The sequence below is a fragment of the Zootermopsis nevadensis genome, unplaced genomic scaffold (genome assembly GCF_977971745.1).
Source record: "Zootermopsis nevadensis isolate Lab colony 2312 unplaced genomic scaffold, Znev_1.0 Znev_ptg000003l, whole genome shotgun sequence".
Classification (NCBI taxonomy): Eukaryota; Metazoa; Arthropoda; class Insecta; order Blattodea; family Termopsidae; genus Zootermopsis; species Zootermopsis nevadensis.
The window spans coordinates 1,555,141-2,465,116 of record NW_028259135.1 but is presented as its reverse complement, the minus strand read 5'-3'; the positions used below and the strand labels follow the sequence as shown (position 1 = coordinate 2,465,116).

Genomic DNA, 909,976 nt, shown 5'->3' with positions numbered 1-909,976 from the left:
GGGAGAACAATATTAACCTTTATCATGCAAGAAGAGAGGACTTAAACCTTGTATTATAAGGTTTTGTGCTGAGACTTTAACACTGAGGTTAACAGTTTAGCAGTGAGCTAATGTGACACATGGCAGCTGAACTACATGTAAGACACATATGAAAGTAAAGTACAGCTGTCCCACTATATTTCACGTAGGTACTTGGGGGTGAGGGTAGAGCTCCTACTCATTCTTGACCTCGGCACTAGATAGAAGTGAATGGTCAGTGTCACGCCCCAGAAGACACATATGACACATAATCAATAAATCTTAAATTTGATCTTAAAGAGAAATGATATGAAGGTGTAGAGTGGACTCATCTGGAACAGGATGAGACAGTTACAGGTTCCTGTGAATATATTAAAGGGCATGAAATTTATTTTAACATGTTGAACAATTAATAGCTTCTCAAGGACTTTGTTCCAATTGAGATAGTTATTCAAACAGTTTCATACAAATAATTTAATGTAATTTATTTTATATTACAATAAATAAACCACATCCTTCATACAACATACAAAGAAAGATCACCAAAAGGCACTTTTATAGCTGGACTTTGAACAAATTATCATTAGTATATAAAAAACATTCCTTGCAAGTGAATGGCAGTATATCAGCTCCATACACAATTTTTAAATAGCTGTTCAAATATCTACAGCAGTGTTTCCCATACATTTTTGTCCATAGAAGGAACCCAACTATAACCAAAAGTTGTACATATGAAATTAGATGGAAGATTTTATGTGGTAGGCATATACAAAATTCAAAGGATATTAAAACCAAAGACTTTTCTATATTAACCTCAGATCTGTGACAGGGAAAATTCTCTAAATATTGGAGTAAGGCAAAGAGAGATGAGTTCTCTAGGCATGTGTAATGTCCAATATTATAGTATTCTACTTTTGTGATTTATCAAAACCTCATGAGTATTCCTCATGGGTTCTTTCTGAAGGAGACAATCTACCATAATATTTCAATGATTGGAATTCCAATCATTCTTAACCTCAACACTAGAGGGAAGTGATTGGCCAGTTTAAACTCCAGCCATTTTACCCCAAGGAAAAGAACACCTAGTAACCATCGGACAGAAGGCTGGGTGAGCCCACAGCTGGTATGGACATGGCAAAGAGAAATATCTCTGTCCACCAGGAACTGAACTCTTGTTACCCAGGTCATATTCTAGTCACTTCAATGACTAAGCTATTTTGGCTCCTAGATGTGCTCTTGGAATCAAAAATTGTATTAAATGACTGTCTCAGTACAGAACCAACAAAAAATCAAACTTCAGTTTTACTATCTTGAAATCTCTAACATTGGAAAAGGAATTTTGCACATAGGAAATGTAACATTTTTACTGAGGAACATAACACAAAATTCTGGAAGCCAGTCGCAATACAGATAATGCTAATACACTAATGAAAACCTCTGTCAGTAAGTTCACACTGTTTATGTTTGGAAAAGACAGCATTAGAAATTATTGTTCTACGGGCTCTTAGAACTGAAACAATTAAAAAATTTGTAACTGGGGATAAAATCAGCTTTAGGATTTGTAACTGTAACAACATTTGCCATAAGACAAACCTAAATGTGGAACCTATTGAAACCTATGACAGCAGGTTCCTCAGAATGCAGATCGAGAATCACCGATCTATACAGCACAAAAATCTGTATTACTAGGATACACAGCTGCAAGGATGACCATGTTCTTAATTGGATGAATAACTTTCCATGTCACAAACTTATTTCCCTGTCAAATGGCAGGCATTGATCTCTTCTCATCTTCTGTCAGTTCTGGGTGCCACACATCGACTATAAGCACAAGTCTCGTAGTTGTCCCATTGTGCCACACCTCATGCTCAAAACTGTCATCAAATACAAACAACTTTCCCTCTTTCCAGGTCCTAAAAGTATTTAAGAAAATTCAATTAATGTACAAGGAATGACAACATATAAAACATAGTGTTCCCAAACCTTTATGTTTACAGAACCTTTGTGGCTTCATTAGTTCATAAAGAAACCTGAAAACAAAACAAAAAGCCTTCGGTATTCCAATTTGAACAGCAAGGCAACAGTGAGTTACAGACAGGTCAAATGTTCAGGCTCCCTTCTCCTTCTCATTTGTGACATTTGTTTCAAAACCTGAAAGAACAAGTTTGTGTAATGATAACGCTCTACAATTTCATTCAATTCCACATAATCTAAGCAGCTGAGACAGTGACAATTTGTTATCATGCCGTTTAATGACGTAGAAGTTATTCAGCATCAAATAACATAGCAGGATAATTATGTAATGTAAACTAGAAAAAATTGTTTACAATCTACCACCTTAGCATTCACCTAGTGGGATTCAGGCAAACCATGAGTCAATGTAGCTGATTCCCCAGTCAATATTCAAAGCATGCATCTACCATAATTCACGTGCATTACTACTTCAGCCACCGTGTTCAGTGTGCTGGGAAATTAATGACCCATTCCCAGCCAGCGAGCTGTCTGAGCCAGTAAGGCAGTTTCTTTTAAGTTTCTACACAGCTGATTCTTAGAAGTCAGTATTAAATACATGTAATTCACATGTGTTCAAGGGATGGTACAACCATGGCCTATATGAATGTAACCATATCTTATATACAGAAGTCTCTCATGAATAATTAACTTTTAACAAAACACCTTGGCAACTATCGCACAGCCTGTAGCACTAGCTTCGCCAATAAGAGGGCTGTAATACTTCGGCACCCACTCTGCAGCTCTAAGTTTGCCTACATTAGTTCCAAGACTTACCTCGTCTCTTCAGCCACTCGAATATATGTGCCCTCAGGAACTATGAGACCAAGATGTGACCGTAAACGACAGTTTGTGGGGCCACAGTGCGGCCAAACATGAGTCCCAGCATGCATCACACTGAACTTGGCCTGCCCACGGCGACAATCACGGGCCGCAGGAAACTCACTTATGAGCTGACAAGTGAAGGGAGCTTTCAAACAGTTTGAAGTAATCCTGCGGCCTAAAATAACCAAAATGTACTAAAATAAGGCCACAAAGTACGTCAACACAGTTTACAGCATGTTCTATAGATTTACAGAAAAGTGTCTTGAATTCAAGCTAATACAAAGTATAACAAGGTGTTATCTGACAGCTCACCTCGAGCAAACAGCTCAAACTGCTGCCAGTTCCCAATATCTTTGAGGTTCTCTGCTTCATCTTTAAATATCTTGTTAGCCAGAACCATCAAGCCTTCTTCCCTGATCTGTTGCCAGTTGTCTTGCAGCTTCCTTAAAACAGTGCATGAAAAGTTGTTCTAAAATACGGAAAACGGTCCAACTATTTATTATGGACGTAACGCAGGTGGCAATGTGCTGGATGAACGTGGAAAGAAGGTAGTAACATTGTGATGCAGCTTATGATTTCAGGTATAGTTTTTGACAATCCTGGCCACTTGCTGCCAAAGGTAAGGTAGGTACCCATATTTTTTTGGGAGTACCAATTAGGTGGGATTACTGTTCTACCTCTGATGATAGGGTGAAGGAGGTCAAGCTGAAGGGGATGGCAATGATGATTGATAACAGAGAGGTCCTACAACTTAATCTGGGATCAAAATCAATAGTACATACACAAAACTGTGATTATACTACATATAAAAGTAAAAGTAAAGTTTGTCCCACTATACGCCATGTAGGCGTTTGGGGTGAGTGGAGGTATAGCTCCTCTCTTCCTTGACCTCGGCACTAGATGGGGGTGAGTGGTCAGCATCACGCCCCGGCCGGCTTTACCCCCGGGAAAGGACTCCGGTACCCATTGTAGAGGAGGCTGGGTGGGCCCCAGAGCCGGTCTGGACGCAGAGGCTAGAGGATAAATCCTCTGCCCCCGTCGGGAATCGAACGATTATACTACATATAAGGACAGAAAAATGCATGTAAAAAAATCTGCATGAACCTGAATAGTCTCCAACTTAAGATTTTTTGCATGGAAGGCCAGCACCTTTAAATCAAGACACTAGGTTCCTTAGAAAGATGTACAGTAGAGGTAATAGAAATCTCACTTGAAATATTTCGAGTAAGTTGTCTCCTCTGGTGTCCACCACGGTTGTGCTCGGAGTCTATTGACATTATACAAGGAACGTTGATACTTTGACAGGAACAGCCCCTCCCTCACTCCCAGGTCATAAATCTGCAGAAAAATATCAAAGAAACAATTCATGTTACAACCAACAAATTAACCAAGTAACAAGGTAATAAACTTTCAAACTATAAATCAACCTCTTCTTGGAATTATTCATATTCAGCTGGTCAAAACATTTCTTGACTTGAAACCACAGGGATCATGATAAATGTCAACAAATTAGAAAATGTACATATGCTACAATAATTTTCATGTTTTGCCAGAATTTGAACTTTGACCTCTGTGAATGAACCAGTCACTTCTAAGCATGAAAATGCACGCAGGGCTTCAAGTAAAATGCCCATTATTGTTGTCCAATCCCAACTAAAACTGGAATGTGCCAATATATTTTGGTAAATTATATCTATGACTGTCCCCCCACAAATGTTCACCCAACTTTCAGACGTCAGAGCATGCAGAAACAATTAGCAAAAAGGAGCATGTGTGGCCAGCAAAAACCTGATTATGATGATTATAATGAACTGCATGCCACATTTTCTTGAACAAAGGTTACCTAATACACAAGCATCATAGTTACCAACACTGATAATGAATGCAATATGAGTGAAAAGGGCTTAAAAATTGTTGTTAGTTCAAAGTCAGTTCACCTTGCCAGCCTCTTCATGACGGCCAAGTCTCGTGAGGGCATCACCTAAATGGAAGAAGAAACGTCCATCAAGGGTGCCTGGTTCCCTTGTAGCAATGCCCTGCGTCAAGTAATCTACTGCAGCCTCATTATTGTTGTCGCTAGTCTTGAGGATAAAGCCATAGTGAACCTGAGCAAACCCATTTTCTGGCCAGCGCCTCAGAGTGTCCTCCAAAATGTGTTTTGCATCTGCTAGCCTGCATACCCATAATAAAACACTTCAGAGTCATTTACTTCAAGATTTATAACCAACAAATCTTGAATGATGTTAGTCAGCAGTTCTATATTTTAGGTCCTCAAGACGTCAAGTTTTATTCTAATATTAAGAAAGTCATGAGAAAGTTCACGTAAAGTGAACAGATAGCTGACCGTTATCTACACTTAACGAAAACACATGACTGCGACTTTTATGCATTCCTTACTTAACACGGAAATAGTTAAAGCATAATGTTGAGGTCATGTCCGTTCCTTCAAATGTTATCTGGGATACTATTTTGCAGATGTTAAAAGAATCTGATACTTGTGGTAGGGATTACATGTTGTTATGTTAATTTCATTTTGACTAATATGAGTTCAGTACTACCCCTACTTTACACAAAAATCACACATCACTTTATCAGATTTCTCAATATTCATTCATCACACAAAAAAACTGGGCTACAACATAAAATACACATGTTAAGTTTGAAGAACATATGTAATGGATCTCTGGGACAGCGACAGGCTCACCAAGCCAACAGTGGATACTATAATGCATCCAAAACAATTATAAGTCTTGGAAATTAAGGGACTACTTGTACATAATACAATACAAAATTATTTATGCCTGTTTATACTTTTCTACTTTAATACTTGTACTGTTGAGATGCTTTGTTAAGACACTATTTGAGAACTATGTGTATACCAAGTTGGAATATACCTTTCCATTCTTGTCTTACAAAAGTATATACGAGGCTCGTCCTTAAAGTAAGTTTCCCTGGGGCCGTTTACAGAAACAAAACACAATTTCATGGAAATATTTATTGCAACAGATACAGCAAGTGTCCAGCTATTTTTCAACATATTCGCCACCGGAATTGAGACATTTGTCATTCCGTGGGACCAACTTTTGAATACCTGTGTCGTAGAAGTCTGCCGCCTGGGATTGGAACCACTGTGTGACAACCATCTCCGCCTCTCTGTCATTCTCAAAACGCTGACGCTGACCGGACAGGAATTTCTTGAGGTGTAGGAAAAGATGGAAATCACTGGGAGCGAGGTCCGGGCTGTAGGGTGGATGATTAAACACCTCCCAGCTGAACTCCTGCAGGAGACTTGCTGTCCGTCGAGCCGTGTGTGGCCTAGCGTTATCACTGACCGCACTTCACAGTCGGCGGGAGCTGGAATAAGAACCTCCATCTTCAACAGCTGCAACGATGCTACTGTGAGAACGCGGGAAGTGCCGTTAGTGCATGCGCCATGCTACGTCATTGCTCTATCACGTACGCACAGTCGCTTCGCGCAATATAAGGTTTGCTAGCTGTGGGACGAGTGGGAAAGTTACTTTTGGGACGCGCCTCGTAAAACAAGAAAGGTGAAAAGATCAGGTAAAACTGTCACAACAGTATTGCCAATCTGTTATTAACATGTGCATCACTACTAGAGCAGGCTTACGCACCTGTTGATCATCAAGTACGTGACAGCTAACTGATTTGGATAAGCTGGGTCATCACTGAATCGCTGGATTAGCTTCTTGTGGATATGAACAGCTGTATGATACTGACCTGCAACATACATACCTCTATCATCTACTGATGTTTCAATCAGGGCAAAGCCTTCTCTATTCTTTTGTATCCCTTATAATCACTCCTACTACATCCGTATCCATTACTCTGTAAGTCTTCCTTCACTTAGAATCCCCACCTAGTCCTCAGTCCAACAGTAATTCATCATCTGTTTGGTATTTTCTGTTTTAAAGCTTTAAACACATTCTCATAACCTACTTCCGTGAGATCCATTTCAATATTACTTTCCTGTCAATATTTTATTCATCCATTACAAAAGCTTACCCACCAAAATCCTAAGTATTTCCTGCTACCATAATCAAGCTACATGTCCAGTACATGGACCAGTTGCATGCTCTTGTGAACATGATAATTAACCTCTATTTACCATAAAATTCTGAGCAACTATCACCTGCACAAGGACTACTCCATGGAGTCAACTTAGTAAAATTCATAAACGAATAAGTCAAGAAATTAAATGTTAATAATGAAAGGTCCTTTTCTGGATGTTCTTGCTTATGAAAATGGTGGAGTGTGTCTAATTCGAGGGCATGCGCTATTAAAAAAATCAGTGATTCTAAAAGATTTAATTCAAAGAAAACGGAATGCAGATGGGGAAAATGCAAAAGATGACAAAATCAATTCTAAATACAAGCCCCGGAGTCACAACATATAACAAGATTAATTCAAGATGATGATGATGATGATGACCAGGCAATTAATGTGTTTATTAGGTTAACAGAATTTAAAAATCCTCACCCTTAAACCTCATCCTGTTGATGCACCTCTCAGCAGCTTGAACAAACAGTTTGTCAGGCACTGACAACCCCAGCGCAAGAACTCTCTCGTATGCATCAATTGCTTCCTGCAGCAGGGCATTGCTATGCTTCTTTTCTGCCAGCTTGTCCAATGCTCGTGCCTTTCCATGATGGGCTCGAGGAGATGCAGGGTTTTTCATCAGGATGGTTGTGAACGTACGCAGAGCTGCCTCCGGCCTCTGACCATTCAGGTTTGTTTAGGCGTTAGAAGCATGGATATGACTGATGAAGATAATGTGCTAAATGGATAGAGCAGGAGATGGGAAGAATGGAATATGGTGCAAGGGAAACACAACTGTTAGTGTACACACATGCACAAACTCAAATATTATAAACACAACATGATCACAAAACAACACCAGACCACATTCAGTGGATTTAGATTACCACGGTACACAAATCTCAAATTATACAACACATTCAGACCCGTAGCCAGAATTTCCGATGAAGTACGATAATTAGCACTCATAATTCAATTTACAGCACACTGTGTACATGACTCCCACATTCTCAAATATAGATACATAATAGTTTGGATAACATATAAGAACATTATCTCATGAAATGCTGTTATTTCAAGATGTACTCTTTACAATGAGAAATGATACACGACAATGGCCTGATGGTGACCAGCTGGAACAATGAACACAATGCACACAACTGATAGACTTGCAAACTCATTCAGATTATTTTAATACTTTCCATGCTGAGATTAACTGTGAAAATAAATAAATAAATAATTTATTTCAAGTTTAAATGGTACCTGAAACCACACAATTGGCTTGAAGTGACCAGAAATGGTATGGAAAATTTATTTTCACTAACATTATCAAATACCAAAGATGTTCAAAGCAGAAGCAGCTACCGTTTTCGGGCAAGGCATCTTGTCCGCAGCACAGAAGTTAATGAATAGGATTATAAGAATGAGTGACATAATGAAAGAGAGTGAGTGAAACAGATCTTAAATTTGTTCCTTTGCCACAGAAATTAAAGCCTCTTGGCCAAAAATGTTTGACGTTAAGGAGCAGTGTTATAAATTTCAGAGTCTGAATGTGCTAAAAGCCATGTGAATATGGACTAACTACCTTACTATGAAAACACCCTGTAAATGTAAATCATTTATACAATCTGAAACTTATCTTTAAATAAATATTATACAAATTAAATATAAACCCCAAGGGACCAGATGCATCATTTCTTTGTGATAAACAATCCAACATAACCAACATGTAAAATATTATATATGACAAGTTCATAATTAAATGTAAGTCCCAATAACTCAAGTTCCCAGTTATCATAGCCTTATTTTTAATAAATGTACCAGTGTAGGAATATTTCCCCAGACCTCAATGTAAAAGACTTTCCTGCATTGATAAATATTGCACTGTTTCCAGCTACTGAAAAATTCTCTGTCCAGTTTTCAGATGGTAAATGTGGGTGCAATGGGACAGAGAATCCTCAATAGGAAGAACCATGCCTGAAAGTTAATGAAATTAACAGGTGTACTTTTAATTTACACAAAAGTTAATTCTGAAAACAAAATGGGATTCAAGTAACCCATTAAACACATACAGTTACACACCAATTTCATTAGTTTGCTAAAAAAAATAAACCAGTCTATAAACAAAAGTAATATTATGGAGAGAGCAACAAGCTACAATATAACAGAATACACACAACACACTTCATAATTTCTTTGTGTCTCCTTCAAGCTATGGATGTGAGAAATTATAACTCTGAAAAACCACAATGTTATGATCAGAATTAACTATCATATATGCACTCTGCACACAAAAACACTGTTCAAACTACTATGAAGCAAGTACAGCTGAAACAGCTCATTCGCCATGATCCATGCCTCATCACTGAGGAACAAAACACAGAACTAGTCACACTTGCTGGTTGTGATTACAGATCACGGTATAGCAGCATAAAACCTGCTATTACAAGGCACTTTAAAATACTTTAACTATAAGAAAACTTTGTCAGCAAACAAATTACATTATAATTCAATATTAAAAGCATCTCAATGTTACAGCACTTGAAGTTGTGCCAGGGTACAAGCAAAAGGAATGGGAGACACAAATAAAAGGAAAGTGGTTAGTTACCAAAGTCCTGGTAAAGAGACAAGAGAAAATGGTTGTAACTAAATAAACACTGAAACAATTACATCAATGTATTTTTTGGTGTATCACATTGTTCTTTGTCCATCATCCAGACGTTATTAAAACACAGATTTTCAAAAGTTGACTCTATTTCTGTCATAAACTGAAGTGAAAGGATATAAACCTAAACTTTTGGGCCCTCTGGTCAAGCTTGTTTCAAACCTCCTGGTTTGAGACTCTAAACTGTTTGGGTCCCCTGGTTAGAGTAGTCTACTCCAACTGAAATTCAAACTGGGTTACTTCCAAAAAGAAGTCTGGAACAATACTGCTACACCAGCCAACAAAGACCTTGTTTCTTAATTAAGCATTTCACTTCATTCCCTTCTGGATTATAATTTCTTTACCGGTTCTAGTAAATCTTAAACAATCGGGACTTACCTCTTCCATCTCTGCATCAGCCAAGTCCAAATCTTCACGGATTTTGAGATCATCTTCACTAGTGACGTCAGTTTTTTCATAACCCTACAAACAAATACTATCTTCAAGATATATTTTAAGTCAAGGCAAGAGAAGAGAAGAGAAGGCATCGTGTAAACACAATACAAACACACTCACAGTTGGTGTGTTGACAGATTAGCTCTTACAGGTTCAAACATTTTTGAAGTCTATGCACATTTATTCAGTAACAGAATATTGTCTGCCCCAAAGAGCATGGATATAATGAAAATACTGCCTCAACATACAGTATTTATAGGATACATAACTTAAAAACAAAATTACCAACACCAACAAAAGAAACAATGTAATATTCTCATACATATGGATATTGATATTGTTTTAGTAACAAACATATTTTTATCTCTAAATACAACATTACATTGATAAACAATTGTTAAGATATTGTAAGTGCGTCATATTGTGAGTTATTAAATATTAAAAATATATTAAAATTGGCCGTCAATCACAATATAAGAAAAATGAAAACTAAAAATCATTAAAAATCAGTAATTCAGTTAAAAAGTTTATAATATAACACCTGATGACGGCTATATATAGCCGAAACATGTCGTAAATGTTCCACATGTAAATCGAGTACTCGATAAGGAACGTAAAATGATATTTTAATCTTTTAATTATCTTATATTGTGATTGACGGCCAATTTTAATATATTTTTAATAATAAAGAATTGTTAATAATGTGACTGTACACAATTTGATCCATTAGTGCATTTTGTTCTTGGGAAATGTTTTGTAAATGTGTTGCATTCATAATTGTATTTCCTGAATGAGATGTATTTCTCTTATTTAATTTATACCCTGCTTCATCAGGTTTATAGGATGTGCCTGTACCTGTCTTTCTAAAAACTCTTGCTGAGTTGTGTACATTTTTCAAAGAGCTATCATCACACAAATTTGAAGGCCCCACATTATATGACAATAGTGCTGTCAGCACTTCAAGTCTCCATGGTTGCCTTACCAGAATTGCTAATGACAATGTTAAAAAGTAATACTAATAAAAAAGTTTCTAACTAATTTAGAGTTTCTGCTAATCTCTCTACAAGTATTTACAAAAATGTAGGTGTCAAAAAAGTTCTTCACAGAATTTCTCAGAATGGCCTTGCTTACCTGTCCTCCAGAGCTCTTTGTGACTCTTCTAACTGGCACAAATTCTGCTTCCTCCGACTCGTCTTCTTCAGTTCCCGACTCTTCCGGAGTGATGTCAGCAGCACGTGTGACTGTGACAAGCAATTACTGCATCACTAGTGAACAATCACAATATGACAATAATCTCATATATAAACTGTACCTGCAGTACCCATAAGATCTACATAGTGTTCCAAGATGTTCTACAGGTAAACAGTTGGAACAGTAAAATAATTATGAAGGAACATGAAAAGTAAAAGCTGATTCTCTTTGCAAGTGTTTACACAAGCCTTGCAAGTCCAATGTTTGTTTTTAATTTCAACTCATAGATGTAATGCTATGCTATGCTTTTAAAGTAATATAACAAAAATGATTTAGACTATGTGAAAGTCGAACCCAGCAAAATGAAATGTGGTACTGAGCACACATCAATACTGAACTCAAAATGCTTAAGCATGAATTTTGAACAAAGAGAGTAACAGTTTCAACTGTGGATAATTCTTTGTCAGTGGGGAAAAAGCATCTGTACTGATAACCCAGCTCTTTAGTACTCCTTCGAATGTCCTCAGAATACAGTAATGCCGTAAAACACGGTCTTTGAGAAGTTAAAAGTCACTCAGATAGCCATGAAGGTGTCTCAGAACTTAGAAGAATAAACACTAGGAACATCACTAAGTGATTCAGAGAATAACTAATAATATCCACAATTTTTCATGTCCTTTCAACATCTATTTTATTTATATTGAATGTTCCAATTTGGTATACTACTAGTACTCTTGATGATAAAAGAAATTCAGTTTCTAAGGAAAGCATGGGGCAAAAACATAGTTTACTTCAGATTATTATACTGACCATCACCTAAATAAAGTATTTACATACTTTAGTAAAGCACCCCAACCCAAATCTCAGGAAAATCCATTCAGCTATTCTTGAGTTCTTACACGCAGACAGGTAGACATGGCAAACCCAATGGGCACATTCTTTCAACTTTTAGTTGCAAAATCACCTTAAATATGCAATCAATACAGCCAAGCCTCAAAACAGGAAGCTCCAAAATATAAGTCAGAAGTATTATAGCTTCAGAATCAATATCACAAAACAGAAATTAAAAATAAAATCTTATTTTCCATTTCCCTACAAGAATACATACTACAAACTATGTACTATGCAAAAATACATCTCCATATAAAACCTCTGAGCTCTACACTGAATTTGGTAAGTTTGTGTAGCAAGAATATTGCTTCTGACAGATAGTAAAGTACAAGAAACTGGGTGGTTTCCAACTGCATAATGTTCATACTCAATTTACCATAACCGATCAATTAGTTTCTATAATATTCATGCCTGTATCTGGATCAGGGGATGAAGAAACAAGCACATGTAGCATCACAATACACTTCCAAAGAATGAATATTGAATATGGAAAAAATTATATGAATAAAATTGTGATTTGAGACCATTATACTACTTCTAGACTAACAAAATTACACTGAAACAGAAACAGCAGGCCACAAGTGGAGAAAACGGAAATAATAAAATTAGCATGTAACAAACTGGTCATGGGATATTTTATAATACTCTGCAGTGTTTTCTTTGGAGGTACCACAAATATCTCTGGTCAGTACCACAAAAGAGAACCGAACCAGGTACCTCCTAAACACAATTAGCCCTTTAAAGTCCAGTGATGACTACATGTACCACCTGCTTTAACAGCCTTTATTCTGTATTTTGCCCATAGACTACATTAATGGGTTCTATATGATTATTATTATTATTTAGTGTTCTGTCTGACGACAGGTCCATATGAACAGGATCCTTCCATTCTTTTCTCGGCCTGGGACCTGTTCATATACGTTCTTGGCAGATGATCCAGAAGTGGTTTGCCATTGCCTTCTTCTGTGTGTGAATGGAGTAATTGTTGGGATGCCACGGAGAAACCGGGGAAGCCCCCGGAGGAAAACTCCGTGTTGCTTATACCACGGCCTTGCCCAACACAAGTTATAAATTCGGGCACCGCCGGGAATCGAACCCGAGATCCCAGGATTACAAGGCCAGCGTTCTAACCGCTAGACCACCATGGCACGGTTCTATATGATTATAAGAATCAAATGTGATCTTTTCACTAATCAGCATTAACCAAATAGGCCTTGTAGTAGAGAAATGTTGTTTTTTTCACTGCTGTAGGAACTAAATCTTTAAATGTTTATTAGGTAAATTTCAGTTTCAGATGGCGAACCTGTGTTATTGCTTAACCATTTGAAGCCAAAGTTCATACTGCAAAGAAAACAGAAAACTTCACCATCACAAAGATTAACTGGTTAGTGGTTAATGAAATAATTGTTGTTTTTGAGAATAATATAAAACCCATAAATACACACTGTGGGCAAAATGAAGCCAACGTTAAAGTAGATGGTACGCATAATTACCAATCGGCCTTAAAAGTTTAAGCTATCTTTTTTAATCAAACAATTTGGGAACAGTCTGGAAAAAGATGCCTATCTGCTACATTTGTGGTCATATACAGTTTTACAAAGATACTGACATTTTTGTAGTAATTTACCAAAAGCTCTTGGCTGTTCTTCCTCCTCTTCACTTTCTTCCTCTTCTGCCTCCTCACTATCCTCTTTAGTATCTTTCTCACCCTCCTCTTCCTCTCCTGCATCTTCTTCACTCTCTGCAGGTGAAACTCTTTTCTCTTCCTTTGTATATTCTTTCTTTGTTGGTGCTTGTTGTCTGTACTTTGTCATGTAGTCTTCAAGCATTTCTACTTTCTGCAATTTCTCTTCTTCATCTTCTGCATCTTCATCTTCAGAATATTCAGATCCTAAATATCGAATGTAAAAATTTCCTTCACAAAAATAAATCTACCATTTAATAATGAAGTTATTTCACCATTTTAACATTAACCAAAACAAAATGTCCATGGTGGAAAATAAGTTATGTTTAGTTCATTCTCATCTGCATATATTATATAGCATCAAATAACAGACAGACTGAAAATTAAAACTAGAAAGTCTATGGAAGGAAGTGGTAGTGGTGTCTTAAGCTGACTGATTCTAGTTATTGTCTCTGAGTTTTCAGGCCTCTTAACTGCCTGGTAAGCACAAAGAAATTCACCCAAAGAACATAATTCCATGTAAGACTTGAGGTTCTCACAGCGGTGAGTATGAAGATATCCGTCTTCTGGGTCATCGCCCTGATGACGGAGGCAGTATGACCTCTGAAACGTTGGTTAACATCGACCAGACTACACAGCGCAATAACCCAGAAGACAGAAATCTTCATACTCATCGCCCTGATGACGGAGGCAGTATGACCTCTGAAACGTTGGTTAACATCGACCAGACTACACAGCGCAACAACCCAGAAGACAGAAATCTTCATACTCATCGCCCTGATGACGGAGGCAGTATGACCTCTGAAACGTTGGTTAACATCGACCAGACTACACAGCGCAATAACCCAGAAGACAGAAATCTTCATACTCATCGCCCTGATGACGGAGGCAGTATGACCTCTGAAACGTTGGTTAACATCGACCAGACTACACAGCGCAACAACCCAGAAGACAGAAATCTTCATACTCATCGCCCTGATGACGGAGGCAGTATGACCTCTGAAACGTTGGTTAACATCGACCAGACTACACAGCGCAATAACCCAGAAGACAGATATCTTCAACATAATTCCATTCACTCTCAGTGATAGGGTTGTTATGAAGTCAGCTGGCGGAAGGGACTTTTGCTTAACATGAACTCCGAACCACACTACAGGCCTATGTCACAAAGTTTTGATTTTTTCAATGATAAGGGATTGACGGAAAGGACACGCAGATGATTTGATCTCTACAAAATCTAAGACATTTGACATGTGAGTCTGGCATCTTATACAAATCATAAGTACTACCGCTGCATAAACAAATTTTCAATTGGTAGTAACAAGCAATGATGGTGAGATAATAGAATAAAAAATTAGAAAATCACAAATTACAGTTCCTGAACCTAGATCCTAGAGAGGTATGGCAGCGACACTTAGAACCTGCATTCGGTTTCAGTAATGTTACTTAATGATGATTTATCAATTGCAGATGTTACATTCATCCTCAAATGTGATTATGTATAATGAAGTGGGAAGGAAAAGGTTATGGCAAATTTTAAGATACTATTCCAGCATCTATCTGTAAGGAATTTGAAAAACCATAAAAAATCTCAGTCATAAGCACTGGGCCCTGGTTGGGATTCAAACAGGGTATTTTCCATATGCAAGTCAAATTGCTGCTCTGCTATGACACTCAAGAGATTGAGCCACCTTGACCAAGTGCCACGCAGTGCCCAATGCCAGAAGTTCAACAATACCCTGACTTCACCTTCAAGGTCATCTTGTGCATTATCCTGCGGTATCAGTGTCTGTCGCCTCTCTATCAAATCTGGCGTGATCTCTTCCACACCATGATCGGTGCCAATTGCTTGTCCTGGTACAGTTGGCTGCACTGTCACACCATCATCTGTAAATCAGCCAACATTACCACGCCAGCACAGCAGCCGGCCTTGTACACATTCTTAATACCTTTAACTTATCACTGTTAAACTTGCCTATAACATTTTACATTGCCCATATCATCACAAATCATTTGGTTCTTGGAAAAACTGTCAACACATTCACAGCAAGGAGTTACAAACTGAGGGATACGGCCAACATTTGCTACTGATAACTACTCAGTTGGTCACAAAATTTCCTTGCCTTTATGAAACCTGAAGGTTCATCAGTACCTACATAAAAGCCCATTATCAGACCATACCATGAGTCAGATGAATCCAATTCATACCCTCACAATCTCATTCCTTAATACTCATTTTAATACTGTCGTCTTATCTGTGCCTAAGACTCCTGAGCGGCCCTTTTCTTGTGGTTTTCCAAACAAAATTCTGTATGCATTTCTCAATTCTCCAATATATACTGCATGTACCAGACACCCATCCTCCTTCATTTAACCATCATAACCCTTCTAAACCTAAGGTCCTCATTATACAATTTCTTCCCTTATGTTGCGTCCTCTCCCCTAGACCCAAATATTCTTCCCAACATTTGTTCTCAACACCCTAAAATCTATGTCCTTCCCTGTCAGAGATCAAGCCTCATACCCACATAAAGCAACAGATAAAATTATAATCTTTACATACACAATCCTTAGATTTCTACATGAGTTGAGAAGATAAGAAGATTTTGAACTGAATAATAGCAAAAATTTCTCAAAGTTAATGCTTTCAATTCACCCATGAATATCAGTTGTAATGAAACACACTATTGTATATCTAGTATGCACTATTACTGTCAAGAAGCATTGCTTTTTGCAATGCTGCCTTTCCATGTTTTCAATTTAGTTGTTAAGAAACTGTACTGAACAATGTAATTTGATAAATGGCCAGTTTATTTCTATAATGACACTGTACAGACAGCTGTCATGTCAGATAAAGCTAGTAAAAGAGTTAACAGAACACCCTTTTATGACATAATTACCCTCAATATTGTTATGGGCAAGTTTAACACTAACTTCTTGTTTTCTTTTAAAGAATGTACAGAAAAACTCTGTAACATTTCCAGCATTAAATTACATAAATACTGAGCAATCTAAAAAATGCTATGATTCTCAAGCAAATCTTAGACATGGCTACAATAATTAACAAACTGGTATTGCTATAATTTGAATATAAGATTTTCCATAACAGCATTTTTTGAACAAAACGTTTGGCATAGCCACATTCATAAACTAAAAGACTGACATAACCACATTTATGTAAAAAAAAAATTGCTGTAGCTTAAGATATACATCAACTAAGCAACATTATTTTTACATGAAATGCAAATTAATCTTCAAATTTCAAACCACATATACATGCTGTTTATACTGTACTCTTGTACAGCTATTAACACAACATATTACAGAGAATTAAAAGTGGCTTTCACCATTTAACCTTAAATGCTCAGATTAAATTTGGAACCTGCATCCAATTCTCTGACCCCTGCCCCCAGAGAAATTTCACTTGAATCTAGTCAGTATGTATCTAGCTACCTATCAGAATAACAAAGTAATTAATTAACTTTCTGGTACTAGAGCTATGAAGTTCAACAATGTTAATCACAAAGTCCACTACTAGACATGATACTGAGCCACTTCAGAGCATGCAAGACGGTAAAATTTCTTACCTCCTCATTCATTCACACTCGATATACAAGCTACATGGTCATGAGCCTCGGTCAGATTAAATCTAGTTCTTATCCTCACAAGATATTTCCCTACAATTTAATTTTAATATATATATATTTTATTTTTCTCTACTTCATTTCCAGTAATCCAAATGCCTAGGCAACTTGCAAACAAAAACTGATTCCAGGAACAAGGCACTTTTAACCTAGTTGTGGTAGTAAAATAATTACAACTGGTGTAGAAAAAGAGGACAAAATCGTGGCAGCATAATCACACATCTGGCATCACAGAAATGACAACTTCAAAAATCCTGGAGTGTAAATGTTGCTCTACAGAGGAAATATTAGAGTACAATTCCAAAAGGAGTTGTGACATAATTTCATATGGTATGGAGGACAAACCACTAATAAGCAGTAGATAAAGTAACATTTTAAGCTAATTTTAAGTTTTAATCTAATTAAATCTATCCTTTAAAAGTTGTCAATCACTGTAAGACTTGAGGTTCTCACAGCGGTGAGTATGAAGATATCCGTCTTCTGGGTTATTGCGCTGTGTAGTCTGGTCGATGTTAACCAACGTTTCAGAGGTCATACTGCCTCCGTCATCGCCCTGATGACGGAGGCAGTATGACCTCTGAAACGTTGGTAAACATCGACCAGACTACACAGCGCAATAACCCAGAAGACGGATATCTTCTTGTCAATCACTGTAGATGAGCTAAGTACAAACTCAACAATTGATAATTCATATACGGTACAAAACTTCCATTTCTTAAGGCAATTCGATTTCACTTCAACAGCTAACATGTTCACTCAGTACAATACTGCTGACATTCTCTTCCAAATTCATGCTAGGGCAATCAGCTGATAGGTCACTACATAAACTGTTCACAAGGCACAGTACATCACACTACAGCAACACAGCATCTGATGGACCACTGCATGCTCCAAAGTATTTATAAAAATGCCTTTAATCACACTTACTACCAAACAGACCAATCACAGCTACTGTAATTAAGCAGTCAAAATTTCTATCATTCAAACATTAAACAGGCAAGCTAACCCAATGGCAAGAAAGAATCATATAAGTCCAAATGGTAATTAACTTTTTTAAAAACTTCATGAAACACAATAACCATACAGCTATATACATGGAATGGTACCCAACCTGACTGCATTAACAGAATTTTTACAATATTAATGTCATTCCTTACAATTCAAAACTGGGTTTATTTCAGCAAGCACTACAGCTGCGTCTATTCTGTCTGTAAGGCAACCACACAAACACACACACATACAAATCACGACACTTAGAGAATGCAATATCTCTAACATGGGAAATGCATTGTTAGTAACTGTTACAAAGAGCGAGTCATGCTGACAGTGCGAGCGAGCGAGGCACAGAAACAAAGAATACCGACCCGCATTCCACTTCCTAACCAGTACCACGTGCGCTACTAGAACTAGCGCCACACCAACACCAAACTTTAGCGCCACTGCAAAAACACATAAAATATATGTAATTGTAAACTGATACACTGTCAGCAAGGAAATGTAACATTGCATTTCACATTTACAAACATCAAACTAATTTAGCTGTAGTAACAGCATTGATGGAAGGACAGTGTGATATATATAGCATTAACTAAAACAAGAGATACATATATTTATTTTTCCAGTCTATACACAAAACTTGTTTTAAAATAATGTTGTTAAAATTATTTATAACATTTACAATATAAATTGCATTATGTTATATTTTATTGCGCTTTTCTGGTCGTATAATATTACATTTATCACAGCGCTTTTGATTTTGACGACATGTTTCGATGTTTACCACATCATCATCAGGCTTATCAATTCATATATTTTTAAAAACTATTGTACATTTGTGCATTGCGTTTATAGATTTTTAATTTTCAGTCTTCATCTTTGTTTTGGAGTATGTATTTGATGTTCATTATCTGTGAAATTAATTTTTCAAGTCGTGATTATGGATTTTGACATAGGAAATATAATAACAATTCAAAGAGTGTAAGGATCTATTATATTTGTATTACGTTTAAAACTTACATCCTTACACTCTTTGAATTGTTATTATATTTCCTATGTCAAAATCCATAATCACGACTTGAAAAATTAATTTCACAGATAATGAACATCAAAATACATACTCCAAATCAAGATGAAGACTGAAAATTAAAAATCTATAAACGCAATGTACAAATGTACAATAGTTTTTAAAAATATATCAATTGATAAGCCTGATGATGATGTGGTAAACATCGAAACATGTCGTCAAAATCAAAAGCGCTGTGATAAATGTAATATTATACGACCAGAAAAGCGCAATAACATAATGCAATTTATATTGTAAATGTTATAAATAATTTTAACAAAATTATTTTAAAACAAGTTTTGTGTATAGACTGGAAAAATAAATATATGTATTGATATAACACAAACATGACGCAATTAAGATATAAATTAAAACAAGAGAATTAGACTAAATAAACTGGTGGTAATACAAACTAACTGATTTAAAAACACTCAGACTAGCAGTTTGAAACTTCTGATGAAACGTCTTCAAAATAATTAGGCCAACAGACTGTCTACACAACAATTTTTTATTATAGTCTCAATGTTTATTATGATCCACTGCATGTTTCGACCTTAACTGGTCATCTTCAGGTTATTCTCCTTAAGTGTTCAAAACTAACAAATATGACTGCTAAATTGTATACATATTTTCTGTTGCTGACTTCATCACATAATGGACTGTCTTACACAATTTACCTTATTTAAGTAGAAAGCCGTAGTTCAGATTAACTGCAGCTTTCCACCAGTACCTACTTAAACCTCTCTACTTAAATAGGTGAGCTGCATAAGACAGTCCTTTACATGGTGAAGTCAGCAACAGAAAATATGTATACAATTTAGCAGTCACATCAATTAGTTTCAAACAGTTAAAGAGAACTACCTGAAGATGACAAATTAAGGTTGAAACATGTAGTGGATCATAATAAACATTTAAATAGTAATAATTATTTTTGTGCAGATGGACTGTCAATCTAACGATCAACACACAACAGGATGCATCCCTTAAAACATGTCCTCAAAATGCTTACGGTAAGAAGTTTCCAATGAGAAGCAGGGTGTAGTAGTTTATGTCAGTCAATAGAAGATTTTCATAGTACTCGTGTATCAACAGAGAAGAATTTAAGCGACACATACAAAGCAAATTCACTCTGAAGTGTTATCTTAATATCGTTGCAAAAACATGACTTTCAAACTAAAATGGTCAGGCTTTAAGAGAATGTGACAAATTCCCAGCAAAGTCTGTTCATTAAGTTATAATTTTATGATCTTAAATGACATTCTTGTATAATTATATTGCTAGTAAATTGCAAGTAATTCAATAAATTATTCTTTGGTCGTACGCTTTGGGAACTCTTTAGTGTTTATGGAAGAAGCTGGAGCTTCCAATACGAAATTTTATTTGGCTGTAACACAGCGTATGGGCCATGAAAGCTTCTAGTATTATACAGAAAGTACCCTCATATGACATTACAAATATCAAATGTTGCCATAGCTCCTTTACACTGCCTCATGATCATTATCGAGTCTTGCCAACATTCACCAAAATCATACTGACAATATTAATTTCTAAAAAGTTGATATTCTAGAACTCTGTACATTTGTTGGAACAATTATGTTTATAATCAAAGTGACCTCCTCTGCACAGAATTAACTGTTCCATTCAAACAGTGAAAAGGTTACTCATTTAATTAATAAGTAAATTAAGTCAATCCTTTTAAAACTGACAGCAACATACTAACAAACTAACTAACTAGATGGCTTACCGAACCCGAAGGTTCATCACCGAATTAACCAAAGCCCTCCACCGGACCCTGTCCTGGGCCAACAAAATCCAGTTTCCTTCAACTCTTATCTCCCATAGATCCCGCCTGAGATTATCCTCCCATCTACGTCTAGGTCTCCCCAGCGGTCTCTTCCCTTCAGGCTTCCCAACCAGTACCCAGTGCACACCTCTTGTGCCATCCATGCGCGCTACATGCCCGGCCCATCTCAATCTTCTCGACTTAATCACCCTGACAATACTGGGGGAGCAGTACAGATTTTTAAGCTCGTCATTGTGCAGTTTTCTCCACGCCCCATCGTCTTCCCTCTTAGGCCCAAATATCCTCCTCAACACCCTACTCTCAAACACCTGCAACCTATGTTCCTCCTTCAGAGTGAGAGACCATGTTTCACACCCATACAAAACAACAGGCAAGATTATTGTTTTGTATACTTTAATTTTCAGGTTCTTAGAAATCAGACGGGAAGACAAAATATTTTGAACTGAGAAGTAGCAAGCATTTCCGGAATACTGAGTACTTAAAGATTCTCTAAAGATTTATATGATATTTCAGGTGGTCACTAATAACAATAATGCTGGACAGAGGTCATTATATGCTTTAGGTATGCACTATCATGAAATTAGTTTGGAGGGACAGAAACCTGGAGTGAAATTAGTGAAGCCACTCCCTGGCTGTCCTAAACTGGGTACCATCCAACGCAAGTCAGACACATTACTATTATGCCAGTTCACTCGGTCCAATTCTTCTCAATATGAAATTTTACATATATATATATATATATATTAATAAATGCACCCTCCTTATTAATGAACTATTGCAACACCTGTTTTCATGTGACTGCTCAAATTATCTTAAAATATAAACATTTATGCAACATTTAAACTTACCACCAGAAGGCTCATCTTCATCGTCATCATCACCACCATCCTCTTCATGGGCACTTTCATGATCTCCTTCTGCTTCTCCCCCTTCAACCTCTTCTTCTTTTGTTTCTTCAACAGCTTCTTCATCATCATTATCGCCATCACCTTCATCACCATCTTCACCTCCCACCTTAGAAATAAAGGCAATACAATTTTAGGCAAGCATTCTGCTGTAATCAATTAATATATAATCACATATTAATCATCCCTTATTTTGGTCGCACCAGTTTCCATTTGTAATGCAAGATGTGTGATAAAATATGGATATTATTAGTAGAACAAAATGGTACTTTTCAAGGTAAATAAAAATTCATGTCTTGCAGAAGAAAATTTGGAGTGTACTCTTATACGAGGCGCGTCCACAAAGTAAGTTTCCCACTCGTCCCACAGCTAGCAAACCTTATATTGCGCGAAGCGACTGTGCGTACGTGATAGAGCAATGACGTAGCATGGCGCATGCACTAACGGTACTTCCCGCGTTCTCACAGTAGCATCGTTGCAGCCGTTGAAGATGGAGGTTCTTATTCCAGCTCCCGCCGACTGTGAAGTGCGGTCAGTGATAACGCTAGGCCGCACACGGCTCGACGGACAGCAAGTCTCCTGCAGGAGTTCAGCTGGGAGGTGTTTAATCATTCACCCTACAGCCCGGACCTCGCTCCCAGTGATTTCCATCTTTTCCTACACCTCAAGAAATTCCTGTCCGGTCAGCGTCAGCGTGAGAATGACAGAGAGGTGGAGATGTTTGTCACACAGTGGTTCCAATCCCAGGCGGCAGACTTCTACGACACAGGTATTCAAAAGTTGGTCCCACGGTATGACCAATGTCTCAATTCCGGTGGCGAATATGTTGAAAAATAGCTGGACACTTGCTGTATCTGTTGCAATAAATATTTCCATGAAATTGTGTTTTGTTTCTGTAAACGACCCCAGGGAAACTTACTTTGAGGACGCGCCTCGTAGTTTCACTTCCACACTTGCGACCTACACTTTATAATACTTCCAGCAACATAAATTCAACTTTTTCTCTATTAATTTTCAGACAAAATATTAGGTAAAGATACCCAGTAAAGACACGGAAAGAGAAAATATAACAGTTTATAAACAGAAGGGAAGGAAAAAAAGCAATCAACAATGGATGAAGAAAGAAAAAAGAGGGAAAGAAGCAGAAAAGAAAGAAAAATAAAGTGAATTCATTGTTATAATTAAGAAAAACAGAAAACAGTTTGTACTCAAATCACCACAAAAATTTTTTATGGTAAGTTGCGTAAAGAGAGATAAAGAGGTAGAAAGATCAATGTCATGCTTTAATCTGCAATATTAGTCAGAGATCACTCTGTATGAATGTTAGTTACCTTTTTATGCTTGAATGCAGATGTTCTTGAAGCATTCTTCGCAGTCTCTGGTATTTTTGATTCACTTTTATCAGCTAGTACTGATGCCTCTTTTGGAACATTACCTGAAGAGTGAGTAACTGAATCTGATTCTTGTGAAGGTGTTTGTGCCCTTTGAAAACCCTCTACATCCGTACGCTGTTGAGTAATATAGATGTCCTGTTTTGTTCCATCCTTTGCTACCTTGCTGGACACCTGACTCAACACTGGTTTCACACCTGCACTTTTAGAATATTCTGAATATGAATGCACTTCAGTCACTTTTTCTGCAATGGAGAGTTCCAATTTATCTCCTCTTAAATCATGGGCATGGGCAGCCTGTGAGGCTGCTTTAAGTTGCGTTACTGTAGGAGGAGGCACCTGATAATTGGAAGAACTTGGTTTTCCCGTTGAGATGTGTTGAACAGCTGATTTTTCCGTTGAGGTGTACAGTGTACTTGGTTTATCTGTTGCGGTGTGTAGAGCATTTGGTTTTTCTGCTGGAATGTGTGGTGCACCCAGTTTCTCTGTTGGGGTTTGTGAAATGGTTTGTTCTTTTGTTGGGATTGGTTTCTCTGTTGCAGTATGTGCAAGAATTTGTTCTGAAGTATGGGATGTAACTGGCTTCTGTGAATTAGAGAACGTTGTGTCTGAGGTGCCCTGTTGAACACTCACTCCATCCCTGATATGTGAGGGTGAGATTTCCTGTACAACACTGGCACCTAGAGCACTATCAGGCATTTTATTTGCTCTGTCAGGCTTAGGAGGAGGCAAAAATTGTGGATTTGAAGTTGTTTGTTTTGCCGCTGACTGATTTACAAGCTCTTGTTTAACCTCCTCACTTTTTAATTGCATATTTTGTTGTTCTTTGTCACCCTTCGATGACACCGCCATATGTATGCCTTTACTTTGTTGTCTTTCATGAAACTCTTCACTCAAACTGTCTCTTGCCTGACTATGACTCTGTATAGGCAAGTTAGATGATGTTTCTGTCATGGGCTTGACTTCTGGTGCTACTGTTGACATCCTTCTGGCCTAGTAATTAGGAACACAACATGCACATGTTACAGAGGATTAGTAACACACAATTAATCATGCCATTAATCCAACAAATGCTGGCCTAGCAACTAAATACACATAATGATTCATGCTTTGCACCATTTATATGGTAGCCATGTTCATCCACCTCTTTTCAAGGATGAATATACTATTTTTGCAACAAAGTTATTTTCACAAAAAAACAAAAATGAGGCATAAGATATTTTACAATAATTGTATGAGTAATATGACATATGTTTACATAATTTAGAGGGTATTCAATGTCACATTTCAATATAAAAATTGCACAAAAGATTAAATTGTTCCCATACCATCTTCAATAACAGAAATTACATTTATGGACCTAAGAGAATTCTGTTATCTATGCCCGCCCATATTAAGTCAAACCACATAAAAATCACAAAAATAAGTAAACTGTATTTTCCTTTAACCTAATATGCTATATAAGTGTTAATCTTGCCTTCCCCACTTCATGTAACTCTATTATATCATAAATGGCTTTTATTTATTTAGTGTTCTGTCTGACGACAGGTCCATATGAACAGGATCCTTCCATCCTTTTCTCTTCTCGGACTGGGACCTGTTCATATACGTTCTTGGCAGATGATCCAGAAGTGGTTTGCCATTGCCTTCTTCTGTGTGTGAATGGAGTAATTGTTGGGATGCCACGGAGGAAAACTCCGTGTTGCCTAGACCACGGCCTTGCCCAACACAAGTTATAAATTCAGGCACCGCCGGGAATCGAACCCGAGACCCCAGGATTACAAGGCCAGCGTTCTAACCGCTAGACCACCGTGGCACGGTCATAAATGGCTATAACACATAAAAATGAATTATTGATTCCTGATGTATCCGACATTTTGTCAACTACAAAATTTATGCGACAATGAAAGGCATATGAAGATGACAATAAACTGTGAAGGACACATGCCCTTGTGAGATGGTGTGTATGTGGTTACAACTTTAATGATGGACTCTACGTTCACATGCCAAACTACATGATAAATGTTGTACATTTTTCCGTTATGAACTTCCAAACAGATATTTTTTATTAAAATGTTCTAGGTCAAGGGAAAGTTAATTACTGCTGGTACAGAACATTACGTCCACATTACTAGTAACATGTATACTGTTACAGTCACAATTTACCTCATCTTCCTCCGCTGCTGCTGCCGCCTCTTCTTCCTCCTCCTCCTCCTCATCATCATCCTCAGCATTCTCACCATCCCCTGAAATCAAAACAAAAAATTAGTTTTCTTCAAGTCTTTCATAACAAATGCTTGAAACAAATGCATAATGGAAACGATAATTCTTCAGTTATTTAACAAAACTCCTTCAAGTGCACAGACTGAAGAGTATCAAATGAGATGATCAAGAATGGTGAGGACCCGGGAAGGATGCTGTCATAGTCTGTCTGAAGGTGCTATTGTAGCATTTACCTAAGGAAAACAGTAAGCAAAGATACAAACCAATTACCACACGAAGCATTAGGTAATGTATAATTAAATAAACCTCAACATACACCTCCAAAATCAATTAACAAGCTTAGATAAGATCTCAAAAAGGAGGGAGATATTTCATTTTGAGCAACACACATACACATAAACATACAGACTGATGACATCATACATCTATTTTGTCTTAGGAAATAAGGATGGTATGCTAATATACATCTCGTTAACATAAACAACTTTTATATCAAGCATTTTAATACAATGTGTATTTAACAATATACAAGTTAAAAATATTGCACAAATATAAACTCTTCAGTTCTCACAGCTATTAAATGCAATGAAGTCTTACTGAATGATAAGCTGCATCAATACAGACAAAAAAAACTCCATGTTTCACTGAAAGAGAGCCTGTAAAACATGCGAGTTTTAATAACATGAGAAGTTTCCATTGTAACATTCCTACAATTTTATATCTGAAATAAATAAACATCCTGACTCCATGTACAGATATAACATCAAACAGTGCACCTGGAAACTCCGCATGTAAAATTAAATATATCTTTTCATTCGTCTCTGTGTCTAAGTGACGCTGTATCGTACATCAGACATATGTAACAATAGATGAGAAACAGTAATAAATTAATGCTAACTTGTGAACTTATGGCTTGTTTCAATGTAATATACTGACATTTCCTAGCAAATCAAAGAAAAAAAACCCATATGAAAACAAAAATGGGAAAATTATTACTACACCACATTATCAGGTTTCAGTACTTTGGATTGACAATTAAAGGGTTAATGGTCTTACAAATTAAGATTACCTTCATCCTCTTCTTCATCACTCTCTGTCACTCCAGGGATGCCTTCCAGTTCCTCTTCACTGACTTCTTGTTCATCTTCCTCTTCTTCTTCTTCTTCTTCCTCCTCCCCATCCTCTTCCTCCTCCAGTCCTTCTTCACTTTCCTCTGGTACTTGTTCTTCCTCCTCTTCTGGAAACTGTGCCTCCTCACTCTCTACCTCTTCTTCCTCATGTTCGTCATCCCCATGTTCTTCAGTTTCTTCAGAATGCTCTGGAAGAATACCAAGATAATACATCAAATTAATTTATCATTAATGCAAGCAATATAAATAAGGGCAGACAAGAGTTAATATCTGAAAATAAACGAAGAAAAATATGAAATTACAGGTAAAAAATGGAAAAAAAACATCACTTACATATCTGGAGGTAATAATAAAAAAAGCTAGAACTGAAATTATGAGACAAATGTAAAATGTGGTTCTTAAATATTTTTTTTTTATTTGTAGTGTTCTGTCTGACGACAGGTCCATATATCATGAACAGGATCCTTCCAACCTCTTCAGGTTGTCAGGGACCTGCTCATACATATATACATTCTTGGCAGAGATGATCAGAAGTGGTTTGCCATTGCCTTCTTCTGTGTGTGAGGGGAGTAATCGTTGGGATGCCACGGAGAAACCAGGGAAGCCCCCGGAGGAAAACTCCGTGATGCCTAGACCACGGCCTTGCCCAACACAAGTTATAAATTTGAGCACCACCGGGAATTGAACCCGGGACCCCAGGCTTACAAGGCTAGTGTTCTGACCGCTAGACCACCGTGGCGGTTCTTAAATACATATATGAAATTTAATTTGTACATACTGACCATCATTGTGTTCCCCACTCTGTTCTAATTGTTTGTCATGTTCATCATGTTTCAACGGACTCTCATCAACCCAACCATCAAACACCTGTGCCCACCTCGATTCTGCCACTGGTGTGTCCACTATAAACAATTCATTCAGGGTTAAAAATCATGAAGCCGTTGTTAGCATAAAATAAAGTCAAGCTAAATATAAAGTTGGCCCCCTACGGTTAAGCACCATGTCATAAAGGACATAGAGGGTATATGAAGCTAAAGTTTCACACAATCTAAACACTAAATGGCAGTGATGCTACATGTGAATCAAAAATAAAATAAATCTGAATTACAAGTACATATTTCTGATCAATCACCATAGCTCATTCAATATAACAGAGTTTATAGTTTAGATGCGTCATGTTTGTGTTTACAATTCATATATATATTTATTCTTCAAGTCTATACACAGACCATTTTAAATATTGATGTTAAAAATTAAAATTGATATAAATATTCTGCGCTATTCATCGTTTCCTCGATGTTACAGTTTTGCGCTATATATTACAACATGTTTCGATGTCTCAGCATCATCTTCAGGTTTTTATTTTTAAAACTATTCTATTTTTTTTTATATATTAATTAAATTAAAAAATATAGAATAGTTTTAAAAATAAAAACCTGAAGATGATGCTGAGACATCGAAACATGTTGTAATATATAGCGCAAAACTGTAACATCGAGGAAACGATGAATAGCGCAGAATATTTATATCAATTTTAATTTTTAACATCAATATTTAAAATGGTTTGTGTATAGACTTGAAGAATAAATATATATATGAAATATAACAGAGTTCATAATGACATTTTGTTATCACCTGTGACCTGAATTAACCAAGCTCCATCTCCCTTACAACATCCCACATAACTGAATATATAACAGAAATCATTAACAGTGGAGACGCAGACAACGTATTTTTTAAATTAACTGTTTAATTTAAATTACCCTTTCATTAGCCAAGACAACTGAGGCAGGGATTCTTTCCTCTGGAGAAAAATGTCTGGGAACATGAAGCCAACTACTCACTTCCATCTAATGCCAAAGATAAGAATGCACAGAGCTATATATTCACTCCCCCATAAATCTGCATGGTGTGGTGTTTAGTTAAGTACAAGGGAAATATTTATTTCTATATACTCAAGCAATACTTACCATCACTAGAGCCCCGATATTCTGTCAGAATGAGGCCAACCATTACAGCCAGTGCACCAAGTAGCAGAAAGAACACTACCTTAGCACAGATGTTCCCACCCGTTCCCGTATCTTTATGGACGTGTATAGTTTCATCTGATGAGAAGGTGCTACTTCCAACATCTTCACTTCCACTTAAATCCTCTGTAACAATGAAATTAGCTTTAAACCATGTAGCTCTAAGTATGTATTTATTATTCCAGTCTATACACAAACTTAATTTAAAATGTTGTTGTTAAAATTATAGCGCTTTCATCGTATTACGATTGATTGTCATCACCCGATAGCAGATGTAAGACACACCACACATCACAAATTTGAAAATGAACATCTGACCATAGACATGCAGAACATTACGAAGACTGAAAAACCTACAAAAGAAAATCTACAAAACAAATCAATAAATGGTTGCATTAAAATAAAATATATAATAGTTTTAAAGATATAAAAAACGATAATAAACCTGAAGATGATGCAATAACAGCATCGAAACATGTCGTTAATAATAAGCGCCGAATAAATGTAACATCGTAATACGATGAAAAGCGCTATAATTTTAACAACAACATTTTAAATTAAGTTTGTGTATAGACTGGAATAATAAATACATACTTAGTTCAACACAAACATGACGCATCTAAGCTACAAACATGTAGCTCTGTCAACAACAATCATCAAGTGTTATCCATCTGCCTGAAAAATATTTCAGGCACTTCCAGAAGAAACTAAGTTCTGAAAATCAAATTGCATATAAAATACTAAGATATTATTGATAAAAATCAACTGATACTAAACATGTTGTATGAATTAAAAACCCAGAGAAATCGGTTGGATTTTTTTTAAACGTCATATTACATTAGTGGTAAACAGAAAATAAAATTAGAGGATGTAAAAATTTAACTAGGAAAAAATTATATTGAAAAATTCAACTTAATTATGGAATTGGGTACAGTACAGCTCCTGGGTCAATAGCTTAGAAGACATGAACCAGTAATCTGGCCCTCTTGTTAAATCAGGCCTGATATTAATGGATTTATTTTTTGTGGGTATCTGTTAAAAGAAGATGTGTTCCATACCAAGAAAACATTATATATATCTTAGACATGGTTCCTGACATCATATAGAAAAATGTGAAGTCTATCCCACTTCAATCCCAGTCAGCAATACACCAAAATGTTCTTCTAGCTTCTGCATCCAGACTGGCTATGGGGCCCATCAACCTCCTATCTGATGGTTACCAGAGATCCCTCCCCCAGGGGCATAGCACAGCCAAGGCATGACATGACCACTTGCCCCCATCTAGTGCTGAGATCAAGAATGAGCAGGAGCTATGCCTCCCCTACTCACCACAAGTGCCTTCATGGCATGTATCAGGAACAGCTTAACTTTACCGTACTTTACATGTATTATACTAAGGGAAATTACCTAACATACTCATTGGAGACATTATTTCATTGGTGCAAATGCTAGAGGTACAATGAAAAGAAAAAAAAGATAGGTTTCATAAGTCAAAATATAGTTTAAAGAAATAGTGTGGAAGATCTGAACAGAATTCATATGTAAGATTTGAGGTTTTCACAGCGGTGAATATGAAGATTTCTGTCTTCTGGGTTGTTGCGCTGTGTAGTCTGGTCGATGTTAGCCATCGTTTCAGAGGTTATACTGCCTGACGCCTGAGGCTGTATGACCTCTGAAATGTTGGTTAACATCGACCAGACTACACAGCGCAACAACCCAGAAGACAGAAATCTTCATCGCTCTGATGACTGAGGCAGTATGACCTCTGAAACGTCGGTAAATATCGACCAGACTACACAGCGCAACAACCAAGAAGACGGAAATCTTCATACTCTGATGATGGAGGCAGTATGACCTCCGAAACGTTGGTAAACATCGACCAGACTACACAGCGCAACAACCCAGAAGACAGAAATCTTCATACTCATCGCCCTGATGATGGAGGCAGTATGACCTCTGAAACGTTGGTTAACACCGACCAGACTACACGACGCAACAACCCAAAAGACAGAAATCTTCATACTCTGATGATGGAGGCAGTATGACCTCTGAAACGTTGGTTAACACCGACCAGACTACACAGTGCAACAACCCAGAAGACAGAAATCTTCAGAATTCATATGGCTAAGGATAGTGTCTATTGGTTGGCTTTTGTGAATATGGTAATGAACCTTCTAGTTCAGGTGACTACTACCTTTTCAGGAAGGACTCTTTTCAACAGAGTTAATTAAATATAATTTCTAATAAGTGATTTTTAAATTCCTCCACTAACTGTATCAATAAAATAACACCTCTGTTCACACATGAAGTAATTACAAATAATTGTTTCACAAACTAATACATTCCAAACTAAGTGGAAATACAACCTGAAAGTTAAACACAACTAAAAATAAAGCCTGCCATTGGAGCTAGTTCAGTCTAGTTCACACTTCCTCAAAATCAGTACCTCTGTCCATTTTAATTTTATATCAATGCAATTCAAATCTTTCAAATTAAATTTTTCATTCCCTAGTTATTATATCTCTCTTATATCCAAGTATGTTACTTAGAATTCTATTTTCAGATACATGCAATTTATGTTCTTCTTTCAAGTAAAATACATTTCACAACCATACAAAACAACTAGTGGTGTAAATAATTAGTTTCTCACAATATTCACTTTCAGTCACTCATTCTACAATACAGTACAAGAGCAGGAACATTAGAAAAAGAATACACACAGAAATATATCAGTACATACAAATATTATTAACCTAGTATATAATTATGTTAACACAGATCTGGTAAAGGGGTCTTATATGAAAAGAATTTCTATAAAAAAAAATTTACATAAAGGGAGCAGAAATATTGCCAGCATAAACACATAAACGTGGCGACTTTTCACTCATGATATTTCAGTATATATAAATTAGAATTCTAACAGCAAAGACGTTTGCAAATAAAACAGAACATCTTCTATTGAAACATAAGAGAATTCTCGTAATGAAGTACATAAACATCACATTTTTCACTTAGAAGCCTTTAGCATCTATTAATATGAAACCACAGGGCAAAGAAATGCAAAAAACAATATAAACAGCATTTATTGGATCATAAGCAAGTTTCTATACAGCATATTCTTCACTAGAAATGGTAAACTTTGCAAAAAAAAATGTGCAAACAAAACATAAATAGCATCTGTTGATAGGTGAGAAATTTGTAACATTCAGATTCACTATACCCAGGCAAATAACAAGGCAGAGTTGCTGATAAACATTCCTTATATGTTCACTTGTCAACTAGCACTTAACTAAATAAACACATGAAAAACTTCCATTTGATTAGAATTATATTAGTGACACATGAGAAAACAAATCCACAGTCTTGAATTTCAGTGCTACACATTTAAGTCATGTTATTTTTAAGGTTGGTTGTACTGTACCTAGAACGACCCTCATCTTTTGGGCTCTGTACTCCGCTGGTAAATTGCTTACATCTGCAAAAGCAAGCAATGTAAAAAGAACAAATGCTGGTTTCTCATAAAATGGTGAGAAATAATAAACAATACAGTTTTAGCATTGCCTACATGCCTATGAAAATCTATAGTAACAGAACTCAAATATTTAACACCACAAATAAAAAAATCCTACCACTGAGCATGATCCTATGTCAGTTCATACATCACGATTATACGTGTTAATATTATCCTCCCACCTCTGGTTTCCGAATTAAGATCTGGAACCGGGGCGGTGCAAGATGTCAACTATTCGAAGCCCACTGATAACTATATTTATCACCTGCTTCAACAATCAATAACTCTGCATTTTGTAAGATAGTGTAATTGCGTCATATTGTGAATATTATAACAATTATTTATTTTAATCCGTCTTATCACAATATTTAAAATTTCTTATAATTAAGATAATATGGACATATCGGAACAATCACTCCTACATCTTTGACCGATATGCACATCCAATAAAATTTAAGAAAAAACAACATCTACGCCCAAAAATGAAAAAAAAAAAAAAGCAATGAAAACATCACCAAATGGAATCATATTTGAGTTTTAAGTTCGTAGATATTTTACACCTGATGATGGTTTTATAAAAACTGAAACATGTTGTGTAAAATGTTCCAAAATGTAAATCGATCAATCGATATGGAACATCAATGATATTTTATTATCTTAATTATAAGAAATTTTAAATATTGTGATAAGACAGATTAAAATAAATAATCTGCATTTTGTATTTATGTTTTGTATGATTCTCAATGTAAACAGGGATAATTTCTGCAGAGTGTATTAATCAGTTGATCTGTGTAATTGAGAGGTACTGCATTTTCTTTGAGGTTCAGACTGAATGCTTAAGGATTATTTTGACAAGCTCCAATGTCAAAGGATTAGTGGAAATAATGTATCCACTGAAAATATATTAATGAAAAGCTATAAACTGAAACAACAATAACAATGTTATGTAAATGTGTATACCATGTAAAATCAGAACAGGTAAGGTTGCTCCTAACATGATACCAGGAATTCTGATGTCCCACCAATCAGCCATATGACATCCAAAGAATACCAATCTCTATTAAATCTTTTACTCAGATGATTTTATTCAGTGTCTTAATATCACAAAATGGTTGTTCAAGTCAGTCATTCACAAGAGACTTTAAAATTTTACGTATAACACATTACAATAGTACCTGAATTTGTAAACTCTGCCTAATACTGCAAAGGTTCTTAAAACAAAAATGTGAAATTGGCAGTACATGTAGAAAGCATGTAGGTAACAACAAATTGATATAAAATTTTTGTAGCAAAACTACATGGAAAGAGACCACATGGGAGACCTAATTATAAGGTAAGCATTTAGTATTAAACTGGAACTTTGGTACATAATACATGCCAAATTTTACCAATTTTCTCAAAAACAGCTTATCATATAATAACTGGTACATAATATAAAGTACAGAGCTCATTCAATAAGCTATACAACTTTTATTCTAAACATTTTAAATGATGAATATCCAACAAAATACAAAGAAAAATAATTTCTGACTCTGCAACAATATATTTTATCAGCAATAAATTACCATAAAAACCAAATAGGTATGCATAATAACAAAGATGACACTTGAAATTGTATACTCCATTGGAGCATATTTTTTCCCACTTTTGTGCTTTCTTTACAGATGTTTTGCAAATTCTAAATATAAGGCTATGCAAGTCACAGAGTGTAACATTTTAAGGAAAGGAATAATACAGTTACATATTTGCTTGTCCACAGTTTTGATAACCCTGAGAATTTACTTCCCCTTTCCAGTTCCCTGCTTTAAATAGCCCCCTATCTGGCAACAGTAAAGAGCAGCTAATGACAAGTAGTAGTGCGTAGATTTAACTTAGCTCAGTGGTTCAGCTAAGCAGTATTAATAGCATTCAGTCCATCCCACCTCCCACTATACCTACAATTTTTACTCCACAAAGATAGCTCACATATTAAGGGCTAGGCTGCCTGGTTTACTATAACATGATTTTGTCAGCTACGACATGTCAATGCCTCAATATATATACTTCCTCTATCTATCTATCACTTCATCTAACTTTCACTAAAATTTGTCTGACCCAGATATCTGGACCAGTTCTATTAATAAACATGTTCAGGGCTTGAAAATTATGCCAAGTCCCACTCACCTAACTAAAAATTAATCACCACCTCATAAAGCCTCTAGGAAAGAAATAATTGAATTGTGATTGTAAATAAGAGTTTAACCTTTCCACTGCCATATTAATTTAAACTGTGTTTACCATATTCCCAGATCTCAAATTCAGTGTTCTATCCATTGCAGTTTTCACACTAAAATTTTTAATGCATTTCTAGGTCTGCAATGAGAATTACATGTTATGTCCACCTCATTCTTCTTGCTGTAATCAGCCTAACAAAAGTTGAAAGGCACTAACTCTGAAGCTACTGCTTATAACAATTGGTGCTAAGTAAACTGGTTTATTCTCACATAATTTTATAAATATCTCCAAGTAAAATAGTTAGAACTAGTATTCTGGAGACAAAACATTTAACATAAACCACATTTTATCCGTTAATTTAAAATGAAGGTCAGGTATACAGTATAGAAATGTGACTAATTGATTTATCTATCAGTACATTTAAAAATACTCTGTCAACTATGTCAGTCTCAACCTCAAAAAACAAAACAATAGAACCATACTAGAACAATTAGTAACAATTTGGTAAGAAGCACTACTGATCTAATTTAAAGTATCATCATGGAAGGAGTGAGTCAGAAAGGTTGGTGATCTCTTGGCAGCAATTAAAACCTGAAGCAGGATTGCTAATCAGTATGTGGCAATGCTTGATGCTAACTGGTTAGTTATATTGTCAATAAACATGCATTACCTGTCACAAGACAGAACAAAGCTAATTAGACCACAACATTGATACAAAACTTTAAAGTTGCTGACAATCAATGTTGGATAAATACCCTAATTTACATTTCTCTGATAAATTAATGAGTGCAAACTGTTATACACTCTACATGCTTAATACACAACAAAGCTATCCCTACAGTTTATTAAGTACCATATCATGAAACTGTACAAGAAGTTGAGGTATAATTCCACTCATTCTTGACTTTGGCACTGGATGGAGGTGAATGGTCATCTTCATACCGCATCTGCACTTGGTACTCACTGAGTAGGAAGGTGGGTGGATGCATTAGCCAAACAACAAACCTCTTATCCCCTGCCAGGAATTGAAACCCAGTCATCCAACCTGAAGCCTAGTCACTATATTAAATGAACTATCCAGCTCCTCATACACGCTATGTTGCATAGCATGCAAGAACCCTATTTGATTGATGAATAAAATTCAAAACTTTTCAACTGTCTGATAACAATTAAAAAAATTCAATATACCTAACACTGAATCTCACCGCTAAACATAATCCTGAGCCACTTCACATCCCTACATAAGCTTTACTGTACCTATAGTAGTATTTGTCACTTAGGAAACAGGGTCACTTAAATATTCCAGAACAATATAATATGTTTATTATTATAAATCTGAAATATCCTCATACATCAAGGAATGTAATACAGAAATTGGAAGACTACTTCTGGCTAATATAAGGACAATACCCTCTAACTCCTCTACTAGCAAACAGCATGCCAAGTAATCTCCAAATGGAATACAGTGCAGTCCCACTACATGCCATGTAGGATGCTTGGGGTGGAGGGGGGTTGTTTATAGCTGCTACTCATTCTTGACCTCAGCATTAGATGGGGATGAGTGGTCAGCATCACACCCCCGCCGCACTTTACCCCCAGGAAGGACCCCAGTACCCACTGGGCCCCAGAGCCAGTCTAGATGCAGAGGCTAGAGGAAAAATCCTCTGCCCCATTTGGGATCGAACCCCAGTCGTCCAGCCCGTAGCTAGTCACTATACTGACTGAGCTATTCCTGCTCGCGCTTTAAAGGGCCAAATTAAACATTAGTTTGAACAGTGGATAAGAAAGGATATGATATTGTGGACTAGGCACCAATAACATAATCTTCATATCAATTTCATAAAAATCCATCAATGTCCCTGAGTTATCATATGACTGAAACTGTAGTTCGTAAAGCCACTAACTGAGAGCAGCATGACCTCTTGAAATGAAAGACATGACAGACTGACATGAATAGGAACATGAGGTGTTCTTTGCTTATGCCAAAATGTACAGAATGACTAAAAATTAGGCCAACTTCACCATTCACAATAATCTCGCAACATGTCACTTGTAGCTACAAGAATAGTTGGTACTATGCCATTAAATAACTGAATTACCATGTTAATGACATAACATTCCAAAATATATGAGTAAACCAGATTAATGATAAGTCTATCTATAGCTCAATTGCTGATATGTTTGTAACACTAAATTTCCTATAACCCAAAGTGTGTAAGCTTCATGGTTCACAAAATTCTTTGCGCTTTTTTATATATTTTTATCTTTTAATGGTTTTAACTAATTGGCATTACAACTTAGAGCATCTTACGAATATTTATTCTTTGACCTGATGATGAAGATGCTGTTTACAGTCTCTTCATATGATATTATAAGTTTCTTTTGATAAGCTTAACTTGCAACTGTACATAATACGCCCAACTTCGAATAAATACACACAATGTGAATGTTAATTGTAATGCATTACCTGAAAACGTTCTATGCAGTATAACGTACAAATTCGGACAACTAAACTAACACAACCGGCATACCTAAAGCGTGTCAACGTGACATTCGAAAGACCCTCCTAACCATATTTTCTGAATAACACTAGTCGTACTAGTTGCACTATTCATATTCCTCTCACCTTTTTTCCGCCTTTTGTCCTTCCGTTTTCTCGGCTGAACATCACCTGACATTCTTTAGCGGATTAAGGTCCGCAAAGCGAGGTTTTTCCTCCAAAAATATGGAATAATTCCCTTCCACTACTCTTACTTCGTCATTTGGCTAGAAATGCTCGATTTTATTAAGCATGCGGCCAGTACCTACCAGGCAAAATTGCACAATAAACAATTTCATCTACCGAAGACAACGCTTCGAATTATCCTTAACTTAATTGCTGAAAGAGAATTTTCTTAGCTATACCGTGAGATGGTTATCGTTATAATAGACAACATCATCACATTGCTATGAAAATCCAACTCTAATAACAGAAAACAATCATTTACTTATGTCTTTAATCGGAAGCAATAACATGATGCATGCCAAAGAGAATAACAAAACGAAACCTTACCACGTCCACACGACCATAATGTACTTTTTCCCTGGCGCAAGAACCTTGAATCTCAAATTGAAAATAAAAAGTAAATAGACATGGCCACAAGTTTATGTTCGGAATTTGATACTTTATAATTCTGTACGTGGTATTCTGGACTTGTCTATCGTTTGTATTTCAATAAAATTAAATCTTCCACTTTTCAGGTTAAAAATGGACAGGTGCCCTTGCTGTAGGGGCCATCTGGTTGAGCTGACCCCAGACCTTTCAAGTCCAAAATACCACTTTCACAGATTATAACACGCCATCGACAGAAACCTGCAAACTTCAGGTTTTAAGCTATTTTTTAACGTTATAAACCATTAAAATCTTTTCTTACATTCCTGTCATCCACTGTGGGCAATATTGAAAATTTTAAATCAATTCAGACATTGACTGAGGTCCTTAAATGGTGTGAAATTTGACTGGCTGAGCAACTATCAGTTTCTGAACAACTTTACTGTGTTGAGATAATTTGTTAATTAATTACCTACAACGATTCAACATAATCTGTAAACAAGCCAGAATATTTCATGCTTCTGCAGATTATTTTCCATTCTCTATTGGTTGAAAATTTAGTTATGGGGTACAAAAATGATAATGTAGTGGATTGAACAGTTAACTGCAATAAAATAGCAAGACATCAGTAGATTATTCAATGTATTATACTATTCATATCTCCTTACATATGATAATTATTCTATACACAGATAGTCCCTTCCTTGCTGTTCCATCACAATGTTAATTTCAACTGAAATAATAACTTTGGTATGCTTGCAGTACTAAATTGTTACATGATAAAAATGTACACCATGACTCCAGTTTGGTAAAGGATGAAGAGATTGAACTGTGAGTACTACTGTATTTTCCATTAAAAGAACTTAAACACCAGACACATTCTGGCACTCCAGAATTCAGTAAAATCTTAACGAATTCCTATCAACCACCTGACATGCCTAATGCATTATAATACAGTAAAATCAAATGTCCCTTGTGTTTACTGTAGTGAACAAAGGGTATATATGTTACTTGTCATCCCAGTGAATTAGAATAGTAACACAGTACTAACATAAATTAATATGAAAAAATAATAGGCAATATTTAAGAATAACAGTCAATGTATAATACAAACATTAGCACAAATACAGACAGTGCAGAATTATCATTAAATTTCACTAGCTAGTCCTCCTGTCCATCTTAATGGCAACACGGAGCAGAAATTGTTGAAAATTTTTGTGATTTTAATGATGATTATGTCTTCCTTGTACCAAAAATATACTAAGAAACAAATGCTAACTGGGGTCCTGGTGTAACAAAACAGTTTGGAATCAAAAGAATCATGACAGTTTTCATCTAATGAGATTATATGCTGACAGAAACTTCTCCTCATATATATATATATATAAAGAATAGTCCTGATCATATTATTTTTGTTGAAGAACAATGATGCAGATCATGTCCTGTCAGCATTAAAATATGTATGCCATGATTCAAAATGAGACACATATGTACTTGTAACTGATGATGCCACTAGAAAATTACATGGTCTTCTGCAAAAGGACTTAAATATTATAAAATTTAAACACTACATTAGCCAGCATGTTAACCCTTTCACTGCTAGAAATGATAAATGTCAATGACCTATGTTAGCCAATACAGTAATAGTACAGCCATGCCTGTGTTGCGAGTGCCACGCTATTATAAAGGCTGAACACATTCTAGGTGAAGTTCACTAATTTAGCTTCTTGCTATGGCTGCTCTAATATGTTTGAAACAGCCTCTGGTAACCACTAGGTCGAAGGCTATGTGGGTCCCCAGAGCCAGTATAAAAATAATGAAGAAAAAATCACTACCCCTTCTGGAAAACAGATTCTTATCATAAACTATAGCCACATGATTATACTCCTGGTTCATATTTAGAAGGCCCAAGGTTCAAATCTTGGCCCAGAAATCAGCACTCCAGGCTGAAGTTTTTCATGCTTTCCCTCAGTCCCTCCAGACAAATGCCAGGATAGTTGTTCCCCTCCATATCCCTTCTACTTCATTATTGTTTAATCAATCATTTAGTGTTAGATATATAGTCTGACCCACTGACAGCATTGTTAAATAAACCATAAATAAATAAATAAACAAACCATAAATAAATAAATAAATTCCAATTGTCCAATCCATAGGTAGTCACTTATCTAACTGATGTATCCTAGCTGTGTTAGCTAATATTCAGCCAAGAGTCAGAACTTGGACATCAGTATAATAGCAAATGTAAATGATAAGATTCTTTTTTTTATAAAAAATATCTATAATACATTAAATTTACATGTGACAAATAGGAAAACTGGTCTAAATAAAAATTCAAGATTAAGCTCCATCTGTAACTAAGACATTAACATAAAATTTTTTGTTGCAGAAATTCTAGAGACAAAATGTTGATTTTATAGCACTCTGTATGTTTGTTGAACAGTCTCATCTATAACAGTGAAACGATTAATCCCTTGCAGTGCCTAATGTAATTGAAATTAAAATTTCTCAGGTGTGCTTAACACTGAAACATAGTGTATAAAATATTTTCAAATTACGTGGCCTGACGGTGTTGAAGTACACTGAACATCAATGGTGGACCAAAGAGTTAAGATTAATATTCTGAACTAACTTGTATGTTACTAAGTACTTGATACATTAGCAATGGTTGATAAATATGCACAAAACACATGTGCTAGTTCATGGAAGAACTCTTGAAATTAAACATATCCCTAAAAAAATCCATTCACATGTTCACACACACTCTTCAGTACAATTACAATGAAAGACAAGTGCAATTCCATTCATACAATACAACATACTCATCTTAAAAAGATCTATGTCACAATTTACACAAATTACTATTATTATTAATTACTATTTGTATGTATAATACCACATACAATGCATCACAATTATCTTAAGAAACATAATTGTACATTTCTTACTGGAACACAACAAAATGACTTTGGCAGTGCTCAAAATGGAAGACAAATTTATACTGCATACACAATTTAGAACTAATGCATGTGATATGCACAGACTGATGTTACCCATGTTCTTTGTATGCAGAGCTCTCTTGGATTAAATAAAATATTGACAACTGCAAACCAAGTAACTGCCATAGACACAGGTAGAAAAAAAAGGACAGAATTTTTGTGACACAAAATAAACTAAAATTAGGTCTCCTTTCAAAAGGAACCTGGATTCTGTGATAGGAAATTTATTCCATTTGTACCTGAAATTTTTCATATATATAAAATAATACTCCTGAAGAGGATTCTGATTGTACCTTACACATATGCTTGGTATTTTAGTTCTGTAATAATACAATTATATACATGTAAGATGTAAGGAAGTTTATCATTGATCTTATGAGAATAGGGTATTTAAAACCCCTTATTTCACCTAGCAAATTTCTATTTCATTTCATGGTTCACAAATGCCAAAAAGAAATGTAACCAAATTTTGAAATAAGAAGAAAAAGTACACATGAATGTGAGACTCAAACATTGGTATTTTACATTCAAAAGAAACTCATTAGAATAATGGCAGGCACCAAAAGTAGAGCCTCATTTCGGGAATTGTTGAAGAAATTTAATATTCTTCCACTAGCCAGTGAATTCTTACTCTCATTATTTTCATCTGTAGTGAATAACATAGAAAAATTTCAAACAAACTCAGATATCCATAATATAAGATACAGATATAACCCTCATGTGGCTACACTAGCATCAGTAAATATCAAAAAGGAGTCTACTGTTCTGAAATTAAGCTTTTCAATAATCTCGCCCACTATAAAAAGTCTGAATCATGATATAAAGAAGTTTAAGCCAGCACTAAAAGAGTATCTCCTAACTCACACCTACTACATAAAATTTACCTCAACCAAAAATCCTCAGCTATTATAAAAACACATAAGTATAGTGGTTATGCTTTCTTGTGTAAGTATTTTTGCCATAATACTGTTAACTATAAATTACAGTCATAAATATGTAATTTATATTTGTATTAAAAATAAGTAATGTATTTGTGCTATGACATGTTCTACATCCTTGGATTAGGCCTATGAAGGATCTATAGAATTTAAATAAATTCAGTTCTACTGAAAAGTAACAAAATGTTTCTCTCTGTATTATTTTTTACTGTAAAATTATACCAATGGAAATTAATGCATTGAGAGTTCCTAAACCTCCTTCATAAAAAGATACAATTGGTTATTATGATCACTTTTCTTTCTTCATTTTCAATTGTAGGAACTGACAAATTCCAGCAGTTTAGCAGCACAAGTACAGTACTACCATGAAAATAAACAATTATAAAAGCGTCCATAATGAGCACAACCTACAAAAACCATTAAGCAGGAGCATAACTTATTGTCTTGTACTAGATTCCACTTACATTGGCAGTTTCATGAAACAGCATTCTTAAAACCACAACAGTTTAGTAGACTAAATGACAGGATTAAACAATACAAAGCACACAAATACACATTCTGATGGTGTTGGGATATTTTACATAGTTTGTATTGTTACTGCTTAAGTTCTGATCCCTACTTGAATCCTAGGTCTAAATTTGTCTGCATGTTCACTATCTACTGAAATTTCACAAACCAATACAAGTTCATAAGTGCTAAGTTTTAATATTTTGATTAAATTTTTTACAGCTGTTATAAAAGGAACTTTTATCAGAATATACAAATCAAGTATGACACAAAACCTAACAGTTTTCCTTTAAGTCCACTGTTGCATATTGTATTGTTACATAGTGTACATATTGTTCATGTTGGTAGCAACCATCAAGCCTATGAACCAAGAGTACTAGCGATGCTTACATGATATTTCACAAACCAGAAAATAATCTGAGAAATGCTGGTCTGTATTATACTGATAGCATTATTTCTTTCAGTTCTCATGAAATTATTTGTAAGCAGATATACTATTAAAATACTGAAAAATAACAAAAATTGTTTGCTTTACTAATTCGTGTTTTCTTCATTTTGACTATTTCTTGGTGTAGATTATTTAACCTGGACAACTTTTATGACCTATTTCATTGAACTTAATATGTGTCATTTTACAATTGGATACAGAATGCAACAGTACTTTACATTCAGTTGAGAAACTAAGATTAAGATGCATTTAGAAAAGGTACACCCAGGTAAATAAGTTTCTGTATTAATTCTTCCACGTCTTGGAAAACAGGTGTCAAAACAGAAATGATAAGTATCTCCATGGACAAATCAGAGATAATAATAATATAAGACAGAAAAAGTTTGATGGGATGTACTTTGAAAGGGAATATGGACATTCAAATAACCCAATAATTATTAGCAAATATGGTCAAAGGCTGTGTAAACAACGTGAACAGCTACCATTTTGTGCATGTTTTAGTATATAATGGAACACACTGTGGTAGATTATAATTACAATAACTGTAGTGATGTTACAGCCAAACCTCATTAATCTGAAAAATTTGTTAATTAATGACATTTTTCATGGTGTTAATATGAAGGGTAGTGTAGGGCTGAGTCCAATAAATTTGAAGTTCAAACAAAACAAAATGAAACTGGACCTGCTGGTACATCATTTGCTTATGTACACTAATCAAAAAGGAATCTTCTGTAGAATTCGGGCCCATATTTGGAAAATCACAGATTCAACTGCATGCAAGTTCTCATTCCTAGTTGGTTCACTTCTGTTTGCTTTGTTATATTGGGTTAGGTTAACTTAGATCATGAGCTGGGATAGCTCAGTCAGTATAGTGACTAGCTACGGGCTGGACGACCGGGGTTCGATCCCCGACGGGGACAGAGGATTTTTCCTCTAGCCTCTGCGTCCAGACCGGCTCTGGGGCCCACCCAGCCTCCTCTACAATGGGTACCGGGGTCCTTTCCCGGGGGTAAAGCCGGCCGGGGCGTGATGCTGACCACTCACCCCCATCTAGTGCCGAGGTCAAGGAAGAGAGGAGCTATACCTCCACTCCCCCCCCAAACGCCTACATGGCGTATAGTGGGACAAACTTTACTTTAACTTAGATCATTAAGATCTATGCTGTAATAGGCATTATTAACAAATCATATTCCAGCACAGTATTGAAGTAGATGGACATTTAGAGTTTGAATAAACTGCATAAAACCTGATGGGATAACATATTAAACTGAAATATCCTAGAATGTTTCATAAGTAATTAGTCATCTTTCTCTCTCAAAGGTAAATTTGACACTGTTTAAACTGTACCTGTTTTAATTTGACCCATTCAGTGTTTCTCAGGAAGACAATTCATGATCCCTCTCTCACTGTCCTCCATTCTTATACATTCACATGTGGATAGGAGAATAAAACTTTGAACTCTTCAATTCAGCACCATGCAGTAATGAGCAAATTCACAATTTTTTAAGAAACAATGGAAGATGCCTTGGAACTTATAAAAAGTCTGAACTTTCTACCAAGACAGTGATAATTACTGGATAGTCTGGGCTTGTCTCTCTGTAATATGGTACAATGATTGGGGGGGAAAGGAGGAGAAATCTCAAATTATCAGACAAAAACCTGCTTCAATATCACATTGCCCAACACAAACTCACCTTGGATCTCCATATAAAGAAGTCAGCATCTAACTATGTTATGCCATGCAGGAAATAATTCAGGTAATCCAAATATTTTGGTCCCTTCACTTCCAAATTAATGAGGTTTTACTAAATCATAAGTGAAGTTGCTATTTAGTAAATATATACATTTCTGTTTTGTCATTCAGACTGTTGTGATATGTCAGACTTCCAAATTATACAATACAGGGTGCTGTATATTGTCAATGGTAATTGTACTCTGTGATAACACATTCAAAACAATTAACAATTAAAATGTAACACGCACATACACATAACTGTGCAAGCGTACTGCTTTATGCAGTGTTTATAGCTGCCATTTACGTAACTATTTCTAACAAGTACAACAGTAGGAAGTAGGATATAACAGATGCTTGGTTAATAGGCCTTTTACGTGAAGCACAATGCCTCGCCAAATTACCACAGAGAATAATTGTACACTTACTTTGTGACATTAAATCACTGGTCTACAAAATTTAAAAAAATGATAATTCTGGGTACAGAAGGTCCATGACAAAACAGTCTATAACTGTTTCAATCCTTCAAATTAAGCAATTATTGATTATCAGTGGTTACTAAATGAGATTCTCGCTCCCAAATATGCTTAGGCTTATCATCAGCATCATCCACATCATCACATTAATCTGTCTCTTTCCGATTAGATGGTTTCTGAATACAGTAACATTTTAAAATAGAATAAAAGAACTGAGCTGTTGATCTTCTCATAAAAAAACACAATATTTTACCCAAAACAAAGGCACATATGCACCACATGAAATGGTTACTTCTATGAACTGCAGTATTTTTGTTGCAATAAAGTGAGATTCTATGTAAAACATATGATGTATTTAAGTGATTTACATTCCTTCATAACATTAAAAATAACTAACTAGCTAAATCACTCTATTTTAATGATTAACACCATCTCATAATAAAACTGTCTGACAAAGAGGGAAAGATGCCTAATACATCAGGTAACAGAGGATGTGTTAATTTTCTTTGGATCTTGAGAATTCTTATACAAATGTTTGTATTACTATTCACCTCAGTAACAATTATCATCTGTTTTCAGTTACACTAAATATTAAGATATGTACACTATAATTTTATCAGTTACTTTGTATAGTTGTGAAAAGTCTCTTACTTTAAAGAAAGAACATCAAGTTTCAAGATTTTTGATAACAAAAAACTCTGGAACATAAATGAATCAACGTAGGACAAAGTAAACACAAATGAAGTATAAAACATGATAAAGAATAATCGTCAAGGATTCAAAGCAACGAGGTTACCATGGGCTGAACTGACAAAATATTAAATGTTTACAAAATTTTTATGGGAAAGCAGCCATTTTGAAGACTGGGAAGTATATGAGAGGTTAAAAAGATGGCTGTTAGGGAAATTTGCTACACATATGTGAAGTGGATGGAACTGGTTCAGGATTCTGTCTGATTATGGGGTTTGATAATTGTGCTACTACCAGAGCACATTATAACAATGAAAGGGTTAACTTAATCTACATTATAGTTTTAATGAAGTCCTGAGGAATAATTACGTTCCATGTGCATATTTCCACCCCTTTCACCTCCAACTTCAAGAATTATAACCAGATGGTCAGCATGTAGTGGTCCCATTATGAAATCAGAATATCACCCTGAATTCAAAGATAATTATATTCATCAGTCATGTACAAAGTTCTCTGGTAAATACTATTCAACCAAATTTATTATTCAGAAGAACTTGATAGTGTTTTGTTCAGATAACAGTTTCTGAATCAACTACACCCTGTACCTGATAAGCTGGAGGACCACTGTTTAGGAACCCAGAAGTAGGCCTTGTTTTCGCAATAGCATGATTACTGCGTCTATGTGTGTTGGTGACGGGAACCTGAGCTGTTGCTTGTCCTGCCATGTAATATGCAGGTGTGCCTCCTGGTCCAACATAGCAACTGATGGGCCTCGTGCCATGATAGTTTGAGTAGCTTGACCTTGCTGATGATGGTCGATTGTTGTAGACATCATCATCATCTAGAGACTGCATAGAGCTTTGCTGATAGAGGGGGTTAGTGTGGCCTGAGGCCTTCTTCCAATGTGGGGTGCTGGCATTAGACAAAAGGTCTGCTTGTGAAGAAGAGGAGGGGTCAAAAAGGTTGAGACGTGTTGAGTCATTTGAAGTGGAGGAGTCAGCAAGAGACTGCTGTTGCTGTTCTATGAGGCGAGTCACTGGATTCTGATGTTGCAGTTTGGACCGACGGCCTGAAGTTCGCAGTGATGATCTCACATTGTTACTGTACCTTAAGACATGATACCAACTATTAGAACAGAAAGAAAGGAAGAGAAGGAGGAAAAACAAGAAAGAATGGAAAAAAGAAGATAACCCTTTGTACTTCTTGTTAAGGGGCATTAGGATGGATTCCATTTATGTGCCTGCAACACCAAAGAGTATGAATCACTGAAGACCTGGATTGCATGAGCAATGCAACAAGAGAGGGAATTTTTGCCTAGATTTGGAAAGAGGTGAACTAATGTTAAGACATGTGCCACATTATGAAAGGAACATATATACAGCACTCCTAGAAAAACTGATTTGTCATTTTTCACACGTATTCAATCCCTGCCTTCAATAACATCAGAGCTGTACATTTTTGTAGATGGACAACTCATAAATTTCATAAACAGACACCACCTTCAGGTAAAATATATATAAAGTGGTTTTGGAGACTAAACATGCGGACAGATATGACTTCTGTATTATGCAAAAGTTCAAAGAAAATATAAAAATTCACTATACCAATGGTAACCTTACCTCACACAGGAGCGCTTGTCATGACAATTGGGCAGAGAACTACGACCAGTAGATCCACGCGATATCACACTACGTCTCTTGACACGACGAGGTGTCATAGGACGAGGTGACAACTGAGGAGCATGGACATGTGTTCCAATATCATCCTCAAACTCTACACTATCATCACCCAGTCCTCGACCAGCATCATGGTGAGGACTAAACTCTATGGAGTACAGAGATGTCCGGGCCCCACCAGCCCCATTTCGTTTGGTCCCAAACTTGTTAGCTCGTGCTACATAGACATAAAAAATGTACACATTCATAATCAAGTAAAATACACGAGTCTGAAGAATACTGTATTTAGAGAGTTTAGAGATTTAACACCCCTTATTGAAATGTTTGAGATGAAATGAAAACAAGAACCCCTAGGATAAATTTATTATTTATTCCCTCTTTGAAGAACCAACATTTCTATAAAATTATAAGGAATTATGAACTTATAATTATATAATTTAGTGATCCATATATATGTATGAATTATTTCAGTTATCACAGATTCCCACTATATTAGAGTTATCACATATAACATTAAATTCTGCTTCTTTACCATGCTTGTAATGAACAAACTGTATAAAAAAGAACCATGTAAAACTTTATCAAACTATAGTTAATGCTGCTTTAACACACAATAACCTAGCTTCTCTTCTGACTAAAGTTTTGATATTCTCTGTAATACTTCCCCAAGGTTTACTATGGACCACATTATCACTACAGATTTTCAAAGCTGTTGAGATTCAACCCTAGTGGAGTACACATATTCCAAATGCATTCTTTGGTTTTTCATAGTATACTGGCCTTTATGATTACTTACTGTGGATACAAATCTACTATTCCTTAGCCAGTGTGTCTCACCTTGTATATCAAGTTGGTTTAGGCATGCTGCAGGATTTTGATATCAGATTTGTTTTTACACTTTAAACAGTAGTCCACAAAGTAATGTAATCACAGGGAGATCTTGTTCAGCCTGGCTTTGTCATCCCATTTGCTTGTGATGATGTTTGTTAACTTTTCCTACTGTGATAATGAAACTCCTTTCAGCAAATATTTCCAACTGTCTTTTCTAAATACACATCAATTTCTCAAACAATACTTCAGTGTTCCCCCATTTTAAATAAGTTTAGAAACACATATTTAGGTTAAGTTCACCAATTTGCAGGCACTGCTCCACATATTTATACACTCAGTCTTTAGCCAAATTATCTCAAAACAACTTGAATTAAAAAACAGTGTAATCCTAAGGATTGCGGTGTTCTGGGTTCTGACAATGTGTGGCCTTGTTGTAAATCTCACTGTCATCCTACATAAATTTTAACATATTCAGAGCAATAATCAAACTTACAGGATTTGATTTATACCAAATGATAAGGTGGCAAAAAAAAGGGGGGCCTGAAGTTTAATGTAAACTGTAAGTCATAGCGGAGGCCAGACGTTTCTTAAAGTTCTCAAATTATGTACAGAGAAATCCTTATGGGGTCCACTTAACCTCAAATCCAAGAGTTCTAGCTCCACTGCACAGGGAATCATATCCACTGCCACTTAACCACTGGACCCCAACTTGAACCAGCTCAATGGAAGTGATATTTTTACTACTTATTTCTCTAATGTAAATACATTTGAGTATTATCCTCCCACATACATAAAATGTTCCATATACTCTCTATCCTGGAGGTCTTAAAATTGCATTTTTTTTCCAAACTTCTTGTTTTACAAATGCAAGTTACATGTCCTATCTATCTCATATTTTATTTAATAAAACCTAACTATATTATATGTGTATATATATATATGTAAAAGTGTATATGTATCATGTATTAAGTTAAGGATGTCAACAATGAAAATAAACAATCAAAACTGAAGTGCATATAACATTTTGTAATTGACTGCTCCATGAATGAATCCAATATACCCTTAAAGAAAAAGACACCATCCACTACAGTGCAAGTGTTCCAATCTCATGCTCTGCTGTGCAGCATAACTACCACAAACCATGGAGGAGGATGGAAAATTAAAGGAGATTAATTAAAAAAGACAGGGAGAAAGCTTCATATACTTTTATTAATGTTACAAAGCATTACATAACAGAAATAGAGAAAAAGTTACTTCTACAAGAAATGTTACTTTGTTACAAGCACATTCAAAACATGTCAAAATAAGGCACATGTTACAATCAGGCACACATATTTTTCAAAATAAGACATGTGTTGCAAACAGCCACACATGTGTGTAACAAAATAAGGCACTTACCAGCAGAAAAACCCAAAGTCAATGCAAGACATAAATCCAATTGTATTCACACATCTTTAAGATATAACTTAATGTTACCTTCTAACCACCTTCTCAATGTTTGAAATGGCTATTTTACAAGATACTTCCCGCCCTAAATTCCGAATGCATTTACTGTTTTCCAATACAAGTCACATACCCAATGATACTATAACCCAGAAGATAGCTATCTTCAGATACATATCTGATTTATGTCTTTTCATTAGATTTCCTCCCTCTTGTAACTTAATCTCTCACATGTCCAAATATTCTCTCCAAGCTGCTTTTAAATATCTGCAGTCTGTATTCTATGAGAATGTGAGATCAAGTTTCATACCCTACACTAGGAAATGAAGAAGAAGAATGACAAAGTTAAATTGAATGGCATAATATTTATATTTATGAGACAACACATATGATTTGTAGAGAGCTTTATTATGCAATGTGCAATAAGGCATGGCACTTAGAACAATCTTAATATAATCTGCAGAAGGTGCTAATATTCTTATTTACTAACCTGTTGCAATAAAATTTCCCGTGAGTGAATTTTTATAATTTAATAATTTAAATAAAAGTATTTCATTTTTTGCACTTTCATGTTTTGGTGATGGCACCATACTGTGATTAGGAAGTGTGTAAAAATTTTGAGAAATTAGCCGTTTCAATCTCTTGGGGCAAACTTTCTGAAAACTAGCAAAATTACTATTACATAACTGACAATTATTTTTAACTGTTTATTTCCTTTCCTGTTTGTGTTGAAAATCGTACTTTTCTCTGTAACTTCTGCAATATTTAATGGTTTGTAAAAAAAATCTTTGTAGTGTGCAATGTGAGATTAACAGAATATTAGTCCAGTCAAGAGCCACTGATATTTTATCAGTCATGGAATTAAAAAGACAGAGAACCCTGTTCTGACACTTCACTCTGCTATAGGGGCCATTAAAAAGATTTTCATATTTGTTTCTAGCCTTTTGGTTCTAACTGTCTGAATCACACCATGTTAACACACTTTCCCCCAAAAGTTCGGTAGTGGCCTTGTAAATGGTCTACTTGCAGAATATTCCTTGAATATAGTTCCTTGTGTCACTTTGTCCCAAAGATGAAGACTGCTAATTTTTATAAAGTATTGAAAATAAGCCCATAACACCGAAGTAACATCACAAACAAAAATAAAAATGTAAATGTGAATAAAAAATAATGAAAGCCATATAAAATTTAGTCATGTTATCATGTTATCAACTCAGGACCAAACTAAAGTATGTTAAGATAATATTTCTAATAAAATGTATATCAAAACTTTCCTGTAGTAAGGTTTTTACACTTCTTTCACAACACAATGACTACCTCACAGATGACCAACAATGTTCCATTTATTCACAACCAGAAAATCCAAAAGATACTTATGTTATTACTCGACTTTAGGTGAAGATGTAAGTACTGATTATGCCACAGAAATGTGCAAATTGAATATCCAAAGAGAAGACATTACCCAATTATTTTTATCAAATAAAGGTTGCAGAATTTTACAGAAAATATGTGTGTACATACCAGTCAAGGCAAGTATGTGAATAATTATTAAACAGTTAATAACAAAAAAGCTGCTGTAAGAACACACCAGGCAATTATACCACCTTTATAACCAGGCAATAAAAACAAAGTTAACTAACTCCACAGTATGCAAAGTAATAAAGCATCTAGCTACAGGATGTTACATTTAAGATTCTTATTATTGTGTCTAGTTAGTTATCTTCTTCAATATAACAGAAAAGTGATATGCAAACACTGCCAATGGATCACATTTCAATTTAAAACATTTAAGATCAGACTGAAATACCCCAAATACAATCATGAATTGAGAGCAAGAAAGCTAAAAAGTATAAAAATATTTACATTCTGAAACTAATAATTAAATGTGACCATATGAACTGACAGTATATGTAATATAATTTTAAAAATATAAAACAAAATAAAATTGACAAAAAATGTCCATACCCTGGTATCACTCAGTCTTATCACAGCATAGAACAAAAATAAATCAAATCAGCCTTAATATTAAATAAACACTGCAGATTAAAAAATGTATATTTAACCATCAACAGATGATGGCATGCATATCCTGTTTAGTTTTTATATGACAGAGTTTAAATACAAACACTGGTATTAACTAACTTATGGTCTTAAAAAGACTATGTAAGAATGTGTATTGGACAGATGGAAGATAATAATGGAATGTATAATAGAAAATTAATGGCACTGGGTTTAAAATTACAAACAAATCCAGTTTCTACAAGGCACAGAAGTGACTACCGCAACATAGAAATAATGGCATCCAAGTTCACTAAAATGACTGGGGTAACCTCTCTCAAGCATTGCATTCCGCAGTTTACTCTGATTTCTACCTTCATCATAATCAATGTTACATAAAGTTTGTTACACAAGTCCAGGGCCATTTGTCAAAATATTGACAAATGTAAAGAAGAAAAAGTTGCTGTAAATTATGTATTTCTAGTCGCAAGTGTTAGAATTTTGTACCTAGGATGAGCCACTACACTGCTACACTAATTTACATTCACTAGTAAAACTTACGGTGATGCTGCCAGTGAAAAAGGAATGTGTTTCCAGAGTTTCCTGTAATACCTGTGTTTCCTTCATAAATTCTGAATCACTACAAACACATAAGAGTTAGAAAATAAACCTCTGTTTATGCTTCTTTTCTATGATTTAACTCCTTTTGACAATGTTCACAGCTCAGTTTTAAAGAACAATAAAAGTGTGACAGTGGCTAGAAAGTGACCTCCATAACATGATACGGAATTTATATATGCATAAAAATTTCAGATACTTAGTAGTTAGAACATCTTTACCACATCTGCTGTTAGCCTTGCATTTCTGTTAACTGTACATAGCCATTCTTTAGAGGGCAGAGGTAACTGTACCATACTTTTAAACGTTAACACCTTTGCATTCTGCCCCGAGTGTCATTGTGAGTTTTGCTTTGGTCCTTGCTATAAACAGGATGTACCTTCCTTAATATTATTAAATTATTGATTTTGTAATGGAGAAATGGACATGTGTTGAATTTTCTTAGAGATGGGGCCAAATTTAAAATTACTTAATGCACATAAGAACAAAGGGACAAATGATAGTGAAAATATATATTTATGGGCCAACTGAATATATGATATTCTCTCAACAATCAGTTCCAAATAAACAACTGGCTAACCCTGTAATGACTAATGAAAAAGGAGACATTTTAACTAATTCCATGGAATGTAAAAATTCATTTAATATCTAGTAAAATAAAAATAATACCAGACTTCAAAGGTTGTCAGTAAAGTCTGTGCTCAAATATATTCAGAATTCTGTCTCGGAGTGTACGACTTGGGACGAGGTTGCCTGGCCAGTAACTGCTTTCTGGGCATGGCAAGATGTTGCTCTGTGTGACTGGAGTCCCATGTATTCATAGAACATTCAGAGTTATACAGACGTATCATATCAGTGCCTCTAAGCTGTAATGGCGCTGTCTTAGTTTTACTGCTAGGTGACTGGGTGGGTTTTGAGGGGGAGGGGGAATGTACTTTGACATGCTGAGAGGGGACAGGCGTGTAGCTGCGTACGTACATGGGCCGCAAGGCCAGGTGCTGGGGGCTTTTCGCTTCAAAACCATCCAGAAAATCAACTGCAAAGAAATAAATGCAAAAATAAAGAAAGAAATGAAGGAAGAAATAGGAGGAAGAACAGGTAAAGAAACTACTGTGCAGAACAACTGAAACCTTGAATCAAATCTTCAAAAATGTTATATCATCACCAGACAGTCACTAGGTACTATTTCAAAGTAAAAATGGCAACACATAACCAAATATTTTGATGAAATTTGGCAGGTCCAACTTAATTTGTAGTAATCTATATTAACAGTTTACAACAGGTGAAATTTTAGGTTCTCACAGAAGCCAGGTATGAAGAACAATGACCTCTGGGATGCTGCACCATGTGGTCTCACAGAAACTGATCAATGTTTCAGATGTGTTTACTGCCTCCAAAGATATTATTCCTACCACTGTACAGTTAAAAAACATTAAAATACTTCTTAAGAAGAGATTATTACCAAAATAGTAACATACAATGAGTGGAAAGATGCATTCCAATTAATTTAAAATGCAATCACTTTTGTTTGCATACCATAATGTTTAAGACAGTATGAATGAACATAATGTAACTTTTTTCCTGGCATGCTGACTCATTGTTTACAAAAGATGCATTTTTATAAATGTAAACCAATGTACAATAATTTTATTTACAAATACATATATACAAGCTACTGACTTTGCGACAAATGCCAGTATTGATTCAGAACAATCTTAGAGAAAGTTTGAAACAGAACAAGGCATCAACTGAAATTACGCTGCTACCCACATTAAACACAGAAGATTTTCTCCCATATTGATATACACCAATGGTATATCAATGTACTCAAAATACGACAGAACATTCTTGAATTGTTGTTTCAAGGTAATAATATTCAAGACACAGAAGAAAAACCTAAGTCCTGCTGATAAAAGAAACTGGATGCACAAGATTTCAAAACACCAACACACAAAACTCAGTATTACCAACAATACCTGTGAAACAGATAATATGATTAAGAATGAGGTAGTAAGAAACATCTCAAAGTATGATTACAAAATCATAAAAATATACATAAGGATAAGAATAGTTTCTACTATTAAAGCATACAGCAACCATTACCTGCAAAATGGCAAACTACTTGTTCATTTACCACTAAGTGTCACAACACAGACATGGCTGCTCACTTGCCTGAGGTAAATTCACATAGAAGCTGACAGGCACAATATACAACAGTCACTTCCAATAAAGATGAGTTGACTTAATGTCATTATCAGCCACCAATAAAGCCAAGATATGAACAGTAATACAAGAGAAACACCACCACAGAATATAAACCAGCAAGCATAAGCAGAATAATAGAAACTACTTAACTTAACACAGATCATATGCTGCACTTTCTGAAATCTTCCACAATATTATGCGAGTCTCATCGTAATACCTTTGTCAATAACCGTCTGCATTCAATAACTAAGCATGTCAGACTATAAATAATATGAGATGCCGTACAACTGATGACAACAACGAAAAAAGCAACACACTGCATAACTTACCACACCATCTGTGGGTCAAATCCACCAATGAAATCAACTGGAATAAATACAGTATACAGTTGTCATCTGCTTTTCAACTCAATTCTTACATACGATGGAACTTCATTACTACATTTATCACAAAATATAGACATTCTTGAAATTTCACCAAAAAAAACACTGTTCATCTGAAATGAGGCATTATATTTGGCAATAAAATGTCTCTGTTCGTGAGGCAGGTTTTGTCAACCCTGCCATGATCCAACATGACAGATGCTTACAGACATATTTTCTACTGCATGTAATTCAAACACATGGTAAGAGATGCCACAATAACAAAAAGCATTTAAATGGCAACCACACATATCCCTTTTTGAGGACAAACCACACTTTATGCAAAAATATCCTTCCTACATGAACATTTTTGGTAATGAGTCAAAATATCTGCATCTGCTAAAATGGTCACTGGTATACTTGAAAAGTTAGAACAAACGATCAGATTAAAACATGTTGAGTCCTCATCTAGCCAGAGACCCTCCATAATAAAAAATGCAATAGGAAGGGCAATGACGATAAAAATATTTAAGTTATAAACTACCATATTTGCACATAATTCAAAGTTTGTTTCATGTTTTCAACAGCAAAAATTAATAAATATCATTAATATAAATAACAATGGTACTTTAAGTTAAAAAAAAAACTTTGTAACTGAAATTTGTATCACTAAGCACAATTCAGGGTTTTAAAGTAACAAAACCTATATTTTTTTTATTTCTTGAAACTTTATACTACATTTTATCAAGGGCTGTAGTAAGGAAGTTCCATTGTACACCACCTTGTCTGCTAGCGGTATGTCACAGAATGTTGGCAGCGCCGGTGGACATACAACAGACACAAGTGCATTTAGTGCCTCATCAATATCTGGTACATGAAACTAAATTTTAGAATCGAGCATTTCACAATACGAATGGAGGACAGAGTTCCCAGTCGCACACCAGGCCACATGACACATCATGTTCCAATCACATTATGAAATTCGTTCACAAAAAATTTAATTTATGTGATGATTTCAGCTCACTGTTCAACTACAATACAACCAACATTTAGAACAAGAGTGGGAATATACTGAGTGCTTAGTCTTGGGTTTAATATTAAGGAATTCTGGTTTGGTCCTTGGCATGAAAGCTAATTAGGCCACAACCAGTTCATTTCCAATTCATCTTTCATAATCAAGCTCCAACTCAACACTTTTAAAGCTAGATAGTTAAGAAAGTGTTGTTAAATAAGCTACAACACATATAAGAATTAAAAATGTATACCATTTCAAGTGACTTCCAATTTTTCTTCCCTATAAGGATAATTTTGATGTTCATTCTATATACAAAAAAGCACTGTATACAAAGCTAATAAGCAGTAAAGATATTTCACTACATAAATACTATACTAAAAATATTTAAAATAAAAGTTACAGATTTTAGTGGGATATATTTTATGGCAGGTATCTATTTTTTTGTGTGAAAAAATTTATAAAATTTGATTCCATCTTCGTGTAAGGTAGTGGACCAGAATAGACCCATATGAAGTCTTTCAACTTTAAGCACGTCATTGCAGAAACGCAATACTTTTTTTTTCATCATTACAAAGCAGCATAAAAAATTGTTTATATTTTACTACATGCATATGTTCAACAAAATGTGTGACTGAAATATACTCACAACTGTCATCTTCTTCTAGGAACACATGACTCACAGAGATGCCACTCATACTACCCAGAACCTAGCAAAGAACAAAACACATTTTAACCCCACCAGTGTCAGTCTCCAAATATCACATACTGCAAGCACGCCAGGAGAAAAGATGTGGAATGATCCATTACTAACATGGCAACTATAAGCGTGCATATGCATAAGCCTTCAATTTCTAAACTAAAACATTTATCTGACACACATCAAAATATTCTACATATAATACTCAAATATGAGATTTGTAACCTGCTAGCAACACACTTAGTTCATCAACTATTTATCCAGATGTAATTGTTAATAGCACAAACTCCATTACAATAGATCTAACTTCCAAGTCTATTACACTACTGTCTTAACTTTATAATGATAAAATATTGTGTACTAATAAAAACTAAATATCTTAGTACCATGTACTTCTTCTAAGACAATCAAATAGCCGTAAGATTTGAGGTTTTCACAGCGGTGAGTATGAAGATTTCTGTCTTCTGGGTTGTTGCGCCGTGTAGTCTGGTCGATGTTTACCAACGGCTCAGAGGTCATACTGCCTCCATCATTCATCGCCCTGATGACGGAGGCAGTATGACCTCTGAAACCTTGGTTAACATCAACCAGACTACACAGCGCAACAACCCAGAAGACAGAAATCTTCATACTCATCGCCCTGATGATGGAGGCAGTATGACCTCTGAAACGTTGGCAAACTTCTGCCAGACTACACGGCACAACAACCCAGAAGACAAAAATCTTCATACTGATCGCCCTGATGATGGAGGCAGTATGACCTCTGAAACGTTGGCAAACATCGACCAGACTACACAGCGCAACAACCCAGAAGACAGAAACCTTCATCGCCCTGATGATGGAGGCAGTATGACCTCTGAAACCTTGGTTAACATCAACCAGACTACACAGCGCAACAACCCAGAAGACAGAAATCTTCATACTCATCGCCCTGATGATGGAGGCAGTATGACCTCTGAAACGTTGGCAAACTTCTGCCAGACTACACGGCACAACAACCCAGAAGACAAAAATCTTCATACTGATCGCCCTGATGATGGAGGCAGTATGACCTCTGAAACGTTGGTTAACATCGACCAGACTACACAGCGCAACAACCCAGAAGACAGAAATCTTCATACTCATCGCCCTGATGACGGAGGCAGTATGACCTCTGAAACGTTGGTTAACATCGACCAGACTACACAGCGCAACAACCCAGAAGACAGAAATCTTCAATCAAATAGCCCCTGACCACTTGCTAGTACAGTATGGGAGGCATAACTCTATAACATTACAGAAGAAAAAACTGAAGCACCGTCACTCAAGAAATTTTCTGCTTTCATAGAAACCATAAATTAATCACCACATTCCCAGAAGCTCACCACCAGGCCCCAACCTGAATAAGTTGAAGCCAGTACACCTCCAAACCATTTCTCCAAGATGAATTTCATAATACCTTCCCCCATTTATGTCTAGATCTCAAATCTGTTAACTTATCCTTAGGTCTTATAATCAAATTTTTTTTATTTACTTAACATTTTCCTCAAAATGAAATCAAAATCAAAACAATGGACCCAGCAGTAGTTAAGAGAGCCTGGGGTCAATGACATTATCCCACTAGTTCAACACAAATACCAATGCAGCAAGAAAATGTAACTTACTGCCAGGAGACACTGCAGGGCAGCATGGAGTACTTCAACGTACTGATAATCTAAAAAGCAGCCTGTAACATGTTCAGGCCTAAGTGGACGAGATGGATCTGGATCTAACTCTGATGTAAGATTTGTAGGGTATGATGGTTTGCAACCTGCTCCATTCACTTCCCACCAGCTCACACTCCCAGTTCCAAGATTAAGAATATCACTATCCTAAAACAAGATCACAAAGATGTACTCTTTGAACTACAATGGCAAGGTTATATTAGGTTAAATCAGGTAAGATTAGGCTAGGGTTTTTTTATTTAATTATTTATTTAATGATGCTTTTCAGTAGCTCAGACTGTATAGCATTGATAGATTAGGTTAGGTTTTTATTTTTATTTGTAGTGTTCTGTCTGACGACAGGTCCATATGAACAGGATCCTTCCATCCTTTTCTCGGACTGGGACCTGTTCATATACGTTCTTGGCAGATGATCCAGAAGTGGTTTGCCATTGCCTTCTTCTGTGTGTGAGTGGAGTAATTGTTGGGATGCCACGAAGAAACCGGGGAAGAAGCCCCCGGAGGAAAACTCCGTGATGCCTAGACCATGGCCTTGCCCAACACAACTTATAAATTTGAGCACCACCAGGAATTGAACCCGGAACCCCAGGCTTACAAGGCTAGTGTTGTGACCGCTAGACCACCGTGGCGGTCCTAGGTTAGGTTAAGGTAGGTAATTGTTGCACTGATATGGTGATGTCATTGTTGCATCCCGATTCTTTCACTATCATTATCCCAGAAAATTGTTGTACTGAAGGTCATTCTTGCAGCAATGGTCCAAGGTCCCACTGTTGTTGGATCAAAATACTGTGTAACAACTGATTCACAAGAACACAAGAGTTTATTTACTATTATCACTGTCTTGTTTATAAGTTCTATACACCTAAAGAATAAAATGATATTTTTTTCTAGGTTTGGTTTGAGTTCACAGGCAGGTTAAATGTAGCCATTTCAGTACGTAATGTAGCTGCCATCTTAAGATAGAGTTTACTAAATATGAGTAGCTAAAACACAAAAACTGAGATAACATAATATGGAGCATGAAGTTGAAAACTTACTGTCTATGGACGCGCTGTCAGTTTAGCCAGAAAGCAAATATTTGCAAATGACAGCATACATTTGTGCCCATAACACAACTAACATTCAGGTAAAGAAATTAACATTTGTCTACTAAACAATATATTCCTTTAAGGTAAATGCTGATAGACTTTAACATCTGCTGACTAAGTTTTGCGATGTTAGGCTGAATAGTACCTCACAGCCCTTCAAAAACATGGCAGTCTCCAAGAATAAGAAGCATGTTTCTTGCATAAAATATGAAAAAATATATTCTGTATCTCGCTGATAGAATATAATTGTGTAGCACAGAATTTTGCATAGTATATGGGTATTATAAATAAGATGGTAACTGATATAAATATGGCAATTACATTGTGTTTCTTCACTCATTTTTTAACAAAATAAGTAATAAATCTTCATTACACTTCTTAAACTGAAGAATATATGAATTTTTAAACCCTGTCTGACAGCAGTAATGCACGGAAGAACAATAGTGTAAGGAAAGGATTAAGAATGAGACTTACTTTGTCCAATATACCAATGCTCAGATAAAAGCATATAACAAAGACATTCCAGCCCGTCCACAAGATTCCCCACACAGTGTACTGGAATCAAAACACAAAGCTATAATCAAAATTATACAATACAGCCATTCTCAACTAAAGATAAAAAAAAATACATCAAATAATTGTATTACATGTATTGTATTGTTTTCAAGAACTGTATCTTCATCTAAGATAAAAACAAGCTGAAAGTATCTAAAAACAAAGTGTTCCAGAAGATATGAGACTTCAAACACTTAATCAATTCATAAACTACCTGTGTAAGTAAATAACTAACTATAAGACATGAAGCCCTACTTGAGAAATTAATATCTATTCATTAGTTCAATAATTCTTCTGTATTTTTTAAACCCGAAGGTTCATCACCCTTATCACAAAAGTCAGGCACTGGACTATACTGTGTACCATTTCAATGTGATTTACATCTTTACAACCGATTTTTCTAACATCCATTTTGTGCCTACTGTAACAAGTAGATCATAAATTTCAAAGATTATATTTGCATTTGATATTTCTTAGCATAGGTAAAATCCTAACTGTGTGTACATTTCTTTTCCTTAACATGTGCTACCATCTCATCTTCCTTCACTTATCTCCCTAATGGCATACGGTAATGAACATAGAATACAAATGGAAGATATTAATATTACATACTGCAATTATATACTTCGGACGATACTGAAATGTGCCAAAGAAACCAAATATGACAAATATTATATGAAAGAAGTTGGCAAGAATGGGGGCCCACATATAGCCAAGGAAATCAAACACCTGACGCTCCACTGTCGAGACCTGCAACAAGGAATACATAACACTGTGAGTCTCAGCATTTGAAAATATATTTCGTTAAATGTTCAAGATCATGCATACGCTCATACACTAGGATACTGTGCATGGCAGGAATAAAGACTGCCTTCTGTTTTCAGTAAACATAATAATAAATACAAACTGTGAAGATACTGCAAACTATTCTGTACTAGCTTAAAACAGGACCAAATGGTAGACTTATCTGATCATAGCTGTAGGATTAGGTTGTTCAGAAGAAAAACAATAAGAATTATAATTTATTTACATTCCATAGATCCCTCATAGTACAAGCTAAGGTTGTGGAACATGTCAAAGTATAAATATGGATACTTAAAACAATAAATATAATTAAAAAATTATAAACGCATACTTATTGCAACTGTTACATAAATACTTACAGTATTTAAAAAATTTCAATTCAGGTAAATTGTTCTACATAGTAGAAGGAGTGAGATAAAAGATAATTATTCAACATAATTTTATAACATGATTTAAACTGTTAATGTTCTATGGAACAGAATTGAATACTTTTATTCCTGTACAGTATGCACCTATCTGATAACTAGTAAGGTTAGAGCTTGGCTGATAGAGGTCATACTTCTACATTCTATTTGTGAAATGTATGTCAGAGTTTGGAACGTCTCCATGTTGTCTGCAACAAAAGACTAATGCCAGTACATTAAATTTTTTAAATACTTCTCTGCAAAGAAGTCTGATAAGGAATAACTGCATTAGTCCTGCAGTACCAATTAAAAGATCAAGTGAGGAGCTACATAACTGAAACTGGCAAGAAACTAATGTGTGCTACAAACGTAGAATTGATACTAATCCTGAGAAGATATACTTAACATACCAGAAAGCTCAAGAATCAGGTATAGTATACAAACATTAAGAGAATTCAATAGCAGTGATGTAAGTGGAACAAAGACAGAACACAACAACTTGTACTACAATTGTACAGCTGTGGGAAATACAAGTTATTAACCTTGAAACACAGCTTGTGAACTCACCCATGACAGGGTTAAACAACAGGTGCTACAACAAGTGCAGAGGTTCAAAGTTTGACTTCTCTTACAATTTAGACAAGTCTGTAACACTCAAAGCCAAAAGCAGGTTCTCTGAAGAACAATTACAACTAAAAACATCAGTAAGAACTGGCTCACTAACTGCATGTTATATGATATTTATTTGTAGTTGATGGTCATTCAGCTGCTTTTGTGTGTTCTTTTTATAATTCACCTAATAGAAGTTCAATAGAAAGGTCATGTATGTATGTATGACCACCCAACCATCGGTTTACAAGCCTTATGTCTGAAACTACTAAACAATTTTATAAATCTTAGAACTGGGAGAGTATCACTAAAATATAACATGTACATTTAACTTTGGTTCATAACGGTTCAAATTAATTCCTACTGTACAAGAACCAAATTGAACTTTATAATTTTTTTTCAAATATAATACAAAATATACATCTCATTGACATCTATAAAAACGTTTTAAAACATTTTTTACATAATTACATATGATTAAATGCAGAAAATAATATGTGTTCGCTAACAAACAAAATATACTGTTTTGAGTGTTATGACAGGAACATTGTGGGAAAAATGGTGTAGTGTGGTCAGAGATAAGTAACCATGCTTACTGTTTTACTGATAGTGCTGTTAAATGCAGAAAATTTAAACATATGATAATCACATAAAACACAGTTTCTGAAAACTCATAATAATGCTGAAAATTAAATGTATAAAATGTAATTTGGCAGCTTATAAGACTCTAAATGAAAACATTTCCTGTGTGTTGAAAAATACTGACACACAAAGACGGTACATAAATATAAATGTTGTATGGTGATAGGTTTCTAGGTTATACAATATTTCATTACACATTCAACTAGCTTCTGTATTCAGATGGTGACATACAGGATGCAGTATGAATCATTACTTCATCACTCATTATTTAAAAAAGTGTCTCATATACAATCATTATAAACCTTCACCCAAATATGATAAAATGTTTTCAAGCACTTTCTACCAAATTCATCAAAATCTGAATTTATTTGGACAGGTATTGACTGCCCCCATTCATTTGATCTGGAATGTCCCCCTCCTGCAAGTTTCAAAATCCAAAAAGAAAGTCTTGTGATTGATGTACAGAATATGATTTAGATCCCCATTAGGCCACATTTCTCGGCTGTTCTTCTTACCTCACGCTGCTCTCTATTTGAGTCTCTTTTGAAGTCTAAATTGTATTTTGTACTTTTATTTCAGTCTTGTCAAAACATGAGGAACCAATCAAGTCGTCAGTTGCTACCTAATCTTTCAGTATACCACTTTCATTTTTATTTGAGGTTTACTTAACAACGCTGTCAGCAGCAAAGAGGATATATAATCGACTGATAGAACCACTACTGAATAATAAATCAGAAAGGGTATGGAAGGAAACGGTTTTGTCCTAATTTACACTACTCTAACATCTGCCTGGAAGGACTGAGAAAAACCACGAAAACCGCAGTCAGGATGGCCTATCTCCGGGCCGAGACTTGAATCCAAGAGTGCTAACAGCATTCATCTCCTAACAAGTGAACTTTATAAACATAACATTTTCACAAATGTTATCACAGCATAGTGAAAAGTAAATATAACAAGTACTCACTACTTGCAATATGCATATTGTCAGCAGAAAATGCCGCCGCGTACAAATTCCCATGTCATTTGGCCCTAACGTCTGATCCTGCGCTTCTTCAAAAAAAATCACTTTTCAGTCAAACATTGTTTTCTTTCATTCAATTACGCCAATCCATTATAACACAAATCACACAACCTTACACGGCGCTACAACACCTGACACCACAACACAATAACACTTGTTCACAGATAATACCACTTGTCCTCTTATAACACCACACATGGTCACCAACATTCAACGAAATATTTAATTTCCCCCCCCCCCCCGTGTACTAAGTATTTAAATGCCCAATAGTAGTCATAATAATGTAGTAAAATAGCTATTCATATTAATATAACATTTTCCACAGTATATTTTCTTTAATATGTTTACTTATTCCTGAAGCTGTGGTAAACTTGGAACACTAATTTCGAAGCAAAACTGCGCAGACGTCTCTGTACAGCACAATCTAGTATTTCATTGATACAGGCTATGTTGGTACACCCTGAACGCAGATCAGCTACGTTTGTGCCAATCGTCAACTGCAAGGAATGGAAAGCAACCTACAGTTTCACAGATGCATTAACCACGAAAAAATGACATGTCGAAAGACGATTGTTGGAACTATCACGGTCTCTTCTGTGCTGTCGATACTTTTCCGCCTGAGCACGGCGGGAAAGATGTCGATTGTGGTCTTTTGAATTGTAATCCGGTATGGTTTTGTAGCAATCTGTTCAAATCCTTCAGGCTATTCTAAAAAAACGAGCTAGCACATGTGTTCAGAAGATAATATAGATATCTCCATCATCAAGGTAAAATTGTACTCATAGATGACGTTATAACATTTCTCAAACCGTATGGCGATTTCAGAATTCAACAATTGAGTAAATTATGACATTCTTCGAATTGTTCTTCTGCCTTAAATGCTCGACGAATTGAATTGCAGTTCGTATCCATCAACTTTACGCTCCATAATTTGTACTCTTCGCTAGATACGCTGTTATTAGAGTGATCAAATTAAATTGGCCGGTGGCCGGCTCTTGTGAACACGGTAATGGACCTTCCAGTTTCATAAAAAGATGAGAATATCTTGAATCTGCTCCAGATAGCAAACCTATAAATGTAACAAACTTCTACAGAACATGTTTATCTCGCAAATTATTATAATATACATATAACTCATGACGTTCAGTATGAAAATCTCAAGTGTTCTTTCTTTTCGAGATGAATCCAAAATAATTGATTAACCCCGCCCGCGATCATGCGCGGAGCTGCTATGGTTGTACCTGTGTCACTTAGCAAGGCGCGTGCGCGAATAGCAGTCAATGAACAGAACCCAACATGGGATATTCGGAAATGGGCCATAAGCGTAGGTGGGTGGAAACTATATAATAAGACTGATGCCCTGTTAAAAGTTGTCAGCACACAAGAACAGTGTTCCACACATCATGTTGACCAGCAATGGTGTTTCGAGACTCGGAATACATGTCAGTGGCTGCAGCCGGCAAATGCCATCTGTTAAGCTGCATATTGGGAGAGCAGTTACATCGGATGGGAAGCCGCCGGCAAACAGGCTTCGAACGGGAAACAATGTGGCTCGTATTCATACAAAACAGGTAGGTCCCTCACTTAAATTGATTCAAACACACAGGCACGTAGAACTCTGTGGCAATGTTTTTTAAACTTACTATATCTGCTCTGCTGGATGGTTGTCCGGAGTTCAATTCTCAGCAGGAATACCTAATGTTTTCATACGTCACAGCGTCCATATCGGCTCTGAGCAAAAGCGGTCGTAGTGTGAAGATGGCCGACTATTGTCGTGGTTAGAAATGTTTGGAGCTTACTTCCGTCTGCATGGTGTCATACTGACAGCTTTACCTTTAACTTATTATGAATTTGTTCTAATCTCGGGCATAAAAAACGACCACGTTATGCATGTCAGGGCACAAGACTGGAATGTGTATCGATTTGGACCAAAATGAAATTCTATTAAAATCTTTTAATACACGCCACATTCAAATCCCTTGGGAATACAGACGAAGTATGGTGGCAGTTGGCAGGCATGATCATAGCATTTTATGTCTTTCAGTCAGTATGTTTCACTTAAAAAACCACTCTATACACTCTGACGATATTTGCTGTGGAGGTTAACACTAAAATCCTTAAGAAATATTAAATAAATTGTATATGTGTCGGTCCGTGGTATACTAACCCCTAAGAAGACAGTCTCATCTTCATACTTGCCGTAGTGAAAACCTAAAATCTCACAGAATTGCCTCGAAATTCACATCAAAATAGAACTGAATTCTGTCACTCACATTTCTCAAAAAAACTGTTTCATCCTAAAAAAAAAAACGGACTGGTCCTAAGCGACCAACACAATGATTATGTGAAATGTTGGTAACAGCTTCGAGTATCGACTATCTTTGCCGATTTTTTTTTTAAAGTTTCCTCGTTTTACCCAAGCGAATGCAAAGCACAGTACCTTACCATGGCAACTTCCTTCCAATTTCTTTTTCTCATTAATAATCACATTCTGTTCTAATTTTCACATGTAATTTATGCAATTTAGAACATATTAAATAGATAATATGAACAACTTTACTGAAGTAGCTATAATATCAATGTTGACCTTAAAATATGCTGTTAATTTTAGAACATAGCCGCTTATTGGTATTGACTGCAAAATGTTGTGAATCTATTTGTAGATATTTTATGACGTGGATACGTTCTAATCTGTCAGCATTAACGCAAATTGATGTTGTTTTGTGCCTGGATACGGTTTATGCCTTTGAGTGTGGTGACTGATCGATAATAAGTCGGTGTTTGGATACCATAGCAACGAAAGAAGTCGACGGTGGAATGCATCATGGCTTAGATGCACGAACTATAGTCCTTTGCTGTGTTCACTATTTACATTTGTCCAAACAATTATCACCAGGAAACTTGGAAGAACATTAGAGAGAATGTGATTTTAATCGCAGTATCTTTTATTTCAACTATGCCATCAGGAAAGTCCAAGATACAGGAGGGTTTGCAATTGAATGGGACACTTCAGCTATTGGCATTTGCTGATGATGTTAATTTATTGGGGGATGATATAAATACAATAAAGAGGAATGCAGAAGTTTTACTAGAGGCTGGTAGAAAGGTGGGACTACAAGTAAATTCAGAAAAAACTAAGTACATGTTAGTATCTCGTCATCAGCAGACAGGCGGGCAGAATTATCTTAGGGTAGCTAATAAGTCCTTTGAAAGGGTTACAAAGTTCAAATATCTGGGAACAACAATAACAAATGCAAATGATATTCAAGAGGAAGTTAGGAGGAGATTAAATTCTGGAAATGCTTGCTACTTCTGAGTTCAAAATATTTAGTCTTCCCGTCTGATTTCTAAGAACCTGAAAATTAAAGTATACAAAACAATAATCTTTCCTGTTGTTTTGTATGGGTGCGAAACATGGTCTCTCACTCAGAGGGAGGAACACAGATTGCAGGTGTTTGAGAATCGGGTGTTTGAGGAGGATATTTGGGCCTAAGAGAGAAGACGATGGGGCGTGGAGAAAACTGCATAATGAGCAGCTTAAAAATCTGTACTGCTCCCCCAATATTGTCAGGGTGATTAAGTCGAGAAGAGTGAGATGGGCTGGGCATGTAGCGCGCATGGATGGCACAAGAGGTGTGCACAGGGTATTGGTTGGGAAGCCTGAGGGGAAGAGACCTCTGGGGAGACCTAGACGTAGATGGGAGGATAATCTCAGGCGGGACCTATGGGAGATAGGAGTTGAAGGAGACTGGATTTTGTTGGCCCAGGACAGAGCTTTGGTTAATTCGGTGATGAACCTTCGGGTTCTAAGTTAGTTAGCATTTCGAAAATCCTATCGAATAAACCCTAATTTACATGATTAAGGGTGTTCATTCATACACAGAACGTCCTATCGCACTTATGAACAAAGCAGCTTCCAGAATAACAGATGAACTCCAGGTGTCTCCTTCTTTCTGCAATACTAGAACTAGAATGTTCTTTATCCTGCTGAGGGCTGTCTTCTTGGATATAGCACCGTATAATCTGGTAAAAATTTACCGACGTTTCAGAGATAAGTTGTATTAATAAAAATATTAGCCTGTGAGTTGGAAACCTTCTCGGGAATGTTGTGCACTCTTCGACTGTTTCAGGGGGAACCAAGGTCACACCATGCTGCCTTTGCCCGGATGTTCAGCCCACCGGACGAATTCAGGAGCAGAAGCGGGCCTGACGGAGAAAGTGAGGGCGGTCGGAGGTGATGACCACTTTACAGTAACGTCATAATGCCATCATGTCACACGAAATGGCTGACTTAGACAGTAAATTCTTGCACCTTCTTGAACAAATATCTCCAATCTTGCAAATACTTTGATATCCCCTTTTGGCGTGACGCCATCGTTGTGATGTGAAAACGCATCCGGCTTAGATAATTTCAGATCTTTATTTCATTCGATATGTCTTTCCTGGCTCTCTTGCCTTGCTATTTTTTTTTTTTTGGGGGGGGGGGTGAGAACTTCCGCGAACTTAACAACTGGTATCTAGTTTTTGTTTCCATAATAACAGGTTTCCCATTCATCGAACTTTTTATTAAAAGACGCAACTGACCTACTTAAGTAATAGACTGTCCAGAGTTGCGAGATAGGGCCTGGAGAAGTATAACTGGGCTCTGTCAAGCCGCTAATTTCTCAAAAATGAGATTGCTTTAAGGATATTAGCACAGGAACTGTTTCTGTGAGCATAATGTAAATATATCTCGTACTACACATAATTCTTTCTTATATGTGTTCACACCTTTTTATAGCACTCGCCATTTAACTTGTGTGTTTGGGTGAGCGAATGAATGCATAAGCAAATTATTTGGCGTTTTCTGCATAAAATTCGTTAAAATATTTCAATATTAAAGCCTTACATTATCGTGAATCCCATATATTGTCCAATAAATACATAAATAAATTACTTTGAATTTCATCCGGTAAAATTTAAGAGCAGTCAAGGTACGAGGTGCGATCGGAAAGTTTCAAGACTGTGTCAATAGAGGCCGAACCGGATGTAGTACGAGCTTCTGCCGCTAGGGGGGGTGCGGCCTACATTCATAGTGAATCAGTGTGCCAGCCGGCATCATCGAATTAGCATTTGTTTCTTAGTTACGGGCGTTTTGGTAGTGCATTACACCGACCCTCCTGCGATTTCGGAATGGCGTGTGCATCAAATTTTGCCAAAGACTCGCCAAAACGGCTACGGAAACCTATGAAATGCTAAAGCAAGCATTTGGGGAGTCCGCAATGGGTCGTGCACAAACTTTTGTGTGGCATTCACGTTTTAAAAATGGCCGAACCTCTGTCGATGATGACGAGCGTTCTGGACGACGATCTTCGAGCACAACGCCCGAAAATGTTACGAAGATTCGGCAGGCCATTCACGAAGATCGACGTCGTACCATCAACGACTTGTGCGACATTGTTGGGATAGGCTATGGGACCTGTCAGCTGATTCTAAAGGAAGAACTCCACATGCGACGCATCATGACAACGCGCCAGCGCACACCGCCCTCAAAGTTCGGCAGTTTTTGGCCTCAAACACCATGGCCGTCATCCCGCACCCTCCTTATTCGCCGGATTTAGCTCCGTGTGACTTCTTCCTCTTCCCAAAGATGAAAATTCAGCTAAAGGGAAGGAGATTTGAGACGACAGAAGAGATTCAGGCAGAATCGCAGATGGTGCTTGACAGGCTGACAAAGAAAGATTTCCAGGGATGCTTCCAGGCTTGGCAGCGGCGCTGGGATCGTTGTGTTCACTCCCAGGGGAACTACTTCGAGGGTTATGGATGAATTTAATACCTGAGATAAGTGTACGGGTTTTTATAGGCGCAGTCTTGAAACTTTCCGATCGCACCTCGTATGCGGACGGGTTAAAGACGGAGTTCCACAGAAATCAAATGGTTGTCAAACCACACAAGTCACTTGTTAAGATCCGAGCAGATCCTGCAGATACAATCTTATTAATAACAATAATCTTTTCCTCCCTAATGCCGCTAAGAGGATTCTCGTTCGTTCATGACGCGAGCTACGCTCACGTGTAAGTCACTTAATCACGGACCGAAACTTAAAGAATGTTACGTCATACCATAAGACACCCTAACGAACTCAAACCTCTAATTGTTCTGTGAAATTAGCTAATGAGCCTACGTGTACGCAGGGTTGGAACCGGGCGTTCATGACCTATACTTAAAATGGCTGTCTTCTAGATCGTTGCACCGTGTAGTCTGGTATAAGTTTACCGACGTTTTATATGTGCTTGCTACCTTCACCATCCATCATCTACCACACCCGAAACGTCGGTAAAATTCCACCATTCTATAAAGCGCAACAACCCAGACGACAGTCATCTTCAAAATCGCTGACGTTACAAACTCATATCTCAAGACGTGTACTTAGTTTCAAAAAATGTTTTCAACGAAGACTAAGCCAAGTGATACGTGTAGTAACGAATTTCCTATCCTTCCTCGTATTAATTCTCTTTTGAAAGTCGTAATACATGTTAGTAATTCTGCCAGAGATTTTCTTATAATCCAAAGAGTCTACCTTTCCTGTATGTAAATATCAATAATTTTCCTTACGAAAAAAGAAAATTAACGTGTTTCAAACTGTTAACACATGTCCTGTTTCTCAAACGTGTCTCTTACTAACACGAACCTTTTGAATTTTCATTAAAACATTTTATCAGTCTGATATCATAAAACATTGACATTATACAATGATAACGAGACATATTTCTTCATTAGTCATGACGTAATATTCTCCACGTTTTGGTCCATGATTATTAGTTTTCATGCTATGTGTTAAATGTATTCAGCAACAAATATATAGCAAACCATCCTCTATCACTTTACGACTAATCGGCCTATTTTAAATATAAACATTTATCTTTTACGTTATTTACGTGTAGAGAATTTTAAACGAAATGTTTCAGGATTATAAACGTTACGAATTTATCGCACACTAGCTGTGACAGGACAATGGATCAGAACCTCTGAATTTGGTTCCTTTGTAGTTTCTGAAAGGTTAATACAAACGTGGCTAAATCTACATACGACATAACATGACTACAAGATATTTACTATTTTATTTTCTATCCACACTTTTGAACGCCACAGTGGTCTCGCGGTTAGAACGCTGGCCTTGTAATCCTGGGGTCTCGGGTTCGAATTTATAACTTGTGTTGGACAAGGCCGTGGTCTAGGCAACACGGAGTTTTCCTCCGTGGCATCCCAACAATTACTCCATTCACACACAGAAGAAGGCAATGGCAAACCACTACTGGATCATCTGCCAAGAACGTATATGAACAGGTCCCAGTCCGAGAAAAGGATGGAAGGATCCTGTTCATATGGACCTGTCGTCAGACAGAACACTAAATAATAATAAGATGAGGTGGTCTAGCGGTTAGAACGCTGGCCTTGTAATCCTGGGGTCTCGGGTTCGATTCCCGGCGGTGCCCGAATTTATAACTTGTGTTGGGCAAGACCGTGGTCTAGGCAACACGGAGTTTTCCTCCGTGACATCCCAACAATTACTCCATTCACACACAGAAGAAGACAATGGCAAACCACTTCTGGATCATCTGCCAAGAACGTATATGAACAGGTCCCAGTCCGAGAAGAGAAAAGGATGGAAGGATCCTGTTCATATGGACCTGTCGTCAGACAGAACACTAAATAATAATAAGATGAGGTGGTCTAGCGGTTAGAACGCTGGCCTTGTAATCCTGGGGTCTCGGGTTCGAATTTATAACTTGTGTTGGGCAAGGCCGTGGTCTAGGCAACACGGAGTTTTCCTCCGTGGCATCCCAACAATTACTCCATTCACACACAGAAGAAGGCAATGGCAAACCACTTCTGGATCATCTGCCAAGAACGTATATGAACAGGTCCCAGTCCGAGAAAAGGATGGAAGGATCCTGTTCATATGGACCTGTCGTCAGACAGAACACTAAATAATAATAAGATGAGGTGGTCTAGCGGTTAGAACGCTGGCCTTGTAATCCTGGGGTCTCGGGTTCGAATTTATAACTTGTGTTGGGCAAGGCCGTGGTCTAGGCAACACGGAGTTTTCCTCCGTGGCATCCCAACAATTACTCCATTCACACACAGAAGAAGGCAATGGCAAACCACTTCTGGATCATCTGCCAAGAACGTATATGAACAGGTCCCAGTCCAAGAAGAGAAAAGGATGGAAGGATCCTGTTCATATGGACCTGTCGTCAGACAGAACACTAAATAATAATAAATAATATCCACACTTTACACGAATAATGCCGAAATTCAGCTTTGTGAGAGGACAGTTTGCGTGGATGGGAAATACATATGTATTTGAAAGTCTAATAATACACCACAAACATATAAATAATGAACATTCTAGTCGCTGTTCTGACCTTTGAATAAAAAATGAAGATCCCTTTCCTAAATGAGAAACAATCATAGCACTGACCATGACACAGTCACGTGTACTAGACGCGTGCAAATTAAGCTAACTGGAAGTATAGAGAGTAATTCTATTTTTATCAGCATACACAGTGTCCATAAAGTCCTTTAAGTGAAATTCGAATTGCAAAGTATAAAGGAGTTTTGAGCACATAACCTCAAATTCCATCACTTCCGTTTCTATGCCAGTGCACAAAGTCTTGATGTTCATTTGTTACAAGTAAGATTAATGAGATGATAAAATTGCGTCATATTGTGATAAATATATATTTGTTTAATTCTTGTCCGTCTAATCACAATTTTAAAATTTAAAATATTTAAAAATACCATATGATGTTCTCTATCGAAACATATATAGAACAACTTCGAATATGTTAAAAAAATTGAATCTGGAAGAGAACATTGATATCTAATAAACATCTGACTAAAATACAATAATATAAAAAAAAATGCATTTAAGAACTGAAACATGTCGTGAGAAAAAATTATGTTCTAGTGTAAATCGAATGTTTCGATAGAGAACATCATATGGTATTTTTAAATATTTTAAATTTTAAATTGTGATTAGACGGACAAGAATTAAACAAGTAAGATTAATTAATTATACTTACACAAAACCCCTCACTAATATTCTTATAAATACAAAAATGACGGAGACCTTAATGACTTACACATCTCAACTAGAATTAAATGGTGGTCCTACATTTTTGAGAAACACGATACTTCGATCTTCGCGGTTGAAGTAAACCACAGACTTCAAATATGGCGAAAAATACATCTGGACTGCATTAACCAGTCGATGTTTGTAATGGTGAAGTGTAGTGTTTTCTTCGCGGTTCGGACTGAGTTCTTACGTAATATTTATACGAGCTTCGGCTTCAGAGGGTTAACCAGTCGATCTTTGTAATGGTGAAGTGTAGTGTTTTCTTCGCGGTCCGGACTGAGTTCTTACGTAATATTTATACGAGCTTCGGCTTCAGAGGGTTAACCAGTCGATCTTTGTAATGGTGAAGTGTAGTGTTTTCTTCGCGGTTCGGACTGAGTTCTTACGTAATATTTATACGAGCTTCGGCTTCAGAGGGTTAACCAGTCGATCTTTGTAATGGTGAAGTGTAGTGTTTTCTTCGCGGTCCGGACTGAGTTCTTACGTAATATTTATACGAGCTTCGGCTTCAGAGGGTTAACCAGTCGATCTTTGTAATGGTGAAGTGTAGTGTTTTCTTCGCGGTCCGGACTGAGTTCTTACGTAATATTTATACGAGCTTCGGCTTCAGAGGGTTAACCAGTCGATCTTTGTAATGGTGAAGTGTAGTGTTTTCTTCGCGGTCCGGACTGAGTTCTTACGTAATATTTATACGAGCTTCGGCTTCAGAGGGTTAACCAGTCGATCTTTGTAATGGTGAAGTGTAGTGTTTTCTTCGCGGTTCGGACTGAGTTCTTACGTAATATTTATACGAGCTTCGGCTTCAGAGGGTTAACCAGTCGATCTTTGTAATGGTGAAGTGTAGTGTTTTCTTCGCGGTCCGGACTGAGTTCTTACGTAATATTTATACGAGCTTCGGCTTCAAAGGGTTAACCAGTCGATCTTTGTAATGGTGAAGTGTAGTGTTTTCTTCGCGGTTCGGACTGAGTTCTTACGTAATGTTTATACGAGCTTCGACTTCAAAGGGTTAACAGTCTTGTTATTCAGACGTCCACATGAACACTCTATATACCACTTAATGCAAGGTCAATACAGAGCATGATGCTTAGGCCAAATGGTTGACAGGCGATATAACAATTCTTACTGACGGTTGCTAGATCCAATAAGACACTTCTAATAATCTACTGTCTTCAGAAATAACATTTGAATATTTATAGGACGCGTAATGCAGTAACCCTTAGTGTTTCGCTTAGTATTCACCGTCTAGTCCTGCTGATGATGGTATTGCATGAATCTTAGAAGTTGCTTATGTCTTAGTCATGGTTGTTGCCTGATTACCTACAGCTTATTCGTATGGAGCCATGTTAGACTGGACAGAATTCGAAACATCTTTATACTTTTGGTAAATTGTAACTGATCTGCCTGTAGTATGTAACCTGATTTTTGTTATAAGTTATAATGTAGTAAGAGACGCGAGGAAAATTCTCTTTTCCAGCACCCGCGACCAGGACGCATCCCAAAATCCGGCCAGCACCGAGGATGTCCTCTTCGACATGTTCAGAAACGAAGAAACGGATATATTACCAATCGGCATGTTCCTGGCAGTGAGTACCTCTCATAAATATCGGACCGGATTAACCCTTTACGTTTTAAAAAGAATATTTCTTCCGGTACAAAATACGCTGTTAAACAATGTTAGTGAAACAGAACATTTCCCACTATCTTTCGAAACGTCACGATAAATAATTATTGATTTTTAATAATGGAATTCGAGAGCTACTATAAAAATATAAATTGATTTTAAATGGTTTTGAAAAGGGATCAAACCACTGTCACTGCTCATAAAAACCTACATTAACACATTTTAGGTGATTTAAATTATTATAATTATTTTAACGATTCGAAAACTCTCCCCTTGTTGTCGGTCTCAGATAAAACTACATGTATAAGGCAAACTAAGACATTAACATATCCCTTCGTTATGGAATTATCTCGAGAATCTCGATACTTAATCGATCCCAAATTTTCTTTCGATCTCCACCATCCTTAATGTTATTTCTTCAAGAAAAATCTGGGCTTAACAGCATTACGAAGCAACCCATAAAATTACCATACTGACTTACCGGCAGAGTTTCACACTTATGGACTCCATTCCCGTGTAATTTTGGCCCTCAAATAATTACACTATACATAATTATAAAAGGCCACTTAGATGAAAACATTGACGTTGAATTCCCTAAAAAGAGAGAAAATGTTTTATCAGCCTGTTCTGTAATAAGTACATGGGTTTGTTAACTTCTAATCCTTACGTTTGGAAACTTCGATGCGGGTGTGGTGGTCGATGTTTACAGGCTCTACGCAGTACGGGACTCAGGAAGACGGACCCTCGTTTGGCTGAGATGATGGACAACCTGCGTGAAGTACACAAGAAAAGCGGCCACGAGGGAGGATCCCCCGAGACACAGAAACTCGATAGGGAGACGTTTAAAAGGTCAGAAGGAAACTGAGGTTGTGGTAGTAATTTTTGAAACTTGGTTAACTTCTTCGAAAGTTACAATTTAATGTAAGACTTGAGGTTCTCACAGCGGTGAGTATGAAGATTTCCGTCTTCTGGGTTGTGAAACTTTCCAGCCTATAAACCTAGCACCTCACACCCTATTGGCATATTCATCGCCCTGATGACGGAGGCACTATGACCTCTGAAACGTTGGTAAACATCGACCAGACTACACAGCGCAAGAACCCAGAAGACAGAAATCTTCATACTCATCGCCCTGATGACGGAGGCAGTATGACCTCTGAAACGTTGGTAAACATCGACCAGACTACACAGCGCAAGAACCCAGAAGACAGAAATCTTCATACTCATCGCCCTGATGATGGAGGCAGTATGACCTCAGAAACGTTGGTAAACATCGACCAGACTACACAGCGCAAGAACCCAGAAGACAGAAATCTTCATACTCATCGCCCTGATGATGGAGGCAGTATGACCTCTGAAACGTTGGTTAACATCGACCAGACTACACAGCGCAAGAACCCAGAAGACAGAAATCTTCATACTCATCGCCCTGATGATGGAGGCAGTATGACCTCTGAAACGTTGGTTAACATCTACCAGACTACACAGCGCAACAACCCAGAAGACAGAAATCTTCATACTCATCGCCCTGATGACGGAGGCAGTATGACCTCTGAAACGTTGGTAAACATCGACCAGACTACACAGCGCAAGAACCCAGAAGACAGAAATCTTCATACTCATCGCCCTGATGATGGAGGCAGTATGACCTCTGAAACGTTGGTTGACATCGACCAGACTACACAGCGCAAAAACCCAGAAGACGGAAATCTTCATACTCACCGCCCTGATGATGGAGGCAGTATGACCTCTGAAACGTTGGTTGACATCGACCAGACTACACAGCGCAAAAACCCAGAAGACAGAAATCTTCATACTCATCGCCCTGATGACGGAGGCAGTATGACCTCTGAAACGTTGGTAAACATCGACCAGACTACACAGCGCAAGAACCCAGAAGACAGAAATCTTCATACTCATCGCCCTGATGATGGAGGCAGTATGACCTCTGAAACGTTGGTAAACATCGACCAGACTACACAGCGCAAGAACCCAGAAGACAGAAATCTTCATACTCATCGCCCTGATGATGGAGGCAGTATGACCTCTGAAACGTTTGTTAACATCGACCAGACTACACAGCGCAACAACCCAGAAGACAGAAATCTTCATACTCATCGCCCTGATGATGGAGGCAGTATGACCTCTGAAACGTTGGTTAACATCGACCAGACTACACAGCGCAAGAACCCAGAAGACAGAAATCTTCATACTCATCGCCCTGATGATGGAGGCAGTATGACCTCTGAAACGTTGGTAAACATCGACCAGACTACACAGCGCAAGAACCCAGAAGACAGAAATCTTCATACTCATCGCCCTGATGATGGAGGCAGTATGACCTCTGAAACGTTTGTTAACATCGACCAGACTACACAGCGCAACAACCCAGAAGACAGAAATCTTCATACTCATCGCCCTGATGATGGAGGCAGTATGACCTCTGAAACGTTGGTTAACATCGACCAGACTACACAGCGCAAGAACCCAGAAGACAGAAATCTTCATACTCATCGCCCTGATGATGGAGGCAGTATGACCTCTGAAACGTTGGTAAACATCGACCAGACTACACAGCGCAAGAACCCAGAAGACAGAAATCTTCATACTCATCGCCCTGATGATGGAGGCAGTATGACCTCTGAAACGTTTGTTAACATCGACCAGACTACACAGCGCAACAACCCAGAAGACAGAAATCTTCATACTCATCGCCCTGATGATGGAGGCAGTATGACCTCTGAAACGTTGGTTAACATCGACCAGACTACACAGCGCAAGAACCCAGAAGACAGAAATCTTCATACTCATCGCCCTGATGATGGAGGCAGTATGACCTCTGAAACGTTGGTTAACATCGACCAGACTACACAGCGCAAGAACCCAGAAGACAGAAATCTTCATACTCATCGCCCTGATGATGGAGGCAGTATGACCTCTGAAACGTTGGTAAACATCGACCAGACTACACAGCGCAAGAACCCAGAAGACAGAAATCTTCATACTCATCGCCCTGATGATGGAGGCAGTATGACCTCTGAAACGTTTGTTAACATCGACCAGACTACACAGCGCAACAACCCAGAAGACGGAAATCTTCATACTCACCGCCCTGATGATGGAGGCAGTATGACCTCTGAAACGTTGGTTGACATCGACCAGACTACACAGCGCAAGAACCCAGAAGACAGAAATCTTCATACTCATCGCCCTGATGATGGAGGCAGTATGACCTCTGAAACGTTTGTTAACATCGACCAGACTACACAGCGCAACAACCCAGAAGACAGAAATCTTCATACTCATCGCCCTGATGATGGAGGCAGTATGACCTCTGAAACGTTGGTTAACATCGACCAGACTACACAGCGCAAGAACCCAGAAGACAGAAATCTTCATACTCATCGCCCTGATGATGGAGGCAGTATGACCTCTGAAACGTTGGTAAACATCGACCAGACTACACAGCGCAAGAACCCAGAAGACAGAAATCTTCATACTCATCGCCCTGATGATGGAGGCAGTATGACCTCTGAAACGTTTGTTAACATCGACCAGACTACACAGCGCAACAACCCAGAAGACAGAAATCTTCATACTCATCGCCCTGATGATGGAGGCAGTATGACCTCTGAAACGTTGGTTAACATCGACCAGACTACACAGCGCAAGAACCCAGAAGACAGAAATCTTCATACTCATCGCCCTGATGATGGAGGCAGTATGACCTCTGAAACGTTGGTAAACATCGACCAGACTACACAGCGCAAGAACCCAGAAGACAGAAATCTTCATACTCATCGCCCTGATGATGGAGGCAGTATGACCTCTGAAACGTTTGTTAACATCGACCAGACTACACAGCGCAAGAACCCAGAAGACAGAAATCTTCATACTCATCGCCCTGATGATGGAGGCAGTATGACCTCTGAAACGTTTGTTAACATCGACCAGACTACACAGCGCAACAACCCAGAAGACAGAAATCTTCATACTCATCGCCCTGATGATGGAGGCAGTATGACTTCTGAAACGTTGGTTAACATTGTCCAGACTACACAGCGCAACAACCCAGAAGACGGAAATCTTCATACTCATCGCCCTGATGATGGAGGCAGTATGACCTCTGAAACGTTGGTAAACATCGACCAGACTACACAGCGCAAGAACCCAGAAGACAGAAATCTTCATACCCATCGCCCTGATGACGGAGGCAGTATGACCTCTGAAACGTTGGTAAACATCGACCAGACTACACAGCGCAAGAACCCAGAAGACAGAAATCTTCATACTCATCGCCCTGATGATGGAGGCAGTATGACCTCTGAAACGTTGGTAAACATCGACCAGACTACACAGCGCAAGAACCCAGAAGACAGAAATCTTCATACCCATCGCCCTGATGACGGAGGCAGTATGACCTCTGAAACGTTGGTAAACATCGACCAGACTACACAGCGCAAGAACCCAGAAGACAGAAATCTTCATACTCATCGCCCTGATGATGGAGGCAGTATGACCTCTGAAACGTTTGTTAACATCGACCAGACTACACAGCGCAACAACCCAGAAGACAGAAATCTTCATACTCATCGCCCTGATGACGGAGGCAGTATGACCTCTGAAACGTTGGTCAACATCGACCAGACTACACAGCGCAAGAACCCAGAAGACAGAAATCTTCATACTCATCGCCCTGATGATGGAAGCAGTATGACCTCTGAAACGTTTGTTAACATCGACCAGACTACACAGCGCAATAACCCAGAAGACAGAAATCTTCATACTCATCGCCCTGATGATGGAGGCAGTATGACCTCTGAAACGTTTGTTAACATCGACCAGACTACACAGCGCAACAACCCAGAAGACAGAAATCTTCATACTCATCGCCCTGATGATGGAGGCAGTATGACCTCTGAAACGTTGGTTAACATCGACCAGACTACACAGCGCAAGAACCCAGAAGACAGAAATCTTCATACTCATCGCCCTGATGACGGAGGCAGTATGACCTCTGAAACGTTGGTCAACATCGACCAGACTACACAGCGCAAGAACCCAGAAGACAGAAATCTTCATACTCATCGCCCTGATGATGGAAGCAGTATGACCTCTGAAACGTTTGTTAACATCGACCAGACTACACAGCGCAATAACCCAGAAGACAGAAATCTTCATACTCATCGCCCTGATGATGGAGGCAGTATGACCTCTGAAACGTTTGTTAACATCGACCAGACTACACAGCGCAACAACCCAGAAGACAGAAATCTTCATACTCATCGCCCTGATGATGGAGGCAGTATGACCTCTGAAACGTTGGTTAACATCGACCAGACTACACAGCGCAAGAACCCAGAAGACAGAAATCTTCATACTCATCGCCCTGATGATGGAGGCAGTATGACCTCTGAAACGTTGGTAAACATCGACCAGACTACACAGCGCAAGAACCCAGAAGACAGAAATCTTCATACCCATCGCCCTGATGACGGAGGCAGTATGACCTCTGAAACGTTGGTAAACATCGACCAGACTACACAGCGCAAGAACCCAGAAGACAGAAATCTTCATACTCATCGCCCTGATGATGGAGGCAGTATGACCTCTGAAACGTTTGTTAACATCGACCAGACTACACAGCGCAACAACCCAGAAGACAGAAATCTTCATACTCATCGCCCTGATGACGGAGGCAGTATGACCTCTGAAACGTTGGTCAACATCGACCAGACTACACAGCGCAAGAACCCAGAAGACAGAAATCTTCATACTCATCGCCCTGATGATGGAAGCAGTATGACCTCTGAAACGTTTGTTAACATCGACCAGACTACACAGCGCAATAACCCAGAAGACAGAAATCTTCATACTCATCGCCCTGATGATGGAAGCAGTATGACCTCTGAAACGTTTGTTAACATCGACCAGACTACACAGCGCAACAACCCAGAAGACAGAAATCTTCATACTCATCGCCCTGATGATGGAAGCAGTATGACCTCTGAAACGTTTGTTAACATCGACCAGACTACACAGCGCAAGAACCCAGAAGACAGAAATCTTCATACTCATCGCCCTGATGATGGAAGCAGTATGACCTCTGAAACGTTTGTTAACATCGACCAGACTACACAGCGCAATAACCCAGAAGACAGAAATCTTCATACTCATCGCCCTGATGATGGAAGCAGTATGACCTCTGAAACGTTTGTTAACATCGACCAGACTACACAGCGCAACAACCCAGAAGACAGAAATCTTCATACTCATCGCCCTGATGATGGAAGCAGTATGACCTCTGAAACGTTTGTTAACATCGACCAGACTACACAGCGCAATAACCCAGAAGACAGAAATCTTCATACTCATCGCCCTGATGATGGAAGCAGTATGACCTCTGAAACGTTTGTTAACATCGACCAGACTACACAGCGCAATAACCCAGAAGACAGAAATCTTCATACTCATCGCCCTGATGATGGAAGCAGTATGACCTCTGAAACGTTTGTTAACATCGACCAGACTACACAGCGCAACAACCCAGAAGACAGAAATCTTCATACTCATCGCCCTGATGATGGAAGCAGTATGACCTCTGAAACGTTTGTTAACATCGACCAGACTACACAGCGCAAGAACCCAGAAGACAGAAATCTTCATACTCATCGCCCTGATGATGGAAGCAGTATGACCTCTGAAACGTTTGTTAACATCGACCAGACTACACAGCGCAACAACCCAGAAGACAGAAATCTTCATACTCATCGCCCTGATGATGGAAGCAGTATGACCTCTGAAACGTTTGTTAACATCGACCAGACTACACAGCGCAAGAACCCAGAAGACAGAAATCTTCATACTCATCGCCCTGATGATGGAAGCAGTATGACCTCTGAAACGTTTGTTAACATCGACCAGACTACACAGCGCAATAACCCAGAAGACAGAAATCTTCATACTCATCGCCCTGATGATGGAAGCAGTATGACCTCTGAAACGTTTGTTAACATCGACCAGACTACACAGCGCAACAACCCAGAAGACAGAAATCTTCATACTCATCGCCCTGATGACGGAGGCAGTATGACCTCTGAAACGTTGGTAAACATCGACCAGACTACACAGCGCAACAACCCAGAAGACAGAAATCTTCATACTCATCGCCCTGATGACGGAGGCAGTATGACCTCTGAAACGTTGGTAAACATCGACCAGACTACACAGCGCAAGAACCCAGAAGACAGAAATCTTCATACTCATCGCCCTGATGATGGAAGCAGTATGACCTCTGAAACGTTTGTTAACATCGACCAGACTACACAGCGCAATAACCCAGAAGACAGAAATCTTCATACTCATCGCCCTGATGATGGAAGCAGTATGACCTCTGAAACGTTTGTTAACATCGACCAGACTACACAGCGCAACAACCCAGAAGACAGAAATCTTCATACTCATCGCCCTGATGACGGAGGCAGTATGACCTCTGAAACGTTGGTAAACATCGACCAGACTACACAGCGCAACAACCCAGAAGACAGAAATCTTCATACTCATCGCCCTGATGATGGAGGCAGTATGACCTCTGAAACGTTGGTTAACATCGACCAGACTACACAGCGCAAGAACCCAGAAGACAAAAAATCTTCATACTCATCGCCCTGATGATGGAAGCAGTATGACCTCTGAAACGTTTGTTAACATCGACCAGACTACACAGCGCAATAACCCAGAAGACAGAAATCTTCATACTCATCGCCCTGATGATGGAAGCAGTATGACCTCTGAAACGTTTGTTAACATCGACCAGACTACACAGCGCAACAACCCAGAAGACAGAAATCTTCATACTCATCGCCCTGATGACGGAGGCAGTATGACCTCTGAAACGTTGGTTAACATCGACCAGACTACACAGCGCAAGAACCCAGAAGACAGAAATCTTCATACTCATCGCCCTGATGATGGAGGCAGTATGACCTCTGAAACGTTTGTTAACATCTACCAGACTACACAGCGCAACAACCCAGAAGACAGAAACCTTCATACTCATCGCCCTGATGATGGAGGCAGTATGACCTCTGAAACGTTGGTTAACGTCGACCAGACTACACAGCGCAACAACCCAGAAGACAGAAATCTTCATACTCATCGCCCTGATGATGGAGGCAGTATGACCTCTGAAACGTTTGTTAACATCGACCAGACTACACAGCGCAACAACCCAGAAGACAGAAATCTTCTTACAATTTAATGTCTAATTCGGCCCTAACCACTAATTACTAATCCCTACAGTCTGCATTCTTAGTGTGAGAGAAAAATAATTTGATGCACTAACTGGTTGTTGTATTTTGTGTTACAATAATTCTTGTCATAAGTTACACTTGTACAAATGCGCAGCTCGACCGTAAAGTTGTCATAGAATGAAACAATTTAACAGCTGCACAAATCAGGGAATATGTGATTCAAGCAATCTCACATGTCGCTAAATGCACTTTAAAGTGTTCTTTTCAGACCAGTAAGATTTATTAATATATTTATACTTTGTCGCTCTTCTCGTTGGTGCTCCCTTCAAAACCTTATATGCAAATGAGCGGCTACAACAAAATAAATCAAACAGTAAATTAATTTACTACTCCAGAAAGCACATAAGCAGTGAAGAAGCTGGATAAATTTGTTTCCAGAGTGGTCTCAGCCAACGTGGTCCTCATATCGCGAGCGTTCCGGCACCAGTTTGTAATTCCAGACTTCCAGGGCTTCACAAAGCACATCGAGGAATTCTACTGGAAGTGTAAATCCAACACAGAGGGCAAGGTAAGAGCCTACGAAAGCAGTTTGAAAACTGCATTTGGAGAGACATGAGACAGGAACTTATTTTTTTTTTAAAAAATGGCCATAACCCTATAATTATTAGTTCTTCTGTATGGTTATCTCTTGAAGTTGTGCAAATTTTTATCTCCACCATTCGTCCTACTTCTCACCATAACCCCCCCCCCCCCCCAACCTAACTCAGGGTTCTCTTGTACATTAGAATTCCCCAAATTCCCGTTCTCATTCTGATGGCTCAAAGGTCATCAATCCCTGGTGCTGTTCCAGGTGGCTGCATACATCCCTCAACTCGCACGCATGAACCCTGACTATTGGGGCATCAGCGTCTGCACCATTGATGGACAGAGGTTCTCTATTGGCGACGTCAACATCCCCTTCACTCTGCAGTCCTGCAGGTAAGGGCACACCATTAAGACAGACGAGCAATCTGAACCTCGACATTACATTGAGGTGAGCGAGTCTCTGCTGTGAAACACGTGGGACGGAAAGTTTTCAAGACCTTCCACATCTCTTGGCTTAAATGATAAGGTCATGGACTCTTTCAAACAATCACTTCTTACAAAAAGTTTCATAAAGGATTTTGATTGCTTTCAATGAAAATAAACTATTAAGTTTTCTTTCCGATTTCACAGAAGTAAAAATATTACTGTTTGAAATGAGAATGAATAGACGCAACATTCTTAGTTCCCATTTGAGGTTCATGTGTTTTTGCAGCAAGCCACTGACATATGGCATCGCTCTGGATCAGCTGGGTAGCGACACGGTGCACCAGTACGTGGGGCAGGAACCCAGTGGCCGCAACTTCAATGAGCTGGTGCTCGACTACAACAGTGAGTCCACAAGCCTCTTATGTGCCTTCTTTGTAAATACCAATATTTCACGGACAAAGCTATCACAATGCATCAAAACTACATCAGAAGGATTATCACATTTATGAAACACTGGGAATATGTAGCATACACTTTTCTCTATGTACTGTGTTAAATATATAATTACTTTGTGCAAAATTCTGATATTAAAAAAAAGTTTCGCATAAAAGTAGATCCTAGTAAACAAGAACTCCATAAAGCAACAGTCGTCCGTGAGAAGCAAACAGCTGTCAGACAGTAAAAAAATTGTTTTTTGTGTATCCTGAAGGTCCATTACCATTTTCACAAGAACGGCCAATAGATTTTATCCTCGGGTTCGTTAATCCGGTCCATCTATATCTTCGTCTTCCGAGTAGCCTCTTCCCTGTTCATTTCTCATCTCTCCTGTGTTTTGCATGCACCATTCAGAATAAAAATTCACGCTACATTTTTTTTACTGCAGTATAAACATGTTATTTTCCATGATATTTTGTTCTCAAACAGTTTTCTGTGATAAGTGGTACATTGGTAGGTGGTGTAATTGTGAAACCACTACATATTCAGTCTAGGACACTCCATTCAGAAGATGGGCAGTTTCACGTCAATTTTGCGGTCAAATGGTTTGTTCATGTCAAAAAAGGAACTTGCTATTCAGAAGGTACATGATTCTCTCCTCTTGCTGTCACTGTTTCCACATAACACAGAATTAATGACGAGCGCTGTTTTTGTCTTGTTTCTCTCATCCTACAGAGAAGCCGCACAACCCGATGATCAACGCGGGTGCCATCTTGGTGTGCACTCTGCTCAAAACACTTGTCAGCCCTGAAATGACTCTTGGGGAGAAGTTTGATTTCACCACTAACTATTTTAAGGTGTGTTTTGAATGCTTAATTAAATTCAATCCTGCTTATACAGAATCATCTTAAAAAGGATTCTCTGGTTTAAAAAGCCTATTTACTGACGTACCACACTGACAGCAATGGTTCTGACATCACTGATGTTGCCAAAACATTTTTTACTTGCAATAAAAACACTTTTAATGTGTAACCCCAGAGAGTCCAATAGCCGAGACATTGAATGAAATTTTCCATGACTACTATTACACACTACAGAAGATGTGATTTATGCCTTCAAGTAAAAATAGGCTGCTACTAATTCCACTAGAAACTTTTAGGAGGATTTAGACATGAAATGTGTGTTCATTTAGTGATGCGAAGTCAAAGAAAAAATATAGGCTTAAACTAGACGATGGGCAGGATTTGAAGCCAGAAACAATCGGTAACATCTGTCATAGTAATTTGGGTCAATTTGTTGAATAAGTACATCATATTGCAGAGACTAGCTGGGGGTGAACAACTTGGGTTCAACAACTCCGTTTTTCTGTCCGAGCGAGAATCGGCCGATAGAAACTATGCGCTGGGCTTCTTCATGCGGGAATACAAGTGCTACCCTGACAAGACTAACCTGAGGGAATGCATGGACTTCTACTTTCAGGTGAGAAGAATGCGCAAATGGGCTTAATCAATTAATTTTATGATTTGTAAATACTTAGATAAATTTATATGAATATGCTGTAAAATTACATGTATAAAATAAAAGTATAAATACATTAAAAAATATATGGACAAAAAAGAAATCCGTAGACCAGAGACCTTCTTCAGGAGATGATAGTCACGTAGTCGATTAAGAAATTCCCCATCGAAATTAAACCCAAAGGTTCATTTCCATGTTCATAGAGTTCTGTACTGAATCCTATCCTGAGCCAGATGATCAGATAAATAAATAATTAACACAGAAACAATTATTTCATGAATTATGTACAATTAAATATATAGAAATAAAAATTTACAAAGTATATAAATAAATAAGGGAAAAGTTAAAAGTTGCTCCTTGCATACAATGGTGTTGAGGGAAATCTCCAAGATTCAACCTCAGCAATGAAACATCAACTTAATGCTTCATTAATTCTACGCTTTAAATATCTACTGATAATAGTGTCAGGGGATCGCTACCTGTTTCAGACTTGGTGGCAAATGGATAAGCGTCCTCCCCCATCCGGCTATCAAATCATGGGCGTCCAGCACGTTACTAAATTAGTACAGACATGTTTCAATAGGTTTCGTATTTACTACTCATTTTGTTCATGCAAAACATCACGCTTTCATCTGGCAGAGACTTATACAATTCTCGTAGCTCATTACTGTGTACCAATTATATGAATCTTGTAGTGCTGCAGCATGGAGGCCACCTGCGACACTATGGCTGTGATCTCGGCCACTTTGGCAAATGGCGGTATCTGTCCCATCACAGAAGAGAAGGTACTGAAGCCAGAGTCTATCCGTGATGTCCTGTCCCTGATGCACAGCTGTGGCATGTATGACTACTCTGGCCAGTTTGCCTTCAAGGTATGGCACTACAGCTTCCCTAATGCAATTTCAAGTAAGCCGCACATCCTTCGTAACTGTCTCCTCTAATATCTTCTTCTCCACCACCTTCGCTTTCACTCTGTTGTTGCATCCCTGTGGCCTCTTCATCCTTTCTGTTCTCTTTATACATCATCTTCGTCCTCCTTCTTATGCTCAAACTTTTTCCAATTTCAAGGTCATACTTTGTTTTTACTACAAAGTGAATTTGGACAGTCTGTTATTGCTCATTCTGTCAAGGTGTGTTGGCCATTTTCTTTTATGTATTGTATTTGTCCACTTACTGTATAATTGTTTACAGTAGCACCATAATTTGAAGGTCTTTGTCACCACCTGTGTGTAATGTCAAAAGCTGAAGCATCTGCGAAGGAACATACGTCACGTCTTCATTTGAGCATCAGACGGCAATGCATGAATTCACGAGCTCAAATGGTCAGAGTACACGGCAAACAGTAACAGTGAGCGCCAATACAGAGTAACAGAACTCACAAGCAAAACAAATGACAAGACGAAATTAAAAATAAAACGTAAAAGTTTACCTGTATTCTTAGTTCTTTCTCTACGCACGTTTAATTGAGATTCCAATTCTTCTGACACCCAACAGAGTGAAATCGTGCTCTCTCTCCTGTAGGTGGGGTTGCCTGCCAAGTCTGGAGTATGCGGAGGGATCCTGCTCGTCATCCCCAACGTGATGGGCATCTTCGCGTGGTCTCCACCCCTTGACCCACTGGGCAACAGCTGCAGGGGCTTGCAGTTTTGTGAGGTGAGTGCATATTACATAGTCTGCTTGTAATCCTCCCACAGATAACATGCCTTAATCAGCAGACCGCCAGTGAGAAATATGAGGACAGGACGTACGATTCATCCAGATGCACAACTGACCCGTAAAGGCATTCGGGTAGCATTTCTTCTTTTATGTTTTGCTCCTCGATAAAATATTATTATTGCGTTTATCCTTTCCTCATCTAATTTCTAATTTGGCTATTTTAAATATCAATCTCTACTGCTGTCCCTTAAAACATTTAAAGAACGGAATGAAGTGATTAACATACAATAACATGACATCCTGATCACAACATAACCATCACTGAACTGTCACAGGAGCTGGTTCATGTGTTCAACTTCCACCGTTATGACAACCTCAAGCATGCGTCCGACAAGAAGGATCCAAGACGCCAGAAGTATGAGACAAAGGGCCTCAGCATCGTGAACCTGCTCTTCTCTGCAGCTAATGGTGATGTCACAGCCATGAGGAGGTAAGTAGACACATAACTGTCGCAGAAGATTTTCTGACATCTAATTGCCTTCTAATGTGCAAAGGGCTACAAGGAACTGAAAATCAGTAGACTCATGCCTAAGTCTACTGCTCACCCTAAAAGTTATCAGCTCGTAGTTTTAGCCGTAATATTTGTAATTTCAAGCATTAAAAAAAATTTCGTGGAGAACTTATAAGCGTGCTTATAACTGCTCACCACACGAGACTTCGTCTTACCACAATAATGAATTAGGTATCGCTTCGAATCTGAAAACTAAATTGCAGTTTTCATGTGTTAAGCTTAGTTTAGCTTGATGTGGTGTAGTTAAAGACACTTTTCAACTGCGTTAGTTGTGTAGCAACAAATAAGACAGGTGCTGATAGTAAATGATGAATATCAGAGGATGTGGAAAGAATTGGCAGGGATTTATTTTAAAGTACTGTCCCAGAATTTCCCTGCAGAGACTGAAGAAAACCTCAAATAATGTCAGGATAGCCAGTTGACATTCAAACCTGAAACTTCCCAAATATAGAAAAACAACCAAGTACTTCAACCAAGATGCTCATTGCCTTGTTCTAATCCCTACAAAAACAGACTTAAAAACGAAACGGGCTTCTGGAAAATATATTACGACACATTTCAGTACACTTCAGCGTTCCTCTTTGGGAATTCATAAGGTCACCATGTTGAAATTTCTGAGGACAAATCCAATGAAAATAAATCAATTAAAAACTTATTAAGGGGTACAAGAACACACACACACTATGACTCTATAAGCTGTATTTCTGGTAACACTTCGTATTCCAAATGAGCTATATTCACCCAAAATCCACCTTCTACACCCTGAAATACCTCCTTCGATCTGTTCATACAAACAAATGTATTTTCTAAAAGTACTCATCACTGAAAGAGCTAAAAATTAAAATGTTAAGTTTTAACAAACCCCTGTGAAGATGTTTCTGTGCAGGCATAAGCTGTCAGGAATGGACATGACTCTTTGTGATTATGACGGCCGCACTGCACTCCATCTGGCAGCTGCCGAAGGACACCTCAATTGTGTGACCTTCCTCCTGGAACACTGCAATGTGCCACACAACACCAAGGACAGGTCAGCACCATTCACAATACTCCCTGATAACACTTTGTTTAGTAGAAGAATGTATTCCTCTGCAAATGTAATCACAATGAAGTAAATCGCTAATAACATTAAACTTGAATTTCTTTTCACGTGTTTGTACATCCAGGTGGGGAAACATGCCTATAACAGAAGCAACAACATTCGGGCACCAAAAGGTTGTCGACTACCTGCGGCTGTGGGAAGCGACTCATACTGAGCATTCCGAACAGGCAGAAGAAATTCCTATAAGAAAACAAGCATCAGAAGAAAGCGTCCCTCTTCCATAATAAGAGATCTCTGCCTGACAGTGGGGCAAATCCCCAGAAATCTCCAGCTTTTGTTCCTAAAGTTGAAGGTGTTTTCTGACATATGACATTTCAAAACAAACATGGAAATAGTGCAGGTTTTCTGAACCTGTTCGTCGCAATCTCATGATATACGCGTGGTCGTCACGTTCATATCTGCCATTTACAGAACTAACCCATCACCCAGAACAAAATTAAAGTTGGCTAAACCGCATAGCATCTTTGTTTCCTTTTAATCTGTTATCTGAGCTACCTCAGAACATGTTTTGAATTATCTACAATTTGTGTGAATAAACAAACTTTGTGTTTCATGGAACAAAATTAAATTCACCAAGCTTTCAGAATACATTAATATATGTACCAACATAAATACCACATTTAATTCAAATCTGCAAACTGGGTTTGGAAATTAATGAAGACACTAAACAGATATAATTTTCTGCTTCATAAACACAGCACAAAAAAATACATTATAATATGGCAATATCTGTTACTGAACTGTTAATGCCTTCCTCTCCAAAGCAGAATCAAATGTTTTCCCATACTAAAAGTAAGTAAACAGCCTGCATTTGTTACATTCTATCGCTAGTACTACCCATGCACAGGGCGGGCAAACGCAATATTCTTCATTAAATCACGGAACTAAAAGTGACAGTGGAACCACGGTTCTGGAGAATTTGACGTAAATATGTCTATACGGAAAGGAAGTTTATATATTGGCTTTATTCTAAATATTTCCTTTATACATGCTTTACAATTGAGATAAGTTTGATTAAGACATTGCTTATTCAACTTGAATTAGTTACGCTTAAGATGGGTCTGTGGTAGCTGAATGTAATGTAATGTAAAGTTTTATAGGTAACAACAATGCCGAGTAAACAGATGACGTTTCCTAAGTAACATAACAATGAAGTTACACTTTTTCGTAACACATTTTTGCCGAATGACACCGACCTTAAAATATAGACGTATTTACATCAAAAACTTCAATAAAATGTTAAACCATCTTTAACTGTGCTGTGATTTAGTTTTATGGTAAATTTTTCTGCATGTTCTGTCTCAATGTTGTTACTGCAATCACTATTGTAGCATAAACTTGTCATTGTCACACGCATGTCTCTTTTAAGATCTGCTTAAAGGCATGTCTAAATTTTAAGTATAGTTGAACCCTCTTACAGCACTACACACTTTCCGCTACCAATAGAAGCATTAAAGACGGGGTTATAATGTATTAAAGTGCCAAATCGTGTGTGAAATACTGTTGTTGGTATAAAAGACATGAAAATTTTTGAGTATGAATCCGAGTATAACAATCTTGTGTAATAGTACAATTTTATTCAGTATTAATCTTCACCATAGATGGGCAATGTAACAGGGTTTGACCTACATTATTTTTGTAAGTTTACTCTATATTCTAGTGTTATCAGTAGTGGCACTAATTACAAGAATAACTGCTAATTTTATAGACAATGGAGACGTCTGATCTCACACCTTTAAAGAAAAGATATTACTTTGGAAGATAACAATCACGTATCTAAATAAATTTAAAAATGTAAATTTACATTAGATATGCATATAATGTAATATAAAAATGTCTTGATGAAATAGAAAGGGCAGACACTGTATATTTTCATTACATTACATTATACATAAATTGTTATATATTCCCTCTTTAAACTCTAATAATCTGTTACTCAAAATATACTAGATATATTAGAATAGCTTGCATTTATGATAGTGATTCTTCCATGATAAATTATAAAGTTCAGCAATAACCTTGTCGATTATTAGAAAAACCACTGACGGACATAAATAATTTCGTAGGCGCATTGTATGTAAGATATCAGCATGTTCATAACACTTTAGACAGACGGTGAGTTACATCGCCGACAGCCACATGCATATAAGGAACAGTCAGAGTTCAATGAGTGGGATATTTTAATTTTATTTTTAAAATATAGGTAACATGATCTTTGCTTATTTCTGACACATATGGTGTTCATTTGTAAGAAAATTGTATCTTTATGCAGCCATATTCCTACATGTACACTGTCCATTCCATAATCCACGTCAAAGGCCCAGCTCATTTATTGCATCATGTGGATTAACAATAATATGTAGAAGTTTGTGACATATAATGTCTAACTTAAAATGTTTCTTAAAAATGTCGTACAACTGTATTACTTCCATTTTAAGTAACCAAAAGATACACAATCATCCAAGCTTAATACTGAAAAATATCTACCCAGGAACCTAATTACCATTTTTACCATCAAATCTATGTAAAAAAAGTTTTTCATTCCCATGTTTCACTTCAGCACTGGGAATACAACTTCCATATAGATTGGAGCGTCACTATGAAGTGATACCAAACATAACCTTGTTGTGAGACAGAAAATGAAAATTCATCCAGTAGAATTATACTCCTACTCCTCCTTTGTACTCAAATGCCTAAAATGGGACACAATAATTTCCAAAATTTCAGAGATTATAAGATAAACATTGGTAATATCTACACAGTGTCATATCCCAGAAGAAAGTCACCTTCATACTTGTTGAACTGAGAGTCTCTCACCCATATACACATTCAGTCGGATATACCGACACAGATTAAAGTTATAGCACTACTCTTTTGTGTGGAGGTATGTTCTTGCTGCTGGAGAAGACTCAAAACAATGGACAATAATTGGATCAGGTTAAATGGTGTCAATGTATTTAAAAATGTGTTGTCATATTGCACCAACTTCAATAACAATGATGATGTCAAATGATACTCATATTACTGTACCTATACCAGCAATATACATAAAGTATGTTATAACTGAGAGTTATTGTTACTATGGTAATTGTAAAGGATCAATAAAAACAGTCACAAGAACCAAATGCTGTGTTGTAAAACCTGAATCCAACGATGCCCCCCCACAAAAAAAAATGCAGAAAGACACGGTAGTTATGTTGATGACACTTATCTGTAAAAATACAGATAAACTTCAATACAATGATTAATCAAGAAAATATATATTTTTTTACATAAGCTTATAAACAGAAAGCTTAAAGTTCTGATCCTCTGATTGTGTATATAATATAAAATACACTTTAAGAATATGTTAGGTTCCTTAACCATTCTTGGTACACAACAAGAATGTCTGGGAGTTAGTTGTAAAATCATACTGTCCTTCAAATACTTAAATTTACATAATGAGGCTATAGGCCTAAAAAAAATATATTAGAAATTAATAATAATTTAATTTAGAGGCCTAGTAGTAAATTTTATCTTTTAACACACATAAATATGATCCAAACAAAGCCTGTACCTTTGATTATGTTCTATTTCTGTACCAAATTTCATACATTTAGCCTGAGAGTCACAGCTAGTCAGTCTCATTTACCACATTAGGCATTTTCAGTCAGAGCCCTTCTTGAATGTTCTTGTTAATCATATATGGGAATTTTTTCTACAATCTGGACTTCAAAATCACATTTCTGTGAGTCATCCATTGAAACAAGTCAGAATAAATAAACACATGCATAAACCACGCAAAAAGAAAACATTGTCTTTGAATTGAAACTGTCAAATAGGTTCAAGTTCGGTTGCCTGAACACCGTTTTCTGCGTCATTGTGGGACAGATTGTACAGGTAACAACAGACGGCGATTCATGGAAAATATAACGTTAACGTCATGGCGTGATCTTACCAGTGAGAGAACAGCTTTACTGTTTAACAATCTAACTAAAGGATAATTACATCATCAATGCTTCCATACTACTCACACACCGTAATCGACGCACCTACTCCTACAACTCTGCCCGCTCGCGTCGATCCACCCAACGTTTGTTATACAATGCCATCTGTCCGCAGTTATTTTAAGTAGTCTAACGTACTACCGTCACTAGGTGACAGAAATTTCAGAATCACAAAATATCCCAACGTTTACTACAATAATTTCACTTTTATTTAAAAATTGTTGTAATAAATATAAGTTTATGTGTAACTAATTTCATACAGTTGGAGAAGTATACATATATGGAGGGATACTACCAGATACTCACATTAGTTTAAACATTTCATCACAATGTCTCACATATGAAACATGTAGTCACTGTTTTAAATTGGAAAACGACACGACAACGCACTGCTATATAACCTAAAGATGGCTCATTAGCCATGCAGTTGATACGAATTTTTGGAGTGGATTTTAATATCCAACATGAATGTTTATTTAAAGGAATGGATAAATATTGGAATGATGGTTTTGTAAAAGGATTCTGTATGTGTGTAATGAGCAGTTGCAGAATTCAATAATGTAACTTCCTTACGTGTATGAACACAAGACAATTAGATTTATCATTGCACCTGTTCACAGGCTGACTTCTGGTATCTATGAATAACCTTTATCAGGCTAAGCGAGAACAATACCACAGCTAATTACATGATTCCATGACTCCCCCTCATTACTCCAAAAACAACATGTGTGTATTATTTATCTTAACACCATCAATAGAAACGAAATTCATTGTCTTTTGAAGAAAGTTATGACAATTCCTTCATATATTTCAGTCTATATGATGGAGTTAGCAAGAAATGTAAATTAATAATTATATTATTTATAAACCCACTTGTATCATTTTTGAATACGTTAAATTTGTCGAAGTTCCGCTCTATCACCGTCTTTATATTTACTGACATGTAACAACATAAATACAGCCACGGTGGTCTAGCGGTTAGAACGCTGACCTTGTAATCCTGGGGGGTCTCGGGTTCGATTCCCGGAGGTGCCCGAATTTATAACTTGTGTTGGGCAAGGCCGTGGTCTAGGCAACACGGAGTTTTCCTCCGTGGCATCCCAACAATTACTCCATTCACACACAGAAGAAGGCAATGGCAAACCACTTCTGGATCATCTGCCAAGAACGTATATGAACAGGTCCCAGTCCGAGAAGAGAAAAGGATGGAAGGATCCTGTTCATATGGACCTGTCGTCAGACAGAACACTAAATAATAATAAGATGAGGTGGTCTAGCGGTTAGAACGCTGGCCTTGTAATCCTGGGGGGTCTCGGGTTCGAATTTATAACTTGTGTTGGGCAAGGCCGTGGTCTAGGCAACACGGAGTTTTCCTCCGTGGCATCCCAACAATTACTCCATTCACACACAGAAGAAGGCAATGGCAAACCACTTCTGGATCATCTGCCAAGAACGTATATGAACAGGTCCCAGTCCGAGAAAAGGATGGAAGGATCCTGTTCATATGGACCTGTCGTCAGACAGAACACTAAATAAATAATAAATAATAACAACATAAATAAGGATCAGAGTATCAATCCATTTACGTTTTTGTAAATACGGACAGACATCCTGACTACAACAAAATAATCTGTAATCATATTCCCCACTGACAATGACACAAATGGCCGAGGTCAGAAGTTTTTGATTGTTTTTGTTTTGTGTGTGTGGGGGGTGGGGGGGGCGAAATCCCCGACTGTTACTTTTAGACAACTCATTCTTTTTATTGTCCCTATTTACAACACCTATCGATGTAAATAAAAAGGTAATGAACGTTGAGGACATTACCTTGGGTGAACAAAAATTGATTCGTGACTATGACAGAGACACACGCTCGAGGTTCATGGTATTTATTGTACAAAGCTGCCATTTACCTGGATTCATAGAGAAGTAAAACTGATTGTCCCGATAAAATATCCGTGTGTATGAGCCACGACAAGTGTGCAACAGCATTGTCACTGATCTGCTTTGTGATTGGATAAAAAATAATAGACTATATACAGGGCAATGAACACGTGTTAAGGGAACACTCAATACACAACGATAAAGTTAATAATTTTATACAGCTCACCTCGTAAAATCAAGTAGGCTTTTAAAATTAAGGGCACGTAGCTCGGATAAAAATAGCAAATATGTACAGAATTTTGTTCAGTAAGACCTTTTGGGAAAAAAAGAAAGTTGGAAAACTTTAAAATATATATGTGAGAATACAGGTTATGGAAATGTGAAATTGTTTAAAATGTTTTAACATCGTTTTACTCTTTTTATATCCTACTTAACGGTACTTATTAGTTCCATAATAAAAAGTAAAATAAAGTAAAGCTGTCTCACTTTTCGCCATTTAGGCGCTTGGGGGGAGAGGCTGTATAGTTTTCCACTCATTCTTGACGTCGGCACTAGATGGGGGTGAGTGGTCAGCATCACGCCCCGGCCGGCTTTACCCCCGGGAAAGGACCCCGGTACCTATTGTAGAGGAGGCTGGGTGGGCCCCAGAATCGGTCTGGAAGCAGAGGCTAGAGGAAAAAATCCTCTGCCCCCGTCGGGGATCGAACCCCGGTCGTCCAGCCCGTAGCCAGTGACTATACTGACAGCTACGTCGATCCATATTAGTTCCATAACGTCGAAGAAAACGGCCGTGACCTACTTTAAGGTTTACGTGGGAAGACAAACCACAAAAACCTTTGCTCGAAACGGCCTAGAGCGGGAGAGGTGATTGAGTGCGAGTCTTCACCTCGACTCTCGTCCACCGCCTACGGGCTTCGACAATTCCGAGTTCTGTTACCAGAAAGTTATTCGGTTGATAGTTAATTACCTTCAGAGTTCATAAGTACGACGCCCAGTCAGTTAATCAGTCCGGGTTGTTTACTTGGCTGAGTTTCTGCCTCGTATCGTAGCAATTTGAAGCCGGAATAGTCATTAGTGCCCAATCCCTGACGATGATGATATTTTTTGACTGTTGGTCTGTATAAACTACTACAGATTTTCAAAAAAAAAATTGTACCTTGATCGTGAATTTAAGACTGTTTTATCTAACATTACTTCCGCAGAAGTTTAATTAATTATTTAAGCCTCTGCGCCTGAATCCAGAGAGTGTTTACGTCGATATATTAAACCATATCAGTATTTATGCTGGTAAACTAAGCTCACGATCTACCTTGTGGCCAATATGTCGGCACGCTCTTTTAATAAGCACGAATTGCCGACAGACACGCGACCTGCAGACAAGAACACTGACAAACGTGGATAATAAGTCAGTTGTATCTCGGGCACGGTAAAAGTGTAACCTCGTAATAATTCCGCGGAGGTTTTTCTATAATCTCGTGACTTGCAAATAACATTAACAGTGAAACCTCGTTGTAACGCTTTTGCACGAAGTTTTGTTGAAATCGACGAGTAACAGTCAAATTTCAAAGAGACAAATTTTAGTTTAACCAATTATTTAAAAAAAAAACTGTGAACCTGATATTTTCAACACTTTTTAATTCAAAATTGCAGTTTAATTTTTTTAATAGATAAAATATGTTTCCTATTGCTCTCCCTTCGAACGTTTACTCCCAGAAGAGAGATTTTAAAACAAGCAAAATTAATTAAAATGGAACGGTAGACTTGCAGTTTTCTATCCATTGGTCAAAATACAAAAATAAAAAATCTTTTTAAAAACCTGAACATATGAAATCACATGGTAGGTCTTACATTTTATCACTATGTTTAACGTGAAATTAAATTAAAATAATTATTTCGATACTTCACCAATCCATTCGCTCCCAGTAAGGTTTCTGCAATGAGTAGCTAGCGATCTCGAAAATTCTCGTGTTCTTCAGTTTAATAAATCAAAATATTGAAATATATCGCTATTTTACAGAATTAATAGAGTTTCGTTTTAGAAGCTTATGAAATTTTGTACACTTAAAAGTAGTCACTCAAAATTCCGTGTTTTAAACTTTAGCGACTGGCGTTAAAAATTTAAACACTTAAGAAAAAATATATGTAATTATACTCAGCCCAAAACTTACAGTTTAAGTAACAGTCTTTGTCTCTGTTGCCACACGCGAAAATGTATTTCGGGAGTATAACAATTATTTATTTTAATCCGTCTGATCACAATATTTAAAATTTCTTATAATTAAGATAATAAAAATATCATTGATGTTCCATATCGATTGATCGATTTACATTTCGGAACATTTACACAACATGTTTCGGTTTTTATAAAACCATCATCAGGTGTAAAATATATCTAAGAACTTAAAACTCAATTATGATTTCTGTAGTTTTTTTGGTGATGTTTCATTACGTTTGTTTTTCCATTTTTGGGCGAAGGTGTTGTTTTTCTTAAATGTTATTAGATGTACATATCGGCCTGTAAGTAAATGAATGAAAGAAACACTAAAAGAATTTGAAAGAATTTATAAAAGAATTTAGAGAATAAAATGCAAAATATATAAATTATAGTTAGAAAGTATCAATAAAATAGAAATAAAAATAAAACATACCAAAGATGTAGGAGTGAGTGTAATTCACCGAGTGACATATGGTAGGTTGTGAATTCTTCCCTCCTATATGATAAAGAAGGAATTTCGAAGCGAATTTAAAACAGTGGCATTGATAGATTTGAACGTTGTCAGTAAACAGCTACACAAATTATCCTAGCTTAACATTTCCACAAAATACATCACAAACGAAACAAATACGAGGTGCGATCGGAAAGTTTCAAGACTGTGTCAATAGAGGGCGAACCGGATGTAGTACGAGCTTCTGCCGCTAGGGGGTGCGGCCTACATTCATAGTGAATCAGTGTGCCAGCCGGCATCATCGAATTAGCATTTGTTTCTTAGTTATGGGCGTTTTGGTAGTGCATTACACCGACCCTCCTGCGATTTCGGAATGGCGTGTGCATCAAATTTTGCCAAAGACTCGCCAAAACGGCTACGGAAACCTATGAAATGCTAAAGCAAGCATTTGGGGAGTCCGCAATGGGTCGTGCACAAACTTTTGTCTGGCATTCACGTTTTAAAAATGGCCGAACCTCTGTCGATGATGACGAGCGTTCTGGACGACCATCTTCGAGCACAACGCCCGAAAATGTTACGAAGATCGACGTCGTACCATCAACGACTTGTGCGACATTCTTGGGATAGGCTGTGGGACCTGTCAGCTGATTCTAAAGGAAGAACTCCACATGCGACGCATCATGACAACGCGCCAGGGCACATCGTCCTCAAAGTTCGGCAGTTTTTGGCCTCAAACACCATGGCCGTCATCCCGCACCCTCCTTATTCGCCGTGTGACTTCTTCCTCTTCCCAAAGATGAAGATTCAGCTAAAGGGAAGGAGATTTGAGACGATAGAAGAGATTCAGGCAGAATCGCAGATGGTGCTTGACAGGCTGACAAAGAAAGATTTCCAGGGATGCTTCCAGGCTTGGCAGCGGCGCTGGGATCGTTGTGTTCACTCCCAGGGGAACTACTTCGAGGGTGATGGATGAATTTAATACCTGAGATAAGTGTACGGGTTTTTATACGCGCAGTCTTGAAACTTTCCGATCGCACCTCGTACGTTCCGATCCGAACTTACAGTGACATGACGAAGACTCTGCAAATTGCACCAGTGACGTATTCCAATCGACACGCCACTCACAAACACGCGCAATTCTGTTTTCTTTGATAATAATAATACATCTTTTTATAAGAAGTCGCGGCTTTCGTCATTTTTTAAACCTGTTTAAACGTCATTATTTTATATTCTACAGCTGGATACAAATTTCTACAGGCGCGCACAGCGGAAGAACGTCTTCATTTTTTCGAATGGAACAAATAGTTGCCAAGGATGTCACAATGCGCTTGTGGGTGATGGGGAACAACAACGGTAGGCGTGGAGACACAAAGTTAACAGAGAGGGATCCATTCGGCTTGAGGAATCTTCCTATGGACGTCGCGAACTCAGAATCAGAGCAGCGTGATATCTTCTACACCAATATGGCGCCTGCCTTGGAGGTCCTGAGGGCTATGGGAGCTTTGCCGATTCAGACTCTTCGTGTCAACAGGAATTCTTATTCTGGTAACTAACAGGAGCCCTTAGCATTCGTACTCACCGCCGTGAGAACCTCAAATCATTGTCTTGTTTTGGTAATATTTATAAACTGGTTCTTTATTGAATGCAGCGTACACGTTAAGATCTGGTTCTACCATAAAAAGTATTTAGAAAATAATAAGTTTAAAAAAACCGATTAAATCTCCAGGCCTCAGACTGACCTCGCCGGTGATGCTGTGGTCTGCGTGCATGTACGCCGGACTGCTCACGGCTCTTTGGTTCGCCTACAGCCAGGGTTTCGTCACCACGCTTAACTCACAGTCCTTTGAGACCACGCTGATTGGCTACCTTGATCTCGCTTACCACCTCATCGACCTGGCGGTGCCTTTCAACAACTGGAGGGAGGCTCGGTTGGTCGCACAGTACATGGCGAGCTGGTCCGCCTTCCAGGTCAGGAACGAGTCAAAACACAAGACGACCTAAGATAGGATTTATGGCGGGCCCTTGTAAGCACGGTGACAAACCTTTGGGTTCCATCAATTGACTCTCTAAGCAATTATTAATTTCTCAATGAAGACTAGACTTATTTAATTTAACAGGTTTTATCTTCTATTTCCTTTAAAATATTATACGATAATTTATAATAACATATTAAATCAGATACCTAGTCTGTTAGAACATCTAATATACGAGGTGCGATCGGAAAGTTTCTAGACTGCGCCTATAAAAACCCGTACACTTATCTCAGGTATTAAATTAATCCATCACAATCGAAGTAGTTCCCCTGGGAGTGAACACAACGATCCCAGCGCCGCTGCCAACCCTGGAAGCATCCCTGGAAATCTTTCTTTGTCAGCCTGTCAAGCACCATCTGCGATTCTGCCTGAATCTCTTCTATCGTCTCAAATCTCCTTCCCTTTAGCTGAATTTTCATCTTTGGGAAGAGGAAGAAGTCACACGGAGCTTAGAAAGGAAGTTGGGGTCGGTTCTTGCAAGATCTTTGAGCTCCTGACAAACGAGAAGTCGATACTGCTTCTGGTCCTCAGACAGGATGCGTCGCATGTGGAGTTCTTCCTTTAGAATCAGCTGACAGGTCCCATAGCCTATCCCAACAATGTCGCACAAGTCGTTGATGGTACGACGTCGATCTTCGTGAATGGCCTGCCGAATCTTCGTAACATTTTCGGGCGTTGTGCTCGAAGATGGTCGTCCAGAACGCTCGTCATCATCGACAGAGGTTCGGCCATTTTTAAAACGTGAATGCCACACAAAAGTTTGCGGACTCCCCAAATGCTTGCTTTAGCATTTCATACGTTTCCGTAGCCGTTTTGGTGAGTCTTTGGCAAAATTTGATGCACACGCCATTCCGAAATCGCAGGAGGGTCGGTGTAATGCACTACCAAAACGCCCGTAACTAAGAAACAAATGCTAATTCGATGATGCCGGCTGGCACACTGATTCACTATGAATGTAGGCCGCACCCCTAAAGGCAGAAGCTCGTACTACATCCGGTTCGCCCGCTATTGACACAGTCTTGAAACTTTCCGATCGCACCTCGTATATATACGGTTTATTTTAAATATTTTTCGATGTGGAGGCGAGGCCTGGTAAAAATATTTCTCTTCAATTTTGTGTCCCGATCCCTGACATCAAAACGTTTGTAAAATTAATCGACCTTTACTCAGATATAAAGCCCCTAACTTAATACCGAGGGTTTGATAATGCGCTGTGTGGTCAGGGCGCGGATAAATGAGTATTAAGCAGAAAAGCCTTCGTATTTACTTTAAACGGAGGTCAAAAGTACGTACTTATGTGTTTCAGTCTCACTATCGCGTCGTGACGGGGCGCTCTCTGGAGGTGAACTTCAGGAGACGGGCCGTTGTGCTTACCGTTGTCTTGGTAATGGTAACATGTGGGCGTGAAACCATGTATCAGGTGCTGGAGAATAATTTGGACAACTACTTGGTACTACTCACGTATTGGTACCAGGCATTACTACGTGACACCATGGGTCTCACTTGGTACTTATTATGCTCTCTGCTGCAAAAGACTGCCCAGAGCCTGACCACTAGCTTCCAGAAGGTATTTTATTTATTTAGTGTTCTGTCTGACGACAGGTCCATATGAACAGGATCCTTCCATCCTTTTCTCTTCTCGGACTGGGACCTGTTCGTATACGTTCTTGGCAGATGATCCAGAAGTGGTTTGCCATTGCCTTCTTCTGTGTGTGAATGGAGTAATTGTTGGGATGCCACGGAGGAAAACTCCGTGTTGCCTAGACCACGGCCTTGCCCAACACAAGTTATAAATTCGAACCCGAGACCCCAGGATTACAAGGCCAGCGTTCTAACCGCTGGACCACCGTGGTTTAGTAGATGAAAATTATCTTCATAAAAAAACACGAAAATAGGTACAAGAGTAAAACTTAGATTTTAACTTGTGCAGGCAAATGAAGAAAACTTCAATCGATCCTTCAGAGACTTTTAGATGTCAGAGTCTGTAACCACGAGGAAAATATAAAGACAAGAAGTTACTTGGTTCGTGTCCTCCTAGCAAATATAAAAACACAAGGCACGAAATCCTCAGTTCGTAACCTCCCGTCAGCAGCGACAGACCCAAGTTTGAATGGTCGAAGCTCCCGCCACGGCAGACCCCCGTTGGCGTTAGCAAAATTCCCGTTACCATTTCCAGCGATGCCTTGCGTTTGCGCAGGACTCCGCCCTTAGTTGGCTTTTTGGTTGGTTGGTCCTCACTGCAGTCAGAGTGGCCTTGTGTGTCTTAAAATTTGGCTGCACGCGACAGAGACAAGCGACCGAGACAGGCGACAGAGTTACGAGACCGAGACTGGTCGCTTCCTGTCTGCTCTCTGTACAATCGTATGAAGTACAATTACGAGCGCGAGACAGAGACAAAGCACAGGAGACCGCTCTCTGACCAGTAGTGTCTCGCGACGGGCTCAGGCAGCACGTGTGTTGTTGAGTAAAATAATGGCAGAAATTACATTTACTGGTGACCAAGATGAGCAATTGGTAGAATTAGTAGCAGAAAATGATAAATGATTCTTTATTAACAGACAGAAAGATCCTTCTTCACGTCTGGATTTGAATATTGAACTCATAGGTTTTCTTTGTTTCTTTCACAACAAATAACACAGCAACACATCATCTTCTTCGAGTAACCTTTTTAGAAGCATTTGTGTACTCATTTTTCACAGAATATGTGCACGTATGTCTCAACAAAACAAAGAAAACAAACACTTTGCCGCATGTCTCGGTCGTCACCTCAAAAGTGTGTGGCGACAAGCTGCGATGTGTCCGTCTCTCGTCTCTGTCGCCTGCCTCGGTCGCTTGTCTCTGTCGCGTGCAGCCAAATTGTACCTTTAGTAGGAACTGCAGGTGGGCTGGGAAAAATCCTCCATAAATCTACCTTTCTTTTTCTTAGTAACAGTTGTGAAAGCATCCTGTTCAGTAATATTTATTGTCATGGATACAGACCTCATAGGGTTATTTCCTCATTTGTGACGTAATCGTGGCATCCTGGCACTGCAACCAGCTGATTACGGCGTCTGTTTGATCATTATGATTTACATTTTCAGAGGGTCCAATATGGCCAGTAATTACAACAAGGAGGTCCTTAATTTGGTATTTAATACCAGCATTGCTATTTTTTTAGATGTGCGAGATCTCCTCAGTAAATTTAGAAATCATTTCAGAAATCTGATTGACCATTAAGATGTACTGTCTTAATCTGTACACTAATATAATCCTTGTTACATACAGGGGGCAAAATTAATCGCCCCTCTGTAAAAAAAAAAAAAAATCTTCGTGGTATCGGATGCAATCTCATCAGTCCTAGATGTCTTCAGAAACCTGGCGCAGGCATCACAAATGCACAATGATCTCCAAGACGCGGTAAATATTGCAAAATCAGTGAGATCAACCTTCGGACAACCACAGTTAAATCGGATATCACAACTTTCATAGAAAGGCTTTCCGCAAACAGAACATAAATTCTTACTGAATACTGTAAGAGGCCAGTAGGATTAACATAACAGTAACTACAAAAAAATGGAATAAAAATCTGAAAAAGAACATCGTTTAATATCTGGTAAAAATCTGATAAAAATTTACGCTGGCGTAATGTATGAAAAATTGTATTTTGAATTATTTATCGTTATGAAGCTTTATATAATTATATACACCTGAGAATGGTTCTTTTAGGAACTGAAACATGTCGTGAAACATGAAAAATGATGGTCTAATGTAAATAGAACATTTCGATAAAGAACATCATTTAATATTTTAAATATTTTAAATGTTGAAATATTTTAATATTTAATAAGAATTTATTGTGATTATACGGACAAGGTTTAATATATACAAAGAACAAGCCCGCTCACCTAAAGCCAGAAATAATTTATTTATTTCAATAGTAACAATTCTGAATAACTTGCAGAACCACACATGCTCCGTCGAATATAGCGGTTAATATATTGGTGATACAGGACGTTGACACTGCGGTTCGCCCCTCGCTGGTGATAGCGCGGTACAACACGCTGTGGCTACAGTTGAGTCGCGTGGCGCGTCAGACCGGCATAGCCATGTGTTATACCTACGGCTTCTACGTGCTGTACCTGTTCCTGATGACCACCGTCTCCATGTACGGCCTCATCTCCTGCCTGGAGCAGGGAATCGAGCAGCGCGTTATCTACCTGGCCGGCGACAGCCTGATCACGGGCACCGAACTCTTCATCGTCTGCGACGGCGCGAATTCCGTTACCCGGGAGGTAAGTGCATTGAGTGAGTTACCCGGGAGATCACTTTAATTACTTAACTCCGACCTACGAGATAATTCCGCTTAAATTAGTAAAATATGCGGGCAAATTCTAAACGCGTAGGCTGTCTAGTTATTTACACGATCATTCAAAATTCAGTTCAATAATTAATTATTAACCCTTTGAAGCCGAAGCTCGTCTAAATATTATTTAATAAATCGGTCCGTACCGCGAAGAAAACACCACACTTCACCATTACTACGATCAACTGGTTAACGCTGTTTAAGGAAGTAATCGCTGTTTACACTGAGAACAATACGAAACCCATATATACAAAACGCAGAGTTATTAACTGTGTGAAGCAGGTGGTACATATAATTACCACTGGGTCTTAAAGGGTTAAAGCTAGTGAGCCAATTCCAGCAGGTAACAAGTAAAACAAAGCGAAGGTAAATAACTTTCTTTGCTTGTTACTCGGAATACATCAGTTATCCTTCTGTTTACAGGTGGGACTCACATTCCAAGGCAAGCTCTTGGACATCAGAAATGCACCAATAAGCGACAAGGTGGAAAAGGAGGTAGTCTCATTCTGTACAAAGAATTTGATTATCAGTTGGCGATAACATTGCTTCAAGACGTATACTTCAAAAAATTCAAACTTTCTTAATAAACTTCATATGTTGGGCGCCATTTATACAGGAATGTTCTCCCGACACGTAAACAAATATTTCCACTTAAATATAGAGCACTGATCATTAAAAAAGATAAAGGTTAAATGTGCACAAGGCCTTGATTCTCTAGACAAGCCAAAGTTATGTTTATCAAACACGAGAAAAACTATTTTTTGTAAACAAGTGAACAAAATCCTACCGTCATCGCTGTGTTGCAGGTTGATGCCTTCTTGAGAGCAATCGAATTGCGTCCTCCGGAAATCAATTTTGGAGGTTACGTCACCGTGAACAGAGGAATGCTGTTATCCGTAAGTTAAATTCCACTAGTTCTCCCGTCATGGTTCATTTTAACTAAAGCACGGAGCACAGCACTGCTTCCGTTCAGCACAGTAGCGTGTTATCAGTCACCATCAGCACAGATATTAAGAGTCGATACAAATTTTCATAAAAAAAACTATCAGTGTTGACGATCGAATAATATTGCACGTAGACACCACAAGGTGGCGTGAATAGTTGCCACATTTATTATCATGGTAGTGAGCACTGTGAATATGATTAATATGACTGTTTTTCAGCTGGGATCTATGATGGTAACGTACCTCGTGGTATTGCTGCAGCTCGACTTGTCCAAACCACAGATTCTTAGAGACGCCGTAAATGTAACCTCACCAACGACCACTGACGATGTTTCAGCTTAACTCCCATCACGCCAGTGTAGTGGGCAGACAGCTGCGATTGTCATTGTTTTCCCAAGATGTCAACAGTTTGGAAGGAAAATCAAAGAACAGTCAAGATATTTATGGATGCTACTCGCAAAACTTGGACGAATCCGCTGTTACATAAACTGCCACTTGGTGTATGTGCGCGTGCGCGCGCGTCACTTTGCAGATAGCCATGAACCGCACAGTGCGACTAGTTTTTCATGCCAATAGCGTTAAATCATCGATTCCTATGTTGCCATCTAAAGTAATTAAAGTATAAAGCTATATTCTTATCAGCATCGAAACTGCGCGATATGATTTCAGTAAATCTGATCGAAATGTTTCTCAGAAGATCTAAAAGTACTCGTATTATCTTTCGATACCTATCGATATAGAAAATCGATACTCTGCTTTCCACTACTCGTATTTCATCTCCCCTCTCGCGCGTCACCCTCAGGTCTTGTTTACTTAGTTTGCTAAGTGCGCTACATAAAACTACCCATAACCTTATCATAATTTCATCAGATCGATCCATTTGTAACATTAATGTTTCATATTGTTCTCACTGACAACATCTGAAAGGCCAAGAAAATACCCGTAAGCAAAATACGATCTCTATTAAAGACGTCAAAGTGCCTACAGACACCCACAGCACAAACACATTTGGCTGAGAGACTGACCTTGGAGTTACAATGCACAAATCTAACATGGAGACCAGCTATGCTCACTGTAGTGTCTGTCTCCAGTGGATTCACACAAATGTAGGTATGCTTTCATGAATTAGTCCACAACCACTTACTTCCATATCACCCAACTTCTGTCCACTTTAATGGTTCCCTGGTCTTGCCTACACAAACACAATGGCTCAGAGGCCGATCACCTCTTATCGAATGGCTACTTGGGATGCTTCAACAGAGGTAGGTATGTCAGGAGTCAATCTTAATCACTCACTTCATCTAGCGCTAACCCAGAGCTAAAGCACCACACACTGAAAATGTAGGCACAATGTTCCACCTAGTATTAATTCTGGCTTTAGATCGAAAGTGAGAGGTTAACCTCACATTCTGAGGAAAGATCCTTTAATATCAATTAGAAAGGAGCTCCAGTCAGGAAATGAACCACAGCTGTCCAGATTGTGGCCAATAATATTTTCTGTCTCCAGAACAAACACACAATGCTGACCACATAAGAGTCCCGATAAAAGATTATTTGAAGCGTTTGGTGTTAGTGACCTTTCAAGTGCAAACAGTTTTGTTTGTATGCATGATTTTATATTCTAATACACTGCACGATATGCAAGGTTTTAAGATGTCATACACACTTAAATACAAGGAAACTGTGCATCCAGACACACTTTTCCAGGATAATGGGGCACGACAAGAAATTAAGGGCTAGACCCACATATATTTACTTGACAACCTAAGAATATATTAAATCCAACATCAGAATAAAAAAGAAACAAATAATTACAACTATTGACATTGGCACAAATACATTATTTATTAACAAATACATGCAGAATTAAAATATAAGAAATTACATTTCATAAGTTATCTCCATCGTGAGCAATTTTTGCTCCTGTTATCACAGAATTCTGCCGCACCTGAGGTCAGCAAAATAAAATAAATTCTTCCAAAGTAGAAACTTTTGTAACACACATTCCCTTTATTCTCATTAGAATAAAGAAGTGTGTATGTTTCTTGTACTGTTATATGATGTCCATACATTAAAAACATTTAATCAGTCTGAAAGTTGAAGTCCATTTGCATGCTTCATCTGAAGAAATAACCAGAGAATTTTGGTCAAATCTGATATTTGAGTCCAGGCAAAATGGGCAACCTTCATGTGTTTACAGAGGGTCCAGCTTTTATAAACTACTGGGCCCAGAGAATGTTTAAATGAAAATCAATGGCCTATATAGAAGCCAAGTTAAAACATCTTAATTGCTTCTCTACCAAGCCACAAAGATGCAAAATTCTATTCTGAAATATTAATAAAAGTCTAATTTCATTATGAAATTTACAACTATATTTCATCCAGGAAACATTTTTGCTCATTCTATAGTTTCTGATTATAAATTCAAAATTCTATTCCGAAATATTAATAAAAGTGTAATTTCATTATGCAATTTACAACTATATTTCATCCAGGAAATTTTTTTGTTCATTCTATAGTTTCTGATTATAAATTCAAAATTCTATTCCGAAATATTAATAAAAGTGTAATTTCATTATGCAATTTACAACTATATTTCATCCAGGAAAATTTTTTTGTTCATTCTATAGTTTCTGATTATAAATTCAAAATTCTATTCCGAAATATTAATAAAAGTCTAATTTCATTATGCAATTTACAACTATATTTCATCCAGGAAAAATTTTTGCTCATTCTATAGTTTCTAATCAAAAAATTCATAAAACTTCACTGGAAAATCTTGCACAGGCCTATGGTGATAAAATAAATGATGCAAGGTACAAAAATTGTTATAAATTACCAATACCACAACATAAATTCCTCGTTACCCTTTACGGCGCAGAGTTGAGTGGATGTAAACTTCTCTGCCAGAGAAGCAAATCTCCGCAGGCTTCTACAAGCCTCTGACTGAAATAAAGTAACCACTGACGAAGGATCATCACCTTGACTAGCGTAATATAAGAAAATACAACTAAGGCTATAAATGAAAGCAGAGGTAATTTAATTTGTACTTTCTGCGTATCATTCAATGTCATATTTGTCTGTAATTTCAGAACAGAAATTTTTATAATAATTATGTGACTACTCCATCATGCAGTATCTTCTTTGGGAAGTTCATATTTGGTTACCTAATCAATACATTTCATGTTGCTATAGAAATCAAAGGCCCATCATTATCTTCACACAACCATATGCTAAACCAAGTTCATATATTCACAATCATTTTCATTAAGATAAATTGTCCATATTGTTCCTTCACACATTCCTCTCTAAATGTGCTTGATGTCAGTGTCGTATTGAAGATTTCTGTCTTCTGGGTTGTTGTGCCGTGTAGTAGAAGACAGAAATATTCATACTCACCGCCGTGAAAACCTCAAATAATACGCAGTGTTGTATTATTTTTTGACGTAAATACGTCTATATTTTCGGGTCAGTGTCATTCAGCAAAAAGTGGAACGAAAAAGTGTAACTTCATTGTTATGTTACCTAGGAAACGTCATCTGTTTACTCGGCATTGTTGTTACCTATAAAACATTTCATTACATTACCTTACCTTACATTACTTTACATTAAATTCATCTACCACAGAGCCATCTTAAGCGTAACTAATTCAAGTTAAATAAGCAAAGTCTTAATCAAACTTTACGCTATTGTAAAGCATGTATAAAGGAAATATTTAGAATAAAGCCAATATATAAACTTCCTCTCCGTATAGACGTATTTACGTCAAATTCTCCGGAACCGTGGTTCCACTGACAACTTTTATTCTTTTTACTTTATCCATTGCCAGTTTATTAAAATCATCAGATCACAACACTTGGAAGGATAGATCTTCTTGTGTCTTCAGTGTCAAAAGGAGCGAGGACAGAACATTTATTCCATCGGACCCTGCAAGACAAGCGACACTCAATCTGTGGTCAGATCTACTGAACCCAATGGAACAGGTGCCCCATTTCTGGCACCTGTAGATGAAGATCCATTCTTTGAAACCTTGTAGTTTGATAATTTTAACCAACTGATGGCAGCTTAAGTTGAAACCAATAAAATCAGTAATTCCTACTCGTTTCAACTACATAAATATCTTTGGTCCATGTTAGTTTCACATTCTGAACATCTTAACCTCTTTGAACTAATTACACTAACATCAGGTGAACTGTAGAGAGTATGAACCTCTTCATTATGCAGTTTCCTCCAACCTCCTCTTACTTATTGTTTTCTAGAGCCTAATATTCGCAGAACGCTGTTCTCAAAAACCACCAATTTAAGATTTGCTCAGAGTGAGACTTCAAGATTCATAAAGGTACAAAACAACATTCCATTTATCTTTAGAATTTTATAATCAGAGAAAATATTACAATAAAATGTTCATCAGGGATTCTAATTTAAATGTATAATCTGTTAAATGTTTATGCATTATTTTCTTTTAAGTGCGTCTGAGCGTTCATCCATCCATGAGCATATTTTATATCTGGAAATTTTAGATGGATTTCAATGTAATTTGGTGCTGGTACTAAACTTTTTGTTGGGTAAATTAAAATATAGTAACTTTTCTGTGTGCATATTATAAATTATATTGCACAAAGAACCTCTCAGTCTCTGCAGATGTAAAAAATAACAAGTGAATTTATTAACATCACACGGAACAAAATGATCCTCAAGATTACATCTAAACTTCTTAACCCTTCAATCTGATCACATGACTTTTGTACTATGTTGATACAAATTCCTTAAAGGTTCTGTAATAATCACACACCTGACTTGCTGGTTTAATGATGATCATCTGTGATGCTTTAGGTCAGAGGAAACAAAGGCTTGAATTTGGACTGCAACTCAAGGAAACTGGCTTTCTAGTGTTTAGCCTCTCACCTTGACAGCAGTTTCATGCATGAAACCTGTATCAGGATACTGCTGCAAAGACACAGAGACCAAGAGATGGCAATATCAAAACCAATTCCCATCTCATTATAACCTCCAAACAAACATTAGTTTTGTTTATTTTTTTTAATGCTGAGTTGAGGAGATGCAATTTATTTGCATTTCCCATCACTCTGAAGCCACTTCTCACCTTCATCACACGCGGGCAGCTGCTTGTAGAAATATTAATCCACAAGTGGTGTCACAGCTCCTCAGAGTCGGCCTCGAGGTCAGCAGTTTCTCCTTCCACGACCATGCTTTTCTTGGTGCTGACTGTGCGAGCTATAAACAGAGCGCTTTTCATGGCCGTGCCTGCCACCACTGGGTTCACGACCAGGGGGATCCGTGAAGATTCCAGTCCAAACCCCGAGAGACCCAGAGATCCCCATGGGCGCAATGTCGCCACGGTCGTGGAAAACCATCGTTTGGATTCGCCCCTGCTCAGGTTAACCTTCCCATCCTTGAGGGTATATATCCCGTTCGTAGGATACAGTATAAGGCATTGCGGCAGTTTGTTCTGCTTGAGGAAGTGTTGCCAACTTCTGAACATGTAACAGTTAGAATCAAAGAAGCGGTGGTTACATACCTCATCTGCATAATCGTACTTCAGCACACGAATTAAGGGTACGGTGAATCTGTCTTTAACGCTTTTTGCACTCACAAAAACACACGATATCTTCACTTGTCCGAAATTAGCATATTTTCTCGTTTTCCTAACAATCATATCGCAGAGTTTCGTTATGGTTTTCACTTGTTTCTTCTTGTAGCCGCTAAACTTGTTTGTATTTTGTTGTTCAGGTGGACCAAATAGAGCCAAACCGACTCTTGCTTCCAGAAGAGTACGTTCGGACTGAAGAAACACGTCCCATTTCCGGTTTCCCCAGGTCTCACAGAATCTCTGCTGAGCCTCTCGGGCCGCGAGCTCCCATGCCAAGGTCTCTTCGTCTTCCCAATTCATCTTAGTTTCCGAAGACAGTGACAAACCTCGTCTGAGTCCAAAGATGTCTGCAAGAAACGAAACGCAGATGAATTAATTAGGATTCCCTATCACGTCTCACATTCTCCAAAGAACGATTCCTTGTTTAATAGCGTACTCTCAGTCCGTACGTAGGGAATGAAAACAAGAAAGAAATTGAAGAAACTAGTTAAAAATATATATTAAATTTTGTCCGTCTAATCACAATAAATTCTTATTAAATATCAAAATATTACAATAATTAACATTTAAAATATTAAATCATGTTCTTTATCGAAATATTCGATTTACATTAGACCATCATTTTTCATGTTTCAGTTCCTAAAAGAACCATCCTCAGGTGTATATAATTATATAAAGCTTCAAAACGATAAATAATTCAAATACAATTTTCATACATTACGCTGGCCAGAAGGCGCATGCGCAAGGAAGCTCTGACTGTGCAGTACAGGGAAGGCGCATGCGCAGAAAGACCGCGCGTGTTTCTGTCACGTAGGACACAACAAGCGATTCCCTTACGTCATATGACACCCCATGCTGCTTATGCAGCTCGCACAGCTCGATTCTTAACGCTTACCTAGGACATTGCCTTAATGCTAGCCTAACCCGTAAGACAGCTCTGGTCGACGGTCGCTGTTGTGTTACGAAGGGTTCAGCTCGGTGTTCCTTTGGATGAATAAGTAACGCGTACAAGGTTTTCTTTTCAAAACGAAAATATTACCAAAACAAGGGCGGAATAGTATATTTTTACATCAGCTATACACAAAGTTTGCGAATTTTACGTTTTCTGTACTGTCTCATATATTCTGCGTTATGGAGTCTTTTAGCTTCAATGTCATCCATCTTGTACATAGTATGACGCAACAAACTAACGCAACAACAGATTATTTAATAATTATTATATAAGATAAGTACCTCTGATATTGTAAAACGTTTTTAACAGCACAAAATTATCTAATCTACGACGCACTTCTACACATCTCAGCTCTTTCCGCAATAACGAAAGCGGATTGTTGACGACAGTAATTAAACACAACAATTCCGAATAAACAGATGATATTTCCTTACACTTTTTCGTTATACTTTTTTGTGGAATGACCCTTCAATATATATACGTATTTACGTCAAAAATGGCTACCTGACAACAGAAAACACGATTGTTAATGTCGTCAGTATTTGACAGTAACTATCTCCTATAAGCAACTCCTCAGCACGTCGAACGTCAAATTGAAAACTAGGGCGTGTCTTACCGATGACAACTTGAACGGATGGTATACGAATCCCAATAGAATTAAAAATTACGAAAAAATACTCTCATAACGAGTGTTAAATATGTTACTAATGGCTGATTTTAGTAAAGAAAATTACTGAGCAATACCTGAACCTTTCTACAATAATAAGTCCAATTTAGTGGCATGTTTAATAAAATTCTACGTCGTTTCAACAAATTAGCCCGACTTGTATGTAACTTTACGACAGCGCGAATGTAAAAAAAGGACTGGAAAAGTTTGGGAATCCCTGTGAAAAAAGACTGGAAGTAATCTTTAAACATTACAGACGTTCATTCAAACAAAACAGTCATGGATGACCAATAAATTCTTATATCGGTCAGTTTACTAACAGCAGTAATTGATTACACAGTCGGTGACTGAGCGGATCAATCTCTCCTTGTTTCTGGGATTGTTCCACACATACTCTCGTTAGTAAAAACGTTATATTTAAAAGTTTGTAATTTAAAAGTGAAACTGTTCAGTATGTGGCATCACTGTGCCTCATCTAGTGACAAAACGGCAACCATGTGGGTTGTTCCATTACCTCACCTGTCCATGAAACTTTCTAGAATCAAAACATCACAGGATGCTGAGTCAGAACTATGAGTCTCTGCATCACTCAAGGGCGTCTGCTGGAAGCCAGCCTCACACTAACTGTATCTAGAATATAGGTTGCCTATATTCTTTAAATTATTGCATCTCTTTAGACAGGAGAAAAAACATTTACTCCTATAAATATTCCATAAAAGGCCTAAGTTACAATCCTGGAATCGAAGCGTGGCCGTTAGCATATAAATCGTAAATAATGGCTGGCTCTTAAATAGTACCTTTGTACGAGAACACAAGTTTCAAATGCAAGCTTCCTAGATACTTATTTGACTTATTCATTTAATGATTCTGTTCATACCAGTATCTGGCAGCACACAATGTCTCACCTCCCTCCACAATTTTGTGAAGGAACCTTTATATTTTTTATTTTCCGCAGTAAATATTTTCAAAATTCATGAACTCAACTTACTTCATGGAGTAAAGTATTTCGACAAGTATTTCCTTTTTTCAACTTCTCGAGGTGTTCAAAAAGTAACCTGTTCACAGAAACACTATGAAAGATTGCATATACAAATAAGAAAATTATATTTCCGTCAATGACATATGAAGGATTAACTAACTTGACATTGGCGCAACCTACATACGTATAGTTTTCACTCACAATGATGTCATCGGATGACTGTTCCCAGAAAACACTCCCGTGTCATCACTCCTTGTTGATACAGCCTTCAAAACCTGGTGCAGTGCAACAGATTTTATTTTATAACAGAAATCATCACGGCTATAAAAAAAGCTCAAATTGGCAGTTCATGGCAATTAATTACACTCATGATGAAATAAGGATTAACTCTGAACACGCACGCTACAGCACACTTTGTAATTTCCTTTCCACATAAAAATGTACAGCATATACTCCTTGACCTAGGTGTGGATTTGAGGATAATTAGGACGGATCGTAGACAAATAGGATTCCGAGAATGTGGAATTTCTTGATAAACTGTTAATACTACCTTCTCAATAAATTTGCTTTATGGAGTCAGTTAAACACAAAGAATGATATTCATGAAACGCGTGAGATATTATGTTCTCACAGCGGTTCAAATGTTGAACGTGTTCTTCTGGGTTGTGACGTCATGTGGTATTGTAAGTGTTACCACCTCATAATGTTTTCCGAACGAATTTCAGTTCTTTGTATCCTGCTCTGTGCACACAACTTTCACACCCATATACAAAGGCTCGCATAGCCATTGTCTTATAAAATGTCAACCTCGTTTCCGTCCTTAGTAAAGGCAACGTCCTAAGGGAGACAACCCCATCATAAAATCAGAGTGCTTAAAGGTGGCATTCCCACCATATGACTTAGCTCTGGTCTGGTATCCCACACGAAATAAATAAATTATACTAAGAATATTCACAATATACATCCGGATATGCACTGTATCACACTATATACTAAAAACCTGCAACTAAAAATCAAAGCACGTACAAATAATTGAATCAGTATCGCAAATAAAACACCATCACAAAGATCAATTGATAAATGCTAATTGAGGAACTAAAAATCAAAGCACGTACAAATACTTTAGACCGCACCGCAAATGAAACACCACCACAAAGATCAATTGATAAATATTATTTGAGGAAATAATCCCTGCCTTACGCTGAAAATAATACAAAATGTAGTCTCTCGCTGTAGTTACAGCTGCTGATACAAACGGCTCCAAGGAGTTAAACAACAACGTTCATTCAATACTGATCGCTTACCTTACACATCACAGACCTTCTCACCATGACAGTTACGAAATGACTATGCACCACGATCATACCACTTGCTACTGCACCTGTCATAAGACAATCCTGTGCGAGTAAGCCCCATCGTACTCGTCAAATGTATGACATCACGGCAGGTTATGAACCAGCGGAAGAGAACACAAGTCGCCTTGATTCATTCAATGTACCGTTCGCACAACCCCGCGTCTTCCGATATGAAAAACTCTTCTTACTGACCACATGGGCTTCGAATAATTCACTGAATATACGATTTTTATTTCCCCACACAGAATTAAACATTTAATCTTGGTAATGGAGTTGCATCGCGTTTTCTTCAAGGTGGAAAACGTGTTTTAAAATATTATTTAAATTAGCTCCTGCTTCAGTAGGTTAAAGTACCTCCGTTGTTGATGGGTTCATTGTAACAGTTATTTTTAAAACATCCAGCCCTATCTGAATATTTAATATTAGTAATATAAGTAACTAAACATAAATAAATTATTAAAGAATGTTACAGTGTGGTAATGTATAAACATTTGCCACAATATATTATTATTAAAGCACTAACTTGAAGCATTAAAAAATGGATTTCATTTATAACCTGTCAACCTACAAGTCAATAAGAAAGGGTTAATGAGTCCCTGGACTTATAAAGGTTGAGGAACTCTTAGCATGTGGTGCTATCAGCACAATTAAATTTTAATTTCACTGTTTTACTACATCAGAAGGATGCTGACCTTATCTTCATATGGTGGATTCTCCTTTCACATGATGCTTTGAGAGTGACACAGAAATATAACAAATGCATAGCAGATAAAATGCCACTAATGCAAGAAGACCCAGCCACTGTATCATAAAAATTAACCTGATGTTGAGGAAATGTGATAAGCAAGTTTTGTAAGGCTAAATCATCACTGATATCAATATTCTCATAAAGGACACTGGGTCATTTAATGCAAACAATTCAAAATAGAAAAAGCAACTCGCATGGGACAATTGTGCAATTCACTTCACCTATAAATGGAAGGTTTAATGAAGGTATGTGACTTTTTGATATTTCATAATTGTAAAATGAAAAACAATACAGATTATATACTTAGTTTTGAGGTATACAGAGTTTACAAATTAGATTAGGTTTAAGATTTGTTAAATGTGTTGAGAATTAGAAGTACAGCTAAACTGGTTATCATCCCATGAATGAATCATTCAATCAATCAATAGCTGGTTAGTCGCAATATGACCCAATTCTCTGCCTTCTCCATCTCGATGGAATATTTGATAAGATAACGTAACCCTGTATCAATTATCCACAATTCACAAAAAATTTAGAATAACAATTTTAACAACAAAATAAGGACACACATCCCTGTGTTAAAACATTGTTTTTTGTCAATAACTTCTCTCAAGGTCAGTAAATAAAAACATGGAGGCCATTTTTTTACCATAGTCGCTGGACTAACAAGAGTTCAACTGTACATGAAACGAAACAGGAATTAACCTTCAAAACAATACTTACCTCAGAGTTTGATGCCAGCATGGGTACTTTTACTTTCTGTGATGTTTTCTGCAGGTCGCAAGACTCTCGTTCTCTCACCACCAAACCAGACTCATGATAAGATAATTTAGTGCACGGCACAAGTTTTTATCTACCTTGAAGTCTGTCAATATTTGTAAAAGTCTTGCTTACAGATAACCTGGAGCTCAAGGTTCAACAGAACAATGAATAACACAGAATGGCTTTACCAAAAGGTTACAAGACCACACGGTATATCGACTGTACTCTTGTAGGTTATTACCAAAGTTCTTTATAATATCAACATCTCATCACTTCACCCTGAAGAGAGAGGTCATATGTTCCTCTAAAATGTGTATAACTATTGTTAGGTTAACAGCCCATCTACAAAACGTTTTATTATAGTCTCAATCCACTGCATGAAGATTTCAGTCTTCATTCTCACCGCTGTGAAAAACCTCAGATCTTACACACAATCGACTACATGTTTCAACCTTAACCGATTATGTTCAGGTGGCTATCGTAAGTGTTCGGAACTAACAGATACGGCCGCTAATCTGTACACATATTTTCAGCAAAAGAAATGGTGCTTAAGAACAGGTTGCTGGGAAGAAATTTTGATTTAAGATAGAACTAACAGGAGAATTGAGACAGTTTCATAAGCGTCATAAATTGTGGTCTTCATAAGATATTATTAGAGTGACCAAATCAAGGACGATGAAGTGGGTGGGCTTAGAGTACACATGTGGGGGTGAGGACTAAGAAATGCATTAATAATTGTACTTGGAAAAACTAAACGAAAGAGATTACTTGGGTGATCGAGCATAGATGATCATATTAAAATATATCTTGAAGAGATGTGGTGTGAGGATATGGACTAGATTCATCTGACTTATGATAAGGCCCAGTTAAAGGCTCTTGTGAACACATTAATTAAAATTCAGGTTCCATGAAAGGGAAATTTCACGGCTAGAAGATTCACCGTCAGCTTCTGGATGGGTAACGATGAATGTCGTGTGGGCAGTTTCTGTAATTCAGAGCCAGGTGGTGAATACATCTGCAGTCGCATCATCCTGAGGAGAGGGCACTACGAGGCAGGTCGAGTAGTTGCAGCTCTGGATACACCCTCAATGCCTATGGAGCACATCAAAATGAAACATAAATCCTACAAGTTTTTACTTCTGTTTGATATGGATGACTGATATGAATTATGGGTTTAGAGTATGCTTAACATTATGAAAAGTCCTTAAAAAGTGGTCTGAACAAAGGAGTAACTCAAATATTTGTGGAGAAAAAACAAATTAAATTATTTAAGGACCTTAGATAGCATGTACAAAACATATCGAAACATGTACTTTCTCATTATGATGACTGTCTGCATCTGATGCTACGATACATCAGATGCCTTATCTAAAGGTACAATTTGGCTGCACACGACAGAGGCAGGCGACAGAGATGGGAGACGGACACATCGCAGCTTGTCGCCACACACTTTTGAGGTGACGACCGAGACATACGTGCACATATTCTGTGAAAAATGAGTACACAAATGCTTCTAAAAAGGTTACTCGAAGAAGAAGATGATGTGTTGCTGTGTTATTTGTTGCGAAAGAAACAAAGAAAACCTACGAGTTCAATATTCAAAACCAGACGTGAAGAAGGATCTTTCTGTCTGTTAATAAAGAATCATTTATCATTTTCTACTACTAATTCTACCAATTGCTCATCTTGGTCACCAGTAAATGTAATTTCTGCCATTATTTTACTCAACAACACACGTGCTGCCTGAGCCCGTCGCGAGACACTACTGGTCCGAGAGCGGTCTCCTGTGCTTTGTCTCTGTCTCGCGCTCGTAATTGTACTTCATACGATTGTACAGAGAGCAGACAGGAAGCGACCAGTCTCGGTCTCGTAACTCTGTCGCCTGCCTCGGTCGCTTGTCTCTGTCGCGTGCAGCCAAATTGTACCTTAATACTGCAAATGAACTTTACTATGTAAACTTACCCATTATCTACGTCCCCAAAGTACCACCCAGACCCTCACCCTGATCTTGTCAACCATTAGCAATTCCCTGGGTTTGCTTCTCAGTGCAACTCACCTGGAACTTGCTGGATCTCTCTTACTAGTGCATCACGAAGAACAGACTTCATAATCTTCCCCATTGATGTCTTTGGGAACTCTGTAACGAACCTGATGTGCCGGGGAATTCGATACTCTGAAATCTGCAGTATCAATACAAGCCAAGTTTATTGAAACATATACAACTTAAGTGGTTTCAATTATAGTTGTTGCATAAAAATTCATCATACAAAAAAAATGGCCTCATGAAATGCAAAGGATTCTATATAATTTTATACTGACCTCATAGATTTCTCATTAATTCAAGAAGTAGCTGACTTACCAAACGGCCAACCACTAGCCAAAAAATATCCCAATAGCCGAACCGATTAACAACAACAATTTAACAACCAGGTCAATTAGCTGACCAGGCAATAAATCTGGAAAGATTAGGAGACAGGTTTAGGATTCCTGCCATTAAGTTAGTATACAATGAATCTGTCACCTTGTCCTTGCAATAGCTGATAATGTCTTCATCAGTAAGGTTGATTCCACTTCTCAGACGAAGATACAAGCAGATATCCTCTCCAACTTTTGTATCTGGTACTCCAAACACCTGCATATGACAACCATATTACCAAAATTAGGTCAGCTGAATTGCAAAGGAGAAAATGAACTCTAAATTCCTGGCAGATGCAGGATATGTGATAATATTTTCATAAGAGTTGTGGTGCTCAGGGATATGATAAATCTTGTGCCACGTAGAAATATAACAACATTATAACCCAGCGTGATAAACCTAAACTATAACTTCGCAAACTGTCCAGGTGGAACTACTGGTGGTTAAACTTCCAAGACTTAAACACTCTATATGACGTATTTAATTTTAGTGACACACAAACTGTTTATCCGCTAAACAAAAAACATCAGCACCACTTTTTAAAACAGTGTACGTAATTAACTGATGACATGTATTTCTAGCAAAAGGCACAGCAACTGTTTTAAATCTTAACTTTGGAAGTGTCTAATGAAGCTAATCTTGTAATTGACAATTAGTGAAATGACCAGAGCAAAAACCATACAGTTTCATAGTTGGACCACCAGTCACAATATATACGGTGTCCTAAAAAAGATGCATACTCATTACAATATGTTGGCTGCTCGTAGCTTCACGATCACCACAGTCACCTGTGCCGCAAAACTAGCAGTGGTCATTTTGAACACCTACGCTGCAACTTGCTAATTCTCCAAGTGCCAATGCTGACATATGCAATGGTTTAGCTCATTAAAATGTCTTTCACTCTTTCATTGAATATGTGTATACATTTTGCTGGGACATCTTGTACATAAAGAGGCTGAGTTAGAGATCCACCTATTATATCACCTTTCTGGAGATGCTAAACCAGTCAAAGAACAGACAAGCATACACTGCCTCAATGTAGGAGGGTTCTGAAGAAACAACACAAAATTTTCTGAGGATTGAAAGTCTCAGTCATTCAACACGAAGTCAGTAACTTCAATGACCAAGCTATCTTTCTCACAGCATCACTGAACAAGTATTTTTATTCCTGTCTTACCACAGCCTCCAGGACATCTGGATGCTTCAAGAAGAATTCCTCCAATTCTATTGGAAAAATGTTATCAGCAACTTTTACAATCATGTCCTTGAATCGGCCCAAGAACCGCCCACATCCATCCTCATCCAGCACAAAGTTGTCCCTGCAGTTCCACCAAATTAAAAGTGTATGAGTAATCATTTAAGCTGATCTATCAAGAAACAGTCTCACAGAATGGCTGCCACACTGGTATTTGTAATGATAAGAAATTACAAAATACGAGCGTAAGAGTCAGATGGCTTTCATCGGCATTGCGTGCATATAAGAAGTCTTTAACACCTGCCAGTTGTTTAAAAAAAATCTTATGGAAACAAATGTGATGGTAACATAACATTATGTAAGATTTGAGGTTTTCACAGCGGTGAGTATGAAGGTTTCTGCCTTCTGAGTTGTTGCACTGTGTAGTCTGGTCGATGTTTACCAACGTTTCTGAGGTCATACTGCCTCCGTCATCAGGGCGATAAATATCAACCCAGAAGACAGAAATCTTCAAAATAACATTCCTTTCCTTTATAAGAGAAGTAAACTGGGCTGAACTGTGTAAGAGTTTTCTTAACCGGCAGGCAGTACAGTACAAATACTTCACTTTAGGGACTTACTTCTAAGGGAGTATGGAGATTGCTTTAGTAATAACTGCAGATTGAATTTGGGGAGTTTATGTGTGGTCATATTAGTAAATATAAAATAATTGATGCTTACTATGCCCTTTGTATAAAATAAATTGCAAGCCAAAATTATATATAGTCAAACAAGAGATAATGGCTTGATTAGTGGTGCACAGTAAAACTCTCACATCATATACACTAATACAGTAAATTCATGGTAATGTTTCCCAGCAGATTTATAATCATGTTGCCACTACGATCTCTTCTGCTATCATTCCCATCTCACAGCCACAAGGAAACAAGAAACTTTACTATTTATGTTATATATGCAACAGCTGATATAATTCTTACCCGGTTTTGGTCCATCCATCTGGTCCAATCAACTCGGATGTCTTTTCTTTGTCACCCCAGTAACCCTGCATGACTGAATAACCTCTAACCCAGAGTTCTCCTCCTGAACCCACTGGAACCACCCGCCCATTCTCATCCACAACTTTTGCCTGTAAATTAATAAATTACTTTATGAAGATGGATGTCTGGTCAGTTGTTCCGTCATTTACTGATGTGCCTGACTGATTAAACAATACATACATATATATTCAAATCTTTCTCTACGTTACTTCTATAAGGTTTGTGCAAAACATTTTCCATTTGACATTCTTTTAAAGCTACAGTGTAAAGGCATGTTTATGTGACAACAGCAATGGCCATTTGGGTTCTAGAAAAACAGAAAATTTAACGTATAGCTGAATAACTGTCAGTGATCAATAATAAACTGTATAAAGGAGTTAGTAATCCAAAAATGAACATAAGTATCAGTAAATTCTGACCTCCATATGATCGCAGATACTTCCTACAGTTGAAGTCATCTTGTCCACGCTGTCACCCGGCTTCCCCATGAAGACGACAGATATTTCCGTCATCCCATACAGTGGCTGTGAACATAATCATGACTAGCACACTAACCGACTGACTACATACTAGCAGAATCCAAAGGTGCAACACTCTTAATATCAAAGCCCAACACCGGAACAGTTCAGCACAGGCCACTTCTTAAAAACCTTGTTTTAATATTTTCCTCCAACACACTCATTCTTCCAAGTGACCAACGCCTAATAGTTTCACTACCAACATTCTGCATAATTTTCATATGTTCCCATCCCAACATATCTGCCTTGCTTAGACTACGCTAACAATACTAGGTAAGTTGTATAAATTCCTAAATTCTTCATTATGGAAAATCCTCCATAATGCTGTCCTTAATTTAGCATATGTGACTTCCTAAAACTAAAACTCCTGAATTTATTTAATTTTGAATCATTTTAAAACACTCTAAACAATAAATCCCCTTCACTCACACAGACTCGCTTGATGTTAAGTGTGTCCAACATGCCCTGGACTATCTCCTTGGTGCACAAGGAACCCCCAACTGAGCCCACCCTGAGTGTCGTCAAGGTGATGTCAAGTTTCTTGGCATTGCCTATCAGGTCTACATACAAGGATGGAGAACCAATAATGTTGGTACACCTGCAAAAATAATAGCAATGCAGCTGTTTTCTATCATTTAAACTAAAGAGCAGCCTTTTCTTATTCACGGATAGCTTATGGCCGTGAAAATTACTGAACGCCACAGCTAATAAAGAACTGAAGCAAAGAAAATAATAATGTTTTCAAAAAGTGCTTGGTTTAAGGGTAAGATATTATTAACAATGAATTATGCACATATTTCTTATAATACATTTGCAACGATACATCAAAAGTTGTAGGCTGGATACTTCAGGGTTTTATCTTGTGCTGGCCTTGATGTTTATTTCTGATACGAGTCTACTACTGAGAGCCTAACCATCTACAGATATAATGAAACTAGAATAACAAAAGAAAACAAATTTCACAGTAGACCATTAAAAAACAATTCAGAAGTTTTGGAGATGAAAAATGCTAACAGACAGACTCACATTATTTTCCTTCAGTAAAGAAAGTTTGGATAATGTCATGAAACAAGCCAAAACTATTTCCTTCCACATCTTCTGCAAATTCATCATTTAAAATAATACAAGCATTTAATACTATGCAGTTGAGATAAGTATAATTCAGCTCAAAAACAATCAATCAATAACTGATAAATTATTGAATAATAATACTGCAGACAGAATTTTATATTACAGAAATATATTAAGATAATCCACGCATTTATGGCTTCACAGATGTCTATAAAACATACTGACTAGTTGTATGTCTGTGAATTAAGTAATAACAACAAATACAATTACCGTTCTTCCTTAATAGCGGCCAGTGTTTTTATGGGATCAAAAGTAGGTGCCGGAAGTACTACAGTGCTGCCATAGCAGAGGCCACAAATAATACCACCAAGACTTCCAGTCACATGACAGAATTGTGGACAAATTACATGCCTAGTTGCCTGCGACAAAGGACAAAAGTAGAAATATGAATTATTTTAGTTGTTATTGTAAATTATATGTCTTAGGGGTTTAGAGATATTTTCTGATAAAGATGGATTTCTGATTAACAAAAGTTTTACTGTATCAGTTGTTTGCAATTCCTTTCCTTTATCTGTCATGCACTGTCAATGAACGTTGCTCGCATACTGTCATTAACATAGATACTATACATATATATCTATACAACCTCTGCATTAAGTTCCAAGTATTTCCCTGAGATGATGGCACTGTTGACCAGATTATGGTGGGTTGCCAAAGTTGCTTTTGGAAAGCCTGTTGTCCCCTGAATTGAAATAAGAGAGGAAAACTGAAGCATTTGCATGATACATAAATACATGATGTATCAACATGAAAGGTGAATATAATAGTCAAGTACTCTTAAGGTGGCGACTGACTTGTAACATTTACTCGTAATGTAACATTCGCGGCGAGCATGTTACATTACACCACAACTGGTGAGGCGCATCGAATGCTCGTTTTGAACGCTCGGCTCGACTGTGCTCGTGTGTGCTCCATTCATTTCATTCAATATGTCGGACGTGGAGGTTGTGTTATCTTTGTTTCATTTAATACGCTACTCTTATCTAAAGAACTCGTGAATGCTCGTTACGACACCGCTCGACTGACTGACTGACTTGTAATGTAACACTCAAAGGGATTCGCGAAAAAACCGACAACACGATGGAGCGAGCGTGAGCGGCTCACATCGAGCGGCTCTGTTCGCTGTCTTCACTTGTGTAATGCTCGATTTGTAACACGTTACATTACAGGCAAATGTTACTAGTCAATCGCCACCTTTATGACTACAGCAGTGCAACGTAGAGTAGCACAGTGGTCCAAAGCACTAGTTACTTATACACTTTCTAAGAAGTCTTTGAATCTAAGGATAATGTACTGCGGTATTAGAGCATTATGGCTGTTTTATATTGCATTATACTATATTATTAACTTATTTGTGAATTAATGATGGCTGATTCACAAAGTTCTTACAGAAGAATACTGGATGGTACAGCCATCATCAGGCTGTATAAGAGTCTGTAGTGCTGCAATTTTCTTCAGAGATTCAGGACTTGCTGATGATATAACATCATCAAATCTGTGAGCTCCTCTGTAACGAACATATCATTGAACACAAATTCAGTACAGACAAGTAAAGATACATATTGTTATTGTATTAAATATGCATATATTTATTTTGGATATGAATGTACCTTCTGAAATGCCATTCTTGATATACCATATGACAAAATGTGTGACACCAAGAAATCTGTGGCCACTGATGTGTATTAGAACTTTAATGAAGGACAGAAAGGGAAATTATTTTGTAAAAAAAAAAATATTTATATATACGGAGTGTCCCAGGAGGAAAGATCAATATTCTGGGAGGTCATAATATCAGTCATTCTAAGCAAAAAAGTATACATGTACACGTGTCCTATTCCGAAAGGTTTCCGAGATAGAGCCACTTCACTGTATATAAAGTACATCAATATTATTATGTTATTTTCACCCACACTGCAACATTAAAACTTAAACTAGGAGGCCCACACTTGCTACTCTACTTACCGGTACTGCTGAGAGCTCATGATGATCACAGACTTCAGTGATGGAACTTTAGCACTTTCCAGGCAGACTCCAGATTCTGGGCAGCTGACCAGTTCAGGTACCACAGTCTGCAGTATCTTGTAGCAGCTGTTGGTCTTATAGAACTCTGAACAGATAAGAATTTTGACGCCCACTTTGTTGAGACTGTGCGGCAGTTCAAGTGTCTGGTAGGCAGGGTCAATCTGAACCTGTGAGGTATTATGCAGACATTTGTCGATAACTGAGTGACTGAATCAGTCACTAACAAACCAATCAGCTTACACACTAATTGAGCCACCAAAGCTACCCCAAATCACAAGATATGCATTATGAACATTTACGAAACAACCGGATAAGCTGACAGCCTTTCTACCTAATTAAAATGGTGGCAGAATAACTACCAGATTACAAACTTACAAACCAAAACCAGCCAACTGACTCTCCGATACTGGTACCCACAGATTCAACACAATTAATACCAAAGCTACCCATTAGGCATAATCCCAAGCTAATTACATCAAGTTTTCATTCACACAACTTATTTACCTAGCACAAACTTTTAATAGTATCCTGAATTTCTTCACCAGATGAATAAAAACATCAAGGGTTACACTGAATAATGAAGTCATTTGCTGGTTTGGACATGCATTAAAGCTGTTGCTGCCCTAATGCTATTCTTACACCTACTCACAGCTATGAATCCACCCCTTGCTGCTGCCAGTCTGGAAATGTACCACTGGCTAGAGTTGGTGCCCCAGATTCCCAGTCGATCACCAGGGTTGAGTCCCAGCTGCAGCAGCCCTGCAGCAAGGCGGTCTGCCTGAGAACATTACAGAACGATTTATCTTCAATGCAAAATTATGTAAGATTTATATCATATCAAGTATTGAGAAATGTCCTGCAGAAGTAAATATTTAACATTAACTGCATTCAACAAAACTGCTTACATGTCTTCAGATATAAAACCATCTGGGTAGCATTTATTACTTTTACAGCCATACAAAATCACCAGATAGAAGTTAAGAGAGTCAAATCATTATTTCCATGAAGTTAATGACTCACTCACTCAATGTGTCACACTGACTCCAATGATGGACACTGAATAAGTCTCCAAAACATTGCTTTTGAATTCAGCACTGACATGGGTGATTGAGAAGATTTTATAGCAGAAATTATTTTTGTTTATGTGCTGTGTGACATCTGCAGTGTGGTCATTTTTACATAATTCTGCATGCAATAAATGAACAACAAAACCAATAAGATACGAAAAGAATGCACAAAACACATTTGAAAAATATTTGTGCTAAGACCCTTCCCTACTTATTTCTGATGAAGCGTACCTTGTTGTGTGCTTCACTGAAGGTAATGCGGTGACCCTGAAAGACAGACACTAGTGCCTCTCTGACACCCCAGCGCTTTGCTGCAATCTCAACCAGCTGTCCGACTGTCAGGTAGGACAAAGGTTCCGTCCCCAATTTGTGCCAGTAGCTAGGTTTATATCCAATGTATGATGTGTCCCTGTATACATGAAATTCTGACATCATGGCAACTTACATGCAATTTTCCTCATGTTGGCACATAATGAGGAGATAATCTAGAAGCTTGTTGGTTCCAAATGCAAATCACTCATTAAATTTTCATGAAATTTTGTATGATATCACAACAGAAGTTGTGGGGTGATATTATTTTGGCTTGTGTTATGCAGAATTTTGGTGATAATGCATGCCACTGGTTTTTCTGAAATTTGTTGAATTCCGATAGAATCACCTGATGATATAAGATGAACCACTCATTTTAACATTCAGTAATTATGAATTTTACTCATAGAATGTAATTACAGGTTTCATATAAATTTCAGAGTAAACAGTGATTATTTCCTTAAACCATATTAACCAAATGCTCTTTGTAATTGAGATGTACTGTACTTTTCCTTGAGACAGAAACTGAATTTTTAAGTTCTTAGATGGATTTCAAATTTCAAAGGACTAACGGTCACGCACATTCATTAGTTATTATTGACTGTTTAAAATACAAAGACAAATATTGTTGGAACACTGAAATTTCAGGGGAACAGGCTGTCTTCATCTTCCTGAAGACTGCATGTCATAACAACTCAGAAGTCTACATAGTTTGAATTCTCACTGCCATAAAAAAAGTTAAAATCCCTTATACTGCCACAATTCGAAAAGCAACATTTTCGGCTACTTGAGAAATAAGTTGCAACTAGCAAGTAAAATGCCATCGGTAACAGCCTTCAAATTCACTTCTTGGGCACTTGAGTTTTTCTAGACTGTAAATCATGCTTTCATTTTTTAACTAGCCTGGATTAACATCCTTTTAAGGAGTAAAGTCTACCCTTCTCTTGACGTGTGATGATTTTTTTGTAAAAGGCAAATATAAATTTATAAAAATAAACAACTATAAATGTCCACAGCAAGTTATAATCTGCCAGAAATATCCAAACACCTTTTTAAAGGACTAACAAAACTATCCATGACCTACAAATGGAAAAATTCTCCTTTACATCATTATCGCCATGTACAAATAGCAAATAAGAAGAATGAAGTATTCCAAAATCTTCATAACAATTAAGAAAATGGTGATTTTTAGACAGTTTATGTAAAATACTGATACAAATCTCAAATATATTTCCTACTTTAATATGATTTCAGCCATCCTAACAGACTTAGACCATTCAAATAATAGAGTGGTAGATTCAAATCTTGCTCCGTCATCCTTCGAATGCAGAAGCTTTGCAATAGGACAAATCTCATGTTCAAAGAATACCCAATAAAGTTAAAAAGAAACACATGTACAAGTAATTAAAACAGCACAAGAGCATAAATAAAATTAAGTTACATGAATCAAATTACATTTTGTCCTCTGAACTACATTTGCGCATATAACACATAAGGTTATCAAACATGATAAAGAACTGACTATCTTTATTGCTTATTTACATGTTCTTCTTACTAATCATCATAATAATATATAGTTTTTAGTGCTGTTTTGTTGTTGCTGTTATTATTATTAGATTTAAAAGTAAAGGCCAATATTGCCCAAATCAAAGACGGAGACAAAATTAACATGAAACTACAAATTTATTGCAGAAATCTTTGCAGATTATTTTTCTTATATTTTAACCCTCCCTCATATGTTAATACATGCATATGATGCATAATGCATGAATATGCAGCATTGATTAAAACAGTTCCAAGTGCATAAGTATTTTGGTAAAAATAAAACCTCTAGCAAAAGATTAAATTGGAGAACAACATGAACAAAATAAATATCATTTAGCTAGGGCTTGCTGCTCGCAAACAATCGTCAAGATGGGCATAAGGGCGGTATCGCACTAGGATGCCATGGCAGCGACACCAACAGCGATGCCATGGCGTCCAGCTGCCAGCTTTCGACGCCAGTCGAGCGAACAGATGAGATCACGAAATGAAGGGCTATTAGCAAGGAGAAATGTCCACTTTTATCACTTTTGAGAAAATTAGATTTACCTTTATCAAAACTACATACCTGGAGTGAATTTCAATTCCGTAACAAAGAAATAAGTAAAAAAAATTCTCCATACACACACTTTGCACGTCCATACCAATATTGAATTTGAAATATTTCAGTTCTTGCAAATCACATGTAATATTACATGAACAAACTTTATTTAATAAAACATTATAAAAGCAGGTTTCTTCTTAATTCACATTATTTGTGATATATAGATAGATACATAGATTGCTAAACAAAAAAACTTATAAATCAAGTTGTCATAGAAACACTTCTTAGCTAATTCTTTCTTTTCTACTGTAAATAAATCTCCTCCTCCAAATATTTCCACAAGTTCTACCCAGTTTCATTTTTTCAAGTCCCGGTTTGCGTATTCAATAGCAGATGAATCCCATAGTGATGGTCGGGACTGAATTTCAATTATCAATCTTTCGGTGTCGAAATTATCCACGTTTGGAAGAAACAGAAATACACACAAGCACATTCACGCACGGACGTCAATGGACTGGCCAGACTGTCATGTGATGTTGATTTGGCCTTGGCAGCGATGCCAGTAGCATTTGAACTTGGCATCTTGGTTGGCAGCGATTGCAAGTTGGAAGCGCTGCCAGACGGATGCCAGGTGCGTTATATGACTACTAAATTAATAAATTAAGTTTGGCCGAGATGCTGGCAGCTGCGCCATGGCATCCTAGTGCGATACCGCCCTAAAAGTGCCCATTCACGAGGCAATCTCCTTGTCAGGAAATGTGCCGACGACTTCAGTACACAACATATCAACCATTTGTATACAATACCAAATATTGTTGGCGGTATATTACAAAAACGCGAGAAAAAACAACACATTACGCCGAAATTTTAGAAAAGGTATCAAGGCGGTTTGTCTGCATTAATATTCTCCTTAGCACTTCCTTTCAGCACCCTACAACTGCGTAATTTCTTTTTCGCGAGAGACCATGTTTCACATCTCCATAAATTAGCACGTAAAATTATTTCCATCGTTATGTTATTTTATACGACACGGAAGATGAAAGATTCTGAACTGAACGACAGCAACGTCAACAAAGAAAAAAATCGGCCACCGCATTTCTTCGATTTTTTAAGACGCACTTAATTTTTCCACATTTTAGCATTTCTGAAACCGGAGTGGGTCTTACAATCGATGGCGTCTTAAAATCGAGGAAATGCTGTAATATTGGCCTTGAGATCAAAGTGTCTGTACTGCGTTGAAATCCAGCTGCTCGCCCAAGATCTTAGTCGCCGTAAAAACTTCAAAACTTGACATCAAATCACTTACTTGTTAGCCATCCTGTTCATCTCACTTTCAGTGTTATCGACAAACTGCTGTGTTCACAACACCCAACATCAAAGCTCGCAATGTTCTTTCATTCCTTTAATTTTATATTATTTTCTTCTGTCCCTCGCTGCCCTTCTTTTCTGATAACAATTTAGAACGTTATATTAACCCAGTGACACTTTTCACATAAACAAACAAATCATGAAGCCTACTAGTGGTGTTAATCGTCACCGAAACTGCTATCTTTTAAAGGTCAAGGCATATAACACGATGGAAAAAAAAACTGACTTAAATTAGGATATCAGGCAATAGCTTTTGAACTTACCAACTTTACTTACTTTATATCGAAATGCATCGCTTTTCTATACAACTCATATTTTTACATAGCATCAAATATACACCTCGTTAAAATCTACTACTTTAATATGAAACAGTTTTTAATACTGACAATATGTATCGAAATAAATGAAGAGATAATTTTTTATTTGGTTCGGCTTCACGTCCGTACTGAGATTAGCTCTCCAACAGCAGATATGGGTAAGCAAATGAACACCAAGGTCGGTTGAGTGGACCAACTAGATTCAAGGACTATGATACAGTTCCACTTTATGCTGCCTAATACACAACGAATGTCTACGTTAAGTCTACATCACACACTTCGTGAGGATATAATGTTCATGACTGAGGAGGGAAATTGGACACTGAAATCAACCTATTCGCATGTAACGTGCCCAGAAATCTCATGAAAAACTTTATCTCTATAAGGCACGTGAAACACGACTCCTCACACCTTTACGTAAAACTGGAGAATTCACTTTGTATGTTTATTTATATCCATATTTCTCCCTTCCTTCTTCCATTCCAAATCCTTTGTTTTCTTTTCCCTATCTCCACAGTCATTCATATGAATTTATCTGCACCGGCAGCATGTTTTGGCTCTACTTCCGGTTCCGGCCATTTCCTTTGTAGCTGCAGAGGCAGATATGCATCTGCATACCAGTTCCTTTCTTCAACATAGTGGGCTGTCTGCGTGACCTGCCTAACAGGTCAGTAAAGTGGGATCGTTGACACAAAACACAGTTATAAATGAGCTTTTTGCTGACATTTCTACGTGGTATTTATTTTTTATTATTGTTGTTGTCATTATTATTGTTGTTGCTGTTGTTATTATTATTATTATTTAAAGCAGATACAAATCAGTTTCTTCATTTAGCCAATTTATACAGAACTCGTTGTGGCTGAAATGGGCAAATATTTCGTTAAAACGGTGCAACATACAAGTTTCACTAACACTTTAAATAAAACACATCAGGAATGGAACAAGTTACATGAATTGGTTCCTAATTAGGAAATAGCATAAAATAAAAAATTCTGCACACTTGTGTAAGAAGTTAGTGATAAAACTTCCCAAGCAGAGGAGCACACTTCAAGAATATACATAATTTCAAACTTATTATTTGTTACTGTTGCGTCCAGATGCATAAAATTTCAAAATGATTTATCACACATAGTATACCTTGCAGATTCTGATTTAACACATTTGGTTAAATGTAATATAAGTTCATCACTTACAGCGAACAACAGAGTGCAACTGACACACAAAGAAGTTCCTCACAATCGTATGCAGACTTCGTTCTGACCACTTCGTTAAAATAACAGCAGGAGGCTTTTGTGTCCTGTTTCAGGAATCCAAACCCAAACTCAGCTTCATAACTGCCGGCATTTTATTATCTTCCTTTTGAAGTGATCTTGGTTACAACTGAGAGTGATATCATGACATGATCATTTTTCCTGCCTCCTTTGTAATCATGGCGACAAGAGCTTCAGATACCGTTAGATTATTGCAGGAGCTCCTTCATTTTATATTTGTCAGTCACTGGGTTTGACTTCGCTATTTTTCATAATAGGCCTATAAGTGGAACTTTAGGTTTAACCTATTTTTGTTACAGCATCCAGTTTAGTCAGGATGATACCAGACGCTCAGAAGCAATTCCTGGTGACTACATCTTTGGTGTTTGCTGCTGTCAGTATTGCATCTTCATGTCCAACAGTTTGCCGGTGTGGCACTGGCATTTATGACATCACCAGTTATCATATTCTGCCTGGTGCGGACTGCTCCAACGCTTCTCTGGACTCAATTCCAGCAGGACTAGAATCTACTACAAACAGCCTCAATCTCACAAAAAACGCCATTACTGTCTTACATAACAATGCTTTCAATATACTTGGAATTACTAACCTGAAACTTCTGCTGTTGGATAATAATAATATGAGTGTCATTGAGAAAGATGCATTCCAAGGGTTGGCAATACTCCATTCAGTTTCAATGAAAAACAATGAATTAAGTTCTATTCATCCTGATGTTTTCACTTACACCCCTTTGCTAGGTACAGTGTATTTGAATCAGAATCTTATTAACAATTTGCATCCAGATACCTTCAAGAAAAACACACTGCTAAGAAACTTATACCTTACCAGGAACAGAATAACATCCATAGACCCCTTTACATTCAGAAATAATCCAAACTTATGGATACTGGAGCTCAGTTTCAACAAAATTAATTACTTCCCGCCTGAACTTATTAACGGCAGCGATGTAAGACACTTCGATATTAGTAAAAACAATATTGCCAGTTTGCATCCAGATACTTTCAGTAAAAACTCTGAATTGCTACACCTTGACATAAGCAGTAACAAAATCTCCAATCTCCACCCTGATATATTCAAGGAAAACAAAGAGCTAATCCACATTGACATAAGTAATAACAACATCAGTGGAACTGATCGTAAAACTTTCAGAAACAACAAAAATGTTCAATATTTGAATCTGAATGGCAATAAAATTGCTACATTTCATTTTGATACTCTTAAGAATGCAACAAAACTCAGATTTCTAGATTTGGGATCAAATGATATTGGTTATTTTCATTCTAGTACATTTGCTTACAATACTGAGTTAAGATTCTTAGATATAAGTCACAACAGGTTAATCTCTCTGACCCATACAATATTCCAAAATAATTCAAACCTTGAATACGTTGCAATTAAAGGTAACTCTATCACATCCATTGATTCCGAATTGTTCAGAAATGCTACGAATCTCAGATACTTAGATGCTAGCATCAACAGACTATCATATCTACTTAGGAATACATTTCTGACAAACTCTGAACTTAGAGAACTGAATATTAGTAACAATGTCATAACATCCTTCCATCCTGATACACTGCGACTGGTTTCAAAACTTCAAACATTTGATCTCAGCTGGAATGGAATTAAGTACATTCAACCTCAAACATTTTTAAACAATGTTCATCTGAAATTTCTGGATGTGAGTCGGAATCAAATAAGTGACATTGATCCGCATTTATTCTTGCAAAATCCAAGTATAACTCAGTTCTGTGTAAAACACAACAAACTAAATTTTGTTAATGATGAACCTATTCTGATTGCACCCAACTTAAAATATTTGGACTTAGGTTACTGTAACATAAGTTACTTACCAATCAAAGCATTCCAGAACTTAACAAATCTTAAGAAACTGTATCTTAGCAACAACTGTCTGGTAAAACTTGATGGCCTAAGATATGAACAATCACTAAACACGCCCGTAACCCAGAAGATATTCTCAGGCCCCATACAACTAGAAGAACTGGACTTGTCAAACAACCAGTTCGGATCTCTTGACACAAATTTGTTCGATAATCTTCAGAACTTGAGACGACTCGACATATCAGGCAACCCACTCGAATGTAACTGTAACTTGCAAAATCTCAGATCATGGTCCCTCAAGCAGCATCTGGAGACAGGCAATGTTTTGTGCAATGATAACGCAAAGTCTTCATGGGATAGAGTGGACTCTTTGGAGTGCACCTCTACCACCACCACAACAACCACCACCTCCTCAACTTCAATCCCACAAGCAAGACAGATGTCAACAAAGGCAGTGAAACAATGGATCCAACGATCGCCTCCAACAATAAAGTATGTGACAGCTGTGATTTGTACAGTATTAGTGGTGGCAGTAATTGTGCCAGTTTCCATATTTCTTTGGAGGTGCTACAAGTTAAAAAGAGTATCAGGTCAGTCAGAACCAGCATCTCAAGACAATGCTTGTTTGATACAGGATGATGACAACTTTATCTGAACTAGTCCCAGATGAGTTTCAGAATCTCTGGTGAATTGTTCTTTGACAGAACTGAATATAATATCTATGCTAGTGTCATAATCAAAGTTTCAATGCAATGTAATTATATATAAACACAGCCTAATATGTACCCAAATTTATATCACATCTTAGGATAACATTTCCAAATACTTTACTCATTTTTGTTGTGTGTGATATTTTACTGTTGTAGACTGTGATTTTTAAGTCTCAGTTGCGAGCGTCATCACTCTGTTGTAATACTTCTCAAAAACTAGCTGCTTTTACAAGATCATTATAATAAGTGGAGATCTGCTGAACCATCTGAGAAGCCCTGTGCATGAAATATAAAAATCTGAAATATATGAAATTGTAATTTTACCTGTAATCTAGAAATGTAAAATGGGTCTCTGTCTTTCAAGGGAAAATATTAATTACAGGTATTTGAGTACAAAGTTCTGAGGATAACAAGTGAACCTAATATGCATGATGTAGCACAAGAAAGGAGAAAGTTATATAAATAAGGTCTTCACATTTTTTCCTAGTATCGTTAGGGCAATTAAATCAAGAATATTTAATTTCAAGAGAAGAACACACGCAGAAGACATGTTGTAATTGCGAAGATGATAATGAAATGGGTGTTAAATAAATGGGATGTGAAATTCTGAAGTGGTGTAGCACTTCTCATATTACTTCTCAGGTCTACATTATGGTGCCCTCGATATCAATAAAACATTAATTCCACGTACTTTTCTCCAGCCTTCCATCATTTCATCCATCTTAGGTCCTAATATTCTCCTAAGCACCCCTAATCTCTCAAAATATATGTTAATAAAATGTTTCAGGTGTTCATGTGTGAATTTACCTTGTCTGTATATTCATTAAAATTAGACGGTTCAATTTACAAACCAAACATTTTTCCTATTACTGAAGTTAAGTTCCTGATGAAGCAGTGGAATATTTGACTAGCAGAATACTGACTGTGGCTTCATACATAAATAAAACCACATCTAAAGGTAAAGTTTCATAGGCTCAACATCTCAATTTTAAATCCTGTAACAACAAATAACAGTATTTTCTAAAACAGGAATGAAAACATATATCCTTGGGGTGGCATTAACAGGAGCTATAGATCTCGACTGGAAAATATGTCACGTCATGTCTGTACAATGTGGTAATTATGAAAACCAAAAAGAGGACCACTCAGCAAAATACAATCATTTTTGCATAGACAGTGAGCTATGATGCATTGCGTCACTGAAGACCAAAAACAATCTTACTGACCACACATTGCACATGGGCTTCGAATAATTCCCAGAATATACGATGTTTATTTCCCCACACAGAATTAAACATTTAATCTTGGTAATGGAGTTGCATCGCGTTTTTTCAAGGTGGAAAACGAGTTTTAAAACATTATTTAAATTAGCTCCTACTTCAGTAGGTTAAAGTACCTCCGTTGTTGATGGGTTCATTGTAACAGTTATTTTTAAAACATCCAGCCCTATCTGAATATTTAATATTAGTAATATAAGTAACTAAAAATAAATAAATTATTAAAGAATGTTACAGTGTGGTAATGTATAAACATTTGCCACAATATATTACTATTAAAGCACTGACTTGAAGTATTAAAAAATGGATTTAATTTATAACCTGTCAACCTACAAGTCAATAAGAAAGGGTTAATGAGACCCCAGACTTAAAAAGGTTGAGGAACTCTTAGCATGTGGTGCTATCAGCACAATTAAATTTTAATTTCACTGTTTTACTACATCAGAAGGATGCTGACCTTATCTTCATATGGTGGATTCTCCTTTCACATGACGCTTCGAGAATAACACAGAAATATAACAAATGCATAGCAGATAAAATGCCACTAATGCAAGAAGACCCAGCCACTGTACCATAAAAATTAACCTGGTGTTGAGGAAATGTGATAAGCAAGTTTTGTAAGGCTAAATCATCACTGATATCAATATTCTCATAAAGGACACTGGGTCATTTAATGCAAACAATTCAAAATAGAAAAAGGAACTTGCATGGGACAATTGTGCAATTCACTTCACCTATAAATGGAAGGTTGTGTGAAGGTATGTGACTTTTTGATATTTCATAATTGTAAAATGAAAAACAATACAGATTATATACTTAGTTTTGAGGTATACAGAGTTTACAAATTAGATTAGGTTTAAGATTTGTTAAATGTGTTGAGAATTAGAAGTACAGCTAAACTGGTTATCATCCAATGAATGAATGAATCATTCAATTAATCAATAGCTGGTTAGTCGCAATATGACCCAATTCTCTGCCTTCTCCATCTCGATGGAATATTTGATAAGATAACGTAACCCTGTATCAATTATCCACAATTCACAAAAAATTTAGAATAACAATTATAACAACAAAATAAGGACACACATCCCTGTGTTAAAACATTGTTTTTTGTTAATAACTTCTCTCAAGGTCAGTAAATAAAAAATGGCCATTTTTTACCATAGTAGCTTCTGGATGGGTAACGATGAATGTCGTGTGGGCAGTTTCTGTAATTCAGAGCCAGGTGGTGAATACATCTGCAGTCGCATCATCCTGAGGACAGGGCACTACGAGGCAGGTCGAGTAGTTGCAGCTCTGGACACTCCCTCAATTCCTATGGAGCACATCAAAATGAAACATAAATCCTACAAGTTTTTACTTCTGTTTGATATGGATGACTGATATGAATTATGGGTTTAGAGTATGCTTAACATTATGAAAAGTCCTTAAAAAGTGGTCTGAACAAAGGAGTAACTTAAATATTTGTGGAGAAAAAACAAATTAAATTATTTAAGGACCTTAGATAGCATGTACAAAACATATCGAAACATGTACTTTCTCATTATGATGACTGTCTGCATCTGATGCTACGATACATCAGATGCCTTATCTAAAGGTACAATTTGGCTGCACGCGACAAGCGACCGAGGCAGGCGACAGAGACGGGAGACGGACACATCGCAGCTTGTCGCCACACACTTTTGAGGTGACGACCGAGACATGCGGCAAAGTGTTTGTTTTCTTTGTTTTGTTGAGACATACGTGCACATATTCTGTGAAAAATGAGTACAAAAATGCTTCTAAAAAGGTTACTCGAAGAAGATGATGTGTTGCTGTGTTATTTGTTGCGAAAGAAACAAAGAAAACCTATGAGTTCAATATTCAAAACCAGACGTGAAGAAGGATCTTTCTGTCTGTTAATAAAGAATCATTTATCATTTTCTGCTACTAATTCTACCAATTGCTCATCTTCGTCACCAGTAAATTTAATTTCTGCCATTATTTTACTCAACAACACACGTGCTGCCTGAGCCCGTCGCGAGACACTATTGGTCCGAGAGCGGTCTCCTGTGCTTTGTCTCTGTCTCGCGCTCATAATTGTACTTCATACGATTGTACAGAGAGCAGACAGGAAGCGACCAGTCTCGGTCTCGTAACTCTGTCGCCTGCCTCGGTCGCTTGTCTCTGTCGCGTGTAGCCAAATTGTACCTTAATACTGCAAATGAACTTTACTATGGAAACTTACCCATTATCTACGTCCCCAAAGTACCACCCAGACCCTCACCCTGATCTTGTCAACCAATAGGAATTCCCTGGGTTTGCTTTTCAGTGCAACTCACCTGGTACTTGCTGGATCTCTCTTACTAGTGCATCACGAAGAACAGACTTCATAATCTTCCCCATTGATGTCTTTGGGAACTCTGTAACGAACCTGATGTGCCGGGGAATTCGATACTCTGAAATCTGCAGTATCAATACAAGCCAAGTTTATTGAAACATATACAGCTTAAGTGGTTTCAATTATAGTTGTTGCATAAAAATTCATCATACAAAAAAATGGCCTCATGAAATGCAAAGGATTCTATATAATTTTATACTGACCTCATAGATTTCTCATTAATTCAAGAAGTAGCTGACTTACCAAACGGCCAACCACTAGCCAAAAAATATCCCAATAGCCGAACCGATTAACAACAAAAATTTAACAACCAGGTCAATTAGCTGACCAGGCAATAAATCTGGAAAGATTAGGAGACAGGTTTAGGATTCCTGCCATTAAGTTAGTATACAATGAATCTGTCACCTTGTCCTTGCAATAGCTGATAATGTCTTCATCAGTAAGGTTGATTCCACTTCTCAGACGAAGATACAAGCAGATATCCTCTCCAACTTTTGTATCTGGTACTCCAAACACCTGCATATGACAACCATATTACCAAAATTAGGTCAGCTGAATTGCAAAGGAGAAAGTGAACTCTAAATTCCTGGCAGATGCAGGATATGTGATAATATTTTTATAACAGCTGTGGTGCTCAGGGATATGATAAATCTTGTGCCACGTAGAAATATAACAACATTATAACCCAGCGTGATAAACCTAAACTATAACTTCGCAAACTGTACAGGTGGAACTAATGGTGGTAAAACCTCTAAGACTTAAACACTCTATATGACGTATTTAATTTTAGTGACACACACAAACTGTTTATCCGCTAAACAAAAAACATCAGCACCACTTTTTAAAACGGTACATAATTAACTGATGACATGTATTTCTAGCAAAAGGCACAGCAACTGTTTTAAATCTTAACTTTGGAAGTGTCTAATGAAGCTAATCTTGTAATTGACAATTAGTGAAATGACTAGAGTACAAACCATACAGTTTCATAGTTGGACCAACAGTCAATATATATACGGTGTCCTAAAAAAGATGCATACACATTACATTATGGTGGCTGCTCGTAGCTTCACGATCACCACAGTCAACTGCGCCACAAAACTAGCAGTGGTCATTTTGAACACCTACGCTGCGACTTGCTAATTCTCCAAGTGCCAATGCTGACATATGCAATGGTTTAGCTCATTAAAATGTCTTTCTCTATTTCATTGAATATGTGTATACATTTTGCTGGGACATCTTGTACACAAAGAGGCTGAGTTAGAGATCCACCTATAATATCACCTTTCTGGAGATGCTAAACCAGTCAAAGAACAGACAAGCATACACTGCCTCAATGTAGGAGGGTTCTGAAGAAACAACACAAAATTTTCTGAGGATTGAAAGTCTCAGTCATTCAACACGAAGTCAGTAACTTCAATGACCAAGCTATCTTTCTCACAGCATCACTGAACAAGTATTTTTATTCCTGTCTTACCACAGCCTCCAGGACATCTGGATGCTTCAAGAAGAATTCTTCCAATTCTATTGGAAAAATTTTATCAGCAACTGTGACAATCATGTCCTTCAATCGGCCCAAGAACCGCCCATATCCATCCTCATCCAGCACAAATTTGTCCCTGCAGTTCCACCAAATTAAAAGTGTATGAGTAATCCTTTAAGCTGAACTATCAAGAAACAGTCTCACAGAATGGCTGTCACACTGGTATTTGTAATGATAAGAAATTACAAAATACGAGCATAAGAGTCAGATGGCTTTCATCGGCATTGCGTGCATATAAGAAGTCTTTAACACCTGCCAGTTGTTTAAAAAATGTCTTATGGAAACAAATGTGATGGTAACATAACATTATGTAAGATTTGAGGTTTTTACAGCGGTGAGTATGAAGATTTCTGTCTTCTGGGTTGTTGCGCTGTGTAGTCTGGTCGATGTTAACCAACGTTTCAGAGGTCATACTGTCTCTGTCATCAGAGTATGAAGATTTCTGTCTTCTGGGTTGTTGCGCTGTGTAGTCTGGTCGATGTTAACCAACGTTTCTGAGGTCATACTGCCTCCGTCATCAAGGCGATAAATATCAACCCAGAAGACAGAAATCTTCAAAATAACATTCCTTTCCTTTATAAGAGAAGTAAACTGGGCTGAACTGTGTAAGAGTTTTCTTAACCGGCAGGCAGTACAGTACAAATACTTCACTTTAGGGACTTACTTCTAAGGGAGTATGGAGATTGCTTTAGTAATAACTGCAGATTGAATTTGGGGAGTTTATGTGTGGTCATATTAGTAAATATAAAATAATTGATGCTTACTATGCCCTTTGTATAAAATAAATTGCAAGCCAAAATTATATATAGTCAAACAAGAGATAATGGCTTGATTAGTGGTGCACAGTAAAACTCTCACATCATATACACTAATACAGTAAATTCATGGTAATGTTTCCCAGCAGATTTATAATCATGTTGCCACTACGATCTCTTCTGCTATCATTCCCATCTCACAGCCACAAGGAAACAAGAAACTTTACTATTTATGTTATATATGCCACAGCTGATATAATTCTTACCCGGTTTTGGTCCATCCATCTGGTCCAATCAACTCGGATGTCTTTTCTTTGTCACCCCAGTAACCCTGCATGACTGAATAACCTCTAACCCAGAGTTCTCCTCCTGAACCCACTGGAACCACCCGCCCATTCTCATCCACAACTTTTGCCTGTAAATTAATAAATTACTTTATGAAGATGGATGTCTGGTCAGTTGTTCCGTCATTTACTGATGTTACAGAGGTGCCTGACTGATTAAACAATACATACATATATAGTCAAATCTTTCTCTACGTTACTTCTATAAGGTTTGTGCAAAACATTTTCCATTTGACATTCTTTTAAAGCTACAGTGTAAAGGCATGTTTATGTGACAACAGCAATGGCCATTTGGGTTCTAGAAAAACAGAAAATTTAACGTATAGCTGAATAACTGTCAGTGCTCAATAATAAACTGTATAAAGGAGTTAGTAATCCAAAAATGAACATAAATATCAGTAACTTCTGACCTCCATATGATCGCAGATACTTCCTACAGTTGAAGTCATCTTGTCCACGCTGTCACCCGGCTTGCCCAAGCAGAAGACAGATATTTCCGTCATCCCATACAGTGGCTGTGAACATAATCATGACTAGCACACTGACCGACTGACTACATACTAGCAGAATCCAAAGGTACAACACTCTTAATATCAAAGCCCAACACCGGAACAGTTCAGCACAGGCCACTTCTTAAAAACCTAGTTTTAATATTTTCCTCCAACATACTCATTCTTCCAAGTGACCAACGCCTAATAGTTTCACTACCAACATTCTGCATAATTTTCATATGTTCCCATCCCAACATATCTGCCTTGCTAAGACTACGCTAACAATACTAGGTAAGTTGTATAAATTGCTAAATTCTTCATTATGGAAAATCCTCCATAATGCTGTCCTTAATTTAGCATATGTGACTTCCTAAAACTAAAACTCCTGAATTTATTTAATTTTGAATCATTTTAAAACACTCTACACAATAAATCCCCTTCACTCACACAGACTCGCTTGATGTTAAGTGTGTCCAACATGCCCTGGACTATCTCCTTGGTGCACAAGGAACCCCCAACTGAGCCCACCCTGAGTGTCGTCAAGGTGATGTCAAGTTTCTTGGCATTGGCTATCAGGTCTACATACAAGGATGGAGAACCAATAATGTTGGTACACCTGCAAAAATAATAGCAATGCAGCTGTTTTCTATCATTTAAACTAAAGAGCAGCCTTTTCTTATTCACGGATAGCTTATGGCCGTGAAAATTACTGAACGCCACAGCTAATAAAGAACTGAAGCAAAGAAAATAATAATGTTTTCAAAAAGTGCTTGGTTTAAGGGTAAGATATTATTAACAATGAATTATGCACATATTTCTTATAATACATTTGCAACGATACATCAAAAGTTGTAGGCTGGATACTTCAGGGTTTTATCTTGTGCTGTCCTTGATGTTTATTTCTGATACGAGTCTACTACTGAGAGCCTAACCATCTACAGATATACTGAAACTAGAATAACAAAAGAAAACAAATTTCACAGTAGACCATTAAAAAACAATTCAGAAGTTTTGGAGATGAAAAATGCTAACAGACAGACTCACATTATTTTCCTTCAGTAAAGAAAGTTTGGATAATGTCATGAAACAAGCCAAAACTATTTCCTTCCACATCTTCTGCAAATTCATCATTTAAAATAATACAAGCATTTAATACTATGCAGTTGAGATAAGTATAATTCAGCTCAAAAACAATCAATCAATAACTGATAAATTATTGAATAATAATACTGCAGACAGAATTTTATATTACAGAAAAATATATGAAGATAATCCGCGCATTTATGGCTTCACAGATGTCTATAAAACATACCGACTAGTTGTATGTCTGTGAATTAAGTAATAACAACAAATACAATTACCGTTCTTCCTTAATAGCGGCCAGTGTTTTTATGGGATCAAAAGTAGGTGCCGGAAGTACTACAGTGCTGCCATAGCAGAGGCCACAAATAATACCACCAAGACTTCCAGTCACATGACAGAATTGTGGACAAATTACATGCCTAGTTGCCTGCGACAAAGGACAAAAGTAGAAATATGAATTATTTTAGTTGTTATTGTAAATTATATGTCTTAGGGGTTTAGAGATATTTTCTGATAAAGATGGATTTCTGATTAACAAAAGTTTTACTGTATCAGTTGTTTGCAATTCCTTTCCTTTATCTGTCATGCACTGTCAATGAACGTTGCTCGCATACTGTCATTAACATAGATATTATACATATATATCTATACAACCTCTGCATTAAGTTCCAAGTATTTCCCTGCGATGATGGCACTGTTGACCAGATTATGGTGGGTTGCCAAAGTTGCTTTTGGAAAGCCTGTTGTCCCCTGGATTGAAATAAGAGAGGAAAACTGAAGCATTTGCATGATACATAAATGACGTATCAACATGAAAGGTGAATATAATAGTCAAGTACTCTTATGACTACAGCAGTGCAACGTAGAGTAGCACAGTGGTCCAAAGCACTAGTTACTTATACACTTTCTAAGAAGTCTTTGAATCTAAGGATAATGTAATGCGGTATTAGAGCATTATGGCTGTTTTATATTGCATTATACTATATTATTAACTTATTTGTGAATTAATGATGGCTGATTCACAAAGTTCTTACAGAAGAATACTGGATGGTACAGCCATCATCAGGCTGTATGAGAGTCTGTAGTGCTGCAATTTCCTTCAGAGATTCAGGACTTGCTGATGATATAACATCATCGAACCTGTGAGCTCCTCTGTAACGAACATATCAATGAACACCAATTCAGTACAGACAAGTAAAGATACATATTGTTATTGTATTAAATATGTATATATTTATTTTGGATATGAATGTACCTACTGAAATGCCATTCTTGATATACCATATGACAAAATGTGTGACATCAAGAAATCTGTGGCCACTGATGTGTATTAGAACTTTAATGAAGGGAAAAAAAAGGGAAATTATTTTGAAAAAAAAATATTTATATATTCGGAGTGTCCCAGGAGGAAAGATCAAAATTCTGGGAGGTCATAATATCAGTCATTCTAAGCAAAAAAGTGTCCTATTCCGAAAGGTTTCCGAGATACTGTACTTACCGGTACTGCTCAGAGCTTATGATGATCACAGACTTCAGTGATGGAACTTTAGCACTTTCCAGGCAGACTCCAGATTCTGGGCAGCTGACCAGTTCAGGTACCACAGTCTGCAGTATCTTGTAGCAGCTGTTGGTCTTATAGAACTCTGAACAGATAAGAATTTTGATGCCCACTTTGTTGAGACTGTGCAGCAGTTCAAGTGTCTGGTAGGCAGGGTCAATCTGAACCTGTGAGGTATTATGCAGACATTTGTCGATAACTGAGTGACTGAATCAGTCACTAACAAACCAATCAGCTTACACACTGATTGAGCCACCAAAGCTACCCCAAATCACAAGATATGCATTATGAACATTTACTAAACAACCAGATAAGCTGACAGCCTTTCTGGCTAGGCAGAATAACTACCAGATTACGAACTTACGAACCAAAACCAGCCAACTGACTCTCCGATACTGGTACCCACAGATTCAACACAATTAATACCAACGCTACCCATTAAGCATAATCCCAAGCTAATTACATCAAGTTTTCATTCACACAACTTATTTACCTAGCACAAACTTTTAATAGTATCCTGAATTTCTTCACCAGATGAATAAAAACATCAAGGGTTACACTGAATAATGAAGTCATTTGCTGGTTTGGACATGCATTAAAGCTGTTACTGCCCTAATGCTATTCTTACACCTACTCACAGGTATGAATCCACCCCTTGCTGCTGCCAGTCTGGAAATGTACCACTGGCTAGAGTTGGTGCCCCAGATTCCCAGTCGGTCACCAGGGTTGAGTCCCAGCTGCAGCAGCCCTGCAGCAAGGCGGTCTGCCTGAGAACATTACAGAACGATTTATCTTCAATGCAAAATTATGTAAGATTTATATCATATCATGTATTGAGAAATGTCCTGCAGAAATAAATATTTAACATTAACTGCATTCAACAAAACTGCTTACATGTCTTCAGATATAAAACCATCTGGATAGCATTTATTACTTTTACAGCCATACAAAATCACCAGATAGAAGTTAAGAGAGTCAAATCATTTATAAGATATTGTAGGTGCGTCATATTGTGATTTATTTAAATAGTATTAAAAATATATTAAAATTGGCCGTCAATCACAATATAAGATAATTAAAAGATTAAAATATCATTTTTCGTTCCGTATCGAGTACTCGATTTACATATGGAACATTTACGACATGTTTCGGCTATCATAGAGCCGTCATCAGGTGTTATGTTATAAACTTTATAACTGAATTACTGATTTTTAATGCTTTTTAGTTTTCATTTTTCTTATCATTTTCTCATCCTTCATATTGTATCTTCATCCGTTGTTGTGTCACATGTCACTAATATAATTGCATGTCGGAAACCAGCCACGATCCGATACAGTATACCTCCAATCTCTCCTAATACTGCTGCGATATTACTTCTCGGTTAAGTTTATATGATTACTTTCATCTATTTATTTTGTTTTCTATATTCAATTTTCATTAATAGTTTTGAAACCTTTACTTCACAGTCCAATATACACAACATTGGCATCACTACGACATGCAATTATATTAGTGACATGTGACACAACAACGGATGAAGATACAATATGAAGGACGAGAAAATGATAAGAAAAATGAAAACTAAAAATCATTAAAAATCAGTAATTCAGTTATAAAGTTTATAACATAACACCTGATGACGGCTCTATGATAGCCGAAACATGTCGTAAATGTTCCATATGTAAATCGAGTACTCGATACGGAACGAAAAATGATATTTTAATCTTTTAATTATCTTATATTGTGATTGACGGCCAATTTTAATATATTTTTAATACTAGTCAAATCATTATTTCCATGAAGTTAATGACTCACTCACTCAATGTGTCACACTGACTCCAATGATGGACACTGAATAAGTCTCCAAAACATTGCTTTTGAATTCAGCACTGACATGGGTGATTGAGAAGATTTTATAGCAGAAATTATTTTTGTTTATGTGCTGTGTGACATCTGCAGTGTGGTCATTTTTACATAATTCTGCATGCAATAAATGAACAACAAAACCAATAAGATACGAAAAGAATGCACAAAACACATTTGAAAAATATTTGTGCTAAGACCCTTCCCTACTTATTTCTGATGAAGCGTACCTTGTTGTGTGCTTCACTGAAGGTAATGCGGTGACCCTGAAAGACAGACACTAGTGCCTCTCTGACACCCCAGCGCTTTGCTGCAATCTCAACCAGCTGTCCGACTGTCAGGTAGGACAAAGGTTCCGTCCCCAATTTGTGCCAGTAGCTAGGTTTATATCCAATGTATGATGTGTCCCTGTATACATGAAATTCTGACATCATGGCAACTTACATGCAATTTTCCTCATGTTGGCACATAATGAGGAGATAATCTAGAAGCTTGTTGGTTCCAATTGCAAATCACTCATTAAATTTTCATTAAATTTTGTATGATATCACAACAGAAGTTGTGGGGTGATATTATTTTGGCTTGTGTTATGCAGAATTTGGTGATAATGCGTGCCACTGGTTTTTCTGAAATTTGTTGAATTCCGGTAGAATGACCTGATGATATAAGAATGAACCACTCACTTTAACATTCAGTAATTATGAATTTTACTCATAGAATGTAATTACAGGTTTCATATAAATTTCAGAGTAAACAGTGATTATTTCCTTAAACTGTATTAACGAAATAATCTTTGTAATGGAGATGTACTGTACTTTTCCTTGAGACAAAAGCTGAATTTTTAAGTTCTTAGATGGATTTCAAATTTCAAAGGACTAACGGTCACGCACATTCATTAGTTATTATTGACTGTTTAAAATACAAAGACAAATATTGTTGGAACACTGAAATTTCAGGGGAACAGGCTGTCTTCATCTTTCTGAAGACTACATATTATAATAACAGGACCAGACGATAACCGGTGTTTTCAACATGGTATGGCCATTGGCTATCCCCCTACGTGCAGTACAGTGGAGGTATAGCTCCTCTCTTTCTTGACCTTTCGGCACTATATGGGGGTGAGTGGTCAGCATTATGCCCAGGCCACACTTTACTCCCTGGGGAAATGATCCCCGTACCCATTGGACAGGAGGCTGGGTGGGCCCAAGAGCCAGTCTGGACGCAGAGGCTTGAGGAAAAATCCTCAGTCCCCGCCTGGGATCGAACCCCAGTCGCCCAGCTCATAGCTAGTCACTATACTGACTGAGCTACGCCAGCTCATGTTATAACAACTCAGAAGTCTACATAGTTTGAATTCTCACTGCCATAAAAAACTTGAAATCCCTTATACTGCCACAATTCGAAAAGCAACATTTTCGGCTACTTGAGAAATAAGTTGCAACTAGCAAGTAAAATGCCATCGGTAACAGCCTTCAAATTCACTTCTTGGGCACTTCAGTTTTTCTAGACTGTAAATCATGCTTTCATTTTTTAACTAGCCTGGATTAACATCCTTTTAAGGAGTAAAGTCTACCCTTCTCTTGACGTGTGATGATTTTTTTGTAAAAGGCAAATATAAATTTATAAAAATAAACAACTATAAATGTCCACAGCAAGTTATAATCTGCCAGAAATATCCAAACACCTTTTTAAAGGACTAACAAAACTATCCATGACCTACAAATGGAAAAATTCTCCTTTACATCATTATCGCCATGTACAAATAGCAAATAAGAAGAATGAAGTATTCCAAAATCTTCATAACAATTAAGAAAATGGTGATTTTTAGACAGTTTATGTAAAATACTGATACAAATCTCAAATATATTTCCTACTTTAATATGATTTCAGCCATCCTAACAGACTTAGACCATTCAAATAATAGAGTGGTAGATTCAAATCTTGCTCCGTCATCCTTCGAATGCAGAAGCTTTGCAATAGGACAAATCTCATGTTCAAAGAATACCCAATAAAGTTAAAAAGAAACACATGTACAAGTAATTAAAACAGCACAAGAGCATAAATAAAATTAAGTTACATGAATCAAATTACATTTTGTCCTCAGAACTACATTTGCGCATATAACACACAAGGTTATCAAACATGATAAAGAACTGACCATCTTTATTGCTTATTTACATGTTGTTCTTACTAATCATCATAATAATATATAGTTTTTACTGCTGTTATTATTATTAGATTTAAAAGTAAAGGCCAATGTTGCCCAAATCAAAGACGGAGACAAAATTAACATGGAACTACAAATTTATTGCAGAAATCTTTGCAGATTATTTTTCTTATATTTTAACCCTCCCTCATATGTTAATACCTTGAATAAATATGATTTCACTTCTTCTGAGTTTTTTTAGTATTCCATATATTTTTTATGCAAATGTTAAATGGGCAACTCAACAAAATGTAACAGACTCAATAATATTCCTAATTTTGCACCTATTCAAAACGATTCTGTTAAATCAAAATCTATCTTAACTAACTCTGTTACTTACCTCAATGTTTTGCCATCTGTCCAAACTCAAAATCCTGAATACTCAGAAAACAACACTACGAATTGAAATGTAGAAAAGTGAACTACCATACGATGAATTATGTGACAATACATAAAATAATTCATGTTAGGAAATATGTTGGTTCTTCAATTACACCTGCTATAAATGAACATATATACTTCCAAACATTTTATAAATCCTTGCTTTTGGTTTTTCATTTTAATTACATTTTGCATTTTAATGACAGTTATTTTACTGTAATGTAATGATAAACCAAATGAATTAAATTAAGGATATTATAAGTTTCAAGATTTATCGACTTATTACATGTTTTAAGGTATTGCTTTACTTAATTAAAATTCGATGCTAAATCTGACAGCACTCATAACCATTATTTTCGTCCATCTATCATGAGTAACCTAAACGGAGTTACAAAGCTGAAGACTGAACCGTGGTTCCAATATTTCATTGTCACCAAGCGATAATGCCATCACTTGATTTAAAGGAATTCCTGAAAATCTTTATATTTGTAGACGTTTTTGAAATTAACCACCACCACTGCACAGATGGCCATCACAACAAATGTTGAGTAATGGCTCAAATTATGTTGGCACAAATTTTATCATGACGTAATTACAACTTAGATTTTTGTATTCTAACAGCAACAAATGAGGATACGATTGACAGAATATGCAGCATTGATTAAAACAGTTCCAAGTGCATAAGTATTTTGGTAAAAATAAAACCTCTAGCAAAAGATTAAATTGGAGAATAACATGAACAAAATAAATATCAGATATCTAGGGCTTAAATTTGTAGCTTGGAATCATCTGCCTTATGATATCGTCCAATGGCAGGCGTGTGAAACAGCGATAAACTTTTGAACTGCATTGAAGTGGATATTATTTTGAGCAGCTGAGAAGTTATCGACCTTTCATGGAATGTGCTGTAAAACTCAACTAGTTTGTCTACATAATGGAAAATTAAATAAGATTTTAGAGGGGAAAAAAACAGGAAATAGTTTTGGTATTTTGATGTTATCGTTGGGCATAAAATGTCATCTGCAGAGACAACATCTTTCAATGTGGCCTGCATGCGTGAACGGTTGATCAACTCTGCATACGAGCGACAGACACAATTACTTTTTATATCGTAATATGAAAGGTAATGAAAGGAATGGTAGCAAAATCAAGAGGAAAAACTAAGTTCTCATTCTAAGAGTTTATTGATCCTATAATCAAATCACTTACCTTCAGGGGCGGTACAAGGATATTTGGCACCCTAGACAATCCTTTGTCCTTTCGCTCCCCACCACTTAACTTCCGAAAATCAGTAATATTATGCATTTTCTTTTTTTGAGATTTAGTTTATATGATAAAGGAGAATGATAGGGAATGCACAATATCACTGCTCTTCAATTTATGCAAAATATGTACTAAAAGACACACAAATTAAAACTTAGAACCTCGGAAGACACAACTAACAACTAAAACAAACCATAAGGACTAAAAGGGCCCATTCACGAGGCAATCTCCTTGTCAGGAAATGTGCCGAATGCTCGGTGTCGACTTCAGTACAAAACATATCAACCATTTGTATACAATGCCATATACTGTTGGCGATATATTACAAAAACGCGAGAAAAAACAACACATTACGCCGAAATTTTAGAAAAGGTATCAAGGCGGTTTGTCTGCATTAATATTCTCCTTAGCACTTCCTTTCAGCACCCTACAACTGCGTAATTTCTTTTTCGCGAGAGACCATGTTTCACATCTCCATAAATTAGCACGTAAAATTATTTCCATCGTTATGTTATTTTATACGACACGGAAGATGAAAGATTCTGAACTGAACGACAGCAACGTCAACAAAGAAAAAAATCGGCCACCGCATTTCTTCGATTTTTTAAGACGCACTTAATTTTTCCACATTTTAGCATTTCTGACACCGGAGTGCGTCTTACAATCGAGGAAATGCTGTAATATTGGCCTTGAGATCAAAGTGTCTGTACTGGGTTCAAATCCAGCTGCTCGCCCAAGATCTTACTCGCCGTAAAAACTTCAAAACTTGACATCAAATCACTTACTTGTTAGCCATCCTGTTCATCTCACTTTCAGTGTTATCGACAAACTGCTGTGTTCACAACACCCAACATCAAATCTCGCAATGTTCTTTCATTCCTTTAATTTTATATTATTTTCTTCTGTAACTCGCTGCCCTTCTTTTCTGATAACAATTTAGAACGTTATATTAACCCAGTGACACATAAACAAACGAATCATGAAGCCTAATTGTGGTCTTAATCGTCACCGAAACTGCTATCTTGTAAAGGTCAAGGTATATAACACGATAAAAAAACTGACTATAATTAGGATATCAGGCAATAGCTTTTGAACTTACCAACTGCACAATTACGTCCATAAAGTTTTGTGTTGTTTGTGTTACACTAATTGCGTACCTTAAGTATAGTTATAATCCAACAAAAGTAAAAGTACAGGTGTCTCTGTTACATAACTAAGCAGAAGGCCATGACATGTAGAGGAGTGTACGCATAGCTCCACACAGTTTATAATATCGACACTGGATGGAGGTGACGTCTTAGCTTCACGCCACGGTCGCTTTGCCCCCCCTCGACAAGTTATGCGTTTAATATCTCATATTGTTAGTGTCTTACAACTCAAAACGATAACAATTAGAAAATCAATAAAAACTTCATGAGGTCCCTTCAATAAAGTTCCTCTCAAATCAGCGCGGTGTAAAGTTAGAAAGTTATAGCGTTTGATACAGGAGAATTACGCATGCAGTGCGCACACCTGCATTCAACGCTGTATCGGACCGAGTTGCTGCCGTTCCCGCAAACAGCGCTGGTGTCAGAAGCTTAAAACAACAGCACGCTGTTCATTTATTCACGGGATATCTCGTTCGACTCGTGGTCAATGACGAGCACTCTCGCTTTTACCTGCACCTGGTCTATTTTACTCTGACACCGTGACAATTCCACCACATGGAAGTTTTCTCATTTCTACCGCAAAGGTACTGATGAGACGCTTTTAAGTATCGTGGTTAGGCATAGAGGTCAATTTACCCGCAAAATTTACGAAGGAATCCATTCTTCAGAGTTCTTAAGTTGCTTCGGTTGTTGTATGATGTAAACCGCGCAGACAGGCTACAGGTAAGAACCCGTTTCCGAGTTGTCCTGCGTAGGCCGACGCCTCGAAGTCGCCTTATTCCTAATCTAAGGAAGCTTAAGGTACAACTTAGCTGCACGCGACAGAGACAAGCGACCGAGGCAGGCGACAGAATTGCGAGACCGAGACTGGTCGCTTCCTGTCTGCTCTCTGTATAATCGTATGAAGTACAATTACGAGCGCGAGACAGAGACAAAGCACAGGAGACCGCTCTCGGACCAGTAGTGTCTCGCGACGGGCTCAGGCAGCACGTGTGTTGTTGAGTAAAATAATGGCAGAAATTAGATTTACTGGTGACCAAGATGAGCAATTGGTAGAATTAGTAGCAGAAAATGATAAATGATTCTTTATTAACAGACAGAAAGATCCTTCTTCACGTCTGGTCTTGAATATTGAACTCATAGGTTTTCTTTGTTTCTTTCGCAACAAATAACACAGCAACACATCATCTTCTTCGAGTAACCTTTTTAGAAGCATTTGTGTACTCATTTTTCACAGAATATGTGCACGTATGTCTCGGTCGTCACCTCAAAAGTGTGTGGCGACAAGCTGCGATGTGTCCGTCTCCCGTCTCTGTCGCCTGCCTCGGTCGCTTGTCTCTGTCGCGTGCAGCCAAATTGTACCTTTAGATTCAAGGACTATGATACAGTTCCACTTTATGCTGCGTAATACACAACGAATGTCTACGTTAAGTCTACATCACACACTTCGTGAGGATATAATGTTCATGACTGAGGAGGGAAATTGTTTGGACACTGAAATCAACCTATTCGCATGTAACGTGCCCAGAAATCTCATGAAAAACTTTATCTCTATAAGGCACGTGAAACACGACTCCTCACACCTTTACGTAAAACTGGAGAATTCACTTTGTATGTTTATTTATATCCCTATTTCTCCCTTCCTTCTTCCATTCCAAATCCTTTGTTTTCTTTTCCCTAACTCCACAGTCATTCATATGAATTTATCTGCACCGGAAGCATGTTCTGAGGACAACAAGTGAACCTAATATGCATGATGTAGCACAAGACAGGAGAAAGTTATATAACTAAGGTCTTCACATTTTTTCCTAGTATCGTTAGGGCAATTAAATCAAGAAGATTTAATTTCAAGAGAACAGTACACGCAGAAGACATGTTGTAGTTGGGAAGATGATAATGAAATGGGATGTGAAATTCTGAAGTGGTGTAGCACTTCTCATATTACTTCTCAGATCTACATTATGGTGCCCTCAATAATATCAATAAAACATTAATTCCATGTAGTTTTCTCCATCATTTCATCCATCTTAGGTCCTAATATTCTCCTAAGCACCCCTAATCTCTCAAAATATGTGTTAATAAAATGTTGAGGTGTTCATGTGTGAATTTACCTTGTCTGTATATTCATTAAAATTAGACGGTTCAATTTACAAACCAAACATTTTTCCTATTACTGAAGTTAAGTTCCTGATGAAGCAGTGGAATATTTGACTAGCAGAATACTGACTGTGGCTTCATACATAAATAAAACCACATCTAAAGGTAAAGTTTCATAGGCTCAACATCTCAATTTTAAATCCTGTAACAACAAATAACAGTATTTTCTAAAACAGGAATGAAAACATATATCCTTGGGGTGGCATTAACAGGAGCTATAGATCTCGACTGGAAAATATGTCACGTCATGTCTGTACAATGTGGTAATTATGAAAACCAAAAAGAGGACCACTCAGCAAAATACAATCATAATTGCATAGACAGTGAGCTATGATGCATTGCGTCACTGAAGACCAAAAACAATCTGCCTTATAATTAAGCACAGTTCATTTTGCGAGATCTTAGTGTTGGCAGAACTTCGTTTCAGGGCTAAAAGGTTACAAATTAACAAAACCATGTCAAGAACATGCTTGTGTCGGTCATTCTGTCAGTACGTTCACCTGTCTCTTCATGGAAATCATTTTGTAAGAACAAAGCGACTCGATCTCATTATCACGTCAGTAGAAGTTATCTCGATAATATACACTCCAATATAATATGATGACTTGCGCATAATCCAGCTGAGTTGTGTTCTAAAGCAAACCCCACATAGATAAGAAGCCATTTATGTTGGTAAATATGATAAAACAATCTAACATGGGCTACTGTGATAAATGTTATGGCAGTACAGTGTAGTGAAGGCCAAACATTTCGTGTTTCATCCAAATCCCTGCCCTACATCTCTGTGTCGCTGGTTGTGGGCAGAATAAAATGTGACAGGTGTAATGACATTAAAGGCTTGTTCACACACAGCCAGTAATTTAGTCGAGTAGCGAGTAGTAACTAACACTAAAATGGTTTAGTCACTTTTAATGTGTCCGGACTAGTACAGTTGAGCGTTTGAAATTTTTCGTCAGTGCAGTTTATACCAAGCATTGGAGAGCGGTATGTTGCCAGAAAGTCATTTCTTAGTCGGGGACAATGCATTTCCATTGAAAGAATACTTGCTGAAGCCTTTTCCCGAAACTCGATTGACTCTTAAACAAAAAGTGTTCAATTACCGGCTGTCTCGTGCGAGAAGAATAGTCGAGAATGCTTTTGGAATAATGGCAAGCAGGTTCAGGATATTTGAAAGACCGATACCTTTTTCCCCAGATAAAGTAGTCTGTTGTGCATTACGTAACTGGCTCAGATTATCAAACACACATGCTGTAGATGCAGAAATTCATGATGCCGGTGAAATAATTGAGAGTAGTTGGAGGAGCTCGCATCAGCCCCTTGGATTACTTCCACTCCCCAGAACTTTAACAAAACCTTCAAGTCGACGATCTCAAGAACTCCGCGAAAGATTAGTTGATTATTTTGTGGGAGAGGGGTCAGTGCCTTGGCAATTAAGAATGATACACTGATATTGTACTGTTTGAAAAACAAAATATTGCCTTGGCAATTACCCAAGAATGATGTATATTGAAACGCTATCATTTAAATTACTGTGCAGTTATCATATTATGAAATGTACAGAAAATTAATTAAGTAGTAAATATCATAATTGCGAGTTATTTAACAATGCCTTCCTAACATTAAAAAATGTCATCATGTTATAAAAATGTGAGTACTTAGCAAATTACTTTGTGTTTCTCTCATTTCTGAATAGATATTTCTTAATGACTCATCCAATAAGTGGAACCATTTTACTGTTGGAACATAACCTGCATTAACCCCCAGCTCCAGATTTCTTGGAATCTTTAATTTTCTTTAATTCCTGGGAATAGGTTGACCTGATGTTCTTGATTTTGAATTTTATCTCCTTTTCTGTAAATCCAGGTATATTCATAGTTTTCTCCAAACTCAGGTACGCAGCTTGTCTGTTTTTATACAGTTCACTTTTCACATTCCACAGCGATTCATGATTTAAATATTCAGTAATAAAGCGAATAGTCATCTCTTCATTCCAGCGCGTCATTTTGGCTACTAATGAACTTGACTAAACAAACGTATTCAGATATGTCCCGAGCTCAGTTGTATAGGGGTGGGGGAAGCCTACTCGACCAAAAAAATATAATGAAATGAATCTACTCGACTAAATCGTTTCACTAAACTACTCGACTAAATTTTAATGTCCGCACATGGTAAGTAACAAAACTACTCGCTACTCGACTAAATTACTGGCTGTGTGTGAACAAGCCTTAATGGTGGTTGTATAAGTTTACTTTTTTGAAACTCGTCTAAAGTTTAAAGCCCAATGCTTTCAATAAATATATTTGTAACACGAGGCCGTTCCTTATATCGATATTTGCCATTCAACCTTTATGTGTTTTGTATATAACTGTATCCCAGACAACGTGGCAAGAAAAAAACAATAATCGATATTTGAAATTGGCCATATTTAACTGGGCGACTGTAGCACGTTCACGTTTGGCAGCAACTTAGCAGTGGTTACAAATGTTCAGCATCGATGATGATTTCAACTGAAGGCAAGGACGCAACGAAGCGAAGAGATGTCCTGAGATTCCAGCACAGTCTTGCCAATTTCGTTTACGTACGCTATTTGAATGAAAAATTTTGTCTGAATAACAAAGAATTAACTATCGCAGTACTTTATTATCTTTTTATTTATTCTGACACAGCCAAATATGGTAGGTAATGTACACTTTCGAAAAGCATCAGACTTTTAGGACATTCCAATTTCGAAACAGAACCACGACCTGTGTTTGACGCTGAACACAAATACTGAAACAAATGGAAGGTACGTTTGAAACGAAGTATGGAGGAGCAGGAATCTAAAAGTATGGAAATGAAGAGAGAGATAGTTAATATTCTCATAGATGAGAAATTGTTTCTACAGGATCTTCTGCGAATCCTGGAAAGACCCTACCCAACACCACACAACGAACAACAGACGAAGGAAGAATATAAAAATGTGGACAGAATTGAAAAAGAATTGGAATGTAGTCGAGAGGAACCATATGAAGATGAAAATAATGGAAACGTGCAAGATGAAGATATGAAAACAGACGATGAAACCAGAGCAGCTGGATGGGAAGAGAGTGACGCTCACAAATCAAACATACAGTTAATGAAAGGTCGTAAAGAAGTACTGCAGGAACAAATTAAAGGAGAAATAAAACTTTGCAAACAAACAGAGCAAGAATTAGAGAATCAAGTCAAACTACATAAAACACTGCGTGAAAAATTAAGAAACGAAAAGATGCAGCAAGAAAATAGAGAACGAAAACTATTGAACGGAATCAAAGAACGAGAATATCTCCAAAAGAAGCTGAAGTGTGAAGAAAAAGCTTGTGAGTATTTTAAGGCAAAAATAAGGAAAGAAACAAACCATCGGCAAAGACTGCAAGAAGATATGAATAAGACGATATCCCGTACAAAAACTGCGCAGCAGAAATTAATTGACGAAATCAAACTTACAGAATATTTGCAAACAATGTTGAATCGCAGAGCAAAACCACTTGAAGAGGAAGCCATACCAGAGAGACAGGAAACGAAGGACAGCCAGAGAAACGCTAAGACAGAGGAATGGATTCTTCAAAGAACGTAAGTAGTTACAAGATTGTTCTTTGTAGCTCACGATGTTTAGGTTTCAATGCGACATCAATACGTACGTCTCCCAAAAGCCCACTTATGCCAAAATTGAAGCGAAAAGTCCTATTTTCGACACGTACGTCAAGGCATGCCGATCACACAACAAGTACATCAGTTCCGTTGACGAAAATGTGATCGGTTAATGTATGTTCCACCATACACAAAAAGGTATCTTTGTAACTGCAAACAGTTACTATGACATAATCACAATTCAGAATCATCATATATCATCCCGCTACAAAGGAAAAGTTGTTCCTGGCACTACGACATGAAGACAGATGGTGAGGTGGAAGTATACATCCACTCTTTCTTGGCATTAGCAGTAGATATAGGTGAGTGGTCTACTTGACGCCCCGACCGCTTTACCCGGGGAAAGGGTTCCCGGTATACATCTGATAGTCTGGACACTGGGGCTATGAAAAAAGTTTTTCTCCCTGCTAGGAATCGAAACCTTATCGTCAGAGCTACCTTGGCTCATCCCAATATACAGTGCATAATGAAATAACATAAGCAGTTGGCACAGTGTTCTACAGTAACTGAATAAACAAACAAATTGGTTATAAATTGGCTGCTTGTTCTTTTGCCAAAAAAGATAACAGTGTCATAATGCACGTTGAGCACTTTAATGAGGGCTCAATTTTAAAACATAGGTGAAATATCTATCACAATAGTGTCTCTGTTGACGGTGTGGATGGAGAGAAGATGTTACCTCTGCACGTTTGCTGAACAATCTAGAAGCCTAGAAATTAGTATTCTTTTTACAAGAGGGGCAAGTGTCAACAGAAGAGATTTCATTGGAGAAACACCACCTCATTGTGCCAAAAATATCCCAGAAATTTGTGAGCTGCTTTTAGATAACGGTGGAAGCACAAAGACCATTCTCCAGCTTATGAGGGCAATGGTGAAGTAGTCCAGCAGCCATTGGATAAAGGAGCCTGTGTTAATGCAGAAGACGGACATGGACAGACATCCACATAATTTTCATCCAAACAAGATGTTGCTGGAATACAGAGGTGCAATTTCAAGGCCATTTGTGCTACCTCAATGCATTAACCAGCAATTCTTGGCCTCAATAAAAAAAACATTCACTACTAAGTGTGGCATTACTTGCTAAAGCTTAGTTGTACATGTCATGTTATGTGGTGGTGCATCTACGTCTACTGATAACATAAAAAACCTGCAACAAATTAACTGGTATTTGATTCTGAAACACTTTTATCGACAGATAATGAAATGTGTTGACTTTCCTATGTTAACCCTTTAAAGCCCAGTGGTAACTATATGTACCACCCACAAAACTAATCAATAACTGCATTTTATATTCATGGGTTTTGTATGATTGTGACTGTAAATAGGGATTATTTCCTTGAACAACATTAACCAATTGATCTTTGTAATGGTGAAGTGTTTTCTTTGCGATAAAAACTGAATCTTAAATGTTATTAGATGTACATATCGGCCAAAGACCCACACCTATTCGAAGACACTAGTACTTCTGGACATATCGGGACACTCACTCCTACATCTTTGGCCGATATGTACATCTAATAACATTTAAGAAAAACAACACCTTCGCCCAAAAATGGAAAAACAAACGTAATGAAACATCACCAAAAAACTACAGAAATCATAATTGAGTTTTAAGTTCTTAGATATATTTTACACCTGATGATGGTTTTATAAAAACTGAAACATGTTGTGTAAATGTTCCGAAATGTAAATCGATCAATCGATACGGAACATGAATGATATTTTATTATCTTAATTATAAGAAATTTTAAATATTGTGATCAGACGGATTAAAATAAATAATTGTTATAATATTCACAATATGACGCAATTACACTATCTTATGAATCTTAAATATTATCATATGAATTTCAGCTTCAAAGGGTTAAAGGTGCATGACCAACAAACACCACGATCAATTCAGTTTTAAGATAGGTATTCAGTTTTATTTGTATTTGCTGGTGGAGTGGGAAGTGGCTGCTTTAGATAATGATGCAAGCATAAGAGCCAGGGACAGGTCTAATTTCAAGATTATAAAAACTCATGTTGGAGTTTCTCTCATCTTAGCAGTTACAACCTGATAAAAAAACAAGGGTAACAGCCCCAGAGGTAACACAGTAGACTGAACCTCCGAGCCTAGCTTAATGTTAAGTACAGAAAGATAATATCTATAGATGAATAAAATCTTCTTGGGCAATCAGCTGTGTTAGCTGGTTACCGTAGCAAACCGACATTTTGGGAACAAACTTTGACCCCATTTTCAGGGTTCTGATGTGACTGGATCCTCGGAAGCCGCCTGTCAGTTTACTATGTTAACCAACTAACGCAGCTGATTGCCCGAGAAGATTTTATTGATTGTACTCGCCGCGAAAGTCTCAAAAATCTATATCTATAGATGACATTATTTGGAGTAGGACAACTGGCACTATTACTGTAAATACGTAAATTTTCCACATTGCTGTACATATCAGCACATTTACACCATACCAAATAACATTATGAGTTACTCTGGAATTATTAAGTGTATCAGATCAATAAACAAAGAGATCAGAAGTGTAATGGTGAGAAACATCTCACACGACACATACCTTTAGCACAAGTACTCCTCATGGAAGGTGTAGGAATGCAGGGAAGAAACAACGGATGCTTCTTCCGTGGTCCAAAACCAGTGACCTTCATGTAGTTGACGTGTTTTGTGTGGGAGCTCTGGAATGTTACTTTCAAAGCCTGAATTTGATGACATCATTCATAACTTTGCAAAGCAATTTCTGCATTGGTATCTTCTGTCAACAAACATGGAAAGTACATGTAAGTCCACTGTTATGAAATTTTTAAAATATGATAACTTAAAAATGACAAATACAGAAAATTTGCATTCAAATAATGACTATTCCTATCAACAATATCTCTAAAATCAGTACTAAATTAAGATCAGGAAGAAGCACTGTGGTGGTCCAAATCTTCGGTGGAATATAGCGTGATGATTTACATAAAGCATATTCAATGATTTCAGTGCCTACAAACACAGGCTGACATAACAGTGTCTTTTCTGCCTTACAGGCAAGACGCTATTACGTATTTTAAAACATTTTACTGCTACTGTCAACAATACAGGAATTCACAATTTCTAATTTAATGACTTAAGAACTCTAAGGTCAATCTCTCTTCATGTACACAATGGTCATCTTTGGCCACAATTTCAACCAATCAAATCACTTCTTTTACATAATACAATTAATGTTTCAGACCATCAGGTTAATTTACAGATTACCTTCATCTGACCTGGTCTGCTAAGCCACGGCTCATTCAATGTGATGTTGCAAAATATCCTTATGTATAAATTACCACCTCTTTGACAACTACAATAAAAACCTACTTGCTGCATTTGAACAATATTTTAAACATGCTAATTCAAAATTTGGGAGCTTTTGGGCTCCAAACCATGAATGAAAGCAAAAACGTGTTACTTGGAGAAGGTGTGGTGGATATTATCTGGGGATGTCCCCAGGGGGTGTAGTCCATGGAAATGAAAGTAGCCCCATGGGTGGCCTAGCCTCTCAGGAGAAATCCCAGTCATCTGAAGGCCTTGATCTAATCTGAGATGGCAGAAGCCCAGGGATTTCCAACACAACTAATTGAATTAGGTTACAAAGTTGGTACTTTTACTAATTTCGATTTTACTACCTCCTTTTCACATGCCTTGTAGTAAACATATAGTATCCATGGGAACCTGCCACACTAGATCAATAACAAAGCATGCTAGCAGGCATTTGTTGAAACAGAGCTTCAGTTACATGAACTGTTCACAACTGCTCTGTATACACCACCTTTTATTCAGCCCTATACTGTTACATGCCTTTAATTTTACCTGTATAATTACTCAGTGTTTTTATGGTCTTGCTGCAAGGAAAATACGCAACATTTTCTCCAGAAATAGTCCTACAAATCGTGCTTTAGTCATGCAATATCGATATTTTAAGAGAGTTTGTGCCAATGATCATTATAAACAAAAACAAAATTAAAATGCTTCAAGAGGTATAATACCAACAACATAATAGTGACATCTAAGACTTTCGTAATGGACCTAACAGAAGAGTCGAGATTCGGTCATGTGATAAATACAAATAGAAGAATTGTAATTCCATAATATGTTTAATCCATCTGTCAATCAATGAGAATTTTTATGGAAATTTAAAGTAAGGTCTCTGCACCTATACCCAGGGTCGATTGGGAAAAGAACTGACATAAAACAATCGACTCATGGAGCATGTGAATCAGAACTCTGTGATGTTAGAAGCTGAAATTCATCAACTGAAAGACCAGTGGATGTTTCTACAGGAACTAACTGGAATATTAGACCTAACCGCCGAAGACATCCAAGACAAGGAAGTAAACGGAAATGAAGACAACTGTAGTTCCGGTAATGTGAGTACTAGTGACGGAAATGTGCGAGTGTGTGAGTGTCATGAACATCAGTTGGTGATCGTAGGAGGCCAAGAGCAGATTCTAGAACAGACATGCCCTAGAAGTGACCATCCAAAGATAGATTTACAGCCCAAAAATGTAATCACAAATGCAATCCAAGGTGAACGAGAGAATCTAGGAAACAAGAGTATGAAACTCCGAACGACAGACAATCATGAATACATAAAAAATAAACTAAAACAACATAAGAAAATTCTAGAGTCTCTACAACAACGTTTGAAGAAACAAACAAAACAATCAGAATTAACAAAAGAAAAGCTAAAGAACGAGATGCAACGAAGCTACACAATTAATAGGAAGTGGCAAGATGAAGAAGAACAGTGTACACTTCTTCGTGAAATGATAAACCAACGTATAGAACAACGAGAATATCTACAAAAGATTTTAAGAAAAGAGACAAAATTTCGCAAATCTATTGAAGACGATTTAAAGAATGAAATACAATACAGCAGAACGACAGAAGAAATGATTAAAAAGGAAATGGAGAAACGTAAACCTATGGAGGAAAGCGTGAGTAAACAATTGCTACTCGCAAAAAGCTGTGTATAAAAATACAACATGATACTCTCTCTCTATGTTATGCCTCTCAGCAATCACACTTCTTACTGACTACTCTGGAACTCCAGAGCTAGCTATTGCTGTCTTTCCAAAATTCTTTACAGGTATCTGAATACTAATTTCAGACTTCAGTTCAATTAAGTGTCTTTAGTTTGTTTATGAGGCTCCAACTTCATTCTTGCCATCATGAGAACCTCAAATCCTACATGAAAGGTCTTCATTTTTGGTAGCATTTTTATGTCGTTAAGCTGCTATAGAAAAATGCCCAAGTAGTGAATAACAAAATAATAAATAATAATAATATACCAAAATAATATACAAATAATTTCACTAGAACCATCACAATTACAAGTTATTGATCAAGAAGTTTAACATGTTAACATGAAAATAATACAGCAACATTAAATATCATTCAGCAATGTCTTTTGTAAAACTACATATTTCAGATATGTGTGTCCTGGCATTAACATGCAGCTCTGAAATATGGCCACTTACAAAAAGTTATAGACAACATGAAGTCCACAAGACTTTTAAATCACATGCAATAAATAAATTGCTAGTTATGGGTCAGACAGAATAAAATATAATCAATACATTTGAATTGAAACTGTTATAAATAATAAAGATATCTCCTAGGTTGCTTTTCTATGTATTAAGACAGCAGAAACACATATCATATTCTGGCAGACCTTCCTCCAAAAATGTGGAAAGACCCTAAAATAAGGGACAGTCTGATACACAGATGTACCTAGCACCCTAGTTATAACAAAAAAAACCAGTATTAATGATATCACAGAAATATATTTTCATTTGCTGCTGAATTTGATTTGATTCTCAACAAGGGTTGTTTTCTTCATGTGGGAAAGTAAAGAACGGTCCAGTAAAAAGGCAGCAGTTCTCAAGAGAGGAGAAAAGACCTGACACTGAAGGGTAGGTATAACAGCACAGGTTTCCAAATGTCATTCAGTATTCAGGAGGTCCCAGATTCAAATCTCCACCCAAAAAACAAACTATCGTGACTGAGGTATTTTGTGGTTTTACTCAGTCCAACCACAACAGTATATTAACCCATAAAAATCCAATAGTAACTTTGTGTACCACATGCGCTAATATTCAGTAATTCTTAATGTTATCTAAAAAATGTATTTATGATTTCCATGCCATTCTCATAATATACGGTGATTATTTCCCTTGGCACTGATAACCATTTGATCTTTGTAATAAAGACATTTTGCATTTTCTTTGCAGTAGGAACTGGCGTTTTAAAGGTCTGATAAGCGTCGGCTTTAATGGGTTAATGCACTAATTATAGCACTTACAAAGAAGGATAACGTATACCACGTTGACTATGAGGCCCTCAGGTACCGGGTACCAGATATGTGAAACTTCTCCTTTTAGAAATGATCCTCCTCAGAAAAAAATCAACAAGGCCAGACGTCGGCATCCTAGGCTTGTACATCTCATTAGTCTCAGCTCAGACTTTTTACTTTTCTCCACTTTCCTTAACCAGTTAATGAATGTGTTCCTGATAGAATGTATTTTAACTTTGAATTCGTTAATATTCAATCGCTCACTGATATTTCATGGAGAACTTGTTCGAGTGCAACACATTTGTTTTGTTTTCAACGTTCTTTGCCGTAGTAGTCCCACAAGCTCGGTTGCTGGACGTGAATGTCCAAAAATCTAATATTTCGTCACTTTCCCACTACATAACAACAACCTTCAACATTTAAAAGAGAACAAAACAATCAAACTCAGTTACAAGTAGCCCCTTAACCTCAAAATAAAATAACGCTATTGGTGGCAGATACTACTAATAATGCTGGTATCATGTCGCGAAAGGTAAACACCAAGAAATGAGTGTTTTCGACACTCAGCATCGCCACCACAGATTCAGTGCAACGTTTCCACAAAATAGTGTGTAACAAAAACAAATATCATTACTTTGTTAAATTAAGTATAGAACGATTTCATGTACCAAAATCTAAAAATTTATCAAGTTTATAGCAGTGCTGTGTTGTAGTACATGTAGATAGTAGCACAGAAAATACCATCATGCCAACGGTTATTATATTATCCCATAATGGTAATAATAAAAACATTCATAATAAATAACAAAATATTAATCACATAAGCCCCAAAGCATCAGCACATGATCACCAACCAAGAAAGCAATAAAAATGAAATAGCTCCCGTCAATACGTTCGTGGCCTTCGCCTATGTATATATGACTGATTAAAATTTGTTGGTTATGGTGTCGAATTTATGTACACAATAGACACACACTTGTAAGAGATTAAGGAAGACACTGTTCTACACTAAATAAGTCTGAATAAATACACAATGTCTTCTACTTTGGATGCAAGTGTGATATCAGCAGCAGGAAGGTATGTTTACATATTCATTTTGATAATGTTATCAGAACCGTAAAAATTAGCTGACCCCCATAAATCTAATGCAAAACCAAGAACTCTCTCCAAATGTAGATAATAATTGGCCAATAATATTTTGCTTTTGCAGTGTTATGACCAAAAATTGCCACTGATAAAGTATATGCCACCAAGTAACTGAGATACATGGTGACTTCTTGTATGGCATGTGTTCATCTTCAGTAATGCACCCTTCGATGTAAACAGTTATGTTTTCATGCCTTGAATCTCAATAAATTTTGATAATTTTTTGTAGTCAATAAGATACTGAAATTGTTTCCAGACGGGTTGGTAGAGGTTGTTCAGGAATACCTTTAAGACCTTCTGAAAGAATGCTCTTGAGGCGGGAGTTGTTATGGAAGAAAATGCAAGAGAAGTATACACAGATGGTAAGAATGCAGTTTGACTGCATTGGTGAGACATTTCTGCTATATAATCTGGCTGATGTTTTTTGGTTGTTTTTGTTATGTGATCGAAAATATTTGAATGTCAGCCCTTTTCACTACTTACCTTAGGCACAGAGGGTTGTCTTGTGGTGTTATTAAGTAAAACGAAGCATTCTGGTAACTCTTGCATAGCACTGGATATTCTGATTGAAGTTTGTGTCTTTAAATGGTAACATTTCTGTAGTGTTTGTAGAATATAAGTGGATACAATTGATTTGTTCACATGAATATTTGTATCATTTGTGTTTTAAACTTACAACATTTAAAACACCAATAACTTTATTATACCTTATGCAACATGTATTGTATTTAATCTCACAACTACTCAATATATTTTGATGATAAGCATCTGCTGTAGAAGTTGCTAAATTTCATGTCATTCTGGTGATTCAGACTTCCTGAATGCAAGTCAGAGGCATTAATGCTACACCAACATGTTACATTGATGATTTGGAGATCAGTAAAATGATTGTAAAGTAACTTGTATGTCTCATAATTTTGCAAACCCCATTGATTCTCTCCGCTTTAAAAATATTTTACCTTCACACTATCACGAGGATATTGCAGTGAGCTAGTATAACTTTATAGCATCATGGTTTACATCCAGTCCAGCTAGCAGTCACATCAGAATACTGCTAAAGTGTTAAATCCCTAGCTAGCCTCACAGTACCAGTATTCAAGTTTCCCGTTCCTGTATGACTTGGTTAAAGTGGCCTGCTATGAAATGGGTGACTGAAATATGATTCCAGGAAGGGACAAGATTTTCCTCTTCACCTTATCCAAAGTGGTTGTAGGGCCAGTTAATCCTCCTATCCAGTATATACAAGGGTTTTTTTTCTCTAGGAGCAAAGCATGAAACTGACCACTCATCACCATTTATTGCTGAGGTCTAGAATATATGGACATTTTTTAATATCATGTCCATTCTTGATTGCTCTTCAGGAAAAAAGCATTCTCAGTCATAAAAGCATACAAATAAACAAGATTGGAGATCATGACATCCAGAGTTTATCAACCTCTTGCAAAGAAATGGTGTCACAAAATACACATATTGAATTGCCAGGTTAGTTTACATTGTTTGGTTCTACCCTTCAAGAAGATTGCCATAATTTGTCTATGAATCATTCATTCCATTTACTGAAAAATTAACCTTATTTTGTACATAAGTATGCAGAAGAAACAGTGATGTCCTGTCAGATGGACTAAATACATTATAACAGAACCCCAGAGGATCTAGACTTCTTCATCACTTCAGATAGGTTTCTGTTTAACACAGGTACTGATGGGCTCACATCTGCTTTCCAATGGATAATGGAGTTACTCTCCAGAAGTAAATTCTCTGGAATGCAGAACTGACCATTCACCTGCATTTGGTGCTGAGAGAGATAGAGAGATAGATAGTTCCTGTAACTCCTAAGTGGAGCATAGGGCCTCCTTTCAGAGCTGTTGTTGCGTCGTCCGTACTTGTGAACTCCAACGAAGCGTGGGTGTTACTGCCACACATTCGAAAACTGGCAGTAACACCCACGCTTCGTTGGAGTTCACAGGTACGGACGACACAACAACAGCTCGCCGCAGACCAGCTATGGCCACCGGACCATCAGATCAATAGCTAAGTGCAGAGTCCAACTCCTGTGAAACCAACATCTAGTGTATGCTTTTGTAAAATAATTCCACTTCATGATTTGTTTTCTAAATCATATTTAGACCAATTTTAAACCATTTTGATTAAATTAATTAATTAATTTCCGTTGCCACTGATGATGACCTCTTGAGGTTGAAACGCGTATGGCACTAGTGTCTTTTTTATAGTGTTAATAGTTTGTTTGTTTGTTTGCTTATTTTATAGTTCTAATAATGTTTAATAATTTTGGTTGCAGATGAATCATGGGAAAATAGACATAAATATAGAAAGACAATGGATTCAGTTCAGCATTGGGTCAATACTTCTGTACATCACCCGTTATCTGACTCTTCTGATAATATATCCCCTACTCACAGTGAACAAGTGGAAACAGATTTACCTGCTTCAGGGAGAGAATCACCGCTGTGTAATTCTTTTCCTGATATAAATAGTCGTGTTCAAGAATATATTACAAGTGGAAAGGCTGTTATAAAAGATGTTAGGAATCTGGACATTATGTCTGGGACTTCTGAAAAGGACCAAACACTTGATGAACTTAATCTGGTGAAATTTATGAAACAAGAAAAGCAACCTAAAAAGCGAAAGAGATTATTAAGGCAGGAGAACTGCAGCAAGAATCCAGATTCAGAATCTAAAACTCTGATTACAAATAAGAAACATTCAAGGACAATAAAGGATTCTAATTTGACTGGCTGTTTTATCAGCTATAACAAAAGCCCAGTTATGAGTAAGAAAAATGCCATATCTGGTGATAAAGACAACCCATTGCCCGAGAAATTAATTCTAAAACACTGTGAAAAGATTCTAATGCTAAGAAATGGAGAAGATCTTCATCATTCTGACAAATATACCTCTGTACTAAGGAAAGAAACAACCCTGGAAAATCATAAGAGTAGTACATCTATTGTAAAAGATATCCCTGTTTGCAAAAAAGAAACACTTATGGATATCAGAACACAAAGTGAGCAAAATCTTTCGTCTGACACAGAAAAGAGTGATGAAAACTGTAATATGTACCCAGTTTCAGTGATGGAAAAGCCAGTGTTAGGCTGTAAGTTACAAAAGACACTTGAAGGCTGTGATACAGACACAACTGTGAGCACAGTTTTGTTTTGTGATAAAAAAGCTTTAACATCTAGAAGAGAAATTAATATGAATGAGAATGATATGAGAAAGAAAAGTCTGCAGCTTAATCATATAGACACCCCAACATCACAAAAACGAATAAATGCAGAAAAGTTTAATAACAGCCAAACTCCAAGGAGTGGAAAGATACTATCAAGTGTCAGTGATGCCAGAGTGGCTATGATAGAAGAGCATGTTGAAAATTGTTATACCAGACCAACCATAAGAATGGATGATGCTCTAACGTCTAGAACAGAAGAGAATCTAGGGGACTACAGTGGTAGCTCAATTTTAAGAAAGAATAAACTTCTGACTATTGGTAAACAAGTCTTGTTGTATATGGCAGAGGGAACTCTGAAAGATCTTGACCATAGTTCATTGTCAACGGAGGAACAACTTTCAGATGAAGATGAAGAAAAAGAAAGTTTAGAGTCTATAGGAGTACAAGTTCTGGGGAATGGCAGAAAGGACCAGACTTCGGGGACTGACGTTCTAACTTATGAAGATGTGAGAGTCCCAGTTGCAAGAGAACAACACTGTGAACAAAGTGAAACTTCAAGAAAGGAAATTCTTCAGACTCCAGAGCCTGTAGAAAGTTGTATACAAATTAAAGGTCAAGAAATTCTTTCTTCGAAATGTGTTGATCTTCCTACCTCAGATGAGGGCTCTGTTGTTTATAGTTTGGAGGATGCTTCTACCATTATGTTCAATCCACTTTTATCCTGCAAATATGAGCATTTTCTGCCAGAAATCAGAAAGAAATTGGAAAATCTACAAGAAAATTATAAGGAGAAAGATAGAGGAGGTCGACAAGTTACACACAGTGAGGGTAAGCATACTGTCCAATCATCAGCTGAATATAAGTTGACTTCTTTAAATCCTCCTGTCAACTCAAATATACACTCTGGCTCTGTACACTGTCTGGATATCTTACTGTTTATGCTATATAATCTAAGCTACTGAAAGCATCATTAAATAAACCATAAATGTATTTATTTGTGGTTTATTTTATAACACTGTCAGTAGCTCAGACTACTCAGCATCAGATGACAAATGATTAATTAATAGTGAATTGCAAAGGATATGGAAGAAAGCTGTAATGGCCTAATTTGAGATAATATTATGGAATTTTCATTAAGGGAATGGGGAAAACCATAAAACCTGCCATTTGCAATAGCTGATCTTGGGCTGAGATTTGTACCTGGGACCTGATCACAAAGCAGGAGTCTGTAAAAGTGGTATTTCGGACTTGTCCATTGTATGTGTGTGTATATATATTATGCAATATTATTATTATATGTTTAATTTTCCCTTGCAGGAAGGACAGGTCACATCTACGTTTGTTCTAAGAGAAATTCAGTGTTTGCAGATCAAAGAAACAAAATAAACTTAGATGTCAGTCAACATCATCCCAGTTATATAAGTGAGACACAAGGCAATAGCAGGGATAATAAGTCCTATGAACTGACAGGTGACCAACAGGAAGAAGAAGAAGAAGAAAGTGATACAGTGAATGGAAATAGATTAAAGGATGTTGAACAGTATACATCATTACAATCTGAAAAAGAGGAGAGAGCAAATAATAGTTATGATAAAATATCCAATTCTATATCACAGAACATGTCTATTACAAATAAGAGTAACAAAGAATCCCCAAAACATTCAAATAAGTTGCTGCGATTTGGAACAGATAAGATAAAATTTAATCATTGTAACTCTTATGATGAAGATCATGGTTTTGAGATGAACAGTAAAAGAGAGACAAATCCTTCACTTCTTTCAGAGTACGATGAAAATGAAGCTGTAATGCCTGATGATGATGATGATGATATATTTTGTTATAGACCCCCACAACACTCGTCATTGCATCATGAAAGAGAGAGCAACATAAATAAAATATTTTCTTTAAATACACAAAACCTTTCTCCTAGAAGTACAAATTATAATAATATATCAGGACTTAGAGGTAAGTCTGAGGAGTGCAAGAGTGTAAGGACAATGGTTGGAGATGGCAGTCATCACAGTGTAACAGAAACACCACATCTTTCAGTTGAATTAGGGCATGACAGAATTGGAAACACCATGACAGATGATGGTAAAAACCCAGAACAGTCGCATGTTTTAACTACAAAGAGAAAACTAACAAGGTCTTCAAACCATTCACTTGGATCAGAATGTGCTGAATATGAAGATAATAAAGCAGATGACGGCGAAATCACAAGAAAGGGATTTGTCTTAACCAAAAGTAAAAGGAAACGAGAAACATCAGATTATTTAACTGGATCAAGTTTTTCTAAAACTGACAGTGATAACCCAACCAGGGTCCAAAGTGGAGCAACATCAAACAAAATTTGTTCAGAGCATGGTAAAAATGAAGACATAGCAGATGGTTATAAACATATATTTAGTGATGATGGGGGTTGTTTACAAAAGGAAAATGTGTCATCCAAATGTAAGGGAGCAAAATTATCAAACCACTTACATGATTCAGATAATACCAAAACTGAATATCACATAATAGATGATGAAAACCCAAACAAGGAAAATGTTTTGCATAAAAAAGAAAAGCATACAAAAATATCAAACAGTTTCTTTAATTCAGGGCGTGACAGAAATGAATGTATGTTTGCTACACGAAGGACGACTGGAAGACGAAACCATGGTGAAAACGAAGATTGTATATCTGATAAAACCCACAAACGTTCATTATTTGATGAAAAAGGAAAGGAAACAACAGGTAGTATTTGTGAAAAAGAAAAATTTACTTTGCCAAAATTGAATAAAACTAACAAAGTCCAAAATTCATCACAAAGAATGTTCACTAGAAATACTACCTCTGTAGAAGCTCAGAAATTCCTGGTTAAACCAGCACTCTTTGAAAAAGAAGACATTTTAGACAGTCATAGTAGTGATGAAGACACATTTACAGACTCTTACAGAAAGCAATTCTCTGGAGATAAGATGAAGAAAGGTGCTAGCAGTGATAAAGCTGATAACATTCACAAATTTAAAATGAAATCTAAATTAAATATAAGTAGAACAGAAAAAGGAAGAATTCTGTCAACTCAGTCAGAGGATCTTACGAATGAAATACACTCATCATCAGATGATGATATTTTTTATAAAAACCCTAGACATTTGTTTTGTGAAAAAGAAAAGGAAGGTATGTTTAAAATTTGTGGTAATCAAAATGTTACTTCTCAGAAATCAAGCAAAACTAACAAGCACAAAAGTTTTAAGAACAATTCATCACAAAGCACACTGACTAGAAACATCTTAAGAGAAGATTTCAGACATCCAGTTAAACCAGTGGTCTTTGAAAATAAAAATACTGTAGATAGTGAAGAAACATCCATAGAAATTGAGGACTCATTAACAGATTCTTATAGACAGCAATTCTCTGAAGATGTAATGGATAAAGTCACTAGTAGTGATAAATTTGATGATATTAGACTGAAAATAGAATTTAAGTTAGAAAGTAGTGGTGCGGAAATGCAAGAGGGCCATTTACCTACATCAAAGTGTCTTGGAAATGAAAAGAAGGTAATGCGACATGATGATCTTGATGATGATGATGATGACAATGACGATATATTTTATTATAAAAACTCTAAGTAATCATCATATTATGAAAAAGAAAAGAATAGTTCATATTTGTGTTGATGAAAATTTTAGTTTTTTGAAGTCAAAGTTAACAAGAATTAATGTTTTAAAACTAACAGTTTACTTGCATAGCATAGGGACTAGTAGTAATATTCTTAAAATACTTATGATGAACTGAACATTCAGAGAGATACATATGAATCACGATAGAAATGAAACCTGCTACTGAAAATTAATTATGCAAAAACAGTGGCGTTATCTCAGTAATGGCTAATTTTGTTTATGGAAATTACCGAGTAATATGTAAATTGGTCTGAAAAGGGAGTCATAATTTAGAAGCACTTATAATAAACTATCATACTGATTCAGGCGGAAAAAAAGTTAATGTGGCCCCAAGTCTGAAATAGGTTGAGAATCCCTGAAGTAAACAATTCTTTTATTTCAGATTTAATTCCAAATTAGAACAGGTCTGAGAATTTAACCTGTAGCAGCTGAAGAAGTTAATATTCTTATAATTCATTTAAGCACTATAATTAGATCACCATATTCTATGCTGTAAAATTGGTAGAGAGCTGTGATAGCTAAAGAATGCACCATAACAGACTGCCATGTTCTATGCCCTAAGGTTTGGGATGGGATTCTACAGTATCTTCTGTGACCAATGTTTGGGAAATACTGTGACAGATTGGACTCGACATGCTGGCCTTTACCATTTATCCAATTTTCTTCATTTGAAAGCCTCTGTCTACCATGAGAAAGAGAACGTGCCCATAAGAATAAAATATATTCTCATGCTAAATTTGGCTTTCAAAAGACAACAGAAAACAGCATTACTGCCTGTGGTTTCCTTCTGCAGAAAACTAAATTGTTTATTCTGAAATTATATTTTTGTTAGTGTAAATCAAGTTATTATTCATAGTTATACCAGATTCATCTCATTTAATGCTTGCCTTTCACATCTGATTATACTTTATACATTGCAAAGTCTTTAACAAATGTGCATACAAAAGACAAATGGCATTTTGCTTCCCTGGTGCAATTTGAGCAATGAAATGTTGAAATAGTTGGGTTATGAACTCATTTGATGAACCTGTGTACTGGGGGAACAAACCATGCAATCCTTTTATTATATATATTAATATGAAAGGTTAACTGTGGGCAGTAATGTGAATAGTTAATAAAACAAAACTGTGATTGGAAGATACTAATAAGAACAAACCAGGCCTAAATATTCTCCACACTGTTTGCAACTCCAGATTATAAAAAAACAGCACAGAGCAGTGCAAGAGTTTGTGCCCACTGATCCTACGAATAATGCAACAGATTCTATATACAGGCTAGTGTCATCTGACTGAGGAGGGTATGTCATGTACTTTCCATACTTCCAAAGGGAATATGAAAACTGAAACTGGCTACGTTCAATTGTCACAGAGGAATTAGTCCTATACAGAAAACATCTAATCCAATATGAAATGGCAACTGAATATAGAAATCTGTTGACATATATTGACTTTGGAGTTCATCTGAAACTTTGGCACAGCGTAAATGTAGGAGTGGAAAGCATTACCCCTTTCAGTATTACTGAAAGTATGTATTCATCCTGTAATATAATTTTCCCAGGTTCTAATACCATTTTTTTTTCATGTTGTGTTGAACAAAAGAATATTAAACAATTTATTTTTGTGAAGATGCAGTGTAGATAATTGTTTTATTATAACAACGAAGGGATTAAGCGAGTGTGCTTTCCTTTCCCACCTAATTTGCATGTTAAAATATTAAAGATATCATATTGCCTATAATGACTCATCATCACTGACTGGTTTGGATCATCAACAGTATGCATGATGAGATATCAAGATACAAGTCTGTCACCTGGAACTGTTCTGGACCAAACTTAAGAAACATTTCAAATAGGCCTGTAGACTAAACTATATTTTGACAAGGCTAGCAGCCAGTTGTCTGTAGGACAGGAAGTTAAATTACATTACTTAGCAACCGGCTCTTCTTCACGAGGTTCGTGTGGTGCTGGCAACTTCTCCCAGCTAGGCTCCACGCCCCATATCTCCCGCGCATATTCTTCGATAGTTCGATCACTGGAGAATTTTCCAGATGAGGCAATATTATAAATTGCCATCTCAACCCATTTGGACTGGTCCTGCGAATATATAGTGTAATTAAGTGCAAATTTGTCTGTTAAGCTTACAGTATCATAGTGGATAATAACTGAAAGCACTGGTTAAAGTTATGACTGAATCTGAACTGGTACAGCTGAAGATACATATGTGACATGAAAAGTAGTTTCAATGATTTGTCTGTTATCAGCATGCCATTTTCCTAAAAATTATCTTATTAAAATTGCATACTGTTCAAAGATGAAAGATCATAAAACTTAAGGGCCCTCTGCTGAATATCACTAATACTGTTTCCATATAAAAATTTGCACATCCATTATGCTGGTATTGATGCTACAAAGTTAAACAGCTTGGAGATGATGTGTGTAATGGCATGCTGATCCCAGAGATTTTGACAAAAATTGATCATTTAGTTGTCCATAGTTGAATGAGAGAGTGAGTAAGGTATCAGACAGGTACATACAGATAAAATAGAATGCCAAAGAAAAGTCTCCCTTGGAAATCATAAAAAAACATGAAAATATGCAAAATTTATAAAGGCTCCTATATTATAATACTTACTTGAGAGACTCAGTTTATACCACTGGGAAAGTGCAGTATAAATTCAGCTTACACCATTTGGTGCAATATTTTTCAAGCAGCAACGAGTCCTAGTTTTTTAAGTGTCACCTGTTTGTCTCTTTCTATGTCTGCCTGCCTCTAGTGTGTGCATGTATATAAAATATTAATATTGCAATTAATATACAAGTACTTTATTTCATTAGAATCTCCTAATTTTAGCAGAAAGAAGTTTACTATTGTTTCTATGTCTTGTTCTTTGAGCCTAGTACTAGAAGTCTAAAAGTTCACATAGCATTTACTCTCTCTACTTTCTCTCCCACTCTCGCCCACGTACTACCATTGGCTCGGGGCAGGCTACACCTTTCACTTCCCGGCCTATAAATCCAGCTCCTCACACCCTATTGGCATATTCATCGCCCTGATGACGGAGGCAGTATGACCTCTGAAACGTTGGTTAACATCGACCAGACTACACAGCGCAATAACCCAGAAGACGGATATCTTCATACTCACCGCTGTGAGAACCTCAAGTCTTACATTTACTAGAAGTTTATGTGGAGAAGGTTTGATGACAAAATTTAATAAAACTGAAATATCTGGCAATGGCAGTGTCACATACCTGATAGACTTCGCTCACTTTATTCTGGCACTTGATGTAAGCATCAAAGTCTGCAAGTAAGAAGAACCTGTCATACTTGAGCAGGACATCAGCCACATCCCTGAACTCATCTGGGTTACTAGGACTGAAGAAGCCATTCTGAATCTGGTCCACACACTGCTTGATCTCTGGATTGCTGTTGTAGTAGTCATAAGCATTGTAACCACGGTGTTTCAGATCCTCCACTTCCTCCACGGTCATTCCAAAGATGAAGATGTTTTCTTGACCCATCTCCTCAGCCATTTCCACATTGGCTCCATCAAGTGTACCAATTGTCAAAGCTCCATTCAACTAGTGACAATATTATAAATAAATGGGGAGGACAGAAAGAAATCACAGCAAGATTTTACTGAAGCCTGTCTTTCTGATAAATTAACCTTCTGTGCCTGAATTTCCTTTTAAAAATGTAACATATTGAACATAATGATGAAGCATACAAAGAACCCGTCAATCTCTTGTATTAAAATAATTAAGTACAGTGATTTGATAATGGGTGAATGAGTCAGTGAGCCAATGTTATCTTTTATTTTTATATCTGATTAAATAAATTAACTAAAAATTGCATACAGGAGATATAATTAATTAGCTTCCATTAGTATGGCTGGAGAGTTTTGAAATGTGGTGTTGGAGAAGAATAGAGAAGATCAGGTGGACGGATCGAGTGACCAACGAAGAAGTATTGAGAGTCAACGAGCAAAGAAGCATTCTGCAGGCGATTACACGAAGGAAAGCTAACTGGCTGGGACATATTATGAGAAGGAATGGATTAATGAGTGATATCACCGAAGGCCAGGTTGAAGGAAAGCGAGGACTGGGAAGAAGACTGATACAGCTAACCGACGACCTTAAACAAGGAAAGAAGATGACGTTCCAGGAATTAAAGTGAGAAGCCGAGAATAGGGAAAACTGGAGAGCTCTTTTTTGGGCAGAGCAATGGACCTGTCGTAAGACAGAACACTTAATAATAATAGTATGGCTAAACAGAAACAAAAGTAACCTCAAAACATACCATGAATTTCATGTTGCCAGTACCAGAAGCCTCTGTGCCAGCAGTAGATATCTGCTCACTGAGGTCTGCTGCTGGTATGATCCTCTCTGCCAGTGTGACACGATAATTCTCCAAGTAGATAACTTTAAGTTTGTCTCCAACAATTGGATCATTATTCACAACATTTCCAACAGAGCAGATCAGCTTAATAATCTTCTTTGCCATGAAGTATCCAGGAGCAGCCTAAAAAAATGATGAGTAACTGTCAAGTTAAGAAACCTATTAACTGTTTTAAGTCTCCAAAGATATTAAATTGAGTATCAGGTTTAATTTATAATAGAGGGCATCTGTGTAGTAGCCGTTTTGCTGAGCAAGTTCCATACCTTCCCTCCAATCATGACAGTACGAGGCGTGAAGCTGGCAGCAGGATTGCGCTTGATGCGGTTATACAGTGTGATGATATGCAAACAGTTGAGCAGCTGACGTTTGTACTCATGTATTCGTTTAACCTGCACTTACAAAAAGCATATTATTCGCATTAAACACTACTTTGTGGCAGCCATGCTGCATATGTAGCAGAACCTGAAGTCACTCATCTGTTATTTTTTATTTGTAGTGTTCTGTCTGATGACAGGTCCATATGAACAGGATCCTTCGATCCTTTTCTTGGATTGGGACCTGTTCATATACGTTCTTGGCAGATGATCCAGAAGTGGTTTGCCATTGCCTTCTTCTGTGTGTGAATGGAGTAATTGTTGGGATGCCACGGAGAAACCGGGGAAGCCCCCGGAGGAAAACTCCGTGTTGCCTAGACCACGGCCTTGCCCAACACAAGTTATAAATTCGGGCACCGCCGGGAATCGAACCCGAGACCCCAGGATTACAAGGCCAGCCTTCTAACCGCTAGACCACCGTGGCACGGTTATCTGTTATACGTGTTGGTAAAAGGGCATGCAAAACCTGCCTTCCCAACTATTTCAGTCCTAACGTATGCTTTCTTTCTATAGATATACATGGTCATCGGAAACAAAACTGTGATATTAAAAGAAAATCTGTACTATAATATGTGAAACAGCAGGATTTTTTATGTGCAGTTCTCCGATGTATGTAGGATGTCATTATTATACTCACCTGTATATCAAACACAGAAGCTGGATTCACCTTAACACCATAATCTTTTTGCAGAAGTTCTGCCAACTTCAGTTTGTTCTCCTGCTTTACTTTCCGGACGGCCCTTTGGAAGTTTGCATCCTTTGCAAATTGTTTCAGCTGCTGCAACTGTTCCAAATGCACTATCCAGTCCTCTCCAATTTTCTGCAAACAGTTATTAGTTCTCGTAATTTAATTAACTCTAATACAAATGGATCTCAATTCCTGATGGACAAACTGAAATGTAAGCTTTTAACCACTGCAGTTGTGGTTTCTGTGACAACACCACTTTAAAACTAGACTAACTGTTGGATCTCCGTGATGAGTCGCTACACAATTCCAGACAAAGAAACAGAGATTATGGGTTAGCCTCCCTCATTTTTACAATGGAGTAACTGGAGGGGGCAGGGGGAAAAACAACTTGTCCAGAATTTTAAATTATTTTGACATGAAATAATCCAACTTATATCTATTATTTATGGTTTACTTGAAGATCTGGTTTATTCATCATTCAGCCACCTGACAAGGCTCATAACCCAAGAGTCTTTCATCAACATCAGTTGCCGCGAAAGCTTCATTTTATACATTGTATGACACAGTTAGCTTATCATTCTGGGTCACAATGGAACTTTCAAATTACCTCTGCGATGAGATCAGCCAAGGAAGGATTGCAGAGCAACAACCACCGTCTGGGAGTAATACCATTTGTTTTGTTTTGAAACTTCTCTGGTGACAGTTGGTAGAAGTCACGGAAACTGTAACAAAAACACAGTATGTAATATTTCTACAGCTTTGTGTCTTGCACGTTTTCTTTTCATACATAACTGTGCTGCAGGGTGTTCTTTGGAGAGTTGATATTCAGTCAACAAATTCACTGCCCACTACAGGATATAATTTTCAGAAAAAATAAACAACTATAATTTCATTAAACAGCATTAACCAGATGATCTTTGTAATGCAGAAGTGTTTTTTTTTTCTCTGAGGTATACACTGAGCCTTATCTGTCCATCTCCTGTCATCTTGAATTATTAGATACAATTTAGATAGCTTTGGCTTCAAAGATCTAACCTTTATCATATGAGAATATGGGATTCAAATCGCCATATTATGGAGCTGCTGGTTAAATTTTAACTTCCAGGTTAACAGTTTACTTTATTTATTTATTTATTATTATTTTATTATTATTTATTTGACTGCAAATGGGTTTTTACCCGGTGGCAGTGGTCCTACAATAAGACACAACAAAACATAAGACAACAAAAACAATAAGAAACAACAGAACAAAACAATAAGACACAAAAAAAAAATAAGACAACAAAAACAATAAGAAACAACAGAACAATGAGACAGAACAAAACAATAACACAAAAAAACATAAGACAACAAAAACAATAAGAAACAACAGAACAATGAGACACAACAAAACAGTAAGAAAAAAAGACATAAGACACAACAACAACAAGTTTATTAGTCTCCCTGTGTGATGCATGGTCAGCTGGATTAAGGGTAAACCACAACAAACAGTTCATAAAGATTAATCTGAAAGCAGAGATATGGCCAGTTTACAAAGCTTTGTATATATTCTTAACCAGACAATGGATAATGCCAAAATAAAATAGACTATTCTAACATGAGACAACTGACTCTTCTTTGCATTGCAGATGTTCTCTGTATCTATTTAAATAGCAATGGTAAACAAAAGAATGCTGGCAAGAGGTCAGTTTATTTCTGACATTCACAGAACAGACAGCTGTTCTCTTAGAGCATTACACTGAAGGGGTTAAAGATAAATCTGGTTAAGCACCAAAGACAGAGCAGCAGTTGCAAAAGCAAGAACAACATTTAAAGTGAAGATTTATATTAAATTTGAGAGGAATGTAGTAGACTTGCCTACAAATTTTGAGGCAAATTAATCCATTTTACAGGAGGGCTGTGCAGTGACATTATATTTGAGCCCATTTTTGATAATCAGTTATGCTTAATTATAAAATGACAGCATCCCAAACCTATGTTATTTCTACTTGGTCCTTTGAATTTTAAGAACTCTGTTTCTGTTCTGTTGGCTACAAACTAATATAAGAGCCAATCAATTTACATATACGCAGTAACAGGAATACTTACCACATCGATGTGATAGAACTACAATGTGAAAAGTAAGGAAAGAGCATGCAGGGGTCTGATATACTAAAAAGTATCATAACTAACTAACTAGATGGCTTACCGAACCCGAAGGTTCATCACCGAATTAACCAAAGCCCTCCACCGGACCCTGTCCTGGGCCAACAAAATCCAGTTTCCTTCAACTCCTATCTCCCATAGATCCCGCCTGAGATTATCCTCCCATCTACGTCTAGGTCTCCCCAGCGGTCTCTTCCCCTCAGGCTTCCCAAATAGTGGACCCAACCAACTAGATGGCTTACCGAACCCGAAGGTTCATCACCGAATTAACCAAAGCCCTCCACCGGACCCTGTCCTGGGCCAACAAAATCCAGTTTCCTTCAACTCCTATCTCCCATAGATCCCGCCTGAGATTACCCTCCCATCTACGTCTAGGTCTCCCCAGCGGTCTCTTCCCCTCAGGCTTCCCAAATAGTGGACCCAACTAACTAGATGGCTTACCGAACCCGAAGGTTCATCACCGAATTAACCAAAGCCCTCCACCGGACCCTGTCCTGGGCCAACAAAATCCAGTTTCCTTCAACTCCTATCTCCCATAGATCCCGCCTGAGATTATCCTCCCATCTACGTCTAGGTCTCCCCAGCGGTCTCTTCCCCTCAGGCTTCCCAAATAGTGGACCCAACCAACTAGATGGCTTACCGAACCCGAAGGTTCATCACCGAATTAACCAAAGCCCTCCACCGGACCCTGTCCTGGGCCAACAAAATCCAGTTTCCTTCAACTCCTATCTCCCATACATCCCGCCTGAGATTATCCTCCCATCTACGTCTAGGTCTCCCCAGCGGTCTCTTCCCTTCAGGTTTCCCAACCAGTACCCGTTGCACACCTCTTGTCCCATCCATGCGCGCTACATGTCCCGCCCATCTCATTCTTCTCGACTTAATCACCCTGACAATATTGGGAGAGGAGTACAGATTTTTAAGCTCGTCATTGTGCAGTTTTCTCCACGCCCCATCGTCTTCCCTCTTAGGCCCAAATATCCTCCTCAACACCCGATTCTCAAACACCTGCAATCTGTGTTCCTCCCTCTGAGTGAGAGACCATGTTTCGCACCCATACAAAACAACATGCAAGATTATTGTTCTGTATACTTTAATTTTCAGGTTCTTAGAAATCAGACGGGAAAAAGTATCATAATATTATTAAAAGATCAAAACTGTCTTCGGAAGAAGTAAGCTATGAAGTAACTTGTAGAGAAAAAAACATAATGGCAACACATCCTACAGTGGGAAATTTGATATTGTATAGGTGGCTTCATTCAAAGTAAAAGCCCATTCTTAATTCTGGATGCACCGCACATACTTACATGTCATTCTTGATGATATCAGAGTGTATTCGGGCAACCCCATTGACTGCATGTGAACCAACAATACACAAATGAGCCATATTGATCCTCTTCTCACCTTCCTCTTCTACAAGTGACACGCGTTTCACAAGGTCCCAGTTCCCTGGAAACTTCTTTTGCACCTCCTATATAAATCACATTACTCTTTGTAGCAACTTGGTCTCTTTATGTGACGGAAGAACATGTGACTGGACTTATAGGCTGGTAATGACATTTTTGGAGAAACTGCCTTCACCTTCAGGGCTGAAAGCTCTCTAAAAATGTTAGAAACCACCTACAAGTCCACATGGCATCACGACCATCAACATCTTCATTGCTGAGAGAGCCTTAAATTCCATCTGTCTGTTTCGTTTCATCTGCTCCTTGGTTTATTAAAAAAAAAAAATATGAAGAAAACTCTCACCTTCTTCGAGTCTTACAGATGGCAACACAAAGAAGAAATTAAAGAATGAGGAGGAAAAATATATAACAGAAAGAAAGACTCACAAAAGCTAACCTCCTCTTTCACTTCCCCCATGCATTATCTTACTTTCTTGCATTCTACTAAGGAAGCTGCTTCACCTGCAGGTGGAGGTGGTTAATTTCATAGATAATTTGCAGATGGCGCGGCAAGATGCTGTCCAACATGGATGTAGGCCATCGCTCCAGTGCTTCAGGTAAAACAGTATGGTTTGTATAAGCACAAGTCCTCACTGTGACGTCCCAAGCCTGCAAGAAAATTTGCACTGCATGATAATGACACTGTTATTATTATTATTTAGTGTTCTGTCTGACGACAGGTCCATATGAACAGGATCCTTCCATCCTTTTCTCGGACTGGGACCTGTTGATATACGTTCTTGGCAGATGATCCAGAAGTGGTTTGCCATTGCCTTCTTCTGTGTGTGAATGGAGTAATTGTTGGGATGCCACGGAGGAAAACTCCGTGTTGCATAGACCACGGCCTTGCCCAACACAAGTTATAAATTCGGGCACCACCGGGAATCGAACCCGAGACCCCAGGATTACAAGGCCAGCGTTCTAACCGCTAGACCACCGACACTGTTATGATTATATATATCTTTACTTTTTAGTTGAACTAAACTTCATTTAATTTAAATCCTTGAGGAATAAAAGAGTTTCATTTCCCACCAGAAGGAGAGGAATTATTAAAGGCTTCAGTACAGGGAGAATGTGAAAAGGGTAAGAAAAAAAACATGTGAGTGCTACGTAAAAAGGGATTGCAAAAGGGTTAAGTAAGACAGGGCCATGAGCAGCTTAGGTACAAAGAGTCCATAAAAAAATGTTTCGTACCTTCTCCCATGGCAAACCCTCCACATCAATAAGAATCCTCATAAGCTCAGGAATAGCAAGAGATGGATGAGTGTCATTCAGTTGGATTGCCACCTTGTCAGGGAAAGAGTCAAACGAAGTCCGTACAGGATCACGACACCCAAACTTTGAAGACTTGAAGCGGCGAATGATATCCTATAATACAACTGTCATGAAGTACCTTCCAGCAATTGAAAATAATCTCAATTGTATGCACTTATCATGCACTGATAACAAGAAACAGACTACTTATTTACTTATGTAAATTTTCTTCCTCGAATAATTTTTCACTTGACTTTTATGAAAAATTATTTGAATTTTTATGTATTCTCTGCATAAAGAAAATGCATAAATACTGTATTTCGCAAATGTAGTTCATCACAGAACCCACACAGGCACAAAGAATTCTGATAGACTCCAGCAAATGCTAAAAACAAACAATGGAATAATAAGCAGGTTTGTGTGATACAAATATAAAAAATATAGGATGGCAAATTATGCAACGTATTTCCTGCGATACATCTGAATTTCATGTTAGGAAATGTGGTTCTTTCCTGTTATATATGACTGAACATAACGAAGATGTTGTCATATTATTCAATGATAAATAACATCCTTACAACAGAAAATATGTGCACATTCGGGTAACTGGAATCAGTAAAATTACTGGCTACAGGATGAATTACTACGGTTCAATTCACAGTGAAATAAAACTGCCGGAGTATAAAACTGGCTACTTACAGCCACGTACTACCAATGTATAGAATGTGTGGGGCCTTACCTTCATGGTATGGTGCTTATGGACATGAATGACTATACATGTGGAACAGTATTTATTATTAAAGTTAAAAATGTGTGGAGCCATACATTCATTTTCTTGTATGTCTTCATTGCATGACAACTAAGGACAAGCATAACCTTATCTTTACCAATATTCCATTATGAAAATTATATTTATATTTCCTCATATTGATTTTTAACCTGCGTTTGGTAGAACCGAAATTCCGTAAAGGGTTCCTCGGAGTTCATCAGATACATTTCTCAAATTATATATTTCATTATGAACACCAGTATAAAAGGTAATTATTTTATTAAAATTACAATCCAGAATTTGATTAAGCTCCCAGGTTACTCTTTAAAACTAAACTCTGCTTACTGCTGTAATCATTAGTGATTTAATCAAAAGACAGTTTACAACAATCCAAGAATCACAATTCATTGCATACAGTATGAAGAAAGCAACAATCTCTCACCTGCAAAGTTGCAGCACACATAAAATATTCCTGTTTCAGACGCAGCTCCTTTCCTTCAAAGAAGTTGTCATTGGGATACAACACCCTAGATATATTCTCTGCAATATTTCTATCAATCACAGCTTGTATATAATCTCCGTCATTAACTACAGCGAGAAACAACATGACATTATTAGAATACTTCATACATTTTGATTCGCTTGCTGAACATAATCAACTCATGCTAGTTCTTATACTCCTTCTTCATTAATTAACCTTCTGAAAGCCAGAAACTCTTTGTGGACCATCTATCCTGAATGAAATTCTTCACGGTTCCCCCAGTCCTTTCAGAAAAACCTAGATTCCACGACCATTTCCTTCCCAGATATCTCCTCATTCTTCATTCACAATCATTCTACTATATCATATTTTATACTGCATAAAGATGGCAGGTACAAAAAGTTTAAATAATAAGGTATATAACATCAGAAGAATCACACAAAAATAACCATAAACATAAAAGTTAGCAGGTTTATAAACTTTTAAGAAAGTCTTACATCAACAACATGACGTGAACACAGTAATATACGCAAACAAATACAAGCAAATAAATAAATAAATAAATGCATGAGTATATAAAAAAATAATTAATGTTAATATTTGTCAACAGTGCATAATTCTGTAAATAAATTCTGAATAGTAATTTAAAACTTCATTGGCTTCCAAAATTTAGAGTCATTCATAAACAAATAAACATATCAATCAATACAGAAATCAATTAATTAATCACTATTAAGTTAAAATCATACAGAATATTTTACTGAGAAAAACAGTAAATTTAGTCATAATTAACTTACAGAATTTAAGGTTGAATTCCACAGGAGACTTAGCTGACCAGAGCCGTAATGTGTTAACCACATTGTTACCATACCCTGGGATCGGACTATCATATGGCATCGCAAATACAACCTACAGATGTAACAAGGACATAACGTGTAAGCATTGTCGTCAGTTGACATAAGAATGTTAAACATAAACTACTAGACAGGAGAACAGCTCCAGTTAACATATGCGCGCTGCTTCCGTTGACGTACAGTCTCTTACTATCACTAAACCCTTTTATCAGAAAATCAAAGCATAACCCAAAAGTAAGTTTTGAAGGTGTAGAACGCATTTCAGTACAACAGGCTTCATGTTCAAATTAAACTAAGTACTCTGCGCTCATGTCATTGCACTCCTTTCCACACTTGGTCTCCATAGTTTTAAAACTAAATTCACGCACCATCACTGGATTCCGGCCACATAACCAACCAGGACACTATCTGAGAACCTAAGACCGTCCTGCATATCAATACAACAGTTTCTCTACCGCTTCTACATGGCAGTATGCTAAAATATAGTTCAATACCGTATGGTACACCAAATTATAAACAGTTTTGTATTCATGTATATGAACACACACATAAGGATATGCTCATATTACATTTAATTATATTTTTTATTTATATAATGTTTTGTAATATACATTGAACAAAGAAACGTGTGCACGAGCTCATGAGACATTAAAACAGGGTTGAACAGACTCTCACTGCTATTGTCATATTTTAATAATAATTATTAAATGTGTATAAATACATCTGAATTTAAAATATCACAGCACACATTGATGAATTACATTATGCTGATACAATAAATTGACAAAATAACCTACCAGAACATAGTAATTTAAGTTTAAGGTTTAAATGCGTCATGTTTGTGTTTTATAATTAAATTATATAATAAAATTCAGGTCAATACACAAACTTTATTTACTGATGTTAAAATTTAAAATGAACAAAACAGACAAATAAATTGAAAGACATGCATTTGTAATATAAAGTAGTTTTAAAGGATAACACCTGAAGATGATGCTTTGCATCGAAACATGTAGTGAATAAAGGCGCTCTATTGTAACATGGTTGTAGCGATGAATGGCGCAAATTTTAAATTTTAACATCAGTAAATAAAGTTTGTGTATTGACCTGAATTTTATTATATAATTTAATAGTAATTTAAGACAAACAGTATGATTCCAGATATTACGACGTATAAAACCTAGTAGACTTAATGAAACGTAATATACCTGTGTGTTCACCCACTTCTTCCCCTGAGGTGTGTTTTCCACATGACCATAGAAGTTGACCGGTAGCATGTATTCTGGGCGAGCCTTTTCCCATGGGTTACCAAACCGCAGCCAGTCATCAGGCTCCTCCGTCTGACAAAAAAATTACAAGACATTAGTCTCATACTTAAATCATCTTTTCTATAAGCAAGCTTAGCGAAGTTCATCATTAAGATATGTGCAAGTCCACTGTCTTTAGACTGCGTAGTTAAAATTATTATTAACGACAATGAGTAAGAACTGAATCTGACAAATTCTAAGCAGTTGTAATATTAATGTGGATCCCATTTTAACGGGTAGGCTATATTGCCATTGCCAAGAAAAAGAATTCACATTAACACTGAAATATTGCAAATGCCTGAAATTTCCTATAACACGCCTCCATAGTTGTGTTATTGTTTTTACCAGTGAACTATAAAGCAAGTTTAAACAATACGAGTAAATAGGGGAAGCTACAAAATTTGAAGCAATCGATTTTGTGATGACAAGGAAATACAACTTCTCCTTCTACTACTATGTGTTTATGTAATCTGTAGTCTATTGGCACGAGTTGTTCAGTACCTTATATACTATATACACAGCTTGTAAATAATATACAGTGATGGCAAATTATTTCTGTTCGTTCTAAACCAAGTTTCATGGAAACAAATTACAAAGTTGCAATTAAAATGTTGCATTATGAATTACATTTAAAACTTGCAGTTCTTAGTTCAATTCCCTTAACTCCTTGACTGAAGAAGAAACTTCGTCTGCTCATGTTTCAGAGCTGATTTTTTAATACAAAGCACAAGAATTCCAACAACTCTACATTATAATCCAATGATAAAGAGACAACAGAGGAAGTAATTTATCAAGGCTCAGTACTGAAGTATTGCTATCAAATTATCTGGTTTCTTCAATCTAATCACAGTCCTGTTTCTCTCAAACAGTAACACCTCCATATGCTCCCACACTATATAAAATTAGTATTTTTGTGCATTAACACCATAGCGGTTTTCTAATTTGTGGTATTCCTGGAGGGAAGGGTACCTGCACCTTGTCGTGGTGGTGGGGCTTGAGTACCTCAGTGATCCCAAGAGCTACTGGTAGGGCCTCCCTAGCCAGATTGGTCGAGGGGGAGAGGTCAGACTAAGACAGATACCCTGGTCCTCCAGGTTGGGGGTTGGTCGCAAGGCTAACAACCTTGCAGCGTAAAAAGGAAAATGTTTCGAAACCTCAATCAAAGCCTCGGACAGACGGACCTAACAGAGGACCGAATGGAAGAGGAGAATTTAGGAGGCCATGGACCGAATACGGACCGGAGAGCCATAGAAGAAGAAGAAGTTTATAATGTGGTTAAAAGATAGCAGAATCTACTCCTTTAATTACATATCCATATGTACCATAGGAAAGTTACAGAAAGGTCTTCAGTCCTAACTCACATTTACCTATGCCTTGACGTGAGTGAGACACAAACACATCATTCAAAGGAAGATTTCAAATTGGCATTTCATTATGATGTCTAAGTAATACATCTGAGCAAAATATGTTTATCCACAGTCTAAATGTAAAGTTAAATACGGTGTTCAAATTATACAAAATCTTTCTCAACGAAATTAGTGAACCTGCTAACATTAAATACAATCAAAATATTTAGTCAAATTATGCCATTAAATAACCAGTTTTTGTGAAACACAATGCCACTAGACACCTCAATATCTTGGCTCATTTTAACCTCTTGTTATCAACAACACTGACACGCGCTATCATGAAAACTTCTGAAATATTGGAATTAACATTAACACAACTGTGCAGAGAGTCTCTAGTTTCAAACAATTATAGATCTTTGAGAAGTACGCAACTGTAAAGCACTTTATTAAAAGAATTGAAAATAACAACCTAATGGTTTATAAACTATAGTGACTCCTCCACAACTTCATTTCTGGTATGTTTCAAAAATCAAATATATTATTTTATTTTCTATTTCTAATTTATTAATATTCATTTAGTATTTATATTATTTACTTTACAGGATACTAAAACAACAACAAACGTCCACCCACACAAATCATGTTAAGCACGACGTACATACTGAACAACTTCGAATACGATATTAAAAATACAATAAATCTAGAAGAAAACATCATTTGAAATCTGAAAAACATCCGACTAAAAGTTACATTTAAGAAATTATATTTAAGTTTATATTATTTTACACACCTGAAGATGGTTCTTATAGAACTGAAACATGTCCTGTAAAAAGTGTTGATCTAATGTAAATCGAACATTTCGATAGAGATCATCATTTAATATATTTTAAATATTTAAATGTTAATTACAGTAATATTTTAATATTTTAATATTTAATAGGAACTTTTGTGATTAGACTGTCAAATTTAAACAAACAAAAAAAACTATAGTGATGTAAAGACAGTAACTGATCACTGTAATTTGTAACGTGGCGTGTCACACAGATAAAATAAATAAATAAAACCATTTATGCTACTACTAGATATCTAGTAGTAGCATAAATGGTTTTAAAACCTACACTGTCTAATTCTTTGAAACCCTAGAATGCGCTATCCCAACAGGAAGCACTTTTAATTTTTGTTGTTATTTCAGATACATACGATATTATCAAACTCAAAAACTTATAAAGTAATAGGGATACGAAGATATCCGTCTTCTGGGTTATTGCGCTGTGTAGTCTGGTCGATGTTAACCAACGTTTCAGAGGTCATACTGCCTCCGTCATCAGGGCCCTGATGACGGAGGCAGTATGACCTCTGAAACGTTGGTAAACATCAACCAGACTACACAGCGCAACAACCCAGAAGACAGAAATCTTCATACTCTGATGACGGAGGCAGTATGACCTCTGAAACGTTGGTTGACATCGACCAGACTACACAGCGCAACAACCCAGAAGACAGAAATCTTCATACTCATCGCCCTGATGACGGAGGCAGTATGACCTCTGAAACGTTGGCTAACATCGACCAGACTACACAGCGCAATAACCCAGAAGACGGATATCTTCATACTCACCGCTGTGAGAACCTCAAGTCTTACATAATAGGGATACGGTATACACAGGACTCGTAATCAACTGATTTTGGCAACTTAACATCTGTCTGTGAGGGAATGCTACTATATTCCATGACCCCAAATAGGAACCAGTTAAATTTGCCAGACAGCCAGATAATATCAACAGGAAAGAGTGATGTAAATTTACTGTCCAATGGCAGTGCGCATTACACCCATCAATGTTACAGAGCACGCAATATAAATTAGTTACAACTTAACACAAGGTGAAAGACAATGTGAGATTCAGGAGTGACCAGAAGGCATCTGAGGAACAACACAATTATACATCATGTCACCACAACCATGGAAAAGTAAAAATAACAACTCACTATGGATGATAACATATGAGGCTCGTCCTTAAAGTAAGTTTCCCTGGGGCCGTTTACAGAAACAAAACACAATTTCATGGAAATATTTATTGCAACAGATACAGCAAGTGTCCAGCTATTTTTCAACATATTCGCCACCGGAATTGAGACATTTGTCATACCGTGGGACCAACTTTTGAATACCTGTGTCGTAGAAGTCTGCCGCCTGGGATTGGAACCACTGTGTGACAACCATCTCCGCCTCTCTGTCATTCTCAAAACGCTGACGCTGACCGGACAGGAATTTCTTGAGGTGTAGGAAAAGATGGAAATCACTGGGAGCGAGGTCCGGGCTGTAGGTTGGATGATTAAACACCTCCCAGCTGAACTCCTGCAGGAGACTTGCTGTCCGTCGAGCCGTGTGCGGCCTAGCGTTATCACTGACCGCACTTCACAGTCGGCGGGAGCTGGAATAAGAACCTCCATCTTCAACGGCTGCAACGATGCTACTGTGAGAACGCGGGAAGTGCCGTTAGTGCATGCGCCATGCTACGTCATTGCTCTATCACGTACGCACAGTCGCTTCGCTCAATATAAGGTTTGCTAGCTGTGGGACGAGTGGGAAACTTACTTTTGGGACGCGCCTCGTAATATCAACATATAATAAAGTAGTTTATCTGAAGAAAAAAAACATGAAATACAAATGGCCCTTTCACATACTTGCTCTCCATTCTTTATCTTCTGAGCAAAGATGCCGTATTCATAGCGGATCCCATATCCATAAGCTGCAAGACCCAATGTTGCCATGGAATCAAGAAAGCAGGCAGCCAATCGTCCAAGACCTCCATTACCCAGACCTGCATCTTCTTCCAACTCCTCTAGTTCCTCAATGTCAAGACCAAGCTGAAGAGGGACAGTTCGGATAGAACTTATACTTATTGTTGCACTCAACTGAAAAACTTAACCTATTTTCCACAAGTCAATGTCAAGTCAGAATGTTCATGTTACCAGAAATAAAATTAATTTTAATATTGTAATGTTTTCCAAAAATGAAATTCAACTGAGTGTTTGAAGTGACTGCCCAAAAGTCAAATTTTATTGAATGATTTAACCTATTATCCAGAAGTTAAATTACTGTAAACAGTGTCAAATCCTCTTCAGATATAACACTCAATTGAACATTTTACCCATTTTTACATAAGTCAAATACATTTTAATACACTACCATATTTTATGAAGTCAAATGTAACTGAACATATCACCGAGTATTCTGGATAGCATATTCAACTTTACCCATTTTCTAAAAAGTCACATTCATGAATTAAACTGAACATTTTAAACCTGTTTTTCCAGAAGTTAAATTCAACTGAAAATATTTAACTTATTTTCCAGAAGTCACACTCAAATGGACATATTTAACAATTTCTGTAAGTCTCATCAAGACCTCCAGTCCATGTTCCCTGCCCTACAATTTGTTATTTGCAAGAACACATACTTGCACATTCAAGCATATAACATTAATTGAAGCACTGGATAGACTCCTACACAACAGGAATCAAGGCTCTTTTGAAATGATAAAATCAGCCATATTGTGAAGCTAATCACTCATCCACAACTAGCAGTAACCTGCAAATGTAGGAATACTTACCGTCAAACTCTTACATATTTAAGAGCTGCAGTTTAGCCACAGGGACAATTTACCTTAGTCTTTAACCAATTATACTACACTAGTACCACAGCTAATAATTATTATAAGAATAAAACAGCAGTAATAATGACAGTGACACACCTGATACATGGCTTCATCACAAGCACCTTGAATCCCTAGGTTAATCATTGTGTTCTGCAAAGATCGTCCCATATAATACTCCAGAGACAGGTAATACACACGCTACAACAAACGCCAAAAACAATATTAAAATTAAATCAGTGATGATGATGATGATGATAATACTAGCAGTAACAATTTGGTATTATTGTACTATAACTGTTATTAGTAATATTATTTATATCATATTCATGAAACATGTCTCACATACTGTATGACAATGAAAAACAGTTAAATCAGTATAAAAATGGAAATGGATAATATGGAAGTCTGCCTTTATTGGATAATTTGTCAGATCTTGTTAATACAGAGTGAAATCTATTGTAACATTACTTTCCTTTCATTAAATATGAAGTATCTACTGTGGAAATAGAAAGGAAAATCAAAATTGTAATGGAGTATTCATTATTTTTGTTAACATGATTATTTTCTGTACCATCCTTTCTGGAATTTTTCAGACATGAAACATTCCTGTCAAATGAAAACAATTAAGAAATAAATACTGTAAAATTAAAAATGTGTACTGATCAGTAACTGTGCAGACTGTAACTGCAACATAAACACTGTGCAATATGTTTCACATAAACTGCCCAAATTAAATTATGAAAATATGTCTTAAAGCTATTTAATTTGTTTTATCCTCAATTTGCCTGTGTTCTCTTGTATGTATGATTGTATATAGGTGCTTGTCTGTTGTAGGCATTCTGCTGTTGGAAAGCACTCGAAGAAAATGGAACCTCGATATATCGCTCATGGTTATACAACCGACTCGGATTACCGCGGCTGTGATCATGTTCCCCAGTACGATTACACGTGTTTTACGTATTTCACACCTAACGTGGGTACTGAAGCTGTGACCCGAAACCCGCTTTATATCGAGGTTCCACTGTATTATCAAGCCTATTGTTATTTTTGTTCTTATCGAAATCTGATTCTGAGAGCGAAAGTTAAAAATCACATCAGAACCCTGATGATGGGGTCAAAGTTGGTTCCCGAAACGTCGGTTAACTACGGTAACCGAGAAGATTTTATTGAGTGTTTACCAACGTTTCGGCGGAATGTACAGGCCTACGATAACCTGTGCTCTACGTCGAATCAAAATCGGTTCACCGTTAAAATAATAAATAAAAAAGTACATGAAATAAAGTAAAGTCTCAGGCGGTTCTGTAACTTTTACTTTAAACAACTTCCGATATGGTGCAAATATAATGAAAATATTGACAACACTTTATGGATCTATTCAGCGTAATATTCCTACTTCTAAACATCATTAACAACGGCGTAATGAATGAATACATGGCTCGATCTACGAAATGTTGCCCAACATCTAATAATGACAGATTCCGTATCTGCCACAAATGAACTGAAGACAAGGTCACACAAGAGTAAAGAATCGAAAAGAATGAGCTTGATCATGGATTGTCAGGACCAAGGACCCAACCGGCATGCAGACCAAAGATCAAAAGGGCTGTGTCCTTGGCCGCATCCTATCACTTCCGGGATCGGTACACTTTGTACACGATGACTAAAGAATTTCACAAATTTCTTTCGTTCATTCAAAATAAATATTATAATCTCTGACATTTCGATTCATTGACATAGGTCACGGATTGCAATCGACGGAAGGGGTAGGTTCAAAATTCAAAGACGGTCTATTATTAACACAATGAAAAGAAAATGTTCTACAAAGAACACTGAACGCACAGTTTCTTTTAAGTATCCATTTAACAGAAGAAACAGCAGAGATTATAAACGACTATGCATTGTAGTACGCAGTTTCTGTATTAAACTTATTGGACACAACCTCAAAGTTATACAATATGACCATGTTCACAGTTTGTACTTAATTTGTAGCTTACATTCCATATCATATAATACAAAACAGATTTATGGTATCATTATGTTCTCCAGATTCTATGAAAATGACGCCGGCATTTCTTGGCCATTTGAGCGACTAACATCTTTCAGTTAGTTATTCAACAGTTGGTACTTCCAGCTCTCTTAATAAACATGATTGGTCCATACCTGCCAATTACTTCACACACCAGTATTAAGAGTTTATTCTAGTGGAGGATATACACAGATTCTCCCAAAAATGTCCACCCACAACGACCCTTCTGGTGTCTCACAAAACTACAAACGTATTTGGGAGTGATCGCTGGCCGAGAACCTTAGACAGATTTATTACAATTAAAAAGTATTAAACACCTAGGTTACCAATTATTCACATTAAACATAGTATTCTTCGTATCCTACTAGGAACAGTAATTTTGCTACAAAATCGATATTTTTATATATTTAGTTCACTTATTTAATTGCAATACTTTGTCTGAACTTTATAAAAAAGCAAAGTAAAGTGAAGCTGTCCCACTATACGCCATGTAATCGTTTTGGGGGGGAGTCAATTTTTTTCAGTTAACAAAAATTATTAGTAATGAATACAAACGAAAAAGATATTTTTCTCTCAAGATTCTCAACATTTTACTTTAAGAATCGAAAAATATCAACGAGAATCTTGGCAATGCTTCTTTGCCTCAATCTTACACGTATCTGAACATCTATAAATAGTGGTATCATTAGTTCCTCTTCCCCTCGTTCTTTACCACAGGATGTCAAACAATGCTATAGCAGAGGCTGAAAAGAATTAAGTATTCCATTCATATCCTGTCATCCACAGTTTTAAAGAAATGAAAGCTACTATCCGTGCTATAAATACAACACAAAAGAACAACAGTATAAAAACACAAATGCCGGTTCTGAAAGCAATGAAAGAGTCGAAACGGTTTTAACTAAACTCGTCTGTTGTGGTGATAATTAGATAACTAGACAATCTAACCCCCTCCCCCCATCCTTTAAGCCGGTCAGTGAATTTGGGGGGGGGGGGGGGGTTCTGGTCAGTAAAGTTAAAATCAAATCAGTCAAATACCAGTCGCCGGAATGTAAAATGTATCGCATCGACATCAAGAACGAATATATTCTCTTTTTTGTAAATTATGTATAAAATTTTTCCGGAAAATAAAGTCGAATTACATAACGATTATGAAAAACGAGACCGACGGGCTGTAGGAGCCTGTCGTAACTCAGTCGGGGAAGAGGGGGGCGTGCCCAAACACCGTCATGTCAATGACCCCAGGCAAGTGTGGGTAACAAACCTGGTCTCCGAAAATATTACAAACATACCTTGGGGTCTTTCTCGTAATAGAACTGTTGGGTTCGAATCCATCGCGAGACAAGATTGTCTTTGACACTGTGAGCTAAAGCAAAGTAGTAGTCCCTCGGTGTGGACACATTCCGGTCCTTCACCAGTGTGTAGTGGAGGTGCCTGTTGAAAGCTTTCTTGATGGTTGTCACATTTTCAACCTGAGCAATGCCTCTCACACTAATTTGTTTACGCTTTTCAAAATCTGACTGCAAAGAAGACATTTCTAATCGGACTGCAAACCTCACCAGTACCACTTACTACAGCTGACTGACGGCCGGTCACCTTCCACAAGGTCGCGCCTGCGCAATATACAATTCCGTGATACGTCTTTCAAATAATAGATGACGCAGACGTACTTGGAGCGTTTTATAACCGGGAACTTTTGAAAATCAAACAGCCAATAGCATATAAAATTGATCTTAATATGTTTAAAGAAATATATAGTAAAAATTGTTGACACAGCTATGCAATATTCATGATAATATGCTGTCATTTGTCTACAGTGACTAAATAAAAACACAATAAGCTGAGTTAGGATAGCAAGTACTGTGGCTCATGCTAAGAAAGTTATAACATTTCTATGTATCTATTTCAGTGGTAAACAACTTTCTTTGGATGAGTGCCAATTTAAAAAAGAAAAAATTACTGTCTGGGTTACAAGTCAAGTGATAATAAAATGTGTATTTTATTGAATACATGTTTATGTTTTCAACCAGCCACAATTTGGAAAAAATAACTAAAAATTCTTCAGACTTATAATTTTAACTTTAGGGATGAAAAAGTGTCATATAAATCATCTGTACATACAGCACCTTAATAAATAAGAAGCCTATTTATACCCCTTCCATTCTTAGCAATTAATTCATTCTCTAATTGACTTCATTGTATATCATCCCTGCAGATGATCAGATCAATGGTATAGGATCTACAATCAGTAGTTTAATTAAATGCAGTCTCATGCATGATATGTTTCATGTCTGTCTCACACTATTTGACTTAATCATTTTAAAAAGTACAAATCTGAAGCTCATTAGAGTACTTACACTATTCTCCTGTTACTTTCTTCTCTTAGGCCCTAATATTCTCTCAGCATTTCATTCTATAACACTTTCCATTTATTTTTCACTCAGACTGAGAGATCAAGTTTCACACACCTATAAAACATCATTAAATAAACAAATAACTCTAACAAGAATTGTTGTAATTACTGAATTATTAAAATAATTTGAAATTAATATAAACCTGTTGTTACAATAACCTCACAATTTAAAATGTAAATATATGAATAGAAGAATACAATGCAAAAGTCTGTGACCTTGATAAGCAGTTACATGTAAGGGTGACCCCTCTTCTTTCCTAGCTCTAACCCTGAATCTCAAATTGGTAGTATGCCAAGAAAGAATAATTGGATTTATGTAGAGCTTTCGTCTAATACCAGCTACTGCCCTGATGTAACAGCAATTAGCAGATATCAGTTCTACTGATTTCAGAATCACTTTAAATTCTTAGGGCATACTCTAAAACAAATACTCAACATCAAAACCCACAACTGGGCATGATCCTCCAAGCTAATTCACTCCACTTTTTATAGTGGCCAATTTCAACAGATCTGTTAATCAAAATTCTGTAGATGATTTGTTACTGTTTAACAAAGTTTCCTAATAGTCTGGTATTAATCATAAAATTTCTTCATGTGTCACCCTCAGAATAAGAGAAAATGTTTTAGTCATACAATCTGGATGGTAAAATTAGTTTTAAATCTAAATGCTATTTTGGAAAGTAACTTAAGTAAGTTTTTGAAATGAATCTACTACTTTTTCTTCTGTAATTTTATTTAGTTTTGAAGATTCTCAATATAGTTACAGTCTCATGAATTTCTTATTCTGTGACAAGCTCATAAATTTACTTTGACTCATTTATTTCAGAATAGTTGCCCTCGGTGGACTACAGGTTAGCATGCTCACCACTGGAACCAAGGTTTGCAGGTTCAAACCCGGCCGAGGTCGACGGACTTCTCAAATGTGATAAAAATCCATAGTACAACTTCCTTTGGAGTGGAAATAAAGCCGGCGGTCTCATGTCGTAGAATTACGGCATGTAAAAGAATCTTGCCCAAGTCTCTCCTGATTCACTACTATATGGCTCTAGCAGTTGAATCAGGATTGAGTAGAAATTGTGCAGAGACTAGGAAACCTCCAAAAACGAGGTGAAGAAAACCCACAATTGGGTTGTAGAGCCAAGAAACCTTTATTCTGAATATAATTTTAAGCAAGTTCTGTGTTACTCTTTATAATATTTATATTCTCCCAGGCAATTTACTTATGTGAACATGGGAGTTCACATCCGTGTCCATTATCAGCACCTATGTGACAAGTAACACGACTGCCCAAACTGCATAACCAGTTCTCAGAGCCTGACGTCTTTGTCCGAGAGGGAATCAACTGTAGATGGTCTGGTATCACATACATCTACTAGCAATGTTTAACCTGGGCAATCAACAAAAGCTATTTAACCGCGGAAGCTTCGACTCTTGTACAGCTCTACTTATTCTAACACCCTAACTATTATTCCGTCTACAAAATGAGTAGCACGTGCATACCAGATGTTTTGGCTTCCCAAGTATTAGTCAAAAAAGGATCAAAGTCTCGACAATTATTATTAGGTACTAAAGGAGAAATCAAAGGTTGTGAATGAGGAGAGAAAAGGAAAAAGAAAAACACAAAGGATCAGAAAGGATCTATGCCTTTGCTTTCTGTTGGATCGAGGTTTTTAAATTCAAGCACATTTCAAATTGTTTTTATTTGTGTACAAAGCACATATCAATACAACTAAATTTATATGACAAGGATAATCACTGAGAGAAAAGAACTGCGTAATTAATAATTACCGTATGTTTTGTAAACACTGACACCTCTTTCTTTCATGTCATTGCACCACGTCTTAGAAACTACATCAGAGGTACAGAACTTTTACCAGCTAAATTTCTATTTAAATATGAATAATCCACAATATTGGTATGAAATGCAGGGGTTTATTAAAATGAGTATGTAGCATCGTTATTAACCCTTTTCCTCCCCAATATTAGGCTAAATTTTATTATAAATCTATCGTGCGCATTTGACCGAAAACATCTTTGTGTGCACTGCCCATTTTCATCATCTCAAGCGTAATAATTTGAGGACAATTAGATGATGTGTGATGAATTGCAAAAAATAATAATAATGGTAATACACATTAGAAAGTCTATTCACACGTTCACACTGGTCATTCTGTCTCTATCACAAAGTTTCAGATGTCACGATAACCTGGCATTTAAAAATTCATAAGGTAGTCAAGGAGTAGACCACAACATTTCATTTGCAACCAACAAGATCATTAACCACGACACTGCAAATTGCAAATAAAATGTCGGAAACAACAGGCATTACTTCTACGCCACCGTATGTAACCACTTTTCACTCAAGTCAAACAGCTGAGGCTTCTGTGACATAAATTTTCCATCAAACAGCTCAACCATCCAAACACTTTCTTTCTCAGTTAAACAACAATTCATAATAAAGAAGTTAACATTTATTATGAGCAACTAGCATTTAAAGCCTTTCAAAGAAAGCATTCAAAATTGTATGCAACATATGTTTGAACTTTTTTTAAAAAAATACACAATGTGATAGAAGGAAACAAGAATTTGAAGAAATTGCTCCACGTGCAAACAATTAGCTATGCAAAATATGTAACAAGAAACTACATATAAACATTTTGGATTTCTCATACTTACAAAGTGATTTTCATTTTAAGGGCACCTTTTCTGGATCTTCTTTACACATAAAAAAGGTCCAACCCCCACACAAACACACTCAAGCTGATATTTGATGCTATGAAAAATTAACGACATTAATATATATCCTCCCTTCCCCTGACAAAAGAAAAAAACCCTTCCCACCCAAAAATAATCAAGTCTACAATGAATAATCATCACTATTTTAAAGAAAGTGACTAACCGGCTTCGGAATTACAGGTCGTAGAGGTCGTCTTTTCCTGGCGATGACAATTACAATCACTGAAATGGCTTCTATAAATACATAAATTCCAAAAGCAGAATTTCCTTCCCATGGCAGAACAGAAATTGAAGTTATTTGTAGAGATTAAACTACAATGGAAGAAAAAAAGGGGGGGGGGGTTCCTGCTGGACTGTAATTACCACCTCCGCCACACCTACGTAACTTGCTGAAACTGAGAACTGTAACACCGAATCCATTCTATTAGATTCCCTGTAAAAAAATGTTCTACCTTGCCACTGAAACATTACAGTATGACAATCATAACCTACAAGTATGGAAACACATAACACACAGGGGGCAGCAGTTAGTCTGAAATTTATTACAAACCAGTGACTCAAAAAAAATATTTGTAATTTATATACATAATTATGAACATGAAGGATGGCAGTACTGAGCCAAACAGAAGAAAGATATGAGAACAAAATAATATTAATAAATGTAACTGTGCAGATGTTGCAATAATAATATCGCAAGGAGGGGTCAAGGGTGAAAGGCTTGAACTATATATATATAACTTCTGTCCACCACTGCTCTTCAGCATTCATTGTTTGATTTTATTCAAACTTGGTTCCATCTTGCCTTGTATCTTACTTCATCTTACTGATCTTTCTTTTCTTCCTCTGCGACTGGCTTCTTGCCAATAGGAATTGCGGCCTTCACCCTGCAAACAAAAACTTTCGTATCACTTCTAAACCTTATTGATTTTAGAAGTATCACAAAACCTCAAAAGTTGAGACACCTGATAAATCTTATGGCATAAGCAAATCACAATACAGAACGTTTTTAAACTGATATGCTTTAAAAATTAAGTAGTAGTCAAGGCTTGAATTGTAGCTTTTATACGCAAGCCCCCCCGGCTCTTAAACATTTTATTTATTTATTTAGTGTTCTGTCTGAGGACAGGTCCATATGAACAGGATCCTTCCATCCTTTTCTCGGACTGGGACCTGTTCATATACGTTCTTGGCAGATGATCCAGAAGTGGTTTGCCATTGCCTTCTTCTGTGTGTGAATGGAGTAATTGTTGGGATGCCACGGAGGAAAACTCTGTGTTGCCTACACCACGGCCTTGCCCAACACAAGTTATAAATTCGAACCCGAGACCCCAGGATTACAAGGCCAGCGTTCTAACCGCTAGACCACCTCATCTTATTATTATTTAGTGTTCTGTCTGACGACAGGTCCATATGAACAGGATCCTTCCATCCTTTTCTCTTCTCGGACTGGGACCTGTTCATATACGTTCTTGGCAGATGATCCAGAAGTGGTTTGCCATTGCCTTCTTCTGTGTGTGAATGGAGTAATTGTTGGGATGCCACGGAGGAAAACTCCGTGTTGCCTAGACCACGGCCTTGCCCAACACAAGTTATAAATTCGGGCACCGCCGGGAATCGAACCCGAGACCCCAGGATTACAAGGCCAGCGTTCTAACCGCTAGACCACCGTGGCTCTCTTAAACATATCAAGCTGTAAATAAAACCACCGCCTACATCTCTCAAATAACACCCTAACCATTTTGTATGTGTTTTTCAAAGTAAAAGTATGCTAAGGATTTGAGGATTTCATGGTGGCGAGTCCAAAGTTAGCCGTCATCTCGGTATACACTGGTAGAAGTTCACCAACTTTTCAGAGGTCCTTGCTGCCTCCATCATCAGGGCAATGAATAAGCCACATGGCTGAAACAATGGTAAACACCTACCAGACTATACGACACAAATTACGCCATATCACAAATTTACATATGTGACTTCCAGGTTTATAAATACATATTTTACCCCACTTAATGGTACCTGCACCTTGTCGTGGTGGTGGGGCTTGAGTACCTCAGTGACCCCAAGAGCTATGCTGGCGGTAGCCAGATTTGTCGAGGGGGAGAGGTCAGACTAAGACAGGTACCCTGGTCCTCCAGGTTGGAGGTTGGTCGCAAGGCTAACAACCTTGCAGCGTAAAAAGGAAGATGTTTCGAAACCTCGATCAAAGCCTCGACCGAACGGAAGAGGAGAATTGAGGAGGCGATAGACCGAATACGGACCGGAGAGCCATAGAAGAAGAAGAAGATACATATTTTCACTGTAGTTATTTTAAAAGAAGATTCTGTTGGCATACGTACTTGGTTGTAATATCTGCAATTTTGCTCCGCACAACATCCAGGTTCTGGTCAATTTGTATCTTGTTGTTCTCATATACCTTGGGCAATGTGAAAAGTGCCACAAACGCTGAAAATAAAGACAGCAATGCATTTCTCTTATATAAATACCAAGATCTTGTAAAATAAATTGCAGCTAAAGAATAATTGATCTGGGATGGTTTCTATAATCACGAATAAGGACACACATGAAGCAAGATATAATTTCTTCACATTCCATTCTTAAAAAATAAAGCTACCATATTACATTAAAGAAGCTGCCTGTGGATACGATTACTTATGGTTACCCGCATTTTGTTGGAAACTTATTACGACTGAACACAACCTGCTATTCTGGACTGCAAAAAAACCACGCGTCAGCATCAATAAGCTAGAATATAATAGTGTCTTGTGATAAAATCAGTAAAAGACAGATATGATGAACTGAATCTACGAGGAAATAAATGGAGGGAACCATGAACACTAGCGTATAATCAACTTTTGCATTTTCTTGGGGGAAAACAGAATATTCCATAAGACGCAAAAGCTTTTGTGAGCGAATCATAACAAATACTAGTGTTATTACTGGAATAAACATTATGTCTTATTAATTGCGGAAGAAATGAGTGGTCCATATGGAAAGAGTTCATCAAACATTTTTCATGATTACAATAGTTTTCATTACCTCTTCAATAAAACTTAAAAGTAATTAAAATTTAAATAATTGGGAGTATTTTCTTCACAAACGAAAATCTGCCTTGAATTTTGTCACAAACATTCAAATTTAAAAACGTATAAAATAACATTCAGTTCTTAATGAGCTCCGCACTTCATCTCATGTTTTGTATGAGAAGCCACCGCCAAGAAAATCGATTTGTGAAGCGTTTATATCTGACCAGCATCAACCAATATTAAATTTTCCTGACAACTTTTACAGTAGAGCTTGAAAACCAAAGTTATTAAAATCTGTCAAGCAATTTCTAGAGATTAAATAGTAATAATAAATAAATGGTCTTTGTTACGTATTAATCTATATGTTCTATGTACAGAAGATGCACAAATTTTAAATGATTTCAGTTGTCTTGAAGGTGTAATATTTGTCATCTCAACATTACCATAACTTTCTCATCCATCTTTCATTCTAATGCTTTATACAAACTTGAAATACCAATGATAATGAGGGTCATGCCATTGAACCAGGAGCCCACATAGGTCAGACACCACAGCAGTACTCCGAACTTGATCGAGTCTACCAAATCCTCGACCAAGAAGAGCCGTCGCAGTTCCGAAGCTGCCGCGTTCACATGGGCCACGGCGATGTCCGTCACTTCTCGCACCTTTTCTTGCGGCAATGTTAGATCCAGCTCCAGGATGTCCCTAGTGTCAAGATGACAAAGCTTGTACTCACATGCAAAAAATTTATGTTCCTCTCAATTTTGAGGTTATGACTGGAGCATACAGCTCAGATGGAGGAAATAAGAAATACACACAAGAAACTGGTAGGGTAACCCCTTGGAAAGACAATGAGATAGGAAAATAATATTAAGATGTATCTTGTAAGTTCAATGAACTTCACAAAAAATAATTTACAATGGCAGTCCCTGGTTTTGGTTCTATTACCAGAGAGACTGCATGGATTTTGATACCACTTTCCTTATACGGGCCTGCATCATTTTCAAAAAATTCAATCCTTTATGTTCAGATACTCCCTCACAATGCTCACACTACAATCAAGGCAAACTAATAACAATTCGTATGATTTGAGGTTTTCACAGCGGTGAGTATGAAGATTTCTGTCTTCTGGGTTGTTGCGCTGTGTAGTCTGGTCGATGTTAACCAACGTTTCAGAGGTCATACTGCCTCCGTCATCAGGGCGATGAGTATGAAGATTTCTGTCTTCTGGGTTGTAGCGCTGTGTAGTATGGTCGATGTTAACCAACGTTTCAGAGGTCATACTGCCTCCATCATCAGGGCGATGAGTATGAAGATTTCTGTCTTCTGGGTTGTTGCGCTGTGTAGTCTGGTCGATGTTTAATAACGTTTCAGAGGTCATACTGCCTCCGTCATCAGAGTATGAAGATTTCTGTCTTCTGGGTTGTTGCGCTGTGTAGTCTGGTCGATGTTTACCAACGTTTCAGAGGTCATACTGCCTCCGTCATCAGAGTATGAAGATTTCTGTCTTCTGGGTTGTTGCGCTGTGTAGTCTGGTCGATGTTAACCAACGTTTCAGAGGTCATACTGCCTCCATCATCAGGGCGATGAGTATGAAGATTTCTGTCTTCTGGGTTGTTGCGCTGTGTAGTCTGGTCGATGTTTAATAACGTTTCAGAGGTCATACTGCCTCCGTCATCAGGGCAATGATGACGGAGGCAGTATGACCTCTGAAACGTTGGTTAACATCGACCAGACTATACAGCGCAACAACCCAGAAGACGGAAATCTTCATACTCACCGCTGTGAGAACCTTAAGTCTTACATATATATATATATATTACATGGCATATCTGAACAGGTTTTAGAGTCTTCCGTGCAGCACGCGACTACGAGTTTTTAATAGCAGGTGGACAGCGCACAGAGACCATGTATTCAGGTTGGAACTGGAGGACTTGCTAAAGCAGGTAAAGAGATGAAGTACTGGTAATAGCCAACATGTGTAGCCTTACCAGTTTGCAGTCCTATTTGCAAGACCGAAGTCTAAAGTACAAGAAATGTAAGGAAGTGTCAAGACCATTAGCACATATTAAAATAAAAGTCTGAATCTCACAAACCATGTTACAACTGAAATGAATAATTCACTACTTACTTAAAAGGATGACCATCTGAAGTTTTCTGGACAGCCTGCAGAATATTTTTATAGATGCGGAAGCTAATTGTACCAGTAAGAAGTGCCAGGGACAGGTATGCCACTACACTGATAAGAGAGAAGTATGACAGAGACAGCAGAACTCCCAGCACACTGCCAAAAACGATCCCCGACTTCTTGGGGTCACGCCAGTACACTAGCTCCACCACTGCAAAACGCAAAGTACATTACATGATATTTTTTCACAGTAGTGGTAGTTGTCGAAAGATTTCAGCCAGTCTTATGCTCCTATATAAAAGTAATGAGTGCGATAATTAAAGCAAATGCACAATAATGAACCGTCAGATACCATAAAAGGCAGAGAATTTGTTGTCCAGCAAAACAAATGTTAAGTTTCTAATGAATGACTTCACGCAAAAGAATAAGCAAGTCATTCCTTCATTCCATTTGGTAGTTGTTGCTCTCATATCCAACTGGCATTTAAAACTCATTACGGTACGATAACACGATTTTTAAATTGGCGGTATTCTCTCTCACATAAAAAATCTGATATCTCAATTTTACTGCATGCATAAATAACATCTTTTTTTCAACTTGGGTTTTGAAAGCACTTAGGTCAACAGAAATTTATACTGAATCACATAACCTCACTTACACACACAAAAGGAATATATCAATACAGAAAGTACATATACCTGCCTCTGAGCTTCATTTTTATTTCCATACCTGACCCTCATCTCTTGTGAATTCATTATTTATTTACAGTTGCTAGCCCTAATATGTAAAATTCTTCCAACTTTAACAAATCTACCTTGTTGCCACATTATAAAAGACATAGCAACAATTTAACAATTTTTATAGAAACTTATTACAAATATATATTACATTGTTAGAAAGATATGGATGGGCTGATAAGATGTTCTTCACTCACAGTACAATGTGAGGACTATCAGTAAATTCAAAAGCTTTTGGATATGTAAACTGTGCACTGGATTGAACTAGGTCGTGATACCACCCAGTGGATGGAATCTTGTTTACATAATAAGTTCAGATTCTATTAAAAGCAGGGGATTTTGATATTAGTTAAAACAATTACTAGATTCTCAGGACGACTCTGCCTCATGGATTTAATTATAAGACTTTTCACTACCACTTAATTTCGTAATTCGTACAGCCTGGGCTTCTAACCTTCACCTATTCACACGCCATTATCTACTATAGGTCAAACACTACGCACTGTTGAGCTTGCCTTCATGCCCGTAATCTCAATAATAAAATCATGTCTCGAAAATATATCATGTGAAAACCACGTTTCTAGTAACAAACAGAATGAGATGATGCTGAAAGAACTTCGCATATGGTGTGCGATTACAGTACACATGCCCACTAATAACTGTTAAGTACCAAACACATACGCACATATAAAAAAAAACATTTCACGGCAAAACCAAGTAAAACACATTAACAAAATCGAAGAATGTCACATATTTTTTAAAACTACGAAACAATCCCTTTAGGAAGCCTTACTTTTCATAAACCTTGGCAACAAATTGCAACCTATACGTGGCGCGTTTTCCACACATATGTTGGAACATCATCCAATCATCCAAACATCCTTGAGGGAGTAGCTAGTCGGATTCATCGTCTGCCGCCAAAAAAGCTCCTTTATCTACCACCATAGTTCCTTCACTCAATCTTACCAGGTCCCCTGTCAACGTATTCCTCAGCAGAAGTATTATGTGGCCTCGCACGGCGAACCATGTTAAGAGTGTGGACTGAAATTACTTCTCTAGCAGGCAGGCACAAAAGAGCGCAAGGAACCTTATTCACAGGAGTTCTTGCTGGACAAGTGGTCGGGCCGGTTACCTGCCATCTCACGTGACAGGCGCCACGTTCAAATCAATATTGTCGTAGGCACGTATTCTATAGTTTCGACTGATCACAAAAGATCGAATGACAGGCGCACTACCCCCAGAAATTGTAGGATTAGATTATTTAAGAAGCAATGTGCGCACTGACATAAAATGAGCACTGAAGCAAACAGCTTTTTACTCATTCTTGTTCATTTTCTTCGAGGGTGGGTTTTCACTACTAAGGCTAGGGACAAAAGAGATTTTCTAATAGGTAGTTTAAGTCTTCCGCACTTCACAAAACCATCCGACTTTGTTTATATAACCGTCTGTGTTTCCTTTCCTTATCACCTGGTCATAGTTCCTATTAGTTTCAGTATTAGAACAGCACAGCATCTGCGTTTATATAAAAAAAATCGATAAAGGATAATCGGGAGTTTATTGTATTAGTTGTGTGAACGGCCTTGTCAAACAACAGTTGCCTATACAAACGTAATTCAACAAATAAACAGCGGATAATAAGATCGATATAATTGTAGATCCAAGTGATGCAACTATTCAGTGGTTGCCTTCCACATATTCGTCACGGACTATCACGCTGTACCTGCTGAACGGAAACTGACAGCAGCAGTGGCGGCGGCGGTGGTGATTGTTGTCAACACTCGGGGAGGGGTGGGGGGTGAGAGCCGTTACATCAAGCTCCGCGCTTCCCCCTTTATGTTAAACGGATTATGTAAAACGTTAGCTCATAAATGTGGAAAATATAAATGAAACTCACATCTATTAAAAATAAACACGAATGTTTTCCTTATGCGTTAGTCACTTTACAAATACCGCTGTCATTGAGCCGGAAAAAGCGTGTGCCAATTTTTATTTTTAGGAGAATATAAATTATGATCTCGTTGCATCCAATCTCCCCTTAATCTGCAAACTACCTTCTTCATGTCTCAAACAGCGGTATGAACTGCACTTACGAATTCGGTTATCACTTTCTGTGGGTTCCGAGTAACTGTCATACACATTTCTTTTTTAACAAGTGTTTGGATTTCAGCCTTTCGCTAGTTATTAACAGTAGTCTACTGTGAAATGTGATAGTTTCTACGTATGTCGTAGTTAAGTAGATAACACTCCTGCTTCGTTCTCTGGAGGTCCTAGGATCCATACATAGCTGAAAGCCTGCAATCCTAAGACATTGTTATTCGAGTGCATTAGTGTTGAGGGACAGGTTATATTTTTGAAAAGTAACAGTTCGTCAACAATGGCAGACACTTGTCTTTCAATTCACATTATTTTTTAATAAATTTCAGTACGCTGAGGTCGACCTCATAGTGTATCTTTGAAAATAATAATGAACCTTGCCCCCATCCTGTACAAACACCAGAGGTCTTAGAATAATATCCTAACCCTACAAAGTCCATTACGATGGCAACTTCTGAAAAACTGCTGCGTGTAGCTGTTACACCTGGGCGAGTCCAAGTCGATACTAAGGGGGGGGGGGGGGTTCTTTGCCGTTCTAAATGAATCATCGGCGTTGTGTAGTAAACCTTCAGTCAACCGAATGAATCAGCCGACACTTGTGGATACACCCGACAGTTTTACTAACAAATGACGACTGCATCAAACAACGTAGTGTCGACTGACGTAATATTTAATTACAATAAATTACGAATATTATGCTGGATACTGTCCACTGTCTTTGAAATGTCTGATATGCAAGATATTTTGAGTACTGGCTTGTAAACTCATCTACGTTATAATGACAACCAAAGACGAAAAGTATAACACAGCCAACTCAAATGTCACGCAGGACTACATAAAATACATTTAAATAAACAAAGTCCAACACAAGCTCAATGCTAGTCATTTTACGAATCAACCATTAATACTTATGGAGAATCAGGATATTTATTATATCTTCCAAAGTACAAAAGAAATACTTGTAGCTTTTTGCAAAGTACTAGAAACAGGGTAATCACTTCCCGAAATGAGGTACAAACTCGGGACTTTCCGAATATGCACGATTGCAAAACCAGCGCACCGCGACGAAGATACACAATACTAGTAACGAGACACAGTCAATTAAAATTAAAAAAAAAATTGTTTCAATGCATCCGTTACGATCTATTAATAAAACCAAGCTACACCGCGAGATACCTGCACTGAAATTCAGTACCAAGCGCCAGGTTGAATAAAATATGGCCAAGTCACCGCGCATTTGGAACTACTAATTTGGGGTGTGTGGAAGAACCCCTAAAGTCACTCGCATACTGTTGCCTTCCAAACGGGGGTTTAAATCCCGGCACCGACAATTTTTGGGGTTTCTTCACAATTTGGATTCTTGAATTTATATGGCGATACAAATACTGACAAACGTGCAACTTTTACGGAAATGGAAAATAAGATGGTGGCTCTACGCAAATATCTTGTTACGTTAACTGATGATTCAATATAACTCGACACGTGAAACTTGATTCATGTAACTAATACATCTAGCCGTAGTTGGTTTCGAGTATCAAAAAGAAGGGCATCGTCATGGTAAATACATTAAACATTCTTCACTCATTACCTAGTTAGACCTCCTACGCCACCACCAACACAACACAACACAAAACACACACACACACGACTTGTATTCCACTGCACTTACAATCCTCCCTTTTGATTCTGAGTCCCATCTTGTTGAGCGCTCGTGGTTGTTCGTGGAATGCTTAAACCCGGAATTTACACGAAGTATGTGGAAAGGACCAACAGTCTTCAAACTAGCGGAACCCGCAAAATCCCGGGCCACATTCACCCCCCGGTTACAGCAGACGGGCCTCTAACAAAATGCCGTCACTGTCCCATTGGCACAGTTCCCTACCCAGCGCTAAATATAAAGCAGAGGTAGTAGCCACTAGTTGCCAAACGTCCGACACTTGTCCGATCAATAGCAGACGGTTGCCAAGCCCTTGGTGCTGAATAAGTCCTCCAGTCGGCAGCACCATGCAGGCGTCGTGACGCACTGCACAGAGGCAGTGAGGTTATGACCGAATCCACACACCATTACGACAAACTGACGGAGAGGACTTGAGGTTCCCACGGCGGCGAATATTAACACGACTGTCTTCTGCCGCCATAATGGTCCTGATGACGAACAAGACCACACAGCCATCTTCAAAAATCTACGCTGTTATAACGCATTATAAAATGGAGATAACTTGTCTTTTTATCCAGAAATTTATGTCTACAGTGGTAATGCTGTTAATACTGAAATTTCCTGGGCGAATACAATTTCGGTCCATACAGGAAGGAATAAAGGGCAAGATAATTGAAGAAACAAAGAAAATGAAAGCAGAACAGGTTAGTTGTGTGTGTTAATGGACCCTACACACGCAAACGATGGGACTAACACGTGAACTTGGGAGGGATGGCGTTCGCGGTTAGAATCCACGCCCTCTGCATGAGTGACTGCATTTTATGTCTTTGGCGGAAATAAAGCAAGTCATTTCATATCAATATCACGCAAATGAAGCGTGAGAGTATGAATGGCCTAGATTAATCTGGATCACGATAAATGCCAGTGGTGGGCTCTTATATACATTATAATGAACTTCCGGGTTTAATGAAAGGCAGTACATTTCTTGGCCATATTAACAACCACCAGCTTTGTTTAAATCTTGTCAGTCTAATCACAATAAAATTCCTATTAAATATTAAAATATTACTATAATTAACATTTAAATATTTAAAATATATTAAATGATGTTCTCTATCGATCATCACTTTTTTACACAACATGTCGTGTAAAAATGATGATCTAATGTAAATCGAACATTTCGATAGAGAACATCATTTAATATATTTTAAATATTTAAATGTTAATTATAGTAATATTTTAATATTTAATAGGAATTTTATTGTCTGACAAGATTTAAACAAATATATATTTATCACAATATGACATTATTCCTCGTCGCTATGATGAATGACTCAAATGCGCGGAATCTGGGAGGCCCGTTCTCATTTATAGACTCACCTTAGCTACAAGCCAACTGGCAGAACACGCGTTGCAAAGCGCCGGAGGAAAGATGGCTACGTGGTTGGAGATCAATCGGAAATAAAAAACAAAATAAATAATTCATCGTAGTTCCCGCTATTTGAGAGAATCACAGCTAGTTTTTAGAAATTTTGGAAAAAGGAACTTCAATTTCTGGCACAGCTAATTATAACAGCGGGGACAAATGGACTAATGCATTTTACGATCGATTTCTTTCGAAAGACTAGTAAAAATTATCTTGAATATCTTTTACGGATGACAAAACAGTTTGTGTGAGACATTATATTTTTCAAAACCTTTACTTTTCATATCAACAGATACCAAACAGCCTCTGCAGTCAACAAGGTGACATTTGACAGCAACAAATTAGCGATAATTACGACACCGTTATCACAATGATGGATGAACACAGTTTGGAACAACAGACTCGTTCGATCCACCACTGACAACACTGCCTTCGCAATCGTACAAACCGCAAAGCGGAACAGCGAAAAGTTGAGTGATAGCTCACTCACTAGTCGACAGAGGGCGCAGCGAACACACACGAGCGCGTCATTCAGTCTAGAAATTGTATTTGCCGACCGAGGTCCACCGATCGGAACCAGATTACTCTGGAATAAAATCAACACGCAACCTGCCACACACCTTTCACCGAAATCACTTTGTGAATAAAAACATTTTGCGCAAAATCAAAACTGGTAGCTAATTTATGTACGAAATTTCATAAGCCACCGAATTTCATAACATAAAAAAAAACAAAGCGACTTAATTTACATTCTTAATGAATACTTATTTGAAAAATTGTACAAAATACAACGTGACTTGTGATTGTCTCGGATAACAGAAGCCAACTTTTTCGCCTTACCTTCATTTAAGGCTTTGACCGGGATGTTCTTTTGTTAAATCTTATGTGGTACCGCCTGATTCAACTTCTAATGGTTAAGTGAAGTGTTTTCTTCGCGGTACGGTCTGGATTCGTAAATAATATTCAGACGAGCTTCGGTTTCAAAGGGTTAACTAGCTGATTTTCGTAATGGTGAGGTGTAGTGTTTTCTTCGCGGTACGGACTGGATTCGTAAATATTATGAAGACGAGCTTCGGCTTCAAAGGGTTAACCAGCTGATTTTCGTAATGGTGAGGTGAAGTGTTTTCTTCGCGGTACGGTCTGGATTCATAAATAATATTCAGACGATCTATATACAGAGTTTCTAAAAATCATTATTATTATTATAAGTAAACAAAACCCAGCACGTAGAAATAAAGTACAAGCATTACTAGTTTTGTTTATTACGCCATAAATAAATGCCATTCTGTAAGACCCCAAGCTCGTAGAAGCCAGGATAATCGAGGTCCCACTCTGCTGATAAAACGTGTGGTAAAACAGATATAGAGAGACATAGGGCAACAGAGAGGGGAACGTGGCCTTCATGTGCGCATAGTATTACACGTTTAGACAAAGAAACAGACTATCAGTTAAAATGACAACTACGCACACCGATGGAAGGGCGAAGAGTTGGTGAAAACTGTCAGAGGGACGTTGTAAAGAGGTTTCTGAGGCACGTCCGGGTATTAATTCGGATGACCAGAAGGAAACTTTTCATATGTATTTTTTGTAGTGAGACACTGTGTCAAGTCTTCAATCCAGAAGCATTACCATTCATAAGAGAAATATTTAATACGGGCAACCATCGACAAGGCAACATCCAAACGCATTTTGCTGATATACGATATTGCAAGAACGGTATTTTAAATTCTAAATGTCTAATTCCCTGATAGCCTATAACACACAAAGCCAGTAGACTGATGTTTCTGACAGCTTCGATCTCGTGTCTGATGAAGTGGAAAATTAATTAATATCGACACAACATCGACATCCGATGGCGGATGACTTTAACAACTTGTTGGATCTCGTGTTATTACTAAATAATTACATACAAAATAATGACATCGAAACAGAACTCTACTTTTAATGAACATGAAACTCGGGCCGATTCCATTTTTTTTTTTCCATTACTAATTCCCTAATTTTACTCTTACAAATATAACGCGGCAGGGGAACCGGTTTACTTCAGTCACTATGAAAACCGAGGTTTGATTCCTTGCAGGGACTGTCATTGCGTCCAGAACGGCTCTGAGGCCCACCCACCTCCCACCGGATGGGTCCAGAAGGTACTCTTAAATATTTAAGACTATAAAATATTATCATTCACTAATAACAACTGTATGGGAAAATTAAAAATTTCGTAACAGGGACTCAGAAATGAGCGACAGTTTCTGTCGAAGTAATTTCAAAACTTCAATAACTCTGCTAAAAATAGACGTAGCGCCGCCATCTTAGTCTCGTTTTAAAGAGGAAGGATGAAAGTTTGTGCCAGTACCGCTCCGACATCCGTGGCGGCCGGACGTCGCGAACTGCGCACGCGCAAAGTTAACCCACGATTTTCGACTTTCCGGATTCGACACGTGTCCATAAACGGGATCATATCTCAGAGACTAATTATCCGATCCGATTGAACCAAGTGTTGTTTTGAAGAGGAGTGTATATGTTACAACCCATCCAGGCCTCCAAGTGTGTATCTCAAAAACTCAAAAAGATACAAACATAATTAAACAACCATGACGACAAAACGCCCTTGACAGCCGCGAACTATTTGCCAGAAGATGGTCGTGGTTCTAAGTCTTCTTGAGAAGACTAATTATTCAGATACACGAAATTCCTTGTTATCAGGATGTCTTCTGGGTTGTAGCGGCGTGTAGTCTGGTAGAAGTCTGCAGGCGTTTCAGAAGTCCCTGCTGCCTCCATCATAATGAAGACCTCTGAAACGTTGGAATCCTTTTACCATACTACACAGCGTTACAACCCAGGAGATGGCTAGCGATGTTCATGTTCGCCACCGTGAGAACCTCAAATCCTACGAAATTACGTGCTTCGTCACAAGTGTGACAGCCCACTCTGAGTTCGATTCTCGAGCAGGCAGACCGGAGATGGACTTAGACTGGACTTTTGGCGATTACTCCAGTTTATACGCAAGGAAAGGGGCCTAAGTTAGTTTTGTTTCGGTAGCGCCTTCCTTAATCGGAATTTATAATCAAATTGTATTGAATTTTCCCGAGTTGACGGTTAGTATCGCTAGTTCGGGCCACATCTTGGGAGACTTGTTTGTTCCACCGGGCGACTGCCTGGCGCCAGCTACGTGACTGTGTGAATAGGTGATTTTATGATCGGTGGCTGGACTTGGTGGGATGAGTAAGCTCTTCCAGATGTGTTTTAGCCGTTAGAAGACTTAGGACAAATCACGTCACTAACCACCAATGGGTTTAAAATAAGCTATCGGCGGTAAATTTGTAAGGTTAAGGTGATGAACCACTCTCTTGAGATTCAAAAGTCTTGGGGGAGTCTTGCGTCCAGCAAGGGGCTTCCAAAAACTCACTTACGCTTTAGTCTCGGCGGCGAGTAGTCCTGCACTCGGCGAGGGAAAGTACGAAATTAATAAACGTGCCTGATGAAAGTGAACGAATACACAATTTATAACTGAACGACATCCCCTCTTATTCCACTGCCTCGCAAGTTGATCCCGAAACCCCCCTTCACCAACCCGTATATTCCTTGAAGGCAAGAGTCCATGCCCTGAGCTACCAAACGAAACCCAACACAAAATCCCTTGTAACCAGCCGGGCGTCCTGATGGAGAGTTTGGAGTGAAAGGACGGTTACACAAGTCATTCGACCCCATCCCTATCGGGCGTTAATTCAATCCACACGCTCACACCCTATCTAACACAAATCTTAATTTGATTCGACTTTCTAGGGTCCGAGAACCTTCAAGTTATTGTCCAACTTCATTCAATACATATTTTCCCTCCGCAGTGATATATAACAGTAAGAAAAACATTTACATTTCAACTATCCAGTTTTCACGAAACACAGCATATACACAAATTGCTCATAAACCAATATTCGGCAATGTTGTGATGACTACGCTAATACGATGCCAGATCTGAAGATTAACTTAGAATCGTGTTATCGGTGAACTCTGTACTCAGTTCATGACATTTCAACGAGACAGAAATAAAAACAGAGCAACAACGCGATTAAATGTCACAGGAACACAGCTTCCCCTTGTAGAATTATCAGGCCAAATAAACTGGTTATAACAGGACGATAATGAAATTATCTAAATAATACAAGAACGTCGAACTGCGAGGGCATTCCCATGGAAATAGAGAGACAGTTGCAATAAAACCGCGAGACGAAAGCAGATTCAGAATAAATCATGCTAAACTGACTCACCAACTCGAAAATCTTTAAAATAAGTGTTACCGATCATGAGATATACTAACGGTTCAAAAAATGACCTCAAATTGTTACCACAGCGTGTTATTAAGTCGTACACACTCTCATGAGGATTGATCGATTTTTTTTTTGGAGATGATAAAGTTGCGTCATATTGTGATAAATATATATTTGTTTAAATCTTGTCAGTCTAATCACAATAAAATACCTATTAAATATTAAAATATTACCATAATTAACATTTAAATATTTAAAAGTTTAAAAATATATTAAATGATGTTCTCTATCGAAATGTTCGATTTACATTAAATCATCACTTTTTTACACGACATGTTTCAGTTCTAAAAGAACCATCTTCAGGTGTATAAAATTTATATAAACTTAAATATAATTTCTTAAATGTAACTTTTAGTCAGATGTTTATCAGATTTCAAATGATGTTTTCTTCTAGACTTTATTGTATTTTTTAATATCGTATTCGAAGTTGTTCCGTATGTACGTCGTGCTTAACATGATTTTGTGTGGGTGAACGTTTTGTTGTTGTTTTTGTATCATCCAGAAATGAAGTTGTGGAGGAGTTATGTCAGTCTGGAAGTATTGCCGTGTTTGTTCAAACATTACAATAAAATCTGGAATAAAACATCATTTGAAATCTGATAAACATCTGACTAAAAGTTGCATTTAAGAAATTATATTTAAGTTTATATAATTTTATACACCTGAAGATGGTTCTTTTAGAACTGAAACATGTCGTGTAAAAAATTGATAATCTAATGTAAATCGAACATTTCGATTTTTTTTTTATAAAACTGGATTTGTAATCCATCTGAAGAAATCAAACAGCTGGGCAGTTTTTGAAATAGCATTCGAACCGACATGACATCACAGTGCGAGTTCATTTTAAGCACTTCTGGCAAAGAACGCGTTATATAATTCTCTCTAAGGGTCTCATATTTGCGTGCGATAAACTTGCACGGTTATGCAAACTTGCGTACTGATCGCAGACCTCTGATTACTTACATCTGTAAGCAGTGCCAGCCTCCAGAGAATGTTCATTTGCGTCTATTTCACGTGAGAAGGAGATTTTAATGCCTACATAACAGCAAGACCGTTTGTGTAGAAATCTCTCTGTTGGCGGTGTAATCAAGTTTCCAAACAGCGGTTCCCTTTCCCAAAAAAAAAACCCTTTTAAGACAAATTTACGTGTTATGGACGAGTATTTCGTCCCTTATGTTTACATTTTAAAAGAAGAGGTTGGCGTAAGGTACTACATCCCTGTGTCCCTCTTACGACCTTTAGAACCAATTACCACTTTTTCATGAACTTGGTCTGAAAACAATGCCAATGACGTGCATGGGAGAAATTTTCTCAAAATATAAGTATAAGGGCTGCATATTTAGATTTTTCAATGCAGTCTCCTAACCTTCGAGACCCACCCAGAGGTCCGTAAGGTTGTCGTAGATGTTCTGATGCAAGGATGCCAACTGACAATCCATTGTTCCTCGACCTCTGTAACTTTTATGATGACAGACGTGCTACGACGGGCAATACAACTGACGAGTGGGTTCAAAACCTGAGATATCATTCTCAACCCCAACACAGGGCCATTACGTACTGTGCCAACGCCGAGTTACAGCCGGAACCACAAATTACTACGACGCCGGGCGTCGACGCGCAGAAGTCTCCAAACAACAGTCCGGCAGTTGGGGGTATGGCTTATTTGATTTGCCTGAAAGCTGACGACATCTTCTCCAGCCTGAAGGGCGGTATCGCACTAGGATGCCAACGGGAGGCCATGGCGCAGCTGCCAGCATCTCGGCCAAACTTAATGCATTAATTTAGTAGTCATATATCGCACCTGGCATCCGTCTGGCAGCGCTTCCAACTTGGCATCGCTGCCAACCAAGATGCCAAGTTCAAATGCTACTGGCATCGCTGCCACGGCCAAAGCCAAATCAACATCACATGACAGTCTGGCCAGTCCATTGACGTCCGTGCGTGAATGTGCTTGTGTGTATTTCTGTTTCTTCCAAACGTGGATAATTTCGACACCGAAAGATTGATAATTGAAATTCAGTTCCGACTATGGGATTCATCTGCTATTGAATACGCAAACCGGGACTTGAAAAAAAGAAACTGGGAAGAAATTGTGGAAATATTTGGAGGAGGAGATACTTCTTAGCTAATTCTTTCTTTTCTACTGTAAATAAATCTCCTCCTCCAAATATTTCCACAATTTCCACATTATGAGATCACGAAATGATAGAAACACTTGTTTCTATCATTTCGTGATCTCATAATGTTGATCCATCTGTTCGCTCGACTGGCGTCGAAAGCTGGCAGCTTGTCTGGCGTCTTTTTCTGGCAGCTGGACGCCATGGCATCGCTGTTGGTGTCGCTGCCATGGCATCCTAGTGCGACACCGCCCGAAGATAGAATGTTGCGCCGCGTATTCTGATAACGAACAACGTTTCAGAGCAGCTTTATACCTCCAGCACCAACGCGCCCTGATGATGGAGGCACTAATGTCCTATGAAACGCTGGTCATCTTCACACTCGCCGCCGTGAGAACCTTAAATACTATCTGCAAAGACTTTTAGCAACATATCGATGTTGTGAACTCGTAGGTCTATATTAAAGTTTCGGGAAAAAAAACATACTGTCTCCATCTTCTGCGCTGAAAAGCAGAGTTGGAGAAATACCCAGCCAACAAACGGTACTACAGATTGTGGGGGAAAAAAAGTCTCCTTGTCAAATGCAGGTTGCCTATAAGAACGTAATTCGAGAATAATAAAAGAAAACTGAGAAACACTAAATTACTGCACAGAAATCAAACTCACTGTTAGTCGTCGTTCTATCGACTTGCACGACGGTACCTGTTGTTATTATCTGTGCCTGAAACCTAATGCTAGCCAAACTGATAGTAGAAGGAAAGAAAACATGGCAGGCTGTTCCAACAAGTGGCTTGCTTCCCGGTGTTCCGGCTATATTTTAAAATATTTCTGAAGACACGTAAGCGGTTTAAAGCAATTTCACATCGTATCTAATACAAACATCAACAACACGTTTCATTCCTTGTTCAGTTTATTCCATAGATAACAGGTTAATCTAAAAAAAAACATCAAGGTGATTTTCGGCTGTATGTCGCCCTATAAGACCCACCACGTCTCTTTAAACTGTTCACTTATCTCTTCAGTTTGGGATGAAGAATAAGCCTATATAAGCGGTTACAAAAACATCACTTTAAAATAACTTATTCTGAACGGAGGATTTCACGACGAAATATGAACTGTGGTCTTTTAGGTTTTTACGCATTTCTACCTTAAATACACGGGCGATACGAGGTGCGATCGGAAGGTTTCCAGAATGCGCGTATAAAAACCCGTACACTTATCTCAGGTATTAAATTCATCCATCACCCTCGAAGTAGTTCCCCTGGGAGTGAACACAACGATCCCAGCGCCGCTGCCAAGCCTGGAAGCATCCCTGGAAATCTTTCTTTGTCAGCCTCTCAAGCACCATCTGCGATTCTGCCTGAATCTCTTGCCAAAGACTCGCCAAAACGGCTACGGAAACCTATGAAATGCTAAAGCAAGCATTTGGGGAGTCCTCAATGGGTCGTGCACAAACTTTTGTGTGGCATTCACGTTTTAAAAATGGCCGAACCTCTGTCGATGATGACGAGCGTTCTGGACGACCATCTTCGAGCACAACGCCCGAAAATGTTACGAAGATCGACGTCGTACCATCAACGACTTGTGCGACATTGTTGGGATAGGCTATGGGACCTGTCAGCTGATTCTAAAGGAAGAACTCCACATGCGACGCATCCTGTCTGAGGACCAGAAGCAGAATCGACTTCTCGTTTGTGAGGAGCTCAAAGATCTTGCAAGAACCGACCCCAACTTCCTTTCTAAGCTCCGTGTGACTTCTTCCTCTTCCCAAAGATGAAAATTCAGCTAAAGGGAAGGAGATTTGAGACGATAGAAGAGATTCAGGCAGAATCGCAGATGGTGCTTGACAGGCTGACAAAGAAATATTTCCAGGGATGCTTCCAGGCTTGGCAGCGGCGCTGGGATCGTTGTGTTCACTCCCAGGGGAACTACTTCGAGGGTGATGGATGAATTTAATACCTGAGATAAGTGTACGGGTTTTTATACGCGCAGTCTAGAAACTTTCCGATCGCACCTCGTACAAGATCACATTGCACAATCAACTTCTAATTTTCAAGAAACACCCGACAATACATCAGTAGTCTATTCAAATATGCAAATGACAACAGAATGCACATGTCAAACGGACAAAAGACACGGAACTATGCCCACGGAAGGTACAGACCACAGATAATACCAAGAAACAGCGATTTTTAGACACTTTCGAATACACTTCAACATACTGGCTAGTAGTACTGAGCCCTCAAATGCAGAAACTACACTTCTGAGCATACGAAAGAACTCTCCTACAGATCCTTAAGAACTGTCCAACAAACGACGAACTCCCGAGACAAGCGACTGGCGGCTACCACGTTGTGGCATGAATATCGCCTCTACACCGGAAGTCCTGTGCAGTGCTTTTATCTTCGGCGATTTTCCAATGGGATTTACAGACATTTCTGTTGCCACAGAAAACACGCGACACAGTCATAACAGTCGAGAATGCGAGCCGACAACTGTAAACTTTAAACAATCCGTAAAACCCACTCCAAAGTGCTCTCACCCTCGATTCAGCGACAGTTACTCAATTATATTATTAATATAATGAGTCACTTCGATCAATTCACATTTGATAATTCATCTACTGGGAGTTAAGTCGTGTAATGTAGTAAAAGATGGCTGTCTTCCGGGTTGTAGCGTACAGCCTTGTTTCGTAGAAGTTTTCCTACGTTTCATCGCCCTGAAGATGGAGACAGTAAGCACTCTGAAACGTTGGTAAACTTCTATCAGACTGCACGGTGCAACATCCCAGAAGACAGTAATCGTCTTCTCAGATTTGCTGGATTCACTTACCTTTGGGGTGGAGCCTATCAGGTGTAAACCAGGCATCTGAAACAGAAAAAATCATCAATATAATCCATGAATACTAATTACCTGTCACATTATGTTGCTGTCGAAACCCGGCTGAATCATTAAGCTCGGGAGTACCGGACAACGGGAATTCATCAATTTGGAAACTTAAGTTGTCCCGTCATGCCCGGTAGAGCTTTGCCCCCCGGGGAAACGACCCGATTAGCTTATCTACACGTCCGGTACCCGCAGGAGGCTGAGCCCCACAGACACACCACAGGAAAAATCCCTTGCCTCTGTCGGAAATCGAACCTTGGTCGTCCAGTACGTAATCAGACATTTCCTGAGCCATCCGGGCTCTTCTTCTCAATGTGTGTACTCTTCGTTTAATTTAGTAGATCGGTGAGGCATGTAGAGCGCATGTAGAAACACAATGTTTGGTTGCAAACCCTCGATGAACGATATCGGTAATGAGAAGGATATATTAAAACGTATCTTAAAACTAGGTTGTAAAATTATAAATTGAATTCAATTGCCTCCGGTCAGGAGGTTCTATGGCTGGCTTTTGTGATGACGGTGAAAACTCTTCAATGCCGTTACAAGGAATCTCTTTTCCGGCTGCGATATCTGGGACCAAAGGACTCTGTATTTTCAACACGACAGATTACAAATTTTGTCACACGGATGGCCGAGACGTACACGGGAGAACAATATCAGACTTCATATTAGGGGAAAAGTTGACAGTGGAACCACGGTTCCGGAGAATTTGACGTAAATACGTCTATACGGAAAGGAATTTTATATATTGGCTTTATTCTAAATATTTCCTTTATACATGCTTTACAATTGAGATAAGTTTGATTAAGACTTTGCTTATTTAACTTGAATTAGTTACGCTTAAGATGGGTCTGTGGTAGCTGAATGTAATGTTTATTTATTTATTTAATGTTCTGTCTGACGACAGGTCCATATGAACAGGATCCTTCCATCCTTTTCTGGGACTGGGACCTGTTCATATACGTTCTTGGCAGATGATCCAGAAGTGGTTTGCCATTGCCTTCTTCTGTGTGTGAATGGGATGCCACGGAGAAACCGGGGAAGCCCCCGGAGGAAAACTCCGTGTTGCCTAGACCACGGCCTTGCCCAACACAAGTTATAAATTCGGGCACCGCCGGGAATCGAACCCGAGACCCCAGGATTACAAGACCAGCGTTCTAACCGAGTAAACACGACGTTCCCTAGGTACACTTGTTACACTTTTTCGCCGAAAGACCCTTCCTTATAGACGTATTTACGTGAAAGGGGTGGAACGGCGTAGACTGCATTCATCTGGCTCATACAACGTAAAGATGACGGACTCGTGTGGAAAAGGTGATGAACCTCTGGGTTTCGTTAACGGCGGGGAATTTCCTGACTACGCGTGTACAATCAGACTGTCAAGACGTGTAGTTATTACCTTCAGTTAATTGGTCACGTAATGACAATGCATAATTCCAAGACTTTAAATGTAGATTGGAGTGACCTTGGCGAAATGTGACTTACTGCAGATACTTTTTTAAAAAAAACGCGCGAAGTGGCGTTTACTTTATAGACTTGACTGTACTATTACGCAAGAGTCCAAGAGTCAGCCCTTGTGTCAACTGCCTGACGTAATACAGATATGTTAATGAATCACGTTGCGACTCGTCTAGGTACCCACAAAAATATTCAACCGCAGGTCCGTTCACAAATTAAACAGCGCAGTGCCAAACCCAGGCTCCCAGTGTCTCACAAGATTAAAATCAGTCTCAGACGCCCAGCAGATTCGAACGGGGTACCTCTCGAATAGAAGTCGCGTTACCCTGCACCAAGCCTCTCCCTAAATGCCATACGAAATCAAGATTCAGTATGAGAGATTCTCACGGAGGCGAATACAAAGTTAACTGCCTCCGACTTCAGGGCGAAGGTCAAAGGACAGACAGACAGACAATGAATACACTTGTCTACTTAACTCGTTCCTTCAACTGCACTGCAAGATGGTAAAGTCTGATTTGGAGAAGACTATCCTTCCTGCTGCAATTTGTAACTCAATGACGACACAATTTCGCAGCAGGAGTCTAAAAAGTAGGTGACCTTCAGTTCCTTTGCTCACGGAACACGTCAAACATCTCAGACACTGCTTATAATTTAGTCAAATAGTTTAACAAAGGAAGCACACGTTTTTGCATCACTTAAAATCACACCTACCAAACAATCTGGGTCTAATCAGGATAGTAATGAACACCCCCGGTCCAAAGATATTAAATCCTACATTCAATCCTTCCTGCACAGAGCATGACTGATTCAGAGATACAAATGGAAATGGTGGACATTTTAATTTCAAGACCCTGCACGTTTTTATATGACAGCTGAAAACATATTTCGTTTGGACACCAAACAAATATTATTCTATTTTGAGTTTCGCACAGTCTATACTGTTCAGTTCTGCTTCAATGTATTGCTGGAGACTGTACCCACTAAATTCAATATGCATCCAAATGTGCAATCAATTTTCGCGCACGCGCACTAAACGTAGATGGACCAACCAGGCTAGCCAACAGAGTATAAATCAGTTTTAATCATGTGCCAAAATACAATAGTGAACCTTTTTGTATCGTAACGATACATAAAAAAATGTTGAACTTAAAAACACACACACCTACGGTTACAAATAAAAATTAAATATTCTTCACTGAATTTTAAATTTCGACGTAATGTTTGATGTTATCCTGTGAACAGCATTATTCAATAAAAAACACACGAAAATATACGCTTAAAAATACAACAAAGACCAGATTAAAAAATCTTATGTCCATTCCTGTAATGATATGACCTTCAAGGAAACTATTCAGGTACATTTTCTCTATTCAACCTTCAGCAAAAGAACAATATAAATTATAGTTACGCTTACATGGATCCAGAATGCTCCAGAACTGGACATGACAGTGATCTGGTAATACTGTAGTAGGTTTCGTTGGTTCGGCCGGCGCCCCATTTGATAAAAGTGAATTAGTCGTTTCTGCTAGCGTTGACAATATTTCCGAATCCATCTTCGGAAATAATCTTCCAACGGAATTTCACTTCAAAATGCTCCCCCACTAAACACTACCGCTGCACTGATGGCAGCGCGCGGCTTTGCCAAAGCACTAGAAGCTTATCGACCCGAGATGCAACTCCGCCCTTCTCTGCAGGCCGCTCGGAAGGTATGACAGCAAAATTAGCCCTACTACCAATTTCTTCGATATCTTGCGCAGATTTCGACCAAGTTCCACAGTAACAATTCAACAATCATACATTAAATGACGAATATTTCATCAACAATTAAACTGCATAACCACACAACACAAACGTCCTTTATCGGCAACTGTTCTGCCATCTATGGTGTTAACCATGAAACAAGCTCCAAGTATACGTACAGTCAGACCAATGACGATTAAAGCCAATGTCACCTTTGAGTTGCATTTGGTGGTGAACGAAGAGGCTTCAACTGGGTAGTCTGAAGAAATTTTAATCGATAATTCTACATTTCTTTTAAAGTCGCCTATAACATTTCCTTTGTGTCAAAGGTTGCCATTTACCTGTGCAATCTAATGTAACATCTCAAATGTGTGAAGGTGCGTTATATTTAACTCAACACGAGTCTATGAAATTGTTTTTCATTCTTTTAATGCTTTCATCCTTAGAGACCTATATGTTAATTCACACGATCTTCTCTAAGAAATTGCAATTTAACCTCTGCCAAACTGTCAGAAGTCTCCAGAAGGTTAAGAAAAACAATAAAACTGGCTTGGTTATGAATATGAAACCCGAGTCACAACAGAAACGACAAAGGCGCTATCAAGTAGTATGTATCAATTGTAGTAACTACATCAAAGTCAAAATCTTTACGCCAGATGCCATCTGTCGAGTAAACTACGTACTACTTCAACAGAGAAATTGAGGCAGTATAATCTTTACAAAAATATTAATTCCAATGAAAAGCAAAGACCATTTGGAAAATTCTAACTAGTCGCACATGAGAGGATATTATTAATATGAATCTTGAAAGCGATAACGCTTCATGACTTGTACGGTCTGAAGTGGTTAATTACTTCATCTCTCTTAGACCCAAATATATTTATGGGCATTTTGAACACGAATAACGTTAAGTCCTGCTCAAAGTAAGACACCAAATTTCACATCGATACAAAAAAGTGGCAAAACTCTCGTTTTGTAGCCCCCCAGCGCTTTGTTTATTTTGGTTTCGTATAATGCCCATATATACATAAACGCATACATTTTCTTCAGATCGTTTTATATACGAGAATTTGAATTCTGCCCCAAAAATTTAACACTTTCAGCATAAACAAGTTTCTGATAAAGGTCGCACACACATACTTTTAGTTGGCAGGGAAAAATATCACTTGCGAGATCTGGACGCAGGGGCGAGAGTAATATTAAAATGGATCTTGAAGAACGTAAAGAATGGGATATTAAAAAGTGAGATGGCTCGAATACCACGCCAAAAGAGTTTCGCAATTGCGCGATGTTTGAGACCGAGATTAGGAAACAAGGAAAAAAAAAAATATATATATATATATTCTGTAACGCAACATCACGGTGTTCTTACATCTGTTGACTATATCATTAGTCACTTTTTACACACCAAAAAACGACAATTTCATCTGCTTTTCCCCCCCTTCAGTGCTCGTTTGTTGACTGTACAATATAAGCCTACATACTGTCACCAGAAAATTCCACCTTCTCTAGTCAGCGGCTGAGATCACAGGATCTGTTATCACGCCTTTCATAATGACGGAACGAGACAAAGTAATAAAAAAAAATTGTAGAATTATCCAGCCCCCCCCCCCCCCAATGCACAAAATTTAAGAGAATTATAAAGTTCACTCCTGCAGCTCCAACGCCCTCCCCAACATTCCAAAAAATAAAATAAATAAATAAATAATGCTCCCCAAACATTTTATTACCATTTTCACAACAGCTCGCACACTAGCCTACAACCTGAACCAAATGAATCCATTCCACCTTTTTCACGATTCATTTTAGTACTACGAAATTCAGGCTCTTACAGCGGTAAACATGTCTGTTATTCTACGATGACCGGTGTCTCAGAGGCACTTACTGCCTCCATCATCAGAGCGTCTTATCACAATAACCCAGAATTTTAATATTATCCTCTCATCTAGCGTCTGTCTATGCCTCCGGAAAGATCAACATGGAACTTAACAAAGATTCTTACTCTGGTGCAGCAGAAATTTGTCAGTGGAACCGGTGACAATCGTTCGGTATCCTTGCCCCAGTAAATATATCGCAAGACGGTGATAACGTGTCGGTTGATAAATGATGACACAACAAATGATAAGCTTATATAAATTGGGAGATTAAATTTGACATTTAAAACGTCATCATACGGCGACAGTGAACTTTTTGTTAACACATTTCCTCAAACGCAAGGACTAGATTAAACAAATACATTAAATCAATTTGCCGTAAAAGTTATAATATATAAGAAAATACGTCAATGTCCAAAACTTCAGTCCGTGGCTGTGACCCGTCCACGTTCTCTCAAAATTACACCAACGGCAGCCATGTTTAGAAACTAGCATCTAGGTCCTTACTTAAGGCAAGCATTAAAAGAAGAGAAGTCTACAGTCCAACAGCGTTAACGGGTGGTGCCCCAGCTACAACGGCCACGCCCTTATGGTATCCTTACGCAAAAAGTAGGGTCATGGGGTCTCGGGTTCGATTTCCGGCGGTGCCCGAATTTATAAATTGTGTTGGGCAAGGCCGTGGTCTAGGCAACACGGAGTTTTTCTCCGTGGCATCCCAACAATTACTCCATTCACACACAGAAGAAGGCAATGGCAAACCACTTCTGGATCATCTGCCAAGAACGTATATGAACAGGTCCCAGTCCGAGAAGAGAAAAGGATGGAAGGATCCTGTTCATATGGACCTGTCGTCAGACAGAACACTAAATAATAATAAGATGAGGTGGTCTAGCGGTTAGAACGCTGGCCTTGTAATCCTGGGGTCTCGGGTTCGAATTTATAACTTGTGTTGGGCAAGACCGTGGTCTAGGCAACACGGAGTTTTCCTCCGTGGCATCCCAACAATTACTCCATTCACACACAGAAGTTGGCAATGGCAAACCACTTCTGGATCATCTGCCAAGAACGTATATGAACAGGTCCCAGTCCGAGAAGAGAAAAGGATGGAAGGATCCTGTTCATATGGACCTGTCGTCACACAGAACACTAAATAATAATTATAGATAAGTTATCCGTTACACAATCTTCAATTCGATAATAATTCTCCAAAGGTATCTGACAACGGTTCATTCTCTGTAAGAACACTGCCGGGCATTGTCCACTCTCTGAGGTAAATGATACACACGACGTTTCGAGACTTTACTTTTCCTCCCGTCTTCACGTGTTTCGTTGTCTTATTCAGACAGATTTTGTACAATTTGATTATATTCTTAGTGACAATAGTTGGGATCGAACCTGAGAACTGTTCTAATAATAACCGGCCAGTAAGCTAACCACCGAGGAGGTCTAGTGGTTCATCTATGCTGTCTCCACTAACGGACCTTATCTCTTTCTACAGTGATCCTCGTTCTGCTATAAAGGCTGTAGCGTGGCCTGCGATCAGAGGCAGTCGGCACCAACACCATCCTGCGGAAAGGCGTACAACAGACGCGGAACCAGGAATTCACCAACACAGAATGTAAGTTACTCTCCATTCTGCGGTGCAGAACAGATTTTCACATAGTTGCTATGACACAAAACAGGAAACGTGTACTCAATTTTGAATACACGTTTTTCGGATCAGTTCTTTGCGATTCTACATGTACACTGGCCATTTATTTTATTTATTTGTAGTGTTCTGTCTGAGGACAGGTTCATATGAACAGGATCCTTCCATCCTTTTCTCGGACTGGGACATGTTCATATACGTTCTTGGCAGATGATCCAGAAGTGGTTTGCCATTGCCTTCTTCTGTGTGTGAATGGAGTAATTGTTGGGATGCCACGGAGGAAAACTCCGTGTTGCCTAGACCACGGCCTTGCCCAACACAAGTTATAAATCTGGGCACCACCGGGAATCGAACCCGAGACCCCAGGATTACAAGGCCAGCGTTCTAACCGCTAGACCACCTCATCTTATTATTATTTAGTGTTCTGTCTGAGGACAGGTCCATATGAACAGGATCCTTCCATCCTTTTCTCGGACTGGGACCTGTTCATATACGTTCTTGGCAGATGATCCAGAAGTGGTTTGCCATTGCCTTCTTCTGTGTGTGAATGGAGTAATTGTTGGGATGTCACGGAGGAAAACTCCGTGTTGCCTAGACCACGGCCTTGCCCAACACAAGTTATAAATTCGGGCACCGCCGGGAATCGAACCCGAGACCCCAGGATTACAAGGCCAGCGTTACGCCGATCATATTTACGTGGCTTAAGTATACATCGATTTTTCTAGAAGCAATCCCCCAACGAATGCCTACATGAGAAACTACCTATTACTAGGTACTGTAACATCTCCTAACTTGTTTTCTGGTTGGTCCAGACAATGTAAACAGTCACCTTTAGAAAATCACAGTTAACCCAAGTATTTCCGTATTCGTGTTAAATTTGCGTGGCCTTCAAATGACTCGGTAAAAATAATTCTCTCGTAAAATAAACATTTCCAGGAAAAAAACCTGCAAGAACGGAGATTTTTACGTAATAATCTTGATTCGATTCAGTTCATGGCTCATTTCTAGAATAATAATAACCTCCAGAACACCGGGGTTTTCACATTGGGGGAAAAAAGTAAAGTTCCTCGTTTCAAAATGTATACGAGAAACGCACACACAATTCTCATCAGAAGACGTCAAGGAAAGAGCCCACTAGGGAGACTTAAGAGTAGCTTGGGGGTATTTATTAACCCTTTGAAGCCGAAGATCGTCTTCATAATATTTACGAATCCAGTCCGTACCGCGAAGAAAACACTTCACCTCACCATTACGAAAATCAGCTGGTTAACCCTTTGAAGCCGAAGCTCGTCTTCATAATATTTACGAATCCAGACCGTACCGCGAAGAAAACACTTCACTTAACCATTAGAAGTCGAATCAGGCGGTACCACATAAGATTTAACAAAAGAACATCCCGGTCAAAGCCTTAAGACGGATCTAACAGATGAAGGGGCGTGGTCTGAATTAAACTGGGTCAGGATAGGGTCAACCGGGGGGGGGGGGGGGGGTTGTGTAAATACGGTGTTCAACCCTCAGATACGTAAAAAGTCAGTTTCAAGAAATGCACTTAAACACTTTAATAACTTTCTAACGACGATGCCAGACGCTAATTCTCCCGACGCCGATATCTTTTAGACAAAACATCATCTGTCTGCTGAACTTCGCAGTTACTAGAAATTTCAAATGTTAAGAACGCTGGCCTTGTAATCCTGGGGTCTCGGGTTCGATTCCCGGCGGTGCCCGAATTTATAACTTGTGTTGGGCAAGGCCGTGGTCTAGGCAACACGGAGTTTTCCTCCGTGGCATCCCAACAATTACTCCATTCACACACAGAAGAAGGCAATGGCAAACCACTTCTGGATCATCTGCCAAGAACGTATATGAACAGGTCCCAGTCCGAGAAAAGGATGGAAGGATCCTGTTTATATGGACCTGTCGTCAGACAGAACACTAAATAAATAAATAATCACCGACTCTGTCATTGCTGAAAACCTTATTTTTAACAGGAATGTCGACTCATCGTACAACTTGACAGTTTCTAGCGACCTCTCTGGATTAGATTATGGGTTTTAATGCAAGCAATTACTAACAGTATCCTTGAAACTCGGCTTAGGCGTGCATTAGGCCTGTCGTAACTTTTCAGGTGATAAGAACACAACTATTGATCGTGCTAACTGCATCATACAGTTTTTTTCCTTGTAATTCTGATAGTGAGTCAAGATATTACCACATTAATGGAACCCAGAGGAGAGCGGTGGTCCAAACTCGTGTTATTAAAATGCCGCCAGCGAAACCTATTACGAGTTCTTTAAAGCCCCGTTTTAAAATTATCATATAATTAATTTAAAGCTCCCACAGAGTACCCTTGTGTTTTCAACACGTCACGAAGAAATACCTATGAGGGAATGGAGGTATAGCTCCACGTATTCTTAGCTTAGTCGGTGGGTGGACTCTCGAAAGCCGGTCTGGACGCGGTGAAAACGAAAAAAGGAAACCGTACCGCAGCTGAGAATCGAACCCCAGTAGTCCAGTCCGTAGCTTAGCTACGTTGCCGACTGTGAGGCTCAATTTCATACAAAGGTCCCTGCTACAATCTTATTCTACGTAAAGATGGGGTAGGAGGCAGCCTGCGAAACACCGTGCATCTTTCTAATCTGACAATGTCCGAATGGCATACTCCCGTGTAGAAGACCGCAGTCTCCGGAACCACATGACAAAGAGAGTTCTTGCAAGACCAACGAGGGATACAAAATTGCAAATAACGCAGTCTGTGACAGCTTGACATTTTAATACTCATATTGCAAGACTGACGAAATCCATTCTGTCCTTCAATTATGACGAGATTGCATGCCAGCCCTTTTGTGAACCTCTTCCTTCCGCTCCATGCGATGTCTATCTCAACACGGCACCGCCGTAACTTCGCCAACACAGAGGCAGCACGCACGCACATACGAGGTGCGATCGGAAAGTTTCAAGACTGTGTCAATAGAGGGCGAACCGGATGTAGTACGAGCTTCTGCCGCTAAGGGGTGCGGCCTACATTCATAGTGAATCAATGTGCCAGCCGGCATCATCGAATTAGCATTTGTTTCTTAGTTACGGGCGTTTTGGTAGTGCATTACACCGACCCTCCTGCGATTTCGGAATGGCGTGTGCATCACATTTTGCCAAAGACTCGCCAAAACGGCTACGGAAACCTATGAAATGCTAAAGCAAGCATTTGGGGAGTCCGCAATGGGTCGTGCACAAACTTTTGTGTGGCATTCACGTTTTAAAAATGGCCGAACCTCAGTCGATGATGACGAGCGTTCTGGACGACCATCTTCGAGCACAACGCCCGAAAATGTTACGAAGATCGACGTCGTACCATCAACGACTTGTGCGACATTGTTGGGATAGGCTATGGGACCTGTCAGCTGATTCTAAAGGAAGAACTCCACATGCGACGCATCCTGTCTGAGGACCAGAAGCAGAATCGACTTCTCGTTTGTCAGGAGCTCAAAGATCTTGCAAGAACCGACCCCAACTTCCTTTCTAAGCTCCGTGTGACTTCTTCCTCTTCCCAAAGATGAAAATTCAGCTAAAGGGAAGGAGATTTGAGACGATAGAAGAGATTCAGGCAGAATCGCAGATGGTGCTTGACAAGCTGACAAAGAAAGATTTCCAGGGATGCTTCCAGGCTTGGCAGCGGCGCTGGGATCGTTGTGTTCACTCCCAGGGGAACTACTTCGAGGGTGATGGATGAATTTAATACCTGAGATAAGTGTACGGGTTTTTATAGGCGCAGTCTTTAAACTTTCCGATCGCACCTCGTACAAACACAACTACTTTAGCCACTGTCATGCGTCGAAAAACACATTTCAGTAATAGATGTCTGTAACCTAATCCACGGATGCTTTGTCACTCCGAACTAATGCTACGTTTACACGGCGAGGGTTTTAGGGTTCATAGTCATCACGTACCTGCGTGTATAAACTGTCCGCGAGAGCAGATATTTTCATTAGTCTAAAGTCTAAATAGAGAAAAAAGAGAGAAGAGATCTGCGATCGGCTCTCGTCGTGTAAATCATACAGCGATAGAGGCCGTGACCACTCTCTAAAACTCTAAATTGAGCTGCTCTACGAAGTTCAACACAGTTGAACTTTTTTTATTCACTCTCGCGAGAGCATAATTGAAGGACGCATGTGGACTGCCGAACAAACGAAACTGATGATTTGAGTTTGTGTCTGACATAAATGCACACTTCAAGGCTATAACAACAAACTGTGATAACAAAATGACATATGAGGAAAGTCAGGAATAAATAATAATATTGCAGGCGATTGAGGTGCTGTCATCTGGTGGCCATTATTGGAACTTTTTCTTTTTTACAATTTACCCACAGATTATATCTCAGGAACAACCGATGATATCGAAATATCTTAATAATGCGTATGAAATATGTATATTGGATTATTTTCAAAGGTTTTCAATTGCACAAAAGTATCTTGTGTACGACGCACCTTTTTCCACAAGCGATTCCCAGACCATTTGTTTCCACGGTAACGAAAGGTGATTGTTACGAAAGGCGATTGTTGACGTCAATAAATAAGAGATCAATCGGTTAATGTCGTTTAATAAAATGATCGCTCTTTACCCTGAGAAACCCACAATTACACAATTAAGGGTTATTAATCGTGAAAGCAGGTGGTACACATACTTACCACCAGACTATTAAGGGTTCTAACTGTTTCATCAAGATTTTTGGCTACTAAACATGCCTTGTTGTTTTAAGCATTCGAATTTCTAATTGTTTACAGGAATATTCAATTGCAATCGATTTTTACCGTAAATAACAAAAGTCAGTATAACATTATTTGAAAATTGTGTTAGAAAGAAAGAAACTAGCTTAATTTTCTTAAAAGTGTTCATAAGTATTAACAAACACATGTAAATATATTTATAAATAATAAAATAAGAAAAAGTCTTTACCTATCTCTTCTTTCATGGGAATGGAAATAGATGTCCACAATCGAATTAATAACAAAATTCAGAGAGTGTAAGGCAATATTCTTCAATAGCACAAAAGTATTTTGTCTAAGACGCACTGTTTCTACAAGCGATTCACAAGCTCAGATCTTTTCAGAGTAATAAAACCGTATTGTTGACGGCTACTAATGAAATACAACAATACCAACGAAAACTATGACAAACAGTTTTAATTGTTATTCCAATACTGTATTCATTTCATTGTAGAGTTACATATTATTTTAAGACTTCTGCTGTATCTGACAGAGTTGTTTTGAAAACTTGCATTTACAATAAGGTTTCAAAAGTCTTTGAGACGCTACATAGTGAAGCAGATTCCTCGATTTACGTACTAGTTGAGTTGGGGAACTCGCGGACAGTTTATGAACCCTAAAACCCCTCGCCGTGTAAACGTAGCATTAGTTCGGAGTGACAAAGCATCCGTGGATTAGGTTACAGACATCTATTACTGGAAACCCCGTTAAATCAACGGCAAGTAGAAATCTTGTTTGTCACAAAACCCTAAAGCCTGAATCTGATCATTCTCACGGCGGTGAAGATGTGACTGTCGGAAGCCTTGTCGTCCTGTCGGTGGTTACGAACGCTTTGGAGGATTAACTTGTTCCTAATACAATCTGCGATTTCCGAAGCAAGCCTACTTTAAATTTTCCACACTCGTCACTTTTCGAATCTTACGATTTTACAAAATTAATTTCCCGATCCACAGTTAAATAAATTACCAGGTCACTAATACAGCGACAACACATTTTAATCACTTTTCATTTGTCCATTACCTTCATCTGTCTGTGTTGGGAGATTTATTAAGTGCTAATGGGTTATTGTTTTAAAACTCAACGGTGATTCTCGCTACCGGAAGTCACGCCATAGCCTTGCCCCATCTCTTCACACATTATCACAATCCTGGGTGAGGAAGATTACACTACGAACAGGCGCCGCCACGCCTGCCTTGCGTAAGGCACAGACGTCAGTTGCACCCCAGCGACACACTTCATGAATCGATGTTTTTGTCCCATAACTGATAACAGGAAAGGAAACTCTTACGGCCTGTTCCTTGCTAGGTAATGTACGAGACATCTGTCAAAGTAGGGAGTTAATTGATATCAACGCGAATGTACGTACAATGACAATCTTATCCAACCCATCACTCGCAGAGTTATATAAGAAGAACGTAAGAAAACTGAGATGAGGTTCTCACGGCAGCGAAGATGTCGATGTTGGTCATCCTGGTTGTTGTGTGTGGACTTGCAGGTGGATATAGTCGGCGCAGTAGTTTTTGGCCGGTCGAGAAGCTAGCGGAGCTGGCGGACGGACCTAGTCTGTGTACCTGAAGTGGCACGGCCAGTGCATTTCTTTTGTTTGGGCGTTCAGTCCGATAAGCTCCTCGGTGCAGTCAGTGACTCGCTCCTAGCCTTCCCCTTGAAAATTCCAAGCTAGCGGAGCTGGCGGACGGGCCTAGTCTGTGTACCTGAGGTGGCACGGCCAGTGCATTTCTTTTGTTTGGGCGTTCAGTCCGATAAGCTCCTCGGTGCAGTCAGTGACTCGCTCCTAGCCTTCCCCTTGAAAATTTCACCGGCCAAAAACTACTGCGCCGACTATACCAACGCTTCGGAGAAACATGGCATTATTCTGTGTTTCAGAATGATCGCACGAAACATTGGTATGCACGTTCATGTCCACATGGCGTTTTAACCAGGATGACCAACATCGACACGATTATTTATTTCCACGGTAACATAAGATTTCTACTGCTGGGAAACCACAAATATTCAGTCTGAAATATCTAAATATGAAAAGAATGGTTCCATTTCACGTAAATATATTCAAATACACAGGTTGGGAAACAATATCGTGAGCACAAAGGTTAACAAGCACTCCCCTCTCCCCCCGTTAATTCTCCTCTCACAGAAGCCGATGATACGGCTACAAAGGAGGATTGATTACTCATGCACACAAATCAATGAATCGACCCACTGCAACGGCTATAAGCCCATCACATAGGTGACATAAATTTCATTAAAGGAAAATCGGTCCTTCGCCTTTCTTTCTGTTCGTTTTGTGCATGAAGTGAAAAATAAAGGAGTAATTTGGAAGTAGTGTATGTTCATTCGTCTGTAGGTTTCACCTTCCGTACTTTGGAACGGATTTAGATAAAGTTTAATATTCAGAATGAACTCGAAGTTGTGGTGAGAAGTTAATTTTGGCACGTAATGATTCACTGTAATCCGCACTTTACATGAAGATCAAATGAAAGTGACACCAATTTTGTCAAGAACGCCTCATCGCGATTTAATGGCAACACGAAATCATCACTACTAACATAAATCAACTGTCAGATGTCACTTAATTTTTTTTAAATAAAAATATCCGGCTTTAATAAAGCAGAATTTTTAGGTAATGTCAAATATTTTGCAAAAATAAACAGTTTTCTGAGAAAATCTGTAAGATTTGAGCTTCACATTCAAAGAACGTACGCATTTTTGGATTAAGTATCAATTTAGATAAATGTTTGGTTAAAGAATTACGTCAGAATATGGAGATCGAGAAAAAAGGGAATATGAGGGACTTCCCCCATTACGCCTTCGTGATATGCACTTTGCACAAATAACGAGTGTTAAATGAACACCAAGATCAAGACAATTCTCCCATCAGCTGAGCACAGCAGCAATACAATTGGGTCCCCGAACTATTGACACCAATGCGCCGTACGAAACACACGCCAGACGAGATGCGATATTGATCCGCGCGCCCCTGCTACGTCCGAGGAGTAGGCTGGCCCGCGCTGTACCGGAGGGCATTGCGTTGAAATCCCAGCCATTCTAGTCAACGCCTGAGGGCGCAATTCTGAAGTGCCTTCAAAACGACACACGCGCGTTCATTCACTAGTCAAACCATTCCGTCATCCACGTGGGTAAATTACTTTGTTCAGTAGCATTCCGGTAAATTTTTTGAACAAAAGCGGAAGGCACAGACACATTATGAAATAAATCCAACAGAATACAAAAGTGAAGAACAGTTTAGCGGAACGAAATTAACTAATACAAAAAATTAAAAGATATGTTTCATTTAAAACAAAGATGGAGAGAATTGTGTCGGGTTTCTTAATTAACCCTTTGAAGCCGAAGATCGTCTTCATAATATTTACGAATCCAGACCGTACCGCGAAGAAAACACTTCACCTCACCATTACGAAAATCAGCTGGTTAACCCTTTGAAGCCGAAGCTCGTCTTCATAATATTTACGAATCCAGACCGTACCGCGAAGAAAACACTTCACTTAACCATTAGAAGTCGAATCAGGCGGTACCACATTAGATTTAACAAAAGAACATCCCGGTCAAAGCCTTAACTAACGTCTACTCATGAATATCCCTCTGCACCTAGGAAATAATACACCCACGCAAGCACAGCGGTACCTTATCTTCTATCTGAATCTACACATCTTTGGCTTCCACTCCCTGCTATGCACATCGTCAGAGATCTTTTCTTTTTTTATTTTTTTTAAATTTATATCTTACTATAAAAATTTGTGATTCTTCGTAATACTAAAATTCCCCGTCGTCGTCACGAAATGACGTCATCAACACAGCGTTAGCAATAGCCGAGTCACCTTTAAATGTTCATTCCTCAGGAATGGTATGAGTAAGGGTAATGTAACCTATATGTAAAATGATCAGTAAATAAAGACCTTTAAGAATCTGTAATGTATTTTGTTGTAATTATAACTGTTTATACATTTATTGTAATTTTAATGAACCAATGTCTACAATTTTCAATGCATCTGGCGCGTTAAGCGCCCGCCTCTCGAAAACCGTAAGAGATGGATCTGGACATATTGCGTACGAAATACGTATTACCTCTTGAGCTTTCCAAATCTGTTTTCAGATTTTACATATAACAAATGGTTTGGGTTCTACAAACATTTATTTAACGCAATCCACTCGCGTCATTTCTTTACTCGGCAGCTTGAGTTCATTTTCTTACCTACAGGTGGCAGAACAGTCGAAATTATCATTAACAAACGCTGTAAAGGTACATGCAATCATCCATGCCACATAAAGCTACACAAGAGGGGCACAGATAAAACTCCACGCATTCCGCGCCTTAATACGAGATGAAGATAAGCCATCTCCGACCCAGATTGCAACCCAGCCCTTTTCTGACTCACCTAGCGATTGGTTAGGTTAGGTTAGGTTAGACCGTGTATATTGAACGGTATCCACTTCTCGCCCACGGCGCCACGATGTGTTTCGCCCCTCTGATCGGCGTCGACTATCCAGCATCGTGCCCTCCGTAATACAATGAGTTTGACGCCATTTTTGGCGTCATGTGATGGCGTCACGACGCTCGGCGTCGGTTTTCTAATTGAGTTCTCGCTGTTATCTAGAGACATCTGATGTGATTTTTTTCGTTATTTGAAGGCAGCAGTAATAATAATTATAATAATAAAGCTAATCCAGAGCGAGTTTTTGCGCGTAAGCATGATTCACAGAGAAACACAAACCAACAGGAGATTCTCGACAGATGTTGCTTGTATGAAATACAAAGCAATTCAATGTCTAACATTCACACTGAAAAGATAACGATACTGCTTTTAAAATAATCGCTGTGGAATGCGATACGTTTGGAAAGCAACTTTTCTGTCACATCACGCTTATCACTATGGAGTGGGTTTGATTGTAGTGGCTTACAGCATCATCCGATGACGAACCATCTTACGTACAGCCCATTGCAGTGAATAATACTTGTGACAACTGACAAATAACGAACTACTGATGCAAATTAACAAACATTTTCACGAACTATCAGCCTGACTGATCTAGTGTTGATCTATAGGTGATAAGATATAGCATATCTGCCTGTCGTTGCTAATTGCATTGCTATGCATGCTGCCTTACGTAATTTCTGCAGGTGATACAACGTCCTTAAATAGAAATATCAATAAGTCAGACGTCCAGCCCTTTAAGGCTTTGACCGGGATGTTCTTTTGTTAAATCTTATGTGGTACCGCCTGATTCGACTTCTAATGGTTAAGTGAAGTGTTTTCTTCGCGGTACGGGCTGAATTCTTAAATAATATTCAGACGATCTTCGGCTTCAAAGGGTTAACCAGCTGATTTTCGTAATGGTGAGGTGTAGTGTTTTCTTCGCGGTACGGACTGAATTGTTAAATAATATTCAGACGATCTTCGGCTTCAAAGGGTTAATCGGCCCCCTTTTTCGTCATGGCCCAGTGAAATTTGTTGAATAAAAAGTTGGTACAAAACGCTACATAAGACTTTATTATTTCCAGAACTCTGACCGCCGTCGAACTCCAAGTATTTTGTAGAAAGCCAGCAAAGAAACAAATCAAGGCTAAACACAACAGTACTACGCCATTTTTGTGGGACTTTATCAACTTGCAGAGGAAAACCAATATTTTGTTGCGACACGTATATTAGAATGGCTGGTGTGGTTCAAGGACTCAGAAATGTAATGGCGCTCCTCCCACGAAACCTGCTATTAATATGATCCCTCTGGTGGCTTCCATACAGAACAGAAGTTGGAAGCAAGATTTGCAATACGCAGGGCGCTTAACGCACATCAGCTGAAAATAAGTCGTGCATGTGGGACCTCCCAATTAATCCGGTAACAAACAAATCAGTTAACTAACCAACTAGCATCCGATGCGGAGTAAAAATCTTTTTAATTTAAAGTTACGTTTTCATACATAATTTGCATACAGTGTATGAAACAGACGATTTTCGTGCCCGTCCTAATGCGCTTCTGAATAAAAAAACAATGTCCGGACTCTTAAGTTCCACTGCTCTTATGTCAAAGAGCCAAAAGGAGAAATTTTTAATGTAGTAAATTTGCCAGTCCAAACGGCCGTGTTCACTCACACACCGTCCTCACGGTGTTCGTCATCTGCTCGTTCAGTCAACGATTGTGAATGACGAGTATTTTGGTATGTCTTTGTAATCGGCAAACAACTTGGAGTGTGGGCGACTTCACAGTTCTAGGAAACTGATTGCGATTCTACCACAGTGCAATTTTGTGCAAAAAAGAAGATGGCATTGTGTAGTGCCATATGGCATTAGTATAACATTGTACGGTGTTGCATAGTAGAAAAGTAACTGCAAACGCATTTAACTATCCACTCAACTTCTGATTTGAACTTCAGTCCAGTACTGAACCAACTAACTAGATGAGTCACCGAATTAACCAAAGCTCTGTCCTGGGCCAACAAAATCCAGTCTCCTTCGACTCCTATCTCCCATAGATCCCGCCTGAGATTATCCTCCAATCTACGTCTAGGTCTCCCCAGAGGTCTCTTCCCCTCAGGCTTCCCAAATAGTGGACCCAACCAACCAGATGGCTTACGGAACCCAAACGTTCATCACCGAATTAACCAAATCCCTCCACCGGACCCTGTCCTGGGCCAACAAAATCCATCTCCTTCAACTCCCATCTCCCATAGATCCCGACTGACATTATCCTCCCATCTACGTCTAGGTCTCCCCAGAGGTCTCTTCCCCTCAGGCTTCCCAAATAGTGGACCCAACCAACCAGATGGCTTACGGAACCCGAAGGTTAATCACCGAATCAACCAAAGCCCTCCACCGGATCCTGTCCTGTGGCAACAAAATCCAATCCCCTTCAACTCCTATCTCCCGTAGATCCCGCCTGAGATTATCCTCCCATCTACGTCTAGGTCTCCCCAGAGGTCTCTTCCCCTCAGGCTTCCCAAATAGTGGACCCAACCAACCAGATGGCTTACCGAACCCGAAGGTTCATCACCAAACTCACCAATGCCCTCCATCAGACCCTGTCCTGGGCCAACAAAATCCAATCCCCTTCAACTCCTATCTCCCGTAGATCCCGCCTGAGATTATCCTCCCATCTACGTCTAGGTCTCCCCAGAGGTCTCTTCCCCTCAGGTTTCCCAACCAATACCCGGTGCACACCTCTTGTCCCATCCATGCGCCCTACATGCTCAGCCCATCTCATTCTTCTCGACTTAATCACCCTGACAATACTGGGGGAGGAGTACAGATTTTTAAGCCTGAAACCTGAGAAATATTTTCCGCAAGGCGTGCTCAAGAGTTGCACCAGGGCCATAAGACCCTCGAAGACTTATCGATGACTACCAGCGATCACTTACATAAAGTAAACACGTTATGAGGAAATCGAAACAGTAACCGCGGGTTTCAGTCTTCGAATAGACATTTGAACCGGGAAACTATTTAATAACGCTGCATTAAGTGCAGGTGTTATTGAGATGATAATTATGGCGACGTGGAAAAGATTTTAAAGCAATTAGAAGTATCCTGTTCAGTCCAACACAGAAATAAAAAGAGGTTTTTTAATTTAAGTGGCAAAACTCCACTGTTTTTAAATTCGCACTGCTACAATGCATTCGACGGAAATGAAAAATCTGAATTGGCTAAGGAAAATCACAGAAATCTTCCATGACGCCCCGAGTGAACACCAATAGGTTGTGTGCTCTGTCGCAACTATCCGCCCACAGTACAGAAAACGTGTCCTCTTTCGACTATCCACAACATCAAATGAACGACTGTTTATTACTGAGCTGCTCTTGGCTCAATTTGATGTGATAATCTTTCGTCCGAAAGCAATTTGGAAGATTTCACAACAAATTTTGACAATATGTTGATCAACATACCGAGGAATTTTGAACTTGTCAGAAATGGCGTGTCCCCCCCCCCCCGACTGACTTTCAATTTTTTTAACACGGCAGCCTTAATAATGGCTGTGATAATGGTAATTTCATTCAGCGCGAAGCGTTAATGTCATAGATTCTGCTAACGTTACGGTCTGACAAATTCTCGCAAAACTTTCAAGAACAATGAAAGGATAATAAGAACAAAATGGGTTAGCTTAGCGGTATATCGTAACTAATTCGATAGATTCGTGAATCGAATCCGAAAATGGACAAGGTATAGAAGGATATTCGTACAGGCAAACTCCTGTATTCAATACTCCATATTATTCCATCTGAACGCTATCCTCAAATATCATCCTTCAAGATTTCCCCATATTCTCCTTGCATTCCTTGTTACTCCCATCCCAGCTACATGCCCAGCCCGTTGCAACCTTATAGATTTTTTTACATCTTCTATTGTACTCTGTAAATGAGATGAGAATTTCAGATAAGAAACAAAATTGCACGGAATTTAAATTCTCAGTACGACAGGGGAACAACGCGGAGATCTGTAAAAATATTTCTGGTAAGTGTACTCGTTTGTCCACTGATGTAGAGAGGTTAAAGATGTTCACAGGTGAAGTGGGTGTTTAAATACTATTTTACCTGCACTTAGTTCATTTAACAAACCGAGTACCTCTCGAATAAAAGCACAGAGCGTTACCGTTACATAGAATCGTTACAGGAACGAGAAACAACGGTCACCAAGCGATCCTTTAGAAGTTCAACTTCTGCGCATATCTGACGCGCATCAGGAAATCATTTATAATTGAATCCTCAAATAGATTGTTTTGAAAGATTCGACTCGTTAATTAGTTTAACTTCCAATGAAATGGTACGAGTGTCTGTAACTAGGGCGCCACATTGATCAAGGAATAAGTTACCAAACACGTGCAATGGAAACACCGAGTCATCTTTGCTCCCGCAAGAAACGCACTGCACGCCACGGACATCCGTAGATGCACACAAAATACGAGAATATTTCGTCCTGTTCATAACTCATCTTGGCAATAACACCACGTGCGTTGCGTTCTCCACACGTCATCACAAGGGAAATGAATCGTCATCTTTTTACAGCCATGACAAACAAACTCTACTTCCTTCTACATAACATAACCCGTCTCTTGCAGCCTTAGAGAGTAATTCCTACTATTCACCTAAGGAAAGGAACCTAATTTGATACTAAAATTGTATATTGTATGAAATGACATGTTCTACATCCTTTGGTTGAGTCCTAAGAAGGATCTATGGAATGTAAATAAACTCTACTCTACTCTACTCTACTCTATACTCTACTCTACTCTCACTGATACTCTTTATTATCCATTCCTAGCTCCCACAAGATGTCAGTACAGCAGTGCATATGAATTCTATTATGTCTTTGTGACTAACAAGTTTGCAAATTCGGTTCATGTTTCTAGAATTTGGAATAACTTTTTTATACTCAGATTTTGTAAGACAAAGAATTGTTATGTACAAAAGATTTAAAAAAAAATTAGTACCTTCAGTACTAGCAACTGTGATACGAAAATATGTCCACTGACACCAGTCACATCACATCCATTAAGTACATACCACATACGTATATGTAAAGCAAGTTTTGTATTTATATTTAAAATTCTGAGGTTTATGTATATTAATTTGTAAAATTATTTTTTCATACTTGTATTGCAGAATCTGAAATTTATGTACATTGATATGTGAAATACGTTCTTGTACTTGTGTTGAAAGTTCTGAAGTGTATGTATATTGTATGAAATGACATGTTGTACATCCTTTGGTTGAGTCCTAAGAAGGATCTATGGAATGTAAATAAACTCTACTCTACTCTACTCTACTGATCACAGTTGCAAACAAGACCAATGGTAATTTTAAAAAGTGTCAGGTTACGAAGACATTACAACAGTTCTTAAAAAGAACCAATGCATATCAAATAATAAAATACTTCATTTATATACGACCTTCATTGTTAATTACAATGAAGATTCTTTCAGAAGATGGCTGTCTTCTGGGTTGTGCCACGTAGTCTGGTAGAAGTTTACCGATGTTTCAGAGGTCCTTGCTGCTCCATCATCATCACCCTGATAATAGGTGCAGCAAGGACGTTTGAAACATCGGTAAACTTCTACCAGACTACGTGGCACAACCCAGAAGACTTCAGACTTCAACTAGAACAATGTTAAAAAAAGTGATGGCTAGAATTTGTATTTTTGGTAAATGAACTTCTCAGCCTCTCTCTTTAACCAACTTGCCTACAATTTTTCTTTCTATACTTCTACACCAGAACGGTCGTACGGTTTCAAAACCCATTAAATTTACATTTTATTGTTATTCTACAGATGTGTAAGCAAGACATGATTTGTGTTGCCTTCAACAATTCGAAGCGCGTTTGTAATTCTACGTAACAGAACAAAGTTCACAGAAAATTCTTAATCTGTTATTCATGTTAGAATTGAGATTCAAAATTGGTGATTCATGCACATACTCTACAAACCATGATCTGTCCCATGTCTCATAATTAACTCCTCAGGCAACTTCAAAAATGGTTTTGTAAATCATGCAAATGTTGCCCAAGATCCAATCCTGCACAGAAAAACTTGTCAAATATTATCAGCTCTGAAATAAATGCATTATGGACTTACCAAGTCCCATGTAGTGAAACAGCTGAATTGGTTTGATTTCCTCCAGATCACTGTCATCCACATCTGGTTTAGTCTTCAGAGTACACACTGGGGGTGTAGACTTGATGCTTTGTTTCTCAGGCAATGGCACATCAACAGCCGTCTCTGGTTTCAGACTTGGTTCAGGAACAACAGCAACTGGTTTGATGGGTTCAGGAGCACTTGATATCAATTTAGGGTAGGGCTCAGTGACTACAGGTGTGGGCTTCACTTCAGGTTCTCGTCCATCTTGAGAATGAAGATGATCATCTTGGGCACCGAGTGAAAACTTTGAAAAACCAGTTTCATCAGAAGGCTTTTCAGAATCTGATTGGTTCCATAATACATCAGGATCTTGAAAATCATGATATTTCTCAACATCATGAGATAAGGAAGAACTGAGGTCATCTGTAGGATAATTCTCAGATGGGATGTTACCAACATTCAATTCGTGAATATCAGTTGGTTTCACTTCAGATTTTAGAAAATCCAGATCAGCTGTTAGCTTGCTAGTAGTATCCTTATGGCTGCTTGGCCCTTCTGTTTTATCTTCACGCTCAAAGTCCACAAAGGCTTGGGATAGAGCTTTTTGATTGCTTAACTTACCAATATCAAATTCTGATTCAAATTTCGATCCAGGTTTTTCACCTTTTGAAATCAGTGAATCAATTTCTGGTTTAACACAAGCTTCTGCTGAGAAATCTAACAGATCCTGTGGCTGTTGTGATAACGTCATCTTGTCAGAATGTTCATTGGATTTAACAAAATCATCGGCTCCCATCAATGGAACTGCTGAATCAATCAACGTGACAGATGGGTTTAACTTTCCATCTTCAAATTGAGTGTCACTTTTGCCATCCATGGCAGAATCAAGCTTGGAAGCTGCAAGAAACGATAAATCGGAGATGGTTTGGCTTGTTGGTGTAACGTGACCAATATCAGTAACAATTCCTGCTTCCTGACTTGGAAGTCTGTCCATCTTGTTCTGAGATCCTTGCCCTTGTAATTCTTTCACGGGTGACGATTCGGGCTCTAAATGCTCAAAATCGTCAATCGACTCGTTATCCCTACGCATTCCTATTGTTTCAGATGGTTGGGAGGCTCCAACATTGCTCACTTGCTCTTTAAAATCTTCACTTTGTAACTTCGTAGGTTCCATGTTGGGAACTTAAATGCACCAACGGTCTATCACAAATAATTTCACAGTGAACACACTTTTATGCCGTATCGGGCTAAAATGGTCGTCAAAAACGTCTGCCGTGTGCTGAATCTGTCAAATACCACTAGCAAACACCGGTAAAATCACGCACTCCCTCTGTCAGGATGAGTCACAAGGAGGGGCAGAAGACAATGTCAAAACAATGACTCCAGTGTGGATATTGTCAGATTACTATAATAACATTAATTGTTGTATTTCATTTAATATATTACAATTATTAAAGAAGAATCTGATTTTCCTGAAGATACATGTGTTTTTATTTGCAGTACGGAACCTGAGTTCGCGCTTGCGCTTTCAGTCTTCCTCCTCGGATATGACTCCCAATCCGCGATTGCGGCGCTCGCGTTACATATTTGCGTCCAACATGGCTGCGAATGGTGCGGTGTGTTCGTCGAAGACGAAGTTACAGGATGGCAGATGCGTTGTGAAAGAAGTGAATGGGGTACGAAACATATTTTCAGAACAAGTAGAATATTCAAAATTGTTGGTATGTATTATGACTTTGAATTGTATTGTAGAAGTCGCATTGAAACAAGTGTAACTTTGCTGCTAGGCTAGTTTACCCCTTCTCCAATGGTTTTATCAGATGACTTACGTGACCCGTTTGTAATGAAGAATCAAATGCCCATTGCCCTCATTATAAAAAAAATTGCCTGTACTGGTCTTTCATGCCACACAGCATAGATACTGTTTCTTCGTGTTGGCATAGCACGAGCCATGTAACTTATATGAAAGGGCGTGGTAAGCTGGCCTGAAAGAGTAATTTTAGTTCCACCTTGGCCTTTTAAGCAACTTTCACTACCACGTGTAGCACGTCCGAATCTAGTACCTATCTTCCTACTTACATCAACGTAAAGAACACGTGATGCAGTTAATGAAGATGATGGTATAGAGTTATGTTTCACTTGTTACAGTTTGCAGTAAATTATTCAAAGGAGGATCATTGTGCTACTTTTTGACGTAAATACGTCTATATTTTAGGGTCAGTGTCATTCAGCAAAAAGTGGAACGAAAAAGTGTAACTGCATTGTTATGTTACCATGGAAACGCATTGTTGTTACCTAGGAAACGTCATCTGTTTACTTAGCATTGTTATTACCTATAAAACATTACCTTACCTTACATTACATTCAGCTACCACAGACCCATTTTAAGCGTAACTAATTGAAGTTGAATAATCAATGTCTTAATTAATATATAATAACCAATATATAAACTTCCTTTCCGTATAGATGTATTTACGTCAAATTCTCCGGAACAGTGGTTCCACCATCACTTTTGTTTTTATATTGTTATGACATTAAGGACTGTTGTCGTCCTGTACTAGTCATGTAATTCATTAGCAAATCATATGACATTTTACTTTTATGGTGCCTTCTGCATATGTAAATATAGAGTGTCAAGTTCATCATGAGTCTGGGTCCTGTACAGTGTTATGGCAAGCTTCCTGCATAGTAGAGCTGGAGAAGCTAATCGTTCACTGCCTACTTTTCCGCCTACAGTATGGCCTGCTTTAGTACAAAGAGTCTGACATCCTGCATCTGTTTGGGCTTCACATCTTGAAAAAATCTTTTTAGACACAATCAAGTTGTGTTGGAATAGTGGATTGATGAGTGACTGATTGCACCCAACACTATGGCTTTCAAACCATTTACAGGCACTTGTAAAACAGCATGAGGATTTTCTGATAAACCAGTATCCATTATTTGGACTGTTTACTTACCTGCTTGTTGTAAACGATACTTTGTCAGATAAATCATATAAGTTCTGGACCATGAATATTATTAAATACAAATGTTGATGATAAAAAAAAGCATGCATATTGGTTAATCCAAGAAGTAATTTAATAAGGAAGTGGAAAATAGAATTGCAGAACACAGAATTTGATAAAGTGTATTACTTTAACGTGATAGAAACAACAGATGCTAGGATTTTAATTAATGTTAACAGTGTAATACTTTGGATTCCTCCTTTGTGTTTGGGGGTCCCAGGTTTGAATCTCACTTTAGAGATATGATAGCTGAATGAGACACTGACAGTAATTGTTTTTATTTTTATTCTGACAGTCAAATGCAGGAATAGGACTATAAGAAAGGCAGTGCTTCCACGTCTTCCCAGGCCATCATTTAACTCCATCATTAATTCGATGTATGGTCTGTGCAGTTGACAGAGCACAGTTACATGATTCAAGGAATCCAGATTTCTACACATTACATGCTGAGCTGCAGCACTTACTGTGGTATTATCTATTATTACAGGAGACAAAAGATTCAAATGGTGTGCCTCCAAAGAAGAAACCTGTAAGATCAAAAGAAAGCTTTGAAGAGGTTCCTCTTTATACAGCAGTAATGACATATCTTGGATTTTATCTCCTGATGTTCCTAGGCTATTTTAATCAGTTGTTCTTTACCCCAAAAGTTGCAATGGAGAAGAACAGAGAAGTGAGTATGTACAACTGTCAGTTATGTAGTCTTGTTATCCTAAATGTAAATAAACACATGGGGAGAGATTAGCTAATAGTGAAATATTGAATTTAGGTAAGGTTTTCCTCAATTTTACATTTTTTTTTGTGATACCAGCCACAGTTTCATATATGTTGTCCCAATTTAGTGTTTCTCAGTTTGAAGTATTGGCCCCCATTTAATGAATGAAATAATGTCCATGCATGGAATCTGGACCCTAGCTCTGTGTTTACATGAACACATTGTACAATTTGTCATCATCACCGAGTTGGAAACTTCAAGAAATAAGTTGAAGTCTTTTCCTCCCTTGCTGATCACTGAAGTAACTTTCTCCCCTGCCACCACCTCATGGTAATGCCAATTGGCCTGATGAGTTACACTTCTATGGACTTGAAAGGTTTAAAAAACAAGACACCTGCTATATATGCATATATATATATATATATATACACATACAATTCATGGTACAAAATTCTTGTTCCCCAGTCAGACCTTAAATAGGGGTTTCATTGTAGGTAGTAATATGAGATATATTCATATTATAAGGTCTCCTAATTTTTTTTGTAAATGTGTAAGATGAAAGAGATGGTGTCGGTTATCAAAGTAAAACTCTGAAATGTCTCTGCCAGTTGTTCTTTAAAGTTATTGGAGAAGATTATCGCCTCTGTGTCAGAACTGCCTGTGGCCATATCTAAAGAGATAATTTAAGTAAACACTGATGAATATTCAGGGTCAGCAAATCCTGGGTGCCAGAATATTAATTGTTACATGTAGTGTTTTATGCAGTATTATTTTTAAAATTCATGTCTTGCAAATTAGTTATGATTTCAGTATCAGATCATAGCTTCAAATAATGCCAAAATTGGAAGCAGTTCTGTATAAACTACATATTGAATGGGCAGAAAATTGATATGTTGGGATAGTGATTTCAGACTGTTAGAAACTCTCTTATGATGGGTAATTCATAAACACATCATTCCAGACATACTGAAAGATGTAAGACTTGAGGTTCTCACAGCGGTGAGTATGAAGATTTCCGTCTTCTGGGTTGTTGCGCTGTGTAGTCTGGTCGATGTTTACCAACGTTTCGGAGGTCATACTGCCTCCGTCATCAGGGCGATGAGTATGAAGATTTCTGTCTTCTGGGTTGTTGCGCCGTGTAGTCTGGTCGATGTTAACCAACGTTTCAGAGGTCATACTGCCTCCGTCATCAGGGCGATGAATGAAAGATGATCTTTACATGTTTTGATAGCCTGTTGAATTTTATCACATATCACAATTTGATAAATATGACTGCACTTGACAAGAAATCATTCAGAGATAAGTTTTGTCATAGTATGTACTAGCGCTTTGTGGATATGAATTAACTGTTGAAAGCTTGGGATGAGATTTGTAGGGAATGTAACTGGATTAAACTGTGTGAACTGTCTTTCAGGGTTATGTGCCATTATTTGACAGATTTGAGAGTTTCTACTTGCGCTATGTGTACCGGCGAGTTAGAGATTGTTGGAACCAGCCAATATGCAGTGTTCCAGGTGCAGAAATTGTTCTTAAAGACAGGATTACTAAAGATTATGGATGGACATTTGAGTAAGTAACAAATAGAAAGAACTAATAATATGCATGGTTATGTACAGGTAATAGTTATAGTACACAGTGATTATAAATGATCACTTTTCAAAAATGTATTTTAGAAAATCATAGGAGAGTTTTATGACATAATAAGATTGGAGAGGTGCACTACATACTGGACTACACAGAGTGTCCACATTATTTCTATGCATCTTGAATGATCCTAACTTTTAAAACAGATTTGATGAAGACATTTGCAACATCAAGTATAAGTATTAGACATTTCAGATGATAACTTCCCCCCCCCCCCTTCTTCTTCTTCTTATACATTTGTTTGCTGGAAACTAATTCCACAGTTTCAAAGCAGAGGGCCTTGACTTTGATTCTGTATCACCAACTATTCAATGCATGCAATGTATTGGTTTATGATGTGTTCATATTTCTCTTAACCTTTTAATTTTAAGTAAAGAGTATCCCTAATATAAGAACAGCTGTTTCCAATTCTATAAATCATGTGTCCTTGAAGTCTACTTTAAGTAATGCAAATCTGTAAGCCTCTAATATAATGCAAGTAGTGTATTTGGCTGATGCACATGTGGTCATGTAGTTGAGTCCTTGTTAAGCCACCATGTTGTATAAAGATTACTAAAAGTTATATATATATTTTTAAATATGTATTACCATACATCATTTCTGGACCCTTTATTAGATCGTGCTAGTGTTGCTCCCACCACACAAGTCTGTGAGTCCATCATGTTGGTATTTCTTCTAGTAGGAAATTGAAAAGTATGAATTTGGGCCAATCTCCAGAGGTATAACTTCCATACCAAATTCTATGAAAATACACATCCAGCAGTTATCGAGTTGAAACAGACGGACAGACATCATCAACATGCACATTATGCAAAGACCGTATAGAAACCAACATCGAAGTGTTTATTGTCGTGTAAAGGTTCTGAATATGAGAATCGCTGACAATTTAAGTATATATCTGCCCCTCTGGAGATGAGAAATAATAATAAGAAAACATGGATGGCTGGGAAGCAGATGGTATGATGGACCTTAAGGTAAATAAGTATATTATGAACGTGATTAGTGGGTGGAACTGTCTGAGAATTGTGTCCAGTGGCAGGTTTTGTTATTACAGTTAGCAGTGTTGAGCCTTTTGGGTGGAATTATTGGGGAACTATTTAATAATTTTAGGTTTCTAGTGAGGAAGTTGAAAGGCAGAATATTCTGAACTGACTAGAACCGTGCGTTTCCTGGATTTGATCTGTTTGCATGTTTATTATTTACGCAGAGCATCTACTTTCTAATTTTATGTTTATTATTCACACAAAGCATCTGAGTCTGGACAATCATTTTCTTGTGAGCATTTGTTATATCCTGCTGGATGTATTTCTTTAGGCACGGCTCTCCGGTAGAATTCTCGATTTCAACGGCAGTGACAAGGAAAGTCGAGCCCACACTGTGGTATGTCTTTGTCTTAGCCATAGTGTCTTGAGTGCTGTTAAGTGATGAAGTGAACACAGATCACTGGCAAAAATACTTCTTTCTCAGCACAGAGCACAAAGTGGCAACATTGTCTTTCATCTAAGGTAGACAATTACTTCTTGGTGTGGAAATGTGTTATGTCTGTTTTACTTCTGCTGTCATGCTTTTAGAAGGGCAAGTCTTGTAGTACTGCAGTTGCAGTTGAAGAGTGTGAATATTATATCTAGTAATTCCTAAAAAAATATCCCGCATACCGTAAATATTATAATTATAGTCCGCACTACATAAAGTTTATGTGCTAGTACCTAGCCACAATTCAAATCAGTCCTAGTATTTAAGCCCTGGAATTTACTGCTGTACATGAAAATTTTGACATTTGTGATTAATCAATTTTCAGAATCCAGTTATTTTGTCAACACGTAACATTGTATCAAAAATAACTTATTGCATGTAGGCCTGAAGACGGTGATCTGAATTTTCCAGAACACGTAGCCTTAACAAGTTTTGTCATTTTATAGTTGTGTGTGATGGACTAATAAAATAATTGGAGGATTAATATGCCCATTTATTGATGACTATTTGCAACATTGATGTGTCCATTGACTACTGCCTGTTCATTTGGAATGTTTGGTGTATTAAGAATTGTTGTGCTTAGATTGTGTGCTCTTATGCAGGTACACAGGAACTTTCACCAAATGTCTGAATCTTGGTTCATACAATTACCTGGGTTTTGCTGAAGCAGATGGGCCTTGTGCAGATGCAGCAGCTGAAGCAATCGAGATGTATGGTTGTGCTATGTGCAGCACTGTTCAAGAACTTGGTGAGTCAGAACTACAAACATTATTTGAGGACTGCTGGGTTAGAATTGATTAGGATGCGTTTAAGAAAGCTATCATGCTGTTATCCAGCTGTAGTCTTCGTAGCATAAGGGAATATGTAATCTTACTTTTGAATAAGTTTGTAAAATGCCTACAAGTTTGATATCATATGATATACTAGTAACTGTAAAGGTACAATTTGGCTGCACGCGACAGAGACAAGCGACCGAGGCAGGTTACAGAGTTACAAGACCGAGACTGGTCGCTTCCTGTCTGCTCTCTGTACAATCGTATGAAGTACAATTACGAGCGCGAGACGAAGACAGGCGACAGAGACAAGGCACAGGAGACCGCTCTCGGACCAGTAGTGTCTCGCGACGGGCTCAGGCACCACGTGCGTTTTTGAGTAAAATAATGGCAGAAATTAAATTTACCGGTGACCAAGATGAGCAATTGGTAGAATTAGTAGCAGAAAATGATAAATGTTTCTTTATTAACAGACAGAAAGATCCTTCTTCACGTCTGGTTTTGAATATTGAACTCATAGGTTTTCTTTGTTTCTTTCGCAACAAATAACACAGCAACACATCATCTTCTTCTTCTTCTTCGATTAACCTCTACAGATTAGAGTTCTTGTGATATAATCACTTTAGTCAACAACTTGCATGCCTTTTATGGAATGTTTATTACCATGTTCATAAGACCCTGGATCATTTGATAAATTTTAATATCATCTTGTCTGCTCCTAGAACTCTCAAGTGGTCACTTCCCTTCCGATTTTCTCTCTAAAATTTTGTACGAATTTTTTATCCCCTCATGCATGCAACATGCCAAACCTATTTTCTTCTTCTTGATTTTGTTGCTGTAATAATGTGAGGTGTATCAGTTATGAAGCTTTTCATGCAGTTGACTCCTTCCCATTACTTCCTCGAGTATTCTTCTCGTATCCTGATCCTGATCTCAGCTATCCATGTGGTGACATGCTAGTTTCGCCCTATATTAGTAATTGAGTTATATAGTTTTGTATGTTTAATGTTTTATGACGCTACGGTGGTCTAGCGGTTAGAACGCTGGCCTTGTAATCCTGGGGTCTCGGGTTCGATTCCCGGCGGTGCCCGAATTTATAACTTGTGTTGGGCAAGGCCGTGGTCTAGGCAACACGGAGTTTTCCTCCGGGGGCTTCCCCGGTTTCTCAGTGGCATCCCAACAATTACTCCATTCACACACAGAAGAAGGCAATGGCAAACCACTTCTGGATCATCTGCCAAGAACGTATATGAACAGGTCCCAGTCCGAGAAAAGGATGGAAGGATCCTGTTCATATGGACCTGTCATCTGACAGAACACTAAATAAATAAATAAATGTTTTATGCTTTGGAGGGGCAACACTTAGATGTATTTAACCTGTCATTCTGTCTCCCAACTTATTTTCTGATAATTGAGGTTATGCTTCAGCTTATAATTTCTGCTCATCTATAGAATGACAATTTGAGGCATGTTTTTATTGCAGGGACACATCCATTGGTGGTGGAGCTGGAGAGAACAACAGCAAAATTTCTTGGCACCGAAGATGCCATTGTATTTGGGATGGGGTTTGCTACAAATTCTTTGAACCTGCCAAGTCTAGTCTCTCCAGGCTGCCTTGTTTTAAGTGATGAGAAGAACCATGCGTCGCTTATACTTGGTTTGCGACTCTCTGGAGCCACCATAAAAGTTTTCAGGCACAACAGTACGTATATGTTAACAATTGATAGAGTTACTTATCAAGTAGATTGATATAGAAGTAACGCTGAAGGTAGTACCTGATTCAAATTATGGCCAGACTGCTTCCTATTCTGAGTAAGGTATATTTTGGTTCTCCTCAGTTTCCTTAGGCAAATACTGAGAAAATCCAAGACGTCTTGCTTTTGAATTCTTTAACTGCTCTCCAGTCATGTTTAACTTCCCATCTCATTCAGTGCTGGTCTCACAAATAATGGGGGAAGATTCTGAAAATAAATGTATACTGATGTGTTGAATGTGGGTGCTTTTTAATTTCATACACACAAAAAAAAATTTTGACATCTTTAACATTCCTAGGAACATTGCTGGAAAACATTTTCGAAAAGTTCTCTCAGTAGCCTATTCTTGTCACATTGCTCTCTTCAGTTGGTCCTTCCAAGGACAGTTTTAATTTTGTGAACATGAAAATGTCAAAAGATGCATATTAGATTAATACAGTGGATATTCCAAGATGGTATATATGCTTTAGCCACAAGTTTGGTGTGGGAAGATGAATTTTTGTGATGCAAAATTGATTTGTCTGTCCAAAGATTGGTCTTTTTTTTAGTGAAAACACTGCTGTAAACATTTCATAACTTCAGAGTGGATTCCTGAGGAAGGATGAGGTAGCAGTTCATAATGGCGAATTCTTTTTTATCAGAATAAAACAATGTTTTGACTTTCAGTTCAACATCATACTTTTACTGATACCAGAGACTAAACGTTTTCACTGAAGATTTCAATGTTACCATAGGGCAGATTTCGTTACTACCAGTGATCATGGAAATGGTGTTTGGTGGAGGAGACTTACAGCTTAACGTGAACTCCTAGCCATGATGGTTTGATTTGTTTAATGTTTTGAATTGTGATGAATATCCATTGCAGTTAACCTATTAGATAATCATTCAAAATATCACCCTGTTTACAATAAAGTAATTATTTTGTACTGCAGACATGCTGTCTCTTGAGAAACTGCTACGAGACGCTGTGATATACGGACAACCACGCACTCGAAGGCCATGGAAAAAGATTCTTATCGTAGTAGAGGGAGTGTTCAGCATGGAGGGATCCATAGTGCATTTACCTGACATCATAAGACTCAAGAAGAAGTACAAGGTACTGGCCCCACATCACTGTATTTGTGTATTTTATATGTATTCATGGTTTGATTTTCTGGAAAATAGAATGTTGGAAAAGGCAACACATTTTATTCGATCTTTTGTTGTTGGTTGTGCCTTGATTTTCATCACATTTCATAAACATTGAAATGTTTCTATTGGGTCTGTGTGTGCGTGCGTGCGCACGGGTTTTTCATACCCATAAGACCTGTTGAATGAAAGCCAGGATAGCCACTAGATTAATTTAAAATAATGTGTAATACCTTATGTTTAAACTTTCTATAAATGTCGTGGATTTGGGTGTATGCGTTTCAGTAATATCGATAGGATTGAATAAGAGTTTCATAAATCATCTGGTTAAAGATCACCAGTGTTTCAAGGACCATCTCTGTCCTCATATATACCGACCCAGAGCCCGTGTTTGAATCTGATCACAAGCCAGTGGGTTAGTGGACTAGCTAGTGGTTACGCATGTTTAGGAGGAACATTGGTATCTGCCTGCAAGACTACATTATGTCACAACCTAGAAGACCAAAACTTATATCTTCTCCATCGTGACTGTCGAATATTGCATTTAAGAATTGAATTCACTAAATAGGTTTGTAATTACAGGCTTACCTCTACTTAGATGAGGCTCACAGCATTGGAGCTCTGGGTGAAAATGGCAGAGGTGTCCTGGATTATTATGGCTGTGATCCAAATGATGTGGACATTCTCATGGGAACCTTCACCAAAAGCTTTGGCTCAGCAGGAGGATATATAGCTGGATCTAAGGTATGTCAGCAGTTTGGATTGTGAGGTGTACCCTACATGGAAGTGTTTCTTTGTGTACGTGGCAGAGGGGCATTACTCAGTCGATTAAAAGGGTAGCCTGGGTTTGAGTCTGATTGGCTGGCTGTCTTTAGGCTAAACAAAGTAGTATCTACGAGGCGCGTCCACAAAGTAAGTTTCCCACTCGTCCCACAGCTAGCAAACCTTATATTGCGCGAAGCGACTGTGCGTACGTGATAGAGCAATGACGTAGCATGGCGCATGCACTAACGGTACTTCTCGCGTTCTCACAGTAGCATCGTTGCAGCTGTTGAAGATGGAGATTCTTATTCCAGCTCCCGCCGACTGTGAAGTGCGGTCAGTGATAACGCTAGGCCGCACACGGCTCGACGGACAGCGAGTCTCCTGCAGGAGTTCAGCTGGGAGGTGTTTAATCATTCACCCTACAGCCCGGACCTCGCTCCCAGTGATTTCCATCTTTTCCTACACCTCAAGAAATTCCTGTCCGGTCAGCGTCAGCGTTTTGAGAATGACAGAGAGGCTGAGATGGTTGTCACACAGTGGTTCCAATCCCAGGCGGCAGACTTCTACGACACAGGTATTCAAAAGTTGGTCCCACGGTATGACCAATGTCTCAATTCCGGTGGCGAATATGTTGAAAAATAGCTGGACACTTGCTGTATCTGTTGCAATAAATATTTCCATGAAATTGTGTTTTGTTTCTGTAAACGGCCCCAGGGAAACTTACTTTAAGGACGAGCCTCGTACTTAATGAAAATGCATTACATTAAGCTATTCCTTGTCATAGGCCTAGTAATGCTGTCCATCTCTGTCTTGAGAGAAAAAGAAAAGAAATGTCACTGAATTGAGATGAAAAAATTAAGAGTGGCCAAGAAGATGGGAGAATACATTAATATTAAAACAAATCTGAGGGAAGTAGGTTGTAGGAATGTGAACTGGATTAAACTGGCTCAGGATAATGTCCCTGATAGATTTTGCTCTTTAATATCTCCATTCATTTACAAAAGAGGTTAGGTAACTGTTTCACTGTGGCACTTGCAATAATATGAAGCATACTAGCAGCCTTTTCCATAGAACTTGCATTATTGCAAGTTTAAAGTTTGCAGTGACATGTATCTTGCATTTCTGCAGTAGTCTTTTTTCCTGGCAGCGTAGGACATTATTGACGATATGTAGAAGCGTTCGCCTATATTGAATATAATTTTCCTGGAAAATGTCACATGATATAGCATTGTTTTTTAAGTTGTGCCAACTTATTGGTAGCAATGGCTTCGTTTAGATGTAAGCTTATTGCAGAAGATAAAATTAGTATACTCTTATTTGAATATTCTGAATCTCAGGGTGTTAAAAAGAAATTTTCAAATTTATTTGTGCAAACAAAGTATTTGGTTATTAGATTGATTTAATTGTAATTCCTATTGGATCAGGAATTCAAATTGTACTTCATTAAATTTATCATATATTGAATATTATTAAAAAAAAAATTATGTAACATGAAATGTATGAGTAAATAAGATTACAGCTTATATTTTTTGGTATGGCCAGTTTTTAACAAAATAAGAGGAAAATTAATTTCTTACTCAATCCATTGTGATTTGTGTAAGATTTTAGGTTTTCACAGCGGTCAGTCTGAATATTGCCGTCTTCTGGGTTGTTGCGCTGTGTAGTCTGGTAGATGTCCACTAACTTTTCAGAGGACATGCTGCTTCGGGCCCCGATGACGGAGGCAGCATGACCTCTGAAATGTTGGTGGACATCTACCAGACTACACAGCGCAACAACCCAGAAGACGGCAATCTTCAACAGTAGATTTGTGTATGCAGTAAATGAGCATCTTAAAGCCAGAGACATTTGCAGAATCCTGTGTGAAGAATGTGTTCCTAACCATTCATGTATCTCCCACTTCAAGTACTATAATGCTGTGTAAGTGATTTATGATGCATTTTTAAACATATGTAGTTAATTCAGTAAGAAAATTATTTTTGAGCACTGGATAATAAGAGTCGTGGTTTGTTGTTTTAGCGCCTCATTGATCATCTTCGTGTTAATAGCCATGCTGCCTGCTATGCATCAGCTATGTCTCCTCCTATTGCACAACAGATTATCACGTCTATGCAAATAATTATGGGTGAAGATGGTACTCTTGAGGGTGTGTATTCAGTATGACAGTACAGCCTTACATGCATGCTTCCATTTCTGTAGCTAGAACATTGAAATTTGGCAGGTTCTAATTTTGCTTCAGGACTTCCGTTCGTACGTAGCATGATAATTCAGAGTGAAAGTTAGACTAGTAAGTATGTTGTAGCTGTTGGTATCACATTCCAATGTACTACTTGTCACATAGTGGTTGGCATGCCTGCCTGCACATTTCATGTTTCTAGTTATCCTGTTTAAGAGCCGGGATAGCTCAGTCAGTATAGTGACTAGCTACGGGCTGGACGACCGGGGTTCCATCCCCAACGGGGACAGAGGATTTTTCCTCTAGCCTCTGCGTCCAGACCGGCTCTGGGGCCCACCCAGCCTCCTGTCCAATGGGTACCGGGGTCCTTTCCAGGGGGTAAAGCCGGCCGGGGCGTGATGCTGACCACTCACCCCCATCTAGTGCCGAGGTCAAGGAAGAGAGGAGCTGTACCTCCACTCACCCCAAACGCCTACATGGCGTATAGTGGGACAAACTTTACTTTACTTAGTTATCCTGTTTGCCTTCACATGTTTGGTAGGTGTGGTAGATTTATTGTTGCAATATTTTCGTGGTCAGTCATCAGGGTTGACACTATTTAGATTGAAGTGGGAAACACTTTTCCTTTCTATCAATACAATTTACCTTTACCAATGTTGTCATGGATTTATATTTAGGTAAGAAGCGAATTATCCAGCTGGCACGAAATGCAAGGTATTTCCGGCGGAGACTGAAACAGATTGGAGTCATAATATACGGGAATGATGATTCACCAGTTGTACCTCTCCTGGTGTACATGTTTTCCAAGATTGGGTATGTATCAAGTGAAACTGTAGATTGAAATGGCATACAGTTTATCTTATTTATGATAGTAAATTTGAAGGGATATTGATGGAAGTGATTGTGGCACATTTAATTTACTGTTCTGAGGAAAACAAGAAACCTCTGTCAGGATAGTAAGTGTCCAGGCTGAAATTTGAATCTGAGATCTCCAAAGTATGAAGCAGGAGTGGTAACCACTCAACCGTGATATTTGGTGGTTTTTTTGTTTTTCTGCACCGACCATTAACATCTTGACCTGACCGGCTAAAAGCATAGATTCTTCAGGAACTAAAGGGCCCTGCTACCACTTTTAACTCTATAAACTGCCCTCAAACACATATTTACATTAGTAGAAAGACACTTGGAAGTTGAGTAGTAAATTACAAATATATCCTCATGGATCTAGTCTGATCCTCAGCTTACTCTTGGTCCTAAGTGCAAATCTGATATCGTGAAAGGGTCATATCACCCTTGTATGTATTTAAATTGCATAACAAGTTTATGGAATAATTTAAATTATGAAATTATTAAAAATAGTCCATAGCCAAACATGCTCTTTCATTCACTTCTGCGTCTTTAACCTTTGTCATGAAGGTGCAGGGGGATTTTAACCCCCCCCCCCCCCAAAACTAGGACTTACCAGTAATTGTGGGATTTAATAGCTGTATGCTAAATAGTATTAAAAATATATTAAAATTGGCCGTCAATCACAATATAAGATAATTAAAAGATTAAAATATCATTTTTCGTTCCGTATCGAGTACTCGATTTACATATGGAACATTTACGACATGTTTCGGCTATCATAGAGCCGTCATCAGGTGTTATGTTATAAACTTTTTAACTGAATTACTGATTTTTAATGATTTTTAGTTGTATGCTAGTGTGATCGACAGCCAGCTGGTTTGTAAGCAAGGATGAGTAGTCAGTAAATTTTAATCAACACTCCTGTTGAATGTGTCACATTCAGTACCATTAGTTACCTCAATACTGTCTTATGTAGAGTTTTGTGTTCTACGGCTGAACAAAGAGTAAGATCAGTGAATTGGCCAGGTATACCTCTACTCTAGATAAATTACAATTCTTTGTAATATGAGGTGAGAATTCTAAGAAACTAACAAGGTCCCTCAAACAGGTCTTTCTGCATAACAATACTCATTCTACAAAAACAGTTATAATAACTAGGCTCTTGTTGGTGAGAATGAATCTTTTTCTCTGGACCAACATACTTTTTCAGCCAGTTTCTGAGTGGAAGTAATCTATTTATATTACATGCTTATTTGTGTGTCTTGTTTTTACAGGGCTGTTGTTCGAACTTTGCGAACAAGGAATATTGCAACTGTAGGAGTAGGTTTCCCAGCAACTCCTCTCATGGAGGGACGTATTCGCTTCTGTATCTCAGCATCTCACACAAAAGAGCAGCTTGATAAGGTAAGGTGTGAGCACGCGCCCACACACATGCCAGTAATACTTAAAACAAAAAACTTTCACAGTTTATACTGCATAAAATAACCTGTAGACTAGCTAACTGTGTCATCGCCACCATCATCGTTTTTCACAGTGCGTGCCTTGGTTGGCCTGATACAAGTACTGAAAATCATGTCTTTCCATCATCTTACAGGTTTACTTTCTCAGAGATGATAAATTTATAATTTTGCACAAGGAATCTAAGAGCTCAATTATATGGCATGTTGTCCAACTCCAGTTATGTATTACATAAAATGTTATTATTTATTCATAAAAACTTTTTATCAGGTTATGATATCCAGGGTTCTGATGCAACTACTTTCACATCCATATATTTTTCGTCTTGAAAAGAGATTAATTCATATAAGATTAGAAGGATTAACTGTTCCATTATTTTGTTGTAAATACAAATTCTACTTCATATTCGTTCTTTCCTGACTTTCCATTTTCCTAGATGAAATAGGATTTTCACAGATACAAATTCATGTTTCAGGCGTTAGAGGTGATTGAAGAAATTTCAGACACATTAGGACTCAGATACTCTCAGTTGCCTCGATTCAAGGGTGAGGTTGTGTATGGGTCAGATGACGAGTCGCAGTGATACGCTACCACGCCAGTGACTGACTGCTTGTAACTTGCTGCCTTAAAAGAAGTATGTCGAACCTTTGTGGCCTTGGATCGATATCAGATATGAACTGTGATAATTTGAATTTGTGTATATCTAAAATGCACACACACACACATGCCAAATACAGGATGTCAGTCGAGAGTTTTTAACATCCTAGTTGGTAGGTGAAACATAAAAATGCATGTGAAAACATGCCATGTCTGCAATTATAGCTAATTACAAATTGTCATATGCAGAGAAAAATGTCTGAAGGACGCGTAGGATAAATGAATTTACAGAAAAATACATTTTGTATACTAAAAATGGCGGCAGTGCTTGTACCCACCTACAGTTTAAACCTAAGACGTTCAAACCCTGGCATTTAATCAGATGTTTACAGTATTATGATACAATAATTTAATTTTCTAAATGTTTCTTAAAGGAAATGGCTTCTAGTAAATAAGAAATTAACATCAGTTTAAGAAAATGTTCTGTCAAGTACTGGTATGATCAGAGTCACATTTCTTTGATAGTAGATGGCTCCATTTCAAGCCCACGCTACAATTTTAGCCTTGCAGCTGAAACCAGCATTCAAGAAATTTGATATACGGAGATGAAATGCACTTGTAAAACAGTTACATTGGCATGAAGATGACAGCCTTCTGGGATACTGTGCCATGTAGTCTCATTGAAGTTAACTAATGTTTCAGAGATTTCTACTGCCTCCATCATCAGGGTGATAACTCATCACTCATATGCTCATACACACCTTTGAAAAATAAGTCAGTTTCTGTGAGATTAAACAGTGTAACATCCCAGGAGGCTATCTGTTATCTTCGTCCTTGCTACTTTGAGAACCTGAAATCTCGATTACATCCAAGTTACTAATCGGCCACTTTCCTTGACATGTTAACATAGTACAATATGTATGTAAAATCTGATTTATCTTTAGTTTGTACCTCATTAATATTAAAAATGTGTTTGTGACATGCTTTGTGCACAGTCTTAATGAGTGGCTTTATATAAAGACAGAAGTCAGTTTTATGAATGCTTGGGAATTAAGTTATAATTACATGCACTCTGTGAAAAATTCACCTGTTCTTGTTATTTTGTTTATACCATATGTTCTCAAACAATAATTTTGTCACAAAGTCTTCATTGTATAAATCATCAAAATGTCTGTAGGAATAAACAAAGATTATTTGTAAGAAGGAATTCTGTACAAATTTAACATTAAATTAAAATATACTCTGAAAACAGTGTGTAATATTTGTTGTTCTCATTATTCTATGATGATTATGATTTCCAATAAGAATTTAATAAAATTAATTGCTGTTTATCAAAAAATATAGCAGTATTATGGTATTACCTTTTTTTCTCGAATACCCCGTGCATCTTCATATTGGTCTTAATGTAATGACCCCACTTTAAACCATCCAAAATTCACAGAAAATGTGGTAAATACATATGAGACAAAATAATATACCCAGAAGACCAAATATGAACTTGATACGTTAGTCCAACCAGCCAATACCCAAACTACGGGCAGAATCTTCTGCAAGCGCGAGACATTGCTTCTTGTTACGTTAGACCATTCCTGTAACGAAACGCATTGCTGGAAATGGTGAACGGTGCCTTACAAACTGTATGTGAGGTCGTGCTTACTCTAACTGGGTTTTATAATTGCGGAAGGGATGTTCAAACTATGGATATTGATGCTGGCGGGATATGATCACACCAGATCCCTAGAGTTTGTTCCTTTTCCTATGAAACTTGGCCTTTTGCTGGGACATACAACATCCTATTACAATAACGGGGTGGGGACAACTTCAGTTGCAGTGGTACGAGCCGATTGTATCGTCGGTAGTAAATTTCTGTTGCGTTTTACCATTTAGGCATCATAAGATTTGCCTGAACCACCTCACTCGGCTATAAGATATGCTTGGTAACACATGTAAGTTTAACTGCTCTGCACAAATAGTCTTAGTAATAAATTGTGCTCCGTTTAGAACAGTTGTTCTCCATGCTACAATTCGTCAGAACTGATACTTCTGAATTCAACAATATATAAATGTCAGCTACAGCAAACACAACAAAATCATTTGATTGGCCTTTCTTTGTTGTCTTCTGTATTCACATGATGGTGCTGCTCTGAATTACCACACAGAATTTAACAAATAACTTTCCTAAGTAACCACTGCACACTTAACAGAGAGGTTGTTTCAGCAGTAAAGAAATTACTTAGCACAGTCAACTTGCGTAAATGAATTTCGATAAGAACTCGGGTTACCTTAAGTTTGTTGTTTTTAGTTTTTCTCAGCTTGGATTGTAAATTAAAACAGGGCACTGCCGCTTTCTTCAGTTCATCATATATAGCAATGCTGAACCATACCGTGTTATTGATTCTAGTTCAATTGATTCCGGTTAAAATCTCGATCCGTCGCCTATTATCCTGAATTAGGTTACCCGTAGTTTTCCTCTATCTGCAGCGAAATTCTGTACCTTGTATTAGCTGCGTTGGATTCTCTCGCATCCATTATCAATTCACAAACCATCACATTATTATGTCTCAAGTGACGGCATATAATTTGAAGTGTTATGTCACCGCCATTAATACATGAATATACATAACTGTCTCATATAATTCGACTTTAAATACTCTACCCTTCAACAAATCACCATCGGAATGAATACGTCTCACCGCTAATCGACATCAAATCATGGCTGATCTATTAAATTATTAAGGAATGTTTGATTATCTCACGATTTACCGCAATAGAAGACAGAACTCCCGTATTCACAAATTAACTTCGTAGTAGTTCGAAGACTTACAACTTCGCATGTAACCTTAAAGAATTCACGGATCGTAACACCACATTTAGGAAAATGGTTTCATTGCATTTCATGCCATAATCGATCAGCAAAACCAAAAATTCATTTTATATCGATAATCTTGTCGCCCTCGACCAGAAACAAGCATACATACGTGTCATCTATCAAATTGAGACCACCACTTCTGCAGTTTTTCAGTGATGGACACTATCGAATAATTGGTACTGTTGGATCTTTTTCTGGTCTTTGATTTGGCTTTACACAGTGCACAATATAGTCAGTTTTGATCAGTAATTTAGACGTAGGGAATGAAGTCACCACCCGATAGTGATTTAAGGTCATTGCGGAAAGTGAGTCGCTAGAATAACTGTCTGTACAAGTCTCTTTTTATTGAGTTTGATTAGTGGAATCGTTCATTTGAACGAATACATTGAATTTCCCAAGGGGCAGGTTGGATATTCAACGACTCAATGATGATTATAGAGTCGAGGACGATGCCATTTATCATTCAAACATAGTGAACATTAATAAAACAATCAATGCGCTGAACCTCTGAAGAGTTTTAAATGACAGCTGTTCTTTTAAAACAAAATTGACTTTTGACGCGAAGGTTTCATACCATTCTGTGGAGGTCAGTAAGTTCAAAGGTCATTATTTGGTCTGACATTCCATTATCATGCTATTAACACGTGATAAGAGACTTGTAGTTGTTGGTCATGTGACTACTGCGTACTCTTCTGCAGTGCCCTGTCACTAGTGCACCGTTTTAGTGTAAGTAGTAGGGTGAACGTAAGTAATTATTGCTGTCTATCGACTTAATGACCTGAGCTGTGCCATTGACTGCCTTTGTGTGATTTAAAGAGTCCTCAACTTTTCTGTACATCTTAGTTTACCTGTGTAGGGCGGCTTTGCAATTATTTAAATTCCCGCTAAAATCTTCCCAGAATGCGTTTCAAAAGTCCTCACTATATTCAAAAGAGGATGGTAAAGTAGTAGTAGGTCTTAGTAAATTATAAGTTTTTCAAAATGAGTTGTGATAAATTTATAGATTTTTATTGGGGAAAGGGTCATAGGACTTTCATTCCAGAAGAAGAAGAAGAAGAAGAAGAGATCACGTTATTCACATCTGCCGGTCTACCTCTCTAGCTCGCAGTTCGACAGTTACGTAAATGTGTTATAGATATGGTTGGAACTTCCAATGAAAACAGGTCTGGCAAATAGTTGAAACAAGGAAACGTCGCTCGTACAGTGTTTTTCAATGAGTATAACTTACTGGGATGAATGTCATAATACTGATGTTGTACTGCACGAAGGTACAGTTTTACTTGGACTTGAGAACTGCGTCAAACCAAATAAGCATAAGAATCTAGTTTATGGTAGAGCAGTCATTTAGTGAATATGCCCTTATATGTCACATTTCTATTAGTAAAGTTAAAGGGATTGCATTTCCTCATGAAGCAACATTCTAACCTTATGGTTACAACTTTTGTTGCTGTTATTGCAAGACATCAGCCCTGAACTCAGTTATTTCTATTAATTTCAGGCAGGAACTGCTGTGTTCTATGAAAATTTACTTTGTCAAGAGCAGGTTTTTTAAAAGAGTACAATGAGTGCTACAGGTCCAACACCAGGAAACTTGATAGTTGTTTCCAATAGACTACCATTCGTACTGAAACGTAATGCAGATACTGAAAAATTGGAAAGGAATGCAAGGTAACTTTATGTGCTGATGTATGTGTGTAACAGTTAAATAATACAACCAACTATCTTTCATTTCAATGAATGTTGTCAGTGTTGGTCCTATGGGTTGAAGAAGGAGGCAGTAACTTCCTGTGAAATGTTGGTATCTGTCTGCAAGTCTGCGTAGTATTACAACCCAGAAGACCAACACTGACATCTTCATTGCCATAACCTCAAATTTCATTCAGTACATGTTTCTGATGGATTGTTTGTTTTATTTCTCGTGTGATATGTGCAGTTTTGATTTTGTGTATAAGGATGTAAGAGGAGTGATATTAAAAACTAATTTTGATGTTTTCTTTATTTGTTTTATTTAAAATTGGTTCCTAGTAGTGCAGGAGGCCTTGTGACAGCTGTTGCTCCTGTTGTGGTTCAATCCAAAGGAATATGGGTTGGATGGCCAGGACATATGGATGATGTGAATGAGGCTATCCCAGAATCTGATCCAAATGACAAAACACCTACTGCAGGACTCTTATCAGAAAATGTAAGATATTTGAATTTCCATACTGAATTACAATTTTGTACCCATTTCTATATATGGTATAATATTTACTGTAGATGCCAACAAACTGTTATGAATTATGTAGTTACATTTCAAATAAGTATGTGGTGGAGCAGAATTGTAACCAGTCCAAAAGTAACTTTAAAATTGTGTTAATATGTTTGTTGTCTTATATATTAAAAAGAAATCACAGGATCAGTTGGCATTTCTGTTCATAGTCAATGTAGTTGGAGGCCAGATCAGTATTGTCTAAATCACCAAGGTCAGAGGTCAGATCAATAACCTCAGAGACCAGTGTGTCACATTTATAGTATAGTCTTGAAACAACTTGATGAAGTGAAGTTCATTCTGTGTGGTATGATAAAATGATGACCACATGTATAAAGGTCATCACTGAGGTCAGTGTCACATTGTCAGCTTTCCATTATTAACCTTTATCAGCCATGTGTCATAGATTGTGCATGGTCCAGTGTAGCGCAGCTTGTGCAATGTCACAGTAACATACCACACTAAGGTTAACTTTATTAATTCTGTCATCTGCATAGTATAATGATTTAAATCTCTTGTACCCATATAGTAAGGACTGAGAAAATTAAATAGGCTTATGAGAATGCTGTCTTGTTTGAATGTCTACCGTTTCAGCTTTTGAACCAGGTGGCTGACTTTCATGAAATCTGTTACGAATGTTATGCCATTATATTTTAATTTCCTACAATTTGTAATAATTATGTGGTTGACACATGGACTTGCTAAGTAGGAGTGGCGCAATGTAATATTGGGTCTTGGAATGATACATGGTTAATAGATCTTCCAAAAATATTCAAATTCTGTTGAGCTTTTTATTTGTTTGTTTGTTGAACATGAAATAAAATACATCTGTGAATGTCCTTTATTTAGCTTTCAGTTTTTCAAACAAAACTAAGTATAGGAATGTGATTTTTTTTGTGAAGATAGGTTATAAATGTACCCACAATTATAATTATGTGTGAAATACTGTTTATAAGTGAACAGTTACAAATATGACAGTGGTATGAATTTTTAAATTATATACAACAAATTTAAACTAATCTATAACATATTTACAGCTGCAAGAAATAACAACATTTGAACTGAAGTGGGATTTGATCTTGTGACTGTACATGAACCCAGCATCTTAACTTATTATAAACTTTAATTAACTGAATATAAAATTAGCTACACAAGATTCTATGTTCTTCTCCCCTAGATATGTTAAGTTACAAAAAAAAAAAATATAATCTCCAAAATTATGTTTTATGGTTAAAGAGTGGTTGAAGCCTGTACTAAATTAGACCATATTAAGAATGAAGATATCAGAAGAGAACAGAAAATCCTGTGATTACAAAATAAGGTATATGAACACGAGGCTTGTTAAGCGATTTGGATAGAAGACATGGTAGGATATTCGAACAGTTGCAGAGTATAAACCAAAAGGATGCCAGTGCCAAGGCAGACTGTGGGAAACATTAAAGTTGGAACAGACTTGAAAGTCTGCACCACGAAGTGAAGAAAAATTGTATTATATCAGTCTGTATATTTGAGTGAATTATTTAGGTCTTTTTGTATCTCAATTGCGTCATGTTTGTGTTGATTCGAATACATATATTTATTTTGGCCGTCTATACACAAACTTATTAAAATGAGTTGTTAAAATATTATAACATTCACAATATAAATATAAAATATATAAAATACGTTATGTTATGTTTTGATGCTCTTTTTATCGTATTACGATATTACATTTTTGGCATCTTCATATTAGAAACGACATGTTTCGATGTACTAAGACATCATCTTCAGGTTATCAATTCTATTAATTTTATAAACTATTATGTACTAAGCTGCGTTGCATTTATTGATTTTATGCGTTTGTGAATCCATAACGTATTTTATATATTTTATATTTATATTGTGAATGTTATAATATTTTAACAACTCATTTTAATAAGTTTGCGTATAGACGGCCAAAATAAATATATGTATTCAGGTCTTGTTTTGCTGTTTTCAGGTTGTATGTGTACATATAAACAAAGTTCTTTTCGATTCTTACTACAATGGCTGCTGTAATGGGACATTATGGCCACTGTGCCATTCCATGCCGGACAGAGCACAGTTTTCTGCAGAAGACTGGAAGGTACAAATATAATAATAGGCTGCTCCTTTCATTTCAGAGGTTCAGGGGATAAAATGTTGAAATTGTATAACAAGAGAGCTTGGTTCAAGTTAAATCTCTTTCATAATGTTGATGACACTGTTAGTGACATTGAACAAGTAAGGTTAAATGAAGAGTTTGGTTGTATCAAGATAATTTGTAATAATATTTAATTACTTGAGATTTATATTCATGACTTGTAACATTCTTAGGACCGCCACGGTGGTCTAGCGGTTAGAACGCTGGCCTTGTAATCCTGGGGTCTCGGGTTTGAATTTATAATTTGTGTTGGGCAAGGCCGTGGTCTAGGCAACACGGAGTTTTCCTCCGTGGCATCCCAACAATTACTCCATTCACACACAGAAGAAGGCAATGGCAAACCACTTCTGGATCATCTGCCAAGAACGTATATGAACAGGTCCCAGTCCGAGAAGAGAAAAGGATGGAAGGATCCTGTTCATATGGACCTGTCGTCAGACAGAACACTAAATAATAATAAGATGAGGTGGTCTAGCGGTTAGAACACTGGCCTTGTAATCCTGGGGTCTCGGGTTCGATTCCCGGTGGTGCCCGAATTTATAACTTGTGTTTGGCAAGGCCGTGGTCTAGGTAACACGGAGTTTTCCTCCTGGGGCTTTCCCGGTTTCTCCGTGGCATCCCAATAATTACTCCATTCACACACAGAAGAAGGCAATGGCAAACCACTTCTGGATCATCTGCCAAGAACGTATATGACCAGGTCCCAGTCCGAGAAAAGGATGGAAGGATCCTGTTCATATGGACCTGTCGTCAGACAGAACACTAAATAAAAAAAAAACATTCTTAGTAGAGATGCCCACTTTCTTTCCAAATTATTATTTCTGTAATTGTTTATGTGTTGGATTATGTAATCCCTACAAAGCAGTGTGGTCTAATGGTAATTTCATAGATTTCTATTCTGGAATGTGAGCCATAGAATTTTATATCTGTACATTGATCTAGACGGACAGATCAGTAAATAAGACACCAGTGTAATATGTCTTTTGTACAGGCTTACACTCAAGTAAACGAGATGTTTGCTGACCGGACGATGCATGCATTGCATTTTCTGCAGAAAGTAAAGCCTGCCAATGTCACACCACTCATCTGGATCCATGATTACCACCTGATGTTGATGGCAAATTGGGTTCGTCAGGTTCGTTGTAATATTATCGCACTTCACAGATCAGCGTAATAGTCAAAGTTGAAATCAGTGTTACCTGCACCTTGCAAGGCACACCATGCAGTCTCATATTGCCCAATAGTTATTTTACATTGTCTTTAAAAGTTAGCAATCAAGTGTTGCCACTGTGTTATGGTTAATATTAATTGGATTATGTGTTTAGGCAGCTGATGAAGCAGGTTTACAATGCAAGTTGGGGTTCTTTCTTCATATTCCATTTCCACCTTGGGACATTTTTCGTCTGTTTCCTTGGGGAGATGAAATCTTACAAGGAATTCTGGGTGAGTGCATACATACATATATTGGATTGCACCTCCGATCATGTGACACAATATGTTTGTCCTTGTCCTTCATTAGTCTATACTACATGACAGATTATGAGCCGGGATAGCTCAGTCAGTATAGTGACTATCTATGGGCTGGACGACCGGGGTTCGATCCCCGACGGGGGCAGAGGATTTTTCTTCTAGCCTCTGCGTCCAGACCGGCTCTGGGTCCCACCCAGCCTCCTCTACAATGGGTACCGGGGTCCTTTCCCGGGGGTAAAGCCGGCCGGGGCGTGATGCTGACCACTCACCCCCATCTAGTGCCGAGGTCAAGGAAGAGAGGAGCTATACCGCCTCTCCCCCAAGTGCCTACATGGCGTATAGTGGGACAAACTTTACTTTACTTTACTTTTACATGACAGATTAGATTTCTATATCAGAATTATTAATGCTATAGTGTAGAGGTTAGCTCGCCTGCTTTTTGTTTTGTCTGGCTTCAATTTGAATCTTCACTCACCCATTGCCTATCTTGAACCTTTTCTTTGTTCTCCTTATTCTGTCTTTCTTCATTTCTGTGGAAAAAATGCAGGTTATTGACCATAAAAGCGGTGGAACAGACGGTAATAAACTTTAAGGGATAAGTAAATGTTATTTCTCAAACAAACCACCTAGTCTCATTTGCTCTTGTTCAGTTTTTCCCCACTCTGTAGAACCCTTTTAACACTCAGAATCACAGCAGAGACTAAAAGATGTAAGTATAAGAAAAGCAATGTTCACATTGGACCAGGTGGAATAGCTATAAACTTTTGCTCACTTTGAATCATTGCAGGATTAGGAAAAGGCTAATACTGAGGTATTTTTATTTTTATATTATTTTATTTTCTCAGTGTCTCTAGGAAAATGCCAAGATCATACCTCTCGTGAGCCACAACCACCTCATTTCAAATTGTTACCTGCTCTTTCATGATCATCATCCCTATCATTTGATGCAGTTGGTACAGCATCATTAAATAATGTAAATATTAATCACTCTTGTTTTTTTCCAAGGTATGAATATTTTAAACTGCATGTGCTTGAAAGTCTTCATTTACATACTGTTTAACTAGAACACAAGCTGTAATAATATGGGGTTAGAGTCACTTTTTACTTTTATAGTTTTAATAGAAAATAACTGCACACATAATGAAATTTTCCATTAGAGAAATTTATAGTTTCCACATACCATGGTTTGGTAATTTCTGCCATAGTTAAATATTATAATTGTTAATAATAACTTTTGTGTGATAAGGGAATGAGGTGATTGGATTTCACATCGAGGACTATTGTGTGAACTTCATTGATTGCTGTCAGCGCTCCCTGGGTTGTCGTGTTGACCGCAAGAATCTCCTGGTGGAACAGGGAGGGAGATCAGTTCGTGTCCGGCCACTACCCATCGGCATTCCATTCGATCGCTTTGTTCATTTAGCAGAAATTGCTCCTAAGGTAATTAGTAAGGCTAGTGTTCAAAATGAAATGTAGTGTGTGATGTTACAGTTAGTTAGGTTTATTAAGCTTAGTTTCCGTGATTGACTGTGATTCTTTCATGTGATTGATGTGTTCAGTCGTCTCTGCTGTAATACGATAGTTACATTCATGTAAGACGCCGACCTATAGAAAATCACGTAGTAAAAATAACCCTGGTACCTCCGCATAGATTAAATTAGTCCTTTGAAAGTTTAAAGCGTCAGGAATGAAATAGCACAAGAGAAAACTTGCATATGCAAAGGTTTGCATTTCACAAACAGCTTGGCACTGTATGTAATGAAGAAGGTGAAATTATTTATGGAATAAGATAAATGTGCTTCCTTGAAATGATTAAATAAAGAGTTTGTCACGTCTGTCGTATATGATCTTAGAGAAGGAACAGCTGCTTAAATTTTACACTGACTGTAATGTACCGAAATTAATGAATTTTTAAAAAGTTTTACATGAAACAAAGACTGCTGAAGTAGACAAAGGGTTGTGTGACTGTCATTGGGCCAAATTAATCACAATGGATTAGGCATACTTACTCTGTGTGAATATTTTTGTGGTCTGGAAGATATAAGCAATGACACGACCTTAATTTTCTTTATGTGCATGCTGAGAAGGCTTCTGCTGACCATGACACTAATGTGTCTGTGCCTCGTATTTTAAGTATTGATGCATGCTAGGCCCAGAACCATAAATCTGGCTCAGCTCAGATCCCAAGCTTCACAGATAAGAGGTCCAGTGCATGTATATAAAGCTTGACGATGGAGGCAGTATGTTCCTTCAGAACACTGGTATACAAACAGAAGACTTCACGGCATAGCACAGTCTAAATCTGTAAAGTAGGATTTCAGGTGTTTATGGTGGTAAGTTTGAAAATGGTTGTCTTCAGGTTGAAGGTGCTTGCTTTTTTTGTCATTGGGACACCCTGATGAAGGTAAAAGTAACTCTGAAGTGTCAGTGACCTTTTATTAGGCTATAGGGCACAACTCAGGAGACTGCCATCTTCTAACTATGTAAAGCTTGCTCCCAGAAATAGTTTCATGGTTACCAAGTTGCTTCTGAGATTACACGGTAAAAATTATATCTTTCCCTCCCTGTTTGGCTGTTGGTCAATCATTTTGTGGGAAATTATTCTTTTACTTTCTTCTCAGATGAATGTTTGCAGCAACGAAATTTTTCGGTGGTTTTCACCCAGATTCCTTGAACCCATGCCCCACTACTGATTAGGATGATTTGCACAGAGCTGGTACAGTTCCTTGATGAAAAAAGTAGATTGGTTGCATTCATTGCATGTATTTTAATAACCTTTTATACTATTTAAGTTCTGTATTCTTTCTTAGTTATATACATTCAGTATATTTATACATTTTAACTGATATTTGGATTATAAAAGTATGAACTGGATTGAAGTGGCTCTTGATTGGGTCCATTGGTGTTCTGTTATGAGCATATTGATGAACTTTGTGCTCCATACAGAATTCCTTGGAACAGCAGAATAAATATCAGTTACCAAAGAAGGACTCCATACAGTTGTGTTTGTTAATTACTCGGTAATTTACAACATTTTTGTATACCATGTTGTGTACAAACTTCAGCTTTGCTCCCAGTATTCCTAGTTCTTTTGAAGATAAGGAAATGCCAATTTTATTATGTTTTGTAGAATGTACATACGTATGTGTTATTCCCATTTTGAGCCTTGTATTTTGTACTCAGATTTTAGCAAGTATTCCCAGTATTAAAAGTGTGAAGCTGAAGCTCATCCAAATATTATGTAAGAATTAAGTCTGTACCTCAAAGAAAACACAGCACTTTTCCATTAAAAAGATCAGCTGGTTATTGCTGTTTAAGGAAATAGTCCCTATTTTATGTAGAGAATAATACTAAAGCCATAAGTACAAAATTCAGACTTGCTGTTAAAGTAGAAGGTACATATACTTACCATTGGGATGTAAAGGGTTATATGTAATCCATATGTTAGATATACACATCTGACCTGTGTGGTGAAGTACCTGGTTTCAGTTGTGACTAGGGTATTGGCTATTTAAACTGACGTGTTTCTTGTTTTTCTCAGTCCTTCCAGGTGAGTGCCTGGACAGTACTCTGAAATAGGCCACAGCTCATTCTTCCCTCCAAAAATATTGTTTGTGCGTGTTATATACATAATTAACTTTGATACAATATTTTATTTTCCGTCTATACACAAACTTAAAATAATGTTGTTTAAAATTACTTAAAATTATAACATTTTCAGTAGATACTGCATCTTGTTACATTTATAAATTATATAATTAACTTTGTGTTGTGGTTTTGCAGGTGATGTTTACAAACCAGAAAGTTGTATTGGGTGTTGATCGCCTTGATTACACCAAGGGACTGGTTCACAGGCTTAAAACGTTCGAAAAGTTGCTGGAGAAACATCCAGAACATATAGAGAAAGTAAGATGGATTCACACACACACAAAATATTCTTGACCATTCGATATCCATTTATTTTAATAATGTTACACCACCAAGTGAAGTTCGTATTGTTTGAATATTATCATTCTTTTACTTGTACTGGTCACAAGTGTTTTTTAATATCTGATTTTGACATTATACTTACATGTAAGAGCCACGGTGGTCTAGCGGTTAGAACGCTGGCCTTGTAATCCTGGGGTCTAGGGTTCGATTCCCGGCGGTGCCCGAATTTATAACTTGTGTTGGGCAAGGCCGTGGTCTAGGCAACACGGAGTTTTCCTCCGTGGCATCCCAACAATTACTCCATTCACACACAGAAGAAGGCAATGGCAAACCACTTCTGGATCATCTGCCAGGAACGTATATGAACAGGTCCCAGTCCGAGAAGAGAAAAGGATGGAAGGATCCTGTTCATATGGACCTGTCGTCAGACAGAACACTAAATAATAATAATAATAATAATACATAAGAAGCCCCTGACTCCAATATTTTTATGGTAAATATTATAAATGAGACTGCGGTGACCACATCATGGCATTATAACTATTACATCTAGTGTGACAGAAGGCCCTCTGCCAAAATTTAGATTAATTGATATTTAATAATTTGATTAGTTGAACATATTGTCTGTCACATATAACAAGTGAAGTTGAATTGATTTTAAACCAATAAGTCTAGTTCCTCTGCACATACAAATGTTGATAATGAAGTGCTTATTTTATGAGTAAGGAGAAATATTCACTTTGGTCGGTGGTTCACAATATTTGTTGAGAGGTGAATATTGGTGTTTCATAAATGTAATTCTTAGTAACGAATACAACCTCACAGCGTGCAGATGTTCTGTGTTGGCAATGCAGTGCACATCTTTTCTTGGAAATGACCCAGTTGTTATCAGTTAGCAAGTGTTTGTGAACTGTTGTTTAAAGGCTAAGTGTTGTGTAATTAATGGCATTGAGATGTAGAGAACCTGTTGATAAGGACATAGTTGTTATAGTTATACTTCATTTGTCCTTGTGGATTGTCACAAGATCTTTATTATCTTATGCCTGATTTTAAGCTGAAGCAATAATGCATTTAATAACAACTCTAATTTTAACATTTAAGTGTGTAACTACTGTATGTCTGTTTTGTGCATACAAAGTACTTCCGTGTCACATGCATATGACAGCCGAGGCTTGCGTTTTTTTTATTTTTTGTTTATTTATATACCTTTCTCTCTCTTTAAATTTAGCAGGAATTTCATCAGGAGTTACATCTGATTACATTAATGAAACAAGGACCTACAGACAAGTTTATTATTGGAAAATTGTTATTAAACAGTCACATAATGATGTTGGGACACACTGTTGCCCTGCAGTGACCTCAAATTACATTCATACAACATTGACCTTTGTGAGGTGACATGAAGAATGGCTTTGGAATGTCGGTGTACTCTAGACAGTACAGCCTTCCAATCCTGTTTATCTTTATGCTGGCAGGTAACTTTGCTGCAGATCTCAGTTCCGTCCCGTACTGACGTAAAGGAGTACCAGGATCTTAAGGAAGAAATAGACCAGCTTGTAGGGTGTATCAATGGTCGTTTCACCACTTACAACTGGTCTCCAATTCGTTACATCTATGGCTGTGTGAGTCAGGACGAGTTGGCATGTTTCTACCGTGAAGCTGCTGTGGCCCTTGTGACGCCATTGCGTGATGGTATGACAGCATTATTCTTGTAGCATAGCCCAGGTTATTACGCTACAAAAGTGTGCAGGGATCTGGATACCATTTGTTGTTACCTGTATTTTATACCAGGCTACATATCTTGTCTCTTGTAGGTTGAACACTATTATGCACACTCTGGAGGTTGCTTCAGGCTACTTGATTGGGATAGCTTCCTCTTGCCATATTTCTTGCACTAACCATCTGTAGTCTGATTCTAAGAACTGGTGTCCATACTGATAGGGGAGGCTTCTGCGTATCCAGGCTCAGAGTTCTATTGCTACATAAAGTCCTGTACCTATACCAAGGGTCCTTACATGGGTTAATTGAAAAGTTGCATGATAAAAAAAACCTGTATACCAGAATTATTTGAAGTGCATTCTTCAGTATTTTGTTGTAATTTATTTATGTCAGTGAAGATTGTTAGCTTACATGTTCTGTTTTAAATAAGACAAGAGTACAAGACGTGATGCGGTAAGTTAGGAAGTCTTGGAGGCCACAAGAAAAATCCTTATTGCTGTCGTTCTGTACCCGTAGCAGTCTGTGAAATGAAGTGTTTGATAATTTCCTTATAAAGTTCTGCGTTGAAATTATCTCACATTTCATTCTACAGGACAGCTAGACAACTGGATTGGTTCTCTTTTTTTGTTCCTCCATGTGCAGACTGTAGTCTGTGGGGTACTATATTATCAGTTGACTCGAAACCAGATACTCTGAAGATTCTTGCCCGAATTCTGGCAGTCTGTATAAGATGACACTTTAGTATTTGACAATGAACTTGCATTGCTCTTGCAAACAAGTTATCAGAGTTACACAAAATTGACTCGGGTAGTAGACATTTGAGATAATGTTTGAACATTCTCTATATTATACTGTACTAGCACTGCCATGTGTAGATTTGACTGTTGTGAGGGCATGTGATAACGCTGTGCATTTGTGAATGTGGTTATGCTGGGAGTACAGTGGTATAATTATTAAAGTAATAAAAAATATCAGAAACCAGTTTTAACACATTCAATATTAAAATAAAAATATACAGGTTGATAAATAAAATTATGCAGCAAATATTGTGAACCTATATTTGTTACAGATAAATACAAATTATTTGAACACTACAACACACTCTTTATACAGGACGACTCAGAATTTATCAGTGAAGTTTTGATGTAATTAGGAAGGACCAGATTCAGATCTTATCTTGGAACTACTCGTGTTTACAGATTTCTTGTGTAGGAGAGTTTCCTTAATTAATTTCTCCATTTAAATGCTGCGAGAGAACCTTCAGATAGGACAATCTTTTCCTCTCGGAAGCTTTTTAATTGTGTCATTTAAAATCATCCTTATTTATTGCTTTAGAACCTCAGCAGGTAATACAGAATCATAATAACTGAGTGAACAACAATAACCTGGATTTTTAGCACTCATTAAAGTGACTGGTTATAAGCTTGATGGCCAAGGTTTGATTCGTGGCTGATTTGGAATTTTTCTATTAATTGCAATTTCGAGACTGGATCTGAGGCCTATCCTGCTTTCTATCTAATTGGTACTGGAGTCTCTTTTCTGAGGGTTAAAGCAGCCTGAGCATGACACTGATTTCTTTCCACTTCTTGGTTCAGAATGTATGGAGCCTTATCTCCACAACTTCATGGTATTAAGACTCAATTACACGTGCAATTTACTATTACTGTGCGCAGACCATCCTGTAACCATTTCTTCTTCAAACTTTTACATAATATTCTTGTTAGTCTTATGATAATATTAGGTGTTTTCCTGATCTAGTAACTGCATGTCAATAGGAATGAACCTCGTAGCCAAGGAGTTTGTTGCATGTCAGATCAACCAGCCACCTGGCGTTTTGATTGTGTCTCCGTTCGCTGGAGCTGGTGAAACAATGCATGAAGCTCTGATCTGCAACCCGTATGAGATCAATGAAGCAGCTGAGGTCCTACACAGGTTTGTTACAAGTCATTATCACATTTTGTAAATGTGTGTTAAATTAGAACCATGAATTGTTATACCATTGAAAAACACTACAAGTGGAAAATACAATGTACTTTTAAGTATTCACAGAGTATTAATTTATGAATTATCTGTGCTTTTTATTTTAAGTTTTTGTTCTTTGATGAACGTACTGGAGAATTATAAAACCACGCATCTTCACTTGTGTCCCACCCATTTCTTTATGTGTTTCTTCCAGTCTGTTTTGTGACATTCTTATTCTGAGGTCTATTGATTTTCAGACAGTCATGCGTCCTCTTCCTCCCACATGACTATATGCTGTTCTTACAAACAGTAGAGTTATATGGTATATGAGTAGTTTATGTTGAATGTAAAATAATTTTCAATTATGTGTGATTTTTTATTATTTGTGCTTCCATTCCACTCCACTCAGATATTTGACAGTGTATGATGTCTGATAAAGTTGTTGTTGTTATGCATATCATTGCAGCCATGCACCAAATAGCTTTCTGTATGTCAAAGTTTTGAAACCTGTTATATTGGTTATTGTTGCCTCCAGTAGTGAGAGGTGGCACACTGTTACGAACCGTGATAAAATTTGTCAGTCGCAGGACATGTTCTACTTGTCTCTTATGTATTTTAATTTTTTATTCACTGGAATGAAAGTCTAATCTGTGAAACAATAATTGAATTTGTACAGAATGTATATTGTATTATAGGTTAAGAATTTAATTATCCATAAATTCCAACTACATTGGCATTCTTAAAAAATAAATATCTTTCCTGACTGTGTGATGGATGGAAATGTAGCTTCTCCTGCTTTAGTTAAGATGGGTAATTCCACACTGCAGTGTAAAGTTTATGAAAATTAATTAATGCCCATTTTATTAGAAATCTTCTGTTTTGTAATGATTTGCTCTTGCACTTAGTTTCATGTGTGTGTGTTTTGCAGGTAATTTATTTGTTGTCTTTAAAAACAAATAAGCAAGTACCAAGCTGAATATGAAGGGATGAATGAGTCATACTAATTTAAAAGCTGTAGAAGTTGATTAGTCAATTTAGAACATTTTAGTCTTCATTAAAAATACATGGCTGTACCCGATGAGTTATGATGGCTATTTATCTTATTTCTAATTACAATAATATTCTTTTCATTGGATTAAACATTTTTATTTGCTATGTAAATCTGCCATCTGCTTGGACAGTATCCTCTACAAGACAGTTATTAATGTTGCCATGAAGTGTTATAGGTTGTTAACATTGTTTCAGGAGAACATATCACCTCCATCTTCCACTGCTATGATTAAGAAATTATAATAAGGAATATTTGTTTTTAGGACACCCAAGTACAGTGTGGTTTACAAAACATGGACAGTGGGTTTAGTGTGATGTGTAGTCAGGCTGATATTGAAAGGCTTAAGCTTAAATGTAATAATCCTGTGTTTATAGAGCTCTCACAATGCCTGAAGATGAACGGACATTGCGAATGAATTATCTGCGTCGCCGTGAGAAGGCTAATGACATTAATTTCTGGATGAGGTCATTTATGAAACAGATGGGGTCACAAATTGAGGCGGAGGATCCTGTTGAGGTTAAATCTATTGCCATGCATCCATTGACCATGGATGACTTTGAAGATTATCTTGCTAAGTAAGTGGTTTCAGCAGTTTATAAAATAAATTAACATTTTATCTTGATTCTGTTAGTAATGTTGCATAAATTTGTCTCATTTCACTTCTGCATTTTTCGGAGTAAATCGCTAGGTGTTACAGCAGAGTATTAAATATGTGGACCTACGAAAAATGAAGTCAGGAAAGAAGGTTAATACACAACAAAGAATGTAATGATTTATACAGCGTACTTAGTATGTTTAAGGTAGTGAAAGGAAACAGACAACTTTGTGTTCTTTCATACTCAGGTTTTATGTTTTCTTCTTGGCCAGGAACTCACACTGGCAAATTTGGTTTTCCTCAATCTCTCCCAATGTTGGGATAATACCTTAAAATAAGCCAAAACCATTACCTTTTTAGTACATCATTCACAGAAAATCTTCTTGATACTGTATAATCTGTGAAGTTGTGAAGGAATTGTTAAAAACTAAGACACATTCTAATGCAGTTTTTAAATTATTGACCTTGTGAGAATGTTGTGTAAAATACGTCACTTCTCTTTCAAGATATATTGGGTACACAAACAAGGTGGCACTCTTGCTGGATTATGATGGAACTCTTGCACCAATTGCTCCACACCCAGATCTTGCAATTCTTCCAGTGGAAACAAAGAATGTTCTTCAGCGGCTATCCAACATGTCAGATGTGTATATTGCTATCATCTCTGGACGCAATGTGAACAACGTCATGGACATGGTAACATTTGTTTTACCTTGTGTTTGGAAATGGCGTTTGAACTGGATTTGTCTTAAAGTTTTTGCTGTTAATTAACTGATTGTGAAAGTAAGGTGGTTCTAGGCATTCCGTAATATGATCTGTTGCCAGTGTTCAAGAATGAATTGTTGTTTCATTTAGTTCACAGAGATCACACATGTCATTAAGTTTTTATGAAACTGCTTTTAAAGACTGAATGCATAGCCATAGTGTATTTTCTGATAGATAGTGTAAGGCATAAGACAGATTCAGCTGCAGGGCGGCTAGGAGCTGAGACCAGAGGGGGAGAGAGGGTAAGAATTTGATGGCAGTGGGCATTTTAGGGGAATATATATTGGTTATCTCGATAAGAAAAATCAAGAGCTACAAACAAATCATTGAAGAAGTTTAAATTTTCAGGTTAGTTTTAATAGGAATTTTATTCTCCACTAAATGATATATGCCATAATGAAGGACCTCAAAAGAATGATTACTTGTAGGTTGGTATAGAGGGCATCACATATGCTGGCAGTCATGGTTTGGAAATTATACATCCTGATGGTACAAAGTTTATGCATCCTGTTCCTGCTGAACTAGAAGATAATGTACGAGATCTTTTGAAAAACTTACAAGATCAGGTATGTTGCAAAGGAAAGTTGTCAAGCTAAGTTAACTCTAGAAATAACAATATAAATTACATTAAATTTTGTTTCTTTCTTAGAAATTGAAACACTTAATACTAAATTCATTAAAAATGAGCACCTCTGTTTTGGAAGTTAAAAAATTAGTCACTATACTGACTGAGCTACCCTGGCTCCTTGATCACGAGAATAATAATAATAATTTTAAAAGGGGCTCTGTAAAAATTTGAACTTGCAGGTTTGCGAAGAAGGAGCATGGGTAGAGAACAAAGGAGCTGTCCTCACATTCCACTACCGGGAGACTCCTATGTCTGTGCGTGCCAAACTTATTTCACAGGCGTGCAAACTTATTGAAAGTCATGGATTTAAAGTCGGTGCATCACACTGTGCTGTGGAAGCTCGGCCTCCTGTACAATGGAACAAGGGTCGGGCATCAATTTACATTCTTCGCACTGCATTTGGTTTTGATTGGAGTGAACGTATACGCATCATTTATGCTGGTGATGACGCCACCGATGAAGATGCCATGCAGGTAAGAATAACAATTTGCCCAATGTAATACGGCCATATTTTATGGGATCAAACCTGAACCTCCCTGGTGAGAAGCCAACAACTAATCGCTTGTGCTGTGGCACAGCCCATCCTGGCAGACCTAGTAGAATCTGCTCATTGGTAGGGATAATGTTAAATTGTAAATGAGGATAAAGTAGATTTCTGTCTTCTGGGTTATTGCGCTGTGTAGTCTGGTCGATGTTAACCAACGTTTCAGAGGTCATACTGCCTCCGTCATCAGGGCGATGAATATTCATCGACCAGACTACACAGCGCAATAACCCAGAAGACAGAAATCTTCATACTCACCGCTGTGAGAACCTCAAGTCTTATGAGGATAAAGTAGTTTGTAATTCTACTAGGATTCATTTTACAGGCATTGAAAGGTATGGCAGCTACATTTCGTGTTACATCATCTAGCATCATTCGCACTGCAGCAGAAAAACGTCTGCCAAGTACAGACTCTGTTCTCATGATGCTAAAGTGGTTGGAACGTCACCTGAGCCTGCGGGAACCAGGGGGCGAAGATACTACCAGGTAGAGTAGCCTTGAACATGTCAGTGAGTCAGTTGGGTGATACAAATTTATTTTTTCTGTATTTACATGTCCCTCACTTTGCTACTCAACACAAAAAAGTGGTTTTCATGTTCTAGTAGTAATGAATCATGTACTGGTGAATTGTGAAGGAGGTTGTACCCAGCTTGAAGATACTGGCACCAAGCAGGTTATAATAGTGGTAATAAAGGTTGTTCTGTTTTTAAAGTTTGACAGGAAACTAGCTATCTTAACTTAATAATTTTTGTGGTTTTCTCCAGTCATTCCTTGTGAGCGTCAACATGGTACCTGTATCTTGAAATGGGCTGTGGGCAAGTGAATTAGTTGAATTCATAAGGTTTTCATTGTGATTTTATATATATGTTTGTTTCCACTTGTTTGGTGTTAACACTTTCTTGTGGTGGGCTGGCTTGCCAAGGTTTTATAGTGTTAGTATCTGTGTAAAGGGGCTTGTGTTTCAGTGTGCCACTTTACACTGATTCCTGGTTCTATTTTCATCAATTGAAACAATTTCCACACCCCAGTGGTATTGAACTATAAGTATCAAGAATGAGGTTAGTTGGAAGCCAGGCAGATGTCTTTGAAACATTAGCTAATTTGCCCATCACAGCATGGTGTTATTGCAGAAATGTTATGGTACTTGTTTCTTGATATTGAGATTATTGTAATTTTTATTTCAGAACATTTGTGACGTATTTATAAAATTATTATTCTGGGTGATATCTTGCCTTTACTGTATTTCTGCTTTATCTGTCGTCTTTAGTCGTGGTTGTACATGTAAAATAAAATTTTGTGTTATTAAAGTCCACTCTTACTGCCATATACAAGTTTAATTCTGTTTTGTGGTTTACAGTTTTTTTTTTTTTGTATAGGACTAGGACTATTTGTTAGATTAATTACTTCAATGGTAGGTTTTTCTTGCTTGCATACGTCCTTGTGCTGAGTGTCCCCTCCCAGATGATGTGTGAAGGAAATCAGTTTGATGGAACAAAATATTAGAAAGGGTTATATGATTGTGTGGACAGTCAATTGTGACTGACCAGCAAAACATCTGTAAATCACAGGATGCTGAAGAGCAAGAATATAGCTCCAAGTACCAGCAGAATGAGGGTGGAAATGTCGTTTTTACCAATTGCAGTGGATGAGGCTGAGGGCAAAGCCAAAGAAGGCACTTCCCTAGAAGAAAGACTACAAGCAGCCAGTGATCTCGGTACAGAATTTATGAAAGACTGAATGTAAATTGCTGCAGGTAATTATTGCTATCTCAATGTTTTTTGTGTGCCGTAAGATAGTGATTTATTACGCAGCTCCTCCTGAGAAATCTTTCTTCCAGAAATACAAACTTCCAGTGAATTATATTTTCTAACATAAAAGTTGTTGTGTTGTATTTTCTTGTATAACATCTTTCAGACCTATGTTTCTGTATTGTTTGTGTATTTTGAGCTCATGTCAGTTTGTACCTGTATATTCTGTATCAGGCAAGTTTTATAACTGTGCATATACATACAAGTTATTGTTTAGTAGGAACAGGGAAATTTGCTTAGTTACTATGATAACAATTAATGTTGAATTAGGTGTTACATCTGGAAGTTACTTATGTTAAGTTTAAAGATAGAACAAAGACTGGTTTGTAGCTGCTAGCTGGTAGTGGACATTTCAGAGACAAGTGTGAATATCAGAATCCATCACGGTCACCTCTGGAACAGAAGACAACTGGAGGAGAAGGAGACCACTTGATGTAACAATTACCCTGTGATGTAGAAGATAAACTTAAATTTCTTACTTAACTGTAAAATGTAAGTCAGAAGAATGAGAGTAGCAAAGGATTTTTGTAAACAGTGTACTTCCTCTTTAATCAGCTAAGAAAATTCTGTCATTATCCTTTTCTTATTCTTAATCTGAAAAAATATATATTTCTGCAGTTTTCATATTTGTAAAAGATGTCTTCCTCAGAATTATGCACTTCTGATAGGTATATGTTTTGTGAGTTAAAATATAAGATTTACTGATTGATATTTGATAGCAGTAGTGCAAATACATTTACATCATTAATTTGTGTTTCCCATATGTCAAGTCCATTCTCTAGTTTGCATGCTTTGTTCTTGCTTCACATCATTATCTAACGTAGAATTCTAATGTGTTGGTTGTTCTTACATTTACATACTGTATACCAGATGTGTTCTCCAAAGACAGATATCTGATTTAAAAATTATACACTGACTTCTCTTAAAAACAATGCTTTGTAAGTTATACGAAAGGGCAAACCTTTGTTGAGAGAAGGCATAAAATTTGTAAAATAATGTTTCGTATGAAGATGTATCTCCAGATCAGACTCCAGGTTTTAAACTCTTGAGAAATTATTTGAATTTAACTGTAGGCATATACTGGGTGGTTTTGTGTAAATTTCAACTTTTGTATAGAATCTTATTTGATGTCATTTTCAGTCATGTTTTCTAATAAATTGAATATGCTGTTCCTAAAATACCTTTTTAGCATGGTAATGTGCATATATAAAAAAGAACAGCATAGCAACAAGATTGGGAAATTGTTTATTTGCACAGTATTAATGATCATAGCTCTGCTTCCATCTTGAAGTTCTGTTAAAAATTCAATTCTGTGACCATTGGTATAGAAATGTCAAGTTTTGTCACATTTTAAGTCTGTGTTGTGATTATATTCCACTGAAAATGTTGTTTTGTGTGATGAATCAAATTTAATATCAAAGTAACAAAAATAATTGCTTTATTTAAAATATTTATTACATAAATTTCTACTGTGTAATGATTTATATTTAGAAGCACCATTTGTTAAACAAAAACCAGTCCGAAATGGGGAAGTGTCAGGGCCCTCAGGGTTCCATTGTAAGCAGGTTATTTAAGTGTATTTTCTTATGAATAATTAATTGGTTTGATTGATGTGCCAGTGGTTTTAATAAAAAACTCTATAAAGAAAGTAAATACTCTTTTTAATTTCTTAAAACTGTCAGGTATGTTAGACCATTTCAAATAAGATTTTAGATTTAAATTGTAGGTACCTATTTGGGGGGAAGTGTTCTGTTTATAAAATTCCATTTTATGTTTTATAATACTTTTATGTTGTACAAATGTGAGATTATTTTAAAGTTCCTTCATATTTTGTTAATTCTTTTAAGCTGGTCATTTTACATAATTTTATTTCAAGAGTATACTAAATCTGAATTACAGTATCGTCTTTTGCATCTTAATCTTATGGCGATGGTTGTGAGAGTGGAGAAGAGTGTGTTAAATATATTTTAATATGGCTGTTACATCATTTTGTTCTGTGTTTACATTTAGTACATTGTAATGATTGGTTCAAGATTCTGAAAATTGACAGGCTCATGGACTATTAACAAATAAAACAGATCAAAATGAAATTTGTAATTTAATTTAAAAAATTTAATCCAAATTTTATTGAATTGTTTTCACACAGGATATGATATTTATATACTCTTGTGTAACTTGATAAAATCATTTGCGTACCATTATCCAATCAAATCAGTACCAAGGGTAAAGTGGCCATATCATGAAGCTGATCCTTCACTTTGATGCAGTGCCAAAGACAAGAATGTGTGTGATATTCCATGCATCCTAGATATCTCTACATAGCATTGAATTTGTAAACTTGCAATTTTTCCTGAATTAATGCCTGTGTGGATTTTGTTATGTATATAATACTGGTAAGTTGTTATGTAGGTTTTATTTTTCAAAAGATGTAGCTGATAATTGCATTGTTTTGTGATAAATATATCTGTACATTACTGCACATGGGTTCATTGACTGAAAGTCAAGTGCCATAAGAACTGTTAATCACAAACTACCTGAAATTTGCAGCTTTATAAACCTGTTTCATTGTATGAGAAGATATGTGGAGAACAATATGTGTAGCTGTGAAGCTTCATTGTCTTTCCTGTAATATAATAGAAGCTCTCGTGAGTGAGATTGTCAGGCATCTGTTAGCACAGTCACAGCATGCATTGAGCCATACATGTCATTGTGTCATCGAGTGATGGATACAGATGACAAGACTTCTTGGATGTTGCACTGTACAAACCTTGTATAAACTCACCAATGTTTCAGAGGTACTTACTGTATCGATCATCACAGCTTATTGATAAATTTCTAACCAGATTACATGGTGCAACATACTAGAAGACAGTTGGCATGAGAACCTGAAATCTCACCAAGTGATAGATGCAGTTTTTTTTGGAATTCCATGTTGTGCCTATGAAACCAGATACACACAACCTGCTGCACTTCAGTACCTGGTTGAAATTCTCATCCCTTGACTGCGTTCTTCAGCGGCCCAAATATGTGAAAATCCCTGGTGACTGCTGAAGATGGTAACCATTACTTTGAAAACAGATGTTTTGGCATATAACTTTTCATCTTGGAGGACTGGATGCTGAATTTTTCTGACTGACTCATATTGGTGATGCCAAGTGTTGTCATCAATAGCCCAGCAGGCAAGTTCCAATTGAACCTTGATCTCTGGTAATTGCACTTGGTAATGTTTCTGTTAAATATTTCTTGTGGAATAAGACTTACTCATTCACTAAACTGATTCTTTTTATCAAGTATATGAACAGAAAGAAGTTATAGGTTTGGTGGAGAAAGGATATATCTTCCTCCCTCTTTTTGTTATTATTTGATTTATCAAACTGAAGGAAATTTTGATAAAAAAAATTATGCAAATTCACCTGAGATTGCAATAGGAGAAGTTGGCATCTCAAATGGTGAATTAGATTTTCATTAGGTCAGATTAGTAGTATTTTATTAGCATTTTAACATTTTCAGAGATTGTTCAATGAAAGGTATGTTAATGTAAATTGATGCTAGGGACAAACTGAATTGGGTTGACTAGAGCATTGCTGTCCCAAATTTTAAGAATGGTAAATGAGTTTGCAAATAAGGTGTGCCAAGAATTCTAATTCAAGAATAAAATATTGACCTCATCTGGATTATGCTGACCACATCATTGCAGATGATGATCTAGACTTTCTCCAAAAGATCATCATAGGTGACTAAACCTGCCGCAAAGTTCTGTTGCGATTGCCGAAAATGCAAGGTCATCATGGAAGCCATATTTGATTAGCTGAGCATTACCCATGAGTTTATTTGTGACAGTGCTACAGTTAAGAAGGTAAGGTACGAGAAGTGCTTGCCTCTGGGATGCCGTTCTGAAGGTATGGGAAGCCAAAGAATGAGTGTTCCTCAGCAATTCCCTGGTAAGCTAGTTAGTTGCTATGCAGCATCCACTCACCAAGTGTGTTCCCTCCCACTGTATTGTCCCGATCTTACACTGATCAATTTTTACCTCTTTCTGCAGATGAAGGATTGGCCGAAGAGCTGTCACTTAAGGATTCTCCAGATATTCAAGGGCTTTAAAAATGTGATGTAAGAGTTCATGCATGGCAACTTCCAGAAATATTTTGAACAGTACAAATGCTGCCACAAGTCAACTGCTGAAGGACAGTATTTTGAAGGCAGCTGCATCCAAAGGCTTCTTAGTCCTGCTGGATTGAAAATCCGGTTCCTGTCCTGGAACTTCTTTAAGCTACCACATGATATGGTTCTTCACAGTTACTACTCTCCATCTTATTATGGTTATTAAATGAAGAAGGGTGAGATATGATAAACAAATATGCCTATCCCTACATCTACGGACATAATTTGTTGTTGAAAATGAAATTCCCATTAATTTCAGTGTAGCTGGTTCCAGACTCCAAGAAACGTTCCACATATCAGAGTACTATACAATCATAAAAATATTTGCATTGTACGGAAGTTATTGCCGTTACAGTTCGTAAACACAGAATAAAACGCTTTGTCCTTGGATGATGAAGGTTGGTTCTTCACTAAAGTTAAAATTCATAAATTGAGGAATACAGGTCATGAATATAAAATTTTGGTTAGGAAACCTCAAGGAAGTCACTTGGAAGATCTAGGTGCAGACTGAAAATAGTATTAAATCATTAGGTGATGTGATTTCATAACTAGTTCAATAAAGGTGGCACCTGTATTGTAGGGAGAGACTGAAGGAATGTAATGATGTAACTTGCATGCCAGAAGTCCATTATGCTATGGAATACACTGCACAGAAATGGTTTACTAAATGAAACATCTTTATTTTATTGGCAATTGTTCAGTCTGATTTTATTACAAAAATGTATAGATCAATTTCAGCCAAAACATGATATTAAAAAAAACTTGCATCCAGAAATAAACACTGCTCAGGGAAATTAATGGTATTCCAGCAGTATGTCACATGACATGTAAAACGTAATGCATCAGTGGTAAAAACAATGTTTGACAGAATATGTACATAAGTCATCATGCGTCACAATAGCAGACTGCTACCATTAAATTCCACGAACTGGCCGCCCCATAGTATGGGAATTTTAATCTCATATTTCTGTATGATGATGGTTGAACACCACAAACTTCTGCAGTAGTAAATACTTGGACTTGTAATTCTGCAAATTACAGATCTTCAGTAAAATAAAAAAAAATCAGTTCATTTATTTCTTGTAGGCCACATTAAATGTTATGAGCAACATAAAATTTTAGGCAGACTGTACACAAGTTTTATAACATTACACACATACAAAGAAACCTTTCTAAGTATCAACATTCTGGTTAGAGTATATTCAAGTTGAGAATGATTGGATACACTTCTTAGTTACAGATACACTCGTGGCAAGCCAGTCAAGATATTGCTAGGGAGGATAAGTGATGGCATAAAAGGCATCTTCCCTTCCCTTGTGATGTAGCTCAGGATTGCAAGTATTTTGTGTCCAGTGTAGTGACACTCTTTCAGTCTTGATTATTCAATATTCAAAGAATGTCTAGTGCATTTTCAGTTGGGAACAAACAGGTGCAGTATATTCTCCATTAACTGGGCCAGTGGAGGAGATTGCATTAATTATCCAGAATTATCTTATTATGAGCTCTCCCAAAATTTATCTTTAACTAATTATGACAGTAATGTAATCATAGAGGCAGTATGTTCCTTAAAAATGCTGGTATCTACCAACAAGTTAATACATTGTTAACAATTCAGAAGACCAATAATTTACATCTTCACTGCAGTGAAAACTCTCAAATCTCAATTATAAGTACAGTCCATGTCATTGGGGCAGAGGTTCAGTCTTTACCTTACTTCTGACTCATCAACTTTCCAAACACGTCACAGAATGTAAAGGATGCCATATGACAGTGGTATGTATGTGACAGGACGTGTGGGACAGAACCCTCATTTGCAAGTATCTATATATGACAGTGCCTTATTTTTTAAACTTTTAAGGTGCAACATAAACTAAAAGAAGTCAAATCTGTAGACAAATAATTGGGAATATGCTGTGAAGAAGTGTAAGTTGCTGCATGAGTCAGGTGAAATTCTAAAGAAAATTTCCCAGGGTTGAGTATATTTCCTGTAACACAGGTTAGTAAACTTTATCTAGAATACTGCAGCTGACCAATTATAAAAGGCAGCAACCATTGCAATCTTCATATATAGTGCAAAGGCCATTCCATGGTGTAGCTGTCCAAAATCCTCCCAGTATTATGAGTAAGGTGCAGGTAATTGATAACATAAGGTTAGATGGTTTGGTATTACTATGATCACCTTCATATGCATAGAGGTGGGAAATGTTGCTAAATATATAATTTAGTATTATATTTGTATTTATTCAATTGTCACATTAAAATTACTGGCACAGTCACAGTCATGTATAAAGAGATGTATCAGTCCTGCAATTTGGTAGTAAAATGCATTAATGGACCAGAAATGCTCATTTAATCCCAAAACTTATGAAAATGTGTGAGACACTGCTAAATCATGTTAGTATGGTCCAATCTGGGTAAATTTCATAATACACTCACCACCCAACTTTTAATTTGATACCCCTTTCGTTCTGTTCGTATTTTAATATCCTGCTTTTGGCATGTTCACTAATAAACTGAACATAGTTCAGTGGTTATAACTCCTACTTTATATTCAAGGGGTCCAGGGTTTGATCCTTCCCCAGAGGCCAGCCAGCCTGCTAGGATAAAACAGACTATTATAATATCCTTCCCGTCATTAAACTACTGCTGTTTGAGAAAGTATCATAACAGCACATGTTCTCCCAAAATTGCTTGAAATGTTTCCCCCAACATGCATCACTGGACTGCCACAAATCCTTTGCAGATAACAGTACAAACTTTGAGGACAAAATACATACTTTCTGTTACACATATTCAACAAGAGCACTTGTTTCTCTAACTAAAAATACTTGTCTTGGATGTTTGGCCCATAAGATTAAACTAGCATTTAAATATGTGACAGTAAATATATTAATAACGTTTTGGACATTGTCTAACCAAATTACATATGAAAGGCCACAGCATGACTGCCCATTATCTTTGAAGAAAGATGGTCTTAAAAGTGAGGAATGTCAAACTCATTTTGGGTACATAATACTTATAAAAAACAATCTATAACATATTTTTACAAACTGTACACCCAAATCATACACCAGCAGATATCTAAAATATAAAATATAAATTATCTTCATTTATTCATTTACCAGATGTTAAACTTAACCAGGGTAATAGTTTTCCATTTTGTTACACAGGGTATTAAAAACAGAATGGTTTCAATTAAAATTTGTCATATAAAAATAACCATACATAAAGCCATTTTTGAGCCTACAGTTGTACATTTTTAATTACATGAACTACATTTGCTCTTCAAGAATTTGCCATTTATATCACATATTATTTCATTTTGTCCAAAGTATACATAAGACAATATATTTATCATGTCCCAAGAATTGAATCTCAATGGCACATCGTGGCATAGTGAAGAGGAGTCCTGTCAAATCTACTGACATGTAATATGAATTTCTCCGAAGTCCTCTTAACCTTTCTACAGTACAAACTTTTTTATTTTAAATATACAATGTTAAACATAAATAGGAGGGACATTGTTACTACAAAAATAACAATTCATTAATATTTATATTTACAAAATTATTAAACATTTGTTATCAACAATTGACTTGAAATTACAAAACTATACAACTAAAATAAAAATCAATACAGCATTTTGTTCTGTTTTGTGAACAGACTTATTCAACATTACTTGCGATATATGGTTGTTACATGAATTTTTTTAAGCGCCGAACAAATATGTTGGACCCAATGGAGAGGAAGTGACTAATGTTATATAAAATAAAGACAGATTGAGTGTATATTGATGGATTAGCTACATAGTATGTATTTTTCTCCTGCTTTCTTACTGTTATGCTTACCATACACTTGGGACCTTGACTAAAGCTCATAAGTGCACAAATACAATTTTTTGAAATATGATCCTAACCCTCATAAACACTTTAAGGCATTACAAAGGAAAGCACCATAAAACAAATGAAAGTGTATCTAACTGTGTGGAGAAGCTGATCAGATGTTTAACCAGTTAAGAAATTCCCCACTTGTTATGGAACTGAAAGGTTCATTAGCAACAGTGTACAATATGGCCAATAGAATGGTAATGTTTAAAATTGCTGCACACTCTAGTATTAAACACTATAAAGATATGAATTTAAAGGAAATATACATATACAAATCTTACAAATATTTGAACAAGGGAAGACCTGGTTTAGGAAGCATAAAATGAAGGTAATGTAATTCAAAAAAAAACCTATTTTAAGAACATAAAAGTTGCATTTGACAGGATAATTGAAGTTGATGATCATACATTTGATGAGTAAATACTTTTTTTTTAAGACAGACATTGTCAAAAATTAATCTAAACTTATCATTCCACTTGTTGACTTCATGTTTTTTCTTGGTATCATTTGTAGTCATACACCTTTTCTGCCATTTAAATCAAACAACAGATTTTAAATCTGTCCATCACACGGTAAGAATTACTGAAATACGCTGTCAAGATTGCACATTGTCTTTAGAAGGTACTCTTCATACAAAATGAAAAATGCTATTACACTTGGTTTTCTCAGCATATACAAAAACTAATCATCTACAAGATATGAAATTATGTGTTAAAAGAACAACTGTTAATTGATTAAAGTAGTCCCAATAAATGGGAGAATCACTAATTCCTGTCTGCAGTGCATTAGTATTATGAAATTCCCAACAACAAAACTTATCACCACACTGGATCATATATCAGATGTTAGTACTACTAATGCTATGCAGTAGCATATCTTCATTCCACTACTTCTGTCTATGTAGTGCTCTTTAACAAAGACTGAAGTTGTTTCAGAATAAAACTTCTGAGGAGATATTTTCATCTGACAGCTGGAGAAAATAATCCAGAACTTATGCACTTCATCTAATATTGTCATGGTGATTGAACAAGAAAGGATTAAATGGGCAGGACATGTTTTATTAATATGTACTCAATTTTGTGTGGGATATCTCACAAAAATATATTCCCAGATGTTAAATGGATTGAACTGGCTCAAGATATGGTCTAACATGTACAAATGAACTTCTGGGTTCCATAACAGTGAATTTCTTGTGCACCTAAATAACCATCAACTATTCAATAAAGCCCCAGCCATCTTAGATAAATCTTGATATTTTTATGACATCTCAAGGTACAGAGATTATAGAAGCAGTAACAGATTGTTAATCTGTAATCATATTCAATAGCAGCATTGGGTTCAAAACAAGAAATCTTACCCAGCTCATTTTCCTTTTATTGAAAGTGTTCCTTTTTAAACCTTTCTTGTGATTTGCTACTTATTCATTTGAGTAGATAAGATTTCAGGTTCTTATGGTATAAGTATGAAGATGAATGTCTTCTGGAATGTTCTATTATGTAGTCTCCCAGAAACTGACTGATGTGTCAGAGGCGCTTACTGCCTCCATAATCAAGGCAACTCATCACTCAGTAAGTGTCTACAACACTACAGTGAAACGTCTAGAAAACAAGTCATTTTCATATTCATGGTATGTTTGGATCGCAACCCTTTAGCGACTGCTTGCCACTCTAGGTGTACAAGCTCCAAGTTTTACTTATTGGACTGCAATTCTAATTTCAATAAAAGGGTTTTGGATCTATAAAATTCTGTGATGGAGGAAAGAAAATTGCACTTCAGCCACTGGGTGGAAGAAATAAAGGAAGTTTAATAAATAAAAAGGATGTCACAATCTTTCACTGCTAGTTATGTGGATATTAATTCTAACAGATTTCTTCTGACTTAACTGGCAACAATTCTGAAATCTAATATACTTAAAAAAAATATCCATTTCCATGAAGTATTTACCAGCTCTGTTTGTACTTCATTATGTGGTTTGTCAGTAAAGGAATGCAACAAGATAACAGATTGATTGTGTTACATATTAACTGCGGAGGTTATATATTATCAAAAGTACTGGGGAGATAATCGTGTACTGCGAGCAGGTAAAGAAGTGGAAGGAAGCGGTCATGATCAAATTCAAAGTACTATCATGACTTGTATGGACACAACGAAGAACTTCTATCAAGATTTGAACTGAACATTTCCCAAATACATTCTTAAATATTACTGCTACTCCCAACATTCTCAATAAAATAAAAAGGTATTCTTCTAACTTAAGAACTGCTTAGCCAATGTGTGCAATTGTTATACAAACGCTGTGAGGGGCAAATTAAAAAGTACATCTATTTTAAAACTTAGGCCCGACAGTTTTATAAATATCTGTAACTAAGAACCACATAGTCAATAATGACTGAAAAATTTAAAAGAGTAGACAAGTTCATGGCTGAATAATTATTGTGAGACAATCCTCCTTACTTAAAGTCATTTGGTCAAGACAACTACTAGCCACAACCACACTTTGGTACCTTAATCATGGGACCAAACACAAAATAAAACCAAACTTCTATACCACATTCATCACATAACCAAACATTCTAGCCGCTTGAGTCACCTCCTGTGTATATGCATGAGCAAATACTGGGAAAACTAGTGTTGTATTCAAGGAATCATTATGTTCTTCCAGAGAATTCTGTGCATAATGAAGCACCAGTAACTTGAGCGATTCATATATGTTGTAAGGTTCAGCAAACCCATAGCCACGTTCTGTTTTATAAATTATGCAATGATTTGTGGTGCCATTGCAAGTTATGGACAGGGCATATTGTCCAGTGCGACTGGGGCGAACCAAAAATGTGCCATCAGGTTGACCAAACAGCAAACGTTCTGCTTCTGTGCGTGAACAATCTGGTAGCAGCCATGTTCTCTCATCCTGATGTGGCAGGTTGTCAAGATCTTCATCATCTTGGTCCAGGTCATCAAAAGCCCATGGAGTAGATCCATCTGTGGCCAGGAACTGAGAAATGCGATGATGCTTCACCCCCCGTGATTTGAGCCATGCCTGGTGACGTTCTCGCTGCTTGAATAACTGAATAATGTCAGGCTTTAGAGAGTGCATCTCACGTTCTAGTGAGCGGTTATAAGCTCTCTCTTGTTTTAAATTCTCTTCCAACTGTCTGCGGCTCTCCTCCAAGCACTGCAAACGTTGCTTGAGCACATCTGAATTTTCTTCCAAACTCTTAATTTCATGGGGCTGTGCTTCACGTTGATACCTTTCTTGAATCCGTATCTGTTCCTCAAACATGGCCACAGCTCCTCTGAAGGCATCTAAGGCTTGATGTTTCAGCTGAATATCTTGTGATGAATTCATGAAATCTTCTGAGTAATCATCATACGTCTTGGTTTTGGACAGGTACTCCTTATTGATTTCCACCAGTTTCTGTGCTACATTGCTCACATCAGTCATGCTTGGAATCTCATCATCTTGTTGCAGGTGTGACACTGGATACATAAGTTTTATATCTAAAGTTGAATTGTACTGTGCCAGTGATGTGGTTCGATAATGGTTTACGAGCTCCACAACAGAAGTGAATTTGAATGGTTCAGAGAAACCATATTTGCCATTACGGTGACTGATCTTGATCAGCTTATTTGTGCCTCCTTTACGGAGTGTTAATGTATACTCTCCACCTTTGTTAGAAGCATTGCGTACCAGAAACGTGCCATCTGGCGTATCCATCAACTTTTCATTCACCTCTTCCCGTGTAATGTTACCCCAATACCATTCTGCATCCTGAAGTGACTGGGGGAGCTCACTAGTGGTCTTATCTTTCTCTGGCTCCAATTCAACTGGTTGTGTAGGAGGATGAGGGCAGGAGACCTTACGTGGAGGCAATGCAGGGGCTGGCATACTGTCAGGTAGTCTCTCCTTCCTTTCTGCTTCCAACTCAACCTCATCTGAATTAGGTTGTGACCGGGAGACTTTACGGGGCGGGAGGGCAGGGGCTGATGTTATATCTGGTAATGTATATTCCCCTCCCTTATTTGACACATTGTGCATTACAAATGTCCCTTCTGTGGTATCCATCAATTCAGGTGTTATTTCCCTTCTATAAAACTGATGTCCACAGTACAAGAAACATGGTAGTTCTGCAGCATTCTTCTCAGTTTCCAACACCAATGAGACAGTAAACAAGCACAATACCAGAAATGAAATGAACTCTGAAAGTTTCTTGCACCATTCACCACGCACAAGTAACAGCCCCATAACACACATACAAGTCCTTCTCTTGAAAATAGTCTCGTACACTTTCGGTAATGGACAACACAGAAATCAAACAAAGATTTAGGATATTCCCATGATCCATGGAGCATCCTGAATTTAGCATAAATGAAGAATGTCCACTAGGAGAGAAAACCATTATGTAAAATTAGAATCAACAATATTTGGTTGAATTTAATGGCATTTCAAATGCTTCAACAGTTTATACAGTTACATATCTCCAGTATCAGGCATTGTACCAATAAGATCTTGCACTCTTCCCAATATAATTTCATTTCCACTCAAGCACTGGTCCTTGCCATATGGAGGATGAATCTGTAAAGCGTCTTTAAGTCGCAGAAGTTCACCATCTTCTTCAACTGGAATTCTATTCTGACATAGCCAACTTTTTAATTTTTGTTTCCTCAGCTCTACTTCTTCTTTACTGATATTAATGGAAACTGATGGGAATATTTCTTGAGGGTCAGTACAAACATTAGACGAACTTATGACAAGAGATTTGACTGCATGTCCCATTACAATATCCATACAGGTGTTTCCATTCTTCTGTGTTATAAGCACAACACTGAAACAAAAATGGGTATGAAAACTAGAACCTATGCAACTGTAATAAATCACAATTCTTAACATTCGTGAGATCATAGAATTGCTCCACATGTAATGAATACACCTGTGGTGTCTTAATAGCGACGCAGGGGGTAGGTTTACCATAGATATAAAATGCACAAAACGAAAGTGGTTTACCTTTCAGAAACAGGATCAATAGTATATACTGTACCCGAAAGTTTCTCGCCGTCAATTGTAATTATTTCAACGAACTTCTGTACATACTTTCTCAGCTCCAGTGGTTTAATTTTGTACACAAACTCAGTAGGCGCAAGCCTAACCTCCTTGTTCATCTCTGCACATTTTCCATATAATATCAGATTGTTGTGGAAGCCATGTTGTGGAAGTGAAACAGCTGTTGAAACAGATTCGGATTGGTGTAACCACAGATAACATCACAAAAAGAAGTAGGCGGCAATTTCAAATTTGAAGTTAAAATAAGCCGGCATTGTTACTGGCTGAAACGCATAAAGTATTTGGGTCCGTAGCAGAGGTCCTTTTTCCCTCCATCAGCAGGGCTAAGTTATCGCCCTGATGATGGAGGCAGCAATGACCTCTGAAACGTTGGTAGACATCCACCTGACTAAACAGCCATACAACCCAGAATACAGCCATTCTCGCATGACCAACTGTTGGGAACAAAAAAGTAATAATTTATATTAGCCTAAAATAACGTAATGTACATAAATTTCATGAAAATTGGTCCAGCCGTGACGTCATACCCTCATGCCACGCAATCACACATGCCCAGAGAGTTTCGAGTACAGGTTCACAGTGGTTATTTCTTGGATCTTGATAGTAATTGCGTACAGGTGTTTGAAATTTTATTTTTGTTTTCGCCAAAGAAGCAGTTCTTAATGCCGGAAAATTAATTTAATAAAGCGGATCAAATTTTTAGTTCATTCTGGTTATTTTAGTAGCATAGATACGTTTAAAAAGTAAGTTTTTACAATATGTGTAGGCAGTGTATAGTTAATGCTGTTTTAATTACAGGTTCTTTCATACGATTGATCGAAGCCATATTCCTTTTATATTTTACATACAGTGAGACTGTAATCTGTCATTGAATATGAGTTTTCTTGTATTTACAGTTACTAGACCAGACGATAATTCTAAACTACCTAACCCTGTTAACATATCATTGAAACTACTTTTTTTACCGGCACTAGCCCAAATACAAATCATCTTAACGATATTGGCTACCAAATTGTAAATATAAAGCGAATGAACATGCAGAATGCAGTTTACCCGCTCGTAAGCTAAACTAATTTTACTTCACCAAATGAAATAAGATGATACAATTTCGAGACATCTCTTGCTTAATTTTAAACAGAATTAAGTCCTAAAGATTATATTAAAAACCACTAGAATTTGATAATTCTGTTTTGTAAGTAATTTATTAAAGTATTTTGGTGTCTGATTTATTGTTTCAATATATTTTAACATTTATGTATCATTAATTCTGTATAATGTACATCCAATTTGTGTATAATTCACTGCCTTTCTTGTAATAAATATATGTTTAATTTTGCTTTCATGTGATCATCTGACATAAAGTGCTTAAAATATAATGGAGAATGTTATATTGTTCTTTTTAATCATCAGTATAGTGACTGTCTATGACGGGTTCAATTCCTGGCAGGGGCAGAGGATTTTTCTCTAGCCTCTGCATCCTGTCCAGTTGGTACTGGGGGTTCCTTTCCTCAGGGGTAAAGAGCTGCCAGGGCATGCAGCTGATCACTCACCCCTATCTAGTGCCAAAGTTAAGAATGAGCAGGAGTACCTTCTCTTCCCCCAAGAGCTTACAGGGCATATAGAGAGACAGCTTTACTTTTACTTTTTTGCTTAAATTTAATCTCTGAAACTCAACAGATGTTGGTTAATTTTAGAATGAGTGGGTGGTAGGGGTGTTTAGTAAGATATGTTAAGAAAACATAAGCAGTTACAATAACTACTCCATATGAAATGCAACTCAGACTTTGGCATTTTCCTCATCTTCAGCCCTGAAAATGGAGACAGTCCACATGGCATTACAACTTAGAAAAACATCATTATCTTCACCACTGTAAAAGCCTGAAATGTCATATACTCCAATTCTGTATCCTCCTGTCCACTTTTGTCCAATTTATCCATTCTTCTGTAGCTTTTTAATAACATTGAAACTTTTATTTCAGCTATGTTTTTTTGTCTTTGCATTTCTTTTATGTCAGTAGTTTGTCAGTCATTCTTTGTTATCCACAATTCAGTGCTGTATCATCAGAAAGGAGCATATATTTAGTCTGTTATTTATCATGTGACATGAATGTTTACTTGTTTACAGATTGTTACAGAAAGGTGAGAAGCAAAATGTCTTCCAGAATAGTGGCAAAGGACCATAAAATTGATTGCTTCAAAACAGGTAATACAGAATGTTCTATTTAAAATGGAACTGTAACTACTACACATTAACCCCTTTACACATAAAAAAATAAACCACTGGGAATGTTGAATTCTTGCAGGTGTATCCTACTTTATTATTATTAGTGTTCTGTCTGACGACAGGTCCATATGAACAGGATCCTTCCATCCTTTTCTCGGACTGGGACCTGTTCATATACGTTCTTGGCAGATGATCCAGAAGTGGTTTGCCATTGCCTTCTTCTGTGTGTGAATGGAGTAATTGTTGGGATGCCACGGAGGAAAACTCCGTGTTGCCTAGACCACGGCCTTGCCCAACACAAGTTATAAATTCGGGCACCGCCGGGAATCGAACCCGAGACCCCAGGATTACAAGGCCAGCGTTCTAACCGCTGCCTGAAATTTATATGGCCAGAATTTCAGCTGTTTGTCACTCAGTGAGCATTTATCACTGACAAACACTTAATGTGCCCTGAAATATTGTTGCCAGTTAGTGTACTGTTGCCTTATTTGGTATTCTCTTCATGAACAACAGCAAACAATTTTGATGCAATGTAATGTTTGAGAATGAACACATGTTTGCACCTGGAACAGCTTTTGTGCAACTGGCTTGAGTAGTGACCTATCAACCAGAATTATCTTCACTCCATTGTCATGGTGGTAGTTGGGGGGAGGGGGGTGTCTGATTGTAAAGGACTATGCTTCACTAGAACAAGAATGTTAAAAGTGGGTTTCAGGTTTATTTTAATAACTAACTGTAGCTTACTTAGAAGTGATGAACAGGGAAACCAAAATTGCCTGACTGTTATGTGCCAATAGAAGATTCTATGTTTCAGTAATTACATAAGAATGTACAGTATTATGTAAATTTTACATTTCAGCTGACACCAAATGGAAGAGACCATTCTACTTTGTCCAAGGTGCTGATTTACAGATGGGAATGATTCAAAGTTACCTGGAAAAGAACCCAGTACCTGGGTGGAAGAAGGAGATAGAATTAGGAGAGAGAGCAGTTGCCATAGTGAATCAGATGAGGCCAAGGCCGAAGTTTTTTGTGATTTGTGGAGACTTGTGTGATGCTTTTCCTGGTAAGAACATGAGTTACAGCAGGTAACATGGGCATTGTAGGTTATGCACGCATGTAAGAGGTCAATATGACCATTAAACTGTGAATGTGAGTCACTGAGCTGAGTTTTTCTGAATTACACTTTCTGTAAGAACCATTATTAAAATTTCCTTTGATAAATATCCAACTAAATAACATTTTCAAATTTAGTTCCTTTTAAAAATATACATCACTAATTTGCTGTTCACAACATCCATTTGGATTACTCCCTGTTGGTAAGGTGAAAAACTGTCAGTGATGGGAGAATATGTATCAGTCCCCAATATTTAAAATTATAGGAATTTAATTTACATAAAAATTAAAAAGAGAATTCAGTGAAAATAATGTGGCATTGTTTATGTAATACACAGTTTTCAGAGGCTTGCCCTGAGAGAATTCAGCTTATGGGTTCAACTATTCCTTGAAATATAAAGGACAATGGGGAAAACATGTTATTGTTCTGAATAAATCTGTTTCAAAGGATTTATAACTTTTTGTGAACTTCTGTCATAAGTATAATTTTTATGTATTTATTTTTTAGTAAACTGGCTGAAATGAAATCCTAGATATGCTACTGCCTAAGTTAATTGTACCTTTAAATATTGTTAAAAGCGAGAGGCCCCCGAATGAAGAGTAAGTGTTGACATGTTGATACATATTTGGTTTTCAGATGGACAGCAAGAAATTCGTCAAAAGCAGGAAGCAGACTTCAAAAAAATATTTGAAAAACTGGATCCAGAAATACCATTTATTTGCTTGAGTGGTAACCATGATGTAGGCAACCGCCCAACTGCAAAAACAATCAATTTGTTAGTTATTTTTATGTTTTTTACTTTCTCAGTAAATACGAGGCGCGTCCACAAAGTAAGTTTCCCACTCGTCCCACAGCTAGCAAACCTTATATTGCGCGAAGCGACTGTGCGTACGTGATAGAGCAATGACGTAGCAAGGCGCATGCACTAACGGCACTTCCCGCGTTCTCACAGTAGCATCGTTGCAGCTGTTGAAGATGGAGGTTCTTATTCCAGCTCCCGCCGACTGTGAAGTGCGGTCAGTGATAACGCTAGGCCGCACACGGCTCGACAGACAGCAAGTCTCCTGCAGGAGTTCAGCTGGGAGGTGTTTAATCATTCACCCTACAGCCCGGACCTCGCTCCTAGTGATTTCCATCTTTTCCTACACCTCAAGAAATTACTGTCCGGTCAGCGTCAGCGTTTTGAGAATGACAGAGAGGCGGAGATGGTTGTCACACAGTGGCTCCAATCCCAGGCGGCAGACTTCTACGACACAGGTATTCAAAAGTTGGTCCCACGGTATGACAAATGTCTCAATTCCGGTGGCGAATATGTTGAAAAATAGCTGGACACTTGCTGTATCTGTTGCAATAAATATTTCCATGAAATTGTGTTTTGTTTCTGTAAACGGCCCCAGGGAAACTTACTTTGTGGACGAGCCTCGTACAATAATTCATACCCTTTAAATTTTTATTATTTATATGTTAGTGGCACTGTGTGGGGTTCCTACTACTCTCATTTCTGCAGTCAGTATTTATCTTAAACCATACTTTTTAAGAACATTGTTCCAAGATTGTAACATATCCTCCACTTCTTTGTTGTTTCGACCTCTTTTAGCCTTGACTGTTTTATTTGCCCACAGTATGTACAGTAGCTGGAGCATTTTGTGCATTTGACATCTATTATTAAATAGAAAGCAAGGGGATCAGAGGGGTAGCATCTAAGGAAGCATAAGTATAAACTTCCCAGTGGCAGTACTTTGTAGCTTGCCATCTCAGTTCCTGTCAGTAATGTCTTTGGATTTTCATTCTGCCCGCAAGCTAGTGACAGATGAAATACGCAGTTTGGTTCCAGCTACTGTACAGAGTTGGTTATAGTATAGCTATATACAAAGTATATTAGCTAATACATGATTTATTTAGAAGGAAATTAATTTGTAGCTAAGGTCACTTGTCCCCATGTCTATGGATCCTTTCTTTAATAAGTATATTCAGCCATCATTAAATTTGGTTGTTGTCAGGTACAAGTCCTCCTTTGGTGATGACTACTTTTCATTTTTGTGTGATGGTGTGCAGTTCCTAGCACTCAACTCCCAGTACTTTGAGGATGCCTCAGAGGTCCCAGATCTGGCTCAGGAGCATGAAAAATGGCTGAATGAAGAATTGGAATGTGCTAAGCAGGCAGGATCCCGTGTAATTGTGTTCCAGCATATCCCGTGGTTCTTGAATGACCCTGATGAGGAGTCAAACTATTTTACCATAAAACCAAATATTCGAAAAGTCTGGTTGGAGAAATTCAGGAATTCAGGTAGACACCTCGTTGACTACTCCACTAATTAAATATTTGGTTATTTAATCCTAACAGACCAAAGACTTTTTATATTGACAGCAGTACAGGGGCTAAATCCCCTATTAATATCTGATAAAGTTTAAGATAGAAGTGGCTGTCTTCAGGGCGATGATGGAGGCAGCAAGAACCTCTGAAACACTGGCAACCTTCTACAACACTACATGGCGCAACAACCTAGAAGACAGCCATCTTCGGACACACTGCTGTAAAAACCTCAAATTCTACTAAAGTTTAAGATATACTGATATTCTTAACAACACTTTAACACATGTAGTTCTTTTACAGATGTGTTTCGACACAGCAGGCCATCATGAATGTTGCATCATGCCACATCAAGATGAGTTTCATCATCGTGTTAAAGTACTGATGGAAAATAAACATATCTTAAGTTTATAAAATTTGCTGTACCACTGAAAATCATTATATCTTAATGCTGCCAGCCCATTTAATTTAAATATCCTTCACATACATTTTACTATGTCGAGTGTGGCATGTTTATGTTTATGGGCAGAAAAGGGTTAATTTATTTAGAAGGGTATTGAGAGATTATGAATTTTATAAATATACAGGGCATCAGTGCTGGCTACAGTTACAATGACAATTGCTTTTAATACTGTTTATGTGTTGTTAGGGGTGGTACATGTGTTTGCTGGTCATTTACACCGCAATGCAGGTGGTTCATACAAGGGGATGCCTGTTACTGTTACAACTGCCATGGGAGCACAGTTGGGTGATGATATGCCTGGCCTTCGTATTGTCAGAGTCTTGGAGAACAAAGTTGAACAGAACTTCTATTCTCTAAACAATCTTCCCACAACCATCGACCTGTAGAGAACCTCTTGTACGTAGTGTATATGTCATTTGTTTAGAGTTATTTGGGAACTCACTACTTCGAAAGCTGAGGTTATCCAAAGTATGAGTACATTCTAAAAACTGTTATCACTGATTTTTTCTTTTGTGATTTTATCATATATACAATTGATTTTTATCATAATAACGTCATTATTACTACTACTACTGTTGATGTTTGTCATTAGCTGTGTTGAACCTTCTGGTTCTGCTGTCACTCTGTTAATTAATTGTTGAACTAGGAACTAACTCCATGAAGGAGAGTCCTTAAGAAGTTTTTAGTTAAATAATTAACATTTTTTATGGGTCTCAAAACCAAGGTCCACAGGGCTTTCCACTGGCCCATAACCTGAGCCAGGTGAATAGAAGTTACACCCATTTTTCTTTAAGATCCATTTTAATATTATCTTCTTAACTCTTTAAAGTGAAAAACTAGTTCACACAATGTTACATTCTCCATAAAAGAAAACATATGATGGTTGCAGATAGTGGTCAGTTTTGCTGTTTATTCAGAGAGACAAATCAACCCCAGGATGATGCCCTATTATTATTTATTTAGTGTTCTGTCTGACGACAGGTCCATATGAACAGGATCCTTCCATCCTTTTCTCGGACTGGGACCTGTTCATATACGTTCTTGGCAGATGATCCAGAAGTGGTTTGCCATTGCCTTCTTCTGTGTGTGAATGGAGTAATTGTTGGGATGCCACGGAGGAAAACTCCGTGTTGCCTAGACCACGGCCTTGCCCAACACAAGTTATAAATTCGGGCATCGAACCCGAGACCCCAGGATTACAAGGCCAGCGTTCTAACCGCTAGACCATATTGTTAAGAGTTTTCAGTCCTTATTTTAATTTAACTCTTATTATAATCTTCATCAGAGTAGTTGTTCTTAGGTCATTTAATTACAGTTTCAATTGTATACATATGCTGTATATAAAAAAATGAAATGTGATGCTCATGAATGGCAAAATAGGAGGAGAATGAAGCTACTGTCTAACATTCACCTGAGAGAAATCACAGCAAACCGTTAATCAGGATAGCCAGCAGCCTGATCAAGATGTGAAGTGCATGTCTCCAAAATACAAGTATAAAGAGTTTTTACTACACTAACTTGCTCAGTACTGTAATGAAGTCTTTCTAGGCAGTCAGCCATGTGAGTGTGGAATTAATTTGCAGTGTTTTGGACCTTTGCCTCTGTCGCCAGGGATTAATGATAACTTTTGGAAGAATTAAGCCATATGATACCAGTTATTCTAAAAGTTGTTCAACTAGAATTATCACAAAATTCATATTTAACCCCACAATACATCCATATCACATACTTCAGTTTCCATGTTCTTCATGCCTTAGTAAGCTATCAATTCATTTCTGCAGAGAAATGGGACATGTTAAGTAATTTTTTACCATTGTGATTAGAACATGGAAGTCAATTCTAAATGCCTAAGATCTGTCTCTTAACTTCTAAGCTGTGTGAATATTAATGAGAAGGTGGACAAACTAGGAAGCTGAAGATAATTCTTTCCCATTGCCTTTTTTTATTTATTACTTTTAGCTTCCCTATTTTAGAAGGTGTGGGATCGTCATGAATATATTGCGACTGGATGGTATGTTAAGGAAATTAATATAATTTAAATCTCTTGCATATAGTAAAGCAATTCTAGGAACTTACTTTATTAACAGACTGTAGAATGTAACATCCCTCATGAGGCACTCTTGTAATTAAACCATACATATCATCATCATGTCAATGAATAGTGTTCAGTGCCTTGTATTTAAGAATCTACATTCGGAATAAGAAAACAGAGTATGATAGTAATAGAAAATGAAATTTTAAAAAATGACTAGCACAATATGGGTCAATAAATCCACACAGTTAAGTCCGGTGTACATAATTTTATTGTATAATAATTAGATAGTATTGTATATTGGCACATATATCTTTGTTTCTACTAACATGAAACTAAAATGGTTTTATGAAAATACGGTTAACTTTATAAGTGAATAAATAACTTAAATACTACTTTACAACGGAGGTCACATGAAGTAAGAGTTTGAAATTGCATACATGAGTAATATCACAAGCATAATCATTAGCAAAGGGGTAATCAGCGTGGATAAAGTATAATTTCAATTTTAGTTCTTGGTAGCAATCATTAGTTAAATAATACTGCATATCTGTTTCAAAGTAATGTAACAGAATCAGAAATTTTTTATAGCATGTGTTAAAATGACTCACCACCTCTGGAAACTTATGCCACAGGAAGCATGACACGTTTACTGACTGTGTCAATGCAAATCACATTTTGTTCATAAAGTTTTCACACTTCCCCCAGGTATATGTCTTGGGGGGGAGGAAATAAAACAAGAAACAGTTCATTAACATGTTTAATGTTCTTTAGCTTCACTCAGATAATTAATTGTTAATTTAATTGATCCAAATTATGAAACAGAATTTACTCAGGAAAATAAAGAAGGCACTAAAAATGTAGGAGACACATGAAATTACCCCTATAAAATTTCATGAGTTAGTCATTTCATATAAAATTTATCTCTTCCACTTTATAATGTTGTGACTTATGTGAGGCCAAATTTTACATGATTCAATAATGTCATTACCTTATACTCATATATATTTATTTATTTAAAAATAGCTATATAGGTAGGGATTAAGAATGTCAAAAGCAAAAATATATGAGAAATTATTTAGCAGGATTGATGAAGTTTGAAAGGAGTTGAAAATATACTGAATGTATTTTGAAACCTCATACATATTTTCAGTGTAAATATTTTGGTTCATGTAACAGTTGTGTTTGGTGATGAAACTTCTTGACAACTTGAGATTGGTACGTGTCAGTTTCCCCATACCACCACTGCATTTCTGAAGAAAATAATTACACATACTGAATTAATGAAAAATCAGGCAATAAATATCATATAATATGTAATATTCTTCCAGGCAGATGCTTGTATACCTTACACACTGATTCCAGTTCATTATTCACAAGTTATTCTACCATTTGATGATATATAACAAATGCAGTTGAGAAAGCATCACTAAATAAACCAAATACCATCATGCCTTCAATGACAAAATTTAAATTGTCAATACAGTACTATGTTATCAGGTCCCTGTGGAGCGTTATTCTGGCAAGAATGACACCCTTTCTCAATATTTATGTGGGTTGGCGCGGTGGTAATACTCCACATTTATTTGGAATATACCTTGTCTGGCTATCGTAAGATATTTGTTTTCCTCACTTCCAGCAGGCAGTCTTAAACCTGTGATGTACTTAACAAAGGACATAGTAAAATTAGATATCCTCTCACACACACACTTTACATACTAAAACATACTGTATATTAACTGAATAGTTTGACATCATCAGGACACAAACAGCATGACATCTCTTCTAATTCATTATTCATAATTATTCTGCCATATCTCTGTCTCTCTAAACGTTCAGTAACTGAGTTGTAAATTACTGAACAACATAGCCTAAACTTTCTCACTGGAAAGGAAAACTATTAAAATTCCAATACAAATAAAAACAGAAGAATCAGACCTGAGACAGTGGGTATTGGTTGTATTTCTCTATTTAAATTACATAACTTACCGCAAGGTATTTTCTTGCAGGGTAGTAGTTTGATGCCATAACACTATGCCAAGAAGCACAGACCATGTACGCAACGGACCAAGAAGAAATGCCATTGTACCATATGCAAGCCAGAAAGAATATGCAAATGCCATTTGGAGAGTGAGAACAACAACGAAGGGTAGGTGCTGACACAGGCGATCCAAGAAGGAAGAAGACTTCCCTGTAAGGTGGGACCTATACCTGTCAAAAAAGATATACTACCCTTAATTACCACACTTTGAAATGTAGTTCTTTACTTTATTACCGCTTTCAGATGAAAGAAATCAGGAATGAGTACATTCTTATAGGACGTGATGGTTTCCTGAACAATAAGATTATGATTATAAAACATATCATATATATCCAAATATGCACAGCTTTTTTTCTAAAAAATTTATATCGTACCATCATAAAAGTAGCTCACATGCTGTTCAAGGCTGTAGTGCATTTTATTTTCTTCTTTTTAAAAAAAGCACAATAAAAATTGAGATGCACATTTATTTGGGGATGCATGTTATTTTTAAAAATATATTACACAAATTTTTATTTTTCTGTAGCTTGTGCATCTGAAGACAGAAATGAGCACTAAAAATTGCTGACTTATGAGGGTGGTTCATATTTTAAGTGGGATTTTCATTGTGTCTCCACTAGCTGTGACCCCATTTTAATAAATTCTATCCCACAGGGATAGAACAAGTATGTACATAAAGAGATAGGGTACCAAGAGAAAACTAATATGAAATGGGTAGTACTATTTACTGAAATGCTGTGATCAGAAATTTTGATCAAAATATGAACAGCTATACTAAATACAAGGTTTAAATGGCAAGGTGTTATGATGAAACTATGTTAACTTCAGGTTCTGACAACTACACAGATACACTTGCATAATTTTTATGTAATGAAGTTAACACCACTAACAGTTCGTAAATTATATGGTACATTTTGAAACATAATGGCTCACATTGCAGAAATTTCTGACATTGTATTAATTTTGAAAAAAACATAAGTGGGTCTGGATGCCAGATGTTTTTATGCAGGACATCTAGGTCCTGCTGCAATTGGTTCTGGTGTTCACACTTGGTACTGAAAAAAACTGTGCCTGTCTTTTGGAACTACTTTTAATAAAGCATTCCAGTAAGAATTAAATGTAACAAGAAATTGATAAATGAGATAATGGATTCAATTTACACTTATAAAAAATCATGTGTTCCAAATGCATTGATAAATTCCTATGATTTAAAATCATCTTAATACTTTTATGAAACAAAATATAATGTTTACCTCAGGTCTACATTGTGTGCAAGGATCAGGGTCAGTGGAAGTTGAAATGTACACATCTGAAACAGGCAAGGATACTGAAATTAAATTAATCTTGTTTAACATTTACCCTGCCATCTCTTGATGGCTAGGTTTCAAATTAATAGTAACTCCAACCAAGTACGCAGTAGTGGCAAATGCTCTAGTCTGGCCATAATGCACAGCTAGACCACTAAAACTGTAAGAATATAAAATAAATATTTTATTATATAATGCAACAGCACCACATTATCATCATCAAAAAACCTTAGAATTGTGGTGCAATTGTTTGTGGGGCAGGGGATTTAATAATATTACATTTCTGCATGGCCTGACTTCTAGACAAGGATTTGCCATTGGTACGATGCTCCATGGTACAGTGCCAATTCAGGACGTCAACAGTTATTTGACAGAAATTGCCTGTTACAGTCCCACTTGTCCTGTCAGTTCTCTGAATTTATATTCACAGGATATCAATACTTCCAAAATCTTGAAATGCCTAACGAATCACAGACTGTTAAGAAACAGTTTCACCAATGTGGACCTTGTGGTCTAAGGATATGTGTCAGATTTCAGTGCCAGAAGTATTGTGATTGGAACTGATAAAATCCAGTGTGGATTTTCTACATGCCTCCCCATCCTTCATCTCTGACAATACCAGGCACAAGTGACTTAACCTTCACATAGTCTAAATATTCAAAAATGTTCCCACATAAATTCTTGTGTATGTAATCACTACTTACAAATGAGCATCCTACCAACCTGCAAGAAGCCATATGCATAAGTAAAAGATCCCGGAAGGTATGCGCCATTGATGATTGTTCCCCAAGCGAATATGATCCCTGTATGCCCTTCAATAACTTCTCCAATTGACCACGGACCTTGAAGATTGAGAAAGAAAATCTCATTATAAAACAATCAGTACTTTGTGGTTACGAAGTTAAAAAGTGAAATTTATATAAAAATATAACAATTATACCACATTTGTCCAAGTATAAGGCACACTGTCTTCTCCAGATCCCATGTCAAGAACCGACTACATAATAGTGCATATTAAAATTCTACTGGGCATTTTACTAGAAGTTACCATTGAAATGTTATTTATGAAAATGTGCAACCACTTTTTCTGAAGGTATCTATCTGGAGGAATGTAAAAGTGCATTTTATTTGGGAAAACATGGTATTTCTATAGAGTTAAATGTGATTCAAAATTATTTCATAAAGCTGAAAAATATGTATTTTGACACTCTGAGTAACATTTTACTGCCCGTTAGCAAAGAGGGTTATCACATTCTCCAGTCGTCTAGAAGAAATTTACAATGCACAGTAGCATGTAATCACAGGCTATCAGCTGTGTCAAGTTGCCATAAGAAACTGACATTTCAAGAGCCCTCACCATTAGGAATCTGATAAATAACTATGAAACCTTACATGTATGTGATATGAGTCACATGTTTTATAACTGAGAACTTACCTACCGTCAGATAAAGTGCATATAACACCAAGGGATAAAACACTCGGTCAACCGTTGACAAGATCCACAATTTGCGAACCCAGTTTTGGAAGAAGCAAACAGACAGTCTAGGCTTATGAAGTTTTTCAGCTGGAACATAACAAAGAACACATTATTTGGGTGTCTTTACAAACATAAATAATGAGAACTGAACCATTGCTTAACAATTTATATAGCTGTTTATTCATATATACACATTCAAGTGGAAGTTGCATTTCTGGAAAATGTCTATATCAAAGACATTTTTATATATATATATAATCTCAGTGTTAAAATTAGAATTCACATTCTTGAACAGATGTTTTTCAGTGATAAACACAGTAATAATATATTTTGGTTTATTAAAAATGCCAAAAATATTGTAACAAAAAAGGCATTTCAAATGATAAATTTGTCATTATGTGAGTTTATATGATAAATACTGTTATTTCACTGTAACATGTTTAAGATAGTTTACATTGTCCTTGCGCTTAAGCAACATTATCATGGATAAATAAAACAGCATTAAAGTCAAGTTCCACACATTCTTCACCTTGGAACAAGACGAAGGGAAATGGTAGCATCATTCTCTAGTCCTCAGGTAAAGAGCCTGGAGGCTAAGATAATTGGAGGCTGTAGTCATCAGCTGAGAGTTCATCTGAGTCTTGTTCAAGAACTTTATTTCTGCATGTTATTTAGCAGCTTTTCTTCTTCTGGAGATTTACAAATAAATGAACTACTGTAGTCACCAGACATCTTGCAAGCTGTTAACGTGCAGTGAGCTGCAAAGAGGGGAATGTGCTGTGTGCACATCAACATATATTCCAAAAAACAACCTCACCCATTACCGCCATGCTTCGAGTTAAGTGTGGTCCCACGATCTAACTTTTTAGGTTGCAGTAATAACAGTGAAGTGCCCAGGGAAGGTACAACAGAGGAATTCATAATAAGGATAACAAAATAATTGGAACAGTCCATCTTGTAGCACCAAGCTGCTCCAGATCTTCATCTGACCTTGCCAAATCCAGTGCAACATGGGAAGCATGAGAAACAGTTCGCAAGATATGTGGTGATTACAGCACATACATTGGGGTATATCTGCAATATACTTTCGTGTATTGCCATCATAGTCAGATATGTGCATTCTTATTCTATATATGAGAGTGGTTCAAATTTGACCAAGAATTTTCATTGTTTCTTTTAAGGATGTGGGTGTCATTTTTACAGTCATTTCATGGGATGGGATAAGTACATACATGAAAGGAGTGAGTACTATCGACTCAACTGCCTGATGTGAAACACACAAGACAATTACTGACACTGTTATCAAAATTCCAGATCATATTTGAACCACCTATGTATTTCTGTACATATATAATTACTTCTCATCCCTTTCACTGACCTGATTTGAGATACACATACCTTTGACCAGTTTATGAAGGTACTTCAGTATACAGAGTGGAAGGATACAAACAGTAAGCATTGTGCCAAAGAGGAATTGAAACTGAAAAAATTACAAAACATATTGCAGACATGAAATTTCTCTCAAACTACAGAATAAATATTCAAGACACATTTATTTCTGGCAAATAAGTCAATAAATTCAACTCAGTTCTCAGTTTATTTCACCCTAGAAGCAGTAGCTGATGACTTTTTGCCAGCTTAAAGTATTCCAAAATTGCAAATGGTAATTTTTCATCAGTTGAGTAATTTGCATGGAATTTTCTGGGTAACTTTTACTTCTAGATTTACCAACAGTTTACAATATTCATGGGTTATGTAACAATGAATGGGAGGATGAACATTTGTGATGAATTGGAAAGGATGTAGTAGTTGGCATGTTTTAAAATTCTGCCTCAGCATGCCTAGAGAGAACTTGAAACATGTCAAGAGAATTGGCCTCTGGACAACCACTACATCAAAACGTTCATTGCTTTCGACTCTAGTAATAGTACTTGTAAGCTAATATTTTAACTGATGCTGAAGCACAACTCCCCAAATCCGGATAATGGACTTGGAATGAATCAGAAACTATGTCGGATGATATGGTGAAGTTATAAGAAGGAAAGAAGCCATTTTAGTGCACTACTTACCACTAAACTGATGTTTGACATAAGAACAAGTCTTGGAAATAGACGGAAACTCATCTGAGTTCCATCCAAGGAAAAAGGCTGTGTGATGACTTTCTCTCGACCAGCTTTGTCCTTTATTAGAACCTAAGCAATAAGAAATAATTATCATATTTACATTATATATAATTTTCTTTATTTTTAAGCACATATCTAGTGAAAACTCACATGTATTTCATGGATGCCTGTTGCAAATAGGTTGGGATCCCATGGGTGTACATACAGAGGGCCCCTAATGTGGGTACAGTGCTGCCAAACACCGTCATCAACCTTCACTTCAACACTCTCAATAGGTGAGAGAGAAAACCCTAAAACCCTGAGGAAACATCAAATCATAATGATACTTAAATAAGGTTAGATGTTCTTGTATTACTAGATAATATACATTTGAGCTTTTGTGATCATGGTGTTGAAACTTTAGGTTCAAAAGATTACAAATAATATCTTAACAAGCTAAATAACTGTCCACTTCTAAGGAAGACTCTTTACCATGAATTTTTAACGTTTTAATGATTCAATGACAGTTTATACTACAGAGCTTATAAGATGGGAAGATGAATGAATGGTGAATAGTTAAAAGACTTTGGATGTGGCCATGGCCTTTTTCAAGGTTTTTTTTTTTTTTTTATTTGTAGTGTTCTGTCTGACGACAGGTCCATATATCATGAACAGGATCCTTCCAACCTCTTCAGGTTGTCAGGTACCTGCTCATACATATATACATTCTTGGCAGAGATGATCAGAAGTGGTTTGCCATTGCCTTCTTCTGTGTGTGAGTGGAGTAATTGTTGGGATGCCACGGAGAAACCGGGGAAGCCCCCGGAGGAAAACTCCGTGATGCTTAGACCACGGCCTTGCCCAACACAAGTTATAAATTTGAGCACCACCGGGAATTGAACCCGGGACCCCAGGCTTACAAGGCTAGTGTTCTGACCGCTAGACCACCGTGGTTTTCAAGGTACTGCCCTGGAATCTGCTTGGAAAGACAGAGGAAAATCAAGAAAAATCTCAGTCAAGAGTCTACATCAGGGTAGTCAGTAACACAGGCAAAATCTGAACTCGGTACATCCCAAATGGTAATTACACAATTAAACCTTCTTATAGTGGAATCTGACAAGCCCTGAATGTTTTTGCAGTTCAGGATGAGTTTCCACTTAAGTACTTCTGGAGACAATTTGCACTTCATATCTTATGTATTTAACACTTATTACCCGAAATGCAATTCAGAAATTCAAGCTAAGTATTTACATTGATAAAGATTTTCATTCTTTGCTTTCTGCATTTATTGTTATGTTCATTTCTTTCCCACTGGTGGCTAGAATGTTCCTTTAAAGATAAATTGCAAGAAGCACATTTCAAAACAAAATTACAGTAAATTTTAAGAGCATACAGTTTCCCATCACACTTTTTTTCTTCTCCACATTAAACAATTTCCAATTAAAATAGGTAGTTACATTATTTTTAGTCCATAATGTCAGGACTGTAGACATTTTCAAAAAAAGACAAGTTAAAGTTTAATGCAGATGCCATTTAAACAGGTTTCCCTGTATTACAAAAGGCATTAGGTTAATATGATGCTTGTTTACAGACACATTAGCATTTTCCTGAAATAAACAAATTCCTGGACAGTAATGGTACAAGGAGTGAAACCCAGTAATCCTCAATCAGGATAGCCAGTCTTCAGGCTAATATTTGAATATGGATCATCCCAAATACAAACTAGGAGTGTGAACTACTACAATATGACTTTAAATTTGATGATATAAACTGGATGAAACTGCAGAATCATGTCTAAATGTGGAATATGGTTTCACCAGTGTTGAACTCTCAGATTCTATTAACAGAATTAATAATACAAAGTTTTCTTGTAAGCTGTTAATACCTGATGTGAGTAGACTGCAAGATCCTCTGGAGAGGCTCCCGAGTGGGTATTATGAACAAAGCATGTTTAGGATTAGTCACCAGAACTACAGGCCAGTCCCTGTGTTTGATATCAACAAATGAAAACAGTCCATGATCTACTGCCAGAAGACGGTACCTGCAACACAGGGATCAGGAACAGAGAAGGATTTGTCAAAGGTCTGTGGATTACATTGCAGTTATGCTGAGCATTTTGCCAGTGTTGGAAGTATATTTCCCATGTTTCAGGAATTTGCTCTGTTCCCATCTGTATGATACCTGCAGCATGACAACAGTGAAGGTTTCTCTAAAGGTTTATAACAGTGGTTGATTCATTATAATGTTGGAAATTATCAACTACTGATTGAACATTTTATATAAACAATGATTCTGGTGTTGATCTACTACCCTCGTATTAGATACCTACAGGGCAACAGAGCAGAAATTCCTAAATTTTTGTGCTGTGATCAATTAAAGTGATTTTAGCTTGGATATTGTGCATTCTATAAGGTATATCTAAATACATAACATTTAAAGTGTTGGCTCTACTCCCAAGTCAAGTAATTGGTTTCACTTACAAGGATAGATTCTGTTTAATATATTTTGCTTTTGTCCCTGACTGCTGTCAATTCACCAGACAGAATTTTCAACATCAATGCAGTATTCCTTTCCTGTACATACATAAATACTGCTTCTTTTACCCCAGGAATCAGCACTCTTGACAGGGAGGGCTATAACAACCTGCTTTAAAAGTTAGCCATACATCTGTTTCTTAACACATTTGTTCCCATATCAGAGTTTGGTCATTTACCAGTGCTTTGTCCAAACTACGACATCCCACCTCAATCAACGTCAAAATGCCACGAGGAGACAAAAAAGATCTCTTTCACAATGCACTTTGCTTTGTTGTCCTAATGTAGTCTATTTTCTACTCACAGCCGGTTATCTTTCCAGTCACCCAATTCCAGCTCCAAGAAGCCAGCTTGCTGGAGTGTGTACATATTGGGGACCATTCCTCCCAGTGTGTGATAGTGTCCACAGACATACACAATTGACTCTGAGTATTTTGCAATCAAAGTTCTCACACCACCCGACCCTGGAGCAAGTATGCAAGATGTGGGATAATGCCCAAACCAAATGGTATGATTGCTTCCTTTCCTTTTTGCATCATCTGACAGCTTCTTGACATGGTCCATTTCTGCCTGAGACAATACACCCACAAAGTTAAATGGACGACGTGGTCCAGGTTCCAAGCAAGCATCCATTCCAATGAAGGAATACAGTTCTCCACCTTTCTTTGTCTGATACATATATGACTTAGGATGGGCTCTTCCCTGCATGGAATAATTACGATAGTAATTTTCTTTTGATGTTAGGCCTGGTACATTGAAATTGTCTGGAAAAAAAAATTACATTAATCCTTACAGTGCCAAGACTGATAACATTGATTATTAACAAACATTTGTAAAATACAAGCCCTGATAAGATGCAGTATGTCTATTATGTGAGATTTCAGGTTCTCATGGAACCAAGTATAAAGATGACAGGTTAAATAAATAAGTTCATAATAAAGAAGAATATATTTAGAAAATACTATTCATTTCACAATCATTGTCCTGTTTACAAAACACTTTAAGGACATTAATTTTGCAAGTTGTTTTTCATAAATACAAAAAATTATTATGAGTAAGGAACATAAATTACAAGCGTGAGAAGTGCTCTGGAAAATATGCTGACCCATCAGAGGTTAAGTAAGTGATTTGGGAGATTACAAAAGTACTTTCGTGATTTAAACGTCTGTTGAAAGAATAACTCCATGGAACAGTCTTTTTTGAGAATCTACATTTTATGGAACATGATGGTTTATTACCATGTTCACAAGATTTCACCATCAAGTCTTAGGCCATATGTTACATTTAATGACATGTTTGTCTTTACAGTGGGTACTTGTTAGCCCCCTGCCCAATCCCCAACCCAAGCTGGAGGACCACCCCTTGCTGGCAGACCAAGACTGCTTATTCAGAGTATTTTCAGGTAGCCTCCATATATGGATGCCTTCTCCATCCACAACTTTAGGAAGAACCATCCCATGGTGACAAAAGACAGTAAAACACTCCTAATATTGTTAAGAGTCATGAAATCATGGAGGTTACTACAGACTAGGAACTACCTCAGATAGAAGAGACAAACTGATACAGAATCTTATTGGAGAAATCTCATGGGATGCAGTTACAGGTAGCCCTCGATTTGCGCCGATTCAGAATAGCGCCAATTTTGAAACCAGCAAGTCAAAAAGTGAAAAAAAATATATTTTACTATTATTTATAACGTTTTACAATGTTTCTCGTACTGATTCTTATACTAAATCGTAATTCTTACATCGATGATTTTGAATAAAAATTATAAATACAGTCATCTCTGCAATTACGTATGTTTCGTTAACGCGAATTTGCTCCAATCAGATCGATGAATCAGTAAATGCTGTTTGTGAAATGCAAACTTTTGCATATGTGAGTTTGCTCTTATGCAATTTCATTCCTTGCGCTTTAAACTTTCAAAAGACTAATTTAATCTCTGCGGAGGTACCAGGGTTATTTTTACTACGCGATTTTCTATAGGTCGGCGTCTTACATGAATGCAACTATCGTATAACAGCAGAGATGACTGTACAAATCAATCACATGAATGAATCACAGTCAATCGCAGAGATCAATGAATTGCCGATTGTAAGTGTATAAAATATATTTTTTAATTCCCTTTATTTTATTTTTGTCATTTCAGAGATTTAAATGTAATGCCATTATATTACTCATCAATGTTTGGGTGCTGGTAATGCATGTCATTGACTTCCCATTGATTTACATTATAAAAGAGTTTCAATTTACGTCGATTCTGTTTAGGCTGGTTCGTCCAGGAACGCATCCCCGGCATAAATCGAGAGCTACCTGTACTAAGAAGACTGAGAAGCTCAAAGGGCAGTAAGTAGACAAATCTTAGCGAGGTAAATCATGAAGATGGGAGCTGGAGGATATGTCTGTTGTCTTTTGGCGTTGGTGGTATTCAGTCTTTGGCTTGTACTACCAGAAAGCTAATTATTTTAAAGAGAAGGACTGATACCATGGTTTCCTCTGATGTCAAGCCACACAGTCTTTTCTGTCACTTTGCATGATTCAAGAAACTCCTTGTACAATTCCCATTCTTGTACATACTGTCGAGATCCCATGTTATCTTCAGACTTTGCATCTGTCAAATCACCTGAAAATTTGAAGAAAAAAAAAACAAACAGGAAATTATATGCCAGTGCTAAAGAATACAAAATATGAACAAACTGGACTGTTATTATACTAAGATTCAAAAAGTGATTGTGGGTGACAGTTTGTCCCAATAATATAGGTGGTTTTGGTTGTGATGTGTGAACTTGACTGTCGGGCATTGTAATGTTAATCATCAGCAGTGCATTTTTCTCAATTGGCAACTCTGTGCAAATGTCCACTTTTCCTTTCACTTTAAATGATTATCCACCTTAAAATCTATGTCTCTAGCTTGTGTGTGCAAAATCTGATTCTTTGATCCTTGGCTGCCAATTTTTAAAAACACTAAAATATGACAACCACTTGAAACCACTTTCACATACAATTGTATTAAATTGTGAAATCTGTAAGAGAGGGCAGGTGGACTGATTTAAATCTCATCATGTGATAATCCATGTTACAACACTTGTAACAGCTACCCTGTATCCTGTTTGTATCCAGGGATAGCAGTTAATACAGGTCAAAATAATTTTTGTTCATTCTAAAGTCCAAGAATGCAACCTTTACCTTATTATACGTCCATGTCCATGTGGTATAGTTCCACACATTCTTAACCATGGTATTTGGGTTTATTGGTCAGATTCATGTTCTGGCCACATTAACACCCTGTGGAAAAATCTTGTGCAAAATAGATGGGATATGTGGTGTTTATACATGGTGAACATTATCTCTTCTAATGCAAGTTAGACTACTTACCAGACGCTAATACTACAGTGGGCTTAACAGCATTCAGTGTCAAGTCACAGAATTCCTTTAGTTCAGTGACACGAGTCTCATCATGAAAAATGCTAATGTGGATATCAGATATCTGAAACCATGGAAGTCAGCACATTAACCCTCTGACTGAGATGCCTGGGTCATCTTAGCCTAACTTTCACATTTTAAAATTGCTTATATTTTTCTTTACATATATGCAGTCAGCAGTAGATTGAAGATACATGAAATGTTGCATGCCTTTCATCACCACAAACAAAATCCCATACTTCTGGGGTTCTACAGCAAACCTTACGCATATGGGCTGGAAAATTTGAGATCTACTTCCTCCCTCTCCTTACATGAAATAAATGTTTTTCTCAGCAAGTTCAGTTAGAAAAGTGCATCATTTAGTTATCAAGATAATTAATGGAACAGTTTATTTTTGAATGATGGCAGCTTATGTTATTCGCCACTTTTTCAACTCCATAAGCATCAAATGGCGCTATGCTTATAAATAATTAATATCAAAAGACGTGGGAGGAAGGAATCATGGATTACTGCATCATTTGGACAGACTAAGGAGATCCCATCAAAACAACCTGTATTGGCACCGAGTTTTGAACCCAAGGCCTTCTGAATACAGTGAGTGAGAACGAAATGATACAAGGCCAGTACAGTGCACCATCCAAACCTAATTGTGGACAACAACAAAAATGGATTAGGAAGTCTACCACACCGTGCCCTGACCATTTAAACGGCTAGCTCAAGCATGAAATACTGTTGCATCATCCTCGAATCATTAACAACTTGCTGCTATGAAATAAAAGCACATAACCTTAGCGACAGTAGAATCTTTTTTAAATGAAACAGTGCCAGAAGTACATTCACTGGCCATCTAATTTAATTGATTAACTATGATTTTATGTCCCTATACAAACCTGTATAAACCACATTAAATGTTCTGGTGAATTCCCCAGCGTTAACTTAGTTGCTTCACTTTGGTCAACGTTTGTTTCAGTGTCTTCCATCCGTCTTGATGGGTTTTTTTCCATAACAGAAATTAAATTCGATATATTGGCAACAAAGACCGACAGCGTGAGCACGAAAACAATTAATATTATTGTTATTTTTGAAACTGGCATTTTGTTGTAAACAATACTGCTTTTGGTTTGACGTACTGGAGTTCCTATTACACATATTCATCTTTTCTTGAAACAAGATTATTTTAAGTTGAATCTCTTGGCACGACGAAAACACGAATCTTGTTCCTACATGTCGTAAACGAACAATTCCACTTACTCATAATGCTGTCGGCCTTAACCAAAGCTTTGCAGATATATTGTATTGTACTATATCCAATATTTTGTTGTCTTCTGCTAAATATTAGCAATGCTGCCAACTATAAAGAGTTTCGAAAATTTCGCATCATAATTTGGCCACTAATCGCTAGCCCCCAAAGTTCTGTGGTAGGAAACCATGTGAATTCAGGTACAGACCAACGTTTCGGAGAAACAATCTTTGTTTCAGTCGTGAATATGAGGGCAGTATCTTCTCCCGAAGCAATTATCAAACTTCGAGTGGATGTGGTGTCTCAACCCAGATGTTTTTCTACATCGTAATTTTCACTATCACAAGAATATAAATGTTTAAATGGGTCCTAGAGCCATTATCGTCATTACGTACTATTATTATTCGGGACATTATATAAATAAGAATGACATGGGTGAGCCATGTAGCAAACACTTGATTTAATTGAACCCTGAAATCTTCTGACACTTGAAATACAGATGACAAGAATCAAGTCCTTTCAAGTTTTTATTTTCAAGCGACTTGCATTCAAACAACTAGACTAGTGTGAACGAGGCTTAAACTGCGTTCACGTTACGGAAGCAGAAAGACAGAACAGATCCGTATATTGGTGTTCAGTGCCAAATTAGGAGGCAGTATAGGCGAAAATAATAAGACGTGATGAAAGGTACCGAAGAGTCATGAAGGCATGCACTTCCGGTTAAAACCAGGGGACCGAGGTAGTTCAGGCAATCTTACTCGCGGTTTGGTTGCGTGTGATATTTAGTGTTTGTGCTTTGATCTGGGCATGTGAAAGTTTGAAGATGTAATTGTAACACTGAATAAATATTACAACGATGGCCCGCAGTAAACAGGAGGATCTGCTTTTGGAAGAACGTATAGAGAAAATTCGGAAGAGAAATGAAGAAATAAAGAGGCGGCATTTGGTAATATTTTTGCTACGTAAAGTTATTGCACCCTATTTTTGCTTTGTTTTTAAAGTTTTGTTTATTTACTTTGTTCCAGTAATTTTTGTTAGTATTTAGCCTCATTTAGTTTTGCTCTGTGTACATTAGCAATACACGAAACTTCATTTGCATGTTGCCATTAATGATTGACCTACAAACTGAAAAGGGCCCTAATTTCTTGTTTTGACTGTTTGAAAATCGTACATTCATTAATGACATTGCTCTCTTAGGCATGGTATGTATTGGATGATGGGTATAATATACATTATGAAAAAATCAGATTGGATTTATAAAGGATTCTAATCCCTTTTATGAATTAAAACTGTCATCATTTCGCCTTGATTTTAATGTTTTTCATGATGAGAAGGAAATAAGCATAGTACAAAGCACAAAGACAGGTTTGAGTTATAGTGACATATTTTGGTCAAAGTAGACCACCTTCACTCTCTTTACAAGGTATAGGATGTGTAACAGAATGATTGTTTTATCTTTAAGTGTTGTAATAATTTGACTCTTCAGTCATTTCAGGAGAATTTATGTTTGTCAACAAACCCTTCACCTTGTACTGTAAGTAAAGTAAAGTTAAGTTTGTCCCACTATACGCCATGTAGGTGCTTGGGGCGAGTGGAGGTATAGCTCCTCTCTTCCTTGACCTCGGTACTAGATGGGGGTGAGTGGTCAGCATCACGCCCTTCACCTTGTACTGTAGTAAGCAATTATGCTATAGTTGTGTTACATTCCTGGTTACAATTCTGAACTTTTACCTGTGTTGAGGAAGTTCGATTGTTATAATTTGATTGGCTGTTATACTAATTTTATACGAAAGTTTTCTCTGACCAAGTATGTCTTAACTGACTCTATTGCGCAGTAGCCCAAAGCGAGCTTTGGCCTCCTCGCATGTGGGAGGTTTCTTTGTCTTTTGAAATGTGTGTTTATGAATAGTGAGTGACAAGCCCACTGTCTGTACACAATTTCTACTCAATCCTGCTTTGTCTACTAGAGCCATCTAGTTGTGAATCAGGAGAGACTTGGGTTAGAAATGGCTGCTGAATTTTGCTAACGAAACATCTCGTTCATACTCGTAAGGTTCTTTTACATGCCGTAAGTTGATGACATTGCAGTGTGTATGTATTACCAGAAGCTTAATGTTACAGCTGATTGATTAACACTTCTGCTTCATATTCTGGAGGTACCTGGTTCAACACACAGCCTGGAAACTGTCTATAATGACATAGGTTTTTATATTTTTCCTCAGTCTCTCCAGGCAGATACAGGATACCTTAAATTAGGCTACAGCAGCTTCATTCCATGTTATTCCAGTTCAAAATTTATCCTATGTCATTGCTATATAGTTGAGCTACTCATAGTATTATTATATAAATGAATACATAAACCTCTTACTATACATGCAAGGTGATAGGAGATAATATGAAACTGTACAGGGATTAGTAGAAGGTTCTTTAGATTATCTTATTTACCACCTTACACACAGGTATAGTCTGCTGATGCCTCTTCTGGTTTAGGGTTTATTAATATCGTGCAACTTAAGGGAGTTTACGTTCTGTCATTTTATCTGTGTATTCAGTTTGTTGTTCATGTGTGATAAGGTGTATTTAAAGTTTATGTTTCAGTTTAATAAAGACATGCTACTGTCATTACTTTATGTAGTTTTAATATAAATTCAAAATTATCCCTTTGCTCATAAACTTCAAAAATATAACTTCTTTTCAGGAGGTAGAAGCAGACAAACAAAATGCAGCGAAACTGAATGCCCTGGTTCAAATAACAAGTCCAGCTGAAGATTGGCCGATTGGAGGGAGATCACCGCCTCATAGTCACGGAATAATCAGGGGTAGACATTTAGAACAGGACAGGTTGCAGCAGAATAACAGCAACAGCAATAGTTCTGCAAAGTGTTATACTTTTGGAGAGGTGAGGAAGAAACAAGTAGGATGTGTACAGCATCGTGTATTGGTAGGATTTATGTATAAAAGGTATCTATTTTGGCTGAAATGAATCCGTCTTGATGGAAGCTGATTTAGTTCTCTTCTCATAGAGGTTGGCAATATTGCTAATATTGTTACTTCTGTCGATTCAAGTATCTGCATAGAAAGTGATATAATTTATTCTTTTTGGCAAAAAATACCATTTCTGCTCACAGTTACTGTAATATAAGATATTGCAAATGCGTCATATTGTGATTCATAAGTATTAAAAATATATTAAAAATTAAAAAAAATTTGCCGTCAATCACAAATATAATAATGTTAAAAGATTAAAACATCATTTAATGTTCCCCATCGAGTACTCGATTACAATAGGAACTTACACGACTAGTTTCGGCTATAATTTAGCCATCGACGGGTGTTATGTATCAGTAATTCAGTGATAAGTTTAAACTACATAACACCCGTTGATGGCTAAATTATAGCCGAAACTAGTCGTGTAAGTTCCTATTGTAATCGAGTACTCGATGGGGAACATTAAATGATGTTTTAATCTTTTAACATTATTATATTTGTGATTGACGGCAAAAAAAATTTAATTTTTAATATATTTTTAATAGTTACTGTAATGTTACATTTGTATAATGACTCCAAATTGGGCATCATTTATGTGGCTAACCATCAGCTGCTCAACATCTTGGTACCATGGAATTAGTTATTCAGTTTCTGTAATTTGTTCCTGTAGCAGGAGGGCTCCCTACCAGATGCTTCTTACAAGTTTCTAGCAGATGTGGAGCAGGACTCTGATAGAAGTCACTCTCAACAACGTTCACAATGGAGGGGAAAGACCAGTAGGAGAAGCAGAGGAGCCTTCACTCGAGGCAGAGTAATATTGTTTAACTGATACTGTTCTTCTGACACAATGGCAGAGTTCTTAGATAAAATATAATGTTTCATTTTGAAAAATCTGCCCACTTTCATTCACTATTAGTTAAGAAAATATGTAACTTGACAGTACGTTACGCATTATTCATCCATTTATCAAAGTTGGAACGTTAATGTAGGGTCGCAGGCCTGCACATATAAGAGTGTTGTTTTTTAATTTTAAAAATGAATCTCTATCAAAGGCATTGATTTTTACACTTTTTCCTGTGATGAATTTCTCGAATCAAGTTTTTGTTGGATCTCTGTTTATGCTTAGTGGAAAGTTTTGTCCATAATTCAGAGCATGCTTGTCTGCACAGTGGAGTTGTTCCATCTCTAGTTATGAAATGGTCAATGTATAAGGAAAGAATCAGCCAGTTTTACTTTTATGTATTACATATGTGTTTACTGGGAAATGGTCAGTTATGCTGGTGCTAGCACGAGAAATGTTTGTAATGGGTATGAGTATTTATTAATTGTGCTTTTGGTTGTATTAAAAATATGATCTGCAACTGGTACTAATATCACAGAAGTGGCATGGTGAATTATATTGTTCTGAAGATTGTGTAGGCGGACTCCAGGATAGCCCAGATAGAGACCATTTATCCAGATGACTGATAATATCTCTTCTTCATTAGCCCCAATACTTGTCAAACATTTCATACCAGTTACATGGATACTGGGTTTATTTCTCTTTGTAAGGGTCTGTGTAATGCCATGTAGGCGCTTGGGGGGAGTGGAAGTATAGCTCCTACTCATTCTTGACCTCAGCACTAGATGGGGGTGAGTGGTCAGCATCACGCCCTGGCCGCAGGGTCTGTGTTTCAATGTTAAATGTTAAAAATGTACTTCATAAATTATTGTTTAGCATTCCTTGGTGTAAGTTGATATCTTTCTTGATTTTTCCTTCCAAATTATTTAACTCCTAAAATAAATTAATTTGTCCACCTCTTTTAATGTCTAGTTGACTGATTCTGATACTAGTGTCCTGGATCACTGGCTTGTCCATATTCATTCTCAGCCCTTTTTTTAAATAAGATTTAATTGAATGTCTTCCTTTTTTTCATATTTCCCCCATATAAACAAATCACACAGGTTATCATAAATTTGTTAACATAATTCATACTGTCGTTGTATGTTTGTTTCACTTTTTCTGTAGTTTCCTTTAATCTTAAGTTTAACTAAATATTTTCTCTTTTTATGTGCTATGCTTTTTTATAAACTGTGAATTTCAAGTATCTGATCTTTGCCAAATTTCCAGTGTATTAGATTATTTCTTTTCTGTAAAAGTCAATTATATTATGGATCCTTCCCAGGTCTCATCACTGGGACTTATATAATATTACATTGAGTAGACTGTTGGTTTTACAGCAGCAGCATCACAGTGTAGAAGGATAATGAAGATATCCGTCTTCTGGGTTATTGCGCTGTGTAGTCTGGTCGATGTTAACCAACGTTTCAGAGGTCATACTGCCTCCGTCATCAGGGCGTTGAGTATGAAGATTTCCGTCTTCTGGGTTGTTGCGCTGTGTAGTCTGGTCGATGTTAACCAACGTTTCAGAGGTCATACTGCCTCCGTCATCAGGGCGTTGAGTATGAAGATTTCTGCCTTCTGGGTTGTTGCGCTGTGTAGTCTGGTCGATGTTAACCAACGTTTCAGAGGTCATACTGCCTCCGTCATCAGGGCCAGCGCAATAACACAGAAGACGGATATCTTCATACTCACCGCTGTGAGAACCTCAAGTCTTACATAGAAGGATAATGCTTACTGTTAATGTATGTTCAGCCTACAAGTTCAGTGCACAGTCAGTACACAATCATTTTACAGAACAGTCCTCTCTGATCTTACAGTCATCCTGAAGCAACGGATTTGATTATGCACATAGAAATGGAAATGCATTCTTGTGATTTAAATGTGTAGTTTATTGCAGATATAATTCCTGCCATAGAAGTGTGTAGTTTAGTCATGTGGTAGGCATATTGGCTGGCTTAACATTTTGGTAATTAGTTACTGACAGGTTTGAACTACGAGGCTCGTCCACAAAGTAAGTTTCCCTGGGGCCGTTTACAGAAACAAAACACAATATGGAAATATTTATTGCAACAGATACAGCAAGTGTCCAGCTATTTTTCAATATATTCGCCACCGGAATTGAGACATTGGTCATACCGTGGGACCAACTTTTGAATACCTGTGTCGTAGAAGTCTGCCGCCTGGGATTGGAACCACTGTGTGACAACCATCTCCGCCTCTCTGTCATTCTCAAAACGCTGACGCTGACCGGAGAGGAATTTCTTGAGGTGTAGGAAAAGATGGAAATCACTGGGAGCGAGGTCCGGGCTGTAGGGTGAATGATTAAACACCTCCCAGCTGAACTCCTGCAGGAGACTTGCTGTCCGTCGAGCCGTGTGCGGCCTAGCGTTATCACTGACCGCACTTCACAGTCGGCGGGAGCTGGAATAAGAACCTCCATCTTCAACAGCTGCAACGATGCTACTGTGAGAACGCGGGAGGTGCCGTTAGTGCATGCGCCATGTTACGTCATTGCTCTATCACGTACGCACAGTCGCTTCGCGCAATATAAGGTTTGCTAGCTGTGGGACTAGTGGGAAACTTACTTTGTGGACGCACCTCGTAGATACCGTAAATATGCGAGTAACGCATGTTACAGTTGTGTCTTTGTAATGTAGTTTTATGCACTGACTACCCCTTCTATAGATGTTGCTTCCTGTAGGGTAGACAGAGGTTACATCAGTATGGTGGAGGGAGTGATGTTCCTCAGCCAGAATATGAAGCCTGGAGAGCTGAGAGAAATCGCATTGATAGAGATCGCATCAGTCGTCAGAAAACTGCAGAGGGACGTTGGCGTCGTGAGTGGGATAATGAAAAGATAACACAGGAGTAAGTAAATTTATTTTATTGTGGTTGTAACAAAAGACTGCACCTTATTAACTAACAAGGTCCTCCTTCGATCAGATTATAATTGTTCAGCTGATCTGCATCTTAAGATTTCTCAACGTCATCACAAAACCAATTATTGTATCTTGTCTTGAACCATTTCAGTACAGTGTAAACCTTCACAGCTTATCTGTCTAAGATGAGTCCACTTTAATGTTTCACTTCTATCTATAGCTACATATCTCGGATGGTTTCTCTCCGTGAGGTTTACGTACACTTGTATGCTTTGGTCCTGTTTGGCAGTTTTTTGCTGTTCTGTGTGGGATTATTTTCATTGGTTGAGGCAGGAACCATATTTATACCTAGCATCACATGGTATAGAAAGGTTTTCATGTTTGAAAAATTTCAATAGAGTTGTATTTGATTCATAGTTGAATCTCGTTTGTCCAATGTTGTGCGAGTCCTTACATTATGAATATCTTGTTTTTGTTTATAAGGGGTTACCATGGTAATGATTTTGAAAACTTGTTATATAATTATGTATAAGAGGCTAGAAATAATCCTGTAACTGAAGCATCTGTTTCTGTTATGTGTGAATTTCATGGTTTATGTAACAAGGAATAAAAATAATGAAAGGCTGTTCATAGTTCTTGTGCAGTCTAGATAAGAGCTGTCCAGGTGTTTCCCTATTGGACATATCAGTGGATGATTGTGATGAGAGGGGCATAAACCAGAATTCTGCAATTGGTATATAGAACATGCCTCTCCATGACAAGAAAAATTTGTTGGGGTGTGTAGTGCACATCCATTTTATTAATTATAAAGTAATGCGGGGATGAAGACTAGATAACTTATACCACTTTAAACATCGTATTTGGTTGAATTTGTTTCCTACATAGCAAATATGGTGATTCCATGGAGTGTTGTGTATTTCTCATTCATTTTTGTACAGGGAGGAAGATGTCAGACCAACAACTAGAATGTCAAGAGGTGGTGGATTTGACAGGAGTGATTCTGACTGCAGTTCTTATCATGATTATAGAGCACATACAACTCAAAACTGTAAGCATATTTTAGTGGTTATCACTAGGTTTCCTTAGTCCCCAAACAAATGCTTGTGTAGCTCATTAATCCTTTCAAGATGCTGTTTTATGCCTAATGTTATCACTGCAAGTCACCTCCATAGTGCATGGCACTTTTCCAAGTAGCTTCATACTGCTCTTGTGAGAATTTTTGTTTTAGAGATTCATGTGTTGTGTTAGAATATGACGTTTATACTTGGTGCTGATACATAAACTGGGTATGCAGTACCAGTATGGACATAATATTTAGTGGAGTCAGTGTTGCCTGACAGTCCTTGCTTTCTTTACAGGTGTGAGGTCTGGAGAAAATGCATTGTCTGGACCATTCCAGGTATCAGAAAGGAGTGGAGGAGGTCATGGTGTATCACGTGGAAACAGAGACAACATACATACCTGGCGACACAATCAACCTCAGACCCAACCAATTCATGGTACATCTTTATTGGCACAATTTTTGAGACTGTGAATGAAATGTGTGATTTGATGTCTGCTCTCCTTCCACCATCTGAAACAGTTCTTGCCATGTGTTCTACATGTTTTGCCTATCTCATACTCATTAATTTGATCATGCTACTAATATTTGGTAAAAAGTTTCAATTATTGTATATTATATCAAGTTATACAATTTTGTAAGACTTGAGGTTCTCACAGCGGTGAGTATGAAGATGTCCGTCTTCTGGGTTATTGCTACACAGCGCAATAACCCAGAAGACGGATATCTTCTTACACAATTTTCTTCAGACTCATATGACATCCCTTTCCTGGGTCCAGTCTCCACAGGAATCTGTTGTCATCCTTCTTCCCTTCATCATTATCCGAAGAATTGGAGACCAAGAATCTTTATTGAACATTTTTGTGGGAGACAGTGGCTTTGAAACTGAATTATGATAAATGTTGACAGGAGGAAAATTGTCATTTGCTTGATGGGGACTAGAAACAAATCCTTAATGTGAGGGAAAAAGATAAGTCTCAAGAGCATTTGGAGCATCTGACAATATGGTACATGAATAAACATTAAAATATAGACCATACAGAAGAAGAGACATGCTTGGTGTTGCATTTAATAACTTTTCTGTTAATAATATTGTCAGTGGTAGATCTGTCTCCAGCGGATGAACATTAATGCAGTGTACAGAAATTTAAAATCAGAACAAAGATATATGAAACTGTATGTATTCTTCAAATTAATTTTGTGTATAATTTGAAGTCTGAAAATTTTCTGCATTCATGTTATTTTCTTTCCCTGTAAGAAAATGTAATGTTGTATTGGTTCCTATTTTTCAATATTGGATAATATTTATATCTTCCTTTCATGGACTGTCATGTTATGTCTTTAATGACTTTTCTGCTAGCATTTGTTACATTTTATTTATACTTATTTATTCCTAAATTTCAGATGACAAGGAAAAGAGCACTGTTGTTTCTCACAGTGAGCGCAATGTGGTCACTGTAGGAGAGTCAATGAAGATCTGTGTTCGCAACAGTTCTCCTGCACCTCCAGTCAGGAGGGTCAGAGGTTTGTAGACCTTAGGAAATTGCAAGAGAATGAATCTTAAGATATTGCAGCATCTCTTGTGCATGGACGGCAGTAAGGTTCATAAAAGAGCATAAGTACAGTGTAAGACTGTAATCTTGAGACTTGCAGGGTGAAGGAGGAAGGAGGAAAGATAGCATCAGCCTTTAACGCTTCGGACTTCCTGCATTCCTTGCAAGTCTCAAGATTAAATTCGCTTACTATAATGATGTCAGATGAATGATCATTTGGGAGACCAAGTGAAAGATGATATGAAAGACAGTACAGAAAAAATGGGCTCAGATACAAGGGCAATTTAATATGAGGATGGAGAAGAATGAAGTAGGTTTATAAGATGACCTGAGATGGTTGAAACATTAATAAATTATGATCATTTTACCAGTATGAAATATAGTTGGATCTGTTATGGGTGTAGAAAGCAGAATTTTTTCTTTAAGATGTTTTCTTTTACTTAGATAAAATTTTAGATTGTGGGGAATCCTTTCAGAGCTCATTCGTGCATTTTCTTACATCTCAGATGTTTCTTGTGCCATTCACAAAGATAAGAGGTGAATTGAAGGTGTAAAAGGTTATTTAAATAGTAGTTGAAAAGTATGTAATTTGCTATCCATCACATGAAATTCATTTCATCTGTTAATGCTTTTGCTGTTGACCAAAAATTTGGATTTTCTGCTGTGTTTGCTAGCGACAGTAAAAACCTGTGCTTTTGCATTTTACCTTCTTTCGCTTCTCATGAAATCAGTGCCCACCAGTGAGAGCAATAAAACAGATAATTTCCTGCTTTCATATGAAGATTTTGATATGGCACTGCTTAGTTTATTCATGTAGTTCAAGAGAAATCTCAGTTTAAACATGTGCTTTGTGGGGTAACTTCTCCAAACCACAAGCTGTCTTGTCAGAAACATACAAAAGAGTTATCTTCCCTCATATTTTTTTTTTATTTTGTCATAGACATCTGTAACATCGTATACCTGTGTTGACCTATTGCAGTTAACATTCCGGTAGTTGCTGGCACAGGTCGGGTAGGACCTCGGCAGAGGCTCCGCATCAGTTACAGCAGCCAGTCGGAGGATGAAGCCCCATTTCGTAGAATAGCGGTGCAGTCCAACAGAGCTTCCAGTAATGATGAGGTGCCTCCAGATTCCAACAGTACTCATTCTACAGCATCTTCTGCTGTATCAAAGCCACCATTGCCTCCTACAGGAATGAAACTAAATCCCAAAACAAAAAAACTGCATTTTAAGAAAACAGAACAAGACACGAAGTTGAGAAAACAAAGAGTGAAGAAAGAGATTGATAGTACAGAATTATCTAAATGTATGAGCACAAAGGAAGGAAAAGTAACAATGGTGAAAGTGGAAGATTGTCAGAAGGACATTGAATCAGGGGGTGATGATTCATGGGAAGATGTCACTGCAAGTGGAAATGAAAGTGCATGTGAAGAATTATCACCATGCAGTAATACTGACTCCACATTAGATATCAAGACAACCGAATTGAAATGTGGGATGCTTCACACTTTAGATGTGAAATCAGAGTTCCTTCAGAACACAGAATTGAAGTTGGGCTTACCTTATAAAACAGAAGTGGAGTCAGGGATGCTTCTGAATACAGAAGTAAAGGTGGAGATGCCTCATGCAGATAGAAATAATCCAAATATTGAATCAAATTATTCTATAGAGGTCTCACAGATAATTACAGATGGTAAAGTTCCTGAGACTGTTGTGTCTGAAAGAAGTACAGAATGCAATGAACACAAGGATATTACAGAAATTTACTTCGACAAATCTCATTCAAATATGTTAGTTGAAACTAAGAAAGGAAATGTTAATCAAACTAAAGAATTAGAGGAGAAGGAAAATATAAAGAGCAAAGAAAAGATGCTGGAAGGAGGAACCAAAATAGAATTGAAGAATGGATGTAGGCAGGATGAAGCAGTAGGAGAAGCAGAAGTTATTCAAACTACCGAAAGTGAAACATTGTCAGACGGTGCAGCAGAAAACTGTATGCTTGACGAAAAGCAGAAACTTGTCTAATATTTAGCTGAAGTTAAGTTGGAAGTGTTTGCTTAGATGGAGAAGGTAAGACAAAACTGCTTGCTCCGTTATTAACATGGTGAGGTTTGAGGTTCTCACAGCGGTGAGTATGAAGATATCCGTCTTCTGGGTTATTGCGCTGTGTAGTCTGGTCGATGTTAACCAACGTTTCAGAGGTCATACTGCCTCCGTCATCAGGGCGATGACGGAGGCAGTATGACCTCTGAAACGTTGGTTAACATCGACCAGACTACACAGCGCAATAACCCAGAAGACGGATATCTTCATGGTGAGGTTTGGTTACATGGTTGCTAATGAGCATCACCAAATATGTGTTTTTATGAATTAAAATGTAGAGGCAATAACAGTGAACATAATTTTTTTGCTGTGTGTACATTTCCCATGTTGTCCTGTATCTTTATATGTGGATGTGATCAAAAAATTGTCAAAAGTCAGTTATTTATTTTCACCAAAATGCATTTCAGACTGCTGGTGTTTTGTTAGATTAAAACATTGAACATTGAAAATCATTTAATTTTAACTGTGCCAAAACACTGCATATTAAAGCTTAACTGATTAAAAATAAGATTTTCTGCAGTTAACTTGATAAGCAGTTTAATTAAACAAGTTTTTCTGCAATTGGCCTTTATAATCCCCCCCCGTATTTTTTTACCTATAAATTTTCACTTTGTTATTTTGCAGATGCTGTCATGGATGTCTTGTAGGAAGGCCAATTCAGTTTAGAGACAAATCTTAGAGGTTTTATTCTGGTGTGGAATAAATATATTTATAAACCTGTTGCAGTTGTCACCAGTTTCAAGAAGAGGAAAAAGAAATTATTTGTATTTGACGTTTCCTTCTTATGTAGGAAGAAAAACTTTGTACCACCTCCATCTTTAGGGTGCAAGATTGCATGACAGTTGACAAAGGTGGCCCTTACAAGGAACTTTTCATTTGCAGTGGTTTCATGTCTGTGTATCCACCTGTGATATGTACCATTAAAAGTAAAGCTGAACCACTATACACCATGGAGGCACTGAAGTGAGAGGAGGTACAGCTCATACTCATTTTTGACCTTGGCACTAGATGTGGGGAGGGCAGGTGGTCAGCATCATGCCTCGGTTACACTTTCTTCCTTGGGAAAGGACTTTGAGTACCATTTGTTAGGAAGGTGGGTGGGACCCAGAGTTGGTCTAGATGCAGAGGGTAGAAGAAAAATCCTTTTCTCCTCCCAGGGATTGAACCCTGATCATGCAGTCTGTAATCAGAAATGAAATTTACTGAACTGAGGTATGTATTATTGCAGTTATAAGGAATAGCCAGATTTAATGGAGTCCTTCCTTTTTTCCTAAAGATGATGACATGCTTTTGTATCAGTGAGCCTAGTGATCAAGAATAGCTGTAACAGTTCTTAGTAGGTACCCTTTCTTCATACCTAATAATGGAGACACAACCTTATCTCCAAAACCTGTGTCACAGGTGCTTTCCTTTTACCTGAACATTGAGACAATCTATTGTCTGTTATCATTAGGTCTGGTAATGGCTTCAACAAAAGGACACCAGAGAGTACTGTTTCTTGTACCTGAAGAAGCAGACATTGTCAGTATTTTCTAGATACTGTTATGTATTTATGGTGTAACATGTATTTTATGTATGATTAATATGACAATTTATTTTCACATAATTTATATCAGTCTGTAGGATGAAAGTGGTGGTTGTGTGTGTTGTGTAGCAATGGGGATGGCAGTCTAGGTACGAACATAGAATAAATATCTATTTAACATTACTGTTAATATTTGTATCATTCTTTCAATTCTGTGAAATAGTGACTCAGTCGCCTTATCCAATGGATTTCATATTCTTAAAATGTATGGTAGTTCTGAAATTTGTGTAATGATATGATTACAAGATGTCCAAGAATTCCTAAGGGTATTCAGCACTGAAATTATCAGTATTAACTAATTAAATTTTATTATACTACAAAATTTTAAACATTACTTTCACACCAAGAAATGCAAGATATTTCTAGTAATATTGTTCACAAAGTAAAAATTTCTGTGTTAGCTATTATGGATTATGTTCAATTTTTAAGCAATTCTGTTCATTCTATTTCCCAGCAAATTACTGCTCTTCTTTTAGCCAAGCACAGTAGTTGGTTACAAAAGTTTGGCAAGTTTGTCTTATGAAAAGTATTTAAATAAAATGTGCATAATGGTCAACTGAAGAGGTTGTTTTAGCAGTAATATATGTGATTTATGTCAAGGTAGCTGATTCACAATAAGGAGACTTATAATTCCAGGAAAGTGGTGGCCAGGGTTTGGTTATGAATAGGGTCAGGAATTATTATTGCCATTGCATTCAACATGTTCTGAGCCATATCTATCCTATTGTGCTCTTTCTCTAACAGTAAGGCCTGGATCATGAGGCAGACCTTGACTTCTTGTGCCAGTTTACAGAATGTGTGGAGTTCACAATAAAGTATTATTTATTTAGTCAATGGCAAATTTGCTGTCTAACCATGAGGTTAGGTTAGGCTAGTGATATGCTGGTGATGAGGATATTTGTAATGGTGTTACTATCGTCCTGCCTCACGACCTTGAGCATTCGTCATGTTGATGGTAACAGTTGTAGGAATTTAGAAATCAAGAGTTTGGAGTAGTCTGCGATGGCATAACATACATAAGAAAATAACGAATATTCGTCCAACAGTTTCTAGTTTTTGAATACACGTGGGCAGAATATCATGCTCAATTGCATCATGGGATTTTAATCTTTGGTTAGATACTAGAACCGCAGTTTCGGTGCATGTTTTCCACAAAGCGGTATTAAGACTTAGAATTTAGTAATGTTGTATAACAAAAAATAAAAAAAAATCGTCTTTGGTGTACTGTACTCCCTTCTGTAGTATTACTCCATGTCTGTGTGTTTCTTCTTAATCTAACATGGCGTATTCAGTGAATATATCTGTTGAAGCTCCAATTGAAAATCAGATTCAAGAAATTACTTACGATGGACAAGAAATTTATCAGTCGTAAGTAATAGATACTAATTTTGTTGTTCTATATCTTTCTTTATCTGAAAGGGTAAAAGGCTACCATGGCTAGAATTTTTGAATTGATTTATATTTGGTGCAGAGGTTAAGAATGCATTTTCATAAGTTGTGTTCTCTCCAGCTACTGGCAGCGTAAATAAATGTATGAGATCTACGTCATCCTAACCTGGCACAAAACTCATTCTCCTGGTTTAGTAGTATCTGTTTAAATTCTGTTTTCTGCTTCTTGTGAAATAAAATTTGCTCTTGCTGTAACTTCATCGATTTCAAGTATTTTTCATCAGCTTTTCCATTTAAAGCCGTACAGTTAAATTGATTACAGTAATGATGCTGATGATACTGTTTAATTACTTTTGATGCTTTTATTGCAGAATATTTTAGTGTTTTTTTTAATATTTCAGACCGTTGTCAATGTCAGAGAGTCTTGCTAAACTTGCCCAAAAGATAGATTTCAGTAAAGCAAGTACAGAAGACATAATAAAGGAAACTGGAGATCAAGACAAGACTGATGATGATTCAACAACAAAGGAAGCTGCTACATTCCAGTCATCTCTGTGGCCATGGGACTCTGTTAGGAATAAGCTAAGGTAAATTAAACAAGCTATTTTCATGAGCAACAGTAAATAAAAATAGGCAGAAGTAAACAGATTGAAGTCTATTTTAGTCCTGAATTTTGTATGTGTGCTGCAAATAAACTGTGTTAATAACTTGCTGCATACATTATTTATTTTTGAATATTCACGTTAAAGTGATAACCTAACACTGCATGGAACACATCAATGCTTTAGGTCTAGTACCATAAATTATTAATCTAGAATAGCATTAGTAATTTTACAGTTTCTTTAATTACACTGGTTCATCTGCAAAGGTTATGCAGTGTCATTTAGAAATGAAAGGATGATTACTTTTAGTGGGTTGGTTGGATGTTGGAGCAGGGGTCTTGGCCCATTTTAAGTTGTAGTTTCATGAATTCAAACAGTATTAGAATTCTGTTGTTGTGAATAAAGTTACAAATTTTTCTTTTCTAGCATTGTGTCTTCACCACATTTGCCTAATTTTCATGTTCCTGAAACAGGAAGCATTTCTGAAAGGATTAATTTTAAATGATATATTTTTTAGACCTTTTAAACAACCACAAAATAGTCACTTTATATGACTGTGTTTCTCAACAGAAATGCACTGACAGAGGTGTGTGTTCTCGCAGATGTTCTTGCAATTGCAAAAGAGAAACGATACATTGTGTTAGATCAAGTTCCTCAGGAGGCTTTGGAGACCAAACCAATGGTTCAGGTGTATGCACGCAAAAAGGTAATTAATTATATGAGATATGAAGTTTTCATGGCAGTGAAGATGCCAGTGTTTTAGTCTTCTGGGTTGTAACTAGGTAGATACCAACAATTTTGAGAAACGCTCTCTCAGTTGGCCCTGTCTCCTTCGCTCTGAAGATTGAGACAGTGTATTTCTCTGAAATGTTGAAATGTTTCACAATTCCACAGAAGAGCAACATCATCAAAATGGTAATTGTTTGTTTATGTTTGACACTGTTTGTTGTGTATTATTTAATGAGGCTGTTTCAGTTGTTGAGTTCATGTGACATGAAATTACATGGTAGAATAATTGTGAATAATGAATACAGCAGGTGAGGGGAAGTGATCATGCTCTGTTATAAGGTGGTATCCCAAATGAGAAAGATAATGGAAAGGAGGGAAAGGTGAAGGAAATTTTCTATATTTCTAGTATTTGGTTGTGGAACCTAAAGGTGGCGACTGACTTGTAACATTTGCCTGTAATGTAACATTCGCGGCGAGCATGTTACATTACACCACAACTGGTGTGGCGTATCGAATGCTCGTTTTGAACGCTCGGCTCGACTGTGCTCATGTGTGCTCCATTCATTTCATTCAATATGTTGGACGTAGAGGTTGTGTTATCTTTGTTCCATTTAATACGCTACTGTTATCTAAAGAACTCGTGAATGCTCCTTACGACTCTGCTCGACTGACTGACTGACTTGTAACGTAACACTCAAAGGGATTCGCGAAAAAACCGACAACACGATGGAGCGCCCGCGAGCGTGAGCGGCTCGCATCGAGCTGCTCCGTTCGCTGTCTTCACTTGTGTAATGCTCGATTTGTAACACGTTACATTACAGGCAAATGTTACAAGTCAGTCGCCACCTTAAGAACATTTTAAAAAAAATCTGTGTACAAGGTCTAGAATGCTTGTCTGTTAGGTTTGGCAGTTTAGCTGGAGGACAAATTGAGGTAAATAATTATTATGATGTCTAATATTGATGTTGATAAAATTCTGGAAGACCACATGAAAGCACATTGGATTTGTAGTTTGTTTGTTTGTTCTTGTGATCTGCATATCTTGACAGTTTGAAATTGATGGTCAGACAGACTAATATGGCTTATATTTGACTGTGGGAGGAAGACAAGAGACACAGAAACTAAAAGTCTTTTGCACTAGATAAACATTTTACATGTTACATTGAATAATTTTTCTACTTAATAAGGCATAATCTAGATATCATACAGCTCTTGTACATAAATGATTTTAGGCCTTGGCAGGTGCAGCTGCCGTTCTTTTGGCAGGAGCAGAGAGACTGCGAGCCTCACAGAATGAATTGGCACGCAATCGAACCACACCTGATTTCCACATCGAGCTGCTTCGTCTGCGTCAGAACTGGAGGCTCAAGAAAGTTTCTAATTCAATCATCGGTGATCTGAGTTACAGGACAGGTATGGTTTCCTTCAATCACAGAATGCTGTTGAATTGTTTCATAGTTTTATAATCTTTATAAAGGAAACACAGAATGGGAGGTCATATCTGTCTGTCTTTCATTTCACTTAATGGGTTTTCATAATATAATTTGTTATGTAGGAAGATGGTATCTATATTAAAAGTTTTTGGGATGGATTTAAGTCTATGTTGATCTTGTCCTACTTTGTAACTTATCTTAAAAAACAGTTTATCTTTAAAAAAGATGTGTGTGCATTGCATAACATGAATTGTTAATTTTATTTTACATTATCTTTGATAAAGAATGCATTTATTTAAATACAGTAAAAAGTAATATCCAATTTGTTGTAAGACTTGAGGTTCTCACAGCGGTGAGTATGAAGATATCCGTCTTCTGGGTTATTGCGCTGTGTAGTCTGGTCGATGTTAACCAACGTTTCAGAGGTCATACTGTCTCCATCATCAGGGCGATGAGTATGAAGATTTCTGTCTTCTGGGTTGTTGCGCTGTGTAGTCTGGTCGATGTTAACCAACGTTTCAGAGGTCATACTGTCTCCATCATCAGGGCGATGAGTATGAAGATTTCTGTCTTCTGGGTTGTTGCGCTGTGTAGTCTGGTCGATGTTTACCAACGTTTCAGAGGTCATACTGCCTCCGTCATCAGGGCGATGAGTATGAAGATTTCTGTCTTCTGGGTTGTTGCGCTGTGTAGTCTGGTCGATGTTTACCAACGTTTCAGAGGTCATACTGTCTCCATCATCAGGGCGATGAGTATGAAGATTTCTGTCTTCTGGGTTGTTGCGCTGTGTAGTCTGGTCGATGTTTACCAACGTTTCAGAGGTCATACTGTCTCCATCATCAGGGCGATGAGTATGAAGATTTCTGTCTTCTGGGTTGTTGCGCTGTGTAGTCTGGTCGATGTTTACCAACGTTTCAGAGGTCATACTGCCTCCATCATCAGGGCGATGAGTATGAAGATATCCGTCTTCTGGGTTATTGCGCTGTGTAGTCTGGTCGATGTTAACCAACGTTTCAGAGGTCATACTGCCTCCATCATCAGGGCGATGAGTATGAAGATTTCTGTCTTCTGGGTTGTTGCGCTGTGTAGTCTGGTCGATGTTTACCAACGTTTCAGAGGTCATACTGCCTCCATCATCAGGGCGATGAGTATGAAGATATCCGTCTTCTGGGTTATTGCGCTGTGTAGTCTGGTCGATGTTAACCAACGTTTCAGAGGTCATACTGTCTCCATCATCAGGGCGATGAGTATGAAGATTTCTGTCTTCTGGGTTGTTGCGCTGTGTAGTCTGGTCGATGTTTACCAACGTTTCAGAGGTCATACTGCCTCCGTCATCAGGGCGATCATCGCCCTGATGACGGAGGCAGTATGACCTCTGAAACGTTGGTTAACATCGACCAGACTACACAGCGCAATAACCCAGAAGACGGATATCTTCATCCAATTTGTTATTTTATTACACCGAGTGTCATGTAATAATGTTGTAGCTGGTTCCAAGTACGCACAGACAGGGATGTTTGAAGTGACAAAAGCTGAAGAAGAATGTCAAACCACTGGAAGTCCTCCCCCATCACCTGGAGCTGGTGCAGGTGTAGTACCTCCAAAGTCAAGTTCTGCACTGCGAGTGACTGTACCCAGTGAGCTGCAGGGTGTTGCATATATTGAAGTGCTCTGTCAGAAAGGTTGGTGTCAGCTCTCCAGTATATTTTAGAAGAATTTTTTATACATATATTTATTTTTCACAGTCTATACACAAACTTATTTAAAATAATGTTGTTAAAATATTATAACATTTACAGTATAAATTATATTATGTTATATTTATGGCGCTCCTCTATCGTAGTACGACATTACATTATTCGGTGCTTTTATTTTTGAACGACATGTTTCGATACAAATTGAAGAGTTTTTTGTTATCTTTTCCTTCAATTTATCTTTTTTTCCTTTTCTCCTAATTCTTCACCATCTTTGATTTCTTACACTGGGACACTTTTCATTTTCATAGATTTTGTGTTCTCATATTTCATAACTGTCCATACCAGTCCCCTTTCTTCTGATGTTTCTAAGTCTTGCATACAATACGAGGTGCGATCGGAAAGTTTCAAGACTGCGCCTATAAAAACCCGTACACTTATCTCAGGTATTAAATTCATCCATCACCCTTGAAGTAGTTCCCCTGGGAGTGAACACAACGATCCCAGCTCCACTGCCAAGCCTGGAAGCATCCCTGGAAATCTTTTTTATACGCGCAGTCTGGAAACTTTCTGATCGCACCTCATAAATTAGTAGTTTTAGCCATTTGTGTATGTTTTAACATTTTGTTTTCTGTATTATTATTCTACCTGTTGTTTCTCTCACTCTTGAGAGAAATGGGTTTTATGTAAATTGGATTCAGCTGGCTGAAGGTGCGGTGTAGCTGTGGGTTTTTATAATGGTTTTGGTGGTAAATCTTCTGGTTTACCACTGAATTGTAACTGTGAATTGCTACAGGAATGTATTTTATCATATAGATAGTAAGTTACTTTTAAAATAATATGTAAATTTACTGAGTGTGTTGACACACTGACAGTATGTCTGATTATTATTTAGAAGATGCCTGGTTTGAAGCATCACTGTGTACTTGCAATCCGGATAGATTTTTTGTGGCTTTTCTTTGGTGTATCCGGGATAATTTCTTAAGAAATGCTAAAACCTCCTTTTTCATCATCTTTGTAACATATCCCAGAAGTTGATAAAGCATTCTAAAATAACCAGTTAAATAAAATTAAGCAACAGATAAGCACAGTGATAAGTGTGAATGGTGTGTGTAGACCAGGAAGATCTGTGCAGCGCAACTATAAACCTACTGGGTTCGGGTCCAACTAGCACTAACCCTGACGTGCACTGGCAGCAGAAATTGGAGGCAGCACAGAATGTTCTGTTCTGCAAGGAACTGTTTAACCAGCTGGCAAAAGAAGCTGTTCAACTGCAGGCGCCTATCCCACATATGGTAGTTGGCAACCAGATCATGGCAACAGTAAGTAGCAGGATCAGTACCCAGGATTTTCATGTGCATTCTTTGTGATTATATTGCACATTACTTTCATTTATATAGACTTTCATCTTAGTGTTTGTTCACATAGAGTCTTCATTTTCATTTACTGCAGACTCATGTCTGTTTTTCTGAAAGCTGTCTGTCAGAATCATTTAGAATCTAAAAGATTTATTGTTTTGTATATCAAAGACAATTTCAATTGAAATAATGGAATTTATTTCAGCTTCAGTTCCAGTCCTAGTAAACACTTGGTTCTGTAGAACACAGTTGGAGTATCTGTGATACCTGACATAACTAACTAACTAGATGGCTTACCGAACCCGAAGGTTCATCACCGAATTAACCAAAGCCCTCCACCGGACCCTGTCCTGGGCCAACAAAATCCATTCTCCTTCAGCTCCTATCTCCCATAGATCCCGCCTGAGATTATCCTCCCATCTACGTCTAGGTCTCCCCAGAGGTCTCTTCCCCTCAGGCTTCCCAAATAGTGGATCCAACCAACCAGATGGCTTACCGAACCCGAAGGTTCATCACCGAATTAACCAAAGCCCTCCACCGGACCCTGTCCTGGGCCAACAAAATCCAGTCTCCTTCAACTCCTATCTCCCATAGATCCCGCCTGAGATTATCCTCCCATCTACGTCTAGGTCTCCCCAGCGGTCTCTTCCCTTCAGGTTTCCCAACCAGTACCCGGTGCACACCTCTTGTCCCATCCATGCGCGCTACATGTCCCGCCCATCTCATTCTTCTCGACTTAATCACCCTCACAATACTGGGGGAGCAGTACAGATTTTTAAGCTCGTCAGTGATACCTGACATGCAAGTCATTAAGGTATCTTATTGCAGGTGCTGCCTGGAATCCAACTGATCATCGGCTTATGTCATAGTACAGGCACTGACAAGAAACCAAACCTGACACCTCCACAGAAATCTGAACATGATCATGTTTTGGAACACTCATTGCATCAACTTCTGCGTGAGGTACATCATAAGAACACACATCACCCGTTTCCTCACCCCTCTTCAGGGCCACTAGGCCCGAGCAAGAAACGGTGCTTGGCAGGACCAATGGCAGCTGACAGATATGAGCTACTGGAGATGACTAAGAGGTATTTATATGTAAGATTTGTGTTTTATTTAAAAATGTTGTAAGAAGATGTCTGGTTTTCTGTTATTTATTCTATTACAAGAAAATCTGAAAGGGTAACAATCTGAAATTAATGTTATCAAATACAAGTGTGTGTGCATACTAGCTGAAGCAGAGTTAGGTATTGATCATGTGTTAGTCTAAATGCCTTACATTATTTTTCATATAATGTTTGTGTAGCATTACCGAATGATTAGATCCAACATGTTTAAAGAGATTGATGTGGAATGAACGAGTTAGTCATGTTTGGAATTTCCTTTAGATTTTAATTTTGTGAACATGAACATTTCATGTTCTTTTATAAACAGGTGAGGTGGATGAGCTGGTACCTACATCTGAATATATAATGGTCTGGCACTGTTATGGCAATCAGAATTCTTAAATAAAATTTAAAAAAAAAATAGCATCATTACAAAGATCAATTGGTTAAAACTGTTAAAGTAAAAAAAATGTATTACATCAAGAAAATGCTGTCATATGAAGCAGTTGTTAAAATTGCTTGATCTAAATTAAAACTGAATTGCTTAGCAGTTTTCTTTAAAACTCCCTGATATTAAATTGTAAGAAAATCTGCATGCATTCAGATGAATGTAACGTTATCAATAGGCACTCTGCAGGGTTGCGAATGCACTTTAAAAATGTTTCACAACATTGGTAATGTGTAAAAGTGATTTCTGTCCCATAGACTGTTCAGTATATTGTGAAATCCTAATTTAAGGTTACTTTGGGAACAATAAACTGAAAAAGGCACCTGAAATGGAAAAAAAAATGTGGTATTGTGATTATTAAGTCGGGGGCATTGAAATTAATTCTTTAGTGACAGAGAATCTTAAATCAGTGAACATTAAATGATTAACTTTTGTTATATCTTATGTTGCAGCCAGACACTTTTGGAACAGATAATTCAACAGGCCCAACATTTCTTTATGCGTCTCCGCACAGAATACGTGTTGGATACAATTGCAAAGGAGGTGAAGGACCCACTGATTGTATCGCATTGGAATGCACTCAACTCTCCCACACAGTCTTGTGTGAAAATCAATATCATGACACATGGCTATGACTCAGTCTATAGGACACCATTGGTTGTGCATGTTGGGGAGAAGGCCCTGAAATGTGTGTGCCGGGATGGACGAGTTATGCACATGTCATACGAACCACAGGAGCTACGAGACCTCGTCTTTTGTCAGGTCAGACAGCTTGCTATATTAACAAGATAATGTGTGGAAAATCAATTCAGTATGCGTCTTCTTGTTTGGATTAATTTTAAATCAGTACATAGTAAAACTTTCATTAATAAAAATTAAATTAATGTCAGAATAAAGTACAAATTAAACTCAGGAAATGTCTGTTTTTATTCAGTTCAGAATGCTTTTGTCTTAATGTCACTTGTAAACCCATAAAACTACAATTTGATCTGTTTCTTCTTAAAACGAATGTGGATTTCAATCTCCTAGTTAGAGAATTACATAATAAGAAGCTTCACAGTTTTCTCTCTTCACCTTGTATTGTCAACTAATGCTACGATAGTAAAACCCAGTGGTTTAACTTTGCTAATACCGGAATTGGCCTTTGGACACTTGAGCCATTTCTTTCTACGTTTATCCACACAAACTCGTTCCCTAAGATCCATCTTAATAGTGTCCAGAATCCAGAAATACAATTTAAAGCAAAAAGCCTCTTAAGACAATACACTTAACAGTATATTATGTTAAAATATTTTTATACCTACCACTCATCTCTGATCTCTCCTGTGGAAAGTGGGCAGCCATATTAGTGGAACCTTGCTAGAATCCTACCATTTCCTTGGTATTGCAAATAGTTACTTTTTGAGAGGTTCAAAATTTTGTAAACATAACAGAAACTTCAGGGTTTATACTCTTCTCGTAGAACTGAGGAAGGTTATGAAAACGTATCGGAACATGACAGCAAGGAGGGTGGACAATAATATTAAATTTAAATAATACTGATTCATGGATTGAGAATTTGTGAATATTAGGGAATATTGATTATGGATATCAAATCTAAAACTTCTTGACGATGGTGAAGAGTCAATTGAATAAAAATTTCCTTGGATATTATCCATCGTCTAGTAAATATAAAACGTAAAACGACGTTTCGGAGATGGGACTCTATCTCCGTCTTTAGGCTCCTACACAGTTGGGCCCACTAGATAGAGCTAATCCCTATCTCCGGACCTTTCTTGGATATTATCCATCGTCTAGTAAATATAAAACGTAAAACGACGTTTCGGAGATGGGACTCTATCTCCGTCTTCAGGCTCCTACACAGTTGGGCCCACTAGATAGAGCTAATCCCTATCTCCGGACAAAGTAAAAAAGTGAAAGTCCCGGAATAAAAAGACATCACCACACCATCCATCCATGGGACGTAAAAGAATAGATAGTAGAAATCAAAATTCATTAAACACGATAAAGCCAAACAAAAATGGATGTTGTGATTCTTCATATTTCATTGTACCAAGAAAGTAGTTACTATATCTTGTTTTGAACTTTGTGCAGTTTCCTTATTAGTGGATGGATATGGGTTTTCAGATTTACCAACATCAGATTACTGCAGTGCAGGGACTAGCCAAGTGCATGGGTTGGCAGTACCTAGCGAACAGCACACATCTTGGGCTTGGGGCTGTGGAGCCACTGGGCAATGCCAGCAGCTGTATTCTGGCTTCTCCGATAGGTGACCGGTGAGTCCCACAGAGTGTGGTGGCATGATTGTTTTATTTATATTTATTCCTGAAATTGTGGGTTTGCATTCTACTCGTGGCTTTTCATGCAGTTATTATTTTGTCAGCATCATAATTCTGAACATCACAGTTCAGTGGTTATCATTCTTGCTTTGTATTCAGGGGTCCAGGTTTGAATCTCGACTCTGAGATTGGATATCCTGAGTGAGGATTTTCATGATATTTCATGGTTCCTCCAGGTAAATGATGGAATAATATAAGAAAGGCATTGACTGTGTCCTGTCTTTTATTTCTACTTCATCATTTCTCTTTACAGTAAATGTACTGTTTGGGTCTGTGTAACCTTTGCAGTTGAAGACGTATAACTGAATAACAAAAACAGTCATCATTATTTATAGTTTCATGTATCTTGTATATATATTCAAGTACCTTTACAGCTCATGAGCCGGGATAGCTCAGTCAGTATAGTGACTAGCTACGGGCTGGACGGCCGGGGTTCGATCCCCGACGGGGGCAGAGGATTTTTCCTCTAGCCTCTGCGTCCAGACCGGCTCTGGGGCCCACCCAGCCTCCTCTACAATGGGTACCGGGGTCCTTTCCCGGGGGTAAAGCCGGCCGGGGCGTGATGCTGACCACTCACCCCCATCTAGTGCCGAGGTCAAGGAAGAGAGGAGCTATACCCCCTCTCCCCCAAGTGCCTACATGGCGTATAGTGGGACAAACTTTACTTTACTTACTTTACCTTTACAGCTCAGAGGAATCTCATGTCCTCTCTTCCCAGTATTCATTTACAAGGCCTCTTGCTTCCATTGTTCTACACAATTTACCCATCTTTTCCTAGCTCTACAACATGCTTACCTTTTTGCAGGAATCCATTTAAAAACTATTTTGCCTGCCTTGTTTGAGGCAGTTGCAGAAGATAACTGTACTGTATTAATATTAATTCTTTGGAATTGAAGGTTGTCTGAATAATATTTATAAATTCAGCTCATACATCGAAGAAAACACGACCCATTACGATTATAAAGATTCATTGCTTAATGCTGTTTACGGACGTAATCACTGTTTGCAGTGAGAGCTATATTAAGCCATTAAATTTCAAAATGCAGCTGTACTGATTATTAAATCAGGTGGTACATAATGTTACCTCAGGACTTTAGAGGTTAACTTTCCTGTTTTGATTGCATTAACAATGACCTTCACTCTTATCTGTCAAATTTCTGTGTTCATAATATGTTACTTTTGTGGCATGTGATCTGTTCAACCTTCCTCTTCCTATCTGCCTGCCTTGGTGACGATTAAGAAGTTAATTTTTTAAACTGGTGTGCCAGTGAGTTGGACTATGTTACTTCAGATAATAGAAAGTTGATGAGGGTGATGGTTGACATAGGGGAACTACAGCTTTACATGGATTCTGATGGGCTGGTAATCGTCTTATTCTGAAATTTTTATGTTTCCTTTTGAGGGTCGGGGGGGAGGCATTATTTTTGTTTGCCTAAGTTTGATATTAAGCATGGCTGTTCGTAACATTTGTGTTGTTAACTGGCTTTGATAGTTAATCTTCAGGTGAAATTACCTGTTTTTGTGGCGACTGGAACTTTGTTAACAAAAGCCTGGGATTGGACCTTGTTCTAAGGCCATTTGACTATTTGTGTAATTTTCTCAATGGACATAGTATGTCACTCACATATTATCCTCCTTGATTTAGTCAGTCTTAGCATTAAGAGAAGAGTAGAAATTATGTGGATCCTCACTGTGTAATTTTCTCCAATTTTCTTTCACTAGATTCAAGTATTCTCCTCTACGTTTTATTCTCAGTCTTTTGTGCTGTTGTATTGCAGAATTATTGCAGTGCGTTGCGAGCCACAAACTGGCGTCCAAGTTGCCATTGCACAGTCACCACGTAAGGACTTCTTTCCAGGTCAGCTGGTCAAAGAGCGGAAATGGGAAAATCTTGGCGGGAGTTTCAAGGAAGTTCGATGGGACAAAATGGAGGGAAAGAATTTTCTTAACAAGATGGAACTCTTGATGTCAAGCTTGACAAGTTCACAGTGAGCTCATTTGCAAGGCACAAATTTGTGTGGTACCAGGCGAATAGCAGGTGTTGCACGGAGATTTAAAGATATGATCTGTATATATCTGAAAACTTTGGTCACAGGAGTTTGATTACGTAACTACTGTGGTTATAACACCGTTATGTGATCATATATATTTATATGTGAATAAGTTCAGGAGTCTTTTGGTATGAATCGTTTGGAGTTAAAAACATAAAACTTCATTTGCTGTTCCAGAAGAACACATCAAAGTGTTCAGATCTCACCTTTTGCTTCCAGCCACTTTTTTTTAGGAAAATAGCATTTTACTAGAATAACAACTCATAGGTAGTCCTCATACCAGATTGATTTAAAAACTGGAGTATATGTGAGTACCATTTGAAGTATTAGCTCCAGTCATCACCATTACTAAAACTGGCCATGTGTCGCACTAGCATGCTGCTAGACTGGGTAACCCAGGAGTTAAAATCTGACTGACAGCCCCATAGTACGTGTGTTTAAATCACATATTCCCATATGATAACAGTTAATTTGAATAAAATTATTATTTTTCACCCTCAGACATTATTAAGCTGTGAAACATCTTTAAATCCAAATATGCCATAAGATTAGGACCCCTTCAGTGTTTCAGAATACTAGAACACTTGTTTTCGTAGTGTAATGACAGAAATAAACTGATAGTATTAGTTTGTACACCACATCTACGTACAGAGAATTAAAGGACAGAAACGTAGATTGTCCCTAGAATAGACATTACAAGTAAATGTACTATTTGGGCATTACAGTATGAGGATCATCCACAGCCCATGTATGTATTCATGTTGATATTTAAAGAGTTGAAGTCCACACATTGTAGGTTGTAGAAACTAAATGTTATAAACTGAAAATGCTCTCCATATGTATGTTAACTGGAAGTTTAAAAGAATTTGTCTTGAAATAAGGTGGGACTGACACCTTATCATCTGATTAGATCTGTAACACTGGGTCTGAGCACAAGCTGTGAAGAGGTACAGGGGAATGGAGGTAAAGCTGTATGTATATTTAACCTTGTCTTGCTTCAAGTGCTTTCCCCAAGTGAAAGAGTCCCCCGTATCGAACCGGAGGTTCAGTGGTCCCTAGAGCTGTTTAAACATTGCAGTAAGGAAAGAATTCTACAGCTTCTATCCAATTTATAACCCATTATTTTTACTGATTGAGCAATCAAAGCTCACAATTAGACCTTTTAATATTTAATTTTTTCTTGTTGCATTTGGTTTGTGGTTCTATAATATTAACAACAATACCTGGGCTGTATCACTGCTGATTTTTTTGTTGAAGTGGAACTTTTATAAGTGAACTTTAAATGCCACCAAATTTCAGAAATATTTTAGATTGTGTTGGATTGAATATTCACCACTGAATTGTTTAGTTAAAAGAATTTAAATTGGTAGGGAAGGTACAGTAATAATAAGGAAAATGCATAGTAAGTAAGTAGAGTTAATGGAGGCAGCTATTTAAGGACTGAGGCCGCAAAAACCCGGTGCTAGATGACCACTGCTCACTGAATGAAGAACTCAACCAAATAAACTTGAACTTGATATTATTTTCCAAGGGGATATGGTTTGGTGGTCCCTCGCCATAGCCGCGCGGTCTTAGGCATCATGCTTCAGACCGGTGATGCGGAATGCGCGCTGGTTCGAGTCTCAGGGAAAGACATTTCTCATGAGATTTTCGACCGGTGCCAACCCAGCATCGTGAGGAAATTGGGGAGCTACAATGGGTAGCATAATCTGGTCATGAAAACTAGCAATGGCTGCGGGTTCGTTGTGCTGACCGCACATCACTCTATATCTGGTTGGATGATCGTTCACCTCTGCTTAGGCACGTGAACGTGAGGCCAGCAGCCAGCTAGTCGGCTTTGGCTCTCAGAGGGCTGTTACGCCACGGATTATTATTATATATGGTTTGGTGAAGAAAAATATACTACAGTACTTCCATAATATACAAATGTATTTTCTCTGAATAATTCCACGCCATGATACTACAATATAAAATGTGTTTGTGAAGTTTGGGAATCACTTTCTATAAGTAGTAGATTCAACAGTTGGTGAACTTCTGTGTGGAATTTCAATTATAATGGAACATGAACATGAAAATATAGTGGCTTACATTTGGGAGACTTGAACAGAACACATAACGTGTAGCTGCTAAAATAAATTATTAGTGACTCAGTATAACAAAAAACAAAACAGTCTAATATACATTTACATAGATACAGAGTCTATATCTTGGACCCATTTCAAAATATGTTTTATATAAAAACTGTGTTGTTACTCCATCATTGGACACTTTCTGATTATATTCCCAAGAGAGCGCTTCATGGTCGGACGATTCCAACGTATGAAGCGCCACCACGCCCCGTTAAGGATCAAGGACAGAGGAGGAGGCTTACATACATTCCCTTTTGACAGCTGACATTTGCATTGTTTTTTTTTTCTTGTGCTGTCATAGAAACTAATCTGTAGAAGCTTACTGTCGTTCTCAACATCACATCACAACCCACAATAATGCTGCATAACTTTTACTGATTAAGGCTGGTCATGCATCGCAGTAGCATACCAGTAAATAGTAAAATCGTGGAGAAAGTCTGGGTGGCAGTCCTTTAGTGTAGGGGTTCAAATCCTCTGTTCCCATGCAATAAGTTTAATGGTGAAAAGTGCCATAAAGAATTTCAGTGTGTGAAGATAGTGGGGTAAGAGTCATAGCTGGAAGAGGTTAAAAACCACTACACCGGACCTTTGCTTACATTTTAAATATGCAACGAGTTGTCATTATGCACTAAATGTTTATATGTTGCATTTCTTAGTACATGGGTTTATTTCATGTCTAAAAATTTTCATGCAGTGATTGGCAGGATTTTCAGGTATGTCCCCCCACATGTCATGATACAGGATCAGATTGTTATTGAATATTGAGACAACTGACATGTTTGTTGTCAGCAAATCATGCCACAAGACTCAGCCATCGTCCACAAAATAAATGTATCTTAAGAAACCACCTTGAAACAATGGGCATTTTCCAAAACAGCATGGAAACAACTTTACTGTACCACCTGCACCAATTTCGTTTTTACTCCACATTTATCATCAAACTTTGACTGGTAACGTAATACACATTATGGTATTGTATGTCTGCATTTTTATGGCATCACAGAAACTTTATGTGATATCAGATAGATGCATTGTTCTTCCAAAACTTCTGTTAGTTCACAGTAATCTCCTTAATGAACACATCTCCTTGAATGTACATTGTATTTACTGTATGAAGTGAAGAAAGGTAACGATAAGTACCCAGTTGAACACCGTCCACTGTAACTGAATATTCATCCCGTCTGCACAGAATTTTTATCGAAAATGGTCGACCAGGTCTGAAAAGGAGGGGGAATTTCTGTTCAGTGCCCCATTTACCCTTGGACCAGGAGTTCATTATAACCCCACACTCAGCACTCGTGTAGAAGCGAGGGTTAATATGCAGCATGATGTCCGGATGGGGCCACATATGCATGGCATCTTGTATGTTCACAAAGAAACTGAAACAAATGGACATGGAAACATGAATTTATCAGTATTTTTTTTATTGTTTGGAATTCGAACAGTTTTCAAATGTTTTCTTTGTGATTTTCCAATTGTCACTCATCTTAATTTTGATCTTAATGTATATTTATTGTAAATAAATAAATAAAATCGACAGTAGAAATATGTATTTCATTGCATAAACCTAAATTAAATTTTGCATCAATTATATTAAATATAATTAATACAAAACAAAGTTTTCCATAACTTCTGTAGATTCTGATGACTGTACTTTGTGTCATATAGACACTGTCTGCATTATGAGCCATTTTTTGAGAAATCTTGGGGTGGATGTCATGTGCAGCGTGTATGGAAAAAGCACAGATTACATAAGAATTTTTACTGGAAACGTTCAGAGAAAACAATCTCTCAGAAGCACGAGTTATATATAAATGTGAAAATATTAGAATGGATTTTAAAGAAATATACTTGTTGTATAAATGGGATTAAGGTATCGTGAAAGAAGCTGCAATTGCATGCTCTAGACGGGCCTTAGTGTTCCATAATAATAGAGAACGTTAGAAAAACTGACTGCAGTTTTGTTGACAAAAATGAATTTAGCGTAGAAGTGAAGGTGTCAGTCTGTTGTCCAACTTATATTGAAATAACAACATGTAATTGTGATTCATGGAAATTAAAAGCTGAACATAACCACAATTACAATCAATATAAATGTGATATTTAAACAACTGAAAGATAACTATGAAATTAGTAATCAGGAAGAATTATTTTAGATGTAAACCACTAAAATAAATTATTTATAAATAAGATGGTTGTAACATACATAAGGCATTAAGAATGAAAGATATTGTGACCAAGTATTGGAGACAAGACAACAAAGAAGACCCAGACTAAGAAAAGGATATTCAGAAAATGCTGAGTAGGAATAGGACTGAATGAGACAATAACATGGTCAGAAGACTGAGATTTGGCAAGCTCTTTGCAGCATCTCTAGGCAATTACGTAGAAGAGAATCAGTTACATAAGTAATTAAAAAAAATACTTTCAACTTACGAATGAGGCAAGAGCTTTATCCGTCCAACTATCTCTAGCTCTTGACCTATAAGCAGTCCCATTGGTAAATTACCCAAAACTGGTAAAACCTGTTGACATAAAATTAAATGAGTTTCATAAGCCTAGATATATAAATAATCAACCAACCAACCAACCAAAAAGCTAACTGAGGGCGGAGTCCTGCGTAAGCGCAAGCATCGTCCCTACCTAGGTGAAACCATTCCTGTGCACAAGGCGCATTGCTGGAAATGGTAAACGGTCTTAATATAAAAAACGGAAATTTTGCTGACGCTAACAGGGTTACGCCGTGGCTGGAGCCTCGACCATTCAAACTGGTATCTGTTGCTGCTGATGGGAGGTTATCCCGTCAGGCAAGTTGTCCAAAGGAATTTGGTTGGTTGGATCTCCGGGGTTTGAACCCAGAGAGGGAGGGGCCGTTTCGGCTGAAGGCCTCTGCAGCATGGGGGGAGATCACTTCAGCTGATGGCCTCCGTGATCGGGGGTGGGGGCGTGGCGGGCCGTGCCCCTATTAAGTTATACCCTGAGATATATAAATAATGCAGACATAAAAAGTTTATATACTTCATACAAACTTGTCAGAGACGCAGATTGAACGATAAAAGTAAAATACAGAACGGTTCATTCAAAGTTTAAACAAACTGAAGGCAACTTATATAACTAATACTTGACTGATTCCTAATTTATTTTATAGTACTGTTCCAACTGAAGAGGTTACGATGTAGCTTCAAATGAGATAATTGGCATCACGGCATAGCAGGAACATAACTTCTGGTTATATGACAGTCAGTTTATTCATCTTAGAAACTAACCTTTAGTGAAATATATATTATTTAAATGTTAATTATTGTAATATTTTAATATTTAATAAGAATTTATTGTGATTAGACGGACAAGATTTAAATAATATATATTTATTATATCACAATATGACGCAACTTTACCATTTAGTGAAATAATTTACTCTTCCAAAAGGAAAACCTTCAATGAAATAACAAGTCATTCATGTTTAAAGTGTACACTAGGCAAATACTGAATTTTATACTTTAAGTGTGCGACAACTTAGTGTTGATGATCAGGTATTGTCTTCTGTTAACTGTTTCAAGTGTTGATTAATAATTATAGTGCTAAAAATGTATAAAGCTCAGTCCATTAGAATTCCGTATATTCATACTGCCAGAGGGTGGAGATGGCTGGCTTCTGGGATGCTGCACCATATAGTATGTAGATGTAAGACTTGAGGTTCTCACAGCGGTGAGTATGAAGATATCCGTCTTCTGGGTTATTGCGCTGTGTAGTCTGGTCGATGTTAACCAACGTTTCAGAGGTCATACTGCCTCCGTCATCAGGGCGATGAGTATGACCTCTGAAACGTTGGTAAACATCGACCAGACTACACGGCACAACAACTCAGAAGACAGAAATCTTCATACTCTGATGATGGAGGCAGTATGACCTCTGAAACGTTGGTAAACATCGACCAGACTACATAGCGCAACAACCCAGAAGACAGAAATCTTCATACTCTGATGATGGAGGCAGTATGACCTCTGAAACGTTGGTAAACATCGACCAGACTACACAGCGCAATAACCCAGAAGACGGATATCTAGTCTGTAGATAATGACCAATGTTTCAGAGGAGGTTACTGCCTTCATCATCTGGATGATATGATGATGGAGGCAGTATGCTCATTTGAAATGTAAATCAGTATTAACCAAACTACATGGTACGACCTCCCAGATGACAACCATCTTCATACTCATCACTGTGAGAACCTCAGACCTAAGCCTTGTTTCAAAAATTTTATTTTTTTAAATTTTAATGTCACAGGTTGCCAGTAAGGATTTGAGCAAACCACAGAAGACTTACTCCCAGAAAACAAACGAGCACTAACCACCAGACTATGGCATTCCATTGTTATCTAAGACAAGAAGTGACATGGCAGGCACTTACCACATTATCCTTGATGCTGTTGGAGAGTGGCATGGTATGTGAAATAATAACAGCTGGGTCTTGCATGCGTGGTCGTATTTCAGGATAAATATTAGTCATGTGATAGTCAAGTGAATTCACAATGACATCTCCGTGGATCTGTACTGTCTGGATTCTCATCCGCAAAGTTCGATAATCGTAAGAACAGAAATGATAATTATTCACTGCCACCTACAATATAATGATTTGTCTCAATAAATAATGCTTTTAAGCATGAAGCAACAGAGAAAATAAAATTACATATATAAGAGATTTTACAAATATTACAATCTGCCATACCTAATTTTATTAAATAATTCAGGATTATAAAGTGTATAGCATGTAGCACGAATGCAAGGAGTAAGAAATGCATACGATAGAAAACCTTGAAGGGGAGCGATCACACCAGAGACCCAGATATAAATGGTAGGATAACATTAAACTAGATCTTAAGTATGTTGTGACTACATGAACTGGAATAAACTGGCTCGGGATACGGTTATAAGATGTGGGTTTTGTGAACAAAATGATGAAATTTCAGTTTCCTTAACAAGGACATTTTTTTGTATAGCTGATGAACTATCAACTGTGCAAGTAAGACTAGGTGGAGATGTTATTTTAACAGATTCTTATCACAGTGAATATTTACTCATGACTTAGTATTAATGTACAGTCTGTTAGAGTATTTAATTTTTACTATAATTCGAACAAACATACATGTAATATCTGCATGCAAGGAAACAAAACACTAGACCACATTTTCTTCATATGCAAGGGAGTAGTAAACACAAAAGGACTGACAGATCATGTACTGGAGGATGACCTCAGACAACAAATGCAGGAAAGTGCCTAAAGGTACAATTTGGCTGCACGCGACAGAGACGGGAGACGGACACATCGCAGCTTGTCGCCACACGCTTTTGAGGTGACGACCGAGACATGCGGCGAAGTGTTTGTTTCCTTTGTTTTGTTGAGACACACGTGCACATATTCTGTGAAAAATGAGTACACAAATGCTTCTAAAAAGGTTACTCGAAGAAGATGATGTGTTGCTGTGTTATTTGTTGCGAAAGAAACAAAGAAAACCTACGAGTTCAATATTCAAATCCAGACGTGAAGAAGGATCTTTCTGTCTGTTAATAAAGAATCATTTATCATTTTCTGCTACTAATTCTACCAATTGCTCATCTTGGTCACCAGTAAATCTAATTTCTGCCATTATTTTACTCAACAACACACGTGCTGCCTGAGCCCGTCGCGAGACACTACTGGTCCGAGAGCGGTCTCCTGTGCTTTGTCTCTGTCGCGCGCTCATAACTGTACTTCATACGATTGTACAGAGAGCAGACAGGAAGCGACCAGTCTCGGTCTCGCAACTCTGTCGCTTGTCTCTGTCGCGTGCAGCCAAATTGTACCTTAAGAGAGTTTTTAGTGAATCTGCACTACAGGGACAAATTTGAATTCATATAGGAAGATGGGATAACTGAGGCCATATTCAGAATTAAGTTTTAAAAGTTCATACCCTCCCTGAAATGTCTGAGTAGACATGAAGAAACATGTATATTCTTGTAAAATACAATTATAAATGAAACATCTGATAATGGGAAGAACACTGCATACAGTAGATAATGTGGGTATCTACAAAGTAAAGTGTGATTTTGGCTGACTTTTCAAAACACTCCCTGAAATGAAATCTGAAATATACCACTAGCAGGACTGAACTGATTTTGCCAGGTATTAGATAAGCTCTTGCCCAATCTGTAACTTAATTCTGTCATTAATCAGGCGTGGGTGCTAATGTCTGTTACTACTCATATATGCCATTAATTATCTTCTGGTTAGCAATTTGAAGGAGAATGTTTTACGAAATCCAAAGTGTTGCTGCATTGTGTCGAAATCGTGAAGTTCACAGTTTGTAATTCTTGCAATTTCTAGCCAGTTGCTGTGACAACTATACAAAAGCACAGTTACCTTTGATAATCTGGTTTGCATACTAAATGCTAATGTTTTCTGGAAACAAAACCACAAAGCAGTGTTACCATGAACCCATCCTCTGCAGCTAAAATGATGAGGCAGAACTTTGTTCCACGTTGGAATGGATTTCTCTGTGAGGTTGAACACTCCTCGTGACCCCACCGGCCTCCCAGACGAGAATTCCTCACGACGTGGTTTTGATCAAACCTTGGGTTCAGGTGGAAGGCCACATCACTCATCTGAGTTGATCCACACACCAGGTCGACTGAAAACCTATAGTTATAAAAAAAATTTCAGTTACATAATATTGGTTGGAAAGATGAAAGGATAATACTAAAATGTATCTCAGGGAAATATGGTTGGTTCCTACCTACAAGAAAACATCTGACAAAAATCAGCTGGTTAATGATGTGAAATTATAATTCTGAGAACCAGACAAATCACATACGTACACTTCATTTGTTAAATGGTATTATAACGCATTACGAATACCTGGTTGCATGTGGTAAGATTTCGCCCTCCACATCTATGACTCGGCCAACATCAATAGGCACTGGCAGTTCTCCAATGAAAGGTACCGTCTGGAAAACAAAAAAAATAGAAAAAAATATTTGGATTGTGATCTGGGTTATGATGCCATGTAGTGTTTCAGGTGGTTACCAACATCTTTGATTAACCAGTCACCTCCATTGGCAGGTAAGCTATTTTTATCCTGAAGTTCGATGTGACAGGTTATTCCAAAACTTCGGTAATCACAACAATACATGGCTTCATAATCCAAAAGACCACAATTAAACATTTCATAGCCATGAAAATTAACTACCATAGCTTGTAAAGTGCATAACAATGATGGCCACCTAACTGTGGCGAGGAAACAGTTTACTCTGTAAATGTGTGAATGAATGAATTTGTTTATGTAGTTGTTTAATTAACGACGCATTTCTAGTAGCTCAGACTAAATGGCGCTTAATGAGAAGATGATAGTGAATTTTAAATGTTGTGAAAGTAAGCGGTCGTGGCCTAATTTAAGGTACTGTCCCAGCATTTTCCTGGAAGGACTGAGGAAAACTATGGAAAACCCCAGTCAGGAAAGCTGGTATCCGGGCCGACATTTGTAAGCATGCGTATGTGCAAGAGTGGATATGGGAAAGTACTGTATTTGTATGCAAATTGCTGAATATGAGTTATCAGGGCATTTCCCCGATCCTGTTTGAAGGACTGTATATTTCTGCTTTACATTGGCTTTTCGTGGACATGACCAGAAAATGGTGAAACTATTAATTTATTCACAAGATAAAATTGTATGGTGATACTACCCAACAGAATACATTTTTGTATGGTAGAAGGCATTTTTTCTAATTCAAATTGTTCGAGATAGGCTCCCCGCACTACTTCCTGTTACTGTGCAGTTTTGCTGCAGTCGATATATGAATCGAAACGAATGTTTGTTTACTACTAATGGAACCTACATCCTCTTTCGTGCGACCTTCGAATGTGCCAGTGTTGCTGTTTATTTTGAGAAGGACCAGGGTTTTGTCACTAGTTATCAGTGGCTGTTTGTCAACATCTGAATTATTTAGCCTGGAAGACATAGATATCAGATTCGTAAGATATTTAACTAAGCTGTTACAGATGTCATAGAGGTTAAACGCCAAGATGATCTTTAATGTGCTTTTGTATTGGGTCGAAAATGAAGTTCCGGTCACTTTTAGATAAAGATCGATATTAAGTAATAATAAAAACCGTGCAGCGAACTGAATCGGCATATGTCAACAGACACTATTTGGCGAGGGAATGGGTTGACGTAGGAGCATCCAAACAACGCCGGCCCCAGCTTTCCTTCGCCAGCGGAATCGACCAAACATGTTCTGAAATACTTTCAGTGCTTCTGTTTTAGTATTACAATAAACCAAGACAGAAGGAACGGAAAATCAACATAGTGAATTGGCATTCCTGACAAATCTGTAAGTATTTTTACTTCATGAAGTATAGCTTTTAGCAATGTAGCCATTCTTTTTCCATGTTCCTGTATTTTATGGGTTTTTTTGTTAGGCCACTGGCATAATTCCGCAAAATAGGTTACGACCACTTCCCACAAATTTCCAAGAAACTTCTAATTCATTTTGAGAATACTAAAACATCCCGGAGGACAAATGGGATATCTCTACCTATTTTGCATAAAAGTGTGTAACATTAACTCATAATGAGGAGGGCGTCTGTCCCATACAAACCGACATTCGTACAGAACTGCTAATTTGGTTGCCTTATACTCCATTAGATGGTTATGAAATAAAGGAAGAGTTAATCTTCAGAAGCGACTTTGGAAAATTGTTCGTAGCACTGAAACTGACCCTTTCAGGTGGATGGATACACGAAGAATGTGAACCGATTAACTTTGAAACAGAATTCAAGACGTTCAGTCATGGTAAATGTGTCCTGCATTTCTGATATCATTGTACTGACGACACTGGTTGCTGTACATCTGCTGTTTGTAATGACACCACACCCATATAATACTCATACGACATCCTAGTGTTGACGTAATGATGATTTCACTATCTTAGTCGGCCTTCAACTGCCCCGCAGAGTGCCATGTACAGTCCTGTGTTCGAATGAAGGTTGCGAAATCTTCTCCGCGCTGTTGGAAAAAATTTAATTCGGTCTGTGTCGATCTAATAGGTCTGCAACTTTTAATGGAGCTTAACTTTTAATGTTTTCTGGAAAATATTACCTTACAAAAAATGTATACTAGACTTCATTAAGACTTAAAACTTTTATTTTAACTGATAAAGAAATGCCGAATTCCACTCACGGCATGGCTGCCCGCGTCTTTCTGTGTTGTGCTGTCCTGAAAAGGTAGGGAGGCCTTGCGATGGGCTGAACACTCGTCCATTGAGTCCTACCAGATTTGTAACACAGATTAACGTTGCTTAACGTTTTACTTTCCCAGTCAAAAGGCAATAGAAAAATAAACTACTGTTGTTCTGAGACTAATCAAATGTCGGATCAGAAATGAAGCCTTTCTAAAAGCTGAGCTGTGAATTTTTTGATAGAAAATAAAACCACAGAAATACCCGCACTCGCATATTTTTGTGGTTAACAGCGAACGTAAGCATTTTTATTTGTATCCGTACCGTAATCTGGTCAGTTCAGTGGAACGTACCGGGTTCTCCATCTTCTTATCCGTGGGGAACTGCTCTATGAAAACGAACTGTTCATCCATTTCTTGGGCGACTTCTACCGGAATTTCGTCCTCGTCTCTCTTCACGTCCCTGTTGTACCCACAACACGACAAACATCTCTTCCAGCCCATTGTTTACACATCACTGAGATCTCTCGTCACTTGCCCTGAACGGAGATCGAACCCAAATGCGCTTGCGTGGGTTTCACTGCGGGTGGTTGAGGGAATATTTTTAGGCATTATATGTAGTACTACTAACCCGTGCTAACGTGAGTCAGCTGAGTGTTAAAATTGCGGACTTACGGCATTCCACAACAGTTTGTTGGCGACCAAGTGTTGACGAGAAGGAAGGAAGGAAGGAAACAGGTGTTGGACATTGATTCCAAGACTGTGTTACGTGAACCAAAACAAACAAGGAAAGGCAACAAGCAACAAGGAAGGATTAAATACACGAATGACTGGTTAAACGAAGATGAAAAACTGTCCGACACTTTTATGTGAACGAGGACGCCATTGTTAATTCCAACGTAGGGCAATGTTCTTTTTGGAAATTAAAATCTGAAAGATGGTTCTGGTACCATGTGAATCAGTTCAGCTGGACTAGTTCCAAGACGAATTTTATATACCCCGCACTTTTTGGAATTCGTGGAAACAACGGAAGATTGTCATCACATGTAAATCCTTTTTTTCATCGTCGATTGGATCAGATGGCATGTAGTCAGTAGTGTTTGAAATGTCTTTTGATTCTACACTGAAGCAATGATTCAGAGAATATTTATTGCCTTATTACTGAGACAGTTCTCATTCAAGAGGAAAGTAAGAGTTCCACCAATATTTTTTGAAGGTGAAAGTGTTTCCGTGTACAAACAAGTTAGGGAAAGCTTGCGGTAGCCGATCTAAACTCTAGTAGTCATACGACTTTGTCAAGATTCAAAAAAACTGCTTGTAAATAAGACACTTCCAACTTTCAGTGACGTAAAAACAATTTATTGTTCGGATCATCTCTAACCTTGCTCATGAACTGAAATACCAACATGCAAGACACTAACAGTACCCTAATTTAAGATAGGGATAACTTTACAGTATGGTAACCAAGAATGTCTGCCAATTACTCCGAGTTTATTTACAGGCAGTAGACCATTGAATGCTCACAGTTTATGTAAATCAGTTTTACTTCATGATTTGATTTAGGGAACGTGTTTTTGATTTGCGATTTATTATGTGATAGCCTGTCTACTGCATTAGCCTTCATAAACCTCAAAAATGCAGGTTCCAACATAACTATTCTAACCTACTTTTAGCTGTTCTGGTAAAAGTAGTACACAACGTAGTATTGATTTGATATCTTATTACGTGTATGTGGAAACACAGAACCATGTTCTATGTTTAAAGCTCTGGATATAGCACCACACAACTCTGCAATACTGCGGTCTCTTATACGAGATTATTTACTGATAAAACTTCTCATAAAATTCATTCATTACTTAATACACAAACACTAATTGAAGTAAATTGAATTAAACTAATCTACCGTAAATAAGAATTTACATTTCTTGAGGAAATTAATAAATATTGTGACGTGTTGCCATGAGAGCAGCACAACAATGTCAATAAACAGTTTAATTGTCTGTTTATTGACATTGTTTGTTTAGCATTGTTGTGTCCAAACATTGATGCGAAGAGAGATGAAGTGTGAATCACTTGTAGGAGAAGTGTGTTGTAGAGTAGATAATTTTGTGCTGTTTTAGTTTGATTAAATTGATTATTGCTGGAGGACATCGTGGTCTCTTACAATCCAACCAAGTTTACAATCGGACCGGATTTGAGGTAGCAGACCCCAGAATAAATCAAGGGTTGACAATCAAGGTCGTATACCGTCCCACGTTACAATATATTAAAATACGACATAATATATGTGTTAATTTTAACCAGATAATTGTCTGAAACTTATTATTGAGTTACTGGATTTAATACAATTCTAATACCTGCAACGCGTCTGGGAGTTATTAGATCTGACACACATAATTCTAACTCTGTATCTTATTATCGAATTAAAGGATTTGACACGAATTATTTTAACATCTCTTAACCTGTCACTGAGTCACGAGTAAATAAGATTATAAGATCTCTTCCACGAAATTTAGTTTTGTTTACACGAGACAACACGAAATATTTTCATGCAAATGGCCACCATACTGTAAATATATTGCCCAAATGATGTGCTAACGACACTGTTCTGTTTTCACTCTGTGCACACGAATATACCACGACATACACATAGACCACGTGCATATTTTGCAAATGGTCGGCGTAACCTTTTCAGTCCACGGATTATACTTTTCACCAAGGAACACTTCGCACTGCGCACTGCGCGGTCCGTACCAGTCGCGACACCCACAAACTCTGGTTGTAAACGATTTATACTCTCTCCTTGCGCGCATGGCAGCACTGACTTCCGTGACAAGTCTTTCTCCGTCGTTAAGAAACGTAGCGTGTGACTTCATGCAAGCGTAATTTAATGTTTCACAATCACGTCTACCTCCGGAACACGCAACCCGCGGATCGTAGTACAGGAGAACACAAACTCACAAATGTTTTTCTGAAAATAAGCTCGCATTTTAATCGTCATCCAATGTTCAATGTTTGCTACGTTTCTCAGTCTAGTATCAAATGCATCAGTTCACTGCAGCGACGCTCGTCCTGTGTTGACATAAGTGACTTCTTTGTACATTGTACCCAGACACGTCATTGCACTTGAATAGTTTGTATGTGGTCTACTTAAAGTATATTTGTGAGAAAACTTTTTACAGTAAACATCTCAAGATGAAAATTGAGGAACAGACTTAACTGACAAAGTGAATTAAGAGTTGTCTTTTGAAAATCGAAGTGGATATTTGTGGTGACATTAATGTTCAGAAGCGTAAGAGTGTGCTCAGTACAGGTCGAAAATAAATTATAAATAATAATATTATAACGGCAATTAACACCCACTGCATGACATCGTCTGTAATTGGTCTGCAAGGTGCTTCCTGTTTTAGATTGTTCAAGGATCTGAAGACGTTGTGCACATCTGGCTCATAGAATGTGCTGAACTCCGCCCCCCGTTACTTAATCGACCAATTTCTCTACAATTTCACAATTCACTCGTCTCTCCAAAGAAATTAACACAACATAACCTCTGTGTTTTGATAGTACGGCCCTAATTAATCATCGTTTGTGAACCGATGGCAGAATCGCTGGTTTAATCTCTTGTATGTAGTTTATACAAAAGCTAAGCTATTATTGGCACAAACAATCACTTTCGGAATTGTGTCGTGGCCCATTACTAGACTTAGAAAGAACTATATGACACTAGATACTATCTACTCACCATATTCCGTAACATGCAGTGGCGGCCCGTCCATAAGAGGTGCAGAGCTGCAGCACCTCCTATAATATTTCAAAAATTGAAAAATTTATTTTTTGTGTTTATATAATTTGTAACACTTTATTTCCTCTATATCATTATTTTAATATTTCCCCTTACGTTGTCATCCACTAATCGGCTGAACTGATAGTAAGTCCACGGGCGAGGAGTGCGAAGCAGAACGGGGCTGTCACCCGGCTGCAAGGATTTCAGCGCGGTTAGCCGGTCCCCGCAGCCGGCTTATAGTAAACGCCCTTGCACGGTCGCGCGTGTTTTAGACTGCTCTCTTATCACAAACTGTTTCGTGGTTAATGTTGACAACTGTTTAATAATTCTGTGTGCTGACTATATTTTGTTCTAATAATGATAATAAGCAAAGGAAGTGTGCAGTACTACCACTGCTGACTCACGAGCCGCCATTGGTAACATGCCATCTCAACATACTGTCAACCACTGTCACATGCGATCAGCTGCTCGTTCGCACTCTGCCAGATGTTTGTTTTGTAGGTCACGAGTTCATTAGCAGGCGTGTATAATAAAGTATGTTAATCCTTCCCCTCACTTGGATATGCAACTATTATGGCCAAGTCATTACACGAAACGGTTTTTTGCAGTGATTTCCGGCATGTATTTGAGAGCAAAATCTGCTGATTATAGTTAGACCAGAGAAAGGGGGACAGAATGTCATGACTGTGCCTTGTTTCTATTAATGTAAATGAAAATATTATATAAAATATTCTATTAACAATACTTTTGACAAAGGAAATAAGTAATGCATGGTTACGGACTGGACGACCGTGGTTCGTTCCCCAACGGGGGCAGAGAATTTTTCCTCTAGCCTCTGCATCCAGACTGGGTCTGGGGCCCACGCAGCACCTTATCCAATGGGTGCCGGGGTCCTTTCCTGGGGATAAAGCGCAGCCGGGACATAATGCTAGTGCCGAGTTTAAGAATGAGTAGGAGCTATACCTTCTCTCCCCCCAAGCGCCTACATGGCACATAGTGGGACAGCTTTTTAAATGAGTAACACATGAACCTATATGAAAAATTAGGCTTAATTTAGTATGAATTTTAATAAATTTCTATGGGTTTAAAAAAACTGTTCTCATTTATTGACACGTGGTCTGAGTCAATAAAAAGGGATGAGGAAGAGTTTGCAATCCTTGATCTACATCTTTTAAACCACTGCCCACAAACACATCATAGTTGGCTGCTGTTTCCAAAAGGCTGTAGTGCGACTCTAGAGATTCTGGGCCCTTTAAATATAAGCCCAAGGGCAGGAAGGATCGTCAACGTTGAACTTGTATGTTACTCTACAGTACACATTACTGCCATGGGTTCAACTCAAAAAGGAAAAGACAAAGTAAATTAAGAATAAAGGAATGTCCAGCCACACATGGAAAGTATGTGTGCTGCATATTATCTAAAGTTACAATTTGGCTGCACGCGACAGAGACAAGCGACCAAGGCAGGCGTCAGAGTTAAGAGACCGAGACTGGTCGCTTCCTGTCTGCTCTCTGTACAATCGTATGAAGTACAATTACGAGCGCGAGACAGAGACAAAGCACAGGAGACCGCTCTCGTACCAGTAGTGTCTCGCGACGGGCTCAGGCAGCACGTGTGTTGTTGAGTAAAATAATGGCAGAAATTAGATTTACTGGTGACCAAGATGAGCAATTGGTAGAATTAGTAGCAGAAAATGATAAATGATTCTTTATTAACAGACAGAAAGATCCTTCTTCACGTCTGGTTTTGAATATTGAACTCATAGGTTTTCTTTGTTTCTTTCGCAACAAATAACACAGCAACACATCATCTTCTTCTTATTCTTCGAGTAACCTTTTTAGAAGCATTTTTGTACTCATTTTTCACAGAATATGTGCACGTATGTCTCAACAAAACAAAGAAAACAAACACTTTGCCGCATGTCTCGGTCACTTGTCTCTGTCGCGTGCAGCCAAATTGTACCTTAAGTGCACACTACAGAAGTGCTGAAGGAGCATTCACCATAATTTCAAATCATGGAGGCCCTGACCCTTGCCAACCATCAACAAAATAGGGAATCTAAACAGGAAATCATCATCTGCTGACATTAAGTATTTGAGGGAACAGGTTAATTAAATATTCTTCTTCTTCTTCTTCTTCTATGGCTCTCCGGTCCGTATTCAGTCCACGGCCTCCACAATTCTTCTCTTCCATTCGGTCCTACTGTTAGGTCCGCCTGTCTGAGGCTTATTATATTACTTCTATACAATTTAACTGCTGTATGTCTTTTTTGTGTGTTGTTGGATTTTGTCCACATTTTTCATGATGAAAACAATTCTGTGATGATAAAAAGTTTGGAGATTACTACATTAATGATTCGAGTAGTCCTCGCCACTTTCGTGTGAGAGAACCACACTTAACAAACTTGTCTCTGCACCTGTCCTCTCCGTCACCCAGGCTTGAACACTATGCGTGCCTTCTGGTCCAAATATGGGAATCTGCACACAACTTCCTATTGATCTTGCTTACAGTTATCCACAGTAATACGACTTGCAATGTCAGTCATCAAAATATGTTGTCTTTTCTACAAAAGATATCCATTTCCTACATGACCATCATAGAACAAGCTTTGATGGCTAAAAATACATACTAACTTTGATATATGTTCAGCGGAAGTGTTTTGCTTTTAATATAAAAATGTTAGTGTCAGCATGTTGAGTCATCTGAAATTTAAATATCTGCCAATGAATGTACTGAGGTAACTATGGAACAATCATTCATCCCTTGCATTTTTCCTGGGTTTATCAATAAATACAAGAACTACATAATATTCAAGAATCAACACTGTCAAGAAACTGCTGGAACCAATTCATAACAATCATTTGCATAGATACTTTTCATTTCTGAAATAAACAAGGTTTGATTAAAATGTCAACTGCAACAAACACAAATCTTAATATTATATTGTACATTTTTAGCACTAAGTTTTGAAGCATACAGCACAGAAAACACAACTTTACTGTACACATGAGTCTAACTAGTGCAAAAAAGAGAGAAAGTAAACAGCAACGAGCAAGACGCAGTAACGGCCACACTCGTTACAGTGACGCAAGTCACACATCTGACACACTGTAGTCAGTTATATCTTAATAATCACTATAATAGTTATAAATTAAATGCAAAGATCAGTTCAAAGAGAAATGCTGATATTCACTTGCAGTCACTCATAGGTTGACTACAATGAACTGCATCACACACACAGCAGTAGGCGATACCTATATACTATAGATCATGGATAGAGGATGTCATAGTGGCCTGGCCGATACAGGAGGTGGACAGCTGGGTGGCTCCCCTCTGGGAAGTCATGTGCGATCACTTCAGATGCTTCACCTCGATCCATGTACCGCACGCGAACTCCAACATTCAAAGCTGTGCTCAGGGCTATGATATGGATATGATCACTCTCTTTATACATTGGCTCTACCTCCTGGAAATAAGATGTAGACATGTGGGAAAATAATTAACATTAAGATGGTTCTTTGTTGAAAACTTGATAGTTATTCACCTTGTCAAAAAATTTATTGTTATGGAACCTGGAAGTTCATCATCATACGAGGTGCGATCACAAAGTTTCCAGACTGTGTCAATAGAGGGCGCTAGGGGGTGAGGCCTACATTCATAGTGAATCAGTGTGCCAGCCGGCATCATCGAATTAGCATTTGTTTCTTAGTTATGGGCGTTTTGGTAGTGCATTACACCGACCCTCCTGCGATTTCGGAATGGCGGATTTTCATGAACAAATCAAATTTTGCCAAAGACTCGCCAAAACGGCTACGGAAACCTATGAAATGCTAAAGCAAGCATTTGGGGAGTCCGCAATGGGTCGTGCACAAACTTTTGTGTGGCATTCACGTTTTAAAAATGGCCGAACCTCTGTCGATGATGACGAGCGTTCTGGACGACCATCTTCGAGCACAACGCCCGAAAATGTTACGAAGATTCGGCAGGCCATTCACGAAGATCGACGTCGTACCATCAACGACTTGTGCGACATTGTTGGGATAGGCTATGGGACCTGTCAGCTGATTCTAAAGGAAGAACTCCACATGCGACGCATCCTGTCTGAGGACCAGAAGCAGAATCGACTTCTCGTTTGTCAGGAGCTCAAAGATCTTGCAAGAACCGACCCCAACTTCCTTTCTAAGGTTTCTTCTTCCCAAAGATGAAAATTCAGCTAAAGGGAAGGAGATTTGAGACGATAGAAGAGATTCAGGCAGAATCGCAGATGGTGCTTGACAGGCTGACAAAGAAAGATTTCCAGGGATGCTTCCAGGCTTGGCAGCGGCGCTGGGATTGTTGTGTTCACTCCCAGGGGAACTACTTCGAGGGTGATGGATGAATTTAATACCTGAGATAAGTGTACGGGTTTTCATAGGAGCAGTCTGGAAACTTTCTGATCGCACCTCGTATTCACAGAATCCCATCACTAGATTGTGCAAGCTGAGTCTAGTTCACAAATTCAAAACTGTTAGTCGTTTATATGTCTTCATAATAATCATTAAAAAGTACAGTCTTTATGCAGCTTTTTACACAATCAGATAAATTAAGGTGTACTTTGAAACAGAGGGCTAGAAGTATCATTAGGCAAAGTATTTTCAGACTCACCTGATGACAGAAGTCAGCAACAGAACGATCTCCTTCAATAAAATGTTGGTAGAAATCAGAGTCCCGCTGAAGTTGCCCAGATGTTATGAGGCGCAGGTACACAACAACGTAATCGGAGTAACCCTGTTCGTTGAACAGCTTGTGTAGGTCCAGCTGTGAGAAAGAACTAGGTCCCTGTCCCACATGATCCACAACTTCCATAAACTGGAACAATCCAATGTCCCCAACGCATGCACCATCAACATCATCATCATCATGATTAATAATAATGAAATCAGACATTTGTGTGGTAAAGCTGATGTAGTAAACAACTGCATGGAGCACAATCAGCTGGTTACTAGATTAGATGAAAGAGTACAATTCAATCACAGGCTTATTATGTATAAAATTAACAATTTGGTATACAGTTTTCAGATGAATTTTCCAGACTTTGAATCCCTCACTGGTCTTGTGCTGATTTATTGCAAATATAATGTTGACAGAAAGACTAAAAAAGGTAATTTATCTGAAATCCTTTAGCATAGATTCCACTTCCTAATACCAGATTTCATAAAAATGTGAAAGTGCTTGCAAGATGAAACACATGAATGGATAAACATCACCTCCACTGTTAACTGTTTCCTCCTCTGAATAACTGTTAGATGAGCAGGTAGGACAGATTTCCACTTTCCTGCTTACAATCTTCAAACTTCTCTTTCCCCAGCATTAGAATCGAAAGGAATTTACTGAACATAAATATTAAATTTAAACTTTATACATACAGTGTCATGGAAGTCCTCAACAGTGAACTGTGGAAATCCTAGTGCCACCAAGTTGTCTTTGCTCTTGGTCGCCAAATCATGGAACCTAATCACAAAACAGAAGAAAGAAAAGTTCTTACACACCAAAAATTACCCTGAAGACTGAAAGTTATGATCTGTATTGTTAACTTGAAATACATTTCTTTTCAGTGCTTTCTCACAATCTCTGTCTTTTTCTCTTTTCCCACCAGTATACAAATCTGTCATTTCTGCTGGGTGCAGAGTTATGTCATTTAAAATCACTGCAGTATCTTCTGCATTTTAGGTTAGCAAGTAAAATGACTGGCTATGAGCCATCAACATTAACCACGCTGTAGCAATGGCCGAGTAAGAAATATGTGGGTCTACCTACTGACATGAAGTCTTTGCTAACTTTGAATTCCATGATTAACATGTTAATATTAATAGTGGTGAATAAGGTATAATAAGGAGGGATGATTTTAAAAATGCACTGTAGTTACTTGTGCTTCCAGAAGTGGACTTTAAGCATCCTGGCCTCAGTTTGCTTGCCAAGGAATCTGCATTTTTCATGAAATCATTCACAGAATGAGATTTCTGTTTTACCCCCTATGACAGTGTTGTGCAACCTTTCTATACTTGCGGCACATTAAATATTCTCAAATAGTCATGGCGGCACACCAACCACATTTTACATATCGTGGGGGGGGGAGTAGATGGTTTATAAATCGACCCCAACCGAAAAATGTTCTATTTCATGTTTATAATTATCCATCTTTATTATTGTATCATTTATTTTAAATATATTATTTGAAATAAATTAAAATACAATATTTCCTACAGTCTTACCCAAAATTTATTAATTATGTCTAAACATTTAAACTTAAAGATACTTATTTATATTTGTACATGTAGATAGCAGAAGCAAAGAAACATTCTGCAGGCGATTACACGAAGGAAAGCTAACTGGCTGGGACATATTATGAGAAGGAATGGATTACTGAGTGATATCACCGAAGGCCAGGTTGAAGGAAAGCGAGGACTGGGAAGAAGACTGATACAGCTAACCGACGACCTTAAACAAGGAAAGAAGATGACGTTCCAGGAATTAAAGCGAGAAGCCGAGAATAGGGACAACTGGAGAGCTCTTTTTGGGCAGAGCAATGGACCTGTCGTAAGACAGAACACTGAATAATAATAATAATAATAAAGATAGCAGAAAAATACATACAGTGGCAATAGAAAAGGTACATATGTTTTGCTGCAAAGTGGTTGTGTTGTTTTCTAATTCAATTTAGTAGATCTTGTCTGTCCTCAGTCTACCCAATCATAATAAAGAAAATGAAAACTGAGACAGAGCAGCAAACAAGATTAACAATTATAATATGAGGGGAAAATTTCATGGCACACCTAGATGGGCTCCATGGCACACTGGTGTGCCGTAGAACACCGGTTGCACATCACTGCCCTATGATATGATGGCAATGAACATAATGACTGGCAGAGACTACCTACAACTTCCAATGGGATATGAACTTGAGTATTCAATTGGTGAGTTACTATTCCTGCACATACATAACAATCTAGCTCTTATAGTGAGTTTAGGTTTTTATCTTAAAAATACATTCTTTTAAGAAGGAAGTAAAAGAATTATAAAAAATGAAGAAGGATTAAAATTATACTTCAATAACCGTCTCTCTCTTATGTACAGAAATGAATCAGCTGCATGTATCAAATATGCATTCACACCTGTCATATTCTTCACGATTATCAAGAAGTTGTTCCAAGTAAGCATAACTAAATGCACGGAAGAAGCAATTGCCATCTGGTCTGGTGCGGCGCATGCTCTTGTACTTTCCTGCCAAATCATGTACCTTCTGGCAATAGATATCATCCCCAGCATACTCATCTTCAAGCGTTCCAAATCCTTCCATATCACCAACTAATGCAGTTGTCTCAGAAATCTACAGCAAAACAAATCACAATAAGATGATCATCTATGCATAAATTTTGATTTGATATTTATGTTCTCTGTATAACATGCATTAAACAAATGAATATTTGGAAGATCCTTAATTTCTCTATCCCCATATTTCATCTCCAAAACTGTTCACCAGTCCAGTATAATGCCTCTAATACAACAACTTACACTGAATGCTATTGTGTTTCTCAAAAACAGCTCAACATTAGAAAAAGGTGCACGATATGACAAGAAACGTTCATCTGAAACATTTTATTTTAATCTGGTGCATATGAAATACAAAGAGAAATGTTAAGATTCCATAAACTGTTATATCATCACTATCGGCAAGCCGTCGAAGTACACATTTCGAAAATGTGAGAACTCCACACAGCAGTACTTCTTCATAATGATTACATAAAAAGTATGAGAAACTTTACTGTACCTCCTTTTCTATCTGTCGCTGCTGCTGCATGATAAGTTCATCCTGATTCACACCTATCAACAAAAAATCAGACATTTAAGAAAATAAGTTAGCACTTCAGGAGTTTTCTGGAAAATGACAGTGAATGGTTATTCAGACAGGTTTTCCTTATGAGTCAGGACACAAATGCATTAGCCACAGCCCTAACATTCATACATCTTTCTACTCCTGGTGATGGAATGAGTTAAAATTACAAATCTCAATCTGGAAACATACTGTCAAATCCGATACCTAATAATCAAACTCAATGTGCTAATACTACTGTAAAGAATCCCAATTAATCAGGACTAACCTAACCAAACATTTTACTGACACTATATGAACAGTGATATAAAGATTCTCAAATGTGTAAGTTGAGCTCATCTGGAAATTGTAGAGTCATACCATCCACGTATGAAATTATGATAGAATATATTTGGATTTCCTGTATTGTCAAAATTAACAGTTAACCATGGTTCACTTAAAACCTTTGCAAATTTAATGTTACAATTTTCCATATATTCAAATTCAGTGTTAAACTAACCATATTTTGATTTATAAATAAGGAACTTGGTGCAAAACAGTTGTCAAAATGTTAAGGGACTGTTTTATTTTTATACTATCAATTATAGTGTAGTTAGCCATAAAATTATTTTCCTTTTATCATAAAATAAGCCAGAAGTGTTATAATATGGTAACAACGACTTCATGATACATATTAACTGAAAACTGTTTTATATAAAATTTATGTATCACTGCAAAAACAAAATATTTCACATACCTGGATCAAACTTTGTGCTGGAAACTTGTGTCTCATCCCCCATGGTTCCAGTCAATGTTGTCTAATCACACAAGTCTGAAAAAATAACATTAAATTCCGTATTGTTCATGATATAGAACGAATGGTTAAAATAATTACATACACAACCAGAACATAACCTCAGGCTAACCTCAAAATTAAGTTTATTTTAGTAACGGGTTTGTAAGTACTAATTTCTTAGCATTTATACTCTTTAATGTGGTATGAATAAATCTAAAAATCAATTATTCTGGTTATTTATACTGTTCTTCGTGCATCCAATAACCCTGAGACTCACTGACAGTGAATATTCAATAGCAATTCCACTCATACCCTTCTGGCTACCACCATTTTTTGTTCCCAGCTATTATTCCCATGATTATTCCTTACCACTGTTGGTATTAATCTGTATATGTTAATCCGTGCTTTCACAAACATGCAGTATTAGTTATCTGTGACAATAACTGACAATCGGAGTGTAGACAGCGTTTTGGTTGTTGGATGAAATTTTTTTCTGTTCTATTCAGAAGATTAATGGTGGCCATAAATGTCAGGTGCAAAAGAGGTGTTTTAATCTGGGCTGATAATCACCACTTACTTCTGATTATGCGACATCTCATTAGAAATGTGCTCCTTATATCCGATATGTAGGGTGCGGCAAAGCTTAATGTTATTTGTACGTAACTTGCATTTTGAAGTTAAAGTACAGAAAACTTTTGAAGTCATTAGTATGTGAGTCAAAGTGTGTTTGTTTTTCGTATTTTGTAATCGAACCAAACATTTTATGCCTTTCCATTTATAGTATTCTTTAAGACAGTTCCTGTCATCTTTTAAATTTCTTTTTATGGAAATTACCGGTGTGGCTGATGTTGCCTAATTAGTTGTGTGAAATTGAAGTTGACACGGCAACAGTATTACGCCATGTAGTTGACCGACGTTTCAGAGGTGCTTTCTGCCTCCAGCAGTTGTGTTTAGAGATTAATCTATTCAACAGTTTCAGTGAGGTAATGCATAATGAGAAGAGATTTTGTGTTGCCAATATAGGGATCTGAATTGTTGGGTTTTTGGACCTTGTACATTGTCTGATATAAAATGACAGATGATGGACAGGGTCCAAAAATCCAACAATTCAGACTGTATACCATCATCAGAACCCATCAGAATCAATATAGGGATATCATTCCTCACAGTACTGGACAGAAGAAAGAAGAGCGAGTTGTCCTTCGAAAAGTCAGACAAGTCTGAACCTATATGTGCCCCTCCTTTTCAGAATGAGTGTCTAATTAGCATTACCAGTATTCAGTATGTATGAAGAATGGTGAGGTGAATTTGAAATATCCAAGTATTCAGGGATTTTATTCCTTGACATCAAACACAATCTGTATTGTGACCATTAATTGGCAATTGTAAAAACATGCTATGTTCTTTTAATTCCACTTAAAGCTTTCAATTGCTAATGCTGTACATTTATTAATTCCTTTCAGTCACAAAAGGAATTGACACCAGTTGCTGTTTTCATCACAGTTCCTGTGAATTTAGTGTTTCTGATAGTAACAAAGTTTTGAGAAAGTTAGACCACTTTAAGTTTTATAGTCCATGTGTCATGGCATACTCATGTCTGCTGGCTGTGCATTATTGTAGTGGGACACTGAACTGTTACTTCATAGTGAAAGTCCAGACATCAGCCCCAAAGTATGGGGGTTTCAATTCCCTGTTTGCATATCATAAGGATTAGGGGCTGTGGAATGTTTAATCACCTGAGGGTGAAGGCTCACACCAGCCCTGAAAATGCCACACACATATGCAAACATGCACAGTTCCAGAATTGAGAATACATTATGCATGTGTATGTGTGTGTGTGTATATGAATATGAACACCCAGCAAGTGGTCAAAGATGCCCAGATGACAGCATGAAGCCCAAGACACGTGATGCACGACTACACTATGGCTGCTAAGGCCATTGTTATGTTTACACCCCACTCAACTTTTTAAAACTCAATACTGTGGGTAACATTCTTTGGCCTTGTTGTATTAGAATGCTGTGTCAGGTTTTATCCTCCCGCAATTTGTGTGTCCTTCAGTATGTTATTGTTAATTTCCCAATGTATATTATGCACCACAAAATAAACATGTTCTTTAAATTACATTTTCTGCCATCAAATTTATCTTTCAGATTATCATGTGAGGAATCTTGACAAGAGTATGGGTGTATTCATGTACTTCCATTCAGATGATAATTTCTTCTTCATTAAGGTGTGTTGTTTTTGTAACACTTAAGGTGAAGTTTGTATGGTCTGTACATGTGTAGGAATTACCAGACTACGGAAATTATGTTCCAAACGTTAAGCAGCTAGAAAATTATTCTGAAGTAGCATAGTATGGAATTAATTTACAACAGTAATTCACATTTTCTTTGAAAAATGTTCATGGCCTTAACAAGAAAGAAGTGTATACTTAATAGTTACTGTTATGGATCAAGTTTATGAAGTCCCAGCAGATAAGGCACCTTTTCCTTTTATTAGAAGAGAAGACTGCTAACAAAATATTTTATATCCTTTTAATCCATACAGAACCATGTTCAAGTAAAATACTCATAAAAAATTGATGCATTAGAAATTAATATATTTGGGGCTAAAAGTATGGATGAAACAGCTGTAGACTGTGCCATTAAGTTAGCTTATAACCATTTCATTTTTAAAGATGACTAATTGTGCCCAGCCTGTTGCTTCATCAAACTCTCTCTTGAATCACGGATTCTCCTAAGACTATTTTAGCAGTTGTCTGAACAATAAGATCATCCACAACATGTCCAGCCACTGTGTTTCCTTCACTATCTACCAGCGTTACATGGAGATGAGCACCATCTTTGGGAATTGTCCTGACCAGTGAAGTAATTTCAAAGCCTCTTGTAGGGAATTATTTAAGAAGTTTAATATTCTTCAACTACCAGTGAATTCTTGCTCTCACTATTATCATTTGTAGTGGATAACATGGGAACATTTCAAACAAATACAGATATCCACAATATAATGAGGAGATACAGATACAACCTTTATGTGCTAAATTTTAACCAAAGTAAATATCAAAAATTGACAGTGGAACCACGGTTCCGGATAATTTGACGTAAATACGTCTATACGGAAAGGAAGTTTATATATTGGCTTTATACTAAATATTTCCTTTATACATGCTTTACAACTGCGTAAAGTTTTGATTAAGACATTGCTTATTTAACTTGAATTAGTTACGCTTAAGATGGGTCTGTGCTAAATAAATGTAATGTAAAGTATTGTATTGTAATGTAACATTTCCTAGGTAACAACAATGCTGAGTAAACACGACGTTCCCTAGGTAACCATTGTTATCGGATCTTACACATTTTCCTGTCACTTTTTCGTTACACTTTTTTGCGGAATGACCCTTCCGTATAGATGTATTTACGCCAAAAAGGAGTTTATGTAAGATTTGAGGTTTTCACAACGGTGAGTATGAAGATTTCTGTCTTCTGGGTTGTTGCGCTGTGTATTCTGGTCGATGTTAACCAACGTTTCAGAGGTCATACTGCCTCCGTCATCAGGGCGCCCTAACATCGACCAGACTACACAGCGCAACAACCTAGAAGACAGAAATCTTCAAAAAGGAGTTTACTATACTGGAATTAAGTTATTCAATTATCTTCCACCTACTATCAAAAGTTTAAATCACGATATAAAAATGTTTAAAACAGTGTTAAAAGTATCTCCTATCTCACCCCTACTCAGTAGCAGACTTTATAAATACATGTAACAATAGTGATGGTTTCTCATCATAATTATTTTGTTGTAATACTGTAGTTCCAAAAAAATATGTAAATAGCTATTATAAATATGTATTTATATTTGTACTAGAAACAAGTATTGTATTTGTGCTATGACCTGTTCTACATACTTGGCTTAGGCCAAGAATAGAATTATATTCTATTCCTACAGTTGGTAACGTCTGTACAGTCGATGTTGGTATTAATCTATGCCAACAGTAGTTTGAAGATGTAAGTTGTCAAATAGAATATATCCTAATAATATAAGACGTATATACATTTACATCACACTAAATTACAAAGAATGACACTTTATATAGCTTTATTAAGTCAGTATTATTTTGGCTAATAACTCGGCAGGCATTTCCCGCCTTCTAGATTAGTGCTGGTGTCTAATACGTAAAAAATGGCGGAAAGCTCAACCTCAGGCATGACTTCCACATCTAAAGAAGAAAGTATTGAAGAAGAAACTAATGTTATTACAATGATAGACGTCTTAAAGGAAGAGCAGGATTTAGAAGATGATGCAAAAGCTGTTTTAGGTGCATCAGATGACCAGAATTGTACATATTCACGGGTAAATATATATCCAAATTTCAGTATCTGGTTTGGAAAATGGCTGTGTTGGCATATTATGCGCATGGAGTTTGTTTATTAAATAGTGTATATTTTGCTCTATATTGAGCCAGGATTTTAATGCATCATGTATAGAATGTAAGTAGCTAGCGTTAGTGAAGATTTATAAACTATTTATGTTTATTTTATCATCATGCATTGATTCTTCTGGTAGATACTTTGAGCCTAAGGACCTTCAAAATACTCCAGACATAATATTGATTTGATCTGTTTAAAATGTTGATTTCCTTTAGGGTTACGTGAAAAGACAAGCACTATATGCATGTATGACCTGCACACCCTTGTCTGATGATGGTCTGAAAGCTGGTGGCATTTGTTTGGCATGTAGTTACTACTGTCATGAGGGACATGAACTGATTGAATTGTACACAAAGAGGTGAGCTTTTAATATGTGGATAATTTTAATACACTAACATTACATTTTAAATGTACATGTTTTAGGAGACTGATGAATTTAGAAACAAATATACACAACTAATGTACAAGTAGAATGGGTACTAAAACAAATAAAACCAAGAAGGTAGGAAAGAGAATGGTTATGTAAATAATAAAGTTGTATTGTTGAGGAGGGTATTCAATATAAATGTTCAGCATTTTTTATGACATTTTGAAACAATTTTAGCAATATATAAGAGTTTAAATTCTTCCAGAGCTGCTTTACAATATATTTGATCCTCATTAGCACACTCCAGCATCTGCTGTGTTTTTGTTCCATCTTTTGAATTTATGGTAATTGAATCCTACACATTAAGGCACTGGCTTTTCATGCAGAATTTCTTGGATTCCAGAGTCATTGCAGATTTTGTCATATGCTTTTTCCTTGCCTTAATCATATAAAGTCAAAACCTTGTATATATAAAGAATATCAGTCTGTCACTCTGGTTTTAATCTCACATTATCCTGTAGGTTTTCTCTGATAGTCATAATCATCTTCACTCTCATCAGTAGTAGGAATACTGAGATCATGCCTAGTTGGTGCTACCAGGGACATAGAAGGCATGATAGTGAAGACCTGCAGCATAATATACAACTTGACAAACTTTCCGTTCAGACTCTTCTCCTCCTTTCATTATTTCTGTTTTTGATGGTTATCCTAACCTGGTCTAAATTGTTATTGAGTTAAGGTTTGTTTGAGAAACAGTACAAGTGTGCTTGACTAACTCCATGGTGCTTTTGAGAAACCTGTAGTCACTAGTTAACTTAATAAGATCATTTCTGTGCTCTCAAGAGCCTGCCACTGAATGTTATCCTATGGCAGATGAATCTAATACATATCCCTACATCCAATTTTCTTACGGCCCAGTTTAAGTACAGTTGTTGAAAACAAAGTAGTAGCACTTCTGATGTACGTGCACAAATCTGAATAAGGGTGGCTGGTGCTAGTATTGTGTATATCTGCCAATTAAAAGCTAAGGTTCTTAACATATCACTCTAAAATCAGGAATCAATGCTGTCTGTGGCATATAATGTTCATATTGTCATTCTCAGCTGTGCAATTCAACAAGACTAAACTGTCCACATAATACTTCAGTTACTTAATAGTTGAATATATTTTATGTTGTGCGGTATGAATGCAAAAGTAATTTTAATCTTGGAAATAATCTTTCCTTTCAGAAATTTCAGATGCGACTGTGGAAATAGTAGATTTGCAAACAGCAAGTGTAACCTTGAACCAGTAAGTAGGAAAATTAATGTGGATCTTTCTTATTGCTCTATTTCTTTCTTTGTGTCTTCCCCATTCCCCCTCCACTAACCCCTGTCAACATTTTGAGGCATGTTGTTTGTCATGTCTCAGGCCTCATGGGTTTAGATTTATTCTCAGTTTTACAGTTTGCGTAAGGCCAATCAATTTGAACCCATAGTACAGCCATCATTTATTTGATAGATTACATGATTCTGAATTAGTAAGAATACCACAGATTTTTTTAAAAAGTTTGAGATTTTTTTGTTTTGGGTAATCCAAAGATTATTATTATTATTATTTTATTATTAAGTGTTCTGTCTTACGACAGGTCCATTGCTCTGCCCAAAAAGAGCTCTCCAGTTGTCCCTATTCTCGGCTTCTCGCTTTAATTCCTGGAACGTCATCTTCTTTCCTTGTTTAAGGTCGTCGGTTAGCTGTATCAATCTTCTTCCTAGTCCTCTCTTTCCTTCAACCTGGCTTTCGGTGATATCACTCAGTAATCCATTCCTTCTCATAATATGTCCCAGCTAGTTAGCTTTCCTTCGTGTAATCGCCTGCAGAATGCTTCTTTGCTCGTTGACTCTCCTCAATACTTCTTCGTTGGTCACTCGATCCGTCCACCTGATCTTCTCTATTCTTCTCCAACACCACATTTCAAAACTCTCCAGGTATTTCTGTTCCTTCTTCCTGAGTGTCCAAGTCTCTGCTCCATACGTAACACTTCACTAGTTTCTCCTTCATCTCCAAGCCCAACTTGCTAGTGAGAAGTATCCTCTTCTTGACGAAAGCTGCCTTGGCCATGGCTATCCTTGCTTTTACTTCCTTGGTGCACATGCAATCTAAAATTAGTTTTACTGAATAACTATGGTAGGGTGTAATGAATGCCTTGAAATCAAGTGTTTGCAAATTACAAAACATGTGCAGTTCAGTCCACTATTATTTACATGTTAAGGTATGTGCATACTCATCCAAGGGTACATTGTCTAATGTGTTGATCCTCTTCATGATGAACATGAGTTATCACAGCCACTTTTTACTAAATTTGTTGCAGATACCTTGTGTGTCACCTGTTGGGTTACATTAAACTGTTGAACTAACCAGTCAGTTACTGTAATCTGCTTTGCAAGCTTTCTCTTCCAGTCCCATGAATTCTCCACTCCCACCTGCTTAACTTTGTTCTGCAAGATGTGGTGTACATTTAATGAGAAAATGTTCAGGTGTGCCACCAAAAATCACCTGTTAGGTAGTGAGTTACAACTCTGCAAGCATATAACTGGTCACCACATTGGAGACCTTTCACGTAGACTTCATAGTCCTGTACTGATAATATGAACTGTTGAAATGGTTTTTGGAACCCTAGTTTATCGGGTGCCATGTAACTTTTTTTCAGAACAAGAGTGCTGTGAATGAGCTAAACACATACAACCACAACTTCAGTGGAGTATATTGCACTTGTGGGCGACCATATCCTGATCCTGAAGATGTGATTGATGATGAAATGATTCAGTGCGTCTTGTGTGAAGATTGGTTCCATGGGAGGGTGAGTCTTGATAGTTCCTACTAATATGAAACCAAAAGTTATTATAGAACATGTATATTTATGTGCAGTGGTCAGTTACGTAAATTGTGGGGGAAACTGAGGTTTTTATGGGATTGTTCTGCTACATTGTCAATGATGTTATTGATTAAGAAGAATTTTCTGAACAAAACAAAATAAATATCATAGTGTATTTCTTTAAATAAGGTAAGTGAAAGAGAGTTTGTGATGAGTGTCACATTCCTGCCAGCTGAATCTAAAGAGGTCTGGCTACAAATTTGTGTTACTCATGTGGTTACTTCCTATTTTCTGGTAGTAGAGCTGCATGGAACTCATGTCTAGGCTTGATTGAGTGGTGACCAGTTTTGTTGTTCTGATGAATGCAGACTCCTTTAAATTGTTATGTTGACTTTGTTTTCTTTGTGTCTATAATTTTGAACAAGGTACATATTCCATCTGTGTTAAATTTGCTTGAAAAACATAAAAGATGCACACTTGTCATGTTCGTAATTGTTTACATATGTAAAAGAAATGTTCCCTATGAAATGACATTTCTAGCACTGGTGGTTTTATTTGTTATCACTATCAGCCAAGACATAAATACAAATTTTATTCAGTCGCTTCGTTGTTTTGAATTTTATAAAAAGTTATCTTTACCAATATTTTCAGAATTCTACGTTAAAGTGCTGTTGTCACTTTCACTTCAATAGTTTGCATAGCCACTATTTTTGGTATTAGTAATGGCCTCTAGTTTTTTTGTAGTGTTCTGTCTGACGACAGGTCCATATATTATGAACAGGATCCTTCCAACCTCTTCAGGTTGTCAGGGACCTGCTCATACATATATACATTCTTGGCAGAGATGATCAGAAGTGGTTTGCCATTGCCTTCTTCTGTGTGTGAGTGGAGTAATTGTTGGGATGCCACGGAGAAACCGGGGAAGCCCCCGGAGGAAAACTCCGTGATGCCTAGACCACGGCCTTGCCCAACACAAGTTATAAATTTGAGCACCACCGGGAATTGAACCCGGGACCCCAGGCTTACAAGGCTAGTGTTCTGACCACTAGACCACCGTGAAGGCCTCTAGTAGCATGACATAAATTAGGTTTCACAGAAATCTCTTCAATGGCCCAGAAGGTACAGACATGAACATTCGTTGTTCTGCATGAGATAATGAATGTAGGCTTAATGTGAAGTTGTTGCATAGCAGAATTGTGGTCTTAAGGTACAGTGCAGAATTACAAATTTTACAGATGAGGCATTCATATTCTTCATATGTTAATTTCAGCATTTGGGAAGCAACGTGCCTGCACTTCATGATTATGGCGAGATGGTTTGTGGATCATGTATGGATAAGCATACTTTCTTGTGGCAGTACAAAAAGGAAATGCCTACTGAAGATTGCGTAATGAAAATGGAAGTATGCAGTGGAACAGTGAAGGATGTCAAGGATTTAAATGAGGTCACACTTGATGACTTCAAAAATAACACCATTAAAGCTGATGAGAGAGGTAATGTATATTCTACATGATACTGATATTATTGTATGAGGAACAGAATTGATGTAATTAACAAGTGTTCTTATACTGTTCCAGGATGTTTGCTGAAGGGACTGAAGCCAGATGTTGAACATGGAGCAGTTTTCTTCTCAGAAGGCTGGAGAAAATGTTTGTGTAGATGTGAGTCATGTAAGGTATGTATGCACATTCCAATTCTCTGCCTTTATATGTTTCCCCCCCCTACGTTTTCATTGTACCTTAGAAAGTAACTTTTCCTTGCTGTTGTAATGTATCATCACATAACTAATTTTTTATGCCTTGTCATTGCTATAACTATTGGACATTCATCATCATAAATACCTGCTTTCACAATTGGACATATTCTTGTCATTTCGGCCCAGTTCACATCCTCAGAACTTCCCTATGGATCCTTTTAAGGTTGTAATTCATTATGTTTGATTACCATTCAAGATGTGTCAATTAGGACATTCTTGTTTGAATCCTCTAATATTTAACTAACTATCGCTATGCGAGTTGTGTGCCGAGCAGTGTAATTTGTTCAGTATATTTCTTGAATAATTATTCTCAGGCTATGTATGAGACCCACAGTTTGAGCTTTCTTATGGATGAAGAAGATACAGTGCAGGCTTATGAAGAACAAGGGAAAGCACGTGGTGAAGGTGGACAGCCATCGTCTCGCTATGAGCAGGGACTCAAGGCCCTTTCATCCCTCGACAGAGTCAAGCAGGTGGAAGCTATTGAAGGTGAGATACTCAGGAAATTATGAGGAGTGGTGGGTTATGTACAAGATTTGAATTTCTCATAGTAGTGAAAATGTTTGGATTGTGACCCTGCATAAACTTCTACGTGGATATCAACATTTCAGAGCAAAATGGCACCTTTATCTTCAGCCACGATGGAAGCAATATGGTCCTCCAAAACTGAAGGACACATACAAGTCCACATGGCATCTAAATACAGGCCACCACTCTCGGCATTAGGTGTTACCTTTCATGCTTTTGCATGACTGCAAGTCCCCCAGGTGATGAGTAAAAGTAAAGCTGTCCCACTATACGCCATGTAGGCGCTTGGGGGGAGTGGAGGTATAGCTCCTACTCATTCTTGACTTCGGCACTAGATGGGGGTGAGCGTCATGCCCCGGCTGGCTTTACCGCCGGGAAAGGACCGTGGTACCCATTGGAGAGGAGGCTGGGTGGGCGCCAGAGCCGGTCTGGACGCAGAGGCTGGAGGAAAAATCCTCTCGGGGATCGAACCCCGGCCGTCCAGCCCGTAGCTAGTCACTATACTGACTGAGCTATCCCGGCTCCTCCCAGGTGATGAGTAGGATTATTAATGTGTGTTTTGTTATGGTGGCAAAATGGTTTACATGATGTGTGTAGTTAGAACCTGGTCTTATCTTCTAAGTAAACTTTTTCTTAAAAAATTTGCAAATGAACATTTCAACATATTTTGTAGGTAACAAATTGCATTTATTGATCAGTGTATAATATAAAGTTACCCTCTCAATCTGTGCTGTTCTTTCAACTGTCAGTTTCCAGTAAATAATTGAATCAAAAGAGAAGAAAGAACATTTTTAAACAGATATCCATGTATTTTTGTGAGAATTGTTATCTTTTAGATTGCTAAAGAAATTCTGTATTTTGCTAACATAATTTCTGAAAATGATTTTACATTTGAATTGCCCCTGGTGTCTTCAGTGAACTAACTCCATGGAGTAGAGTCCTTGAGGCTAGCAGTGTAGCAAATCAAGATGTTCCCTGCCTTCTATGAAACTTGAGGTTTATTTTTGCATTTGCAAGGGCCCACCAGTGGTTCCTGTCCTAAGCCAGATGAATCTAGTCTGCATCAACACATCCAGTTTCATTAAGATCCATCTTAATGTTATTCTACAATGTATACCTTGGTGTTCCAAGTGTTCTTTCTTCTCAGCTTGTCTGACTAAAATTTTATATGCGTGTTTTAGCTCTAATATGTGCTAATTATCCCACCCATCAGATCATGCTTGATTTTATCACCCTAATTGTAGATGGGGAAGAGTTCAAATCATGAAGCTCCTTGCTTATTATGTAGTTTTCTCCAGGCTCTTGTTATTTCCTCCTCCTTATTGCCAAATATTCTCACCAGCTGTGTTCTACTTTGTCATTTCTACTTACATTAATTTCTGTTTCTAAAATCGGAAGTGAACACATTTCCCGAAATTTATCTGCTTTTCATTCACTTACGAATAATTTTCAATTCGATACTGTTATAATTTATTTGTATTTGAAGAGAGGTAAAAAATTAACTAAAGCAATGAATTCATCATATTATGCAGTACAAAGGATCGTTGAACTGACTGTAAAAATGTTTTCAGAGTACAACAATATGAAGATCCAGCTGAAGGAATACTTACAGAAATTTGCAGAGAACAAGAAGGTAGTGCGTGAAGAAGATATCAGGGAATTCTTTTCTGGCATGGAGGCTCGCAAGAAGCAACGAGTAGAAGTGCAAGTGCCATACTTCTGTCATTAATCTGTTACTGGGGGACATGCTTAGCTTTCTATAAAGTTTTTTCCTCCTCGACCCGCTTGTTTTTTACATTATGTTTTATTTAATTTTTATTGTATCTGCAGGATTTTAAGAACCTCCTGATATGTTTATCATCATTTGGAATATTGCGATATACAGTAAAACCTTTACCTAACCAGTGCCTTTAATTGTTTTGTGGACAGATTTTCTAATGAAATTCTTTTCCTAGTAACATCAGGTTCTTTATGATAGTGTGACATTAGGCATTATGTGATTCTGAAGGTCATGCATCTTGGTTTTTCCTGCTACTGTAAAATATGTGATCAGTTTACATTTCCTTAGAAGGCTGAAGAAAAAATCACAAATGCCATTATCTCCTCTCCTCTCCCTCTTTCTGTGATACATTCCATACAGTCTGTGTGTTCTGACGTTAAGTACTCCCTTATGTAGACCTACATGTTCAGGAAATCCCCCCCCCGACAGAAATAAATTTGTGTTATACTGGCCAATAGAGGGAGCCATTATATTGAAAGCCTGATTTTTGAAACTTGTGAGGAACATAAGTTAACAGAATGAATGAAACAACAAAGATTCACTGCCAAGGAATTAATTTATTAAGGAATCATTTTGTCTGTTGTTTGCTCAGGTCAGTGAATAGCTGCTCTACCAGACCCAGTTACAAAAATCATAAACTATTGAATGGATCACTTGTATAGAGTTCTGAAACAACTGTTTTCAGAACACTTTACAGAGTTGTCTTGCCACTCATTTTCATCTACAGATAAAAACACTGCAGTTGTTTCGTGACTCAAGTATGTACAGGATGCCACTGAAGACTTTCCACTCATGTAGGGGCTTTGTAACTACCGTCAGCAGTACCATTGTGGTAGCTCTGTAAATTTTCTTGCTAGATATTTAATTGTGGAGAAAAATATCCTTCCGTTTAGATCGTTATGGTACTGCAGTTCCTACATCTTTCTTTCTGTATAATGAGTGACATGTTGTTTCCATTTTTCTGCTGTTTTAAATTTGGTCTGCAATTGCAATTCTATTTTTAGACCTGAATGGTTGCAAGACAAGATTTTGAAGGAAATAAAATAAGAGAATTCCCCTAAATTTCATCCCATGGAGGTTTTACTGTACTTCTCACTCTTTAAGCAGTAGTCAGCTTGTATTTCAGTGTTGTTTTTATGTCTTTAATTGTAATTGGTAATGATTATTTACAAACTTGTTGAATGGAATGTAAAAGATTTATATTCACAGTATTTGTAATAGTTTTGTTCATTAATGTTAAGAGGCTGAGTTGATATATGAACATCATTGTAAACCAGTGCATTACTATTAAAGGCAGAGACAAACATGTAAGACTTGAGGTTCTCACAGCGGTGAGTATGAAGATTTCCGTCTTCTGGGTTGTTGCGCTGTGTAGTCTGGTCGATGTTAACCAACGTTTCGGAGGTCATACTGCCTCCGTCATCAGGGTGACGGAGGCAGTATGACCTCTGAAACGTTGGTTAACATCAACCAGACTACACAGCGCAACAACCCAGAAGACGGAAATCTTCAGAGACAAACATCTTTATATCTTACTAAACCTTGAATGGCAAATCCATGTTCTTCCTTCCATTGCCAATGTACATGAAACCATGGTAACTTATCACTTCACCCATTGCATGTGAGGTTGACTGGGCTCCACAGCCAGTCTGGATGTATTGATGAAGCCAAACAGAATGGTGTATTAATACTTTGGATTTGTATATGGGACATACCTTGTATCATTCTTGAATAGTTGATGGATGTCCTGATGTGTTTACTTTAATATTGCTGTGTCTTCTGGTAAATGCCAGGATAATATTTCAAATAGCCTATGACCACCTGATTCCAAATCCTACCACTCATGCACATATTTTATTTTCATTGAACACTAATAACTTTTGCAACTAAAATATTGAAGTTAAATAGATTAAGAATCTGTCCATTTCAATACTACTGAATGGATCTTCACTTTTCTTGCACATCATACTGATGAATGGAAGAAAAAGAATAAGCTGAATGCATGAAAGAGGGAAGTTTGAAGCAACATACAAATGTAGTTTGTGTTGACATTCTGGTTTTTGGCACTATGTAGACTCACTTTGCTTCTGAAGGCAGGATGCCCCACTTAGTAAGGTTTGTGCTGAAATATAATATGAAATCTAAGTATACCTAAAAATTCTTAGCAATACAAGTATTTCTATTCAGAAGTAGCTATATCTGCAACCATTATTATTCTGTATCTAATATTTTACTAATCAATAATGTATTTGCACTTCTGTCTGTCACCTGAAGTGCAGCAGAATATAGTTAAAGTAATTGATTAAATTTCATATTAAAATATGTTTAAAGCATATTGAAATCATCTGTGAAGAGTGTCAGGAATTGGTGATTTTAGAGCAGGAAATGTATGTATACACCACACATCTGCATGTGTTCTGAAGGATTCCTAAGAAGAAGTATCTTATCTATACAATAGCATGATCCATGCTGTCAAATTTAGTGGTGACAGTTGATACAGTTTGAATGTTTTGTTGTCTGTAGTGTAATAATGGTGATTTGTAGTTACAATTTTCTTTTGTTATCTGTATTGTAATAGTGATTTATAGTTACAACTGTGCATGTTTTGTTAACAATGAGTGAGTATCAAATGAAGATGCATGATAGGAAGTATGTGTAGCTGGTTTGTGAGGACACATCCGTGTAGTAGTCTGACAGGAGTGATGAGACTGCATTAATTCATTCTGAACGTCTTGTTTGTAGTGGCTTGTTACATTCAATTGAAATGTGGCTAGAGCCAATAAATAATGACCCTCTCAGTGTTATGTATTTATTAAATACTAGTAATACAAATCAATTGAAGCTATATAGATAACAATATGTTATGTAGTCTAAAGTTTTATGAATGTGTTTTGTATTCTTATCTGTTTTAAAAGCTGAAAATCTTTCAAGTTTAGCAAAATTTTGTGATGCTTGGTATGATGGTTGCTTAGTAGTAGCTTATGTACAACATATGTTGTTTATACTCCAATTATGTTCTGTATTGTTTTAAATGTTGTGTCACGATCAACGTTTTAGCAAACATAGCAATGGCCTTTTTCACGGTGCATGTGTAGCGGGCAAGTTCTGGAAATGTTGTATAGGACAGTCAGTGAGTGGTGAAGCAGAGGAATGGGCAACTATACAGCGTTCAATTAAACTGGAGGATGTTTAAAGTAAAGTTGTTATCATGATCATTATTATCTACAGTTTTTGACAAAAACCTTTGTGTTTTTTGTTTAAATTTGGCGCTGGAAGTACGTATATTGCGTTTCAGCTGTCATAACACGTGACCTATCACCTCACACAGGAAATCGAGGTAGTGCCATTACAAGTTTCCGTGTGGTTGTTAGTGATTGCAGGAGGAAGAATTTTGTTCTGTGTAAAGTTTCCAGAAAACTGCAGTATATTGGATGTGTACTGAAATAACGTATGCAATGGATATGTGAATGTGTGAGGTAAAGAAACCTGTTTCAATGTTTGATATTGACGATTTTGGTCCTTGCAATTGATCTAGTTTTACGAGCTTTGTCAGCAGTATTCATGCCATTGCTTGCATAATTACCAAGGAATCATTATTGTGCCATATACATTTTTGTGGAATTGGGAGGTTGTGTAGAATGCTTTTGATTGAGTTTGCGGTAGTATTGATGGTAAACTGATAAGATGAATACCCATAACCAAAAATGTAACATCGTTTTCAGCCTAATTTGCCTTTCATGTTTTATCATAACAGCAGACTTCAGAAAAAAATGCTTTTGGCCTCTTTACAGAAATACCGTATTACGAAGTTCGCAGGGTGCTCTTCAGACCTTGGGGTTCGGGAGGACTTCTTGAAAGGTAAGGCCTCGCTGAAAGTGCTTGTTTTTTTTATATGCAGGTTAGGCCTTTTCTCTGTTGATTGGTTAATGTGTGTTAATGTGAAAAAGTATGATTGACAGGAATTTAGTGACTCAATATCTTGTTGGTCCTTATTGTAAATCAGCATCGTCATTGATGAGAAATATTTCATAAACATAATTCTTGAATTATGTTTATGGTACATAATTTTGTCTTTGTTACTTACTGTAGGTTTATATGCCTATAACATTGCAGTTTCTTTCAGTGCATATAATATATAACTGCCATTGTACAGTGCATCCCACTTAACATGGAATATATGACAGCATGATGCAGCAGGAGTGAACAGACTAACATGAAATGAGATAGTCACAATGCAGAACATAGCTGTCGTGTGCTAGTGGGTGGGTTGCGATTTACATGGAACTGTCCGTAGAAGAGAATCAGTAGATGCTATTAATGTTTTTAAGGATTAATTACCTGAGGAAGCTGAGTAGCCTGGTTGTATTTGTGTTTGAAGCTCTGAAAGTAATTTATGTTCTTGTATGTAGAAATTTTATGTATTTTCACAAAGTTAATGCAAAATTAGAGAGATTGCATATATCTAACTACATGTTCTGGCTCTGAAACTACTGAAATTTTATTTTGGAAGTCTAAACGATTTTGGCCCAGCTTGTTTTTAGATTCTTTTGATCCAATATACCTCCATTCAGCATTATTAAAAATATCTTACTGTATGAAAAGCAGAAGATATAGAGCCTATGAAGTTCTACAACTGTAATTTGAAATGTCTTATATGGTAAATATTTAACGAAATATTAGGAAGAATTTTTACCGTTTTGTGTGGTATCTGTAGTGTGATAAATTTTCCAACAGCAGTTGTAATTATGCAGAATAGATTCATATCTGCATTAAATTAATATAAAGGCAGTGAAGTAGGTAAAATCATATATAAAGCACGTGGAAAATGTGTGTACTCCACTCTTTTTGCTTTATGTTTCTTTTTGAGTCACTGAGAAGTGCTGTGCTTGGATTGGCTTAACAGAATAAAGTTTTGCTTGTGGAAACTCTGTTGTCAAGGATATTATGCACAGTAGTACAAATAGCTTTGGTATATTAAGTGCTGGCTACCTTTAATGAAGAAATCCTGTTTTTGTTAATGATTGCTTTCAGTATCTTGCTCATAATACTCTGTATGCAGTGGGAATTGCTATTTGTGTCTTCTTTGTACATCATCAACATCCTCAAAGTTGGCCTTGTCCTCATTACAAATTCAGTGTCTTATAAATATCTTTGGTAGGAAAAAAACATACTGGCCTCTTTTAATTTGTTGTTCTTTACTAATCAAAGGTTCCATGGAAGGATTGCTTTCCCTTGCTAAAATGATCTTAGCATTAAAATTATTGGCACTGATTTTATATTGTACCGGTAGCCCTCGATTTACGCCGAGGATGTGTTCCTGGACGAACCAGCGTAAATTGTAACGATTTTATAATGTAAATCAATTGGAAGTCAGTGACATGCGTTCCCAGCACCCAAACATTGATGAGTAATATAATGGCATTAGAGTAAAGCTCTGAAATAACTTAATAAAATATAGGGAATTTAAAAAATATATTTTATACACTTACAATCGGCGATGGCTTGGTGAAGCGGCGTTAGTTCTCTGACGAAGTCCCTGGTTTGAGGATCGTCATGTTTTTTTTAAAGAAGGCATGTGTGGACTGTTGTGATTTCTTCTTTCTTTCAAAATTTCACAATTTCACAATAAGGCGTCATAAGATCAAACTCGCATATGCAAAAGTTTGCATTTCACAAACAGCTTTTACCGATTCATCGATCTCATTGGAGCCAATTCGCGTTAACGAAACATACGTAATTGCAGAGATGACTGTATTTATAATTTTTATTCAAAATCATCGATGTAAGAATTACGATTTAGTATAAGAATCAGTACGAGAAACATTGTAAAACGTTATAAATAATAGTAATTTTTTTTTCAAAAAAACTTGCTGGTTTCAAAATCGGCGTTATTCTGAATCGGCGCAAATCGAGGGCTACCTGTAATATAGTCAGTTTTTTGGCAAAGGCAGCTTCATGAGCATGTAACATCGTTTAGTGTTGTATGATTATTGTTATAAACGAACTGGAAAGAATGCGGAAGGAAGCGACCGTGTGCTGTTTTAAAGTGTGTGAGATTTGAGGTCTTGACGGTGAAGGTATCGATTGTGATACTGAAGATCACAATCTGTATGTTCCTATACTTGTGGGCATTATAAAAAACACTGTAAACTTCAGGACAAGTGGGTTCGGGGGGTGAGACTCGAATTCGGGCCAACAGGATACAAAGCAGGACGTTCGGTAGAGACGTAAAATAAACATCAGCATCTAGAAATTGTATTATCAACGTTCTGTCGTCCGTGGAAGGAGCAAATATGTATAAAACGTTGAAAGAGAAAGGTACCTTCCGTTGTTTTTAATGATAGTCACGTGCAAAGAAGTGAAACTGTAGGAGATCTGAAGGCTCCGAAATGTTGGTAACCTACACAGTGTTACCACCCAGAACAACATCGACAAGGAGGTGCCCAGTTTATGCGCATCTCGTGAAAAGTTTGCTGGTTTGGAAATATGCCATTGTAAACGTGTGATCACGAGTTTGGCTTTATGCAGCAGACATAGTTGGAACCTTGTAAATATAGTTATAATTGTGTGGTAAGCGAGGTTAGCTCAGTGTCTGACTACGGATAGGACAACCGAAGTTCGATTCCCCGACTGGAGTCTGACTTTTTTTCTTATATAGGGGCCCACCCATTCTCGTATCCAATGGGCTCTTTCCTTGCTGATAAGTTGTCGAATCGTGAAAACTGACCTTTTGAAATTTACGTCGTCCTGAGATCTGAAAAGTATTTGCGCGTGTAAACTCTTTTATACTGCGGTGCGTAGACGCATTGACATCTTTTATAGTTTGCGTTCTTTTTGTGTTAAGGTAATGGAATAAATTATTTAAAAAAAGAGACCGTCTATCGGCATGTTTCTTTATTCTACAGAGTTGAAATGTAACTCAACTTTACGTGAAGATGAAGTCGCTTGTAAACTTAAATTTAAGGAAGTCTAATTTTACAATGTTTTCGCACCGAACGTAAACTTTTATTGAAATGTCGATGAGTACGTGGACAGAACGCTTTTGGGAAATGGAAAATGATTCCCCGCGTTTACTCTCAGGTCCTTCAAGTTAATGCTTTAAATATGCCCTGGCCTCGCTTTAGAGTCGTCACTGGAGACAGAAGGTATGAAAGCGGAAGGACCAATGTCGTGAGTCTAAGGTCTTTACACCTGCTCCAGAGTTTCCCAGCCCGCGGCTCGCCGATTCATTTTGTGCGTTAGTTTTCTTTGTAATATTGCAGGCTTTGTTGCTGTCGTCAGTATTGTTAGTATCTACAACTACAATGATGAACGTCAAATTAAACAGGATGACCTAAGATCACAACAGAATTTTAAATAAAATTTGCGTTGAAAGATTTCTGGAGCCAAAAAAACAGTGTAACAAATCTCACTACTGACTGATTTTTGTTGCTTGGAAGAAACAAGAAATACTGAAGGAATTTTGGTGTGAACTTTGTTATTTTGAAAACTGAAAAGGGGATGAGAGATTTAATAGGTATGGATCTTAGATAGAGAGATAGAGTCCCATCTCCGAAACGTCGTTTTTTACGTTTTATATTTACTAGACGATGGATAATATCCAAGGGAATTTTTAATCAAACGACTCTTCACCATCGTAAAGAAGTTTTAGGTTTGATGGATCTTTGTAAAATGTTATGAAGACGTCTTTACCAATGGTTGAATTAGGAGCGTCTGTAAAGTTTATTTCGTGCATAACGGAAATGCTAATGGATCGACTTGGTTGTGGTACTCGTCTCCTGGCCTACACCTGCAAGGTATAGGCGACACTTGCACGGTCATCAGTTCTGTAGCGGATTGTCTTTTGTGTCCGCCATCTGAGTCACTAGAATAAAAGCCGAGCTTGAACGAGGATCGTGTAAAGTCCTTCTTGATTACGCCAGATGGCGAAACATTCTATTTTCAAGTGTTGGTACAATTGGACTTGATTTAGAAGTACTTATAATGTGGGTGATGCTTATCTTGTTCGAATATAAAACAAAATGTAAACGTTCTTCATACAGATTAGTCTTACATACGACTGAGACTTTTATAGCTGAGAGAACGCGCACTTTGATGCGTTTCATTTCTTAAGCTAGCTGTACTCATCGTATTTAAATTTCCGGTTTGTTTAACTACGTTAAAGTAGATGATAAAGTTGCGTTATATTGTGATAAATATATATTTGTTTTAATCTTGTCAGTATAATCACAATAAAATTCCTATTAAATATTAAATTATTGCTATAATTAACATTTAAATATTTAAAATATATTAAAATGATGTTCTCTATCGAAATGTTCGATTTACAATTAGAACATTCACATTTCACACGACATGTTTCAGTTCCAAATGAATTATCTTCAGGTGTATAAATTATATAAACTTAAATATCATCATAACATCTGACTAAAAGTTGCATTTAAGAAATTATATTTAAGTTTATATAATTTATAACCTGAAGATAGTTCATTTGGAACTGAAACATGTCGGGTGAAATGTGATGTTCTAATTGTAAATCGAACATTTCGATAGAGAACATCATTTTAATATATTTTAAATATTTAAATGTTAATTATAGTAGTATTTTAATATTTAATAGGAATTTTATTGTGATTATACTGACAAGATTAAACAAATATACGTTAAAGTATGTCGTGAGAATGTAATGTGTCTGTTTGTGAGCCGGAATAGTTAAGTGTTGCGTGTAGGCTGGGTTGCCAGGGTTCATTTCCCGGAAAGGGCCAATATTTTTCTCGTTACCACAGTGTCCAGACAGGACGTTCCTAGTTTCCTATCAAGTGGGGAACCAGAGTCTCTTTCACCGGGGATAAAGCTGCCGGGGCGTGAATCTGACGAGTCGCTTTCTCGTGCCGAGGTTACTTAAGCATGGAACTACAGCTCACCTCCAGCATCCAGCCTCCGGTACTTTTACAGGTCCATTGTAACGCCATTTTTACAGTGAATTGGAACTGCATTTTCCTCATAAATACTTTACAAAAGAGTCAATTGAATAAAAATTTTCTTGGATATTATCCATCGTCTAGTAAATATAAAACGTAAAAAACGACGTTTCGGAGATGGGACTCTATCTCCGTCTTCAAGAGTCCCATCTCCGAAACGTCGTTTTACGTTTTTACGTTTTATATTTACTAGACGATGGATAATATCCAAGAAAATTTTTATTCAATTGACTCTTCACCATCGTCATGAAGTTTTAGATTTGACTTTACAAAAGTGTTAAAGAGGTCTCGTTAACAACGGAAAGTTTTATTTGAAATGGTTTTCTGAAGGGGGCAGTGTAAGAGAATTCCGTTTATAGCTGAATATAAGTGCGGTGGCCAGATTTATATCTGCGGTAAATAAATATGAAGTGTAGTGGCCAGTGAGATGGCAAACCAGCGACGAATGACGCATTCATAGTTTAGCATGAAGGATATCGACTATTTTGCTCTGAGTAGGCTGATTTGCAAGTCTTGTGTGTGTAACGGCGTCCTATGCATATTTTCTTTGGGCATTTCATATCGATTTCACGAAGGTCCGACCGACAAGTCTGAGGTATTTTAATACGTTTAAACAAGTTATATTTTTACGAGTTTCTGGCCCCGCACGATCGGCTCCCAAATTCACCGCGGTTGAGTTGTCCGTGTCTCGCATATGCTGTTCTATGATACCCGTCACATCGCGTGCCTTCGCAACAAGGACGAGACATACGGTATTGACATTGCATCAGCGTATACGCGAATGAAAGAATTCCGCCCGTCAGTACATACTCAGGCAAATCTCAACGTGATATGAAAACTATAGATTGGTAACTACTGCTATGGTTTACAGATTGGAGGTCTTCTGACCTTGATAGGATTTAAAATCTTATTTATGTTGTTTGCTCGAAACTCCTTTAGATTTGGTTTGTTTTGCTTGTCGGGTTGGTACACCTGTAATCGATTAAGGTTCAGTACAAGATCGAGATGTAGGCCTCTCCATAAAACTGAAAACTGAAGGTCTCGGTGCTCAGGAAATGGAAGTATGAAGGTCGTAACTTCGTTGCCGAATGGAGATGTTATTTTTCTGTAACAATGTGTTTGTGTTCCGGGAATGATGAAATAGTTGGTGCATGAAGACGACTGTTTATTTTCCATCTGTTGTTGGCATTAATGCGTGGAAGTTTACTTCTAGGTATAAACAATTTTATAGCGTGTCGCATGGAGTGAAGTGTTTTATCGTTTGTCGTGTTATAATGTGTGTAACTTCAAAGTTTAGTTTCTTAACGCTTGTAATTTTTGGCGTGCCATGCCACGTTTCACGTTTTCCTTAGCTGCTTAGTTATTCCGTTATCGCAAGGCGTAGCTTGGCCGCTCTTATGCAGTCTACAAAATACCATAGGAAATAACATGTGTACCCTTGTCATGGCATTGAAAAGATTACTTTAAGTTAGGCGTGATGTCTACCCGCTGTCTCTCAGTACTGAAGTGAATTAACTCGTTACATGGCAGTACTCGTATGAGTGTGTTAGGCGTCTCGTATGTCGAGTTTCATTAAAATCTGTCAAAGTGCTTGTAAAGGTTCATGTAGGTCCTTCAGATGAATTAAAATCAACGAAATTTGATAGGTTTAATTCTCGTGTAATGGAAGGGTCGAATTTCAAATTTATTTATCAGGTTTTATTGCTATCAAAGGATTAAAAAAAATACGCACTAGTCAGTTTCGTGTGTGATCCTTAGAATATATTGAAATAAATTAATCTTGTACGTATTGAAACTTGTAAAAGCCTCATATAACATATCGAGTTTTATAAAAGGTCATTCAGTAGAGTGAAAAAATACAAACCTTCATAAAAGTTAATTTAGGCCTTAAGTGCCAAATTTTAGTGAAATCAGTGAAGTAGCTAGTGCTGTTTTATTTATAGGATGGACTTAATAGGTGGTTTTAATGGTTATCTTTTCCAAAAGGCATATATATATTTGGAAGATATGTTAACCACACAACATCCCATAACCCCATAAGTAACATTAGTGTCGATTCCGCCCCTGTTTGTACGCCTACAAACGGACCAAATGTGACTTAGAAGAATTAAACCGAAGCTCATGTAAATTGTTTAATAATACAGTCCGTACCGCAAATAAAACACTACGTTTTACCGTTACAAAAATCAACTGGTTAACATTGTTTCGGAAATAAATTATGTTTACAATTAGATTAATATGAAACCATAAATAAAAAATTGCTTTTAATTTTGGAGAAGGTGGGTAGTTCCCATTGAGCTTTAAAGGGCTAAATAATTGTTGATAATTTGGTCCGTACCGCAAAGAAAACACCTCTGCATTACGAAGATCGCCTGTGCAATGTTGTTTAAGGAAACATTTCTCGTTTACACAGGGAATAATTTGGAACCCAGAAATAAAAAAAATTACAGAATTTGTTATTCTTAAAGTGGCTGGTATATGCAATTACCATTCAGTTTTGAACGGTTAAATAGCTCAGCTGTGGGTTGGTTACCAGTGGAAATGTGTTTATACCAGGTTGCATGAAAGTGAATCTATTATACTGGTTCCATTTAAGGAGCATATGGTAAAATTGATTATAGTCTTGTTTCTGGAGAATATGAGGGCGTCACTGAAGCATTGTATCCCGGAAGTCATATGTATTTTTGTTTGTCAAAGGGATTATCGACGTAAAGATAATCCAGGTTAAATTTATAAAAATGTTTGGTACTAAGATAATTTTTTCCCCCGCTGTGTCTTTCGTCGATGATTATTCGTAATTTGCATTTGAAATTGGTCTGAGCCACTTTCTGTGTCTCGTGTAAGCTGGGAAAGCAGATGATGGCTACGTTGCCCTCCACGTTGGATAGCGGTTCGGCCTACTCCTGAGTAACGGTGTTCCGGGTGGTTCAAGTGACTCTTAAATATGACGGTTTGGCTTACCAGTCTGTGTCTAGGATACGCTTTCGTGAATATGATGCTTATTAACCAGTTGAAGCCGGAGATCGTCTGAATATTATTTATGAATTCAGTCCGTACCGCGAAGAAAACACTACACCTCATCATTACGAAAATCAGCTGGTTAACCCTTTGAAGCCGAAGATCGTCTGAATATTATTTATGAATTCAGTCCGTACCGCGAAGAAAACACTACACCTCACCATTACGAAAATCAGCTGGTTAAACCGGTTAGATGACTACAGGAACTTTATTGACTAGATTAGTAATTTTTCAAGGATAATCCTTTATTATTGAATCGATTTTTGAAAGTATACGTAGAAGGTGGTTGTCCTCTGGGTTGTTGCGCCGTGTTGCCTGATAGAAGTGCTTGCTGACGCCATCATCAGGGTACAGAATCCCAGAAGACAGTCATGTTCATGCTCACGGTGAGAACCTGAAATCTCACCATGTTGGGAAATGAATCCTTTCCATTAATGTGACCTGGCGAAGATATTTTAGCTACACAAACTCGGTGCTGTAAGTTACGTCATATCACGCTATTTCTTTACACGAAACATAACTTGCTTGAACACGAACTGTTACGAAGGTTACGAGTTGGATTGGATTGCCCTTTCGAACACTAGCGTATTTACAACGTTAAGGTACAATTTGGCTGCACGCGACAGAGACGGGAGACGGACACATCGCAGCTTGTCGCCACACGCTTTTGAGGTGACGACCGAGACATGCGGCGAAGTGTTTGTTTCCTTTGTTTTGTTGAGACACACGTGCACATATTCTGTGAAAAATGAGTACAAAAATGCTTCTAAAAAGGTTACTCGAAGAAGATGATGTGTTGCTGTGTTATTTGTTGCGAAAGAAACAAAGAAAACCTACGAGTTCAATATTCAAATCCAGACGTGAAGAAGGATCTTTCTGTCTGTTAATAAAGAATCATTTATCATTTTCTGCTACTAATTCTACCAATTGCTCATCTTGGTCACCAGTAAATGTAATTTCTGCCATTATTTTACTCAACAACACACGTGCTGCCTGAGCCCGTCGCGAGACACTACTGGTCCGAGAGCGGTCTCCTGTGCTTTGTCTCTGTCTCGCGCTCGTAATTGTACTTCATACGATTGTACAGAGAGCAGACAGGAAGCGACCAGTCTCGGTCTCGTAACTCTGTCGCCTGTCTCTGTCGCCTGTCTTTGTCTCGCGCTCGTAATTGTACTTCATACGATTGTACAGAGAGCAGACAGGAAGCGACCAATCTCGGTCTCGTAACTCTGTCGCCTGTCTCGGTCGCGTGCAGCCAAATTGTACCTTTAGGTAGGATTGGTCGCGCTTTTCGTAACATCAAACCACGGAATGAAAAGGAAGTTCGAAACGTGGGCCCCTTTGCGACTTTCCTAAATGTCATATGTCTTTGGTGGAGAACATTTTTGTTTGACAAATTAAATACATATTAGTTGAAAATGTTATGAAGTAGTATTTTGTTTTTCGTTGAGTATACACAAATGTTCCGAAACAGGTCGATTTTTATGTGATGACTTTTTTTTTGTACAGAATTTTAGCAGGATTCTTTTTATCCAGACTGGCTCTGGGATCCGCTTAACCTGATCCTGATACGAGGTTACTAATAACTGCCTTCACTTCCATTCTCCTATACGCATCTACGACGCTGTGCTAACCGGCTCCTAGCGCTGAGGTTAAGAAAGTTAGTACGTGCGACGATTGTGAAGATGGCCGTCTTCCAGAATGTTGCTCAGTGCAGTCTGTTAGAAATTGACGGGCGTTTCAGAAGTGCATAGTACCTCAATCATCACCCTGATGATGTTGGTAGTAAGCACCTGTGAAACGACGCTCAGTATCAACCAGACTACACGGCGTAACATCCCGGAAGACGGCCATCTTGGAAGTTAAGACTGATCCTAGCTTCACGTCCATTTCCCCATGCACGTGTGCGGTGTGGTGCTTAGTCGCAAGGGGAGATTCGCAGTTTATCGTTTTGTAAACCGGGAAATATGACTTTGTTTCGTGTGAATGTGGACTCTTATTTTATTCGTCTTGTTTGCTAAGCTAAACTAGAGGTGAAAGTGCGTCTTGTTGCCCAAGAAACCCTGACACTTGCGTACTTCGGACTTTCATGTTCAACACGACAAGCAGCAACGCTGTCTCTACTCCACAGTCTCGTTACTTTAAGGAGGCCGCAGATTTGGCTGCGCAGGAAACTTAGGTTAGATCCATGTTTGCCAGTTTCATCCCCGCATGATTTGATCGTTCTAATATTTGGTTCAGAGTACAAATTATGAAATTTCTCATATTACAGTTTTATCCAGCCTTCTATCACTTCGATCTTCTTAGTCTCATATTTTCTAAGCAGGTTTCCTCTATACACAAGACAAGTAAAAATCGCCCTGTTTATTCAGATCTGTACGCTTTTAGATAGCAGGCATGAAAACAGGGTTTATCCGAATTTAATCTCCACTTAATTTCTTAATGAATGCAATTTTGACGTTGTACTGTTGTTCCAAAATATTTTAACTTTGCGAGTTCTTATGGATTTGTTAACCGCCACGGTGGTCTAGCGGTTAGAACGCTGGCCTTGTAATCCTGGGGTCTCGGCTTCGAATTTATAACTTGTGTTGGGCAAGGCCGTGGTCTAGGCAACACGGAGTTTTCCTCCGTGGCATCCAACAATTACTCCATTCACACACAGAAGAAGGCAATGGCAAACCACTTCTGGATCATCTGCCAAGAACGTATATGAACAGGTCCCAGTCCGAGAAAAGGATGGAAGGATCCTGTTCATATGGACCTGTCGTCAGACAGAACACTTAATAAAAAAAATTGACATTATCACCATTGATCAGAATCTGTTGTGTGTATCGTGTAATTCGAGTCACCGTTGCTGATGGTGCATTCTAAACAAGAGTTCAAAACAAATGTTCATCTTGTTTCAGATCATTCTGAATAGAAAATACATTGAAATGTTTACGTATGCGGACTTTACTATAGAATTTAAAATTTCAGAAGCGATAACAGTTTACACTGTGAGTACATTTCCGTTCTCATTTGCATACCGAGTTCATTGGTTTATGTAGCCCACTGACTGCGGTTCGGGTAGGTATGGGAGACGTCCATTGCGAATCGCCTTTCATAAATGTTCTTCAGCGCGTTAGTCAAAAACGACCTAATCTTTGGAGGGGGCAGTTTGATTTTGGAACATCGTAAATGCGCCTGTGAAAAAATACATTCCTTTGCCAAAAATAAATACGTGCACGTCCGCTATATGTGATATATTGAGGTGAGAATGTCCTTAAAATTTATCATTTGTAATCACGTTAAGACGTTCATGGCATTGTAACAACTGTCCAGAAAGGCCGTTTGGAACATGATTTTCATCGACGTTGTCGGAGGCTGTGGTAGGCCTGTCTGCGTAAGTCAGAAAGTGAGTATTTCAGAGTGATCCCTTATATGTCAACAGACTGCTCTGCCTTGCCTTTACTTTCGAATCAATGCCACAGCAGTCTCCTACGTTTCTGCCATTGCGCATGGTTCAGTGGACAGTCTGAGCTAGAAGTTTCTCTTCTAGTTTACGATTCCATATGGGAGGTTTTAATAGTTGACCTTTCGCGTTTATATATTTGGCTGTTAAATCAGAATATGATGACACGCGTATTAGTAGCATGAAAGATGAGATTCAAGACTAAGACAAGTTTAAAGTTGAACGTCATTTATTATACATATTAAGACTCTAATTATATATCAAGTTTTCGCGGGAAATTAGCATGTTGTTTTATATCTTTAAAATAAATGTAATGTGATAAGATCATATGTATTGTTTAAATCTTGTCCGTCTAATCACAATAAATTCTTATTAAATATTAAAATATTACAATAATTAACATTTAAAATATTAAATGATGTTTATCGAAATATTCGATTTACATTAGACCATCATTTTTCACGACATGTTTCAGTTCCTAAAAGAACTATCTTCAGGTGTATATAATTATATAAAGATTCAAATCAATAATAACTTAAATACAATTTCTATATATTATTTTAGCGTACATTTTTATCAGATATCAAACGATGTTCTTTTAGGAACTGAAACATGTCGTGAAAAGTGGTGGTCTAATGTAAATGGAATATTTCGATAAAGAACATCATTTGATATATTTTAAATATTTTAAATGTTAATTATTGTAATATTTTAATATTTAATAAGAATTTATTGTGATTAGACGGACGAGATTTAAACAATATATATTTATTATATCACAATCTGACGCAACTTTGCCTTCTCAAGATCATATATGATTTCCACGAAACAGAATTTCAGGACATTTAATCGAATGGCACGTATGCCCTTGCACCACGCAAATTCATACGCTCGCCGTACTGGCGAACTTGGTGAAATGTTGAAAATCTTCAGCGGCGTAAAACTTACCTGGTTAACAAAATTAGTTAAGGTGTTTGAATCAGGTGATTAACAGGCGGGCAGCCGTAAGTGGGTTCCCTAATTGGTGATTCAGTATTTGAAAGTCCATTGCCCGTCGTACGTCCTAACGTTCTGGTAGGACCATGGTGTTTTTTTTTTGTTCTTTATCCGATCGTACGACCTTGATCTGTACCGCACTGTCAGCTGTTGGAAGCCTGACCAGGGCTATTTAAAAACACCAGCCACGTCACGGGCGTTGGGCGGTCAGAGCTTCGTAATGTAGTGAAAAATTGTATCTGAAGGAGGCCAGCCCACGATATCGCTTTAATTGAAGGTCGAAACAAATGTTTAACCCGTCTTTTGTGTTAACTTAATAAAATGACAGCTTGATGAAGGTGTCACTAGAACTGGGCAGCAGATCTGGATGAAATTTTGCATTTTGTGTACACACTAAAATTGTCTGGCGAATTTCGTTTTGGTCTGCAATGGCCAACTGCTTTTCGTGACGTTCACATCGAAGTTCATCAAGTTTTTTTTTTTAAAAAAAACTACTCGTGGATGTAAAATATATTTTGATGAGGTCTGTAACTTTTTATTGGATACATTTTTCAAATGTAAATATGGTTTACATTTAACGAAACACTAGTTGTCATTTGTTCTCCAGTGTGGTGTCCAGCTCTAGTTTGTTGAGAATCTTTGTCAACAGTGATTTTGTCTGCAGTAAATGAAGATCAAGACCAGTGATGATTTTTATAACAAATAATGCTTTCAAAAAGTAACATACACTCACAGTTTGAGTTCGCTGTTAATACTTATTACTTTACAAAATGTGCAGGACTGGTACTCGGTACAGAAGGAAAAGGGGATTATGAGGTCTGATTAGAACTCCCATGTTTAAGTTTGGTTTTATTCATCTGGTGTGTTTATAGAGTCACTGGTGACAAGTGCAGTTCAGTTGTCTTTAAGATCTATTAATTATCATCAGTAAGGAATTTATGAAATTTTGTATTTATGTTGGGAATAATTTTTGGTTTCAGTAATGTCTGTAGTTGAATACGTGCAAAAGAGTTACTTCCATGTTTTATGTGTCATATTTTCGTAATAGCTGACACTGTCTTCCAGGTGCAACTTTGCTTTGTCTGTTGATTATTGTTTGTTGCTTAATTCAGTTGCTGCTGGCATGTGTCCAAGGTTGGTTGTGGGTACTGTCATAGTCAATCCAGTTCTGTTAATACACTGGCTTGTTCATTCCAAACAAGAGTTTACTGCCCTCTGAATCATTTCAGTGTGTTGAAATATGTAAGCAGCATCCATTATCTGATGCAGCAAATCCTCTCTTGTGTATATTTTGATCCTGTGATTCATCTCTTTTATTAGATACCATAAAAGGAAATCATGGTATATTAGGTCTGGAGATCTTAACCCTTTGAAGCCGAAGATCGTCTGAATGTTATTTATGAATTCAGTCCGTACCGCGAAGAAAACACTACACCTCACCATTACGAAAATCAGCTGGTTAACCCTTTGAAGCCGAAGCTCGTCTTCATAATATTTACGAATCCAGACCGTACCGCGAAGAAAACACTACACCTCACCATTACGAAAATCAGCTGGTTAACCCTTTGAAGCCGAAGCTCGTCTTCATAATATTTACGAATCCAGACCGTACCGCGAAGAAAACACTTCACTTAACCATTAGAAGTCGAATCAGGCGGTACCACATAAGATTTAACAAAAGAACATCCCGGTCAAAGCCTTAATTGCCAAAGTATTGGACCATGACAACACTCCAGTGGTTTTCATAACACTGACCATTGATTTATTTTACTGCAACACACTGGGCATGGATCTCCAGAACCAACAAACAGCTAACAAGAACAGCTGAGAATTACTAGTGGTAAAATATGCAACCAATGCTCTGCAATGGTTGGAAATAGGGCCAATGTTGTATAATATTTATTAATTGAAATTACCTCCTGAAGCACCTCCCAATTTATGGCTGACTGGTTGTGGAACGCAATGTATATCGAACTTTTTAAGAATAATTTCTTACATATTTACTAGATTCCTGCCAGATTAATTGGCTGTAAGTGGAGAAGTTCGTGTTCAGAACATGATTATTTTTTTTAATTTATTTACAAGTTCCAAGAATCCAATAGTGGATATAGAACACGTCACAAACTCAAGTATAAAAACATAAAATACATACATTAAAAAAATTACATCTAGACAAGCAGCGTACTAAATTCAAGACAATATAATTAGTATTTTTATTACAATAGTTATCCAATTAAGTACTCATCCACAGTATAAAACGAGTGAGTAATTAAGAAATGCCTTAATGCAACCGTGAACTTTTTAAAATTATTTGAGGTATTCTTAACCTCTGTGGGTAATTTATTAAATATCTTTATACCCACATAGTGAACTCCTTTCTGATAAATAGTTAAATTGGCTTGGGGTAGATACAAATTTTGTCTCTGTCTAGTATCAATAGTATGAGAGTCAATGTTTGATGGAAAAAGAGTTTTGTTTTGTAATACAAACAATAATAAAGAAAATATATATTGTGATGCCAACGGTAAGATATCTAATTCTTTGAATATATTTCTACACGATACTCTATTGCTACATCCCATCATTGTTCTAATTGCCTTTTTCTGAAGGAGATTATGCAATTTTATTCATTGTAATTGATGTTACCGATATATTTTTACTGCAACCGACAACCTAAGTATCAGGTGTAGAAGTACGTTTGACTTATGTTTTTCGTGTGTCTTCACAAAGCATGAGAGTAAAAATGGATTCTAGGTGATAAAAACTTGTCCTTTGTTTTAGATGGCAGAAGTAGACCCAGAAACACTCCTGGAATGGCTGAACATGGGGCAGGGAGACGAGCGAGACATGCAGCTTATTGCGCTGGAACAACTTTGTATGCTGCTGCTCATGTCTGATAATGTTGATCGCTGCTTCGAGAGGTAATTACCAAATCTGTGTATGTTATTAAAAGTTTGCTAATTGATGCATAATTCACTTTTCACTAATAAATGGTACAAAGTTTTCATTGTTTTTATCATGTGAAAATGAAGTGCATTACAGGTTTTATAAGTGATTGTATTTAACATTGTACATCAGATAACCGGGGTCCGCAGCGGCCGCGCGGTCTGAGGCGTGAGCCTCGTGCCGCTTGGTCGCTGGGACCGTGGGTTCGAATCCCACTCAAGCCATGGATGTTTGTCTGCGTTCTTCTGTGTTGTGCTGTCCTGTGTACAGGTAGAGGTCTTGCGATGGGCCGAGACCCTCGTCCAAGGAGTCTTATCAAAATGTCTATAGATCAAGCCAATGAAAAGTTGGGACCCGCAGTGCTGAGGCACTTGAAGAACGGGTCGTTCCCAGTAACCAGTAACATCAGATAACCATGCCATTCCTGATCATGAGGCACCTTGGTGTTGTACTTGGCTGTCCAACCTCATACTTAGAAATACCTGAAATCAAATCTCAGCCCTGATATAAGCTATGGTGATAAGTTTTTTTGGTTTTTCTGAAATGGTTCCTTGAGCTCAGTAAAATGACTGGTTGTAGGCTGGACAAGTGTCTGCTTTGCCTGTACTTTATCTTACCTTATGTAGGTGTTGCTTTCTCAGCCTTTCTACTTCACTGTATGTAATCATCTTCACATCTCATTTTTTTTTATAAACAAATTCCGCAGTTGATACAGTGTTTTTAACAGACTGATAAACCCAAACAGGGAAACTCGTAATGTCAGTACTTAGTCATGATTGTGAATATATGTTTTTCTGATCTTGTTGCAAAACCTTGATTTTCAGAATATTTATTTGTATTGTATAGCCATACTTTTTAACTTTTAGAATTAAGGAAATATTTGTTAGTTATTTTGTGTCCGGGCCAGAATAAATATAACATTTTTTTAATTAATGCCAAGTAATGCAATGGTGGTCTAGCGGTCAGAACACTAGCCTTGTAAGCCTGGGGTCCCGGGTTCAATTCCCGGTGGTGCTCAAATTTATAACTTGTGTTGGGCAAGGCCGTGGTCTAGGCAACACGGAGTTTTCCTCCGTGCCATCCCAACAATTACTCCATTCACACACAGAAGAAGGCAATGGCAAACCACTTCTGGATCATCTGCCAAGAACGTATATGAACAGGTCCCAGTCCGAGAAAAGGATGGAAGGATCCTGTTCATATGGACCTCTCGTCAGACAGAACACTAAATAATAATAAGATGAGGTGGTCTAGCGGTTAGAACGCTGGCCTTGTAATCCTGGGGTCTCGGGTTCGAATTTATAACTTGTGTTGGGCAAGGCCGTGGTCTAGGCAACACGGAGTTTTCCTCCGTGGCATCCCAACAATTACTCCATTCACACACAGAAGAAGGCAATGGCAAACCACTTCTGGATCATCTGCCAAGAACGTATATGAACAGGTCCCAGTCCGAGAAGAGAAAAGGATGGAAGGATTCTGTTCATATGGACCTGTCGGCAGACAGAACACTAAAAATAAAAAAAAATAGAGTAACCTTGGAACTTGAAGGGATATTATACCGGTAGTGTTTATCGTAAGACACTATTGACCATGTCACTTGCCCTATTTGGAAATACAGGTTTTTGTTGCTTCCTGCTTTATGGTAGCAGTGTGAGTGATTGAACTCAGATGTTTTCTCTTGAAAATTCATCAATTTGGAGTACTGTCAGATGCTATAGAAGTAAATAATAGGCAGTTGAGGAAATGGCGCACAGTTGTGACTTTTTCTCAGAAAAAGAAAATGTTTTGGTCATTTAAATATTGACTGTAACACTTAATTAAGTGGTTTGTTTGAGAAGTTAATTTTTAAATCACTTATTTTCTTTAGTTAGTTGGTTAAGATGTTTAACTTTACACCTTTTATATAAGTAACTCTAAATTTAACTTCAGGCATAGTTAACAGTTGCCATATTATTTACATGTTCTGTTGTGTGTCACAGATTTTAAATTTGTTTTCTCTCTGAACGAGGCCCAGATGGTCCCCGCAATGTTGCTATGTTTGTTTTACATTGCTGTTGAAAATGTAATTAGAATGATATTCATGAGGAAGTTAAGAGGAGACTAAATTCTGGAAATGCTTGCTACTTTTCAGTTCAAAGTATTTTGTCTTCCCGTCTGATTTCTAAGAACCTGAAGATTCAAAAATACAAAACACTAATTCTTCCCGTTGTTTTGTATGGGTGTGAAACATGGTCTCTCACTCTGAAGGAGGAACATGGGTTGCAGGTGTTTGAGAATAGGGTGTTGAGGAGGATATTTGGGCCTAGGAGAGAAGACGATGGGGTATGGAGAAAGCTGCATAATGACGAGCTTAAAAATTTGTAATTAAATTAAGTCAAGAAGAATGAGATTGGCAGGTCATGTGGCATGCATGGAGGGTGCAAGATGTGTTCATTGTATATTGATCAGGAAACCTGAGGGGAAGAGACCACTGGGGAGACCTAGACGTAGATGGGAGGATAAGGTCAGGCGGGATCTATGGGAGATAGGAGTTGAAGGAGACTGGATTTTGTTGGCCCAGGACAGGGTCTAGTGGAGGGATTTGGTTAATTTGGTGATGAACCTTCAGGTTCCATAAGCCATCTAGTTAGTTAGTTGAAAATGTTTTTTCTTATTACAGGGTGGTAAAACTAGCATGTCTGGTAAAGTAATTTTCTGCCTGACACAGGCCCAGCTAGATCTGTTGTTATATTCAAGTTACTGCAATTTCCAGAAGCATGTGTCAGGGGAAATGTAGAATTTCCATGTGCTGGCACTGGTTACTGTACTCTCAGAATAACTCTGTGCTTTATGTTAAACCTTGGCTCAGTTGTCAGCTGAGAATGGAGGTCATTCACTTCCATTGGTCTTGGCAAATGTCTGGTTCTGAGATGTATATAATCTTGTAATATTTTAATCTGAGTACATGAAATCTGTTTCCTGTCTAGTCAATTTCCCCCCCCCCCCCCTCTTTTGTTCTTGTGTTTGATGTTGCTGATATGTGACACTTTTGACTCATGCTGAGTTTTCTCAAGGAAGTATGTTAATAATCACTTTTATTTCCGTTCCAATCATTTCGACTAACTAGCTGGTCTGTTTACAGACATCGCAAAAGTGTCTTTCAATCTTCAGTGGTCATATTGAGGGTCTGCTTTCTATAGATGTGTTTTACTTATTTATTAATCCTATCAGAACTCATTTAACATGTTCCTTCCCATTACATCTGCGTTGTTGTATAGTAAAAATTCTAATAGTTTATTGTTATTACAAATTCAACTTCTGGTTGCTCTTTCTTTGTAAATGCCCTTAGTTGCTAATATTTCTTCTGATTCAGACACCAGTTGCAGGTCAGTGAGATCCTAAAGCAAAGTACAAATGTAGGAAGAACAAATGAAATGAATATTTTTGTTTAATATTGTCAGTCTAATCACAATAAAATTCCTATTAAATATTAAAATATTACTATAATTAACATTTAAATATTTAAAATATATTAAAATGATGTTCCCTATCGAAATGTTCGATTTACAATTAGAACATCATCAACTGATGTTCGATTTACAATTAGAATATCATCAACTGATGTTCTAATTGTAAATCAAACATTTCGATAGAGAACATCATTTTAATATATTTTAAATATTTAAATGTTAATTATAGTAATATTTTAATATTTAATAGGAATTTTATTGTGATTAGACTGACAAGATTAAACAAATATATATTTATCACAATATTACGCAACTTTATCATCTGAAATGAAATGAATTTAATCTGATAACTAATTTTGTCTTATGCCGTTCGTAACTATTCAAGTTTTTAAAAAAATAAATATTAATTTCTTGTTGCTATAGAACCTATGATAAGCAAAGCTCCATTTAGTTCACATCTTTAGAACCTAGTTCTCCAAGATTCTTTTCATTATCATACTTTCTTCTGTACTTGGGTCTGCTTTCTCACAAGAATTTTGTATTTTTATTATTTTTCCTGTGTTTGCTACGTTCTAACTTTTGATTTCATCACGCTAATGATGCTGAAATGTAAAAGTCTTGAGTTTCTTATTGTGGGTTTGTCTTGATTCTTCTGTTACTTTTTCTGTCCCAGAACATCGTTCTGCGAACTTCTCTTTGAATCGTAATGTCTGAAAACAAAATGTTATGTTTGAATTAATAGCATTATGTTACTGTATATTTCTTCATTGATGGATTTGTGCTGAAATTAACTTTGGTGGGGGTATTAACTTTCCTCAGATCTTAGCTGAATGTGTGAATCGGTACACAGTGGATAAACGGAGGAGAGTTGTTTTAGTCATTAGAAAGGTAACTTTCATAACATATGTGTCATTGTTTGCCATGTGATGTGCAGGGATGTCCAAATGAACACAAATGAAGTAATGAAGAGAAAGTTTTGTATGTAAATGTGTAAGACAGGCTAATAGAGTTCTTGTTAATGTATTATATAAACAATGAGTTCTGGAAAAGTAACAAATAAAGGCAGATGTCATATTGTACAGGCTTGCAGTCCTCCAAGACTTGTGTTGTTAATGTTATCTTTTGGTAATGTACATCTATTTCAGTGGGACATGAGCTATGCCCTTTTGCTGTGAAGTACTCATTGAATAAAGAGCAACTCAGGGTCATAGCGTATTTTATGAAATCTATACAACCACACAAATTTTTGTGAGTTTATTTGCAGGATTTTTAGGAAATGCTTTGCATTCTGCTATCAGTTTTCTGAATATAATTTGTTTCTTCTGTCTTCTTACATCACATGTTTGTGTATTGTTGTAAATACAATAATGAGTATTTTTTCCCTACCTATATTTACAGCTGAACGATTTTTCTGTCTGGTTAATTCTGAATTTGTTATATATTGTTAATACAAAAATGATTATTTATGAAAAAGTTATATTAGCAGTGTGTCCCGCGCCGTAGCCGCGCGGTCTGAGGTATCATGCTTCGGACCGGCGATACGGAATGCGCGCTGGTTCGAGTCTCGGGGGAGAAGAAATTTTTTCATGAGCTTTCGACCGGTGTATGGGACCGGTGCCAACCCAGCATTGTGAGGAAATTGGGGAGCTACAATGAGTAGCGTAATCCGGTCAGGAAAACTAGCAATGGCTGGGTGTTCGTCGTGCTGACCACACGTCACCCTATATCTGGTTGGATGATCGTCCACCTCTGCTTAGGCATGTGAACGTGAGGCCAGCAGTCAAGCTAGTCGGCTTTGGCTCTCAGAGGGCTGTTACGCCACGGATTTATATTAGCAGTGTCTCTTTTTCTCTAAAAAAATAATTTGGTGGTGCTTTGATGTGATAAGATGTGTCCAACAATTTTTAAATATTTTAATGTACTTTCTGTATTTTGAGCAAAATGTATCAGTAAGCAGTACTAGTGCATGTAACTAGAAATAAAGCATTGGTTATTAGGAACATAACCTAAAATTAATCACCTCATATGTCAGCTTTAAAATAATTTTGAAATGTTTACAGTTGCCCACCACGCACGTTCTTGCCGGCTTTGTGTCGAATATTCCTGGATGAGTGTGCTCCTGACAATGTACTGGAGGTAACAGCACGAGCAATTACGTACTACCTAGATGTTTCAGCAGAATGCACACGCAGAATTATTGCTATGGATGGTGCTGTGAAAGCTATTTGCAACAGACTGGTGGTTGCAGAATTGGCATCACGTACTAGCAAAGACCTTGCTGAACAGTGCATTAAGGTACAGTATCATTATCATCTTAATCACAGAGTTTTCTGGTAACTGATTATTCTTTTTGTTTTGTTTCAGTCAGAATAATTGGCTTTAATGTTTGTGGGTTCAGGTGTAAGAGCTTCCAAAGTCTGATTTTTACTTGTACAGTACTTTGTGAAGTAGGTTCAGTTTCCCCATGGAAGTTGACTTTCTTGATTGAGATTTTTTTTGGCATTCCTTGGTCCTTCCAGGTAAGTATTGGGAAGTATCTTGAAATAGGCCACAACCATTATTTTGTTTTTCTTTTTACATCCTTCTCAATTCACAGTTGTCGTTCCATTGAATTTCTAGTAAGTTCTGCAGACAAGAACATGTCATTAAATAAACTAAGAACAACATTTGAAGAGGCCATTTCAATGAACTACTTTCAATTTGGTTCTGTATTTCTTCTGTCTTGAGCTCTCCCTTAATGTGTGTGTTCCTTATTGTATCTCTCCGGGGTTTTACCAGTGTTTGCCACAGAAACGTTATCTCAACTGCTTAGACTAGTGTATGCTTCCAAAGTACGATGTATTAAAAAGAAAATTTAATTTTTCTGTTTGGGAAATACTGAGAGAAAGGAATGAGCAAATTGTTGAATATCAAACTTTCCATATGAGTTGAGACTGGTGTTAATGTGTGTTTGTATGGCAGGTTTTAGAACTGATCTGCACCCGAGAGGCTGGAGCAGTTTTTGAGGCAGGTGGTTTGAACTGTGTCCTGTCATTTATTCGTGATAATGGTTGTCGAGTGCACAAAGACACACTGCACTCTGCAATGGCTGTAGTTTCTCGATTATGCACGAAGATGGAGCCTCAAGACCCTTCCCTCCCTACATGTGTGGAGGCCCTTTCAACACTCCTCAAACATGAGGATAGTCATGTAAGTAAAAGTTGATTGTAATTGTTATGCATTCTTTGTCCATGTCCGTTTGTCTGCTAGTATATTTTATATCCAAACTTCTGAATAGATTTGAATTAAATTTGGTTTTTAATTTAGACTTTACTCTCTGACCTATAAAAATGGTCTCGATCAAGATGGCTTGTCTTCTTGGTTGTAGTACCATTTAGTCTGGTAGAAATTTACTGATGCTTCGGAGGTGTTTGCTGCCTCCGTCATCAAGGTACCAGACTACATGACACTACAGCCCAGAAGACAGCCATCTTCATACTCACCACTGTGAGAACCTAAAACCTGATGCTGACCACTCACCCCCCGTCGACTGCCAAGGTTGAGAATGAGTAGGAGTTGTACCTCCTCTCTTTCGTGCACGGTGGTCCAGTGGTTAGAACGCTGGCCTTGTAATCCTGGGGTCTCGGGTTCGAATTTATAACTTGTGTTGGGCAAGGCCGTGGTCTAGGAAACACGGAGTTTTCCTCCGTGGCATCCCAACAATTACTCCATTCACACACAGAAGAAGGCAATGGCAAACCACTTCTGGATCATCTGCCAAGAACGTATATGAACAGGTCCCAGTCCGAGAAAAGGATGGAAGGATCCTGTTCATATGGACCTGTCGGCAGACAGAACACTACAAATAAAATACATAATAATCTGTCACAAATTCAGATTTTTACCTTAAAATTATTTTGTGGTTATTTATTGCAGGTTGCAGATGGAGCTCTCAGATGCTTTGCATCTCTAGCTGACCGCTTCACAAGGAGGGGTGTAGATCCGGCTCCACTTGCAGAGCACGGACTGGTATCAGAACTGCTCACGAGGCTGTCAAATGCTGCAGGCCCGACCACGTCGACTTGTACAGGTCCAGGTGAGTGCTTCTAAAACACTTCCAAGTTGTAACTTAATTTGTAACTTAAATGCGTCATGTTTGTGTTTGATTAAATATATTTATTTTTACAGTCCATACACAAACGTTGAAGTTTATTGATGTTGTTAAGATTATATAATATTAAAACATTTTGTTGCATAAAATATTATATTTGGCGCTCTTAATCGTACATACGATTTTACATTATATTACTAGCGCTTTCCATCTATTAAAACGACATGTTTCGACGGGTAATACCGTCGTCTTCAGGTTTTTATCAATTTTACAATAATACATTGCATTAAATATCTAATAATTTTAAAATATTGTAAAATTGATAAAAACCTGAAGACGACGGTATTACCCGTCGAAACATGTCGTTTTAATAAAAGCGCTGAAAAATATAATGTAAAATCGTATTTACGATTAAGAGCGCTAATATAATATTTTACACAACAAAATGTTTTAATATTATATAATTTTTACAACACCAATAAACTTCAAACGTTTGTGTATAGACTGTACAAAATAAATACACTTCCAAGTGTCAGTGTAGTTAGGTTATTGTGAATATTCCAGATAGTTTCTTTCATAATTTTAAGGTATTTTTTGTGGTTGCTATTTTTATTGTTTGTAACTGTACAGGGTCATCAGAAGAAGTAGCAGTTTTAAATTCCTGTATTTATTGGCATTAATGAATTTGGTGTCATAGGACATATAATGTTTGGGATTTGATTACTTGTTAGTGATGCCCCCCAGACTATACTTACAGGAATTTTCCACATACAGTTGAAGATTGAAGGGATAAAGTCAGCTGCTATGGATATCAACACTGAAGAAACACTGGCTTCTATTGTGGAAAAATGTTTTTGAACAGGGATCATATATTGAATATGTTTGCGCTTGAATAAGCAACAACTGTTGGTGTTTTATGACACCAAGTCCATTAGTGCAAAACATCAATAAATATAGGCATTTATTAGTATCGCATATTTTCTTGTAACACATATTTCATACAGCACTAAGAGTGTTTTTATTTAATTAGGGACACCTGGTGTCAATACCACCACAACAACACCAGAAACAAAATCTTCAGCCTCAGTGTCAACAATAATTAGTTTGTTATCAACCTTATGTCGTGGATCTCCCAGTATCACTCATGTAAGTAATGGAGCTCTAGTCAATGTAAACTTGTTGTCCGACATACTGATTATACAATATGTACATTCATGTCATTGTTCGTTGCAGGATCTCTTAAGGTCAGAATTGCCAGATGCTATTGAGAAAGCTCTAACAGGAGACGAAAGGTAAGAATGTCTGATTTAGATTTCGAGTTGTCAAATTATGGCTTAGTGCTCACTTTTGGCCTACAAAAATTTAAGTCTGGCCTGCAGTGGTCTTTATTTGTTATTGTCAATGTAATTTGGTTTATTTCTGATTTGAATTCGTGAGGAATAATTTAATTTTTGTGATTTTGTGATAGGTGTTCTTTAGACTCGATGCGGTTGGTAGATCTTCTTCTAGTGCTGCTGTTTGAAGGTCGTAAAGCTCTGTCGCGAACTGGCATTGGATGTGTAGGAGCAGGTCAGTTGCTGCCAAGACTACGTCGTATGGACAGTGCAGGGGAGAAGTCTCACAGACAGCTGATTGATTGTATACGCAGCAAAGATACAGATGCTTTGGTAGAAGCTATAGACACTGGAGGTATGCTCAAAAGCAGCACGTACTGTGATTTTTTTTTGACCCATTCTTACTATTTTCTATTTTTAAAGAAATATTAGATGACCTGTAAAAGTAATGCTAACTCTAGGTACAGTAGGCATTAATTTTTTATTAATGAAAGGAAGAAAAAAAATGTTTATCAGAGTTAGCTCGTAATTATTGCTGTGTTGACATAAGTGTAATCTTGCCTGTTGTTTTGTATGGGTGCGAAACATGGTCTCTCACTCAGAGGGAGGAACACAGATTGCAGGTGTTTGAGAATCGGGTGTTGAGGAGGATATTTGGGCCTAAGAGGGAAGACGATGGGGCGTGGAGAAAACTGCACAATGACGAGCTTAAAAATCTGTACTGCTCCCCCAGTATTGTGAGGGTGATTAAGTCGAGAAGAGTGAGATGGGCGGGACATGTAGCGCGCATGGATGGGACAAGAGGTGTGCACCGGGTACTGGTTGGGAAACCTGAAGGGAAGAGACCGCTGGGGAGACCTAGACGTAGATGGGAGGATAATCTCAGGCGGGATCTGTACGAGATAGGAGTTGAAGGAGACTGGATTTTGTTGGCCCAGGACAGGGTTCGGTGGAGGGCTTTGGTTAATTCGGTGATGAACCTTCGGGTTCGGTAAGCCATCTAGTTAGTTAGTTGACATAAGTGTTAAGTGATGTGTTTTGAATATTGTGTGAAGAAGTAGGGGTGGATTATGTTTTTAAAAATTAATTACTAAAGTAACATTTTTTGATATGGATTTGCGACACATTGTAACTTAAATGTTGGTCTGATGTCAGTAAGACTTTCTTTTCCAACTAAATCTTGTCAGTATAATATTAATTATTTATAACTCTGAAGGCAGTAAAAGTCAGTTGACTGCTACCGTTTGAGTCTGGATAGACTTTGTGTTCTAACAAAAATGTTCACATCTAATTGTGACTTGGTCAGTAGAGCCTCATTAATTGGAAGTGGAACATTGAAGGTGACTTAAAATTAAAATTAAATTATTTGGTTATTCCGTCAAATCACAATGTATTTAAAATAACATAATTAAAATAATTAAAATATCATTCTTTGTTCCATATCGAATAATTGATTTACAATTCGATATGGAACAAAGAATGATATTTTAATTATCTTATTTTAAATACACTGTGATTTGACGGAATAACCAAATAATTTAATTTTAATTTAATAAATCACAATATGACGCAACTACACTATTTTATTGAAGGTGACATTTGAGCATGAGAGTTTGCCTGTGTGTTCTTTGTATTACCATGAGCTAATTTGTGTTTTGTTAGTTGAACAAAAATGTTTGCCCTTTTTTTTACCACTAATGAAATTAAAGAAGTAATAATTATAGGTTTCACCAGAAGTGTATATTATACAACACTATATAAAATTGATATGAACATGCTTAGAAAATTAGGACTTCCCTGTTTTATAATACCTAATATACCAGGTAACTATGCTTCATTTCAAGATCATTGAAATGAACCATATCTTCTTTTCATGTTGCATAGACATTTTAGGAGGCTCTCAGTATGTACATTTTCCATCTAAGTAATATAATGGTTACCATGGGAGATGATATATATCATCTCTTTTCTGTTGTACTGTTACTTTAATACAGTGTATGTTTCATATGTATTGTTGGCTTAAATTCCCATATTTTACAGGCATTGAAGTAAATTTCATGGATGATGTTGGCCAGACATTACTGAACTGGGCATCTGCGTTTGGAACTCAGGAGATGGTGGAATTTCTGTGTGATAGAGGTGCGGATGTCAACAAGGGTAAGCCAGCTATCCCGACACACTGCCACTCACCGGTTTGACTAATTTTCACAGCTTTTTATGTTTTCTTTCTTTTGGAAAGCAGGATGTTTTTAATTACATCCATGGAAATTAGTTCTCGGCCAAATTTGTAGTTTGGAGATTTTTTAAAAATGATCACAATCTTGTTTAGGGATATGCATGGTAATGCCTCTCTAATGGTATTTGTGTTGATATATTGTGAAACCTTGTCTGTGCTTATAATATGTGTGTGTTGTGAGAAATAAGAATATTACAACAGCATGAAATACATATTTACTTCCCTGTTTGATAGTACCATTGTAGCTGTGAACATGAAGTTTTGTGTGGACATAATCTTCCACGTTTCTAAAAATTTTTGTATGAAACAGTTTCAGTATGTTAAAAATTTGAGAGTGAAACATTTTGAGGTTATATCTAATATTTCTGTGATAGAGGGAAGCAGTGTTGTTGGGTTATGGCAAAAGAGATCTCTGTTATTTATAATTAATAATTGCTCTACCATTTCACCCACTTTCTCTATACGGGTGAAAGCATTTAAAGTAAAAATAGTGTCGTAAGTTCATCCTAATGTTTTACATTCTTAATTTTGTATTGAATGTGTGTTAGATATATGGATTTAGTTGACTGTCACCTCTTGTAGAATTGGGCATTTATTTCAGTATGTGTTTGCAGGTAGGAAGGAGCAGTTGACAGATAGCATATTTATTCTGACATGTGATATAGTTGTAAGACTTGAGGTTCTCACAGCGGTGAGTATGAAGATATCCGTCTTCTGGGTTGTTGCGCTGTGTAGTCTGGTCGATGTTAACCAACGTTTCAGAGGTCATACTGTCTCCGTCATCAGGGCGATGAGTATGAAGATTTCTGTCTTCTGGGTTGTTGCGCTGTGTAGTCTGGTCGATGTTAACCAACGTTTCAGAGGTCATACTGCCTCCGTCATCAGGGCGATTCATCGCCAGACTACACAGCGCAACAACCCAGAAGACGGATATCTTCATACTCATCGCCCTGATGACGGAGACAGTATGACCTCTGAAACGTTGGTTAACATCGACCAGACTACACAGCGCAACAACCCAGAAGACGGATATCTTCATACTCATCGCCCTGATGACGGAGACAGTATGACCTCTGAAACGTTGGTTAACATCGACCAGACTACACAGCGCAACAACCCAGAAGACGGATATCTTCATGTGATATAGTTGTTACAGTGTCATTGACTTGGTTTAGGCAATTGTGTATAGTTGCCATTTGGTTTTGATTTTTGTTTGTGTCTCCTGTCTGAAAAAAGGTAAGGGTCTCTCACCTTGAAGGAATAGCAAATATTGAGTATGTATAGAGCAGGAGAATAAGATGGACAGGGCACAATAAATGCATACAAAATTTTAGTCAGACAACCTGAAAGGAAGAGAACACTTTGGAGATCTAGGCATATATGGAAGAATCTTTAAAGAAATTGTGTGTAAGGTAGTGGACTGGAGTCACCTGACTCCTTATAGGATTTAGTGGGTTTTTTTTTTGAACATGACAATGAACCTCAAGGTTCCATAAGTCTGGGAATTCATTGACTAGCTGAGTGACTGTTTCCTTCTCAGAGATGACTGTGCTCCATCAGGTGAGTTAGCTAGTAGTGTAGTGTAGTAATTTAATATAATACTCATCACCAAATTTATATTTCTCATTTCAAGGTAAAGTACTCTCTGTATGTAAACACTAAGTCATGAATGTATATAGAGGGCATTATGATGAACATCCAATATTCTAAACCTTAGATAACTTCATGCTCTGGCTGCATTATCCCAGATGAATGAGTCTAGTACTCAGGATAGTTGGCTGGATTGACCTCATAGTTGGTTTTGATATGGTGCCATAGAGAGGTGTTCCACTCCCTGCCAGAAATAGAACCACAGTTGTCCAGCTAATAACTAGTCAGTTTACTGACTATTTTCATGTCTTGTCTTGAAAAAACAATAGGTGAACTTGCCACCTGTGAACAAATACTAGGTAAGACTCACCAGCTGCTGCATTGTTTTTGTTATCTGGACCACCAGGTCTGTAGCATAATTTTTAAGTGATGTCATAAACAAAAATTGTAGAATGTATTCAGATTTTTCACACTTCTTCTGGTATTGCCGCAGTATCACAATTCAATCTTCACATTGAGACATTCAGTGCTTAATTGGATGATGAGGGAAATTGAAAGGGAGGCTGCAGCTTAAACAGTACAGAGTTGAGTAAATAATGTCTGTGATTCAAACAACCTTAAATATTTTAAATGAAAAGTTAGGTAGAATCGGATCCATCAATCCACAGTTTGTTTAAAGTGTTAAAGGGAGATTGCAGTGTAAACAGTGACAACCATTGTGTCAGAGTATTTAATACAAAAAATCTCTTGCGTCCCACAAATCACATGGTGCAGTTTTATGCTGGAGGTTAGTTATAGGTGTATGTATAGTAATCGTTATTTGTTTTGTCAGAGTATCTTTCCAAAACCTAAATAATTAATTAACTGAAGGTAAGATTAGAAGTTACTTTTAGAAATTACAGTCATTTTCCATGGTTTACCAAATGTTGTAGGTATGTAATTCATACAACACCTGTTGTATATATCTGGCATATATATGAATGATACATAAATATATGAATAGTGGATTTTTTAATTTGTTCACCATAGGACAGCGTTCATCATCCCTTCACTATGCAGCTTGTTTTGGTCGGCCAGCAATTGCAAAGGTGCTTCTTCGTCATGGGGCAAATCCAGATTTGCGAGATGAAGATGGGAAGACTCCGTTAGACAAAGCACGGGAAAGAATTGATGAAGGCCATCGTGAAGTGGCAGCCATTCTTCAGTCACCAGGTAGTGTGGAAGACCCTTTCCTTTAGCCTGAAGATGGTAGGGTCAGTCTCACTAGACCACATGAAAAGGACTAACTTTATCCAATGGGCCACACAGAATATACACCCTTTTCTTATACGAGGCTCGTCCACAAAGTAAGTTTCCCTGGGGCCGTTTACAGAAACAAAACACAATTTCATGGAAATATTTATTGCAACAGATACAGCAAGTGTCCAGCTATTTTTCAACATATTCGCCACTGGAATTGAGACATTTGTCATACCGTGGGACCAACTTTTGAATACCTGTGTCGTAGAAGTCTGCCGCCTGGGATTGGAACCACTGTGTGTGTTTTGTGTTCTGGTGTCAGTTGCTTCGGCACCCACCTGGCGCACAATTTCCTGAACAACAGGTGCTCCGTGACAATTTCGTGCAACAAGGAGCGGGAAATCTGCGGGAAATGACTGCTGAGTTCCGTAATTGTGAAGCGACGATTATCCATAATGCGTTCCCGCACAAGCTCCACAAGGTCGTCTGTAATGATGGATGGCCTCCCACTGCGCTTCTCATCATGCACACTTTGTCGACCTGCTGAAAATTGTCTGCACCAGCGACGCACCATCTGCTTGCTCATGACGTTAGGCCATAGACCCGGCACAGCTGACGATGAATTTCGATCGGCACTATGCTCTGTGCATTCAAAAACTTTATCACTGACCGCACTTCACAGTCGGCGGGAGCTGGAATAAGAACCTCCATCTTCAATAGCTGCAACGATGCTACTGTGAGAACGCGGGAAGTACCGTTAGTGCATGCGCCATGCTACGTCATTGCTATATCACGCACGCACCGTCGCTTCGCGCAATATAAGGTTTGCTAGCTGTGGGACGAGTGGGAAACTTACTTTGTGGACGCGCCTCGTATCTACAGGAGGCATGGGCAACTGTTGTGGTCTTGGGCCAGATCTAGTTTTCTCATCATGGCTGCTTGCCATGGTGTTGGGTATCAAATAAGTTATTATCGGTAGCTAAAATAATTAAGTCCAAAATTGATGCGTGTTTAATGATTGACTAAGAATACTGATCTATCAGTGTTGAAAACATAAAACATTTTGATATTTTACACATGAAATAAATTACAGTCATGAATTAAATTCTGTAGCATAATCTGTCATGAGTGATTTAGTCACTGTAGCGGTTTGTTATGGCAGGGGAGTGGATGATACCAGCTGAAAAGGAGAAGAAGACCGATGCTGTGGAACAAGATGATAGTGGGGAACCCAAGGGTGATCCAGAGATGGCACCTGTATACCTCCGTCGCTTACTTCCTGTATTCTGTAACACTTTCCAGTCTACAATGTTGGCATCTGTCAGGTAATGTATTTTAATTCTGAGAGTAATAACGTGTCAGTCTATTGGTGATATATAATTTTTTTGTGCTAATCTTATTACTGCATGTGTGCCAGGCTTTTAATTAGACCCATTCCCTCTGATTTATGAACTTTTGAGAGTTGATGTTTTCATTTGTCACAAGCCAGAAGACCGTAATCTTGAATTTATGAAATTTTATGTTAATGTTGGTGTTTTGGAACTTACAGCTGCCAGGTTTCAGCTGAACATTTCACAGTACATATACAGACAGCAACTTTGTAATAGGTCATATTACTTGAAAATGACGTAGTACATTTACAAAAGCTTAGTTGGCATTGCGTAATCAATAAAGGAAGAAGCTATGTAATTTCATGGAGTGGAGGCTTTTTTAAGCTGTTGGTAGTTATTTGAATGATCAAGAAATTCCAAGTTACAAAGCCAAAGAACCATCACTTTTATCACAAATGCCTGTCATTGTACTCTGTCGAAGATCATCATGCTATTGCGCCCACATCTGTTTAATTCTCTTCACGTGCTCTTCTGAGTTCACATTCATTATTGTTATACGCCCATATTGCATTTGATGACATATAAACTCAGCAGTTGATACAGAATCTTAAAATAGCCATATAAAACAATTTTATTCAAATATATATTTATTATTCAAGTCTATACACAAACTTTTAAATTGTTGATGTTAAAATTTAAAATTAATATTAATATTCTGCGCCATTCATCGTTATCTCGATGTTACAATATTGCGCTTTTTATTTTTATTGTTTCTACTCAGGTAAGTTGTAAGTATATATTTCAGTTGGAAGCACATTTGATCTTTGTCATTTTAGTCTTAATTATCTGTCTTTTTATTACAGGAAAGCAAGTCTTAATCTCATAAAGAAAATGGTGCATTATATCCAGCCTTCTTTGCTTGTCGAAGCGTGCAGTCCAGAGTCTCCTACTTACAACTTTGGCACCATGCTTGTTGAAGTGATTGCAACAGTTCTAGACAATGAGGTAAGAAATTGCATTTACATGGTGCATGGAAAGAGCAACTGGAACTTCTGTCTAATTGTCCAACTTTTCTGAAACATTGCTGTATAAAACTGAATTTCAGTTTCAGACATTGTCATTTGATAGACGTTTTGCATTATATGTTTGTGTACATGTATTTGTTGGGGAAACATTTCAAACTTTTTGCTGCTAATAAAGAAACTTGCGAGTCTTCAGTATGTAAATCAGTAGGTGCAGAATATTGGAAGTGAATGTCACTGGGATACATTCCTGCATCTTTTACCTTTGAAATTATTGTTTATCTGGGACCTAATTTCTTACATTTCTTTTGTATGCATTAAGTGCATAAAATAGTCCCGCGCCATAGCCGCGCGGTCTGAGGCATCATGCTTCGGACCGGCGATACGGAATGCGCGCTGGTTCGAGTCTCGGGGGAGAAGAAATTTTCTCATGAGCTTTCGACCAGTGTATGGGACCGGTGCCAACCCAGCATCGTGAGGAAATTGGGGAGCTACAATGAGTAGCGTAATCCGGTCAGGAAAACTAGCAATGGCTGGGGGTTCGTCGTGCTGACCACACGTCACCCTATATCTGGTTGGATGATCATTCACCTCTGCTTAGGCATGTGAACGTGAGGCCAGCAGTCAAGCTAGTCGGCTTTGGCTCTCTGGAGCTGTTACGCCACGGATTAAGTGCATAAAATAAATACATAGTTTGAGTACTGAATCTGTTTTTTAGGAGGTTTATCTCTGAAATTACTGAATATGTTTTCATTAAATTTAACAGTGAGGCATACACCAAAAGTCATGAAATTTGGTGTTGGGGTTTTTCATAAAAAATTGTTGAATGAATGAATGAATGAATGTAAGTATTTCTATGCAGTGACAGTACAAGGTGAAGAAGATGAAAATAAATGTGACATTATAATGTTTTGCACCATTTAGAAATTTAAAAGTGTTGTTCCCAAAAAAATATAGTTATTCCTGTTGTACTGAGTTTGAAATGTGTAATGGAATGCAAGAGAAAGATATTGTATCCATCTGTTGATTGATAGCTTTGTAACATTGCTCTGCATTACACATATTAGCTGTAATTTCTGCTACAAGACTTCATCTTAAGGTGAATATGATGAAAGGAATTAAGAATTTTGTCTGTAGTATATGAACATAGGACCATATAAGACTTCAGATTTGCAAAGAATGCATTTGGAAAATACGAGAACACCGTTGAAGTACATGTTTTGAGTCTTTTATTTCTCATATGCAAACACGAAATCAATGCTGTATGCTTTGAATTTTTAGCATATTGAATCTGTCCATAATGCAGAGTATGCTTTACAGCTTGTTTGAACTCTTCAGTCCATAACAATGAGATTTTTAACAAGAACTGAAAGGACACAGTGAGATACGCATTTGGAAACCTATCACTTTGCGTAGAATTCAGAATTTTTGCAGTCGTATTACATGGAAACTGTTAGAAGATGGCTTGATAGTTCGGGGGTGAATTTTTGAAAGGCATTTATTCCAGTTTCATTTCTATACCACACATCTTTATTGTCTACTTGTGAACACATGTATCAGAAAAACAACCAAATCTGGAGTATGTGTAATATGTAATGACATCTTCACATAGTAAGACTCAAGCAATTTAGTGTACTGGTTATGGTCTAGAATTGTATCTGAGAGGTATCTGCTTTGAACCTTGGCTGAGTGGAGGCTACTGTAACCAGGGGTTAATAGCTTCAGCAACTATTATATCAACATTAAATTTTATAATGTCTTTGCTATTAGCAATATTTCCCAGCACAGTTCATGGCTGAAATTAGGGTTACAGGGACTTTAATTGGGTTCAGAAAGGAGTTGTCAGAATTTCTCTCTGTCTTTTAGAAGTGCTGAGAAAGTAAGTCATAAGATGTGGGCGGTCCTGTTGGTTTCCGACAAAAAGGAAAGGATTGAACACTGCTGTTATGTGGTGTCTTTGGAAAATGACTCTGAAAGGATTACTATTTATTTGCAGGAGAAGGACCAAAACCAAGATGGTGTTGGTTATATCTTGTAACTGCATGAATTTTAGCGTGCTCTGCCTGTTAGATTAAATAATGTCTGGTTTTCAATATAGTCCATAGTTAGTTGAGCCGAATTGTAATTTGTAATCAACGATGATTGCAGGAAATCACATTTTGCAAGTTTTTGTGCACCTAAATTGACTGGGTTATACTAGTCACCATGCTATTAATCATCCAATATCAGATTGATGTAATTTTATTCTTGAAAGTGTTACTGAACAATATTTGCGTTCCTATAAGATTACGTAGGAAAGTGATTTTTATTCATACATCATCTGGAGTGCAGTGCAAGGCACTGGGGTGATAGCAGATATTAACTTATAATCAGGAACAAGATACTACAATTCCCCACATGTTATAGCTTTAGATTATTTCCTTTGTACAGTAAAGATTTATGCATATATGATTTGTGTTTTTTTTTAAAAAAAAAAGCAGTCAACACAAGTGAACATAATAGCTTTGAAGCTTTCAGAATATGACCATGAATTTTAAGACATTAACAACTTAGTTCTAATATCTTGGATCTGAGGGAATGTAAACCATATAAACCTGAGTTTGCTGTAAAATCTGTAAATGTCTTTTGGAAAGTGTATTTTTAGGTACAAAGTTCTTATATCTTCAGATTTTAGGAGTGTAAACTAAATCTTAATTTCCTGTAAAAATCTATAATTGTGTTTATAAAGTTGATACATAATTTCAGACAAAAAATCTATATTTGTATTTATAAAGTTGATACATAATTTCAGACAAAAAATCTATATTTGTATTTATAAAGTTGATACATAATTTCAGACAAAAAATCTATATTTGTATTTATAAAGTTGATACATAATTTCAGACAAAAAATCTATATATGTATTTATAAAGTTGATACATAATTTCAGACAAAAAATCTATTTTTGTATTTATAAAGTTGATACATAATTTCAGACAAAAAATCTATATTTATATTTATAAAGTTGATACATAATTTCAGACAAAAAATCTATATTTATATTTATAAAGTTGATACATAATTTCAGACAAAAAATCTATATTTGTATTTATAAAGTTGATACATAATTTCAGACAAAAAATCTATATTTGTATTTATAAAGTTGATACATAATTTCAGACAAAAAATCTATATTTGTATTTATAAAGTTGATACATAATTTCAGACAAAAAATCTATATTTATATTTATAAAGTTGATACATAATTTCAGACAAAAAATCTATATTTGTATTTATGAAGTTGATACATAATTTCAGACAAAAAATCTATATTTGTATTTATAAAGTTGATACATAATTTCAGACAAAAAATCTATATTTATATTTATAAAGTTGATACATAATTTCAGACAAAAAATCTATATTTGTATTTATAAAGTTGATACATAATTTCAGACAAAAAATCTATATTTGTATTTATAAAGTTGATACATAATTTCAGACAAAAAATCTATATTTGTATTTATAAAGTTGATACATAATTTCAGACAAAAAATCTATATTTGTATTTATAAAGTTGATACATAATTTCAGACAAAAAATCTATATATGTATTTATAAAGTTGATACATAATTTCAGACAAAAAATCTATATTTATATTTATAAAGTTGATACATAATTTCAGACAAAAAATCTATATATGTATTTATAAAGTTGATTCATAATTTCAGACAAAAAATAGTGTCATCCTTGGATTTGAGTATGTCTGGATCAAATAAATGAGCCTGTATTGTTTCCAGTAATTAGAGTTTCCATATACATTTGCCTTCCATAAAGAGTGAACTAATTTTACAAAATGCCTTTCTTATTAGGCTCAGTTTTAGGATTATCGCACTACAAACTTCATTGTGCCTATCATATCATAATTAACTTTTACTGTTTAAATCTAACAGCACTATATAGATGTTGGCATTTCTGTTTCATATTATGGAGGTCTGAAGTTAGAATTTGAGCCAGGAGGTGTTCTGTCTGAGGTTTTCATGACTTTCCTCAGTTCCTTCAGGCACATATTATAATAAGTCATGACCAATTCCATTTACATCTAATTCTGTTGTTTATAATCATCTTGGTGTCCAGTGCTACATAAATTGTGGTGATAAAGCATCGTTAGTAAATCAAGAAACAAACAAACAACTTTTGTTTTTGTTACGAGCTGAAAGTATGCTAAGAAATATAAAATGGAGTGGTGGCATGCGATGGCTACCTTGTAATGCTAAGCTACTGTTTTACAGATTTCCTATGTTACACCCCCGAAACAGCACAATGGGGGCACCAAATATTACAGTTTGGTTCCTAAACTTGGTGGGAAACCTCCAGGACTTGGGTATTCGCTACGCCGTGACTTGCATGACAAGTTTATAATAAAGACGGTAAATTATTCCAGTTGTGTTTGTGATTGGTTGGTTTGTTGACGTGTGATGACTGCTAACATCTGCGTGATGACCTATCACGTGGGGCTCAGTTCCATGTTGAATGGTATGACATATTTGGCAGAGCACGCTAAATGTACTTTGATTTGTCAGTAACATTGTTCTGAACTGTTAATTAACTTGATCTGGCAGCACTGTTGATATTGGTAATACTGTCAGTTAAACCCGAGGGTTAAAAAAGAACCAGAAGCTCTAATTGTAAGCATTATTAGCATGCACATTGTAAATAATGGCTGGCTCTGAAACAGGAGGTCAGGTACTATCGCAGAAGTCTTAGTGGTCCGTAGTTACTGCTCATCTGATGATTCTGGTGGTATTATTATTTAGCAGGGGAGGACAGTTTCTTAAACTGGTATGTTTTAATTTTGTCATAATTAATAGAAACAGAATATATTATTTAAATTAATAAACATTTCCAAATTCAGTAGTAGGTTTTGCTTTTCATAGTATCAATCGAGAGACAGTTGCGCCTCATAACATTCAGTAGCATTCTTCCCTTTGAAACTGTTCTATAGAAAATTTGAGATTGACTTTGTATAATAATTTACAAATGTCTGTCCACCTGGCTGTCACCTTTATTCTATGTACCCAGGTCTAATGTTTGCTTTACATTTATTTTTATTCAAATATAGGGCAATGAGTAAGCGTTTGTGATGTGGTACTTCCGGAAGAGTTGGTTGTTGTTTTTGTCTTTTAAGATAGTTGTGTTTTCTGAATTTTATTGAATTTCTGTACTCGATTTTTATTAACGTTTTGCACAAAGTGCAGGAAATGAACACTGTGGTAAAATTGAGTATGTAATTATGTATCACAAGCGTACAGTAAGTTTGTCACATTAATTTTGTTTTAGCTTATAAATTCCATTCTACATTAAGTGTGATTTTATGAATGTTCTGAAAAATCACTGGTCATAAGGTGTATGATAACCACGCACATCAATCTAATGCCAAGTTAAGAATGTGTGAAACTTTACCTCCAGTATCCTATGTGTTTTTTTTTTTTTTCACATGGTGTTTGAGCACAGGAAATGTAGAGTTTTACATTATGAAAATTTAAACATTATAGGCCATATTTCTTCATGTTATATTTATCACTCCCACTTTGTATTGGTAAATTTCAAGTTAAATTCTTAGTCTGACTAAGATTTCTAGTGGTGTCCCCAGTTACTTTCTGTAAATGCTCGGGTAATGCCTTAAAATAAGCAGTAATTTCTTCCTTCCATGTTCTCTTAGTATATTTTTATTGTGCATTTAAAAAAATGTCTTAGTGCAGAAAAATATTTTTAATGTGTGGTATTTATTTAATTAATTAATGATTAATTATGAAAAGTAGCAATAGTTTATACATGTTGTTACTAAGTTATGTCATAACAGGATTTGCCAACTTCCAACAGTGCTGCCATTGTATTAGACTTTTGTTTACGTACTGAAATGGGATGACTTCACAATCCTAATTTCGCTTGAAATAGTCATTTATATGGTATCCATTTGAAACATACGTTTAATGACATTTAAGTTTCATCTTAATGAAATTGTATGGGAAATAAGTATATACCTTATATATGGGAAACAAATTGGTACAGAATTTTATGAGATCTGAGGTCTACATGAAAATGGAAATGTTAATATTGTTCTTCTGAGTAATGATCCTGTGTTTTCATGTAGGTGATTACTATTCTGGAATAATATGTCACCTCCATCTTGAGGCAGGAGATGGGGGCTGTATGTTCCTCCAAAACATTGGTAGCCACCTATAAGACTGCATGGTGTTGTAACCCACAAGACCACGATCCGGACACACAATTTGGTTTTGAAAGGTCTAATGGAAAGGTAGCACATGGGAGACGTGCATGTGGAATGGGCATATTACATAGAATCTTAGCTAAATATGTCATGAAGACCTTTACATTACTTTATGTGGTTTCTTTTTGTCAATACCTGCATGCTCTTATTTTTATGTGAACAATTCTATAACCTCATAACATCTTTGATAAAAATGCCAGAAAATTATAAAATACTAGAATGGTGACACAGGTAAAATATGAAGTCCCTGTACCTTACAACTACCTCATGGAGGTGTTTGGAAAGTAGGGAGGTAGAACAGCATATACTGCAGATCTTGTCATTAGTTGGAGGTGAGTGGCCAACTTCATGCTGTCACTGAATCATCATCAAGAAAAGAGGCCCCAAGACCCATTGATTGGGCACTGGATTACGTTACAGTCAAGTCTTGGACTCAGATGTGCAGTTTTTAAATTAAAACAAATTAATTCTACTTGGTTACGAAACACATAAAACTTTGATGGCTGATATATTACAGAGTTAAGAGTGGAGCATGCATTAATCTGTAATTAATTTTTTTATTTTGGGTAACGATACAAATTCGGCTAAGTACTTGCTGACAATATGCTCCCTCCTACCACTTTTAATGTAGTTATGAAATGTGTAATGTAAGGAAGGAAGAACAAAACACTGATCAACACAAGTTTGTTTTCATTTGGCTGCTGCACATATAATACAAATTCTTAGTTTTCCTATTCTTCCTAAGACATATCCACTTACAACCAACCCGCTCCATCTGTTTTGGAGGCTAGGGTGTTTCTTGAAATCAGGTTTTCCTTAAACATTTGATAATTTAGCTAATCATGAAGCTGAGTGTGTTTATGGAACTCTTATATTTGTCACCCTAATCACAGAAGCCTGTCATTGAACTCAATTTAATCCAGTTCACACCATTAAACCCACTTTAATTTTGCCTTCCAATTTATTTCTGTGTATTCCAAGTGGTATTTTCCCATGCAGTTTTCTGATCAAAGTTTTGTATGTATCGCATATTTCCTCCATGTATTGCTTTTGTCATAACCATCTTAATTTAATCGGTCTGTTGATATCAGGTGAAGAGTTCAGGTTGAGGAGTCCTTTGTGCTGGCAGTTCTCAACAGTCCTTTGATATTATTTGTACAAGAGAATTATTATGAGAATCAAAATATATTGTCAAGTGCAGGTTATTTAATGGATTAATTTTGTGTTGAATGAAGGATGGTTCAGAGAAATTTTGCGTTTAAGTTACCTTTGCAGTTAATACATCATTAATTTCCTGTGAACCAACCAGTTTATTGTATATTAGATGAAGAAGTGAAATTTATCGGACCACCGATGTGAGCTGTCAGGCTAAGCATTGTGTTGTTGTAGTGGTATTTTGTTCTGAACTCCACTTTTAATTCTTTTAATTTTGTGCAGGAGGATGAGGATGGACATCTGATGGTGCTGCAGATAATTCAGGATCTCATGACAAAAGCGCAGGACATCTTCTTGGATCACTTCGCTCGGCTAGGTGTGTTTTCCAAAGTGCTACAGTTGGCAGGACCTCAGGATACCCAAGAATTGCAACGCAGCAAAAATGAGAATGTAAGTCAGCATATTGTTAAAAGTGCATAATACAGGATACTTTCGACTTTCTGGGTTAATGGAAAGGAAAGGAGAGGATGAACGAAAAACATACAGTGCATAAGATACTATACATGCAAGTGGTCTTTAGATTTGCCATTGTCTGTTTTACTGGCTTAAGGAAATATTAGTAGATTATGCCATTTTTATTAATGATCTCTCTCATCTTACTCCCTGCGAATTACTTTCTTAAAATGGCTTGTGCAGGTGTTTGCATGTATTACTGCACACAATACTAGGAGCATTACTTGTCTGTCACTATTATGGTAAAAGTAAAAGTAAAGTTTGTCCCGCTATACACCATGTAGGCGTTTGGGGTGAGTGGAGGTATAGCTCCTCTCTTCCTTGACCTCGGCACTAGATGGGGGTGAGTGGTCAGCATCACGCCCCGGCCGCGCTTTACCCCCGGGAAAGGACCCCCGGTACCCATTGTATAGGAGGCTGGGTGAGCCCCAGAGCCGGTCTGGACGCAGAGGCTAGAGGAAAAATCCTCTGCCCCCGTCGGGGATCGAACCCCGGTCGTCCAGCCCGTAGCTAGTCACTATACTGACTGAGCTATCCCGGCTCATTGTCACTGTTATGGTAGTCATACAAATTAAGACAGGAACTGTGGATTCTGGTCATGTACATTGGATGAGAGAGGCATGAATCCATACTGTACATTGGTGGAAGAACTGCTTGAAATATAGTTACTTGAAAGACTGACAATGAAATAGGTTGCTAATATGAATACATATTATAAGGAGGTAAGATTGTCAGTATAAGGGGTGAATGAAATGATCAGGGTTGAACTTCTGGGTCCTTTTAGCATACAGTAGGTATTGTTATGTGATTGTGTGCAGGAGGAAAATGAACAAGAACCATTGCTGGATGATGCTAGGGAGATGTTGCCTGGTAAAGCGTACCATTGGCGGGACTGGTGCATATGTCGTGGTCGTGACTGCCTGTACATCTGGTCAGATGCAGCAGCCCTTGAGCTGTCTAATGGTAGCAATGGATGGTTCAGATTTATTCTGGATGGAAAACTTGCTACAATGTACTCTAGCGGAAGCCCCGAAGGAGGAACTGATAGCTCTGGTAAGTGTTACAGGTGTCTGTAGCTCGTGTAAATAAAGCATAGTTATACAGAGTTACGTCGCCAGAGTTTGAGTGATTACCAAGCCTGTGTTTTACACTGTGTTAACAGTTTGTATGTATCATGTTTGCTTGTGCATTTGTTGTACTTTGAAAATTAACGCTTCTTAATTTTAGTACTTAACACATAAAACACAGCACTTCATTGTAATGGTAATGCTGAAGCTATGGAATTCAGAAGACGGCCAGTTTGAATCATCTCACAGTTTTTGTCTCTTTGTCCACACAAATGGCAGTAGTGTCTCCGAATAGGATGTCAATGTCTCTTTCCAAATTAATTACTTTTTTCACCATTTTGATGGTCATCATCTGATCTCATTCAATTCTGTGTAGTCTGTTCAGTTGAGATACAGATATAACTTGAGATTGTCATAATAAACAAAATAATTTTGGTCATTTTGATGTAGTTACACAGAAGTCATACTGTATAGTTTTGATAACTTGTTAAACCAAGGTGTTATGGAATTCCTTTATACACAGCTGTATCTTCATGTACTGAACTTCCTTGCTGTATTGATTCTGGTGATTCAAAATTACGTGTTTTCTTAATATTTGTTAGTTACTCAAATAAATTTTACAGACGGGGAGGTGGTAGCTGTGTAGCTATAGATCAGTGAGGAAGCATTAACCATTAATTACCATGAGATTTGTTGATGCAATATCATACAGGACTTTTGATATGGACCTAGAATTGTGACTGACTGACCGCTCTTGATTGACTTGCAGTTTTATTTTCTAGGTTTCGTAGTATCTATGGCACATAACTGGTGTTTTTATGGTCACTAGTTTTGCCATGCTAAACACAAACATACCAAACCTGACCTGTCGTAAGCGTAACTGTCAACTAACGGACATTCCTCTGGGATTTAAGTTTGTGAGAGGCGACATATACGTTTCTTGCATGGTCAAAACTCAAGTGACCTTCATAAAATTATAGCACTATGTTTGTTTGTTTGTATGGGAATTAATTGCAGAGTATGTCTAATTCACAAGCAAGTATGGTAGTTTTAATACTCAGTATGTTAATACAGTACAGTTCAGTCGGTAATTTCTCAGATCTTCCTGTTACAGTTGCTCCAGTCTTAATGACATCACAGTTTGAAATTGTTGATGTTGATGTTCTGGGTTGTGACACCGTGTGGTCTCGTAGGTAGGTACTCATGTATTGGAGAAATATATTGCCTCTATAGTCAGCCCTGAAAATGGAGTCAGCGTGCTCCTCTTAGACATTGGCATTCACATCATGTCACAACCCAATTCAACATTGACATTTTTAGTTCTGAGATAACCTCAAACCTCATCTATTGAAACCTGCCCCTGCATCGTTTATCCATACATGTCATTGGTCTTCCCTTCCTCATGTTTTTTTATCCTTCCTATACTTTGTATTCTCTTACTCTTGTTATTTATTGAAATTGTCCGCAGTTTATTTCATATATCTGCATTATACTTACGATAAATTATTTGGAACCAGCCACTGCTCACAGAAGAATATCTCTAATCCTTCTGGCCTTGTCTTGTTTAATTTATACCAAAAGCTTTGCATTCAAATGTGTATACCAGAGCTGGTTTAAAATGTGACCAGTTTCTTTCCAAATTTGATACACTATTTTTATTATTCAGTATGTGTTTTGAAATTATGTAGTGTCATATTAGCATTAATATCTTTACTTCAGCTTAAATTGTTACCTACATAATTAAATATCTCTTATATTACAGTTTTAGCATTTGCAGAAATTTTATGTCTGAAACCTGATGTTGTTTGCTAACTTCATGTTTATTCTTTAGAGACTCCATTGCAATCTGTTGTAGCTTTTTCAGGGTACTAGGTTAGGTAAAAACATGACTATGACTGAAAATATTTTGAGGTTATCAGTGTTCTGTGCCTGGAATCTAGCAAGACTTGGTTTTTACAATTATGCAGTTTAGTACCTTATTTATTTACATGTAAATCGAGTACTCGATAAGGAATGAAAAATGATATTTTAATCTTTTAATTATCTTATATTGTGATTGACGGCCAATTTTAATATATTTTTAATACTATTTAAATAAATTACAATATGACGCACCTACAATATCTTAATACCTTATTTAGAATTATTGGTTTATATGAACCATCTGTCCTTGAGGTTCATATTATAGACGTTCAGTTTACTATGTTATGCAACATATTGGTGTACAGAATGTTCCATTTGAAACAACCCTAACCACCACATCAGTAATGTTCTAGAATAAACACGTTCTGTTTGAGTACACCATGTTTACCACCTGTGCAGCTCTTGTGCATCTGATAGGCTTAGCATCCAGGGTGACCTTGGCTCAAGTGTCATGGTGAGGTTTAGAGTCTTTTACATTGGGTGATCCTGCGTATAATAGAACGCTGGCCTTGTAATCCTGGGGTCTCGGGTTCGATTCCCGGCGGTGCCCGAATTTATAACTTGTGTTGGGCAAGGCTGTGGTCTAGGCAACACGGAGTTTTCCTCCGGGGGCTTCCCCGGTTTCTCCGTGGCATCCCAACAATTACTCCATTCACACACAGAAGAAGGCAATGGCAAACCACTTCTGGATCATCTGCCAAGAACGTATACGAACAGGTCCCAGTCCGAGAAAAGGATCGAAGGATCCTGTTCATATGGACCTGTTGTCAGACAGAACACTAAATAATAATAAGATGAGGTGGTCTAGCGGTTAGAACGCTGGTATTGTAATCCTGGGGTCTCGGGTTCGATTCCCGGCGGTGCCCGAATTTATAACTTGTGTTGGGCAAGGCCGTGGAGTTTTCCTCCGGGGGCTTCCCCGGTTTCTCCGTGGCATCCCAACAATTACTCCATTCACACACAGAAGAAGGCAATGGCAAACCACTTCTGGATCATCTGCCAAGAACGTATATGAACAGGTCCCAGTCCGAGAAAAGGATGGAAGGATCCTGTTCATGTGGACCTGTCGTCAGACAGAACACTAAATAAAAAAAAACTGTAGTATGCGGTTGTTTTGGGGTTGCATTTTAAATGGTACATTCTGTATACTGGTAACTCCAAAAGTTAAGAAGAGAAGAATTGTTTGAAAGTCTAGCATCAAGGTTGCTGAGACTGTTTTTTTTCCCATATCCTTATCATTGTTATGGAGTGTTTAATTTGTGTTGCTGTGTTTTACGTTCCTAGCACTGACCTGTGGATACATATTGACACATTACCCCCTTTTTTTAATAGGAAAAGGAAGAAATACTGAAACACTTACCACAGAAGGTAAGAGCAATTTTAAAGCTAATACAAAAAAATTTGTACTAGAGGTAAAATTGAAACATATGCATACTATAATTTATAGTGGGGATGTAATTGGATTAAATCACTAGACTGTAGTGGGTGGTAAGTACACCATATGTGTGTTTCATCCTCTTCCTAGTATTTTTAATGTTGTGCCTTGGTTTCTTTTAACCCTTTGAGGTCCACATATTTTCTTAAATGATACCCTTCTACGTTCCCATTTATATATAAGTGAAACTGCCCTGCTGCATGTTTTTAGGGTGTTACTGCCCCTACTTATTCTTGACCTCAGCACCAGATGGGGATGAGCGGTCATTATGCACTTTGAAACTGTTCGAATGGATAGAGATTTTCTGAGTGTTTGACAGAATGTTAGGACCAATTTTCTTGAACTTTATTTAACCTCATTTGCTGGTGTTTACACCCCACCCCCCACCCCCGCCATAAAAGGGGCCCCATGAAATTTTGCTGACATTGAATTATTAATGAAGAAGCCTGAATATTGAACTGTGTGACTAGTAATCTCTTTTACTAGTATTCTCAAAATATTTGTGCACTTTTGCTTCATATTTTGGTTATAATACAGATAAGTCTTAAAATGAGCACTGTATACCACTATTTACCAACATTTTGTTAAAAGTATTTAGTTCTAAAATCATGGCGCATCTTACGCGCCATTAGTTAACAGTAATAATATGATTGTTGGACAGAGTGTAACAAAGGACCTGAAGGGGTTAATTTTTTGGTTACCATCATAGTATGTTTTTAGTTTTTGTGTGCTTGAACAAGGAATACTAGTTTAAGGAATTCTGACAGTGTGTTGTCATTGCTGGTTCTTAATAGGACTTGAGACTCTGTATATATGCAGAAACTGACGTAGTCTTAGTACGCTTAAAATAATGTGCATTGTGTTCGGTTTTTATCAGCATGTAACATACATAACCATGAAACTGTGAACAGTAACATATTTAAACTTGTAAACTTTTGTTCAAACCTCCATTTGTTGCTAATATTAATGGACTTTGGTAAAAATTGTTACTCAGGTATGTATAAATACATGAGTTTCAGTTGTTTACTTTCTGCAGTGAATGCATGAAAGTTAATTTATTGCTATGTATAACACTCTTGCTGTCAGAGTTTTTTCGTAATGAGTGAGTGAGAGGACTAACCCTGTGATGTGGATAGCCTAGGCTTTCTTAAGTTCTTCTATGAATGAATGTTTTTGGCAATAGTATTATGTTCATTTTTTTATTTGTTTAGGGCCTTATCCATCATGTGTTTTTTAAGCTGTAACAATTAACTGTGTTTTGAAGGATGGATTTTCCTTTGTTAGGAGTCTGTTGGATCTGATAGGCCACATTATTTCTGATCACATATCAGAAGATCCATCCTTTGAAATGTGATTTTTTTGAGGTTTTACAATTTTAAGGATTCTTAAGAAATAGATGATGGATAAATCAAACACATTTAAAGAAGTAATAATATTTTATTGTTTTGTAGTGTGTTGCTGTTATGTATTTATAAGTAGCGTTATCATGTGAGTGTACAGATTTGGTATTCATTTTCAACTTGAAAGGTGATGGATGATTGGTCTTGATAGTTCTAGTTCTGAACTGTGAACATTAATACTTCAGTTTATTATTATTATTAGTTTTTAAACCAACAGCCTGTATTCACATTTGCCACTTATCTTTATATACAGATTTCAGTCTTAATAGGCCATCAGAAGTGTCTCATTTACGAGTGTTGGGATTGTTTCATTTCTTTCTACTCTAGGGCTGCAACTACCCTCCAATATTGTTGAGAACCAAACAGTATAAACGTGATGATGGCCTGGTAAGGCTGAAATGCATTAATAGGCATTTCAAAATAAAAATAAATTGTTTATTGCAAAACAAATGAATAGTATTTACTAAAGTTATTGAAGCAAGAAGAATTTTGTTTCTGTTCTTAATATTATTTTATACATGAGTGCACATTCAAAATCAGCCATTCCTGTTAACTACTTGCTATTTTACTATATTTTCAAGGTTATTTTTTGTTTTAGTGCTTTTCTTGACATACCTGTTTCAGAAAACCGAGGAGAGTTCCTGGAAAAACTCCAGCGAGCTAGGGCACAAGTGAAGCCCAACACTCCTAGTCAGCCAATCCTTTCTCATCCTGGACCATCTCGATTAGTTGTGGGAAATTGGGCACTGGCAAGTCGCAAGGAAGGAGAGCTACACATTCATAATTCTGATGGGCAACAGGTACAGAATAATTTGTATCATCTTATCCTTCATCAGTTCCCTGTTCTGTTTTTTTTTCTTTGTTCCCTGCATTTCTCTCTTTGTAAATTGTTTTTTCTTTCTTATTGACTGAAAGCAAAAGCATTCCTGGTACATGCAGTTTCTTTACCTCTGTAGCAAGCTACAATTTTGCGTGAGGATCTTCCAGGATTCATCTTCGAATCTAATCGTGGTACCAAACACTCCTTCACCGCTGAGACTTCATTGGGACCTGAGTTTGCAGCAGGATGGACTGGTAAACGTGGTAAACGACTCCGTTCTAAGATAGAAGCAATGAAGCAAAAGGTGAGGGTTGCATCATTTTTATATTACATGGTCATTCATGCCCATCCCATTGTCCAGCAGAGATTGATACCAGTGTTTCTGTTTCAGGTGAAAATTCAGGCAAAAGAAATTTACGAGAAGTATTTTAAAGCTGCGCAAGCTCAACCACGAGGAGTTGTAGCCAAACTTGGAAACATTGTAGCACAGATTGAACGGGCATGCCAGAAGCAGGTAACAGAATAGTTAGAAGCATGACTGTTGCCGTAACAGTTGTCCAATCAAAATTAACATGTAGCCTGTTGTAGCAGAGATGTTATATCTACGAGGCTCGTCCACAAAGTAAGTTTCCCTGGGGCCGTTTACAGAAACAAAACACAATTTCATGGAAATATTTATTGCAACAGATACAGCAAGTGTCCAGCTATTTTTCAACATATTCGCCACCGGAATTGAGACATTTGTCATACCGTGGGACCAACTTTTGAATACCTGTGTCGTAGAAGTCTGCCGCCTGTGATTGGAACCACTGTGTGACAACCATCTCCGCCTCTCTGTCATTCTCAAAACGCTGACGCTGACCGGACAGGAATTTCTTGAGGTGTAGGAAAAGATGGAAATCACTGGGAGCGAGGTCTGGGCTGTAGGGTAAATGATTAAACACCTCCCAGCTGAACTCCTGCAGGAGACTTGCTGTCCGTCGAGCCGTGTGCGGCCTAGCGTTATCACTGACCGCACTTCACAGTCGGCGGGAGCTGGAATAAGAACCTCCATCTTCAACAGCTGCAACGATGCTACTGTGAGAACGCGGGAAGTACCGTTAGTGCATGCGCCATGCTACGTCATTGCTCTATCACGTACGCACAGTCGCTTCGCCCAATGTAAGGTTTGCTAGCTGTGGGACGAGTGGGAAACTTGCTTTGTGGACGCGCCTCGTAGAAGTTGTTAAGTACAGCTTACCATAATTATGATTTAAACACTTGAATAATAATTTATTTTATCACACAGTGAGCTGGTAATATAGGAACAAATATAAATGAGGAAAATTTTGTGGGATGAGTCAGTTAAGTTCAGATATTAGTAGGAGTATTGACTGTATTGTGTAAAAATTTAGATTAGATGTTCTGTTACAACTGTAAAGATGTAACACAAAATACCTATGCACCTTCTACTTGGCATATATGCAAGTATAAAATTTACTTGATTATGTAGTTAAGTAGCAAATAACACTTGTGGTGGGTACTTAAAAACGTGAAGAACTTTTATATGATGTTTTGTAGGAATTTCTTAACAGATACAGCAACATACAAATTGAAAATACACTGAAAGGCAGTAATCAGGATAAATTATAAAATTAGTGGATCAAGTAATAAAGATAGAAGTTTTTTAAATCATTTGACTGCTCCACAGTTCTATGTCTGTACGACTGAGGTCATTCACATCAGAGGTGATGTGATTGGAGTTTGAGACTTACCACTCAATTTATTGTGGTACTGAGATTATGAGTCCTATGTTCCCCTTCTATTCATTCATGTTTTGGTACTTAAGAATAGGGACTTGACCTTTACCTGTGAGCACTCTGTAGCAGAGAGTTTTTACAGCACATGAACAACCGAGAGAGTTTTATGGTGTGGCGTGAGATCCTGCAGGGAGCTCTGGAAGAGCTGACTCAGCTGCTTCAGGAGGAGGGTGTTGTTTCTGCATATGAACTGCATAGTAGTGGACTGGTGCAAGCATTACTGTCGCTTCTGTCGACCAGCTGCTGGGATGAGGGCTTGCACAGCAACAAAAGCAGCAAGCTGCAGAAACAAAGGGTTCGCGTTTTCAAGAGCTGCTTCAAGGTGAGGACCCACTACAGACTTTCTGTGTTCTACAAACTGAAGCTTTTAACATGGCTCTTTCCAAAACCTATTGGACAATATCCTGAATCATTTCTGCCTACCTTATTTATACCCTTACAACCTGCTTCCCTAAGATCCATCCTAGTATTATCCTCCCTGTTCATCAGTTTTCTATGTAGCTATATTCTGAAGTGTTTAAATCTTGCCTGTTGTTTTGTATGGGTGCAAAACATGGTCTCTCACTCAGAGGGAGGAACACAGATTGCAGGTGTTTGAGAATCAGGTGTTGAGGAGGATATTTGGGCCTAAGAGGGAAGACGATGGGGCATGGAGAAAACTGCACAATGACGAGCTTAAAAATCTGTACTGCTCCCCCAGTATTGTGAGGGTGATTAAGTCGAGAAGAGTGAGATGGGCGGGACATGTAGCGCGCATGGATGGGACAAGAGGTGTGCACCAGGTACTGGTTGGGAAACCTGAAGGGAAGAGACCGCTGGGGAGACCTAGACGTAGATGGGAGGATAATGTCAGGCGGGATCTATGGGAGATAGGAGTTGAAGGAAACTGGATTTTGTTGGCCCAGGACAGGGTCCGGTGGAGGGCTTTGGTTAATTCGGTGATGAACCTTCGGGTTCGGTAAGCCATCTAGTTAGTTAGTTAGTTAGTTTAGTTTGAATACTAGTCTGAGCTACATGTCTGCATTTTTGCCTCCTAGATATCACTATCCTATTAGTATTCTTCTTCTACTATGGCTCTCCGGTCCGTATTCGGTCCATGGCCTCCTCAATTCTCCTCTTCCATTCGGTCCTCTGTTAGGTCTGTCTGTCCGAGGCTTTGATTGAGGTTTCGAAAAACATCTTCCTTTTTATGGTGCAAGGTTGTTAGCCTTGCGACCAACCCCCAACCTGGAGGACCAGGGTACCTGTCTTAGTCTGACCTCTCCCCCTCGACCAATCTGGCTAGGGAGGCCTTACCAGTAGCTATGCTACCGCCAGCATAGCTCATGGGATCACTGAATCCTATTAGTATTACGTGACTTTATAAACATCAAGCTCGTTGTTAACCCCATAACTGTCCATTTCTTAGATGTTAGGTTCAAATATTTTTCAGAGTGCTTTGCGATTTATTCACTTCTTAAGTTTGTCTTGAGCGTTTTTATTCTCAGATTTTGAAATTAAAGAACTTTTTCGATGACTGTGGTGTTTTTCAGATTTTATATGTGCTCATGCATTTTTTTCCCAAATTTATTTCTACATCATTATTTTCTAGAGGAGTATCATAATTTGTACAATTCATCTAATATTATTATGGTGATAAGTAAAGCACACGTGGCAGAAAGAAAACAAATGCAAGTTCTCATTTTAAAACCTTGACAAAAGGAATGCTTTGCGAGACCTAGGCTTACAGAGGATAACAACTTTATTTGGATTGTAGAGAAATAGGTTGTTATGTGAAATGGCTTTAACTGGCTCAGGATAGACTCCAGTGCTGAGCTTCTATGTTCATGACCATGGAACTTCAGCAAGGAATGTTTTGACCAGTTGAATAACTGCGAAGTATCCGTTGAAGACACTGGTATACGCAGATAGTTTGTTATTGGAAAATCATGTGCCAGTGAGTATAGAATGTTGTGATTAATGTTTAACCTTGTATTTTTGCAGGAGAAGGATGGTGATAATGGAAATATGAACTCTGCAGCCATTCTGGTACACAAGCTGGTCTCTGTTCTGGAGTCCATTGAGAAACTTCCAGTATATCTCTACGATACACCAGGCTCTGGATATGGCCTGCAGGTAATGAGGCTCAGAAGAAAAGTAGTGTGTGTAAATACAAGTCATTCTGGGAGGAATTCTTCATGTAAACTGATAATTAGGGTATCAGCCCAACACTATTTCATGATTTACTTTCCTGGATCCTGGAGATAGAACTGTTATGTTTATAAAATATTTTTTGACATCCATTGATATTTCCACATAAGTGGGTCATCTTATAGTAAAATAATAAAAGCCTTCTCCATTGTTTTACTTTCTCCCATTAGTGCTGTATTCACACTCTTCCTGCTGTCATTCAAAAATCTTTCTGAATTTGGTCGTTGTAAAAGGTTAATATTCTGACATATTTTTAAATAAAGGGCTTTGCTTGAGTTATCCACCAAGTGAAGCCAGAAGAATCCAGTAGGTGGTATAACTGGCATTGGGATTTTCAGTGCAAGAGTCCCCATTCTTATTTTTCTCAAGGCTGCATTAGCACCTTTCACTTCAGGCACGTTTGACTCTTGACTACTGTGCGTTGTAATGGGAGAATGGCTTGTTTAATAAAATATGTAATAGCAGAGTTCAGTTTTTCTCCAACTTACAGCAACTGATTTCATAAAACTGTTATTTTGACATTTACTTGTGATCTAGTATTTTGTATATAAAATTGTGACTGAAATATCAATTGCAGCTTATATACTCCTTTACAGGCTACCTTTTCACATACTGATTTATTTACTTGCGGCTTATACATATTATTGGTTCTATTATATATACAGTGAAACCTCTATCCATCGTTCCCGGAACTATCGTTTTCCCGGATGCATCGTCCGTTTTGTTCGGTCCCGAATACATCCCATATAAAATAATGTTACATTTTCCCGCTTCTATCGTTCCTCGAACTATCGTTTTATCGCATCGTTCGTTCAAAAATCTTAGTCCCGTCCCACAATTTTCCCGCAATGATCGTTTCTGAGAATTTAAAATGCTGGGTTTTGAGATAAATTAATACCGAAAGACGCATAATGTTTTTGGAATACACAGTAGCGGTAACCTGTTACGTCGCCCAACCAGCACAGATTCTTTTGGAATGAGGGTCAGCGGTGCAGGGGTGATAGTTGGAGTGAATGGCGGTGCTCATTGTCAGAAATTTTACGAGTTTAATTAGGGTGCACTCATATTTCGTTCCAGCGATGCCAGATGGCATGTGCAGTGTGAATTTCTTCACAAATGCTTTTATTACAAGTACAAAGGAAAGGCTGGCGGCACTTTCCATTCTTCTGGTTCATCTCGTGTCTTCTACAGCTACGTTTCGTTGAGTTCGGCAGTAATAGTATTTTCATTCTTCCTGTTATTGTCCGCAAAGGGGGTTGGAGTGGTGAGGAAGAGGAAGACGACGAATGCGAGCCCGAAGCTTTGCCGAGTTTTGCCGAAGCACACGCTGCATTGGCGAAAGTGAAGTCGTTCTTTTATGCGCTTAATATTAGTGAACGTGACGAAGAAAACATTTTGAACGTGGAAAGTGCTCTGTTTGGTCTAAAACGTAAAGTTTCGACAAACCAGTTGTCCACTAAAGACTTTTTTGGTAAAAAGAAGTAACTTTGAAAGAGAAACATTGTTTTTTTTTAAGTTTTTAATGCTTTCCCGCATCTATCGTTTTCCCGCATTCATCGTTTTTATTTCCCACCCCCGCCGAAAACGATGCATCGAGGTTTCACTGTATTTGGATATAATGTAATGCTCCAGACTTGCATTTAGAAAGTGCCTATTTCAAGTCTCAGCTAGTTTACTGGCTATCCTGATTCCAAAATTTGTGTGGTTCTCTGTCTCTGTAGGTGAATGGTGGCATAGTTAGTACCTTCTGCCTCCTACCAAATCATTACATATTTACCATTGTCCATTGACACACATAAATTTAAAGTACACAACATTTTGGGAGCTCCCTCTACTACTGTTCTTTGGTGATTGGTTGTCATTATAGTGGCAGATATTTCTTCTTTTCTTGTCTTTGTATTTTCGCTGTTGGTTTAGTGGTTGGAATCAAACTAGTAATTATCATACAAATATTAAGTTTCACTCTCACCATTTTCACTTATAAGGAATTGATAATGATATCAGAAGACATATTACAACTGGATTGTGTACATCATGCTGAATTTTATTGTAGGCTAGTTAGAAGCCAACATCACATTTCTATTCTTTGTTACAGATCCTGACTCGACGGTTAAGGTTCAGGCTGGAGAAGGCTCCAGGCGATAGCTCATTAATTGATCGCACAGGTCGCAGCCTTAAGATGGAACCTCTCAGCACTGTTGTGCAGTTGGAACGCTATTTACTCAAGATGGTAGCAAAACAGTGGTATGACTATGAGCGCTCAACATTTGCCTTTGTACGCAAATTAAAGGAAGGACAAAAATTGACCTTCAGGCATCAACATGACTTTGATGAAAATGGAATAATTTATTGGATAGGGACCAATGGAAAGTAAGTGCACCAGTGTCTGTATACTATTTTACAGGTTGTATTGATGCATTTTTAGTGTCTTAGTAGTAAACATAAGTATTAAAACTAATTTTACCTGTTGTTTTATGTGGCTGTGAAACTGTAACTTTGAGGAAAGACTAAAGGTGGCGACTGACTTGTAACATTTACTCGTAATGTAACATTCGCGGCGAGCATGTTACATTACACCACAACTGGTGAGGCGTATCGAATGCTCGTTTTGAACGCTCGGCTCGACTGTGCTCGTGTGTGCTCCATTCATTTCATTTAATATGTCGGACGTGGAGGTTGTGTTATCTTTGTTTCATTTAATACGCTACTCTTATCTAAAGAACTCGTGAATGCTCGTTACGACGCCGCTCGACTGACTGACTGACTTGTAATGTAACACTCAAAGGGATTCGCGAAAAAACCGACAACACGATGGAGCGCCCGCGAGCGTGAGCGGCTCCGTTCGCTGTCTTCACTTGTGTAATGCTCGATTTGTAACACGTTACATTACATGCAAATGTTACAAGTCAATCGCCACCTTAATATTAGGTGAAAAGTGCAAACTCCAAAAGGTGTAATTAAATTAGCGGGTACAAGTAAATATAAAATTGGATCAGAGTTTATCATGCAATTTGCATTAGAATATTATGAATGCTTTCCCATGTTATGACATTCAGAATTTTATTGTAATGAAATTTTTCAGGACTTCGCCTGAATGGGTAAATCCAGGACAGTATGGACTGGTGATGGTGACATCATCTGATGGTCGAAACTTGCCGTATGGACGCCTGGAGGACATCTTAAGCCGTGATTCTTCAGCACTCAATTGTCACACCAACGATGACAAACGAGCATGGTTTGCCATTGATCTTGGTCTGTGGGTGCTGCCCAGTTCATATACACTGAGGCATGCCAGGGGATATGGACGGTCGGCTCTCCGCAACTGGCTGTTTCAAGTAAATGTCCTGTTGCCCCTTCCTGGAGTAATCATTGTACTGGGGCACCTGCTTATGACTTTTGATTTACATTAACACATTCACACCTGGAAGCCTGTACCAAATGGCATGGTGGTTAAACTATGGATTTTGGCCAATTGAATAAAAATTTACTTGGATATTATCCATCGTCTAGTAATAAAACGTAAAACGACGTTTCGGAGATGGGGCTCTATCTCCGTCTCCGAAACGTCGTTTTACGTTTTATTACTAGACGATGGATAATATCCAAGTAAATTTTTATTCAATTGACTCTTCACCATCGTCAAGAAGTTTTAGATCTGATATGGATTTTGGTCTTCCAGATTGTGATGCTTTGCAGTTTTTTTTTTTTTTTTTTAGATAGTTCCCAGCATCTTGGTGGAATGATGATAACCACATACAAGAAAGACTATATAGTGTCGGAATCCAGAAGACCACATATAGTATATTATGTTTTAAGATTCTGAACTGAATGTTAGCAAGCATTTCCATAATTTAATCTGTTGTTAATTTCTTTGTTACCGTACTTTTGATGTATTGCCAGCATTCCCAAAAATGTTAAGTTTGCAACATTTTTGGGTGATTTATTAGATATTTTTAAAAACATTCAGCCAGTGGAGCAAACTTTGTTTATAATTGAATTGCTTGTCTTACAGTTTGTATAATAGTAATTCAGAGTGCTTTGTTGTGGAACAGTCCTTTGTGTGGCCTGTCTGATGTTACAAGTAGAAAATGCTATTGCTCTTTAGGCAAGAGCATTCATTGCATAGTGGTAGGTGGCAGGTGTCTCTGGTTCATTATAGACTGCTAAGTAGTATGGATAGCCACGGTGGTCTAGCGGTTAGAACGCTGGCCTTGTAACCCTGGGGTCTCGGGTTCGATTCCCGGCGGTGCCCGAATTTATAACTTGTGTTGGGCAAGGCCGTGGTCTAGGCAACACGGAGTTTTCCTCCGTGGCATCCCAACAATTACTCCATTCACACACAGAAGAAGGCAATGGCAAACCACTTCTGGATCATCTGCCAAGAACGTATATGAACAGGTCCCAGTCCGAGAAAAGGATGGAAGGATCCTGTTCATATGGACCTGTCGTCAGACAGAACACTAAATAAAAAAAAAAAAAAAAAAAGTAGTATGGAAAGTCATTTTGTAGCACACGTCTCTAATTTTATTGTCAGTCTGAGGTGATAGATTTGCTCATACATGAACACACATAAGTACAAGTAACTGGTCTGTACAATTTATTGCAGAGATACAAACAATACCTCTTGAAACCACTGTAACTTTTTTATATTGTTTTGTTTACACCCTAACTTTATATTTCTTCTAGAATTCATACTTTAAACATATGAAAAACAATTTGTAATTCTTTGCTTTTAAGCACTTTTCGGTGTGAAGCTTTCAAAACCATAACTAGCCATTCTCTAGCAATAGCAAGATACAACGGAAAAACTAAAATGTTAATATATTATGGAGCATTCTAGACTTCTTGAATTAGAAGTTATTGCAGCAAAGGGATAATTTGCATAGTGACAGAGCAATGATAATCAAAAATGAGAATTTACTCTAATTAAGTAATTTTTAAACTATGCTAAAATATAGTATCAGTTGTTTTCAGTGCCACCTTGTAGAAAAGAGAAAACAAATGGACTTTCATTTTTATGGGTGGCAGCATTGGAATAAGAAATGTATGAAATTTGTACTATATTCATGTAGGTTTCAAAGGATGGCTTGAACTGGACCACATTGTACACACATATGGATGATGGTTCTTTAAATGAACCAGGAAGCACATCGTCTTGGCCATTGGAACCTCCAACAGAGGAAGTGCAGGGTTGGCGTCATATTCGCTTGCAGCAGACAGGAAAGAATGCTTCTGGACAAACACATTACCTCAGTCTGTCTGGCTTTGAGATCTATGGCACAGTGACTGGTGTATGTGAAGATCTAGGTGAGGCTTTGTATTGCATGCACTATTGCAGTTTCTTACGAGCCACACAATCTTCAGTCTGGTTCTGGATAAAGGCGTACATATGCACAAAACCAGGATACTTGCATTGGCAGAATATAAATGTGAGATGTGTTGAATTTTGTACCCATTTTATATCTTAATTGCGTCATGTTTGTGTTATATCAATACATATATTTATTTTTCCAGTCTATACACAAAACTTGTTTTAAAATAATGTTGTTAAAATTATTTATAACATTTACAATATAAATTGCATTATGTTATATTTTATGGCGCTTTTCTGTGTCGTATAATATGACAATCTATCACAGCGCTTTTGATTTCGACGACATGTTTTGACGTTTACCACATCATCATCAGGCTTATCAATTCATTTTTTTTAAAAAAAAAAACTGCAGTTTATTGTCTGTGGATATCAGACGTCCGACACATCACAATACAACCTGATAATGAACATCAAAATGCATACTCCAAAACAAAGATGAAGACTGAAAATTAAAAATCAATAAACGCAATGCACAAATGTACAATAGTTTTTAAAAATATATGAATTGATAAGCCTGATGATGATGTGGTAAACATCGAAACATGTCGTCGAAATCAAAAGCGCTGTGATAAATGTAATATTATACGACCAGAAAAGCGCAATAACATAATGCAATTTATATTGTAAATGTTATAAATAATTTTAACAACATTATTTTAAAACAAGTTTTGTGTATAGGCTGGAAAAATAAATATATGTATTTGTACCCATTGTTTCTCTTTCATTTTGCACCAGGTTCAGTATGGTCATGAACTTCTATAATTCCATAAAATATTATATAACCTTACAATAAGTAGACATCTACATTTTCATGTAAATGAACAACATTCCTTCACCTAGTATGCATACGTCTGTATGGATGAACAAGTGCATATGTTGCATGTATATTTACATTATCTTAGCTTTAGAACATCTGTTATGTCATATTTATCTAGAGACATAAATATGAAATTGTATTCTGCTTGAATATTTTGGTTTTGAAATAGACATTATTAGTCAGCAAATATCCATTTGTAGGAGGATTCAATTCTCCTTCAATATTCTGGTAATTTTTGCAGACTCGGAGAAAGAAGATTAATTACGATGCAGAAGATGGCAAGTTCCTGATTATCCACCTATGTATTCTTTGTCTCATAAAGTATAGTTTTTTGGCAGTGGTAAAAGTTTTTTTTTGTATACCAGCATTTGTTCCCTTTAATTTACTCTACAGAATTTTTCCTTGTAACGCATTCACATCAAGAAACCGGTTCCCCACATTTTTGGCTCTCACTCTGTCCACTTGGAACATAGGAGACTCATTTGAGAGGTTGCCTAGTCGCACTGTGTCATTCTAATAAAATTAAATTAAATTAAATCCGTGGCGTAACAGCTCCAGAGAGCCAAAGCCGACTAGCTTGACTGCTGGCCTCACGTTCACATGCCTAAGCAGAGGTGAACGATCATCCAACCAGATATAGGGTGACGTGTGGTCAGCACGACGAACCCCCAGTCATTGCTAGTTTTCCTGACCGGATTACGCTACCCATTGTAGCTCCCCAATTTCCTCACGATGCTGGGTTGGCACCGGTCCCATACACTGGTCGAAAATCTCATGAGAAAATTTCTTCTCCCCCGAGACTCGAACCAGCGCGCATTCCGTATCGCCGGTCCGAAGCATGATGCCTCAGACTGCTCGGCTACGGCGCGGGACCGTGTCATTCTAATATAGTTACCTAATTGAGAAATGAACTTTCTTTAACATTGTATAACATGTAACAGTATTCCACAAATAAGTGCAGTGTTGAACCATTTCCAAAGTGCATGTAGTTAATTTAATTTTTATAAATTTCATTACTGATAGGTAAATATGAAGCTGACATGTTGGCGTGACAAAAAGAACACTTGTCTCAATAAATTGAACATGAGGCAGTGATTAATTAGTCTCTTTAAAAGATATAAAACTGTGTTCATGCCATTGAGCAATATGGCAACCAGGTTTCTGATGTCTACATATTTTATCTCATCACCACTGTACATACATCACAGTCTAAATTCGTTTTTTTTTTAAAATATATCCAAATCACTGCCTGTAATTCATAAATGTTTCTGTCATACTCTAGAAAATTGCAGCTGCAGCACATTGGTAACTTACCTACCCTGATGTGAATATGTTAAATTTATTACATTGTGATTTTAGTGTGTTTTCTCTCTTCTAAGCAAGCGTAGTGTTCTCCTTGAATTACAGAAATGAAAGTCAGTGTTCCTACAGCTTTTGCTGTCTTTTCCTTTTTGTATGGTTTATGTTTAAAACAAAGAGGAAGTTCAGTTAGTAATTCATGTTGAAAACCGTTTAAAACGAGAGAATATAAAATGTAAAAACCCAAATGATATGCTGGAAGATGTGTGATACGAGGTGCGATTGGAAGAATCGCAGATGGTGCTTGACAGGCTGACAAAGAAAGATTTCCAGGGATGCTTCCAGGCTTGGCAGCGGCGCTGGGATCGTTGTGTTCACTCCCAGGGGAGCTACTTCGAGGGTGATGGATGAATTTAATACCTGAGATAAGTGTACGGGTTTTTATACGCGCAGTCTGGAAACTTTCCGATCGCACCTCGTATGGTTTCGAGACTGGTTCATGTACATTCAAGGTGTGCAAGTATTAGTTCAAAGTAATTTTACAGCAAACAGTGGTACTATTTAACAGGTTGTTATTCTTTGTAGTCTGTTTCATTTGTGTAGTTCAATTGTATAATTATATCAGCTTCATTTCCTGTCAGAAGGGAAATGATTTCTGAAACATGACGTAAAGATTTTGATGTATGAGGAGGATAGGTCGGATGAAGTGGCTGTCTGGAAGGAGAGGAAGTTACACATAAGGAACATATTTGTGGTAAAATAAAAATGGTGCTTAAAAAAAGACCACTGTAAATGTATACACTTGGCAACACACTGGGTCTAATACTGAACTATCTTGTGTATAGAAATACTGATTTTTATTTATTTTTGTGGTGTTTGGCAGCTGTGAATTCTGTGCAACAAGTGTGTGCAGTATTATGTTCTCCACCTGCAGGAAAAGCTGCAAAGGAGGCAGAGGCAAACCTACGACGGCAGAGACGACTTCTGCGCACGCAAGTGCTGAAACATTTGTTGGTTGGTGCTCGTGTTGTGCGTGGCCTGGATTGGAAATGGCGGGACCAGGATGGAAACCCTCCAGGCGAGGGTACTGTTACTGGGGAACTTCATAATGGTAAGTGAGCTTAATGTGGAAGAAATTGTGTGGAAAATGTATCGTCACATTTAATACTAAATACTTCTCTCAAGAGAAAATATTTTCCATATCAAACATAATAGTGTTACTTCAGTGTCTAATTTATGTAAAGATTCGAAGCCCTCTGGTAGATAAGAGTAAATTTTGCTAAGTGACGATGTTGATGTACACTCAAATTTCTGTAATGTCTCTGTTCTTATTAACACTTTGTGTGGCACCTGCACATCATCTGCTTTGCATTTTCAAAGGGAATTTACTTTGAAGATTTCCGTCTTCTGGGTTGTTGCGCTGTGTAGTATGGTCGATGTTAACCAACGTTTCAGAGGTCATACTGCCTCCAGCATCAGGGCGATGAGTATGAAGATTTCTGCCTTCTGGGTTGTTGCGCTGTGTAGTCTGGTCGATATTAACCAACGTTTCAGAGGTCATACTGCCTCCATCATCAGGGTGATGAGTATGAAGATTTCTGCCTTCTGGGTTGTTGCGCTCTATAGTCTGGTCGATATTAACCAACGTTTCAGAGGTCATACTGCCTGCAACAACCCAGAAGACGGAAATCTTCATACTCACCGCTGTGAGAACATCAAGTCTTACGGAATTTACTTTCTTTTCTTTTTAAGTAAAACAAAGCATGTACAAGTTAAACTAACTTTGTCAGTAGGTCCAGCAAAATTTGATGTCTTCATGTCATTTACTGAATAATATCCACTGTTAGGAACCTCCTTGTGACTAAATAAGAATTCAGTGTGTTACATTTTAATGAAGGTTTTAAAATCTTTTGTGTAATTTTTGTCTTCAGACTGCAGTTCTGATATGTTTCTTCACCACTGTTCTATTTTCCTTCTCTCTAAGGCTGGATTGATGTAACGTGGGATCATGGAGGTTCCAATTCATACCGAATGGGAGCTGAAGGGAAATACGATCTTAAATTGGCAGCAGGTTATGATACTTCCAGCACTTCAGAGCCAGTAGCACCAGGAATTTCTGTTTTAACAGGGAAGTCAGCTGCGGGTTCAGCTGGTAAGATCTGATATTCTTCCTGAGCTTTTTTTATTTACTAGAGCAGGGCGCTCCTTTCGGAGCTCCTAGGGAGGGTTGGTCAAGTTTGTAAAACGCCAACAACCTTGTGTAAGAAACTAAACTAACCGCCCCGAATTGAGGGTTAAAACAATTGACCAACCCCCCTTCTGGGGGGTTGGTTGCTTTTTGAAATCTTAAGTAACACGCTAAACTAACTCCCCTTCGGGGGGTTAGTTTAGTGACACATTCAAGTGTTTTAACCCCTGAGTAAGAAACTAAACTAACCCCCCGAATGGGGGGGTTTAAACACTTGACCAACCCCCCCTTTGGGGGGTTTGGTTGCGTTTTAAAATCTTGAGTAAGACACTAAAATAACTCCCTTCAGAAGGGTTAGTTTAGTGTATCATTCAAGTGTTTTAACCCTTGAGTAAGAAACTAAACAACCCCCCGAATGGTGGTTAAAATACTTAAAACGCAACCAACCCCCCCAGAGGGGGGGTTGGTTGCGTTTTAAATTCTTGAGTAACAAACTAAAATAACCCACCCGAATGGGGGGTTAAAACACTTGACAACCCCCCCCCCCCTCGGAGGGGTTAGTTGCGTTTTAAAATCTTTAGTAAGACACTAAACTAACCTCACCTTCGGGGGGGAGTTTAGTGTCTCATTCAAGTGTTTTAGCCCTTGAGTAAGAAACTAAACTAACCCACCCGAATAGGGAGTTAATACACTTGACAACCCCCCTTCGGGGGGGGGTTAGTTGCGTTTTAAAATCTTTAGTAAGACACTAAACTAACCTCCCCTTCGGGGGGGTAGTTTAGTGTCTCATTCAAGTATTTTAGCCCTTTAGTAAGAAACTAAACTAACCCACCGGAATGGGGGGTTAAAACACTTGACAACCCCCCTTGGGGGGGTTAGTTGCGTTTTAAAATCTTTAGTAAGACACTAAACTAACCTCCCCTTCGGGGGGTAGTTTAGTGTCTCATTCAAGTGTTTTAGCCCTTGAGTAAGAAACTAAACTAACCCACCCGAATGGGGGGTTAAAACACTTGACAACCCCCCTTCGGGGGGGTTAGTTGCGTTTTGAAATCTTAAGTAACACGCTAAACTAATTCCCCTTCGGGGGGTTAGTTAGTGACTCATTCAAGTGTTTTAACCCCTGAGTAAGAAACTAAACAACCCCCCCGAATGGTGGTTAAAATACTTGACGAACCCCCCCTCCAGGGGATTGGTTGCGTTTTAAATTCTAGGGTAAGACACTAAACCAACCCCCCTTCAGAAGGGTTAGTTTATGTCTCATTCAAGTGTTTTAACCCCTGAGTAAGAAACTAAACTAACCCCCCGAATGGGGGGTTTAAACACTTTAAATTCTTGAGTAAGACACTAAACTAACCCCCTTCGGAAGGGTTAGTTTAGTGTCTTACTCAAGAATTTAAAGTGTTTAAACCCCCCATTCGGGGGGTTAGTTTAGTTTCTTACTCAGGGGTTAAAACACTAAACTAACCCCCTTCGGAAGGGTTAGTTTAGTGTCTCATTCAAGTGTTTTAACCCTTGAGTAAGAAACTAAACAACCACCCGAATGATGGTTAAAATACTTGACGAACCCCCCACTCCGGGGGGGTTGGTTGCGTTTTAAATTCTTTGGTAAGACACTAAACTAACCCCCCTTCGGAAGGGTTAGTTTATGTCTCATCCAAGTGTTTTAACCCTTGAGTAAGAAACTAAAGTAACTCTCACCCCCCAATGGGCGGGTTAAAACACTTGACTAACTCCCCCTTCTGGGGGTTGGGTGCGTTTTAAAATCTAGAGTAAGACACTAAACTATCCCCTTTCGGGGTGTTAATTTAGTGTCTTATTCGGAGCACTTTCTCTAATCTGATTTTTTACTTCTTTATGTCGCTGATCAGAGGCCAACTGTTCTTGGTCAGTCAGCTTTCTACGTCCAACCCCACCCTTGCAAATTTTCGTCTGATTTCTTTCCCTTCTGTTTTTGTTGAATACGTTTTTCTACTTTTATCAATGTAAGTCTTACTTCGCTTTCCTTCATTTGTTAAATAGTTCTGATGTTTTAATTCTTTATCTCGCTGTTCAGAGGCCAACTGTTCTTGGTCAGCCAACTTTTTACGTCCAACCCCACCCTTTCAAATCTTCGTCTGATTTTTTGTTCTTGTGTTCTTGTTAAATACATATTCCTGCGTTTATCAATATAATTCTTCCTTCGCTTTACTTTATATGTTAAATAGGTCTGATGTTGTAGTTCTTTACGTCGCTGTTCAGAGGCCAACAGTTCTTGTTCAGTCAACTACTTACGTCCAGCCCCACACCTGCAAATCTTCGTCTTAAAATCGATCAAAAGTCAGTTTTCATGATACTTTCGTAATCGTAATATATCGAATGAGTATCAGTTTACCTTGTAGGAGTTGTTAGAGTTCATACTTCAAATACTTGACAACTTCTTCTTTCACTTTTCTGATGTTTTAGGCCGACTGTCAGTCAATATTCAGGAATGTGATGTGCTGCTTCTGGAGCAGTGATAATGCGACTGGCTTGATAATTTTTGATTTCTTTGTTGTGAAGCGTTATTTGTTTACTCTGCATTGTTGTGTTGTACTCGGCATTGTTGTGTTCCACAACAATGCCGAGTAAATAAATATCTGTTGACATTGTTGATGACGTAATTTATTGACGACAACGAGGAATCACAAATTTTTATTTTTTATTTATTTGATAAAACTAATTCATCATTGTTCATGAATGCTTGTAATCTGTCTCGAGAATGACCGAAGACTTTGTATATGTTATGTATGTGTTGTAATTTGGAAAACAATTTTCAACAATTTTCTTTGTCCTATAATTCATATATTTTCATATGCATGACATGCAAGTATACAAATATAGAATTAAATTTAAACCGATTAAAGATGGGGAGAGAGAATGTCTTTGTATGTGCGGTGAAGTTAGGAATAATTACAGCAGTGATTTTATTGCGAATGCATATCATTATTAAAATATTTTAGTTAGTGCCAAATGTACATAGTGTTACACTGAATATCGAAAATATATCTGTGTTACACTTCTTTCCAGAGTCCTTCGTTTTGAGGCCCGCATATTGGACCCAGTGCCAATAAGAGATAGGTTACATTTTAGTGTTATTGTTAACATGTAGTTGTGGTGTAAGTAGTATAAATGTAAGTAACCTGATATTGACTCCTTATGTTCCATCTACTTTAATGTTCAGTAACTCTGTATTTTGCCTACAGAATGCATTCATGGGCTTGTTATGATTCTTAGACACTGATTATTTCACTCAACAGTATGTACCTGTTTATCTTAGTAATGAAAATGTGTTGTGTTTCCTTTGAGATAAGAGCTGAATTTTTAATTATTATTTAGATGAATTTCAGCTTTAAATGGTAAATTGTTCCCAGAACATTCTTTTACACTCCAGTTCTGAAATCATCGTTCAAGTATGAAGTGGCCGTCTTCCAGCAAGACATAGTATCAGCTGGTTCTCAGTGTGTTAAATAACCCGCCTATTTCAGTTGCTATATTTAATGTAACTCTTGTCACACTTCAATTGAAATTGTGTTTCAGGCAGAGGCAGTAAAAATTTGGTAGATGCAGTGAAAAGTGGAAGCACCAGTGTTCTTACAAGTCGCAAGTCAAGCTCAACTCCGAGCCTGCCTGATGCAACTGAGAACCACACAAAAGCCTCAGTTGCTAGCACCGAGCAGGCAGCATCAGCAGACAACCTTGCTGCCAAGGTAGCTGTAAATTCTATGTTGTTCAGTTAAATTCTATATGACATTGTGTTAAAATATTAATCAAGCACCGTTCCACGAAGTCGAGTGGAATGAGGTAGACCTGTAGTCCCATGCTTTGTACGAGATCAGAGTTTTGTGTCTTTAACAAAATAGAGTGTGCAGCAGGCATTGTGGAATACAGTGAAACCTCTATCCATCGTTCCCGGAACTATCGTTTTCCCGGATGCATCGTCCGTTTTGTTCGGTCCCGAATACATCCCATATAAAATAATGTTACATTTTCCCGCTTCTATCGTTCCTCGAACTATCGTTTTATCGCATCGATCGTTCAAAAATCTTAGTCCCGGCCCACAATTTTCCCGCAATGATTGTTTCTGAGAATTTAAAATGCTGGGTTTAGAGATAAATTAATACCGAAAGACGCGCAATGTTTTTGGAATACACAGTAGCGGTAACCTGTTACGTCGCCCAACCAGCACAGATTCTTTTGGAATGAGGGGTCAGCGGTGCAGGGGTGATAGTTGGAGTGAATGGCGGTGCTCATTGTCAGAAATTTTACGAGTTTAATTAGGGTGCACTCATATTTCGTTCCAGCGATGCCAGATGGCATGTGCAGTGTGAATTTCTTCACAAATGTTTTTATTATAAGTACAAAGGAAAGGCAAGCGAAACTTTTCCATTCTTCTGGTTCATCTCGTGTCTTCTACAGCTACGTTTCGTTGAGTTCGGCAGTAATAGTATTTCCATTCTTCCTGTTATTGTCCGCAAAGGGGGTTGGAGTGGTGAGGAAGACGAAGACGACGAATGCGAGCCCGAAGCTTTGCCGAGTTTTGCCGAAGCACACGCTGCATTGGCGAAAGTGAAGTCGTTCTTTTATGCGCTTAATATTAGTGAACGTGACGAAGAAAACATTTTGAACGTGGAAAGTGCTCTGTTTGGTCTAAAACGTAAAGTTTCGACAAACCAGTTGTCCACTAAAGACTTTTTTGGTAAAAAGAAGTAACTTTGAAAGAGAAACATTGTTTTTTTTAAAAAAAATTTAATGCTTTCCCGCATTCATCGTTTTTATTTCCCACCCCCGCCGAAAACGATGCATCGAGGTTTCACTGTACTGTACTAAATGGAGGTCCTGATGACGGAGGCAGTATGACCTCTGAAACGTTGGTTAACATCGACCAGACTACACAGCGCAATAACCCAGAAGACGGATATCTTCATATCTTACCTGCCTTAATATTTCCCTGAACTTTATGTACTGGTGTGCCCAATCTGTAGAAACATAATTCAGGTTATTTCAAGTACAAGTAATGACATATCTTGTTGCATCTGCTGTAGAGAAAATGTCACCGTTTATGCTAGTTTCATGTGTTTTTTTACCTGTGGTATTGAGGTGTTAGATATGGTGAGATGAATGCGTCACAAGTGTAATTGAATTAACCGACTTCATAAATTATTCTATCTCTCCTTGTTCCTTAGCCATGTCAGCAGTGTGTTTAAGGTATGTTTTCTTTGTATGCTGTAGCAAGCTGCTGAAGCGATTGCTGAGAGTTTAATATCAGTTGCACGAGCTGAAGCAATAGTTGCAGTGACAGGGGAGAGCCAGTCATCATCTACACCAGCTGGAGAGCTCTCGGTTGTAGTGCATGCGTTAAGAGATCCTCACACTGACTTGTCTTCAATCTCATCTTCAGCCGCCAGTGATCTTGCTACCATTGTAGAGACTTTGACACTTGGTGAATCCACAAAGATCAACACTGGTATGTAGCAAAGGAGGCAAATGTATTGTTTGTATGACTGAATGGTTTTAGGCATTAGGAGGGAAGAAATTAAATATTCTGCATTAAGTGGGTAATTTTTCATAATAACATCATGTGTTCTTGGGTTTTGAATTGAGGTTGCATCCAGATATAGAGGATAATTGTGAATATATTGAATGAACAGTTACAGACAGCCAACAGGGATTATGGGATGGACAGGTGGCTAACAACTCTTTACTGTGAATTAACTAGCATATTATGAAATGTTACACAAGGCCTTGCACATGGACAGATTTTTTGAAACAACCCAAGTAACAAAAAAATGGACATGAGATTTTGAATCAGTGCTAAGAGAATTAAAGATGGTCTAGCGGTTAGAACGCTGGCCTTGTAATCCTGGGGTCTCGGGTTCGATCCCGGCGGTGCCCGAATTTATAACTTGTGTTGGGCAAGGCCGTGGTCTAGGCAACACGGAGTTTTCCTCCGGGGGCTTCCCCGGTTTCTCCGTGCCATCCCAACAATTACTCCATTCACACACACACAGAAGAAGGCAATGGCAAACCACTTCTGGATCATCTGCCAAGAACGTATAAGAACAGGTCCCAGTTCGAGAAAAGGATGGAAGGATCCTGTTCATATGGACCTGTCGTCAGACAGAACACTAATAATAATAATAATAAAATTAGATTCTGTTGGAGTACTGGAAGTCAGATGGGATAAGTGGTGCACTAAATCAGCAATGAATTGGCATTGTCTAGGGCAAATGGAATATTTTATCAACTTAAGAACAGGCTTTCCTGTAGGAGCTCTGTGATAATGTACTCTTCACCAAATATTATGATGATTAAAATAGGAGGATGATATGGGAAGGGATTGTATCATACGTGAGAGAGATTAGAAATTCATACAGAATTTTGATTGGAAATTCTGAAGGGAAGAAACCACTTAGAAGACTAGATAACATTAAAATGGATCTTAGGAAAACAGAGTTGGATGGTGTTGGTATGTGGCTGAGGATAGGGATTAATGGTGAGTTGTTGTGAACATGGTAATGAATGTTCCATTATAGGTATCGAATGTCTTGAATAGCTGTGTGACATCAGTAGTAACAATATACATATTTGTTCAATTAGTTTCACCAAGCAACCAACTGAGGCGACAGATGAGTTGCAGTGAGGAAACAAACTTGTCATATAGTGGAAACAAGATTTCAACCTCCGGCAATACTCCAAATGTGGAAGCTGCAACCGCAAAGACAAACCTGTTAGTTTCATCCTCGTCCAGTTCCACCTCCGTGAACAAGACATATGGGTCGTCTCGTGCCAGTAAAGTTCAGCTGTCATCCGCAGCAGACCCTCACTCTGTATTGGCTGCAGAAGCTGTAGAGGTGCTAGACAAGATGAGAGAAGGTGCAGACTTACTGCGCAACAACACAAACAGTTTCCTGTCTGGAGAATTGCTTCCTTCTTCTCTGTTAGTTGGGTCTGGCCAGCAGCCATCTTCTGCAACATCCATAGGTAATGTTAGAATGGCTGTTTCCTTTTCTCTTTATGTCTCCTCTTTATATTTTCCTTTTGTGTGAATATGCGTGTCATCTGTGTGTAAGTCTACCAGATGGTCTTTGTCCTTGGTTTTTCCAACCAGAATTTTTCATATTTTACTTTGCATGCTTACATGTCCCATCCATGTCTTCTTTCTTGATCAAGTCCTGACATGAGATCATTCCCCGTTTAGTTACGACCATTAGTTGTGCATCCTTATTTGGCTTTGTTTCACTTTGATTCTGAATGTGAGAATTGTGTGCGGATTTTGTATGACACAAATGTCATCTTCACTGATTTGTTATGTGTTCTCTGTCTGAAGACAACCGTTTGCTCTTGAATATGGGGCAAAGTGTTTTAATTTATATCAAAATGTGCAACATGTAGTAACATTTTGTACTGTACTTGTGTACTAGAATGATAAGTGAACGTCCTTTATTATAGGACTAATGGCTGCCACTCTAGCTCCATCAGTTCGTATTAGCGTGTCTGGAGGGCAAGAGAGTCCAGACACTGGCATGAATGAGGAGAAGGGGCTGCGCATCAAGAACAGACATCCATCCGCTGCAGTGACTGAGAGTATGACTTAATCTGAATGTTATATAGTTAACTGTAATTTGCTTGCTGTGATGACTAATCTTAGGACACCTTTAGAGTGTATCATGATAAGTATTTTGTTGCTTCTGAGCAAGCTGTTCTGACTTGTATTGTGTTCAGGAATCATCATCTGCTGATTCCACCTAAGCAGTGACAAAGCCTACTTCATATTTGTCTGTCCTCCTATAAGCTCTCTTGAATATCTATCCATTCTTTCTCATATTCATTTTGCATATATTCTCTTACCAGGTATTTTGAGTTTGTGACCTCCCTAATGTTAATTTTATCAAAATTGTCTTTTATGCTGTCACCAACACTACCATAGTCTGTTGTGTTTCCATCAGGACCCATTGTCTACAACAAAATTTTTTTTTATTCATCTCTGTCCTCTGATAATCAATTCTCATCTCTTTTACCCTACCTTCTGTATATCCTCTCATACTACAAGAATATGAAGGTATGACAGATCTGTTATAAATTGTTTAAATTATATTTTCCCTATGAAGAGCAGATCTCAACACATTTAAATTGTTACTTTTCTAGTTAAGAGAGAGAAAGATTGCACCAATAAGGACAAAGAGCCAAGCGGAGGTTCCATCGGTGCGTCAAATCCGATGAGTGTCAGTGTACCAAATTTGACATCAGCAGCAGGTACCAACACAATGGAAACATCAGCTGCTGCTGGGCTTCTCGAGACATTTGCAGCAATGGCACGTAGGCGCGCTCTTGCTGCAATGACGAGTGGCACTGGGACGACTGGTTGCAGTGGCACAGGATCAAGTTCAAGCAACGCAGGCAGTGGTGGAGCAGGGAACATTTCATCTCCGTCATGCACGACACCTTCTCCATCTCCAGGCAGCTCACTTTTTGCTCGTGGTCCCAGCTCTGTCTCCAGTCTTGTCCGACTTGCTCTCTCATCCAATTTTCCAGGTTGGTAACTTACGTTAAGCTGTTTAGGGCTTCTAGTCCGTGCAGTTCTTACAGGCAGAAATCTGTGGTATTTTGTACATAAAATGTTAAATATAAATACAATGAAGCCTCTTCTCTGGTGATTGATGGAAAGTGGTATGAATTGTGAGAGTGTGAATCACAGAAAATCCATGTCATAGCCCACTTACCCCTTTACCTTAACCCTTTATTGGGATGCTCATCAAATAATGTAGGTCAATTAGTGAAGAATGTATAACATTTCTATAACATATAATTCCTGGTATCTAAAATTATACAGTATCATGATGCAAGTTAAAATAGTGTTTCGTATTCTGAAAGTCTTTGTACAAAATATGCATTATATTTCCTTCTTAAAAGAAGTAATCTGATGTATTCAACAGTAAAAGTAAAGTAAAGTTTGTCCCACTATACGCCATGTAGGCGCTTGGGGTGAGTGGAGGTATAGCTCCTCTCTTCCTTGACCTCGGCACTAGATGGGGGTGAGTGGTCAGCATCACGCCCCGGCCGGCTTTACCCCCGGGAAAGGATCCCGGTACCCATTGTAGAGGAGGCTGGGTGGGCCCCAGAGCCGGTCTGGACGCAGAGGCTAGAGGAAAAATCCTCTGCCCCCGTCGGGGATCGAACCCCGGCCGTCCAGCCCGTAGCCAGTCACTATACTGACTGAGCTATCCCGGCTCATATGTATTCAACAGTGGTCATTAAATAATCATAAACAGACAAAATATATGGTTTCTATACTGGAAACAAATGCCTGTTTAGTTTTATTAAGCTATCAGTTGCTCCATTTGTTTAATCTTGTCAAGTTTTCCATCCATCAGGTGGCCTCTTGAGCACAGCACAGAGCTATCCCAGCTTGACTACAAGTGGACCTACTGGCACAGGTTCATGTGGAATCTCAACCACGGCTGGCAACGGACCTTGCCTTAGTCAAGCACTCACTATGAGTCTCACGTCCACATCCAGTGACAGTGAGCAGGTCAGTCTGGAGGTTAGTGACACCCAAGACTGTGAAGGAGTGGAAAGGTGTACTCTAGTGGAGTACAGATATTTGAAATGGTGTGGTGGGTAGCGTGGCTCTGTTGGCATGATGGTCATTAATTACAGATCGGGTGCAACTCTGTTGTGTATTACAGATAGAAATGTATTCTTGGAATGATAATGTCTGAAGTCAGGCATTGCTTTTCTTTTTACCAGTTTTTATACTTTCAGAAGTTTTTGAGGGAATCACTAAAATGTGATTTGAGGTTTGTATAAAGTAGGGTTTATAGTGGAATTATATTTGACCGATATGAACTAGAGTTTTTAATTTATGGTGACTTTCGGTATGTCAGCCACGTTGGTAGAGTTGGTGAATAAAATGCCAATGTTTCAAGAACTGTGCTGTTCTCATCCTCAGGGCACTGGTGCAGCCGTAGAAGTTAGTTTTTAATTCGCTTGGCAACTTTAGCGTAGACTTTCAAACAACAAAGTTTAACAAGATTTGATTGTAATTTTTATAGATGAGCCACGGTTGGTTAGACTCGATGTCGCCTGTCTGTTCACATTTTGTAAAGAACACAAAAAAAGTTACTTCTCTTGCCAGTTACCTCATACAAGTGGAAATGTTAGTATTAGTAATTCAGGATCTCTCTCATATTTAGTATTCAGATGATCACAAATGAAATAATTTTGTGTATTAAAAAGCAGGCTTATGGTAACAATGATGTCTAAAAATGTTTATACATGTGTGTGAATGCAAGCATGCGTGCACTTACGGGTCTGCATGTGTGTTGTATTATCATTTAATTACAGCTCTAGAACTTTTTATAGTGTATATTCAAGAAAACTGAACTTCCGTTAAAGCTCATTGTGTGGTATTTATCCTCATGTGGAATTAAAATTCAGTTGAGTGCCATGAGATTACAGATTATCCGCGCCATCTCGTATTGAGGTTTGAATTATGTGTAAGTGATATGGTTATTTTAGAAGCTATTGTGTCAGTTTATTAAATGTCATTCCTTTGGGTAAACAGAGGAAAATATATCTGTAATCTGTACAGTCAACATGTAATTGAGTTTTTCCAGTTAGATACTTGAAAAATATTGGTACATTATGTTTCACAAACATTGCCCCCCATTTATGTTAAACATTAGCATCGTGTTCTGCGGAATGTTAAGTAACATGACAATGCATGAAATGTATGCGTCTATATTTTATAGTTGACATCTTGCTGAAACATATAAACTAATTAAGCGTTGTTCTGGTATGACAGTTTCTTTACTGCAGTAGTAAAAGTTTCCTCCATATTAGATGTATTAGTGCATAGAAACTTTGTGATGAGGTAATTTAAATACCTTATGATTTTTATTGTGTGACCTATTACGCATTATTGCACAGAACTTCTAACCAATTCCAAGATGCAGGGTTTATCTTTAAATGTTGATAGTTACTCAGCTGGTCAAGGAATTTTCAGCGTGGATGGAACCTGAAGGTTACCATATTCACAGAAGCCTGCCATTGAACTCTATTCTAAATCAGCTGAATCCAGGCTGAACCTTCACACTGTTTCTCTAAGATCCATTTTAAGGTTTTTATAAATTGAGAAAATAATTTATACATTAATGAATGAAATATGTGTGAACAGTGAATACTTCTGAGTTTTTGCTCCTTTTTTCTGCGTCACTTCGCCCTCAGTGACTGGTTGTATTCCGACAGGATTTCTTGGAGAGCTGCCGAGCTCCAACATTGTTGGCTGAACTGGAAGATGACGACGAGATGCCAGAGCCTGACGACGATGAAAATGATGATGATGAGAATGAAGATGATGATGATTATGAAGAGGTCATGGTTAGCAGAAATTTACTATCATTTATGGTACACACCCATATAATATCTATATTAAATGTAATTGTGATGCTTTGGAAGAGCAGGACTGAAAGAGAGGGTCCTGACATGTTGTACATATCTTGCATTATTTTTATTGTTGGATTTTGTATGGGTACACAGCAAGCCAAAGATAGGTTAGAAACAGGAATTGTCCATAAAAAAATACACGTCAAAGAAGGATGCTGCCACACAGAATTTGTTGATATAATGGAATGTGGTAGCAGTTATTGTCCTTAGGACTGATTGTAACAGAATCTTACTGAATTATCATTTCAAGATGTGTTCAAATCTATGCCTGTAAAAACATTCCAAGGAAGCAAAATAACCAGCCTGCCAGGTTCTGATGAGTTTATAACCAGGTTTGTTGCAGATCTTTATATCCCATGTTTCATTATGTAGTTATGCCAGTTTTTAACAGATATTTTACATTGAGACAAGGATGGGCCATTATGCTGTTTCCCTGTTTGTAATATGGAGGGGGTCATGTAAGATTGAAGTCTAGCAATTATGGAATCTTTAAAATATTTACTGATATTCTGACTTTCACTAAGCTGCTTCATATTGCCAGCAGCATAACATTCCATAGAAATTGTTCTAAGTTATGCTTACACAGTTGTGCACTGTAAGTTATTTTTCTTGCAAAGGTAGGCAGTCGGTCTGTAGTGTAGGTGAAGGGGGAGAAGTGGAAGGGAGACTACAGCATAAGAAATATAAAGTTAAATAAGTAATACAGGTGTGTGGAGTAGCCATAAAAATGTTATTCATCTATCAGTTTGGGTGGACGATTGAAGCAGGGGAAAGAGCACTTTGTAAACACTCTAAATATGTGACAAAGAAAAATAATCTTTCATTTCCTCATTAATTAGACCGAGGAAGTTACAGGAGTACATACAAATGTTTCTTGCATCTGAATGTGTTGTGATACTGTTCCATCTCCGTGATTTAGCACGTGCCTGTCACTTAACCCTGTCTTGGTTCAGTATGATTCTGGGATACATGATTTTCATCAGAGTAATAATTTTGTTTTTTTTTCACAGGCTCAGCTTTGTTTGCATTAACTGCAAATTGTGACAGATATTAGCCCTTATACTACCAGTTTGATTAGATGGTTGGTTAAAAGATTTGCGTAAAACATTAGCATAGATTTGATTAATCTGCTGTATTTGACATATTTGCAATTTGGGAATGTGGGTTTGAATTCTGTTCAGGGCATGTCATCAGTCATGCTATCATTGAGGCTTCAAATAGTTCTCTGGACTCGCAGGTACCTTGCGTAAAGACACGGCCACCTCTCTGCCAGCAAAATGTAATACTGCAGTAGAAGGTACAAGCAAGTTAAAAACAAAGTAACTGAGTAACAGTTCTGTTAACAATTCTTTATTAGATTGTAAACTTGTGGTTGCCATTAATGTCTCATTAAAGACTGGTCCTAAAATGGTGGCTTTGATTTGAATTGCAATCTGATAATGGCACAGTATTAGTTTGGGCTTTTACGCTTACATTTACAATATTTATCAGTATTGCTACTGTAACAAATGCCATGGTTTTATGATAATGTTTGGCAGGAGGAGGAAGGCTATGAGGTTCGAAATGGAAAACGCCGCAGCTGGGATGATGAATATGTTCTCAAGCGACAGTTCTCAGCACTGATTCCAGCATTTGATCCGCGTCCGGGCCGCACAAATGTAAACCAAACTACTGATCTTGAGGTGCCCCCTCCAGGAGCAGATGATGGAGGCAATAATCAGGAAGTTGATCTCATGCCTCAGCCGAACCTGCAGCTTGTGTTACGTGGACCAAACCTTCCAGGTGTAAGTTACAGTGGCTTCACACATTTACACACTTGGGTATCTACATTCTGCAGAAGTCAATCACTTCTCATCAATGTAAGGGATGAACAGGTTGACGAGAGTATCTGGACCAAGATGGAATGAGCGACAGGAGGCTGGAGAAAATTCTGTTAGGATGGGATTCACCATATATCGAGATCAAATCGAGGATTGTGGGCTGCACTGGGCAGGTAGCACACGTGAGGAGATAGAAGTCCATAGAAAATTTATGTTGGAAAGCCTGAATGGAAGAGAGAACTTAGAAAACCTAGGCATGGATGGGAGGGATATATTAAAATGGATATAAGGAAATGAGGGGAATGGATTGGATTGTTGTGGCTGCAGACAAGGAATGGTTGCAGGTTTGTGTAAACACAGTAATAAACCTTCAGGTCCATAAAAGACAGGTGTTTGTATAGGAGGGTCTTTGCTCCCTGTAGTTATTTGGTTGGTTAGTCAGCCAGTCAGGTTAAGATTTAGTTTGGTTTAATGAATTTCTCCACCTTGTATACACACACACACACACCAGTTTAAGCACTATCTATATTTCTGGCAATTCCACAACAGACTATTACTTAAAAGGGATAGCATCCATAATAAATGGTTTTTTTTTCTTTTATACAACCACAGTAAACTTTCTTCAGAACATAAACACTCGTGCTGACAACCCTTACATATGCAGTATCAGTGACTATATTTCCATCTTGGTTTCATGTATTTCTTGCTTTTCCAGTTGAGAATATTCCTATGCTCTGGATTTTTATAATTTTGAACCGTTGTACAATTTGTAATCTTTGCATGTAAGATGTTGTTTGAACTATGGAAAATATAAAATTTGATCATAATTTTCATAGGTGCAGGATGTTGAAGTGGAACTGACTGAACCAAACTGGACAATATTTCGTGCAGTGCAGCAATTGGTACAGTTGGCAGACCTTGGCAGCCGGCAAGAAAAACTACGCCGTATTTGGGAACCAACTTACACGTTAGTTAACCATACAGTTCTTTAAAATGCTGAGTCTGCAGAGAGTGACAGCTGGTTCATAGGTCTAGCAAATTTATTACTGTTTTCTGAAATATAACACATGACCTCTGTGTTCCATAACTAGGAATTTCATGATCATGTGGATAGCTGTTTGACTCCTCAAGGAAGACCTTATACCATGGAACTGGTTGGCATATTGATTTGTTTGTTTATTTAAAATGGAGGCCTTATTTCATATTTTCATATATTCAGAATTTTTAGCTTAATGTTATTTTAACAGTGCAGTTTTTTCTTCATTAACTCAGTGTTAAATTTCCTCATTTTGATATTGAAATCCATTGTATCTAAAAGGTGGATTTTGTTGTAACCATTTAGTTTATTAATTATAAAAATTTGTAAACAGTTTTGATTCTCTTCACTGACTTCAAAATTTTTCATTTTTAAAGGTCGAAGAAGAACACTGGATTTTACTGCCAGTTTGTGTCATGAAATTGTTTAGAATTAATTTATGGGCTCAGATACCTGCTGTATTATTTTAACACACTTTAGTTCCAGTTGGTATGAAGATGTGAAACGATGTCAGAAGCGTTGTTGATTTGTAAGTGGTGTACGTGTAATGATATGTAATTAGTGTTAAAGCAGTTATTCAAAACATTCCTCACAGTAATTAAATCCTGTGTATGCTGCTTTTGGGGGCCTATGCAAAAAATTATTGGTGAAATTTATTTTGTGCTTATTCTACTATTTGGATTGTCACTTTTAGTGAAAAATCTAAATTTGGGCTTGCGTTACACTAGCCCCTCAATACCAAAATTAGCTTTTAAGAATGTTTTAATGTTAAATGCTTAAAAGATCTCATGGATTAGATCTGTTCCAAAGTATGAATAACATAAATGGATGTGAGTAATATTCATGAATTGTGGTCAATAACTATAACACATTGAAATCTGTCGCACAATTTTAGTATAATTTTATTCTGGATACATTGTTTCAGGATTGTATATCGTGAGGTGAAGGAGAGTGAAGGCTCTGGCCATGAGGTGGGTGGGGAGAGTACACCTGTGATAACTCTGTATTCACGAGGCTCAAGAGATGTGGGCACTCTTTCAAGTACAACTTCTCCTTCCACTCCTATCCCTGGAACTCCGTCTATGTCGTGCACTGTGGAAGATGTGTTACAGCTACTGAGACACCTCTTCGTTATCAGCACATTCCAAGACGATGCACAGAATGCAACAGATGGTGAGATACACATCCATTCTAAATGTCTGAAATTTAAAATAGAGAAAGCAAACTGTGTATTACCACAGAGATACTCGTGAGTTTAACCCTTTGAAGCCGAAGCTCGTCTTCATAATATTTACGAATCCAGACCGTACCGCGAAGAAAACACTTCACTTAACCATTAGAAGTCGAATCAGGCGGTACCACATAAGATTTAACAAAAGAACATCCCGGGCCAAAGCCTTAAGCTGTTTGTTTTTACCTTCTGCCGCTTTGGCAGGATACTCCATTGACCCCTTCAGTGTCACATCTTAGCCTGTTTCAGGAACAGTTTTGTACTTTGATATAAGCCCCCAAATTACAAGTGTTTAAAAATAAATTGCTCTGGAAAATATGTGAACCTGAGAAGGTTGAAGTAATGTAAACAGTTAAGAGATTTTACTCATTTTGAATCACTTAATTACAATCAGAACAGTTTTATGCAGTACAGTGAAACCTCTATCCATCGTTCCCGGAACTATCGTTTTCCCGCATTCATCGTTTTTATTTCCCACCCCCGCCGAAAACGATGCATCGAGGTTTCACTGTACTGAAAGAATTGTTGGTCAATGTTTCTTATAGGTATATAGGCATGGCAGAGACGTTAGAATCCGTGCATAAAAGGAGAAATGAAATGCTTTGAAGGTGACAACATCTGCTAAAGGATAGAGCTTTTTCTAGAATCAATTCACTTCATTACCACATTCTTCTATCCAAGCATCTAGTCACGTCGGTATGAACATGATAACATGCTGACAGGTTTAGTTAGAAAAGAGATTGGTATAATCATAGTTGCTCAGAACTTCAGTAACATTCTAGCTGTGGTACTAGTAACCCTTGCTGTAGTTTTTCTTTATTTTCCTCAGTCTGCCCAGGAAAATATTGAGATAGTACCTAAAAATAAGCAATAACAGTCTCCTTCCAAATTTATACCTATTTGCTACCCATGGTTCTTTCCCTTTCAAATTTGCTGCTACTTTATAGGTTGAATTTGAAAAACCATGATTAAATATCCAAAATTCTTTGTCATTATATGGAGTTTCTGTTGGCAGATATGGAGAATGATGGAGATTTGTCACCAGAAGAGTTCACAAGCAAGAAAATCACAAACAAACTGCTTCAGCAGATACAGGATCCTCTTGTGTTGTCGTCCGGCGCTCTGCCAAGCTGGTGTGAGGAGCTGAATCATTCTTGTCCATTCCTTTTCCCCTTTGAGACCCGACAGCTTTACTTCAATTGTACAGCATTTGGTGCCTCAAGGTAAATGTATATGCCTTTTACACTCTTAAACTATGGATATTGCAGAAGTAAGACTGAAAATGCATGCTGCAACTGGAATACACATATTGTCTAAATCTACTGTAGGCTTGATGCTCATTTATTTCGGATACATATTTTTGCAAATGCTATTACAAACATAATTGTGTATTTGTATCTTATATGCGTCATGTTTGTGTTTGATTATATATATTTATTTTGTACAGTCTATACACAAACGTTTGAAGTTTATTGGTGTTGTAAAAATTATATAATATTAAAACATTTTGTTGTGTAAAATATTATATTAGCGCTCTTAATCGTAAATACGATTTTACATTATATTTTTTAGCGCTTTTATTAAAACGACGTGTTTCGACGGGTAATACCGTCGTCTTCAGGTTTTTATCAATTTAAAATATTTTAAAAACTATTAGATATTTGATGCAATGTATTATAATGATCCGTAGTTCTGTTTGTAGCTTTCCATTTTCATGGTAAGTTGCTTATTGTAGTCAGACGTTATATTTGTCTGTGGAATTAATGTTTAATTATTTTCTTGGAATGAGTATGAATTGACATAGGAAATAAATAAATAATCGTATAAATATGTATTAAGAATAGTAAACGAGGAACATACCAAGAGATGTTGTGTAGAGTAACGTGCGTCTGACGGCTGGTGGAGTCTGTGTCTGGTGTATGTATGTTGTTTGAGGGTTATTTTAAATTGATAAAAACCTGAAGACGACGGTATTACCCGTCAAAACATGTCGTTTTAATAAAAGCGCTAAAAAAATATAATGTAAAATTGTATTTACGATTAAGAGCGCTAATATAATATTTTACACAACAAAATGCTTTAATATTATATAATTTTTACAACACCAATAAACTTCAAATGTTTGTGTATAGACTGTACAAAATAAATATATATAATTTTGTGTATATACTTGAATAATTTGTCTTTGTATGGCATTAAATATACACCATATTAACGAAGTATTGTAAATAGGAAATGTAAATCTTGACGGAATCTGTGCTTAGTTGTGTATCAGTTGAGTCATTTCTTAGATAAATTATACTTTGGATTTGAGGTTTCCATGACAATATGAGAAAAGATGGTGTTCATATGGTTTGTGGCACAGTGCAATCTTTCATTGTGTAAACATTATGTAAAATAGAGGTTATATTGTGGATATATGAACTAAGACATATTTTCAGACAACTTTTAGTGTACATAACCAAAATGAACATTCATGGAATAGTTTCAGAAGTGAAGTGAATGTACAACTACAAAGTTATTGAAGTTACAGCATGTGTTGTCACTGATAGAGCATCCCTAGAGCTAGTCTCATTTATTTGCTTTATTCTACTTTGTGTTGGTATAGACTGACTTTTAAGTACGACCCTGTCTAAAGTAATTATTTGCAACAGGTCAATAGTATGGCTACAAACCCAACGTGATGTAACCTTGGAAAGGCAACGAGCACCTGGTCTTTCACCTCGAAGAGAGGATCCTCATGAATTCAGAGTTGGGCGTCTGAAGCACGAGCGGGTGAAGGTTCCTCGTGGAGAGCAGCTGCTGGACTGGGCCACGCAAGTCATGAAGATACATGCGGACAGGAAGAGCATTTTGGAGGTGCGCTATTGTTGATAAATCACATGCTGGAAACCAGGACATCACATAATCCATGCACACTAATTTCAAATTTTTAAACTTGGGTGAATGATTTATGCCATGATTTAAGTTTGTCATGGATGCTGTCACTATATACTTGGCCCCATTTTTAGTCCTATAAAATGTTAAGTGTTGACAAAAGAGCTTCTTTATACATTGAAACTGTTTACATGTTTCAGGATTTGAGGGTGGGGGGAGCAACCTATAGTCCTGCAGTTGATTTGGTTGGGGGGGGGGGGGGGGGGGGGCAAACATAGCTCTCCATTTTCAGGTGGCAGATGTTAGGTTCTCTGAAATGTTGGTAACCACCTATATGACTGTGTAAGACTTGAGGTTCTCACAGAGGTGAGTATGAAGATTTCCGTCTTCTGGGTTGTTGCACTGTGTAGTCTGGTCGATGTTAACCAACGTTTCAGAGGTCATACTGCCTCCGTCATCAGGGCGATGAGTATGAAGATTTCTGTCTTCTGGGTTGTTGCGCTGTGTAGTCTGGTCGATGTTAACCAACGTTTCAGAGGTCATACTGCCTCCGTCATCAGGCCCTGATGACGGAGGCAGTATGACCTCTGAAACGTTGGTTAACATCGACCAGACTACACAGCGCAACAACCCAGAAGACGGAAATCTTCACCTATATGACTACTTGCGATCATAACCCCGAAGACCACACTCATTTTTACTGCTTTGAAGATCGTAGGTCTCATTTAATTATAAATTTAATCTTAGTTACATTCTGTAGCATGTTTTATTCCAACACTAGAAATTATAAGTTTTCAACAAACATAGTAAAACATAAAATTCATAGACACAGTCTTTAATATCAGCTCTCAATCTTCTTGTCATGGCATGACAGTCTTCCACGCTCACGAGGCCACTGGGGCATTCCTTAGATCATGTGATATGTGACATACAAGAGAGTTATTGTCTAAAAAATTCATTGTCTTTCTACTCACTGTTAACTCTCGGATTTTATACCTGGTGCTATCCCTTTCAATCTTTGGTAATGGAACTGTTCATATTTATTTTGCTTGTAATTAGTGAAAGAAATTCAGAGTCAATTTAGTTGTGTTAATAGAAAAATACCAAATCATTAGAACAAGATTGCCATAGAAAATTTAAAATTTTGGTCTATTAGTCAAATCATCATCTGGATACCTGGACCCTTCTATATACCAGACATGAAGTAAATTAATTTCTGAATTTTTTAAGATATGTGCCTGTGTTTCTTTAAACTTTCTGAACTCCCAAGAACTTTAATACTCTCATGTCTCCAGGCATCAGTTCACATTTTGAATGGAAGCAGTTTTCATTCATCTCTTACTATTGTTAGAAATTTAAATGAGCATTCATCTGTTCTTTTGTATGCATGTGAAATGTAACCTCACACTCTCAAGAAAGTTGGATTTTAAACACTGTTGCTGATTATTAAGCTCTTTGGGTGCCTTTCTTTGCTTCCCAGTAGTGCATAGTCTCTTTGTGTTATGTATTGTTAAATTGTTTTGTCTTATTCCAGAGATTAGTACATGAAGGTAATCACCCTCAGTAAATATCCTTAACCAAGATTTCCTTCCAATTTTGTAATTCCAGGTTGAATTCCAAGGAGAGGAAGGTACAGGACTTGGCCCAACACTAGAATTTTATGCGTTGGTAGCTGCAGAATTACAGCGACGAGACCTCGGCATGTGGCTATGTGATGATGACGAGCAGACAGAAACAGAGAGCTCAGATGTGCCACTGGACTTAGGCGAGGGCATGAAGCCGCCTGGCTATTACGTTCGACGGCCATCAGGCCTTTTTCCTGCGCCTCTGCCGCAAGACTCTCCTGCCTGTGATAAAGCCGTGAAGTATTTCTGGTTCCTTGGTGTGTTCCTAGCGAAGGTGTTGCAAGACAATAGACTAGTGGATCTTCCTCTCTCACAGCCATTCCTGAAGCTCATGTGCCATGGAGAAATCCAGAACAACATCAATGAAAGGTAACATTCCTTGTAGAATTCTTATAAAACAATATTTTGTATTGTGCATTTTGGCTTTCAAAGACTAGATGAATGTGCAGAAATTACACATGAAAATATTAATAACTATTTAATTTATTATAATTGTTTTATATGTCCATTCTACTTCAGAAAATGGACAGTGTAAGCTATTTATGACGTTAGAATACCATAGGAACAACAGTAAAACATGTCATATCAGTATGTGGCTGACTGTGTATCCATTGCAAGCAAAAGTCAGTCACTTAGAAGCAAGAAAGTATTTAAATGTGTATATGGATTGCCAGAGGTAACTCATATAAAAATTAACATTGCCTTATATTTGCACGTGCCACGGTGGTCTAGTGGTTAGAAGGCTGGCCTTGTAATCCTGGGGTCTCGGGTTCGATTCCTGGCGGTGCCCGAATTTATAACTTGTGTTGGGCAAGGCCGTGGTCTAGGCAACACGGAGTTTTCCTCCGTGGCATCCCAACAATTACTCCATTCACACACAGAAGAAGGCAATGGCAAACCACTTCTGGATCATCTGCCAAGAACGTATATGAACAGGTCCCAATCTGAGAAAAGGATGGAAGGATCCTGTTCATATGGACCTGTCGGCAGACAGAACACTACAAATAAAAAAAAAAAAAATATTTGCACAGTGATTGACACTTAATTTCTGTTTCAGAATTGGACTCCTGCCTGGTTCACGTCGCACAAATGTAGAAGAAGATGTCATGATGTCATCTTACATCTCTGAGGAAAGCGAAAAGGAGTTGGAATTAGATCCACCAAAGCTGAACCCAGAAGACTCTAAACCTTGGTAAGTTAGAATATACATACAAAGCTTTGTCGTCTACTTTCATGTGGGTAACAGATTCTAAGTGCATGTGCATTAAAACAGTTTTCTCATTAAAAATTGAGTAACTGTAGCTAAGAGTTAAGATGGAAGGATTATTATACTGTAATGTAGCATTCAATAAATGTATAATTTGATGAATTTTCTAACTTAATAGTTATTATCAGCGGTCAGGTATTTCTGCCTTTCTATTTCGGAACAACAGGCTGTGCAGAATTTTCCTGAGCACTGATGTAATGGTTATCCCATGTTGTTACATGGTCACCAGAGCTCATCAGTTATGTAGAGTATATGATAAGATGGTTAGAAAACGTATCTTGTCGAAATTTAACAAAAAAATTTGTGTATAATGGTTTTCCTCCTTTTAATCTGATCAAAGACTCCTAACTATTACTTTATTGTCATTCAGGTTCAGTGGTATCCTTGGAAGTGAAGATCTTTCAGAGGTTGACCCAGTGCGTGGACGTTTCCTGCACCAACTTCAGGAGCTGGTAGCCCGCAAGGCTCGCATTGCTCAAGACAACACGTTATCTTGTGAAGCACGTGCTCACCAAATCCAGAATCTGGCTCTAGTCCCATCATCTGGTCCAGTCATGAGACTTGAAGACTTGGCCATCACGTTCACATACTTGCCATCATCACGAGTGTTTGGTTACACAGCGGCTGACCTTGCCCTTGGAGGTGCTGACACGGAGGTGACCCTAGACAATGTGGAGGAATATGGTGACCTCACCACAGCATTTTGTCTCGAGAAAGGAATTGCACGTCAGTTGGAAAGTTTCTGTGCGGGATTTGGTCGAGTGTTTCCGATGGACAAGCTAAGAGCATTTAGCCCTGAGGAAGTTCGTGTTATGTTGTGTGGAGACCAAAACCCACAGTGGTCACGTGATGACTTACTCAACTATACAGAACCCAAATTGGGCTACACTCGAGACAGGTAAGTGTAGACGTACTTCGAAGTATTTTACACTTGGAAAATGACAGAAATTCAGTCCTGTTTCAAAATTTTCATTTTTATATTACAGTGAAACCTCGATGCATCGTTTTCGGCGGGGGTGGGAAATAAAAACGATGAATGCGGGAAAACGATAGATGCGGGAAAGCATTAAAAATTTAAAAAAAAACAATGTTTCTCTTTCAAAGTTACTTCTTTTTACCAAAAAAGTCTTTAATGGACAACTGGTTTGTTGAAACTTTACGTTTTAGGCCAAACAGAGCCCTTTCCACGTTCAAAATGTTTTCTTCGTCACGTTCACTAATATTATGCGCATAAAAGAACGACTTCACTTTTGCCAATGCAGCGTGTGCTTCGGCAAAACTCGGCAAAGTTCGGGCTCGCATTCGTCGTTTCTCCCTCTTCCTCACCGCTCCCTCAACCTTTGCGGACTATAACAGGAAAAATGGAAGTACTATTACTGCCGAACTCAACGAAACGTAGCTGTAGAAGACACGATATGAACCAGAAGAATGAAAAAGTTTCGCTCGCCTTTCCTTTGTACTTATAATAAAAGCATTTCTGAAGAAATTCACACTGCACATGCCATCTGGCATCGCTGGAACGAAATATGAGTGCACCCAAATTAAAATCGTAAAATTTCTGACAATGGGCACCGCCATTCACTCCAACTATCACCCCTGCACCGCTGACCCTCATTCCAAAAGAATGTGCTGGTTGGGCGACATAACAGGTTACCGCTACTGTGTATTCCAAAAACATTATGTGTCTTTCGGTATTAATTTATCTCAAAACCCAGCATTTTAAATTCTCAGAAACGATCATTGCGGGAAAATTGTGGGCCGGGACTAAGATTTTTGAACGATCGATGCGATAAAACGATAGTTCAAGGAACGATAGAAGCGGGAAAATGTAACATTATTTTATATGGGATGTATCCGGGACCAGACAAAACGGACGATGCATCCGGGAAAACGATAGTTCCGGGAACGATGGATAGAGGTTTCACTGTAGTTATGTAACAGGGCCTTGTCCACTATTTTCCATACATGACTGTTGAGTGGTTAGCCCTCCAGGTTTATATCTGTGATGCTTGGGTTTGAATGTCAACCTAGAGAGTGACAATCCTGACTGACGTTTTATACGATCATCGATTACTTATTGTGTTATGAGTAGAAACGTTGCTGTTATGATTGATGACAATGAAATATACATTGAATTTTAACCCTGACTAATTGTTTCCAAAAAAACATGTTGACCATGTAAGAACAATGTTATGGAGACCATCAGTCCATTGCTACTAAATTGTTACCAAATGAGCTACTCGGTGATCACAAGGCTGCTGTCCACATTCCAAGAGTTCTGGTCATAATCGGTTTTAATACTGGTGATGTTCCTCTGTCACAAAATGTATAGAGAAATGCTAGACTTCATGATACAGTTTTAGGAAAGTAACCATTGCACATAGAATGCTTTATAATGTGCTTCATTTTGTTAAAGAACATAAGGTAAAAAAATGTTTACTTATTTTTATTTCAAAACCCATCAAGTTTCATTGCTGCATCCTGTATGTACATCCAAGATTTAACATGTTATTCATAATTTTTATGCAATTGCTGAACGTTACTGGATGTTGAATGTGGAAACATCATTAAGTGTGTTATTAGAATAATGAATGCCATTTCATTTCTTTTGAATTTTTGTCATGGTATTTTTTAAATAATTGGATTAAATATGTAAGGTACTTGCATTTTAACGATTGTGCGGATCTGACTCCTGATGATAACCTTATAAAAGTTTGAAAAATTTTGGATATAATTTCTGTTCATGTTGTAATACTGATGGTAATATTTGTATGATTCATAATATATATTACAGTAGTGGTATCTATCTCATGTGAAAATATTTTTTGCAGATTGTTCATAATAGTTCCTTTCACTTTGTTTTTCAGTCCTGGTTTCCAGCGTTTTGTGAGCGTCTTGGTCAAAATGTCTGCCGAGGAACGAAAAGCATTTCTGCAATTCACAACTGGTTGTTCATCACTGCCACCAGGCGGACTTGCAAACCTGTATCCTCGATTGACTGTAGTGCGCAAAGTGGATGCAGGAGAAGGAAGTTACCCCTCAGTGAACACATGTGTCCACTACCTGAAACTGCCAGATTACCCCACAGAGGACTTGTTACGTGAACGGTTGTTGGCAGCCACACGAGAAAAAGGCTTCCATCTTAACTAAGATCTGCTGGTTTTTTGGCAAATAAGGTGCTACGTTATAACAAGGAGGGTTCTGTCTATGACTGACATTAAATAATTTGCTTGTTGGTCAGCATGACAGAACAGGGGAATTAAGTTTCAGCTGTTTACTTCCTGAAGTATAGAATTTGTATATGAATCAAGCACCCAACGATATCGATTGAACCCAAATATAAATCTGTACGTAATGGTCAACCGTCTCCCTATCAAAATAGGTTTAACTTTGGTCCTTTGCTTATAACGAAACATAACTCCTTCAGCGTTTCTCCATTTTTCAGAGCAAAATGAAGTTGCACATATGTATTAAAAAAAATTGTTGGCATAGGAAACAACCTCTCTCCATTGTCTATGGAAATTGTTGTTTCATTATGTTTCAGGCAAGTGTTTTAGAGTTCGTGTGCCCTCATACCACAGCACAGGGGAATATATCAGTCTTAATTTATGTATCACAATATATTCACACACTTTTTTCTTTTACTTAGGCCCAAGGAACAATGCAATAGAAATGTACTACTGTATGTAACTCTGTGTTGTAACTGGTACCTTTGTTCTAGTGTTGGATGGTCTTGAAGAATCATCCAAAAAAATAAAAATTACAATTTTTTTAATTTCAATAAAATCAAATATAATTAAGAAAATAGCACAAAGGGCATAATTAAAAATAGATGTAGTGTTACTGGCACGATTAAATGTGTCTTTTCAAATGTTGGGTTGACTTGTAGCTGATAACAGGATTACAGATCCAGCAGATTCTTAAATGGCATGTTCTTGGCTCAACACTTTTGAGCTGTTGCTTGATTTCAGGTTAGTGTCACAATGTGGAACAGCTTCTAGTTTATAGAAATGCTTTAACTATATATGTTGTAGGTAGAGACAATTTTAATTTGTGCAACTTGCGTGGGCAAAGTAAAGGAGTCTTGGTTTAATGAATGATGAAAATAAGGCTGCTTAATTTCTTTACTTGTGCCTTATTGCACAACAGCAGGAAAAAAAAAGCATGGCAGGAATGGATGTGCAAGCAAATGGGATTATTGTGAGAAAGAACTTTTTCCCCCTGGATAACCTGATTGTAAATATGTATTACTGTTCAGTGCTTATGAGAAGGAAGAAGAAGACTACTTTGCCTAATTCAGGGTGGGGTATATGTGAATGTGAGTGTGTTTAGAGAATGTATGTTGCCTTCTATGAACGAATGTTTGGTATTTCTTGAACCGCTGAATGAAGAAATATGAAAGGTTAAGCAACCTGTAGAAAGGCTTCAGGTTAATCATGAAGATATGTTTTGTGATTTATGTTCTGACGCTCACTTCAGGATCAATAAAATATAAATAACCTATTCTCTGAATTATTAACCTACATTCTGCTAAATATTAATATGAATCACTAGACACTGCAGTCACGTGGGTAATAATATCCAGTAACCTGGTGACAAATTCTGTGTTGTTACCAGATGTGCTGCTGAGCAGCATAAGTTGAGGTGCACACACTGTGACAGGTCACATTTTGCTGAGTGGTTTTGTCATGCCAAACTTAATGTGTTTGTTATTATACCTTAGTTCAGAATCAGATTTAAATTTAGAAATGAGAGCACTAATGTTATAGGACATAATAGTAGGAAATTATTTTTGGATAAACAAATGTGGAAGAATAGTGTTGTTTACATGTAACTGGGTAATCTGATATGGAGAATATTTTGCACATAGCTGACATGGGATAGCCCTCCATCTGGGGGATTGGGTAGTAGGACCCCTCACCATAAACGAGTAGACTAATTTATTCAGCCTCATGGGTGATGAGCTGTCCTGATCTGTTTCTGCAGGAAATAATGATAAGATACCTCTGCCATGAATCATTTTTGTCTGCTTCTGTTAATGCATTTCTCAATCAACCATTTAGTGCTGTGCAACATGACTCTTGAACAGTGATTATTTGGCACTAAATTCTATATCATAAATATCATATTCATAATGATCAGCATCAGCCGAAATAGCCATTACACGAAGGAAAGCTAACTGGCTGGGACATATTATGAGAAGGAATGGATTAATGAGTGATATCACCGAAGGCCAGGTTGAAGGAAAGCGAGGACTGGGAAGAAGATTGATACAGCTAACCGACGACCTTAAACAAGGAAAGAAGATGACGTTCCAGGAATTAAAGCGAGAAGCCGAGAATAGGGACAACTGGAGAGCTCTTTTTGGGCAGAGCAATGGACCTGTCGTAAGACAGAACACTTAATAATAATAATAATAATAAAATGATCATCTCAACTATTTTAGGCATTTGAAAATTCCAGGTGTAGACTGTGGATTGTCTGGCTTTCCTGCCTTACTGCACCCGTATTTCCTGAATGAAACATGTATCAGGGTGCCAGTCCATACACAGTGTTGTCTGGTTAGTCAATTTACAATAATGTATCAGTTTCTGAGGTTCGAGAGGAAGCTAACATGGTCTATTTTAAGATGTCAATGTTTGGTGTAGGACGGCCAGTCAATCCCATCTTATGGACTGCATACCTCCTGAATGGAAATACTGTACATATGTTACTTGTGCCAACCTGCTTCGTGGAACGTGACCTCAGAGAAGTGTTGGTAATACAAAGTCAAACACTTTTATTATTTGTGACTGAGTGGTTATCACTCCTGCTTCATACTTGGGAAATCCTGTAATCAAATCTCAGCCACATTGTCCTACTATTCAGTCTGAACTACTGACAAGACCGTAAAGTAAACTGTAAATAAATTCATTACTCATGTGGTATGCCACTTAAAATAACCTTTATTCACAAATGCAATTCACTTTGAGGTTCCATTTTTATAATCTCACCTAAAAAAAAGAAGTGATGCTAAATGCAATAGCCCAAATAAATATCTTGAATGTCGGAGTAATTCCTGGCAACCTATGCAGCATATACTTGTAGCTAAGGTTAAATGATTCCTGCCATTTGGAAACAAATACTAGTTTAAAATTTTATGAAGCTGAAAGCTCAGAAATGCAACAGCATATACACAATACTACAATACAAGCAATATATATCCTATACAGCAAATAACAATAACCCTTTTCTGTCACCATTTCAGCCTATTCCCTTTCACATGACAACACAGTTTGGAGTACCAACCACCTGTTGCAATATTCAATATGAAGAATTATTTGTGCTAAATTGAATACATATCAGTGAAATGTCTGTACAGGATTTAGAATATTTCAACGGATGAGAACCTGGGATGTAATCAGACCGCATCAGTCTTGGCGCTGTATCAAACCCTAACCCCTTCAATGTCAATCTGAGTATGTTTGTGTATTCTATCCAGTGTAAGTTTGAGGAAGTGCCCACCGTTCACAGATTAGACCCTATTCTGGTTCTGAAATAATTCCAAAACACCGAATAATTTTGTACATTTGATATTGCTGTTTGGATATAGAATTTTTTTCAATAGATGTGTTCACGCAGTCCATCAGTGTAGATGTTTAATAATGTACACATTGATAATGCCTCAGAATATGTTGAAATTTAAAAAAAATATGTAGGGATAGTTTTCAGAATATTTTAATTACTTATATATAATTACAAATAATAAATTATATATGGTTATAAAATTCATTTAAGTTATTACTTGGTTTATTTAATGCAAACTGTTGATGCACAGATCATGAATGTGAACGGTCGTAAGCCAAGCGTTTGGAAGTGGAGAAAACCATGAAAGGCATTATGATAGCCAGTCTGGACTAATTTTGAAACCATAACCTCCTGAATGCAACACATATGCTTGATTGCTACACTGCGTTCAGTGGGGACAGAGCATGTTATACATCCTCCATCCAGCACTTAAAAATTAGCTGCAGTGGTTTTTCAAACCCTTATATACTTGTACAGACATTTCAAAATACCAAATTATAATGACTTGTTTTTGAATCAAGAAACATAAAAACCATTAATATGATACAATGTATATTTGATTAAAATATATTAGAATATTTGGAATTAAGTGTAGTACCACTGTGAGGTAGTGGATAATATGGTCAACAAATTTTCAAAATACACATATAAAAATATGTTCTCCTTTTCATCAACATAAGGTGAATATGCCCTCCAACCATGATGTCAGTTGAAAACGCCATGTGGTTGGTGTCGAGTCACTAAGTGAGCATGTTCTGGCTACATACAAATTACTACATGTTGCAACGTGGTCGTGATGTTGGCATGGTTGGGGGCAATGCCAGTCAGTGTTCACACACTTCCAGAGCCTCGGATTTCTCTTCTAATAGTTCTTTGCCTGTGGCCTCGAGTAGAGGTTTGTGATAGTCTGCTATCTGTAAACCCTGGACACAACACAATTTACTGTACACAAAATCAATATCATATAATTACCATATTTCAGCTCATAATTCACACCTTTCCACCACTCTCATGAGAAAAATAATTGGATGCATGTTCTCATGAAAATTTATGAAAATGACATGCAGTGGAAAATATTATCAGATTTATCCACAACAAACTTTCTCTGATGAAACAGCTGGGCCTTATGAGGGATTAATTTCTAACAAAAGATATTTTTTTTTAAGTGGTTGTGTCAATAGGTAGGATGAGTAATGATTTTGGGACGGAATTTATCAGGCAAGTGTGACTTACCTGAGCAATCTTCCATTCTTTATTTTCAATAACAACAGGAAAAGAAAATATAACATCTTTAGGTGCACCATATGATCCATCAGAAATGACACCCATAGACACAAACAGACCAGGAAGAGTTCCATGCCATATGTCATGCATGTGGTCTCCTGCGGCTTTCGCAGCAGATACTGCTGACGACAACTTACGTGCTGCAATCACCGCAGCGCCCCGCTTCTGAACAGTCTGTAAGATAGTATTAAAGCATGTCCTTCAAAACGCATAACTTCATTCTCATTTTAATATACTATAAATTCTTTTTACTAATGCGTTACTTGGGCTCAGTATGAAATCACAAAGACTTTGTTGGCCATCTTTTGGCCTTGGAATGATTTCACAAAAGGAGACGTCTGGTTTTCTGAATGGTATAGGCTATAGGTCGGTACTTCAATCCTAAGATCATTGAAACCTGAAGATAACATTTAATCTGTTTCAGCTGTTTTGACTGGATTTCATTCATACTGACCAATATGTTTATCATACATAAATTCTACACTGAAATTGTCTGCCTACAAACTGAGTGTGAGAATAATTATAACCTGTTACTGGCACACAAACTGTAGGGATTGTTTTCCATCTACCAATTCTTAGGGCACTGACAGAACAATCTACCTTTGTAATAGACACTTTTCTGTGGAAGGCACAGAAATACAATATTATTTGGAGAAATGTCGGCTTTGAAAGGTTGAAACTGCTAATTTTACAAAATAACCAATACTACTCATTTCTCTATCACATGCTTGCATCTTTAGAGATTTATATACTCAATACATTAGCGAACATTCATGCTATTACACTACAAATTAGTGTCTACTTACTGTTATAAACTCTCCCTTCAGCCAATCATCACTCTTTAGGGCATCTGTCACAGGTACAGGACCTGATCCCAAATTAACAATTGCACTGTTAGCATCTGGAACTTGAGTAGCTGAGTGGTTGCCCCATATTATTACATTCTGAACTTGTCCTACATTCACTTTGAGACGTTCTGCTATCTGAGCACGGCCACGATTTTGATCAAGACGTGTCATTGCTGTGAAGTTCTCACGAGGAATTGAAGGTGCATATTTAGAGCATATCAGTGCATTTGTGTTTGCTGGGTTACCAACCACTAGCACCTTTACCGTCTTTTTGGCATATTTGTCAAGTGCTTCTCCCTGCGATACAAATAAAATAAGCAGCATTTAAAAGTATAGTTCCTTTTCTAGAGGTAATGCCAAAACATGATGAACACCTGTGAAACAGTAAAATGCCTTACCCATGCTCTCAAAACAATCTTTATGTCATGTGTCCATCAATGCTATTTTTATATTTATACTTATTACAGTTAAAAAGTACAATTAAACATATTTAAACAATTACACCCATAACCTGGCTTGATAATGGTTGAAAATTATAATATTAAAACCATTAGCAAGTACCTGATATATGCCATTCAATTTCAGCTCTACCTGATTCGCTTGGACTTTGATAAAGTAATCAAAGTTACATACCAGTAATAAATACTATATTTTATATACCTGAACTTTAAAAATTTTAACATTTGCCGACAGGAGATCTTTCCTCTCCATCCCTTGCTTGCGAGGCATGGCACCCACAAGAAAAGCAGCTTCAACATCTTTAAAGGCTACTGCAGGATCAGCAGTAGGAACAATTTCTGTAACCAGTGGCAATGCTAAGTCTTTTATTTCCATAACTACTCCACCCAATACTTCCATCATTTGTGGGATATCCAATAAATGAAGAATAATTGGCTGAGTTGCTCCAAAGACATCACCCTTGGCTATTTGATACAGCAAGGCATAGGCAATTTGACCTGCTGCACCGGTTACAACAACACGGATTGGTGAACTCTGCAAGTAAATTAAAAATAAACCTGTATAAATTATGTTTTGTGCCTTACATACTGCGAACACATACGGTCACGGCAAAGGTCGTCTCATAAGTGTAAAGTACTGTTATACACAAAAAAGGTAACTAAATTGCAGAAAATAAACACACACTCTGTTTTACATTAAATTGACAAAGAAGCTTTTTAAAATGTAAGGATAATTGCTCAAAAAATATACCATTTTTAAGGTGGTCTTTAGAGGTCACCAAACGTCCTCTTGGCAGCCTATTCTAATAATCTCACTGTACGAAAGTCCTTCTACGAGTTACGCAAGTCCAGCCTGAGTCCAAATAGACTATGTGCGGATTGGGTAATAACCAAGGGGTGTCAAGGATGAAGGTTGTTAGTGTGTCGTCACATATTACTAATGACATTGTTCCCAAGATTAATTAACAGAGAAGCTTTAATATATTTTACTGGCAAAGAAGAAGCGCTTGTAATACTTCATCTTAATGAATCAATTGTTTCCTTAAAATAGCGTTAGGACAAAGCGAAACATATGTAACAAACTCTCATCGTCATTGTTTGAGGTACTATATGTCTCTCTGTGTAGGTTTAAATGCTGTGATTTGAAGTATCAGCTGATTCTCTTCTGTATACGTTATTTATTTTCAGTAAATAATGCGATTATTTCAAACTACATCCACATAACTTACATATCCTAAAGGAAACATATTACACATGTGGGAGACAAATTTCCGCACAGAAGTGTAGGTCACAGATTACTAATTCGATTGTGTTGAATGATGTATTTTATTGACGTAAGTACGTCTATACGGAAGGGTCATTCGACAAAAAAAGCGTAACGAAGATGTGTAAGATCCTTATCAACAATGTATAAATATCGACCGACAACAATGGTCAGCTTTTATATGAACTCCTGCGTGTATTGTTATTTTACCTAAGAAACTAATTTATGCGTCATCTGTTTACTCGGCATTGCTGTGTTGCATTATTGCCGTAGACTAGATAATTTTGTGCTGGTAAAAACGTTTTAGAATATCACAAGTACTTATCTTATATCAGAATTATTACATTCCATTACATTACAATTCATTACATTATATTTCATTACATTATATTACATTACATTACAGAGACGTATTTGCGTCAGATTCTCCGTAACCGTGGTTCCACTGTCAACTTTTTTATTTTATTAAATAGATGTAGAATCTCGACACTCCATTAGTAAAAGAAAGATGACTATGTCAAATGAAGAACGGAAGAAGTTAGCTGAAAAACTGGATCAGGAATTGGATGAATTTATTGGAGGATTAGAAAAACGATCATATACCGAAGGATGGCCAGAAGACCGTTGGGAAGAGGTTAGATTTCATACCACGAAACGTACCATTACCGAAAGTTGCTGTAGTGATGTGATACTAGATGCTTGCATCCAGTTGTTTTCTAATATTTCTGAACCTTAGGTAGCAATTCGTGATAAAAATTCATGTTACATTATTTCCTGAAAGTCGAGCCATATTAATCCAACCAAGAAGTACTTATTGGGAACAGTACCACCTCGTTGATAGCTGATTCGTACCGTAACTTGCGCTTTAAGTCAGTGTGCCAAAAAATGACAAGATGTAATGTTGACACAGAAATGTCTCGTGAAAAAACAGTAATAGTAAATGTCACTGATTAGTAACTTTTCAACAAAATGGGATGTAAGAGTTAAATTTCTCAGACCTCCATCTGTTTTGTCAGAATTTTGTGCTGTGGTAATAACCCAAAGGGATTAACTGCTATACCTTGTTCTTGGAGCCATTTCACATCCTCTTAACTAACTCTTCCAAGCTTCATTGTAATGTTATCCACCCATCTCCACAATCATTCTACTGGCTACCTTTCAAGGGCTTGACCACGAATCTCAGACTTTACCGACAGCACAGAGTAAAACCAGCATTGTACTACAGGTGCAATAGCTACTTTGTTAGAACCTCTGCCTTATCTGTCCCCAAATATAAAGTGACAATGATTAAATACAGGGATTGATCTTGTACCCCATCAGTAAGGATTTAAAAATTGATATTATAGTAACTGAAGAAGCAAGGCAGGATTATGATTGCCAGTGATAGGTGAGCCAGGTTTCCCCATCCCAGAAATGTATTCAGTAATTACCAATATTGGCAGAGGGCAGAAAGATAAAATACTCCATAAATTGTATAAGCTACAAAAATATTGGTTTTCAGGATAATGTAATCATGATATATAACATCTTTAATGTAAGTCCTGTAATGCTGTATATTTCAGATAGTCTAATACATGGCTGAGAAATGTTAGGGTAAGTTTTGGGGTGGGGTGGTAATTACAATGTAAAGAATGTGTAGAAAAATGTTCCCATTTTCTTTCTTCATGTTTGTTTAATTAGACTCTCTCAGTCACATATGTCACAGACTGTCACAGGAGAAGATGATTATGAATCATGAATTGGAAAAAAAATGTGAAATTTACCATAGCTTATTTTTAGGTTCAGTACATTCCCAGAATATGCTTTTATGAGCTGACATAAACTTCGTTTAGGATGGCTAGCCCCGTGGACTTGAATTAAACCTGGAATGTCCCAAATACAAAGGAGTAGTCAGTTTTTGATAACCAAGTTCTTTTCTGTGCCCACTTTGAAATTCAGCACTAATTATTGTAATATTAGCACTGGTGTTTAATCAAACCTTTCTGTTGCATATTATATTCTGTCTTGTTTGAATATGTGCGATCACACTTTGTTCAAATGCAGGAAATGGAAAAGCATCCGTTCTTCATGTCTAAAGCACTGGAAGCTGGAGAGCCATTGTCACCACTAATGGAGGGACTCCAGCAGCTCAAATACAGTGAAACTGATAACACACCTCAAGGTACTGTTTGCAATAGATTGGAATTATGTGATGGGAGACAAGTCTTTTGCAGTGTGGCAAGGTTTCACTATATCTGGATACCCTTGCCAGTAGGTTGACTTATTTAAAAAATCCTCATGAGCTCAAATGAAGACACTTTCTGTGTCATTCCTCTTATCATCACTCAGAATCATTCAGCCATTTAATTTAAATCTGTTACTTGCATAGTTGATACAATGTAGTAAATGTGAAACTTCACATTGCTTACAGATTTGGCAGCTGCATATAAAGAAGATGGAAACTATAATTTCAAGTTAAAAAAATATCGCCTTGCAATAATAAGCTACACAGAAGGACTAAGGCAGCGATGTGGAGACTCCCACCTTGAATCAGAATTGTATAATAACCGAGCAGCAGCACATTTCTTCTTGAAAAACTACAGGTGACAGACCACTAATTACTAATTAACTTTTTCAGTCCATGATACGTGTTTGAAGATGGCTGTCTTCTGGGTTGTAGCACTGTGTAGTCTGGTAGAAGTTTAGCATCATTTCAGAGGTCCTTGCTGCCTCCATCATCAAGGTCATATTCAGATTCACTGTCATGAAAAATCTCAAATCCTACCATGATACATGTTCTTCTCTCAGACCATTTTGAATAGTTATAAATTGCCTTTTGTGGGTGTTGCAGTATCTGTAAATGTTAATGAAACCAGAATGTAGACAAGTCACAGTGGCTACAACATGTGTGTATGTGTGACTTTGTGTTATTTACAGTATTTTATTATTTAGAAATCCAAAGAATGCACAGTCATAAGCAATTTTGCTGGATAACTTAAATACAGTAGGACATGTTGAACATCCTGAAACCATTCATGTGTGTGTATGAGGTTTTATCGTGCCATTTTACAGTAATACTAAGAAGTGTGAGAAATACCTTCTTATTTTGTGCTTTTTAAATATATCTGACAGTAGCAAAGCCCTGACAAGACTGTGTGTATTGATAAATGCTAAATGCTTCCTTTACATAATTTTACAGCCCCTCTGAATATTTGGCATTGTTGTAAAATTCAAAAGGTGGGTAATTTTTAAACAGTATCTAAGAAGCAGGAAGCCACGGTGGTCTACCAGTTAGAACGCTGGCCTTGTAATCCTGGGGTCTCGGGTTCGATTCCCGGCGGTGCCCGAATTTATAACTTGTGTTGGGCAAGGCCGTGGTCTAGGCAACACGGAGTTTTCCTCCGGGGGCTTCCCCGGTTTCTCCGTGGCATCCCAACAATTACTCCATTCACACACAGAAGAAGGCAATGGCAAACCACTTCTGGATCATCTGCCAAGAACGTATATGAACAGGTCCCAGTCCGAGAAAAGGATGGAAGGATCCTGTTCATATGGACCTGTCGTCAGACAGAACACTAAATAATAATAAGATGAGGTGCTCTAGCGGTTAGAACGCTGGCCTTGTAATCCTGGGGTCTCGGGTTCGAATTTATAACTTGTGTTGGGCAAGGCCGTGGTCTAGGCAACACAGAGTTTTCCTCCGTGGCATCCCAACAATTACTCCATTCACACACAGAAGAAGGCAATGGCAAACCACTTCTGGATCATCTGCCAAGAACGTATATGAACAGGTCCCAGTCCGAGAAAAGGATGGAAGGATCCTGTTCATATGGACCTGTCGTCAGACAGAACACTAAATAATAATAAGATGAGGTGCTCTAGCGGTTAGAACGCTGGCCTTGTAATCCTGGGGTCTCGGGTTCGAATTTATAACTTGTGTTGGGCAAGGCCGTGGTCTAGGCAACACAGAGTTTTCCTCCGTGGCATCCCAACAATTACTCCATTCACACACAGAAGAAGGCAATGGCAAACCACTTCTGGATCATCTGCCAAGAACGTATATGAACAGGTCCCAGTCCGAGAAGAGAAAAGGATGGAAGGATCCTGTTCATATGGACCTGTCCTCAGACAGAACACTACAAATAAAAAAAATCTAAGAAGCATGAACATTTAGGCATGAAAATTTACAAGTTTATTGATGCTGTGAGCTACAACATTACAGTTACTTAAGAAAAGACACAGACTAAAGCTGAAGACATCACAGTAGCACATGAAACTGTTGAGAAATCTTACTCAGAGAGTGGAAGGAGTTGGGTATAAATTGTTTATTGATAGTTTCTTCTCTTCTGTTTTATTTAATAACCTGACTACTAGAAAAGCAAACTGTTACTAGTGTGTGACCAGATCATATGGATATGTTATGTTGGTGTAAAATACTAAAACATAAACAGGGTGACATGCAAGCTAGAACCAGGTGAGACTTCACTGCAGTAGTATGGAAAGACAAAACAGAAGTTCTTAATACTTTTACTGTATGGTTTTATTAATTTTATGACATAACTAATTCTCTAGCCATTTATCCAGTGGCATCTCACCACTACTTTCTTGGGCTGCTCTCGTCAGAAAAAGACATTTGTACTGTTCACATATATTTTTTCTGATGCAGTATTTGTGAGATACCAATTTTTCCCAAAAGAAATATTTTCAGTATTGAACATCATGCTGGAGATCAAATACTTGCTCCCAATTTGAGTCCAGATTACTCTCAAGAGCATGCATATTAATTTCCTTGGATCGACATCACCAAAACAAGCTTTTTTATGCAGTTGATATATAAGGAACACAACACAGGAGGACATATGAAGGATAAACTCTGATCTTTTTTGGGAGATGTTTGGTTTGAGAAGGCATGTTCGAGGATGTGTTCTTTCAGGTCATGTCTGTTTGACTGTCGAGCAGCACTGAAAATTAGGCCATGTTACTCCAAGGCACAGGCCCGTGCAGCTCAGTGCTGCATGTTTCTGAAACGATACGATGACTGCATCACTCTCTGTGAGAAGATGCTGGTTGCTTGTCCCACTGACAAAACTACTCTGGAACTTCGAGCCAAGGCTATTGCAGGAAAGGTGAGTCAATGGAGCACGTTTTCACATATTAATGCTCTGTATTTAGTCCACATTTGATTTTGTTAGTTTTAACAAATTTGCTAGTCAGTTATATTACAGTGTGTCTGTACAGTTCCTGTTATCAGCAGTAGACTTGTACTCAGGAGGTACGTGGTTCATATCTTGGCCAGGTTACCACGTATCCTGGTTGAGGTTTTTTATATATTTTTATTCTGTCTTTGAGTGTGAATGCCAGAATATTTCTTTTGAATACTCCTACCAACTGACTTGCATCTCCCTTATATTATAACTTCTGCAGTTGAAATGTGTCATTAAGTAATGTAAGAATCAGTTACTGTTAACATTGCCATCTAGATAATAAAATGTTTGTAGTTTAAATGCGTCATGTTTGTGTTTAGTTCAGTAATATATTTATTTATTTCCGTCAATACACAAACTTAGTTGTTAAAATTGGTTTATTAAATCTGATATTTGCGTTGCATTTCAATATTTTTCGTTTTAAATTTAAAAATTGATATACGCAAGTTTTTTGACTGTTATTGCATTGAAACATGTTGTGAAATAAAATAACGAGCGCTAAAATTGTAACATCGTAATAGCGATGATAAGCGCCAAATTTTAAAGTTTAACTTTAATAACACCAATTTTAACAACTAAGTTTGTGTATTGACGGAAATAAATAAATATATTACTGAATAAAATGTTTGTGTAATCAATCTGTCAATAGTCATATTCTCCATTAGATAACAGTAGAACTTATTTCTGACTTTAAACAGAAGGCCATACACAAATCTCTATTTGGGCTCATAAGATTCTTATTTCATGATTGCTGACTATACATCTTGGTTGCAGTTAGTATTTCTATTTCATATGTGGTCTCAGGTTTGATTCTCAGGCTAAGAAAATGTTGAAATAATTCCTAATTATAGATCACAATTGCTTCTTTCTACATCATTCCAATTCTTCATTCAGTATTGTAATCCTCTGCAGTTTTAGAAAGTATTGTTAAGTATAATAATAAAAAACTGCCCTCTAGTTATTGTTCTGATGGTTTGTAACGTTAAAGAGCTCATATTTTTAAAGTGCTCACCAGCTCCTGAGAAGGCGGTATCAAAGACAACAGAATACATAGACTTGATTAAAAAGTATCCATAAAGGTGAAAAGAAAATTCATGTCAGTGGTACAAATTATAGATGTGAAAAATCAGAATTTACCTTAGAAGCAGAAGCTTGTATGTATAATATTTAAACATTTAGTCTGTACTTTAAAGATTGTTTAACACTGTTTAAGGAAGTAATTGCTGTTTATTCAGAGAATCATACAGACACAAATAAATATATTCTGTGGTCAAAATGCAGAATTAATAATTATTAAAGCTGGTGGTACACGTACACACTGCTAGGTTTTAAAGGGCTAATGCCGATGCAGGTGAATGGAGGTGAGATGAACAAATAATTTAGAACATAGATATTTCCAAAATTCCCTTGGTTTAAATTCACACATTACAATCATGAGCTACTAAGCCTTGTTCCACATTTATAATTTTAATGATTATGAGAGGTGTTAGCACAGTGTAATATCATAGTGGGGAAGGGGAATGTGAGGATTTGTTTCCCCATATTTGCTATAGGTCATACACAGATGGGAGAGAGACAAAATCACAGTTCACAAGCATCTGTAGCATTTTCAAGAAGTTAAAACAAGTTTGAAAACTGAAAGATAAAAACAAATAATCTGGACTTGAGGTTCTCACAGCGGTGAGTATGAAGATATCCGTCTTCTGGGTTATTGCGCTGTGTAGTCTGGTCGATGTTAACCAACGTTTCAGAGGTCATACTGCCTCCATCATCAGGGCGATGAGTCTAAAGATTTCTGTCTTCTGGGTTGTTGCGCTGTGTAGTCTGGTAGATGTTTACCAACGTTTCGGAGGTCATACTGCCTCCATCATCAGGGCGATGAGTCTAAAGATTTCTGTCTTCTGGGTTGTTGCGCTGTGTAGTCTGGTAGATGTTTACCAACGTTTCGGAGGTCATACTGCCTCCGTCATCAGGGCGATGAATATGCCATCTCCTCACACCCTATTGGCATATTCATCGCCCTGATGACGGAGGCAGTATGACCTCCGAAACGTTGGTTAACATCGACCAGACTACACAGCGCAATAACCCAGAAGACGGATATCTAAATAATCTGGAGTATGTGCGTTACCTTCTTGTGATTTTAAGTACATCTTTGGTTCCATATTCTGAAATTGCATGCAGCATTTAAAATTAATATGTATTTATGCTTGTATTTTGCATCAGAAAATAGAAGAGCGAAATGCCCGGAAGCAAAATATGGCTAAAAGAAAGGAAGAAGAGAGGGATCAGGCGTTGCTGACAGCCATAAAAGAGAGAGGCATTCAGATAAAAGGGACAGGTGAGGAATACATACTGAGGATATCAACATTTTTGTACTTAACAAAGAACAAGATAAACTGGAAATATAGCATGTATGGAAGACACACAAAATATTTATTGGAAAATCTCTCATAGGAGAGACCACTTTGGAGAATAACACATTCCTACATTATGAAAGGATAAACTGACTTATACGAGGCTCGTCCACAATGTAAGTTTCCCTGGGGCCGTTTACAGAAACAAAACACAATTTCATGGAAATATTTATTGCAACAGATACAGCAAGTCTCCAGCTATTTTTCAACATATTCGCCACCGGAATTGAGACATTGGTCATACCGTGGGACCAACTTTTGAATACCTGTGTCGTAGAAGTCTGCCGCCTGGGATTGGAACCACTGTGTGACAACCATCTCCGCCTCTCTGTCATTCTCAAAACGCTGACGCTGACCGGACAGGAATTTCTTGAGGTGTAGGAAAAGATGGAAATCACTGGGAGCGAGGTACGGGCTGTAGGGTGAATGATTAAACACCTCCCAGCTGAACTCCTGCAGGAGACTTGCTGTCCGTCGAGCCGTGTGCGGCCTAGCGTTATCACTGACCGCACTTCACAGTCGGCGGGAGCTGGAATAAGAACCACCATCTTCAACAGCTGCAACGATGCTACTGTGAGAACGCGGGAAGTACCGTTAGTGCATGCGCCATGCTACGTCATTGCTCTATCACGTACGCACAGTCGCTTCGCGCAATATAAGGTTTGCTAGCTGTGGGACGAGTGGGAAACTTACTTTGTGGACGCGTCTCGTATATTTAACTTGAGGATAGGGTCCAATGGTGGGCTTATGTGAACATGGTGATGAGCCTTTGGGTTCCATAACAAGGAATTTTTTTTATGGCTGAATATCAATAACTTCATGCCTCTGAGTTAGCTAGTCTCAGTCAGCCAGTAGTTAGTCTGGTATTCTGTCAGTCAGTGAGTCTGCTAGGTAGACATCACTCATTGGTTGATTGGAGAAGTATTCTGGACACATTTAACTCCCCTCTATAATTACTGCTTTCTAACAAGACTCTTGATAAGATTAGCCCAAATGTTTTTGACAAAGGTGTCATTAAACATGCTTTTATTAGTGGAGAGAACATCAGAAGGTAGATCTACTTCCATCATCAGGTAAAACTGTTTAAGTTGGGTTTATTGAAAAAATCTGATCTCAGTCCCTGAAACATTGCACATTTTTTAAACATAAAGACAAAAATGCCCCACTAATATGCATGTTTAAACTCTTTGATGGGTGCGAAACATGGTATCTCACTCAGAGGGAGGAACACAGATTGCAGGTGTTTGAGAATCGGGTGTTGAGGAGGATATTTGGGCCTAAGAGGGAAGACGATGGGGCGTGGAGGAAACTGCATAATGACGAGCTTAAAAATCTGTACTCCTCCCCCAATATTGTCAGGGTGATTAAGGCGAGAAGAGTGAGATGGGCGGGACATGTAGCGCGCATGGATGGGACAAGAGGTGTGCACCGGGTACTGGTTGGGAAACCTGAAGGGAACAGACCGCTGGGGAGACCTAGACGTAGATGGGAGGATAATCTCAGGCGGGATCTATGGGAGATAGGAGTTGAAGGAAACTGGATTTTGTTGGCCCAGGACAGGGTCCGGTGGAGGGCTTTGGTTAGTTTGGTGATGAACCTTCGGGTTCGGTAAGCCATCTAGTTAGTTAGTTAGTTAGGTAGGCAAGATATTGAAGAATTGGACACCTTTCCTTTTACATAACTTACCTATGTACCATATATCCTGTTCTCTATCAAATTAAAGATGGATATTTCACAGATATCAATTAATTAATGAATAATGATTTCCATTACTTTAATATTGCAAACGTTTAAACATATGGAATATCACCAAAGGGATATGATTCCATTCTCTTTCTTCATATTAACTGTTTGCAGATCTGTCCATGTCAACACTAGAACCATGCAGTCCAATGGTCGCACAGGGGCGTGTCCACTTGGATGACAGTGGCAGCTTGGTGTGGCCTGTCATGTTCCTATATCCAGAGTACCAAGTCACTGACTTCGTTCAAGAATTCCATGAGGACAACACGTGAGTCTTCTTGGTTTCCTGTAAAGTCTTTGCACACCTTTTCTGAATTAGGAATTCTCTCATATTGTATCTCTAAATCTCATTCTCTAATGTATTATGTTTTTTATTCTTAACCATTAGAGCTTGATTCTGTTGGCAGGTTCTCACAACATCTCAGTACCATGTTCGAATCACCTCCTGAGTGGGATAAGGATTCCTCTTACATTCTTTCTGAGCTTAACATATATTATGAGTGCCAATCTGATCGTACACTGCATCCAGTTGATGCCTGTGATACACTTGGTCAAGTTCTACCAAAACAAAGGTGAGTCATGCCATAAAATTCAAGTTAAAGGTTTATATGTGGCAATCTTAGTCACGCAAACTGATGTTATTATTATTAAGTGTTCTGTCTTACGACAGGTTCATTGCTCTGCCCAAACAGAGCTCTCCCGTTGTCCTTATTCTCGGCTTCTCGCTTTAATTCCTGTAACGTCATCTTCCTTCCTTGTTTCAGATCGTCGGTTAGCTGTATCAATCTTCTTCCCAGTCCTCGCTTTCCTTCAACCTGGCCTTCGGTGATATCACTCAGTAATCCATTCCTTCTCATAATATGTCCCAGCCAGTTAGCTTTCCTTCGTGTAATCGCCTGCAGAATGTTTCTTTGCTCGTTGACTCTCCTCAATACTTCTTCGTTGGTCACTCGATCCGTCCACCTGATCTTCTCTATTCTTCTCCAACACCACATTTCGAAACTCTCCAGGTATTTCTGTTCCTTCTTCCTGAGTGTCCAAGTCTCTGCTCCATACGTAACACTTCACTAGTTTCTTCTTCATCTCCAAGCCCAACTTGCTAGCGAGAAGTATCCTCCTCTTGACGAAAGCTGCCTTGGCCATGGCTATCCTTGCTTTTACTTCCTTGGTGCATAGGGCGTCCGTCGTGACTATGCTTCCCAAGTACTTGAAATGCTCCACATTCTCTGATGTATTGTACAGAAAAATACAAAATATTTATTCAAATATAAAAATGCTTCAATGGACATAGAAAAAGGCAACATCCTTTCTTTCATAATTAGAATTTGTAATACACACTGGTTTGTCATCAAAAGTTTTATTTGACATAACTCCTTTCTGTGAGGTGGAATTCTGTGTGCTGTAAAGTCTTTTTGACAAATTAGGTTGTTCTGAGAGTGGAGAAAGGTTGCAGAACACTGGTCTAAAGAAATTCCAGTGCATCATTTTACCATTAAAGTTCTAAGACCTTTCCAGAAATAGTGTGCAATGGATAAATACAGAGTGACTTTATTGTGGTTCCAGTTATGTGGTATGTGGAGGTACACCATGTTTCTTGGTGACTGTTAGAGGAAGCAAAGCTGAATGTTGTCTGCTGGCCAGATATTCGTAACAGAGAGGTAAATATTGCAATGTTATAATCTTGAAGTTAGGAAGGATGTCGATTGTACAATAAACATGGAAGAAACCTCTTCATGATGATACACGATGGTATGTGTATAATTCCAGAACATTTCTTCATAAAATAATTAAGGAATAATAGATTTAAAATAAGGATCAGCAGGGGAAAGCCGTGACAAGTCTGTTGGGATATTTTATCAACTTTTTGCTGTAATGTTCAATTATTCTGGATACATTCGGTGGTGGTTTCAACATAGTGGTGATTCTCTGAGTGAGGGAAGGTTTGGAACATGGTGGGTTTTCAAGGGTGTGAACTGTATTGCTGTCTCACACTCTTGCATCAGTGTGCAACCAGCTGTAACTATGTTCATGTCACAGTGGTTTGTAATGTATAGTGAAAGAACATTATTTGTTGGGAGGACTGTGGTTTTCTTTCCCCAAACACCCATCAGAACCCCTTGGTTTCTGAAAAAATGAAATATACTACTTATATATATTTATTCATTACACAAACACATATATTAACTTATGAAATAGAAACGTTTCAAAATAATATAATTCTTTCGTTCAGTATAGACATGGCAAAGCCTAATCATTTATTTGCAACACTTCATTGAATCTTGTCATTTATCACATCACCAAATGAAGACTTGATTATGTTGTGAATGTGAAATTTGCTAGTTTAAAAATTCCAGTGTTCGCAGTAGCTATGTTTTGTTAAGATAATTCTCACTCTTTCATTGCTTTGGACATTACCCGGGATAGCTTAGTTAGTAAAGTGACAGGCTATGGGTTGAATTACCAGCATTCACTTCCTGGAAAGAGGAGGGCTTTTTCTCTTTTCCACCACCTAACTTATTCATCCAAATGTTAAAAAAACTACATTAAATCATCAAACCAAATTATTCAACTCAAACTGGTATGTGAAATTTTAGGTTCTCATGGCAGTGAAGATGTCAAGTGTTCTGCCTCGTTGTGATGCCATATGGACTCGTAGCTATATACCAGCATTTTGGAATGACATAATATCTCGAAGATATCCGTCTTCTGGGTTATTGCGCTGTGTAGTCATACTGCCTCCGTCATCAGGGCGATGAATATCATCGCCCTGATGACGGAGGCAGTATGACCTCTGAAACGTTGGTTAACATCGACCAGACTACACAGCGCAATAACCCAGAAGACGGATATCTTCATACTCTGATGACAGAGGCAGTATGACCTCTGAAACGTTGGTTAACATCGACCAGACTACACAGCGCAATAACCCAGAAGACGGATATCTTCATACTCACCGCTGTGAGAACCTCAAGTCTTACACATATCATCTCCATTTTCAGGGCATCCCTGAAGTTAGAGATTGAATATAACCCCATTTAGATAATTTTTCAACATACCACCTAGGATGATGTATGTGTTAAATTGTGATCACATCTGATGGATAATTAAAAGTATAATAGAATAGAAAAAAAGAAGACTTGCAAGGGTGGGTTTGGACGTAGATAGTTGACTAACCAAGAACTGTTGGCCTCTGATCAACGACGTAAAGAAGTAAAATATCAGATTACAGGAAGCGCTCCGAAAGGATTAGCCATCGTTGTCGTCAAAAAATGACGTCATCAGCAATATCACCTTATATTTGTTTATACACGGGGGTTAGTTTAGTGTCTTACTCAAGATTTTAAAACGCAACCAACCCCCTTCGGTGTTTTGGTCAAGTGTTTAAACCCCCCATTCGGGGGGGTTAGTTTAGTTTCTTACTCAGGGGTTAAAACACTTGAATGAGACACTAAACTAACTCCCCTTCGGGACTAACCAAGGTTGGTTGCGTTTTACAAACTTGACCAACCCCCCCCTAGGAGCTCCGAAAGGAGCGCCCTGCTCTAGTTTGTGAAATTTTAGGTTCTCATGGCAGTGAAGATGTTAGTGTTCTGCCTCGTTCTGATGCCATATGGACTCATAGCTATATACCAGCATTTTGGAGTGACATATCATCTCCATTTTCAGGGCATCCCTGAAGTTAGAGATTGAATATAACCCCATTTAGATAATTTTTCAACATACCACCTAGGATGATGTATGTGTTAAATTGTGATCACATCTGATGGATAATTAAAAGTATTATGCAATTAGTTGCACCAAATAACTTAAAACAGCAGGTTGGAATATACATCATAGAAAATCTAGCAAATACGGTGTACAGGCATACAATGCAAAACAAAGACGTATATGGATATTCTGTTCATTTATATGTAAATGTATGTAAGGTGAATCGTTTGCTGAAACTTGCTAGTACAGTTTCTGGGTTATGCCAACACAAGCAGTCATCTTACATATTCAATGACAAATGAAGACTTCAGCAAGAGTGCTCTTTGTAATCTGGTCTGGACTTTGTTGAAGTTCTGTTCAAAAAGTCTCAAGATTTCTTCTGTTCAGCAGCAAACTAAACAGCCTGTCGCTGAGTAGTACATGCAGTGCAACGTTTAACAGAACTTGGCATGTCAACATAAATGCGGCACTTCATGCTTCTGATCGGGTCACGCAAACCAGTTCCTGTGCAAAATGCTAAGCGATGAATTTTTTGTAGGTACACAGATACTTGATGAAGTGATTCAAGAGGTTGAGTCGGCACCCCCGCAGGTAGCTTGAGCTTCATTTCTCTGAAGAAAACAGCTGGGACAAGACACTCTGCAAACACAACTCCTTTATCAGCTATGAGGCGACCTGTGTGATTGGCTGGCAACCTGCTGAATGCCACAAACCTGCGGATAACAGAAAATATAAGCATGGCATATCTTAGGATTTCCTGTGTGCAAGATATTTCATAATGCTATATCCAGTATCTACTACAGCAGTTATTGGATAAGATATAGATGATGCAAGTGATGAATCAGGACTTGGGAAGGAAGGACTATTATTATTATTATTAAGTGTTCTGTCTTACGACAGGTCCATTGCTCTGCCCAAAAAGAGCTCTCCAGTTGTCCCTATTCTCGGCTTCTCGCTTTAATTCCTGGAACGTCATCTTCTTTCCTTGTTTAAGGTCGTCGGTTAGCTGTATCAATCTTCTTCCCAGTCCTCGCTTTCCTTCAACCTGGCCTTCGGTGATATCACTCAGTAATCCATTCCTTCTCATAATATGTCCCAGCCAGTTAGCTTTCCTTCGTGTAATCGCCTGCAGAATGTTTCTTTGCTCGTTGACTCTCCTCATTACTTCTTCGTTGGTCACTCGATCCGTCCACCTGATCTTCTCTATTCTTCTCCAACACCACATTTCAAAACTCTCCACGTATTTCTGTTCCTTCTTCCTGAGTGTCCAAGTCTCTGCTCCATACGTAACACTTCACTAGTTTCTCCTTCATCTCCAAGCCCAACTTGCTAGTGAGAAGTATCCTCTTCTTGACGAAAGCTGCCTTGGCCATGGCTATCCTTGCTTTTACTTCCTTGGTGCATAGGGCGTCCGTCGTGACTATGCTTCCCAAGTACTTGAAATGCTCCACATTCTCCATCTGTTGGTTTCCAATTACAACGTTCAATGGTTCTGCTCTCGGTGCTATCCTCATTACCTTTGATTTTTGAATGTTGATTTCCATTCCATACTCTCTACCTGTTTCCACTATAGCCTTTTTAAGACTCCCAAATTGGAAGTAAACACTAGGCCATAATATTTGAAGAGTATTAACATCTTCAGTAAAAAATAAATAAAAAGGTACATCTACCACATTGACCTTGGAGTTACTTTTTTAAATACTTTAGCAGCATGCCTCAGATTTCATTTCAGGCAGTAAATTCGAGAAATCTGTTAAAGGAATGTACATTTTATGATGTTGGTCCCTTCATCATAAAACAAAACATTTCTTTCATAACTACAGGTTGTTTTAATTTAATCTCACATGTGAACCCCCATGCCCTTTGAATCTGGCACTAATGTTGCTTCTTTTTCCCACTGAAACTATGCACTGTTGTTCAAGGTGTGAATTAAAAAGAGAATTTATTTGCAAGTAACCATTATTAATGGTATGCAATCAGGTATAATATTTCCTGTCACTGGTAACAGTTTTTCAGGGCTGCAGCTGCACGCTGCAATCCAAATGATTAGATATGCCAGACATTGAATCTAATCAACATATTTATACCCAAAGGAGATGAGGTAATGGAGAAAGTTACACAGTGAGGATCTTCAAAATTTATAATCTTTTACCATAATTTCTGGGCGTGATTAAATCCAAATAGATGAGATAAATGGGTAGGATTTTGAGGTTCTTGCTGTGGTGAGCACAAACATGTGTTGTAGTGCCATGTAGTCTGATGGAAGTTTGCCACCATTTCAGCAAGTACTCTACCAGACTACATGGCACTACACAGAAAATAGCCATCTTCAAGATGAATGGGGTGTGTAGCATTCAAGGGGGATATTAGGATTCCTTTAGATTTTAGTTGGAAAACCTCATGATAACAGACTACTTAGGAGACCTGTGTATAAACAGGAGGAAAATATGAAAGTGGATCTTTAAAAAAACCGCAAACTTGGTTGTGGTTATGAAATTGAGGATACAGTGCACTGTGAGGGCCTTTGCGAGTACATTAATGAATACTCAGGTTCTATAAAAGCATAGACGACCCTAAATCAAATAGTTTAACAATAAGTCTGATCAGCATTAACAGTTTTTGCAATCTTTTCTCTCAATATAATCAACAGTGACATTGTAAAATGTAAGTTAATGTTTAAATCATCGTAACCAAAACAAACCTTCCATTGGGATCCTTATGCATGGCCCATAATGATGATGGAAGTTTAATATTACTTGCCTCCTTATGCAGTACCTGTAAATAAAGCAGTGAACATTTCTACTAAGTACTTGAAAACTTAAACAAGTTATATATACACATATGTAAATGAACATCAGTAAAATACACTATGGAGTAAAAGCTTATGAATAAGCAACACACCAGATACCTAATTCCCAACAGAAAACTATTTCATTGAGGGTGTTTATATAGTAGTAGCATATCTGAGTTGTGTTTTGGAGGTATACAGTTTGAGCTGACAACATTTTTCTTCAGTTTTATATAACAGTCAGCCTGGTACTTTAATACATATAGGCCATGACTACTTCCTACCCAGCTACTCACACTGTCTGAGATTTGAGGTTCTTGAAGGTAACTGTTGTCACCTGTCATACCTCATATGTGAACAAATGCTTTTCCTCTTGTTCACTACTCTGGTCTGCAGCTCCATTGTCTTGCAACAGCTCACTCTCTTCCTCAAGGGTTACCTCTGCATTTGAGTGCTGGTCAAATTTCAATCTTGTTTCTTCAGAACCATCTTCCTCATGCATCTTTTGTAATTCATCCTCCATTTCTTCCATCCTTTAATATGTGAATAGTGACATGTAATAAACCATTTAAATTATACATAGCTTAATTTCCTTATTTTCCTTCCATATCATTTTCAATTCATTATCCAAAATCCCACCATTCAACACTGTATAGTCTGTTACTGTGAGTAAAATTAAATAAATATGACGATTTTCGTAACATTAAGCCGAACTAGTATATAGTAAACACAAGGAACAGTAATATGGTTCTTACCTGCTCCTCTGTAACCATTCGGTTTGGAAGCAAAAGACTAGTTAGCCCATCCACCCTCAAATTAATAAAACTTATAGGTTATGTATATCTTATTCGTGCATCTGATGGTATCATACTTTAACAGGAAACTGTAATGAAACGTATATCTACTGAATTGTTGAGAAATTATATGTGGGATACAAGATTACAGAAAATCATAATGACAATGCCAGAGCGTATCAATTTCGATTTCTTCGACCGTCATTACCCCCTTCAATACGGAAACCGGCAGTGCTACCAACTAGTAAGAAAAACGCCAGCAGCTATGGTAGTTTGTAAGTGTTCTTTGCACTTTGGCGCAGGCCGAGAACACGCCACTTTCTTCCATGAAACTAGACAATCCTCATAACCGGAATGATTCCTGAAACACTTCGCAGAAATGGGATATGCGACCATTGTTGCAACAATAAGGACAGAGGTCATTGTGAACTGAGAATGGTCACCATTTCCGCTATTGAAATAATGACCTTTGATACTATTTGTTATTCCTTTCAAGCAAGTAACAAGTCATAACAATTAACGCAGCAACATACTGACAGTGGAGGCGGAGCCAATGAGGAAAATGATATGTACGGCCCCTTACGAAAAAAAATACACTTTAGGTATATTTTGTTAAAAATACGTCGAACATGCTTAATAAGAACACGCAAACCCAAATAATAACACTAATAACATCATTAGTTAAACGCTGAGAAGTGCTGAAGACTAATACAAGCTACCAACAATGCTAATTATTCAGAAACATTAAGAGATGTAATCGAACAGAACACAGACAATCTGCCGTCAACAGTAGCGTTTTATGGAAAACTTAAAAATTTTCGTTTCTTGTCAATGGGATTTTCTCTAAATCGTTCTGTTCCCCTGTCAAAAATATTTCTATTTCATTTTCCAGTCTTCTGACACTGCGTTAATATATAAATCAAATAATGATGGGGAGAGTCGACATCCTTGTTACAGACCTTTATGAACTTCTAAAAGAGTTCCATATTCTTATTTTCCATTTTAATGTCAATATTACTGCTGTCATATCAGGCTTTGGTGTTACTGAAAAAAAATACAGTAAATTGCATCTAGTTAGTTACAGTAGTTGCTATTAATAAATGCACAGGAAATGCTTTTTGCACTACGAATTTTAAGAGGGAATTAGAGATAAGCCGAAAGGAGTTTCGCCTTCTTTGGACACGATAGTACAAATAGACATAGTTCAAGAAGCTGGGACTCAGATGAAACTTTGGGTGTTGGAAATGTTTATTGGTTTAATAGAGAAACAATATGGAACTTGTAATTGGAGATGTTATTAGCTGACAATGTTTGTGAATTGTTTCTAGAATGAAGAAGGTTGTGATAATTATGGGGTTCTATAGCTGCATTTTATATGGCAGTGATATTTATTTCTGTTAGATTTGCTTAGTGAAAAAGAAATGGTAAGCATTTCCTCCTTTCCATGACCCCCGTTAAAATAGGCTTTACATGATAGAAGATATTTTTTATAAACTGTAGTATTAAATTGTACATTTATGTGAAATGGGCACATATGGACGAAGTAAAATAATAATTTGTTCTTTCATTAACAATCTGGACATTTAAAAATCTATATGGAAACTAAAATACTCCAGTGATGAATGAAGAATTAGGCATATTCAGAAATATATGTACACATTTAGTAATAGTGTCATACTCTGTTGGGTTGGCGAACATGGTCAGACGTAAACTCGCGTCCGATCCAAGATCTGGTCAGAAAGCCTGCGCGTTTACGAGGTCCCACATTCGTTCTTATGGTGGAAGACCGTAAGGTAGTGGTGTGTTGTTGATCTGACAGTTTCTCTTTCTTGTTGCAAAATACATAGGTGTGTAGAGAAACTGTGTTAAAATTGATGATTTATGTTTTCTTGACTAAGAGTGCTTTTATTGTGGCGTTGATAAGAACGAACGTATTCTTTGTGTTCTTGCAGTGGTGCTAAATTTGTTGTTGAAGTTTCGTGCAGTGTTTATGAAGACGCAAGTCCCGGCCTGAAATCAGCATGAATATATCAGTGCTTTGGTGCGGGTCTGCACTTCTGCTACTCTGTTCGCTGGGTGAGTAACTCGGTAATTTCAACGTATTCAATGAACAAGTAGTAACGCCGGTTTCGATAACACGTGCAGCCTTTGTTTATAATCATATCGGTGTAATGTAATAATACACCGAATCACTCTGTACTTTTCTGGTTGCATCAAGATTTGATTCCTGAAAAATTGTTCACGCCGTATCTCATTCCGAAGGCCCTTGCTTTGTACCATATTGTTGCTATTTGGGCATTCTTTTCCGCAGACCGTAGTAAATGCTGACATGCTCCCTTCCTACTCGTAATTAATTTACATTCTACGGCAACCACCCCATTGTATGCATTATCTCTTAATGTGCAACGTGGGCATCTTAAAACCATGGGTTTATCATTGTGTATGAATAACGCTTACGATACAGCGGTGTATCATAAGAGCCGCTTATGCATGTACCGCGCATTTATTTACGTTTGAAATTTCAAGAACAGTCCCTTCTCAAGCTTGTGAGTTTGAAAACGAGATAAGTGAAGTAATTTACATTGTTAACTTGCTAGACAGTCTGTTGTGTGCGTAGCAAGTGCGACGTTAGAACTGTGGAAACGTAAGAATTGCGCGCTTTGTTTGAAATTTGGTGATAAGGTAGGCTAACACTTTCCTTCGTGATTATGCCGTGAAAGCGGCTGTATATTGTCAGGTGCGACATTTCGCACCTCGGCAGTCGAAGGACTTGTGTAGTTTTTTTAAAGGGTTGCGGTGTTGTGAATGGAGTGTTTTGTGTAGGAATGACGATATATCATTTTGGAAAATCCTGGCGTGCTAGCTTTAGTGATTTCGAACATCTCATCTTCATTTAGTGATAACGACGTTAATAATGATACTAATTATAATAGAAATTAAAAACAAAAGTAATTTCAATAAACGTGGCATAGGCCAGCAGCTATTCGGTTTCTTTGCTTATCGGTTAAATTGTAGGCCTCATCGCGCTACAACATATTGGACCGTGTTACTCAGAATAAGTTTGGCCAGTTTAGTTCACATTAATGCTTTAAATGTTCTTTAGGAATTTAATAAAGGGAAAACACAACGGGGCTGAATCAACATACATAAAAACGGTACATGGTATAAGACGTGGGTGTCTTTGTTTGAAACTTTTTAAAAAGTGTTAAGTATTTAACAAGAAACAGCTATTTCTAGTTATGCTGTGTGATGGTATGAACATAAAATGGCGGTCGTGAATGAATTAGAAAGGACGTAAGTGTTAAGGAAGCGAGTGTCTGAGGAAATCCACGAAAACCATCATCAGTCAGGATAGCCAATCCTCCCGGCCGAGAATCGTGCCCGGTCCCTCCTGAATACGTAAGTAAGCGTTGCTAACCATTCAGCGGCGACATTCGATAGGATTACTTAGTTGCCGGTCGTTATTTCAAGACATCGGTACGCCATTGTGATTGCGAAATGGTCTGATGCTAGTTACTGAAGATTCACCGCTGCCAACGCCAAGGCCTTTGCCATCGGATGTAGTCCTGAACAACCCGGCCCGTTTCACATCTTCACAAAGTGATGGCGTTCAAACAGATTTTAACAACCGAAGATCCTCTATACTGTTTTGTTTTCGTCGAGAATCTGACATCGTACTGTGTTTAGTTCGCGTCTTCAAACACTGTTTTGCATTATGAAACATGAAAGCCATGTTTTCGTTTTTAAGTCTGTCAAGTATAATGTCTTCTTCCCTGCCAAACTTTAACATGCATTTTTCATTTCCCCCCATCCTTGCAACTTGTCTGTCTCATTGTTTTTTTTTACTTAATCACTCGTAGCATTATTAGACGAAGAGTACAGGTTCCAAAGCTACCATTTTTAAAATTTATGCATTTCGAAATTAATCTCTGTAACTGTATCTTCCGTTCCACTTTTATTTGAAGAATTAACTATAATAAGTTTTTTGTTTTCAATACATGGCTACTGAAAGACGGGAAAATTTAAGCTTATAATTGGACTATCCTAGGGCAGTGGGACAAGGCATTGAAATGAGAAAAATCCCGTATGCAGTTTCCATGGACAAACACTTCGAAAAAGTCACAAAGTTATGAATAAATCATGTAACGATGGCAGGCAAAAAATTCTTAGGACCCGTGCACGGAATCCTAATTTTATAGGACACGGTCACATGTTAGCAGGAGAAATAAAAAAATAAAAATGAAAGAGATGCTTGCTAGTGTTGTATGAATCACTACAGCCAGCCAGGCAGCCAGTTTCTCTCTTCTGGGGTGGAGCACATCGATCCACAAGGCCCTGGCATGGCCCGGCCCGCTACATCGACCATGTTGCGCGCGCATTTAGTTCAGAGATTGATTGATTTTTATTGTATTGTTGCCGTGTTTCATTTGTCTTGTTTCTCCGGTCTGGTGTACTATGCTGATGACTGTTCTCTAAATTCATTCAGAAATTGTTTGGGAACATTAAAATAGTCTGTTGTTGATCAGCACGCATTTCGATTAATTCGCCCCAAGTGTATCAAGAAGATTTTATACGATATGATTTTCTCTATATTATTTGTATAGAAATTCACACCCGATTCGTCCGTCCACCTTCACGATAGAAGTGCCGTATATGGATTATTGCCGTAATGACCAATTCCCATTAAGGACACAAAAAGTGGTTTTGGAAACCGAAACGAACAAAAATTTGTTGTTGTGATATTCGTGAAAAAGAAACGTCGTATTTAAGGTTTTATCTAATCTGATTTGAGAAGATACGTAAAGGTTAATTTAGCCCGTACGTAAAGCGACCCTTTGAATTAATTGAAGTCAATGAATCTAACAAGTTCCGTGTATTAAAAGTTTTCATGAAAAGTTGTCGTGCTATAAATATACGTAAAAGTTTATCAACCGTCTCGTTGGGGTGTTGCTTCTAGCGGACTGACGTACAAGACGAATTTGGAAGGTGGGTTTTCGAATTTTCTATAAGACCGCCCATGTGCGATGGTAGACACGACACCGCTCCCGACTGGACACTTCCCAAGGCCACGCAAGGCTTCGGGTGCCAGTCCCCGCCCTTTCATTTCGTGTAGACATGTGACTACCTGGGAGAAGTTGAAGCGTGAGACTTCAGCTCGTACTTTCACGTTTCCGGCGTGTTTGCATTTGTTGTTTGGGGGGGGGGGGGGATATTATCCGGCCATTCTAGAGAATTTAATTTTGAACTTGGGGTTTGGAATACTAACTTCGTACTGCGTGGCAACGCTGTGTTCGCTTTGGACTGTTTCACACATTGCTGCCCGGTAAGAGGACTTACAAGGTTGCCAGGTCGAACTTGAGTTATTAGTTTGTACATTATCGTGATAATATTTTGCTTTAGTATGTAGTCTTTTTATTATTATTTAGTGTTCTGTCTGACGACAGGTCCATATGAACTGGATCCTTCCATCCTTTTCTCTTCTCGGACTTGGACCTGTTCATATACGTTCTTGGCAGATGATCCAGAAGTGGTTTGCCATTGCCTTCTTCTGTGTGTGAATGGAATGCCCTTGGTTAGTTACAAAATAATTAAATATTAAATTACGCAGTACTCGGGTAGTTACTGACTTTGAACACAAGAACCCGCTGAAGGCCTTTTTTTATATCCTCAGACCTATTTGTGTGGCTGTAAGAAAGAGTGTTGGTTGGTCTGTCCACCAGCAGCTGCGGAAAACGAGTGGCAGATGTTTTCTTATAGCTGTGAGGTCACCCGCATCTTCACCGCGTAATGTTTCAGCAAGAAAGTTAAGTTGCTGTCTCTCTGATTTTCGAACTGTGTATGGAACATTGCTTATATTCTTTTTTTTGCGAATCTTTATTGCATAAGAGCTTTCGGTAGACCTGATAATTCGATATCTATCGTTGAATATCGTAGGGAAAATTTACCACCAAACCCAAAATAATCACCGGAACTCAAAACCCAAGACATTTTCTAGCGTTTGTTTTTGTAATCTACTTTTTGATGAAATTTTTGGTCTTGTCTCCGTTCTCCTATCAGTTTTAGTTTCCGGGCTGCAGAATCCGCCTTCGCCGGAATCGACTCCAGGGCAGTTTTCCGGGGTTGTGATCGTGTTATCTTCCTTCTGTCAAGGAATGAGAATTCCCTAAAAACGAACATAGTAATAAAAAATTGTAAGATAGTGTAGTTGCGTCATATTGTGATTTATTAAATTAAAAATTAAATTATTTGGTTATTCCGTCAAATCACAATGTATTTAAAATAAGATAATTAAAATAATTAAAATATCATTCTGTGTTCCATATCGAATAATCGATTTACAATTGGAATCGATTATTCGATATGGAACACAGAATGATATTTTAATGATTTTAATTATCTTATTTTAAATACATTGTGATTTGACGGAATAAACAAATAATTTAATTTTTAATTTAATAAAAAATTGAACGAAAACAACCAAACAGTGCATTTTCTCGTTTGGAGATCGAAGGTTTACACTTGTCACTTGCAGTACTGACGCATCTGGGAAGGATTGTCTTCAGTTTCCGTGGAACCAATTTAGAAAAGCGTTAATTAGATTGAAGATTTCCGTCTTCTGGGTTGTTGCGCTGTGTAGTCTGGTCGATGTTAACCAACGTTTCAGAGGTCATACTGCCTCCGTCATCAGGGCGATAAGTATGAAGATTTCTGTCTTCTGGGTTATTGCGCTGTGTAGTCTGGTCGATGTTAACCAACGTTTCAGAGGTCATACTGCCTCCGTCATCAGGGCGATAAGTATGAAGATTTCTGTCTTCTGGGTTCTTGCGCTGTGTAGTCTGGTCGATGTTTACCAACGTTTCAGAGGTCATACTGCCTCCATCATCAGGGCGATTAATTAGATTACGTGAATTTTCTGTTGCGGCGAATTCACTTCTTAAAATAGGCTTCGACTCGACCTTAGTAGCAAAATCTGTCACAGCGGCCGATATTTTCTTCAAGTGAGGTCAGCGAACTCTGGGGGGCTGCTATTCCTGGTCTGCGCGTCGAACTTGTGGCGCGGACGGGCGCACTGCGGACTGGACCCGCCCAACTCTAATCCATCACGAAGCGATTGAGATGAAGCTCTACGCGTTCTTATACATTTTCCCAGAACAGCGTCTGTAACTGAAACATTTCACACTGTGCAATGGCTCAGTCGGTCTAGTGACTGGCTACGGACTGGGGTTCGATCCCCGACGAGGGGAAAGAATTTTTCCTCTGGCGTCTGCCCACCCTGCATCCTGTCCAATAGATTATTTGGTTCTGACTGAGTTATCCCGGCTCATATTAAACAAATGCCAAGGAAATCTAAAGAAAATGGAGGCTGGACAGATGAATTATTTGTATCTGTAGTGGTACTGAAGTAATGAATACGCCAGCCTGCCTCTTGATTCCAAGAACATGATTTCCAAAATGACTCACACACCTTACGAATCGCAAACTAGAAACGTTCGAGCTTTTCTGCGAAGGAACCTAATCAAGATTGTCGACAGAGTGGTACAGAATTCAGCACTTCCATGGACTCTGCTGAACAGAATAAAATAATGGTCATTATGTTGCTCTGGTGACATCCTACGTTCTTCACTCCCCCACTGGCCTCCGAGATGACCGGAAGTCGAGTATTAAAAGCTTGTCGGGTCTTCGTCATCGGTGACGAAGACACTGAAGGTGAAGCCCCGACGGAAATTACGAGCTTGTGGTGACTTCATTTCTGCTGATAATGTGGTTTCCGATCTTAATAATACATTTTAAGATGATAGAGTTGCGTCATATTTTGAAAATATATATTTAATTAATTAATCTTTGTCCGTCTAATCACAATTTAAAATTTTAAAATTAAGATAATTAAAATACCATGTGATGATCCTTATCGAAACATTCGATTTACATTTTGGAACATCACTTTTCTCACTACATGTTTCGGTTCTTAGATGAACCATCTTCAGGTGTGTAAAAATTACAATTATATAAACTTAAAACTTAATCATAATTTCTTATATGAAACTTTTTTGTAAGTTTTATAAGTTATTAGTGATGTTCACTTCCAGGTTCTAATTGTAATTTTTACACACCTGAAGATGGTTCATCTAAGAACCGAAACATGTAGTGAGAAAAGTGATGTTCCAAAATGTAAATCGAATGTTTCGATAAGGAGCATCACATGGTATTTTAATTATCTTAATTTTAAATTTTAAATTGTGATTAGACGGACAAAGATTAATTAATTAAATACATTTTAACTTAGCAGGAGGGTTCATTTTCGAACCCCCGATAGATGAGGTATGTACCTACAGCTCTATGTCTTCCGTTTCTCCCCAAAAGATTTATAGATGGTATAGAACTATCCGGCAGCAGTCACTCGCCAGTCCATCCCAAGATACTACTACCTGTCTCTCTCCACGTGCCAACGCACACAACACAAATGCCAGTTATCCACAGTCCACGTGTTTTGTGCCAACGATGACCGTCGTCTAGTTCGACCTCACGGCAACCAGGATGTAATCCACGTGCGGGATTTTATAACTTTTCTCTTGCCGAACGTCTCTGGTTTTACTGGGCTCTTTTGGGATAACGCAGTCTTTATAATTACAAGGCTACAAACTGGACGATGTCTTCTTTCAACCAGCGAGTCGAGTCGTGACACGTTGATGGCATCGCCGTCGTTTAGGATGTACAGTTCTGTTTAAGGGCGGTATCGAACTAGGATGCCAACGGGAGGCCATGGCGCAGCTGCCAGCATCTCGGCCAAACTCAATGCATTAATTTAGTAGTCTTATAACGCACCTGGCATCCGTCTGGCAGCGCTTCCAACTTGGCATCGCTGCCAAGTTCAAATGCTACTGGCATCGCTGCCAAGGCCAAATCAACATCACATGACAGTCTGGCTAGTCCATTGACGTCCGTGCGTGAATGTGCTTGTGTGTATTTCTGTTTCTTCCAAACGTGGATAATTTCGACACCGAAAGATTGATAATTGAAATTCAGTCCCGACCATCACTAAGGGATTCATCTGCTATTGAATACGCAAACCGGGACTTGAAAAAAAGAAACTGGGTAGAACTTGTGGAAATATTTGGAGGAGGAGATTTATTTACAGTAGAAAAGAAAGAATTAGCTAAGAAGTGTTTCTATGGCTTTATTTGTGGGGCCGCTTTCCAATATGGCAACTTGATTTTTAAGTTTTTTTGTTTAGAAATCTATATATCTATCTATATATCACAAATAACGTGAATTAAGAAGAAACCTGCTTTTATAATGTTTTATTAAATAAAGTTTGTTCATGTAATATTACATGTGATCTGCAAGAACTGAAATATTTCAAATTCAATAATGGTATGGACGTGCAAAGTGTGTGTATGGAGAATTTTTCTTACTTATTTCTTTGTTACAGAATTGAAATTCACTCCAGGTATGTAGTTTTGGATAAAGGTAAATCTCATTTTCTCAAAAGTGATAAAAGTGGACATTTCTCCTTGCTAATATAGCCCTTCATTTCGTGATCTCATAACGTTGATCCATCTGTTCTCTCGACTGGCGTCGAAAGCTGGCAGCTTGTCTGGCGTCTTTTTCTGGCAGCTGGACGCCATGGCATCGCTGTTGGTGTCGCTGCCATGGCACACCACACCATAGTAGATATTTCGCCTGCTGTTTCAGTTATTATCCGTCTTGGGGAGTGACTTCCAGGAACGCATTGGCGCACAGCGCAAGGTCGCCGTCATTTGCTGATGATTATGTGGTCAGGCCATAAGAGGAGACATTTCGTTAATCACCGACTGTGTTATAAAGCGGTGACGAGTCTGACTAAAATTCGGGATTTACCGACAGCGTTTTGGGGATTAATTAATCATCTTTGCTTCGGAATTTAACGTCAAGATTAGCGGTAATTATACTATTTGCGATTATTTTATGAGTCTAGAATGAACATCAGTTGAGAGCAGTACACGTCTCTTGCACATGGCAAAATGCAATTCGCCAAATGACTTGCTTCAAAGCTCCTCTACCAAATTTAACCGAAATCCATTCGGTATTTTCGGAACAGAATCATGAAGACTAACGGCCTGGACCTCCGACAAACACAATTTGTGCAGAAAACGTGTGAATATTTTTGTTTCTTCGAATATGTGTTATAGTTTACAAAGTTTCGCCCAAGGAAAGAATTATAATAGTAATGAGCTATTTATAGGAAGCGTTTGTTGAAAGTTGTGAAGGTTTCCGTGTGGTATGAGGTACAATACCGCCATACATTATTGAAGCACAACTCCCATCTAACTATACATTCCGTTTTGACTGGACAACCCAAGCTAATTTCAGTATTGACGAAATCAGATTTGTAAACGTATTAACGCGTACAGAAACATTTGGACATTGTCCATCGCGTGATAAATTTTGTACACGACGTTACGGGAGGTGACTCTGCTCCCATCTTTAGGTGATTTGTTGTCATTCATTGTAATAAAGAATTGAATTATGAACTTTGATTTGGTGGAAAGTCCCGGGATGGATCCCAACCGTTTTCATTGGTAATAATAATAATACTAATTAATTTGCTATGCTTCTCAGATTAATCTTATCGCCGGCGCATCTGATAGAAACTGAAAATGTTTAATGCATATTATTTCTGAGGGAACGGACGTACGAATGTGCAGGCTGCTACATTTTCTATGAGACTGATGAACAGTTTTGGTGCGTTTGGGAAGGTGTTTGGTGCACACACCTGGCGTCCGCTCGGTCTGCAGCTGCCTTGTGGTCCGCATTCCCACTCGACACAAAAACTCGATCTTTTATTCCCACCTTGTTACCTTGTAACGGTGGTCTAGCTGTTAGAACGCTGGCCTTGTAATCCTGGGGTCTCGGGTTCGAATTTATAACTTGTGTTGGGCAAGGCCGTGGTCTAGGCAACACGGAGTTTTCCTCCGTGGCATCCCAACAATTACTCCATTCACACACAGAAGAAGGCAATGGCAAACCACTTCAGGATCATCTGCCAAGAACGTATATGAACAGGTCCCAGTCCGAGAAGAGAAAAGGATGGAAGGATCCTGTTCATATGGACCTGTCGTCAGACAGAACACTAAATAATAATAAATAATAATACATTATCACGTAAAGTTGTCCTTGATGATGACGTCCTCCTGGGTTTCTGCCCCGTGTAGACTCGTCTGTAGATGCCAACATTTCGGAGAAATATGCTGAAGTTTCGTTTCTATTTGTTTGCTAGTCTTTGTTGACAAAAGAAATCTGTTATCATTTCCATCAGTTGTGATAAATAGACGCTTTCTTGGCATCAGAAGTTCCCGGACACCTTATCCCCGGATCGGAATCCGCCCTTCCGATCCCCGACACAAAAATGTGCAGTGTCTTGTGCGTGGGTGGTGACTAGTGACGTCATGGGAGAGCTAGAGAGTCTCTTCTCTCTCTGTTCTCTGTTCCCTTCCTGTGTCTGAGCTATAGGACCTTGCCCCTCTTTGTGGTTCTGGATGTGCGCCAGAAGAACGTCCTGTTCCAAACATGTCGACCTTTTCCCTTATTCTTGGATTCTTTTACATGAAAGTAGAAGATTCACTACAAGCATCCGCAGTTGTTACTGTCTGGACGCCTAATTAAAATGAATAGATTACAACGTGCGTATAAATGTGTAGCGTATATGGAATTTAATTGTTAAAGTATTTTTGAAAATTATTAATATTTTGATCTAAGGGGGTTGACATGAGAAAAGTTTTAAGGCGAGTGAGGGAAAGAGGGTGTGAGCGTGTTGAGAGTATTCGCTGAAGACAGGGGACCGGTGGCGGTTCCTGTGAACACAGCAATGAACTTTAGTGTTCCGTAAAAGGTGGCGAATTTCCGGACTAGCGAGAGAATTTTCACCTTTTGAAGGACTCTGTTCCGATGGGGTTATTTTTAAAATCATTTATTAACAAGTGTTGAAAAGGATGCCATTCTTTTCTCTCTCCAAATTGCTTGTTTCTTTGTTTCTCATTGGCTATGTTCATCTGTTGCAGATAAGTATTGAGTCTCATGTTATTTAACGATGATACTTCAACTGCATGTGTTAGTAGTTGTGTAATAAAACATTTTCAGAAGCGATTCTCATCAGCGCTTTGAATAGCTTACTACCAAGTGAAATAAATCGTTTAATTTCGGTGACTGCGAGATCGAACTAGCCGACAATCTTGGGTGTCTTGAACACAGGTTAATGTTTTTCGGCGAAGACGTAGTAGCTTTGGAGTCGAGTCGGAATCAGCGCTGGGGGATGCAGAATTGCGCGGTCGTGAGTTTAGAAGCTGGGCGCAGGAGACGTAAGGAACGGACGGCCTCCAAGCGCTTCAGACTTTCGTTCGAGAAGCCTTCTGTTCACATCGGGGCAGGGCACCGTCTGCGGTTCGTACCCAGACTACAGTTACGTAAATGAAATTGTCCTAATAAGAATTTAAACATTTTTTTTTAAATAAACTTATTGGCAAAGAAAATTAGCAGTTTCTGCACCAAAAGACGCTAATGTAGTTTAACCTCGCACGCCCCAATGATCATAGTGTTATATATTTTATGACAACTGAATGAGTGTCTACAGTGACATGACCACGCCGAATTTAATGAAGAACAGTTGAACTAGTAATAGGATATTGGTATATTTATTTGAATTAGATACCATAAACGTCACTTCTTAACTGTTGCACGTACTTGAAATGTTTTCGAAATGCGTTAATTTCTGTTATTCTTACCCCCTTCGCTGTTCGATTTCCAACAGAGGAGAGATCTTGTCTCTCTACCGCAATGTCTAGACCCGGCGGTAAAGAGGCTGCTGAGGTTAGAGGTACAATTTGGCTGCACGCGACAGAGACAAGCGACCGAGACAGGCGACAGAGTTACGAGACCGAGACTGGTCGCTTCCTGTCTGCTCTCTGTACAATCGTATGAAGTACAATTACGAGCACGAGACATTGACAGGCGACAGAGACAGGCGACAGAGTTACGAGACCGAGACTGGTCGCTTCCTGTCTGCTCTCTGTACAATCGTATGAAGTACAATTACGAGCACGAGACAAAGACAGGCGACAGAGTTACGAGACCGAGACTGGTCGCTTCCTGTCTGCTCTCTGTACAATCGTATGAAGTACAATTACGAGCGCGAGACAGAGACAAAGCACAGGAGACCGCTCTCGGACCAGTAGTGTCTCGCGACGGGCTCAGGCAGCACGTGTGTTGTTGAGTAAAATAATGGCAGAAATTAGATTTACTGGTGACCAAGATGAGCAATTGGTAGAATTAGTAGCAGAAAATGATAAATGATTCTTTATTAACAGACAGAAAGATCCTTCTTCACGTCTGGTTTTGAATATTGAACTCGTAGGTTTTCTTTGTTTCTTTCGCAACAAATAACACAGCAACACATCATCTTCTTCTTCGAGTAACCTTTTTAGAAGCATTTGTGTACTCATTTTTCACAGAATATGTGCACGTATGTCTCGGTCGTCACCTCAAAAGTGTGTGGCGACAAGCTGCGATGTGTCCGTCTCTGTCGCCTGCCGCCAAATTATACCTTAAAAATGCATGGAGATGTAACCTCCACTCCTCAAATCGTGTTGCATGGCGTATTGCTTAGTTAGGCACCAGGTACAACTTTGCCTTTATTCAATCACGAACAGATTGTACTCTTAATGGCCTGGACTTAGCGCCCACACAGAACTCCGCCGAATATCTGGCGGTGTTAATGTTTATAAAGTAGAAAGGGTTTGTTCTGTCTGTCTTCACTGCTCGGATCCCACTAGATGCAGTGATACCGACTGATCTTCCAGGAACACAAGTCTTTAGTTCTCTGTGGATGAAAATAAAAACGTTTTCAAAGGGGACCCTCTGTCTCGTATCCAAGTTGGAGAGAAAGACATGTTTCAGATTTTGTTGAAATTTAGAAACGAAATGGGCGTATAAATGGAATACGTCGGTTATTTTTCATTAAATAACTTTGACATGTTTATTATAATTACTCACAATTTTCATAAACTTTGTGTGTTATTCCCCCACCTTCATGATATGTATTACGGCGGGGCGTGAAAAAGGAATTGAAATTGTGACAGACAGTCTTTAGATGGCCGCCCTTCGTGTGTATCCTACGTGGTATAGGAACAGCCTCATTTCGTAGACGTTAGCAGCAGATTGTTTACAGTAGTTAATTGGTTGAAGATTTCTGTCTTCTGGGTTGAATCGCCCTGATGACGGAGGCAGTATGACCTACGAAACGTTGGCTAACATCGACCAGACTACACAGCGCAACAACCCAGAAGACAGAAATCTTCATACTCATCGCCCTGATGATGGAGGCAGTATGACCTCTGAAACGTTGGTTAACATCGACCAGACTACACAGCGCAACAACCCAGAAGACGGAAAGCTTCATACTCTGATGATGGAGGCAGTATGACCTCTGAAACGTCGGTTAACATCGACCAGACTACACAGCGCAACAACCCAGAAGACAGAAATCTTCATACTCTGATGATGGAGGCAGTATGACCTCTGAAACGTCGGTTAACATCGACCAGACTACACAGCGCAACAACCCAGAAGACAGAAATCTTCATACTCTGATGATGGAGGCAGTATGACCTCTGAAACGTCGGTTAACATCGACCAGACTACACAGCGCAACAACCCAGAAGACAGAAATCTTCATACTCATCGCCCTGATGACGGAGGCAGTATGACCTCTGAAACGTTGGTTAACATCGACCAGACTACACAGCGCAACAACCCAGAAGACAGAAATCTTCATACTCATCGCCCTGATGACGGAGGCAGTATGACCTCTGAAACGTTGGTTAACATCGACCAGACTACACAGCGCAACAACCCAGAAGACAGAAATCTTCATACTCATCGCCCTGATGATGGAGGCAGTATGACCTCTGAAACGTTGGTTAACATCGACCAGACTACACAGCGCAACAACCCAGAAGACAGAAATCTTCATACTCATCGCCCTGATGATGGAGGCAGTATGACCTCTGAAACGTTGGTTAACATCGACCAGACTACACAGCGCAACAACCCAGAAGACAGAAATCTTCATACTCATCGCCCTGATGATGGAGGCAGTATGACCTCTGAAACGTTGGTTAACATCGACCAGACTACACAGCGCAACAACCCAGAAGACAGAAATCTTCATACTCATCGCCCTGATGATGGAGGCAGTATGACCTCTGAAACGTTGGTTAACATCGACCAGACTACACAGCGCAACAACCCAGAAGACAGAAATCTTCATACTCATCGCCCTGATGATGGAGGCAGTATGACCTCTGAAACGTTGGTTAACATCAACCAGACTACACAGCGCAACAACCCAGAAGACAGAAATCTTCATCGCCCTGATGACGGAGGCAGTATGACCTCTGAAACGTCGGTTAACATCGACCAGACTACACAGCGCAACAACCCAGAAGACAGAAATCTTCATACTCTGATGATGGAGGCAGTATGACCTCTGAAACGTCGGTTAACATCGACCAGACTACACAGCGCAACAACCCAGAAGACAGAAATCTTCATACTCTGATGATGGAGGCAGTATGACCTCTGAAACGTCGGTTAACATCGACCAGACTACACAGCGCAACAACCCAGAAGACAGAAATCTTCATACTCTGATGATGGAGGCAGTATGACCTCTGAAACGTTGGTTAACATCGACCAGACTACACAGCGCAACAACCCAGAAGACAGAAATCTTTATACTCATCGCTGTGAAAACCTCAAATCTTACATAGTTATTGGTTATTTGAAACAAATGAAACTCTCATTCCCTCATCTTTTTCATCTGACACAATGGAATCAGGGCATCTCGTAAACGTCTCTTTACAAAACGGGAGGGACAGTCGTGAAACCTGCGGGCGATCAGACAGGGCTTTCCCACTGCATTGCCAGTGTTCACTCGTGAGAGCCAGCCTAGCTGTGGATGTTATTCGCGTAATGAACAAACATAGCAGCAACGTAGTCGATTCTGTAATGCTGTAATAAAATGTGACTCACCAGTTAAACTTCGTGCATGATCGTTGTCAGTCTCGAAGCGGATTCCAAGAACATTTATGGTGTGCGGGCATCAGAGGGCAGATGACCCATTTCGAGATTAAAGATTGCTTTATAAAGTTGCTGATATGTTGAACTGTGCAACACATTTTATATTGAAGCCCATTTTTTCATCGAAATGTTAATGTTATGAAAATTAATTCGCGACGAAGTATTCAATGGAGTTCTGGGCAGAACTCTTAAGTTTTCGTTCACATGAAACAGTTGCCTGTTTCTGTAACTCAGGGGTGGCCAACCCGCGGCCCGCGGGCCGCATGTGGCCCGCCTTGAACATTTTTCCGGCCCGCGAGATTCATCACACTTTTACAAAATATATTTATTTTATAATGAATAATAGTAAACACAATAATAATAACTCATTATGTTTCAATTTTTCACTCAAAAAAAATGTCTAATTTTATATGTGGCCCGCGGAGTTATGATGCATTTCCAAAGTGGCCCGAAAGATCATTTGGGTTGGCCACCCCTGCTGTAACTCTTATGTTGTTAATGTTAAATTTAGGTAATGTAAGTTTATAATCCAATATTAGAATGTAATATATTTAATGGGTTAGCGTGCAGGGCTCCAGAAGGTGGTCATGTGATCTAATCCCACTCGGGTCTGATTTGTGTTAATACATGCGTGTGCCATGTTGCTGACTGAGAATTTAAAAGTACGAGATTAGATTGGCCATGACCACACCAAGTTTCGGGAAAATCTGTTTCTAAATTGAAAGAAGGTGGCTGGGGGGACAGCATGGTGATATAATCTTGATTTTTATAAGGAAGTTTAACCCTGGTTAACCAGCTGATTTTCATAATGGTGAGGTGTAGTGTTTTCTTCGCGGTACGGACTGAATTCATAAATAATATTCAGACGATCTTCGGCTTCAAAGGGTTAACCAGCTGATTTTCGTAATGGTGAGGTGTAGTGTTTTCTTCGCGGTACGGTCTGGATTCGTAAATATTATGAAGACGAGCTTCGGCTTCAAAGGGTTAACCAGCTGATTTTCGTAATGGTGAGGTGTAGTGTTTTCTTCGCGGTACGGACTGAATTTATAAATAATATTCAACCGATCTTCGGCTTCAAAGGGTTAACCAGCTGATTTTCGTAATGGTGATGTGTAGTGTTTTCTTCGCGGTACGGACTGAATTCATAAATAATATTCAGACGATCTTCGGCTTCAAAGGGTTAACCAGCTGATTTTCGTAATGGTGATGTGTAGTGTTTTCTTCGCGGTACGGACTGAATTCATAAATAATATTCAGACGATCTTCGGCTACACTGGTCCCAGAGACAGATGGGTGTTATGGTGGAGAAATTGTATACACAGTGAAGAATTACCAGATGTCAGGAAACGAAAGATACTTTTGAAACCACAGTTTAGTGGAATACACACAGTATTTACCACGCCAGGAAGCTTGCTGACGCAAATGTATTTCATGTTGCGCTAATACCTGACTACAGTCGTGTTCCGGTGTACTGTTCACAACCCCTATCTTATAATTTGAACCGAGATTGCTACTTAGAATTCCGGTACTGATTTGTGCCCAGATACAAGTCTAGAGCAGGATTTTTTAAATTCAGAAGTAGCTGATTTGTAGTCCATCATTTACCGTCACGAAACTTTTTCGTATCGATGAATTGTGCGTGACGGACTGACAATCTCTTCGCCCCGCGTCATTGATAACAGTTCAGGATTTTTATGGTATACGTCAAGGGACTGTACGTGACGCTCCAGTGTGCAGACATGTTGGATGTAACCTGGTAAGAAATCTTGTATAGACTTGACAGACATGTTGAAGTTAACTAAATTTTACCGTGTCCGTAAATGAAGAGTTTGGAGTAACGCTGGTCTATGAAGAATGGTTGTCTTCTGGGTTCTTGCGCCGTGTAGTCTGGTAGAAGTTTGCTATAGACCCTGCCACACACCTGGCGTGTTCCAAGTTTTAGTTCGCAGCTCCATTAGAACACCACAAGGTAAGTGTTTGTTCCGGAAACCACCATTTCCGGTGATACATCTGCTGAATGTACGTTACTTGGAGGTCAAATCGTGCCAGGCTGTTCCTGACGCGAAGAAGTTTCATTTTTGAGGGGTTATTAGAGAGCCAGAACAAGGATTTTGTTCTTATCGATTTATTTATAGTTTATTTATCGATGTTTTTTAAGTAACTCGGACTATGTAACGTCGAATGAAATGATAGTGAATTGGTAAGGATGTGGAAGGAAGCGAACGTTTCTGGGCCGATATTTAAGCAGGAGATGCTTTGTTCTTGTAGACTTTCATTGTGTAAGGGAGTTCGATGTACAGAGGGGTTTCTACTGGTCGATCGATACGGACAAAATGTCTGTTAGTTACGGCTTAACACTAAATGTAATCAAGATCCTACAAGTTTGGTGGATAAAGTATAGGACTTTTAGACATGGCGTACGTTTGCGTTTGTGTACCGAACGTAAAAAAGAACTCATAAAATGATCTTCCACGGAACTATGCCGGAATTGGATCGGACTGACTGATGAAGATGAGTTCGTTCGTTGCAGATACGAGGTGCGATCGGAAAGTTTCAAGACTGCGCCTATAAAAACCCGTACACTTATCTCAGGTATTAAATTCATCCATCACCCTCGAAGTATTTCCCCTGGGAGTGAACACAACGATCCCAGCGCCGCTGCCAAGCCTGGAAGCATCCCTGGAAATCTTTCTTTGTCAGCCTGTCAAGCACCATCTGCGATTCTGCCTGAATCTCTTCTATCGTCTCAAATCTCCTTCCCTTTAGCTGAATTTTCATCTTTGGGAAGAGGAAGAAGTCACACGGAGCTTAGAAAGGAAGTTGGGGTCGGTTCTTGCAAGATCTTTGAGCTCCTGACAAACGAGAAGTCGATTCTGCTTCTGGTCCTCAGACAGGATGCGTCGCATGTGGAGTTCTTCCTTTAGAATCAGCTGACAGGTCCCATAGCCTATCCCAACAATGTCGCACAAGTCGTTGATGGTACGACGTCGATCTTCGTGAATGGCCTGCCGAATCTTCGTAACATTTTCGGGCGTTGTGCTCGAAGATGGTCGTCCAGAACGCTCGTCATCATCGACAGAGGTTCGGCCGGCCATTTTTAAAACGTGAATGCCACACAAAAGTTTGCGGACTCCCCAAATGCTTGCTTTAGCATTTCATAGGTTTCCGTAGCCGTTTTGGCGAGTCTTTGGCAAAATTTGATGCACACGCCATTCCGAAATCGCAGGAGGGTCGGTGTAATGCACTACCAAAACGCCCGTAACTAAGAAACAAATGCTAATTCGATGATGCCGGTTGGCACACTGATTCAGTATGAATGTAGGCCGCACCCCCTAAAGGCAGAAGCTCGTACTACATCCGGTTCGCCCTCTATTGACACAGTCTTGAAACTTTCCGATCGCACCTCGTACATCTCTGAGTCGACAAAGCTGAATTGTCACTTCAACTGACTGAGGTTTGCCCGGGTCTTTCTTCATTTCTACCGACCAAAGCTGACAAACATCACTTTCAAAGTCTTGTCTCCGTACCATTTGTGATCATGTTTGTAACTTCTCCAGGGTAGATGTCGCGTTAATACCCAAGAACTGACCATTACGGACTCATTTCATTGTCAGAGGTCCTTCTTGAGACGCCTAGCTACTTAAATTTAGCGCCTTTTATGGAACCGTAATATTCACTAACGTGTTCGTGAGAGCAGGCCACTGATTCTTATCCTGAGCTGGATGAATCCAATCCGTACCTTCCACTCCGGTTTCCCTGTCCTCGAATCTGTGTCTCGGTCTTACGGGTGGTCGTCGCCTTCAAGCTATCGAACCAATATCTTGTACGCATTTCTCATCTCCCTCATCCCCGCTACATGACCAGCCACTCTCATCCTTCTTGATTTTGATCACCGTAATGTTTCGTGAATAGTACAAATTATGGAGGTCCTCGTTTCGCGCCAATGCAAAACAACAGGCAACATTGTATCCTTCTCCTTTGTGTCGAAGTGTCTTAGTATGAAGGATGTCGACGTGTGCCGGTATCATAAAAATTATCTGCGGTCCTTATAGGTCTTTGGGGTCCCGTCCACTTGCACGTGTTCGTGGATGATTGTCTATTGTTGTATGGTTCATTGTCATTTAATAATTAATATTCAAGGATGAGACTCGCCATAATTATCCTGCAACAAGCGACTGACGCGAAGATTCGCGCACTAACGGAACCAGGCGTTTTGTTGTCGATATTATTACACGTAACTCTGATATACTCAAGTGTGTTTTGAAAATTAACGGGTGTATATTTTATGAAATTATGCATTAGGAAGAAACGTACTGTACTTAGTAACGTCTGAAGTATTAAGTTTCTGTAAAAAAAATGCGTATTAAGTCTATGAGACTATTATTTATATTATTATTATTTAGTGTTCTGTCTGACGACAGGTCCATATGAACAGGATCCTTCCATCCTTTTCTCGGACTGGGACCTGTTCATATACGTTCTTGGCAGATGATCCAGAAGTGGTTTGCCATTGCCTTCTTCTGTGTGTGAATGGAGTAATTGTTGGGATGCCACGGAGGAAAACTCCGTGTTGCCTAGACCACGGCCTTGCCCAACACAAGTTATAAATTCGAACCCGAGACCCCAGGATTACAAGGCCAGCGTTCTAACCGCTAGACCACCTCATCTTATTATTATTTAGTGTTCTGTCTGACGACAGGTCCATATGAACAGGATCATTCCATCCTTTTCTCGGACTGGGACCTGTTCATATACGTTCTTGGCAGATGATCCAGAAGTGGTTTGCCATTGCCTTCTTCTGTGTGTGAATGGAGTAATTGTTGGGATGCCACGGAGGAAAACTCCGTGTTGCCTAGACCACGGCCTTGCCCAACACAAGTTATAAATTCGAACCCGAGACCCCAGGATTACAAGGCCAGCGTTCTAACCGCTAGACCACCTCATCTTATTATTATTTAGTGTTCTGTCTGACGACAGGTCCATATGAACAGGATCCTTCCATCCTTTTCTCTTCTCGGACTGGGACCTGTTCGTATACGTTCATGGCAGATGATCCAGAAGTGGTTTGCCATTGCCTTCTTCTGTGTGTGAATGGAGTATTTGTTGGGATGCCACGGAGGAAAACTCCGTGTTGCCTAGACCACGGCCTTGCCCAACACAAGTTATAAATTCGAACCCGAGACCCCCAGGATTACAAGGCCAGCGTTCTAACCGTGGCTCTATGAGACTACTTAATGAAAATAATATATTTTTGATATTTCATCTATTTTCATTGTGGTTTCTGAATTATGGAGGTTGCTTCTGAATCTGACGAAAATATGTCGTATCCTTCCGCTGTGTGGGCGATGACACAGGAAACGTCGTAATGAGTGATATGAATTGTGTATTTGTTGTATTACGTCTGGTGTCAATGAGGACAATTGTATCGTAGTACAATGGAATGTGTTAGGAACGTGGGAGATGTATAATGCAACAATTAAGTATAATTATACGTATACCAGACAGTGTTAAGTATTTTATAAACGTGATATCGGATTTGTATTATAATGTGCGTTGTGTACGAACGTGGTAATAGGGCAACATTTGCCCTATACGAGGTGCGATCGGAAAGTTTCCAGACTGCGCCTATAAAAACCCGTACACTTATCTCAGGTATTAAATTCATCGATCACCCTCGAAGTAGTTCCCCTGGGAGTGAACACAACGATCCCAGCGCCGCTGCCAAGCCTGGAAGCATCCCTGGAAATCTTTCTTTGTCAGCCTGTCAAGCACCATCTGCGATTCTGCCTGAATCTCTTCTATCGTCTCAAATCTCCTTCCCTTTAGCTGAATTTTCATCTTTGGGAAGAGGAAGAAGTCACACGGAGCTTAGAAAGGAAGTTGGGGTCGGTTCTTGCAAGATCTTTGAGCTCCTGACAAACGAGAAGTCGATTCTGCTTCTGGTCCTCAGACAGGATGCGTCGCATGTGGAGTTCTTCCTTTAGAATCAGCTGGCAGGTCCCATAGCCTATCCCAACAATGTCGCACAAGTCGTTGATGGTACGACGTCGATCTTCGTAACATTTTCGGGCGTTGTGCTCGAAGATGGTCGTCCAGAACGCTCGTCATCATCGACAGAGGTTCGGCCATTTTTAAAACGTGAATGCCACACAAAAGTTTGTGCACGACCCATTGCGGACTCCCCAAATGCTTGCTTTAGCATTTCATAGGTTTCCGTAGCCGTTTTGGGCGAGTCTTTGGCAAAATTTGATGCACACGCCATTCCGAAATCGCAGGAGGGTCGGTGTAATGCACTACCAAAACGCCCGTAACTAAGAAACAAATGCTAATTCGATGATGCCGGTTGGCACACTGATTCAGTATGAATGTAGGCCGCACCCCCTAAAGGCAGAAGCTCGTACTACATCCGGTTCGCCCTCTATTGACACAGTCTTGAAACTTTCCGATCGCACCTCGTATGATGCACAACAAAAGTTTTGTGTTGTTGAGTGTTTATATTTCTGCACTGCTGATAATTTACATTCGCATATGAAAACGTATCGACGTGTTTTCGTAATGGTTCTTGGAAATAAGATTAACGTTGACACACTCAGGATTAACATTTCAGTGTTTAAAAAAACTCTGTCATTGCTAACATTAAGCGTCGTTGCTTTGAATAGTGTTTAGTGTTTAGAAAGTTGAATGTCAGTTTTAATCTGTGCTTGGTCGACTAAGAATGGCGATGACGGATGTGAAACTTGCAAAACCTGTCGTGTTACGCAATAGTGAGTCTTAGCGGGTTTGCCCTGTGGTGTGATAAGCGTGGACGGAGAGGCCGTCCGCGTTGGTTTTTCTTTTCTGAGTGCGTAGAACTGTTGGTATACACAAAATATGTGCGGATTCAAGTATCTCTGGAGGTTTATCGCCTTGTTGATGGAGGCAGCAGGCACGTTTGAAACGACAGTAAACTTTTACAGGACTTAACGGGACAGTATTACAGGGAAACTTTCTGCTTGAAATGAAAATGGGCTGGATATCAAAATACGAGACGACGTGTGATAGTTTATTGTACTGTAAGAATTCAGACCCGTACCTCAGAGAAAATTAACACTTCGCTGTTACAAAGATAAATTTGTTAATTGAGTTTATTATTTATTTAGTGTTGTGTCTGACGACAGGTCCATATGAACAGGATCCTTCCATCCTTTTCTCGGACTGGGACCTGTTCATATACGTTCTTGGCAGATGATCCAGAAGTGGTTTGCCATTGCCTTCTTCTGTGTGTGAATGGAGTAATTGTTGGGATGCCACGGAGAAACCGGGAAAGCCCCGGAGGAAAACTCCGTGATACCTGGAGTTTAAGGAAATAAAAGTTGTTTACACAGATTGCAAACCGCAGAGTTATTGATTGTTAAAGCAGGTGGTACATCTGATTGCCACGTGGGTTTAAAGAGTTAATGGCCGAGTGTTTTATTTCGTTGTGATAAAATTTCAACACGCTCATCGAAAGACGCGGACGTTTCACACGTGTAAATTGAACATTTACTAAATGAGGTCGTGTACTTTTTGGTATGCACTCGGATTGACCAGTCGTGTTCGTGTCAGTTTACAAGAACGTTAAATGTTTGCCGCGCGAACAGACCGTCCTTTGTCTTCATCAGCAGCGGCATGAGGGAGGGTCTAGTCCGCCGGCCTGTTCCTTACAAGTCGCTCATAGGCAGCCAGGAACGTGTTTTTTTGAAAGAGTTGCGGGTCGTTCCGTTGGAGCTAGAAATTGTTTGAGATCTTTCAAGACGCTGTAAATGATTGGCACTCTGATCACGTGGTTCTTGGGGGCTGCTACACTTCCTGTCGGGAGGAACGGTACGCAACGCACCACGCGCACACCGAGCGCCCCGCAGGAAGAGTGACGGGGATGAAGGAAACTACGTATTTTTTATTTCAGATTAACATTGTTTTGGCGTGTGGGCGAGGCATATAGCACGAATGTGTGCAATGGATATTCTATCTCAAGAGACTGAAGTATACGAGGTGCGATCGGAAAGTTTCACAGACTGCGCCTATAAAAACCCGTACACTTATCTCAGGTATTAAATTCATCCATCACCCTCGAAGTAGTTCCCCTGGGAGTGAACACAACGATCCCAGCGCCGCTGCCAAGCCTGGAAGCATCCCTGGAAATCTTTCTTTGTCAGCCTGTCAAGCACCATCTGCGATTCTGCCTGAATCTCTTCTATCGTCTCAAATCTCCTTCCCTTTAGCTGAATTTTCATCTTTGGGAAGAGGAAGAAGTCACACGGAGCTTAGAAAGGAAGTTGGGGTCGGTTCTTGCAAGATCTTTGAGCTCCTGACAAACGAGAAGTCGATTCTGCTTCTGGTCCTCAGACAGGATGCGTCGCATGTGGAGTTCTTCCTTTAGAATCAGCTGTCAGGTCTCATAGCCTATCCCAACAATGTCGCACAAGTCGTTGATGGTACGACGTCGATCTTCGTGAATGGCCTGCCGAATCTTCGTAACATTTTCGGGCGTTGTGCTCGAAGATGGTCGTCCAGAACGCTCGTCATCATCGACAGAGGTTCGGCCATTTTTAAAACGTGAATGCCACACAAAAGTTTGTGCACGACCCATTGCGGACTCCCCAAATGCTTGCTTTAGCATTTCATAGGTTTCCGTAGCCGTTTTGGCGAGTCTTTGGCAAGAGATTCAGGCAGAATCGCAGATGGTGCTTGACAGGCTGACAAAGACAGATTTCCAGGGATGCTTCCAGGCTTGGCAGCGGCGCTGAGATCGTTGTGTTCACTCCCAGGGGAACTACTTCGAGGGTGATGGATGAATTTAATACCTGAGATAAGTGTACGGGTTTTTATACGCGCAGTCTGTGAAACCTTCCGATCGCACCTCGTATTGTGACAATATTATGGATTCTAAAGTTCCGATTTTGTGCGTGTTGAAGGAACATCGCGTGCTCCTTGCACAGTTGAAACCAAATCGAGCAGTCTCTGAGAATCTAATGAAGTGAAAGTTGTAAACGCAGGGCGTAGTGAACGGAATGGTCTATCAGATGATCTGCTCTCGTCATACAGCTCGCTCGCCTGGATGTTCATCACAGTTCACGTGGAAATCAATAAACGGAAATGCCGAATTTGTGTCAGATTCTTACTCTTTCATTTAGGCAATGTTTTTCGTTCAAATAGAGTTGCTTTATTCTGAAAGAGCTTGGTTCCAGTCCCGACTGTAGCACCGACTTTCCTTTCAGGCTAATAATTCCCTGCAGAATGCGACAATAACTTCCTTCTTAGTCCTTTAATTTTCTCCATACATTTTCTAATTTCAGTGGACGGTAAACAACAGCAGTTGATACAGGTCGTTCTGTAACTTACAAACCAACTAACCGAAACGAAACTGTCTTGAGTGCACTTGATATGGTGTTTTTAAATTAGTAAATGAAGTTGCCCTTCTGGTAGGTGTCTGGGGGCAAAGAAGCCAGGGCCGCGTGTTCTAAATCTCGGCATCGGATGAAGGCGAATGATCAACTTCTCACTTTACGCCTAGTGAAGCCGCCTCCAGTTAACTCTGGATGAGGTTGTCATCAGGGCGATGAGTATGAAGATTTCTGTCTTCTGGGTTGTTGCGCTGTGTAGTCTGGTCGATGTTAACCAACGTTTCAGAGGTCATACTGCCTCCATCATCAGGGCGATGAGTATGAAGATTTCTGTCTTCTGGGTTGTTGCGCTGTGTAGTCTGGTCGATGTTAACCAACGTTTCAGAGGTCATACTGCCTCCGTCATCAGGGCGATGAGTATGAAGATTTCTGTCTTCTGGGTTGTTGCGCTGTGTAGTCTGGTCGATGTTAACCAACGTTTCAGAGGTCATACTGCCTCCATCATCAGGGCGATGAGTATGAAGATTTCTGTCTTCTGGGTTGTTGCGCTGTGTAGTCTGGTCGATGTTTACCAACGTTTCAGAGTCATGCTGCCTCCATCATCAGAGTATGAAGATTTCTGTCTTCTGGGTTGTTGCGCTGTGTAGACTGGTTGATGTTAACCAACGTTTCAGAGGTCATACTGCCTCCATCATCAGGGCGATGAGTATGAAGATTTCTGTCTTCTGGGTTGTTGCGCTGTGTAGTCTGGTCGATGTTAACCAACGTTTCAGAGGTCATACTGCCTCCATCATCAGGGCGATGAGTATGAAGATTTCTGTCTTCTGGGTTGTTGCGCTGTGTAGTCTGGTCGATGTTAACCAACGTTTCAGAGGTCATACTGCCTCCATCATCAGGGCGATGAGTATGAAGATTTCTGTCTTCTGGGTTGTTGCGCTGTGTAGTCTGGTCGATGTTTACCAACGTTTCAGAGTCATGCTGCCTCCATCATCAGAGTATGAAGATTTCTGTCTTCTGGGTTGTTGCGCTGTGTAGTCTGGTCGATGTTAACCAACGTTTCAGAGGTCATACTGCCTCCATCATCAGGGCGATGAGTATGAAGATTTCTGTCTTCTGGGTTGTTGCGCTGTGTAGTCTGGTCGATGTTAACCAACGTTTCAGAGGTCATACTGCCTCCGTCATCAGCGCGATGAGTATGAAGATTTCTGTCTTCTGGGTTGTTGCGCTGTGTAGTCTGGTCGATGTTAACCAACGTTTCAGAGGTCATACTGCCTCCATCATCAGGGCGATGAGTATGAAGATTTCTGTCTTCTGGGTTGTTGCGCTGTGTAGTCTGGTCGATGTTAACCAACGTTTCAGAGGTCATACTGCCTCCATCATCAGGGCGATGAGTATGAAGATTTCTGTCTTCTGGGTTGTTGCGCTGTGTAGTCTGGTCGATGTTAACCAACGTTTCAGAGGTCATACTGCCTCCATCATCAGGGCGATGAGTATGAAGATTTCTGTCTTCTGGGTTGTTGCGCTGTGTAGTCTGGTCGATGTTAACCAACGTTTCAGAGGTCATACTGCCTCCATCATCAGGGCGATGAGTATGAAGATTTCTGTCTTCTGGGTTGTTGCGCTGTGTAGTCTGGTCGATGTTAACCAACGTTTCAGAGGTCATACTGCCTCCGTCATCAGGGCGATGAGTATGAAGATTTCTGTCTTCTGGGTTGTTGCGCTGTGTAGTCTGGTCGATGTTAACCAACGTTTCAGAGGTCATACTGCCTCCATCATCAGGGCGATGAGTATGAAGATTTCTGTCTTCTGGGTTGTTGCGCTGTGTAGTCTGGTCGATGTTAACCAACGTTTCAGAGGTCATACTGCCTCCGTCATCAGGGCGATGAGTATGAAGATTTCTGTCTTCTGGGTTGTTGCGCTGTGTAGTCTGGTCGATGTTAACCAACGTTTCAGAGGTCATACTGCCTCCATCATCAGGGCGATGAGTATGAAGATTTCTGTCTTCTGGGTTGTTGCGCTGTGTAGTCTGGTCGATGTTTACCAACGTTTCGGAGGTCATACTGCCTCCGTCATCAGGGCGATGAGTATGAAGATTTCTGTCTTCTGGGTTGTTGCGCTGTGTAGTCTGGTCGATGTTAACCAACGTTTCAGGGGTCATACTGCCTCCATCATCAGGGCGATGAGTATGAAGATTTCCGTCTTCTGGGTTGTTGCGCTGTGTAGTCTGGTCGATGTTAACCAACGTTTCAAAGGTCATACTGCCTCCGTCATCAGGGCGATGAGTATGAAGATTTCTGTCTTCTGGGTTGTTGCGCTGTGTAGTCTGGTCGATGTTAACCAACGTTTCAGAGGTCATACTGCCTCCGTCATCAGGGCGATGAGTATGAAGATTTCTGTCTTCTGGGTTGTTGCGCTGTGTAGTCTGGTCGATGTTAACCAACGTTTCAGGGGTCATACTGCCTCCATCATCAGGGCGATGAGTATGAAGATTTCCGTCTTCTGGGTTGTTGCGCTGTGTAGTCTGGTCGATGTTAACCAACGTTTCAAAGGTCATACTGCCTCCATCATCAGGGCGATGAGTATGAAGATTTCTGTCTTCTGGGTTGTTGCGCTGTGTAGTCTGGTAGATGTTAACCAACGTTTCAGAGGTCATACTGCCTCCATCATCAGGGCGATGAGTATGAAGATTTCTGTCTTCTGGGTTGTTGCGCTGTGTAGTCTGGTCGATGTTAACCAACGTTTCAGAGGTCATACTGCCTCCATCATCAGGGCGATGAGTATGAAGATTTCTGTCTTCTGGGTTGTTGCGCTGTGTAGTCTGGTCGATGTTAACCAACGTTTCAGAGGTCATACTGCCTCCGTCATCAGGGCGATGAGTATGAAGATTTCTGTCTTCTGGGTTGTTGCGCTGTGTAGTCTGGTCGATGTTAACCAACGTTTCAGAGGTCATACTGCCTCCATCATCAGGGCGATGAGTATGAAGATTTCTGTCTTCTGGGTTGTTGCGCTGTGTAGTCTGGTCGATGTTTACCAACGTTTCGGAGGTCATACTACCTCCTTCATCAGGGCGATGAGTATGAAGATTTCTGTCTTCTGGGTTGTTGCGCTGTGTAGTCTGGTCGATGTTTACCAACGTTTCGGAGGTCATACTACCTCCTTCATCAGGGCGATGAGTATGAAGATTTCTGTCTTCTGGGTTGTTGCGCTGTGTAGTCTGGTCGATGTTTACCAACGTTTCTGAGGTCATACTGCCTCCATCATCAGAGTATGAAGATTTCTGTCTTCTGGGTTGTTGCGCTGTGTAGTCTGGTCGATGTTTCCCAACGTTTCGGAGGTCATACTGCCTCCTTCATCAGGGCGATTCATCTACCATACTCATGGACGCAAGAATGTATTTGATAGTGTCGTGTAATAATTTCTCTCGAGAGAAACTTGTCCATATCTTGTGTCAGTGGTAAGTACTCAATCGGTGCATTTTGCAATTCTTCGGACGATTTCTTATCAGCTTGCACTTTTCTCTCCGCAGAAAAACATCCTTTGGAATCATGTCATGGATATAAATACGCGCTTACATATGGTGCTTTGTGATCAGATGCTACACACATTTGTGGATCTTAATTTCGTAGTGCCGAAATCTTTGCATGTCCTGGGCTGGTGTGCAAATGTAGGGATTTCCAAGCTGTAAACAGTTTTTATGAACATTTTAATATCTGTTTATAAAGTGAATGCGTAATTAGGAGATTATTTCCGTCTGTTTTGTAAGTTTGATCAACAAAGTCAGTTAACGGGTATCATTGAAATTTGTTGTTGCCCAGGGAATTACATTTTGGTCCATGCCCGTCCACGAAGACCCCCTACTTACGCCGAGGGATGTGTTAAGTCGCAAAGAACGCCTCTGCAAATGGGTGGGCCCCAATTCCATTTTAAGTAGAGTACGCTTTTAAAATATTTGTTAGTCAGTGACTTCTCTGCGTACAGGAGCCCGGGTTGCTCAGTTAGGATAACTATTGACTGACTGGACGACCGGGGTTCGGTTCCTTGCAGGGGTTAAAGTTTTCATTCTTGCTTCCGCGACGAGATCTGATCTCGGGCCCGCCCCTTCTCTTCTCCAATGAAGATCAGGGCCGTTTCCCATGGGCAGAGTCGAAAGAATGGAATAACATTTGAAACAATACAAAGAAAGAAATGAAGAAACTGATTAATAAATAATTTAAGGAAGGAAATAACTGCTGAGATTTGAGGTTTTCACGGCGACGATTATGAAGATGACCGTCTTCTGGGATTTGGCGTTGTGTAGTAGTATATATTTTTTATATTATTTAGTGTTCTGTCTGAGGACAGGTCCATATGAACAGGATCCTTCCATCCTTTTCTCTTCTCGGACTGGGACCTGTTCATATACGTTCTTGGCAGATGATCCAGAAGTGGTTTGCCATTGCCTTCTTCTGTGTGTGAATGGAGTAATTGTTGGGATGCCACGGAGGAAAACTCCGTGTTGCCTAGACCACGGCCTTGCCCAACACAAGTTATAAATTCGAACCCGAGACCCCAGGATTACAAGGCCAGCGTTCTAACCGCTAGACCACCTCATCTTATTATTATTTAGTGTTCTGTCTGACGACAGGTCCATATGAACAGGATCCTTCCATCCTTTTCTCTTCTCGGACTGGGACCTGTTCATATACGTTCTTGGCAGATGATCCAGAAGTGGTTTGCCATTGCCTTCTTCTGTGTGTGAATGGAGTAATTGTTGGGATGCCACGGAGGAAAACTCCGTGTTGCCTAGACCACGGCCTTGCCCAACACAAGTTATAAATTCGAACCCGAGACCCCAGGATTACAAGGCCAGCGTTCTAACCGCTAGACCACCTCATGTTATTATTATTTAGTGTTCTGTCTGACGACAGGTCCATATGAACAGGATCCTTCCATCCTTTTCTCTTCTCGGACTGGGACCTGTTCATATACGTTCTTGGCAGATGATCCAGAAGTGGTTTGCCATTGCCTTCTTCTGTGTGTGAATGGAGTAATTGTTGGGATGCCACGGAGGAAAACTCCGTGTTGCCTAGACCACGGCCTTGCCCAACACAAGTTATAAATTCGAACCCGAGACCCCAGGATTACAAGGCCAGCGTTCTAACCGCTAGACCACCGTCTCGTAAAAATTTACCGACGTTTTGGAGGTGCTTACTGCCTCTTAACAGAGCTACGATGGAGGGTGTAATCTCGACTGAAATGTCGGCCAATTTCTGTGCAACATCCCAGAATACAGTCATGTTCATTTGAACAAGCCAATTTTAGGGTCTTCTCACGAGCGACACGTGTGTCTGTTCCACGATTCAAGTAGAGACACCCGTGTTATTGACTGTCTTTCGTGAAGCATCGTACGCTCTGATATCTGTCAGTGAAGTGACCGACCGGGGTTTTCGTGCCGTTCGTACTTTGTTCTTCAGTCAGACGCTAAGAGTGATTTGTTGGAGAGCAAAAAAATTGTCGGGACTGGTTGTGTCCTCCCAGCTGCAGCTGAGACCGTTAAATTTGAATAGTCTGTTCCGATAACATTCCCAGGACACGGGCAACATTTGAAAGATGTACATGCACCTTAATGTTTTTTTATTGTTTATACTAATCGTGGAACAGGACAATTTTCATTACGATTTTATTTAATTATTCGGTTTTTCTCCGTCTAATCACAATTCATATATAAAATTTACAATTAAGATAATTAAAATATCATTTTGATGTTCCTCATCGAACATTTACATTTGGAACATCTTTTTACAACATGTTTCGGTTCCTATACGAACCATCTTCAGGTGTAAAAGTTAAAATTATAAACTTAAAATCTAATTACAATTACAATTTAACTTTTACACCTGAAGATGGTTCGTATAGGAACCGAAACATGTTGTAAATAGATGTTCCAAATGTAAATCGATTGTTCGATGAGGAACATCAAAATGATATTTTAATTATCTTAATTGTAAATTTTATATATGAATTGTGATTAGACGGACAAAAACGGAATAATTAATTAAATATTAGTTTTACAATATGACGCAACTATATCACCTTACGATTTTAAGTAAAATATAGTACTACCGAGTTCGGCTGGTCTCTTCAGTTATGATTACGAATTCATTACGTTTCCGTTTTAGGAAACTTGTCCATTCTGTTTTCCCTCTGACTGGTTAAGCCGTTCAGCAGTGATTAGCTTTGTGACTTGCATTCCAGCTACTGTTCAGAATGCTCGTTGGCTGCTGGAATGGAAACATGAGGTCGATTTATGGCTGTAAGCAGTTCACATTAATTCGTACAAGGTTTCGGGTGAAAGTGCGTTGGTAAACTCGAGGCCTTTTCCTCTGTCTTCGGCCACCTGTCGTCACCTGAGCTGTGCCAGGTGTAGCTTACACATGTGCGTAGCTACTGATAGGGGTTTAAAATTGCAGGGCAAGTTACGGCCAAGGGGACAGGCGAAGTGCGTTCGAGACCCCGCCGAAGATGAGAAGTCTCGCTCGCTGGAATCTGCTTTCTGAAGCATCAGAAGACCTAATAGGTTCAAGTGAGATTTGAGGTTCTCACGGCGACGAGTATGAAGATTTCTGTCTTCTGGGTTGTTGCGCTGTGTAGTCTGGTCGATGTTAACCAACGTTTCAGAGGTCATACTGCCTCCGTCATCAGAGTATGAAGATTTCTGTCTTCTGGGTTATTGCGCTGTGTAGTCTGGTCGATGTTTACCAACGTTTCAGAGGTCATACTGCCTCCATCATCAGGGCGATGAGTATGAAGATTTCTGTCTTCTGGGTTGTTGCGCTGTGTAGTCTGGTCGATGTTTACCAACGTTTCAGAGTCATGCTGCCTCCATCATCAGAGTATGAAGATTTCTGTCTTCTGGGTTGTTGCGCTGTGTAGTCTGGTCGATGTTAACCAACGTTTCAGAGGTCATACTGCCTCCATCATCAGGGCGATGAGTATGAAGATTTCTGTCTTCTGGGTTGTTGCGCTGTGTAGTCTGGTCGATGTTAACCAACGTTTCAGAGGTCATACTGCCTCCGTCATCAGCGCGATGAGTATGAAGATTTCTGTCTTCTGGGTTGTTGCGCTGTGTAGTCTGGTCGATGTTAACCAACGTTTCAGAGGTCATACTGCCTCCATCATCAGGGCGATGAGTATGAAGATTTCTGTCTTCTGGGTTGTTGCGCTGTGTAGTCTGGTCGATGTTAACCAACGTTTCAGAGGTCATACTGCCTCCATCATCAGGGCGATGAGTATGAAGATTTCTGTCTTCTGGGTTGTTGCGCTGTGTAGTCTGGTCGATGTTAACCAACGTTTCAGAGGTCATACTGCCTCCATCATCAGGGCGATGAGTATGAAGATTTCTGTCTTCTGGGTTGTTGCGCTGTGTAGTCTGGTCGATGTTAACCAACGTTTCAGAGGTCATACTGCCTCCATCATCAGGGCGATGAGTATGAAGATTTCTGTCTTCTGGGTTGTTGCGCTGTGTAGTCTGGTCGATGTTAACCAACGTTTCAGAGGTCATACTGCCTCCATCATCAGGGCGATGAGTATGAAGATTTCTGTCTTCTGGGTTGTTGCGCTGTGTAGTCTGGTCGATGTTAACCAACGTTTCAGAGGTCATACTGCCTCCATCATCAGGGCGATGAGTATGAAGATTTCTGTCTTCTGGGTTGTTGCGCTGTGTAGTCTGGTCGATGTTAACCAACGTTTCAGAGGTCATACTGCCTCCATCATCAGGGCGATGAGTATGAAGATTTCTGTCTTCTGGGTTGTTGCGCTGTGTAGTCTGGTCGATGTTAACCAACGTTTCAGAGGTCATACTGCCTCCATCATCAGGGCGATGAGTATGAAGATTTCTGTCTTCTGGGTTGTTGCGCTGTGTAGTCTGGTCGATGTTAACCAACGTTTCAGAGGTCATACTGCCTCCGTCATCAGGGCGATGAGTATGAAGATTTCTGTCTTCTGGGTTGTTGCGCTGTGTAGTCTGGTCGATGTTAACCAACGTTTCAGAGGTCATACTGCCTCCATCATCAGGGCGATGAGTATGAAGATTTCTGTCTTCTGGGTTGTTGCGCTGTGTAGTCTGGTCGATGTTAACCAACGTTTCAGAGGTCATACTGCCTCCGTCATCAGGGCGATGAGTATGAAGATTTCCGTCTTCTGGGTTGTTGCGCTGTGTAGTCTGGTCGATGTTTACCAACGTTTCGGAGGTCATACTACCTCCTTCATCAGGGCGATGAGTATGAAGATTTCTGTCTTCTGGGTTGTTGCGCTGTGTAGTCTGGTCGATGTTTACCAACGTTTCGGAGGTCATACTACCTCCTTCATCAGGGCGATGAGTATGAAGATTTCTGTCTTCTGGGTTGTTGCGCTGTGTAGTCTGGTCGATGTTAACCAAAGTTTCAGAGGTCATACTGCCTCCGTCATCAGGGCGATGAGTATGAAGATGGCTGTCTTCTGGGTTGTTGCGCTGTGTAGTCTGGTCGATGTTTACCAACGTTTCTGAGGTCATACTGCCTCCATCATCAGAGTATGAAGATTTCTGTCTTCTGGGTTGTTGCGCTGTGTAGTCTGGTCGATGTTTCCCAACGTTTCGGAGGTCATACTGCCTCCTTCATCAGGGCGATTCATCTACCATACTCATGGACGCAAGAATGTATTTGATAGTGTCGTGTAATAATTTCTCTCGAGAGAAACTTGTCCATATCTTGTGTCAGTGGTAAGTACTCAATCGGTGCATTTTGCAATTCTTCGGACGATTTCTTATCAGCTTGCACTTTTCTCTCCGCAGAAAAACATCCTTTGGAATCATGTCATGGATATAAATACGCGCTTACATATGGTGCTTTGTGATCAGATGCTACACACATTTGTGGATCTTAATTTCGTAGTGCCGAAATCTTTGCATGTCCTGGGCTGGTGTGCAAATGTAGGGATTTCCAAGCTGTAAACAGTTTTTATGAACATTTTAATATCTGTTTATAAAGTGAATGCGTAATTAGGAGATTATTTCCGTCTGTTTTGTAAGTTTGATCAACAAAGTCAGTTAACGGGTATCATTGAAATTTGTTGTTGCCCAGGGAATTACATTTTGGTCCATGCCCGTCCACGAAGACCCCCTACTTACGCCGAGGGATGTGTTAAGTCGCAAAGAACGCCTCTGCAAATGGGTGGGCCCCAATTCCATTTTAAGTAGAGTACGCTTTTAAAATATTTGTTAGTCAGTGACTTCTCTGCGTACAGGAGCCCGGGTTGCTCAGTTAGGATAACTATTGACTGACTGGACGACCGGGGTTCGGTTCCTTGCAGGGGTTAAAGTTTTCATTCTTGCTTCCGCGACGAGATCTGATCTCGGGCCCGCCCCTTCTCTTCTCCAATGAAGATCAGGGCCGTTTCCCATGGGCAGAGTCGAAAGAATGGAATAACATTTGAAACAATACAAAGAAAGAAATGAAGAAACTGATTAATAAATAATTTAAGGAAGGAAATAACTGCTGAGATTTGAGGTTTTCACGGCGACGATTATGAAGATGACCGTCTTCTGGGATTTGGCGTTGTGTAGTAGTATATATTTTTTATATTATTTAGTGTTCTGTCTGAGGACAGGTCCATATGAACAGGATCCTTCCATCCTTTTCTCTTCTCGGACTGGGACCTGTTCATATACGTTCTTGGCAGATGATCCAGAAGTGGTTTGCCATTGCCTTCTTCTGTGTGTGAATGGAGTAATTGTTGGGATGCCACGGAGGAAAACTCCGTGTTGCCTAGACCACGGCCTTGCCCAACACAAGTTATAAATTCGAACCCGAGACCCCAGGATTACAAGGCCAGCGTTCTAACCGCTAGACCACCTCATCTTATTATTATTTAGTGTTCTGTCTGACGACAGGTCCATATGAACAGGATCCTTCCATCCTTTTCTCTTCTCGGACTGGGACCTGTTCATATACGTTCTTGGCAGATGATCCAGAAGTGGTTTGCCATTGCCTTCTTCTGTGTGTGAATGGAGTAATTGTTGGGATGCCACGGAGGAAAACTCCGTGTTGCCTAGACCACGGCCTTGCCCAACACAAGTTATAAATTCGAACCCGAGACCCCAGGATTACAAGGCCAGCGTTCTAACCGCTAGACCACCTCATGTTATTATTATTTAGTGTTCTGTCTGACGACAGGTCCATATGAACAGGATCCTTCCATCCTTTTCTCTTCTCGGACTGGGACCTGTTCATATACGTTCTTGGCAGATGATCCAGAAGTGGTTTGCCATTGCCTTCTTCTGTGTGTGAATGGAGTAATTGTTGGGATGCCACGGAGGAAAACTCCGTGTTGCCTAGACCACGGCCTTGCCCAACACAAGTTATAAATTCGAACCCGAGACCCCAGGATTACAAGGCCAGCGTTCTAACCGCTAGACCACCGTCTCGTAAAAATTTACCGACGTTTTGGAGGTGCTTACTGCCTCTTAACAGAGCTACGATGGAGGGTGTAATCTCGACTGAAATGTCGGCCAATTTCTGTGCAACATCCCAGAATACAGTCATGTTCATTTGAACAAGCCAATTTTAGGGTCTTCTCACGAGCGACACGTGTGTCTGTTCCACGATTCAAGTAGAGACACCCGTGTTATTGACTGTCTTTCGTGAAGCATCGTACGCTCTGATATCTGTCAGTGAAGTGACCGACCGGGGTTTTCGTGCCGTTCGTACTTTGTTCTTCAGTCAGACGCTAAGAGTGATTTGTTGGAGAGCAAAAAAATTGTCGGGACTGGTTGTGTCCTCCCAGCTGCAGCTGAGACCGTTAAATTTGAATAGTCTGTTCCGATAACATTCCCAGGACACGGGCAACATTTGAAAGATGTACATGCACCTTAATGTTTTTTTATTGTTTATACTAATCGTGGAACAGGACAATTTTCATTACGATTTTATTTAATTATTCGGTTTTTCTCCGTCTAATCACAATTCATATATAAAATTTACAATTAAGATAATTAAAATATCATTTTGATGTTCCTCATCGAACATTTACATTTGGAACATCTTTTTACAACATGTTTCGGTTCCTATACGAACCATCTTCAGGTGTAAAAGTTAAAATTATAAACTTAAAATCTAATTACAATTACAATTTAACTTTTACACCTGAAGATGGTTCGTATAGGAACCGAAACATGTTGTAAATAGATGTTCCAAATGTAAATCGATTGTTCGATGAGGAACATCAAAATGATATTTTAATTATCTTAATTGTAAATTTTATATATGAATTGTGATTAGACGGACAAAAACGGAATAATTAATTAAATATTAGTTTTACAATATGACGCAACTATATCACCTTACGATTTTAAGTAAAATATAGTACTACCGAGTTCGGCTGGTCTCTTCAGTTATGATTACGAATTCATTACGTTTCCGTTTTAGGAAACTTGTCCATTCTGTTTTCCCTCTGACTGGTTAAGCCGTTCAGCAGTGATTAGCTTTGTGACTTGCATTCCAGCTACTGTTCAGAATGCTCGTTGGCTGCTGGAATGGAAACATGAGGTCGATTTATGGCTGTAAGCAGTTCACATTAATTCGTACAAGGTTTCGGGTGAAAGTGCGTTGGTAAACTCGAGGCCTTTTCCTCTGTCTTCGGCCACCTGTCGTCACCTGAGCTGTGCCAGGTGTAGCTTACACATGTGCGTAGCTACTGATAGGGGTTTAAAATTGCAGGGCAAGTTACGGCCAAGGGGACAGGCGAAGTGCGTTCGAGACCCCGCCGAAGATGAGAAGTCTCGCTCGCTGGAATCTGCTTTCTGAAGCATCAGAAGACCTAATAGGTTCAAGTGAGATTTGAGGTTCTCACGGCGACGAGTATGAAGATTTCTGTCTTCTGGGTTGTTGCGCTGTGTAGTCTGGTCGATGTTAACCAACGTTTCAGAGGTCATACTGCCTCCGTCATCAGAGTATGAAGATTTCTGTCTTCTGGGTTATTGCGCTGTGTAGTCTGGTCGATGTTTACCAACGTTTCAGAGGTCATACTGCCTCCGTCATCAGAGTATGAAGATTTCTGCCTTCTGGGTTGTTGCGCTGTGTAGTCTGGTCGATGTTAACCAACGTTTCAGAGGTCATACTGCCTCCGTCATCAGAGTATGAAGATTTCTGTCTTCTGGGTTGTTGCGCTGTGTAGTCTGGTCGATGTTTACCAACGTTTCAGAGGTCATACTGCCTCCGTCATCAGAGTATGAAGATTTCTGTCTTCTGGGTTATTGCTTTGTGTAGTCTGGTCGATGTTAACCAACGTTTCAGAGGTCATACTGCCTCCGTCATCAGAGTATGAAGATTTCTGTCTTCTGGGTTATTGCGCTGTGTAGTCTGGTCGATGTTTACCAACGTTTCAGAGGTCATACTGCCTCCGTCATCAGAGTATGAAGATTTCTGTCTTCTGGGTTGTTGCGCTGTGTAGTCTGGTCGATGTTAACCAACGTTTCAGAGGTCATACTGCCTCCGTCATCAGAGTATGAAGATTTCTGTCTTCTGGGTTATTGCGCTGTGTAGTCTGGTCGATGTTTACCAACGTTTCAGAGGTCATACTGCCTCCGTCATCAGAGTATGAAGATTTCTGTCTTCTGGGTTATTGCGCTGTGTAGTCTGGTCGATGTTTACCAACGTTTCAGAGGTCATACTGCCTCCGTCATCAGAGTATGAAGATTTCTGCCTTCTGGGTTGTTGCGCTGTGTAGTCTGGTCGATGTTAACCAACGTTTCAGAGGTCATACTGCCTCCGTCATCAGAGTATGAAGATTTCTGTCTTCTGGGTTGTTGCGCTGTGTAGTCTGGTCGATGTTTACCAACGTTTCAGAGGTCATACTGCCTCCGTCATCAGAGTATGAAGATTTCTGTCTTCTGGGTTGTTGCGCTGTGTAGTCTGGTCGATGTTAACCAACGTTTCAGAGGTCATACTGCCTCCGTCATCAGAGTATGAAGATTTCTGTCTTCTGGGTTATTGCGCTGTGTAGTCTGGTCGATGTTTACCAACGTTTCAGAGGTCATACTGCCTCCGTCATCAGAGTATGAAGATTTCTGCCTTCTGGGTTGTTGCGCTGTGTAGTCTGGTCGATGTTAACCAACGTTTCAGAGGTCATACTGCCTCCGTCATCAGAGTATGAAGATTTCTGTCTTCTGGGTTGTTGCGCTGTGTAGTCAGGTCGATGTTTACCAACGTTTCAGAGGTCATACTGCCTCCGTCATCAGAGTATGAAGATTTCTGTCTTCTGGGTTGTTGCGCTGTGTAGTCTGGTCGATGTTAACCAACGTTTCAGAGGTCATACTGCCTCCATCATCAGGGCGATGAGTATGAAGATTTCTGTCTTCTGGGTTGTTGCGCTGTGTAGTCTGGTCGATGTTAACCAACGTTTCGGAGGTCATACTGCCTCCATCATCAGGGCGATGAGTATGAAGATTTCTGTCTTATGGGTTGTTGCGCTGTGTAGTCTGGTCGATGTCCACCGACGTTTCAGAGGTCATACTGCCTCCGTCATCAGGGCGATGAGTATGAAGATTTCTGTCTTCTGGGTTGTTACGCCGTGTAGTCTGGTCGATGTTAACCAACGTTTCGGAGGTCATACTGCCTCCATCATCAGGGCGATGAGTATGAAGATTTCTGTCTTCTGGGTTGTTGCGCTGTGTAGTCTGGTCGATGTCCACCGACGTTTCGGAGGTCATACTGCCTCCATCATCAGGGCGATGAGTATGAAGATTTCTGTCTTCTGGGTTGTTGCGCTGTGTAGTCTGGTCGATGTTTACCAACGTTTCGGAGGTCATACTGCCTCCGTCATCAGGGCGATGAGTATGAAGATTTCTGTCTTCTGGGTTGTTACGCCGTGTAGTCTGGTCGATGTTAACCAACGTTTCGGAGGTCATACTGCCTCCATCATCAGGGCGATGAGTATGAAGATTTCTGTCTTCTGGGTTGTTGCGCTGTGTAGTCTGGTCGATGTCCACCGACGTTTCGGAGGTCATACTGCCTCCATCATCAGGGCGATGAGTATGAAGATTTCTGTCTTCTGGGTTGTTGCGCTGTGTAGTCTGGTCGATGTTAACCAACGTTTCGGAGGTCATACTGCCTCCGTCATCAGGGCGATGAGTATGAAGATTTCTGTCTTCTGGGTTGTTGCGCTGTGTAGTCTGGTCGATGTTAACCAACGTTTCAGAGGTCATACTGCCTCCATCATCAGGGCGATGAGTATGAAGATTTCTGTCTTCTGGGTTGTTGCGCTGTGTAGTCTGGTCGATGTTAACCAACGTTTCGGAGGTCATACTGCCTCCATCATCAGGGCGATGAGTATGAAGATTTCTGTCTTCTGGGTTGTTGCGCTGTGTAGTCTGGTCGATGTCCACCGACGTTTCAGAGGTCATACTGCCTCCGTCATCAGGGCGATGAGTATGAAGATTTCTGTCTTCTGGGTTGTTACGCCGTGTAGTCTGGTCGATGTTAACCAACGTTTCGGAGGTCATACTGCCTCCATCATCAGGGCGATGAGTATGAAGATTTCTGTCTTCTGGGTTGTTGCGCTGTGTAGTCTGGTCGATGTCCACCGACGTTTCGGAGGTCATACTGCCTCCATCATCAGGGCGATGAGTATGAAGATTTCTGTCTTCTGGGTTGTTGCGCTGTGTAGTCTGGTCGATGTTTACCAACGTTTCGGAGGTCATACTGCCTCCGTCATCAGGGCGATGAGTATGAAGATTTCTGTCTTCTGGGTTGTTACGCCGTGTAGTCTGGTCGATGTTAACCAACGTTTCGGAGGTCATACTGCCTCCATCATCAGGGCGATGAGTATGAAGATTTCTGTCTTCTGGGTTGTTGCGCTGTGTAGTCTGGTCGATGTCCACCGACGTTTCGGAGGTCATACTGCCTCCATCATCAGGGCGATGAGTATGAAGATTTCTGTCTTCTGGGTTGTTGCGCTGTGTAGTCTGGTCGATGTTAACCAACGTTTCGGAGGTCATACTGCCTCCGTCATCAGGGCGATGAGTATGAAGATTTCTGTCTCCCGCAGTCTCTGAACCACAGTTTGGGAACCATTGAGATGGCATTTCTCGAACCTACCGATGCACAGCTGAGTAGTTGATCTGTCGTGTTTGTACCATCTGATCGATATTTTAGCACAATGATTCAGCTAACGAAGGGGTGATCTCCATGGTTACGTCAGGGGGGATTTTCATGAGGGTGCCTTCATCACAGTGAGGCGTTAAACATTGAAAGATCCAGTCCGAGGATTCGAGGGGATATTTTTATTTTTGTGATTTTGTTAATAGTCGTCCAACGTGCCTACTGATCATTCCGACTTGCCCTGTAACCAGGAGGTCAGATATCCTGGCTGAGGTTTTCAATGGTTTTTTTACAGTACCTCTAGTGACACTGTGTGGTTTTATGGGGCATGAATTTGATACAAATTTTACAGATTACTCCGAATTCGAAATAGTTTTATTGTTATCTTATCTTGAAATAAAATTTCATTTGTGTCATTTAAAGGACTCCCCCGGTAGTGAAATTTTAGTAACTCTTTTCAGTGTGTAAGCTACGAAATTTTTTATACTCTGCAGCCGGCCCTTAGCCCATACAGACCCGTAGACCCTTGTATTTTAAGGAATAATTACTTCTTAAACAAATGAAGTATGTAAAATAATTTGTTTTTGTTTACTCTCCTCTGTCTTCTTTTTTGACGTAAATACGTCTATATTTTAGGGTCAGTGTCATTCGGCAAAAAAGTGTTACGAAAAAGTGTAACTTCATTGTTATGTTACCTAGGAAACGTCGGGTTCGATTCCCGGCGGTGCCCGAATTTATAACTTGTGTTGGGCAAGGCCGTGGTCTAGGCAACACGGAGTTTTCCTCCGTGGCATCCCAACAATTACTCCATTCACACACAGAAGAAGGCAATGGCAAACCACTTCTGGATCATCTGCCAAGAACGTATATGAACAGGTCCCAGTCCGAGAAAAGGATGGAAGGATCCTGTTCATATGGACCTGTCGTCAGACAGAGCACTAAATAATAATAAGATGAGGTGGTCTAGCGGTTAGAACGCTGGCCTTGTAATCCTGGGGTCTCGGGTTCGAATTTATAACTTGTGTTGGGCAAGGCCGTGGTCTAGGCAACACGGAGTTTTCCTCCGTGGCATCCCAACAATTACTCCATTCACACACAGAAGAAGGCAATGGCAAACCACTTCTGGATCATCTGCCAAGAACGTATATGAACAGGTCCCAGTCCGAGAAGAGAAAAGGATGGAAGGATCCTGTTCATATGGACCTGTCGTCAGACAGAACACTAAATAATAAATACCTTACCTTACATTACATTACATTACATTCATCTACCACAGAGCCATCTTAAGCGGAACTAATTCAAGTTAAATAAGCAATGTCTTAATCAAACTTTACTCAATTGTAAAGCATGTATAAAGGAAATATTTAGAATAAAGCCAATATATAAACTTCCTTTCCGTATAGACGTATTTACGTCAAATTCTCCGGAACCGTGGTTCCACTATCACTTTTTAAAAATAAAAGTAGAATATGGGTCTGTGAGACTGAGAGTTACTACTTGCTGCTGGTTTAAATAGAAGTGAATTTTTCCTCTACGTTCATCGCCATTTATTGTTCCAGCCGCGACGAATTGGTCCAGAGTGATGATGGCGCCGTTGCTAGTGGTGGTGGATGTGTCATAACTGTGACCGGGTTGTTGTAGGCCGTACCGCGTCACTGGGGGGCTAGAGAGGCCCCTCGAGCCGTTTGTAACCTCGTTATTCTTAATTTATATCACAATTTGTTTGTTCGAAACCTCGCACGAATCGTTACATTGTTTTCGAAGTTAGATAATCGTGATGTGTCAATGTCAGAATAACTTTTAACCTAGTAATATTCTGTCTTGTATCCTAGACGTCCGGATGCCGGTACATGACTCAAATCACATTTTCTTTGTTGTACGGGGTAGCCAAGTCAGTATAGTGACTGGGATTCGATTCCCGAGGGGGGCAGAGGATTTTTCCTCTAGCCTATGCATCCAGACCCACCTAACCTCCTCTCCAATGAGTACCGGGGTCCTTTCCCGGGGGTGACGCTAACCACTCACCCCATCTAGTGACAAGGTCAAGAATGAGTAGGAGTTATATATTCTCTCCCCCAAAGCGCCTATATGGCGTGCAGTGGGACAGTTTTGCTTGAAATTTGCTTGCCTTAAAAAGAGGTAACGACAGCTTTCACAGCCTTCTGAATTCGTCGTTTATAATAACACACTCTCTCCCCCAATTCAGCGGCATGTAACTTACGCAGTCGAGAGAGCGTCTTTTAATAAAACTGGGCAACAAACAACGAGACTGACCTCAGAAATGGCGATTTACAATGGAAGGTAAAGATAACTTCTCAAGTGCTCATTAAGCCCCCATGTCACGAAGACGTCGACATCGGATGGAGGCGAGTGGGGGTCAGCTTCACAGCCTCTCCTCGTTACCTTTGAGAAAATATCACTGTTTCCGTTGGATAGGAGGCTGTGTGAGCCGCAGAGCCGACCTGGACTTGGTAACTACGAGGTGCGATCGGAAAGTTTCAAGACTGCGCCTATAAAAACCCGTACACTTATCTCAGGTATTAAATTCATCCATCACCTTCGAAGTAGTTCCCCTGGGAGTGAACACAACGATCCCAGCGCCGCTGCCAAGCCTGGAAGCATCCCTGGAAATCTTTCTTTGTCAGCCTGTCAAGCACCATCTGCGATTCTGCCTGAATCTCTTCTATCGTCTCAAATCTCCTTCCCTTTAGCTGAATTTTCATCTTTGGGAAGAGGAAGAAGTCACACGGCGAATAAGGAGGGTGCGGGATGACGGCCATGGTGTTTGAGGCCAAAACCTGCCGAACTTTGAGGGCGGTGTGCGCTGGCGCGTTGTCATGATGCGTCGCATGTGGAGTTATTCCTTTAGAATCAGCTGACAGGTCCCATAGCTTATCCCAACAATGTCGCACAAGTCGTTGATGGTACGACGTCGATCTTCGTGAATGGCCTGCCGAATCTTCGTAACATTTTCGGGCGTTGTGCTCGAAGATGGTCGTCCAGAACGCTCGTCATCATCGACAGAGGTTCGGCCATTTTTAAAACGTGAATGCCACACAAAAGTTTGTGCACGACCCATTGCGGACTCCCCAAATGCTTGCTTTAGCATTTCATAGGTTTCCGTAGCCGTTTTGGCGAGTCTTTGGCAAGAGATTCAGGCAGAATCGCAGATGGTGCTTGACAGGCTGACAAAGAAAGATTTCCAGGGATGCTTCCAGGCTTGGCAGCGGCGCTGGGATCGTTGTGTTCACTCCCAGGGGAACTACTTCGAGGGTGATGGATGAATTTAATACCTGAGATAAGTGTACGGGGTTTTATACGCGCAGTCTGGAAACCTTCCGATCGCACCTCGTAAAAGAAAAATAATTGTTGTACCAGGAATCGCTTCCTGATCAACCATCTCGTACCTGAAGACTGTAGCCACTGACTTTTTTTGAGATCTCGGCTTGGTAAGGGTGGTCGCAGAAATTTGAGCGCCTGGAGGCGTTATTGTAATTGGAAGAGTCGCTGAAGGCAGTCCCAGTATGCTGGCGACAGACAACCACATTTTTAATGGGCAACAAAGAAAAGTCCAGACTTTGGGCATTAATAATGTAATGACATCTGTCCAGTATGCGTTTGGTGCTGAGTGCAACATGAACATTACCCCGTCTGGTTCGCACAGACTTGCATTAAACATTGTCTGTGATGACGTAAGCGCCCTAAGGCCCACGTACTTTCCCTTCGTCGTTGAAATGCAGTGGGGTACTACTAGACAATCGATTACTATCGTTACAACTACCTGAGCTATCAAGCTGAATGAACCTCTATACAAATCCATTTAAGCTAGTCCAAGAAAAATGGATCGTTATTAAACAATAATATTTGCAGCCCGTGTTGATGGAGACAGTAGTTAACGCCGAAACGTCGGTAAACTCCTATTCGATGAGCCGTTTGTGAGTAAATCTGTAGTTACTGAAATCAAAATAGTTCCGAGAGCAGAACCATTGAACGTTGTAATTGGAAACCAACAGATGGAGAATGTGGAGCATTTCAAGTACTTGGGAAGCATAGTCACGACGGACGCCCTATGCACCAAGGAAGTAAAAGCAAGGATAGCCGTGGCCAAGGCAGCTTTCGTCAAGAAGAGGATACTTCTCACTAGCAAGTTGGGCTTGGAGATGAAGGAGAAACTAGTGAAGTGTTACGTATGGAGCAGAGACTTGGACACTCAGGAAGAAGGAACAGAAATACCTGGAGAGTTTTGAAATGTGGTGTTGGAGAAGAATAGAGAAGATCAGGTGGACGGATCGAGTGACCAACGAAGAAGTATTGAGGAGAGTCAACGAGCAAAGAAACATTCTGCAGGCGATTACACGAAGGAAAGCTAACTGGCTGGGACATATTATAAGAAGGAATGGATTACTGAGTGATATCACCGAAGGCCAGGTTGAAGGAAAGCGAGGACTGGGAAGAAGATTGATACAGCTAACCGACGACCTTAAACAAGGAAAGAAGATGACGTTCCAGGAATTAAAGCGAGAAGCCGAGAATAGGGACAACTGGAGAGCTATTTTTGGGCAGAGCAATGGACCTGTCGTAAGACAGAACACTGAATAATAATAATAATAATATAGACTTACAGTACCCGATTTTAACGAAATACGTCTCGTTGTTTTGGAGTCGAAACGAGAAGCTCTTGAATTTCTAGAACGCAAGTAACGTTTCGGTATTCTTTGATGCCTACGTTGCTCGTTATATCGGATGTGGTTATGGAAAATCTGTCGCTATTTTCAGAGAGACGTACTTTGTTTGCATGGGGGATTTAGTTTCTTTGTAAGTTTTCTTGTATTAGTTTGTTTCACTTCCTTTAACCCAATATAAATTCCCCAGCATCGCCGTGAAGATGGGGACAGAATGTTTCTCCGAAACCTTGGCGTCTACCGACGAGTGCACGCCAAAACCCAGAACATCGTTATCGTCGTGAAAACTTCGCATCTCATAAATTGTTATTTATTTTACGATATCAAAGGAAACACAGAAATACTCTGTAGTCAAAATGCAGATCGTTAAAGCAGGTGGCATGTGTTGTTAGCCGCTGGTCTTTATATAAGTCGATAAGTGGATACCAGCTACAGAGTAATTAATTCTTGGCTGTTACAAACCCTTAGATTCCTGCAACCCAGCAAACACAGAAGAGAGATGTGTTGCCTAAATCCGCAGGCTTCACAAACGAGTCTGAGGCAGCCAAAAACAACTAGTCACGAAATTTTGTCAGTGTAGAGAGTCTTGTAGACAACTCTTCCTTACTGATATTCCAACAGAAAGATAAAAACAGGAAAAAAGGCTATGAACATGAAATTTATGAACAGCATCGAAATGATAATAACAAAATCTCTCACGATAAAATTGGATAGAAATAAGGAGATTGAGATGTCAGTATTACATTTATTTGAACCTATGACGAGAGGAAATGTATCTATTGATTTTTTTTATTTGTAGTGTTCTGTCTGACGACAGGTCCATATGAACAGGATCCTTCCATCCTTTTCTCGGACTGGGACCTGTTCATATACGTTCTTGGCAGATGATCCAGAAGTGGTTTGCCATTGCCTTCTTCTGTGTGTGAATGGAGTAATTGTTGGGATGCCACGGAGGAAAACTCCGTGTTGCCTAGACCACGGCCTTGCCCAACACAAGTTATAAATTTGAGCACCACCGGGAATTGAACCCGGGACCCCAGGCTTACAAGGCTAGTGTTCTGACCGCTAGACCACCGTGGCCAGTATCTAATGAACCAATCGTTAATGGTGAACGAAGAATAATCAGAATAAGAGTTAACGCGGCTTTAAAGAGACGTTTTACTGTCATAGTCACCGTGATGACAGTAAAACGTCCCTCGTAAGAGCTATTTTTACTGTACAGCCAGGAGGATCCTCGTCTATTCGAGTGTTCCTACTTGAAACTGTTGAGTTAATGGCGAAGGAAGGGGGCAGGAATGAACGGCACTTGTGGAATTATGGACGTCTCGTAGGGGAACATATGAAAACCTTAAAAAGATAAGGAGGAACTTCTTTGGTTGGGTTTCAGTATATTTTGTCGTATCTCTTTTATCCAATATTTTCTAAGTATCATCGATATTATCAAAATGAAATGACATCTGAAGTTGATGCGGCAATCCTCGACTTATCAAACACATTGAATGGATATACGAATGAATAAATAAATAAATAAATTCACTTTTTGTATCTTAAGTGCGTCATGTTTGTGTTGAATCAAATACATATATTTATTTTACAGTCTGTACACAAACTTATTTAAAATAATGTTAAAATATTATAACATTTACAGTATAAAATAATATAAAAAATAAAATAATATAGATTGATAAACCTGAAGATGATGCCATAAAACATCGAAACATGTCGTCCAAAAACAAAAATAAAAGCGTTGAATAATGTAATGTCGTACTACGATAAAGGAGCGCCATAAATATAACATAATACACTTTATACTGTAAATGTTATAATATTTTAACAACATTATTTTAAATAAGTTTGTGTATAGACTGTAAAATAAATATATGTATATAAATTCACGTATCTGTGTTAGTTATATAGGCATGTAAATTGTTTATATGCTTTTCTTTCTTCCTTCGTATAAGAGCGTATATATTTGTGTGTGTCACGCAATAAGCCACGCACTGGATCAATACCTCGCCACGCCCTGTCTCCATTCTTGTGTGTTTTAATGGCATTACTTTCTGCTTCAACACCTAAGGTAATCAACTGTCAACAAAAGTGAAGTGAATCTCCGCACTGCGTCTAGTTCGGATACGAAGTCATTCAGCTAACAGGAGGCTCGAAGCTCTCAGAACCTTATTTTCAAAATGTAGGACCCTTAACCCTTTGAAGCCGAAGATCGTCTGAATGTTATTTATGAATTCAGTCCGTACCGCGAAGAAAACACTGCACCTCACCATTACGAAAATCAGCTGGTTAACCCTTTGAAGCCGAAGCTCGTCTTCATAATATTTACGAATCCAGACCGTACCGCGAAGAAAACACTTCACTTAACCATTAGAAGTCGAATCAGGCGGTACCACATAAGATTTAACAAAAGAACATCCCGGTCAAAGCCTTAATAAAGTTTGTCCCACTATACACCATGTAGGCGCTTGGGGGGAGTGGAGGTATAGCTCCTACTCATTCTTGACCTCGGCACTAGATGGGGGTGAGTGGTCAGCATCATGCCCCGACCGGCTTTACCCCCGGGAAAGGATCCCGGTACCCATTGGATAGGAGGCTGGGTGGGCCCCAGAGCCGGTCTGGACGCAGAGGCTAGAGGAAAAATCCTGTCCCCGTCGGGGATTGAACCCCGGTCGCCCAGTCGTTAACCAGTCACTATACCGACTGAGCTATCTCTCAAAACTGGTTTACACTCACGCGAGAATATACAAAAGAAAGATGGCTCGCTATGCGCTAACCCCCAACCGACCGACTACACGCTGAGCGTTTGACCAGACCAAGTTGTATGCTTTGCGTTGCACCCACGAGAAACTCACAGATAGTTTCCCACGATTTATTTTCGTGGTTTTCAGAATTTACGGTTGTTCTCCTGTCTCACTGTAGGCCTTATTCTTTATCCCACAAAGTTAAACTGAATCGTATGTGTACGTAATGATGTGCTGTCACCTTGTGGTTGTGTGGAAGGTTGTATCTTCTCATGCATGTTACATCAGCCACATTAATTGACAGTTTTGAAAGGTATGGGGTATAGAACGCGTGTAGTAAACGCTGACCGTACTAAAAATCCCTTTTACTTTGTTTCTGGCTCACTAGAGCTACATTTTATGTCACTAATTTTGCTGTATTCCTGTGTAAGGAGTACCACTGAATCATGAAAGACAGAAGAGTTTTTATTTTTAGGATTTCAAGGTGTTAGCAAACGTAATATGGCTAACACAATTAACATGAATGCTCCACCCCCTGTTACTTGATTTTCAGAACACCCCTTTCTGAAATATAAACATAGGTATGTTCTGCGTATAATTTTTCCAAAAACCAATCCAGAAATTACAGTATCTTATCGTTTTTTCATTTTACTGTTGTTGTAATTAAGTTTTGTGGCTGAGAAATTAACCCTGCCACTGCCAGTGAAGCAGTTATATCAAGAGTAAGGTTCTACCTGGCATACCATTACGACATCGCCATTGCTTAGAGGTTCGTTTCATTCTGTTGTGTGTAATTCATTAATAGGCTATGACATTACCGTGTAAAATATGGACTTTCTGATTCCTATCTTGGAATTTATGATGTCTTGTGTTCTCCAACTTTTAAAAAAGAGCTTGACAAAGGCAGACTCAATATATAATTGGATTTCTCACTGTTTTCAGCAATTGCCGAGGATGACACAGTTGGCCCAGTCTACATCAAGGAGCCTCCGAACAGGGTAGACTTCTCCAACACGACAGGTGCGGTAGTTGAGTGTTCAGCACGTGGTAACCCTGTACCAGAGATCATATGGGTGCGATCTGATGGAACTGCAGTGGGGGATGTGCCAGGACTCAGACAGGTACAGGACGAACTAACAGATATTAAAAAGTCGTGTTGTATATTTGGTTTCCGAAGGATTGTACTAGATCGTATGTTCCCAAACTGATATAACCCTTTAAAGCCAACGCTCATATAAGTAATATTTAATAATTCTCTTTCTATTCAACATGGTTGCGTCATGACACCCGTGGTATAAGGGGGGTTTTATTGTTTGATCTATGGTGATAGCAGTTTCAAATAGATACCACTTGAAATTGAATTGGGGGGGGGGGGGGGGTTCAGAATGAAAATATGTAAGTTTTTAATATTGCATTTAATTGTGTTGATGAGATTTGAATTTCTGTAAATAATTTTCTGTGTTTTTAAATTATTCAGACATCAGCAAAGATTGTGTTTAGAAATTTATATCTTAATTGCGTCATGTTTGTGTTTTATTGATACAATATTTTTATTTTCCGTCTATACACAAACTTAAAATAATGTTGTTTAAAATTATTTAAAATTATAACATTCTCAGTAGATACTGCATCTTGTTACATTTTTTGTATCGACGACATGTTTCAATGTGTATCACATCATCTTCAGGTCTATCAATTTTAATATATTTTAAAAACTGTTGTACATTTTGTATGTTTTACTACCTTTTACTACATTTTATTCTGATTCATTTACATTTTATTACGTTGTATTACGTATTAACTCTTTAAATTATTATATTTCCTATGTCAATATCCAAAATCACGACTTGAAAATTAATTTTACAGATATAAAACATCCAAGTACAACCTCCAAATCAAAAGGAAGAGACAAAAAACTTAAAATTAAACAAATTAAAATATCAATAAATGCAACGCAAAATGTACAACAGTTTTTAAAATATATTAAAATTGATAGACCTGATGATGATGTGATACACATTGAAACATGTCGTCGATACAAAAAATGTAACAAGATGCAGTGTCTACTGAGAATGTTATAATTTTAAATAATTTTAAACAACTTTATTTTAAGTTTGTGTATAGACGGAAAATAAAAATATTGTATCAATAAAACACAAATTAAATTTTCAGGATAATTCAACACCATTATCTACGTGACCTGCCTGTATAGAAGTGAATGTTGACATATAAATTTTGGATTTTCACAATATTTTAGGTTTTACCAAATGGAAATCTGGTATTCCCACCCTTCCGAGCAGAAGACTATCGTCAAGAAGTCCACGCGCAAGTTTATGTATGTTTGGCAAGGAATTCTGTTGGATCAATTCACTCCAGAGATGTCAACGTGAGAGCAGGTGAGGTTAAGACCATTCTTTTTTTAGGAACTGAGATGGACCACTCGCTCAATGCACAGCTGATTTCTCAATTCATACATTACAACAATGCCATACTTTTATGTATCGCTGGATGAATATATCCAATACGATAGATCCTAGAGATCATGCCGGATGGCGTACTGATATATATTTTGATAATTCGTATGCTTAGGAGATGTGTACCTTTAGATTAGATGTTCCTCATGACACTATGATATAGGTTGTACATGTCGTCATTCTGAATGAAGTTTAAAAAAACTGCTCAGAGAATGAATGATTGGACTAATCTCCAATTGAAAGAAGCTAACCACGAGTATAAATGTGGCTGGGCTTAGGTTAGGTTAGATAAGGTTAGTTTGTGTTAGGTTGTTGGGTCGTGTTCAGTTAAACATTTTCAAAATGTTGAAAAATTAAACAAGTTTCCAAAATTAGCCATAAAGTTCATGAAACTAAAATGTTTCGAAATTAAATTTTTCTTCTTCAAAATTTCAGAATTTTTTTTAAAATTACGAAAATTTCCAAAATTGGTAAAATATCTGTAAAACTAATTTTTTTTTGAAAACTTAGATAAATTAAAAAATTCTGAAAGTTTATATACCATCAAATGTGATAGCGATATGATGATGTCAAGTTTCCAAAATTAGCCATAAAGTTCATGAAACTAAAATGTTTCGAAATTAAATTTTTCTTCTTCAAAATTTCAGAATTTTTTTAAAATTACAAAAATTTCCAAAATTGGTAAAATATCTGTAAAACTAATTTTTTTTTGAAAACTTAGATAAATTAAAAAATTCTGAAAGTTTATATACCTTCAAATGTGATAGCGATATGATGATGTCAAGTTTCCAAAATTAGCCATAAAGTTCATGAAACTAAAATGTTTCGAAATTAAATTTTTTTTCTCAAAATTTCAGAATTTTTTTAAAATTACGAAAATTTCCAAAATTGGTAAAATATCTGTAAAACTAATTTTTTTTTTGAAAACTTTGATAAATTAAAAAATTCTGAAAGTTTATATACCATCAAATGTGATAGCGATATGATGATGTCAAGTTTCCAAAATTAGCCATAAAGTTCATGAAACTAAAATGTTTCGAAATTAAATTTTTCTTCTTCAAAATTTCAGAATTTTTTTAAAATTACGAAAATTTCCAAAATTGGTAAAATATCTGTAAAACTAATTTTTTTTTGAAAACTTAGATAAATTAAAAAATTCTGAAAGTTTATATACCATCAAATGTGATAGCGATATGATGATGTCAAGTTTCCAAAATTAGCCATAAAGTTCATGAAACTAAAATGTTTCGAAATTAAATTTTTTTTCTCAAAATTTCAGAATTTTTTTAAAATTACGAAAATTTCCAAAATTGGTAAAATATCTGTAAAACTAATTTTTTTTTGGAAAACTTTGATAAATTAAAAAATTCTGAAAGTTTATATACCATCAAATGTGATAGCGATATAATGATGTCTTGTGCATCACAGTGTTGTAATTTTATATTTTACATTAAAATTGCCTTCACAGAAGTGACTTGTTTTTTTAAAGCTATTTCCACAGATAGTTTCAGGACCATATATTAAGTGGCATGGTCAGTAGTGGCATTACGGCCATACTATTTCTGTAAATGCGTCAGTCGGTTCTGAATTTATTATGGAGATTGCGGGTGGTTACATAAGCCTATCTTTCATTATACAATAAGGAAAGTAGGCTGAGAAAACAGAGAATATTATAAAGAATGGACAGTTGGCTGGAAATAAATGAAAGTAGAACTGGGTTGAGCTTGAGCTATACATATGCCAGGTGACTCGTTAGAGGTGCAGTGTTAAGATGGTAGCAATGATATAGTCTGTTGTTAGAAAATTGACTTGTGCTAATTTGTGGATGGGTTGTGTTTGGGGATTGTAAATTAATTTGACCTGTTCATGGAGTCATGGGATAAAAGGATTATCTGTCTGTGGGTTATTTGATGATGACATATCAAATGCATGGTTATGTTGCATTAAGTGTATTGTGTACGATCAGTTGGGAAATATTTACGAGGCAGCAGTACCATTTTAGGAAAATGTCGCTTGTCCCTATTGTGGCAAGCAGTCAGTTGATTCGAGAGGTACTAAAATTGTCAAATGTTAACTCGTGTCTCATATATAGTACTTGGACATTTATTTCATTATTACTAAGGTAGTATATTTGCATCATATTGTGAATTAGGTTAATATTTTAATGTTTTCCGTCAAATCACAATTTTAATAAGGTAATACAATATAAAATATTTAAAATATCATTTCACGTTCCGCATCGAATGATCGATTTACAAATTGGAACGTCTCTTACGACATGTTTTGGTTATATTTAACCGTCCTCAGGTATAAATTAGATTGGTAAATTTAAAACTCGAATTACAATCATTTACAATGTTATGCAGTTTATTGAAATGTTCTTATCAGATTACTCTTATATAAAAACAATACCTTCGTTCTAATATAAAAAACAATACCTTCGTTCTAATATATAAGAGTAATCTGATAAGAACATTTCAATAAACTGCATAACATTGTAAATGATTGTAATTCGAGTTTTAAATTTACCAATCTAATTTATACCTGAGGACGGTTAAATATAACCGAAACATGTCGTAAGAGACGTTCCAATTTGTAAATCGATCATTCGATGCGGAACGCGAAATGATATTTTAAATATTTTATATTTTATTATCTTATTAAAATTGTGATTTGACGGAAAATATTAAAATATTCATTATTACTGTCACTGCTGCCTCCTGCTAACATTCAAATTTGTGTCTAATCTTCTGTGAGTTGTTTCATTAGCTATGCTATTGTAACACAAAGAGAACTATGCATACAGGATATATGAGCATGTCTTTGGATGCTGTAATGGAATGGGAAAGAAATTACATGAGATAAGCCAGATATAATTAAAAATGATGATTACATCTCAGTTCCTGTAACAAAAGTTCATAAGGTATATCAGAATTGAAACAGTAATTGATAGTGTTTTGTATTGGTCCAAAATTTTTTTTAAATTGGAACAGATTCTTCGTTCCATATAGATTTTTGTAAAATACTTTTAAACAGTGATTTCCAACCTCATGTTACAACCCAATCCAGGATCATGGAAGGGTTTTAATAGGACCGCAAAGGATATTTTTTATTTATTAATTCTGACAAGCTAAAATGTTGATTCAATTGAATAAAAATTTTCTTGAATATTATCCATCGTCTAGTAAATATAAAACATAAAACAACGTTTCGGAGATGGGACTCTATCTCCGTCTTCAGGTTCCTACACAGTCTGGCCCACTAGATAGAGCTAATCCCTATCTCCGGACGACTAGACGATGGATAATATCCAAGAAAATTTTTATTCAATTGACTCTTCACCATCGTCAAGAAGTTTTAGATCTGATATAAAATGTTGATTGTTAGGATAAAATAATTATGTTGGTAGCCAGTTTAAGGTTGTAGCAAGGAAAAGTTGGGAATCAGTGGTTACAATTAATGTTATTGAGTCGTAACATTGGTAATACGGGATATGTGTGTTTACGTTTGAATTTCATGCTGTTTTGTTCCTGGTTTTGTGTGTATTTCATAGTTGGTTTACTGTCAGATGAAGAGGTACACTAGACTCTTTCCTTGAGCCTCTGTGGATTGATGTATTGTCCTGTTCTTAGCATGATGCTTCAGTCATCTGAAACAACAAATCACTGTTTTATTACTTTGTTTTAGGGCCACTGTAGTTGTGTTTGAAATGTGATCAGTCAGTGAAACAGTTGGCCACTTGATATTTTATTCAGAAGTTAATAGCTTGGTTTCTCAACCTTTGTTCTTCTTGAGAGATGCAGTACTTGTTATAGCATTTTCAATCTTCTCTTGCTTCGTACGAGATATCCGAATGACATTGGGCGTCTTTTAATTTGTCACAACCCGGTATGTTTTCGTCAGTTACGTCTTCTTATCAAGTTAAAGGCTTGGAAGTCATATGAAAGAAATCCAACTGCGACTCTATCTGTACAAGTATTCTATATTTCTAACCCGGAGCATCTGTAACCAGTATAATTATTCTCGGAGAATTTGGATATATGGAAGACATGTATATGAGCCTTCTGTAAAGTCATTGTTCTCAGTATTGTTGCATAAATTCATTAAGCAGCACATGTTATCGCCTGTGACATAGGTAATTTGGTTGGAAATTCATGAGTCGTCACTAACAATGCTTGTGGTTCATGCCATAGGCACATCTCGTTGCAATTCTGACTGTTTATACTTGTGACTTAGAGAGCATTCTTTGAGCTTGAATTTGGGGTTGCTCGTTGTAGAGCGAGGCTCCTTATCAAGGCCTATGTTACTCTTGGCTTCCCTCTTCTCTTCTGATTAGTTGGGAAGCTAAAGCCTGCGTAACCGTCTGGATTACTGGGTTTGAACCGTTCCGCCCTAACAAGGTATCAAACGCCTGCAGCAATGTCATCAGTGTTCTGTTCCAACGCACGTGTCTTAGTATTGTTGTGATTGGTTGCAGTGGTGCAGCAGTTCTATGACACAGATGTGAACAAGGAATACGCTATCCGTGGTAATTCAGCTGTTCTCAAGTGCCAAGTGCCGTCGTTTGTAGCAGACTTTGTTAGTGTTGTTTCTTGGCACACCGACCAAGGGGAAAGTTTCTATCCTTCAACTTCTGACTACGGTAATTCATAAGTAAGGCACAAACCTCCTGATGTAACATGTGTCTGTATTACAGTTGTACAGCAGTTTTACCAGACTGAGGTGAACAATGAGTATGTGATTCGTGGCAACTCTGCAGTCCTCAAGTGCAGTATTCCGTCATTTGTTGCTGATTTTGTGAGCGTGGTGTCATGGCAAGATGATTCAGGCAACATGTATGCGGGGACTGATGCCTCCTCTAACCAGGGTAATGTGATCCCCCACCCTCCATGCTTTCAGCCTCAGCAGGGTGTTCCAGTCCGTTCAGTCATGTGTGGGATTGGTTGGAGGAAACTGGCGAGGAGAAAGGCTGTCTATATCAGGATATTTACAGAGTGGCATAATGGAATATCACTTTTGTCATATTTCCGGAGGACATGACTGCAAAATATGTGGCACATGCTTACTTAGTTATATAATGCTGAAGGATGGGCATTAATTTGTGTCTTTGCCAATTTGAGTGTTCTGCAGACAGGAATTGTGAAGGACAATTGGAATTTAAAATAGAAAGGGTGAAAGCTCTTCATGAATGTTTATGATGACATATGGTATAAATTTACAACTGCAGAATTTATTGTTGTATGGACTCTGCATGAAGGCAGTCTGCAGTTTTCTGAAATGAGACCATATCAGAACTATATGTCTAGATATTCTAGTTTGTACAGGTCCATTGTTTGAGTAGTGAATTTGCAGTCATGAAAATTCCTTCAAAAACATGTTTCTGGTTTGAAAACTGTTTAATGTTTACTGAATTTGGAACCTTTCACGAAAGCCAGTTTTTTTCTGATTAGTCCTGTAACATTGATTCTTGTGTTGGTAATTAATACTCTCACACTTCCTCAGTTGTTAACCAGTACTACGAAGCAGAAGTGGTCTCAGAGTATGTGATTCGTGGGAATACAGCTGTCCTCAAGTGTAACATTCCATCATTTGTGGCTGACTTTGTGAAAGTGGAATCTTGGGTGGGCAGCGAGGGAACTGTTTACATGCCATCGACTGATTATGGTAAAGTAACGATTCCCAGTCCCATATTGACATTTTTCTTCACAGGTGTTTTACTAACTATCTCTCTCTCTTCCTTGCAGGAAAAATTTTTATGTGACTGTTGTTTTGATATTGTTGTTATGTGAGTCAGCTTGTGTAGAGACTGTTTATTTCACAGTTGTCAATCAGTTTTATGAAGCAGAGATTCTGACAGAATATGTAATTCGTGGGAACACGGCTGTTCTAAAATGCAGCATCCCTTCATTTGTGGCTGACTTTGTCCAAGTTGAAGCCTGGATAGCTGACGACGGCGAGGTTCATGTGCCGTCTTCTCAGAACTATGGTATGCTCATGCATAACTATTATAAACTTCATTCCTTCCTTATTTCCTTCCCAACACCATTTTTACATTGTTTTTTCCAGCGGTTGCTCAGTTCTATGTTACGGAAGCCGAGAATGAATATGTGATCCGTGGCAACAGTGCGGTGATGAAATGCAAGATTCCGAGTTTCGTGGCAGATTTCGTCTCTGTTGAATCATGGGTTGCAGACAGTGGACAGATCCATACTTACACCACAACATCTGATAATTACGGTAATGGTCAATGCTGTAACTGGTATTGGAGTTATTCCAGTCTCTTTCAGTTGTGTCACAGTCATATGAAGCAGAAGCGGACAATGAGTATGTGATCCGTGGAAACAGTGCCGTGATGAAGTGTGAGGTACCGAGCTTCGTGGCTGACTTTGTAGTAGTGGAGATGTGGCTGGACAGTGCAGGCAACACATACCTTCCCGGCTCTGACTATGGTAATGACTGTAAATTTTACTTGCTTTCTCTCCACAGCCCCTTACCACCTCCCATGCTACCACACAGTTCCTTCATGAAGCAGTGATTTGTTTACACTTGTGATTCTACAGTGGTGCATCAGTTCTACCAGAGCCGAGTCATTGATGAATTTATTCTTCGTGGCAATACAGCAACTGTCAAGTGTTTGATTCCAAGCTTCGTCGCGGATTTCGTGCAAGTTGTTGAGTGGATCACAGATGATGGCTCATTTTCTGCATCTCCTACATCCGACACCGATTATGGTAATAAGAAATGTTACCATCTTTCTTTTCCATACCCTCCTGGTACTAAACATACTTTTTCTTTACAGGGTTTATCCATCTAAGATTCTTTTACAGGTTGCTGGATACTGAAAGCAGTGCTTCTTTCTTGCTATTAAGACTGATGTGTAAATAATACTGATTTGTTACAGTTGTGAACCAGTATTATGAGGCCCAGGTGTATGATGTGTTTGTGATAAAGGGTAATGCAGCTGTCTTCAAGTGCAACGTACCATCATTTGTATCTGACCACGTGGAGATAATCGGTTGGGAGGACACTCAGGGGAATAGCTATCTTCCTCCTGCCAATTATGGTAAAAATTTCCTTTTTACTGATTGATTATTAATTTCTTACAGTGGTCACACAACGTTACGAGGTGAATGTAATGGACGAGCATGTGTTACGAGGGAACACGGCCATTATTAAATGTCACATTCCAAGTTTTGTAGCTGATTACGTTTTTGTATCATCGTGGTTGGAGAATGAACACACGGAGATCTTCCAGGATGGTAGCCATTATGGTACATGGTTTTGTTTTGTTTTGTTTGCAGGTTTTGGTCACCTCACTCCATTCTGAAGACATTTTCCTCTGTCATGGTCATTCCACACTCCTTCCAGCAGTATAATTATTAATCTGTAGAAAAGATGTATTCTGTGGAGTATTACCATTTTAGTGCTGTATCTTCCCATATAACAGAAAAGCTCAATTTCAAATACTTTTTGATTATATAACCTCAAACTTACAGCTGCTTCTGCTATAGTTGATGGCATACAAATTATTATTAACAGTATGGACTGTGGGATTATTTTTAAACTGATAATCTGAGTAGTTATATATGCATATAGGAAAGAGTCAGATTTGAAAATGACATGTATGCTTGCATGCATATATTTTTGTCACCCCCAATTATTAGTATGTATTGGAAAATTCTTATGTTCAATTCTCTGATATATTAGGGACTCAAAATGACTTTCACTAGCCCATTTTTAAGATGAAATATGTATGTTTTTAAACATTTTTATGTAATTCCATAACCAAACAAAATGTGGTTGTGGTAAACATATATTTCTGATAAAACAATGTCTATCTTATTACCACTGACCTGTATTTTGTTTGCATTCTGACTTACAATTTTTTGGAATTCAACCCCAAATCTGCACACAGTTTGTTGAGGACTGTCATTAAATGAACTTAATTCAGAATATTGTATTTGTGAGCAGAAGAGTTTATTTCTCAAATGCCACCAGATCATGCATGAGTTATATGATGGCCCTTTGTTAAAGTACCATAATATAGCAGCAAACCTGGCTCACCTTGGTCCACATATCTAATGCAGGGTTTGAAGAACACATACAGAAAAAAGAACTTGTTTCTGACAAATAAAGTAATCTGATCCTTAAAAGATTAAGAGACTTAATTATTGAAAAATTATCCTGGTAATTACATTCAAGAAGATGTGATAAGTTTAACAACAGAATCTTGAAATCCTTTAACCACAGAATGCATCTTCTGAGTGTGATAGAGTAAAAGAAGGCTTTGGAAGTTTGCCATAAGGAACTGTATAATTCTTTGCATGTTTTTTTTAACGAGATTTATTTATAATGTGTAGGGAAATAATTATCATGCATTTGAATTGCTTCCACAGGCTTTATGAACTCTTTATTTGTGTGTAGAATTAACGGTTCCCGTTTTCCCTCAACATGTGTATATTTTTATGTGTTGAAGTCCATGTCATACTGTAGTTCAAATTCAATTTAATTTTTATAATTGGTGAATAAAAATGTAACATTAAAGTAGAAATACCACTTTGAAAATCTTCTCAAGTTAAACCATTCTATAAAATGCATGAATGTTTTGAAATCAGTACATTATTTCTTTTGTTACGAGTTAACATAATAGTTTGGTGGTATTTTTCTTGCTAAGCTGTGCGGTTAAAAGTTAACTGTTATTGCTAAATGATTCCTTTATTCTTATGTACCACAACCACCAAAGTCAGAATTCCTTGCTGCTTCTCATATTTCGGTTATATTTACCAGGGCGTATTTTCTGTAGTAGCAAGTTTTGTACTTGTAAGACATTTGAAAGGTTGTGGTAATTTAAGAAAGAGGGTTAATAAAGATTATGTAATACCCATTGCATGCAACACTACTAGAATTCATAGAACACTCTGTCAGAAATAGCATGTTACTTATTGTTAGCAGGTATGAGTTAGTTGAATGGTAATAGTTTCACTTTGGTAAGTCAGCAAATTCTTTTTCAAGTACTGCCTATTTACGCTACCTCTCATCATTCCTCTGATACTCAGTGCTCATCTTAATTTGACCATAATATACTTGAGCATAAAGTTTTTTAAGATAATGTATTTAAAGCTGGAAATGTGTTGAAAAAATCTAAGGCAATGAAAAATTAGCTATGAAACAGGTGATATCTTCGAAAGCTTATTTATAATTTACATTATTGTGTCATAATTAATTTTCTGTCACTCTGCCTTCACTAAATCCTGACCCTCTCATGATGAACTCAAGATAAAGTAATTCCCCTCCTACTTTGTATTATGGTTTTGAAACAATAATAGAATGAAAGAAAATGGTTAGCAGTATGTCACTTTTAAATAAAGTTTTGTTTTAAGTATTCCAAAATATATAAGAATAGATGGTTGTTATTACCCAAGTTGTGTTTATTACAAACAAACTATAATATCAGGCATATTCTGATGTCCAGGTGGAAATAATTAAATCTAGTCAAATCTTACTTTTCTGTGTTAGCGTGATTAGTAGACAGTCACACTTGAGAATCGCTGCTCTAGAAATCTTTGCACAGGAAAGCATTAACGAGAACAAGTATAATAAGACATTTTAACAGTACATTGGGGATCGGAGTGTTTATGAAATGCGTTCAGGTGTTGCTTGCAGTGTGTATATATTGTGGAAGGTACAATGATGTTTTGTGTATGCAGATGGAAAGTACTTGGTGCTCCCTTCTGGAGAGCTTCATATTCGTGATGTTGGACCAGAAGATGGTTATAAATCTTACCAGTGTCGAACAAAGCATCGCCTCACTGGAGAGACAAGACTGAGTGCAACTAAGGGTCGTTTAGTCATCACTGGTGAGTGTGGAATAATTTTATTGTCTCGTCTTCATAAGCACAATGCCCAGAATTGAAACTCTGTTTACTGAACAGCAGGATGTTAACAGCCCTGATCAGAAGTTTATATACCTCTTGCTCAGCGTAGTTAAAATAACTGGCAGGTTAGTTCGAGTGGTAACGTAGCATACTTGCATTTTAGAGGTGCACAGTTTGAACCTTGGCCATGGCACTGGCTATCATACTATCGTGACATGTGTATTGCTTTGCCAAGATGATATCTTGCAGAGGCCACAGCCTTATCTATCCAACTACTTCCAAATCATTATGTGTAATTATCCTCTTATGGTAAACCAATTTTAAACATGTCTGCTGTTTTAGAGACAAGTTAGACAACCAGCTATAACCATAATACTACCATTGTGGTAGTAATTTGAAATCAAAGTTAAGTCCAACTAACGGCCCCATAATAAACAGGTTTAAATCTCATGTTCTTGTACAGAAAGGGTTAAACAAGCTAAAATCAAGTCAAGCTTAATTTTAACTGGCCTTAAATATTGATGGTAGCTTGTCATTGACACCAGATGGTTATGATTGTATAATTGGTACTCATGAGTTGAGATGGTTCTGTATTGCACATTATTCCTACACTTTCATCACTGGATTTTCTGGTACCTGTCATACCATTCTCATAATTATAAACATGAAAACTTGAAAATAATGACTAAGCACATAGAAGTAACTTCACAGAAATTAACTGAATGTAGTTCAGAAGATATATTTGTTCCAATAATTGTTGGACGTGTGATGAAGTTTAAATTGCATAGTAATTTGTGAACAAATGGATGTGTTTGTTCTTTATTGAATGCTTGAGAAAGGGCATTGTGCTTTTTAATGTTGTTTCAAGTTGACCATAATTTTCTTTGATTTTATAAAGTACATACTTTGTTTTTAAACAATGTATGTTCATTCCAGAATTGTTACATTGTCGTGACGAAAAGGACAATTTGAAATAACAAACTATTGTTACCATTATGGTGATAGAGAGATATTCCTGTGTTGTACAGTTTCAGAAGTTATTGGCAAATATATTAATAGTTGTTCGTGGGAATGCACTACAAAAGTAAATATTAGAATTAAACATTTGGGGAGTAAATGTATGAACCCTTTGAAGCCAAAGCTAGTATTAAATTATTTAAACATTAATTTCTTACCTGAGAGAAAACACAACCTGATGCCATTACAACGAACAATGTTTAAGGAAAAAAATTACTGTTTACTCTGAGAATCATATGAAATCAATAAATACACTTTGTGGGCGAACATGCAATTACTGATTTTTAAGGCAGGTGGTACATGCAGTTAATAACTAGGCTTTGAAGGGTTAATTTTGCAGCACACTGTCTAATGACTGTGATTTGAAATAAGAACAAAGTAATGTAAAGGGAGAACCAACAATGTATAACCTGTAAGACTTGAGGTTCTCACAGCGGTGATTATGAAGATTTCCGTCTTCTGGGTTGTTGCGCTGTGTAGTCTGGTCGATGTTAACCAACGTTTCGGAGGTTATACTGCCTCCGTCATCAGGGCGCCCTGATGACGGAGGCAGTATGACCTCTGAAACGTTGGTTAACATCGACCAGACTACACAGCGCAACAACCCAGAAGACGGAAATCTTCAATGTATAACCTATAATAGTGACAGACTTCTCTTACAGAAATAATATTTATTCAAGTACACATGCATATATTTGGGGTCGCTTGTGTGCGTGGCAGTTATGGAACATGGCACGCAAGAATGCTGTATCAAGTCTTTACCTTGAGCAATCTACAAGTTGCACTGGTTTTATCTGAGCATTCATAGTAAACACAATCAAAATACAGTGGTTAATAATAGAAACCGTTGTAAACAAAATGGGAAACATGTTGGTCTTGCAATCTGTTAGGGGCAGGAATATCTCTTTATGACAGACACCCACCACTCAAGATCATGTACAGTTATCATCAGTAAATAAAAGTTGACTTGTTTTGGAACATTTGTTTTGTGATTTGTTGGCTTGTAGTGATCTTGGGTGAATATTATGCAGTTTGTTTTGTACTTAGTAACATATAATATGAACTTGTCACAATTTATTTGGTTTAAGTACAACTTGAGAATTGCAAAGTGCATGTGACAGTTGAATGTGTTCTCAGGACACATTCAACTTAAAAAAAAAAAATGTTGCCTGAATGTTGGGATAGGGTACCCCTGCTAAGTGGATGGGCACTTTTCAAAAATGTAATCGGTTGATTTTCTAAATTAAATGTTGGTAATCTTATCTTGGCAACAGTGGCTATGTTACTTGAAATTGCTCCGTATTACAATCCACTTTCCATATCGAGCCAGTCTAAAGGTAAGTTGTAGTTTATAAGAGCTAGTAGAATTCAGGTGGTGCATGATGAATTATGCATAGTGAAATGAGCGGTGGTATGATATTTCGTTCGTATGATTACATTTACAATTCTTCACGTCACACAACTATTAATATCATCAGTGCTGAAGATCAATTTGCAAAGTCCATACATAAATCTGTTTAGCTTCCTGCACTTTTCGTATCCTTGGTAGTATCAAGCAGACATTTTCTACAGTTTGCATGGGCATATAGTATCTTTTGTTGTTTATATTAGGAATTGATGAATGAACTCTCATGTGGTCAGGTCATACACAGTGCTGCCTGATGTCTGTTGCTTTAATATAAATTGATGATTGATTGATGGATTTATAGTTGACTTATCTGCACAGGTTATTCACAGGTTATTTTCAGGGGGTTATAAAACTGTGAAGTTGTCTGCTGCTAGTGAAAACCTAATTTGTGATGGAGTTAAGATATTGTAAGGTTGTTATTCCCTTGTAATTCATGCATCTTTTCAACCTCACTCCACCCCCTTTCTTTCCTGTCGTCCATTCAGTAGTGTTTTGTAAAACTCAGTCCTGTAGGCTTCTGTGAACACAGTGATAAATATTCAGATTCATAATAGCAGGAAGTTTTTTGAAGTGCCGGCTGCTTAAGGAAGACCATATACCATGGAGTGAATGAGTTGGTGTTAGTTTGGTTGATTTTAGTAGTGAGGGACTTAACAGCAACAAAATTTGAGCCAAACAGATTGAATGGACATAGTGTACGGCAATTTATCAGAATATTTTGTAAGATATTGTAAGTGCGTCATATTGTGATTTATTAAATATTAAAAATATATTAAAATTGGCCGTCAATCACAATATAAGATAATTAAAAGATTAAAATATCATTTTTCGTTCCGTATCGAGTACTCGATTTACATGTGGAACATTTACGACATGTTTCGGCTATATATAGCCGTCATCAGGTGTTATATTATAAACTTTTTAACTGAATTACTGATTTTTACTGATATTTAATGATTTTTTGATTTTTTTAATGATTTTTTTTGATCATTAAATATCAGTAAAAATCAGTAATTCAGTTAAAAAGTTTATAATATAACACCTGATGACGGCTATATATAGCCGAAACATGTCGTAAATGTTCCACATGTAAATCGAGTACTCGATAAGGAACGTAAAATGATATTTTAATCTTTTAACTATCTTATATTGTGATTGACGGCCAATTTTAATATATTTTTAATATAGAATATTTTGTGTAACTTCAAGAGTTAACTTATCAGAAGGGAGTCCAATCTACACAGTCACAGAGGGCCGTAACACACAGCACAGTCGTATGGTTACACCTGTGAATTCTAATCTTGGCGTAGTTTTACATTGCGTAGACACTGTTGGCAAACTGTACCAGCCACTGCCACCCTACAGGTTATGAGCACAGTAATAATGAAGTACAAGCCAGAACAATTTGAATAATAAGTAATGCTGGGGGAGGGGGTGGTGGTGAAGGAGGAGGGGAAGAAAGGTGTAAGAATGTCCTGGCAGCCAGCACAACAGATGAGAAAGGTAATTTAAAACATACCATCGGAACAAAATTTAGGAAACAACTCACCTTCCAGGCCACAAGGAAAGCACATTTTGACTAGATCCGGATAATGCTGTGCTATCATCATGTTCGTGTCTTTACTGCCTCCAGTGACTTTATAACCAGTTTTACAAAATGTTTGAACTTCAGAGGACACCTTGTCACTTGTATAGTTTATGTCTTGTCATCAGTAATACCAATGTGGGAGCTGTGAAAAATTCTGATGTTGAAGTGACAATAATGACACTTGATGTAGGACCCAGGAATTTTGTGTGGTACTAGGTTTTTGAAAACATTTGTTAAGGTAGTTTTTGTAGAAGGCATGCAGAATCTATAGTCAGCCTCCAGTTGGATGCCATATGAAATTTTGAATAATTTATGTGGGAACCGTTTTTCATTATGTTAACAATTACAAACATGGTGTTGTAGAAAACTTTGAGGTTGTGTTATTCAAATTTAATATCGTGGGAATCTCTGGTATTTTAATTATGCACATAAATTGATAGCTAAATTGCATAATTATTAATCTGATATTGAGCATTTCAGAGTTAACTTGATTCCTTGTTTCCTCCCTGTCAGAACCAGTTGGCAGTTCTGTGCCCAAATTCCCTACCATGGACAAAAGTCGGGGGTTCGAAGCTAAAGTGAATAATAATTTCACCTTGCTCTGTCCTGCTCAGGGATTCCCTGTTCCAGCATTCAGGTGAGACAGCATTGCATTCTGATTGGCTTAACTTTAATTTCATAGAGCCAGTAGGCAGTTCCATACCAAAATTTCCAACCATGGATAATGTGCGGGGTTTCCAAGTTATCAGAGATAAAAGTTTTACATTGCTGTGCCCAGCGCAGGGTTTTCCTGTCCCAACTTACAGGTAAGCACTTAATGCTGCTGCTGCTTGAGTCTCTATCTTTTCACACATTTGTTGAAGTTTTTATTCCTTAAGGTTATAATATCTAAGGCAGCATAATGTCTAGCACTCCTCTTTCACCTCTGGAAGGTACAGTGCCCTGTTTATACTTTTGGTGAAACGTTGATTGTTTTTCCCAGCTAAATGCTGGTATTATATCACCAAATCATACATTTTTAAATTCTGATTGCACTTGGTGTATTCCCTTCTTCTACAGTTTCTTCATGTTTTAGTAAAAAAATAAAATAAATCATTTATGACAGCTTGAATGTTGTAGAAAACATTAGGAAACATATTCTGCCCCTCAGTATTATTGAATTATCACTAAGCAGAAGTGATATAGTTTGGTATCCAAATTCAGTTTCCAATTCAATTTCATAGAGCCTGTTGGGAGTTCAGTTCCAAAATTTCCTTCTGTGGATAAAATACAAGGACTTGAGGCAAAGTCCAACCAGAGCTTTGCGTTACTCTGCCCAGCGCAGGGGTTCCCCATCCCATCTTCCAGGTCAGTAGGGCACTTTACTGTTTCTTGCTTTTTAAATCTGATATAAGGCAATACCTTTTGATTCATGGAGTTCCTTTGTCTATTATTCAATTTCTGCAAGTTGGACTTGAAAAAAAAAACAGTTTCTTGCATGAGGTTATTTTGTGAAACGGGGAGCAGACATTAACAACAGTCATTACAATTAACAGACTTTGTTTTAGCTTACCTTTTCATTATTTATGTCAAGGTGTTGGTAGTATTTTTCCAACTGTTTTCTCTTATGTCAGTGATAGAATTAGCAGTATTTGGTGGTTTGCTGCAGTACGACTTCGCAAGGTGACAAAATACGTTTATTATGCATCTTTGGTTATTATACATTCAGTACAAAAAATTGTTTTCGTTTCCATTTCATAGAGCCTGTTGGAGGTTCAGTTCCAAAATTCTCATCTGTGGCTAAAACACAAGGGCTTGAGACTAAATCAAATCAAAGTTTTACATTACTCTGTCCAGCGCAGGGTTTTCCTGTTCCCACTTACAGGTCAGTGTAGTGAGATTTTTCTTGTAAGGTACTGTTTGCCTCTCTAGTTTTCATGTGTTTTGTTGCATGACTGTCAGCAAAGTTTGTAATTAATAATGAAGTGATAATTCTTAAGTCTTGAGGCTTTCATGGCAATTAGTTGAGGCTTGTGTGATTTACTTAATAACAGTGCCTGTGTTTCGGACTGTATAGCATCAAATTGTAGGATGAGTAATGATTTGTAAAGGGCAAAGAGGGGTGTGGTCTTGGCATGATATAAGTAATTATCTAGTCATTTGCCTGGAGGACTGATGAAAACTATGGAAAAATTTAGTCAGGAAAATCCATCTCTGTACTGATGTTTGAACTTTGGTACCCCTGGATATGAAGTAGGAGTGCTGACTACTTGATTGTGATGTTATGATTAGTTTGACAACGTTTTGGAAAAGAAAAGTAATACTACAGACATTTCAGAAACAGAGAAACCATCTCAACAGGACTAATGATAAATTATTTGACAATTCATCACAGTTTCAGTTTGGATAAAAGAAACAGACCTGATAAGAGCCATATTTTCAAAATCTAATTTCAGACTGAGATTCTCCATAATAATAATAATTTATTTACATTCCATGGATCCATAAGACAGTCAGATGACAATAGGATGTGGAAAAAGTCATAATAATAAAAATAATAATAATACAATACATATTATAAAGTACAATTCGTACTATTATATAAATTTCACATAATAAAAAACAAAGTATTCACCTAGAGAAATGATAAGCTACAAATAGATCTACCCATTACACACAAGAAAAATTTATCACTTATTTGTAAACAACATAAATTCATTGACAGAGTAAATGGAGTGTGTAATTAAGTATCTTTTTAATGCTACCTTAAATTGCTCCTTCTTATTTACAAGACTTGTGAGATTTGATGGTAGATTGTTGAAAATGTTGATTCCTGCATAATATGCACTCTTCTGAAAGCATGAGAGGTTGGTTTTCCTCTAGTGTTTTGAGATTTTTTTCTTGAAGTAGCCACTGCTGTGACATTCCAGATATTTACCCACTCATCTTTTGTGACAACTTCTCATTACATTAACATAATTTATGTACTTGGAACAGCATTGTTAAATAACATTAGAATCAGTCATCCAGCTACTTTAGCATCTACTGTCATAAGGATTATTTATCTGACACTTTTGGGATAAGAGTCCTGATACTTAAACAAGTCTCTTTGCAACTCTTCCATCAGCCTTTTTTGTTCTCATTTTTTGAAACACATTGTCTTTCTCACAATTCATACACTTCCTTCCTTGGGTTAGGTAGTTACCCTGAGAAGTGCAAGGTTCCCATTTGTCTGCACCACAAATCAGAACGCAACTCCTCACAGTCCCTTCCAATGTTCCACTAAAAACAAGAGTAATGTTTATACCTGACTTAGAGGACGTTTCTCTATAGGTTAATAACAGTGGTTGATTCATTACACCATAATTATGTTTTACATTGTTCACTGTCTGATATTTAATATACAGGACATCTCAGAAGTTGGCCATACCAACATATGTTTTGTATTATTATTATTATTATTTTTGAGGTGAATGGTATTGGTTTGCTGCTTTATGGTTAAGTGGTTAGCATACAAGTTCAGTACTCCAAGTCATAGCGCTAATGCCATAAATAAAAACAATAAAACTATCTGAAGATGGCTCCCTTCTGCATTCTGGGTTGTAGCATCATGTAGTCTGATAGAAATTTACCAATGTTTCAGAGGTAGACTTCTACCAGTCTGCATCGTGCTACAACCCAGCAGACAGCCATCTTCATACTCACTACTGTGAGAAGCTCAAATCCTACTTAATAGCGGTTAGAACACTGGCCTTGTAATCCTGGGGTCTCGGGTTCGATTCCCGGCGCTGCCCGAATTTATAACTTGTGTTGGGCAAGGCCGTGGTCTAGGCAACACGGAGTTTTCCTCCGTGGCATCCCAATAATTACTCCATTCACACACAGAAGAAGGCAATGGCAAACCACTTCTGGATCATCTGCCAAGAACGTATATGAACAGGTCCCAGTCCGAGAAAAGGATGGAAGGATCCTGTTCATATGGACCTGTCGTCAGACAGAACACTAAATAAATAAATAAATATAATAACAAACAATTGTCAGAAATGGGAGTAGACCTGATGTAGAGATGATGTGTGCATTAAGTATTCCTCAGACAAATGAACAGTGTCTAACATAATCATAGTGTAAAGGAGGAGGATGCTAGTAGGCAGAATTGCAATCTTCTTGCAGAACCAGTGGGCTCAGCTGCACCTAAAGTTCCTCCCCTCACCAAAATATATACAACTGAACAGGTCGTTGGTGTTAAGTTATCACTAGCCTGTCCAGCCCAGGGCTTCCCCCCTCCATCATTCAGGTAAGATGCCAAATTTTGTATTGCATGGTATTAACATGGAACAACCATGATTCTTTATATATTAACTAGGCATGTTGTGGACTTTGTAAATTTATTACGACCCTCAGCACAACTCTATAGTAATAAGATTTTGCACACAGTATATGAATTCTTCTGCCATCTGTATAATTGGTTGTAACTATTTCTGATTCTAACATCAGGTATAGTAGAATTTTTGAAGACCTACACACAGTGTTATTCTTGTAGCAAAGGTGACTCCTTTTGTAGGTACCTTAGACAGAGCTTCATTTACATAACTTTGGTATTAAAAAATTGCATTGAGTCCTCTCTAAAGTAATGTAGACATAAATATTTCAGTGCAGTAGTAGTGAGATCTTCATCTCACTCTCAACATTAAGTACTTAAGGCCAGCAGTTAAAGTGTTAAATCATTCTTATTGTGCTTTTAGTGACTACATGGTTAGGAGAAAAGTGTTGAAAGGACTTTATGGCCACTAGAGAGTTCTGTCAACTATTTTCCTAACCATGTGGTTGCTGAAACATATTTTATCATCTCCCATCCTCAACCATGTGCTTTCTCCTGATAGGATAGCACCCTCACTCATCTAATTCCACCAACAATGTCCTTTATATTCCACTAATCAGCTATAACCTGATCTGTGTAAGGCTTCCTTACCCCCCAAATACATTTACCTTGAAGGTGGCAACTGCAGTGTTTGCCAGCATAGAAAATCTTCTTCATTTATTGTGTCAAGTCCCTACAATCTGAAGATTTTCTTGCAGTTTGTGATCGTCTTCACTCTACAGCCTGTGCAATTGAAATATTGTAATTACATAACCAAAAATGAAACAGTTAAGATTGATGAATGGGGATGGATGTGGGAGGAAGCCATTGTGGTTCTGTCCCAGCATAATTTACTTCAGAAACTTGTCAGATTAGCCAGCCCTCAACCACAATTTGAACTTTTTGCCTTCCAAATGTGCCATCTCTCTCTGTTGTATCCATTGTATTAATCAAGTTAAACTGATGTCTGCCTCTGGTGTGCTAACCTCAGGGGTATCCAGTCCCATGAACCTCCTCTTTCGTGTGTTCGATTCAGTTGAAGTTTCATGCATAAAATGTAAGACTTGAGGTTCTCACAGCGGTGAGTATGAAGATATCCGTCTTCTGGGTTATTGCGCTGTGTAGTCTGGTCGATGTTAACCAACGTTTCAGAGGTCATACTGCCTCCTACCTGCCTGCCGTCGCCCTGATGACGGAGGCAGTATGACCTCTGAAACGTTGGTTAACATCGACCAGACTACACAGCGCAATAACCCAGAAGACGGATATCTTCATGCATAAAACTTAGGTGTTGTAATATCAGTCAACTGTCTTGATGTCTTGTCCTAACCGTTACATCATTCCAACACTGTGCAAAGTAATGTACTTCATATTATTGTCCATTGCATTGCAGTTGACAGCTAGCCATCCAAACACTCTGTTTAGTTAAATCATCTCTTCATATTATCTGTGAGTGAAAGTTGGAGCTTAGTTCTCATAGGTCTTCTTAAGCAATTATTCTGTTTAAATGGAGAGTAGCCACTTTTGACTGATTTTGAAGCAGACAGGGTTAATATTTCAAAATGTAATCTTTGGAGTATGTATTGCCACATGAGCCATTTCTTTCCTGTAGAGCCCGTTGGAGCAAAAGCTCCGACATTTTCAACTGATCTGAAAAGTGGTTCATTCATGAGAAAGTCTGGTCATGGGTTTGGACTGCTGTGTCAGGCCCAGGCTTATCCTGTCCCAGCATTTAGGTAAGGCACTTATGATACATGATTACATCTAATTTTGAAATAAAACTAAGTTCTCATTGAAAAGGGGCACATGAAGTCTCACTTATGAGACCAAGCAGTACATAAACTGAAGAAATGTAAGACTTGAGGTTCTCACAGCGGTGAGTATGAAGATATCCGTCTTCTGGGTTATTGCGCTGTGTAGTCTGGTCGATGTTAACCAACGTTTCAGAGGTCATACTGCCTCCGTCATCAGGGCGATGAATATGCCAATAGGGTGTGAGGAGCTGGATTTATAGGTCGGGAAGTGAAAGGTGTAGCCTGCCCCGAGCCAATAGGAGCTCACACCCTATTGGCATATTCATCGCCCTGATGACGGAGGCATTATGACCTCTGAAACGTTGGTTAACATCGACCAGACTACACAGCGCAATAACCCAGAAGACGGATATCTTCAAACTGAAGAAAGTTCAGAAACACTAAGTACGATTTGAGGTTTTCATGGCTGTCTTCTGGGTTGCGCCGTGTAGTCTGGTAGAAGTTTACCGTGGTAAACTTTTACCAGACTACATAGTGCAACAACCCAGAAGACAACCATCTTCAGAAACACTAATCTAAAGTCACTTACTTGATTTGAATGCTTTGGATTTAATGCTGTGTGTTAAACTGTGTTTGTTAGAGAGGAGCAAAACAGATCTTTATAAAGATTTCCGTCTTCTGGGTTGTTGCGCTGTGTAGAATATTCATCGCCCTGATGATGGAGGCAGTATGACCTCTGAAACGTTGGTTAACATCGACCAGACTACACAGCGCAACAACCCAGAAGACAGAAATCTTCATACTCACCGCTGTGAGAACCTCAAGTCTTACAGATCTTTATATTTTGTACTGGAGAGTTTTGACATCAACAGAATATATATGGCATTCTAGCCATAACATGTTTGAAATCACATGTGAGAAGTTAATTATGGTTTTGTGGGTTGTGATACTGTGTGGTCTTGTAAATGGTTACCAATGGTGGACCTGAAGATGGAGATGATGCATTACTACGGAATGTTGGTAACCACCTAAAGTCCATATGACATCACAATCCAGAAGACTGACGCCTTCATCACAATGAGAGTTTAAAATCTCAATGGGTGAGGAGTATATATTATAGCATCACACCACCAAACATCCTGTTTGTTTGTTTCTTTTCTCCTTCCTTTCTTTACTTCTATCTGTTTTTCATTTTCCCTTACACTTCTCTCTGTTATGCAGTTCATTCTCAAAAATATTGTATTATATTTAGAATTAATCACCTTTTATCGTGAATGGTGGAGAACTAGTTCTTTGCGAGTATTATGGAAGGATTCTTTGACTGTTGGGCTAATATTTTCAACAGTGTATGGCATGAGAAAGTCTTGCATACAGTGACTGCTTCCACAGTCATCCCCCATTTATCATTCAGGTTGATCCTATCACAGATCTTTCAGTGGTGCATAATCTAAATATCAGATTAAACATCAATAAGAATGGGTGTTGGGGTCAGGTTTTCATTTGTTAATTAGAATTCACTATCCTTGTATGTGGTTATGAAATGCCAGCATTGTGTCCGTGAAATAAAGTGGTCTTCACTTATTTGTTCAGCCTAATATTAGAATATTAATGTCAATACAGAACCCGTTGGGGCAAAGGTGCCTACATTTTCTGGTGATGCCAAGGGCAGCTGGTTTGTCAAATACATGGGCCAAAGTTTTGGACTGCTTTGTCAAGCTCAGGGGTTTCCAGTCCCAGCATTTAGGTATGGTATAAAGCATGAACACGTTTCGATATTTGAAGTTAATGCTAGCGGTAGAGAGATTATTAAGTTTCTGATTATTCGGGAGGCAGATATTCTGGATTTTTAAAGATATTGCCTAAGTGAATTATTCCAGTTTTATCCCTTTGACATATATTAATTTGTGCCATGCATGTTCCTTGCTTCTGGTTTTGATGTTGAGGTTTTTCTATCTGACTGACATACTCACATTGACAGGCATTAGTCCACTTAACAATTGCTTGTTTATTTATTTATTTATTTTTATTTACAAGTTCCAAGAATCCAATAGTGGATATAGAACACGTCACAAACTCAAGTATAAAAACATAAAATACATACATTAAAAAATTACATCTAGACAAGCAGCGTACTAAATTCAAGACAATATAATTAGTATTTTTATTACAATAGTTATCCAATTAAGTACTCATCCACAGTGTAAAACGAGTGAGTAATTAAGAAATGCCTTAATGCAACCGTGAACTTTTTAAAATTATTTGAGGTATTCTTAACCTCTGTGGGTAATTTATTAAATATCTTTATACCCGCATAGTGAACTCCTTTCTGATAAGTAGTTAAATTGGCTTGGGGTAGATACAAATTTTGTCTCTGTCTAGTATCAATAGTATGAGAGTCAATGTTTGATGGAAAAAGAGTTTTGTTTTGTAATACAAACAATAATAAAGAAAATATATATTGTGATGCCAACGGTAAGATATCTAATTCTTTGAATATATTTCTACACGATACTCTATTGCTACATCCCATCATTGTTCTAATTGCCTTTTTCTGAAGGAGAAAAATAGTGTAACTACTAGATGAATTTCCCCAGAAAATGATGCCATAGCTCATTAAGGAATGAAAGAAAGCATAATAAATTGTCTTTAGTACTGAAATAGACATATATGGTTTCATATTTCTAATTACATAGCAAGCCTTGCTCAATTTTTTAATAAGTAGATCAATATGATTCTTCCAAGTTAATGTAGTGTCCTACATTTGGCATATGTCTTGTGAGAAGTAGTGATGAAATATTATGTTATTGGTACTGCTGTTTGAATAGGTCCCTGACTGAATGCCTTCTCTGAATTGGTGTAGTTTAAGGGAACTTTGTGCAGTAATCAGGATGTTTTTGTATGTTTCCACCATTGAATTAGTTTCTGTTGTCAGTGATGAATTTCGTCTGATATTTTTGAGTTGGGTTCTGCAGCATTCTATCCCAACATTTCAGTGTGATATATGTGGTAGACATGTTTTTATATTTTAATTCAATTGTTTAGAACCAGTTGGAGCAAAAGCACCGTTGTTTTCTAGTAGTAACGTGCGAGGCAGTTGGGTTGTAAGGTCATCTGCAGAGGGATTTGCCCTTCTGTGTCAGGCACAAAGTTTCCCTATCCCAACATTTAGGTAAGTTAGGCTCACTTGAAATGTGTATTGAGTTAACAAACATTAGAGTATATGTTGCATTTACAGGCAAATTATATCTTTTACACAAGAGCGAAGACTTGTGTGAGTCGTGAAGTTTTAGATACTGCATCTTTTTACTGTAAACCCTTTACTAATGTCTTGAAACTATTGGATATTGTTGGTGTAGCGTCATTACTAAGTATAACTTAATCATTCAGAACCAGTAGGAGTGAAGGCACCAACATTTTCTAGTGGCAACATGAGGGGGAGCTGGTTTGTCAGATCAGCTGGTGAGGGATTTGCCCTTCTTTGTCAGGCTCAAAGTTTCCCAGTCCCAACATTTAGGTAAGTTAGTAACATTGTGTGAATATCATACATAAATATTAAAAAGATTGAAGACATGTAAGTTTCAGGCTGACAGAATAGAATTTGTACGAGTATCTTGTCAAAAATATACTTTGTTTGAAGATATCCGTCTTCTGGGTTATTGCGCTGTGTAGTCTGGTCGATGTTAACCAACGTTTCAGAGGTCATACTGCCTCCGTCATCAGGGCGATGAATATGCCAATAGGGTGTGATCCATACAACCAAACTCACCTTTCTCTCTCTACTTTCTCCCCCCTCCCACTCTCGCCCACATGCTACCATTGGTCCACTCCCATACCTGCTACCATTGGCTCGGGGCAGGCTACACCTTTCACTTCCCGGCCTATAAATCCAGCTCCTCACACCCTATTGGCATATTCATCGCCCTGATGACGGAGGCAGTATGACCTCTGAAACGTTGGTTAACATCGACCAGACTACACAGCGCAATAACCCAGAAGACGGATATCTTCATACTCACCGCTGTGAGAACCTCAAGTCTTACATATACTTTGTTTATTTTATGAAATTATAAGGACAGTATTTAGTACATTCTAATAAGAACTTCTTCTTAGTTAAATAGTTAAAACAGAATATCAAAGAACTTGTTAGGTTTCATGTTAATATCTTATAAATGTATGGTGTACTGAAAAGCAGGATATTTATTTCCAAGCCACATATATTCTGAAATTTTGTTGTTGTATGGAGGGTGAGACTATGTCCCTGTGGAACTGTGGCCAGTAATAGGCCCTTTGTCCATCGCCCAGATGATATGTGAGTAAATGTGGAGCATTGGTGGAATGATACTGACAGGGGAAAATCAAAGACTCAGGGGGATTACCTATCCCATTGCCACTTTGTCTATTACAGACCTCACAACCTCACATGGACTGCCTTAGGATTGAACTCGGGCCTGTGCAGAGAGAAGTAGGTGACTTTCCTGACATGGCCCTTCTTATGATATCATGGTATTCCAAACTTTCCATGTTCAGAGTACTGTTTTAGTCTTGGAAAGTACTGATGGAACTTCACTTAAAATGGCTGCAGACTAGAATAAATAAGCTGAATTAATCTTGTTTGTGTAGTGCAAAAAATATTGGTTACCAGTCCAGTTTGTGTAGCGGTAATCCTCTTGACTTTTCCTACTCACTTTGAACATCAGACAGACCACCAGCTATCCTGACAGGCCTTTAAAGGGATTCTGCAGTCCCTTCAGAAGTGCCACGGTGGTCTAGCGGTTAGAACGCTGGCCTTGTAATCCTGGGGTCTCGGGTTCGATTCCCGGTGGTGCCCGAATTTATAACTTGTGTTGGGCAAGGCCGTGGTCTAGGCAACACGGAGTTTTCCTCCGGGGGCTTCCCCGGTTTCTCCATGGTATCCCAACAATTACTCCATTCACACTTACACAGAAGAAGGCAATGGCAAACCACTTCTGGATCATCTGCCAAGAACGTATATGAACAGGTCACAGTCCGAGAAAAGGATGGAAGGATCCTGTTCATATGGACCTGTCGGCAGACAGAACACTACAAAAAAAAAAAAAAGGTCCCTTCAGGTTAATATCTAATAGGCTATCACTGCCCACTTCCAAAACCTTATCTTCTCATTATTCTTGATCATCTTCCCAGTTAATTCAATGCTATAAAAGCTGTGGAGTTCAACACAATCATTAAGTAACATATGAATCAAAAAAAGATACCAACAGTTCATATTTTGATTTTAGTTAATTTCTTGCTTTTACTATAGATTCTAGCTTTTCTTATTTTCCTATGCAGAAATGTTATGTGACGTTAAACATATCTGAACACTTCCAGATGATTTTCTCCTTATGAGTTGGCTCATACTGTACTTTAATATGACAAAATATTTATTACCTGCCCGCACTGGGATATGCAGCCTATGCAACTGACTTGTATTTTGAACTTCCTGTAAGTGCGTACATGACTGCAATTCTCTTTGGCTTCCTGTTGATATGCACTCTCAGGGTCTGCGCACTAATTTCCTTGTTTTGTGCGCAGAGCCTGTTGGAGCCAAAGCACCAACATTTGCAAGTGACACGAAAGTTCTTTCATTTGTGAGACATTCTGGCATTGGGTTTGGGCTGCTGTGTCAGGCTCAGGGGCACCCTGTGCCTACATCTAGGTAAGCAGGCCACAGTTTTTAAAATTATCAATTTAATATTCAGTCATTTTATGAGTTGTCACGTATGGTTGTGAAATGTGGTCACTTAGCTGAGAAAGTAACACAAATATTAAATGTTGATCATCTGGGTTGTAAATCCATGTGGACTTGTGAGTGATGTCAGCATTTCAGAGAAACAACCTGCTCCCACCTTCATGGTAGTTTATTCTTCCAAAATTCTGTTATCTACCAACATTATTATGCAGCCCTGATAATGGTGACAGAGATAGATCCTGAAAGACACATCAGTGATTTTTAGACAACTGACATGGCTGATAGGCCAAGAAGATTTTATTAATATTAGTTGCTGTGAAAGCTTTATACCATGCTCTGATGTTGTTGTCCCAAACTTTATGCCTGTGGAAGAATTCTTTTCATAATGTGTGTATTTGAAATAGCGACACAGGTAATTGTCTCTAATATTATATTCAGCAGATTTATATTACTCAGCCTTGTGCAAACAGCATTAGCTTGAGTTTGATTTTTCATCTTTGTATATGAAAGTGTGCCGGCCGCAGTAGCCACGCTGTCTGAGGCATGGTCCTCGCGCGCCTGGCCGCTGCGACCGTGGGTTCGAGTCCCACTCAAGGCATGGATGTTTGTCCGCGTCTCCTCTTCCAGTCTGGTAGGTAAAGACTGGCCACGGAAGGAAGTGCGAACCCACCGTGGTACTTTCGCATGAGCGCCCCGAAAGGGGTCATGGCAGTCGGGTATTGACCAGAGACGACTAAAAAAATATGAAAGTGTAATGAAGGATGAGGTTAACAAGGCATGTAGCATGCATGGGGGGAGTTGAACAATGTGCAGAAAATTGTTATTAGACAACCTGAAGGGAATAGACCACTTGGAAAACCTGGACATAGATGGGAGGATAATGTTAAAATGTGACTTAAAGGCCATGGGAGGGAGAGTGTGGACTGGATTCATCTGACTTTTCAAGGACTCCATTCCAAGGACTTAATTTATTAGATAGGTAGCTAGTAAAGGAAAGTTTGGCGGTGTATTTTTTTGTTTGCAAGTTTTTATGTATCAAATTTTTAGTGTTCCTTTCATTTCACTTGTGCCTAGTCTGTGTTCTGTTGGGTACCTTGTCCTGCGTTCAGGTACGTACACTTGTCTCACTGATGGTCATACTTAAAATCTCCACTTTCACACAGAGCCTGTTGGAGCAAAGGCACCAAAATTTGCAATTGAAGCAACAAGTAGCTCATTTGTAAAGTTTCTTGGTCAAGGATTTGTGCTGCTGTGTCCTGCTCAGGGGTATCCTGTCCCATCATTCAGGTAAGACAGTGAAGCACACTTGTCCATTCACAGATCCTGTCGGAGCAAGAGTTCCTAAATTCTCAACCAATGATAAGAGTAGTTCATTTATAATCAATTCTGGTGAAGGATTTGGATTGTTATGTCCGGCGCAGGGTTTTCCTATCCCTACATTCAGGTATGTCCCAGTAGTTATACATCCGATGCAGTGTTCAGGATTCATTTGTTGGTTTGAAATGTAATGCACAATCATCCAGTTAGATGTTTAAATGTTTGAATTAGTTATGGAACTTATCACATAATTTTTTTTTTTTGCACACCACCATAATCATTTTGCCCCCTTTTGTTTATCGCCCTTTTACTAGGCTTATGTTGTCAGCCATGGATCTTGTTCTGAACTTATTCAGTGCAATTAACATTGTCACAAACTAATTCATTAAGGTATATTTAACCTTTAACAGGCACGTGTCACATTTTATGCATGGTCCAGGTGACCATGTGGCACATACTATTTATCGCTGCTGTTGTTAACTCCTCACCTCACCCACCCACCACCATCCAAAGTTAAAATCTGACTGGCAACCCCATGGTATTTTGATTTAAATTCCATTCTCTATGACAGTGGTTAATATTATAATCTTGTCTTAGCCTGCATCTCTGCCCCCATCCCTTCAGATATTTAAAGTGAAGTGTTGTACTTTCTTCATAAACCCCATTCATGCAAAATTATCTGAGCGTCAGTGTTCAGTTTCAGCAACCAATTCTGCACACATCTGTGTTATTTGGCTTATACGTTTGTATCAAAACTCATTATTTGTTTTTACAAATGTACGTCTTTCTGGCAATGGTAATACGGTCAAGAGATTTATGCTTCCAGCCTTTTTTTTACACAGCTATTAATTTTCTTTATTCAAGAAAATGAGTTCTGCTTGTGAATATTTAAAAATATATAGTTTAGTGGTAACATTATCTTTTGATTAACCTTTATTGTAACGTATATTTGAAAATTGAATGTGGGGCATAATATTACAAATTATGTATCTCCCTACTTCCAACAGAACCCGTTGGTACCAAATCACCAACCTTCTCAACAGATGACAAAAGTCATTCAATTGTGAGGTTTGCGGGCCTAGGCTTCACTTTATTATGCCCAGCACAGGGCTATCCTGTCCCTGTGTTCAGGTAAGCTCATAGAATAGAGCCATTCAGTTCTCTAAATTAGGAAAACTAAGGAACATCGAACATTTATTAAAAAAAATTTCTATTGAAATGCCTGCTTAATGTTACATTTGAAGCCTTCATAGTTCTGATTATATTGTAATTTCTGCTGGTTAGACAGTGTTGTCCCAGGACAGGGATGGTGGTCCTTCATTCTCTTAAGCACAGTGGTAATTGTGTATACCACCTACTTTAACATTCGGTAACTCGGCATTTTGCCTAGAGAGTATATTTTCATATGATTCTTGGAATGAGTAGTGATTTTCTCCATAAACAGTAATTACCAACTGAACTTTGTAATGGAGATATGTGTTATTTTAAATAGGAACTGAATTTTTAAATATTGTTTGGATGAGCTTAATGATTAAAAGGGTAGAAATGGTCTTATGTTATTGCTAATTTTTGGCTTCCCATCAATATTATTAACAGTGTGCACATCATGTTACCTTAGTAAGTTACTTTTATATTCGCATAGATTGGACATTTATTTTTAAATTTTTTTTACAGTTTCAAGCCGATTTTCTAAAGAATTCCGTCATAAGGATTTATAGTGGAATGGGTTTTTCTTTTAGAGTTTTTTTTTTACAACAGTGGAGTTTGAAGCATTGGTACACAAAAGAGCCGGTTAATTAATTATTTCTTCATCAAAATACTTACCAGTTGTGCCTAAGAATCTAAAGAGATATAATCAAAAATGCAATATTCTGCAGTATAAAAATCCTGGTTTCCTAGGACACTTTTTAAGCCATGGATGACAAGTACCACAAAATCAGGTGATCAGAATTTGAAGAAACTAACAGTGACCTTAAGACAACCCTTCTGTATCATCTCACTGTTCACCCTGAACTCTTCTTTATTGAGGAATTATGTGCTGCTTATAACTTTCCATGTAAACTCCAGTGAGCATAGTATTGTCAGTTTTAAAGTTTTGCTTTCTCACCTATCAGACAGATCTTCTTGCAGGGCAAGAATTATAGCTTGAAGGAATTTATTTTTAAATGCTGGTTTCCATTTATCTGTGTCTCCACATATCAGAATTTTATCTGTCTCATTATCCACTACTGCCAGCCATTTTTCCTGAAGGCGGAGGTACCTCATTCTCCTGAAACACTGACAGCACCCAAAAGAACACAGAAAGTGCCATAATGGCACATTGTTCTACCGAAGTACGTTAAATAGTCCCACTCATATGTGGTGAGGTAACTCAGATCAAATTACTACTACTAATAATAATAGTAGCAACAATTAAAGTAACTGTAAATAGCCGCTTTTAAGCTGAACCTATTGTTTACATGTAACTTATCTCTTCAGAACCAGTTGGAAGAGTATCTCCAAAATTTCCCAAGTCTGCCAAATCAGATTCTTTTGAGATGAACTCAGGAAGCATGTACAGTCTATTATGTGAAGCTCAAGCATTTCCTGTCCCAATATTCAGGTGAGCATGTTATAAAGTTGCAAAACCTAGTAGCTGTTTGTATAATACGAGGCGCGTCCTCAAAGTAAGTTTCCCTGGGGCCGTTTACAGAAACAAAACACAATTTCATGGAAATATTTATTGCAACAGATACAGCAAGTGTCCAGCTTTTTTTCAACATATTCGCCACCGGAATTGAGACATTTGTCATACCGTGGGACCAACTTTTGAATACCTGTGTCGTAGAAGTCTGCCGCCTGGGATTGGAACCACTGTGTGACAACCATCTCCGCCTCTCTGTCATTCTCAAAACGCTGACGCTGACCGGACAGGAATTTCTTGAGGTGTAGGAAAAGATGGAAATCACTGGGAGCGAGGTCCGGGCTGTAGGGTGAATGATTAAACACCTCCCAGCTGAACTCCTGCAGGAGACTTGCTGTCCGTCGAGCCGTGTGCGGCCTAGCGTTATCACTGACCGCACTTCACAGTCGGCGGGAGCTGGAATAAGAACCTCCATCTTCAACAGCTGCAACGATTCTACTGTGAGAACGCGGGAGGTGCCGTTAGTGCATGCGCCATGCTACGTCATTGCTCTATCACGTACGCACAGTTGCTTCGCGCAATATAAGGTTTGCTAGCTGTGGGACGAGTGGGAAACTTACTTTGAGGACGCGCCTCGTATATTATATTTTGTGATATGACACAGGAACGTGGTGTTCAGATACTCTTAGACCTGCCATTCTGAATTCATGTTTCTGTTCAGTCTCTCCAATCACGTGGTTATGTAAATCCTTAACATGTTCATGCTGAGGCCCATTCTCATATATTTCTGTATAACTATGTATGCTTACACGACAAGCTACTATGCTAGTGCTAATGTGTTGTATTAAATATAAATCATTTTCTTTTGTACGATTCAATGCTGGCTGTTTTATAAGCTATTCAGCAAAGGAGTTGGATGTTAAACTGTTAAAATAAAAGTAAGAGTGGGTTATTTTGTCGGTTAGATGTGTGAATTCTGATGTTTCTAGTAGGAATGGCAAAGCATTTTAAGTAGCAATTGTGGTTTTTATTCAGAACCTGTCAGCAGCACCATTCCGCGGGTTCCGCCTACCTCCAAAGTAACCATTCTTCAGAAGCAGTGGAAATCTGATGTTTCATTGCTCTGCCAAGCTCAGGCCCATCCAGTACCAAGCTCTAGGTTGGTAGGAAAGTAATTAAAACAAGAGTTGGCTTGAAATCTTAGTTTTTCAAAACAAACCACTTTTCACTGTGACAAATAGGGAAATAATAGCCTAAGAAACTATGACCAAGAATTAGTGGCTGTTCAGAGCTATGTTTCTTATTTGCTCTTCTGATGATAATCTCAGAGGCTGTGGAAAGAAGACTTTCAAAACAGTACATTTTAATTACACTGAACAAATGGTGGAGCTATAGCTGAATTTCATTATTGCTAAGTCATAAGACCGGGTGTTTTTGGGGTAAGGTACTTTAACAAAGGTCTTGGTTTCAAGACCATTTCATTGAATTTTTTTTATTTCTTCCCGTTTCCTATTCTCTGAGAGTCAAACTGTCATAAGTTTGAGATACAACAGGTCTTACCATAATTTTGAGCTTTCTTGAAATTATAGGTCCCCTCAGCCAGACATCATATTCTCATTACTGCCAACCTATCATTGGAAGTGAACAGAATCCCATCCTATGCATAATCCCACCCCAGAAGCTGATTTTCGGTACCTTGAAAGGAAAATAGGGACCAAAAATGTCAAATAGAAAATTATAATTTTTAAGATTCAGGGTTCTCATGGTGGTGAAAGTGTTGATGGTGATTTTCTGTATTATGAAACTAGGTTATCTTGTAGGTTACCAACATTTCTTCGGTATGTTGGTAACCACTTACAAGATATTCAGGATCACAACCCAGAAGACCACCACTGATAATTAGTGTTCTTTTTGTTTGTGAGGGTTAGGTGTTATTGTTTGAATGATTGTCTTCTTGAAACTCCTAAATGACACAGCATTTTATTGCTATTTTAGAGTTCTGGAACCTTTTCTTTGGATAACTAAAACAGCTTGTTGCCCAAGCAGGTTTTACTGAGTTCAGTCACCTTGAAAGTTTGAAGTCTTGTATTACAAGATTTAATTTTTCAGAATCATAAAAGTGCGTCAGTGCCAGTACTGGTGATTACTTTTAGTGATTGTTAACTCATTTTACTGCAGTTATTTTGCAGTGTTCATCTGCTGCTTTTATTTCTGATGCTGTCATTAACGTTGACTTTCTGTTGTTCAGAACCTTCTGGTGGTTCACCTCCTAAAATTCCTGGCTCAAGAACTTCAGAATCATATAGAGCATATGAACATCTGAGTTTTGTCCTGTTCTGTGAGATTCAAGGGTTCCCTGCCCCATCTTTCAGGTACATTAATGCTTTCAGTGCAAGATGGCAAATATTGTACATGTTAGAATGTTGTTTAAAATTGTGAGAAGTCAGCAGTGGAGTTTTGTTTATGGTTGATGATATGTTATGGATGTGAAGTATTTTTAAGTCTGTGAGGTAACGGACTGGTTCAGCGTAAGGCCAAAGTGGCATGTACCTGTACGCACCAGAATTGTTTCATATGGCATTTATGGTCACACTGTGACTCAGTGATAATAATAATTTAGAAATTATGATATTAGTCATGCTTTCCATTTCCAAAACATTTTCACTTAGTAAGAGTGTTTTGAGAGAGTCCTGTTGTGGTATTTTTTACTTTTTAAATATTATAATGTAGTCGACCGACCCTTCGGTCCGACCAACTGTTATATGAAGGTCTCCTTTGTTCACTTGTTTGAGTGTATAACTGTTTAAACTGCGAAAGCCTCTTTGTGTAACCTTTTGGCTTAACTACGAGGTGCTGCAGGTACCCGGGGTTTTTTCGGGAGCCAGGGGTCTCTTGCGTGGGAAGACTTTCACTTGACGCTCGTTCTTTGGACACCAAACAAATCGGTGGCAACTGCTCCGCCACAATTTAGTTTTAATATTGGAAATTCTACTAAATTATAAACCCACAAAATTAAAAACAAGCCGTATGCACTAGAAAGTGACACCAATCAAGCGTCCACTGAATCATTGTTAGTCCGGCCGTTACACCAACCTGGGTGTACAGACTGCGTGTTCTGCTGGCTGGAGGTACCCTGGACAACCATCTCTCGTGGACAAGAGGTCCACTGGCGCCCAATAACCAACAAAAATAAAAAAAAGTAAAGGGAGATCGGTTACAATAATCATCTTTCACAAACTAAATCAATAAATTTTTCTCTATCATCCAACTTAGGTATGATTATATTGTGCAAAAATTAAAAAAAACACAGTAGCTAGTGCTTAGCAGCACATTTATAGTTCTACTGGTTCTAGATTCAGCAAGAAAAACAACAACGACAAGGAATTGGTTTTCATGATTCCTGTCTGTTTTCTGCAGAATGAGACAGATACAATGTGACCACTTCTGTTCTATTGCAATGTTTTGTTTTGCTGTGTGCACTGATGTACTATATGTCAGGATGGGAACTCAGCAGTACATGGAGTCAGTCTTATCGTATTCTAAATATGTACAATTTTACTGAAACATAAACGTGGCTATATACTTAAACATGAAAGCGATAAAGCTCCAGGAAATTGTAACCTCAACATTGTACAGAGGTGAGTATTCAGGTTCTTGCTTGGTTTGTCTTAACCCTGTGTAGCTCAATGGTAACTGTGTACTACCTGCTTTTACAATCAGTGATGCTGAACTTTGCCTACAATGTTTTTATGGGTTTTATATGTTTTTTTGAGTAAGCAACAGTTATTTCCTTCATTATTTGGTCTTGTGACTTCTTTGCAGTACACACTGAATTTGTAAGTGTTCGTTAGATGAGTTTCAGGCTTTAAAGGGCTAACCTTCTAGGAATGTACTTTATTGCAAACAGTACCTTGGCCTAGATACAATATCCTATGTTATAGAATATCTGAAATCTCTGTACAAACTGTCATACAAAATATCACATTCCGGCTGTTGGAACTCCTACTTTGTGTTCTGGTTATCTTGGTTTTCATTCTTGGCCTGGAAATCCAGCTGTTCTGATTGAGGCTTTTGTGGTCTTATCCCTCCAGGTAAATTGTGGGGTAGTGTCAAAAAAAAAAAGGCTATATAACTACTTTCTTTCACTTCATTTCTAATTCACAACTATCCTACAGTTTAATGCTGTGTGTAAGGTTTGTAGTTGAGCACTACTAACTAACTGGATTTTATTCCCCTTTATGAGAGTGCAGTTCTAACATATTGATTCAGGTAATTTTACTTAATTTACATACTGATACACTGTTATATAATTTAGATGGTGAAATGCTTTGGAAATTGACTGTTGGAAGAGGAGGGAAGTTGAGAGGACAATAGTAAAATGGATGATAATGAAATAGGTTATGAGGATGTCATACCCATTGATGCTTATTAGTTGTTGAAATGTTTAGTTTTGTTGTTAGATGTTTGGATACTCGGTACAGAATAGAGTTTATTTACATTTTATAGATCCTCCAGAGGTCTAAGCCAAGGACGCAAATTATGTCATAGCACAAATAGTCTATTTGTTTCTAATACAAATATAAATTACGTAGTTATGACACTAATGTATCTTATAATGTCTTATAAGCGGGAAAACCAAAGAGTATGCAGTCTTAAATTTTAACAGATTAACCAAAGATATCGAGAAGTGTGTAGTGGTTATCATGAAACTTATCAGATAATAGTAAGCAAAAGATGGTGTATGTGTACAGGTTTACATAGTCTGTTCTGCCTACTGGTTTTTTTCATACGCGATAAATGTGTGCTTATTCGTGAAAAAGTTTATTTAGGTGTTGGTTTATAATTCATCCTGCCTTATATATGTGCATCACATGAATGCTTTTGCTCATTGTGTTCATTCTATTGCATGCAGAACCTGTGGGGAGGGCCGCACCCAATGTTCCTAAAACTTCAAAGTCAAACTCTTTTGATGTGGAGACTGGTAGGGGGTTTGGTTTCCTTTGTGAAGCACAGGCATTCCCAGTTCCAATGTTCAGGTAAGCTAAGGTACTGGGTTTGTATCAAGCATCCCCATTTCATGAAATTGCACAATTCAGGTGGTCGATCACAGTATTGTGAAACCTGAACATTCCCTTTCCTGACATTCGGGCAAGCCTGCTTTTACTAACATGAAGAGTAAACATGTTCCTCCATGCTCTTAGCCTTTAGACATGGTAACATTGCCATTCTCTTCAATAAGTTGTGTTTGATGAATTGCTGTATCAGAGAAGAGTCTCGAAAAGATGTGTAACAATGCAGTTGAGTTGGACGTATTCCATTGTCTGAGGCACATAACTGAACCTCAGACAATTGATAGTGCTGAACGTAATGGCGTGATGATGTTCAGGATGTTTGCAGTGTCTGTTTTTATCGTGTTAAACCAGAACAATACTTGGTTCTAACAGTGGCCATATTTTTAGTCTTCATTCTTGGGATCGATACCCTAAACCTTTTTTTTTGGGGGGGGGGGGGGGATGGAATACTTTGAGTTTCAGCAGTGAGACTAAGAATCTTTTTAATTTTATATGATCTATCCATGAAGTGCAAAGATAATTTCCTGAAATGCTTCATTGCTTATCTGCCAGATTCCAGCCAACTCACTGATTATTGAAGATTTCTGTCTTCTGGGTTGTTGCGCTGTGTAGTCTGGTCGATGTTAACCAACGTTTCAGAGGTCATACTGCCTCCGTCATGATGACGGAGGCAGTATGACCTCTGAAACGTTGGTTAACATCGACCAGACTACACAGCGCAACAACCCAGAAGACAGAAATCTTCATATTCACCGCTGTGAGAACCTCAAGTCTTCACTGATTATTGTCATCTTTTTGTCTTATTCATCAGTTGGAACTGGATCTGTAAGTAGTCCAAGAATCAACAACAAAACATTCAGACAGTTTACATATTTCAGTTATTAGAAAGATAGTGCGTACTCTGTGCCCATGTTATTTCGTAGCTCTTTTTCTGTATTTTACACATTATATTGATGTTAAAGTTGTTGTAGAGTGTGATTGAGGAGGTGGAAGGTGTCACCTGTCTGATATGTTGTTCTGGGTTAGTCTTTTGAGTGGTGTACCAACATTCTTCCAATGTTAGTAACGACTTACAAGATTACACAGTGTTAAAAAAAAAAAAAAATCGGCAAAGAGAAGACAACTCGAAAATGAAACATTTTACGCAAATAATTAATAAAAACATTAAATGGTAACGGCCCTAACACATGAACTTTGTGCCCAGAAGTTGGAAATGCGTTGTGTTTTTAAGTCGACGGTGTAGCTAAGTTCTGGAAACATTTCCAGAAGTATACCCGTTTACCTGTATGGTTTACGTTACTTGATCTGGATTTGAATAAGTTTCTCTCGCATGGATCAGCAGAAATCTTAGTCCTTTGTTGCAATCTCATCTGCTTTCAAGTTCCATATTTTTTTATCATCGGAATATAGATAGACGATGTAATTTTTGTCGTGTTTTTATTCCAATATGGTGGTCTAGTGGTCAGAACACTAGCCTTGTAAGCCTGGGGTCCCAGGTTCAATTCCCGGTAGCGCTCAAATTTATAACTTGTGTTGGGCAAGGCCGTGGTCTAGGCATCACGGAGTTTTCCTCCGGGGGCTTCCCCGGTTTCTCCGTGGCATCCCAACAATTACTCCACTCACACACAGAAGAAGGCAATGGCAAACCACTTCTGATCATCTCTGCCAAGAATGTATATATGTATGAACAGGTCCCTGACAACCTGAAGAGGTTGGAAGGATCCTGTTCATAATATATGGACCTGTCGTCAGACAGAACACTACAAAAAAAAAAAAAAACTTAGAAGACGTCACTGTGAGAAACTCAAACCTAAGGTGTGACCTATTATAATACATCTCTACCCACATTTATATCCACACTCTGCTGTATTACTTGGTTATACAACTGTTTCACATTTTCTCATGGCATTTGCATAATTGATGTTGCATTAGTGATCTGTAGTACAGGATGACCTTTGTGTTGTGGGTTCTTGTATATGAGGTTTTAGTTCGTGTGAATGCTATCTTTTTTACACACTAGGTTCTGATATCTGTATGGTCAGTTTTCGTCCCTCGCCTTACTCATTTTGGTTGAAGCCTACTCTATTTCCCTTTACCAATGAATGTCCATTAATCTTCAACTATCCTCATTAGGCCCATTAACCTTTTAAACCCACTTGCTTCAACAATCAATAAGTCCTCACTTTTGTGTTTTTGGGTTTTGTATTCTCACCGTAAATAGTATTTATTTCCTTAAACAGTGTTAACCAACTGATCTTAATGGTGAACAGTTGTTTTCTTAGCTGTATGGACTGAATTATTAGAATAGAATAGAATATATTTACATTCCATAGACCCTTCAGAGGCCTAAGGCAAGAATGTAGAACATGTCATAGCACAAATATTAGTTTTTATTTGTACAAGCTTCAGCTTCAGAGTGTTGAGCGATCTTGAGAAACTTTTGACAAGTTCCAATACAGTAAATAAAAATAAAATGCATATTATTATTTTGAGTTGCTGTTTATACAGTTGGATGTGATAGAGTGGGGCCCAATCCAATTTTGAATTTAGTGATATATCTTTACCAAATTTAGTGACATTTTACAATTTGTATATCTTTGAAGTGGGATGTATCATTTGGTGCAATCTTCCTATTTTGCAACATTTAAAAAATCTATTGTCATCATGGTCCTTATTTTCTGTATGTAATATATTCCTAACAGTTTTCATTCTTCTGTTTGTTTAAGAAATTCCTTTTCTGTTGGTATATTTATATAATAACGTACAATTTATATTAATGAAAAACCATGGATGATTAACTTTATCATATGAGAGATGGTGGGATACATTTCTTTCACTTATCTTCTTATGCACCAAATAAATCCAGATCAGACCTGTGTGTGAGTTATTTTGTGCATATTGTTGAAAGGATTACAAGTAACTTAAATTGTCTGACACCTCAGGAGCTGTAAATGAGGGTGGTTGTGTTTCCTCTGTTCCCTGGAAGTCTTCTTTCAGGATTATTATTGTTAGCTGTTGGTGTTACAAAAGTTTCTTTTGTCTTGTCAGATTCAGTAGGTAGTGAACCCCCTAGATTGCCCCCTCGTGGGAAATCTGACATTCTGTCAAAGAGGGAGATGGTTCAGGCTGTTCTGCTGTGTGAGGCCCAGGGGCATCCCCTCCCTGCATTCAGGTGAGGGTTGTTTTGTCTGTTACAATCCACAAGCTCCAGGCTTTATAGGTTCTCCATGAGGGCCAATTTGAAAGGTTAAAAACCATGTCTGGGTTACAAAGTGGTTATAAAATCCATATACGCTTAATTTTGAATATGCTTTGATGTTACATCTGCACTTAACAAAAATATTGGTATCAGTACACGAGACAAAGTGTTATAATGAATATTTGTACAACTTACATGTTTTACAAAATGTATCTAAAAGGAATAGAATTCGACTGAATTCATCTGGCTTAGATTAGGAACTAGGGGCAGGTTCTACAACATGGTAATAAACCTTCAGGTTCCATAAGAGGAAAAAATTTACGCCTTTATACAATAATATTCCTGCTATTGAATAATGCTTACAATAATATATTTATAATTATGTCGTGTAGCGTTTCTCTACTTGTGTCAACATTTATTTTTTGTCTGTAGTAAGTGGATATCAGGGCTATTGCAAGTAATATGGGTTGAAACTCACTTATACTCAAAATTAGAATATACTTTTTAGTTGACGTTGCCAAGTTAGCTGTGCTTTTAACATAAGTCAGTCCTTTTCTTTCTGAACACACATCAGTCAGCAAAGCACCTTTTTACATAAATTTTCGCAGGAAGTACAGAGGTTGAAAGTGTGAACTCTCCTTAAAAATAGTATTGATGAGGGTAATCTGTCCTTAATCCAATATTCACGCAACATTTTACTGTGAAAAGGATACAAGGTGTGTTGACATGTTGTATGACCATTAGTTTTCCACAAGGATCCATGTTCGTTTGTTTTTTGATATGTTGAGCAAATAGTTGTGAGTATTTTGGTAATGAACTATTTGCTTGGTCGCATTGATGACTTTGCATTTGTGCGTTCTAGAACCAATTGGCAGCACCCCTCCTCGGCTCCCTCCAAAATCAAAACTGGATGCAGTGATAGGAATTTGTGATCATCCCATGGTTCTTGCTTGTGATGCACAGGCTGATCCTATACCTCTGTTCAGGTGGGGAGCATTCAATCAGTATAATTTACATTGTTTCAGAAACAAAACTTTTGGCTGAATTTAGCGGTGATACAGCAGGGATGTTGGTTATGTTGAAAGGTGGCAAAGTGTGCCTTTGCTGTCATACTGTTATAGGGTATATACATTGAAATATCACTAGTTATATTTATCATTTTTATAAAACAGAGTGGAATTTTCATTTAATGTATCCCTATTTAAGTTTTTCTTTCTTTCCACATTTGAAGTTCAATGGTACAGAGACCTGTGTTAAATTTCTTCTGTTTAAGATTTTATTCAGTCAAGTGTTCAAATTCATTTTCCTCTAGTTCTTAGATGGGGATTTCACTCTACTGTTGAATGCAGCTGAATAGAAAGATTGTCAAGCTGTCTAGTTTTACTTTATTTAGTTTCTTGGTTTATGTGATGATGCTTATTTCACTGTTGCGTAGGTTATACAGTGTGAATGGGAGGATGGTTGTTGGTGATTGTCAGGAATGTAAAAGGAAGTGGCCATAGTCCATTTTAAGGCATTTTCTTAAGGACCCTCCTGTAAAATTGTTCTTCTTTATTTGTGATTACTTTATTGGGACTTTTTAATTATTTTTATTCTTTAAATTATATTGTTTGATAACTTTAATATTTTAATATATATTTATTTTGTACAGTCTATACACAAACGTTTGAAGTTTATTTATTTAATCAAACACAAACATGACGCATATAAGATACAAATTTATGTTTTAAGGGGCCCCCCCCCCCCCCCATTTCTGTTACTCTGTGCAGTTTCCTAGTCCTTCGAAGTGAGATACATACGCCTGTTAACTAAAACACAGTTGAAGATGACTGTCTCCCGGGATGTTGCACCATGTAGTCTGGTAGAAGAAGGTGCTTGGTGCCTCCATTTTCTTACAGGAAAAAGAGTCATCTCCATACTTTCCACCATGAGAACCTGAAATCTCACCCAAAACACTTTGATTGAATCATTGTTTAGGTGGCCTATCTGTTATGAATCTCTCTCTTTGCAGTGCATGTTCTCATGCTATGGTAGCCTCAGTCTGTGTTTGAATGCTACATAACTAACTAAGTAGCTCCATGAAAGAGTCCTTTTTGAAAAAAACTGGTTGCTGCATAACATATTTAATGTATATTCTAGGTACCATTAATACACCACCTTTTATACATTGTTTGGTCTTTGCATGACTGTCTCTCTCTATCTCATTTCTTAAAGTTTTTGTAACTGTGATGGACATCAGAATGGCTACAATTAGTTGGTTTATTTGCGTTATGATGCAGTGAAGAAGAATGAGTTGAAATTTTATATAAGGAAATTTGACTGAAACCTCTTATTAAGCTCTTATATCAGATCATAACATTGAAAGGGTTAAGTTAGTGCCTGTCACACTCCAGTCTTAGGTAGGTACATGAGAGTTCATCTTATTTTCAGAACCTCAAACCAGTGTAGCTCCCAGAGTGAAAAACGTTTTTTCCATCGGAGTACGTTTGATGATTCTGGAGGGTCAGGATGTGTTCCTAGTCTGTAATGTGCAAAGTTACCCCCTTCCCACATTCAGGTGAGAGTCAGCGTGCCTCTTTTGTTGGAGGCAACAAAGATGAATTATACCTCATAAGACTTTGGGTTCTGTAAAGAAAGTGGGCTATTGTTTGGCAATCTGAGTAACAATCGACTTTTCAAAGAATATCCCGCACTATAAAGTGAGTGAGAGCGAACTGATTATTTTCCATAGAGAAAGCAACTTATATATGACACCAGTGTTGTCTTTTGGGTTGTAATATTTGTGGACCTGTACTGTCACTATCTTCAGCACTGAAGATGGAGATAATGTATCTCTGAAAAGTTGGTATCTGCCTATGAGTCTATACAGCATTACAAATCAGAAGACCAACTTGACGTCTTTACTGCCCTGAGAACCTCAAATCTCACTTATATGTCACTGCTTTAGTGGACACGTAATTTACTGAAGTATTTTCAGGCTATTGGCCATTTTGGTATGTCTTGGAAGAATTAATATCCAAACAGTTTTGATGATAGAAGCAGAAATCGCTTTCATGGTGTCCAGACATGATTACAGCTCATATCCCTGAAATACTCAAGTAAGGCAGAGCATGTTTTCTAATTTTCATTTAATATTTGGACAGATAACCACAGGAATCATTTTAATGAGAATTATGCAGATAGTAGGCACATTTTAGTTAATACTTATATGAATGAACTAATTATTATTCTTTGAACAATAACTCCAATCGGTTTTGATACGATAGAACCATCATCAGATGGTTGACATTACTGACTGCCTGAAATTCTAGCAGTATTGCTTATCATAACAAAATACATTGATATGATCTCGAACGTGTTTTTATCCTTCTATTTCTGTATAAATGCGGTGTTGAGCGAGTTCTTTGATTTGGCTCTCCATATTTTCCCATTCCTTATACATGTCTACAAAACCACAGCATTTAGTTTTTTTTGCATGTTTCTATATTCTGTCCTTTAATTATTTTTCTTTTTACTTTCACACCCACTCTAACCTCATTTGCATGCTCAGAATGTGAAAATGCATAATTATTGAGTTGTGTATCGAAAGTGGAGGGTAAGTAGGGTCATGTCTTTCAGAGCCACAGGCTAGTGTTGCACCTAAAGCTAAGGACAAAGATATCTCGGGACATAAGAAGTCGGTTATGGTTTCATCCACAATTCCACTACTCTGTGCTGTTCAGGGCTACCCTCATCCCATCTTCAGGTAATTGTACATTATTGCAACTTCAGAACTTTTGGGTTTAGTATACCAAATCTATTGAGTTCCTAGAGTTTCTCAAGCTGTTGACGAAAACATTGGTATCAGAGTTTTATTTCTTGAACTTTGTTGTTTGCTTCTGTATGTATAAAGCGAAGCTTTGCGGCGACTGAAGTTGTTGAAAGACTCGGGCAACAAGCCACATCACGTGGCTGAATGGCGGAAGAAATGGTTCATTCACCATTCAGCCACCTGACGCGGCTTGTTGCCCGAGAGTCTTTCATCGACGTCAAAATTTCTGTATCTCACACAGTCTTTTTGCAAATTACTGTGAACAGATGGTCTGTTCCATCTCAAAGCTTTATATTCTTACAAACTTGCAAAAAGGAAATGGAACTTATTTAACAATTAATATAACTCCTTTGGCGTTTATAATAATTTTAACCCTTTCAGACATTCAGTCCACAAGTATTTTACATGTTTCCATAATTTTTAGATTGAACCTCACCCCCTATTACTGCACAGTGTTCACTTTTGTTATAAAATCCACTATTCATAAACTAGCCTTGCAAACTGTCCATTTGCAAGAAGAAATGATGTAGTATCGGCGTTGGATAATCCATGATTTTTGTTGAGGTACTTCTCAGATGATGGATAACACCATGAGCTAATGCAGCTTGGTACCTGTGGGCTTCATCATATTGCCATTCACAGGGTATAATCATCATTATCATCTAGCAGTGAAGATGTTAGGCTACTTACTGATGTGTTTCTGTCTCAAACATTTTCTTCTTTTGAGGTTTGCAAGTGATAGAAAATTCCTCTTAAGTGGTTACTGGTCTGGTGATAGAACTGATGCTGTGTTTGGGCCTCCAGACAGGTTTATGAAAGGCCATTTACTAAAACACAGATATTATAGTTATACCGACATCTCCTAAAACACTAATATTATGGTTATACTGCCATGATTCGGTCACCAAGGTGTTGCAGGAACAGAACACAGCCACTTACAGTAGAGGTGGCATTTTGTTAGAAGTTGTAAGACACACATCCTAACCATTTCGATTATGAACATGATTTGGTTTGTTAGCTTTGATTTGTTTGTTTTTTGGTGCTTTGGAGGAAAGTTATAGTCACAAAGAAGAATTCTTGGATCCAACTTTGTACGGTTCGAGTGGAGTGATGACTCACACACAAGATCCCACATTATTCTGCGAACACTGCTGCTGGGACTTGTCTTATCAGTATTTTCAGTGTCCCAGTTTTGTTTAGACATAAATACTAATGCTGTTTCATTCTTCACAAGTCTATTTTTCCTTAGTCTGGAGTCCCTACTTTTATTATAAATCAAAAGCTACCACATGGCAAAACAGCATTTTTTTTTTTAAAGTTGTCAGTCATGGTCACATAATTTCATGCCACTATTCATATATCGCCATTGTATTTAAATTGTTCAGTTCTTCAGTCATTGAGTTTCCCAGTCTTGCCATTCTAGGCAACATTTTCTTCTTCATTATCTCTGTATAGGAAGTTTTGTCACTCGCATTTCAGAACCATCTGCAAGTGTTGCACCAAAAGTGAAAGATGGTCAGTTTACTGGGGTAAAGGCTCAGTCACTGGTTGGTGGGAAGATTATGATGACATGCATGGTTCAGGGTTTCCCAGTACCACTGTTCAGGTAATTGCAAACTTGTATTCAGTGTATTAGGATTATTGTCAGTGCCATTGTTCATATAACTAAAATACATGTTCAAGGGGTTAGAATTCTGAATATCAGTATTCAGAACGTTAACATTTGCAATACCAATGTTCATGTAATTCTGAATACACGATGTAGATGGTTAAAACATATCCCATTACAAATTAATAAGAATTAGTCAGTGTAATGTTGAAAAAGAGCCAATTCCTGAAACATTGTGTATATTAAAATGTACCTTGTGGAATGGAACGTGCCAAGTAAAACTGCATTTAATGTAACTGTAACAAATTTTTAAGAGAATTGCAAATTACATGGGTTTCATAAATTCATACATTTGCAAAAACTCTGCCAAGTCCTGTACATTTTCCTGCAGAAACTTATTATGAACATATTTTGTGTTCTTGTAGAAAATGTTGCAGTGGTGGAACAAATTTTAAATGATTAGAACATTTTATAAACTTTGTTTTGGGCGGGGGGGTTGAGCTGCCAGTAAAGCATACAATATAAAAATTGGTAAAAAAAAGTACTTGTCTCTCAAAACATGGTGTTCCTGGAAAAATTATGGCTTGGTGATTCCAGCAAGGGCTTTTGGGATATTCTGCAGCAAGCTTTTGTCTGGAGAAACCGAGAAAACCTACAAAAGCACCAGGATCTTATATGTACTAAGTACAAAGCAGGAGTACTAACTACTACACTGTATTGTTCAGTTTGATTTACTTAATGATACTTGGTCAGTAGCACAGCTTATGTAACAGTAAATCACAGAATGATTATAAATGATGAATTTTAAAGGATATGGAAAGAAGTGGTTGTAATGTACACTTGCGTGGAAAGACTAAGGAAAAACCATGAAAATGGGATAGCTGGTGTCTGGGCTGGTATTCAAGCAGCATTGATAACCTTTGCACTGTGACATTCAGCTTATTGCATGTCATTGTCTGGATTGTAATACCATGTGGACTTGAAGATAGTTACCAACATTTTGGAGGAACATACTGCTATCAGCCCTGAAGATGGAGGCTGTATATTTCTTCAAAAATTGGTATCTACGTACTACTCTCTAACATGTATGATTTGAGGTTTTCACAGTGATAAGTAAGAAGATTTCTGTCTTCTGGGTTGTTGCGCTGTGTAGTCTGGTAGACGTTTACCAACGTTGATGAATCGCCCTGATGACGGAGGCAGTATGACCTCTGAAACGTTGGTAAACATCTACCAGACTACACAGCGCAACAAACCAGAAGACAGAAATCTTCATACTCCCTAACATACTTGCATTGTTTATGTTGTTCCCATATGGAAGAACATATGTTCTTCACAGCATAAAAAAAATGTATGAAAAAATAGTGCCCATTACGGAACATTTCTTAGAATACTGACCAACTCATACTTTGTTGTACAAACATACAGAGCCTCAAACTAGTGTGGCTCCAACACTGAAGGACAGTAAGATTGGCTTAAAGAGAGAAGTGACACTTCAGAGATCTGCTATATCCCTATTGTGTCTTGCTCAAGCTTCACCAGTTCCAGTGTTCAGGTAATCAAGTGCATACAGGAAAGTTTAACACATTCTTGCCAGGTTATATTGTGTTGCATTTCATAAGAATTTGGCATATCTGTTGTAAAAATAATTAAATACAGAATTAGGTTTAAATAGTATTAAAAATATAATAAAATTGGCCGTCAATCACAATATAAGATAATTAAAAGATTAAAATATCATTTTACGTTCCTTATCGAGTACTCGATATTTTAATATTTTAATCTTTTAATTATCTTATATTGTGATTGATGGCCAATTTTATTATATTTTTAATACTATTTAAATAAATCACAATATGATGCATCTACAATATCTTAGAATTAGGTTTCTTTTTCAGTGAAAGCTGATTATCATTAATTAATATTCACAAGTGTAGAGTGTCACTGCTGGGTCTCTCTGCTTGTAAATATTTAAATAACAGAAATACAAATGTCTCTTGAACTAGTTACTGTAGCTATTTCTTGTGGAGCAGAAGATGTGATGAAATAGTTTTCTGATTGGATTCTTCATATTCAGGAGATCCTAGGTTCAATTGTTGGCCCAGACACTGCTGTGCTAAAATTTTTCATGGTTTTTTTAAGTCCCGCCAGGTAAATGCCATTCATTTAGGCCACGAACATTTCCTTTTACATCTTTTCCAGTTCACTTTTAATTAATCAGTATATTATTTTGTGCTATATGATATCAGTTACTGACAGTGTAGTTAAATAAACCATGAATAGTATTGTTCATACTCCTGCTTCATTCATTGCAGTCTTAGTATAATGTTTGTCATCATCATTATCTCAGTAAGCACTGCATGATGAATTTAGAACCTGAAGTCAGTAAAATTAACAGAGGAAGAATTATTGTACTTCTCATCTGGCAAGTATCGATTGCAGCAGTGAATTGAACAAACGATCTACTTCAAACCAATGGGGTTTGTATGTGTTTGCATACTTCTAAAGCCTCCAAGTAACATAGCCCCAAAATCAACTGGAAAGAAATGTGAAGGAGGGTAAATTATATATTCTTCAGTTGGGCAAAAAGTTCTTATTAAGTTGCATATTGTGAGGTTTCCTGTCCCAAGTTTTTGGTAAGTTTCAAAAACTTATTTCAGAGCCTACAAGTAACATAGCCCCAAAAACACCTGGAAAGAAGTATGAAGGAGGAGAAATTATGTTTTCTCCAGTTCGGCAAAAAGCTTTTATGAGCTGTCAAGTAGTTGGTTTTCCTGTCCCAATCTTTCGGTAAGTCTGAGGTACTTATTTCAGAGCCTACAAGTAACATAGCTCCAAAGTCTCCTGGAGGTGGAAAGAAATTTTATGGCGGTGAAATGGTCACTCCATTCATGGGAGAAGCTGCCTTTCTGACATGTCATGTTGTGGGGTACCCTGTCCCTTTGTTTCGGTGAGTTCTGATTCTTCACAGAACCAACTAACAATGTCCCACCACGTCTTGTGGGACGCAGGATAGAGGGCACTTTCATGTTGGATGTTGTTGAGTCTCATACAGCCATGGTACCCTGTGAAGTGCCAGGGTATCCTGTCCCAATTTTTAGGTATGTAACATTAAATTATGTTTTCTGGCATACCTGGTCCTCACTTTCTTCTTTCTGACTCTGACATCTTTTATACAAGACTGGGACAAGTTATTATCAGTGTATGGTTGAATTCTAGTCTATTTAATGGCCCATTATCACTACATTGGTTATAGAGCATTGAATTAGAAAATATATATGAGTACTGCAAGTCAGTCCAAACAAATTTAGAGAATGTGATGTGTCATTGTCTCCAGATGTTTACTTCACTGTCGTTCATCAGTTACTTTGTAATTTATGCTAAATGTAGTTATTATTGAATACGAGTATTTCTAATTTTCTTATCTAAAAAATATTGCCTGTTTATCTGTGGAATTAAATACTATAAGTTATTATTCATTTATAATGTTTTATGGGGATAGTGTTGTAACTTTTTACGTTTTTCTTTGTTGTCCTTTGAGGCCTTACGTTGACTCTTCGTTTTAAATAGTCTACTGCTTGTCTGTATTGTCTACAATAAAGGAGATACAAATTTGAATGTAGTTGTAACATAAAGAAATAGGCTTATTTTGGAACTAAAGATGAACTACTGCTAGAGAAATACTTCTTTTTATATAAATTTCATCTTTTAATTTTTCATCCTTTCATTTCAAAGTTACATATTAGCTGCACACATTTTTGGAAAGTTTAGGAGCTCTCGAAGCTTTATTTTTATTCAGAGTAGTGAAAGGGACCAATACCATACCACCGGCATGTAACTTTGGCTTTCTAGGTTAGCTGAATTGTGTTTTGTAAGAGTTCAAACATTTTGGCAAACATAATCTTTAAAGAGTGTTCGTGGAATGGAAAGGTAGCTATTATATGAGTCTGGCTGGCATTGGGAGACAGAACTTTTTAGGAATAGTGTAGTACGGCATAACATGCCTGACTCTCTATCACGTGAGTTTCAGCTGGGGACTGGCTATTATGCATTTAGTTTTTGTGGTGATATTCATTTCCCCCAATGCTAGTATAGTACCTTACAGAATAACTGCTCCCTCTCACACTGTTCAAACCTGATGTTTAACTCCAATGAGCAGAATATTTCTTGAGAATCTGGTAGGCTGTCAGCTGCTCAAAAATTTCCTCACCTTTTAGGAATCAAGAGGCTCATTGCTGTGTTGAAAGGTCAAGTCTGGACCTCGATCTGAGTCAGATTAACCCAGTCTACATCCTTGCACCCTATTTCCTTTAGATAAATTTCTTATTATCCTCCTATCAATGCCTAGCTTTCCCAAGCATTCTCTTCCCTTCAGGGTTTGTGCCCAAAATTTTATATGCATTTCTTAGCTTTCCCTTGTGTGCTATATTCCTTGCTCATTTCATCTTTCTTAATTTGATCACCTCAATATTTGGTGAGGAGTAAATCTATGAAGCTTCTCATTATTTCTGATCATAATTCCATTTTTTGTTTTACACTGTTTAATCTGTGCCACTGATACAGAGCTATTAAATAAATTTAAGTCAGACTCTACCGTGCACGTTTTTGTGTTTTTGTGTATATGCATGTGAATTTCATTGTTAGATTGTTTGGAGATACCTCAGTCACAATATTTCACAGGTGAGAAATAGATTATTAAGGAAGTTTATGGGTGCATATTGCTAATGTGGCATACACTTTGCAAGACTTGGATGTTACAGTTTGCCAAGTAAGCAAGTAGGTAGTTCAGACTGTTGGTTTTCAGAACCAACAGGCCACACCTCACCTAAGGTAACTGGAGATGGGCTGAACAAACAGAGAACCTATCACAAGAATGGCATTGCATTGTTGTGTGATGCCCAGGCATTCCCACCACCAATCATGAGGTAAGGGGGTGGTTATTGAATTACTCAAAACTTGATTTTCAACTACTTCTTTTAGACAATCGTTAAATCAGTCAGAGCAAACCTAGTGGCTGTTTTTTGATGAGCAATGCCCTGTTAGGGCTAAGGGATTTCTGGCATAGTGGTTTTGAATCCTGCTGAGAGCATGGATACTTATATATATCTTTTATTGCCTCATCCCCCTAAATCTTGAGGTTTGACATTGACTAACTCTGTGCACAGGAAAACACTTTTGTAAGACTTGAGGTTCTCACAGCGGTGAGTATAAAGATATCCGTCTTCTGGGTTATTGCGCTGTGTAGTCTGGTCGATGTTAACCAACGTTTCAGAGGTCATATTCATATTCATCGCCCTGATGACGGAGGCAGTATGACCTCTGAAACGTTGGTTAACATCGACCAGACTACACGGCGCAATAACCCAGAAGACGGATATCTTCAAAACACTTTTGACTTGCAAATCTTGAGAAATTACTACCTAGATTGAATTCTCTAAAGGAACTGCGGACAGATGCTCTGAAAAGAATTTTTTCAGAGAAACTGTTAATACGCAATAAATGTATAGATCTTAAAAATACTGATGATCCATAGCAGTTAGCACCTGTATAGTATTTATAGTTAAGATGGACATATTGCTGATATTTTAAACAGGTACGTAATGTGTGTATGTATGTATCAGTTCCAACAATAAGAAACATTTATTTAGTCAGAGCAGACAACTTTGTTTTGCTTTCTTACACAGTCAGCATCGGGTACCACTGTTCCAATAGACAGTTTTGATAAAAATATTGGAATTTTTATTTTTGTAATTTTCAAGAACCAACAAGTAGTGTAGCACCCAAGGTAACTGGCAGTAGGCTTCAAGAAAAAACATTGGACTTCGGCCAAGCAGGGACTGTGCTGTGTCTGAGCCAGGGATATCCTGTCCCTAATATTAGGCGAGTATCATTTCTTGCTGAGAGACAGTGTTTGTTATGACTGGTGTGTTCAGAATATGAGTGAGAGGGATTATTAATTTATTGAAATGAAAAGCCAGTATAGCGCGGTCATTGAATGACTGGCCACAGTACGGACAACCATATTCTGATTCCCCGTTTCAAAGATCCTGACTGTTTGCTGCTATCTTAAGGTGGAGACAGTCAGGAATACTGAATCAGTGGCAATATATTGTACATCTATACAGTGCCGCCACTCAGAAACAATATGCATGTTAGAATTGAACCACCGTGAAAGCCTAACATTTCTAGAGCAGATTAATTGCAAGCAAAAGGTTAATTTCAGTTTAGCAGATGGCAGTTGATCTCGTCATACTGCTATTATGTGCACCATTTTTGTTCTGTATATGGAAATACTTGGTCTTATATTTAGTGGCAATTTGAATAATTATATTGTACAAAGTTTGTATAAAAGGTAGCAGTAGCATGCAAACGTTGGTAATGAGTGGGATAAGATGCCCATACATCTAGCTAGAAGAAGGACATTTGTTTTCAGAACCAAATGGAGCCATGCGACCGAGAGTGACAAGTAAAACAATTGATGTTAAGGAGATCATTGCAGGGGGGAGGGTGGTCGCTTTGTGCCCTGGTCAAGGTTTTCCTGTCCCATTATATAGGTAAGAAGCCCTCTTTTTAGACAGTCATTGTTTGGGAAATTCTGGTATCATTTGAGAGTATTTTAAAACTTAGCCCTCTAATTATATTCTACAGTAAAATATAACAGCCAGTTGAGTGGCTAGGTCTCTTGCTTAGTGTTAGAAAGGTCCTGCATTTGAATCACAGAACTGCTCTTGTGAGTTCTTTATGATTTTCCAGTCCCTCTAGGCAGGTTCTGAGTAGTGACTTAAAGTTAGCCATGACAATCTCCTGATTTTTTACAGTTTAGTTGCAATCGTCTTTAAAGTTTTATGGTACCTAACCTATGAAGTTTAAGTGTGTTTAAATAGTCCACAAGCAAATCATATACTACAGTAAATAAGAGAAGCTGTGAAACTTTGAAAAATTAGAACATTTTTGGAATTTTGTTAGAGAAACCCTGCCCAATTATTCACTAGCTTGTTTTACAAATTTTTCAATGTTTGAGATTATTTGTGTTATGATGCATTGTCTTGTTTATTTTTCTAATAAATTTATGTGTTTGTAATAGGTGTATGTCCTTCCATGATGACAGCTTTATGAATCATAGTACTTTACTCATTCTTCATGTTTTGGAGGGCCACATTGTTCATATCTTGGCCATGAGACTTTCTGTCTTGGCTGGGATTTTCTTCAATACTTCCCATTATGTTTTGGGATTAATACCTTGCATTCCATGATCATTTGATATTTATTTTTAACACTTTGATATGCAACCTCTGAAGTAGAGAGCATCATTAAATGATCACATGTATGAACATGGTCACTGCTGTAAAAAAATCTCAAAACTTGACTCTTTTTGTGAAGCTTCAGTTTACTACAGTGTTTCTTATCAGCATGTTCTCATAGTATCACTCCTTCCATAGAAATATTTTTGAATTATTAAGTTCTTTCACGTTAGGATGTTTACTTTAATCTCTTTCGACTGCATGACATTGCAATCCGACATTCAGACTTGCATGACAAGTGTATCTTATAGGAACACTGTTGGATGTTGTCTGAATTGTGTTTGATATATACGATGTTTTGGGAAGTTATCACCAGTGGTCTGTATCATAGATCAAATAAATTTGATTTTAGTCCATGTTGGCCCCACATATACTCTACTATACATGAACCTGAAATCTAACTTCATAAATTCCCCCTAAAATACCCTTTCATTAAAAGTTTTTTCTGTTATTATTCAAGACTTATTAGGAACATTTTAGTTAATACCTAACTCAATAAAATACAAGGAAAACAGTTTCTGTCAAATGTATTACCATGAGAAGCCACGGTGGTCTAGCGGTTAGAACGCTGGCCTTGTAATCCTGGGGTCTCGGGTTCGATTCCCGGTGGTGCCCGAATTTATAACTTGTGTTGGGCAAGGCCGTGGTCTAGGCAACACGGAGTTTTCCTCCGGGGGCTTCCCCGGTTTCTCCGTGGCATGCCAACAATTACTCCATTCACACACAGAAGAAGGCAATGGCAAACCACTTCTGGATCATCTGCCAAGAACGTATATGAACAGGTCCCAGTCCGAGAAAAGGATGGAAGGATCCTGTTCATATGGACCTGTCGTCAGACAGAACACTAAATAAATAAATAAATAAAATAAAGTATTACCATGCCTGTAGTGTTTATTAGCTTTGCGACATGGATCTCTTGCATTAATTTAATGAACATCAAGGTCAATTATAAGTTGGACATTGTATATATTCTGTTGGAGTACACTGTTCTCCTCGTGTTACATTTAGGTCTTCAAAAGGTATTATATGAAATTATGTATCATATGATATGATACAATATGACATGACGTGATATATTATATGAACAGTGTGTATTGGTCCAGTGGTACTTTAATTGCAGTTAAACATTCAGATTCTCAGGTGGAAACTGTTTCTTTTTCATGTTGTTTTTTTAAACCTACCCACCCATCTGCATCAGCCGGTTTTACAGAAATATCGCATCAAAGTTGTCTGAACATGAAATAAAGAGGTGATTGTAAGGATGTTATATGGGAATGCATAAACTTATCTTACTTTTCATATGGCCTGTATGAATGAAGTGGTGTTTCTTGGTTGTTACAGGTGGTACAAGTTCATTGATGGCACAATGCGCAAACAAGCTGTAACACTGGATGACAGAGTGAAGCAAGTGAGTGGCACACTCATTATCAAGGAAGCCAGAGTAGATGATTCTGGGAAATATCTATGTGTAGTGAACAACTCTGTTGGAGGAGAGAGCGTTGAGACTGTTCTCACAGTGACAGGTACGCAAAATGTGATGAAATTTATACCTGAGTTTCTGAGTTCCTTTGTGTCATGTCAGAGATGAGGAGATGCTGTCTGACTGATGTTCAGGAATGCAGAATGGTGCTATATTAACATGTGACAGTGTGATTTGAATTTATGTATTCTTCATAATGACCAGTGTAGGTTTCAAGCTTATTGCTATTTGTATAGTAATTATGTTTGTTCTTAGTATTAGGAGTGAATATCCTCATTTACAGTTACTTTTTCTGTTACATATAAAAGTTTTATGGATGCATATTGAAAACAAGGTCATTATCCTCAGTTTTATAAATACGGGTCTGCGAGCTTTATTTCTTTCAACAATCTCTTCAATGCAACAACAGTAAGATTATGGGTGACAATAGTAGTAAATACACTTTATATTTACAAATATTTTTATTTCAAGTTAAACATGTTTGCACTGGGATGTCATTGTAACCAAAAAGTCTCACCTTGAAGATGGCTGTCTTCTGGGTTGTTGCACTATTTTGTGTGGTAGATGTTTTCTGATGTTTCAGAGGCAGCATTCACTTCTGAAATATTGGTAAACCTCTACAAGACAACATGTCACAACAACCCAGAAAAAAAGTCATTTTCATACTCACTGCTGTGAGAACCTATAACCTCGCACCTCATCTTATCTCCACCTAGGAACCAGCCTGGCTGCAACAGAAAGCCAGTTTACCTTTATAATATGGCGAAGTTGAAGTACAAAACATCCTTTCCTTAGGTTTGTTTTAAACTCTAGTTTGTTAATTACATTGCAGCCCCACTTGCAGCCAACATTGAGCCCACAACACAGACAGTAGACTTTGGTCGTCCAGCTGTGTTCACATGTAACTTTGAAGGTAACCCCATTAAGACGATCAGCTGGCTCAAGGATGGAAAATCACTAAGTCATGAGGAGTCAGTGTTGAGGATTGAGTCAGTGAAGAAGGAGGACAAGGGCATGTATCAGTGTTTTATTCGCAATGACCAGGAGAATGCACAGGCCAGTGCAGAACTGAAACTTGGTGGACGATGTGAGTTGCCTATACAAAGTACATGTAGAGATAAAAAAAACTAAGTTAATATATAAGTCTAAAATTAATACATAACTCTTAATTCTCTTGTTAACACATCCATATCTCAGGAGGCAAGCTTTTACATTGACAAGTAGTTTCTCAGAAACTACAATAGTGATTATGCTTAAACTTGCACAAGCTGTAGTACATATCTTTGGTAGAGTAGGTTTTGAGTGAAGAAGTCCCATTTCTGTTAGGAAATTTGACAAGAGGGCAAAAATATTAGAGGTCTACCATCCTGTCTTGGTCTGGTAAGCACAAGCGAACCCACATGATTATCAGAAGTTTCTAATGTGGAGATTTGATATTTGTGAAATAATTGAAAATTTAGGAAGAACCAGGAGAGAATCTGTAGACATTCCTGTATACTCCAGTGTATGTTATTTATTTAATGCATTGAAGTTCTTTAGTGTTAACCAGTTATCAGATGTGGAATTATCTCATGTAGATGGTTCTCAGTGTACTGATAGCAGTGCAACTGCACAATTTCATGTTTCATGTGTTAGCATATCATATCAAAACACAAAGCAATATTTACTTCAGCAAACTGATTTTTAACACAGAATTTAAGTTTTTTGTAATCTAACTTCATAGCTGTATATAACACTTCTTGTTACAGTTGAACCTCCTCAGATTCGACAGGCATTCAAAGAGGAGACCCTTCAACCAGGGCCATCAGTATTCCTTAAGTGTATTGCATCAGGTAACCCCACTCCTGAAATAACATGGGAATTGGATGGCAAGAAGTTGTCTAACAGTGACCGGTAAGCTCAACCTTTTGCTGTGCCAGTGTTTTATGATGATACGAGGCGCGTCCACAAAGTAAGTTTCCCACTCGTCCCACAGCTAGCAAACCTTACATTGCGCGAAGCGACTGTGCGTACGTGATAGAGCAATGACGTAGCATGGCGCATGCACTAACGGCACCTCCCGCGTTCTCACAGTAGCATCGTTGCAGCTGTTGAAGATGGAGGTTCTTATTCCAGCTCCCGCCGACTGTGAAGTGCGGTCAATGATAACGCTAGGCCGCACACGGCTCGACGGACAGCGAGTCTCCTGCAGGAGTTCAGCTGGGAGGTGTTTAATCATTCACCCTACAGCCCGGACCTCGCTCCCAGTGATTTCCATCTTTTCCTACACCTCAAGAAATTCCTGTCCGGTCAGCGTCAGCGTTTTGAGAATGACAGAGAGGCGGAGATGGTTGTCACACAGTGGTTCCAATCCCAGGCGGCAGACTTCTATGACACAGGTATTCAAAAGTTGGTCCCACGGTATGACCAATGTCTCAATTCCGGTGGCGAATATGTTGAAAAATAGCTGGACACTTGCTGTATCTGTTGCAATAAATATTTCCATGAAATTGTGTTTTGTTTCTGTAAACGGCCCCAGGGAAACTTACTTTGTGGACGAGACTCGTAGTTGGTAATTCCCCTGTCATTTGTCACTATGTAACCTCTGCATTTTAAACAGTTTTATTAAATCATCTGATTCATTAACATCTTAACAGATATGCATGTGTTACGCAGTTTGCAGGTTGGCCAGTATGTGACAGTGAACGGTGATGTTGTCTCTCATCTTAACATTTCATCCATACACACCAATGATGGGGGCCTGTACAAGTGCATCGCTTCATCCAAAGTTGGATCAGTTGAACATGCTGCCAAACTGAATGTGTATGGTCTGCCATTTATTCGCCCCATGGAGAAGAAGGCTATCGTTGCGGGAGAGATGCTGATTGTGACCTGTCCTGTTGCTGGCTATCCTATTGACACAATTGTCTGGGAGAGAGGTTTGTGAAGGTTTATTTTGTGTGTATATTTGCTTCACAATATTCATTCTCCTTTTGAGAAACCTAAATATTAAAATGTATAACTAACTAACTAGATGGCTTACCGAACCCGAAGGTTCATCACCGAATTAACCAAAGCCCTCCACCGGACCCTGTCCTGGGCCAACAAAATCCAGTTTCCTTCAACTCCTATCTCCCATAGATCCCGCCTGAGATTATCCTCCCATCTACGTCTAGGTCTCCCCAGCGGTCTCTTCCCTTCAGGTTTCCCAACCAGTACCCGGTGCACACCTCTTGTCCCATCCATGCGCGCTACATGTCCCGCCCATCTCACTCTTCTCGACTTAATCACCCTCACAATACTGGGGGAGCAGTACAGATTTTTAAGCTCGTCATTGTGCAGTTTTCTCCACGCCCCATCGTCTTCCCTCTTAGGCCCAAATATCCTCCTCAACACCCGATTCTCAAACACCTGCAATCTGTGTTCCTCCCTCTGAGTGAGAGACCATGTTTCGCACCCATACAAAACAACAGGCAATATTATTGTTTTGTATACTTTAATTTTCAGGTTCTTAGAAATCAGACGGGAAGACAAAATATTTTGGACTGAGAAGTAGCAAGCATTTCCGGAATTTAGTCTCCTCCTAACTTCCTCACAAGTATCATTTTGATTTGTTATTGTTGTTCCCAAATATTTGAACTTTGTAACCCTTTCAAAGGATTTATTAGCTACCCTAAGATAATTTTGCCCGCCTGTCTTCTGATGACGAGATACTAACATGTACTTAGTTTTTTCTGAATTTACTTCCAGCCCCACTTGTCTACCAGCCTCTAGTAAAACTTCTGCGTTCCTCTTTATTGTATTTATATCGTCCCCCAATAAATTAACATCATCAGCATATGCCAATAGCTGATGTGTCCCGTTCAATTGCAAACCCTCCTGCCTACCTTGGACCTTCCTGATGGCGTATTCTAGCGCAAAGTTAAAGAGCAAGGGAGACAAAGCATCTCCTTGTTTTAGACCGTTCTTGATGAGGAATGTCTCAGATACATATTTACCTACTCGAATTTTGCTGCAGGTTTCATTTAAGCACATTTTTATTAGACCCACTAGCTTCTTTGGTATACCAAATTCAATAAGAATATTATATAGCACTTCTCTCTTCACAGAGTCATAGGCTTTTTTGAAATCTATAAATAACTGATGTACAGTCCCACCGAACTCCCATTTTTTCTCTAGTATCTGACGAATGCAAAAGATCTGATCAATCGTTGATCTGTTTCGTCTGAACCCACACTGATGATCCCCAATAGTTTCATTCGCATATGGGGTTAATCTTGCCAAAAGAATGTTGGATAGAATTTTGTATGAGGTTGATAGCAGCGATATTCCTCGGTAATTACCACACTCAGTCTTGTCCCCCTTCTTATAAATAGGAATAATTATGGATTCCTTCCATTGATGTGGCATCTCTTCCTTATCCCAAATTAACTGAATAAGCTTATGGATCCTCATATGCAACCCTTTGCCACCTGCTTTAATTAATTCGGCCGGAATCTGATCAATTCCTGGAGATTTATAACTTTTCAACTTCCCAATGGCTAGTTCCACTTCATCTAAGCTAGGTTCTGGCACCAACAGTTCAGCTGTATGCATTTTAATCTGTCTAATATCACCAGTATTATGAACATTTAAGAGCTCGCTAAAGAAATTTTTCCACCTATTCACAATTTTTATTGGATCTGCAAGCAAATTGCCACTATCATCCTTTACCAAATTAGTCTGGGGTTGATATCCTTTCTTAAAGTTATTAATGCCTCTGTACAGGTCTCTGATGTTTTTTTCCTTATTATTTGTCTCAAGTTCAGCAATTTTGCCCTTCAGGTATTCCCTTTTCTTAGTCCTAAAGGTTCTACTAGCCTCACGTCTCACGTTACATAGATTATCCGCATTTGTTTTGTTTGGGTTCTGCAACCATTGAAATGTATAATTCAATTCAATTAAACTATAATCATAACATTTATTAATGGGTGTAAAACTTGGCCTCTCAGCCTGAAAAAGAACATACTTGTTGTATACAATATTTTATTTTCCGTCTATACACAAACTTAAAATAATGTTGTTTAAAATTACTTAAAATTATAACATTCTCAGTAGATACTGCATCTTGTTACAAGATGCAGTATCTACTGAGAATGTTATAATTTTAAGTAATTTTAAACAACATTATTTTAAGTTTGTGTATAGACGGAAAATAAAATATTGTATCAATAAAACACAAACATGACGCAATTAAGATATAAAATACTTGTTGTATGTTAAGAGTCTCTGATAAAAAGTGCTGGGAATAATATTTTGACCTAAGAGAGACGATGCATTGAATCCTATTCCAGATGTAACTGACATTGTATTAGCTAACTTAACAGCAGTTTGGACCTGTGTACACAGATGGACGTGTGCTGCCAATCAACAGGAAGCAGAAAGTGTTTCCCAATGGAACTCTTATCATTGAAAATGTGGAACGGCTATCTGATCAAGCCACGTACACCTGTGTTGCACGTAACGCACAGGGTTACAGTGCACGTGGTACTCTTGAAGTTCAAGTCATGGGTGAGTACACTTTTTATTATTTTGTCTGTTAGAGCTGTGCACAAATAAGATGTTATTGCTCCATATTTGATGGACATCACCAGAGATACTGGAAGTGACTGAGACTGAACCTGATCCTGATCTTATATTAGTTCGGGCATCTGTATATTTTGTTTCCAGACTATGAATTGTGTGCCATTCAGGAAATCTGGCCTAATACAGGTCTTTACATATTTTTACAGTCACTGTAGAGGAACATTTACTGTGGCTCATGAAGATCAGTCCTCCTATCTGTGGCTGTTTGCAAATAATTGAGAGGCTACACATACTGTGATTGTTCACTTGAGAAAATCCTACTTGACATTTTTTATAAAATTGTTAGGATGACTAAATCAGGAAGGGTGAGGCCGGTAGGATGTGTGTGACACATCAGGGAATCAAGATCTTGCCAAAGTTAAATAGGAAACTGCAAGGGAAGATACCACTTAGGAGATTTAGGCATAGATAGGAGTAATTTAGGAAAACTGATCTTGGAGAACTTATTTGTATTGATGTAGACTGAATTCAGCTATCTGAGTTAGCATAAATTGGCGGGCTTTTTAAAATGGATTCCATGAAAACAAGGAATTAATGAACTGAGTAACAATGAACTTTACAGGGAAAATTCTATACCGTGGAGTTGTTAACAAAATATTGGCTTAGGATAGGATCCAGTGTTTAACTTTTCTGAACGTGCTCATTTGTCCAAAGAACATCCTGGACTATGGTTTTAGATAGGAATTGTGTCCTGTCTAAATGTTTTCTTTTTCATATACTAGATTTAATGTACTTATTGAGCTAAGTACAAAATGTTGTGTGACATACTCAGTATTAATGGTATTATCCACTGAATTGCTGTGACATTAGTAGTGTTCGTTCTCAGTCACGTTCCACACTTTGGTCTTCTGTCTGTATTTCAACATTGTGCACAGCTTATATTGTTTATATTGATTCTTGAAATGGTTTTTCATGGATGATGTCAGAAAATGGTTCTGTTCCTAGAAATTGATGTGGCTTGTTTCAAAACAGATGATTTTGTTCCAGGTGCCATGTACATATTAAATACTGTTACATGTTTTAAATAGATTTGTGTTTCTAAGTATGTACTGATTTCATATTGTTTATGAAGTGTAAATATTCCAATATCACGAGCCGGGATAGCTCATTCAGTATAGTGACTAGCTACGGGTTCGATCCCCGACGGGGGCAGAGGATTTTTCCTCTAGCCTCTGCGTCCAGACCGGCTCTGGGGCCCACTGCTAGCTTTGGCTCTCAGAGGGCTGTTACACCATGGATTATTATTATTATTATAACCTGTAATATGATCTTACTTGAAGCAAACCACAGCAATAAAGTTGCAACCATAAATTGTTTTATAGTTAATGGGTACAAAATGTAGGAAGGATAAGACATAAGAATTTGAATATAGATACACACAAGCTAAATTCCATCTAACATTTTTCTTCCTTATATGCAACTTTATCTTAGGCTAAGAATAAAATATTTTACAAATATAATGTCAATGTAGATAATAATTATAATCAGGTTTGGACCTTGCCAATCTCTACATTCAAAATAAGATAATCATAAAATTAATTAGACTAAGGACTTTATTCCTTTTTGAGGTTCTTCAGGATATTTGAATATTAATTAACTTTTTCCATGGATTGTATAAAAATGCCATATTCGTGTTTGCTTGACAGTCCTTCGTCATCTGTAAAATTTCACAAAAAGTTTAGTTCAGTAAAAATGCTTATAAAGCTCCAGTTAAGTAAGCCTGTGTCTCATCCGTGACTTTTGAGGTTTCATCTTTCGAAGATCTTCACAGGACCCTTAGTGCTGAAGGTAAAGTTGTAGCTGTGCCTAAGTATGGCACCATGAAGGCATATGGTGACGTAGGTAAAAAGTAAACATTTTAAACAATAATCTATTTGCCATAATTTAGACATCCATGTGATATTTGTTTTTTCACTTGTAAGTATAATTAATTTTATTTTTAAGATTGATGATTTTAAGATCATGATGCCATCTCTTCGGTATCCACATCAGGCTTTATGATGGGAAGAAAAATGAGACTTTAAGACTTTACTTGTTTGTAATTTATAACTTTTGATGTGGCTATAAAATTTGTTGAAACAAAAAAAAATCTCTGTTATATCACAATGTGTATTTGATGGAAAAGTTCTGTCCATAATGCACAGCATACTTTTGTTTGCAGTGGAGCTATTCACAACAGTGAGATGGTTAAATACCATGAACAGGAAAATGCAAGATGTTTTCACATCAAGCTACCCTGAAGGATTCATATCCAGAAACCAAATCTGTTAAAAATGCATTACTACATCAGCGTATGATGATGTAAGCTGGCATTTATGAAATGTCAGGATTTAATTTATTATACAACTTATATCACCATTTAGGTAGATATCACTGATTTATGTCACCGTAATAGCTTTCAAGTCTGACACACAGCTGATAGTGATTATATAAGCTTTTGGTGCCAAATGATGTGCATTGTCTTTATTTGTGAAAGATGTGGGTTTACTTAAGTGTGTGTGAGTGATTTGTGAAACCATGGAAACCATTTCAAGGATCATTGTTTTTATTTAACTGTGTTGCAGTTTCTGTGCTTGTTCTTAACGTGAGTACCTCTATTTTTCAGTATAAAATTTGTAACATGATAGATATATATTAATTTTATTATTCACATGAGATGGGCCATGAGAAACTTTGCAAAGTAATTTTTGTTTTACAGTATGTGGCAATGTAGGGACGCAGTATCTCATTCTGAAAGACGTACTGTGACCATTTTACCAGCATCATATAATTTTCTAACGTTTTGGGAATTATTGTTTAACAGCTTATGTTGAATCGCATTAGGCACTAACAGAGCGTGGTGTTAGCAATATTTAACAACTGGAATGCCAGAAACTGCAGCACATATTGTTGTTTTATCTGTTGTATTTTCAGGATTAATGTCATAAATTTAACATTGTCGCCATTGGCAAAAAAAAATTTGGGGGGGCAGATGTTTCTCCTGAAACTATGCCAATTTGTGTATTACATCAGAACACTGAACATGTCCACATGGTCTAAATTTCAGACACGTTCTTATGTTCATGATATTTTCAACATTAGAGGAAGTGCTTGTTTTGCAGAGGGGTTATAATCAGGTAAGTGACGAGTTCATTGTGGAAATGAAGAAGTGCAGAACCACTGAGTATCTTGTATGAGACACTTGTATGAGCGATATTTAAAACATTTTAACAACATTGCTTTGTAGTAGAAATGTTAACAGCTGTTTTTTGTGGTCAGGTCGTTGAGTTGGGGCAGCGTCTAGCCGTTCAGTCAGTGAGTTGCAATTCATGTTTGTGGCAATACTGTATGTTTTTGATTGTTTGATTGAGGCATTGGTTTCCCAGTTGCCCCATATATTAGCCCATTCCAGTTTGATGGACCTGTGAATGCAGGCGATAGCGTTCAACTCAACTGCTATGTTTCAAAGGGTGACAAACCATTACGCATTGAGTGGCATTTTCATGGACGTGATCTGTCTTCTCATGCTGTTGGCATTCGTACTGCCATGTTTGGTGCCAAGGCTAATATACTGACTATCAATTCTGTGGGTCCTGGCCACGGTGGTGCCTACACTTGCACTGCAAGTAACATGGCAGGAGTTGCCAACTTCACAGCAGAGTTAGAAGTTAATGGTACATAAACGTGTGGTGAGCTGAGAAATGATCTAGAGGAAAGATAAGCATGTGAATGAAAACACTGATTGAGAGTCTAGCACGAAGACCTAAAGCCATTAAATATGTTTTTTAAAACATTCTTTGCAGTGGACGTTTATTGTTGACGAGTTCCCTCACTGACTATGCTTTTTTGGCAAATTTATATGTTTCACTTTTTTCATGTCTTTTTGTCAAAGTTATGGCCATTGTATTTCTTTCTAGGGTGAATTATTTGTTTATGCCATTTAAAATTGTGGGCAAAGTTCAGTAAAGTAGGTGTTTCTTTCACTGTTATCTCCCATGCACCGAAATATTAAATTGTTATTGTATATATGATAAATTGGCTAATGACATTTTGTACATATGTTAACCCAGTTCTGAACTAATAATTTTAATTGTTGTTAATAAGAAGCATGTATTGGATATGAATTAGATAATTTTACTCAGAATAGAAGGTCCCTGTTTCTTCAAATAATGGAACATTATGTTTCAGTGTAATTATTTCTATAAATAAGTCCTTTATAATTATAAATTACCATCCTGCCCTTTGTTAAAATTATGTAAGTGATATAATTTTAGAATTTAACTGAGGTTTTGAGAACCTAAAATTTACTCACAAACATGTTTAAATTATTGAATTATTTTTAACAAAATTTTAGAACCAAAGTGCTTACAAATTTTTGTAATGTTATGCAGTGAACAATGTTTTTGGTCAGCTTGATTCACACTCATCACAACTCCAGACACATTTGTCAGCTTACCAGAGCTGCTGTGGCTCATCTTATAACTTAATATGTTGTCTCACTCAGTCCTGCCCTACATCATCCCATTTTCATTCGATGGGGAAGCCAATTCAGGTGATAATGCCCAGTTGACTTGCCACGTGTCAAAGGGTGACCGTCCCTTGCAGCAGTCATGGAGTTTCCATGGGCGTGAACTGTCCTCCCACATGGGTATAACAACCACCAAGATTGGTGATAGTATCAGTGTGTTGGTAATAGCATCAGTGGGGGCTGGTCATAGTGGCAACTACACCTGCACAGCTCGCAATCCAGCTGGCATGGCAAACTACACTGCCACTTTACAGGTGAATGGTATGGCAACAACCAACTCCAGTGTTATCCTCTTCTGACAGCTTAATTTCTGTCCTATTTCTGATTACATTTCTGCTCGTCTTGTGCTCTACAAGCTTCCTCTTACAGCTGTATCCTAGTTAATTCTGTCACCTTGTGTTTTATCACATTTCCACCTGTTATGGTACTGTTCCTACCAGTTTCTTCACATCTGGTAGCAGAAGTTGTATTTCAGAGGTTGAAAATGTTATCATCACTGTGGATGGACCCCCCCCCCCCCCCCCCCCCCCAGATGATTATGAGTTTCCTCAGTTGTCCTCTTCAGTTTTCAAATTGATCACAGTTGTTTTAATGTTCACACTGTTCATATCTGGGTACGTTGTACATCTAAAGATTTCATCTTACTTATCAATGATGTTGGCTTGTGACTTGAATTTTGTTCAGCTGTAGAATTTTCATATTCGTTATTTAAGATTAATACCGATAGCTCTATACACATACGAACTGCATGATCATTGCTATCATCAAGTCATTCCAAATATGTATGTGTTGATGCTAACCTGTGTCTTGTTTTCCAGTACTACCCTCCATTTCACCGTTTTCTTTTGGCAGCTCACCACTGAATTCTGGCGTTATTGCACAACTGCAGTGTGTTGTAACTTATGGTGATCTCCCCATAACCATCTCATGGGTTTACCCCAATAATGACCATGTAAACACCATCAAAGTTGCTGACCGTGTCAGTCTCCTCATGATAAGTGAACTCAATAATAAGCACTCTGGCAATTATACCTGCATTGCCTCAAATGTTTCTGGAAGGACCACTTTCACTACACCCCTTGTCATCAATGGTTTGTTGTGAACCTCATATCTGTTTATTGACTGCATGAGCCTTTGTTTACCTTTCTGCCAGTCTCTCTTTATGTGCACACTTAAGCTTACACGTGTTCCTTCTAAATAAATCTTGCTATTTGCTTAAAATAGAAAAGAATCATTATATTCTTCCCTTCCTGTCTATTTGCTCCCAAGAAGTTCAGTTCAGATTTGTATAGTCTCACCTTGAATGATAACTTACTTGATGTGAAATTTGGTTAAAATATATCAGAAACTTCTGAACTAACAAGTGAACACATTTAAAAAAGTTGATTTATGAATATATATGCTTTCAAACAGTGTATGATGTAATTTTGTTTGTAGAAGGGTTGACAAAGTTCAGTGTTAGTGAACACGTGCCAGCTGATAATATTGTGCATCTTCTTAACACACCATTAACAGAATTTGAAACTTCTGGAAGCTAAAGAAATGTCATACTAGAACGTTCAGAGCAGGTGCGTTGTTAAGCAAGAGCAGGCTAGTACAACACAGTAGAATCTCTGCTTGTTACTTTATCTGCCTTGTGTTGGAGTGCGTTCTTGGTTTTGTTTGCAGCATCGTGAGGTCCAGCAACACATTGGAGAAATTTCTATCATCGGTAATTGATACCGTTCTTTTCTTATAATCCCTCCTCCATTTCTTGAGTTCTTGAACAATTGTAACCAGTACATGCAACTGGCACTGACTGACCTAATCATTTCGTATATGATATTATGGCAAGGATGGACTGGGGACTGATACTTTTAAAAATATTTTCTTGTTGTCATACTATTTATATGACTGATTTCTTCATTTATAGTTCATGTTGACTTGTAGCTAGATACAGCATTTCAGATGAACATACTAGGGATATGTAAGACTTGAGGTTCTCACAGCGGTGAGTATGAAGATATCCGTCTTCTGGGTTATTGCACTGTGTAGTCTGGTCGATGTTAACCAACGTTTCAGAGGTCATACTGCCTCCATCATCAGAGTATGAAGATTTCTGTCTTCTGGGTTATTGCGCTGTGTAGTCTGGTCGATGTTAACCAACGTTTCAGAGGTCATACTGCCTCCGTCATCAGGGCGATGAATATGCCAATAGGGTGTGAGGAGCTGGATTTATAGGCCGGGAAGTGAAAGGTGTAGCCTGCCCCGAGCCAATGGGAGCAGGTATGGGAGTGGACCAATGGTAGCTCGTGGGCGAGAGTGGGAGAGGGAGAGAAAGTAGAGAGAGAAAGGTGAGTTTGGTTGTATGGATAAGGGCCCTGAAAAGGGCCGAGTTAGTGGTCTGGTTGGTTCTGGCGGCGCACTCCAGCTCCTCACACCCTATTGGCATATTCATCGCCCTGATGACGGAGGCAGTATGACCTCTGAAACGTTGGTTAACATCGACCAGACTACACAGCGTAATAACCCAGAAGACAGATATCTTCATACTAGGGATATGTTTGTGTTGACCTGTAAGTCTTCCACATGGTGTTACAACCCAGAAAACTAACACCATTGTCTTCACTGCTGTGAAAACTACATGTCTCGTATTCTTAATCTATTATCTTCATTAATAATCTTTGATTTGGTTTCCTGCATTATGCAGTGTTATAGAGTGGTGAATAATTTTGAAACACTATAATTTTTTGAATATGTATTCAGTTCCACCAGAAATAGTTCCTTTCACATTTGGTGACAAGCCTCGATCTGAGGGTCAGTCAGCAACTGTGACATGCTCTGTTGATGGAGATAAGCCTGCTGCAGTGCACTGGATGCTGAATGATAAGGAGATTGATGGCAGTATGAATGTCAGTGTGATACCACTAGGTGATGCAAGCTCCATCATTGCAATTCCTCGTGTGACTGCACAGCACATGGGATGGTACTCTTGCATAGCCAAAAACACTGCTGGTGTGACCCAACATTCTGCTCAACTGGCAGTTACTGGTACCACATTATGTGCAGATGCCGCATGCTAATTAGCTTTCTCACCCTTTGCCCCATTCTCTTCATTAAGCTTTGTTCAAATTATGAGTGGCCACAAAGTTCTTATGCATGCTAGTTAGAAGTTATCTGTATGCTCCCCTCCATTCTCCGCACAAATTTTGATTTGTCCCCATATTCTTCTGGACATCTTCTTCCATGTTGATGGTTGGAAGTCATTAAAGCAGTCCCTGATAGCTGTTTTTAGGTCGTCAACTATTAGTCAGAGTTGAGATACTAAGGTAAATAGCACTCATCCTAAAAAAAATACTTTTTGTCTTGAAGACCGAAATCTTCATACTCACCGCTGTGAGAACCTCAAGTCTTACACTCTTCGTCTTGATTCATTGGTGGGAAATCACTGCAAAAGAGCCTTGCTAGTGACCTCATGAGTGGCCAAGTCACTGTAGGAAAGCTTATTAACACATCGAGGCTTAAATGGCTTTAATCCCAAATCCTTTTTCATTATTTTTTGGACTGTGGAGCATGGAATGCCTAACTCAGAATGCCTTTTTTGAGAAGATTTTAGTGGTGATATTGAGCAGGACGTTTTGACAATGTCCACGTGGTGTTGATGTGATGATGGATGACCAGAACGCTTTAAATCATGGATGCTTCCTGTGGAAAAAGCCTTCCCCCATGCCTGCATAGTTTCATGCGTAGGAATAGGCTTGCCCAACCTCTGTGAAAAATCTTGTCATTATGTCTTCAAAACTTGCTCCTTCTTGTGCGTGGTCGTGAACCCAAACACAAGTAATCAGTCACTCTTGTATTGTATACTCACTAGTATCCGTCATACTGAAGCCCTGTCTAGAAAAAGTATAAAACAAATAAGTAACAGAGGACACAATCTCATGCATAGGGACTTTGTGGCCACTCTTTATATCTTATAGTGATACTTCTGCTTTACTCATACTGAACTATTGTTTACTGGTAATGAGTTCTGTTTTGCCTAAAATAGATATTGTGTAGTGACTGTCAATTCTCCTTTGCCATTCTATTGATAATTTTACTGTTCGTAAAAGTTTCTTTGTCATCACATCTGCTGAAAATATATCTTTTTATGTGGTGTTCATGAACAGTTCTGTTTTTTTTTCCCCAAAGTCTTCTAGTGCTCATAAATCCTGCTTTGCCCAAGGTAGATGGTTTTATAGTGGTTTCAGTTACCACAATTTGAATACAACATTTTACCACTGCTTGTTCAATTGTTTCTTGCAGTTCCTCCAAAGATTTTGCCCTTTAAATTTGGTGACCTACCTTTAAATGAAGGCCAACTCATTACTGTACCCTGTGCTGTTATCGAGGGAGATTCGCCCATCTCTCTAAAGTGGTTATTCAATCGTCAATCAATTCCCATTCACATGAGAGTCATAGTTGTGCCTCTTGGGGAAAGGAATATGATTCTGAGTGTAGGCTCTGTGCAGGCTATCCATGCAGGACAGTACACGTGTGCTGCATACAATGATGCAGGCACATATGAATTCACAGCCAACATGACAGTAAATGGTAAGGATATGCAAGGCGGTGGTGCTCTAGAAAGTTCCAATTTCATGCATGATTCCCTCCACCCCCACATTAATTATTTTTATAATTTTATGATTTATATATTAGAAAAGTATTGCTTTGGACAATTTTAATTTATAACCGTATTCAGTGCCATAACTTAAATCATTATGTTTATTACCACAGATTACCCCAGTGATTGTTGAATCATATCCAGCAGAAAATATGCGGTGTTCAGAATTGTTTGTCATGTTTCATTCCTATTGTTTGCTTACATCTCATTAGCTCTAAATACATGACACATTATTGAATGGTTGATTTTGATTTCTATTACAGTCAGCATTGCTGATAGTGCCTGTTCTTGAGACGATAGAAGTTTGAAAATGTTAGTTATATAATATGGTAGACAAAAATATATTTATAATAAAAACCACTGACTTAATTCTTCATTCTTGAACACATGCTTTTTACTGTCTTTATGTACTGTGATAATTACCGTGTTGCAGTCATTCTTCAGAATTATTCATCTTCTGTTCTTAAATTTTGTCTTAAGCATAATGGAAAATTCTTATTTTGTATTGTTGTGATTACTTGATCTGAATGTAGTTATCTCATGTAGGGGTTAAATGTGTTATGTTGCAACATGCTTTCTGTGGAACAATGCCTTTCTTTCGAGACTTTACAGGTCTGCTACCTCTCCTGCTGCTACCACTTATAGTGGTTTTAGATATTGTGTGTGTTTATAGCACTTTGCCGTGATAAGACAGTTTCTAGCAGACTCTTGCGAGCTTTCTGATTTTGAGGACTGCTGTGTTCTTTTGCTCTTCTACAATTTTGTTGTGTTACGCGGGGCTAAATATTCCATGTTATTTCACTGCTCCAAGGCTCTTCTCATGATTCTTTCCCATTACTTACCTCAGTTTCAAGTATCCTTGTTTGTAATTGGAATTATTTAACAGTGTTGGTTTGCATGTTACCTTAATCTTTTACCTTCAGTCCTACCACAGATTCTAGCTTTCTCATTTGGCAATGAGCCAGCGAATGCAGGTGACATGACAGTTGTTCAGTGTGCTGTCATTAAGGGTGACTCACCAATAACCATCTCATGGTTCTTCAATGGTGTGGAGTTCACACCAGGCTACCAAGGCGTGCTTATCGGAAAGATGAGTCAGCGTATCAGCACATTGAGCATTGAAGCTGTTAGGGCAAGGCACAGTGGCAATTATACCTGTAGAGCGAGCAATGCTGCTGGCAAGACTGACCATACAGCTCATCTAAATGTCAATGGTAACACTTCATTTAGCATGTGCCTACAGAAGAATTCTTTTTATAGTTTTGGTTTTCTAAGCAGGACAAAATAATTCTTTCCTTACATTCTGTGTCTAATAAAAATGTAGAATTTGGGTATCTGAAATTAATTTAATGCAACTTAGTAAAATAGTAAAACTTAATATGCCATATATTAATTATATTTCATTATATATCAAATGTGAAATCATTACAGGAACTGTTTTACAGCGTATCTCTTTTAAATAAGCACTTATTTACCATGTGACAAATTCATCTTTTGTATGTACTGTATATCCCCATACAGATTATAATTTTTCAATGGACCCAAATGATTACTACGTAATATTTTTACCTGAAATCAGAAGCACAACCAGTTTCTGATATGTTCTGCATATCTGACTAATAAATGAAGAAAAATGCCACTTCATCAAAAGTCTTTAGATCAGGCTGTTAGGTGTTCAGAATTTATTTTGATATTCTGGTTATGTATTGGAGAAAAAGAATTTTCAGTAATTCCAGTTCTTTTATAGCTGTGGAGTGAGGCTTTCATGAACAGGAGACATTTTTAAAATGTTCTTAATAATTAAACTGTAAATGTGGTTATTTAAAAATGTCATTTTACTTTCATTAACATTTAATCTGTGTTGATCAAATATTTGATCATGTGAAGAATATCTTTCTATTTTATTGGCAAACTTGTGAAATTTTCTTATTTCTGATTCCATCTTAAGATCATATGGATGCTGTTGGATGGAATATGCTTGTTTTTGTTTCCAGTTCCTCCCAAGATCCTTCCCTTTAATTTTGGTGAACGCCCCCTTAATGAGGGAGAACTGGTCACTGTACCCTGTGCGGTCGTGAAAGGAGATGCCCCTGTTACGCTCAGATGGTTGTTTAATGGACAAAAGATAACCCCACGTATGAGGATCACTGTAGTTCCTCTTGGAGTTAAAAATGTTATCTTGAGTGTTGGTTCTGTGCAAGCCAGTCATGTGGGACAATATACGTGCATAGCAGAAAACCGTGCAGGCACATATGAATACTCCGCCAACATGACAGTAAATGGTACAAGTAGAAGTATAGACAGTAGCCAAATGTCATCTGTGTTGTGCTCGTCTTTACTTAGAAAACATTGTCTTGTTAAGATGTTGGTGTTCTTGTTTCATTTTGATGGCTTCAGTTTGATTCATTAAAGGAATTATTATGTTTTTGTATGTATGTAGTTTAATTTATTTGAGGTTTTTATGGTTTTTCTCAGTATTTAAGGCAAATACTGTTACAATACTGTTACAATACCATTAGCCATGACTGCGTAAGACTTGAGGTTCTCACAGCGGTGAGTATGAAGATTTCTGTCTTCTGGGTTGTTGCGCTGTGTAGTCTGGTCGATGTTAACCGACGTTTCAGAGGTCATACTGCCTCCATCATCAGGGCGATGAGTCTGAAGATTTCTGTCTTCTGGGTTGTTGCGCTGTGTAGTCTGGTCGATGTTAACCAACGTTTCAGAGGTCATACTGCCTCCATCATCAGGGCGATGAGTATGAAGATTTCTGTCTTCTGGGTTGTTGCGCTGTGTAGTCTGGTCGATGTTTACCAACGTTTCAGAGGTCATACTGCCTCCATCATCAGGGCGATGAATATGAAGATTTCTGTCTTCTGGGTTGTTGCGCTGTGTAGTCTGGTCGATGTTAACCAACGTTTCAGAGGTCATACTGCCTCCGTCATCAGGGCGATGAATATGCCAATAGGGTGTGAGGAGTTGGATTTTATAGGCAGGGAAGTGAAAGGTGTAGCCTGCCCCGAGCCAATGGGAGCAGATATGGGAGTGGACCAATGGTAGCACGTGGGCGAGAGTGGGAGAGAGAAAGTAGAGAGAGAAAGGTGAGTTTAGTTGTATGGATAAAGGCCCTGAAAGGGGCCGAGTTAGTGGTCTGGTTGGTTCTGGCGGCGCACTCTTGCTCGTTCTCGGAGTCCTCGGAGTGTGTGGATCAGAGGCTTCCATCCATCTGCTGGCCATCATCTTCCTCTTTGCTTTCATCTGTTGTCATGCCATATGAATTCTTCAAACTAACCACCTTCCCTTGCCAGTTGGGCAGAGTTCAGTATGGTCAAAGAAATGTAACAGTGGCAATTAACTGTAATGAGTGGGTATTTAAAACATAAATGTTTGGATTGCAACAAATATTTTAGAGATGCCACAGCATCTTCTGCATTTCTTGGTTTTTCCTTGTGGGAAAGATTAATTGAAACAGCATATTACCTCAGGATGTGGATCAATTCCAGTTACTCCGCAGATCTTGCCGTTCTCATTTGGCGATGAGCCAGCGAATGCAGGTGATATGTCTGTTGTTCACTGTGCTGTCATCAAGGGTGATTTCCCCATCACCATTTCTTGGATGTTCAGTGGAAATGAGATCACACCTGGCTATCAGGGCATATCATTATCTAAGACTAACCAGCGAATTAGTACATTGAGCATTGAAGCCGTGCGTGCTCATCACAGTGGAGAGTACACCTGCAGGGCAAGAAATGCTGCGGGGGAAATGAACTACACAGCTCACCTAAATGTGAATGGTACAACATGCATATATAAACTTCATTTCCTGTTGTTCTGTTACCATTTTATAATTTTTTTCATGCTGTACTTGTATTGAAACTTTATCTTGACCTGGCTTTTAAAGATTATTTTTTTTAGACTATCAGGAAACTAAGCACTGTTGTTTTATCTGTCAAGATGGTTTATCATTCTAAAGTGGCAGCACTCATTTCATGTTGTTGAAGTCCCTGGTTTGCATGTCATTTGTGAGACCAGTAATCTTAGTTACTTCTTTGTCTCTTTTATTTGTTTCTCTGGTGCTTCATAAAAATCCATGATATTATCTTGAAATTGACACACTCTTTTAAACTCTTCATTCATACTCATTCTGGCACTTTTCAGTGAACGCTGTGTAACATGCAGATGACCCTGCACGATTTCTGAATGTTTGACAGTCGATTAGGACAGGAGCAGGAAGGAAAGAGATGGAGTGGGGGGATAGATATGTCTTTGTTGGAAGATTTGCACACTCTGTACAACAAAAGTTAAGTGCATCAAATTTTGGAAGCCCCAAACTGGAAGTAATTTAAGCTTGTAGCAGGATCATCATTCCAGTTATTCGTAATCTCCTTGCATTTGTCTGTATGTGACTTCTTGTACCATCCATTAATTACACTTATTTATGCCAATATATAATCATTTATTGAAGAAGTTGCATGTGCGCATGCGCACATACAAAAATGCTTGCCTGTGTGTGTCAGGTCATACATGGAAAGGATCATAGTGAATATTGTGCTGTGTGTCGCAGTCCTTCCTCACATCATTCCCTTCTCTCTGGAAGAAGAAGTGAACACAGGTGACAGCTTACAGCTAACCTGCCATGTGTCCAAAGGAGACATACCTCTCCAAATATCATGGAACTTTTATGGACAAGAGTTGTCTTCACATTTGGGTATTTCAACTACAAAGATTGGTGATCGCACTAGTTTCCTGACGATTGCATCTGTGATGGCAGGACATAGTGGAAACTACACCTGTAGGGCACAAAACCCTGCAGGCACAGTTAGTTACACGACTGCAGTTCATGTCAATGGTATACCAAGAACATAATATAATAACTGATTTGAAGCTTTCATGTCAATTCATTAATGATGTTGAACCTGCTTTTCAGTACCATGTAGAAGTTGACTTGCTTCTGTTGTTTCGGAGGATTATATTGCCTGTATTATCAGAGCTGAAGTGAAGAATGTTGGAATGTCTGTCTCTTTCCTCCTCATCTATGGCTCTGATTGGCCAATTACCATGACCTAAATATAAAGCATTTGTAGGATTCTGATATAAACCATCTGCTTCTTGATATTTCTCACTTCATTCCAGCAACAAGCCAGCTTCTACATGGTGCTATCACCCAAAAGTTGGTTCAAGATCGTGGTGATACAATGTCACTTAGCTTACTAATACTCGCTACAAATATACAAACTTGTAGTGTGAAGTGATGATCTGCTCACTTTTACAAAATTGTTTTTGTTGTTATTAATGTGGAAGGTTTAGAGTCACTGTTTCCATTGAAATTATTTTGAAGTCTGTTGTAACTGAGGAAATTCTTCTCTTTTCTTCCCATAAATGACATCCATTCTGATTTGTAGCTTTCTTTTTCTCTTCCTCCTAGGTTTCCTTTTTCCCCAAATGTTCGGGTTTCCTCATCTACAACTTTAATTTATTCCAGGCTTTTTCATCAAAATTTATTTATTCCATTGTCACAGTTCTTGTAACTTTTCCTGTATGTATCATTTGTATTTTGCTATAGTTGTTAGCTGATACAGTCAAATAATATGTGGTGCCTTGGTGTATATAGTTTAATTGTTATATTCATGCGTAGTTTTTCCCCATATCATACCACTTTTTTGTGGTGGAGAGAGTGCAGCTCAGCTGTCTTGTCTGAAGGAGATAGACTTCTAAATAAACATGGAACTGTTATGGGGAAGAATTTTCATCTCACATGGTGATTGCATTTGCAGTTCGGTGGCTGGGCAAGCTTACTTACTGTCTCATCAGTGATGGCCAGACACAGTAAATTACAACTGCACTGTGAACAATACTGCTGGCTCTATTAGTTGCATAACCACAAAATATGTTAACGTTAGTGTCCGTAGGCATTGTGCTCTCTTTGTGCACTAATAATTTTGTCAACAGTAGCATTTTGATTTTCTTTCGTAAGTTGACTTTTTTCTTGTAGAATTTATTCGTTTTGTTTGTGGTCAAGAAATGAATATCCTACCATTCATCTTAAGACGTTGTTCAGTGACTTATACAATGAAACAGGATGTGGGAAACTTGATTCTGTAATTTTTATGATTGATTTGCATAAGAGGTATTGACAGAACACACATGTAAAAAGCCTTTTTTTCACTTTCGAATTTACGTATCATCACCATTATAAAGACTTTATGATCTTTATTCTACATACACCATCATTACAAGTGTTATAGATTCTTCTTAATTATTTTATTGTTACTTTATACTGTATGTCTTCATGGAATTTTCCATTCTGTCTTGGAGAGAGAAGTATCTTGTTCAAATCTTGGGTACAGCTCTGATTATTTTCAGTGAAATATAGAATATTTAACATATTTTCCCATTTGAATGTAGGGTAGTATCACTCAGTAAAAATATCATCCTCACTTCTTTTACATTTCACTGTTCATTTTATGCTCATATCATTTAACACTACATAACCTTGAAGTTCATACATTCTTATTAAATAATGTAATAACCGTGTGACTAGTGTGAGTGTCTGAAATCAAAAATGTGTGTCGTGAAAAAGGTTTTGGAGAGAAAACTTCAGGTTCTTCTGCATCTAACCAATGAGTATGTCTTTGTGTCTCCATATTGTATGTACCCAATGTCTCATAGTCCTACCTTACATTCCATGAGTATCATCTAACCATTATATCCATCTCTCATGTCTTGTATGTGCATTCAACGCTTTAGTTATGCCTCACATCATCCCATTTGACGTCGAAGAAGAAGTAAACACAGGAGATAGTGTACAGCTCAACTGTCATGTGTCCAAGGGGGACAAACCCCTGAAGATCACTTGGAATTTCCATGGGGAGGAGTTGTCTTCACACATGGGGATCACAACCACGAAGATTGGTGACAGGTCTAGCATCCTGACAATTGTGTCTGTCATGGCAGCCCACAGTGGGAACTACACATGCACAGCCCAGAACGCTGCAGGAACAGTCAGCTACACAGCTATGGTTCATGTGAATGGTACAAACATGCCCACTCTCTTACCAAGTCTGTTTCTTGACACAAATAATATCTGCAGTCGATACAGCATTGTTATAACAATTGAACCTACCATTTGTCCCTCCTAAGTATCCTGTATCTTGGCAAGTATAATTTTAATGTTGATTGTTGGCTAGGTCTCGGTATAGTGTTCAAGAGGGCTGTTGAGGCTTTCTGTTATTTTTCTCTATCCCTCCAGGGGAATATTGCAAGTCAATCTCGTACAAGGCCTTCTCTAACACCCTCTCAGTCTGTCATTTTTAACCACCCTTACATTTTTACAGTTCTACAGTCTTGCTAATGTGCATGTTGACTCACACATTGTTAGTGATTCTGCAAAGTTTTGTAGCTGTGGTTTATATCAGATATTTTCCACTGTCTGAGATACACTTGATGTAATTATTATCAGTATCTTGTCAATTGGTTGACTTTCATGTTATTGGTCGGTAGGCATCAGCCACTATAACCAGTGGGTTGGTTTTATTAATCATTGTTTCACAGATGTCGTGTTATAGATTTCATTATTTGTGATGGTCCCTTGTCATATTATTTTCAATGTTGATATCATGTTTTCAAGTAATTTGTTGAAACAATAGTTGTTCTTTGCGGTGTTGGAATGTTGATGCAGATAGCGGACACATTATTTTGGTCTGAGAATTTAGTCAGCATTTTCAGTCATGTTGCTGTAGGTATTGTTATTGGTATATTTTCTCAGACTTGCATTATTTCCAGGTTTTAGATTTTATTGTTTGTAAAAACAGTTGTTTTAGTCAGAAGTTGTATGTTGGTTCAACCAAAGTTATTTAATGTCTTCCTACGTTTATTTATCAGAAATAAAATTAATATCGCTTCCTTCATTTGTATTTAAGGTGCCAGACTCTGCTGGTTTTATTTTAATCTTACAGAATACTGGAATTTTAATTTTTGTGATGTTGGGGTGTGTAGCAGTTACAGATACAAATACATAGACTACACAAAAATATTGTTAAGTATATTTATTACCTTTGATAGTTATTGAACAGTTGTCTTGTTTGCCCTAGTTTATTTTTTTAAAGGTGGGTTATTTCAATTTGCTGCATATTTGTATTTTAATTTTAGTTTTGACAACTTTCATTGCAACATAAAAGTCTCATGGTTATGTAACATACTTATATTCTGAATAAGCAGTTAATCTGTAATCAGGAAAGTATGTTGATACGAATGTTTAAAACATGTAATTAACATCTTTGAGAGGCTACAGAAAAGAAGAAAGTTTAAAATGATTATGATACAGAGCAGTTCGTCAGAACAAAGTAAAGGCCTTTGTTTGGTCATTCAGATTAATGAAAGTAATAAGAAACACACAAATTGAGCCATGCACCATACCATGCCATTTTAATACAGTAGTAGCACAATATAATGTTATGTAAGGGAAGAAGGTTCGGGTTTCTTTTCCTGTTTGCTGCCATTAACCTTCTGCATTCACAAACAACTTTTATAAAGTGAATTCCTGTTCCTCCCAACTGTGTAGGTTATGTAACACTAGTTGGGAGGGTGATTTTAAATTATGAATTGGGAAGGAAGCAGAAACAGTAGTCTGTATCAAGATACTGCTCCAGCATTTGCCTGGCAAGACAAGGGGGAGGGAAAGAAATTGAAGATGACTATCTCCAGGTTGTAAGTGAAACTTAGGGTTTTCTGGATAAGAAGCAGGAGTTCTACCACTCAACCGGTTACATTCATTCATGAGATGTAAAGAATATAAAATCTAAAACTTCTTGACGATGGTGAAGAGTCAATTGAATAAAATTTTTGGATATTATCCATCGTCTAGTAAATATAAAACGTAGTTTCGGAGATGGGACTCTATCTCCGTCTTCAGGTTCCTACACAGTTGGGCCCACTAGATAGAGCTAATCCCTATCTCCGGACTTTTTCCTTGGATATTATCCATCGTCTAGTAAATATAAAACGTAAAACGACGTTTCGGAGATGGGACTCTATCTCCGTCTTCAGGTTCCTACACAGTTGGGCCCACTAGATAGAGCTAATCTCTATCTCCGAAACGTCGTTTTACGTTTTATATTTACTAGACGATGGATAATATCCAAGGAAAAAGTCCGGAGATAGGGATTAGCTCTATCTAGTGGGCCCAACTGTGTAGGAACCTGAAGACGGAGATAGAGTCCCATCTCCGAAACGTCGTTTTACGTTTTATATTTACTAGACGATGGATAATATCCAAAAAATTTATTCAGATGTAAAGAATGCCATGAGAAAGGCTGATTGAACAATCATAATGAGGAAGGTAAAGAGAATGAACATAGGTTTATTAGGTCCTGTGATATTTCATCATGTGGTTTTTATACATGTTTGATAAATTCAAGAAGTGATGAAGATTAAAAGAAAGTATGGATAGAGTGCACATGGACAGTATACTACATTTGGATATTGGATATTTTCGCTGTTTAGAATCTCACTCTTTCTTCATTCAGTCCGCTAATGTGTGTCCTCACTGAAGTATTTGCATTTGCTGTTTTATCATGTTCACATACAATTGAAACATCGATGAAAAACAGTTCTGTGCCACAAACAAATTGTATTCTGACTTATATCAAACAAGTTTAGGCTATTAGCAGTTGAACAACCTACAAACTTATAATCACCTCTTTCTTAATACTAATTGCTTGACAGTTCTTTGTCATTGTATCTTATACTGGTTTGTCAGTTTGTAAGAAGAGACTGAAATAACATATATTTTTATTAAAAATATATTAAAATTAACCGTCAATCACAATTTAATATTATTAAAAGATTAAAATATCATTTTACGTTCCCTATCGAGTACTCAAATTTACATGTGGAACATACACGACATGTTTCGGCTATATATAGCCATCATCAGGTGTTATGTATTAAAACTTTTCACTGAATTACTGATTTTTTACTGATTTTAATGATTTTTAGTCTTCATTTTTCTTATGATGTTCTTGTCCTTTATATTGTTTCTTCATTCGTTGTAGTATCACAGGTCACTAATATGTTTGTATTTCGTATTTCGTATTGATGTCAATGTTTTGTATATGGACCAAGAAGTAATATCATATCAGGTTTATGAGAGATCGGAGATGTACTGTACTGTATTGGATCGTGGCTGGTATGTTCCACATGTAAATCGAGTACTCGATAGGGAACGTAAAATGATATTTTAATCTTCTAATAATATTAGATTGTGATTGACGGTTAATTTTAATATATTTTTAATACTATATAAATCACAATATGACGCATCTACAATATCTTAACATATATTTTGTTGTATAGTTTCACCATCCATATCAGCCTTCACATTTGGTGAGAAAGCAGTGAATGCAGGCCAACTGGTCCAACAGAACTGTGCTGTTGTGGAAGGCGATGAGCCTTTGAATATCACGTGGACATTGAATGGTGTTAATGCTTCCACTACACTGGGAATACATGTGTTGAAGATAGGTTCTAGGACAAGCATCTTGACTATAGAATCTGTTCGGTCATACCATGGGGGCAACTATACTTGCACTGCTGCCAACTTGGCTGGAAGCACACATTTCACTGCCTGCTTAGCTGTTAATGGTATCATGTTTGATAATTCATTATTCCCTTTTTCAGTGTATTCCAACCTCTTTTGGCCATAAAACCCTTTTTGCCTTGGAACATTGTTTGAAATAGAAGAGAGAAGGTTTTGTGTGGTTTTTAGGAGCAGAAAAGTTAACTGTTGAATTATCCATCTTATTCTCCTTTATGTACACATGACTAATACATCAAAGACAGCAAATGAGGCAGAATGAAAATTTGTTCTTTTGATTTTGGGGATAAGCTGCATTGAATGTTGAGAATTATACAATGTTTCGGTGAACATCACAGTTGCTATCTTCAGGGTGAATATGTAGTAGTTGGATGTTTTTGGAAGCCTTAGATAGGCAGGTGAAGGTTGGTTTTATTGGAGCAGAAGGGCAGGCTGCTGTCCAGTGGGAGAAGAACACATGGTTAAGGAAAAGAGATGGTGAAAACATTTTTGATGAATCTGTGAGAAGAAGAGGTAAGGGGTAGGTTGAAGCTGGCAGAGCCCTGTGTGAACCAATGGGAAAGGGGGGATGAAAGGAATGGGGTAAACAGCAGGAGAACTAATGAGAGAAGGAGTAACCTCAATAATGATGCGAGGAAGAGAGACAGGATGCTTCGCTTTTACATGATCAAAAGCAATTTAGGTTAGCATAGTAGAGGTTTATATTTCGGATTTCAATAAATAACAAATTCATATAGATACTTCTGTAACCACGAATTTACTTTTGGCAGTAGCGGTGGGGAGGCCAAATTCTGAAACACTTGGCATGTAATGGATTACTTGAGATAGAAATGGTTTTTGGATTTTTTATAATCTTAAAAAAAGATCCCCTCGTGCAATTCCATTGTGTAAACGGAGTTTTCAGGTTGAACTCACTTTATTATTTTGCGCTTTATACATATGATAATTTACTTTCTTGATGAAACTTTTTCAAGTGGAATTCATTATACTTTTCTTGCTGTAACTGTCAACAGAAAACCATTTTTATTGGTGTACATCTTTGGAACAAAGGTATCATCTCAATCCACATCTCTTTATTTTGAATCTGTAATTTCTCTCAGATGCAAGCTTTGGCCACATGAGGTTACATTTTTGTATACTGTGTACTGCAAAATTATTATACACAGTTTTCTAAACACTAAGATCTGTTGTATACAGTTTGATAACTAATTGCAAAATTACAGTCATCATTGTCAGGGAAACTCTGTATGTCGGAGCAGATTAGCACAGAAGGAAGACATGCTTGGGAATCTTCACTCATAAGTGTACATTTGTCTGGGGTTCAACATCTATTTGTCAGACAGTACATCATATCTTGAACAGATTGTGTTGTTTTCCCATGTTTTAGTAATTCCCTCCATATCTCCCTTCACATTTGGCAAAAATGCTGTGAATGCTGGGGAACTTGTCCAGCAGAACTGTGCAGTAACAAAAGGTGATGAACCATTGAATATCACCTGGACACTCAATGGGGGAGATGCCTCAAGTGTATCAGGGATATATGTGTTGAAGATAGGTTCAAAGACCAGCATCTTGACCATTGAATCTGTTCGGGCATACCACGGGGGAAACTACACTTGCACAGCTACAAATGCAGCTGGCTTGTCTCAGTTCACAGCACACTTGGCTGTAAATGGTATTACTATCAATGTCTGTGTCTTCAGTAGTCTTTCTTAATCTGTAGTCTTGTGCTCTGTAAAGTTCATCAGTAGAGTTTCCAACATTTTATTCCACTACCTTATGTGATACAGGATTGGAATGGCTTAGATATTAAATATTTTGTTGTAATGTTGGAATATTAAATAATTACTTTTAAATATTGATTTAATATTCTTTTTAAACTTTTCCAAATTTATTTTAATTTTCTGCATGCCTTTAAGTTGTGATTTATATCTCACGACCTAAACCAGCAGTGAACACATTCCTTTATTACTCTAATCCTGTATGGATGTTTCCACCGTATTAGAAAATTACAACTTTGAACGGTTCAGTTTATGTATCATCGCTGGGTTTTCATAATAATGTTTTACGTCCGAGTCTATGAGACTCTGACCGTATCCTGATCCTCTTACTCGATCCATTGTTTACCAACAATACAGCTTACAGCACAAACAGGGCAGAGCGTTTTCTCTTATGTATCACATTCAGAAGAGCTCTAAGAGCCCACCAAACCTCCTATCCTGTGGTTCGAAGAAGCTCTTTCTACAAGGGCTAAATGACCAGAGATTGAAGCTGACACTGTTTATTAGTACCAAGGATACGGGTGCACGAAGTTTACCGTTTTGTCCCATTTATGTCTTCATTGAATGGTATTTAGACACAGAATCTGTACAAGTTTTAAGATCTCTTTGTAGTTGGTGTTAGGTGTACAGTTCTGTATAATGTCTGATGCAATTTGTCACTAGTATCTCCATATTTGGGAAGTCAGCGGTATGTGTTTGATTACAGTTTTACCATCAATAGCTCCGTTCTCATTTGGTGACACAGCAGTGAATGCAGGAAAGATTGTCCAGCAGAACTGTCTCGTTATGGATGGTGATGAGCCACTGAAGATCACTTGGACTCTAAATGGGGGGGATGCTTCTAACTCGACAGGAATCAGTGTTTTTAAATTGGGATCTCGGACAAGCATTTTAACCATAGAGTCCGTACGTTCTTATCATATTGGCAACTACACCTGTACTGCCAGCAACTCTGCAGGCAGTTCATCCTTCACAGCAATATTAGCTGTCAATGGTATACATCTGTTGGTATATCTGACTTCATTATATGTTGTGTGCAGTTTTAGGTGGAAGTTGTGAATGATAGCATGAATTAACTGTTACAAAGTACAGAGCAATTGGAAAATCAAGGATAAACAGTCAGACTGTTTCAGTTAAGAGGTGCTGATACCATATTCTCGTATTGAAATGTGTAACTCCTCAGCTAACTTTGATATGATTGGCTTTAATTACAATGCACTCTTCATTACCCAGGCTAAACAGAGGGAAGAGAAAGTATGAATAATAAGGAACACAGTTAGTTCAAAATTACACAACAAACTGATAATACTAATATTGGAATTATGATTTTGGAACTGTAAGTACATTATTAGCACAGCGTAGTGTTATGTGGGATGTGTTCAGTCTTTGCCTCATCCTCTCTTCAGTCACCACAGTCTTCAGTAACAAATAACATATGTACAACAGCATACAGTTATGTAGACCTTTAATAAATTCTACACATAATGAAAACTGTGATGTACGTGGAGAGTTTGAATTTACGTACGTTCCATAAATCCTCAAAAAATGAAGCTAAAGATGGAAAACATGCTCTGTGCACTGAATACAAATATAAATACATTATTGTTATGGCTATTTACAGATATCTAATTTTCTAAGTATGTTGTACATTGAGGGGGAGGAACGCTTGGAAGACAGATAATGTTAGGGTTGTTTATTAGATGAGATGTTTATTCTGCTGTCCCATCTCTGTGACATTCTAGCAGGAAACTTGTAGAAAATTTCTCTAAAATCATTGTAGTGAATTGTATTTGTTATAATTTTCACCTTTCCTATTCATTACAGATAGATGCATCTGTTCTTATGTTCCTAGACCTGTGTATTATATTCATCCTGCATATGAGAATGCTTCATACTTGCATGAAGTGTTAACATGCTGTGATTACATTTCAGTTGTCCCGTCAATAGCCCCATTCTCCTTTGGTGAAAATGCTGTGAATGCTGGTCAGATTGTGCAGCAGAATTGTGTAGTCCTAACTGGTGATGATCCCTTGTCAATCTCATGGACTTTTAATGGGGCTGATGCTTCTAGTTCGGCCGGGGTATATGTACTGAAGATAGGGTCTCGGACCAGCATTCTGACCATAGAATCCGTGAGGTCATATCATGGTGGCAACTACACATGCATGGCAGAAAATTCCGCTGGCAATGCTAGCTTTACTGCACATCTGGCTGTCAATGGTACTTAATTGGCAAGTTTTCTGCTTATGAAACTCTCATCTTTTGTATGTTATTAAAAGGCAACTTATGACTGAAAGGTTGATGCATCTGCTTCACATTCACATTTTTTTTTTAAAGGATTTGGTATTTCCTAGTTAATGTGGGTGTGTTGTAATTTTCATTTACTTTGGTTCTCTTTGTTTTGTTACTTTGGAAAATATTTATTGTGTTTTCAGTATAATTTTCAACAGTTATTCACATTCTTCTTCCTGTATTTATTAAAGAATTATGACAGATGCTTTAGTTTTCATGTCCTTAGGCTTTTATGGCTGCAGTTCAGTGTATAACTTCAACTTTCAGGGATAAGCCACATTGCTTGTGGATGGTTTTCCAAAGTTTTGGCAACAACTACAGTTTCCAAAAAACATTCTGGCAACTTTATTGTTTATCAAAATGTTGAAAGACTTTCAATATCCAGTATGGCTTATCCCCAAAATCCAAAGTTTTACATCTTAACCTTGAGTTTCATACCTGTCTTCTAGATTCTTTCAGATTTTTACACTGCTCAGGTGTAACATACTCTGAAGAATTTCATAATAATATTGTGAAGGGTTGACAACCTCATACCCAACCCCAAAGCCATAGATCATCTGTTTGTTGATATTCATGACTGCTTATTGAGTGTAATTGTAGCGTCCTTCCATACCTGGAAGCCTTTTTCCTCCAGTAGGTCTAGAAATAGTTTGTAAGATTTGGCCTAGATTTAGCTGGTTTAAAATAAGGTTCCGTGGCAGGTTTTTTGTGATCTTGGTGCTGTACTTTCAGACTTCATAAAAGCAGGGAATTTTTCATTTAGCTGGATAGTGATAAACTACCAATGATAGACCTGGTACATTGAGCAAATGAGTCATTCAGGATCTTTAGAGATACAGGAAAGAAACTTTTCAGAAATTAAAATTAAAATTGGCAACAAGATTATTGATTACTAATGTTGGCAGGAGAATCAATATGTTTTTATTGATCACATGAATTCATTGTAGTGTCAGCAAAGATTATACCATTCACATTTGGTGACTTCCCTTTGAGTGCTGGTCAGTCAGTGACTATCAAGTATGCTGTGATTGGAAGTGACAAACCAGTGCCATTGCTGTAGTCTCTGAGTGGTTTTCATGGCATGGTCACTGTTCCTCGTTGTGATGCTGGATGTGTTCTTACCATCAACTCTGTAACTAACCTGCAGTTTCCAGTACATCAGTCCTGACATCATACTCTGTTGAGCTGTGCGTAAATGTTACATAGAAACAAACTTGATATCTGTTACTTAGGTTTATTCCTACAGAGACAGACTGCTTCTTTAGCTTATGCAGTCTTTTTGGCATAGTTTCACTATTTAACCATTCAAAGCCAAAGCTTGCCTGAATAATATTTCAAGATTCAATCCTGACCTCCATGAAAAAACAGCAAAGATCAGTTGGTTAATACTGTTTAGGGAAATAATCAGTGTTTATTCTAAGAATTACATGAAACCCATAAATACACTCTCTGGGAGAATTGTAGAATTGCGGATTGTTAAAGTAAGTGGTGCATATTTCTGCCGCGGGGAATTACATAGTTAATGTTAGGTACCAGCATACTTTTCATGTTTCTGCAGTTGATTCATATTCAGTTAATTCTTTTGTGAAAGTTTAATGTGATTTAATTTTATTTACTTTAATTTATATTCTTCTTGGGGTCTAGTATTTTTAACAGTGTGATTAAGTCTGTCAGTCAGTCAGCTGTTTTAATTAAACTAGAAGTTTTTATGATGTATCCGCATGGTTTTATGCCTTTCTCAGCAGAGTGAAATCCCATAAGGTTTATAAACTTAATCAATTATTTATGGGGCTTATTTAACTGTTGACCTTATAATTCCCTTCTGATATTGCTCGTTATGAGAAATATCAAGTTTTATAATAGATTTTTCATAGTTTCTCTCAGTAAGAAGTTGATGCAGTTCTTTTGATAGGCTGTGAGTGTATTTTCTCACAGTTATCAGTTCCCAATTTATTATCGATCACCCTTATCACAATTGCTATGCCATAACCTGTCATTTTAATGCACATAGTGTGCAGCTGATGAATCATTAAGTAAAGCAAGAAACAAAGAAATTCAATTTAATTATTATCCACTTATCTATGTGGTGATCTTTTGAATGTGCTTTATTCTTTGTGTTTTCCCACTGTGTGTCACCTCTCTGCTGAAGAGGTTATGTTTGAGGCATCTTTTAAAGCACATATGAATTTCAGCAATAGACCAGTCTAAGATTTGCCCAGATCAGATTGTGGCAGGCATCAGCTCAGTCAGTTCACTGGCAGGGTGAGGGATAAACTTAAATTCATACAGAAAACTGCTCTTTTATAATACATGTGACATGTGTGCCTTGTCGATTGTTTTATGTATCTCAGGTTTAGAATTCCTCAGTGCGGGGGAAGCGGGGGGGGGGGGGGGGTTGCAATGGACTGGCTCTTACTGCAGGTGAAACTCACATGGCTTCAGAATTCCAAGAAGTGAATTTGAGATATAATTTAAAGAGGAAAATTTAGGAAATGATGTTGTTTGTGTGTGATGCAACATTTATATTATCTTTTTGGTGATACTCGTATTCGATTTCTTAAATGATACTCCTCAACAGTTATTTTGTTTCAACAGGACTAATTTACTGTATGTTCAGGGTTTTTTTTGGTAATGTTATGTGTTGCTTTTCTAGTAATTCCTCAGATTCTGCCATTTACATTTGGTAGTGAACCTATTAATTCCGGTGACTTTGTAATGGTCAACTGTGCTGTGGTGAAAGGGGACTCCCCACTTAAGATTACATGGCTATTTTCAAATGATGACTTTGGGACTTCTGGAGCTGTTATCACACAGCCAAGTGAGAGGCACAGTACACTTACAATTGGTTCTGTTTTGGCCAACAACGCTGGAAAATACACATGCATTGCCAGTAACTTGGCTGGAATAGCAAACTACTCATCACGTTTAATAGTCAATGGTATTATTTTTTAGCAGATTAATGTTTATTGTTTCTTTTATGTTGTGCGGTGAGGATTTGCATGTCATCGTACCTGTTGGTTTGGATGTTTCAGTTCCTCCCAAAATGATGCCTTTCACATTTGATCATGACCCATTCCATGTTGATCAGTCAGCAGCACTTCAGTTCACAGTGTCAGATGGTGACTTGCTACTTAACATTGTCAGGATACTTAACAGTCAGCCCATTCTTCCCATGCAAAAATCTCAACTGCTAAGATTGGTCATCGTGTTAGTGCTCTTGCTATTGAGTCTGTGGCAGGAAGTCGTGCTGGCAATTACTCTTGTCATGGTGGGAATTCTGTTGGTGTAGCAAGTTATACAGCACAGCTGGTTTTGTCAATGGTTTGTGCCACTTCAGTGTCTTAAGATTATTTCTTTCTGAATTTTGTGTGGTACACATTTTATTTCAGGTCTTACGTTTCATAATCATTGCTGTTTTTCTGTTACTAGCCATCGTATCTAATGGTTCTTTTATGTGGTTTCCTTGAAAAAATGGGAACTTGCATGCAGATACCTACCTATCTTGCCAGTTGTCGGACAATTTAATGTCCCTAAAATGAGGATAACAGGAACTCAAAACAACTGAACAAATGATCTTTGGAAACTTATTGGATCAAATTTGGAATTCTACAGAAGTTGCATATTTGAGCTTTGTATTTATCTCATATAATTTTGTTTTCACTGTTTATGAGTTCAAAAATCTTTCTCGAAGGGCATTTCTTTTCAGTGGTAACAACTAAACAGAAGCTTTTTAGTTTTGTGTGAAAGCTAATAGAGTACCCCAATGTTTTGTGTTCATAATTTGTTTTGATTGCATAATAGACAGAAAGAGCTTTAAAATATTTCAGTCTGTACATGAAAGAAGGCAGTTGTAAGTGATACATTTTTGTGACTCATCCCATGCTTTTATCATAGTCCACTCTAATGTTGTGACTGTACCTGTCCAGATTTTGTATCCTATTATTTTTTCAATTGCATGTTGATATCCTTCTGTGATTATCCATTTGTAGTTACTACAGCTGGGATTCTGTTATTTGTAATTTCAGTTTTGACAGTGCACTTAATTGGCATATTAACTCTAAGGACAACATAATGTATCACTCTGCAGAGATTTGAATCCTGTTGCATGGTTCAGTACATTAATAACTTTCAGCGAGACTTGTGATTTTACCATTCTCTTTCGTTGACATTCTCTCCAACCCTGGTGACTTGGCGCAGTTGAACTTCTTTTGTGACAAAGGTTGATCCCCATTGGATATTGCCTGGGAAGTCCAGTACAACTGAACACATCTGATGATCTGTCCAAGAGAACTGTTCACAAAGCTAGGGAGTGAAGCAAGTGAACTGATGGTGAACCTAGTCTCACCCACTCATCAAGGACATTACATGTGCATTGTGGAGAACCTTGCTGGCATCATTACCTGCTCAACTGTGCTAGTAATCAGTGGCATGAGGTGTTGATATATGGATACATTAAATATTATGCATCAGCTGAGTGTTGTCTAAGCTAATAGCCACTTTACTTAGTTTCTTCACGCTTTCTCATGCACACAGCAAGAATATATGTCAAATATATAGAAGAGACTTTCCAAATATTTTCAAGTATTCATGATTACAATGAACCTTTTTGTTATTGAAGAACATATAATCATGGTTTTGGCTGATTGTACGACATTGCTTAGGACTGCAGAACTTTGCTTTGTGTATAGTTTATTTTGATTTTTACAGTGCAGCGTGAATTTATGTGAAATCCAGTTTTCATCTATTTTTTTTGAATATATTAGATTTAGCATAATATTTCACCATAACATATACTCAGCTTTGAGATGACCTTAGTTCTCATGAAAGATGACATCCACTCCTGCCTTTGCCCTTTACTATCTGTGTTCTGACTTTCTTTCCGTGGGAGTTTGATTTAATGACTAGGAGAAATTGTGTGTTGTTTCAGTTTTACCCAGGATTGTCCCTTTCCACTTTGATGTCCCAATTTTTGCTGGCCAGGCAACACAAGTAACCTGCCAAGTATCAGAGGGTGATTCTCCTCTTGATATTACATGGAGTTTTCAAGGCACAGATTTGTCCTCCCAGATGGGCATATCCACAGCTAAATTTGGTCGGAAAACCAGTGTATTAGTAATAGATCCTGCAAATTCTGGCCACCGTGGGAACTACACCTGTACAGTTAGGAACCTAGCTGGCTATGTGAACTACACGGCAAGTCTTGATGTTCATGGTACGGTGATAGTTTTCAGTGTTGGTATGATACGTTGAGGGTTCTGATCCAGTTACCTCACCCCAACCTCCATGAGTCTATGACTGTGTTTTCAGTAAGGATATATTAGTGGCTTGTTCTGCATTTGTGAGCTCAAACTTTTCAAGGTGGAAGCTTGACATCTAGTTTCCTGGCAATGGAACTCACACTTTTGTGTATGAATATGACCTTGGTGAATCTGGTGATATTTTTTTAAAATGATGAATGTAGAGTGGCGCCACATGTTCATATATCAGTGCATTGTAAGAGATCATACAAGGCTGCATATTGATCTCGCTTTGATCAGACTTGAGTTCATGACCTCGCTTTTTCATGTTGGATTTGTTGTGGACGAAACTGCACTGAGGCATGTTTCCTCATATCTAACGAACATTGTGGTAACAACTATTGGACATGATTTTGAGCCAGTTCGTTCCACCTCACACCCTCACAACATATCTCATCAAAGTTCATCGTAATCTTTATTGTACAGGAAATGGGGATTTAAACCCCTGCCAGGGCTGCCAGCCAGACTTTAGCTCTGGGTTTAAAGGGTTAATGATATGCTACTATGACACATGGCCAGCTGGACCAAGAGTATGCCATAATGTGTGGCTAGCCAAAGTTAATGGCCCAAGCATCTATTTATTCTATGTAAACTTGATAACATTCCAAGAACAGATCATTCCAAAGAATCCATCCATTTTGAGGCCTTTCTTAAATGTATAGTGAAACTTTTGAATGAAATGAATTGTTAATGTAGGAATTTTAAGTGAGTGGTGGCTTTTCAAGCCTGATCAGGAAAGAAACCTTTGTTAGTTGGGCAATGCCCAGGGTGCTTATCATGAATAATTTTAATAACAATTTACTCAAAAATTAAGCTGCTTTATTTAAAATTTATGTTCTCTTTGTCAGTTGCAAAGCATTCATGATTTTAACATTACCTGAGTGGTAAAAATTCAGTTCCACATACCATATTTAATGGCAATCCTTTTACTGAAATTTCATGAGAATGTGTACAATTCCATGTTGTCTTCTGTAACATATCCAATCTTTTGATGCTCAGTTCTTCTCAGTCTTAGTTGAGCCTCAGAGTGAACCATTCAGTTCCAGTTGTGTTGAAGTTGGTAGAGGTGACCCAGTAAAGATGTTGCACTTTCTTGTGACTGAAGTCCTCCCCTGGATACCATATGGATCAAAGATATAATATCTTAGTGAGTGGATGTGTGTTTGATGGCTTTACCACAGTTCGATCACATGAATAAGTGTTGTGTCAAATCTGACTGGCTGGGGCCATCATACGTTGATTCCTAAAGTTAAGGGTATGCATTACTTTTGTGGGTTGTTTATTTTGTTTCTAGTTTTACCCCGGATCACCCCTTTCCATTTTGATGTCCCAATCTTTGCTGGGCAAGCAACACAAGTGGCCTGCTTTGTATCTGAAGGAGACTCCCCTTTAGATATTGCATGGAGTTTCCAGGGGACTGAGCTCTCATCACAGATGGGAATATCCACAGTAAAGTTTGGTCGGAAAGCCAGCGCACTGCTTATAGACCCTGCAAGTTCGGGCCACCGAGGGAACTACACTTGCACTGTTAGAAACCCTGCTGGCTCTGTCAACTATACGACAAGCCTTGAGGTTCATGGTATGCTCAGTGTGGGGTCAAAGCATGAATTTGTTAGCAGTACTTGGAAAGACCTCTTTTCCCATCAGCACTGTACTGATGTTGCAATATCCTCTTATTCAAATAGTTGTGCCAGAGATTGAACCATTCAGTTTTAAACAAAGTGGAATCAGTGGTGGTGGTTCAGCAAGACTGATGTGCACAGTTGTGGCTGGTGACACACCCCTCAACATAACATGGCTTAAAGATGGCCAGTCTGTTCAGAAGGGCATGCAGCATCTTGATGACTTCACCGTGATCCTCTCACTGTCCCGCCTCTCTCTTTTTGACTCTGGGAACTACACATGTGCAGCATCAAATTCTGCAGGCACCACTGTTCATTCTTCCATCTTGAAAGTGAAGGGTATGTTTTAAGACATTCCATTTGTATTGGTTCTAGTTTTGCCCCGGATCACCCCTTTCCATTTTGATGTCCCAATCTTTGCTGGGCAAGCAACACAAGTGACCTGCCTTGTTTCTGAAGGAGACTCCCCTTTAGATATTGCATGGAGTTTCCAGGGGACTGAACTCTCATCACAGATGGGAATATCCACAGTAAAGTTTGGTCGGAAAGCCAGCGCACTGCTAATAGACCCTGCGAGTTCGGGCCACCGAGGGAACTACACTTGCTCTGTTAGAAACCCTGCTGGCTTTGTCAACTATACGACGAGCCTTGAGGTTCATGGTATGCTCAGTGTGGGGTCAAAGCATGAATTTGTTAGCAGTACTTGGAAAGACCTCTTTTCCCATCAGCACTGTACTGATGTTGCAATATCCTCTTATTCAAATAGTTGTGCCAGAGATTGAACCATTCAGTTTTAAACAAAGTGGAATCAGTGGTGGTGGTTCAGCAAGACTGATGTGCACAGTTGTGGCTGGTGACACACCCCTCAACATAACATGGCTTAAAGATGGCCAGTCTGTTCAGAAGGGCGTGCAGCATCTTGATGACTTCACCGTGATCCTCTCACTGTCCCGCCTCTCTCTTTTTGACTCTGGGAACTACACATGTGCAGCATCAAATTCTGCAGGCACCACTGTTCATTCTTCCATCTTGAAAGTGAAGGGTATGTTTTAAGACATTCCATTTGTATTGGTTCTAGTTTTGCCCCGGATCATCCCTTTCCATTTTGATGTCCCAATCTTTGCTGGCCAGGCAACACAGGTGACCTGCCTAGTTGCGGAGGGTGATGCCCCTCTTGATATTATGTGGAGTTTCCAAGGTACAGAGCTCTCCTCCCAGATGGGAATTTCTACCACCAAAGTGGGTCGCAAGGCCAGCCTCCTGCTGATAGATCCTGCAAGTTCTGGGCATCGTGGAAACTACACCTGTACAGTTAGGAACCCTGCAGGCTCTGTCAACTTCACGACCAGTCTCGATATCCACGGTACGCAGCCTTCATTTTTGTAAGTGCATGAGTATCATCTCTTGCAGGAACCCCCCCTTTGTCTTCTGTTCTTCAGTTCTGTCAACATTAAGGCATGTGTATGCAGCCCACTTTGAAGGTTTTATAAAAGAGAAAGTCTTCTTGCTCATTTCTGAGCTTTACAAGCCTTGGTCCAGCATTCACTTTGCAAACTAGGAGGTTGTGCGTTGGCTTGTTTCTCCATTTTCACAAGTTTGGTAATAAAGCTGTGGAATGGCTTCTTTCCCTCCTTCATGTGGGGCTAGTAACTGAACTGTCTCATAGCATGGTTGTGAGGTATAAGTTGGTTTGCTGAATGTTATGTTTACTCTGCTATTTAGTTCATTCTGGTCCCCTCTATAGTTGGGGCTGCCTATGCCAGATTGCAATGTCCTCGTTCTATTTCGCGTTTTATTCAGATTTATGTCAATATTTGTATATCCTGACTATTTAAACTGTTTTTACTATATGCTAACTGCAACATCGTCTAATAATGTCCTGTAATTGGTTCATTAGTTAATGACAAAGTTTTCTTTATTGTGCCACTTGCATGAGGAAGGTTTAAAAGTTGCTGTTGTAAAAATATATAGTGCAGCCACTGTGAATTGGTATGTTCTTCAGTTAGTATGCATTTAATTAAACCTGTATTTATTCTTAAAGGTAATTCAGAGTGCCTATTCTGTTACTTATGAATATATACTTTCGAAGTCAATCACATATATCATTTAAAACAAGCAATGGGATTCAAACCCATCTTCCAGCTGAGGATAAAAAGTTTGTATCCATTGCTAAGCTTATTCATATGTCAAAACTCTCATAACAAACTAGAATGTAGAGGCTATACAAGAAGTGTTAGTCTGTTATTAAGAAATTAAATGGCAGTGTTCTGTGTGGTTGTGCCATATTGTAATGTATATATTATGAATTACCTGCAGTAGAGTGCCAGATTGTAAACATGGACTAGATCAGATCATTGCAGGCCTTAACACTACCTGCCTCACTGTTTCAGTTAGTTGACTGGCGAGGACGGGGTTCAACCAAAACACCAAGGCACACATGTTTGTTCTTTAAGATAGGTCAAATAGGAGGTAGTCTGCTACTTATTTTGTGTTGAAATGTTGGAGGGAGACTAATTTTTCATTGATATAAACTTCCATGATGTTTACTGCAAAACTTGTGTGTTATATAGATATTTTATTCTTTGCAGCTCAGATTTCTGTGAGTGTGTAGAGCTTTAATGTTCTATTATCATGGGAATTTTTGTGTGACCTGTCTCATGATTGAAAGCTTTTGCTCTCTTTTACTTGTGATGTATTTTTTATGGTGTACTCAACAGCTCCACCTTGCTGACGGCATGAACATTTGCCTCTTATCATTAATCTTGCTATCAGATATGCTGTTAAGCTTGAAGATAGAAATATTTCATATTTTGTCATCTGTTAATTTTTCAATAGCAAGAGAATTAACTTTTATGAGGAGATTTGATTTTGTATTATATTCTTTGGTAAATCTGTTTCCAGAGCTGCCATTCTTCACAATTTCTCCATATGAATGGATTGGGCTCATTGTTCGACTTCTATTCTGGGTTCAAAACCCAGAATGGACATGGGAATTTGAGTGCATAGTTGCCATTTCCATGATGGTGTGGATTTATTGCAGATGGAGTATGGTTGTAAGATAACGAGGAACATTGGAGTCTGGCACACATCTCTTAATTGTTGTGGTTGTGAATTGATTTGCAGTGACAATTGGTTGCTGCCTTGCCAATATTGTTTTATTGTTGTCAAAATTCTGGTGGTGTTATAGGAATTACGAGTTAGATTTGTCTAATTAGCATTGAATTTCATTGTTTTATTTTCTTTGAAAATTGTGGCTGTTATAGTTAGATTTATCTCTTAGCAGTAAGTGCCAGTCATTGCCATACTGGTATTTTGTTTGTTGTGGAAATTCAGGAGGTTGTTATAGTTATATTTGTCTCATTACGTGTTGGTGAAACTGTCTGTCTTGTTTGTAATAATTAACAGAAACTGTTTACACACTTGTTGTCGGTGTTTTGGTCAGTGAAAGGAATAATCTTCTTCGACTCAATATAATTTGTTGCATGTCAACTGGTTGTTCCTCACTCGATTGTCATCATCATTAATAGGTTGAAATCCAGAGCAAACTCCTGTCCTCTCCTTTGCCCAACCTTGAAAAATGTGCCTGGATTTAGGTTTGGATAGGCATTCCTTCCCTACCAACTACTGCCCTTTTCAGTTGAGTTCGTTAATTTACGGTATGTTCCTTTATAAATAAACCATTGGGTCTTAAAGTCAGACCATTGGGTTCATTTCTTGTTTGCATGTTATCTCTTCATTTTAGCTTGGTTTTTTGGTTCTGTTATGTCTTCCTTTGTTTCTACCAATAGATCTATGATTGTGCATGCATGTGTACTAATCATTAAATTAAGAAATATTAAAATAATAGTGATGTAACTACAGATTTATTTATGATGCAATATTGGTGTGTCTACTCCTTTTGGATTTCCTCTGCGCCTTCATAAAATAAAACCTCCACGATTAGTCACATTTTATTAAAGAGCTTTTCCCATTAAGGTATATTTAACATAGGTACAAATGCAAATTAAATTTGTTGAAGAATAGTTTGTCAGTGTAGTTTTGTCTGTTCCAATGTGTATGCAGGTATTTGAATTTACTGCATTGTTCTGGTTTGTCACAGTAAAGTTTTGAAGTGCGGTAAGAGCTGATGGTTCATAATTTGGGGAGATGAAAACTTCAGTTGTCTGTTTCTTTGTTTTGCATTGGAGTAAATATGTTCATATTTACATTTGAAAATACTGACACTTCACACACAACATTAATTTTGTGTCACCATAATAAAAATGCACAACTTAATAAAAACAAGCATTTTAAAAGGTGTATATTAAATATTTTACTGCCAAGCTCACTACAGTGTGTGTTTTAGAAATATTTTTTTATTGATATGACAATTATGTGGATAAATGGATGTATTAGCTACAATTTGAAACCAGGACCTTTTGAATATGAATTTCTGAGTGCTAATTATTACACTGCCTAACTATGAAAATGTAAATCTGTAGTTTACTGAAATAGAGCTGCTGTGTTCCTGATGTCTGTTTTGTCTGTCAGTGATTGCAGTTGCTACTACTTCAACAAGAGTAAAACTGAGTGTACTAGAGTGGGAGAGCAGTTAAAGACATTATACTTCCAGCATCAACTTGTTAGGTTCTGGGTTCAAACCCTTCCTAGGGCATTGAGTTACCACCAGTCATAATGTCTGTTGTTATCTATTCTGCACTCAGGCTTTCTCTTGAACAGACTTACCCCATTAAATTATTCCCCATGGGGGGTCGGGGGGGGGGGACAATGTTGAGCATGTAATGATTAAAGTTCTGCTCTGTCTTAACTGATATTTAAAGTATTTTTGAAACCCCAGGAAAATTGTTAGTGATGACTGCATTCTTTCATTTTTTTCTGGATTAATCATCTTGTATTTCAAGAATACATTACTTATTCAGTTTCTTATATAAGAGTCGTGAAACATCCACATTTTCCATATTATGCAATTATTTTTTGTTTTGTTTTTTAAAGAAAACAGGAACATGTGGTATAATAGATCTGGACTCCTCCATCCGTAAGGATAATGACTTAAAGATAGTGTTCTGATTAATTTATGAATTGTTTGCATTATCCATAACTAAAGTAGCAAAATTATAGGGTTTTACAAAGAAAAAAAAAGAGACATGGTTGTAGAAGAGATAGTAAAGAATTTTTTTAAAGCTGTGTGCATTTTCCACATTTAATTTGGTCATGTGTAGTAGAAGCTTGGCAGTGTATTTGGTTTGTGTAAACTTCTGGTTTCATTTGACAACACCTGAAACATACTATAAAAGTGTGAGAAGAAAAGTAAATTAGAACCTAAGATTCTTTTTTTTTTTTTTTTACACACAGAGGAAGCTGAAGCCTTACAAAATTATTACTTAGCACAACGTTAAATTAAGCTTTTGGCATTTCTTATGTTAAAATTGCTATTTCACAAAGTGATTATTACATCTGATGTGGCAACAGTTTTGCTCTCTTGTTTTGAAATTATAACGAAGATATATCATTGTAAGACCAGTCTAACATTTTAAAAATTGTATTTTGATGTACATTGACTATTTAAATTTAATGCATTATAACTTGAAATTAGACTGGCATTTTTTGTCTTTAAATAAAAAAGAAACCAAAATGCGTTGTCTCTTAAATTCATCTGAAATTCAGAATATCATGCTCCACTTCACTGTTAGAGTTGGTCAGTTTTAAATTCATTTTTGTAAATTTAAGTTAGTAGGGTGTGAGCTTTTCACTGGGATGGTATATAATGGTTTCATTGACCATTCATTGTAGGCAGCCATTAAAATGGTGTCCTACGTTGTAGATAGAGGAAATCTAAAACACATATACCTGATCTATACCGCAACATTATGTGATAAAACTTAGGTTTATCCTTGGAATGTAGGTTGGCACTGAAAGATTAAAAATGAAATTGTTTTAAGAATTGTTCAGAAGAGCAGAGTTATTTTGGTGTTTGCTTCTGCAGTGTACAGTATCGACTGCTGAAGTTCTGCAGGTAATATACCATTATTGCATCTGAGTAAACTGAGGCATCTGTAGGTACAACATTATAATTCAATGGTTTGGTGCAAAAAAACATTTGATAATAATTTTCTGCTATCATTTAATTTAGCAAACCATGCTATATTATTAAAATAATCATGAGAATCCACTACTTATATTATGTGTTAATTTCTGTGAATGTGGTTCATAATGCATAAATTATTCAGTTTTTAGTCGTTTCTCACAAGTAGAATTCCATGCCTATGCACCAAACCATTAATGGTTAATTTGTGTTATTATGTTTTCAGTGTTTACAGCAAAATCTCTTGTACTTAGAAACATAACATTTATAAAGGCATTCTTTAAACCATGTCATTTTGTAGGAGTAGCCAAGTAGGTGCCATGCTGACAGCTGTATTATCATACTTGCATTACAGTTATAGTCAAACTTTGATAGTGTACGTGCTCTGGATATTTTGAGTCTTTGATTTGTAAAATACTAAACAGCATTTATCAGTACTGTAATTCAAATATAAATTCCTTAGAAAACGATGTTTCTAAGATTACTTGCAGCTGTAATGTAAGATAATATTTCCCAGACTATTTTGCCCATGAAACTGTTGTTGATAGAATCTCAAGAAAACTTTAATTAAGAAGATCAGATATGAAATGGCAATGGAACAGTTGGTTTTACATTTTGTCAGGGTAGATTTTAAACTAATGAGATTTCAGACTTGAAATGTTGAGTGGCTGTGACCGTATTAACACTTGGAATGATCCAATTTTGAGGCACATTGTATGTCAAATTACATTATTATTACCAGTTTAAATAATTTTCCTCACTGTAAGATTTGTTTTAAGTATCTCTTAGTTCTGTATAGCCCATTTCAAATTGCACTCTGGATGTTGTAAAACAGCCCGCGAAGACTATTAATCTCATGTTGAAATTTTCTGTCCTGTCCTATGTATTTCTGCTCATGTAGTGGATCTGCTATTCCACCAGATGGTTTTCATTTCAGATTTTTGCTGTTCTTAGCTTCCTTTTAAAAACTATTCAAGAGATTTTGCTGTGCATTTGTGTATTTTGTCTCTTTACTATAGGAAATGTTCAAATGAAAGTAACTGGAAATTTTTGACAAGAAGTTCTGTGTATTTAAATTGCCATACAGCTTATCAAATCTAAACCTTCTTGACGATGGTGAAGAGTCAATTGAATAAAAATTTTCTTGGATATTATCCATCGTCTAGTAAATATAAAACGTAAAACAACGTTTCGGAGATGGGACTCTATCTCCGTCTTCAGGTTCCTACACAGTTGGGCCCACTAGATAGAGCTAATCCCTATCTCCGGAGATAGAGTCCCATCTCCGAAACGTTGTTTTACGTTTTATATTTACTAGACGATGGATAATATCCAAGAAAATTTTTATTCAATTGCCATACAGCTGTTACACTTTAATCTCTGAATTGACCACATCTTCCAATCCATGTGTATATGCAGCAGGTGTGATAACATGCTGCTATGACTAGAATAAATCCATAGCTGAAACAGACATTTCTGTGGCTGTAAAATTTAGTTGAGTTTGTTTGGTTCTGTAAATTGCCATATTATATTGATTATTTCCAGTAGTAAGAGACAAAATTAAACTAGTTTTAAGACTGTTTCTTTCAAAATTTGTTGTTAAAGTCATAGCATAATTTCACTGTTAAAAAGTAAACATTCAGAATCTGACTGATGAATTTCTAGTACAGTGATTCTCTAGGATGAAATTTACAAAAATGTCAGAAATATTCTAGTTTTAGGTTATCTTTTCTGCTGTATACCTTAAACAAAATCAGAACTTTTTAAAATTCTCATCATAATATTGTTCTGACGTAAGTGTATCTTTGTGATTTCAGCCAGAACAATTTTCTGTTCATAAATATGGCTGTGAATTGTCTTTGTCTATGAATGAGGTCATTGCAAATTTTATATTCAATATTGTAATTGCAGAAAAAGCATGTTTGAAGTATTTCATGAATTTGACCGTGACAAATTTTTGCTTGAGAACCCCTGTACTATTACAGTAAATACCATTAAAATTGGTTTCAGTACAATAATTACATCTGATTTATTTTAAAGAATTATTTCAATTACATTAAATATTTGAGAACTAATTAGCTGAAGTAGGAGTGTTTGTCAGATAATGCGTGTGTTATAATTGTGTGACTGACCAAAGCTGTGCTCTGCCTGTAGTGCCACCAAGATGGATTCTGGAACCAACTGACAAAGCATTTGCTCAAGGCAGTGATGCAAAAGTTGAGTGCAAAGCTGATGGGTTCCCCAGGCCCCAGGTCACTTGGAAGAGGGCTGCTGGTAAGGCTAATACATGCAGTACGATTAGTGGACATTGAATTTTGTGTCATATTAACACATTCATGGGAATGCAGAGATAACGGAGAAGGCTGTGTTGTAAGATGATAAACACTAATCAGAACATCAGTGTATAATTATTAACATATTCACTGCCAGTGACTGCTGAAATATTTCTCCTTTTCCCCATCAGATGTCATTGAAATGTCATAAGACCTTCACATCTTTGAGGAATTGAAATGAGCGCACTAGTATATTCCAGTCTATTATAAAAATTTGTGATTTTGTCGTCGTCAATAAATTATGTCATCAACAATGTCAACTATAAACAAACTCGGCATTGTTGTGTTCCACAACAATGCCGAGTTTAGTGTCTTACTCAAGATTTTAAAACGCAACCAACCCCCCCGAATGAGGGGTTGGTCAAGTGTTTTAACCCTCCATTCGGGGGGTTTAGTTTAGTTTCTTACACAAGATTTTAAAACGCAACCAAACCCCCCCCCCCCCCAGAAGGGGTTGGTTGCTTTTTAAAAACTTGACCACCCCCTCCGAGGAGCTCCGAAAGGAGCGTTCTGCCCTAGTACTAGAAAAAGCTGCCCTTGATTCGTGGATAACAACTGTTTTCCTACAAATTCAATATAAATTTATGTTTGTGTGTATTCTTGCATGTGGTGAGGTGTATGAATGCAGTTATTTGCTCTTGCAAAATTATTGAGTCGTGTGAGCAGGGGAAAACACTGCATAATCCATGCTGTAGTGTTAGTTTGTTTATATTACTGGGAAATGTAATTATTGCAGGTGAAACCCCTGGTGATTACAAGGATCTGAAACCAAACAACCCCAACATTAAGGTGGAAGATGGAACTCTGACTATTAACAATATTCAGAAGACAAATGAAGGTTATTATTTATGTGAGGCTGTCAATGGTATTGGTTCTGGACTGTCAGCTGTTATTCTCATCAGTGTACAAGGTATGTCACACGTAATCATATTCTGATGTTTTGAAACTGAGGCTAGTGAGACTGCTCTGGTCCTAGAAAATGTCATTTCTCATACCTGATGACTTGATGAGAAATTCCTCAGTTGAAGAGACTGTATGGAAGGCTTGATATAAAAGGGCATTTCTAGTTCAGTTGAGAGTCGCTGTCAACTGTTCAAGGCATATACCCTGACCGTGGAGTTAGTTATTTGCTATATGTTCAGTTATTCAGCTAAATTAATCTTAAATTGTGTATTATATGCATTTTGTAATTATTACATAAATAAAACAAAACTGACCGTCCGTATCAGCCAATTTCCCATAGGCATGATGTGTATTTCTTACTACTGCAGAAGATTCTGTACAAATTTGGAAATAATCAATGCAGATGATGAATTAGATGATTTGTTGTGGCCTGAATTGAATTATGTTTATTGCAGTCATAATTTTTTTTTACAAATGGCACTCCCAGCAGCTTGGAAAATGTCAGGAAACATAACAAATAAAAGTGTTAATAATTGTCTTGCAATGAAAACATATCCTGTAATTATAATTGAAAATTTGGCCAAAGTTTAATTTTTATATCTGCCTTATTGTAGCACCACCACACTTCGAAATCAAACTTAGGAACCAGACATCACGACGCGGTGAGCCAACAGTATTGCAATGTGAGGCCCGTGGTGAAAAACCAATTGGAATTAGGTGGAATATGAACAACAAACGACTTGATCCCAAGACTGACACCCGGCAAGTACTACCAACATGACCCGAGTCTTCGTTGTCAATCACGACTCTTGAAACTGCTTTATTTTGGTGTATGTTCAGTGTTAAACACTAGCACCATACAACGTACTGGCTCTCAACAATCAGCACATACTGTGTAGTGATGAACTGTACGACATTTAACAGTTATGGCATATCTCAATGTATATACATCCAATGAGTTTTGACATGAGAAACATTTCCAGAGCCAGCATTAGAGTGCATGCATAATTCTCTTCAGTTTAGTGGAAGCAGAAACACTGGAAATATGAAGTCATGTGAAATGGATGGTGCAGTATTACAAGATGTACCTCAAAAGCAGAACCACTAACTGCAGTCATATGGTTCCAGAGAATATTAAAACAAATTGCGTGTCATTATGGCAGACACAGAAAAAATTAATGATATTGATTTTGAAATATTTATTGATAATGTATGGAAATGCAAGTTCTGAGGTATGTCACAGTTGCCAGATGTATATTTTCTCAGAAATTATTAAATAAGATTTATTTCTAATGCTCTTCTATGTTGAATATAAGGCATACCCCATTTCCAATTTATAAATGAAAATACAAGTTAAAGAATTTTGTAATTGAAGATATCCATCTTCTGGGTTATTGCGCTGTGTAGTCTGGTCGATGTTAACCAACGTTTCAGAGGTCATACTGCCTCCGTCATGAGGGCGATGAGTATGAAGAGTTCTGTCTTCTCTCGCCCACGTGCTACCATTAGTCCACTCCCATGCCTGCTCCCATTGGCTCGGGAGCCTATAAATCCAGCTCCTCACACCCTATTGGCATATTCATCGCCCTGATGACGCAATAACCCAGAAGACAGATATCTTCATACTCACCGCTGTGAGAACCTCAAGTCTTACAATTTTGTAATTGGTAAAGCAAATAGAGTATACTACTACTGAAGGAAAGTGTTGCTTTTTTTTTTATTCTTTGTGGTATTTTTAGGTACACAATGCGAGAAGAAATACTTCCAAATGGTGTTCTCTCTGACCTTAGCATCAAACAGACAGAACGTACTGACTCAGCGCTGTTTACCTGCGAGGCAACAAATGCATTTGGAATCGATGACACCAGCATCAACTTGATCATTCAAGGTTTGTTAACAAGTGCAAACTGACATGACCTTATATAGATTTACAGTGTCAGATAAATTTAGGGATTATTATTGAGATTAACTTGGATTTGAGGAAATTTATTTAAATTGACTGCAGTGAGAATTTTGAAATATATACGATAAACATTATTTTTTTAAATTATAATTGGTTTTGGAGTCTCACACTTAAACTGCATATGTGTTATAGAAATCACAGCTATGTTCCTATGTTTGTCTCTTTATGGTCAACATGCAACACTGAATTGGCTTGTGCGGAGAACTAAGGATCTTGATATCTTCCAGCTTTGCTGCTTTAGTCCTGACAGTAGAAATAATTTTTATTTTCCAGAGGTGCCTGAAGTACCTTATGGCTTGAGGGTGTTGGACAAATCTGGACGTTCTGTTCAGCTGTCATGGGCTGCCCCTTACGACGGCAATTCTCCAATCAAGCGGTACCTCATCGAGTACAAGATCTCTAGAGGTGAGACTTTATGTTCCACCTGATACTAATAATGTTTGAAGGTAATCCCAGCTGGTGATTTACAGCCTGCTTTTGGTCCATGTCCTAATTCATACCAGTTCACAAATTCTATCTGCCATTGCATTTCATTTGGCTGTAACGAGGGTGGGGGGGCTTGTTATTTTTTTTGTTCTCAATTTTTATTTAATGTCTAACAATTTTGTGTGTGACTGGCTTTCAGGGTTTAGCCTCGTGGAATAATGATAATTTTGTGTAACAATGCATCATGGGACAGTGAACAGGTTGACATTTGGATGTGATTTTGCCCCTGTGATGTAATTTGTTACAAACAACTCAATATAATCTCGGAATGAAATGTTTACCAGTTCTGTCTTGCCTGCTTTTTGAGCAGTAACTTATGTTCTGTGTTCCTTTCTGTTTTTATGTTCAGTAAAACTGTGGAATTTAACATGTAAACCACAAGATACATTTGGATTGTAACATAATTTGTCTCTTTAGGCACGTGGGAAGCAGATATTGACCGGGTTTTGGTACCTGGGCAGCAGACAGTGGCTGGTGTGTTCAATCTTAGGCCTGCAACCACGTATCACTTGCGCATCGTTGCTGAGAATGAAATTGGAACTTCAGAACCTTCTGACACTGTTCCCATCATCACTGCAGAAGAGGGTAAGCCCACTGATCATATATAGGTGCTCTGTATTTTATAGATGTCATGGCTAAACCTATATATAACAACATTCAGGGAACAAAAATGTTCAGACTTAGTTGTTGTTAAGATAATTTTCTAGCAAAATGTTCTTTAATGAACTTTTTTTTAAAAAAAACTTTATATAACTTTGTGAAATTCATAAGTCAAATGTAGTGCGGAGCAGAAGCATATTTTAAGGTACTGCTAACATTTGTGTGAAAATACTAAGGTTAACCACGAAGAACTTGTCATATATCCAACTCCGGACTGAACATAGGCTTCTGTGTTTTTATATACATAATTTATGGGGTTGAGGTGCATATTTTTGAGCTGTTTTCTCAACATTTTAAATGTACCGAAGAATGAGTTTGAAAGTATAGAAAGCTTTTTCATGATAATTGTTAGCTGAAAGTATTTTTATTTTGCATTTCTTTCGTGAAAGGTATCATTTTTGTTTTACAAGATACTTACAGTACATAACTAAAACAAGCAACAAAAATTTGAGAAACAAATCCATGAAATTCACATTGAATGACTTACAACAATAACACTGCACCCTTTCCACAATGTTTAAGCTTTCAAATCTGAATAGTAAGTATGCGTACCAGGTGATTTAACAATCAGTAACTCTTAAATATGTATTTATGGGTTTTGTATAATTATCACTGTAAACACAGATTATTTCCTATAACAGGATTTACAAACTGATGTTTTTAATGGTGAAGTGTTGTGTTTTCTCTGGGATATGGACTGAGTTCTTAAATATTATTTAGATGAGCTTCAAGTTTAAAGGGTTGATGTCTGTTCTTTGTATAACCATAAGAATGTGATATTAGTAACCGAAGATTATTTGATGATATGAAGAGGTTGGCATGTTTGAGTGCTATTTTTTGTATTGTAGTGTGTACATCTATATTTTAGCTCCTGGTGGCCCAGCCACAGCTGTGAAGGTAGAAGCTGAAGACCAGCATACACTCAAGATCTCATGGAAGCCTCCAGAGAGAGATCAGTGGAATGGCGAGATTCTTGGCTACTATGTGGGCTATAAGCTTGCTTCATCTGACAAACCATACCTATTTGAGACAGTTGAGTTCAGCAAAGAGGAAGGGAAAGAACATCACCTGCAGATCAGTAATTTGAAGTAAGACCCATTCTTTAGGCATTATGACATTGTACGACTTCAGTGAGTATGATGGCCATCTTCTGGGTTGTAGTGCCATGTAGTCTGGTAGAAGTTTACCACTATTTTAGAGGTTCTTGCTGCCTCCTACATCAAGGTGATGACTCATCGCTAGACTTTCACGGTGCTACAACCCACAGGACAGTTTTTAAGGTTTGTGGCTTTGCTCCTGTAATCTCCTCATTAAAACAAACCACTTCTGTCTTTGCTTCCTTCTTGTATGTTGCTTAGTTTCCAAGCTACAAAAACCACACTCACCAGTACTCAAGCCCAGGACACTATTTGATAGCTCCGACCTTTCTGAAATCTCCTGGTTTCAAGGCATAAGCATGCAAATTGAGGCAAATTGGCATATCTCTTCTTGAGCTAACACATATATACATGAAGATTTCGCCCTGATGACGGAGGCAGTATGACCTCTGAAACGTTGGTTAACATCGACCAGACTACACAGCGCAACAACCCAGAAGACAGAAATCTTCATACTCATCGCCCTGATGATGGAGGCAGTATGACCTCTGAAACGTTGGTTAACATCGACCAGACTACACAGCGCAACAACCCAGAAGACAGAAATCTTCATACTCATCGCCCTGATGATGGAGGCAGTATGACCTCTGAAACGTTGGTTAACATCGACCAGACTACACAGCGCAACAACCCAGAAGACAGAAATCTTCATACTCACCGCTGTGAGAACCTCAAGTCTTACATATATACATACCTGTAACTTCAGTTTTTGTATGTAAGATAAAATGAGCAAATGTCATGGTTCATTGTTATTAACAATAATTTGTTTTTGTTTTATGGACTTCTTCATCCAGTGATATCATCTGTCCAAAATAAAAATTTTCATTTGTTTTCTCACACTTGCCTGCAAAAGCAAAAATCCCAAGAAAATATGTTTTGAATTGTGATTAAAACTGCTGATGAAATCTTGTGTTTTAAGAAAGGGATGAAGTTTTGTAATAAATTGTACAGGTTATTTTGTGAATTTGCATTTCTTCACATAAGAGCAGATTTACCACCTCATGTTGACAGTAGAATCTGAGAGGCCTGCTTCAAAATGTTGTAGCTGTTCACTTGATTTGTGGCCTGTTTATTACCTGCCTGCATTATTGTTCTATACATTATATTGCTATTGCCAGAATAGCATTTGTATATTCTTAACACTGAACAGGCCATGTTAATACTGAAAAGTAATAGGTCTAATTGTTCAGAATCATAAAATTTATTACAGTAATAGCATGTGGTTTAATGATTGTTTTACAACACAGGACATATACCCAGTACTCAGTAGTGGTTCAGGCTTTCAATAAGGTTGGTCCAGGACCTATGTCAGAGGAGACACGTCAATATACAGCTGAAGGAATTCCTGAGCAGCCCCCTCAGGATACTACATGCACAACGCTCACCTCCCAAACCATCCGAGTGTCATGGGTCTCTCCCCCTCTCACTGCTGCAAATGGCATAATCAAAGGCTACAAGGTTATATATGGTCCAAGTGACACATGGTATGGTGAGTTGCATTTTTGACAAATCGGGACTTTTGTTAGGTGATCTGTCTTTATAATTAAATTTATTATAATTAATTCAGTTTGTCTGCCTAGACTTCTTTGTTTCCAACTTTATTAATTTGCATTAAGAGACCATTGCTACAAAATAAGAAAAGGCTACTTTGATAGTTATATAAACAATGCTTAATGTTTAGATATGTGCTTATGACATGGCCATTTTCACATACAATTATTAAAGGCATAAATTCTTATCCTTAGATGGTTGGAAAGTTATGTTGGTTCATTTAGTTGAACTGTCCCATCCATAACAGCAAAAGTGTTTTGTACCACGCTATAGCCAGTATGTTGTACATTTCAGTTAAAATCTGAAAAGGTAATGTAATGAAGAACCATCTTGGGAGATGTCCTGTTGAAAGTAAGGTGGATCCAACCAAGGGGATTTTGAAAATAGGAGGTCGATGGAACTTGCTCAGAATTGTGTTCAGTTGTAGGCTTTGGTATTGTCAGCATTGAACTTTTGGAGTGTGCTACCATTATGTTGCATAGTTTTAATAGGGTGATATGCCGGTATAGTAAAATAGAATTATTCAGTTTCACTAAATTTAATTTATACCCGACATCTTCATTTGCAGATCGGATTATGGAGAAGTTGTGAAGTCATTGTTTATATTCAGTACAATTCCAAAGTAAAGTTACCAGGAAAACAGGTGTAAGTTTCTTGTTATTACTTCCATTAAAGTTGTAAATCAAATTCAGAATCTTGTCTATTGTAGATGAGAACAGCAAAGATACAAAGATAACGTCATCAAGTGAAACTATCCTCCATGGTTTGAAGAAGTACACCAATTACAGCATGCAAGTTCTGGCCTTCACGTCAGGTGGAGATGGTGTTCGTAGTGCTCCAATCCATTGCCAGACGGAGCAAGATGGTACGTCTATTATAAATTTTCATTTGTAATAAAATTTGTTTAAAATTTAAATAAAGATTTTTTCCTAATTTTATGTGTTAGTGTGTTCACCTCTTATCATTGGATTAGCATTTCTTTATATTTTAACAATTTTATTGTATAGCTGTAAGTATTTTATATGGACTATTGCATCATAAAAATAATTATTATTACCAGACTGAATGACTGTGACTTAAATTTGTTTGACTGATAAAATGTCATCTTAAGACTACGTTTCTACCATAATTTACAAAACCCAAAGCATCAGTGTTTGAACTCTCTTCTCCATTGCTTACACAACATATTGTTTAATTGCTCACAGTTTAAATTTTGTCTTTCTTTAAAATGGGGCAGTGGAGAGTAATAAGATTTATTTCACAGAAATGTACATGACTGGGATATTCCTTAAGGTGGCGACTGACTTGTAACATTTGCCTGTAATGTAACGTGTTACAAATCGAGCATTACACAAGTGAAGACAGCGAACGGAGCCGCTCGATGCGAGCCGCTCACGCTCGCGGGCGCTCCATCGTGTTGTCGGTTTTCTCGCGAATCCCTTTGAGTGTTACATTACAAGTCAGTCAGTCAGTCGAGCGGTGTCGTAATGAGCATTCATGAGTTCTTTAGATAAGAGTAGCGTATTAAATGAAACAAAGATAACACAACCTCCACGTCCGACATATTGAATGAAATGAATGGAGCACAGTCGAGCCGAGCGTTCAAAACGAGCATTCGATGCGCCTCACCAGTTGTGGTGTAATGTAACATGCTCGCCGCGAATGTTACATTACGAGTAAATGTTACAAGTCAGTCGCCACCTTTAGGCATTTGTAATGTGCAGAAATCTCAACTTTGTGAAAGGCTTTGATTGCATTTTGCATTTGAGTATTATAACATGAGTTGTGCATTGCAGTTCCTGAAGCTCCTAGTGCAGTGAAAGCACTTGTTATGTCAGGAGATTCCATTTTGGTGAGCTGGAAGCCACCAGAGCAACCAAATGGCATTGTGTCACAGTATACCGTGTATGTGCGTGAGGACAGCGAAGAGGCTAAAGATGTAAGTGTCATGGCTCACTTGTTTTATATCTGTCATGTCCTTTGATTGCAGTAATGTGAACAGCTGATACAAAATGTAGACCAAACATTGAGTGGTTAGCACTCCTGCTCTGTATTCATGAGTTCTGGGTTCTGATACTCACCTGAAGACTGGCTGTCCTGAATGAGAAGACATCCATCTTTCTGTAACATTTCTATGTCATATTTTAATGTAAATGTGTTGAAAAATATGTATTATGCATGTGATGTTTTGATCTGTAATAAATTTTAGAAGTCGATTGTTTCCTTTCCACGTGGTTACCAGGAGCAGAATTTTCGGAGTACGCAGCAACAGGATTGTACATTCAAATGTGATCTTTAATACCATGTTTCTGTGTAGGAAGAACCAAAAGGCACAAAGGTTCCACCCTTCCAAATGAGTTTTGAAGCATCAGATTTGAAGAAAAAGGAGCGCTATGAATTCTGGGTAACTGCATCCACTATAATTGGTGAAGGCCAGCCATCAAAACCTGTTTCTTTGTCTCCAAGCAACAGAGGTTGGTTCGATGAATTTCTGTAGTCTTATATAATCCATAGCATCCCTGTTTATTGATATAAATTTATGTATTCTAGATTACAGTGAAACCTCTATCCATCGTTCCCGGAACTATCGTTTTCCCGGATGCATCGTCCGTTTTGTTCGGTCCCGAATACATCCCATATTAAATAATGTTACATTTTCCCGCTTCTATCGTTCCTCGAACTATCGTTTTATCGCATCGACCGTTCAAAAATCTCAGTCCCGGCCAACAATTTTCCCGCAATGATCGTTTCTGAGAAATTAAAATGCTGGGTTTTGAGATAAATTAATACCGAAAGACGCACAATGTTTTTGGAATACGCAGTAGCGGTAACCTGTTATATCGCCCAACCAGCACATTCTTTTGGAATGAGGGGTCAGCGGTGCAGGGGTGATAGTTGGAGTGAATGGCGGTGCTCATTGTCAGAAATTTTACGATTTTAATTAGGGTGCACTCATATTTCGTTCCAGCGATGCCAGATGGCATGTGCAGTGTGAATTTCTTCACAAATGCTTTTATTACAAGTACAAAGGAAAGGCTGGCGGAACTTTTCATTCTTCTGGTTCATCTTGTTTCCAGCGGTTCAGGGTCTTCTACAGCTACGTTTCGTTGAGTTCGGCAGTAATAGTATTTCCATTCTTCCTGTTATTGTCCGCAAAGGGGGTTGGAGCGGTGAGAAAGAGGAAGACGACGAATGCGAGCCCGAAGCTTTGCCGAGTTTTGCCGAAGCACACGCTGCATTGGCGAAAGTGAAGTTCTTTTATGCGCTTAATATTAGTGAACGTGACGAGGAAAACATTTTGAACGTGGAAAGTGCTCTGTTTGGTCTAAAACGTAAAGTTTCGACAAACCAGTTGTCCATTAAAGACTTTTTTGGTAAAAAGAAGTAACTTTGAAAGAGAAACATTGTTTTTTTTTAAATTTTTAATGCTTTCCCGCATCTATCGTTTTCCCGCATTCATCGTTTTTATTTCCCACCCCCGCCGAAAACGATGCATCGAGGTTTCACTGTATCTTGATATGTTAACATGATCTTGATTCAACATATTATATTACCACTGCACTTTGTAGATTCCTACAGATATTTAGGATTTGAGGTTTTCATGGTGGTGAGTTCGAAGATAGCTGTCTTCTGGGTTGTAGTGCCATGTGGTCTCCACAACCCAGAAGAGAACTATCTTGAAGAAACAGTTGATTCAACAGAATGAAAAGTGGGCAAAATGTCCATAGACATATTATCTGAGAACATATTGCCCATACAGCTGTTCTGGCATATTATAACAAACAAAGTGTTAAAGTTGCCAGTGTCTGATTGTCATGTATTTTAATTTCCCAGTTCCTGCAAAGATTGCTTCATTCGATGACTCATTCACGGCAACATACAAGGAAGATGTTAAGCTTCCATGTCTTGCCGTGGGAATTCCTGCTCCAGACATTCAGTGGAAGGTGAAGGGTGTCGCCTTCCAACAGGATGATCACATCCGCCAACTGCCTGATGGCTCACTATTCATCAAGTCTGTGACACGTCAGGATGCTGGAGAATATTCATGCTCAGTGGAAAATTCATTTGGACATGACACAGTCACTCACCAGCTTATTGTTCATGGTAGTGTGTAGTTTGTTTATTGTTGATACCTAAAGCAAAATCTAGTTTTATTTCAGCTGCTCCATCCCATTTGACAGCAGTTCTTAACTGTTTCTAATTCATGGACTGGTCAAACAACGGTGGATTCTGAGAGAACCAGTACCCTATCTGTCTCACATAGCACAATGCAAATAATATTCTACAATAGTATTAAAATATATTAAAATTGTCCGTCAATCACAATAAAGTAATATAAGATAATTAGATGGTTAAAATATTATCCTTTGTTCCGTATCGAGTACTTGATTTACATATGGAACATTCTCGACATGTTTCGGCTTTCATAGAGCCGTCATCAGGTGTATGTTATAAACTCTAATTCAATTACTAATTTTTAATTTTCTTATCATTTCTTCATTTTTTCTTGTATGACGCACCTACAATATCTTATAATATTCTACAATTGGAATTATTAAAGAGACTAGATTTTTCAAACATCACTATGTTAATAAATGGCTCACCTTCTTGACAGCTTGACGATAATGAATAGCTAATACTGTTTTTGGCCAAATTGTACCCTAATTTGTTAATTATTAATAAATAATTCATACAATTCTTAAAATCTGTGATTTCATGGCAGAATTATATGTTTTGTTTATTGTTGGATGTAACGGGCGTATTACTGAATTGTAAATGTAAAGTGTTTTAGTTATAAGATAATGTGGGATGTCACCTTACAATTAAACTTATTTTGTTGGCAGCTCCACCACACTCTCCACAGGTATCCCTAACATCAATGACAACCAACTCAATTACCATGAAGTTGCGCCCACATTTTACTGATACAGCCCCTCTGCATGGTTACACGGTTCATTACAAACCTGAGTTTGGAGATTGGGAGACTGTGCAAGTCTCAAATCAAGCTCAGAAGTATACAGTTGAGAACCTATGGTGTGGATCACGTTACCAAGTCTATGTTACAGGATACAATAGGTAATTAAAACCAAATCTAATTAAGCTATGTATGTGAAATATCAAATGTTTAATGGAAACGTTAAAGATTTGGATGAATTGTTTTAATGATGTAAGACTTGAGGTTCTCACAGCGGTGAATATGAAGATTTCTGTCTTCTGGGTTATTGCGCTGTGTAGTCTGGTCGATGTTAACCAACGCCCTGATGACGGAGGCAGTATGACCTCTGAAACGTTGGTTAACATCGACCAGACTACACAGCGCAATAACCCAGAAGACAGAAATTTTCTTGTTTTAATGATGTTTAAGAAGACTGATTATATTAATGATTGTACATTGCATACAAACAGAATTATTTCTGTTTCAGCATTGGTACAGGAGAACCATCAGACATTTTGAACACACGTACTAAAGGCTCCAAACCCGTGATCCCAGAGGCAGGTCGCTTCATTGAGGTTTCTACCAATAGCATCACACTACACTTGAGTGCATGGTCTGATGGGGGCTGCCCTATGCTTTACTTTGTTGTGGAACACAAGAAGAAGTAAGTAGTCTTTACATTTGTAGACTAGTCTGTGCTAAATATGATGTCTGTCAGAAATGAGACTATTGGTGTTGCATATTTGGCCATAATGTAAGTTCATTTGTTTCTAAAAATCACAAAGATGGCTGTTTTCTCGGATGTCGCATCAGGTAGTCTCAGATATTGACCTACATTTCAGAGGAGTATGTGACCCTGATCATGGAGTCGGTATACAGCGTTCTAGAAGACAGCCTTCTTCAAGAAAATAGGAATGCAGAATAAGATTAGTGTAAAAATTAGGCACTCGGAGGACACCGTGGACTGCCTACAGTTTTTCTTCTGTTTATACATATATCAGTGATCACCATTCCACTAGCAGTGAAGAAAGTATTAACAATCTTATTCCACGTTACAGATTCATGCTTAGTTACTCACCTGGTCAAATTCCATGCATCTGTAGAACTGTGAGGTCCAGCACCATGTTCATCAAATCCCTCCAGTGGAGTCAGTAAAATCTTATATGCATTTTCATGTAGGATGTATTTGAATACTATTTTTGAGGTTTAACAAGAGGTCTCTTCCCCTGAGGTGTTGTGGCCAAAGTTTAAAGTTTTGTAAGAATTTCTCATTTTTACCTTGCATTCTGTATATCCCACTCATTTCATAATTCCTAGTTTAATCATGCTAACAATACTATGTAAAAATTACAAATTATTATGAAGCTCTTCATTTAATTTTCTCCAGCCAGTCATTACTTTTATCTGTCCTAGGTCCAAATATGTTTCTCTGATGAACTTTGTTTTTAAAAACACAGTCAGTGAAAGGAATAATAGTGTTTTAAAAATGGTATGAGATGTCTTATAAAATGGCTGACATTGGTCTTTGTTTTAAAACTTTGTCTTGTGTTTTTTGATGACAACATTGTCATCTGCACAAGTTACTTAGTAAGAAATGACAGATGACAGAATGATTATGCTTTGGAGACAAATGTGTCCTGTTTGGAGGAGCTGAAGAAAATTACAAAAATCCTCAGTTAGGAACTGCAACAGTCTGTAGTTTGTAGGAATGTGAAGAGATTTTAGTGTCCACACTGTTGCAGACTACAGACAGAATGGAATCAGGTGTCCAACAATGTGAAGCCTGGTGGAAACTTTGTCGTACTGGACCTGGACCCTGCCAACTGGTACCATCTGCGTGTCACCGCACACAATAATGCTGGATTTGCTGTTGCAGAATATGAATTTGCCACACTTACCATAACTGGAGGTAATGTGTTACCGTTATTAATGACAGGTACAATGCTAGGAATCTTCAGAGCTTGAAAACATTAACACTCAGCTGTTCGGTACTGCGGGTAAATTTTAGTTTAGAGTTAATGTAATATATTTTAATTTTTTTGACTCATAACCATGCTGAACATAGCTGGATGAAATAAATATAATTTACAGTTAATTTTAAAATTTTTATGTCATCTAAATGTGTTTAAATTTGTGATAGTTGCAATGTTTAGACTGCTTCATAGTCACTGTGAAATTATTTAATTAAAAAGAACCTAGGCCTTTTGTATCTGAACCAACTTTCTGGTGTTATTTTTAACAATTAAGGAGTCTAACAGAGGTATGTGAGTTTGTTATAAAGGACTTGAACTTGAAAAGTGTCATTAACAGTAGATGTGCAGGTTTAGTTCTGAAAGAGATGAAATATGTTAGTGAACATGCATCTTAAATAAATTACTTTGGAAGGGAGATCAATTTATAATTTCAGTACTGATTATTCATGTGGCTGATACCAGACACCCATGAGGTTAAGTGTTGATTCTCTTTGCTTGACATTTGGGCAATTATCAGAGGTAGAAGTATCTGCCTTGTAGGATCCCCCGATAGGAAAGCAGGTTTCTCTAGCCCTACTTGGCATGTTGCAAGATGAACTCTGAAAATGTGAACAGAATCTGCCAATTAGATGCATGTTATTTGAGCTTAAATAATATACACTGCCTGATCAAAAGTATCCGGACACCTACGCGAAACTGTCCTCTATGTGTCCCTCGGATTTACTGCCCAGTAGTGGACATTAATACGGGCTGGGCCCACCCTTGGCATTTATTACAGCTCTAACTCTGCGGGGGAGACTGTCTACCAGGTGTTGGAACGTCGCCGGGGGAATGGCCGACCATTCTTCCTGCAACGCTGTAGCAAGCGTAGTTAGTGATGTGGGTCGTTGGGGTCTGGTGCGCAGTCGCCTTTCTAGTTCATCCCAGAGGTGTTCAATAGGATTTAGATCGGGGCTCTGGGCTGACCAGTCCATTTCCGGAACCTTATTGTCCACAAACCAGTCACGAACAGACCCTGCTTTATGGCAGGGAGCATTGTCATGCTGAAACACACAGTTATCATCTCCGAACTGGTCTTCTACCATAGACAACAAGCAGCTGGTCAAAATGTCCTTATATCCTTCTGCCTTTAATGTGCTCCGTAGTATTACGAGAGGACCAAGTTCCTTCCATGAAAAACACCCCCACACTGTCATCCCATCTCCGCCGAATTTCACTGTGGGCACTATACAGGCCGGCATGTAGCGTTCACCTAGCATTTGCCACACCCAAACCCTCCCATCGGACTGCCACATGGTATAGCGTGATTCATCACTCCAAATCACGCGTCTCCAGTCGTCCACAGCCCAGTGGCGGCGCTCTTTACACCACTGAAAGCGGCTTGCATACTGATGTGGCAACCAATAACCATACCACGTTCGAAGTCACTGAGCTCCCTTGCTCCACCCATTCTGTCGGTATCGTGTAGCACTGAACAACATCGAGCCCTCTGCCTCCTTTTATAGCAGCGGCGGCGGTCGTAGTGATATCTAGGCTCGAGTTTACGTTTACGGAGGGGTGTCCGGATACTTTTGATCAGGCAGTGTATATTGCTTTGTGAATTGCTGCAAAGTGGTTGGAATCAGTGAGATTTCATTTTCTCATACTCTTCTGAGTTGTTGTAGAAGTTTGCTCACATTTCTGAGGTGCTTGCTACCTCTGTCATCAGGGTGATTACTCTTCACCCTGATGATGGAGGGTGCAAGCATCTCTGAAATATCAGTAAACTTCTACCACAATATGTGGTACAACAACCCATAAAAGTGCCATATTCAGGTACCAGTTTGCTAATATTGAAGTATTAATGTTCACACTAACAGTTGCAGTATCTGACATGTACCCACATGCCGAGCAGTAGTACCTCAACACAGGGCATTTCAAAATTGACTACTGATTTTCGTTTTTTTTCTGGTTCGGTGTTGCAGGTACTATTGCTCCAGCACGTGAGATCCCTGAACAAGGGGCCAATTCCCCAATTCACATCTTCCTTTCAAATCTGAAACTTGTGGTCCCTGTAGCGTCAGCTATTCTGGTGATAATCTTAGCAGTTGTGGTGATCTGTGTGTTACGTGGAAAGAGTTCACATCAGAAAGGTAAGCATCATCTATATGTTGTAGGAACCATTGCACCTCCTGAACAAGATAACACATCAGTTAACCAGTATTTCCCCTGGGTACCAGAGTGGTTGGACCTCAACATTGTTGTGCCTATAGGGGCGACCGTAGTGGTCATCATAGTGGGTGTTGTTGTGATATGTGTGGCCCTGTCACGACGGTCTCGGGGTCCTGAACAGACCCGTCTCAGAGGTAATATGTTATGTTGGTTTTATATCTGGATTTCTGTATAAAACAGAATATAATTTTATTTTGATGTGCTTTATAATTTGTTTATTTATGCAGGTAGATGTTTGTCATTTTATTGAAGGATTATGACTTTAGAATGTTGTTTCTTATCATTCAGCAGTACATAGTCTATGCTTCTAACAGCTCATTAAATAAATCATTACTAAGAAAATAAAAATAAAATTATTGCTTAGTTATTAATACATTTTTAATTCAGTTTTTTTTATTATTTATGCACAGATTACCAAAATATTTATGCAACCATAACATCACATTTCTTACTAATTATATTTCCAGATGATGTGGTATACAACCAGTCAGCTGGTGGAAACTCTACAATGGATAAGCGACGCCCAGATCTTCGTGATGAGCTTGGTTACATCGCTCCTCCAAACCGCAAGCTGCCGCCTGTGCCAGGCTCCAACTACAATACATGCGATCGCATCAAGAGAGGTACAGTAATAAGTAAGGATGTCTTAGCATTCTACTGTGTCTGCATGGTACCCGGCATGTATTGTTGCACACCCTTTTGGATGCTACTGAACTCCAAATTGTGAACAGTTAATATGAATGCATGATTTTTGTATTTGACAGTATCTTTTATAACACCCATCAGTGTGACACAGAGCTGTCCATCATCTCCACATTTGTGTTCAGTAAAAACCTTGTCATGTAATGGAGACTTTATTTCTGATAGACTGAGGGTGTCGAAGATCAGAGGAAAATATTTTGACCTAAAAGAGACAAAGTAATGGAAATTATAAGTATAACATAATGAGGAGCTTTGGAAGTTGTGTTGTTGAGCTAACATTGTTATGATAATTTAGTCAGAAGAATGAGATGAGTAGGACATGTATCTTGCATGATGGAAGCAAGAAATATGTGCAAACATTGTAAAATCACAAGGGAAGGAACTATTTGCTAAGTATAGACATAAATAGAAATATAATATTGTTTTTTAGTTTATATAGTACTTTATAAATTATACAGAAGGATGATTATGAATTAGGAAGATCGCAGTCATGGCTTTTTAAATATTGTTCCAGTATTTGCCTTGTGGGGGCTAAGAAATCCATGAAAATCTTGGTATATTCAACTTCTAGACCAAAACTTGATCATGGAATCTTCTCAACATAAAGTTGGTGTACTAATCAATCAGCTGAAACATTAGTTTAATGCTGAAATGTACCTTAGAGAACTGTGTTATGAAAGCGTGAGCCACGGTGGTCTAGCGGTTAGAACGCTGGCCTTGTAATCCTGGGGTCTCGGGTTCGATTCCCGGATTCCCGGCGGTGCCCGAATTTATAACTTGTGTTGGGCAAGGCCGTGGTCTAGGCAACACGGAGTTTTCCTCCGTGGCATCCCAACAATTACTCCATTCACACACAGAAGAAGGCAATGGCAAACCACTTCTGGATCATCTGCCAAGAACGTATATGAACAGGTCCCAGTCCGAGAAAAGGATGGAAGGATCCTGTTCATATGGACCTGTCATCAGACAGAACACTAAATAAATATAGGGTCCAGCAGTGGGCTTTTGGAAACAGTGATAAATTGTCAGTTTCAGTGATAGTAAGGGACGTCCTGACCAGGTGAACAACTATTAGCTGCTCAAGGAACACGTTATGAAATTGATAGTTACTTCTAAGGGCACTGCGTGAATGGACGGTCAACAGCCACTGAGAGATTCAGTACTACAGATTAGTGTTACATATTGAAATACGTTTATGAGACTGCTAAACTGAAGATCTTATATAAGACTTGAAGCTTCTGTGGTGACATACTTCCATAATTTTGGGGGAAATCCACATTGTTGTTGAATGGAAGTCCAGCATTTTGGAGACATGGAAAGCTTCCAAATGGGAGTACAATTCACCTGTGGTATAGGTTATAGCTTGAGAAGATTATGTTACGAGGAGCATTAGCAAAAGCTGTTAATTTTTAAAGAATAAGAAAATTCAAGGATTATATGACATTTTATTGAGTAGATTTGTGTTAAATAAAATATATTATTTCATGGTTCGTTACTTTTAAGTAATGATAAACAGTTATAATAAATAATGTGGTACATTACACCATTGGTAAAAAGTTACATACATATGGACACTTTACAAGAAGACAAGATACATAAAAGCAAGCAAGAAATTTCACTTTTCATTGTCTGAAAGGTAGCTTTAATAACCATTAAACATACTAATCTTCATTCACATGCATTTGAATAACAAACATGTCAGGTTTTTCATGTTGTCTTGTGTGTTCAGATGAATTGTGCTGGAGGTAAAATAGTCCTCTATTACCATATAATCAAATGTACATGACAAGATAGCCAGCTGCAGCTAATGATGTCAGTTCCTGTTGATTTTATAGAAATTTTGGAAGTAATTATGTAACTCTGTGATCTGCTTTATACATAATTTCTATTAGTATAGAATTTTCTTTACTGTTAAATGTACTTTCCTCCTGGAAAGTGTTCCAAAAATTCCTTTGTATCTTACTGGCTGATGGTGTAGTAAGAAAGTGTACAGAATAACTGATATTTCTGTAATATGAAGTGGTTTTTCTCAGAATTCATCTCTGCAATTCATAGAGAGTTAGCTTTCATGGTGGATGTCTTTAATAAATCTTCTCAGGCCAGCAGCCATGTCACTTGGTTAAACTCTGCCAAAATTTTGAGGGCCATCTCCGACATCATTTTCAAGTACACATATTTATTTTCACAGTCTATACACAAACTTATTTAAAATGATGTTGTTAAAATATTATAACATTTATAGTATAAAGTATATTATGTTATATTTATGGCGCTTTTTTATCGTAGTACGACATTACATTATTCAGCGCTTCTATTTTTGAACGACATGTTTCGATGTTTTATGTCATCATCTTCAGGTTTATAAATTTATATTATTTTAAAAACTATTATACATTTTAATGCATTGCATTTATTGATCTTTTAGTATGTTTTTAGAATTTTCCGTCTTCATAATGATCTGGTGTCTGTATTCAGAGGTTCATTATCAAGTTGTATTTGTGTGACGTATCCTACGTCTGATAGCAGGAGACGATAAACTGTAATTCTAATTGTATAATAGTTTTTAAAATAATATAATCAGTAGATCACAGATTATGGTAATCAGTTTGTCTTTTATTTTGTACACATTTCTTTTCCTAATCCATTAGGCGTAAAACACAAGATGTTTTCAACACACTAGGTTTTAAATTAAATGGTTTTTTTTTCAATTTTGCAAGAAACTTGTATTAGAATGGAAGAAATAAGAAAGTTGCAGAACACAAATGAGAGGGCTTTTCCAGAGTATGTTGCACTCCAAGATACAGGACTTTTTCACCTCCATAAATGTGTGCACATACAAGGCAGTCAAAATTATCCAGAACTAACCCTTAGCAAATTGCCATGTGGCCACTCTTGCATGCAAGACCCCACTGCCCTCTATTGGTTTGGACACCTCTGCTTGCTACTATGTTTACATTTGATTTGCCTCTCCTTGGGGCAGGTTTCTTTTAGTTTATGTTTTGTTTTTGCTTGTTTATCCATTTGGCCGTTCTGTCGGTGTTAGGTCATTCAGGCTCCTTCCGCAGTCATGCCACTTGGGACCCTCGTCACCCCCGCCACATGTACGAGGAATTGAGCCTTCACCCGCCTGGCATCCGTCGCATTCCTGCCCATCCAGGCTCAGATGAGACAGTATATCATAGAACAGGTAAGACATTAGCTGTCTACCTTTACAATCTTGTTTTAAATATTTTCTGCCTCTTTTCTTTCACTTTCTTAGAATATTCTTATGTATTTTTATTTTGACATTGACATTTTATTTGTGTTCAATCCCCCCTCCCCCCACATACACAACCCAGTTTTCTACCAACCCTGTGAAGTGACATTAATTAAACGTGCTGGATGAATATAGTAGAATGACAACAAACTATTGACATGATCTGTTTTGCTTTGAAGTTTCTTAATTTCAGTTTGTAGGTATAATATGTTTATTCTGTGCCAACGTTCAAATGCTTTGAGACAACATTAAAAACTGTAAATTACATTCATGGTGAAATTAAGAGCAGTTTAAATTTGGGGAATGTTTCTACCATTCAGATTAATCTTTCAACCATGTGTCCTATCCATATACCTAAAGATTAAAATACACAAAACTGTAGTCTTACCTGCTATGAATATTGTGAAATTTTATCTTTTACCCTAAGGAATAATATTAGTATATTCAAAACAAGGAGCATGAGATGGGCGATACTTTAGGTTATGTCACAGTAATAGTGATTTCATTTATTTTTTATGTAATGTTAGTCCATTTGAAGGTTTCGTTGAAATGTTATATTTTGATGATTTGTATGTAGGTAATATAACATGTTCCAAACAGCATTAAAGATCACATTTTTAATCTCCTCTGCACTTGTGGTTTCATTCTGAACTACACTAATGCCAGGATTTGTTTGAAAGGAATATCAACACTTGAACATTCATTCTAGTCACCATCAGGCAGAGTGTCAATATAATGTTTCTCTTGAAGATATCCGTCTTCTGGGTTATTGCGCTGTGTAGTCTGGTCGATGTTAACCAACGTTTCAGAGGTCATACTGCCTCCGTCATGAGGGCGATGAGTATGAAGAGTTCTGTATTCTCTCGCCCACGTGCTACCATTAGTGTACTCCCATGCCTGCTCCCATTGGCTCGGGGCAGGCTACACCTTTCACTTCCCGGCCTATAAATCCAGCTCCTCACACCCTATTGGCATATTCATCGCCCTGATGACGGAGGCAGTATGACCTCTGAAACGTTGGTTAACATCGACCAGACTACACAGCGCAATAACCCAGAAGACTGATATCTTCATACTCACCGCTGTGAGAACCTCAAGTCTTACAATGTTTCTCTTGTCATTGGTGCCATGATCACTTTACGGTCATGTTCATAAGTGACCAGCCTCTCTTTCCAGTTCATTCTGGTCTCAGCTATGATTTATTACTAAAACTGGCTTCACAGTCTTTACTACATCTCTCATAAGACAGACAGTAAACAGTATAATAATTAACTAATATTATAATTTTTGTGATCAAAATTTTTAAAACACATTTTCCTTTTCTCTCATCATAATGTAAACTGTCAAGTATTTATATAAACTTGTAAGCAATGTTTTTTTAAAGAGAAAATCATACCAAACAACATGCCAACATGGGAAAATTAAACTGAAATTATCTTCAATGTTAGACTATATATTCAAATGAACTTGAAAATCTACATGTATATAGAAATAATGTTAAGATATCATGAGAAGTAGTACTTCCTCACAGAACATGGAAATTCCCTGTCTTGTCTGCAGCAAATGACAAAATGAGTTAATTAGTTGCTTTTATATAAGGTATAATGGTAATTGCATAGACAACAGGACAGCCAAAACTTTGAGAACATTGAGGTAAGTTACTGCTGCCCTCTAGCATGTTGTGCTTGAGTGTTTTCTCTTGCTGCATGTTTTCTAACTATAGTTAACTCTTTTACAGAGCTTTGTATAGCAAAGAAAAAAAAAACCCACACAAAATATGCTTGTTGTATGTATCTGGCATGACAGTCATGTATGGTTACTTTTAACAGCAGAAACAGAGACATGAATTTGCTCTTGACTTCCCAAGTTTATACTTAAGACAGTTTCAGTTTATGGGATTGATTTCATTCTGTTCTAGAAATCTGTACCTGAAAATGGGGGCAGAGCGTTTATGTTAAATGTTTTTAGCACAGCTAGTACTTTAAAAACTAAAAATAAACATATTTTGTCTTATAGTTTAGATGCGTCATGTTTGTGTTCAAAATTCAAATATATATTTATTATTCAAGTCTATACACAAACTTTTAAATTGTTGATGTTAAAATTTAAAATCACCATTAATATTCTGCGCCATTCATCGTTATCTCGATGTTACAATATTGCGCTATATATTACTACATGTTTCAATGTCATAGCATCATCTTCAGGGTTTTTATCTTTAAAACTATTCTATATTTATTAATGCACGCTTTTCATTGATTGTAGATTACTGTTGTGGGTGTTCCTTTGATCTTCTTATTATTTTGCATATTATGTTGCGTATTATGTTATTTGTTCAAATGAATGAAATCAATGAAAAGCTTGCATTAATAAATATAGAATAGTTTTAAATGATAAAAACCTGAAGATGATGCTATGACATTGAAACATGTAGTAATATATAGCGCAATATTGTAACATCGAGATAACGATGAATGGCGCAGAATATTAATGGTGATTTTAAATTTTAACATCAACAATTTAAAAGTTTGTGTATAGACTTGAATAATAAATATATATTTGAATTTTTTTCTTACTTTTGTGATTCATTGGTTCTCCACACACTTCAACATAGCAGAACTGATCAAATAAAGTACATTGTATTATTAGCTAGCAAAGTTCTGACTGTGCCTGCTGGCTGGGCCTTGCTAATGATATGTTTTATCTTACCAGTTTTGCTGTGTTACAGTATATAAAATATTACTGAGCTATGAAAGTAAGACAGAAGACTTCTTATTCATCATTTCTCAAAGTGGGCTAACACAGTTAACATAAACACTTGGCCCCTGCCTGAAAATCAGATTTAACTGTTCTGATTAAGTTAAGGTAAAGTTGCCTCCATGTCCAAGTAACACCCCACATTAGAGACATGATGGTAAATTTCCACAGATTATAAGCTTCAGGACTAAATGAGGTGAGTGGTCAGCTGCATGTTCCACCCAGTTTATCTCCAGGGAAGAGCTCGTTCTGCCCAGCTGAATGGCAGTAACTACTCTCATGAAATAAACTTAATTGTTTCCGTACTGACAAGAAACAAAGAAAGCAAAATAGAGGCAGGAGGGGTACATTGTCTGAGGGCAGTTGCTAGATAATGGCTATATGATCAAAAGTATGGAGCAGACGTGAAAGGAACTGAAAACAATTTATATCATTTCAAAAATAAAATAATTTTAAATTAGGTGGTTGGAACATTCAGGAAGGGTCGAAAATGTCTGTATCCTAGTATTTTATAAAATACCAAACCTGCTGGCCATCATAATCCTACTGTTTTGAGTAGTGGTACCCTCATAAAAAAAGGGGTTCCATCATCATTGCTGAGGTGCACACATGTCAAGAAAGTTCATTAAACTAAAAACAGTAGCCACAACTTAAGTGAATGTGAATGCTCTGTTTTCATATTTTGTCTCATGTTTTATGGGATAACTGAGTGAAGGAACACTAGGAGTTTTTACTCCCTTTTAAGGATTCCATGTCTACTTCTTTCAAACTTTATTAACGAGTATGCATGTCTATCGATCCGTTCTCTGATTGATATATGGGCATGCATTATTATAGATAATAATACACTGATTTTTGACAAACTTGATATGTATGTCTTACCATTGGATGTCTTCTGTCTTCATGTTTTTAACCCTTTGTCAACAATACCAACATGCTAGCCATGTGAATTTATACGGGATAAGAACACCACTGTCATTGAATACATTTGCAGAGCTTTGATATGCATGTAACTTTAATTGAAGTTTTTAGGTAAATTGAAAATTGCAACATGGTAGCCGTATGAAATATGTAGGTGTGCTGATGACTCATTGTAACTTGATGAAAATTATATGGGTATGAAAAATTCTTATAAGTCTATGAGTACAAAGAGGAGTGTTTAAACCTATAACCAAAACTATAAAATGCACCATGTCAGCACTTGCTAGTTGTACATGAAAACAAAAAGAAACATTTTCTTTTATGAAAGATAAATATACAGTGGGTGCCTTTCCTTTTGTTTTTCATTTCATTTCATTTGATTGTAATGAGCCACTTCTACGCTTTGGCATTCTGCTTTACCATTCCAGGTATGGAAGATGAGATCTGTCCCTACGCGACATTCCATTTGCTGGGATTCCGTGAAGAGATGGACCCTAACAAGGCAATGCAGTTCCAGACATTTCCACACCAGAATGGACATGAACGTACTCACAGTGGTACCATTGGTCCCATGGGCCCCAGTGGGATGGCTGGAAATGGGCACATCCATCAGCGCAGTGGATCTCAGTCCATGGTGAGTTTCATTATCAGAGTTAAGGAAGAACAAGTTACATTTTAAAAGTAAGTATTATTTTGATGTAAACGTTTAATTTCTAAAAATGGAGATAAATACTTCATTCACTTTTCAACATGTTTCCCCTCGTCTCTGTTTACATATTTGCCACTTGTGTACCTCACCTTGAAAACATTTTATCAATTCAATCAAATCTTCTCAGGCGATCAGCTGCGACAAATGGTCACACAAAGAAACCAACATTTTGGGAACCATCTTTGTCTCCATTGTCAGGGTTTTGATCACATCTTATGTGGTTTCTTCATGTAACCATTTGTTGTGGCTGTTTGCCTGAGAAGATTTGATTGAATTTAGTTGTCACGAAAGCTTCAAATCATATGTCACTAACCTTTATGGGAAGGACATGTTATTCTGACATCAGAACCCTGATGATGGGGACGGATTGGTCCTGAAATGTCAGTACCCGCCAAACCATTTGATGTGGTTGATTGCCCAAGAAGATTTTATTGAATTTCATCACCGTGAAAGCTTCAGATTATATATTTTATCTTCTGTTCTTTAGTGGTGTATATTCTGTGCCAATGAATTACTGTGCCCAATGCATTTCTTCATTGATTGGTTTTGGGTTACATAAGGTGAATGTTGCATTACTGGGAACAGTCAAACGTAAGGTGGAACTGAGTCAAGAAAGTTGATTGTGGAGCACCTAAACTCCTTTTCAAATGAGAAACTGCATCATAACTTTCAAAAATAACATTCATTCACTGCCCCTCCCTCCCAAAAAACAAGTCTGGTAAGGTGTACTCTGTGGAGTACATAGACGTTCCCTGTACACATAAACTCTGGTTAACATTATCTCCCTAAACGTATGTAAAAACATGTAACATTCATACAAAATTTTCATTAATTACCACCACCATTAATAAATATTAACACTTGTAATGAATAATGTTAATTTTCTTTTTTACATTTTCATATAAAAATTTTGGGAGTCTGTTAACAAGTGGATTGTTAATTCCATTCTCTTGAATCCATATATTTTCCATAGAATTTTTCTTTTAAATACCCCTTCATCACTGATCTATCAGCAATTTGAGCACTTGAAATAAGGAACCATTAGTGAAATAATACATATGAGTGACGTGGTATGTACAGCCTCGAGCCAATGGGCGTTACTCTCGAGTAGGCAACCAGAATGGTCCTGCCAACTGTGTACCCGGACCAGAGTATGATGATCCTGCCAACTGTGCTCCAGAAGAGGATCAGTATGGCAGCCAGTACGGCCAGTATGGTGCTCCGTATGATCATTATGGCAGTCGAGGCTCTGTCAGCCGACGTAGCGTAGGTGCGTATTTCAAGCTATCCTTAACACTTTCAGTACAGGATGCTGGCACTTTATCAAATGTTTTTCTGTTTCCTACAGGAAATACTAAAAAAAATATAATTACAGATTTTGTGGAGCTAAATTGTAATAATATCAGATGGTAAAATGTAGATCAGCTTTTGTTTTACAACTTGTACACAATGTGTCTGTAAATTTACCACATCAGCTTTTATAAAGACATTAATCTGAAATGAAGTCTAGGATATGAAGAAATACATCAGCATTCTAATATGAGCATAATTATTCACAAAAGGGAATATATAAATGTGACTTTCTGTCAATAAGTGTTAAATTATTTTAACTGTAATATTAAGAAAATATTTTAAACATTATGACAGCAATTATAGGAATTTAAAACTTTTACTGTTAAGAGACAGCAGTTCAATATCATGAAGTGAATATTGAAGGTTTAACATCTATTCAAAAATCATTTTAGCAGTAGGAAATGGTACTTTTGTTCCTTGATTTGTTTATATTATTATTGTTGTTATTTATCAGGTTCTGCCCGTAACCTACCTTTGTCTGGGAGCCCTGAACCTCCTCCACCACCTCCAAGGAACCACGATCCTAACAGTTCATCCTTCAACGACTCGAAAGAAAGCAACGAGATCTCAGAAGCTGAGTGTGACCGTGATCAGCTTGTAAATCGCAACTATGGAGGTGAGCAAAGACTACACTAATTAGCATGTATTTAAAAGAATATAACCTCTAATCAGAATTATATTGTGATATAGAGATATCTTCTCTACAAGAAATCTCATGTCTGAAGGCTTCATCTATTTACAGCAGTGCAAAGTATTTGGATTATAGTCTTCTGGGTTATGACTGCATGCAATCTTGTAACCACCTACAAGACTTAAACAGCATCATAATCCAGAAGACCGCAGTCCAAATTTTCACTACAATGAAAACTTAAAATCTCATATAAATAATTTTTCTGGTTCATGAAGTTCATATTTTCATTCCTGTAGATGTCAGTTTCATAAAGTTCGTGACCCAGTACCTTGTCTGGGGTCAGAATGTACACCAGTTAACCTGACTTTGTAATGAAGACTTAATTTATTACCATTTATGCTGGTAGGCATATTCACTGACTTCAGTTCTTGAGGATTATGATCAAATTCAATTTGAGTGTCATATAAGTAGACCAATTCAGGTCAAAATTAAATTTTAATGATGACTTTTAGTACAGAGCTTGAATAGTTTTGTATATGAAACATGCAGATATGTGGAGGATTAGACATAACCTCACTCTTATACATTCATTTTATCTACTTCATGCAAAGAATATTTAAAAACTTCAGTAATTGATAAAGAACCAAAGCAAATGTGCAATACTTTTCATATTTGCTGGAACAGCTTAGTTAGTTAGGTGACTCCAGGCTGGAAGATGGGTTGAATCCCAGCAAGAATAACGATTTGTCTCTTCAACACTATATCCAGACTGTCTGGGACTCTCTCACCCTCCTGCCCAGTGGGTGCCAGAGGCTTCCTAAAGGGCAGATAGCCGTAGAATCAAGCTGATCGCTTATTTACGTCCAGGGCTAGAATTAAGAATGTGTGGATCTTTGATTCTGCTCCTCCATACATCTTCATGTTGTGGTGCTTAAACCAAAAGACAGATTTACATATCTTATTGATTCCTTTCTGTTTAACAAACAAAATACCCTAACTTGTAGAGAAGAAACCTTTATCAACATAACTTGTTGCAAATCAATCTAACAATTGCTGTTTGTTTCCAGTAGTCATCTTAACAGTTTGTGTTTGTGCTGTCATTGATATTAATCATGTGTATGATAACCAGTCAGTGATTATGGGACTTGGATCTTTTGAATATTTGTGTGTCAACGATGTTCTGGTAAGCTCTAATGCTGAAAGGACCATGGCCACAGAACTAAATATCTTGTGCATCGAGATAGCGACGGGCAGTTTAGATTTAGTATCAGTTAAATTTATGCTAACAAGAATAATAGAATCTTCTTTGTCTCTTACCTAAATAATATGATTGTAGTCACTTAGAAAGAATTCAAAGTACCTGAACCAGTTTGAGAAGGGAAAGCTTCTGATTTGATCCGCTATATAAAATATTAAAATGAGACATTTTCGCATCAACTGTAGAAGACTGTTTATTATTCACGTACACTACTGCAGTCATTGCATTAGTTTGATGAAGTGTGTCACTTTATGACAAAACTTAAAGAACATTGCATCATATGATGGTCTAAATATTCACTTTGTTGTAATTAATAGGAGAAATGTACCCTCTTTCTCTTATCAGTTTGTCCTAACACCTTCCTTGCATGAAAATACACCTCTTTAGGTTTTAATTCGCAATGTTTATACATGAAAGTGATTATTTTCCTGTCTCCTATTTCTGTCTATTGGAGAGTTACCTGCTTCTTGACATGTTCGAAGATTATTCAATGCGTAGAACTGATTCCCACATGTACTTTTCCATTTCCTGAGCTACTTGGCTTACACAGAGTAATAAGATATTGTAAGTGCGTCATATTGTGATTTATTAAATATTAAAAATATATTAAAATTGGCCGTCAATCACAATATAAGATAGTTAAAAGATAAAAATATAATTTTACGTTCCTTATCGAGTACTCGATTTACATGTGGAACATTTACGACATGTTTCGGCTATATATAGCCGTCATCAGGTGTTATATTATAAACTTTTTAACTAAAAATCATTAAATATCAGTAAAAATCAGTAATTCAGTTAAAAAGTTTATAATATAACACCTGATGACGGCTATATATAGCCGAAACATGTCGTAAATGTTCCACATGTAAATCGAGTACTCGATAAGGAACGTAAAATGATATTTTAATCTTTTAACTATCTTATATTGTGATTGACGGCCAATTTTAATATATTTTTAATATTTAATTTTTAATACACAAAGTAATGTAAAATAGCTGCAATTTTGTAAAGTATCAAGGTAAAATGTAGTTGCAGTCTGAATATAGTGAAGTGGGTTAACCCTTACAGTGCAAAGATCCAGTACATCAATTCTCCATATTAACATTTGCTATAATTTCTAGTGTTAAATGTGAAAAACTGTTGATAGACTTCAGAAGCATTTAATTAAAAATTGGATGTCATATCTTGCATATGCAGTGTTTTTTTAGACACACTGAAAAGGGTTAAAGTAAAGAGGCAAACACATATTATTAATGAAAGTGTTATTACACTTTTATTAGCCAGTCCCATGATGTGATACGTGGAGAGTGTAATCAGGCGTATCTCTGTACTTAACAATACCTGTTCTGTGGCAGTGGTCCTTGCTTGTTATGTGTGTGTGTCAGGGGGGGAATTTGCATGATACTTTAGTAGTCTCGTAACTTGTGTGCATGAAAGGTGCCTAACTTTTCAGACACATTTATTTTCTGTTGAGCTTTTCCAAAATTTGGAGTTGCCTTGTTTTGAAGTCATAGGAAGATAAAATAAATCTGACATGCTTTGAAGTGAAATGTGTGGAAGAGATAGGATACTGGTTACAAGAAAGTAATTATTATAGCACAGTCACTTCATGAATACAATGCAGGATGGTACACATGTACTGTTCATTCAGTAATTCATACATTAAATAATAACACATATGAAGATTTCCGTCTTCTGGTTTGTTGCGCTGTGTAGTCTGGTCGATGTTAACCAACGTTTCAGAGGTCATACTGCCTCCGTCATCAGGCCCTCTGAAACGTTGGTTAACATCGACCAGACTACACAGCGCAACAACCCAGAAGACGGAAATCTGCATACTCACCGCTGCGAGAACCTCAAGTCTTACATAACAACACATATCTCAATAAAATATACATTACAACTTCTGCTTAACTGGCATAAACAGAACCAAGTTGTAGGGTAGTTAATTGAAAAGCTGTTTAATCTAGAATTATATTCCTTGCTTGGATAAACAAATACATAAATAAATATTAATCTACTATGCTCAATCCACGATTTATCAATTACAGATACAACACCCAACACCACTGTTTTTTTTTCTCTTCTCATTCATATATACAGTATTAACAAAATTTGAACAACATTAACCACATAACCACAAAACTTGCAAAAGAACGTATACTGGTGTTGGTCTGAAACATTACTAAAGATCTTCAATTTGTGCTGATGCTCATTGCTCATGTGAACTGCAGGATCATCAACTCTACATGTAGATATATGAATATATTATCCAGAAACTCCACAACAAGTGTCTGTATGTATTACCAGCTGATGATGTCAGCAGCATGTGGAGTTTTTGGATGACAGCGTGTATCTATCCATGTTGTTGGTCCTTCAGTTCGTATAAATGCTAACTACACACAATTTGCATACCAAGTATTCCATGTAATTTAATTTATGTTGTAGTTGTTAACATCAGTTGCTATGTGTTTCAGTTGCGTGATTATATTGTGTTTGTGTTTTATTATGATAGCTACATATATATTTTATTTTTATTTTTAGATTTGTGTTGACCTTGTGTGTTATAACAGTTACGTAGGTTAACATTGTGTTATGCTTGAAGCTGGAATAAGCAGTTTCAGATGTGTAACTGCCTGTTCCTGTAGTGTCCTATTTTTCTGTCTCCCGCCCTCCCCTTTTAGGAGTCAGTTGAGTGGAAAGGCCTGTATTTTTATTTTGCTTTCAGTAAATGTCAGGGCCAACAGCAAGGACTTGACTACAGAGGAAATGAGAAAGCTCATAGAGAGGTCAGTAAAATGACTTGCTCACCCTCTATCCTACCATACACTGCATTTCCTTCATTCTTACAGCATTTTACTCAGTATCACATTTGTCTTAAGGTGGCGACTGACTTGTAACATTTGCCTGTAATGTAACGTGTTACAAATCGAGCATTACACAAGTGAGGACAGCGAACGGAGCCGCTCGATGCGAACCGCTCACGCTCGCGGGCGCTCCATCGTGTTGTCGGTTTTTTCGCGAATCCCTTTGAGTGTCACATTACAAGTCAGTCAGTCAGTCAAGCGGCGTCGTAACGAGCATTCACGAATTCTTTAGATAAGAGTAGCGTATTAAATGGAACAAAGATAACACAACCTCCACGTCCGACATATTGAATGAAATGAATGGAGCACAGTCGAGCCGAGCGTTCAAAACGAGCATTCGATGCGCCTCACCAGTTGTGGTGTAATGTAACATGCTCGCCGCGAATGTTACATTACGAGTAAATGTTACAAGTCAGTCGCCACCTTTAAAGAAGAGCAGCAAAACACTCACTTAAAGGGATTTCACATTCATAGTATGTATTCAGCTTTTACAGTTCTGTGGCGGAAGGCCAAAAGCTGATATATGCAGTTTTGCCAGTTTTTGAATAAGGGCTGAAATAAACTTCTAGAGGTGACGTCTGCCAGGCAAAACATGACATGGGGTGTGGGGATACAAAGCCATGGTATAATGAAACGTTTTTTAGTACATAGCTGGATAATGTGATTTTATATTAGCTGCATATGTTTTAAAATGGTTTCCTCTAAAACTGTACTATTTCACATATCAGCTTTCTACCAAAGAATTGTATTACTGAAATAATATTGTTAACATGTTCACAGCAAAATGACATTTCCTCGCTTTGGTTTTTACATCAGACAGTAGGGGTACACGAATATGCACCACGTTTCAGAACTTGGGGTTAATTAATTTCTTGATCTATGTCTGTGTGGTGGCTGTAGAGAAAACTGACATGTTAGTCATCATAGTATTTTGGTAGATCAGTAAGTAAAACAAAATCAAATGTAAAGGATATTTAAAAGTGACAGACGTTATTTTTACCTTCTGAGCATTACTACAAGTAGAGCATTTTTCTTTGCAGAGAACATAGTCTTTCACAAGATACTGTTGTCTCAAACAGTACTTGACACGTTGCAAAATGAGTGCTACAGATTTGAAGAAAATTTGAGTGTTAAGTACCATGGTATATCAGTTTAAATTACACCAATTGCCGTGTATATTTCTGCAAATTTATCAGCTGGTATAGGTTATCCAGGTGTGAATGTATTAAACATTCTGAGCAGGCCGTTGGTTTTTTAAACACATTGATTCATGAGAAATGAGAACTGAAAATCATCATTAAATATCAGTAAAAATCAGTAATTCAGTAAAAAGTTTATAATATAACACCTGATGACGGCTATATATAGCCGAAACATGTCGTAAATGTTCCACATGTAAATCGAGTACTCGATAAGGAACTTTTAATTATCTTATATTGTGATTGACGGCCAATTTTAATATATTTTTAATATTGATTCATCCTACTTTCACTTCATATCAGTTGGAATTTCACACTAATTTTTTTATATTTTACAAGGTTTGATGGTGACACTTTTTCTTGACAGATGTTGAATTTTACCTCTGCATTCTGAATATTGTCATAAGTTACGTCATACAGGCTGCGTATCATACTTGTGGTGGAGTTGCAAAAGATACAAATGAATTTGAAGTCCCACACCTGCACCACTCTGGCGATGTAAAACTTCACTTACACCATAAGGAAATGCAGTGTTCACTTTGTTATAAATATAATAAGCACTATGTAATGGCCATTATAAATGAACTGTACTCCATTAACACACTATTTTATTTTAATTTTTTTTTATGTGTTCAAAGATGTATTTAACATGCATGGGCTACTTTGAATCACTGTAAATGCCATTAAATGTTATGCAAATGCAGATATGAAGATGTTAACCCATTTACTGTATTTTCAGATTTTTACTTTGAGAAACTCCACAACAACAACAACGAAATTGCTGTAATAAATTAATGCTTTAGACAAAAATAATCAAGTATTATGGTGGTGTCCATAGTTGACCATCTAGGAATTTTGGCCAACATAAAGTCAAATAGACAGTTCTTTCCCCAACACTAAAAGTGAAATTCATGAGGATACGCTGCACTTAACATTTAATAGTTCAGTCCATTCCAGTGGTCAAAGTAGCCATAGATTGTGCTTTTATGTAGAAATTGGTGTATAACATATTTGGGGGATTTCTCATTTCATGAAAACACAGGAAACCGTAAGTTACCGATGAAAGCTCAGAATAAGGAGGCGTAAGTTTTACTAACAGAAGTAGTTTGTAGTGAAAAGCCTGTTGGATATTTGTGTTCTGTTATTCTTTCTTTGCATACTAAAGCACTACGAATGCTGAGCTCTGCATTGAATGGAACCTTATTTAAACCCTAGTTTATGAGTTCTCTGGTAATTGAAAGGATGAAACTTCTTGAGGCAGGTTGTCCCCTGAAAGGACTAAAAATAAAACAGGTGGCCCAGTTGAAATGCGACTATAAGTCATAGAAAGACCATACAGTTAAAGTGGTGTTGAAGTTTTTTGGTAAAAATTCCAACATTTACGTCAACAAGACACTTCATGTACGAATCTGTGCAAGTTTTGAAAATTAATTTAAAAAAAATTCACAGAAGAATTAAATGTTTCTTATTTGTAAGATCTTCTATGATCAAGTGCACAGAAACATACTCATGGAAAGATAGTGATTTTGTCATTCAGAGTGTGTATTTTCACATGAACATAGATCTCTTCATTTTACAAATATTTATCTGGACATTAGCTTTGATTAACTTCTGTTTGTACTGTATACATTTTTAAACATCCAATTCTTATTCTACCAATATTTTGTTTGTTATATAAGGATATGTAGGTTGAGGAAAAAAAATTAAGGGGAATTTTTAATAAGAGTCCATGAACTCAGTAAATATCATGTGACAAATGATTTGTTATATTCATCCAAACAATACAGTTTATATAATCAGTACCATTTTTTTTTTAAAATGGGGTCTAATTTCCAAAACACTGCCCTTTTTTTTTTTGACAGAGAGTGCCTCATCATATTTTCCTCCTTTCACTTAATTTTCCCATATAGTAATTTTAATCCCATCTCAGAATTGACCTTACAATATGATCTCAACAGAATTATTGTTTCAACAGAATTTGATGGAAGCATAGGATACTTCCAAGATTACTAGAATCGTATTTAACCTTTGTCAGCCGTGTATCATGACTAACATGCAGTGCAGTCATGTGTTGCTGTAGCATACCATTCACCGCTCCAGAGTTAAAATCTGGTCAGCATCTCCATAATAGGATGATTTAATTACGCTATTGATTTGTGATGGTTAAATCTCAAGTACCCTAGAACATGGAAATGTTTTGTTTCTTCATGTCAACAAAGTTGAAGACGTTGTGGGATTGACAACTTCGACTTGCTTCAGAATTTTTATTTGGCTAACCGCAGCAATAAATTCTTGTTATATAAACTAAATTATGACACACCAGGCTACAAAGTTAGGTGCGTATAGCCAATATGAAGTCACGTTGTGACATGGTCATATCTGATCTGATCATCAATCTAAGGTGTTAATATGAACAGATTAAAATAAGTAACTGAATATATTGTAGAGGCATTACTTTTATGCGAATTAAAGTTTTCAAACATGTAGCTTCAGCAATTTAATTACATTTTTAATTTGATTTTTACTTCTAATATATTTAAAGACATTCTAAACAATGTGTTATTCTATGCTTCTAATCACTTTCCCACTTATACACTTTTCTAAACCAGAAAAAATAAAATGCTAGCAGTCTTTTGGGGCATACTCGACTGTAGGTGTGACAGTATGGTTGAACAAATGGTGACAAGATATATTTAACTTTAGTATTTAAAAAATCACTGTATATGTCACTAGTGCCACGGTGGTCTAGCGGTTAGAACGCTGGCCTTGTAATCCTGGGGTCTCGGGTTCAATTCCCGGCGGTGCCCGAATTTATAACTTGTGCTGAGCAAGGCCGTGGTCTAGGCAACACGGAGGTTTCCTCCGGGGGCTTCCCCGGTTTCTCCGTGGCATCCCAACAATTACTCTATTCACACACAGAAGAAGGCAATGGCAAACCACTTCTGGATCATCTGCCAAGAACGTATATGAACAGGTCCCAGTCCGAGAAAAGGATGGAAGGATCCTGTTCATATGGACCTGTCGTCAGACAGAACACTACAAAAAAAAAATGTCACTACTCATGTATAAAAATGCTTTGTGTTGTACAGATTTCTGTTTGGGGCATATTGTAGGTTAAACTTTTAAGTTCACTTCCCTGAGTGTATTCTGTTATTTTAAGTTGCACAGCTCAGGAGTGCTATTTGTAGTTTTAACAGTTTATGTGTCCACAAAAGAATTGCTTTATAATCATATAACATTGAATATATACTTGTTATTGGTTCTTTTTTCATTGACTCCATAAAAGAAAATGGAGTCCATATGGCTGTAGTACAGAGAGATAGTGTGTTTATTTGGTCTAAAATGACATGAACTACCATTTGTACCTTTAGTCTGTATGATCAAGTGTGGTACAGAGAAAAAAATACTTGTTTTAGTCTAGTTCTCCTCTCTGTATATTACACAAACGTAATATGTACCTACGTATTTAATTTATTTTCATTAGAAGAGAAATGGTTGGAATGACATTGAGTGGTTTCAAGTTTCAGTAATCTTTTGTGCTCACTATTTCATTTTCTTCATTTTCAGCACTTAATACTTGATATTGCTCTGAAGCATGCTTTATTTATAGGGTTGAACATTTATGTGCTTTATTTATTGTTAATATGACATAAATCACAATATTGTGATTTTATGCTATTAACATTTAAATTTTTATTCTGCAAATTCCATTTGCATTTTCCCTTAAATTATACAGCAGGGGTGTTAAAACTATAGTACAAATTTATTGATGCATCATATTTTTTTTCTGGAGAATAAAAGTCACACTAAAATGAGATCAAAGCAGATGACAAGATAATGAAATAGCAGTCTGGCTCATACAGTGAGCTTTATCAGATATTTATACTACATCATTATTGTACTATGAACAACAGTATAATGACATTGAGGCCCATTCCAGGTTTACCTAGGTTGAGAGATTACTTGTCAAATAGAAACTGTATTAAGGGAGTGTGCTTGTGCAGAAATTCTCCCATTTTCTACGCTCTTCAGCCCATCAAATGTCTTGTCTTCATAGTTGCAGCCATTACAGATTATATTACATAGCTTCAGTAATTTATTCAGAATAGTTAAAATATATGTGAATGACTTAATTATTCAATACACTAAATCAAATAACACTTAAAAATCTCTTCACTGGATTTATTTGTTGTAATTTACTTAACTACTCAGTTTAGGAATACTTTAATGGACTGTTTGAATCTACTTTTGAAAGATTAGAATATTTTTTTTTAAAATGAACAAGAACATTTATATGAAATCTGATCTCTATTAAATAAACCTGATTGTGATCAGATAATTGAAGTCATATTGCTGTATGATATAATCTTGGCTAATTTTGTATACAGTAGACCACTGATTTATTGAACTAATAGGGGGAGGGGTGCCCAGTAATGCTGATTGTCTGTGAAATTGCGCAGATGTTTTTATGATACCAGCAATGCATCCAACATTTTATAACTTAATTAAGAAAATAGTTCCATTGGCAGAGATTATAAGATATATATCTTGATACACTGTGTTAATTTTATGATGCAGCTTGACGAGAAGATGATAGTGTGATATCAGAACTTGCCAATAAATTAAAATAATTTTGTTTTTGACAATTAGTTGTGTTGATTACAGTCACTAATATTTTATTAAAAAGATGGCTGTGTTTTAAGCTTATGCGTAATTTTTTCAAATGTGATAGGATTTTGTTCATGGAACGGGCATGTAAACATGAACATAACTGTTCTAGTCCCTTCTTCCTCCATGTCTAGTTTTAGATGTTTTGTGTGAACATACTTTTAGGCTCCCTGTGTTAATGTTGTAAGTTTTCTGTGGAACAGATGGATAAAAATTAAAATTTTACTTGTGGTTCATTGTTTTCTCCAGCTGATATTTTGAGCATTCTATGGCTAATAGTGGAAATTTAACCATTTACTTACATTTTCTGAAGTTTCTTTTGACAAATATAAGGATTAACAGTATAAGAAGCTTGAATCTTTGAGAAAAGTACTGTCAGTGACACCAATTATTGTTTGTTTTGTTTCTTCCACCAGAAACGAAGCAGGGCACCAAAATGGACTCACAGTCACACCCTACGATACTGTGGCAGTGTAACCTTTAGTTCCAGACGCAAGAGATACATCTGTGCCATCGTCTGCTGCAAATGTAACCAGGAATTGTCAGTTAAGCTCTTTATTCCTGACATCAGATTCTGTTTTCCATAAGGGTTACATTCCTGATTCCATTTTGCAACATATTCAAATTATTGTTTTGTCTTATTTTAATATCTGTTTTTTTATTGATGTAACTTTCTAAACAGTAACATGATGTGTCCATGTTCCCATGTAGTTAGGGGAAGGTGATTCGTATGATACTCTGGCAGATCTCCATGATATTTGCTTTTGAGTTTGATTTAAATGAAAGCTCAAACTTTGTGACATGTGATATTTTGTCATGTATGTATGTTTAAGTGTCACCCCCCCCCCCCCCCAAAATGACAATGCTTGAATATAATGAAGTGTAATCAATTTTTGAAATTATCAGATTTCATCTAAACTAGCTTCATGTACCCACCATGATGGTACAGTGCTTTGATTTGTTTACGTCATGTTCTCTGTGTCAGTCTTATGGCATTATATACTCTACTACTATTGTTAGCGTTTAGCGTGTAATGTTTTTTGTCATGATCTGCGCAACCTCATTGGTTAGTGTGGTCATGATTATTTAAGCACGATAGTCATCGAATCCTTTTCCAATGTTTTGAATGAAACCTGCAAAGAGACAGTTCTTGCTGTAGGAATGTGAGATTTTGTTAGCTTTGCTGAGTAGAGTTTTGTTTTGTTATCTGTATTGTATAATAGTAATGTGTCGAGTTCGTACTTTCCAGGATTGTTCTTGTACGCAGTAGACCAAATGTTTCATGAATGTGGGAGCGCCCTAATTTAATCACATGTCGTAAAAGTTAAGCAGAAAGCATTCATTATATTATGCATGCAAAATACATAGCAAGAACCATATATTAACAAAAATAAGCTTCTAGCAGAAGTCACGTGGCTATATTACTATTTACAGAATATAGTAAGCGCTTTGAAAGTGTGTTTAAACGTTTTAGATAATACTGTGTTTTACATATTCTTCGAGACAACAATATTCATATAGTGTTCTTTTTTCTGTGTGTTTGTATTTATGTGGGTTGTAAACATTTAATGACTGACTTTTCAGGAGTTTCTTGCATTACATGAGTATTTTATTTTGTATAATTAGGATTTTAATAGTTTCTAGATAGAGTTTCTAGTATATTACTTCATTTTTAAGTTTTAATAATTGAATGATTAGATGTTTTCATTTGTACAATTAAATTTTTGGAGTGTAGGTTACGCCACTCGGTGATGCAAGAGATCTGATAAGCAAGAGAACGAAAAGCCAAAATATTTGTATGGAAAGAGTTCTTGAAACGTTTTATTTGATTATAAGCCTTTCAAATAATGTTAGGTTTTCTGTTCCCTGTGTTTTGGGGACTACCATATTAAGTGTGAAATGAGCTATTTGTACCAAAGTTGTAGAAGTAATGAATTTTTGTGTTATTAAAGATTTACAGTCAAACCCTTCTAACTGTATCTTTGAATGAGAAGACACTGTACTGTTAAGGATATCAGGAATCATTACACCTTATTTCCTATGAATAGTTAATATTACAAGAGACAGACCAGGAAGAATGTTCACATCTCATTTCATGCAATGTCATCATCATCCGTTGCTGTTTCCAGCCTGGGGCCGGGTCCGCTTGGTAAAGCCCGTCCATCTACGAGGCTCGTCCACAAAGTAAATTTCCCTGGGGCCGTTTACAGAAACAAAACACAAGTTCATGGAAATATTTATTGCAACAGATACAGCAAGTGTCCAGCTATTTTTCAACATATTCGCCACCGGAATTGAGACATTTGTCATACCGTGGGACCAACTTTTGAATACCTGTGTCGTAGAAGTCTGCCGCCTGGGATTGGAACCACTGTGTGACAACCATCTCCGCCTCTCTGTCATTCTCAAAACGCTGACGCCTACCGGATAGGAATTTCTTGAGGTGTAGGAAAAGATGGAAATCACTGGGAGCGAGGTCCGGGCTGTAGGGTGAATGATTAAACACCTCCCAGCTGAACTCCTGCAGGAGACTTGCTGTCCGTCGAGCCGAGTGCGGCCTAGCGTTATCGTGCAGGAAGACAATACCGGCACTAAGCATCCCGCGCCGCTTGTTCTGAATGGCCTGCTGAAAATTGTCTGCACCAGCGACGCACCATCTGCTTGCTCATAACGTTAGGCCCATAGACCGGCACAGCTGACGATGAATTTCGATCGGCGCTATGCTCTGTGCATTCAAAAACTTTATCACTGACCGCACTTCATAGTCGGCGGGAGCTGGAATAAGAACCTCCATCTTCAACAGCTGCAACGATGCTACTGTGAGAACGCGGGAAGTACCGTTAGTGCATGCGCCATGCTACGTCATTGCTCTATCACGTACGCACAGTCGCTTCGCGCAATATAAGGTTTGCTAGCTGTGGGACGAGTGGGAAACTTACTTTGTGGACGCGCCTCGTATTTCAAATTCGCTTATATTATCAGTATTTGCAAGAACACTCACAGATTAGTACAAGTCCACCGTGGCAAAGATAGTCCAAGATCATAGCTTGCGTTATTGTACAAATTGTTGGGATTCTTAGATTTTCATCATTTAAACATGGTAATTTTATTTTGGTTTCAGGAATTATAATTGTATGGTTTATTGTACAAATTGTTCGAAACTCTGGCTGTAGCAGTCTATACATTATATAAATTGGTACTATTCTAGAAATTGCTTTTCTTTATGTGATTATGGTAGATGGCGCGAATATCATTTAATGTTAGGAAACTTTTCAGTATCTTTTTGTTTTATATTGAAGCCAGCTAAAACATTGTTTTCTGTTGATCCAAGTATACGTGTAAAAACATGCTTTTCGTTGACAATTTTTGAACTTCAGCTGACCGCAGTCCTTATGAATATCAGACTACTTTATGGTTCAGTACATTTCAGTAAGGGGATTATGGATTGTTATGAATTAAATTCTTGTTATAATTATGCTATTTTTAAGGAACTTTCATGCTACTGGGAAATCTTTAACTGATGGCAGAAAGTTATATGAAAATTGTTATACACACTAATTTTTACTCTACAGATTGATCCCGTTTCTCTAACACACAGATTACGTTGCTCATAGGGTTTCCAATAACTTATGGTATATGTTTAGTGTTTATTGGAGGGTTAGGGGTGAAGGAAGTTTGCAGATTGAATAGTAGTTAACCTTGTTACCGACTGTGCTTCTGCGAAGTTCCTATTGTGTTTAATTGTGAATCGCTCACAGGGCGCAGCACAACACTCACGGCGCTACATTGCACATCGATAGCACGATAGTAAGAGTCGGTTAATGTGTGCTGGGAAGGAAGCTCTTCCATTTGGTTTTTGGAGGTGTTGGAGGTAAGTTGTGTTTGTTGTATAGGTGCTGTTTTGTGGGTTCTGTTTTGTTCAGTTTTTATCCTCCTATAACTTTTAATAATTTATATTCATTTGGTTATGAATACAATATATTACTAAAATGGAAAAACGTTCGAAAAACTTTTAAAAAAATGTTTTGTACATTATGCTCGAACTGGATTTGTACACGTTGCACCAAGCTTATCTTCAAGAAATGGATTCTGTGATGTTTTAAAGTTATCCCTGGCATATTTAAGTTGTGATTGATACATCGTTTTACTGAGAATCCATAAGATGCGTTGTTTATTTGAAGTATAGAATTTTTTTCAAGCATCCAGTTTGAGCTTGGGCGGTAGTACAGTTTGGTAGGAAAGGCGAAAGGTTTGTGGGATGTGTAACTTTGTATTCTTTTATGAGAGTTTACTTGCTTCAGTGGTAGCATGAGCTGTGATGTATTGGATCCTTTTGCAAGGCGTTTTTCTAAATTTTTGTTCGATCAGTTACGAAGTTTTGTTATTTGTAACCACGTGGTTAGGAGACCTAATATTAAACTGAATCTTTGGGAAGCGGTTGGAGAGTGAATTGGATCATTTGGCTCGGAATGGGAACGTGGTGATCATCATTTTACCTTTGGGTTCAGTGAAAGAGTTGGAATTTATTTAATTTAATATATGTGCTATTAGCGTCTTGTTGCAGTCCATATTGCTAATTTAACTGTGTTCATCTTGTTTATCGGACTGTTGAGATTCTCACAGACAAGTATGTTTTTTCTACTGGTCTGCTTTTCTAGTATTTAAGAATATCATTCACACGATACATAAACTTTGTATTTATCCTTTTTCAAGGTCACAGTTTCAGTATGAGAGAAAATCATCCATGCAGGTGCTGGCTTACACTTGATGGAGAAGTTGATGTTTTTCCCGAGGCCTGGTTTTCCTTGTGTAGAGAGGTGAATTCTCATGATTTAATGACTAACAAACATTACTTTAAGTTTGATACGTGATTAGTGCACACAGAATGTAGAAATTCTTCTTGTGTGTTTGATGAATGTGGCATATGTCCATGTGGAAAAATAATTGCACAAGAAAGAATAACCACTATTGCTTACATGTCTTATAATACCTGGGAATTTTTGGTTGAGTAAGTGCTGCAGAGTAGAAGTGAGACTTCTTTATATCATGTAATATTGTACTGCAAAAAAAAATCCTAATGGGGAGACTGTTAAAGCTGTGCTGTGTGTGCAGTTTTCACCTCACTCCTACATACCAAGTATTTGTAAGATAGATGTTTTAGAGTGCTTAGTGGAATAGGATTTTATTAATGTAGCTGTAACAAGTGGTGGCTGTGATGATTAAAATAGTCTCGTTCGTATGATTTCAGTGATTATTCTTGTATCTGAGCTGTTCAGTTTTGCATCTGTTGTCATGCTGCGTAAGACGGTGGTTTTGACATTCCTACTTCTTTTTCAGGATATTGTTTGGATGTGGAGGACGTGAGATTGTACTAAGGAGAGGTAAATATGATGTTACATTTGTAAGTGCTGTTTGCACCAGTGATCTCAACTTGTTTTGAACATGGTTAACCAACTAATCTCACTCAATCTGGACGTATTGGTCCATAGATTGAGATTATCTCCTAACTCTTGTAAGTTCTGAGTAATTTACATTTCTGCTATATGCAGTGAATGAAAGCATACCAAAGCATAAGCCTTGGTATATCTATATTGTGACAATGATGTGAATATACCGCCCCAGTATGACAATTGTGATTTATCGGTATTCTGAGTGCAGAGCTTCAAGTCTACCTAATTTGTCTGTAGTTATGACGGTGAGGAATCTGTGAATTTGGTTTTGGTTTGTTGCAGAATGGTGCATCATTAAGTGTTTTACTTGGAGAGAGGGGGGTTAAAGGACTTGCTGCCAAATGATTGCTGAACTGGGTTGAATTGTTCCTTGCGCTTCGAGTTGTGGACAATGTAAGTTTTCCCATCACTACTTGTCTAATTTCTAGTATCATTCAGTGCTTTTGTATTCTGGTGTCATTGATTGGCTACGCTGTGCATGAGAACCCACAGTCCAGCTCCATACTGCAGCAATATAGCAAGTGTGGCGTTTATACTGTGGAAAGTGAAGGGCGCTGCTAACAAGCTATGTTGACTTGTTTTCACATACAAGTTCAATACGCAGGGCAGCTACAGGTCACGCACGTTGTTCTTTTGATTGGTGTTGTAACTTGTTTGTTTAAATTGGCCTTTGGCAGCTTCGGCTGCTACTGGACTTGCTGGAACATAACCTATACTTGTAAGTTTGTGTTCGTAACTATTCTCTTATTGAACGCTTCATAATTGGAAACTAGGAATATTCATGTCAGTGTATGTCTACATGACGGATATTGTCCATAAATAACTTTGTTTCAGGTTGAATCAGGAAGGAGAGGACCTAAAGGCGCGTTCTCACGAATCAAGTTTAATTGACCAATTATAGTTGATCAACAAAAGTTGAATGAAATCTGTAGTGAGAACCTTTGTTTTGATAGAGTTGATCAACTTTTTAGTGGATCAAGAAAAGTTTGACCCAGTCAAACTTTATCATTCAAGTGATGAGTCATCCGCCATTTGCTTTCAAGTTGAATCCTGTCTTGAAACGTGTGAACTTCAGTTGATTGTCAAGTTTGCTTTCAACTGGTCACACCACTCCTGCATGTGTTTTGTTTTTAGTTTTTTGTGTTGTGTTTTTAGTTAAAAAATGAGCCTCAAGTGGTCTGAAAGTGTGATGCTAAAATTCTTAGAACTTTATCATAAGCATGATTGTTTTTGGAACCACCGACTGGATAAATATAAAAATAAAGATGCAGGAGAAAATGCTTTGGGTTCTATTGTCAAAGAAATGGAAATTGCTGGTCTTAATATTGCTGATCTGAAGAACAAAATTAAGACGATTAGAACGATGTATTAAGAAGAACGTTCATTGGTTTGCAAATAAAAAAAAGTGGAATGGGAACAGAGGAATCGATTTCTTCTTAATATCCATTGCCTCACCCAAAAACGACGTTTCTTACGATTTTTGTTCATTTTAAATAAAATTGTTTTTAGTTCTTTTAATAAAGGTTACTATCAGTACAGCTTCACGCACAGCTGCTTTCGACGCCATTTTTAACTGAAACTGTTGATCAGTTTCTATTGTAAATGTGTGAACAAAAACTGATTCAAGTCGTATACAACTTTCGTTGATCAACTATAATCGGTCGATTAAACTTGATTCGTGAGGACGCGCCTTTACTTTCTTCAACAAAGTACTTGGTGAGTGAATTTCATCTTTTGTTGTCATGATACTGAATTGAAATGATGAGTCATTGTGGATACAAATTTTTTGATTTCATGATAAATAAACTTGCCCTCACTGAGTTCTAGAAGATTTGGTGCTTTGTTCCTTTTTCTTGCTTTGGTGGCTGTACTATATACATATTTCAGGTTTGGACTTGCGGTGTATCACCGCCATTCGACAAAGTTGATGGTTTCATCGGCTGCCTTTGCTGTGTTCTGTTGTGATGTAAGTAAAATTCTGTTTGTGCTATTTGTTTTATTGTGTAGCCCATGTATTATCTCTCTTTGTGATAAGTGGTTTCCGTGCTGATTCAGTGGACGAAGTTTTCCATTCAGAGCCCATCGATATTTGTTCTTCAGGCAAGTGAAATTGCTACCTCTAGTGATGTAATAAATAATGACAAGCATATATCTGAATGCACTGATGCTATTACGATCTGAAAGAGGTTTCCAGTTTGTTGTATGGAATCTTGGTTCTTCTGGCATCAGGAGAAATGTTATTTCTAATTTTTTACCCCGAAGATGGAAACATTTTTTTGATTCTTTGTAAGCCTTAGCCGAGGATGAGGGTGTATAGCCTGTAAGCACAAATACAATTCTTATTTCTAATATTTGTTGAGTTTGAAAAATAATTACTGCATAAAAAGTACTTGTGGGGAAATTTTTGCCTATATGTGAGGGGTGTAATGTCTCCCACAGACTGACATGAAGCAAATTGTTTCCAGATCAAATCTACGTGGAAGATCCTCGATGGAAGTATCATTTTTGGCATCAGCTGTAATTTGTGTAAGTTATTCTTTCTTCTCCAACCCCAACCCCCTTAAGTGTTATGGGCTGAAGATTTTTGGTCCTAGCAGACAAACTCTTTTTATATGTAATTATTGTTTTTCTAGCCAATGATTTTAATTCCGTAACCCAGTCAATCTGAATATACTTTGACTGATGAAATATTCTGAGGCTAAGAAAAGAGGAAGGTGGATAATAAATTAATTATACTGTTTTCTTTATCCTTGTGTGGTTTGATTACATTTTTAAATTAGGGAATGTTTGGTACTTCATTTCTTCTGTCCATAGTTTTGTGGCTGCTGATCTTGCTTTTGTGTGCAAGATGGTTTGGTGTTCAGGTGAGCCAGCATTTGTAAGAAGACTGATAAATTGCAATAAAAATTTTGATATAGCATTAAAGTTTTCTTATTTTGTGATGTCACCTGTGTCTGACCTTTATTAACCATCAGTGAATACTCATGTGGTACAGACTGGGTACTAAGTGCATGTTTGGTACTTTGTTGTTCCACTGTTGGATTTCTTATTAATTCCTTTATTAGTCATTTGATTAATGGTTGTAGTTAGCTGTTGCTTATTCTACTTCACTTTTTGATGTAAATACGTTTATATATTGAAGGGTCATTCTGCAAAAAAAGTGACATGAAAATGTGTAACATGGTTACCTAGGAAATATTAGCAATTTGTAAATATGGACACAATATTGGTCAGCTTATATGCATTATGTTACCTAGGAAACGTCGTGTTTATTCGGCAGTGTGTTGAAAGGAGAAGCTGAGAATAGTGAAAACTGGTGAACTTTTTTGGGCAGAACGACGGACCTGCCGGATAGAACACTAAATAATTACTGCTGTCAACAATCTGCTTTCGTTATTGCGGAAAGAGCTGAGCTGTGAAACGCTTATAGAAGAATGCGCTGTAGACTTGATTTAAGCTACCACAGACCCATCCTAAGTGTAATTAATTCAAGGTAGGTATATATAAACTACCGTATTTATGCCAAATTCTCTGGAACCGTGGTTCCACTGTAACTTCAATTCACAAAGCAAATTAAATGGCTGCATTTGCAGAAGGCCTAACAGTGGGATCATACATTGACCTTTTGCAGTAGTGCATCACTTTTGTGGGTGTTGCCTGGCGTAAGTTGTTACAGAAATTTGGCGATTGAAGAAAATTAAATTTGAAGGCTATATATTTGGGGTTGTAGTTCAGTGTACAAGTTCATATTTCAGAAGCCCAGGGAAATTATGGCTAGGGGAACGTCTTATATAGGCAAAAGTGCCGGTATTGTGAAATTGCATATTCATTAAATGAATACTTTGTTGGCTCTGCCTCTGCGCATTGAATTGAATAAGGGTTTGTCTATTTAATGTAGCCCACTCAATATTATGTGTGTCTAAGGATATGTATTAGTGGTAGTGTCGTTTCAAGATAATTTTGAAGGGTAAAAGTCCGAGGAAGTTTATATATTTCATACTAGTATATTAAATTTATGAAATTTCATTTTCTAATGTTGCGTGTATTAGGGAATTTCATGCTTTTTTATTTGAAACGTGACGTTACCAACATCCGTGATGGTATTAGTAGGTTGGTAGCCAAGTAAGCTACGTAACCAGTACTCTATGGTTATGGTGTGATGTGAGGAACTGTCGTGATGGTACATAGAGGCTACCATTCTTGGCGTTTAGTTTTGTATTGGGCTGGTAACCTTAAATAAAAACATAAACAAGTATGGAAATGAGTCATAGTTGAAGAGGGATCTACACATTCCAAAGTTACTCTCTGGTTTCATATTTGAAGGGTCACGTGTGTAATCTGTCACTGCCTAGTTGCTTCTTAGTAAGACGTTTAAATGAATTCTGCAGTTAAATTTTGACTGAGAGATTTATTAATATTGCGAAGCATGTTAAATCAGAGTTTAGTTGTTTTCATGGTAATGGACAGTTTAATCCAAATCCTTTGTCGAAGGGGAAAACTTGTTTAAAAGATTGGTAATACCCTTGAATTTGATATTATTTTTACAAACTTTTAGTGCACGAAGAAACGGATTAAATTAAGGGAATTGTTATTGAAGGTTATTCTTATCAGTGCTAGTAATATTGCATAGTCAGGTTTGAAGCATATTTCAGCAGATTCATTCAGTAGTGCATTATCTCTGAAACAACTGGCTAAATAAATTCTGTATATTATGTAGGATTTGAGGTTTTCACAGCAGTGAGTCTGAAGATTGCTGTCTTCTTTAAATAAATTCTGTTTGATTCTATTCTGTAACAAACAATTTAATGCATTGGCTCACTTTCCTGCCTTTTCTCAAGAATGTTGAGCATTCAATGTTAGACTTAGTAATGTTTTTATCTGAATTTTATTTTAGATTCTGTGCTAATAAAGTTCTTAACATGACAGTCAACAAGCCTGATGCTGGAAATGAGCATACCTCTGTTTTCAGTCAACCTTACAATACAACAGAATTTTATATTGGATTGTGTTTGGCTGTCAGTTCCACTGTGTTCATAGGCAAGTTTTCATCTTGGTTTAATCACTGGTATGCCTTTGTGTACATATTAATTACTAGTGTTGAGAATTGAAATAGATGTAGAGTTTCATTGTGAAAATAATCTATTGGCTAATTTCATAATGAAAATTAGTTGTAGTTTGTAAGACAGATATTATGATGTTGATTAGATCTTTCAGCATGAGAGACATGTCTGCAGCAAATAAACATCAGAATTCTGTGTGTGTGAATGAACATTTATTGAAAGTCATTTTAATTATGTGTGATGTATAATATTGAGAATTCTTTGAGTTTCTAACACCTGCTGACTCAGACTTCATGTGTTTTCAGGAGGAGCATAACACTTATGAATCCTTATGTGTTTGTTGAAGGTTCTAGTTTCATCATTAAAAAGAAGGCTCTGATTCGTCTGAACAGGACAGGAGCAGTGCGTGCCAGTGCAGGAGGCTTTGGATATCTTAAAGAATGGATTTGGTGGGCAGGATTACTTTCAAGTAAGTATATATCTGTTCTGTCTGATGCATATAATAAGGAGACTCAGGTTTTTAATCTCATTGTTTCAAATTGCCCATTATCCTGTGTAACAAGAACAATCATCAGATATATAATTTAAAAGATATGTTGTTTCATTTATGTATGAGTTTTGTCTGCTGTTGTACGTACCATATGAATTATATTTGCATATTAGGAGTGTCATGTATCAGGTAGCACTAAAATCTGGCAAAGGCTACAAAATTAAGTTTATTTTTGCTTTCAAGCAAAATGGCCCTCAGTATGAACTGAAATAAACTGAACCTAAATCAGGATTACTTGAGATTATTTGGTGCAGGTCAGCCATGCTGAATTGAAGCAAAATAAGTTCCTTTGCTTGGGCACTGTCAGTAGGAAACAGATGGTTATGATAAACCTCGTAAGTTATTTTTATTTTCTCCTTATTTTTAGGCTAACTGTTGTTGTTGTTGGTGGTGGTGATGGTAGTAAGTAAAGAAGTAAAATAAAAATATTTGTTAATGATTGATTCTTGATCAAATATTACTGCATTTGACGTATTTGCATTGATTTGTAAAGTTAATGCAGTGCAGTGTGATATTGTGACAATTGGTTGACTTCTGACGGAGAGAAATCAAAATATTTTAGTGGTAGCACACAATGGTCATAAATGATATTTTAACAATGGCATGTTGTCTTATGCCAGAAAATTCCACATGCTTCTCTGGCAGCTAGGTGCCGTCATGGCTGCTAGAAGTATATTTTCATACTCACCATGGGCTAGTTCGGTGGACTAATGGTTAGCGTGATCGCCACTGGACCCATTGTCCTCGGGTTCAAACCCGGCCGAGGTCGATGGATTTTTTTAAGGGTGACAAAAATCCGTACCACAACTTCCTTTGGAGGGGAAGTAAAGCTGGCAGCCCCTTGTTGTTCATTTACGGCATGTTGAAGAACCTTGTGGGCATGAACGAGATGTTCATGATGGGCTTGTTCATCCAGACTGGTGGCAACTAGTTTTCTAGTCTTTGACTTAAATATATTAGACATAATTTTTAAACAAATGATGTTCTGTGTGTTGCTAAAGTTTGTGCTTTGTTTAAAATGAATTATAAGCATATTGCAAAACTATGGGTGAGTGGATTTTGTTAAATGTCTAATAAATTGTTTTACCCCCTCCACTTCAGTGGAGCTCTGACTGCCATCACTAGCAGAAGGCAGTGGATCATTAGCTTTATTTCTGGTCTTTCATGCAGTGGGTATTGGTGAAGCTGCTAACTTTGCAGCTTATGCATTTGCACCTGCCTCTCTGGTGACACCATTAGGAGCATTGAGTGTGCTTGTGGCTGCCATTTTGTCTTCCCGATTCCTAAATGAGAATTTAAACGTGTTAGGAAAGGTAAGTAATTATTACAAGTCTGATTTTTAAAATTATTATGGTGTTGATGATGTTGATTGTGGTCTTCCAGGTTATGATGCCACTCATGTCAATAGATACTTTAAAGCTAGTTTACTTTGCATACTTTCACTCTGTATTGTCATATGGATTAATCTTTTGGGGAAATTCAACAGACAGTAATAAAGTTTTTTACATGTAAAAGAAAATAATTAGAATAATGGCCGGTGTCAAAAGCAGGGTATCTTGTAGAAAATTATTTCGTAAATTTAATATACTTCCACTTGCAAGTGAATTTATACTCTGCTTGCTATCATTTGTGGTTGAAAACATGGATAAATTTAAAAGAAATACAGATGTACATAATTTAAATACAAGACGTAAACATGCTGAATGCTAACTTTACTAAATATCAGAAAGGAGTGTACTATACAGGTATCAAGTTGTTTAATAATCTTCCACCAACAATTAAAAGTCTAAATTATGATATAAAGGTATTGAAGCCTGCATTGAAAGATTACCTCTTTACTCACTCCTTCTATTCTGTAGATGATTTCATCTCTGCTGAAAATGTTTAAGCTTTATATCCATAATCTACGTATATGTAAAGCAAGTTTTGTATTTATATTTAAAATTCTGAGGTTTATGTATATTAATTTGTAAAATTATTTTTTCATACTTGTATTGCAGAATCTGAAATTTATGTACATTGATATGTGAAATACGTTCTTGTACTTGTGTTGAAAGTTGTGAAGTGTATGTATATTGTATGAAATGACATGTTTTACATCCTTTGGTTGAGTCCTAAGAAGGATCTATGGAATGTAAATAAACTCTACTCTACTCTACTCTGTGAGCCTGTCATTTACTGACATTTCAGAGGAAGACCACAGTCAACCGTAAAAACAGATTTTCCCCCTGGAAAGGATGTGAATTGCACTGTAGCCTATTGTAATGCAACATTTGCACCAAATATCTTGCTATGTGCCTTTTTGGACCATTTAACCAAAATGAAATTGGAACAGAACAGAATTTATGTACATTCTGTAAGTCATACATAATACCAACACTTTTACGAATATAATTACAGAATAGCTGGAGTCAGATGAAAGATAATTTTTCTGTGCTGGCTTAAATAATTTTATATCATGTGTATGAACTGTTAATGGTGTATGGAAGAGTAATGAGTAACTTGATTCCTGCATGTTAAGTATCTTTGTGATAACTAATGTGGTTAGCACTCGGCTGATGTAGATCATGATTAAGCCTTGTATTTATGTTATGTATGATTTTGATGATTTTGTTTGGAGGTTCTCCATGTTTACCAAAATTAAAGACAGTAATGACAGTCAGAATTAACTCGTAAGGGGAAGAATAATAAATTTCTCAAATAGTTCTCTGCAGGATACTTTCCTTTTGACATCTACCATTGTTCTGATGATTTTCTTATGGATGATAAATACTCATTTGCTGTTTGTTGAATTTGCCAAGAAGAAAACTCCATATGACATGATGGATGGTTGAAAGCAAAGCAGACATGTTTTAAAACATTTGCTTTCAACGGAGGTGTGAACTTAGTTTGAGGATAATATATTCATTTTGCTTTTTCTAGTTTAAGTTGTTATGAAATTGTAAACCAAGGAAATTATTTAATACTTCTTCAATTGTTTTATTATCATAACCTATAGTAGTAATATTAGTACTTGTTTTGTTAGTAGTAAATTTCATTAAATTTCTCTTGACAAAATTTGAGGTGAGTTAAATCCAAATTGTTCCTCTGTGAGTATAATGTCATAGTTCAAGAAATCAGTTACTTGTGAGTACGTGACATTCTCAAGTATTTTGGAAGATGATACAAGTAATTAAATTTTCCTTTCCGCATAAAAACTTGTTTGTAAGATGGTGATACTGAGTACCCCATATTTTCTACATTTGTTGAATTTAGGTGGAATGACCCATTTTTAGGTTAAATGGCTCCTCTCTAAATTCGTGTCTAATTCATTCTCAGTTTACGAAATGCATACTGACATAATTTTGAATAGTTTGGTTAGGTTTGCAATGGGTGTAGCATTACAGCATTTGGAAGATTAGTTAGATCGGTTACCCAAGGCATGAGGTCCAGACAAATTTTCATTATTCATTGCCCCATTGAAGAAATAACTATGGCTAACACCTGTACAAAATGTAATAAATTTTCGTGCTCTACATTCGAGTTACGAAATTCGTTCGGACGGACGTTACCGCGGAAGGGTGTAGATTTGGTTTTCTTAAGTTTGGTTGTGTTAGTGACGTGCATGCGGTGAAGATCATTTGTAATGGCGTAGTAATTTTAATACACGACGTCCAGAAACTGCGTCGTTAGCATTACAGAGTGTAGGAAATTGTTGGACGTTCTCGACTGTGTAATATTTACCAGTAGTTTCAGTTATGGCATAACATCCATACCAAATTCCATCAAGATTCGTGGTATAATTTAGTGGAATGCGTGCATGTTCCTTTGTTATGGCTTAAAGATACTGAGCGTATTGTGGTATTTTGAAGTCTCGCACTACAAATTTATGAATGCATTGGTAGAATTCAGTTTATGAACGTGTTGAACGCTTCAGCCTTACGCACAATGACACGAAACACATGTAACCAGAGATGAAAACACTAGTTCATGGAACTTTAATGTAGGGACCAAAATTAATAATTAACGCTTTCAGAAATGACAACTTTGTAACGTTGACGTAAACTCTCTTAGAAAAACAAGTTTATGCTCACTTAACGCAGACATGTTAGTGTTGAGCGCCTTGAGCCACATTGCTTCAGTATAATTGTTATACTAGTTCTGCAAGAGTCTTGAAGGGGCAAAAGACATGGGTAAGGACATCAGAGGAAGCTTGATTTATCGATAACCAAAGTCGGATCATTGCGCCATTGTCATACTAACACTCGAACACAAAAGGAAGACGTTTATCATTTTGTAAAACTTTTTTGTGTCGTAATTATTATGAAATTAATTTTTATTAAAAAAACTGATGAATGGTGTAAAAGTATTTAAGTACACAGAATTATTCAGTTCCAATAATATATACTCATTAATGATGTTAATTCATCGAAAAGTGGTATGTACCAGTGCTCTTATTGCAATATCTGTATGTCTGAATTTTATGTGGTTTCGTAGCACAAAATTATTGTTTTTGTATTTTGTCTTCACTCTGTTTCACAGACATTGTATCAGTTACCGTATTATTTATTGATCCATGACATACACGTCTGAAATATTCAAAACCATTTTTAGGAAGGAGCACACTGAATGATGCTTGGTGGGATGATGGATGTTTCGTTTCCTTTTGTGAACTTTGACCTGTATTAGGAATTTTCTGGCATCTTGCAAGATGAGGCTGATTTGCTCACACAATATTTTTAGAGATAACTCCATATGATATTATGGAATGAAAATAATTAAACTAGTTTTTAACTATGTACTTTATAAAGTGACGTCACTGTCTGCATGGCAAAGCATGCTGAACTGGTTTGGAGATGACATTCACTTTGCTTAGTTTGACGTAAGTTATCAATTTTTAAGTCAGGGGAAATGACCTGTTAATACTTGTTTATTTGTTCTATTGCTGTAACCTATATTTCAATTAATATTTATTGTTAATAGTAAATTATATTAAGTTTGTTTTGTCTGATTTTAACGTGGCATTTTTGGCACTTAACCTATTCAGGTTAGCCAAGACGTCATTAATAGAATTTTGAAAATAATCGCTATCAGGATGATAGTTAATAATATTAGTATCATCAGTGAATAGTATAGGCTTGGATTTTGAATTGAAAAAAAAGAATAAAATAACTTTGTGTGTTAATTAATTGAAGCAATGTCCAACTCAATACAGATGTGATGTTTGTGTATTAAAGCTACTGTCTCTGGATTCCTGGACCATGTCCATTGTCTGATATTCTGCAGGGAGCAATGTTTCAGAAACTGGTTGTCTTCCCCTTAGGTGAAAGGGGTGGGTAGCACATACTCAGTCTGGTTCGTTAGAAGAATTTAACCTCAGTAAATGGATTTTTGGACTAGTCAGAATTCTGGGTGATGGACAAGATTTCAGAAATCCAGTAGCAGTAACTGAAGCAGTGAAGATTGTATTTACTAAACTTAAACAGTTAACCTTTGTTTAGGAAAATTTTATGGAATAATACGAAGGATAATTGCTAACCACATTCCATTCCAGATTATGTGATTTAATGAAGTAGGTGATGTTTACCAAATTTGGTTATTTATTTAAATTGGGGTTTTGCCGGGTAAAACATTGTCATTATATTATTCCTGCAGATGGGATGTGTGTTGTGTGTGCTGGGCTCGACAGTGATTGTGATCCATTCTCCAAAGGAAGAAGAAGTGGAGAGTCTCTCAGAGTTGCTTACCAAACTGCAGGATCCAGGTGAGATTACTGGAACATACCTGTCTCATATTCTAATTTACTTTTAAGATATATCTAATTCAAATCTTGGCTATGAACCCAGCTGAGCCTGAAGGTTGTGGCTGGCTGGTTAGCACTACGGCTTTGTGTGTGTGGGAAGTCCTGGGCTTGCACATTTTGACCCAGAGACCAACTATTCTGACTGGGAGTTTATGGATGTCCTGAGATCCTTCTGGCATATGCTGGAATAGTGCCTTAGATTAGGCTATGACGGGTTACTTCTATATCATTTCAATTTAATTATTTATAAATTATTTTAATTGTATGCTATATGCTCTGAACTATTGGCATTGCCATTAAATAAACAATAAATAAATACATAGGCAAACTACCTATAAAGGTGTCTGTCTTGTGGGTTGTCGCACCTTGTGGTCTGGTAGAAGTTTATCGACATTTCAGAGGTGCGTGCTGCCTCCGATATCAGGGTCCTGAATGTAGAGGCAGCAAACATTCCTGAAGCGTTAATAAAATGAGCTATGGTATGCCTACATTTCATAGTATGATTTGTAAATCAGTATATTATATTTATACATAATAGAAAATTAGTTTTTGTTTAATGATTTCTTTATTGATGAATGGCCTTGAAGGATACGTGTTTTCTGTGTAATAAGTAATTGGTGTGTTACATGCAGTATAAAATCAACCCCTAAGATTAAGTCAGATCAGTCTTTTGCAGGCCTGGTAGAACCTACTTCATTGGTTCAATTAGTTCACTTAAAGGTTAAATTACGGAATATAAGTATATTATAAAGTATATGGAGCATATTTTAAGAGGTCTGGTACACTGTGCAGGGTTCATCACTTATGTGGTGGCAGTTGTGTCCGTATCTGTGTTCGTCGCTTTTTGCCTGGGTCCTCGTTACGGACATCGAAACGTGGTGGTATACATCACGCTCTGCTCAGCTGTGGGCTCGCTCACAGTCATGGGCTGCAAAGGGCTCGGGCTTGCTCTCAAGGAGACGCTGTCTGGCAAGCACAATGAGGTGGGCAATTGGCTAACGTGGATTTTTCTCGCGACGGTCGTTCTTTGCATTACGGTTCAGATGAATTACCTTAACAAGGCCCTGGACTTGTTCAACACAGGCATCGTGACTCCCGTCTATTACGTCCTCTTCACGACTCTTGTGATAGTCGCGTCGGCTATTCTCTTCAGGGAGTGGCAGCACCTGAGTGGGGAAGACATGCTGGGTAATGTGTGTGGGTTCCTAACAATTATCATGGCTATAGTCCTCTTAAATGCGTTCAGGGACACGGATGTCTCAATGCTTGATGTCCGCGTCCTGATGAGACCGAAACGCGAGATGTTGGTCCCATGCAGGGATGACAGAAGAGGCTTAGGAGCTTCATATGGTAGCCCTGGTGTGACACACAACTCCATTTGACCTTTCTTTCCCATGTCACGTGTAAAGAACCTGTGACTGTGGTTTCTGAATTTATTAAATGATTCCCTGAATAAGAGAATTACCGAAATGATGGTAATGTACATACACAATATTTATTACTGTAGGTGAGTCGTAGGGTTTAAGTTTCACATTGTACTTGTGGTTAACTGAAATTTGTGCCAGTGTTCAAAATACAAGATTTGCCAATGAAATGTACAAATTCAAACTCTGCTTCCGCTTTTTCTGGAGTTTTCCCCCGTTATGGGTTGCTCATTCTTGTACACTGTGATGTCGGACATTCCAGTCTTTTTTTTCCCCCTAAACTTTTCTTTATTAATTTATGAAGAAGTTTAGGGAGGAAGAGTATGATCATTGCGAAATCAAAAATGTTGTAGCTAGTGGTATTGACGTTCCTGGCCTTCGCCTACCTCAGCAGTTGCGAATGAGTATATTTGTGATGTGGAGCACCTGTAAGATGGATTTTAGTGTCCCCAATGGCACATCAGCTATGGATTTGGCTTATCATCCTTTTTTTTTTTTTTTCCAAGCCAATTGCTAGAGGATCTGTGAGACCTTCCGGGATATTTCATAAAAATGAAATGTACCAAACTGAATATAAGTGTTGAAAATCAAATATTTTTCATTGTATATGGATTCCATAGGTGTTTCAGGTTTGATTTTTAATTCTTGTCATAGTGTGTTAATAAATCGTCTTTTCATGTTTTGTATTATGCAGTCTTCTCAAGTTACTCCTTCCACATGTGTCCACATTTGTCTCATCCTTGAAGTCGCTGTACAGAAATGGCACTGATCCTTACCATTCTTTGTGATAAAGAAAAGAAATTATGTCATATTTGAACTGACCTTGTGTAGGCAGTAAAAAGTCAGCCTCTGAGCAGTCGTGAGGTCAGGTCGTGGCAGTCTTTGTAGAACCTAGTGTTTACGTCGTCTAAATTTCACTTAAAGTGAATGTGTGTTTTCTTTCATCATGAATTTGTCTTTTTCATAAGAATTGTTGTAATTTCAATTAAATTATTGAATGTTTGATTCCATGTTTGTGATTTAAGTAATTTCCAGTCAAGATTTTTGATTACAAGTTGTACATATGCTAAATGGGTTAGCGTGTCTGATTGTGTTTAGTAGGTACCTGATTCATATCCTAGCGGAGGATAACCGTGTTAACTGACGGTTTTTGGTAATTTTCGTGGGGTGGACAGTGGGCTTGAACCAGAAATTATAGAAAATCTTTGGATAAAAAATATTAAATACTAAGCAGGTTAGTACAGTGTTAACGCTGTATATTTGTTTTGTGTCCAGTTGCCAGCTCTGCCGACAGGGTTTTTCGGCTCTCTCTCTCTCTCTCTCATGACAGATGCAAGAGTAGTACCCCAAAATAAGCTGTGGTGGTTACTTTCTTCCAGATATATTTGGTACAGTACAGTCGAAAATAACGTTGTTCTCTGTTGTAAGAATAAACCAATCTGACTGCAGTTTTTGGTCTTGGCGTGAAGGACGCAACAGGACAAACTGGAAAGAAATGGTAGTTGGTGCGTACATGATGAAATTACTGTGTTGGCACCAAATTGGAACTACTTAAGACTGGTGCAGTTTGTTTGTGTGTCAGTTTTAATTCATGGAATTGTTTGTGTAATACTTGTGTGTTATTTTTTAAAGACGAATGTTGGTGAAATGTTTGGTTTCTTCAAATCTCTCATACTTATGTGGAAATAATAACAACTTATAGCTGATTGAGGTTATAACTGATTTTGACCTTGGGGACTGTAAGAACCGGTGTGGGCCTACACTGATGCTGTTACGTTTGGACAGAAAGGTCCATAATATCTTGTTACGTTTCTAATTGTATTTTCTGTTAACTTGTGTTGAAAATCGCGTAGGTGACCTGTGTATCTGAGTTGACTGCACCAGTGAACGATGCGACGTGTCTGCTTCATGTATTTCTCCTTCCTAAGCAAATCAATTTTGTTTGAAACGAATTTTGAGGCATACGTGGCCAGATCTTGATTCCCGAAACTTCAATGCTCGTGCTGTTACCATTTATTTTATAATTGAGTGCCGAAGTGTTGTAAGAAAAACGTCCGAGATTGGGGGAGGGGGGGGGTTGGTATAAATAACGTGGAGATCGATATGATAAGGGGTGCGGCAGTGTTTTTGTCGGAGTCACGTTCTCGAAGCTGTCGAGAGGGCGACAACGCGGTAAGTGGAGTCGTTCAACTCAAAATGATCGCTTCACGGAATACATTACCACGCGCTGCAAAGAACTGCGATGTTCGCGCTGTTAAGTGTCGGCGGGGTTGTCGAAAAAGCAAATGCTGGCCTGTGGTTCGTGTTACTAGACATAGCCGTTTAACCATTAAATCGGAGTAGTGGTCTAGCGGTTAGAACGCTGGCCTTGTAATCCTGGGGTCTCGGGTTCGAATTTATAACTTGTGTTGGGCAAGGCCGTGGTCTAGGCAACACGGAGTTTTCCTCCGTGGCATCCCAACAATTACTCCATTCACACACAGAAGAAGGCAATGGCAAACCACTTCTGGATCATCTGCCAAGAACGTATATGAACAGGTCCCAGTCCGAGAAAAGGATGGAAGGATCCTGTTCATATGGACCTGTCGTCAGACAGAACACTCAAATAATAATAAAAAATGGAAAGGTGCTATGTTTTCTTTGTAGTCCGGACGTAATTCTTGAATATTTTGATGAGCTTTAGTTTGAAGGGTTTATCATGTTTACGCTCCACGAAAGAAAAAAGCATAAGATAGTTTTTCCCCTCACATGACTACAGTAAAATTGCACCATATGTTCACTTGGGTACAGTTCATAATTACTGTCCTGCTTTCTAACGTTCTGTTTCTCTCGATGCACGCTGTTTTCACAAACAAGGCGCTGGAGACCAAGATGTGACAGTGTAACCATTATATCTGATGTTGAGGAAATATCAGAACTTAAATTAAATTATTCTGGGGTTAGTTTCCGTCTGACTCGAATAATAATTGAAGTCCAGTCGTCCTTAAACTGATACATGTATAACTATAACTGTCTTGAAAGTTGTGTATATTACGAAAAGAAGCTTTGGAAAGAAATTATGACGCGTATTTTTTTTAAAATGATTAATTTTTAATGATGTCGCAGGCAGCAAGAATACAAATGTATAATGTATTGGCGCCCAATTTCCGCAAATGTAGATTCTGAATACGTTAAATTTTCCCCGACAGATTTTATCTAAAAAGTTTCGCACTTTTCGACATTTTTTTAATTTTTTAACACACAAATGCTCATTTGTTTTGTACTTGTCAGTAGCTTCGATATGTATTGCCATCTTAGAATTCTTATGTGTCTAAACTTCACACCCATAGCTCCGGTGTTTCGCAAGGATTGAATCAGGAGCATCATTTTTTTATCCGCGACGTTCTGTGGGATAATATTAAAATGGATATTGAGACATTTCTTTGTGACTACATGAACCGTCTTGAATTCGTCCAACGGTAGGCTTGGGTTTCTTTTAGGGATGTTGAATCCTCTGGCCTTGTTTTCATTACCGCTGATAAAGTTTTAGGTAATTTGATAAGATAGTATATTTGCGTCATATTGTGAATTAGGTTAATATTTTAATATTTTCCGTCAAATCACAATTTTAATAAGATAATAAAATATATAAAATATTTAAAATATCATTTCACGTTCCGCATCGAATGATCGATTTACAAATTGGAACGTTTCTCTTACGACATGTTTCGGTTATATTTAACCGTCCTCAGGTATAAATTAGATTGGTAAATTTTAAAACTCGAATTACGATCATTTACAATGTTATGTAGTTTGTTGAAAATGTTCTTATCAGATTACTCTTATATATTTGAACGAATGTAATTTGGTAACAAGCTAGTCGCCGTATTTTGAGTTCGAATACATTGGGACTCTTATTTTGTATAAATCGGTTGATAAGTGGGTTAACGCGAGTTAAGGTTATCCCGGTGCTGTGCAACCGGTGCTGTGTTATTGTTTTGTTACAGCCGATCGTGTGTAAGTATCTGCAACTTTTCTGCATTGTTTGCAAAACCAATATGGGGCGATCTTCAAGAGCTTCTCTCTACTCGAGCCTCATTTGTTTTGTCGAACCTGCGCAGGAATTACGCGTCGACAGTTGCCATTGGCAAATTTCTTATGATCACAAAAAAAATACAGCTTAAAATGTAGAACTACGTTACGTATAGCCTGTGCAGTTTATTTCTTAAGGAGTTTCAATTTAGAATAAATGTTAGTCGCTATGGTAACATGAACTTAACTTCTTTTGAGATGATAATGTTGCGTCATATTGTGATGATTATAATTGTTTAATTTTAACCGTTCGGTCACAATAAAATATTTTATTAAATATTAAAATATTATTATTAAAATTAACATTTAATATTTAAAATGTATTAAAATATTAAATGTTAATTGTAATAATAATATTTAATAAAATATTTTATTGTGATTGGACGGTTAAAATTAAACAATTAACTTCTTTTGATGAAATATGACAAATATTTTCAATGTACAAAGAATGTGATTGCGTTATGAAGAGTGGTGTTCAGTATAGGTTATTTATTAGGTGAACGAGAAACTTTTTTGTTAATATTTACGATGATAAGATATATTTGTTTAAATCTTGTCAGTCTAATCACAATAAAATTCCTATTAAATATTAAAATATTACCATAATTAACATTTAAATATTTAAAATATATTAAAATGATGTTCTCTATCGAAATGTTCGATTTACATTAGATCATCAATTTTTTACACGACATGTTTCAGTTCTAAAAGAACCATCTTCAGGTGTATAAAATTATATAAACTTAAATATAATTTCTTAAATGCAACTTTTAGTCAGATAAGATACTTAAGTTTTTTTATGCGTGTAAACGTTGAGGAAACTTTTTGAAGTCACGTTGGAACTTTGGACTATTTTTTCAGCAAAATTTCAGGTTATATGATGACGCTGCGAAGAAATCAGTGACAGGAATGTGAATAGTTCCTTTGAGGATTCTAATCTTACTTCTATGTGGTGTGTTCCATTATCAAATACGAAGTTCAGGATGCCTGAGGATGTGGGAATTAGATGAAATGCTACTTACAGGAACTTGGCCTATGTCGAATTTGACTAGACTTGAGTCGGCCGGCTGTCAAGTCTGAACGTTTTTTAAACACAGACGAGCAGTTCTTAATATTCTATAAATGGCTTACTTAAGAGTAACACGGTAATCCTGCAAGTCCGCTGTTTATTCGTAGAAACGTTTTGACTAGATTATTGAATGGTGAGTTTGAACACTGTTGCTCCTAGTCCGGGGAGATAGTACACGTCAGAAATTTGAATAATAAGACTGAAGAAACAAATTTACATATCGATCGAATGATACGGGTACTTTAAGGGTTTTGCAAGCTGTGCATCCTGGTCCATACTCGGATGTTACTTAGCTTTGCAGATTTGGTTTTGGTTTATTAACAGCCCCATATAACCACTGTACTTGAGAGTGTACGAGGTGCGATCGGAAAGTTTCAAGACTGCGCGTATAAAAACCCGTACACTTATCTCAGGTATTAAATTCATCCATCACCCTCGAAGTAGTTCCCCTGGGAGTGCACACAACGATCCCAGCGCCGCTGCCAAGCCTGGAAGCATCCCTGGAAATCTTTCTTTGTCAGCCTGTCAAGCACCATCTGCGATTCTGCCTGAATCTCTTCTATCGTCTCAAATCTCCTTCCCTTTAGCTGAATTTTCATCTTTGGGAAGAGGAAGAAGTCACACGGCGAATAAGGAGGGTGAGGGATGACGGCCATGGTGTTTGATGCCAAAAACTGCCGAACTTTGAGGGCGGTGTGCGCTGGCGCGTTGTCATGATGCGTCGCATGTGGAGTTCTTCCTTTAGAATCAGCTGACAGGTCCCATAGCCTATCCCAACAATGTCGCACAAGTCGTTGATGGTACGACGTCGATCTTCGTAACATTTTCGGGCGTTGTGCTCGAAGATGGTCGTCCAGAACGCTCGTCATCATCGACAGAGGTTCGGCCATTTTTAAAACGTGAATGCCACACAAAAGTTTGTGCACGACCCATTGCGGACTCCCCAAATGCTTGCTTTAGCATTTCATAGGTTTCCGTAGCCGTTTTGGGCGAGTCTTTGGCAAAATTTGATGCACACGCCATTCCGAAATCGCAGGAGGGTCGGTGTAATGCACTACCAAAACGCCCGTAACTAAGAAACAAATCCTAATTCGATGATGCCGGCTGGCACACTGATTCACTATGAATGTAGGCCACACCCCCTAGCGGCAGAAGCTCGTACTACATCCGGTTCGCCCTCTATTGACACAGTCTTGAAACTTTCCGATCGCACCTCGTACCATATTCAGCCTCAACTGGTTTCTGTCTTGAGCCAGATGAATCCATTTGACATCGTATCGTATTTCTTTAAGATTCGTTTTAATATAATCTGTCCACGTCAAAGTTTCTCAACTGGTGCATTCCCTTCTGTTTTTCCGACTAAAATATATGTTAATTCAAGTTTAACTTGCGACCTGTTTAATGTGTTGACATTCACTCAATTAACCAACCAACAAACAGTCACCGAACTCTTCTGTTCCTCTCCTTTCTTTATTTCTAATGAGTACGAAAGTACGAAACCAAGTCAGCTGATATAATTGGAGCTTTTGCACTGGTACCGGAATAAAAGAATACGGTGCCTCCTGTGTTCTCCTGTAGATTCATTATCCAGATTTTCTTGTTTTTAGTGAAGTTTCAGAACAATTTTGCCTGAGACGCTGGCTGGGCAGATGGCCACAGCCGATCCAGTGAATTGGATTGCCTGGCGAGAGAATTGGGTGGTTTGGTTGGAACAATACTCCTCCCCCTGACCAGCCTTTTGCTTTTACTGAGTAATCAGACGGAAATTTGTTGCCGTAGCGTGCCCCTCAGCTGGGAGGTAAGGTTAGGATCATTTCTAAAGCCGATATAATAGAGAGTTAATATTCGTCTGTCCGTCTTTACGAAGATCCGTGGTATATTTTAACCTCCACCAAAACTTATTTCGGGGAATTTCACTTTGGTCCATCGTTAACCTTAATTTATTTACACGAAGTTCAAATTAAACTTTGTAATTTTTATAACTTATATCTTAAGCCTTCTTAAGCGTTTAGATTCTCGACAAAGGCAGGTGTTTTTTCGTCACAGAGAAGAGGCTATAAACTCCATCTGATGCAGAGATTAAGAATACATGGAGTTATACATCCATTCCAACTGGTGTTGTGTTTAATAAACACATGCAATTTACTTTTATTCTATAAAAATATGTGTACTTAACATAAAATATACATAGGCATGTTATAATTACCTGAAACTTTCCATTATAACGTTTGGTATGGAATTTTAATAGATGTATTGCTGAGATCTCGTCCTTGGGTCTGTTGTCACGTGTTTACTTCGAAACTATTGAAAATGTCTTCATTAAATGTTGGGCCGGGGGTTAATTTTTTATTTGTATGCGATGTCAGTTTTCTCAAAAGACTTTTTTTGTCTGGATCTGCAAAGGTTTTGTGTAATAATCTTCGATGTGGTGATTATTAAGCTGCAATTAACACTGTAGCAACATTTGTGTTTTATTAAAATATCTTCAAAGCCAATGAGGGGCTGTATAAAAAAATAAGAATAAACATATTTAAAGGTTGTACTCCACTAGAGTACGCTCTCCTTTATTTTTTATTTATTTAGTGTTCTGTCTGACGACAGGTCCATATGAACAGGATCCTTCCATCCTTTTCTCTTCTCGGACTGGGACCTGTTCATATACGTTCTTGGCAGATGATCCAGAAGTGGTTTGCCATTGCCTTCTTCTGTGTGTGAATGGAGTAATTGTTGGGATGCCACGGAGGAAAACTCCGTGTTGCCTAGACCACGGCCTTGCCCAACACAAGTTATAAATTCGAACCCGAGACCCCAGGATTACAAGGCCAGCGATCTAACCGCTAGACCACCTCATCTTATTATTATTTAGTGTTCTGTCTGACGACAGGTCCATATGAACAGGATCCTTCCATCCTTTTCTCTTCTCGGACTGGGACCTGTTCATATACGTTCTTGGCAGATGATCCAGAAGTGGTTTGCCATTGCCTTCTTCTGTGTGTGAATGGAGTAATTGTTGGGATGCCACGGAGGAAAACTCCGTGTTGCCTAGACCACGGCCTTGCCCAACACAAGTTATAAATTCGAACCCGAGACCCCAGGATTACAAGGCCAGCGATCTAACCGCTAGACCATCGTTATAGTTTATCTTGTTCATTGACTAAGGCCGAGTCAGAAGATGTCGTGTCGATTCCTCTAGACATCTTGTTCCATCCTTTCCTCTGGTCCCTATTTTCATTGGATCACTGAATTTTTCAACTTGAATTACTTCATCCACTGTACTGAGAGGCGTTATTGCAGCTTCAGTGGTTGTGGTTTGTGTGATTCGTCGATGATTTTGATTTCTGTCGCTGGGAAAGCTTGGTCTTTTATTCTAATTTGACCGATTGTTAACGGTCCACTTGGCAATGTTAGAAGTTTTATTTTCGTGTTCCCTATGAACGCTAAGCTAGTCAACAGCATTATCTTGTGTCCCACTTAGTTTAGAAGAGACGGTTAAATGCATAACCGTGAAATGGGGCATAGTTTTGTAAGTAAAATTAAGTTCTTAAATATTTGTTTAAATCTTGTCAGTCTAATCACAATAAAATTCCTATTAAAAATTAAAATATTACCATAATTAACATTTAAATATTTAAAATATATTAAATGATATTCTCTATCGAAATGTTCGATATTCTCTATCGAACATTTCGATAGAGAATATCGAACATTTCGATAGAGAATATCGAACATTTCGATAGAGAATATCGAACATTTCGATAGAGAATATCGAACATTTCGATAGAGAATATCGAACATTTTGATAGAGAATATCGAACATTTCGATAGAGAATATCATTTAATATATTTTAAATATTTAAATGTTAATTATGGTAATATTTTAATATTTAATAGGAATTTTATTGTGATTAGACTGACAAGATTTAAACAAATATATATTTATCACAATATGACGCAACTTTATCATCTCATCTTAAGTTCTTAAAGTATATTAATGAAGAAATACTGAAAATTTTGTTGAGTAGATCTGGAAAATTGCCATTTCAAAAGCGAAATGACGTCTTAAGGGATTAGCTAGTGCAGTATAAAATCTCTCCCACCTTAATATTTACCCATATATTCACATGCTGCCTTTCGTTGGCAAAAAACGAGTTTATGGAGACCGAGTCATGGCTGAGGCGGATGTGACGTGGAACCTCTGCCCTGTTGCAGGAGTTTAGGTGGCGTATTAAGAACAACCATGAAATCGCCTTAAATTAAAATAGTCACAGTACTTGGTCCTGTTTTATTTTGAACCATAACGTTTCATTATAAAACCTACTTTACTTAAAACTGAAAGCTGAATCGAACGAATATCCATTATCAGCTGGGCAGTGTCCATAGTTACGAATAATTAACAAATTGATCCGATTCGTATACAAACTAAGTTAACCATGCGTGAACATCGAGCTTCCCAGTAAAAGGGCTCGAATCTCCGATCTGTAATTTGTTATAAATTAAGGTTCAGGTATAATGATGACACGTCCAATTTACCAACGTAAAAATCGAGTATTCAATGTTTCTGTATATTATTTAAACCTATACGAATCATTGACTCATTTTGGCGTAAGAAGACGATTTGTGCGTTGAAATCCAGTTCACACGAAGCCTTTGGACACTCGCCAGTTTAGTCCTGTCACAATCCGTTAGAATATTAGGTGGCTGTCTTCTGGGATATAGCGCCGTGCAGTCTGATATAAATTTACCAACGAGGTGATATTGTTGCGTCATATTGTGATGATTATAATTGTTTATTTTAACCGTCTAATCACAATAAAATATTTTATTAAATATTAAAATATTATTACTATAATTAACATTTAATATTTAAAATATATTAAAATATATATTAAAATGATGCTCTTTCTATCGAAATGTTCGATTTACAATTAGAGCATCATCATTTTCACGACATGTTTCGGTTTTCAATGAACCATCTTCAGGTGTATAATCGATATAAATTTAAATGTAATATTCTAAATGCAATCCTTTCGTCAGATGTCCATTAAATATCGGAAAGTTATCCTCTTCTAGATCAATTGTACTTTGTTATCACATTCAATGTTGTTTCGTAAATGTATGTTGCGTATAGCGTGATCTTGCGTGGGTGAAATGTTTGTAGTGGTTTTTTTATAATCGGCCAACCATTTGAAATGCAATTTTCGGTCATCGAATTGACTGTTTCCCAAGTATTTACCTCTCCGTGACTATTCTTGGCTCCCGTGTCGTATGTCCAGTCCGTCTTAACCTCCTTGTTCTTGCTATCCACACAGATGTGTGTCCCTCCATGATCAAGGGTGAAAGTGTTGAACCTTTTAAATTGGACCCGCCACCCTATCTATGTCTATCAATTCTTTTTTATTATTACACAACGTCAGGGCCCTAGTGACGGTGGAAGGCGTCGTTCGTATTTTTACATCCAATTTGTGTAATGGTCTCGACTGCCATTCTCAAATAAAGTGTCAATATGAAGTAACGGGTGGCGCTGCGGTGGTGAACTTGTCAATTAGGCGCCTGACGTCATTATAAGTGATGACGTTGATGTTGCTGACACAGCGACGGGCGATACTCTACCGTTTTTTGTATCTTGTCAAAAGACCAATGTTTGTCGACTAATGGCCTGAATACAGATCTTTTAAGAGATTTACCAGCATTTAAATAAGATGAGATTTTATGTAGTTGTGATGGGTTCGTCAACATTGCGTGCTTTATGTTGGTTTATAAGAAAAATCTGTCTGTAGGGCTGTGGCGTCGAATGGTAGGATGGTTAATGCATTCGAAGGGAAGCGAAAGGAAGCGGTCGTGGCCTAGTTTAATGAATTTGCTTAGAATGTCCAAGGAGAGCCACGAAGGCCAATAGGATAGCTGGTTTCCTGGCCGAGATTTGAAGCCGGGATTTCCCATATACAAACTTCATATTAAGCTACACATTTTCTCTTGATTTGTTCTGATCGAATTTATAACTTGTGTTGGACAAGGCCGTGGTCTAGGCAACACGGAGTTTTCCTCCGTGGCATCCCAACAATTACTCCATTCACACACAGAAGAAGGCAATGGCAAACCACTTCTGGATCATCTGCCAAGAACGTATATGAACAGGTCCCAGTCCGAGAAGAGAAAAGAATGGAAGGATCCTGTTCATATGGACCTGTCGTTAGACAGAACACTAAATAATAATAAGATGAGGTGGTCTAGCGGTTAGAACGCTGGCCTTGTAATCCTGGGGTCTCGGGTTCGAATTTATAACTTGTGTTGGGCAAGGCCGTGGTCTAGGCAACACGGAGTTTTCCTCCGTGGCATCCCAACAATTACTCCATTCACACACAGAAGAAGGCAATGGCAAACCACTTCTGGATCATCTGCCAAGAACGTATATGAACAGGTCCCAGTCCGAGAAGAGAAAAGGATGGAAGGATCCTGTTCATATGGACCTGTCGTTAGACAGAACACCAGATAAATAATAAATTGTTCTGTGAACAAAAGATTTAGCTTAGCTCATATATTGCTTTAAGAGACCAATGGTTGATGAAAAAATAGTGAAGACCACATTTATAAAATATGTGTGTTTTTTCACACTTTTGTTGATAGAATAGAAGCCTTTCTGAAAATCCATTGTAAAATGTGTATATATTTTTTTTTTTTACAAAGTTTCCCCTACGTGTTTAAACACGCATCATTATAAAGCAGCCAGTTTTCTGACACTTTTTGTGGGGCTGCAGGAACTCGGCAGTTTGTCCTTTATTGCATCTATTTTGGCTTCCGGCACGACTCTCTCTCTCTCTCTCTCTTTCTCTCTCTCGTTCTCTCCTCATCGATATCCTTCAACCACAGGTCCACGATCCCTCACTCGAAACTTTCAGATCGACCTCTCGATTCAACTCAGTCATATATAGTCTGGTTACTGACGTAATGACTTAAGTTTGGTTATATAAATGCAGTAAAAACTAAATAGTATTATGTTTTAAAGTTTGATCACCAGAATTCAATACAAACTAGATATAAAAATAATTTGTAAATCCTTTGAAAATTTGGCAGAGTTAAAATATTTAAAAACTATGACAAATCAAATTTATTTAATAAGTTAAGTCAATTAGAGAAACACTTATGAACCAATTCAAAATCTTGTATCTCCTCGTCTCTTATATAAAACTTAAACATTCAGGTGTACGAAATAATAGTTTTACTGATTATTTTAAGTGCCACTAACTGTAAGAATAGAGAGTTACGTGACCTCTTATTAAAAGGGAGGAACACAGAGAAATACTGAGAATATTTGGACGAAAGAGAGATACAGTAACCGGAGGATATCGATAATTAAATAATATATAAATCTTTAACAAATTTTATTCACTTGGTTAAGTTAAGGGGGTCGATTTGGGGAGGGGCATGTATTACGTGTGGAAGAAATATCCTGCTTGCAAAATTTTAATAGGGAAACCTGAAGGGAAGAGACCATTCGAGAGGTCTAAGCTTAGATTGGAGGATAATATTAAAAGTTTTTTTTTTTTTAAAAAGGGGGGTGTAGACTGATTCAAATGACTCAGCGGCAATTGACTTTTTTTCTATAAAAGGCGGGGAATTTATTTATCAGTTGAACGACTGTTAGTTTGTCAAGAAGGAGTTAGTTATGCGGTGAAGTTAATTTTTTGGTTAATTTTCAAAATACTTTTTTTTTCCCGAATATAAATTCTGGGTCTAATTCTCAATTGCCACAGTTTGACAAAAAGGAGTGACTATTGGACTACTGCCGTCTTCACATTTTCTAGTCGTGTTACTAGAGAGAGTTGTAATTTCGCAATAAATTGGCTTGACTACGAGCTAGGCAACCGAATTTGGCGGAAATTTGAAGTCTTGGGACAACTACGCCATGAAATAAGACACTTTCTGTACAATGTACAGACTACTGTTTCGAAAATTCTTTACTGTTTCAATATTATCAACAGACTCGGGGGGGGGGGGGGGGGGGAATAACGTTATGACGTACGTAGCTAGCGAGTAGATGTAACAGGTGGCTGCCTTGCCGACTGGTAGTAGGATGAGGGGACTTGTTTGTCTGTTCGCTCGTTATAACAGCCGGACGGCTCCCCTGCAATACAAGAAAACGTGTTTTTGCTTTGATTGAATCAATTAAAGAACACCACAGTGCTACTGTTTCCAGTGACACGATCGAATGTTTGTGTTAGGTTTCTCTTTAAACTCCGGTATTGTTTAACTTGCAAGACAAATTGTTTCGTTGGGTACAAGTTGAGGTTTTAAGAAAATATGACATTCACTGAGACTTAGGTTTAATGGGGGTTGAAATTTAAACCTGGGTGAGATTTAATAAATTTCTAAAATTTCGTTAGGTTTCATGGAAATAATGCGTTTTGTAAGGTTCAAATAGAATTTAAGTTTCTTAGGTCAGAGATAAAAGCTTGAAATTCCAATAATAATGCATGCTTTCAATTATTTTTAAAATAGAGCAGAACGCTTAAAACAATTGACCAACCCCCCCCCCCTTCGGTGGGGTTAGTTTAGTGTCTCATTAAGTGTTTTAAACCTTGAGTAAGAAACTAAACTCTCCCCCCCCCCCCCCCCCCCGCCGACAGTTCTTGGTCAGTCAACGTTTTACGTCCGGCCCCACCCTTTCAAATCTTCGTCTTAAAATCGATCATAATAGTTTTCGTAATCGTAATATATCGAATGAGTATCAGATTACCTTGTTGGTGTTAGCATTTCAACAATTCTGATAAATGAACAATAATGCACAGAGTGACATTTAATAGGTTTCAAATTTCAGAAACCTAATGTTAATTTATGAAACCAGTGGAGTAAGTAAGACTTGATTTATTAGATTTTTAATAATGCAAAATAATATTCGATTTCAATGAAATGACACATGATTTAGAGTTCGTATGTTTCTAAATTAAATCATCCAAAAATGGATTTAAAATACAAATAAGAAATGGGCTGAGCAGCGTCATTTGAGGTTTAATAAGCCAGAAATATTCCCAGTGGAGGATAATATTGTGATATTACACAAGTGTAAAAATTGAATTAGATTTTATGGGTTTAAAAGTTCAAAAAATCGGTTTGGTATAGTTTGAGAGAATGCAATGAATGGCATTATGGAGAGTGGACGAGAGAAAAACATGAGATATCAGTGAAATCCAACTTACTGCACGGGATTCGATGAAATTTGGTATCGAGTATGTACTGAACGTTAAGGAGTGAACTTACACAATTATGGTTTCCATGGCTTACTACTCCTGCTTTGTAAAAAAAGCTCATTCGATTTTAATCGATTTTATCAAAACGTACATGACGAGAAATATAGAACTTTTATATATATATATATATATATATATATATATATATATATATATACGAGGTGCGATCGGAAAGTTTCTAGACTGCGCGTATAAAAACCCGTACACTTATCTCAGGTATTAAATTCATCCATCACCCTCGAAGTAGTTCCCCTGGGAGTGAACACAACGATTCCAGCGCCGCTGCCAAGCCTGGAAGCATCCCTGGAAATCTTTCTTTGTCAGCCTGTCAAGCACCATCTGCGATTCTGCCTGAATCTCTTCTATCGTCTCAAATCTCCTTCCCTTTAGCTGAATTTTCATCTTTGGGAAGAGGAAGAAGTCACACGGAGCTTAGAAAGGAAGTTGGGGTCGGTTGTTGCAAGATCTTTGAGCTCCTGACAAACGAGAAGTCGATTCTGCTTCTGGTCCTCAGACAGGATGCGTCGCATGTGGAGTTCTTCCTTTAGAATCAGCTGACAGGTCCCATAGCCTATCCCAACAATGTCGCACAAGTCGTTGATGGTACGACGTCGATCTTCGTAACATTTTCGGGCGTTGTGCTCGAAGATGGTCGTCCAGAACGCTCGTCATCATCGACAGAGGTTCGGCCATTTTTAAAACGTGAATGCCACACAAAAGTTTGTGCACGACCCATTGCGGACTCCCCAAATGCTTGCTTTAGCATTTCATAGGTTTCCGTAGCCGTTTTGGCGAGTCTTTGGCAAGAGATTCAGGCAGAATCGCAGATGGTGCTTGACAGGCTGACAAAGAAAGATTTCCAGGGATGCTTCCAGGCTTGGCAGCGGCGCTGGGATCGTTGTGTTCACTCCCAGGGGAACTACTTCGAGGGTGATGGATGAATTTAATACCTGAGATAAGTGTACGGGTTTTTATACGCGCAGTCTTGAAACTTTCAGATCGCACCTCGTATATATCGTATATAACTTTTATTTGAAATATTTAAGAAATACGATGGAAAATTACTTTTGATTCCCGAGTAATTTCAATAATTTTCCAGCAACATAACGAAACTGCCTGCTGACTTTAATGTCTTATTTCTATGTTTTTGAAGAAAATACCTACGTAATAGCCTATTGACACACTAATCGATACCATCGAGGGCTGGTCTCTCAGCTGGTGTGTTATGAAATGTCGCAATCGCCTCATAATTCTTTATGTTCACCATTTTGCACTTAAAAACCTAAAGAGTAAGAGATGATAATGTTGCGTCATATTGTGATGATTATAATTGTTTAATTTTAACCGTCTAATCACAATAAAATATTTTATTAAATATTAAAATATTATTACTACAATTAACATTTAATATTAAAAAAATATTTAAAATATATTAAAATGATGCTCTTTCTGTCGAAATGTTCGATGATGATGCTCTAATTGTAAATCGAACATTTCGATAGGAAGAGCATCATTTTAATATATTTTAAATATTTTTTTAATATTAAATGTTAATTGTAGTAATAATATTTTAATATTTAATAAAATATTTTATTGTGATTAGACGGTTAAAATTAAACAACAATTAAAGAGTAAGATATAGAAATCTGTGGATTAAACCTCTGTTTGAAACTTGGGATTTTATTCTAATAAGATAACATAGTTTGATGGTATTTATGAGGAGAGTAATCGAATTTGATTTCTTCATCAAATACTATTAGGGTGACCAAATCAATGAATATAAGATGAGCACGAAATGTATAACATGCAGGAGTGAAATGAGAAAAATTACGAATTTTAATCGGTGAAATTGATTACTACACGAAAGTGTGGACTGGATTAATGCTGTCAATGAATATTCGCGTTTCATAAAAGTTGAGACATTCGTAATTAGCTGAGCGTATGTTGACTACCCAATAAGGACTCTGCTCTATTGCGTCATGTTAACTGCGTCCAGACGAGACGTGGCCCGTGGCTACAATGCCCTCCCGTAAGTTTTCCTTGCTCAATTCTCTGTTCTTCGTTTGGGTCTCGAAATGCCACAAATTACGTCGTGCCTTTAGCGTTGTTCGTTGTTTGTTGTCTACAAACGTTGGAGCACTCTCGACTCCTGCTGCAGTGGCGGCATCACGCGATTAAACTCGCAACTTTCCGTCATCCGACACGTCGTTTCAGAAATTATTTTGACAAAACTGGAAATCGCTGTGAAATAAGAATCTGTGTCTTGTGCTGGATGTATTACCTCATTTATTTAAACATTTTCCATGTTGGTTCCGAGTTTCTACTCCAAGTTAAGCTTCAGGATGACTCAAATCTAAAGGTTTTTGACGATGGTGCGTTGTTTAAATAAAAAGTTTTTCGGATGTTTTCAATCGTCTAATAAAATGAAAGAATTGAACGACGTTTTGGAGATGGGACTCTATCTCCGTCTACAGAATGACTATTTGCTATTTATCAAATAAAATTACATAAATACTACTATGTTAAACAAATGAAGGCGTAGCTTGACAAAGGAAGGAAAGTGTTTGGCGGTTCACAAATGAAAATTATAAATTGTCATCTTACATAAAAGCAAATGAATAAATTTATTTTCCAAATTAAACTGAGCACTGAAGAGTTTAAACTGTTACACCTTGTGTGAAAGATCCCAATATTGTTATCTTGTCTGTCGTCTTGTGTATAGGGCTTGCCCCTGACATGATAGCGAAATATAAATGTGTTTCTTAGCCCCTGTGTCCAACGAGATAACTGTTATTGAACCGAGAGACGAACAAACTTGAATTAGAAGATTTCTGTCTTCTGGGTTGTTAACCGACGTTTCAGAGGTCATACTGCCTCCGTCATCAGAGTATGAAGATTTCTGTCTTCTGGGTTGTTGTGCTGTGTAGTCTGGTAGATGTTAACCAACGTTTCAGAGGTCATACTGCCTCCGTCATCAGAGTATGAAGACTTCTGTCTTCTGGGTTGTTGCGCTGTGTAGTCTGGTCGATGTTTACCAACGTTTCAGAGGTCATACTGCCTCCGTCATCAGACTATGAAGATTTCTGTCTTCTGGGTTGTTGCGCTGTGTAGTCTGGTCGATGTTTACCAACGTTTCAGAGGTCATACTGCCTCCGTTATCAGAGTATACAGATTTATATCTTCTGGGTTGTTGCGCTGTGTAGTATGGTCGATGTTTACCAACGTTTCGGAGGTCATACTGCCTCCGTCATCAGAGTATGAAGATTTCTGTCTTCTGGGTTGTTGCGCCGTGTAGTCTGGTAGATGTTAACCAACGTTTCAGAGGTCATACTGCCTCCGTCATCAGAGTATGAAGATTTCCGTCTTCTGGGTTGTTGTGCTGTGTAGTCTGGTCGATGTTAACCGACGTTTCAGAGGTCATACTGCCTCCATCATCAGGGCGATGAGTATGAAGATTTCTGTCTACTGGGTTGTTGCGCTGTGTAGTCTGGTCGATGTTAACCAACGTTTCAGAGGTCATACTGCCTCCATCATCAGAGTATGAAGATTTCCGTCTTCTGGGTTGTTGCGTCGTGTAGTCTGCTCGATGTTAACCAACGTTTCAGAGGTCATACTGCCTCCGTCATCAGGGCGATGAGTATGAAGATTTCTGTCTACTGGGTTGTTGCGCTGTGTAGTCTGGTCGATGTTAACCAACGTTTCAGAGATCATACTGCCTTCATCATCAGAGTATGAAAATTTCCGTCTACTGGGTTGTTGCGTCGTGTAGTCTGGTCGATGTTAACCAACGTTTCAGAGGTCATACTGCCTCCGTCATCAGGGCGATGAATTCATACTCACCGCTGTGAAAACCTCAAATCTTACAAACTTGAATTATCTTGTAGGTTAACAGTTACAAATATGGCGAAGGTACACAAACCTTTGAGGTTACGTCTGACAGATCTTGCTTTGTCTGTATCAATACTATTAGAACCCATCCACAGGAAATGAATCACTGAATTGCATATTTTTAATTTATCTTTAGATTGGAAGGTATAAGGAAAGTAGTCGCCATAATCTATTTGTGGAACATCTTGTGTAATGAGTATTTTATTTATTACTTTCAATTATATCCCCTGAAGGTTTAAAATCGTACATTTCCATAGAATCGCTCCCACAGCGCTGGAGGTTCCTCTCGCAACTTTCGGTTCAATTTAGCGGATAAGTGAGACAAGTGCGGCGTGTGTACGTAATGTCATGTTTGTTTGCGTCCCGCCCGCACCATAATCCCTGTTTTTTATTCATTACTAGTAGCACCCCGCTGTTTAATAGATATTCACACACAAATCTGCACTCTGATTGCAATACGCATGCGCTGGCGGTCATTGTTATGTGTTTAGTTGCACGGACCGCCTGCAGAGAGGGCGACACACCAACTCACCACGGGAGCGCTCTCATGCGTTGTTTAACGACGTTTGCTTGTGACAACGCTGTAACGATGTGTGTAACACTGTGTGCAGTAGCCCCTGATGAAGAAGGCGTAGTTATATATGTTACCAAAAACGAGGTCCTTCCTGGAACAGTTTTTAAGGTTTGTGTGTCATTAAACAGATGCACGCTGTTCGACGTTTTTCCTTCGACTGTCAATTGGTTCTGCTTTCGTCGTCAGTCAAAAATATTTTATTATTATTCAGTGTTCTGTCTTACGACAGGTCCATTGCTCTGCCCAAAAAGAGCTCTCCAGTTGTCCCTATTCTCGGCTTCTCGCTTTAATTCCTGGAACGTCATCTTCTTTCCTTGTTTAAGATCGTCGGTTAGCTGTATCAATCTTCTTCCTAGTCCTCTCTTTCCTTCAACCTGGCCTTCGATGATATCACTCAGTAACCCATTCCTTCTCATAATATGTCCCAGCCAGTTAGCTTTCCTTCGTGTAATCGCCTGCAGAATGTTTCTTTGCTCGTTGACTCTCCTCAATACTTCTTCGTTGGTCACTCGATCCGTCCACCTGATCTTCTCTGTTCTTCTCCAACACCACATTTCAAAACTCTCCAGGTATTTCTGTTCCTTCTTCCTGAGTGTCCAAGTCTCTGCTCCATACGTAACACTTCACTAGTTTCTCCTTCATCTCCAAGCCCAACTTGCTAGTGAGAAGTATCCTCTTCTTGACGAAAGTTGCCTTGGCCACGGCTATCCTTGCTTTTACTTCCTTGGTGCATAGGGCGTCCGTCGTGACTATGCTTCCCAAGTACTTGAAATGCTCCACATTCTCCAGCTGTTGGTTTCCAATTACAACGTTCAATGGTTCTGCTCTCGGTGCTATCCTCATTACCTTTGATTTTTCAATGTTGATTTCCATTCCATACTCTCTACCTGTTTCCACTAACTTGTCCATCATGTTCTGTAATTCCTCCTCTTCCTTCGCCAATACTACTAAGTCGTCTGCATACTTTACAGTCTTTATCACTCTTCCTCCAATACAAACATCTACAAAACGAAATATGGTTTATTCTTTAGGTACGAGGCCCAAGTTTTCGCCGTTTCAACGATGATTTTGTTCCTGGAGCACGCGCGCGTTGTCCTGGCTGATCTCTTCAGTGGTAAGTGTTATGATTTATATCTTCTTTACGTTGTTTAAAGACGAAGTAACGTGTGTGAAGTATTAAAAATAAGCTCTACGTCCAATTTTTTGAAGCACTCATGAACCCCGAACTTCTACGGCGATAATACAAAATCAGTAGTGAGCAGTGTATATTCGAGACTGTTGATATAAATGTTTGTAAGAACGATAATTATGCACGTAAAAAGGTGCATACAGAAAATTTCGCAAGATGCTTACCTTGCTGAACTTGATAATTATAATTATCAAATAATTATTTAATATAGGTGTGAATCGTTTCTTAACAGACCTAATCAGGATATAAGGCTTTCATGTTAATATGGATCCTGTTTCTGGGTGATGGTATATTGCACACTCAGGCTGTATTGCCGGACGTACTGTCTCCATTTCAAGGCGAATACAATTTGAAAGCCTGTTCGAAATGTTTTCGTTCTGGTTAGTATCTAATTCTTTAAATCGCAATGGTAGGATAAATATTATTTAGATAAATTTCGGTTTCAGACGATTAAGGAAATGTCTCCATTTCAAGGCGAATACAATTTGAAAGCCTGTTCGAAATGTTTTTGTTTTGGTTAGTATTTAATTCTTTAAATCGCAATGGTAGGATAAATATTATTTAGATAAATTTCGGTTTCAGACGATTAAGGAAATGTCTCCATTTCAAGGCGAATACAATTTGAAAGCCTGTTCGAAATGTTTTTGTTTTGGTTAGTATCTAATTCTTTAAATCGCAATGGTAGGATAAATATTATTTAGATAAATTTCGGTTTCAGACGATTAAGGAAATGTCTCCATTTCAAGGCGAATACAATTTGAAAGCCTGTTCGAAATGTTTTCATTCTGGTTAGTATTTAATTCTTTAAATCGCAATGGTAGGATAAATATTATTTAGATAAATTTCGGTTTCAGACGATTAAGGAAATATGAACAAAAAAAAGTATTTATGACTTGGTGTAGTGTAAGGAGATTAGAGTGGCTAACATTACATTTTTGCTGTGAGAAATTAACATGAAGGCTGTCAGGTATAGTTTGCATGGAACCCACCTTGGCACAAGTCTGACCTAGTCTGACACTAGCGTCAGCAAACCGTGTTTCTGCAGTGGACACCCAGAGATTCAATGTTTACTTCATTGTCCTTTGCTGCTGGACGTCAAAAGAAAGGAATGTTTTTTTAAAAGAAGAATTGTACCGAACGGGACGGGGGTAGTGATCGCTTAATCCAAGCTGTGTGTTGTTAGTTTCAAGGGGTGAACTCCCCCTTTTCGTATAACGAGAGGGCTGCAACACGCCCATTGTTGACTTGCAGACAGAAGAATGCGGGTGAGCTGACAGCCACCAACCACCGCCAAAACTGGTGTCATCGATATTACAAGTAGACGTCATCGAGCTTTGTTTCTGTTGATAATTATTTCGAAAAAAAAAATCTGGGAAGTTTAATGTTTTTCACGGTTCCGAATATGACGATGAATGCCTTTTGAAATCATCTGAGCGATCGTCCTGATGATAGGAGGCAGTAAGCACATCTGAAACATCGATCAGTCAGAGTCATCTTCGACCAAAATTCAATTTCGTGTTTGATGAAGAGTTTCTATGCTATTAGCGTTGTTAGGTGATAAAATGAAAGATAACGTACTGCAAATACAGCACGTGTGTTTGCAACAGAAATGTTTATACAGTATTGATAAGAAAAATTCAAATGAAGAGTTAGGCAGACTGGAGGATAATATAAAATTCTGTCTTAGCGAAATAGGTTTTAGAGATTCGGGTTGGATTCAGTTGAGTGAGAGCAGGGTCCAGCATCGGAGACCAAGGAGGAGAATTTCTGAATTGTAAACCAGATTCTTACAAAACCACAGACAATCCACTACATAAAAATACAGGGGGGGAAATTGTGTGGTTTCTTAAGAATGATAAATTATTTTAGTATAAGATGATAAAGTTGCGTCATATTGTGAAACGCGGCAATACTTCCAGATGGACGTAACTCCTCCACAACTTCATTTCAGGATGATACAAAACGTTCACCCACACAGAATCATGTTAAACACGACGTACATACAGAACAACTTCGAATACGATATTAAAAAATACAATAAATCTAGAAGAAAACATCATTTGAAATCTGATAAACATCTGACTAAAAAGTTGCATTTAAGAAATTATATTTTTAAGTTTATATAATTTTATACACCTGAAGATGGTTCTTTTAGAACTGAAACATGTCGTGTAAAAAAGTGATGTTCTAATGTAAATCGAACATTTCGATAGAGAATATCATTTAATATATTTTTAAATATTTAAATTTTAATTATGGTAATATTTTAATATTTAATAGGAATTTTATTGTGATTAGACTGACAAGATTTAAACAAATATATTTTAATATACTTAATTTTAAGCTGTTTTGTTACGGGATGCCAACGCTGTTAACAATTCTAATTACATATTCGTACTTCTTTTGGTATCAGTAAGCAAGAAGTCCTATCCCGTTCTAATTTTTCACAAATTTCGATTCGAACCGATGACTTTTCTCGCTACGGGTTGCATTGACTTGTATTCAGGTTCGCCGTCATACAAAGCCTTCGTGTGCTATTGAAACGGAAACTGGTCCGAGTAAAAGTGTTTTGGAAATATCTGAACATACAGCAGATACGACGACAATGATTTTGAATAATTCATGAAGGTTCCTGTTTTGAAATGTCCCGATATTTCTGAATAAAGTCACAGTGAATCGAATCTAATGTTTTGGTTTGATTATGGTTACGCATTGTTTGTAGTTGTCACACATGCCATGAGGGGGAAATCTTAGGGCCACCCCATTTCGTCACTGTGAATTATATCAAAACACGGTAGACGCCTCTACCTGGAGTCTTGTTTTGTTGTCGCTGAATTGTGTTCAGTGAAACTGTTTTCATCACGTTATCAATTGAACAAGGTCTCTTAGACCCCGCTTAAATCTGTTGAGTATTTTAAATAAAATATAAAAGTATCAACGGAAGTCGTCAGCAGTAGTGCGTAATTATAATCTTTTGCATTACAATTATAATGACAAACAATCATTTGCAGCGCTATTATGATCATTAGTGTTGTGGTAGAAATAATTCTTAGCAGCACATGAACGGTAGAAAAATCTATATGTAGACTCTGTTTTATGGAACCGGAAGTTTTCCTTTTTTATTAGAGTTGTCACTAGGCGAGATAAGCCCAATGCATATGATAAAACCCTGTTTATTTATAACATTTATTAATGTCACATCGTAAAAGCTTAGCAGCTTTTAAATATCGTGCGTCACTCAAGTTATTATGTTTATTGATACAATAAGAATGCTCCCACAGTTGGAATTGGATAAGGAAAAGAATTAATGAAAGTTGAAATAATAAATTTAAATATTCGTAGTGAGATTTTCTACAGCTCGTTGTATAAAATAACGAGAATGTTTTAAAACTGAATGAATGTGCAAATATAAAACAAATATAAAATAGTTTAAAAACAAATTTATTTTAAAATAAGATTTCTTGTTATAAGACACATAATTTATATCAGTGCATAGTTATTTTGATTTATGAGATTAAATTTATTTCTAGCAAAGTTACATTTGCAACACCTCGCCCCTCGATAGAGATATAATAATTTGATAATAAATTGAGATGATAAAGTTGCGTCATATTGTGATATAATAAATATATATTATTTAAATCTTGTCCGTCTAATCACAATAAATTCTTATTAAATATTAAAATATTACAATAATTAACATTTAAAATATTTAAAATATTAAATCATTTAATATTTTAAATATTTTAAATGTTAATTATTGTAATATTTTAATATTTAATAAGAATTTATTGTGATTAGACGGACAAGATTTAAATAATATATATTTGATAATAAATTGTTAATTAGTAATATACAGGTTTCTTGTCTTTTATGCTGTTATGGTCTTGCGTGTAATTGACTTTAATGACTGTGCATGTTTCTTACAACTACTTTACACTCTCGAAACCTAAAGATCACGGAGTAAGCATATAAGACTTATTTTTCGCTTATTGAAATTCGCGCGTGCCCATTACGTGTTTAGATCAGGTGTCGAAACGCGCCCTGCTTCTCAAACAGAGGCAGCATCCTCTGAAGGCAGTTCTTGAACGCCGTCCCCTTGAAGAAAAGCGGTTGCTTAGTCCCGTCTTCTAGCGAGAGGTCAAGATCGAAAACTGAGTCTGACTCGGACAGAACGATGGGCAGCAATGTACATGCATGTAACATCCCCATCACCACTTTGCTGTCGTACTCTGCACGAAGATCGTCTAGAGTTAACATCTTCTTTGAGTACCCCAATGCCGTCAGAGTGTCACACAGCGCACTGTGGTATTCCTGAAACATTAAGTTTTAACTCTTTAATTAATATCAAATCTAAAACTCCTTGACGATGGTGAAGAGTCAATTGAATAAAAAATTTCTTGGATATTATCCATCGTCTAGTAAGTATAAAACGTAAAACGACGTTTCGGAGATGGGACTTTATCTCCGTCTTCAGGTTCCTACACAGTTGGGCCCACTAGATAGAGCTAATCCCTATCTCCGGACTTTTTCCTTGGATATTATCCATCGTCTAGTAAATATAAAACGTAAAACGACGTTTCGGAGATGGGACGAGGTCCGGAGATAGGGATTAGCTCTATCTAGTAGGCCCAACTGTGTAGGAACCTGAAGACGGAGATAGAGTCCCATCTCCGAAACGTCGTTTTTACGTTTTATATTTACTAGACGATGGATAATATCCAAGGAAAAAGTCCGGAGATAGGGATTAGCTCTATCTAGTGGGCCCAACTGTGTAGGAACCTGAAGACGGAGATAAAGTCCCATCTCCGAAACGTCGTTTTACGTTTTATATTTACTAGACGATGGATAATATCCAAGGAAAAAGTCCGGAGATAGGGATTAGCTCTATCTAGTGGGCCCAACTGTGTAGGAACCTGAAGACGGAGATAAAGTCCCATCTCCGAAACGTCGTTTTACGTTTTATATTTACTAGACGATGGATAATATCCAAAGAAAAAGTCCGGAGATAGGTATTAGCTCTATCTAGTGGGCCCAACTGTGTAGGAACCTGAAGACGGAGATAGAGTCCCATCTCCGAAACGTCGTTTTACGTTTTATATTTACTAGACGATGGATAATATCCAAGGAAAAAGTCCGGAGATAGGGATTAGCTCTATCTAGTGGGCCCAACTGTGTAGGAACCTGAAGACGGAGATAAAGTCCCATCTCCGAAACGTCGTTTTACGTTTTATATTTACTAGACGATGGATAATATCCAAGGAAAAAGTCCGGAGATAGGGATTAGCTCTATCTAGTGGGCCCAACTGTGTAGGAACCTGAAGACGGAGATAAAGTCCCATCTCCGAAACGTCGTTTTACGTTTTATATTTACTAGACGATGGATAATATCCAAGGAAATTTTTATTCAATTGACTATAATTTTTAGTTAATTGTTGTTGACCCACCTGCAGCAGTGTATCTGTATGGCGCATGCGCACATCATCCGTGGGACTCGTGTTCATGAAGTACTGGAGGTCCAAGGCTGGAGACGCGTAGTTACACAGCTGATAGTCCACGAATAACATCGATTCAGGCTGTCCGGTTTTTGAGTACCTGAACAACATATTGTTCACCCACAAGTCTCCGTGGTTCAGCACGTTGAACGCGCTGTCGTCCCTCGCCGTCACTCTGCGTAGGCAACCCACTATGTCCTCAGCGTAAGCGCGGATCTTCCCCGCATACTGCGATGACTCTGGCCACGTTTCCACTTCATCCGCCGCGTTTCTAAGGAGACCTGAACGGGAGACCAAAACCTTTTTGTCTGAATTTCCTTGCTGTGATTTTTTAACCGTGTGAAAATGTTTTCTACTGATACGCCTAGTACACCGCGTTAAACCTCGCTGTGTCGGTGTGTGGCTTCAGATATAAATAAAGGAGACAATGCTGAGTATTTTCTTTTCATGTTGTACGGTTCGAATCTCAGATATCAGTTAGTGATTCATGGATTCACAATTTATGTGCGACTCGAACTGCAAAACTACGAATATTCAGTGCCGAAAGTTCATCGATAGCTCCTTGTTCCGACTCACGAAATTAAACTCAATGTCGTGCAATTACGACTGTACATTTGTACGACTAAGAAACCTGGGGTGGATATCGTGTAGTCAATTTACTTCGTTAAGAATAAAAGACTGTTACATTGAAGGAAAACATTTAGTGTAATAATTGATTCTTGGTATATTTAACGACGCCATTTCAACTACATAGTAAAGATGATAGCGAATGGTGATTTGTAAATATTCAGTAGGAAGCAGATATAACCTGCTTCTTAAGGAAATTTTTCAGTATTTTTCAGAAAATGTATTATTCATTTACGTAAATACACAGCCACAAAAACATGTACCTAGAGACCGGTTACCTTGACTCATACTTATATGATTTTACTGAGTTCTTTTCTTTATTTTTATTTTATTTAGTGTTCTGTGTGACGACAGGTCCATATGAACAGGATCCTTCCATCCTTTTCTCGGACTGGGACCTGTTCATATACGTTCTTGGCAGATGATCCAGAAGTTGTTTGCCATTGCCTTCTTCTGTGTGTGAATGGAGTAATTGATGGGATGCCACAGAGGAAAACTCCGTGTTGCCTAGACCACGGTCTTGCCCAACACAAGTTATAAATTCGGGCACCGCCGGGAATCGAACCCGAGACCCCAGGATTACAAGACCAGCGTTCTAACCGCTAGACCACATAAATATAGCTCTGTAAAATATACCGCGGTTTATTTTGCGTCCTTTCGTCATTCAAAACATCTTACCATTCGAGACTGTGTAACTAATGCAGTTCAAAGTGTCGTTAAAATAACACACACAGACCTGCGAATAGTTTAGAAAAGTTTCCGTTGCTATGTTCAAGAAATAAATTTATTTGGAAGTTCGCCATGGAGTCTGGGTCCTGCTGATGTATAAGTACGGATGTTGCATGAAATCTTCCGAGTTTTCTCATCACCAACAGGCAATGTGAGAGGTCCAGTCCCTTCTGTCGTTTTGCCATCTTAAATCCTAATGGCGACAGGTCCTCCATTATCAGCAGTCCTTCTCTGGAGAAAAAGAACTGAGGACCAAACGGCTCGAACTTTTCTGCGAAAAACAAATTCCGTGTCAATGCCCTACACTGAACAAATAATCGTGCCAGGGTAAAGGCCAAACGTATGAATCATTCTTGCAGTTACTCTATTGACTGCGCAGTTTCGACTAATCTGAAACTGATAGAGCACAGTTGCAATAACTCACGAACTGCCTTAGTTGGTAAACATTATTTAACAGCAGTTGTATTAAGCCAATTTGCCCAGTATCGAACCAATTGTTACATAACCCAAAAGCCAATTTGCCTAGTATCACACCAATTGTTACATAACCCAGAAGCCAATTTGCCTAGTATCACACCAATTGTTACATAACCCAGAAGCCAATTTGCCTAGTATCACACCAATTGTTACATAACCCAGAAGCCAATTTGCCTAGTATCACACCAATTGTTACATAACCCTGAAGCCAATTTGCCCAGTATCGAACCTATTGTTACATAATCCTGAAGCTAATTTGCCCAGTATCGAACATATTGTTACATAATCCTGAAGCTAATTTGCCCAGTATCGAACCTATTGTTACATAACCCAGAAGCCAATTTGCCCAGTATCGAACATATTGTTACATAATCCTGAAGCTAATTTGCCCAGTATCGAACCTATTGTTACATAACCCAGAAGCCAATTTGCCCAGTATCACACCAATTGTTACATAACCCTGAAGCCAATTTGCCCAGTACCGAACCTATTGTTACATAACCCAGAAGCCAATTTGCCTAGTATCACACCAATTGTTACATAACCCAGAAGCCAATTTGCCTAGTATCACACCAATTGTTACATAACCCTGAAGCCAATTTGCCCAGTATCGAACCTATTGTTACATAACCCAGAAGCCAATTTGCCCAGTATCGAACCTATTGTTACATAATCCTGAAGCCAATTTGCCCAGTATCGAACCTATTGTTACATAATCCTGAAGCTAATTTGCCCAGTATCGAACCTATTGTTACATAATCCTGAAGCCAATTTTCCCAGTATCGAACCTATTGTTACATAACCCTGAAGCTAATTTGCCCAGTATCGAACCTATTGTTACATAACCCAGAAGCCAATTTGCCCAGTATCGAACCTATTGTTACATAATCCTGAAGCTAATTTGCCCAGTATCGAACCTATTGTTACATAATCCTGAAGCTAATTTGCCCAGTATCGAACCTATTGTTACATAATCCTGAAGCCAATTTGCCCAGTATCGAACCTATTGTTACATAATCCTGAAGCTAATTTGCCCAGTATCGAACCTATTGTTACATAATCCTGAAGCCAATTTTCCCAGTATCGAACCTATTGTTACATAACCCTGAAGCTAATTTGCCCAGTATCGAACCTATTGTTACATAATCCTGAAGCCAATTTGCCCAGTATCGAACCTATTGTTACATAATCCTGAAGCTAATTTGCCCAGTATCGAACCTATTGTTACATAATCCTGAAGCCAATTTTCCCAGTATCGAACCTATTGTTACATAACCCTGAAGCCAATTTGCCCAGTATCGAACCTATTGTTACATAATCCTGAAGCCAATTTGCCCAGTATCGAACCTATTGTTACATAACCCAGAAGCCAATTTTCCCAGTATCGAACCTATTGTTACATAACCCAGAAGCCAATTTGCCTAGTATCACACCAATTGTTACATAACCCTGAAGCCAATTTTCCCAGTATCGAACCTATTGTTACATAACCCTGAAGCCAATTTGCCCAGTATCGAACCTATTGTTACATAACCCTGAAGCCAATTTGCCTAGTAACACACCAATTGTTACATAACCCAGAAGCCAATTTGCCCAGTATCGAACCTATTGTTACATAATCCTGAAGCCAATTTGCCCAGTATCGAACCTATTGTTACATAATCCTGAAGCCAATTTGCCCAGTATCGAACATATTGTTACATAATCCTGAAGCTAATTTGCCCAGTATCGAACCTATTGTTACATAACCCAGAAGCCAATTTGCCCAGTATCGAACCTATTGTTACATAATCCTGAAGCCAATTTGCCCAGTATCGAACCTATTGTTACATAATCCTGAAGCCAATTTGCCCAGTATCGAACATATTGTTACATAATCCTGAATCTAATTTGCCCAGTATCGAACCTATTGTTACATAACCCAGAAGCCAATTTGCCCAGTATCGAACCTATTGTTACATAATCCTGAAGCCAATTTGCCCAGTATCGAACCTATTGTTACATAATCCTGAAGCCAATTTGCCCAGTATCGAACCTATTGTTACATAACCCAGAAGCCAATTTACCCAGTATCGAACCTATTGTTACATAATCCTGAAGCCAATTTTCCCAGTATCGAGCCTATTGTTACATAACCCTGAAGCTAATTTGGTTGGTATCACACTTGTCGTTGCGTGACCTAGGAAAGAACTTGCCTGGCATTGCATCTTGCAAAAGCGCTGTCATCTTCGGAAGCATAACAGACAACATAGTGGCCTCTCTTAAGTGGGCCGTGCTCTGGCGTAGCATGTCGCCAGATTTGCCCGCCTCCAGCAGATACTTGATGAGAACAGAGAACGTTTTGTTTCCCGTGGTTTCCACGGTTACTCTGTACATAGTGCTTGTGTAGTTGTCGCCCTTAGCAGTGGCCGTCTTTATATCGTAGTTACCAATGCTGAGCGTGTCGTCGTATCCAGCGCGTAGTGACGATTCCAAAAATGCCTTGTTCAGCCAGACGGGAGGTTCAAGTGTGGACATTGCGTTTCGTAATTTTGTTTTTGACAGAAATTGTGTCGCCAACTTTCAGCAGAGTGCTTCTGCTAAATTAAACATAATTAACATATTAATAGTCTTTAGCGACAGTTTTATGATTCGGACGTAAGGAAATTTATTTCGAATACACCTATTTTAGCTGGAATAGACTGCCTCGGGATATGATCCCTGACGAACTTTTGTAATCGTGAGGATGAACCTTCGGGTTACATAAAGCCACGAAACTCCAAGCTGATTAATCAAATGTTCAAGGACGCCTCTGTGTTGTTAACAGTGGTCTGCTTCTGGGAACAGTGTGCGCGTATATGCCTGTTTTTGTTTCCAACTCATAGCTTGAAGGTATTCAGACTCAACATCAGTGTTTAAAAGTATCGCTGTATTTCTAATTATCGGCTCTCATAATTTATTTTAAACTAAGTTCGTACTTTTTATATGAGTATGGTTAGTCTGGAGCAAATATCATCACCCTTTCTTCAACCCTGAAGATGAATACGATATGTTTCTCCAAAACTTTGGTATCTACCTTCGAGTCTACATGGCATTACAACCCAGAACAGCTTAAGCGCCGTGATAGAACATCAAATCTCACGTTTTAATTGTTATTCTTCTGTAGTAATTAGCCCGTAGCTGATTGGAATATCTAATAATATCTTGAAATATTTTTTTTTTTTTACTTATAGACTTAGTCTGAGTTTTAATAATTTAGAACGAACTCCGTGGAACATAATCACGGAGCTGATTAAGAAAATGTCTTGTCTTTTATGGAACCCGAAGAGTTATTACCGTGTTCACAAGAGCTCGTCACTGAATTCAATTGTCTTCCAGATGATCCAGTCTACATCGTCACAATCTATAACCATTTCATATTTTTATATAATAAATGTGTAATTAAGTAACGATTCATAGGCCTATTAGTAAATACATTTTTTATCTCACATTTTTTAAAAAAAAAGCTGTCTTATAAGTAACAACGTTAAATAAATTAACAGAATAAAATGAAATCTATGAATGAGTTCTCAAAAAAACTTTGACAAGTAAATAATATATGTAACTGGTTATTTGAATAACACTGTGATTGCGCTGTAGAATCACCTTGACTGAAAGCAAATCTCGGTTGCACTGCACGCAGGAATGAGTTGTTCAAATTCTGGTCCGTTATATCAGGTTTTTATCTCACGAAACCAGCAAGTCATTGTGCAGAGTACTACGTAGAAATATCTTAATGAGTAGGCGATAGCTGACATTGCTTTTGCGAAGGTCGATTCAACGCTCACGTGGCTGTTTCCAGTTATACGGAATTCGTGACGTTTCTTACCCAAAAGATTTTGAAGATTACATAAGGATTTTGTGCTGTCCGTAATATAAATTATTACTCGTGTCCTGAAGAACACGAGTCATTATATACGAGGTGCGATCGGAAAGTTTCCAGACTGCGCGTATAAAAACCCGTACACTTATCTCAGGTATTAAATTCATCCATCACCCTCGAAGTAGTTCCCCTGGGAGTGAACACAACGATCCCAGCGCCGCTGCCAAGCCTGGAAATCTTTCTTTGTCAGCCTGTCAAGCACCATCTGCGATTCTGCCTGAATCTCTTCTGTCGTCTCAAATCTCCTTCCCTTTAGCTGAATTTTCATCTTTGGGAAGAGGAAGAAGTCACACGGCGAATAAGGAGGGTGCGGGATGACGGCCATGGTGTTTGAGGCCAAGGCCCTCTATTGACACAGTCTTGAAACTTTCCGATCGCACCTCGTATACTATAGGACTAGAAAACGTCTGTTTGTCATACCTGCCTTTACCATTTTTCTCTCCATGGTGAGCCAACACGTTTTTGCAACATAGATTTTACATGAATATAAGCTGAAACTGTTTGCATTTTATAATGAAGAGTCATATGCTTAAGAAAGTATATCAAAGGACGGTCTTAAATTAAACTAGATTTAATTTATATCGACTAAATATGTGAACACTTAAAAATTACTTAGTTTTTGAATTAATGCCCCAAAATGGTAGGACTGTTACATAAATGAATTCAGAACATGCAGAAACGTTGCAAATACTATTTATACAAGGTGACCGCTGGGGAGACCTAGACGTAGATTGGAGGATAATCTCAGGCGGGATCTATGGGAGATAGGAGTTGAAGGAGACTGGATTTTGTTGGCCCAGGACAGGGTCCGGTGGAGGGCTTTGGTTAGTTCGGTGATGAACCTTTGGGTTCGGTAAACCATCTGGTTAGTTAGTTAGGTCAGGTGCTTCATCAGGGCAAAGAGTGCCCTGCATCTTTTAAACGTTGGTGGACTTCTGACCAGAATGAACTGCGCAACATTGACATCTTTGGTCATTGCCTTGTCACGATTACCTGCTTCAAGATTACTGTTTCATGGTGTGTTTGGAGGACTGTGTATTTACCATATCATCCAACTTTATACGCCTAAAGTGTAACTGAAACAGATGATTGCCGTATTCTGGGTTGTTGCGCCCTGTAGTCTGGTAGAAGTTTTCCACCGTTTCAGAGCTAATTGCTGCCTTCATCATCAGGGCTTTGGTTTAATATCAGATTCTGTCCGACAGTATGTAGTTAACCCTTTAAAGGAAGTGGAGGTGTGGTAACTATACGTACCACCTGCTTTAACAGTTAGTAACTCTGCAGTTTGTATCTATAAATTTTAATATAATTGTTGATTATTTCCGTGAAGAACGTTAATCAGTTTACTTTAATTTTGGTGAGTGTTATTTTTCTTTGAGGTACGGACTGAATTTCTAAATATCGTTTAGAGTAGGTTTTAACTTTAAAGGGTTAATTTTTATTTGGTCGGTTCGTGGGTTCGTGCATAATTCTCAATGCATTAAATAAAACAAGCTTTAGAACGATGTTACAACCAACCAGTATTTTTATTTGTTTCCTGGTTCTTAAGACATGTGTTGTGATATATTCAACGCAACATTCCGCCATCGACCTACTTATTTACATATAGCGTGTTTGGGATTTTGAGGTGCGTCGTTAGAGCTGACTGCCCAATTTTAGAATTGAGCTCTTCCAGGACTGAAGCAAGGTCAGTTGTCTGCGTCTAAATAGTGGCGTATTTTAGTCTTTCATGAGGTAACATTAGTAATTCAAGATCGAAATGCGCCCTTCTCCTCAAATATAGGCAGCATTCTCTGCAGTGCCGTCTTGTATATGTCTCCATTATATGCGTCAGTCTGCTGTCCACCCCGCGATTCGAAAGCTGCGTCCAGATCTACTCCGGTTTCTGCTAAAACAACTGGCAGTACACAACAGGCTCCAAATACTCCGTACAGGACTTTGTTGTTGTACTCCTTCCACAGGTCTTCGAGAGTGATGCGCTTATGTGAGTACCCCAGGGCATCCAGAGTGTCACACAGAGTGCTGTGGTATTCCTGTAACACAATGTTGGTAATGCTGTAGCATTCTATTCTATCCTCGTTGGAGGACACCATCATTCATAATATTTATGATACACCAGAACCCTGAAATTTTGTGTCCTCCAGTTTGGACGATGCCGACACAAACTTTCAAAGCGCTTTTGTTTTCGAAAGAAAAAATTCGTTAGCATTACTGACGATATATATCGTCCATATAATTGAAATAGTTAAATTACACATGAAACGCACCTTCATGAGGTCTTCCAAATGTTCCGCTCGCACGTCTTCGCATGGACTCGTGTTGAAGAAGTATTGCAAGTCAATGGCTGGGCTGGAGAAATGAAGAAATTGGAAGTCAAGAAACCGAATTTCGTCAGGGTCCCCGGAGCTCCGGTACCGGAAGAGCATGTTGTTGACCCAGAGGTCACCGTGTATGAGAACGTTGAAGGCGCTGTTGTCCCGCGAAACTGCCTGAATGATGCGGTCCATCAGGCTGTCCGCTAGGGCGCTCAGCTTGTCCGCGTACCGTTCTGCATAGCCCGGCCAAGTCTGCACGGCCGTTGCCACGGACCGCAATGATCCTGAAAGGTTACTTGTGTTTGTTTATCGTGCAAGGAAATGGGTAACGAATACTGTTTAAGGTGTTCGGAGTGATAAGGAAATATAAGTCAATGGTACCATGTTGTGCAGGGGCCTGTAATATCATTAGAAAAGATTTTGACAGAACTTTGTTTGTCTGTAGACGTTCCTTGTCGCCGTGAAAACCTCAAATCCTACAAAACTTTACCTGCTTACGTCGATCCCCACCCATTCGTCCATACTAAGGACATGTCGTTCGTGAGTTAGTTATTCAAAGTGAACTCATTAGAACTGCAAACGTAGATCACACCTGTTTCTCTAGCAAGGTCTGCAAAGGAGTCGCCCCTCGTGTCGATCGAGAGACCAGCCTTTTTTTTTTTTCGCATAGTTGGTTTATCATTTGTAACTAAGGTACTGAAAATAACCTATAAACGTTGAAGTCGCCTGACACCGCGATCCTAAATCAGTAATAAGAAATTTGCCTCTACCAATTTTCAAATAGGGGTGACGCTACTAACTAATTAAGTGTCAATTTCTAGAGGAAAATAGATCTGTCAATGTATACCTGGAAGTACGGTATGTCAGTTTTGGACCTAACAAATTAGTATCAGCTTGTCGGCATCATTCAGTCTATGATACGTACCAGAAACAAAGTTTTGAAAGCCTTTCCGTGCCGCGGGTTCAGAAAAGAAATTCTGATTGTAGAGGGACATAGATTCTGGGTCTCGGTCGTGAAGAACAACCGAGGCTGCGTGGAACCTGGCGAGCGTGTGCATGACGAGTAAGCAGTGGGAGTAGTCGAGTCCTTGGCGACGTTGTGCCATCTTGAAGCCTTCAGCACACAGGTCCTGCACCACTATGGTTCCCGGACATGAGTAGTAGTAGCGCGCTGTTAGCTGTGCACATTTCCCTGCATCAAGAGTACCAAATTTATCTAAACATGCCAATAGGTAATGGTGACTTCAAGCCTCGCGGTAAGGGGAGTGATATGAAGTATGAAGATTTCTGTCTTCTGGGTTGTTGCGCCACGGAGTCTGGTCGATGAATCGCCGTGATGAAGGAGGCAGTATGACCTCTGAAACGTTGGTTAATATCGACCAGACTACACAGCGCAACAACCCAGAAGACAGAAATCTTCATACTCATCGCCCTGATGATGGAGGCAGTATGACCTCTGAAACGTTGGTAAACATCGACCAGACTACACAGCGCAACAACCCAGAAGACAGAAATCTTCATACTCATCGCCCTGATGACGGAGGCAGTATGACCTCTGAAACGTCGGTAAACATCGACCAGACTACACAGCGCAACAACCCAGAAGACAGAAATCTTCACACTCATCGCTGTGAAAACCTCAAATCTTACATGATATGAAGTACCTTCGTGGCCTTGAAGCATAGAGTTTTGTGATGGCTCCTGTAATATTTGCGCTATCTACTACAAACCTGGCATAGTCTCCTGAAGAATGCTGGCGAGTTTCGACGCTACGGTTCTGTACATCAGCGTCTCCCTTTTAAAGACCGTGGATTTCCGCATCATTTGGCCGAATTCGCCGCCGGCACACAGTTCCCTCTTAACGATCAAACTGAAGACATTGCGATCCGCTGTGTAAATCTTGACACGGTATAGGTCGCTAGCGTAGTTGTCCCCCTTATCGACCGCCGGCTTGACGTCATACTTAGTTATGGTTAGTGTTGGAGTTTTGTTGCCAGATTGCAAAACTTTCTCCAGAAAGTCCATGTTCAGCCATGGCGTTGATGTTGTCTGAAGAGGGCAGTTGTCTGGTTCCGAAATCATGTCTCACCTAGGTGGAGAGCATACTCATATATAATTTTAAATTCGCTCATAAATATAATGTAGACTACAAACTAAATGAAGCAGTGTTTTTTGAGAAGCGGATTAACAAATCCCTCCAATTTTTGTAAATCCCGAAGTTGATTGCTGTGCTCACTGCATCCCGCCTCTGAACCCTGTACTGAACTGGATTAATCCTGCCAACACTCTCATTCCCTATTTCTGTTAGATCCATTTTAATATTATCGTTTCATCTGCACCTAGTTTCTCAAGAGGTCCCTCCTCCGAATTCATTGTTTGATGAATGCGTTTTCTCCATCGTGCTACTGTACATATGCACTTAGGGATATAATTAACGAACTCCATGGGGCAGAGTCCTCTAGAAGCTAATGTAATAGTACGCTCAGCTAGTCAAAGAAGACTCACCGTGGTCACAAGAGCCCGCCACCATCCCCTGTTCTGGGTCAGATGAATCCAATTCACACCCCAGATACTATTTCCTTAATATCGACTTTAATAACATATTTCTGCTTCTGAGCGATCTCTTTCCCTCAGGATTTCCAAAATTTTGTAAGTATTTCTTATCGCCTACATACATCTCATCCTTAATTCGGTTACCCTAATAATATTATTAATAGTTAATCATCTCCTGCCTCCATCTAATAACCAAACAGCATGCTAAGAAAACTTCAGTGTTCGACACTGCTAATAAGAAGCCAGTTCAATCCATTTCACATGCTCACGCTTATTTCCCTTGAGATCCAATTTGAGTTGTCTTCCCATAAACTGAGCTTCGACGCTGTATGCCTATGGCCTGAGATCTGAGAGTTCCATTAAATAAACCACAAATTCACGAACATCTACCTTCAAGCGGTGTACTCCATTCTCACATAATAAACTTCTGTGCGTTGAAAATGGCACAACCAGGAAGAACGTTAGAATAGATTATATATTGGCAATTTGAATTTTATGTATTGACAGTCGCACAGAACGTGTATATTAGAATCTTGTATAAATTAATTAACCATCCGATTGTCTATCCGGCAGAATAACCACATGGTTTATGCCGTTAAAACCGGAGCCCACCTCTGAATGTAATCCAATGTTAACGAGAGTAGTCTTGGAGTAGTTGTTTGCGTCTCTGTTGACTTCTGCGCTGCTGCGGACTTATATGTACCCAGAGGATTTCGCGTTTCGCTGATACAAGTTCGGCCTTCATTTGCAATTCTGGGAACGAAAGACAAGTAATTAGGACTTACGTAATTGCTATTATGACATTCTGAAGTAGACCGCTTACATGTTGTTTGGTAGCCAATGATATATAGCCTTAAATAATAGGTAGTAGATACTCGTCAGACAATATCCTTTACATTATCAAGCCTATTCTTTTTATGAATGTTTGTAGTCGTGGTCTCTGGTTAAAATGTCTGCCATAAAAAAATCTGTCCTCACTGATGGTTTTAATATTTTTCTTAATCTTAGCTACAAAAGACGACGCCATTGTCCAAGCCCTCTGATGTCGAAGTATGTCTAATTAATAGGATATTTAGTCATTCTTTCAACGCAGCAAATTAAACACAAGATCACTGCGTTAAGGCTGTTAGGGAAATAATCACAGTTTATCCTGATAATCGTATAAACCAATCTCTGTGTGCAAAGTACAGACTTATTGATTATTAAATCAGGTGGTATATATGGTTACCACATGGAGTTTAAATGGTTAAAATTGTTTACATTCTTCCAAAGTCAATATTCATAATCATAAAACAGTTGGCGCTGTATAACTAATTTTGTCGATAATGCGTCGTTAAATAAACCAGACGGAGACCGAATAATGGTTTACGTTTCGCGGCCTGTTTTAATGTAATAACATTTATTTATTATTATTTAGTGTTCTGTCTGAGGACAGGTCCATATGAACAGGATCCTTCCATCCTTTTCTCGGACTGGGGCCTGTTCATATACGTTCTTGGCAGATGATCCAGAAGTGGTTTGCCATTGCCTTCTTCTGTGTGTGAATGGAGTAATTGTTGGGATGCCACGGAGGAAAACTCCGTGTTGCCTAGACCACGGCCTTGCCCAACACAAGTTATAAATTCGGGCACGGCCTGGAATCGAACCCGAGACCCCAGGATTACAAGGCCAGCGTTCCAACCGCTAGACCACCGTGGCTCTTGTAATAACATAACCGACGTTAATGATCGGGTAGTAATCGATTGGAGTTTTTACCGCGAAGATGAACTCGTGTAATGATCTGTCTGGCGCTGCGATTAACTTTTGCATGTGGTCAGCCAAGGCTAAGACATGGACCTGATCTGTCGTAATAACATTCATTGCTGCTCCACGAAATGTTTCGTGTGTGAAGTAAATTGTGTGTCATTTGAAACTTTCCTCGGTGGAGGCCTGTTTCATAACGAAGATTAAGGCCAAGGTCATTCGTCCGTCTCCCTATCTTTCTTCTCGTTCGTGTGGAAAACGCTGTTAAAGGATTCAAATGTATTGTCTCATTATTAAACGCTATATAACATTTCCTGAAGACGTTTTATGAAGCCCATAAAATATACTCATAACATGTCCGTCTGTCTGCCTGTGTGTCTGCAAGTTTTAATTCCAAAAGTATCCGACAAATTTTGATTAAGAATTTGTATTCGGAACTTAAGTTGAAGAGCGATTTTAATTTTGATTTCTGAAGCTTAAATCGAACTTAGTTGATTTTCTAAACAAGGGCTCTCAGTGTTAACAAAAGTGGTGCGTTATAAATATGTATTAAAAAGTCGTTAAATTTTTTATAATTTTATTTGAAATATTTATCAGTATGGTACATAGCCTATTTAATGAAGTGCAATAGAATATACTTTATATGTATTGCGGTTACCTTTGCACCTTTTTTCTCTATTGCCCGTTTTAATATTATCCTTTTCTCATTCCCATACGTGCTTCATACCCCTTCCAATCAGTCCTACTTTATTTGGTTAGGCTAATAACTTATTTGGTTGAAATCACATCGTGTGAGCTTCTTCTTATGTAGTTTTATTCAGTTCAATGTCACTCATCCATTTGAGGTCCAGACATTCTTCTCAGACCCCTTTAATCACCTATTCTCGATTTACTTTCTGTACTTAATTCGAAAGACAAAGTTTCAAGTCGAGGTCGCCCTGATGGAGGCAGCAAGGACCTCTGAAACGTCGGGAAACTTCTACTCGACTAACTAACTAACTAACTAGATGGCTTACCGAACCCGAAGGTTCATCACCGAATTAACCAAAGCCCTCCACCGGACCCTGTCCTGGGCCAACAAAATCCAGTCTCCTTCAACTCCTAACTCCCATAGATCCCGCCTGACATTATCCTCCCATCTACGTCTAGGTCTCCCCAGAGGTCTCTTCCCCTCAGGCTTCCCAAATAGTGGACCCAACCAACTAGATGGCTTACCGAACCCGAAGGTTCATCACCGAATTAACCAAAGCCCTCCACCGGACCCTGTCCTGGGCCAACAAAATCCAATCTCCTTCAACTCCTAACTCCCATAGATACCGCCTGAGATTATCCTCCCATCTACGTCTAGGTCTCCCCAGCGGTCTCTTCCCCTCAGGCTTCCCAACCAGTACCCGGTGCACACCTCTTGTCCCATCCATGCGCGCTACATGTCCCGCCCATCTACTCGACTACACGGCGCATCAACCCAGAAAACAACCATCTTCAGACACCGCCGTGAAAACCTCAAATTCTACAATATTTACGTTTTTAGTCGGCAAATAGGAAGACAATTATTTTAAATTGCATGGTACCAAGTATTTGTAGAATTTAATAGACGTGTACCTAACTATTTATTTACTCCTCTAAATGAAGCTGTAACGCCTATTTTCCATGCCCCAGTGTAGCTAATGTGCGGTGTTCTCGGTAAATATATGCTCTTGGTCTTAGCGCCATGTGATAAAAATAGGTATACTATTTACTGACGATGTGTATTATGTTTATGTCTGTAGAAACGAAAGTCATGTCTCTATAACGTAGTCTAGACTAGGGTTTATACAAAAACCGACTTTTGAAAAAAACCGGTTTTCGAATCCCAGTATTTCCAAAAAAACAGATTTTCGAATTTTTACAAAAAAAAACCCAAAATATAATTAAAACAGTAACAAATATTTATAGTTATTTTAATTTTTTTCAGTTTATTTAATATTTATGGAACTACAAAAATATAACAAAATAAAATATACTACGTACAAAACCAAATAAAAAACTAAAATAACTAAAATCCGTACAAAATATAAATTATAAATTTTTATTTCATTTAGAATTTTTCTTCAGGAAATACGATTTAAAAAACTTAAAATGTCCACTGAACGATTACTTAACCTTGTTCTTTATTCTAGAAACAAAATTGCCTGAAATAGAAAACACTCTCTCATTGGCTACTGAACTTGGTTTTATCGTTTTCAGGGCATCAAATAATAAATCCAAATTCTTTGTTCTTTTCAAATACTGAAAATTCGGCCTTCAGTGTCTTCGGATTTGATATTATTTTTTCAGGTTCCTCAAGAAACCTATGAACTGATTTTTCCGTGGCTCCTTTTAGAGCTTTGCCCTGATTAATTGTGTCTCCTCCGATATATTCATCATAGGAATCCGTTTCCATACAAGAATTTGGATAAATTCTAGACAATATTTCCCTAGATAACTTAAAAATATCGAGTTTTGAAAGTAGTGGAAATTCACTAGATTTCTTTGTCGAAATGTTTTGTGGATTTTGCAAATATAGCAAAAGGTTTACCAATCCAACTTGTCTTCTTTCTTGAATTCGTGCTTCTAAAGCATTTAATAATTTGGAACTAATTTCAGTCTTTTAAATTTTTTAGTTCATTTAACAGAAATTTTTGCATATTAATTCTAGTATTTAAAACCGGTTTTTTTTAAATTTTTAAAAACCAGTTTTCGAATTTTACAAATTTATCCTAAAAACCGGTTTTAAAAAACCGACAAACCCTAGTCTAGACACATTTACATCACGACGCTCGGCGTTGGTTTTTCGTCGTGTGGCTCCTTGTGCCTTTGATTTTGAATTCTCAACATTCAGCGTTGGTTTTACTGTTTCATGTCGTATGGCATCCCAAGGCACATCCATTTTATGTAATATTTTTCTTCGATTTTGCGAGCGTCGTATCTTGTGGTAATCTTGGCTCATCTGAGCCTCTATCCTGTGTCAGCGCCGCTACCATTTTTGGTCGGTGCTGTCGTCGTAGGTTTTAAAGTGTGATGTATATCATCCCAAGAGTCTCTTATCGTTAAATATCGTACAAAAAATTGTGTTTCTAATGCCAATATCTTTATCAGCACTCGAACAGAGGACAATATTTGGGGCTTGTGACCTTGGTTCCTGTAATCTGATCGCCAAAACAAAGAATTTTATCCTTTACGCTGTTTTTTCATGATTATTTTTCAAGCTGCTGAAACTATATTTATCGGGATTCGAACCTAGGATATTTTTTTGGGTTTGTGGTCTTAGTTACTGTACTAATGCTTCATGATTAAGGAAAAATAGATCTATTTATATGAATTTACATGTAAATGAATGAGCTGAATTAGCAAGATGTAGATTTCTAGCAAGAGAGTATATATTAGGCTGTGGTCCACAAACCTTGGTGGCTGTCAGACACTCGCCACAGCCCACTTTTGGTTTTGGCTTCCTCATTTCTTAAACCTTCTCAGACACACAATAGGATCCCTAAATGGGCGATCTGTCCATTGTGCAGAACCCTTTTGGAGTCTGACCCTACTGTGTTTAAAGAGGATATTACAGACATACCCATTAATATGTAGCAGTAATTATTTTTGACCGGATTTGATTGAATTCATTCTTTCTATAATTTACTTATGTGTATTAGGAGCTCCGTTTTAAAGATATACTCGTACCAAATGAAGCATACGGTCCTATAAATATCGCGGGAGGCAGGCACAGTTGGGTCATGTAAGCTACAGCCTTTGGGGATTAGCGTTGCGGATTTATCAGTTCCGGCCCCAGCCGTCTGCTGCGCTAATGACGTCTCCAACTGATGATGCTTGTTTGTTTCCGTGCTAATAGAAATGTTTGGCGAGGCGGAAGGGACCCTTGTCTCAGACACACAACACCCGGTTGTCAGGCTATTTAAATTGCATCTCTGCTCTCATCTCTGCCTCCGCGTGGGATGGAAATGTAGAAAGATTCATGCTCTGGTCGGTTCGTTATCTCAAAATCTTTAAATAAGTTTCCTTAAAATTCGCCTTAATGTTATCCTCCTGTCTCGTAGTTACATATGGAAATAAAAACGTTTTTTCAAGTCCTTGCAGGCATTCTTACCGGTGACGGAGGAGACGAGTCGATACATCCCGCCCTGTATTTCTTCTGTTTTGAAATCCTTGGAGTCTTATCTGTAGTTACGATAAATTCGGATATTTTAAGAAAAGTCAGTATTTAACTATTTGCTTTTGAAGCGAAGAGCCACAAATTTGCGAAATGAAGGAAAGAAGGACAGATACATATAAAGAGACATGAATATTAACTAATATTGACTAACCGTGGTACCAGATGCAGAATCTTCAACGTTCTTACCGTCTGGAACCGTAGGCAGTCAACAAGGATTAGCCGAATATCTGCTGATTGTAACATCGTGTCAGGGCGATTAAGTCGAGAAGAATGAGATGGGCTGGGCATGTAGCGCGCATGGATGGGACAAGAGGTGTGCACCGGGTATTGGTTGGGAAGCCTGAGGGCAAGAGACCGCTGGAGAGACCTAGACGTAGATGGGAGGATAATCTCAGGCGGGATCTATGGGAGATAGGAGTTGAAGGAGACTGGATTTTGTTGGCCCAGGACAGAGCTTTGGTTAATTCGGTGATGAACCCCAGGGTTCCGTAAGCCATCTGGTTGGTTGGGTCCACTATTTGGGAAGCCTGAGGAGAAGAGACCGCTGGGGAGACTTGGACGTAGATGGGAGGATAATCTCAGGCGGGATCTATGGGAGATAGGAGTTGAAGGAGACTGGATTTTGTTGGCCCAGGACGGGGTCCGGTGGAGGGCTTTGGTTAATTCGGTGATGAACCTTCGGGTTTGGTTAGCCATCTAGTTAGTTAGTTAGTTATTTAAGTAACGCAAAGAAAGGTGGGGCCTATATGATTACTTAGCTAGCGTTTTGTTTGTTAGTACAAACTCTGAAGATGGCTGTCTTTACCTCTGAAACGTCGGTAAACTTCTACCAGACTGCACGGCGAAACAACCCAGAAGATAGCCACGTTTAGACTCACCGCCGTGAAAACCTCAAATCCTACAAAGTACAAACTCTGCTTAAGCGATATAATTTTGAAATTTACATTTAAACAACTTGCGTGATTGATACAGCCTATTTAAACTGGATCATACAGAAATCTTCAATGCTCACAATTTGACGTTAAAGGGGACATAGACCATTGTTGCAGAAAGCCCGCTGTGATGAACATGACATACGCACTACCGGATTGCAGGCGATAAAGTTGCCTTCAATGGCCTTACCTCTCTTTTCCACAGATCAATAAAATACACCCACAAATGTTTAATGTTTTCTTTTCACAAAATGAAACATTTCTTTTCGCTTTTAAAATGTAATGTCATTGTGTGCCGAAATAACATCTGTAAAGATGAACATAAACCGAACACAAAGCAAAGCATCACACAAAATTACCAATACTAATTTATGTGCGTTCTAAAAATGAATACTTTCGAACATCAACACAGTCGTAATTCTCTTTTTCTGTCTTCTTTTCGCCTGTCAAATGTTCTGACACATATCCACACGGCAGTGGAATCACGACGAACAAATGAAAACTCTGACCTTGGACACACACACACAGAATGTTTCCACAGTCGTTAAAACTGACACAAAACGGTCACATGGGTAGAGCCACCTGTGATTTGAAGCCTCTATCTGGAAGGAGACGTGGCTTTTTTCATCTCCTTCCCTCGCATTTTATCCCATTCTGTTTTTAGCACAAACATAACGAAGTACGAAGCTGACTCGATAAACGCATAAACGTTTCATTCTGACTTTTAATACATTTTGTAATATCAGATCATTCTTCAACGTAAGGAAACCAAGGTTCAGACTGACAGATGTTACAATTTCCCACGTGCTAAGGATTTGTAATGCCAAAAGTGAGAGATCTGTGGATGTTGTTAATGTAAGGACAGGCATGTGAGGATTTTAGAGTGGACGGAGGTGATAATACGTTTTAACGTCGATGTTAAGTAGGTCCCTTGTATGTACGGCATGGAACGTCCTCAGTTTGTGGGTAGAAGCAGAGGACAGCTGTAAAGGGGCGATTCCCTCTTTTGAGTTGGTCTTGACTCTAACAACTGGATTTAAAAAAAATAAATTGTTACAAATTGTCTATAAAATCAGCGCATGTTGGGGAAGGTGGTTCATGTCTATATGGCTGCTTGTAGGCTTATTTCCGAAAATGCGCGAGGGTTCCATTGAGAGTTTGTGGGGCCTTGCTGTTGAGGTAACAAAGCTTGTGAAACTAATTTAATTCTGGTCCAGCACAAGAATTACAGCTGGGCGATTTTCTGAAAGATTGTTCATCGTATGAAAAGTTACAGAACAAGATGTTGGTTTCTTCCGGTTTACATGATTAAAAATTTTCCTTCCGTGTTTTTGTCAGACGTTTACTTTTCTCAAATTCAAGATTTGGTTTTCCCTCAAGATCTTGCAAGAACCGACCCCAACTTCCTTTCTAAGCTCCGTGTGACTTCTTCCTCTTCCCAAAGATGAAAATTCAGCTAAAGGGAAGGAGATTTGAGACGCTAGAAGAGATTCAGGCAGAATCGCAGATGGTGCTTGACAGGCTGACAAAGAAAGATTTCCAGGCTTGGCAGCGGCGCTGGGATCGTTGTGTTCACTCCCAGGGGACCTACTTCGAGGGTGATGGATGAATTTAATACCTGAGATAAGTGTACGGGTTTTTATACGCGCAGTCTGGAAACCTTTCGATCGCACCTCGTATCATGTAAGATTTGAGGTTTTCATGGCGGTGAATCTAAAGATGGCTGTGTTCTGAGTTGTTGTGCCGTGTAGTCTGGTCGATGTTAACCAACGTTTCGGAGGTCATACTGCCTCCATCATCAGGGCGATGAGTCTGAAGATTTCTGTCTTCTGGGTTGTTGTGCCGTGTAGTCTGGTCGATGTTAACCAACGTTTCAGAGGTCATACTGCCTCCATCATCAGGGCGATGAGTATGAAGATTTCTGTCTACTGGGTTGTTGCGCTGTGTAGTCTGGTCGATGTTTACCAACGTTTCTGAGGTCATACTGCCTCCATCATCAGGGCGATGAGTATGAAGATTTCTGTCTTCTGGGTTGTTGCGCCGTGTAGTCTGGTAGAAGTTAACCGACATTTCAGAGGTCTGTACTGCCTCCATCATCAGGGCGACGAGATCGCCTCTGTACGTGATCAAACCCCGTAATCAGAATCTAGACCAGAATGCTGCCTTCTGACTTTCAGCTGTGTTGGCAATGTACAAAGATTTGTATGAAAATGTTGGTAACAGTTCTTCAAGTTACTTTCCCGTTGAGTGGCCTTAGAGATAAGGGAAGACTGAAGTCTATATTGTGAAAGTTTATTTGTTTTATGAATATCCTCAGCGGAAAATGTTGACCCTTGTGCTGGTTCACACAATGGCGCGCTATGAAACAAAAGCCTGTCGTTCGAGAGGTCGCTACTTGACTCGTGTATTATTTCGAGTTTTGAAAAAGCTGTACTTGTTTTAAACAACAGCTGCAGCCTCTTGAGTTATGGCTTGGACGCTAACCGCGGAGGAAGAATTTTGACCAGAGCACATTCTTCCGGCTACTAGACCATAGTTCTACAGCTATTTAGTCCCCTGCTGTTCGATGTATGTGCAATATGAAACTGTTCCTGCCTTAAAGTCTATCTCACCTTCAAATGATACGCATTACGTTATCACAAACGGGTCTCGGAGGACCGTATCATTTGAGTGAAAACATTACATTTAAAAATGGCTGTCTTATGCCATACTGCGCTTGTAGTCTGGTGTTTCAGAGGTCCTGGGCGATATTCTCCCTGATGATGGAGGCAGCAAGCGTCTCAGAACTAGCCCATTTCACCACGATAATTGACGAGACCTATATCTATTTGCACATATAGATCTGTATCTAAATTGGGCTATCTGTAGTTTACAAGTCCGTCATGTTAGTATTACCATACTTCATTGAAATCATGTTGTTTGAGACAGTGCAGAGACACGGACCTGTAGTCGTATGTGATGTTGTAACGGTAAATAGCAGAGACATACGAAGACGCTTCGCTCCCCGTGCGTCGCTTATTTTTTGACAGGCTGTGCTCTCAATACTGCTATTGTATTACCAATTGAATCTTCTTTGTGGTGTTAAATCCCGGAGAGGAAGCTGCCATGCGGGCGTAGTACAGTCTCTCCCCGCCAGATAGAGCACCTGACAAGCTATTCTACGTGCTCACGACAAAACAAGCGTTAAGTCTGTTTAATTTACTTATTTGTAATTATTATTATTATTATTATTATTATTATTTAGTGTTCTGTCTGACGACAGGTCCATATGAACAGGATCCTTCCATCCTTTTCTCTTCTCGGACTGGGACCTGTTCATATACGTTCTTGGCAGATGATCCAGAAGTGGTTTGCCATTGCCTTCTTCTGTGTGTGAATGGAGTAATTGTTGGGATGCCACGGAGGAAAACTCCGTGTTGCCTAGACCACGGCCTTGCCCAACACAAGTTATAAATTCGGGCACCGCCGGGAATCGAACCCGAGACCCCAGGATTACAAGGCCAGCGTTCTAACCGCTAGACCACCGTGGCCAGTTATTTGTAACTAAACAGACAAAATATGGTCTGGGTAGTGGGTTTGAACACTTTCCACAGGGTGAATTATTTTCCTTTATCTTCTGATTTCCACAGTAGTGGAAATGGTAGATTTCCTTTCAGGTTACGCTACTTTATTCAAATATGTTATTTGTTGCTGTTTACGTATCTCGCGAATTGAGTAGTCTCGTAGACTTTCAGGAAAGTAGAGTGAAATGTTCAAAACAATATTTATCTGTTGTACAGTAAAGGAATTATAGTTTGATTTGGGCCTCATGTAGATTAGTAACGTTGAATCGGTTTTGACTCAAGATATATTTGCGTGGGTGCTTTCAACGGATTTATAACAGGAGCCACTGGAATCAGCACGTGACGTACCGGTCCCCAGGTTGCTATCCCGCTGTTCGCGGCAGACATGTGTTGGATTATGATGATTAGTCAGGACGTCTCTTGAATCAGTTGAGCGAGGCAGAACGCAGTAAAACAAACAACTCGTGTTTACGCGCCGCTATCGTGTTGCGTCTTTCAAGTGTTTATGTTCTTTAAACATTACCATCCTTCCTCTCTTCTTCAAGTTTTTCTTATTTTCGTTATTTCTTCTTTCCCTTATTCCTGATGTCATCAATCCCAGTGAGGCCAAAATAGAGTCCGTGTGGACGGAAACCGAGATTACTCGTTTCAGTTATATTTATTTAATGCTCTGATTTAAAGAAACGAATAAAATATACCAAAACAGAACAAAATTATCATTAATGAACCACCATTGAGGAAAACTCCGTGTTGCCTAGACCACGGCCTTGCCCAACACAAGTTATAAATTCGAACCCGAGACCCCAGGATTACAAGGCCAGCGTTCTAACCGCTAGACCACCTCATCTTATTATTATTTAGTGTTCTGTGTGACGACAGGTCCATATGAACAGGATCCTTCCATCCTTTTCTCTTCTCGGACTGGGACCTGTTCATATACGTTCTTGGCAGATGATCCAGAAGTGGTTTGCCATTGCCTTCTTCTGTGTGTGAATGGAGTAATTGTTGGGATGCCACGGAGGAAAACTCCGTGTTGCTTAGACCACGGCCTTGCCCAACACAAGTTATAAATTCGGGCACCGCCCGGGAATCCCCTACTGAGGAACATTGTTGGACAGTTGGACTTAACTGGAGAAAAGGCGACATCTACTTTCACGGGACAACGCAAAATAGGAGGCTTTAGATGTATAGGTTCCCGTGGAGTTCACATATCGAAACGAGGTGTCTTAAAACTCTTGGGACGTTGACAGATGTTTGTATTAGGCGACACGGGAAATGGCATTGGCTTTGTTTCCCTGCTGTTTATTAGCCAACAATTCTGTCGGATTTCGTCTGGCTGTTCATTACTCCTCACGTTTGTTGCATTACATTTGTGCTGTCTGTACGTGGTCAGGTTGCTTGTTTACTAGAAACAAGACCCCGCGCCCTAACAACCCCACTACAACAACAAAATGTTTGTTAACAAGGCCTTCTGTTTCACGACGCATTCACTGTCCCCTGGTAATGATGATCCGAGCCCCTGCTCATGTGTCGTCCGGCAACCACTTCTGCGCGTGAGTGTTGCGTGGCGTGTAGTCTGGAAGTAGGCGAAATGCTTTCTGAAAGAAAAAGATGTTTTATATGTTTTATGCGAGACGCCATTCTTTCTCTGACTTTTGAGATTGTCTGTAAATAAAATACTGATGATGACGTTTAAACCTAACAGTGGCGAAGTAACGGATTGCTTGAATAAAGTACTTAATGAAATAAGGTAAAGTCCGCGTCTTTAATTAAGCACTTTGTCATGAACAAGTAAGCCACAGGGGACTTGAAGTATAACTCCACGCGTTTATAATGTCGGAATTAGATTGGAGCTTCACGATCCGGCCGGTTTACCTCAGAGTATAGGGCCCGCCGAAACTAGTGTTCCGTTGGGACAGGAGACTGCGTCGTTCCCAGGGCTTTGAACCCCTGTTACCTACCTACTATTAGTCATTATATATATCTTACTACCTAAACTGTCTCCGTGCTTATTGAGGAGTGCCATACTTAATCTCTATTTTTTTTGTTAAAGTGATTAAATGAAGGTGTTACAAGCGCGTAGATCGCATGGGGATAAAAAATAAATTTCTTCGTTGCGAAACATCAGAAGAACAGACCTCTCGGGGGACTCTGGCATTATTATTATTATTATTAAGTGTTCTGTCTTACGACAGGTCCATTGCTCTGCCGAAAAAGAGCTCTCCAGTTGTCCCTATTCTCGGCTTCTCGCTTTAATTCCTGGAACGTCATCTTCTTTCCTTGTTTAAGGTCGTCGGTTAGCTGTATCAATCTTCTTCCCAGTCCTCGCTTTCCTTCAACCTGGCCTTCGATGATATCACTCAGTAATCCATTCCTTCTCATAATATGTCCCAGCCAGTTAGCTTTCCTTCGTGTAATCGCCTGCAGAATGTTTCTTTGCTCGTTGACTCTACTCAATACTTCTTCGTTGGTCACTCGATCCGTCCACCTGATCTTCTCTATTCTTCTCCAACACCACATTTCAAAACTCTCCACGTATTTCTGTTCCTTCTTCCTGAGTGTCCAAGTCTCTGCTCCATACGTAACACTTCACTAGTTTCTCCTTCATCTCCAAGCCCAACTTGCTAGTGAGAAGTATCCTCTTCTTGACGAAAGCTGCCTTGGCCATGGGTATCCAGCTTTCGTCAAGAAGAGGATACTTCTCACTAGCACCCTGGCATATGGGAAGATATTATTAAAATAGTTTTTGAAGACCTGCAATGTGAATGTGTGAAGTAGATTCACCAGATAGAGTATTCACCAAAATAAATAGGACTGCAACCTGAACGTACTGCGACGTCTTTTCTCAGACCAACACAAATCAGTTTCAGCTTCGCTCGCTCTCGTTCAATGCAACGTGTGTACTAAATTTGATTCAAATCCGTTAGGCGGTTTTGGAGACGTAACATCCTGGTTTTTTGACATAAACTCCCTATATACGTTCAATTTAAACATCGATTATTAATAACTCATAAGAATTGTGGGATTGCTTTAGGGTGAACGGATGTCGTAGTGCATTGGGATGTGCGTTACTTATGGGGGTCACGTGTCTGTATAGGGGTCTATTCGTGTGTGCTGTACAGTAAATTAATCACTGAAAATTAAGGAATCGGGCGTACAGACCCTTTTCAGTCGATCATGTCAGCATCCGCAGGCAGCCATGTGTAATGTTCAGCTGTTAAGGTGCGGATTTAGTTAAATTTGTTACTAATAAAGTCTTCTCGGGCTATCATCCGCGTTAGATGTTGATCAATCTCCGACGTTTCGAAGACCATCTCTGTCCTCATTTTCAGGGCTGTTGAGTGTGTGGCTCGTAGCGCCGTCGTGAAGACGGAATACTCACCCTTTTGTGTCTTTGTATTGTTCACAACTGTATCCTGGTGCCCAATAGCTTGCAGTTGTTTTATATCGTGATATTTAATTGGCTGATAGTTGGTTGACTTGTTTGTTTGTTGCGCTAACTACATTCAGTTGTTTGATGAAACAATTGTTTGTTTATACATTAAGAGTTATAGAGACAAGGACGACGATGCATTGACACTTCGTGCAACAGTGGCGTAATGAATGCATGCAGTTAATCGAGTTTATTCTTTTGTGTATTTCACTCTTTCTTTCCTTCATTCCTGTTTTAGTTTTTCTCTTTTCGTGTTCTGTGGACTACATGAGCCACCTTGTTTTATGCCTGAGGTAGTTTTTGACGTAAATACGTCTATATTTTAGGGTCAGTGTTATTCGGCAAAAATGTGTTACGAAAAAGTGTTACGAAAAAGTGTTACGAAAAAGTGTTACGAAAAAGGGAAACGAAAAAGTGTTACGAAATAGTGTTACGAAAAAGTGTTACGAAAAAGTGTTACGAAAAAGTGTTACGAAATAGTGTTACGAAAAAGTGTTACGAAAAAGTGTTACGAAAAATTGTTACGAAAAAGTGTTACGAAATAGTGTTACGAAAAAGTGTTACGAAAAAGTGTAACTTTATTGTTATGTTACCTGGGAAACCTCATCTGTTTACTCAGCATTGTTGTTACCTAGGAAACAATATATAAACTTCCTTTCCGTATAGACGTATTTACGTCAAATTTTCCGGAACCGTGGTTCCACTATCACTTTTATTCTATTTTGGTACTCGTTTCTTTTTCTCGAGGTTAAAGGTTTTCGAGGATGAAATATTACAGGAAACGATGTTGTAGAATCTCCATTCATAAATAGTTCTTAGACCACCGTCATCATCATCATTGTATCCAGCAGATTGGTGCAAATGTAAAAGCTTTAGAACTATATTGAGGATGTTTTCGTTTAGAATCTTAGCCGGCGGGCCTCTGTCTGTGCGGGTTATTTTTTTATAATTTCCTCCATTTAAATGCGAGGAATGCCCTTCAAGAAACGATCACATATTTCCAAATTCTTACTTATTACATTTCATGATTATTTCTTCATCACGTTCAATGCTGTGCATCCTATACATTTGAAACAACGTCGTTGAATAGTGAAGACTCAGTGACTGTATGTCACCGTCTCCAGTATTGCTACTCATCTGGGATATAGTCCACTGTCACTCATAGATGCAGGGAGTCTCTGTGTTAGAGAGAGACGTTAATTAGATACAGTGGCGACTAGCGGATTTCCGGTCCAGATTTAAATTCTCCGCGATTTTAGTGTTCTTCGCACTTTAAACAGGAAGGTAAAAGTTGTTTACGATCGCCACATACCTTTGCCGCAATTTCTCGGGATTATTTGTTTTTTTTTCTGATAATTTCTTGATATCGAAGCCGCCGCCGTCATCCGCATCGTCCATTTAATCTTGGTGGACATTGGTTGGTTGCTTCTGCTAGGTAAAATCAGTTGTGCGATCCGCCTACCCCATCTATGTGAATCCAGGATTGTTCCAGACACCGAAAAATTTCCCTGAGTCGAGCTCTATCCATCATCTTATTTCTGAAGCGCTTACATTGCCAGCTGAGCTGACCTGGTTTTCATTACCGGAAACCAAAAGTGTTTTTGAAGTACCGTAGTGAACCTTCGGATTGCAGGAAAGGCGAGGAATTTGCGCCAAGTATCAGCGCCTTAAGAAGTTGTTTGGTATATGGTGTTAAAATATGATTTGAGGTTTCCATGGAAGTGAGTCTGAAGTTTACCGACTTTTCTGAGGTCCTTGCTGCCTCCATCATCAGGGCGTGCTTTTACCAGACTACACGTCGCAACATCCCAGAAGACAGTCAGTCATCTACGGTGTTAAAATACTTTACGTGTAAAAGCGTTCCGAATGCCTAATTCTAGAAAGACGAATATTAAGGTTTAAGCGATGAACTGGAGACTCCACTGTTCGCGTCTGCTCTGCGTCTCTCTTGACAGCTTGTTTACAGCTTCTTCAAAGAGCCGCTAACCCTCAAAGCAACAGTGATTCAAGTATTAGACGTGTGTCTGTTTTGCTCTAACTGCTAACTATCACAAGCTAGGTCAGTGCATGCCTGCCCACTGGACCCCCATGTCTCACGTCAATAGGCGCGCCCCAGATGTATTTTCTTTCTTTCTTTCTTTCTTTCTTTCTTTCTTTAACGTGCAGTGTTTCGGATGAATAGGACCAATTGATTTGTTAAATATTTCTGATTGATTCTTTGTTGCATGAGGTGGGAATATAATCTTGGTTGTGAGTATATAAAGATGTGCGTGATCGTGGCCTATTTTAATGTACTGTCTCAGCTTCTGATTTTACAATAAGATCTTTAGAGTTTGTAATATGAATCTTCTCAGTTAATATATCTCGGGTTTTATGTTAAGTATAAATTGTCTCAGTAGAATATATTAATATACAGAAATCAATAAGATTGAGTATGAATTCATTTTGTGGTAATGTATTTTGTATCGTTGACCAAGACAAGTAACTGTTAAAACCATTCAACATTCACGTAATTAGCGACATGTTTCGACACAAAGAATTATCGTCAATCCGAAATTCGTGTAATGCACCATCATTTTCACTTTAAACCTTGGGTTCAACAGATTTATTTATATACAGATATATGTAGATATAATCCCAATTTTTTTTTTAGTAAATTCAAATAATTCGTTACATGCCACAGACAGAAAGTATTTGCAATTTTTAAAAATATTATGTTAAAATTTATATTTCTTAAAACTGTATATCTGATGACATTTCTGATTGACTACAGAATGAACGGGATTTAGTACAAGTCATAGTTGTAAAGGCTGTGTTTTTGTGACTATATCGACTCTTAGTCGGCGGTTTTACATTAACACGTGTCTGAGTGAATAAAATTTTGTACTGTAATATTCAGGTCTCAGACAAAATTAAGGCCATGTACATGAGACATATAATTTTTATTTGCTAAATAAAATACGACAGCCACGGTGGTCTAGCGGTTAGAACGCTGGCCTTGTAATCCTGGGGTCTCGGGTTCGAATTTATAACTTGTGTTGGGCAAGGCCGTGGTCTAGGCAACACGGAGTTTTCCTCCGTGGCATCCCAACAATTACTCCATTCACACACAGAAGAAGGCAATGGCAAACCACTTCTGGATCATCTGCCAAGAACGTATATGAACAGGTCCCAGTCCGAGAAGAGAAAAGGATGGAAGGATCCTGTTCATATGGACCTGTCCTCAGACAGAACACTAAATAAATAATAATAATAATAAAATAAAAGACACCGGAGGGCTGCATGCGACCCGCTGGCCATGGCTTGAGAACACCTGCTCTCATCAGCAGAACCTGTAACGAATTCACCTGCTGCAGTATTTCGAGTGGAGATGTGACCTTCATGCAGGCAGCCAGGGTGCGGTGACTTCTTGGAAAGACTTCACTAACCCCCCCCCCCCCTCCCCCAATCAGTTGTTGGGGGCGGATCAGTACCCATGTCAAGAAAATGAAAATGTTTCAAAGAGGGTCAACTCGGGTAGCGTCACTTTGCTATGAATACACGAAAGTCAGCCGTCAATCAGACAAGCAGAGTCCAGTGACTCCGCGGTACAAGGTGCAGAATTCTTCTTGAACAGTTCATAGTCATTCAGCTGACGAAATTCCCTGCTGTTATGGGGGCCCAAACTTAAAAAAAAAAAACCAAATGTTAGAAGGACGTATTTTGAGTCTTCTCCGATCAGTTTGAATCTTCGTACCTGTGTAGCGCTCACAACTTTCAGTCCCTTTCACATTGATGGCTTCCGGTGCTGAAACCATTTCCTTTTTGGTCTGTCGTCCCCTCATCAGCTACGCCCTGTTCTGCTTTAGCCTGTGTACCTACAATATTAAGATACAAATAACAAAGACACAAAAAAATACTCTCGGGCGACAAGCCATAGTCCGACGTTTCAGAGACATTCTCGGACTCCATCATCAGGGACTCCCGAGAATTCTTCATTGCATTTATTCCCCGCGAAAACCTCAAGTCCTAATATAACAAAGGTCTCTTTTATGTAATTGTCTCCTTCTGTTACTTGGTTTAATCTTAATGTCCAAAATGTTAACTTGAAGGATGTTCACCAAATTTTTGATTTTAATTTTATAATTTGTATTCTTCACCCAATAGGCTGAGATGTTGGGAGATACAAAATTGTAATACAGAATCTTGGTTGGTAAAAATGGGACGAGACAACTTTCAGGCGCAAAATGAATTTGAACTGCTTTAAAGTGGCTAAGAATAAGATTCATATTCAGGTATTTTATGTTCGCGGTGATCAAATTTTGAGTAACGCAGAAGGACGGAATTCAGGAGACCCTGGCTTCGAAGGACAGTCGTGATAGTGGCTGTTCTCAGAGAGGGTTTTCATGATTTTACTTAGTACCTCCTAAGATCTTTGGGTTTCGTTAATAGTTAGGAATTCTTTAGTCATCTCATTAACTATCAGATACAAGGACGACTCCGTACAACTGCTTTATTCGTTTGTTAGTTTCTTCGTTGGCGTGTTATCGACCGCGTTGTGGTGTGGGACATCGATACCAGCGTCCTTATTATAGCCGATTTCTCCGGTCAGAGCCGCTGTAATCGGATATGCCATGTTGTACAACCATTCTCTATGAATTTTTATTGCCTTGTGTTTGTGTAAGTGTTTTTTGGTGTTTTTGGAAGGTATTTATTTTTCGAGTGATGCACAGACTGAATCACAAGTGTTGACTGACGAGTCTGCCTTGTGTTATAAAGATGATACGATGACGGCTTGCAGACGCATGCGCAGTGGCGTACTCACTAATTTAATGCGTAGGGATTCAAATGGAATTATCATGACGCAATTTTAGAAATTAAATAACGCTGGCCTTGTAATCCTGGGGTCTCGGGTTCGAATTTATAACTTGTGTTGGGCAAGGCCGTGGTCTAGGCAACACGGAGTTTTCCTCCGTGGCATCCCAACAATTACTCCATTCACACACAGAAGAAGGCAATGGCAAACCACTTCTGGATGATCTGCCAAGAACGTATATGAACAGGTCCCAGTCCGAGAAGAGAAAAGGATGGAAGGATCCTGTTCATATGGACCTGTCGTCAGACAGAACACTAAATAATAATAAGATGAGGTGGTCTAGCGGTTAGAACGCTGGCCTTGTAATCCTGGGGTCTCGGGTTCGAATTTATAACTTGTGTTGGGCAAGGCCGTGGTCTAGGCAACACGGAGTTTTCCTCCGTGGCATCCCAACAATTACTCCATTCACACACAGAAGAAGGCAATGGCAAACCACTTCTGGATCATCTGCCAAGAACGTATATGAACAGGTCCCAGTCCGAGAAGAGAAAAGGATGGAAGGATCCTGTTCATATGGACCTGTCGTCAGACAGAACACTAAATAATAATAATAAGACATTATTATTTACATTGTTAAATTGTTGTTATCACCTTGTTCGCTCGCCAATATCTGCCTGGCTCGCTGTTTTCCTATGAGGTAGGCAGCATGCATGACCGAGGTCATCATTGCGCAGAAGTGACCCACATGATAATGGTACAAGAACAACCTGAGGTCAGTGTTGAAGTCATTCTGGCGACATAACTGTTGATATGTCTTTCGTGCAACAATGACCTAAGGTGCGACAGTGTCCTTTGGTAATATTAGTGTGGCTCGAAGGATAACTTTGTCTGCACTCCAAAGATCACACCTTTCAATTGTTATTAATATTACCATTGTCATCATCGTTATCTTAAAATCGTTGAGGCTTCGTGTAGTCTCAAATATCTTTATTAAACCTAAGTAGCTTAGAGGAGTTGCCTTTCGCTTGTTTTGAACGAAGGAACAGTCGTCTGTAAATACTGTATTTTGCATGTGTTCTTGACAGTGGATCGGTTTACAGTATGCTGATGTAATTTCTTTGGGACAACTCTTGTGTCAGGTATAGGCCTGCTTGAATTTTCTCTTGGTTCTACATTTCTGAAACCCGACAGATGTTGGTACGTGTTACTGTTATCAACATGATAGTCGTCATAACTTACCAAACACCGATAAGATATCAAATATAAAAGTTCGTGACGATGGTGAGTTATTTAAGTAAAAAGTTCTTTGAATATTTTCAATCGTCTAGTAAAATAATAAAATAGAACGACGTTTCGGAGATGGGACTCTATCTCCGTCTTCAGGTACCTACTCTGTTGGGCCCAATAGATAGAGCTAATGCCTTTTCTCTGGGAGAAATATCCAAAGAAATTTTTTATTTAAACCGATAAGATATCTGTTATTATTATTATTTGTAGTGTTCTGTCTGAGGAGAGGTCCACATGAACAGGATCCTTCCATCCTTTTCTCTTCTCGGACTGGGACCTGTTCATATACGTTCTTGGCAGATGATCCAGAAGTGGTTTGCCATTGCCTTCTTCTGTGTGTGAATGGAGTAATTGTTGGGATGCCACGGAGGAAAACTCCGTGTTGCCTAGACCACGGCCTTGCCCAACACAAGGCCGCCGGGAATCGAACCCGAGTCCCCAGGTTATGGTTATTCTCTTATATAAGGTTGTGTCTCTGCTTCTATCGTCCTGCTGGTAAGATAATATTAATTGCAAGTTACGTCCCCTATTCTGAATGTTTTATCTGGTTTATCTTTAGCAGATTGAAGCTATTGAAGGTACTGGGGTGGGGAGATAATATTGAGATTACTCGAGACATATCTTCGTTTGAGTTTTTCAAGATGACAGCGATGTCACGAATATTTTCACTCTACGTTCTGATAAGTTAAGATAACTACAGTGTATTGAATATGTGCCAACAGTACTCCAACTTGGGGTTTGGCGTAGGGTTAGCAGATGTTTGCCGATAAACACACGTCAGTATCGTTTAAATGACAAAGACTCACTTACCTCAGTGAGGATATCCGGTCTTCGGGCAGAGATTTGAACTCAGAATCTCAGGAATGCTAATCACTCAGCTCCGCCGGTCGATTCATAGTGTTCTTCTCAGGGCACTACTTACGAGGTGCGATCGGAAAGTTTCAAGACTACGCCTATAAAAACCCGTACACTTATCTCAGGTATTAAATTCATCCATCACCCTCGAAGTAGTTCCCCTGGGAGTGAACACAACGATCCCAGCGCCGCTGCCAAGCCTGGAAGCATCCCTGGAAATCTTTCTTTGTCAGCCTGTCAAGCACCATCTGCGATTCTGCCTGAATCTCTTCTATCGTCTCAAATCTCCTTCCCTTTAGCTGAATTTTCATCTTTGGGAAGAGGAAGAAGTCACACGGAGCTTAGAAAGGAAGTTGGGGTCGGTTCTTGCAAGATCTTTGAGCTCCTGACAAACGAGAAGTCGATTCTGCTTCGGGTCCTCAGACAGGATGCGTCGCATGTGGAGTTCTTCCTTTAGAATCAGCTGACAGGTCCCATAGCCTATCCCAACAATGTCGCACAAGTCGTTGATGGTACGACGTCGATCTTCGTTACATTTTCGGGCGTTGTGCTCGAAGATGGTCGTCCAGAACGCTCGTCATCATCAACAGAGGTTCGGCCATTTTTAAAACGTGAATGCCACACAAAAGTTTGTGCACGACCCATTGCGGACTCCCCAAATGCTTGCTTTAGCATTTCATAGGTTTCCGTAGCCGTTTTGGCGAGTCTTTGGCAAAATTTGATGCACACGCCATTCCGAAATCGCAGGAGGGTCGGTGTAATGCACTACCAAAACGTCCGTAACTAAGAAACAAATGCTAATTCGATGATGCCGGCTGGCACACTGATTCACTATGAATGTAGGCCGCACCCCCTAAAGGCAGAAGCTCGTACTACATCCGGTTCGCCCTCTATTGATACAGTCTTGAAACTTTCCGATCGCACCTCGTATTTGTTAACTTTCTTTCTCCCTCTTTGTACCGTCTTTTTAACTGAATGACCATCTCTCGTGGTTTTCCTCAACCTCTGTTCAGATGTAAGAACTGTAATCAAAACATCTACAACGAGCCTCTCCCAACGCCAAACATTGCAACCGCCTTTTGATCGTCATTTATCACCGCCTCCATCAGCGCCGTCGCGATACAGCGGCAAGTAGATCAAACCGCCGTGGAGAGCTGTGTTTAAACATTTCGTTTTGAGACGTGACGAAAGTCAGTGCTGTTCTGTTTGGTTTTGGCGCGATCGGCCAATTAAAATATTGATTTCCGTTTTAAACAAATACACACGTCTTGGTTTACATAGTACACGCGCATTGCGTTTGTCAAAGAGAATGAGACTAAAGCAACATCTGCGCAGATTTGCTTGATTATAAATACTGCTAGTACAGACATTTTCAGAGAAATTCAATACAGAAATTCGAAATTAATTTCTGGACTAGGTCAGTTTAATGATTACTGAAACACATTTTGTGATAGGAGGAAAATTATATTTTAAATGATACCTCTATGAAACCTTTGTGCTCTTTTCACATATAAGAAATGCAGTGAAATATTATTCTTACCAACAGATTAATGGAGCTAAGGAAGGAATTGTTATTTAGGTGGGGGGGGGGGGGTTTACTCCTCTGATAATTTTTATCAGTTCGTCAGTCTGTCCACTGAAAGACACGGTGTCATAGTGATTAGACGTCTGCTCAGGTACGATCTCTGCTAGACTAATCTGAATCACCGAGGTTTATGTGATTAGACAATGTGCCTACTGAACTCTATCGCACAGAATTTTGTTTTATATTGCGAACTCTTACGGTGGTCTAGCGGTCAGAACACTAGCCTTGTAAGCCTGGGGTCCCGGGTTCAATTCCCGGTGGTGCTCAAATTTATAACTTGTGTTGGGCAAGGCCGTGGTCTAGGCATCACGGAGTTTTCCTCCGGGGGCTTCCCCGGTTTCTCCGTGGCATCCCAACAATTACTCCACTCACACACAGAAGAAGGCAATGGCAAACCACTTCTGATCATCTCTGCCAAGAATGTATATGAACAGGTCCCAGTCCGAGAAGAGAAAAGGATGGAAGGATCCTGTTCATAATATATGGACCTGTCGTCAGTGCGAACTGGACTGTACTAAATCAGAAAAGTGTCTAATAGTATGATCTTTTGAAGACGCTGATAGACTTTTATAATAGCCCTGATGATTGAGGCAGTAATCACCTCTGAAACGTCGGTCAACACATACGAGACTACAGAGGGCAATGTACTTTTAGGCAGTCATAATATAAATATCTCATTCGGCAGATTAATGCTGTGTGCTGTATCATGATTAAGTGGGCGATTTGTAGTCAATAAAAGATTTTACGAAACGTCGATTTTTGTGGGTGAGTTCGTGATGGGCCGGTAGCTGGATCAGCCATCACACAGACGTGCAGAGTTTTGCACGGAGTCAAATCTCGAGGCAGCGCGAGAATCGTGTCAGTCTGGGCTATTTTTGGTTGAAGTTGTATTCTCGGTATGAAATGCATAGAAGAATGCAAACGTTAGAGATGTTAATATATTTTTTTCTCTGTAAAACACCAATCCTTCAGGTGTGTAGGATGAGATTTTTCCTTTTTTATAAATTTTATTAAGTTAGATTTGAATTTTATGTTCATTTAGAATAGGGAGTACAAGAAACAAAATTAATTTCGTCCGGCAAATTTCATCGCATAACTCCAATACCAAATTTGATCTAAATCCGTTGGGTACTTCCGAAGATTAAACATGTAGACAGGATGACGGACGGCATGACTGCTCTGTACATTTAAGGTTTACATGCGTCATGTTTGTGGTTTTTGATTAAAATATATAATAAAATTCAGGTCAATACACAAAACTTTATTTAGATGTTAAAATTTAAAATTTAAATGTTAAAATTTAAAATGAACAGACAGTCAACCCGAGCAGACGTGATACACCACACAACACGACTTATGGTATGTTATTGAGTTCTTACTGTTACAATATAGTTCATATTCCAAAACTTATTTGCATATAAAATAAATAACTCCCAAATTTTATTACATTTATTTACAGAATAATCAAAACAAACATAAGATGCGTAAAACGGGAGGATCAGCGGAACACATGCTACAATAATGAATATATTGAAAGACATGCATTATAATATAAAATAGTTTTAAAAGACAACACCTGAAGATGATGTATTACATCGAAACATGTTGTGAAGTGAATGAAAGCGCTCTATTGTAACATCCTTACAGTGCTCTGTACATGTTCACTTCGTTCCAGGAACGCGTAATGAATGAACGTTTAAGACTTTCCCAATCTCTGCACATTAACCCAAGATTTACAGTCCTACAGTATACATGGTGGAGTTGTCTATACCTTTTGGTTGACAATTCGTGTTCCTACATTAGAATGTGGGATGTTTTCTCAATGGAAATGTTGCTACACTGCGCTATGATTACTAAGTGGGACATCCTGCACGCCTACAGGGTACCCTGCGCAGTTACAGTACGCCCCATAATGAGGTTCACACTCACATTGTCATGCCAGCTTTGCAAACGGCTAACGAAGTCTTAAATTGTATCATTTCGTTTGTTTCCATGCAACTCCAGTCACCGGCTGTCGGTTGATCGGACCGTGTTCATGTTCTGGTAGTAGTGTTTGGTAATTTCATCCTTCTAAAGTTTCCAGAGAGGGTACCTGAGTAATTTTATCTGGGGATAACGTGGCTCAAGCCTGTCACCACTTGTCTGCATCTGAAGCCCACGTTTAGGAATCGTATCGAGAATCTGTGGTTTTATAATTGATTCGTCTGCACTGATTAAAATACTCGCGTTGTTGAAGAAATTATGAAATAAAATAGTACACTAATACTGAACTAAGAATTAACTTAAATTTCTTGTAGTGATATTTCGTGAACACTACACAGATCCTAATGTTTTCCTGACATGACTCGATCTCCAGAGCATCGTTTGTAATAAGTAGTTGTAGTACGTGAAGGTGAGGTTGTTATTAAGACTTGAAACTACGAATCCTGACCCTTACATCTTGTTAATGTTGATATTTTATCTTTGACAAACAAGTTTACTTTTTACCTAAGTTAATGCTTCGTAAAAAGTTGCGTGGTAAAACTAAGCATTGACTTTATTTGAAGATTAGTGGTGTGCTATCGCAGTATAGAAATTGCAATAGTATTATACATGATTTAAGAGCAGTATTCTGGGTAACTTTCTTCTCAGACTAGATAGTAAAAAAAAAAAAAAAAAAAAAAAAAAAAGAGAGAGAGAGGAGAGAGGAGAGAGAGAGAGAGAAGAAGAAGAAGAAGACACACACACACACACACACGCTTTGAGAATTATGCGAAATCTATAAATACGCTGTGCAATATGTAGTTATTAATTAATAAATTTAGTTTTCGTACAGGACTAAAACGTTGAAGTAAATAAATCATACGTTTCAGTTTAAACTCATTAGATCTATGATATTTAATGCGATATATTATAGGTCTATGCTGAAATACCTTTCCCGTATTAAATATAGTTTATAAGATAGTGTAGTTGCGTCATATTGTGACTTATTAAATTAAAATTAAATTATTTGGTTATTGTAATTGAGTTTTAAATTTAATATAATTTTACACCTGATGATGGTTTAATAAAACCGAAACATGTTGTAACTGTTCCAATTGTAAATCGATTATTCGATATGGAACACAGAATGATATTTTAATTATTTTAATTATCTTATTTTAAATACATTGTGATTTGACGGAATAACCAAATAATTTAATTTTAAATATAGTTTGCTTAAAAATAAAATGTATTAATAAAAATATGGCTGTCTTTTGGGTTGTAGCGCCGTGTAGTCTGGTAGAAGTTTAACTTCGTACTCACCACCGTAAGAACCTCAAATCCTACATATTTAAGTAAAATCCATCGATAAATGTCTACGCATTTCTAAACCACGCTGACGTTGTAAAGGGAACGAGTGTAATGTAACACTTCGTCTTCTCAACTGGTCAACAGCATCACTCGATGAAGGCCTGTACCAATATTCAGTAAAATATTAACAAAGTGACTGCAGGCATGTCATAACTAAGTTTGTGCGACTAAGTTTGCTTTTAATGGGGAGAGCTGTACGGTTTGTGTGTGTATCAGTTTGAATCCTCTAGGATTCGCTACTTATTTTTAATTTGAAGACGTTATTGACAAGCTGGCGGAGTCATGTGACGTAACATCAGTTCCCATAGCCTGGCGAGGGATGCCAACACGTGACGTAATTTTCTGAATTATTCTCTGAGGGTGGAATGCCTAGTTGACAGCAAAGATTGAATGCGTTTCAGAACAGAGTACTCAGCTGAGGAGAATATTCGACTTAGTTCTCGAATCGTGAAAGATATACGGTCCTTAAGTCTCAATTATAATAAATATTAAATTTAAAGTGCATGTCTACTATGAAATTCTATGCCTCTGTCTTATATTTCAGTTCAAGTGGAAATGTGTTTAAATAAAATTCACTATTGTATGTGGTTTTGGGATAAAAATATATTTTATCTTATGATTTCCCCCCGGCCACGTGATGACCACTTAATAAGCTGCCTGTTTTTAAGCGACCCACGGTATACATTTAAGAAATATCCTTCTATTTATGGGGCCAGGTCCGCCACTGGACCATATTCCGTGCCAGGTGAATCCAATCCACACTCTGTATCTTTAATATGTATTTTAATAATTATCAACTAAGATTAGTTATATCAATTGGAATATCTCTTGAGACTTTCAACGAGAATTTTGTGTGAATTTGTCAACTCCACGTATCTCATGTTTCTTGGTTTAACTGCCCTAATGATATTGTTTCAAATTATGAGGACCGTGTACTGATTTCTGTGTCAGGAATCGACTCTGAACAAGGCCCTTTCTTGAACCGACGTTATAATTTTGGCGTTTAATACAAACGCATAAAGTGTCCAGTTTGATGGCCGTGTCGTCAACAGATTCAGCCTATACTTCCGTTTAACAAGTGACAGTGGGTTGTGCGCGCAGACTGTACCAATGCGTCGCATCTTAACTGTGCTTGTTAACTCCGTAACCTGAGAGGCCCCGTGGACCGTGTCTCCAGGGGTCACCACACAGACCCGCAAGACACTTTAAGCGACTCGAGGAGGAAGGACTTTTAGAACATGTAGTCGTTTTCTGCTGTAACTTAATAATAATTCCATCAATCTAAGTTAAAAACAGAAATTGTATGCATCCACAGAACAGATTGGCTTTGAGGGTTTACCAAATTCGAATTATGGCATTGCTATCCTCACAGAACTCTTTCGTCCGTTTTCCGAATGTCTGATCGAATTTTGGGATTTTTTTTTTCAAACACGAACTTCCCATGTCTTTAGGTGATAAGCGTCGTTAAATAGCCTAAAATTAATTAATATGAGTAAAATGGCGATGTTCTTTTAAGTACATAGCCTGTAGATTTAGGCCTGTATTGTCGAATGATGTGGAGTGATGATCAAGATGATTTGGACAGAGAATGGTCTGGTCCTCTCCGGAATAAAATGCTGACATTCGTCTAGAACAGAGACTGTTATCTCACGGACCGCTGATGTGTTTTGTGTGGCCTGTGTGAACTTTCGTACAGGGTGTTCTACTTCAGAAGCACATCCAAAACTTCAGGACAAAAGTTAAATCAGAAACAGATCCACTTCTCGTGCAACAGTCTTTACATTTATCTCTCACTCGAGTCAAGGTCACCCAGATGATTGGCCGCTGTTCACTCCATTTGCGCAAAACATTCTGTTGTTTTGTGTTTTCCATAATAACAAGGCATATTTTGTGATAAATACAAATTGTGTTCTTTTACACGTCGTCTCTGTTAAAGACCAAATGTTTTTCACGGCAGTTTCTTCTCAAAACACTTTCAGTTTGTGTTCTTTCCTCGGAGTGACGGACTGAATTTCACACCAACACAAAATATGAAATGAAATAGGGGTAGCTTCACTTTTACTTTGTTGTCCCGCTCGGTTTGTCTGACGAGTATCTGTTCACACAGCGAAATGAAGACAATGCAGAGGAGGAATGCTTCATGTCTTCACGCTAGTCTTGAAAAAGCAGGCGGCAGGTAGACCTCTGTCGGTCTCTCTGTGAAGCTCACAAACGTCTATATACCACACCGCGGTTATTGTCCGCTACTGGGGCGGAGACAGGCACTGAACACTGAAGAATGGTGCAGTAGCACTGAACTATTCTGAGCCCCCTGAGGCCTGTTCGACGACCGGGATTTTTCACCAAAAAGGTCTTAGAGAGAAAAGTTGTGACTGAGTGGACTGAACTAGCAAAGGATAACGTTCAATCGTGGGCTTTTGTGAATGCAGTTACGAACTTTGTAAGGACGGAGGTTATTTTCTTGGTCTGATGAGTTACTGTCTACTTCCGAAGAAAGTCCATGGTCCATGGAGTTTGTTGGGCCCAGTTGTAGGAGTCCAGTGGGTCAGTGGGCTGAGCGCACGGTTCAAACGGATTCCAGGGGAGGGGGCGACGTTCTGGTGTCATAAGTAGAAATTTCGTTACACAGTGCATTGAAGACTGAGACGATCTCACTTTGCCATACGACACAGACAAGATTTATGTGCCTCGGTCCGAGTGAGGCTTCGAACATTAATTTCCCTCGTCGCATGTTTCATAAGGACTCCATTCTACGGAGGAATGTTTATGTGAATGTGTGTCAGAGTTGCTATGTTTTGTTTCAACAAAGTCAAGGTGGCGTTGTTAATTAGTGAATTGTTAGTTATTTATTTAGTGTTCTGTCTGCCGACAGGTCCATATGAACAGGATCCTTCCATCCTTTTCTCTTCTCGGACTGGGACCTGTTCATATACGTTCTTGGCAGATGATCCAGAAGTGGTTTGCCATTGCCTTCTTCTGTGTGTGAATGGAGTAATTGTTGGGAAGCCACGGAGGAAAACTCCGTGTTGCCTAGACCACGGCCTTGCCCAACACAAGTTATAAATTCGGGCACCGTCGGGAATCGAACCCGAGACCCCAGGATTACAAGGCCAGCGTTCTAACCGCTAGACCACCTCATCTTATTATTATTTAGTGTTCTGTCTGACGACAGGTCCATATGAACAGGATCCTTCCATCCTTTTCTCTTCTCGGACTGGGACCTGTTCATATACGTTCTTGGCAGATGATCCAGAAGTGGTTTGCCATTGCCTTCTTCTGTGTGTGAATGGAGTAATTGTTGGGATGTCACGGAGGAAAACTCCGTGTTGCCTAGACCACGGCCTTGCCCAACACAAGTTATAAATTCGAACCCGAGACCCCAGGATTACAAGGCCAGCCTTCTAACCGCTAGACCACCGTGGCTATGAATTGTTAGTATTACTAATTAATTAGTCCAGTAACTGATTCTTAAGCTGTCTGAGCACATAATGGCGAGATTATGTCTGTCCTTAAGTTTAACATTCAAAATTACTGAAAGGGTTTTTTTTAAAAAAATTTTAACAGCAATTGTCGCCACAGAAATTTTCAAGCTAATTTAAATTTGATTCGTATCTGTCCAATTAAAACTAAAATCGAGCGTTATGATATTTCCAGAAACAACAAATATTAGCACGGGATATAAAATACGATTTTAATTAATATCCACAACTCTTATTTAAAAGGTTACCGATGTGAGATATTTAACAGAATGCAAAGGAAATAATTTATGACTGTTTCCAATGTGACAAGTAGGATCCGGTAGATGATTATATAAAATGCTCGGAAGACATGAAAAATGAATACAAAATTTTAGCTGGGAAACCTTAATGGAAGTGACGACTTGAGTTATATGCACAGATTAGGACATGTGCGTGCGTGGGATGCGTGGTACCTGTCTGACTGGGTGATGACGTCTTCGCGGGGGATCCCCCACGTTGATGCCAAATTGGCTGGGGATTCTGTGCGCAGCAGCGCGTACAGAGTTTTTTATATGACTTTCTGTTATTGTCGTGTGGTGTCGACCGAAATTGGAATGTGCCGACAGATTTTAGCCAAACTCCCAATATAAAATTTTATGAAAATCCGTTCAGGGATCCTCGAGTTCATATATGAGGATAGACGGACTGATAGGACAGACTAACAGACGATTTTTTAACATAAGTTGCGAACGATCCTGAAAAGGATAGGAAAAGAAATGATGTAAAATGGATGGGAGAAAGTTAAGGGACAGAAGAAAGGCACATAAGGAACGAAGGAAGGATAGAAGAGAAAATGAAAGGAAATGAAAGAAGAAGGAGAAGGAGAGGTAATCTGTTTATGAGTGCTTGCTTAACATTATGTTGTTTGCTCCTACCTAATCCTCAGCCATTCATCTCGCCTCGCTGTCATCGTATAACAAATCTACTTTGTGGCGGCTGAGAGGAGACCCACCTTCTGCTACACGGTACCTCGAAAGCGGCTCCCGGTTTCCCGTGCAAGTGTTTGCCTTGTGAAAACCCGAAAGCAACTCATGTCACCCCCACAAATGAAAACGACTATTGGCCGACTCCGGAACACCAGTTCCTACCTTGACGTTGCTAAAATTTGTAATTACTTAAGAATTATTGTCTGAAGAATGTTGACGTTTAGTTAGCCGTTCAGAAATAAAGGAAAGGATTAATGAAGATTAGTGACAACTGGGATGCGCCTTGTAGTCTGGTAGAAGGACGATCGCCCTGATGATAGAGGCAGCAACGTTCAGCTTCGTGGAATGGTTAACAGTTTTTGAACTGAACAGTAGCAAGCTTCATCCAAAGTTATAGCCTATCCGATTATTAAGCCACTGCTGTTGTAAAGTATAGCTTACATAGTTGAGCTGCGACTTTGTTGTCAGACTGTGCGAGCCATTAAGCCACGATTATCATGTAAATGTAGCGGTACGCAGGTGTGGACGAGCCCCCGCTGTTAAGACCGATGCGGTGGGAGGCCCTGGTTCGAATCACAGCTATTTCGGATTGTTTCTGTATGGCCCCGCGCCTTAGCTTGGATCCGTTTCATTTAAGATACATTAAAAAGGTGTACTGTGGATAGCTACGGGCTGGACGACCGGGGTTCGATCCCCGAAGGGGGCAGAGTATGAAGATTTCTGTCTTCTGGGTTGTTGCGCTGTGTAGTCTGGTAGATGTTAACCAACGCTTCGGAGGTCATACTGCCTCCATCATTAGGGCGATGAGTATGAAGATTCCTGTCTTCTGGGTTGTTGCGCTGTGTAGTCTGGTCGATGTTAACCAACGCTTCGGAGGTCATACTGCCTCCATCATCAGGGCGATGAGTATGAAGATTCCTGTCTTCTGGGTTGTTGCGCCGTGTAGTCTGGTCGATGTTAACCAACGCTTCGGAGGTCATACTGCCTCCATCATCAGGGCGATGAGTATGAAGATTCCTGTCTTCTGGGTTGTTGCGCCGTGTAGTCTGGTCGATGTTAACCAACGTTTCAGGGGTCATACTGCCTCCATCATCAGGGCGATGAGTATGAAGATTTCCGTCTTCTGGGTTGTTGCGCTGTGTAGTCTGGTCGATGTTAACCAACGTTTCAAAGGTCATACTGCCTCCATCATCAGGGCGATGAGTATGAAGATTTCTGTCTTCTGGGTTGTTGCGCTGTGTAGTCTGGTAGATGTTAACCAACGTTTCAGAGGTCATACTGCCTCCATCATCAGGGCGATGAGTATGAAGATTCCTGTCTTCTGGGTTGTTGCGCCGTGTAGTCTGGTCGATGTTAACCAACGTTTCAGAGGTCATACTGCCTCCATCATCAGGGCGATGAGTATGAAGATTCCTGTCTTCTGGGTTGTTGCGCTGTGTAGTCTGGTCGATGTTAACCAACGTTTCAGAGGTCATACTGCCTCCATCATCAGGGCGATGAGTATGAAGATTCCTGTCTTCTGGGTTGTTGCGCTGTGTAGTCTGGTAGATGTTAACCAACGTTTCAGAGGTCATACTGCCTCCATCATCAGGGCGATGAGTATGAAGATTCCTGTCTTCTGGGTTGTTGCGCTGTGTAGTCTGGTAGATGTTAACCAACGTTTCAGAGGTCATACTGCCTCCATCATCAGAGTATGAAGATTTCCGTCTTCTGGGTTGTTGCGCTGTGTAGTCTGGTCGATGTTAACCAACGTTTCAGAGGTCATACTGCCTCCATCATCAGGGCGATGAGTATGAAGATTCCTGTCTTCTGGGTTGTTGCGCTGTGTAGTCTGGTAGATGTTAACCAACGTTTCAGAGGTCATACTGCCTCCATCATCAGGGCGATGAGTATGAAGATTCCTGTCTTCTGGGTTGTTGCGCCGTGTAGTCTGGTCGATGTTAACCAACGTTTCAGAGGTCATACTGCCTCCATCATCAGGGCGATGAGTATGAAGATTCCTGTCTTCTGGGTTGTTGCGCTGTGTAGTCTGGTCGATGTTAACCAACGTTTCAGAGGTCATACTGCCTCCATCATCAGGGCGATGAGTATGAAGATTCCTGTCTTCTGGGTTGTTGCGCCGTGTAGTCTGGTCGATGTTAACCAACGTTTCAGAGGTCATACTGCCTCCATCATCAGGGCGATGAGTATGAAGATTCCTGTCTTCTGGGTTGTTGCGCTGTGTAGTCTGGTAGATGTTAACCAACGTTTCAGAGGTCATACTGCCTCCATCATCAGAGTATGAAGATTTCTGTCTCCTGGGTTGTTGCGCCGTGTAGTCTGGTCGATGTTAACCAACGTTTCAGAGGTCATACTGCCTCCATCATCAGGGCGATGAGTATGAAGATTCCTGTCTTCTGGGTTGTTGCGCCGTGTAGTCTGGTCGATGTTAACCAACGTTTCAGAGGTCATACTGCCTCCATCATCAGGGCGATGAGTATGAAGATTTCTGTCTCCTGGGTTGTTGCGCTGTGTAGTCTGGTCGATGTTAACCAACGTTTCAGAGTTCATACTGCCTCCATCATCAGGGCGATGAGTATGAAGATTCCTGTCTTCTGGGTTGTTGCGCCGTGTAGTCTGGTCGATGTTAACCAACGTTTCAGAGGTCATACTGCCTCCATCATCAGGGCGATGAGTATGAAGATTCCTGTCTTCTGGGTTGTTGCGCTGTGTAGTCTGGTAGATGTTAACCAACGTTTCAGAGAGCATACTGCCTCCATCATCAGAGTATGAAGATTTCTGTCTCCTGGGTTGTTGCGCCGTGTAGTCTGGTCGATGTTAACCAACGTTTCAGAGGTCATACTGCCTCCATCATCAGGGCGATGAGTATGAAGATTCCTGTCTTCTGGGTTGTTGCGCCGTGTAGTCTGGTCGATGTTAACCAACGTTTCAGAGGTCATACTGCCTCCATCATCAGGGCGATGAGTATGAAGATTTCTGTCTCCTGGGTTGTTGCGCTGTGTAGTCTGGTCGATGTTAACCAACGTTTCAAAGGTCATACTGCCTCCATCATCAGGGCGATGAGTATGAAGATTTCTGTCTTCTGGGTTGTTGCGCTGTGTAGTCTGGTAGATGTTAACCAACGTTTCAGAGGTCATACTGCCTCCATCATCAGGGCGATGAGTATGAAGATTCCTGTCTTCTGGGTTGTTGCGCTGTGTAGTCTGGTAGATGTTAACCAACGTTTCAGAGGTCATACTGCCTCCATCATCAGGGCGATGAGTATGAAGATTTCTGTCTTCTGGGTTGTTGCGCTGTGTAGTCTGGTAGATGTTAACCAACGTTTCAGAGGTCATACTGCCTCCATCATCAGGGCGATGAGTATGAAGATTCCTGTCTTCTGGGTTGTTGCGCTGTGTAGTCTGGTAGATGTTAACCAACGTTTCAGAGGTCATACTGCCTCCATTATCAGGGCGATGAGTATGAAGATTTCTGTCTTCTGGGTTGTTGCGCTGTGTAGTCTGGTAGATGTTAACCAACGTTTCAGAGGTCATACTGCCTCCATCATCAGGGCGATGAGTATGAAGATTCCTGTCTTCTGGGTTGTTGCGCCGTGTAGTCTGGTCGATGTTAACCAACGTTTCAGAGGTCATACTGCCTCCATCATCAGGGCGATGAGTATGAAGATTTCTGTCTTCTGGGTTGTTGCGCCGTGTAGTCTGGTCGATGTTAACCAACGTTTCAGAGGTCATACTACCTCCATCATCAGGGCGATGAGTATGAAGATTTCTGTCTTCTGGGTTGTTGCGCCGTGTAGTCTGGTCGATGTTAACCAACGTTTCAGAGGTCATACTGCCTCCATCATCAGAGTATGAAGATTTCTGTCTTCTGGGTTGTTGCGCTGTGTAGTCTGGTCGATGTTAACCAACGTTTCAGAGGTCATACTGCCTCCATCATCAGAGTATGAAGATTTCTGTCTTCTGGGTTGTTGCGCTGTGTAGTCTGGTCGATGTTAACCAACGTTTCAGAGGTCATACTGCCTCCATCATCAGAGTATGAAGATTTCTGTCTTCTGGGTTGTTGCGCTGTGTAGTCTGGTCGATGTTAACCAACGTTTCAGAGGTCATACTGCCTCCATCATCAGGGCGATGAGTATGAAGATTTCTGTCTTCTGGGTTGTTGCGCTGTGTAGTCTGGTCGATGTTAACCAACGTTTCAGAGGTCATACTGCCTCCATCATCAGGACGATGAGTATGAAGATTTCTGTCTTCTGGGTTGTTGCGTTGTGTAGTCTGGTAGATAGACTTACGTTTCACAGGTGTTTACTGCTTCCATCGTCAGGGCAGTCGGCGTTCGAGGCGGCGGGACTTCATAAGTTCTTACCATCAAACCGTCAGATAAATCCGATTTATGCAGAGAGTGTAAAAGATAGTAATTTTCGCAGTTGAGAATCTTACGATAGCTGAATTGAACCGGTTCGCTTTTCACCAGATGAGATGGTTCAAATGGCACGTCTGACCGCCTGGTTATTAATTCGCCAAAAACCAACAGCTGCATGCAATACCGATACCTTGTTTCCGCGTTCTGTCCTCCCTTCTTTCCCGCTCTGACACACAATATACCACAAACAAGCAGCCCTGAATCAAAACAAAGCGGGCACGCCTTGCTAGGCACCATGTAGTGAAGATGTGGGTTCCGCTGTGTGGTAATCAATTGTTATTGTGCAGTTAGCAGGGGTACCAACGTGGGAGAAAAGTCGTATGACATAGGGGGGGGAAATGTTTTGGTTCCGATCGCTGCGTTGATTTTGATTTGCTATCCTGCCAGGAACGTTCTAATTTATTTTATATTTTTCGAACTTTTTAAATTCATATCCCGTTTACACGGAATTAATTTTGGCCGTAAAAGAATTTCAAAAGATTTCTTTTGAATAACTTAACCGTAGACTGGAGAATGATATTAAAATGGATATTTGAGAAATATATTATGAAGATGAGCTTCAAAGCCTGCTCGGGAGTTATCCAGGTTTGAATCCTGGTCTGGAGACCGATTTACATGTTTGAGGTGGTGTTTCAGGTTTGGTATTCTGAATTGTGACGTCATGCGGTCTTGTACGTGGTCATTACATCCAAGGGCATAGACATTGAAATCTGTGTAGTAGATATAGCGTCCTTGAACATATACTGTAACAAATTCTTCTCATTTCCCTCCATCACACACACACATGATTGATTTATTTAAAAGTTACCAGCGTTTCAGATGTCCTTGCTACCTCAATCATCACTTATCGCCCTGATGATGGAGGCAGCAACGTCCTCTGAAACGTCAGTAAACTTCTGCCAGACTACACGGCGCATAAACCCAGAAGACATTCTCGCCGTCCTGAGAAAACTTCAAATACTACGTCTAAAGATGTCTGTAATAACACGAAATTGCAATGTGCGATCTCATCCTGAAGACACGTATGGTGTTTGGTCTCACATTTGAACGTTGGCTGCCCTGGGAAGCGGATTGTCAAACTCTGAAACATCTCTGACACTGACGAAACGAAAGCCATTTATTTTAATTGTATCAGGCTTGCAGTGTGAGAGTATTAATAAATACATAACAATATTGTGCTGGTCCTTTTATACTGGGGGCCCATTCATCCCAACATCGGGTCAAATACTGTGACCACAGGGTGCTTCGAACACAATGGTCGCGACTCTCGATTGTCTGCGCATTTAGAGATAGAGCGCCCCTAGCGGTCAAGTATTGTGTGACTGTTTCAGAAACAAATCGACCTAAATTGAGACACACGAGATTAAAAGATCAGAAGCGGGGGTGTTTTGCGAGGGGAGGGGACGAGAAATCGTGGAACAACTGAAATAGAGCAGGATGAAAGATAAGTAGAAACAATGAAAGAGAAGGAATGAAGGAACATAAGAAAAATGCAGAGAGAGGCAGAAATTATAAAGGAAAAAGAATTTAAAAAGTACCAGACACACACAAACTTATGTTCCGTAAAGATACACGTGTCTTACGGGTAGCCTATATTACGGGATTCGCTGTTTTTCACTTTTTATACGTAGACGACGACCGTGTTACATTTTCTCTTTCGTGCATGGGCGATGAACCGGACGTCTCTCAGAACGTGTTCATGTGTAACATTAGACCGATATATTTGTTTTAAATCTTGTCAGTCTAATAACAATAAAATTCCTATTAAATATTAAAATATTACTATAATTAACATTTAAATATTTAAAATATATTAAAATGATGTTCTCTATCGAAAATGTTCGATTTACAATTAGAACATTCACTTTTCACACGACATGTTTCAGTTCCAAATGAACTATATTGTGATTAGACTGACAAGATTTAAACAAATATATATTTATCACAATATGACGCAACTTTATCATCTCATTACACACACAATGAACTTCAAAACAACTATAAAATATTTGTCTATGTATTATTCGTACTTAGGCGTATATTTTATGGGCCAAATTGTTATATTGACTGTTACTCTTCTTAGTTTTGACTTATTTTACCATAGTGACACAGCAGGATGTACCAATTGAAGGGAAACCTGATTTCTAAATCTCCAGTGTAGATGGGGGTGAGTGCTCCTGCCGTCTTATCCCGGGTAAAACGCCCCTGGAACCAGTTTAACAGAGGACTGGGTGGGCCTCAGAGCTGACTAAAATGCGTTATTAAATAATTCAATAAGTGATAGCCTAATCTGATTTGTACAACACAGAAAATTACATTTAAAGAAGAAATTTTGTTTCCCACGAAGTAAGTTATAACCAAAACTAGACCTACATAGGACCTATTTATACTTTGATACTTACACATTTGTGTACCTTTGCGTTTATCTGCATGAAATATACCACGACCAATTCATTCTTTCATCTTACTGGTTCTGCAGGAGTTACGTAGCATGACATTATTCATTTTCAGGACTTTTTCCATCGTCTGTTCTTTAAAACCACGACGTTTCGGAGGCTCCGTCTTGAGGTGAGAGGTATCTACTCTGTTGTGTCCCTTAGATAGAGTTAGTCTCTGTCATAGAGTAGTTACATCTCACCTGAAGACGGAGACAGAACCAGCCTCCGAAACGTCGTGGTTTTAAAGAACAGACGATTGAAAAAGTCCTGAAAATGAATAATTTTAAGTGTAAACTACCGTCATAAAAATCCTTTAAAATTGAATGTACATAGTATAAGCTCACTGTATTTGATTATATAAACCGTATGACGTCTGTATTTGATACAGCATCGTTAAGTGAATGAGGTGGACGTGTGGAGAGGCAGGCTGTGGCGCAATCACAATGCAGGCAGCAGACTTTGTAGCAGTTAGTGACATTGTGAGGGCTGATCCATCATGAGTGTCACGATTTGTTAAGCGGCCCCCTGCCTCTAGCTGCCGCATGTCTTGGGACTTGAGGAGCAAAGTGCTCAGCATATTTGGACTTCAGAATACTAATAATAACACGTAATGAGCGACTTCAAGATATGCTCCCTTCTATAGGATTACCTAAGACTAACTGACCGACATAAATATCGGATATGTAACATCTGAGGTGAGTATGAAGATTTCTGTCTTCTGGGTTCTTGCGTCGTGTAGTCTGGTAGATGTTTATCAATGTTTCAGAGGTCATACTGCCTCCGTCATCAGCGATTCATCGCCCTGATGACGGTAGTATGACCTCTGAAACGTTGGTTAACATCGACCAGACTACACAGCGCAACAACCCAGAAGACAGAAATCTTCATATTCATCGCCCTGATGATGGAGGCAGTATGACCTCTGAAACGTTGGTTAACATCGACCAGACTACACAGCGCAACAACCCAGAAGACGGAAATCTTCATACTCATCGCCCTGATGATGGAGGCAGTATGACCTCTGAAACGTCGGTAAACATCGACCAGACAACCCAGAAGACAGAAATCTTCATACTCATCGCCCTGATGATGGAGGCAGTATGACCTCTGAAAAGTTGTTAAACATCGACCAGACTACACAGCGCAACAACCCAGAAGACAGAAATCTTCATACTCTGATGATGGAGGCAGTATGACCTCTGAAACGTTGGTTAACATCGACCAGACTACACAGCGGAACAACCCAGAAGACAGAAATCTTTAAATATCGGCTACTTAGTCGTTCATTTTGGATGCAGTGGCTTCCAAGAAATAAATAGGCTTCGTGAGATCTGAAGTTCTCACGGCAGCGAGTACTAAGCCGTCTGCCTTCTTGGTTGTTGCACCGTAGATCGCCCTGATGATGGAGGCAGCAGGGGTCTCTGAAAAGTCGATAAACTTTACCAGAATAAATGGCCAATGTTTTAATGCGCCCCACAGTCTGTTCCTTAGCGTGTCACAGACTAGTGTACAGAAGATAAACTTCTGTGTTAAATGAGGTTGCAGTCTGCAGATATTACGCCTGTGAAAAGAAAAATGAATTGGAAAGTGGGCTTTGGTACTTGCGTCCGTAAGCCAGCGTTGCTGCCAATAAAACATACTTAGATGAAGACAGTGTTTTAAACTGTCTGCGTGCAAGGCATAGAATTTCATGTCCTCGCGTAGTTTTTATACTCAGACCATGACAGCTGAATCATGGGAGTATGGATTAACCGTCTATAGGAAATGCGAGATCCAATTATGCCGATAACCATTAAGTCCGTTTTCGCAGAAATTAGAAAGGCCAATGATTATGAATCTATATCTTCCGGAAATAAATAATACTAATTTCTCAACTTGAGATTTATCCCGGTGGTTATAGAATATAGCCTAATAGCCTACTGGAAGTTGCTTTTCTCTTGTTTGATTTGAATAATGTGTTGACAGTACAGCCGAGTAGACGTAAACTTAACAACCAAGCGACCTTTGAACTTATAATTTAATAATTAACATTTTGTGTAGGTAATTAAACGTTGTATATTAATTTTGAAATGTATAGACGCTAAGTTGACCGACTGAGAAATAATTTAAATGTGTGATGTATATTTGTTTAAATATTGTCAGTCTAATCACAATAAAATTCCTATTGAATATTAAAATATTACTAAAATTAACATTTAAATATTTAAAATGATGTTCTCTATGGAAATGTTTGATTTACATTAGAACATCACTTTTTTACACGACATGTTTCAGTTCTAAAAGAACCATCTTCAGGTGTATAAAATTATATAAACTTAAATATAATTTCTTAAATGCAACTTTTAGTCAGATGTTTATCAGATTTCAAATGATGTTTTCTATTTATATTTTTATTTTATATTTAAGTTTATATAATTATATACACCTGAAGATGGTTCTTTTAGAACTGAAACATGTCGTGTAAAAATTGATGGTCTAATGTAAATCGAACATTTCGATAGAGAACATCATTTTAAATATTTAAATGTTAATTTTAGTAATATTTTAATATTTAATAGGAATTTTATTGTGATTAGACTGACAAGATTTAAACAAATATATATTTATCACAATATGACGCAACTTTATCATCTCATGTATGATATAGTTTAATTAATGTCTATCTCTTGATAAGAATCGAGTTAAAATGTAAAACAACAAATAGTCGTGAGATTTGCGTATAGAAACTTTTTTTTACTAACGTCCCATTAACAGTAGTTACGACCGGGGATTAATTACTATTATCTCAATTTAGACTTTATAGACACACGTAAATGCCTTGCCGAATTATAAAGAACTGAAATCTTAAACAGACAAACACAGTATATATCGTTGCTTTCGTACCTCCTGAAACGTCGTAAAATTCCCCATAAAATCGTATCATCTTCCTTAGCGGAAAATAAATTAATGTATCTGTTACGAACTACAGGTTTAAGTAACCATGAATTTCATACGTAATTTTCAATCGTCTTCAAATCTATTCTCACAAGAAATCACAGCTCTGTTGTCTCCACCCCAGAAGTAATAACCATGAGACCATCGTCATTTAATGTTTTTACAATACGAGTACCTACCATATAAAATACTGTCCCAAAAATAGACAAAACTGCTAATAAGACTATTGTATTTCATATTTAAATAACGGTCACGCGCGCTCTACTGATGTATCCCATAGAAACACGATAATAGTAACCATGATGGTTGCTATACGCGTATAGAAACTGGTTCCACATCCTCTGGCTTCTAGCTTGTTTGTAATCTTATTTGTTCTGTGTGAGAGGGGCTCTGCCCCATTATGAGGCAGTGCTTAACGCTGATTGGTTACACGACCGTGAATTAGGCGGGGTTTATCGGGGCGGAGTTGCTAATCGGTACCACAGAGAGACAGAATCTGTGAGGAAGGCTTCAGATGTACACGTGTCAGTCCCTGGCTACTGGCTGCCGGAGTGAGTCTTCAGTGCGCATCTGTTGTACCGTGTTATCACTTCAAAAGTGACGTATAAACAAACACAAGTTCCGATAGAGCAAGATTGCTCCGAATATAGACTATAGAAAGATAGAAATGCAAGTGTTTTTACATATAAGTTTACTACTGTGTTGCTGGAGGTATTAAACTGTGATAGAAATTCAAATACAGTCCGCTGTGGCGATCGACACGTTTAAAATCAAGTGGATTTTGAGCGGAAATATATTTGTCTGAAATATTTTCTACGAAGAATAACTGAGAAGGTCTTGAAGGATTTCTACGGTGATATTACAACTACAGATACTGTGATAAATAATCCAGCGTTGTAGAAACATTTTGTCTACAGTAAACGTCAATTGAAATCTTCAGGTGTAATCCCCGGGAAAAAAAGAATTTTTTCAACACATTGAATGTAAATTTCTGGACTGTGAAAGACTTTTGAACATTATCAGTGCAATTTTTTTGTTTAACCCCTTCGTTCGTATGTCAACATGGTGAAGATAGAGGGCCCGCTACACACACTAGTGATGGCCCGAACGCCTCTTAAATCGTCTTTTAGCATCAGCTCCATATTACCAGAGACCGCGGCGTCCACGAGGTCTCAAAGCCCTCATATGAGTCCCACTTTATCACACTGTAGCCCCGACCTGAGCAGCTCGGACAGCGAGAGTGATCTTGATGTGACCGGGGGTGACACCCCTCCTCCTCTGGACTGCAGTACCAACAAAGGCAAACAAGACTCATCTGCAGACATCTCGAAGGCTGAAGGTGAGAAGAAAAAGAATGAGAAGCCTCCGTACAGTTACAACGCCCTGATAATGATGGCGATCCGTCAGAGCCCTGAAAAACGCCTCACCTTGAATGGTATCTACGAGTTCATCATGAAGAATTTCCCTTATTATCGTGAGAACAAGCAAGGATGGCAGAACTCGATCCGCCACAATCTCTCGTTGAATAAGTGCTTCGTGAAGGTGCCTCGTCATTACGACGACCCGGGAAAAGGTAACTACTGGATGCTGGACCCGAGTAGTGAAGATGTGTTCATCGGAGGTACCACGGGGAAACTGCGAAGGCGGTCCACAGCGGCGAGTAGAAGTCGCCTAGCTGCTTTCAAGCGCACCGTGGTCCTGGGGACCGCGGGCCTGTACCCTGGAGGTCTAGGTCCTGCAGGGACTCCCTATCCGAGTCCCTGGGGCCTCTCCCCGCTCTACTGCAACCCCTATCATCGCTACCCTTACCCGTATCCCGGCCTTCTACAGCCACTACCAAAACCCATCGCGACCCACGGGTTCTCTGTCGAGCGTCTACTTGGGACGGAGTCTACCCCAGCCGGACAATACGGACCCCTCCGACTCCAGCATCCCGGACTGTACACGGCTCCAGCTCCGTACCACGATTTCTACACGACGCTGAGGTCCCTTGCGGGAACGTCGACGCCGCTCGTGCAGACGGCAGCTCCATCTGCAACCACAGCTTCGTCTAGCTGTAGCAGTAGCCCAGAGCCGCAGCCCATATTCAAGCCCATCACAGTCCTGGCGTCCAGGCCCAGCTAATTGTGCAACAATCGCGGTAAAATGTTAGTCAAAATCTGTCGCGGCTATGATGGAAGGCGGCTTGGAAATAATACTCATTCAGGGAGAATCGGTGTAGAGTTTCGACGAAAGCTGAGGGAATGGAGACGTTTTAAATACGAGTTACTCATTATATATCTTTATGATCAGTTTATCGTGTGGTTTAATTTGCCATTTCTGTATTAAGAATTCAGCAGATTCGTATTATGGAAATCGACTTAACATAATATAGAATAAAAATTTCCTTGGATATTATATACATCGTCTAGTAAAACGACGTTTCGGAGATGGGACTCTATCTCCGTCTTCAGGTTCCTACACAGTTGGGCCCACTAGATAGAGCTAATCCCTATCTCCGGACGAAACGTCGTTTTACGTTTTATATTTTACTAGACGATGGATAATATCCAAGGAAATTTTTATTCAATTGAATCTTCACCATCGTTAAGAAGTTTTAGATTTGATAAAATAATATTAACTGGGAATAAAATACAGGTTTCGAGAGGCGAAATGCGGGGAATTTCAGAGTTGCTTTTAAAGTAGTCTGTATATCATTTGATTGGCCTTTGTCAATGTGATTTAACATTTTTTTCGGAAGGAGTTGTGATTTATGATGACCTGTATCTATCTTTGGTGAGCACAGGTTTTGAACCTTTACAAAATTACTGTGTCTATCTTCACGATTTATACACGGCATTTCCTCGATTTTAAGATTTTTTTTTTTACACTTTAAAATTCTTGAAATTTGGCTGCGTCTTTAGAATCGATGTCGAAAAACTAATGTGTGACTTGAGCTTAAGGAAATTCTCCATGTCCGTAACACTTGTCATGGGTCAGTAAATACAAACACAACAACAAATAATATTCCGAAAATGTTAACACAAAGAAAGTTTATGTCTGAATGTTGATAATCTGTTTAGTAATATACGTTTTTCATCTTAAATCCTGTTACTAAATGAAGTCTGCGTTATTAAAATCGAGGAAATACTGTACTTTATTTCGTGACGATATATTAACTGTGTAAGTTAGTTGAATAAGAAATTTGGCTGCTAAATCGATTGTGATTTGAAGGTAATGTAGGCCTAGTGTCTCGGAATATTAATGCAACGAATTCTATTGTGTGATGTATGAAATGTTTGCTATTAGGAAAGCTAATAACTATCACACATTGATTTAAAATACTTAAGGATAAATTATATTTAGATAAATAGAAATTATAGACCCGAAGATTAATTTAAAAACGTATTTGACTTTGTAGGATGTGAAAAGCGAGGGACAATGGTTAGAAATATCATCACTGAGGATTCACGTGGTTTTTATCAGTCCCTCCTGGGTGTTCCCATGGTATACAGCCTGTTGGTATTATCCACAATCGCCTAATTCTCAGTAATTTCCAGTTCAATGTAGACCTGTATCTACACAAGTCATTGTGATAACTTCTGCAGTTGATACAGAGTCGTTTGATAGCAACCCGATAAATCTGATAGGATTTTACATTTTACATAATCACCCTCCCCCCCCTTAGCTATAGGGCTAGTTTAAATTTCACGTGGAAAATTAAATTAAACCGATCTCTTTCAGACCAGACAACATCCTAGATTGTGAAATACAATATGGAGATAGCAAAATTATTAACTTGGCCTTTGTCCGAGTTGTAACATTATTATGACGTGGACTAATAATATTAAAATGGATGAAATTATACGTACGTGCAGTACAAGATTTAAGTAGCTGGGAGTTACTTTGAGACGAGAAGTAAAATTTGCATTAGGATGGGTTTTTTTTTCTTCAATTATCTTCCATCTTAGCCGCATCGTGCCAATGTAAAATATTATAAACCGCTGATGGTACCTTATCGTCGTGACCTTTAATATTTTGTTGGAATTTATCTCTGTTAGGTCCGTCCCCAATGGAGCTGTGACTTAAAACGAAAGGGGGACACCAACCGCTCCTGATGTATGTAGTCATTAACCCATCTATTAAAAAATAAAACTGTCAAAACTGGCATCGCTAATTTGTAAATAATACTTTGTTTCGTGTGAACGAAGATTAACGCTGAGTTTGTAATTCATTCTGGTGGCTTGTAAGTTCACAAAGGCGCTGATAATTTTGTTGTGTTGAGTTTAGCTATCGTGAAGAAATTCTGTTATTATCAACTTGTGGAAAGTTGTGTGTCTCATCTCCTTGTGTTTATATCTGTGTGAGAGCACAATAAAGTAGGCCACTACTCGCGCTAAAAACACACACATACATAGGACATTTAAATGTATTTATTGTATATTGTATTCTGTGTATATTTGTTGTACATTTCATTTTGAAATATTTCACTGTAAAGATATATATATACATATATAAATACATAACACTTTGTGTTAATATGAATTTAAACATTTGTGTTTTCTTTGAACGATGATTGGAAGGGAGGGTCACGTAGCACGTATGATTGAAACAAGAAACGGGCCTGAAAGACCTCGATGGACTTGAGAACTGGGTGACAGAATCAGACATGGGGCATATTATGAAGGATATTAATTGTCTGTGTAGAGCAGGACACTCCAACAGTTGCTAGACCTGTGGTAACGGCGATGAACCTTTCTGATAGATGACAGGTAATTGGTTGAATCCACGTTCCAGGTTTAATCTTTATTTCATTATGGTTAAGTGGTTAGATAGTAGGAGTTTGACGATGGTGCCTTGTTTCGCGTAAAATTTCTCTTTTGGACAAACTGCTGAGTTTATTTTGGATTCTGCCTCAGACCTAGACCAGGCCTCAGGCTAGCTCAGCCGAGCCGCCCGACAGATGGGTGCTTTTCGAACATTATCTGTAGATTTCACGGCGACTAAGTATGATAAATTCTTCTCGTGTCAGGAAGCTTAATGAAGAAGTCACCAACGTTTCAAGAACCATCTTAGTACTCGTCCTCAGGGTAGCCTGGAATATTATCCAAAAGAACAGTTTAACACTTTAAATAATTTGTTCGTTAATAGGCTAGTTCGTTTGTTAGTTTCGTACTTAACATGGAGATCGTAAGTGGTTTTTAAAATTTTGTTCTGGAATGAGGAGGTGATGGGTTTTTTTTTTTGGGAGGATGAGGGGGAGATAGACATTTTATATTCGTTGATCGTGTTTTAATGGAGTGAGGAACAGAAGTGCGTACAAATATTGACCGGGATTGCTATTTGATTGGGACTTCAATGAATAAATCACAAGGGCGAACAACTAATTGAACTCAGTGGCTCTTCTTACTAACGTGATTGATGGGAACGTGGCAATGAATTGTGAACTGAAAATAATTCGTTCACATTGTGTTTGTTTGGAGGTACGTGATCTTATGATTTCGTTCAGAATTTTGTGCATTTTGAGGTGGTAACTCACTCGTGCGTTCAACATTTGTTGCATTTAAAGTCCTGAAAAGTTTTTGCCTCAAAAGAGTTTGGACGTAAGTTAAGTTATTTTAGTCTAGTAACCGCTTAATGTGTAAGCCTACGCCTAAAATTAATTTAAGTCAGTACACTTTTTAAAATATAGGCGCGTTATTGTCCGGGACAGTCACAGGCCGAAGTCTTGTGTTTGTCGTTGATATTGAATGGCTTCTGCAGAGGGAACATTGGTGTGCATGAACGCGTAACTTTTTACAGGACACACGACCACAACGCCGCGTGTGATAAGCGGAGAATGTCTATCTTCTGGGTTGTTGCGCTGTGTAGTCTGGTCGATGTTAACCAACGTTTCAGAGGTCATACTGCCTCCATCATCAGGGCGATGAGTATGAAGATTTCTGTCTTCTGGGTTGTAGCGCCGTGTAGTCTGGTCGATGTTTACCAACGTTTCAGAGGTCATACTGCCTCCGTCATCAGGGCGATGAGTATGAAGATTTCTGTCTTCTGGGTTGTAGCGCCGTGTAGTCTGGTCGATGTTTACCAACGTTTCAGAGGTCATACTGCCTCCGTCATCAGGGCGATGAGTATGAAGATTTCTATCTTCTGGGTTGTTGTGCCGTGTAGTCTGGCAAAAGTTTGCCAACGTTTCAGAGGTCATACTGCCTCCATCATCAGGGCGATGAGTATGAAGATTTCTGTCTTCTGGGTTGTTGCGCTGTGTAGTCTGGTCGATGTTAACCAACGTTTCAGAGGTCATACTGCCTCCGTCATCAGAGTATGAAGATTTCTGTCTTCTGGGTTGTTGCGCTGTGTAGTCTGGTCGATGTTAACCAACGTTTCAGAGGTCATACTGCCTCCGTCATCAGAGTATGAAGATTTCTGTCTTCTGGGTTGTTGCGCTGTGTAGTCTGGTCGATGTTAACCAACGTTTCAGAGGTCATACTGCCTCCATCATCAGGGCGATGAGTATGAAGATTTCTGTCTTCTGGGTTGTTGCGCTGTGTAGTCTGGTCGATGTTAACCAACGTTTCAGAGGTCATACTGCCTCCATCATCAGAGTATGAAGATTTCTGTCTTCTGGGTTGTTGTGCCGTGTAGTCTGGCAAAAGTTTGCCAACGTTTCAGAGGTCATACTGCCTCCGTCATCAGGACGATGAGTATGAAGATTTCTGTCTTCTGGGTTGTTGCGCTGTGTAGTCTGGTCAATGTTTACCAACGTTTCAGAGGTCCTTACTACATCCATCATCAGGGCGATGAATGATGGAGCCAGTATATACCTCTGAAAAGATGGTAAATTCCAACCCAGAAACCAACCATGTTCGTACTCGTTACCGTGAGAATCTCAGTACCTACTAAGAAGCGATTTAATAGGGTCCATAGAGTAATTGGAGATTGCTGTAATATTTTTGAGAACAAAACAAATTTGTGCCTCCGTAATGTCATGACACCATTATTTTAGATTATTTTAATTTCCAGATAATAGCGTAATAAGAACAATTTTACCACATTTGATCATAGGCCTGTGTTATATGAATTGCAAGAATATTTCTGGGCGTGTATATTACGTAAATAATGTTTGTCTTTATATATAATTATTTGATTTCGTTTAAAACAAATCGTGCTTTGTAAGTGTGATGAAGACGAGGTCGTATGAGTAATTTTGCAACGTTTAAGGGATGAAGCTGTACGGTCTAATACTGAAATGAAACTACATGCAGACTATAATTTGTCTAGGATGTGTCTCGAATTTTCAGGTTTTCATTTCTATTAATATATACCGAGAAACCGTACTTTGTGTATGTTTTAATAGTTGTTCATTAAGGCTTTGCCCGGGATGTTCTTTTGTTAAATCTTATGTGGTACCGCCTGATTCGACTTCTAATGGTTAAGTGAAGTGTTTTCTTCGCGGTACGGTCTGGATTCGTAAATATTATGAAGACGAGCTTCGGCTTCAAAGGGTTAACCAGCTGATTTTCGTAATGGTGAGGTGTAGTGTTTTCTTCGCGGTACGGACTGAATTCTTAAATAATATTCAGACGATCTTCGGCTTCAAAGGGTTAAGGAGACAAAACAGATTTTAAAAATAATCAATTATATAGGCTACTTATCACAAACATTTCACTACTCCTGTTAACTAAAAATATTAATTTTTGTACGTTTAGAATATCTTACCGTATTCTGTAAATGTTATTCAATTCATGACTTTAAATTTTAATAATAAACTGATTTGCTAAACGGCAAAATTTAAAGTAGTAGCGTATAATAAAGTGGAACCACTCGTTGAGAGGTCGTTGTCCTATTTACAGAAAAGAGAATTATGGGCTCGTCCCTATTCTGATGCCTTATGAAAATATTTTAACAATGCAGATGGGTTTGGTGAATAATGGACACAAATTGATGTCAGCGTCATATTTTTATAGCCTGTATTAATCGACTTAAGTTTGCGGTGTGAGACGTATGTTGATAATTAATTGTTAAAAACATCAAAACTATGAAATTACAGTGATGTTAATAGTTAGTGTATGTTGAGTATTACAGGTAAGTCTAAACCACGTTATGAGTTGTAAACCTGGGAGATCTGTTGACAAACAACGCTTAAAGCGAAGACGCATAGGCTATATGGAACAAACAGTCTTATATGTTTTCCTTTCTATAAAATCTTGTCTATTTTGAAAGGAGGGACGTGTTTCTGAAGTAATGATTTCGACTTTTAAATTAGATTTGAAGGTTTGTGAGGATGGTGGACATTATCTGTCTTTCTAATTTAATTTAATTTAATTTGAAGATTTCTATCTTCATACTCACCGCTGTGAAAACCCTAAATCATACTTTAATTTAATTCAATTATGGCGATGGATACTATTAAAAAAGTTTGTTGTTTTATGATTACTAAAGCCAAATAACATGACTTGTATTGCATGCAAGAATCTTTAGTGGTTGGCTTGTCATCATAGTTCGTTTCTCACATTACCAGTAACTTTTTACTGAAGTAATGCAACTCTGAGCCGTCACAGTGACTCCCTAATACGCAGGTTCGATCAAATAATTCGTGTTTGATGGAATAATGCTGTCACAGAAATAAGCATTGTCCATGAAAAATCAAATTCTTAAGTTTGTAAACAGGGTCCCGAAATTTCGCGGTTACGCAAAGCGCGAGGACCCGGGTGTTCCTGAAATTTTACGGGGTAATAAATTGGATGAACAGCAGATGTATTTAATCGGTTTTTAAAAGAAGGTGACGAGAAATTGCAAATTAAGCTTTCAGCTGAATCACGGTAACTGACGTTATACATTCAGTACTCTAATGACCACAGGAATTTACGTTTAGTATTTACAAATCAACAGAGCTACTTAACTGAGATGTAGGCTGAGTTGATTCTGTGATTATAAAAACATAGACTTATTCTACGTTGGCGAACTTCTGGTCTTAACCTAAAAATATAATGGAATAACCTGCTATTTTAGGATGTAGGCTGCAGTTTATTTTAAAACTGACATGACGTTTATTGAGGATAAGTATATGTTAGTGAGTTAACAAAGTTTTAGAGTGTGGGTAGTTCAACACACTGGATTTCCATTAACTCTTACTTATTCTAAGTAGCCTGTTCTTCTTACTCAGTGTAGCTTACATTATTTATATACTGCTCGTGTACTTTAAAGACTTAAAGAAATGTGTTTATATGAGTGTATACAGAGTTCTTAGAGGGGATTCCTCCCCTCTTGACCTGAGTAATAAGCCTGTAACTTTTACACCGAAGTTAATATTTTTCATTAAAAATTACTTTCCAGTCTTATGTCTGCAATTACTAAATACATTGCTTCTGCGCAAAGTTGCAGGTATACTTTTAATTTCATGGTAATTCCGTACGTGGTGGGACAGAGTGCCGTGAATTTGTATGTAATGAACAATTGTGGAACTCAATACGGAATTATCTAGGCCTAGTTACCGTATTTGTTTAATGCCTTCGGAGGAATGACAGCATTTGCACCTGGGATATCCATTATCTGGACCAGAATCTGAACCCGGGACTTTCCGAATACGAAGCAGGAGTGCTGACGACTCGTCCGCTTTTAACTACAAAGTTGTATAAATTGTCGCGGTATTAAACTATTTTGTTATTGCTGTGATGAAGTGGGGCTGTGTTTCTTTGGAACTGGGTCTCTGACGGGGCCCATTGTCCACCCAGCAGATGATACAAGAATGAATACGGAGCAGCGGTGAAATGATATAAACACAGGAAGACCGAAAGATTCGGAGATAATCCTGTCCTAGTGCCAGTTTGACCAGAAATCCAACTTAGATTGAATTGGGTTGAAGCCGGGCCTGCATCTGTGACCGGTCAGTTGAACTATATCCAGCCGAAGGAAACAGCAAAGCTACTGGACACTCGTCTGCAGATGGACACCAGCGAGTCTAAAAATTTCTTTAAGTAGGAACGAAATTCGTGATTTTGTGAGTATTTCCTATAGGCCCAATTGTAAACTGAGTTTATTTATTTTCAAAGTAACTTTTCGAAGTGAAATTCTAAATACGTTACTGATTCTTGTTCTTACCGAGGATTACGTACTTCAAACCCGTTCTGAAATTAAATTAGTCTCTCGTTTTACTTCTGTTAGTAAGATAGTGTAATTGTGTCATATTGTAAATATTATAACAATTATTTATTTTAATCCGTCTTATCACAATATAATTTTTTATTTAAAATTTCTTATAATTAAGATAATAAAATATCATTCATGTTCCGTATCGATTGATCGATGTGTAAATGTTCCGAAATGTAAATCGATCAATCGATATGGAACATGAATGATATTTTATTATCTTAATTATAAGAAATTTTAAATAAAAAATTATATTGTGATGAGACGGATTAAAATAAATAATTGTTCTGTTAGTAAGTAATGTAGGGATCAGTACTTCATTTCGTTTCGCTTTCAATCCTTGTGTCTTTTCTGGTGTAAGCTACCCTCATCTTTTGATGTCGTCAACTGTGTTCGAATTTGCAGGCTGAATCTTATTTTACCGCTGAGTAATTCGTCTCTTGAAGTGACTCATAGTAGCTATTTTAATTTTGGTTGTGATGATTTTTATCTGTCTTGTTGTTATTATTATGAATATAATGAATAGAATCAAATCTTGTAGGCATATTTGCTTATGTGAAACAACTTCATACACGATCAGTATTTGTTGTTTACGTCAAAGCATTTTTCTAATTGGCAAAAGATTCAGAAAAGTCCTAACATTGCATTGTACATGATATGTGCTTGATTTTTTCAATCCTGGTTTGTTTAATTAAAGAGGAGAAATGTTGTTAAGTACGTAGGCCAAAAACGGTTTATAAAAACAAAATATCAGATTAACTCGTCTTCTCGTAGCGTCAAACGTCAGATGGAGCATCACGTGATTAATCAACACGTAAGAAGTTTAGTCAGAAAAAGTTATGTAGGCTTGTGTGATCTTAAATAACGTTCACGGGAATTAGAAGGTTGTGGAGGAAAGCTGATATCTCTTAAGCCTTCAATGCTTCTTAAATTTATGCACATCAAATCAGGTATTATTTGTAATGCTGTAGGCTGTGTATGTAGACTTTTAAGTATGCGTAATTTTTTTCATATTTTGTACACTGCAATGATGCATTACAGTTCATAAAATATGTAACAGATTAACGTTTTAGTAACGAATGTTGCATGACAAGATTTGCACATAAATAAGTTAGAAAAATTCGATGGTATTTTAAAGTACCCTTAGTTTGTTTAACAAATCGGAAGGAAATATTTCAAGTGTAAGACTTGAGGTTCTCACAGCGATGAGTATGAATATTTCCGTCTTCTGGGTTGTCTGGTCGATGTTAACCAACGTTTCAGAGATCATACTGCCTCCATCATCAGAGTATGAAGATTTCTGTCTTCTGGGTTGTTGCGCCGTGTAGTCTGGTAGATGTTAACCAACGTTTCAGAGGTCATACTGCCTCCGTCATCAGAGTATGAAGATTTCTGTCTTCTGGGTTGTTGCGCTGTGTAGTCTGGTCGATGTTAACCAACGTTTCAGAGGTCATACTGCCTCCATCATCAGGGCGATGAGTATGAAGATTTCTGTCTTCTGGGTTGTTGCGCTGTGTAGTCTGGTCGATGTTAACCAACATTTCAGAGGTCATACTGCCTCCATCATCAGAGTATGAAGATTTCTGTCTTCTGGGTTATTGCGCTGTGTAGTCTGGTCGATGTTAACCAACGATTCGGAGGTCATACTGCCTCCGTCATCAGGGCGATGAGTATGAAGATTTCCGTCTTCTGGGTTATTGCGCTGTGTAGTCTGGTCGATGTTAACCAACGTTTCAGAGGTCATACTGCCTCCATCATCAGGGCGATGAGTATGAAGATTTCTGTCTTCTGGGTTGTTGCGCTGTGTAGTCTGGTCGATGTTAACCAACATTTCAGAGGTCATACTGCCTCCATCATCAGAGTATGAAGATTTCTGTCTTCTGGGTTATTGCGCTGTGTAGTCTGGTCGATGTTAACCAACGATTCGGAGGTCATACTGCCTCCGTCATCAGGGCGATGAGTATGAAGATTTCCGTCTTCTGGGTTGTTGCGCTGTGTAGTCTGGTCGATGTTAACCAACATTTCAGAGGTCATACTGCCTCCATCATCAGAGTATGAAGATTTCTGTCTTCTGGGTTATTGCGCTGTGTAGTCTGGTCGATGTTAACCAACGATTCGGAGGTCATACTGCCTCCGTCATCAGGGCGATGAGTATGAAGATTTCTGTCTTCTGGGTTGTTGCGCTGTGTAGTCTGGTCGATGTTTACCAACGTTTCAGAGGTCATACTGCCTCCATCATCAGGGCGATGAGTATGAAGATTTCTGTCTTCTGGGTTGTTGCGCTGTGTAGTCTGGTCGATGTTAACCAACGTTTCAGAGGTCATACTGCCTCCATCATCAGGGCGATGATTATGAAGATTTCTGTCTTCTGGGTTGTTGCGCTGTGTAGTCTGGTCGATGTTAACCAACGTTTCAGAGGTCATACTGCCTCCGTCATCAGGGCGATCGCCTAACGTCTAATACTCTCTGTGGTTTTCTTAATGATATTTATGTTTTCTGCCAAGTTAACATAGTAAGCTGATGTGTTCCGTCCATTTTCAGATCCCTCCTTTCTGTGGCACTAAACCGGGTTCGAATTTGTTGTAAGATGTGAGTTGATTTTATGCAGACGCCCCCTTCTGCCCCCCCCCCCACAGACTGTGTTAATCTCCCAAATGTGTGTACAAATAATTGCTGAATCACACTTTATGAATTCAACTGGACAGGCCACGAGATCTCGGCTCAGGAGCGTTTTAGAGTGTCACTCTTCTAGAAAGATCATTGAAAGTGGAGGTGATGTTTCTGCAGTTAATTTATCAACATAAGGGTGACTTTAATACGGAGGGGAAGTCACCCCTTAGTCGTAGTTTAATAGGGTGTAGCTCTCGAACAGACCACAGATAATGCACGATTGATTGTGAACAATAGACTTCTATCGTTTTACCCGCATACATAATCCTATCTAGGCATTCTTCATTTCTGCATTTAAGGGTTCCGAAGAACAGATTTCCTTTTTCGAAACTGATTACCAAGCTATGTATTTTCCCGTCAACTGATTCAGTTGCACTAACCTATGAAACATTTCAGAACATTTGAAGTGCAGACTTGCTTTAGTGAGAAATCCTATATAGGATATTCGGAAGCAAGGTCGCGATATTCAGACAAGCTTTTCTCGGAGCCCCAAATATGTAGTTTTAACGATACTCTAACCTTCTGGATACTCCAGTTTGGAAAATGGGCTTTACTGTATCGATTATTTTCCTGAAATGGGTTTATTGAGAATTTTAAAAATTCCATTAAAATATTATATTAAAATTGTCCGTCAATCACAATAAAGTAATATAAGATAATTAGATGGTTAAAATATTATCCTTTGTTCCGTATCGAGTACTCGATTTACATATGGAACATTCTCGACATGTTTCGGCTTTCATAGAGCCGTCATCAGGTGTATGTATATAAACTCTTAATTCAATTACTAATTTTTAATTTTATTATCATTTCTTCGTTTTTAATTGTATCAAACATTTATTGTTGTGTTAAAAATTAGTAATTGAATTAAGAGTTTATATACATACACCTGATGACGGCTCTATGAAAGCCGAAACATGTCGAGAATGTTCCATATGTAAATCGAGTACTCGATACGGAACAAAGGATAATATTTTAACCATCTAATTATCTTATATTACTTTATTGTGATTGACGGACAATTTTAATATATTTTAATACTATTTTTAAATAAAATCACAATATGACGCACCTACAATATCTTTAAAAATTCCGTTAAATAATTTGGAGCGTAATATGATAGACATGTTTCGCTGATGTTAACAGTGCAAGGAACGTATAAGAATTGCAGCCTGCGTTCAGAGAAGACTGACGATAAAGTTATAAACTATGACACGTAATTCGTTGTTACTAGAACGCAGAGGAAATACTCGACAATGAGTTTCGATCCCAGGACTCCGAAAGCGAGACATAAATGTGTAGGAATGTGCCCTGGCGATATTTACAGAGCCACAGGGTCACAAGTGGCTTTGATTCGGTTCATATACTGACCTCAGGTCATCATTCAGCTGCGTGCAACAACGACACATGATCTAAAGCACTGTTGTCCGTTTTGCTGGAAAATAAAAAGAGTTTGGTTGGATCTCTGCCTGTTGGTTACCGTCTTTGTTGCCTCTGTGGTTAGCGGCCTGAACGAACAGCTCTGTTCATCATAATTTAAAATTCATTCTTTGTCAGGGATTGATTTATTGATTTGGAAGTTATTTGTGGCTGTTAGGACGTCAGACATTTCAAATCAAAACTTAAACTAATCGTGATGAAACATTAACCTACATCTTAATGGTTTTATAACTTCGGTTTTCGGGTGTGAGCCGCCATGAATGTTTGGTTTTAACTAACGTTTCGGCAAGCATTGCGGTTGCCATTTTCAAGGTTGGTATATAGTGGGACGAGTTCTGGAGACTTTCTTCATACTTTCATGTTCTAACACCAGATGTCTACGTAATATTTACAACACGGTGAGTCGATCTTGTGGAATTATTTGAGCATAAAAACTTTTTAAACTTAGTTCCTTAAAATAGCCCTTGGCCTGATCTTTTCGTGTATTTTCCAATCCATCATTCATAAGTAATTCTGATATTCAAAGCTTTGTAACCTAAAAGTGTCGTCATAAAACATGAGCGCTTGAAAGGTGCTCCTTCGTGGCTTAGGGGCCGATATAGTAGTTGGCCCCTTGTAGCTCTCTGTGCAGTTTGTCTGGAGTCGTTCACATGGCGATTCCTGGTCGGCAATATTTAAGCCTTTCCTCATTGTTTGATGGCAGTTACGTAACTCTGATTGTTCACCCATTTAACCCATAGGTCAAGCCGAGGGTCGCCACCGCTATTTGTATCATCACATGTACAAATAATTACAGAACGTACGTGAGAGCTCTGTGAACTTCGTGATCATTTGTGTAGTCACATGCAAGTGAACTTGATTCTCATTCTGTCGCCACACGTAATAATAATATAGGAGGATGTTTTGGGAAGTCGATTAATAAATGTACTCCCGAAGAGACGTCTCCTGCTGTGTTATTATTCACACAATAACGGCCGTGTAGTCACAGTGACTAATAATTTGATCTTTATAATAACAATAAATTTTTCAAAATTTATCTGGGACTGTACTCATTCCGTTAACTTTGTAATATGTGTACGCAGCTTCGTACATTTTGTACGAATGTCAAATGTTATTTCTTAGTTTGAAAGAAAAATATAAGTCGAGATTGTTTTAAAGAAAAGTGTTGGAAAAGTTTGTGTGTAATTTTGGATTTTGTCAGAAATAAATTCTGCAATTTTACGAGTAGGTATTGTTAGAGTAATAAAATAAGTGAGGTTACGATGAGTGGGCGTGTAGCACGACTGGGGAGAAAGGAAATTAATAAATTAATCTGAAGAGGGAAAGCCTAATTTAAAGCATCAGTTGGAAGACTCTGAATGCAAGGATTCGATTGTGAAAGTGGAAGGTGGATGGAACTGGGTCTATATCGGTACTGAATTGTCTTAAAACCGGATTAATTTTGTATCAAAAGCCATGAAAATTGCATGTGTTTATATGGACCGTAGGAATTTCAGATGGCTGTTTCTAAAAACAGTTCCGTCTCGTTTGAGGGACGTGTTCTGACTTACCTTAGCAGTAATATTACTTAAACCTGTGCCATGTACATTACTTTATGGGATATGAGGTTTTTACGGCGGTGAGTTTGAAGATAGCCATCTTCAACATTACTTAGGGCCGGTTTATAGAAGAGAGGTTGTAGCCCGTGTGTTTTTTATGGCAAGCTGTAAGTTATGTTCCGTGATACAGTTTACAGATCCTAAAAGGACAGTGTTGATTTTAATTCTGCGTATTGGTTACTAATTATTTTTTAATAAATTATAAATAACATGTGTATAAATAGATAATTAATTAATTAGTGTTCTGTCTGACGACAGGTCCATATGAACAGGATCCTTCCATCCTTTTCTCGGACTGGGACCTGTTCATATACGTTCTTAGCAGATGATCCAGAAGTGGTTTGCCATTGCCTTCTTCTGTGTGTGAATGGAGTAATTGTTGGGATGCCACGGAGGAAAACTCCGTGTTGCCTAGACCTAGTTACTGTAAACTTTATTCATCATAAAAATAAAGTTTAAGTTACGATTTTTTATTACAATTTTTAAATATTATAAGTTTGATATTAAGGTTTATTCTTAGTTTTGGTTTTTATAAAAATAAAGTGAGATATATCCCACCGTTTGGTCTCGCCAGGAAAAAATAACTTATGATTACATCCGTCGTTAATGATAACTTTAAGAAACGAGAGTACCATATTAAAGGTTTTATTTATTTTGTGTATTTAAGAAAAGCAAACGAATTGCTTGATATTTATTCACCTGGAAATTTCAGTACATAATTTGAAGTTTGAGAAAGGCACGACAATATTGTGAATAATTTATTCCTGCTCGACTGGAATTTTTTGCTTCATTGCGCTTATAAATATAAATTAAACTGAAACAACTTTTGTAGAGACATTTCTCCCACCTCAGTTCTAATGATGATAGAGTAACTGATTCCTTCAGCAGTCAGGCAGTTGACAGTTACCTAGCCGGTCAGAAAATTACCTGTTTTGATGAATTCCGAAAGTTCAACAGCATATTTACAAAAAGCTGCCATCGACGTCAGTCTGGAGCTAGTTAAATCTAGTTCTCATCTTCAGAAAATATTGCTATGAAGATTCCTTTTAATATATTCCTATCTATGAATACATTTCTTAAAAGGTTACTTATTTTGAGATCTGTAAACCAAAATATTGCCTGGATTTCTATCAAAATTACGTGAACTTCTTTTATAATAACAACAAGTATAATTCTAAGCGAACATTGCAAATACTGAAAAGTTTTATGTAATGTTTTACATTCTGTAGTTACTGCGTGTTAGATTCAAATAGGTTTTTTATATACTTCCCTCAGGATAAGAGAACATACACCCATCTTATAAAGTTGAAATAAAAACATTTATTTATGTATTTTATTAAGTCGTTGGAGACGAAACTCAAGGTTAAATCGATTTGGACTGTATTGCAGCACGAATTTTATAATTCGGCCAATTTCCTGATGCGGACGACTGAAACAAATACGAGTATTACCTTACTGAGTACTAAATCAACCACAGAGAATGAGTAATTTAAAAATGGACGTCAGTCATATCGATTGGTCTCGTTGTTGACTTTCGAAAAGACGTGCTGTGTTATTCACACAAAATGGCTTCCATCGTTAGGGCTTCACTAAGAACAAACACAAGTCGCTGTGTTTGCTTGGCAACTTGTTTATTGATTTAATTGGTCAGGAGATGAAAATGTGATGATTAATTTCTATTTCAGAGACACTCCACTTTGCAGTGGACTGAATACTGAAATAAGAAAACCAGGTTAACGCATTGTCACATTCGGGGGTTCCTTTCTCTCTCTGTTTCTCTCACATGTCCTGTAATAAAAGTAGACCTATGGTCCTAATTTCTCTAGAAACTAGGAAGCCTATCACGTGACGGACAAGCTAGGTATTGATGTATCCACCTGCGTGTTATTTTCACTACACACCCGGAGTGAAACTACACACCTGTATAGACGCACGGAAAAAGTTGAATCAATGGAATCAAATCGATTTATGAACAACACTTTAACGTCCAATTACGTAAACGAACTCACTTCATGTCTCACGGTCCTTCTTTAAAATGTGTCAAGAAATATGCTTTCTGCGTGGAACCCAAGTTTCGTCATCGTTTTCACATTATATCTACATATCCTGAGCCTGTTAAATCCAGTTCATGTCATTTTACCTTAATTAAGACTAATTTCAATATCTTACGATGTATGATTATGTGTTCGTAGTGGTCCCCCGAGATATTCTGATGAATATTGTGCAAGAATTTAAATCTTTTCCCCATACGTGATACATGTTTCTTTTTATTTCGTAAATATTAACTCTTTAGAGCACATGCTGTCTACATATACCACATTTTTTTAAACATTCAGTTACTTTGAATTTTGCTCTCTACATTATGAGATCCGAATGAATAGCGGATATTTCCCTGAACATCAATTGACCAATTACTCTCTGTAATGGCATGCATTTTATTTATTTATTGTTAACTGCAAGTGGGTTTTTACCCGGTGGCAGTGGTCCTACAATAAGACACAAAACAATAAGACAACAAAACAATAAGACACAAAAACATAAGACAACAAAAACAATGAGACACAACAAAACAATGAGACACAACAAAACAATGAGACACAACAAAAACAATGAGACACAACAAAACAATGAGACACAACAAAAACATTGAGACACAACAAAACAATGAGACAACAAAACAATGAGACACAACAAAAACAATGAGACACAAAAAAACAATGAGACACAACAAAAACAATGAGACACAACAAAACAATGAGACACAACAAAAACAATGAGACACAACAAAACAACACACCAGGACACAGGACCTGAATTTTTAATTTATTCATTCACCTCCCTGTTACGTCATCTCTCTCAGTTCCAACTGCTCTTAGCACGAATTATGGTGCAGCATCAGTAAATAAGTATTAAATATAATTTGTTCGTCAGGTGTTTCCGCGGTCTAAGTAGGGTTGTCGCACCGAATGCGTGTCAGCTCTGTCCTGTGTGCTTGCGTGTAGCCTAAATGCAGGCTCATCTATCTCTGAACATTTGACTCAGTCGAGGTTCGAACAGAGAGCGCCTGGTGACTGATGTGCTAACCTGCTCGGTTAGGCATGGACAGGGATTGGAGTAGGTGACATAGTTGACTGTTTTCGCAAGAAAAGTAGGAGAAATAGTGCAAAACGATGAATAGAATGTGAGGACGATAAAGATATGGAAGATGTCCTCAAGTGACAGGTTTCCGGACTTCGCAAGACGGCGGCTGCCGGATATTAGACCTATAGGTTAAATGAGCTGAAGATTGTTTCAGGCAATTGCTGCAATGGTCAAGCGATGGCAAAGGGCACAACATCCGCAAGCAGCTGCAGGAACATTCACTTTATTGCAGACGTCTGCACTGCAGGATCACGTCGTGCGGAAATTCTCTGCAAGGCGATCGCTTGCCCGTGAGATTTTTGACGTAAATACGTCTATATTTTAGGGTCAGTGTCATTCGGCAAAAATGTGTTACGAAAAAGTGTAACTTCATTATGTTACTTAGGAAACCTCATCTGTTTACTCGGAATTGTTGTTACCTATAAAACATTACATTACCTTACCTGGACTTGTAATCCTGGGGGTCTTGGGTTCGATTCCCGGTGGTGCCCGAATTTATAACTTGTGTTGGGCAAGGCCGTGGTCTAGGCAACACGGAGTTTTCCTCCGTGGCATCCCAACAATTACTCCATTCAGACACAGAAGAAGGCAATGGCAAACCACTTCTGGATCATCTGCCAAGAACGTATATGAACAGGTCCCAGTCCGAGAAGAGAAAAGGATGGAAGGATCCTGTTCATATGGACCTGTCGTCAGACAGAACACTAAATAATAATAAGATGAGGTGGTCTAGCGGTTAGAACGCTGGCCTTGTAATCCTGGGGTCTCGGGTTCGAATTTATAACTTGTGTTGGGCAAGGCCGTGGTCTAGGCAACACGGAGTTTTCCTCCGTGGCATCCCAACAATTACTCCATTCACACACAGAAGAAGGCAATGTCAAACCACTTCTGGATCATATGCCAAGAACGTATATGAACAGGTCCCAGTCCGAGAAGAGAAAAGGATGGAAGGATCCTGTTCATATGGACCTGTCGTCAGACAGAACACTAAATAAAGTAAAAATACCTTACCTTACATTACATTACATTACATTTAGCTACCACACACCCATCTTAAGCGTAACTAATTCAAGTTAAATAAGCAAAGTCTTAATCAAACTTATCTCAATTGTAAAGCATGTATAAAGGAAATATTTAGAATAAAGCCAATATATAAACTTCCTCTCCGTATAGACGTATTTACGTCAAATTCTCCGGAACCGTGGTTCCACTGACAACGAAGACATAGGATTTGGTGTTTTCATGGCGGTAAGCAGAATGACTGCACGGTTTTAAGCGGATAAAGCATTTGTATAGAGATCTCAGCTGATGAAATGATGAATTCGGAATGTGGCTGTCTTCTGGAATGTAGCGCCATGTAGTCTGGTAAACTTTTCCCCGCCGTTTCAGAGATCCTTGCTGCCTCCTTCATCAGGGCGATGAGATAGAATAAAAATTAAATTTTCTGAACATCTTTTAGTGTGTAGGTACTTCTCATACCAGATTTAATAGAAGATGGTTTCGAAGTCCGAACGTCATTTGCAGTCACTTCTTCATCGTATTAGGAGAAATTCCCAGTTTCAGTGTTCGGAATTCAAAGAGGTAACAATTCTATCACTTCATAGACTTTTAAACCTATGCAGTTGACGAGGCATCGTTAAATAATGTTACAGTAAGGTCACCAATATCGTTTCAATCGGTTTCCTGCGGGGATTTAAAACTATAGTTGAGTGACGTCACCGTTGCCCTGAGAACAAGATGTCGAGTTTACCAGGAGACGCCATGACGTGTGAAACATGGCTACCAACTTCCTGGCCTGAGTCGTGTGTTTTGCCGTGAGAACCGCCAGGTGGCACATTGATCGCTCCGCCTCGGGAAGGTTCCGGTTAATCTCCGACTTCCTGTGCATCTCAAATTATTTACGTGGACTAATAACAGATTTGCATGGACTCCATTCGTGATGACATGTCCATGCGTTATCGGCTGTGGTAGTTTTGAATTCAAGGTAATATGTCGGAGTATGTCCTGAATTATTCAAGATTTATAATTGAAGTTTTGCATGGACGCAGCATATATTGTTCATTCGTGACGATGTGTCCATGTCGGGTCTCTTGAACAAAGGAATATGCACATCTCAAAATATTTATAAAAGCGATTAACCTTTCCAGCGAGGAGGAATAGGGAGGTTAGTCAATTATTATGGGGAATAGAAGACGAAAAATCAGAATAATTTTGTTTTTAAAAGTAGGATTTGAGGCTCTCAAACCGGCGAGTACAAAAATGACCGTCTTTTGGGTTGTAGCGCTGTGTAGTCTTGTAGAAGATTACCAGAGTTTCAGAGGTCCCTGCTGCCTCTATTAACAGGGTGATGTATATGGTTTTTATTTATTTTTTTAGTGAAGGAAGTCTTAGATGAACTGGTCCTCCGTTCGAAGAGTCTCGATGATAATTTAAAGAACCTTTTAAAAAAAAAGGGAAAATAAAATGATCAGATAGAATAAATAAGGCCGAGAAGAAAATATAAAATGAATAAGTAAGAGGGATATATATTATTTAAATCTTGTCCGTCTAATCACAATAAATTCTTATTAAATATTAAAATATTACAATAATTAACATTTAAAATATTTAAAATATTAAATGATGTTCTTTATCGAAATATTCGATTTACATTAGACCATAATTTTTTCACGACATGTTTCAGTTCCTAAAAGAACTATTTTAAATATTTAAATGTTAATTATTGTAATATTTTAATATTTAATAAGAATTTATTGTGATTAGACGTACAAGATTTAAATAATATATATTTATTATATCACAATATGACGCAACTTTATCATCTCTTAAACAAGTAAGAGGGAGAAAGATAACAGTACACTGATCAGGGTGGTAGCTCAGGGCAATTAGCAAGACGCGTTTAATTATTCAGATGGACAGACGTTGCTGTGGCCTTAAGAACAATAAATCGGGCGGGACAGTTGAAGATACACTTCAATTAAACTGTTGATGCTAAAAATTCGATGCGATGTTGGGTAAACATAACCCCGGGTTAATGTCGAGGAGCTGGATTCACATTGGCTGACAATGAATTCAGCTTCAATTGGCTAACACGTCTCGAAGCAGTTGATGGCTCTGGTGGAAAAAGGATGCAGCTCCGTTCGCACCGAAGTGGTTACAGAAGACGAATTATAAGGCGATGAATCAAGCCTCAGCGCTAAACGTCACATCCGCGGGTGCTGATTGTGCCTGGGTTCAAGATACTTTTGTGCCTGAAGGTCCCTTGTTGGTTGATAAATCTGAATTCTACTACGAACCGTTCTCACACGTTATGAGCTACAACATTTTTGCACCAAACTCTTCAGTTGCTACGACGTCAGTTGATTTGGTCTCCTCAATCCAACACCACAGGGTGAACACAAAGTTTCGTACAAATGCGAATCAACTTCTTGAGGGTCCATATTTCTATTCCGAAAGCTGCCTGTCACAATATAAACTGCGGCTGTACGTCAAATGCTGCAGATGCCCGAGAGAGAAGTCCGAAGAAGCCTCTTGCAAGAGGTAGAACAGGTTTAACCTATTTATTTATTGTTTATTTAACGACTGTATCAGCAGCTCAGACTATAAAGCGTCTTATGGGAGGATCATTAATTAGTGATGATTTTGAAAGGATGTAGTAGAAAACGAAAGTGGTTAAAACGTCACCCTGATGATGGAGGCAGTATGACCTCTGAAACGTTGGTTAACATCGGCCAGACTACACAGCGCAACAACCCAGAAGACAGAAATCTTCATACTCTGATGACGGAGGCAGTATGACCTCTGAAACGTTGGTTAACATCGACCAGACTACACAGCGCAACAACCCAGAAGACAGAAATCTTCATACTCTGATGATGGAGGCAGTATGACCTCTGAAACGTTGGTTAACATCGACCAGACTACACAGCGCAACAACCCAGAAGACAGAAATCTTCATACTCTGATGACGGAGGCAGTATGACCTCTGAAACGTTGGTTAACATCGACCAGACTACACAGCGCAATAACCCAGAAGACAGAAATCTTCATACTCTGATGATGGAGGCAGTATGACCTCTGAAACGTTGGTTAACATCGACCAGACTACACAGCGCAACAACCCAGAAGACAGAAATCTTCATACTCTGATGATGGAGGCAGTATGACCTCTGAAACGTTGGTTAACATCGACCAGACTACACAGCGCAACAACCCAGAAGACAGAAATCTTCATACTCTGATGACGGAGGCAGTATGACCTCTGAAACGTTGGTTAACATCGACCAGACTACACAGCGCAACAACCCAGAAGACAGAAATCTTCATGTATAGATCAACTGAAAAGTTTTCTCCTTTTAAATTCGACTGCGTTTTGCAAACCAAAGGGACTTTCAAATGCAAATCAAAATCCTTAACCCGCAATTTTACATTTTTACATTACTGTGTTATCTCTCCGTGTGTGCTATAGTTTCGTGGTCTCCCTTTCCAAGGTGTGTGTTTTTAATGGCCACCCCGAGCTCGGAGTTATTTTGCGGCAAATGTACAATTGTCCGCTTTTGAGGGCAGGTGTGCAGCCGTTCTTACAGCTTAGTCCTCGTGACTGTGACATAGTTCCCTGTAGCACGTGCCACCCACTCGCAATTTGACGACGTTCACTTGTCTTTCTTCATTCACAAACATCTGCACTTGTTTTTGTGTGGCTCATTGAGGTAACCAGCGTCTTCCATTGAGAAATGTTTCTCTGTTTACTACGAACAATTGAAGCACGCTTTCTGAATGGAGTAATGAGACCCAATTTGAAGTTAACAGCTCTGGCAAAAACAATGAGAGCTTGTAATTGTGGCTCTGGTCAGGCAGCGTGTAACTCTGTAGTAAAGAAATGTTCAAACTGATCCAAAAATTCTCCGACCGTAAACTTTGCCATGGCCACCGCGATCTCCGGACCTTACCCCGTCAGATTTGTTTCTCTGCTGATTTTTCAAGGAAAGTGTTTATTTAAATAACCGACGAAGCTTGAAGGAATGGGACACGATATTGAACACACTGTTGCCAACATTGACCCAGAAATACTTTGTAAAGTTTGCACGAAATACAACAAAAATGGTTTAAGCTTATCGTCGAGAAGACGGTGGACGTTTTTGACATATGCTGTAAATCTGTTCTGTTTAGTTTTTTAGAACAAATACAAATTAATTATTCGGTTTTGTCCGTCTAATCACAATTATATTTAAAATTTACAAATAAGATAATTAAAATATCATTTTATGTTCCACATCGAATAATCGATTTACATTTGGAACAAATTATCTTATTTGTAAATTATAATATAATAAATAATCGATTTACATTTGTTCCAAATGTAAATCGATTATTCGATGTGGAACATAAAATGATATTTTAATTATCTTATTTGTAAATTTTAAATATAATTGTGATTAGACGGACAAAACCGAATAATTAATTTAATATTTGATTCACAATATGACGCAATTATACTATCTTATGAACAATTACAAACTAAAAATCAAATCGTATTACTTATTATAATTGATGTAACCAAGGGTTACAAATACTGTTAATGTTGGGGTTGCGTTTTAAATGGAACTCTCTATATAAGAAGCTCCTCGTAACACCGCCATCTCCTTTCTTTAAAACTCTCTCCTATTTTTATCTAAATATTACGCACAGCATATTATTGTCAAATCCCTCCATTATCTTAGTCTCTGTTTATCGTTTGTGGTAAGAGACACCATTTCAGTCATACAAACAGCAGGTAAACTTATAATTTTGTTCATTTTGATCTTTATATTTTCAGATAAGAAGGTAAAGTCCTTCCTTATTATTAAACATCACGCTATGAAGTCGTGTGGGATAGTGGAGGTATACCTCCATATATTCTCTTTACGTAGGCACAAAATTGAGGTGAGTGGTCAGTTTCACAACCCAACCACTTCACATCCGCGGATAGGGACTCTGTTTTCCTTTGGATTGGGAGCTGGAGGGGCCTTAAAGCCGATTTGGGGTCAGACTAAGAAAAGAAAAAGTTTAATTCTTCCGGGAATCGAACCATGTGCGTTCAGGTCGTAGTCAGTCACGAAACTAAACTACTGGAACATGCACGATAACACTGTTAATCAGTTGTTTTTTATGTGTGTCTCGGGTTCGATTCCCGGCGGTGCCCGAATTTATAACTTGTGTTGGGCAAGGCCGTGGTCTAGGCAACACGGAGTTTTCCTCCGTGGCATCCCAACAATTACTCCATTCACTCACAGAAGAAGGCAATGGCAAACCACTTCTGGATCATCTGCCAAGAACGTATATGAACAGGTCCCAGTCCGAGAAGAGAAAAGGATGGAAGGATCCTGTTCATATGGACCTGTCGTCAGACAGAACACTAAATAAAAATACGTGTGTCGGCCTGTTTAAGTATCCTGTCCATGTACACCAGATAAATATGCAAATAAATAACGGACTAGACAAATTCTATAGGATGTAATGGCAGTGAAGGTCTCCATTCATTAGTAGGTCTGTTTGGAATTTAGGCCTAGGCTTATCAATAGGGAATATATAAAAGTAGGCCTGTGTATGACGTCACTGGCCTGGCCTTCTCATCTTCTACCGCTCGACGCTGTTTACACTGAAGCACCGACTCATCTTATGTAGTTATGTTTTATAAAGCAACTTGTAACCGGACCCCAGAAAGCTTGTTGTCTAAATACATAGCTAGCTTTGTAAAGAAGGAATTTTTATGTTGGGAGGTTGCCTCTGGATTAACTCTGTCTGGTTGAAAAGTTTCTGTCATCCCGTCAGACGAAGTAATCTGTCAGACCGTAGACGTTTTCAAGAAATCTTTTACCGTAACAGCAACCAGACCCAAAGAGACGACATGTCGCTGGGCACTGAAAGTTCGGATGGCGGACAACTCGCGTTTAGAATATATTTCCGACAGTGAAGCTTCCGAACATCTTGAGTTTAAGAACTATAGAATTTGTGTCATAACGCAATTGCTCGCGGTATATTAGGTCATCAGCCGTATAACTAAATGACTAATTACTTAATTAATAACAATATACCTGATAAATTAGCTATCTAACTGGGTAATCAGTTAATTAACGTGGTACATGAAATTTGTCGAGGAATGTATATTCTGTCTGTAAAGATAATTTGTAACTTTTATAGATCTGAAAAGTCCATCGCTTTGTCTACAGAAAGCTACCATCTGATTCTACACAGCTTACTCAATGCAGTTCCTAGACCTCTTCTTAAATCTTACATATCGAAGATTCAACCCAGGTTCCTCAAGCAAACGTTGGTTTTATCCGTGTCACTGCTACTAGGGATTTACTCTGAGTGCATTCTTCAATTACCAACCATTCACACGGCGGTTTAAATTAAGTTTCATGTAAAACATTTTTCCCAATGAAATGGAGATAGGCACTTGTTGCACCCAAATCTGCTGGTATATTTTGATGAATGAATTGAGGTTAGTGAGAAGAGAGTTAGAAAAATACAAGCAATTGTCTTCAATAAAAATCTCTCTGAAAGTACACGAGCAACCGCTTGTAGAGACCACAAACTTCCTCGAACTGAATGAGATATATTCAGTGAGAGATTATGTAGACTCGTCTATCCTGCGCTCTTCTGTACGAGTTGTAGGCCTCATTCTAAAGATCCGAGTTTCTCTCAGCGGCTAGTATGTAGACGGCTGTCTTCTATGATCTACCGCCGTGCAGATATTGATTCATGTTACAGAGGAGTTTAGTTATTACATCATCAGGACGATCAATGAATACCAGACTACATTGTGCTGTCTCCCGCAAGACAGGCGTCTTTTTCATCCTTAATTTGTTGAAAACAATACTTTAATAATACGAATAGGGGAACGTAGTATTAGGGTATCAACGAGGATAATATTAAAATTGAACTTTATGGAGCAGAGTTTCACAATGTAAATTTAACTGGTTCAGTGTAGGGTCCAATCTCAAGCTGTTCTGTATACTGTAATAAACTTTCGGGCTTTATAAAAGCAGGAAAGTTCTTTGGTCACTCGAGAATTAACTTTTAAACAATAATCTTTACCATGGAGTTAGGTAGTTAAGATGTTTAACACTGGTATTAAATTCCTTTGATAGAACATGATCCAAGTTTACACTTCCCTAAGATCCATCTCCTTCTTCGTCTGCCCAGTGGTAGTTTTCCAGAAGGATTCGCTACTAAAATCCTGCATGCATTCCTTACCTTCCACCATACGTGCGTGCTTTATGTTCAGCCAATCGGAGCCTCCTAGATTTCACTACCATCACAATTCACGCAGCTTCTCGTTATGCAATATTCTAAATTCCCCACATGATTTATCCCTCCTAGGTCCAAATATTCTCTTAAGCATCCTGTTTTCAAACACTATTAGATAACAGTGATATATTAAGAATTGATTGCACACAAACATTCGTAATTAACTCTATTCGTATGTACTAATACAGACAACGTCTCGTAGGCTACAAATCGTAAATGTTATTTCTTCTTAAGATGGATGTTTTCTGGGTTGTTGCTCCGTGTAGTCTGGTCGATGTTTACCAACGTTTCGGAGGTCATACTGCCTCCATCATCAGGGCGATGAGTATGAAGATTTCTGTCTTTTGTGTTGTTGCGCTGTGTAGTCTGGTCGATGTTAACAAACGTTTCAGAGGTCATACTGCCTCCATCATCAGGGCGATGAGTATGAAGATTTCTGTCTTTTGTGTTGTTGCGCTGTGTAGTCTGGTCGATGTTAACAAACGTTTCAGAGGTCATACTGCCTCCATCATCAGGGCGATGAGTATGAAGATTTCTGTCTTTTGTGTTGTTGCGCTGTGTAGTCTGGTCGATGTTAACAAACGTTTCAGAGGTCATACTGCCTCCGTCATCAGGGCGATGAGTATGAAGATTTCTGTCTTCTGGGTTGTTGCGCCGTGTAGTCTGGTAGAAGTTTACCGACGTTTCAGACGTCCTCCATCATCTTACCTTTTAGCGCAACATTTGCTATTTAAGTAAATGCCTATACATTTCTACAAATAAAACCCAGAATACAGTTGTGATGGTCTTAGATTGTACGTTTATTATAGCTCTTGAAGGTGAGAGACCAATGTTTACACCTGAAGTGTTTGCCACCCAGCATACAGCCCCTTCAGTGGCCTCGAATCCAGCATCAGCGATCAGTGACTTGAACGACAAGTTTCTACCATACTTGGTAACGATCCATATTAATAGAGTGGCGTTGCTAACAGCTACATTACGAGGAATAGAACCGGCTTTGCGATCAACTCAATTAGCGAGACTGGTCATTGGATTCGGTCTCGTGGGGTGACGACTTTCTTAACTGTGTACCATTGCGTTAACTCTTGATGAATATAATAGACTGATAATGAATTTGTTGAAGAGCGCCGTATCAGCCAAGAAGATGCTTCTTGTGCAGTGCGTCTGGTTAGTTAGTTTAGTTAAATCACAGACAGCAGGTGACTTTAACAGTTACTGTGGCCCGCGGGCTGCATGTGGCCCTCGCAACATTTTTATGTGACTAATCACATGGATTGGGGAATTTGCCAATGCTAGAACAGAAATACTTTTGTGAAACCTAGGAACACATTGATGTAAATATATACGCATTTTCTAAGAGTAAGGACTAACAATTTCAAATATAAATACCAAGTCAGATAGAAATGTTGTAGGTTTGTAACCTTAGAAAGATACGTTGTTCCTTTGTTCAGACAATATGACGTAGAAAGAAAATATTAAAATTATTGTGGTTTTAGAAACTGAAGTCTAATCAAAATTAACAGTGATTTAAAATCAAAACTGTCTCAAAGCTGAAACTCAACGTTTTAAAAATTAACTCACTTGTGTGGGGGTAATACAGCTATTATCTGTATAAGATTTGAGGTTTTCACAGCGGTGAGTATGAAGATTTCTGTCTTCTGGGTTGTTAACCGACGTTTCAGAGGTCATACTGCCTCCGTCATCAGGGCGATGAGTATGAAGATTTCTGTCTTCTGGGTTGTTGCGCCGTGTAGTCTGGACGATGTTTACCAACGTTTCAGAGGCCATACTGCCTCCATCATCAGGGCGATGAAGATTTCTGTCTTCTGGGTTGTTGCGCTGTGTAGTCTGGTAGATGTTAACCAACGTTTCAGAGGTCATACTGCCTCCGTCATCAGGGCGATGAGTATGAAGATTTCTGTCTTCTGGGTTGTTGCGCTGTGTAGTTTGATCGATGTTTACTAACGTTTCAGAGGTCATACTGCCTCCATCATCAGGGCGATGAGTATGAAGATTTCTGTCTTCTGGGTTGTTGCGCCGTGTAGTCTGGACGATGTTTACCAACGTTTCAGAGGTCATACTGCCTCCGTCATCAGAGTATGAAGATTTCTGTCTTCTGGGTTGTTGCGCTGTGTAGTCTGGTCGATGTTTACCAACGTTTCAGAGGTCATACTGCCTCCGTCATCAGAGTATGAAGATTTCTGTCTTCTGGGTTGTTGCGCTGTGTAGTCTGGTCGATGTTAACCAACGTTTCAGAGGTCATACTGCCTCCATCATCAGGGCGATGAAGATGTCTGTCTTCTCGCATGTTGCTTCATTCTGAGATATCATTGAACTACGCGGGGCAACATACTCGCTCCCATTTGACGCAGCGTCAAACACTTTCTGTCCTCTCGCTTTCATCCCTTTTTCCAAATCGTTAAGGCAGGCATTCGCATTCTGTGGGACTGGTTAGGTAATACCCTGTACTTCGCGCAACCCGAAGATCATTGCCGTGTTCGAAAGAGCTGGTCTGAACCAGTTAAATGTGCATTTCCAATTTATAAAGGCCACATTTTTTTTTTTTACTTTAATTGTCAATAGATTTCAGAATATCATATTTGTCGCTGATATTATAAAATTAAAGTTTTTTTCAAATTAGAAGCAGTCTCTGCCTCTTACCGAGATAACACGTCTATAGCAATTTTAAAGCCGATGTATGTATAAGTCTAAATTTACGTTTATGGTCATAGTCACTGCTCAAAAAGTAATTACCTATTTATTATCACAGATTATCAAATTTTAACTACAATATAAATATCACCCAACGTGCTCTGTCATGGCGGGAAAATAACTCCAGGAATTTCATTCCTGACGAAATGAGGGTGATAGGCATAATGAGAAATAGAGAAAAGGGTCGCAACTTGAGGTCCGCATCGATCACACTGCCATAGTCGTAATGGTTGGTATTTGTGACGTGTCAGGAAGCGGACACACACCGCAGTTGTCACATTGCAGCTGTCCAGCACTGAATTAGCATAAACACAGCCTGTCCCATAACCTGCGTCTTCGTTTTGGTGTCTGTAAAGTAAGTGATGAAAAATTGTCACAGATGTTGTGGAATGGAACTCCAGCACAGAAAACACTTTCTTGGGTTAAGTCGCAATTTTAATGCAACGTCAGCTTAGGGCATGTATGGGTCATTGTTAGAGTTAACATCATTTCTTAAGCTTAAGAAAGTTTTGGAACAAAGAAAAGCAGGTTTGCTCTCTTTGAAACGAGATTCTTAAAGTGCAGGCACCACAGAAAAGTGGAGTACACAATTTTTAAATAAGTAAGCTGTTAATTCATGTTATTATTTATTATTATTTAGTGTTGTGTCTGACGACAGGTCCATATGAACAGGATCCTTCCATCCTTTTCTCGGACTGGGACCTGTTCATATACGTTCTTGGCAGATGATCCAGAAGTGGTTTGCCATTGCCTTCTTCTGTGTGTGAATGGAGTAATTGTTGGGATGCCACGGAGGAAAACTCCGTGTTGCCTAGACCACGGCCTTGCCCAACACAAGTTATAAATTCGAACCCGAGACCCCAGGATTACAAGGCCAGCGTTCTAACCGCTAGACCACCGTGGTTATATAATTCATGTTACTGAAATTATAGTTCTGTAGATTGGTGATTGTTTCTTCATATAGGCGTGCATCAAATACTGATGTTTGATTATTCACTTTATTACAGAACGTTGTTTCTACTCTAAATTTTATTTTGTACAGCGTTGAACAAACCTCGTAAAATGAATTAATGGTGATATTTAAAGTTTAAAAGAATTCTCTCATAGCCCATTTATTTCCAGAATTCGCCGGAAGAGACTGAAGAAAACCTCGAAAATTATCTTGCCGTAATAATGACGAGATTCGCCCCGGTTCCTTCTCGAATGCTCTCGAACGTGCTCGGTTATTGATGCTGAATGTTCGGTATGTTTTGTTATTATCATCATCATCGAATCATCAGGCCTGCGTTTTAATCGTCGTGTTGAGGTTGAGGGGCCCGGTGTCCATGCCATCTCCAGCTTCTCCACAGCCCTCACAAACGCCCCTCGCGCGACACGCGACGCCATATGTGAAACAGGGCGTTGTCATGCTGGCAATAAATTTAACTCTTTGTGCATAATTTTGATTGCATCAGATCGTATCTTAATTGATTAAAGAGGCGAGTCATATGCAGGCTTCAGTTCTGCGGGCATTGAAACTTTGCGAGCTCTTCCTCAGACAGTGAACGTCGTTTGAAGTATTTTATGTTTACGATGATACAGGTTTTGGCGCTATGTAGACTCGTCGATAGATGGTATCGTTTCAGACCTGAAGATGGAGGCAATGTGTTTCTCTGAAACGTTAGAATCTACAGACCACTCGAACATAAATAGTTAATTAATAGAATGAAGGGCTTAATTGATTAACTAACTCTTAAATCAATCATTCTCAATATTTCTGGTTCACAGACCGATAAAATAACATTTCCATGGTCAAATGTAAAACACTTGTTCGTCTATGAATATTTCACGTTTTACAGTAGGAATAATGGCGATCGTTCTGATCATGGGGGCAGTAAACACCTCTGAAACGTCGGCTAGTTTCTACGAGATTACACGACTCAACATACCATAAGAAATCTTGATGTCGTTTACTTCCATTCTCCTTATATTAACTCGCGAGGTTTTCATGGTGACTCAGAAGAAATTTTGTTTGTTTTGACGTGAAATATAGCGGTCCTTCCACGTGTCTCACTACTCTCCATAAGCACCGCGCTCTTACTTTGTTTAATTTTGTTTCATAATTAAGCGGTTGTAAAAGTTCATAGAAGAAATTATCCTACCTTATTGCTTACACAGCAACATGTATTAAAAGTTTTACAACGAATTAATCAAATAATTAAATGAATTATCGATTATACCATCTAAGAACGTTTATAATAACTTAATAATTTAACCCATTAGAAACTTTATGAAAGTTTATCTGAATACAAGGAAATTGTATAGGTGAATACGTAACATGACGATATTCATTCTGGCTACATGATCTGGTAATGATGTACTGGTTAAATCAAGAGGAATCTTTCCATCATTATATGCTTTTCGATCAACTCATTGATTTTATATTAAAGCCTCGCTATAAATCCCGTGTAATATATTATTAGTGTGATGCTCTTTGAACATGGAAAGGAACGTTTAGTCATTTGCTTACAGATTGGGTGCTGTCGTATATCAGCTTTAAACGCCATTACAAAATGTGAGATCCTAATGTCTTGACTTACGTACATATTTCACTGTATTTCGTCAAATACAAACTGCATCAAAAGATATTTTACAGAAAAGGTGCACGTCTATGAACTCTAATATTTTGCGTCATGAATAGGACAGATATGCTTCGGATCGTTATTTCGAATCTTACTCCGGGCAATGAACGCATTTTTCTCTTTATATCGATATCCTGGGGTCTCGGGTTCGATTCCCGGCGGTGCCCGAATTTATAACTTGTGTTGGGCAAGGCCGTGGTCTAGGCAACACGGAGTTTTCCTCCGTGGCATCCCAACAATTACTCCATTCACACACAGAAGAAGGCAATGGCAAACCACTTCTGGATCATCTGCTAAGAACGTATATGAACAGGTCCCAGTCCGAGAAGAGAAAAGGATGGAAGGATCCTGTTCATATGGACCTGTCGTCAGACAGAACACTAAATAAAATAAATCGATACGTTGTGATACGCCGATCTCTGGTACAATGAAACCTACCATATGTCTAGAACAGTTGGCATAATCCTTTCAGAAATAATTATGAGGACCTTATTCTTAGCTGCAATCCGCTTGAAGATAGAAACTGACGCTTCAAATGTGCTCACTGCCTCCTTATTTAAGGACTGTCTTCTGAGATGTTTCGTAGAAATTTCAGAGGTGCTAACTGCCTCCATCATCAGGGCCTGACTGTGGACAAACAACTTGGTGACAGTGGAAATTTTGGCCAATCCATTCTGAAAATACTTATTTTAGGTTTCAGTTCTGGTCAGTAGTTGAAGTCGTGCATTCTAGTTCGTAATCAGTGGCGTTTTTAATTAGTAGTAGAATGTCGATTTCCTGGAATTATACTTCGCCCACACGCCATGTTGATTTCCGGTAGCGTTCCAAACTAAACTAAAGTTTCAGGAAACCGTTAAACTGAGTTTCGTGTTAACAGCAGTTACATAACGATCGCTTTATGTGTGTAAAAGAACGGAGTTTTGTATGAAACCGTGGTATTCAGATTTATTAAACCGATTTAACGCGACTGGATTTACCTGTGTATGAACCACGTAACTCATCTGACAGAGAGTTTGTGAAATCTTAGTGTTTGTGACAATCTGTTTCATATTCTGTGTATCTTACTACTGCTCGCGGCGCTTAGAATGGTGAGCCGCTGAATTAAAAGAGTCATATATGAGTCTGTTTTGTTGAACGTCTAAATCACGGAGTCGAATTGGAAAACACGTTGAGGCTGCCTTGAATTCCGTCACGCACCCGGTAATAACATCTTATTTACAGCTCCAGTGGAAAGGCTCTCGGAACGAGTAGTTATCTTGAAGCCGGTCAGAGATGTCTGTTGTACAAATTCAGAAGCCTAGTTTACAAAGAGGGACATAGAATTTTCAATCCTCTGTGATAACACGATTTTACAATTTATTTTGAAATAAATTTTTTATGATAGAATAGCTAATATTTAGGCCTATATTAACAGTTTATAGATGATTCATGAACATTATTTTCAGTTATAAGATTTGGTTTTAATACGTGTTCATTTCACATAAATTCATAAAATAAATGCATTTAGGGACTTTTTTATATGTCAAATCCATCCGTTCGTTACACTTCAGAAAGCACTAGGTGAATTTCGATAAAATTTGGTATTGATCATTTTTAACAAAATTCTTGACTGTATTGGTCTAATGTAAATTCCACTATGAAGGTGACGTTTAGCCAATAATTTTGCCAGAAACGGTTGATATCCAGAAGAAAGTTTGTCAACAGCGCAAATCTATACCAACATCTCCTTGAGTTTTGTTTTAATTATTTTATTTGTGACAGGTTCAGGTGGAACGTAGTTTTGTCTAAAGAAACAAGGAAATGTAGGTTATGTTTTGGCAATTTGCAGACATTTGCATATCCTGTTAAACAACATCAAGACGAACTTTGCAGACTCACAGGTAACCTTTGCACTTCTCTCTCAAAACAAACACTGACTGGACTTGTTCATTTGTTTCCTATTCACTCTTGTAAAGACACGAAGTAGAATTGTTTTATAGGCAAACCGCTAGAAGTTTGGACATCACCTTCGTCTCGGCCGAAGCCGACTTACAGGTCGGTTATAAGACGGATTTTGAAGAATTAATTTTATTTTCCTTCTACAACACAGTACGAGGTGCGATCGGAAAGTTTAAAGACTGTGTCAATAGAGGGCAAACCGGATGTAGTACGAGCTTCTGCCGCTAGGGGGTGCGGCCTACATTCATAGTGAATCAGTGTGCCAGCCGGCATCATCGAATTAGCATTTGTTTCTTAGTTACGGGCGTTTTGGTAGTGCATTACACCGACCCTCCTGCGATTTCGGAATGGCGTGTGCATCAAATTTTGCCAAAGACTCGCCAAAACGGCTACGGAAACCTATGAAATGCTAAAGCAAGCATTTGGGGAGTCCGCAATGGGTCGTGCACAAACTTTTGTGTGGCATTCACGTTTTAAAAATGGCCGAACCTCTGTCGATGATGACGAGCGTTCTGGACGACCATCTTCGAGCACAACGCCCGAAAATGTTACGAAGATTCGGCAGGCCATTCACGAAGATCGACGTCGTACCATCAACGACTTGTGCGACATTGTTGGGATAGGCTATGGGACCTGTCAGCTGATTCTAAAGGAAGAACTCCACATGCGACGCATCCTGTCTGAGGACCAGAAGCAGAATCGACTTCTCGTTTGTCAGGAGCTCAAAGATCTTGCAAGAACCGACCCCAACTTCCTTTCTAAGCTCCGTGTGACTTCTTCCTCTTCCCAAAGATGAAAATTCAGCTAAAGGGAAGGAGATTTGAGACGATAGAAGAGATTCAGGCAGAATCGCAGATGGTGCTTGACAGGCTGACAAAGAAAGATTTCCAGGGATGCTTCCAGGCTTGGCAGCGGCGCTGGGATCGTTGTGTTCACTCCCAGGGGAACTACTTCGAGGGTGGTGGATGAATTTAATACCTGAGATAAGTGTACGGGTTTTTATACGCGCAGTCTTGAAACTTTCCGATCGCACCTCGTATGTAGGTAATTTACAAAACTGGCGGTTATAATATTAAAATTACATTTGCAAGAAATATGAGCGACAGTTCATAGAGCGATGTGACTGACGTCGTTTTCTGTTATAGGATACGAAGCTCTTCCGTGAGCTGTTTCTTGTATCAGTGGTCGTATAGAAACATGTGACTTGTATTGAACGAAATGGAGTTGACGCGCCCTCGATCTCATCACCATAACAACGCGAATGTGACTGTGTTTAAAAACAAGCGAGGATTGTTGATACCGCTGTAATAAATAAGGTGCGTTATAAACAAACTTGTTTTGTCCTGCGAAGTCTAACCTCCAAGCTAAGAAGAAAAACACCGGTATTAATATCTTAATGTTCCTGCATTTGTATAGTGAGTGACAGTCTACATTGTGCTACAAACGCCAACTTTGAATGTATTAACAGAAGACATACAAACTTTGAAGTTTAGATTCTTTACATTGATTAAACATGAGTTAAAATGGGTATTCAGGGGTGTAGTTCTGACGACTTTAGACTTGGCTTAGCCGATATGCATTTCGTGCGTAAATACTGTCTGTATTCATAAGCAAAACTAGTGTAGGTGTTAGATCAAAATGATGCCCTGTTTTACCATAAGACGAGAGCAGAATCCAACTTTCAAAACGTTATAATTTTATAATCGGAGTTGATATCCACAAGAATAATTATGCATATTACAACGTACTGTCTTCAGAAACCTTCAAGCTTGAACACTTGTGCAGCTTAAAATGCGATAATTTTTTAGGTAAATTAAAATTAAAATTAATTATTTGGTTATTCCGTCGAATCACAATGTATTTAAAATAAGATAATTAAAATAATTAAAATATCATTCTGTGTTCCATATCGAATAATCGATTTACAATTGGAACAGTTACAACATGTTTCGGTTTTATTAAACCATCATCAGGTGTAAAATTATATTAATAAATTTAAAACTCAATTACAATTTTTTTTCGTAGTGTAGTTTTTTGGAGGTCGTGTCCAGATATTTTCATATAATGGATCAACTTTATTGTTTGAAGTGATGCTTTTGATGTTTACATCGGTCAGAGATGAAATAGTAGAGAACACAGTTGTGTCTGGAGGTGATCCAGAAGTATTACCGTATCCGATCAAGGTTTATTACTGATTCAAAATTCTTTTCTAATTTACATTTTACGTTCTACATGAGCCGAGCTATGGGCTTAGAGGACCAGGGTTAGATTCCGGATAGGGGCGGTGTACCCACTCGAAGATTTAGTCAGCCTCCTGTATGTAGTTGAATAAAAATTTTCTTGGATATTATCCATCGTCTAGTAAATATATAACGTAAAACGACGTTTCGGAGATGGACTCTATAGAGCTAATCCCTATCTCCGGAGATAGAGTCCCATCTCCGAAACGTCGTTTTACGTTTTATATTTACTAGACGATGGATAATATCCAAGGAAATTTTTATTCAATTGACTCTTCACCATCGTCAAGAAATTTTAGACTCCTGTATGTAGACCAAATAAATCGGCCGAAACGTGTAGCTCACATTTCATTCCTGCAGTCGAGGTTAAGAATTCTACTTACACCATCTCTTCACGTTCATGATTCACGCTTTGGGTACCTTACAAATCTGTTATGCTCAGAGCTCGCCTTGATGACGGAGGCTGTAAGCATTCTGAAACTCCCAGGTGACAAATAATCTTTATACTCGCCGCCGTGAGAATCTGATATCGTACCAAAATTAAGTTCGAGCTAAAAGTTTTATTGTGGATCAGGCGTGGGTGACTTATTGTTTTTAATCGAAATCCCTTTAACTGGTCTTAGAGGTTGAACGTATCGGCGAGAGATTCCTGCGTTATAATCTTAGCTCGTTTTGAGAAAGATGATTTACGGAAATAAGTTTTGCCTGGTAACAAACAGGGGGACCGGAGACGCGATTTTTGATTAATGGGGCTGTCATCGCAGTGTTCAGTACGTGCTTCGCCTTCTAAGCGCTCCTGTTTACAACCTGGCGGCGAAAATGTCTCGTCACAGCCCAGCAAGTGGTCGGATCCGGTCGGACGGCAAAGCGCCGCTTTTGTAAGCTGTATTTGAACAAAAATACGTACAACTTAGTGACTGTATCCTCTTCTAATCAGTAAGAGGAAGGTCGGTAAAGATTCTGTAATGGTTGGTAACAATAGTTGTTGGTATTTTGAACATGGCCTCTTGGCTGAAGTCGTTTATTTGATTGATATACAAGTTTCTGAGTTGGACGAACTTCCGACTTCGTGTGACTGATGGTTTTTTAAAAAAAAAATTTTTTATTAATTTTAATAACCCTTTAGAGCCCAGTGGAAAATATAGCATGTATCATCCGCTATAACAATAAGTAACATTGAATTTCTCATTTGAGGGTCTATTATAATTCAGGGATTGTTTCCGAAAACAGCGTAAAAGAAGATAGTGTAGTTGCGTCATATTGTGACTTATTGAATTAAAATTAATTATTTGGTTTTCCGTCAAATCACAATGTATTTAAAATAAGATAATTAAAATATCATTCTGTGTTCCATATCGAATAATCGATTTACAATTGGAACATTTACAACATGTTTCGGTTTTATTAAACCATCATCAGGTGTAAAATTATATTAAATTTAAAAACTCAATTACAATTTTTTTACAATTTTTCGTAGTGTAAACATCAAAAGCATCACTTCAAACAATAAAGTTGATCCATTATATGAAAATATCTGGACACGACCTCCAAAAAACTACACTACGAAAAAAATTGTAATTGAGTTTTAAATTTAATATAATTTTACACCTGATGATGGTTTAATAAAACCGAAACATGTTGTAAATGTTCCAATTGTAAATCGATTATTCGATATAGAACACAGAATTATATTTTAATTATTTAATTATCTTATTTTAAATACATTGTGATTTGACGGAAAACCAAATAATTAATTTTAGCGTAAAAGAAATTAATCTTTGCGGTGGTGAGATGATGTGGTTTCACGGAACTTGACGACTGTAGTAGAAAGTATTTTTCGTATATCGGCAAGCTTCATAGGCAGTTGGCAACCCTGCCGTATATACCCTAAATACTATATTTATAACGGTCTTGCACGGCAGTGAATGTCTTGGTTTTGGTTCATTCAAAAGCCGTGGATTGTAAATTGATTTAGGTTAGGTGGTGGTCCATTGTGTAATGAGCGTAACTCGGCGTCTTCACGGTCCATGAAGCTGTAGCACCACTTGGATTATTTCCGCGTGACGTAGGGCTAACTGCCGACTTTCCCTGAACAAGGAGACTCGATGGACCACAAGTAATATGAAGTCGCCGTCGGAGTTCCCACACATCTCGGGACACTCTTGAAACTGAGCAAACTACTGATTTATTTTTTGTTATATTTTGGTTGGACTTAATCCATCGTCTGTTGAATGTTTTTGTAAGTCTTAAAAGTGACAACGTTTCGAAAGCTAGATCTTCCTCCGTCTTCAGGTAAAAAGGGGAAGATACATACTCTGTTGGATTCCTATCAAGAATAGATCGTCTACCGGATCCCTCTTATTTTACCTGAAGACGGAAATAGATCCAACCTTCGAAACGACGTGATTTTTAACACTTAAAAGATTCAGTAGTTAACGTATAGGCCTAAAGTGTAATAAAAGTGTAAATGTTCACATATTTTGTCGGTACTCTAGCTTGCTTGTGTCCTATTTTCGGAAGTTATAATTTACCTTTATTTCAGGTAATGTGGCACTAATAAAATCTTCTCGGGCTATTATCAGTGTCATTTGGTTAAAAATCGACGTTTCAGAGACCGTCTGCATCAACGTGATCTGATGATAGTCCGAGAATATAAATTTTTAAATGTCAGTCGCCGTGTAATCTTCAGATCATAACAAGGCAATTTTACACTTTTTCAACGCCTCATATTTACGAGAGCGGACGTTAACCGATAAGACATAGTTCTCTTTAATCCGCGTTCCGTCGTTCTGATGCACACGAGAAATGTTCCATCATTCTCCGTGTGTTTTCTTAAGACTGTTGGTGCCTCAATGACGCACGTAGTGTTGATATAATAATGAGACAGGAATTGACCTGCGACCCCACAGGCCAACTGGACAGCAAGGTCAGCTGTTCCACAGTCAATTTCATCCCACATGTTGACCCATTGCGTGATCTCTGGAGCCGCCCACAGATTTACAAACCTGGACACAGCGTCATGGCTGCCAACGCATGTGTAGTGCCTACTAAGACATCGCCATACTCCTCCCAGTGAATCACCAAACACGTACAATAGAAAATAATGTAAGTCATATTTAAGGCTTTGACCGGGATGTTCTTTTGTTAAATCTTATGTGGTACCGCCTGATTCGACTTCTAATGGTTAAGTGAAGTGTTTTCTTCGCGGTACGGTCTGGATTCGTAAATATTATGAAGACGAGCTTCGGCTTCAAAGGGTTAACCAGCTGATTTTCGTAATGATGAGGTGTAGTGTTTTCTTCGCGGTACGGACTGAATTCATAAATAATATTCAGACGATCTTCGGCTTCAAAGGGTTAAGCGGAGTGAAGTATCTTAAATGAGAAATCACTGGCCAGACTAAGGAATAAATAAAGAAAGGAAGGGGATAAGGGATTGTAGTGCGTTCACCAGAATTTGGTGTTTATCCTTTGTTAATGGCAGGAGAATTCGTCACTTGAGAAATTCGCTGCAGGGATTCCTTACTCAGTCACTTTCGTGACGTATGGTCAACGTTTTGGTTGCGAAGCGTAAAGGAAGGAGACCACTCGGAAGTTTAAAAATCATTCATTAAATTAATATTTCAACCACGCTCGCACATTTATTTTAATGACGTCACAACTGATTCACAAAAGATTTAATACGGACACTGAATTGTTTAAAATCTGATGAATCAGGCGGAGCTGAATAGAAGACGTCATCTCCCACTGGGCTTGTGGTCTTGTGGGAACGCGCCCTCTTGAGTACTTAGCAACTACAGTGGGCCTCCTACTGGTGGCACTTCGAATGGGAATTTTTTGACGTAAATACGTCTATATTTTAGGGTCAGTGTCATTCGGCAAAAAAGAGTTAAGGATCCTGTTCATATGGACCTGTCGTCAGACAGAACACTAAATAATAATAAGATGAGGTGGTCTAGCGGTTAGAACGCTGGCCTTGTAATCCTGGGGTCTCGGGTTCGAATTTATAACTTGTGTTGGGCAAGGCCGTGGTCTAGGCAACACGGAGTTTTCCTCCGTGGCAACCCAACAATTACTCCATTCACACACAGAAGAAGGCAATGGCAAACCACTTCTGGATCATCTGTCAAGAACGTATATGAACAGGTCCCAGTCCGAGAAGAGAAAAGGATGGAAGGATCCTGTTCATATGGACCTGTCGTCAGACAGAACACTAAAAATAAAAATAACCTTACATTACATTACAACGAGACAGAAATGCGTTTGTATTCGGTATATGTGCCCAAAATGTTCGTTAGATTTAAAAAAAAACAAATTTAAAACTGTTATTAAAAACACTTTAAACTCGTAGGCTTAGTTATGATTCAGGACGAGATGATTCTACATCCATTATTGTCCGTTGATAGAGTCAAATGAAAGCAGAAACAGCATCTGTGCTGTTACGGGACTCAGTACGGGCCTTGGGTAGGCCTGTATCTGGTGTTCAGCGCTAATCAATGCGATGTTCTCCCTGGCATATAAAATATCCGGACCAGAGGCAACCTACTGGTTGTGACTCACCCAATTAAAGTGAGCGGCGTGTTAATTGGGCCGCTCTTCATTAGTGTGTCCAACAGATGGCAGCACTCGACATATGTTAGGTGCGTAGGGGTGTCAATGTAGCACATGTCGATTCCGACTTCTCTGTCCAGGAAGGAATTTAATTTGCTGGAAGAAACGTGTAGCAAATAATGCTTTTGTGCATTTAAGGGGGTTGTGAAAATGTTATATAATTCTTTACTTGATTAAGCAAGCTGAACTCTAAATTTTATCACATACAACACGTATGAATTCTAAGGTACAGTACAAACAAGCGAGAGAGAATAATTTGCATTATAAATTCCAAAATAAAATAAGCAAATATTGATTAGTAATGATATGCTGTTAAAGGATTTTGGGCCCCATGGAATGATATTTATATGATTTTTGCTTTAATTTTCGTCAGTATACTAGTAAATAAATAAATAAAAACGTAGTTATTACATCAACAGTGTGCTGAATGAGGAAAATCAGGACGAATACTAACTTATTTGAAGAGAAAACGATTATGATAATTATGAAAATAGGCCTAGTATTTATTTATTATTTTATTTAGTGTTCTGTGTGACGACAGGTCCATATGAACAGGATCCTTCCATCCTTTTCTCGGACTGGGACCTGTTCATATACGTTCTTGGCAGATGATCCAGAAGTGGTTTGCCATTGCCTTCTCCTGTGTGTGAATGGAGTAATTGTTGGGATGCCACGGAGGAAAACTCCGTGTTGCCTAGACCACGGCCTTGCCCAACACAAGTTATAAATTCGAACCCGAGACCCCAGGATTACAAGGCCAGCGTTCTAACCGCTAGACCACCTCATCTTATTATTATTTAGTGTTCTGTGTGACGACAGGTCCATATGAACAGGATCCTTCCATCCTTTTCTCTTCTCGGACTGGGACCTGTTCATATACGTTCTTGGCAGATGATCCAGAAGTGGTTTGCCATTGTCTTCTTCTGTGTGTGAATGGAGTAATTGTTGGGATGCCACGGAGGAAAACTCCGTGTTGCCTAGACCACGGCCTTGCCCAACACAACCATCATGGTGGTCTAATGTAAATCGAATATTTCGATAAAGAACATCATTTAATATTTTAAATATTTTAAATGTTTATTATTGTAATATTTTAATATTTAATAAGAATTTATTGTGATTAGACGGACAAGATTTAAATAATATATATAGTCCACTTGTTCACAGCGCCTTCAACCCAGGACAATAACAACAATAAATGATAAGCGAGAAGTAATTATACTCTGCATTTCACGGTTTACGATGTAACGATGTAATACTTGTCTTGGTTTCAGTCACCAAAGCAAAGATGCTTTCATGTGTTAGCTTTCTTCGTTCTCCGGGACTATATTTTAATGAAGTCTCTGATATCATATTGTTACCCACTCGTTGTACGTGTCCAGACATTTTTCTCATTAATCGTGTAATTTTTATTAAAAATAATACGCGTAGCCCTAATTTGTACCATTTTTGCACATAGACTTCTATTGAAAGTTCCACAACCCTCGCCTTATATAAAAACCTGCTGTATAGAAGTTTAGGACTGGTCATAATCTTAAAATTGTTTTTAAATATTTTACATAAGACTGATTTTGACCCAAAATGATTCCCTATAGTACCTACATGTGGTTATTGCTTTATAGGTTAAGAGCCATGTCCATAACTTATTGGGTTTTTTTTAAATCGCTTTTGTTTCAAACGCCACATGTGGCCTCTCATGTCTTCCCTCCCCTGCCAGTGACATATGCGTGATATGATCTGAATTGTTGCAATTAGCGGCTGTCGTGTTTTGTTATTGTTGTGTAATTGTTCGCTCTGTGTGACGCTAGTTCAGCGATAGTACGCAGATTAGACAATTGAGGAACGACTTATCGCGAGAACATCAACGCATGGACACATCTGGCGCCCGTGAACAGCACAATGGAAATGTGTCTGGGTTACGTGTTATTAACACCATATAAAACGTGTTAGGTCGTGTCGGTTCACGCATTTCTCTGCGGATTCCGGTGTCTGTGGAGACAAAGAAGATTCTTCATTTAGGCCCACAAACTTCGACATTATACCACAGTTTAGTATAATGTATCCTCAGTTCTTTGTCACACGTAAACGTTTTATAATAATTATTAATAGTATTTTATCTAGATCTGATTACTTTCCAAATATTTACATTTTTATCTCAAAACTGCTGACTAGAAAAGCTTTTTGTTAAGTAAAACTGAATTTGAGGTTTTCACTGCGGTGAATACGAAGATGGCTGTCATCCTGATGATGGAGGCAGCAAGATCTTCTTAAACGTCTATCAGATTACATGGCACAACAACGCAGAAGACCACAATCTTCACTGTATATTATGTGGGATGTAGGATCTGTCCATTTATAGAATATTTCATCTGTTGAATATCTGAATAGATATTGTTTGACGTCTATAATAAATTGATATAATTGCGTCATATTGTGAGTTAAAATTTAATTATTCGTGTTTTTTTTCCGTCTAATCACAATTGTATATAAATAAAATTTATACATAAGATATTATAATATCATTTACATATTTGCTACATCTTTTTACTACATGTTTCGGTTACATTGAACCATCTTCAGGTGTAAAGTTAAAAGTAAAAAAATTATAATCTTATAAACTAAAACTTAATTACTGTTGTTGTGTAACTTCTGGTGATGTTTACTGCAAAATTCATTGGAATGAGGTTATATTTTGAAGTGATAGTGGTTCAATATTGGCCTGTAACGTAAATAATTTAAAATATATTTTTTAAAATATTACTGAACTTGAAAGAACGAGTATAGAAGACAAAATGTAATAAGTCAAAAATAAATAAATAAATAATGGAAGGTAAAAAGTAAAAATGAACATACCGAGGAAGGCTTATCGCGAAAAAATAAAATATGCTAAGCTTAACGCAGTAGCCTGGAAAAGTGTGGGTGACCTCACGGCGAGTGAGAATGTCAGCTGCAACGTGAATGTACACACCCTGAACAAAAAACATTCACCACTTACCACTTACATCAAGTGCGTAGCGGTACCTGACTGTAGAATAGCATTGACACTAGTGAATGCCTATAGTATATTCAAGATGTGTATGGAGCGGATATAAACACAGGCGAAGGACAGGGATAGGTAAATGACGTGTAGAGTTCACAATCACACGATGGTGGGCAAATGTTATATTAGACTGTATGTAATATTAGATGTGTATGAGATTTGAGGTTTTCACAGCAGTGAAGATGTCATTGTTTAATGACGCTGTTTAGGGAAATTATCATTGTTATTGTGAGAATCACACACGATATTCATAGACTGCATTCAGTCTCTAAAATGCAGCGTAAATTTTTTTTTATTATATTTGCCATCGATCTTTTAAAGGGTTAACCTTTCTCTGCATTGAGTGTTTTTGATTTAAATATTTGGTGACAACCTTATTTATTATTTTTTGATAATTATTTTAAAACTGTCGATATATCCGAAAGTTCTTGCTACATTTAAAGTTTCCTAGTAACGAAATTATGCAATAATGTTCATTTAAAGTAGCAATGAAATGCTTGAATATGTATAGTAGGTAAATGTCTAATGTTATATGTCTAGTTATGTTGTATTCTCTGCTCTCGTCTTTGTCTCTGTTAGATTCAAATATTCTATTCCTAACAGCAATCCAGATTAATGATATTTTTAATGTCATGAGAGCTATCCGTTGTTCTTATGTTTCTGTTGAACAAGATGGATGGTGTTTCCGCCATCTGATGAAGGATCACCTCATTGTACATTCGTCGCTGGGTGTTCGGTCTGTTTGTTGTCACACAAACCATCTGTCGGGCTTAGGTCGGAAACAATGACAACATTTTGTGAGATTCAACCTTAAACCAAAAATAAATGGCGGATAGAATATTTTTAAATGCATTCTAATTCTTGTTAGTTTTATTTGTTAAATTTGCCCACAGATGTTTGATGGAATTCGGTATTTTTTTCATAACAGTCCAAAACATTTGTCGTGCTTTTTTGGGAATTGTCCTTATCTTCCTTATGAAAATAAACAAAATATATTAAGTTATGGGGTATTGTTTCTCATCTATTTGAAAGTTTTTTTAAATTAATGTGTGTCTTTTTTAAGTTTCTTAAAATCAAATTTATTAATTATTTAAAACTGAACTGAAAATAATAAAAATTATATAGGTTAGGTTTGAAAATATAACTTGACAAATGTAGTTTCTTGTGTTCTTTAACTGAATATTTAATTTTCTCTTATGAATTGTCTAATTCCAGAGTCCTTGAGATGCTGACAGTTAAAAAAACTCCCCATTTTTTATTGAATCAATTTCCCCCCTCCCTATATTTGTGTCCCAGTAACATCGAAATAGCTTCAGCTTTCGGGGATTATCTGCTATTAATCCTCCAAAACCGAAGTTGTACATTGAACTCCAGTCGCCAATTCTAAGGACAAGAGGAACTCACTGTTCCCTTGGCACGTCTCTGCAAACGAGGCATCAGACTATCGGCGGATAGCTTTCTCACACTGTGGGGGACCACATCTGGTTTACATAGACAATTTCCACTTAAATGTTTCGCTGTGAAACTGATGGGGGGCGACACCGTACACCGATCTGCTCTCTACCTGCTGATATTATCTTCAAAAGCGAGCCGCTGTAAGCCGTCCCAATCGACAGTAGTAACTAGTAATTGTATCCTTGCTAATGAGGACAGTCAGTGTCTGGCACAGTAGTTCTGCGTTTCTGGACCGTTTCCAGGTGGCAACACACGGAATTAGTCTATGGTACAGGCTCTCAAACCACATCCAAGCATCAGATGGCGTTTTATTGTAAAATTATGTCTCCACGATGTTTACACCTTAGAATAACCTCGAATTCTGTACGTGTTATAACTTTAAAACTAATGCTGATAGGAAGATGAGTTGGTGCTTCCTTTTTTAATTTTCTGGAATGTACTTGGGCTCGATTCCGGGGGTTTCCAAATTTCAATTTCCTTTAGTTTACAAATAGGCTAGAGAAGAGATTTCAGGTTCTCATGGGTTATCTGGGTTATTACGCGGTGAGGTCTAATAGAAGTTAACATACGTTTCAGAAATGCTTACTGCCTTCATCTTGAGAACTATCTCCCATTTGTGGGATTAAGTAATAGAAAAGATTATAATAGCTGAGGTACAAGGCCGTATAATATACCTATACAGATAGACTTACAAATGTTGTTTTTAAGATAGTGTAATTGCGTCATATTGTGAATATTATATCAATTATTTATTTTAATCCGTCTGATCACAATATAATTTTATTTAAAATTTTTTATAATTAAGATAATAAAATATAATTCATGTTCCTTATCGATTGATCGATAAGGAACATGAATTATATTTTAAAATAGATTAAAATAAATAATAATAAAATAGATTAAAATAAATAATTGAAATGTTGTTTTAAAAATAAGTAACAAGCAATATCAGGTGATACTGTACGAACAAGCCATTTGAAATAATACATTTGTGTAGGCCTAAGCTATAAATGAACCTGGAGTTCAAGGGTTTGTGCACTTTTTGTGACTGAACGAGCCACCAAAACCTCAAACCTGCAAAATAGCCCATTTTATGAAGTGTATTGTAAGAAGTCTCATGTTTCTGTACCATGATAATGAGTGTTCGTATTTATGAAACATCCTGTAAAACGCTAATGAACCGTCCGGTGCATTCCACTGTGTTCAACGCCGTGTAATTCGGACTGACAGTCTTCAGAGGCCGGTGGACGTCTTCATCGCGTATACTCGTCTCAGATTGAACATCGACACGGACATAGAGCAAAAGAGTTGGCTGTGGGATTGCTTAGGTCCTTCTTTTTTCATTTTTTTTAAAAATTTTCTCTCTCCTTAACTGGAACTCTGAAGTATGTAATGAAATTTCTCGGATAAGCTTCATTTTACATCGTATCAGTCCGTTGTAACCTTGGTGTATATATCTTGCCATAGTTTAGGTAACTAATGGAACTCGGGTCTGCGAGATGTTTTCCAGAACGTTCGCTGATACAGACCTAGCAACTTGCGATCTGCATCGGTTGGAAGGCGTTGTATTAAGAATCCCAGTCATCATTGTGACGAGTGTCGAATGAGGGGAAATGTAACAGCGCAGATTCAAAAGCTAGGGACTGATCGCTGGTTACATTATCAGCTTATGTAGTCGACACTCCGCTCATCAGAATATTAATTTCATACGCAATTAAACTAGGTGTAATTGCATAAATAAATGTAGTACAGGAACATTGTGGCACGTAGTTCGAAGCTGAAATTGTCGTTGTTAGTTAATGATAGATTTACACTTTTAAATGCAGAGTTGAATAATAAGTCTCACAAAATGTATATAACGTAAGGAGACTGGCACTTTTATCTCAAACAGATTCTGGAAATGAAACAAAGTTCTGTCTATGTATGATTTGAGGTTTACACAGCGGTGAGTATGAAGATTTCCGTCTTCTGGGTTGTTGCGCTGTGTAGTCTGGTCGATGTTAACCAACGTTTCAGAGGTCATACTGCCTCCATCATCAGGGCGATGAGTATGAAGATTTCTGTCTTCTGGGTTGTTGTGCTGTGTAGTCTGGTCGATGTTAACCAACGTTTCAGAGGTCATACTGCCTCCATCATCAGGGCGATGAGTATGAAGATTTCTGTCTTCTGGGTTGTTGCGCTGTGTAGTCTGGTCGATGTTTACCAACGTTTCAGAGGTCATACTGCCTCCGTCATCAGGGCGATGAATCTTCAATCTATCAAAATGTTTAGCAAGGCGTACGTCGTATCTTTTATTTTTAGGCGATGGGTTTACATCTATCTCCTGTTAAGCTAAGATGTCTATATTTCACATCACTGTCTTTTAAAAAGTGCCATAGTTACGCTCCGGTAATCAAAAAAAAAAGCATTTGGGCGAAACCCTGGACCGCCCTAGTTCGCCTTTAGCCCACAGTCATTGATCACAGTCGGCCTAATAGTGTACTGAATGTAAATTAGATTGGTGGTTCAGTCAGCATATTAGGCTCGTATGTCACTGACGACAGAACGAACATATTGAACACACACGCCACTGATTGCATAACCAGCATATTCAGCAGGTACGCCACTGACTTATAAAGCGGACGACATCTTTCAGTTTGGACTGCAGGTCTCGTTTCATTCGACGACATTCCATCATGAGGGCAATCGCGCAGATGACGGATGCTTAAGATATAGGCTAGATCTAAAAATAAAAAGTAATCTGGTTTTGCGTGATTTTGCAACAGTGAACCTTACTTTGAGAAAATGTCTAAGGTGTGGTTTTGAGGTTGTTGTAAATTAGGTGTTACAGCGTATGAGACTGACGGGGACCAAAACCGAATTCTCCCCACAATATTAGGCTTAGTTCCTTTTAATCGGAATTAACAGAGAAGTTTTGAAAATATTAACATTCGGACGAATAAACACGACTCTCAATCACGCGTTCATTAATATATTTCGTATATAAACCCAACCAAGCAGCACCTGGACTCTAACCTGGGACCTTGAGGTGACTGCTAATTCCCAGCTGCGCTCAGTAGCTGGATGACATCCATGCAGTAATCAAGCTGTCATATCTTTTCTTCCCACATTCTCTGTCATTCACATCTCTTCTTATCCCTGTGACCCTTTTCTTTTCTCCCCCTTCCCCCCCTCGCCATTCATCAACTTGATTCCTTTTAATCTGTATACACCCGCTCCTTTTGAAATTCCACGCATCCGGCGCAAGTGGTTTCAGTCCCGATTGTGCTGTCAGCCTGCTGTTGAGGATGGTTCATTTTGTGTTTATACCACGCGGCATCAGCACCTGTACAGAGGATGTCTTTGTTGTGTCTAACCAGCGCGGAAAATGTTAATGCAAAGAGTCCAACGCTCTGCAAAAGGTACAGTTGCCCGTGTCTGTGTCAGTGTCTCTCTTCGAATATTAGCTAATTAAAAAATAAAGTTTCTATAATTAAGAGTTAACTGCCACGGTGGTCTAGCGGTTAGAACGCTGGCCTTGTAATCCTGGGGTCTCGGGTTCGAATTTATAACTTGTGTTGGGCAAGGCCGTGGTCTAGGCAACACGGAGTTTTCCTCCGTGGCATCCCAACAATTACTCCATTCACACACAGAAGAAGGCAATGGCAAACCACTTCTGGATCATCTGCCAAGAACGTATATGAACAGGTCCCAGTCCGAGAAGAGAAAAGGATGGAAGGATCCTGTTCATATGGACCTGTCGTCAGACAGAACAGTAAATAATAATAAGATGAGGTGGTCTAGCGGTTAGAAGGCTGGCCTTGTAATCCTGGGGTCTCGGGTTCGAATTTATAACTTGTGTTGGGTAAGGCCGTGGTCTAGGCAACACGGAGTTTTCCTCCGTGGCATCCCAACAATTACTCCATTCACACACAGAAGAAGGAGGCAATGGCAAACCACTTCTGGATCATCTGCCAAGAACGTATATGAACAGGTCCCAGTCCGAGAAGAGAAAAGGATGGAAGGATCCTGTTCATATGGACCTGTCGTCAGACAGAACACTAAATAATAATAAGATGAGGTGGTCTAGCGGTTAGAACGCTGGCCTTGTAATCCTGGGGTCTCGGGTTCGAATTTATAACTTGTGTTGGGCAAGGCCGTGGTCTAGGCAACACGGAGTTTTCCTCCGTGGCATCCCAACAATTACTCCATTCACACACAGAAGAAGGCAATGGCAAACCACTTCTGGATCATCTGCCAAGAACGTATATGAACAGGTCCCAGTCCGAGAAGAGAAAAGGATGGAAGGATCCTGTTCATATGGACCTGTCGGCAGACAGAACACTAAATAATAATAAGATGAGGTGGTCTAGCGGTTAGAACGCTGGCCTTGTAATCCTGGGGTCTCGGGTTCGAATTTATAACTTGTGTTGGGCAAGGCCGTGGTCTAGGCAACACGGAGTTTTCCTCCGTGGCATCCCAACAATTACTCCATTCACACACAGAAGAAGGCAATGGCAAACCACTTCTGGATCATCTGCCAAGAACGTATATGAACAGGTCCCAGTCCGAGAAGAGAAAAGGATGGAAGGATCCTGTTCATATGGACCTGTCGGCAGACAGAACACTAAATAATAATAAGATGAGGTGGTCTAGCGGTTAGAACGCTGGCCTTGTAATCCTGGGGTCTCGGGTTCGAATTTATAACTTGTGTTGGGCAAGGCCGTGGTCTAGGCAACACGGAGTTTTCCTCCGTGGCATCCCAACAATTACTCCATTCACACACAGAAGAAGGCAATGGCAAACCACTTCTGGATCATCTGCCAAGAACGTATATGAACAGGTCCCAGTCCGAGAAGAGAAAAGGATGGAAGGATCCTGTTCATATGGACCTGTCGTCAGACAGAACACTAAATAATAATAAGATGAGGTGGTCTAGCGGTTAGAACGCTGGCCTTGTAATCCTGGGGTCTCGGGTTCGAATTTATAACTTGTGTTGGGCAAGGCCGTGGTCTAGGCAACACGGAGTTTTCCTCCGTGGCATCCCAACAATTACTCCATTCACACACAGAAGAAGGCAATGGCAAACCACTTCTGGATCATCTGCCAAGAACGTATATGAACAGGTCCCAGTCCGAGAAGAGAAAAGGATGGAAGGATCCTGTTCATATGGACCTGTCGTCAGACAGAACAGTAAATAATAATAAGATGAGGTGGTCTAGCGGTTAGAAGGCTGGCCTTGTAATCCTGGGGTCTCGGGTTCGAATTTATAACTTGTGTTGGGTAAGGCCGTGGTCTAGGCAACACGGAGTTTTCCTCCGTGGCATCCCAACAATTACTCCATTCACACACAGAAGAAGGAGGCAATGGCAAACCACTTCTGGATCATCTGCCAAGAACGTATATGAACAGGTCCCAGTCCGAGAAGAGAAAAGGATGGAAGGATCCTGTTCATATGGACCTGTCGTCAGACAGAACACTAAATAATAATAAGATGAGGTGGTCTAGCGGTTAGAACGCTGGCCTTGTAATCCTGGGGTCTCGGGTTCGAATTTATAACTTGTGTTGGGCAAGGCCGTGGTCTAGGCAACACGGAGTTTTCCTCCGTGGCATCCCAACAATTACTCCATTCACACACAGAAGAAGGCAATGGCAAACCACTTCTGGATCATCTGCCAAGAACGTATATGAACAGGTCCCAGTCCGAGAAGAGAAAAGGATGGAAGGATCCTGTTCATATGGACCTGTCGGCAGACAGAACACTAAATAATAATAAGATGAGGTGGTCTAGCGGTTAGAACGCTGGCCTTGTAATCCTGGGGTCTCGGGTTCGAATTTATAACTTGTGTTGGGCAAGGCCGTGGTCTAGGCAACACGGAGTTTTCCTCCGTGGCATCCCAACAATTACTCCATTCACACACAGAAGAAGGCAATGGCAAACCACTTCTGGATCATCTGCCAAGAACGTATATGAACAGGTCCCAGTCCGAGAAGAGAAAAGGATGGAAGGATCCTGTTCATATGGACCTGTCGGCAGACAGAACACTAAATAATAATAAGATGAGGTGGTCTAGCGGTTAGAACGCTGGCCTTGTAATCCTGGGGTCTCGGGTTCGAATTTATAACTTGTGTTGGGCAAGGCCGTGGTCTAGGCAACACGGAGTTTTCCTCCGTGGCATCCCAACAATTACTCCATTCACACACAGAAGAAGGCAATGGCAAACCACTTCTGGATCATCTGCCAAGAACGTATATGAACAGGTCCCAGTCCGAGAAGAGAAAAGGATGGAAGGATCCTGTTCATATGGACCTGTCGTCAGACAGAACACTAAATAATAATAAGATGAGGTGGTCTAGCGGTTAGAACGCTGGCCTTGTAATCCTGGGGTCTCGGGTTCGAATTTATAACTTGTGTTGGGCAAGGCCGTGGTCTAGGCAACACGGAGTTTTCCTCCGTGGCATCCCAACAATTACTCCATTCACACACAGAAGAAGGCAATGGCAAACCACTTCTGGATCATCTGCCAAGAACGTATATGAACAGGTCCCAGTCCGAGAAGAGAAAAGGATGGAAGGATCCTGTTCATATGGACCTGTCGGCAGACAGAACACTAAATAATAATAAGATGAGGTGGTCTAGCGGTTAGAACGCTGGCCTTGTAATCCTGGGGTCTCGGGTTCGAATTTATAACTTGTGTTGGGCAAGGCCGTGGTCTAGGCAACACGGAGTTTTCCTCCGTGGCATCCCAACAATTACTCCATTCACACACAGAAGAAGGCAATGGCAAACCACTTCTGGATCATCTGCCAAGAACGTATATGAACAGGTCCCAGTCCGAGAAGAGAAAAGGATGGAAGGATCCTGTTCATATGGACCTGTCGTCAGACAGAACACTAAATAATAATAAGATGAGGTGGTCTAGCGGTTAGATCGCTGGCCTTGTAATCCTGGGGTCTCGGGTTCGAATTTATAACTTGTGTTGGGCAAGGCCGTGGTCTAGGCAACACGGAGTTTTCCTCCGTGGCATCCCAACAATTACTCCATTCACACACAGAAGAAGGCAATGGCAAACCACTTCTGGATCATCTGCCAAGAACGTATATGAACAGGTCCCAGTCCGAGAAGAGAAAAGGATGGAAGGATCCTGTTCATATGGACCTGTCGTCAGACAGAACACTAAATAATAATAAGATGAGGTGGTCTAGCGGTTAGAACGCTGGCCTTGTAATCCTGGGGTCTCGGGTTCGAATTTATAACTTGTGTTGGGCAAGGCCGTGGTCTAGGCAACACGGAGTTTTCCTCCGGGGGCTTCCCAACAATTACTCCATTCACACACAGAAGAAGGCAATGGCAAACCACTTCTGGATCATCTGCCAAGAACGTATATGAACAGGTCCCAGTCCGAGAAGAGAAAAGGATGGAAGGATCCTGTTCATATGGACCTGTCGTCAGACAGAACACTAAATAATAATAAGATGAGGTGGTCTAGCGGTTAGAACGCTGGCCTTGTAATCCTGGGGTCTCGGGTTCGAATTTATAACTTGTGTTGGGCAAGGCCGTGGTCTAGGCAACACGGAGTTTTCCTCCGGGGGCTTCCCAACAATTACTCCATTCACACACAGAAGAAGGCAATGGCAAACCACTTCTGGATCATCTGCCAAGAACGTATATGAACAGGTCCCAGTCCGAGAAGAGAAAAGGATGGAAGGATCATGTTCGTATGGACCTGTCGTCAGACAGAACACTAAATAATAATAAGATGAGGTGGTCTAGCGGTTAGAACGCTGGCCTTGTAATCCTGGGGTCTCGGGTTCGAATTTATAACTTGTGTTGGGCAAGGCCGTGGTCTAGGCAACACGGAGTTTTCCTCCGTGGCATCCCAACAATTACTCCATTCACACACAGAAGAAGGCAATGGCAAACCACTTCTGGATCATCTGCCAAGAACGTATATGAACAGGTCCCAGTCCGAGAAGAGAAAAGGATGGAAGGATCCTGTTCATATGGACCTGTCGGCAGACAGAACACTAAATAATAATAAGATGAGGTGGTCTAGCGGTTAGAACGCTGGCCTTGTAATCCTGGGGTCTCGGGTTCGAATTTATAACTTGTGTTGGGCAAGGCCGTGGTCTAGGCAACACGGAGTTTTCCTCCGTGGCATCCCAACAATTACTCCATTCACACACAGAAGAAGGCAATGGCAAACCACTTCTGGATCATCTGCCAAGAACGTATATGAACAGGTCCCAGTCCGAGAAGAGAAAAGGATGGAAGGATCCTGTTCATATGGACCTGTCGTCAGACAGAACAGTAAATAATAATAAGATGAGGTGGTCTAGCGGTTAGATCGCTGGCCTTGTAATCCTGGGGTCTCGGGTTCGAATTTATAACTTGTGTTGGGCAAGGCCGTGGTCTAGGCAACACGGAGTTTTCCTCCGTGGCATCCCAACAATTACTCCATTCACACACAGAAGAAGGCAATGGCAAACCACTTCTGGATCATCTGCCAAGAACGTATATGAACAGGTCCCAGTCCGAGAAGAGAAAAGGATGGAAGGATCCTGTTCATATGGACCTGTCGTCAGACAGAACACTAAATAATAATAAGATGAGGTGGTCTAGCGGTTAGAACGCTGGCCTTGTAATCCTGGGGTCTCGGGTTCGAATTTATAACTTGTGTTGGGCAAGGCCGTGGTCTAGGCAACACGGAGTTTTCCTCCGGGGGCTTCCCAACAATTACTCCATTCACACACAGAAGAAGGCAATGGCAAACCACTTCTGGATCATCTGCCAAGAACGTATATGAACAGGTCCCAGTCCGAGAAGAGAAAAGGATGGAAGGATCCTGTTCATATGGACCTGTCGTCAGACAGAACACTAAATAATAATAAGATGAGGTGGTCTAGCGGTTAGAACGCTGGCCTTGTAATCCTGGGGTCTCGGGTTCGAATTTATAACTTGTGTTGGGCAAGGCCGTGGTCTAGGCAACACGGAGTTTTCCTCCGGGGGCTTCCCAACAATTACTCCATTCACACACAGAAGAAGGCAATGGCAAACCACTTCTGGATCATCTGCCAAGAACGTATATGAACAGGTCCCAGTCCGAGAAGAGAAAAGGATGGAAGGATCATGTTCGTATGGACCTGTCGTCAGACAGAACACTAAATAAAATAAAAATAATTAAGAGTTTCTAAGCATACAACTGAAGAAGAAGGCATGGTGGGGATTTTGACGGAGGAAATTCTCCAGCTTTCCTGTTATTTGCAGTCAAAATGCAACATTGCCATAATAGTATAGATGAAGAATTGCCTGTGTGCTTTAGAGTGTGTTGTTTATACATCAGGATGGCTGTTTTCTGGGTTGTAGCGCCGTGTAGTCTGGTAGAAGTTTGCCGACATCTCAGAGGTCCTTACTGCCTCCATCGCCTAATGATGAACGCACTTAGCACCTCTGAAACGCCTGTCAGTTTCTACGAGACGACACGGCTCACCTTCTCAGAAGACATCTTCAAATCCACAAGATTCTATGTGTCAGTATTTAAATGTGTTTCCATACTGATGTTCAGCTCTTCACTCAAGTACACGGGAGTCATTGGTATCCACAATGTAATAAAAGTATCACGACAGAACAGAGAAGTTTATGTAAAACAATTTTATTTACTCAGTAATTCTTACGAAATATGACAACACATGCCCTCACACACAGAGGCCGTCGTCACAAGTCCCGGAACACTGGTTACACGCCGTCCCCGCCTTGTACATGCTACTGCTGCCTCCCACGACGTTGCCACCAGGACCGTAGTTACACACGTACAACTTGCCGTAGTAAGTGGAGGAATATGTGTACGCCGTGAAACCGCAGCCAACTTTGTACGTGTCGGCCCACAATACCTGGCTGTAATGCCCAGTACTTGAACTGAACCTAGGAAACAGGGAGTCAGAAATCAGTTAACGCGCTTTTACTAAATCTAATCTGAATGCTTCGAACTAGGCTGAGGTGTGTTTACTCACTGGAAGGGGTTAATACTGTTCTTGCTGAAGTCCGTCACTTCGTTGTACCAGGCCTGCACTGCGGCATTCCAGTCCTGCTGCCCGTTTGGCGTCACACCCCCTGTGCGAGACATGTATATGTTCTGTCCTACGTAGAACCTAGCTGGAATAGAAAACAGGAGACTCGCTGTAGTTTAAGCCAATTACTTTGAGCCTAGTAACTGGGAAACAATGGAAACCGAGTCCCTTTTTGGGTCCAGTTACGTAATAATTATCCCTGTCTATATTAGTTTATTTAGTGTTCTGTCTGACGACAGGTCCATATGAACAGGATCCTTCCATCCTTTTCTCTTCTCGGACTGGGACCTGTTCATATACGTTCTTGGCAGATGATCCAGAAGTGGTTTGCCATTGCCTTCTTCTGTGTGTGAATGGAGTAATTGTTGGGATGCCACGGAGGAAAACTCCGTGTTGCCTAGACCACGGCCTTGCCCAACACAAGTTATAAATTCGAACCCGAGACCCCAGGATTACAAGGCCAGGATTACAGTAACATAACCTACCAACACTCCGGCACGTGTCATGTTGAAAGGTGCACTGGTTCGCCCATCGCTGCGCCACTGTCGCCAGCTCGTCATCCCACGTCTGCAAATCCAAATGTGCACATTTAAAATTTACTTAAACAGACACGACCTGTATCTGAGTCACCTCACTGTCCTAAATTTAAATATTGACGGGTATGCACTACAATTTGAGGCTCTTACTAAGTAATGCACCACCAGACATTAAAATATATAAATATGTGGCCCTGAATATGATACTCACAATCTTACGCATGTTTTGTGCAGCAGGCTGTGGACCAGGGGTTCCCCTCGTCTCCTGTCCCTTGGCCACTTTCCTGCGCAAAGCATTATGGGCGTCAACAATCGTCTGCTTGTCAGTAGCACTTGTTACTCCTGAGTATACCGGTGAGACACAGCTTGCTCCGTAATTCTGCAAAAGGAATTAAGGAGGATTCTTATAGAAAGCGTGTTGCGTGGATCGTCCTCCCTTCTTGAAAGGCTAACATATAATCCTACCAGGGCCTAGTGATATCCTTACCGTCGTGGGATATTTGCAGATGGTGTGGTCACTGCAGACACTGGTATAATTGCATGTGGACTGGCTGCTAACTGCCACAACCAGACTCGCCAGGAGTACAGAACCTAACATCTTGTTTCTGAAACAGATAAGAATATCTCTTACTTCAACAGACTCTCCACGAGGACGTCGAACTGACAGAAATCGCCACTGACACCAGTCGAATGTTCAGCATCGTTAACACCAGAGATTAGTATTGGACACGATCTTGAATAACTTTCTTGCATTAAATATTCGTGTTACGTCCTTAGCTAAAATCCATTTTAATATGACATTAAGATGTTTGACATTGCATATAACATCGGTAATAATACTCTGTTTACATCTAAGTATCGTGTTTAAGCCATAATTATGGCGTTTGTATTATTTTATCTTACTGTCCTCAGAACATTACATGAGCTTTATAATTTATCAAGTTTCTTGTGTGTAATATTCTCTACTGGTGTCAGGACTTGGCGTCGTCCGTCATCCAATGTGAAACACCAGAAGAGTTAAATCATTCACTCTAATATAGATCCAGATATTTTCATGTCTATGTATTTCCTTTGAATAAGATTCTATGTTTCAGATGTACTTATACTACAATAGCTTATAGTTGCACTGATAATTTCTTGTATTAAAATTATTAAAGGTAATTAAGACATTGAAACATAAACGTTGTTAGAAGCCGTGTGAAATTTTATTATACGCACGACCATGTTATAAAATCAAACGTGCTAAATTTTAAATGTATCTATCAGTGTATTTATTCATATTTCAGATGCAACGCGTTGTTCTGCGCTCTCCGCCAATGTTATAGCCTGTCACATTAGCACGTCAAAGTTGCCCTGGACTTATGCAACCTGTGCTGCAATCCGCATGTAAGTGTTACTAGAAAATTGCACTGTACGTAATTCTTGTACGCCGAAATTCTGCCACAAGGATACATAGTTAAACAATTGACTCTGTTGTTAGTTATTACATTTTATATCTGGCTGTGGTAATTAGTATCTAATATTTTGCAGACATAGAAAATAATTGGGATTAATTTTGAGTTAGCAAACTTCTTTCAAACTGTGTCAATTCTGTTACAAACAACGGGACAGAAAATAAGATTTCTGAAAATTAATCGGTGGATACTAGGCCCTTAATGATCTGTAAACTGAACAGTAGCAGATATAGAAGTTGATAATCTGAGGTTTTGAAGTCCTTTCCGAGGTGAAAGCGTTGACGAAGTCTTCAGGGTTTAGACGCCGTACGGTACTGTTGGTGGTTACACACTTTTCGGAGGAATAAATCACCTCCATCTTCAGGGCGACTGTGGAAGGGAAACATTCCTGTCTTGCGTTGGTAACTACCACCAAGACCTCGGCGTCGCATCCCGGAAAACCACAATCGATAGACTTTGAAGATTCTACAGAATCCAGGAAGGAACAAAGAACTCAAATATTCTGACTGAAAGTGCATAACGTAACGGAACTCCTGCGTCTAGCGTCTGGTCGCGTTTAGTGGTTCGGTGATAAATCCGAATGCAGTATTGAGTTGATGATTAGATTCGTCCTTCGGAAACTTTCCAGTTTGGTAAAGATATCTATGTATATTTTCCTACTGAGATGCCATGTTTTTCTAGCTGAAGACAATTTCCTCTTCTGCAGGGCGAGTAAAGCCCCCCCCCCCCGTCCAAATAGTTCTTTATTTAGTGACCGTTCTGTATGAATTGAACTTAATACAGTCCAGACACACTTAATATAAATCGAACGCAAAAGACGTATTAGCACTCGACCCTTTGGTAACCAGATATTACAAAACGGTTGTATCCGCGGTCATGAAGTTGAGGTAATTAAGCACGGCCAATTTTGGCCACACAGTGAAACATTTAACGATATTTCAAAGCTGTTATCCATCCGAGTGTCGCCCTCGCCCACTGTCGCTTATCCACGGTTAGCTAGTGAGTATATTTCCTGAACGGTGCAACCGTCTGTGTTTCTAATTTACTCACCTGCGGATGTGCGACTGTTATCGACAGACAGAGCTTTGAACTTAACTCAACAATCTTCGTGCCTCATTTTATATACATACGAGCTCCACTCTTCCTTTTGTCTTGAAACACTTGTGTTTGTTCTGGGTTGTAATAAACATGCTGGGATCAGGCTTTTATCAGCTCGGAGTCTTCTTCAGCAACAAAGCACAGGTAAATAGCGATGTATGTGGTTGTTTGTCGTAATTCCAAATTTCAGATTCGTTAATTGGATGTTGACACGTTACGCTGAAATTGACACAAACACCGCGCCGAAGACGTGAGCTATAACAAACAGAAAATTGTAAGAATTGAGGTTTTCGCAACGGTGAGTATGAAGATTTCTGTCTTCTGGTTTGTTGCGCTGTGTAGTCTGGTCGATGTTAACCAACGTTTCGGAGGTCATACTGCCTCCGTCATCAGAGTATGAAGATTTCTGTCTTCTGGGTTGTTGCGCTGTGTAGTCTGGTCGATGTTAACCAACGTTTCGGAGGTCATACTGCCTCCGTCATCAGAGTATGAAGATTTCTGTCTTCTGGGTTGTTGCGCTGTGTAGTCTGGTCGATGTTTACCAACGTTTCAGAGGTCATACTGCCTCCATCATCAGAGCGATGAGTATGAAGATTTCTGTCTTCTGGGTTGTTGCGCTGTGTAGTCTGGTCGATGTTAACCAACGTTTCGGAGGTCATACTGCCTCCGTCATCAGAGTATGAAGATTTCTGTCTTCTGGGTTGTTGCGCTGTGTAGTCTGGTCGATGTTAACCAACGTTTCGGAGGTCATACTGCCTCCGTCATCAGAGTATGAAGATTTCTGTCTTCTGGGTTGTTGCGCTGTGTAGTCTGGTCGATGTTAACCAACGTTTCGGAGGTCATACTGCCTCCGTCATCAGAGTATGAAGATTTCTGTCTTCTGGGTTGTTGCGCTGTGTAGTCTGGTCGATGTTAACCAACGTTTCGGAGGTCATACTGCCTCCGTCATCAGAGTATGAAGATTTCTGTCTTCTGGGTTGTTGCGCTGTGTAGTCTGGTCGATGTTTACCAACGTTTCAGAGGTCATACTGCCTCCATCATCAGAGCGATGAGTATGAAGATTTCTGTCTTCTGGGTTGTTGCGCTGTGTAGTCTGGTCGATGTTAACCAACGTTTCGGAGGTCATACTGCCTCCGTCATCAGAGTATGAAGATTTCTGTCTTCTGGGTTGTTGCGCTGTGTAGTCTGGTCGATGTTTACCAACGTTTCAGAGGTCATACTGCCTCCATCATCAGGGCGATGAGTATGAAGATTTCTGTCTTCTGGGTTGTTGCGCTGTGTAGTCTGGTCGATGTTAACCAACGTTTCGGAGGTCATACTGCCTCCGTCATCAGAGTATGAAGATTTCTGTCTTCTGGGTTGTTGCGCTGTGTAGTCTGGTCGATGTTTACCAACGTTTCAGAGGTCATACTGCCTCCATCATCAGAGCGATGAGTATGAAGATTTCCGTCTTCTGGGTTGTTGCGCTGTGTAGTCTGGTCGATGTTAACCAACGTTTCGGAGGTCATACTGCCTCCGTCATCAGAGTATGAAGATTTCTGTCTTCTGGGTTGTTGCGCTGTGTAGTCTGGTCGATGTTTACCAACGTTTCAGAGGTCATACTGCCTCCATCATCAGGGCGATGAGTATGAAGATTTCTGTCTTCTGGGTTGTTGCGCTGTGTAGTCTGGTCGATGTTAACCAACGTTTCGGAGGTCATACTGCCTCCGTCATCAGAGTATGAAGATTTCTGTCTTCTGGGTTGTTGCGCTGTGTAGTCTGGTCGATGTTAACCAACGTTTCGGAGGTCATACTGCCTCCGTCATCAGGGCAATGAGTATGAAGATTTCTGTCTTCTGGGTTGTTGCACCGTGTAGTCTGGTAGATGTTTACTAGCGCAGTATGACCTCTGAGCCGTTGGTAAACATCTACCAGACTACACGGTGCAACAACCCAGAAGACGGAAATCTTCAAACAGAAAATTGATACATTTCCTAGTATGTCATCTATTATCGATATTCCTATACAGAGACTGGTCTGTTTTTTTAATACGTAGTAACATTTAAATTGTTTATTTATCAATTTCTGCATTTATATAGGCCCATATTACACTAAAATTTTATTTTACTCTTGTTATAAGTTTCGTACGGGTTATTCAACATATCTAAAATATTTTATGTCCATCTCGTAGCTAAGTCGATTTTATTTTGTGTTAATATCAATTAAAGTTCTATATTTTAAGAATATAACCCTGACAGAAACTGTGATCTTTGTGTGAAGTTTTAATTTGATTAAGACTCCTACTTGGTGCGCTAATACTAGGCCTATTCATTGTCCTCAAAGAACTCATTTACATTTACAGTTACATTCGATGTATTTCCGAAATACAATTTTTTCATCCGATACAGGAATGCGGGCTTCACCGAAAATGAGGGTATAGTCAATATCAATTTTTTATGTCTGAAATGCTTACAAATATTTTTAGGTACAGAAAGACTTTTACCGAGACTCTAATTCAGGATACTTTTTCTAAAATCTCTTCCTAATCTCAAGGAACAAACATGTCAAGTTTGATACAAATTGGTGTTTTAGTTCTCGAGGTATAAGTTAACGCACATTTTAACTGATTCAGTTTTACGTATAAAATTTAATAATTTGGACGTGATATTTCATAAATTATCCTAAGCTATTAGGAATGGGACAATATACAGGGTGATTCAAAAGGTTAGGGCCAAACTGAAGGAGCGTATAGAGGGACTCAGAGAACAGTCAGTCGAGGACATTGAAGGTAGGGAAGTCTGATAACATACTGCTGAAATAATCGTACTTTGCTAATTGCTAATGTAATCCTTGTACATTAATAAAAATCAAAATTAAGCTAGTAGGAGAATATCAAAGAATGATTATTTGAGCTGTATGTTATCAGACTTCCCTACCTTCAATGGCCTCGACTGACTGTTCTTTGAGTCTCTCTATGCGCTCCTTCAGTTTGGCCCTAACGTTTTGAATCACCCTGTATATGCGTGTCATTTATTACTGTACAGACATTCAAGGAATTTTCAACAAAGTTGCTAAATTTTGGAAGTGGTTTCTAACTAAACACTAATCGAAATATAATAAATTCAACAGCTGTCAATTGTTTATATCTCACGTGCATAAAATGGCGCTGTTCTGCCCTTTTTCCTGTATCCGGAAAGGCGCGTCTTGTGTCAATAAGCGTATTCTTTACTCAGACCCTACGTCACACGAGGTCTATGTCTGCTTAATATACACTGCATTTTTCCTTGTTGTCTTTGTTGGTAGAACGGAAACGAAGGTGACATATGTAAATGTTTGTCACACAGCCGAACTTTGTTTCTTTAATTAACCATTGATACATTGCCCTGAAACAGAAAAACAACTTGTTAATCTGCGAAAATACGTTTTCAAGCAACATACGAGTGTTTTGGTGTTATCTTATTACAGTGCTCAAATTAACGTATTGGATGTGAAACACTAATTTATTTTCAATTTAAAAGCAGCGTAGTGGAATGTGATACAATAATTTCACTAGGCTAAAATTATTTTACGAAGAGGGCTATCTTGTGGGATGTTGTGCCGTGTAGTCTGGTAGAAGTTTACCGACGTTTCAGAGGTCCTAGCTTCCTCCATAATCGGCACATATCGTCATGACAATCGTCTTCATACTTGCAGCCGTGGAAAACTCATATCCATCGAAATTATTTTAGTCTTAAAGCTTAATCGAAGTGACTACTTCCAGTCATAATTATAAACTTGGGAGGGTGGGGCTTTAAAGTTGGTCTTAAATAGACAGGTTGTAAGGATATAAACTAGATCCATCTGGTTCAAAATAAATCCAGTATGTTTTAAACACTGTGTTCAGTGTTCTGATTTCATTAAAGAAGGTCCATTTCTTGGGTATCCAAGGGATTTTTGGCTTCTTCAGAACTCTCTTTCAAGGAGTTCAAAGATCGTAATGATTATCTTTGAAACACAAGAATATGTAGTAACAACTGTCGGTTACGGCTATAATCTTTCGTGATCAATAATGTCAATTACGTTATAACAAAGCAATTTAAAAAAAATTATAAATCTTATCTACAGTATTATACTACTTTCTTTCAATGTCGATACGAAACCTCTGTGAAGATACGATTTATTTTTCATTAATTTATGTTTCCGTTCCATTGTTGTTCTGGACATAGCTAACTAACTTACTAACTAACTAGATGGCTTACCGAAGCCGAAGGTTCATCACCGAATTAACCAAAGCCCTCCACCGGTCCCTGTCCTGGGCCAACAAAATCCAGTCTCCGTCAACTCCTATCTCCCAAAGATCCCGCCTGAGATTATCCTCCCATCTACGTCTAGGTCTCCCCAGCGGTCTCTTCCCCTCAGGCTTCCCAAATAGTGGACCCAACCAACTAGATGGCTTACAGAACCCGAAGGTTTATCACCGAATTAACCAAAGCCCTCCACCGGACCCTGTCCTGGGCCAACAAAATCCAGTCTCCTTCAACTCCTATCTCCCATAGATCCCGCCTGAGATCATCCTCCCATCTACATCTAGGTCTCCCCAGCGGTCTCTTCCCCTCAGGCTTCTTGACCAATATCCAATTAACACATCTTTCCCCCTCCATGCATGCCACATTACCTGCCAATCTCTTTCTTCTTGACTTAATTTAATTACAAATGTTTAAGCTCGTCATTGTGCAGTTTTCTCCACGCCCCATCGTCTTCCCTCTTAGGCCTAAATATCCTCCTCAACACCCGATTCTCAAACACCTGCAATCTGTGTTCCTCCCTCTGAGTGAGAGACCATGTTTCGCACCCATACAAAACAACAGGCAAAATTATTGTTTTGTATACTTTAATTTTCAGGTTCTTAGAAATCAGACGGGAAGACAAAATATTTTGAACCGAGAAGTAGCGAGCATTTCCAGAATTTAATCTCCTCCTAACTTCCTCATGAGTGTAATTTTCATTTGTTTTTGTTGTTCCCAGATATTTGAACTTTGTAACCCTTTCAAAGAACTTATTAGCTACCCTAAGATAATTTTGCCCGCCTGTCTTCTGATGACGAGATACTAACATGTACTTACTTCGAGCCCCACCTGTCTACTAGCCTCTAGTAAAACTTCTGCGTTCCTCTTTATTGTATTTATATCGTCCCCCAATAAATTAACATCATCAGCAAATGCCAATAGCTGATGTGTCCCATTCAATTGCAAACCCTCCTGCCTATCTTGGACTTTGCTGATAGCGTATTCTAGCGCAAAGTTAAAGAGCAAGGGAGACAAAGCATCTCCTTGTTTTAGACCGTTCTTGATGAGGAATGTCTCAGATACATATTTACCTACTCGAATTTTGCTACAGGTTTCATTTAAGCACATTTTTATTAGACTCACTAGCTTCTTTGTTATACCAAATTTAATAAGAATATTATATAACACTTTTCAATTCACAGAGTCATAGGCTTTTTTGAAATCTGTAAATAATTGATGTACGGTCCCACCGAACTCCGATTTTTTTCTCTAGTATCTGACGAATGCAAAAGATCTGATCAATCGTTGATCTGTTTCGTCTGAACCCACACTGATTATCCCCAATAATTTCATTCTCATATGGAGTTAATCTTGCCAAAAGAATGTTTGATAGAATTTTATTCTGGACGTAAAGAGATAAATCCCAGCGCCGCCACCGGTCGAAGAATTAATCGAGAACATTTGTGATATGAGCCAGACTCGTTGCAGCTCTCGGTACATTGGGAAGGCAAGGCATAAATAGAATTTGTGATCGGGTTATTTATGTTACATCTCAGAAAGACGTAGCCAGTCAGAAAGAAAGAGACATTGTGTGTTAAAACAATTTTATTTAGTCAGTAATTCTTACGAAACATGACAACACCTGCCCTCACCAACAGAGTCCATTGACGCAATTTCCGAGACACTGGTTACACGTCGTCCCCGGATTGTACATGCTACTGCCGCCTCCCACGACGTTGCCGCCAGGACCGTAGTTACACACGTACAACTTGCCGTAGTAAGTGGAGGAATATGTGTACGCTGTGAAACCGCAGCCGACTTTGTACGTGTCGGCCCACACTACCTGGCTGTAATGCCCAGTACTTGAACTGAACCTAGAAAACAGGGAGTCAGAACACAGTTAACGCGCTTTTACTAAATGTTATCTGAATGCTTCGAACTAGGCTGAGGTGTGTTTACTCACTGGAAGGGACTAATACTGTTCTTGCTGAATAACGTCACTTCGTTGTACCAGGCCTGCACTGCAGCATTCCAGTCCTGCTGCCCGTTTGGCGTCACACCCGATGTGCGAGACATGTACATGTTCTGTCCTACGTAGAACCTAGCTGGAATAGAAAACAGGAGACTCGCTGTAGTTTAAGCCAATTACTTTGAGCCTAGTAACTGCGTTATCGTCTTTGGAGTAATCTGTCTACGATTTCTACAGACATAGTTGCAAAACAATGGAAACCGAGTCCCTTTTTGGGTCCAGTTACGTAACAATTCTCCCGGTCCATATTAGTTTAAAAGTGACCCAAGAGCCGTTGGAGATCACTGTTGTTCAACAACGCCTCCTATACTCGTCTGTGGAATTTATACTCGCGTAGCAACTGTAGTCCTGTGAGAATGTAGCCTCTGAGCAGATAAAGCTTCCCCGGCAATAGATTTTTATCTGTAGTAAATCAATTCCTGCATGAAACCGAACTGAATGTGTTTGGAAACACCTTATGCAGTGAAATAAACTAGGCCTCCTTTTATTACTCTAGTTTGAATTTAAATTGGATAAATTATTGCAACTTAAAACTACGTACGTGCGTTTAGGCCTACCATAAACCGTTCTGAAAATGTATTTTTAAATACACAAATATTTTAATGTTTTAGCATAACAAATTAGTAACATAACCTACCAACACTCCGGCACGTGTCATGTTGAAAGGTGCACTGGTTCGCCCATCGCTGCGCCACTGTCGCCAGCTCGTCATCCCACGTCTGCAAATCCAAATGTGCAAATTTCAAATTTACTTAAACAGACACACCTGTATCTGAGGCACCTCACTGTCCTAAATTTAAATATTGACGGGTATACACTACAATTTGAGGCTCTTACTGAGTAATGCACCACCAGACATTAAAATATATAAATATGTGGCCCTGAAAAGGGCCGATTTTTATGTCAACCAATATGGCTCGATACCCTTTTCAAGTCCACCTGAACACATTGTTATATCCACCGTTACACGTACTCTAATGAGTATGATACTCACAATTGTACGCATGTTTTGTGCAGCAGGCTGTGGACCAGGGGTTCCCCTCGTCTCCAGTCCATTGGCCACATTGCTGCGCAAAGCATTATGGGCGTTAACAATCGTCTGCTTGTCAGTAGCACTTGTTACTCCTGAGTATACCGGTGAGACACAGCTTGCTCCGTAATTCTGCAAAAGGAATTAAGGAGGATTGTTATAGAAGACGTGTTGCGTGGATCGTCCTCCCTTCTGGAAAGGCTAACATATAATCCTACCCGGGCCTAGTGATATCCTTACCGTCGTGGGATATAAGCACATTGTGTGGTTAATGCAGACACTGGTATAGCTGCATGTGGACTGGCTGCTAACTGCGACAACCAGACTCGCCAGGAGTACAGAACCTAACATCTTGTTTCTGAAACAGATAAGAATATCTCTCACTTCAACAGACTCTCCGTTTGAAGATCAAACTAGCTTGGAGAGTTTCGTCTTATAATCTGTCTTAGTCGCGATATTTCTATATGTCGTCGCCGTTTGCAATTTACGCTTTCTCAGATTAAGACAGGATACTATATGCCATTGTATTCGACTGGAAATATTCTGTATTCAAAGTATTAAAGCTAATAAAGGACTGAAACATTAATAGAGTCCGGAATGAAGGTTTACATTCTGTACCACCAATTTGTAAATCAAAAATACTACAATTTCGAATGTAGTTCTAAATACCACGGGATATATTCACAATTCGGATGCAACACTTCGTTCTGCCTGCCACATGTGCCTTGGGTGTATGCAACCCGTGCTACAAATCCACCGATCGCTCTAAGTATTAACGAAGTCTTCAGGGTTTCGGTCACTCCCCAGTTTGGTAAAGATTGTTCATTGGGTTACTGAGATGTCATTTAAGTTTCTCCACTGCGAATCGAGCATCGGTCGTCCAAAAACGTTCCCTCTCTACTGATTTGTCTGTACGGATTGAAATCAACAGGAATCCGGTCGCTCTTAACAGATATCGGACCCAAGAAATGTAGACCTCTTAGCAGTCGAACTTTGTTAACCGTATTATATAAAATATTGATTGACGTGATTAAACACGACAAATTTCGGTAACAGAATAAAATAATGAACGCTTTTTCAAAGCGATCATTTCATCCGAGTGTTAACCATGCCCACTGATCCTAAATTCGTTTATCTGATGAGAATATATCAAATCTAAAACTTGTCGACGATGGTGATGAGTCATTAGAATAAGAATTTTCTTGGATATTATGCATCACCTAACTAACTAACTAACTAACTAACTAGATGGCTTACCGAACCCGAAGGTTCATCACCGAATTAACCAAAGCCCTCCACCGGACCCTGTCCTGGGCCAACAAAATCCAGTCTCCTTCGACTCCTATCTCCCATAGATCCCCCCTGAGATTATCCTCCCATCTACGTCTAGGTCTCCTCTGAGGTCTCTTCCCCTCAGGCTTCCCAAACAGTGGACCCAACTAACCAGATGGCTTATGAAACCCAAAGGTTCATCACCGAACTAACCAAAGCCCTCCACCGGACCCTGTCCTGGGCCAACAAAATCCAGTCTCCTTCAACTCCTATCTCCCATAGATCCCGCCTGAGATTATCCTCCCATCTACGTCTAGGTCTCCCCTGAGGTCTCTTCCCCTCAGGCTTCCCAAATAGTGGACCCAACCAACCAGATGGCTTATCGAACCCGAAGGTTCATCACCGAATTAACGAAAGCCCTCCACCGGACCCTGTCCTGGGCCAACAAAATCCAGTTTCCTATAACTCCTATCATCACCTAGTAAATAAAATATATAAAACGTAAAAACGACGTTTCGGAGATGGGACGTAGGTCCGGAGATAGGGATTAGCTCTATCTAGTTTGCCCAACTGTGTAGGAACCTGAAGACGGAGATAGAGTCCCATCTCCGAAACGTCGTTTTACGTTTTATATTTACTAGACGATGGATAATATCCAAGGAAAAAGTCCGGAGATAGGGATTAGCTCTATCTAGTGGGCCCAACTGTGTAGGAACCTGAAGACGGAGATAGAGCCCCATCTCCGAAACGTCGTTTTACGTTTTATATTTACTAGACGATGGATAATATCCAAGGAAAAAGTCCGGAGGTAGGGATTAGCTCTATCTAGTGGGCCCAACTGTGTAGGAACCTGAAGACGGAGATAGAGTCCCATCTCCGAAACGTCGTTTTACGTTTTATATTTACTAGACGATGGATAATATCCAAGTAAATTTTTATTCAATTGATGAGAATATTTTCTGCATTGAATGACGATGCTCCTTTCTTAGGGACTCACCTGCTTGTAACTGATATCGATGAACAGAGCTTTGAACGTATTGTGACAATGTTCGTGCTTCAGTATATATATGAAGCTATCCCGTTATTCTTTTCAGGAATCACCTGTGTTTGTGTTCGGGTGTAATATATATGTTGGGCTTATGATTTTTCAGCTGTGAATAGGTTCCTGTTGTTTTTGTACAACAGATAGCAATATGCTGTTGTTTATCGAAATGCCCCGCGGAAGAAGTGAGCTATAAAGAACAGAAGATTGACATATTTAGTAGTAAGTCACCTATTATCGATATTTCTTTACAGCGAATGGTCTCTTAATTTATCAGTTCCTTTCTATAGACCTATATTACACTAGAAATTTATTTTGCCTTTTGTTATAAGTTTCGTACGGGTTATTCAACATATCTAAAATATTTTAGGTCCATCTTGTGGCTAAGTCGATTTTATTTTGTGCTAATTTCAATTAGAGTTTTATATTTTAAGAATATAACCCTGATACAAACTGTGATCTTTGTGTGAAGTTTTAATTTATTTAAAACTCCTGCTTGGTGCTAGGCCTATTCAGTGTTCTTTCCTCAAGGAACTCATACGACGTTTCTGCCTGGTTGTTCGTTCTAACAAACCATAAGCGACGTTGATTTTGAACTCTTCGAGGATTTAATTCAACTCCGATTATATCGTTCCAGTATATTCATTTTAAACAATCTGTTTTGTTTTTTTTAAATCGTAACATAATTTACTGAATTTATGAAGTTACGTTTGGAATACAGTTTTCTCGTCCGATACAGCAATATGGATTCCATTGGATATATAATGAATAATTAACACCGATGTTTTTCGAATGAAATTTTTTTAATAATTTAAGACATGTTATTCGTTTTCCTATTTTCAAAAATTATCCTAATCCGTAAGGAATGAACACAACCAGGGAGTTTTCAAATAAGTTTCAAATTTTTTAAGTAGTTCGTAAACTAGTTATCGAAACTTAATAAATTCGGTGTGTGTCAGTTGTTTATATGCTGCACGTATAAACCGACGCACCTCTGTTTGTTGCTTTTTCCTCCCAACACGCATTTTGCGTCAATAAGCGCATTCTTTACTCAGATCCTACGTCAAATGAAGCATGTGTCTGCCGGAAACACACCTTATTTTTTATTATTGTCTTTACTGAGACAGAGGAAACCAAGGTGACACACGAATGTGTTTATCACACAGCCGAACTTTGTCTATTTAATTACGTATTGTCACATTGCCTGAAACATTGGAAAACCTCCTGATCTACGAACATAATATTTCAAGGTAACTCGCAAGTGTTTTCTTATTACCTTCTGACCTTATTATGCATCGAATAAATGTATTACTTATAAAACACTAATTACTTGCAATTTAAAAATAGCCTTCAAATCTAAAACTTCTTGACGATGGTGAAGAGTCAATTGAATAAAAATTTCCTTGGATATTATCCATCGTCTAGTAAATATAAAACGTAAAAACGACGTTTCGGAGATGGGACTCTATCTCCGTCTTCAGGTTCCTACACAGTTGGGCCCACTAGATAGAGCTAATCCCTATCTCCGGACTTTTTCCTTGGATATTATCCATCGTCTAGTAAATATAAAACGTAAAACGACATTTCGGAGATGGGACTCTATCTCCGTCTTCAGGTTCCTACACAGTTGGGCCCACTAGATAGAGCTAATCCCTATCTCCGGAGATAGAGTCCCATCTCCGAAACGTCGTTTTACGTTTTATATTTTACTAGACGATGGATAATATCCAAGGAAATTTTTATTCAATTGACTCTTCAAATGGTTATAATACATAGCTTATTTACTTTCGTCCGAAACCACATTCATCGCCTTCCCTGTCTTTTAGCAACTTCCAATCTTCTTTCAGAACTGCGTAAAGATTTTGTACGTTGTCACTTGTATAGAAAAATGGTTTTCACAGAACTTCTTCAATGTCGTGAAGTGTGTACTGCACTACTGACTTTGAGCGATTCTAACAAACACGTCCATTCTGCTCGCAAGACAGGACGCGGGGGACGTCGAAGCATCGGATAAGCTTTTATCAGTGCGGCCTTCAGTATAAGGAATCCACGTGTATTATTTTTATTCACGCCAAGTGGTGTGGCCCGCTACTATCCAACTCCTAAGCGACCTTACCACAAGAAATTAGCATTTTTCAATAAGCTCATAATTATATATTAAATATATATTAAATCTTGTCCGTCTAATTACAATAAATTCTTATTAAATATTAAAATATTACAATAATTAACATTTAAAATATTATTAAATGATGTTCTTTATCGAAATATTCGATTTACGTTAGACCATTATTTTTTCATGTTTCACGACATGTTTCGGTTCCTAAAAGAACCATCCTCAGGTGTATATATAATTATATAAAGCTTCAAAACGATAAATAATTTCAAAATACAATTTTCATACATTATGCCAGCGTACATTTTTATCAGATTTTTTTACCAGATATTAAACGATGTTCTTTTTTTCAGATTTTTATTTTTAATAACACACTCGATGTTGTTCTGTATATATATATATATATATACATCATGCTCAATGTGACTTTAGTGTGGGTGAACGTTTTGTTGTTTTTTGTATCAGTCAGAAATGTTGTGGAGGAGTTTACGTCTGTCTGGAAGTATTGCCGTGTTTTGAAGCTTTATATAATTATATACACCTGAGGATGGTTCTTTTAGGAACTGAAACATGTCGTGAAACATGAAAAATGATGGTCTAATGTAAATCGAATATTTCGATAAAGAACATCATTTAATATTTTAAATGTTTTAAATGTTAATTATTGTAATATTTTAATATTTAATAATAATTTTATTGTGATTAGACTGACAAGATTTAATATATACTTATTATATCACAATATGACGCAACATTACCATATTAAGCTCATAGTTACTTAGCTAGTCAAGAATGTTATTACTCTTCATGGAACGCGGTTAAGACTAGGAGTTCCAAGAGATATATTGTCTTATACCCACCACGAGTGCTGTATATCTCGCAGACCCCAGTTAGATTAAAAGATTTCTAAGTTTTAATGTCGCTAACAGATATAGGCTTACTGTCCTGAGCTAGATCAGTTTACATCTTTACAATCTTTACTCTAATATTCACATTAATATTCTGTTATTGTCAATACGTGCATTTCACAGCTTATCTCTTCCTCTGCTTGATTTCCAATCAAAATGTTTTATGCGTTTCCCCTTTTCTTACAAATTATTCACCTTTTCTTCATGTAATTTTTGTCATTCTTCTGCAAAGTAGCCTCTGTCAGAGCCAAATAAGCCTACTTCTCCTGAAAACATTCTGTTAAACGTCCTTAATTACTATCCAATCACAAACATGTAAGAACAACAAGTAACTAAAAATTATAGTCAAATGAATAAAAATTTCCTTGGATATTATCCATCGTCTAGTAAATATAAAACGTAAAACGACGTTTCGGAGATGGGACTCTATCTCCGTCTTTAGGTTCCTACACACTTGGGCCCACTAGATAGAGGTAATCCCTATCTCCGGACTTTTTCCTTAGATATCATCCATCGTCTAGTAAATATAAAACGTAAAACGACGTTTCGGAGATGGGACTCTATCTCCGTCTTCAGGTTCCTACACAGTTGGGCCCACTAGATAGAGCTAATCCCTATCTCCGGACTTTTTCCTTAGATATCATCCATCGTCTAGTAAATATAAAACGTAAAACGACGTTTCGGAGATGGGACTCTATCTCCGTCTTTAGGTTCCTACACAGTTGGGCCCACTAGATAGAGCTAATCCCTATCTCCGGACCTCGTCCCATCTCCGAAACGTCGTTTTACGTTTTATATTTACTAGACGATGGATAATATCCAAGAAAATTTTTATTCAATTGACACACAGATCGTATTACCAAAGCGATTTAATAATACTTCAACATATTATCCATCGTCTAGTAAATATAAAACGTAAAACGACGTTTCGGAGATGGGACTCTATCTCCGTCTTCAGGTTCCTACACAGTTGGGCCCACTAGATAGAGCTAATCCTTATCTCCGGAGATATATAGTGGGCCCAACTGTGTAGGAACCTGAAGACGGAGATAGAGTCCCATCTCCGAAACGTCGTTTTACGTTTTATATTTAGTAGACGATGGATAATATCCAAGGAAATTTTTATTCAATTGACTCTTCACCATCGTCAAGAAGTTTTAGATTTGATAAAAATTATAGTTTTATAAGCCTATATTTTAATAAATATTACGTCTGAATATATTAATAAGGATTGTTTTGTAAGCAGATATCACATATGTCTCATGTAAAATCTTTTCTCACGAAATTTGTAAATGAACTTACCTTACAGAGTCCTGCAGAACATTTGCTGTCTTTCAGTGCTTATGACTTATATAGCCTACCACCGGGATATGGATAAAAACGTGGGGAACCACTAAAAATATTTTTACCAAGTGATAACAGTAGTAATTCGTGAAAAACTTCATGTTTAAGGCACCCTGTCGCGAAAGAATGGAAAATCCAGGGTCAACTTTGTCATTACGAGACGATAAAACATGTCTCGCGACTGTTACGTTGACTGTGGAAAATATAAATACACTCACAAAAGTAATCAATTGTTTTGTTTTTTTCAATTTGTATCTTAAGTGCGTCATGTTTGTGTTGAATCAAATACATATATTTATTTTCACAGTCTATACACAAACTTATTTAAAATAATGTTGTTAAAATATTATAACATTTACAGTATAAAATAATATAAAAAATAAAATAATATAGATTGATAAACCTGAAGATGATGCCATAAAACATCGAAACATGTCGTTCAAAAATAGAAGCGCTGAATAATGTAATGTCGTACTACGATAAAGGAGCGACATAAATATAACATAATACACTTTATACTGTAAATTTTATAATATTTTAACAACATTATTTTAAATAAGTTTGTGTATAGACTGTGAAAATAAATATATGTATTTAATCAATTGTTTTGTAAAAATTGCTGAAAGAGTTTGGGAACCATTGATACAAAGAATTTGGAGGAAATGAACATTTCTATCTTCTGGGTTGACAATTTAACAGTGACCTACGCGATGTGGCATGAAAAATAAATTTGGAATATCAGTGCTTTCCAAATCGCAGCGTACACTTTTCCAGTCTTATTTTATATCTGGAATGGTTGATTGAATGTGTAATGACCGTGACGGACCTCACACAAATAATTCACTGATAGCTAATTTCGAAACGATAGCTCCGAAAACACGGAGCATGCAGATGGGACTGTGTTTGTGTATCAGTCCGGCAGCTCAGTGGTTCGCATGATTACCCTAATTGATTCCGGCCCACCGTTCTCACGGGGTCCCTGTCAGCAGTGTCGCATACCTGAATCTTCTCTTCGCTTTCAAAGGTTGCCGCTGTCAGCTTTCTGCCCGTCACACACTTCCCATGACCACAGCCTCACATATACTGTTTACGTTACTACATATTTATATACCTTTCTCGTTTCGTCTACATTATTAATAGTGACACCTTAACTTACGTGTAATAGACCCTTTGGATTTTCCAGCGAATTATCGAGAAGTTTTTATGGTAAAAAGACGTTATTTTGACTTTAAAATCGAGATGTTCTTTTAAGCTGTGTTCAGGTCGAGGCTAGTTCAACCAGGGGGGCCCAGCAGAGAGGCTTTGTGGGGTTTTTTCTTAATTATTCTACCTGATGACTGAGGCAGAATCCAACTTTTGAAACTATTTAATTTTATAGTTGTATAATTAGACGGACCGCTACGGTGGTCTAGCGGTTAGAACGCTGGCCTTGTAATCCTGGGGTCTCGGGTTCGAATTTATAACTTGTGTTGGGCAAGGCCGTGGTCTAGGCAACACGGAGTTTTCCTCCGTGGCATCCCAACAATTACTCCATTCACACACAGAAGAAGGCAATGGCAAACCACTTCTGGATCATCTGCCAAGAACGTATATGAACAGGTCCCAGTCCGAGAAGAGAAAAGGATGGAAGGATCCTGTTCATATGGACCTGTCGTCAGACAGAACACTAAATAATAATAAGATGAGGTGGTCTAGCGGTTAGAACGCTGGCCTTGTAATCCTGGGGTCTCGGGTTCGAATTTATAACTTGTGTTGGGCAAGGCCGTGGTCTAGGCAACACGGAGTTTTCCTCCGTGGCATCCCAACAATTACTCCATTCACACACAGAAGAAGGCAATGGCAAACCACTTCTGGATCATCTGCCAAGAACGTATATGAACAGGTCCCAGTCCGAGAAGAGAAAAGGATGGAAGGATCCTGTTCATATGGACCTGTCGTCAGACAGAACACTAAATAATAATAAGATGAGGTGGTCTAGCGGTTAGAACGCTGGCCTTGTAATCCTGGGGTCTCGGGTTCGAATTTATGACTTGTGTTGGGCAAGGCCGTGGTCTAGGCAACACGGAGTTTTCCTCCGTGGCATCCCAACAATTACTCCATTCACACACAGAAGAAGGCAATGGCAAACCACTTCTGGATCATCTGCCAAGAACGTATATGAACAGGTCCCAGTCCGAGAAGAGAAAAGGATGGAAGGATCATGTTCATATGGACCTGTCGTCACACAGAACACTAAATAAAATAAAATAAATAAATTAGACGATAGGCAATATTAAAAATAACATTTTTACACATTTGAATGTTAGTGTGCCCTAAATTTATCTTTTGGCAGATTTTAATGATTGACTCTTGTTAACACGGCAATGAACTAACGGTTTCCATAAAAGACGGAAAATTTCTCAACAGGGCGACTGTTTCGTTCTTAAAGAAAGACCGTGTTCAGTGAAATTAGTTTTGTAATTATTTACTATTTAATTAATTAAATATATATTTTCACAATATGACGCAACTCTATCATCTTATGAATTCTTTACTAATCAGAGCAACATTGTTTAGCGAAGAGAGTGCAACACATAACAACGAGAATATAAATTAGGACTCAATGTTAATACCGCACTTTGTAGACTGTTCTTAAATGCACAGAAACACATCTGGTTACAAAATGTTGCGGTACACCGCTTGAGAAACACTGCTGCAGATGAACAATGGTCATATCAGACTCCCTGCTCTGAAAATAGAGGCATCATAATTGGGTTGGAAAAGTACCTGATCGGCTGTGAGGTTGGTAACACTGACACCTGATGACGAGTCCATTAGTTGGGCACTTAGGTCCGCTTTGTTGCGGCTAATGCATCTCATGATCGCCTGATCCTATCTGACCGCGTATAAATATTGTTTCATTCACCAATCCCTCAGCTTGTAAAGAATCTGTAAGCTTTCAATTGAAATAGACTGTTCTATAGAACTCTTCGTTCATATTCTCTTTTTGTCCACTGAAACGTTTGGCCTCAAGAAACACTGACGAATCATAAAGGAAACTAAAAGCCTCGGGGTATAAACACGTAGAATCCGGCTGCATTTTTTAAGGATACAGACAAGAAGTGCAGTGAAGAACTTGTGACTTGTATCTATAAAGACGTAGAAGATCATAGTTTACTGTCTTCTGGGTTGTTGCGCTGTGTAGTCTGGTCGATGTTAACCAACGTTTCAGAGGTCATACTGCCTCCATCATCATCGCCCTGATGACGGAGGCAGTATGACCTCTGAAACGTTGGTAAACATTGACCAGACTACACAGCGCAACAACCCAGAAGACAGAAATCTTCATACTCATCGCCCTGATGACGGAGGCAGTATGACCTCTGAAACGTTGGTTAACATCGACCAGACTACACAGCGCAACAACCCAGAAGACAGAAATCTTCATACTCATCGCCCTGATGATGGAGGCAGTATGACCTCCGAAACGTTGGTAAACATCTACCAGACTACACAGCGCAACAATCCAGAAGACAGAAATCTTCATACTCATCGCCCTGATGATGGAGGCAGTATGACCTCTGAAACGTCGGTAAACATCGACCAGACTATACAGCACAACAACCCAGAAGACAGGAATCTTCATACTCATCGCCCTGATGACGGAGGCAGTATGACCTCTGAAACGTTGGTTAACATCGACCATACTACACAGCGCAACAACCCAGAAGACAGAAATCTTCATACTCATCGCCCTGATGATGGAGGCAGTATGACCTCCGAAACGTTGGTAAACATCTACCAGACTACACAGCGCAACAATCCAGAAGACAGAAATCTTCATACTCATCGCCCTGATGATGGAGGCAGTATGACCTCTGAAACGTCGGTAAACATCGACCAGACTATACAGCACAACAACCCAGAAGACAGGAATCTTCATACTCATCGCCCTGATGACGGAGGCAGTATGACCTCTGAAACGTTGGTTAACATCGACCAGACTACACAGCGCAACAACCCAGAAGACAGAAATCTTCATACTCATCGCCCTGATGATGGAGGCAGTATGACCTCTGAAACGTTGGTTAACATCGACCAGACTACACAGCGCAACAACCCAGAAGACAGAAATCTTCATATTCATCGCCCTGATGATGGAGGCAGTATGACCTCTGAAACGTTGGTAAACATCGACCAGATTACACAGCGCAACAACCCAGAAGACAGAAATCTTCATACTCTGATGACGGAGGCAGTATGACCTCTGAAACGTTGGTTAACATCGACCAGACTACACAGCGCAACAACCCAGAAGACAGAAATCTTCATACTCTGATGACGGAGGCAGTATGACCTCTGAAACGTTGGTTAACATCGACCAGACTACACAGCGCAAGAACCCAGAAGACAGAAATCTTCATACTCTGATGATGGAGGCAGTATGACCTCTGAAACGTTGGTAAACATCGACCAGACTACACAGCGCAATAACCCAGAAGACAGAAATCTTCATACTCATCGCCCTGATGATGGAGGCAGTATGACCTCTGAAACGTTGGTTAACATCGACCAGACTACACAGCGCAACAACCCAGAAGACAGAAATCTTCATATTCATCGCCCTGATGATGGAGGCAGTATGACCTCTGAAACGTTGGTAAACATCGACCAGATTACACAGCGCAACAACCCAGAAGACAGAAATCTTCATACTCTGATGACGGAGGCAGTATGACCTCTGAAACGTTGGTTAACATCGACCAGACTACACAGCGCAACAACCCAGAAGACAGAAATCTTCATACTCTGATGACGGAGGCAGTATGACCTCTGAAACGTTGGTTAACATCGACCAGACTACACAGCGCAAGAACCCAGAAGACAGAAATCTTCATACTCTGATGATGGAGGCAGTATGACCTCTGAAACGTTGGTAAACATCGACCAGACTACACAGCGCAATAACCCAGAAGACAGAAATCTTCATACTCATCGCCCTGATGATGGAGGCAGTATGACCTCCGAAACGTTGGTAAACATCGACCAGACTACACAGCGCAACAACCCAGAAGACAGAAATCTTCAAACTCACGGCTGTGAAGACCTCAAATTCTTCACGTAGAAGATATCTGTCTTCTGAGTTGTAGCTCCGTGGTAGAGTTCACCAACGTTTCAGAGGTCCTTGCGTCCTCCATAATCAGGGCAATGTGTCTTTGTTTTACCATGAGACACTGAACATAGTCCGTCATATGGAAATTCTGAGAAACAGTGAGTGAGTGTAGCCTGTTTCCTCTGTTCGTTTGTCAGGAAACTTGGCTTGTTCTGGAATGGAATCAGTTTGTGAGGTACGCACTTGAGAGCCTATTCAGTCTCGTCCACTGTAGGTGGTGCAGATGACAACAGACAAACGACTCGCGCAACCCTCGGGACTACCCGATAACAAAGACTGCTGACACGTTACGAATGCGACCACTCCATCACGCCGCGGGTTCCGGGCCGAACTAATCGAGAATTCTCCCAGCGTGACCCCGACTGCCTCCATAACTCTCCTTTAGACCGCCCAGTGATTGAGAGCGCCGGGAATCGAACCCTGCAAATCCTACCTATCTAATATATAATTATGTATGTAATATGTACATTACCAATTCGGTTTTTATTTCTTGTTTTTGGGAAATTTTACGTAGGCTAATTTACTGGGATTGGATGTTCTGTATATTTTAAGATTTTAGGTTCTCACGGCGACGACTTTGAAGATGACTGTCTTGTGGGATGTTACGCCTTGTAGTCTGGTAGTAATTTATCGACATTTCAGAGATAAACATATGTTGGAGGCAGCAGGCAGCGAGGACATATGAAATGTCGGTGTAGACTTCTACTATATTACACGGCGCTACATCGCAGAATCCACTCATCTTCGAAGTCGTCGCCGTGAGAACCTGAAATCTAACCCAGCTATTTTTCTTGTTAGGTCAAGATCCCTTCCTAAATAGCTTTCCACAGTGGAAAAATGGCCACTTCTATCTTTGTTTAAATGTATTATCCTGTTCTGGTGTGCTTATTTACCATCGCTTTGTTTGCATCTGTGTTCTGTGGTGAATTACAAGACAAATGCATGTGGGATTAGGCAGACAGTAGTGTCAGCAGATGTACATGGTAACAGGGTTTAATCTGCTTAAATTACAACACGACAAAGTTGTGCTCTGCAGAAATACAGACACGTAACCAGATTAAGTATAGACCGGCCCCAGTCTGCGACAAATAGACATGCGCAGAAATAATCCACTTTGAATTTGCAGTCATCCTAATTTACAGAGGCATACTCGGTCAGATTCACCGGGGTTCGATCCCCGACGGGGGCAGAGGATTTTTCCTCTAGCCTCTGCGTCCAGACCGGCTCTGGGGCCCACCCAGCCTCCTGTCCAATGGGTACCGGGGTCCTTTCCCGGGGGTAAAGCCGGCCGGGGCGTGATGCTGACCACTCACCCCCATCTAGTGCCGAGGTCAAGGAAGAGAGGAGCTATACCTCCTCTCCCCCCAAGCGCCTACATGGCGTATAGTGGGACAAACTTTACTTTTACTTTTTATGATAGGCTGTATGAGCCGGGATAGCTCAGTCAGTATAGTGACTAACTACGGGCTGGACGACCGGGGTTCGATCCCCGACGGGGGCAGAGGATTTTTCCTCTAGCCTCTGCGTCCAGACCGGCTCTGGGGCCCACCCAGCCTCCTCTACAATGGGTACCGGGGTCCTTTCCCGGGGGTAAAGCCGGCCGGGGGCGTGAAGCTGACCACTCACCCCCATCTAGTGCCGAGGTCAAGGAAGAGAGGAGCTATACCTCCACTCACCCCAAGCGCCTACATGGCGTATAGTGGGACAAACTTTACTCGGTCAGATTCACAACATTATTTAATTCAGCGTTGTTGAAACGTACAAACTGCCATTGCGTCATTTGCTGAAACGATCCATCCACACTTGTAGAAGTATCAGCATTTCTCGATCACTGCGTTGATGGATCAGATTTCATCTTGGAACAGATTACGCGTCTGTGCTTATAATTGTAGATATTAATTACTGTACTTTGTTTTGACGTCCGTATGTTGATATTACTTTCGTTATTCTTATATCAAATTCGTTTATGATTGCGTAATGGAGTTCTTTGAATTAAAACTGCATGGGCGACTGTGTTGAAATCCCTTCGAACAAAGAGGTGATTGTAATGAGTAAGAGATTAGGTGGGGGAGACGTCTGTGGTCTCTCGATGGAGTGAAACCAGTGGGGCAGTGGTAGAGGGTATCTTCAAGGAAGAAGATTCAAAAATTTTATAAGTATGTATTTTGAAAGAAACTATACTTTGAATTCAAGTCAATTGTTACTTCTTTATTCTACATTTGATCCCTGTGGGCGACCCTGAAGTATCTCAGTTACTGGTTACTGGGAACGACCCGTTCTTCAAGTGCCTGAGCACTGCGGGGTCCCAACTTTTCGTTGACTCGATCTATAGACATTTTAGTAGGACTCCTTGGATGAGGGATCGGCCCGTCGCAAGGCCTCTACCTGTACACAGGACAGCACAACACAGAAAAACGCGGACGGACATCCGTGGCTTGGGTGGGATTCGAACCCACGGTCCCAGTAAACAACCGGCACGAGGCCCACGCCTCAGACAGCGTGGCCACTGCGGAGTATCTGAGTTATTCGAAGCAAAAACCGAGAGAGAGAGGGTGGACGGTTATAGTACCCGAGAGTAAAGGAAGTCCTCGTAACCCCCCCCCCCCCCCGGGCCCCGGCCCTGAGCGAAGAACTTTGGTTTTGAATATTATTTTTCAAGCTTCTTTGTTGAATTCACCGCACATAATTTATTATTTATTTTATTATTACTGACTGTTTTATAACTTCTTTGTTTTAACGTGTTATCAGTAAAGTTTAAATCAAATTAGAATAAGTATGACATTTATCGGTCTGCTTGTAGTGCAGTACGTGACATCCGAGGCCTCGTACGTAACACGGGCTTTGCTTAAATATAGCGTACTGTACGTGTTAAAATGGTTGCGTTGATCCTATAATATTATAGAACCTAAATTGTGATTCTTCAGGAAATGTCTACCCAAAATATCTGATAATAGAATTTCCTCAATATATAGATAAATCACTCCAGTTGTTTTATAATTAATTTGTTGAAAGGACCTTTAAAATAATGCTAACATGTTTTTTAAAAAAATTTCTTCAAAGACGCTTAAACTCGTACATAAAATATGTGTTTTTAATTGGTGACTCTACAAAGAAACATTGTTTAATATTTACACACTGAAATGATTTCTTATCAGTTTTAACCAGAAACATTGTTAGTGTACCGATAGTAACTTCAGGTTTTAATCTAGAAGCGAAATTTTGATTATACGACGAGTTTCAATAAGTTTATATATACCAAGATTTGAGTCAGGTTTCTGTGGGCGCGTTATGTCCTTGTTGCCCTCAGATGACTGGTCACTTGTTTGTAGCCAGTATCGCAGTCTCAACACGGTTTTATATGGCCGCAGTTTTATTAATTGAGTTTACAAGTGTTGAAACATCCAGCGGAGATGCCGCGTCGAGGGGGCCTGGAACTCGTTGGATGGCTGGTTTCTTTACAGGGGGCCGTGAAGCTGTAATTTTTACGTTCTTTGCAACGCTTACCACTGAAAAGCGGTGGTCAAGTGTCGGAGATATTCGTGATATCACTCACACGCTTTTATTAAGTCTGTTTTCTACTGTCTTTGTGGGTGAAATGAACACATAATAGGGAGACGCGTCTCTCCGCACGTTTTACAAGCGAACAAATCGAACGGATTTGGAATTCGATTTTCAGTTCAATTCTTTATTAATTTATATTCTCACTTAACATCAAAAATTCTTAAGGTAGTATATTTGCGTCATATTGTGAATTAGGTTAATATTTTAATATTTTCCGTCAAATCACAATTTTAATAAGATAATAAAATATATAAAATATTTAAAATATCATTTCACGTTCCGCATCGATGATCGATTTACAAATTGGAACGTCTCTTACGACATGTTTCGGTTATATTTAACCGTCCTCAGGTATAAATTAGATTGGTAAATTTAAAACTCGAATTACAATCATTTACAATGTTTTGCAGTTTGTTGAAAATGTTCTTATCAGATTACTCTTATATATTAGAACGAAGGTATTGTTTTCTATATTACTCCATATTTATTAATGTTTTTATTTAAATCATTGCTTTACAGACTAATATTGAACATCAGATGAACCACGCCATATATAAAAAACAATACCTTCGTTCTAATATATAAGAATAATCTGATAAGAACATTTCAATAAACTGCATAACATTGTAAATGATTGTAATTCGAGTTTTAAATTTTACCAATCTAATTTATACCTGAGGACGGTTAAATATAACCGAAACATGTCGTAAAAAACGTTCCAATTTGTAAATTGATCATTCGATGCGGAACATGAAATGATATTTTAAATATTTTATATATTTAATTATCTTATTAAAATTGTGATTTGACGGAAAATATTAAAATATTAATCAAAAATTCTAATTACAAAACGAATACGGTTTAAAAGTAATCGAATTAGTTGTATTTTATTTGACGCAAGAGTCCACTACCGGTCCCTAACCTAACCTTGAATTTAATCCAATTCCTCCCACGTTATTTACTTAAGTGATCTACATTTTAATTATTTTTATACCATAGATATTAACATGGCTGTCGTTCGAACTTCAGAGGTGAGACCAACACTAATACCATTTAAAGCAGGGGCTTGAAATTTTATGTGTTAAAAAATATTCAATTCTTGTTAGGGGTCATTATTTGTAGAATGTAACATGGCGACAGTGCGACATCAGACTTGGGTCTGCATTCTGGCACACAAAGTGCGTTACAGGCTGGTGGAATATTGAAGCCAATTAAAGCAGCAACTTTTACGTGTTAATAACTGAGTCGTAAGAAAACCGTGAACTTGTTGGGAGCATCCTGTGTGTTGTCGCTTATGTCAGTCTTGTTTGAACGTCTTCATTTTCATAATGAAGATCATAAACGTCCATGACTGTATTTTCTCTTAAATTAGCTACTACATAAAAATGATTGTAAAACAAGAATTCTTTTATTCATGAAGAACTGACTCTTGTCTTTCGCGCAGGCGCAATTTAGAAATGTTTTCATATGGAAATGAACATAGCAACATCTCCAACTTGAAACTGGTTTTAGCAGATGATTTTTCTCATACCGCAGAACACCAATATGCGGAATTATATAATATAAATTGTCTGATATCACTTAAAAATGTTTGCTTCAGTTTTGTTCTGTTTAATTTGGTTTAATTTGATTTAACAATTATTTATTTTAATCCGTATTATCACAATATTTAAAATTTCTTATAATTAAGATAATAAAATATCATTGATGTTCCATATCGATTGATCGATTTACATTTCCGAACATTTACAATCGATATGGAACATCAATGATATTTTATTATCTTAATTATAAGAAATTTTAAATATTGTGATAAGACGGATTAAAATAAATAATTGTTATAATATTCACAATATCTTATTACAATATCTTATTAATTTGACTTAGTTTTATTTAGTAAACTTCAGGCTGACGTTTCAACCACCTGCCCCAAAATACAGGATCAGGGCTGTCTCCATGTAATAATCGTATATGGTGCAGTCGTGTCTTCTAGCATGTTTCCTTTCCAAAAATTCTTGGATTTCCATAAAATTTGGTATTGATGTTACTAAAATTGCCTAGATAATTTAATTAATATAGGCCTCTTGGTCTATAATGTGTGTTGTATTCTCTACTCTACTAAAATTTCGTGATTTTTCCAAAGAAACTAATTATCTTACAAACGATTATAACGGGAGATTAAACTTACGGCCCTCGGGTCGTATGCGGTCCGCGACATCTTTTCATGTGGCCACTTCAACATGGGAGTATATGTTGTTAGGATACGGCACTCTGGGCCATATGCCCCAGGCCCCCACATTCGTTGTCGCTATATTTTGTTCAATTCTATGATTTAAATCAATTCGATTATCATGAACAGTGATTTTATTAATGTTTCAGATTCTGCATAGTTTTCGGAGGGGTAATTAATTTGTCAGTTCTGCAACATTTTTGCAATTCTTAGTATCGCACCGTGACCCAGTTCGTATCCCAGGCCCTGTAGGGCCCTGGGTCCTGATTTCTCTGTTCTGGTAATGTTTACGACATAAATTAGAAGATGTCAAAATTCCACGTGGATTGGCTTTCATATCGGAGTTACAGATTAATGTATATATAAATTGTAACATTTCATAATTCCAACTAGAAAAGATTCGTACTAAATGAATTCTTTTAAGTCACACGTAATCTCAAACTTCTGCAGCGTAAATATGCGTGTAATATTTAGCACTTAAATGTTTCGAGAGTCGTGTTTATGATTTGTCTATCCACTCGCCGACCTACATTTCCTGTCAGCCGGAACAATAAATACAGATTGTTTTTATTGTGAATAAAAGTAACTTCAACAGGTGTTACAGATGTTTAGAAAAATTTGTCGCCCCATAAAATTCTTGTATAAGACACTGATGTAAGAATATAGCCTCAGAGGGGGGTCCAGTGAACTTGCAGACTTCGACCTGCCACAGAATAATGACGTTGAAGAATATCAGTGATAAACTTAATGCAAGGAAGATGGAAGGAAAGCAAGAGAGAGTGAGTAAAGAAAGAAAGTAGAGAAAGGAAAAGAATGGAGAAGGCAAGCTTGAACTTCTACGACCAGTACGAATTACAGCATCTGTTGCTTGGTCTTACCAAGGCACTCTCGCAGGCCACTAGAACTGACGCTGCCCTGAAATGTAAACACTGTGTGCGACAGACCGCTGTCATCGGGCTACTGTGTTTTTGTTTGTTTTCGTCTTGCCACACCACGGGAGATGTTACTTTCTTGTTTTTATCGACTAAGACCTCGTCTTTATATTAGCAATGAGTTATGCGCGTACACACGCACCTTACAAGCCAGACTTGCAGTTGGCTAGACGGCTTACCACCGGTTCATTTACAGAGTGACAGAATGACTGGATGGCTAATTGTGTTACGTTCACCAAGTTTTCGGTTAACTGACTGGGATCTGAGTAATAAACTAGGTAACGAATCAGTTCTACGTCAAACAACGGAGATTGAATAGCTGCTGGACACGGTACTGAGCCACTGAAGTACGGTTCGTACATCCACACTATTCAGAGCGTAATACCACCTTTTGCGGTTTTCCAAATGACCACCTTCCAAGGGTCATTTCGTGCCATTAGTATTCTGTGTAAGACTTGAGGTTTTCACAGCGGTGAGTATGAAGATTTCTGTCTTCTGGGTTGTTGCGCTGTGTAGTCTGGTCGATGTTAACCAACGTTTCAGAGGTCATACTGCCTCTATAATCAGGGCGATGAGTATGAAGATTTCTGTCTTCTGGGTTGTTGCGCTGTGTAGTCTGGTAGATGTTTACCAACGTTTCGGAGGTCATACTGCCTCCGTCATCAGGGCGATGAGTATGAAGATTTCTGTCTTCTGGGTTGTTGCGCTGTGTAGTCTGGTCGATGTTAACCAACGTTTCAGAGGTCATACTGCCTCCGTCATCAGAGTATGAAGATTTCTGTCTTCTGGGTTATTGCGCTGTGTAGTCTGGTCGATGTTAACCAACGTTTCGGAGGTCATACTGCCTCCATCATCAGGGCGATGAGTATGAAGATTTCCGTCTTCTGGGTTGTTGCGCCGTGTAGTCTGGTCGATGATTACCAACGTTTCAGAGGTCATACTGCCTCCGTCATCAGGGCGATAAATATCAACCCAGAAGACAGAAATCTTCATTATCATTCTGTTTGCACGTCAGACCGTCTTAGACTCCTGGATTCTGGATAACGCCAAGGCGAGAAGTTCCGAAGTTCCGTGTTTAAAATTCTCCATTCCCCCAATTATCTAATTCACTGAAAACACCATGACTTACTGTATTATTCCGTCCTGCACCTAGAAAGACTGAGGAAAGCAACTTAATGTTTCTGACAAACTTCCAGATCGACGGTCGAACCAAGTTTTCTGGGAGAACAGTCTGTATTCAAGTTTTTCATGATTTTACTCAGTCATTCATTCGGGACTCGAAGTTAGAACCTCCAGCTCCTTCCAAACATTCCCACATAACCTTCTGTTTTTGACGGTACGTAAACTTGCATGTGATACAGCGTCATTAAATGATCTGTTGCCTGAATGTGAAAGTCCTCGCGTCTCGTCTGCCCAAGTGTCGATAGCTTTGTCCATAACCCACCTGGTCAGTATGATTTGTTGGGGATAGATGATAAATTCTAGAAGGGGGAGATCAATGATGTTTTAATTTATGGCTCCAAAGCACGCAGAGATCCCCCCTCCCCCTTACTGATCCTCGCTCACACCTTCTTTAGTTGCTGATTCAAAGGCCTTGATGTCGGAGTGGAAATCCGAAATAGCAAGAATTTGAGCTAACTGATTACTCGACACGTATAACTAAGATGAAGATTCATTTCAATTTCGTGATATTTTCTTCGCCTCATTTTACATGTTCATCTGGGCTGTATTAGAAACATCCAGGTCTATGCAATCGATCGTATTTCATCTTCGTGTTCCCACACACTGATCGATAGTTTTACTTTAAAGTTTAGTTTATTCCAATACGTCATTGAAATACTACAATAAATGTCACTGTTATTTCTCTGCATATAAACTGAATAGTGTTGTGTCCATAGACAAAATGTTTTAGAAGCGGATGATGCATTATTCATTTCCCTTTCGAAGTTCTGTTCACGATAACCAGAAGGCTGCGTGACTCCACTTATTTTCCTGAACCTTATGAATAATTGGACCTGTATTTAGGGAATGATATGCTGTTTGTTTTGTGGTATTGTAGTGGCAACTATTGATTGCGGAAACAGGGCTGCCACTTCTCAGGTTTCCTATTAAATTTCAAAGAGAATGAACTTTATACGATATTCCAAGCACTCTAATCGCAAATTCAATTAAACGTATTCCTCTGCCCTGCAATTAATCCGTGTAGCCTCAGCCTATAACACGTCTCCACATATATTTCATATTATTTATTTATTTAGTGTTCTGTCTGAGGACAGGTCCATATGAACAGGATCCTTCCATCCTTTTCTCTTCTCGGACTGGGACCTGTTCATATACGTTCTTGGCAGATGATCCAGAAGTGGTTTGCCATTGCCTTCTTCTGTGTGTGAATGGAGTAATTGTTGGGATGCCACGGAGGAAAACTCCGTGTTGCCTAGACCACGGCCTTGCCCAACACAAGTTATAAATTCATATTTCATATGTTAATTTGCAATGCTCAGTCGTCTTGCGTTGTGAATCCGGAAGGTGTCACGCAGAAACCGTGTCTTCTGGGTCGTTGCGCCTTGTTGTAGTTTACCGATATTTTGGAGTGCCTCCATCATCAGGACACATCTTAATGTTGATGGACGTGAAGTCAGCGAACGTAAGGACATCGTCTCGCTGATTCTTGCTTTTGCTACTGACGTCGGAGTTCCTTCCTTCGTGTACCCTTTGTCTATTCGCGGATGACAAAGACCGCGGAGAAATAATCGAACTGTACGAGGTGCGATCGGAAAGTTTCCAGACTGTGTCAATAGAGGGCCTTGGCCTCAAACACCATGGCCGTCATCCCGCACCCTCCTTATTCGCCGTGTGACTTCTTCCTCTTCCCAAAGATGAAAATTCAGCTAAAGGGAAGGAGATTTGAGACGATAGAAGAGATTCAGGCAGAATCGCAGATGGTGCTTGACAGGCTGACAAAGAAAGATTTCCAGGGATGCTTCCAGGCTTGGCAGCGGCGCTGGGATCGTTGTGTTCACTCCCAGGGGAACTACTTCGAGGGTGATGGATGAATTTAATACCTGAGATAAGTGTACGGGTTTTTATACGCGCAGTCTTGAAACTTTCCGATCGCACCTCGTATATTGTTATGGTAACATAGGCGTATAGATATTTATGAAATTTACAAGGAATTCTTGGGTATTTCCTCCTGCAATTCTTACACTGTTTGTCACAGTTTGTCGTAACCTGTTTGAGGCTAATCATAGACCTTGGTTAGTAACATGCCGTTTTATCGCTAGGGCGTACACAGACAAGGCTTGTTAGTTGACATTTGCTTCAACTATAGGGTACCGAATATTTCTAAAGCATTAATGCAAACGACCGCTATTACGTAGGTCACATGTTCTAATCTTTAGGTTCGCTTGTTCGAAATTTGGTCTATCGTGAGGGTGGTTTATGGCATTGATTGGCCGCGAGAACTTCTTATAAATCGACCCCAACAGAAGAATGTTCTATTTGATGTTCATAATTCATCTTTATTATTATGTGATTTATTTTAAATATATTAATTATTTGAAATAAATTAAAATACAATATTTTATACAGTCTTACCCAAAATTTATTAACTATGTGTAAACATTTAAACTTAAAGATACTTAAGTATATATTAAATCTTGTCCGTCTAATCACAATAAATTCTTATTAAATATTAAAATATTAAACTATAGGTCTGGAACACATGGAGTTTAAACAGTGTCACTAAAAAAAGCCAGTAATCGAGATACAGGCTAAAAATAACCTCACGTTTGTGTAAGTTCATGGTTCTCAAAACAACGTTGCAGAAAAACTCAAGACGACCATTTTCTTGGTGTAATCTAATCGTCATTTGTAAGATATTGAGTTGTTAACATAATGCCGACTTCACGTCATGCTATGAAGTTGTTTAACAAGTCGTTATTATAAGACCTGTGTTTCGTTTTGTTCTGTCATATAATGTTATTAAGTGTGTCCAATTACTTACTGATATCGATTGTGATAAGAATTACGTAGAATTGTTAATAAATTATGTGTGGCTAATTGTAAACAATAGCTCATAGTAATCGAATAAGACAACCGGACCTAAGAACAAGGGAATAGCAGGAGGACAGAGAATAATTTGTCCACTTTGCGTAATAATGTACTATCTCAATGCTACTTAAATATTTAACTAGAAGTTCCCTCAGTTTTTAATCTAAAAGCAATATAATTATTATTCAATGTTAAATCACAATATTAAATTTCGAATTCTAATACAGAGAATCACAAAGGTTAGACCCCAATAACGCACGCTTATAAGACAAGGCTGTGTCATTTTTAAGGCCTTAGTGGTACAGACTTATAGCATGAGTTAAGGAAGACAGGAATTGATAAGAAAATAGGGCAGTGGCGTATGATCCGGTCTGGCTATTAAAACTGGAGGAATATAAGATGGTAAAGTTGCTTCATATTGTGATATAATAAGTATATATTAAATCTTATCCGTCTAATCACAATAAATATAATATTTTAAATATTTTAAATGTTAATTATTATAATATTTTAATATTTAATAAGAATTTATTGTGATTAGAGAGACAAGATTTAATATATACTGGAGGAATATGTAAGAAATGTTTTATTACATAACAAAACAGTTGCATATTATTACCGTTATTAAAATACTTTAGCATTGTAGAACGATTGTTTGGGGATTTAATAATATTTCATTTCTGCCATTAAAATACTACGTAAAGGTGAGGGACTGTAATCAGCTGGCTTAACATCGTAATGATCTTTTAGAAGATGACTGTCTTCTGGGTTGTTGCGGCCAGTAGTCTGCTAGAAATTTACCGACGTTTCAGAAGTACCTGCTGCCTCCTTTTTCATCGCCCTGATGATGGAAATAGGCACATTTTCGTCGAGTAACAAACTTAATGCATGGAGATTTGCCTTAACTTCCTCGTTGTCTTCATTGCATTGGAATATTTGCCTCTCTGTTTGTATCTAGGTTTCTATAGGCTGTAGCCTGACCTATAGCCTTATACCTAAAAGTTTTCTACAGTATGTATCAATTTCTTATTCCGGTCTTAGGCCTATTCTGACTTTGTCCACGTCTATTACTGTACCGCGTGTCATATAATTACCGTTGTACAAATATTAGGCTCAGACATTTTTGAGACAATTTTTTCCAACTCTGTCTTCACAGATTACATGTCACAGTTTGTTTGTGGTACAGTGATTCTGCCTAAGGTCTTTGACCCTAATAAACATATTTAAAATTGTATGAACAGGTGCATAATACATTAGGCCTATGTTCATCTCTTCAACGTTAACCACAATCATAGAACGGGGAAGATTACAATACAGTACTCAGTCCCATTTATTATGACAGCTTGTGAAGAGAGAAATGTGGTGGTAGACTTGACAGTGGTCGGAAGGATGCTTCAGTTTGGAATACACAGACTTCTAAATGTGTTCTTTGTTATTCCCAGTGTCTTTTGGTCTTGTGCTCTGTTTTCGTTATCTGTACATTTACCTCTCAAAGTGACTTTGCTACTCGTGAGGCGATAGAACATTTGCCGAGAATATGGACTGTCGATAATTCAGGCTACGTTCATATGTTCGTAATAATATTGTCCTTCACCGATGCGAAATTTCACATTATAGAATTACGTCAATGATAAATTAGGCTCACTGATTATTTCTTCTCTTATCACAGATTTCTTCTTTACCTGGAACTTCTCCTCTCGATTCTGTGATTCCCAACGCTGAGGATTCAACTCTCAGATTGTACACTTTTCTTATTTTGTGCTATGTTTCTAGTGTGGCTGTTATTTTGTAGAGAATATATTCAATGCTTTCTTGATACTTTTTCCAGAGATTATTATTGTCGTGGTGGTGGTAGCTTCTCGAGGACTTTGCCCCGTAGAGTCAGTCAGAGGCACAAATTGTCCGCAGACATAAGGTGTCGAGAACGGTTAGCGAAACATGAAGATGGCTGTCTCCATCATCAGAGCATTCGCCCTGATGATGGAGCAAGGACCTCTGTAACATCTGTAAACTTCTACCAGACTACACGGCCCAGAAACCCAAAAAAAAAAAACAGTCATCTTGAAACTCAAATAAAATCTTTCAAAAAGAAACATATTTTATATTTCCTTTCTGTCTTCTTCGATAGGCATATAAAATGCAAACTTTCTTAATGTCTGCATGAAATTAAAATTTTGTCCAATGACGCGTAAAGTCGTAAATAACGTACTTAAAAATAGTTTATTTTTCTTGCCTCCAGTATTTAATTCCAGTGCCTCTTCTGGCCTCGGAATTCTCTTTCCAGCATCTCCTTTTGCTTTCCACTTACTCTTCACTTTGCAGATTTAAAGTCTCGTAAGTTCCTCATATATGTTAAAAGACCCGTTTGTGGCCTGGCCTGTAGCATATATTTCATTTCTCTCTTTTACGTTCCATAGATCACAACTAATAGTCGCTCATATGATAAGATGATAGATTTGAGGTTTTCACAGCGGTGAGTATGGTATGAATCGCCCTGATGATGGAGGCAGTATGACCTCTGAAACGTTGGTTAACATCGACCAGACTACACAGCGCAACAACCCAGAAGACAGAAATCTTCATACTCTGATGATGGAGGCAGTATGACCTCTGAAACGTTGGTTAACATCGACCAGACTACACAGCGCAACAACCCAGAAGACAGAAATCTTCATACTCTGATGATGGAGGCAGTATGACCTCTGAAACGTTGGTTAACATCGACCAGACTACACAGCGCAACAACCCAGAAGACAGAAATCTTCATACTCTGATGATGGAGGCAGTATGACCTCTGAAACGTTGGTTAACATCGACCAGACTACACAGCGCAACAACCCAGAAGACAGAAATCTTCATACTCTGATGATGGAGGCAGTATGACCTCTGAAACGTTGGTTAACATCGACCAGACTACACAGCGCAACAACCCAGAAGACAGAAATCTTCATACTCTGATGATGGAGGCAGTATGACCTCTGAAACGTTGGTTAACATCGACCAGACTACACAGCGCAACAACCCAGAAGACAGAAATCTTCATACTCTGATGATGGAGGCAGTATGACCTCTGAAACGTTGGTTAACATCGACCAGACTACACAGCGCAACAACCCAGAAGACAGAAATCTTCATACTCTGATGATGGAGGCAGTATGACCTCTGAAACGTTGGTTAACATCGACCAGACTACACAGCGCAACAACCCAGAAGACAGAAATCTTTATACTCATCGCCCTGATGATGGAGGCAGTATGACCTCTGAAACTTTGGTTAACATCGACCAGACTACACAGCGCAAGAACCCAGAAGACAGAAATATTCACCTTGTGAGATCATAGTGTCGCCATCACGTCGAAATGTAGTGCCAACCCCAGCGGTGAAAACTATCGGTGCCCCCCCCCCCCCCCCCTGTTGCTTTGTTGAACAAATATTTTAGCTCTTGTACTCTTGTACGTTGCTGAATTATGCAGAACGGGTTACAGAGGCCGGGTCTATTGAGACTTCTCGCACATAAAACATGAAGAGAGTGGCGGCGAGCGGCCGTGGGATTGCAGGCACCTGGAACATCGCGCTGCACACCGGCACAAGTCCGACAGAGCCCCTTCGGTATTTGGCGAGAGATTTCAGGCTCTGACAGCGGCGAGTAGTCTGGTGCTACCCTTATGATTCATATTCGGGAGGTCTGGCTACGAAACCGCGGTAGTCCAGTTCGTAGTCAGTCACACTGTTGACTAAACCCATTCTCTTAAACTATAGAAATATACAAATTTGAAGGATTCAAGTATGAAGAACATGCTACTTGTGCCGCTCTTGACTTCACCCACTGTCGTACATCGCTCTTCGCCTTCCTGATCTACAAACAGACTGATCATACATGATTCAGTTTCACGTGATTCAGACACATCAACCCCATTTTACTGTCCCTGGTTCATATACGGATAATGTCCTCAATCGTGGTTTTCCTCAGTTCAGTATTTTGCATGCTAAGATATTTCTGAACCACGCATCAGGCGTAGTGTCCAGCTCACAATTTCTTGTGGCCTCCGTATTAGAATGATTTATTGATAAGAACTCTACGAAATTAACAAGTAGGCTTATGGAGTTGCAGACTCCCGTGGCGTAATGTTCATATTAGATTCGTAAGAATTCGCCAGTTTCTTTAGAAGTTGTACTGAGGAAGACAAAACATATTGGAGATATGATGGAATAGTCTGCCGTAGGCAAGTTAGAACAGCGATTGGGTTACGCATGGACGTCACGGATTCTATTCCTAGCAGAGCCTGGAAGCTCTCTCTTCGCCATCACTTACTCTGTCCTCCATGAAATTTCCTATCCGGGGATAAAACAGCCAGAGCGTGAAGTTAAAACCTCACCTAAGAGGTTTGAAGTTTTCACAGCGGCGAGTCCGAAGATTTCTGTCTTCTGGGTTGTTGCGCTGTGTAGTCTGGTCGATGTTAACCAACGTTTCAGAGGTCATACTGCCTCCGTCATCAGGGCGATGAGTATGAAGATTTCTGTCTTCTGGGTTGTTGCGCTGTGTAGTCTGGTCGATGTTAACCAACGTTTCAGAGGTCATACTGCCTCCGTCATCAGGGCGATGAGTATGAAGATTTCTGTCTTCTGGGTTGTTGCGCTGTGTAATCTGGTCGATGTTAACCAACGTTTCAGAGGTCATACTGCCTCCATCATCAGAGTATGAAGATTTCTGTCTTCTGGGTTGTTGCGCTGTGTAGTCTGGTCGATGTTAACCAACGTTTCAGAGGTCATACTGCCTCCGTCATCAGGGCGATGAGTATGAAGATTTCTGTCTTCTGGGTTGTTGCGCTGTGTAGTCTGGTCGATGTTAACCAACGTTTCAGAGGTCATACTGCCTCCGTCATCAGGGCGATGAGTATGAAGATTTCTGTCTTCTGGGTTGTTGCGCTGTGTAATCTGGTCGATGTTAACCAACGTTTCAGAGGTCATACTGCCTCCATCATCAGAGTATGAAGATTTCTGTCTTCTGGGTTCTTGCGCTGTGTAGTCTGGTCGATGTTAACCAACGTTTCAGAGGTCATACTGCCTCCGTCATCAGAGTATGAAGATTTCTGTCTTCTGGGTTGTTGCGCTGTGTAGTCTGGTCGATGTTTACCAACGTTTCGGAGGTCATACTGCCTCCATCATCAGGGCGATGAGTATGAAGATTTCTGTCTTCTGGGTTGTTGCGCTGTGTAGTCTGGTCGATGTTAACCAACGTTTCAGAGGTCATACTGCCTCCGTCATCAGAGTATGAAGATTTCTGTCTTCTGGGTTGTTGCGCTGTGTAGTCTGGTCGATGTTTACCAACGTTTCGGAGGTCATACTGCCTCCATCATCAGGGCGATGAGTATGAAGATTTCTGTCTTCTGGGTTCTTGCGCTGTGTAGTCTGGTCGATGTTAACCAACGTTTCAGAGGTCATACTGCCTCCGTCATCAGAGTATGAAGATTTCTGTCTTCTGGGTTGTTGCGCTGTGTAGTCTGGTCGATGTTTACCAACGTTTCGGAGGTCATACTGCCTCCGTCATCAGGGCGATGAGTATGAAGATTTCTGTCTTCTGGGTTGTTGCGCTGTGTAGTCTGGTCGATGTTAACCAACGTTTCAGAGGTCATACTGCCTCCGTCATCAGAGTATGAAGATTTCTGTCTTCTGGGTTGTTGCGCTGTGTAGTCTGGTCGATGTTTACCAACGTTTCGGAGGTCATACTGCCTCCATCATCAGGGCGATGAGTATGAAGATTTCTGTCTTCTGGGTTGTTGCGCTGTGTAGTCTGGTCGATGTTAACCAACGTTTCAGAGGTCATACTGCCTCCGTCATCAGAGTATGAAGATTTCTGTCTTCTGGGTTGTTGCGCTGTGTAGTCTGGTCGATGTTTACCAACGTTTCGGAGGTCATACTGCCTCCATCATCAGGGCGATGAGTATGAAGATTTCTGTCTTCTGGGTTCTTGCGCTGTGTAGTCTGGTCGATGTTAACCAACGTTTCAGAGGTCATACTGCCTCCGTCATCAGAGTATGAAGATTTCTGTCTTCTGGGTTGTTGCGCTGTGTAGTCTGGTCGATGTTTACCAACGTTTCGGAGGTCATACTGCCTCCGTCATCAGGGCGATGAGTATGAAGATTTCTGTCTTCTGGGTTGTTGCGCTGTGTAGTCTGGTCGATGCTAACCAACGTTTCGGAGGTCATACTGCCTCCGTCATCAGGGCGATGAGTATGAAGATTTCTGTCTTCTGGGTTGTTGCGCTGTGTAATCTGGTCGATGTTAACCAACGTTTCAGAGGTCATACTGCCTCCATCATCAGAGTATGAAGATTTCTGTCTTCTGGGTTCTTGCGCTGTGTAGTCTGGTCGATGTTAACCAACGTTTCAGAGGTCATACTGCCTCCGTCATCAGAGTATGAAGATTTCTGTCTTCTGGGTTGTTGCGCTGTGTAGTCTGGTCGATGTTTACCAACGTTTCGGAGGTCATACTGCCTCCATCATCAGGGCGATGAGTATGAAGATTTCTGTCTTCTGGGTTGTTGCGCTGTGTAGTCTGGTCGATGTTAACCAACGTTTCAGAGGTCATACTGCCTCCATCATCAGGGCGATGAGTATGAAGATGGCTGTCTTCTGGGTTGTTGCGCTGTGTAGTCTGGTCGATGTTTACCAACGTTTCGGAGGTCATACTGCCTCCATCATCAGGGCGATGAGTATGAAGATTTCTGTCTTCTGGGTTGTTGCGCTGTGTAGTCTGGTCGATGTTAACCAACGTTTCAGAGGTCATACTGCCTCCATCATCAGGGCGATGAGTATGAAGATTTCTGTCTTCTGGGTTGTTGCGCTGTGTAGTCTGGTCGATGTTAACCAACGTTTCGGAGGTCATACTGCCTCCGTCATCAGAGTATGAAGATTTCTGTCTTCTGGGTTGTTGCGCTGTGTAGTCTGGTCGATGTTTACCAACGTTTCGGAGGTCATACTGCCTCCGTCATCAGAGTATGAAGATTTCTGTCTTCTGGGTTGTTGCGCTGTGTAGTCTGGTAGATGTTTACCAACGTTTCGGAGGTCATACTGCCTCCGTCATCAGAGTATGAAGATTTCTGTCTTCTGGGTTGTTGCGCTGTGTAGTCTGGTAGATGTTTACCAACGTTTCGGAGGTCATACTGCCTCCGTCATCAGAGTATGAAGATTTCTGTCTTCTGGGTTGTTGCGCTGTGTAGTCTGGTCGATGTTTACCAACGTTTCGGAGGTCATACTGCCTCCGTCATCAGAGTATGAAGATTTCTGTCTTCTGGGTTGTTGCGCTGTGTAGTCTGGTAGATGTTTACCAACGTTTCGGAGGTCATACTGCCTCCGTCATCAGAGTATGAAGATTTCTGTCTTCTGGGTTGTTGCGCTGTGTAGTCTGGTAGATGTTTACCAACGTTTCGGAGGTCATACTGCCTCCGTCATCAGAGTATGAAGATTTCTGTCTTCTGGGTTGTTGCGCTGTGTAGTCTGGTCGATGTTTACCAACGTTTCGGAGGTCATACTGCCTCCGTCATCAGAGTATGAAGATTTCTGTCTTCTGGGTTGTTGCGCTGTGTAGTCTGGTAGATGTTTACCAACGTTTCGGAGGTCATACTGCCTCCGTCATCAGAGTATGAAGATTTCTGTCTTCTGGGTTGTTGCGCTGTGTAGTCTGGTCGATGTTTACCAACGTTTCGGAGGTCATACTGCCTCCGTCATCAGAGTATGAAGATTTCTGTCTTCTGGGTTCTTGCGCTGTGTAGTCTGGTCGATGTTTACCAACGTTTCGGAGGTCATACTGCCTCCGTCATCAGAGTATGAAGATTTCTGTCTTCTGGGTTGTTGCGCTGTGTAGTCTGGTCGATGTTTACCAACGTTTCGGAGGTCATACTGCCTCCGTCATCAGAGTATGAAGATTTCTGTCTTCTGGGTTGTTGCGCTGTGTAGTCTGGTCGATGTTAACCAACGTTTCAGAGGTCATACTGCCTCCGTCATCAGAGTATGAAGATTTCTGTCTTCTGGGTTGTTGTGCTGTGTAGTCTGGTCGATGTTAACCAACGTTTCAGAGGTCATACTGCCTCCATCATCAGGGCGATGAGTATGAAGATTTCTGTCTTCTAGGGTGTAGCGTCGTGTAATCTGGTAGAAGTTTACCAACATTTCAGAGGTACGTGCTGCCTCCATCATCAGGCCATGTTGATGGAGGCCACCATATTCGATCTCACCTAATAGTTCCAGGGTGCATAATAGACGGAGCTTTACCTCCGCGCCCTCTGTACACTTTCAATGTGTAGCGTTTACTGAAAATGATGGACGAGTTTCTACTCCGTCCAGAGGCCACAGGACACGCATTACTATGTACACGAAATAACGGATGATCAAACAAAAGACCGGATGCATTTTTAAAGTGTCCATAAGTTTCTTTCATCTAGAGGAGGGCGGGTCGCTAATCGCTTATTATTCTTTCAAGACTTTATACTGACTACTATCGCGTGTTGCACTAACTTTCTTCTTACAGTCTCTAAATTTACGCTTAGGGTGTGCGGTACGTAGCGAGAGACATGAGGACTGTTGAGTCTCTGAGAGGATACGCGAGTTGCACAGGACGAATTTAAATTTGCTCTGGATTTGAAACTTGTAGGTAATTCAGGTGGGCTGTTGTCTTGGATAGACTAAAGAAAATCACGAACATAAGCAGTCAGACGGAACAGCTGGTATCCAGGCTTAGACTCGAATAACTAACTTCCGAAATACTATGCTGAGATGAATACCACCATATTTATTACTTTGGCGGAGGGGGGCTAACCCAGTACCCCCTCTAATTATGTCCTTGGTTGAAGATGGCTGTCTTCTGGGTTATTGCACCTTGTAGAATGGCGATCGCCCTGATGATGGAGGCAGCAAGGACCTCTGAAACGCCGGTACACTTCCATCAGACTACACGGGGCAACAACCGAGAACACAGCTATCTTCCTTATCGCCGTGAAAACCTCAAATCCTACATGTCTATTGTAACGTTCTTGGAAGTGAAAAAAGTGATGTTCTAATGTAAATCGAACATTTCGATAGAGAACATCATTTTAATATATTTTAAATATTTAAATGTTAATTATGGTAATATTTTAATATTTAATAGGAATTTTATTGTGATTAGACTGACAAGATTTAAACAAATATATATTTATCACAATATGACGCAACTTTATCATCTCATACTTAAATTAGGTTCAATGAAATTGAAATTGTATTAATATGTTGTGCCGTGTGAAGTGCACAGGGTTCGAGCCCCTAGCCTAAAATATTTACATAATTGGGCTAAGTCATTAATATGGCTGACGTGACAGGTTCACAAACCGATTATAAATATGAGATTTGAGGTTATTGAGGCAGTGAAAATGTGGATTATTATCTTCTGGGCTGTAGCGTCTTGTATAATGTTTTTTTTTTTTGGGGGGGGGGGGAGGGGGGGTTCCTGTACGTCACACTGTTCAGTTGAACAACATGTTTCGGACCAAAGCGGTCATCACCAGGTTAGGTTCTTTGTTTTTATATCATTGCACTAAGAATATTCTCCCCGATGTACAGAGATAATGATAAAACTATGTATTAAACCGTTTTAAATTCTTCTGAAACGGTTAAAACTTAACATACCAAAAATTACTGTCAAAAACGTTTTTAGCTCAGCCTGGTGAGTCGCGGTGTGTTTTCTCTGAGGTTTATATTCTATGGCGCCTTGTTTCCGACGAAGACTCTGTCACAGAGTTCTTCATTTAGGGCCGCGGTTAGAACGCTGGCCTTGTAATCCTGGGGTCTCGGGTTCGAATTTATAACTTGTGTTGGGCAAGGCCGTGGTCTAGGCAACACGGAGTTTTCCTCCGTGGCATCCCAACAATTACTCCATTCACACACAGAAGAAGGCAATGGCAAACCACTTCTGGATCATCTGCCAAGAACGTATATGAACAGGTCCCAGTCCGAGAAGAGAAAAGGATGGAAGGATCCTGTTCATATGGACCTGTCGTCAGACAGAACACTAAATAATAATAAGATGAGGTGGTCTAGCGGTTAGAACGCTGGCCTTGTAATCCTGGGGTCTCGGGTTCGAATTTATAACTTGTGTTGGGCAAGGCCGTGGTCTAGGCAACACGGAGTTTTCCTCCGTGGCATCCCAACAATTACTCCATTCACACACAGAAGAAGGCAATGGCAAACCACTTCTGGATCATCTGCCAAGAACGTATATGAACAGGTCCCAGTCCGAGAAGAGAAAAGGATGGAAGGATCCTGTTCATATGGACCTGTCGTCAGACAGAACACTAAATAATAATAAGATGAGGTGGTCTAGCGGTTAGAACGCTGGCCTTGTAATCCTGGGGTCTCGGGTTCGAATTTATAACTTGTGTTGGGCAAGGCCGTGGTCTAGGCAACACGGAGTTTTCCTCCGTGGCATCCCAACAATTACTCCATTCACACACAGAAGAAGGCAATGGCAAACCACTTCTGGATCATCTGCCAAGAACGTATATGAACAGGTCCCAGTCCGAGAAAAGGATGGAAGGATCCTGTTCATATGGACCTGTCGTCAGACAGAACACTAAATAAATAAATGAAATAGTTGACTAGTTGGTGTGGGCCAGCTTCAAAATGGAATTCAGTTTTGTACTGTGCTTTTGGTAGTGATCAGTAAGTAGGGACCCTGATTTTACTGTACATTTTCGATCGGTTCTGCGTTATGGTGACTGTCGCTATAGAGCCACCCCGTCACGCGAACTTATTTATATTCTTGGCGCTGTTTGAACTGAAGAGAGTTCTAAACGTTTTCCAACAGAAACCGGTGTTGAATCCACACGCCGTCTGAAACATGAAGCACGTCTCCTTGATCTCTGCCAAATTATTCATGTGAGTCGAGCGATGTAATGCAGCGATGGATCGTTTTGTTGGGCGAGGCTAATGGTGGCCCCCAAGTCCTTCTGAACAGGTGGTCACTGCATCATAAATTATACACCGTCGAGGAAATTAAAGGTACACTTAGCCATTTTTTTTTTATATCTTGTCAGTGTTCACCATACTTTCGCAGAAAGTTTTTCAACCTAGAATTAAGTTGTCAGGAAATTTGAAAGCAATTATCGACACAAAGTTATTATTCTGAATTAAAAGTTAAGTTTACTGCTTACGTAACAGACTTCTACAAGCCTTGTATAGGCTACACATGTACACACGTGGAGTTAGCCATTTATAATCTGTGGGCAATGTGAAGATTTAATGAATGCCAAACTAGATGGTAGAATATGTAGGCCTGTGCTTTAAAGGTGACAGCCTTTGTGGAATCGGTTTTATTTTATTTATTTATTTAGTGTTCTGTCTGACGACAGGTCCATATGAACAGGATCCTTCCATCCTTTTCTCTTCTCGGACTGGGACCTGTTCATATACGTTCTTGGCAGATGATCCAGAAGTGGTTTGCCATTGCCTTCTTCTGTGTGTGAATGGAGTAATTGTTGGGATGCCACGGAGGAAAACTCCGTGTTGCCTAGACCACGGCCTTGCCCAACACAAGTTATAAATTCGAACCCGAGACCCCAGGATTACAAGGCCAGCGTTCTAACCGCTAGATCACCATGGCGTGCTTTCTTGGTTAGGCTATTATTTCATACCTAAATCGTATCATCCTCGGTGCTGAAATTTTTGGCCACCCCTCAGTGTATATTTGAGCAGAATGGTTTCCTGACGTTCCACTGGAGACATAATCTTCCTTACAATAGACCAAGGCAGGCGGCACCAAGAAGCAGGCAACCCGCACAACAAACATTGTGCTCTGAGAGACGTGAAGCGATTGTACAATAGGTTCCATTAGATAATTGACACGATACAGCGAGTGTGACGCTAGTCGTGTCTCAGTTGTCAGCCCGCATGTTCGGTGCTATAGTGGCTTAACCTACGGAATATTTCCACTTTGTCTTGAATGAGACATTCTTAGTAGAACGCTAAAGTTCAACGCTACTGACACAGAACAATGTGCTGAAAATTATACTGAGCAATTTTTCCCAAACTCATAAAATTAATCCATCTTAATGTTATCGCTAACTGTTCCGAATGCCTGCTTTCCAATTGATTTCCCCACCAGAAGTCTGAAAGTATTTCCCATCTTCTCTACATACCCAGCCCCTCACTGTGTAAGTTACCTGTACACCACGTAAATGTCAACAGTTCCAAGTCATGTGATGTCTAATTTCCTAAATTTTTGCCGTTATATTTAGGTTCATATATATTTCTAATGTCCACGGTGGTCTAGCGGTTAGAACGCTGGCCTTGTAATCCTGGGGTCTCGGGTTCGAATTTATAACTTGTGTTGGGCAAGGCCGTGGTCTAGGCAACACGGAGTTTTCCTCCGTGGCATCCCAACAATTACTCCATTCACACACAGAAGAAGGCAATGGCAAACCACTTCTGGATCATCTGCCAAGAACGTATATGAACAGGTCCCAGTCCGAGAAGAGAAAAGGATGGAAGGATCCTGTTCATATGGACCTGTCGTCAGACAGAACACTAATAATAATAAAAAAAAATATTTCTGACATATTCTTGAACGCAGTTAGCCCAAATTTATTGGCCTATAGCCGGACAAACTCACAGACAATGTAAATTTTATATCACGGATGGTTCATGGTCTTGTCGAGGACAGTACAATATCAGCCCTAATTTTTGTCGAATACAGGCCTTTAAATATTTCCAAGTCATTTGAAAGTAATTTCTTCAAATGCTTATTTCTGTAGAACCGTAGGTATCTGAATGACCACACTCATGTCACGTTGAGTACTCGTATAGCTAAACGTTATGTCAGTATCACGATAATATCAGACCAAGTGTTTACGGATTATAAGCCTTTAAATTTTTCAAGGCAATTCATAAGCCATTTTTTCAAACGCCTATATCTGCCATATTGTATGTGCCTGGAGGACTATGTTCATGTCACGTTGAGGTCACTGGTACATCAAGGTCATATCAAGGTTACGACAATCTTGGGTCGAAGGTGTGCCGAATAGGGGCTCTTGAAATTTTCAAGGTCATTTAAAGGGATTTTTTCTACCGAACTGATTTTATGAATAAAGCAAACGATTTTGATGGTCCTGATGGGTTACATAACTAAGGACTTTACGGCACTTAGCCTTATTTTAGGATAATGACATCATGGGGATTTTATTAGGCTGAAATTGTAACCTGGAATTGGGAGCGAAAAATTACACAAGGAATTTTTGGGGAGAAAGCCGATTTTAAAATTACCATTTGGAAAGTTTCCTGAGTCACATTAATTCATTGGATGGGTCCAGCCCCTTCATAGCTTGATGGCGATGTTTGTTATGGTATTTTACATCAACTGTTGATTTTTAAGGCCCTTTTGATGAACTCATCTGATGATGTGTTGTCTCTGAGAATGCTCTGTAGTTCACTGTTCAGCGAAGGATGTGTGGCGTGTCCCGGAGACTGACACTGGGGCCAGGTCGTTTCGATGGCTTCAAGTCTGAAATAGAACTTTGTTCTTGTAAAGGTTTACGGAGCTGCCTGCAGACAGGGGAATTTATGTACGAATAAATACTCAGACTATAGCCTATCCTTTGTAACACGAAACGATGTTCAGTAATATTTAAAACGTAGTTTTCCACTTTCAAGGAAACATGACACAGCTCTCTGAGACTACGACGAACATTTGGTTATAAAGACATAGCGGAACAAAAACGCTGTTTTTCTCCGAATCAAACAAAACCAATCAATATAATGCCAGGCCTACTCTAAAGTTAAAAATTCCGTGTTGTATGACTTTAAAGCAGGTAGTACATACAGCTTAAGGCTAGTTACAATTCTGTTTTAAAGACTACGCTGATGTTAAGCTTACGTCACGTATCTACATAGGATTCAGAGGCTGTGGCTATCTCTAGATTTTATGCTTAAAATAATGTTATTGACTAAATAATTACTGACAATGACTGATGAAATTAATCGATTTTAAGGTTTACAATCCACTAGTCGATAAGAAACTCTTATATGCTCCCAAGTGTGGAAAATATTAGGGTCCTACAACCCTCTGGTCTATTGAATATTTAACGATAGACTTCTAACTGTAAGGAAAAATAACTTATGTCTGAATTTTAAATAATAGATTTGTATCTGAAAAGAACATTGAAACCAATGAGGTATTCAAATGTATGAAGAAGGATTTGGAAAATATTCCTTGTTTATAGGGTATTTGCAAATGAAAGTCATTACCGATAGGCTGGGTTCGTAACTTGTCCTTTTTATCCTGGAACCTTCTCTCCGTGTGTCCCTGAACCCAGGAACTTGTTTCTGCAAGTCTCCGGAACTGCCCCAAAGCAGCGGCGGTCCATTATCTTCATGCGTACGAAGCCCATGACTGAGTTAGCGCATTTCTCGCAATTGCGTAGAGGCCAATAGAAATGATGCGTATTTCGAAATGAGATTTCGCTCTCTCACGTTGTCTGGTATAAAATATGTCTTCTGGGTTGTTAACCGACGTTTCGGAGGTCATACTGCCTCCATCATCAGAGTATGAAGATTTCTGTCTTCTGGGTTGTTGCGCTGTGTAGTCTGGTCGATATTAACCAACGTTTCAGAGGTCATACTGCCTCCGTCATCAGAGTATGAAGATTTCTGTCTTCTGGGTTGTTGACCGACGTTTCGGAGGTCATACTGCCTCCGTCATCAGGGGGAAATCTTCATCGAAAAAGTGTTCGTGGGCTAAGATAGGCCGATATTCCCAAACATTAAGGTCACGCTAATAGACATAGCACGATGAGGTCAGAGCTCCCGGATCGATTTCAGAGGCGTTATTATGCAGTTGAAATGTTTTGTGCGCGGACAGGCCCCGCCTTTAGCCACGCCTTTCGCATCTTATTGGTAGCTGCGTCAGGTTTGGGCGCGACCGCAGGTGAGAGACGCCATATTGATTTATATGTTACATGTTTACTTTGTTGATAAAATGGGGTTATTTCTCTGCTAGCTGTGTCCGCATTGTTGACACATCAAATATTTACGTTGGCTTTAGGTGTGACGAAGACCAGTGGCCTTCGGAAAACCGTGGCGTCCTCTGTCTGTTATCATCTCTGAGTATTTCATCAACGTTAATGCTTCTACATACAATTTTACCTCGAATTACCGGACAGTTAACGTCCCTGTAAAACACACAAATGTATCTGCTTTTAATACTCTGTATGCCTGTGTTAAAGATGGCGAGGAATTTATCGACTAATGAGCAGTTTAATTATTCGTATTTTTTTCCCGTCTAATAACAATTGTATATAAATAAAATTTATACATAAGATATTAAAATATCATTTACATAATTGGTACATGATGATATTTTAATATCTTATGTATTAATTTTATTTATATACAATTGTGATTAGACGGGGAAAAAAAAACACGAATAATTGAATTTTAATTCGCAATATGACGCAATTATATCGACTAGTGAGCAGTTGTTGGCTTTTCGAGGATTATTTAGTTATTTAGTAGTTTATTTATTATTTTAAAAATGTGGTTTACGTTCCCAAAGAAACACATTACATTTCTAATAATAGTCTTAGGTTTTATCACATATCTATTATGAATATATAGGTTTATTATTCCGCACCTACTTTTGTACCAAAAAGTTAATTTACATTAATCGAATTTAAATTACGTAATTCTAAAAATCTGCCAAAATACAAATCTTTTGTCCTATTTTGAAATGTAGTCAAAGCTACTGGTATTTATCGCTATAAACCCTGGCGATGGAGACAGTAACAACCTCTCTCAAAGTCCGGCCAGTTTCAGAAAACATTTATGTTGTTACAAATTTCTGGATACAATAAAATATAATAAATTATTCGGGTTTTGTCCGTCTATTCACAATTCATATATAAAATTTTTCAATTAAGATAATTAAAATATCATTTTGATGTTCCTCATCGAACGATTTGATTTACATTTGGAACATCTTTTTACGACGTGTTTCGGTTTCTATACGAACCATCTTCAGGTGTAAAAGTTAAAATTATAAACTTAAAAAAACTAATTACAATTTCTGATAGTTTCACAATATGACGTAACTATATCATATTAAGAAAATATAACACAAGTCTACAACCGTGATCCGTGGGAGATTCGAACTCATGTTTTTGTGGCCCCGAAACTAATTAGTAACATTTATCCTTACGATAATTACAGACTTTGTACGAGAAAATGTCTCCCGTTTGTAACATAGAACTCCCTAGGTTCAGGGTGACGAATGTTTGAGGAGAAGTCCTTAGTAAAGAATTTACGGCCTGCAATAGACCTCCAGTGAGACTTAACGGCGCATTAGTCACGCCTTGGTGCTACAACACGTTTTCCCACAGTCGCTATGAAACTCCCTATGGGACAAGGAAATCTTAAGTAGCAACAATAATTTGTCTTGTGTTTTGAAGTGTCCTTTTCGAGAATTATCTCCCTCTCTCACAAACGTTTTGAAGTCATTATCATAATAAGTAACCATAAAGTTCAGTGTGACACCGTTCATACATGGGTCTGTAACAACGGAAGAGAATACTAATAAATCAATAAAAATATATCAATTTAATTTTTTTTTGAATATTTATCATAAAAATAAATTCTTATTAAATATTAAAATATTACAATAATTAACATTTAAAATATTTTAAAAATATTAAATGATGTTCTTTATCGAAATATTCGATTTACATTAGACCATCATTTTTTCGAATATTTCGATAAGGAACATCATTTAATATTTTTAAAATATTTTAAATGTTAATTATTGTAATATTTTAATATTTAATAAGAATTTATTGTGATTAGACGGACAAGATTTAAATAATATATATTTATTATATCACAATATTATGACGCAACTTTACCATCTCATTTAATATCATAAAATTAAACTATTATCTCAAGTGTATAGAAATTTTAAGAAAAATAGTAAAATAATGCATATATTCCTTTAAATGCTTTCATGGACAAATTAATTTAAATTATAGCCTAAGCTTTGCCCTACATTTCTTAAGTAATTTTCACTCACGAACTAAAAATTGTAGGTTTTAGTAGGCTAGACTTTCCCCTTTCGTTCGTAGTAAGACCTAAGCCTACGGCCAATTTCAAAATAAGTAAATTTTAGGTTTTCATGGCGATGAGTCTGAAGACAGCCATCATCTATCTAAAGAAGGTATCCCTTCAGTACTTAAACTTGGTCATTTTAGACACATGAAACGTAATCTGTGATCTAGAATCAAGGGCTAATTCCTTCCTATTGTGATATTTCGCGATGAAATCGTATTCTTGCAAATGATTTGACCCTTTATATCCTAAAGGTTAACTGAGTCCTCCACCTGTTTTAACAGTAAGTAACATTTCTTCTTGTATTTGTGAGTTTCCTACGAAAATTAAAAAGTGATTATTTCCTAACAGCGCCAACAGGTTGACCTTTGTAATGTTGAAGTGTTGTTTTCTTTGCGGTACGTTCTGAATTCTTAAATAATATTTAATCTTTCGTCGACCTCCAATTTTCCACAGACCTGTTAAAAAACTACGATTGTGTTCCGATTTGACACCAGAGATGTCTTCCGTGGCGGAGTCGAATGTTTGTTAGGTCTGATGGTGTCTGTACCCGAAAAGCTTATATTTTAAATTTTTTGCAAGGACGGGAGGATAATTGTCTCTCTACCTGACTGACTGACTAATCCTGATTTATGGAAGTTTTGTTTTCTCTTGCTAATGCCGACTGATAGCATCATGCAGAGTTCCGCTGACAACACAGCAGAAGCCGACGTTTCCGCTATTAATCAAGCTTCCTGTTGTCAGTCACTTGTTTTCCAGCAGCGGGAGTTGCAAAACAAAAACAGCACGCCAGCCGCCATCAGTTGTCTCAGATTCAGCTGGTTGGTATGCTCGGTTCGAACCGCGGACAGAACTGTCATAATTGTCTTCAGTCCCTCCTGTAATCGGAGACGACAATACTGATTATTGTCGAGTGAGCTATCGATTTGTTGTGAAATAAAATTAAAATTTCTGTTAAGTGACTGTCACATGTCTGCTGTATTTCAGTCACTTTCATCACAAACAATCCTTTATTCGTCGTGGTTTATAATTTCAGGCAAGTTTAGAGATTCTGTGGTCTATTTTACTCTCCAGATGTGCAATAGATTGTCTTCTGCAGGTAACTAACCGTGTATCGTTTAAATCAGAGTTACCAGTGTATTTAGAAGAATATTCTAGTCTTGTCTTCAGCACTTCTCCTCTCGGACGTTCATCGCAACACACGAATATGCATAATTGACTTGTATTCATCCTTTCTACTGAGTACTCAACCAAAATAAAATCTTAAGTCTGTACGTCTATCAAACGTCGCAGCTGTGTGAATATTACTCCTGTTTATTAGCAATTCGGAAGGTCCCGAATTCAGATCTCGACATGGAAATTGGCTCTCTTGTCTAAGGATGAAGATTTCTGTCTTCTGGGTTGTTGCGCTGTGTAGTCTGGTAGATGTTAACCAACGTTTCAGAGGTCATACTGCCTCCATCATCAGGGCGATGAGTATGAAGATTTCTGTCTTCTGGGTTGTTGCGCTGTGTAGTCTGGTCGATGTTAACCAACGTTTCAGAGGTCATACTGCCTCCATCATCAGGGCGATGAGTATGAAGATTTCTGTCTTCTGGGTTGTTGCGCTGTGTAGTCTGGTCGATGTTAACCAACGTTTCAGAGGTCATACTGCCTCCATCATCAGGGCGATGAGTATGAAGATTTCTGTCTTCTGGGTTGTTGCACTGTGTAGTCTGGTCGATGTTAACCGACGTTTCAGAGGTCATACTGCCTCCGTCATCAGGGCGATGAGTATGAAGATTTCTGTCTTCTGGGTTGTTGCGCTGTGTAGTCTGGTCGATGTTAACCAACGTTTCAGAGGTCATACTACCTCCTTCATCAGGGCGATGAGTATGAAGATTTCTGTCTTCTGGGTTGTTGCACTGTGTAGTCTGGTCGATGTTAACCAACGTTTCAGAGGTCATACTGCCTCCGTCATCAGGGCGATGAGTATGAAGATTTCTGTCTTCTGGGTTGTTGCGCTGTGTAGTCTGGTCGATGTTAACCAACGTTTCAGAGGTCATACTGCCTCCGTCTGATGATGGAGGCAGTATGACCTCTGAAACGTTGGTTAACATCGACCAGACTACACAGCGCAACAACCCAGAAGACCGAAATCTTCATACTCACCGCTGTGAAAACCTCAAGTCTTACATTGTCTAAGGATTTTCGTGATTTTCCTCCCTTCAGGCAAATGCCGGGATATTATAAATAAAATATTTATCCTTCTTGGAAAATATCCACTTCCATATTATTATTACTAAGCAGGTTTGTGTTCGGCATATAACTTGTGGCTCGATGTATAATACTCGATCTGAATCGTCTTGATATCGGATATCCTGACCAATGTTTTTCGTATATTTTCAAGTCTCACGTGAACAATTTCGGAATATATAACCTGTGACCCGGGTTCACGGATTTCTCCTTCGAATTCCTAACACAGGCCTTAGACCCATATTTAATCAGAATTTATGATTATTCCATACGTCATTTTCAATGCTGTATAGCCTCTGCGGTGGAACACCGTCGTTTAATAGAGTCTATCCTATGAATCAATATTCTTATTCATGAGAATAAGCCTGTTGTATAACACGAAGTCAGATCTGAGTCGTCCTGTTGAAAGTTATCAACATCTTTCTCTCACACCATAGGCCTTCGTGATTCTTTACATGTCGCCAGTATAACGGAAGCCTTTTCTATGCACGTTGTATAACAACAATAGAGAAGTTTGTGGAGACAAGAAAGGCGTTTGAATCATTAGTTGTTCTGTAGAAAGTCATCTCCATTCATTGTTCCCTCTATCGAAATTCTTTTTACACGTCAGTATTTCGACGACAAACACCTTCTCGACACGCCGTGTAACAATTATAGAGAAGTTTATGAAGACACAGAGAGGAAAAAAAAAACATTTGAATCATTACGCAGCGTTTCGTAGATTATAGTTCCGTCGCTACTGGAAGCTTTTGCAAAACATTTCTATGTAAGGAAGTCCCATGATGCCTAATAATGAGATCGCGGGTGGTTTATTGCATGCAATAAACCATCACAACACAATAGAGCATCGTTAAACACTACTCACACAATGGTTGTCTCGCCCCTGACAGATATATTGGTGTCCAAATCGACCTGACTGTCACTGACAGTCTACACACGTAACCACTCCAGAGGAATGCCTTTGGAAAATGTCAGAGAATTAGTACTTGAGACCAGGCCTTGCTCTCGTCTTGTAGACAGACTCTCTTAGCTGATGATCACGTCAATGTGAAGCTTTGTGGGCCTATATGTTTACAACAGGTCCTGGGTTACATGCTCAGTCTGAAAATCGACTAACGTGACATATTCTTCGTGATTTTCCTCAGGAATAAAATTCTGGATAGTACAAGATTCTTTTACACCCCCAGTTCATCATTCACCGAAATTTGGTTTAAATTGTAGTGCATTTTAGAGTTGACGAAGGAATATGTCTGGTAAGTTCTAATACGAGGTGCAGACTTTGCTACTGGAAGATTGGTGTCATGGCATGTCCACAGGTTAAGAAACCACGATTCTTAAGCTGTGGTCATTGTACCGAAAGGTTTTACTGCTGTTCTCGTGTTATTAAAAATACGGTTAGCTACTTTCTAAATTTATTGTGTGGCCCGTACAATTTTTACTTACGCTGACTAAATTCAAAGGCCTTGGAAGTTTGTACCATTTTCATGGGCTGTTGTTGAAGACAGAGAAAGGACAGTGACTTGGAGACGTCCAAGGAGGTCCAGAATTTGTAGGGATATTTCCCCCCCAAAGTTATACAATGATCACGTCGCAGAACTGGGATAAGAAATGAGTAGATCTACAATACTTATGTTGGCAAGCCTGAAGATAATAGGTTATTCGGAAGACCTAGACGTTCTTGGGAGGATAATATTAAAATGGATCATGGAAATCGAGTAGGAATTTGTAGACTGGATTTATTTGGCTGATGTTAGGGGCTAATGTGAACACTACACTGAGCTTTAAGCTCACATAAAAGACCGGGAATTCTTTGAGTACTTGAGTGACTCTTAGCTTCTCAAGAAGGACTTTGTTTCGTGGAGTTAGTTAGTTAGTTACTACCCAACTGAAGTCATTGTTTGGAAAGTGGTTATTACCTGTTTGCAAGTTACGCCTTCAGTTGCAGATCAGGTTTTTTTATTCTAGACTTTGCGTTTAATCGAACATTAATCGTAATTAAAGTCATCCACGACCTTTCCCTTCGATCCAGTTCACAAAGATAAATTATGAGGACTGGTTTGGTGTCCATGCTCCCAGAACAATACAGGACATTTGTATTTACATGAGTTGATGGGACTGAAACCCTCCACGACAAAAGTCAGCGTTTTACAAGACAAAGTAGCATTTCCTGAACAAGAAAACATTGCTACCCGCTATGCTATTTTGTTAAGGCAGTCGCAGCGGGGAACAAGGGGTGTCACAGTTCCAGAGGAGGAAGGAAGGCTTAGTTGGTGGCTAGGGTTCCGAAGGATCGTAAAGATGCTTTGTAGTAGTGGAAAATATGAACCGGAGATGAAGGCAAGGGGAGAGATAGCATTCATACAGATGAAGGTGGCTGTTATCCGGGATGTTGTACCGCGTACTCCATCATAAATGCGATTACTCTGATAATGGAGGCAGTATGACCTCTGAAACGTCGGTAAACTTCTACCAGACTACACGGCGTACTCACAGCCGTGCAAACCTCAAATCTTACTACATACGAAATGTTGGTATTACTAATGGTAAATAGACTGAAAAATGTGCACCTTGTGTGGTCCGTATTTACATGTTATTCTCACCAAGTTTAATGAAAATCCGTCTGATAAAAAGAATTTTGGATAGGAAAAGGCACACGGATAGCGAAAACCTATGTTTCTTTAAGATAGTGTAGTTGCGTCATATTGTGATTTATTAAATTAAAATTAAATTATTTGGTTATTCCGTCAAATCACAATGTATTTAAAATAAGATAACTAAAATAATTAAAATATCATTCTGTGTTCCATATCGAATAATCGATTTACAATTGGAACAGTTACAACATGTTTCGGTTTTATTAAACCATCATCAGGTGTAAAATTTGAGTTTTTAAAAAAAAAATTGTAAAAAAAAATTGTAATTGAGTTTTAAATTTAATATAATTTTACACCTGATGATGGTTTAATAAAACCGAAACATGTTGTAACTGTTCCAATTGTAAATCGATTATTCGATATGGAACACAGAATGATATTTTAATTATTTTAATTATCTTATTTTAAATACATTGTGATTTGACGGAATAACCAAATAATTTAATTTTAAATATGTTTCTTTGTTTTTGTTTTTTTACAAATAAGGAAGATATAAGTGATAAATCGTTGATAAATAAACAAATCATGTTACCTCCTATGAATTTTTCTGACACCGTACAGGCTTGTACGTGGTTACCAGTGTTTCGTAGTTAGCTTCCATCTTTGTATTCCTCCGAAACGACGATAACCACTTACGAGACTATGCATCACAACTCAGGAAACCACATCCGCCATCTTTATCACCGTGAGAACCTCAAATTTCATATATTAGGCCTACTGTGAAAGGTTCTTGAGTGACCAGTTACTTTTGTACAGCCCTGAATAGTGTACAACCAAAATTATGACTTTATTATCCCTGTAGAGAAGACGTTTTCAGCAAAACAAAATAGTATCGAACACAAGAAAGTCCCATTTTGTTGTTTGAAAGCTGTGCTATGTTTGTTTGTTAAAAGCTTGCTCCTAGCCGTCGAGTCTCATTGTCCGCAGCCAGCACCTGGGTCAGTGTCTTAAATCATTGGCTTCAATGTATCGAAGAAGATTCTCTTTTGTTTTTCTCAAAATCGTACAATAACTTTTATCTTTGAGAGCAAAATATACAAAATTTTGAGCTATGAAGGTGAGATATTGTTTCTTCTGGATTTTGGTACCGTGTAGTGGAGGCAGTAGTGTCCCCATTTTATTTTATTTAGTGTTCTGTCTGACGACAGGTCCATATGAACAGGATCCTTCCATCCTTTTCTCTTCTCGGACTGGGACCTGTTCATATACGTTCTTGGCAGATGATCCAGAAGTGGTTTGCCATTGCCTTCTTCTGTGTGTGAATGGAGTAATTGTTGGGATGCCACGGAGGAAAACTCCGTGTTGCCTAGACCACGGCCTTGCCCAACACAAGTTATAAATTCGAACCCGAGACCCCAGGATTACAAGGCCAGCGTTCTAACCGCTAGACCACCGTGGCCAAAATTTTAATTAGTAGTCATCTGCAAAACTACACTGTGCTGTAACACAAGGGTGGAGCGTTATCATTAACCCTGTTAGCCATGTTGGCTTTGCTAACACAAAAAATCAGTTAATGTCGAAGAGTTTAGAGTCTGAAGTATAGCCCAGTATTGTTTAATACGTTTCTACGCTCATCTCGAGCAAACTCGCCAAATATTAATTACCGGAACGAATAAAATGTTTCGAGCGTAGTTAAACCTTTAATTGCCAGTGGTAACTATATATACCACGTGCTTTAACTAACAGTAACTCCGCATGTTGTATCCTTACGTTTTATACAGTTTTTGAATTAGAATTTACCTGGAGCGAGTAACAGAGGGAACGCGTGAGAATTGTCACATTTCTTCCAAAGTCGTCACGCGTAGGAACGCCGTGGGCCTACAGCCGATCTGTTATAGTCTGACTGCTGACCGGGTCTGCAGGTAGTGAGGGGCTTCGGTTTACTCGTGTGATGAACGGTCCATCGCTCAGATTTTCAAAGCTCCGACAGACCGCTCTTCAGGTACTAATTCTTAGCCCTAAGATGTCGAATTTCGACGACAAAACTTTGGCACTTAACGTATAAAATATACGACAGTCCTACTGAAAATTTCTACTATTTACACGGGAGATGATCTTGTCCGCTGATCACAACCAACATAATAAACGTATTGTATTGTTATTTGATTCTAATAGGCTATTAATTTGTTTTAAGCTGGTTATGTTTTCAAGTAATTTACTTTCATGAGATGATAATGTTGCGTCATATTGTGATGATTATAATTGTTTAATTTTAACCGTCTAATCACAATAAAATATTATATTAAATATTAAAATATTATTATTATAATTAACATTTAATATTTAAAATATATTAAAATATAGGATTGCATTTAGAATATTACATTTAAATTTATATTGATTATACACCTGAAGATGGTTCATTGAAAACCGAAACATGTCGTGAAAAAGATGATGCTCTAATTGTAAATCGAACATTTCGATAGAAAGAGCATCATTTTAATATATTTTAATATATTTTAAATATTTTAAATGTTAATTATAATAATATTTTAATATTTAATAAAATATTTTATTGTGATTAGACGGTTAAAATTAAACAATTAATTTGGGGCTACTTATGTGCCTGAAAAGGGTCACACAAGGTCAGCACTAAAACAACAGTATAAGAACAAATAATATACGAATAGCATATTAATAATCTAAATATACAGATGTAATTATAATAATCGCCATCATTTCACAAATTATCCTTTAAACAAAATGCTTAAAGTGAATACTTAATTGGTAATTAGGCCGAGTGTCCTTCCGCCCGTATATTTTATCTACGAAATTTGTGACTGAATATCGACGAAATTTGGTATTAGGGTTCAGCCTTCAGGGTACCCTGGAAGCAGTAAGTTCCTCTGAATCGTCGGCACTCTTCTGTCAGACTACACGGCGTAGGAACTCAGAAGACAGAAATCTTCAAAGAGTTTCGTTGTTGTCAAGAGACACACGACGAAGGGGTTACGTCATCCGCGTTGAAACTTCACGCATTTGAAACCTTGGCGCTGGATGGAGTTCACCGCGTAGCTGCACGTTCTGACTGATTAAACCTCGAGGGAGAGCTCCTGCTACCCTTTGGATAAGAATCGGGAATAAATATTTATACGCTGTTGTACGCGAAGAGCAGAATCCCGTGTTACAGAATCTGCAAAATTGAAAGCTGTGGGAAAACCGCAGATCACACAATAGGTTTATCCTCATTAGGAAACACGAGGCGGGGTGCGTTTTGTTCGGAAGCTACAGCCGTGCCGACGAACACAGGGCGACAGATCTGGCCTTAAGTTAAGCCACTTTTACTCTCTTTACTTCTGAGAAATTTGCCGCTGTAACTTTAGCTCAGAGTCCGACTGGCTGAGTACTTCGGCACCTGGTGAAACAACTTTCTTCACGGTGACGTAATGAATGATATTAGAAAATAGTTTTGTTTTTGTTGTCCAATGTCCTGAAATGCCAGGTGTTTCATAGTAAATAACGAACTCCATGGTTTTGAAACGTCAATTTTATGGAAACCGAGTGTTCATCAACGTTAATTTTAACAGACGATTATTTTCAGACGTACACTTCAACTAGTCCTTTCTCTTTTTGTATTTATTCATTTTAATACCATTATTATTTGGAAGATTGATAAAGGTTAAACATTAAGATGTATCTTTAGGAGGTGGATGAAACTAGCTCAGGATCGTGTCCAGATGTATCGCCAATGTTGAAATTTAGGTTTTGATACGACAGTGTTATTCCACAGTAGAGTCTATTAGCCTGTGAGAGGAAGTTTATATTTGAAGATTTCTGTCTTCTGGGTTGTTGCGCTGTGTAGTCTGGTCGATGTTAACCAACGTTTCAGAGGTCATACTGCCTCCATCATCAGGGCGATGAGTATGAAGATTTCTGTCTTCTGGGTTGTTGCGCTGTGTAGTCTGGTCGATGTTTACCAACATTTCAGAGGTCATACTGCCTCCATCATCAGGGCGATGAGTATGAAGATTTCTGTCTTCTGGGGTGTTGCCGTGTGTAGTCTGGTCGATGTTAACCAACGTTTCAGAGGTCATACAACAGCCCAGAAGACAGAAGTCTTCATACTCACCGCTGTGAAAACCTCAAATCTTATAAGTTTATATTTCATTTTGTATATCTTCTTAGGTCCAGATATTTTCCTCAGTACCCAATTCTCACATATCCTCGCTATGTTTTTAACTTAATCAGAGACGAAGTATCTCAGTGATAAAATAGCTACTTATAATATTTAAGAAATGACGTAAAACCTTCTTGGCAATGAGCCCGTACACCACTGAGCCACACATGCGTGAATAGAGATGTTACCATAAACATCCGAATTTGGCCTCCACACCTTTTCTTTCTTTTTTCCGAAAAAAAGGCCATTGATGTATTTATGGACCATTGAAAATCATTGGCGGTATTGTGCGACAAGTTTCCACAATCATTTATCTTGTCCTCGCTCTGCGGCGCGGCTTTTGAGCTCCTGGAAGCTGCGCCGCGGAAACATGTGTTTGTAGCTGCCCCCAGGTAGGGCCCGACCATTATACCAGTTTACTTGCAATGTGTGACCACATCGAGACCCGTGAGTTTGTTCCGTTCTCTTCAATTGAGCAGCGAATATCAAACAATCGGCCTCTTGGTCGCTCCTGAGGGGAAATCAAACACAAGTTGAATGCCACTCCTCATTTCAGAGAGCACAAAGCCTCCAGATGCTTTCTTTGTCGTTACACATCTCCGTTCATGGAAGGTTCATATTCGTTTATTGCTTATATAAACGTATTCCAGATCATGTTAATGTACACCAAAGATAATATGTAAATCTAATGTTGACGGATTTAATCAACCTTTTTTTATTTAGATATTACAGAATATTTCAGCCTTCACAAAAGGTTCTGTGCTAACGTCAGTACTGTTTCTGGGTTATGGCACAGTGTAGATGTGGGCTGCACTGCCGACGTTTCGGTTATATTTATTTCCTCCATCTTCAAGGCGAAGTTATTCACCAATGACATTTGCAAAGGCATATTTCCTGTCGACTCTATTTTGTTAATTACATACCATATCGAAAATATGGTTATTTTAAAGAACGATCTAGGTATTTAAAATATTAATATATGTTAAAATTAAATTATTTGGTTATTCCGTCAAATCACAATGTATTTAAAATAAGATAATTAAAAGAATTAAGATATCATTCTGTGTTCCATATCGAATAATCGATTTACAATTGGAACAGTTACAACATGTTTCGGTTTTATTAAACCATCATCAGGTGTAAAATTATATTAAATTTAAAACTCAATTACAATTTTTTACAATTTTTTCGTAGTGTAGTTTTTTGGAGGTCGTGTCCAGATATTTTCATATAATGGATCAACTTTATTGTTTGAAGTGATGCTTTTGATGTTTACATCGGTCAGAGATGAAATAGTAGACAACACAGTTGTGTCTGGAGGTGATTCAGAAGTATTACCGTATCCGATCAAGGTTTAATACTGAATATATTAATATATGTTATGATGCCAAGTACTAATTTCTTATTTTGTTCTGTTTTTGGCGAATTTTACGAAGTTGAATTTGAGCGTCTATACACTGTAGATGGTAACACACCGAAACGGCAAAAACTTAAATTCTTGTTGTAAAATTTAGTGTATACTTTTCAAACCAAATATCATAATTTTTTTTTTTTTTTTTTTTGAGATTAAACGTGAGGACGGAAATATCCTCCCTAACTCACTTACGCCGAGTGTTAAGAATGCATAAGACGAGTATTTGTTACACAGGCCTACATGTCGTGACCGGAAGCACCAAGCAGGTCCAGTGTCCTTCATACAAATTATGTCGGCCCAGAATTGCAGGTTACCCAAGATGACTAGCGAATATTTTAATAAGGCTGTTGTGTTGGTATGACTGGCGGGTCTCATAATAACACCGTAGTGTTGTCGTGACTGGCAGTGATGCTACTGTGTGCTTACGCCTCTAGAATATAGGTCCGTTTGAACAGAAGTCAATTCCACTGGATGGGATATTCCTACACAAATTCGTTAATCAGGAAATGCAAACGTAGCCAGCAGGGAGATAGTTCAGATAACTCCGTCATCCTCTACTTTGTAAGACCAATAAACACTCTTTCGTACTAATAATAGTTTTAATATATTATGCCTTATGTTCGTGTTTATTTTGTCTTGCTAATGTTACTCATATCTAAGCTACTTACAGCCAAGTAACACACTTACAAGTGTAGTCCTCTCGCTTCGTTTGTAATTCGTATAAATCAGTGGTATTCAACCTTTTTTATAATTTCTGTTCAACTTTGTACCCCACAAAGTTGTTGGTGTATAATTCAAGTTATACATAGTATATAATCTACATCTAAAATAAATTAAATAAATTACATTACTGATTATTCAGTGTTTATCATAATTTTTTTTTTAAATTTCACGTACCCCCTAAGATGTCTTCGCGTACCCCCAGATATAATTTCTCTTCAACTTTGTACCCCCAAAGTTGTTGGTGTATAATTCAAGTTATACATAGTATATAATCTACATCTAAAATAAATTAAATAAATTACATTACTGATTATTCAGTGTTTATCATAATTTTTTTTTTAAATTTCACGTACCCCCTAAGATGTCTTCGCGTACCCCCAGATATAATTTCTCTTCAACTTTGTACCCCCAAAGTTGTTGGTGTATAATTCAAGTTATACATAGTATATAATCTACATCTAAAATAAATTAAATAAATTACATTACTGATTATTCAGTGTTTATCATAATTTTTTTTTTAAATTTCACGTACCCCCTAAGATGTCTTCGCGTACCCTAGGTTGAATACCACTGGTATAAATCAATGATAATTTTAATTCCGTTTCTTTTATCTTATTTAACAAGGCATTATGTGCTAATGCCCGTCCCCCTTGATAAACGTTTAAATAAATTATTGTTTTTTATAAAATTTGTCATGAGCATTACTCCTGTCTGACCGTTAGTGTTATTGGTCTCCTACCATCAACAACAGCCTACACGGAGGCCACTTCATATAGTGTCCTTAATCTTTGTGTTTAATAAATTGTTCAAGTAGAACGTAAACCGACCTGGCAACCACTCGAAGTATATCTTAACCCTTTAAAACGCAGTAAGCCTGCATTTTATTAGTAAGGGTTTTGTATGGTTTTAAGGGAGAGGTAGACGCTGATGATGAAGACAGTAAGTCATTAAATTTCTACCAGAGGACGGTCATCTTCAGGGTGGATATAGTACAAAGTAGTAACCAATAAGTCACAATATAGCCTAGATGCTGACCTGTACGGATCAACAACGAGAAAGGTAGATATCTATTTTTAGAAAAAGTATACTAAGCTTAGAAAATATTTGATACAATGTCAGACGTCGATGTCTTCAGTTTTGGCAGTGTCTTATTGTTTTTAATCAAATTATAAATAACAGACGTTACTATTTTGCACATACGCTCCAAATAAAATATTTAATCATCAGATAGACAAATCTGATTCCATTTGGAGACGTCAGATGTTTAATTTCGGCGAATGCGCCAGAATTGTTACGGCAGATGTACGTCTCTAACCTGCTACCAGCTTTCAGGTTTTACAGATTGTCCTTAAGCGAACTATAATTAAAGTAATGCTGGTATTCAGTTAACCATTAACAACATCATTTTAAATCTAGTCACGTCTTTATAAATATTCGTAATTTGTACAATAAGAAACGTAATAGATTAATAGTTGTAAGACTTGAGGTTCTCACAGCGGTGAGTATGAATATTTCCGTCTTCTGGGTTGTTGCGTCTTGTGTAGTCTGGTCGATGTTTACCAACGTTTCAGAGGTCATACTGCCTCCATCATCAGAGTATGAAGATTTCCGTCTTCTGGGTTGTTGCGCTGTGTAGTCTGGTCGATGTTAACCAACGTTTCAGAGGTCATACTGCCTCCATCATCAGAGTATGAAGATTTCTGTCTTTTGGGTTGTTGCGCTGTGTAGTCTGGTAGATGTTAACCAACGTTTCGGAGGTCATACTGCCTCCGTCATCAGAGTATGAATATTTCCGTCTTCTGGGTTGTTGTGCTGTGTAGTCTGGTCGATGTTGACCAACGTTTCAGAGGTCATACTGCCTCCATCATCAGGGCGATGAGTATGAAGCTTTCTGTCTTCTGGGTTCTTGCGCTGTGTAGTCTGGTCGATGTTATCCAACGTTTCTGAGGTCATACTGCCTCCGTCATCAGGGTGATATTCAGATTAATAGTTGTTAATACTAAATCAGGCCCACGTGATCTTTATTTATACACGTCATAGGCTGTGTGGGCATGAAAGTGTATTGGTAAAGTCTCAAAGAATTCATTCCGAAATAATTCGTCCTGCAGTTCAGCGTATTGAAAGTTGACGTAGGCTACAGCTGAGGCTAGGCGGCAGGTGGGGCCGTCTTATTGTGCGATCCCCAGCCTTTTAGCTGCTGTAAACATTTGTGTTAAACCGCCGCATGATGGGATAAACCCGGTGTTCCTTTTAGACGCCTCGTATTTCTGACAAAGCCGCTGTTGTAATTTATAACTAGTAAGCTTGTGTAAAAACACCATTATTGTAGTCTGACAACATAAAATCCTTGTTCCCTTTCTGGTGGAGGGGGAGAGGCGGACAAGTGCCCGAAGATCCTGCGGTCCTCTGGAGCCTCAATTCCGATTCGACACGAAATTCAGATCGGATCTAAGGAGTTGCCGAATTCAGTTATTTTAAGACAGATCTTGTGAAATCTGGGGATTTCACGAATATGAAGACGTCCGTCTTCTAGGCTGTTGAGTCGTGTAGTCTGGTAGAAGTTTGCCGACGTTTCAGAGATCCTTGCTGCTTTCATCATCAGAACTATGAACTCTGAAACGTTCGTAAAATTCAACCAGACTACACAGCGCAACAACCCAGAAGACAGAAATCTTCATACTCATCGCCCTGATGATGGAGGCAGTATGACCTCTGAAACGTTGGTTAACATCGACCAGACTACACAGCGCAACAACCCAGAAGACAGAAATCTTCATACTCATCGCCCTGATGATGGAGGCAGTATGACCTCTGAAACGTTGGTTAACATCGACCAGACTACACAGCGCAATAACCCAGAAGACAGAAATCTTCATACTCATCGCCCTGATGATGGAGGCAGTATGACCTCTGAAACGTTGGTTAACATCGACCAGACTACACAGCGCAACAACCCAGAAGACAGAAATCTTCATACTCATCGCCCTGATGATGGAGGCAGTATGACCTCTGAAACGTTGGTTAACATCGACCAGACTACACAGCGCAACAACCCAGAAGACAGAAATCTTCATACTCATCGCCCTGATGATGGAGGCAGTATGACCTCTGAAACGTTGGTTAACATCGACCAGACTACACAGCGCGACAACCCAGAAGACGGAAATCTTCATACTCATCGCCCTGATGATGGAGGCAGTATGACCTCTGAAACGTTGGTTAACATCGACCAGACTACACAGCGCAACAACCCAGAAGACGGAAATCTTCATACTCATCGCCCTGATGATGGAGGCAGTATGACCTCAGAAACGTTGGTTAACATCGACCAGACTACACAGCGCGACAACCCAGAAGACAGAAATCTTCATACTCATCGCCCTGATGATGGAGGCAGTATGACCTCTGAAACGTTGGTTAACATCGACCAGACTACACAGCGCGACAACCCAGAAGACGGAAATCTTCATACTCATCGCCCTGATGATGGAGGCAGTATGACCTCAGAAACGTTGGTTAACATCGACCAGACTACACAGCGCGACAACCCAGAAGACAGAAATCTTCATACTCATCGCCCTGATGATGGAGGCAGTATGACCTCTGAAACGTTGGTTAACATCGACCAGACTACACAGCGCAACAACCCAGAAGACAGAAATCTTCATACTCATCGCCCTGATGATGGAGGCAGTATGACCTCTGAAACGTTGGTTAACATCGACCAGACTACACAGCGCGACAACCCAGAAGACGGAAATCTTCATACTCATCGCCCTGATGATGGAGGCAGTATGACCTCAGAAACGTTGGTTAACATCGACCAGACTACACAGCGCGACAACCCAGAAGACGGAAATCTTCATACTCATCGCCCTGATGATGGAGGCAGTATGACCTCTGAAACGTTGGTAAACATCGACCAGACTACACAGCGCAACAACCCAGAAGACAGAAATCTTCATACTCATCGCCCTGATGATGGAGGCAGTATGACCTCTGAAACGTTGGTAAACATCGACCAGACTACACAGCGCAACAACCCAGAAGACAGAAATCTTCATACTCATCGCCCTGATGATGGAGGCAGTATGACCTCTGAAACGTTGGTTAACATCGACCAGACTACACAGCGCAACAACCCAGAAGACAGAAATCTTCATACTCATCGCCCTGATGATGGAGGCAGTATGACCTCTGAAACGTTGGTAAACATCGACCAGACTACACAGCGCAACAACCCAGAAGACGGAAATCTTCATACTCATCGCCCTGATGATGGAGGCAGTATGACCTCAGAAACGTTGGTTAACATCGACCAGACTACACAGCGCGACAACCCAGAAGACAGAAATCTTCATACTCATCGCCCTGATGATGGAGGCAGTATGACCTCTGAAACGTTGGTTAACATCGACCAGACTACACAGCGCAACAACCCAGAAGACAGAAATCTTCATACTCATCGCCCTGATGATGGAGGCAGTATGACCTCTGAAACGTTGGTTAACATCGACCAGACTACACAGCGCGACAACCCAGAAGACGGAAATCTTCATACTCATCGCCCTGATGATGGAGGCAGTATGACCTCAGAAACGTTGGTTAACATCGACCAGACTACACAGCGCGACAACCCAGAAGACGGAAATCTTCATACTCATCGCCCTGATGATGGAGGCAGTATGACCTCTGAAACGTTGGTTAACATCGACCAGACTACACAGCGCAACAACCCAGAAGACAGAAATCTTCATACTCATCGCCCTGATGATGGAGGCAGTATGACCTCTGAAACGTTGGTAAACATCGACCAGACTACACAGCGCAACAACCCAGAAGACAGAAATCTTCATACTCATCGCCCTGATGATGGAGGCAGTATGACCTCTGAAACGTTGGTTAACATCGACCAGACTACACAGCGCGACAACCCAGAAGACGGAAATCTTCATACTCATCGCCCTGATGATGGAGGCAGTATGACCTCAGAAACGTTGGTTAACATCGACCAGACTACACAGCGCGACAACCCAGAAGACGGAAATCTTCATACTCATCGCCCTGATGATGGAGGCAGTATGACCTCTGAAACGTTGGTTAACATCGACCAGACTACACAGCGCAACAACCCAGAAGACAGAAATCTTCATACTCTGATGATGGAGGCAGTATGACCTCAGAAACGTTGGTTAACATCGACCAGACTACACAGCGCAACAACCCAGAAGACAGAAATCTTCATACTCATCGCCCTGATGATGGAGGCAGTATGACCTCAGAAACGTTGGTTAACATCGACCAGACTACACAGCGCAACAACCCAGAAGACAGAAATCTTCATACTCATCGCCCTGATGATGGAGGCAGTATGACCTCTGAAACGTTGGTTAACATCGACCAGACTACACAGCGCGACAACCCAGAAGACGGAAATCTTCATACTCATCGCCCTGATGATGGAGGCAGTATGACCTCTGAAACGTTGGTTAACATCGACCAGACTACACAGCGCGACAACCCAGAAGACGGAAATCTTCATACTCATCGCCCTGATGATGGAGGCAGTATGACCTCTGAAACGTTGGTTAACATCGACCAGACTACACAGCGCGACAACCCAGAAGACGGAAATCTTCATACTCATCGCCCTGATGATGGAGGCAGTATGACCTCTGAAACGTTGGTTAACATCGACCAGACTACACAGCGCAACAACCCAGAAGACAGAAATCTTCATACTCATCGCCCTGATGATGGAGGCAGTATGACCTCTGAAACGTTGGTTAACATCGACCAGACTACACAGCGCAACAACCCAGAAGACAGAAATCTTCATACTCATCGCCCTGATGATGGAGGCAGTATGACCTCTGAAACGTTGGTTAACATCGACCAGACTACACAGCGCAACAACCCAGAAGACAGAAATCTTCATACTCATCGCCCTGATGATGGAGGCAGTATGACCTCTGAAACGTTGGTTAACATCGACCAGACTACACAGCGCGACAACCCAGAAGACGGAAATCTTCATACTCATCGCCCTGATGATGGAGGCAGTATGACCTCTGAAACGTTGGTTAACATCGACCAGACTACACAGCGCGACAACCCAGAAGACGGAAATCTTCATACTCATCGCCCTGATGATGGAGGCAGTATGACCTCTGAAACGTTGGTTAACATCGACCAGACTACACAGCGCAACAACCCAGAAGACAGAAATCTTCATACTCATCGCCCTGATGATGGAGGCAGTATGACCTCAGAAACGTTGGTTAACATCGACCAGACTACACAGCGCGACAACCCAGAAGACGGAAATCTTCATACTCATCGCCCTGATGATGGAGGCAGTATGACCTCTGAAACGTTGGTTAACATCGACCAGACTACACAGCGCAACAACCCAGAAGACAGAAATCTTCATACTCATCGCCCTGATGATGGAGGCAGTATGACCTCTGAAACGTTGGTAAACATCGACCAGACTACACAGCGCAACAACCCAGAAGACAGAAATCTTCATACTCATCGCCCTGATGATGGAGGCAGTATGACCTCAGAAACGTTGGTTAACATCGACCAGACTACACAGCGCAACAACCCAGAAGACAGAAATCTTCATACTCATCGCCCTGATGATGGAGGCAGTATGACCTCTGAAACGTTGGTAAACATCGACCAGACTACACAGCGCAACAACCCAGAAGACAGAAATCTTCATACTCATCGCCCTGATGATGGAGGCAGTATGACCTCTGAAACGTTGGTTAACATCGACCAGACTACACAGCGCAACAACCCAGAAGACAGAAATCTTCATACTCATCGCCCTGATGATGGAGGCAGTATGACCTCTGAAACGTTGGTAAACATCGACCAGACTACACAGCGCAACAACCCAGAAGACAGAAATCTTCATACTCATCGCCCTGATGATGGAGGCAGTATGACCTCTGAAACGTTGGTAAACATCGACCAGACTACACAGCGCAACAACCCAGAAGACAGAAATCTTCATACTCATCGCCCTGATGATGGAGGCAGTATGACCTCAGAAACGTTGGTTAACATCGACCAGACTACACAGCGCAACAACCCAGAAGACAGAAATCTTCATACTCATCGCCCTGATGATGGAGGCAGTATGACCTCTGAAACGTTGGTAAACATCGACCAGACTACACAGCGCAACAACCCAGAAGACAGAAATCTTCATACTCATCGCCCTGATGATGGAGGCAGTATGACCTCTGAAACGTTGGTAAACATCGACCAGACTACACAGCGCAACAACCCAGAAGACAGAAATCTTCATACTCATCGCCCTGATGATGGAGGCAGTATGACCTCTGAAACGTTGGTAAACATCGACCAGACTACACAGCGCAACAACCCAGAAGACAGAAATCTTCATACTCATCGCCCTGATGATGGAGGCAGTATGACCTCAGAAACGTTGGTTAACATCGACCAGACTACACAGCGCAACAACCCAGAAGACAGAAATCTTCATACTCATCGCCCTGATGATGGAGGCAGTATGACCTCTGAAACGTTGGTAAACATCGACCAGACTACACAGCGCAACAACCCAGAAGACAGAAATCTTCATACTCATCGCCCTGATGATGGAGGCAGTATGACCTCTGAAACGTTGGTAAACATCGACCAGACTACACAGCGCAACAACCCAGAAGACAGAAATCTTCATACTCATCGCCCTGATGATGGAGGCAGTATGACCTCAGAAACGTTGGTTAACATCGACCAGACTACACAGCGCAACAACCCAGAAGACAGAAATCTTCATACTCATCGCCCTGATGATGGAGGCAGTATGACCTCTGAAACGTTGGTAAACATCGACCAGACTACACAGCGCAACAACCCAGAAGACAGAAATCTTCATACTCATCGCCCTGATGATGGAGGCAGTATGACCTCTGAAACGTTGGTTAACATCGACCAGACTACACAGCGCAACAACCCAGAAGACAGAAATCTTCATACTCTGATGATGGAGGCAGTATGACCTCAGAAACGTTGGTTAACATCGACCAGACTACACAGCGCAGCAACCCAGAAGACAGAAATCTTCATACTCATCGCCCTGATGATGGAGGCAGTATGACCTCTGAAACGTTGGTAAACATCGACCAGACTACACAGCGCAGCAACCCAGAAGACAGAAATCTTCATACTCATCGCCCTGATGATGGAGGCAGTATGACCTCTGAAACGTTGGTAAACATCGACCAGACTACACAGCGCAGCAACCCAGAAGACAGCCATCCGTGGTCTCACCGACTTGAAAACCTCAAATCCTACTTGACGCATAACATAATAACAACTCAGCTCTCTCCTTGAGTTCGTCTTTGACCCCCGAGACCAGGTCCCGATAAATTGGCTGTGTGATGGCCTCAGGAATTGAACGCGAAACTTAACACTGCGGTTTCATGTTGCCTGGGTTTATTTTTCTAAACAACTGTAACGAAAACGGTTATGAAAGAATAACACAAATGAAAGACAGGATAAAAGGGAACCTTCCTCATGCCCCATTTAACCGCAGACAGTAATCTGAACCCTGCACAGAAGGAGCGCATTTCGCTACTGTTCTGTCTCACCGTCTGTGGTGAAATACGAATTTGTTGGGACAATAGAAGAAGAGATCGTGTCCCATTTTGGTTCGCCCTGTTGAGTCTGTTGAGGTTAAAACTACAAACGTTAATTCGGAAGACTTTGGCAACGCGAAGACTTCAGTCGGGCTCTTCAAACCTATTGAATTCTTTTCTTTCAATGCGACATATCGTGTAATGTTTGTTTAACGACGTATCTGTTCTACGGATTAGTTTCTTAAATAATTGAATTTATAATTATGCAGTGACGACTCTGTTACCATTAGCATCAAGCCTAAAATTGGAAGGAATGCGTTTGGGAAATTCATCTCGGTCTTTACCAAGCTGCAGTGCAGTTTTCCGATCTTGGTCCATTTCAATGACGAGAGCGTTCTGGAATGTTGGGCTGTGTAGCTTGGTAAAAATTAACATCCCAGAAGACATGTCGAGACTCTCAGGATTCCTAGTATAGGATTAATTTAACTGTTTAATTCGCCCTAGTAACTTGAGTGCTCAACCTTCGATTTGCCCATCTAAATATTTCGTACTGGTTCACATTTATAATTTAGTCTATCATAAAGCTATAGACTAAACAACGAAAGTGATTATTTCTGGAAGTACTCATTCTTAAATTACTTAATTACTATTAAGGTACAATTTGGCTGCACGCGACAGAGACAAGCGACCGAGGCAGGCGACAGAATTGCGAGACCGAGACTGGTCGCTTCCTGTCTGCTCTCTGTACAATCGTATGAAGTACAATTACGAGCGCGAGACAGAGACAAAGCACAGGAGACCGCTCTCGGACCAGTAGTGTCTCGCGACGGGCTCAGGCAGCACGTGCGTTGTTGAGTAAAATAATGGCAGAAATTAGATTTACTGGTGACCAAGATGAGCAATTGGTAGAATTAGTAGTAGAAAATGATAAATGATTCTTTATTAACAGACAGAAAGATCCTTCTTCACGTCTGGTTTTGAATATTGAACTCGTAGGTTTTCTTTGTTTCTTTCGCAACAAATAACACAGCAACACATCATCTTCTTCGAGAAACCTTTTTAGAAGCATTTTTGTACTCATTTTTCACAGAATATGTGCACGTACGTCTCAACAAAACAAAGGAAACAAAACACTTCGCCGCATGTCTCGGTCGTCACCTCAAAAGTGTGTGGCGACAAGCTGCGATGTGTCCGTCTCCCGTCTCTGTCGCCTGCCTCGGTCGCTTGTCTCTGTCGCGTGCAGCCAAATTGTACCTTTACTGTTATAATGTTACACTGGAGTCGGAACAATTTTCTAAATATTTTTATTTTATTCTTTCGAGTATGTTTCACGAAAGTTTCTATCCTTTCTTTAATCCTGTATAATAGGTGAATTAGATATTGCTAAGGCACATTTTTCTGCACACCCCTACCGATCAATCATGCTACCACGTTTGAAGCTCCGATGCAGAGTCGTAGAATAGCCGTGTAAACATAATTTAGTGATGTTGTAGGGTGGGCTGGGTGATTGTATGATAGGGCCCCAGGGACGAGTCCATCTCTTCTCTGACATGTGGGTTCTTGTGCGTGATGAGATTGATGGGCCAAGCCTCGCATTTGTAGTCGTCTGTATCTGCATGTCAGGGTGGTCCGTCCAGCCAGCGTCTAGGAGTGCCTCTAACGTGCGTAAAATGCTGTCATTTCCTAATTTAAAGGAAATGTCAAACTACTTTCTTCTTAAGGAAGTGACTGAGGTACTAGATGGGGTTTCAGGTACCCACGGCAAAGTCTGTGACGATGGTAGTCTTTTGGGATGTTTCCCCGTGTAGTCTAAAAATATATTAACACGTTTCACAGAGAATTACTTCTCACTTATCGCCCTCTTGATGGAGGACATTGCTTCATGTAGATAGTGTATTTTATTTATTTAGTGTTCCGTCTGAGGACAGGTCCATATGAACAGGATCCTTCCATCCTTTTCTCTTCTCGGACTGGGACCTGTTCATATACGTTCTTGGCAGATGATCCAGAAGTGGTTTGCCATTGCCTTCTTCTGTGTGTGAATGGAGTAATTGTTGGGATGCCACGGAGGAACACTCCGTGTTGCCTAGACCACGGCCTTGCCCAACACAAGTTATAAATTCGAACCCGAGACCCCAGGATTACAAGGCCAGCGTTCTAACCGCTAGACCACCTCATCTTATTATTATTTAGTGTTCTGTCTGACGACAGGTCCATATGAACAGGATCCTTCCATCCTTTTCTCTTCTCGGACTGGGACCTGTTCATATACGTTCTTGGCAGATGATCCAGAAGTGGTTTGCCATTGCCTTCTTCTGTGTGTGAATGGAGTAATTGTTGGGATGCCACGGAGGAAAACTCCGTGTTGCCTAGACCACGGCCTTGCCCAACACAAGTTATAAATTCGAACCCGAGACCCCAGGATTACAAGGCCAGCGTATATGAGACAAAATATTACATTTATTAAACTTCGGGAATTATTATTTAGGCCTGTTTCAGTGTTTGTTTTCTTTAGAAAGAAATTTGTATAGGCTATGTCATTGCTCAGGCTTTTGGTCGCATCGGACTCCGGGGATTTGCGCCTTGGACAGTCCATGTGGAATTTGTGGTGGACAATGTGGCTCTGTATCATCTGGGGATGTCCCGTTCGATCCCATCCCCTCTATCGGGGGGCGAAGGGTAGGAATTTCAAATATATAATATTCTGGATATTCTGAGCTGAATGTAAGAATCCGTTTCCTGAGAGTATTTTGTTCATAATTTCACCATCATAACTTCTTTCAACACGAGTTTATTCGTTACAATTTTGCTGTCTCATTGCACTGAACCACAGCCATTTAATTCGAACCCCTGTCAGTCAAAGGAGAAAGCGAGAAGTAAGACAATTCAATTGTTGTTTCGCGTCATAATTGTGTATTATAACACGCGGCCAGACCTCAATTATACGGTAGGTAGAAACAAATAACACAGCGTCATTCAAGTCAGCCATTTTGTTTAACTACGAGGCCATGGAAACTGGCTTACAATAAGAAGAAACAGTTGACTATAAAGGAGCGGTACGTTACAATGGATATTGTTATCTGCAGTCAAATTACGTGTCAGCCATTTTGTTTGAGTCTCAAGGAGCGGTGGATATTGTTAGCAAATTACAGGGCAACTGACCTACTTGTGTGGCAACATGCATGGAATCAGGTGATTCAGCGTATTTTCCATACAGCAAAACAGACCTACGACTCAGCTAAGTTACAAGATATATCGGAGCGGTAACGCGAATATCTTACATGGTTCAAATCACTGACAAGGACCGGCTATCCTGACGTTGTCAAATCCTAAGGAATGTTCTGTGATGTTCTCTTTAAATGGTCCACGGCCAAGTCCTCTCATAGCCGTAACTAGCATTTATCTTCCAACATGCGACTGACATATAACCTCATCAACTGATAAAACGTCTTAATACAGGAGACATTCTTACTTTAAAATAGTCTTAAAAATATATTTGTAAATAGCCTATAAACGTTATTAAGTAATTAATTATATTCTACGAATTAAAAGTAGTAATTTGAGTAAGTAAAAATGTTTTTAAAATTAAATTATTTGGTTATTCCGTCAAATCACAATGTAATTAAAATAATTAAAATATAATTCTGTGTTCCATATCGAATAATCGATTTACAATTGGAACAGTTACAACATGTTTCGGTTTTATTAAACCATCATCAGGTGTAAAATTATATTAAATTTAAAACTCGATTACAATTTTTTTTTACAATTGTTTTCGTAGTGTAGTTTTTTTGGAGGTCGTGTCCAGTTATTTTCATATAATGGATCAACTTTATTGTTTGAAGTGATGCTTTTGATGTTTACACTACGAAAAATTGTAAAAAAATTGTAATTGAGTTTTAAATTTAATATAATTTTACACCTGATGATGGTTTAATAAAACCGAAACATGTTGTAACTGTTCCAATTGTAAATCGATTATTCGATATGGAACACAGAATGATATTTTAATTATCTTAATTAACTTTTTTGAAATACATTGTGATTTGACGGAATAACCAAATAATTTAATTTTAATTTGAGTAAGTAAAATGTTTTTTTTTAAAAAAACAATTAACAATATTACAGTAGGTTACAGAAGGGGCAGTTAAGTTTAGGCCTGTTTGTAAAATAAATTAAGTATATTATAAACTTCTTTAGAATTTGTAGCTTACTGAATTGAAGTTGTTTCACATTTATATGAGAAAAAACTTGCTACATTCGCTATTCTTTATACCGATAGGCCGAGTGTTTTGAAAGATTATCAGAGCCCACGTCTGTCCGTAAAAAATGTAGCTTATGCCGTTTTTATCATAAAGTGTAAACAAATGAAGAGTAGGAAGGAAATAAAGTTGAACCACAGAACACAGCAGCGACTCGGCGAGCGGTAATTGTCAGAAACTATTCTTTTCCGAAGCTAACGAACACATCACATGAGACAGAAAAGTGACTCTAGAAATCGGTTAAAAACCTTCGTCTTCCGTAATAATTTATTCCGTTCTATTGTATATACCCTGAATCGATTATATGTAGCATGTAGCACGGATCAGAATCATTTTTTTAGATTCTGACTTTCACTCAGCTGGTCAATAAATATATTTTTTTATGAAACCTGAACGTTCATTACCGTGTTCACAAGAGCTCGCCTCTGATATATATTCTGAGCCACATGGCTTCAATTCACATTCTCATAATCTGTTTCTTTATCATTCATCTTAGCATATTCTGCTTTCAGTGTTAAGTGTACGTAGTGACTCCCTTCAAGTTCTGCATCCACAGTTTTGTAAGAATTTCTCATTGTACGTTAATTATATAGGTCGACTTTTGCGAACACCGTCACGTATCATAGGCTATCCATAAAAACTGCAAATTTTTTGAATTGGAAGATTTGAGGTTTTCACAGCCGTGAGTATGAAGATTTCTGTCTTCTGGGTTGTTGCGCTGTGTAGTCTGGTCGATGTTAACCAACGTTTCAGAGGTCATACTGCCTCCGTCATCAGAGTATGAAGATTTCCGTCTTCTGGGTTGTTGCGCTGTGTAGTCTGGTCGATGTTAACCAACGTTTCAGAGGTCATACTGCCTCCGTCATCAGAGTATGAAGATTTCCGTCTTCTGGGTTGTTGCGCTGTGTAGTCTGGTCGATGTTTACCAACGTTTCAGAGGTCATACTGCCTCCGTCATCAGAGTATGAAGATTTCTGTCTTCTGGGTTGTTGCGCTGTGTAGTCTGGTCGATGTTAACCAACGTTTCAGAGGTCATACTGTCTCCGTCATCAGGGCGATGAGTATGAAGATTTCTGTCTTCTGGGTTGTTGCTCTATAATAAATGGATGTTATGACTACTGAGGCTTGGATAATTATTTAAACTATAGACCCTGAAATAAATTATAATTATTTAGTAACACAGGACACGACCTACATCCTAACAAATTGACCGTAGACCATAGCTTTATGGTCTAGACTCTAGACCATAAAGCTATAGTCTACTCTAGACTCTAGAGTGTTCTCTTAAGCAATCTTATACTTATTCGGTTGACAGAATATTCCCTTGTTTGTATAGAACAGTGGTCCGAACTCACTTCTTCCCTACGACTAAGAATATTTTTCCCAATTGGACTTAAGGACCAAAAAATCCCTCCTGTACTATTTTTTTGAAAGGGATAGCCAGTTCTTGTCAACTTTAACAATTCTTAGTATATGCTAAAATATAATTTTATTTAAATTTACTCCTGCAACAGCTTTTGTCTTACAGATTTTACCTGGAAAATTTACATTTTGTCTAGGGCACTTTTAAAGTAAAGCATCAGACGAGATAAGAATCACGATTGTTTGAAATTAATTAAAGTAAAAAAAAAAAAAGTTTATAGTAAATAATTAACAAACAATTTCTCGGGCCTGTTAGAAGTGGTTTCGTACCGGATGTGGCCCGCGGGCCTACAATTAGACCAGTCTGCTGTTAAACGTGCTCGGACCAGTTTATTCTATGAAACCCGGTCACAACGAAATGTTTATATGAGCTCAGTGTCATTCCCGGGACACAGCCGGAAACAGTTAGGTAGGACTGTGCTTTTGATGCTGGACACAAAGCCTGATATCTGGGAAGAATCGGTAGGGCCACTTTACTGTTTGCACAGTGTAGAGATAAGATCGCAGTTCAGGACCGGTTCAAGGGACGTATGCTGCTCGCTATTTGTAAATTGTGCATAAAATTGTTTATGTGATAATAGCACCCCTGTTATCACGCATCTCTCGAAAGTATACAGTTTCTTTTCTTCTTTTCCAGACGCTACAACCCCGAAACTCAAAACTCCCCCCCCCCCCTACCCCCCCCCCCCCTCCTGCTCGTGGCGCTGTTCAGGTACACTTTGAGCAACCGGTTTGATTCCTAAGAACAACCGATCATTCCTGTCAGATACAAAGTTCTACGCATTTCGCAGACCCGTAATTCTCTATTTTTCATCTAATTTTATCATCATTTATTGCTGATACAAATATATTTGTGTACCCAGATCAAAAACTGTCCTCCAGCCATTTTTCAACCGATAGAAACTGACGGATGTTCCTCTGAGTTGTGACGCCGCGTTGATTCAAGAGACGGATACAAACGCTGAGGATGGAGACAGTATGTTTCTTCCGAAACGTTGATATCCACCTGAGAGTCTAAACGGCTTCTAAACTCCGAAGAACAATGTCGTCGTCCTCACCGCAATGAGAACCCAAAAATCTTACGAATGAAAACTGAATTCTGTAATGAATAAGTAAGTCCCCTTAAAACTAGCAGGAGACACACGCGGCCTGCTTTAATTTTGGTTCTTACAATTGCCATTTTGTTTGATTATAAAATGTGCTGCACATTTAGGCTTAAAGATAATACATTTTATTAATCCTAATTTAATTTAAGTAACCAACCAAACCACTAACATTAATTAACACCAGTCTGTTCGACTATTAAGGTCTAAACCAGGGGTAGCCAACCCGCGGCCCGCGGGCCGCATGTGGCCCGCCTTGAACATTTTTCCGGCCCGCGAGATTCATCACACTTTTACAAAATATATTTATTTTATAATGGCCAAAGTAGTGAAAACCAATGTATTAAAAAAATACATTATTTGTGCCTCCATATATTCAAAAATTATCTGTCGAAATTATGAGAAAAAATTAACTTTGATTTTAAAATAATATTCTTGCGAATATATGACAGATATTGCCTGTTTTATTCATTAGTATCATTATTATTATATTATCTATGTTTACATGTAAGAATAATAGTAAACACAATAATAATAACTCATTATGTTTCAATTTTTCACTCCAAAAAAATGTCTATAGCGTATCTAAATCTAATATGGGGATATATAATTTTATATGTGGCCCGCGGAGTTATGATGCATTTCCAAAGTGGCCCGAATGATCATTTGGGTTGGCCATCCCTGGTCTAAACCATCCGCTGGTAACTGGTTGAACCGCTAACCCATTATGTATAGGCACAAACGCCTAAAATGTGCCTGAATATGTGTATTATCGATATTATACAGAATGAGAACAGTGGAGGATTCAAAATTTAAATAAACTTTTGTTATTCTCGAAATTATTTGTTTTGTGCTGAAATATGATAACATTGTATCTTACATCACATCAACGTAAGACTTTTATGTATCGGGCAGAACCAGTTTGTGGTCCCCAGACAAGTTGCAACAAAGTGCAAGCAAATGAAGACAAATGTTTTTTCGCTCCAGGTGAGGAGAGATCTTCTCCCACCCCACGTGTCTTCAGTGGCTTGTTGCTGAGAGGTTAATGGTGGCGGTGATAGATGATTAGGGTCGTGCTGGAACAAAGAGGTCTTAATCCAATTCAGACCTTCTCCTGTCGTATGAATTGAACACTTGAAGAAGACTGTGGCAATAATTTAGAAGCCGATCTGGGAATTCGTTCCGGAAATCTCCCGGAGGTTTGTTCTCAACCGCATGTATTCATAAACGCTCTGATATGGAGATTATTTTGTTTATAGCATGTCATATTCTTGACCCTCTGTGGCGTTACCAATGCACTTCAGATGTTGTACTTGTTAAGTACACCTGAAGATGGTTCAATGTAACCGAAACATGTAGTAAAAAGTTGTACCAAATATGTAAATTGATATTTTAATATCTTATGTATAATTTTATTTATATACAATTGTTATTAGACGAAAACACACGAATAATTAAATTTTAATTCACAATATGACGCAATTATATCAACTTGTTAAGTATTGTTTTTCATGTCGGTATGAAGCTGGTCTGGGAATCTATGGGGCAGTGTTAATCTTGAGAAATTCCTCGACTTCTCTGAAACCAGGAGATTCATTATCGTGTTTATGATAGCCCGCCAAATGTTTTGAGACAGATGAATCTATTCCGCACCCTTCAACCCTACTTCCTTAAGATCCAATTTTAATATCATCCCAAATTCTGCGCTTATGTAGAGTTTCGGAAATCTACCAGACTACAGAAATCTTCAGACTCACCGCTGTGAAAATCTCATATCCAACACCCTATTGCTTTGAGACTCGTTTCCATCTTACCCTGCCTTCTGTGGCCTGGTCTCGAAAGTGGTCTCGTTGCTTCTGGTTTTGTATGCATGCATCGTGTCTCCAATGCGTGCTACGTGCTGTGCCCATCTCACCCTACTTTGTTCGATCACCCAAAATAATAATAACTGACGATGATTCTTTCGTTTAAATGTTCTCATCGCCCTGTTTTCAAGCTGTCTTCCTGTGAATTATTTATAAATCGTTGATAAATATGAAGGTTTCTTATTCTAGGTTTAGAAGTACTTGCTGCCTCCATTATCAGGGCGACTTATCGTCCTGAAGATGACAACTGCTATGTTTTCCGAAATGTTGGACAGTCATCATTTAAAGCTACTCATTCTCGAAAACCGAATTTGCACATTGAACTCCAGTCACTAAAATCAGAGCACAAAACTCTGCCTAATTTGTTTAAAAATAATTATATAGGACAGATACAGGGGCATGTAGGCATTATGAAAGCTTTGGACCGGAGATAGGGATTAGGTCAATCTAGTGGGCCCAACTGTGTAGGAACCTGAAGACGGAGATAGAGTCGCATCTCCGAAACGTCGTTTTTACGTTTTATATTTACTAGACGATGGATAATATCCAAGGAAAAAGTCCGGAGATAGGGATTAGCTCTATCTAGTGGGCCCAACTGTGTAGGAACCTGAAGACGGAGATAGAGTCCCATCTCCGAAACGTCGTTTTTACGTTTTATATTTACTAGACGATGGATAATATCCAAGGAAAAAGTCCGGAGATAGGGATTAGCTCTATCTAGTGGGCCCAACTGTGTAGGAACCTGAAGACGGAGATAGAGTCGCATCTCCGAAACGTCGTTTTTACGTTTTATATTTACTAGACGATGGATAATATCCAAGTAAATTTTTATTCAAAGCTTTCTTTGCTTACAAATATATGGAAAATACAGCAAAGGCTTTAGAAGAATGAAAATACTACTCTCGTACCGTTCTTCTATCTGGTCCTCTTTTAAAGGATGTTGAAGAGCCTTGTGAGTTCCGATAATCGCATTTTATAATTACTGTGTGATAAACTGACCCCATCAGAGGGACTGCTCCATTATAATCTCGTAGACTTAGCAAAAAGCCATCTTGAAATTGCTTGTTGTATAGAATCAGAACTGGTTCTTGTGTCACACGAATTATTTATAACAGTAGAGACATTGTTAAGAGTCAAGAACCTTCATTTCCACACGATCAAGTGGCAAAGCCACGTAGCAACAATGAATGAACAACCGCCATTTTATGTCCAATAAAAAACAGAGCAATCAAGTGGGGCGATGTGAAAGTTTAAAGCATGCTAGAAGCTGGTCCCCCCTCTCTCCCTCTACCACGCCGTGGCCACAGAAGATGTCTGCATTAAGTTCACACGAGGGGAGAGCCAGAGTAAAGTAAATTCATTGCAGGCTTAGGAATCAAAAGACACACATAACCTATATGTTACCGCCATTTTGTATGGTCGCATTGGTAACGACATTGGTGTCCAAAATATTTTGATAAAGGACAGCTTTTGTGAATAAATTATCTTCGGTGAGTTGAGACCGTTGTGTCCGGTTAATTTTCAGGTTGCTAGATGAAGTTCCGTTCTGTCCAATGAGTGAGAAGATGATGACGGTGATTGATAAATATTGATTTAGAAATAGACAGTCGTGGCTTGTTATAAGTTAAGAAGAACTTGAGGGAAATAAGGAAAGCGCCTAGTTATTCGATTATTAGCAATAAAAATAATAAATGTATAGAAAAACCTTCATATACATTTAATAATTGCTAAGACTTAAAGGCATTCTCTTTATTTATAGCTCTGAAGATTATTAGCGCCGATATTATTATTTTGTTGGCTTTAATTTATTAATTTATTAGTTATTTAATGTGCTAGTTGTTTGATTATGTAGCTAGTTAGTCGGTTTGTTGATGTAGATGGTTAGTTACATAATCTTTCTTCTAATGTGCTCATCAGGAACTTGGTAAGTGAGTACCTAATTTAGTAAATTAGTTAGTGGTTCAGTTGGTTAAACAGTTAGGTGGTTGAAGAGTATGGCCTCTGAAACGTTGGTTAACATCTACCAGACTACACAGCGCAACAACCCAGAAGACAGAAATCTTCATACTCATCGCCCTGATGACGAAGGCAGTATGACCTCCGAAACGTCGGTTATCATCGACCAGACTACACAGCGCAACAACCCAGAAGACAGAAATCTTCATACTCATCGCCCTGATGACGGAGGCAGTATGACCTCTGAAACGTTGGTTAACATCGACCAGACTACACAGCGCAATAACCCAGAAGACAGAAATCTTCATACTCTGATGACGGAGGCAGTATGACCTCAGAAACGTTGGTTAACATCGACCAGATTACACAGCGCAACAACCCAGAAGACAGAAATCTTCATACTCTGATGACGGAGGCAGTATGACCTCTGAAACGTTGGTAAACATCGACCAGACTACACAGCCTAACAACCCAGAAGACAGAAATCTTCATACTCTGATGACGGAGGCAGTATGACCTCTGAAACGTTGGTAAACATCGACCAGACTACACAGCGCAACAACCCAGAAGACAGAAATCTTCATACTCTGATGACGGAGGCAGTATGACCTCTGAAACGTTGGTAAACATCGACCAGACTACACAGCGCAACAACCCAGAAGACAGAAATCTTCATACTCTGATGACGGAGGCAGTATGACCTCTGAAACGTTGGTAAACATCGACCAGACTACACAGCGCAACAACCCAGAAGACAGAAATCTTCATACTCATCGCCCTGATGAAGGAGGCAGTATGACCTCCGAAACGTTGGTAAACATCGACCAGACTACACAGCGCAACAACCCAGAAGTCAGAAATCTTCATACTCTGATGACGGAGGCAGTATGACCTCTGAAACGTTGGTAAACATCGACCAGACTACACAGCGCAACAACCCAGAAGACAGAAATCTTCATACTCTGATGACGGAGGCAGTATGACCTCTGAAACGTTGGTAAACATCGACCAGACTACACAGCGCAACAACCCAGAAGACAGAAATCTTCATACTCATCGCCCTGATGAAGGAGGCAGTATGACCTCCGAAACGTTGGTAAACATCGACCAGACTACACAGCGCAACAACCCAGAAGACAGAAATCTTCATACTCATCGCCCTGATGAAGGAGGCAGTATGACCTCCGAAACGTTGGTAAACATCGACCAGACTACACAGCGCAACAACCCAGAAGACAGAAATCTTCATACTCTGATGACGGAGGCAGTATGACCTCTGAAACGTTGGTAAACATCGACCAGACTACACAGCGCAACAACCCAGAAGACAGAAATCTTCATACTCTGATGACGGAGGCAGTATGACCTCTGAAACGTTGGTAAACATCGACCAGACTACACAGCGCAACAACCCAGAAGACAGAAATCTTCATACTCATCGCCCTGATGAAGGAGGCAGTATGACCTCCGAAACGTTGGTAAACATCGACCAGACTACACAGCGCAACAACCCAGAAGACAGAAATCTTCATACTCATCGCCCTGATGAAGGAGGCAGTATGACCTCCGAAACGTTGGTAAACATCGACCAGACTACACAGCGCAACAACCCAGAAGTCAGAAATCTTCATACTCTGATGACGGAGGCAGTATGACCTCTGAAACGTTGGTAAACATCGACCAGACTACACAGCGCAACAACCCAGAAGACAGAAATCTTCATACTCTGATGACGGAGGCAGTATGACCTCTGAAACGTTGGTAAACATCGACCAGACTACACAGCGCAACAACCCAGAAGACAGAAATCTTCATACTCTGATGACGGAGGCAGTATGACCTCTGAAACGTTGGTAAACATCGACCAGACTACACAGCGCAACAACCCAGAAGACAGAAATCTTCATACTCTGATGACGGAGGCAGTATGACCTCTGAAACGTTGGTAAACATCGACCAGACTACACAGCGCAACAACCCAGAAGACAGAAATCTTCATACTCTGATGACGGAGGCAGTATGACCTCTGAAACGTTGGTAAACATCGACCAGACTACACAGCGCAACAACCCAGAAGACAGAAATCTTCATACTCACCGCTGTGAAAACCTCAAGTCTTACACAGTTAGGTGGTTGACTAGTAGCCCTCCATAGAGTCTTTTGCTGACAACAGGTTACGAGGTTGTTAAATGGTATCACGGATCTTATATTCGTGTCACCAGCGCAGATGAAATTAGTTGCATGGAGTGCCCCACCTGCTGACTGGTTGCTAGGGGCTCGACCGGTCCTGCATAATATTCAAATTTCATAGCGGCGATGAGTTATGGCTTTTTGATTTGGAACAAACTGCATCCATGCCTCTGCTAATTGCAGTACTCAGCAAACGAGCCATGCAGGAACTATTTGTTGTGTCGGGTACTATATGGCGGGCTGCACAATGGTTTAAAGTCGACTTAAGTCCACTGCTTTATACTTTTTTTTGCGAGTATAAACACGTTGGGCCTACTCAAATATATATCTCCCCTTTCTTCATTTCTTTCCATCTTTCTTTATCCTTTATTATTCTTTCCACTGCCGAGTTTAAGGATACGTAGTTCAACACCACCATTCTACCATTCCCCTATGTAGTGTGGTGCTTATTTAAAGTACCAAGGGCAACTTTATCTTTTAGGATTTGAGACATTCGCGGCGAGTACAATCAATAAAATCTCCTCGGGCAATCAGCCGCGTTAACCGGTTACCGTAGTAAACCGACGTTTCGGGAACAAACTGTCCCAATCTTCAGGGTTCTGATGTGACTGGATCAGAACCCTGAAGATTGGGACAGAGCCCAAAGCAATTTTACGGATTTTATTACTTTGTTTAGATTGTGGTTAGTTAGCTAAAATGGGATTTATTATAATTTATTTAGTGTTCTGTCTGACGACAGGTCCATATGAACAGGATCCTTCCATCCTTTTCTCGGACTGGGACCTGTTCATATACGTTCTTGGCAGATGATCCAGAAGTGGTTTGCCATTGCCTTCTTCTGTGTGTGAATGGAGTAATTGTTGGGATGCCACGGAGGAAAACTCCGTGTTGCCTAGACCACGGCCTTGCCCAACACAAGTTACTGAAGTAAAATTTACTTCATAAAGCTTTGTACTTAAAACACCTTCACTTGAAGATTAATGCAGCGCGTATAGATTTTCATCTGTTTGGTCACATTAACAGTAGGCCCCTGCTGAGTGGAGTATTAAAACAGGCGAGAGACGAGGAATTCGCAGTGTCCCATAATCCAATTTAGTCGAGCTTTTATTGTGACAGTGAGTGGACTGTCGGCCTGCTATTGTGAGAACGAAATCCCAAAATATTTTACACTTGATGCATGAAGAAGTCCTTTATATTTTTTATGAAACCATTCTGTCCCCACAGCTCCCATTCACGTCAACATCTTGGCTTAAATAGAAATGTCTTTCTCTCCTGCTTTTAAAAAAAGAAAAGAAGTGAAGAGACCTGGTCACAGGGTGTTTCGTACTGTTTGCTTCATTTTGATCTACAAATTACTTACTTAAAATTTATATTTATGAGAGAATTAATTAGATGTAAACTCCTTGACCGTATGTAAACCCGCAGAGGAGATATAATGTAGGAATTAAAAATGGTTTATGTTGATACAAACAAAGGGAATATACAATAAGATGTGAGATTTGAGGTTCTCACTGCGGCGAGACCGAAGATAGCTGTTTTCTGTGTTGCAGCGAAGTTTTAGAGGTACTTGCTGCCTCCATCATCAGTACGCTCACCAGACTACATAGTGCAACAACCCAGAAGCCAGTCGTATTCAAAGGTAAAGTTGACGATTTTCGGTAAGAATAAAAATGGCTGTCTTCTGGGTGTATGATATATGGTAAAATTTTACCGACGTTTCGAGGTGTTCTCTGCTATTAACTTCGTTTTCGGATTGGTGTATATTAGTAATTGTGGTGGATCAATATGGATGAAACTTACAGTCGCTAAAATAATTATAATTTAAATCTGTGATACCACATTTTGTTAAAATCCGATAACATGTTTGGTAGGTAAAAATATATAGACGTTTGAACAGAAAGCGACATCCCCAATGTATGTTTATTTCATGTGTGGAGTGCTAAGACTTTGCCAAGGTTGTCTGTGAAGAAGAGTGGTTGTTTTTGGGTCAACCTGTAGGAGCTGACCCAGTCCTGGCCACGAATTGTAACCCTTCACATGCACGATTCAGGGGTCGACGAAGAATTTTCGTCACTTGGTTTAACCTTTTGTGCCTTAATTCTGGTTATTTCAACTCAGCAGCATTGAGTTCAAGAGATTGTGGGATGACAAGACGGGCACAAGTTGAAATAACACGGCAAGATATGGAAGTGCTTTTCGAGTTTTCGTACACAACTAATTGAATTTTTCAACACCGGAGCTAATGCCAAGACTCGACTTCATCCTGAGTATTTGTACAGAAATTGTTTTGTAAACTTCGCGAAACAGGATTAAGTGCTTTGGTAGTTTTTGCAAAATTTTACGATTTCGTGGCCTGAAGGCTGTCTTGGTGATTGTTTTTCATTAGCGAAGACTGAAGACGATCTACTGAAGAAAAACTGAAAAATGGAAGTTTAAGACAGGAATAAATACTCGAGCCACACCGTTGCCTGAACTACAATCAACTTAGAAAGAAAGTAGAATCTCAAGATCTGAATGTACCGGTGGACATTGCAGTCTAATTACGGTTTTCCAACACTTCATTGTGGCCTATGTTATACCTGTGTAGTTTTATAAGGGAAATTTTAACATCTTGCATAAGAATGTTAAGACAAATTGCTTGGAACGGCAATCACTGTAATTTATAACATCCGGGAGGCGTGCGGGCCACATCTAATACGAGATCACTTTGTAAAGAAATCCATGAAATTATTTGTTACTAATTACTACAAGTCATTTATTTTATTTATTCCAAATTATTACAAAAAATGTGATTCTTATCTTATCTTATTTTAAAACCCTGCCCTGAAATATCAAGTTTTCCAGGCAAAAATTGTATCAGATACGAGCTGTTGCGGGAACAAATTTTAAAATGTTTTACTGCTTAGTAATTTGTGGCATTTCAATAAAATTCATTGTTTAATTTCAACCGTCTAATCACATTAAAATATTTTATTAAATATTAAAATATTATTATTACAATTAACATTTAATATTTAAAATATATTAAAATGATGCTCTTTCTATCTAAATGTTCGATTTACAATTAGAGCATCATCTCTAATTGTAAATCGAACATTTCGATTGAAATAGCATCATTTTAATATATTTTAAATATTAAATGTTAATTGTAATAATAATATTTTAATATTTAATAAAATATTTTATTGTGATTAGACGGTTAAAATTAAATAATTATAATCATCACAATATGACGCAACATTATCATCTCTAATAAAATTCATATTTAACCATGTAGGCCCCTATGGAAGATTTGTTATTTCTGAATAGGTATTGTTAAGAAAAACGAACATCGGCCATTAATTTTTTTTTAATAGTGTCAGGAGGGGGTCTGTTGACTTTTGGGTACAACGAGAAAACCATCTTCGGCCCGAAGGACCACTCTGATTTGTAATATTCACATCAGCTTAGGTCCCTGGATAAGGGAAGCTGAGGCCTTCTTTAAAGGAGTGGCGTATACGAGTTACCAACGCTGGAAAGAATAATAATAAGAACGCGCAAGTGTATAGGCCAACAGCTTTATAACTAACTTCAGTAATTGATACAGTATGATTGTGATCTTTCTCTGTCATCGTCTTTGTGTCGTTCTTTAATTTTCTATCTTTCTAGCTTTATTTGTTCTAACTGAGAACAAAAATCTGACAGATGTCTCCAAGAATGTTTTGTCATCCAAACAATTCGTCATGAATTTCTAGGGTTCAGTCTGAACGCCACGTGTCATGGCGCCAATTACATCGAATGCCTTGTGCCGCTCTTGCTCTCATTTCAGTCCAACCCCTTCACTCAGTTTCCAGACGAATGGATGCGACAGCACTGTGAGAGCCATTCTATAAATATCTTTTCAGTTTTTTGAAATGACAACAAAATTTTGACACCTTCGCGTTGCAATGTGACCGAGTGAAGTGTCAATCTTCGTTATTTGTGTGGCTCAGTGCAAGTCTTGGTGTAATCCAGCGGAAAAAGAGAAGTTGTTTACACAAAAGATGCTAATCCGGTTTGTATAGTTCGAAGTGCTTTAAATATTTTCAAAATAACTCGTACATACATTCCAAAAACTCCACGCAAATTTAGAATTCTCTATACACTTATGAGAAAATCGATTGTACACACAGATCGTATATCAAATCTAAAACTTCTTGACGATGGTGAAGAGTCAATCGAATAAAAATTTCCTTGGATATTATCCACCGTCTAGTAAATATAAAACGTAAAACGACGTTTCGGAGATGGGACTCTATCTCCGAAGATAGGGATTAGCTCTATCTAGTGGGTCCAACTGTGTAGGAACCTGAAGACGGAGATAGAGTCCCATCACCGAAACGTCGTTTTACGTTTTATATTTACTAGACGATGGATAATATCCAAGGAAAAAGTCCGGAGATAGGGACTAGCTCTATCTAGTGGGCCCAACTGTGTAGGAACCTGAAGACGGAGATAGAGTCCCATCTCCGAAACGTCGTTTTACGTTTTATATTTACTAGACGATGGATAATATCCAAGGAAAAAGTCCGGAGATAGGGACTAGCTCTATCTAGTGGGCCCAACTGTGTAGGAACCTGAAGACGGAGATAGAGTCCCATCTCCGAAACGTCGTTTTACGTTTTATATTTACTAGACGATGGATAATATCCAAGGAAAAAGTCCGGAGATAGGGACTAGCTCTATCTAGTGGGCCCAACTGTGTAGGAACCTGAAGACGGAGATAGAGTCCCATCTCCGAAACGTCGTTTTACGTTTTATATTTACTAGACGATGGATAATATCCAAGAAATTTTTTATTCAATTGACACACAGATCGTATTACCAAAGCGATTTAATAATACTTAAACATATTCGGGAAGTCCCACTTTCGAATCTCGACCTGTTAATCATAAGTACTCACGTTCTGCAACAGTTTTCCTCAAAATTATTCAATACTTTTCTCTCTTACTACTCTTATCCAGATACTTGTGTTACACTTTTTCCTACTAACTCTCATTTTAGATTCAAAATACTAATTTCAATTTTTGTTGTGGACATCTGTCTTTCTAATATGTAACCATTGTCTATCACATTCGGCTGCATGAGTGCGCCGTTCATGAGATGCTGGAAAAATAGAATATGTTCATTTACGCTAACTTTGACAGGTTGTGTGTATACTACGCTAGTATTCGAACTTAAAACCAATGTATCGATAGTGTAATTATCAAAACTTTGGAAGAGACAATGAAGGAGATCTGTTCGTCTGCCTGCAGATGCTTGTGGTCGGTGCACCCAGTGATTGCGAAAGGACCGTGCTTTAGAAAAGGCCCGTTGTTTTAGCGCTCGAGGCCTGCGTACGCGTCGTCTTTGTGTGGAACAGCAGCTGGTGGCCACATCGCTCTTCGGTAGGCGTCCTTCAACCACTCAAGTACTCGTTTACTGAGATGGTAAGATGTTCATTTACTAAACTGTATTGTTTTTAATTACATTTGTTTATTCTACAAGATTTCGTACTTCCGTGTTACTCTTTACTTGTTTAAGAGATGATAAAGTTGCGTCATATTGTGATAAATATATATTTGTTTTAAATCTTGTCAGTCAAATCGCAATAAAATTCCTATTAAATATTAAAATATTACTAAAATTAACATTTAAAATATTTAAAATGATGTTCTCTATCGAAATGTTCGATTTACATTAGAACATCACTTTTTTACACGACATGTTTCAGTTCTAAATGAACCATCTTCAGGTGTATAAAATTATATAAACTTAAATATAATTGTTTTTGTTACTAATTCTGTTCTTTAATTTGTTACTAATTTATTTATTACAATTTATTTACTCAAGACCCACGTCTTTCGCTTAAGGAAATATGTGAAGTTTGAGTTGTTTATTTATTTATGATTAATTTAGGCCTAATTATGTATGTGTTTATTTTATAATGCATCTATCAAGTTATCTATGCAATTACTCATTAATTGTTTATTTATTTATTTTTTATGTGATATTTGTTTTCTTATTTTATTTACAAATTCTCATGTTTACGACATAATGTGTTTGTCTTTATTTATTTACATATATATTTATTTATTGGCATGCCTAGTGTCTTGGAATAGACCACAACCTCCTCCTTCCAAATACATTTCTACTTATTATTCATGATCACTTTTCTACATTCTTCAAATACATAGGCGTTACCTCTGTAGTTGAAACAGCATTGATGGATGGTCTATATGTTAATGGAAACATAAAAATACGTAAATCGAAGGCCTTTCTGCTGAAAACGTAAATTGTTTCCCTGAACTCGCTTTTTCAAATGGTTAAGCCAAAAGTTGGTTTTCATTATTTCTTGGTTATGTATAGTTCAAAAGACCTAATACCGTAAAATAGCATTTCTAAGTACGAATATAATGGCTTTTAATAAGGTGTTAATGAAATGAGTAAGTTAGGTTATTTCGGTTAGGTTGGATAAGGTGTTGCTTTACGATGGTTTAGGGTGTGTCCAGGAGAATTTCTAGCGTGATCATCAGGTGGTGGTGAGGATATCCTGGAGAAGGGCTGGAGAAGTCCTGGAGAGGTTATGCGGAAGTTCTTTGGTCATGGAGAAGTGCTGAAGTAATCCTGGAGAAGTACTGGAGACGTACTGGAAGGTTATGTGGAAGTTCTTAAGCGGTGGTGGGTTTGGGCCTATGCTGGTGAGTTATTTTCGATTAATTTATGTTTGATTGGAATTAGTTACAATGCATTAGGTTGCGTTTTGGTTTATGTTGGGTTAGGTTAGGTTAGGTTACGTTTTATTAGGTTAGCTAATGTAAATTTAGGTTAGGTTAGATAAGGTTGTGCTGTTTTACGATTAGTTAGGTTATGTCCTGAAGAATTTCTATCGTTTTCATCGTGTGGTCGTAGTGATTTCTTGGAGAAATCCTGGAGAGGTTATGCGGAAGTTCTTTGGTCATGGAAAGGTGCTGGAGAAATCCTGGAGAAGTGCTGGTGATGGCCTGGACGATTATGTGGATTCGGAGGTCATATTATTATAAAATTCAGTCTGTACCACAAAGAAAAAAAACTTCAACATTTCAAATTTCAGTATGTTATCTCTGTTGTTCACAGTGAAAATCATATTAGACCCACAAATACAAAATGAAGAGATACGAATTCTTGTAACAGGTTGGACATATATATATATTTTTGGGCCATAAACACTTAAAAAGTAAAAGGAGAAGAAGAATGATTGGTTTCCTCTAGTACTGAAGGCCTACATCTTTCTTCCTTTTGTTGGTATGTTTAGGTTAGGTTAGGTTATGTTAGGGTTAGGTTCTTTTAAGAAACGAAGGAACCACAATCATTCTGATTATCTGCGCTTAGCAACCCAAAACGTGGGCATTCGCGCAAACCGAGTACTCCTAAATTGGGGTACTCAATGACGTGTAACTTTAACATGTTTCAACATTTAAATCGCCTATTTGGAAACGACGCCAACAGACATAACTCTTTCTGTTGCCCGTCTAGTATGTTCTTATGTCACTCACGTCAGCATAACTCTCTTTTCACGGCTTTGAAACATTTTTGCTGGTGGATGAGCTGGAGGTTAATTTCAAGAGTGGGTCTCTGGTCCATTCATCATGGGGACAGCTGCTGCAGCTGTGTGGTGAAACAGCCAATCAATATCTCGGGGCTGACAGCGTTTAACACGACAATGAAGAGATTTGTTAGAAGGGTGCAGACAGTAACAACCCCTGGCTGCACAAACACTGGCTAATCCTATCAAAATATTTGTATCGCAGCTTGCTAAACAATCTCATGCAGATTCTAGAAGCTGGCAGACTTATAGTCTACAGAGCAAACAGTTTGCTCAGTGTGTGACCTCTGCACAAAAATAAGAATAGCGTGGCTTTTAATGTTTTATTAAAAATAGTTTTATTATTACCCAGAACTAAGAATGTACGATTTTAAAACTCGTGGAAGATTCAGATGACTGTCTTGTGGGATGTTAGATTATTACTGACGTTTCAGAGGTGCTTTTTGTCTCCTTCTTCAGGGTGATTTACGGCGCAACATCCCAGAAAACAGTAATCTTATTAGACTTATATTACATTTGCAATAAAGGATGTTTCCCCTTATTTATCCAATCTTTTATGACGTGTTCGGCTCACATATTTGTAATCACTATGACATGTTCCACGGAACGTTGCACCCCTGCTCGATGTTTTGAATAACGTGTTTGAATGTCAGTCCTAGATACCTGGTACCCAGACTGAAATATTCCGTAGTTTTCCTGTGTAATATTATCTTAAATTAGGCTGTATTCACTTTTTGTATATCCTTTCCAATACATCACTTGCTATTACGATTCGACGCTATATAATTTATTTAGTTAGAAAATGTTTAATAGTCCAAAAATCGATAAATTATTTACAATAACTTAGACCTAGCTCCCGATGCATTTGCGTGTAACTTAAAAATAACCCCTTCTAGGCGTGGATTTTCCTCTCCCCCAAAAATG

At 38.3% G+C, this 909,976-nt stretch overlaps 32 protein-coding genes, 3 long non-coding RNA genes and 1 other non-coding gene across 159 annotated transcripts; 18 read left to right on the top strand and 18 right to left on the bottom strand.

Moving 5' to 3' along the window:
* Window positions 1-477: 477 nt before the first annotated feature.
* Asph (Aspartyl beta-hydroxylase) lies at window positions 478-37,510 on the bottom strand. The gene is made up of 20 exons (XM_087358704.1): window positions 37,313-37,510; window positions 32,383-32,436; window positions 28,905-29,087; window positions 27,717-27,836; window positions 26,874-27,122; window positions 25,748-25,827; window positions 23,522-24,574; window positions 22,134-22,299; window positions 18,784-18,858; window positions 15,525-15,662; window positions 13,719-13,982; window positions 11,141-11,250; window positions 9,953-10,036; window positions 7,351-7,588; window positions 6,486-6,591; window positions 4,791-5,025; window positions 4,064-4,191; window positions 3,166-3,296; window positions 2,806-3,028; window positions 478-1,931 (listed from the first exon to the last, which is right to left on the bottom strand). The coding sequence occupies exons 1-20, from the start codon at window positions 37,362-37,364 to the stop codon at window positions 1,781-1,783; spliced, it is 3,840 nt and encodes a 1,279-aa protein (XP_087214830.1). The 5' UTR covers window positions 37,365-37,510; the 3' UTR covers window positions 478-1,780.
* Window positions 37,511-43,796: 6,286 nt separating this feature from the next.
* On the bottom strand, window positions 43,797-104,754 carry NKAIN (Sodium/potassium-transporting ATPase subunit beta-1-interacting protein). Of its 5 annotated transcripts, none has more exons than XM_022073798.2 (7): window positions 104,621-104,754; window positions 60,371-60,508; window positions 59,678-59,758; window positions 58,056-58,262; window positions 56,362-56,422; window positions 47,187-47,460; window positions 43,797-46,674 (listed from the first exon to the last, which is right to left on the bottom strand). In XM_022073798.2, exons 2-7 carry the CDS (start codon window positions 60,464-60,466, stop codon window positions 46,137-46,139), a joined length of 1,257 nt encoding a protein of 418 aa, XP_021929490.2. In that variant the 5' UTR covers window positions 60,467-60,508; window positions 104,621-104,754; the 3' UTR covers window positions 43,797-46,136. The 5 variants fall into 5 exon arrangements, with proteins under 5 accessions (XP_021929490.2, XP_021929489.2, XP_021929487.2 ...); XM_022073797.2 differs by lacking the exon at window positions 104,621-104,754 and adding an exon at window positions 104,221-104,345; XM_022073795.2 differs by lacking the exon at window positions 104,621-104,754 and adding an exon at window positions 88,286-88,419.
* On the top strand, window positions 64,523-91,647 carry GLS (glutaminase). 3 transcript variants are annotated; one of them, XM_087358330.1, is made up of 15 exons: window positions 64,523-64,809; window positions 67,369-67,472; window positions 69,253-69,291; window positions 73,834-73,942; window positions 74,690-74,829; window positions 82,671-82,800; window positions 83,083-83,210; window positions 83,530-83,645; window positions 84,414-84,535; window positions 84,999-85,157; window positions 85,892-86,068; window positions 86,718-86,849; window positions 87,188-87,342; window positions 88,310-88,450; window positions 88,587-91,647. In XM_087358330.1, the coding sequence occupies exons 1-15, from the start codon at window positions 64,642-64,644 to the stop codon at window positions 88,744-88,746; spliced, it is 1,980 nt and encodes a 659-aa protein (XP_087214456.1). In that variant the 5' UTR covers window positions 64,523-64,641; the 3' UTR covers window positions 88,747-91,647. The 3 variants fall into 3 exon arrangements, with proteins under 3 accessions (XP_087214456.1, XP_087214461.1, XP_087214463.1); XM_087358335.1 differs by lacking the exon at window positions 69,253-69,291 and having other exon boundaries at window positions 64,524-64,809; XM_087358337.1 differs by lacking the exons at window positions 64,523-64,809; window positions 67,369-67,472; window positions 69,253-69,291 and adding an exon at window positions 73,559-73,740.
* On the top strand, window positions 98,803-106,263 carry LOC110834542 (gustatory and odorant receptor 24). The gene is made up of 6 exons (XM_087358527.1): window positions 98,803-99,026; window positions 100,398-100,658; window positions 103,081-103,362; window positions 103,857-103,928; window positions 104,240-104,329; window positions 104,597-106,263. The coding sequence occupies exons 1-6, from the start codon at window positions 98,808-98,810 to the stop codon at window positions 104,717-104,719; spliced, it is 1,047 nt and encodes a 348-aa protein (XP_087214653.1). The 5' UTR covers window positions 98,803-98,807; the 3' UTR covers window positions 104,720-106,263.
* On the bottom strand, window positions 106,198-114,814 carry LOC147874869 (uncharacterized). 7 transcript variants are annotated; one of them, XR_015537809.1, is made up of 5 exons: window positions 113,891-114,814; window positions 112,788-112,861; window positions 112,596-112,662; window positions 109,482-110,335; window positions 106,198-109,324 (listed from the first exon to the last, which is right to left on the bottom strand). XR_015537809.1 is itself a non-coding variant. In XM_087358558.1 (2 exons), exon 2 carries the CDS (start codon window positions 110,286-110,288, stop codon window positions 109,533-109,535), a length of 756 nt encoding a protein of 251 aa, XP_087214684.1. In that variant the 5' UTR covers window positions 110,289-110,335; window positions 113,891-114,814; the 3' UTR covers window positions 106,198-109,532. The 7 variants fall into 7 exon arrangements, 1 of the variants encoding a protein (XP_087214684.1); XR_015537804.1 differs by lacking the exon at window positions 112,596-112,662; XR_015537815.1 differs by lacking the exons at window positions 112,596-112,662; window positions 112,788-112,861 and having other exon boundaries at window positions 106,198-108,304; window positions 109,170-109,324.
* A 154-nt stretch (window positions 114,815-114,968) lies between these two features.
* LOC110834540 (medium-chain acyl-CoA ligase ACSF2, mitochondrial) lies at window positions 114,969-129,058 on the bottom strand. Of its 3 annotated transcripts, XM_087358410.1 has the most exons (15): window positions 128,880-129,058; window positions 128,542-128,681; window positions 125,072-125,249; window positions 124,423-124,551; window positions 123,714-123,940; window positions 123,138-123,255; window positions 122,335-122,430; window positions 121,959-122,107; window positions 121,047-121,215; window positions 120,519-120,623; window positions 120,040-120,188; window positions 119,045-119,186; window positions 117,973-118,083; window positions 117,508-117,631; window positions 114,969-116,543 (listed from the first exon to the last, which is right to left on the bottom strand). In XM_087358410.1, exons 2-15 carry the CDS (start codon window positions 128,559-128,561, stop codon window positions 116,497-116,499), a joined length of 1,764 nt encoding a protein of 587 aa, XP_087214536.1. In that variant the 5' UTR covers window positions 128,562-128,681; window positions 128,880-129,058; the 3' UTR covers window positions 114,969-116,496. The 3 variants fall into 3 exon arrangements, with proteins under 3 accessions (XP_087214536.1, XP_087214546.1, XP_087214540.1); XM_087358420.1 differs by lacking the exon at window positions 128,542-128,681 and having other exon boundaries at window positions 128,880-129,042; XM_087358414.1 differs by lacking the exons at window positions 128,542-128,681; window positions 128,880-129,058 and adding an exon at window positions 126,388-126,635.
* A 385-nt stretch (window positions 129,059-129,443) lies between these two features.
* On the top strand, window positions 129,444-133,545 carry LOC110840976 (uncharacterized). Of its 2 annotated transcripts, none has more exons than XM_022086287.2 (2): window positions 129,444-129,587; window positions 130,491-133,545. In XM_022086287.2, exon 2 carries the CDS (start codon window positions 130,508-130,510, stop codon window positions 132,686-132,688), a length of 2,181 nt encoding a protein of 726 aa, XP_021941979.1. In that variant the 5' UTR covers window positions 129,444-129,587; window positions 130,491-130,507; the 3' UTR covers window positions 132,689-133,545. The 2 variants fall into 2 exon arrangements, with proteins under 2 accessions (XP_021941979.1, XP_021941978.1); XM_022086286.2 differs by having other exon boundaries at window positions 129,483-129,655.
* Window positions 133,546-134,812: 1,267 nt separating this feature from the next.
* LOC147874868 (medium-chain acyl-CoA ligase ACSF2, mitochondrial-like) lies at window positions 134,813-149,395 on the bottom strand. Of its 2 annotated transcripts, XM_087358428.1 has the most exons (15): window positions 148,987-149,395; window positions 148,673-148,812; window positions 144,268-144,445; window positions 142,813-142,941; window positions 142,115-142,341; window positions 141,651-141,768; window positions 141,271-141,366; window positions 140,895-141,043; window positions 139,981-140,149; window positions 139,453-139,557; window positions 138,965-139,113; window positions 137,878-138,019; window positions 136,806-136,916; window positions 136,342-136,465; window positions 134,813-135,335 (listed from the first exon to the last, which is right to left on the bottom strand). In XM_087358428.1, the coding sequence occupies exons 2-15, from the start codon at window positions 148,690-148,692 to the stop codon at window positions 135,289-135,291; spliced, it is 1,764 nt and encodes a 587-aa protein (XP_087214554.1). In that variant the 5' UTR covers window positions 148,693-148,812; window positions 148,987-149,395; the 3' UTR covers window positions 134,813-135,288. The 2 variants fall into 2 exon arrangements, with proteins under 2 accessions (XP_087214554.1, XP_087214559.1); XM_087358433.1 differs by lacking the exons at window positions 148,673-148,812; window positions 148,987-149,395 and adding an exon at window positions 145,912-146,363.
* A 9,251-nt stretch (window positions 149,396-158,646) lies between these two features.
* LOC110834549 (uncharacterized) lies at window positions 158,647-170,818 on the top strand. 4 transcript variants are annotated; one of them, XM_087358258.1, is made up of 5 exons: window positions 159,703-159,835; window positions 162,596-162,701; window positions 163,701-163,821; window positions 164,639-166,357; window positions 166,847-170,818. In XM_087358258.1, the coding sequence occupies exons 2-5, from the start codon at window positions 162,645-162,647 to the stop codon at window positions 169,144-169,146; spliced, it is 4,197 nt and encodes a 1,398-aa protein (XP_087214384.1). In that variant the 5' UTR covers window positions 159,703-159,835; window positions 162,596-162,644; the 3' UTR covers window positions 169,147-170,818. The 4 variants fall into 4 exon arrangements, with proteins under 4 accessions (XP_087214376.1, XP_087214384.1, XP_087214381.1 ...); XM_087358255.1 differs by lacking the exon at window positions 159,703-159,835 and adding an exon at window positions 161,190-162,270; XM_087358250.1 differs by lacking the exon at window positions 162,596-162,701 and having other exon boundaries at window positions 158,647-159,835.
* Glyp (glycogen phosphorylase) lies at window positions 170,051-191,570 on the bottom strand. Its single transcript, XM_022073806.2, has 15 exons — window positions 191,230-191,570; window positions 188,011-188,112; window positions 186,942-187,124; window positions 182,809-182,940; window positions 181,544-181,655; window positions 180,708-180,853; window positions 179,437-179,610; window positions 178,705-178,851; window positions 178,105-178,268; window positions 175,260-175,374; window positions 174,602-174,784; window positions 173,854-173,979; window positions 173,492-173,713; window positions 172,444-172,773; window positions 170,051-171,286 (listed from the first exon to the last, which is right to left on the bottom strand). Exons 1-15 carry the CDS (start codon window positions 191,470-191,472, stop codon window positions 171,116-171,118), a joined length of 2,550 nt encoding a protein of 849 aa, XP_021929498.2. The 5' UTR covers window positions 191,473-191,570; the 3' UTR covers window positions 170,051-171,115.
* Window positions 191,571-194,031: 2,461 nt separating this feature from the next.
* Rtnl1 (reticulon) lies at window positions 194,032-239,008 on the bottom strand. Of its 6 annotated transcripts, none has more exons than XM_087358369.1 (6): window positions 237,550-239,008; window positions 215,423-215,458; window positions 200,238-200,445; window positions 198,603-198,811; window positions 197,420-197,525; window positions 194,032-195,970 (listed from the first exon to the last, which is right to left on the bottom strand). In XM_087358369.1, exons 1-6 carry the CDS (start codon window positions 238,724-238,726, stop codon window positions 195,907-195,909), a joined length of 1,800 nt encoding a protein of 599 aa, XP_087214495.1. In that variant the 5' UTR covers window positions 238,727-239,008; the 3' UTR covers window positions 194,032-195,906. The 6 variants fall into 6 exon arrangements, with proteins under 6 accessions (XP_087214495.1, XP_087214511.1, XP_087214497.1 ...); XM_087358385.1 differs by lacking the exon at window positions 237,550-239,008 and adding an exon at window positions 227,150-227,265; XM_087358371.1 differs by lacking the exon at window positions 237,550-239,008 and adding an exon at window positions 218,349-218,831.
* lace (serine palmitoyltransferase long chain base subunit) lies at window positions 222,069-255,145 on the top strand. 3 transcript variants are annotated; one of them, XM_022073784.2, is made up of 13 exons: window positions 222,069-222,166; window positions 239,053-239,228; window positions 241,045-241,227; window positions 242,684-242,838; window positions 244,228-244,293; window positions 244,989-245,134; window positions 246,643-246,861; window positions 247,846-248,009; window positions 248,624-248,785; window positions 250,826-250,952; window positions 251,660-251,795; window positions 253,106-253,235; window positions 253,765-255,145. In XM_022073784.2, exons 2-13 carry the CDS (start codon window positions 239,100-239,102, stop codon window positions 253,870-253,872), a joined length of 1,725 nt encoding a protein of 574 aa, XP_021929476.2. In that variant the 5' UTR covers window positions 222,069-222,166; window positions 239,053-239,099; the 3' UTR covers window positions 253,873-255,145. The 3 variants fall into 3 exon arrangements, with proteins under 3 accessions (XP_021929476.2, XP_021929475.2, XP_021929477.2); XM_022073783.2 differs by having other exon boundaries at window positions 239,053-239,273; XM_022073785.2 differs by lacking the exon at window positions 244,228-244,293 and having other exon boundaries at window positions 222,070-222,166; window positions 239,053-239,273.
* Window positions 253,510-256,926, bottom strand: LOC110834546 (uncharacterized). Its single transcript, XR_002544637.2, has 2 exons — window positions 256,865-256,926; window positions 253,510-255,475 (listed from the first exon to the last, which is right to left on the bottom strand). It is a non-coding gene; the product is annotated as an uncharacterized LOC110834546 (long non-coding RNA).
* Window positions 256,841-278,115, top strand: Tps1 (Trehalose-6-phosphate synthase 1). Of its 7 annotated transcripts, none has more exons than XM_087358306.1 (16): window positions 256,841-256,931; window positions 258,254-258,423; window positions 258,781-258,937; window positions 260,982-261,107; window positions 262,156-262,299; window positions 262,490-262,607; window positions 263,881-264,074; window positions 266,418-266,540; window positions 268,040-268,256; window positions 270,059-270,215; window positions 271,671-271,871; window positions 272,398-272,587; window positions 273,085-273,222; window positions 273,464-273,757; window positions 274,154-274,314; window positions 275,397-278,115. In XM_087358306.1, exons 2-16 carry the CDS (start codon window positions 258,317-258,319, stop codon window positions 275,563-275,565), a joined length of 2,496 nt encoding a protein of 831 aa, XP_087214432.1. In that variant the 5' UTR covers window positions 256,841-256,931; window positions 258,254-258,316; the 3' UTR covers window positions 275,566-278,115. The 7 variants fall into 7 exon arrangements, with proteins under 7 accessions (XP_087214432.1, XP_087214433.1, XP_087214425.1 ...); XM_087358307.1 differs by lacking the exon at window positions 256,841-256,931 and adding an exon at window positions 256,954-257,060; XM_087358299.1 differs by lacking the exon at window positions 256,841-256,931 and adding an exon at window positions 257,351-257,481.
* Window positions 278,116-280,453: 2,338 nt separating this feature from the next.
* On the bottom strand, window positions 280,454-287,955 carry LOC110834562 (phosphatidylinositol 3-kinase regulatory subunit gamma). The gene has a single exon (XM_022073849.2). It carries the CDS (start codon window positions 287,934-287,936, stop codon window positions 286,227-286,229), a length of 1,710 nt encoding a protein of 569 aa, XP_021929541.1. The 5' UTR covers window positions 287,937-287,955; the 3' UTR covers window positions 280,454-286,226.
* Window positions 287,956-288,098: 143 nt separating this feature from the next.
* On the bottom strand, window positions 288,099-289,106 carry LOC110834565 (gem-associated protein 6). Its single transcript, XM_022073857.2, has 2 exons — window positions 288,687-289,106; window positions 288,099-288,507 (listed from the first exon to the last, which is right to left on the bottom strand). The coding sequence occupies exons 1-2, from the start codon at window positions 288,839-288,841 to the stop codon at window positions 288,153-288,155; spliced, it is 510 nt and encodes a 169-aa protein (XP_021929549.1). The 5' UTR covers window positions 288,842-289,106; the 3' UTR covers window positions 288,099-288,152.
* Window positions 289,107-289,279: 173 nt separating this feature from the next.
* Window positions 289,280-302,226, top strand: LOC110834564 (serine/threonine-protein phosphatase CPPED1). 3 transcript variants are annotated; one of them, XM_022073854.2, is made up of 7 exons: window positions 289,282-289,486; window positions 290,869-290,946; window positions 291,827-292,033; window positions 292,721-292,859; window positions 294,085-294,371; window positions 295,045-295,254; window positions 298,900-302,226. In XM_022073854.2, the coding sequence occupies exons 2-6, from the start codon at window positions 290,895-290,897 to the stop codon at window positions 295,242-295,244; spliced, it is 885 nt and encodes a 294-aa protein (XP_021929546.1). In that variant the 5' UTR covers window positions 289,282-289,486; window positions 290,869-290,894; the 3' UTR covers window positions 295,245-295,254; window positions 298,900-302,226. The 3 variants fall into 3 exon arrangements, with proteins under 3 accessions (XP_021929548.1, XP_021929546.1, XP_021929547.1); XM_022073855.2 differs by lacking the exon at window positions 289,282-289,486 and adding an exon at window positions 289,542-289,802; XM_022073856.2 differs by lacking the exons at window positions 295,045-295,254; window positions 298,900-302,226 and adding an exon at window positions 294,699-294,857 and having other exon boundaries at window positions 289,280-289,486.
* LOC110834559 (transmembrane protein 62) lies at window positions 296,908-311,086 on the bottom strand. Its single transcript, XM_022073844.2, has 13 exons — window positions 310,665-311,086; window positions 309,727-309,838; window positions 308,837-308,974; window positions 306,656-307,115; window positions 305,703-305,858; window positions 303,989-304,136; window positions 303,785-303,907; window positions 303,114-303,195; window positions 301,674-301,802; window positions 300,962-301,080; window positions 300,185-300,240; window positions 298,880-299,101; window positions 296,908-298,143 (listed from the first exon to the last, which is right to left on the bottom strand). Exons 1-13 carry the CDS (start codon window positions 310,866-310,868, stop codon window positions 298,116-298,118), a joined length of 1,977 nt encoding a protein of 658 aa, XP_021929536.1. The 5' UTR covers window positions 310,869-311,086; the 3' UTR covers window positions 296,908-298,115.
* A 571-nt stretch (window positions 311,087-311,657) lies between these two features.
* On the top strand, window positions 311,658-323,234 carry LOC110834558 (uncharacterized). Of its 2 annotated transcripts, XM_022073843.2 has the most exons (9): window positions 311,658-311,960; window positions 313,713-313,913; window positions 314,673-314,813; window positions 317,587-317,753; window positions 318,703-318,812; window positions 319,123-319,263; window positions 320,229-320,348; window positions 321,357-322,447; window positions 323,105-323,234. In XM_022073843.2, the coding sequence occupies exons 1-8, from the start codon at window positions 311,871-311,873 to the stop codon at window positions 322,400-322,402; spliced, it is 2,016 nt and encodes a 671-aa protein (XP_021929535.2). In that variant the 5' UTR covers window positions 311,658-311,870; the 3' UTR covers window positions 322,403-322,447; window positions 323,105-323,234. The 2 variants fall into 2 exon arrangements, with proteins under 2 accessions (XP_021929535.2, XP_021929534.2); XM_022073842.2 differs by lacking the exon at window positions 323,105-323,234 and having other exon boundaries at window positions 321,357-323,041.
* Window positions 323,235-323,381: 147 nt separating this feature from the next.
* Window positions 323,382-340,892, top strand: MED17 (mediator complex subunit 17). Of its 2 annotated transcripts, none has more exons than XM_087358360.1 (10): window positions 323,382-324,154; window positions 325,856-326,041; window positions 326,627-326,762; window positions 328,018-328,198; window positions 329,706-329,900; window positions 331,029-331,234; window positions 332,099-332,361; window positions 333,280-333,589; window positions 334,955-335,103; window positions 336,945-340,892. In XM_087358360.1, exons 2-10 carry the CDS (start codon window positions 325,866-325,868, stop codon window positions 337,156-337,158), a joined length of 1,830 nt encoding a protein of 609 aa, XP_087214486.1. In that variant the 5' UTR covers window positions 323,382-324,154; window positions 325,856-325,865; the 3' UTR covers window positions 337,159-340,892. The 2 variants fall into 2 exon arrangements, with proteins under 2 accessions (XP_087214486.1, XP_021929539.2); XM_022073847.2 differs by lacking the exon at window positions 323,382-324,154 and adding an exon at window positions 325,308-325,433.
* On the bottom strand, window positions 339,129-352,769 carry LOC110834563 (galectin-8). 4 transcript variants are annotated; one of them, XM_087358516.1, is made up of 7 exons: window positions 352,456-352,769; window positions 352,300-352,358; window positions 346,241-346,329; window positions 345,814-346,021; window positions 343,757-343,966; window positions 341,783-341,871; window positions 339,129-340,725 (listed from the first exon to the last, which is right to left on the bottom strand). In XM_087358516.1, the coding sequence occupies exons 2-7, from the start codon at window positions 352,312-352,314 to the stop codon at window positions 340,398-340,400; spliced, it is 939 nt and encodes a 312-aa protein (XP_087214642.1). In that variant the 5' UTR covers window positions 352,315-352,358; window positions 352,456-352,769; the 3' UTR covers window positions 339,129-340,397. The 4 variants fall into 4 exon arrangements, with proteins under 4 accessions (XP_087214642.1, XP_021929543.2, XP_087214634.1 ...); XM_022073851.2 differs by lacking the exons at window positions 352,300-352,358; window positions 352,456-352,769 and adding exons at window positions 348,912-349,680; window positions 350,915-352,236; XM_087358508.1 differs by lacking the exons at window positions 352,300-352,358; window positions 352,456-352,769 and adding exons at window positions 348,912-349,950; window positions 351,205-352,236.
* On the top strand, window positions 346,455-363,112 carry LOC147874866 (uncharacterized). Its single transcript, XR_015537838.1, has 2 exons — window positions 346,455-347,712; window positions 358,659-363,112. It is a non-coding gene; the product is annotated as an uncharacterized LOC147874866 (long non-coding RNA).
* LOC110834556 (ubiquitin thioesterase otubain-like) lies at window positions 355,084-361,022 on the bottom strand. The gene is made up of 6 exons (XM_022073841.2): window positions 360,948-361,022; window positions 360,149-360,201; window positions 359,493-359,707; window positions 357,747-357,831; window positions 356,986-357,189; window positions 355,084-355,807 (listed from the first exon to the last, which is right to left on the bottom strand). Exons 1-6 carry the CDS (start codon window positions 360,988-360,990, stop codon window positions 355,610-355,612), a joined length of 798 nt encoding a protein of 265 aa, XP_021929533.1. The 5' UTR covers window positions 360,991-361,022; the 3' UTR covers window positions 355,084-355,609.
* A 1,171-nt stretch (window positions 363,113-364,283) lies between the features above and the next one.
* LOC110834554 (putative E3 ubiquitin-protein ligase UBR7) lies at window positions 364,284-374,012 on the top strand. 6 transcript variants are annotated; one of them, XM_087358466.1, is made up of 9 exons: window positions 364,322-364,448; window positions 365,141-365,339; window positions 365,632-365,774; window positions 367,013-367,073; window positions 368,473-368,622; window positions 369,908-370,130; window positions 370,215-370,312; window positions 370,708-370,882; window positions 372,493-374,012. In XM_087358466.1, the coding sequence occupies exons 2-9, from the start codon at window positions 365,169-365,171 to the stop codon at window positions 372,648-372,650; spliced, it is 1,179 nt and encodes a 392-aa protein (XP_087214592.1). In that variant the 5' UTR covers window positions 364,322-364,448; window positions 365,141-365,168; the 3' UTR covers window positions 372,651-374,012. The 6 variants fall into 6 exon arrangements, with proteins under 6 accessions (XP_087214599.1, XP_087214592.1, XP_021929526.1 ...); XM_022073834.2 differs by having other exon boundaries at window positions 364,326-364,448; window positions 365,123-365,339; XM_022073836.2 differs by lacking the exon at window positions 364,322-364,448 and adding an exon at window positions 364,871-364,993.
* Window positions 374,013-376,024: 2,012 nt separating this feature from the next.
* Window positions 376,025-462,458, top strand: Ufd4 (ubiquitin fusion-degradation 4-like). Of its 18 annotated transcripts, none has more exons than XM_022073814.2 (43): window positions 376,025-376,177; window positions 376,493-376,559; window positions 391,929-392,068; window positions 397,603-397,837; window positions 398,504-398,731; window positions 399,458-399,617; window positions 400,663-400,778; window positions 400,866-400,924; window positions 401,101-401,321; window positions 403,007-403,105; window positions 405,822-406,004; window positions 407,194-407,356; window positions 408,226-408,367; window positions 412,657-412,794; window positions 416,094-416,261; window positions 417,143-417,377; window positions 420,647-420,682; window positions 422,774-422,949; window positions 423,106-423,273; window positions 423,361-423,483; window positions 424,851-425,090; window positions 426,752-426,883; window positions 429,054-429,328; window positions 430,041-430,293; window positions 432,031-432,265; window positions 435,332-435,559; window positions 436,433-436,600; window positions 440,192-440,361; window positions 441,884-442,118; window positions 443,252-443,635; window positions 444,104-444,238; window positions 444,800-445,186; window positions 446,026-446,195; window positions 447,902-448,060; window positions 449,638-449,883; window positions 450,756-450,886; window positions 451,881-452,128; window positions 453,202-453,409; window positions 454,841-455,045; window positions 456,672-457,057; window positions 457,746-457,880; window positions 458,326-458,853; window positions 460,823-462,458. In XM_022073814.2, the coding sequence occupies exons 3-43, from the start codon at window positions 391,929-391,931 to the stop codon at window positions 461,103-461,105; spliced, it is 8,331 nt and encodes a 2,776-aa protein (XP_021929506.1). In that variant the 5' UTR covers window positions 376,025-376,177; window positions 376,493-376,559; the 3' UTR covers window positions 461,106-462,458. The 18 variants fall into 18 exon arrangements, with proteins under 18 accessions (XP_021929506.1, XP_021929510.1, XP_021929505.1 ...); XM_022073818.2 differs by having other exon boundaries at window positions 403,007-403,123; window positions 435,383-435,559; XM_022073813.2 differs by having other exon boundaries at window positions 403,007-403,123; window positions 446,026-446,183.
* On the top strand, window positions 444,281-444,351 carry LOC147874865 (small nucleolar RNA SNORD58). The gene has a single exon (XR_015533620.1). It is a non-coding gene; the product is annotated as a small nucleolar RNA SNORD58 (small nucleolar RNA).
* A 1,422-nt stretch (window positions 462,459-463,880) lies between the features above and the next one.
* Window positions 463,881-468,047, bottom strand: Mdh1 (malate dehydrogenase 1). The gene is made up of 5 exons (XM_022073830.2): window positions 467,864-468,047; window positions 467,315-467,647; window positions 466,613-466,951; window positions 465,756-465,980; window positions 463,881-465,445 (listed from the first exon to the last, which is right to left on the bottom strand). Exons 1-5 carry the CDS (start codon window positions 467,864-467,866, stop codon window positions 465,347-465,349), a joined length of 999 nt encoding a protein of 332 aa, XP_021929522.2. The 5' UTR covers window positions 467,867-468,047; the 3' UTR covers window positions 463,881-465,346.
* A 381-nt stretch (window positions 468,048-468,428) lies between these two features.
* On the top strand, window positions 468,429-483,105 carry Dpit47 (DNA polymerase interacting tpr containing protein of 47kD). 5 transcript variants are annotated; one of them, XM_087358501.1, is made up of 10 exons: window positions 468,429-468,446; window positions 468,850-469,010; window positions 470,420-470,537; window positions 470,787-470,958; window positions 473,289-473,481; window positions 475,786-475,900; window positions 477,834-477,987; window positions 478,127-478,291; window positions 479,283-479,377; window positions 481,966-483,105. In XM_087358501.1, exons 2-9 carry the CDS (start codon window positions 468,885-468,887, stop codon window positions 479,368-479,370), a joined length of 1,131 nt encoding a protein of 376 aa, XP_087214627.1. In that variant the 5' UTR covers window positions 468,429-468,446; window positions 468,850-468,884; the 3' UTR covers window positions 479,371-479,377; window positions 481,966-483,105. The 5 variants fall into 5 exon arrangements, with proteins under 5 accessions (XP_087214627.1, XP_021929520.2, XP_021929518.2 ...); XM_022073828.2 differs by having other exon boundaries at window positions 468,436-468,545; XM_022073826.2 differs by lacking the exon at window positions 468,429-468,446 and adding an exon at window positions 468,482-468,500.
* Window positions 479,860-485,255, bottom strand: LOC110834553 (uncharacterized). Its single transcript, XM_022073831.2, has 4 exons — window positions 484,971-485,255; window positions 484,562-484,748; window positions 484,129-484,202; window positions 479,860-482,140 (listed from the first exon to the last, which is right to left on the bottom strand). The coding sequence occupies exons 2-4, from the start codon at window positions 484,745-484,747 to the stop codon at window positions 481,822-481,824; spliced, it is 579 nt and encodes a 192-aa protein (XP_021929523.2). The 5' UTR covers window position 484,748; window positions 484,971-485,255; the 3' UTR covers window positions 479,860-481,821.
* Window positions 485,256-486,749: 1,494 nt separating this feature from the next.
* Dscam1 (Down syndrome cell adhesion molecule 1) lies at window positions 486,750-670,492 on the top strand. Of its 50 annotated transcripts, XM_087360833.1 has the most exons (37): window positions 486,750-486,856; window positions 486,962-487,085; window positions 533,972-534,150; window positions 535,287-535,425; window positions 541,570-541,740; window positions 545,211-545,360; window positions 581,637-581,772; window positions 587,465-587,646; window positions 588,436-588,690; window positions 589,352-589,496; window positions 590,259-590,521; window positions 592,971-593,132; window positions 603,280-603,570; window positions 632,176-632,295; window positions 633,091-633,264; window positions 633,872-634,019; window positions 634,997-635,145; window positions 635,494-635,625; window positions 636,124-636,291; window positions 637,235-637,454; window positions 638,771-639,012; window positions 639,784-639,939; window positions 640,871-641,013; window positions 641,392-641,548; window positions 642,909-643,178; window positions 643,919-644,150; window positions 644,498-644,674; window positions 645,753-645,919; window positions 648,140-648,328; window positions 648,662-648,829; window positions 651,940-652,083; window positions 656,259-656,464; window positions 657,620-657,809; window positions 658,347-658,508; window positions 662,513-662,573; window positions 664,893-664,932; window positions 668,935-670,492. In XM_087360833.1, exons 2-36 carry the CDS (start codon window positions 487,031-487,033, stop codon window positions 664,900-664,902), a joined length of 5,913 nt encoding a protein of 1,970 aa, XP_087216959.1. In that variant the 5' UTR covers window positions 486,750-486,856; window positions 486,962-487,030; the 3' UTR covers window positions 664,903-664,932; window positions 668,935-670,492. The 50 variants fall into 50 exon arrangements, with proteins under 50 accessions (XP_087216959.1, XP_087216881.1, XP_087216704.1 ...); XM_087360755.1 differs by lacking the exons at window positions 541,570-541,740; window positions 581,637-581,772; window positions 664,893-664,932 and adding exons at window positions 542,610-542,774; window positions 561,035-561,158; XM_087360578.1 differs by lacking the exons at window positions 541,570-541,740; window positions 664,893-664,932 and adding an exon at window positions 542,405-542,566.
* Window positions 670,493-672,270: 1,778 nt separating this feature from the next.
* On the top strand, window positions 672,271-676,893 carry LOC147874864 (uncharacterized). Its single transcript, XR_015538537.1, has 7 exons — window positions 672,271-672,389; window positions 673,232-673,335; window positions 673,856-673,899; window positions 674,251-674,361; window positions 675,856-675,934; window positions 676,434-676,494; window positions 676,783-676,893. It is a non-coding gene; the product is annotated as an uncharacterized LOC147874864 (long non-coding RNA).
* A 137-nt stretch (window positions 676,894-677,030) lies between these two features.
* Window positions 677,031-687,470, top strand: spict (magnesium transporter spict). 8 transcript variants are annotated; one of them, XM_022073867.2, is made up of 6 exons: window positions 677,031-677,461; window positions 678,863-679,005; window positions 679,375-679,497; window positions 680,749-680,891; window positions 685,213-685,321; window positions 686,153-687,470. In XM_022073867.2, exons 1-6 carry the CDS (start codon window positions 677,403-677,405, stop codon window positions 686,740-686,742), a joined length of 1,167 nt encoding a protein of 388 aa, XP_021929559.2. In that variant the 5' UTR covers window positions 677,031-677,402; the 3' UTR covers window positions 686,743-687,470. The 8 variants fall into 8 exon arrangements, with proteins under 8 accessions (XP_021929559.2, XP_087216557.1, XP_021929564.2 ...); XM_087360431.1 differs by lacking the exon at window positions 677,031-677,461 and adding an exon at window positions 678,047-678,194; XM_022073872.2 differs by lacking the exon at window positions 677,031-677,461 and adding an exon at window positions 678,047-678,220.
* Window positions 687,471-710,245: 22,775 nt separating this feature from the next.
* On the bottom strand, window positions 710,246-723,640 carry LOC110834570 (uncharacterized). The gene is made up of 9 exons (XM_087359534.1): window positions 723,530-723,640; window positions 722,095-722,453; window positions 721,290-721,556; window positions 720,317-720,648; window positions 719,801-720,082; window positions 716,344-716,707; window positions 713,679-713,942; window positions 712,268-712,596; window positions 710,246-711,134 (listed from the first exon to the last, which is right to left on the bottom strand). Exons 2-9 carry the CDS (start codon window positions 722,444-722,446, stop codon window positions 710,841-710,843), a joined length of 2,484 nt encoding a protein of 827 aa, XP_087215660.1. The 5' UTR covers window positions 722,447-722,453; window positions 723,530-723,640; the 3' UTR covers window positions 710,246-710,840.
* Window positions 723,641-762,911: 39,271 nt separating this feature from the next.
* Window positions 762,912-767,394, top strand: LOC110834550 (fork head domain transcription factor slp2). Its single transcript, XM_087360335.1, has one exon. It carries the CDS (start codon window positions 763,927-763,929, stop codon window positions 764,986-764,988), a length of 1,062 nt encoding a protein of 353 aa, XP_087216461.1. The 5' UTR covers window positions 762,912-763,926; the 3' UTR covers window positions 764,989-767,394.
* Window positions 767,395-818,362: 50,968 nt separating this feature from the next.
* On the bottom strand, window positions 818,363-821,940 carry LOC147874863 (venom allergen 5-like). The gene is made up of 6 exons (XM_087360520.1): window positions 821,834-821,940; window positions 819,817-819,934; window positions 819,541-819,708; window positions 819,279-819,360; window positions 818,737-818,878; window positions 818,363-818,647 (listed from the first exon to the last, which is right to left on the bottom strand). The coding sequence occupies exons 2-6, from the start codon at window positions 819,925-819,927 to the stop codon at window positions 818,422-818,424; spliced, it is 729 nt and encodes a 242-aa protein (XP_087216646.1). The 5' UTR covers window positions 819,928-819,934; window positions 821,834-821,940; the 3' UTR covers window positions 818,363-818,421.
* A 5,772-nt stretch (window positions 821,941-827,712) lies between these two features.
* On the bottom strand, window positions 827,713-835,905 carry LOC110834576 (venom allergen 3). Of its 3 annotated transcripts, XM_087360325.1 has the most exons (7): window positions 833,284-833,471; window positions 831,454-831,688; window positions 829,425-829,542; window positions 829,149-829,316; window positions 828,792-828,873; window positions 828,089-828,230; window positions 827,713-827,999 (listed from the first exon to the last, which is right to left on the bottom strand). In XM_087360325.1, exons 3-7 carry the CDS (start codon window positions 829,533-829,535, stop codon window positions 827,774-827,776), a joined length of 729 nt encoding a protein of 242 aa, XP_087216451.1. In that variant the 5' UTR covers window positions 829,536-829,542; window positions 831,454-831,688; window positions 833,284-833,471; the 3' UTR covers window positions 827,713-827,773. The 3 variants fall into 3 exon arrangements, with proteins under 3 accessions (XP_087216451.1, XP_087216458.1, XP_087216457.1); XM_087360332.1 differs by lacking the exons at window positions 831,454-831,688; window positions 833,284-833,471 and adding an exon at window positions 835,825-835,905; XM_087360331.1 differs by lacking the exon at window positions 831,454-831,688.
* Between the last annotated feature and the right edge of the window lie 74,071 nt (window positions 835,906-909,976).

Bases quoted from the DNA above. Each gene is read 5' to 3' on its own strand.
- spict (XM_022073866.2), top strand. From the start codon at position 678,774: ATGCATTGGCTCACTTTCCTGCCTTTTCTCAAGAATGTTGAGCATTCA. The intron at 679,498-680,748 runs GTAAGTATATAT...TCTTTCATGCAG, and splicing joins GTGGGCAGGATTACTTTCAA to TGGGTATTGGTGAAGCTGCT. The intron at 685,322-686,152 runs GTGAGATTACTG...TACACTGTGCAG, and splicing joins TACCAAACTGCAGGATCCAG to GGTTCATCACTTATGTGGTG.
- LOC110834559 (XM_022073844.2), bottom strand. From the start codon at position 310,868: ATGCCAGTTTCAAAAATAACAATAATATTAATTGTTTTCGTGCTCACG. The intron at 303,196-303,784 runs GTAAGTAGTGCA...TAATTTTTTCAG, and splicing joins TGTCAAACATCAGTTTAGTG to TTTCAATTCCTCTTTGGCAC. The intron at 301,081-301,673 runs GTAAGTTCTCAG...TCAATCTTCAAG, and splicing joins TGCACTTTATCTGACGGTAG to GTCCGTGGTCAATTGGAGAA.
- Ufd4 (XM_022073809.2), top strand. From the start codon at position 391,929: ATGGCAGAAGTAGACCCAGAAACACTCCTGGAATGGCTGAACATGGGG. The intron at 406,005-407,193 runs GTAGTGTGGAAG...TTGTTATGGCAG, and splicing joins AGCCATTCTTCAGTCACCAG to GGGAGTGGATGATACCAGCT. The intron at 440,362-441,883 runs GTAGCTGTAAAT...TGTATGCTGTAG, and splicing joins CAGACAACCTTGCTGCCAAG to CAAGCTGCTGAAGCGATTGC.
- LOC110840976 (XM_022086286.2), top strand. From the start codon at position 129,628: ATGAGCTTTTTGCTGACATTTCTACGTG. The intron at 129,656-130,490 runs GTATTTATTTTT...TTTTTGTTACAG, and splicing joins TTTGCTGACATTTCTACGTG to CATCCAGTTTAGTCAGGATG.
- Asph (XM_087358704.1), bottom strand. From the start codon at position 37,364: ATGTCAGGTGATGTTCAGCCGAGAAAACGGAAGGACAAAAGGCGGAAA. The intron at 3,297-4,063 runs GTGAGATTTCTA...CACTGTTTTAAG, and splicing joins ACTTACTCGAAATATTTCAA to GAAGCTGCAAGACAACTGGC. The intron at 1,932-2,805 runs GTAAGTCTTGGA...AAATACTTTTAG, and splicing joins CGAGTGGCTGAAGAGACGAG to GACCTGGAAAGAGGGAAAGT.
- LOC110834540 (XM_087358410.1), bottom strand. From the start codon at position 128,561: ATGAACAGGATGGCTAACAA. The intron at 125,250-128,541 runs GTAAGTGATTTG...TCATGTATACAG, and splicing joins ATGAACAGGATGGCTAACAA to GGACACATCATACATTGGAT. The intron at 122,108-122,334 runs GTTGTATAGATA...CCTTTGTCGCAG, and splicing joins ACTTGGAACTTAATGCAGAG to GCAACTAGGCATGTAATTTG.
- LOC110834563 (XM_022073851.2), bottom strand. From the start codon at position 349,061: ATGGGCTGGAAGAGATGTTTGTCGTGTTGTGGGTACAACAGGGACGTG. The intron at 346,022-346,240 runs GTATTCGTAATG...TTATAACTATAG, and splicing joins ATCTTACCACATGCAACCAG to GTTTTCAGTCGACCTGGTGT. The intron at 341,872-343,756 runs GTAAGTGCCTGC...TTATGTCAACAG, and splicing joins ACAGCATCAAGGATAATGTG to GTTTTACCAGTTTTGGGTAA.
- LOC110834549 (XM_087358250.1), top strand. From the start codon at position 159,101: ATGGAGCATGTGAATCAGAACTCTGTGATGTTAGAAGCTGAAATTCAT. The intron at 159,836-163,700 runs GTGAGTAAACAA...ATTGCTCTTCAG, and splicing joins GTAAACCTATGGAGGAAAGC to GAAAAAAGCATTCTCAGTCA. The intron at 166,358-166,846 runs GTAAGCATACTG...TTTCCCTTGCAG, and splicing joins ACAAGTTACACACAGTGAGG to GAAGGACAGGTCACATCTAC.
- Glyp (XM_022073806.2), bottom strand. From the start codon at position 191,472: ATGTCTTCTTTGCAGTCAGATTTTGAAAAGCGTAAACAAATTAGTGTG. The intron at 178,852-179,436 runs GTACGAAACATT...ATTTTCTTGCAG, and splicing joins AGGGTTTGCCATGGGAGAAG to GCTTGGGACGTCACAGTGAG. The intron at 171,287-172,443 runs GTATGTGACACT...ATATATTCGCAG, and splicing joins AAGTGAGCGAAGTCTATCAG to GACCAGTCCAAATGGGTTGA.
- LOC110834570 (XM_087359534.1), bottom strand. From the start codon at position 722,446: ATGATTTCGGAACCAGACAACTGCCCTCTTCAGACAACATCAACGCCA. The intron at 720,649-721,289 runs GTACGTATCATA...GTAACCTTTCAG, and splicing joins CTTTCAAAACTTTGTTTCTG to GATCATTGCGGTCCGTGGCA. The intron at 720,083-720,316 runs GTGCGTTTCATG...ATTGTGTTACAG, and splicing joins ATTTGGAAGACCTCATGAAG to GAATACCACAGCACTCTGTG.
- LOC110834576 (XM_087360332.1), bottom strand. From the start codon at position 829,535: ATGTTAGGTTCTGTACTCCTGGCGAGTCTGGTTGTCGCAGTTAGCAGC. The intron at 828,874-829,148 runs GTGAGTATCATA...TTGGATTTGCAG, and splicing joins CACAAAACATGCGTACAATT to ACGTGGGATGACGAGCTGGC. The intron at 828,000-828,088 runs GTGAGTAAACAC...CCTGTTTTCTAG, and splicing joins AACAGTATTAGTCCCTTCCA to GTTCAGTTCAAGTACTGGGC.
- LOC110834564 (XM_022073854.2), top strand. From the start codon at position 290,895: ATGTCTTCCAGAATAGTGGCAAAGGACCATAAAATTGATTGCTTCAAA. The intron at 290,947-291,826 runs GTAATACAGAAT...TTTACATTTCAG, and splicing joins AATTGATTGCTTCAAAACAG to CTGACACCAAATGGAAGAGA. The intron at 292,034-292,720 runs GTAAGAACATGA...TTTGGTTTTCAG, and splicing joins CTTGTGTGATGCTTTTCCTG to ATGGACAGCAAGAAATTCGT.
- Dscam1 (XM_087360570.1), top strand. From the start codon at position 487,031: ATGAATATATCAGTGCTTTGGTGCGGGTCTGCACTTCTGCTACTCTGT. The intron at 635,626-636,123 runs GTGAGACTTTAT...TTGTCTCTTTAG, and splicing joins CGAGTACAAGATCTCTAGAG to GCACGTGGGAAGCAGATATT. The intron at 644,151-644,497 runs GTAATTAAAACC...TTTCTGTTTCAG, and splicing joins TATGTTACAGGATACAATAG to CATTGGTACAGGAGAACCAT.
- LOC110834562 (XM_022073849.2), bottom strand. From the start codon at position 287,936: ATGTGTGTTATGGGGCTGTTACTTGTGCGTGGTGAATGGTGCAAGAAA.
- LOC110834558 (XM_022073843.2), top strand. From the start codon at position 311,871: ATGGCCCGCAGTAAACAGGAGGATCTGCTTTTGGAAGAACGTATAGAG. The intron at 311,961-313,712 runs GTAATATTTTTG...ACTTCTTTTCAG, and splicing joins AAATAAAGAGGCGGCATTTG to GAGGTAGAAGCAGACAAACA. The intron at 319,264-320,228 runs GTACATCTTTAT...CCTAAATTTCAG, and splicing joins TCAGACCCAACCAATTCATG to ATGACAAGGAAAAGAGCACT.
- lace (XM_022073783.2), top strand. From the start codon at position 239,100: ATGACTCCCAATCCGCGATTGCGGCGCTCGCGTTACATATTTGCGTCC. The intron at 248,786-250,825 runs GTATGTCAGCAG...TTGTTGTTTTAG, and splicing joins GATATATAGCTGGATCTAAG to CGCCTCATTGATCATCTTCG. The intron at 251,796-253,105 runs GTATGTATCAAG...TTGTTTTTACAG, and splicing joins TACATGTTTTCCAAGATTGG to GGCTGTTGTTCGAACTTTGC.
- NKAIN (XM_022073794.2), bottom strand. From the start codon at position 63,235: ATGGGAATTTGTACGCGGCGGCATTTTCTGCTGACAATATGCATATTG. The intron at 60,509-63,181 runs GTGAGTACTTGT...TCCTTGTTGCAG, and splicing joins CAATATGCATATTGCAAGTA to GTCTCGACAGTGGAGCGTCA. The intron at 59,759-60,370 runs GTATGTAATATT...TTTTGATTCCAG, and splicing joins GTCCGAAGTATATAATTGCA to TACACTGTGTGGGGAATCTT.
- MED17 (XM_022073847.2), top strand. From the start codon at position 325,345: ATGGCGTATTCAGTGAATATATCTGTTGAAGCTCCAATTGAAAATCAG. The intron at 329,901-331,028 runs GTTGGTGTCAGC...TGGTGTGTGTAG, and splicing joins TGAAGTGCTCTGTCAGAAAG to ACCAGGAAGATCTGTGCAGC. The intron at 335,104-336,944 runs GTGAGTCCCACA...GTTGTATTGCAG, and splicing joins GCTTCTCCGATAGGTGACCG to AATTATTGCAGTGCGTTGCG.
- LOC147874869 (XM_087358558.1), bottom strand. From the start codon at position 110,288: ATGAATTGGGAAGACGAAGAGACCTTGGCATGGGAGCTCGCGGCCCGA.
- GLS (XM_087358330.1), top strand. From the start codon at position 64,642: ATGTTGACCAGCAATGGTGTTTCGAGACTCGGAATACATGTCAGTGGC. The intron at 84,536-84,998 runs GTGTGTTTTGAA...ATCATATTGCAG, and splicing joins TCACCACTAACTATTTTAAG to AGACTAGCTGGGGGTGAACA. The intron at 86,850-87,187 runs GTGAGTGCATAT...GAACTGTCACAG, and splicing joins GGGGCTTGCAGTTTTGTGAG to GAGCTGGTTCATGTGTTCAA.
- Tps1 (XM_087358306.1), top strand. From the start codon at position 258,317: ATGAGTGCTACAGGTCCAACACCAGGAAACTTGATAGTTGTTTCCAAT. The intron at 258,938-260,981 runs GTAAGATATTTG...TGCTGTTTTCAG, and splicing joins CAGGACTCTTATCAGAAAAT to GTTGTATGTGTACATATAAA. The intron at 272,588-273,084 runs GTAACATTTGTT...GATTACTTGTAG, and splicing joins TGAACAACGTCATGGACATG to GTTGGTATAGAGGGCATCAC.
- LOC110834550 (XM_087360335.1), top strand. From the start codon at position 763,927: ATGGTGAAGATAGAGGGCCCGCTACACACACTAGTGATGGCCCGAACG.
- LOC110834565 (XM_022073857.2), bottom strand. From the start codon at position 288,841: ATGAACAAGGAGGTTAGGCTTGCGCCTACTGAGTTTGTGTACAAAATT. The intron at 288,508-288,686 runs GTAAACCACTTT...TTTTTGTTTCAG, and splicing joins ATTGATCCTGTTTCTGAAAG to TGTTGTGCTTATAACACAGA.
- LOC110834556 (XM_022073841.2), bottom strand. From the start codon at position 360,990: ATGGGGGATGAGACACAAGTTTCCAGCACAAAGTTTGATCCAG. The intron at 357,832-359,492 runs GTGTGAATGCAT...TTTTGTGATTAG, and splicing joins AATCGTGAAGAATATGACAG to GTTCCATGATTTGGCGACCA. The intron at 357,190-357,746 runs GTATGTATAAAG...GGATTGTTCCAG, and splicing joins TTGAGGACTTCCATGACACT to TTTATGGAAGTTGTGGATCA.
- LOC110834542 (XM_087358527.1), top strand. From the start codon at position 98,808: ATGCTGTGGTCTGCGTGCATGTACGCCGGACTGCTCACGGCTCTTTGG. The intron at 103,363-103,856 runs GTAAGTGCATTG...TTCTGTTTACAG, and splicing joins CGAATTCCGTTACCCGGGAG to GTGGGACTCACATTCCAAGG. The intron at 104,330-104,596 runs GTAAGTTAAATT...ACTGTTTTTCAG, and splicing joins ACAGAGGAATGCTGTTATCC to CTGGGATCTATGATGGTAAC.
- LOC147874868 (XM_087358428.1), bottom strand. From the start codon at position 148,692: ATGAACAGGATGGCTAACAA. The intron at 139,114-139,452 runs GTCAGAAGTTAC...ATTAATTTACAG, and splicing joins GTATCTGCGATCATATGGAG to GCAAAAGTTGTGGATGAGAA. The intron at 136,917-137,877 runs GTAAGACAGGAA...TGTCATATGCAG, and splicing joins CAGATGTCCTGGAGGCTGTG to GTGTTTGGAGTACCAGATAC.
- LOC147874863 (XM_087360520.1), bottom strand. From the start codon at position 819,927: ATGTTAGGTTCTGTACTCCTGGCGAGTCTGGTTGTGGCAGTTAGCAGC. The intron at 819,361-819,540 runs GTGAGTATCATA...TTGGATTTGCAG, and splicing joins CACAAAACATGCGTAAGATT to ACGTGGGATGACGAGCTGGC. The intron at 818,879-819,278 runs GTAGGTTATGTT...TTTCTATTCCAG, and splicing joins TGACACGTGCCGGAGTGTTG to CTAGGTTCTACGTAGGACAG.
- LOC110834554 (XM_087358466.1), top strand. From the start codon at position 365,169: ATGGCGGAAAGCTCAACCTCAGGCATGACTTCCACATCTAAAGAAGAA. The intron at 365,340-365,631 runs GTAAATATATAT...GATTTCCTTTAG, and splicing joins AGAATTGTACATATTCACGG to GGTTACGTGAAAAGACAAGC. The intron at 368,623-369,907 runs GTGAGTCTTGAT...TGTTAATTTCAG, and splicing joins AAGATTGGTTCCATGGGAGG to CATTTGGGAAGCAACGTGCC.
- Rtnl1 (XM_087358369.1), bottom strand. From the start codon at position 238,726: ATGGAACCTACGAAGTTACAAAGTGAAGATTTTAAAGAGCAAGTGAGC. The intron at 200,446-215,422 runs GTAAGTGAATCC...TGCGTTTTGCAG, and splicing joins TGATAGGCTCCACCCCAAAG to TGGTGGAGCTAGTGTACTGG. The intron at 198,812-200,237 runs GTAAGTAGTGAA...TCTTGACACTAG, and splicing joins TCAGATGGTCATCCTTTTAA to GGACATCCTGGAGCTGGATC.
- Dpit47 (XM_022073826.2), top strand. The intron at 475,901-477,833 runs GTGAGGAATACA...AACTGTTTGCAG, and splicing joins CATTCAGATAAAAGGGACAG to ATCTGTCCATGTCAACACTA. The intron at 478,292-479,282 runs GTGAGTCATGCC...TTGTGGTTCCAG, and splicing joins CAAGTTCTACCAAAACAAAG to TTATGTGGTATGTGGAGGTA.
- LOC110834553 (XM_022073831.2), bottom strand. From the start codon at position 484,747: ATGGAAGAAATGGAGGATGAATTACAAAAGATGCATGAGGAAGATGGT. The intron at 484,203-484,561 runs GTATGACAGGTG...CTTTATTTACAG, and splicing joins AGCATTTGTTCACATATGAG to GTACTGCATAAGGAGGCAAG. The intron at 482,141-484,128 runs GTTTGTTTTGGT...TGTTATCCGCAG, and splicing joins CATAAGGATCCCAATGGAAG to GTTTGTGGCATTCAGCAGGT.
- Mdh1 (XM_022073830.2), bottom strand. The intron at 466,952-467,314 runs GTATATAAAATA...TTTGTATCGCAG, and splicing joins TTAAAATTTTTAAAGTTCAG to GGAGAAGCACTTGACAAATA. The intron at 465,446-465,755 runs GTAAGTCACACT...TGTTGTGTCCAG, and splicing joins AAGAATGGAAGATTGCTCAG to GGTTTACAGATAGCAGACTA.